The sequence below is a fragment of the Sturnus vulgaris genome, chromosome 3 (assembly GCF_052056855.1).
Source record: "Sturnus vulgaris isolate bStuVul1 chromosome 3, bStuVul1.hap1, whole genome shotgun sequence".
In the NCBI taxonomy this organism is placed as follows: Eukaryota; Metazoa; Chordata; class Aves; order Passeriformes; family Sturnidae; genus Sturnus; species Sturnus vulgaris.
The window spans coordinates 48,507,568-49,465,905 of NC_142245.1; the positions used below are offsets into that span (position 1 = coordinate 48,507,568).

General features: G+C 39.2%; 7 protein-coding genes and 3 long non-coding RNA genes across 20 annotated transcripts; 2 read left to right on the forward strand and 8 right to left on the reverse strand.

The window, feature by feature from the left end:
- Nucleotides 1-5,211: 5,211 nt before the first annotated feature.
- On the reverse strand, nucleotides 5,212-7,209 carry MAP1LC3C (microtubule associated protein 1 light chain 3 gamma). Its single transcript, XM_014885186.2, is given in 5 exon segments — nucleotides 5,212-5,550; nucleotides 5,553-5,742; nucleotides 6,723-6,829; nucleotides 6,950-7,005; nucleotides 7,086-7,209. Coding segments are annotated over 5 exon segments (522 nt in total). The 5' UTR covers nucleotides 7,144-7,209; the 3' UTR covers nucleotides 5,212-5,439.
- Nucleotides 7,210-26,076: 18,867 nt separating this feature from the next.
- Nucleotides 26,077-32,296, reverse strand: LOC106858491 (ligand-dependent nuclear receptor-interacting factor 1-like). Of its 2 annotated transcripts, XM_088162832.1 has the most exons (3): nucleotides 32,086-32,296; nucleotides 28,400-29,597; nucleotides 26,077-27,791 (listed from the first exon to the last, which is right to left on the reverse strand). In XM_088162832.1, the coding sequence occupies exons 2-3, from the start codon at nucleotides 29,582-29,584 to the stop codon at nucleotides 27,588-27,590; spliced, it is 1,389 nt and encodes a 462-aa protein (XP_088018958.1). In that variant the 5' UTR covers nucleotides 29,585-29,597; nucleotides 32,086-32,296; the 3' UTR covers nucleotides 26,077-27,587. The 2 variants fall into 2 exon arrangements, with proteins under 2 accessions (XP_088018958.1, XP_014740669.2); XM_014885183.2 differs by lacking the exon at nucleotides 32,086-32,296 and having other exon boundaries at nucleotides 28,400-29,608.
- Nucleotides 32,297-35,416: 3,120 nt separating this feature from the next.
- PPIL4 (peptidylprolyl isomerase like 4) lies at nucleotides 35,417-54,242 on the forward strand. The gene is made up of 13 exons (XM_014885210.2): nucleotides 35,417-35,557; nucleotides 36,085-36,152; nucleotides 36,238-36,302; nucleotides 38,050-38,167; nucleotides 40,099-40,241; nucleotides 40,598-40,694; nucleotides 42,118-42,234; nucleotides 43,158-43,282; nucleotides 45,499-45,565; nucleotides 46,382-46,493; nucleotides 48,007-48,103; nucleotides 48,742-48,880; nucleotides 53,962-54,242. The coding sequence occupies exons 1-13, from the start codon at nucleotides 35,488-35,490 to the stop codon at nucleotides 54,181-54,183; spliced, it is 1,440 nt and encodes a 479-aa protein (XP_014740696.1). The 5' UTR covers nucleotides 35,417-35,487; the 3' UTR covers nucleotides 54,184-54,242.
- Nucleotides 54,243-54,393: 151 nt separating this feature from the next.
- Nucleotides 54,394-76,384, forward strand: ZC3H12D (zinc finger CCCH-type containing 12D). Its single transcript, XM_014885211.2, has 5 exons — nucleotides 54,394-65,857; nucleotides 70,187-70,326; nucleotides 71,303-71,537; nucleotides 72,156-72,262; nucleotides 72,876-76,384. Exons 1-5 carry the CDS (start codon nucleotides 65,475-65,477, stop codon nucleotides 73,883-73,885), a joined length of 1,875 nt encoding a protein of 624 aa, XP_014740697.1. The 5' UTR covers nucleotides 54,394-65,474; the 3' UTR covers nucleotides 73,886-76,384.
- An 11,848-nt stretch (nucleotides 76,385-88,232) lies between these two features.
- Nucleotides 88,233-147,557, reverse strand: TAB2 (TGF-beta activated kinase 1 (MAP3K7) binding protein 2). Of its 3 annotated transcripts, XM_088161580.1 has the most exons (8): nucleotides 146,685-146,995; nucleotides 145,759-145,784; nucleotides 107,228-107,417; nucleotides 100,437-101,949; nucleotides 93,639-93,799; nucleotides 92,920-93,013; nucleotides 91,529-91,609; nucleotides 88,233-90,281 (listed from the first exon to the last, which is right to left on the reverse strand). In XM_088161580.1, the coding sequence occupies exons 3-8, from the start codon at nucleotides 107,327-107,329 to the stop codon at nucleotides 90,136-90,138; spliced, it is 2,097 nt and encodes a 698-aa protein (XP_088017706.1). In that variant the 5' UTR covers nucleotides 107,330-107,417; nucleotides 145,759-145,784; nucleotides 146,685-146,995; the 3' UTR covers nucleotides 88,233-90,135. The 3 variants fall into 3 exon arrangements, with proteins under 3 accessions (XP_088017706.1, XP_014740687.1, XP_014740688.1); XM_014885201.2 differs by lacking the exons at nucleotides 145,759-145,784; nucleotides 146,685-146,995 and adding an exon at nucleotides 147,443-147,557; XM_014885202.2 differs by lacking the exons at nucleotides 145,759-145,784; nucleotides 146,685-146,995 and adding an exon at nucleotides 103,815-104,104 and having other exon boundaries at nucleotides 107,228-107,374.
- A 982-nt stretch (nucleotides 147,558-148,539) lies between these two features.
- On the reverse strand, nucleotides 148,540-156,517 carry LOC148224324 (uncharacterized). Its single transcript, XR_015802861.1, has 3 exons — nucleotides 156,347-156,517; nucleotides 153,543-153,589; nucleotides 148,540-151,005 (listed from the first exon to the last, which is right to left on the reverse strand). It is a non-coding gene; the product is annotated as an uncharacterized LOC148224324 (long non-coding RNA).
- Nucleotides 156,518-213,931: 57,414 nt separating this feature from the next.
- UST (uronyl 2-sulfotransferase) lies at nucleotides 213,932-365,192 on the reverse strand. The gene is made up of 8 exons (XM_014885200.2): nucleotides 364,617-365,192; nucleotides 310,033-310,076; nucleotides 293,705-293,860; nucleotides 286,412-286,491; nucleotides 270,742-270,895; nucleotides 246,755-246,852; nucleotides 244,776-244,933; nucleotides 213,932-217,066 (listed from the first exon to the last, which is right to left on the reverse strand). The coding sequence occupies exons 1-8, from the start codon at nucleotides 364,873-364,875 to the stop codon at nucleotides 216,783-216,785; spliced, it is 1,233 nt and encodes a 410-aa protein (XP_014740686.2). The 5' UTR covers nucleotides 364,876-365,192; the 3' UTR covers nucleotides 213,932-216,782.
- Nucleotides 365,193-371,026: 5,834 nt separating this feature from the next.
- On the reverse strand, nucleotides 371,027-395,455 carry LOC148224325 (uncharacterized). Its single transcript, XR_015802379.1, has 4 exons — nucleotides 391,986-395,455; nucleotides 377,047-377,113; nucleotides 375,587-375,788; nucleotides 371,027-373,374 (listed from the first exon to the last, which is right to left on the reverse strand). It is a non-coding gene; the product is annotated as an uncharacterized LOC148224325 (long non-coding RNA).
- Nucleotides 395,456-395,692: 237 nt separating this feature from the next.
- On the reverse strand, nucleotides 395,693-398,700 carry LOC148224326 (uncharacterized). The gene is made up of 3 exons (XR_015802862.1): nucleotides 398,416-398,700; nucleotides 397,015-397,123; nucleotides 395,693-396,237 (listed from the first exon to the last, which is right to left on the reverse strand). It is a non-coding gene; the product is annotated as an uncharacterized LOC148224326 (long non-coding RNA).
- Nucleotides 398,701-404,675: 5,975 nt separating this feature from the next.
- Nucleotides 404,676-928,454, reverse strand: LOC106858495 (SAM and SH3 domain-containing protein 1). 8 transcript variants are annotated; one of them, XM_088161586.1, is made up of 21 exons: nucleotides 928,117-928,130; nucleotides 927,224-927,680; nucleotides 499,834-499,962; nucleotides 465,925-465,975; nucleotides 465,754-465,803; nucleotides 454,559-454,599; nucleotides 453,185-453,271; nucleotides 451,805-451,917; nucleotides 450,108-450,209; nucleotides 435,959-436,091; nucleotides 431,119-431,954; nucleotides 427,481-427,552; nucleotides 425,109-425,252; nucleotides 422,842-422,977; nucleotides 421,792-421,961; nucleotides 420,472-420,681; nucleotides 419,614-419,764; nucleotides 416,998-417,111; nucleotides 410,385-411,523; nucleotides 409,707-409,838; nucleotides 404,676-408,882 (listed from the first exon to the last, which is right to left on the reverse strand). In XM_088161586.1, exons 2-21 carry the CDS (start codon nucleotides 927,677-927,679, stop codon nucleotides 408,622-408,624), a joined length of 4,527 nt encoding a protein of 1,508 aa, XP_088017712.1. In that variant the 5' UTR covers nucleotide 927,680; nucleotides 928,117-928,130; the 3' UTR covers nucleotides 404,676-408,621. The 8 variants fall into 8 exon arrangements, with proteins under 8 accessions (XP_088017712.1, XP_088017708.1, XP_088017709.1 ...); XM_088161582.1 differs by having other exon boundaries at nucleotides 927,224-928,454; XM_088161583.1 differs by having other exon boundaries at nucleotides 453,185-453,262; nucleotides 927,224-928,453.
- Nucleotides 928,455-958,338: the final 29,884 nt, after the last annotated feature.

The window sequence follows — 958,338 nt, forward strand, 5'->3', positions numbered from 1 at the left end:
TGCCAAAATCATCTGGATGAGCTGGGGCTTGAAATTAAGCTGCTACATTAACCTATCTTCTTGTACTTCTGGCAAAAATGGTTCCCATGGCTAACCCACACAGCTGTTCTTCAGCTGATTCAAGAAATTTTGTTTCAACAAAATTTACTGGAATGGGGGATTTACCCAAATAGCAGTAATGTCCACAGCCATCTCATTTAAACTGCTCCAGACCTGACAGAGGCTTAGAAAGCTGAGTGACTGAGGCACAGCCAAATTTTGTGGGTTCAACGTAGGCTGAATTACAATAGCAGAACAGCTATGAATTATCATACAAGTTTGTTACATGGCAACTAAGGTCATATTATTTATAATTTTCAGCAATCTTGGAACCTGTACTTAGGTTCTGCAAACACAGAAGGCCTGGTCTCTTTCCAAAAAAAGAATGGGAACGAAGTCAGTGTGTAAGAGGATGGCTAAAAAGATGGATTTTTAAACCAAATCCAGCTGCCTCCTTGGAAAATGCAGTTCCTCCTGAGGCCTCTCTTGACAGTTTTGACAGGTTTATAGCAGAGCCAATTTAATTTCAAATAGCAAAATTATCTTCATAACCCCTGCAATGCTTGGGTTACCCTGACAGTCTAGACAGCACAGATGTGGCTGCACTAAGCTGATGATTCTGCCCTCACCTGCAGCACAGCAGCTGTTTTTTCTATCGATGGCTCTTTTATTTTGTAGGTGACTAATGCATCAGCTGTTGGAAAATAAGTTAATCTTACTCAGCCAGTCAGCATTCAAATATGCAGCTCACATGTCTATCTGATATTTAATTTTTGAGCACAGATGCAGTACTTTTGGGGAGAAGGGTCAGACAGAGACCATACTCCTATCCATCACTTGACACGAAGTTTTTAAGTTCTCAGAGTAAAGGCCAAGTTGCCTTGTGAAGTAGAGCCAGCACCAAGAATAGAATTACTTTATTTGCCATGTCTGCCTTTCAGCACCATTCTGTGGTTTTTTTTCCATTGACAGACTTCATGTTTTGTTCAGGAAAAGACTATATCCACCCTCCATCTGTGAGCATGTGTTTCTTTCTCATAAGTTCTCTTTGTAAGCTAATGGGTTGTTAGTGAGGTTAGGCTGCCTTAGTGAGATCACACTGAGGCTCAGGCTTTCCGGGCAGTCACAGGCAGGCTTGTGAAGAGTACATGGTTGCAGCTGCTCTGGGTGGGAGAACTGATATGCATGCTTAACCCCCTGGCTCACTCCTTCCCCTTTCCTCACCCACTGGTTAGCTGACCTAAAGATTTCCCTGGAAATCCATTTGTCAGGCTGTAAAGTCTTGGCTCTGTTTTCGAGAACAATAAATACATTTTAGGTCTACTAGGCATGTCTTGGTCAACAGCATCAAGGACCATGCAATCAATAGCATTTCTGACATAAAACAGGCTTGAGCTGAAGGTCTGATTAAGATCCAGACTATGCTGTTATACACAGAAAGTAAAGCCAGGGTCTTGAAATATTTGCAAAAATAAACACCATCAGCCAAGCCCACCCTGCAACAAATCACAGGCAGTCTCATAAAGGCCCTTTACAGTCCCTGACAGACATGATGTAAGTGCTGAGTGGCCCAAGCAGCCCCTCCTCAGCCCCTGGCTCCACGTGTACCCAGGCACTCCCTCCCTCCTGAGGTTCTGCCACTGCAGGGAAAAGGACAGCTCTGCTTGGGCCACTCAGCACAGAATCATAAGAGAGGCACCATATGAAATATAGAAGACAGAGAGTGATATGCCTTTCTGGGGAGAAGCTTTAAGGGCATTACTAATTTCATTAAAGTTGTATTCATGTCCCTCTAGGATCAGACTGTTATTTATTATAGGACCTAACTACCCTTGCATGATGTGTATTATATAGGAACAAGTAGTAGCTAACTTAAAACTCCTAAGAACCAATCTAAAATCATCAGGGGAGAGAAGTGGGTAGAGCTAACATTACAAAACACCTTAGGAAAGCTAAAGAAAGCAGGCAGAAGCCTGGTTTTGGTTCTCTCTCTTTTTTTTTTTTTTCTTCTCTCTCTTATGGGTTGATTAAAAAACTATATAAGAAGAGGGCTATTTTAAGATTCAGGAGATTTATCTTGAAATATTTCTGGAAGAGTGGTTCTGGAGGGAAGTATATATGCCATTACAAGTTCTGTATATAGGCACTGTAACATATGAAATCACATTTCTCAATCACCCTCAGGGATCCCTTGGAGGTTTTCCACAGGAACTTTTCCACTCTCCCCCTTCCACTTCATAGTGCATAAGTTAAAACACTGTTTTTAAAAAAAAAGTTTGTCCTGCTTAGGTTTTTTTTTTTTCTCCCTATAATTTTTCTACAGGCTTTCTTGAAAGGAGAATATACCAGGGCAATTTGATGCTGAAGGTTATATTCTGTCCTATTATCTCATTTAACCTTCTTAATTAACTGTATCTTACTTAAACAAAGCAACTTAGTTGCAGCAGAGGATACCATCTGTCACTTAGTGTGTGTAAAATATTAAAATATTTTTATCCTGAAACTACCACCATCTGGAAATAGTTAGCATGGGAAAACAAAAAAGCCCATCTAAGTTCACAAGTGTTATTGCCTTGAACAAGAAGCTCAGCGTTCCCATTCATATATTTATTCTACCAAAACATCATTTTTAAATCCAAACAGCTTGGAAAGCTCCTGATGTTGCTTATGTGTGCTAAAGCCCAGGCTGAGGTGACCATGTTTGCCTTGCAGCAACAAATGTCAATTTGCACTCCATAAAGCATTGTGCACAGGTTGTAGCTGTGATTGTAGATGGGTGTAGGACATACTTCCCTCAAGGACCACTCTTCCAGAAAGGCCCTCATACCACTCTAATATTCCATATCCTCTAGGTTGATTTGGTTTATATTTGAAGTCAGAGCACTGAGCATCTTCTGGGATAGAGATGGTAGTCTATGGAAGAAACAGAAGTATCCTCAGAATGTTTTCTGTTCTCTGGTGAATATCTTTGATATTAATGAACACAAGTCCATATCATGAAGATAAAACTTTTAAAAACAAATGGCATCTCTGCCATCTCTTTTTACATTAGTGGCACATTGGAAAGAAGTATAAAATCTGCTTAACATAGCCTTGTGTCCTTCATTGAAAAAAAATATATACCTGTTTCTAATCAGTAAGTATTTGCTCAAGCAAATATTAGCTCTTCAAACAGCAGCTACTTTGGAAGTAGCTGCAGTTATCTCAGTTGCATATGATGTTAGTCAGAGCAAAGTTTTTCTGTTGCTTCTTTTCTAATCCTTGTTCTTTGCACTTCAAGAGAGAATAGGTTAAATTCAAATCTTCTAATCATACCAAGGCAAATCCACAAGCAGGACAACAGAATTATTTAGGCATGTAACTCCTAGTTTATTATTTTAAGACTTTGTGAAAACTGTCTTTGATAGTTAATATCCTATGTTCAACATCTGATAGAAGGGCAAGTCTATTACTATTACCCAATGGTGCTTTCCCAATTAACAGAAGTTATTTCTAGGTTCATCAGGCCAGTTTAAGCAAGTTTATAATGACACTCTTCACCTGCAACTGACCTCCTTGTGCAACTATTTTGGCTGGATCTGTGACTCAGCCTGCAGACACCATAGCCTAATGTTAATAAATGCTGGAGGGATCAACACTTACACCCTCAGCCACTACATTACAAACCAAAGAAAGTTGGCTGTCAGACAAAATTGTTCCCGCTGAGAAACTGTAGTGCTTTTCTCTTCATGTACCATGTATCATGAGTATCACACAAGACAGGAAGACAGAGGAGCCATTGAAGCAAAATATTAGAGAGCTTGAACATAAAGTCTCCCCTTGCTCATCCCACCCCAAGGTTCTCACAGCTGTTCAGCATTTCTGTGTGGTGCTCCTGCCAAGCAGGTGTCTCTGCTTCCCTGAAGGGCTGGTGACAAATGACTATTCGAGTTCAATTTGTGCAATGGAAACTGTTTCCATTACAAGCATAAGTGAAATATATCCAAGCAACTGATTCTGGGATCCCAAAGCCCGCATGTTTTTATAACCTACACCAACATAGCCTTATCCTTTCCACAGGTCAGTTCAATGATTTCTTTGTTCCTCAGCTCATGAAACACGAGTTGGCAAACATCACCTCCACTACAGCAGGTACTCCTCTAAATTGCCTGGTTTAGAGGCTCAAACCAAGGTTTGCTCAGAACTTCAAGAGATTATTAATGCAAGAGAACCACTGCAAAAAGCCTACATACACATTCCTTCCTTATGCATAACTTAAATACTGTCAACACATATTTCTTTGCAGTCTAGTAATTCCTACATTAATCATTCTGCAGTTTAGTACTGAACAGAAGAATTGCATCATATTGTAATAATTTGACCATTCCTAAACTGAGGCTGCCAGTGGTTGACTGCAAACTGTGACAGATTTTTAAATTACCTGGTGTTTTTAGTTGATCATGCATGATCAGAGCATTTCCAGCTTTCTAATACATTCCTCACATATAGGGAAGACAGCCTGAGCTATACTTCAGACTAAGGCTCATGTTAAGTGTTCCTTTAATACAAGTTTCTAGGAACCAAGCCTGTATATTAAGATGAATCAACATTTTACTACATGGTACTTTTGATATTTTCAACGTTTTCCAGAAACACTGGAATATCTCTTAATCACAAGGGACATGACTTGGCTCTGTCGTTGAGAGAAGGCTCACTGAAGTCCTTCAGGGTATCTGACAAGCAGGTGCCTGTCGGGGATGGATATGACAGTATCTAGAGTAACCAAGCTAGCAAAATTCAGCAGCAAGAAAATAACTCTTGAAACTTGATTACTCTTTAAGTTCTGCTATCTGCATTTCAGTTATGCTGACTAGCAATCAGTCTGCTTATTTAAACAAATAGTTATCTATACCACAGATACAGTGTTTTCTGTAACAGCAGACAGTTTATTCAGTGTTAACACTGCTCTGGTACTACTACTTAATCTAACAGCCCTAGTATCTACCTTAATGAACCTTTCATAGTTATGATTTTGTTCATGAGTGACACAAATTCTGGATATTCCATTCAAAAATTCAGAGTAGCTGTGCAAGCAGTGTTTCATCCAAAATTGTCATAGGATCTCCTAGACAAATTTTTACAGTTTTTCCTCAGATTAAAAATAACATTCAACTCAATACTTAAAAGGTTCTTTATTTCACTCTTAGACTTAGGCTTTCAGGAAACCTTAAAAATCAGTTACACAGCAAAGACTGATATTGCAAAACAGTGGAGGTGCAGTTCAAAAGAAGAAAAAACCTAACCCATAGTGTCTTCAAATATAAAAATATATATCCAAATTATTACCTAGGGAAAGTGTACCACCATTTCTGTCTTAAGCTGGTCCTGCCAGCTTTGGGGTCATAACTCCCACTACAGAGCTCAAGAGCTCATGCTGGAAGGAGCATCTCCAAGGTTCATGTCACAGGCATGATTCAGAGCAAACTGCTTTGCTGCAGCATATGAACCCAATCTTAAGTTTTCTGAAAGCATTCCATGGTTTTCCCTTGGGCAGTGGGTAATAAGCATCCAAACATCTCCTGGGAAGCATAGGTCATATACACAAAACCATCTTCATCTTTGTAGTCCCTGTATACTTCTGCCATTGTCAAGGACATACTGGCTAGGCTTTTGTTGTTCACCAGCAGGTAGAAAGCTTGCGTAGCTGTTAGAGCCATCCTGCTTCTAAATTAAAAATAGAGGAGAAAAAGAGGATTAAGCATTAGCAAGTTGAATATGGTTTCAGCTTCAGTCTGTGACATACATTAAGCACAGTAGTCGCATGAAGTAGGTACAGGAGATGCTGTGTAAAGTTATGATGTGGTTTAAAGTCTCCATCAGCAGGAAGTTAACTGGAAGCTCAAAGGCTCTGAGGAAAGGCTTACATGGCTATACCAAAGGTGCTGCTGAGCATGGGCTTGAAGTTCCTAGTTTCCAGGGAAGAGTGTGAATAGAAACCAAAAGCTTCTGCAGTGCAGATTTTGTAAAGGATTCCAGCTCCAGTCTGTTAGAATTAAAGCCTACCTTCAAAAAACAAGTCCTTTACAGAGACATTACATAAAAGGATTATGATCTAAGTTGTCCAAGAGCCAAAAGCATCTTTTACAGAAGTTATAATCTAGAAAGGTATTTTTCTATACTTGAATAAATGCGCTGAAAAACATAGCTTTCATATTTTGTCAGAAAATACCCCTAAATATTTTGGGAGACTTCTTTGCCATGATGTTTCATAAAGAACAATTTAGCAGCACATTTCATTTCACACACATTCAAGATCCGCTTTGAACTTGAGGAAATTCAGCTAGGTGCAGTAAGAGAGCAAGGCAGTGACAGTCACAAGCAGAACAAGATCACAGAGCTCCAATAAACAGTCCATGAGGCAGGAAGAGAGAATAAGAGTCTTATATAGCCTTTTTTCACAACAGCTAGGGAAAAGGGAGAGGACTATGAATTTAAAAAAGACATTTTTCCCCCAAGTGCACCTGTAAAAACATCTGTTGATTGTCTTCGAACACTTGCAAGAGAGGAAAGCCATTATATATATTACCAACACCTTTATTCTCCTACCCACCAAAGGAAGCAAGATGTCCCCAGCAGCACACTCTTCTTGGGGAAGAGCAGCCAAGCCCAGGTACAGCTCTAACCCACCCGTATCCACTACCCACCTGATAATGGTTATGAACTGTGCCATGGTCAGCTCCTCGGGGACCAGAAACTTGGTTTTGTCCAAGAGAGGAAGGTATTTCTCCTTCTGGTATCTCTCAACAATTACCTGTTTTAATTAGAGTTACACTTAGCAAACCCTAAAGTATCCAGGTCCCTTTCCCTCCCCTCACACGCTTCTTTCCTTAAACAGCGACCAACAACCTGGGATAACAAACCAGAGATTTACCGGGATTTTTGTCGGGAACTTGGCTCGGATCCCTGCTACTTCTTCCCGCCGGGTGGCTGCGGGTCAGAGGAGAGAAGAGAAGCATTAGGAGTGCACACAGCCCCTCCGCCCCCGCGCAGCCCCTCCGCGCCCCTACCGAGACTCTTCCTGAGCTTGAAGGGCCGCTCCGGCTGCGCCCCGGGCGCTGCCCGCATCCTCCCGCCTCGGGACCGCCGCTGCGCCCGCCGCGCCCTCGCCTTGCTCGGACCGGGACCGGGACCGCCCCGCTCCGCCCGACCCGGCAGCGCGGCCGCAGCCAACGGGAGACGCGCGGCTGCCGAGCCCGCCCCTGCCGCTGTCCCACAGCGCCCTGCTGCGCCCTGCCGTGATGGGCGGTACCCGCGCTGCCAGGTGCTCTGCCTGCACGACGGTGCCATGCTTTGTGAGAGGTCTATGGCTGCCCTGCCCGGTGGTTCAGGGGTGTAGACAAGGCTGGACTGCCCCCAGCTGTCTTCCCTTTCCACATGGCCAGCCTTCTTCATACCGACAAACTTTCAGACTATTTCTTTGGTATTAAAAGAAAACGAGACAACCTACCCCACATACACAAAAGCCCCCAAAACCAAAACAACCCGCCTCCACGCAAAAAACAACCACCCCGCCCCCCGTCATTTTTCATCTCCTCAGGCTACCAGATGTTTATTTCCTGAATGACTTAAGAGCTGAGTTTTAACTCTGGTTTTGTCTCTGAGGTACAGCTGTGATTTTTAAGGGGTTTCGAGCAGACTCCAAGCCCATCTATTTGGTAAATATGATCAGACAGGTTCCTTGCCTTTTGGGTTGCTGGTTCACCTGCTGGTTTACTTCAGCTGATGTAAAGATGGCTTTGCAAACAAACATGGCTCAGCAAGGGGTAAAGTTGACTGCAGTCTGGTGGTTGTGTTTATTAATCATCTCAGTGAGGGTCTGGAACTGATCCTTGTTACTTGTTTGCTGTACTTATCCCTTTAAAGTGTAGGAATTTTCATTTTATCTGATCTATCATTCTGATCATGATCTAGTTGATGTGACATGGTTTAGTGGTGGATTTGACCATGCTAGTTAATGGATGGACTCAAGGATCTTACAGATCTTTTCCAATTTAAATTCTATTATTTTTTACCAGGCTAAGGGCAACTGGAACTTGCAAATTTTTATGAGTCACAATTTATAAGCTATGGATTTGTCTGCTTTGTCAAGGCAAAGTCAATGACTGTCACCCAAGATCATTTTGAAAAGGAGCATCTTTAATAAAGTGTGTGTGCACTATTTATGCATATGTCAGGTTTTTCAACCAGCCTCTCCAGAAGAGTTTCCAGTGGCTGCACGCCTTAATGCTGCTGAGCTCTCCTTTTCTCTTGATCTGGAAACGATGAGCATTAGCCACAGCACAAGCTCCCCCAAGTGGCAGCACAAATTTTATTGTGCAGAGTAGTCACTTGGCTTTGAGGGATTCATGAGCAAGAGCTCTGAACCTTAAGAAAAGCCTTGAGCCTATGCTGGAATGGTTTGACTCATCCCTATTATTTGACTTTTGCATCGGGGCAGGTAAGCCCAGGGGTTGGCTTCAGTAGCTGGGTCTAGCTTAAGGTCTTTAGAATAGAGGTGAGGTGACAGACTGAGGAAGCCTGAGTGGAGGAGGACATGTGCCACAGAATTGACACAATGCCATTACTCAGTATGGTGAGTTGCATTTAAGATGAAAGAAAAGAGGAATAATTTGAAGGGTAAAGCAACAGCATGTACAGCACAGGAACAAAGCCTGTAGGAGACAGGAGGATTTGTGGAGACCAGAGAGTCTTTCTTTGGAACTGTGGTCAAGCATGGGGCTGTCTAAAACTGTTCAGGAAGTGTTTTGGTTCTTCCATACCCTCCTTCTGGTTTCCACCCAGAAGATTCAGTCAAAAGATCTGTGAACAACTTTGTGTAGAGAAGAGGGAACCTGCTACATCAGTGCTCTGCTTCCTGTGTCACCTCTCACTGCAGAGGAAGTACAAAGGTATGGGTCCACCCAGGTATCAGCAGCCCTGCTCGCAGGGAGAGGTGGTTTCTTTTCATGTTCATAAACTCCTATGGAAGCATCTAGAGAGGAAAGTGAATATGTGATAAGAAGGTGAGCCAAAGAAGATGAATTCCCAGCAAGCCTGGTGATCAGTTATGGCTCTAATGTCTGTGAGAGCTAAGAATGAGCAAAAACCCAGGTTTTAGTTAGTATGTGCTAATAATGTAAATATGTCATATTTTCTGGAGATAGAGAGAATGGGATGTCTAATGTGTCTGCATAGCCCCTACACTTGCTTCTGCAGTGAAATACCCAGTTGTCTTGGTTTGAAGACAGGTGTTTGTTAAGAAAGGCAGGAGCCTTTCTTAAAATGGACAATGTAAACCCCCTCCCTCCAAATTATTACAACTTTGAAACTAAGAAGCTCTCAGGTAAAGATATGGGAATAGGAATAACAGTTCTTTACTAGGAAAAATTAAAAATAAATACAGTATTACAGAAAAAAAACAAAACCAAAACACGGACAGAGTCAGAATACAACCTGACACCCGTCAGTCAGGGTGTTGGTAGCAGTCCCATTAAATGGTGGCTGCAGTCTTCCTGAAGTGACAGATGTGGTTCAGTTGAAGCAGTGGTTCCATAGAAGGGTGCAGTTTTCCTCCTAAGGTTTAGTGATGATGTGGAAAGGTTCGGTTTTCTTCTGGAATTCAGTAGAAAAAGGCTGCCTTGGTGATCCAAATTTCAGTTTTTATCTAGGTAGGAAATGCTTGGCTCCTTCCCCTGGGTGGAGCATCTCCCAACGTGCTGATGTAGTTTTGTCAGTCATGCAGTGGAACTCAATAACCCATTAACAGAAGATATCTTCCTGGAGGAAAGATAGGTTGTGGAAAAGATAAAGAACACTGCCCCACCTAGTTTTTAACAGATCGCCAATTAACAGAAGATAACCCCCTGCGGAGATAAGGATCACTGCCCCACCTGGTTTCAACAGATGGTGATAGAATACATACTTTTGGTAATATCCAGCTTTGCAAGCCAAGACACCAGTTTCAGACCTAAATGTGGAATCTATTCCTTCTTACTTCCTTTCCCTTAGAAGTTTTTCTTACATGCGCATAATTAATGAACTGATAGAGCAATTTTGCTTAGGGAATGGAGTACTCAGAAGATCCTATTGATACAGAAACAGAGGGACCAAAGGGAATTATTATTCTATTTCTACCTGCTTGAATGTCTAAAGCCAACACTTATAGGCATCCTGTAAGTCCCCAAACATTAAAGCACAGAGTTCCGTATCTTATCTAGTCCAGTTTCATTGCCACATGCACAGCCTCTTTCAAAGCCCAAGGTCTGCAGCTGTGTAGCTGAATTCTCACGTATCCATTATCTCCATATTGAAGTGATCTGCTCTGCAAGTGCTCTCCAACTCTCCAATGTGTCCCAAGGACTCAACAACATAGCCAAAAGCAGGCATCTCCTTTTTGCAAGTGCTGTGAGATTCGCACTGCTTTCAGCTGGATCTGTGAGCTACTGTGGAGATGAGGGTCAAGTTATCTGTAGACTAACAATTTAAATATGAATGATAGAGTGCTAGAAGGACTGAGATTTATTTTTTTAAGCAACCTAACTGAATTGCATGAAACCTAACTGAAACTGCAGCATGATGTTCTAGGGAAAATATGTGACTTGGCAAAATGAGGGCTTACTTGTCGCTCTGCGAAAGCCTGTGAAATTCTACAGTATTATGCATAGTTACCTTAAATACATGTTTTCATGAGAGTTGTCTGTAAGTGAAAATAGTCAGGAGGATTTGAAGAGCCCTCAAGCAGTCAGACTCAGCCAGCCAATTTAATGGTCTTCTTTTAGGATGGTTTAAAAGAGCCATCCTAAATATTTGCATGCTTCCCGAACATGGGTAGTTACAGATAGGGAATCCTTCACTTCCTTCTTCCCTTATGCAACTCCGAATCTGTCTATATGTCCTCCTGTGACACAGAAGCAAGTCTACTTTTGTGGATAAGCTTGAAGAAATTGTGTGCCAGTAACTAAATTTCTGAATTCATATGTCCTTATACCAAAACGTTAGCTGGAGTATTATTATGTTTAAAGGGATGCTTAGTACTGTATCTCTGACTTTAGTCCAAACTCATCTACTAATAAGACTCAGATTATCAAATATCTCTAAATGCTGAGGTAAGTTCAAAGGTCAGCAGTGGTATTTCTCAGTTGATTGGCTGGAGTTTATATGTATTTTCGGGTCTTTGTCTCTTGATTTTTTAACCCTTATATTGAACTTAGATCGTAAGTCTGATGATTTTTTTGGTGTAGCCACAAGGATTAGAAATTAGTTATGTGACTTTTAAACCAGACATTATGACTGTTTTGTACCTGAGCTTGAGATTTTGATCTTAAAATGTCTCTTCTGCATAAGAAACTTCAGTTAGACTCAATTCTCTCTTTCTTACTTTTACCTGGTGGCTGGTGTTCAGCTCATTGTGACAGAATAGCTTTTTTTATGCTAGTATTTGGATTCAGTGCACCAGTTGTACTTTTCGTGAGTTCTCTCTCTTTCATTTCAGATTTTTAAAATCACTCTCAATATTAATTAGGTACAGTTTCAACCATATTGAAAGATCTGAGCTATAGTGGAGTATCCTCGGTAGTGTTTAAGGTCTTTCACATGGTAAGTGCTCCTGCTTTAGCATTTTAAATTTTACAAGGATTTGAGACCTAAATTCTCAGTATTTTTCAGCAAGGATTGCTCAAATTGGTGATTCTGACTAGGTGTAAAGCCAAAAATAAATCAGTGACTCTTTTTGAGAAAAGTTGGTGTGAGCTGGTAACCTGTTGGTCGAGGACCCTGCAAGTACATTTTTTACTTTCTATTTCCTCCTGTACCAGTGGTTTACCGGCTTTTTGTCCTACAAGGGCTGAATTCAAGGTCTAGGTAAATGTTAAAAAGGGAAAAACATTATTGGATATTCCTTTCCTATCATCTACTCTCTTGTTACCATTACTAAGATGCAATTTATTATGTTTTATGTCTACAGAAAAAACAGAATTGATGTTGTTGTTGTTGTTGTTACTAGGCAATTTCCTTGATCATCTCTTTGAGAAACTAAAGCAGTGTTCTTCTCCTGGACTGGAATCATGGGACAAAATTTCTTTCTTATCTTATTGTGTCTGCTGTTTTACTTGGTAGAACATTTGCACTCTGGTTTGCTGGTTTTAGTAATGTGCTCCTACTATGAGAACAGATCTTGGTGCTGGTGCCTTGGTGAGAAGTAACAGCATCACTTGCTCTGCAAATATGGATATAAAAGTTACTCTTTGTCCAAATATGATCATAATATTGTTTGAAGTGGTTTTCCTTCCACATAGGGCTTTAAAGTTTTTCATCCAGCGTAGTTCAGTTCTTTTCAGATAGGATGTCTTTGGCTTTATGTCCAGACTTTTCCTGGCCTCCCTGTTGAGGCTCCCAAGAATGCGTCCTATAATGCCAAAAGTATCCGTTGGGCTTTGGTTTGTAGATACTGGAAACTGGTTTCTATTTTAACCTTCAAAAAGGGTGTTATAACTGACAGACAATAGAAGATTTTAAAAATAGCTTCAACATGTCCCTGTGAAGCTGGGAGCTTTGTTGTTTAACCCTTCTGACAGAAAGGTCAAGAGAGTCAATCTCTCAGGGTTGAAAACCTCATCAGGAGAGCAGTGCCAGAGTTTCCAAGAGTAACTGGGACTCCTTGGATATCTCTTTTCTCAGATGAATGTTTAAGAGGCCTGATCCCTACTGGGAAACTGTTTTGTCCTCAATGAGAATCTGGACTCTTAAAGTACCCCTATTTAGGTACTCAGAAACTGTGGGTCTGAGGATTTGAAGTCCCTTTTAAATTATTTCAGCAGAAATGTCTAAAACTTAGACAGGTCTAAATCCAAACACTATAGAAAAAAAGGTCTAAGTATAAAGGAAAGATTAGATTCCTTCTCTGCAGTGTCAGGACTGTTACTTAGTTTCAGAAATCTTTTTCTAGGGAATTTTCTAAGATGTTAGGAAAAATGACAAGATTAATGTATGCAAAAAAGAGGGATGTTGCTCAGCTATTTTCAAAGAGGGACCTCCAGATAACTATTCTTGGTGACTCTGCTGAGTTCTGTGATCTTAAACAAGTCCTGGGAGGCTGGCCAAGCCCCTGAGCCATATCACGTACTTGGCTGCAATACAAATGCACTGCAACCTCAGCTCTTACTCGTGTGCTACGAACAAGGCTCTGGAGAAATGAGAACAATTTATTGGATATAAAAATGCTGACAAGTGCTATGGACTGATATGGGATTACTTCAAATCATAGCCCAAACGTGTACATTAGCAGATACTCAAAACTGTCTACTTCAGGAATCTAACTGGGGATGATGAAGTCCAGAGTCCTGTTTTCTTAGCTGCTGTGTATGGCCAGTGGAGAGAGGGAGAGAGAAACTCTTGTGTTTGGAAAGCAGATGACTTTCACTACCTGTATGCTTTCAGGTTCCCTATCCTCTTTCCAACAGTATCTTGAGAAGCAATGCAATGCTTCTGACAAGAGCCAAGGTCAGTAATAGAACTGCAATTGTTACTGTTGGTGACTCTGGCCATACAGTGGCTGCCTGCACCACAGAATGGCCTTTGCCCTGACACCTCAGTGTTTGTAAGGGAGAGACTCTCAGAACAATAAGAATGGGAAATACTACTGAAGAGGATTTTTTCCATGTTTTAAATTAAAGATTAGGTAAGGCGAACCTGAGATATAATGAAAGTCTCATCCTATAAAAAGATAAACAGGGTAGATATGGTAGCTGGCAATTGTGGAATATTGAATGGCTCCTGTTGGTAACCTCAGGGAGCCCATACATAAGGATCAAATTACTCAGAGCATTGGTATCTGGGTCATTCAATGCTAGGTTTCTGATATGGATCCTTCATATTGTCAATATCTCATATCAGCTTGTCTGTGACAAAGACCTTTAGAGCAAATGCATAGGATAGTGTCACTTTGGTTTCTACTTCACCCAAGTAGCATTATTTAAATAGAGGACAAGCACCAAGTGCAAATTTTCCTCTAGTTTTAAAGAGGATCTCTCAAACACAAGGTTGAACCACACTTAGAAAATAATGGTCCAGAGGGAGCTACCGGAGTTGCCCACAAGCAGTTGTGGACAAGTGTTAGGCCAATGGACCCTTCTGACAAATGTAAATCCTCTCCCCTCACATGCACACTTGTCTGTTTGCATGATGGATGTTTTATGCTGCTACCTGGGTCTCTTGAGCTCAGCAGTCAGAGGTGTTCATGTCTGAAACTATCTCTGCTTGGGGGCTGGGGTTTTTTGTTCAAACCAAACAACTCCAAGAAGGCTGTCATCAGACTGCAGAAGGACACATTAAACTTTTAGATAGAAAAAGCAAGAGTTTCCCCCACTATTCTGTTTCAATACATCCTTAAATATTTCATCAGGTGCTTTTCTGAGTTCATAGTATTCTCTCCTTCAGCTTTTCTTTTTTCTATTAGTTCTTCATATACTGGTGTCCTAGGGTGATGTTATGGTGTTTCTATCTCCAATCGTGTGTCCTGATTATGTTTGGTATTATGTCCTGTGCTTCCAGGACTGAGTCTGAGAGTGAAGCTTTGTTTTGTCTTATTATCAGCCGGCTCACCTCCCCCATGGTCTATGTTTAGGAGAGGTTTTAGCTCGGCTTGCCTGCTTGCTTGCTTGCTTGCTTGCTTGCTTGCCTGCTTGCTTGCTTGCTTGCCTGCTTGCTTACCTGCTTGCTCGCTTCTGCCTTTTTCTTTCCTTCGCTTTGCCCTTGCTTTCTGCTTATTAGTTAGTTCAGCTAGGCAGTCCAACTTTTTCCCTGGACTGTTTTCTCTTCCACCCCGTCCCCTCCCTCTCCTGGATACCATCTGAACGGACGGGGACCTGGGAACCCCAAGAAACACCGGGAGGCTACACTTTGTCACCTGCAGCAGTCATCCCCAGCGCCAGAGACTGATAACTGAGCGACCACTCGCCAGAGAGACTGAGTTTGTCATCCCTTCAGAACGGTGAAAGAGTTTTTTTTGTCAGCTAGTGTTGTCTTTTTTCCCTGTGCTGGGGAGTGTCTTGCTTGTTAAATAAACAGGTTTTTTCTCCCACTCTTCTCCGAGGAAATTCTTCCCGAACCCGGTGGGGTGGGGGGGGGAGGAGTCGTGGGGTTTGCTGTCTGGGGGCTCCTTCTGGAGGTTTTCCCCCAAATTTGCCCAAAACCAGGACAAATAAATTGGCGCCCAACGTGGGGCTCGAGAAAGTGGGAAAAAACCCTGTTCTAATAATAATAATTTGGTTCAAATTCTTTTGTGTTGATATAGAGCAGTTATTGGCTATGTTGTTGGAATTCATGTCTTTTGGGGTGGAGGCCTGCATGGGATTCTGGTCCCTAGGGTTTTTTGAAGTCCTAATACCTTTGTGGTCCCTAGGTTTATTTGCTTATCCAGAAATAGCTCCGGTATTGTCCCTAATGCGTAGTTTCTGTAGCAGAGGGGCATTGACCAAAATATCCATCGGGCTGGGCTTGGTTTTAATGGCCTGCAGGAGATTTATAAAGGTGCTGGAATCTGTTCCAGGAATGTATGGTTCTTGGTTGTGGTTGTGCACTCAGTTTGTTAGAGGAGAAGCAGGGGATGAGGCTTTTCAGCCTTTGTTCTCCTTCTTCTCCTCTGAATTTGTTACATCCTTATTAAAGAATGTTCAGTTCCCCCTGAGTGTTAAAGAGACCATCTTTCTGGTGTTTAACATAGTGAGCTTTCTCTATACAGTCTGCAGTTTCTCTAGAATGAGAGCTGAGATTTCTAGAGGGGCTGAGACCCCTGACCCCAGAGTAGAGCCAGGCGTGAGGAATCCTGAATGGTGTGGGAAATGGGAGGATATGGGCCAAATCTTAAAGGAATTTTCTGACCCTACATCCTGGGATTTTCCATGTGAACAAATTCAGAACCCAGCTGAGGTAGCAAAGTACCTGAAAGAGAAGTGCCATGGTAATTCTAAGGAGAAGAAGATCATTGCAGTGAGCTGGGCCCTGGCATATGCTTACCGTACCCTGCTAGATACTGTAGGGCAGCAGACAGAGGAAGGGGGACAGGCAGATAAATCAGCCACTATCCCAGTCACTCAGGCTGCAGCCAACACCCCAGGCTCGAGGCCAACAACTACACCAGACAGTGAGCCTAAGCCAGCAGCTAAACCTGCCAGTAAGCCTCAACCAATGGCTGTTGCTACCAGCACGAAAAGTGGAAAGTGCACAGACAAGACTGATCAACCAGTGGATGATGATGATGATGATGATGCAGGAGAAGGACCCTCGACGCCTCCTGACATAAAACCAGGAGTCAAAGCAACTGGTAAAAGATCAGAGGCCAATATTGAGTCTTTTTCCCTAAAGAACCTCCGTGGCCTAAGAAAGGATTACACCCGACGACCTAATGAGTCTATAATTAGTTGGTTGGTCCGTCTTTGGGATGCTGCAGGCGAGGCTACAATTCTGGATGGCACTGAAGCCCGGCATTTGGGATCCCTGTCACATGATCCTGTCATCGACCAAGGAATGATGAGAGGGCCTAACCCTCACAGCCTCTGGGCACGGGTCCTGGACAGTGTAGCACAAAGATACCTGTGTGCAGATGATCTTTATATGCAACAGACCCACTAGAAAACGATAGAACAAGGAATCCAACGCCTAAGAGAAATGGCAGTGGCAAAAATTATCTTCTCAGATGACATAACAACTAGGAATCCGGACTTGGTACCATGTACATCTGTGATGTGGCGAAAACTTGTACGACTTGGGCCCCATGAATATGCTTCTGCTTTAGCAATAATGAAGCGGGACGAGAGGAATAAGACCGTGCTTGATATGGCAAAGAAGCTCCGAGCATATGCAGATGCTGTGCATGGCCCAACACATGCCAAAATTGCAGCTGTGGAAACACGTCTGCAGAAATTAGAAGACAAGATAGAGGAAAATCATAAAAGACTCAGGGAGGAGATTAAAGAGGACCTTCTCCAAATCTCAGCAGTACAAATTAGAGGCCCTGGTATCCAACGCAGACGTTCCCCTGATGGGGAGAGGAGGTACACCCCACGAGCTGAGCTGTGGTTCTTCCTACGTGATTGCGGAGAAAACATGAGGAGATGGGATGGAAAATCTACTGCTGCTCTGGCACAACGGGTGCGTGAATTAAAGGAAGGCAAGACCCAAAAAGGAAGTTCCACCAAAAGGAGAGCAGCTCCAGTTGCCCGTAGCCAAGCTGCCAAGTATGATGATGATGATATATCTGATCCCCTTGAAGGAACCTCTAAGACATATGCCCAAAGAAAGAAGGATAAACAGGCTTAGAGGGGCCCTGCCTCTAGCCAGGGAGAGGCGAGGGAAAATCGTGTCTTCTGGACTGTGTGGATTCGTTGGCCTGGCACATCGGAACCACAAAAGTATAAAGCTTTGGTTGATACTGGTGCCCAATGCACATTAGTCCCATCAAGATATGTGGGGGCAGAATCTGTTTCTATTGCTGGTGTGACAGGTGGATCACAGGACTTTACCTTAGTGGAAGCTGATGTGAGCTTGACTGGACATGAATAGAAAAAACATCCTATTGTGACTGGCCCAGAGGCCCCATGCATTTTGGGCATAGATTACCTCCGAAAGGGGTATTTTAAAGATCCAAAAGGATTCAGGTAAGCATTTGGGATAGCAACTGTGGTGACAAAGGGCATCCAGCAATTGAACACCTTGTCTGGACTGTCTGAGAATCCAAGTACTGTAGGACTTCTAAAAGGAGAAGAGCAAAAGGTACCAATTGCCACTTCCATAGTGCATCGCCGACAATACAAAACAACTCGAGATGCCGTGGTTCCCATCCATAAAATGATCCGTGAGCTGGAAAGCCAAGGGGTGGTCAGCAAAACCCACTCACCCTTCAACAGCCCCATCTGGCCTGTACGTAAATCTGAAGGAGAATGGAGACTGACCATAGACTATCGTGCATTGAATGAGGTGACTCCACCACTGAGCGCTGCCGTGCCGGACATGCTGGAACTGCAGTACGAGCTGGAGTCCAAGGCAGCAAAGTGGTACGCCACTATCGATATCGCCAATGCATTTTTCTCCATTCCTCTGGCAGCAGAGTGCAAGCCTCAGTTCGCTTTCACATGGAGGGGAGTGCAGTACACCTGGAATCGACTGCCCCAGGGGTGGAAGCACAGTCCTACTATCTGCCATGGACTGATCCAGACTACACTAGAAAAAGGTAAGGCTCCAGAACATTTACAATATATTGATGATATCATTGTGTGGGGGAACACAGCAGCAGAAGTGTTCAAGAAAGGAGAGAGAATCATCCAAATCCTCCTGGAAGCCGGCTTCGCCATCAAGAAGAGTAAAGTTAAGGGACCTGCTCAAGAAATCCAGTTCCTGGAAGTGAAGTGGCAAGATGGACGGCGTCAGATTCCTACTGATGTCATCAACAAAATCACAGCTATGTCCCCACCAACCAACAAGAAGGAGACACAAGCTTTCTTAGGCGCCATAGGTTTTTGGAGGATGCACATTCCTGAGTACAGTCAAATTGTGAGCCCTCTTTACCTGGTCACCCGCAAGAAGAACAATTTCCATTGGGGCCCTGAGCAGCAACAAGCTTTTGCCCAGATAAAGCAGGAAATTGCTCATGCAGTAGCCCTTAGCCCAGTCAGGACGGGACCAGATGTGAAGAACGTGCTCTACTCTGCAACCAGGAACCATGGTCTGTCCTGGAGCCTGTGGCAGAAGGTGCCTGGTGAGACTCGAGGCCGACCATTAGAATTTTGGAGTCGGAGCTACAGAGGGTCTGAAGCTAACTACACCCCAACAGAGAAGGAGATCTTAGCTGCCTACGAAAGGGTCCAAGCAGCCTCAGAGGTGGTTGGCACAGAAGCACAACTCCTCCTGGCACCCCGACTGCCAGTGCTGGGGTGGATGTTCAGAGGAAAGATTCCCTCAACCCACCATGCCACCAGTGCTACATGGAGCAAGTAGATTGCCCTCATTACACAGCGCACCCAAATTGGAAAACTGAATCGCCCTGGGATTTTGGAAATAATTACAAATTGGCCTGAAAGTGAAAGTTTTGGTGTCACAGATGAGGAACAAGAACCAGTGACACGGGCTGAAGAAGCTCCACCATATAACCAACTGCCAGCAGAGGAAACACGCTATGCTCTATTCACCGACGGTTCCTGTCGCATTGTGGGGATGAATCGGAGGTAGAAAGCAGCCGTATGGAGCCCCACGCGACGGGTAGCAGAGGCCACTGAAGGAGAGGGTGGATCCAGTCAACTTGCTGAACTCAAAGCGGTTCAACTGGCCTTAAACATTGCTAAAAGAGAGAAGTAACCAAAGCTTTACCTTTATACCGATTCATGGATGGTAGCCAATGCTCTGTGGGGATAGTTGAAAAGATGAAAAGAGGCTAACTGGCAGCGTAGAGAAAAACCAATTTGGGCTGCCGAAGAGTGGAAAAATATCGCTACCCGGTTAGAGAAATTACCTGTGAAAGTTCGCCATGTAGATGCCCATGTTCCCAAAAGTAGGGCTAATAAAGAGCAGAAAAACAATCAGCAGGTAGATCAGGCTGCAAAGATAGGGGTGTCAAAGATAGACCTTAATTAGGAACACAAAGGAGAGTTGTTCCTGGCTCGATGGGCCCATGATGCCTCAGGTCATCAGGGCAAAGATGCCACATATAAGTGGGCACAAAACCGAGAGGTGGATCTAACCATGGACAGTATTTCTCAAGTTATCCATGACTGTAAGACGTGCGCTGCCATCAAGCAAGCCAAGCGGGTGAAGCCCCTCTGGTATGGGGGGCGGTGGTCCAAGTACAAGTATGGAGAGGCCTGGCAAATTGACTACATCACACTGCCTCAAACCCGCCAGGGCAAGCGCTATGTACTGACCATGGTGGAAGCCACCACTGAATGGTTGGAGACCTACCCTGTGTCTCACGCTACAGCCCGTAACACCATCCTGAGCCTGGAAAAACAGGTCCTTTAGAGGCATGGCACCCCTGAGAGAATTGAGTCAAACAATAGGACTCATTTCAAGAATAGCCTTATCAACACTTGGGCTAGGGAACATGGCATTAAGTGGGTGTACCATATCCCCTACTATGCACCAGCTGCAGGGAAGGTAAAAAGGTACAATGAACTGTTAAAAACCACCTTGAGAGCATTGGGTGGGGAATCATTCAAAAACTGGGAGCAGCATTTAACAAAGGCCACTTGGTTAGTTAACACCCGAGGTTCCACCAACCGAGCGGGCCCTGCCCAGTCTGAGTCCCTGAATATAGTAGATGGAGACAAAGTCCCAGTAGCACATATCAGAGGTTTGTTGGGGAAGGCAGTTTGGATCAATTCTGCCCCGAGTACAGACAAACCCATTCGTGGGATTGTCTTTGCTCAAAGACCAGGTTGTACATGGTGGGTAATGCAAAGAGATGGAACAACACGATGTGTGCCTCAAGGAAATCTAATTGTGGGGTGAGGCAGCATGAGACAGAAGAAAATGTGTCCGAATAAGTGAAAAATGGAAATTTCTACTTGCTGAAGTTTTTACATGCTGTTTAGTATGTTCACGATATGGAGATAAGGGGTGGAATGTCCTAGGGTGATGTTATAGTGTTTCTATCTCCAATCGTGTGTCCTAATTATGTTTGGTATTATGTCCTGTGCTTCCAGGACTGAGTCTGAGAGTGAAGCTTTGTTTTGTCTTATTATCAGCCGGCTCACCTCCCCCATGGTCTATGTTTAGGAGAGGTTTTAGCTCGGCTTGCCTGCTTGCTTGCTTGCTTGCTTGCTTGCTTGCCTGCTTGCTTGCTTGCTTGCCTGCTTGCTTACCTGCTTGCTCGCTTCTGCCTTTTTCTTTCCTTCGCTTTGCCCTTGCTTTCTGCTTATTAGTTAGTTCAGCTAGGCAGTCCAACTTTTTCCCTGGACTGTTTTCTCTTCCACCCCGTCCCCTCCCTCTCCTGGATACCATCTGAACGGACGAGGACCTGGGAACCCCAAGAAACACCGGGAGGCTACACTTTGTCACCTGCAGCAGTCATCCCCAGCGCCAGAGACTAATAACTGAGCGACCACTCGCCAGAAAGACTGAGTTTGTCATCCCTTCAGAACGGTGAAAGAGTTTTTTTTGTCAGCTAGTGTTGTCTTTTTTCCCTGTGCTGGGAAGTGTCTTGCTTGTTAAATAAACAAGTTTTTTCTCCCACTCTTCTCCGAGGAAATTCTTCCCGAACCCGGTGGGGTGGAGGGGGGAGGAGTCGTGGGGTTTGCTGTCTGGGGGCTCCTTCTGAAGGTTTTCCCCCAAATTTGCCCAAAACCAAGACAACTGGCTTTCTTATATCTATCTGTGTGAACAGTGTCTTGCTACACTGAATTATGTTTAATATTATCCTGAAATATAGATACTGAAGTGTGTTTCCATGTATCACTAAGAGTGTATTGGAAAACCAAGTTAGCTTCGCAACAGCTGAGGCATGCATTTCCATCACTTTTTATTGTGGAAAATCAAACCAAATTACTCAGACTCACTCTTGTCCCCATCCCTTATGTAGCATTGACTCCATGCAACTATTAAGTGCAAAATCTGAAAATAAATGTTTTATTAACGTAAGAACTCTTCTTGCCCTTGAAATTTCAGTATACCCTGTGACCTGAGTAAATTCTGTTCTTGTATTTTCTTTATTGTAAGATGAGAAGCTCTAATCACATCAGACATTACAAATTTTTTGTGTGCATACTTGTATATATATGTACTATTATATGTAATTCTAAGAACATATTTATACACACAGATTTTATATGTGTGTGTGTATGTGTGTATGTATGCTATTTCTTCTTTTCCACTGAAAATATGAAGTCAGATACACATAGTGGATTAAGTAAGTTGCTATGGAAGTAAATGATACTAAATGATAAAACAGCCCAGCTGTCTGTGGTCAAATGCAGCATCTCACCAAACACTTCTCCAAAATAAAAATTCTTCCAAGGAATGATTTATAATTTAGACCTGTAAAAAGGTTTCCTGGACAGCATTTGTTTCCCATGTGTAATGTGGTTTTAAATCTACTTTCTGATCCAACTTTCTACAGTTGTCTCTGAAATGGGCTTAGTGACAGATGGTGGCAAACTGCCTGAAGATGAGTAGATATTTTTGCCTCTCTAACATACATCTCCAGAGTGGTGAGTTAGTGTCTAGTATGGTAATGTGACAAAGAAGAGGAAGTGGGGTGAGAGAGTTGCTAATCAAGAATTACTTCAGCTGGACTCACAGAAGAAAAGCAAGGCAGCCAACTGCCCAGACTGACTCCTCTTATTCCATGAAGACTTAAATCTCTTTTTAGGAGAGATTTTGTTGAAGTATAACATCTTTTGAAGTTTGTTTTTACCTGAACAGGAGCAGGTTCAGTGTCCTATGCACATCAAGTCCCACTCGTGAGGATACTGATACACGAAACCACCTTCCCTGTCTTGGGCCAACACAACCCTCCAATGCACTGCAGTTTGGGAATTGATGAAGATATTCTTACCATTAAACTCCATTTCCTGACCTGGGATAGCAGTTAATATCCTCACACATCTTTCTATGACTCTGTCCAATAGCCTTCTTTATTTGCACTGGTATAAACTTAAGTATTTGCAAAAGCCTGCTAGCAGTGATTCCTACAACTTAGCTACACATGGCATGAGGAACCACCTCCATTTGTTTATTCTGGTCCTTCTGGTTGTTAGTTTAATCCAATGGTCCTTCATCCTGGTACTTAAGAAAAGAACAATCATCCCCTGTTCACCTAGTCTGACATATTACTCATCTTTGTAAATGTTCCTGCAGTGTGAAAACAAACCCCTGATTTTATTCTCAGAAATAACAGTTGAAACCAAATATTTTTTACCTTGGATGGTCAAATTAAGCAACAAGAAGTGGCCTGCCTTTATGCAGCTTGCCTAGCTCTTTTGCAGCTCCAGATAAGACTGTTGATTTAGAAACAAATTGTTGTCTTTCTTTTCTTTTTTTTTCTTTGTCCAAGTTATAAGAGTTTTGCATACTGTTTGATTGGCGTTTCAGGGTAATTTTAAAAAAAGAAAATGGGAGGTTTCAGTTTCCACAATCAGAGCTGACTCAGGCACATGAGAAGCAAGTCTGCAGAGGGAGAAGGTGGAGTGTTTCATAAAAGATGTTTTCTCACTGCAACCACACTGCAACAGACCATAATGAAAACTCAAAAAATTTCAGTCAGCTTCTGGCTCTGTGCAAACCTACAGGGGACATTTGTGTTTGCCTGATAAGCAGAAAACCATTTAGAGGCTGGGAGTTTGTTCCCTGTGGTCATTGAACTTCCAGAAAGATATGAATAAAATGTGAGTGTGTTCCAGAATGATTTGGGCTTCAAGCATGCAATGAGTAATACTTTTTTCTACTAGATGGCAGTAGAAAGTAGGGCTGTAAGAAGTCTTCCTATATGAAGGTCTTTAAGAAACACAAAACATTTTTTGCCCAATACAGCACATCAGATGCAAGTTCAAACAACCCAGGATGTATGTGCTGCAGCCCAAGGTTCAGGTATGGTTTATTTAGGATAATTGCCCAGCACAGTAGTTGTCCCTTTTTGGAGTATACTGGAAAATCTAAAAGCACTAGAAATATCATCTTGTAATAGATCTTGTAAATCTCTGTCAAGATTACAAATGCCTTAAATTTTCCCTGGCTTCATAGTCAGCAATCTGCTAGATCTCATTCTCATACCAACAAGTAATACTCTTACCCCAGAGCTGGACTGCTAATTAAACAAAAAAATCCCCCTTGTAACTCCAAAATAATATAGCTGAATGACCATCTGTTACAGAATTATAGATGTTGATAATGGTTTTAATTGGTGGGGGAAGATATTATTTGTATTTTCTTCTTGTTAGTGTCAGCGGAGTGCTAAAGATCCCTCTTGTGCTGGGTGCAAAACATACCCTGTTCAAAAGGAGCATCTTGCCATGGTTTCCACCCTCAGCAGTGAAGAAATGTCTTGTGTTTGTAAGGGGCAAAAGAAACAGTAAGATGTCTTTGGGCACTGTCTCATATGGGACAGTGATTTTGGAGTGCAGCCAGCTGAAGCTCAGCCACTCTCAAAACATCACACTTGAAGAGAGACCAGAAAAATATTCCTGACACTCAAGTATGTTGCAGGAGTTCCCGTAAATTGAAATTTCAATCCCCATTGTTCTTAGTGCTATTGCCACTGCACAAATGATTCTGTACCCACTGCCTTTCTCTTTATGAAAACTGGTGCCTTACACAGAGCTTTCAGATGAAAAGAGTAGATTTAAAGTTTCCTCATGGAACAAATTTTATTTGATAGAGTCCATGTTTTAGAGTCTAAAATTTCTTGCACTTGGTGAACTTTTGCTGAGTGTCCAGAGTCCTGAAGTAAGCCCACTGCCATCCTGTGGGAGACTGGCCAAGGAGTCAGGGAGTCTGGGAAGCCCCAGCCTTCAGTGATGCTGACACCTGGCTTTGCTGTTGGTATTAGAGGGAGCTTAAGTGAGCCCTTCCAGTGCCTGAGCAGCTTCCTGCTGCCTGGAGAACTGGGAAGAAGAAAAGGATTTCATCTAATTCAGACTAAAACCAAATTCTGAAAAAATCAGGTTTCCTGTTAGCAGGAAACCCCCTTTCCTGGCTGTCCTCCATTTTAACTTGGATGACTTCATCCTCTCATCTAAACTCACAACACTTGTGCTTCTTCACTTGTGGAGTTTCTGTTCACAAAGGAGATATATAGAGGATTATAATGATTGATCTAATGAGAAGCACAGAAGGGAATTACGTACATTTAAAGTCCTAATGTGTTTCCTAACACTGTTTCTCTCTAAATAACAGGGTAAATCAGACTAGGTTTTAACAGATGGCGTTACATACAGTTCCAGAAACAAATAATCTGACACTGTAGTTGGAAGGGAATTTACTCTGTCAAAATCTAGATACGTTTCTAAGTCAACAAATCTATAGTTATAAACCTATAAAATATGTATGCCAGAAGCAAAGGTTAGGTCTATCCCTCTCACATCACATGTAGCACAGGCAATAGATTTTCACCTGTTTTTTCCCACATTTATAGCAGCCATTCTTAGAGCAGAAGGTTCCTGCAAAGTGGTGAGGGTGGTGGCTCTTATGGGAGAGAATAGAGGCCTTCCACACAGCAGGGGAGGAGGAATTGTAGAAGGTGGAAGCAGCTTGGCCCCTGGCCAAAAGGGGGAACTCAGACGCTGCAATGGTTGGTAAGTTCAGCAACTTTATCATCATGTGATTGAAAATGAAGGACTCTTCCCTCAGGATGTTTATTAGAGCTCCTAACAAAGGTATGTGAGTGCATTTGCCATCAGCTCCTATGTACTTTGGTAACGGAACTGAGCCAAAGGATGCACACTACCATCTGCTAGAATTAATAATCATATTGAATATGTATCAGGTAAACAATTTAGGTTTTTAATATCAGGTAAACAACTGGTTCTGTGTTACATTGTAATTTCCAACTCATCATTTGTATGTGCTGTTCACAATACCTTGTAATTCTGACTCCCTTATCTCCATGTTCCACCCTCTTTTAAGATCTGTCATTCTCTTGCCCTCTGGACATAATCTACTTACCACTCTTCTCTTGCTTCATCAACTTCTTTGCTTTTTGAATACTAACTATTGTTTATGTATTGAATAGTAGATGTATTATGTATTTAATTATATCCTTACCAATTTTTCTTCCATTTCATTCCATGTTGGAATACGATGCTTTTTTTTCTGGATATTCCAGTTCATTTGATAATAGCTATTATTATTTACAAGAATAATAATGTCTTGCATATAAAACAAAACATTTTGTACAGGTGTTCCCTTCAGCCAAGGGCACTTGGATTTGAAAGGTCCTCCACCAAGACTCAACAAATGTAGGTTAATCCCACTGTCACAAATTCTACATGAGTTCAATTTTCACGAAAGAAACCGGAGCAAGATAGAAATGAGAACAACAACTTAAAGAAGATGTAGCATCTTTTTTTTATTACTTGAATAACTCTACAGGCAAAGAACACAGTCTGTGTGAAATGACAGGATGCAACAAAATTAATGTATTCTGCAAAGGAAAAGACATGGCAGCAGGAAATATTGGAAAGCAGTCACAATAACAGTTGAGGTTAATGAGAACTACTAATAACACTAGTTTAACTGAAACTTCTCAATAGCAGTCTGGCAAGTGGAAGCATTTATATAAAACAGCCAAACATTAAATATTTTGCTAGGTATTTGATCTTATTTGATTTCTGGATGTTGAGAAATTATAACATGTATAGATGGAGAAAAACCATAGAAATTTGATTATCCTAAGGGTCTGCCTTGGTGTATTTAGTGGGAAGGAAATTTTAGGAGAAATGACAGCCAATACTAATTTTCTTACTTTCATTTGAGTATTAGCACAAAGGAAAATAAAAAAACCCCTCTCATCCAGGAGTTGTACCTGTGTGTTTTTTTAATATATTCTATGGAGAGTTTTGCTCTACCTGACCTCGAAATATTTCGTAAGAAGATATATTTTCATGAATGCTGAGGGTACACCAATGATGCTCCCATTCAGAGACAACAAAAAAAGACCATTCTCAAAGATCTTGGAAAGTCTGGGTGACGATGGCTTAAAATCCAGTTGACAGAAATGGAAATTTAGTGCTGAATATTAGATAATAAACAGATCGAGGATAAATGCTGATTTATTATTGATCACTAATTTATCTGCAGAGTAACAACTTGAACAAAGGTATACTGAAATGATACAGGATTCTGGAAATTCATGCCCAATCTACCTGCTGAAAAAAATCTTAAGAGCTTTGTTGTAGAAAAATACAAAATGGACACAAGATGTGAATCTGAACTGAGAGTTTAAAAATGTCAGGGATTAAAGAAAGAAAGCACCTGTTCCCAGAGGCTCTGATGATACCAGGCAAAACTGCCAAGTAATACTTCTAAGCAAAGCCCTGGGGCAGGACTTTCTCAAAAGCAGGTCAGTGACTATAAACATGTGGCTTGTGCTTCCAGTACCTGCACTTGAAATGAACAGCAATGCTCAAACCAGAAAGAGCCCAGCACTATTATGAAGAGCTTCCTGTTTCTGCCTATGAGACACGATGGCACACACAGACTGCAAACCATTGCTACCAGTACGAGGTCAGCAAGCACTTTTTCTACATTCAGTTACAGTTGTATGGGTGCCAAAGAGAAGGCAGAGTCAGAAAATACTTCTGCAGTAGCTGGCATTTTTATCTGCAGTTTTTGGATAAAGTGCCAGGGGAGAGGGGGGAAGCACCAGATCCTGACACTTTAGAAGCAGCTGTGGTGAGGTTCTCTAACAGAAAATGTTTTATGTTATGGGGTTAAATGCTCAAAAATTTTGAAAATTATACTAATGCTGTGTAATAAATACTTCAAGGTGAAGTATACTCTGTATTTGTGCACAGAGAAGTAAGTATGTGTGGCACTTCCCTCAGTTCTCTGTCCTAATGGTTATCTTTCTTTTTATGTGCAGAAGGTTTAGCAGTCCATTTCCTAAGCTCAGAGGCACTTAGCCTGTTGAGAACAACTCTTACACCTTTAACAATACCAAATTTCTTTCTTATTTCCTTGTCTTTATCTCGACGTGCTTCTTCATCATTTCTTTTTTGCAAGTCTTCTTTGGATGGGAATGCAATCTTGCTGAGGAACTGAAACGGGAATGAGTAGAACTTAACTATCAGGAAGCAAGTGCTGAGTAGTCATTTTCTTCCCACCCTAGTTTATTTTCAGAGTTTTTTTCCTACAGTCTCACATACCTTGAGAATGTGGCTTTGCAAGAAGAATTTAATCCAGGAGGGATCTTGCATACTAGCCCTTCTCTATTCTTCCACTATTACTTTAAAAAATGATCATGATGGCACTCATCACCTATTTTCAGAAACCCAGCCTTCTCCCTTGGGAAATATCTTGCTACTATATTAAATTTTGCCCTACTGTTCTCTAAAGAGCAATGGATTGCAATGCTTTTGTCCTGTTCAAATACTAGAAAAATCTTGGTATATCTCACGATATATTTTTTCTCAGCATTATGTAATTATTATTTTTTTTAACAGTAAAGTCTTACGGGCCTGCAAGCCTTAATTTGATTTCCTCTATAGTGATTGTATCCGCTGGATTTCTGTTTAGCTTCCCCACAAACTGAAAAAAAACAGGTCACTTATCTTTCACAGCTTGTTATCAATATTCTGAATAGTGCACTTTGCGTTCAGCTATGTCAAAGAGGAGAGCAATTTACTGTTCATACACAGACACTCACCTGATCATCATGGTTTACCACCTGCTGCATTTTCCCAGCAAGAGGGGAGCAGTTCTCGGGCTGAGAGATTGTAGTGATCTTGTGTGAAGAGAAATGTGTTTCATTTGATGTTTTCTTTTGGAGTGCAGGGGTAGCATAGGTTGTAAGACATTTTATGTTCTGTTTCACAGCATCCTCTCTCAACAGCAGTGGATGTGAAACTTGGAATTTTAGTTTACGGACAGAACGGCACGTAATGAGCCAAATGATGGTCTTCATAAACAACATATGGTGGCCAGATATTTTCGTTTCTGCTGCCAGATCTTCATGCCTCATTACATATAGAAGGTAGACTTGATCATTATAGATCATTAGAGCATTTCCCTTAAAGAGAGGAATTTCCCGCTGATCTCCAATAGGACTAACAGATGAGAGTGTTAACATGTTCTTATAATCCTTGTCCTTGATATTAGTGAGTGACTTTAAAATTTCTGAAACAGCACTGTTAGATGACTTTACAATAAGAGGATAGAATCTTGCTGTCTTTCCATCTGGCTCTTCTTGTGCAAGCTTTCTCACTGGCATTATTTGGGAACTTTCCTCATCTTCAATTACATCAGGACTAGAACAGTTTGTTAAGTCTGGGTTGCTTGGTATTAAAGACTTTGAAAAATTGTGCCAGAAGTATCTGGAACTCTCTTGCATCTTTATTACTGGCCATATGTAGATCAGAGATTGTGTTTCTATAGCTTGCCTTGCTTCAGAGACCTTTCTCGCTGCAGCTAACAGTAGTTGCTGTAACTTAGATGGGAAAAACGATAGTGGTATTGATGTGACTTTGGCTTGATGTGGTATCTCTAGATCAGGTTTTAAAATCTGTGCCTGAGGTTCTTCAGTAACTTTAAGAGGACCAGAGATTTCAGAAGCGAGTACTTTTTCTTCTCGATTAGCATGACTTAGAGAGAAACCTCTTTGCAGAGAGTGCTTTGCAGCTAAGTTTTCATTACTTTGAGCCTTAAAATCGGCTGAGAACTTTCCTCTGCCAGCAGAGGTCATGACACTATTTTCTAGCATGTTGAAATCTTCCTCGCTGCTCATTTGCAGATCCTCTCCCAGCAGAGCAGATGTAGGTCCTAAGGAGCGTTGTGTTTGACTCAACGATTTCTGTGTAGAGGGATGAGCTTTTGCGAAGGGGCAATTGTACATGTTGCAAAGGCTTCTGGAGGAAAGAGAATGCAAAAGGAGTTTCAGCAGGACTCATCTATTTTCACCTCTTTCCTCAAGGGCTTCACTTCTGTAACCTGATATGCTTACAATAAAAGCGGAGAGAAATTAAAATGTGATTACATGTAATCACATTTGTAAATGCACAGGGAGATTTTTCTTCATTACCTCAAAGAAAATTAATAAACAGAAACATACTTGTCATTTAAGTATTAACTACAGCTCATCTAGCCAGTAGAATTTTTCTGCAATAGTAATCTGCTGTGAGATACTTCCAAACTTGACTTAAGTTGGCAGTGAGTTTCTGCTTGCTTCTATAGGAATTTACCCAATATTGAAAACTGCTGGCACACAGGATCTCTTTTAGATGTAGCACTCCCTCACATCAGAAGATACAATCTTCTTAGACACAACACCATTGAAATTAATGCAATAATTTTTAAAATAAAAATGGTCTTATCCAAAGGCCTTTATAATCAGTTTTCTTGCAGAATGCTTTGACTTCAACAGTCAACCCCAGCCTACACTACTCTCTGCTGTAGCAAAATCAGACCCAGTAGCTTTGTCATGGCTTTTAACAAAGATGTAAAAAAATTTTAAAAAATAAGTTCAGATGTTTATCTGATACATATTAAAATCTTCTAAACACCAGTAAAATTGTAAAATGTTAAACAATCATAAGAACATAGTTGAATGTACCTGAGAAGGAAACATGAAATTTACATTTGTATCCTGAGAGAAATTAACAAATTAACTTTGAATTAACTGCTGCTTCTCCAGTGGTTATATTCTCCTAGGAATAACCTACTCATCTAAGCACTACAGACATGATTTTATAGAAAGGAAACATATACAGTCACATTATTTGCATGTCAATCACACAGCTCTAAGGTGTTTTTTTGCCTTCCTAAACATTAAAAAACACGGTGAGTTTCACCTCCATAACTGAAGAGGTTCTACTACTTAACTTACAAAAAGAAATTTAATAAAAACAAGGTCAGCAAGCTTCTGTTTAGGTTCATGAAAATTAAATTTTCTGAGTCCTTTTATCTAGCAAAAATAAAATGACATTTCACCCTCATCTAGGCCGTATCTCCTGCATTTATGATGCATACATCGAGATGTAATCAACCAGTTCCAGGACTCTAATCAAGAATGATTAGAAATAATCGTATCAATTGTCAGCAAGTTATTTGAATAATTAATTGTGCATACAGGAGGAGTGAGGCCTTCTGTAGAAGCAGACTCTAACTCAATTTTTTTCCTTTGCTTTATCTGATGAGTGGGAGTTTTTTGGTTCTTTTTCACTTCTGGTGTTAGGGGTTTTTCACTACATCCAGCACTGCAGTGTGATAAAGCTAGGGCCAATCTTCTGACCTAGAAAGTCTCTTAGCATCTTGAAAAATGGAAAGTCTCAGAAACCTAGAGACACAGCAATTAAACTAAAATTAAAGAAAAAAAAGGTTTATATTTTTGAGCTAGAGAAATCCTGGTTAATTGTGAATCCAGCTGAAAAAGAGACAAATATCACTGCAGAAGAGAGAGTCTCTGATTCTCAGAAGTCATAGCTTGACTGTGAAAGCTCTGAACTGATTGATGTAGTGATGGGGCTCATCAAGTATAGTCTCCAACTTTATCGATTAATGTACTATACCTTACAGTGCACATCTTAATGTACACTAGTGACCTTGGCTGTGTTACTTTGTCAGTCCTTGAGTTTAAAATATTAACCTTTGCGTCATGGGTCTCAAGTTTCCCAATAAAACTGAAAAAATAGTTTTTTATATTTACATGCCTTAAAATGTCCTAATTTACACACACAAAAAAAAAAACCACCTGAAAGAAATCCTTATTTCTTCTTCCACCTTAAAACTTGCAGACTGCCAAGCAGAATTTCACACTTAGGAGCTGAGCAACACAGATTTCCCTATTACTTAAACTTCATGCTTATAAATCTTTTCCATCTGAAGTGGTCTCACAATCTCATTCTTATGACTGTGGCTCACCATTGCCCTATCTTCACCAGAGATGAAGTCAGCGAAGAGTCTTAAGAGAACTCACAAAAATGAGTAAAATCCTTATTTCAAGTTTCCTTATTTTTTGATTAAAATGTGTCGTGCACATGCAAGGGGTCCTTCTAGCCCAGTCCCTGCCCCTGATGGTGGCCAAAAGCGAAGGCCCAACAATAATCTGAGTAGAGGCCATGCAGATGGTGGCAATTCCTGGATGCCCCCCAGGCTCTGAGAGTGGCAGGCGCAGGGCCCTCCCGAGCCAGCAAGGCTCTCTCCATGGGTTTCCTGCTGGCAGCAGGCCCTGCTGAGTAACACCCCATTTTTCCATCAGCTTCCACCCCACAGCGGTGCCCCTGGGGCCAGGTAAGGCCAGAACACCTCCTCAGGCTCCCGGCTTGGGGTGAAGCCCAGGTCCCAGCAGCACAGCCAGGGTGGGCTGGGGGAATGGAACAAGGGAAGAGGTTTAGTTACCGCTACAGCAGAGCACAGCCGCCGGGCTGGAAATGCAGCCTTCAACTGCAGCCGCAACTGCTCCGGCAACTGCCAAAACTGCAGAGAGCCTTCCAGCACCTTCCAAAGGACACCAGCACGGCCAACTGCTGCTCCGGGTGACACCGTCCCCCTCACCGCGCAGTCACTGCCTGCGGCCCCCGGCTGTGCCCGCACGGCCACACCGCCCCCAGCCCCGCCCATGGAGGGCAGGGCCCTTGGCACCGTGTGCCTTCAATTCCAAATGGACGATTCACTGCCGGAGCCAGACTCGATGATCTTTTCGAGTCCCTTCCAACACAGATGATTCTGTGACCTGTGCCACAGAGCCAACCCTTGTTGAGCCTCTGCCTTTCTGTCTCTCTGGCCTCTGAAGTGTCCAGGGCCCCAGGGGCCAGGGACGGCAATTCTCCCTGAGCATGTCCCCACCTTTCCTGGGGGAGCCCTGGGGGCTCCGCTGAGCCCTCCCCATTGCACAGCCTGGCCACAGGTCCTCACTGCCCCTTCCTTGTCCTCCAGCCATGGGCTCGGTGGCTGATGCAGTGTGTTTCTTGTTAATGGTATGTTCTGTTATTGCCCAAGCCAATGGGCAAAATTATACTCTCCCACCCACCCTGTCAATCTATCCTAAACTACCTGTCAATCCTGCTTTGTTCCAGCCCCCAGCTTGGAATTCCTCTTTGGAAATCCCCTAAAACTCAGGTCTTGTTAGTCCATGTGACCCAGGTTTTCCCATTACCTCTCTCATTGGACAGTGCCTTTGTAAGCCCTACCCTTTATCCCTCCTCAGAATTTCTCCAATTTGCTAAGAATTTGTACCTTCCCCTTGAACCTCCCCTTATTTAAGTTGTTGCACCTTGCCATTTTTGTCTTTTGCCCCGTGGATTCCCCTGGGTAATAAATCCTTTTTGTCCTATGCAAAAGACCTCCCCCTCCTCCTTGCCTCCTTCGAACAGAATCTGACAGCCAAAAGGCCATGGAGCCATAGCTCAAACCGCATCTGAGGCCTCCTGTTCCGGGAGTGTGACCCACTCTGGGCACAGGGCTGCAGTGGCGAAGTGAGCGCAGCTCTGGCCGCAGCGTCAGGTGGCTCTGGAAGGGAAGGCATTAGCAGGCCCAAGCCTCCCTCTTGGCCTCACTGCTTCCCTTGCAATGCCAGGCAGTGCTCAGGAGTGGGGACAAAAACAAGCTCTGTGGCCAAGGTGAGCAAGGAAACCTCTGCCCCTGGCACACCTATGCTGGCCCTGCCCATCCCAGCCCATCCCGTTATTCCCAGCTCAGCTCAACCCAGCCCTCCAGGAACCTGGGTGACAGCCCATCTGCTGTGCTCTGCTGGCGAGGAGGCTGCAAACGAGGAGGTGTTCCTTACCTGCTTACAGCTTGGAGAGAGGAGAGGTTTCAATATCAACCCTCTAATTGGCTTCTTCACACTGGTTTGAGAATGTGACACAGCATGTCTCAGACAATGTAATAAATGTACAGTGTGATGTTGGCATTTGCAAATGTTAAATGTATGTCATAAAGTTGAAAGAAGTTCTGTCAAGATCTGGTTTTTTTATATATAAGCTTTTTTGTATATGTTTTGTAATGTTGAAAGATGATCTCCAACCATTGGGAAAATCAAAGCACGAAGGACCTCACAGACTCTGACAGGTGGGATGAAAGAGGAGCTGGGTCGGAAGAGTGACATCTGCACAAGTGTGGAGAGGGTTGGCTTGTCAATAGCATATATAAGGATTGTTATGGGTGTGGGTGGTGTGCCTCTGGCTGCAGCTAAGGATCCACTGGTGTCCCTTTTTCCTTATTCAGTGCCTTGTTGTAGTTCAAGAAAATGTTTTAAAATTTTAAAAAGTGAGGCATTTCTCACAGACTTCATATTGTTTGGTCTTTTTGTTGGTTTTGTTGGGTTTTTTTTTGTTTTTTTATCTGCACAACAGTTTTCTTTAAATGCCTAGGGAAAAAAAATCAAATTTCAGTGGGTTCTGGTCCAAGTCCTAGCATATCATGCACTTGCTCACAATACATTGTGTTTATCTGTTTCAGATGCTGAGCTTGACATATAAATATGATATATACTGCACCAATTGTGAGAAGAGGTGACTTGCTTCAGCTTGTGACGAATCCTGTTCGGAAACAATGCATTGCCTCCAAGGGGAAATTTGTAGAATATGAAAAGGCAAGCACCCCTGTACAGCCTGAGAGAGTAAGCTATGACCACTTGCAGCACCAGAACAAAGAACACCACACAGACATGCTTGTGGGCCTGCAAGGCACCAGCCAAAGTCTGCACATGCCTCAGAAAAGTATGGGTTTGTAGTGCTTCCTACGATCAGTATGCCCTGCCAGCACGCTGTAGAGCACAGTGCAGACATTGGAATGCATCGGCTATGTCAGATGTGAGCTCTGTGGATGTGAGATGCCCTGCACAGCTCATCGGTGTGTCAGCACATCCTCCCATGCCTCTGCTGTCAGGATTATTCCACCGCACTGGGCACCAGAGCACCTGAGATGCTCAGTTCAGCTACAAGCTGGCAGTGTCCCTGTTCTTGTAATGCTTGGCTCTTACCAGTATGTGGCACAAGAGACTGAGTGGACTGCTTGCACTCTTTGAGCAAGATTTTTGGGGCCTTACAGAAACCTAGAAGGGCACTAAGTAAAGCAGATGCTTGGGAAGCTCTGTCTAGTGAACCAGAACTAACTTAATGTCATTGTTTCTATGCACCTTCCATAACTGGACAGATGGACTACATTCAAATAGCTTCCTTTTTAAATGATTCCACTTATTGCAGTCCTTATTTGATGTCTGCTGCTCATTGATTTTACAGTAACTAGATGCTTCATGGTCACCAGCTGTGTGATGAAGATGAGGGAATTATGTCTCTCAGTGGTAGACCCTTGGGTCTGTCAGGTTTTCAGAATGCTAAGTCCGGCTTCTTGTGCTTGGGCATAACAGTTCAGAATAACTCAGCAGCTTACAAGAGCATGGACTGGACTAAGGACTGCCCAGGGAGACGGTGGATTCACCATCCCTGGAGGTGTTTAAGGAACGACTGGGTGTGCCAGTTAGCTCTCAGTTTGGACTCGATCTCAGAGGGAGGTCTTTTCCAACCTAATTGTTCTGTTTGAAAGTATATAAAGCATATCAAAGAATATCCCGCCTTAATTTTGACACATTCCACGTTTTCCACTACCCAAGCCCTCGGGGCCGCGTGGACAGTCCGTCCCGTCCCGCCCCTGACGGCCCGCGGGGTCCTCCGCGCCGGCAGAGGGCGCGCCAGCCGCGGGGTCCTCCGCGCCGGCAGAGGGCGCGCCAGCCGCGGGGTCCTCCGCGCCGGCAGAGGGCGCGCCAGCCGCGGGCGGGGGCGGGCCGTGGCGCGCGCAGCCATGGCGGTGCTGCTGGAGACGACGGTGGGCGATCTGGTGATCGACCTGTACACGGAGGAGCGGCCTCGCGGTACGAGCCGAGCCCGCCGGCACCGGCCTTCCCCGGCCCCCACTGGCACCGGCCTTCCCTGGCCCCCACTGGCACCGGCCTTCCCCGGCCCCCCCTGGCGTCGGGCTCGCCCCGGCACCGGCTTTCCCCTTGCGCGGGCAGCTGGCGGCCCCGAACGGAACGGAGGCTGGGGGGATGCGGTCAGCGCTTGTGGCCACAGATGTTGTATCTACTGAATGGAAGGGCTGCCGTGAGCTTCCTTCTCATGTGCTTGAAAAGAAACGGGGGGTGGGGGGGGGACCGGGAAGTGTGTTTCTGTATAACTAGCCGTATTTAGAGTTCTTTGAATAACTAGAGCTGATTTGTAGGAAGTGAGGAAATGGTACGTGTGCTTTGAGCATTTCTCTCAGCGTTTATAGGTTGTACCCTGATAAGTCTCGCCAGTCTGCTCCAAAACCACTTTTTTACACGTTAAACTAGATCTCTTTTACATCTGTTCTTAGTGTACCTGGAGTTTACTTTGTAAATGTTGGTATGATTTCTTTCAGCTTGTCTGAATTTTCTGAAGCTCTGCAAAGTCAAGTACTACAACTATTGTCTTATTTATAATGTACAGGTGAGTATTCTCAGTTCCTTGTTTTTCCGTTGGTTTAAAATCACAAACGTGAAAGCAATATCTTATGTATTCTCCTTTGTGACAGAGGGATTTCATTATACAAACTGGAGACCCCATGGGAACTGGCCGTGGAGGGGAATCCATATTTTGGTAAGTGTTTGTGTATAAAAATGATATATACAGACCTATATATATATATATATATATATCTACAGAGAATTTGCTTAAGGGAGTAGGTGTTTCAGTTAGATTGTCTTCAGCTTTCTTGGGGCACAATTACTGGTGAGAAATAAAAATGTTGATGCATAAGCTTCTTTGGTTTCATGCTTAGATACCTTTTTAATTTCTATGCTGCCTTTGGGCATTCACTGTTTTTTTCTGGACATTGTTCTGTCTCTGACCTTAGAAGTGAAGTTACAGGTAACTTCACTTGTACATACATTTCTGTCTGTTTAAAAGCTGATAAATAACTATATGTTTGGTAAGAAAAGTATCATAACTAAATGCTCTGTAGAAGACAGGATCAATTAGCATTTTGAATACCTTTATTATTATAACAGAATGTACTAAATTGAGCACATGAGTGGAGCATAGAAGCTATACTTGGTTTCCTGTGCGTATAAGAAAGTGATCCCCTTACTTATTTGAGCTTGTTTTAGACATATTGAATGTTTGTAAGGAAATCGTCTTTCTTATTTGTTCAATGGATGAAGTTAAAGTGCATGTGTTCTATATGATTGATTTGAAATAATTATTAAAAGAAGAATTAAAATTACAGAGCAGAACTAATTACTGGGGAGATGCTGGGGAACACAATATACAGCTATAAAAGAGTTCAGCTGGAACAGAGACAGTGTTGCTAGACTAGTGTTGGCTTCTGTAAGTCAGTCTGTCAGAGCCTCTTAAATACAAAACCTGGAACTCATGGATCCATGAGTCACTGCTCCAGTGGTCCTGGAAGCAGTGTAACTGTGCTAAGCAGATGCAAGTCTAGGTAGGTAAACTTGCCAGACTTGAGCTGTCCTGCACACAAGTAAATTAAGTTTGTTTTGGTGTGTTACAAGTCTTCTGAGACTTACTGGTATGGCAAATGGGGAAGTACAGTGTAATGAGAGAGTGTCAGATCCTGTCTGGCACTAGCATGGAGAAGGTCAGTTCATCTTTGGTACCTGTTTGCTACTGCTGCAGTCCATGAACCTGGAGTTTCTGTTCTTGCAGGCAAAGTTTCATTTGAATCCTCTCTTCATAGAGGCTAACGCCTGCTTAGCAAAATGAGTTTAAGCACAACACTGTCCTTAAATCTGGGCAAATACGGTTATTGATCATGCCTCTGTCAGTTTATGGAGTGAGACAAGAAAAGTAATATGTGGGTTAGACACAAAAAATTTAAAACTACGCAACAATTTGCTATATTCTGTATGTCCCAAATTACTGCATGTAGTCCTGTCTGTATGATGAACTGATTTTGCACATAGATATATTGGTTTTCTGTTTCTCTTGGGAGATAAATTTTTAATGTAAATGACTGCATTTTTACAGTGTGGAATAACTTATTTTTGCAGAACCTACTTAAAATGTGTTGTTCCTTCATGCCTCAGAAAAATGTTATGTACTGTATTTAAAAATATATAAGTATACCCTTCCCACCCCTCAAAAAGCCTCTGTGAAATGTCCAGAGAAAAATTTGTTGTTCCTTGTAATATAAGCTGTGAAGATGTACAGGTCTATAAATATGTTCATGGGTGCAATGTAAAATCTAGGTTTATCTGAAGGCCTAATGTAAATGTGAAATGTGAAAATTTTTTGAGATGTCATTTAGAGTTTTAAAACGTTTGATTAGCTCACTTCTAAAAATTGCTTTTTCTTGTAACACACTTGTTATATATATGTTTTTTAGTCAACTGTATGGTGATCAAGCCAGATTTTTTGAGGCAGAAAAGGTGCCGAGGATCAAGCATAAGAAGAAGGGAACTGTGTCAATGGTGAACAATGGCAGTGATCAGCATGGATCACAGGTCAGCAAATGGTATTGGTACATGGCTAAATAACTAAAAGTTCCATGAGTTTACAGAAGCTGCAGAACAATTACACTGTCATGTCAATAGCATCATCTTGTAAAACAATCAAAAGGCATGTTAAAAAACTCACCATAGCCAAATATTTTGCATAGCATTCCATATACCAATGGGTATTTGGTTACAGATGAATCTGAGCATTTAAATTCTTCTAAGTCCTATCCTAGATTTTTTATTTGCTAGTACTCAGTCCTGTATTTCCTTTCATTTATTTATTTCTCTATGTTAATACTTTGATGTGATTTTGCTAATGTATAAAATGGTCAGGGAAAAAAGTCTGTAGTTAAATGGAAGTGAAAATTAAGGAAACTAAGTTTATGACTTTATGTTAGTTTGGAAACTGAAATCAGATCACAGTTTCTTCTGTATGGTTACTTGAAAGTGTGTGTTAATAATATAAGTTTACAGTTTTACCCCAGTGCTGGTTTTGAAAGTGGTCTTGTTCCCTTTGCTGTTTGCTGTTCATGCACGCAAAGCTTTTGCTGTAGGTAATTTTTTTTACTTACTTTGTAAGGCTTTTTATATTTAAAGCTCATAGGATGCTATTATTTCTAAATTATTATTATTTTGCGTGCATTGTCATTTCTATGAATTAAAATGCCTCACTTGTAATATCCATATATTTTAATTTTTAAAAAGAGGGATTTTTAACAATCAAAGGACAATTTTAAAAAGGCAGAATTTTATTCGAGCTACAGCTTGTAATATATACAGGTAATTATGCTTCCCTGCGTTGTATATAGAAAATGGCATGGTTGGGGGGTTTAGGACAAAGATGACATTTATATTTTTTAATATTTATTTATTTATTTTTATTTATACATTTATATATTTATATATATTTATATATATAAGTATTTATAAGATGCTAGTGTATATGCAGGCACATAGGGAATGAATGCTGTTCTCAGGAATGTTATTGCAGCTTCTTCTTTGGGAAAGAAAAATTTCAGAAAGGAGCTATGTGGAGTTGCCTTACAAGTATAGTGTAGCTTAGTGTAACCCATACCAAATACTAACCAGTGTTAACTGTGTTGTAGAGAAATGAGGAATGGGATGTTACCAGTCAGACTGTAAAGTGTGGGTGCAATGGTTGTGTCCTGTTATTTGTGCTTATCTGCCTCTTTCTCCTTCCTCCATTACCAAGTGCCCTCTTTAATTTGTTACTAAATTCTCAGCTGGTATCAATTTTCATTGTTTCAGTTTTGCCTTAAGGTCAAAGATCTGATTTGTGATAAGATACTTTCCAGTGCCAGTTCGAGTTGATCTAAATCAGTGTGTGCTAGTTCTTCTCTCAGTGCTACTGCATCCTGTTTTTCAGGAGGCAAAGGCTTGTGGGAAGAAAGGAAAAAAGTCTGGATAGAATTAGGTAAAGATAGTACTATGGGGGTTTTTGCCAAATTTCTGAAAAAGTACTTACCGAATGCTGCTTGGTGAACAGGTGATTTGAGCTCAGCTCACGAGGGGTAGCATTGCTCTTTCTGTCCTTTCCCTGTCATCAACTGTGATGCCAGTGTCACAACCTTTACTGGTTGTGACTTGCTCACCAAACCTCCCCAGCAGAGCTCTCTCTGCTCCTCCTCTGCCCGTCTGGTTTAGTGCCACGTTACCAATTCAAACTAATTCACAGAAGGGTCCAGTGAGCTGCACCCACAGGCTCCTGCAGAGGGAGATTTCCTTAGGCAGTGGCTGTGAGCTCTACGTTGGCTCACCGTGTTCTCAGACCAATCTTCTACAAAAGATGGAAAGAGGTTTTTTTTTTCCCCCACTGAATTCAGTGAGAAGTGTTAAGGTAAAAAAAAAAGCCAACAAAAAACCCTCAGCCTGAATTTTTCTATTTACTGTTCCTTGTTTTGTATCTTCTTTTGTAGTTCCTCATTACCACAGGGGAAAACCTGGATTACCTTGATGGTGTACATACAGTATTTGGAGAAGTGACAGAAGGCATGGATGTATTGAAGACAATCAATGAAACCTTTGTAGATAAGGATTTTATCCCGTATCAAGATATCAGGTGTGACTGTTTGTAACTTCAGTTTTTGAGGAATACATTATAATTTAATTAATTTATTTCTTTTTGGAAACTAGATGAATGTCATGATGTCAGGTTACCTGCAGGTGCTATCTTAAATACTTTTTTCCCAGTATTAGTGGTAAAATAAACAAGTACTAAATAAGAAAATATATACAAAAATATTCAGCCATGTTGCCCTTACAAAAGCATCAGTGCCAGCATTTACAAGCACATAGGATATCTGGCTGTTTGGGGTGCAACTCAGAATTACTGGGGCTGGTTTGCTGTTAGTTGGGTAAACCAGGTTTTACTTGCATGTAATAACCAATGCTGATCTTAATTTTGTTTTCTCTAAGGATAAATCATACGGTAATTTTAGATGATCCCTTTGATGATCCACCTGGCTTGTGTGTTCCTGATCGTTCACCAGAACCTACAAAGGAACAGCTCGATGTGAGTGTTTGCAACAGGGAAAGGTTGGAAGAAATAATTAAAGAAGTTTATCTAAATTAGTGTCCACCACAGATTTGGCCAAAATAAGAAATCAGTCTTTAAGATTTTGTCTCTCAAATCTGTGTCCTAAAAGAACTGCATATTTTTTCATGCAGGAGGTGCTCTGTGTCAGCTTGAGTTCTGATATGTCAAATGCTTTTCAGTTATTTGAAGCTACTGCTGTGTTTAATCAAATACAGCTGCTTAACCTTTCAAGAGAAGGATAAAAACATGTCTTGGGTGCTCTCCCTTGTGGCTCTGGTGGAGTTATGTTGGCAAGCTGTATTTTAGGTTTCTATTTACAGTGTAGATAAGCAGAACAATCAGATTATTCAACGCTGGTATTACAGGATTTCTGTGTACTCTGGTAGAAGACAAAATATAACTAACATTTATTAATATTAAAGTGGTTACTACTGTTTTCCTTTTAAATGTGAATAGGCTGTGTTTCAGTGGAAGTAATCTTGGTCATTCTTAGAGTTGTATGTGCAGGTACACATACTTTTGTGGGCTATTTGTTCAAACAGAAGGAATTTTCTGAAAAATAATTGCATTTATTCATAATTTACCCGTAGTACGCAGTTGCAGAAGTTGTATGTGAGATTATTTCCTTGTGTGGAAACAGTTGTTTCAAGTAAGAATTAATTAACTAGAGAGAATATTGCTTATTTTTAAGCGCAATAGATACAATTACAAGATTGAAATTAGGGTTTTATAGTATCAGTAATCTCTGGTGTACCTTCAGATATGTTAAGAGTAAGGTATTTAGTAGCTCACTGCCTGGAGCATAGAGATATGAAGCCTCGTATTGAATTTTTTTCCTTCATAGCCTGTCTGAGGATACCCCTTTAAGCATAGAAATGTCTGTAAGAAAGGCAGCATTCTAGAGATGCTGGTGAGGAGAAAAAATTAAACTTCAAGTCCTGCCTAGATAAAGATGGATGAAAACAAAATTATTATTGTGCTATGTTCTATTTAATGTCTTGCTAGACACAACATATATATGCAGTGTTCCTTGCCTTCATTTGTGGCAGGAGTTACCTGGATTAGAAATGAGTTGACACTTGTGGTGAGATGTTGAGTATTAGGTGGGTATATATAAAAGAATTTAGAATACTTAATACCGAATATGGTTCAGACTGGTCACAAAAGTTCAGAAATAGTTCACAGTGCCTGAAATATGACGATAACATCTTCTACTTTTTTTCTTTTCTAATCTAAGTGGGAGAACAGAATGAAAGCCTAGTTCTGCAGACATACAGTGCTTAAGCATTTTTCTTGTCTTGAGGAGTGAGGGGAGAGGTCATCCAAGTAATAGCTGGAAAGTGAGAAAGAATTTTTGGCCATGGCTTGGTAATAAATAGCCTTTTCCTTCATTTTTCAGAGTGGCAGAATAGGAGCAGATGAAGAAATTGATGACATGAAAGGACGTTCTGCAGATGAAATAGAAGAAGTTCAAGCAGAAAAAGAAGCAAAAACTCGTGCCATTCTTCTGGAAATGGTGAACATCTTTCTGTATTTACCTTTTAGATCTTATTCCAGTGTGCGTGCATGTTATTAAGTCTACGAGGATGTGTACTACTTATCTTGAAATTACCTATCTGATGATGATGTCATGTTTCAGAATCTGATATTAAATACCTGTTGTACAATGAAAGGACTGAGCATGAGCACTTATGTTGTGGTTTTCTGATAAAACTGGTGATACTTCATTGTCAGAGTGTGCCAGTGGAGGCTTTCTAAAAACTTGCTAGAAATGCATCCAGTTAAAAATGTAAAAATGTAACATACATAGTATGCTGCTGGAATACCTGTGATCCTGGAAAAGGTTTAGCATGTGTGGGAGAGAGCTGAGCTAATTTGTGACAAACGCCTGCCCGTGCATACAGTGGTAAACTCCAAAGTAACAAAAATTGTGAACAGGCTTTGAAGTTGTTGGTGTTTTTTTTTTGTTTGGTTTGGTTTGGGTTTTTTTGGTAAGAAAAAAAGAAAATTTAAAAAAGAATATGCACCACTGAAGGATGAGTGAATCTATCTCACTTTCTTACAACTACCAAATGCAAATTCATGGTGAATAGTTTGCAGCAGAGACTAATTCCAAGATCAAGCCAGAACTGGCCACAATGTTGCAGAAGGTTAAGAAGATTAAGAAGGTTAAAAAGGGTGCACTTCCACCTTTTAGAGCTGTTTGTTATGCTAAGAACAGAAAAAGCAAAGTAGAACATATTTGTGAACTTCCATGAAGTCCAGTAGTGAAATCGCAAATAAATAATAAATTTTAGGTGCTATAGAAAACACTTTTTTTGTGACAATGAGGAGGAAAAATTTTATTAAGTTTTGATTTTGTGATAGGAATGTGAGATCATGCAAAAGATGTATAGAGCTTTAGGCAGAAGTGATGAATGTCTTCTTTCTGTATCCCAGGTGGGAGACTTACCAGATGCAGACATCAAACCACCAGAAAATGTCCTGTTTGTTTGTAAACTGAATCCTGTGACCACAGGTGAAGACCTGGAGATAATATTTTCACGATTTGGTCCCATTAAAAGGTAATTATGATAAAAGAGAAAACCTTTGTTGAAACTGAAATTGATTTCTCCCAGTGTGTTTAGGTTTGGCTGTAAAGGAGTAGTCTGGTGTCTCAGGACATTTATGTTTTGAGAAAGACCACAACAATGGGAATACAAAGACAGATCTAGCTAGATGAGTATCCTGTCCCCAGAAGTGGTTTTAAGGAAAGCCTAAGGAAGTGTAGGAACCAAGAAAGCATATGACACTCCTCCCTGCCCCCCTTCCTCTCACTCCTTTCAGCAGTTTTTATGTCAGATGCTCAGTGGGCTGGATAGAGCCTCTGGGTTTTTCTTTCTTGTGAGAGTATGTGTGGTTTGGGATAAAGCAACAAACATCTGTGGCATCTGATACACTCCTTGTAAGATGTTCCTCATTCCTGCTGTGCTTCTCAGTTTTGACCTTGGTTTCTAGTAGTTTCAGCTGATTCCTCCCAGTACTGCTATCAAAAGAAAGGATGGGCAATAAATCTGCTTTTCTACACTCCTCTGTCCTACATCCCAAAGTTGTTTTTTTTCCTTGCTAAGGGCACTAAGCTACATATTCATGCTTCTTCGTAGTAGAGACTTAATTACCTTATTTTGCTTTTCTTGGCCTTTTCGTGTTCTTCTATTTTAATCTCAAGATGAGAGAATCAGAATTGTACATAGTTTTGAAGAAATTACAGATTTATAGTGGAACAGTCTTGTTCTCTGTTACTCTCAAGACCTTTTCTAGTGAATGCTAAAGCTGTTTTTTTCATTTAGGTGTTTCTGGGGTTTTTTTTACAATATACAGTTACGATTCAACCCATGCTTATCTTGTTACATTTAACTACGTCATTAAGATAATTTGCTGTCTTACTGGTCTTGTAAGGACTTTCTGTGATTTCTTCAGTCTTTATTTTTGCTGCCTTTAACAACTTAATATTATCAGCGCAATTCAGTACCATCAGCAGACTTTGAATCAGTTTACTCTTACCTTTACCGATGCAAAGATGTTTTTTATGCCCTTACTGCACTTTCCCCAAAAGCCTTTGGTACAGGAGTTTATTAGAATAATAAATTCATGGAATTTATTCCATGGAATGGATCATCAACATCCTCATCACCACACATGAGCATATTGACTCTGTTAGAGCACTTCACTTAAGTTTATTCATGTGGTCCAGATTAGGCCCTGTGTATTCAGGTGGGTGCTAACTCTGTTCTGCTTGGAGTTTCTTGCAGCTTGTGCAGTACTGGCACATAGGCCTGCAGGCTCCCACACTGTCTCTGTGTAGGTGAAATTGGCATTGTGTGCCACTCTTCCAACTCCAGCATGATCTCTCTATGCCCTAAGGATTTCTAATTTTTTGTTCCTCTGTGAGAGTTGTCACTCTTCTGCAGTCCTTCCCCTTTCAGATAGGTTCTCTGAATAATCCATGAAGGAGGATTCTTGCACAAAACCATTCTGCCTTCTGCTGCAAAGAATTCCTATAGCTTTTTTTCTTTTCCCCCAGCTTTTTTTTTTCCTTTCAGCATTGATCATCTTTTTGATTGTCACTGATTTGTCACTTCCTCTCTACATGTGGGGGAGGTCTCACATTAGTCTCACCTTAATGCCACATATCCTGCCCTTGTTGCCTGTATGCCTCCTTCAGCTTCCTGTAGTCAGAATTCTTACATCCAGTACAAGTGTTGTGTAATACTGATACAATACTATATTATTCCTATTTTGCACTACTTACACAATACTTTTAGGGTTCTTATTTTTGCCCTGTGACCTGCGTGATAAGAAGATGGGCTGCTGAAGAGGTGCTTCCCAAGAAGAGAAAGTTTGTCACAGGATGTTTGTTTAAAATTTGCTTAAAATGACAGAGAAAACAGATTTTGAAATTTCTTGTCTTGCATTAGTGAAATGCAAAAAATTAAAAACAGACAGTAACGTTGGATAATATATTTTGTTTCACTGATTAGAAATTAATCTCTAGTTCTGCGCTTCATGGTAACCACATGTGAGTTCAGTGTAATTGCTCAAAGCAATGTCTCATGCTGGTTTTTTTTTTGCATTAGGGGGTCTCAGAATCAAGTGTTTTAATGCCTTCAAGGTGTTTCAGTTTTGTGGCTTGTGGTTTTTTGGAGTTATTTTTTAAACTCTCCCTTTTAAGCAGTGCTTTCCTACCCTACATTTTTTGCTCCAATAGTGTTGACATTTCAATTTCGTATCATTTTTTCAGTTGTGAAGTGATCCGAGATTGGAAGACTGGTGAATCTCTTTGTTATGCTTTCATTGAGTTTGAAAAGGTATGAGTTGTAGGTATAAATTGTATGTAGATCCTGCATGTAAAAGGTCCTTTTGGTATACTTCCATAGGAAAAACACTGGCATCTTCAAGTGTGGAATAGCTAATATTTTCTCATACTGAGACAAACTATAACTTAGTTTTAGAAGCTGTAGGTCCTAAATGAGGCAAGCATTTAAGTCTTCCTGTTTGAGCAGATAGTACAAAAGGGTACTTGGGCTATCAAGAAACCACTGGGAGGGGATCAGGCCCTTTTTTTCCCCAGAGCGCATTAAGACTTTGAAGAGTGAGAGAAAGGAAGGTGTGTGGAATAAGATAGATCCATGTGTGCAGTAGTTTTTTCTTCTGGGGTTGTAAATGATCCTCGCTGTATCCACACACTACTCTTACTGTGAGATTGATGGCAATAGTTCTCTTGGTGTTGCATAGCTTTATATGTGCTGGTGTCTCTCATCTGTGAGGAAAACACTGGAAGGTGTTCTCACTTTTCATTAGCCTACCTACGTAGTTAAAATGCAATTTCTACCAGTTGTTCTATTCTCCTCTTTTTTTCCTCAATGAATTACATGTGCCAAACGTGTAGCTGGATTGGCAATTTTTTAAAATAGTGAAATGAACTGAAGAATTGGGAATTGAAATGCTGATATTCAGACAAAGCATAACTATTTCTTTTGAAATGGTACAATTCAAGAATTGTCATGCTTTAGGCAATTTCAGAAAGAAATATATGCTGCTAAGCACTTGAATTTGTGTTTGAGCTCTTCAGTGAATATTCCTATGAAATAATTGTGACTCAAGATTTTCCTGGTTAATATCAGGAGGAAGACTGTGAGAAAGCCTACTTCAAAATGGACAATGTGCTGATAGATGACAGACGAATACATGTGGATTTTAGCCAGTCTGTTGCAAAGATTAAATGGAAGGGAAAAGGTAGGTATATTTGTAATTCTTTGATCCTCATAACTTAATAAGCCATGACTTCTAAACTAAGCATTATATAAAGAGTCAGGAGTTTAAATCATCCCATCTTCAGGCGTATAAATGTTCCTGGTACTGTAATAAATAGAGCAACACAGTTATTAGCTCTACCCTTCACTTGTTTTATAAGAAAAAGTAGAAGGGTTTCCTACTGTTACATGAACATTGCATTGCCCCCGACTACCTTTTTAGCCAATGTATTTTTTCACTAAAATATTTTTTCATCTCAAACTTGGGACATGATTTTTTTATTAGCAAAATAATATGGTAATACGTTGTTATTTTCCAGTTTCTTTATTCACTCTATAACAGTCAAGTATATACAAGAAAAAGTCAGTATTCAGGCCAGGGATTTCTGCTCTTCACCTCTTGTAGGTCAAACATACTGCATGGCAGGTTGTGTGTTACAGAAACCTAATTTCAGGTGTTTGAGGATGTTTTGGGTTGAAAAGGGTGGTGGAACAGGTGGATGCGGTGGTTATTTGATTACTAGGGGCAGGAGGAAAACAGGAGGTGTCTGTGCATTGCATTGGTGACATTCTTGTGTATCTTCGTCTAAAAATGCAGTCAGCCCTCAGCTGTTGGCATGCAGTTTCTCCAGGTAGGGTTGTGGCCATGAACACTGATACTTGGATACTGGAGATACTGGAACTTGTCCAGCACAGAGCTGAGGTGACTTTGTATTCTGTCTGTACCAGGTGTTGCAGTGCGTCCTGTATTGAATGCCTGGGTGGGAAACTTTATCTGAGGTCTGAATTGTCCAAAATATTGGAAAGCTGGCTGTACTGTCATCTTGTGCATATGTGGTACCCAAAAAGTGACCTTCCATCCTCGGTAGTGGTTTCTGGCCTAGGCAGTGAGTGTTGCAGTTCTAAGCGTCGCCGTGAGAGGGCAGCACGTTGCCGCGATTGGTTGATCTGTGCACTGGTGCTTCAGTGAGAGAATGGAAACTGAAATCTGTCGTGTCCCTCCTTAAATCTAGACGTGAACTCTTTTTTTCCATACTTTTCCATTTGAATTCTTGAGCTGTAGCTATCTTAGAGGTTTTCCTCAGTGCAGACCAGAGCAAAAAGTAATTTCATAATGAGAACAGTCTATGGGCTTTCATGGTAACAGAATTTTAAGTGGTGTGATATAGGACCTGTAACAGAAATGAGACTAAGCCAGTTGCTGGATCCTGCTTTATGATCCTGTTCACGTGTTGTCTCTGCTGGACATGAATGAGGAGAATGCTGGACGTTGTTTAATGGAATCTTCAAGCAAGAGAAGGACAGAACATCACAATTTGTCCTGCTCTTTTCTACTTTGTTATGCAGATGCCAGTGTTGTTTCTGGAACTGTATCCTGCTGTGGAGTTCTGTATGGTTATAAAGAGCCCCTAAATCATTATCAGAACTTAATGATAGTTGTGGGTCTTGGTTGTGTTTGTGGTTATAGTGAAATGAATATATTTTTCTGTGGACAGGTGGGCGGTATACCAAGGAAGATTTCAAGGACTATGAGAAGGAACGTGACAAACCTTCAAAATTTGCTCTGAAAGAAAAAGTAAAACCAAAGCAAGAGTATCCTTTTCTGGTCGAAGGTACTTTTTAAATTTAGTAAAGTTTATGGAAACAGCTTGGAAAAAACTTCTTATTTTTAAAGACTGCCACATAGATGTTTTCCTGCTACCTCATATAACCATTTGGTGTTTGAGATGGAATTTAATATTTTGTGGTTTTCACTTCGATGAATTTAGTCAAATCAAAATATGCTGTTTCACTTCCATGTTGTTTGCAGGTAAGTAATGTTCCAAGTCCACAGCCCTGGAATGACATATGGCGTATCAGAGTTTTTAAGTAGTTTCAGAGGGGACCTTCTGTATCTGAGATGAGACCATACTAGTAATGAAATCATTCTCTAAGGTTATACTTTGCATGTGGAAAGCATGAGAGAAAACACCATAGCTGGTTCAGATATTCACAGGCAGAAGAGAAAGGAGAATGCAGCCTGGCTGTACTGTTTGACAGGAGAGACTTCAGTCATTTTAGCACAGCTGATTTTTTTTTTTCAATGTGTACAACTGTATTCTGACTGAAATATGTGTTAAGTCTTGGTAAATTCTTGTCAGACAAACAGGGATTGGTCTGCTTCCTGGGCTGTTGTGTTCTGCTCCTTATTAATATTGGGAAACGGATCTGTCCTTAACCAGCACCATCAGTGCCAAGTATGACCTTGTGCTGGATGAGGATGTAGAAGAGTCTTACACAAGTCAGTCGCACTTGGCTAAAAAACAGAAGAAGAAAAAGCACCACCACTCTGAAGATGAAGATGATGACAAGAGGACCAAAAAATCGAAGGTACTTGACTGTTCATACATTAACTTTATACTTGTTCATTGTTTTCCTCATAAAAGAAACCAGGAAAAAAGTCTGATTTTGAATAAGGATATGGCATGCAAAGTCCTGTGTAAAATACAGCAGTTGTAAACCTACAGAAGGCTGATGTTACTATTTGATTATGAAAGGTGGCTTCCAAATCCTCATGGACTTTTGAAGTTTGGCATGTCTAGATATTTTCTGCCAAAATATAGCCTCTTGTATAGTAGGGTCTATTCAGCACTTTGAACCTGTTCACATATTCCTAGTCATAAAGTAGCAGTTAGTCTTATTTCGTCACTGTAGACTATGTATCATTTTCTTGCCAGACCATCATATGTTGGGTTTTTCCTATATGGAGTTGGGAACACAATCTCTTTATGTTATCTTTTTGTATTTGTCCTTTACTTTTTGGAAGTGTTTGTGTAAAATCTGCTTGTGGGCTTGCTTGCATCTGGAGTGTTCAAGTCTGTGGTGCTGTGAGGTTGGGGCTGTGGAGGACAGCACCAGGAGACAGTAATTCTGTCATTCATTAGTTCCACTGCCGTCTGTCAGGACAGCATTCCCACATTTCTGTGAACTTGGGATACTCAAGATATGGTGTTTTATGGAAACAAAGTCTGCAGTGAGAAAGTGGAGTGCTTACCACCACTGAAACGAGCATTTTAGGAAGAATTGAGCTAAGCTGAAAGAAGAAAACCAAACCACTGTATTTTAACAGTGCAAGCTTTATGAGTGAGAACAAAGCTTTGCAGAAAGTGAAAAAGTTTCAGCCACAGCAAATAAGGCTATTGTCCCATCCTGAGTTTTGAGTACTGCTTAAAGTTTTGTGTACACAGAGCATACATGATTCTCTTCTTCATCACTTCTTCTGTGATGCTTGGAAATAATTTTTCTTATGAACATCAGCAGTTAAAACCTTTCAGTGCCAGCAGTGAGCCCTATTGCTCATTCATGGACACAGTCCTTTTGTCTCTGTACTAATTCCGTCAGGGTCCTTTGAGTGGAGGGGAGGGGCTTGTTCAGGTAAGTAAAGCCTTGACTGCAGCATGGGCATACAAGAGGTGTGGACTAATGTTGGTTTAGACTTTGTCCTGTCTGTTTGGCTGACTGTTGTTTTAGCCTTCTTGAAACAGGTGTTTTTGGTGGTAATCTTTGTTCCTGATGGTTCAGGAATTACACCCATGGAACTGACTAGTCATGCATTATCAGCAGAGAACATTTTAAAGTCATTCAGAAGTCTTCACTCCTGCAGGTGGCACAAGTGCTGGCAGCAATAGGTTGTTAACATCTGTTCTAATTGTAAAGGGACTGTGAGACTTCACAGCACAAAAACATGAATGAGGACAGGGATTCCTGGTGCTATTTTCAGGTTCTGGAACAGAACATATTCTGATGCTTGTCTATGTGATCTCCTCTGTGTTTATATGTATCTTTTTGTGATTTAGTCACCAGCTCCTGATGTGGTTTGTTCTCACAGTTGGCTGCTGTTGTGTTCTAGTATCTTCTTTCCCACAGTTTTCTTAGTTACCTTTACCCACTTTGCTGCAAGTAGTTTAGCTTTCTTGTGCCTGAAATCACAGATGGAGGCTTACTTCTATTCTTTGATGGCAAGCTCTTGGACCAGCGAAAATTAACTTCTGAGAATAGTTTTTCTCTCTACATTTGAATATTCTCATTAGTGTGTACTGTACAGTATGCACATACTGAGTAGTATGTACTCAGTCTCACACAGACTCAGTATTTTGGGCATAGCCTCTCTCGTGAAATCTGCAGGCAGCTTAGGTGACAAATCCTGTTTAGCATATACAAAATTTTAATTTTGTTTTATTTTTTGCTATTCATACTTTGGGCATAATATGTGAAACTAAGGGGAAGCAGACATGCTCCTGAGGTGGAATATATTCAGTGGGAATATTGAGTCCAACACAAAACATAACAGCATGGAAACATTTTAGTGAATGGTAACATTTTTAGTATAGACGAACAAAGCATTCTTCCTTAACCCTGTTTTGTAGATCACTGAATATATTTGAGATGGGAACTTCAAAATAAAACAGCACCAGACCTTCCATAACTCATCAGCCAAAGAACACAGTTGCTGTTCTTCATACAGAAACTTCCACTGTGAGTCCATAGTGTGGCAGAGATTTTAATTAAGAGAGATATGGGGCTTATAATGGGAAGTTCTGGCAAACTGGAACTGCAGTTTGTGCTATCAACTCTAGATATGACTTGAAGGGGTTTTATTTTCTCAATAGTTTCCATTATGTTGAGTTGTTTTTCTGTTCTCTTGCTGGTGTTACTTTTTTTCTTTAGTATATTTTGACTCATCCTTTTCTTAGTCTGACACCCGTTTCCTGAATCTTTGGCCTCTGTGTTGATGTTTCAAGAATATATTTTTGAGTCTTGTGCTGTTTGACTTCATTCCAGTGGGTAGAAGAGGTAGGGTGCTGTGGCTTGCTTTTAGTAAGTAACAGGATGTGGGTCTGGGGCAGGAGGGTGGACTGCCATGTGGGTTTGTGAATAGGATTTGGTAGAGTTTTTTTGAATACATAACATGCTTCCTCCTGAGATCTGTATTATGACTTTTTTCACCTTCCAGTTTTCTCTGTGTGTTTTCTCTTGGATTTTATTTTTGAGATAACTGGATCTGTGAAGTAGTACAGCCTATCCAATAGATTTTGATGAGACATAGGGACTTCCTGATTTCAGATTTCTGTAGTGCATGGTTTTGGCAGAGGTACTGGTTTTTCTGGTTTTGATTTCTTGCTTTTTCTGCTTATTGGACACTGTTCCCTTTATATTCAGGGTCAACTTTTATCAAAATCTCACCCCAGAAAAGGCCCTCTCTATTTGTTTGCTTCATTTAACCTTTAACTAGTGTGTTGCATACATAACTAATGTATGTAAGAGGTAACAAATGCATTCTACTTCAGTGGCCATATTATTTCTAGCTGTTTCACCTGTGACTGCTGCTTAGCAAGTTACTGCTTTTGGCAAAATCAGCCATGAACTTCCAGAGAAGCATCTTTCCTTATTTCCTTCCTAATATGTGTTCCAACACAGTGCTGGATTAAGAATTGGGGTGATCATCACTTACTCTTTGACTGATGAGAGGCTGTGATCCTGGATTGAGAAATACAAATTTCAGCATTAAGAAAGAGACTGTTTCTCAAGTACTGATCTTTTTCTTCCAAAACAATCTAGTTTTGACTTTTGGGCATAAAAATTTGATTTCAAAATACCATTATTTTTAGTAATTTAGTGTGTTTTAAAAATTGACCTTTTTCTGTGCCAAAGACTTTAAAATGAAAAATCTTATATAAAGGGAAATGTAACTTATGCTGTCAAGAAATAAAGATGCAATTCATTCTATTAATTTAAATTACACATTTTTTTCTTTACGTTGTGATCATATTAGCTACTGTGGGTCTTTGTTATGTCACTTTCAGACTTGTCCTGTACACCTGTACCTTAAATGCTTTTGTGAAGGTCACTGTAGTTATTTAACTCAATGCTTGTATGACTTCTGATCCTTTCAGCAAGTTGTCCTTTTCTGTGGCATTCCGTGTGGGCTGTTTGTCTGTAGTTCGAAATGTTCACTTACTTGTTCCCTGCTCTCTCTTGGCCAGTAGCCTTGTCTCCGGTGTTTACTTGGTAGATTGTTCAGCTGAGTGCTGTCCTGCTTTTCGCCTGTTTCTCCCATGTGCTGGGAGGAAACTCCAGCAACAAACCAGTTAAGAAGGCAGCTATACACCAAGCCCACCATTTGGTTTTCTGGCCAATACTTTTTGCCTTGTTCCTATCTACCCCTCCACCAGCACGTTCATTGTCTGATGTTTACTCAGGCCTTGTCATGGAGGAGCTTGAAACCTATCGGATTTTTCAGACATGTGGAGAGTGAGGATTTTGGGTACAAGGGTAATATGGCTGTGCATCATTTTGAGAATAGATGGACAAAGCTCTTACAAGTAGCTGAAAGCACCACTGAGTCTTTTTGGTGGATCCAGTTTTTAAAATATGTACTGAAATGAAGTTTGACAGTAAAGATGTGGAATAGGCATTTGGCCACCAGTGAGATTACTGTACCCAGCAGTAGCAGAATGTTTTTGTTATAGATCACACCTGTGATTGTTTGTGTGTCTGTTTATACAGGGGGTTTATGTTGCTTATTGTAACCCTAGTAATTTTAGCATTACCAATGTCATTCTAAAGATGGTGTTTGCTCTGGGAACCACCCCAGTCACTGGCTTTCTGCATAAAATCTCTGTTTAAAGTAGAGTTTTTTCACCATTCTTTCAAATAAATGAAGTTTGTTTGTTTGTACATAGAGTATAGGTTTTAACCATGCAGTTGTGAAGGCTGCTGTCATGGTACATCCTTAGAAAAATATTTGAAATGAGGAAAGAAATACTGTGTGATTTAATGCAAACATTTTTCTTAACTCATATCGATCTGTGCTTAGCAGAGTTGTTATTAAAATCCCATAAAATTGTATCTCTCTATTAGCATATATAGTGATATTAAACTGTCAGGTTGTTAATTTTGCTGAAGCCTAGAATTTAGGCCATTAAGAATTACTACAGGCAGGTCTTAAAATATATGATGCATCTGCATAGCACTGGAATGCCTGTGGGGCATTGAACCAAAACTTACGGAAATATTTGCGTTGCTTAGGTAAAAAAATCTGAACTCCAAATCCAGCTTACAGACTTGTTTGATGCTTGTGAAGAGTTTGATCATATCCATCTGAATGGAATCCCTGATATAACCAACTTTTGCTAAAATTCCTTAGACAGTACAAGAAGCATGCCTAACAGCCATGCTTTTTTCCATAAACACTGACAGTAGCTTACCTGTAAACTTACCTTCTTCAGATGGTTTCAGTGGGGTATTTTTGTGTTACCTTTTTCAAATCATCGTGGATATGAGTCTCTTTAAGGTAGTACTAGCTGTAGCTAAGGAACCAGCCATGCTCAGCTTTTTTCTAGTTCTCATTATGCCTCTGTATGTTTTCTCCTCTTGTTTGTAACTGCGTTTCTGTCCAATTCCTTTGACAGGATTCTGACTGGAAGCACGAAGAACGCTGTAGGGAGAGGACCAAGAGTGAGAAGAAAGACAGGCATCGGAGCCGCAGCCGTTCTCAGGAGAGAGATTACACTTACAGCAGACAAAAAGACAAATACAGAGAAGACATCCGAGTAAGAGACTGGGATAAAAAAGCAGACAGAAGCAGAAGTCCTAAGAAATCAAAAGACAAGGAGAGGTCCAAGTACAGATGAAGGACAAGGAAAAGACAGAGAGAAACTAAAATAATAAATTTTACTTTTTTCTTTTGTGATAGTGCTTTTTCTGTAATACTTGCTGTAGTGTCTGACTGCAATATGCAGTAGGATTTTATAGCTTGATACCCCTCACTGGAACATGATCTGCTAATTCCAAAATTCAAGATGAATCACTGCACATTGCTCTGCCCCGGAGTGCCAGTAGCTGTGCCTGGATAGAGTATTTCGATGGACTGTGAAGAAAGAGAAGTTCTTATTAAGATAATTCTCTGGGAAGGCTGATATTTAAGGAACATAATCAGCTGAAACTGTCCCGTGGCAAAAAATTCTGACTAAACAGGCCAGGTGAGATGGATATAATCTCCAGACCTAAGCTGAGCAGGGATACTGAGGGTATTTAATACAAGAATGTGCTTTCCAGCAGCATTTGCCCTGTCTTTAGTTTGTAAAAACAAAGCTGGAGTCCAGCATCTTCAGTGCTTGTGGTAGTTAGAAAACAGAACAAAAATCCCCCACTTTGCTGTAATGTTGAAAATAATATTGAAAACGTTGTAGCAGAAGCATCGGCTTCTTCACTTTGACATAGCTGAGGCCTCTTTGAAGGGGAACTCCTCGTGCTTTAGGCTCTTTGTTCAATGGTTAAAGGCGCAAAAACCAGCTCCTCAAACATTTCTATTGGATTCCTTTACTTGCAACAGCTTAAAAATGAGATGTAGAGTCTAAACTGTTTTATTCTGTGGATTTGAGTAAGTTTGAGACCTATTTTGCTGTCATATGTTGTAGTTTCTTTAGTTCTCTGTAGATCTCTTGAGCTTGAGTCCAAAACTTGGAGTGGACTCGTCCAAACACTGGAAATGTACTAAGAAGCTGCCTTTTGATGAATCTCCAACTTTTGTGTCCTTCAAAGCATAGAACTAGAAATCCAGGGCTTCAATAACTTGTCTCTGGGCAAAAAATTTCTAACTACCTGATACCCTACAGGGGCCAGTGCTACCCTTGCAGGGTCTGAGCAAGAGCCCTCTGTCCCAGACGAGAGGTAAACAGGAAGCCTGTTCCTAGAAGTTTTGGGGAATCTGGGCTGAGGACTGCTCACTATTCCTGTCAAGAAAATTTCTGCCTTCAGTCTGGGTATAAGAAGATTCCAAGGAACTGTTTCTAGGTCAGGATATGGTGCCTTTGGAACAGTGCTGTGGAGGCAGAAGGTTGTCTTGAGCTCTTCCTGCTCTTAGCCTGCTCTGTTAAAGAAACAAGGTTTGTGCTGTCATACTGTTCTCAGTCCTGCTGTTCTTTTCCACACAGCATTTTTAACTTGCAAAAAGCACTGGCCAGATTCGACAAGGTTGCAGAGATAGTAAAGCAATTGTGTTCTTGCTTTCTTTAGGAAATGACAGTCATAGAAACAAACAAAAGCTTCCAGTTGGGGAGAGTGCTGGATTCTTGCTGAACATTAGAGGTCCTCTTATTGGAGAGCTGTAACTTAACATCACAAAGAGTTTCAGCAGCCATTCCTACCCTTCAGCTAGCCCTCAGCCACTTGTGGGACATATAAAAGTTACTGATGTTTAGAAACAAACAGCCTGTTTCAGGTGAATGTGCTCTCTTCTGCAGCAGAAATGGCTTTTCTTTGCAACAGATAAATGCTTAAGAACTGAAAGTTTAAATGAGTAGTATACAGAAGTAAATAGTCCATTTTCTTTGTTGGCCGAGTCAAGGGTTAAAAAATCAGTACCTCCAAAAAGTTTCAAGTTTCTGATTTTCAATGTGCCTTGGTGCTGTTAAAAGTATCTTTAGATAAGCGAAATTATCTGGTTTTTTTTTTTTAAGAGGAAGCTTTCAAATGTGGATGTTCAAAGACAAGGTGATATTAATAGGTGATTAAATGACAATATAAAAGCTCCTAATTTGGAGGCAAGTACTTAATTTTAGGGCTGCATTTCTAGCACTGAAGAGATCAGAGTTCACTTGGCACTGGCACATAGACTGCTGAGCACTCTGGGTTAGATGGGAGTTACTCCTCCAGTCATCTGAAATTACGGTTTTGTACATGTGGTTCTTCTGGAAATGGCACAAACGAGCTGCATGGCCAGCTGAAACGTAAACATTTCCTGCTGTTCCTGTCCAGCCAGAGGTGTTGGAGTGGACAGGACTTTTTATTATCTGGGAATTGAAGAGTTGACTTGTTTTAATGTCTTGAGAAGTCACACTTCCCTGTCATTTCTTTTTCGTCATTGTTATCCCCAACCTTAGTTTCAGTATTGACCTTTGGTGCTTGTGGTAGTTAAAAACAGAACTAAAAACCCCACCTTCCTCTAAATGTTGAAAATAGCATTGAAAATTTAGCAGAAGCATCAACTTCTTTACTTTGACTTGACTGTCAAGCCATGATGCCTGTTTGAGGGGAACGCCTCATGCTTTAGGCTCTTTGTTCAATGGTTAAAGGCGCAAAAACCAGCTCCTCAAAACATTTTTATTGGATTCCTTTACTTGCAACAGTTTAAAAATGAGATGTAGAGTCTAAACTGTTTTATTCTGTGGATTTGAGTAAGTTTGAGACCTATTTTGCTGTCATATGTTGTAGTTTCTTTAGTTCTCTGTAGATCTCTTGAGCTTGAATCCAAGACTTGGAGTGGGCTTGGCCAAAACCGTGTTATGAATAAGACGTGGTTGTAGAGCAGTAAAGGCAAGGGGGAGAAGGGTAGGTTGCAACAGAGATCTCTGTCCAATCCCATGGACATCACACAAGTCAGTGGAAGTAGCATAAATGTTGTATCCAAGTGGTTGGCATTGCAGGATGGGAGTTACCTAAACCCAGTCAGCTAGCCCTGTACTCTCTGGAGGTAAAGCTGTACCTGCTTCCTTCCACTTGTCAAAAAAACACCCAACCCTAACAACCACACAAACAAAACAAACCAAATTCTCCCCCACCCCCATCATCTGTTAGTTACGTGGACAAGCATTGTAAAATTTTCAAGAAGTTTAGAACAATTTCTGATTCTGTTGCTGCTGTTAATCTTTGTCCGTCTCATCCTCCTGTATCCTGAATTTTTTTCGTGTCAAACTTGTACATTATTGGCAACAAAATAACAGGTTTTGCTTGTAAGCTTCCTGGAGTACGGGTAATGTCTCTCCTTTTAAGTGAATCACCTGTTGCATACAGAGGAAGCACAAGCAATTAGAAAAATGTTAAATTACAATCAGATTTATGTAAACACTTGCTACAGGGCAGTATTTTTTGTGTAAAATGCTTGGTCTGGCCACTGATGGATTGTGCTTTTTCTCAATGAGCAAGCCACTATCACCTTGGTTAAATATGGTAGCTATGTTAAAAGGTAAATACAGTAAACTATATGTAGGTTTCAATCTTATGAGCTTATAATAAATCATTGAAGCTGAAAGACAGTTCCAAGAGACTTCTGAAATCTTAACCTGAACATCAGTAAACTTTTGAACTTGAAACTTGTTTGGGACTTTCTGATTGAAAAAGGTACTTTTTTATTTTAAGCCCAGTGGAAAACAATTTGAGTCATAGCAGTAGCTTGTTATATAAAATGAGGAAAAATAGATATTTTAGGCAAAACCAAGTAGGGATCCTGCTACATCAGACGTTATGAATGGGGTTGAAATTTTCCAAGAAGTTAACATTGTCTACATTAATGAAACTGGTTTTCCTGTTTTGGTTCTCCCTCTTCTGTGGTCAGATGGAGTGCTTGCTATGCTGGCATCATTTTAGGGAAGTAGGAAAGGTGGTCATTTTGGCAAGCATGTAGAAATACCTCTTTTAAAGATAGTGGCTTTCTGCCAGTCTGAATACAGGATTGCCAGTCAGTAACTGAGGCTGGTACTCTAATAGGACCTGTTCAATTAGTGATGTAGGCTTTTGGGGTGAACACCTGTCTCCAAGTCAAAATTTTCAGCGTCTCTGACAGGGAAAGAATTTCACTGGCAGAAAACATACAGATTTTGCCTAATAGTAAAAGATTGTAATTAAAGTCAGAAGCGTAGCTTATGCTGTTGAGAGAGCTTGGCTTGAAGGTCTGACCTGAGCCTTCCTGAAGGGAGTAGGGGAATACTCTCACTTGAGGCAGGATGGAGATGTATTAGTTCCAAACCTATTAAAAATATCCCTGGAAATAGACCTATATCTGATTTAGCACTTGCTTTATTCTGACTATGTTCTGCTGGTTTAGGGGCTAAAGAGTTTTTACTATGTTACTATAGCCACATGTGTTTGTTTGGTACACAGCAGGTGAATTTCTCAGATGAGGAAGAGGGTGATAATACTTTTCTCTTGTGCTGATGCAATACCGACTGTTTCCTTTAGCAAAGCAAATATCTCACTGAGGTGTGTAGTCCAAAACACCTCAGGTGTTCCACAGAACCAGTTTCAAGAGAATGATTTTTCCATGCAGGAGTCAAAATCATCAGGAAAGTGGTTTTGCATGGGGAGCCTTCTTCAGAGTCATGCTTGGTCATCTGCATAGCCTCCAAAAGCTGCTGCATCAAAGCTGCCTCCACTTTGAGGTTGGTAGTGATTCTTTCTGGTGAAGGTCTAGTTGTTTCACAAACCAGTAATCTCAGTCCTCAGCACTGAAACATCCATTAGTGTGGAGATCTTCCTCTCTGAAAATTTCTCCTACTGCAGCTCTTTTCCTCTTGAACATAACAATGGTCTTGAGCAGAAATAAATCTGTGCTGGGAAAACTCAGCATGCTTGTCAGCTCAAGGGAGCGCAGCTGAGAAAGGAAATGTCTTTGAAACCACAGCCTTTGGTGCTCAAATGTGTGTCTATGCTGGTGAGCAAAAGGGTGTGAGGCCATGTGAAAAGTTAAATATGCTCCTATATTTCTCATGGTCTCTCTGGTAGCAGGTGATTACCTAGGTAAACAGGTTTCAGGAATTGGCTGAGGATCTTCCTGGCTGCCTGCGATTTGAATGATGTCGAAGTCTTTTTTTGCTCATGGCTTTTTATGGTAGATGGGCATTGTCATTTCAATAGAAATGAAATTTCTTTTATCTAATTGACTTTTCTTTTAATAAGCTCCTATTTAGGTGGTAAAATCCCCATTTTATTGACGAGTAGGGGTTAGAACGTAAAGGGGTAAAAACAATGTAGTGTGCTTTGCTCTGTTGCCTTCCTGGGTTATAAATAATGCAGCTACTTTCTCTTTCCAGCTACGTGGTGGTCTTGTGATGAGGTGTGTGGCGTTGTGAAAGCTTAAGTGGAACAGAGAAAATCCCTCCTCTCCAAGGGTGTTTGGAGTTTAGGTTGGACTTGATGATCTCAAAGGTCTTTTCCAACCTAGTTCATTCTGTGATTCTGTGACTCTGAGTCCAAGGAGTGAGGGGTCAAAGGTTGTGGCTGTTCTGCTCTCACAGCTGTTCTGGGTGGCAGGGAATTAACACGTTTCTTTAGTTGTGGCTCTTAGGAACACTTCCCTGTTTCTGTAGCCTTAATCTGCCCAGCCAGAGCTTTGTGGATTAGAGAAAGTGTTGTGCCAGGACAGAGGAGAAGGTGTGTACCCCTTTATTCTATTTATGCTTTACACAGCAGCAGGGCATCCTGGCTCCCAGAGAGTTTCCAGGAGTCTGGGCGTGATGTAAAGGTGTAACCATCACTTGGAAAAAGCAACGGTGAGGCTTGCAGCAACTAGCAAACACTGTTTGGATTAAACAGGATACCACTACAAAGGGTTTGACCACCCTGCTTACTCCCATAAAGTATGCAGGTAGTGGGATTTCTGACTGGGAAAGGTCAGCCCTGCTCTGGTGTGTTGCCTTGTGACAGCAGCAGAGGTTCTCTCTTTCCACAGCCAGGCACCCCAGTCATCCCTCAGGGCAGAAGGCACTGGACGTGCAAGAGCTGTCTGAAGCATCCAAAATGTCCCAGAGATTAACCCCTCCTAGAGTCTCCAACCCTTCTTGCTGCCTAAAATTGTATTTGGGGTGTGTTTTTTCACAGCGAGGTAAGGAAAAAGCAGAGGAAAACCTCATGTTTCCATGAAGAAGTGCCTGTCAGTCTTTGTTGTGGACAGGCTGACCATTTCTAAAGCAGCCTTTCAATTGAGGCACCAGCAGGCTAGAGGGGATTGTCTGGGTTTTGATGTTTCATTGTAGTGTCCCAGAGCAGGTTCCTTCAGATATGGAAGTGTTTGAATGAGGCTTGCAACATCGGGGGCTCAGCAAACTGTTATTTTTTTAAAGTATTTTTCCACGTTTCCCTGGAGCTCAGGAATTTGCCAGATGCATGGGAATGAGGCTATGCTAACTTGGTACAGCAGCCCTGGTGGAAGACTTTTCTTTTGACCCAGAATTCATATGCTGTGTTCTCACTGCCCAAAGTTCTGCATCCCTGACATAGTGAATTTGACTAATCTTTGCCTGTGACTCAGAACACAGATGTGTTGGGAACCTCTTTTTTTTTTTTTTTTTTTCCTTTTGAAAAATGAAGTGAAAGTTTATCAAACTGTGATTATATGAGAGCTTGGCCAGTCAAATGAGGAAGTAAAACCTTCCTATAAAATGAGTTCTGCCCACTGCACTTATTTGCTCTCAGTTGACATCAGCCTTACCTCTAAATATGAGCTGGTGACTTCCTTGTGAGCCTGGTACTGCCCTGAATCCAGCTTCTGGCTGGAGGATGGTGGGACAACACTGCTGGGCCATAGAAAGAACAGCTGCCAGGTAAGGTGCAGAGCAAGAGGGATTACCTGTGAGCACAGCTCGCTCCCTGGGGAGTTTGACTTTATTATTTTTAGCAAACAGAGCAGGGAAGATGGGGAAGAAAAAGGCAAATCTTTTCTTATCAAGACAACAAATGATTGGTGTTGCTATGAAGAGTTTGTGTGCATCTCTCATTTGTGAAAATAAAAGTTGTTATTTTTCTGAAGGTAGAGCAGCCCATCTGCTTTCAGGGAAACACCACATGGCAGGGCTCAAATGGGCTGTCAGTCTTAGGTGGTTTGCAGTGTTATTTTCAGGGGTGAAGGAGGAAGAGGGGTGAAGTGGTCCAGCCCTGAGGTGTGAGGGGCAATACTGTGGTGGCAGGGAGCTGTAGCTGTGCTTCTTGTGCTGCTCAGCATGCACATGAACTTTAGAGAAGACCTAAACCTTCTCTGCTTTGACCAATGCCAGAACTGTCTGGGGCTGTGTCCCCTCTTCCTCTGCTCGGACAGAATGGGCCTTTGGGGGGGCTTTGAGGAGCTCTAACTCCCTCTGAGTCAGACTGGTCCTTATTGTGGTTTTGTGCCCTGAGGCTGCTGGAGGTGCTACTCTGACTCGTCAGAAGAGGAGCAAACACCTGGTGGAAGGACAAGGAAATATTATTCTTTAAAATCATTCAAGATGTAGTAGTTACCACCACTTCTTTGGAAAAGTATTCCCAGTTATAATTTTCTAATCTTAAAAATCTGTCAAAATATACCAAAGGCAGAAAACCACAAGAGGTCTTTTGATTTTTTAGTCAAAAGCACTCATTGAAATATTAGCATTCTAAATGCTAAGATTGAAATAGAATTTTGGAAACCTGTCTGAAGCTATTTCTTGTGTGTGTGTGTGTGTATCTGTAAGAGGAGTCACAACACCACAGAGAGTGCTTTTAAGCTAGAACATAGGATGGGTACACCATTACCCGTGGATAAATTATTCTATGAAATGAGAAGACTTTGGCTTTCAGTGGAGTGAGAACGAAAACAGCTTCCAGTGGGATCAGCTGAGAGGAAGGAGGAGAGGAGGGAAGTTTCCTTTCCTGAGAAAGGGGGAAAGTAGTAGGAGGAAATCTAAGTAGTTTGCAAATGAAGGTCATAAAGTTTATAAATGGAATTTCACAACTGTAGGAGCGACGGTGGGCAGGACGGTCGGGACTGACAGAGAGATCTCTAAAGCCAGGTCTTGGAACCTGTGGTTTATTGCAAAGGGCGTGGGTGAAAAGGCCCTGCTTGGAGCTGCCAGCCACAGCTTGGAGCAGGCCTGAGAGCAGGAGAGCAAAAATAAGAAGAGTAAAGAGAGTAGGAGGTAAGAGAGCAAGGGGTAAGAGTGTAAGGGGTAAGAGAGTGAGGTTCTCATTACAATACAGTAAATCTTCTGTGGTGAATATTCTAATTTTCACTAACCAATCTAATACAAGATACAAATCCTATAGCACTTCCATACAGCCTATAAGAATCATTACATTACCTTACTGTGTTACACTTTAAACCCTAAAAACTACTCTTTGGACCCCTCTGCCATACTAGTAGGGTCTTCTCTGACCCTTGGACCTGTCTGCAAGCAGAGGGAATTGTTCAATCAAGAGGGAATTACTTTCAGCTGGCCATACTATTGTTTTCTAGTTGTTCAGTAACTAAGGTTTGGTATCTCAAACATGGCTTTCATTTTAACCTTGCTTATAGTTTCCATATTCTTAAAATCTTTTGCCAGGCAATCATATTTATAAGGTTTTCCTGTTTCATCTTCCCCAACACACAATCTGATTGTGATAGCAAAAGCTGTACTCCGTGATACACAGTTTCTCCTCTTGTCACGTTTTTTGTGCTGGTTATAAGCAGCCCGCTGACCTCCTGGATTTGGGCACACTCCTGACTGTTTACTAACGTGTAAGCCGGGGATTTTGTTGCCCTTTAATTCCCCCTTGAGAAGGGTGATCTCAGTGTTTCCTGTGACCAAGGTTTCCATCTCAGTTTTTCCAAATTGTTCTCTCTGTGGTGAAAACCCTTCAAGGACTGTGTCACCCGTTTTTAATGTTTGGCCACACTGCAGCAGAATTCCAGTTTGACTTTGCAGAATTACTGTATTGCTGGTGGTGGCTGATACTGCATCACATCAGCCCCAGGCAGCCATCCAGAGCTCAGCGTTTCCCCTGCTTACCAAGCCAAAGGGATTCACAGCTTGCACAGAAGGACCAAGCCTTGCAAAAAGAAGCATGGGGTGCAGACATGGACCACGGGCTTGGTGCTGCCTGGGATGGAGCTAGGAAAGTGTTGTGGTGAACAATTTTATCCAGCGCCTGCTCGTGTGTGCTGGAGGCTGCAAAGTGGATGTGGCCTCTGCCCCCTCTGCAGCTGGAAAGATCTCTGGTAAAATTCTGAAGGGTTGAATCAAACCTAATGTTGGATGAAATCCAGGACAAATGTCCATGCAACACAATGTGATGCTAATGTGGGAAATTGTTCTGATAGTGAAAGAAAAGGTGTGGGGGAAGACAAAAAAGAGAAAACATCAGAGTAGACAGAAGTATAGGTTTGAAAATAATAATAATGGCTATTAAAATATGTGGTAAATGTTTTCTTTTCACCCTGGAGACAGATGCTAAGAAAAGGTTTTAATTAACTATAATTAATTTTAAAAAATCTAGGCTTTTAAAGAAATCAAGTAGTACGCTTCAAGTGTTTGAAGCTACTGATCACATACCTGGAAGCAGATTTTACTGTGGTGCAAGCTCAGATTTAAATTTTAATAAAGCTCTGCTTTATTTGGTTACGTCAATGTATTTCAGCTCAGACAGTAGCTGTTTCAAAGAAAACATTTCAATAATGAAAAAGCAGGCAAATACATTCTAATCTTTAGTCAGTGAATTAAAAACAAGGATTAGATGTGAAAATTGTAAAATTGTTACAGAGTGCACGGTGAGGAAAACAGTTACTGACTAAAATAAGCAATGCTCTAGTTTAGATGGAAAAATACACATGGTAACTGTTTTCCCCTTACAGTTATGACATATATAAGGTATGTTTTATTTTATTGATGCTATTTGTTATTTTTGACTGAATGCCAATTTCTCCCAGAGAATACCTGAAATTCATAAAGCTACATAGAAAAGATGCATAGTAAAGATCAAAGTTTCACGAGGTGAGATTGTAATTAATTATCAGGTTTTCGTGCTAAACTTACCAGTTTTAAATTAACTGAACCCAGCGTGGATTTCTTGCCCACAGCCTGAGAGGGTTCTTACGCCTTGGGGAGGAGCTTCACTCTGAATCCTCTCCCAGCTGTTTGTTTCCTGTAGCTCCATGCCTTCTTCCACATGGTTACAGCTTCTGGCTCCTGGGGTGACCCAGTGCTGGGCAGGGAGTGGCTGGCGGGCTGGGAAGGGGAGCTGGTGGGTTGGGATGTGGTTCTGGCTCTGGGCTTAGTACAGAGGTGGTGGTTTGGTCAGTTAATTCTGCATCTGACCACAATCAGCAAAGGGAAGAGGCCGCCCTTATGTCCCTCATGTGGGTAAAAGAACAGCCACAGCTTTTAACCAGGTAGCACCAATAATTGCAGTGGTGTGGCAAGAGGCACTTCAGTGCAAGCAAGCCAGCAGTGACTGGAGGTGTTTGTCTTGATGGATGAGTGGTCACTCTGCATGGCCTTCTGTGTCACACTTGTTGGGCTTAGGCAGCTCTGGGTATCCCTGACTATACTGCCCATCACCTTCATTCACTGGGTAGACAGAAATTTATGTGGTGCAGTTCTGGAGAATATGAAGTAGCTTTTTGCTACTTCTGCACACTCATTTCTGAATTACCTTGAGAATAAACATAAGTGAAATTGAAACTGCTTTCTGGACCACCTGCTTCAAAGCACCATCCAGACTGCTTTGAAAAAAACAAGCTGCTTCTCTGAAAATAAAAGCCCTCACTGAAATAGTAAGTAACAGGAAAAGAGTAGTCAGGCATCATTAGAACTGATGAGTGACAGAATTTCAGAGTTTATGTCTGTATACACACAGACGGACACATAAAAGGAAAAATAGAACTATTAAAAAAAATCAGTTTCCAGATACTTTGCAAACAGCATGTTTCCCTAAACTACTGGATGAAATTTGCCATACTTATAAGTTGCTATGGCATCTGAGCCCATCCAGTAAAATTTGACGGATACTTATCTCGGTTTGAGAAACCACGCAGCAAATTGAAAATCCCCTTTGTGTCATTTCCTGTGAGATAAGTCTGAAGAGCCAACTCACGCATGCAGCCTGCGTACAGGCAGCCTGACACAGCTCACCACGTCAGGTGACACCTGTCTGACATAATGTTTGGAGAGTGATGAACGCTGCATGGGACACTCTGTGCTTTTGTAGTTGAGAGTGGACCAGAAAAATGCTTAAATACTGAGAGAAGACTGGACATTCTCCTCAGAGAGAAGACAGCAAATCTGCTGGTCTCTGCTGTGCACTAGGCAAAGAACTGAGACAATTGCATGTTCTTCCTTAACCTTGTGTTTTGTTGTTGCTAATCTTTCCCTCCCTGAAGCTGATGCCTGTGGGACACAGCTGGGAAGACAGGATCATCAGGTTTAAAGGAACATAAATGCCAGCTAAAATGGCACTGGCCAGTTCAACTTCTAGCAAAGCAGCATCACCACACTCCAGAAAAACTTCTGCAGCAGAGGTGGAAGTGCGCCAGAGCAAGATGGATTTTTTCTGCAAGCTGGGCTATGGTAAGCAGGACATCTGCAAAGTGCTGAAGAACCTGGGCCAAGAGGCCCTGGAGGATGATGTGCTGAAAGAGCTGATCCGGATGGGGAGCAAACCTCAGGCTCTGGAGAACCAGGCTCAGCCTTCCCAGCTAAAGCTGGTTGCTCGTGGATCGTGTAGCACCACACCAGGGCTGAAGTGGCTTGGAGAAGATGGAAGTGATTCTTCTGATTCCTTGAGACCCATTGTGATCGATGGCAGCAATGTTGCAATGAGGTAAGCTCCATTCCCTGAAAGGCATCTCTCTTCCTCTGAAGCTTTTGAACTTTAAAACTGATGACTTGAAGTGTGTTTTTCCTTCAGGTGAGAGGTGCATTTATGCATTTGATGCGTGAACAATTGCTTATTCCTGTCCTTGGCTGATGCACAGCTTTTAAGGACTTGCTGTCTTGATGCCCATGTATATGCACGTCACATGCTCACTCTGCATTCTGACCTTTTATAAGGCAACCTCTGTCCACTGTTGGTGGCAGTGTCCCTTCCTTTGAGCTCACCATTAAATTACCTCCCCCCCTTTTCAAATGGGCACCTCGGATTTCTGAACCTGAGATGTTTCCAGGGAAAATCTGATAAACGTGTAGAAAGACCACCCAACTAATCTAAGGAGAGGGGAAATAATGCCAGGTGGCTGTGGTTTGTAAAAATATCACAGTTGTACTGCTTTGACTTGCAAGTCAACTCCAAGATGTTCCCAGCTTGTATAATTTTGTTTGTTTTCGATTTGGCTTCTGTTTTAGGGAAGTATCAGGGAATTGATAGTTGACTTGTGTTGAATAGATTCATTCCCTCCTCAGTCATTCTGTTTCTGGGAAAGGTCGCATCAACCCATGCTGGCCAATTGCATTTCCTGAGCAATGCCCTGGCACTGTGAAAGCACTCTTAACAGATAGGGAGCCCGGTATATCCCTGTGGATGGGATGTCCAAAGACAGCAGTGGTTGGCCTCTCTTTATCCAAGCAATACAGAGCCAAGAGTCCAGGATGCACTGGCTATCCATCTGTTTTCTCTGTTAACTTCCCTGTCCGCTCAGCAGGGCCAAACCCATCCCTGCAGTCTAGGACAGGGCAAGGGAAGGCTTCCTCCTTCTGTTAGCTGTCCTGTGAGATGAGACCACAACCCCTCTGGATAGAGAGAAGTGGTCAAGCATCCACAACAACTGAGCAAATTATGCCATCTTGTGGGTGAAGGGAGAAATCCCAGCCAAATCCAAGAGGTTCCCTGCTCAAGACAGCTCACCAGGAGTGGGAAATACACAACAGAGCAAACTTGTTTGGCTTTGTCTGGGCCATGAGCTTGGTAGCCAAGTGTGAGGATCTCCTGCCCTGCTTTGCCTCTTCACCCAAGCCTCTCCTCAGGATGCTTTTCTTGTCTCTCTGCAAAAGAACTGAGCACCCACCTGAGCTGATCACCCACTCTCTCATTGTGCTGGGGTCAGCATTACCCATGATGGGCATGGGCTCTGTTCTCAGCTCTCCTGGCACAGTAGCTTTATGTTTCAGAAAGGCAAAGGTTTTACAGCTCTTCTCAGACCTCCCAACCTCTGTCTTGATAATGACTACGTGCATGATGGAGACTTGAGCTTGTCAATTCAGTTGGTGCCTGGAAGGAGGTGCTTTCATCTCCTGGATGCCTTTCAAAGTGGTGCTGAATGGCATTCACTTTGGCTAATGGGTAGGCCTGGTCAGTACTTTCAGTATCCTTGCTTTAATTTTTCTGGTTTGCTGCTGTCAGACAGAGAAGGACTGTTTGCAGATGTCAGGGGAAATGGATGTTGGGTTGCCTTGCTGGGGAAAACTCCATCATCATCAATACCAACAACCATAAAAGTGCAGCAGAAGCAGCAGTTTAGGAATGAAACAATCAGGAAGTTAGAGCTTCAAGTGGCAGTTGTCTGTGTGGAGAAAAATATCTTGAGTATTTATATCTTAGGATTGCTGTTTCTGGAGCTTTTCGGAATTGGCATTGAGGGCCCACTGTAGAGTGCAAGGTTATGAAAAGGATGTTTATGCCCCAGGGTAATAAAGCAACTGACTCAGCAGTCTCCAGCCATCAAGCAGACTGCCCAGAGAAGCTGAATGGAAAATAACCTTGCCTTCAGCCAGTCTCACTCACCAAACCTCTCAGCACACTTTGTGTTTCCATCACATGTAATGAGGAATTTTGCCACCTGCCAGCCTATCCGTGGGAGGTTTAGCAAAGCTGGTGGAAAAAATAAATTAAGTTGAGTTCGTAGGAAAAGGGAAGTGTCATAACCATATTCACTGCACACTGAAGAGGCTGCTATCTCCTCTAGTGCTTGCATTTACACCTAGTTTTAAAGCTTTAAAGCTAGCTTTCCTAGGTCTTTCTGACAAAGCTTTGGCTGATGCTGTGTCATGGCCAGGTGGAGATGGCGCCATTTGCAGATTTCAAAAGAAGCTGGAATGCCTAAACTTCCTCTCAAAGGAGTTGTAATGGCACAATTTATAATGGACTTTGCTGCATGCTAATGATGGATTAACTGCTGGAGTCGCAAAGCAGCCAAATTGCTACTTCATTTTCAGAGAGATGGGCCCTGCTGGTCTGTGACCCAAGTGCAGTGTAGCCTGTTGCTGGCAGGAGGGAGAAATGAGTTATGACAGATCATGGATGGGTTATGGTCCATGGACTCTGGGGTTGCCTGGGAAAGGTGTCTGACAGGAGCCAGTCTGTGCCCGTGCAGGGAGGGTGGAAAGCTCTGAGGGCCCTGCTCCATTGCACAGCAGTCACTGGTGTTGGGTGGGGATGTGCAGCCCCCACACATGAACAGACTCGTTCAGATGGCCCCCAGGTGTGGCTGTAGCAGTGCAGCAGCCGCTGGATTAGGTAATAATGCTGAGGAGCAGTTCCAGGTGCTTCATCTTTCTTGTTCCACTCAGCCTTTTGGCTGACCCACTTGTGCTTGAGTACTTTACTTTCTGCAAGGGGTACACCTAGAACTGCCTTCCTAAAGCTCACAGGATTATAATATATAAGTAGTCAATATTTAAGAAAGCTGTTACTGAACTTTGTTTGAGTCGTGGCATCAAAGATGTGCCTGGACTGTCTTTTAAAGGCAGTTATCTGAAAAAGTCGCCCAAACTTCCAATTCAACAGTCCGGGTGATGTTATGAATATCCTGGGATGATCCTATCCTTTAAAACCAAACAAAACAGCTGTTCTTAAATGGAGATTAGATATGTCAAGCACTTCAGACCGTTTATTATTGCTAAGGGTTTTAAATTACTTCCTATTGCCTTGGTAGCTCTTAACAGGCAGCCAGGTTTCTTCCTACAAATGGTGCTATTTTTCATCTGTGGTCACCATTTCAGGACAGAAAATTTTATTGGGTGTAAAATAGAGCTTTGGTTATGAGGCTGGTGTAGACAGATCCTAGAGATGAATCCCTGGGAGGTGGTGGGAGACTCATTCAACACAATGTCATCACCCTTGACTGGTCAGTCCGTGCAGGGGTGTAGCAGCCAAGAGGCATTCACAGGGGCTTTTTGCAGAGGTGAAAGCCTGAGCAGGACTGGCATCATTATGCAGAAAGGTCAAAGTACAAAGATGAGCATTCTGTAGATACTGTGAAGGCATTTATCCATTTAGGACTTTGTGTACAGTTTATTTTTGTTTATTTATTTTAGTTCCTTGTGCAGAGGTAGTTAACAAACTACCTTCCTTTACACATACACTGCACTGTAGTCAAATTTTTGATAAGTGAGTGCCAAGCAGTCGGAACTTTCAGGAAAGGTGAGACATTTAGAAGGATGTCACCCCTGGTTGTTTTCCTTGAGGTTATTTTCTGTCTTAAGCTGCATATTGAATTCTTCAGAACTCATCTTGCTGGCACTTCTAGAACACTTGTCTTAGGGCTTTGCTGCCTCCCTGTGCAATGAAGAAAATATCCATCAACTAGAGCAAGATAAAAGTGGGCCTGAGGTGCCTGAGACCATTTCCACTGATGTCCCTTTTTTGGTTTTCTATATTTCCTATCCTGCCTCTTACAGTTTTTCTTCCCCCATATTTTGTCTCATGTTTCCAAAAAACATCACCAGTGGAGTGCCCTGTGGTCACACCTGAAGCCACTTCAGCCATTAAAATCTCTAATGGCCCTGTTACCATACAAGAAAATCCCCATATTTTGTTTTTTACAAGAGAGCCTCATGGATTTCTGCTTGTGCAGGTAGAAACTCTCATTCCTCAAACCTTTTTCAGACAAGGCATGTGAATGGTTTGACAAGGGCTAAGATCTTGTTGGTGCTTTAGAACTTAAGTCCATCCAGATACAGATGGAAGGAATAGGCTTGGGTCACCGAAGTAGGGGATAGGATACCTCTGGTTTTAAGTATCTAAACTGTTTCAGATAAATCTTTGGCTCTGCTAGAGGAGGTGTTTGGATCTGTCCCACCAGGACACCCTGCCAGGTTGTTTTCTTGGAAATTGGTGAATGACACAAAAGTTGTTTATTTTCATTACTGGCTCAGTTAAAGAGAACTCTAAGCTTCATGAAAGCTTTGCCTCATCATCCTCTCTCTTTTTCTATAGTCATGGAAACAAGGAGGTGTTCTCCTGCTGGGGGATCCAGCTGGCAGTGGATTGGTTTCGAGAGAGGGGGCACACTTACATCAAAGTTTTTGTCCCACTCTGGAGAAAGGAGCCCCCTCGACAAGACAGCCCCATTGCAGGTAGGTCACCATGCTGGGGGTAATTTGGCAGCCATTAGGTGCAGTTTGGAGACAGAAGAGGTGAGAAGAACCTGGTACAGTTTTTTCCCCTGTAAAGACAAGTGCAGTGCAAGTTGTGTATCAGGCTTCCCTCACTTAAATGAGTCATTAAATCATTGCCCCATCAGTGCTCCTGGCTAGCAGCTAAAACTGCTTACAAGGCTTTGTTACACTGCTTTAAACCTTCTGCTTAACAAGCACAAGGTGCTGCCAAGCTGAGTTAAAGAAGGAGTTTGTCAGCTTGCAATGAGCCTACAGAGCTTTTGAGGCCTGCCAGGAGACAGAGATGTTCATCACTGCATGACTATTATCTGTCAGCCTGTGCCCACCACAGAGGGTGCACGGGCTCCCCTTCCAGGAGGAGAAAATGCATCAGCAGAAGTCTGTGGAGGGGAGTGAGACTCAGTTTGTCTGGAAATAGATCAGCAAGGTTTGTGCCAGCAGCTTGGTGTCTGCAGATGAGGCAGATCTGCCTTCCTGCAGGGAAGGAATGGCAAGAGGTCAGAGCGTGCTCAACAGCAGCAAAAGAAGTTTATTTATGTATTTTATCACACACATTTTATCTCCAGGTAAAGCTTACATCAGGGCTGGTTAGGAGCCTTCTGGCATCTAGCAGGGTAAAAAGGGCACTGCAGGGATTCAGTACCAGGCTGGTGTAGAATTCAAGGCACTCTTTTATAGATTAAGACTTTAAAAAAGAGTGTCTCAAAATTTACAAGTTGACGTTTTTGTAAAAGACCTAATTCTCAAGTTGCCAAATAACCACCAGATATCACTGCATCTGAAAATTGTACCATGAGTTTCCTAAACTGCTGAGATATCTTTAGATTCCCGTAGGTTTCTAGCAGATGATTGAGACCTGATGATTGAAACGAATGAATTCGTTTCTCTTTTATTGTTTGCTTCCCTCATCGACTTCTGCCAATCCCCCCACCAGATCAGCACATTCTTGAGGAGCTGGAAAAGCAATCTGTGCTGGTCTACACACCCTCTCGGAAGGTGAAAGGCAAGCGGGTGGTGTGCTACGACGATCGCTACATAGTGAAAGTTGCTTACGAGAAAGACGGAGTCATTGTTTCCAATGACCACTACCGGGACCTCCAAAATGAAAACCCCGAGTGGAAATGGTTCATTGAGCAGCGACTGCTCATGTACTCTTTTGTCAGTAACAGGTAAGAGGTGGATAGTGTTCTAGGATCTAGAATTTAAACATTATGGGCCAAGTCAGCTCCAGCTTCAGAGTACCTCTCACTAGGAGCAGAACACAGGAGCCTTTTCATGAAACAAATTTATTGCAGCTTTTATCTCGTTTCTTGCATTTTCAACTGCCTCAGCTTTGGTCTTAAAACCTCCCATGTCACTCTTCTATTAACTTTTCTACTTGAATGGTAGCATTAGTGACCAGCTTTGCTTCTTTTCAATCCAATTTGTGATGTTAAACCAAGGGTTGGCATCTTTTAATTTCTATTTCCTGTAAGAAGCGGAATTGAATCCATGAGAGGAGGCTGGCTGGCAGTGTTTCTAATTCCCCTACATGACAAAATAGGAGTTTTCCCTGTGTTTCTGCAATCATAGCTTGCTAGAAGAGACAAGAAGCTGGTCTCTGGCCCTTCACCATCCCTGCTGAGAGAAGATTTTCATTCATGCGAGGCTGAGCTGAGTGCTCCTCAGTCTGTTCCTACTAACCCCTCTTCTCTCCTGAGATTCCTAATAGCTGAGTCTAGGGGAAATGCAGCTCACTGAGACATCCAGATATGTGCTTACACTCATGAAGTTTTTTACTCTTCCAGGTTTATGCCTCCCGATGATCCATTAGGCCGACATGGACCCACCTTAAGTAACTTCCTCAGCAAAAAGCCAGTGCTTCCTGAGAAGAAATGGCAGCCTTGCCCTTATGGTGGGTTTCTCCCCAGGCTGTGAACTGCCCCTGCTTTCCAGCAGTGCTCTCCCTCAGCTAAGGGCCACTGCCCTGTGCTGTCCTGCTTTATGTGGTAGGGACTTGGGTTGGGCTTGCTCAAAGGTGTGCTGCTTTTTTCCCCTCCTGTTGAAGTGGCTCCAGCCTCAGCAAAGGCAGCAGATGTTTCTGACCCCTCCATCCTTGCCTGCACTCATGGCTGTGCTGACCGTCCTGCCTGCACACACTTCTTTCTCACTGTGTGGAGTGGCGATCCAAACACTTTCCCTCTCTTCCCTCCAGACAGCCCCCTAGCAATGTGCAGGTTTCTCAGAGGTAAATCCCTGTGCAGCAGCCTCTCAGCCCACCGAGTGCAGGAACTGAAACATGAATATCAGACACTCTCAAAATAGCAGAGACTTCCTTTCACTGCTGCTTCACCCTGCTATTAATATCAGCAATATTTAAATCTGGAGTCAACAGTTCTGAGATTGAAAATAGTACTTCCCCTTTTTTCTGTGTTCATCACACACAGTGCTGGGAAGAAGTGATGCGTGCTTTAACTGATGTTGGTGCCAGTGACAACTTCCTGTCTGATTTGTTTTTATTCTCTCAGGTAAAAAATGCACCTATGGCAATAAATGCAAATTTTACCATCCAGAGAGACAACATCAAGCTCAGCTTTCAGTTGCTGATGAGCTCAGGGCCAAAACGAAGGTCCAGTTAGCCCCGGGGAAAGACGAGGAGAGGTGTCAGTGCTCGCTGTACGCAGCCAGAGGAGAGCCTGCATGCTGCCATTCCTGCACAGAAACTCTGCGGGAAGCCAGAGGCTGCTCTGGGCCTTCCTGCTACCCAGGCACGTCCCAGGGGAGCTGTTCTGAGCAGACGTTCCGTGCCTGGGCCAGCAGTCCTGGCTCTGACCTGGGGCTGGAGCAGCGCTTGGCACAGCCGGAGCCGCTCCTGGAGAGGATGTCAGCAGTGTCCATCAGGGACGACACCTATGGCTGCAGCTGGTCCTTGTGCACCTCTCAGGACACGGGGGCCATGGACAGCCCTCACCGCTGCGCTGACCTCAGGCACAAACTGCTCTCTCTTCATCCCGCCCAGAGCTTGGAGCACACCGGCTCAGCCAGGTGCCCTTGCCAGCAAGGAGTGCTCCCAGCTGTGCGAGGCGGGATGTGCCCAGGGCACAGCTGGGCTCAGGAGCGCCGTGGTGTGCATGGAGCAGGTCACAGGAGTCACTCCATCCCTCGCGGTGCTCAGCACAAACAGCCCCTGGAGACCCAGCACTCGGCTTTGCTGCAGTCCCCAGCTCTGTCCCCTGACAGGCTTCCCCTGTACGGTGAGCTCCAGCTGCAGCAGCACCGCTGTTTCCCCAGCCAGCCCTCAGGGCAGCCCTTTCCGTCAGATTCCAGCGAAGGAATGGGATTATTCCAGAAAACCCATGCTTACCCCAGTGCCTCGTACACGGACTACTGGCCCAGCCCAGCTGCAAGGCCACCCTCTGCCCAGCAAATAAACATACACAGGGAGCTGTGCTCCCCTTATCCTTACAGTGTGATGAGCCAGGTCATGACTTCGCGCCCCAGTATCCAGGATAAGGGGACTGGAGCACCTCCCCTGTGAAGACAGGCTCGGGAAGTTGGGGCTGTCCAGCCTGAAGAAGAGAAGGTTGCACGAAGACCTCATAGAAAGTTGCCAGTATCTGCAGGGAGCCTACAAGGAAGCTGGAGGGGGACGTTTAATCAGGAACTCTAGTGATAGGACACAGGGGCATGGCTTCAAACTGAGAGGGGGTAAGTTTAGATTAGATTTTAGGATGAAATTCTTAATTGTATGGGTGGTGAGACACTAGAACAGGTTGTCAGAGAAGCTGTGGAAGTGTTTAAGGCTAGGTTGGGTGGGGCTCTGAGCACACTGGTCTAGTGGAAGATGTCCCTGTCCATGGCTGCAGGAGTGTTGGAACTGGATGATCTTTTAGGTCCCTTCCAACTCAAACAATCCTGTGATTCTATGATACTGCCTGCTGGACTTTAATGATTCAAAGACACAGAAACTTGTGAAATCTCCAGAGCAAACCATTCCCAATAAGCACAAGTCCTAGGGCAAGAAGATGCTATTCTGAGGCTTAACTAAGTGTTTTTAGAGGGTGTTATGGCAAGGATTACAGCTGCTCCAGGAATACAAGTATCAAGTCAGGGTAAAGACTCAACCATGGCAGTGGGATTGCATCCCACCTCCCCTGAAAGAGAACAGGAGGGCTCAGGGTTACTGGGCTGTCAGCATTTGAACCTCACTGGTGACTGGATTCAGGATGGCACAGATTTTCATTAACGCCCTGAAACACTAGATATGTTTCAGACGTGTTTTCAGAGTCCTGACCTGTTGTTCATCTTCTGTAAAAGAGCCCAGTGCTCCCCAGTCCCCAGTAAAGGGCTTTCCCATCACCTGCCTGTCCCTCCTTGCTCAGCCAGCACAGATGATTTGGCCTGTTCCCCTTGCCCAGGGCTGTGCTCTCTGCTAGAAGGCAGCTTTGGGTCCCTGTCATTACCTGATTCAAGCCCAACCCACTGTCAATGAGCTTTCTTGTGCTTCTAAATCAAAGCTGAGAACACACAGAGGGGCTGGAGGTGCACCAGAGCACCTGAAGGAAGACACAAGTACAGTTCTCAGAAAAGGGACACACACAGCATAAATCAAATCAGGGAAGTTATCTTCAGTATAAGTCCTGGTGTGAACTGAAGGGTTGGTAATTAAAATCCAGAACTCCAGATGATGCCAAAGAGGGGGAAAAAAGAAAGAAAGAAAAAAAAAAGCTGGAGTGTCTCCTGTATTGAATAAGAACTATATTTCTGATTTAACCCTTTATTACTAAATGTGGCCCTATAATGCAATAATGCAATACAGAAAAATGTACATGTCCAGTTAGGACATGTTTGATTTTCAGTAAGCTGTAAAGCTGCTAATCTCTGCAGTATTCCACTGAATGCTTCAGGTTATAATTCAAATAGTAAGGTTGATCCTGACGGTTTTTGGCACTATACCAAAGTGTAAGTATGTCAGTATGACATGTTTTAGAAATGCTTTAACACATTATAAAATGTTCATCTATAACACTTTGTTCTCAATAATGTCTTCTTTATTTTCTGGGTTGGACTTAGGTGGTGTTGTTATTTTGTTTAGTTTTTGCTTTTGTTTTCTTTTTGTCCCCAGTCCTCTTAGAACTGCTTCAACATTCAGGTAGGATTTTCAATCTCTCCGATCTTGCAGTATCTTATTTCTCTGAAGGGCAGTGTTGTTAGTTTCAGGCAGGAATTAAACATGGTTATCAACTAGTTTCCCTCTGGAAACCACCAGCAGCTGTTTGTTTTTTGGTTCGTTTGTTTGTTTGGATGGGTTTTTTTGGTTTTTTGGGGTTTTTTTGTGACAGTATTTGAAGAAGCTGCAGAAAATAAGCAAACTGTATCTGTTCAATTTCTTATGCCCCTGTGATTGGCTCCAAGAAACTGCAATTTGGATTTTGGAGGTATGACTTACTTACATTCACAGAACGTGACAGTTTTTTTCATATGTCCTATGGATTGTCAAAATGGCTTATAAATTTATCCACCACATATTACATAAAAATAAAAAGTGTCTTAAAACAAAACTATGGAAAAAATTGCTGTGATACGCCTCAAGAAATACTGGAGACAAAGTGTGATGCCGAGTGGAAAAACATATTCCACCCACTCAAACAAAGCAAGTCCCAAATGGCAGCATTCAGAAAACACACATACAGCAATGGAGCAGGATGTAACTACACATGTCAACATTAATTTTTGTGTCTGGCATGCACGTTACATATTTCAGTACACAAAGCATTTAAAAATCCATAGGAAAATTGGCACACTGCCTTTATATGGTGCCCTTGGCATGCTGAGGATGTGTATAAACTTTTCCCCTTTTCCTTTGACGATGCACAGGAATTTGGTGGTTGTTCAAAACCCTCTCGATGTTTATAAATTTTTTTTTCTTTTCATTTCTGTCATATTTACTGAGGAATCTTTTTGTAAAATACATAGAATGTGCACTCTGCTGAGAAAGTGTCTGAGAAAATAAATCAGACTTTGGTGCTAAACAGAACTCGATTTCTCTTGGCTCTTGTGCTCACCAGAGGGTTTTTTCTCATGGGGATTTCGTTGGAAGGGCAGCTCAGCAGCAGCGCTGTGTCACTGCCTGAGAGGAACTCTGCTGCTGGCCAGGAGCCCACAAAAGCAGGGACTGTTTCCCTGTTCCAGCACAAGGGGCTCAGGAGCTCCTGCTGCAGGGCCTTTTGCACTTTCCAAAGCGGGGATTTCGATTTGCCTTTGTCAGCCCCTGGAGCAGGGGAAGGGGCTGCCAAGAGAAAGGAGGCAGCAACTCTTGGACAGGGGGTAAGAGGCTGTTGCTATTTGGTATCTCTGCTGAGATGCATTTGAGGCCAGCTCTCACTGCCAAGTTGCAAATGAGCCCATAAATCTTAACAGGCTCAGAAAGCTCTTGATGTTCTTTGCTTTTTGGTTGTCAAGACTCTTTCAGAAGAAGCTGGAAGCACTGAGAGCAATCTTCCAGGAGATGGGTTGCTTTCCCAAGGGAGATTTACAGAGTTGCCAAGTTCATTTTAAGAAAAAGGAAAAAAAAAAAAACAAACAGAAAAATAAGAAAAAAGAAAATAAAAAAGTCAGAAAAAATTCCTCTTCCTTTCTCTACACTCAGCCCTTCCCAAAAAGGCAGAAGGCCAGAGACACTCTCCCTTGCAAGGGGCTAGGGAAACTATACATAAATATTTCACTGAAAATCTTGAGTCACCCCTGCAACAGCTCCTCAGCATAAGAAGGGGGAAAGAGGGTGCTCTATGCAGCCCTGGGCACCTCACAGCACCTCCCTCCACCTCTTCTAAAATACAGAAATCTCTCTTTCACAGAACCTGGATGACAAGCCTACTGATGAGGTACCATAAGAATTAATGCCATAAAACAATCTATAAAGTAGATAATATTGCTGGGTATCAAACGCTTGTATTTGCCAATTATTCTGAGAAGTTTTGATAATACTTTAACTCAGTTCCCACAAGAGCTGGCACAATTCATAAGCAAACATTTGAACTAATCAGAAAAGCTAAATAGAACATGACTTCTCTCCTTAAAAAATGTTGGCCTGCTAGGGAAGAACAAAGCCTGTACTTCACAAAGTGTGACAGACCTTTGCACTCACTGGTGTATGTACAAGACTGCTGTAGGATCTATATATCCATGATGGACTGGTGGGACTGGCATGATTTGAACTCTTGAGAAGAGTTTAATATTACAGCATCATTACCACTATTAAGAAGGTGCTATGACTTGAAATTGATAGCAAAGGGATTTTTTTATAGTACTTTAGCCACGTCCCTTTTCCACTCCCAGCTGGACTCACTGCCTTGAAGTCTTGCAGCAGGCTCGGAGGAACTCTGCAGGGAGATGTGCTGATGGGCTGACTTGGCAAATGCAACTCAGACAGACACATGCAAGTGGAGCAGAGCAGTGAGTGAACACAGCGATTTGTGGGGACAGCACCTGTGAGACAGTGAGCCAGAGAGTCAGGACAACACATGCAGGGCTGGCAGGGCTTTGAGCATGGTCAGGAAATTGGATGATGTGCATGAGTGGTGGCATTAGGATTGTTCATCCTAACCACACTGGCAGCTCCTCCTCTTTGCCTGAGTCAAACTGTTTCCTTGTCTTCCCTTTCTTCTGCCATCCTTGTTGAGCTCAGGATTTCCATTACACCTACAATTCCCTAGTTTGGGCATTGAAGGGAATTACTAACACTATTGATTCCATACAGAAGACAAATGGGCATCAGCACACTTGATGGCAGAAGAAAAACATAAACTAGGAGCAGACAGCAGAATATGGAGGGCATAAAAATATGCCACACTGGACAAACAAGTAGATTTTCTCAAGAAAATAACAAGAATAAATTAAATACAATTAATGAATAGTAGAGCTTGAAGTAGCAAGTACTGAATGTCACACATGGTAGGGTAAACCTTGGAAAGGAACTGCTGTACAGAGTAAGACTGAAAAAGGTGTCTGCCACCCATCTGCACACTTGCAAGGCTGAGCAAAGCAGGCCCAGGTCTTCTGTGGCTCTCAGCTTGCTGAATTTAGAATCTGTAATTTAATATCTGCAGAGACTCCAAACAAGTGAGAAACGTGCTAAATAAGAATCAGCATCAGCTGTAGTAACCAAATGAGCTACAACACTGAACACAAAGTCAAGACAAAGGTAACTTCACCATCTGGTGATTTTATTTCCAGATTAGACTTCATTTTACTACAGGAATTAAAGTTCTCCTGGCATGGTCAGGAGGAAAGCTGTGCAGAGACCAGAACTGCCTACGAGGACCAAAGAACAATCAAGGCTTGCCAAGGGGGGCAGCAGGAGAAGCCCAGAGGAAAGTGATGGCTTTTCCTACTTGAAATGGTAAATGGCAAAATGCACTTCAGAAATAAAACTACACTCTCTAGCTACAGGGAAATCTAAATCCTAAGAAGTGCCATGATACCTTGGCAAAGGTTGCAGTCCATCCCCCCACCGCTCCAAATGTGGTGCTAAGGAAGTTTTTAGCCGGGAAACAAACTTGACTATGATTTGTTATTGCCAAAATATACACGGTCATTGGCACACAATTATAAGTGTTATTCAAAACCATCATCAGAATGAGAAATACTGAGTTCTCCCCACAGGAGGTCCTGTTAGGAAGAGGCTGAAGTGAATACAGAAGCTTGTAAAAATGTTATTTCCAGCAGGGAAACATTCTCTGAGAACTTCAGCATCTGCATATCCTTTTGTTCATAATGTCATGTATGACATGTGGTGGATTTGGAGACCTGGCTTCACTTAAAGAAGCAGATGGAAGATCTTCAAATCGTTAGAGCGTCTTCCCTAGGTCATATTTAAGGCCTTGCAGAAGGTGAAAAAAAGTTAATATCAGTTTAAACTGAAGTCAAATAAATAATATTATGGGGAAAAAAAGGCAGAGAATCCAATTTTCTACATCAGTATAAAAGTAGAAAAATAATCACCAGTGGTTATTTCTGTTCATCTTCTATGACATTGATAAGCACCTGGGGACGGTATTTGGGAGACACCGGTTTAGGTCAGCCTCGGCACTTTGCTCTTTGACGTTCTGATGTTTGAATTTGCCCACAGCCAAATGGAAGCCTCTAGGGAATGTCCCGCAATTGACGTCCCTAAGACATTCACCAATAACCTGTATCTAAAAGCCATGATGGCCAAGTCCACCACAAGGTGTCAATGTGGTAGCACTGGAGACGGGGTTTGCTGCTCCACGGCCGCCTTTCCCCAGCGGGTGCCTTCACTCGGGAAATCCTGGCGGCAGAAGCCGCACTTGGGAGCAGCAGAGGCGCCGGCACAGGCTCAACTCGGCTCAGCTCAGCTCAGCTCAGCACGGACGCTCCTCTGCCGGCGCTCCCGGCCTGGGAGGCTCCCGCAGGCTGGAAGAAACCACGAACCTGCGGGAGAGGCTCCATCACAGCGGCTGAACCGATTCTGCTGCCTTCTGCCACCTGAAACACGAGGTGTTTCTCTAACACTCACACGCGGCTGGGCTCCAGCCCCTGGTTTGTGTTTAAGCAGCCCAGGCGGACTTAGAGGCTGCAGCAGGGTCAGGCTGTGGATGGAGCAGTGAGAGACAAATGCAGAGTAAAAGGTTTCAGAAAGGGGACATTTTACAAAACCTGCCCTTTATTCCACCTATTTATTCTCCCCTCACCTGCAGTTCAGGCTGTGGCTGCCCTGCCAGCGGCGGCTCAGGATTTATCTTGGCCGGGGCCCAGGCGCTGCTGCCAGGCTTTCCTTTCAGGGCAGCAGCCCTGGGAAAGTCACTCGGGGTTAAGTTTAGAGTTCCAGGTTGGCACATTCTTAACGCAAGCCAAAAATAAGTGTGAATGGGGATCAATTTTATGAATTTGCTGAGCTGCCAATTATATTTTAAAGCTGAAACCTGAAACTAGGTTTGCCAGTGGCTAAGTATCACAGCCAATCCTTAGGCAGAAATTAATTGAAAAAACACTCTGCATGCCCAGATAGCATTTGTAAGGCAAGGCTATCTCCCATGTCTTTCCAGGTGGACTTTGGACACTGGCAGTCAATCAGAACAGAAGGGATTTTAACTAATTAAGTTTATTGTCTTGTATGTGTCAATCAGCAGTTAGACGGATATACAACAAATATTCCCAGCATGTAATTGTAAGGCAGCATTAAGTGTGGGGGGGAACTTTCTCCCAAAACAAACTAGCACAAGCTCCTACTGCATTCCTTTTACACCTTCTTTCCTTGCATTTTGGGGAGCAGGGTCACCACAGCTGTACAGTTGGGTTGTGCACCCACATCTCAATAGAACTGAAAATAAAATTCTCCACTCGCCAGGCGGAGGCTGGATGTGCAACTCAGCACTTACAGCCTTGAGCTCACAGCTATCTAAAACCTGCCTGCAGCCTTGTTTCTAAGCTCCTTGCCAGGGGCACAAATAACCCTGTGGGTCCAGCTATCACATCACCAATGGAGCAGCAAAACTGGCTCGAAGGCAGAATTTCCTGACGGAGCCTCTATTTGTCCACAAGCCAGCAGATGATTCCCAATACTGTGCCATACTCGATTTCATTTATTCAGGCCTGCTTGAAATGGTGCATTTGTGGTGCCCAGCTCCCAGTTTTCAGGGCTCAATACAGTTTTGAATGCAGCTCATCCCATTTCAAGGCAGATTTACATTAGAGCCATTAGCACTGATATTACAAGAGTTACACATATTTTCTAAACGCCACAATATGTAAAAATCTGTGAAAAACAGAAGACATCCCCATCCTTCTTGAACAACTTGTAAAGCAAATCTTCCAAAGGACACAGACAAGTTCATGATGTATAAAATGTATATATTTTATTTATAAAAATGTATTTCCCATCTTTTGCTAATATAATTTTACTACGTATATATATTATGTATAAACATTACGTTACATTGTATTGACACTGAGCTGCGATCCAAAAGGACCCAAAAGGTTCACCCTCACCTCAAGTGCTGTGTGTAGTTTTGGTCACCACAATATAAAAAAAGACATAGAGCTATTAGACAGAATCCAAAGAAGGACCACGAGGATGGTGAAGGGCCTGAGAGGAAGCTATATGAGGAGCAGCTGAGGTCATTGGTCTATTCAGCCTGGAGAACAGGAGACTGAGGGGAGACCTTGCTGTTATCTTCAATATCCCCACAAGCAGAGAGGCAGACACTGATCTCTTCACTCTTGAGACCAGTGACAGGACCTGAGAAATTGGCATGAAGCTGTGCCAGTGGAGGCTTAGATTGGATATCAGGAAAAGCTTTTTCAACCAGAGGGTGTTTGGGCACTGGAACAGGCTCCTCAGGAAAGCGGTCGCAGCACAGCCTGACAGAGCTCAATAAGCATTTGGACAGTACTCTCAGGCACAAGGTGTGTCCTGTGCAGGGCCAGGAGTTGGTCTCGATGATCAGTATACTTATGATTCTAAACACCGAGGCTTTTGCTGGAGCATCCCCAGGGTGCTGCCATGGCCCAGGCTGGAAATGCTGCTCTGCAGTACATGGCCTCTGAAGCGCAGGGTAACCTGCCCTGAAAACAAAGGTCCCCCCAGGCTGGCCCTAACATGATTTGGCAGGAAGCAAGAAGCACCCGCTTTGCTCCTGCCTGCCTAAGGACCAAACATTCTATGTTGGTTTAAGAGTACAATAAAACCTTGCCAGCTCAGGAGTGTCTCAGCAGCTCGTATGCATTACATCAAGCCCTGCACCATCAAATGCACTAGCAGGGAAATCAGGAGAGAATGAGGAAACACTTGGTTTGAGAGCTACCTGTGGCCATAATGTGGTATAACTCCTCACAGCACTGCAGCAGACTTATCTCCTCCTGACTGGAAAGGGCTAAAAGGGCAGGGAAAGCAAACGCCATTGACCAAGGTACTGGAGGCCTGTGAAAAAACATCTGGAAAAGGTCAGCAAGCGTGCTGGCTCACGTTACTGCTAAAGGACATGCAGAGAGAGCTAATTGCCTGTGCCCTGACAGCTGGCAGGCACCCTCGCAAACCAGCTCAGGAAAACTAACCAAAAGCAGCCAACAGAACCTGCAGGTATGGAGCAGCTTTTGTACCTTTGCACACAACAGGAGAGCTTGGAGCGGGGGAAATCCCACAGAAAGCCCTGTCAAACATGAGTGACGGCTGATGCTTTAGAGGATCACATAGGAGTTGCTAACAGATGAATAATGACTGACAAAACAAGCCTCTGAGCAATCTAATTCGTGCCACCTACCTCAAGTCCTCAGTCACAGCTTTTTCACTGGTATGTTTTATTCATTGTTCTTTACAAGGTTGGCTTTAAATGCTTTTACTCTTAAAATGAAAATAAAAACAATTAGGTCATGGCAGTAACAGCAGAAGCCAATTGTGATGTGAAATGAGCTGTGTTACCTTCCTGAGACTCATCTGGAATCATAAAACCAAAATTCAGAAAAAAGTATTAATCACCACTTGCCAACATCTTCCTTTTGGCCACAGAAGTGAAAGCCCTTCCACACTACTCAGGAAACAGCAGCTGTGACCAAAGGACGGGGAATGCCAAGATCAACCATTCCTTGTCAGCCCGAGGGGTGTGCCATTCCATTGCCAGAACACAGGATTCATAGCTCACTAACAGCTCCACAGAGAATGGGAGCATCCTAGAGCATAGCCCTGTAAACCAGTAATAAGGACACCTCCAGCTGGGGGTGATGCAATCCCTGCTCTGAAGCATTACTAATACATTTTGTCTCAGTCTCATGAGATCAATGTCACATGTGAAATGAAAAGATACTGAGATGAAATCACCACATGGCAGCCCACCACCTTCTGGGCCAGTACTATGACTAATGCAATTGTTTCAAAATCCTAGGGAAAAGCATGGTTGCCATGGGGTGGCAGACTGATGATCAAGTGAGATCTAGATGCTGACTCAGGTCTTGAACTCAAGCACCGTGTACAATTAAGTATCAATAGGTTCAACCCTGCTACCAGAGTACAGGGATTAGTCCAGGAAAAGAATAGGATGAAAAGACAGGAAATTAAATGAAAGAGAATGAAAACCAACATGAAGCAATAGATGAGGAAATGGATGACATTTTCTATGCAACTATGTAGGACATACCTTTGCATGCCACTTACCTTATGTCTACTTTGAACGTGGCTGGGCTCTCAAAGTTGGGATGCAAGTTTCTGAGCATTGCATTACATAGCACAGCTATGCCTGACAGTTGTGTTCGGGGAAAATAGTAAAACATGTCAATAGTAAAGTACCTCTCTCCATCACTCAACCCTACTGTTTTCTCAGGACGCATTGAGAACTGGGACACGTGAAAGTTGCCTTGAAAAATGATGAAGTCTGTTTCTTCAGAGCAAACTCCACATTTGCAGTGTGGAGCTTGGCAGCCATGGCTGTGGGGCTGGCAGAAAAGCACTTCCTGGTGAGATCCATCAGGGCAGCTGTAGGGTCCATTAACAAAAGGAAATTCATCCCCTCGCCATGCTATCTTGGCTGTTCTGTTTCATTTAGTCCAGAGTCCCAGGGCCAGAAGTGAAGCTCATGGGGGCAGAACAGTGACCAGGCAGGACAGCACTTGGTTTCCTCAGGGCTTCTGAAAGTCTAAGCCATTTAATTTAAAAGTATCAAGCTCAGAAGGAAAAAAACCCCACATTACTAATCATTATTAAAGAGAGAAAACTTTTGTTATGTCCTTCAGCTCAAAGAACACTAACGAGACATTTTCTTTCTCATGTACAGGGCAGCTGTGCCAAGGATTATGAAGAGTTCCCAAAGCCAAGCACCATGTTGCCTTTTCCTCCTCACCCCCTTAAGCCCAGCAGCAGCTTAGTTGGAGTGACACAGTAAGATTTTTTACTCAACAGCCCCACTTCTTCAAAATCTCAATATTCAGGAATATGCATAGCAGAAAAGATGTATGCACCTCCAAATGCTTCCTCAATCACAGGGGAATTGCACAACTTTCTCCAAACCACTGAACAAGTCTGAGAGAGGGCATCAAACCACAAGTCATCAAATTTCAAGCTTGGAGTCCAGTGACAGCATCCAACATCCTCTCTGACAGCAAATATAAACTATAGACATTAGCTACCAAAAAGTGATTCTCGCTGGCAGAAAAGATGCCACATTAAATTAAATTTTATTTAATTTTACTTCTGGCCCCAAAACACAGAGGGAAGAAAAAGGCTCATGAAAAAACACCAAAAGATAAATCCTGCTTCTAACCCAAATTTTCACTGTAGCTACTGGATAGTTGCAACAAAACATAGGAAACTTGGCCTGAGTGGTTGTTCAAGTCTCTTAACTAGAGATAGAGAAGAGGAAACTGAAAAGACAGAGGCAGAGATGAAGGCACAGAGGCAGACAAGACACAAAGAAAGTACAAACAAGAGCAAAGTTGCAAAAAGATTCTACAAAAAAATAAATCCATCCATCCATCCATCCATCCATCCATCCATCCATCCATCCATCCATCCATCCATCCAATTTTGTTCTACACAGGATACAATCTGTGATATACCAAATCTTAAAAAAATTTAAAAGCCAAAATAACAATCAAAAAAGGGCCCCCAACTTACCATCTACAGCTAACTGTGAGGTACAAAGCTGCTCTCATGAATAAGTAGATTGTAAATGAAACATTTTTTTATATCAGCTGGTAAGAGACATTATGTATGTGTAAACATTGCTTTACTTATAATCTTAGATCGACACAGAACCGCTAGAAACTGAATTCTTTAAATAAAGTTTTTGGGACGATAACTTTTGTAATCAAATGCTCATTACAAACACACATTCATTCTCTCATCTGAATCATGTTTCCTGTCACCTCAGAGGAGCTATCAATATCCGTTAACCTCTTTTGAACTCACTTCTAGATTTACCAGCTGAATTAGGAAACTCCACTTCTGTGGGTTGATTGTTGCAGTACGATGGTACAAAACTAATCCAGAATTAATGATGCATGGGCTGTTCTTTTGAGAGTAGTGTCTCTTTTAAGGAGTTATTGTCCAACTTCCAAAACCACAGAGGCCAAATAACTTTTACATGCAGGCGCCTCTTCTCTGTTTTGGGTAAGTAGCTGTGTGCCAGCCAGATGAGGAACTCGAGGGACTCACTTCCCACTGTCCTCTCCTCAGGAAAACCTTGTGAACTTTTCCTTGGCATGTAACGAAATGTGGTAAGCACAAGACCATAGCACACAATGGAGACATGGCTGTCCTGTCAGCAGATGCACAGCATTTCTCTCACATTATGTCCCAAGTTCCTGACTCCCAACACACCCTGTCCAGCTGTGGGGCCTTCTGTTGCCACATTTTAGTTTGCATGTTACAGCAGGGTGCAAGGAAAGCAACTCCACCTGCTTCTGTATGTGGAGAACAAAGGGCAGAGCATTCCTTAGTCCATTTCCTTGATGTCTCCAACACCACATTCCTTAGCCTTGGACCTTCAATCACTTGCAAGGGGAATTTAGATAAAGTTTATCAGCCACAGGCTGATAAGGTCTGCTGATATCTACTAAGACAAAAAAGCACATTAAAATGCTTAATACGCAGCATCTCCATTAGTTACCACATCAGCTACATCAAAACTATTTTGGCACCTCTGCACTCACGTGCAATGTGATAGGGTTTTATATTTTAAATGAACTTGCAAATCTTAGGCAGCTTGAACCCCTGTAGATAATCAATCATTTTGGCTCAAAGTCCCTCTGTAAGTACACATCAGTATCTGCAAATTAAATCAATGAAGAGAACAGGACACTGGGAAAAATAATCAGCTAAGGTCAGCAGCACTACATTGGCTGAAGATTGTTATATTTTGATTAAATATTAAAAATATTTGCATTTCTGATGAAAGCATAATTATATGCACTGCTGGAAATTAACATCCGAAGTCTTGACTGAAGCAAGAATTTCTGGGTTTTACCCAGTGCTGCCTCTAAAGGTGGCACTGAGTTCTACTGTAGATGCCATCCATACAGAAACGCTCAAAGAAAAAACAAATTAAAACTAAAGAATCATACTCAAAAGTCAAAATTGAGTCTGATCATGTAATTTTCAATGTTTACCATCACTCCCAATTGTTCCTATAGCACTTCAGCTTGTCATACAGCCTGAAGTCCCCAAACATTTCATACTAACTCTTCCTGTTCTCTCTCAGTACTTTTAAAAGTAGTTTACACAAAATATGAACCTCACAAAGCATTTCGGACTACATAAATCGAAGACTGTTCTTCAAAATTAGCAATAAAAGAGCTATTCAAGCAGTCAGGCTTGGAAAAGGAATGCACTGTAATTATTCAGCTTTGTGCCAATGAAAATAATCTAAAGTTTAATTTGCATTTGTTGTTCAATTTACCAGGGCATTTTTAACAAATATGAGATAAAATATCAATGAATTTTCTTGCTAAAGTTAGAATAAAACATAAGTAATAGTTGCTGTGCATTCACAAGCTGTAGTACGTATTCTTTAAACTGTACTGAAAAGTTTCTGCCACTGCTTTGTAGAAATACTCCCATTTTAGAATACCAAAGCAGAATTGAAAAGAGTAAATAGTAGATTTCAATAGATGGCTTTTTTCTAATATTTCTTCTATATCTTTAATCAAGTCTTCCTTTAATTTGTGTCCAGGCTCCAATATACATTCAAGTTAGAGTAATTTGATTGAAGAAATATAGTACTGAAAAGGACACTTTTCACCCAGTCATCTACAAAACACACTGAAGACAGATGATTCAAGATGACAAAACTGATTAAATTCACATGAATACAGCAAACAGACAGTCATGAATACTGACCACAGTTTTAAAGCCAATCTATCATTAGCTTGAGACTGAAGATATTGAATCTCACAATTAAATTTAATTTCATGGGTGCCACACCTGGCCACACTCCTGGACAACAGAATAGCTCTACTAGATAGGAGACTGCAAAAGGCAAACGTTTTTCTAAAATATCTATAAAGTAGCAAGGTGAACTGAAGTCAGTTCCACAGAGCAGCCCAGAATTTCCCTTCAGAAAATAAACACTCATATTTAGGGAAAAGATCAATTATGCCTTTCATAGAATGAGCATGATTCCACCTCACCTATTTCTCCAGATATGCTCTTTCCACCCCTCAGCTGGCCAGAGCTTAGAGTTTCCTTTATAAATATATTTGCCCCTCTCACTCCAACCACTATTTCTCATATTGCACTAGTTGAATAACATGCATTAGGGAGTTTTTTTTCTAGATCTGTAGCTATTTTTTTTTTGCTAAATCAGTTTATAGACGTCTCCTGAAGGTCTTTTACACAGCATCAGTATGTCTCAGGAAAGCCCAACTCCACATAACAAGCAGTTGTCTGCTTCAATGGGGTCCACGTGGGAAAGACATGTCAAGGAACACTCCACAGCTCACAGCACTTATATCCGTAGCACCAAGATACAGTTTAACCATGTTCATCCTTAACCTGTGCTTATATCAACATAAGTTTGTCATCTGTTACCACAAAGTGATTGCCCATTTTGATTTAGAAAAATATTTTTAAAATCATAAACCCCAGAAGCATGAAGTAAAAGGGCCTATGTCTAGCTTGTTTATGAATGAGTGAGTGGGTCTTTGGTCAGAAAACAATCTTGTCAGTGCAACTTTATGAAATACATTCCTTATGCTCACTGAGTTGGAATTAAACAGAGTAAAACACGGCAGGAGAGACAAGGTTCAAGAAAATAAAAGCTTAAATAAGAACTCTGGCCATAAGAAATCAGTCTACTTTTAATACTGTTAATGCTTATTGTTCCGTTGAATATTCCGTTGCTCCACAGCATGGAAAAAGCAAACAAATCACAAAAGAAAACATTAGAATATTTTTTTTAATTTTTATAAATAACTTATCTGTTACAAAGGCAGTTTACCCAGCTAAATCACAAAACCATCAACTCAAAGATATCCAAATTAGGTTTTATTAATAAACAGGTAAAAACTGATTTGTCAATCTTCACATAGAACTGCAGATGAAGCTGAAAAACAAGGCCTCATTTTATAAACAAAATGCATTGAATGCAAGTGCTTTGGGTCTACTGCCTAATTACCTGGGATTGACATTTTTTTCCCACATAAAAAAAAATGCAAAGCCTTCAAAACAAAGGCCTCTGTGCATTCACATAGATCACTTGTAAAACTCCTAATAAAAGTGTCCACTGGAAGATGTTTACAGTGGGTGACAGTCTACTTTGTCTCTTGCTACATTGTTAGCACTCCCTCCAGCCTCACTAAGTGCTGCTGCTACATAATTCTTTGCGTGCCGTCTTTTATGCATAATGTACTGGAATTCCATTTTCTTGATCTCTGTTACATACATCCCCGATCATGTGAATATTTTCCTTAAAAAAATAGATCATCAAAACAAAAGAGATGCTTGAGGTTGCTTCAGTGTTCAAGTCTGTTTGATTTCTCTTTTCCAGCCTTTATTTCAGTTGTCCTAAATATTGCTATCCTTGTTTTCTATAAATATGAGACTTCACCACAAAGTCAGGTTTAGAAACTGGCTGCCAAAACAGGAAAGCATTTAAAGTCCTTGAACAAAGCTGTATGATGCTGCTGCTGTTGATTTTGGCACTGTATGTACTTCCCCAATGAATCTCTCTTCAGGAATCTGCAAGACACCCAGCAGATGAAGCAAGCTTAACTCGGATGCTGATCTGTTGGTGGGTTGAAAGTTTCCTAGTATAAAGTTTCCTCACACCAGACAAAATGCTCCCTTTGTGTCACCCACCGTAAAACTCAGTGTACAGAGTGAACTATATGCATAATTCTTCCAACTTTTCCTGCACTTTTACCACGCTGCATCTGCAGGTCTTCACAGATCATCAGCATTTACAAGAGCAATGTACAGAACGAGCAGAGGAAAGCTATTTTGTGCATAGTTTCTTATTAATGCTCTTATTTTAAGGCATTGCTTCTCTCAGATAAAAGCTTAAAAAAAGGGACATGATCGTGCTTAATCACTTAAAGGGAAAAAAAGAAAGTTAACAAAAAGACTATTACACTATTATACATACAGAAGTACAAGAAAATAATAAAGGTGAGGAAAAGAAATCACTTAAAGCAGGCTCTAGAGCTATGTACAGTAGGAAAAGCTTTGGGGTATTTCACTGTGTGTATCGTACAGACAACGCATGCAGTTTTTCCTTTTCATCTTTAGATGTGATTGTACTGATTTCTGGTTTCACAGAGATGTTTTCAGGGAAGACAAGGCAAGGAGTACCACTGATTTGTGAAGTTCTTCCCTTTATCAAAGGCACTATGTGGCAGCAAACAGTTTAAATATTTAAACCTTGTTCCTTTTAAGATCTCCTCTGTGCATGTAGTGTTTCACTGAAAGCTCTGAAAACAAAAACACTAGCACTCTATTCCTTTCCCCTGTCAAAATTCAGCAGTGACATGGGGGCAGAGAAGAGGATGGGCAACACCCAGGCACTGAACACGGTGTGTGTTACTGGTAATACTGTACATGGTTTAGGCAGCTGGCGAGTCTCTCAGCCGATTGCCCTTCAGCCGATCAGCGTCAACTGCCTGTGACACAACTCTGAGGTATTGCTTGCTCTGTGGGCTGACATTTAACATTAGCAAAACGCCATCTCGTCACACCTTCCATTTTACAAAATCCTATGCATAAATGCGTTTTTTGCCCCCCAATGCCTGGACAATTCCTTGTACTATTGCTATGGTTTTACGGAAGGTAATGGGCCTGTTGGCTCAGAAATGCCTGGGCATTTCACACTGTTCACAGCGATTTAAGGCTGGATGATTTAAAAAAGTACAGGCGGTACAACTCCACTGAGCTCCCTCATCTTCATCTGTGTCTGGAACAGTCTTTGGTGTTTTCACAGTGGGCCTCTGATCTGTGACATGGAAGAGATAAGATAAGCAGTTACTAACTGAAAACAGCATGGAAAGAATTTAGAGATTTTTTTTTTCAGTAACTGAGAACTATCTTGTTCCTCTGAGAACAGCACTGTTATTAAAAGTGACAGAATCAGATTTTTACCACCCCCTTGACTACAGCTTGATTGTAGGTCAGCCAAAAGGCTCAAGGTAAAACTACAAAAATCAACTTCCCCATCCCTTAACTCTGCTTTCTTCCTTTTCTTCCCTCAGTTCAAAGCTACTGCATAAAAAAAGAGGTAAAATTTGCAAATTAATCAGCCCCGGATTAAACATGGACAAGATTTAGAAGTCTGAGGTCTACGGAGTGGTCTAAAATTCATTATGACAAGAAGTATGTGCTTGGTAACCCTTTGACATGTTTAACTTTTTGATCCTAGAAAGAAGGTGGCAGTTCTTCAAGCCAGCTCAGCCGGCAGATATACTAAAGAAAAACCATTGCCTGGCTCTGTCATGCTACAGAGTAATCCTCCCAACCATACCAACACATCTTTTTGCATGATGTGTTAGACCGCAACCTTCAACTATTTTAAAAGAGAAAGGAAGAAGAGAGAAAAGGAATGATAAGGATGAAAAGAGAGATGAGTGACTTCTCAAGTTAACAGTTCCCTGATTTAGGCAACTGCAAAATCCTTTTAACCCATTATTTCATCTGGAGAACACCTCATCAGCAACCAATGAACGGCAATTACTACAAAATGACGGCAAGAACTCCAGAAATACAATGGTACTGGATCACAGTTGCAAGAAGAATTATTTTTGTTCTTCTGTGAACAGCAGTATTTCTGGTTTAAGTCAAAGCCTACATGATAGCTAAATTGAAGCTTAAAATTAAATTAAAATTAAAGTCAATGAAGAACTAAGATATAGAACTCATCTAAGTGAGTTTCACTGGTCTCTAAGCAATATACCTCATGCTCATTTTTAAAGAAAGATGGATGCTCCCATTACATAAATTACCTTACAATATATTATCCATCTTTAACATAACCCATTTAATATACTTCTCTTTCCTGAATGTATGAATAGAGAGGAAATGAGAGCAAACAGAAGCATACTTACTGCCAATACAAATAAAATGCAAGGTTTGTGTGCTTCTGAAGTAATGTATTTCATAATCAACACTAAAGATTCGTAAATTAGAACCTGATATTAGATATAAACCAGGTATTTGTATCAAATCCAACTTTTATCAATACAATACCTTTGGGTTTTGGTGGCACGGGACCAAGAAATCCAATATTATCGTAAAAATTATGAATAGCGCTGGGATTAAAATGTGGTCCTAAAAATAAAAAAAAAAAAAGTGCAGCAGTTTAAAAAAATAAACTTCAGTAGGGAGGCATATCAGTTTTTTCTGGCAGTAATTCTGTAACAACACTGTTATTCACTTATCACCTTTTATAGCAAGGTGTCAATACAGACCTAAGTGAGATACAGTGATTTCAACAACACACTTTAAGAAACTTACTGTCTAAAATATGCAATATAAAGTCAGAGACAAAATCTAGCAAACTAAACTCCTTTAAAGGTATCTTTTTCTGCTACTCTTCAGGATCATTTTGCTAGTAAATCTTAGCTGACTTTTTCTAAATTGCAACTTTACTCAGATATATCTTACCTACTATGCAGTGCTTATACCTACTATACATGCTTAGAATTAAAACTCAGAGGAAGTTCCAAATGCAATTTACTGTAACAAGCAAAAGAAAAAACAATCACCCACCATTGACTCTATTTAAAGTCAGGTTTTTAGAGCAGCATTACATTCAGCACACTTGTCTACCTTCTCCTAAACTGCAGGTACTCTGTCTGAAGCAGAACTTTTGTGGCTCACGTCCCAACTGATCTAAGAGCTCACTGCTGCTGAAAGTGGGAAGTATCCCTCTCACTATCTCAGTTCTCCCTTCCTGTGCCTCTCCCTCACATAAGCTGTAGCAAGCTTTTCCAGCAATGCAAGTTTTAGCTTGGCTCGTGAACAGAATCAGCTCTGCAAAGGATCTAAAAAACTAATACAGAGCCAGAGCTCAGTAAGTGGCAAGAGAGAGAAGCAGGAAGAGCGAAGGCTTTCTTGTTGGCAGTTCTTGAACTGGCTCAGCTGTCTCATAATTTTACCCCCATGACCAAAGGCTGTGTCCCTGCAGACAAGGAAAGCAGAAAGCACACTGGAAGTTATAACTGCACTTTATATTTGCTAACTTGAGATGGTAAATACAGACAGAAGAGGAAGACAAAAGAGAGAGATGGATACATATGTATAGTTGTATCATTCGAAAAACTTACTCTCTTTCTTTGGTACTCAGATAACCAGATTTTCCCCCCCAGCATTTAACAAATAAATGGCATCACAAACTTCTGCCTTCTGAGCCAAGTATAAAATAGGAATGACTGTGGGATTAGGAAAATCATATGGCCAACAAAAACAACAGGCTTTAAAAGACAGTTACTTCCACGGTTTCACTCAAACCAATGTGATTGTTTTGCAAAAGGTGTGTATATCCATCATTTATGACACAGACTTTTTTGAAACATGTGGACAGTGAAAAAAAAAAAAATCAACATTTACAGTTACTGATGTACTAAGACATACTGTACCTCTTGCTTGAAAAAGATCAATCTCTTTGGTTAGGCAATCTATGTCTATCTGCAGCTGTCTGTTACAACTTCTTAACTGTTGCATTTCTTCCAGCTGAAAAAATAAATCTGCCTGTTAGACTAATTTTCCCAGTTTATGAACAGTTATCATTCACGCACAGGTAGACAGCATTTAGTTATTGCAGAAATTATGATAAAAGAATCTTCCCTAATGACCAGCTTTCTTTTAATCCAAGCATAAACTTACAAAAACCTGCCAGACTCACTGAACAGTTCTCTCTCATCAGACTTCAGAGCTGACTGAACAACTCCAAACTGCAGAAAGGACACAGCCAGTGGTCTGGTCCACCAGATCAATGGATGATCATCTAGCACTGAAAACTGGTGCATTAATCAGTTTCTCTGAGCTCAGTATATGCACCAAGACCAAAAAGTACTTGGTGTGATAGCAGTATGAGTATTAACTTGTAAGGACTACCAGGTCAAACCTTTTGTGACAGCCTTTAAAAGCAATACTTCACAAAGCAATTAGCAAACGGCAAGGTTGTGGTTAAATGACACATTTTTAGTCCTTACGCTAAACTCTGTTTACCAGCTTAATTCTAACTACACTGCCTGTCCCTAGTACATTACCAATATATGAACAACTCTTCCTTCAATTTATTGTGACAGACCACACTTCTGGTTTAGGTTTATACCCTATAGACATTTCAACTTACTGATGGAATTTGGGAAACAGAATTCGATCTTTTCAGGCGCCTTCGTGTTAGATTATTCTCCATTTCATTGACCTCTGATTTTAGTTTATCCAACTTTTTCTTTTGAACCTCAAGCTCTCGTTGAAGTCGCTCCATCCTGGCCTTCTGGTGTACCAGTAAAGCTGCAATACATAAAGTCCCATTTTATCTACTTTATTATCCTTCACATGGCAACATCAGCTTAAGATGCAAGTTAGTACTCTTTTGGGAAAAAACAGAAAAAAACACTACTACAGACTGCTTTTCCAAATTTCCTCACAAGAAAATCTCTGCCATAAGATAGTGCTGTATTTTTGATAACAGCACAAACTAACTATAGATAAGCAAATATGAGAAAGCCATACAAGGTAATAAATGGCCATGCAAAATTGAACTGTAATTTGTAAAATTCTACAAGACTGACTACCTAAAGCTAGGAACAAATATTTCTTTGTGTATTCATCTTAACCACTGTAAAACAGGTAGGATGAAGAGGATTTCAGACTACTGCAATATGGAGCGCTACATATGCTAATTGCAATTAGGATTGGATCCAGTGTTCATCACAGTCGGACCCATCAAATGAAACCAAACCAGATATAAGCATACCACTAGCTTAAAACTGTGATATTTGACAAAAGCTGGATTGTATGTCATTTTACCCCTAAACTACAGTGCAGAATCATTAGCTCAGCTTCTAATTTCTAAAACTGCTTACTATTTGTAAAGCAAAAGGCATAAGGAGACATAATTTAGAAACAATAAAGTTAGCATATAAACCACAGTTTTTTAAAGGTATAAAGAACCTAAGTAGCAGATGACACAAATCAATGCAACCTAAAAAGTTTATTTCATTGAAGACAGGTTTACTATTAAATATCATCACAAAAGTAGGTATCACTGCTCAAAGTAATAATCACCTTCTATAATAATGTATTTCATTAAATAAACCAAAGAATCATTTCAACTTCTGCACAGCCATTCATTCATCCATTAAACTAGTAATTCATATAAACTGTGATCGGTTTCACAGACTATGAATACCTTTATTATCATCCTGGAAATTATAAAGAAGTAGCAATAACAAGGTATTTTAAAAATATTGAATTTGCCTCACAAAGTCTTTAAGCCAAACTGTAGCTGGAACACGATGGTTTATTCCTCACAATTTCTTCAGGTACCAAAAAATTAGAAGCACTCAGATCAGCTTGCCTAGATTTCCCAAATAGCAGCAGAGGAAAAAAACATCAAAAAGATGCAATGTTCCACATCTTTGGCAAGCAGAAGTGTCTTCTCCTGCACCTCCTGCCTGCTCGCTCATTCATTCATTCATTCATTCACACATTGGCATTTTGTCTTCCAGAGGTTCTCTAAAAGGAGGAACCATGCCAAACTATTTTTGAACAGTGTTACAGATTGTAAGGCCGTATTCAGATTCAACCGAGGCTTTTGAGCCACAAATTTTCACAAGATACTGAAATGACACCTAGTTTCTGCTGCATTTTGTTCAAATCAGGGAAGTTTTCATAAACATACCTTTATCTTGGTTCACGGTAGTGACCTAAAAATTGCAGTAAAAATTGCAGCTGTGCTCATACGTAAAATAAAATTGTAATAACTGAAATCTCAAGATAAAGATTTTTGTTGAAGAATGGGAATGAGCAGGTAAGTAATCTCAACAGTCTCTCCTCTTGAAAATCTGCCTTTTACAAACAGCAAATGTAGCTGCAAGTTTAAAGAAAGGAAATCAAAGACTACTTTGCCTCTACTCCTGCAGGGAGTGTACAAGCCCTTTTTCTTTCTACATTGTATTTCCACTTTTAGACAGTTTCTTCTGTTTTCATTACCTTAGTAAGACTGCTGAGGCAACACAGCCATGCTCCACTGCCTAGACTCAGAACTCTTCAGACCTGTCAAACTGTGGATGCAGGCTGCTGGCAAGTAGCCAGTGCAGCTGGATGTGGTAAGTGAGGAGCATTGTTACCAGAATATCAGGTTGCACGGCATGGCATGGCCTCAAGAGTTCAACTATGACCAAGACTTTGCCTGTGCATCCCTCATCTCCTTTTTTAAGCTACTCTTGGTAAAGGAAAAAACCGCACGATTTCTCATTTTGATGTTCTCTCACTTGCGAGGTTTAGAAATTCAGCTGACATGGAGCTGCACAAGGAGGAAAAGGCACTGATGGATGCCCACAGCACTATTATATGCTTTTCATTTTCATGTCATGTCTGGAAAGTTATGCAATTTATTCTCCAAGGAACTTTGTGACTACCATATGACAATTTCAAATCCCAACAGGTTTTAAAAACACACATCAAAAATTACCGTTGTGATTAAAGAAGAATTACTTGATACCATTATGCTATCCTTCTACTACTAAAAGTAACTTTGATAAGGAACTTGAAAGAGATTGGTTTAAACTGAGACTTTCATATATAATTTGGTAATTTTGCTTAAATGTCAATTTGGCAGCTGCAGGAAAACAATGGTGGGGGAAAGACAAAACCCTTCCTGTATTTCAGTGTGGTATTTATGAATGGAAAGTGGCAATTTAAGTATTCAGCTCCCTCTAGTGTTGCTCAGAGCAACTGAAAATGTTCAGAAAAACACTGCAGTTCAACTTAATTAAATGCAAACAGGATATTTGGCACATTTAGCTTTTTACACTTCTGCACATTTGCATTTAGCAGAGTGCAGTACACTTCAATGCTCAGGTAGATGCCACTGTTTCCTCTAACATCCACAGTGCACATCTTTCACATAAAGGCTATGTATCATTATAATTACAGGTAGGAGCATAAAAGTCTGGAGGACAAAAGTTCACTCTTCCTCTCCCAGAGACTTTCTAAGTCAGGCAGTAAAATACCTTTAAGTTTGTAAATGTATGCATAATTGTTTTCTCAAAGACTCTGTGAATGTGAATTTTAAAGTCAGACTGTCCTTTAAGTGTTTCTAAGAGAAATTCTAATCTAGCAATATAACGATTTTGCCCTATTCTATAGACCTATATATTTCTTAAATATCTTAGTTTGCCAGATATGGAGGGGACTTCTGGCAATGCAATTACACTGTGGCAGGAGGTTCATGAGAGTCTCAAAACACAATTATGCTTGTGCATGTTTTCAAAACCTGTATTTGAAGCTGCACAAAATTCAGTCATCTGATATACAACTTCAATAGATCAAACTTTCGTTTTGTTCTCGCTTTTCAATACTCTCTTCACTTAATTTTTTAAAAACAGCATCACTGAAGAGTGGGGCCTGATATACAGAGCCAAATATAAAGTGGTGTTTTTTTCTTAGACCACATGATGCAATGGGTTCAGAGCCCCTTGGAGCATGGGCCACAGCAGTATCTCATTCAAGTCCTTTTTCTTAACCATATACAAGGACTGGCTAAGTATTAAATAAATTTGTTTCTTGTAGCTTTATTTATTTTTTTAAGTTTTAAAAAGCTCCAAGAAACCAAAGCAAGAGCTGTGCAAAATGTCAATTTACTGATCCAGTTTATTAATTTATTTTTTTACATTAAAAACACAGCAAGAATTGCTAAACAAACATGCTCCACATATGTGACTATGATTGGTGCCAATGATTCACTCAATTCCGCAAACCATCCTCTTTCAAGTTAAAGAAAATAATATGAAGACATCAGACAGTCAAAGCCTTATAATATTTAACAAAAGGACTTAATTCCCTAGCAAGAAAACCTAGTGATTTTATTACATAATTAGGTATTTTCTTGATGGGATGCCTTCCCATTATACAGATGGAAAGCTACATGTAGAATGAACAACTATTAAGTAACTGTTCAGCCTCACTACTCATGTGACATGCATACAGAGCATACATCACAAAATTATATCTGAGTACAGAATTTCCAATTTCTAACAGGATTCCAATTCTTCATCCATAAGAGACTTTATACTAACCTAAATTATATATTGAAATCTCACTTAACTACTCCATATTAATAGAACTAATTATAAATTGAATTCTCTAATGTAATGAGAATACTCCTGCACACTGACAGAAGTGATTACTGAACAGAGGAGCATAAAAATGCATCCTCTTTCAGCTGTCCTTCTGGGCATGCACCTAGCATTACTCAACTCATAGCATCATGAATTCTTACTGACTTCAACAGTGGACACACGCACCCAACATTTCCACAAGCGAGTCCTCAGTATCACAAACTAGAATCCTAGAAAATGAGAAACATCCCACAGCAACCAGTTCTCAAAAGTCTGGTGACAGTGAGTTTCTTAGGATCACAGAGTCAGTGCCAGATATACAAGCAAGCATATTAGGGAAATAATATTGATTTTATCTGAGTAGTACTCCTTTACACATTATATAACCTCCAGGTTTGGCAGCAAATAAGACAGAGATCTGGGGCAGCCTTCTACTACCTGCTGTGATTTTCTTGGGAGGGAAACCTAAAATACGGAAGGAGACTCAGGTGCCTACACACACTGTAATTAAGTAAAGCTTGTTTGATGGCAAACAGAGAGGTCCAACACATCTTCTGTTCTCCTGGGTTGGACCATGCATATAAATGTAAAATAAATAAAAAGAGCAAAGGAAACTTCATTTGACATCAAAGCACATCCATTTTCCATCCCAAGGTGTCTTTTCCCCCAAGTCAGTTTCAGCTCCCCCTGCAAAGATAAGGAGCATTCTGGCAGAAATGGAAAAGCTGATGAAAAAACATTTTTCTCTAATCACGGCCAGAGAAACTACTCATCTCTGCCTAAATTAAAATGAAACAAGCACCTTGCATGGAAGGATTCTGGCAGTCTGGCTAAATCATAAGCAGTTTAGAACACATAAAACATCAAGTAACTCAAATCCCTTTTTGTATGTAAGAGAAAAAAAAACACTGCTAAGTGTAAGAAACATGTTTAAAAGCAACAGTTGGGACTTCAGATATCAATATCATACAAGTAAATCTACCAAAGACTTCTCAACTTTCCAAATATTAATTAATAACAAAAATGTAAGAAACACTGCACTTATTGCAGCAGAAATGGAGCACACATGCAGGAAATGCAAAACATCACTACATGTGAAGAACTTCAGAAGTATAAGCGCACTTTCTAGTGAAGGACACAGAAGGATGGTGATTTCCTGAGGTCCCTAAAGTTGTACCAGCCCACATCATACATCTACACATCATCTAAAAGCTGCAGCTTGGCTTCAGGAAGAACTGGGCCCCACAGCAGGTATGAAGCCAATGCTTCTGGAACTCTAGATCGTGTATCAAGCTTGCCTCACCTCAACAAACTGAATGCTGATACCTGCAGCTTGTAGAGATTGTGCAGGAGATTACAGTGACCCATCACTACCAAGTGTACAAGAGATAAAGAAGTAGACTGGTAGAAGGCAGTGCCCTCAAAAAGGAAAAACAGAAGGGACAACTCCCCAAAAAATATCCAAAGTGCCGTTTTGCAACCCCCTAAGAAGTACCCAACTTGCTTGGGAAGCAAGTTCATGATCTAGAGTAGTGTTTAGAGCCTAAGGACAAGATTTCAATTGCTTAATTTATGGTATATGAAGTTTTCCAGGACTAAGACTAAGACAGGTAAGTCTCCCTTCAAAGTAAGAAAAGAAAATATGATCTGAGGGGTAATTTTTTTGCTTACCTACAGATGAATTTTCTGAAGTTCTTTATACAGTGAACGTAAGAGAATGTAAGGAAGATTAGCTTTTTAGGTTTGACACATAACCTTTAGAAACTTTTGAGTTAGGATTGACTATTCCTCACCAAAGAAGTAGTACACCAGCTAGAATCACTTTTTGATTTACTTCATTAACACAGTACTCCAGATGCAGACCTGGCTTCCAGTCCTGATCACTGTACTTACTTATACAAAATAAAATGGCTAAATTAGTCTGAAGAATGTTTACATTGGTCGTGGAAGAAGCCAGTTTTTTTAATTAACTGTTTGCTAAGTCCAGAGAGGACCAGTGAGGTCAAAGGCAAATTATTTTGACAACCTATTGTGAATACTGCTTAAACAACCTAAGTCTCATTCAACATTTTTATGTAAAAAGCTTACAGGAGGGTTAATAAACCATCAAGTTGGTAATAAAAGCATGCAAACCCATGAAAAAAGAAGAAAAACATTAACAGATACGTATCACATATTCTAAGTTTTATCCCTCCGATACCACTGATCCCTTAAAAGAGATTCCTTTGGTTTGGTGTTTCTTCTCACATTTTAAAATGTAACAGAAGTGAGTGTCAAGACTTTAAGCATTTTATTGTCAGACACACAGCAGGAAACATGAAGCCCAGGCGAACACTTCGTCCCATTAATTGCTTTTAAAGTCTATTTTTCTTTCTTAAATAACACTCGCAAAAAAAAAAAAAAGAAAATAAAAGGGAATATTATCCAATGTAAACACTACCTCAACTGATTAAAAAATCTGACAACAGAATTGTAACTTTAAATCACTAGGACAAGTCGAACAAACGTAGATGTTTCTTTCACAACAACATAAAGATGGTATGACTCGACTTCATTAAACTGATAACATATCTACTTAAGACAAACAGAAGAATATCTCCAAGTATTCAGTTACATGTCATTACCATAAAAAGAAATCTATTATTTGCTTATAAACCACTTTTATTTATTTAGGAAACACAAATACTAAAATTAAAGATACTGTATTAACATCACAAAGGTTATTAACTGGTTCCTTTTCTGCAATCTACACACTGAATTGACAACCTGGTCAAAATCTCTACAATTTATATTAAGAATATTACCTTGCGTGTAGGCAGCATCATCAGATCCCATACTCAATTTCCGTGCATCACTGATCCTATCCACATGTGCTAAAACAGGGTCAGTAAGATGCTGGATACCCTCTGGTTCAACATAGTGATCAGGAAGGTTTAGAAGGTTTGTAGGTTCAAAAGTTGGGGACACTACCCCTGGGGAAACTGCAGGGGGCTTATTTGGAGAAACTGTAATTTTAAAAGTATATTTTGTGTTAGGCTGCGTAACAACCACTCGAGGAGAAGTTGCAGTGGTGCTGTTGCCCACTGCTCGACTCTTGGGTGGATGGTGATGAATAAATGCAGGACCCATGCTTACTTGACCAGACATATTCCTAGCAGTAGTAGATACTCCAGGATTTGTTGATATGAAAAGTGTGGGCTGGTTCCGCACAAGTTGATCATCTCCTGTCGTGGCATTTGCTGAAATGTAGACCTTGGGCTGACCACGTGTGATCACTTCATCAGTATTTGGAGGACTGGCCGATATGTAAACAGTGGGTTGACTTCTACTTAATGTCTGGCTGTTGAGGGAAGAGGGAACAGTGGAGGTGCGAGGGCCAGTTGAACGCAATTTAGAGGAACTGTTTCTTTGTGGTGGTTCAAGTTTGATTTCAATTTGATTTTTGCGAGGTCCTGTGGATATATTTTGAATGTTGTATTGGCTATGAGCAGAAGATTGTGAGCTACCAGATGAATGAATCATAGGTGCTTGTGGAGTAGTAGGAGAACTGATAGGCATGTACACATGAGAAGTCTGGTGGCCTTGCTGGTTTGGCTGTGTTGAGTGTTGCGATGAGGTATGTGGCGTAGTACTGGATGTAGGAATAGTAGTCCAGGGACTTGGCTGAGAAGGCTGGTAGACTTGCTGAGGGTGCATGGGATTAAACTGAGATGCCCAGCCTGGCTGCTGCTGTGTCTGTCGAGTGGTACCACTAGGAGCTGTGATGTAAGGCCTAATATAGATAGAATTTCCCTGGGGACTGTTAAGTACAGGAGGAGGTACACCATGTATGTGCAAAGATGTTGGGGTATTGCGACCAGGCTGGATGTTTGGGGCTAAAGTTACCATAATGGGGTTGAATCTGGGTGTTTGTTGAGACAAGTTAGATACTCCTTTGCTGCCTAGGTGAAATCCAAGATGCTGCCCTGGATTAGAAGCACTAACTGTATTAGCCATCCCAAAGACATTAAATCCTTGTGGAACCTGCGCAGGTGCTGTCTGTGGTTCCTGCTGAAACAGTTCATTGTTGGACTGACTGGTTTGAAGGTGTCCATCACTAACACTGTGAGCTAGAGTCCTACTTCCATTCATTCTACTTCCTTCTCTTCCATGGTGATAGACGTTCTGTGACTGCAAATCCAAATTAAGAGATGTCATGTGATTTCGTAGTCCAGGAATCCCAGAATCATCCGAAAAACTCAGGTCTCCTTCACCGTAGAGATACTTTGTGCTCTCCTGAGAGAGAACTGCACAACAGGCATCCAAATTATTGTTATTCTAAAAAAAGACAGATGAAAGTTTGACATTACTGATCAAATACTGTCACAGTTATGTATGAATACATCCAATCATAACTGAAAAATTAACAATACAGCATCGGATAGAAAGCTTTAGGTGGCTGGCTAGCATAGCTGCTCTACACACACAAAAGGCTTGCATGTGAAGCTCACTGCTCTGGGAACAGTTACTCAGCCAGAGGCACCAAGGGCAGAGGTCTGCATTGCCTCTGAAGCAGTGACAAGGAGATGCTGCACCTTGGCAAGCTAGCTTTTAAAGTATAATACGTCTTGGATGAATACTTCCCCTATTCCTTCTCAGTTTCAGAACCATCTTCAGCAGAGACCAAATCTCTGGCTTTAGGGAAGAAAATGACAGCAGGAATGGATTCACAGCATCTGCATAGTATTGATTAATAACTTAAAAACAGAAATAAAACCACGTTTATTTTAAATGTCTTCTCAAACACTTCAATACCAGTTATGCATTACCTCCTGCTGAAAACAGAAAGTGAATCTTATGAAGAGAAGAAACATGCTGATCCATGGAACTGTACATGACTTCAGAAGAAATGTAAAAATTCAGTTTAAACAAATACAGCAGGATTACTCTTTTGTAATATAAAACTATTAATTGAAAACCCAGAGGACGTTCGTGTTTTCATTTTAAACCACTGGTTGCAAAGCTTTTAAATACTTATATTTGTACCTTTTGAAGCCCGTAATAGGATGACTTAGAACAGAAACCACAGCCTAGCTAATTCTTTCTTAAGAACATTTCAGAAACAAACTGCTAATCTCTCTTCTCCTTTTCCACATGTTTAATATATTGTACTCTAATCTTCCCAATTCAGTTTCCTACATAAGGATTTTTAGAAACACTGAACAATGCATCAGTGACCTAATTTCTTCATACTGTGCTTCATCTTCACCACCTTTCACACAGGACCTCCGATACCCCAAGAAATAAAGGTTAATACTTTCAGCCAGAAGAGCACCTGTTCAGGCCCACGTTATTAACACTACATAGGTGGCAAATCCATCCAGCACATAGAAACAGTTACTAGAAAAAAATGCATGTGATCAAGAAAAAAAATTGCATGTGCCAAGTAGCAACATCATCAGTTAGTTACAAAGTAACACAACCAGATAAACTGATCCATGCTACATGCTTTCTATGATGTCATTTTTGTTAAACTAGCAGACATTTCTCATTCGTCAACCACGATGAAGGTGACAGTGTTGTGCAGACATACCAAGACTGTCTCTACCTTACAGAGGTACAAAAAAAAAAAAAAAAAAAAAAAAAGAAAACAAACAGAAGTGGGAGAGGGATGACAAGGCTAAACTTCACCAAACCCCAAAACTATGTGTTCATACAGACCAGATACAGTTCTGAATTCTTCCAAATAAAAGTAAAAAACAAAAAAGAAAAAAAACAAAAAAACCCCAGCCGCAAAACTTTTTAAAATGACAGGATTTCCTAAAGGCTATCTAACAAGCCAGCTCTATAAAAGGATTGCTGCAAAAATGTATTCAGAGATATGAAAACGGATCAAACTGATGATATGTATATTGGCTCTAGTTTGGAATAAGCACCAGAGGACAAAGTAATCAAAGGAAGTTAGTAGTGAAGAAAGGAAACACGCGGACAGAACAGTGGGTAAGAGAAGATAAGAACAATAGCCTGGTATTTGTTGCAAAGGAGAAAAAGGAGCCAGAAAAGGGAAAAAGATAGGATGCCACAGAAAAACAAGCTTGAAAGATCTCAAAGGCAGATTTTGCATGAAGTGAATTAAAATTATTAACAGAAAGGCCAAAAATACCAAACCAAAAAGGAACAGGCCAAGCTTGCAAGGCCCTTACATTCAGCTTGAATGCATTTCTTTGGACAATTTTTTTTTCTTTTTAAAGACCGCATCCAATCAATTCCAAAATTTCAGTGACGTCAATGAGAAAATTGGAGAACTCAAAGGGGAAACGGGGGCACATGGAACCCCTGGCATCTTCTGGCTGGCAGAGGCAGAATTTCAACCGCTTCTAGCTCTTTACAGATCAGAGAACCGGTTGATGGCAGAACTGAGCATATTCCAGCAAAACAATACCCCTCATCTTATCTCTGCCCATGTCCCAATTGAGTTTAAAATGTTGGCACCCTGAAAGAGAAAGAAAAAAAAAAGAAAGAATAAGAATGTTGGAGGGAAACGAGGAAGCAAGGAGAGGACACAGACTTGAGGAGCAGGTGTAGAATGCTCCGGACACAAAAAATAGAACAACAGGGAACAATGTCCACAGACTGTCGACACTGCAGTGACTCCTTTAAATGAGGAGAATGGGAGAGCTGAATGTAGGAGGATTGTTGGGAAGAACAGAAGGATACAAAACTTTTTAGGAATATTCAGTGCTGTCAGCCCAAGACATTTCACTCCCTAGATGAAGCAGTTTTCTCCTAAGTTTCCTCCTATTAGCTCCTTAGTGGTTTTCTGTTTCTAGTATGCTATATATTGTTCAGGTATTTCAACAGAGGGCTATTTAACTCGAGGTATTTGCATACCCTCTTTAAGTTTTTCATTATAAGCATATAATGCTATAAATCTTTATTTAGAAACAGCTGTAAGCGATTTGCTACAAAGAATTCATGGAAGATGACTCAAGTATCTGTACATTTTCTCTGCACAATTCACAGTGATCCAAAAAAACTTTCCTTGTTATAAAAGCCTCATCAATAATACTATAAACTGCATAATTGTTTATATTCTTTCAGATTCTCATCTGGAATATCTTACAATTATTAGCTTAAAAATCACTTCATCCTGACATATAATGCCTGCACATAAGGTACTGTGAGGGCAAGGCATTTCTTACATCAAATGTCCTCAAGTACTTGTCTTTGACCTAAACTACACTTACTGACTTCATTGGAAATTCCTTCCACTATGTTCAGCTACAAGGTGGCAGAGCTCAGGATTCAGACACTGTTCCAGCAGCATTGAAAACATATGAACAACTATTCCCAAATTCTGCTTTTCAATCTTTCCCATCAGTCCAAGTACAAAATTCGTTGGTTTAAAGAAGTCAGGCAGCTTTTAAAAGAACAACTCCCACAAAAACGAAACCCAAACAAACCAATCCCTGACCAAAAAAAGAGTAACAAAGCTAGAAATTGTATCAGAGAAACCTGAGCTCATGAAACTCCAAAGAACCACCAATATGACAGGATTTTCTTGGTGAGTCTTTAGCTCTCAGTTCACAAAAAAGGTAGCTTTCCATTGTGACAGTTTAGTTTAATAATACTGCACGCATGGGACATTAATTACTCTAGACTGTTTTTGAAAGATCCTCTTATGAAAGCTAACTTAAAACACTTCCTCAAAATCTAAACTTTTCCCCATAAATCTTTCATAATATGTATCTTTTCTTCACAGTTATAAGGCTCTTTTAATAAAAAGAAATCCACTGTATTCAATGTTATGAAGAACACCGAGTCTCTTAAAGACAAGCATTAGTTTTTAAATGTATCAAGAATTACATTCAAAAGATGATTACTGATGCATTCACGCCATCAAGTTCACAGACTTTGCTGAACAAGCAGTTCTCGTGTTTGAAGAACAAATCTGCACTTGTAGTATAAAGTCCTACAGAGCACTAACATAAAAATAGTGTACAATCCTGAGAACAAGTACAGGCAATTTATACTCTAGCTCAGTTTCCTTTTCAGCTAAATAATGAAAAGGAAGGGACTGGAGAAAGCTTGAAACCTCACGAGCCCCAAATAGAATTTTGCATTCTTGCAAATCAAAACCAATTCTGTTCATGAAAGACACTTTTCACAACTTCTCACTCTAGAAAGACTGGAGAATCAGGATAAAGTCTTGGCAATATAAATATTAAATTGTCACAGACACTCTTCCTAACATTACGAACACTTTATTTGGATGTATGTGTGTATGTGTAAGTATAGAAAAATGTGTATTTCATATTAAAAAATACATATAAATATCAAGACAAACAATTACGACATAAAGAATGTTGAATCATAACCACAGATGTCCTAGCCATAATTCAGAGACAGTTAACTTCTGGAAAGCCACAAGCCATCATTTTTCCTATCAGTGTATACTGATGATCAGTATGACTATTTGGATAATTCTCTATTAACCAGAGTAAATCAAACGCTGAATATCTTAGAACGAGAAAGAAAAATCAATCAGTATGGATACTCTTGAATCAGTGGAAAGCGCAAAGCAAACCTGTTTAAGCAACATAATTAAGTAATTCTACCAGCATTTGTTATCTCTAGGTATTTAGGTGTCCGTATTGGGCTTTGGAGGGACAAATTAATTTGTCTTCTGAAGTAGCTAACATGATGTTACAGAACAAGAAGCTGATACAAAATATGGTATGTGTTCTGATAATGGCAGCATTACAAACAGATAGCTGCATGTAGAAGCTGAGAATATGCAGCTTTAGCACTAACTACAGCACTAGTCAAAAATGCTTTGTTATATCAAGCCCAATAGAAATCCATTCATTAACTACGTAGATGGCAAAAGTACAGCAAAAAAATGAAGCCCGTCTGGCAGCCAATGCCCTGGGCAGATGCATACCAGTACCTCACCCCCACCCAGGTCTAACATGGTGGAGGCGAGGCTACAAGCACCTTGTCCTGCCTGAAAAAGCCCGACTCTGAGCACCTGGCTGTGCCCACATTGCACTCCAGGCTCCCTGCTGCAGAGCATATCTAAGGCCACCAGCACTGGCTCTGCAGGCCAAGGGAGCCGGGAATGGAAAGCATCAGGGCCAACCTGTATGCTGGCAAAGGTCAACTTTTAAGTCTGATGGCGACCAGCTAGCAAAGTTGCTTCTGGACCTGCTCCAACACTCAAAATAAAATTTTTAAATTCCACACTTTGTAGCACTGCCTTAAATTGTCCCTGCTGGACTCAAGTTGGCTTTGCATCCCTCCTTTTGCCACAGTTAGTTTTGGCTCTTGAGATGGCCAAAAGGCATGAGCATACTGATTGGTGAGACAGTAGTCTCCATGCACACACTGATTATTGATTTACAGGCTGATTTACTTTGGGCCACCTTGATTAGGCATGGAAAAAGAGAGGCCAATATAACACTTTGCTTGCTGTGCAATGTAAAGAAATTGGCTGCATTTATTTGTCTCACAGAGAAAAACAAAAAGAAAAACATCTGCTTTCAAAGGGGACACCCATACAGAAAGGTTAAATTACAATGCTGCTTGCTTATATAGCCATGAGCAGAGCACTGACCTGTAACATGCATCTGGATACAACACCTTCAGGTACCTCAGGAAACTTCTGTCGCAGGTCATGTAAAACCTGAATATCAATTTGCTGGCTTCCTTGGGCCATTCGTATATTGCCTGGTCAGGATTGTTTTTCTACAGGCAGTTTTAGGCCTTAGTCAAGGGAGTACTCATCTCTTCTGTCCCAGCATTTTCTGGAAGAGAAAGGAAAGCCTTGAGACACCAAGAGCAGGCACTTCTGATGCAACAAAAGAACACTCCACAAAAAACTGAAACACACATACAAAATCCCCTTTCAATTATGCAACCTAAGTCACTACTTTATGTTGATGCTTTCCCGTGCGATATCTCTGGCTAAGTAATTGTTCTTCATGCACTCATAATCTTGAAAATTGCCCATTTATAGACATATCTGGGGATCAGTTTCCTTCTGTATCTGGTTTTATACTGATATTATAAAATACAATAAGAACAAAAAAAGGACTTGATTTATCCAAGTATTAAAATTATCTGGTTTCAGAACAGCATTTTTACTTATTTTAAACAAAACTAAATGCAAAGTAGTCCACATCAAATATCGGAAAATAGTGTTCACTCCACTTTTGAATGTACCTGCATTTTTACCTTTACCATCACTGTTTTTGTTTACTGTAAGGAGGATATTGTGGATATAAGTTCAATGTCTCTAAGTTTCAGAATTTACTAGTAATTGCCTACTTGTTTTTCACCCAACATACTTCAGAATACTCTGAAATTATTACTAGAAGAAAATAACACTGCAACAACTTAGGTTTCTTTAACTAATTCTGTTCCTGCTTTGAATGAAATCATGAAGAGCTATTCCACAATCACCCAATCAACACATTAATACAAATTATCTGTCCAGACCATATGATATCTACAGGCTTTTATCAAGAATTTCTACCAATAAATCTTCAAAGAATGGACCTGCATGTTAAAGGAATGGTATCTTCTTCATATAAACTAGTATTATAAATGAATGTGACCATACGGTTCATAAAAACCCTGACATAGCTAACTCCAATGTACATTTACCTCTTAAATTAGAAAATTTTATTCAAGCATCTCCATGAATTTTAATCACTTTCTCTGTGGCAGCAGCAGAGCAATTAAAAAAGTTACTCAGTTTATGTCTCACTGGAAGTGCACCTATGTTATTTCTTCAATGGCTTACAGTGCTAGATCAATCTGAGCAGTGACAAGACACTACTGATCTTGCACCTTCTTTAAAGAAATAAGGAAAAACACTGTTCAAATTAAAAAACTAAACAATTGTATTGTTTATCAAAGACTGTACTGCAATATTTCTCTCACTAAACTTCAAATCTGACAAGATGGTTTACCCTAATTCAATATCAAGTGCCATTTTTCCACCCCTCTTCTACTAAGCAGTCCGTAAAACTTCCTGCTAAATAGTTAACCCCCCTCAATTCTCCTAAGACTGCTGAATTTTTTTCCGATTTCTCTAACCTACACTAAAGCAAACCACTTTGCAATATGCTCTATCATTTCAGAAGAGCAAATTCTATGATCTCAATCTCAAGTTCCTTGTACAGTACCAAAATTTTGTATTTACTCTTTATTTAAATTGTATCACCAAAACAGCAGCTTCACAGCTAGTACAGCAAAAACTCCATGGAAAGAGATTAACGCATGTAGTCTTTTCAAAAAATCCACAGAGAATAAATTTTAAAAAACAGTATTTAAAACAAATGTTCCACATTGTCACCCCAGTGTTAATTTCAATGAAGTATTTTGTATTCTAACTCATTTTTTAGTGTCTGAAGTCTTGATAAAACACAAAACTACCACAATTTCCATTTATTACTATGAAACAGCAAAGTATTATAACAATTACCTTAAAATTCAAAAGTGCTACAGAAGAATTTGTCTGCACCTTCACGAGGCATAAAATGAATTATGGGTCATCATTCAAAGCCCGCAAAGTTCAATTATTTGTTGGTAGCATGCAAAACTTGGGAGATTTTTTTTTTAATATTTTTTCTACTGTACTTGAAAGTTTTGGTAGCTTAGCATCAAGCAGATACCTGCAGGCATTATAACTTTACTAAATTTGCTGATAAATGTCTGCACGCGTGCGTCAAATGTGCCAGGATAGCAAAATATGATCTTTACTCTAATATGGGAGGAAGTAAACCAAAGAGGCTCTGCCTCCACTATCTTAATTTATAGAAATATACTCCAACACAAAAAGAAAACCTTTTTTTTTCCTTAATTTCAATTACGATAGGCAACTAATATGGCTTCACTGACAATCTAACATGAAAAATGTATCATACGAATATTAAGGTCTCATTCCAATCATCACTTCAAGAAGAAAAACCCACTAAAGAGCTCAAAGATACCGAAAGATTCTTAATAAACTCAAATTAACCTTAAAGAAGACTGAAGTGACAGGTCATGAGGCCTTTTGAGGCCTCTCTAATACAGACAAATAAAAATGTTCTTGATGTCCATGATGTTGCAAGAAACTACCAAAAGGAGTCAGGATCCTTCTCCAGAGCCAAACTTAAAGGAACTGAAAGTTACTTTGACAAATGCAAGCCTAAGGAACGAACACACACCACTGCTGTCAGCCATGGAACTCAGGATTGTTAGAAATATTCTTAGAATATTTAGAAAGTTACATATGCAAGCAGAAGATAAAAGGCATGAATGCAAGAGTGAATAGCCAAGACTGCCAGTAATTAGACTGTAGAAGAAAACGGTACCAATAGGAGGCAAAGGAAACTGCTGGCTTCATTCAGAGACTCTGGCATATAAATAAAGGCAATACAGCATTACAGAAGTAATCAGAAAAATCTATTCAAGAAATTAATTATTGGAAGAAGGAAAATTCAACACTGCTGACTCAGACAAATCATTCTTCCTAAAATCATTAATGAGAGTTTAATTACAAAGGAAAACGTCTAAATACTGGAGTGCAGTACAATATAAAGTTATTCTTGTAGTAATGTCCATTTATTAATCATTTTACATACTGCTTCCAGCTATTAAAAAAAACAAACCAAAAAACAAAATTACAAATAACCCCTTCAATGTGACTTTATAATTTTGAAGAGAGACAGAGATCCCAGTGCTCATTTATGCCAGAAATACTAAGTAACCGGAAGAATTAATTAGCTGTGTCCTTTTTCAAAGAGTATTGGCATGATCCCCAGACAACTTAAAAGGCCTGGCAATTGTATCATGATGGAGCTCCTGTTGAAGCTTTATTCTGTGAAAACTATTGAAACCAAAGTAAACAATGTGTCATCTCCCAAAGACTACTCAGAATCATGAGTATGAGACACAAAATAAACTGCCTCTCCTGTTATGAAAATATTCAAAGACAACTTCATGTGAAATACAATTCAGATGCCAAATACTTGGCCATTATAGTGCCGGTCCAGTGCTAGCCAAATACATAATTTTTGAAGTCTCCTTTCTTCTGACAGAGTACATGTTTAACACATCACAGACAATTCTTCAGTATAAAACTTAACTTAGTATCACACTGACTTTCCACAAAACATAAAACAAGTGTTCCTCAGAGTAAATTCTGCCAGAATGGATTTTATGAAATAAATAAACCTGAAAAAATCTAAACAAAGAAGCTGACAGACTAGAATGTTATCTGCACTTCTTGTTCGTAACTAATTTTTTCCTACTGCAACTTCACATACAGTCCATGCCACAGTAAGTATCAAAGGTAATTGTGCAGATTTTAGCATAACTGCTGTATTTAATAATTCCATTTAAGTTGTGATGCATCCATTATGACTGAAGTCCCATTTTTGGTCAGCTACCATTCAGAAAACAGCCTTTGTGCATTCAAGAGAATAGCTTTTGGAAATATGCAGAACACTGCCACAGTAACCAGCATGCCCTTCACCTTCTCCAAACTCAAATCAATGCAGCCTTTATATCTCCCTTGTTAGTTCAGCTACATCTAGTAAGCAAATTGCTCATGCTTTCCTGTGGTTTTAATCTGATCACATCTGATCTGTGTTTTACTCACGCTGTAAAAGTAATCTATCTAAAAACTTGTTTTAGAAATCTGGCTGGAAATATTTCTTAAAAGAGTGAATGCAGAAACAAGAGAACATTTTCTCGTAGCATTAATGGTGCAGGTTACAGACACTGTGCATAAAAAGACTGCTGTAATGGCAGGAAATCAGATGCAGCAAGTTGCAATGCAAGCCTGGTAGAGGTTGCTAAACCAACAGCAGAAACACACAAGCAACTATAAAGATGAATGAAAAAAACCCCAAAACCCAACAAAAAGCCAAAAAGAAACCACCCAATCCCTCTACACTTATCTCAGGCTCCTTCATCAGGACTAAGACACACAGACTATGTTTTACTGGTTTTGGAATTACCCAATGCACAGATACATTCTTCACCCCTCCTCACTCCATGCTTTCATGGGCAATACCTTCTACCTTCCCCCATATATTTACCTACCTTTTTTCCTATTATCTTATCCAAACACCTATCCAGGCACCAAGTCAACAAATACTAAGAAATTTCTATGGGCTCTTTTTTCAGCCAGACCTCAATTCAGATGTTTCAATCCAATAATTCAGCTAAAGACTAACCTTGGGTCACTTTCCATCGAGTGTTTCTTTACACCGAATTTCTTGAATGATAAAGTATAGCTGATATTAATATTGCTAGCATTTCTTTCAGCTTTCTTTAAAAAATATAATTTCTTCTCCAGTCTACAAGACTGGCAATCACATAAAAAAGATATGAATCTCTATCCACAGAAGATCCCTTTTAAGCAGGATCTCCATTCTTCTGACAGTAACAAGCTTTGCAAGCTTATTGCCAGTTTGAACTTACTTATGTGTTAACACTCCCCTTACAGTTAGAAGTATGTTTTTGTATCCCTATTGCTTGGGGAAAAAAGAACATCAGACAATAAATGCCACATTATTCTCTTGCAACCTACCTCTCCAACCTCTTACATGCCAATTTCCACATCTATTCTCTCTTTTCTTCCTCACTTATAACTGCATATTCTTGTTAAACATGAGACTAGAAACTTTCACTGTATGCGTGCCTAGCAAATGGAGGGGGGAATTAAAGAGATACCAAAATAAAGGCCAACTTTCCTTAAAGAAATTGGTTCCTAGCTACACGCAGGGCAGCACACTTAACTATGTCATTGACACCTTGCAAGCAGCAAAAAAGAAAAACCCAAGAATAACGAAACTAAAATCATACAGTTCTCTGAGAAACTACAATACAAAAAATTATAAATTTAATAGTAAGAAACAATGAAATTATTTTCTCCACATCTAGCCCTAATAGACTTTTTCTGGAAGCCTACAAGGAGCCAAATCTCAGGCAGCCTGAACACACACTTGTTTTCTTAAAATTAAAATTTCGAATAATTTTGTAAGGGAAAAAATATAGAAACAAGAACATTCTACCCCAGAGTTACATCTTCTTATTCTTTCTGCAAAAGAGATTAAGAAGTGACAGGACAAAATCCAAACGCTTACGCTAACATCGTTAATGCTTTCAATACATATTAAAAAAAAAAGTGTGAGAACTGGATGTTGGAAACAGGTTTATTAAATATTCCTAGTAGAATTTAATTGTTCTAATATATTACTCAGCCTTTCCATGGCTAATTCAAACCATTTCAATAGCTCTTCACCAGTATCTCTGCTTAAAGAATAGTATTATCAAATCCAGATGTTACACTTCACTCATTACCATCCACCTCTTAAAGAATTAATAAATTTTGCCCATCACAGCCAGTTTTGCATCTCATCCTCAACTTACTACATAGTGATACTTCCTTGTAACTGTTTGCCAGATTTCTACTCTGCACTGTTCTGAATCCAAACAAGAACATGAAAGATATAAATCTGATTTCATTGCATGACCTTAAAACTGAAAAAAAATCAGAATCTCAACCAAGCATCACTAAGAGTTTTCTCCAAGCACATTACCGAATTGGATCAAACCAAAAGACTTCTATCAAATAATTAATGATGAGCAAGGTCAGAGGAAAATGGCAAACTCTGGAACAGTTCAAAGAAATAATCTGTTCCTATGGAAAATTTATTTTAAGTGACCATACCTGGAAGCAACTCCTACCTGGAAGCACAATGTGGTATTTTTTATTCCTCCAAATTAATTACAAAGAGTAATTTCCAGAAATAAATTTTTATTTAACACATTTCATAATGTCTTTTTAACTCCTGGCCAGAATAACAATGTATTTTAATGGGTCCCACAGCAAAAGTGTGCACACATGAAACATTTAAAGAGGTTTAATCTGTCAGGTATTTCCTTGGAAACTATGACCAGTTACACAATTTCTTTTTCAAGGGAAATTAGTTGGGGTTGTACCTTTTTCATGTAGAGCAAATTAAAAAAAAAAAAAAAAAAAAAAAAAAAAAAAAAAAAGGCGTTTGTTTTCTTTGACTGTGGATTTTTTAACTTGTGCTAGTTCAGTAATGCTAATGCACACATTAAGGGATTCTATTAATGGATTGTACCTAAGTTTGGTTTGGATTTTTTTTTTCCTTTCCCTTATGTGAATTAATTAAAAACAAAGCCACCATCCTTTACTGCAGGTCATTCTGTCAATTCTATCAAAGCACAGCTGACCTTTTCACCTATAGCTCAGCAATGCGTTGGCAAATCTCATACATAAGCATGTTAAAAATGAGGTTTCTCAGATCACTGTAAAAATTTCCTCAGGAATATGGTTTCATTAGAGAAAAATCTATCACAACAGTTGAGCTTGACTTAAGCTACTGTTAGGAGTTGGCAGTTTGAGATTTGACCTGTATTCTTTGCATAGTATGTTCACAACAGAAATTCGGATCTGAAAGCTTTGAAATTTGTAAAAGGGGTTTAACTCATTTTTACTGGAGATGAACTAAAGGTGAGGAAAGCAAAACACCTCTAAGACAGCTAAGAAGGCATTTTCGATTCTTCCTACACTTATTCTCCAAGACACACCCAACTGTTTTAGAGCAACACTTCTCATGGGCTCTCCTGTTCACACAGTTCTCACAAGACCCCTCAAAGCTCTACATCACTACCCACTAAGTTGTACTGGAAATATATGTGAAGATAAAAATCAGGATTTCTGAACTACATGTGTATCTTACATACAGTATTTGATGAAACTCAGAATTAAAAGTCCAAGAATGTTATAAATCTATCCTTATGAACCATTTTCTTCACCTTAGAAGCAAGCACATACTTTGTACATGTCTTGTAAAACCTGTTTCATGGCAATTGTAGGATGTCATATGGAAATGAGATACACAAAGCTAAAATTGCATTGCATAATCCAGTCAGGGCATTTTTAAAAATTATATTAATGAATGCCACAGTAACTGTAAATTCTGCCTGCATTAGGACTCCAGTCCTAACGCTCTTCATCTCAGTTTTACCTAGATAATCAAAACTCTCTACCTTCCAATAGATTTATTCCCTTTTTTATTATGCAAATGTGTACATTTGCTTCCATTTGTCAGCTTCCCAACGAATGAAAAACCCATTATTAATTCACAGGAAGGTCAAGTAGCAGGTATTAATCTTCACATCTCCAACTGTGATTGTATCAGGTTTCTTCCACAGATTAACAATATGAGAAAGCTGTCAAGTATTTTTTTCCTTCTGCATACCTAATTTCTACTCACTAAAGAGTAAAGCTTCCATAAAGATAATCCTCTATGAACTCTCTGAAGTCAAAAGCAGGTGTGGCTATTTTGAAGAGTATGTACTATTTACAGTGCAACTGTTTTAAGAGTTGAAGGACGAGAAAAAAACTTAAGACAATAAAAATGCCAATCAGAGAACGAGGCAGGAAAACCACACCTATATTACCATGCCTCATTTAAAAATCTTGGAAAAGTAACTGAAAACAATGACAATCTACAAAAAAACCCCATGATTAAACTTTTTTTTAAATTCACTTGACTATATCTCAATTAAAATCTGCTATTGGTTGATGACTGACAAAAAGATACAAAGGCTTCCTAAAATGAAGCAATTATTTTAAACAACCGGTTTAAATCTAACTAGATGCTGTAGCCTCTCACAGATTCTCTGATCACAATGTGCACTGATGTAAGAACATAAATATCCTACTGAGTCAAAGAAGAGTCATTTTAGCTCAGTGCTGTTTGCAAGAGTGGCAACAAAAAGCAATATTCAGGAAGAACATGTAAGCCTAAGCCTTTTTTGAGCACATTCCTATCATTCTCTCCGTATGTATAACTCTGTGATTGAGGAAACTCAAGCACCCTGTCTATTCTCTTTACAGATCTCTTGATGATTGATTTGATTAATCAAATTCCTTTTCTTAATCTACTGAAATTATCTGCTCCTCCAATACACTGTGGCAAGGAATTCCAGAAGCTTATTACTCTGTGCATTTTGAAACAGTAATTCAAAATCAACCAAAAAATCTTCCTTAGTCTTTTTTCAAACTCTTGTCCTACAGGTCCTGAGTGGTACACAGTTCCAAGCTGCAGGATTTCATAACACTTCTGCATTCACCACCTGCCTTAATTTTCAAATTTCACTAAATCCTCCTACAATCTTCACCTCTCCAAACTGGTAAGTCTGTCGCCTAAATGCCTCCTGGGAAGGCAAGAGCTGTTGTCTTGATTAAAAATAAAATAACATCTTCTCACTACCTTTCCTAACACCAACATATACTCCCTGAAATACAGGGACCGTAGCCCTCAGTACTGAAGGGGAAAGCTTACCAGAGCTTTACACAGGAATGGAACCATTTCTCATGTCCTCAGTATCTTTCTGATGATGCCCAATAGCTCTGCTAGCTTTTCCATCTGCTCCTGAACATTGCACCAGAAGTTTCACCTAACTCCTCACAAATCCAAGACTGCTCTTTTCAATTGCAATGAGTCATAAATGTAGTATCTGTGTGCAAGACCAGGCTCATTACACACCAGGAGATGACATACTGGAACTTTAATAACCTATCTCTCTTTTTCCCACCTATATCTTTCCTTCTCCTATCTAGTACCTTAACATCATTAGCTAAAAAAGTCTTAAACATTCTCCAATATTTTACACATCCTAGTTCATTGAGTAGAAGACAGCTTGATAAAAGCTACAACATGAAGAAGAATCAGAACGACATCCAAAGATGTCCAGCATACGTAAGAGTCAGAAAAGTGTGAAGTTTGTGATACAAAGCCTGATGTACCTGTTGGCTGTGACCACAGTAACAAGTAGGGTAACAAGCACCTGAAATTGTTACTTTGTTTATTGCTATCCCCCGCTTTCTTGACTTTTAATCACCACTCTACATACAGAACAATTCTAAAAGCTGTTTCTGAGCTGGCTCCAAAGTAGTTTGTAAAGTTTCAGGTTTTACATCTGACCAGTCCAAATTAGATCAAAGTCTTCCTTGAACAAACTGCCCCCAAAAAGCTGTAGATTATCAGGGAACTCGCCAGTAACCTACTGCCAACAGCAGCAATAAAACGTATGGGAATGACAAGTTCTTTGAGGAGCTTCAGGAACCTCTACAATAACGGACTCCAGGCCAAAGCAGACTACCCTGCAGCCTAAGCACACAGAAGCCCATCTCAAAACCTCTTGGCTCCTAACATCCTTTTAATAGTATGAAACCACATTCCAACTAGACCTGGATCTGCAGAGCTTGCAGACTTCTGGCTCCACCACTGAAAACCACAGTCCAGCATGACTGGCTGCTTCAGAGCTGTCAATCTCAACTCTACAATCATCAGACCCATGATAGTTTCACTGAACCCAGGGAAGATTCAGCTTACACTTGCTAAGTTCATACTTCATTTAAAAATCCTCATATAAATGAAACAGACATCTCATTAATCAAGAATCACAACTCCTACTAAGCTACACATTTACCAGTAGTTTTTGATAGTGATTTCCCAATTTAAAACCAAAACAAGAGAGCATACACACCAGATATTAAACCTTTCAGTAAGAGATGCACAATTACTACTGAAGAGCCATCATGGGACATTAATGTATAGAAGTGAGCACATAGGAAGTACATGATGCTTTTTGTTCTTAGAAGATCACATGACCAGGAATATCTGGATTTCTGAATGTAAAGCTCTGTTCAAAATGACACATTAACAATTTATTTTTTGAAATCAGGGATATGACTTAGAGAAATAAATTTAGGTCAAAATAACTTGAAATTGCAGTTAACCAGGCACAAAGAGACTCAAATCCACATAGAAATACTGACATACAAAACTACTGGTGAGTTTTATAATGAAACTCCATATACTTTAGCTTTCACTCTGAAGACAACAGCAAGAAGTGTCACTGCTCCAATTCAGAACTAAGAAAGTGCTGTTAACACTGCACATTTCGCCATGACTCAGAAGACTGTATCAGGGAAACACTTCAAACCCAGTTGGTCTGAACTGACAATCTCTCAGATTTACCCATGGAAAAAAAAAAAAAAAATCTTCAATTTCATTATTATACTGCCAATTCAATGATGAAAGAAACCAAAAGGCTAAAGAAGTGCTAAGTTACATGCATGATATATAAAAATTTTGCTCTCATTTATAGTGACCTCTATAGTGACCTACAATTCTTGAATGTAAAATTATCCTGTTGTCACATTTCCACAACAGTGGAAAGTCTGAGAGTGGACTTTGTGCCCTTTTAGTATAGTCCCAATGACAATATTAGCATATTTCATTAAAATTAATATGAGAACATAAACATGTTGTGCCATGTTTTACCAGCTTGCCAGGGGGCTCAATTTCTGATATGTATTTTGGGTTATTCAGTTCACAGCAGGAAGCTCTGGAAAGCCTCTGTATCCAGGCAAATAGCTGAACTTCAGCAGTTCAATACAGAAGCCAACAACAGCATTACAAATCTCAGAGCTTGCACTATGTAACCCAATCTTCCAGTGGTTTTGCTGATGACTAGGTTCGTATTTGAAAGACTTATTTCTGTGTTTCATACTGATACTAAAGCAAGTGCCCCTAAAAATGCTGAGAAGTTCCATTATCCTACAACTATAAGCCAGAAATTAAGCAGAGATCAAGGGCCATGACAGTATTTTGGGGAAAACATTCCAGAATCAAAGTATCTCAGTAATTGCCATAGCCACAACCAAAAACTTCTGAAGATGAGGTAATAATTTTAAACCAGAAGAGCATATATTTAGATTGGATATAAGGAAGAAATTATTTGTGTTGAGGGTAGTGAGACACTGGGACAGGTTGCCCAGGGAAGTTGTGGGTGCCCCTCATTGGCGATGAACAGTTTGGTGGCATTTTGAGCAACGTGAACCTCTGAAAGGTGTTCCTGATCTTAGAAGCCCCTTCAGATCTAAAACATTTTGTATCCGTGGTGTCCAAACCAAGGATAATTAACTGGATTTTGATGCAGTTAAGTAATGCCTTTAGAATTTTTCTCCTACAATTACACGATGTTGCTGAAGTTAGGTTGTATAGCAAATTAAATGCATACAATTACATTATGAAAAACATACAGAAATCCCAGCAGTAACAAGGCATGCCAATTGTTGTCTTATTCACACTATATGATGCATCCTATTTTCTAGTATTTACATTACATTTTTCCCTAGAGAAATGGTTCGTGTATAATATTGGCCTAAAGTGTTGTGATACCACACCTAGTGTATAAAAAGTGAGATTTTGTGAAACAAAAAAAGCTTGTCCCAAATAATTTCAGAATTATGGTGAATCTTTCTTATTGCTTTGACTGAAAACATTAATTTATGGGAAAAACTCCTAAGATATTTGCATCTCTCTTTCTTTCTTAGGCACACATGTACAGGCTGTTTCCTGATTTTACAAGGAAGATTTTCTAAGTACTTCCCTGAGTTCATGGAACCATTTTCTACTCTTTACTTTTTAACTGAAATTTATATATTCTTAGTTGTGCAAGTCTCATCTTGCAGTGACCCATTTTGGCACAACCAGGTCATAGCAGCGCAGCCCAGCAAGAGCAGCCTCCACTGCCAGAAAGCAAAGATCTGCAAGTCGGACTCCAAGAAAATCTGGTTCTCAAATGTTTGTGTGACTATAAAAAGAAACAAAGCACACATTTCAAGTTCAGACCTAGATGCACCTTTGACACTCTCTCCAACTGTTGGAAAATCAAATCAAAACACACATGTTCTTATTTGGAAGATGTTTACATTTGGCAAGTATAGTCTTTTTACTATTTTTTCCCCTGTTCCCTTTATGGCTCTTGAATGTGACTAAACCAGGTAAGTAGATAACTTATTTGTAGTTTAGACAAGCAGGTGGAACAAATTCAAAAGGTGTCAGTACAGCCCCACCTGAGTTGCCAATGTGAGTGGCCAGAAGTTGTCTAAGGGTTGACAACAGTTCAGTCCATCCTCTTACTGAGAAGAAAAGTCTAAGGTTAACTATAAGGATCTAAGGGAACACAAAGGATATAAGGCTAACCCTTGCCATAAGCAGGAGCTGGAGAAAAATAATCCAGGTCTGGAAAACTGATTTGGAGGAAACTACCATCTCTGCACTAAGACTTGAATTAATCTTGTTTTCTTAGTAACTGCCAGAATAGAGCCAACCACCCAAGAGACTCCTCCATCCTTGATTTATTCTATTACTCTAAAGGTTGTTACTACTGCAGCGAGGGCAACACTATTGGCAATGCTATTGAATGTGGTTGTGGAGACACTGAACAGAAACCTCCCCAGGCCATGGAGGGAAACATATTTTACTAAGTTTCTAACTCAGCCGATGAGATACAGTAACATTTCACACAGCAAGAGAGCTTGAGAATTCCTACAGCTTGAGGAATTCTTACTACCAAATTTTAAAACAGAGCTTCTGACAGTAGGTACATTAGAATAGCAACAATAATTTTAAAAAAGTAGTTTAAATTCTCATTTCCTGCTACAATGAGGCTACTACGAACAACAATATTGTTATGAATATTGCTGCAGGGTCTTTGCCCTTATAGCCATGTTATGCACTGTTCATCATATTCCACAAATGAAAATCCAGACCAACGCAGTAACTGTATAAAAGACCTCAAAAAAGCGTAACTGTACCAAAGGCAAATTAATAATATTACTTTTGCAGAAAAAAAAAATCATAAAGCACTGGGAAGTTAAGAGTAAAATATATCAGTAACATCACAGTTAAGCCTGATGTGCTTTAACACACACATCAGTCAAGTCCCACTTAACATCCTGCAGGAACTCCACAGTACTGCCAGGAAGAGAGCTGCACACTGAATTTGACACACTGGAACGCAACTAAAGAGACAATTTCTCTCCTCCTATCATACTCCAGCTCATTCACTATCTTTCTCCTGTATTGTAGTAGGCAAAACACTACCTTTCTGAACTGTATCATCTTCCAAACACTTATCAATGCAGTCTCCTTGCTGATTTCATTTTAAAACGTAGCAGCAATTCTAACTTGTTGAAACAACAGGAATTTTTCCAGGTCACAGGGTTAAAGTCTCTGATTCCCCATATGCTAAGCAGGCACTTTAAGAAGAACATTAACATTTTGCAAAGATTTATAGCAAGGGCTCTGTCAGCACTTGTATACAATGTACACAAAAAAACTCCATTCAGCTTGCTGAATCCACATTCATACAGCATTTCACTGTGATTTACTGACTACTTTGAGAACGCCTGGTTTATACAAAACATCACTCAAAAGAAAAGTGAAAAATTCCTGAGCAATAAACTGGCTTTAGAGAGATTATCTGCTTAGAGAAAAGCAAAGATACTAAGGATAACTTCAGCAATAATATTTTGAGCAAGTCTGTAAGCTATTACAAGTTACAAACTGTATGATTTAAGAGCAAAACAACTTAATTGCCTTCCATCTTCAGTGCTCTTTCCTGGACATACAAACACAGTTACGTGGACACCAAAATGTACCTTTGACACCACACAGGATTGCAGCTGGAAGCTTGGTGGTGGAATTTGTGATTCCATTTCCATGAAAGCCATAGCACAAAGCATTAATGGACCATCAGCAAACCATAGCTGTGTGCACTGCACTAGAAGCTGAAGGAACAAGCTGGTTTACTTCTTCCTAGCTGTCATGTACAGCCATGAGACCACACAACTTCCTCCTAGGAGGCATGTGTTAAAATACACCATTTACAGAAAAACTGGAAGTAGCTTTGGACTGTTAAAGAATTTAACAACAGAACAAAAATAATTCTATCTCATATATATCAGACTTAAGTAAGTATTCAAACGGTTGCTAAGCAGCAGCAAGCTGTGTGCATCACGTAAGATTTTAATGTTTCACTGATATGTTAGAGATAGTTTTGTAAAATCATCTATCAAAAGTTTTCAACTACTTAGCCATATTTCAATTTACTTAGCATTATCAAAAGTGCAGTATGAAACCTTATTAACCAAGCACTACAGCAACCAACACAAATACAGATGCTGTCATGTCACAAATAAAACACATCTGTATTTTAGTCCTCTAGAGCAAAATAACAGACAACCAAATAACAGAGACAGCTTTTAGATTTTGGCAGGGACCTTTTCCCCTATGGACAGAACAGCCTGTCCCCACAAAACTGGTATTTACCAACTGTGGCTCGATGATCAAATTACACTTTCTCTGGTATTCACAAAGTAGTGAATGCATGTGTCACAGAAAGCCACAAGAAATCCACGAAATTGAAGAGTAACACCAAGTATTCCCTTTACTTTCCAGATACTCCTTTCAGAGTATCTGGAAAGTAATCAGAAATTGAGAGTACTCAATTCTGTGATCTATATGGAAAAAGTCCCTTATTTTTTATATTCATATTTAAAGAACAAAATTTCACTCACATCAATTAAAATCACCTAAAAATATTCAAGTAACACAAATAATTGATCCAGGATGGTAATGATACTGATTAAAATGTCTCAAATGCAGAAGCTTTCTTATAATTGAGATTGCCAAACTAAGAGCATAATTTATGACAAAATCTATATGCATGTAAAAAAAATAAATTAGTTGCTAAAGAGAGAATTGTGCTCATTTCGATTATGGACTCCACACATAACACTCATCTCACTTTTCTTTTTTGATCTTTCTTAATTAAAAAACAAATAAATACTAATGCAAAACAGTTAAAGCTTTAACAAAACAAAGTATTTAAGGCTCTTCATTAAGTGCCCTAAGAAAATTATACTTCTAAGTATTTAGACAAAAATCTACTGGCTTCAATACAAATGAAAGCTGGCTATTCACTCAATTAAAAGTTTTCTGTCTTTCAACTCTTCAAAGTAAACCCAGAATTAACACTCTGACCTACTTTCTTTTGGAAAAAAACAGCAGAAAAAAAAATCCTTTGAATATATATCTGAAATCTCTTTGAGCCCTTTCAAATCAGGGGTAAAGGCCACTCATAGTTCCAGATGCAAACAGTGAAGCTCCAGAGCTCAGATTGTTAGACCTGTCAGTTGCTTCCTGTGGCACAAGGCCAGCAAAGCCACCTTAAGTCAGGAAAGCACAGAAGCGGCTCCTTTAGCTTTCCTGAAGACCACAAGTCCACAATCACTGTTCTCACCTTTTGTGAAGATAAGATTATCATATATATCTTCCCCTATGAGAAGACTACAAGATGCAAGTTAACTGTGTGGCAGCAACAGTCAGCCTTGCATGCTCCTTTACCAATGAAGTGCTTACAGATTTAGGGTGAAACTACTTGAGAAAGCTGAGCAGACTGAAATCTTCAGTATATCTTGCCTTTATTGCCACTCTGCTCTTAGACCCTGCAATTTTGCCCTCTTTCTTGCTCTGGCCATATTTGTCCACCTCTTCTCTGTGGCAAATTCAAGAGATCAATCTATTAGAAGATAATACCTTTCTTTTTTTTGTTGGATTTCTCTTTGAGTTTCAGCAGCGATAAGCTGCTGCATAAGCTCAAACCATCTTTGGATACATTCAGCTGTATCACATCCAGCAGACTGGAAGATCCTATAATGCAAAACGCCTGAAAATGTAGTATTCTGAAGTCAAAGACTTCACTGCAAAACAAAGAAATAATGAACGAGGCTGACATAAATTACACCTGCATTCCAAGAACTGTAATTAAGAATCTGAATTACAGACCCTGTAAGCACAGCTAGACCAAAAGCTGAATTGGAGTAGTGAGTTATGGGCCATGTGTTGTTATTTCAGCAGCCAGCATTGGATCAGTGCTATGACTGGATCATTTTTATATCCCACTCCTATTATACTCCTATAGAACTACATATTAAACCAATTTTACACCTAAAACAGGTGTACAAGAGCAGTAACTGCCAAAAAAAAAAAAACCAAATCAAAAGCATTTCTAAGAAACATGTGAAAACCAGATTTTAGGAAGCAGTAATCTCAATTCATGGAGCCCTCAAAAAAGCTGTAACTATATAATCTAAAGGTGCTCTGTCTCTAAGCACTTCCAACAACATCCTAGACAAAACAGTATTGATCTAGAATGTTTTCTGAACTTGGGCCTACAATTCTTGAATACTCTGTAATAAAAAACAACTCTGTCTTCATAGAATTACTCATTAACTTAGGTTGGAATGTACTGATAGATGTGAACAGCTCCAAACACTATTTAAAGCAGGACTTCAGGTTCAAAGCAGGACTTTACTTAGGTTTAAACCAGGTGCATGAGGCCTTGGGCAGCCAAATATTGAAAAATCCCAAGGATGGAGATTCCACTAGGTTTCTGGAAAATCTCCTCCATTGATTAATCATACTCTCACTAAGAGCAACTTATTCTTTATATCCAATTGAAATTTCCCTTGTTGCAATCTATTACTTCTTATAGTTTTGTTTGCTACCTGAGAAAAGCATTCCTGGCCTCATCTTGCCTGTAATTCTTTACATTAGTCCATCTTTAGACCTGTCTTCCCCACATTAAACATGCCGAGATTCCCCGGCCTCTCCACTTACATTGTTAACCTATTTCCCTCATCTGAAGTTACTCCTATTTGTCAGCATTTCTTGCAATGGCAGGCTCAAAGCTGTCAGATGAACCCTCACAAGTGCTGAAGAGAAGGAATAATTGCATCCTACAGCATGCTGCCTATACTATTTCTTATGTTCACTTTGAAAAGCCCTTTTGCTTATCCTTTGACAGTCTGACTTACTGAGAAGTACATATTGAGAAGCCCTTTCACAGCTGCTGTTTGAAAGACACTTTTTTAAAAACAACGTTAATTAACTTGATGCTTTTACACCAGTAGTTGTATTATAAATCAAGTAAAGCTAGGTATATAACCAAATACAGTAACTGGTGTAGAAATACCTTTTCTCTACTTCTACATATGCAATACACACATCTCCCACATCTCCCTCTTCTGCAGAACACAGAGAAAACTATTCAGGTTTGAGAGCTGCCTACTTAAGAACTGAAGTGGGGAAAAAACAGAGAGAAAGGAAAGTTATGGGTCTGAATGAGGTAGGAGGAAGAGCGATAGGAAAAATTATAGCCCTCAGTGCAATTTGTGACACTGACTCCAAATTAAATTCAAACTTCTATGCCAAGTATTTGTCTGGTACTGCTGGGCTCTATGCAAATCCTTAATCAGTAGCTTCTGTGGGTCCCCACACTTTTTTCCCCGACCTTTAGATCCCTCTCCACTAACTAGATGCTTACATACCTCCGTGGAATTTGAATAAGACTTATTTCTTTCTAGCCCAGACACATGTCCTCTCTAGACATCACAGAGAACACTTTTAAATATTTGAAACTGAAATTTTAAAATGCCAAACTTTTTAATGCCAAAAATCAAAGCCACTGCTAACGTTATTTGCACAGCAGGGAAGTTTTGATGCCAGTATAGACAGTGGAAAAGCTTTTTCAATATCATATACCGAAGCTCAGAAAAAATTGTCAAGATCCAAATCTTCCCATGTCATCAGAGCTGGCAGATCTTGCTCTGCCTTTTTGGATAAATGCAAGATGGCTATCTATTGGCTATGAGAACAGTAAGCCTTGCAAACGGAAAAGCATATAGGTATCAAAAAGGGCTACTATGAGTTGCTACTGGCACCAGTCATCATGAAACTAAGGAAAGAATAAAAATCCAAACCAAAACCAAATGTTTTCAGATGGACGTCTAAGTTTCATTTTCCCCTCACTGCCCTGGAAAGCTGCTTCTTACCAACAAGGAATGGAAACTGTTACACTTTCCATTCTCCAAAGAGAAGTTACCACCGTGTTACAAATAAATGGTTAGTTACTTTAAATGAGATGGTATAGTTAATTCCTTATGCAGAAACAAACTAAAAAAAAAAAAAAAAAAAAAAATTAAAAATATCTGAAATGCTCTGGCTTCCTCTTATGCTACAGATATTCCAGAGGGCCTACTGATTAGTCTCAAAACTGACACAAAATCCCTTTTGGTCATTACGCAAGAACAAGCTGTAAAAAATGTCAGTGATCTGTCACCAGAAATGTTGCATCCTCATTTTGATACTGTTGGGGTACTCTTTTGCCCATTTTAAAAAAAACAGTTCCCCCAGTGACTGAACCACTGAGGAGGCCTCTCCCCCACTATTATTATGCAGTAGTTCTAATGACACTGACCAAGACATCTTAACCCTTTCACTGGGAGGCACAGAGGACAGATACAGCAGTTTAGGTGTGACAGTAACCAGCTAAATCACACTGCGATGAACTGCAAGACATCACAGCAAGAATTTTGACCATACTGTGCTCTTTTATATCAATGAGAGTTAGATACGTTTACAATGCATGACTGATTTCAGTCTTCCAAAGAATGCACTGAATCTGCCATAATACAACACAGGTTGTAATAAACAAATAGATCTAGAGTCATTTAACTTCACGACATTAAAATATATTCTGAAACATTTTCACTTCCTTCATTGTTTCAACTATAGTAAAATCAATCCTTTTTTATCAGCAGTGAGTCCTAACAGGATTGATAGCTCAATCAAAAGAACCCTAAATGCCACTAATACCACCAACCTGAGAGGCCTTGTATCTTTCAGGGACAAAACAAAACAACATATTCTAGAACAATAAACTCTTCTGTGAACACTCCATTTTAGTCATATGAATTCAGAATGAGGAATTATGAAATGCTCCTATACACGAGTTAATAGTAGAATTAGTAGAATAAAGCACATTTTCCCACTATAACGTTTCATAGCAAAAACTAATTTAACAATTAATTACTTAAACTCTGCAATATATGTAACTTGCCTTTTAAGAAAATCATTCCTTGTATCTCAGTTCGTAAGAGACAAAAACCAGCTCTTCCTATAACTTACTCTAAAGAAAATTCCATTACAAACAACGCTGGATGTTAGAAATGAATGTCTTATAGATTCAGCAAAGGAAACCACTATTAATTACAGTGAAATGCATTGCCATATTCTTTTTTTCCAACATCAGAGGAATTTCTGCATGAGTTGTCTTTACAGCTTCTCAGCTACTGCGTAATTTTCTCAAATATCAGTGACTATAACAATTTCACTCTTGCACCGATCAGTAAGCTTACCCTTATATTAAAATTTCTCTTCAGTGCATAGGAAAGCTACAAACAGTCAGCAAAAAAAAAAACCAACTGACTACAAAGAATAGATTTGTGCTTCCTTTCCAAGCCACAAAATGTAGAAGTTTAGGAGTTGCTTTTTCACCTCCTCGATTTTAATGAAACCTTAAACTTTGCATAATTAGAAAAAGCTTCTTGCAGTTGTTGCCATAGGGATAGTGAACTCTTAGAGGCACAAATTTCTACTGTAACCCCACCTTTCATTTCTCAATTGATTTGTAATTGTTCAACTTTAACATTACATGATAAGTAATGCTGAACAAAAGCATTTAAAATACTAGTTTGCTTCAAAACCTAAGATTTCTCATCGTGCATGTATTTAAGTTCATTCCAGACGGATAGTTGGAAACTGAATTGGGTAGAAGGCATTGAGAAGACTCATTACCCAAACGAAATGAATGAAACTCTTTTACAGCCACACAAGAGACTAGATATTTGCCAACTTAGAGAGTAAGAACCATTAAATACTGCAGGATTGTTTTTTTAAATCCTAGAAATATACTGTTAGGCACATATGACTGAAGGAAGCCCACCTTAGCAGAATGATACCTGAATAGAAAGAAATGTAGTATCAGCTCTTACTAATTATTCAACACTGTATACTATGCATACCAATATGCAGAAATACGAAATTTAAAAGTAAAGCATCAGAAAATTCTAACTAGTCCAAGTAAGGGAAAATACTTGCCTTCCCCCCACTCCCCCACCCCCCATTTATAACATGAGACTGAGAACTGAAGCTGACATCTAAAATAAGAAAATCCAATCAGAAAAGAAATTAAATAATTTAATTATCTGTGTACAGGACATTTGACAAGCAATAGGAGAGCCAGAGTTTCAGGATAAAGAATGAAAGCATTTCTATGCCTTCCTTCCCAAGGCGACCCATAGCTACACAGACTCAGCAAAGACCCATAGCTACATAAGAAGGAATTCTTAAGAAATTGCGTATTATCTCCTAAAAATCAGTTCTTCAGATCTTTCCGTTTCTTATCAAATCTACTAAAAAACTAAATTTCATTTCTTGCTTTCTGTTACTCTCACCTTCAAAAATAAAGGTTGAATGAACTGCAGGAATACCAGTGTGGTCAAAGATGGAAGCAACTATCTCAGTACTACATATATTCTAAGTAGACAGCATAAAAAAGCAGAGGATGTCTTGAGTTTACAGTTCTTCGATTTTCTAATGATCCATAGTAGTTCAAATCAGTTTATGTAAAGAATAATAAATTTCACACAGAACTATCAAGACGGGTTTTATAGACATATTCTGACAACACAAATATATCAGGCCCCACAAATTATCCTCCAATTATCCTTTTCTCCATTCCACAGTCAATCTGTGCTAATAAAAGCTGTATCTATGTGAAGAATATTTTGCCAGCATAGTACCACTGTACCTAGAATACACAGATTAAGCTATAGTTTCACAACACTTTTTCCACTGCAGTACCAGCTTAAGCAGTCCTCATTCCTCAGCTGTGCTGGCACAACTGTTTGTGCAGCTGAGCAGTGAGGCCGGTCAGGGAATCGATCCAGGTTAAAAATAATATTTTTCTGATGGTAAATTCCACAATCTGCTTTGCTGCAAAGCCACCTGGCACATTAACTAGTTACACCAGCACAACTGAGGGGCAAGGCAAGAATAAGAAGCTAAGGTCAGGGCAGCCCATGCCAGTGCTGACATGGAAAGAAATGCTCATGAAACTACACTCTCAGTCTTTAAATATTTTGGCATTCCCTGATTAAGTGCATAATCCAACTACTGCAGAATAAAAGGGAATACTAACTACTGCCTCACAAGCATGTTTTAAAACAAGGAAAAAAAACCAAAACAAAACAACGAGGTTTCCACCTACTTTTCAAGAAATTCTATGCAAGGGCTACAAGAAATTCTCTTAGAAACTAATTTAAACCAGAAGTTTCAAACTGCCTCCCCCCTGTTCCACCACCATAACTTCCGGTCTGTGGAAGAAGTGTATTTTACCATTTCCTCTTTATTTCACTAGCTCACACACGAAACTTGATCCTGCATCTCTATCGTTCAGACAAAGGGCCAAAATGTAACTGCATTTGTCCTCTTAACAAATCCTAGCCAATGGAAAAGGAGGGGAAAAGAAACTGTTAACTATGATGGTTAAAACTGTTTACAGCACCTTTGTATGGAAGCAAATTTTCTGTCCTCTGATGCAGTAACAGGGCTAAAACAATACAACTAATCTCACAATATTGCCTATCTGTTTGTGTAAGGGCTACACCCTAGCTTCTTGGTAAGATTTTAACCTTCAGCAGCAATAGGACAAGATTTTCTTTCTATTAGTGATCTACTTTACTCCAAGTTTATTCAAAAAGATGTGTACAAGGCCATGAAAAGGGAGGAACTCTTGTTAGCTGTACTCTATTGATACAAGCACTTTCTATCTTGGGCATGAGCTATTGGCATACAAATACTCAGGTTTATGACTACATGGATAAAGCTCCCTGACAGAAGCCAGTTTATAGCACGTTAGCATGGCAGGGAGCCATAGTCCACACACACAGGGAGCACACGTGTCTCAACCACACTCAAAAGAAGCATCCCTGGCACAAAGCCTTCTACTTCCTGCTGGTTACAGCACAATTTTTGAGAGTATTGCATTTAATATTGAAAGAAAGTATACTTTTACTTTTTCTTAAAAGGAAAAACCCGCTAATTCTGAGAACATTCTATTATTTCATTTTCTATCTGATTCACACATACATACTTCACACTTAGGCAAGTCTCTGAACACATATCAGAAAAGTCAATAAATTAAATGTATTATTCAAAACATTTAAATTTAAAATATATCAAACAGTTATGTCCAACTTTTGTAGCTTCTGTGAATTTGCTTCAAAGCATTCACGAGACATTTTTAACACTATCAACTTAGAGAATAAGGAATAAATGTATTTTTTTTACCTGTTAACTTCAGATGTTTAGCATCAGATTTAATTCAAAGTACAGTTCAGAATTTTTTATAAGAAATACTGTAATTGAAGAGTAAGCCTTATAATACTGATTTGGAGGAATTTTAAACACCAAGTACACACTGTACTCTTTCCAGCCATGGCTGGGCAGGGAAATTCTTAGAGATGGGTCATGAGGAACAAGCCTTGTTTAGTATTTTGACTCATTATTTACCTCCCAAGAGATACTACAATATGGCAAACCAGTAACAGTAACACATGAAAGCCTGCTGACTCTGGACTACTTTTTTTTAAAAATCCCAAAAGCAAACCTCTAGCAGGAATGACCGTCGTGTCAAACACTGACACAGTCTTAACTAAGTTTAAGACGTAATTCCTCTCTCACCTAAATACAACTTAGCACAGAATCAGTCACGTTGGAAGTGACCACAGGGGGTCATCTGGTCAAGCTCCCTGCTCAGGCAGAGTCATCCTAGAGCACATGGCACAGGATTATGTCCTCATGGTTCTTGAACATCTCCAGTGAGGGAGACTCCACAGCCTCTCTGGGCAATCTGTTCCAGTGCTCAGTCACCCTCACAGTAAAGTTCTTCCTCATGTTCAGGTGGAACTTCCTCTACATCAGTTTCTGCCCTTTGTCTCTTGCTCTATTGCTTATCCCCTCCCAGGTATTAAGATTGTGCACTTCTAAATCTATTCAAATAAAAACTAGCCAGAAGCATGCACTGCTTCAGCAATTGAGAGACACAAAAGAATGGTAAGCAGTGCATTTGTCAGACCTTGCCCAAATGACCCCAAACTACAGATCATCCTGTGGTGTAACTACAGTAGCTCATATCACAAAGGAAACACCACACTGAAGCTTTGAGACAGCAGTCTGGCTTCTCATCTGGTCTCAACACATCCTCTTCAGGGGCCAGGTTTCACTGCATTACTGTTACAGTATAAATTCTGTTAAAATCATGGTCAAACTGTAGCCCGTGGGAGCCCACAAACATACTTTATTTAGGTATTTGTTCTAGCACCTTACCTGGTCTTATCTTTATGTTGATATAGACATGAATTTTGACATGACCAAATATATGACCCAACACAAGTCCTACCTGTTTATCTTGCACAAAAATAAACAGTTTATTTAAAAATGCACATTTCCTCTTACATCTTACTGTGGCAACACAGTATGGTAACACAGGCAAGCCTAAACTAATCTACTTCCTCAGAAGACCCTACAGTGAGTAGCTGAGCAAACAACAGCAGCCTGCTGTAACTCAGAGGGGCTTCCTTTCTAAACACCACTCCAGAGCTCTTTTGGCAAGCGTCCTGCACATCTTGTTGTACAAAGGCCTGAGAAAAATCGTTTAACGGGGCATTATCTATCAAAAGCTAGCAAGCTACCTTCAGTGAAGTTTCTTCATCTGTTTATCATTTACCAGTCATTTTTCCGTGCCCTCACACCTCCAAGCCAGTCCAAGCCAGCCCGGCTCAACAGGTTGCTGCTGCCACCTGCCGGAAGAGCTTTACTCTCTCCAACACAAAAACTTCTCTGGATCTGCTGCTCACTGGACATTGAAAAGGTGAAGTCCTTTTACTAGGTGAACAGAAAGTGATTATCTGGCAGGTAAGGGGCAGCCTGAATTTGTCTGTAGAAAATGGAGCTGGTTAGAAGAGGTACCTGGGAAGTGCCAATACAAGTCCAAGTGTAGGGGAAGATGCACTTCCTTTGTTTGTTCCCTCCTTTGTTAGGAGGGAATTCTTAGACTGGCACTGTATTACTTCCAGTGACAGGAACAAGCACAATGACTGCTGAACTCTGAAAGACAACTAGCATATATTGCTAGTTATAAATAAAGCCATCTACTGTTACCATCAACAAAACGAAACATTTCAATATTGCTTACAGAAACCATAAAAAGTTGGTTTCTCAAGTTCACCATTTTCACACACACATTTAAAGACACTTGGGCCTTTGAAAATAAAACTCTTAGCTGACTTTAGGTACCTTCTAGCATTCTTGGTCTTGAATCCCTTTGCAAGAAAAATATAGTCTGAAGGACTGCATTAATATGAAGTAAAGATCACACATATTTGATTTCAAACTTTCAGTGCATCTCCAAGGAGCTGAAACAAACTACTCCATTATTAGCAACTGTGCTAATACCCATGTCTGGTAAAAGAATAGAAAACCAATCTATCTGTTCATTAAATTCCTTCAAATTTGAATTAAGTCTCATGAAGCTGCAAGTGAAGTAAGGCATGAAGCATAAACACAGTAACTGAGTTGTACAGTTACCTGGTAATTCATAAAAATAACAACTTCCACCACAGTGCCATGGTGATGCATTAGCATAGATTGGTAATTCATCACTCAATTGTGAAAACCCTTCAGAACACCAAACATTCAGTTGGGTAGTTTAGCATTTTTAACTTTATGACAAATGTCATTTTAGATTAATTGTAGTCATCAGTAGCATGAAGCTGACTCAAAGTATTTGGAATTTCAGTTTTAAAAGTAAGAAATAGTCATGAATACAGATGACCACATATAAATAGGCTCTGGTTTTCTGGAAGACTTCAGAAGAAAGTCTGGAAGAAGAAAGAAATTCTTATCAGTACAATTTCTTATCCTTTCTTTCACTTTGTTTCATTCAAAATAACTGCAATTATGTCAAATATGTTCTTCAGCCTTGAAGGATGAAAGATTGTGTTTTAAGAATATTGAAATTCTGACTTCAATACTGGGCAGCACCATGCAGCTCATTGCAAAACCACTGGAGTTGGAAGAGTGTTTTTTCTCCCACTTATCCCTGTCATTTCTTCATGCACATCCTACCAGTGAACAAAAAATATATATTCAGAAACCAACACTTTAATTATCCTATATCATCTTTTGTCTAATCTCTCATCTGTTAAAGAGCAACCTTGCCATGGTCAACAAGACCAAACCAGGTAAAGATGTAATGTGAAATAGGTCTGGGTCTGTAAGTTGGAAGAAAATGTTAAAAACAGGTATAGAAAGATCACAGTGCAGATTCTCTTGTAGGACACTCAGGTCCTCAGAAACAACCAACTAATGAGAAAAAAAATCTCACATAGCAGATACCCAGAAGATCTTTGGAAAGGAACAGATGAGTCAACAATGCCTACTACAAACAGGTTTTGACTACCATCTGTTGAATTCCTTTAACTTATATTGATATAAATCCTACCAAGTATAATATAAAACCACAATATGCTCAATATGGAAGTCCATATGCCTGTCTGCAATGACTTGCTGATCCAGTTCTTAGCAATTATATCTGCTCTTGAAAGGTAAGTTGTACTGGCTGCTGATAAAACTTTTATCAACCTCAAAATGTAAGATACCAACTTAATGAGACTCAAAGCTAAGGCTCTCCCCCTCTAATTCCAGCAACTTCCAGCATCTTAAATCTCTCTTTAAGTCTAAGCTGCCAAGAGAAAACGGCTACCTACATGAAGCTGTAGGATGCATTTTGCATGTAGGGGATAACAAAAACAAGAAAGTTCCTTTTTTTGTCAAGGTAAAAAGTAAACGCACTTGATCCTAACCAAGAAAAGAAGAGTAAAAAATTCAGAACGCATTATCAGAGAACACTTCCCCACACATACACAGACTCATGTTCCTCACTCGCTATTTGCACCAATAAAAAAAAAAAGCCTGCTTTTTATGCATGACATTAAAGATAAAAATCAAGTATCTGAAAGCTATAATCATGGTCCCTTACAGAGCAAAGATACTTACAACATCACTATCCCTAACAGCTGAAGAAAAATTAAAGAAATAAAAAAAATTCTCCCTTATGAACATCTGTGCCAATCAGGCTTCTTAAAAAAAAAAAAAGGTTAAAATACTGGTGGACAAAAAACTACCATTTCCTTTCACTCATTTAAAAAGTGAAGAAATTCAATTAAAAGATTCAATGAATTATTTAAGCCTAATTGAAAACCAATTTGTTCAGAATATCCAGGCAGAAAGTTAGGCTCTCCAGCTTTTCAAAGAAAATAGTCTCTTGTCTGTCTTTACACCATTCACACAGACCATATTTCTTTTTGCTCAAGAGTGGCTTCAATCAAAATGTTTCATTACAGTTAATAATAATTTCAAAATACTCATAACTACACTTCAAACCAGAAAACAAAGTCACTATACTAAAATGTATACGTGTCACAGTGTATCAAACTGAAAGGCAGAAGTGAAAGAAAATAATTTTTTGCTAAGATAAAATTTTGATTACATAGAAAATGATTGGCTAATGCAATCAGTCATATGCTTCTCTTATTTTAATGAAATATAAAGCAGATTTGTTCTAACAGAGGCAAACAGTTTTGGTTATTTTAAGGATTTGGGGATATCTCCACCCAAGAGTTTATTCATAGGGGTCATCTTTTGAGAACAGCAAGCTCAAAGATACAGTAATAACCAAACATACAATTAGAAGATATGCTTGATAATCAAATAGAACAGATCTTCAGTTTTGCACATTGCTGTACTTAATTTCACCCATATTTTCCTGAGAAAATAACTAAAATTATTAAGGAAAATTTCTTGAATTTTTCTTGCTAGGCTTCTAATCCAAAATAAACTCTTCTTATTTCGTTTTGCCATGCTTAAAAGTTTTTGCAATTATATGTGAAACTGGGGCAGTAGGAAAAGCCTCAAGGAAGCATCAAATGCAACTCTTTCCTCTGGCATGACCACTAACACCTTGTCCTGCACACTCCACAATGCTAAAATTTCTTATGTTTAACTCCCAATCCGTAGAGGTGGGTAGGTGGAAAGATGCTAATGAGCACAGAAAAATATCCACCCACTCCTTGGAAGTACACTGATCATTTTGAAAACACTTGCACCCTTCCCAGTATAATGATATCACCTATCACTACGGAAGAGTCAAAACAGTAAAATGTGTGCTCACTATCAGACACTTGGGTACTGCTTAGAAAGCCCCGTGGTCCTATTTCCCACAGAAACAGACACAAGCAGAATGAAAAATCTGAAGCATCTGGGCCAGGGAATATGTTGTTAGATAACTAAGCAGCAAAGTACCACAAGCTCCAACTTCCCCCTCCTGTTCCCTAATGACAAACCAAGTAACTAAAGGGCAACATCTACTTCCTTCTCATTTATGCTGTGTGACTCACCTTGCGAAACATCCCAGTTTATTTCATGAACTTTGAGATTTGATTTAATTTCCCAGCAACCCTCATCATATTCTCTCCTGATCAAGAAGCACAGAGGATTGTGTCTCACAAACACTTTTACTTCTGGGCTGACTGAATACTTTCCTTTACTTCTGGGCTGGCTCAGTATATTCTTTTCCATTCTTCCTCCCTTTACAAAACTCAAACAATTTCTTTAATTGATGGGGGAGGTGCCACTGGTAAATCCAGTATTTGTGTAAATACCTACTGGAAGCCAGACTGGCAAAAAAATAAATTCCTTTTTCATCTTAATCAAGGATTTATATTGTTTACTAATATATCATTTACTCATAATATTTTAATGACAGTAAGGTTGGGTATTTCAGCCACTCCTTAAAATGCCGTTCCAAAACAACTCAATACTGCCACTGTCATTCCTCCTGTTCCCAGGCATGTATTCCCCCTTTCACTCCCCTCCTGTGAGTGCCCAATTCTGGCACTCATCTGATTCTGCAACAAGCCAGTTCATGGAGCAAAATCGGGACAGGGAATAATGTTGTGTTAATTTTCTGCTACTTTAGCTTTGAGTCAGATGAATGCCCGGGTAAATACAGAGAAAGAAGCAGTCAACTTACACTGATTTACAAATCACACCCTTAACATTTCCTAAGGACAATTTTGGAGGGGGGAGAAAAATCAAGCTTTTACTCAACACTTAATCAGACTTTTCTGATTTTACATTACCTTAGTACTAGAATAAACATTTAAAAAGTTAAAAAAACTAGCCAAATCACACAAAGCTGTTTCTGGCAGCTGTTACAAACAAGCAACAATGTAGGCCTGTAGGATAAGACTAAGGAGGAAACATACAAGTTCTAGAGAAGCAATACAAAGGGTAAATAACAGCAAACCACTTCCTTCTATTGGTAGCAGCTATAATTGGAAACAACTCTGTCAAAACATGGCACCTGAAAAGAAAGGCAGTGGAGACGTTTCAGAAAGACTGGTAGGACAACACCAAGAGAGAACCTCACACCAAGAGTTAGGGAAGAAAATACCTTTAGCTATTTAACAGAGTATGATAAGCAAAAAAATGGCCACAGAACTCCCCTTTTCTGACAATCTTCTCGTCTAGAAGGGCGATTGAGATCCTTGGATACAAAGAGTGTCCATATTAGGAAGAGACTCACAGCTGGGCTCCCATAGTTTTAGGCTAACAGAGCTTTACTTTGTATCTGCAGTTATCTTCACCTGTGAAACTGCGCTGGCAGAAATCCCTGGGGTAATGGTGGAGGACTTTTGACAGCTGCCAGGAAAAAGGGGGAAAAGAAAGGGTGAAGTGTGGTCATGGAAAACTAGTTGTTGTTTTCTCTTCTCTATTAGCTCCCAAATCAACACATATAAGGACAAACCCAAGAGCACTACTGCAATATTTGGGAGGAAGCCTCTAGTTTCCACTTATTTTCTGCCAAATTCGTAGTAGCAGAAAATAAACAAAAATCCATCCAATAACCTGGGAAAAATCCCTCCATCAACACCAAGATGAGGTAACAGACACTGCTAGGCATGAGTCAAATAGAAATAATACTGGTGGTGCCCATACAACTCGGTTTTCCTACTGCTTTTCTTCCAAGGCCCTATCTGATGCACAAGTAGAGAAAAGTAACAGACAGACATCTAAGCAGCTATTCCTCTAGCTCCCAGTTAGCTTCCCATATTTATCTTCTTCTAGAATAAGATATAGATTTCCCATCAAGGAACTGATAATATGTAATTTTTTTAATTGCTATTTTTTCTAGGTTTCTTCCTTGAGTTCATAGTGAAACATGAGAAAAGAGTACTAGCTGTTCTCCATCCTTTTGTTAAGCAAAGACAAATGTGATCACTGCATTCGCTGTTATGTAAGGGACTAATACCACCGATCATTTTTTCTGCATTTAACTCCACACAGGATTGGGGGAAGGAGATTAACAAGGAAAGGGAAGGTGAAAGCCAGAAAGAGCTGAAATGCGTCCAGCATTCACAGCTTCTCAGTACCTATTGTTTCCTGTTGTTACAACCTTTAAAATACGATCACTAGCCCTTTTACAAAGTAACCTATAATTTACTTTTTTCCTACCTTAAACTAAAAATCTTTACAAGAACCATGACAACAGATACATTCTAACAAGACAACTAGCTACTCAAAGGAAAAAATTACCTAAGTAAGTAACCTGCTCTGAAAAAGGCAAAGTAACAAGAAAGCTGAGATAGAATAGAAAAGATGTCTCACCGCACCAGGCAAGTAAAGAGCTTTTAGTCTTGCAAGCCTCTTCCACTTTGTCACATCACTTGGGAAGAAAAAAAGAGTCCCACAGCAGCAGTTAAGTTTAACACTAGACTAAAATTCACGTTAAAAAATCCAGAGGACTTGTAACTAAGAGTTTGTCCTCCTGTGATCCCTATTCCAGGCCCTCCCTGTCAACTGTGGACAGAGAAGCAGAAGAAAAGGGCAGAAATAAACCGTTTCTACTCAGATTTTGACTTTCCACGGTGTTCTCTGGATATTGTCTGGATATATTTTCTGGATATTGATACCAGCTGACAGCCTTTTATTAAGAAAAAAAATATAAAGTACGTACAATTAAGAAGAACTGTTAAACCTTTAATGTTTATCTTCTAACCAAAGATATAGCCAGATACTGCGTATTTTCAGGAAACTAAAGAAAGCTGAGAACCCATTTTATAAAAATAAATATTAAACAAGTGCATGGTGAAAAAGCAACTCTGCTAATTCAGACAGCTCTTCTCAGCTTTGACATACTAATACATTTCTTGCATTTGCAACAAAGATAAGAGGCCTGTTAATAGAAGTAGACCGACTTTTGAAAGATAAAATTAACAGTGTCACACAGATAAAGCAGCAAAGGATTTGTAACTATTTGGCTCTGTGTTTCACAAGAATTCAATTTTTCACTCATCCCAGTTTTCTAATGCTTGTCCTGCAAAAATAATAAGCCATAGGTTACAGGCAGGCATAATTTAAAAATGCATATGGGGACTTTTCAGAGGAATTGGCAAGAACCAAAGTATAAAAAAACCCCTCATGCTCTAATTTTGTGATATCACCACCATTTTCCCCAATAAATAAATAACAAACTAAGAACTATTCTTTCCAATTACACAGAATTTCATTCTCACAAGAGGTTCAGAAAAGATGATAAATGAATCACAACAAATTCTTAAGTTCACAAGGCTAACAAAGCTGCACTGCTAGGCTTCTCCTAAATCAATTCAAAATCCCAGTCAATCCATATATACCAGAAAACAAAGCTACAAAAGCCAGAGAAAGTGACAATAGTAAAACACAAAATGAGAAAGGGCTTTCGAAACCAGTGAATTTTGACAGTCTGTGCAGTCACTGCAGGCATTCTGTAGCATTCATTGATATGACAGTGTAAGGTGATGACTTGCCCTTATCACAAACAGGCAGCAGCTTGAAGTCACACAGACAATGCTGAAATACTGTTTTGTCCAAGACTTTTAAAAACTTCAAACATGAAGACAATTTTTTTTTTAACTAACAAGATCCCATGCTAGTATAACTCTGAATATTTTTCTAGGTTAAGTATTCCTCCCAGCATAAACTACATTATGTTGAGGCAAGTTGCAGGTCTCAATCTCATTTGCGTTGGCAAGAATTTCCCCACTCATTGATGGGGAGTGGAAAAAACATTCCAGAGAGCTGCCCCTGGCTCTGCACTGAAAAAACATAAGCTTCATTTTGGCCTGTTCTTTTGGCCAGTTTGAACAGGAAGGAAGCCTGTAGCCCCATCAACTCTGCTAACTCCATTAGGTGGTACTTTGACTTTAACATACTCTCTTTGTCACAGCAAAACTACTGACAAGCAAAACCCATAAGAAATCACACAAAACCAATATAATAAACACAACTAACAAAACATTAAAGAAATTACAGCCTAAACTTTATCTTGAAGAACTTGTTGGTATCTGCCAGCCTAGAATCTGAACATGGAGGCTAGATTAGCAACAACTGCTGAGTTGCAGATTCTGAGTGGACTTTGTAACTGAAAGAGAGAGAATATTTACACACCAGTTTTAACTTGCTCATCTTTAAATGAAGTATTCATTAATATGTTTGAATAGAGGATTATAATTTAAGAGATTCACTAGTTTTATAACCATTAAAGGTTACAAAAGGCTCCAACTCTAGGCCACCAATAATGCTCCCTTGCAGTACACAGGTGAAATATGAACATCATTACAAAATATCTGTTTTACTATCCTAGTTTAACCACATTTTTCCTCAAGAGTGCTTCACCTTTTCTCTCAATCTCTTTCCATAGTTTACATAACTCATTGCATTTATACTTACCTATTAGCCACACTTTCAAAAGTTTCAGTAGAATCTGAATTTCCTACTGCACTGTAAAACTGGACTACAGCATTTAAAGATCAGAAAACCTTAGAAAAAACTTTCTTATTGACAAAGAGAAGACTGCTAAGATTCTTGTAGGCACCATCACTTAAAGCTAATCAAAATACAGTTGTTGAAAGCATTTAAGACTCCTTGATTATGTCCACATAAGAGGAGAAAAATTGCTGTTACCACCTTTCACCCGGGTACGTCACTAGTGAAGATTTTGCACAGTGGTAGAATTTACATACGTGGGTTCCGTGGTGAAGTAAGTTCAACTAATTAAGTTAGTTCTACTTTTTCAAGGGCTAGCTTTTAATTTACACCATTTCAGTATTTCAGTTGGTGACTCTGTAAATAGCTGCAGTGCCACAGTGCATAGGGATAGCTCCTTGAACTGATCTTCCTGCTTCTCTCTCACAGGACCACTCTCAGGTCTACAGTTACATGAAGGGCTTTCATCATCCACAATACCAGACTGACTCTTATTTCCTCTATATATCTATTCTTCTGGGTTTTCTACCACATCTCAGATTTACAGAAAAACCTATTTGTGGGCTCATACTAAAACCATACCAGTGAACTTAGAGAAGGATGGCCCTGCCACTGATGTAGCGCAAAACAACCCCCTCAGTGTGAAGTTACAGGAGCCTGCCAGACTGATCCAGCAGCTCCTTGGCATGCAGGAGTTAGTCTCAGCCCACGAGATCACCTAAGTTAAATAGTAATCTGGGTAATTTTCTAACCACCCATACAGAAACTGCCATGCCTCACAGACAGATGAGACCAGAACAAGGGACCAGCTGTTTGTGTCAGTGAAAGCAATCTTCCCTGTTCAGTCACAGCAAAATATCAACGGCCCCTGATGCTCACAAACACTTGTGTTCTTCCATTTTTTTGTTCTAAACCTCCATCTCAAAGCTGTTTTGTTATATTAATTACTTCAAAAGCAATTAATTTATGCAGAATACTGACAAAATAGCGAAAGCATTCCTTTCATGGCAGCAAAGGCATATTTTTGTATCAATAAACCAAAACTATTCACTCAGTGTGGCAGCTCTTCCAGAAAAATACCACCATTCTGCACACATAACTGCACTACACCAGCAATCTCTGAATGCAGACTGCTGCATTATGGAAGGATGACACTCTTCCATCCAACCAAAATCATGCAGCCATGCTGGTACCTTTCCCAGCTTTGAAAGACCAACACCATCAGAACAGTGAAGATACCACATTGTCAAACAGATCTTTCTCCTCCACAGCGTATATATGAAAGCACTAATAACAAAAACTGTATTTTCCTTTAGACCTGGAAACCACAGGGGTTTTCAGCCTCATGCAGGGGAAAAGAAGAAACAAATAATGGGTATTTTCTCTGAACCTTGCTGCTTAACAGATCACCTGCTAGACACAAGAGACTGGAAAGAACAGGAATTTCCACAATCCAAACGAAAGCTTTCACCTGCTGCCTACAATTTATTTTATTCTCCTTTGCCAGATGATGTGGAAGAGGAACAAAAAAAAGTATTGCACTTTACACATGGAAAAGAAAGAACAAAATGTGCTTCGTGTAGAGGAACAAAAACTGATCCTTTAGCAATCTTTTTTACACATACATTCATACTAATTTTTAATTCAGATACAGAACTCAAGAGCTTTTTTTTTTCCCCTATCATTCTCTCAGGAAAGCCTAAATGAAGCAGGGGCAAACTTAGCAATGATACTCTGAAGAAGAGACAAAATGGGAATGAAATTACAAGTGCTGAATGGGTCTCCTAAGAAAGGTATCCAAGAAAGATTAGAACAAAAAAGAACGACAAAGTGAAGTATAAACAAGAGGGCACTAATGCTTCAGCTATAAAGTATAGATCAGCATGCCAAAGAAAGGTAAATGGAGAGGATATGAATGCCCAGATTTTCTCTTTTCTAGCTCACCTACAAATATGATAGGATGTCAGTAAAGTGACTGAAGGAGATAAATTCTGCATGGCACAGATTTTTCAAAGAGTAAAGAAAAAAGTTAATAGAAATAACAAACAAAAAAACTATGAATGCTGTAAAAAGACAGGAGAGTACTGCAAAAAGAGATGTGTAGCACAGCATGGACACAGAGAGGGGAGACTTCAGTTCTTAAGAGTTCAAACACAACATGAATTGACAAAACATATAATTACACTATACAACTTAAATATTTCTTTAATTGCGTGCTTTTTTCCCTATATATAAGTGAAACAGTTAATTTTTTTCTACCTGGGGAAATCAGGCTTAGGACTTATACAAAGAAAGACTTCTGCATTTGTAGCCTTCAGTACAAAACAGAAATTGATTTCCACAATCCAAACAGCTTCAAGAAAAGAAATTATTTATCTGAATGTACATGTCATTCACAGCTTCTGAAGCATCAGATCAGTAACTAATGTCTGTGGCGTAGTAAAATTTTGAAACTTACTGCAATTTTTTAGTTTCATTTACCCTCTTAAAAAAGACATTCTGAGAACACATTGATAAACGGATGGCTCAGCAAGAGATTTTTATACACAGTGCAATTTCCTTTGAAAAATGCATTCTAAAGCCCTAGCTTTGACAGCCTCAAGAGCTACTGCCTAAACATATTTATGCTTGATCTTTCTACAAGTCATTGATGGAAAATACCTGATAACAGGAAAGCATATTCTTGAACAATAAAGACAGGCTGCAGCAAATGAAATTAAAAGGTTGCTCTTAAAGAGTATTTCCCATCTGCCAGTGATTTCTTATCCATTTCTACTAGCATTATGGACAAAATGGAGGTGTACCAGGCAAATACTTATTTCAAAACTCCATAAAATCTTTAGTTTGTAATAAATCTATATTTTAAAAGCAAATAATTTCGGACTTACTAAAAGAATTTGATACTACCATGTCTCACCTTCACAAATAAATTAGTTAGATCTGGGAGTACATCAAATGTACCATTGCATGCAACAGCCCACAAAGATATGACTGAATTAAACTACCAGTATGCAACCAAGATATAAGTCACATTATCTAAAGAAACTGCAACTATATATGATGTAACAATAGAATAATGTTCCTGATAGTGTATTTTGAGAAAAACATGTATGTCTTACGTACTTATGTAACTCCTCCCTTACTCATGCACATTCTTGCTCTGTGCTGCTTCACACACTGTGTCAGTCTGGGCACTCCTGAATCAGACCCACACAAACACAAGAGCAGGCACAGTTCAAGAGGCTCTGTAATGAGTAGAAGCAACAATATGACCAAACTTTTTTTTTTTTCCTTCAGTTTTCATCTTCTTAAGAACCTATTTTAATGTCATTTTTGTTCAGGGTCCCAGAAACAGCAAAAGTAATATAGTCCTGTTTCCCACAGATTTTCTCTCTGTCTCAGCAGTGCCCCTGTGTTCCAATTAGTCGCATTCCACCTCTATCCCAGAAGCCTATTATCTTACCACTCTCTTCCAAGCACTGGCCACAATATACTTAACCTCTCATGTCCTCTAACTACTGAGTGAAGAAAAGAGTAGAGCACTTCAGACTTGGTTCTTACCCCACAGACAACGAGCAGCTAAGTTACCTGTAACTGGTAAATTAATGCAAAACTTTTCTCTAAAGAGATGATCTTAATGAAGTCATCAACTTTAACAAGTTTAACTTTTGTTCAACATTATTATAATGTAAAATCTTTCACACCTTGTCCCTTGGCTAATTTCTCTGCTGAAATTCTGATGAGCTCAAAATTTACTGAGACACAAGATTAAATAAAATATGATTGCTCAAGAATTTGTGACTTTAGAAAAGCAAATTAAAGGCAGTTTATACACTACACAAATAGACAAAACCAGCAACTATTTATTAAAAAAAAAAAAAACAAACCACAGAAAATAGGTGCATCTCAACATTTTATCCACAAGAGAAAAGCTGATTCTGAACTCCCAAAATGCAAAAAAAAAAATTTCTAGCAAGAAACGACATTTATGTGTTTTGTTTGTCCTTTTAATAACTATTTTCATCTTCTGATCACTTTTAAGTGCATTTTAAAAGACATGTAAAATCGCACAGATAAAAAGGGTCCTACAAATTTTGCAAAAACTGGCAGTTTTGTAGAAAAAAGTAACTTGAATTCATGCTTTCAATGAGAGTAAAAGCATGAGGAATTCTGTCTTTTTCATCAGCAGCCCCAGAAGACCAGCTAGCCAGTACCACATCGCACCACATTTGATTAATTTTGGAACAAGCATAAGATACTTTGCATTTAAGTGGTAATCTACCTTAAGTTAATCATCAAAGCAGTGAGCATATAAAGTGGCTTTGTCCCATTTTTGGCAAATTCTAGCAAACCTAACAATGTCATGACTAATAGGTGTAACAGTCCTAGTTACTTGCGTGATCATTTTTTAAAAACTCATATATACAACCTACAGTTTTCTTCTGCCACAGAGTATTCCTAAGTTAATGCTTTTTTAAACACTAATGGAGGCACAAAGTTTAAATCCGTGCTGAAACACAGATTTTTAAATAATGGAAAAGTTAAATTCTGTTCATAGTACAACCATGATCTGAAGGAGTTTTAAACCACTCATCTTTAAAGACAGCGAAATCTGATCTTCATCTGTGCTTAGAATAGGAAAGAGCTACACATTTTGCACATTGCTACAAAAATTGATTCCACATAGCATTTTTCTAAGAGTAGAATGCATATTTCAAACAAAAAAAAAGTATTTTTCTGGTAAAATTCTCTGATTAGGTATTAACTTCCAATTTATTTAGCACATTACCAAAGTATGCTTGACTTCTTGCAACCAGCAAAAAAACCCTAATACGTTCTAAAAATATTAACTATTTAACTACACCTTAACTGCACCTATGGCAACAATAATATCTCAAGTGATGCCATTCATTCAGCAACATGATGCTCCAAGAATATCAGGGTACACAAAAACCCCTACACACAAAGATCTTTTAACTTTACTTACGTCAAGTTATTTCACTTGGTTTCACTAGAATCCAATTCCATCAATTAAGGAACACCACCTAAAGGCAGTGTAACAGTAACCAGAAAACTCAGTAAATATCTGTATAGCATTCGCAGTCATTTCTTGACTGAGAATTGTACCTGCTGATCAGTTCAATAAAAATAAATCTCTAATTTTATTATAATCAGGATAAAGGTCCACAAAAAACTTCTGTCAGGGAAAGCATCAATATTATGCCTGTGATTTTTTTGGTAAGCATTCTCAAGAGAGGGTGAAACTGAAACAACTATTATACTGAAAAACCCCTGATGACATTGAAGTTTATAAAAAAATATTATCCAACTGCACATCTGACAGCTTTTCTGCTTTCACAGTTGTATTTAAATATGTGGAATCCAAACCAGACCAGGTTGCTAAGCAGGGCTCAAGATGCCTTAGAGCATCCAGCAGCATTTCTCCTCCTTGAAACAGAAAGCACACACTTACCCAATTGAGATAACCTACTACACCAATGAAGTGAGAAAAACCCAACTTGAATCACTGTATACATTCGTGGTAAAAAAGTTACCTTTCATGTCAAACATTTAAATATTTGAGTTTTGAATACAGCTTTTAAAAAATCCAGTTCTGAATCACTGGAATTTTTGTTCTGTTTTCTGTAAAAGCACCAACAGTAACATCGTTCAGCATTCCACTTGCAGCAGTTCAGAAAAGATCAGCCTGATCCCACAGTCCTAAATTTACAGTCATTTCATAAACTTGAGGCCACATCTGACCAACTTATTTCTTCCAGTGTTTCCAACCATGGAGATCATGATAAGGAGGCAGCACTTGCAAGTGTCTGCTTTGAAATATAAAACTCTGGTACTATCCATCCTGTTGCAAAAAGAAATTGTTTGCCAATAGCTCTTTAAGTTGCCTAGCAAAAAAAGGAAAAAAATTAAAATTATGGGGTTTTTTGCTGGGAATAATCTCTCCAACAAATGACAGGTTTAATTCTACAAGACTCAAAAAACATACCAGTTACCTATAACACCAAAAACCATTACAAAACAACACAAGACCTTGGCCTTCAAAGCAATGCCACGGTGCAGAAAACCACTATCTTCTTCTGTCACTGCTGGAAAAAGAGTTTTCTACCAGGATGCTATCATAGGAAGAGTGCCCATTTTCAAGAATTCTATTATCATATCAGCAGATATAAAGGAAGAGAGAAGAACCCTTTGACTTCTCTTATATTGAGAAAGATAATGGTGCATTTCACAAAGCCTTGAAAAGCTGGCATAAGCAAGGGTAGCATAGCACAGCATAGCAAGATGGCACTGCCCCCACATGTAATGATAGGGATGGTGCTTTATCAAGTATCTCTTATACACAAAATTGGGATGACCCAGACTGAGTACCTCCCCCAACCATCTTCCTTACCTCTTGCCCGTTGCAGGCTCTCTCCGCTGTAAAGCAACATGAGAAAAAACACTCAGGTCTTCTCAGTCTTTACAAGAAATTGAGACTCAACTGAGAGCTCATTCTGCTGCAGCACAAACCAAGGTACTATCCACAGTTAAGCATCCCCAAGTTTAACATGTGGCTCACAGTCACAATTGACTGAGATTTTCATACAAAATGGAGAGATGAACTCGCTGAAGCTGATGACATGTCTCTCCTAATGTGTCAGTGGAACTTCCCTCTTGCCAAAAGCAGGTATCAGAATTCTGGAGTTTGACAAAACCCAATTACAGCAGTATAGGTAAACAAATAACTGAAATATGCATGTGAAACACAAGTGCCTAATTATAAGCAAATCAATAGCTAAGCTGAAAATTATTCCTGATTTCAGCCAATTGTGAATATAACGCTAGTGCTACAGCATCATTGGCCCTCCTTATACAGTACTGCATGAACAGTACCATTTTGGTGGGTAAAACCATGACATTAACTAATTTGAACACTCTAAGATAAAGACTTTGACTTATGTTGATGTGTAGAAGGCATATGTTACTGTATTGAAAATTATATGCAGCACCATTTTCAGCATTCTACAGATGAACTTCAGAAACTGCTTTATCAAGTCTGTATCAGATATCCTAAACTTATGACTAGAAAACCACACCTGAAACCCACTCTTTACTAAGAGGCATCCCTTTGGAAATTCCTTTTTTATCTATGTGCTTCCTATCATTAATACAGAAACGCCCACAGGTCTTGGGAACAAACCAGGCCCTGCTGAGCCACCAGGCACAGCACAAAGAGCACTGGGTTTCTGTTCTGAAGGCCCTGCCTACATCTAACCGGACTGAGCATTCAGACTTCTCAAACGAGCCTTCCAATGAATGAGACAGAGTACTACACACCTCCGCAAAGCGTTTCCACGTCTCTCAGAGGGACAAAACAGAAAAAGGGAAGAAAATGAGAAGCAACATGCATCTCCTCTCTGCAAAACCCCTCTTATCAGAATCATTTCAAGAATTTCTACTCGACAATTAAATTGACTCGAATAATGGAAACCAACGTTCCAAATATACTATATATGGAATCGAGCCCAGCCAGCCCCCGCAAAGGCACGGGGCACCAAAATCTCACACCTCAGACGCTCGGGTACTCATCCTCAAATGGCGGAGTCTCGCCCAGCGCACTCACACCTGTCACCTGCCAGGCGCCGGGCCAGCCCCTCCCTCTCACTCTCCCTCTCTCTCTCTCCCCCTCCTTCCCGCAGCCAGGCGAGCCCGCTGGCAGCTCCCGCCCCTCCCCGAGCAGCCGCAGCCCCCCGATCCCTCCCCGCCTCGGGAAGCTCCAGCGACTCGCGAAGGAAAATAAGTTTCCATCTCCCGCTGAACGCCCCGCTGCGCGGAGGCTTCCCGTCTCTTCCCGTCGCCGCTCTCCCACCCCGCCCCAGCACGCCGGCACGACCGGGGTGCCGGGGCTGCTCCCTCCCCTCGCACAGGCCTTCCCTGTCTTCCTCACGCTGGCACAGTCCGGGGCGCGCTGAGCGGCCGCGGGAGCCCCGGGCCCCCCGCCCCCCCGCGCCTCTCCCTGCAGCCCCTCGGGGCTGAGACCAGGAAACCGGCCTGGGGAGCCGCCACCAGGCCCGCCTCGGCGGGGTCAGCCTTACCCTGCTGCCGCTTCTCCTCCTCCTCCTCCTCCTCCGCCGCCGCCGCCTCCCCCACCACCACGGCAGCAGCAGCCACCGCCACTACCGCCGCTACTACCGCCACCAGCGCCGCCGCCGCCTCCGCCCGGCAGGGGGGACCCCGCCGACCCGACCCGCTCCGCAGCCTCCCGCCGCCGCCGTTCCGCTCCGCGGGGGGAGGAGGCGGAGGAGGAAGGAGGAGTAGGAGGAAGGAAGGCAGCGGGGTCCGTGCTGCCGCGGCGGCGGGCGGGGCGGGGCGGGGTGGGTGGGGGTGTGTGAGGGTGTGCGTGCGGTGTCTGTGGCGGCGCCGCTCCCGCTCAGCCGGAGCCGCCGCTGGGGCCGCGCGCCGCTCCCGGCCCCCTCCCCCCGCGCTCGCTGCGCTCCGAATCAAAATAGAGCGACAATATGGCGGCGGCGGCCCCAGCATCGCGAGAGTGTGCCGCGAGCGCTAACGGGGATGCGCCGCGCGCCAATGGGCGCCGGGGCGGGGGCAGCGCGGGCGGCGCCTCCGCCGGCTCCGCCTCAGGGCGGGGCGGGAGCGGCAGCGAGAGAGGGGCGGCACCTCGGCGCTCCCGGGGCGCCGGCGGGACACCGGGATGCGCGGGAGCGCACGGCAGCCCCTTCCTGCCCTGCCGCCGCCGCTCTGCCTGGCCCGGCGCCAGAGGAGGGAGAGGGGGAAGCGGCGGTGGCGGGAAGGTGGGCTGCCCTCCTGGAAAGCGAACAGGGTCTCAAAGGGCTGGGGAAGGAAGGGCAGCAAGGGGGGGAAAATCTCAGAGAATTAATATTAATTAAGCCCCCCTCCCCCCGCCCCGCTTGTCTCCAAAACGGTTGTTTCGAGGGAATTGCCAGGCGCTTTCTGTCAGAAATGGGAGCGCTTACTCCGCTTTACGCAAAGTACGTGATTTCCATCATCCCTCTGAGGTAGAGCGCTGACTAATCATCTCCCAAAAATGCCGCCAGGCGAACAGGGCCCGGTATGCTGATGAATCCCTCTTCCCCTCTCAGCTCCACCAGCACCCAGTCCACGAGAGACATCTTTAATTTTTAATTTAATACTTGGGGTATCCAAGTAAGTCTTTGTATTTCTGTAATTTGAGAAGTTTCAGCTTCAATGAAAAGACAACTTTCTCATGGTATTGTAAAATCATCCAGTAAATCAGTTGAGTTTAGGGGTTGTGACACCTTACAATATCTACTCTTTATTCTTCCTGTATTTGCTTTCTTCCTGCATCTCTTGAATCCTCCTTCTTCCTCCCTGCAGTGAGCAGGTGCTGTCCATGTTGTCTAACAATAGTCCATCCATCCATTCTTGTATCATCTTACTCTGACAAGTACAGTCAGACACAGATAGCAGAGGAAAACTGCCTGAAATCCTGCAGCCTAGAATGGGACCTGGCAAGGAATGGGATGTGCTGAAGTTTTCAGCTTTTCTCATACAGTAGGACTGGGCTGGAATCAACAAAGATTTTCTCCACCACCTCAATTCCCAGAGGCATCAGTGATTTCCAGCACATCCCAGTGTGTGAAAGGTTGTAGAAAATGGCCAGGCCATAATCATCTCAAACCTCAAAACTATCCCTTGCGCTATTCATTTCGGTGGTGTGACAAGAGAGCTGCGCTTTCTTTGCAAGACCTCAGCTCTTAGGCTGGCCAATTAACAATTGCAACAGTGAATGGCATGAACTAATAAAAAGTCTAGCATGCTGTAGGTAGGAACTAAATTACTCGTGACAATTTAGGCTAAGTGTTCAATTACAAGAAATAAAGTCAACCTTGCCGCTGAAACAACCGATATTTGCAGAAATGATTGGAAATGCCCTTCCCAAATTAAAGCATTAACAAGTGAAAAATTCCCTCTCAACTACATTTAGTTAAAGCTGTCAGAATCCCCAGGGAACTGCAAGGATTGACTGCTTGGAGAAGGCAGGGAGAGAGAGAATACCAAGAAGTCTAATAGTGAGTTGTTATGCTATGAGGGGGAAAAAACAGAAAAAAGGGGAAGAGGAAGACAGCTTTTTTTCCTTCACAAAACGGAAATATAAGGGTGGGGGCATGTGTGTGTATGTATGTATATATATTCCAGTAAGAATCAGTTGTTTTCATAAACTGCAACAGAGAAGTCTGTTCTTTTGTACATCGGCAGCATGGAGTATGAAACGCATGTGTCCAAACCTTATTACTCAGCCTATCTTGTGTCAAGCTTATACAGGGTTGAGAGTCACTGAAATCTGTTTGTTTCTTATAAACAAAATTGTGTTTCTCCAAACTGAGACAGAGATTATTACAGTCCATTGCAAAAATGGGTAATGGGGCAGCGAGAAAGAAGATGCAGTGGGAACATCAGGTCACAGCTGTACCAGGGGTTGCCACACTCTAAGTGTCGGGTACATTAATCAAAGCTTTCTCTTTTGCCACCTGTGCTATAGACAATTCATGGTCTGCCTGGTCATTGCTCAAGCACCCTGCTCTTCAGCTCTTCCGGCACAACTGCTTCAAATGTCATTAAGCCATTCCTGACCTTTCAGACAGATAGGATAATGTACTTATATGAATATGTTTTGTGTGCAAGAAACTCAGTTTATTTTGCTAAGTTTAATGCCAAGTTAAGTATTTGACCCTTTTGCCTACACTTGCTAAAACGGGGATTTACCCCAGGAAAGTGAGACCACTTCTCACTGTGCTATCAGCAGAATTTACTGCAATGCTTAAGCACTGGGATCATGTGAGTGAGCAGCACTGTCCCTCCCCTCCTTTTCTAGGCTCCCTACACCACATCTCTCTGAGCCTGCTAAAGTAGCTAAAGTTGCTCTTCTCCTATAGCAGCTAATTTTGAATCAGTTTTTAGCACCTTTACAAAATCAAAGAACAACTATTTAGGAAATTAGGTTTTTGCAGTGAGATTCGGAAATGAACTGTTTTCCTGTGTATCTGAAACAAGAACTGGGCAGATCTATCTAATAGTGCATTCTGTGTGTAACTCTTACCATGGTGCAAATCAAAGCTTAGTCATCAGTGAGGCACCGGCCTTGCTTCTTTCCCTGAAGATTTTAGAGATTACCACTCTTTTTGCCGTAGAAGATATGAGGTCATGTTTTTTAAACCTTCATCAGACTGTTTGTATTTTTCCCTGCTAGAAAACGAAATTTTGAATATGTTTGGGGAATTATTCTAAACACCTTGGACAGAAAAGCTATTTCTACAAAATACAGTCAATTTCATCAGCTTGCTAATGACAATTCTGATGCTGAAATTTCCTGAGAATGCTCTTTAGAAAAGATAAGAGGAGGAGTCCAGTTATAATCCACAACAAACTGCATCGTTATTTCTGAAACTGAGTTTAAAAGTTGTCTTCCACAGCAGAAGAAGGCGACATTGGCAGCTTTAAAGACACTTTTCCTTTGAACATTCACCTGGCAATTTTTTTTTGTTCTTCTAGAAAGGAGGTCTGTCCTTCTATTGGAAGTGTGATAAAAACAGAAGTAGCATTCACTGGCCAAGGACACTCCTTGCAAGTTCCTAGCCTGAGGTTGCAACCACAGCATCTCCTACAAAAACAATTAGAATTTGAATTAATATCATGTCACGGAAACATAGAAATTCATTGTACTTCTCCTATTCCGTGTGGAAGTTACCAGCTCTTGTTCTCTGATGTTTTTCTTTGCAATCTGCAGAACACAAACAACTCCTGGTATTACTGTTGAGACTCCCTTCTTTTCCAGGTTGCTGCTATCCTTTCTTCAAGATAGCACCAGCTTTTTCACTTCCTAACAGCTCATCTATTTGGGAGTGGAGCGCAAACATGACATTTGCGATAAGGATGTGATTAAGAAGTGCCTTAGTGGTTCATGAGTTCTAGCAGCTTCACAAGGTTCGGATAAGGCCTTTGCTGAAGGAAAATCCATTGAGATTTTGAGGACAGACAGCCTACCCGGGCTTTTCAGTTGTAAAAGGATAGGGACTTGTGTTTAGTGGAGCATTATTGTAGTCTATGGATTAAAATGACAGAAATAGCATGTTTTGAGACTTGGTAAGACTTTTTTAATGCATTAAAAATCCCACACTTCTTTATATTGATCATGAGCGTCTTAGGAGAATGTTTACACTTGAAGGAAAATATCTTGTCTATCCAAAGCAATTCTGAAGGGTTTTTTCAATAATTGTTTTAAAACTGGGAAAGACAGTCATATTAAAACAATCTTTTGAGTAAGTAGGGAGAAGTGCATCTTTGACACATCTTTCAGTGCTCTAAATAAGAGAATTAAAAATGTGTGAATAAAAGCTCATATGTTCATGTGACATACAGTTGAGTCAGTAGCTACCAGGGAGACAAATTTAGTAATACTTATTGCTACCATAAACCTTTCTTATAAAACTATTTTATGATAATTCAATGACATAAAATATAAAAAGCCAAGGCCATTTGAGGCTTCAAGATACTTCAGGAGAAACACAGATTATGTTTATTCCCAAATCCACTGTTTACTATGCTTTGTGGGAAATGAAGTAGAAAATAATGATTAAAATTATTTCCACTTTTTAAAGGATTATTATATTACTGGTATATAGTTCCTACATGTCTCTAGTGTTTTGATCAGCAAGACACCTTTAGTCTCTTGATAAAGTCTATCTTTATTCAAATACCTTTCAATCACTTGCTTAAACTTTATGCTGTGTTGAAACCTGAGACAAAGAATGGGTTTTAGTGTTTCTGGACAGGTATAACTTGCCGAGTTGAGACAGGAAACCTACCTTGAAGTCGAAACAAATGACTTACCTGTTCCAGATACAAATCAGGCATGAATGTTTTCATAGTAAAAACCCTTGCAGGATGTCTTACAGCTCTTTCTTTCTCTAGCTACTGATTTTAACCTCTTCTGCCTCAGTGACTTCAGCCAAATCCCTTCCCTTTACACATTTTGTAAATGTGAAAAGAGAGAGTGCAAACTGCAAGATACTTGATCTTATTATATATGTTAACACACAAGGTGCAATAATTATATTGTGTTTAAGTTTCCCTAAATGTGCAGGAGGCTGTTTGTAGGTTGCCTAGTATGTTTTAAAAAATAATCTCTAAACCTAAATGTTTCATAGTATTAGATTTCTCTGTCTTCTTCTGGCTTTCTGCTCCACCGCTGTAATTACCTTAACTTATCACCCAATAATAAAATTCTCTGAACAAATCCTGTGCCTGCTATTAAGGAAAATTAAAGCTTAGTACAAATTCTCTGCATTCTTTCTTCTCTTCAGCTGCAGTACTTGACAGCTTGCATGGAACAAATGAAACACACAAAGCCTTTAAGGCACCCCACATAAAAAAAAAAAAAGCAACTCAGAGCTTTCTAATGCTGGTAGGTATTAGACAAAGTCAATTTTGAAGATGAGGGTATTGGATCCTCTTTTGAGTGGAAAACTCACTGGTGTAACAAAACAATCAATCATGTGAGCTTAAATATGCACTGTACCAGTTTGTTTCCTTCTGGGTCTCATGCAAGCCTTTGTAAGGAGAAGGCAGCTTATTCCAGGTCCACTGGGCCTGTGAGATTGCCAGCAGAAGTGAAAATTTTGGGAATAAATTTCTCAATGTAACCAGTTGTCCTCTAGCTACTGCATCAGAATCCTCAAGTTCCTGTTCTACTTGCGTGACTTTTAAGTTCCAAATTGAGCTGCGTTTCACTCATCATCTCCTGTGGTTTCACCCTTTCTGTGGGAAAATATTACTTGTGTGCACCCACCATTAAAAATGTTTCAATATCACAGAACAAAAGATTAAGAAATACTAAACTTCCAAATCATCCACTCACTAGCATGAATAAAGGTCATCTCTTTTCCAAGGTAAAATTCTTGGTACAACTAGGAAAAGAAATGCAGAAAAGAAGGTGATCATTTGTGAAAACAATTAGCTACCACTGCAACTGTTTTCAGCTATTACATTGTCACTAGACGAAGAAGAGGAAATTGTGGGAAGTTTGTTAGGAGATGCATGACATACATATTTAAAGGAGTGCGTTCATGTCCAAAAATTTTAGTGTTCACTTGTTGGCACTTTTTTCATCTCAAGATTTTCTGATAAATAACAAAATACCTTAAAACTCCAGAAAACTCTGTTCTTCCTTCAGGAGGGCATCCATTCTGCAAAACACACAAAGCCCTCTAGATCATAACCCAGAAACTATAACCCCAGCTAAGCCAAACACAAATTTGTACTTAGATTTAGGTATAGGAAAGTTTTGTTGGCTTTATTCAACTCACTTAAAATTAAGCATATGTTTTAACACTTTACTGGATTAGGGCCTATGTCAGCAAAATAAATTTCTTGGGAAGAAGTAATAAAAATGTAGCTTGCAGTGAGGGACAGCAGAGCCATTCACAGTTACAGAAGCTTTAAAACACTAGCTGGTATTTATATATTTAGAAAAGAAATCAGGCATGAAACAAAACATTTTAGATAGCAAACTAATTAGTCTGCTACAGAAGCACATTTTTAAAAATTTTCATTTGAAGAAAAAACCAGTTTTCTGCATCCTTGCACCCCCAAAAGCAAATTGATTTGCACATAAAGGAAAAACATTTTTTGCAAGCACAAGTTTCAAAAGCAATTTTCCCACTGTTTAGTAACAGCCTAGCTTTTTCCACATACACCATTGCATTCCCTGGAGAAGAGGACAGACAGGAGGCCAAGCTTTTTAAAAACATTTTCATTATACACATGCACCTGAATTTGCTCATTCAAGTTCACATAATCGCATATATACTATAAATGTCAGCTAACTAATTCTTTTGTATGCATTGTGCACCGATGTGTATTTATTTTTAATGCTAAGAACCTCTCTGAATATTTGATGTTGTAAGTCTATCCTTTAAAGAGAATTTACATCATTCTCAAAACCAGAAGGAATACAATTCTACCAGACTGTGTCCATGTTAATTTTAATTTTTCCAGCAAAACCTTTCTGTTGCTAACAACAGTGGGGCAAATTATGAATTCTAGTGTAGCTATGGCTCCTTTGGCATTTAAAGCACAGGGCTATCTGTCATCGTTCAGAGCTGCTCTATCTTGTGTGAAGGGCCACACACCCTTCAGGAAACACAGACCAGCGAAGGGCAATGCTGGAGTTGCCCTCTATGCAACAAAGCAACACTTGGATTGAATCGAGCTCTGTCTTGGGTGGATGATGAGCAAGTCAAGAGTTTATAGGCTGGGTTTAAAGAGCAGACTGGTCAGGGTGACACTGTGTGTTTGCTGCAGGCCATCTGATCACAGGGAGGAAGTAGATGAGGTCTTTTACAGACAGCTGGAAGCAGCCACAAAGTCACAGTTCTTGTGAAGGACTTCAACCACCCTGACATCTGCTGGAGGAACAACATGGCAAAGCACAAACAGCCCAGGAGGTTTCTGGAAAGTGTTGGCCACAACTTCCTGACACAGGTGGTGGAGGAAAAAACGAGTAATGGTGAGCTGTTCGACCATGTACTAACAAACAGGGAAGGCTTTGTTGCAGATGTGAGGGTTGGGGGCAGCCTTGGCTACAGCAGCCATGAGATTCAGTATCTTGCATGGAGGAGGGAGGGCAGCAAGTACGAATGCAACCGTGCACTTCAGGAGAGCTAATTTTCAGCTACCTTCTTGGAAGAATCCCATGGGAACTGGCCTTGCATGGAAGATGGTTCCAAGAGAGCTAGTCAATATTCAAGCTCAAGAACAGTGTATCCCTAAGAGCAAGGATCATAGAATTGTACAGGTTGGAAAAGACCTCTTAGATCACTGAGTCCAACTGTTAACTATCACTCGCAACTCCAGCATTAAACCTTGTCCATAAGCACCAGATCTACACATTTTTTTGAACTTCAAGGGAAAGTGATTCTGTCACTTCCATGGGCAGCCTGTTCAAATCCTTGATGACCCTTTCACTGAATAAATCTTTCCTAATATCCAATTTAAACCTACACTGGTGCAACTTGAAGCCATTTCCTCTTACTTTATCACCTGTTAGCTGGGAAAAGAGATCAATCCTCATCTTTCTACAGCCTCATTGAAAGTAGTTGTAAAGTGTGATAAACCTCCATTTCTCCAGACTAAACAACCCTAGCTCCCTCACCTGCTCCTTGTAGGACTTGTGCTCCAGATCCTTTATCAGTTTCATTTGCCCAAGCTAGTGCTTGGGAAGTTTCACCTGAACATGAGGAAGAATGTCTATACTACGCAAGTGACTGACCACTGGAACAGGTTGCCCAGAGAGGTTGTGAAGTCTCCTTCCTAGTGATATTCGAGGAGAGTCTGGACACAATCCTGTGCCATGTGCTCTAGGATGACTCTGCTTGAGCAGGGAGGTTGGACCAGATGACCCCCTGTGGTCCCTCCCAACCTGACCCCCTCTGTGATTTTGTGATTCTGTATATTGAGGTACCAGTGGTCACACCAGGACTCTGCATTAACACTTTGGCACTTCCCAGCAGCAGTGGAGCTGTACCAGCAACCCTCTCACTTTTATCCTCACATAGAAAATGTGTTAGACTTCCACAGTGTCATCTGTATCTTTAGCATTGCTAACGCCTGAATTGCCAGGCAATGCACGTGCATTGTATTTTCTGCCTTTTCAAAGGGAAAAACCTTCATCCAGAAGACATCATAATTTGTTTTCAAATCAGGTTCTTTTACTGATCTTTAGTAGCTCTGTCCTTATAGGGAGTCTTCCAAAGGTGCAAGGTTGCTGACTGCACAGCCTGCAGGTGTTTGTGCTCATTCTACATTGTCAGCTACAGCCCCAGAGCCCGTTGAACAGTTTCAGATAGATAGGTTTCTCTTCAGAACTTTTTCAGAAAATAAGTGTCTGGGCTGACAGTAGTGTCCCTTATGAAAAGGAAGAATGAAGATGGATCTTATCTCACCTTTATGACACATGAGGGAATCCACTGGAAACACCAGCCTTGAGACACATGAGAAACAGGTTTCATTACTCCACTGTTAACAAATTCCTGATTTGACTGGATTTTACAGCTCAGGATCCACAATCCTTTTTTCATGTCTTATTTGCCAGTCCCATTGCTCAGTGAAGACCTGGTCATGGTCCCAATGCCCTACAGAACAAACAAACATTAAGCAGTAAATTTATTGACTGCATGAAACTTATGCGATCACAAATGGTAAGAAAAATGGCTCCAAAGGAATGTTTTCTTCCAGTAATCCTTAAAGACAGTTATGGGACTTCAACTAGTAGGATTTGTTTAAAAACAAAAAAAATTGAAAAGCCATTCTTCCTACCACTTATGTCAGAGGTTGCCTTTTCTTCAAAATTCACCTCTTCGTCAAATCTTCTGAGGTCCATGTATACAGTGTTGTATACATTAATCAGATTAAAGTTTTTAATAATTTTTAAAATTGCACACTTCTAGTAAAGCCCAGTGCCACCTGTTCAGCTGGAGATAAGCATTGTGCAACCCATAATATCATGGAGAATAGTGACACATATGAGTCACGTCTCAATTCCTCTGTATGGCTGTCATCTGCTACTGATGGGCAGGAGACCAGAATGCAAATTGGAATTGTGCAGGTTTTGTGTGGAGACAGGACTGCAAAGAAGCCTTAGCACTCAGCTGCACATTGACTGAGAGTGTGGAAGAAAGGAAAGCGTAATTTACTGGCAACAGCAGCAATGCTGGGGCTAAGTGAAGCTGGGCAGCCAAGCTAGGTTGTGCTGACCTGCAAAAGAAACCTGCGGCAGGGAGCAGGCTAAGGCACGGCACGGCTGAATGATGATTCAGGTCCATCAACAGTTAACTCAGGGTTGTGTGTTTAAAAGAGCTGTAGTAATGGAACCATAAAAACTCCCACCAGTTGAGATCTCAGTTTGGGAGCTTCCTAATGCATTACATATTTTGAAGTTTAATCATCAGCCCTTCTCCAAGCAAAACACCTACTCATTTCAGTTAATCTTTGTCAGAATCAGTCCCAGTAGTAGGCAACGCTCTGCAGTAAAGCAAAAATAAGTTTCTAATCACAGAAATTAGTTCTGAGATGTCTTCCAACAGTAATGGTGAGTGAAAACTAGTTTAAAAATGACATAAAATGTAATAAACATGTATTTAAACATCAAACTATATGCAATGAACCATAGAGGTCTCATCTGGTTCAATTTCCTAACTACCAAAATCCAATATCTAGTTGTAATCTGAAATTTGTATATGTGTTGTTATTGATGAAGATAATTGTCACTAAATAATTATTTTAGTGAGACCATCATCCTCAGAAAAAAACAAAAGAAAAAGAGAAGATTTAAACCACTGTTAGTAACTTTTAAAAGAAGCAATTTTTCATCTTGTTTATAAATACTTGATGCCCAATAGAATAAACAGACTTTGTTTCTAATTTGTAAAGTGTCAGTTTAATTTTTAGGAATAGTATTTCTATGCAGAAATCCTGCTACAGTACTATGCACAAATTTTTGTTCCTGAATAAGAAAGGTCTACAAAGGTAATGAGTGTCTTAAAGTGCCAAAGAACCTGTGCATTTTTGAGGCAATAAATATTCTAGTAATTAGAGTGTTTCAAATATGATTAGTACGCATAAAAACTTTGTGATTTTGAAAATCAGCAGTTTTATATCTAAACTAGCTTTCATGCATCAGCTTATACAGGAGAGAAGAAACTCCAAAATAAAATCAGACTCAGAAAAGAAAGTAGATTTCAGTTATTATTTTAATTATGACTATCCTAACCCTGAAAAAAAAATTGGAAGATCACAACAAAACAAAAATAGATGTGGAAAACAGTTAAGAGGCGGTGTTACAATGCTGCAGCTGAGACTCATAAGGTACCTGTACAGAAGTCACACGTACGGCACAAGAGGTAAATTTTAAAACATGTAAGTAAAGATATCCTAAATAATTGGCTTCCTTTTGATTGTTCACCTGTGATAAAACATTAATTTAATTTATCCAACTTTTAGTTTAAAAATGTATAAATCATTAATTTTGAGCTGTGATTTCATCTCATTTAATCTACAGCCTCTCTCATAACTGCAGCATAAGTAAATTTGTACTTTGCAGTTTAGATAATGCAGCTTCAAAAAAAGAATTACATAGACCATATGGCCATGTAACTGGGCAATTTAATTACAAGTGCTCTCTGTTTCTTTGAGGTATGATAAATTATCAAAGCAAATTATATATAGGTAGTCACCCTGAAGCAATGTAGTGATGAAAAAATGATACCTGGTATAATTTCAGAGTGGAATTCAATAGAAAAGTTGTAAAAGGGAGGTGAAAACATTGTAGCACAGTGTGTAATTTTTTTCTGAAATGAAAGAACATGCAATCGTCAATGATGCAATAAAATAATAGTGTGCAATGTTAAAATACCATTCATTGCAATAAAGGAGTTGGCTTGCAGATAGTACACCTACATTTCCTGTAAGGTGTTTTTTATTATTGTCTCTCTCAGATCAGAACAGTGAGAAACAGTGTAAGGTGTTTTGTAAGGTGTTTTGTATTGTAGTTGTCTCTTTCAGATCAAGAACAGTGAGAAACAGTGCCTTTAATTTGTATGGATTTGTAACAATTCCAAGAGAAACCGTAAAAAGTGGATAATTTTGAAACTGCAATAATTTGATAACATTTTTAAGAAAAAAAATGTATGTATCACATTGGAAAGTAGTTTTAGCAGTATTATGGTGGCATGACTTCTAGGCACTAAAATGAGGCTGAAAATACCTATTGAAATATAGTAGACTTGCAGTATCGGTACCAGTTTACATCTTCTTCAGACAATCCATTGCCCTGCCTCTAAACATACAGATCAGATAATCACTGTGTTCAAATGTACTCTTAAAACATTTTGCTAAGCTGAGCTCCAGTGTCACTGTACTGTAGCTAGCAGAGATGCCTTCTATTCTGGTTACCTGGCTAAGTTCATACAACTTTTAAGCTTTGTATTTAAGGGAAATATCAGTAGCTTAAAAACCCACCTTGTTCAAGAAACCAGTTATGCACATTAAGAGGCCTCATTACTGTGTGTTTTAAGCAAATAATAAACTTCACAAACTCCACAAAAATCAGCAGTGCTGTAAGCATTAATTCCTGGTTTAGTGCTAGGTAGGAGAGCATTTCAAATGTAAATCTGAAGGCTCTTGGTCCTTGCTCTTGTGGAGCTGACTAGTGTAGATTGTAGTGAGGTCTTGTGTTCATGGCTTTACTCCAGGTGTTACTGGCCAAATTTGTTCAGACCATTGTCCCAGCTGCAATGCTATGCCAGATCACCCTGTGCAAGCAGGAACTCTTCCATCTGCCTTATAACTACCAATGTAGAGGTTGAGGTAGAAACACAAAGTTGCAGGAAGTACCAAGCAGCAGTTTGTGGTGCACAGCTACAGCCACAGCTGACTCTGCAGCCAAGCTCAAAACAGAGCCCTCATTATTCAAGATAATTTTATGAGCATAGCTCTTTCATGTCTCTACTCAATACACAGTACCTGGACTATGGTGGCAACAGGTGCCCTAAAGATACCCCACTTAAGAGTAATCAACAGATACTGAAGGCAGTACCATGTGTCTTTTAATCACATTGCATAATGCACAGCAGTTACTTGCATGTGATCTAATGAAAGTACTGTTTATAATTCCTTCCCTGGCAAGGTAAAGGGGGCATTGTCCTATCTTTATGGTAAAAACATAGTATAAGAGGTAAGCAAGAGGTTTCTCTCAGGTATAATGACTGCAATCCTGTTAATAAAGTAATTCATTGAGGATTGTAATTCCTAACATTTTAACTCTGTAGGAAGGTGCCTACATTTAAAATATTTGCTTATTCCTGTGGTAAGAAAAATAAGTGTCATGCACCTGACTTGGAGGCATTAGAAATGCCTTAATTAAAAGGCAAGCATGTAGAATAACACAGCAACAAACTGATTTGTTACAAACAGATCTACATGTACAAAACCCTCTCCAAAACCACAAACAGCAGCAGAATAAACCTGGGCAAAGGCTGGATCCTCCCCCTGCTGCAAAACGGATTCTTTGGAATGCATGAAGAAAACCTGGTCTGAATGTAAGCACACTGGGAGCGTGGAGCCATTGGCTTTTGGCATGCATACAACACACAACAACCTGAAAACACAGAACCCCCTCACCTCAACATCAGCAAAAGCTGAGAAGTAGGTCAAATGCAACACTGCATTATCTCAAATTACATAACAGTTCCATTACATGAACATTTTTTCTCTTCCATGATACTCTCAATGTAACATTTCTCCTTTCTACTTGAAAAAATTACATCTATTACTAGAATGCCTTTAGTTTCCAATATGTGGAAAACAAAAGAAATTAAATATTCTACTCATGCTAACTGGCTTACTTCTACCAGGGTATTCTCCCTTGACTAAGTTCCAGAAATCTGAAATTGAAATTTATCAACCAACAACTGTCCTTGTTATTTGTGCTTCTGTATTTCCCTTTAAAATTCAAAACCTCTACCTTTTAATTGTGTGGCGTTTTTCTTCTTATTAACAGATTCTTTAAAACATTTCTAGCTAGGACCAGTTCTTGCTCATCACTCACATTAGTTTGTTTTAATTCTTTGTTTTGAAAGTGCCAGGCTGATCCATGTTCTCATCTTCATGAAATGATCCTTTTCTAAAACAGGAAGAACTTCAGAGTAAGCAATGTCATATTAGCCTTTACAAAAAAAAGTCAGCAGGATACAGAAAGTAATCTTGCCCTACTCAGCACTGGCTTAAGCTAACATTTCTAAACAATGAGTGCAACAAAAGCATTGCAATAGCTGGGGTAGTTCACACAATTCCACCTCTGGAGAGATCTAAAAAAGAACTTAAAGTACAAATGTGGCAGGAATGCTGTAGGGTATAGCTCATCCCTCAGGGAATAAATTAAATTGCTTCTCTAAGTCCCTCCCCAGGCCTATTTCTATTATATATGATCCTGATTATACAAGAAAAATGTGTACTTAAAATGCAAACATTTGTATTAGTTTATCTTAACGTTTACCCATGTGATAATCTTCTTCACCTATGTAAAATACTACCATGTTAGTGCAAAAAATTATATCCAATGTGAACAGAAAGAATATCTGCATTCTTAGAGAGTCTTATGGTTCACAAAAGGTTATACCTCTCTTCTCTACATCTTCCTTCAGAGTAGCAGGTGATAAAGGAGCAAGTCACTTCATTTTTTAATATTATTTAGTATTAGAAATGATCATCTGAGGCATTATCAGAAAGAGGACTGGTCGACAAGTATTCTAGTTTATAAAAAAGGATTGGACAGGATCTCCTGGGTCATCAAGACTGTGTCCCTGTTATCAGAGTCAGCCTGGCAGCCTACAATTTATCAATCTTCAATATGTTTGCAAAGTTCTGTCTTAAAATGTTACTTCCATGATACAGACTGGGCAGCTATTCTTCTCTCCTCTGATGTTTCAAAATTTCTGAAGTTTTCAAAGTATATTTGTTTTGGGCAGTTTGTGCTACTTCATTCCTGTGCCAGCATTGACTCATGTTAAATATTAACTTTCTATCCACCAGAGAGGGAGATAAAATCAAAGAGAAGTTAGGATTGCTAAGTTAAATTTTTTTTTGCCTCTTCTTTAGCTGGTCTGTTAGTTAACTTTCGTTTTTTCCTACTATTTTTCATCTTTAGTACATTAACTTTTCTTTTCTTTAATGTGTTTCTTTGACATCCAAAGCACTTGGGTCTAATGCTTTCCTAGTCAGCAAGAAGAACTTTACCATTGATATAGACATACACCTCATCACTGTGATATAATCTATTCCAGAAGCATATGTTGGATCCTATTTTAAATTTTTCTCAGTATCTTTGGTTATATTTCATTCAATACTTACAAGTCTTCCAGAGGGTTGAGATATGCAATGGATCCAACTACTTACATGCATTGTACTCTTGCTTCATCCCAATCATATTTGCTATTTAGGCCCTTTCCTGACTACCTGAGCAAGTCACAACCTCTTATTCAAAATCTTTACTTCTAGATTCTATTTCACATGCCAGTTCTTCAAATGTAGTGATTATTTATTGTATTACCTTTGCCCCATCCTTCAAATGAACATATTCAGGTCTTCCAACTTTGCTATTATCCTAGATGTTCTCAGTTTCATTTCTCAGTTTTAAACACCCTTCTCCTTGTTGTGTATTTCTCAGTAGCATAGAGGTAATACAATTTTTTACCTCGACTTTTACTCCCTCTACTTGTTTCCATGTGCTATCTCTCCTCAAATTGTTGGTTATTGGCACTTATTTAAACCAGTAGACACCAGCTACGTTTTGTGTAGTAGCCTACAGCACTCACCAGAAAGGAACCAACTAGGATGTGGAGTTTTCCTCAACCAGGGAAGATCCAAGTCATTCCCACATGCATTCTCTGATCACTCACGCCATTACGGGAAATTCTCATGTAGGGCCTCCTGCATCCCACCTGGTACCCGAGTTACTGCATAGTTCAGATAAGAAAAACCCCTTTTTCTAGCACCCAAAGTGGAAGGAGGAAGGAAGAGCTTGTGTTTAAAGCCCAGTGTCAGGGGCTTTGGCAGAGGTGATGCCTGAGCTGTAGTCCCCAGGCTGGAAGTGGACTTTACCCTGAGGCAGAGCAGTACCATGGCACTGGCTGACTGTACCAGCTCTTTGTGGATCAGATGCACAGAAGTGGATGTTCCAAGATGAGATTCACAACAAAACCCTGAATGAATGGTAAATCTCAATCCCATTCACAGTTCAGTGCCAACTGATGGTGAAAGTGAGAGAACACCGCTGTGGTGAAAATTAGCCTGCCTTTGGATAGAGAAGCGGGCAAAGAAGCTTACAAAATTATTTCTTTAGCAATCATTTGCTGATAAAACCTGAATCCAGACAAACTTTGAGAGAAGCTTTATGGCTGTGGACTACTTGACTTTTCTAACCACTCCAAACTCCCTAACCTCTGCAGCTTGTCCGTCTGTAAAGGAGCAGTAACACCGTAGCAGAGTTTATGTAACTGCTACTCAATATTGCATTAAGCTTCCTCCGTCTGACATGTAAAACTTCCACCTGCTCAGTCACCCAAGTCCTGACTTGAACTAATGACTTTTGATACTACTGGGCTATATTTGCTCCCAGCAGGCTGATAAAAAAGTGTACAGAGGCTTGCCTGATTCAATTTATGCTATAGTCTGAGATAATAACTGTTTTATACTGGCTGTTATTATCTAGCGTCAGAATCAGTTTAAGTTTGTTGCTCTCTAGAGAAGAAAGAAAATGCAAATGAAGTGAGAAATCCATGTGCTGTGGTATTTTAAAATGTCAGAGAGCCACTACTGTATCATTAGCTATAATTTTAAGCTTTGACAATGCTGTCAATGAGCCTTGGTATTTTGTCATCACTGTACTATTTGAAAAAATCTGTTTCTCTCCATTGGCTTCTTCTTTCATCTCTGTGGTTAGCAGCATAGTTGTTTGGTTTTGTCTCTAATGGAAATTCTAGAACTACTGATAGAAAAAAAATATTGCTATGAAAAACACACTATTCTCCCTCTTCAAATACAGGTCTCTTTCTCTGTTTAAAAATTAAGACTCTACAATGTAAATGAACGCTGCTTCCTCCCCCTCCCAATTTGTTCCAAAGGCAACAGGAGCTTTTAAAATCTGTTTCTCCCTAGACTTACCACTGATATAATTCTGAGTCACTGTGAAAATTTTTTTCTATCCACTCCCTTCTTTTTTTGCACAGAGATGTCTTCACAAATCTCCTGTTATCAGGCAGTGCTGAGAGTAGAGCAACTGCGGAATCTCTAAATGCCAGCAAAAATGATTGAGTTTGCAGTGATAAAATACAGGAATAAACAAAACATTGTAGCATGCTTTAAAGATTCAATCCTGCTCTGCATTTAAGCATTTTCTGTGCCTGATCCACACAAAATAAGTCTCTGTATTCCACTAGAGCAGAATAAAGCAGTTCACAGGCTTTCTATTCGAGTCTTTGTAATGCCCTGGTTACCAGGGAGGCTTCAAAGCTTCTAAATTTGGCCATTTCTGTTACCACTGTTACGCTTATTTAATCTTGCATTATTTTATTTAATCTTTAATCTATGATCTAATCTCCCCTGCTCCTCCCTTAATGCATGTCCTGATCCTGCTACTGTATGCAGAACCAGCTTTCTGGATGTTCCCTCAAAATATACAACACAGCTCACCTTGCCACATGTAGATAGCTTTATCTGCTCCAAAACAAGTTTTACCTAAAGGGAAATGAAGAGAAAAAGAGGCCCATTCACCTCGCTAGAAGTTGGTCATTGGACATCCATACCAGCAGATCCAGAAATCAGAAAATCTTTGAGAAAAGTGGATCTGGCACTGCTGTGCTGAATTCAGTGTATCCACGTGAAACCAAGCCTCTCAGGTGACATGGGTGAATTCAGGCTGGGGTTATGAGGAAGCAGCAGTGGAGAAGCTCAGCTGCACCAGTGGCAGCCGTCCTGAGCAGGTGATTAGAAAATTAGCAGAACTAGAAAATTAGAAATGCACAGGCCTCCCCAGGTGTGTTTTGTGGATGGCTCATCAAATTCCACTTCAGTCAAGTTTTACACTTTTCCTTTTCGATGTGGCACTGTATCAAAGGAGCATTTTTTACTTGGTATAGGAACTGCAGCAGAGAGGTGGGGTAGAATGTGGCAGCATCACCCTGGCTTCTCCTGCCTCCCAGGTCATTTACTGCTGTGCATTCAGCAGGGATTTTAGCCACAGGTGGTGCCACAAGTGCAGGGATCCAGTCGCCAGTGGATACGCTAAACTGAGTTCTTCCAAAGAGCAACTGGATACCTCAGTTCTGATCCACAGCTAAATGAATAACCAAAAAAATAAACATAAATCTTGCTGGTGGCTTTAAGCTCATACTTGGGATTTTGTCTGGGGTGTGAAAATTTCCAAGAAAATGCAGAAGACAGAAGTTCAGGAAAAATGAGAAGGCATCATGCAGAAAATGACACAAAGTACATGCCTGAGTGCTAGATTTCATTGTCAGCACTCCAATTTAGGTTAAAAATTTGGTGATACTTTAGGCAACCCCACAATCCACTATTGCTAAAGTTCTCCTGCCCCAGTTCTCAGGAAGCATATGAACAACAGGCAGATAGGATTAAAACAAGGAGTATGTAATGAAATGCCAACATATCCTGTTGATATTAGAGAGGACTTCATAAGGAAAGATTTTATCTAGTCAGAAGAAGAGTTTTGTGCCCAGGTTACTTCTAAACTGTAGCATATACCTATTTCCTATATAGAATGGTGTGTCTGTAACCAAAGGCCAGAATGACTATTTAAGAGAGAAAAACAGCAATGTATCAATGTGAAAGAAAAGGATTGTGGAATAAGATAGTTTGTTTTCCATTTCTAGAGGCACAATAAAACCAAGCGCTTTGTATGAGCTACTCTGTCAATAGCTTAAAAAGATTAGGAGCAGGGCACTCTTTGTTCACGCGACCTTTTCAGCAGCTTGGCAAATAAAATAAATAAAGAGAATATGCCAGCCCCAGAGGTGGGTTTATATTTAAACACAAAGTTTACATTTAAGTTTCTAGGAGAAGAGTTGGAACAATGTGATGTAAGCTTGGATCTTCCAATTAAGATCAAATTGCATAGTATTTTTAGACTTTAAAACTACATGTTTTGACCCAAAATGCAGTTCAAGTTTTCTTTTCTCTTGGATCTATTGTGAATTATTAGCACTTGACATTCTATAAACCAAGTCTGGCATAGACTTCAATGGACATAAAGCCAGAGTCAGAGGGGGACTGCTGGGTTGGGTTTTTTCTCTTTTCAGTAAACACAGATTTATAATGTGCCAAAAACTCTACAGATCCCTTCAGTCCAAAGTCAAGGGGGAAGCTTTCAAAACATTCTAAGCTTTTTTATTTGATCCACCTCGTAGCTTTTTGTGTAGGCATTCCTTCCCAGCAAATAGCACAAGAGCTAGCATGCTGAACAAATAAATACCGAAACGTTACTGAGTGCATAACACTTTCCCTCCAAGCAGTCTCCCTCTACCTTGCACGCACGCACTGCAGGTTTGAATTGCCAGTGTAATTTAATTCCCACAAAACAAACCAAACAAGGCCTGCAAGGATCCAGAAAAAAAATTATTCAGTCATGGTAACTTGTTTCATTTGTGAGTTTATTGAAGATATAAAAGCTCCAGAAATAGCTTCTGCTTGTTGGAACCTTAATTTAGACCTCACCTTAACATTCACAAAGTGCTCCTATGCATCTTGACCCCTCCACAAGGAAAGATTAAAAGGTTACTCATGGAAACACCAAGTTCATCTTCTTGTGAGATTTTCTGATTTGCAGTAAGTTTCTAATAAATGTACCTAGCCCTATTGGGGTTGTTCAGTGCCTCTAGTTTTATACCTGAGGCAAGCATGACTTAATAAGGCAAACAGTCCTGTGCAGTAAGGTATTGTAAGACTTTTCCCTAATCTTAAATATGTAAGGCAGACTTTGCCTCTTTAAAAGTGAAAGAACCAAACAGTTCTCACAAAAAAGTTTCTTTACATGCGCTTTTTGCAAGCATATATCATGCTTCACTCAGTCTCAAAAACAAGCTCACTTTTTCATAACTTGCCATCTCTGAAGCAGGTAAACACATCCAAGGAATTTAAGCTACTTGCCACTAAACCTAAGTGGGCTGGTTCACTGTAGTAGAAAGATGAACCTTTGTGCCATAGAAGTGATACATTTGGGCTCCTAAGGACTACACCAGCAGTCTTCAACTTAAAAAAAGAGAGAAATAGAAGCATCATTACCACAGTGTTTCACAGCACCATATCCATAAACAAGATTCACAGCCAGTCCAAGTACAATGATAAGAGGTAATCCTCAGCACACTATGCATTGTCATGTAGCAAAAGCCACTTCCTTGTGTACATGCCCAGAACCCTGTCCCAGTTTGCACAGGAAGAGAGGTGAATAGGTTAAACCTCTATTTCCACTGCTTCTTGACAAGGTTATATGAAGGCGGAAGGTCTTAATGAAGTTTCTCTAAGGTTTTATGTTAGATCTTGTTTTTGTTTTGGTTTGTTTTTTTTACATTGTTCACAAATAGAATTCAATCTTTGGAAAATATATTTTTATAGAGCTTAAAACATACATGGTTAGAAGAATTTGACCTAGATTTGAGTGTTTCATGTGGAACTGATAAAAGCAGACTCTTGCTGACTTTTCTTCCCTCTATGTAAGTGGCATTAGGGATTCATTGAATGTAAAGATTCTTTATCCACTGCTTAAAGCATATTCACCATCTCCTCTTTCTCCATGAGATTGTTGTCTCCTCATGTCTGCTTGTTTGGATGGGGGACATGATTGACAGGGCAGGCATGACTGGCAGAGGAAATTCTCTATTGCAGCAGTCACACAATGTGATACACCCAGTGTATCTTATGATCTTGAAATTCAGTGTTACTCTGGGACTTGGAAAGAATTAGTAATATGTCAGATGATACAGGTATATTAAAAAAATCAAACTCTTTTAATTATCTTTGTATTCACTCCTATACTGTGGATGTTCAGAATAAAGACTGGTAGGGACCTATCACAGTCATTTAGAAGAAGTGGTATTGTTGCTTAAGGGATAAGTATGTACCTTAATAATGTGAGATCTAACCCACTTTTTGCCTGTCAGTAAATGTAAATACTGTCACTAGTGTCCTAGGGACAGATTTCTCATCTCCTTTGCCATGATAGTGTTGTTCAATGATTTCTCACACTACTTTCTCTACATTGGTTTTTGGTTTCATTTATTATCTGACCTTGTGTATTTCCCAAGGCTTGAGCTGCTATTCTTCCTTTAAAAACACAAAACAACTATTTCGTTTTCATTTTCTACTCTCTTTATTTGTCTTCTGTTCTCAATTTCATTTCTTCCCTCTGTGTTTTCTATTTCCCATTTCTCTGTCTCAGTTCCTGACCTTTATTTCCATCTCATCCCAGTCTGTAATCTTGGCTTCTTTTCCTTCTCTCGCCCCTTGCTTTCACAGCCTCTCTTCTTCTCTCTTCTTGATTTTACCTTAGTCCCGTGTCATTTCAGCTAGCCTGCTAAACTCTCTGAGGTTACATATATACATATGTATATATATATGCACAAACACTTCGTTGCCTAAGAAATTGCCATGGGCTATCTTGGGTTTCCTCCCATTCTCCAAGACTATTTCAACTGAACAGTCATTTTGGGACTCATAAATGTGCTAAGGAGGCTGGTTCTGAAAGCGCCCATAATAAAACAGTCTTTCAACTTTTCCCCTTCCACAGACTGCTGCTTATGCCTGTCAGAGCTGTCTTTCAACCCATGAGTCTGCAGATAACCTGCTCCCTGATCTGCTGTGCTGGTAGAAGTGCCTCCTCAAGTGTTACCTGTACATGATAACCACATTCAAACAAATGTGTGAGAAACACATATCTCCCTAACTGAGATTTTCCAGGGTTTCTGACCTGTGCAAAATAAGTACTAGCTATGAAATAAACTGGTCCATAGTTCACATCAGAACTATGATCTAAATGATCTCTGAAATGATCCAAGTCATCTATTTGGGTTTGTCCTCTTGCTGCCTCACTTAGTCTTCAAATCCTGGACTCCCTGAAAAGGCTCTACTGTGCCTGGCTGCAGTGGGAATATCCCTATTTCTGTGACTACAAATGCCCATTGCTATCTTGTCCCCACATTCATCTCAGCTATTCAGAAATGAAGGCCCCAAATCGATCCTTTGAGCTCAGTGTAAATACAGCCTGGTAGGAGAGAGAGCTGGATCTAGTCCTTAATCAGGCAGTGAGCACAGTAGTGTGGCTAAGTATAGAAGCCACTTAGTTTACAGTACAGTGACCCAATAATTATGCAAGATAATACTGTATGCACTTAGCTTGCCTGTACCATTCAGAGCACTTGCCAATAATACATGAGCATATTTCATTATCTCCTTCCCCAGCTCAGGGCTCTCTATAAACAGTTTGTTTTCTCCCAAGATTGCTGGAGCTATGGCACAGAGCACTGTCTAGGTATATTTAACCCCGCAGATCATTCCAACATGCTTCTTTAAAAGAAGATCATATTGTTTTTCCTGCTTTCCATTTTTGTAAGCCTAGGCTTTGGCTGGAGGGTACTCTACATATCTGGCTGTAAATAGACTGCTTGGAGCCAAGCAATGCGGTGCCTTGACTAATTTCAGCATTCACTTAAGCTAAATTATTTATGATACTCTCTGCACAAGCTTTTCTCTGTTGTTGTTGTTTTAATGTCGTAATCTCAGCCAGAATAAAGGGATAATTTGCATGCGTTTTCAGCTACTGCAGTAGCTAACACATGGCCCTGAAAACTGAAGCCAACTACAATATATTCAAAATTTGAACTGAGTGGCCAGAAAAGGGAAATCTTGACGTGCCACTAAATCATGTTCCTAATGGTGAGAAAGCTTAACATTTTTACTTAAGCAGCTGAAACAACATCAGAAACATTTTCCAAAGATACAGTTATTCACTTGTATCAAGAGCTCATCACCTTTGCTTCAAGAACGTAAATCAGGAGGATGTTAAGCTGTGAATGGTCTATTTTTACCTCTATGCTGATATTATGAGTCCAAGTTCATCGCCAGCAGAGCATGTCTCCATTGTCATGAGAATGCAAAACACCACAGGGGCAGAGAGAAGAAATACAACTGTGTTTTTAAGGAGCCCCTAAGTTTCCAGCAAGCACAAGGCATAAGAGATAAGAAAGAGAATAAAAGTTAGAAGGGAGTGCAGAGCAGAGAGGTACCTCCTTCTCCACCAGCTGGTGGCTTGCCAAAGAAAATAACAGAAGTGGGGATTAGAGTTTGCAAGGTTGCACATTAGAGGAGGGCTACCTATTCCCTGCCTTTTCTCCTCTGAAAAGCTGCCATGTGAGGAGAAACATTCCTTTTATTATTTATGGGGACAGCCACTCTTGTTTATTATGCTCATGTTACTATGCTACATGCCAAGTACAGGCTCTCTTTTTCACAGAGAGGTTTTTCTTTGTACAGAAGGGGGGAAAAAGGAAACATAACACCCACCCCCCCACTCCCTGTTTGTAGGATTGGTGAGGAAATTAAAGTCAGGGTACTTAAAGGAGGTCTTTCTACAGAGCTGTGATTTTGTTTAGAAAGGTGGCAGCAGCAGAGCATTGCAGTGGCCTGACACCATCATGCTCTAGGGGATTAGCAGATCTGCTTCGAGAGCATTTCTGTTTGCCCCAGCACTGCTCAGGCAATCACAGCCCTTAACAGCTCAAGAAGTGGAGAACTCATAGCAGAAGAAAGATTAAACAACCTATAATCTGAACATCAGTATTTGTACAGCTTGTAGGAGATGGATATTTTCCCCCCTTCTGGGTTTGGAACAATGTTGATAGGAAAGAAAGAAAAACAAGTTTATTCCTCACCCCCTTTATAGTCTTTTCAAGGCAGCTGAAGGACAGCTGACCTATTTTCTGAGTTCAGCAACAGAGCAGGCTCCCCAGCACCTGATCACTTCTTTGTGCCTGTCCCCTGAAGCATGCTGAATACTGAAAGGCCTGGCCCTGGTCAGTGATTGCAAAGGAGGAAACCCTCGGCTGCACTTGGACTGCAGCCTTTGTAGTGAATGCAGGCAAGGATTTGAAACAATCCATTGAATGCAAAGTAAATCCCAAGGCAAAGGGAAGGGGAAACTAGGCAACAGTACTTTCTGTGGTAGATGGCAGTGGATTTATTGCCTGGCAGTTCACAAACTGCCTACAGCTGGGGGAAATTGCTAGTTCAATTATCCTATGTTTAATGTGATTACTGGTACTGCTTCATAGGCTTAATTTCATTCCTTTGAATTCCTCTCCACTAACAAAAACAAAACAATCAAACAGAAAAAAGGTGCAATAAAATCTCTTCCAAAATACAGAATATAAAATGTATTTTTCTAAAAAGGAAACTTCACTCGTTCTGTCTTCAGGGTTTTTCTTATTTTTAACCAAATTATACACAGAAGGATCTTATTCTGAAGAATTAATCTGCCATGTTAAAAGAAAGGAAGAGAACTCTCTCCTTTCCTAATGGGGTTTTTAAAGAAAACACTGACAGATACTCCTTGAGTTCAGAATCTAGGAATTAAATATTTAGATATGGGCAACAGTGGCAAGATTTGCAGTGGCCACGTAAAAACCTGACTTAGTTGGATGGTGAGAGGGTACAACTCCCCCCCAGCTAGAAGACTGTGCTAAGAATGAAGCTCCAGACTTCGGCATTGCAGCTCCAACACAGAAGCTTGGTTCTTCCAGGAAGGGATAAGAGAACAAAAACATTAAAGGAACAAAAAGACTCCTGTCTCACACATAGTTTTTCAGATTTTAGCATTAAAATACAGGATACAGCCACTTAGCTTTGTTTCAGAAACTGCATATTGCTTCACAATGGCCTCAGAATAAGGTGCTGAGAAAACATTTTCTTGATTATCAGCAACATAAATACCACGTGACAACAGCAATACTTCAGGTGGAGCCTTTTTCTTTATTGGGCATGATCTGAATCACAGGACAATTCCCAAGAGCCAAAAGAAACATAGCATAAAAAACAAAGTATTCCAACAAATTGCATTTTTCATGCTACAAGGCTGCTATATAACCCTGTAAACAAACTGTAGATTTAACATGCCAATTTACCCTTGTTTGCAATAGGTTGCTGAGCTTATTTGGATTTCATCCTTAAATTATATTAATAGTTGTTGCAAACAATGTATTTAATGCCTTCTCAAGGCAGGTTGTTGAATCAAAAAGCATGATAACTTTCCACGCTCTTTCAGACTTGCTGTGGTGAATTTTGCAGATACGGTTTCTTTCACAGAAAGAGCATGGATATTCTATTTTTTTTCTTATAAAGAATCAGAAATCATTGCTTTTCATAAACAAAACATCTGATATATAGCAATGCAATACTGCTCTCCTAGTGTCTGTACTGCTACGTAACTCACTTCATTCCCTTCAGCTTCACCACCATGGCAGGTACAGAGTTATTCTCCTGCTGTTGGTATCCCTGACTGCACAGGCCTGCCCAAGCCAGACATTATCCTGTAGATTTAAAGATGAATTATGTTCCAGAAATCTTTTTTGTATATCCATCCTATTCTTTCCTTCCCTCTCTGACCTCACCTAATGAGCATCACACCAAGTCCATTAGCTTCCAGGGAATTACTTTTATTTATGTTGAGAGATGTCTGGGCTTTGTGATCTCTATGCTTCTGCTGCATCCCAACGTACTTATCTCACTCCAGTGCCCCAGCAGCCTTAGTTTCTTTACTTCATCATTTTCTCTAACTTCAGGCTTTCTCCACTTGTACCAGCTGAGCCCTCACAGTCCTGCCCAGCACTTATTTTACTGCAAAACCATTGGACCCCTGTGTTACTCAGTCCTGACATTTACACCTGCATTCCTTCTAATCAACGACCTTATAACATTTGTAGTTACTGTGTTCTAATAGAGGGTGTCTGCAGCCTCTTAAAACCTTCCTCCCAACCTCTCTATATTAAAAAAAAAAAAAAATCACAAATTTCATTTCTGTTGTACTGAGATTATCTTCCCTCAGAGTAACTAGACTGTCTCACACAGAAGTGAGTAGGTGAGGAAATCTCTTCCCAGTCTCAGTGCAAAGTATCTTCCCTCCTTCTATTAAATTTCACCAGTTCTCTCTCAATCCCTCCACACTCTCAAAATAGTGCAAGTCCACACACTTCTCCCCTTCTCAAAGTCTTCCCAAACTTTATCCACTGGTATAACTGGTAATTCAATTTCTCTTTTTTGGGCTTGTTTAAGCTTCAAATCTGCATAAGTTCTTGTCTTCACAAACCCTCTCCCTTATCAAGGGCCCATATTGGTGACTCCTACTGAAGTGCTCACTAGGGAAGGAATGTACCCAGGCTCCCAGAACAGTGTCTGGGCCTTGCCCTACCAGCCTAGGTCCTTCCTGTCCCTGCAGAGGGGGTGACACACTGTGGGGCGGCCATCAAGCTCAGCATCTGCTGATGCCAGGATCCAAATTTCATGCCCAGTTGGGCTGCTGGGGCACTGCTCACACTTCACAGTCTGAAGGTACAGAGCCCACCTTCTCCAGAACACAGTCACTGGCCACTTCTGCAGGATGACTACAAGCCTTTATTTTGCCTGAGAAATACCCCTTTCTATTCCAAGAAGAGGGATAAAATGGTGTCCCCACAGCATGCAGACCCGAGTCTTTGCCAGCAGCTTTTCAAAACCCTCCCTGGTTATGTTTGCTCATAAACGTGCCCCAAAGCCTGGATGTGATTTTATTGTATTGCACTTCCTGGCTCCAGGTCGGCTGACTGTGTGCTGGGATTCTTCATGGAAGGAATGGTATCAGCTCGTCTGTTTACGAGGCTTGTATGTGTACTTACGATCGTCATGGGGAAGATCTGGGCACCACTACAGTACTAATAAATGGTCAGTAATAATAAAAATAAAGGAATAAACTATAAACAAATAGCAGCAGCAGGAGCTGGCAACAGTCAAGAGACTTGAATGTTTTCTTTTCTTTGACTTTTTATTAAAGTTAGTAAAAAAATTGTATATGAGGAATCTTTTCCAGCAGAAAATGCCTCCTTTTTTTTTTTTTTTTTTTTTTGGTTTTTTTTTTTTGTTTTTTGTTTTTCCCAGAGTGAAAACTCAGCAAAGAGAAACACAAATGCTCCTACACCACAGTATTCAAACTTAGTTGATTCACAGGTATGCTCATTTACTGAAACAAACCATTTTAGGCAAATAGAAGCATCTAATGGGATTTTTAAAGTGTTCCTTTAAAAATATTTAATAAAAATTATGAAAATGAAGAAACCTCAAAACTTAATACACTGTCACACAGACCAAGTTGCACGACTTCTGGTAAAAATTTGCAACCTCTTTAAATATATTGAATACATAAATGTGTGTACATATCTACCTATACATGTATGAATATATACAAATACCTACATGTACTTAACTGTTTCCTGGCCTTAAAAAACTGTCATGAATCTCTCAGATGCCCAAATTCATGGCACTTGTCCTGAAGCCAAGTCTCTGGAAAGACAGCACCTGTCAAGCAGTCACACTGTGGCTATCACAGGGTATATAGAGCCCAAATGGGTTCTTATCTGTTAGAAGTTCATCAGTCTTGAAATGGAAATGACAAGTGCTTTGCTACACTGAAACAAGAGCTGCTGTTTTTTTCACTCCATTTTGAAAAGTGCCTCAGTTTGCAGCTTTTCTTGCAGCAGAGCCCATTAGCCAGGCTGTGCTCTGTGAGAATGGTGCCTTTTCTCCTGAAGAACAGTAATAATTTATTCAGTGGGAATTGACCAGTCGAACTAGTCTATCGGACATGGACTTCACTCCGTTTGAAAGCTGTCCCCACAGGCTACCATCAGCAAAGCTGTCTCAAAGCAGCCTTAGGTGACTACTTCCTCTTATGTCTGAGCCTTGTGTGGAAGGGCTTTTCCAGAAAAATCCCACATAAGCAATTTTCTGTTACCAGGCACACATTGTCAGAGATATTCCAGGTTTTCTACCAAAGCATTCTTCCTGGTTTTATTTTTTCCTTGTCTTTCCTAAGTGTGTCCCTATGGCATAATTTAATTATTTTTCAGGACTCTGGACACCAAAGAAAAAGTTACAAAAGTGAAGCATTTTACATTTGCAACATGATATACAAAGCCAGTAAAACCAAAACCCCAACCAAAATTAAGAGTAGAATTCAGTCAAGCTAACTGCTTCCTAATTAATCTTCTTTTGTTAAAGCACAAACACAGCAGATCTTCAGATGTGAGGAATCTCTGGGAATCCCTGTTGCTGAAGGCCTTTACTGCCATCAATTTGTATCTCTGTGGTAGGTACATTACCTGCCTGGCTCCCCACACACCCCTTTAAAAGCTGTGCTTCTTCCCTAGCACCTGCTTGCAGCACCTGTTTTCTGCACAGCTACAGTGAAATACCACATTTCAATCTCCCCTCAGCTGCACCTCTTGGCTCGCATCTAGTTTTTGGTCCTCATAGAGGGCAAGGCAGCTGGGATGAAAATATGATCACAGCAGCCACTACTTAAGAATCTGGGAGATAAATGATTATATGAAAAAATAATTTCAAAACCCACCTCCTCTTGGTTACAGATTATGAAACTACTAATAAAATATTTAAAAAACCTTTTTCCTAAACATAGTGGCTATGGATACCTGCAAGCTGAGGTGAGCTGGGGCAACCTCCAGCTGTGGTGTTTGGGTAAGTCATAGAACAAATTGTCAGTGTCTGAGGGCTGGGATTCCCAGGTGCTGAGTTTTAGGGAAATCCCTCCTGTGAGTACAGAGCAGCAGGAGCTGGTCTGACCTTAGCAGTCAGAAAGCAGCAGAAATGGTCTTCAGCCTGGAGAAAACAGGTTGCCAAACATTCTAAACATATATTAAAAAGAGCTTTTGTAAGGCTATACCCTCATTTTTGAATAGTTAGAGCATAAGACTAAGGAATAGGATCTAATTACCATAATTATTATGTGAAGATACATGGCTTAGTTTCTTGTAACCATTTATTCAAAAAGGAGCCTCTGACACTATTTTTAAAAGACCTTTTAAAAGTAACTTGAGTAATTTGACAGGGGATCTGCTTATTTCAAAGACTTCAAATCCAAAAAGCTACCCTAAACGAAAAGCTAGTTTTCATGGCCACAATTATGCTACATGGGTCCTAGAGGAAACCAAGGCAAAAGCAGCAGCACAGCATCAATGCAGCCACCCCATTCCAGGGCAAACAGACCCATACATTGTGAATCTGAGCTGGTGTTTATCACTTGGCTCTGGAATAATAATCTCAAGGTTATTACACTATGCATACATAACAAGAAAATACTTGGACAGACAAAGCAATTTATGAACACTGAGCTTCCAGGGAGCCCAGTGAAATTCCTGTTAAGAGTTTTGGAGATAATGAAGCAAGGTGCTGTAAGTTAAATTACTCATTCATCATCACGTAAGTTATTTAGCACCAGAAGCCCAAAACCCAGAACCCTTTCTGATGCTTGGTAAGCCTGTAATAAATGTTATGAGATGACAGAGGGCTCCTGAGGCAGGGGCCAGGAGCTGATAAAGCAAGAGTTGCATTCCAGCCCCCTATCTTGTGTTTACTTCAATCTGACCACTGGGCAGCATTCTTTCTAGTGGAAGGAACAAAGTGCAAATCTCCTCCTTTCCTTCATTCTTAAAGGCCAGGCTGCACTTCTGGGCAGAACATGAAGGTTTACCTTATCAGGAGAAATTCCCACGTGGCACAGCCAGACAAACAGTCGTGCTGCAGTGAAAGGAAGAACTAGAGGAAGGTGCACCACTCTGCAATGTCTCAGGGACAGATAATACTGTAATGACAACAAAATCAAAGTCTGAATGGTCTGGGAGCATTAATGAGTTGTAACAGCTCTCCGGTTGGGATAATGTGGTGACAGAGATTGCATGGTCTTCATAGTTCAGAGCATTCCCCAGTGCCTCAGCCTGTGCCAGGCAACCAATGCAAGTTTTAAACTCTCTAGGAAGCACTTTCCATGTCAAAGTCACCAGTCAGGGTTTCCCGCTTTTTTTTTTGAATGCAGGAAGAGATGGCATCTCCTATGATAGCAGAAATAAGTCTTGGCTTTATGAGGAATTGTTTTTCTCAGAGCTGTCAGGAAATCTTAGCAAAAGTGCTGGCACCCTAGAAAAGTCTGAGGCAAAGGCCACGCTGCTGTTAATGTGTTCAGACAGACAGTGCCAGCCCCTCACAGAGCAGGAGGTGCTGAGTGTCTCAGGACATCAGTTAGAGGACACGAAGAGGACATCCCAGCCCAAAGTCCTGGGATGCACTCTGTGTGCAGTGGATCCAGCTGGTTTGGTTGATCTTACTGCAACCATAGTCTACAAGAGCTTTTGCTCAGCTGGGAGGAAATTCTGCCTAAAGTTCTGTTCTGGCTCCTTTTCAGGACCAGGACTGGAAGAGCCTCTGCCTGCATCACATCATGCTGCAGAGTCACTTTACATCTACCCATCCTCTATCCAAGTAAGTCCCCATATCCACTACTGTGTCCCAGCCAGAGAGGAATGATGTTTTGGTTTAATGAACATGGTACTTGTGGTACTCTTTGTGGATTTTTGTCAGTTTATGAGAGGAAAGACCTAACTTTTCATCTGTATTTGAGTCTGCAGAGACGGGATTTAATTTCAGCAGAAGTCTGTGGGCTTGTGCAACACTGACAAATAATTAAGCATATTGGAAAGTGCAAATAACAGCAATTTTCCTTTCAGATTGTACAGTGGTATCTGTCAGGCTTTTCCAAATGTGGAGCCAATGTGGAATGCTCTTAAAACAGTGGCAATTGCATATTCGTAATACCCTTTGAAAAAGTCTACAGTATCATCTGTTAAAAAGCATCTGGAAAATCCACCTTAAGAAAGACACACCAATGAAATGGCCTGCCAAGCTGCAGCTTCCCGATCCTTCCATTATAAAGAAATTTGCTTATAGTGCAATTTATGTAGGCTCCATATTCCAGCAAAAATACATCAAGTGGTATCAGGTTACTAGAATCAGTCCTAAAGCAACTGTTTCCTAGAAGGGGAGGATAAAAAAAAAAGAAGCAGCAGCTTACTTCTTACTCAGTAAGTCCTTATGACACAGGTCTCTCAGGAAAGCAAAAGGAACGTGAGAAATGATGGTGGGTTTTTGGTTGGGGGTTTTTCTGTTTGTTTCCTTATGAAAGCCTAATGTGGTGACTAAAAGCAGAAGAAACACCCACTTTTCAAACTGAGCTGTTATCAGTTTTTCAGCGAGGACAATGTCTCAGGCCAGCAGTCTATCTACCACAATAAGACAATACCAATAATAATACCTTTCCCTTTTCTTTGAGAAATTATTGGAGAAAACCTTTGTTATATCTTGATATTCAAGCCCCCTTGTTTGAGAGCTTTGATGACCAAAATATTTTGACCCTATGCTGTCAAGGAAGGTTCCTGAAAGAAAATCTGATACTACAACCTCTCACTCACTGCAGATGAACTTGTGTTCTGTCTTCAGAAACTCACCATTTCAAAGACATGATCTGACATAAAAGTAAAGAAAAGGTTCACATCTTTTGTTGAACTGCTTAGGTTTTACTGTAAGGGAAGCAAATATTAGCATAAGCCAATGCAGCTGCTACAGAGGGCTGGTGTGTTTTTTGGTTTGTTTTATTTTTTGTTGTTTTTTTTTGTTTGTTTGTTTGTTAAGAAGCTAGATAGGTGCACAAAACAAAACTAAACCACATGTTCAATTAGCGGGAGGTAAAATAGTTTCACTAGAATCTACAAACATATATTCATCAGTTGAAAACACCAATTTTTATACAGGGAATTTTTCCTTACTTTCCCCACTTTTTTGGAGCAGAAACAGCAAGCTCAGATGAAAATTTGAGCCCAGACAGTTCCTTGTTTCAGAGATTAACCTGAGTACCAGAAGAGCACTGTTACACAAAGTGGAAGTGACCTACTTAATGACTGTGACTCATTTCCCTCTTTCTTTAGGCTGGTAGTTAGCTGCCATGCCTCCATTCCCCTCACCCCCTGAGGCAGGGATCTGGTTTTGCTGAGCATATGTATATAGCTTTAAATATGAAGCATTGCAAAATGTGCTCTGGAGACAAGGGTGAGCCTGAGGTATCTGGAGCTGCATAAAACTTCAGCCTCACAGGAGTCTCATTTCAGCAGGTAGTAATTCTGCAGTTACACAGATGGGTATTATATTGTCTTCCAGGGTAAATCTAGGCAGGCATGTGCTTGTTTAGAATGTTTTAAAATGTTATATCTACAGAAGATACTGGCTCGTCTACTTTCTCAGCTGATGTGATCACCTGCTCCCATTACTTGACTTCTTGAGCAGTAAGAACAAGGTGATCCTGAAGAGATGACACCCATGCGAGGTATGTAACTTACATACTGGCAACAGCAGTTGAATTTTTAGAGTTGATGCTGCATTATGAGTTAGTATAAATGTGAGTAGGAGGGTGACACTGAGCATAAAACACGAGCAAGTCTGCAGCCTGCTTGTGCTATCCAAACTTGCCTGTGACTTTTATTCCTGTAGCCACGAGACCCTAAACATGCCTTTTAGTTTCAGGGTACTTCACTGTAATCCTCTCATGGATAGTCACTATGCGTGCAGAGGAAGAGATTAAAAACCGAATTGTTGACTCGCATCAATCTAAGGCCTGGCACACTGCAAACTCATTAAGGGATAGCTCTCCAAGCTTCCCACACAAATATTTGCCATGTGTGACTCTGCCCTTTCTGAGACTCCTAACCTGCCACTGTGTCTTGCACCCGTTCTTCCCTTACACCCAGACCTTCCGCTCCCCCACGTAAACTCTCAGGAACCCACCATGTCCTTGGTCTGATCTGGTCTTTGTCTTGACACCACAACCACTGGTGGAACATCATCTATTCTGCTGAGCTGTACAGCCATGGATCTGTTATTGCTGGCAGACCCAGGAATGGGCCTGGGGTCCCCTTTGCACAGCTGTCTCTGCTTCAGAGAGGAATGACCAAAATATCTGTGCCATTTTCTATGCACACAGTCCTTTCAGATCAAAAGGGAAAGAAAGGTGTTTGTATGCTTCTCTCTCTTGTCCATGTGGGGCCATTGCTTTAAACAGGTACAGAGAGAGACTTTAGTACTTTTCTTTCTGACTAAAAATAGGTAAAAGCAAAGACTGGGGCCCAGAGCAGCCTCACAACAAACAGTGGCAGTACATAGCACTAAACTGAATGAGCTAAGAATTTGAAAAACATCTGTATGTCTCGAAGTTTTCAATAAAAAAGTGCCTGTGAGCAAAGTTACTTTCATGTCTTAACACAACCAGCTGATTTCCTACATGCAGGTTACCTTTTTAGAAGCAATGAATGACATAAGATTGAAATATCTTACAGTATTTACAATATTGCTCCAAAACATCATATCATATGGTGAAACCATCTCTCCATTTCAGTTTGTCTTTTTTTGCCAGTGCTTCATGCTTTTTCACCTCATCTCCAGCAACCCTTTCTGAAGAACTTAATTATTCTGTCCTTCTCTGACAACCACAGCAACCTCCTCTATGGGTTAGTTCTTCCAATCATGCCCTGTGCAACTTCTAAGGTATTCGATGTTAAAGCTAAATAAAAACAAAATAAAAAAGAAACTAACCCTAAAAACACAGAGAGATTCTCTTTACACGGTGCTCTTTCACCACATATGTTCAGTGCCAAGCTGGTCTTAAAATACACTTCTTTTGATGGTTTATATCCTCCACTGCCTGCCAGATAGCTCCCCTCTTATCAGCCTGTTTCATTCATCAGGTGAGTTTTTTAGATATCATATAATATAGGAATCTAATTTAAAAGCAATCAAATTAAAATAAATCAAGTATTTTAAGTATACCTAAAATGTATAAGAGCCTATGCTGAGGGTGTGAGGACTCAAACACTGGCAAAGTGCTAAGAAAAGCAGATACACAACCAAGCCTCAGTGATGGGCTTCAAAGTGATATTTTCAAAGTGATAGTTCCAAAGACCTTCTTAGAAGAGATTTTGTTGCAATACAGAAAGTTCCTGAGTTGCTAAACCAAGAGAAAGCCTGAAAATAGGACCTTTTCTGCCAGAACATAGCAGGCAAGAAGGAATTTGGTTTCCAAATGCTGTAATTTCTGTTTTGTCTCACTCAAAGTTTTATCTGTTTTTCAAGCTATGGGATCTAGTTTCTGCTAAAATAAAACTTGGGTTTGTACTTAAAAGCTCTTTTACAGTTTTGAGAACACCCAGCTTTAGAAAAAGGTTTACTCAGATCTCCCTCGACATTCTAACCAGCTTGGAGTTCTATCACACCACCTTGGCTTGTGAAGAACACAGCTATTTTCAGTGGAAAGTAACAAGAAATAAGAATTTTTAAATGCCACACTTCGTCAAAATACCTTGTAACTTGTGAGAGACACCTGTGTCCTGCCTTTAAAGAGGTGCAGTGTTCTTGCTCAGGAAAGAGACACTTGCTGCCTCTAGTGAAACAGGACACAGATTCGGTCTCAAAACTTTCAGAATAACCAAGATACAACACTGTACAAAGCACACATGAACCTTTTTGTCTGTATTTGCTTGCGTGACTCTTACTGATCTTTGCTATCCCATGGGGTTTGTATCTTGTATTACAGTGGGGAATCAGAATAAGCAGCATAGGAAAAGGGTCATTGGAAGAATGTGGAAGAATGAACAGATAAATCAAATGGCTTATTCAACCAGTTAAAGACAGTGGGTCCAGGTCTTAAAATCCCATTTTTGCACAGAAAGGCAAAATGATGACTCCTGTCATACACTACACAATTCCTCAGTTTGCAAACATGGAGTAATTTGTACTGGGCTAATCACCATCCTATTTGACTATCCGAGACTTTTTTTTTACTTGGCAGCAGTATATCCAGTTCAAAGAACGGCTGGGAGTCTTCAATTTTTTAACTGAACTGAATATGCCTTTTTAATATATACCCATTATGGCACAACATAAACGTAAAACTAATTCAGGTTGGAAGCGACCTTTAGACCACACCACCTCTGCTGCACGAAGCAGGAGTAACTTCTAAGGTTCTTAAAACATCATCCAGTTATGTTTGGAAAACCTCAAAGGATGCATTTCATTTCAGTTAGGAGTTCGCTTTTCCAAAGCCAGTCCCCTGCCAGGACCAGTCATTTCTGCTTACTCCTATTCCAAAGGAGTTCAGTGTGAAGCTCCTTCACATTGTCATAGTGTTCTATGACAGCTTCCCATGGTACCCTGAAGAAGATGAAATTTGCTCTCCTAAAGACCAATGTTATCACCCTGCCTTCCTTTCTTTCCTCAAGGGCTTACATTTTATGACCTCTTGGTCACAGTAATGTCAAATTGTAATGTAAAGGCAGGTTGCCAGGTAAACGGTAGAACAGTCACAAAGTCACAATATCAGCTTATTTCATAGTTTCAAGACAATCCTTGATAAATACAAATATCAAACTCATAAAAACATTACCAATGAGAGTAACTATTATATATTTTCATATTACCTGCCAGTCCAGTTTTACCTTGCAAGTTTTATCCAGCAATGACATAGTTAACATTAAAATGTACATTGCTGCATGATTTACGTAATAACATATCATTAAGATGAATGGCAGAAGTTCAGATCTTTGAATCCGCCTGTCTGCGGCCACCTTTGTATTGCTTATCTTTGGTTTGCACTTTCACAACCATCCTTGCAGCGATTTGAGGGCCAGCAGGATGTTTGTGAAACATTGAAGCCAGAGGGTAGAGCACAAAGTAGCATCCTCTGTGGAAAAGATTTATCGGGTGCTGCTCGTGAGCCAGCTCAAACTGCCCACATGATTTATTCACTTCTCTTGGGTCATATACTCCCTTGCTCCTCCTTCATCTCCTACAGTTTTTCATAATTGCTTTAAGAGCCATTTGTGCAGATGGAACTGCAGAAAAACTACACTTAAAACAGATATAGCATTATCTCACTTGTGAAAATAAAAGCATCGATATACGTATGCACATTCAAATTTAATTTAGTGATTCTTGGTTTTTTGCCTTCCCACTCCTGCCTTGTTGACATCCATAGAGATATTGCCATTAACAATAGTTTGGAAACTAGTGAGCATGAGTTTATGAATAGAATTTAATTGCTGTGCTATTTTGTCGGTACTTCATTTTACATGCCATCCGTAACATCTCCAACCCAGAATCTGATTGACTGATACATTTCAGCTTTAGCTAATAATAACTATTCAGTTTTCAAGACACAGACCATTGCTGCAAAAGTGAGGTCCTGATAAGGAGTTTGAGGATATCAAGGTCTCGATTTGGTCATAGCAGGGAGTTACAGCCAAAACACTTCTAATCTTTTATTCAGTTTGCCGGACAAGTTTTTGTATTTGGGCGACCAGGCAAAAAACCATCTAGAATTACAAGTTACTTCCAGTGTACATACCAGATGTAAACCAAAATGCAAACATTATGAAATAGTAAATAAAAGCAGGAGGAATTTCCAATAGCACCCTGAAAAATATTGACAGCTCAGCCTTTCATGCTTCCTCTCAAAGTGGAAGAAAATCACTCTGTTAAGAAGTAGCTTAGTAGACTGCCAGCTCCTTTTCTCTCTCTCCAGATTGTAGCTGAGATCTCAAAAATTATTCAGGCACCTGACTCTCATTTGAGCAGCTCTGGGGGTCTGGGCCACGGTTTCTTCTGTCAGGGTCATGTAGATCTCTTTAGAGTTTCTTTTATTTGGGCTCCCCTTTTCTTTGTTATCAATCTTCATAATTTACTATTTGAGTTAATTACTGTTATATTTATCACAACAGTATTTGTGTTAGCCAGTGCAGAGCTCCACTGAATATACAGACACAGGCTCTCCTCCTTGCCTCATCCATCAGTGTGACTGAGTGGTGCTCCTGAAGCCTTCCCAAGTCCCATAGTAACCATGGATGGACTGAAAGTCCCAACTTTAAAGAGGTGTCAGCTGCCCCCACAACCCACCTCTGTCAATGCAACAATCATGATTTGTTTACTCCTAGCAGCCCACAAAATGCTTCATCTGTATCTTCAGCTCTCATCCACTGTGTAGCTCACAACTTTCTAAACTCCCATAATATTCAGATTAGTGCCTGCACATTAAACTCTAGTTTCTAACTAAGGTCTCAGAATTATCTGGTTACACATTCAAGCTAGAGCAAAAACAGTGAAAAGAGTAAAGGAGAGAGGCACATTCAAATTACACTTACTAGTTCTATCTTCCCAATTGAAAAAACTCCTTCTTCTCTAAATTAAAGACAAGCAGCCCCTCACACACTTGTGCAGTATAATGGCTGTTCAAAAGCTCTTTCTTATCATTACCCAGTGTAAAATGCTGATTTTGCACAGCAGTTCTGAAAACACAAATAGGAAGTTTTATTATGAATTTTAAATACACTTAAAACACTATTGCAGTTGTTGTTGAATGAATTTAAACTATGAGGGAGGCACACTAACTCCATTCCCATAGCATTTGAATCTCACTTTATAGTTCAAGAGTTCAGAGGAACAAGGTCTTACACAAAGCCCATCTGTCTGTCAGCCCTTTCCCCAGGTACCCTTGACTCTGGTGGTCACTTTCAACCACGTCTGACAGAGCAGCAGCTTCTTAAAACGAGATTCACAGCAATCCATGTGGGAAGAGGAAAGAGTGAAAAAGACGCACCTCAAACCAGAGCACTTCCACTGAGCAAGCAGAACTTGTGGCTTGGGTGGACATGCAGCTCTAGCTTTGCATACACAACCTCTTGCTCTGGTAAAAGTGTTAAATGATGAGAATATGAGCAAATATTTGAATTAAGCAGCAGGATAAAGTGAAATTATCATTATAAGGGAAGATGCTGACCACATAGGATGAAGCAGAGGCTTAGGAAAACTAGAGAAGGAATCACTGTAGGGTCCTGGGAAGAGTCTGGAGATATTGCTATGGGGAAGTCCTAAGACTTTCTGCCAAGAAGAAGACAGGTCATTTTGGTAAAGACTATAGGAGACGCGTATTGCATATATGGGAAATCAGAGCTTTATCTTTATGCCTCTTACAGGTCAATGTAGAGTGTACTAACACATATGGAGAGAGCTTTGGCCCTCATGAAATAATGAATAGAAAGGATTCAGTCAGTCACTCATTGCATTTCAGTGTATTAGAAACAGGACTGACTTCAAAACTAGACCTAAGTGTTTAATGACGGATACAGGAGCTTGGCATTGATACTACTTTAAACTACCCCAAATGAGGCCTGAGGTACAGTTCTCTACCTCATCACATTCCATTGTCTAGCTTAAACTATTCACATGGCCTACCAGCTACTGTGTGACAAGAAGGACTCTTGGTCAGGCCCTTTTGACCATTTTAATGCTCCTATAAACTTAATGCACGTCCCAGGGTCATGACACCACACAGGCCAGCTGTTCCCTGAGGCAGGGTGGCAATGGGAACCCAGACCTAGCAGGACCCAGCCTCCCCAAACTGGGCCCAAATGAGGCAAGCAGGACAAACCTGGAGACGATGGCCAGAACCAGCCAAGAGCCAAGATCATGAGGCAGCATCACGGTGATGAAACAGGTCTGAGGTCAAGCTGGAAATTCAGTCCATAGGTCAGGGTTAAGACCAGGTTTAATGATGGTCAGGAAGGTCCACAACAACCAGGCTGGACTAAGCCAGGATATCAATCTGCTGGCTGAGGTCAGGATCAAAAAGGCACACGGTGAAAAAATGGTGCAGCCACAGACTTGGATAAGAGAGCAGCAATCCTCCACTGCTGATCAGCAGGGCATCACAACCCTGAGCTGGGTTGAAATGGAGCTTCTTGGCCCCGTGGGTGTGGGTGTGGCTGGAAGCTCCAGCTGAGGCTGATCAAAGCTTATTGCTGCACTCAGGGGCCCAGTGCATGCAAACTTTATGAAGAAGATGGGACATAGCCCAAAATGATGGCACGGGGCATTTGAATCTATTCAGCAATTACAAATAACCAATGACAATACCCCACAAACAACAAAGACATACTTTATTCTGGCCCAGAGGCTTGTGTGGCCAGGCTGAAAACGTGCATTGAGGATGGCTTGCTGCAGGGGTGGGAGTTGCATTCTTCTGCTCACACTGTTGTTGTCTTTGCATTTCCCCTGTGAAAACACACTGGGAAAAGCCAGTGTGGGCTAGTGTTTTTTTAGCTATAAGACTTCCTCAGACCTATCTGAGTCTTACTTGAGAAAAGATATAAAAACCAAGAAGCCCACTTCAAAGAGACAATGTGCTGAAAACACAGACATACAACACACAGGCACCAATGGGTTATTGAACTTGAATCTACAAATTGCATATATCACATAGATCCCATGTGAGGCAGAGCAGACAAGGGTCTCTTCTTGGGACTTCTTTTCTACCGCAATTCATTTTGGTGTCTATTGAAGGATAAGAATTATATCAGTACTGTAAGAGTGATTATGCCAATCAGTTAATGATATGAAAGTGACTATGTTAAAAAGCTTCTGCTTTCCTAGTGTAAGCTGCAGAAATGTGAGAAAATTCAGGCTTGAGCTGAATTGCTGATTCTGTTATTAAAAGTGCCATGTCTCCCTGTCAGCCAAACTTGGGGCTCAGTAGAGTGTTCACCATCTGCCCCCTGTGCAATACTCATAAATGTTGCAATCAATATAAAATTTGGGATGTGTGGGAAATGCTGGAAGGTAAAATTATTCTTTCTTTGCCAGATATATGTTAATTGGTTGTTTCATTTTGCACATATGGGACAGTAAAATGTATTTGTTTTCTTGCCAATAAAAGAACATTTTCCTAACTCCTTAGTCACAAGGTATCTACAAAAGGAGAAGGCTCTAATGTTTTGTATTGGGTTTATGGTTTACATTACAATTCATACACAAATGCTTTTTGGCATCTAAATCCTGAGCTAGAAGTATTTTTAAAATTATGTCCTGAAATAGGAACTTCAGAACACTGTGTCGGCATCTGGCAGATATCTCAAGAGTGTCATGAACTATTACTACTTGAGGAACTTGGCAGGCACTCCATGAGCCTTGTGTACCTTACAAGTGTGTAGGAGTCCAGCTTAATCATTGTGCATCTGTATAACTGGGCTCTGTAATGGGCATATGTCCGCCCACCAACCTCAAAAACACGCCATGGCATGTCTGGATTTCACAGGATACATCTGAGCCCCTGAGCAATGAAGGCTGCTCAAACACCAGTGACAGCAGCCCACTGCTTTATAAAAGCAAGCATTTCCTCAGGACAAACCTTGAATCACTAATCAGTCTCACTGCTCAAAGAATTTGGCATGTGTATTTCCATCCCCATGTGTTTTACAAAGTGCTGATACACATGCTAAGGCTGAAAGCCCTTTATAAAGTGTTTGGGATCTCACATACAAGAGTGTTTCCTGGTAGGAGAGCACAGGAAGCATTTCTGGGGCCCTTGGTGAGGTGCTGGTGAAGCCAGTGGGCCCCTGGTGGTGGCCACCATTCTGGCTCCAGATGGAAGAGGCACCCACTCCTGGTAGAAAGTGGCACCGTGGTGGGACTTTGCCCCAGTCTAATTGACATTGCAGCCATGCTGCATGACTGCTCAAGAGCAGTAGCAGCTGTGTTTGTAGAACAAAATTTGCCTGTAAAGCAGGTTTATGTGTGTCTGCTTAGTGAGGCCTTCAGAGAGGTCTTCTGGTGGGAGTTTTGTAAGTGATGTCCTTTAGAACCTCTCTGGTCTGCTCCTCCTGGACAAATATTTGCTGCTTTCAGAAGGTACCCATGGACCATACACTTCTTATGGTTAATGACAAGACTTGTGCCATTTTTGAGGGTCTTCATGGAAAAAGTTGCGTAAGTCTACACAAAAATGTTAATATTTTTCATGGTTTACTCATAATTCCAGCACAGAAACCACATAGCTCCAGCACAGAAAACAATGGCTTTGGCAGTGCCTGAGCCAGGGAGCAAAAGGCTGGAAACCCAGGAGCCCCACTGGGGTGAGCAGCTGCACCAGAGACCCAGAAGAGGAGTCGAGGCAGATCACCAGTTTCAGCACAGGGATGCATGCCATGGAAAAGCATAAGACAGCTTTTCCCAAATGCCTCAGTACTTTTGTTTCCTGTGCCTTCTGTTTTTTTAATAGAGCATAGCAATCACCCAGATTGGGAAGATTCTGAAGACAAGTGCAAAGGACAGAATATAAACCATCAGTCCCAGAGCCCACCTCCCACACAGAGCAGGGGAGCAGGACAAAACTAAAGTATTGGAAAGGCAGGGCCCGAGGTGAGCGCTCCTCTCAGCCCCATGTTGCCCACACTTATTTAGGACACCAGCTTTGCTGAAGCTGAGCACCTTATCTGACCCACCCTCCTCTCTGTCCTGGGGCTGTCCAATTTTTGCAGTAGTTGAAATGAACCAGAATGCTCCTGGTGACTGTCTCTGGGCCTGAGCTTCTGGGACCAGGCAGGAGAACTTGTTCCCCACGAGCCCTTGGCTCTGGCATTTATTGCTTCTTGACACAGAGCTTGAACAGTTGTAGAATGTGTCGCAAGACAAAACTTTTAACTCTGGCCTTTATTTAATTTGACACTGGGTGAGGCCTTTATTCTTACATCTTTCCTTAGCAGATAGAAATGTGCTTGTTCTACATTAATTTTTTGTTCTGTACCAATGGTTGGCATTGATTGGTTTCATTTTATTCACTATAAATGTTAAAATAAACAAACCAAGGTCCCAAGTGGTGGTCAGGGATTTTGCCAGACCATGGGAAGTAGTGGGCCCCAAGAGGCTCTGAAAACCACCCAGAGAAAGATCTGCACCAAGCAGGGATAATAATCTGTTCCAGAAGCTAGAAAATATTTTCCAGGAGACTTGGCAATTGTGGCTTAAGATGGAGAAAGAGAGAAAGATGGATAGAGAGAAACTGCCCTTTTTCCAGGAAAAATGGAGAAATCTGAGAAAAGAAAAGTCCCAGATATTGCAGGGTACTTAGCCACAAGAAGAGATTGCCTTTGCATCTCCAGAGATGCAGAGACAGTTCTTTGCCCACCTGTGGAGTCCAGACAGGCAAAAACTGAAGGAAGTCTTTGTTTACAAGAGAGATGAAAAATAAAGCTGGTAGATAAGAATTAAAAAACTTAAACTAACCTGTACCAGTCTCTAAGACACACAAAATGATCGCTAAGAAGTCAGTAAATCATCTGGTCTGAATTTCCTGAAGCCAGCTGAGTTTCAGTCCTTGGGATGGGCCATTAGGTTTGGACAGTCTTTCCCATTAGGAGCCAAATGACTTGTTTAACAGAAACTCATCATTTAGAAATGCCTGGAGATTTGATGTGATGATAGCTTGATATGAAGAACCGACCACTTTCTTTGGCAATTTGTTTTAATGCTTACTCTCATTGTTAAATATTTCTGATCATTTTCTCATTTGAAGGTGCCAGGCTTCCATTTCCAGCTATTGGCATTTGTTGCACACTTCTCTGCTAGATTAAGAGCTCCTTCATCCATGACATTTCCTACCAGGAAACATTCTCTGTAATCAAATAATTTCACATTTTTTTATAAGTCTTGATCAACTCAGCAGACTTTGTTCTCCAAGACTTTGCTATGGCCTTTTTCTCTAGATCCTGCACAGTGTTTTGGCTGTTTTCCACACCCATGTCAATATTTCAGCAACCTCCTAAAACCGTGGGCGTTGAAACAGTATCCCTAATACTGTGCACAGATAAAAGCACATCCCTGCTCAGACTGGATTGGGGTAGTAAGCTCCTCTGTTTCTGAGCTTTTTTTGGTCACTGTCAGAAGCTGGTCTGGATTGCACTTACTAAGGAGGTCCCACTCTCTTAGCTGCTTTGATGGCATCTCTTGCTTGCATGCTTCAAGTCATATTGACCACCTGACTTGGTTTCCAAGGTCAAATCATCAAGGACATTTGAGGAGTTTTTATCTCTTTTTACAGCAGAGATCAGTCGTGTGCCTCTCACCTGAAGAGTTTCTTGTCAATGCGGTGAGATCGATTCTGCCTCTGTCTTGCCTGTGACCTACAGCTGATGATTGAGTCACTGTAGCCAAACACAATTTAACTGCTTGTTGGTTCAGTCTGGTTATACCTCAGCAGCACTGAAAAACCTGCTGCATACAGATGGCTGCCTGCAGGGAACCAGCAAGCAAGCTCTCTGGGGGGGCTTCAAGCCCTATGTTAATCCATTTGGAACAAACCACACAGACACTGTGTATCACTAGTTTCTTGCAAGAATGCTATCTTGTAAACCAGTGTAGACTTCTAGTGACTGTGTTCCCATTTAATTTCATTAACAATTCATTTTTCTGCTGCCTAGGATCTCTTGTCAGGCAGACCAAGCTGCAGTGCTGTCAAGTATGCTGGTGACCTACTGTGATGTTGGCTGAACGCTCTGTATTGTTCTTGTGTCCTTCTGGTGTTTCAGGATTCACTAAAAGTTAATATTTCTAGACCAGAATCTGCTCCTTTATCTCTGTAGGTCTCTTGACTGCAAGTTTTTTAGATCTGCTGATTTAAAAAAAAATTAATTCCGAGTCAGTGTGTTTTATTATAGTCCTGCTTTATGAGTGGAAAGAAGGCATTCATGCTCATTAACTTTCTGTCTTCCAAATACAGATAAGAATGGAATAAGTCTCTCTTTTCTACATGACTATTAATAATTTTATAATTTTTATCTATCCAAAGGCCACTTACTCCTTGTAGTATGCCTTGCATCCTCACAAATTAGTCATATTGTTGTTTATGATACAAATATGGCTGCCCCACTCTTGCCTGTCTTCAGCTGCTTTTTACATCTGCCATGTTTCCAAACCTCCAAACCTTTCTCTTTCTCTTATTAATGCATAGTTAATTTCACTTGAGTCTTGCTCCTGATGGCTGGACAAAATTTTCTGAGAGACACTAAAATATTCATACAGTCTTAAGTTTTGGCATCTGGGTCATGCTCTAAAAGAATCAGTGTTTTTCAGTAGAGAATTCAGGCTCTTTTGTGATGTGCTCTGCTTTTCACTACATTTTGAAAACAAATAAGAGCGAGTGTTGCAACTGTGTGGATCACTGTAGATCAGCTTTCGGTCCTAGTTTATTTTCTTTTAACTCAAGATTTAATTCTCTTTTTTTCAGTTTTATATGAACTACGACTCATCAGCAGTGTCTTCCATTTGCCCCTACTGAGTATCATGTTGCTACAGGCAGGCTACTGTCAAGTTTCATCCAGTGACTAATTATCCTTCTCTAGTATAAAGAAACCAAAACATTTACCTATTTGGAACACAATAGCCTTTTGTTAGAAATTCTTTTCAGACAAAGATTATCTTGTAAGGAAATCTTACCTCTTCAGAACTTTTTAAAAAATAAAGCAGTTAATTATATCTGCTCCTCCTCAGCCCTTCCCAAGTCTCCATCTATGGCCTTCTGTTGGAAACAAGAGCAAAATGGGAGGAGGGGGGGTAGAGGCAGACAGATGAAGTAAGATTGACTGAGAGACAGACAGCAAACTCACCTTATGGACACTCTTCTCAACCCTAATCTATTTCTTGTATTTATCCCAAGCCCTGTGTACTTGACACTCCACATTATTAAAATCTCAAAGCAGTATTGCTTAGACTATTTTCAGTATTGACAGTATCTTCTTCAGTGCACAAATCTCTGACATTGTTGAAATTAATAGTATTCTGATCATAACTCCCCTCATTGCCCTATGTGTAGGGTTTTTTGTTTTGTGTTTCCTGTAACAAAGTATTCCTATCAGAATGAGGAGTACTTTTAAAAAAACAATTGTTGTTTACTTGTGTCTGAGTTTTAAGCCCCCATACTGGAAAGCAGAAGAAATAGAAAATGCAATGATGTTCATCCAAATTTTTGTGTAAATAGACATAGCTGTTCCATGATGCCTCCAGCTAAATAGTTTCCTTAGTTGCTGTTGAAATTGAACATAAAATTATCTCCTGTACCCTGCATATCAATATTTTTTCTACCATGGTGATGATAGTTAGAGAGTCGTTAAATTCAAAAACAGGAATGTAACCGGATAAATAAACCTACAAGATCCCAAACCATAGAGAATTGTTATCCAGGTATTCAGCCAACTCAAACTGCAAATGTTTGTGTAAGAAAAGGACTTGCATTTCTTGTTCTGTGCCAGACCCCTCAGTAATTATGTTCTAATACAAAACTCTTCATTTGCCAATGCCATGCACGTCCTGTGGAGCTCTTGCAAAACCCTTGAGCAGTCCTGAGCTCAGTAACAAGCATAAGCTTGAGTTGTCCAATGCAGGTTTAACTGGAGCCAGAAGAAGCAGAAGTGGGTAGGTGTGAGGAAAGAGAAGGGAGACAGGACAAAAGGAACAATTCAGGTACGAGGAAGCTGAGAGTAAAGAACTTGTGGTAAAAACAAAGCAGCAAATAACCTTAAATCCCAGCACAAGGTCATCTCCAAAGGAGGGGACTGCATCCCACACAATTGCTGACTAATGATTCACACTGACATGGCCAGAGAACACAAACACTCACATCCGGACAACTGTCAGCTTGACAGGACTCCACAGAGGAAGAATCAAAGCCAGGAACCCACTGCCAATGGCAGATGTGTGACTGCATTCTTCTCCCTGCCTCCTTCCTAGATCCTGAAGGCAGCAGGATGGGCAGGTGACACCAGAGAGTGCCATCTGAGATGGTTGTTTTATTGCTGAAAAACTGAACAGTATTTTGAAGCAAAGATTTGGGTAGTCAAAACTGAAGGTACTGAGACTTGTCAGAGCCAATAAAACCCCGTCACAATCCCTGACGCCAAGTATTTTGCACTTCCAAAGTAATCACAGAGCTGTATCCGTAAACACACATAGAGTGTCTGCAGGGCCTTGCCGCAGGAATAAGGAAGGAAGGGAAAGTCACTTACTGTGGGACCAACAGTGTTTGCTGTCTGGCAGATATGGTCTAAAACAAGCCTGGAATTGAGAAATTTATCTATTGTGCCTTTTTTGTTTGTTTTAAGAAGCATTTGCCAAAGAAGATGCCATGTTACCAGGAAATGACTGCTTGACATGATACCGTATTTTCTGCCGAGTTGCTCTGGAAAGGTGACTGGACTGAATGCCTGGCTCCATGAAAACAATCGTGGTCAGGCCTCCTGATACAAGGGAGCCATTTTCCACAGACACAGACTGCTTTAAAGAAATATTTAGGAAGGCACAGTAAACATAAGTGATGCTAGAAAGACTGGTGCCAGGAATGTATCTAACATGTTGCTAAGCTTTTCTCAACATAAGCCTCTTCATTGTATCCCAATTTAACGCCAATGTGGGAACACTCACTTTCTCTCCTTGTTTCACATGAAGCTGCTCCCTGAGCTAGACTCCAGGCACAGGGTGGTCCTTGGAAGACCCCAGTGAGAAGATCTCTCCATGCTGTATTGTGGGCAGAATTTGGCCCTTTCAAAAGCAGGGCAGAAAGATGAGCAGGCACACAGGCACATTTTTGCTTGGTGTTTTAATTTGGCTGGTTCCTCAGATGAATGTAAACAATCACTGGTCAAGATAAGCACGGAGAGAAAGAAACCTGCGATGGACACGTGGATGTATCTGGCCTGCCTATAAAGGGCGGCAGTGGGACTTGTTCACTTCCACCTTGTGTGGGTGAGCTCTCAAGTCCTGGCTGTGCTTGCAGAGACAGTCCACACCAGACAGGTAGATGGGACCTATGCTGTGCTCCTTGTGGAGTGATTGCCTCACAGGCTTCTTATCAGCTTCCTCTCCTATGTCCTGTAGCTGAATCCCCAAGAGCCTACCTGCTCTCTCATGGGCCAAATCCAGCCATTCCTATGGGAACCACCAGCAAGCTACTATCCATATCCACAGGGAAGGAAAGACCTTGCACTATAAAGGAGTAAGAAAAATATTAGTCTGCCCTTTTAGGATAAAATACTCTTATTATCAAGGTATGGGTAGAAAGACTATATTTAGATAAAAGCAAGGCTCTCTGCTTTGCAAAACATGAACTGAGCTACTCTTGCTAACAATTTTCATAGCATCCATTTGGGACATATCTATTACATTTTAAGTAAGTTGCTAAAGATGTACCGATTCACCACAGAGGCCAGTTCCAACAGTTCCCTTCTCACAGCTCAGTCATCACATGAAACAAACCCTAAAAATCTCTTTTCAAGATTAGTACACTCATGATGTCCAAGGAGCGAGAAGATTTAACTGGTATACACTAAGGATGAACATGGTTGTGTATTTTGTGTGTTTTTCACATCTGGTTTACAGTGAAAGAAGAGTTATTTGAGTGCTTTCCCGTGTTTCACAATAACTTCAAGTAAAAGAAGATAGTTAGATTTGACCTGCTTCATCAGGAGTCATCTATTTCTGAAAATGTTGTTTGGCTAGTTTGCTCCAGTGACTTATTTGGCTCGCTATAAAAAACTATCATTTACACATAAACTTGGCAAATCTCAATTGCTTCCATTCTAGTCTGGGAGGTTTTATTGCACTCTTGAGAAGAGTGGCAGTTGGGTGAATAAGGCCTTTTAAGTCCCACTGGCAGCACAGAAGGTGCTAAATTTGCCCTGTAACAAAGAGCAGCAATTTTCATGATTCTTAGAGGCTTTGTCACTTGGTCTTGCAGGCATGTCCAAGAAGCCTTGCTGGATTGTTATTTCCAGATTCTGAGAAAACAGCTTGGAGGTGACTGCAAGTGCCTGCTGGTATGGAGCATCAGTCAGGGCTATGTGGTGGGAGCAGCATGGGTTGGGCAGGTAGCACAGGCCATGTGAGCTGTAGGTTCCAGAGGCATGGAGGTGCAGGCACTGGAACATGAGTGACAAAAGGCTACACTAGCCATGCTGAGAGAGACACACACCTCCATCTGCTCAGCAGAGAGATCAGCTGCATTAAGACCACGGGCTGGTATCAGACTGTCTCCTCTGCTAACTGGGTCTTTTTGAGCTAAGCACAGTGCTGGCAGGCAAATGGAGTCCCTGGAACAATAGAGGGAAAACCTTCACTTTAGAAATTGGCTTTCAACCATTATGCACAGTGAGATTTCTTCCTGATACTAATTTAACAACTCAGCAAACATAAAGCAAACGAGCAGATGAAATATGGATAATTTCCGAGATTAGTTAGAAATGAAATGCGAGCAGTGGTGTCTGTGGGGAAAGAAGCAGCCCTCCATTCTAGTGGCTCCTGCAATTCAGTAGCATGTGGAGGGCTCCAGTGAAATCCTTGCTCTGTCACGCCAGGGTTTACTGGTATGCCCAAGACATCAGTGAAGAGCTCACTGGCCAGATCCCAACCCTAGGACTGCTTCTAACTCCCAGCAGCTTCTAGTTATTGATGGAAGCAAAGGGAATAGGAGCCAGAGCAGCAATGCAAGACATTGTGACTCTGAGAAGAAGGAAACGGTTCCCACAACAATGGTAGAAAAATATTTTTGATGCCAGCATCAACTACAAGAATAAAGTTTTCTTGGACTAATAAATTTGTTAGTCCTCTAGGAGTATGCTACATTAAAATACAGGGATAAGAAATTCCTGACTGCATTGCTTGAGATGGCACATGGAGAAGGGGGAAGGCAGGAGAGGTAATGTTAATAAATCATTGTCCTGTCCAGCGGGCTTCCATTATTCATAGAGAAGCGCAATTACGAAGGCATACCACTGTCCCGCTTCCAAAGTTTAACATTCCTGTTTGATATCTGATCTAGCAAACAGTGTTAGGAGGTATCCAAGCAGCATGCACAGCACTTTAAATGATTAAGGGAGCAAAGAGCTTGGACACGTTGGCATTCTAGGCCATAGCTCTCTGGCAATTAAAGACATACATGCATACGTGTCTCCTTAGGTATTTATTGATACAACCCAAACTTGTTTTCACTGAGAAGGGAAAACCACATTCCAGGCCCAGTCTTACCAGTATGAAGTCTGAGGCTGCTGTATCCCTGAAACAGGTAGGCTTATGCTACTGAAATCAGAATCTGCCTCCACTTCTTTAATTTCTAAAGCGCTGATGGTGCTCCCACTGGACTCCAGCTCTCCACATCTAGAGAAAGGTCACTGAAATATTGGCAAGATCGAGTGGACAGTTCAGACACAGTCACCTCCTCACCCTCCACAAATAACAGGCTGGTTGGCTCCAAGTCCAGGACTCTAATCCTACAGGACAGATTCCAACCTAGAGATACTTTGTGCCTAATTCATAGAGTGTAATGCCTACCCCTGAAAATAAACCACAAAGCTACAAGCTTACTTCAGCACAAAATTTCAAGTACTTCAATTTCTGCACTAGGATGTGTCCCCTCCTGTTTCCCAGGATCATTGGAGGGCTAACCATGAATTAAGAAAGAAAAATATTTTATGTGATTGCATGTTTGCCCATCATAACTTTGTTGATGCTTTCTGAAATGGTTCCAGTAGCCTCTGATAAATTGGAGAATGCTGTGCCATGGGTCAGAGCATTAACACTTACCTGAGATGCTTCTCATGGATCTTGGGAATGAGCTTGGCATTCTACCTTGACTCTGAAGCCCAGCTACAAAATAGTGATAGAAGGATTGATCTGACTCACTCAAGGGTGGATTTCTCTCTGTGTGGGTGGGTGTGTGTGTGTGTGTGTGTGTGTGTGTGTGATGCAAAACACAGGACCAATACTGGAGTTAACATCTTCTATTGTTCCTCACTGGCAAGTGAGAAAGGAGTTAGATGGACTTACTGAGAAAGATTTTTATAAATATGTTCTGGACACAGAGCCCAACTGACTGCAGAGCCCAGTATGAACTGGGAGCTGAAACATCACTTTGGCTTGCCTGACCTTTAGACTTATATTTTTATTTATGGTTTGAATCACCTTCTCCTCCCCCGAGTATGGTCAGGGATTAATCACTTGAAAGAAGAGGACATTCTGAGTAGCTCTAGCAGTGACTAGGTAGGGATAAAAGCCAGGCAAGCTTTGCAGGGAGAGGTACTTATTGTCTGTAATTTCCCTGTTTTTGAATGTTTCAACTTTCTGTGCCACTTCTGGGTCACTTGCCAAACCTCTTGTGGGTTCAAAACTAATTTACAGAACACAGAGAGAGAGCTTCCAGGAACCAACATCTCTATATTACAGGTCAAATGCTCTGTTGCTCATTTGATCAGTAGCATGGCCCTTTCCTTGCTGCTGTGCTCTGCAAGGGAACTTGGAGTGGAAATACACACAATTGGACATAGAGGGTTTTAGCCTGCTAACTCTGAACTAGATAAAGCTGATGAATACCTCTCATAGTACCTCACATCAGCTTGGGTTGTTAAACTCATAGGCTAAAGGTTGTCATTGATTCTCTGACCAAGACATCCATTTCATCCAGCTGCCACGTCTTTCCTGTGGTTTTTGAGGATGACCCATAGAAATGCCTCCTTCCTGTGGAAAGACCCACTGATCTAACTGCCTGTGTTGATTCCCCTTAGTCTGTCTGTTGCAGATATTCTTTCTCTCACTATTTTAGCACAAGAAAGCATAGGGATGACCCTGCTGTGAGGGACAAGGTCTGGTCCATATCAGCAAAAAAACAAGGGTGGAGATCAGTGGAAGTGGATGCCAATAGAGCCTTCATCTTCTTGGCATTCATAGCCACTGATGATTTGTCAGTGTGAGCTGGAACTTTTGGCCGAGCTCTCATGGAGAAGTACTGACATGTAGCACCTGAATGGAAAGCTTTTGTGATTCTAGAGACAAAGTTGTGGGTGCAGCATCTGATATCCAAATAGGATACGCAGTCTAACCCAAAGCAACCTCAAAATATGAACTATCCAGGTCAAGCCTTTATGTTCACTAGACATATTTATGCACGCAGATGTGCATGTATCCATCCACACACTGCTAATAAAACAGATTTAGTTTCCATACAAAACACTAAATTGAAGAAGAACCCTTTAATTATTCTTAGGCTCCTAAAAAACTCCCTGAAATTCTTAATTGTGACTGACCAGCTGTTCAAGATCTGTTACCTTGTCATTGACTATTTATTTCTCTGTTGTATAGTGGCACTGCTGCTTCCACTGTGAGGTGCACAGTGCAACCAGTAGATGAAGATCTCTTTTATGCTGCTGTAAATTGTAGATATTCTGTGCTTGAGAGCTCAGGGCACACTGCTGAGCCTTGTCCACTGAAACCCCTACCCCCAACAGAACTGCCTTTTAATGATTTTGAGTTATTCTCACTTTGATGGAAAAGGTGCTGATTTATACCTCATTTTCTCCAGTCAAACAGCTTGTTCTGCAAACTAGCCTCTGTGCACTTATGTTTTAACCACTGCTTACCTCCAAACCCCACAGTATTAGCTCAGTGGATATTTGGAATGCCTCAGTTAAATGTACCTAGAAGGAATGCAGGTAGGAGAACTCTATTCCAGGATGCCCATTATTAAATGGCTTCACCTAGCTGACAGTGGCAATTTGGTTTTCATTACTCAACCTCTTTGCCTCAGAAAAATAAATGCACAAATTGAATTTTGGCAATGTGCACCAGAGTCCCATTTGACAAGATGTTTATTAGCTGTCTTACCAAGCAAAGTGGAGAAAGAGGCTTTTCAGAAAGGTTGCATCCTGTCCTCTCGAGCAATCCTTGAGTCATTATCTTAAGATCTCACATTTAAAATACTGTAATAAATGAAGTTATTTACCGGGAAATGGGCAGTCAGTCCATGGTCACCTTCTGATATCTCTGATTGTGTTCTTGGGGCGGCAAGTTCAGTCAGTCTCTGGTTTGAATAAGGGAACCTTTTTAGACAGCTGTAATAGCTCCATTGTGACAGTGAAGATCTGTCTGGACTGCCTGTACTTTCTTGGAGGTATAAGCTCAATGCTTTCCTCACAGCAGTGAAGAATTCTCTGATAAGAATTTGGATGGTCATCTCTCTCCACCTCCCTGGAGACTGGACTCCCTCGATCAACCTTTACCTTGGTTGGGCTTTCCACTGTCTGGTGAAGTGCCACCACCTGACCAGAGTTTCCCAGGCAGGGATGAAAATTCTACTACCAGGCACCAACATCCCAGCTGGGCACACATCAAAATGTTCTTGACGTCTTTTGGAAGAAAACATGGCAAGATAAGGAAGATCAGCAGGTGCTGACATTCTGGCTCCTGGATTACCTGGAGCGTGCAGCTTGGTGCAAGGAAGGACTATGTGTCTTCTACCTAACAAGTTAGGGAAGAGCCTTTTCTGAAGTGAGGGTTATGGGATTGCTTCAGTGAGGCCAGAATTTTACTCTTCTGCTTCTGGAAGCACCCTGTGAAAGAAGCAGCAGCTGGAGAAGTGTTCAGGTGAGAGACAAGGCTGCTCCACTACTGCTCGTACACCAGGGATAGCAGGGGGCTGAAGGCACAATGGGAGCTGCCAGCCTGCTGCATCATTTTCAGGTCCTCAGGTCCTGCTCAGTAAGCTCCATGTTTCCAGACTTGGTGCAGAAGTCTTCATATTTTCCTAGCAGTAATTTTCATAAGGAAAGCAGTAATTTTCATACGCAATTGACTGATGCTACCAACACCTGTCATTCTTATTTATGTCTCTTTTTAATATTTCTTTCAACAATGCTTAAATAGCACAATCTCTATTCTACAATATCCTCCCTGAAAGCTAAACTTTGTCAAGAAATTTCACACAACCACATGTAGAAATAACCAGATAAATCTCCAGTAGAAAGAGATGAACTTTTCTTTGCACTTTTTGGTGACTTGAATAGTTTTCTCTGACCTTAACATCCAGGGGGATGCCAGCATCTTATGAAGAGAGAGGGAAGTTCTCAGCAAGCTTGCTGCCCACAGGCACACTCCAATGCACGAAGCACAGCCAAACCTCTGACTACTGCAGCTCCTCACAGTGAATGACAGCTCTACCTGCTTGGGAATGTGTTGATCAATTATTTACCAGCAGCTGTGAATGACTGACTCCTGAGCCATCAAGTGCAGGACAGCACAGTTTTCCTGCAAGAGTCAACACTACTTATTTTTCTCAAACGAAATTCCAAATCTTGGCTCCTAGCTTACATTAACTTATAGTGACCTAAATAGCAGGATTCACAAGTGTTACTTTTAAATTTAAATGTAAATGAAACAACCTGTACTTGAGCTACAGTGATATTATCATCTTATAAATGCTACATGAATGAGATCAATGCAATGCAAGAAAGTAATTTGCCTCCTTCTTCCTGATAAAGCAGCTTTAACATGTTCTTCTGTTAGATGCTTGTTGAGACTTAAAAAAACCTCCATGGCTATTCAGATCACCTGCCTCAGTAGATCTGAGCTATGTGATTCCCCTTTCCTGGTCCTGACAAAAGAACCTCTTTTGCTTGTTACTCTCACTTTGTAGCTGTTGGATATCAACCATGGAAACGATGCCAGCTTCTCCAAAGAAGGTTTGGTTGGTAGCCTGTCACAATTCAGTGGTGACATGAAACCCAATTTCATTCCTGTATTTCGGAGCAAGTTAAAATGCTATGTGATATTTAAAGAGCCCTTGTCCTTCAACTCAAATCTGTTTGTCATTGTATTTTGGCAGCTTTTTTAGATACCAGCACAAAAGGATGGTTTCTGTGGGAATCCTGAATTCCTTCTGCTTTTTTCTGCTGTGCCATGGTGGAAGATGCTGTTGGATCTTGCCCTGCCCAGGTGAACCTGACACTTGCTTTGGCTTTCTGCTGCTGCATGCATCTGTACCTTCTTTCTATAGCTCTTTCCATTCTATTTCCCCTTGCATTTCCAGCCCGTACTCAGACTCCGTGTTATATTGCCTATGTCCAAGACCACTTTTTAAGCAGCATCCAGGTGACCCAGGTCCCCAGCTCCCTCTAAGGTCTATAGAGAGGCTGTTGTGACAGCCCTGCACCTCTTGTAACAGTTGTTTCTCTATCCTACCTTCAAAATCCAAACAATCTCACTTGCCTCTCTCTTTCGTGTGGTCCCCTACCCCTACCTCAGGCATATGGTGCTATTTCCATGCTTCTCCCAAGCTCATGGTCTCCAAAGGACTGGCAGAGGAAGGTGGCAGCAGAAGGGCAATGCAGGGTGTGCTCCTCCCCAGCAAACAGGAAAGCTGATCCCAGGGGCCACCCCTTCTAAATAGATTAGATGACAAGAGAGGGAAAAAAAAAATCCCTGCACCCTGCAGAGACAGGACCTCCCTTCTGTCATCCCTGCAGGCCTGGAGACAGGCTCCAACATAGAAAACCTGGAGATAGAGGCTAATGGAAGAGGAGAACCAAAACCCTTTTCCCCTGTTCCGTTTATCCCAGAGGCCATGAAATACATGCCTTTCAAAGACAGATATTGCTAACACATTCTTCCACTAATATAAACTAGTGTAGGCCCCAGACTTGATCCTTCTGGTAAATTTAGTATATTGTCTTCTACTTCAATAGGACTCTGAGGTCTTGGGTGCTGGTGAGCTGCTTTTAGCACTCAGCGCCATTGTTGCATGGTGGGTGAGAGGAGTGGCTGCTTTACCCAGACCCCACCTCACTACAGAATTTCCATTGTCATGCCAGGAAAAATACAAACAAACCAAAACATCTTTCAGCACAAATTCCTTTTGTTATCAGGCAATCCTATTTGCCAAAATGTCTGAGCAAGAGACAGTCACTGCCACAGCTTGGGTGCTGCCTCTGGAATTTGGAGGGATGAAATCACCACACATCCCATCACCCTGCTCTCTTTGAGACATTTCTGACTAGGCTGAGGTGGTTGCCTCCAATTGGAAGGGACTGAGATCAGTGATTCAGGAGGTCACTTCCAGTCCTGCAGCCCTTAAATAGTATGGAAAGAGTTAGTCTGAGCTTGCCAGTAGAAAGCAATGGTAATTGTTAAAAATGGCTCAGGGCCTGGAAGTGTGTGACTAAGGCAGGAGAGGAGAGATTCTGGTCCCAGCTGCTGCTTAACTCAAATCATTAATTTTGGTGGATCTTTAATACTGCTGTCCTTTATGATCTGAGGAAGTTTGTCCCCTGGGAGCAATGGCTCTTCCCAGCCTGTGCAAGGCCCTGTGATCTCTGTGTGTATTGACTCATGCTGGCTACTGGCAGTCAGTCTGGGTCAGCAGCAGCACACAGACTGACAGAGTGACTCAGTGCCATTAGAAGTGGCCAGTATCCAGAGTTGTATCAGTTGCTCTCCTAGGTCAAGATGCATGTACTTGTGACGTATGCAATTTTTTTCTTTCCTGCACTCTGATTCTGTCCTGGGAACATCTCCTTGTAGGATGCAATAGGCGCCATTGCATCTTCTGTTCAACCCTCTGCAGGGCAGTTAGTTACTCAGGAGTATACTTGTATATTGTAATTAATTGGGAGGGCTGCTTTAGGAACCTTTGCTTCTTCAAAACAAACACAAAAGCCAAGCAGTCTGATAGACAACCACAAAAGAAAGCCCTTCCCTTCTTTCCCACATGCACAGCCAATATTAAATAACATCCCCTTGTCCAAACTGGGACAGATTCCTGTTCACCTTGGGCAAGTGGAGCATTGAAGGAACTTTCTCAGACAGGATATTAGACCAAAAGTACTTATGCAGAAACATGTTTATACGGATGTGTTTATATTCACACGTAATTATGCAGCAGTGAGGCATTTTATGGTCTTGTCCTCTCTCTGTGTCAAACAAAGACTGCCTTTAATGTCTCAGTGATGTGCCAATTCAATGTTTACATCCCCCTCTATTGTGAAAGCAACTGTGTGATGTCTGACAGCAGTATTTCCTCTCTGTTATAAGCAGCACCAACAACTGATTTTCATTTCCTTATAGAAGAAACCCACATTTGTGCTACCCAAACGCAAAAAAAAAGTTGTATAAAATGTGTTTCCCAAGGAGTAATTTCTGGGCATGATATGATACCAGCCTTGAGTCTTGATGCTGAAAATTGTTGTTCTGGAAGTTATTTCTGCAAGTTCCTCCTTTAGCCTGCAGCGGAGAGTGCACGTACTAGTAACTCAGCAGAATAATACATGTGGTAAGATATTCAGTAATATTCAGCTTTACCCATGCATTCCTTCTACTCTGTTTTTGTACAGCGTTCCCCTTCTTCTTACAGTTAAGCCTGGACATATTTTTCTATTTTAAATTTTCCAATGATTTGTACAAGAGAGTATTAAATTGCTAAAGGGCATATTAAGTATTACTGCTCTCTTAAACTTGAATGAAGCAATGCAAGTCTGGAATGCATTTAATAAATCTGCAGCCCGATAAGGAAACTTTCTTCGCCGAATCTGACATTCCTTTGCGCTAATCACCTTTGTGAAAGAACTGCCTCTAATTCTTTTATTCTTTCAACTTTCTCACCCCAGAACTAAAACCAGCTGCAGGCTTCCCCTTCTCTCAGCACCATATAATTTAAAACCCTTTCCACAGCCTTGAGAGGAAGGTGTGCAGGAGCTGGACATTGCAGAGGCTGCAGATCTGTCCACATGGCCTCACTGGAGCACCCCTTGCTTACATTTTTCCAGGTTTTTTTTTTAGTTGGAAAATGAGCACATAGCACAGTCAGCTCTGAGGAGGGCTCGTGGTGAGTATGTGGAAGCTGTACCAAGAAAAGACCTACAGCAGTGAATGCAGGGGGAGGAGACCAAACCAGGCCATCCAAAATTGCCTGGGAAATCTTGGAGAGCTAATACTGAATATTTTTTAACCCATTTTTTAAAAATTGCTTTTTCATTTGAAAAGCTCACAGGTCATCTCCAGGATGATTGACTTCCTTAATTTGACCCACAGGGGAGTGGCCATTGGATTAGGCTCCATGAGGAAAGAGTTTGTGATATGTGAAACTATTACAGTGGCAATATACAGTCACAAGTCAGTTTTGATGGATGACAGCTCTTCTAAATGGCTTTTTTTTGCATTTCAGTTTCTTCTGGTAGCGTATCCCTTCATTGCATCTGTCCTTCTCACTCGCTGCACCTTCTTGCCTCACAGAGCTGTTCTGGCCTGTCTGCTGCATGCTACGCTTATGTTTAGTATATTAAATTAATTAAGTCAGGAAGATTATGAAACCCACTTCAACAGACATTTCAACTCTTGTGAGAAGCCTTTATAAACTCTCAAACCTGCTAATAAAAGAGCAAAGAGAAAACCTCTATGATGAAAGCTTCAGCTTTCTCATATTATATGATAACAACCTTCTTATAGTCAACACTTCTTGCCCCTGATAGCCTCTTGCACAGCCCTGGACTCACTCTTGATCCTCACTTGGAGGGAAAGGCTGACAATGGCAGAGCATGTACACAGCTACACTGTACCTGCTGCCATGCTCCTAGAACTGCTCCCGGACACACAGCCTCATGCCCAGGAGGAGCTGGGGAACAAGAGAGGAGGGTTAACAAGCAGAGGAGATGATGGGGTGTCTGCCAGGTTGCAGGGAGATAGGACACCACCTTTTATTCAGGAGAGAAGGACAGATGGTGAAGGCAAAATAGTAGCTACAGGATTGATGGTTGAGTCCTGGAGCCTAGTGAGAGGAAATTGTGTGTCCTTCTCCTTTAAAGTGAATGTACAGTAAAGGGTACCCATGCTGTGTGCCAGACTGGCAGGACAGAAAAGGAAAGCCGGTCCGTGTGAAGAGGGCAAGTACTGTATTGACAGCGGGAGCACAAGGCTCCTCATACTTTTCTGATGACACGTTTCAACCCAGATCAAGCTCTTTAGGAGTGAGCTGCCTCATGTGTCACAACCCTCAAATCCTTGGCCTCTGCACTGAGACTACCAACGAGAATGCCAGCTATGATGGTGGGTTTATTTTCACTGGACTGAATGGACTTCCCTCTCATTCCACAGAGAGCACGAGACAGCTGTAAGTTAGCAACAGCTTTTCCTTGGAGAGGGGCCCGAGGCATAAGATTTAAACCACCTAATCTCTCTCTGTGCCCATGTCCCAGGATCTATGTTCCGTCCGGACGAAAATAGCGAACAAGGAACCACAGGCGAGTTTACCTAAAGAAAAGTGCACATACCCCTTGAGGTGCTGCTGGAGGAGAGGTAATGGGAAAGGGGGAAAATATGGGGGAAGGCTCCTGCCTCAAGTGAAGGAAGAGAACCGGGTTCCCACTCCTGAAGTGAAGACTGGGTATGCCATGCGCTTCTAAATGTGCCCAGCAAAGCTGGGATTATGACAATGAATGATCTCTCAAGAGAGTGATAAGGTTTAGGCTATTCATCTTTTTCGGGCTTTGATATCACCAGAAGAAAGGTACCATCTGTGTGGAAGTTTAATTTGTTCTTCCTGCTGCCAAGTCAATGGGAATATGGTTTTGTAGGTTTGATGTTTGTTCATAAAAGGTTATTACAGCCCCAGCTTGAAAATGACTTTTCACAGCCTCAGTTTCTTTGGTTAGCTTTTGAAAGCAAGCTGTGTATTATTATTTCAGTACTCAGCAATACGCTTCCTCCCTCTTCCTCTTTCCCTCCAGCGCGCCTGGCCTTTGCCCAGATCTCGAGCCGTGGCCACTCCTCGGTTTTCATCTTCTAATATCCCGCCACATCCCACACACCACCTCCCGCCCGGAATCTCTGGCATTCCTCGGTGCCCCAGTGCTCGCTGCCAGCCGGGATGGCTGGTTCGGCTGCCCGGCTCCGTCCCGGCTCTCTGGGCAGCCCCGCAGTGCCGCTGTGCGCGGGCAGCGATTCCCGGGCGCTGCTCGGGAGCCGGAGCCGCTCCCGGCGCTGCTCCACCTGCCCGGGCCGGGCCGGGCGGGGATGGCCGCGGCCGCGGCTCCCTCTAGTGCCCGCCCGGCTCCGGGCTGGGGCCGAGCCCTGGGAGCCCGCATGGCCCCGGCAGCTTCGCCCCTCCGGCTGTGCCTCATGGAGCACCGGGCACCGCGTCTCTGCCCGGAGAGCCCGGCTGGGGACATCGCTCTGCCCTCCAAGGCAGGAATTCCGGGCAAAGAACAGAGTCCACCCCAAAAGCGCTAGGGGAAAAGGAAGACCTTCACCCCTTGCACGGAGAATAATTTGCTCGCTTTCCCCTGCTTCTCATTATAAAAGCTATTTTTCCCAAAACAGGATGTTGGGCCAGGGGAGGTAATATAAACAGATGCATTCTTTGAGAGCTTGCGGTGCATTTTTGCGGAGCACAGGCTCTGCATTGGAAATGCAGAGACCCACGAGATATGGGAACAAGGGACCACAGCAGCAGGAGAAGAAACCCTTCCTCTGACAAAATTGACTCAGCCCAGAGCCTCCCTTGACTCTAGTACTTCTTGTTGAGAAACAGAGAGCACAAAGTTGAGTTTGAGAGGTGAAGAAAACCTTTAAACAAAGCTGATATTGGTAGCTTACTAGAATAAAGCTTGGAACAGTATTATAGGCAGCTTTGCTTCATTTTAAAAATGTACAGCATTAGTTAATTTACACCAGCACTGACCTTTAATGACCACAATGAAAGAGGATGAACAAATTCCATTTCTGCTCATTTCCCCTCAGACTGGCTCCAGCACCTGAAAGCCAGTGCCTGCCAGCGTTATTAAGCAGTTTCACCTGGATCCATCTGGGCACAGGTTGAATCTTTCCCCCATTTCTTTTATCAGGTGTGGGCTTTTCACAGAGTGTGGCCTCACCATCAGGGGCAGGGAAAGTGGAGCCAGAGAGGCTGTGACTGGCCTTTTTTGCCAGCTCCCTTATGGATATCAAGCTGCATGGAGAATGCCTGACACCTGTACAGGAGTAGCTTTCTTCAACCCCTCTTGTACAGAGTTCTGCTTCTTACACTCTACCCTGTTCATCACCTCTGTTTTCATTTCTCTGCTCTGGTTTCTAAGATCTCTTAAATCTTCTAGAAGCATAACCCTTCTTTCTTTTGTTCTAACCCCCCTGCAGAGTTCCAAAGGGCCATAGTGTTTTGAAGCTGTGCACATACACTTGCTTGAGTTCCCATAGAGTGCACACACCAAACACATGCTGACTGTGTCACTGCAGTGCTATGGTGGCACCTTGTCATTGCTGTGTGTGCCAGCTTAGTTTTCCTCTCCTTGGTTGTTTCATATTGTGATCCCCTCTATGGTGGCACTTTCAGGCAGGCTCCACCAGCCCCAAACAAAATCACCATTTACACAGTCTCCAAGCCTGCAGTCCCTACAGCTAAAGCAGTGCTTCCCAAGAAGGAGCTACCAAGTACTGGTGCAAGGTTCTGGGCTTGTACACACCATTTCTCTGCCAGATCTCCCCTTAAGCAGTGCAAATGGGAATGATGAGTAAGGGACTAGCACCTTTTGACTCACTGGACTAAAGAAAACTACTTTTGGACAGACAGGCTGGAAAAAACAATGGCTACTTTGGTTTTGCTTGGTAATTTTTTCTGTTTCATCTAAACTGAAATGACTGGCATGCACTGGAGATGAAGGAAGAAGGGGAAAGTTGGCTATTCCCAGGCATTGAGCACTGCAGTCCTCCTCAGCAACAGGCTCCCACAGTTTAACCTGCACTCATCCTCTTCCTGCATAAGGCTTCCTCTGCTTGCAAAGCATCCTTTTTCTAGAATCTACTGTTTCAATTGAACATCACTATGAGGTAAACACAACATTCTTATCATTACTATTTGTAACTGCTATCACAATTTTATCTTAAATATTACCAGTAAAAGTAGTCTTCAAGGATATGACATGTCACTGCTAGCTTCACAGTACATAAGGGCTGGCCAAAACCTGAAGGGCTGTTTTGAAAACGATAGGGATCACCTGTCCTGTTTCAAATTACTTTTTCTAGCTCACTATTTGGTAGGAAAGCAAGGAAGTTTTTCCCATGCAAAATTTCCCCAGGGAAGTTCTCAGGACTTCCTTTTTATTTCCGGAGGAAGATAAACTAGTGCAAAGTCCCAAAGTGGTTTAGAGAGTTACATCCAGCTGTCTTCCAATGGTGCCCATGCTCTTTGCTGAGCCTGGGACTGAAAGAGGAGGGAGGTGGAGGGCAGAGCACTGCAGGCACTGAACAGTTGCACCTCAGCTGGACTGTGAGGGGTCTGGGGCACTTTGTGCAGACACTGGTGGGAGGCAGGGGAGCACAACTCCTCCCTGCAGAGACTCTGTGTAAATTAGGCCAGCAGCGCAGGCTTTTGGGTTCGCATAGTCTGGCTCCGTCGCAGCTATTGTGATCCCTGTTATTCAGGAATTCTACAAAACCGTACCAGTTCTCATAAAAGTTTTGCAGAGTAGATAAATACTACGCTCTAGCATTCGCGGTGAGGGGAAAAGGAAAGCTTTAAGCAATTAGGCTGGGCCACACAGCGATTCGGCAGCAGGCGGGGCCCCAGCTGCGCAGGGCTCCCAAGGCATCCTCATCTGCCGCCTGGCACAGCACCGGCATGGCCCCATGGCCTGGGCAGCTCTGCCAGGGGGCCAGGGAGGGGGCACTGTGCGACCACATCCCTCTGTTAAGGGAAGAAAGGGTCTGATCTTCCTTATCTTAGCAGGAGCAGCAGCTTTTGGAAAAGATACTGACCTACAGCTAGATGTGTTTTCTCTGGATTGCCCCAGTAAGCTTTGCTATCTATTCTGCACTTTTCTATTTTGTAGAGAAGTAAGAAGCTCTTAACTTTGGTCAGAGCTGTTCTTGGCCAAGGTTTTTTCAATGCCTCTGCTCCCTTTCCTGTGGTGAAAACACAGAAATAGGCTGGGTCTCATCTCTCCTTCCTTGCTGGAGTGAGCTGCTGCAGTGCTCTACCTACAAGAGACGAAAAGGCTTTAGGCTCCTTTGGGTTGACCAGTCCAAGTTCATAAGGATTTAGAGTAAGTTTGAGAAGAAGCCCCGGTCCCAGGGCAAAAAGAGGACATTGTATTTTGTTTTTGAAAAGCAAAAAGCTTTTTTAATTCAGAAGATATTGTTTTGGAAAATCAGAGCTGACTGCACTAATTCCAATTTATTTCCCCCGTTTTGGAGTGATGAAGTATGCATGATGCTGCTTGACACTGATATTTATAAGACAAAGTAGAGGTCAAATTTGCTGAATGTTTTCCAAATTCCAGTGAAGTTTATCACAAAGAGCCCCATGTACAGACCCAAGTAGCGTGACTGACAAGGGCTGGATTGTGGAGTCACTAGAAATCTGTTTCCAGACAGTGCTGATGGGCCAAATCATGTTCTTTGGGGCAAAACCTAATGGAAAGCTACAACTGTGCAGAGAGACTCCAAGGAGTTTTCATGGCTAAGTTTCTGACAGGAAACTCCATTGTGAGGAGCTGGGTTTTAATGCTTCAAGGAGCAGCACTGTCATCTATCAGCACCATCCTGCCTAGGTCTGATTAGAAAGAGCTTGGAACTCATCCCCCTCTGGGGCAGGCAGGAGGCTGCTGCTTTCCCTCCCCTGCACCCTGACATCTCCCCTGGATCTCTGCAGCATTTATGGAAGAGAAGCACTGCTGGGTTTTCTTTGCCAGCTTCCCGTCTAAAGAAGTGCAGGAAAAAATTTCTTTTCCACAGCAAGTGCTGACAGGACTAGCAGAAACTTGTCCAAGGGAGATTTGCAGAAGTGCCCAACCAGCACGCCATGAGTGAGAAACCAGCACCGTTTCCCCCACCCCACTCAGACACCAGCCCCCAAGGCTGCTGCTGACACTGAGTGTCTCTGCTCACATCGGAGGACTGATGCTATGGAGGCTTCTTTGCACCCTGATGGGCTTATCTGCCAGTGCATTTCAGCCTCCCGGCCCGAGGGGACAGATTTGGCATTGCTAAACCTCAGTTATTTCAACAGGCTCAGGCCAGCACCTACCCTAACACTCAGAACAGAAACTAGATCTGGAGCAGGAATGAAACTGACACCTGCAAGGTGGGCTCAAAATCAAGAGCCTTCCCCTACTATTAAAGTTTAGAGCAAGGCTCTGCAGCTCATGCATCTCCATGGACACTTGGAACAGAGGATTATGTCCACATCTGCACAATCTTCCTTATGATGATCCCTAGAAGATATAAGCAAAAGCTTTAATGGTGTGTGCCATCCAGGTGAGGGGAGGACAGGGAAGAGATGAGAGGAAAGCACCAGATCTCTCAGGTGAGAGGCATATACCCCTATTCAATAAGTAGAAGGTATCAGAAGTTTGGGTTTATGAGTACATCAGACAAAACTGACTACTTGCTGAGCTGTGTGAAAACTCTTTTCACTCTGTAGTGGCTGCTGAATAGTGAGGTATCACTTCTTTTTCTGGGTTTTTAAGCACTGTGGAAAACTAAATGAAAACACAACTTAGACCACATACATGAACACAGGTCTGATGACTTTTCAGGTAGGCTACAAGTGCCATATATTGCAGGAGAAAACGTGACCATATTCTTGCGAATGGCTAAATTTACAAGGTGTGAGTTCAGCGACCCATCTATCTGCTTATCTTCTCTTAACTGCTACAGGAACACCATTCCCAAACACAAAGCCATTTTACAACTATACCATTTCTGCAGGTGTTTAGTATGCAACTGAACAGATATAACCTGGAATTCATCTTTGTCCCAAAAGGAAATAAATGGTCTGCAGAAGGGCTAAAACATCATTCTTATTTAGGCAGTTAACTGAAAGGCTTTCCCAGTTTTAAGGAAAGACTCCAAGTAACTAAAATTTTCCATAGTAGTTGTTTTGCCTTCTAAAATCTAGGGCCAATCTAACATCAGAAAAGAAAGTTCAAGGATTAAGACACTTGGCTTAATTATCACCAGTTCTTTTTCACAACCTTTCTATGTGACATTTGGAACATCACTTACACACTTGCTGTATCCATTCCCAATGTATGAAATGGGGATAACAGCACTTCTTTACCTCCACTGTGAATCAAAAGGATAAGCATATTAATAATTTTCCAAGATGCTTAGACAATATGGTTAGTGAAGAAATACCCTACACAGACTGACCTCAGGAAATAGAGCAAATACTGCAAAATACAAACAAATGGAGAAAGTGAAAATGGAAAAGGCTCACAGCTCTTCTGTGAAGCACAGGTGCCTCATTGCCACTTCTTCTAGCATGTTTATCCAGCATGATCTTGAGAATCTTGTCTTCTTTGAGGAGTCAGAGACTAAGAACTGCAGCTGACTTCCTGTCCTTGAGCTTTCCACCACACAAACTAGACAGGAAGCTTCAAGAAGAGAAATCCCTGTGTGCTTGTGGGAAACCACAGCCTGGACTGTCACTCTTGTGTCTGCTATGAACTGCAACCACATCTGTTCCTTTCCTGCACCTAACCTGGAGATGTTCATGAGTTCAACACTGTGACATGCAACTGGCTTTTGCTACCTGACAATGGTCCCATGACCCTTGAGGTTATCCAAAGCCTCCTGTAGTAAACTGGAGAGCTGCAGGAATACTTTCCCTTGTGGCACAGTAACTAAATATTACTCCGCCTGTTAGCAGCAACACTGTGCCAAGGATTTGTTTCACTCTGCTCGTCATTTGCACTTGGAGAGAGGTTTGCTGAAGGATCAAATCCATGTCTATGATGAGCTCCTGCCCATCAGATACAAGAATAGGCTGTGTGCTTATGCTCTGCCAAGCTCGTCAGGTGAAGTGGCAGTTTGAAAGCATAGGGAAAAAGTATAACATTCATTGCTGTCCTGCTAACAGTACAAATCACAAATTTGAAGCAGCATTTGATTTTGAAGCACAGTCTCAAATTTTCTAGATAAGACAAAGCCACAGAGTGAGAGCAGCTTGTGTACCACGTCTGCTGGTTGCTCTGTATCGTTCTTGCATTTAGACCAATAATCTTAACTCTAAGCAGCATCACCTCCATGTACTCCTGCTAATCTCTACTTTTCACAGCATCAAGTCCCTTGCAGTACAGCTGAATTCTTTAGCTTTTGGGTTTTTTGCCCATTGCATCCAAAGAAAGGAACAGAAAGGTGACCAAAGTGTGCATAAACCACACTCCAATGTGCCTACCTGACAGCACTATTATTAACTTACCCTTCCAGCCACAATCAGTTAAATACAAAACCAACTCACATTTCTCCTTTACACACTCAGTAAAGGAAATCCACGTATCTATATTCAAAATCCACATTTAAATAAACCAGTGGTCAAATCTTCCCATCTTACAGTGTCTGCAAGGCCAAATTTGTATTTGCAGAAAACTTTCCCCTTCCCCCATCCCACTGCCCCCACAACAACCTTACTGCAGGCTCTTCCAAGATGACAGGGTCAGAGACACAACCATTATGGAGTGCTGGTGCTCTCATTACACACACACTAATTTTCTAAACCTTGCAACTGAGATTTGACATTCACTGCATGCTGCAGCTTGGCATACAATGCCATTTCCAGACAAACCAAAGAAAACTTACAACTGTTTCTCAGCTGTGAGACATCAGGAATTGATTTATGCTGGTTGCAATTTAACTTTCAACCTTCAAACTAAGATGTTTTCTCATTCACTTTAAATATTCTGCAGAGAAGTTTTTTTACCCTCCACTGGCCATTTCTCATGGAGTTGCCTTCCAGCACCTTCCTGCCATACCTGTGGGTACTTAAGCAGAGCCTAACTTTGCAAACCCTCCCTTGGGACAGACCCTGCAAAAGCGGATCCAGTGATTCCATTGCCAGTAGACAGACACTTCCAAGGCTCAGTTACATCCTTGTTTTTCCCATGGAATCTCTGTGTGGAGCTCGATATGCAGCAACACTCAGTTCTTTTCTCTGGTCTTGGCTCATGCAAGCAGACTGATCAACAGTGTTTTATGTGTCAGTTAAACTCCTTGCAAAAAAGGCCGAGTCCTTAAAAATAAAACAGAAGGAATGCTGTGGTACTGTATTATAATATTTTAGCTCTCAAAAATGTTGCTGCGTTGTTTTAGGCTAATGTTCTAACATCACAGATGTTCCCTTTCTCAAAATGGAGGGAGAGATCAGAGCACCATTACTGTTAGCTGGGAATTACAGGCCTTTATTTTTTAAAAGAATGTAGAATTTTATTCTTTAGCAGACAATGCTTTTTTATTTGAGAAGAGGATAAAAGTTGTCACGCAGTATGGTTTCCTTTGCTTGTCAAAATATGTACCTGTACATTCAATTTTATTGTATCAAATACTGAAAAGAGAAAAAATTGCATGGCTTGAATTCATAGATGCGATCTCCAGCATTTAAAATCGGTGGCTTTGTTCGTGTGTTTATGATACGATGTACCATTCTACATCCTAACACTCAAATGATTCATCAAAGATTCAATGATAAAAGAATTGTAAAGAAACTGGAATGCTTTAAATATACCATCAGGTTCATGCACTTTCAGTTCTGCCAAGCTACTTCTCTACATGCAAGTAGAGAACATTTGAGATACTTGAACTTAGCCCTGCATCACCAACAAAATTCATGTGGAAGAGAAGTAAATTGAACAGAAACAAAAAATGGCACAATTTGTCATTGTCGCTTGAAACTTAAGACCAAAATTTATTTTTTTCCAGAATGCTGCATTTTAACAACAGTTGATTCTCTCCTTAGTGTGAAAGCACTGATACTTCACTTACATTGCAACATCATTCTGACTACTGAAGCTTTTATGCCTGGCCATCAAACACCATATCTAGTAAAAATGTAGTGTATGGAGACTAGGTTGTTTCTCTCCTGGATAAAACTTCTACTTAGCAGCCACAGAACACTGGACAATGCCCTTTGATGTCCTGACCTCACCTGACATCTCAGGTGAGTAAAACAATTCAGACTCGAGCTCACACCTCTGGATAGTTTGGGAGATGGAATAACCCAGGAGCAACCTGCTCCAGTCTCACTGCTCAAGTATGACTTCCAGAGGATGCCCTATGCCATATCCAACCCTGCTCTGTTGGGTGCAACTCCAACGTCCTACCCACAGCCACTGTATCCAGGCAGGAAAACTAGTGTAAGCAAGAGGACAATGGCGCCAGGAAGAAATGTGCAAGTTTTATTTTTAAACATTGTTGGATTGAAAAATAAAGAATCATATGGCTTATTGATATTTCAGGAGATAGTAGTGAATAAGTTAAAGAAGATTTCATTCCAAAACATATGTTGCTTTCATTTATAGCTAAGCTAATGTAGACATAAATTTTCTAATTTTTGTAAGTGTTGAACACCCACCTTTTTCCCCCCCACAAAGATCTCCAAGTATATGCATCGGTACTTTCTGTAAAGCTCTTGTGGACTAAAGGCTTACAAACAGTGATTTTTTTTTGAATAAGAAATATTAATCAGACCCAAATATAATTATTTAAATCAACTTCTTCCTGAGCAACTTAGAATTTGGAATGTGCTGAAAAGTTTAAATAAATAAGTCAAAGATTTACCGTCTTATAACGTACCTTTTAAAAGTTAAGCAAAATATATTTAATGCCAGAGAAACAGGCCATAGGACCAGGGATATTAGATGCTATGTGCCAGATAAATTTAAGAATTACCATTTGAGGAGGAGAGGCCAGGTTGATTGTTACGAAAATACAACAATATTAAAACCTAGCGAGTAAATCACTAAGCAGCTTCTGTATTTAGATTATAAGTAGTGATGGCTGAAGATACCATTAAATAAACAGACAGATAGAAACAGACTTTACTGTAAGTGGCAGTGAACTCTCAGGAAGGGTGAAGGTGTTAAGTGACTATAATTCTGTTAAACGTTGGCAGAGAAAGGATTGAAACAGAATTTCAGAAACATGAGAATACTAGTTCTTTCCAAAATATAACAACTCCACAGTGTGTAAACTAATCATTACTCTTTCAATGTAATTTCATAGAAACCACTTAAAATATACAATGCAGCAGATTCATATTTTAGCTAATATGTTAGTTACTATCTGTGCCATTTTCAGCTGTCTTTAATGTGCTCCCTCACAGTAGTGCATTGCTACCACCAACCTGGGATGTTAATAACGAGAACAGAATCTTCTTCCTAGTATTTTCTATAAGTTAGCATCTTGTCTCAACTCTCCTTTCATTTCATTCTCTGTGTATAGGTAAAGACTGACCACAATTTCTACTGGCTCTCAGCAGGTTCATGGAAGTGAAAACCCTTGGAAAGCCCATTTGATCTGATCTCTAGTTTATTTACTTCATCTATCACAAAATAACTTTTGCTTGATACAGCAAACCAAAGTATGAGCTTGCAGATGGCAGCTGTGGAATAGGAACCAAAATTTTTCTGGTAGATGTTTGAGAAAGAATATGAGATAGACAGAGGTGGACTGTCCTCATCCTGGCAAGCAGCTGCAACATCTTGTACCTGCTTCTTTCCTGTGCTCTAGGGACAGGAATTTATTGCTCTTATTCTCCTTTAGTCCAGCTTTCTCTGGAAACAACAGTGTGTAAGAGGCCAAGGCCTCACGAAGACCCCAAACTCCTCCTTATTCTGTTGTGCAGCAGAAAGCCAAAGAGCTCTGCCCAGGGCTGCCTGTGGGTCTGTCACTTCTGCATCACCAGGACTGGCAGGCTGCCCGACAGCCAGCACACCCACACATCACAGGGAATCCCACTCCAGGGACACCCACCTGAATAACAGCAGCACCTCACATATTGGTGCTACTCCTCTTTCTCCTCTCAGCTTCCACTGACCCCTTTCCTTATGTTGACAGATAGTATTTGTAGTGATTAACGAGGAAAAATTTCACAGCGGCTCTCTTAATAACCTATCAGCTTTGAATCACTTTGGTTTCAGAGAGCACATCTTCTTGTATTTGTTTGATGATTCTGAAATATTTCAAGTAGAGAAGCTGTGTACTTTCATAGTGTCAATTTTCCTTCTAGCCACACTAAAAGTAGGAGTCTGGTGGGGAAGCTGCGTTCAGATTCAGATGTGAACAATTAAATTCTGTAGTTGCAGAAATACAGGTCGTGCTTAATAGGAGTTTCAGATCGCCTGAGCTTTTTAATGAGTAGCTTTTTCTGTATCTCTTTGGATTTGCGACCCAAAAGAATAATAAAAATCTAAAAATACCATTCTTGAACATAAACCCCATATGTTACACATTTTCCTTTAGAGTCTAATAGAAACATATTCAATGCTGAAATAAAGCTCTGCCTGGCACTTTTAATTTTTTGTTGCCATTCACTGACCTGGTAACTTTTCCCATTCTGTGAACTAGAAGGTTTTACCAAAAGTATCTGGTTCCTGAAACTTGCCTTATATTCACTAGCACTGATTTGGCAGAACAGCAGCCTTGCTACTCTGGCACAGGTAATTCAAGGAGCTGTTACCTAGCCTCTTTCTGAGCCTCTTGTCCTTGGATTTGAAGACAAAGCTATGGCTCTGACCATACCACTAGGATACCAGTGTGCTTTGCACAGAAAGAAGCACTCTTCCCAAACGGCTCACTGCCTGTAGTTCACTTGCTGGTAGTTCATGCCACAGTGTTATGCTGTGAAGACTTGCTTCTGGCCAAAGACAGAGGTGAGAATCTGTAAGATTTACTTTTCAAAAATGCCTAATCTATTCTTTTGCATTATGCAGTTCACAAAGGACTACTGTGTATTCCAAAAGTTATTTTGTGACAGATGGTAGGTACTTCTCTTTTGAACTATGCTATAGCAAGGATGCTATAGAGCCAACACTATATAATGAATCAGACCTGCAAAATCAGGTATCTCCCAATGGCTCCAGCATGTGGGAATGGTCTCTTCTGTTCCATTTCAAATCTGCTGCGCATGAACTCAGTTCCTTAAGGAATTACTTTTAATAATAATTAAAAAAAATCTTAAGAAAGCTGGAGGGGTCACCAGAAGAGAAAGAACAGCTCTTCCATCCATCACCTTTTATAGATATCCTCTAGCCACTTTTCATCATCTTCTTCCTCATCATTTATTGGTTCCTCTGTTTCCAGGGGAGAAGGAATGAAGAACTCAGGTCTGGGACTTGGTTTCCTGATATGAGACTTCAGTCCAAACTTGCGCTTTAGCAGGTGGAATTGTTCTTTGACATAGTAATAAAACTCATATTCATATCTCATGCGTTGGTAGAGGATCTGTATTGCTTCTGGAGAGGGGACGGTCTTTTTCACTGTCACAGTCAGGTTGCCAAGTTTCCTATGTTCTGTAAAAAAAGAACAACAAGCAACATGGTGGGTGCTGATTAGTGAGACCAGACGTAAACTTTTTAATTTAAACATTAAGGCATGGCCCTACTACATTACTGATACAAATGAGTTCAAGCTGTCTCTAACAATGGATTTACTTTTAATAAGATATGAAAAAATACAGATGTTTGAAGTCAGACTTGCATATTTAAATATGGCTAGTTCATACACGTCTTGTCTGCAGTCACCAAAGATCTTAATTGTCAATGGTCATCTGAAAATGCAAACCATGTCAAATTAACTACGAGCATGAGCTACATGTAGAGAAACCCACAATCTTGCCTAGCATTGGCAATTTGACAAATTTCAGGCACACCACTGAGCTTAACTAATCAATTATTTTTTATGTGCCATATGGTGACTTGTCTCAGCTGTGCTTTATTATAGTTCAAATCTAAACACATCCTTCTAAACCTGAATCCATCTCAGGACAGCACTGAAAGATTGTTAGCATCACCACATGGCACCACCTTAGGATCAACTATGCCAGTTAACTTTCTCGTCCTGTTATACCTGGTAATGGAACCAGACTTGTCTTGCTGTCGTGCCCTGGAAGATTTCACTACTTTTTTGTTCGCCTGACAACTTCTGCTTTGGTAAACTGAAATACAAACCTTTTATTGTTGATAAAGAATTAGAGTTACTAACAAAAATACAGAATTGTCTCTTTGCCTTCTCTCTCAATAAATGAGTCTATCACTGGAGATGAATGCATTTGAAGGAGGTGTAAAGCAAACCCCAAAGGCAATAATTTTGCTCTTTTCTAGATGTCAATAGGCTTCCAGAGCACTGTAAATATTTTCTTCCTAAGTATATAACATGGGAACCTAATTCTTACTGTAACAGCAGTTCTTCAAGTCAGAAGAATTCAAAAGGGTGAGGCCATGAAGGACAGCAAAGAAAAAGCTTTCATGGAGGAAGCAGACAACAAAGAAGATTTCATGTTTCCAACTGGGTTCCAGTGGCAACAATCACCCTCACTTCCAGAGGGAGCCCCTGAATCAAAATGGGATTTTACCACAGGTAGAATTTTGTTCAGGTGAGCAGAACAAATGGAGGTCTTCTGAAGCACCTGCCAGCAAAGCTTAACATACGCTTAACCTCTCTACAGAGAAACAGGTTTCCACAATTGCTTACACATAAAGCTAAGGGATGAAACGCTGGAAACTCTCCTAGCAAGATAAGTTGTTCTTGGGATCCCACAAGCTATATATTTATCCAAGAGAAATAATCAAGAATAGCTTTTTAGGGAAGAGAGGAACTTTAAACAAGACAAACCCTTTTATCCCAAGAAGTAATAAAATATGAGTAAGTCCATCTAGCAAGCACAACAGCAATGATCTTTAGACAAAAAGTTGGTACAAGATTTTAAATCTTGAAAAGGACAACAGATGAGGAGAGCACAGCATTGAACATGAACTGCTTTCTTTGAAGTTTAAAAGATTAATATTCATACAGTTTAAGGTATCCACACTTGTAAAACAATTTCGTTTTCAGTCGGTGGACATGCATCTTCCTCTTTGAGAGAAAAGGAAACAACTAAAGAAAAACAACTCAGAACACTTTAATAATACCACATGAGACAAATGCTGCTGGGGTGGACATTCTCTTATTCACTGAATTTCATTGTGTCACACCCATCTGGTGCAGAAGAAAAAAGTTATATCTGAAATAGCCAGTTTTGCTTATCTACTGTAGCAAAGTAATTTGAAATGCAGGAAGAATAATACAAAGAGAAGATATGTTGACTAGCTTACCCACCGTTCTAAATCACAAAAAATATTTAAAGCATTAATTCTATTTCACATCCATACTTTTAATTCCTTCTCTAAATGAAGAATAGTTTTTATTAGTTGGTAACTATTAAAACATACTGCTGTATAATTAAATGGAACTTTGACACCAAAGTTAGTAGTTCTTTACACTGAAGTCTGTCTCTACTCATATATAATTAAACAACTGAGTACACAGACTCCTCTGTCCTTTAATTACAGTGATGTATGGCAAAATATACTCTATATTTACTGATTGTTTATCACTTTGCTTAGTTTTATTTAGATAGCAGTGAAATTATTAAAATATAAAAGAAATCCAGAAAGAAAGATTTAATTTTTAACATGCTATTTAGCTAAGAAAAAGTGTAGAGGAAGGATCAGGAAGTGCTTGTTTTCCAAACAGACATTGGCATAGAAAGCAGGACCTGTAGTTAGTGAATAGTGTGAAGTGTTTTTGGTTAAAATACCTGGGTTCCCCAAGAGCTTATTCTCTTCTGCACCAGCTTCACCCATAGAATGGAATAGACTAACAAATGTCTCATCTTGTTTAATTTTCAGTCAAGTTGTTCAAGTTACCTTCAAATTGCCATTGAGGAGTATGAGATGACTACATTCCAGGAAGGCCACTGTACGCAGTCCTTGGGTGAGAAAATTTTCTTATGATTATTGACCACTTCAAGACATTCCTCTATTGTGCTTAGCTGATAGCTCCTGCCAGCTTTAAAGTCTGGTTTTCTTTACAAATTCAGCAGCAAGTATACACTATTAAATACCGCATTTATTAGCTTAAGTCTTTATACTGCCTGCCAACTTTGTTTTTATTTTACATAAATTATTTCTGCCACAGAAAACTCCATTTAGCTCACTGGAAAAAGCCCTTTACTTATATAGTCCCTCCAGGACTGTAAGTGGGGAAAGCCACTTTCACAGCTCCAGCTCCCTTCGGTGGCTGCTTCTCCCAGCAGAGAGAGCCACTTGTGCTTGGCCCAGGAGCGCTGCCAAGGATGACAAGGTGAAAAGCACGAGACTGTTTTCTTTGGGGGGCAGTCTGTGGGGGCAGGAGTGGCCAAAGGCCACAGTGTCCTACTGCTGTGTCCGGGGGGAAGCAGCCCGGTGCTCCGTGCCACCCTCGCAGCACAGCACACTCCTCCTCTGAATTTGCTGTTGCACAGGGATGTGTGCAGTTCTCTGCTCTGTGCACACACCTATGACTACAGAAGTAGTCTGAGCAGAGAGAAACATCCACACTCTGGAAGGCTGCAGGGGCTGTGTAAATTTTCTGGCTGCTGTTTGTTTACCTTGCAGCACAATCATTGGAACTGCAGAGCATGAAGAGCTATGAGGTGTGGGCTTGTGCCTGGCTGCAGGCTTAGCCTATTGATAAAACAAGTGAACTCTGCTATTTTTTGTACTTGAACTTTATTTAGACTGCGTTTTAATCTTAAATACTCTTAAAAGGCTCTCTAATACAAATATGGATGAAATCACAAAACTGCCCCTTGAAGTCACCTCAACCGCCTCTTCTCATCATAGAAGCAAAACGGAAAATTAGGTAGATCTGGCTTAAAGCCAAAATACCAATCTGTATATGCTACATAAACCCAGCTGCCCCACCAAAGAACCCCCATTTTATGACCTTTGAGACAGCTAACCAGATGGAGGGCAACAAACTATACCATTTACTTCTTAGGGTTATTTTTTTTAATATGTGTTTGCTTTGGCATTATTTTAAATAACTAGAAAAACGTACTATACAGTAATGCAACCCCCCTTCTTTATATAAATGAATGAAAAATGAATGAAAAAATACTAGCTAGGATGCAAGTAACGTGCAAGTAATGTCCAGTAATAAAACTTATGCACTGCCAAGGTAAAGTCACAACTGATGGGAGATACAGGACTGGGAAGATGCATGTTACTGTAGGAAAGCTGCTTTTAAAATGGGGGGGAAAGGTGCTATTTCTTCTTTTCTCCCTTGTGAGAAAGTTGCCAGTTCCAAGATTTTCTCCCAACCATGTCTGCACACAGACATTACTATACAGTAATGTAACCCCCCATTACTGCAGGCTGCAGTAATGCAGCCTACTCATACCTTGAATTAAGACTAAACTGGTATGCAGATAAGAATGAAGAAAATGAAATCCTTTTGGGTTACCAGCTGATGAGTGTTTACTGTTACTTTCCACACTCTCACTTTTTTGTTTTAAACTAAGAAAGGGACATTACTCACTGCAGCAATCCAAACCATAGGGAAAAATGAGTTTTATAACTTGTGGCTCCAAAAACCCTGAATTGCCATATTTAGACAAAATGATCCTAAAGGCATTCTCCACCTCAGAAGAAAATTTCAGAACGATGTGCTCTCCAGTGTCCTGCTGTTTTGGGGGGTGCCACGCAGAGGCTGCTCCTCAGTGTCGCTCCTGGTTGAAGCCACAGGGGAGGCCGTGCCCCTGGGGGCCCTTGAGGAGAGGTGAGCCAGGCTGGAGGCAGCACAGGGCGGCTGCAGGCCAGCAGAACCGTGGGCTTGCTGGGCTCACGCCCGTGGTGGAAGAACGCCGAGCTGCGCTGCTCCCACGGCTGTGTGAACACGATGGCTGTCACAGATACAGCAAACTCATTTCCTGCAACTGTGCAGGGAGGCCCCGTGTCTCAATCATATGCAGCTGAGTTACAGCACATACCTACTTCTCCAGAGTTTTAAATGGAAATAAATGTATGTCACTGTGGTTAGACGTGACGTACGAAGGGGCGAGGGTCTCTGTTTGATCTGCCTCTCATTACTGTGGTGCCAACCAGGGCTCTGATGGCTATGCTGAAAATTATCTCCCCTGGAATGCTCAACTGCAGCTTAACAAAAAATTTTCTGGCACAATTGATTTGCTTTCCAAACTTGAAATTTTTAGCCTGGTTCTTATAGGGTATCTGGAAAAGGACAGTTCAAGGAGAATGGATGAGACACTGATGTGCTGGGCTCACACATCTTTCCAATGGCCACAGGGCTACTGCCGCTCAGGCAGGGCAGGTCCCTGGATCCGAGCCAGAGGAGGGATGGTGTGCTGCAGCCACACTCCATGATGGAGCACCTTGCTTAGGCTCATGTTTGTTAATGGAAAGCAGGGATGGTGGAGAAAATCTAACAGAGACACCGATCAGGCAGAAATATATTAGAAATCAAAACTGATGGAAAAGTGAAGTAGCAATTTGCCCCACAGTATCTGCCAACTTTATCTGAAATACCATGAATCACAGTTTTTCGCCTCTTTACCACCAGTTTGCTCTCCTCTCACTTATTCACACCAACAAAATATGGTCTAAGATCTAATGACATATAAAGATTAGACCCTCACGTGCATACTGTAGACAGTTATGCTAGGCTCGCAGCACTGCTTGCTTTGTTTTAGCACTTCTGTCCTGAATTATTGTGGTGCTTTGCTGACATGGAACAACTACTAACTCCAGGGGATTAGGAGAACTCTCACATGCTGGCACACAGCCATTTCCTATCTCCTAAAGGTCAGGCATGGATCTCTCTGAAAAGAGCAGCTCTCCAGAGATCACGAAAACTCCCAGAACTTCAGAAATCTGCAATACTAGGAAAAGGAACATCCTATTATTTATCAAACAGAGATCTTGGGAGCAAGTACACCAGCCTGTAATTAGCCTGGACACTGTAAAATGATGGCTGTCAGTGACAGAGATGGAACTAAGCGAGATAGCAATATTCCTTCTTCTTTCTTACCACTGCAATGAATAAAGAAACTGGAGGAAAGAATAGTCGCCCTGTTAATCTTATATAATTTAATTATTTGTATTAACAAATGCAAGAAGCTCTGATAACGATAAGGCCGCATGGAAAAATGGAGGGACGCCAAAACAGAGGTTAACCAGGAAGCATTCAAAGAGATAATCTGAACGACAGGTAATCAAACAACTAATGTTCAAGAATGTAAACACCAAGGAGGCATGACATAAAATCACAGCAAGGAAGAAAGATGAAGAAAAAAGAAAATAAAAGTTAGCCATAAGTGATAAATGTAAGGAGTACTTTGGGCTGATAAGGCCATAAATAACAAACATATTCTTACACTATGCAAGTGACATGTATTTGGAAAATATTGCAGAGGTCAGAACTGCACTGGTCTGGCTGTCAACTGGACAGTGCAACAGTGATATGAATTGAACAGTGCTCTTACATACTATTTGAGCTGTTAAAGGCATTACATCGTTATTATGAAACACTTGCTATACAACACACTCAGCAATGCAAATATATAACTTTCTCCAGCTACCACTCTCTGAAGTCTCTTCTCCAACCAGTAAGTATTATAACGAAATCTCCAAACTCTCCTCCTGGAAATGTCACCAAATGCCTTTGCTCTTACCAGTTCAGGGATGTGGATTCAACAACATGGATTTCCAGCTGCATGGGACATTTCAGCCAACCTTCCTGTACCACATACTGCCTCTTATGCCATCCTCAGCCTGGAAATGTGCTGTATCTCACATAAGATCAGATTACAAATCTCAGCAGGATCGTCTAAGAGGCTCCTTTATTTGGTGCATTTTAATGTTGCATTCCCAGTTCAGGTAGGTTAACACAGAAGGAAAAGAAAAGTTGAAAAATAATCCACAGTGGTAGAATGAACAGGCATATTCTTACGAGAATGTGGTCAGGTACTTTTATAGCCATTAAGCAACTTTTAAGTTGAACTAGACAGAGTTGGAAGTGCCAAAACCAAAGTCATCTGCAGAGGAAATGCCAGGATTGTCTAGTTTGAGTTGCTGAAACAACTGCTATGGTTGCCGCTCATACGTTGCAATTTCTAATGTATTTTTTATAGCTGTTTAAGAGTTATTGAATGAATCCAGTCAAATCTGGATCTGACAAAACCACAATTTAAAAATAGGTTCTTACAGATGGCTTGTGAACAGTACTGCATAGTAGGTTATGCAGATACTAACATTATCACTTTTTCGAAAACAGAAGAGAGAGTTGCAGTGACTGAGACAAATTTCAGCAGCGCTTATGAGCAGGAAAAGCTTCACCACAGCTATGTAATGCAGAAAATCTGCAGAGATACAGGCCAGGACTTGAGAAACTAGAGCAGGCATCTTGCCTTTGTGCTTCAAGTCATGGTAGGCTGCTATCTGTGATTTTTGTCCCCGTAAGGAACAAGGAAAGGATGAAGAGGCGTGCTGTGCAAGTTAAGATGTCTGAAAGGGATGGAGAGAGGTGGAGGTATCTTTATTTCCATATATAGTACTAGTAACTGAAACACTGGCATACAGTATCCAGTTTTGTAACCACATCCTAAATCAGAAAGAGTATGAAAACAACCTCAGAATGAACACTGGGGTTGAAAGGGACACTTTGGAGAAAGATGATCAATTCATTCTGGTCAGCTTACCAAAAAAACACGATTGAGAGGTGACTTGTTCACAGCATCTGCATATTTTCATGGTGAGAAAACTACGGGTACTGCAGGCTTGGAAGCAAGAACCAGACGAATGAGGACTGGGAGTATGGCACTGCTTTCTTGAAGTGGTGAAGGTGATTAATCGTTAGTACAAAGCAAGCACAGTTGATTTGCTATCACTTGATAATTTTGAATCACTGATGGATGACTTAATGAACTCCAGATACTGGTCTCTATGCACAAGAGAGACTGTGTGGCCTGTGGCACACAGGAAGCCAAGCTCAATGATCCAGTGATGCATTTAAGCCTTTCACAGATACAAGCTTTGAACCCTTGCTTGTGTCAGCTTCCAGGTCAGAAGCATCACATGCAAAAGCCTTTTTGTCACTGCATTCAGATACCTCAGTGTGAATGTCGTTTTTGGAAGATGTCCACTTCTTGACTGTTCAAAACTAGTGGTCACCACCCTGTAGTATCAGGTCTTGCAGGAATGGGAAATAATCCTGTATTTTTTAAAAACATATTGAGAACATGATCTTAAAAATTGTGAATTCTAAATGCAGCCTCTTAGACTTAACCCTAAGTCTTCCAAGAGCATACATATGACTGCTTACTTCTTTATATAACTACTGAAATGAAAAATTAATGCAAAAATACTAACTAGGATGCAAGTAATGTCCAATAATAAAACTTATGCCTGCCAAGGTAAAATCACAACTGATAGGAGATAAAGGACTGGGAAGATGCACGTTACTGTATGAAAGCTGCTATTAAAATGGGGGGGAAAAAAGGTGCTATAGGTTGTTTTCTTCCTTGTGAGAAAGTTGCCAGCTCCAAGAAGATTTTCTCCCAACTATATCTGGACATAGACAACTGAAAGATCCAAAATGGCTTTATTTCTTATTATTTCAAGTTACAGGCAGTCGAGAGAAAATTGTCTCTTTTGACCTTAGGTTTTTTTGTGTATAATGAGTGACTGAAGGCAGCCAGGGGCTGAAGCACTGCTGAAGAAGGAAGAATGCTACCAGAGTAGAAACAACACACTGTTCCTTTCAAGTTCACCCTATCCTGGCCCACAGCCCAACTTCCTTGGCCAGCTGCCAGGAGATCAGGACAAAGGCTTCCTCCTCTGGCCAAAACTGAGGAAAAAGGTCTGTTGTTTAACACAAGCAGACTTGTTTCAGCAAGAGGAAAAAAAAAGAAAGAAGGGGAATTATATTAACTAGAAGCCCTGGGAGAGGAGAGTAATCTCATAGTGTGGCTAATGCAATTCTCACCTTTTTTCCTGGAGAGGTAACATCTTGATTTTCTACTGTTCAGGCCAGAAGGCAAAGTATAATGTTCCAACACGGCTGAGCCCTAAGGCTGCCAGGGTCTTCATGTCCCCTGAAGTCATAATGAACCAGAAACAAGAATGCATCTTTCCTCCTTCCAGGAAGCTCCAGGCAACCCACTCTGCCCTCCATGCCTGCATTCCGAGGCTCATGTGAAGGGCAAATGTCCTCACTCACAAAAAGACACTACGCATCTAGCAGAGCTCCAAGAATCTGACAGATAGGTAAGCTAAACATTTAATTATCTCAGGACTTCACCAAAGCTCCTGGTGGATTTCCACAAATGAATTAAACCCAAGTCAAGGTTCATGCCTGGGCTCTTCACTGCCTCTGTTACAGAGCCTGCAGCCATGTCTGCAATGGGGAACCTAGAATACTTGAGATTTGCTGCAATTTGAGAGTTTGTGTCTCTCCTGGAAATCATGGAAGCAGATGCTGTTGCAGAAGTTACAGAGATACACTGGCTCTTCATGCCAACCTTAGCACTTCTTTAGGAGCACAGCCACAGGCGAGGGATGGGGGCTTGGAAAAGGCAGAAGAAATTCCCTAGGTCTGGTGTGTTCTGTTTGATTGCAAGCACCAAAGCGCTCCCTCAGAGGCTGTATCACAGGAGGCAGTATCTCAGTAACCTGTGGCAGGAGACTTCCCCTGGCAATTCTTTATATGCATGAGAACTTTTAGAAGCAGGCCTCAATTCAAAGATCAGTATGATTTTAATCTATTTGGATTAATATAAATGAATACAGAACATTTTTAGGTGCTTAGAAGCTGTTCAAACACCATCAAGGTTTACACATGCATGTACTTGCTCTATATTCCAGGCAATATATTTTCTTCCAGAAGGAGTGTGAAAATAGCATTTCTAACATACTTACGAGACTAAGATCTTTGAAGATAAAAGGCACTCCGTGCTTATATACCAGCCAGTGGCAAAGACAGCTGCCTCTGTAGTAATTCTCACCTGTCTTCAGTGACCGACAAGATCAGCTCCAGCACACCTTTACCATTCTTGCTCGTACGTCAGCACCGAGAACAATCCATTGAGGAAACAGGGCTTACTCAATGCTCTTTTTTCAATTCAATTCCCATTTAACATTAGTATATAGACAGGGAAGAGATACATGTGTACATTGTTCTACTATCTATCACCTTGCTTACAGGAAGTATATTCTCAGTAGCCTTAACTCTATTGCTTGTTAAAGGACTTAGCTAAACATTCTGAAAGCACACATGAATCGGAATGAGAGACTTATGGGCTATGAAAAGCCATTGCTCCTGCACTTAATCCTGTAAATTGTCTTAGGTCTGCAGTATTTCAACCAGTAGTTTCATGCCAGTGTTAAAGAGACTGGCTAGTATCAAAGTTTCCAGGATAGCCTGCACATTAGTTTAATGACAATACTAGACCTGACATAATGACTACTGTGCTTCAAAGTTATACTGCACAAACCTTTCCCTTGTGATTAACAAAACAGGAGATAAAATGATCTGCTGTCTTCTTCCATTTCAGTATTTATGGGTACTCGTAAATGCTAACACCTCTGAATAAGAATAAAACGAGACAGAAACCAAGAAGGATGTGACAGCAATTAGGAAAAGCTCTACAAGACAAATCAATTTAGGGAGGGAATGAGGTTACTAAAAAGAACACTATGCATAGGCTTTAGTTGAAGAACGCTGCAGTTTTCTACAATGCAATCTTCAGGAGTGGTGGAATAAAGACATTCAAAATTACTCAAGATGTGCAATGTCAAAAGTTGTATCAAGATAAATAGAGAAACCTGTTGAAGCAGGTTTGCCATAGTCAGCAATCAAGGGTTCATGTGACCATTTGCTCTCTCCTGCTGCTCCCACAGTGGGAGGATGGAGAGAACAGGAAAAACAAAAGTAAGAAAACTCATATGTAGAGATAAGAACAGTTTAATCTGGAGGAGGCAGGGAGGGAGTGATACAAATGACATCCCTTCCCCATTCCCATAAGCAATGGCCATCCTAGAAGTCGAAGATCCCACTCCTTCCTTCACCTCTACTTTTATTGATTACTAAATATGTTCTTCTATGGTATGAACCATCTCTTTGATCAGTCTGGGTCAGTTGTCCTGGCTGTGTCTCTCCCAACCTCTTGCCTGTCCCCAGCCCACTGACCAAAGGGCAAAGTGACAAGAAGAGAAGGCATTAATGCTGTGTGAGTTCTATAAGTAGATTTTAACTTATCTCATAACATAACACAGAAAATACCATTAAAAACCAAAAGTCAACATTTCAGTGCCTAATTTCAACACCTGTTCCTCTAAACAACAAATCTGAGCCTGAATCTACAAAATCCTATTCAATTTGCTAAGCTTACTAAAATAATTTTTTTCAATACAAAATATTTTAATGAAGTTCTGTGGAAAACATGATGAAAAAGTTATCTGAGAGGATAGTACACAGCAAGGTTTCCATAGCAAGAAAAACAATGAAAAAATAAACAATCAAGCCAACTTTAGAAAGGCCTGTCCAAAAAAATAGAATATTCACCTCTGGGAGGCTCAGTGTACATTTGTGTTGAAGAGATATTGACCACGTTGATGTGTGTATGCACTTACACAGAACAACAGGGCTCTGAGGCACATGTTTTCACCCAGGCTCGGTGCTCGGCGGGTGACCAGTGTACACAATCAGATTTTGTCTTAGAATCATAAGTTCACCAAGTTCAACCTTTGACTGAGCACACCATGTCAACTAAGTCATAGCAGTAAGTGCCACATTCAGTCTTTCCTTGAACACTTCTAGGGATGGTCACTAACACTTCCCTGCAAAGTTTCTTCCAATGCTCAAACAACGTTTCAGTGAAGAAAATTTTCCAGATGTCCAACCTGAATGGTCCTTGGCACAACTTAAGGCTATTTCCTCTGGTCCTGTTGCTGATTCCTTGGCAGGAGAGACTAACCTGCCTACAACCTTCTTCCAGGCAGTTGTAGAGTGGTAAGATATCCCCTGATCCTTCTTTTCTCCAGCTTAAACAAGCCCAGCTCCTTCAGCTGCTCCTCATACAACTGACCCTCTAAACCTTTCACCAGCACTGTTGTTCTCCTCTGGACACCCTCCAGCACTTCAATGTCTTTCTTGCAATGAGGAGCCCAGAGCTGGTCATAGCACTGGAGGTGTGGCCTCACCAGTACCAAGTACAGGGGGACAGTCACTGCCCTGGTCCTGCTGGCCACGCTGTGTCTGATACAGGCCAGGATGCCATTGGCCTTCTTGCCCATCTGGGCACACACACTGGCTCATGTTAAGCTGGTTGTTGACAGCACTCTCAGGTCCTTCTCCGCTGGCCCACTTTCCAGCCAAAAAAGTCTCTTGAGGAGGACGTCCTTTGCAACTGAGTGTGCAGCTTTGGGAGGGACACACATGGAGCTATTGAAGGAGGAAGGGGACACCCGGCCTAACCAGTCAAAATAGCAGAATCAACCCTGGCAGTCAATGGGGTGACAGATGCCACAGCTAGACTGCCTTCACATCCAATCTTAATCCCAGAACCCAATTCAATGCCTGGATGTGGCCAAGTTCGCCAGTAAACCCATAGCTGCTGGGAGTAGGAAATTGTGACTCTGAGCTCTTTAAAAACACATTCCTCACAGGCTACTCTAGTATGTCCAGTGACTGTGGTCATCAGCTTCTAAATAAACAACGTAACCTGGGCACATCACGTTCAGCTGAAACTTCATCCATCTGCTTGCCACAGTGGCTGACAGCATTTCTGGCACGTTCCCAGAGCATTTAATTTTATTAAGTACATTTACTGAAGAAACAAAACCCCTTAAACTGAGCAAATATAGAGTCCTCATAAACATAACTAGCTTTTCTCGTTTTGTTTGGGTAACAGTGGGAAATGAAAAACTGCAAGGCTAAAGGAAGTGAAGGAACTATTTATGTAGCATGGGAAAAATTAAACTGAGATTCAACACTTTAAAGCGGCTGACATCTGTTTACCAAAATACTTTTGTTGTATCTTTTGCTTTTTGTCTTTTCCTGCTAAGACTCAGAAATGGAGATGCAGTACCAGATACGACCTTTGATTTTAGCAGCAATCTGGGCAAGTTCTGCCACTATTTCAAAATCAAAATATTGGTCTGGCAATGACAATTGCTAATAAAATATACTAATGTATCATGTGCCATTTCTTCACTAAATTAGTCACATATGTGCATGCAGCATGAAAAGATGTGCAGGACTAGGAGTTTTTCCCTTTTTGCACAAGAGATACAAAGTGGCTGTGTGCTTAACTTTTTATTACTTTTGAACGAGTGGGATGCATACCAAGATGTGGTCTGAAAGGGTAACTAAAGCAGTCTGTGAACCGAGCAGATGAATTAAGCAGGAACTCAAACCATTGATTTCTACAAGTAGCTTTCAAAAACATGCACCAAGGAAAACCATTTTCAATGATTCAAAGCGGAACCTTTGGCTAAGTGGTAAGTCTGCCCTTAAAATAGGCTAAAAAAGGTGTTCTGCAAATGCACAAAGTACTGGGACCTGCCAGGGACCCAATACCATATTCTACCAGGAGCAGCCAGCAGTGCCAAGTAAATTCTGAAATTTAATATACAGACATATACGCTTTGCAGTTTCACTGTTCTTCTGTTAGTAAAAGCTCAAGATGAACTGGGCTGACATCTTTGGTAAGCTGTTTGCTAAAGTGTAAGACAACAGACTGAGTTTTCTTGTGGTCAACCACTTGCACTGGCATGTCTGCACCAAATCAGCAAAGTCTGCACAAGATGCAATTTCTTCTTGTTATTTTCAACTAATAAGAACTAAAAATGGCTGACTATAAAAAGGGCTTACTCTGTCCTCCAGGAGCTGTTCTTGGTACATCTGTGTGTATGCCCATGATTATAATGTTTCTTTCAAGGGCTTAGACTAAGAGGGCTCATCTCACCCTTTTCACTATGCTCACTGGAAAGAAAAATTTGCCATTTGCATACAAAACAATCTTAACACAAGAAATCTGTTTCATCGTGCTTAAAAAGAATACACACCCTCCATGCTTAGCATCTCACCTGGTCATTACAGAAAATCAATGAATTGGCTTTGCACACAACATCATGAGCTAGACTAAGTACTGAAATTCTGGAGAGAATATGAACTCTTTGAAGTGCTATTTGGTATCCAGGATTCCCAGCTGATGTCCTGACTCTAATAGCTTTTAATTGCCATCACAGACACTCAAAATTTACCACTGAGTTTACCACTCACTGAATTAAATTAAGAATGGAAATAGGATAAGAATCTAGAGCGGAAAAAAAAAATCACACCTGAAATAGCTACAAATCCTGAAATAATAAACCTAAGGAAGATGTGGAAAGCATGTGATACTTCTGTGGTGAAACTGGACAAACACTAATCCCTATGAACCAGGATTCAGTGCAGAAAAACAGATTGAGGACTTCTCAAATCTTCTCAAATACTGAAACATAAGCTGTAGATAGTGAGTAGCCAGAGACATATCTAATTCAAAAATGTGCTGATCCAAAAATCTTGGAGAGGATACGGAGGAAGCAACTGGTGAAACTACCTGACTGCCAGGTTGGTTCAACCATCGTGCCCCACCCCAGTTGGTCCTGCCATGCTTCACCCTCTTCAAGATCCTTCATAGTTTTACTGTCCAAAATCCTTCCCCAGGCTTCCCATCTTCTGCAATTCATTCACACACTAGCAGTTGCTTTGGTCACCATGCAGGGGTTTCTTCAGAGTTTACTAGAATAGATCTCTCTCTTCATTCACCTCCTTTGCTCTTGGTAAGAGAGTCCCGGGCTTCTGCTGTGTTTCTGTGCCCCACAGGGAACTAAGGTCATTGTTCCCGGAATCACAGCAGAAAAATATAGTGGGGTGCTAAAAAAACCCCAAGTGAAGCCCACAAAAAAAACCCCAAGCAGTTCCACCAAAATTTAAATCAAATAGCACTCGATGCACAGATCTGTCTATTGAATAGGCAAGGAAAGCACTAAGAAGGATGCCAAACTTTGTTTTTATATGCATACTTCATCCTTGCTCCTACAAATACTACTGCATGCCAACTCCTAGCCAGCATCCCTGTCTACCCTACTGTGTACCAGTACACAGCATGAGTCAGGATTATTCCTGCTGATGAACTCCAGACAGCCACTCAGGGCACCAAACAACCCCCAGAGAGAGAAAGAGTCATTTACCTCTCTTCATTGATCATGCAGAGAGTTCGGTTTCCCCATAAATTAAGCAGTGACATTAAATAATGTCAATACCCAGTGAAGTAAGGCAGGTTTGTCAGCTGTCTGAAGACCCTTCAAGGATGAGTCATGGCTACTGTGAAATTGGCAGAGCACTCATGGAACAGTAGGGAGTGGAAGAAAATTTAAAAAGATAAAAATAAGACTTCAATGCCCAGAAAATACTTAGTGGTATTTAAGATAAAACAGAGTTTTTGGTGAATATTTTTATTCAATGTTTTAAATAAATTTGCTTTGGCTATGCTGTCAGTTCTGTCATGTCCAATTTCCACTAGCTTTTAGAAGATGTATATTATATATCAGTCACCCACTATATTCCACACTCTCATTTTATGTAACAGAAAAAGCATGTGTTCATGCCCAAGCAGTAAACCTCCAAACTTGGTAACATCCTAAAAGCCACAGGAGCACTACTCTGCAAAGCACTGTGGGCTCTGGCCAACTGTGAACTCCCGTGGCTCCCTGCATGCACCAAACTCTGCTGCAGCAACATCCCTGTGCTCCCTGTCCTTGTCTGCCCTCCACACACACTGGGCTCTCCCAGTAACTTGTGCTGCACTTCTTTCTAGTGAGAAAGAAGCAAAACCTGAAAGAGCCCACCTCTTCTGTTCTCTTTTCTTTGCTAGATCCAACACTACTCTTTATCAATCTCCTCTTCCCCCTTCAAGTCCACAAAGACCAAGAAATCAAATAATATAGCTGATGGCTTGGAAATGAATTGAAACAGTCAAGAAGCAGGAGAAACAGAGACCAGACAAGCACACATTTTTTGTTCTAAGCCCTATATTTGCATGCTGTGCTACACTGCAGATGTGATACCCATAATGAATTACAGGTACACGTGTACCCCAAGAACAGCAATACAACTTCACAGGCCTTTCAAAGTTCAGTTGAAAGGAACAGAATGGAAGACAAACCTTATTCAAAATTTGAATTACACAAAAGATATTAGATAGAATCATATTGCAAAAGGCATAACAATAAGCTATATTATTTTATCATTAATCTGTCAGAACACAAGAAATTAGGTTTTCTCCTAGTTGAAAATAGTAGAGCTGAATAATTCCATAATTACAGGGAAGCCAGTGCAGAAAAAATAGCCATGAGGAAAGCAAACTGATTGTGAAGAGAGTATTTCAGGGTCTGAGAACAGAGCAGGAGTGCTTGCGTGGGCAGACAACAGATGATGCTCCAGACTTTCTGCAAACAGCAGAGCAGGGAGGGATGGGTAAATACTAGTATTTTCTTGCTGTTTTATAGCATTGGAGGAAGATAACAATTTAAGACACTGCTCCTTGGATAGCTTTTTTATTTCTCCTGAATCTCCAATTATTTTATTTTTCTCTCTCTTCAATATCCTCATTTCCCCAGAGTATGTATGCACTGACCAGAAACTTGCATTCCCTAGAAATCCTCCCACTAGCTATCTGGAAAGAAATTTATGCTAGAGGGCATAACACTCTTCTTAACATGTAGATGCCTTTAAAACCACAAGTCATCTTCAGAAAGCAAATTGCACAGAGATGCATGAAGAGTTCCTCCAAGACCTATTTTGGAGGCAAGTGAATTCAGCCAACTCACAAACATCAGCAGTAATTTCAATTCAGTAAGCATGTTTGGCATTCTCAAAACCTTCGCCCAAACCACACAACCTCTTTGCACGTGCACTTCTTCTAAAAATATTCTTTCCTTGGTCTGTTTTTGTGCTCACTTTTTGCCCTCGGCCTATATGCTAAAAATTTTCTGGGTGAGCCCTGGAGAACTGAGCAGACCAAACACTAATTCTCATATGGAACTTATTTAGAAGGGGAGAAAAGAATCCCTTAAGTTGAGTAGTTACGTTATTTTGAACTGGTTTTATATTTTATACGTACATAGTGGAGTTGGAATTTCAGGGCTGGCTTTTGTTTGCATTCATCATGAAACATTTGTTATATGAGCTGCTGCTACTGCTACCAAAACAGCTGCTGCTCACTGCTAGAAAACCAGAAGCCAACTCAACAGTTTCTTTCTCTGGTAAGTCTAGCTAGAAAATGAGGCCTAGTGTATCTGCAGAAAATTACCTTTCTTTGGCTTCACTGTCATCTTTGCTACCTTTTGCTTACCCAAAATGCAAACTTAAAAAACAACAGATAAATGAGAACAAGAGCAGGCACGTTCTGATGCTCCTGAATCACCTACCACTAAACACAAATCAGAACTACAGCTGCATGAATTCCCTGCTTTGCAACTAGGGCAGCACCTCAAATGTGAATGCCTTTCCTTCAGCTGCTCTTGCAATTCAGCTGGGATTTAACCCTTCTGTCCTGCATCATCATTTTCTGTCATCTGGAAAAACTGAGTCATGACTTGATCTAGCTTCACATAAAAATTTCTTCTGTAGGAGACTGCTTCCCTGTGCAGACAAAAATACCCACCCATCTGACAATCTGTGCACTTTCTTACCAAGCTCCACATGGCTTAGGACCCAGAGCATCTGTGGACTGCAGCTCTGAGTGCCAAGGACAGACCTCAACTGCACATAAGCTGAATTTGAATGCTTGGCTTTGTTATGATCAGTAAACCACTTCAGTGTTCCTTTTGTTGCGTCCTGGTAACATCATATCAGCACTGACTTCTCTTACCTCAGTCAGACCTTTTTAAGAGAACATTTATCCCAGGCTGAAGCACAGTCCCTGCAAGACTTCCCTGTTTTTTTATAGTAAGGGGGCACTACCAAACAATGAATGCCCACCTCTTTCACCAGCTTGATCCTGCAGAAGAAAGAACAGTCTTCTATCCTGACAACCGGTTTTCTTAAAGAGCTTGCTGAGTGCTTAAAGGAAGTAATGGATTTTTGAAGTTTTACAAATGCCATACTGACTTTTCCCAATTGCCTATTAATCACATCCTCTATTATAGTTCCTCCCAGTATGTTAATTTGATTCTTTAATCTGTTGGTGTCCAGGTGATAACTGCAACCCTCTAAAAGCTTGGGAGTGCATCTTAACTATTCTTCTGAAACAGCTGCTGATTGAATCAGGGGACACACCACAGTGTTGAAATTTCAGTTTCAAAGAAATCCTTGGTGAATACTAGCTCTCACAGCAGCATCCCTAACTGCCCTGGAGTAAAAAATGCCACACCTTAACACATACCTGTATTATAGATGGCATCTGCAAGTAACTGAGAAGATATTCAAATGGAGTGCAAATAGTACAACTCAAAAGATAAGAATTGCAAAGTGCAGTAACAATTGTGCAAATGCTGGAGATAAACAAAGACAGAAAATTGGAGAGAAGATAGTAATAAAAGAACACAATGGGAATGCAGTTTGGAAGGGGAGAAAATTGGGAAGATGAGCCTAGAGAGAAACAGAAGGGAGGATGCTTTTTCATGCTACATTTGAAAATTTATGATTCTATTCCAAGAACAGAGAAAAAGAAGAAAAACGGAACCTTCACAGCTATATTTAGTAAAACCCTCTTTTCTTGCTATAGCTTCTTGGAGAGCCAGTTTTCAAGAGGGACAGATCAAAAAGGCTGGGAAATTCCAACAACGAAAGGAAGTAGGAAACATAACTCCAAGAAAGACTCTTAGAAGAGCAAGGGGTCAGCTCTCCAGCACCATAAACTGCCTTCAGGGCAGGTACAGCAAAGGGGTTCACAAGAAGGAGCACAGGCACGGGGAGCTGAGGAAACATACCAGCTAAGAGTACCAGCTGCGTAGCAGCTGAGAGCTACACTGCTAACATACTTACTTCATTTTAATTCTTACACTTCTGTCATCAAGAGCTGACCCTTGCACTTTGCTGAAATTCACGTTACTAATTCTTTCCCTTCTTTTCTAATAGTAGCAACAGTGTCCTTAAGACAATTTTAGAGCACAATACACTGTGTCCTCCGGGAGAAAGTGGTCCCTTTACAGATGTACCCGGAGGATGTCTCTTCCCTGAGACTGTCTCTCTGCCACTTCTCCCAGCTGCCCACTCACTCTCTCCCCCTTTCAGCCACCTAGCCCTGATATGGTTGGAAAATACCCTTTTGGTGTTACAGCTTTAATGCCTTTTGCAAGTTGCATGCCAGGAAGTGCCTTGCTATAATTTCACACCTAACTTGTCAGAATTTATGCTCTCTCATGTTCCCCTAATTTTAATTATTATAACATTTTAATTACTACAGCAGCTAATTTGCATAACTGTAAAAACTTGATATTAAATTGCAACATTTATGTGAAAATTAAAGTAATTCCTAAGGGATGACTCATTGTCTCTACTGTACAAAAATTACAGGGAAAAGTTTTATCAACTAAATTTCTTTCCTACAGCTACCTTACCTTTAATATTTTTCAAAACATTTCTGAGCCATCAAAGATACTGGCTCAGGGTACTTACATTGTTCTTGCAAGATGCCTTGGGAGTAAGAATAATCAATTTAACATGCAGCCCATTCTACCACTGATAGAGTGATTTAGCCTGAGAAAAAAAGCACAATAACTTTATTTGAAGACTGAAAATAAGATTATTCTCCTAAAAGCTAAGTGAGTAATCAGCTCTGTGATCTGTTTCATACTGCTCCTGTATCCTCAGCGCCAAACATGCTTTTTTTAAAATTAAGATGTGTTTCTTCCCAAACACTGGCCCTGAAAACATACTGTGGGACACAATGATAATTGAGCTAAATTCTAAGTTGTTTTGGTCCTATTATTAATAAAAGTTTTTTATATTCCAGCCTCAGCCACCTTGTGGAGCTTTCTTGTTTCCATCTAGTTGAAATGAAGACCTGTTCATTTGGGAACAGAAGCAGGCCTATTAACCAGGATTTAATGGCTCCTTCTGTATGCCTTCTGTTGCCTGGACAGAGGTCAAAGTTGTCAAAAATCTGTTACCACTGTAATTTTTGTTTAAATGCTATTTTTAAAGCAGAAGCAGTAACCGAGGTTAAGCTGAAATGCTACTGATTAAAATAGCATTATGATTTTATTTACTAAGTTACTCAAGAAGGAATGAACTGTCAGTGCAGGCTTTAACTGCTTGTCATTAAAATGCTCGTGGTATATTGCCATCAGTAACCCCGGATTATTTATGAGATATCACTAATACTGTATCCAAATGCAGATTTCCTTCTATGCTGGAGCTTTAACAAAGCTGGTTATCCATGGATTTTCTATTTTGTGATACCTTTGTGTTTTGAGGAACCGGAAATATTCAAAAGATGCATCAGGGAATCAATCTCAGATGAGCAGCAGGAGCACACTTATAAACCATAACATCTTTGGTGACTGATATGCTCATTAGATAAACATGACTGTTGCTTGGAAGATATCAGCACCACGCCTTCAAAACAATTTCCTGACATATATACACAAAAAACCCACACGTGAATTCTTGATGAGTATGCAAATAAGTAAAATTTGTTTGGCTTCAGGTGAAGACCCTGCCACTTGACAGGAAAGAGAAATATGAAAAAGGTGGAGGAGGGAATAGGAAAAAGGTAGCAGATTGCAGAGCACAAACTTGGTATACGCATGTATTATAGCTCACAGAAAGGGAAGATTAAGTAATGCTACAAAACATTGCAGTTTGTTCAGAGCCAGACAATGAGCTCGTGAGAAACTTTACTAGAAGAGGAACATTAGATCTAGGTTGTTCAAAGAATGATTTAAGGGAACATGGACTTCACCTTCCACTACAACTGATTCTGAGCAGAGCCTTTACAAATTCAACTCCCATGAAAATCCAAGCCTAATATAAGGATTTAAAAATCAGTACCATAATTAGCAACAAGAGAAACTATATCCTTCTTTGCCATCATCAATGGTAATATCTGGAAGGCAGCCAACATTCTTGAACGCCAGAAGCACAGGGAAGGGGAACTGTGGATCAACAGTAGCCTCATTCCTCATTTCTCCAGTTCATGAACTACAATGAACCATGCCCATGATCCTGGCCTGCCAAGAGGAAATATGTAAATTTCTCACCTGGTCTAAATTATTGTTGCTGGTGCTGCTGTACTTAACAAGTGAACCACTGCTTGACTCCAGTAGGAAGGAGAACCATAGCAATGTGTTTGGAAAATGGACACGTAAATCCCACTTCCCTGCACTGTAGGCTCAGGGAGCAGATTCACCCAGCCTGAGAGTCAATGTCGTGTCAGGCTGTCAGCTGCCCCACTTTTTGTCTCAAAAAGCCATTCATTTGGGGCCACAAGATATATTTATAGGCAACTGCTCTGCTGTGTAACTATGCACATATGAGCTAACTCAATCTAACAAGTACACACTAGCAAGGAAGAGTAAATAGGTTGAGCCTGGATGTACACAAGCTCCATGTGGGTTGAAAGCCATACCAAACTCGCTCCCCACATCTTTAGTCCTAATTACACTTTAGCAATGAGTCTGATACTATCTTGGATAAATCTTTTGGTGCCACAGTTACGGTTTTCATGCTGCACACATTGTCTGGAGTGCTTCACCTTCCTCACCAGAACAAGAACAACAGCTGTTATAAGCTGTCAAGATTTGCTTCAGAACTCACCACAGAGAAGTTTTGCTTCTAAGACAAACCTTCCAAAGACCTAGTGGCTCTTTGGAAAAACACTGTAAAATGTGAAAGCCCAGAAGTGCTCAAATCTTTCCAAGAGCTCCTATTCTTAAAACTGCTTAGTTTGTTCACAATAAGATTTCAAACCTCTGGAAGACAAAAAAACTGCATTTTTCTTTTATGGGACTGAAAAAGAAAGGATACTTTCACTGACTATCTTTATTACTCATTGGTAATGAGTACTCCACTCACTTCAAGGCATCCTGGATCAGGCAGTCCAGTTTTGTCCCTGCTCTCCAAACCTTGTATTTTCGTGGCTGAAGAGCTAGATAATATATCTACAGCTTTTGATAGTGCCTTCAGTTTTATAAAACAAACCAAGGAACAGATTAGATGTGCAGAATGTCCTAGATGCTATCAACCTAATAAAAAAGAAATGTCCTCCGGGATACACACTGTGACTCTTCCTCTTTCCCTGCCCGTCTTGCACACAGAGAACAGGGCATTTGTTTTACAAGAAACGAAAGTACAATTCAACACTTTTCCTAGATCTTCAACTGCATGTTTTAGCATTCACATTGTTTTACAGAGTTCCTCTATGCAATATTGAAAGCTGAGACTTCAAAGGGAGAAGAAAAGGATGGTCTGTTCACGCTTTCTATTTTCAGAACAGGATGTTGGGTGCAAGGAAAATGCTACCCAGGCAGAATGCAAACCCACGTGTGCCGTCAGCGCTGGGAGCGCCGCACACACGGGCAGATCGCTCCATCTGCTGGACAAAGCTGCTCTGCTCACATCAGAGATGGGAACGTGCTACACAGGTAGTTACCTCCCACGTCCAACCTCGCTTTACCTCCACGTGAAATTTAAAACTTTCCTCTTCTGTAGAAGATTTTCATAGTCAGTGATTCCTGTTCGAAGTATTACTTAGGGAAAACACAAAGCTCTTATAGAGCGCAAGGCAAAAGAAAAGAGAGCGTATTTGGAATTTCCAAAGCTTTTAAACATTTAAATGTGTTTGAAATTTTAGAAGTGATGCAAAAAAAACCACAAAAAAATCCCACCCAAAACCAAACTGAACAAATAAACCTCACCACAAAACCCCCACGATATTTAAATTAAAACTAATCCATGCCGATTTTATTCTCTCATCAAGAGTGCAGGTGCTTGTAAGAGAGACAAGGGTTGGGGACTCCAGCACAGGAGATGAGCCAGTGTATTCCCTTTCCATTTCCCAGTCACAGCCCCCTCCAGAAAATATAGGTCACAAAAAGCCAGCAGACTAAGAAGCCCTATATGATTTGTCCTAATTTCTTCCTTCCTTTCATTTTGTGCAGAACAAAGACAGAATAGAAGATAAGATGATCACTATTTAACTACACTGCACAACAAGCACTGCCTCCTTCCACCGGAGCCCTATGATCATTTCTTACTCAAAGTTTTTGCTCTTGGAGGTGGTGTCTGTAAACACATTCACTACAGTTTCTCAGAAGGAAAAAACCCTTGGTTCCTGAACTTTTCCAAATGCATAGCATCTGAACCATCTGAAGGTACATCCCACCTTCAGTGCTGGCCTGGCACAGCAGTGATCTTCAGCACAGTGCAAAGACTGCTGAGCTTCATTTAACCCTTTTCCTAACTCCATCAAAAATGCACTGCTTCTCAGGACCTCAGCTCTGCAATAAAGACAAATGGCAACACCTCTCTACTTACCAGGTTTAAAGAGAAGGGGAAACTTATGAAGAAAAAATGTCAAGACTGTATCATTAACATTCATGAACATAGTGAATTTAAAAATTGAGAGGGTTTATACTACCTGGGATACTATTACTACTACAGTTTAAAACATTCCCTGTAAATGCAATTCTTATGCAGTCAAATTTTCATTGCATTAAAAAAAAAAGTATTACAATTTACTTAAACAATATATTTTCTTTCAGATGACAGTGTGAGTTATTTCATTGCACTCAATAAAATTCACTGTCTGAAAAAGCTTAAAGCCAGTCTTCTTGTTGCAGAGTAAGACCTATACATTCTCCACGCTAAACTCACCTTTCAGAAAACAAAGGGTTTTTTTCCTGGTATTGGGAAGAAGTGTTTTTATAGGGCTTCTGGTGCCAAAGAAAATTTATGAACTCCTGCAGAGAGGTGTGAGGATATGGCTCATTTCTGAGGTGATAAAAAAACATTTTATTGCCTATTGTTTTACACTGGATGCTATTAATTTTTACCCATGCCACAGAAGCTGACAAGACAAGAAGAAAACTCTGTTTTGCTGAGTACAGTATGTATTTTTTGCCTCTTAAAAATAGCAAAGATATGAAACCCACATGTGCCCATTTCAAAAGAAACTATGCAAGTATTCTGTGTTCTGGCTACCAGTCAGGTTACAGAAGTGAGCTATAGCCAGCAAAAGTGACCAGAACCGACCAATTATTTTTTTTCCTTGAGCTCCTGAAAGTAAGGAGAGATTTTACATGTCCAGTTTCGTTATAACTACTTCAGGCCTTTCAAAGAGTTAAAGAATACTTTAAAATTTTGCAATAAATATAATCTAAGGCTCTGCAATTGGATCCTATATGTTTCAATGCTGGTGAAAAAAGACAACGTTTTGAGCAAATTTTACTGTGTTAGAAAAGATAGCTATTAAACACAAAAATATATTTTAAAATTTATTCTACTCATCTATTCATCTATCTATTGATTTCAAAATCTGTCTGCTGCTCCCATTCCTGCCCTTTTAATCTCTTGGCAAAGTCAGTTTTGGCTGTCAAGACAAGTTTGCAACTTTGGACAAGACAGGCATCAAAAAAGAGAGGCCTTTTGCAATTCTTGACTTGGTAGTAACATTAAGATAATGCTTAATTTCAAGGACAGTGGAGACACAGAAAAACAGGAAGCCCACAGCTTTAAAGTACTGTACAAGATAAAACCAGATTTGTTCCAATGGAAACTTTAGCATCAGAAAGAGCTTTCACATTTTGTTACACGAGGCTATAAAACACACAAGTCAAAATATCTGGCATATGGAATAGCTGAATGCAACATTTTTGTTAATGCAATGAAGGAAATTATCCTCCAGTGTCCTCTGACATGAAATTTTCTGTCATGCTGAACTGCCAAGTTTTTTTAACATTTTGCCTTTCTTCACTAGAAGAAAAACTTGTTCACTTTCTTCTGTAGTTTCCTTTTGCCAGCTGATATCAGACAAATCATTAGCATCAAGAAGAAAAGCACTCAATTCATACTGCTTCAAGCAGTTACATGTGTCATCAGATATACAGACAGACAATAGCTCTCTGATGAAAATGTCACTCTATCTTATCTGATAATAGAGCCACAGTTTTAATGATCTGCTTCAGAACAACAGCAGAAAAATATTTTTGAAGGTAAAACAACTATGTGCTTTGTTTTCTCCTAAGAGAATATTGAAAAATAGTTTCTTGATAAATATTATAGTGCTTCAGATGAGAAATTTTGCTAGAAACACAAAAGAAACAGAGAACTTTGAATATGGCCTGCTCAGTTCAAAGAAACCGAGATGAGAAAAAGTTTCTAGATTTCCTGATTTCTGTATTATTAACCTATACTGAAGGTTTCCAATACAAGAAGTCTGCTTAGATAGGAGATGCAGTGATCTGGTGACAACTCAAAGCACCTATAACGAGAGAGGAGAATCTCAACTTTAGGAATAAGAGGTTTAACTCACAACTCCTGCAGATGTATCTTAAATGCACGTGTGATTTTATGGGTTTGATAACATCAGGCATTTTGATTCCTATAGCAGGAAGGTGCTTTTAATATGGTTTAGATTATGATATTGGTGGGACAGCGATCGCCTGTTTTTTACTGTGATTTCTAATCTATGTAATCCACTAAAGCAACACTGGACTGAAATAGTCTTTCTTCAGCTACTTTTTGCTTCAAGGCAGCTCTATAAATCCAGTTTCTGAATTGCCTTTAATCCAGAACTGCTTGTTTCAGCGGACGCTGGTGCAGATATTCACAGGCCTGGAAGTAAATCACCTTTCTGTACACATCCTTCACTGTGTTTTCCTCATCTTGTTATATTCAGCTGACAAACGATAAATTCTAGAAAAACTGTCCTTGTTCATGTGGAAAGAGGAAAGACTACCACAGGAGAATCTCAAGTGGAGCAGCAGGTCAGCAGACAATACTGTAAACTGTATAGATTTAATCTGCAAGTGTTAGCTGCAACAAAAGGTCATTTTTGGTCCAAGTTATCTCCTGCTTTGTAGGACCACTACACAGCTGGCAGAACAACATGTCTTCTTCCATGCACTTCATAACGCAACAGCAGAGGGTGTTGAAGATCAGGTCTAAGATGCCCTGAGGAGAAGAACAATGTAGGATTTCTGACACACCTCTTGAATATTTTTTATTTTTCTGTCTGATTCTGTTAAGCTTTTTTTTTGGTAAGCATTAGCACCAACTCAGAAATAACCAGAAAATAATTATGATAGAAAAAAACCCCTCAAACATATGCATGTATTAAAAGAGCAGGAGAGAGTTAACACAAGGAAACTGTTTTTTTGACTAATATGCCCAGTCAGTAAGTGAATGGGAAAGATAAAATAGAGGTTTAATCCACATAGGCAATACTGATGGAAAGTGGTGACAAAACCTGTCTTTCACATGAAATCCCGGAAGAAATCACTGCCAAGAAGTGATCAAATTTCCTTCAGATACTGGAAAATACAAAGAGAGGTGAAAAATTAACCAGCACTTAATTATTCTGGTGGATTGCTTATTTCCCAACTGACAATTTCTAGGGCACCCTGATGAAAATCAGAACCCTGCATGCTGCTTATTAGATTCCCTTATTGTAAAAGAAGTGAAAATATATGGGTGCACAGAACAGCTGAAGAAGTCACATAAACTCAAAGAAAACTCCCATGGCAGAGAGAGACTATCCCGTTGATCACCCTGCCTTCCTTTTGTCTAACATCCCTACAGGGAAACCTTCAACACCAAATTGTGCAAACCTTTAGGATGACTTCCACATACCGCAAACGTAAGGATTTTTATTTTTTAATATACAAAGATAAGGGAGAGAAGTGATCCCACACTGGGCATTGCTCTTATGTCAGTACAATATTCTGCTTATGTCTGTTATTAAGCAAAATCGCTCTATGGCTGGGTGTGGCACCACAAAGTTACACTCCCACCTTCCAAAGAGCTGCCTTAACTGCCTGACTGCAAGCAGACAATGACCCAGTGCAGGCATGTTCAGAGAAGGAATTCTGTACTTTCCCTAGTACCTGTATCACAGCTGAATACAGAATTTCCAAAGATGCACCCTAGAAGAAGGGTTTGGTGGACAGTCACACATAAAGCCCGGTTATGCACAGAAACCCATAATTTCTCCAAAGTGACTGACTACTGTAATAGCTGTTCTCAGTCAGAAGCTGGTCATCAGCTGCATGCATTACAAACTAAATTCAATCTTTGTTCCATGTGCTTTGAATATACAGCTTGGTGCAAAACATACGTATGAATGGCTGTAGGCATTTCATACTGACACAAATGCAACCAAGTCACAAAGGAAGAAGGGAAGCTTTACCCCTGCTTGGTGCACACAATGTTGATGGGCCAGTCAAATGTAAGCAAGAAATCAATTCTGCTGGAATGACATGCACAGCCCTCCAGAAGCATCATATTTATTTTAAGGCACAGGACACAAGACTGTCTTTTAAAGAAGTCAGCAATAAGTAAGCATTGGAGGGATGGACTGACACAGAGAACCCTTTCAGATTGACCATGGGGTGCAAATTAAGGAGTAGACTGAATGCTCTCCATTTTCATTTCTCTACTCCAGACTCCTAAGTCTTTTTTCCTCAGCACTGTATTGGAAGCGATGTAAATGCACATTCTTATTTGTATTTTACCTAAACTCAGCTCAACTGAAAGTTCATTTCATTTCAACTCCATAGTGAAGGCTGAGTGAAAATAAATAACCTTGTCCTGGAGAATCTCCAAAGTCTCCAGCTCCCCAAACCATTTCTTGAAGGTTCATTTAAGTACATATTGCTGACACCAATTTGACAGTATTATTTGAGAATTCAGTATGACACAATTAGAAGAAGAAGCAGCACTCCAGTGAAAACAGGAAGCTTTCTGGCTTGTGGAAAGATCACTGAGCAACAAGTGCTTGCAAGGAAAGAAAACCACACAGTAACATTAAAGATAAAACTAGAATATATGACCTTCCCCTATCATCAAATCTGTTCCCTAAAAGGGAGATAAACTTCTTCATTGACTGAACAAGAAAGAAACACGTACCCTTCAGCAGCCATGCTGATTTAGCTGAAGTTTCTGTAAAAATAGCTTTTTAATGGAAAAAGTTACCTGGATTTTTGTAGATGCTAAGCACATCCTTGAAATAATGAGGTAAGAATCTTTCTAATAAAAGCAGCACATCCTCCAACTCCTCCAGAATGCCCACAAGTAGAAAATTTTCATTAACGTTCAGCTTTGCTCTTTCAAGGGCCCATTCACCAGGCTCCCTGTATGAAATTGATGGGGGAAGACGGAGGAGGGAAAAAGCAAAGTTTAAATGTGCATTTACTTCTCAAATTCAAGCCAAGAACACAAGTGAATAAAAAAATATATTCAGTGCTATACTTAGAACAAAAAAAGTCCCCCCACCAAACCTGAGTAGCTTACTTACTGAACTTTTCCACGCAACATCTAAGATTGGATTGGTATGTAAAAACAGGATCACATCAAAAGGAGGCTAATCACTGTGTGAAAGTACTTCGTTCTGAAGATATCTTTTGCCAAGTTTTTTATAAGCTCAAACTTGTGAACTTTGGTATTTCAGCTTGGAAGCACAGCTCGTCTGATGGGAGGAATGACTGCCCTTGGTGTTGGAAGGCGCTGAGGGGTGGTGGCATCCCTGAACTACAACAGGAGAACTGTTGGGAACAGCCGCTGCCTGCTGTTACTCAGCAAATTCTACACAGGACACTACCATTTTCTACCTTGTCCTTCATTTTAACCTTTGCCAAAGTCTTCAGGAGCATCCCTGCCTGGGAGTGGCTGTAAATCACACCTCTTCCCTGACTTGATTAGGTTACTGTGGACCCTGTGCAATAGTGAATTTAACATTTGTCTGAAGCTCTGTGTCATGTGGAAAAGCTTACTACTTTTCACTCCTACTAGAGCAGACTTGCAGCAGGTTTTTCATGCTCTACCACCTTCTGTGCACTCATCCGTTTTCTGGAAGAGCAAACTGTCCTAACAAACACTATGAGCCTCCTGTTTGTAGCTCCTTATTGGACTAAGAAGTAGCTGAAGGGAATGCAAGGGCATGACAGGAGCCACATCTACAACAAGGTACAAACCACTACTTCAATATGCTGCTTGGAACCACACAGAGGTATTTTGGGAAAGCATTAATATAGAAAATTAATGGGATTACTTGCACATGCAAGTTAAATGTGCAATCACAAGATTTTGCAAATAAGGTCAAAATAAGTTAAAAAAAGTGTAATGAAAATTAAGTCATTAACCTGTTCTGTAATGAAAATGAAGTCATTAACCTGTTTTGTTTCTTATACATAATTTCACTTAAGCAAAAAAAAAAAAAAAAAGGTAGGATTTTACAACATAGATGCTTAGAAATTAAGACAGAAGTAGTAACATTTTCACTTGTTATTACTGCTACAGGAAGTATGGCTTTTGAAAGAAGTTCTGGAAAATGTGAGGTTGTTTCATTATGGAGAAGCCTGAATAATACAGAAACAGAATACCTTGAAGTGAAACATACCTAATAAAGAACACTTGTTACCAACAATGCAACAGTAAAATTATTCCTATATTATTGCACAAAAAAATTTACTGTTGTATCAGTAATACAGCAATATTAGAATAGCATACGCAGATAGTAAAAAAGAGGTAGCTCAATTAAGGCAGTAGAAGGCTGCATTTTACATAGTTTTAAGCATGAATATGGTTTCTTAGATGGACACAGAAACCTGTATTCCTCATATAGACCTGATACAAGCATCTGAGCAAATAAAAAACATGTATTACAAAATTACAGTGCAGATAAAATGAGTAACCCAGAAAAAAAAAATCCACATAAATACATTCATATTTGATGAATTATTCATGCTATAAATAAAAAAAAGATTAGTGCTACATTTGCAGTGCCCTCCTTACTTCAACATATACACATGCAGTTAGCACATACAGTGCTACATTCCTTGTACTTTCATTTTTCTCTTGTACTTCAAATAAGGTCACCTCTTTGTTACCAATTTCTGACAAAATGCTGGCAATAGCTATTGCTGAATAAATTGAAATACCTTGCATATATTTACCTGCATCTTGGATGCTGTCCACAGAAATATGGTATGATGTAAAATAACCTGGGATTAGAACATTCAGGGTAGTTTTCAAGGATACATACATTAATGTCCTGTGGGGGAGGAAAGAGAAAAATACTGTATTTTTCTTTCTCTAATAGTAACTGTTTTCTTTATCTTATACTTTCAATAGTAATCTCAGGGCCAAAGAATTGTGCTGAGGCTATAACAAATATCTTTAAAGTAATCTATTGGTCCATTTATCTACTCCTAAATATCAGCAGGGAAAACAAAGTTATTTTGTCCCAGAATGCAAGTAAAGCAGTTTTTTCCTCCTTGCTGCAAACCCCGCAATTATTATCCTGAGATTACTGTATGAGTCAAAGTGGGACACATTAATCAACTTTCATACTGAGTAACATTTAAAACATTCAAAATATTATTTTCAGGCTCTTCTTTCTTCTAAATACACCCTGAAGGAAACCTGAAGTAGCCAGAATAAATAAAATTGAGACAACAATTATTATCTGTCCCCTTCTTTTTTGTTTTTTAATTCTGCTGCATTCAATGACCGGAATGAACAAATGTAAGCTGTAATTTGTACATCTCACTCAATATTAGAACATATATCACTTTTGGTTACAATTGTGTAAACTTCTCCGATTTTCAGAACTGAACTGTGTAAAGCCTACTAAGAAAAGGGGTTACTAGAAAGTATTTATACTTTTCACGAAATATCATTTATCTAATTAGAAGATATTGATCATTTTTCAAAGACTAGGCACAGCTACTGAACCCTGAGGAACTGCATTCCATTTATAGCTTTACTTCAGCACAATAATAAACACATGGGATTGAATTCCATTATCCTTATCTAATTTAATAGTCTTACTCTGCAAGCAGACACACCCACTCCAGAGACATATGGGGTAAAAAATGGGTAAGACAACAAAAGCAAGGATGGAAGGATCTCACCTTTGCAGAATCAAACTTCATTGTTATTTAGATATGTGCTTTCAAAATGCTATAGGTGCTATACACATCAATATCAAACCAACAACTAAACAAATCCATATTTTACCAAGTAAATAAAATGTGATAGAGAACATTCCACAAGACAGATGTGCTTGGCAGCATGGGACACATGGACGGCACCCCCTGCTCTCCCAGGAGAGGGCAGGGTACAAGCCTCCAGCACAGCATCTGCACCTCAGGCCTCATCAGTGAAAAGCTCTTCCCAGAGCCTCAGTCCTCTCATCTAACTTCATTAGAGCCCCATTTGGGTCTGCAAACCTTTTAAAGAAGATTTCTGATTCCTACTCTGTCTCACAGTTATGTGAATCCAACTTTATAAGCGCACCAGAAGACCATGGGCTAGGACGTAAATCATACGGTGAGGAACCATTAAAGTAAACAACGTATAAATTGCCAACTGGGATACAAACAATCCATTTCCCCTGCTTCCCACAGTATATTCACGGCTTGCTTTAAATACATACTTAGAAGATTTATGGTCAAGACCTGAATTTTGACATTAAAGGCTCTGAGCTGAAGCTAACCAGTCCCCCATTCTCCATGTTATGATTACTAAGAAATCTTACTGTGGATGCATAGATTGCACAGGCAATGTCTCTCATATCAGCCCAAGAGGGTTTTTTAGCATGAATTACAAATTTCTTTACAGGCTTATTGTGCTTTTATTATAGACACCACCAGAAATGTTTTCACTGATACATATTTTTTGCTTTCATAAGGACCTAAAGACCTGCAATGAATTAATAAATTGCTTAGATTAAAAAAAATCTGAAATATTGCCCTGACAATACTTTAAATCATGCCCAATCTGGCTTGCACTTGATAGACAGATTAGATGGAAGGTGAGTAGAACACCTAATAAGATTTCAAAGTCTGTAGCAACACTTAGCGAAGAACATTAACTCTTTTCTTACTCTCATACAAAGGCGAATGGACATCAGCTTCCAACAAAGAAACTTATCATTTCTTTGCAAAAATAATGAATATGATGAGTCAGAAAATACTCCCTGACATGACTATCAATACCCAACACAAAAGTGTAACTGGGACCTTCTTGCAACTGTGAAAATAGTATTTGATTCAGACGGCCAGAGAAATATCTGTACAATAAATGTAAATTCATGTGGTAAATACTGCAGCTTTAACAAGTAAACAGCTGATACTAACTCAAAAGGAGCTTTTTAGTGTCCTTTTTAGGGTAAACTGATGCAGCATTACTGGAACAACCAGACTGGCTCTAATCTAATCTAATCTAATCTAATCTAATCTAATCTAATCTAATCTTTCCAACTCTTTATTGATAATTCAAGCTTTAAGATAAAAGCCAGGTGAGCTTTCATACAAACCTACAATCTTTTGCCACACAAGAACATGCACTTTGCCTTCCTGACATCAGAAGCATTGCCCCTTCCCAGGCTTTGTTTACCACCAGTGGTGTGATCTGTATTCCAGCTGCTGGAGTGTCATTGTGCATTTGTGGCATCTGTTCACCCCATGAGATGGGAAATCAGTTTTCAACCAAAAAGTGGATGAAAGGTCAGCCTAAGGTGTGCTAGTCATTACAAAACTTAAGCACACCCACAGGAAGATGCTTTTTGGTGCTAGTGGCACTCAAGAATTTCTGTTTTTTTCTTCCAAGCATGGAAAGCCAAGGTGAAATGACATTATTCTAGGCAGTGTTACTCTGCTATCCTAAGCAACATTAATTAAGCCACATCTCTGAGTAAGAACATGCTTTCTCAGCAGAACACAGATCTTTCAGGGCAGAAATGTGTCCATGTGAGACAAAAATTTGCAAGGTGACAGATGACAGCCTTGCTCATTTAAATCACAGGAGGAACCCTGTAAAAATTATTTTAACACAGTCTGGAAAGATACAGAACGAAACACACAAAGCTACTTTGATCATAACCTTTCACAATACAGAAAGAAGCATTTTACTTTATTCCTCAGCTCCTGGCTACAATTCATATCACTCATATCCCACTGGGCTTGTGTCTTCAATGGGGCAGTGGGAGGCCTGGGAATCAGCCCTGCAGCTCCAAGTAACAACAGAAACTGTCTTTCTTTTAAATAGTACCATATTTTTCTACTCATGTAACAATTTTGTCTGAAAAATTAAACTGGCAATTTCTGCTTACTTCTGTAAAATTGTCTTTGAAATGAAAATCAGAACATGCCTTAATCCTTTAATCTGTCAACAAGTCAGACTATTGATTTATCAGAAATATATCAAAGGTGCATTATTAATATGCTTTTTTGAGATTAGTAATAAATGATTTAATTTGCCATAGTGAGCTTATACATGCTATAAGAGGAAGTCAGCACCTGATTAAAAATATTTCATAGAATCATTGAAGCATCAGGTTTAGAAGAGACCTTCAAGATCATCTAGTTCAACTTAACCCAGGACCACCATAATCCTAAACCATATCCCCAAGTGCCACACCCAGATGCCTCTTGAATGCTTCCAGAGATAGTGACTCTATCATTTCCCGGGGCAACTTATTCCAATGCCTAACATCTCTTTCAGTGAAAGTTTTTTTTCCTAATATCTAATCTGAACCTTCCTGACACAACCTAGGAACATTTCCAATCATCCCTTCATTTCCTCCTCATTAAAACTCCTTTCAGGTAGTTGTAGAGAGTGAAGGGCTACAAAATTCCTTTGGGAATTTTAATGCCATCACAAAAAGAACAAGCTTTAAAAAGTGCTCTTTTGTAGAACAATAAGCAATTTACTGAAGATATTGTCTTATAACAAATATTGTACCATATACAAAAAGATGTGACACAAGATTTGAGAACTTTTTTTCCTCCTAACAGAAAATCCTAGAAGTACTGATAGAAATAGTAACTTGCTTTTGTACAGTAGAAGGAACACATAAATTTAAAAGCAAAAAAACAATTAAAAAAACCCCAAAACAAAACCAAATAAATCCACCAAACAAACAAAACAAACAGAACCACTCCCCCCCCCCCAAAAAAAAGGCAAAACCAAAAGCCTTTGCGTTTCAAGGCATTCCCTGTTTTATGATTATTAGTGTCTCAACCAAAAATTACAGAAACACCACATTCTACCCTGGATGCATTGCAATTATTAGTAGCCCTGACAATTTAAAATAAGGAATCATAACTCAAATACATACATGCCTTGCAAATAATTTCCATTCCATTTCCATCTGTTCATCCATGGAAAAACACAAAAATATCTTTTCTCTCACAATTAAAACAAAAAAACCACATCCTCTATGTCCTGCCCCTGTGAGACACCACAATTTCTGTGAAACCAGGAGACCTTGCTCACAGCCCAGGAACAGTGCATGCTCCTTCAGTCCAAAGGGTGAAGGATGTGAAGGTGTGTCAGCAGCAACCTAAATTTCAAATTTTCATAAAAAGAAATGAAATAAAATGATGTGGAAAACCAGTGACTGAGCCCAGCCTACGCTGACCTCTCCTGCTTACAAAGCTGTTCTTCATACACCACTACAGTCAGCAGTGCAGTCCAGTCCTCCCTGTTGCCAGCCAACAAAAATTCTTCCACTCTACTGAGAGCCACCAAGAATCCTCTCGCAGCTTGTAAAGCGTTTTCTCACATAGCTGGTGTTTGCAAAGAGGTCAAATTGACCATTACATCCTGAGGACAACATTGCATCATATAAACTAAACACAACCACGCTAAAAATCCCAACGTAATTCGCCATCTTCTCTGGCCCCAGCTTGGGAGCTCTGGCTGGCCTTGGAGTGATTGGAAAGAAAACGTAGACATGATGTCTCGGAAAAGGGCTTGTGAGTACAAATATGACATGAAAGAAGGAAAAGCACAACTTCCTACTCTGGCAGGCTGCAGAAAGACAATGAAAAGTCAAGGTATAGTTGGCATGAAGGTTTCCAAGTACAAATGTAACACATCTTAGTAAATCTTACTTAGGAGCACAAATTACTTGCACATTTTAATGAAACACAAGATACAACACAACACACTTTTAACCCCAGTTAAAAAGACTTTTACTTCACCAGGTGATATTTAATGTTTTTATTAAATCTCAGTCGAGTATTTGCATAACTAGAGCCACACAGCAGCAAGATGATATTTCTTTCAAATACATTTGGTATTTGTTTGTGCATCTCTGCCAACAGCGCTGGCAGCAGATTGCTGTGGGGTGGGCAAGTGCTGGGCATTGCTTCCCAAATCATCATTGCCAACATACACCAAGCCAAATGTTTCCCATCCTGTGCTGCTGTGGCACTGAGGCCCTTCAAGGTGAGGGCTGCCAGGTGGGGTGGACTGTGCCAAACTGTGTGGGATGATTGTCCTCTGGAGATGACAGCAAGTTGGACAAGTTTTCTGGGACACCAGTGGCAGTTTAAAGAGTGACCAGTGGGCATTTTGGAAAGAAGCTCCACAAGATGGCAGAGCAGATCCAGCTAACCCTAGAATGCAGGGTTTCTGTCCCCAAATGCTCCCCTGCAACAGCTGTGATTGCCTCTTCACTTCTGTGAGGCTCAGCCAGCTCAAAAAGCAACAGAAACTCTTTTCTGTTCTCTTTCTCTACTGCCTTCTGGTCTTCTACCAGAAGAGTGAACAACATAGGGCTTGCTCACAGCACTCCAGCTACACAGGGTGACACAGGCCACAGTGGATAACAATTTCAGTCACCACATTAATTTCTTTTACAGCCTCCCTTGGGCATCCACGGTCTATTGTCTGGGATCCTCCATGGACTGCAGGTGGATCTCTGCTTCACTCTGGATCCCCATGAGCTGCAGGGTGACATCTGTCTCACCGTGGTCTGCACCATGGGCTGCAGGGGAAATCTCAGCTCTGCTGCTGTAACACCTCCTTCCCCTCCTTCTGCATCGACCTTGGGTGTCTGCAGAGCTACTGCTCTCATACACTGTCACTCCTCTCTTCTCCAGCTGCAATTGCTCCTGTGCAGTAACTTCTTTCCCTTCTTAAATAGATTATCCCAGAGGTGCTACCACCATCACTGAAGGGCTCACCCTTGGCCAGCAGTGGACCAATTATGGAGCTGGCTGGCATTGGCTCCACTGGACATGGGAGGAGCTTCCAGTAGCTTCTCACAGAAGCCACCCCTGCAGCCCCTCTGCCTCCCAGTCCCCCACCACTGCTACCTAAAGCTTGCCATGCAAACTCAATACATTTTTGTAGAGGATAATTCTGGGGTTTCTCTGAATTGACTTTCCAATTTCTTCCAGCAAAATGAATGTTTTTACTTTCTTTCCCCCCCCACCAAGTAAATAAGCTGCCAATTTTAACTCCCACTTGTTTTCCCTGGGCTGATTTGCCTGACTTTTCAGCCAACAATGTATTAAGCTCTTTTTTCTGGCATCTTAACAAGTCAAGTGGCAGCTAACAAAACAGCATCTTCTACTAACCATCTACATTTTCATTAAGTGCAGACATAAGTTACTTGTTCATATACAAATTTCTACTGGCATTGACATAGCAAAAGTGATGAACTATGCTCCTAATGCTACTATTTAGATGTGACAAACATGAAACACGTTTGTACATCGCTATTTTCTAACTTAAAATGATGTACAACATCAAGAAAATACATAGGTGGATATATTTCTCTCTTTTCTGTTATCAGAAATCATGTGAGTAATTTTTCAAAGATAACTTTTACCAGTAAGAATGGAATTGCTTCATAGTTCTAAGCAGACATCTTACCATATCTTTCTTTTCCATTGCTTGTGTATTTTTCACCTCAAACCATCTTACTACGGGAAATATATTTAAAAAAATAGAAAGAAATTGCCAAAAAAAAGGATGAGTGGCTGCCAGCTGGAAGCAGTGTGTAAGCATTAAATAACCATCCTGTTAGAGAGGGCACAGATCCAGGGAAGACCAAAAATGAAGATCATTATACTGTAATCAAGAATGAATCCCACTGGCAACTAACAGCAGGGAGACAGTGTATCTGCTAATTCTGTTTACTAACACTTCTTCATAAAAGAACCTGGAATATTTGTCTGCTTGGATGACGAGCTTTAAAAAAATCAATTAGGGGTGGCATATATTTAATTCTGCAAATGCCAAGGAAATACCCACCACCTCAAGGACTTTTCAGCCCTCCCTAATGGAGGGCATGTGGACTCTAGCAAATAGATACCTATGAGAAAAACAGCAAGTCATAGAATGGTTTGGGCTGGAAGAGACTTTAAGATCACCTAGTTTCAAACCCTCTGGCAAGGCAGGGACACCTTCCATTAGATCATGTGCATCAAAGCCCTAGCCAGCCTAGTCTCCCCAACACTTCCAGGGATGGGGCACCCACAACTTCTGTGGCTACCTGTTCCAACAGCCATCACAGTAAAGAATTTCTTCCTAATCTCTAAACCTGCCATCTTTCAGTTTAAAGCCATTGTCCCTTGTCCGGTCACTCCATTCTGTTTTTAAAAAATCTCTCTCCAGTTTCTTGCAGGCCCCCTTCAGGTACTGGAAGGCTGCTCCAAGGTCTCCCCTTCCCCAGGCCCAACAACCTCAATGTTCTCAGCCTGTTTTCATAAGAGGTGCTCCAGCCCTCCAATCATCTTCATGGACATTCTCTGGACTCGCTTCAACAGATCCACATCCTTTTTATGTGGAGGGCCCTAGAGCTGGACTCAGCACTCCAAGTGGAGTCATAAAAGAAAAAGTCATAAAAGGTAGAATCTCAGTGCCCTTGACCTGCTGGCCACACTGCTTTTGTTGCAGTACAGGATACAATTTGCTTTCTGGGATGTAGGTGCACATTTCTGGCTCATGTCTAGTCTCTGATCTACCAGTACCCTCAAATCCTGCTCCCCAGGGCTGCTCCCCCATCTGTTCAACCCCCAGCCTGTATAGATACAAAGGGGTTATCTTGACTCAGGTGCAGGACCTTGTACCTGGCCTGAACTTCATGAAGTTCACAAGGGCCCACTTCTCGAGCTTGTCCAGGTGCTTCTGGATAGCATCCCTTCCTTCCAGCTACACCACACAGCTCAGTGTCATCAGCAAACTTGCTGAGGGTATGCTCGATCTCCTCTGTCAGCGTCACCAAAGATATCAAACAGTGCCAGTTTCAATACTGACTCTAGGGAACACCACTTGCCACTGGTCTCCACTTGGACATTGAGCCACTGACCGCAACTCTGAGAGTGAACATCCAGGAAATTCCTTAACAACCAACTAATCCATCCCTCAAATCCACATCTCTCCAGTTTAGAGACAAGAATGTTGTGCAGGACAATGTCAAATGGTTTGCACAAGTCAACAGATACATCCAGCAATTTATGCTCACAAAAGATCATTCTAGAGAACAGACAAAGTTAATTTCTGATAGGCAACAGCCTCAGCCTGGAGCCAACTGTGAGGCTGAAGTCAGTGGGCTGAAAGTGGACAGATGCCCCTGGTGGGTGAAGGTGCTCCTGGTAGGGTGGTGTCACCACATCTAGCAATGCAGTGCAGCCTTGGCTGCTCCTGTCCCAGCAAGAAACGATGCTACAGAAGACTCAGGTCTGTATCTATACCAGGTTACCATTGGTCCAATCTGTTAAAAAAAAGTTCATATCCACTCTAATTCACAGCAATGCTTTACTGCTCCTACTGTCAGGAAACCTTTACTAGTATCTGATACAAAACCACTCTAATGTAATTCAGAAAACGACTTTGTCTTGATCTCGATGAACTCGAAGAATAGCTGCAGGACATATGCTTCACAGCATATTTTTATTCACCTGAATATTTATATTTCTCCACAGCAATTCATTTTTAAGACCACCTTCTGGACTCTTTTCAAATTTTCAGAAGTCCTAAAACAGAACAATTTCTAATTTAGGCTTTTTCAGTAAAACCAGAAAAGACCCTGCCAGTGTCTTAGTAAGTTCTCACTGAACAAGGGAATTAAGGTGTCATGAAGGGAATTAAGGAATCATTTCACATCTCTGGCTCCTGGAACCCAGCATCTTGTGTTTACCTTGAAATGCCGTATCCCAGAAACCACTTGTGCTAAAATATTAAAAAAAAAAAAAAAAAAAAAAGAAAGAAATACAGAGGAAGTCATCACGTAACACTGTGGATCATCACTTCTCTAATATACCACCCTTCTAATGCTAAAGCATCAATGCTCAGCCAAGTATATTGTAATATTACGACTCTGTGACCTGTATTAACAGCAAGTCGTGCTCACAACTGAGCAGTAATATGCATGACCAGATTACTCAGAATGAGAAATTACGTAATGAGAAAAACCACAGGACATCACAGAATGGTGTGGATTGGAAGGGAAGTTAAAGAGTGTCTAGTTCCAACCATCCTGCCATGGGCAGGGACACCTTCCACTACACCAGCTTGTTCATATACAGAAAAGGGCTCTCTAGAAAGAGCCTAAGTCAGGAAAAATAGTCTTGAACTGAAGACAGTCAAACATGCTGTGGATAAAAAACCGGATAAAAACAGAAGATTGCCTGAATCTAGCTAATATTAGACAACACTGTAATGAAGAACACAATCAGCATCAGCAGAAAAACCTCTCTATCTTGAGACAGATCTTTAATCCAGTCACTAAAGATGTGATAAACATCCTTTGTTCCCAGTACAAAAAAAAAAAAAAAAAAAAAAAAAAAGATAGGATGATTAAGGACAGGAAGCTAAAGACAGGCATAAAATAGCTGGTTTTCTTACTGAAATGAGACACTGAGTAAGGTTGCACAGCATCTGTGCTGAGACAATTCTTGAGAATAACAAAGAAGGGTTAACAGAGAATTAGCAATTTTTTCAGAGAACATTAATGGGAGCAGATAAGAAATCTGACCTCAAGGAGATAACAGAAGAACTCTATAATGCTAGAAGACATTCAGCATTAATAGCCATAGATCCTTACAACAGGATAGTCTGGATGACAAGGAATGCAACTGGATTTAAAAAGAAAAACCCAAATCACCAAAATAACAAAAATACTAAAATAGAAATGATATATTTATAGAACAGAGGTCTATCAAGGGCTATTAAACAGAAATACGTGGCAGCAATTCTGTTGGTAAGCTGAAGGATGTCAGAAGCTGGGAGGACATTCAAGGGAGCAAGTCCCCAGTTTGTACTGGCTTTCCCAACTGGGCTGGATGGTGTTCGGGTCTCAAGAAGGGCCTGATGCAGAAAGTTCACACCTCCACATATGACACAGTATCATTTGCAGCTACCAAGGAATTTTAATGTTTCAAAATATAGCATTCCCTACAATATAGAAAAGTCTGTTTTAATAATGAGACATTTCTGTAGTTCACATTTTTCTCCCATTTTCTTTCCCAGGCCAAACATTCCCATTCCTTTAAAGCCTGACTGCATACACAGAAATTATACTCAGCAGATTTTAGCCCAAACCTCAAAAATGCTTATATTAACAGAAACACATTTAAATTCTATGAATACCTCAACATCCTGAAGCTAGTACTACACTTTGTTTTTGGCAGAGGTCCACAAAACCAGTTTAAACAATATAAAAGTTTAAAAGAGGTTTATTAGAACAAATATCAGAGTTCTATATACGAAACACATAATCAGAGAAAAGAAATCCATGAGCCAAAAGGAAATGAATTCTATTATCAATGAGCATTAGGTATTATCGCTTTCATGTATCCCAACAGGAGAGGCAACACAAAAGACATCATTCCATTTGCCTCTTTTTAAAATAGGATGTAATGTGACAAGAACGGGGAGGAAAATGCTTACTTTCTGCAATATAGATCATCAAAATAGAAGAGTGAAGAGATGGAGAAGGAAAGATATGCACCACAAATAAAAAAAAATTACTGTAGGCATCAGGAAAGAAATAATTTTTAAAAATTATTAAGCTTCTCCTAATCTGTGGATGCAGCAAACTTTTCATATAAGAAAATAAGCACTCACTAGCTAATACATGTTTTATTTCAACATACTGCTAAGTTATAGCTTCGACTGTCTGCTGTCATGAATTCCAGTGATACAATTCTCTTTTGCTGAAGTTAAAGAGAAGCTGTATCCAACAGTTCCTGATACACCCCTGAAATAATCCAGTCACATCTAGTATGCTGTCTAGCAAAAAAGGAAAAGAAACCTGTTGCTGACCTCTGAATTAAAAGAGAGAAAATATATGATTCATCATACAGTACGCATTATAAATTTCTTTGGGTTTGACCATTTTTTAAGATGGATGGTAAATCTCAAAAACCACAGTGCTGACTTTTTTCTTAGAAGTTCCTCGTAGTACCAAGGTTTAAATATCTTTTACGTCCCCTTGACCAACCGCATTTGTGGTGGCACTTTCACACAAACCTGTTAAATGGTGAGGAAACAGCTAGAAGTTTGACTTCTGGGCCAATTTTACTTTCTTATCAATCAGTCTTCTGCCTAGTGTTGACTGCCTTGGAATCTCTCCATCTCTCAGGGCTGAAATGCAAAAGGAGCTGCAGAGCAGAGAAGAAAATCATATTGCTTCTGCATGTGGCTTCCCTGCTGCTACAACTGGAGACGGTTTCTGCTCTGCTGTCCCTATCTAATTTCCCTAGTTAAAATCTTCCTCTTGCTGAACAATTCTAATGCTTTTCTGGAAAATTACTAATACTTTGCATTATTCATAGCACTGCCACTCTGAATAGAAGACAGAAAATGGAACATATTGATCCCACTTTTCAGTTTGACAAGACTATCACTGTACTGACAACACCAAGTATTAAAGAACTAAAATTACAAGGTTCAGAGGCATAAATAATGATACTATTTACATTTTCTTCTACTTTCTAAATCTTCAGTCGTTTGCTAAAGTTATTTTCGATGACTATGAAAAACAAAACCATACTTCCCTCCCTACACAGAAACCCAGAATCTCTCAATGCCTTCATCTCAGGTGTTATGGCTTCAAAAAGCTCAGAAATCGACAAGATCAAGTATAAAATCATGAAGGTTAATAAATGTGTTAGGAAGAGGAAAAAAAGTGTAAAATATGCTTTTCTCCCCCCTTTCTTTTTATCAAAAGATTACATTCTGAAGGATTTTTTTGGATTACATTCTTTGGAATTACATTCTGAAGAATTTTTTTTCCCTTCAGCCACTGATGAACACTTTAGTTGTTTTTTTTTCCTTTCAAAGAAAACAGAAAATTAATTTTGAAGAAAATAATAATCTCATTTAACAATCCATCTTCACCATGGAAAGTTTCCTATTTGCCACCAGTTAGTGGATTTTTCCCCAAGAAGAAGGAAATTACTCTTGACAAGCTCAGTTATGAATAGTGGCTGGCTTTGCTTGGATCAGAGTTCATAGGAAAAAGTTGTGCTCAAGGTAACCTGAATAGACTGTGTTTCAATAACTCACTGAGCAGTAGCCAGCTTTGCTGAAACAATGGCAGTCCATTTTCCAGAGTCTAGAACAAACAATCAGCTTAACACCCTTTGTTCGGGTTTTTGGGCAGTTTGATTTTGACTTTATGTAAAGTAACTATATTTACAAAGAATAGAGGAGCTTTGAAAATTCTAGCAAACATGGAAAAAAACCCCAAAACAATGCTTGGAATAATAGCCAGAAAAATCGAACATTGCTTTTATTTCAAAGGAGAATTTCACTACCTTGTTACACAGGGGATGCATTTTCTCAGCTGACACAGCATGTCTACTGCTTATTCTGAAAGATGGAGTTACATTTCATTCAAGACATGCACCGACTATCCCTGTGATAACTCACAACCATGTAATATCATCAGCAAACTGGTGAGGAACATTTTTGAAAAAGGTAATTCAATTTAAAATAGCCATCTTAAGGCAAAAAACAAAAACACATTTGAAACAGCTGATGCCTGCTTCTTGGGGCTTTTCTTTCACATTTCTACCTTTAGGTAATATGGGATTACAAGGAAGATTATAAAAAAATTATTTCCTGGCAGCAGTAACCTTCTTTACTTGACTGATTATTAATGAAAAAATGGCCAAATGCCCCGAACCCCAACCCAGTGACAACAAATACAGTTTATCACACTCTGTTCCCTCAATTTTCTCCTGGCAATATTTTCTTACCAAGTTATGAAAAACTTTTTATTTTTCCTTTTGAATTTGATTAAAATTCACCACAAAAAGGCTGAAGGAATCAGCCTTCTGAAGAACTCCCTCTGACCATCCCTCAGACGTCTGGGGTTATTTCTGTTGGCTTTCCAGTTCATTAAGTCTCCAAGATGCTTTCAATCCATCCTTGTTTCAGGAAACAGAGGCCATTAGTCCTTCCATTGCCCTAAGCAGCGAAACTTGCCTACTCGTTTGATTGCAGCTGCTTATCTCTCTGGCAAAGAAGCCAATCTGTCACCTCATTGTCTGAAGTCCTTTCATATCTCCTAAGTTAAAGAAGAGAAGGGAGGACACCTAAAATGGGTCTGGAGCATCCATACTAGAACTGTTACTCCAATAGAAGCTACTAGTATGCTGAGAACCTCTCAACACAATCCACTCTTGCAAAAAAAGTCTTTAAGAAAAAAGGAGAGGAGAAGAGAGGAGAAGAGAGGAGAAGAGAGGAGAAGAGAGGAGAAGAGAGGAGAAGAGAGGAGAAGAGAGGAGAAGAGAGGAGAAGAGAGGAGAAGAGAGGAGAAGAGAGGAGAAGAGAGGAGAAGAGAGGAGAAGAGAGGAGAAGAGAGGAGAAGAGAGGAGAAGAGAGGAGAAGACTGTAGCAATACCTTTTATGCCAAGAAGGAAAACCTGATTTCTGGAATACCCGACACCTGAAGAGCACTCCTGAGGGAAAACACAGAGCCACTTGCCAGGCAGGGCCAAGCAACCAGAGGGAACATTACAATCCATCTGCCAACACAAACCTATGGCCTTTGGTTGTTTTTGGAGACACACAAACACCCATCTCTCCATCATAGGAGCATACTGAAGCAAACAAAATAAGAATAGACAGCCTCTGAATTTTAGACAGACTATTCCCCAGTTCAAGTCTATTCTTTCTGTAAGAAGAGAAAAACAAAACTTAAATTTGCTCCTCAGTCCTTCATCTTTACTGCTGTACTAACAGTTCTTTCCCTGATGGGCAGGCTGGCTGGGAAGAACCTGCCATCTCCCCAGCAGGACAAGCAGCTCAGTTGTATCCCACAGGATATTCAGGCATCCCACATGTGCCCCAGCTCAACTGAGATGAGCCTCGGTGCCAACCAGAAAGGAGCAAGCACATGATGCTCCAGCAGGCCTTGGGGTCCTTGTGAGCTGGGACCAGGATAAGGCACAGAATTTTACTCTGCAGGGTATAATAAACCTTAAAAACTTCAGAAAAACTGGAATAAACTAATTATTGAGTATGTCTGGGCACTGAGGCCCCCTTTTTTCCACAAAATGCCATCTCTGCTTCCATATGGTTTCAACATAAACTACTTCAGTCTTAAAAATAGTGACTTCACAAGTGTGACCCAGACATCCTGCAGCCAACAGGGGAGTCCACACCACCACCAAAAAATTACACGATAGGAAAATATTTTGTTGTCAACAAACACCTAAGGCTCAGGACAGCTTTGGATGCTTGTATAAAGACACGTCTATCCCTCACCACGTCAGCCACTCACCATGGGCAGGCAGTTCTCCTAATTCTACCACCCTACATTCTCCTTGCCATCCACCACCTCAAAGCTTCAGCTTTTTTTAAGCTAGGAAGTTCTAGAGATCAGGATCTCTGCTTGTTTCACTTTGCTGGCAGCTCTGACAGCCAAAAAACTTAGGTATAAATCACAAGAAGGAAAGAGGAAGGAGAACGACAGACAAGGAGTAAAACGGGCTAATAAATTCAGTTTTATTTTCATGGGTTGCCAGTTCCTGCAGGTTTTGACACTTTGAGTGAAGTGAGTATCTGACTGCTTGAAATTACATTATCATGCCACAGCCTGAACACATCCAATATGCTGGCAGTAAGAGGAGGGCTGTCTCTCTCTGCCCTTCCTCTGTCAGGAGTAAAAGGTTCTGCAGTTTCCTTCCCCATCCTACTACCGATAAAAGTGTTTTCATTTAAGGTGCCAAAGCACAATGCAACAAGGAAAAGAAAATAGGCCTACTCCTTAGCAAGGAATGTACTTAGGAGGTTTTACAGTATGGTTTTCTAGGGACAGCTACCATGATTTCATTAAACAAGTCTTCAAAAAATTGTTAATTAAACATAATTTCAAAAGTCTGACTCCTATTCCTAAACACACACACACACATATATACATTATTACATCATATTTTTAAAGACAGACTATTTGCTGGTCAATGCCCCAGCTATGCTATTTATGCCATGTACAAACTGTAACTTTAAAAATTATTTTAAAATTTGTACTAACAGAAGGTGAAAGCATTCTTTTTGTTCTGTATGATAAAACTTTCCAGTTTTAAAAACAACTGTATTCCAACTTAAGACAAACAAAATATCAATCAATAACTAGTTTTACTTGATGATTATTAAACACTGATTTCGGGTTCATAATGCCCAAAATGCTAGACTGTGCACTGAAGGTGACATTCATACCACTCACAGATCCTCTTGTTTTCATTCACCTGAAATAGTTATTTGTCAGCTAAATATCATTGTTAACTCATCCCTTTCTGGGAATCATTTAAGTGTTATCTGCTTAGATGTGTCTTCTTGATACTTTCACATTAAAAAAATACATGAGAACTGAAAATGAAAATACTCAACTCGAAGCTTAGAAAAAATATAAAACACCTGAAATTCACCCATACTGAAACATCAAAACAGAGACTTCACATTTCTGCAAAGTATGCACTGAAACAAATGTTTTATCCCACTATATTAAGGATTTTTACATCTTCTGGTATCTTTACTATTACAGTGCACAATGTAAAACCATGGATGCAGTTCATACTTTAAATGAATTTGCATCTTAGCTTTTAACAATAAATTTGAGAGTAGTCATGACAGCATCAGTTTAGAATTACAAAAATTAATCTGATTGGCAGACATTTAAGACAACAGTCTTATATGGCATATACCCAAGAACACTCAACTATTTTAAAGTGAAGAAACAACACATTCAACGGGAGATGTCTGTAACTATAACTACTTTATATAAATCACCTAGTAGTAGAACTCACTTGTAAGCATGTAATTATAAAGTTTGCTTTTGAGTCACCCAGAGCAGAAACCAATTTCAGAAAATCGCTACTGGCTATGAGGAACATTTACCATACACACAGGACCTTTTATTGGATACCCTCGAGGCTTTGGATTTGTACTGATCAGATATTTGCTGTGGAAGAAGTGTTGCTTTGGTAATTAACAGCCCTTGAGGGCTACACAGTTGCACTTTTAAAAACTGAATAGAATAGAGTATTTCAGTTGGAAGGGACCTACAAGGATCACCTAGTCCAACTGCCTGACGTATTCAGGGCTGACTGCGAATTGAAGAGTGTTAAGGGTGATGTAAAAATCACTCTTAAATGTTGACAATTAGTATTGACCACTCTTTCTAAGAAGCCTTTCCCAGTGCTTGACCATTCCCTCTGTAAAGAAATGTTTCCTAAAATATTTATTTTTTGAATACATCTAAACTTATTCACAACAATGACCAGCAAGGACTTTCACAGCTTAATTACACATTGTTCAAACCATGGCATCTTTCTATTTTTTACTGGATCCAGCAACTACCCATTCCAATTGTAAACTTATATTAGTCTTACACTGAAACAGCTCAAAAGCAATCATCCTTAAGGCCACTTTTTCATACCTCCCAAAAACCTGTCTTCTCATATCCTTTCCCTTATTGACTTCTTCCTCATTTGAAGAGCCCTAACCTTTGTCATTCCTCATATGGAAATTATTTTATCATTGCTCCCACCCATTTGTGAGTGTTTTCTAGTTCTTTCAATCCTGTTTTGGGAATGGGAGGTGTCCTGGTTTAGGGCAAATTTGGAAGGAAATACCCTAGGACAGGAGGTCACAAATATCAAATGGAAGTAGTCAAGTACAGACACTGGAGATTTATATACAATGAAATTCTCTGTATTGCTCTCTATTGCTTTTGGTTTGCCTTTTTTGACCACTACTGAGAACCAAGCAGATGCTATGGTAGAACCACCCAACACACAGAGAAAATCTCACTCCTAACCCTGTAAAAGGCTTGTCAGAGTCCATCAGTTTCTAAATGAAATAAGGATTATCCCCCACAAACTGCCTTCCCGCTTCCACTGAAGGCAAGGCTGGCTTTTGTACCTGGGCTGCACAAGAATGCTCTTTTCTGTTCTTGTTCAGTGATCCAAAAATAGATCTCCTGAAAATGTAACACAGACATACCCTCTTCTCTTATACAGTTTACATGGCCTTAAAAAGTTGGCATCAATATATTAGAATCTTTGTTCTGTGGTTGGGATTTTCCGTTCTACAAACAGGATCTTCCTATAGAGAAGCTAGAGAAAACTATTTCCCCAAGCTACCACAAAACCCAAAAAGCAACACAAGAGAGAATATCAAGAACTGTTCTGTATTCACGCTCAGAAAGCAACAAATAAAAAACTTAGCAAAATCACCATAAAAATGAACGTTCATAATTTTAATATAGCAATTATTTATCTTTAAAAGATCGTAAGTTCTTTTACATATATAAATGTCTTGAAAAGCACAACTGAAACACAGTATATGGTAAGACCCTGTAATAACGTTACATTTAAATAAGATTGTGGATACTTAGTGCTTGGACCTCTACTACTACCTTGGTTTCTGATTTCCTGTGCAGTTCCTTAAAATCTGCAACAGCCAGAAATTTTCAGACCACTACAACACTGCAAGAAAAAAAGCCTCACCTTTTTACATTCTGAAGCAATATCTTGTTGTTACCTGTATCCTGTCTCCACAAAAAGAAGAACAGCAATACAGAATGGTATCATTAAATAAAAGCATGGTATTAATCCTACATTTTCTATGAATAGAAGTATGTGTTGTTAATTACATGGAAGTTTTTAGTGTTGCAATCTTAACAGATGCTATATTGCATATTTACTAAGTGCAATTGACTCAGACTACTGAATGAAAACAGATTAGGAAGGCACATTTTCTTGCTTTTGTATAAATGCGTAATGCTGCAATGTTTGGAATGCAAACTCTGCAGGGGAACATTAAAAAAAATTTGGTTTGTAAATTAAAGTCACTGAAAAGTAAATGTTAGCCATGAAAATATTTCCTTTAATATTATGTTTTATAAGTTGTTTAATCAGTCACTCCTCCAGCTGAGGCCTGAATTATCATTAACTTTGTGGTTCAATAAATTATTAATACAAAATGGGAGAATCTAAGGGAAAATGGTGCTTTAAAGTGCACACAATAGATGAGGAGCTGCAAAAACGGGCCAGAAATTTTGCTGTGAAGAGGTAATGCAGCAAACGGGAACAGCTGGAGACTATTAAAAGCACTCATTAGAGGGAAGAAGCAGCAAACTGTTCTAATTGGGTCAGCTGACAGGTGGCTGTGCTTCAGCAGCCCCGTCCCAGCCGCAGGGATTGGTGCTACTGTGTGATCCCCAAAGCAGACCCGCAGCTGCAACGCTGCACTGCAGCATGTCCAGTGACCAATTCACACCACCCCAGCACCAGCGTGTTACACAGGCACTGAAATGACTACTGTGTCCATGGGAAAACAGAGGGCACAAAATGTTTAGCCTCTTAACTACAGCTTGGAACCCAGTAAGTGAAAAATGTTCTTTTTCATTTGTATATTTAACTCCCCAATATCTGGTATGCACTGCACAGACAAAGGCAATTAATTTTTACTCTGCATGCCTCAGATTTCTAGTCCAAACAATGTTAACCAAGTTATCAGAGCCTCCCTGAAATTTCCCAGGTTCAATCAAGAGATACTTGTAGCCCCTCTTGTGAGGTCCTCAACAGGAAAATCAGAGTCATGAGCCCTCTACTCCCTCACTGCACCAAATCTGTGAGCAGGCAACTCTCTCCTGCCCCTTTTTAAATGGAGAAACATTCATGAGAGTGACAGTCACAAGATGAAGGCATGGGCTCCACACCATGGCTTCTCCTGGAGGCCACATCTCTGGCAACTGAAAAGCTTGAAGAAACTTATCTCAAGTCATGAAGGAGAAACCTCAAGGATGACAATTCATAATATATTTACCCATGGCATTAGGCAGATAAACACATGAAATAAGACTGCCAATTGCTGTCTGAAAACCAGTGTAATTGGTAAATAAGTATTTTTCATTCTAGATTGAAATTGGAGGATATAAATAATAAAACTAGTTAAATATATTTACTGAATGTTCTTATATTAATGAAAACCATGGAAATCAATAAAGGAAATTCTCAAGATTTAAGACCAAAAAAAATGCTCTAGAGTTTACCCATTCACCTTTTTCTATTATTTTGTTTGAAATTTATGGAATAACCTAAACAACATTAGCTTAAGTATTTAGCCATAAAAGCTAACATTGCAAAAGGAATGTTTTTCTTCCCTATTATAAGAAATTTGATGTGAAAGTTCCCTAACATCACTTGAATTTTACTTCCCTTCTTTGCAGTAATCCTAATACACTTTTAACAATTATTTTAACATTTAAAAGACAAAAGGACAGATGCTCCTTTATAGGACCACTTGCATGAGCAATCTTTAACATGAATGCGGGTGAATACTGTTAGACTATTGTTAATTTTTGCTGAGAAAAGCATACTTATTTTCAGAGATGAAGTTCAAAAACTCAGAGCCACCCAGAGATGCCGTGCAAATTTAACTGCTAATTGTAATGAAAATTCGAAACATCCTATAGGAAGATGACAAACTCTTATCTTACTGAAGGAATTTTTAAATACAAAAATTCTCACTTCTGATACATAGCTCAGAAATATTTTACTGGAGTAAGCTAGGTACCATGATATTCATGGGCCTAACAGATCAGAATCCCATGTAACCAGACTTTCTGCAATTCAAGCAACAGCACACAGCCCATGCTGCTTCACACACTCATTCAGCCTTAATAGTCTCAGATCAAAGTTTTACAAAGTATTAAGAAGAGATGAAAACCCTATATATGCCTTTTTTATATTTGATGTCGCAAACTGAAGCTGTAATAAATACTAGATAATTACAAACAAGCCTTCTGGAAGGAACAATTTTAATATAAAGCTTTAAAATATTGATAGTAGTCCCTCTTTATCAGGGGTGCTTCCTACCTTCTGAACTTCTATGCCCTGACCTAAATCGCATCTCACACATATTTTTCTTTTGCTTGGTACCTGCAGCACTCACAGCTGCACTGATAAAGGTTTGCTTGGTTTATTGAAGCATATTTACTCTAAGAACTCTAGTTCAACCTGAAACACATTCACTACAATGAATTTAAATTAAATTTTGTGAATTTATCTCATTTTACAGGACCAGAATGCAGGGTGACAGTCACATCAGTGTGCTTTAGACTTGACTCAAGGTGCTCACTATTAATTACCTCTCTGCCATGCTCGACACTACTATGCTGCCACTATTTATTTTGGGGAAGCTTGGAAGTGATTTCTTCAGGCGACTAAGAATAACTCACTCCATCAGTGAAAATGCCAGGTCAGGGGAAGGAGCTGGTGGATGTGGGTAAAAAAGTCTCACATTGCAGCAGCTGCGTCTGTTGTATCTGACTCATGAATAAAAGGCTTGTTTTCTATCCTGACTTTCAATTAAATTTTGGTAAACACAGACACTTACCAAAATGTTTAGAACACTTTATCTGACTCTTGAATGAATGGTTGTGTTTCCCAGAAGAAAGTCAAAGCCTGAAGCTCTATTCAGAGAGAATTTCAAGTGATGAGTGAATGGCAGAAATTTTTGTCTCTGCTTCTGACCTTCTCAATGTCAGCAGTTCACATTTTCAATGTTAAAAAAACAGCATGCAAGGTACTACAAGACTTCAAGATATTCTGGGTTTTTTTCAGCTCCCTCTTTTTCTTAAGGATCAGAATTGAGGGGAGGGAATGCTTCATCAAGGGCATCACAACCTGGAGTTCACCAGACACAAAACTTCATCTTAAAATGCTTTTCTTCCCTTAAGAGCCTGCTTTCTAGAGCAGCTGAGCTTCCACACCTTCAACTGCATTTTGATGGAATATGGATACTGCCCTCAGTTTTTCAAGGGAGATGGCCAATGTTGACAGCTGTTGATGAAGATGACAGGATGGCCTGGAAAGGTTTCCAGTTGCCCACAACACCTTCCAAGAGACAGGAAGCCAAGAACATAATGGTTGATAAACAGATACATATCTTTTGCCTGTACACCCATGTCTTGTGGTAAAACAGAAAAGTAATGTTTACAGCTTCTCCAGTCCATTGTGCAATTCTATAACTGCTATCAACACAAGGCTTCTCAAGTACTCCAGAAATTAGCTTAGTGTCATGGATCCACCAGCAGTTATGCGTTTTCCTGGCTGTTGATCTGAGGCATGATGGAAGAAGAAAAGTAAAAGCTCATATCCTCCTCCTGCTTTCATGCATCTATTCATGGTCAGGCATAGGTCATCCCAAACAACTTAGGTTTAATATTGCGATCAAAGTTGAAACTATTTAATATGCTAAATCTAAGCTTATCCTTAAATAGTCCCCCGTAAAAAAGACTAATATTTCATGGTGACTTTTGCATTTAAAAGAATATCAGGGAAGAACTGCAAAAGTTATGGGACCTGCAATGAGGCCATCCATCAGTCCTGTGCTAAGGTGGCATACTAGCTTATGCTCAGAGGTAAAACCAGCTCTGATTTTCTTCACAGCTAGATCTCACAATCAATTTTGCAGATTTCTGAAGCTATGATTCCAAAATCCCCGATACCTGAATTTTAAGAAAGATGGAGCTGATTTTCTTGCACCACTGAGGAAAAGATTAAAATGCAGTCATGTAATGTCTGATGTGGTTGGATAGCTCAAGTGTTAAAAATGCTGAATATTCAGGAGTGGCTTTTGTGAAAACTCATTTCACTGGCAAGTGGCCTATATGTTACTGTCTCTCTCTTTGAGCAGCACAAGTGACTGCCAAAGCCTGCCAAGGAAGGATGGAAAACAGGTTCCAAAATGTTACCAGGATTCTAACACTGACTTAACATCAAAGAAAATAAAAACGAAAATGAAAAGATAGTTTTTGTTAAGGATGCTAATGGTGCCTCAGATCAACAAACTCCCTTTTGAACAAAATTATTACTGACCTCAGACACATTTTATTTCTTTTTCATTACAGCTTTTGTACTGATCCGTGTATGCACAGTTATTTGCATATGCATATAAATTATTAACTTCATAAAGAACATACCAATGCCAATGAAAATGCAAGGTAATTTCTATTAGCTTTTAAACCAAAACAACAAGAATTAGATCTATTTGATTCAGATCTGCTTGAGGTAAAATTTCACTGGCTATACATATCATGTCTCAAGCTGCACAGTCAGTAGTGAAATAATACCAGGTTTTTACAGTCAGTCATAAGAGATGCCAATCACTGCACTTCAAATGAGAAGGCACTCAAAGGAAAGTACAGACTCTACCATTCACTTTTAACATTTCCAAAAAAGAAAATGTAGTAGTGTTATAAAGTTGTAATAAAAACCCTCACCCTTCATTAATTTCCTCAACCCTCTTGTCCTATTCAGAGATGATGAAGCAGAAGTCCATGCACACACAACTTGCAAATCCTTCCAGCTCTCCATGCCAGGAGGTCAAGACCCACTCAGCCAACATAGGGACCCTCTTTACGATCTCTAGGCACATAGCAAATAAGAAACCCTTCACAGTTTATACCTGTATAGGAAATGTCATTGAATTTGAGGCTATTAGACAGTTATATCGATACTTCCCCCTTCAATTACACATAATGTACAAGTCTGTTCACAAGGCTCTGCATGACAAACAACAGAAGACAAAAGGAATTAAAACAGCTCTGTAACATGGGAAAAAACCCCAGTCCTCCTTGGATTAATCCAGCTTCAGCTGAACGATGTTGTGTGGCAGTTGTTCAGAGCTCTACTCTCTACAGCTCACCGCACATCTTGTACTCTACTTCCTCTTCAAAACCCCACAAAAACATCCTCTCTTTCTCCTCCAAAAGCCACAGACATATCTTGTTTTGACATTATGTCTGGCTTGCAAGATCTCATAGCAGACCATCAAGCTGACCTGTCACTGCTGTTTCACTGAACTCTGCAGGTTCAAGTATGCCTGAAGGCTGAATCCAATCAAACTGGATCTCCATTAGAGAAAGGGCAAGAAGTAATCCCACCATTTTGCCTTTTTTGAGAGGCGTCTGTTCATGCAAAAAGATCAATATAAACCAAACTAGCCACCTCCCTAGCTTCTGTGTTTCTTATTTAGTATTCATTCAATTTAGTATTCATTCACCTACTGCCATGGGACCTTGGTATGCAACAAAAGCTGGCAGGTGTTGTCACAGTTCAGCAGTCGTACAAATTTACAACTTATTATGAATAGCTTATTCAGCGTTATTGCCATCATCTTAACCCAAAAAGGATAAAAGGCAATAAAACCAAAGCAAGAACTAAGATTAGAGCCCTGGTGTAAAGAACATTACAAACAACTTAGAAGCAAGAACATTAGAGACTTGAGCTCCCTGAATTGCTCTGTTTCTCAATTTTCCTCTGAGGCTGCAGTTACAGACATAGTCTGAAGCTAAGACTCTGTCTGAATATTCACAGTGATACATATAGGCAGAATTATTGTATTATTTCGCAGTGCAAATCCAAATCAATTGAAGGACCATAATTCAATGGTGGAAATCTGGAACTTGCTGTCAGCTTATTCAATATCTAACTGAACTAACTGGCAACAATCTACACAGTAAATCTAGGCAAACTAAGGATCAGGCAAGAAAAGACAGGAAAAACACAAGAGGGAAGATGATGCCTCAGTCTGCCACTTTTCACACATCCAGTCTAAATAACAGGACTACATAACAATGATGGGAAATTGGTATTCAAAACCTTTTATTGAAACATACCAGGTATCTTTCCTCCTGCCTCATGTTGGGGGTACGGATCATGTGATTCTGTTCACCTCGCCAGTCTCCGAAACGTCGAAAAAAATAATTGGATAGGAATCGGTTGACGGGATCTCTAATAATATTGATGTACACGGGCTGGTCTCCTCCAAACCTGGTGGGAAGAAAAGGGGTGAATCTCATCACAAGGTTCCACACAGACATGTATCTATTATCTCTCATCCAAACGCTTTCAAATTACTTCCTCCAGAAATTCAGAGCTTTTACAAGGTGAGGAGTGAAACTGAAAATCTTACAACTAGTTTCTAAACCTTTGTAAATGCATGTAAGATCTCTCTGGGTGAACAGTAAATATGGAATCACATTAAGCTGTATGTGTACTACAAACATTTTAGTTGAAAACCATTTTTTACATTGTATCAACAGTTTTGCTTCTTGAGCTCTCTCCTTGCTGTTTTCAGCTGAAGAACCTTCTGCAGATGAATCACAGAATGATCATTTCTTCTTCACACATTTCCTATCTGGGCAGTCATGCTAGAACAGGCCATCACCCAACAGTAACTGCTGTAAGCCAGCCTTGGATCACCTTCGCCTGTACAGTAAGTGTAGTAATGTGCAAAGGATTTTCAGCTTACTTTGAAAGCTTTTTTTCCAAAAGCTTTCTCTGGATGAACTGACAGATATGCATGGTATTTCCAACTTTTTATTTGCTGGAACTTGTGCAGAACCTCATCCCCTCACCTCCAGCCTGCATCACTGACTGGATTTGATGTTATTTCATCGTTATGCAATACATTATCCCTGTACTGCACTTCATGAGCTTTTTTTTTTTAAGTCAATATGAAAATTCTTGCTTCAAAATAGAAATTAAAGTATCTCAAGAACATGCAAATCCAAGGAAGAGGAAAGGGTAATACCAGCTGTGTCCAGTCTTGCACATAAGCAAAACGTAGCATAGATATCTGCAACTTAGAGAGGAGAAGGTAAACCAGAGCAACTTCACCACCTTGACTTTACCCTCTTGTATGTCTCCTCCTAGTGTTAAGACAAACATCTTCAGTTCAGTAGCTGGGATTCCAAAAGAGGAAAGGAGGAAAAGCAAAGTTGTGATGTTTGTGATTACACTGTATTTTCAGAATGTTAGAATACCAACTGCGTATTTGAGATCAACACACAGCATCAGGAGAGCAGGCCTAGCTGGAAGAAAAAAGGGGAAGCTGCTTACACTGTTCCATGGTCAAAATTAAAAAATGTATTTACATGGAACAGAACTACAAATTCTGTGAGACAAAGAATAAAATAAAACCTTCCTAGACTGAGAAGTTCATAGGATAAATTCAACTTGGAATCTTCTTCATCTAAGAACATGGATTATGCTTCTCCCTTCTGTTTTCTCAATTTAGGTGAACATTTCTCACTTAAGCACTAGCTATGCTTTATTTTTGGGAGCTTGAGGATGTAACTGTATTTAAGTATTTAAATGCTATTCTGATGATTTTCTGAGTCACGATTTATGTAATTTCTTCTAAAATCTAGATGAAAAGAGAGAAAGCTGAAGACACCCTTTAAATTTAAAAAACCCCTCTCAGTTTCTCATCTTTTGAGGTGATGAATAATTGAATTTGTATAATAAAAGATCAGGACTTCTCCTGATATAAATATTAAAGAGGCAGCAAAATTGTTTAAAATTATGAATTCTAGTAAAAGACAAGAGAAAAATCTCAAAGTTTAAACCTGATTTTTATTCCGCATGATTTCCCAGACTCCTAAATACAGTCTGCAAAGGCTTGTCTATGAGTAACTATGCCTATCAGTAATCTCATTGACCTCAGTGCTGCAGGATCACTGCCATAATTTGAAATTGCACAGACAGCATAAAATTTTAAACCAATCCAATTAAAAAAGCATATGCTCCTTGCTTCCTGATTAGTGCACAACCCAGTTTGGACATGGATGTGCAAGTGAAATATCCTGAATTTATATCCTGAATTCTTCTCTAAGCTTATCTTTGCTGCTTTTTATCTTTATACAGAAATAAAACTTACATTTACAAAAAAAAGGCAATTATTTCTGCAAATACCACAGGATAATATGGGCACAAAGCTTTGACAATATTTACTCAAATAGAAAGCTTTGAGTGGATGACTTGGTCTGGTAGTTTTGAAAACTAAACTTTTCATGTGAAATTGCTGGAAATAATAGATTGCATCTAAATTACTGAACACATTATCTTCCTGCTGTTTGATGCAGATAGCAATAATCAAAAGTGAAGGAGGGCAAAGAACAGGGGAAGCAGTAGAGACAGTAAGAAGTGATGACAGCAGCAAGTTGTCTTAAAATAAAGACAAAGATCACAAGATCATAGAAGAAAGAGAGCAGGGATGTCCTGCCCCAGGTTTTGTAGAGGATGTTAAATGCTCATCAGAAGAGCGAAAAATGAAAAATCAGACAGCTAATAGCTGTCTTGATAGAAATTTTCAATACATATTGTCTTTTCCAAAGTAAACGGAGGGGTCAGATTGCATAACCAACTCGCCATATTCCCAGAGCTCATCCTTTTGCTGGTAAGGTCATGTTTCTGAACATGAGAACAGAAAATTCAGGACCAAAAGCCCTGAGAAAAGAGGCTCACACAAGCTCATTCATCCCAAGAGACAGCTGAGATAGGAGGTCACTCTTTCACAAATGCTACAGAAGAACTTCCATTTCCAAAATGGAGACTGCGTGTTCGCCACCTCCCCAAACACAGGACAGCTCAAATTTCTGATTTTCTGCACAGTGTAACCAGCTGCTGTACAGCCAGCTGCGGATTGCTCCACCAGGCAACAAGCAAGGAATTATTAGAAAAATCGTGTATGTTCTGGTCTCTATTCAAATGTGCATTTTTTTTTAAACATAGTTTATAATACTTCAAATTCCAACCATTTGTTTTTATGGACAGTACTCAGAGTATTTTATAGAAACGAAGCAGTACTTACATAGCTTAAAAAAACCTAATGGTTAAAAAAAAAAATCAATTACCTTAAGTTATTTAGAGGAAAAAAGGGCAAATCAATGCTCCATTTATTCAAGTATGTTCTGCATATTTTTAGATGCCTATCAATCACAACATATTAAATGCTCTCCTGAGTGAAACTTTTCAGATTAATAACACCTACATGAAAGTGCTCTCGCAAAAAGATAGATATGTGCTCTCATTTTGTGCATCACATCACCTTATCTGCACTCAAACACCTACTGTGAAGGATTCAAAATGGGACACGATCATATTTTCTAGGCCTGAATAGCAGACTTACCTTCTCTGAGTGGGATCATGACTGGATCCTGCATGATAAAGTTGAAAGTTGCACAAATAGTCCCATCTCCAGCAGCACATTGGTGCAACTGGGAAGAGTGGGTCAGGATACCACCACTCCAACCAGAACACTGCAAACGGACACACCAACCCCCACAACACTCCTCCTGTACTTTATGTCCCCCGATTTATTCTATATATACTCATAAATCCCATTAGTTTTAACTGATCTGCTGTTGAGGGTATATTTTTGGAGTCCTCATAAAAAACTATTTGCAAGCTTCAATCAATGATATTTAGCTTCATTAATAATATATTCCCCTATGTCTTTTTTAATAAAAGCAAAATAAAAAAATAAAGCCTGAGAAGTATGTAAGCTTGGCCCTTCACATTTCTGATGAACTTCAATTTTATTATTTACATGACCAAAATCTTAATTTAAAACCATTTATAAACCCCTTGCAAGTTAGGGAGAAAAAAAATCAACGAAAGTGATTTGCTTGGCTTTAAAACGGAGACTCTTTTAGCTCCTATTATTTTTGTTTCACTTCAGGAGGCTGCTGCCTTTGCATTTAATACAAAACTCTTCACACAAGCAGAAGATGGTTTCTTAATTCTTGCAGGTAAAGCACAACTCCTCAAGGAAAAGATGATTCCTAACATATTCTCTGTAAGAACTTTATCTGCCTCTTACTCTTTTAACACACAGTTTCCCTTAAACAAAAAGGGTGGTTGCTAGAAATTCAATATAATGGAAGCAAACAAGAACCAAGAGCCACATAGTATTAATAGGAACAGGCATATAGTTCCTTCTTATAAAGGAAGCACAATTTCCTTTTATAGTGCCATACAACTGAGAATCACACACAGAGTACAACTGCCCAGCCATCTTTATTCACCAATTATGTTAGAGCTCCATTACCTGCCCTGCAGCACAGCTTCATGGAAAGATCATGGAAAAGCACTAACATAGAACCTTCCCCTTTTTAGGACTTAAATAAGATGCAGTTACTTCAACATCTACCTTCTGAAAAAGGTATTTTGGAATATAAGTTTTCAGAACATCTTGCATCAGCATGAACTTGTGGCAAAGCAATCCCCTGCACACAAGACACCAGCCACTTCTGGGATGCTCCAGTGATCCTCCTCAAGGCTGAGCTGCAAAGAGGAATGGGCTGAGGTACTGCCAGCCTCCATAATCAGGAATTTGTTTATCTCCCTGCTCTTGTCTGTAGTGCCTCTCTTGCAGCCTTCACCCTCATGCTGTCATGTTTTCAACCTTTTCCTTAGAACTGGTGGAGCTAACATAGGGTATTTCTCTACTGACGCACCTATGTCATCTATATGGTTATTTCAGTCATAATAGCACTGGCATAGCTGAACTGGAACAAGAACTATGTAGAGCAGACTTTAGTTAAAAACTTTGGCTTCATGAGGCCTTTTTCCTTCCTTACAGAGTACTAACTAGGCTGCCTCTCCCCAGCAAGCTGAAATAAAAGTTATGCCAGTCTGCATTTTGTTATTGCTCTCTAGTTTATCCCAGACACAAAACAAGCAATGCAGAGAGATGATGTAATTACCACCCCTGGAAGCATTCAAAACACAAAGATACAGCACTTAGGCATGTGGTTTAGTGGTGGACTTGGCAGTGTAGGTTTACAGTTGGACTTGATGACCTTAGCAGTCTTTTCCAACCTTAACATATCTATGATATAATGAAATCAGTATTTTCATTTCAAAACTGCATCTTGGACTGGCCTGGCCTTCAAAGGGAGGTGTATGCAGGAATACAAAACGCCAAGTGGTTTAAGGTTAGCAGTTAAATAGTTAAATAGTGCACACCCCTCATCAGTCACCCTTTCTGGGCCTGAGGTTTCAATAGCAGAAATCTCAGTTTCTGAAGTGACGAGTCTGGGTCACATCACTGTAAAATTATAACCGAGTCCTCTAGGAATTATTTAGTAAGCTGCCTCAGACCAGCAAATGGCTAAAAGATAACACTGTAAAGATGGTATTTTTCTATTTCACTATCCTTCAAATCTACCAGAATATTTTAGGCTGCATTTTGTCAGTCATTCATGCATGCTAAACAGTGAGCGTCTTTTTTTTACCCTATACCTTTCATTCTCCTGAGGATATCAAAGTAGTTCAATATGTAAATTCACAATGAACAGCACCAACATGGATAAGTATTCTGCATGAGTCCCATGTAAAGGAAATACTAATTATGTTTTCATTTATGTAATGCAAAGTTACAGCTGGAAACAAATAAGAAAGTAAACACTAACTCTCCACAAAGACTAACAGCAGTTAAACTCTGCATTAATTAAAATCACCTAATTCCAGATACCAGTATTTAAGACTTTCTTAAGGTCTGGCTTAGGATCTCTCTGGACCTCTGATTAATGTTTCACTGTAATTCAGACATGCAAATGTTGTGCATTATATTGAAGAATAGAAAAACTAATTACAAAGTATTGCAGTAAATTTCCTGCAAATAGTAGAATAGCTGATACAGCTCTCTGGAAAGTATTAAATCAACAAACATGATAGGAAGAAAAGATAGATTTTCAAAATTGAGTGCGACCACAGATTTGGCTGAGGAAGTTCATTCACATAAAATCTTGGGGCTCAACTTCTTAGGAAGGTCATTATGCAAAGGATGCTGCAATGTACTTAGCACTGCATATTCAGCTTCCTGTATGAATACATTTATCAAGAGAAGTATGGGTGACTTCAGCCATTCTGTGGAAATGGCTCTTGCAGAGAGCAACTCAATGTTAGGAGTGTCCATATGGGAACTGAAATACAGTAAATTGTGTGTAACAAAAAAAATAAATCATCATAACTCGGCAGTATATATCACGTATGCAATCTACATATAAATATCAACATAAAATATAAAAAAATCAACATAACATAAAAATCAACATAAGTGAAACTTATAACATGGCTGCCCTGTCACATGTGTGAAAGTTGTCCATCAGAGAGGGACTGTGGACATCACTTGCTTGAGGCTTTGAACCTGCACGGTTTATCATGATAACCTGTGATTCAGAAGCTATGTGCAAAGGGATAGTATTTTCAGAAAGCAAAGCTGCAAAAAGAGAGAATAATGATGGGAGTGGTTTGCTGGTAAAGAGCCACTTGAGCCACCGAGCAAGAAAGACATATGAAAACATTTTGCAGTGTAGTAGGGCAAACGAAACCCAAAGCATCTAGAATCTGAAGCAGAGCATATTCACAGGGAAGGAGTATTTCTGGCACGGACATGCATACTGCCACATATTATCAGTAGTGTGGGCTTACAGGTCAGAATAATCCCAGTTTCCCTTTTTCTGAGAAGCAGGAGGAGAGAAGAGCACACCTGACACAGCACTCATATGACCATTCACAGAGTCCATTTTCAGAAGAACATGAACAAAGTTCAGTGCAGCATCATAGACATGATTAAAAAATTAAAAGCTTCCAGCTTGCAAAGAGAATGAGGAGGAAAAACACAGAAAAGGCTGAGAGTTGACCGCATGACAGTGTGTCTGTCAGATATCATACAAGAAATTACACAGGTGAAAAATTTGATGAGTCTTCCATAGTGGACAAATGCACTCAGAGATCCAAGGAAAAAGAGTCAATTTGACTTCTCTAAAAAATTAGGAGGAAAAATAACTCATAAATTACTGTCTGAGAGAACAATTCACTATTGAAAGAATTTATCAAGTGCAGCAGATTCTCTGTTACTGGTGATTTAGGATCAAGACTTCAATTTCCTTCCTGAAAGATGTAAGTTTTAGGTTTAAACTTATTTATCAAGGGTAACAAAGCTTCCAAATTACTCAGAACTGTCACCGTCCATCTTTTTGCCTGAAGGCAGGATCAGCTATGCAATTGCCACTACTAGCTTCAAAATCCAGAAGTACAATCTGTTCTCTTGCTTTGCTGTCCTTGTTCTAACCTTTTCCTAAATGTCTGATCTAGAACTTGTCATTACTTATTAAGAAGCTCTATAATCCCTTTATCTTTGCAGAACCTTTTAAATAAAAAAAGTCTGAAGTGTTATGACAGTTCCCTCTTTCCCTATCTTCCATTTGTTTTTCTTTTCCTGTGATTTTAGGTAAATTTTTTAAACCTCTGATCATTCTTCTTATTCTCTTTTGGACCCCTCTGGACAAATCATTACCCTTCTTAAATCAAGTTACTGCCAGACTTGTAATCTGCAGTGTGAATGTGAGCATGGAAGCTGAACAACAGTAAAAACAGGGTAATTGAGGAGTAATGCCTCACCCCACCTTCAGTAACAAGATTTCAAGCAACAATTTCTATTCTGAGAATATCATATTATGAGCTGAATGAAAGGTACAAAGTCCATTATGCAAAGAACACAGGAAAGCTAGGGGAATAAAGTCTAAATTAAGTGATCTTAAAATCTGTGGAAACACCACAAAGCAGTACTTTTTAAAAAAATAACCCCAAAAAAACTCTGCTTAGATCACATAAAGGTCAGACTGCACATTAGATTTGTTCTTAGCCTTCCATCAAGTCACAGTTAAAAAGCATCATTACACACTCATATTATTAAAAAATGTAGTATAAAAAAGGAAAAAAATATGTAGGAGGGATTACAGCACCATGTGGCCATTCATGAAATGTGTACTTTACAAGGCAGACCTCACATGATGGTAGAAAGTGTTTCATGATGTGTTAGCAAAAAGTACAGATTATAATGAACACACAAAGACACAGTGTTAAGGCCATGCACATGAGTTTAGCCGACATTTCCCTACTTTTAACAGCTTATCCAGAAGGTAATTTTTTTTTTGCTACCACATTTTTAATGACATTTCCCTAAATGTAGATTTATTTTTTTTTTAGGGAGAAAAAAATCCCACAACATAGAATTACTTTAGTAGATACTTAGGCTGCAGTCGTTGTTTCAAGATGTTGATTCAAGGAGGCATTCAAAGAGCCCAATCCTTCCCACAGCTGAGCTGTACAGAGTTAGTGCAAGCTGACCCAACTACTGCTCTTTGTACAAAATATACCTGAGTTTGCATACAAAATATACCTGAGTTTGCATTCTAAGGGTCATATACATTCAGCATCTTGTTATGCCAGCTCCATGCATTTGCCTAACACACTCTTTTCAAATGCTAGTGGAGCATGGTTAACACAAAATAGCCATGTTCCACAAAAAATAAACACGCTGCATGGCATTACTTGTTCCAAAGAAAAGAAGAAACAATAATTCTCAAATTACTAAAAAACTCTGTAGCTAAATTATGACAAAAACCGCATGACTCTAAGACAATGAAATGGCATCACAGAATCACTCTGGTTTTACTGACCTCCAGTCAGAATATAAAAAAAGTGAAATTCTATTTCCAAATCAATAGACCAAGGGTATGCATACATCTGTTAAGTCATTGCAAAGGTGAATCATACAACCCTTCCAAATTATCAGGAAGCCAACATGCAAGGCTTCCAAACACAAGCTGCCAGCATAGAATGTGCTTCAGCTTTCAAACATGAAGCTTATTCACATTACAAAGTTAATTCATCAAGATTTACCTCCTTTTTGTTTATTAGCTATAGGCACATTTTGCAAGAACAAGGGAATGGTTTAACATCAAAGTGCTGCGTTAAAACACAATTTTTAGAGCTGCTTCTGCATGAGAAAAAACACAGAGAAAATGACTAAAAAAAAAAATCTCAGCAACATTCAGAAATCAAGTTTTCTGTTGGGCTTATCCAGACTAAATTTCCCTGTCCATCCCTGCCTTCATATAGCATGTGATTTATTGCTACCCATAGGTCAGAATTCAGGTCAGAGTTGAAGGAAAATCACCAACCTGACCAGCACTGCTGCATGTGACACTGTCTGCTGCTACAGCAGCTCAATTTATTCATTTTTATTAGTTTATGTTGGCCATTGTATCTGCACAAAAAAGTAACAAAAAAAAATTCGGCAATGCTGATACAGACTGACTACCAAAAAAGGCTTGTTTCAAGAAAAAACAAGAACTTTACACATGAACTCTGCTAATGGAAAACAGAAAACTGGAAATACTTCTTATGTTGATTCTAGGGACTAGAGGAAAGCTCCTTCCCTAGCAGAAGACCTAACAAATCTTTCTCTCCTCCCCCAAACCTGTCTCCCCACACCTCTCACAGTGAGCAAGGACACAACAGAGCCGGGGCTGGCATCCAAGCAGGGCACAAGGAGGTGACTGCTGGCTGTGCCCAGCAGAAAGTGCACCAGCTCTGTTTTGCACGGCTTTCCCTTCAGCAAATGTACCTACAGTGTGGTTGTCTCAGAGTCCTCTAGTGATGTTTGCAATGTGGTTTCCAAGTGGCCAACATGTTCAGAAATTATTTAGGAATTCAGGAGGAGAGAGGATGGAAAGACAGGCAGAACACCTGGAACTACTGCATGGCTCTTCTTTAGAAACTTATGCCAAAAGCAAAGTGTTGTCTCCGGCCCTCAAGCATATGCACACATATGCTAAATACACACCTAAGATATTAAAAACTGCAGCTGAAACGAAGAAGAGGGCAGAAGCCTAACAGCACCAAAAAGATACTCCTGACACAGTAGTGCTGGGTGAAAATTCATCTTGGCTGCGAACAAATAAGATATACTGAACTGAATTATAAAGGCTAATTAAACTGTAAAATTAAATAGGAACAGTGCTTTATCTCTGCATCTCCTTAGCACATCATAGGAAATTCTAAAGGAGCTAATTCCTCAGTGGCCTATAGCTATGCAGAAAGTAAAGAATTCATGGCTCCAGTGAGACTTGAAAAAGCCTGTTTCATTTTCTGGGTGATTGTTTCAATGCTTCTTCCTTCTCCGACTTCACCCTGCCCTGACCAGCCAGCCTTCAAACAAGCAAAACTCACCAGTCACTGACAGAGGCACGCCATTAGGTTTTTACACACTCACCTGCAACATTCACTTATCCCTCGATAGGAAGGAACTCCCAAGCTCCCTGCTCTGCCTGAACTGGGGTCTGTAAGTGCATGTCCGGAAAATAACAGTTTGATGTTGGAGAGAGAACATGCTGCCTTCTCGTGACCAAAACAGGAGTTGTGCAATTCTCCACATTCCTGACTCATCCTTACCCAAAACCATGGCCTTGCCACCCCTCTCTGCATTCCTGCAAATGTTCCTCCTGCTTCTCTGAAATCTGTGAAACTTGGAGCGCTCACCAAGTGTCTTGAGTCACTGCCCAATGGCTGTTACAGTTAATTCAGCACATTACTGAGAAATCAAGGGGCGGCTTCTCCACAAACTTGAAGCTTCTTCCTGATTCATTTTTTTCTCGGACTAAATAGATGACAACAGGCACTTATGATAAAGCACAGTGAACAAACTGCAGTTATTCTGAAATAGCTTTTTATCTCCCTGCAGGTTATTCTGCTTTTTCACAGCTTCTGCACACTCCAACACTGTACTGCCTGGATCTACCAGCAACACCTGGAATCTCAGCAAATATATCAACATATAAATCTTTACCTGCTTAGAGGCATTATTTAGTATTTGCTCCTGATTAACACTTTGAATGTTTTCCCCAGCAACATTAGTATATGAACTTCGAATCAGAAAAAGACAATAAAAGCCCCAAGCCAACAAAAAACCAGCACTACTTTCTACTAAAGAAACAGTCTTGAAATTGACTGGATGGAACAGCCATCCTTCAAAAGCATGGGGTCATCTCCTAAAGCTAGACATAACTGCACTGGATAGACTGGAAACAGAAGCTGCAAAACACTTTGAATAAAAGCTTTCTCTGTGACAAGGGTTATGTAGAAATTCCCTAACATGAAAGAAGAACAAGAATGTTTTATCTTCTGTTTGAAGCTGGAATTAATTACAGTTATATCTGTAAAAAGTCACATAAAATTTGCTTTCATATCTTCTTTTAATATTTATCCTTTTGTCTGCCTCTTTGCACTACTTCAGATTGAGAAAAGACAGTATTGAATCAGAAGATGATGCAGGAGAGTAAAGGAGAATTCATTTACTCAGCTGAACTAACAGGCACTCCTAAAAAACTGTTCAAGAATGAGGGGAAAGCAGCCTTGGCAAGCATTCAGGTCAGGACGAGATTTTAGATCTTTCAGCAAAACTAATGGTGCTTCAGAAACATGAATGTACTCAAACTCACCATTGAAGGCTTAGCTCACTTCCACTGGAGATTTATTCTGGAAAGAAGATAGAGCCTTTTTTTTTTTTCACTTGGAAACAATCATAAGTAAATGCTGTGATGCTCTTCTGAATAATCAGAGAGCTTTAAGCCCTGACAGGTTTATAAGTGGGTACAGGGCACAAAGAAAATTCAATTGATTTGTCATTGCTGCTATTCACATCAGCGATGTTGAAAAAAACCCAACAAGTTCATTGTTTCACTACTGTTCGGGAAGCTGAGAAGCACCAACAAGGATGATGAAAAGGCTGAGGTATTTAATACCTTCTTTGCCTCAGGCTTTAATAAAAAGACTAGTTATTTTTGGGGTACCCTGCCCTAAGTTGGAAGACAGAGACAAGGGGCAGAAAGAAGTCCCCTTAATTCAAGGGGAAAGTGAGCAGTGGGCAGTGAGCAGCTACACCAGCTAGGTACACACAGGTCTACAGGGCCAGATGGGATCCACCCAAGGGTACAGAAGGAGATGGCAGAAGTGCTCACTGAGCCACTTTCTATCAGTTACCAACAGTACTGGATAAGTGGAGAGATCCCTGTTATCGGAAGCCAGCAAACTGAGACCCATCTCCAAGAAGGGTTGGAAGGAGACTCCAGGGAAGCACAGGCCTGTCAGCCTGAGTGACACTGGGGCCAGGGAAGGTTGTAGAACAGATGACCCTGAGTGTCATTGCATGGCACATGCACAGCAATCAGGGGACCAGGCCTAGTTGTCTTGGGTTTGTGAAAGGCAGGTCCTGCTTAGCCAATCTGACCTTCTATGACAAGATGACCTGCTCAGCAAATGAGGGCAAGGCTGTGCATGTTGTCTGCTTGGACTTCAGTAAAGCCTGTGACAGTTCCCTACAGCATTCCCCCAAACAAACTGGCTGCTCATGGCTTGGATGAGTGCTCGTGGTTTGCTGGGTGGAAAAGTGGAGAGCTGAGCCCAGGAATGGTGGTGAACAGAGATGGCAGCCAGTCACAGGTGGTTTTACCCCAGGCTCAGTATGGGGCCTCTTCTCTTTAATTGCTTCAGTATTGATCTGGATGAGGGTATCAACTGCATCCTCAGACAACACCAAGTTGGGCAGGAGAGTTGATCTGCTGGAGGGTAAGAAGGCTTTGCGGAGGAGTCTGGGCAGGCTGGACTGATGAGCAATTGCATAAGACTCAACAAAGCCTGGTGCTGGGTCCTGCACTTGGGTCACAACCACCCCAAGCAGCACTACAGGCTGGTGGCAGAGTGGCTGAAAAGCTGCTTGGTAGAAAAGGACCTGGGGATGCTGGTAGCTGCTAAACATGAGCCAGTGTGGGGCCAGCCAGACAAGGGCTCTGATCTTCTCCTCTATTCAGCACAGGTGAGGCCACACCTCAGTTTTGGGCCCCTCACTACAAGAGGGACATTGAGGTCCTGGAGTGTGTCCAGAGAAGGGCAACAGAGCTGGTGAAGGCTCTAGACAATAAGCCATATGAGAAGTGGCTGCGGGAGCTGGGGTTCTTTAACCTGGAGAAAAGGAGGTCCATGGAAAACTTTACTGCTCCCTACACCTATCTGAAAGGAGGTTTACAGCCAGGTGGGGGTTGGCCTCTTTTGCCAAGTAACCAGGCAAGAGGAAACAGCCTCAAGTTGCACTGGGGAGGTTTAGATTGGACGTTCAGAAAATTTTTTTCATGGAAAAGGTTGTCAGGCTGTCTCGAGGAGTGACTGAGTCCACATCCCTGGAGGTGTTTAAAAGACGTGTAGATGTGGCACCCAGAGACATGGTTTAGTGGCAGATTTGGCAGTGCTGTGTTAGCAACACAGATGATCTTAAGGACCTTTTCCACCCTAAATGATTCTACGTCTTTATTTTAAGTCAAAGCAAATCAGATTCACGCTTTTCATGACTCTGCTTGCATATTCTCTGCTTCTCATACTACCTTGGTGATATGCTTTAAATGGCTTAAAGCAATCCCTACACATCTTGAAAACACTCAAGCAGAGAGGTGCAAGGCAAACAGAAGAGACATCTTTTGTTCCAAATGTGACCTACCAAAAGAGTGGCAAAGTAACATGCCTTCTAACTCCTACCTATCTGCCAGCTCAATATATGCAGGAGGAAGGAGAATAAATTGTTTCTTATCCCTTCCTGTGAACAAAAGCTTGGTTTCAAAGGTATAAAATGCCAAACAAGAGAAGTGAGTCACTGGATTGATGTCCAAAATGGCTGCTCCTGCAAAAATGCATAGATTCCAATAATGACTCTGCTGCAATGACATGTAAGCCTCATGCCTTTTCCTGGGAGGGTGCATGAAGTTTCACCAAAATAGGGTTCTTCCATCTTCAGACTGATCTTTGAGCCTTTCACAGATCTAGAGCTGCCCTAAACCTGCAGTCAGGAGTCAACTGTTGTCTCCTGCCCATCCCTGTGCATCAGTCCTGCTCCCACTGTGATGGCTGCTCATGCCAAGCTATTGTCTGAGGCCTTCAGCTGTCAGCCAGAAAACATCACATCAATATTCTGAGCTCCACTCTTTTAGTCTGAGGAATTTTGTATGACTTATGTTGAGCTGGCAGAAAAGCTGGGGCAAATTGGAAGAACAGTATTCCATAGCCAATCTGAGTCCAGCTAACCACTACAGATAGGAAAGATTCTATAAATTAATAGTTTAAAGAAATTAAGCAAAACTAGAACACTTTCATAATAATATAATATTTACAATGTGTATTTAAATCACATCCTGAAATTTCTGTAAATGCAATACTTGACAATTTCCAAATGAAATCAGCTTTAAAAAAATCATCCTAGAATTAAATAATCAAGGAAATATAAAACATGCTACTTCACTGTTAAGTATAACACTGCTAATAAATATTGAAAGTACGGACTAAAACTTCAAAACTTCCAAAAATGTTTAATTTATCAGAAAACACTAAGAAATGCTGAACACTAGTAATCAATGCTGCTGCAATTCAGTGTTGTCTGATTTAGAAGACTCATCAGCCTTTTCACTACCTCACACCTACTAGTTAAACCAAGGATACTCTCAACGAAACAAAATCTGTTTTCAGGTTTGCAAGGAAGAGCATTATAGATTAGAAATGGAACTCTCAAGGAATCAGAATAGAGAACACAGAAGATCAAAATTTTGTTTAACTCGTTTCCATGTAAAAAAGTCACGCCCATAGTTAAGTTCTATATCAAGTGAATTTCCAACTGCTCAAAATACTTTATATTTTCTAAGAAAACAAAACTAAAAATATCTCGCCTCCAATTTTACAATTTCTTACTACACTGTCTACATAAGCCTGAAGACATGCACTCACATTACCATGCAAACAAAATGCTGTGTATTTAGGCAAGCTTTTGCCAAGATCTATAGTACATTCATAATTCTACACAAGTTTTTAAAATCTAAATGCAAAGAATCCAATCTGGTGGCACAGATAGCATGGCTCCTGAATATAATTTCCAGATTAAATTCACAGTCTGGGCAATAACCATCTGCAGTCAGCTTTAACCTCTATATCCCTGGCTAAATGCTAACTGGCATCACTCATGCAAGTCCTTTGAAAAATTCCTTAGAAGTTTCATCCAAATTCAATTTTCTTCACATTCTATGCTATAAAAGTCTCAAGTCTGGCTGCATATTTTTAAATATCTTCCAGAAGAAACTGCACTCCATGATACAGAGCATAATCTGTTTGTATGGTTTAAAAATACTTCCATAGTCTGTGGAATGGGGACTATTTTGTCAGAACAAAATTAAATTGGTTATATTGGTGAAGAGTCTTTCCAGGCACAAAATTAATGAACTCAAGTGCAGTTTTCAATCTCCTTTTAGTGTCAGGCTATGCAGAGATGAAACATTAACAGAAGTGTTCTGTCACTTTTAAAACACAAGTGTACAGTTCAAAGACCTAAGAACCATCTCTTGCATGTTGACTAGGAACATTGTAAATCATAATTACTTCAAGAGGCAAAAAAACATATAATAGCATCCTGGCTTTTCACAAACATACTGTAAATAATTATGCTACAGAAAAGTGAGTGCAGGGGGAAAAAACCGACAACTTTGGAATATGAATTCTAGTGCCAGAAGGAAGGAAAAAAAAGTGCATTGTATTGTTTATGAGCAAAAGAGGGAAAATGTTTTATGCATTACAATTAATAGAAATCAGTGAAAAATATTTTTGACCAAAAAAATACCTTACCTTGAAAAGTTGAGGAAATGAACATGTCTAGTGAATAAATAGGGCTGCTCAGCAGTGCTTATGTTTTTAATCAATTCCATCTAAAAAGAATTAACAAAGCAAAATTTCCATGTTACAATAACACATAATTTGAGACAAACATAAAACTTTCAAACAAGATATAACAATATCATTTTCAAGCCTGAATTACTCAGGACCTCCTTCCCCACTATCCCTCCCAAACATTGTCATTAAGATAGCATGATGAATATTTTATAACTAAGCAAGAAAGGTTGAGCTGCAGAGGCATCATTCTGCTACCATGGAGCTTATGTACTTCCAAAATACTTACAGAAGTGGCCAACAGTTTAAAGAAAGTCAAAAACTAAAGGAAAAATCTAAACTCTTTCTAAATCTGCAAGAGCCTTCTAAATGGCAGCTGCCCTCTGAAGACACTAGCTCTATTCACCCCAATGCCAAAAATGTAAAATGCCTGAAACTGTAACAGAAAGTGGGAGCTGAGCCAATGGCCAATTTTGCGTAACAATAAATGCTGCCAACACAGCCAAGACACCAATTGATTTACTTGTTTAAATATAGAAATCAGGACTTGCAATTCCTTCTCCTATTACAACAAATTAGGAGTACAAACTAAATGGGCACTTTTAGAAAGATGATGCTTAATTCTAGTCCAGGCTCATTCACATAATGTTAATTTTTAAAAAAAATAATTTGAATTTTCAGATCATCAAAATGGAATAATGTAAGCAACACCACAGACATGCTAATCTATTTTGTGTAAGCTAAGCTTTAGCTATGATTTACAGGAACCTGAAAATGTCTAGTGAAACATCATCCTAGAGAGTTAATGTTTCAGTTAATTTTGCTTCCTTCTTATTAATTTCCTAAGATTTATTTTCCAATTTTCTGCTCTGTGTTGAAATGCAGGTTATGTTACGGATACTGAACACAAATACACTTGAAATGACAGGTTTATTGATTTTACAAACTGGGTAGTAGAAAGCAATTCATAAATTGGGGAAAAAAAAAAGAGGCAAGTCTGTGAACCACATGTTCTGATTTGAATCATATTGATTTATGTACTAAATTTAAACACTTTTAAGGAGAAATTAATTTAAAAATGTCTTTCTTAAAACTTGAATGCTATCGTTGACAAAGATAAAATAAACAAGAACATGGAGACCAGCCTGTTGTGTGGTCAAAATAAAGTGACTGGCATATGTGGAGTTCCTAGCAGCAAAAAGTGCATGGTAAAAATTTCTGCGTGTGTCTTAGCAAATACCAAACCACATTTAAGAGACAGCAGTCACCAAATTTTTTTCCCCTTTTAATGTCCAGTTTCAATCGACTGATATGTTTCTTATAATGTGTGTCACATCTTACTGCTTCTTATCCTTCTTGCATCCTCCACTTTTTCCCAGCACACATATCCTGCCTTCTTCCTATAGCCAACACAAGCTAAAGCCACTTAACTGCAAGGAATGAACAAAGAAGTGTACACGATTAGAGACTTTCTTGACTTTCCTTCTGTCTTCAACAATTCTATACACAGAGATGTATGATGACCACTGAAGCAAACAGTTCAGCTTGTCCATCTTCTCAGGACGGACCTCTTCCTGTCCAACTAGCTTGAGTACATCAAGGTACAGATCTTATACACCACAACATATTAGGTTTGAGAAAATATTGCAAGGTGAGTTACATCTGAAAAAGGCTGTAAACCCAAAGAAATGGAATGTAAGATGAGATCACAAAAAGAAAGACAGTATAAAGGGTAAAGAGAAACAAGAGAATATGGAGAGATGTGCAATGAAAAAATTTTAAAAGAAATTTTAAGAGTCAAGAAGGGAATAGCTTCCCTTCCTTAGTTAGTCATATATGGAGGCTGGACTGCTTGATTCAAGCACAAACGGGCCTTTGCACAGCTTCTTCAGTATAATATAAAGGCATTGGGCAAGAAATTCATAAACCTGAAGAGCAAAGCTTGTCCAGATCAGAATTAGAAAACCCAGGAAGCGCTGCAATACTTAGCACAAAGGAACTGAGTATTGTTTTTTCATGCTCTGAAGAGACAAAGGATTTTCTAGCAAACCAACGTGTTGATATTTGCTTAGAACTGGTAACTCACTCTGCCAAAAAATTATATTCTTCATTCACCTTGCAGAATCAAACAATAGAAGACCCTAGAGCCTGTGTCTCAGATGTCTCAATTGGATTCTGTTGTAGTCGACCTGCTACAGATTCTTTTCTTCTTTTTTTTGTCTAAGACAAGTTACAGGAGAAGTGAAATTCTCAGAACTGTATGAATACTTCTGTTATATTTTGCATTTGACTTGTGTTGCTCTATCTGCATGAAGTAAGGAAGGAAGACAGCAGAAGGAGGTTACTGATTTGGTATAAAAACTCTGTTCATGCCCCCCTGGTCAGCACTGTAATTCCTTCTTGGAATACATGAAAAAAAACTTACTAGAATGTAAATATGGAGATATAAAGATACTACACCCATACAAAGTAATCCCACTAAATCTAAAAACACAGGTAGCTCTAGCAGAATACTGCTAGATAAACTTAGCTGGGGGTGTATGTGAGTGGTACAAAGCACCACATGAGCTTCCCTTGGCTCCCAGCTGTCCGCAGGGCTGGCAACAATTTGCTATCAGGAAACAGATTCACATCACAGGACTGCCACATTTCTCACTCCATTTCACCTGATGTTAATGTCACATGAACCTGATGCTGGACAGGCACAGGCACTTAGGCCTTAGGAGCAAAGGGAGGCTGGAAATATGCACACAGTGCAGGGCAGCATCTGACTCTTGGCTTTTTTTAAATCTCTTGCTACCAAACTCAATCTCTTGATTAAGACAACAGCTTGCTCTAAAGCAGAAACAGAATTCTGTTTTGACTTGGAGTACCTTCATATTTAGACGCTTAATGATCAACTGGACTTGTAAGCAGATGTGGATAAAGCTACAATGCACATAAGAACAAACATGCAAAATCCGTTCTTCTAAAAACCCTGCCAAAAGGGTAAGTAAGGCTCAACTGAAATGACACACAGATGTCAAGAGGGAAAAATAAATAACTGTAATGGCTCATGGCCACATGCAAATTGTGGCCATATTTTGAATGGGTCTCTCCCTCTCTCATCGTGCTGTCCTGATTTCAATCTAACAACCTGAATGTATTGCTCAGAAAGACATAGTGATCCCTCTCTCCTTCTTTATGTTAAAGAAAAAAACACAACAAAAAGAAAAATCATCCAGTGTCTCCCAGAAGAGTAAATTTGGTTGGTTGGTTTTCGTTGTTAGATTTTGTTTGCATGTTTTTTGATATAAGATGAAACAAGAAAGAAAGAAAATAAGATGCAGAGGACCCACAGAGAGCAACTGCGAGCAGGGGACGAGGGCTGAAGAAAACAAGTACTTTTGGATGGAATCAGTGATGAAGGAGAATGATATACAAGTGCAGATGATCCTATCATCCTACGTTTGAAAATAAATAAAGTACAAGCAGCAGAAGATAAACAACCCTGGCAAACTCTGTTAGGGAAGAGATGAGTCAGAACACATCCACGGTTGGAGGGAGAAGCTGTAGAAATATTTGGAGAAGTCTGAAAGGAGCATGTACCTGCTAGGATTAGGCCCCATAAAGAGCTATTTCTCTCTTCCACTGCTGCCCACAACTTTCCTGCAGGAATTAGGCAGCTTCAGTAAAACATTGCTGAAAAATAAACTAATTTGCTCTTGAAATGAACTTGCAAATTGGCTGGTGCTGCATTGCAAATAACACTCCAGCAGATGGCACAGTGAAGGGACTCCAGGAAGGCTGGATGGGGCCCTCCCTGAGAGGGGAGAAACGTGGGGGATGGAGGTTCTCTAGCCACAGCATTGCTCCTGCACATAAACTCAACTCCTGCCTTCAAGACAGGTCACCTTTCTCTCTTCTGGAGACAGCTAGTCCAGTCCCTGTGCTGACCACTCAGAGCAGCCCTGCTTTGAGGTTTGCAGTAAGTAAATTCTACTGGGAACAAAAGGAAATAATCAGATAACAATCCTACCCAAACAACAGCCAAAATGTCACTTTTTTTTAAGATGGTGTATTTCAGTGCAAGAATTCAAGGTCAAAATGTATAAAAATGGTGAGGCAACTGGGCTGTATCACACTATGGTCTCCACTAATACTAACATGAAAATGAAAAAAAAAAAATCTCTGCATCTATCTTTCCTGTGAGCTCTTTACATTCTTCCACTGCTTTCAGTCTCTACAGAAGGCATGTAGGGTTCAGGAGGCACAAGTACCTACAAGAACTTTGGTATACCACTTTCATCTCAGTACTCATTTCCATAAACAACTCTCAACTCCCAGGAATGAGACTAGATCTTCATTTTTCAGCTCCCAAAAGCTTGGAACGGTTTCAAGAATTTCCTCACCTCCCCAAGCTGGTATGACCAATTTTCTGTCTTTAAAAGCATTTAAGAAAAATTAGCGATGGATTTTTAGTGTGTTGAACTGGAATTACATATAAATTTGGCTGCACAGCCATAACGATGGGTGGTAAAAGGAAACAATTTGAGGATAAACTACCAGTTACTCTTGTATGTGACTGACATTTCTGTAAGTATAAGCATACTTATTCTTACTTCCCTGAATGCAATAAAATGAGAGCGGAGGACAAAATCAGCGTAGGGGAAGATGACATTTTGCAACAGTTTGAGTGGCATTTTAAAGCCACATCAATTATATTATGTGTTATTTCCTGTATTTAATTTACTTGAAAATACAGCAAATGGTAAGAAAATTAATACATCTGTTTCCAGAACTCACTCTCTTATGCTCAGATGTTCAAAGGCTGCACTTCTAATTGCTGGCAAACACACATAATTTCTTAGTAGGAAGGAGACTGGAAAAGGCAATGAGAATATGGATTCCAATTATGTACAATCCTCACAGTCATTAAAAACACCTACATGCTTAACTTTATTTAACAACAGCAGACTGCATAATCTAAATATTTACAGAAAAGTCTTGGCTGGATCAGGGCTTTAACCAAACACAGGACAGAGAAATGACAGAAGGAAGAGAGACATCTCAAGTGAGAAGCTCATGCTCATGCTGGAAGCCTACAGCCCAGCCCAACTCTCTTTTTTCTTGTTCCAATGCCTGGAGCCTGAGATCATTCATTGCCTTAACTTCCTCTTGTGTACACCACATTAAAGGTGGAAAACATAATTTATATTCATATTCTGCTCTTAAAAATTGAGAAGACAACTAAAAATGCCCTGAACAACAGAATAGTTACTGTCTCCAAACATGTTTTCTGGTGATCAAAGGCACTTTCCAGCAAAAGTACTCATTAAATCATGAGCCTATTGTAACTATGGAAATAAACCATAAATGAAAATAAAGAGACTCAAATTATGGCAGGACAAATTATAGAGTAAATCATCAGCTCTGTAGCAATACTTCCAGCACATCTGCCTTCTAATAACTTAACTGCTTAGAGAGTGCAAAAGGTAATGCAGATAATTATGTGTCAGTGTACTGGTTGCATCAAAAGTAAGTCTGGGCATCTCTGGAACCTCCACACACTGGACTACAGCACAGAAGACTGTGAAGAAGTGGTCCTGTATCATGTTTTAACAAAGGAAAATCCACCTACCAGAGAAAGACAGAAGAGAACTGAAAGGAAGAAGCTGATCATGGTGAAAGATGGCAATTACTAACACCTGAAAGATTTTTGGGATTTATGGTATGTTCCCCAATCAGCAATGAAAACTGATGAAAAATACAAACAAAACCCAAACACCCCAAAACACAAAAGCAGTCCTACCCACAGAAATCCCATATCCCAGCAGAAAAACTAACCAGACAGGCTCTGTAGCACAGGATAGTTTGACTCCCTTCTGATGGGACCACATTGCAACCTTCCCAGGCTGCACGGTACTGCCAGTAGGATACACATGGGGATGCTGCAACAGATGCAGAGCAGGCCTTCCCTTGGCCACAAGCAGAGACAGTGAGGGGACATTGTCCCCCTCCACAGCCTGTCACTGGTGTGCCACACCCAGCCATGCAGAGCAGCTGCATTTGGGCTGGCATGGCAGCCCTGCCCAGCTAGACCCCACCTTTGGCTGAACTTGCCTTATGGAGTGTTAGGTCAGCCAGCTGCAGTGGAACCCCAGTGGACACCTTGAAGAGGAGGAAGGTGGACCTGCAGGAGCAATATCAGCACCTAAAGTTTCATTTGGATTGAACTGCTGCACCTAAAGCAACAAACTTGTGCTCATGAAGAGGCTGCAAATAAATGACCCCCAATCACAGCACAATGTCACTGGCAGGCCCATACCCATATTTTGATCATTGCACACATCCTTTTGTGGTTTGCAGGCTGCTATTTCTAGAAGTGACACAGGCAGCAATTGCAGTCTTTACCTGATCAGTAGTTCAAAATAGCAGCAGTGGGCCACGTGTGCAGCATCCAACTACAGATGTGCACTCTGAGTCTGCAGTTTTCCTGCACTGCTTGTATCAGGCTACTAACAGAAGTGATACAGTGAGTACATGTGTACCCTGAAGAGAAGAAAGTTAAATAACTGGGTCTGTCATAGAAACAAAGCTGCAAAAATAATCCTCCTACAACTTCAAGAGAACATGAAAAAGGGTGTCTGGGTAAAGAGGTTTTACGTGGTATTTTCACTTCCTTTAGTGAGGGTTGTGCAATAAACATGAAAAAGACAGATAAGCAAGAAACGGAGATAGGATCAAGGACATGTCATATTATAAAAACATGGGCTAGCATGGCCCTGGGAAACAACTTTTTGAAGCAACCGATTACTAGAAGTGAATTAAGAAAGTCACCAAAAAGGACCTGTTTGGGCTATTACTCACTCCTGCTCTGTTTAAGATCCAAGCTAGGTCTGAATAAGGTGTGCTAGTTACATGATATATGGCTGCAGATACATTAACACATGTCCCAGATCTGTTAGCACTTCACTGTACTAACCTTCCTTGCCTTACTGGTAGTCTAACTGCTACGCTGACTAAATTCAAGATCTGCCTCACTGGAAGTTAGTTTTTCTGGTTAGCTGCCACATCGTGTTGTTCTTGGCTCTGCCACTCATTTCTCTTATTAAGTGAAGTCACTTAGAGAACGATGAATTCCACATGATGACTCAGGACAAAGTAGCAATACATCTTTTTAATAGGAATATCTGCTAGCATATGCCTTTGTTTCTCAGTTTCATACACGTAATAAGAAAACAGGATATAAGACAAGCAGGAGTAACTTACCTGTTCATTTTTGGTCAGTCTTGTCTTGTTATGTATGTCAGATGTAACCAGGTTGAATCCATGTTTCTCTGATAAAATTCTTAAAAGCAAAACCACAGTTCGACTCCCACACTTTCCAACTCTGTTGTAGACCACCTGACTGGGGAAAGGAAGTACCTAAACAAACCAAAACATTGAAAAAAAATGGAGTCAGTATAGTGATATTTTTATTTCAGTATACCTCTGAATCACATGTTTTTACCTTAAGCCAACAGACACATAGAGGAGAATTTCTAGGGCCCTGCCCAGGTCAGAAGCATTCACTTGCTCTAGGAAGGTAGAAGCTCTCCAGAAGAGAAACAGCATGGCTCAGGGAAGTGGCAAGGTGAGATCACTCCCTTGAGATTAAATGTAACAGATTGGCTCCAGAAATACTATGTAACTGTTGGTAATGATCTTGAGTTTACTGTTTGTAATATCAATACAAATAGTCATCTTTAGTTGACTATCTCCTATAAAAGGAATTAAAAGCAGTGAATTTGCACTACAGTTTGGCAACTCAACATCAAGCTGACATAATGCAGGAGGAATGAATGCTTGAATTGCAAAACTGCAGCTTAAAAAACAAAAGAAACCAAACAACAACCAGTTGCAGAGAGCTAAAATGAATCTCCTAATTTCAAATATAAACATGAATCTTTCAAACAGACAACAAATCATGCCATTGGCCAAGGATCTATGTGCAGAATAATCAACACAGGGCCACAGGGACCCTGAGGCCAACTGGCACAGTCTGATCACCTCTGTACAGGTAACATGAATGAAATCTCAAAATAGAACAACCACATCCAACCTGGCCATTGGGAATGGTGTCTAGCCCACACTAACTCTTGTACTCTGCTCTCCTCCCCAGGAAACCAGAACAAGCAAAAAGTCAGTGTCTCACAGTACGACAGATGCAGCCTTATTTTGTTCTTGGAGGATGGCCACGGGCTATTGTTTCAGCAGAAGACACTTTGAAGTCACACTGTTGCAACTAGACAAGTATTTGCTGTAGAGCATATAGCAGCATGTGATAATACATGCCCAGAGAAAACTGTTTCCAAGCCTTTAAGTTGGCTAACAGAGTCAGGAGCTCACATTTTCATCCACAGTGGTGCATACACAGAACTTAAAGAAGATCATTTCTGTATTCAGACAATGCCACAAAACATTTCCTGACACAAGGCCTGCACCTGGGCTCCAGGCAACTTGTGTTCAGCACAAGTAATGGCCAAAGGGATGGTGTGTCTCAATATATAGGTACTCCTGCTCTTGATGCAATTATATTCTCCCAGCAGAAGGATTTCTAACATATAAGCAGTCAGATGAGGCTTATGGCACTTTCAATGCAGAATACTTTTTCACTGCATATGAGCTGATAATAGATCTTCAGGGAAGCAAAATGATTTGTCAGGAAACACTTCAAACTGCTTTCAAAGAGAACTGCCAACTAGAAAGAAAAAAGGAAAACATCTGTATTCCTTTATATTTAATGGTATTTATTGTGAACGTACTGGCACTTTGCTCTCATTTCATGACCAAATGACCATTACTGCTGTTACTGGTTGCAATGTTTAGGATATCCTGCACTGCAACATAAACGTGGAGGCCACTTTTCCCCAGATTACCTTGGGAAGGAGTAGGTATTGTGTGATCACGGCCTCAGTCAAACTTTCTAAGCTGCAGGACATCACATCTGCTGATTCAGCAAAGAAAGGCCTCTCAAGGCCCATACAAACACCACACAATGCACTAAGCTGTACTGTTTTGAAACATTTTTATAGGGTTTTCTATGAGAAATATAGTCCCCCATATTTCTTCATCAGTCTTTCCTTCAGAAGCCTTGCTTCCTATGAAATGCAAAATCTCAGCCTCAATTATTAGAGAACTCCAAAGGTGATGAATTTAACATCTCTATGCTACAGCTGTAGCTAACCTTTCCCAAAACTACTGTTAATGATGCCTGAAAGGTTAACGTTTTAACACATTTTATTATGCTGATTATCACGCCATAATGAAGAAGAATTCGAGCCCTATTCTGGATTGTCCCCTTTTTGGTTCATTTCTTTGCATAACAAACACTAGCATCGCTACTTGTCACATCCCTGCAACCTGTGGATTGGGAATTACTCCTCTGCTCAGGCATATGCTTCTGAAATACTTTGCTGTGTAAGTGAAAGCCTTCAAGAGAAATGATAAATAGATGCCGACAAGTGTCAATGAAGGAGCAAGAACATGGACATTGTATGTTTGCCTAGCACCTCAGAAATTAGATTAATGATGAGAGTTTATAGAGTTACAGAAATATTTTTAAATGCTTCATAATTATTAACTGCTTTCATTTTCCTAGCAATTTGGACTAGGCAAGAGAGTGAGCAAATTTTTTCTTCATTGGTACTTCAGTCAAGTATAACTTTACTGCATATAGATTATACTCAAGTTCTAATTAAATCATTGACTGAATTATCCAGTAACTTCGGGTGAATCTTATAATTCTTTAAAAACTAGATAAAATTAAATGAGGCCTTTGTAAACTCTCTATTCTAAGTGCAAACAACTTTGACAGCTTGAAAAAATGACAGCAGTTACCAAGTTTGGCCAGTTCTCACATTTGTTTCTGAAACACACCTTCCTAGGTAGCACAATTCTGTTCTGCACACAAACAATAACCATAGTAACCCCCCAAAAGAAACCACAGCAAATACCCACTGCAGATAAAGGAGAAGGAAATAAAGGGCTATTATTTTCAGACGCTTGTTTAGCTTAAAGGAGACCAACGCATCAATGCCTTATTTCAGTACATAGTGAATGCACTTGGGTCTAATCGGGCAAGATTCAAGATAAACACCACAGCTCAAAGCCCACTTCAGAACAATCATGAGTGGTAACCAAAACTTCCCTTGCAGCACTGCTGAGTGTGGTTGGCTTTCCGGGGTGCACTCCTGAAACTCTGCTGATGTTTCATCCATTTACGTCACCACTGCACTTATCACCCCAAATGCCCCAAAGGGTGTATCCAGTGCACAAAGCCATGCTGTACAAAGGCTTTTGGTGTACAAGCAAGTATTTGTTTAACGTGACCAGTTCCCTTAGGATGCTGCAAATCTGCCTTCTGCATTCAGAAAATGTGAAAGTTATTTCTGAGGAGAAAAAATACCTCATCTAGAAACATGAGTTTGTACTGTGCAAAACTAAAAATGCAAGAAATGGAAAGCTTCTCTAGAGAGGAACTTTCTTTTCCCCCTCATGATACTCACAAGATACTCAAACAATACAAGACATGGTAGCAGAGAAGGCACTTGAAAAGAAGGCTCTTATTATATTAGCAGAAGTAAGGTGAAAATGTTTACAAAATGCTAATTGGATTACATTTTATTATTACTTACTACCTAAGAGTAGGTATCATGTAGACTGACTAACGGCTGAGATGATGCTCTGGCAACTTGATATTCATGTATCAATATACACAACTGCAAAATAATTGCAGAGTCACTTTACTGAACACTGCATCAAAGCCCAGAGGTAATATAAACAATTCAAACATATTACTCACTTTGGAGTTACACAAATTAACAGTTAGAGTCATAAACAGTAAAATCCACAGTATAATTACAACAGCTTTCTCCAAGGGTTTGGAAAGTTATATGACAATTTACTTGTCAGTTCAAACAGGTTTTTTTCTTTTGTTTCATAGTTAAAGAACATGTGGAGAACCGTTGTGAAATGAAATCAAGAAGAAAAAGCAAGTTTAACCCTAAATGAACTTGCATTACAGAAAATGACTGTCAAGTACCTCAGCAGAGAGGTCTGCCAGTCACAGAAAGGGAGCCATTCAATAGATATCTGGATAAAAGCCAAAGCTTTCACCTTCAGTGGTTGCTTTGTCAACAGATAAACCTTTGCACCATTAAAAAAAAATTAGGCTGGATAATTGCTTGCAGTGTCAATGACTAGGGATTCACTCATAGGCTTAAATCATTCCACTTTTACTGAAGCAAATCCAGTACAATTTTGCCCATTTGCCAGATATCTCCCAATGCAGGTACAAGCTGCCCAGGTGTTAGTCTCCGACTCTTGTCAGAGAGATGTTTTCAGAAAGCCATCCATTATATTCACATCAGCAAGTAAGTGATCCATGTCCTTACACACAAGTAGGGCCAGAAGCAGATGTCAGAACCGGCTTCTCCTTTCTGAGCAGACACTAACCTGTGGTTAGGCAATACTGCATGTTTATCAGGTGAATAACCAACCAACACAGAAAGCACTGATAAGATTGTGGAAACAATGAAACATTTGTTGGCCTATTTTTATACAGCATAACACCTTTCCAGTCCAATCTCTTAATTTTCTTTTCCTGTGCAACTAAGACAGAATTACAAGAATTTTAAAAATAGATTAATTGGTGAAAAGAATGGCCTATTTGACTCATGAGAGGAGAATGATACTCATAAGGTAACTACAAACCTGAGAGCTGTCAGCAGTCCATTTCTCTCTAATGTTTCTCTTCTTTCTCCAGTGTCCCCAAAAATAATATATGGCATGTTAGAAGGCATATCCTTCCATGCTGCCTGAAGAATTTTTCACACAACTCATTCCAGAATTTTTTTACCCACCATGCATTTAATTTTTAGTTCAACTTCTACCATTTCCAGAGAATAGCTGTTGTCACATTTCATGAAAACAGATCAGATAATTCAGTCATCAGCTTTGAGATCTTCTTAGATACATTGGATGTTCTTTTTAACTGAAGTTTTTCACAAGCCTGTTACAGTCTTTGAAGACAAACTCAAAGGCCACTAAGAGATAGCCTTCCAAAATTAAGTTCAGGAATTGACGCTCAAAAATCTCATTCCAAACAAGTATCAACTTGCTCACTTTTAAAGCAATCACAATGAAAAGTTGTTAACACAAAGTTATGTCAGCAGAAAACACAACTGAAGAATAAACAAGGGAGTAAACAAAACAAATTACTAGCTAGAATCCTCCTTCCCCATGTAAACCACACAGTTGCAGTTATATAAACATCACCTGTAGAGTGTAGTGATGCTAGACAGAGAAAGCTTTTCAAATCAACCAACTCTAAAGCAGACCAGACAACATGGCCATCTCTATGGGTCATTGAAAATACACCAGAAACTACAAGAAAAAGGAAGGATGAAATTTGTTTGTTCTCAAAGTTTAAATGCCATATAGCTGCAACAGAGCATTGAAAATAAGGCAGAAGAAGAAACAGAATATTCTTCTGTTGCATTTTCATTAAGAAACTAATTTAATTGAAAAAGGGTGACTTTCCCCCCCACCACAAACAATGCATTTCATCTGTTAGACAGATGAGATATTTGGAAGACTAAGTTAAAACGTGTTCTCTAATGGTTCAACATCCCTAAGCACCAAGCTAAATTAAAAACATAAGTATGGAGCACCAGCAGCAAAAGGAAACTTGGTTGTAGACAGTCCTCGAATTTATTAAGACTAAAGAAAAATATTACTATGAAGTGTCTGCCAAAGCCTATGGTCCCTGATGTGTCCCACAAGACAGATCTGTGTATCCAAAATCAAAACTTGCAGTAATTTTTCTGTGAAGAAGCACTGCACGCTTAGAAATCTAAAAAGATCTAAAGTTCAAAGCATAGTAAAGTATCCTCATGAAGTCTCCGATCAGGTCCTATTACAAGATACTGTGGCTATAGAAACAACAATAATATCAAAAACAACCTGGGAAAGTCACAAAGAAAATGTCAAAGATCCAGTTTTTGATATTCAAGGTTTTGGATGCATCCCATCAACACATTTGAGTTTACTCATTTTATATCTCACACCTGATTTACTTGTCTACAACAGCAGGTTGCAGCAGAGCAAAACCTCTGTGCCTCAAATCTGCTGCACGAGACTCCCCACACCACAGGGAGTGAGTGCAGAACCAGGTTTATTTCAGGCGTGTGAAGACACAACAACATAGCAACATTCAAACTCTGCACAGTACACAAACCCAAACAAGTTGGTAGAGAGCACGTGCTCTGTTCACTCAGCACTTTCAGGTAGTCACTGATATTAGGCAGCCTCTGGAGGTGTGAGGGGCACTCCCGGCTTTCATCACTCAGCAACACTCACTGGTACTTAAGTGATGGCAGCTCAGTTCCAACTCCTTTTAGGGATGAAGCAGGTGACAGGGAATCACTTTACCAAATGGACAATTGCTTTGGGATGGTGTACAACCACCACTTCTAGATTAACAAAATCTTTTTCTTTTGGCTCTTAACATAGCACACTTTTCAATCTCTTCTTCATTCTTCTTGCTTTCCTCGGCAATTTGCAACTTGTTCACCTCTTTTGGGGTCAAAATCAGATACAGCGCTGTATCTTGTCTCCTTGGTGCCAAGGAGAACTGAACAATTACCATTCATGTCTTGGAGACATCTCTTTTTAATACATCTCAGGATAGAATTTAGAAGAATCAAAGAATATGTTATTGTCACTACTACAGAGCGGGATGCAGAACAAAGTTATTACTCTTTTTCTTTACTCTAATGAGTGCATGCAGATTACAACAAAAAAACAACTGGAAGACCCTCATTAGCTTTCTTATGAAAAGCAGTATATTTATCTTTTTAAGTTAAATACATTGTGGAAGTTACCTTTCTGGCAGTGTGCTACCATGACAGGTAGGCACCTACCTCATAAGATGAAAAAGGAGATGAATTATCTAAGAACATCGTTCACCGATATTGGTATTTCTTGAGAGAACTAGCATGAGTTTCAGGTAGGTTAAGAATTTTACTGTCACTTTAATTACCCCATTTTCCACTGGAAGATTTAACATGTAATATCAAAACCCCCTTAAGCTGCAGAATTTGGGCAAGACTGATTTTAACTCCAGAGCAGCATCATGTTATATGTATCTTGGAACTCTAAAGTTTAAAACTGCTGGTTTTCCTTCAGAGCTCAGGGTTTTGTACATTCTGTGATGTGCTCAGAACACACTGGCACAGTTATTCTCTGTTTAAGTAGTAAATCCTATCACATCCAACCCACATGTTTATATTGGACACTTTCAAAATGAGAGATATTAAGTAACTAAGCCTGGTTCTAAAACTTTATAATACTTCACAGCACTGGCATTCCCTTAAGTAACCTCACTACGTTATGGTTATTTCTATCCTTCCAATGCAATATTCACAAATTCACCCTGGGAACCAATAATATAGGATTTGAATGTGGTGAGTGGTAGATTGAATAATTAATTCCTCTGTATGCAGTTGTCTGTCTTCACATTAAGGTTTAACTCTTTGGTAGCTATTGTGGTTGACTATTGATTAGGCTGCAGCTAGTGCAGCAACTCAGTTTCACCACTGCCAAGGGCCTGTCATGCTGCATTTCAGTCTGTCCTTTACTTTAGGCTTCCTTTCAGTAACTCCACATCCTATTTTAGTCTCTAGTGTGCTTGTCTTTTCCACTGTACTTCGCACAGACACTCCATAAGTCAATCACAGCATAAAAGAAAGGTTGTTTATAGTCATAACTGGATTTTAATTTTGTAAAACAGACCAGTTCTGCTGGACTGTAACCCACATGCTCATTACCAGTGAGCTGTCTCTGAGGTGCTCTTGCTCTGCACGCTTGCAGGAACTCTAAGGGAGTTCCATCACAGCTCCTGCAGGTAACAGATTCAAATCTAGTTCATGGCATGGTCTCTTTATCTGGAAGGAACAACACCAAGAGCCTCCTACAGAGAGGACAACATGCTGCTAGACAACTTTTGCAATAGAACCAGAGCTCAGCAGAAATCCCTAAAATGATTGAAAGGCGCAAAAAACTTTCCCCTTACAGAACACAATCCATGCCTCGAGTCACAAACAGATCCTGTGGTGTTGAAATGACATATCAGAGTCAATAACAGAGGAGGCCCAGCATCAATTGCTCCCATTTCACTCTTCTGCACTTGGAACTGATCAATCTGACTTGTTCAAAGGCAAACCAAACCTCATTCCTGCTGACCAGGGCATGACTCCTTTCCATTTCAGTGGAGGGAACCTCTCCTTCCATCTACTGAAAATTCCCAGAAGTGCCAGCCACAAAAGCCTCCACACTCTCCCAGGACATCAGGATGCTGTAGGTGCTGTCCTGAGAACTACCTTTTCATAAGCACACTTGCCCCACTGTGATACTGCTGTTCTCACACTGACTTCTTCAGCCCCATCATGAAGCCCTGCCCTCTTTGTCTGATGTTTTGACTCTACTTCCGACCATGTGTAGGCATGTTCACAATCTCATATCTGATTAAAGCTCACAGCCCTTATCAGAGTACTTCACTGCTATTTATGGTTTCCTGAACTAAATTTTATGCTTTCTTAAAGATTGAGTAGAAGAATTCCAGGACCTACCAGCTCATCTTCAAAATCATGAGGCTTTTAAAACTATACTAGAATTCTTAGTTGGTGGTTGTTTTTCTCAGTTTTGTAAGACACTCCAGCATTCCAAGTATTAGATATTTTCCTTCAAACATCAGAGCTAAGAAAATCCTTTCAGTTCAGGATTTAAGAATACCCTTAATAAATATAAGACTGGTAGTAGAATACTGAGTGATACTCAGCAGAGTCTCAAGGCTTATCAAGATTAAGCGAATCAATTTGTCACTTTCAAAAGATACTCCATCATGTTACTCCTATGCAAAAAGGCAGATTTTTGCTTTTTCACTGAAGGCTTAGGTCATCCAGATGCAGCTGCAATTGGACTTTGGTATTATAATCCAGCATTTCCTAATAAAAAGATAATGAAGGTAGTTATGATTGAGTTGCCATGACCTTCTCATATGCTATGCTAGTTTATGAATATCTTCCTATCATGGAAAGAAGGGAAAAAAAAAGAGGAATGCACTAGACAGCTGGAAATCTAAGACTGTAATTGCTAAAAACTATTAATGTGCTGCGTAATAATCTGCACAGATTATCTGCAGGTGAACAAAGATCCTCTCAGACTGGATTATGTCCTAAATTTCAGTGAAAGCACAGAGTTCTACTAGCTTCAGAAATAGTGATTATGCCTTGTGTACTTCTTTAGCTACGGTGTGTAACACAGAACAAAGCCTATAGATTGCAGATTTGGTGATATTACAATTTTTCTATTTTGGTAACAGTGGGTAGGCTGCTGTGCTAACGCCGGAGACAAGCAAAATTTACCTTTAACCACACACATGACAATTAAAGTACCAACCAAAATGTAAAATATTTTCCAAGCATCTTTGAAATTAGATGAAAACTACAGACTACTGTAGCAGTCACAAAACCTGCATACCTGCTGTCTCTCTAAGTCTTTCAAAATTTAATTGCTGCAAGTGCCAGGCAGTAGTAAAAATCCAGCTCACCACTGTTTAAACTTTTGCAGGACATCAGCATGCACAGTATCCCTTATAGATTCATCTTCTTGTGACAGGCAATCTGGCTTTAATTTCCCAAGTCTCTCTGTACTTTCATTTACCATCAGTCAGCCTCCCCATATCAACAACTTTCTGATATACTATAAATTGAAGGAGTATTAAAAAGTAAGTAATCATCTCTATTCTGATAAATCATGGAATCAAGTGGTTGTTTTATCCTTAAGATTCTTGAGCAATAAATTAAAAGGAACAAAACAAATAAGTGCTCCAGTACAATTCATATATTTTTATGATCCACTTCACACTAAAGAGTGGAGATAGAATTCTAGCTTTTGGATATATCTCCATACTACTGTTGTGCTATATCATTCACCACCTGCTTCAGCAAGATTGCCAAGAATTATGAATGACAGACAATAGGAAAATCCTCTGTAAAAACCAGATTTTTCTTCCCTTGAGATACTGTCATAAAACAGTAAACCAAAGAACATAAACCAATTATTCTACAAAGATTTTACAATGTGTGCTGGTTTTAGCTAGGATAGAGTTAATTTTCTTTACAGTGGCTATTATGCAGCTGTTTTGGATTTGTGCTGCACCCAGCACATATATAGAGATATTCTATTATAATGTAGATATTTTTTGTTATGGCTGAGCAGGCCTTAGACAGAGGCAAGGTTTTTTGTGCTTTTCTTTGGGCAAGTAGACTCGAGGTGCCTGGGAAACTGGAAGGAGATACAGCTGGATAGCTGACCCCAACCAGGATATCCAAAGGGATGTTCCAGACCATATGACATCAAGCTCAGTATATAAAGTGGGGAGAATAAGGAGGAAGGGGGGTTGTTTGGAGTGATGGGGTTTGTCTTCCTAAGTTGCTGTTATGCACAATGGAGCCCTGCTCTCCTGGAGGTGGCTGAACACTTTCCAGCTCATGGGAAGCAGTGAATTAATTCCTTGTTTTGGTTTGTTTTGCTTGTGTGTGTGTCTTTTGATTTCCCTATTAAACTGTCTTTATCTCAGCTCATGAGTTTTCCACCATTTACCCTTCCCATTTTTTCTCCCAATCCCGCTGGTGGGAGAGTGAACAGCTGTGTGGGGCTTGGTTAAATCACAACACACTGCTTCTGGTAAACTGAGGGAAGTGGAGAAATGGTTTATGGGTGTTTTTAAATCATAGTATTTTATTGACTGTACTAAAAGCTCAGTTTTACTGTAAAACAGTGCTCTAAACTATAAAAGGGATCTTTGTGGTTAAGTCACTTAGTGAATCCTCTCTCACTATTTTATCAGCCAGGTACTAAATCTGGTAACGATTAGAAATTAGTTACTCTATTTTAGTGCTGCTAAATTCTGACCATTTTTGCTAGCTAAAAATCTGTACACCGCACAATAATCTTAACTCTTCATTTTATAACCAGGATAGAATATTTTTTAAATCACTGAATTTTTTCCCTGTGAAGGATTACTTTAAAGATTATCTGCCCACTTTTCAATTCAAGCTAAACAGACAGTTTCAAGTCTATCAAAAACAACACCACTATTCATGCTCTTAAAATCTCCAGTAAGCATATACCTAAAAGAAAACAAATCTTGCTTGCTTCTAAGTGTTATGGGGTTTGTTGATTTTTTTTAATTGGTTCTTTTGTTTGTTGGTTTGCTTTAAATCAAGCACTTCATCCCTAACAAATCAACCACTTAAGACTGTAGAAGGCTGAAGGGTTAAAACCTAAGGGACAGCTAGAAATAGAACACTAGTTCAAATGAAACATTAAGGATTCAATAAAAATAAATAATCAAAACTAAAAATGCATGCAGCTCTTAGCCATTACCTTAATGCTGCTATCAAAATACTTGGAGAAAATAAAACTGGTGTAAACTTGATGAACATAAAAACTCAGGGCAATGCTGAAATAATTTTTAGTAAGATTTAAAGTCAAATAAAAAAGAATAAATAATCTAGTTGACAGTGGAGAGTGACTGGGACTGGGTACAGTATGTGCACACCAAAGGCTACTCAAGGATTCTGCTACCTTTTCACATAGTGATGAACATGGTGTTGGCTAAGTTAAGGATTGGAGTCTATGATCTTAGAGGTCTTTTCCAAATGGTTCTAGTATGCTACGGTAGTCTTATGGTAGATAAGTACTTATCCACTTTCCAGCTTTAAACCAATAAAATCAGATCAAATTTATTTTGTGTATGCCTGTTATTTTGACTCATTTTGACCTGATCCTGACCCCCACCCATTTTTGTATTCATTTAAAGCTTTGAAGCACACATGCTAAGCATAGTGCCTTGCTGACACCCAAACAGCTGCCAAAAGACACTGGATCCATGACAAGCATCCCAATGGAAAACCATAAAGAAAAGGTGAATAGACTACTTCAGTGCAATTTATCTGTAAGCTATGTGCACAGCTCCCCCACAAATATATATGTCATCTCTACTGAAAGAGGGACATATCTTGATGCTTTTGTCAAGTTCTCAGGGAAAAGCTTTCAATCAAGAATAACAGTAGGTCTGATGAAGTTTGTATCATTTGTCCTCCAAGGCCAGTTTCACCATCTTGGATAGAACAAAAAAATTTTGGGAAGATTTGATAAGGAAATATCCAAATACTGGAACAAAATACACCTACTTTATTTGCAGAAATGCTCAGACATGAAATATATCCAGTGAACACCATCAGTCAGTCACTAATGAACATCCATTTCAAAGGTGTTTTTGAAAACCAAGCTAACATCATCTTAAAAAGGCATCACTTAAACACCAACCTACAGAAAAAGGATAAACAAATGACCACTTCGCAAATATTTTAAAATTTATGTTTTCAGATGCTTATTAAAAAAAAACAAAAAAACCCCCAGAAGGTAGTGAGATAGGGATTTGAAATAGGAAAGAGTCAAGTTTCACTGGCAGTGCAGAACCACCATCAGTGGTTGTTTTGCTCAACTGTATTTCCTTTTTATCTGTCACATACTAACACCAGAGGTGTGCTAGGGCTACTGGAGGTTGCATATACCTGCAGATGAGCACACACAGATCACACACATGAAAAATCCAGGATTAGTCAATCTTGTGCAGTGTTTGGTGCATAAGGCCCACAGGAGAGTGGTGTGTTTGTGTATTGGGTTTACATGGCAAAGTTCTGCTGCTGTGGAGGGGACTACAGGAGTAGGTGCTGTGAGAAGCTGAGAGAAATTTCCCCCATCTCCAACGAAACCAGCTGCCCTCTACACAGAACCACTGCTGGCCAAGGCCAAGCTAATCAGGAATGCTAGTACTGCCTCCGAGATAACATTTTCAAGAAGGAAGAAACATTATTGTGCAGAAGTAATTTGTGGCCAGAGAAAAGAGGAATGAAAATACGCAAGTGGAAGAACAGTCCTGCAGACAAGCAGGTGAGTGAAGAAAGAGGGGGAAGAGGTGCTCCAGGTGCCCAAGATGAGATTCCCCTGCAGTCCACTGTGAAGCAGCTGTGTCCCTGCAGCCTATGGAGGTCCACAGAGGAGCACAGATGCACCTGTAGCCCATGGACGAGCAGGCTCCTGGAAGGACATATTGACCCACGGGGAAAAGAGCCCACACTAGAGCAGGTTTCTCAGCAGGACTCACACTGAAAAGTTCGTGGAGAACCATATCCCATGGGAATGACCCTGCACTGGAGAGGGGGAAGGCCTCCTCTCCCTGAGGAGGAAGCAGAGGCAGAAACCACATGTGATGACTAATCACCATTCTCTGTGCTGCTGGTGGGGAGGAGGTAGAGAATTAGGAATAAAGTTAAGCTTGGAAGGAAGGAGAGGTGGAGGAAAGCTGTTTTAAGATTTGTTTTACTTCTCATTATCCTACTCTGATTTTGATTGGCAGTAAATTCAGTTAATTTCTCCAAGTGACTATAATTCGTGAGTGATCTCTGCTTGTCCTTACCTCAGCTCATGAGCCTTCTGCTATATTTTCTCTCTCCTGTCTAGCTGAGGATGGGAGAGATAGAGAGGCTTTGGTGGATGCCTGGCCTCTAGCCAGGGTCAAACCACCATACCTAGACACATTACCTTCGTATCACTGGCAGGGATAACCACTGCTAATCTTCAACAGTCAAGTAAATCTTTACTGGGGAAAAAAACCAAAAGCTGGCTCACCTGGTCTTAAAGGAAGAATCAGAACCACACCAACAATGCTTAGGTACAGAAGTGAGCCAGGCTTTCATTGTTTGCTTGCACTGAGAAAATTGCTGCTGCTGCCACCTTTATTTGAAAAAAAAACAGACCACTACCCTGATCTCCTGAAACGTGATGATGTTAATTCCTTATTCAGAGAACAAGTGCTATTTTCAGTTCCTCCACTGGGAAAAAAAAACCTCACACCAGTGTTTAAAAAAATCCTAAGCTCTGGCACCTAGCCATGACAAAGAGCCAAAACAAATATGATTTCCTACAACCACTGGAATGTACTCTGCAAAACAGCTATGGTCCAGCATGTATCAGCTGCTGGTGGCCTATCCCTACAGCTAACTAAACACTGCCCATATTAGCTACCAGTCATTTCAACCTGAGGCAATGCATTGTTGGCCATTATCTCCACTTCTTGCTTTTAAGCCTTTTATAATGAAATATGTTAAACGCTGGAGTCAATATTGATTTTTTCTGATGCATTTCCATTTGTTGATTTAAAGCATGTATAGACCTTAACCATCTGTTAGTTTAAATGAAGGCACCTACCTATCAAGTCATGTGAATGGAGGCTACTTGAAAGATAATGACAATTACAGTGAATTTCACTCACACCTGCAGAGTTCACAGTTCAAATATAAAGCTGTAAGAGGGTAAATAACTGCACTTAGCCAAAAATGCAATGCATGAGATTTACAAAGCAAGAACATCTTAGCTCAAAACATGACCTCAAGCAAATAGCAGGAATTACCCAGGGATCTATCAATCCCCACCCATGTTTTGATTAAAGGAATAAAAAACAAAACAAAAAACCTCAAACCACTAAGGAACAAGCAGGTTTTCCAAGGAATGATCAAAATGATTCATATTTTGTCAATGCTTTTGAAACACAGGTGAATACTTTCAAAAAGCAAAATACCTCTAAACGTACACAAGGCTATATAGCTTGTTACTCTGTTGAGCTTTTCACCAGTTTTTCAGGAGTGAGGATGATTACAGAGGGAGCCCACAAACTTTACTGACTGTAGGTAGCTAATCAAAGAGTACCCACCCAACCAATCAATCGTGTAGATATCTATTCATCTAGCCTTTCTACAGACAACTGAGCTGCAGCTGGATAAGGCTGTGAACATAGCCCAAAATTACATGTTTAGACAGGCAAAAGATATTTTCACAATGTAAACAGAAAAGTGTCTGGGTTGGATAAATCTGCCCAATTGCTACTGCCCATTGGAGTATGAATCCCATCCCTAGCACCACTAATTGGTAAGGTAAATTTCCTTAAGAGAAAGTGCCAAAATCTGAAAAAAGTTTTCAAGGCTAAAAACTCTTATGTAGATAAAAGCCTTTTCCTTACTAGAAGAGCTTGGCATTCCTGAATGCTAATGCAAACATGAGAAATAACAGGTTTGGAATAAGCATCTTTATTCTTTAAGGTGGAATGCTCACTGTGGAGACACAACAAACATAATTCTTTACTTCATGCAGCTTGCTGTACTCCTGGACAAGAGATGCAGCTAATACCATACTAAACAAAAAAAAATTAAAAGAACCAGAGAGCACTAAACAGATTTTAGTGCAAAACAGGTAGATTTTGTCACTTCTGCTTACATCAAATTGCTTTTGTAATTGAGTAATTTGCATAGACAGGAAGAAAATCAAATGTACATCATTCCTCTAAGTGAGCTGTCTGATCTTTAATGTATGAATACTCACATATCAGCTGAAAATTGCAGATTTCATTGCACAGCAAAAAGCTGAAGAAACCCAGATTCCTGTCTGTTTTCACTAATAACTAAGCAAAATGGAATTGCTTTCCACATTATCCTCCTTCTGCTGACCAGAAGCCAACTATTTCAACACAGAGGTGCACACATGTGGTTGATCATTTCAACTCAAGGCCTGTGGCTCAGGATGTGACTTCATGGTCAGCTCAACAGAGATGAGGGAGGGCTACCATCAGAGATAGTGGCTATTCACACTCACCCTCTCTCTAACTACTCACTGTCACCTGCTGCACTACAATCCATGGTGGGCCACATCAGGGAAACAATCTGTCCTTTTAGTACATGTCTGTATTACACAAAAGGAGATCTAACAGGCTGGAAAGAGAGGCACAATATAGTATCAAATTGTGTTTAGAGAACAAACCAACACCAAGTAAGACAAACAAATACAAAACAGGAGACCTAGATGCCTACATCCACTTTTTTCCTCTTGAAGAAGCTGTCACAATGCCCTTCCTAACCTGAAATGTCATGAGGTGCGCCATGACAATGCAAGGGAAAAGCTTATGCAGCACAGTTCCATATGATAGGAGCAATGAACATTATTCCTGAAGAAGGGATTGTTATTCACATTCATTAAATTTATCCTGCTGACCTGCTTCAAGTACAGTGTTTGCAGCAGAACCCATGTTCCAGAAAATGCTGCCAGCAAAGGCCATTTTCACCTGCCGGATTAGTTCCGACTGCAGTGTCTTGGTTTTTTGCATGAAAGAGCTAACAGACAAAAACCACTAAATCCCCTTGACTCAATAAGAAAAATTCCATGAGCTTAATCACAGCATGTTTTAAGACAAGTTACTTACAAACACCTCAAAACATTTGGTGGGGAAAATTGGAAAGGCAGCGTGCTGTTGATGTAAACTCAGCAGAGTTGTTTGGCACATGAGTAAGCATACAATGAGTTAAAACCCAAAAAAGTAAGGATAAAAAAGCAAAAAACAGTAAGGATAAAGCAAATATAAAATAACAGCAGCTTACCTTTTGAGGTGGTGGTCCGTGGTCATCCAGATAAGTGGAATTTCCTACAAAAATAAGAAGGATGGAGATAAGCAAAAGCCATCCAATGCAATTTCCCAACCTTCCAATTCATGAAACCAATGCATCTCTATCCCACTAGTTCTCTGGTGTCAAATAATGCAAGGAAAATAAATTCCCTCAATTGATTAGCAAATAATTTATTTTGACTACATTTGTAACACAGGATTAGATGAACACTGTCATTTTACCAAAAAATTAGAGGGCCCAATGCAGCTGTAATTAATCAACCAGTATTCAATTATTTGTATGACAAAAAATTGCCAGCTGCATCCTTGTACATTTTAAGCAAGTGAGCACGGTTAACCTCAAAAAGTTTTCTTAAATCATCAAGTATCAAAGGACTTGATCAAATTTTGGTCTGATGGAACTGACAAGCATTCACTTCTCTCTCTTCTACCTGTATTTTTCCCAAACTCCAAGCTATTTTTTTTTCTAAACGTACTGACTGAATGGGAGCTGTACTCTGATGTAATTGCACCTGCCTTTTCATGATGTTTGTTAAATTCAGACAAAAAAACTTCAGGGAAAAAAAAAAAAGCTTCTAAACAAGTGCACCCTTCTTAGCTACAATAAAAAAGCCAACAATTTCAGACTTTTTACCCCTTCCTTACAAACACACACTGATACATAAAATACACACTCCCTCATACACATAGACTATCTTCTATAACTGTCCTTCCTGAGCCCTTCTCCAAAAGTACTAATCACATGCATTTCCAATATCTTCCAGTAGATGATGAAACCTTGCAGCAAGCCTAAAATTTCCCACTGGGCTACACATGCCTCTCAGTCATCCTCCTACCAAGGGCAGAAAAAATACCTCTGCTCTAACCTTACATCAGTAAGGTATGAGAATTATTTTTAAAGGTACATACTAGACATCCTAAAGTCACATGGAAGAGGACTTTAAAAAGCTTGCCCTGCTTATGAGCTCCTGGGATGCTGAACAGGCAACAGAAACAAAGACTGCTGGGATAAAGCAAAATTAAGAACCAAAGGGCTTTTCTCTTTACAGTCTGCCCAAACCCCTCATTTTTCCAAGTGCCAAAACCTCCCTCCCAGAGGTTTCTGGACCCAGGAAGCAGGAAAGGGGTGTTTGCATCTGTCTCAGTGTTATGGTTACAGAACAAGGAGGTGAAGCTTTAGTGTGGAATATTCAGTAGCACCCACACCAGTGCTGGGGGTTGGTTTCAGCAGGAAAAGCAGGCAGCTGGAAGTGGCCACCATTCCCTTGCTGGACTGTTTGGAGAGGCAGCCACCACCTGGACCACACCATCATGGGGAGAGAGAGTCTGCAGACCACCACTGCTGCCACAGCATAATGAATTTCTATGTACAACAAGAAGTTGGAATTACTTCTCAGAAGTATTTTACTTTCTGCTTTTCTTCTGGTTTTCCAGTACATGTTGCAAAGCCATGAAAATTTCAGTCAAATGGCTTCCAACTCATCTAAAGGGAAGTCCCAAAACCCCAAACATGTTCTTTTACAGATCACAACCTTCATCTTGGAAGAGTTTGTACAACTACAAAAGACTGAACAGTAACTTTTTTTATGGTCATCTGAAATCACAAATCATCTTCTGAAACACACCAGAAACTCATCTCTCTATACATTTGACACAAATATCCACCCTTTAAACAATCAAGTGACTTAATGCCATAGATAATATGGCTCATGCTCTACATTCAGAATATTTTTTTATTTGTCCCTCCAATATGATTCTAATTGCCACAGAAGAAATTCAGCTCCCAGACTGCGACAAGAGTTGGCAGTTTGGTTTTCTGTTAGAGTAGCTACTCCACACACAGTGATACAGACTTGAAAATAATAATTTCTACTCTCACTTAACCTGTGACAAGAGCAAGGAAAGCTTCTCATTCAGGATTTACCTTTACTGTAGAACCAGGCTGTTACTAGCTCATAGCAGCTTTCTCCTCCTTGCAATTAGGCAAGCAGAAAGACTGACACTTATTGATAAAAACATTTCTCAGAGTTCTCATCGTGTCAGGAAAATGGTTTCATTTTAATAACTAACAAAAAAGTGATGTTTGTTGTCTAAGCAAGCTAACGCACTAGAGAAATCAAACATTAGATGAAAAATAATTTTTTTAAAATTAGCAAAACATAAGTTTCATAATTGGTATTAAGGTGGTTACAAGAGTAACAGGTTTTTTTCTTGTTTCCCCAAAACAAATGCAATTTATGCTTACCTAAATAAAAAGTAATATTAATTACATATGTATTAACTATCTTTACCAATCACCTATCACAGCCAATTTCACAGTAGAGAAGGACTTGAATTACTAGTCAAGAGTTTACACAGCATCTTATAGCACAGCATCAAGAGTGTCAGTTATACCACAGAAACATTGCTGAGATGTTTCTTAAAATTAAAGAGATTGCAACTAATTTCCCCTCTCTGTACCAGGAATGTATGTTCTTATTATGGAGAGTGTATTCTCCTTCCTTGGAAATTTTTAAATTATAAAAACAACATGGAAATATCTCTAGCTTTGAACATAAGCCTTATGTATTTGATTTCTGTAATCAAAATGTTGTTTTTTTCACAGCACAGACTAGTTACTACTGTATTCATTTAAAAGACAATAGTAGAATTATGGAGCCAGGTAATACAAGTTGCTTTCATAGCAGTTGCTTGCTCAAATTCAGAAGCTAGGAACTGATAGAAACTAATTGCCAGGCAAACACAAGTGAAGGAAATAGAGTATGGATTTGAAACTTGGTCAGAATAACTCACAATGAGCAGAGAAGGGAAAGCTGCAGACAGCCACTACACCCTGACACTGCCCCAAACTCCATGTGCAAAGCTTCTGTCTCATGTCCCAGCTCCTCCTTCTGCTCTTCAGGGGCAGGAGCCAGAGACAATCTGAGCAGCTTGCCACATCAATCTAACAGCCTGAATTCTTTTGGGTTTAAGTTTTAATTGAGAATTTGTTTTCAGTAATAAAAGCAAAACCCTTTGCTGCGTGATTCATACCATACACTAAGTAATACACTAAAACAACTCCACAAATCCAGCTGCAATGGAGTGCAGCAGCAGCCTGTGAGGTACACCAGCCAGCTCCTTAACCCCATGAAGCCCAGCATGTGCCCTCACTGATCATCACATTATAGATCTCAGCTTGCTTCCCCTCTGTCTGCAAAACAGGGGCCAAGCTACAGAAGCCTCAATGCATGCAGAAATAAAATTAAAAATGTGCACCAATGCAAAAAGGCTGGAAGGAAAGATGATGACTTTCTAACACAAGAAGCCATGAAAATCTTTGGCATGACACTTAAGCTGGGTACTTACAAGCTGTAAATACTTAAAACAGAGCGCCACTTTCACACACGGGGCCACTTTTCAGCCAATACATATCAGATTAGGTTAGTTTAAAAACAAAAGAAAAGTTCAGTGTTATAAAAATTGCAACCATGGGGAAATACAAGCTAAAGCTAACCTATGGACTAGCACCTACTAAAAGCTGACGTAGTAGGAGAGTTGCACAGTAAAAATCAGAGACTTAGGAATGGATACCAAAAGCAATATACATAACCTCAACTGTTTATTGCAATTGCATTAACTATGTAAAATGGAGAACATTATCTTGCAGATTTATATGCTATGGCACAGACGTGTTTGATGCCACTATGTGCCACAAGAATAAGAGGCTTTCTGTGGTGAAAACTATATAATAAGATGATAGAGGAGAGAGTCGTATTTCCTCACTGGGAACCTTGTCCATTGCCCCATAGCAACCTACGGCATTAAACTATTAGGATGACTTCTCTCAACTCCTTTAATAAAGCTTTAACAAAGACATCATTGCTCTTGTCTGCTAATAATAAGATTATACTAGGGTTTTGTTTTTTACTGGAGAAGAGTATTTACTCTTCAAAAAGGACATTTTCTGCCTTCCTGTAATAGCACAAAAGTCTAAGGCATTAACCAAGTCAGACAAAATAATCACGTCTTAAAACAAGTGGCATTACACATTCCACAAACATGCTCAACAGTGCACTTGGGCTGGCTGAACACGTCTCCCCCACACTCTGCCAGAGATGATAAAAAAAAAGGAAGTCAGCTTTATTATAGAAAATGGTGAATACATGGAAGCACTCCAAATTTTTCCATAATTTATTATCTTTGAGGTTAAGTGAATCAGCTGTATGCAAAATCTTTGGGGAAACCTTGTGGTTAAGTTCCTTTTTTCTTGGAATCACTGAAGTGTGGGGGTTTTGCTTGAAGCAAGCCAAGTTTAAACCGAGAAAGATGGTCAGTCAACCAGGATTAAGGACAAATATTGCTGTGTACAGTTCAGAACCACAGATAATGAAAGTAACTGCAATTCTGGAAAAAAACCTTTCCAAAAAAATGACTGGGGAGTACATGAATAGGAAGTAAATGGACTCTCATTTCAGTGTGAACTGAAGAGACTCTTTGATAGCAATTGAAACCGTGTGACTGTACTTGAACAATCCAGATATCCCACGGAAAAATTGTGTAAAGATAGGGAGAGAAAGCCAACACTGAAAATGTGGAGTTTGGACTATTTTTCTGGAGCAGTTTTCCCTTCTAGGGAATCACAAGCAGTGGTTTAAGGGAGCTGGGATCCAGCTGAGGCCAAATTTAATTTGTCTTGTGAAAATCCTTTGTTATTTTCACTTGGTCACCATCTCAAATGTCCAGGCGCCAATACAACCTCTACTGGCAAACAATCCCTTAGACCCTCTGATGTTTAAAGGAAAGAAACAGCTTAATAGTTGTCTGAGGAGTCTTCTGGTCTAGAAATCAGACTTTGAAGAATAATTTCGCCACCAAGCATCTCTAATCATTAAGAGCTGCACCTTCAAAGTAAGCTGAAATGCCAATGAGTTATCCATTATCATAAGATGATAAATTCTGCTGTGCTTCCTTCCTTATTTTTTTCCCCTCCCAATTCAGCAGTGGACACCCTTAGAAACTTCATAGATCCACATCTGAAATAATATGATTTTCTTAGTCATCATGTCTAGGAGCCCTTTGTGGTCCAAAGGCAGGGAGGGAGTTAGGAACTACAACCTGAAAACCAGCAGATTAGCAGAATGATGGTGCCCACAGCTCAAATCAAACCTAAAAGTAAAAACACTGCTATTGCTGAGGTCAGCACAGCTACACCAGCTTTCACAGAGGAAAGTTTTCACAGAGAGAACATTAACACAGCAAAACCCCACTGACCAGCCTGCACTGGAATACAAAGTGACTTATTGCCATTTCTTCCATCATATGTAAAAAGCTGCGTAGCTACAACTGGTTTCCTCTGTGCAAGACTAACATCCTATCAAAATTTTCATTTTTAACCACCAAAAAAACCTAAAGTAAACATTATTTTTTGAAACATTCCACAATGGATTTTTCTTACTTTCTTGCCTTTAAAATAATTTTAGTAATTCCTAATTCTTAAAATAATAAATGCAATAAAACCAACCAACCAAAAAAAAAAAAAAAAAAAAAAAAACCAAAAAAACCGAACAAACAACCTATGGCCAAAAACCAAAACCAAATCAGCACCAAATCCACATTCAATTCACTCTGTATCACTGCACACGATGAAAGGAAAAAACCTAGAACAGGAGAAAAATATGTATTTGTGGCACTGTATACGGCCACACCTATTTTGCTTTATTATCCAGTGACCTGAACCCTAGAAACTTCATCATGATATAATTCAGATTTGATTACCTACAAGTTTCATACGTCTAACACAATTAGGAGACAATCTGGCATGTTTAAGGAGAGTTTTTGAAAACTTACTGTCAATTCTGTGTATGTGTTATATATTAAAGTACCATGGGATTACAGACATGAAGGGTTTGAATAGCAGGAGGTTCTAAACCAGTGTAGGATACAATATACATCAGATGGCCCTCCTCTTGCAAAGAGAAGAGACTGCAGAAGGCAAACCTACTCCAAAATCAGAGTCTCTCTGAATTGTGAGATTTAAAAATGTACAAACAGGTGTTTAACTTAATTATTTTGTCAACTAACTGCTTTACTAATACTGGGGGAAGGGAGAGGGGGAAGAATTAACATTCAATCAAGAAATAAAACCAGCCCCACCAGGTACTTTCTTGCACGCAAAGAAAAATCACATACACAGCTCTACTGCGACACTGCAGAGAAAACCTAATGACCAAAAAAAAAAAAAGATGCCATTAAGCCAAACTATCGCAATTTTTAAAAAATTCGTTTTGCTATGCAAACAAAGACTGTAATCTATCTCTGCAGCCTGGCAGCTCTTTACTAAATGCACTTCAAAGACCCATTAACCTGTTGTTAACTTCAGTCTACTTTTCAGATGGTTCTTAAATTCAGCATTCTGGTATCACACAGCAACTGGGCACAGATTAAATACGGTGTCCTTTTTTTTTTTCTCCTCAAAGATTTTTATTTTTCCTTCTGTCAAAAAGTGTGCCAAATATTTTGTAATGACTTCTATTCTTTTCTTAATTTCCTCAGCAAGAACTTACCTCAACAAAATGCAGAGTCAGTTCTATAAATACACACAGGTGTTCCTGAGGAAAAAAAAAATCTCTCAAGATGTGTAGTCAAGTAATACAGCTATGCAGCTACCAAGAAACCTGTTCAAAATTTAAAGGGGCAAGATGGGAAAAGCTCACAGTTCAACAACTGAACAACCACCCACTGAAATAACACAAACACTGGTCTCTGACTTCATTTCTTAACGTGAGAATAATAATAAACACTGTACCAAATTATGATGGCTGAATATAAAATTGATCAGAGTAGCACAGAAACCAGCAAGTTGGAGAGTAGTTAGACACATATGACAGTTGTAAAGGATCTTGACTTCATGACATTCAGGCAGCATACTTGGGAACCTGCCTGCAGAAGGCTGCAGTAACAAACTGCAGCTGAGAATTAACAGGGAATGAATGAGTCAAAATACGGCTGAAAGAAAATTCTCTGAAAGTAGCTATCAAAACCCAGAACTCTTAAACCAGAAACAGAAAAGTGTTGCAACAGTCAGGGGATGAGGACTGGACAGCGCTGGAGATATCCAAGAGGAAATTAGTCAAAGATCTGCCACGAATGACCTAGGTGTTATGCTGCTTTAGAACCAACAGGCAAATTAAGCCACGTCCTATTCCAGCAATATTTCTTTTTAATGATTATATTCTTTGTTTTTAATCATGCAGACTTCTCTTGGGTATTGTTCTGGATCCTATTACTCAATATTCACATTCATTACTTTAAAGATGCATTAAAGAGCACTGGTATCAAATTTGATAACAAAACCAAATGAAAGGACTTAAAATCTGCTGAAACTCAGCAGAGAACAGAAACATACTGAACAGTGAAAGAAATGGTCTGAAAATACAAGATACAATCAAGTAAAAACAAGCATACTTTCAACTTGGATAAGGGCAACATCTTCATAAAAGAAAAATGGAAACTAACTGGAAACAGCAGAAAAGAACCATGATGGGAGGTAAAAATCATTTCCTTTCCTTTGGATCTCTTTGAGCACTCTTAAAGCTTTCCAGGAAGACCATTCCACTCCAGCTGAATGTACACAGATAGTTTCACTAGCTTGGTAAGAAGCTTGTTTAACCGACTGTCATATGAATAAACTTTTAAAGACTTAGGATTACTCCATTTCCCCCTTTTCCTCCTAAGTGAAAGATAACTGCAGGAATATTTGCAAGCCATTTGACTTCTTCAGAGATAACTTTTTTCCCCTCTACTGTGCAGAATACATGATGCAGAGGAATAAACTCTATGAGAGTGATAGTGACACGGCCACAATACTTTCCCTTTCAGCGCACACACACTGCCATGCAGGGAGGAGCACAGCCAACACAGGAGACCTCCCTCTCTCTGCACAGCTGAGGTACAGGACTGCAACTCCACAGATGAACCTTGTCTTTACAAGGTTCCCCTTACCAAAGGGATGACACTGAGGCTCAGGGATGGACAAAATACATAATGATGAAGCTTCAATGAAGACCTTGTCAAGTGGAAGGCCTCTTAGTCTCGCTTCACTCTGGCATTCAGGCTACAAACTCCAGGGACTCTGTATCTGACCAGACACCTTCCCAGATGATACCAGTCTCAGGAGTTGCCTCTTACATCAGTGCCAGACATCAGCTCTGCTCTTTCACATGATATTTTTCCAGAGACAAGGGTTTTATTATTTAAGCTTAACCCAACTTGCAAGCTTTACTCCTGTCTGCTGCATTTCTGCAGATAGATTTCTCTCTTTTCCCCCCTGCACAGGCAATCTTGGCAAACAGCAAGTCAATGAATTTTGGAAAACACCCAGCTGGCAAGTCACCAGTTATTCAAGGAAGACTTTTATTACTATTATTAGTATTATTAAGTACTACACTGCAAATGCTATCCAGAAGGAGTTGTTTGTTGGGCGTTTGAAGTTCCTTTCCCTGGAGGCACATTTCCGAGAAGCTGCCTAGGTCTGTGGTCTGACCCCAGCAGCACTTTCCTAGCAGAGAAAAAATGAACATGCTTCACAGAAAATTGGTCACATACATCTCTAAAGAATTATTCATATTTTGATTGTGCTGAAGCCAAATGAGTTTTCCTTGCATGTGCTTTTCACAACATCTGAGTAATATGATTGCTATGATTTTGTCACACTTCTTTACAGAGGCAGCTGAATTTAGGATAATGGACCCCCTATATGAGGTAGCCTGCCAAGATCAAGCTGTATGTTTGTTTTTCACTTTCTCCATAGTTCAGGTTCTTTTAGTATATGATTTTAAAAAGTACAAATGAAAATTTTAAAAAAGATAGACTTATAAAAAGACTGTCTCCTTTCCCTCCCAACCAGTTCTTTGTGCCACAGGAGAATCACTGTAAAACTCTTCCCTATATTTATATGCCTCCTGAAAAGCAAGAGCAGTCTATGTAAGAAGCAGCTATCTTTGTATTGCTTTCTTTTCTGAATATAGAATTTTAAAAAAAAGAATTACAAATTGTTTAGCCATTATTAGCTTCCCATCCTCCAATGTCTTAACACAAAATTAGAAGCAGCATTTCTTGCCAAGTCTGACAGACGCCTATAACTGCAAAATAGAGCATATAAGTAGGTCAGATAAGGAACATAATGTACCTAAATGAGCCATTTCTTCTTTATGACACATTAGCACAAAATTTTATTAATCTCTACTACAAAAAAAATATTACAGCTTCGGGGCTTTCAAGACTTCAACATGATTTAATAGAAATATTTTCCATTACTATAAATGCTCTGGCCAAACTGCTCATTTTTCATACTATCCAGCTTCTATTCATGAAGACATTTTAACTCCTCTCTACCCCAGTCTCAAACAGATGCATTTGAGTGACAAATGACTTCTCCATGCAAGAGTTTTGTATTTTAAGAACTTCCATATAGAAATTACATGTTCAAAAACAAGGGGTGAGATTTAGCAAACACGGAGCATTGCAATTGACTTAAACCCGCCTTTCTATTTCAGCACCCTTTAATCTCCTGCAACTGTAAAAGTACAGGATTAACCCCATTCCTGTCATTCCAAACCCTTGCAACACATACCTTCTAATTTATATTTCAGCCTTTACAGAGAAGAGTCATGTTGGTACCTGGAATAGGTAACTTAAAAGTCAGTATTTCTGGAAGTATTTTCTTCCTCTACAAAGCACTGCCAGTGTCCAGCACAAATCTTATGAGTTCTAGAAATATTCCTTTTTCTGCCTTTAGCCTAATTTCGCATGATCTTAAAATATTTCTACCTATTTTTGTATGAGTGCATGATTTGTTAGATTGATTTGTAAACACCTGGTAGGATGCCCTATGAAAGAAGAAGGAAGGCATCGTTTTGCTCTTCAAAATCTAACGCTGTCCTCATTACTGAAGCCGAGGACCCACAAGGCATAAACCGGGCTTACCTGTGTGAAAAACATTACACAGCCCTCATGAGTTTCATCAACTCAAGCATAGCCAGCGGTAAATACAAATGTGTACCAATTTAAAACAGCAAAAATTTGGCTATCCATTTTTTGGTAAGCATTTTGTATGCTTTCCATTTTCAAAAGTTTGAGTGAAAACCTTTATGAGACAAGTTTTTGGATGTGTTGATTAATTCTTGCTGCCTTAAGCTTTCCAATGACTAAAATAGCATCCTAAAAGTGTCAGCAATGGCAGATTCTGCATTAACATCTTTACATGGAAAAGTTATCTACACGTGTAGCAGTGCCATACAACCACAAAAGCAGACCAAGTGTCATCAGCCTCAGCAAAAGTCTTCAAATCAGCATTATTTCTCTCGTGCTCTCTACCTGTCCCAGGAATATTTGCACTTTATATAGCTACTCCTAACCTAACTAGTGAGGAGCTCAAACTTGATGAAGGCAACTAAGAGGGTCTAAAATGTATTTTGACTCACTGGGATAACTGTTTACTTAGGACTGCTCTTGGATGCTTTGACCGCACTCATGAACTCTGAGTTGCAAACATTCACTACTGGTAACAATTACCTAGGCGTGCTCATTCTTTTTATATCATTTTCCTGTGTTTTATTTAGCTTGGAGAACCACATCAGGATGTCACCACTAAGATGTGGTAGTTTAATAGATCTCTAACTGCCACTCAGCAGGCCTCCCGCAGACAATGTTTCTAACAAGAGACATCTTAAAATATATGAAAACCATCTGTGCCATGTAGACTATGACAATATAGTAGCCATTATCTAAATTCAACTTCTCAATGTATACGTGGAATAAGGTAATTTTTTTCTCCATCTACATATAACTAACTAAATATATATATAAGCAACAACCTCTGCTTTGCTTCAGTAGTTGGGAGGCTACAACATTAAATTAGTTGTTTCAAAAGTTATAACAAAAGTATTCACACTGTCACACCCTACAGACCAGTATAAATTAGACTTACTATTGTACTATATTATGTATGATGATGGAACATTTTTAGGACATGTCTGTCAACCTTCTGTTTAAGATTTTCTAATGCCAGAGTTTATGACAATGCTTTTTAACTTTTGCTGAAAGGTGAGAATAGGCTTCTTGTTCTAATCATACAGCAGGCAGGGTCATTCACAGGGTCATTTCAGGAAAAGTATTTTATTTCTACAAATTTCCATAGAGCTTGGCTGAGATGGAGAGTAAAGAAATTGCAGCATACTGAAATCAACGGTCAGATGCATGAAAAATGCAATCCTTTGTCCTTTATTCTGCATTAGATTCTACATTTCTCAGAAAGATGACATTACCAAATAAGATAGGGAAATCTACCTAGAGAAATCCAATCTAGAGAGTTGTTTATATTGTTTTACATCAAGAAAAATCTTGAAGACCCTCTAGAGCTAAGCCAGGCTACAGTTGAATGCTATATAACTGTCAACAGCAACTGTGGTACTAGGAAAAGGTTAACTACTATTTATATAGTATATGTTTAAAATATCAACCATTAAATGTGGGGGTTTTTTTAAGCCCAAAGACGCAAGTAGAATACAAAAAAAAACCCAAACACACAAATGTAACACAAGAAGTATCCTTTCCTCTATTATAAAGTTAAGAGCTATGATTTTCTGTGCATTAGAAGCTTAAATACAAAAACTTGCATACAATTACAGAGCAGTTTACACTTGCAAGTTATGCATTTCCTTAAGTAAAAACATTTTTACACAGCAAGAACATCCAGATCTCACTCATTGATTTTCTTCTGGCTTTGTCTCTCTTCACATGGGATTTCTGCCCCTTTTACAGATGAGGTTCTCTAAGGACTTCTGTAACTGGTAAGAAGTAATTCTGAACTTAAATTACTGAGTTCCCAAGTAACAACAGGTTGCAAAACTGACGTCTCCTAAGTAAGTCCCACCTAGGATGCCATCTTCACTCAGGAAACGTGTTCACACGAGCACTGCAGAAACAAAGTAAAATCTCATTCCATGTATTCAAGTGTTCACTGCTCACTGGTTTTGTTGATTTTGTTACTGGGCTCTTTGTTGGTCTGTGTTTTTTAAAGCTTGTGTTTTAAAGTCAGGTACTTAAAAATTAAGGAACCTAGCATCTCCAGACATAGAAACAACAGTCTGCAGTGTAAAGACCACCAGGACACACAAACAGCTATGGGGATGGTGCCTGCAGTACTGACATCAGTTATGCATGAAGAATTTAACGCTTCTGTAAATTACCCTGACCTCTGATTCAAAGATGGATGTACTTTCTGAATAACACAGAACTCTACCCTTTGAATGGACTACTGTGGGAAAGATTATTTTCCAAAAAAAAACCACTCAAAAAATCAGTATAATGCCAGCACCAAATTGGTTTCAATCTGATCACAACCTACACACTTGAAAAGAGCACATTCAGTGGACTGCACTGCCATGGCAATTTGCTGCCCTGATATGAACGTGAAATAACCTTCCAGCAGAGCTGCAGCACTTTGCTCTGGGCTTCTGTGTCTTTTGGCACCTGACAACGCTGTAGGCTTTGGGATACGTGTCAGGACTTTTGTGGCATTACTTTCCTCTTTAGACCTCAAAAATTCATCTCAGACTTCCTGCCACAAGTCATTTTGTTCCAAGTCTTGACATCCTTATGGATCCACTATCGGCACCTCTCATGCTATGGTCAGCCAGTGTCAGCTCCTCAGCTCCCCTAGCTCCAAACAAAATACAGCTGTGAAAATACCTCCTCTCTGCTGCCACTGCAGCTTCACACAAGCTGTTTAAGAGGTCTCCACTGTTTTCTTCTCATTTCCCACAGCATTGTATAACATGATATGTATATATGATATGTAACATGATATGATATGTATAACATGATTTAACAATCGAGAGTCCTCCAGAATTTTTGTCAAACTCTAAGAAACAATCTGACTCCCCTAGCTGCTTTTTCCAAAACAGTACATTATTTTGTAATAAAATTGGAACAAACAGGTAAGAAAAAAGAAAAATCCAGCCCTAGACATATTCCTGACATGGAAAATATACCAACCTAAATTATTGAATATCAGCTGAAAATGGGACCCTAAGAAGGTAAAAACTGGGGAAGACAAAGGCTTGACAAAATGCCATGAGAACGCAATGGGATTAGCAATACTCGCATTTCAGAAGACACTAGTGTATTTACTCAGACAGAGAGATGAGTTTGCAGCCAAGGCACAAGCAATAAAGTGTTTCAAATGACTTGACTGGGCCCAGAGTTCTTACTCCCATGCCAGGCAGCTTTCCTCCCTTCTTTGCAATCTTCCCTTAAATAACACAAAACTGTATCATCACCTCAAACATCAGAGCAATTTTTCTTCAGAGCACAAATCATTGTTGATATATTTTGTAAGAGTAATAAAAGTGATCCATTATAAAAGCCCTGTGATGGGTTACTTTAATACAACAGTTCCTGGAAAACCATAAGAAGAACTGATATTTAAAAATAAAGTCTACACCAGCAATGCTTGCAGGACTGAGCCTTAAGACTAGCGCCTCTTTGGAAAGAGGATACAGCCTTCTGACACACTCGTGTAGGGCCCAGCACTCACTAACTTCATTATTAACTAAAACACATCAAGTTTCCAACATCCCTAAAAGTTTACTGTTCATCTATTTAAGCCCAGGACTTTATAAACTTGCACCCTTTTGACTCTTCCGTTGGCATGTAAACAAGTAACACATTTAGCTCCAAAGAAGCCCTGTAATATAGTGCCTCTTTAGATCATGGAAACTTAAAGAAAGAGGCATAAATAAAGTGCCATCAGCTGGAACATGCATAAAGCGAATACAAATTTTGAATACAAGTGGATACAGAATTTTGAATAGGCAGCTATACAAGGCATATATAAAACTATATAATTTTACAGCAAGTCAGAGAATCCAACACATCACCCTGAGTGGAAACCAGGGTGGTTGTGTTACTTTTGTTTTCTTTTTAAAACAAATGGCCTGGTAACATGAACCACTGCACGCAACCACTGCACACATACTGTTGCCCCATCCCCCTCACTAAAACCAAAAAGTCTAGAGCTTAGCAGTGGAACTAGGAAGACCAGTTTTGTGCTCATATATCCTTTCTGGGTTTAGTTTGTTCATTGTTTCTCTCCTATCTCACCTGCTGTTATAGAAGTGTGTCTTTACTGTAATGGAATCATATTCTACATACAGTCATGACTGGAAGAAAAGCAACTTTGCATTTGATTCATCACGTCGTATTAAGCTACTACATTTCTGCTTGGTCTGGGAAGGATGCCAGCAGGCTAAGCATACTCCTGCCACCTTCAGTTAAGGAAAAAAATTTCAGGGCCTTGTGCTTCTTTCTGCACTCAACAAACCACAGCTTGGATGATATTCTCCCTTTTTATAATGCAGCTGAATGACAGGATCCATTTTCACCATGTATTCTCGTGGCAATTGCTGAGTGCTTAGTAAAATTTTAAGTACCATGCCTGCAAGCTATTAACTAACAGAGGTCATCCCTTATGAATTCCCCAAGAGAAGAAATAACCAAACAAGCAGAAACATGGATATCAGCACCTCATCACTAACACTGCAAAAATCTCAGTCCTATGCTGCATCCTTCAAGACTACTGCAGGTACACAGACCCCAGGAAAAGCCCAGACTCCATGCAAAATGCCAGCCTTGTTCAAGGGATCAGGCCATGTCCTCAACCTCTTCCACCATCACTGCTGAATCTGGGAGTGCTACCAGCAACAGGCAGGACAACTTCCTTTAAGTATCTACAGAGTCTGAGACAGTGTTCACAACTACCAATGTCCACAGCTCCCAGGAATCTCAAGCCTTGGTTCAGACTGCAGAATCATAGAATCATTTTGGTTGGAAAAGACCTCTCAGATCATTAAGTCCAGCCATTAACCTAGTACTGCCAAGTATACCACTAAACGTCCCTAAACACCACATCTACACATCTTCTAAATAGCCTGCTCCAATGCTACCATTTCAGTGGATAATTTTTTTCTAATATCCAATCTAAACCTCTGCAGCACAATTTAGGCCAGGGTGCTTTCTCTTGTCCTATTGCTTGTTACTTAGAAGAGATGTACCCCCAGCTTACTACAACCTTCTTTCAGGTCAACGAGTGATAGGGTCACCAAGCTAAACAATGCCAGTTTCCTAAGATGCGCCTCATCGGATTTTTTCTCTAGGTTTCATGAAAAACCTTTCACCAAGTTTGTTCATCTTCTCTGGATGTGTAATTTGGACACATCTAAATGTAAACACATTCCAAGTTACTGTGGGAGCCAATGGAGAAAAAGGGCACATCAGTGCCAAGAAACGTGGAGTGCAACATTACAGCATCAGGTGGATCCCTTTCCTCTTTTAGCATAAATGAACTAGAAAACAAATATTAAGATGAACAGTGACTAAAAAGTTTTTGGAGTTCCGTAGTTATTTCTCCAACTTGTGGCTTCAACTGATTCTATTCACTGGCCAACACTGGTACCATTGCTGGGGATAAGGCAGATGATGCACCAGAAGTGAATAGGTTCATCACATTAGAAAATGGTGCTCTAGCCACAAATCACAAAAAAACCCCAAAAACAACACCCACAACCCAGAAAGAAAAAACTAGTGAATACCACCATTTACCTACGTACTTATTACTGATGCTAATTTCTCAGCTGTTCTGCAGAACAGATACTCAAATCATCAGAACCCACAAAAACATTCAGAATAATTTCTGCAGAAAGACAGTGCTGAAATCATTGGAAACTTTCAGCTACTTAAGATTTGGTTACACAGAATAGTTTCTCCTCTGAAGGAAAGAGGGATTTCCTGCACAAATCTGAGCTGTTACAAGTTGGACTTCTCACACTACTTTTTGTGCAATATTCTGACAATATTAACACAAAAATACCAGGCAATCAATGCATCCTTTTCACAGCATGCATACATCTGTAAGTATACAACACAAATAAAAGACAACTCAGAAGTTTCAAGAACTTTAACGTGTTTGTATTACTTTATATTACATTGCTAGTCAGCAGTGACTTCACCCAGAAAGAACAGGACAGCAACATATGTTAGTAGTAGTTAGGGAAGGCTGGGAAATGTGATTTCATAGTACAACTAAAACCTAGGAACAATTTAGTCACTCCACGATCACAAAGGGGAGAGCAGTTTTACTCCTCCCAGCTGCTGAGCAATATCCTGGATGAACTACAGTTTCTGTTAAAACAATCACATAGAAACAGGCATTTTACAATCTCAATAATTGTTTTTAGTACAGAAGTAAGTGAAGGCAGTTCACACTTTTCAGGAAACTCATAAAGGCAGTACAAAAATATCAGAAATTCAGTTATGATGTCTTCAGTGATTAGAAGTTTTTTTGCTGTTACAAGTGGAAGAGTATCTTCACATTTAACATGACATTGTTTTCACATAGTTAAAATTATAGTCTTTTTTACTTCCTTGCAATCTGGCACTCAATCTGCTTTTTTACTTTACTTCTGTTCTCATTATACCATTTAGGACCCAGAACATTATGCAATTTTGGCATTTTAACTATTTTTCTGCAAGTATGACAGTCCCATATTTTTTTCTACAACTGACCTGTTATTTACTGTCAAGATATTATTTCTACATTATTCCGAATAATGTGTCTCTGCCTTTTCTGGTATCCTTACAGTATCTTTACTTCAGAATCCTCTGCAAATATAATCAAAATGTTACATCTCCCCTTTCTAAGCACTAAAACAGATATTGCTCAGAACCAAAGTACTGATCCTTAATTGACATCTTCCTTAAGATACGTCATAATAGCTGTAGCACCATAGTATATGAAAAATATATTCATTACTAGCATTCTCACCAATAAAGAGTATCTCCTAATGGAGGCAGTGTTAAACACAGTAATGAAAACTCACCTCTATAGAACACTACCAGGTTTCCAATTGTAATGGCAGTACTGCATTCTAGCACACCCTGAAAGAAACACAACCACATCCAGCAACCAGACCCTATTATTACCCTCAGCATCCCAAGAGACCATCACAACCAGCACATGATCATCCCTCTGCCTTCTCCAAACCTGCCCTGAGCTGTACCTGGTGCAAACACGGCACCTGTATCACTGAGCTGCCAGTGCCACTCTGCAGCCCTGGTGACACCCTGGCAGCAGCCTGCAAGCACCTCGTCCAGTCACAGTGACCAGACCAGAGAGGGACCTCAGCAGTGCCACATTCCATTCTTGAGCAGCACTGGGAGGTGCCACATCTCACACCGCATGAGCAGCTTTCACCACTGTTGCAGCAGACCTCTCATTAGGGGTAGAAATGAGCCAAGACACAGACTCTTAACAACGTGAAAAGGGTCCTGGTTTATTCTTCTTTACAGCTTTGCCATCCTGACTCTGACTACAGCAAGCTCCTACTGTAGGGTTCAGCTGCAAGCTCTGACTGCTGGCTATTTCCTGCTGGACTCTGACCACAGGCTTTCACCCAGCTCAGCTGTGACTGCAGGCTCCGACTCCATCAGACCCAGACTGACTTCATAGCAGAACTTTTACTGCAGCAACTCTCTTCTTTGTTCCATTTTTCTCTGTGTTTCTCTGGATCGTTCTTGTTTCCTCAGGACTCTTCTACCTCAAGGTCCTCTTCCTCCAAAATCCTCCTAACCAGCCAACCCACCCCTTTTATCACACTTATCTTTATTTGTCACAGCTGCAACCCACTGAGAGCAAGGCTATTCCTCTGCTTTGGTAATTAGAACTGTGACTTATGAGGGGGGCAAGGTCACCTGTAATCTCCTCTTCTACACCTACACACCACAACCTCTGAGTCCTGAACACTTGCATCAAGTTCAGTTGCATGAAGTTCGTTGTTCCCAGCACACAGCATTAACCCTCTGGTTTCTCCACACATCCTGTAAAGCACTTGAACAGCAATGTTTATATAGCTGATAGCAAACTGTGGGACACTACAAAAATGGTGGTTTTAACTTGAATTAATGACCAAATTAGCAAATGCATCTTTAGATAGTCCAAAGCTACAACGTGGCATATATGAAATAACTCACTGAGATACAGTTCCTGACTGTATTTTCATTTCTAGCAGCTCTGAATTGAAAGAACACATTTCAAAAGTAGGAATCATGAGAAGCTGCTTACTTCAGAGACTTCTATTTAAGTCTTGAAGTGTAGAGACACAGGAATTGTAAGCTGCTTTGAGATTTTCTTTTTGCTTCCACTGAAACCTGTTTGCTTCTGTTCGTACTGCTGTTTTTAGAAAACTCAAATTCACACTTCTATTTAAACTCCTGCCTTCACTTTCGCAGAAATCCCTACTCTGCAAAATACTCTAAAAAACAATACTTCTTGACTGATAAGAGCATCCTGTACCATACAGTGGGAGAGCTATGGTACTGCCGCTGATGTGCTTCTTCCCAAAGAACTTTTGATTCAGTCATTCATCTGATCAGCAACAAAGAAAAACATTCAAAGCCAAATCTGAATAACTCAAAGTTGAATAACCCACTACTACTCAATGGCATTTGAGATTTTGCCAAATTAAACAGAAGGCTTGCTAAATTGATCTCTCAGTATACGCCATCCTCCAGTTACATTTCCAGTGAACACTTTAACTGAAAATTTTGCAGCTTCTTCAACTGCTAGGAACGCTGTTTTGATGAAACAACAATAAAGAAAAGGCCCAAAACACCATTCTAACCATGCAACATCTAAGACTGACAGCCTTCTGTTGAAATCTAAAATCAAACTCAATCTAAACCTCTGAACAGCCTCTTGCCGCACATCAAGGCAAGCGAACAACCCGTGGCAAGTGGGCATCAATTCATCCTTACAGTCCCATCAACACCTCACCTGCCTCTCTATTTCACACAAAAAGTGGAATTCCCAGCTGAGCTAGCATGCTCTCCTCCACAGGGCCTGCATGAATCAAACCCCATGGAGCCATGGGCTGGCTGGCAGTCCCACAGCAGCGTTTAGCAAGCCTGGCCATGCAGAATCATTGTGCAAGGCCATCATGGAAAACACTGCTCCCCATGCTTAGAGACACCCTGCAGGAATCTCTGTCTCACACCCTGCATCACTGATACAACAGAATCCTGCATCCATTCTCCAGCTTCTCTAGTGCTTTTACTTTCTTGCTCCTTGGCAGCAGTCCTGATGGCATATCAGACTGTCCAGTGACTGTCCGGGTGGTCACAGGAAATCTCCTGCTCTCAGTGATCTTCCTACCTTGACAGCAGAACAACTAATTATGAAGAATGAGGACTTCTTATGAAAACAGTGAGGGAAACAGCACCATTATTTCAGCTACTGTGCATCTGTAGCTTCACATGACACTATTACAAATAAACACTAACTTTTATGCACCTTCAGCTAAACCATTATTTTCATAATGCCAATACCATTTCTGGCAACAAGTAATGTTAAAAACAAGGCCAAAGTGAATTTTTTATGACATTATTTTCTGCAATCTAAAGACACAATTGAACATTTCCCTTCTAAAATCTCAAATTTATAAAGACTTCTAAAACCAAAACACTTATTTTGAAACTGACTCTGAAGCTAGACACAGAAATTAGAGCTGGAAACATAACCTTGTTTTTGACTAAGCAGAAAAAAAAGAAAGCAAGACAATACCAAAAAATCTTGATCCTGTGCTACCCAGACACTTTTCAGGACACATAAGAAACATAATTATACAACAAGAAACAAAGAAATTAAAAGTTAAAAACTCACCTTTTCACTGAACTAAAAATGATGCTTTCTTGTGATTAATTGAATGTTCTCCAAACAAGACATCTGAATTCGATCAACAGAGGTTTTGGTTTGGGGTTGCATTTTTTCTTAATTTAGTGGCTTTGTTTTGTTATTTTAAGTACTGAAAATTTAACTATGTGAACTCAACATTGTTGAATGTCAGGATCATGCGATGTTAAAATCATAATCCAAGTTTTGAGTAAGTCTTTTGGAAAAGTTGTGAGCAAAATAAAAGTGGAATGTGATCACATGGATATACAGCAGTGAGATATAAGAGTCATGCTGTTACTACTTCATGTATTCTGAATTTAGGTAGTTGTTTATCCTCAAAGTCTCAACCATACAGATGATATGCTAATTTGTTCCAAATTTGATGACTTTACTTCAAAAGATAGATTAAGGTTCTCTTTTTCCTTGGTAATATAAAGACCACACAAGTAAATCTATAAACTTGAAAATTCATGTAATTAAAAGTTCTTTTTTGCCTAATATTCCCAGATATTGTTTTGTACCTGACATGAGGATATTGATACACAGAAAGTTCTGATGCAACAACACAGAAATAGTCTGAAGTTTCTTTCTGATGTCACTCATGACGATTTGGGTTTCTCTGTAAGCCCAGCTTTCATGTCAACCTTCCAATTTTTATTTGAAGGATGTCTCAGAGGCCATTCAGAGGCTGGAATTGACCTACAGGAGGCTTACTTCAAGAGCCGTGGATTTTAGCTGCTGGTGCAGTCCAGTCATTCAATACAGAACAGACCTTCATGATTAGTGAGTCCAGCTGTTAGAAAATATCCATTTCAAACATTTTCTACACTGATTATTTTATTAACAGATCATAACAGACTTTTTAGGGCTGCTACCCTGGATGACACTTGCTAGGTAACATTCTACACCATGATATCCTTTCTCTTCCAGAGGCTGTACTCACAGAGATGTCTCAGGCTATTGTGCCTTGCACAGGAGCCATGCCTATTTTTCCTTGGGGTGGGGGGGAATAATTCTCCTTTCTAATGTCTGACAAAAAAAACCAAAAGAATTTTTTTACACCAGTGATGCATGCTTACCTAGAAGTATTTGTTCACAAACAAGGGCTGAGACAGAGGTACAGATCTCATCAAGAGGGTGAAAGCAAGAAGCCTTCTAGCACTGTCCATGTAAATACCTTCCTTTGCACAGCCTGAGACCATTTGCTTCTTTTGTTTTCTCTACACGGTCCAATAAAAATAACCAAATCCAGACTCATTTGTGGTATCCCATTATTTAAATGCAGGCATTTATGCCTTTCCTCCAGCTTTTTCTTGCAAATTTTCTTTGGCTAATAAAGTGGTGACCCTATTAGATCTCCAGCTTTATGGAAATAAAAGGCTGGGTTACAAGAGTGGGGATTTGCATCTTTTGATCTGTGACTGCTCAGTAAATACATCATGAAGTGCACAACAAAATACTCAGACACAACAACATCACAATATCTAACAGCCACGGTATACCCAACCATAATTTTAAGGGATTATTTTTTCTCCAAAGTCACAAATGTCAAGTTCAAAATAAACATTCTAAATTTGAAAAGTCTGTTCATGCTCACTGTAACCAGAGCACAAATATTCAAATGAGATGATCAAGCACTACAGAACATCATTAACTTCCATATAAAGCTGGGAAGAAACATTGTACTATTTCTTTTGGGGTGTTTTTTTAAGAAATATTTATCATCTCTAAGGTTGGGAAAATTTCTCTGCCTTGTTACACCGTTTCAAATGGCAAAGCATTTCTTTCCAAATTGTTACCTCTCACATCTGACTTAACAGTACTTTCACATGAACAAGTATGTTTGTTTTTCTAAAAGCCCTCTATATATAGAAAATTAGCTTGTTTGGTGACCTCAAGCTGAAGCAAAACAGCTATCTCCAGGCACACTACCAGCTAACAACGGTAATGCTAGGCATACATGTTAATCCTGAAGCATTAAGCCCTAGAATTAAGTGCAATACTGAGGAAGAGAAGCTGGGATCATTCAGTTGTGAAATAAGGTTATTTTCCTACTTCTCCCAATATCTTAGACTTAGGAATATAAAAGGAAAGAATCATCACTCAGTAATTTTAGTCCTGTTGTTCAAAACACTAAGAACAGAAGTATAAAAGGCTCAGCTACCATTACGAGAAAAGACTGACTAGAGCCCATCTGAAGAGAGCTCAAGTAATGTAAGGCCAATTCAGAAACAGGCCACCAACTCTGACACTGGTATTTGGCACTGGTTTAGATCTGAACGGAATTATGCAGTGCTTTGGGGAGGCATATGATATTAAACTGGACATCTGCTCTCAAAACACAAGAATTCACATGCTTTGCTTTTGGATTTTGAACTCCCCTTCTTCAGGAGGTTAAACTCCCAATTCAATGCAATGCTAACTCTCTTGCTGTTTTCTATGAGAAGCTCAAGACAAACATACAAGAAAAGCAGAAGCAAAGCTTGGCCCTGGCATGTACAAGAAATTCCCAGGAGCAGTTGTGATTGTTTCACTGTTCACTTGGCTCCACTCCTGGGACAGTCCTGCTCCACTGCTGCTGTCAGCTGCAAGACCTGGCTGGCTGGGGTGACCAAAGGCAACCCTCACTTGCTGGTTGTGCTCTCTGCCAGCCTCTCTGGCTTGTTGCCTCCTCCCCTGCCTTTATCTGGAAAGCCCAACTCAGCTCCATCAGCTTCAGGCTCAGTGAATCATCAACCCTTGCCCCATATTTCTCCTCAGACATTGTGCCTACAGTATTTCTTCCTCCCTTACAGGGAAAATGAATGAATCTTGCCAAAGAAAAAACAGATAGAAAACCATTCTCATTAAAAAATTCACTCAGTGAATACTTGCACAGCTTTTTCAGAGCTCTCTTGATCTCTTCCATGACATCTCTGTAGATCTTATGGTAACAACATCTGTCAGAGCCCATAAGCTCTACTCTGACTCCCACACAAGCTACTTCTTTAAGGCTGTTTTATGAAAGCTATCATCCACAATTGTTCATAATACCAAGCCCCACAACACCCTCATTTTTGTATAGAGATGAGTATCCAGCTTAAGCACACTATTCACTCTATGTATTTTGCCCAAGGGTTATTTATACCCAAACAAGGCCAAAAGTATTACATAAAGTTCATACTTTCTTGAAATCAGACTTCTCTCCCCTCCCAAAGGCCAGAAAAAGTTATTCTTATATCTCAGTCATGTACAACAAGTTAAGAAACTTTACCTCCAAATTACTGCCCTGTTCTTCCGCCTGCAGAGTCTTTCAAAGCATTTACAGAGTATTCCTCCTTTCATGGGAGCTGCCATTTTTGAAGGCAGAAGTCAAACCTTGTCATGTCCTTGTCAAACAGCTTAAGACTATTTTGACAAAGATTAGTTTTGAAATAAATCTGATTGCAATAAAGTGCCACAATGAGATTGCATTAAAATTAGTGATTTTTTGGAGTGCTGAGTATTAGAACTTTAGCATTTGCCAGAACATTTCCATTTTAGTTTTTAGAGAAGATGTATCTTTGAGTCCTTGCCACAAGAAATGTTTTTGTCCTGCATTTTTGATAACCTCCCAGAACATTTTCTCCTCCCTTAATTAAGAAATGTGGGGTTTTTTCCATAGCTTCTACACAAACAGGATATAAAGGCCAAAATGTTTCTTGCAACTTTTTTACAAAGAACATGCTACTCATAACGACCTTGTTACAGACAGATTCTCCACAACAGATTTTTCTTGTCACATATCTTATGATTGTCCCCAGTTCTCCACATAATCTCTATCATTGCTATTTCCAATTCAAATTTATCTGACTGCAGCTTCCAGCTATTGCTTCCTGTTATTACTTTCTCACATACTGTAATTTCTGTGGAATTTTCTCTCTGTAAAGGTGCTTGAACACTGTGGGCCAGTTACATCTCAGTCTGCTTTATGTGAAATCAATACCAAGTTTCACATTGCAAGGTATTTTTTCCAGCCTTCAAATAATTTTTATGCCTTTTTTCCTCTCCCACTACTCTTTCTAATTTTTTTTACCCGCCTAAAAATGCGGCTTTCAGAACTGCACTATGCAGAGCTAAGTGTCATTTCATTGTTGAGAGGTACATCTCACAAGTATTAGGAAAAAAAACATTCTTCTCTTACCACATCATCAGTCTGAGGGGCATAGTAATATATAGGAAAAAGACATATATGTATATATAACACAAGATTTATCTTGAATATTGACCTACCCAAGTGCTTAATTTTTATATTAAAGTATTTGCAAGTATTCAAACATATTAGTGAAATAATGACTACTGCTTAGGCCAAAATTTTTAAATAGGTATTTAAATATATAAAATACTAATCTATCTCTGCAAGACTGAGATGATTCTTCAGATTCCAACAACCAAATCAAGCTGTACCCCTTAAATGGCTAAACTTGATACCAGCAATAGTACCCAAGTAGTAGCCAAGAAAAGCTTAACAGGACCATCCTGCTTATTAGAGTCTATAGATAATACTTTAGTCTTTAAATGTTCTCCTTTTGATTTATGGATTAGGACTAATTTCCATTTCGTTACAGACACAACACTCAATATCAAATATTTTAGTGAAAATCATAGCAGATACTGACTGATTCCAACTAGACACCTCTCTGTAGCAGGTTAATATTAGCTCCAAGCAAAAACTGCTGTTTTGTCGATAGCCATATTGACATGTCAGGCACTGTCATTAAGTATTTGTGAAGTGAAACAGCACACCTACATTCCAAGAATTAAATATATAGTAGCAGAAGTCAAAGCATGACTTTGAAATCTTATCTTTGATCATCATACAGGTATCACCCTCTGTATGAAAAGAAAATGTTCTACAGAAGAACTGTATATGTCTTCCTCACACACAGATATATGTATTTCCACAGAACTTACGTTCATGATTTATGGAAATCTTCCTTTCTTTTGGAGGAAATATTTGACTGGATATAACCGAAAAGAACACCTTGTCTTAAATCAAATAACTATTTGTTGTATTTAATTATTTTACCGTTCTGCAGATTTATTTCCCCCCTCTTCCTTCCTTCCCATATTTATATTTCAGCCATCATTCTCATTAAAAAGAAACTAAGAAGTCCTTGACTTATTCTAAGCACTGCTTAGCACAACTAAAACATCAGTGTGTTATCAACACTATTCTCATACTAAATCAAAATCCACAGAACTATACCAACTACAATGAAAAAAATTAACTGTATCCCAGCCCAAATCAGGACACACAAATAACAGTAGCCATGAGACAATCACCATTGCAGTCCTCAGGGTAAGCCTGTCAGTGTGAGCAAAATCACTTGTGTAAACAAAGACTGCATGCAGGATGTGGGAAGGGAAAGAAGGCATCACACCTCCTGAGAGGACTTGCCACAGTGGCAAGTGTCACATTCTCTGCAGCTTGGTCTCCGAGCATCTCCTCTTGCATCTGTGTGAGCTCCCTCCTGCAATAGCCAATTCAACCACCTCTTCTCCCACCTCTGGAGTACAAGAGTGTGGACAGTACTCTTATTGAAATAAGTACTCCCTATATAAAGGATTCTAATTTTTACTCCTGCTGGGAAACATCAACTGAAGGAGTATCTTTCATTGTTATACAGTCCCTATGTTGTAGGCAAATTATCTGAATGTACAGTAAGACCTTTAGGCACATGCATGAAACCCCACAGCCTATGGACTCCAGCAAGCAGCAGAGGTTATTGCCTCTTTGTTGTTATTTTAACTCTCTTACCTAATCCTCTAACTATGAAAAACCCAACATGTGTGTTTCATATTTTTGTGTATCTTCAGGCCCCTTTGACCTACTTCATAAACAACTGCAACCAGAACTGTAATAGCAGAAGAGCTTTCTGCTGGCTTCACACAGCAGTCATTTTCTAGAGAACCACCAGTAAAGGCAACTGAACTCAAAAGTCCCATTTTCTGCCACATAAAACTAGAAAAACTAATAACAAAGACATAGTAACTTGCAAGGAGTAAAAATCTTGTTTCAAGAGAGTTTTTCAACTGTGACAGAAGCATCACCTCTGATCCAGATTCACTGCTGTTTAAATCGTTCTCACTGCATGCAAGTAAGCAGGAGAAGCACATAAGTATGCAAAAGCCAAAGCTGCATATGCTCAAACACTTCAAGGATTGTTACAACAAGGACTAAATCTCTACTGTACTCTCCACCTACTGGAGTATAAAATTCACTCCATCAGATAAGACACTGCCAGCTGGTAGAATTCCCTGTTCAGAATGAAAGCAAGAGCACCTGACACAAACCTGCAGCTCAGTTTCAGCAGTAAGCAAACTGCTTACGTCTTTCAAAAAACTTAATGCACTTCCCAACATCTAGACAACTTTTTTGTCATTTAATAGATAGAAACAACTGCTGTAAGAAAGCAAATCAAATACACTTGAGGCATTTTAGAAAGTTTTCTAACAGCAGATGTTATTTTCCAAGCAGCCAATTGCCATGTTATCATTGCTATGTTATCATTGCTTAATTCAACAGGCGGAACAAGAGCTGATACAGCCATTCCAGGGCTACATCCTAATTAGGGTGATTTAGGCCAATCTCAAACAAAGCAGACTTGCAAGTTTCTTTAACAGGGCTTTCTTGCCCCAGAATGAAACTCATCCTAGTTCTCCCTCTACCTCTAAATTCAGGGACAAACACTTCCTACCTTCAGCACAAGAAAACATCAGAAGAAACATCATTCCTTTGCAATAAAACACTCAGGTACTTTGGCAACCTTGGAAAACTCCAAGAGGGAAAAGAGACCACCCACACGTTAAAGTTCTACACAAAGTTTCTCTTGCAGATGTGCAGTCCTTCTTTTCCATAACAGATCAGATCTCATGGGTTTTATGAGGTAGAAACATTGATCCTCATCATGCACAGTTCATTTGATTCAGCAGACACACAAAAATAGGAGGAGACAGAGGCCAAGGGTTAGAAGTATGTCACATTTTTTAATGATGAAAAGAAAGATACTTTGGTATTTCACATAAATGACTCCGTATGTTTTTCAGAAAGTCTTCTGAAGGCAACCGATAATATCCAGAGTCAGATGCATTGTATTTCATATATGAAAAAGGAAAGATGAGCAGCTTACACCTAACACACTAATATTTTACTTGTGATATTTATTCAGAAATGAAACCAATAAATTCAGAGATCTTACAGCAACTGTTAAAATGGCTACATACTACCAAGAAGACTTTTCAGCACAGTAAGGCAAAAAGCATTTCAATCCTTTCCCTAAATCCAAGCAACATATAGAGAAACTGCCACACCAGATAAACACTGCTCACATTTTAGTTCAGGTATCCTACTCTATCACTATCTTCTAAGATTGTGGATTACAAAATTAATCTTCCTTTAATTAGGTTTATCAAAAATATCACTTCAATATTTTTAAATTAATTAGAAAAAATATTAAATACCTGTAGTTCAATGATGTACTAGATTTAATGTAAAAAATAATACTGTTTCATGCTTCTGCTTGAGAAATTCATAACTAATGACTTGACAAATCTTTCAAGATCCAGTCAAAGCAATCACCCACGCATGAATGTCATCCTTTGAACTCGAATTTGGTCTCTTGCCAGCTCTGCCGGGGTTGTGGAAGGAATGCACTGGACACAAAAGCTGCCACAGAGCATCTTTGGGTATAGGGCAAAAAACACTCATGAAACAGAGAGGAAAAGCAATGGCAGCATTACCTAGTTCAAATCAGTAATCTTAAAAGTGTTCCCTGCTGTCATCCATCTTAGACTTACACAATTTCCATTTGTGTGTGTTTATATATTACAAATACATTTGCAGTTATAAATAACTGAAATATTCAAAGGGAAAAAATTCCAAGGGAATAACTTGTTTGATCTTAGTCTGACAGTCAAAGGAATGCAAAATACAGTTTCATATATTTACTGTAAATCAATACCAAACCAAAACACAACAGAATTTGGCTCTCTGCTCTGAACTTAATCATTCCTACCCAAGAAAGAGAGAATTTCGCAACTGTGTAAGAACAAAAAGTTGCACCACCTTAGTTTAGACATGTTGCAGTCTATAATCAAAATGGCATAATTTTGGTAATTACTTTAGAACAAAAGTTAGGGCAGCCATAATGATGCTCCCTGGTGACACAAAGCTGAAAGGAATTGTCATTGGAGGTCGATTACAACTTCACCTATGGAGAACTGTGGTAATGCTGAGGATTAGAATAACAGAAATGAGATGTAACTGCACAACTTCACACTGAGAAACCCTCCCTAACAGGACATGAGCTTTCCACATGGGAACAATGAATTGATCAACAAGTCCATATCCAGATGATAATGAACATTAAAAAAACCAAGCAGGAACAGAGTGTGCCTCAGGAAAGTTATGTCCAGTGGAAAAAGGAAGAATACCACTTGAGCTTTGCATGAGGTTATATATAAAGTACAATGCAACATTATTGTCCATTTTTCCAGAAAGTAATTCACCCTGTAATGGGTGAAAGAGGTGCTACCAGCACCATTAGAGGAAAGGAGGAAGTCCTGCCAGGAACTAAAAGTGTTGTTTTGCTTTTTCTAATGAGAAAGGGCTACATTAGCTTTTATAGGCTCACATAAACAAGAGTTATTTAAACTACAAAAAGACTGTAGCACAAAACCAAACATAAATAAAGATGCCAGAGCAAAAAGTTTCAGTTGGGTATGATAATTTTCTAAACATCAGAGTTGTTTGGTAACAAGTTTTCAGTAAGAATGCAGAAGTAAACAAATCTAACTAGTTTTAAAATAGTTATTAAATTGATTATAGGAACAAATTGCTTTCATTATTATGGAATTGGATTGTAGGGTCTCTCCCTCCTGTATTCCTAGCTTTAATTTCTGTATTACATCCCTCATATCTCTAGCTCTATTCAAGAGCAAGATGAAAATAACATTCTACAATTTCATCCTTGTAGTTTGGCAGCTGGACAACCTACCAGATACTATTAGTTATTTTTTTCCCCAGTAAGCTGGTCTCCATAAAGGCATCCTCAAACATTTAGAGCATTTAGGAGCAAGCCTATAAGCTTTAATTCACAGAATGTGCCGAGTTGGAAGAGACCCATCAGGATCATTGAGTCCAGCTCTTGGCCCTGCACAGCACCATCCCCAAGAGTCACATCATGTGCCTGAGAGCTTTGAATGCTTCTTGAACTCTGCCAGGCTGGTGCTGTGATCTCTTCCCTGGGGAGCCTCTTCTAGTGCCCGGACATCCTCTAGGTGAAAAGCATTTTCCTGATACCGCCAACTTAAGCCCCCCTGACTCAGCTTCAGGCCACTCCCTCGGGGCACCACAGAAGAAAGATCAGTGTCTGTCCCTCCTTTTCCCCTCTGAAGCATGTTGTAGACTTCAAGGAGGTCTCCCTCAGTCTCCTCCAGGCTGAAGAGACCAAGTGACCTCAGCCACTCCTACCACCTGACTTCCCCTCAAGATCCTTAGCTATCTGCATTGCCCTCCTCTGGATGCTCTCTAATAGCTTAATATCGTCTTGTAATGCAGTGGTTTGTTTATGGATCATGAGTATGCTTAGATGAAAATGCAAGGGCAGAGGTTTCAGCTACTGGGCTACACCCACCCAATCCAATTCCCTCCATAATCTCATGCTGCTGTTCAGCTAACACCAGAGGTTAAAAGACATGCCCCAAAAAGTTTCACCACTATTACTATTATCACTAGTGTTTACAGCTTACTGCTCCACCTATACCTAAACAGACAGAGCAGGGACTCAACACAAGACTGTCACACACACAAATCCAGTCCTTCACCTTACAGCTCAATCAACACAGAGGCATCAATTGATACAAAATGCACCAAAGAGCCACAGCTGCCTCAGAGCTACAGACAAATCTCCATTTCAATAAAACGTACTTCAGATACTACCAAAATATTGATGACCAAGTTTTTCTCTTTAACTTCTCTCTCCATCATTTTAATCTGCAAATAATATATGGTGGTCAGCAATAAAAAACCAAAACAAACAACAACAAAAAACCACCCCAAAAAACAAACCGCTTGTAACAAGAAAACATCACAAGCTTGCAGACTTCTGACAAACACCACCTCATTGTATGCTATTGAAAACATTAACCAAATTTGGCATTGCTTCAGCATTAGATTTTTTTCTTCTACTAGTTTCTTTCTACTCTTGACAACACAATAACTAACAAACAGAAAAAACAACCCTTGTGTTGAAGCTCCAGATGAATTTTAAAATTCAAGTGTAAGAAGACAAAGTCAACAACTTCTGAACAAGGCAAGTTTGCTGATATGTGCTATTAAAAGCTGCTTATTTCAGTCCAATTCAGGCAATGCCAAAAGAGTAGGTTTGATTATGTTCGAAGCCTTTCCAGTAATTACAGATCTAGAACCACCAGTGTGGCTTACTATTCAAAAACAAACAGTTTAGCCCATATGCTTATCGAAAGGGAAAATAAAGGTAAGTTATTTTAAACAGCATACCAAATATATCCAGTAGCAGAGGAATATATAGCATCTGGGTTGTCTCCCCCATCACAAGCCTCCAATCATGTTTTCCTCCACTGAACGGTTGCCACAAGAATTCCTAAAATGTCAACAGCCCTAACATACAGGAAAAAAATTGAAACAAAACATCTTAACCACAGTATTGCAAAGTTTTTTGCCGTCTGGGCAGATACACATGACAGAACACTGCTTTCACTCTTAGTTTTATGCTACAAGTGCTTCCATAAAACTACCATTTGATGCACATATTTTCAATGCTTCCATACTATACACTAAAAAAATCTGACATCTGCAAAGTTCAAAAGACAACAACAGCCCTCCAAGGGAACTTGGCTGTACTCAAATCAAGAAGTTTGCCATAATCAGGTTTCACCAACCCTAAAAAGCATCTCCAAAATTCAAATTCAGTTTATCATCTCCAGCTTTTGTAAATGCCATTTTCAAATTTTGCAACATGGACTCCGTCTTCCAATGTAACAGAGTCTTGAATTTTAAATTCCAGTGTTATTATCATCATTAAAAAAAACCCCAAAAAACAACAACAACAAAACCACCAACAAAACCCTAGCAAATGTTTGCTTTTGCATTCAGGGGTTAACACAATTTGAAGTAACATGATGAAACCAGCTAGGACACATGAGAATGGGTATCATAATCAAGGCCCATCTCTTGCCTTTTGACAAGCAGGAGATCATTTGTTTAGAAAATTCACCAGTGCAGGCTCCCAACATCTGCATCTAAATCTGAAGTTAAATGTAAGTAAATACAGTTTACATATTCTATACTTAGCCAGCACATGGTTTATCCCACATCTCACAAAGGGACCCAGCGAATCTGTTCAGTTGCTTCTTAGTTTGCCACTGGTAAGTCCATGACTCAGGATAGGAAGAAAGCCACATGCCTGGTGTGTTTCAGGACTGGTGCAGGCATCCAGGTGTTGCATGACACAGCATCCTCTTCAGCCCCCACATCCCAAAGACCTTGTCAACAGCTTCTAAATCACTGCAATATACAACAACTTATTGTGAAACACCCCCAAAATAGCTGATGTAGAGCTATAGGGTACTGGTCAAAACGCAGTCAGTGCCATTGTGAGAGGCACTAGCTGGTTGTCCAGACTCACAGTCAGAGTCCAGAATAGACAGGGAACCTTGCACAAGAAGCACAAGCTTTTTTTGGAGGAGGGCCAGGATTTTGCATGTAGCTTAGGTCTGCTGTTGGCAAGACTGAACAAACACCTTCTGGTCAATAACCCACAAAGCCCTTGTGTGTCTCCTCACAGCCTTCAAGACATTTTCAATGCTTATGGTAGCATTCAACAGTGGAAGAACTGCACACAGCCTACAATGGCATCTCCTGTCATTCTGCAATAGTCAGAAAAAGTTATGCAGCACCCATCCAATTATTATTACTCAGCTAACTTAATATTTTAACAGAAAATACTGATTACACTATTCCTAAGCAAGTAATTGTCACCAACAGAAAAATCATAGCTCTGACAGGCAACCTCAACCCAAAACAGACCTCTGGTATACTCCAAGGGAAGTTGGCCTTCCTTCACACCCATCACTCTACTTCCAGATCTACAGGACATGTTCTCCAGCCATCACGACCAGGACATGGCCCACAATTACCAGAAGACATGGCACAGCATGTCCAAAACAATTCTGCTCTGTTTATTATGGTTTTTAAACATTTGTAATTTTTTCCAGCTGTTCAGTATTACTAGAAGCTTTACTACAAAAATCTGTATTACATTATTAATATAATTTCACAAAACTAAAGAGCTTTCTAATTTGTCCAAGATGTACCTAGCCCAGGAGCCATCCAACTTCCAGCATGTCAGAAGAAAACAAATGAGTACATGCTAAAATCTAAGAACAGACAAAATTCCAAAGTCACTACAGTTCCAGAACATTGAAAAGAGAAAACAAAGAATCTGAACTAAAATATGAATAAAGCTAAAATGCTGTAATTTCTGAGAAACCTTCAAAGCTTTATCTTCCTACTGCCAATCTTCTCTTTTCCTTTTCTTCAACTTTGTTTCAGTGTAACTTTTACCACTACACCTGCTATTATAACATTTTAAAATACTTTTCACAGAAAATTAGAGGTGGACAGAATCAGGTTGGGCTTTTTCCCAATGACTAGAACTCAAAGAAAAATATTCATTTTCTGTTTTCAGAGAAGCACCTTCTTTATTTAATCTTCTTTATTTACTTAAGCACTTAATTTATTGCATTCATACAATAAATATAAAATTCCTATGAGGCATAATACTACAAACAAATTATTAGTTTGGAGTCTTTTGTAATAGCTTTTTTCCTCTCTTCCTAAACTGTCAAATGTTGCAAACCCAATGTTATGGCAAGCACAAACAATAGTGCTACTTAAAAGTAAGTTTACCTTAAGTATTAATTTTGTCCCAAATTGCAGTAATTGTGATCTCAGAAGACTCATTTATGACACTGTCAATTGAAATACACTTTCAATTAAGGTTACTAATGCATCAAAATGTTCACAGAAGTCATTATGAAACACAGATGCCTATTTTTACATATCCCTTGAAGGATTTATTATCAACTAAGTTAACACTACTTGTCCACCTATGGGGGAAACTCAAATATCTTAGGTCAGACAAAATATCCTTAAAACTACACTCTGTGATGAGGTCCACTATTCTGACCAGACAGTGCCTCATGGTGCCAGGTGAGGTGAAGGATCCAGTTCAGCAAGGCTGGGGACAAACATTGCCTGCCACCTTCCCAGCAAGGAAAGACTTCCCAGGAGCAAGACGTCAGCGAAGGAGCAGACAGATTCTGGCTCCATGTCTATGTCCTCATGACAAATCAATGTACAACATTACTTTGTATGCTTGGCAACAGCAACACTCAAGTTTCTAAAAAACATCGAACAAGTTGCAACTGTCTTGCCCTTGAAAATTACCAGGTTTTATGCAGAAAACAACACACCATATGCTCCTTAGGAAGAGTAAAGCCTATTCTCTCAGTAAACTTTCTAATATGAACCCAGAAACAAGTTACCTCTTAGGAAATCAAAACAATACACTTGTTTTTTTCCTGAGTGAAAAATTATATTCATACTACCTAGAAAATACAAGTGTTACACCCTTTCTAAAATACAGACCATTTGCTAAACCATAGCAAACAGGAAATAAAGGCTCTTTTGGCTTGAAGCAAACAAAGCATTAAGGCTTATTTTTATGGAGTTCAAAAATAAGATACTCTATCTTGTGTCATCCGGAACAAAACACACAATAGCAATAGAGACAAAATGCTTGTGTTCTCAGTAGTAATTGAAGGACATTTTACCACACAAAAACCTAGAGCCACTCAAAGAGTCACTGGAGTTAGATTTTATAGCAATATTGAATTTACATTCACTAGAACATAGTTTGTCAGAAGTTTCTAGTGTCTAACAAACTTCCTTACCTGTAACAAGCTCTATGTGCATTTCAATGAGATACAGAATGATATTTGGCACACCACAATGCACACAAAAACCTGTATGAATGCAAACCTTCATACTTGCCACTCTTTATACTCATCACTTTAATTTTCTGTTAGTGTAATTGACCTAATTTAGCCACCATTTGCTATCTTGTTTTATATCTGCCACAGGCTGATTCAGCTCCAGTCACACCTGAAACATGACACACTATTTGCTCTCTAATGAGGGGGTCCCAGTTCCCATAACATAGAAGCCCACCAAGCAGAAATATTTTATTAGGTACCTTCCACCTACTTCTAGATGGTATTCCTCAAAATCCAGGTAAACCAGGCATAGGACCTTTTTGGGCAACATGCACTCACCAAGTAGGTTCAGAAATGCTGTCTGCATAATACTGAACCTACAAACCCTATTCAAACAAACACTGACTGCTACAGAAATTTGTAAGAAATGTTAAAAGTACAAAGGTAAGAAAATATGGGATGAAGTTACTCTTAAAATCAACAGGCTGCTACTTTTTTTTTCTTTTTGAGAAATCCACAAGCCTACAGATCCCCGAGAAAAGCTTACTTACATATATAAAAGCACCCCAAAATACATAATTCTAGCCTGAAACCAAATACCAGAGGCGTTGAGGCGGGCGCTGCTGCCTTTGAGCTGCGCTGTTTTTCAGAGCGCAGCTGTTCCCTCTCTCGGCTCTGTTTGTACATTAGCTGGCAGCTACAGTCAGCTGCATTTTTGAGACAGAGAGAAGGATTTTGATGAGAGTCCAACAGTAAGCAGTAGTTATTTGTTCTCTTTAGATCATGGGGTTTTCTTAACTGTTAGTAGTCACTGTCAACTACGTGATGACAATTTCAATATATTTCAAAATTAACAGACCATATTGATACTTACTTTCAGAAAGCCAGGTTCAAATGAAGATCCAAGATTGAAATTATTTCTTTAACAGAACAGCAAAAGACATTCAAAAATTCCTACAATTTCAAACATTCCTCCTTGGAACTTTAAACACTGCTAACTTTTTGGAATACCATTTGATTCATAGTTGTTTCTCTAGATACTTGCTCATGTGGTGCAGAGAATAGCACACTGACAGAAATAAAACTCCAGCAATTTCTCATTCTTCTCTACAGCTATAAAAGGTACCTTCTTTTTAAGTTCTTGTCTATCTAAAACCAAAGTTCACATTTAATGAAGTTTACTTCATATTTAATAATTATGAACATTATCTCAAGATCCTTTGCTCTTTCTGGTCTCAAACATTCTTTTTAGGATATTGGTGCTAGGCTTTTAGCATTGGTTCTGATAAGCACTGCTTCTACAACATTGCTCTGATTATTTACATTTTCAACTTCAAACTTCTCCCTTCAGTTTCTAAGGAAATTACAATCCAACTATGGCACAACTAATAAAAAAAAAATCTTCTACATGTAACAACAAGAAGTCTCACCAGCATTTTCTGAAATAGTAAAACTACGTCACAATGTAAGGTACTGTATGTATATTATGTAGACCAATTTTCAGTTTGCAGAGCAATTTCTGAAGAAATTCTCTGTCCTACTGCTTACACTCCTGCCTTCCCAAGAAAGGGTAGAATAGAAAAGCAAACACAGTGGGTAAGGGAATGCTCGTTGCAAGTGTATCAAAGTTGCCATTGCAAAGTGCTGAGAAACTACTCTTACTCAAAGGCTACTTGAGGAAAATTTCCTGTTACTGGCAAAAGCCTGTATAGTTCCACAGGACAGAGCACAGCCTTGGTAAAAATGGCATTCAAGTCTACAATATAAAGCAGGACTTAATATTCACTTTACAGTGTCAACGTTTATCTTTATTCTCAACTCTTTATTGCCATTGTTTATTTTTAGAGCAGAGAAACATCAGCTTTAAACGGCTGCAGAGGTGCAGTACCACAGTTCCCCTCCTTCCCAAGAAGACCCTCTTAGCCTGGCTTGTGCTTGCAGGCTGGGTGCAATCACCCACTAATGTAACTGAGGTTTGCATCAAAGGGAGTGAAAAAAGCAAAAAAACTTCTAATTTCATTCTTAAGCAGGACAACGCACCCTACTAAAGGAAATACACATTTTGCATGGCCTGCAGCTAAGAGGGGGTGTCCCCACTCAAAGGGGTGGAAAATGTTTTAAAGGAAAATTATAGAGGCCCCTTATCTGAGACTTGCTACCCTCTTGTTCAATCCACTTGATTAAAATTCTACCAAACAGGCACCCTTCCACTAAGGTCACAAGATATCTTTTAAGTATTCAATCTTTCTTATTTTCTTTTGTTTCCTAGTTTTGGGCTGTTGATTTTTTCCAGAATTCCTTTACCTCTTTTCCAGTGGAGATCAAGCAGCAGACTCCATGTTAAAGAGTGAGATGTGATTATCAGCTGGTTTGTCCTTTCCCTGCTACTCAGTTTTTTCAGAGATTTAGCAGTAGCAATTCAGTGGGGAGGTGCAGAGATTAGAAAACTAGGTCTTTACCTTTTAAAAGTATTTGGTATCTGTTTACATGGAGACTATCACAAGTAAGATTTCTATAACCTATTTAGATACTTGAGGAAAAGAGCAGGCAAAATTAAGAAAAATCAATTAAATGCAATTATGTACCTCAACTCTATGTCTTAAATTATTCAAATGAATTCTCTGTCAACTTGCAACATCACTACATCCATTAAAGTTCTGCAAAGATATCAGAGCCTGCCCTGATACTTGTAGTCTTAACCCTTTAAAGGTTTCCTTTAAAACTTCCTCAGAATCTCTTTGCCAGTTGACAAGATCTAGTTAATACATTTACAGGAGGACTGTAGGAAAAGGAATGCACAAGTATTCAAATTGCTCTTCCTTCACTCCAGCAAACAGAAGTGCTGCAAAAACCAAGAAAATTTCCTTTAGATAGGAATGCTTACCAATGCCAAATATGAATGTCATTTAAATGAAGGAAAACCTCAGAATATTGCTGCTCATCTTAGTAAAAAAATTAACACAACAGCTCTCAATTCACATGTAATTTTAAGCTCAGTCTGCTCTATTTATTTTAAAGTTAAGCTCTAATTGAAAAAATTCTTTGTTTTCTTTTGTCTCCTTAAGCTTCAGGACTTTCATCCTTGGCACAGCCATCTGAATTAGATCCAACTTGCCAGAGGTATCAATTTCATTGAAACAAATCTGTTTCAGTATTTTTCACTTGAAAGAATCAGATCATGCCTTTGCAAGATAAAAATCACATTGCAGTAAGAGGGAAAAAAACCCAACAAACAAGCAGGCTAGATTCTGTATTTCAGTAGGAGATTAAGGCATCACATCTTTTGAAGTTAATACATCCTAGAGGCACAATGGATTTACTGTACTACTTGCCTGTACTAGGAAACTGCTCTCCTACTGACCCAAGAGGGAAAACACAGCACAAAGCGGAAAAAAGCAATTGGGCTAAAAGTGGTAAATGATAACCAGCACTGCTAAGGAGCGTTCCCTTCCCAGCACAACCATACACATTCTCTCTTGGATTAGCTATCCAATCTTTTTCTCCCTCACACTCAGACATCATCCAAGACTCTTTTTGAGAAAACTTATTTCTGCAGAATACATACAGAAGCTAATAAAACATTATTTCTAAATGTTTTCAGCTACATTATGTTAGAAGCATACATTATCCTGATTCCTAGGCTCAAGTCCAACGATATTAATTAACTGTGCATAAAGCAAACTCATGGTTTTTAACAAAGTCACTACTTATTTTTCTCTTTAGCCATTTGCTGTATCCTTCCTTGAGAATGACATGATGCAAGACAACAGTAGATTTCACAGAGCCACTAAAAGAAACCTATACAAAGGACACCATGATCAAGAAAAGTTTGCAGCAGCATATTCCACCTTCTAGCTTACTCCTTAGCAAGTAAGATTCATAGTGTCTGAAGTCATGCAGTTAGCACCCAGGTAGTTTACCTTCCCTTCTGCAACTTAAAAAAATGTTCTTGCATGTTAATTAATCAGTTCCTAGAAAACGATTTTCCAGAGTACTGGAAAAAAATTCAAGTCTTACAAGTGATTCATAAATGTGACATGCAATTTTGACATATCAATCTCCTTCACACTGAGACTGATGCTAGGACCCAACCTCTGTTCCTACAACTGGCACTAATCAGCAACATGCCTGCCATGTCCATCACGTTTTCTCCAGGCTTTACACTAGGGTTGACTTTTCACTCCTACTCCTAACCAAGTTTCTAAAAGGACAGCACATGCCATGAGACCCCAGGCACACAGCCCCACTACATAGTGGGGCAAAAAGGCACACAGCAGATCCTCTCGTCCACTGCAATCCCCTGCTCAGAGCGGGGCCAGCTGGACCAGAGTGATCAGGAATGGTTTTGCATATCCTGGGGAAACCTGTGCCAGTATTCAGTCACCCCTATATGAAAAGGGTTTTCTGAGGTTCAGTGGAATTTCCTATATGTCAATTTGTCACTACTGTTTCCTGTCCTGTAAGTCTGGGTATTAATAGTAACAGTCTGGCCCTGGCAATGGGTTCCTTGCTGGGAATTTCTGAAGGCAAATCTCACCAGTAAAGGCTGAGGTGAAGATTTTAAGTACCTTAGCCTTTTCTGAGGCCCTGCTCAGGCCCTCATTCTCCTTGCTCTTGCTTTTGCTGCTGATACGGTTGTAGGAGCCCTTCCAGTTCCCCTTCGCATTCTTTGCTAGATTCAACTGCAGGTGGGCTTTGGTGGGCTAACCCCATCCTTGCACACTCAAACAATGTCTCTGTACTCCTCACAAGGCAAATTCAATACAGAGCTTATCAGAAAGTCATTAGTGAGTTCGCATGCAATAACTCATAAAAATATTTCAGCAGTTGGAAGCACAAAGCACATTCATTGCTGCCTGAGCTCCCAAATTCCAAAAGGAGGGCACTCCGAGAAATCAAAGATACTTTCAACAGCACCTCATACCAATTTTTTCATAGGTACATTGGTACCTACATCCATAGGTAACCTGGCCATTTCCACCTTGAGAAAAACTTGCGTGAAACACATAGAAAGTATTTTGGATCAATCTACTGGGTTATTTAACTCCTCTTATCCACAGAACTTATTAACTACTCCAATCCTTGCTCAATAATAGCTATCTATTACCACAGATGCAGGAGAAACATCAAAAGTGGCTCATGTGAACCTCATGGATAAAAAAGATCCAGTAGTAAGTGTTTTAATTCTTTATATCCCTTCCTTATTCATTTTCACTTTACTGGGAGGACACAAATTCTCACAAGCAAGGTAAGAAAGAAAGCTGAAAAGCTTTAGCTTCATGTCATGCATGAAAAATGGCATCCTTATCATGTTGATAAAACTATGTGTAACTTAGAATATTATTTCTATATTCACACACATGTATTACTGATCTTGTTTTCTCCAGAAGGAGACTATGTCTTACTTCTCCTACAGTAAAAGCCCTGTAATAACACAGCATTTAAGTTCTGTACTACCTGTACACTAAAACACATGCGGGAAAAATATTCATGAAACAAATCTAGCATGCCTTCCTCCTAAGAAAGAGAATACGGCACTACAGACTGATCTCCAAATAAAACAAACAGAAGACAGAGTTACATAAATAAAATAATATTAAATAATGAAATGCAAATTCTAAGAAATTTCAAAATATGCCAACATAATAACCCTCCTTTGGTCACACACTTATTTCTAGTAAAAGAAAATAAATATCAGGCTCTACTGAACCACAATTTTTAGCAGGATCCTAACTTCTGTGTCACAGACTGAAGTTGGTAAGACTAACATAAGAACCATCAATGCAAACCCTGACTTTCATGGCCAACTACAAACTTTCCCAATTCTAAACTATTTTTCTTACCAGGATTAAGGCAGTAAAGCAAATCCTTTTCTTTCTCAAAGAAACTGCAATGCATGCAAGAGAACACAAAAGAACATTCCATGAGTTTATACTTTCTTTAAACTGTTTTTTGTGGTTTGCTAGTAAGTGCGGTTTCAGGAGTTTGAACACATTAGTGCTACCAGCACTTTGTTCTAAGTGTCCATAAACACAGTGAAGGAAGGAAAGTGAAAGAATGCTTACTTTTCTCCCCTTCCTTGTTCTTGCATCCCCGCTCCTTTCCCAGCTGAGCAGGAGCATTTGCCAAGCCACAGCTATGACCAGCACGGTGTTACAAGGCTCTGTGCAATAGGACCAAACGCAACACACAGGTTTGTGATAAGAAATCCCACTGCTCATGTGGCATCGTGAACTAAAAGTTCCCTGTTCTGCAATCCATGAACCATTCACTGGCCACTAAAGCAAGCAAAAGATTCATTTTGAAATAGGAAAAATAGGAGAGATGCCTCACCAGACCCAGTGCAGTCAGAGATGAAGAGTGTAAACAGGCTAGTACAGAAGTGAAGAATGGGTGTTTAGAGAAAGTATAAACCATAGTCATGATGTTATTTATAGAGTAAAGAAATATTTTTAACCATGGCCATATTACATATTATATTTAGCTGAATAGCTAAACCTGTCATTTTTATCTCAGACTTAACTATATATTTAATCAGTGTGGGTTTCTTATTTTCTTTGATGTTGACCATTTTCACAAAGAAATTGCCTGAGACCACCACATTTATTTCTCACAACAATTAGATTTCAAGATTGGACGTGGATCCAGAGTCATCTGTAAGAAAATTTTCTGTTTTCAGGCTCTGCGAGTCTAAAAAGCTATCATGTTGCAAAAGCATCAGCCATTCAACTGATCTGCCTACACTGTCATAATTATTTTGTGCTCATGGCATGGTAATGCTTCTGTCAGAGCACAAGAACAAGTTCTCTGGTCATTCTTCTCATACAAAGCAAGCGTTGCCTCTGAATGAAATAGAAATATGGATGTAAAATTTCAGTTAAAAATAGCCAGAGTTTAACAGATGGATAAAATTTGCCTGAGCAAATCGACTTCCTTGCATTATGAGCTCCTTTGTATTAAAAATATTTTTGTCTTGAGACTAAGTACATTAAGGAAACATTCTGAAGCTGACTATACAGCTTTTAAGCTGTGTTGGCTATATAAAGCAGCTGTTTTAACATCTACTCATGCCACAAATACAACTTTTTCCACTTACAGTAGAGGCTTTGGTGAGAAAATTCCACAAAGGTGTTGAAGACAGCTGCAGAAAGTAACAAGAAATACTTTTCAATAGGAATAGTTTCCTTAACATGCTGCTTATCACTTGTCTGCTCCTCTAGTACTATTCCTGTCTCTCACAAGCTCATCTTAAGCAGAATACATTAAAAGGTATGCTTTTTTAGCTTAAATCAGGAAAATTTCACCCAGCAACCTCTGCTTCTCTCACCCCACTTTTTCTTTTCCCAGCTATCACTCCCTCCCACATGCTTCCCTGTCATTTTGAGAGTCTCAAGCCCAATATACGCTTCTGCAGTAGCGGGCTTCTCTACCGAGGGAAAGGGTGAGGAAAGACTCTAAAAAGCTGCTCCTCAGAGACAGGGAAATACAAGTTTCTTTGCCTGGGCTGGATGGAGGCTCTGCTGGGCAAAAGCTGCACGCAGTTTGGTAGACCTGTTTTCACACTTCCCTGAACTACCTTTTGCCTCAGAAGTCCTCTCAGAAAAACAGTTCATTATTTTCAGGAACACTGTACAGGTATAAAACTCACATACTGAACAAACTCAAACCACCCCAGCCAGGAGAGGCAGGCAAGTGCTGATGGAAGGGCAAGTAGAAGAGTTTCCATGTTGCTGAGCATCACTATTTTGTTGGACATGGTGCACATGTTTCTGGGAAAATCCCTGCCCTTCTAAGAGTGCAGAGAATCATAACCCTGTTCCTGATACTGTTATTAATCAGGCAAATGACACCAAAGGCACATCACCTCTCTGTGGCCTCTAAATGAAATAAGAAGTAGTAATAATTATCTTCCTCTTTTACATGCTAGATGAAAACTGAGACATGAGAATAAAAAAAAACAGAAAATTGCACTCTCCAGTCAGTAGTGATTGAGTAAGGAGAGAGCAAGGACACTTATCAGCTTCTTTTACAGATGATGGAAACATTTCTTTGTTTAGGACACTTGAGCAGAAAATTTCAGGCTTGCCCTTTTTTTTTTTTTTTTTGTAAATAATAAATTTATCGTTGATACAATAGCTCCAAACAAACAAGCCTAACTATGCAGCAGGGTAATACAAAGAAATTCAGCATACCAGCACAGCTCTTATCTTGGGGACAGCTAGGTCCATGCCTCCCCTCCCACCTCCAAGCTTTCTAATGCTCATTAACATCTTTCTGAGCCTCAAGTCCCACTTGCACTAAGTGTGAGCAGCAGATACACCATTGCTAGAGCCACAGCACATCTAGAAAGAGGGAGAAAAGTGCATCAGCCCATTGGGACCCCAACGATGTAACAGCCACTGGATCCTACACTGGTGCTACACTCTCACACAGGCATGACATGCCGTGTCCTTGAACCAACGGAGCAAAGAGGGGAGGAGCAGTATCACAACCACCTAAATGAACTTATTGCACACAGCTAACTGAACACCTCAGCACAGTAATAATAAGATCCAGTTACTGCCAGCCTCAGCTGTATTTGAGCTGGGGTCAGAAGGTGAAAGATACTATATGCTATTTAAAAGCCTTTCAGCTTCTAAAATTCATAACCGAAGAGTTGCAGAGGAAAAAGAACTGAAGCTGTCAGCTGTTTCCATGTAGCATAGTGCAAACAGCAGGCAACTGCTGAGCTATAAAGAATCACAGAGCTTTGCCAAAATTTGCTTCATTGATTAGATGAGACAATTATCAGATTCAAAACTAGACAGGGGAAAATGCAACAGGCCTAATGAAGTAAGGCTGTTCATCAGAAGATTAAATAACTCAAGCTGAATTTGACTGACTCCCCAGAAAAATATTATTGAATGGGTGATATTAAGTGATAGGCTTTGCTCATTAATAGCAAGGCAAAGTAGAAAGCTCACAGATAGAAAATGCTTCATTCTCTATTTCAGTTTTCATTTAATCACACTTCTGAAAATCTCTACTTCCCAAAAACAACCCTCCCCAGCAAAAAAAGCCCCAAACCAAACCAACCCCCTCACAAAAAATCCCCACAGAATCTCAGATAAACAGGTGGTAGGGCTTAGGCTCTGCCACTTTGTTATTCACCCTAATTTACTTATTGTGCTATCTCCCAACAGGCAACACAAAAGAAATCTGCACATTTGTATGGGGAGTTCTGCTAGGAAAAGAACAATCAGCTGCAGACATGAAAGGAACTGAAAAGTCAGCAATTTCACAGCCTTTGCCTTACACTATCTGCTGCAACATTTCAGATCATATCAAAGCTGCTGTCACGCACCATTTCCATGGAACTGCAAGAGTTAGGGAGAAACAAACATGGCACCAAATCCACCCATAAAACAGGGACAGATACCCCCATGGTGCTATTTTTCCAGTGCCTTATGTAGTCACTATTTTTTGCATCCTAAGCACTCAGCTTTCAATGACCGCTTGACATGAAGTGATGACCTTTCTATTTAAAAATCTTGCTAGTGTAACTTCTCAGCTCCTCCCTCCCCTCCCCATCTTTCTCTTTGGAAGCCTACCACTGGTCATCAATGAGCGTTTCTGAGAACAAGTGACATGACAACTCAGATCTTTCCCACCAAACTTCAAGTATTTCTCTGTGCTTAAGTCAAGGGTTCTACGATCACAGACACATAAGATGTTGGAGTCAGTCTTTGGAGATACCACCATCTCTCCCTGCTGACTTCAGAGGGAACATCTGAAACAAGGAGTAAAGGTCTTACAGACAAACCATATAGTTATCTCCTATTTAACAACCTCCTCTTAGCACTGTGTTGCCCGATTTGAATGTAATTTCTACCTATAATCTCATCCATCTTGTACAGAGGAGGTCTACCAACATCACCCCCCCAAGATCTTTCTGTGTATTTCACAGCACCTCAATAGCCTTTTTCCTTACCTTTCAGGAATGCAAAAGCATGGGACGCTTATAGGACACTTCTCAGATCTAATTTTTTTTCTGATTTTCAATGCAGAGATTCAGATGGCTCTTCTCTAGACATAGACCAGCAAAAGAGGCAAGAGTATTTGCTCTATGATGCAAGCCACTGAAGAATGAAAACCTGGTTGAAGGAAATACGACCACCAGCAATTCATGATTGTAAAATCACCATCTGTCAACATGGTTTGGTGTTACAGAGGAACAAAGTAACAAAACTACCTGGGAAACCAACTGTGAATACAAGGAGAGCAGAAGAAATAAAGGTTCTTAGAAAGTAATTACAGAACAAAAAAAAATAACACTGAATAAAAAGAAGGCATTAAGTATGGCCAATATTGATGTAAGCTCCTCCTAACTGTCATGAGATAAATAGAGGCATAAACATTAATCAATTACTGTAAACACTCACAAAATTACTGTGTCTTCTGAAATTCAACCCAAAACTTGTATATTGTGAGACAATTCTCAAACTCTTTCTGAAACAATGTCATAAGACTTCCCATGCCCCAACCCCTTCAGGATTCATGCCCATTTCAACACAAGACACTGCCATGGAGGAAAAGCATAAATCTTCATAATCTGGATAGAATGAAAAGAAACCCCAGAACATTCAGAGAAACAACGCAAGCTCTAATCTGCACAAGAATTTCCAAATCTCAGAGCATTTTACAAGGTAAAAAGACATACAACTGGAATTTGGTTTTCAAAAGCAAGCTTTGAAATCTGGGCTAAAACACCACGTAAAGATCTTTGAGAAAAGAAAAGTTTCCTCCAAAGAAATCTGCCATTACATTTAAAGGCCAAGCAACAACAGAAGCCTCATAATAGTCTCCAGCAGTAATTAAGCAAAAGCTAAGAAACATTCACTTATTCTAACAACTTTGTTGTATGTATTTCAGAAACATCTATTACTAAACTAGAAGAATTATAAGGAGCAAGTTCTCTCCCAGAAATATCCAGGACATTCCACATCTGGGGTGAAAACAAAAAGGGTAAGAAAAAAGTGGAAATAATAAACCAAATCTCCTTGAATAGCAACTGTTAACCTAGGCACTAGGAGCTCACCTCCCAGAATTGTCACTTGCTAGAAATTACTGACCTTGTAAGAATACAATGTTATGCTGGCATAACCAACCATCCACTTGATTAGCAGAGGCTTTTAAAATAAACACACTCAGGGGTGCTGAAACATACTCTTTACTTATGGCAGAGATGAACCGCTTCTTCACTTAAATAGGCACAGGCACTATGATCTCCATCCCAGTCTTCTGATGACTTCTACTCTGAATCATTAAGTATGATAAGCAGCAAGCCTTGGCAAGCATCCAAATGTCTATTTCTAAAGCATTAGTACTCAGAAACCGTAACACAAACCTAATCACTGTGCTTCCATGCTTACAAACAAAGCTAAACATCCATTTTCAACACAACAGGGTCTGCTTCCCTCAGTGCAGCTCTAAAGAGCAAGAGAGTAAAATAAATTTCAGTCAAATAATTGCTCTCCACTTCCTATCCACCCCTCCAGTCTCCAAACATCCTCTAACCCAGATTCTAAAACAAAGAAAAACAAATGCCTCATTATATAAACACAAGTTATGTTTGAAAATCTACTTGCCTGCTCACCAATAACGATGAGGAAACATTTCTTGGTGGAAAAAAAAAAATCATGTCATCACTTTCCACAGCTTTCACTTAAAAATTAAAAAAACAAAACCCATAAGCTAAAAACTTGACGAGCCACTGCTGTACCAGTCAGACTAAGTCTTGCAGGCAAGCACCTCTGTTGCCCAGGCAAAGGCATTGGCAGCCTATCCCAGTTTGGTTAAGTTTTAAGTCCCTTCTAAGTTAATGTCAACAGGCTACAGACAACTGACATCTCCAAAAAGGGCTGATCTTACTTGTATCATGTCTATAATAAACTGTAATGGCCTGGAAATTACTCTCTCCCCTCACTGATAAGACAGGAAAAGCTGACAAATAGCTGAGAGGGCTATAAACCTTATAGCAAGATTCGAAGAGGAACTTAATTCTTACCAATTTCAAAAGGATCCTTGTCTTCCCTGCCCCTATGTTCAAATGAGCAGCACCTAGATCCTTACAAGCCCTAGCTCTAAAACTTACTGACCCAAATAATAATAATAAAAAAAAACAAACAGCACAGAAGAGGGATAGGAGGACCTCCCTCCCCCTACCACCCAGTTCTTCAAGCGAGACAATCAAAATAGAAACATTCTCAAAAGTTATCTGCCCCATATAACAATGCAGTAGCTGGTTTTTGTAAGTACGTTTCATACACACTCACCTGAGCACACAGAGTGGCTATTGACCACCTTGGCTGAATCTGTAACAGAGGAAACATAGGGCTGTCTTTCACACCACTGCAATTTAAAACAGAGCTCACATGGGGTCAGCAGCAGGTATAAAGTCACAACTTCAAACAAAACCCACAGACTTGTTTGTCCAGTCCAAGTTGAAAACAAACTCTTACATCTTACCTGAGAACCTGTCTTTTCAGAGAGAGACAACTACGAAAACAAAACATCCAACTCTTCTTGAGTAGGCTACAGGAGCCAGAAGCTAACAATGTGCAAGTACTTGCACATAGAAACTAAGAAAACAACCCATAAAGAAGGGCTTAAGTGCTCAAGATTTATGTCCAAAAATGTGGTGATTATCATACAAAATACACTCAAGCAATGTCGGTAATCCCAGATTTTTGCTAGACACAAGAGACAGCAGACACACTTTCTATTAAGATATGAATTTAAATGATGAGAGAGAAAGAACCAATTACCATCTGGAAATGAGGTAAAAAAAAGGATACCTGCTCAACCATTTTACAGAATGTTCCCACCAAACATAATTTAAAATCCCTCTGTTATACCTTCATCCTATATTCTACAAATTTTGCTAAGAGTCCCGTGCTTAAATAACAAACGAAGAACTTCTACTTACTGTCACTGGTGATTTTGACATGTGCTACTGATTTCAAAACAGTTTTTATCAGAAATCAGTGCAGTAGTTAGAACAGATGTTAATTAATCTCAAACCTTTTATTAGAAGTAAGGGGGGAAGAATTAGACAGCCTTTATTTTCCCCACAGAGCATGAAGTGTTGTAGCTTCTATAGGAGTTACTTTTGCTACAGAGCCTCTCACTCTAGCATCCTTGAATGTTTATCGGTCTTTGTAAAACCCCAAGCAAAACCAACCTTCCTTGTCCCTAATTTTGTATGAAAATAAGAGAATCCTTGCAACAGCCACTTTTTTCCTCATAACAGCTAGTTTCTTTTGGCCGACTACTCTCCAATAGAGAATGAAGTGCTTGCCATTCACTTAGGATGAACAAGGCTTCAAGAAACTGCATTTTCACAAATAAGTCTAAGCAGCACCATGGGAAACGAGAAATAAATGATTTGGTAACTTCTATGGACATGAAGCCTTCTAGATGGAGGACACATCTAAAAACTGAAGTCCTTTGATGAACTCTGGAAACCAAATACAGTAATTCCTGAAGTAAAACTGAACAGACTGTGATAGCCAGCAGTACTGACACCCTTGAAAAAAGAGCAGCTGGACCACTTTGCCTCTGTCTACACAGGAGCCCCCTTCTAACACTATCTGCCTTATCTCTTTGACACAGCCAAAACCTGTCCACAACAAAAGGATTTATCAAAAGCATCTTTTTCCTCTCAGAATTTCTGTGGCTATGACCACCACAGTATCTCAGCTATCCTATTCTGTCGCACATTAATCTTCAAAATGCCATTTGGACAAAAGGAGGTTAGAGAGAATTAATACAGGATTTGTTCAATGTCACATGAAGTCTGTCAGGGTAGGGGACCGAAGCCTCTCTCATCTCCTCAGGCCCAAGTGAAACATCCCATTTAACCAGCAGACTTGATCTCTCACAGGTGTACATACCACACTGCCATATAACCTGAAAGTAAACCAAATCAGTAAATTTTTTAAAAAGCTACAGTAATATTCCCTCTCATCAGAGACTGAATTAATACTTTAAATCCCTTGTCAAACAACAAAGTGGACAATATTAAGAAGAAACATGCACACAGACGCCTATATGCAATTCCTGATTCCCAGACCAAAATCTTCCTTGCAAGCAGAAAATACATTCCTGAATAAATGTTATGCAGTTTTCCAGATATATTTTGAATATCAGCACAACACATTCACACAAGCATTTTTGCTATGACTTCACTGTACAGAGCATTTTATCCAGCCACAGAGACCACTTAACCTTTCTGAAAGGAAAAGGCTTGAGTTTTATCACCTTGGTCATAAACTTAGGTGCATTCTGGCTCTCCACAGAGTATTTACTGACATCACCTTGTGTTAGGCAAAGCTTTGTTAATCTTACCATCAGACAAGCTGTGAGTGATAAGCAGTCTTTTAACAAAAGCTACTGGGAGATGAGGCTCCTCTTTTGTCTTCCAAAGAAACTCACTTATAACTTGAGAGTTTAGTAACCTAAATGGAAGTCCAAACGTATTTTATCTAAAAGATAATATGTATGGCTTTCACAACAGTAAAATGAAGTTCAAAGAGGACAGAAAAGCTAATTAAGAAAGATACAGCTACAGACTTGTGATTTAGGTTCAGACTATCTCTTTTCAAGGCTTTTAGGAAGCAGCTTCTAAACTGACCTTTCAGCTCCCCACAATGTTAATGAATTTTGAAACGTAATTAATTCCACATGTATTGCAACTAAATAATCCTCTGCGAAGTCAGACCAAAATCAAAATGCTTTAGAGTACAGAAGAGCTCTCTCTTTTGAGAACAATAAGGAAAAAAATTGTCAATAGGAACACAACCCAGGCCTTTTTAAAAGCTTAGGCATCTCAGAAATAGGTATTGCATCACCACAGTCAATCTCGCCTACAGACCTGTCTTTCCTTGAGTGTGTTTCTCCTACTCACACACCTGAAGGGCCTTGAAAAATCTGTAAAGGATTCCTGATCCATGAATGTGCAAAACAAACCTGGATGAGACAACCATTTTGATCATGCAGAGGCAGCATGATATCTACCAGCAAAAATAAAGCATGATAGGTGCTTCTATTTTTTAGAAAAGTTTGCCCTGAAGAATTTGGTGCTTTACATCATTCTATATATAAATGCAGTATCACCAGAATAAAACCCCCAACCAATCCCTCTCAAAAAAACCTATAAACCCTACTGTTGTCCCTCCCTTCTATAGCTTATAAAAAATTTGCATACAAAACACTGACATTTACTGTTTTCTTTGGATAGCTGGGTTTTCTTTTTTGCCCTCTCTTAATAGGTTAACAGGAAAAAGTCAGATCAGGAAAAAAAGAAAAAAAACCCAATCAAACAAAAAAATCCAACTGCAACACCCTATCAAAATAAAGCCAATTCATACTACCTCGATTTAAATAAAAAGTTTCACTTGCTGTTTAGTTTTAAATATTTTTGTAACAGCCTCCCCAAATACTCAGATTTCCTTCTACTTCTTTTATGGTTATATTCCCTGATGTGCCCAAAATAAACACAACTGTTACTCTGACAACTTTAAAGCTACCAAGCCCATCTTGGCCATAATACCTGAGAACTTCCAGTGTCATGAAGAGGGAGAGCAACACAGCAATAGTTTGAGGAGCACAAGTGGACCCTTAAGACTTTTGTCTTGCATAGGAAACCACAGGACAGGCAACTTTCACATGCACTCAAACCAGTGTACTTGTTGTAGAGGCTCCTGGCAAATTCAACAGGGCAAATGTTTTAATTGACATGAACAAGTTGACACAGCAAATACTGAAGATCCAAAGGTTTTATGTTTTTATTGGCCATTAGAGGGTTGCTACTAGCCCTTGGAAATTCTCATTTCTATAATTTGCAGCATTTATATATCACAAGTCAAAGCAGGGAAGAATAAAGCAATGCAAAACCACTGCAGTTGCAGGGGAGTAGAGTCTCAAGTGCATTCCCCAAAAGCCACTGGGCTGTCCAAGATTTATGATTTGTGTCTTACTCATCCTAAGGGAAGACTCTTTTCACTTCCTTCCACTGCTGGAACTGGTTTTCAATTAGTGAGCCAGGATTACCTTGGCAAAATCAACAAGCATAGACCTCATTTGTGCAAATCCCAGTACTGCAGTTCCTTACTGGAAAGCCTGGCAGTTTTTAAACCTTCCTGTTTTTTGGAGCTCCTAGATGGTCCAGGACAGGTATGCAACTTCATATAGCCAATTTAAGCTTACTGGCAACTTTTAGAAAGACACACTTTTAAGTATCTTCCACAGATTCTTCAGAAATAACCAATATATGTCTATGCCCTGCTCAATAATTTCATGCTAAAAACAGTGCTCTAGATCCCTCCTGATGGGATGACTACAGTGTGAAATTTGAGCCGTGTCACTGCAAGCCACATCCAGAACAGACAGCAGAAACCATCAGCTTTCCAAAAGACCTTCTGTACTCTGAACTGCTGTGAGCTTGAAGTCAGAACAGGATAAATAACAAAACACAGCCTCATATCTACTACTCTACTCTCATTTGCTTGGGATGACTCTGGTATAAAAGAGAAGAGATGGCAATGTAAAGTGGAAATACTGAATACTGCTACTGTCTACCCAACAAACTGCCATAATGTTTTTCCAAGAGTCTCTCCAATCAGTATGGCAACCAAACAAAAAGAGGCATATATAGACAAGACACCAGAGAAGCTGGTCTGGGAGAGAAAAAAAAAAATTACTAGTAGTCTGAATATTCTGAAAACACATTCATCTTCCCCACCTCCAAAGGAAAGTTAATAGAACTAGCAAATGTTCACACTTCAATCCTTTGAAAATAAATGTATACCTCCTCCACAGCATATGATGCAGGCCTAATAAAAAAATGAAAGCTTTTCAAACCAAGTGTTTTCACACGGTTTTGATTTTCTTTTATGCACACACCTGCCTGATGCAGGTGTGATTTCTGTCCAGACTATTGAAGTTTTATGCTTTTGCTCAGGAACTTCCTTTCAAGTTCTGAAGTAAAAAACATCCAAGCATTCCCCTCACAATCACATAACTAAACCTAACATGAGCAACGTACTGAAACTCACAAACACAAACAAAAAACTCTCAAGTTAGACAAGATGACCCTCCCACCCTATGGATTACACAAAATAGAGAAATCAATATTCCCTTTAGGCTACTCCTTGGTTTCTGTAGATTTAAATACAATGAGGGTAATGGCAAAATTCACACATTGCAAACATGGTTTACAAACTAACTGCTCATTTTTGTTTGGAGATGTAAATTTTAACACCATAAATTGTGGGTTGGAAGGACTGCAAGGAAAGAGCTGCTTGTACACCAAATCTGTGGCTTCAGGGGGGGAAAAGGTTTTTGCTTTGTTTTTTTAACATCATGAACCTTCCAGCTGCTGTATAAAACACACATTTACATTTACCATGGCTTTGGTAGTTAGCAGGATGGGATGCCCAATACCTATTCCTCCAAGCAGTTCTATTAGCTCCCTGGAAGAAAATAAGCCTTCTAGTTAAAAAAAAAAAAAAAAAATTGTTTCTAATTTGAAAGCTGTCCCAGCTGGACACCTCAAGGAGTATGCACCATTCTAAAAAAAAAAAAAAATAAAATGTTCAGCAATGTCACTGACGTGGATCAACTTTTGACAACCCAAATGAAACTGCAGACCAAGGCAGTACAAAGTAACTTCACAGAGTTGCATGCAAACAGACACCTTAGTACCCAAAGTGTATCCCACTTGCCTGCAGAGGCAGCAGCACCACTTGCTTAGTGGGTACTAGGACTCCAGCCAGCCATGAGGACTTCCCTCTCAGCCACTAGCCTGGTGCAGGATGTTAGCCAAGTCTCTATCTCCTTAACATCCCAGGTCACCCGGGCACAGAAAGGGAATTCCTACACTAATTCAAATAACAAGTGCAGAAGTTCATTAGCAGAGATTAATAGGTCTGTCTACATTCTCCTGTGAGAACCCAACACTTCAAAAGAACCCCAAAACATTTTCAGTAAGACTGCACTCCATCCCCAGAGGCTCATCACGTTCAGGCACACACAACAAAGGCTTTTTTTGCACTTACTGAGCACCTCACAAAAATTATCATGACCCATTCTCCAAGACGCAGTGGTTTCCAAGCCTTTCATCTGCAATCCTCAGAAGATTTTCCAGCAGACATGCAACTACGGGCTAGAGTGGTTAGTGTAGTAGATCCAAGTTTTATTTCCCCCATCCCTCAAAAGCAGTCAAAAGGCCACAAAGTGAGAAGCTGAGTAACCCTGCATTTCTTGCAGTCTATTTTCACCCAAGCTAAGCAACATTTATCCCTGAAAAAGATGAAAATTTTAAAAATTGACAAAAATTTCCCTCTGAAAACCAGAGATTGTGTTTAATCCCACTAAAATACCATTCAATTGCAAACAAAATTTTCTACCAGCATGAGCTTGCCTCTTTAGTCCAGAAAAGAGAAGACTGAGAGAAAATCTCACTAATGCAGATAAATATCTCAAAGGTGGGTGCCAAGAGGATGGTGCCAGACTCTTTTCCATGGTGCCCAGCGACAGGACGAGAAGCAATGGCCATAAACTAAAACACAAGAAGTTCCACCTCAACATGAGCAGAGCACTAGAACCAGTTGCCCATAGAGACTGTGGAGTTTCCTTGTCTGGAGACATTCAAAACCCACCTGGATATGTTCCTGTGTTGACCTGCTCTAGGCGACCCTGCCTTGGGATGGGAGGTAGACTAGATGATCTCCAGAGATGCCTTCCAACCCTAGCAATTCTGTGATTCTATGGCAGAAAACTTGTCAGTTTCCTCTTCAGTGGAGGAATTTCTTCCTAATTGTAATATGAAAGGGGAAAAAAAAGTCATTAAAACTCAAGCCAAAACTGCTGTTGTGTTCATGAAGTAATATCCAAAGTATTTCTTCTTTTCCTGTTTTCACTTGAATTTTCATTGACTTTTTACAGCAGAATCACAGAATAACATTATGGAAGTGACTTCTGTTCTCCTGGTCCCATTGCCCCAATAAAACAGGGACAAATTGACTTGGGCTGCTCAGAGGCTTGTCCAGCTGAGTTCTGAATATCCCATTCTCTCTGGGTAGCCTTTTCCAACATCTGACTCTTCTCACATTTAAATTTTTTTTCCTGATATCTCATTGGAATTTCCCTTGTTGCAACTTGTGTTTGTTGCCTCTTGTCCTACTGCCTCTCCATACTCTCCCACTAGTTAACTAAAGATGTGGGGTAGTTTTCCCATAAGGAAAAGCAGCACGGACACATACCGGGCTGTATTCTCAAAATGTTCATAAAATATGGACACATAGAAAAGGATCTGCAGCTTATTTTTCTGAAATATATGAACAGTATTTTGTTTGTAACCTAACATTGTCTCTTACGGCTCGCACTTCTGCGGCGTGTACCACCAAAACCTCACCTTCACAGACAAGTAAAGCAGAGCAGCTAAAGTGGTAAAAACTCACACCACAAATTATTCTGTAGTAATCCTACTCTATTGAGAAACACTCGATTTTTGATTCATATTTCATCATATAATCACAGAATGGAACTAAATGGTCTTAAGGTCCCTTCCAATCTAAACCAATCTCCCTGCTATGGGCAGGGATCACCTTCCACTAGACCAGGTTGATCAAAGCCCCATCCAGCCTGGCCTTGAACAAACACCAAGGATGGGGCATCCACAGCTTCTCTGGGCAACCGGTTATGGTGCCTCACCACTTCCATAGTGAAGAATTTCTTCTAACAGCTAATCGAAATCTGCCCTCTTTCAGTTTAAAGTCATTCCTCCATGTCGTACCACCACCAGAAGTAGTCCCGCCAGTCTAAGATACTTACTCGACTTCACAATAAACTTTCTTTTACACAACTTCTCTGCTGAGCAGGGAAGAAACATTTAGCGATGGGGACCCTGGCTACAAAGAAAAACCACGTGAAAACTTGTGGTCAGCATGAGGATGAGAACTACAGGTCACAGTGTGATTCTGTGGCAGACTCACGCTCCACCGGGGCACCTCCTTCGGGGTTACGCAGGCAACCAGGCTGGCAAAGCACCAGTGAGCTCGAGTGCTTGAGCGCTGCTGCACTGACCCTGCTAAGCACACCCTTCTCTCCAGCCTCCTGCACAAGGATGGATGCTTGGTTCACAAAGTGCATCTGGGGTTTTTGGTTGGTTTTTGTTTTGTCCTTTTTTTTTAACAACAGCATCTTCTGCTGCGGGCCATCCGTACCCCGCTCCTCCTCTCCGGGGCACAGCACTGTGCGGGGAGGCGCTGACAGCTCAGCGCGCTGCGCCCGAGCTGCCCCGGTGCGCGACCCGCGGACAGCGAGCGCTGCCCTCCGCTCCGCTCCGCCTCGGACCGACCTGGCGGCCACGGCAGCCGGCACACCGCGCTCTGACACGGCCACCGGGCACACAAAGAGCCGCTCCCGGGCACAGAGCGGTCTCGGAGCTGAGAAGCTCTCGAGGGGACTCTGCTTTCGGCAGCACGAACTCGTGGCGCCCCACGCTCGGCTCTCGGGGCGCGCCGGCCGGTCCCGCTCCGGTGTGAGCGCTCACGGCACCGCGTCCCGCCTGCCCACCCCGCCCGGCAGCCCCGGCCTCGGGCCGCCCCAGCCCCGCGGCCGCGTCCCCGGTGCGGAGGGAGGCCCCAGCCCAGCCGCAACAAGTCCCCGCCGCCGCCGGCCGCCCTTACCCAGACAGTGCCGCAGGGCCAGCAGAAAGTGCGGGGGGCCCCCGTTGAGCTGGTAGAAGAGGGAGCCCAAGCAGAAGAGCAGCAGGGTGGCCATGCAGAAGACGTAGTCTCGCAGCGAGAGGAAGGGCAGCAGCGAGAGGGGCCGCCGCCTCATCAAGCCCCCGCCCTGGCCCGGGCCCCCTCCCGCCGCCGCCGCCGCTGCCGCGGGGGGCCGGGGCGCCGGGCATTCCTCGCCGCCGTGCTGCTGCTTCTTCTTCATCCTCCCCTTCGCCGCCGCCGGCTCACGCAGCCCGCCAGGGGAAGCGCATCCTCCATCCGCCTGCCCGGCTCCGGCTGCCCGCGGCCGGGAAAGTTCCCGGGAGCTCAGGGGATCCGTCCCGTCCCCATCGCCGGCTGCTCCCGGCTCCGCGGCAGGCGAGAGTCCCCGGCGCTCCTGCGGCTGCTGCTGCTACGGAGCGCCGCTAAGGGGAGGGGAAGGAGGTGGTCACCATCCCGCTCCCTGGGGCTCCTCTCCTCCTCCGCCGCCGCCGCTCTCGCTCCCTCTCTCCGCTCGGCCTCTCGCCCCGGTGTCAAGTTACAGCCAGCGCTCCGCCGCCGGCCGCCTACAACTCGCGGCCGACTTATGCGCGCCGCCCGGCCCCGCCGCCCCCCGCCCGGCCCGGCCCCGTGCCCGCCCACCCCGGCCCGCCCCGGCCTCCGGGCCCGCCATGCGCCCGCCGCCTCCGCGCCAGCGACCCCTGCGGGCGCCGGCCCCGCCGCACAGCGCACCTGCCCCGGCCCGCCGGGCTCGGACACCGCGGGGGCCGAGAGAACTCCAACGCGGCGTGAAGGTCCGCTGCCTTTACAGCCGTGTCACATCCCTGGTGGGGAACGAAAGGGACCGCTCGTCTTGCAGCTTTGCCGGGATGATTAAGGTGGAGGTGCTGTCTACTGGAGACAAGGCTTTAGAAAAGTACACAAATTACAAAATTAAGATTGCCCACACAACCTTAATTTGACCCCCTTGTACATATGGCTTATGATAGAGCCTCTAATTACTCGATCCTGCTATTTTTCCTAGACAGCCACTTCCAACCATGTGACTGGCGAGTCAGTGGCATTCACTCAGCGCTGAGCTGTGTAATAGCTTCATCCTCTTTATACAACATATGTCCCCAATGTGTCCTGATGGCTTATTTAGAGCTATTCTTATTCTTGAGCATTGTCTGATGTAGAAATATATTTAATTCCCCCATGCGGCTGCGTTCCAAGCACAGCAGCAGAGAGAGGAGAATTTGGGGTAGTAATGCTGGTTGACCATTTTGTTTTATGGACCTGGCTGGAATCGGGGATTTCCCAAGATCCTGCTCATGGCATCATATGAGACTCTTAATTTCTAAGAAACAGGAAAATTCTATTTGCTGTGGTTTTTAAGAAAAGTTGGAAATCAGAAGCCAAGTGTAACTTACCATGTAAGAAATTAAAAGGCAATCACACTTTCATTTTAAGGCTTAAAAAAAAAGTATTCTGCGTTAGGGGATCTGACTCGTCATCTTTTCACACTTGCAGCTGGAAATTTTGCTCAGGAGACTGCATTCAGATGTTTTTGCCACTTGCCCTGAAAGGCTTGGGTAAATCCTACCTATGCTACTGACTTTGATTTTTTTGTTGGCAACAAGCAGCAAAGGGTAAAATATGGAAAATAATCTTGCTGGTGTGGATAAGAGGACAACGACAGAGTTTAACAATAAAGAACCATTCCCATTGCATTCCTTAATAAAAAATACTCATATGTTGCCTTAAAAAAACAGACTTCCTTAGTTTGGAGAGGTATCTCCTGGTTTTAGTCACACAGTTCTATGACATCAATGCACAGATGCTCCACAATCTTACACAGAACCTGTAACAAAGTAAGGTATGACATTTCTGAGAAAGAGAAAGTAACAGGATACAAAAAATAAGCCCACTTTGGGCTAAACCTTTAGGGCTCCAGTTCACTTAAAACACAAATAGCCAACGCCTTTCAGCAGATAAAGTCATAACTCTAATTGCAGGGTTAAACTACCACTTCTTAATTCTCATTAATATTTCTTTGAAATACTTAGGAAGTACTGAGGGCTTACTTACCATGTTCTGCTTCCATGAATGTCTTAATGTTTTATATTCTTTTGAATACTTCAGTATCTACTGTCTTGCTTGGATGACGACATTGCAGATTTGGTTAATAGTGCTGTTGCTGTTGCAGATAAAAAGCAGATTAGCTTTTACACTGAATGTTTGAGAAAAATGGATGCTTTGATGAGAAGACAGGCAACACCTGTAAGGTGAATCAATAAATCTTTATTTTTCTGTTTGCAAAGAATGTCTTTGATCTCTAGGCAGAGATTAAAAAAAAGGGGGGGATGGAAAAAGAGACCAATCAATGGAGCAAAAATCTAAGTGGGAAGGCTGTATCGTGGAGAGTTCTTTCTGTATTTCTAAGCATCAACAGATTAAAAAAATCTCTTGGGAGGAAGAAGGAATAGAAATCTTTGTTGTTGGAACATATGCTTAAACATGTAAATTCGCTGTAAAATTATTTACTTTCATATATGTTAACTACCACACCTATTATTACAATTCCTAGCTAGGATAATGTGCAGGGAAATAAATATAATTTACTTTATGCTATAGCTTGATACAGTGCAACTGTTTTCCTATTTTTATTTTTCCCCTATTACTCATCCACTTTAACAAAGCCAGTATGATTTTGCATGCACAGTGTAAAGCAGTTAATATATATATATATATCTCCTTTAATTATTACATTCTGTTCACACAAAAAAAACCCCAAAGAATTCAAAACACAAGCCCCACATGAAAGGAATATTATGGTTTAAAAGCCAAGTATTGACATTTAAGGATAGGCCAAAGGTAAGTTTTCAGACAAGCTTGTTTTGACTTGTAGAGGGTATGACTTACAATTTAGCCTTTAATTGTGTGATTATACTGTTTTGCTCAGAGGACCACTGCCTTGTAGAGTGCATGGGACAGACACTGTGCAGCCTTTTGGGTTACATTTAATCTCTTTGTTCAGCATATGTCCTCGGGCTTTGTTTAAAGCTGTTTAATCCTGCTTGTAATGTGGCATTATTGACATTGTAGCAGGCTTTTCTACAGCACTGTTACAATACCTTGAGCGTATGAATTATGCTTATGAACTACGAATATGAATGCTTATGAATTATGTTCATGAGATGTAGGGAGCATCAACATTTTACTTATTGGGAAATGACACAGAGAGATTAAGGTTAAATATGCCTATTAATTTTGGTTGCCAGCCTTGAGATAGCTTGAGATTTGCCTTGGTGAAATAGTTAGCATGACACAGTGTTTTGTATGTTTGAAGCACAGCTCCCTTTGACTTCAGACGCAGCTGTGAATGCTAACTACTTCTACAGATCAGACCCCAGGCTCTCAAACCTAACACCAAATGTAAAAAGAGCACTCGGTGGCCACCTGTAGTTCAAGTAATGCACCTGACATCATGTAGTAGTGCTCTGGTGCTAGCAGACACAGAATCAATCATTTTCAGAGTGGTATTAACTGCAGCAGTCCTCATCCTCTGCTTGCCCTGACCTTGTGTCACTATTTTTTCTAGATCTAGTCTCAGCTCCAAGATCTTTGTCCAAATCTGTTTTCTTCCATGACCTCATCCAGACTAGGTCCAGCTGATTACCCCTCCTGGTTGCAATAGTGCCAGCAAGGAGGACACTGTGAGCACACAGGCACTTTCCCCAGGGCTGGAAGAGGATGCTCCTCTGTACAAAGGAACAGAGAGCATAGCTGCCTAAAATTTCCAAGTGAGTCCACATTCATACAGTGCTAGATACTCCTGCACTGAATCATAATTCTAAATGCATGGATTCAGAAACAAGCTCAACAAGTGAGATAAAGACTGCAAGGAGGTTGTGTGCCTGGCAATTATTTGCAGAGAGGCTCATTTGGCCAGATCAGGATGGGTTACCTACCAGCTGGGCAGATCTGCTAGGCAAAACATGTTTGTTTTTGTTATTCCTCTAATATCTGAACACCTTTTTAAAATTATTATTTTCTAAGTAAATTCTTGAAATAAATTCTCATTAAGCAAAATTTCTCATCTGTTATATTTCAGAGTTGACAGTTTGCAAAGATATAAATAACTAGAAAAGAATAAGATACAGACTAGGCCCTAGTTTTCACAAGACAGTAAGGATAGAAGAAATCTAGATATAAGGCTTCATTGAGTAAAGATTTACCAGTATAACAGAATGACATAATGTAATGTCATCTGGGAAGCACCCATGACAGATATCAGATTTCAATTCCTCCAGCACTCTGCAATTCAGAAAGGGTTCAGAGTGTAACAGAGTGTAACTATGTAAGGTTTATTTTGCTTCATTCAGCAACAGTTGATAATTTGATGAAGATGAAACAAGAATGCACCACACTCTTTAATTTCATACATATAGAAAGAATTCTTTCAAGTTTCATCTGCCTTGGGTGAACTGGAATTGCAGCTCTCTGCTGGTAGCATTTATTTCTGTCCTTTGTGGAAGGCTCAGGAATATATATACCTGTGAAAAATATGATCGTAAATATCTGAAGACAGGGAAATGAGCTTGTGTGCCAGATTGATATAACTTAGTGACACTCTGATGGAGCAGGTTCCCTGCAGAAGAGAAATTTATAATTCATAATTGAAATGGTACTTGGAATTATCTTAGCATGTTCTGTCAATATCATTTGGAGTGTTATGGATTTGTCAAAAGGAATTTATATTAAATCTTTGGCATAGCTGGCTATCTGCAGCAAAGTGCTGCTCACAGGACCATCTTAAATCCTGATACCATTGTTTTTATTTGTTTGGTTAATTTTTGCAGAAAATGGATAACAAGAGAATTCAGACAGATTGCTTTCCTTTTTAGTCTGCATGCATATCATTCAGAAGGGACAATCAAAGCTAAATTTAAAAGAGGATGCTCTATAACATATAGTCTTGATGATCAATCCTCTCATAAATATCCACTCAGAACACCCCAACATCCCTTTGTCTTTGTGTCCTCTTTATATTGATTTTCAAATAGCAATCTAATTCCTGCATTTGTCTGCAGAAACTAACAGAAAGGCAGAAGTTTCAATATGTAAACATGACTTTTCACACAACAGACCCATTAAATGCTACATTTGTTTAGACAGTTAACAGAGTAACACCATATGATGGACTGGACACATTTAGACATGTAAAAATGGAGACGGTCACATGGGGAAAACACAGTACTGATGCTAATTAAATCAAGTAAGATAGTTAGGCAGGAATGTCTAAATCCAGGAAATGAAAAAATATGTTAGAAACACACAGCTACCTCCAGAACAGCTGGTGAATGCTTGCAAGTCCATGCAGAGTTGCAGCACTGCAACACCAGAGAGCAGCAGCGACAGGTTAGCAGGGACTCTCAGCACAACTACCCAGAGTGGGCAGGGAGCCATCCTGACACTGATTCACCTCAGCCAATTTGTGAGACATTTTACAGCTTCCCGCAGAGCAACACATTCTGTAGCATAGCAAAAAGCTTCAGTAAGCTAACACACTGAGAGGTGTGTTGGTGTTGGAGCTGGGAACACTGTGGGAAGATGAAGCAACTGCCTAGTCTAGTCCGTATGGAACCCTAATCCAGATGTCTAAAACTACCCCTAAAATTAATATTCTAACTCCTAATATTATACTAAGAGTAGTGTCACCACTGCCGTCTTATAAAATAAGGCAGACCTGAAAGCAAGGTCTCTCTTTGTCACTGTGTGAGATGACTCCAACTTGTCTGGCTTTAGGGTTTTGGGGTTAGGAGCAGGGAGTGTAAGAAGGAAAGTGAAAAGTCAAAAAAAGTTAAAAAGAGAAGTGGGAAGCAAGTTCATATGAGGTACTAGAATAGAGTGGTCTACCAAAGGTGAAGACAAAGATCCCACACCTCGTGTGGTGTGCAAGGGGTGATTTGTACTTAGAGAGGAGAACATGGAAATTCTTTCCTAGTGGGGTGGGAAAACAGCAGCTCATATGCCTTTAGTGATTAGCAGTCTCAGACTCCAGATAGGATTTTTAAAGGTAGCTGTCTGAACAACAGGGCATAAAACCCTCAGTAAATTTGGCCCTGGTTTTTTTCAGCTCATCTCAGACCTTATTTATGAAAAAAGGCACAAGCTGAAAGTTATTTTACTGAATTATTCATAGACAGATTGGATGTAATCAAATTATTTCAGAAAAACTGTTTGCGTATCAAGAAGCCATCTAATGTCAAGCTCTGTAGCATGGATCCCTTGCTTGGGAAAGTGGTATTAACCAAAAATAGTTATGCGTTGGCTGCTTTTGTATAATGTGCCCCAGGGAAGTCATTACATATGTCATGTCAAATTTTAGAAAAAAAAGTGTACAAAGAAGGACTTATGCAGAAGATGGAGTTTATTGTAAAGCCTGTGAATCAGGCTAATTCATCTTCTAACCTCCTACAAGAGTGGTGGCCATTCACTGCATGTGTTGCTCCTCCTTTGGCTGCCCAAGTCCTGCTGCTCCCAAGCCCAAACCAGAAGCCCACCACACTTCAGTAGATACAAGCTTCCCTCCTGAGCCACGGCAGAGGGCATGTCCCTCAGAACTGTCTGCATTTGCTGCATGGTTTTCCAGGCACTCAGTTCTATCAGCAGGCTTTGGACTGCAGAGTGGTGATGCATGGCTGAGAATTGAAATGGAAGGTCAAAATTTAAAAATGGCAAGCCCACAGATTAACATACCAATTGCATGCCAGTATCTGATAATTGCCCCCCTCACACGAGGGACACGAGGGTAAACAGTGGAGCACTGAAGGTGAAAACATTGTCCCGTATACAAGCATGCATACACATATATGAGGTACCTATAGGTGCAAAATGATGATTTAGACTGGTTCAGGCAGCTTATTGCAACAGCTCAGAGATTTCTTCTTCTAACTTAGTTTTTTGACTCAATTCCCAGATGGTTACATATAGAATCTTGGGTTCTCATCCCTTCCTTGACACTCACATATAAACCTGAAAATTTTGAAGTTGTATGCAAAGTTTCATTTTGATTCTATACAGTCAGTTTATTTCATATCAGCTTGCAGAATAACTGTGGGAAATATGGAATTTATTATTTTTTTTAAATTCAGTAAGAATAGCTTTCACTTAAATAATTAATTCTTGCTACTAACAGTTTCATGTTGTTGTTAAAATGTGAAATATGCAAAGCAGAAAGTAGGTCTGTATATCATAAAGTATTTCCACATTTAAATTAGATTCTTTGGCAACAGTACTTCTGGAATGTGGTATGCATTTCTTTTGAAACTATACAAAGTACATCTGGAAGATAATGCTTATGAAAATGCCTGTTTAAAAAGTAGACTATATAAATCAAATATTTATTATTTATCTACTCTCTAAAGTAGAGCACTAAAATCTATAAAATGAATATAAAAAGATACATGCAACTAGCATAGTCATGAATGTTTACACAAATATAGCAGCCAAGCATTTGCAAGAAGAGAAAGAATGTAATTCATTTATAATGAATAAAGGCAAATAAATCAAAGTCTCCTTGCTCAATATATTGAGTTCTATTCAACATCAGAACTTCCTCTGAACCAATTTGATTTTTGTTCAGTCTTTGTCCAGAGCCACATGACTGGAGCAAAACTACGAATTGCTTTAAGCACTCCCAGATGCTGGAGTTGTCAGGCTTATATCATACCGCTTCCAATTCTTGTGGAAAAAGGAAGCACATATTCTCATTATACTGGGCCTTCAGCTGAGAAATCTCCTGATTTAGAGACTTCAGTTTAAAAAAAACAGAGTAACCATTATCATCAACTGGTCTGATTTCTGTTGCTTGATGAAATAAAAATAATTACTCTGTTGTTGCTGCTGGTATTTTGTTGGCACTATGTTTTACTTCCCTGTCTCTTGCTGCAGCAACCTTAGCAGTTTTAGTGGGACTGCACGTGTGCTGCTGATTGAGCTAAGCCAGACTTCAACATCACACCTTGTAAAGGCAGCTCCTATTGCCCTAATGGGAGGCTCTTTCAAAAGATGTCACCTTTTTTTTTCTTTCTTTTTATCTCCAATTAACACAAGCAGGCTCAACCATATGTCGTTTGCATTTATAAGAACAGTACACTGTGTCTTTTGAAAATCTGCTTAAATGTTGCTTTTTCATATTCACAGGATAAATCAAAAAGACTATATATTTTTGTAACTTTATGGAATATGTTAATTTACTGTAAAAGAAAGATAATTTTGCCTTCTCCTCAGCCTTGATTTTTTATTTCATTATATTTATCCATGGAAAGCAGGCTGTTTCAGGGACTGTCCCTGCTTACACCCTCAGATGAGTTACAGACCTCTTACATTTGTAGTCTTACTTTGGCCCAAGGATGGGAGATGACAGATGTACATCTGGGTAGGAAATCTCACCCTGAATTGCGTAATGGAAACTGCCAAATCCATATGGAGATTATGTGGTATGTAAACCCCTTTTCCTTCAGGACAGATAACCAGAAAAGGGTGGCAGGACAAGGCTATTGCTCCAAAATCTGCACATTGCACCAGCTGCATCTCCACTTTTCTGGATTTCAGTCTGTGTTCCTTGTGCCAAGCACAACGTGATGAAGAATTATTCTTGCTGCAATCATCTGTGTCTGATCCCAGGTCAGGAAAAAACTGTAACACTGAGCTGCACGTGTATGAAATGCAAGTGCTGTGGAAGAAATTACGATACAGGATCAGAAGTGTGATTCTCCCATTAAATTCAAAGATTTGATTGGCTTGTTTGTCTCTAAGAGTAAAATTTTTCCTCAAAATTACATTTTAATAGTTACTTTAATTGTTATTGGCTTGAGTGTTCTATCATAAGCATCCATACATTTATGGATCCTATAGCAGTTAGAGGATAAACTGCACCTTTTATCTTCATGCAAGTTCCCCTTCCAAATGATAGCCTTGTACCTCTAATTGTTCTCAAGATGGAAAGCTAAAATTTCCCCACTCTGCATAACTGCATGTATGTGGGACACATATTGAGAAAGTAAGAAAATTACAGCCTGGAAAATATTCCAGGCTGGAGCTTTTCAGCTCTGTTCCCAGCCAATCACCTGGTCCAGCTCAAGGCTAGGGAGAATTTCTTCCAGGGTGATAATTTGGTCAAAATAAAAAGGAATTAATAACAAGATAGAACACCTGTTGTGGTGTGTGACCAGGCCCTGGGAATGGGGTGTCTTCTCTCTGAACCAATCACCTTTTCTCTACTCTTGGAATTGAGAGTCATGCTATAAAACCCGGTGTGTTTCTCAATAAATTTGTCTCTTTCTCCCTGTCATGAAAGATGACCATGTAGCTGTGCATCTTATTTCCGCCGCTCTTAAAGGGTTAAAACCCCTTTCCACAGCTACATATGTACTGCTCACACAAGTGACCAAAATGTCTGTCTTCTCTAACATATAAATGTGGTATGTTTGTTCAAGCCAGGAGAAGTAGGTGCAAAGCTGAACAGTGATGTCTTGAAAATTCTTCTCTTTTTAACCAGAAAAATATTAGGTGGAAATAAATCATGATTGGACCAAGCTCTCAGACAAAACCAAAGAAGAATGTTTGTTGTAGGAATGAGAGGCAATTTTAGAAAAATTGGGCAGTCAAAACTTGGGTTGGGTTTGGTTTGTTTTTTAAATTCCTGATGCTTTAAGTCTAAGCTTCCGAACTGTAGAAATGGTTTCATTTTTAGCCTTTGACTTCCCCCAGACATGATCCCTCACAAGGACAAGTGACTGTGTATTGTATACGTATACAATGGACTAACTGTTAAAGACTAATGGGGGGCTGCAGGAGGTTTCTGTGGCCCCTTCATTAAACTAATGACAAACATTCATCTCTTATTACAGAGGATACATTCTCTTCCATTTCCCTTTTGCAACTAATTGTATTTTCTACTTTTTGCCAAGGCTTTTCAGATGTGTTCTCTGAATTCTTAAGGGAGTATATGATGAAGACTCTTATTACCTATTCATTACTAATCAAATGTTCTAATACTAATAAGCAGCTGAAGTTCATGTAACTGCATCTCATCCTATACTACAGCTGAGACATTTCAACTTCTCTAAGCTTGTGGACATGGAAATCTAAATCCATTTACATATGATTTGCTGTTGGGGCAGAGCCCTAACTCACCTGAAGACAGTCCCACATATTTACTGTATCTCAACTGGACAGATGTTCCTTCCACTAGGATGCCTCTACTTCTCACACCCTGGCTCTGTTTTAAAGGTCTCTTCCATTGAATAGATGGAATGCAAATAAGAAACGAAAGCTAGAAGGGGGTGATGATAGTAATTTTACAGGAGTTTCACAGATGGGAAAATTCTGAGAAGTGAAAAAATCAATATTGTTTCAGAAGACTTGGGATAACACCGCTTAATGGTAGGAGTTACTAAATGGGGAATGGTGAAGGCACGAGTACCCCACATGCTGTTTTTCTGCACAGCTCAAGACCTTTGTATATTAAAGCAGGGCTGCAAGATCCCAAAGAAGTTTGGCAGGGTGACTGTGAAACATTTTATTACATTTACATCATTGTCTTATGTTTTTCAAGGGAAATTACTCATAGTGTGATTTCTACAGAAATCTACTCCCTCCTACAGCACTGCACGCTAACTTAGAAGGAGGAAAGATTAGCTGATGATAGCAAGGTGAGAATTCTCAAAGTTTGTCCAGTGTCTCCAAAGCTGAACTCCAACTGTCCTTTACTGAGTGAATATGCAAACGTGTTAATACTTTGGGGATATCTGTGGTGAGAAGCTGAGATGAGATGCTGAAGTTACTGTCTACAACTCAGTTCTTTGCTTCAGAGAGGCAGACAGATGTTTGCACTCTGAGCATGCTTTGTAGCAGTCTCCATCTTGAAAGGAGTAATCACGTACCTGCTTTGGCAGTGTATCCAGCTAGAAGGAATTTTTAAAGAAATTGCTTCAGGGGCTGCAGTGCTTCAGAGAAAAGTTTTGGAGAAAATATCAGAAGTCTTGAAGTGTGCAGAACACAGCCATAATATCAACAAAAGGGGATGAGCTGTATTCTTGCAAGCAGATATAGTGCTAGTTGAATGAAAGCAAAATGAAGGAGATGCTAAATGGGAGAAGAACGCAAAAAAAAAAAGTTACAGTAGGAAAGTTTCCAGATTCAGAGCCCCCAAAACTTTCCATTGCCACTATTTTCCAACAGTCTTCATTTTGGTAAATATGAAATGCACACAATGTCACATTATCTTTTAAAGACACTGACTACCAAACCTAAACTGCCACTACAAATTTCACTTCTGAGCTGTCACCACTGGGTGATGCAACACATTCCTTGCACACTTGAAAATTGTAATACAAAACCTATCAGGATGAAAGGACTGGATCTTGTAATGAAAGCAAGTGGTACATTAAGAGGTAAAGTAAAGCCTACAAGAATTCTGAAGTGGTTTATGCTATGCCACAGAAAGTGAGAAGAAACTGCTGTCATTGAAACTGTCAAGTCCTGTTGGGATTTGGCTGGCTGGTAATTGAAGAATGCAAAAAACTGAGTATTGAAGAGTACTTTAAGAAATTGCAAATGCATCATGTTCAGAACATGCGCAATTTTTGCAAAAGCCAGACACAGAAAATCTGACACACTCCCCAAATATAGGTTCTCTGGCTGGCAGGGTGGTAAATGTGCTGCAAAGGCAGCTGCAGAGTATGTACTAATTGAAAAAGGGCCCCATGTGGAGACCACCTTCCTGTAAGTTAGTGCTTCTTTTTTAAATTTTCAGTTTAAATCACTCTTTAAAATAATTTTAAATTTGTATTTGTTATTATGTAGACTTTCCAAGCATGTAATTACTACATTCTGTTATTAGTGATAGAATCTGCAGCAGTCCCTCATGCTGGTATTTTAATCATTAGTACTTACTGTTGCAAAACTTCTCACAGGCAGAACTGATTTGTAAAATCAAATCTTACATCCTTTTTGGGGTTTGATATCTTGCATAATTAACTAATCTACTATACACCATAGTTCATTGATTTTGCCATGGAAAAAAAAAAAAAGAAGTGAGACCGAAATTTGCATCTATTATCTTATTCCAATGGATCATTCTGCCTACCATAAATGTTCCTTCTTTTTGCCATATCCATGAAAGAAGTTTTATTACTGAGATAAATGTGTCATGGTCATTCTGTTTAGTTATTCATAACATTTTTTTTACAAGTGCACCTTTTGTTTCTGAATGTGGTTGAAGTAGTTAGCCCCCAAAGCCTATCTGACAAAAGGATGCTTTATATCTTCTCATTTCAGCCTTTTCATAAAAATCAATATTGTCTTTCTATATGAATTATGACTAGCTTACTGAATAACTTACCTTGCTGTCGTAGTTTGACATAGCTTGTTTTTTTAGTTTTTGTCTTACAGGTTTTTCTTACTTCTTACTATTATTATTAATAGAAGCAAAAGAGAAAAGAAAATAGTGTTTTATGTCATCTATATATCACATTAAAGTAGCTGAGTGACTGGATGAATTTTTCTAACTCAAGTTGCAGTGCTTTGGAAGCAAAACAGTATTACACATTATGGAAATATAAATATTATGCATTGCATTTTAATTCCCTTTCCACTACAGAAAGGTAGTTTTTTAATTACCTTTTAATATATCAATTCTCTCTTTAAGATAATTTATTTAGTTGAATATAATCTAGTTGATTAAAGAAGTAACAGTTTACAGGACTACAATTCCTTTGGTGTTTTGATATTACAGATACACTTATCATGGAAGGGGTTTCCAAACATAGAAAGAATGAATAAATCAATAGGTGATAAGCAAAACCCATCCTGTACATTAGTGATGCAGATCAAACTGTAATATTCAGCTTTGACACAGAGCCTTTCCTGTGGGGGTTAGAAGCAATTTAGAAACACTCAATGCTCTTTTAAAATTTTAGAAAGCCTAGGTTGCTGCTTACAGAACAGGCAGGCTGCTGTTGTCAAGTTTTCAAATGCCCATGTCCTTAATCCAGTGCTGGGTGCAGAACTTCTCAGTGACCAGTCAGGTGATGTGGACACTGCTGACTCTGCCTGAAGCCAGGCACTCTCCAGCTTTCACAACAGGCTATGGTTCCTTCCTTTCCCTCCTCTGTCTCCCCAGATTTCTGTGGACACTGTTTCCAGCCTCCGCTCCTCATTTCTGGGCAGTGTGAGCAGTGAACACAAATGCAGTTGCTGGGGGTTTGTGGTCTTGCAGATTCACTTCACATCAGTCTCCTGTCCAAGCTAATGTTGCAGCCCATCTCCCTTGCACTTCATACATCTTCAGCTGTTAATACTGAAATTAACAGCTAGAAAAATTAACAGTAGAAAAATTACTCAGTCATCCTCTATGTGTTCTTTTCCTATTTTCTTCTTCATGCATTTAGCCACCCTACCAGTCTCTCAGATCTAGTATCTGGTGTTATCTCTGAGTTGCACCTCTTTCACATTCCACAGTGTAGGCTGTTCCTAAACATTCCCAATTTTGTAAGCTACTCTGCTTAGCCATTCATTCAGCTTAAACAACTCCTGGCACTTATTTTCTATCTCAGTTTTGGTAATTTTTATTTCTCTTCTCTGATCACATCTTAAGCAGAACTTGGGAGGAGGCATTATCTGCGGAGTTAAATCCATTTTTGTCCCTTTGAAAATATAAGCTAATGGAAGAAAAAGAAAAGAACATTTGGAAAGAAGATCATAAACTCATGCTGTTGAAACAAAATACTGACTTTTGAACTTGTACATTTAGTGATGTAGTCATAGAGCAAGAAGGACTCTGCCCCAAGTGGCTTTGTGAGGGCTAGGGCTCCATGTGAAGACTCAGGGTCTCATCAGCACTCAGCCGGAGTAGAGTTTCCTCACCTCATGGCCTGATTCCTGTTTTTCAACCTGGTCAGAGCTCTTGTATATAATGCTGTTGATCTTTGTCAGTCACCCCTTACAGGCAAAACATTTGGGAGAGATACATCATGCGGTGGCCAAGATCTGAGTTGCTAAGTGTCCTCCTGCCCACATTGTGGAGTTTCTGGTCCTAATGAATCCTCAAATTTAAAACCCCAGAGAGTATGACAGTATGAGGAAGTGATTGAATCTATGTCAATAACTTGAACAGCAAAAGGTATAAGTGAAAACCAGCAACGATAAGAAAAGTAGAAAGGGTGTCTATCTGTGCACATAGTAGGGAATAGACATTTCAAGGGACAGAAGCAAGGTGTTGATGATGCCTGGAAATGATGTGATATAGATTTAGATAGAGAGGACATAGAGAAGCTTTGATCTTAACCTAAGGTGATCTGAAATGAGAAGGAATCATGGAATCAAAGAGAACAGTCAAGGACGCTGAAATTAGGAAGGGGACAGAACAGCAGAGGAAATTATGTGCTGAATGGTGAACTGAAAGTCAACAGTGGTCAAGAAAAGATCTTCCTTATGTGAATGACTGAGTCAGCTGGACCAGACAGCCTGCAGTAGGCTAGGGTCATAGCAGGACCAGAAAAAAGAGTGATGACTGGAGGCATGCAAGTAGATTGGAAGAAAATAAAATTGCTCTCTGTACCTAGTATTTTCCTAGTATTTTCTACACTTAGGAGGGATTCAGGTTTTGCCAGGGAGCACTATGCTTCCCAGCACCAAAACTATGAACCAGCAAAGCCCAACAGCATTGCAGTTGTGATCCCACCTCAGCACATCCAGGTATCAAGAACTAAATGAATTCCAAAAGACATGTGTACACATTTTGCTGAACAGATAACCATCTCCATACCTAAAAAAACTGTCTCCTACAGACTTTAACATGAAAGGCTCAGAGGTTTTAATTACAGAGTCAGGACATGTTTTCACTGCTTTGAATAAACTCGAATGTGTATGGACTGACTCCAGGAACAAGCCCAGCCAATTATGGAATCTGGAGGGCATAACATAAAAAAGGTCTGCTATAGTTGCGGTTTCTGCCACTACCTTCAGTCAAAAAATCCCTATATTCAATGGGTACAGCTAACTAACAGCTATCACTGACTCTTGTCTTCTGCAGCCAAGACCATCTACATAAAAAACACTTTCCAAAAAGGACATGGTTTTGACCATGTAAAACACCTCTCCTTCCAAGTTATTGTGGTGAGGGTGGAGCATTCAAGTAATTTTTTTCTCTCTCCTCAAATGTAAAGCAATTTTCTATTACTTTATAGAGGATGGAAAGGCATAGGAATTATGCATCCAGACAACAACGATCAGAAGCCTGAGAATCCCTACATTATTCGCCAGACACACAATTCCAGTCCTTTGCTATTCTGACTGGAGTTGTTTCATCTATATCTCACTTGATGCAGTGTGAGATCATGACTTTTTGTCATATCCACAGAGGTGACAGAAAAGGGGTTTAATCTTCTTTTTTTGTTGTTATTGTTGTTTGGTTTTGTTTTTCTGGTGGGATTTCTGGGGACTGTTATTACTGTATTTCTAAGTCACCTTTTCTCTAGGCTAAACAAACCAAATTCCACTTTTGTCACTGGTCACGTATTTCCTCCAGCTCTGCTCACAGCTGTTGCTGCCCGTGACTCTTCAGCTCTTCATTTGTTTAAGATCTTTTTCATTTGAGCCCTGTTTATATAGTTCAATGATCTCTCACCAAGAGGCAGCTTTACCTTTCACCATTCAAGTCTGCTCTCTGGGACTCAAACTTCTAATTTTCATGGACAATGGGCTTGGAAAATGATCAAATGAGAGTCCTAACTTAGAGAATCATCTTTAAAAGTTGATTACCAACCAACAATCTTCCAACTAGCATTTTCCTTGAAATGTAACAAAAGAAGTCTAAATTATTTCCTCTTGCAGATACACGCATATTAATCATAGTTCTCACTTCTTAGGGAACCTTCTTATTCCCTACCACAAATCATAAACTAAGCCAAATTTTAACTTAAGCTGTTATTTACCTATGCTGTTCTTTTCTAAGACGGTTAGATAGTTAATTAGAAAATGGGAAGGGATGTTACTTTCTGCAAGATTTGAGTGATTTAGGAGCCTAATTTTCTATGAAAGGTTATTAGATTAGTTTTTTGAAATCTGCTTTTGAACCAGCCTAAATGACAATGTGAAAACTGAAATAAAATATTTCTTTTTAATATGTATTTACATTATTTTTATTGAATGTTTACATTACTTTAAATACATGTTTACATATTTATGGATGTTTACCTCTTAATCATTCTTTGTATGTCCTGCTCCAGTCTTAATTTTCATTTCTGTTCATTGACTTTTTTTTAGAGACAGCTATTCAACACATATATTTTACTCCTCTTGACCAGTAAAGCCATAGTAAAGATACGTATTTCTAAAAAACTGCAAGTCATGTCTGTTTTTATTTTCCCAAGCCATTAGCACCTTATTGCTCAAATAAGCAGCCATTAATATAAACTGAGGGGAAAAAAAATCATTCCACAGTCTGTTTTCCCTCATTGCAGTCTTCCTCTGCAGCAATAGAAATACTGAGATTTCTCCCCAAAAACTATCTGTTGCCTCCTGAGACCCAAGTGCAGCAGATCCCAAGGAGGTGCAGGGCAGAACCCTGTGCAGAACATTCTGCTCAGATGGAATCTGGGCACCAGGAGGACCAGTTATTAAAGCAGTCCAGACATAACCAGTGAGACTTGCCCACAAGCAGCTCAGAAGAGTTATTTAATTGTAAATACAATTCCACACACATAATCCTCTCAGTACTTCTTGGGAGAAGTAAGTCACAGTATGCACTGTTTGTGGGTGTAGTTTTGTTTGTAATAAATCCCCAATTTATTGCCACAAGAGTACACTGACAGTATCTTCCTCAGAGCTCTCAAGTGGCAGACAGACATGCAAAGAGGTTTTGTTTCCGCTGGTGATTCCTATCAGGCTGTTCAGTGCACAGAGAGAACTGAACATGAGGGCTCAGCTCCCTCTCACCCACAGTGACATTCCCACCCTGACCTTCTTTATAGGCACTCTAGTTCGCATAAAGACTCGAAAATCCCTGGGCCCGGGGGCAGGGCCCAGGAGGCTCTGAATGAGGGAGCTTTGCAGAAAAGTGGAAAATCCAAGTTTAAATTGTTTGAGGCAAGGGGAAGGCTCAACACTCATCTCCTACACCTTGCACCTTGCTCACCTGTAAATCAAATACTGCAGTGTTAAGTACACTATATACTTCTATAATTTTAACAAGTGACAAATTGTTTGACAGCAGCTTTAAGACCAGGCAAACAGATTTTAATCTGGCAAAGCTTCTGCTAAGTGACTAATTTGTATCTACGACTGTTACAGGCAAAGATACAGAATTGTCAATCACATCAAGAGTAGAAAGATGCAAAATACATTTTTTACTGCAGGGAAATAAACTGCTCATCTGAGTTAATAGTCCCAAAATGACACATTCTCTCTTGATATGTATTGCAAACTCTCTTCTACCAGAAACACGGGCCTTTGCTTACAAAACACCAGCAGCTGTAATTAACACCTGAGAAACCCAAGCAGGACCATGCCTGTAATGCTTGTGCAAACACATCCTACTGCTTAGTTCTGTTACAATGTAAACAAAAGCCATATGCCTCAGGATAAAAGAGTATAAGAAACAGCAATAAATATTTCACAGAGATGGAAATAAACAGGCAGGAGAGGTTGAGAGATGATGGCTGGTGCTAGCTTACTGCATAAACAAATGCCAACCTGAACTTAAGTATGACAGGGAGAAAACAAGGTGGAAGGAAGAAGGATATGTTCAGATGAATCTTAAATTTTTTGTGCTGCATTCACACAGTATTTTATGTCTTTACTAAATTTGGTGTCAAGGTAGTGCTCTGAATCTCACATCCCATTTAAAATAAAATAATGTTCCTCAGGGTCATGGCTGTGAAGAAATCATTGAACACATGAATCAAACAGGACTGATGTAGTCTTCTGTTCAAGAGACCAAAGACAATAAAAAGAATAATTTTCAATCCATATGAACTGTTCATCCCTTTACAGTACTGATTCTGAAATCTGAAGATGACAGAGTGTGAACATTGTTGAACTGTTCAACTGCTGATCATTTTAGTCAAGTTAGCTAATAAAGAATATATACATAAATACAAGAATATGTATATGTTCTTCTTAGAGCACTGCATCAGCCTGATTGTACAATCACACTGATTTTACTCGATATTTCTGAATAGAAAAATATATGTCCATAAATTATTCTTTTCTGTATATTTGTTATGAGTTCTGCAATTTTTCAAGGCCATCTAGAAAAATATTCTAGAAAATATCTAGAAAAATATGGGAGATGGAAATTGGTTCACTTATCCCAAAATGAAAGGTGATTTCTTTTTGAAGGTTTATTATTATTTAGTCAGTGCTCTCATGTGAATCACCTGGTCCATGGATTTCAAGTCTGTCAAAATAGCTCCTAACCCACTGGTCTCCTTCAGCTGGGCTAGGCATGTGCTTCCTAAATTATTGTGGCATGAACAGAAGATGGGAAGTGAACTTGGCTCATGAAAACAGCAGCAGGACCCCATCAAGCCAAGCCCCAATCCCAGAGTACCTCAGTCTTCATATCAGTAGTCTAGGCAGATGAGTGCAAGTGTAACATCTTATTGTCACTGACTCAGAATTACAAATGTGGAATGCTAGATAGATGTTTAGGGTTTATATATTAAAAAAAAAAAAAATTTAGACGAGAGGATCAGATGGGAGATTTAGGAGACAGTGCAGAAGGGAAAAGTTTCCACTTGGAATTTTAAACCAGCATCCAGAGCTGGAGCTGACAAAACCAGTACCTAAAGACCTGGTAAGGCAATCATAGGAGCTCTACTTAGACCTTTACCCTACAAGGTAGGAAAGCTTTAAATATCTGGCACTTTTAAGGCCAACAATCCCCCTTCCTTTAATGCCAGGGGCTCCTAACACTTCATCCCATAGCAGTGACAGAATCACATATGGTTTTCTCCAGAGGGCATCCAGAGCCTGAAGGAGTTGGAGCCAGGACTTCTGAATTCACTCCATTTTCCTCTTCAACTCAGAGGCTTCAGTACCAACATTTACATCTGTATTATTGTTTTTGAAATTTCTAAGACATTCTGTCCTCCTGGAAATGTAAGAGTTTAAAAAAAAAGGCTGAGTGGAAATCATTACTTTTAGTTATGCAAAACTGGCAGTAATCTCTTCTGAATGGATGTGGAGGTCAGCAACTCAGTTTTACTGTTTCACTCTAAAAATAGCACCTTTCAGCACTGGGACAGTGGGAAATTACATCTACTGAGTGACTGGGGAAAATGTGGTCTTCCATGTTTTTCTGATGCCTCCTACCCAGTTCTGCAGTTCCTTAGCTGATGAAGGTTGACATTACCACTTTTAAAAAGGCTGGCAATCTCCACCTGCTGAAGACAGTTTTTCACTGTGTGATTTTGGCCATCTGGATACAGCATCCTTATTTACTTTCTTTTTTTTTTTTATTTTTATTTTAAATATCTCTTTTCATTAATTCCCAAGAAACTCGGTTTTACACTGCTGCTTGATTCAAGCTGACAAAATCATCCGTTGTTTTCTTCCGACTGGTTAAGCATTTTCCTTCAAAATCTTTTGGCTTTGGGACAGATCATTCATCCCAGATTTTACTGTGTCTCTCCTCAGTCATCTATAACCTGTCTTTGAAATAAGTTTCCAAAAATGAGTGGAAGTGTGTTTTTTTGTTACCTAAGTTGTCATGTACTTTCTGAAAAGAACGCACAGCCCTACATTTTACAATGCCAAAAGTAACTGTAAATGAGCTTAGCACTAGCACTTGAGCCTTAAACCCCCCATTTTATCACTAAAAACACCACGAGGAACATGATTTCTCTTGGCAATGGATGTTTTAGTGTGCACTGTGAGCTTCAGTGATGAAGAAAATGTAAGACATACCAAGAGGCAGTGAGGCATACATGGGAGGTAGAGCTTAGACAAGACGATTAGGTCATTCATTGAAAATTACCCAGACTTAAATGCCAAACTACACATAGGAATGTATGTGTACAGTATGCATATAGCATATATATATTCTAGTTATGGACTATGGACTATAACTATTCCAGTTAAGGAGTATGATACCTCCTTTCTAATGAAAAAAATTGCTAGTTACAAAAATGTGATAGACTCCTGTATCACCTTTTTATTTGCAAATTATTGGCTATCGACTGCTTTTTTTAATCCTTTTTTTTTAGGTTCTATCTCGGGTTTTAAATGGGGATAGGAGAAACACTCAGATACAATAAACCAGATTATTTTGAGACAGAGATCTAAACATAAACAAAGCCAAGAGGTAGTGCTCACAGAAACTCTATTTGTCATCACCCCTCATAGATTTTCCTGCATTATTTTCCTAAAGTTAGCATGCTAGATATTCTGAACCCTTATCTGCTTTTCCACTGGAAACAAAATAAATCCAACAATCAAGCTTTGTATTGGTTTTGCTGAATGGTCCCTGAACGTGGCTTTGAATCTGGCTTTACTCCTGTCCCATGTACAAAACTCTGCAACCTCCGTGGTATTCAAGATGATTTGATACCAATGAAACATATTTTGCAGATTTTTCCAGAGCACATTTAATAAACAATATATCTGAGTAGGTTCATGCAGGACCTTCTCTCAGGGGCTCCTAGTGTATTTTTGGAGTCTGTCTCTACACCTCTTCTTTCATACCTACTTACATAAGGGGAAGAGAGGAGTGGCCACCAGCTAATGCTCTATTGTGCGGGAACCCTTAAGGAATTCTTGCAGCATTTACAATGCAGAACAGGTAGTCAAGAAAGGTAAAGATGGACATTTGCAAACATCTATCTGAAAATATCATGGTTGGCATTTCAGTCTCTACATGTAGGCTCAGGAGCTCGGGGACACTGTGTGATACAGGTCATGGATGAAATTTCTTGTTCAGTTTGCTGTACTGTGTGGTATCTTGCATTTGTCATTAATTTGTGAATAAGGTTCCTCAAACTCTTATATCCAGCACACAGCTAGAAGCTGGGTCATAACAACACCATTTAGTCTATATGTATGTTGATCTATATATTCAAAAATTCATAAATTCCCAGAGGGCTTCAGTCTGGCATCAAGAAGAAAAGTCAGAATGCTCATAACAGACGGTTCAGTACTTCTAGATGTGTAGCAGTCAACACCCTTACGACCGAATTTCTGTGGTTTTGCATATTTAAATTATGAGTGGGGTCATTCCCTTCAACTGCCCCACTAACACAGCACTGCTCAGCTTTGGGGAGGCTCTGGGAAGGAGTCCTGGGCTGAAAAGTTACCAGCACAGGAGATACTGGGGAGCATGATACAGAGACAACCCAGCAGCTCAGGTCAGAAGCCAGCCAGGAGCTCTTACACCCAGCGCTCTGTCTCTGGACACCTTTGCTGCACTTTGCTCAACTGCCCAGCTCTGCAGAGACTCCTGCTGTGGTGCAGAGCATGCTGTGACTCTCTGGAGCCTGTCTCAGGGTAGGATGCTGAGTTCTGCAGCAGAAGAGCTCTGGGGATGCCACAGCTGTGAAGCACAGTGCAACCTGAGCAGCTCTGCACCTCAACCATGGAGCCAGGCTAAGCACCACTGTGCGCACTCGTATGGTCCTCATTCACACTTCAGTGCCAGCCATCCCAAATGAGACTCCTGCATTCCTGCCTGTGCAAAATGTTCCCACTATTGTCCATGTTTTCATACACCAGTCTTTCTTGGGGTAGGGTAGAGGTAGCTTGTTCAGAAATCACAGACACAGCACACGTAGCATGATGGTGAATAAACACAGCCTCTTAATTCTTCTGTCAGGCCCTGGTAGAAGGGGAGGGCCAGGAATTGCACTAGAAAAGACCCAGTTATTCACACGGATACTCACCAGTTCCTAGACATCACCATAGTCTGTCCTCCCTGATGTTAGGCCTTTTTTTACTAATGTGTCCACTTAAAAAAAAAAAAAAAAAGGAGAACAGAAAAACCCCAACCTCAAAACACTGCTAAGCATGAGTCCTGTGGTAAGATTCAACAAACTCTAAGCCAAGATATGCATGTCTCACGTCTTAATACTAGAAGAATGTTGCATGCCTTCTGTATTCCAATGAAAGCAGGTTTTTTCCACAATACAGAAGATTAATAAAATACTCTTCCATAGAAATAACTAAACAAAAGCTGTTGTTTGTTGGCTTACTGTAGGTGTCTCAGAACTTCAGTGAGTGATACAGAAAACTCACTACGTCTGTTCTGCATTTCATAAAAAGAGGTGCTTGAAATGTCCTTAAGTCCATGAAACATGATGATAAGCAACAGATGCATGATTTTGTTGGTTGCCAGCAGAAGACTGCACTTTTGTGAGGTGGAAAAGAAACCTTTGCTACTTCTAGCTTTTTTTGACTGGACTGAATTCTAAAGATGTCTCTTAGAGTTGAAAGCAAGGGGAGAAGAGAGCATCATTTTTACAGTTCTTTACTCAACATGCTTATTTAGGAAAGAGACTTGGAAAAAAAAAATAAAGACACCTGTTTTATTTCTATTTTTAAAGAACTCTCTTCTTGAAACATGGTAAGTGTGTTCTCAACACTCAAGCTGTTGAGCATATCCCAAAGAAGGCTGGCAGGCAGAATGGGGGTGTGGAGTGCTACATAAGGGGGTGTCAGTGAAGCAGCTGAGGTGTGTCTAGCCAGGTGGTTGGCAGCACAAGCAAGGATTGCCTGTTGGTGGGGAGAGCATCTGTGAGTGCTGGCAGAAGTTGAAACTGGATCCAGCTCCATCTCTGAAAACCTGTACCCATCTCCAGAGAGATTTCTGGCTCTACCTTTGATATCCTAGACTGGGTCTCGACAAGCAGCATGTTCTGGTTTTGATCAGACCTTGACAGATGTGTTTTGTGAAATGGTAACTGGAGATGGCATTGGAGAAATAGATTTTCTGGAGAGCTTTGGAGATACAATCAGTGCTGCAGAAGGGAACAGAGTGAGTGTGCAGTGCTGATACCTCTGTGTGGGAGAAAGCTACCGCTGTCCTCCTTCTCTTCTCCTTCTTACATCCCAGCCTCTTGTTTCAGCAAATGTGGTGTTTAAGCATATCATTGTATGGGTAATGCAAACAGCATGTTTTCCATCCTAGTCCCACATGTATAAGTCAAAAGTCAAGCTGTTGCAGGGCATGAAGAGTAGAATGCAGGTTAGTTTCTTTAGTCCCTCTGCTCTCACTGGATTTCTGCAGCTGCCAGCTACCTGGCACATATTACCCTCCAACAGCACTACATATAGCAGAACTAATTCCCACAGGTAATCCATCACCATCTGTTTACAAGTGCTGTCATTTCTGTGCAGTAACTTAGAGAAATGATGTTCTAGTAAATCTTCCTAAAATAAAGGGTGGTGGAAATTACAGCCACCAGTAGCTCAGGTCAGGCTGAAGTCAACAGTCTTGTGCCCTCTGGAGCTATGACAATAATAAGACAAAACCAACAAGGAGTGTAGTCTTCATCCATTTTGTAACATTCATTTCCTCCCTCTTTTGAAAAACCCTCCCTCTAATTTCCACAGCACATAGTGCCAGCACCAGCTGGTGAGAACTCAACCTCTTCTCCTTTGTGCCATTAAAGGTTAAATGGAGGCTGGTCCCATGCACCTCACAGAAACATACTTTATCCTGATTAGAAGACATTATCTTTTCCTTAGTGCTGTGAACTATCCTACTTAGTCTCTCTTACCTTCTACTACAGAGCACAAAATTATTTTTGTTGCTGTAAGCATAACTTTGTTTACTGAGATTTACGTGAATTAGAAAAAATATACATTTCTATGTATTCCTAGAACCCATGATAAAGGATCAGGTGCCCCTTAACCTCAAAATAAAATTAAAATAAGTCCTTGCTGGTTCAGCACTGTGCAAAACGTGCTTACAGCACCAGAGACCATCTTAAACTCTTACATGCTGAAGATGTAATGGTTGATAAATGATAGCTTCCTTCCTAAAGGGGCAGGGGATGGTTTAGTTCTTATAGCTTAAAGAAGAAAATGTATTTAGTAGTCACACAGTGATTCTTAACTGTGGTTTTGACACTTAAAACTAATCTGTGATGACTTTAATGGCCTATACTAGGCAGATATAGCAACCTTCAATGAAAGCCTTCACCCATTTAAAAGCATAATTGCACTGACATTGATTTAATAAATTGAACAGATGCCAAAGTTTTTCCTCTCTGAAGTGGACTGCTTGAAAATATATGGGCAGTTATTCAGCAAAATACTTTCTTATCAGCCTGCTAAGCGAGAGCACGGATCAAATATCAGAATAGGATATTTATGAACAATTGCAATGCAAAGAAAATGACCTTGTGTGGCAAAGCACTGAACCTTATTATAATTACAGGCAGAGTCACACATATATGGATGGGAGAGAAAACCTGCCACATTCCTGAAGGAGCAAAGCAGGCACATCTGCAAGGTAAAACCTTGTAGGAGAAAGCATAGACAAGAAAAAAAAAATCCTTCAAAGAATAATAAAAGAGAAATATAACACATTGAAAAGGAAAACAGGCTAAGAGAACTCCGCTAATGGTTGGACAACCAGAAGGAGTAAAACTGCAGTAAAAGCTTATAATTAAAGCTAAAAGACCTTAAACCTGCTCACCCTCCCCAGAGCAGAGACCCCACTGCACAGTAATTGCCCTGGGCTAAGACATGAGCTTAAACACCAGCACAGAGCTTACCTCAGCAAAACCAGCTCACAGCTCCCTGCCTGCTTCTGACCAAGCCCTCAAACTCCCTGCAAACAAGAGCTAATTAGCAATTATCACATGAGCCATCCCCGCCTTTTTTTTTTTTTTTTTTTTTTTTTAATTTAGCCCAGCCCAGCTACAAGGGCTGCTGTGCTTGTGGGCTCCGCTTGGCTCCTGAAACCTGCCTCAGCCTTTGTCCTTGCTGCTCCATGTTCGCTTCTGCACCCGGCATGGGCTTGGCATTCCTCATATATTTAGTGTCTCCCCAGCAGCAGGGCCTGAGTATTTCCTGCAGATAGGCCTGGTGGTTGGTGGTGTTGGGGTCAGGCTGGTGGCTCCCTCGATAGCACATCCTCCTTACAGCTGTGTCTGCAGGCTCAGCTCCTTCTATGGGAGCCACGGTGTCCTGTGGGATCCTCGCCTTTCCTGGTGCACTAGAAAGCTGTGTGAGATCTGTCTTCCGAGATGACTTCCCATTATAAGTTCATGAAACCACATTTTTAAAAAGTACTGTCACTTAAATTACCTGCCCATGGAGACGTTTCTGCCCTCCAGCAGGACTTTGTGGTTTATGTAACATAACTGCATGGTCTTGGCTGAGAGGCGTGTTGGAGAGAAAGCCAGAGGTGGTGTGAGGGAGGTGGCCCAGCTCATTAAAGGGAGAATAGCGACCTTTTCCATTAACTACCTGATGAACATGTACCACCACTCACCTCTGCTCTTGGGGTATTTGGCACAACCTCACGTGAATTCCAGCTGACCAGCAGATTAAATGCATTCAGCTCATGACTAAAAAAACCCTGTTTTATAGGACTGCCAGCCCAGACCCTCTCAGGGCTGTGAAAGACAGGCTGTGTTCCTCCTGGCACTGACTGCCTCATCCATAATCCCGTCCCACCTCAGATGCCTCACAGGCGCAGTGAAGGTACAGTTGAAGCCTGTGAGAGATGATTTGTGAGCCAGGTGCAGTTTAAGTACCAACAGCTAGAAAAAACAAATTTTTTTATTTTTAAGTGAGCAGATCTGAGGTTTGAGTGACTTAGAACCAATAAATATGGATGTATTTTTTTTTACATAGTAGCATTTCAGAGTGGAGCTGGAGTTGGAGCTCTTAACCTCAGAAGCTGGGACAGAGCCATACCATATATTTTTATGTGGCAATACAGGAAGAAAGGTTATCATGTTTTAGTTAGCTGAAAGAAGTTAAGTCTGAAAAGTTACCTTTCTGCTAAAATCTAACCTCAGCTCCTTCTCCTCCCCTAAGACTGTGAAGCAATTTCACACTATTAAAAATGTGAATTTTGAAAACACAGCTGCTTGCCCTGACTCCCTGGTTAGAATAAAACTGTGCAAAAACAAATCTGGAGGAATTTAAATGTTATCTTTCTCCCTATTAAAAATTTCACTGGATAGTCTGCCAGAGTACTAACTGACCTTCAGAACCAGGGTGTGCATGTGAGAGTCTGTTTGTCCCTCTCACTCCCTGTGTGACTGCAGGCATAATTTTCAGTCATCTCCTTTGGTTCGTGGGGATCGCTTAATGATGCTGCTCTGGGAACTGCACATCTCTGACAGCAAATCCACAAATGTCTTTTATCTGAACACAGATGTTTTCCTCCCCAGCTATTTACAGAATCCCAAGAAGTGTTAATCATTAAGTTTCAAACAGTAAAGTATTTCCAGCAAAGAGCAGCTTTAACCCAAGGGGTAACTATTCCTACTTCGGAAGCATCAGCCTATGACCTCGTTGTTGAAGTAAAAACAAATATCCCACTAGGACATTTAGATCATCATTGTCATCCTCAACACTCAGTGGTGTGGGATCACACCAAAATAATACATTGTCAGAATTTACCAAGATACTGTGAGAAAAAGATAATTTAAACAGAGATCTGATTCTTGTAGTAGCCTGTTTTGGGCTATCAGATTTATGGGTTTTCTGGTGGTTTTTCAAGCTCCATGGGATATGGAGTTGCATAATATCAGGTATAATTTAATAAATTTTATCTATTTTATCCTTATTTCTATATGACTTGTGTGTTAGTATCACAGTTTTATAGATCATTTGGTGTAAATTTCTTCTAGTTTTGTCTTAATTTGAACCTGCGAAGTGGCAGTAATCCATTTGATGAAAAGAGTAATGGTAAATCTTCCCAAATTAAAGCAAGTTGTGTAATGGCTCCTTATGTACAAATTCTTGTGTCAGCTCAGCTCTGACAAGTGCTCTCCTGGAAGCTGAGGAGCACAGGACTCCTGGATGAGTGTGCTGTTCAGACAGCAATGAACGAGATATCACTGCTAAGCAGCTAAGTTTGTCTGGCATCTGTCTTGACATTGGCAGTTTGAGCAATAATTTCCTCCCCAGATGCTGTGCAGAATGAGAGAGTTTGAGGTTAAAAAAATAATGGTCTGGCAGTAAACAGCTTTTTAGAAGTATGATTTGGAGACTTACTTAAACTTGTGCAATGCTTTGTTTACAGTGTTAGGAATCATAGCAAGTAACATATTAAATATAAAATATGTATCTTTGAATGATCTACTTGAAAGAGACTGTTACCTGCTGGACTTTAAAACTTTCTCCCAGGACACATCCTTTTCAGCTTCTTTCCTTATATCCTGCTTGAATAGTGGATAACATGAGTTGAACACTCACAAACTTTGGGAAAACTTGAATCCGGCTCTAAATGTCAGGTTTTGGTTCTGCTTTGCAGGTCTGTGAATTTATTTGCCTATTAAGAAATCTCACAGCTAATAAACAAAATAAAGAAATGTTTAATGATCCTCAAAACAATAAACATTAGCCAGCTCCATTTCCTTCTTTCCCATCAAATTCAATCACTATTCTAAAACTGGTTTCTGTAAAGTCAGTCAGTAAGAGACAAATTTTCCCCTTGTGAAGATGAACCATTACTCAGCCTGTGCATCCTGATACTTGGCCCAACACTTGGCTCTGGCTGCTCTCCGTTTCAGAGGCAACAGCGGGGGATGAAGCATTCTTCAGCTCCTCGAGGGGTCTGGACCACTGGAAAGGTCAAGCAAACAAAGTTAAAATAACCATGAGGTTTGCTGACCAGCCAGCACGCTGGGTCCAAGATCAGCGGTGCTGCTGGTGGTGACTAATGCAATTAAATCAGCTCTGGGTCCTGTACTGCGGGAACAATCTTATAGCAGTGCGTGCTGCTGCCAGATGGATTGCTCAAGCTTGGAAACCTCCCTCGTGCGCACATACTTAATCACAACAGGCGCTTTTCGTGGAAAAACGTGGCACTGGCAGAGGGATTTTAGCCATTTCCCTGTAGGAAACAACAGCAGGGAGCAGACTCTAGTGTGCAGGAGTTTGTGGGTGGTGAGCGTGGGCTTTTTGGGCTGCAAAGAGCTGTTTATTTGTTGGGAATGGTGGCAAAACAGAGCCTGGAGGAACGTGTACCAGGAGAACTTGCTGGAGAAGGGGCCAGCGAGCACTGTGGGCTGACTGCCAGTGCTGAGGATGCTCCCTCAAGCTTCCCCCTCCAAGCTGTGGCAGCCTCCAGCCTCTCCCAGAGAGGTGTTAGATGTCTGGCCGTGTCTGCTGTAGTTGTTTCTCAGTTGTTTCTACCCTAAAAATTAGTAATTGGAATAACAGTGAGAAAGTAGCTATCTGGAATTTGTCTGGACTAAATGGCATGGATAGTTTCTCTGTCCTCCACTTTGTGAGGCATTAGTGGAAAGCTGGAAAGAAAGGGTGGGAGGTCAAAGACAGCATCTGAGACCCATTTATATCACCCACTATACAGGTGCTTAATTCACCAGTCTCCCTGTGGTGAGGTGACCCTTACAAGGAAAACAATTCTGCTTCCTTTCCTTCTCATCAGGTACTCCTGGCTTTGTCACAAGCTTCATTATCACATGCAAGGAGAAAAGCAGCATCTGTTTATGGCCATATATTAACACTAAGTGCCATAAATTGTGTATGAAAATGGAGTGTCAGCCAGGAGAGATCATCCTTCAGCTGCTGCTGTTGGCAACTGTTGAAGTTTGAGACATCCTGTAGGGTAACACAGTAGTGAGCTCCTCAGTTTTTAATGGAAAGGCCCTTTCCTATTCAATTTCAATTCTTACAGGGTTCTGGACAATTAAACTAGGGTTTGAGGTACTACAGATTGCTCTCAGGCAAAAGAAAAGTGATCTCATATTCGACCACTGTGGCTAAATCCATGTTGTTACCACTGGTCTGGACTATGGAAAAAATGAGATACAAGGAAGGAAGCACAAGCTGCACCTTCCAGTCTTCCAGTAAGTCTCCCAAATTCATGAACATCAGAACAGTTGTGTTAGGTCAGACTAAGGGTTTATTCATGCCAGTATCTTTCCTTTAGATGCATCTTAACTATGTTTGTGGAAAGAGTATGAAACCTTTCCCCTGTATACTCTTCCAGCTCTCTGTGGTTTAAGTATGTCCTAATGTAAAGCCTGCACTCACACCATAATCTTTTTAGCAGCCAGAAGCAAAACTTAATTCCACAATCTCCTCAATTTATTAATTCTCATGGCCTCTGAAGCAGCCTGCTATAAAACACCACCACAATATAACTACACAGTCATGAACCATTATTTCCTTTTGTTGATTTGATACCAGTTTTTCACTGCATTGTGAAGACCCTGAGCAAACTGTTCTCCATTCACATTTTCCCTGGCCATCATCACTTCACTGCTCTTCATCCCATTCAGTCTCTCCATTCAGACCTCAGGGCTATTTAGTCTCTCTTCATAGGAAAGCTGTGCTGCGCTGACTGTCCCTGCCCTCATCCTGTGCTGCCTCCAATTCTGACACAACGTTTTCTGGGATAGCAGTGACCTTAATGATATTCAGTAGGTAAGATATAGATAAACATGCAAACTCCATAGCTTTTAAGTTAGGAAGGAAGTTATTCAATTAAATATTATTAACTCAGACAGCTGAAAGAACAATGTTCTCACTGCTTTGCTGGGGCCCACGTTTGCCTTACAGCAAGCCCAGAAATGTCCTCTTGGGCTCTTCCAATTGTACCAAGTCCTAGATTTGCCCTAGCACAGAGCAAGGCTTGCCCAAAGCACATTTCCCCCTGAGAAAGGCAGCCCTCCAAAGGCATGAGGAAGGCAGGGGCAGCATGGTAGTGCTATGAGTGGTGAAGAAAAGGGGCAGAGATCAGGGGTAGGAACTTCATGGGGTTAATTTTTAAGCCAGTTGAGGCTAAAATAGGGTTAATACTTTGTAGGGAAAGTACTGAGTCCAGGGTTAATGATCAGAGCAATAGGAGCCAAAAAGAAAGTGGAGAGGGTCATTGGAGCCCCAGGAAGATTTAGAGGAGGATAGCTACAGGGAAGCACTATTTGTGCATGAAGAAGGCTGAATATGCATATTTTAGGTGGGAAAAGTCTGTCTCCGTGTCCTCGAGAAGGCAAAGGATGCATAGAATAAACAAACAAATCCACAAACCTATGCTTGGGTAATTATATCAAGATACATGCTAGGCTTCATTATGACACCAGTGCCAGCAATAGCTTGGTTTATCATTTTTGTGGATCAGGATGGGAGAATAAGTGCTTTAATTCAGAGGAGCCCATGGAAGCATATAGAAGAATATCAGTACATTTTGTTGCTGTAAAGAGAAAGTAACAAAACTTAAAGGAATGACACGTAGGCTTGTCTGCAGTCTCTGAATAAGGCTATTACAAGGTTTTGCAAAAAGTAGTTCAGAGCCTTATTCTCTTGCCCCTTCTGTAAGATACTTCAGCTTCTACAAGACACAGCTGGCTATCCAGGTGAATTGCTTTCCCATCTCTAAAACAGAGGGAGGCATGAGCTGGCTCAGGATGAGGCAAAGACAACATAAACACTCATTTTCAGAAAAATATAAAGTAGTCCCTGCAGCAAGACACAAAATCAAGACAGTGATAATTTACTGCTAATCCCGGATTCTAGATCTGACTACAGGGAAATGCTCTAGCGGACATGGGATTTTCCTCAGTTTTGCACCTTCCCATCAAACCTCGTGGCTCATGGGGCTCTGACCAAGCTGCCAGCTGTGCCAGCCCTGGCCTGCACACCTGGGCTGGAAAGAGACACTCAGGTGGCACTGGTGGGGTGGCACAGTGGGCATACATGGCTGGCTAACATGTTCCTTGTTCTTGTAGGAGCCACAAGAAACAAATAAAAGAGTTTGGTGCAGAGCTACATTAAATGTTATTGAATGACAGGACGGTGAATTGCAGGTATTTCTTTGTTTTGTTTTTTTGGGACCACTCAGAAATTTTATTGGAAAAAAAGAAATACATTATTATTTATGACATTTCTGTCTCTTCCATGCTGTCTCTTAGAGCTGCTTGGAAACCTCCCCAGCTCCCCACCCTGTTTGGCTTTTTGTCTCTGTTTTCAAGAAATACAGTCTCATCAAAATGGAAAGATATCCAAACTGCTGCACAGAAAATGGAGCCAATAGACTGGTCACCTGACTTGGAACTTGGAGGATAACTGCACAAATAGCAAACTGACTTGGGTTTTTTTCCTTTCAGTCATACATTGCTCAACACTGAAATTTACCCGTCTTAAGGGTTGCTGCAAAAGTCAGATGGTGTTGCAGATTTTCTTCAGAGAGGCGCAGCACACCAGTATAAGATGCCGAGAATAAAATGTGCTTTGTTTTCAAGAAAAGGAGATTAGGAGCGATGTACTTACTTCTGAAAGAGAAATCTCCAAATTAATGGGATAAACAACCATTCTAATACATATTAGTGTCCAGTCCTGGCAGGCTGGACTTCCCTGGTTAAGCTGCAGATTGATCTGTTTCCTCCTGAAAGAAAATTCATTCAACCATTTCAAGAAAAAAATAGGGAAAATTATATAATAGCAGCAATAACAATAATCCCTCAATTGTACTTATTCCTCTTCTGCCACTGAGCACTTGCTACCTCATTGCTTTAGGATCACAGCTATTGGCAAAGCTTGGGTCTAGTCCTATCTGCTTACTTGCGAAAATGTAACAGTCAAACTATGAGAAGATTTAATTTATTTTGCACTGAAAATGGTCCGGCTCAAAGCAAGTCTTAATGCTGGCTGCAGCCACCGTGCACCATATGAATCTGTTCAACAGATTTGCCATAACGCAGCAGGATCTGGATGGGATGTTCCCCAAAATGCTCTTCTCTCTCAGCACCAGCTGAGCCTCAGCAGCAATGAGTGAGTTGTCTTGAGTGAAACACTCACAGCTGTGGTGTTCAACAGAAAGGAACAGACTGGAACAAACACCTCAACAGATACCTAATGACAACGTAAGCAAGGAGAGGCAGTGAGTCCTCATTGGGGATGGGGAGTGAAAACACAGGATCATCAAAGGACAGGCATAAGGAAAGATGGGCAGGAGGCAGGCATGTGGGCACGTAGAAGGACTCAGAAGAGCTGTGGTGGCTGGAGCTCTTTCCTCTTGAAATACAGCCAATTTTTCAAAAATGTTCATCAGTCTTTTTAAACAAAGTATCTGGGTTTTTTTCCTATTTTCTGTTACAAACATGACTCAAACCAGCCTCAACTCACACAGCCATGAAACCATTCTTTCTCTTACTGTGTTTACCTGCCTCATTTGATATCTGCCCCAGGCTTCCTCAGTAATGTAGTCCACAGTCCTATAGATGTATTTTGTCCCCCTTCTTTTAAATCTGCCACTTCGACAGGATCAAGTTCTGCAATGAATGAGAGGAGCATCCTATAGGAAGAACATTCAGCTCATCAAGGCAGTTGTAGTGCACTAGGTAGGGTGAGTTGAGGCTGTACCAAAAACTGTAATTGTTCATTTCTCTACCTTCTAAGAACATTGGGCTTTATGGTCTTTAAAAAAAGTAAATGGAAGGCAGCAAGATATTACTGTATATTAATTGGCTTAAATACACAGATTCATTTCACAAACAAAAGGAGATAGAGGGAGAAAGCTTTAAATGTTTCACTTTAATTTGCCTTTTGCATAATTTCTGCCAGCAGTAGTTTTATCTCCCAGTAGTAATATGATTTAGCTATCCAATAAGCATTCTTACAACTCTAAGAACACAAAAGGTCACATAAATACATTAGATGAGAACTAAGAAAACTTTAATCTTTAGCAACATTTTTACTTGCTGCTTATCCAGTAATTCCAGCTTTAAATGGATCATATATGCTCATTTTGAAGAAACCGTTAAAAAAACTTTTAAAGTGCCTCATTCTAAAAGTAATATTTATGCAGTCTAACTTTGAAGATAGTGAAGACCAGAAGCTGCTTACCATAACAGAGAAACAACTTTATAGGCCAGCACACTTGTATTAATTGAACAGAAGCAGGGAAAATTAAAGCCAAAAATGCAGATAACATAGTTCCCTCACTATGAAATAGCTGTTTATTGGCTTTTATTTCTTTACTCTCCAGTAGATGGCAATCCAGCACTTGGCCAATAAAACAGTCCTGCGGAGACCCTTCTCTGTATACAAGTCTGTGGGGGCTTTAGTTATATATTCTGAGTCCAGCTTTGGACTGAGAACTTTATTCAAGTGAATCATTAGTGTTTTATTATATTGCTGGTCAGCATGAGACAACACCAGAACAAATAAGACGAGAAGTGAATGTGGAAATGGCCTTTCAGGGCAGGGCAAGATTTTAATGTCTTTAATGGCTGCTTGTTGTTTTAGTTATGCCTCTTACATGGATTTTTAGAAGACTTGGGAGATAAAATTGTAAATTTTATTATCTTCTCATTTGGAAGTTTACTTGCTCTTGGATTGTCATATTTCCTGCACTTAAGAAAAGATTGCACAGAACTCCCTGAATTCTCTCCTTTCTGACTGACCCTCTCTCCAGAGAGTAGCTGTGTGTCACACTGTGTGCCTTGCCTGCTCATTCATATTGCTCCAGGGACATCTCTGGACTTGTCACTGGAAGATCAAACCCACAGAATATGTAAGATTTGGCACAAACCCTGCCTCAGCTGCCAGCCCGGCTACTCACCTGTCCCACATGGCCAGGTCACCAGAGCCTTCTGTAGGGGTTGAGGTGGGTGCAAGTGGTGGTATTTCCCTTCCGAGCTGGGAGCTAGGGGAGGTATGGATTTAGGGGCACCAGAAGAGAAATCAGGGGGGCTGGCACCAGCTGTGCATTGCATGACACAGGGATGGCTGAAGTGCTCCTTGTCATCCAATGGCTGTGATCCAGCTCAGGGCTGCATCTCAGCTCAGGGCTGCACAGGCAGGGAGACCCATATTCCAGTGAGTTTAACTGGAGAGAGGTAGGACACACCCTTCTGTGGAAAAGAGTGACATGTCAGTAAGCAACAAAGTGAAGGGAAGGCAGGGAATCGATAGAGATTCAAGTGTATTTTGCTAATACCTCAGAGTCTTCATAGGCTTTCTTCATCACTTCGTTTATGCATTTGTTTTGAAGCTTTGTGATTTCTAAAAGTATGGATTGATAGGGGCAAAAGTGGCCCTTTGTCAAATGTTTGACCCTTGTGTAACAGGGATGAAAGCAGAAGTCCTGCAGAACAGTTTACATTTTCAGAACCTTGTACCAGCCATCAATTACTATTTGCACTCCACCGTGAATCAAGCTGGAGCTTGAAGGAAATCGCAGGTTTCCATGGGATGGAGGTAACAGCAGCAAATGGCAGAGTTTCTGTACAAATAGGGCTCAGAGAGGCTTACACTATTTTTTTGCTAATTGGCTCACTAGCAACAAGTGTGGGGCTGCTTATTTAGTCTGCTGTCATCATTTGGGTTTGTTTGTTTGGTTATTAAAAAGGCCTTGAGTTTAATTGATGCAAAGGTGGTAACAAACCTTTGCAGGTAGCAGCTGCTTCCTTTACAGGTTAAGCCAGTGAGCAGAAACGATATGTCTGGGAAAACTAACAGTGTGATTTATGTTCCTACTGCCATGTGTGAGGGAGGATGGATTGGATGTTGCAATTCAAAGTTAGTCTTAGCCTGCTCAGAACAGCAATCCATGGCGAGAGCCAGATTCTCACCTCGTCCAGTGGTAATTGTCCTGAGCCAAGAGATGCCTCTTCTGGGGGAGAACAGCATGTAGTTCTCACAAGTGGAAATAAAGGAGATCTTTCTTCTTATCCTTAAATTCTTCATATATTTTAAAGGAGTTTCTCCTTTAAAATATATGCTTAAACTAACTTATTAAATATAATAAGGCAAGGCACAACCTTGCCTAATCCACACCAATACGCCTGAGAATGTGTATGTGAGAACATATGCCTCAGACCTCTGTGTTCCCAGACGGTAAGAAATGCTGCTCTTGTTGTTAAGACATTCATCAGCTTTCCCCTAATTTCCTCATCCAGCCCTTCCTTCTTTCCCTCTTGTCTCTCCCAGCAAGCCTCACTACCACCTCAGCTGTTCCATGAGCTGGCTGATCCCTTTTCCTTCCTCCTGTGCCCTTAATGCAGCCAGAGCAAATACCTGCCAGGAATACTACAGAGACAGATTTTCATTTTGGCTGCTTGGAGGAACTGCCATGCTTGGGTGGTTCAGCACACCTGGGGAGGGCATGAAGGAAGAGGCACAGCCTGTAAATGTCATTCCCACAGCACACACAGGATTAAACAGAGGTAAGGAACCCTTTTGGGCTGATATTGGAAATAACTGGAAACAAATAAGAGAAATCAAATGTTTCCTACTCTGGCACTGTGGAAACCTTACACAAGCTTCAGGGTGCAACCTGACAGATCTCTGCAGTTTTCTCTAAGTAGGATTTATCTAGATTTACTTCACTTACATAAAGAAGACAACATCTGTAGGATTTCACTGTTAGCCACCAAAGCTTCCTGCTTTCCTGTACCTTTCACTGCTTTTGCTTCAGGACTCAATGCTCCCAGGAAAAGCAGTGTTTCTCAGAATTAAAGAGTGCATCAGTGCATCTGGTATGGATGCTCTCTCAATTACCTGATTGAGTTTCTCTTCTCCAAACAGCATCTTGAATTCACAGAACTTTATGAAAGCTCTCAGCCAAGTAGATACACCTGGAAAAAGGAGCAGAAATAGTCACCAACATGGAGGGTCTCCAACTCACTGTTTGTTTTTTTTCCCTGCCTCTTTCCGTGTTGAACCTGGGATCTTTGTGAGGCCCTGAGGAGGTATTCACTAGATCAGTGTTGTGTTAACTGTATTTTCCCCAGGCCACTTACACCACTTGGGCTGCATGCCCAAGGTATCACAAGCCACTTTTGTTAGTGCACACTCCTAAATGAGCACCAAACAATGACTAGAACTTGACAAAACCTTGGCTTTGGTCTTTTCACAGGCCAAACATGTAAGATGACAGGAGAAGGCAGTAGGATGCACCTCACAAGGATGCAAGGAGTGAGGCTGAATCTTGGTTTACTGTGTACACAGATAAGCATAGTCAAATTTGTTTATGTGTTCCTGGGCATGAAACAACTCTGAAGCTTTGCCTGCAAGGTTAGACACTGTGTTGCAGACACCTGTGAGCTCCAGGGGAAACATATCTACACATAGACAGGCATGGAATGGAAGCTTGGGCCATTGCTTGTGATGTGAATTTGCATGAATCCTCACAAACTCACGTAGAAGCCTCTCATATTCCTGAAGCGAAACACAACTGACAAAATTGCTAAAATAGACACAAAAGAAAAAATAAAACAAACAAGTTTTTGAATGCCTTCCAGAGGTTTTCTACGGGCCATAAAGCAAATTTTTGACTCATGCTCTCTTGTGTGTTAGAAATCAGCCTGAAACCTTTCCTTACTTTGTCATCAGGCTGGGGAGAAGAAAACTGAGAAGGCAGCAGTTGGTCCCAAGACATGTTCTAAATCCAAAAAAAGTCTCTTTCAAAACGAAGTGGTTTAATGAATTGGGAGAGCCTCTCATCGCTCATTTAATTAGATGACTTTATTTTAAGTACATAAGTGCTTTTTTGTGTAATTGCATTGATCTAAGCCATTCTTCTGCTCTCCAGAAATTGCACTGCTCAAAATACAAAACACCTTCTATACTTCTATGATACTTTTATGTTTATAAGGAAGTGCAGCCTGTGCTGCTTTGTAACAGCAGCAGATCTGATCACAGTGGGAGGCAGGAGCAGGGAAATCCTGCTTCTCACTATCAGCAAATGTGGCCTTACTCATGTAGCAGCTCCTCTGTATGGCAGGCAATTCAGTGCTGCTAAAGGAAAACAAAAAGGTATGTAGTGCTTGCCTGTAGTCTCAGTGTGCTCAGGAGTGTCACTGACCTTGCTTTCAGATTGCCAGTTCCAGCTATGAAATGGCTCACACCTCAGGGTATCGTAGGTGCCTGGCAGGATTGCAAATTCATTTACTTTTTCGCTTTTTAGGATTGCTAAGACCTGAACACTCCTGCAAGTTGAACTAACCTTAGCTCTCACTACCAACCTCGTTCCAGTGGGGACTCTGGACATCAGAATGGAAGACAGGCTACTGTCACACCGCTAGTGCTGTACAGGAACAGCTCACCACAGGGCTGAGGCAGCATTCCATGGGTTTTTTAATCAACATTGAACTTGCTAGAGAGACAATCCAGTTCCACTCTTTGAGGCAGAGAAACGGGGGTGGTTTTTTTATTTGGCTAAGTGCAAATAGAGCCACTTAAATCAGAACTTTTAATATGAGTGCTAGCATCGCATAACAGCTTAGTTCTGCTTCAGTAAACATTTAAAAAAATTAAAATTATAACTTCCATTTTTAGTACCTGGTGAGTATATATTCATTACCATAGGAGTCAGTGGAGCCAAAGAGGGAAAAAAAAGCAGTAGATTGATAGTCTAAATTGACAAGGGTGTCTCCTTAAGACAGGATTTGTGGACATAAACACCAGTCTTGTTTTCACAAATTTGCACATCTGTGTATGCAATTTGTGGCTTAATGAAAAAATGCAACTTGTGGGAATTTCAGAATAGCATATGCATAGTAACATAAGGAATGTAGAACTTGTCAGGAATTCAAAGGGCTCTGCCTACCTGGGATGGGATCACCTTGGAAGAGCCAAGTCCAGAAACTCCAAGGCTACACATCTCAGAGATGGTGAATTTAAACAGATTCAATAAACAACAAGGCTGTTTGGAGTATGCAACTGTCATCCAAACTTACCTTTCTCTCCTACTCAAACCTGTTTAGTCTTGGAAGCAGCTAATCCCACCACGCATCTTTCTGTTTGATCATAGGCACCTATATTTTCCATGAACTTCAACTGCAGTAGGCCAAGAAACAATATTCCTTTGAAGTAAGACCTATGGTTTTGTTCTAGGCTGACTCTTTTTGGGAGAATACTACATCTAAAAATGTACTGAAAAGTTTTTAAAGAGGGCTTGGGGTCTTTCTGGTGTAGAATATTAGTAAGTCCATTTACACATGCAAAAATTCTTCTGCTTGGAGACAGGCCCAAACCCACTGGAAGTGACAGTCTCAGTAATATCAGAACTTTGGGTCAGGACTTGAACAGTATCAGTGTACCTGCAAACACTCTCATGCAGGCACAAGCTCAGCACAGACTACTTGTGTTGCAGCATTGAAATAAACAAATAATGATTCCCACTCATACAGTGAAAGACTGCAATGCTGCAAAGGGGCAAGGCTAAGAACTAATACGAATCAGAGAATCACAGGATGTGCTGAGTTGGAAGGGACCCACAAGGATCATTGAGTCAAACTCCCATCCCTGCACAGACCCATCCCCAAGAGTCACATCATTTGCTTTGTACAGCTTCCTGAATATTAAAGGATCATCCTTTAGTGCACTCCTGAGGTAGCTCTGGTGGCACATATAACGTTACATTCATAGCTTTTAAGTCTCTGTGGGCTTACACATGAACCCTCTGCTCAGACATAAAGTTTCTAAGTATTAGCTAGAATTTTTAGCACGTTTCTCCCACATCTCGTTTTCTGGTACAAACACCTGTGGAAAGAAAATTTCTAGAATAAGGATAGGTATGTATGTGTTGGGGGTGCTGGTGTTTGGTTTTGGCAGCAGTTACTGTGGTTAGCACACATTTGGATCAAACACAGCAGCAAAACGCTGAGAGCGATACATGGGGGCTTTTGTGTTTCTGCTCCCAACGCAATCCTGGCCCACAGCAATCTTGGAAGGGAGGCAATACTCCTTCCAGCTGCAGAAATGGCAAGCGCCCTGCCTTTTCTTGTTGTACAGTGTTTGTTTTGTTTTTATTTCTGTTTTGTTACTTGAGAGCGCCTTGGAAACAGCGAGTCCCGGCGCCAGCGCCCTCTGCCGCCGGGCGCCCTCAGGGCCCGCGGAGCCCTCGCCTCCCTCATCCCATTCCCAACAAAGGCTCGCCACGGCCCGCAGTTCCGAGGGCAGCGAGAGTTCCCCCTGCTGCCCGGGGGAGGAGGAGATTCAGCTGTCTGGATCCAGCCCAAAAGATTCTTTTGTTTTCCACTTTATGTCGTTTCCTGACTTCAGCTTCCGGTTAACGACGACTCGTGCAGACACAGCCCCGGCTCGTTCCTTGGGGCTAAATCCACAAAGGATTAACTTCACGCTGTTGCCATGAGGAGCTGGCAGCACGCTGTTAGGCAGCTAAGCATACCCATTAATTACACAGCAAATTTAACCAGACCAACAAATGCAAAACAGTCAGCAAGAAGTTTCTCGAGTGAGCAGGAAGGAAGTGTCAAGAGTCACGTCCCAAGGCTCCTTTGCTCCAAACCCTGGGCATTGGCATATATTCCACACTGGAGACATTACCTGATTGCTCGGGAGTTACAGCTTCAGGAGTTACAGCACCTCACCAGCCAAACGAAGCAGAGCTGCATTTGCAAACCAGGTTGAAATCCCTTCTTGCAGGCAAGAGCTGTAACTACAACTCCACAGCATTGTAATCATGGGCCCTCCCTCTGGATTCACCTGTTATTAATTATTCCACTGCAAAGGGGTAAAGCTCCCAAGGGGAGACCTCTCACACAGACCTCACTGAGCCCAGCAGCTGGACATTCACAGGATATAACAAAGTCGGGACAGGGCTGATTCACATCATATAATTTAACAGCTGCTTCTAGTCCTGAATTATCAGGGCTTTTAATATTTTAAATTTTTAAAACCTTTTCTTCCTGCTGTAGATGTGTTGAGAGTGCTTACAAGGAGAAGAACTAGAGGCTTGGTAAATTAGAGGGTGAGGGCCAAAGATATGAACAAAAAAAATTACATCACTGGACACTGCTACCCAAGCACTAAATAAAGGATCTGTTAGCAAAATAAAAAACAACAACAAAAAAAGAGAGACCATGGAAATTTATTTACTTTTTATCTATGAACAGTATGACATATAATTATAGACAAGTTTTGATACACAGGAAAACCCTTTTGTCAACCATTTTTTTGCTAAATGAAACAGCACAATAATCTTTACACATTCATATTTTGTTTTTGTTTTTTTTTCTTTACAATACACAGCTTTCTTGGGTTGAAGCTAACTGCAGGACATATTGAGTACTGGTATATTACAGCTACTTACATCATTTAAGAACAGCAAATGGAGAAAAATAAGTTATTTAAATATTGATTTCATATACAGAAAGTGCAACTTTGTTAGTTGTTACATAACTTGCTTGACAGTTTTGATTCCCCAAAGGGTGTCAATTAATGCTAAAAGTATCTTGGACTGAAAGTATTATTTATTCTAAAATAATACAGTACAACTGCACAGCTGTGACTTGGTGAATCGACCACTATTGCTGCTCTTAGATATGATGGCCTGTTTGAATAATACAATGTTTAATGCTTCTGATTATGCTCCCAGTCTGCATTCACAGCCAGGCTCATAAAAGAGCACAGGGAATGGCCACCTGGGTAGCAACAGCAGGTTATTGATCAAAGCATATGATTAGGATGGCATTTGGTAGTATTTTGGGCTTACTGCTTCTATTGTTAAATAACTGTTTGAGTTACTAAGATACAGTGGATAGATACTTAACCTGGTGAGCCTGAGCAGAGCTGATGAGGATTCCAGCAGCAGGTTTCTTCTGTGCTTTCCAAGAGTTAATGAGTGAACTTTTGCTTAGAGCACTGAAGTTTGCAAGAAGGTGCAAGAGGTTATGGCTCTCGTAATGTACCACCTCACCTGCCTGGGGAATGCCACAGGTCACTGAAACCACAGCAGGGAAGCTCAAACACTGAGAAGCTTAAGGCTTTTTTTAGATTAGAGTATAAACTAAAATTGAAATTCAAGTAACACTACAAAGTACACTCTTTAAAAGAAAACAAAACAAATATTAAAACTCATAAATTTCAAACTGCTCACTTCAGTTCTGATGGGTGTGATTTGGTTTCCCTGGATCACATAATCATTTAAAAAGAATGGATTTACAAAGAGAGTTTGGCAAACAGGTTCAGCTCATTCCCATAATTCTCCTTTTATTAAGGGAGGGGAAAGTGATTAATATGGGAGAGCTTTATTATATGATTTTCTTCCCTGCAACACAAAGAAATTTGTTTCCTATTTTATTGCTATAGCCAGCTTGGACTTTTCCCTTGCCCCAGTATAACTGCTGTCTGCTTACTTCTACTCTGTTCTGGTTCCTGCCAGCAATCCCAGGAAGTCTCAATACTCTTTCCATCTCCTGCTTACTGATAGTGACCATGTAAGCCTCAGAGAGGAACAAGAGAAAAATAAAAATGATTTTTTTTTTTTTAAAAGAATCATAGAATATACTGAGCTACAAAAGAGGATCCATTGAGTCCAACTCCTGGCCCTGCACAGCACTATCCTCAAGAGTCACACTATGTACCTGAGAGCATTGTCCAAATGTCTCTTGAACTCAGACAGGCTTGGAGCAGTGACAACTTCCCTGGGGAGCCTGTTCTAGTGCCCAACTACTTTCTGGGTGAAGAAACTTTTCCTGATATCTCCAACCTAAACCTCCCCTGACTCAGCTTCAGGCCATTCCTTTGGGTCCTGTCCCTGGTCACCAGAGTGAAGATCAGTACCTGCCCCTCTGATTCTTCTTGTGAGGATGTTGAGACTGCAATGAGGTCTCCCCTCAGTCTCCTCCAGGTTGAACAGACTCAGCTGTTCCTCAAAAGGCTTCCCCTCCAGACCTTTCACCCTCCTTTGGATGCTCCCCAATGGCTTAATGTCATTTTTATATTCTGATACCCAACACTGCACACAGGACTCAAGGCGAGGCTGCACAGATTTTCACCAGCTGTATAAAACATGTCTGCTGTATGTCTCCTGATTTTGTCATATCAGAACATGCTGCTTATCAGACACCAAGGAGAATATTACAGAGCTTCGCTTGAGAACAATTTCAAATGTCATCAGTGACTTTGTTGCCTTCATATGATGTGTGCAGTAGACACTGGTGAAATACAAAATGTGGGAAGTAAACCTAACAGCTATCAATTCTACCAGGAGACAAATTAGTTATCATGTGTAGTAAAATGCATATTCATTCACTTTAAACATGACCATGAAAGGACCGGATATAGTAAGGAATCACAGAGTAACCACAATTTTTCATTCATCAATCTGACAGCATTTTATCAGAAGTCATTAGCTCAGTATGAGACCGGGATAATTGGGGCACCAAACAGTGAAGTGCCTTGTCTGGTTTTATGCAGTAAATTGATGCCAGAACTGACATTGGAAACAGCCACACATCCCTGGGCCTGTGCCCAGGTTTCTATTCTATCTCCCTTTACCTGCCAGACTAACCTTGCTCTGTTTTCCATGGAGCATTTGCACTACAAGGAGCTGAAGGACACACCATATATAGACCCCAACGAAAGAGCTGGTTATATGCTATTCATGATAATTTGTATTTGGTATATAAAATGTGTACCCAACATAGAAAAATAAAATCTGTCATTAGTCACGTATGCGACTGGAACGTTTCACATGGAGTTAGGCAGAAAAATATCATTGCATCATGAAAAATGGTTTATCACATTTGCCAGAACAATGCTGTTTTCCAGTGAGAGGTAATATTAATGCAGTGGTAAGGGATATCAACAGTTCTAAAAATCACAGTGTTTTTCATAAGACTATCTGGGAATTTTATTGTCCATGCAATGGAATTACTGGGTCTAATGATTTCTATGGGACACATTTTGCTTTTTCAATGCAAGTGAATTTTCATTTGCAGAAACCCACTGTTTGGAATCAATATGGTCAGGATACCAAGTCAAAGCTGCAGCATAATGATTGACAATATAACACAGTACACAGAATATGATTAAAATGAAAAGCAGTTACATATATACAAGGCAGTATATCTTGGAACAGTTTAGTAACAACAGTAAATGCAGACTGTAGTGAACAAGGAGTTAACCTGACAACCGAAACTTAGCATAACCCTGCATTTGTAAAAGCACCTCTACAACACAGGAGATGTTATGATGAGGCATTTTATAGAAGCTACTTCAGCTGGAAATCACCCTAAATGCAACTTAAATGTGACAGGTTGAAACAAGGCTCGGGAAATGTGAATACAGGTAAAGTGAACACTAGGTAACTGCTTAAAAGCTTATTTTAAGGCAAATAAAAAGCTGATTGCTAAAAAGCAGTTATAAAAATGACCTCAGCTCTGTACAAATAAAAAGAAGCTTTCTGACTCTTTGTGGATTAGTTGCATTGAAGTGACAGAGATGGACCACACTGAAAAGTAATTTCAGTCCATCAACTTCAGCCTAGCTAAAGGCTTTGTGGCAACTGGGACCTACACCAAGCAACAGCAAAGATGACTGGGGAGGGTTTTGTGTTTAGCTCTAGACTGCTAAAATAAACAAAAGGCATTTGCCAAACAGCTTCTACTGGAATTTGCACCTTGATTTGTACCTGGTACTTTAGGACTGATTTCAGGTACCTGGAACCTAGATGTACAAAAGACCTGTTACTAGTATCACTACCACAAACTCGAGGAAAATGTGCAAGCGTCCCTTAATTCTTTGAAGCTGTCTGATTCTCAGGCCAACCCTGTGCAGTTTATGAAACAGGAATACTTTAGATGGGAGTGAGGGGGGAGGGAAGTACCACATCTATGTTACCTGGTAGTTGCCTCTCTTCTCCTTCAGTCGCCTTTCATAACCTTTGCAGAAGGTATCTGCCTGTCCTGGGGAGCCACTTCCTTGATCCCTTTAGCTACGTGAAGTAATTAGAGCGATACTGGTGCAGGAAGAAGCAGTGGATTCTCGACCAGGCAATGTCACACTATGGAGCCTGTTAAATTGCCCCTGGATCAAGAGGTTTGAAGAGTCTTGCTGCTGCCAGTAGCTTGCTTATGTGCCTTTCCTCTGTGATGCCAGCTTTTTGAAGGCAAGTTTGTGACAGAGAAGGCACTTTGCTCAGTGTGTTGAATCCTGCTTCAGTGAGCAGGCTGGAATACATAGGCAGACCAATGGAAATCAGCCAGTCAGATACAGAGGTGATGAATCCTGGGGATACAGGTTTACGGCAAATTTCTGTGAGTCCTCCACTTGGAATCTGGGGAGTAAAAAAAGAAAGAACAGAGAACTCTTAATGTTAAACGCATCCGCTTGTTTCACAACAAGTCTTTTTTGTTTGTTTTCTCTTCCAAACTGGTAGAATTTCATAGCAGATGTTCTAAGTTCTCTCATGTCACATTTGTCAGTATGAGACTGGTGTGGGCTGAAAGGCTCAGATCCCTTGGCCAGAAGCAGTGATAACAATTTTGGCAATATAGACAGAGTGGGCAGTATCCAGCTGCTTGGCTGACTTTTATGTACTGTTCTGAATTATTTAGAGATCAGTGAAGAATACCCAGTAACAAGACTTTTCAGAGTGATCCATTTAATTTTTCAGTAAGGCAAGAGAATACCAGTTTTGCCTATTACCTCCTCAGACAGACCAAGTTCTCTCAGAAAAAGCCATTAAAATTTTTGATGGTTTCTCCCTTCTGCTTTTGCTAAGTAGAAGTGGACACTAGCATAGTTTAAGAAATGAAAAAGGAGTGTAAAGCCTTTCAAATTTTAATACAGAAGTATTTAAACATGCCACCCTTAGCGAGCAAGTCTCTGTTACCACTGCTTGGAGTCTGCTTAGACTTTTAAGATCATTATTTGGTCAAGAGAGGGCTATCCACTCTTCTTTCAACTTCTGACTGTACTCTTTTGGGACTGGGGGAGGTACCTCGTGCCCCTGCAGTACCTCTACCTATATTGTACCTTCTGGATGAACATAAGGAGCACTTCTGTACCAGGACTTCTCAAGTATCTCTCTTTACTACTAGTCAGTCCTTCCAAAAGTCTGCTCACAAATAAGAAAACCTGCTTTATGGAAATACTCACTGCCATGCGATGCTGCTTCCTCAGCTGCTTTACCCGGATTTGGTCCATGTTTGTGGCCACATCCTTTTCAGGCTGCTCTAAGTCTTCAGAGTACCTCTGCACCAAAGCCTCAGGAATGCCACAGCGACCATGCTGAATGTTCCCAGCCAGACACAAAGGAGAGAGGACAGATTAAGGAAGTGTATCTATACAGACCAAACCAACCAATGAAAAATGAGAAGTGCAGGATGGGAGCAAGAAGGAGCTTTTCTCGAGGTCCCATAAAAACTGAAAAAGCAATCCCTGAAAGACCCCTTTCTTCATCCCACAAAAAGATGTACTAGTTGATACTATCAATTCAGAGTTTCTTGGAAATATAAACTCTAATTATTATTTTCTTTTTCAGCTCTATTGCCCCACATTAGCAGAGAAAGGCACATTCCCATGCCCAGTGCCACCAAGGCACCAGTAGTCTGAAAAGATGAAGGTTCAGACTAAGTCTGGGATTTCTGAGTCCCCCACAAGAAATACTTTAGGCATAACGTCTGATAGCAAAGACAAACAAGAGTTATAGAATGTCTAATGTCTCAATGACTGTTGGTTTATGTTACCCACAAAAAAAAAAGACAGATACAATGAATGACAGACTATCCCTTGGAATGCTAGCAGAATAAAACCACTGAAGTGATTACTACTTACCTTGTCTGAGTACGGTTCTTCAGTAAGATCAATGTCTTCAGACTGCAGCTTGTTTTCTATCACCATTTCCAGATCCATTCCTCTGCTGCAAGAGACTTTCCTTGATGATGCAGGACCGAGCTTTACCACGTGCTGTTGAACACTAGCAGTCTCTGGGAGCTCCGACAGCCAGGGTGGCAGTGGGCTTGGAGGGCTACTGGGCTCTTGTTCAGAAGATGTCCTATGGATAGGTACTCCATGACAATCAATGGGAATGGATGAGCTGGTCTTTTTTACTGGCAAACATGGTGCTTCTAAGCTTGAGTTGTTTCCGCTTATGGTCGTGGGAGGATGATATAATCCATTAGAAAGGCGTTCTCGGCATTTTTTGGCAGGGACAGGTGGTGGCTGAGAAGGATTTTTTGGTTGCATTCTTGCCTCATTTGTGCTTTTTTGCTCAGCTTCTAGACCTCCCTTGAGGACTGGAGCATAATCAGCCCGTGCAAGGTCATGAAAACCTTTACTCTGTATTTCCAGAGGCGTCCTTGTTGCATGATGCATCACTAAGGCAGGCTGAGCTTCACAGTTTTTCAGGGGGAATGGAGCAGGCTTTCCACCTGCAGTCTCCATTACAGAGCAGTTCAATTCCTTAGCTCTTCCCTTCTGAGAATTAGCAGCTCCTTTGCCCTGCTTAGCGATGACATCATCTACCTTGCAGCTGCCTCCATGAGACTGAGGCGGCAAAGCAGAGCCAGTTGCCTTTTTAGCAATATCCAGTGAATCCTGAGGAAAAGAACCTACTTTCTTGTTAGTGTCCTGTAAGTTAGTATTGGCTTCTCCCTGGAGATCATCCAGTGACTGAGATCTTGGCCATGTATCTACACCCTGGGGGCCATCCAGAGTTTCATAGCTTCGACACACAGCAACTGGTAAACTTCTGCGGTTCTTCTTGAGACCCGTGACGGCCGGAGGCTTGACAGAGCTCTTCAGAGCACGATGTGCACAGCCCAGCCGGCTTTCTTTTTCCCCTGGCTGCAGAGTTTCTATTGACTTGGTCAGTGGAAGCGTGGGATAATTTGATAGCTGGTTTCTGCTGAAATCTCTAAAGCTATGCTCACTTGCTGATTTTGAGGGCGGAAGACAGGTCCTTCGAGTTTTACCTAGAAACAAATAAATACACCATTAAAAATAAAATCTGCAGCATAAATAACATCCCTTCCAAATGCTTTTGAAACAAAATGATTTATTCTTTTTTTTGTTACTTCTAAATGTAGAAGAACTCACTGGCATTTCAAGCATAAAGATTTGATTCGAACTTCAGCTTTATTAGTAAATGTTACCTGTTACGTAAAATACATCCAAACCATTTAATATCCTTCCTACTCTCCAGTTTGCAGAGATTTGAGGTTTTGCTCATATAAACCTTGTTCAGTGTAGAAACACTGTATCCTACAAGTTAGAACTGATACCCTATACTTATTGTACGAAGTGGTTTGACAGTCCCCCGCGAAATAACTCAAAAGATGTACATTTTTTTCTTCGTCTCTAATTTTAGTAAATAAATAATAACGTTCATCTTTTAATAAAGTTTACTAGTCCACATAGGATTTTTTAAAAAGACTCTGTTTATGAATTTTTAAATTATATGCCAATAGTGTTATTTCTTCTTTTAAATAAGCAGCAAACTATTTGCAATGGCAAAACAGAGAGCATGAAAACTGGTTTTGCCCAGTCAGCTCCTTTGGAAAGCTACTTGCAGGGATGGCCGAGTTTTACAGAAGAAGACCTTATGAGATGGAGAAGTGTTTCAAAAAGGAGTTTTAAGTGTGATTAATGTTAGTGTTAATTTCAAGTCATAGTGTGTACTTTTAAGCAATAGATACTTTCTTCTTGTACTGTTTGCCTTCAGAGCTTTATCCTGCTAGGAGTTCAGTGCTTGGCTTTTGAATAATATACACTGTTCACCTTGCATATGAATGAAAGAACATGTTTAACCTAAACCAATAAATACCTTGCATTCTCCTGCCTCTTACTCTGCTTAAGAAGTTTGAATACCAAAGTGTCCAGAAAACTAGCAAAGAAGATATAAGGAGATATAAAGAAAACACTCCCGTCAAAAAAAGTTAAAATCAAGGTGAGCCCATAAAGACGAATGTGAGCACATAGCAACTCCTTTCTCAGAAGCTGCACTATTCACAGTTCAAGCGAAATATCACAATTTCCCCAAAATGCTAATAGAGACACAATCTCACACTGAAATTTTCTCTGTTCATGCTACCTTGAGTTCAGGTAACTCAGAGAAGTAGCAGAAAGAACCTCCTTCTGTGGAGCTAGGCCACTGCCTTCTGAAAATAACTTGCAATCACATTAGAAAGATGGACAAGAAATGTTATATTCATTTTGTAGTGCCTCCAGGTGCTAATGGCAATATTTAATGAGCATGGAGTGTTCTCTTTCCATGCTAGCACATGCCTGACTTGTGCAGTAATTTACCCTATTGTCTGGGACTTGCTGTCACAGCTCATGCGACAAAATCCATGTGCTTTCTTTTCAATCTGATATATTGATCAGGAGTTACACTGATTTTAGGAAAGTCCACTCAGGAACCTCAGCACTAAAAGAAAAGTTGTGGAAAACCCTACTGTTGTGCAATATAAGCTCTTGCTGAACCCATAAGGGTTATCTAGTAAGCGTTTAATTTCTTTAGAAATGGGATATGTCTGTGTAAAGCCAGTAGCCTGGGAATGAAAAAAAGAAGAAATGAGGAACAGCAAAATGAAGGAAAAAAAAAACAAACAAGAAAAGAGAAATTATATGTTAGGCATACATATACAAATGAGGTGAGAACGGGAAGAAGTTAAAAATATTTTGTCTATATCATATGTAACCAAACATGCAATCTTTAAGATCTCTGCTTCAAAATGGTTTAAAAAGATACGGATGGGTTCAATGCTATTGCTTTGTACAAAGGACAGTAGCAGAGAACGTAATTTCTTTTAATGTGATATAAGTGAAAAGCAATATCGGGAGGGGAGCTATGATTTATTTCTCTTTTTCGTCTATTCCTTCCCTTCTCGTGACTGTCAGTAAAATTTCATTATGCTTCTGAGACACTAAAACAGGAAGGTAATATTTCCTGAAAACAGATTTTTAAATATATTTTAAAGTTGTTTTCACGAAGTGGAGAGTTATATAAATAATCTCCACAAACGTAACATTCCCTACCTTAAGGGAAGAAAGGAAACAACTTGAAAGGCTTAAAGTGTATAGCTAGTAAAGTTTAAACCAGATTTTTAATGTTGTGATTTTTGATAATAACTCAGTCTTGTGAACCCTTGGTACAGTTATGCAGTCTAATGCCTTTCATATGGCTGTAAACCAAAGAGGCATCTCTGATTCAAATTTGTGCAGGACACAGATGTCTGGGTAAAAAATTAGACTACAAAACTGGTCCTTGCACAAAATTCAAAACTTACATTATTTACAGGTTCAGTTCAAGCTACAGGCAATAATTCAACTCTTCTGTTGGATGGTGTGGTGCAATTCTTGCTAAACAAAGCACTGCCCACCTCTCGTGATACTTCTTGCTATTACCATATACAGAAGGAACCTTTCCATTCCATGCCTTCATCTGCCTCAGAAGAGAGGGACTATCTTGGGGAATCTTTCTGGAGGTACCATAGCTACAGCAAAAAATTTTCAGCTTCTCATAGTATTTTTTTTTTCTTATGAAAGATGGTCCTTAGAAATTTGAGTATGCAAAACCAGACACAGAATGCAGTGTCCAAATCCCAGATTTTATTAACTGCATTTTGGTATTGCTTTCTGTGGCTGTCTTTTGGGTTCATTTCAAACTGCTCTGCTGACACAACAAAGATGATGGCACCTTAGACAATACTAGCCTCATTGCTTTTTCTATTGATTACAAACTACTAGAAATACACATTACATTAGGCAATGTGGCCACTTGTTCTTTTGCTTCCTTTTTTGGCTAACCAGCACTGAATGATGAAGTGCTTAGGTTGCCTGCCTGGTACTATGGGAATCCGGGCATCAGTTGCTGAACAAATCAGAGAACACCCTTATCTCAACCTGATAAAGGCCTAGTTTGTCTGCTCATTCAAGTCTGCACACTGCACCTGCAATTCTTATCTCTTTACATGCCCTTGAAAAAGCTACACAATGTAACAAGCTTCAAAGAAGCTTGACATGAACAGGGATGGGAATGACCTATACAGAATGATTAATAGGCCTTCTCAGACTAGCAAAGAGATGACTTGTGAAGGAGTATGACAGAGGTCTTTATATAGATACTGCTAGGTATGGCGGTTCTATGGAAGACCAGGGACATTCATAAAAAGTTTCAAGAAAATCAGTGAATGCCAGGGAAGAGCAAATTTTCAAGTCCTTAAATGAGTCATTCCCCAAGACTGTCCTGGGAAGCATTAGATATGCATGCTCTGTTCTGTAGCTATCTGCTTTTGACCAGTCTTGTGAGAACCAGATTTCTGATAGGGTTTCCAAATGCACCTCAATCTGTTGACACCTGCACACAAAACAAGCCCAATAACTGCACCATTGTCACAAGTCTAAGAGACAGCTTGCTCTCTGTGCCCTGTTTCTGTATGGACTAATTATCTGACCATGGATGGTTACTTCCTGCTATGAGGTTTTTTCTGTCTAACACTGAATAGGTCACAGACTATGTGTTCCTTGATCTCTGTGAATGGAAATAAAACCACAATGGTGCTGTAAGTACACTGTAGATACCTAAGAGAATATCCAAGTATTTCTGCAGCAGGACCCAGAAAAGTACTTACAAAAGATACTCACTACAGTACATAGCAAACCATTTTCTAGCCAAAATGTAAGAGCAGCTCTGACATATTGAACTGATGCCAAAAGATCCAGTATCAGCCCCAAACTGGACACTGTACTAGTTATAAAAATATTATGTATAACCATTCCCCATAAAATCTGAATGCACTTGCCCTTTGTGAAGTGCAGATCTTCACATTATGATATTTATACCAGACAAGTGACTATCCTAAATAAGAACAGAATGTATTTTGAAAAAAAAAATGCATATAAACAACTATGGACCATGAACTTTGCAAAGAAGATGGAGTACTTTTCAGATTAAATAGCCTTGACAAAATCTCTGAATGAGTCAAATGTTCTTTTCATTATGGTTTTCAAAACAAGCACTAAATGCATTTGTGAGCAAAAATGATGTAGAAATGCAGCAAACAGTACATAAAAAACAATATAAAAATCATCAGCATTTCACATTCTGGAAACCTCTGACAGAAATATTAGTTTAAATGTAAATATCCAACCAGACAGGCAATGCCAATTGCTTTCTAAAGGTTTTTATTATGTTGTTAAAATAAGGAAAATGTACAGGCACTTTAACTTCAGTGTTACAGCTATCATTATGATTGTACTTAAGAGACAAAAAGAAAATAAAATTGTCACATATACCATATATTTAGCTATGATTCTATTCCAGCATGCCTAGTGGATGTGGATTCCTATTCAAGAAAAGAGCCTCCCCACTTTCAGGAATTTAGTCTACTGTCAATTTCAGGCATTCAGCTTCAAAGCAAATTGCAATTTTCTTCAATAAATGGTTCTTTTTTAGTGGCAGACTAACAGCAAATGTACATACTAAGAGAAGGATTTTTAGCTCTTACTTTAAATTGGAAAACTGGCCACTATAGGGGTATACAGAATCTGTTTATACTGTCCTTGGTTTCCTATTTATGGTGAATGTTAGCAATGAATCCAGGCAGTCTGAGGCCAAGACATGCTTGGAGTGAAAATGCCCAGCTCAAATCCGTTTCAACTCTTAATATTTCACCTCTAATGACAAGTTTAGACGATCCCTGAAGTAAAACATGCTCAATCAGCACATTAATCTGTTTCTTCAGCTCAGAGACAGCAATCTCTATTAATATCATCTGTCTTGGTAATTTTTCAGTGCATCACCTTTCACTGATGCAGGATAAGGCAATAGGAACTGATATAATTAGCATTTTTTTCATAGTTTCTTTCCTTGCCAACTTCTCAATAGTGTAGTGTTCCTACACTAAAAAGTCTTAAATCTCTGCAGCTGGGTTCTGATCAGAGGACAATGCAACATGCAACCCAAAGCAAACAGAAAAATATGGCCTAAAATAAAGAATATTTTTTTCTTAACAGCTTTTGTATGGGTTCAAAAGAAATCCTCCTAATCTTAGTAAAGTTCAGAGACTTCTCCATTGGTGGTCTCTTAGGCTTGGGACATCAATGTGCAACCAGTGCAAGCCCCACGAGGCACGGTGGCATGAGAATATGACTGGGAGTGGAGAAGGCGGGGGAATGGCAGTGAGAAAGACTTGCTTTAGGGTCATGAAACAAAGACTCTTTGTGAAATGGGATCAGCTTCCTACTAATGCAAAGAAATAAATTAGCAACAGTAGCAGTGAAAACCAATGGCTCCAGACAAGAGGGAAAGAGGTAGTCAGAGCAAAGGACAAAGACAAGTAGGAAGTAGCTTGTATTAGCTAGGAACAGGAGCAAAAGTATATTAAGTTATCTATTAGAAAAAGAAGACTGCAGGAACTATAAAGCTCATTGCTGTCACCATTACCATTCTCCAGGTTTTCACTGCTTTCGTAGCAGCCAGAATCCCGAGGAGAGCATCCGGTTAGGCCTTGGCCTTCAATGAGAAGTTTCTCCTGAGATCCTGACTGGTCGCTGTTACCTAGAGGATGTGAGAATACAGTGAAAAACAGGCAAACAGAAAATGCAGCTGAACTTCTCAAACTTCCATTTCAAACACCATTATCTTGCGTGTCCAGAGAAGGGCAATAGAGCTGGTGAAGGGTCTGGAGCACAACCTTATGAGGAGTGGTCGAGGGAGCTGGGGTGTTGAGCCTGGAGAAAAGGAGGCTCAGGGGACACCTAAACACTCTCTGGAATTGCACTGTTGTAGCCAGGTGAGGGGGTCAGCCTCTTCTGCCAAGCAACAAACAATGGGACTAAAGGAAATGGCCTCAAGTTGTGCCAGGGGAGGTTTAGTTTGTGAATTAAGAAAAATTTCTTCACTGAAAAAGTGGTCAGGCACTGGAACAGGTTGCCCAGGGCAGTGGTTCAGTCACCATCACTGGAGGTATTTCAAAGATGTGTAGATGTTGCCCTTATGGACAGGTTTAGTGGTGAACTCGGCTGAACTTGCTGTATCTAAAGGTCTTTACCAACCTAAATGATTCTATGATCTTTCCTACTGTACTACTTACATCAGAAAAGAGCAAGCATTAGGAAAAACCATCAAAAATGTTGGAAACAATAATCCTGTTTGGTGAATGATTAACAACAGCCTCAGCAAGAGTGTGAGGGAGCAGCATGGTTACACAATGAAAGCAGAATGGAATTCCTGTGCTCCTTAGCTGCCTTGAGGCCAGGTTCTGCAACCTACCACCACAGAAATTTATTTCAAATGATTGTGTCAAAGTTCTAAGACTTAAAAAAACCTTCAACACCCAAACCAGAAGAAAAGAGCTGAAAAGAACCAAGTCAAGCAAAAAAGAATAAATTCCTAACTCTGAATTACCTTCCAGAAGACCCAGAGGAAGGATTGGGACTGAGCACATTAGATACTGTGCCCTAACAAAGGATGAAGGGACATGAAGGAGACTAATGGTGCCAATTCCCTCCTTCCTTGGTCTATGTAAAAAGCCAACACTCAAGTGTGGTCCATACACTGGATTCCAGGAATTTACCCAGAATTTTTGTCAGAAATCATATTTTGTTAAGAAGCTAAATCTGGAGCTGAAAATACAGAAAACCAGTGTCATGATACAAGAATACAGTTTATGCAGTGGTATTTTTTTCCCCCTGCAATAAAATGTCAGAAATGGCTACTCCAATTCCTACTCTCAGCACATGACAGATAATTATGAAGTGGAACTATGTGCTGTTGCCTCTCCCAGATTCCATCTGTCTGGTCCCCACTTTTCTTTCTCCTCATCATCCTGACTTGGAGCTGGAATTTGTACTTTTCAACCACCAATCTTCAAGTCTGCAAACCAAAATTGAAGGGTCCTGAAAAAAATTATTTCTTCAGGGAAGTTTAGCATTCTAAATAGGTCTGCAAATAATGAAGAGAAGCTCATCTTAGGTAACAAAAAAGCTATTCTGATATAAATGAAAAGCAACTAATTCTGCAACTTTATTAGGAGTTAGAGAAGGGCAAGGAAAGACTGGATGCTTCTTTGGGAAATGAACAAGAAAACTACACAGGCCACACAGCACTGCCTAAAGATATTCACCACACATATTACTGTAACTGAATTAAGCATTTCCCACTTAATAACAGTTGTTTGAATTGCTGCTATGGCAGTTTAAGCTAAAACATAGGAATTTGCACAGAAGCAGCTGAGGAAGCCATCACACAATCCATTCTACTGACTCTGCTTGGTGGGTACCAACCCTCTACTGACACTTGGGGATGAAGGGCAAATTCAGTACTGTCTTACGTTGCAACAGCTAGGCTCTGCTTACTCCTGTGCAGCAAAGACACCCTTGCATTTGACTGCCATGGCTTATTCCACTTTTCCTTGTCTTTGCAACCACTTGCCCAAGACCACGTGTTCAGTGAGCAAAACTGCACTGTTGTACATAGATAGGTGGGTCACTGCTTTTCACTCTTGGCACTTGACCGATATATTTATTTGCTCCCTTTGAAAATTGCTGCATTGTCATATACACAACCTGAATCTAACTTTACAGTCCTGCAATTAACCGTCCAAGAACCAAAAGCATGTGCAGATGAAATTAATTCACATTACATTTCTCCACAGCCCTCTGGGGTTTGATTTTTTTTACTCCTGACAATCTTAATCTCGTCCCTCTAATATGGAAATTTCTTCTTTCCTATTCTCTATGTCTCAGCCTCCTATTTCGAGTAGGTTATCTCAGGATTTATTCTTGAACATCAGTATTCTAAAGTGTTACATGTTATACACTTGGTATTAATTAAATAAGTTGGTTGGCAAGGCTTATATGAACGGAGTAATTGCAGCAGAACAAAAAAAGCCTTAAGTCACCCCTCAAAAATCTAACGTTACACAGGATTACCCTGGAAATAACTGTATTAGGAAAAAAAATATATCTAAAATCCTGGAACAAGTTTTCTACTTTAAGGGGTTCACAAGGTTCTTGGCAGACCTCTAGTAAAACAGAAAACCTCAAACATCCCACGTACTATCATATTCCTGAAGAAGTTCCACTGCAGTGAGAAGAACAGCTCTGTGCTCAGGATCTCGGATGTTCAGTTCATCCAAATCTTCTTCTTCTAAAAGCTTAAAGGTATCCAGATCTTCATAACCATTGAACAGAAAAGTGGGCATGTGCTCCTGCACAAAGAGAGAAAAAACAAGAAGAGTGGTAAGACAACATATTTATTCAACTTATTTTGTCAATAAAGATACTAAGAGATTTTTGCAACCATCAAGAAAAGCAGTAAGTTAAGTAAGTGCAAACCAGTGCACAGCAGCAAAATTATAACATTATAGTTTGCATAAACACTGCTCTGAGCTCAGGGAGGTAGCTGTGCCAGAACTAGAATGCTCAATGTACTGTTGTGCTTGAAATGCAGTGTGTTAGATGGCCTGGATATCATGCTACCTGAAGGCACAACATGGCATGGCTCTGTGTGAGGGGAGAAGTATGAAGACTGAATGACAGCCACACCAATTTATCCCGAGCACTTCTGAAAAGAAACACGGATAAAAGTGTCCACCTTAAAGGCAGCATAACTGTTGTGATTTTACACTTTTTGCTTGCCTCTGGAGCGTGCTAGCCTATGGTCATACTGTGCAAGGATTTATGGCGTCTGAGCGCACACAACTCACAGCCTGTGGCACTTCATCAGGCCTGACAGGCACTTCTGCCTGGCTGCAGCTATTTTCACTCTGCAACTAAGACCTGATTCTGCTAAGCAGTGTTACAGTCCTTAGGACTATGAATCTGGTCTGCAGCTTCCAAAACTAACAACTTCAAAGGTGTGGACCCCTTCCTGCAAGAAAAAGTGAAAGGGTAAGGAGAGAGAGAGAATTTGGACCTTCAAATTGATGCGATCCAAGAGATCCTCGACTGACTTGGGCTGGGGTGGTCTGCTTTTTCGACGTCTCCTGGTGGGCCGCTTCGGCTTCTCTTCCTCTTCATTTAACACATCCACATAGATAAATTTGAAGGTGCCAACTTTGTTGTTCAACAGACCCATCCAAGTGCCCATGGGGGGTTTGCTGATTATATCAATGATGTCACCTTTCTGCAGACCAAAGAAGCAAGAAAGCCATTTAGCTTTCTGATAGATATTTAAGCAAACACAGTCACTTGGATTTCCACGTACATGGGATGGACAACACGCTTCAGTTTTCAAAAGGTCAACCACAGCTTTTGCAAAAATGTCTGATTATACTTGTTTTACAAATGGAAGAAAAAGGAATTAGGTGACGTGCTTCAGATCACAGAGCAAGTCAAAAAAAGATCCTGGAACGGACCCCAACTTCCCAGATTCACAAACCTGCTGACATCTCTGTAGAGCATCAGTGCTGTTTGGTACAAAAGTCTCTATGCTTGCAACTACCTGAAACTGGTGCAAATAAGAATACGCTCAGTGTATATGAGCAGAATTTCAAATCAGATCTCCTGAGCAAAGGAAGCCAATGGAGAAGGAACCAATAAAGTTGCTTTTCCTAATGTGCTCCTGATCATAACAAAGAAATGGACACACAACTGCTTTTGCATGCCTCAAGAGATTGCCTAACACACATCAGCTTTAATAGGAATTAGCTGCTCTTGGAATTTTAAGTAATGAATGTCAGGAGTCAGATAGTTTGAACTGAATACAGCACAACTAAAAATAATCAAAGCTGATATCCAGAAAAATTAAAGGGGGGGTGACCACTCAGTTAGCAAAATATTTCAATATCAACTCAAATCAAGTTATAGTAACTGAAATGCCTTTAAGAGACATTGTGTGCAGGTGCATGCACATTTCTTCCAAGAGTTCTGAAAATTTTTCCATTGAGGATTATTTCATTGTGGCAGACAAAGTATTTTTCCAATCTTTCAAGCAAAACTGTTGCAAAATGGAAATGAATTCATGGCACATCTTTAATTTTAAAGAAACTAAAGACACAAGTGTCTTTCCATGGATGCAGAGAAACACTAGTACTTACTTACATTCTGTAACATTTTGCTATAAATCTATAATTTATATATATGGAAATCTTTAATTTAGAAGACACTTAAAGGGCTTCCAAAACACATAAATTCATTAAAAGATTAAGAATTCTATAGTTATTGTAAAAAAGTCTTAATTTAGAATTTTAGCAAAATAAATGTTTAACTCCTTAAAAACAAATATAGCCAGTACCTTGAGCTTCAGAGAATCTGTATCATAAGGACTCGGAGTAAAATCAGTGTGAACCCTGGCTCTTCCACAAAACGGCCCTCTGTAAGGAGGCTCTTCATCATCACCATCTTCTGATTTCACACTCTCCCTATTGCTGGTTGAGGAATCTGTTGTGCTCACTGTCTGACCACCTGTGTGAGAGACACAGTATTAGTTCACAAAAGTTTCTTTGTGAAGAAGCTTCATAAACAGAGGCAAAACAGAAAAGGAGTCGTCTTTCCACAAAACATGGTAATCAAAGTTAAATGTCCTTAAATGCTGCTATTTCTTATACACATATGGGGATGGGAGAGTTGGCAAATCTAGTCTGCACTCCTGCTTTCCTGAATTCACCCCCTCAATACTTAACCTAGAAGCTATTTAACAAATATCTCATCTGTGGTACAACACAAGAGATTGATGACGTCTTCCTGGGAAGTTTTGCTCATAAAACGTTTGTGAGGAAAACAAGCTCTGAAACCTGCAAGGGGGTTCTAGAATCCCTCTATAGTCCAGACATTTGGTGAATAGTGTAGCAAGTTCACACCATGTGTGTTCCATTTAAGCTGTTTCTTGTAGAGGCAGTCTAAAGCAGAGAGGTTTTGAATACGACTCTTCCCTTAATTGGTTAATGAGAGAAACACAAGGTTTCTCTTGAGGGAGAGTGGAAGGCCCATCTGGAGTCCTCAGGAGAAATCCAGTGTAAAGATGAGCCAGTTTACTACTTGACCAGTGTAAACAGGTTCATTATTACATTTATGTTAGAATATGTATATTGTAAGAGCAGGACCAGCAGACAGGAAGCAGGATTTCACTTTTTCAGGATTCTGTATTTATAAAGCAAAAAACCCCCTGTCTTTGCACCAAAGAGCTCACAGTTCTTTGCAGACCCCCTAACCCATGACTAACCCATCAGCCTTTCCACGTTTTAACCACTATTTCTGCTTTGACTGTCTCAGATTCTGCTTACAGTGGAGATCTCTGCTCCCTGAAGCCACAGAAACAGAACAACACAATTACAACTGAACTTACTCATTGAGCTCTGACCGCTTAAGGAACTCCTCAGGCTCTCCACTGAGCCACCAGCTTTCAGCTTGGGTTTGTCCAGGGAGTCAGTGTCTGGGGGTGGCGACTGCGGGGAGCCCGGCACGACCCCAGGGCTGGACTCCTGAAAGGGATTGGACCATTAAAGTTTGATAAATGAACATAGGCATTGACAGGAGCTGCTTGTCCACCTCCAAGGAAAAGATTCTGTTTTTCCGCTCTTTACCAAACAGGCTGAAAACTTCTATCTACTTATTTAGCAGTACCCAGCTGTGGTAAGAAACTCTATTTTATTAGGCATGATAGTGGTGATGGGAGCAAACAGACCAGTCGGAAAAAGCTAGCTTTGTAAGTAGGGAAAAAAAACCTTACACAAAATTCCCAATTCAGGGGTTTTCATGACACGTTATATTTTCGCCAGCAGTACTTGCAAAACAACTAGTACTAAATTCATGTTTCTGAATCGGGATTTTGTACAAAAATGAACACAAACAAATCAATGCAAGTGAGACGTGAAGCAATGTTTTTGGGGTTTTTTTTCAGTGAATTTTTTATATCATTGCTCATTTACCTATAAGAACAAAAAACAGAATTAGCCAGAAAATGCAACCTGTGCATAGTAATGCAAATACTCATAAACATAAAAGCATAAATATAAAAAGATTTTGCTACGTGTGTGTCTTGATTGCTACAGTGTGCAATAGTTGAGACAATTTCTCTTTTCATTCCGTCAAACATTACAGAAAACCAAAAGGGTCTTTCCTGATCTGAAATTCTGTCAGCCTTTGTGAAACACAGTTAAAACAAAGCAGCAGATACTTGTGGCCAGCGTAAGTTTTGCTTGTTTTAATGCATGCAGAAAGAGATATTGGAACATACTTGAAATCATGATGCCTGAAAGTTATAACTATTCTACAACAACTGTGCCATAAAGTTTGAAAACAAAAGAACTGTAGCTTGTATACAAGAGTGTTTTGTGGAGATGTATGGCCGTAGAAGTTTTAGATGAACACTATTATTTGCATGCTATACAATCATTAGGAAAATCTCATCCCAGCCTATGACTTCAGAGGTAAAGTCAATCTCAGAGAGAGAGACAGAGAGCAGAAGTATTGATAAATCACTTTAAAGCAATTTTTCAAAGGACTCCTTTTTTCGGCACTTTGCAGATGTGCACTGTAAAGCCAGTCAGACACCAAACCATCTTCTTATAAATATTAAATCATGTTTAATTGTAAGTTTAAATTAAATAACCGTAAGTGTAGCACTGCCCCGGTTATGAATAATGATGGCTAATGAACAGTTCTGCAGCAAAGGGATTCTAATAGTCACAAAGCATGGCATAACACTGGCCACATTTCTGCCTCTCTTGGTGCCTCTGGATGCTTCAGTTTGGAGCTGTTACTATGAGTGTTACAAATTGCTTCTTTCTCAGGCACTAAGGCTTTGCATTAAGAGCAAAACTTCCATTCCCAATTTCCCATGACTGAGAGCATCCCCCACGACCGGTCCGAGCCCACTTGGGGGCGGTGTTAACCAGGAAGAGCTCTGCTTTCCCAGCGGCTTTCCAATCTACTCCTTACACAATCCAAGTGGCAAACCCGGTTTTAAACACATGCCGAAGATTTTTGACACTCCACTAAAGGAAAAGGGAAAAAGACAGCAATTGTTTCTAGGCCACTGAAATTCAATGCCTAATTTAGAACTAATGTACTTCAGGTTTGCCTTTAAGAATAGACTATAAAAATCTGTAATGAAAGAATAATAGGAAAATCTTCTGACAGATGCCCCTTTCTGACTAGACTGTGCCTGTTTTAATGGGCTGCTGCACAGGGCAAGCTATGATGGAGAAAAGACCTGTAATAGCAGAGAAGAGCTGTATATGTGAAGTTATGCCAGGAATTTAAACTAGGGTGTAAATTGCAGATTAAATGTATTACTGTGACCCTGTGTCACAGACTGGTTCCCTTAATAAATTATGATAGAAAAGAAAAGGAAATAGAGAGTGAGGTGTGTAGCGCCATCAACGACAGACTTCTGATGAGCTACTTAAATAAAAATCCGAAAATGCATTTTCCATGGTGCTGGCATCTATAGGAAGCCATTTCACAGTGAGGGATTTTATAAGAACATAGGAATAAGTCACACCATATAATCTTATTAGAAATTTCTTCAGAGATGCCTTGAAGCATGGGAATCAGTATTGATTATCACTTCTACATTATTAAGTGGATTCCATTGCAGACCTTACATACCTGCTCAGACAAAGAGCTGCTGTATTTTTTCGACATTCTTTTCTTCATGGTTTCTTTTACAGACTTCACCTTTTTGCCCAGAGATATACGGGAGGCAGAGGGTGATTTGATCACTTCTTTATAAACAAAGTCTCCTTCTTTGCCCTGCAAAATAAAACAGGGCTTAAGCCTTTAAAATAGAAGAGCCATCTTTTCCCTCAGCCAGCCATTATTGCAGAGGTGTCCAGGCAGATACAGGACAGCAGCACAGTGTCCTGTTGCCTGTTCCAAATTCATGGTTGAGACCTTGTGCAAACCCCTGTAGCAGTCCACTATAGCTTACTCTTAAGGCCTGATTTATAAACTTTTTGTGAAAGTATTATGTGTAGACATGTTGGGGACTGTTAGGATGCCTTTATCCCTTTGAATTTCAGTAAGTATTTAATCTGATAGAAAACCCCACATTTCAGTCTAAGGCTTTCTAACACGACACACAACAGTAGTTGTGCTCATGTTGGTCAGTACTACAAAGAGTTTAAAAGGAGTAAAGGTACCTCTGAGATGCTAGCCAAATATATATCTCTGTGTGTGTATATATATGTATATATATGTATCTACATTTGGCTACTCAAATTTACTTTTTATTTTCAGACAGGCATTCTACTAACCTCTGTGGTTTTACCACAGAACATAAAAAAAAGAAAAAAAAAATCAAAAACCAAACACCACAAAAAATGTACTAAATCCATCAACCATGGTAGGTTAAACTTGCACTGCTTTTTTTAAGGCATACAGCAGGGTACTGACCAACTAAATTAGCTGGTCCTTGTATAGTGGATGACAAAGACCAGCTGCTTTGAATTCATTTAGCCTTTTCTAAACCAGCTTAAGGTACCGAGCACTTACTCATGTCACAAGTACACACTCAACATGGATCAGCAAACTTGTATGATTCAGCTCTTATAAAGGACCAAAATCCATCTGGCCAAAGAGATTGACTACTAGTTTTGTCTCTGACTTGGTTATATTTAGCTACAAGATGGCAAACCCTAAAATAAATGTACACTATATTGTACAGTCGACATTTATCTTTTTTCTTCATTATGTATATTTTCTACTGCATCAGTGTTCTGACAGAAAGTTTCTTTGAAATTCAACTGATACTTCATTTCTGACAATATGTTGTTTTTCCCCTTAAAAGTCGTTCATAATTACAACTTCCTTGGTAATTTTGGTCTTTTACCAGAAATTAAGGACAGCTTTTGGCCTAATCTTTTTTGAAGAAAACCTTTTACTTAATGGACTTATATGTTTTCAAGAAATAAACCCGCTTTGGTCCACATATATTGTTCTAATGCACTGCATCTCTCCCACTACCGATGCTCCCAGGAATATATATAGCATCTAGACTTCACATTTTCTTATATTAAAACCAATCTGATCAAAACAAGTGTCTATGTTTAAAGATAAACACTATAAATTCAGAAGTTAATTTGTTTACTGAATTGAAAATTGATGAGTAAAATAACCACCCAGATGTAGCAAATTTAGGGGTAATTTATGATGTTAAAAAAATATGGCAACAAAAAACATGCCCCAAACCCCCAGCTGACAAAAAAATAATATAATGCTGGCATACAAAATGGTTGACAATTTAGACTTGATTTAAGTGGACAGAAAAGTTATCAGATCCAGTGCTGCAACAGAAAAGAAAAACATATATGGGCAAAAGGAAAAAATATGTTTGCAATTTCATTTGATATAATGTTCTGGCTCATTTCTGTTCTGTTATTTTTGACCACAGGCCAACCAACAGTAACAGTGGGATCAACATGACTAACATAAAAAGGAATTAAATCTCAGGGGAAGATGTGTTTTTTTTTTAACACAAGAATGCTCTGAGATCAATTGCACAGCACCCAGCACAATGGGATCCTGGTCTACTCCAGAGCTCTGAGATACAATGAGAAAGCTAATAATGAACTTCTTATATAATGAATTCCACGCAAATAATTTGCAGATCTTCAGCGAAGTTAGCCTCATCATTCCAAATAGTAAATATTTTTACTGAAGAAGTATAGCAAGCACATGTTTTGCCTTGGGTGATGCTCTGAGGAAATCAGATATAAGAGTAGCCCACAGATGTGGCCCCAGATCTGTGCTTTGATCACTTGTTCCTACCTCTTTACATATACTGTATATAAATACTTACACACATGGATATGGGTGTGTATGTTATTCTCAAAGCTAAAGAAGTTTGAGGTTAAAAAAGATGCTCTGTTTTCTTGGATCCCCAAACTATTATTACAGACCTAAATTACACTTCAGTTTATTATAACTCTACTGTGCATTTCATTTTATGCTATTTCAAGTCTGCACCTTCTCAAACTCACCATTTGGTCAGAACTGTTTCCAACATGAAGGGAACGATTTGTCAAATCAAATCCTCCAAAGCTACAGGTTCTCTGCAAAAAAAACAAGAGAGATAATTTTATTACCATGATTAGCTCACTTAGAACATCTGTAATTTGGAGAACACCAATTAAAATACAAATGTCTGCAAAAATGGAAAGAAAGAAACAAATAAAGGGATGAGAGATTATAAATCAGGAAATCTGTTGTAAAGCAATGAGTCTCTCTTTTCCAGAGACAACTCCTTGGCCTAAGGTCTGCTGCTGTTGAGTCATCTACTGCCTACTCCTCTTTTTAAAAAGAAAAAAGACTTTTTGGTCTGAGGAAACTGTTGATCTTATGCATCAAGTTTTCCAAGGTGCTGGCAACTCCATCTCTTCCCTCCCATCTGCCTTCATAAATAAGTCCACAGCAGCACTGAAACAGAGAACCACCAAACTTCTAAATCTTTTAAAGCTTTAAATAACCTACCTTCTGAATAGTTGCATTTCCACTGAAACACAGGGAATCACTGGAAGCCTAGTAGGGTAAGCCCTTGGTAAGAGGAGGGAAAACCCAGCCCAGCTATCCATAAGCATTGTGTCCCCAGAGACTCAGCAAGCCCTGACTCCAGATTAGTCACTTCCAGCTTTTTCTTTGCAATCCAAGAGGTAACAAAACCTGACCAATGAACAACCAGCTGCACAGTACTCAAGTACCTGGCCTTGGCAGAAGTCTTATGGGGCAATGCAGGGAAAGGAAAGTATGGCCATTATAATTAACTTGTACAACTTCAGCTCTGGGCTCTGAGTGTGGTTTTGAAGACAGGCAGATGCCCACTCTAAGTATTCTTTTCAGAGCAGAGCTGAGATAAACAGGAGGCAGAAGATCAACACTTGTGAACTACAAGTTCTTAGGGCCTGAACTACCCAACAGAATAACTTCAAAGACATATTAAGAATCAATTAGATATTGATTAGGTATTGGCTCAGACCTAAAAAGGACTGTGAGTCAGTGAAAATCCACTACCTGAGAACTACCAGCCCGCTTTGTCTCTTAGGAAGAAGCAAGCTGTATAAACTGTGACACTAAATAAACAATTATACGAGTTCATTCTTTTAAAGTAAACACTCTTCCTGTTCACCACTTAAAGCATACATATTAATAGCTTCTAAAAGGTTTTATTTCTAGCTTCTTGCTGCTTACACCCAACAAACTTGGATGACAGTTTTTGTACACACTACAACTCTAGTGGAAGTCAAAGCCAGCTTTGTCTAGGCCCCACACACATTAAAGAAAATGCTGTGATGTAGAATTTTTCTAAGTGTTTTTTTTTTTTTTTTTTTTTTACAGAAGGCAATGTGACTATGGCACAGGTTTTAAGAATTGTTTTTAGAAAGCATTTGAGACCAACCACAAGTAATAAGATCGGTTTATAAAGCACAGCATGTTTAGCTAGGAGTAATTTGGTCCTTCTGTGAAGAACCATTATAACCAATCCTACAGTGTATGGTAATTCCAGCAATGAAGAGAGGACATCTGGAACTGCTCTAAGCAAACCTGTCTGTCAAACTAGCCAGAGCTCCTCCTAAAGAAGTCTTCTTGAAAAACAAAACAACTGTTGGTTAAAAGCTTCTGAGTAAATGCACTTTATTAAGGATGCTTGTGGTTTCACTATGGACCTCCCCATACATTTAAAATTTAACTTCCACCTTCAGATTCCAGCAGGGCTCCTGGAAATCCTGTAGCAAACAAAAAGTCTGTGGATGAGGAGAGGGATATTCAATGGAATGGCCATGCAATCAAAAGTATTATTCTTCTGGGAGAAAAGAAAAACTGATGCCATTTCAAAATTTCATGCATGTCCAGGCCACTGAAACAAATATAAATGACAAAAATGAATGGCAAGGCAAGACAGAGTGACCAATTCCACTGAATACAGAGGCATTGCAATTTCTCTGAGGTTGCAGCAAACAAACATTAAGCATTTCTAGGAAGGAGCGGCATTAGTTGAAGCTTGTCAGCTATTTTCAGTTTCAGGAAGAAGTGCATTGAAAAAGTTAGTGGGCAGCAGGTCTCCAACATTTATGCCATTCAAACAAGGATGGAGAAGCAGCTGACTGAAGTTCCTCAACAACAACAAAACACTGCCCATTTATTTAACTGTATCTCTGTGATTAAGCAAAGGTCAGTGCAGGTAGTTTTAATAATGAAATTACTATGGTGAGACAAGACTAACTTATTAGAAGAACTGAAGAGTTTGTTTCTGTCATCTGTATTTACAAAGACATTACCAAGAGGGTATTTTTAATTAATATGAGTATGTTTTTGGTCTAAGATAACCTTATTAATCAACCCACAGATGGATGAGCAAGGTCCTATCACTATAATATCCTTACAGGAAAACAACATCTTCTGAGTACAATGTCTGTAGCAATAAACAGTACCCTGTGAGGGGCAGGGTAAGCAGTCAATGCAGAAGAAACAGTAAAGCTGCCAAGACTGAATGTTCAGGGTATTGAGTAGAAAAAAAAATCTGTATTTCACAGCCAAAGAGCAAAAAGAGAACCATGAAGGCCTGGTCACCTCCTAGGCTATTCAAGGGGACCACAGCTGTCACTCTTATACCTTTTATCAGAAGAAATTAAGCAGAGATCTCTCTCAAAAAAAAAAATCTGTTCTTTAAGAGGAAAAGCTGTTTCTACTGTATTGTTCAGTGGAATATCTTGGTTAATGTTACGGGTGCACTGCTGTTTCCATCCACCAAAGTAGGGAACATTGTCAACTAGACAACAGACTAGCTGGCTCAGCTTTGGAGATCTGGCACCAAAGGCAAGTTCCTAGGAAACTCAGAATCATGGTTAACGGAACTATCAAAACTGGGTCATATAATCAGGAAGCAGCTTTGGATCCCTCTGGAGTGTTCAAATAACTTAATTTCTCACTGTAAACACAATTTCCTCTTTTGGCCACCCCTTGTTCCCTTTCTGTAACACTCTGAGTGAAGGTGCCACCTTCATTCCATGCTAGAAAGAAGAAGCAGTAGTGACAATTCTGGTGGAGGTGAGGAGCAAGCAGGAGAGCAGTGACCACCTAATGCAAAACTCTCTTTCTTTCTGTGTGGGAGAATACTGATCGAGTGAGTGAAATGATGAGATGCAATCTGAGAAGGGAAGGGCCAATTTAAGGCAATGACAGTGAAAGAGAAATAGAGCACAGTTGAGTAACAATACTCTATTACTCTGAAAATCCCATTCATCACTTGGTACCCCTTGAAGAGAATACTGACTCCCAAAGCATCGCAAAGAATGTTTTTATAGCATCTCAAACCTTCTGTGTTCATTGCTGATCTCTATTTCTGCACTAGATAAATTTAAAAAAGCAGAATTTTGTCGTATTTGCTCATTTGCTCTCTCTTACTGAGTTATTCTGTACACACAGCAATGGCAGACCCAGCAAAAGTCTTCTCTGACAAGATTATATCAAGCTCTTCCCTTATACCTGCATTACAGTGCTTAAGAGTTTCTAACGGCAAAGAAAGCAGAAGCACTGAATTTTAGTTAAAAGCACAAAGCAGAAAGTGTTCACTGCAACCTCACAGAAATTGGAAGACCACCTTCATGGCAACTCTTTGACTCACAGACTTTTGGTGGATTCTCAAGAGAACCCTTTTAGTACAGCGGTCCACTGTGGCAGCCCACTTCCTCTTGGCCTCCTCATCCTCCTCCAGCAGGCATCTCCTCAGGTCCTGCTTGTCGGCCTTGCTCAGGGTCCTGTCAGTAACGGGACGCACCAGCTGTGAGAGGTTGAGGTGACTGTACAGGCTTCTCTCCACCACATAGGTAATATTGAACTCGCTGACAGAGGTGCGCCCTCGTAGCCTTCTGTTTGGGAAGCCACAACCTCCACCCCCTTTCGATTTGTGCCGCAGTAACTGTAGGTCGCAAGTTGTGGGGGATGCTCCTTTCCTAGCAGGGCGCTGACAAAGAAAAGCTCTGGAACAGGAATAGTTAGTATCCATTTTCTTCAATCGGATCTGCTTCCTTATACTCTGAATCTCCTCCAGGGACACCAGAAGATGGTGCTTGTGCCTGTTGCTGTCATAAAAGCAAATGCTTTCTGTACTTACCCCATGGCTCAACGAGCCGAGGCTCTTCTTCATTTCCCCATCTGTCAAGGAGCGGCAAACTTTCTGGGACTTCTCCTCTTCTGGGTAAGAGAAAAATGTCCCAAGTTTCTTGGGAGGCTTGATAAGGCCACGGCTATCTGTTTTGCTGAAGGTCTTCACCAGCTTCCGGTTAGCTCCCCACGTATCAAGGCTGCTGGATGAGGGAGAAGTAGTAAGTGAGTCCGAGTCGTCCTCTGGCTGCTTTTCACAGGAGCTGTCAAAGTAGAATTGCTTCTTGTGAACTCCAGAGTAAAGTGCTGATCTGTCATCCAGTATAGGAGAGTTGTCAAGTGAGTGCTCTTCCACACCTACAGGGGAAAAAGGCAGCACAACGCTTGTCATTGTTCATAATTCTCTAAGATGTGTTCCTGTAGAGCCTTACTGTATTTATTCAATGTATTAGCCACTTAAATTGGAAGATAACTATTTTTGATGTAAATTGCTCAGAAGTTATTTTTGAGTGGATAAACCTGAAGCAGTTCCTTCCATTCTTCTCACTTTGAGAAGTACGAATGAGATTAGCTCTCAATAGACAGAAGACAACATCCATGAGTAAGTAAACTCATCATTATTTTAAGTTTCTCTCAGCTGCAGCTAAGACCACAGATGTTCCCACTAACAACCCCTAAAAGCTGGAGCTGGGATCTGTTTCTCATGTTTTTCTTCTGATACTTGCATATGATACTCAGCTCTAGTGAGCTTACAATAGGTCAGAAGTACGCCCCAGTATTAAAACCCAAACAAGTATCTCTCAGGTCCAGTTTGCCAATACCTAGTGCTCCTTTGGATGCAGAAAGGAGTATTTTTTGCAGAAAGTTATGGAGTTTAACTCCAGGATGAAAAGTTTTGGGGTTTTGATGGGGGAAGAGGCACCAGTTTTAATCACACAGAATTTATTAAGCAGATGCAAAAACAAAGAAGTAGGTCAAACTGCAGATGTGCCAATTTCAACAGTGTCCTGGTAATGAAAGAAACACTTAGTTTTCACCAATTTTTTCCAGAAAATATTTCACAGGAATATTTTGCAACATAAGTACTGGACATGGGCAGATAGCCAGGTTTCGTTTTTGGAATGGAGAGAAGGGAATAAAGAACTTGAAACTGCAATTCCTTTTAACATTTATCATATAAGAAACTTTTCTCTGGTGTTTTCCTTTGAAAGATTTTAGATGCAATAACGAGGTAGGAGTGAAAAAAAAAAGTGCACATCCTCCTCTGTATCCATGACAAATTTCACAGCATTCATACCTATGTATCAGACACACACACATAAATATGACTGTATTTATTTCTTGCCAAAATAAATTTCTTAATGACCTAACTTTGCCTTCATCTTTGATTGCTTCCACAGTCTTACAGCAGAGCTAAATTTGAACTGTTACCAAAATACCTACAATTTACTAAATTGGCTCATTCAATAACAAAGGACACCTTTCACAATGACAGATTAGCAGCCCTGTATAAGATTCCTGCCTCATCTTCAGTTCACTGTGTTGGCAAAACACATTTGACATACATTTGTTGAAACCTAAGATGCTATTTTACTGTGATAAAGCTCATCATAACATTGAAGGGGATCACATCTGACATGCAATTTTCACTCTTGAGAAAATTATTGGGGTAGGTCTGTAGATTGGAGTCTTGTTTTGACACCACTTTCCCTGGACTGTCCAGTTTGCTCTTCTCTCCCTCTACATCTTAATATGAACAGAAAATAGATATCCTCCTGGGACTGAGTATGTACTGATAAACAATTTTATTCCACTAAGTAAATATGTTTTTAAACAGCTTGTAAAATATGCATTGTGTGTCAACACTGCAACAGATGTTATTTGGAGTGAGTTCATGACACAAAGCCATAATGACACAGATGTAGATGTGATGCATTTTTAATTGCTATATAAGAACGGTGCCCAGGAATTAGGAAGTTCCAGTTATTTGGCTCACTTAGAAACAGATTAAGACAAAATACATATGGATTCAGATATTGGCAAATTCTAGTGAGTATCAGCTTAGCCAAATGTACATTCATTCTGATAATTGAGTCAGTAATAGAAATATGGGAGAAGAATCTGAGACTAGTGTGATTTTCTTTAAAACCTACAGGAATAAATAAGGGAAATTTGGAAAAGCTGTTCTTTGTGAAGAAATTTTTGAGTAGGATTATGCAGAATCTTTCTTCCAGGAAACTGCAGGTCAGTTTTCAAACTATACTAAAGGCTGTTGAACATTAATGAATTTATTTAAATTTTATTGATGTTACTCAATCAAATATTATAGCCAACACCCCAAAACCTAGTCACCTATAATTTCACATTACTTCACATTCATAACACAGATTCAAAGAACCACAGCAAACAGCTCTAAAACCAATCCGCTTAACTGCGGGTAACTTGGAAGGCAATCCCAAATCTGACTGCACTAATTTTTGTGATCTTGCACAGCCCTCTGACATATTCAATTGGGAATACAGATCTGTTTTATGAGAGATTGGGATGGACAACATTTATGAAGTACTTTTAATGTGCCATATGAAAATTTGAGTATCAAATTTCCTGAAAGAAAAGTCATAGATATCTACTGCTAAGGTAGACTTGGCAACTTAGGGGGACTTCCAATTATACAGAAATTATGCAGAATTAATCCATGTTGTTATTTAGCAATAATTGCTACTGCTATCGAGTTTTCCAAGAATGAATCTACTAAGAAACTCCAGAGTGATAGATAAAGTACAAACTCAGATTATAGATAATTTAATCAGAGGAGCCTAGTGCTAGAGAAGACAGATAACAGATGGAAAAAGATGGAAGGAGAAAAAGCTTTTTTTTATTAATACAGTTCCTAGTTCAGTGCTTTTTCTGCAGGGGTTAGTGGTGGAAAACCTCAGTAGAAATAAAAACCCTGGAAGCAGTGGCACACTTAAGTGAAAGACTGAGGGAAAAAGGAAATAAGGAGGTAAAGCACTGTAAGAGAGGATAGGGAATGAAGACAAATACTCAATACGCTGAAGAGAAAGTCTGGTTCAACTGCAGGAAGGCATCTGCATGCCCAGTAGCCCCTGAGCTGCCTGCTCCTGCGTCTGCTCCCATCCCTGGAGCCTCTCCTGATTGTTCCCTGCAGCTTTTCCTAGACTCCTGGAGAGAGAGGAGGAGGTAGGACAGGCTTCTCTGAGGGCCATCTTTCCCCAGAGCAGTGGAAAAATAGTCCTATTTTGTTTGTCCCGTCTCAAAATCCACATTTTTGTTTCCAAGGTATCCCAGCTTTATGCTCACTATATGAGGTGATAAAACCTTTCCAGAAAGAGACATCTGCCCATTCCAGAGCTCTAGACTGGTTGTGCCTTTCACGCCAGCCAGTAACACCATCCATAATGTAGGAGAGGCAGCCTAGATCACAGATCTGCCAGCAGTTTCCTGCCACATACGCAAGATGCACGTGTTCTCCTTAAATGCACTAGGAAGAATCACAGTTCTGCTCAGCTCACTGCAGAGCTGAGGGGAATTGGCATACGCTGCCGGGAAGGCCACCAACATAGAGAGGTGCCCACAATTCCAGTGAGGACTCAAGCATAGCTGCAGAGAGGCTCCTGAGTATCAGGCTCCATTAATCTGAGTGCTCACACATGCATACAGGTCATCCGGAGTTAATTCTGCAGCATGGTGTTCCCAGGGCCTGAACTTTACTTCTCTTTCCCCACCCTCCTCCTCCCTTCTCTCCCCCTCTCTGTAGGGAGCAGGGCTCATTCAGAAGCCAAATTGCAGACAGGATTCCCCAAAAGAGAAGTCATGAGGCAGCCTCTATCCCACAAGAATGTCTGATAGAGGTTCTGTATTTTTGCCACAGGGTGATGCCACGTGGTTCAACTGCACCACCAGCCAGCTGCTACCCTCCCAAAACGAGCAGGGGAGCTTCACCTGTGTGCCACCCAGGGCCTGGGAGGAGGAAGCAATGTGGTAATGGCTCCACTTACCTCCTTGCTGAGCTTGTGGGGCAGCTGGCTGGGATTGCTCCCAGACTCGTTCCCTCCCCAGCATGAGGCATAAAACATAAGCCAATTTCTAATCTCTTAATGAGGGGCTCTCCAGCGCTGCTCTGAGAATACCAGATCAGCAGCAACCACATTCTCGGCTGTCAGTTTCCTCCTTCTAAAGCCTAAACATTCAATAACTTAAGGCATGCACAATAGACAAGGCAGCTGTTCCTACTACCATCCTTTAGGAGTACTCCACCCCTCCCTCCCCCAAGCCTCCAGTTTCTGTCCCCTCTCAACAAAAACATGTATTCACACAGTTTTAACCACATTGCTTTTTACCTTCTGTGCTGGGTTTTTTCATCTCTTCAACTCTTATGAGTTTCTTCCTCACTCTGCGAGTAGAATTCACCAGCTTGTGCAACCTCTTAAACTTCACCGACTCCTCTGTTTCATCATCGGATTGTTCTCTTGACTGGCAAAGAAACAAAGGGAATATTAATAAAGCAGTAGTTCCACAGCTTGCTCCTTCAAGTTAAGTTAACCCAGCTCATCTGCTGCATTGTGTCAATGCAGCTTTGTAACGGGTGTTATATTTTCAGCTCGGGTCAGACAGAAACTGAGGGTTTTCTTGTTTTCTTTTTTTTTTTCCTTTTTCTGAAAGCATGACATACCATTTTGATTTCTAAATCTGTGCAACGTAAGATCCTAGGCACTGAAATGCATTCCTGCCCTTGTCTTTCTTCACATGCATTGTGTAATAACTACTTCCACGTCCTCTTCCAGTATGTTTCAGGCAGGGCTCTTTTCCAGGGTTCTTCTTACCATACCAGTTATGCTCCCGTGGTTTAGTCAGTCCCTGGTCTGTCTGGCATCTCAGAACTTGCTGTTTAAACCTGGTTATAAACAGCGTTTCCAAACTGAAGCTCTGTCACTGACGACTTCTCTTTTTTTCCCCCCAGTCTTCCCAGAAAATCAAAAACAGCAGCACAAGAAAGGGATGGGAAGAAAAGGAAGGAGGAGACCTCATCTGCCTCACTCACGGACTGCCACAGCTACAAAATATTCCCTTCCTCCTCCCTGCTCCTTACACTCCTCCTGAAGGCTCTCGAGGCTGGAATTAAGATGGACAGAGCATTCCTCCAGCACTGACCAAGGGAAAACTCTGACCTTTTCAGATATACAGTGCAGTCCATATTCCCCAGCATCCCGTTTCGTTTTGCATCTGATCCAGTATGCTCAGTTCCAGCTGTTTTCCCTCAAGTATCAAACATTACAGAGACAAAAAAAAATTCCCTTCTCTCCAGCAGCAGTGACACAACAAGCTGAAACAATCCATTCCTTGTGAACGAGAAGACAACTTCGATTTTCGAGCCAGATCCAATGTTCAACGTGCTACTTCCTCTGTTTTAATCAGTTCAGAATGTGGAAGGCGGTGGGGGGAAGGGCAGGGAAGGGGAGAGGAGAGGAGGCCAGCAGGGCTCTCGGGCTTGGCCAGGACAGCCCTGGCATCCTGCGCTGCTGCACATTCCTGCGCGCAGCACAGGCTCCAGCTGGAGTGCGGTATGGATCGTATACCTTACTTTGTTTGCACTCATAGTCCCAGCCAATTCACAGCATTCCTACTGGTCAGCTCTAAAAACCCTCATGCAACTTCCTGTCAGTGCAGCTATCTGGGTTTCCACAGTGTGCTCATCCTTTTTTATCCTTCTCCTTAATTAAACTTTTAAAAATAAAGATCCCCAAGAGATGCAAGCCAAGTAAAAACAAACAAACAAAAAAAACCCATCCCCTTCTCTTCCCAGAAAAAATTCTGTCTGCTTATCTAGAGGATGAATAAGAAAGGCTGAACATAAAAATGCCTTCTATTTTCTAGCGCGCTTAAATACTAAGATGAGTGAGGTACTAAAGGCAGATGCCATGGGGCAGGACACCAATTAGCAGCTTCATTGCAAAGCTTCCAAAGGCACACACAGTGCCTGACAGAGCCAGGGCAGCTCTGAAAGCCTACCTCCCAGGCATGCAGCTCACAAGGACTCCAGAACCACACCAGGGCAAACTTCAACAAATTTCTGCAAGGGTACTGTCCATTACCAGTTTCCCACAAATTTTGCATTACTCCAAAATAAGGAGGAATACCAAACTAACCACATATGGCAGTAGGAATTGTCCTTCTATCATCCAAGAATTGCACAAATGCGTTTACTGTGGTTACAGACAGGCTAGGTAATTAATAAACTTCCTTTGGGAAAAATAGGACTGTAAAGAGTGCCAGGGTTGTTTACATCAAGTAAATTAAGCAACAACATGAGAATTAATTCAGAGATTATGCCTAGGACAACTTAGTGATATGTCAAACAAGACAGACACATGTAGATAAGATGATGAATGGATTATTGACTGTAATCAAGAAGTTCAGTCAAGATTTCTTGGGCCATTAAGTGCCTGCTGGCAAGAAACCATCATGCATATTTTGCACTCAGATTCATTTCTTTTAAATGCAATTTCTCTAGGGGATTGCTTTCCATCATACTTTTTGTACACCCTCAGTTTGCAAGACTACTGTTTTTGAAACCATGAGCTCTGTAAGACTAAGAGAACAGCTCATACCTGGTCCCTCCACTCAGGATTTTATTGAAGAATAAACAGCTAGTCCTACGTTGCACCACTGATATCTGACAAGGAAATGTGCCACCTCAGGGTTATGAAGACTAAACAACATCAGCAACAACAACAACGAAGAAAGAGCTTTTACAATGTCTGACATTTGCATTCACAAGTACCACATTAAAAACAAGTGTCAAAATAGCCTCAGCGCAAGGTACTGAAATCAAACCCAAGAGGGTGGTACAGAGGGTGCTTAGCAGACTTCAAAATAAATAAAGTCCAATCACAATTAAGTGCCAGCTGCTTTTCCCCAATGCTTTAGGACTCCTAGTACCCTTTTGAGCTGGGGTCCTCCACAAGCAGCGACAGATCCTTTCTATCGCCAGGGCTTTGCAGGTAGGCGAGAACAGGTCATGCTTTATGGATAGATGAAAGACAAAAACAGCCTCCCTCCAATAAGTCTATCATACCAGGTAGCATGTGACAGAGAAATCCTCCATAGCGAAAAAGGATGGACAATCAGTTTATGCAAAAAGGTCTAAAAAATGTGACTACACTAGTAGCGCTGCTCAGGAAACATTATTGTCAAATAATGCTGGTTCCTTGAAAATAAATGCATTTTCAGAAAGGGTTACTCTTCATTTGCTTCCTGTTTTTGAATCAACTTTTTAAGAAAGGCCTTGGAATTATCAAAAGTTTCCACTTTGGCACATGGGAAACAGAGCTTAATTTTCCAGCTCAAGCAATGCTTTCTTTTACAGCTAATACTAAACAGAAAACAGAAATGTAAAGCATTCAGGCCATAACAGACATATTTGGAAATCATTGAACTTCCATGCTTTGACTTCCTCAGCCCACTCTACCCTCCCCTCTTTCATGGTGACCGAATTGCTTTTTTTGGTAGCTGTCTCTGACTTCAGATGGGAAAATTACCCCAGTGTCCCCAAAGCATGGCGGGCTGGGCAAACAGCTTCGTGGACAGCTCTAGCAGTGAGGCCTTGGCACCGGGCTTGATGTAGTCAGCTGTCAGCCCCCTCTTGCTCTCTTCCCTCTTCACAGGCACTCCAGCGTGCTGCAGCACTGCAGAAGGGTGGATGTGGTCTTTTATAGAGCGGACGAGTCTGCAAGATGCTCAGCCAGAGGCTCTCTAGCAGGAAGGAGGAATCCATGCTGCACCCTGACCACCAATGCCTCCTGGCCCCTGGCACACAGCTCTTCCACCAGGCCAAGCCTCGGTGTCCTTAACATGCAGATAAAACAGCCAGAGCCCCTCCAGCTCCCTGTACCCCTGTGCACAGCCAAGGCAGGCCTCTCCCTGTGCCCTCAAGGGGACAACAAACAGATTTGCAGTACTGCAAATAGGAACAACTTAACTTCCATCTCCTCCGCTCCAAATTTTTCCATCCGAAAGCCCATATGGCTCAACTTTTAATTACTTTGGCTAATGCTGTATGTAGTAATTCTGTGGTGAATGCTTAAGTGTTTCATTTCTGGTTTCCAGGGCAACATTACATCAGATTGCAGACAGCTGGCTCCACAGCTCTAAACCATAGCAAATTGGCCAAAGCCGATGCATAAAACTCGCGCTGGTTGAAAGCGAGCGCGGGGCTCGGCCGGGCTGCCGGGGACCCGGCGCAGCCTGCGGGGCCCCTTGGCGGGGCTGGCCGGGCGGAGCCGCCCTTCCCCACACGCCTTGGAGCAAGTGCATCCCGCATCTGCAATGCTCTCACGGTGCGGAAACCCGCCAGCTCCGAGAGCTTGGCTGCACAAACGCGCAAAGGGCTGCAGGGAAACAGGGAATATATTAACAGCATCTGGAAATACCAAGAACTGCATGCAGAGGACTGCAGCCACCACGTACCACACGGATGGAAAACTAGAGAGGCCAAGGCCAATACCCACTGCCCAGCTTTTTGCTGAAAACAAATGTGGTCACGAACAATGAAGATGCTCTCAAATCCAGAAGAAATAAATCCCTTCTGCCGCCTCTCTCCTCCCTTTACCTTGGAAAACTTCCTACTTGTGCACCTCCAAAAGCAACACTTTTCATCACCTTGTATGTAAGATCAAAGTAAGGAGCTTTACGTTCAAGAACAAATAGGAAATCAGCACACGTACTCTGACATTCTAGGAGCTCTCTACAGTTCTGCTCCTGGCACCCTTCTTGCTTTCCCTTCTGCTTTTCTCACGCAGGCTCTTTGCTGCTGCTTGCTTAGGAGGCAGGGCACACGCCTTGCTCTGCTGCTCTCTAACATCCAGCCCATTTCACACGCCACAGAAGCAACAATCTTAACCTCCCTCTTTGAGTTAGTGCTTCACAGAAAGAGAGGGAGTGAGAGAACTAGCATTTATTAGTGTACTTGGTATTAAATAGGCAAAATGTAAAACAGAAGTAAGTAGCTGGCTTTCGACGGGACTATGTTTGGAAACACTTCAGGGTTATAGCAGCAGCCCTTAAAAAAACAGGCAAAGCTTAGAAGTCATATCCCAATAAAAATGTGTAAGAAACACTAGGACAACATCGAGTTAAAGCTATCATAACTGATTAATTTGCTTCAGCTTCAGAAAAACCCCAAAAATATATGACTTTTACATGAGCCGTGTGAAGCCATTTAGAGAGATGTTAAAATTTTACAGTTTGCTTTATGCCCAGTAATAGTTCAGCCCCAAACTGAAATCTCTAGGAAACCTTCTGCCTAAGAAAAAGCAAAATCTCCTAAGCTTAAGCTGCAATTCTTTTTTGCTATCAGACAATTCTTGTTCAGCAAAGTGGGGCAAAAAAACCACATTTAGATTCACAGATACATCACATCCCCCAGCCCTGGCTAGCTCACCTCAGAACTACAGGCTCTATAGTAAAAGCAAAGAGACTTCACTGTTCCCTTTAGGAGATGTGGCTACATGTGTCCTTTCTTCTTTCTAGCAGGCTTTCCATCTGCCAAAAATCCCAACCATTCTAACTTTAAAGTTTTTTATTAAAGATGCCTGGACAAAGTCAGAGACAGGAAAATAGAACAGAAAAGAACTTAAAAGCCCAAGGAAAGGAAAAGGAAAACTGAGAAAAGCTATGCATGCTGTGCTGTGCCTAAGAATAACCACAAAAGCCTTTTCTCTTTCTCCCTCTCTGAAACAGGAGGCACATCCTCTCCACATCATGCTACATGCTCAGTGACTTACCAGCTTCGGCATTTATAGGCCTAAAGCTCAGTTTCGAGTATTTTCCCCAAGTCCTCAACCGCTGTCAGCTTTGTAACCCTAAAATTTAGGAGCAGACACGTCTTCTTAAGTATTGAATTTGCTCTGAATCCTGCACACAAAATGCCTCTTCTCTCGAGTTACATTATCAGACACCAAACTGGCTCCGATTCCAGTGCTGAATGTGTAAAGAAGAAAAAAGCGTGATGCTGGACTCAATTAGCTGTTTTCTGCTCACTGATTGATTCCCCCAGTTACTCGCTAGCTGCATAACTTACAAGAAAGGCATAAGTCATCAGCTCTAAGCAAATCTTCTATTCACCACAAGGAAAAAAGGGAGTGTTGTACATGGCAAACAATCCCTGTTTTCACTGACGAAGGCTTGCTGACCTCTTGCTGGCCTCCAGTTCCTTAATTACTGTCTATGGAATTTCAGTGAAAGAAAAAAATACAGAGAATCTCTGCAAAGCCAGGATGAAGAGTGACCCTCAAACACCACTACTAGAGCAGAGGCTGTGTCTATAGGAAATATAACTTAAATCCTTTACCAGGCTTTTTAAAATTTTCTCTTTTTAAATTCTTTTGACAAAAATCCCTGGAGAATTTCCCTTTATAAAGGGCTAATTAGAAAGAAAAATAAACCTTGCTTAAATGTTTTTTAACCTGTTGAACTTAGATACTTTTTTGATCCTTCAACGCAGTTTCAATGCTAGTAAAGAACATAAATAAGAATTGGAAAGAAAAACGATGGTCCAGAAATGGTGGCTTTATGAAGTGTTGTAGTGTGACTTTTAACTTCTCTGCCTAGGCTGGGCTCTGATCTCCCTTCCTAAGAAACAGACTGAGATGCTCAAGTAAATTAGCATTCTTTTTACAGGCAGCCATACCTTATCCCAAACCTTGCAAGAAATCCAGAATTTGGACATTTCTTCTCAGAGCACAAGAAAATAAGGACCGAAATTGATGCTTAGTGGGAGCACTGCTGTCCAGGGGTGGAAAGCAGCAGTATAGATGCACCACAGTAGCACCCTCTTTAAGCCAGGGAAGATTCTCCTTTATCAGGACCACACTATCAGTGGCCTGTTTATCTGGATTCAGTGCAGATCAATCACATTGTGAAATCATAGCTGGACTAAACATCTATTTCCTTTGATGACTGGCTGATTTTAATGAGCCCCCCAGTCAGTCTTCAATTTCTCCGCCTTTGTACTAGTGACTGTACACAGCTTTTCCACTCCCTAGTGGTCATGTAAACTAGATTTACCAGTGTGCTGTAGCTGGGTTCTTACCCTCGAGTTACTTCAGCCCCAAAACTCTGATGTAAAGCCCTATGGAAAATTCTAAGCTTCAGATGAAACCAGCTAGTGTTCTCCAGTTTCACTAACATATAAGCCCACATCAAGTGAAACATGACAGTAACTTCCTTGAAATGTATCCTAGATTCCCTTAAAAGTTCATGGCCATGAGTGAAACTGATCTAAGTCTGGGGCTTTGCAACTTGAGTTTTGAAGGTTTTGGGTTTCATTAAGAAAACTTCACAGACCTCTAATCCTTGCAGAGGCTGTTTATAGAGAACTGCATGAAACTAAGACCTGATAATCTGTATCATATCCTGAAGTTACAAATAACGGCCTCCAAAATTCTAAAGAAAATTAGCGGAGGTTATAAATTTTTTTTTTTTGCCAAGAGCATGAATTGCAAGTGCAACTCTAAAATGTGCAGTGTCAGCCCCCGTAGGTAACCATGTCTGGGTTTGGTCTGTGATTACTTATAAGAAAATCAAAGGAGCATCCAACGGCTGCTTTGGTGGAAGATATATTACACATTAGCTGGTGACGACACTGCTTGCTGAAATTAGTGGGAAATATTTGTCATAAGTAACAAGAGCATAAAAGTTTAATTCTCCCAGGAGGTCTGTCTTGATACAAGAATAGCTGCTTAGGCAAATTCCTAGCTGTTAACTGTTTCCAGGTTTTAGTTGAATTTTGAGAAGCACATTGCTGACATTTGTATCTGCAAGCCAGACACATTTCCTCGTGGTGAAGCGCTTCTCTCACTGATTAGCTTAATTAATTTTAATAACATTACAACTGTACTCATGTACCACTTGTCATAGGTATATGTAGCAGAATGGAGCTCTGTATTACATTATTCTGTACCGTTACAATGCAACATTCTTTTCCAATACTCCCGCAGACTCCTCTATACATGGGAACAAAAGTCCTCAACAAGATTCTCTCTACTGAATCTTGTGTTTTGGCAAGGCTAAGAAGATCCAGGGGAAATTCCTATTGTTTGTCATAAGCTGTACTATGAATGAATGGAGTATTACTCCAATGGTGCTGGAAATCCACCTCTCAACTTCTTGGAAAACCAGCGGTGAAACAGCAATACATGAAAATTCATATACATAATAATACATAATAATACAGCAAAATTCATATTAGAGAAACAAAGGCAAAGAATGAGAGCCCTTTCGTGAAGGCTGTAGTAATTTAAATTACATTCTTATAGTACCTTCAAATAATCAGGCTGTTAATGTTGCCATCCAAAGCATGAGGAAGGAAACACCAGCATCGGGGAAGGGCACAAGTGGTAACCACTGAGAGGGCAATTAAAATTTTCTGTTGTACCACAAGTAAAGATTATTCAGCCTGTGTCTGCCAAATAGGGCAGTGAAACACATCGCTTTTGAGATTCCTAATTCTTGAACTGAGCAAAGCTTTGTTCTAATTTAATAGGCTTGGTCTCAGAAAACATGGGGGCAGGGAAACCACATTATGGATTATAGCATCTCCTGCTGGCTGACGCATGGAGAACAGGTAAAAGCTGGTACCACCCCCTCACTCTCTAGGTAATAAGCAGAAAAATTAGGCAGTTGCCAAAAGGCAAAAATGGTATAAAAAAGTGAACTAGTATGTTAGAATTAATATTAAATTGCCTTCCCGCCTCCCATCCTCCGCAAACACATGGCCAAACATTTTGCAATAGGGTAAGTCAATAGGGCTTGTCTGAATGCAGGCAAACAGAAGTGGTTATGAACACGCCTAACTGCAGCCACTGCTTGGGTGTTACCGTAAGCTCTGAGTCATGACAGAAGGAAGATTTTTCTCAGAGACTTTATAACATATTAACTACAGGAGAAACTTCTGCTGGCGGCAAACAGGCTTACTTGGGCTACATTACTGCCAGCTGCACAGTACAATCCTGTAGAGAAAATGTTTTAATCTGAATAATTTGCAGCAGTTTCTCCTGAAAATTATGATGTGTTCTGGAAAATTTCAGAAAAAATAGGTAAAAAATTCCTTAGAATGTTCTACAAAACCAAATACAAACATATCCATGGTCTCTTGCTTTGCTATCATCACTCCCCAGGCACTGACCTTACTTTGGGTTGTGTCATGGGAACTGTAATGATGATTTGCACTTCTCTCATGAAGGTTTTTGTGTTACTGTACCCATGGGAATTCCTGCTCTTATGCATAGATAGAGATAGGGAAAAGATCGTAACAAAATATGCTGATGCTGTAATTCTTCTGCTACCAGCTTTCACCAAGAGGTGCTGGACACTGTACCTGTGATCAGTGGAAAAGGAGGGCAGCCAATGCCTCCCAGGACAGGTCCCTGTGACAGGCACATAGCGTGGGAATACACCACAATACACCACTACCATTTTGAAGCATGTCTTATTAAAGGTTCTTTTTCATCACAACTGTTACTTAGCACTGACAGTATTAGAGGAATTTGGGTAGTAATAATAAATACATCATCCAATACAACGAGGCACATTGGTGCCTTTCAGAAATCTTAACAGAAATTGGGTCACTAGATTCTTTGGAGCAAAGATGAAAGTGCTGCATTCATTCATAGCCACGCTCAGCAGCAGCTCCCCTCTGTTACTTGAAACAGCATGCAGGGCCTGAAGGTGGAAACAAGTTCTCCAAGAAGAAATAAAACACAGAAACATCCTCTTCTACCCTTCAGCCTTTCATGGAAAAGAAACCTTACCAAAAATGGTGAGTCCTGGGATAACAGCAAACCAGGGCTAACTTCAAAATATTCACATTGCTTCAAATTGAATACTACTGTTTAAAGTAAAATAAACCTCATCATACCCTACTCTCCATAGATATTCAATGCTGATTCCCAATATATGTTGACTCTGAGCTTATTTAATGAATTTATATTTATACTTATATTTATATTCATATTTATATTTATATTTAGCAAATCTAACAAATTAAACTGACTATATACCAAAAGAAGGACTTCTTCCTGTTTATGCTAACAGTCCTATATTATGAGCAATAGTAATGTCAACCAATGGTTACAAATTTTAAGAATCCATCAGTACTATGAATAAAAATAAATTAAAAAATAGCTGCATTTAGAAAGCATCCAAATACTGAAATACAGTGTAACCCTGAATAATGTGGATTTGCTGTAATTATGCTTAGATTTACTTTTGAGGCAATTGGTGCTACAGAAGTTACACTTTCATTACTTTTCTTCCTATTCTTCACACTTACCAAACAACAGTAATGACTGTCATGAGTCAGAGATAAGTATATCAGACTTCGTGTTTTGTCACAGTCAGATTCAGCATCTCTGGGATGAAATGGATACAACTCAAAATCCATTCTCATCTGTTACTCTGCCTTTGATGCCTGTAGCAGACACAAACCCAGTTCTGCACAGCCTTTCAACTTTCAGCCCTATTTAACCACTTGTTAAAAAAAAAAAATAGTAAGTACAGGAGTAACAAATTATTATTTCAGTCCAGCTAGAGCTATTGCTGTGTGGACTGAATGGACTGCCATCTGATAAAAAAAATGGATCTATAGAAGACAGAAAAGAAAGGCAACACAAGCGGGAATTGTGCCCAGCATCAGCCTCACGGTAGATGCAGATGTGCCTAGCACATTTACAGGTCTGCACCACTGCTGCCACTCTCCTCATAAAAAAACAAAAGGGGTGCCAGTTTCCTAGTGGTAATGTGATGATCCTGGGAAAACAAGTGTTGGGAGGGCAGGGATGTAAAAGAGCACTGCGGGCCCCCCCCACTGCCCATGTGTGGGCCACATTGCTGGAGGGAGATGCTGCTTTTGTTCTCTCCATTCATAAATATTATGGCCTCTCTCTTGAGGGTTCTAAGGCACGTCTGGTAGGGGGGGTGATGTCAGACAAGCATGGCACAGCTCACTGTGGCACCTTTCAAATGAAGCTAGCTTTGCCAGCTACACTACATGAAAGTTTGCTGGATGGGTGAGCATCACCTGCTGATTGAAACCAAAATACAGAAGATAAGTCCAAGAAACCACTTTAGTCCAGAGATAATTATAACCTCATTCAACTTGCATCTACAGAAACTGTCAGTGAAGTTAATTAGTGGTTTGTGTCAGTGTCAGCACACATACGATACACACTTCTGTCAAGCTCCCTGGTGCTTGCTCTCCATTTCCCCACTGGCAAGTGGTACAATTAGTGGTCTTTAGCAGAGGGCACAGGAAAGAAACTGACTGACACACTGAACGTACTGACTTCTCCTTGTGCTGGTTCTCCAAGCTGGGCTGGAGCCATAGCAGCAAGGGCTCTGAGGATGAAGCAGCCCTATTTTAGATGAACTGAGAATGTCAGCCCCCAAAAGTTATCAAATGCTCTTCTATCTTTAGGAAGCATAAAAGGCACCTCAGTGTAAAGAAAGAATGTGATACAATTTTGAAGTCCTCTCTTTCCCTGGACTTTCTGACTCCTGAGGACAAATAGGGCCTTATCTATAATCCAGAAAAGGATCCATTTGTAATCTGCACCTGCTTTACATCCCAATGCTTGGCACAAAGCAATGAAAGCTATCTAGTGTTACTGTGAACTGCTTTCATTGCTACAGAGATAAAACATAAAAGTTCAGAAACAAATTTGTAAGAAAATCATGAGGCGTTTTAGAGCTTTGATACATGTGACTGAAAAGAAAAACAGTTTCAACTGCATACCCATATTAGCAAATAACACACATATTTTGTTGTGAAACAGGGGAACCACAGTAGTGAGACTGAAAGCTACAAATTGCTCTAAAGTGGCAAAGAACCAAGTCACCTACCGGCTTGGCAAGGCTTTTGTTTGTTTATTTGTTTCTTAAGAACAAATAAACAGGACATGCAATTTAGAGCACAACAATGACATGGGGCTGCCTCCCTTGGGATGCTGACCTTTCTGCTCCGCACTCCTTTGTGATTCATCTTTAGGGTTTAGTTTTGTTAAGGGTATGAAATGCAAGTTTCCATTTCCTGGTACAGTAATTTAAAAGAGAATAACCTGGAAAACAGAATCCTCAAATCAATCTTTAAAATGAGAATCTTTAAAACAACACCAGTTATTTTATCATGTATAAAGACATGAAAGCTATAAAAGCTTTTTTTAAAAAGTGGTCTTTTCCTAAAAAGGAAAACAATAAAAACCCAAAACAATATGCACTTTAGATATTATTTGTATTCTGTGGACACAGCTGACTTGAAAGGAAAGGATTACTTAAAACCTTAGACCACTCCAGACATTCTGCCTCCATTTTTAGATTCTCTCATTGCTTAGACTCTAACTTGTTTTGTTTTGTTTACAAAATGATCACATTGTTTCTTTAAAAACTGCCTAGTAACAACTTGGCTGTGAGGCTGAAAAATAAATAAATAAATAAATAAATTTAAAAAGCAAACAGAACCAGAAGAACCATTGCCCAAGGACTTCAAATTCAAACCAGATATGTTTAGTTCATGGCCTGTATAAAATGAGTGGGGTAATTTAAAGTTGAGGTTCCAAATATGCAGAGCACAAATCACACAAATGACACTGAAACTCAAACCATTTGGGAAAGAAAGGACTTGAAAACAGAATCATCTTTGCATGTCTCAAAAGCTTGTCATTTCAGATTAGTAGAGAGGTCCTTTGGCAAAAAAGTCTGAGTGAACACATACCTTATTCTAACATATCTGATACTTTTCATTGTTTGTTTTTCCCTTTTGTCAATTACAGCCTAAAATCTTTCACCCTAGTCAACCTCAGTTTCATTCTTGTCCACGAAAAAAAGTCAAGCTGAGTTTTGTTCTAACATGAACTTTCATTTCTGCAGATGATCCTCTTTCCTTGAAGGCAAGCAGTTTAACAGCTTCTGCTAAAGGCAACTGGGACAAAAATCAGGAGCGAGGGCAAAAATCTTGAGAATTATCTACAGTGATTGAATAGAGATCCCCCACTGATGTTTGCAGAAAGTTGGTTCAAATCCTACCAGAACAACAGAGAGAGGCAACCAAGCTCTTGGCTCAAAGTGCAAAGATAGTTTAGGAAAACAATTTTAGAGAAAAGGTGCCAAGTCATTCCACTGGGGCAGAAATACTGAATCATGTTCAGTGCTCAAGAGATACACACAGCTTTCAGTAATTCAACACAAGTGTAAAGCACTATCATAAGATTTAAGAGAGAAATTCAGTATCCTTCTGAGATTTGATCATGGTGAATGAGAGTTTTGAGGGGCTTTTGCTATAGGTACCCTGGACAAAGGCCTTTAAAGAAGGAAAAGTTCAAGCTATAAATACTAATGAGGAAAAGATCAGACATCTTTCAGCTAGCTAAAAAAAATCAGTTCCGGAGAGTCAGGATCCTTTCTTCTTTATTCTTTGCACATTTTTGACATATCAGAACAGAGTATAAGGCAACATCAGCTCCCCTCTGCTCCAATATAACTAAAGATGGGCATACTTTTTTGAACACAAACAACAAAATCCTTCTCTGCTACCAAATATGTTAAACATCTCATACAATGACATTGCATTCCTTTTTTCCTTTAGGAAGGAGGAGCTAACTGGCTGCTGCAGTTAGCAGGAAATTCCATTGACAATAAAATAAATAAATCAACCAATGGTCTCAAAAGACTACGATTCAATTATATGGGTTACAAAGAGCTGGAATTTGACAGTCAAATGTGTTCTTCTCTAAGATTTATCTGTGAACTTGCAATTAGAGAACTGACGTGGAATAAACTACTCAGTGAAAATGAAGATATCTGGAAGGAAAAATTAATTAATTCAGTATGGCATAACACAAAGCCTGTCTGGTGCGCATAAAAACAACACAAGTTAAACAGCTCAGAAGCAAAAAAAAAAAAGGGAGGAAAGCTGCATTACTCCTTATGGATCTGACAAGCCACAAACTCTGGGCTGTGAGTTTGCAAATGCAGAGACAGAAGTGTTTGAAGACAGCACGAAGCTAGGACTTAGCCAGATCCTCATCTAGAATGTATCAACAAGGGATAGAAAAGCCTGAGAAACTCTACTGGTGAATCAACAACTTCCCTCTAAATGACCTAGAAGCCCTTTTCTGTGCATTTTGAAACAAGGGGATTTTTGCCTGGGACAACTTGTGTTTCAAAAGCTCAGTGACAAAGGGGTAAGATTTAAAAAAAAAAAGAAAAAAGAAAAAAGAGAGATTATACAATAAGACTGTTAAAGTCGATGACAACAGATTTTGAAGATTTAGAATGCAAGTTAAAGATTCTCTGCAGACAGAACAGACCATCACAAGGTCAGTGATACACTTGCTATTAAGGAAATTGACAGGTAAATCAGGATATTTCAGTAGTTCAATGAAAGAATGTAAATATTAAATAACACTGGGGAGCTATATCACAATGACAGGCACTTACATTACAATTGGAAGACCCATCAAGTGTCGAGTAAGAACCATCAGGCCATTCTGTAGAATCTACAGTGCTTGATTGCCTGTGCTGGGCTTCATACTCTTTCAGCTGAAATTTGAAAAGACAGAAAGAACATTTTCCAGTGACAAGAAGAGATGAATCTTCATTAAAATAGCAAGAGTTAATATAATTTCATTTTTCCCCCCCTGTATCATTGTGGACCTGGAAAAATGGGAACTTTTCCAATGCACGCCTCACTTATTCAAAATAAGTTGTCCAACAATCAGAAGTTTTAAAAATGACTTGGTTTGGTTTTTTTGTTTTGGTTTTTTTTTTTTTTTAAGAAGGAAATGATCTGTAAATACTGAAATTTGATGACCTGCTGTTGGTAAAACATAAATTACACATCCCCATCTCAGAGGCAGAGTTTACAGTGGGCAGACTAAATCACAATGACCTGCCAATTTCCTTCATAGAGAAAATTATCTGCAGTAAAGACTAAGAACCATCCTTCATAATAATAATTAAAAAATTTTGCCCATTTTCCAAGAAAACCAATACTACAGGAGTCAAAGCGTTGTAAAGATCAAAAACTGATATTTTGAAAATACAAGGCTAGTAGCTCAGACCACTAGAGGGAAGCTCTACCAGTCCACATATGAACTATTAGATTAGGTAAAACCCTTTCACACCACAAAACTTTAACAGAAGAGAAGAAAAAGAATTCTCAATATTCCAACACAGTAATTTTTAAATCTTGCATTTTTTTCATGATATGATTTCCAGCAAAGAAATATTTTCTTCAGACAATAAAATAATTTTATATTCTACAATAATCTATTTCACGATGTAATATGCCAGTAAAGATCTGACTGCTAACTGATTTAAATGATGTTTTTTTCTAATGGAGCCCATACAGAACATCCTGTGTTCCAACACTTAGTATTTTACACAAAGATTGAGTTGAAACCCTCTTTTGGCTCCTGAGCAAATTAAAACCTCGGCCCTTTTGCTGCACAAATGCAATACCTTACAGTTATTTTTCTTGTGGTTTATTTACATTTAGAGTTTGCAAAGAAACCCTTATGACAGCCACCTCATTTATTTAAAAAAAAATCTGTGTTGTACATCTGACATAATGTCATATGCCAAAAATAGCTGAACATGTTTTCTTTGATTGTTATTTAAGTAAAATATCACCTTTTTGGCTAAGAAAAAAGCAGAAAAAAATTTAGCTTAAAGGAAAATAGCAAGAAATATATGTGTTTTGAATTGAGTACGGCAAGCTCAGCAAAACCTGAAGCATTTCTACTAGTACTTAAACAAACCTATGAACATAATAAATAAGAGCTAGTACAAGTCAGAGAGATTCTTCTCCCTCACTTTAGACAACTGCAATGAAAAATTCTACACTTAATCTCTTCTCTGATTAGTACCTTTTATTGTTAATGGAGAAAAGCAAAGCTTTTAGGACTCTATTAATTTATCACATACTGCAAATCTATTTCTGGTTGAGCTAAATTTCACTTTTCTCAATAAATAAAGGAATTGCAATCTAATTTATGCTACCTATAGCAATGCTGGAAACAGGCAGGCTTTCTCCACCTTCTCCCATATTTTGTGAATGAAGTCAAACTCCACTTGATACATCCTACATTCTAAAACATCTTTGTCAAGGAGATTGAAGCATGCACATATCATACCCTAGCAAGTGCTTCCTCAATGGTGATCATCTTCTCTTTCACCATCATCATCAGCTGGATCCGTTCTTCATCACTCATTGTGATCTCACTGGCCACATAACCGACATCCTCTCCTGCACAAAAAATGGACAAATATTTTAAGCACATAAAAGAATTCATGCACAGGGCAGGGTACATTGAAACTGGATTTTACCCAGTGCTCTGAAATCTGGCTGCCACGTGGATCTGGCTGGCCAGAGTCCATAGCAGGTTCATGGTATGATTTCAAAAAACGGAATGATTTCAAAGTGACTGAGCAGTAAAAGGAAGCAATTTAGAACTAAAAAACTAAGTCTACTTTGACACTGAAAGCAAGCAAGCAAGCACGCACAAAAAGGAGAAATAAAAACTGACTATCATCACATGGTTATTGACCCTGAGAAAAAAGAATTAAAAGAGGAAGTGCTAATGCTAGAGAAGTCCAGCACTCAGCCCAGAGGAATACTGGTATCAGCTGCCAGAACCTGCTTGTTAAGGAATGGTGTGATGGGCCCTTGCAGCTCTCTGCTGTGGACTAGTCACTTGCTTGTGATCTATCCAGACAAACTAATCACCCACTAAGCTGGCACACGGTGCCAGATGTATTGCACTCTCAACTACCTCTCCTTCTGGTAGGTGTTTGGCATGTCAGCACAGGCAATTAGAATTTGCCTGGAGAACCAGCAAGGACCCACACTTAACTGGAAGTGTGTCCCTTTTGGACCTATTAAATGGGCTTTTGTTGTCTTTCAGAGTCCATCTGAACACAGATAGACATAGAGAAACATCTGTTTGCAACATAAGAAGCTAACAGATACACATGGGGAAACAGAAATTTTCTGTGTGAAGAGAAATACTTAATGCAATCCACAGCTGCATCTTTTGCAGAATAAGTAGAGAAAGACACCTGACAGTTTAAGTGGAATCAATTCTACATTTGCACTGGTCATCAGAGATACTTTTACTACTCCTTCTTGTAGTGTCTTCTACAATGAGAGGCTGGATTCAAGCCTAAAGTAAACAGGTCAAATTAACAAAATGCCAAAGAAAGGAGAAATATCCTTCTAATTTAAACAATACAGTTATTTCTCTTACCAAGTCAGGACTAGGGAAAAAAAATGCATCATGTTTAGTTACATATATTACTTATATTAACTGCCGAGGAAGGCATCCCAGCTTCATGTCTGCAGTCTCAAGAATCTGACTTGTCATTCTAAGCACTGTCATTATGAATCAAACGCATGACACTTCCAGAGCTACAGACCCCAGCTGCCATTCTATTACAAATGCATTTTATTCCTTTGTGATGCTGACTCCTTACATTTTATATGGATAGGATGTGCATTATTGAAAAAGCTTTACCTTTTGAAGTCTGCCTCATTAGTCCCTTCTGGTTCTTTCGGAAATTCTGCCAAAAAAACTTATTTTTCTTTTTCCAGTCTGTTTTCCCTAAAAGGAAAGTGGAGCAGGAGGATGAGGGGAAAGGGAAAAAGAATTTTAGAAAGAAACATTAATTAGTAAATTGTAGAGAAGCTTTTAAGTATTACATTATATTTTTAAATCAGAAATAAGAATAAAAAAACCTCAGATTTTCTGGTTTTCTTGATTTATTCTGTACTAGAACTATGTTGATGCAGCTATTTCAGGGTGATGCACATTCTTTTATAATTGCCTGTGCTATAGAGGATTCAGATATGCCAGTAACTTACATATTTTGAATTATTAAAAAAAACCATTTTACATTAATTTTGATGTCTGTCGAGTTGTTAATGTCAAGTCTGGAAGTGTTTTTGAAGTGTTTTGTTGGTTTATTCTCTTTAACTGAATCACAATTTTGCAACTCAGATAAATGATTTTCTAGTATATCTGTGTAAATTGATCAAGAAATGAAATAATACACACATGCACACACACATGTTCTGTTACTTGGCATGAGATCATCAGCTACACCTGACTCTGACTCTCTTATATGCCTGGACTGCACAAGGCTGAGTCTCCACATCCACAAGAACCAGATCTCTTTGTGGATTGATGATCTCAGAGTAAATCATTTGCTCTGGAAAGAAAAATGGGACCTAGCTCAAGGTAGGGCATATATATCTGTGTTCTGTTGAATTAACCAGGGCACATGCTATAAAGTTTATGCCACCTACAAATTAACATACTGTGCCTGATCTGGCAGAAATGCTACTGACAAAGAGCTATTAGTTATTATCGTATTTAAGAACTTGCCCTGGATGACCTAGAGCTGAACTTCCTAACTCTCTGAAATACTGCTTAAGTTTAGACTGTGTGGACAGTCCCTGGAATACCATTAAAAGGAAACAAACAAGAAAAACCTCCTAGTTTTATTTTTCTTTTCCAATAAGCAACAAAAATTTCATAAACAAAAAACCTCTGGCATGACATGAGCAAAAATAACCACGAATCCCCATTATTTACTGGTGGTGGTAACTCATGGAATACAAAAGGACAGGCTAACAGTGATCTAACATACAAACACTTTCAATTCAATATAGCAAGTCAAAAGATGCATATTTATCACATGACATTGCTGACTGGGCAGTTTTAGTGATCACTGAGACACTCGGCATCAAACTGAAAGCTGCTGAGACTCGCCCTCCACACACACAAATGCTGCTGACTTCTGCCAGCTCTTCACATCCTAGAACAGGCAAAACTCAAAAGCTGTTTAAGAATTCCATAGGAGTATCAAATAAAATGAAATATACTGACCTACAGAGCCTTCTTCTGAACTTGATTTATGAATGGAGAGCCTAGGACAAAAAAGAGAAATGGGCTTATTGATGCAGACTTCTCACATTTCAGGGGAGCTGTCTGGTTACAGTAAATTACAGTTTCCAAACAATATATCATGAGCTGTTTTCTCTTCCCTTTTCTCCCCAACACAGCAAGTTGGAAATGAAAACTGAACCCACTGATCTGACCACAGTTACTGAGCTTCCTTCTGAAATGTTCCTTTTGTGACCAGCATAGAAAAACATATACTGCCAGAAACCAATGGTTAAGGCAAAGGAGTCCAAGGATTCCTCAGAAAAAAAGTTATTCACATAGTTTCCCCACTTGCATTTGCAAAACAGTAATTTTGCTGCCTTAGAAACTGCAGAACTGGGATGCTGCACTTGTTTAGCTGTACATCAATTTTCAACCTATATGGTTTTTATCTGACAGTCTTCATAAATATGTGCTCGTTACATCTTCAGAAACCACCATGTGGAAGACAGTAGTAGAGATTTAAAGACAAGGTGGAGAAAGTTTGTCCGGACCCTATGAAGTGCAACCATAAGTGACTGGAGACTACAGCTTCTTTCTCCCAAATCCCTTCTGTGTGCTTTCTCACCAGTGTATGTTCCCTTCCTCAAAAGCTAGCTGGAGAGACTTAGTCAAATCTAGAACATAGGCTTTACAAACAACCCACTAAAATAGCAAATAAATATTTTGTTCTTGGTCTTTGTGTTCACTGAACCAGTTTTCCAGCATGGATTCCAACTCAGTGCCAACAGTTCATTGTGGGATCTCTGATGAGACAACATCACCCTGCTTCACTGCCTTTTTTCTGTCTGCATAAATGCAGCTAACAGAGATTACCAAACCTTGTGCTATTCTCTGAAGCCTTCCTGTGGGAACTGCCATTTAACCACACTGCAGCAAGGCAGTGAAATGACTTCTGCCGGCATCCAGGGCTCTGCTGGAGGCTCCATGTGCAAAGCATCACTGCAGTGCCTTTGCTGCGGGTCGGCCCCGCGACATGCCACTGTCCCATTGTGTGGTGGCCGTCCTGCAGCCATGCAGGATGGAAACACACACACACCCCAGCGTACCAAGCAGACCTCGAGCCAAACACTTCTCTGAGTAAGGCCATGTAATAACATACACACGACACACTCTTGTTGCACATTCCCAGACTCCCAGCAGAGGGCAATAAAGAGCTGCTGATCAACTCACTAGACCACTTGAAGGGAAATTACAGTTCACGCCAGGTCAATGTTTAGAAGACACAAGCAATTACTGGCCGGCATCTTATAAGCAGGAAACACATGCTCATCAATTTGCAAAGATATCATTAAATGGGAAACGAGACAGTATTAAGTTTCAGTGTGATCCAGTAATTCATCCAGACAAGGAGGGTCTGGCAGAGTGAAGCTCTGAAATACCACTTCTTTAAAACTCAGACGGATCAGAAATTTAATGCAGCACAAACTGCAAACTAATTTAGGCAAACAAACTTCAAATTTTTAGTGCACCAGGAGGAGGGAGACATTTAATGTTTTCCTTGCTGGTAAAAGGGGGAAAGTCAAAAATATGCCACCAGATGCTTAATTTGTAAGAAGCCTGATGAAAGGTGAAAAATACAAACCCCATACTTTCTGGGTAAAAATTTCCAGAAAAAGCCCTTCAACAGGGCCCAGAAGTAATCCAGACACTTCAAAGTAAAGTTTTTTTACTTCAAATCAAGTATTTTTCTAAATAAAGGTAAATCAGATTAAAAAGTATGTGGAGTTGTACAAGGAGATTTTTATTTTTATGAAAGCCAAGCCCTGTCGGAACCGACAGAATTAATCCACTACATGTTTTGCAGATGAGCATGAACTCCACCCATCAAACAGTCATTCTATTTATTTTAAATGAATTAGGATCCATGAAATGTACCAAATCACCATCCTTAGAAAATGAAATATGTTAATGATCAGAACTCTGCCTCACTAGTGAAATCACCCTTAAAGTGGAGAGGCAGTCTCTTGGCCTCCAAATCCATTTTAATCCTTTTCTTCTCTTGCACAGTTGCCAAAAACGATGCAAATAAGCAAAAAGTGCAGCAGCAACGTCTGTGATGTGGACATCTGCTTAGTATGAGTTAGCCTGAGGCCACCAGCTCGTCATAAACCGGCCTCCAAAGAAGGGGAAGGGCAGTAGGAGAAAACATCCGACACACCTGAACCAGAGCGGGTGAGAGAAAAGCAGGATGCACAGCAAGCAGACTACTTCTCACTTATAACTGGTTTAAGAACTATGCTGAGTTTCATCAGAGGATGCAAATTCCAATTATCATTTCATGCATTCTTTAAAGAGGAATCTTCCATGCCTGGGCTGACCTTGAAAATGCTAACAGCTGCTCTGAAGAGATGGAAATGCCAACACAGCTTACCACACAGTGCTTGATAAGGCACTTGCTTTTTAATTCCACCCGACAATTCTGATACTTAAAAATCCTCAGTGAAATCAATCAAGCATTTTACTTCCTAGATGTCTGGTGAAAAATTCCAGACTACCTTGGTGTCCCTGTATGTTTGATTTGCAAATTACACTCTCTTACTCTGTTAAATCTGCAGCACTTCTGTGAACGTGCACTGAAAGTGATTTGTGTTCTTCCATTCATAGACTGATAACTTGTACTGAAAGTTAATGATGCAGTGACACTTGGCAGAAGTTTCAGCACTGTGTGTCTGAAAGGGAGCCAAATGCCATTACTCCACCATGGAGGCCTTCATTTTTGTTGTGTTCTGATGTACAACTTCATTAGCAAGCTTTCACATGAAATGTGCTCTGTCACCACATAAAGCAGAAGAAATGTATGGGTGTATGTTCACACAATGAGGAACAAAACAAGATTTACAGCCAGAGGGAAGAAGTATTTTCTTATCAACCCATAATCTCTGGAAGCAGGCAAGAAATGGGGCCAAAATTTTAATTCATTAATCTCACAAATCCAAAACCATCTCTAGGCCAGTACTTTGTGCCTCATTGAGCCAAAGTGATGAAATAAACAAATGAGAAAAAAAACCCAAAAAATCAAAAACAGAAAACACAACATATAATCTAAAAATGGAGCTACTTTTGAGAGTACCCAAATATTACTGCCTTAGAGAGCTGATGGATTTGAGCAGAATTTAGTAAACTACATCAGGCCACTCAGTGATCAGTGATACAAAATCCAGTAGCAACAGCTGGAGCAGAGAACATGGACCAGGAACTCGTTGATTAGAAAGACTGGCTTAATACAAATGAGTTTACATTCAACATTAAACTGTTCAAGTACACAAACAAGATGGACAGAAAAGTCAGTCTTTCAAACACTGGAGGTCTGCAAATGACAGAGTACCTGGGGATACCCGGTGGAAAAGGATGACTGAGAAAAAACCCACATATTTATTCTAAAAGGCATAAGAATGGAAAATTCCAGTGCCAGTAAGAAGAATATGAAGAACAAATATATATGGGAATGGCTGTATAACCATCATTATTCATGCTAAAGAAAGATGAATTCAATCTAGATGTGGTACGGAGAAAGCTATTAGAATAGCCAGGAAACTGGACAGCTGAGCTTACAAAACAAAGCCAGAAAAGTTTTGCCTGTCAAATTGGAAAGCTGCAAGAAGATTAACTTACTGCCTATTAATAAATCAGGCACAGGAACAAACAGACACATGCTGGAAAAAAATTAGAAAAGAGAAGCTAACTTTTCCTAACTATTTGGACAAACTTCCAACAGTAGGTAGAGAAAGGGAGAACAACTTAAAAAACTTGACTAACTGCTTTTACAGGAGGCTGCTTGAAAGATAAGAGACCAGAAAAGACATCTTGAACAAACCAGACATGGTCATAAGGATTGCCTCTGGAGGGCACTTTTGGTTCTTGTTTTGCAGCCTGGGGGCTTTGTAAGAGCAATGTCAAAGCCTGACATCTAAAATGGTCTCTGAATCTATCTTTCCATAGAAGTGCTGCAGAGGGGATAACATTGTTACATCTAAGAAACACCTTTGAAACCTGGAGGTGGTGTCCAAAACTTGGTGTGCAAGGAAGACCCAATGCACACATCTGGGTCACAAGCCAGCTAAGCCTGTCTGATTATTAAGACTGGCTTTAACTAGGTTACAGCTTTCCCGTTAACTCTAGACTGATTCTGATCTCAGAGAGAAAAACACTGGGGCTAATCTTGCATAGAGAGTGGTTGATATTACAAGAGACACAATCATACGTGCCCCAAGAACATGCTGGTACTCCAGAACTGGGAAAAGAAACAAATGACACCATGCACTGCTTTCATGAATGTGCCTGTTGATTTTTGAAATCTCATCATTCTCAAAACAGAACAGATAAGGGAACTGAGAATGATGGGCATTTATATTTCAAATGCAGATGTGCTTTAACAAATGGCCGCATCTCATTTATGGACCATAAAATCCACAGGTGCATAGCACCATATGGTGATGAAACCACTACTGTTATCATCTCCACTAAACTGATAGTGCCCCTCTTGTTCCCCACCAATGATTATTTATAGTACACTGCAGAAAATGGTTTAGATGGGATTTTTAGTATATGAATATTATTCATATTCAGAGCGGTGAATAAACCAATGCAAAAGCCCATGCTGGCTCTGCTGCAAAGCCATTTGGTTATCTCTGTGCATTAGAAATGGCCCACTTACATAATTAGTATGAAAAACTGACAGACTTGTAACTGCTCCTGACTGAATACAAGGTAATTTATCTAACTAGAGCTGGCACAAGGAAGAAAATGGGCCTTTGGTATTTTTATCAAATTTGCATGAACCTGAAGAGAAAGGAGGCCTGCAAGGTTCTGACCTTGCTGGCACCAGTGTGAGAAAGGGATGGAAAGCAAAGAGGTTTCATTCAATTATCTTCTCATTAGGTTTCCATAGCAATGGCTCTTTAAGCAGGTCAAAACTTTCTCAGTGGAAACAAACACTGAGCTGCTTGTGGCCTGTGCGTGTGTATGTGTACTCTGTGGCATCACCAGCATGGAAGCCACCACACTGGTTCCACGGGCTCAGTCTGTGGACTGGCAGCAGGCAGATGGGGGCACGTCTTGTATTTAATACCAGAATGCTTGGTCCCAGCCAGGGAGCAGATAATTGCCAGCTAAAAACTCTTTGAGAGCAAAGAGCACGGCCCAATGCTGCAGGCAATGCTTCCCTGCTCTCTGTGTATTGCTCACTACGTGCCATCTCAACTCGCTGTGACAAGTCAGACTTTCTCGTGAAACGTGCCCTTCATACTTCCTTGTACAAAATAACCAGGCTTGAAATCTTCTTCCAGCTGCTCAAAGGCGCACTGGTTTCCCTCCTCACGTGTCTCAGGCATCGTTTGGCTGGCCTCTCACTCCCATTGTGTGGGTTATTGTGGGAGTTTCCTGCCCTACTTCTCAGGAGGAGGCTGTTTAAAGGCAGCATGAATAATTTGCCTTTGACTAAATCAGGCCTCAAACAAGTGAAAACAGGGCCATACACATTCACTGATTTTTTTCAATTCCTGCAAAGACAGGGCATTAAAAAAAAGTATCTTAAGTCCAAACATCTCAAGTAATAAAAGCTCTTATTTTTCTTCCAATATTCTTTTCCATTTTTAAACTATGCAAAAGGAAGAATTTATTCCCTTAGCAATAAACTGCAGCCTTTAGCTACGTCAGTTTGGGTGATTTGTTTATTTTATGCTTTGTTCTTGTCAGTTTTTGCCCTCTCTCTGCCTTACATCCTCTTTCAGATCTGCACTCCTCTTTCTTCATAGATGAGCTTACAAATACCTGCCAGAATTAATTCGGGCACTCCGAGAAGTTGCCAGAATCTAAGCTGATAGAATTTAAACCTCTCCATCCATGACCTGGAAGGATGATTTAATAACCTCCTGCATTCAAATTTTGACCTGCAGTTTGGATGCTGCAAGGAAAGAAGACTAGGGAATCAAAAACTACTGGTAAAGACCAGTAGATTAGTGTACTAAAGGGGGCAGAACTGAGGCTTGGATGAACCTTTCTGCAGCTTTCACCGAAAATCATTGTGGAAAATGGGAACACTGAAAAGCAGGCTCTCTCCTAGCCTTAGATTGATACAGAGTTCCAGTTTATACCATGGGATACTGGAATGGCTGTATTATGGCACATTCATTGAAAAAAAATCTTAAAAACAGATTCAGTCAATCGTCTCTCCAGCAGTGACAACAGACACAATGCAGATAGCAGCCACTTGTGCTGTGGCCTCACTGCTTGCCTGCTAACAACCTCGGAGAAAGCCATAAGGCCTGAGGAACCTACAGCTCCTGCTGTGACATTCCCAACTCGCCATCAGAGGTCTGGCCAAGCTGTATGAATGGAACATGTGAGTGGCTCGGTACATCCTGCACACACACAGGATGACAGACATTCGCCCTCGGGAGCAGCTGAAGTAGGAGTTGAGGATCCAGCTGCCAGAGGCACAGCAGCTCCCCCACGGCAGGGGAATGCAAAGCCCTTGAGCAATGTCGCCCTGCGTCACCTGCACCCCACACATGCCTGCTTCTCTCCTTCTGCCTGACACACGTGTTTCTGACAGTTCCCTGCTCTGGCAGTCTCAGATTTAGGTCTTGAGTATCACAGGGTCAACATCGTTTAAACTGTACTGAGTAGTACAGCAGGATGACTTGTGGCACTTGATATGAAGTGTGACCATTCACTGGTCAGGAGTGCACTTGAGTGGTACAGTTCAAGAAAGTGCAGGTGATTCACATAGGAGGTGACAATTCATAACATGCACTGCCACACAGAGGTGATGGGAATGACTGAAACATCAGATACAGGACACAACTGTTACCTTGTGCATTGTTTCCATCCTTTCTCTAGCAACTGTTAAGAAAAATGTTAGTATATAGGAATGTCTGTAGCTCATGCTATTTGTATGCAGTGCTCCTGAGTCTCTCACCCACTTCCTTTTCTTTCCCAGCAGATCTCAGACACACCACATCTGAAACACAGCCCAAAGGCTGATGGAGCAAACAGTGACAGCAAACAGATCCATTTCCAAAGAGGGAAAACACACAACTTCCTTTCTGCAACATCCCCCCAGTTCTTCTAAAAACAGGATGAGAGTCAGGATGCAGAAGCCTGAGTTCAGGGGACTGGGTTTAACCTGGATTTCCTGGCAAACATGCAGAGCTCATCAGTCTGTCATGTAGACTTGAATGCTCAAAAATGGGAACAGGCTAAAAGTTGGGTTACATTGTTTAAATGCTCTGTTTACAATTATGAGAAAGCCCTGCTTGGTCCCCTGTCTGAGTAAACATCCTTGGGGTGTTGCCATCTCTTCGAAATAATAGGAACTGTATATAAAATACATCACCAGATGAACATGGTATGGGGTCAGAGAAGTAACGGTAATTGCTAAAGAACACATTTACTGCATGTTTTCTACACTAATGATTCCTATAGCAAAAGCAGAAGTCAATGTGTCTGTATAGAAGCACCTGTGGTTCTGGGCAGATTTTTGTTTAAAAGGAATAATATCACTGTTAAAGATGCTGTTGCCACTTTATTGAAGGCACACTGAGAAATACCAATGTTACACCAGCACCACAACTGTCAGCAAGACTGCAGTTTAAAAGATGGAAATATTGGAAAGGGCAGAGGGAAGTGAGATTTATTATTCAAAGAAGAAAGCTACAAACACCTCATTCCATGCTCTGCATTAGCTGCTGAATATGACATAACTTAGAAACCTGGCAAACTGTTTACAGAAGGAACTCCTACAGTAAGCCAAAAAAACCCAGAGCAGTTGTGAAGTAAAGCTTGAACAAACATGACTTTGTTTTCTATTGTTTATGGATAGCTTTTCAGGCCACATCAGTACCCTTGCTGTTATTCACATAAATCTCAGAGGCTTTTGCCTCTGAGCAAAGATTTTTCTTTCTTTGTCAGAAGCAATCGAACAAAAGGCGTATTTGCTAGGACTCATATAATGCATCGAGCAGGTTCACATATGCAGTCTTTTTTTGCAGCTTCATCTAATTAACAGGAATGGTGTTGCTAGCAACAGAGTAAGGTAGTATTGCCCCAGATGCCTTCGTGGGTGGGGGGTGATGACAATGACTCACAGTGACAAGCAGTTCTGCCTCCAGGCTCATTTAATGCCTTTTGCCTGCCTACAAGCCCTGCTGCTGCTCATATATGTTAGAACACATCACTCTGTCACTAGACAGATAGTTGTTGAGCAACTTGCTGGACTGAGGGCACTGACTAATTCTGCACTGACTTTACACCAGACTGGGCAGCACGGTTAGTAAGGTTCAAGGCAAGACTCAACATACACTGCTTGTCCACACAAACAGTGTGGATTTTTCCCTACCACAGACCACCAAGATTAATCTGTTTTCAGTGTGGCATGCAGTGGAGACTGTTGGGCTCTCTCTTCCAGCTGAGCAGCACAGAAAAGGAAAACCAAATCAGGTTAAAGCAAACATTGCTCTTCCCAGGTTCCCTCAAAGCTTCTTTCTGTCTGGAATGTCTAAACTCTGGCAAATTAAACAACCATCCAGATGTGTTATTTTAAAACTTCAGACTTTGGTAACATTAAGCTGTAGGGTGTGCAGGCAGCAGTGCTGGGTGAGGGAGCTGCTGAGAGTGACCATATCCCAGCCAGACACTTGCTCTCTCCTTATCTCAGTAAAGATTTTTCCTTGAGACTGCCTTTATTTTCTAAAGCAACCTGCTCAGAATACTGGACCAGAAACGACTCGTTTCATCCTAGGAAAATATTTGGATTTTCAATATGTAGAATTATAACTATTCTTGGATAAGCTCTTACTTGTGGAAGAGTACTCAAAAAACCCCAGCTCCTGATAGTCTGTGTGATGAGTTTTGAACAAATCTTTCCTTTTGTCCCCCAAATCCTTTGTGAATATGAGAAACCAATGTATATCTGTGTCAAGTTTCATATTTGGCAAACTAGTCTTCTCACAACAAAAGAAGTTTTGTAAAAGGTTTATCACATATTTTTTTATGCAGCATGAGAGTGACTTAAAAACAGTGTCCCCAAAGGGACAAGCTTCCATTTCTAGTAGCATGCCCACACAGAGAATTCAGATGAAAGCCATATACTAAACCCCAAAAAAATCTCTAGGGCCAACACAACATCCTTCCCTGAAAATTATCAAATTCAGCATGTTAGTAAAAAGTATAGGTGTATTGGATGGGCTTGAACTGGTCGTTTTCCTGCAGATCAATTTTATAAACTCTGCCTCCATGGAAGAGGCAATTTCTGTGACAATTCAGCCCTTCAGGCTAGAGGGGCGAAGTCAACACTGATGTGGCAGGCTGTCAAAAATAGGCACAGACCTGTATAATTTCAGATTTGAATAATTTGTGCAGTATTGAGTAGATATAATTTATTATTTCCAACGCCTTGTATAATTATCATGTGGCCTTGCTTCTTATTGTGCAAGTATCTGGCACAATCTGCCCTGCACCAGTTTCATATATATGATCAGGTTAATCACATACACCCTTCTACAAAACCTCAAATGGCACACTTCCATTCTTGAAAGGTCCATAACAATCATATCCCTTTCATCTGAACTAAGATAATATAATTGCCTTTCAGTGAGGTAAATGGGCTGTCTCAGAGGAGTCACTCAGGAGACTGTTTTGCTGATACTGTCTTCTCACACAGTTATTTGTGGTAGAACACCTACACAGAGGCATAATTTAGGAAGCTGGCTAGAATTGGAAGTGGAGGTTTTTCCAAGTTGTGTGCTGTCCTCCTACAAGATCTTCATCTCATTATTACCTGAGGTGGGATTACGACATTTACCCATGGGTAAAGGGCTTTGAGGCTGAGAGAAAAGTTGTATGATTATAGGATAACCTTGCAGGATTGCTTCCCAGATTACAGTTCCCATCTACTTGGCATTTCTCTTTTCATTATAATGTTGGACATTATATCCTTCAAAGATTCTTTTCCATATATGAGTATTGGAAGCACAAAGTATTAAACCCTAGACTTCTAGACCTTCTCTTTTACCAGCATGTAATATAGGGGCAGTGATGGTACCCAAGGTAAAATTCACCTTATCTGTCTTAGGCTGTTTTGAAAATGAGCATCTATCCCAAGCAAACCATCTCTGCTTTTCTCTCTGAGTGATGAAGCAAGACAAGGCACCTCTGAAAGACAATTTATCTGAGACCTTCAGCATGAAGCAGCTTCCAGACAAGCCCAAAGCAGTTGTTCACTACCATACAACTGACTTCTATATGGTCAGTGCTCAGGCAAGTCCCATACATTGCATCCACCAAACACTGCTCTGGCACTGACAGTCCTTCTACTGAGCTAGCAAAAGCCAGAAACCTTCCTGTAACTGCCTAGTGATGAATCAGTTGAGGATATTCAAATGTGAGACTGTAAAACCTTACAAAAGCATGTCCCATCACAAACGGATTCCATGTACTCCCTCTGAACTCATCCAGCTGGCACTACCCCATGGAAGTGTAGGCAATTGGACACAGAGTGTCAGTTGTCTTCATGCACCACTGCACGTTACCCTGAGCAGCAGGGATCCAAGATCTTGGGATCAAAGGAAGGAGGCACAGAAAACAAGCACACACATTGCAGCAGGAGGTGACAGTAAACAGAAACCCTCTCAGTCCTCACACAGGGGTTTTCATTAAGGACGCTAAAATTAAAGCTCCTTTTAACTTGGTTTTAAATACTTCATGCCCTTGGCACCTTCTTCAAAAGCACAATTACAAACTCAGGAGTGCACAGGAAAAGGAACACGATGGAACTCTGTAACTCTCCCTTCCCCTCACCTATCTTTTTTTGGCTGCATTTAGGTCTAGTCAAAGAAAGAAATTTTTAAAGCAGGCGTAGTTTGTAGAGAATGTGAAATCATTGATGTTCCTCAGAAATGACTCCCAGTTGTCTTGGTGTATGCACACAGAAGAGAAAACCATAACCCACCCTTGACATAAAACCCCAAAATAATAAAAGGCCAAAAGGGAGGAAGAAAAGGAGTAGGTTCCAAAACAGGTTTCATTCATAGTGTCTGGATCTGAAATCTAGAGACATCAGTACAATCTAAAATTAATTTACTCCAAGGAAAAAGAAAACCCCTCCCTCCTTTCTCACTTCCTGTGCCTTCACTTACTTTCTTTCGGTGTCAGGTGTTGATGCGGTGCTGCTGAGACCAAGTGACTCCTGCAAAAGAAGACATGTAGCACTGAGAGTAGACACTAGGAAAGCCTTTACCCAATTTATGCAGAATATCAAATTAAAGAACAAACAAACAGAAGTGGATGATCAAAATCTAAGTGCTTACCTCAATCTGAGATCGCAGTTGTAGAGATGTGGGGCTGGCATCAGATTTCTCCTAAAATACAACAAATACCAAGTTAATGCAATATCCAAACACCAGAAAGAAGAAATATGAAGGGGAGAAAAAGGGAAAAGAAAGAGAGTAGCAGAACCAAGACCTATTTCAAAACAGTTCATACAGGAAACATTAGCTACTCTAGAAAGAACTGATTTCAGGATAAATTCTGAAATAATCCAGTAAAACAGCTCATTTCATACTTATCACTGGAGAATACATAAAGAAAAACTGCCAGACAGAAGTCATTCAAAACAAAATAGAAAGACTGGTGTTTTATTTTTCACTAGATTGCCACACAATTTGTTAGATAAGTGCAATTTCCAAGAAATTACCTTCAGGAAGAATCTGGCATTAAAAGAACATTCTCTGAGGAAAAAATACGGAGAGGATGCAGATACCTTTCATCAAGACTAGTTTCTCACACAGAAACTTGCCAACAGTATGGAGTTCAAACCACTTTTCTAAAACCTAGATGGTTATATCTAGGATATATCTAGGATATAACCATCTACTCCGGAACTCAGTCATCCAGGCTCCCTTTGCAGTTGACAGAGAGACAGAGAAATTCTTACAGAGCAACTTGCCGGCTGGGTTTCAGCTACCTCACGTTAGATGACGGAGTCTCACTGGTGGTACCTAATTGAAGACTGCAAGGCAACTGCTTAAAAGGCACATACTATTAACATGTTTAGCTGAAATCAGTGGGAAAACTCCAGTTACAATGGAGGAGGATAATACAGCTGTCAGTACTGAGAACTACACTTTGTTGGTTGATCTTCACGTGAAATCATGGGGTAAGCCACTTATTCCTACTTTATTCTCAGCCAGCCCTAGCCCTTGTGAAGTTATTGCAAAGTGAATTCCATAACCTACTCATCACAGCTGGGTAAGCAGTGGTGTACACGCTTCAAAAAAATTTTAAAAAAGGACATGGACTTGTTTCTCAGTACTGAAAGACTACTTGTTCACACATTCCTCAGCCTACATGTAAAACTCTTATCTCTGTGAAATTGTACTTCCTATGCCCTTTGTTTACACAAAGGGTGACGAAACATTGTTGGGACTTCATTAAAAAAAAAAAAAAAAAGAAAAAAAAAAAGAAAACCTGACAATTTTCTGGAAATGCAGCCTTTTAATACTAAAAAGGAAATTACTACTGACTGCCATGAGGTGGTGTCGGATTAACTCACTCAGGAAGTCTGCGAGATCTGGAGTAGAAAGGAGCCTGCTCTGCCATCACACAATCGAGTCAGCTTGCACTGCTGGCCAAGGCAGCCAGGGAGGGCACAGGATGGCTCAAGGCCATGTCCTTGCTCATGTGCAAGGCTGCCACCGGGTCACTGCCCTGCTGGGGGATTTCGCCTGACCGTGCATTGTCTGCACCTCTGTTTTTGCTGATTCCGTAGCACAAAAACGGAAATGAAGTCCTTGAGTGAAAGTAGACATGAAAAGGCGAACATGTCCATTTACAGATCCAACAAGGACTCCTCTAATCAAGCCGAAGCTGGACCAAGGCCAGGGAAATTCCAGAGTAGTTCACAGATCAGATAAATGAAACTAGCTGTCTGGCACCAGGCATCCCCCTCTCTCTCCATTAGTTCTGACAAAATGGAATCTGACTAAGTTTTGCACCTGGAAAAGGCTGCAGGCATATTGCTGCAAATCTTCCTCAGACACTTTCCAATCCCTGCCTAGCTCTTTGCAAGGAGGTAGAGAAAGACAAGCTCCATGATCCAGACACTTGCCATTCGTGAGCACCTCATTTGTCCATACTCTGCTGCACTGAGGAGAAAAGGAGTATTTTATCAGTTTTATGTTACAGTTTCAGTATGCTAGTCATGAGAACCCACCATGTCCCCAAGAGGCCTTTAGATCCCAAGTTCCTGATGATTTATTTGTTGTCTTTAAAAGCTGCTCTGCTCCAAGTGCTTTTTATTTTTATTTTTTAAATACAGTAGTTTTTTTGTAAATTACCATTTATAAGATGCTGCCTCACCTCCCCAACAAGTCTTAGGCTTGAGCAGTTTCTCGTGAAGTTGAAGCCTGAGACTAAAATTAGATTAAAAGTTCCAATTTGCAGCATAAAACTACTAATCTGAACAGTCAGCTGCATCCCATGTAAATAAATCCTAAAAAATCTGACTGAATTTACTTTCTTTTTTCTCATTTGCTGTCAAGCTCCCCCTATTAGAACAGGAGATGTTTTATAGGACCAAGAAGACTGTGGAGGGCAGAAGCAAGGACAACTTTCCTCTCCCTCCTCTAGAGCCCTACCTCGCAATGCTGGAACGCAAAACACCTGATAGTGCTATTGCTATTTACACAAGACAAAGGGAAATACTTGGGGAAATAGTACTCTCAACTAAACTTCTGTCTTAGATCTGTATCAGATCTGTATCTGTATTCTAAGATCATAGAACTTTCATCAGCCCCAAGCAATTCTATTTATTTTGGTTAAAATCCATTAAACCTCACTTTAAAATCCACAGGTTGTGTTGACTTTAATCCATCAGGATCAGGGCCCTTTTTAACCAAAGGCTAATTGTAGAAGGTTGAGCAAATCTTGTACTGTTGGCATGTTCTCTAGCACGCTATACAATATTTTCAGAAAATATTTTTAAAGGTTAGTTTCATTAAATTACATCTTTCATCCTTCTGAGCCAAAACATAAAAATGAAACCAAGGACAGCCTGGGCTTATAGAAACAGTGGCTGCTGCAAGAGACATCCCTAGCCTGCACTTCCAGAGCTCTTGTCTGGACAAAGCAGGCATCAGGCATCAAGGCACGTGAGCAGCCTTGCTGCCCCAGGTAACCGCCCTCCACATGTGCCCATAGAGCTTGTCTGAGATGTACCAGAACATTAATATCACCTACATGCTACACAGTGCTCTGAAGAAACCCAACAATCTGATCAAGTGCAGACTCCTTAAGCTACACTATTAAATCCAGTGTTTCCCAAAGGTGATTGATTTACTTGCGTCGTTTCTGGGCAGGGCATCTATCCCTGTACCCAGAAACTGTTGGTGCATATTGAACTTGGCCAATACACTACTAAAACCAGCAACTAAGAGCTGAATATTCCGGAGAAACTGAGATGTCCATAAATTGTATCTAATCCCCAGGGAACACATTAGATAAAAGGCGAAGAGTGGCTTAGCACCAGCTTGTCTAGCTCCCCTTGAGGTCCAAGGTCAGCACAGCACAGAATCTCAAATACTGATAATAAACCCAAGGGGAAGTTTTAAAAATTAGTAATGCTAATATCCTGTAGAGTAAGCCCACTGAATTTAAAGTAGGTATTTGTGCTGGTTTTGCATCCTCCATCAAGTTGCCTACACCTGACCTAAAACAATCTCAGCTTGCAGAGGAATTTTGTTCTCCCACCTTTAATGCCATTTCTTAGCAGTCCTGTTTCCTTCCTTCTTCCTCCTTCATCCAAAGCCAATACTATCAAGAGGATGAGTGCAGGACAAGGCTCTGTGGTCCTGGCAGAAGCTCTGATCCAGGAGCTGGAGGAAGGGATGGATGTCAGGTGTAGCACTGCCCAGGAACCCCTGGGATCACCAACCCTTCAACACTGTGGGTGCCACAGAGAGTGACTGCAGAACCACACTGGTAACCTTGGGAGCCCTGGTGCAGAAGTGCAAGCTGGGGAAGTGCTTTTTACAGATCTACTACTACTACTACTACTACGTTTTGGAAGAAAATGTAGTTGCAAGCTTAACAAGCAGGATTTGTAGCTCATGCTTCAAATCTTTAGTTGTTTGCCTCAGGGATCAAGAAAGAAGCTTCCTTCACAGGTAGCTTTTCCTGTCTACTTTGTACATTGAATTTATGTGATCATTTGCACACATTTTCTTTTCAAATTACTGCAGGTTTCTAAATATTGTGATTTTGGTTTTATATACGACTTCCCTCATAAAAATCTTCAAAACAGTTTTGCAACCATTTATGAGCTACGTCTGCAAAATGCAACTGGGAAGAAAGTACAAAGCACAAAATACATGGGAAGCTGAAAAACCATTTCCTGAATGTCAGGTTTTGAATTCATGAGGGACTTTTCCTTCCATGACAACTTCAGTCCACTTGTTCTGTATGTAATGTAACAGATAAGAGGCCTATCACAGCCTATCTGAAGGCACTGCTGTTCTGCTCCCGAAATACACAAGCATAGCAGACAAAAGCATCTGAAAGGAAACTTGGTTATCCAGGATATGGCTCACACATTCTAGGGGGAACGTGCATATTTTAATTACTTAAACAGTAAGCCACATCTGTGCTCCAAACCACAACTTAGTTTAGGAAATTATATTCATTGAATTAATATATTCTAATTAAAAATTCATGAACCTCTTCACAATTTCTGCCACAGGAGCTGTATCCATTTGAATCATAAATTTAAGCACTCCTCTGCATATCCCAAGACAGGATTAATCTCACTGTGCAGACAGCGGGTGTGCAAAGTGAGACCCAGATGAGTGCTGAGAAAATACAGTGATATAACCAGCAAAAGGGAGACGACTGAAAAGCTCATAGATATATAAATAGTTTTATGAAACTATTTCAGCAGGTGTAAATAAGATACATACAGCAGAAAACTTCTGTGAGGGAATTCTGCCAGTCTTTCACCAAATGTTTTCTCTCTTTGCTCTGAACACATATTGCATGTTCTAGTCCAGCTTCTAAAGTTATTAAATGAAGATGTATTTGAAAGACAGCAGAGCACTGAAGGCTTGTAAGAGCTAGATTTACTTTGAAAGCAATAATTCTGCCTGGAGTCCTCCACCATACTGAGCCTCTGCAGAGGTGCTGGGGAAGAAGCAGGGAAGCTCTTGTAAAGAGACAGCACAGGTATATGCAATGGAAATTGCTTACAAGTCACTAGATATGAGCCACAGTCAGAATAAAGAAATAAAAAAACAACAACAACAACAACAACAACAACAACAAAAAAAAAAAAAAAAAAAAAAAAAAAAGAAATTTCAAACAATAAATACTTCTAAGCATGAAACAAAGTCCAAGTGTCTCAATGCCTCATACAAAAGTGCAGACATAGGCAAATACTTAGCTTAACTACTGATGAAATGCAGCTTCAGAGCTTCAGAGCACTGCTAGAGTACTCACATGTCTGCTTATAGTATTGGAGAGGGAAGAAATATCCTGCCTCTCAGCTTGATGCAAACACCAGAATCTACGGAACCTAACACATCTCAGGGCAAACACTGGACCCTCTCTCTACCCTTTGCCAACAATGAAAGCAGAAGGGTTTTTTTCACCCATCTCAAATACACTGCTTTCAACACTAAGGCTGGGAGCCACAGGGCTGAAAAACATTTTACAATGATTTTGAAGAACGTAATTCATTAGCAATTATAGAGAAAGTGCAGCTTTTGTAAAGCCCTGTAACAATAAGAAGTGAGGCAGTGCTAAGACATAAATTCACTTGTAACAAACAGAAGCAGAGTCCAGAAAAATGATGACACAAAAAACCCCCTCAACAGAAATGGGCTTCAGAGAAAGAAAAGTCGATATGAGGACACAGCATTCTGCAGCAGGGAAATCAAATACCTTCTGATCAATTTTCTAAACAAGATGAAGCAAGTCCAGAACTACGGCAGCTATCTTTGTGTTAAAACTGTATTAATATAAAGGCCAATATGTGATTGAGACACAGCAGGTCTTTGATTGATGCATTTTACACTCGTTACTCAAATGGTACAATACAGAAGTGTTCTTGTTGCTGGCAGGAACTGCCTCTGTACTAGAGCTCTTGTTGGTACAAAAAGGATGAGTAAGACCTGCCAGCTCTGCCTAAAAATCCTTACACTTGTCCGCACTAACTTTTATTGTACAGGTATGGCCAAAAAGAACTTTTGTGAAATAATGTTGGAAACCAGTAAAAGACACGGGTTTCTAGGGAGGACTTGAAGATAGAGAGAGTGGTTTTGGCATCAGGAAGAGCAGTAATGTTTCAGTGGAATGAAAAAAAACCCTAAACAAACAACATCAAGAATGGTTAAATGTGAAGCCAGAGGACTCAGGATGTGACGCAGACAAGGGAGGCATGAGGTAAAGCCCAACTGGATACTGCCCAAATGGGGCCCTTCTTGCTCAAGAGCTGACAATGGGCCTGGGGAAGAGCCACCACTTCCCCTAGTGAGAGCATTTTGTCCTGTGGGAAAAGCACAACAAAAGGAAGAGAGAAAATAAATGAATCACAAACAAAGCAAATACCAGTTTGCTACAGGGTACTTCGGGGTAGGAACAGTCTGGTCAGCCAAGTCCAGATTCCTTGCCCGGGTGCTGGCCCTCTGGCGAGGATGGCTAATGCAGTGTGCTGTACCTTGGCCTCAGTCGCCTCCTGAACAAACACCCACAATTAAAGAGGAAAGCAGCACCTCTGTGAGCCACATGTCCCTATCACCACCACCCTCCAGCCTGCTTTCTGTAACTGTGGGGCTAGGAATTTCGAGTGGTTTTGAAGTGAAGCACTCACTGATGAGAAAACAACCACGAGGAGCTCCTTGCCATGAAAGCCGTAGCTGAACATGGCAAACCTCTTTCTGAATTCCAATGGTCTTGATTTGTTTTTATTTGCTCTTCAGTTCAAGCCACCTATCCCTAAGGGTCAACGGTGTTCTCCATTTCCCTCAAAATAACATTTTTCAGATTTTATCAATTCTTCATTTTCATGTATACAAAGCTGTACAATATTTCTATTAAGATTATTTTCCATTTTCTCAATTTCTCTTCAGTGTTTCCAAGAACAACAAAAAATGTATTTTCTTTTTGAAAAGTGGCAAGGAAAGAAAAGGAGAAGCTCAGACCAATGCCTCCAGGAAAACTTCTACAGCCATGCTATAAATCCTTTAAGACACATTGCAGAAGCAGAGGCTAACACAGGCCCACTATCGTATTTGTATTGATACTATACTTGTGTACCTACATGCCAATATCCCTGTCTCAAGCACATGGAATTTCAGATGATCTATACTGCAAATGAATGGAAGCTTTTGTGCTGGATGAATCAATATGCTCAAGGCTTAGACATTCTTGTAAAATGTGTTGCTACTGTAATACTGACGACTTTCTGCAAGTATACCCCCATTCACATCATCACTGTAATAGCTAACATTTAAAAACTCTATGTTACTTTCACTTTATGTTGTACCAAACAATAATTTACCAAGAAGATCAGAAAATATGCCGACTTTGAGTTACTTAAAAACCCTGGCAAAATTGAGGAGGTAAATCAAGAGAAAGCACTGCTCATTTAGAGACCTACAAATGGTTTTTCACCACAGATGTATGAAGTATCAGCAATGAAACCCCTCATTTCAGGGGGAAAAAAAGCCAAATTTTGCATTACTTTCATTCTGGGAAAGCAGTGATTTGCTTTACTTTGTTAAAAAGGAGACAGATTAAAAAAAAAAAATTATAAAGTTTGTGTAGTGGAAAACAAAGGAGATTTTGGTTTTAAACTTCCCCACACTTTTTGTGGGTTTTTTGTTTGTCTGGGTTTCTTGTTTGTTTGTTTTTTCTTTTCTAATTTATGACAAACTGATAAACTGAAAGGCATTTTGTGTCAGGAATCTCCATCAGAGAGTCATTGCAATGCACAGTAGAATTAGACAGTTCTCTCAATTTTTTTTTACTTGAGACACCTCACATTGCAGAGAATCGAGCCCAAACCCAAGTACACATGAAAAAGATCCAACTCTTTCTGTTAGGTTCTCTAGCTGCAGAAGGCAAACACAAAATTCAGAACTCAGCAGCACTGTGGGCAGTGGAAGAAATCTGGCACACCCCTTTTTTTCTACAACTGCTGCTCTTTGAGCTGCCTGTGGCTGCTATCAGGTCGAGCTCTTCAGAGCTGCTGACTTCCTCCATAAGCCTCTTGAAAAACCTGCACCTATATCCACGTTTCCAGTTTTAAAAAGTCTGTATGTATAGATGTGCATATACCCGTTCTGTGTTTTTTTTTTTTTTAAACATGAAACTGGACCTTTCAGAGCACAACCAAAGCTCTTATTTAATTCAAGAAAACTGATTAAAGACTTTCTCACACCCAGCACAGAATTTCTGAAAGTTTTAATGGTATTGTTCAGGAAATGGATTTAACTTTGAACTTTTTAGAGAAATGAAAGAATCCAGTAAAAAACAAAACAAAAAAGCCCCACACCACAAACAACACAAAAACCCCCTAAAACCACAGAAAAAAAAATCCCAAACAACCCTACCAGTGAAAAGAGGCAACAGAACCACATAACAGAGAGTTGTGCTGAGTCAGGACCTGAGTCACATTAACCCCAGCAAGTAGTCTTATCATGAAGCTGTTCCCACATGCACATTTACTGGTTTTCTCATCTTTCCATGAAGAAATTCAAAAAGCCTACTGTTGCATCTTTTTGTGCAAAAATAATTACATCAGAACTATAAACATTTGGGCAAAAGAGATTGTTGCTTTCCAGCTGACAGAAACACTGTATCTCTGTTTTCCTCTTTCAGAGGTTAAAAACATCACCAGCTGCTAGCTCAAAAGAGCAGACATCCTGAACTCAGGTCTTTGTTGGCAGTAAGCCTTGCAGCCCAAGCTCTCAAGCCATCCATTCCTTGTGTTTGAGACTGGGTAGGCCCTTTCTGCTGATTTGCACCATCACTTTAATTTTTACAATTCAGTTCCCCCTTAGTGATTTCTATATTCATTATTTCATGAGAGGACCATAGTTGAAAAGCTGTAACAACATGACATACACTGCATATTTCAGGATTTATAATAAACATGGAGGGCTGGCGGGGTCTGATCATTTCAGTCACTTTGACAATAGAAACAGCAGAAATACAACTGAGAAAAAGTTTTGGAAAAGAAATGTATATCAGAAAAGCTTGTGTCAGAATATTGGGAACTAACTCTGATGACATTTCTTTATTACAAAGAACTCTGAAACTTTGAAGAAACAGTTTATTTCAGGATCTTTTTTAAGAAAGCACTTGAAGCAGAAAAGAAACTGGTCCTACTGGGAAAAGTTTTATCATAGATATACGTTTTTAAAATATGAGTTTTACAACCATTTAAAAAAGCAGAATAAATGTTTAACTTGAAATCAAACTGGTTCTGTTTAGTGCATTTAAATGTGAAACTGAACAACCGAAATTTAAGACTGATAATATTAATCCATTCCCTAGAGCTGGGCACTGCATTTCTTGCTCTCAACCTGCATAAATGCACTCCAGGAATGTGAGTGGGTGAGAGGAGAGAGACAAAGGTTGATAGTTAGATGCTAACTTCAAAGTCTCCTGCAAAGTGAGAGAAGAAATTAATTTCTTGAACAAAAGAACTGAAAACAAATTAATCATATTAATGCAAAAAAAGGACTAGACCACAAATTGCTAGTCTGTACTTACTCATTATTCCTGCTATAAAAACTACCTTTGATAAAAGAACTTTTAAATTAGCTGTTCTCTCTTTACCTTTGAAATTGAAGCCTGTATTTGACGGATGCTTTGGGCCAGAACCTTACTTAAATCTTCATTATTGATCATATGATCATTATTACAAACTAAATTTCAACTCAATTCTGATGCCCTAAGTCATCATGGAAGATTGCTCCCATCACATGGAAAATTATTATTGAACGTCATTAGACTATCTGGCACAATTTGGTTATTTACACAGAAGATTTGCCACATGCCTATTTGAGAATTCTAATAAGCAATTATTGCCTTCTACACATCCATGATAAAATATTTATCTACACAACCACTGATAAAAATACTCTCCATTTTCTCTTTACATTTAAATTAAGACTGGGACTGAAATTTATATGCCATAGATGAAGTAGTTAACAGGAACAGCCGTAACTGGAGGTGCAGCAAATAGGAGCCTTGCTCTACGGGATTACTGCTGCATGCTTTGCTTTGAAGGGTAATGGTGTGACAGTGATATCTGACAGCTCCAACACCAGTCAGTACAACTGCTGGAAAGGGGTTAAATTAAAGGCTTCAATCACGCCATTAACAGCTACTGCTGCTGGGCTAGGCTCCAGCCCAGCTGTGGAGCTCCAGCCAGTTTTTGCAAAGCTCAGCTGTTCTGATGAAAATGCACAAGTGGGCTCCTGCCACATGACCAACAATTGGGGTAGAAGGTGAGGTTTGCCCGGACACACAGGCCAAACACAAGAAAAGTACTTAATGCAAGTTTCAGTGATTCTTAAATCTAAAGGGTAACAAAGCAGAATTCTGAGGATCCATCAAGCAGCTGTAAAATGCTCCTTTCTTTGTTCAAAGCAGGAGGGGCAGAGATTTTGCCCAGAAGAGGACAGCAGAGGTGAGAACCCTCCAGCCGGGGCCACAGCAGCCTCCTGGTAAGATGGGTTTGTGCAGTCCCTGATTGCTGCTCCTTCCAGCCCAGGAACATCACCTCACTTTCAGGCTAGCACAGGGTGGCAAAGCACAGTTTTGCTTTGCCTTGTCTGGTTGTTATGCAACATGTGGTTATCCCATCACAGACTGAGGGTCCTTTCAAAACAAAAGGCCAATTGGTGAATGATGAACAAACTTAGTATCAAGAGTGTCTGCAGAGAAAAAAATGACACGTGCTGCTTGCAGACAAAGCATTTGAACCTCAGCAAACATCCGTCCTTCAGTCACTACAGATAACTCGGGCCAGAGGAATCTGCAAAGAAAGCTGCCACCACTGTTCCAAGCAAATAATCCGCAATCATGATCTACAACTATTCATTGGAGAATTAAGAGTACTGCAGCGAAGCCTCACAAATTATTCTCTCATGTAACATTTTCTCCTTGCTTATTCCTGAAGCTGCTCCTGAAGCACGAACTACAAGAGACTTCTTCCCAAGTTCCACTTGAAACTTCAACGTTTTTCTCCACCACACTTTGGGTCACACTTGACTTTAAGAGGGATACACAGAACTAGCCTTGCAGAAACAAATGAAGCACAAGTGCAAGGCAGTCTTACACTCCAAGAGCTACTCATAGTTTCTCAGTGACACAGTGTGTACAAGTAGCACATGCACTTCATTCCAGCAAAGCCTGTACAGCTTTGCACTCCCTCATGTACCTTCTTTTTCCCCCATCCACTAATGGCCATGTTTTACTATTAAAGGAGTGCTGCAATCACATGTAATCAAATAATGGCATTAAAAAGGCCAGCATACTTTGAATTTTTGTAACTTATCTTTCAAACATACCCGAAGCAAAACAGAGGCCTCAGCAATAAATAACTGCTTTTGTTCAGAGGTCCACTCAAAACCCGGTCCTTTTGCTATTAGCACTAAACAGTGAACTTGTGCAGGCAATCTAGCAGCACAAGAGTTGGGCAGAGGTTACAGCAATGTCCTGATGAAGTAGGCAGAGCTAGGACATTAAGGAAGTAATGCCTCACCTGTACTGTTTCCAATTCTCTTCACCATCCAGTGTAGGGGAGTGAGTAAGTGGCTGTGTGGGGCCTAATTGCCAGCTCGGGTTAAGCCACAACAGTCCATCTTGGTGCCCAACATGGGTCTTGCAGGGTTCAAGGTAACAACAACAGGTTTGATTGGAATGTGCTAGATTGAATTTATAGCTGTAATTGCTGAGTAGCTATTAATTGGCAGGTGCTTGTCAGGAGCTTTGCTTGCCTGCCTGTACATTAGAGTCTAGGGCTCATTAGTGGCTGGTTTTTGCTCTCACTGCTGCTGGGCTGCTTTATCCCCTCACGGTGCTGTGCCTGGGAACATTGTGATAACAGCAGTGGTGATGTGCCGGGGCCAGAGACTCGCTGAGTGTCTGTGCTGCTGGCCTGGGCTGGCTGGGACTGTGCTGTGAATTCCAGTCACAGGGATCTGACCCGTGGGTGAGTCCACGTGGGAGCAGGTACATCTGGAAGTGGCTGTGGCTGTGCCAGTGCAGCAGCAGCAGGAATACCTCTGCAGGGATGTAGCCCAGGGAGAAGCTTGTGCTGCAGGAGGTAGATACTGACACATCAGTGCCTGTGGATAAGTCCGTGCTGGAGCACCTGAAAGTGTGTGGCTGTGGATAATCCCACATCACAGCAGGTACTCCCCTGGAAGGACTGCAGCCATAGGTAAGGCTACGATGGAGCAGGTTAATTCCTGAAAGGGCTGTGGCTGTGGGTAAGGCCACACTGGAGCTGGTGCACCTCAAAGCAGCTGTGACTGTGGATAGGCCTATGCCACAGCAGCTATACTCCAAAAGTGACCATGGCTCAGAGATAAAGGCTCTGGAGCAGGCATTGCCATAGGGGACTGCAGTCTGTGGATAAATCCTAGCCAGGCTAGGAGCAAGAGGAGGAATGTTCAATGTTCTAGTCTGACCCAAAGGCACAAGGGGCAGAGATTGTAATGGATATAGGTTTAAATCATTGTACCCCATGATTCGGATTGCATGGAATGGCTATAGCAGGAACAAGACAAAGCAGTGGAGGACAAGTCTTACAAAAAGGCAGTTCCGAGGGTAGCACCAAATGCATCTGAACTGGCTTTGGTGCCCAATAATTCCACACACCACACCTCTTCTGTCCTGAATAAACTCAGGGGACATTTATGGACATTTTACGGACATTTTCCAAGCATAGTCAGTAGGCTAGGGGAAATAGTATCTGTGTATTATATTAAGGGATGAGAAAGGGGGTAGCAAATAATGAGGATGTGTTGGATAGTGTGGTACCCGAGAATGATGTAAATGGTAATGAATGAAGAATGGAGAATGTGCTGGTTTTGGCTGGGATAGAGTTAATTTTCCTCATAGTGGCTAGTATATGGCTCTGTTTTGGATTTGTACTGGAGACAGTGTTGATAATTCGGGGACATTTTTGGTATTGCTGAGCTGTGCTTACACAGAGTCAAGGCCTTTTCTGCCTCTCACCAGCAAACAGACTGGGAGTGCACAAGAAATTGGAAGGGGACACAGCTGAGACAACTAACCTCAACTGATCCAAGGGATATACCATACCATATAGCATCATGCTCAACATACATTGTTGGGGGAAGAGGAGGATGAGGACAATAGGAGTGATGGCATTTGTCTTCCCAAGTTACTGTTACATGTGATGGAGCCCTGCTTTCCTGGCTGAACACCTGCTTGCTCATACGAAGGAGTGAAAGAATTCCTTGTTTGGCATTGCTTGTGTGCACAGCTAATGCTTCACCTATTAAACTGTCTTTATCTCAACCATGAATCTTTTCCCTTTTACTTCTCTGACTTGCTCCCCCATCTCACCAGGGCAGAGGAGTGAGTGAGTGGCTGTGTTGGGCTTAGCTGCCAGCTGGGGTTAAACCACAACACATTGAAGGGCATCTAGAGCAAGCAAGCTCCATATTAAGCCCAGTTAATTTAAGGTCAATATAAAGGCCATCTGTTACTGTCATGCTGCAGAAACCTGGGGCTTCATCATGACTCCTACTTCATGTAACTAAGTCTTCCCAATAATATTCTAAATAAGTATGTACATTGAACAGGAACAACAGACAAAAACCAACCCACCAAAAACCAGAAAGAAAAATTAAATATTATGGGCAATGACATAACAAAGCACAAGACTAGAAGTGACAAAAGAAATGTTGATTGCTGGGAAATTCGTAGTAAGAGAAAGACCAAAGCAGACTGGACACTGTAATTTTCAAGGTAAGAAGTGTTGAGCAAGTCTTCATCCTGGAGATGGATAAAATATCTGGAATAAAATACAATCAGCAAAACCATAACAAAACCCACAAAGAGAAAGGCAGCAGCAAAGGTACAAATGAAAAATAAACATAAACAACTAGTAAATGAGACCCACAAGTCCAGAAACCTTGGTGCCTCTCAATATTGCAGTGCTGCTGTGAGCAACAACAATTCTCGATTTCAATCTAAACGAAATGGCAGTCAAAGCTTTAGACTGGGGAAAAGCTACTGAAGTCAAACCACTTCAGTTAATTATTTGCTGCTAAGCACTTTCAGTTCTGCTTTGTCGCTGCTGCAATCCTGGGGAGAAAGCGCACCGAGCTGCCTGCCTGCAACAACCCCAGGGTTTCTTCGGGAAGGGAGCGTGCTCAGTCTTGTCTCCTCTTCCCTCCAGCAAATGTAAATTACGAATGCAAAGCTCCACGAACAAATCACCAAACATCATGTCTTTGCAAATGTCTTTGTGTAAGCAGTATGACTCAGTTTGCTGGTAGGCACTCCAACTAAATTAATTTACCATGTTATGGAAAACCTGAGTGAAGTAAAACTTAAGGCGTACAAACACCTGCAAGAGTTTCTAAATGGCTGGGGTTTTGCAGCCAAGACTTGCTTGTTTGGGCAGGTGCTGCCACTGTTATCAGAGTGTCCATGGTACAAATTCCTCTGCTCAACTGTCTTCAGCAGGAAATTTTTTGGAAACAACCTGCTCTAATCAGGATAGCAACAAAATGTCTTGACCAAAAACTTCTTTTTTTTCCTTTCCTGCTCACATGCCTCTTTGTACCTTAGGGTTTTTTCCCAGGTTATGGGCATAACAGGGTTTAGTTACACCATCTTGAGGCTCTATTAGTACATAAACCATTTCTTTTGAAGTTTTTATTATTTCAGATCCAGTTCTAACACAAACTTCTCCTCAACATTACTGTCTCTTATTCAAGGTTATGTGCAGTCTGTGAACAAGTGCGTGCCAACAGATACAGAACGAGTTGTCAATTACACAAGGTTTTGTTGAAAAACAAGTGAAATAAAAATTGTACATTAGTAAATGTAGTTGAAACTACAGTCCCTTATGTTACAGTGGACTTTCACATACACCAGCAGGTTCCTCTAATGTAATAGAAATTAGATTAAGTGTATTGCAACGTGCTCAGCATGCTACTCAGTTCTATGCAGAAACTGAGTTTATGCACTTCCACTGACTTTCAAAGCAGAAAGAGACACACTGGCATGAATTTTTATTTCCTATGTCATCTGCTCTTCATTTCACTTACTCTGTGATAATTCTTACATATATATTTTTAATGTAATATTTCAGAGAAATGGAGGGTTAGGACAATAAAGTATTTAAGCACATGCCTGGCAACGGTACTAGTGTGTTTAAACCTTGGCATGTTTTTGCATGCTTTACTGCATTAAGTCCTGATCACGCAGGACAGTACTAGCAGTGAGACAAGTTAGTAGATAATACAGGATATCTTCATTTTTGTTGCACATGATTGCAGTTCCTGTAGAAACTGCAGCTTTAAATTCACAGTGCATAAGCTGCAGTTTCTATACAACTACCTAAGCCTTGAGAGGATAGACATATCTTTTTAAATTTGGAAAAGGAGAAAATCACTTGCTGTCCCCAGCATATCCAGAGGCCGCTCTTTATCAGGGCATCACATCACAAAAGGAAAGAAGACAAGAGAGTGGAAACTGGTTGGTGCTAAGAAAGAGTGGGAGCAGCAGCAATGATAGGGAGATTACCTGAAGCCTATTTCATAATTCAACATTCCTGATAAATTCATGGAAATCCTAACAACCATGTATACCCCTTACACACTGAAATTCCACGAGGGCTCCTATGACTGCAAAAGTGTATTTAACAGAATTCCTTAGATGTCAAAAATCTACTGATTCTCTGCACTTTTGGAAATAAACTCCAAATCTTAATGAAATTGTAATGCCAAAATCTGATTAATTTCTGATTTGAAGCAATGCTTTTTCTTGTGTTTCCCTGTCCTTGAAAAGTACTCAATTCTAACTTCTTGAAAATAATCCATGGTAAAAGGATATACTATAACAGAGCCTGTTTTTATATTACATATAGCTTACTATGACTTTTGAAATGACAAAACTTACACTTAAATAAAATGATAGAATTGATTTAGCATGATCTTTATCTTTAAACTTATTAAACAGTAACTAATTTGCCTCCCAGCTCTCAGCTTGAATCAGACACTGTTAATTACATGAACTCAATTATTAGCCTTTCATATTAACACTTTTGTTTCCTCACTCCTTTGGTATCCTTTGGATCTAATTAAGCGCCCACTCTTTACAGCACAACAGCACAACACTTCCCACTGAATGGATCCTCACAACTCTTCTGCATCTGCTCCCCCCCTTGACAAGGCCTTGAAACGCCTGCAAGGATACAAAATGCTGCTGCTGTTGTTTAGGTACTAAAATGTGAGGTTATCTCAGTAGCTCGCTCCAGTCCCTTTGCTGGCTGTGCAAGATATCTGCTGTAAAAAGTGCTCTTCATGGTCTCTGCCTGTTTGCCACTAAATTAATCTGTTTTCTTTGCACGTCCTTGGCTTCTCTAGCACTGGCATACACTTGTCTTTTATACCATTCCTTTCTATCACTTCAAGTCTCAGTGTTAGAGGAAAAAAGACATTTACTGCAAAAAATAAATTTATTAGATGATCAGAACAAAAAAATGAATTAACTGCTTTACTATCTTGATATCAGCTTCTTTGTAGCTCTAAATATTATTGCAATCATTATTTTAAACAAAATTAAAAATAATCAAATTTTTGGCAAGCACTCCATGTAAAACAGGATGAATTACAGAAAGACCACTGCAGTTTTAGGGGCAGGCATGCAAGGCTAATTTGAGCCCATTTCTCTTTCCAAATATTTCTCCCATCTCTCCAATTCCAAGGATACTACAAAGCAATTAATTTTGATGTCCTTCACACTATGAAAAGGGAAAGCAAAAGTTTTCAGAGAGGAAAAAAATTTCCTCCAGAGTTTTTTCTTCTGCATACTTTGCACTTTACATTGCCTCAAGTGAAATACTTGCCTTTTAGAGCTGTCTTACTATACGCTGTCCTTGTCTCTGTAGGACCTGCTCCCAAGGGCTTTTTTCCGCAGCTACATATGTAAGAGACATGATTTATGTGGTGACCATGAAACACACAATGTACTGCTATTCCCAGGAAGAGAAAAATTAATCCCAAATCTACTCAGTCTTAAGACTATACCTCCCACCAGGACATCCACTGGTTTCACATCTGTCATACTGCTTTGAACTCTCTCATTGGTACTGCTGAGGAGCAGATCAGCACCTGAGCAGTAAAAACTGGGAAAAGTATGGTATGATGGCCAGAAGAGAACAAGGCACAAAGCCCAAACACACGGGAGATTGCTTCAGAAGATGGCGTTCCTTGAGAGGAAACAGCTGGAGACAGAATCATCAGCAGTGCAGTGCTGATGCATCCAAATGAGACTTGACATTACTCAGACTGCTGTGGTCTTCCAATGGACAGCAAGGCTTTTCCTATTTCTTGCAATAAACTAGCTCAGCACAGTGCAAAGCGACTCAGAGTTCATCCAGCAAACCCATAAAGAAAGAGTCCTCTCTGCTATTTTCACGTGCTCTGGCTGCAAATAGTCTGAACAAGGCCCTCCAGGATTTAGGAGTCTGTATGACCCAGACCATGACATCACAGAAAGTAAAATGCAGCTATTACTTGATCCAGTTCTGCCTTGAATTGCCAAAAACATTCGTAACATGCCTCCCAACGTGCCCAAAGAAAAGAACAAGAATTATCTGTTAAAAGATAAAAAGGTATGAATCCAAGTGCAAAACCCAAACCCACCATAAACACAGCACAGAAACTGTACAGTGTTTTGCCTCTCACTTTCTGTGAATGGCACTTCCAAAACAGCAAGAAGAACATCTAGATAATAAAGATATTCAGTTCCTCTTCTAGTTCTGCTATTGGTTTTCTGTATTATTTCAGGAAGTTACTTAAATCCTTTGCATTTCGATCTATTTGCCAGAAAATAAGAATTTTTACCTACTGTATTTCACAGGTTTGTCAAAGCTGCCAACACACCTCAGAAAAGACATATGGAGGTGTAAGTAACTGGAATCACGGTGTACATCTCCTTTCCTTGGTGCCCTGCTTTTGCAGGAGAGGAGAGAACTCTGCTACAGCAACGACCTCCTTGCCAAAACCAGTCTTGAAAGCCACTGGTGAGATGATCGCTGAGAAAGTAATCACAAAACACTCTGTGACTCTCTCCCACTCAGTACCACACAAACTTCTCTCTGTAATCCTAGAGGGATGCGTACCCAGTGTTTCTCCCAGCGTATTTTCATTAGTCAGACTAGATTTTAATTAGACCTGCACACTAAAGGGCTAGCTATCTCTAGTGGTCTGAGAAAGCAGAAAGAGACAACACAGAGAGAAAGGAGCTATTTTGCAACTAGTCTTTATGAAAGCAAAGTTGGCAAAAACCCAGCAAACAGATAAAGTCATGTGGAGTAGGTTAAATAGTTCACCCTGCCTTATTAATTGCATGGCTACTCTCAGGTCCTTGATTTTTAAAACAAACATTTTGAAAAAGTAAATGGGGAAAACAAAAGAGTACAACTGGTTTTTTAATAACATTCTAAGTCCCTGAAAACTCGTTTTTCTCAATTTTCCCCGCTTAATTAAAAGAGTGTTTGCCAAATTGAGATAATATCTCTAATTGTTACAATTTTTAATCTATGCAGCAATTCATAATTTGCTCTTTCTCAGCTGTATCTGTGATTCTGGATACACACTCACGAGCAGCCCTGTAGACTGCATGGACTGTGACTAGAAACACACAAAAACCTCAAATGAATTATCTAACCTAATTTTCACCCTCAAGCTTCCTGTGTTTTGAAAAAAAAATAATTTAGTAATTGTGCTCTGAAAGCAGACTTTGAGGAGAATGTGTCAGCAGTTAGCACTGTGCCCCTAATTAAACCAGTATATTTATAGTCTCTTTAAATTCCCTCTGAAGCTATAATGTAATGCTTCTATATGTCAATTTCCTAGTATACACAAATGTTTTCAAATTATCAGCACTGCCTTGCTGACTACTTAAGATAAGGCCCTCATCTAGCAATGCAAAGGAGACTTCGGCTCTGTCATGCATTAATGAGAAATGGGAGCCATTCACAGAGAGATTTCTGCTTCTCCAGAAAAATCTCTCCTGACTGCATAAATATGGTACCTTTTGTATATTAATTAAAGGGACAGCATCATGAATATATTTTTATTTTCCTTCTTCTGACTTAGTACCTCTTAAACAGCATGTCCTTAATTTTTGTGGCAACACCTTCAAATGCTAATTTAGCTTCCTTTGGTTAAATGCTGCTTTCTGCACTTGAGAGTGCAGAAAGCACATATGAATGAATGTCCTGAAATTTTCATGAAGTTCAGAGAATGAATATTGCTACAATTCAACATCTGAAAGCTTAATTCACTTTCTTGCAATGTTGAGAAAATTTGTCTTGGCAAATGAAAACCCAGCAAACTGTTAAGAGAATGGGGAAACCAAAAGCAGCAGAACATCCTGTATGCCAAACACCAGGAAGATCCACTTGCTGTGTTATTTCTCAGTGTCACTAAAGAGACATCATTTGTCATTACTCAAATCCAGTCAATTCCACTGTTTCACCACAAGCTTGTTCCATCCCCAATCAAGAAAATTATCTTTGTCAGTAGATGCTCCATAAAAGCCAAACATTTCCAAAAAATAACTTAACATCTGAATGTCTCTGTTAAACTCTCTGTAAAATGGATATTTTAGCATTCAATGCAGAGATGCAAATCATATGTAATAATCTGTCTGCCTACACAGCAACACCACAGTACCAAGAGAAAACTCCTATAAAGTCTGTCCTCTTCAGAGCAATCATAAACCACTACCTGAAAATGTGTTTTCAGAAAGAGATGTCTTGATGACGAAGAACAGAAGGTATGTTACGTGACATGTCCTTGCACTTCTAAAATGATTTTTACAGACAAATCAAATGAGCACAGCAGAAATCTGCCTTCCTGCGTGGTTTTAACGTTTTGATGAAGAACAGTATTTTCCAGAGGAAAGGAAGGGGGGCGTTGGTGGGGAAATATGAAAGTAATTTCAGCAGGAGTTTGTGAATAGGGTATTTTTTCATATTAATGAAAACCAGATCATAAAATAGTCTGTGAACTAAGAAATTGGCAGACAATATATTAAAAATTCTATTAAATATACAAAACCACACATAATAGGAATTTACATGTATTTATGTATATAAATAATTACATAAAAACGGTATTAAAAACAATAAGAGTTTTCCCCATCATAAGCTATGCTCAGGATATTGCTTTTGAAACAATAAAAAATAACTCAGGATTCTAAAATGCAGTTCCATAGAACAACAGACTGACAAGGGAAAACAAGTTAAACAAATAATTTTGTATCACAAAGCTATTACATAATGTAAATCTGTGCAATATAGTTTGTCATTTGATTTCAAAGTCATGGGGCACAAGAAGAATGCAACTGTGTTCAGTTTACAAATGTCTCAGGAAAATTTCAAAGCATATACAAAACAGGTGGTATTAATATTACATAAAATTGAGAAAAAAATAACCCACATAATTTTACATGGCAATTCTTTTGAAAGGAAGGTTGGATAACAGTTGTCTTACAGCCTGAGTTGATTTCTTAATTTTCAAGCAATAAATAAGGCCTTCAGGGTTCAAGATCAAGTAATTAATTACTAAATTTATGGAAGGCTCTACTACAAAAATCAATAAATGGTGACTAAAGAAGGCATTATGAATAAAACAACTTCATAATACTGGTGACTCCACTTGAGAGGATGGCAAAATTTTCTACATAACAAGTACATGCCAAATCAATCCATGTCATATAATTTGCATTGAACAAACTATTTAGCATTTTGCACATGATCTCTCTGTTGAGACACCTTAAGTTATCTTCCATTTTTGTGCAAGGCCACATGTAGATACAGGGTTTTTTCTGGATCCTCCACTGTCACTCTTACAGACTGACCCTTTCCTGCAAATATCCACAGCGACATATACTTTTCAGAAGGAGCGAAAAAAACACCTCCATCAGTGAAGATGTAATGGGCTTGAGCAATTAAAAACAAATTCTTGTCAAAGCTAGTGAAATCTATATGAATACTTACATATTGGTTCACACATACATATTAGATCAATAAGTATTTTCTAGATCTCTGGTGAAAGATCAAATGAGAAAGGTGCACAGAAGAGACTGTTGCCTGCTTCATTTAAGGCTCCATTCGAAAGAAATGAACAAGTCAATCCACCACCACTTATAGGGAAATAACTGAAAAAGCAGGTTATTCTGGCTAATGATTGGGAATCAGATGTTGTGTAGTATGAAAAACTGACAGGTAGTACATTTAAACAGAATTACCCAGACAAAGACATTCAGGGTAGGGAACATCTTGGGAGCTAACAGGTTGGCTAAAAAGGATGCAGAGATTACAGTGAATCACGAGGTAAGCACAAGCTTTAATCTCATACAATTACCACTGTATTACAGATATTACGAATGCTAAAACAGCCTGCCTAAGGAGACAGTGGAATTAACACGGAAGGACAATTTAAAGACAGGTCTGATCAGCATCTGTTAAGCATGATAAGGACAGCTGAATCTGTCTTGGGGCAAAGGAGGCATCAGGTGATTTCTCAAAATTATAATACAAAACCAAGGTAAATTCCATGAAATAGGACAGCACTTAAAATAGGTTTGGTAACACACCTTCAACCACAATAAAAAAACTCAAGATTCAACAGAGAAGAATTAAAGAAACCATTTATGTGAAAGGCTGAAAGGAAACAACAGGTAATCTGCTATAAGCCCAATGGTGATGTCTTGCCCTAATTATACCCCTTTTACTGTCAACAAAGGCCGATACAGAATAATGCTTGTTTTAGAAATGTAAATAGTTTCAATCAGAATAATCTCAATGGATCACTAAGAAGAGAAAATCAATTGTGTTCACACTATTTAGGGAAAATAATAATATTTCCTGTTGCATGTAGCATGGATATAGAGGAAAACACAGTTTGTTTCCCACCATACTTTGCTATGCTTCCCCTGAAAGTGACTTTTGGCAAAATGCCATCTCCTTCAACTTCATTGCAGACCTCAGATGTTCTGTATCATTCACTCAGACAAAACGTCTTCCTGCTTTCCTTTCCTTTCCTTTCCATTTGCTGACTGAACTATGGTCTGGAAGGTATTTCTATTTTTGTAATTTTAAAAAGCAAAAGAAATGCGTTTAGGATGCAAACCTTAGGGACACTCCCTAAGGAGTGCCCTTCCACTGCTCCAAGTGAAGCTATGATAAAGAAGATACCTTCTGTATTCTTGGGTTTTTCACTGAACTTCTGCAGTTTATTCTTAAACATTAACAGTTTTAATTCCCTCTGTCATTTTGTGAAGCTGAACTAAGACAGGGCTAAAGTCAATTTTATTCTTTTGTCCCTAGGTGTTTTCAGGTGTATAAAACACTCTAAGAAAAAACCTATTAAACCTTTCCATGACTTTGATCTTCAATTCTTTCATTTCTCTTTTCTCATTAGTTTCATCTTGGAGCTTGCAAAGGTCCAGAGCAACCTATTTGTAGCGGCAGTCAGAACCTTGACTGTGGCTCACCATTTCTCCTGCAGTACCTATAATGAAAAGGTCAAAACGGCTATTCAAAATCTCCTCCTTTGACCTTGTGCCTCATCAAATCATGCTTGCATTATGGCCAGTGACCATGACAGATTCACAGAGAAAGAGTGCACTGGTCAGTGAAGACGTTTCTAGCAAGAAGTGCCAACCATTCTAGCTCTAAGTAACATTTTTTGTGCCTTAAAATGACCAGTTGTGCTATGTTACTGTGGTTTTTTTAGTTATTACTTATTATCACAAGTTATGTTGCACTATTGCAATATTCTGGCCCATGCAGACAGTTCAGGACTCACATAAGCACAAGAATCTTGCTGCCTTCCAGCTCTTTTCACCCTTTGCAGCCACAAGAGTGCGTAACATGTTCTTCTTTACTCCAGCTTAGTTTTCTAGTGACCTACTCACCCAGCCTTCTAACACTTCACTCCTTACCCTCGCAAGGAAGCAATGACCAAACCTCCTTTGTTCCCTTCTTCCACCTGACATGTAGTCAAAAGTAGCAAATGCACTGAGAAGTGCCAGCTCCTGGGGCACCTGCTCCTGATGCTCTCGGACTCCTTACCCCACACTTTTTGCCCCAAAGTTGAGGCTTCTTCTTTGAGCACTTAACATTTCCTGTGCCTCAAAGAACCCAAAATCCAAACAAAACCTAGAAGAGTGGAAAAAACTGAGCAGGAAGCCCTGAAAAAGACAAGTCCACGTGCCAACAAAAGTTACATTTACCTTTCCTCCTAATGTCTTTTTCTACCTTCAGACCAAAATTTCAGCTAGAAAACTTGATGGCTACTTAGTTTCTGTAAAAATTGTTTATCTTATCCAACATGTAAAATACTGAAAAGAATGTATTTAATTTGCCTATCTACATGTTTTTAACAACGTGTGTTCCATATCTAAATATGCCCTGTCATTCAGTCATGGAAAGCTTTATGAGGTATTTCATATTTCCATGTTACTAAAGACAAGTGTAGAGTTGATGCAATTCTTAGTGTTACTCCATTCCCACTGTTTAAAGAAAATTTGAAGAACATTAACATTTCTTAGCAAATTAAGATGACTGCTACAAAACATCTGTATATATTTCAAGAGCAAAGGTGTGAGTTTACAGGTACCACCTGCAATTCAACAGCCACAAAAACACTAATCCACTAAGGCTAAACATAACTCAGCTCAAAAGGAGGAAAACCAAAGAAATGCTCATCCAGCCTAGCATTAAGCTAGTCTTGCTGTTCACTTGAGAGGCTACTCAAAGAAAAAGAGATCAAGGGAGATAATTCTTCCACTATTGTCTCTCCTACAAACAAAACATTATCCAAACTAATTATGGAGTAAAAAAAAGCAATCAAGAAAAATAAATTTGAATTTTGCTAGAGTGTCAGTAGTTTAGTTCCTTTTTTAAGTATCATTCTGATGTGAAGTAACCAAAATATATAAAATTATTTAAAACATATGAATATAATTATATTATTATTTATTTTACATATAAATGTAGAATATAAAAATTTAAAAAGTGTCAAAAAACATTGGGCTAATATTCACATTCCTACTCCATTCCTGTTGAACCATGTTTAAAATATTTGAAGTTTTTAACCTGCAAGTTAAAAAGAAGAGATTCACTAACTTTGTGAGATGCCTACCTGGAAGATGAGACATTGCTATTCCCATTGCTACACCAGGAACTATTTAGATATGTGAACACGGTTGATGAACAGATAAGGTTAAGACAGAATATTAAATTGCAAAGCACTGTGCTTCAAGATAAGGGTTAAATAAATTTCCTCAGGCAGAGTGAAGAACCAAACTTTGCTTTTCTACAGCAGTGGATCAAACCACCACCTCCTACTACTTTGCACATCATGCCCTTCATCTCACACTTTCCCACAGGTGTTCAAAATGAAGTATCTCATTTAGGGTTTAACAAGAGCATCTTTATCAGTCATCACCAATTGACATTATGCCAGTGAAATTAACACGTTGAAGAAACCAACAGTCTCTTCCACAGCACCTCTGCATTTCTATTATCCTTGCCATATGTCAGACAATTATTTCAAGTAGAGGCAGGATGGTAGGAAGGAGAGATGGCTGGCAGCCAGCTACTGACCAAGAGGACTAGACTCTTCATCAGACCTCCACATTCCACTGCAAAGGGAAGTTGCCAGACCAGGAACACTGTACAGTCTGGCACAATTTTGAAGTTTTGTGTTTTTAAAAGTGTGGTCTAATGGACTGGATTTGAGGTTTGAGCTGCAGGGCACCCATAGTGTCTATCGTGCACTGCTTCACCAGCCATGATTTATTTACACCTACACTGAGGTACACCTCTGGGTATTATTACCTTGTTCTGAATTTACTATAAATTTCAGGTTACTCTGTTGCGAATTTAGCTTCAGAGGAGGAATTAGGGCATTACACAGCTAAATCCTCAGCAGCAGCTGAATCTCAGGGAGGTGAGGCCAAATAGGCATAATGATACTAAAATTACCAGCTTCAAAGGACACAACAAAGGCTAATTAATGTTTTAAAGGGTTTTGAGGGAGAAAGTGCACAAAGGAGAAATAAAACTATTTGGTGAGCTTCTGTGTAGGCTAGCAACTGAAGGCTCCAATTATGTAGCTTTCAACAGTTAATCACATGAACAAAATAAAGCTACTCTGATGATTGACTTCCTTCTTACTTTCATTTGTGGGACTTTCAGCACCTGGCACATGCTTCAAAACTTTAAAATCTCTCTCTTTTGTCAAAATGGACTTCAACTGCACCTTAATCTTTTCTGTGCTACCATGACCCTGAGATTAGCTCAGTTGGTTAAAGCCTGGTGCCAAAAAAAACCAACAAACAAACCACCAAAGTTGTGAGATCAATCCCTTTATGGACTGTTCACTTAAGAGTTGCACTTGATGATCCTTGTGGATCTCTTCCAACTCAGAAGACTCTGATTCTGTGATCTGTGGACACACCAAGACAGAAAGTACCGAGAAACCTGAATTATGTGCCTCTGGAAAGGGGAGATGGACTTCTTTCAAATACTGTTTATCAGCCTGTTTTATCTTAAAGAAGCTGTCAAATTCTGACTTTTGCTATCTTTTTATCTTCTAATTTATCTGGATGTCTTATGAATAAAGTCTTATATGATGAAAAGCTTGTCTCTTTTTCCACATCTATAACCATTGATTCACTATGATGCTATTCCTATCACCTTTACAGCCTTAAATGCATCCAGGTACACAATTCTTCTGCCACTAGTTTCACATGAATTATAAATCAAACAATTGTAACTGTGGTCTTATCTGGAACTTCAACAGCAACAGGCAAAAGATACTGACATAAACAAAAAATTACCAGTATGTGTTTCATAATGAGCTTATGAATTCCAAATTTTGCTAATAATTTCAAGTCTTTCTTCTTTCATTAGTTTCTAATCCATGACTGATTTTATTCATCATGCCCACAAGCAATGCAAGAAGTTAATCCCTCTGATAAGGAGTTGAAATGGAATTCTTTTGAATATATTGCCCATTCATTTTCATATGTATGTTTTTACAGGATTTTTGCCTTTCCCAACTCTATTTGCTTGAACAACCAAAGAAGCCATAGAATCAGGGAAAATCTGGATGTCGTAATCCCAGATTACTTTGTTCTCTTATGTAAAATAAAACTGCAATCTAAACCACTGGGGAAAACTTAAAAATATAAATCAAGAGGGATATGACATATGGGAGTCAGGGAGCGGGATTTCCAGCTGATCGCCATTCCTTTTTATTATTTTGTGGAAAACAGATAGATCATTCACCAAAGAAATCAAGTCTCTTCAAACTGCTTGAGTTCTCCTTCAAACACAAAATTCACAGAGCATCTTGTTTGAAATGGAGCATTTCTCTATGTGCTTCAGGCAGCACTGCTGAAACAGGAAACCTACACAACACTGAGAGAAGATAAAGCATGGAAAGATCAAAGAAGAGTAGCTGTGGAGCATCAGAATCTACATGAAGAGCAGGGGCCAGGCCATCCGAAGAGAAAAAAAAAGGAATCAGTCCCTTTGAATTCACAGATGGAGCCCTGCTTTCCTCTGGGCATCTTTGTTGGAAGTGTCCTTCTGCTGCAGAGAAACAGACATTCCAAAACACATCCAGATGTGCAGCAATACTCACGATGTGTTTTTCATTCTCCTCACAACATGCTCTTGATTTATGAGTGATTAAAACCTGTTTGTTTTCCCTAATGATCTGCAAGGCTGTTATGGTTCCCACAATTAATATTTTTCAACTAACCTCAAGGTATCTATCTTGAGCAATATCCTTATTATTCCTTGAGGACACACTGTGGTGTTTCCCTACCTGGGGACTTAGAAGAAGCACAAGTAAGTGCTACAATTAGTTGACATTTGAAGTTGCTTCCAGCTGTCTTCAACACACAAAGATGGACTGGTGAGCAGTGGCTGGGGAACCACAGAAGGAGAGCACAGAGAGGCACCCTGGGGAGTCAAGCTGACGCTATGCAAAGACTGAGGAGTAATCTTAACAGAAGACAATACATCTTTTAGGTTCATTCCTCTGTTGGTTTGGCTGCTATCACATTACGAAAGTCTGACACTTCTAACGCAGCCAATACACATTGCTGTCCTTCCCAGAGTAATGCCACTCAGCTGGGTATCTTGGAAACCTAGTAATATGTGAATGGCAAGTTGGGCTGCACATCAGAGAAACTGTTCACCACAGAGTTTTGGTTGGTTTGAGTTAATTTGGTTTGTTTTTGTTTTTCTGGTTGTTTTGTTGCTTTTTTTCCCTTCCGAGATGCACCTTCTTAAACGGCAATTTAATTTGCTCTCTTTTTAAACAATTGTATCCATTGCAATGAAATTTACTAGCGTGATGCTGTACATTTCCAGTTTTGCTATCACTTTTAAATTCTAAGGAGAGAAAGGAAAAAAAAAGCCACAAAGGGAGCTAGTTAGTCAATCAATTACCCCTTCCCTCTAGTCCTCAGGCTCCAATGAGATTAAATCACAGAGTTAATACAAATCTAGTTTGTCAGTTCCACCAGATCTGTGCTGTTTCTGGTGAGCACAGTAAGAATATATTCAACTGATCTGAGGTTCAAAGTAAAATTCCTGCTGTATGTATAGAGGCAAGAAAATGATTATAAATTACATTAGAAGATTAAGAATACCTAAAAAAACACTTATAAAGCTAAAGAGAATTTTTCTCCTCCACAATTACCAGATTGCCAGAAGTGAGTTATCCTTTCTATTTATTAAATAAATATTGTTTTGTTTATAACAGTATTACAGCTCAGAAAAAAAACAAACAAAAAACAATTCTCTTTGACAACCTATTTTTCCTGTAACACTGACATAATCAAAAATACTTTAAAAGACCAGAAGTATTAAACAGAAGATCCTACTCCAAAAAGCAAGGATCCTCCAGAAGTATGAAAGGAAAATAAGGTCATCCAAACCATCACAGCTGCAAAGTCCGCTGAGTCTCCAGCCTATAACTGAACATATTATTGCCTAAGGGATTATTCATAAATGGCCTTCCAACAAAAACAGTGGTGAGACTGCAGGAGATCATTAGATTGCAGAAAGTGGAGAGATTTTTACTTAGTCTGCTAGTATTAAGTGAACTAAGAACTGTTTAAGAATGGTATTCACTTTGCTGCATATGGAACAAGCCTTGCTTTGTTTTCATGTTTAATGCTAGCTCTATATTTAAATGCCTTTGCTGCCTTGGTGTGTGATATGAGACACTAAAAATAGCCTGTCTGTTCCAGAATTTCCATTATGTCTACCTTTGAAAAGCTCCATTAATGATGAAAATGTCACTACGAATTTAACTTATGAAGATAAGCCTAAAATACTGAGAGACTGAGACTGTACACACAGTAAATCTTCATTACGTATTTTCTGTGTGAATCTACTTTATGTACCTCATATTCAGTCTAAATCCCCCCTAGTTCAATCTATACTGGGGAAAAAAACGTAAAATGATGCTTGAAAGCTCACACTTTTTACTGCTACATTTTCTGTGCGTGTGCCCAATAAGGCCTGGAGACTTTAAAAAAATTAGGAAATCTTATCTCTGCTCTCTCCAGCTTTTTTTTTTTGCCTTTTTTTTTTTTTTTGTGCTGTAGATACCTTTTTAATTAAACTCAGATGTTGTTTATACTTTGGAGGGCCTCTTGCAGCCAGCAAGACAAAACAAAACAGTGGGATCCTGTTCCACTGAGATACAGAAGTGTCCTCTCAGGACAAATGGTAACAGCAGCCAGTACTGAATTTGCAAAGAGGTGATCATTTCATAGCAGGAATAAGCAGTCTATTCTAGGATCCTGAAATATTAATTAAGATGCGAAGAATGGTGGACATGACTAGTGTCAGCTATAGAGCAGACACAGGCACACTCCACAAACACGTTCAGCATCCCAGCTGCAGTTTTGGTGGCTAACTCCCTTGAAGATTTTTAAATATACATCAATCCCTGACTACAACTGTTCCATGTGTTTTAGTATGCTTCAGCAAAGGCTGGCTGGTTTCTCAAATGGCCTGCTGATACTGCCAACCAGACAAATGCACCTCCAAAGAGGAAAAATCATTATTACTCTATCACTCAGATTACTAATTATTCTACTTTTGCTGCTTTTCCTCCCCTTTTTCTTGCTGGACATACCATTTATATGTGATGACATTACCTAGATGGTCAACTCCATCTGTAATCAAACTACTGGTTGATGCTCAACCATGCATTAAAACCATGCACAGACAAGACTTAGGAAAACTACATGGATGTTGGAAGTAGGACAAGAAACTTATGATGGTTTTATGTTAGTTTCTATTTTCTGGATTTGCCTGTGTACATGTGCAGGTACTGTAAAAACACAGGGGATTAGGCAAGGTAATTTTGCCTAATACATTCATTGTACTTTACCACAGTGTACAGAGAGATATTCTGAACACTTCCCCTTCTACACAATGAAATTAATTGCATAAATGTGGGGAAAAAGTATACTACTATGCCATTTAGCTTTTCAGTAGCATTAATTTTATATAATTTGCAAGACAAAAGACGGCTGCAACTTCTCAGTGCCCCAACTGCAGCTGTCAGAGTCCATCAGAAAACCTCAAGCCGTTCTTTGACTTCAAGACCATCAGCTACAATACAGACCTTGGCAGCAGCAGTTAGCTGGCCACTGTTGGTGATAGACGAGACAACAGAATGCAGTTTGCTCTTTCACAGCTAAGTCAATGCTGTCCTGCTGACAGGCAAGGCAAAACTGCTTTTGTCAATGGGCCAGGCAGATATGGCCAGGCAGATATGACCCAGAGACACAAAGGAGGCAGGTCATCAAATGGTTTGTGTTGAAATGCATCTTCAAGATCATCTAGGTCCAACCTCACTGCAATGGGGTTGCTCAAAGCCCCATCTGACCTGGCTTTGAACACTTCCAGGGATGGGACACCCACAGCTTCTCTTCCAGTGTCTCACCCCTATCACTACATGCCCTTGTAAAAAGTGCCTCTCCAGCTCTCTCGTAGCCCCCTTTAGCTAGTAGAAGGCTGCAGTGAAGTCCCCCTGGAACCTTTTCTTCTCCAGGCTGAACAAACACAGTTCTCTCACACGTTTCCTGTGCTGGGGACCCCAAAACGGGATGTAGAGTAGAGTAGAAGGGAAGAATCTTGACCCTTGACCTGCTGGCCACACTCCGTTTGATGCAGCCCAGGATCTTGTTGGCTTTCTGGGCTGTGAGCACACACTGAAAGTCATGTCAAGTTCTTCATCTACCAACACTCCTAAGACTTTATCCCCAGAGCTGCTCTTCATTTGCTCTCTTCCCATCCTATACCTGTGCTGAGGATTGCCTCAGCCTATGTGCTGGACCTTGTACTTGGCCTTTTTGAATTTCATGAGACCTGACAGGCCCATGTCTCAAGCCTGTCCAGCCCTTCTGGATGGCATCCCTTCCCTCCAGCATGTTGACCACTCCACTCAGCTTGCTGAAGGTGCACTCGATCCCACTCTTCCTGTCACCAGCAAAGATGTTAAGCAGCATCAATCCAAACAGGGATCCCTAAGGAACACCACTTGTCACTGATCTCCATTTGGATATTGAGCCATTGGAGTGTGGCCATCCAGCCAACTCCTTATACACCTGAGTGGTTCATCCATCTAATTCACATCTCTCCAATTTAAAGACAAGGATGTCATGTGAACAGTTAGAAAATACCATCCTCACAGAGTCACTTCTCCAGCCATAACTGTATTTTAGCTGATGTTCACCTCAATACTACCAGTGATACATTTATCATGGGCCTAAAAATCCACTATATCTATTCCACCTGCAGTTTTTCCTCAGCCAAAAGCCCACATGGTGTACAGGAATAGGCCAAATGCTAGGAAATGTGGGCAACTCCCATGCTGCTCACAAACACTAGTGTCCAAACCCAAGCACATTCTCCATTACAAAAACACAGACAAAATTCCAAACACAGAAAGCACTTACTGTGTTTAGGGACAACTAACAATCCTTGACAGCATTACCATTTGGAAAAATATTCTGGGTTCAGCTCCATCTGCATCCACTGTTTTGTTACAAGATATGTTGCTTTTCCAAACAATTTTACCAAGTGATTTTTTAAAAAGTTCAACTTCAGAGCAGGATATCTAGACTGAAATGGCCATGGTCTGATAGGAAAGGCTGGAGAGCTGATTAGAAAGTACAATATGCAATCAAGATATCAACACTTGCACCCAAATAGCTTAAAATTATTTCAAAGGGTACAGAAGCAGCAATAAACAGTTCATATTTCTGTCCTTCCAGTGGACATGCTACAAAGGGCAATCTGGGCGAGCCGGTGCTAAATACACGTTACTGCCAAAGCTCTGCCAGCTCAGGCATGTCTTTGTTATTACACTGCTGCTCTTGACAGGGCCTCTCTGTGCAGGGCTTAGAGGACGCTTTGATTCCTGGGGTGACCTGCTCTTTCTCTTTGTTCAGAGCATTCAGTGAAAGCAGCAACCTAACCTTGGCCTTTTATGCTTCTCCTAAGTATTATTATGCACTCAATACTGCATTTTCATATGGATTCAGTAACTGTCACTCCAGTAAACCCCTGAAAACCTGCAATAATACTCCATGCATGTCAGCTCTGTTCTGTTCACTTCACTAAAGACAGGGAGAAGACCATTGGGGAGGGGAGGAAGAACTGATACACTGCCAACCTCCAGCTCTGGCACAGCCCCACTGCTGGGAAGAGAGGGTGTAGAGACAGCACTGCCCTCTTCATCCCTGCTGGAAGAGCAGTGTATGGTCAGGCTAGACTAACAGACCAACAATACTGGTACATAATAATTTTGGAGCTGCATATATTTGTTACCTGGTACATTTTTTTCTGCTATCATAGCACACCCACGATGTGCATTGGGCTCAAATCCTCCAGAATTACTTCCCATTCACTATGCCCGAACATCGAGGTGTATAGACAGGAGAAACACCACAACAAGTGACTCACTCTTCTGTTCATTGCCCTAAAATCACATTCTGGTCTACGTGGCCATTTCCTCTTCCCTGTGTAGCTAAGTCAAGCTTGCCTGTTTATTGATGAGAGCAAGTTTCAGCTGCAGTCAGCACTGTTTGGATGTGGTTGTTGGGCAAGTGAGGTAGTATCTACAGTCTCATATGTTATCAGCAGAATGGCTATCTTATGTCTTGAAACTATTATAGAGTGACAGATGTAGCAAAAATGGAGCACTAATTTAATTTTCAATTGTATTGTCTTCTCTCTGACCTGACAGTTCAAGAAGTCATCACTAGACCACTAGAGTAAGCAAATTCAGTATCAGAGATGTTGAAGAGAAATCTCCAGGCTGTTTTTCACACTGCTGCTTTCTCTGACTATAGCTTCTCTGGAGTAGAATCAATCACTCGGTGGTCTGTCTTTGGTTAGCTCACATCTATTTAAACCAGTGTGAAGATCTGCACCTTTGATGTGAGTTAATTAAGCTCACATGGCTTTCTCCAGCCTGGCTTCTGCAGCTTCGGAAGCCAAGGGAGCCAAATTAGGCCCATCTGTCTAAATGGAAGGGGTTCTCTCCCACCATAAGGCACACTCCATTACCCAGCACAGGAGCCGCCTTCCAAGAGCACCAGCAAAGGGGGTTTCATTGCTGCCAACAGCTACCAAGAATACTAGGCCTGCCAGGCATGGGGGTTTTCATGAGAACCACAGTTCTGTGCCATCAGCTTCTCTGCACAGAAGCCTCAAGGGTCTGTCTACAAAAGAATTTCCTGCAACAGCCTTTTGTTTAACCCTTGGAACTTCTTGGCAGCAACAGATCTGCAAAAAAATTTGCCTTTTTTTCTATTTAAAAATAGAGAAGAAACTAACAAACTTCAGTAGGGCAGAGGATGACTCCCTGCCTTGATTCTGCAGCCATTAATTGTGCAACTGAAGTTTGTAGCCTCTACGGACTCTGAAAGCCTCTCAGTTGGTATCCCAAAAAGAAAGTAGCCTTAAATAATCCAGGTACAGCTGTTACCGAGGCGCTCTCAAGGACTTGTGCCTGTGCCCGGCAAGAAGAGCTGGGAGATTCAGAACTGAACTGTCAGAAAAGACAGTTTCAATAAGATCTACTGGTATCCGTGGGGAGGCTATCGAAAAGGTGTGTGGCATGAGAACAATAGACAATAAATTGCCATGGGGAGGGTCCCACAGAATATTAATTTAAAACAGAAATTTGCTATGAAGATAGCAAAGCAGTATTAAAGCCTTCTCAGAGATGGTGCAATGACCGTCCCTGGAGGTGTTCAAACTCAATTAGATAAAGCCCTGAGAAACCTGGTTTGAATTCAGTGCTGACACTGCTTTGAGCTGAATGCTGGATTAGGGACCTCCTGAAGTCTCTTCCATCCTGAAAGGCTCTATGACCCCATATCACCTGCTACAGGTTCTATAATGCATAAAATGATGGAAAGGGGTTTGCAGAACTTCTGACATTTGGGGGCCCAGAACCAGTATTTGTACCCTGGACTTTAAAGAAGCACCTCTTTACAGTTTGTACAGTGTGACTGAAAACCCGCACAGTTTGATTGTGCTCACACTGTGAGCATCTTGGAGCAAGGAAATGATGCTTTTGTCAGACAGTATCTTGCCTTCAAGAGTTGAGGATTGCAACCAAATGTATGCAAGCAAGAAGTGCTCTAATTAAAGAAGAAATATGAAATGCAGACTCCAAGGCTTAATGAATCATAAAAAATACCTTGAAAAAACCTAATCCAGCTAATTGAGTTGGCTGAAACGTTTGTATGCGTGAACACAATCACGTAGTTATTTCCCTGGGTAGAATTCTTCGAGCTGTAATATTGATTCTTCATCTGGAGCATGAATGGTAATTATTTGCTAATAAAGTTGTAGCTTTTCTACATACCAAATCAAGGTCTTGGGAAACCCTCCGCTTGCGCAGCTCTTCCATCCTCTCACACACATCTGTGAAGCAGGTGTTGTAGTAGTCTGCATACTGCTGTGCCAGATCATCAATATTTCCCAGTGACCCGTCCTACAGGGAAGACAAAGGAAACAGATTAATCAATTTTAAAATTCTAATTTAAAGGTAGTATCACAACTATGAAGGAAAACCCCATTGCCCTCGCAGCACATCGTGCTCAGGTCATCCTCTCCATCCTTATTCCAGAGCACACTAACAAGAACAGCTGGGAATTTCAGTACCAAAACTGCTCCTCACAATCAGGTGGGACTTTGTTAATTCCTTCAGAGAGAAAGAAGGCAGGGAGAACAATGCACAGCAGTGGAACAACACATCCTTAGGCACTATCTGCCTCAATTCCCTTCCACCAGCATATACTCAAATTGCACCTGGTTCTTCCAAGCAGCAGCTTGCTCTTCCAAGAGCGAGTCATTACACACATTTCACTGACCTTACCAAGAGTAGGCCTGCTTTGTGACAACGACTAACTGCAACTAAAACCATTTCATTTCTTGCCAATACACCAAATCAGCCAGACTGCAAACAATGACACCCACAAAGACACTCGGCCAGCTGGTCTTTTAAAATGTACTGGAGGCGGCAACATGGCTTGCTGAGTCCCAAATGTCTGATTTGCAGGGCAGGATTGCTACACTGCTAATAAAATGGCTATAGACAGAAATCTAATTAACAATCTGTTAATTACAGTCCAAATTCATACTTTAAAATTATGAATTAAGAAAACGAGACCAAAACAATAGAAAGACTGAATTTCAAGTGTCATGAGAAACCTTTCTAAAAATCAGATATGTATACTGTACCTGTGAAGTGAGGGGGTGGGCAGGTACAATATACACACACTGAAGATAGGTCCAAAAGATGGGATGGAGTAATCTTGTGTCCCTGTTTGTCTAACTTATGAAAGAGCATGTATGTTACTGCGTGCATTCTTTAAAAGGTAACAATCTGCTCTCTGTGCCTATCTTGCGAGAAGGACAAGAACACATTGCAGACTATTATTTCATTGCTGCTGTTCATAGATGCACTCATATAAACATAAAATTATGTCATGATTATTAAGAGAAAGCTAAGCAATAGAGAAATAATGTAAAAATAATTGTACTAATAATATACATAAATTGCAAGGTTGAGTTATAGCATACGAGCTAGGAGGAACTCTTAATTATAACCACACCTTACTGAAGCTGTTGTTACTTGGAAATAAGCATGTGGCTCCACTCTCAGGGTTCTGGACTATGCTGAAGAGGTAGGTTTGCTCTAATGAAGTATCACTTCTGCATAACTGGAAAAAACATTCCAGTTTAAATAAAAGTGAAAGCCTATTAAATCTCAGAGTTTGTGAAAACTACTTTCTACTCTTTTAAAATGTAATTCCACAGGCAGAACAGTTATCTCCTGAAACTTTTGCGGACTCCTCAGCAACTTTTGCAGAATTCACATTCCCAAAATTTGGAACAGCTTGCATTTTCTCAACACTAGTATGTTCAGTACAGGTGGAAAACAATTTGCATGTCACTTGTTGGAGCAGGAGAAACAAAATAACTATACTAAGTACATGTCTAAACTTTCTCCCCTGCCTCTGTACTTAACATATTTTTTTACTGTAGTTCCGATCTCTCAGCCTGACCTCATAGGAGATGTTTCAAGCATTAAAAGATTGGGGATACAAATACACTTCAGCGAACTTCAGACTTTCCAGAGCTTTGGACAAAAAACTTCCTGTGCTGCTAAGTAAATGTATAGTTTACATGGGAAAAAGCCACCACCTTTGAGAACACAACAGTGCTACCCTGCCTTTCTACAGGAGCTCACAGCAGAAGCCTATGCCTTCCTCCAACCATCTCCTTGACATCCATCACCTCCCAACAAGCTGGGGAAGAAACCTGGACTCTCGTGTGTCTGTACCACATGTTCAACAAATCTCCCTGTGCAACTGGACACTCCCCTGGTGCCTGAGTATGTGCTTTCTGGTCCCACATGGACTACATGCTGCTTTCAGTGTTTAAACACACAGTAGGAATATCCAGGGCTGCACTGCTGGAGAAAAAAATGAACACCAAACTGAAAAGGCAACCCCAAAACTTAACCTTTATTTGCTCACTTTTGTGGGCAGTAGGAGAACCTATATGACTTTCACAGAGATGACATGGACATCTGAATCCCAGTCACTCAATCATAACAAACATCCCTCTCAAAGGGTTATCAAAAATTCCCACTTTGGAGTATCTTCCTCAGCCAGTCTGTTTATTCCTTGATAAACTTTGCAAGTTAAGAACATCGAAGGTGAAAACAATAACGATATAAGAGCAACACACGGAAGCATCATTTTACTAGAACAATATGAAAATTGCCTATCAGTCCATCTCCTCTCACAATCCTGGAAACTATACATTCCATAAAGTTAACCTGATCCAAAATACACATAACATTCTAACTTTCGAAGGTAATTCATGACTTTGAAAAATTGCCTGAAAAACTCCAAATCCAAACCTACCACGTGAACTTTAGCTTAGCTGAGAGCCAGACAGAGCTGAGGATCTCAGCATGCTCCAGTGCTCCTCTCCACACCTCCTCAGACACATGGTCACATACCATTTGCAGGATAGCAATGGCACTGCCAGTGGATCAAACACAGCTTAACAAGTGCTCATTTTTCACTTGTGCTGGCATGAAGTTCACTGTGCTATTTTTAAAGGTAGCCTCCACAAGGCTGAAGGCTGACTGTCCCTAGAACATAATTAGCTTGATTGCAGCACCCCAATTAAAGCTCGCAGAACGTGGGTGGCCCCACTGCCAGTGAGCACGTGGCTACAAAGAAAGGCTTATTCACAAGTGACCCAGTCCACCAGTGCTGCCGTGGCCAGAGGAGCAGAGCTGCAGGCACCAGCCAGTAGGGATTGCTGGCAGTGCTCAGGGCTTGCATGAGGGGGGCTATGCTGCAAATGAAAACAAGCTTAATGTCCAGAAAAAGATGAAGGAACAGAAGAAATCCCACAAGATCTTAGAGAGGAGAATAGCCAGCTGACTCGCATACTCCTTACAGCCCTGCCACACGCTTTTGCTGGGCTACCAGACTGAGGGCAGCTGCAGCTTTATGTAGTTGCCATTCTGCAAAGGCCACGTGCATCCTCCTCACTAGATGTGGACAGCTTTGGGGTAAGTAAGACCTAGTGGTGATTTTCACAGGTTTAGTCAAATGTGGAGTGCCATTTTAGTTTCACAGGTAGAAAAAAGCACATAGTCATTTGATACAAAAAATAAGCCAATGTAATTTATAATAAGCCTTCAATCATCATGTATCACTATGTCCCATTTTGATATAGATGGGTTGCATATTTGAGACAGCTTATGTGAGCAATGAAAAAATGTATAGCTTTCAAATTGATTCTTACTGATCTATCTGTAATTCAGAAGCCTCTCAAATGCTCTCAACTGTCAGTAACATTTTTAAAATCAAAACCTCATAATAAACTCTCTCATTTTGTAATAAATTGATCAGTTAAAAAAAGCACTAACATGAAGAGTGTTTTACACCAATTGTGTTTATTACCATGCAAACTGCAATGTTCCCACTGTATAATCCCATAGATTTTCCCTGGTGGAAAAAAATTGTGAGCAATACAAGTATCAAGCGGGAAAACCATTCTCCAAACACTTTATTGGTAAAAAGTTACAACGTGTTTCCCTTAAGATTTCACTAATGCACAAAGCCTTCCACAAAATAGTTTGATAGCCAGGAAAGTACACAACCCATTATTTATAAAGGGTTAAATGTAAAATGAAGATTTAGAAGTCTAATGAAAACAGAAGTTATCTCAGATTTCTATTTTCAGTTGTGTTCCTAAATTTCCATTTTATAATGCATGCATGCAACATTTTCTGGCATCATAAAACACAGAGCAAAATGATGAATTGCCCTGAAATTCCCAGAGAATTAGTTCTGATATGCATGTGAATACCAAAGGAATCCATTGGGATTCCTGTTAATGGAGTGACTACAAAGAAAAGTTGGAACGATTCGGCACTTATTATAAAGTTAGAATTTATCGGTCACTGCACATCAGTTATTTTAACGCCTTGGCAGAATCCTTTGTATTTGACATCTGAAAGTGCAAAATAGAAAAATGTTTTGCTAGAGAGCTCTGCTGGCTGTAAAATTAAGCAAAAATACATTCATATTTTAATAGTACAATAAAATAAAACCACTAATAGCTAAGGAGGAATAACAGACTTTGCTAAGTAATGAATATATTTGATGAACCTGCATGTGTACCTAAATATTAGGTAATAGCAGTGCCTGCATACTTTCTTCATACATTTCTATGCAGCATAAGATTTTTAGAAAAATCTCCCAAAAATACAACTATTTTACTCTGTATTTTTCTGTCTCAGAATCTGAAAAATGTGTTACAAAACTGCATATTCCAGTATATCCTCCTCCTATTCTGGCAGATTTTAGCAATGTCAGGAAAGAGGTCTTGACTACTGGATATATGTGCTCACTTCTCCTGGGTGAAATTCACATAACTGCATGCATCTCAGAAATGTAAAAAGATGTGGATGCTACAAGCCTGTTTGTTCAGAGAGACAGATGGGTCTCCATCTGCACATGGCAATGCAGGTTATAGTACATAATGCAACTATTCAAGTTCAAAACTTAAAAGCCACTGCAGCTATGGCCACAGCACATGCATAAGCTGAGATTTTAGGAATAGGTCAGAAACTGGGAGGAAGACAATCTGACTTTTTTCCTATTAAAGTATAAATGAACATGGAAGCAGCACTGGCAAAGGGAAGGATCTCTTTCACAACATGTAGCAATCGTGCCCTGGCAAAGACACATTTTTTGACCTTTACAGGCTAAGATGGGAAAAATCCATTTCCATGCCTGAAACACAGGACTACTGTGTGGAGAGTCACTGTAAACATTAGCAGCTTATTTCTGGCAGTTAGATTTTAACAGAGACTCCTACTAAAAATTTGTGGAACATGACCTTGCATTTCAGTAATACCTTTGGTCTGGATAGCTCTAAGAAGTACATAAATGAAAGCCAGAACGTGGGCCAGAGCAAACAGGCTTGTTTGGGGAGGGGAAACGGGTAAGAGGGAGGAGAGGGACAAAAAAAGCAGTGAAATGAGAACATCTACAGCAGGAAAACATATTTGTGCCTAATAAACACCCTGTTTTTAACAGGCCGTCATATACATGGCACACATCCTACGAGATGTTTAAAATTGAGCAGTATTAGCTTAGTTAGAAAGCAAGGAATTATCAGATTTTCATGGGAAACTTTTACTAAGATGTCACCCCTTTTCTCATAAAAGCTTGGAAACTTCACATCCTTCCCCAAGTGACCTTGGACTTGTGGCAGAACTCCCTGCATTCCAAAATATACTAACACCTGAATTCAGGCTACAGTTGATTAATTTGAGACACTGTATTCCAGGTTCCTTCACAGTTCTTTCTATGAAGGCAGATTGAAATCAGATCCAAACCTTTTCCAAATAGATGAGTTAAACCTGCATCCACCTCTTTGGCCAGAGCTCGTGTCTCAGTTTATTACAGTAATACACAGTGAGGACAGGCATCTGTAGGAAAACCTGCAGAGCTCCATTATAATTCTATCTATCTGTTACACATTTCTGACCCTCTTACCTGTCCCTCGCTACCAATGTTTTTCTGCTAGGAATAGGGCTGATGTTTTGCCTTCTGGCACAGCTTCAAAATGCTTGCATTAAAAATGAACCCAACAAGCTGCTAGAGAAATATTCTCTTCTATTCCTAGGGCTCAGCAAGGACAATCTTACATTCAGCAGAGTTAACAATTCCACTATCCATGCACTGACAGGTTCAAAGCCTGTCTTGACAGTCAGCAGGGTCAGAAATGTGAATGAGACAGAACTGCAAGGCCAGGCAACCAGCGCTTGCCTTGATATTCAGAAGAAGGCATAAAATACTTAGCGTACAAGTCATGACATTTTTATATTGAGAACAGCTATTTTTGAGGATGCTGAAAAGTTGTCATGGTTCCCTTGACCTCTCTATAGCCAGACGCTGTGAGAACAAAAAGAACATACAGACCAGACTGATTCAATAGACTTTCCATTAATTTTTATGGCATCTGAGGGTTGAGTCATTAAACTATGTGGCTTTGCAGACAGAGTTACAAAAATAGATGTGATACTACTGTGTCAAGCTCTCTGTAGCATGGTTAAAACTGTTAAAGATTCTGTACAATAAGCAGAAAGCACAATGGTATACTTTGATATCAAAGACTTTGCAGCAGTTATCTGAAATAACTGATACAACCCACTGAGTAAAGAGCACAATCACTCTAGATCCAAATAATTCATACTAAACCAAAGTTACGTTTTTATATATATATATATATATATATATATATATATATATAAAACTTTGCCCTATCTTTACATCAAAAAAACCTCTTACTTCTTTTCAAAATTCTGCAAATAAAGTGTTTCTTTCAACAGTAGCACCACAGCCTTTTTTTCCCCCCCTCTTTTTACTGCAAAGCCCCAAAGTCTTTGTCAAGAAGGTATAAGAAAGCATCTCTGGAAAAACATTTTGAATGTGATTTCTGCTTTTCCCTCTGTAAATTAAAATAAATTTAAAAGCACACTACTGGGATCCCTCTCTGTGGCTTACAACCAAGAAGTTATCTCTGGAAAAAAAAAAAAATATATGCATGCTAACAAAAAAAGTTACATCTATGCAAATGTACATTCCAACATACTTAAAACGTTGGTATTTATCACAAGTAGAACTAGGTCTTGACAGACAAGAATATATGCAAATTTTATTCATGAAAGTTTGTTCAAAGCACTCTTAATGTCCAGCTTCCTTAATAACAGTGTATTATCTTGTGTCCTTCTTTCCCTGAGGTGCTCTGCACTAAGTTCATCAAAATGTAACTCAAAACCCTTGTCTGCTCTGACACCTAAAAAGCCACCACCATCCACCAGACTGGTCAGCAGTTAGCTACAAATTGCCACTGTCAGCTTGTAAAGCAGAACAAGTCAACTCCTTAAGCTATGTAATAGCTGCATCTGACATCATCTCTCATTAGTTTTGTCTCCCTTGCTCTCACTGCCTCTTCCTTTTGCACACTCTACTGAGACTTTTTCCTCAAATTGAGTGAAAATTTGTCACTTCATGTGCACCAGCTGCAGTGGGTTCTGGCCTTAGACTTGGAGCAGAAGCAAATGGTAAACAAATGAATGGCAAGGGTTAAGAAATGTACATATATCTGATAAAAGCACCATTAAGGAGATGGAGGTGAATTTCTTGTTTCAGATTTGGGAAATTTAGCATATATTACGGGAGTGGCTTCATGTCTGAGATAAGTTAGGGTCTAATGAAAAGGAAATGCAAAAGGCAAACATCTAAAGTAGATGATGAAATAAATATTTTAGCGAGTTAGCCATATCAGCTGCAATAGTGAAGGAGGTCTCATTAAAGCTCTTTTCCTTATATTTAGTAGTAGCACAGTCTCACAAAACCGAATCCTCTGTGATGTATGGGACTACAAAACTGAAGTGTGAGTAATCATTAAAAGAGTAGTCTGAAAAAATCTAAACCGAAAACATGTAAAGAAAAAATATTTGGATATTTAAAGGCAAAACAAACTCAGTAGTCAACAGTATCTCGGGACAAGTGTGTAAGCTCAGTAAGTCTTGTTTACAGTATTTCCCCAAGTTGTTAAAGTTGCTCAGAGAAAGCAAACTTCGGTAATGGTTATGTGCTAGTTTTACTAACAGAACTACTTTTCCAAGTGTCAAGGCAGGAGAGAATGACTGCCTTTAAATTGAACTGTGCTATGCTTTTCCTCTGGACAGTTTGGCAGAAGGAAGACATACCTTGTCCAAAAGAAGGAAAGTTCACTCAAAAAAACTTCTCATCCTTCTTTCTCTGTTCCCCCTACCCCTCCAGTGTACTATCATGCACTCCTTGCTGCTTTACTTTGAGAGCCAGGCCCAGGATCCTGGGCAGGTTCCTATGGACAGCAGTTTCCCCCAGCTCACGGAAACCCAGCAGTACTGGCTTTGGAGATGCACCAGTAAGGGAGAACACTCCAGGATTTCCCTCATTTCTTACCACGCCAGCAGCTAAATCCTGCCTGGGACCTTCCCCCCAACTACAACTGCTGAAGGGGAAAGGAAAGAGCACAGTCCTCTCCCACTCAGCAGCACTGGGAAAGCCCAGCAGGGATGCAGAATCCCACGTTTCTCATGGCTGGATGAACCTATTACCTCATCTGCACTTAGACGGCAAGAGCTGCAGGGCAACACAGCACCTTGCATCACCCAGCCCAGCAGTGAGCATCCCAGCGCTTAGAAATGCTGCTCTTAGGAAGCTGGGTGACAGCAGGCACAATTACTTAGTCCCACTTGTACCATTTTGGATGCTGACGTCTAAGAGGAAGTGTTACCCATGTTAAGATTTCATAAAGGGCAAAGGAAATCTCAAATGTCTGCCTTCACTTCAAACTGTTTTTAAGAAGCATGAAAAAACCCTGCTCTGCACACCAAGGCATGACAGGATCGCTCCTCTTTTTTGGGAGTAGGTATGGAAATCAGCAATCCTGGTTGAGGTGCCCAGCAGCACAGGGCACTGCATGCCCCAGAGATGCAGCCCTTGATTTACTGTTGCAAGTGCAGAGGGCAGGCCAGCTGCCAGCGGTGGAAAGCCAGAATGCTGATGTTTAAACTGCTTTCTCAGACTGTGATATTTTTCTGGCTTTCCCTGCTAGATCTCCAGCAGCTTGCAGCCTAGAGGATATACCCAACACTTCTACATAAGCAGGGACTAACCTCGTCTTTGCTCCTACCGCTTCCTGACAGGATGTCTTTTACCAGGAAAGGAAACAACTGTAATTGAGCATGGCAGCAATCCATGTTTCCCCCTGTAATCTTAGCAGCAGAAGAAATGGTTTCCTGTAGCTCCCATAAGTGAGCTGTGCCCAGGCTCTCCTCCATCAGTGCTGCTCATCCTGCCTGCCTGTGCTATCCCTGCAAACTCCCACACCTGCAGAAACCACGTGCTCTGCGCTGCCACAGAGGTGTAGCACTAATAAACTAGCTTAAATAGACACCCCACATTCATACAAATCTGAAAACAGAGAGGCTGACTCTGCCCTGAAGCACTTCAGTGAAGATTCAGCTTTTGACTCTTAACAGATGTATGGCACTGTTACCACAATCTCAACCACTGCAGGTAGCCTACCGATGAACTAAATATAATACTGCTCATGCCAAACTTCTTGGTGCTGGGCTCAGGCTTTTCACTGCCCTAACTACGCTTCCTCAAGTCTCTTTGGAGAGTGTTTTATTTAGGAACAGTAAAGCACAGTTATCAAGGGTTTCAGTTAATTTAATTAAGTTGAATACAATTACACTCCAGTGGGTCTTAAAAATGAAGAATCTATTTAAATATTACTTAGATGCACATCTTTTAAGTACCACATATTGCACAGAACTTCATGTTCATATCAATTAGGGATATCAACCTAGCAAAAAGAACTCTATTGCTTGCCAGCTTATAATCCTTTCCACTCTGGGATTCTGTATTTTATTTACTCATTTCTCTTTATCTGTGTACAGTGAAGAAGGGCTTTTTGCATTCCTGTGTGCTCATACTGCTTCATCATTGCCAAAGCACTTCCTAATTAGGCTAAATAGGCCTCTTACACAAATAAAAGAGGAATATTTCTGCCTATCAGCAGAGCACATCCTACAAAGTCTGGACTTGAATAACTGTGTGGTTGCCGTATCTCCCAGGTATTTCAAGCCCATATTTTTCTGAAGGAGGCACACGAAGGATGTCATGTGCTTGTTTCAAGGAAGTGCTTAATCCTGTGGCTGCTGTCAGTCCAGTGGCTCTGCCCACTGATAAGAGACATGAGGACATACAATGAAGCTGCATCAGAGGAAGCTCAGATGGGACATTAGGAAAAGGTTCTTCACTGAGATTGTGGTCCATCATTGAAACAGGCTCTCCATGGAATTGGTCACAGCACAAAGCCCGTCAGAGTTCAAGGAGCATCTGACAATGCTTTTAGGTACCCTGCGAGGAGCAGGAAGTTGGACTAAATGATCCATATGGGTCCCTTCCAACTTAGATATTGTGTGATTCTATGATGCTTTTACTGGAGACTGACTTAGTTACTCAAGTGTTGTACATCACAGAGATATACCTCAAACTGAGGCACAAAACAGCTTGAAAAGCCCCATATGGCTATCATAAAAAGCAGAAGCTGACAGAACCTCAGTGTTAATGAAGCTCGCAAAAAACCTGTGTCTCTACAAAACCGGGTAGCTGATTCTCACTGACCCAAGGCCCTGAACCAAGACTGAAAGAAAACAACCGTAGACAGAGACACTTGGACTTGGATGGCAAGCTAAGCCCTCACTTGAGCAACTTCTTTATGCATAGTGACATGAACATCAAAAGGAGAACATCCTGCTAACTAACCATTTGTCAGGACAGTTGTCATGTGAAAGAAAAACATCTCACCTAGTTGCAAAAGTAACAGAAACATGAAAAGAAAGTTTCAGATGGAAGGAGTTTCCTCACTGACTGTGCTTCTCAGACGAAAAAGTGACTGCAGTCTCAAGGAACACCAACCCATAAACTCAGCAATGGTGGTAGGACAATTTCTGTACCAGGCTGCATCTGAAGCAACAAAAAACCAGCAGGGAGCTCTCTGAGCAAGATGTTACATCACTTTTCACAGTCTGCACCATTATCAGTTTCAAAACAAAGGATGTATAGTAAACAAGCTACTTCATTCACAGAGAATTAGTATTTGAAAGAAAACAAAGATTTTGCTGTATGCCTCTTTCAAAGGGAAAGGAAAATCATATATTTTCAGATATAGCAATCTCTTCAAAGCTTCAGAGCAAGGGCTGGTTCAGAAGGAGTTACATGTGAACAAGAAAACAGGGCATCAGAGTGTCTCTAGGAAAATAGTAAACTGTGCTCTCATCCCCAGCTTGTTTCAGGTAACCAGCCCTCTGCTACTAATTATCCATTCAAAGCATCTGTTGGCAATACCTTGATGGTTCAGTTTTACATGACTCATATACACATGAGCTTTACCCACCTATAGCCTGCATTTATCCCTAAGCAAAAACAAACCAAGGTGTGACCAACTAGACATGAAGGCTTACTTTGCACTACTGATACCCCTACTCAGTGCCTGAAATAAGCCTTTTCTGAACCAAACTTCAATCTCCCTTATTTCCCACGTGCTTCCTGGCATCCACACCATTCAGCCACCTCCTCCGGGCCTCCGGGAAGCCAGCCTGCACACTGACCTTCCCCTGCCAAGGTCCCAGTGCGTGCTCCAGCCATTTCCTGCCATGAAGGCGGCAATTCTTCCTTTCACATGATCCTTCTAAATCCTTCTTCCTAGCAGTTGCAACTCACCCTTCTCAGCTGGGACTCTTCTGGCCACAGGAATAAAACTCTGGATACTGACTCACTGCACCTCCATCCCCTGTCATCCTCTGTTTCCGCTTTATATGAGAGATATTTTCCTAAGAGAGGCGTGAGTCTGGAGAGAAACCCCTGCTTCACTATTTTTTAGTTTTTTGGTTTTGTAAACTACTCAAGCCCCTCCAGCAACTGATCTGCCTAAGAAAGGCAGAAGGGTCAGCAGGAGTTAATACACCTTTTTATCCTCTTTTACTCTCTTTTTCATGGCAGTTCATAAAATAATTAACTATCTCTAAGCATTCTGCAGTAGTTGTTATTAGGTTTGGCAAATGAAAAATGAAGATTTGTACAATCTTTTGTATTCGATTTACACTTGAGACAAGAATTAAAACCCACAAGTAACTTGGCAAAGATTACTTGAAGAAAGTACCATTCCATCAGAGAGAAATAAACAGCATTAAGAACATCCACCTCTTTTTTTTCCTCCTACTTTTGGTAATCAGAAACTCAAACTCCACACTAACCAAACCCAGTGAGACTCATCATGACTAGGATAACAAGGATATGCAGAAGGATCCCTTTCCCTTCTCATTTATGTGTGACCACACACCATATGTGGTATGAAGCTATTCTTTATCATCACCATCATGCCAGTATTTTGGAGAGGTCCTTGACCTTATGTTCCCTTTTTACTTCCTGAGTTTAGACAGCTATCGTGCAAAGCTTAGGTTTTACAAAGTTTATCCATCTGCACATACATACTCACTCCCTGACACAAAATCTAAACAATGCATTTCTGGGTTTGGGCTGAGCAGGAAGCAACACACCTCACTGAACTGAAACATCCCCAGTGTCCCTTCAATTCAGTACTCATCAGAACACGGCATCACAGTGGAGTAGGACTGCACAGGATTAGACTCCATTTCTTGTCTCATTGTAAAGCACTCAATATAGGTAGGTGTGATTTGACAGGAAAACAGAATTCTTAAGGACAGGGCAGTCCTTTTGTACTGTAGGCACAACAGAGCAGCCTCCACTGATTAAACAAACCAGACCTTTCCCCCAAATCTCAGACAAAAAATTTCCTCAAGAAATATCCTCGCCTGACCAGATTTTTTGGTTTTGAAGTACAGTATCATTACCACTCCTCTGATAAAATTTTGCACAGGGAAGTCTTTCTCTAGAACCTTTGTATAAAACATGATATATCCCCAAACATACTCTGAAGCACTGTGTTTTTAAAGCACAATCATACAGCCATCTTGAAGATGGAAACTTGAAGACAGGAACCACAACTAACATACAACATGCAGCCCACACCTTTTCCTGTTTTACAATGGTTATTTATGAATTCTAAGGTGGGAAAGAAACATAATAATGGAGTGGAAATCATAACCTCCAAGTGCTGGTGGATATTATGTATGAATACAAACGCATTTATGTATAAAACAGGATTTTTCTCATTTTCATCCTCAGAGATTATAAACTGTAGTTTAAATGCAAAGGATTTATCATCAGGTTTCAGAGCTACTGCACTGTAAGTGGCCAACCACTAAAGCTCCAAAACTCACAAATATTATTCTGTGTAACTGAAGGCCGCATTAAGTCTATGCAGTGATCTTAATAACAATATGATGCACGTCTGACATGGATGGTGAAAGATTACTCTTAATTCAGCCATAGAAAATAAGCATTTTCATCCCTAGGATTGTACTAGAAATTTCTGGTGTAAAAACACCTTTTGGCTGAGTTGCAATATGCAGTATATGTCTGCTGGAAAAGAGCATGCACAGAATCAAAAGAGAAAGAAAATATTTCAGAACTGTAACAGATATGGATAAACAGAGATAATCAACAGGCAGAACACAAACATCCCTGGAAACGTAAAATGTGTGAAACCCACAGATTCTTCAGCAGTGACATATAATTACTAAAGGTATATATTATGACTCACAAGATATTACTCTGGCAAGCAAAATTCCTTAAAAGCCTAAAATGCATTTTTTTTCTGAAGTGCAATGTAACACTATGCAATCAGCTCTAGCACGTGTTTTCATCCAAGCTCCAGCTGTGGATGTGCACACGCTGACAGAACTTTTAACAGTGCCATTTTCTCCCTCAGGATGTGCTGGGGTTGCAGTGAAGCAAAGAGGGAGCTCTGCAGAGCAGGGTCAGCCTGGTGCTGGCATTTAAAGGGGTAGGAGGCTCAGCTCATCTGAACTTGTGAAAGAACAACAAAAGATGCATTTTCCTTTTTTCTTAAAAGCCTACAGGCCACACACTGCTCTGCTATAAATAAACTCGTGCCTTAGGCTCCTGAAGTTTTTATGTAAATAGTGCAGAAAGCAGACCCTTTATCTTTTGTTTATCTTCTGTTTTCATCATACCTATCAGCACTGCACAAAGCATCTTCAGTTGCAGGTGAGAGAGTTAGGAGCATCTTGCAATCAAGAGATTGCTCATGTATTCTCAATTTAATATTGTAAGAAGCATTGTACAGTTTCCACTATCATCTATCAGCTCTCGTCATGCTTGCTGCAAAGCTTTCAAAAGCATTGCTTTTATTATTATATTAAACAGTTACCTAATCTCCTTTACACACACTCCCATGCACAAAAAATATACTCCAGGTGGAGAACATTGAGATTAAATATTAGTAGGCTGTTACCTACAAAGAGCAAAAAGAACTGTATATCATCATAAATACAGTGACAATAATGAAACATAAAAACATGTATTAGGTAATTGTATTACCATGCTTGTAACCTTCACGGTTTATATTTACCCCTGCACATGAAAATAGACATATCTTCTCCATCTGAAGGCCTGATGCAAACTGATCTCAAGAGCATATCCCCATGTCCATGCAGGGCCACAGGAAGTCAAATCACCGAAGTCTAAGGGGCTTGTAGGGGAGCAGATGTACAACAGCATTCCAACCAGATCACACTCAGATTGTGACACAGATTTTAGAAAACAGTTCTTCAATTTATTGTATGACTTTACACTAAAAGGAAAGAGTGATTTATAAATCATTGTTGTGTTATACTCTTAAGCTTGTCCATCCAATTTTCCAGCTACACCCTGATTAAAACTGTTTTCCAGATAGGTTATACAATCCCCACTCTCAATTTCCAGCTCTTCATAGAAAACATGCCTCTAAAACTAGTATATAGCTCAAAAATGCTTATGGAGGTGTCAATAGAACTTAAACCATTAAGTATTTTATTATACTAATCTTAGTTCAAATAAACATGGTACATTATAAGTCTGTGTTTCAAAACACAGCAGTAGACAAGAAACTTCTGCTATTACCATAAGCCAGGAAAAATGTTCCCCTTGCCTCAAGAAGATGAAAGCAGAGCCAGCATGCCCACACCTGACCCACACCACAACAACTGCACTGTGGCGGGGAGAGGGCACAGGTAGCTCCTTTTATTTTTAATATCATTATTTTCAATAATGGAAATCTGCATTGTGAACCTTTGTGCCCAAAACATGTTGTAATTTTTCCCTGTCAATGAGTTGTCTCTTCATGTCAGGCAGAAATAAAACCCTTCGTATCTCTTTACCTTATCACACAACATGTCTACATATATTTTAATGGAAAACATATTTTTATAGTAGAAACCTGTTTCTTCGACTGGCACATATGAAACCCAGTTTCTTCCTTTTGTCCATTTTCTCATGAAAAATATGGAACCCAGATCCTTGCAAAGTCACCTCAGCATCCCTAGAGTCACAACCACCTTCCTCCTCCTCCCACCACTAATAATGCCATCAGACAAAGAGGCAGGTTCATTAGTCATCAGCTGTGTCAAGCAATCACCAAGAGGAAAATTGTTAGCACCATTCAATGTTAAAACAGGCATTGTGACAAAACACTTTGCTGGGTCATTACAAATTTTCTGAACCTCCTAAAGTACGAACACAGCGTGTACTCTGTGGCCATTAATACTGTCACAAATGTGTAAGTGGAAAAGAAGAAGCTCGGGCTGCTGCATGAAGGAAAAGCTAAAACCACAGATTCCAAATGACAAGAGGGTGACCCGGAAAGGTGCAGTAAGTAGGGCTGGGTGCACCAGCACTGAGCACCCTCTCCTCCACAATGCCACCTCTGAAGGGAAAAAAATCCCGAAAGAACACAGCCCAGGGCCAAAACCGGAACAGTTCAACCTGGGTCTGGAAGGAGAGATTCTGACTCAAACTCCTTTGCCCTGGGCACTACCCGTTCCCTCTGTCCCTTGGCCCTGTGCCACATCCAGCAGTGACCCTGTGCTCTGTTTCCACGCCCTGGTTCCTCCACTCTGCTCCTGTTTGCACAGCACTTTATACAGCCAGCACTAATTTCCACGGATTTCTACATAGCATCAGACTAAGTTTAATTAATCACTACCTATTTCTGTAAAACGTCATTTGCTGGAAGATACACTAAAAATAAGAGGTTTTCACTTGACTGTAGAAAATGGTAGCCAACATGTGTAACATAGTATATCGTATTCTGTGTAACAGAAGTCCTTCTTTAAGTGCTTAACTGCAACACCTTTTCTTTCTCCACATCAATTTTCACATTTGCTTTCTTCTTAGAGACTGTCATTCTTTTCATATCCACAAAAGGAAGAAGGCATCCTTACAGGCAAATTCTAGCAACCTTGTACTCCACTGCTCTTAAAAAACAGAGCTTGGTTGACTGACTTTCAAAAGATGAAAAAAGTATGAAGAGAAAGAGTATTTCCAAGTTGGTATTCACAGCAAATCAGCAAGAGAAAGAATTTGCTTTCAAGAAAGAATGAAGAAGGCACCAGAACCAAAAGCTCTTATCACTCCTCATGGTCTTATGGGGACTAAACTCTCTGATGGAGGCATCTGTTTTATGTGCCATGACGTGCAAGAAAAAGCCTAGACCAAAGGTTATCTCTGTGCACTGTCTTTCCTCATAAAGGGATTAGCACTGCTAGGTATAACATTTCATGGAAAGGCAACGGAGACGCAACAGGTTAAATTTAAATTATAAAATTGAATCCAACACCTAAACTGACTGACAGTTGCTCTCCCTTTTGACTTCTTTATTTGAAATCAAAACACCCTCCATGGTTTTGTAAAATAGAAAAATAATATCTGCTAGTTTAAAAGCAAGGGCCAGGCCTTCTGGATTTATCCTTTTTGTTGCAAGTGGGATATGCTTTAGAAAACATGCTCCAAATAGAGGTCAGAACAAAAATATTTTGAATCAGAACATCCCAAAGTGTGTTTTGAGTTAATTATACAGTGCCACAGGCACTTCGCTGACATGTCATCAATAAAAATCATAAAAAACAAGTATATTGCATTTTCAAAAGCACATTCCACCTAAAGTAGCTATTCAGTTGCATGCACATTTCCATAGAGCTGTGCTCAGCATCCATGATCCCAGCTGGAGTGGTCTTTCGCTGCCAATATGACACCAGAAAAAGTCACCAAAAGACAAACAGAGAGCTACAGAGCAGAGATTTCCATAGGAGGTTACAGTGATTTAATGAGGGTTTAAGGAAGAGCAGTCCTGGAAGAAATCTTTGGCTGGTGTAGCTGCCACAACTCCTCCTGGCACTTCTACAACTGCTTTTATCAGTTGGGGATCTACTTCCCTGATCCTTCTAGATATCCAGACTCCCTGGTTTAATATCAAATTCCCCTTCCCAATGTTAGCCAGTATCCAATTACATGTTATCACGCAGCATTATCAGCTGGCATTTTTCTCCCTTTTGGTTTTTTTCTTTATCACTTTGATAAGAAATTCAAATAGTCACTTTAACACAGAGACCAAACTAGATTATATATGTAAATAGTAGGGCTGTTGGTAGCCAAGTGAGCTTTATTGTCCTCAAAATACTCTGTTCTCTTCAACTGACAGCAGTTAGTTCCCAGTGGGAAAGGACTGGTTTTCTCTCAGCGTAACTGCAAAATATTATAAAAAAAAGAAATTTTTTGTTTCAGCTGTTATAATTGATTCAGTAATTTCAAACAAGAATCTAGATACTGCTTTGAAATAAAAAGCTGAAAAGATTTCTAATTTCATGGCATCTCTTTCAAGTTCTGTTGTATCTTCTGCATCTTGGCCATTGAAGACAAAATCTCCTCATACAAATAAGACACCTTCTTCGGTGCAACTCCTACTAAAATTCATCAGTTTTGCCAGCGATTTCATTAATGTCAGGATTTTGACCCAGATATCTCTCCTATATTTATACAAAGGAAGAGCTTTACATAAACAAGAGGGGCACTGGAATGACTTCCCTGTACTAAGGTCAATAGCCTGTGTTTTGAAAGCACATCTTAAAAGAATGAAGTTCATGATTTTCATTTCACGTTAAAATTTGTTGTCAGATCTTGTAACGTACAAACTTTTAGATCTTTAGCAACAGAGCTTGCTACCACGACATCAATACATGATTATATGCCAAAAATACCCCTTTGTATAACATTGAGTTTTGGCAATGTAGAGAATTTCTTTATTATTACTCACAGTCCACCTCTCTCTAAAACCTTAATATACTTCCAACATCCATCTTTGCACTGAAACACTGAAAATTATAATTATCCAATCCATTCCAGCATGTGCTTGCTACAGACTAAATGAAAGTTTTTGGGTATAATTTTGTTATCTAGCAAGCTCTGTTAACAGCACAAATAGCTTGAGGTGCTTATACCACAGCTGCACCTATGGAATATTTAATTAAAAAAGTGCAAAAGGGAAAAGTCACATTTACTTCAGCATGACCTAGAACAGCTGCAAGCATAGACTCAATATTTATCAAGGATAGGGCTATTATGTGACTTCAAAGTCCATAAAATATGCTCCTTACAAGCAGCACTTGACAACTATTTGCTTCCCCTCCAGACCTGGGATCTGCCATCACAGGTTCCTCCTACTGAGGTCCTGTTTAAAGGAATGTAACTAAAAATACACAAACAATTAAATGTATTTATCTATATAAATGTGGGGATATACCGTATTAATATAAATATTGATACAAATATCAATTTGTATTTCAGGTAACTTCAGTACTGAATACCTGTCAGTGGGCTGACACTATGGCCTCTGCTCCTGATTCAGCACCTAGAGCAGACACCACCACACTCCATAAAGCTTCCAGCAGGGCCAGTAGGAGGAAGGCAACACCTTCCCCTCCTCTTCCCCACTGCTCTAACTTCTCAGTATGAGGAGGGAAGAATCAGGCATTTTATCACTTCTATGAAAAACAACTTTTTTACTGTAAGGAGAGCAAATTGCTGGAACAGGCTGCACAGAGAGATCATGCAGTTTCTGTCCCTAGAGGTTTTCAGGACATGACTGAGTAAAGCCCCAGGCAACCTCACCTGACCTCAGAACTCTCCCTGTTTCAGCTTGAAGATAGGCTAGATGTTGCCTGAGGTTCTTTCCACCCTGCATCATCCTATAATCATGGCTTAAGAATGCATTTTTCTCTTTCATTCTATCAACAAACTTTTGATGATCACCTTCTTTCTTGATTTCATTCTCGTTTTCTCCTTCCAAGATTACAGAATCATAGAATGGTGTCTGTTGGAAGTGACCTTAAAGACCATCTAGTTCCAACACCCCTCCCATGGGCAGGGACACCTTTCACTAAACCCATTTACTGAGAGCCCCCCATCCAAGCTGGCCTTGAACACCCACAACTTCGGGCAATTTGTGCCAGTGCCTAAGCACCCTCACAGTGAAGAATTTCTTCCTAATATCTAATCTAAATCTATCCTCCACTAGTTTAAAGCTACTCCCCCATTACCTGTCACTACATGCCCTTGTAAAAAGTCTTCATGTTTGTTGTAGGCTCCCTGCAGGTGCAGAAAGTCCTCAACTAGGTCACCCTGAATCCTCCTCTTCTCCAGGCAGAACAGTTCCAGTCTGTTTTCGTCATAGGAGAGATGTTCTATCCCTCTGACCATCCTGGCAGCCTTCTTCTGGACTTGCTCTAATAGGTCCACGTCCTTTCCTGTATTGGGGACCCCAGAGTTGGATGAAGCACTGTAGGTGGGAGTCTCATAAGAGCGATCTTGGCTCTTCTCTCCTGCCTCTCTCCCTCTGCTAGTGCCTTCCTTGGGTAGCTTCTAGGCTGTTGCAGGGCCAACCTGGCCAGCATATTACTGCACCAACTGTTTCATTTATAGAGGCGTCCCCAGTGAATCACTGGTGTCTACATCTGTGCTCCCCAGACAGTGTGAGTCATGAACTGCTGCAGATCCCAGGAAATTAAGACCCATGCTCTAACATAATTGACAATGCAAAAGAAGTAAGTCAGCTACACAGGCCACTGATATGGCATCATGGACTACAAACAACTACCTACAGACTCTCATTCAGAAGCCGTAACTCCAGTTTACTGCTTGCCTTGTGCAGCACAGGTTTGAAAGAGACAAAGCTCTATACATCACAAAGATGAGCAGTGGAAATGGCACTGGAGCTACCTCTTCCTTGCCTTCAATCAAGGACAGAGCACTATGTAAGTTTATACTCAGTTCATATTAGGACCTTATTTTGCAGCCCAAAAGACTAGAAACTCTTTCAAAATCTACATCTGAAAAAAACTGACAGCTTGCAGTGAGTAGAGCTTCTGTCTTCCCTGTTATAGGAGATCCAACACAATATATCTTTTCATATTTGTAATCGTGTTGCAACACAAAACACTGAAGTAAAAAATTCTAATAATGCTGAGTGATGTTTACAGCTGATATAAACCAGCAACTTCATAATCACAAGATGATTCCTTTCTGTAAAGCTAATCAACTCTAAGACAAACGATTTTAGCATAGTTCTATTAGAAGACAAATAATAATTAAATAGCTCTGTTTTCCCAGGAAGGAAACTAGCTTGTATGACCAAAAGAAACCTATTCAAATTATTAGTTGTGTGACAATCAGATATTTTTCTGCACTGAGCTTCAGCATGCTAGGCTGTTGGTCTGGCCTCCTCAAACACTCCTTCCCAGGCATCCAATAGAACTTTGCTCTTACTAAATGCAATACTGAAACCTGCCAGAAAAAGAGAGAAAGAGACTGTTCATAAAGTACCAACTGTGTGCTCCTTACAAACTGGCAGAACTGACTCTGCCTACATTCTTAGATTAAAATCGTTAACAGTGAAAAAGTATACGCATTGTATTGGGTGCTATTAAACTGAATGTCAAGTCAATGGAGAATTTCTACGAAGAAAAGGAATGAGACAGGTTTTTTAACCTTTGAATATTAACAATATAGTCCATGTGGTAAAAAAAAAAAAAAGCAGCATAAAATGCTAATTAAATTCTCTGTTCAATTCTATAACATTTCGTCTGAACTAGATCCTATGGGTTTATCACCCATTATGTCCCATATCAGTTTTCCAAAAAGTATATATATTCTCGTAATATTCCTGAATGTCTGCTGGTTAAATGTTAACCACAAAAACTAACATGCATCAAGCCTATTCATTTGCTTTTAAAATGAATAAACAGGCACTCCACTGTTGATTACCACATTCCTGTATCACTGGAAGGCTGCCAGCTGCAGTACGTATATAACGTTAGTATTTGTTTTTTTGCTGAGTGGCAGTCCTCTGCGGTAATTATCATCTTGCACCTAAAGTAAATATTATTCTCTCGCTGCAAGTAGAAATAAAGGATTGACTCTTCCTGTATTTTTACTGTTTGCCATCCAGTCCGTCCTGTCGGTACGCGACGTGCCCATTAAACGTAATTCCTTGAGCCCTCGTTACTGGGGCCATCTCTTTTGTCTGTAACCAGTGAATTACGAGGATTAGTCCCTCCTCAGATCACCGGCGCAGAAACTGCACGGGCCGTAACCGAGCAACTCGTCTCCGAAAAACTACCGGAGTAAGAGCTCCAAAGCCAGCGCCTGGGAGTGCCGCGGGGCCCCGGGAGCGCTGCGGGACGGGCGGCCCCCCCAGGCGCGGAGCTTCACCCCCAAACGCGTGCGGGGGATGCAAAGGCTGCGGCGGCACCGCCTTCAGCCCAAACTGCCCTGCATCGGCGGCACGCCGGGGCAGTGGGGGGACAATGCGCCCATTGATGCGGCTGAACCGGCGCTCCCGAGTGCGTCCCCGCCAGCGGGCAGCCCCTGTCCGGACCCGCTCCTTGGCGGTGCTCGGCTCGGCCCTTCCGCCCCTTCCACCAGGACAGCCCAGAGAGCTCTACTTCAGAACCGCGATGAAGGCGGCCACCGACACAACCAGTGGCTTTGCCCGTGAAGTTAGCTTTTCTGGGACGTACGCTCCCGCACAAGCTGGGCACGCTCCAACTCGGGCAAACTCCGCAGCAGGTGCCGGGAAGACCCGGCGAGCGCTCCGCAGCATCTCCATCCCCCTACCCCAACCCTAAACACCCGTCCCACGGCAGGCTGCCCCGGCCCCAGACCCCGTCCCCACCGCACTCACCAGGATGCCCATCACGTCCGCCCACAGCTGGGCGAACACCTCCGACGTGCCGCTCTCCGCCGGGGCGGCGGGGCCGTCCGCCCGCTCCCCCTCCATGCCCCGGCCCGGCCGTCGGATCAACGCCGGCTCCCCGCCGCCGCCGCGGCCGGCCCGCCCCGCCCCGCCATCCTCCCTCCCTCCCCCGCCCCGCTCCGGCCCGGCCCGCCCCGGGACGGCCCCGCCGCCACCGCCTCTCAAACTTTCGACCCAGCGACCGAGCGGCTGGGTCCCTCCTTCCCCGCCCGCCGGTGGGACCGCCCGGCGCATGTGGCCGCCCCAGGGCGGCAACAAAGGCCCCAGCACCGCCCCGGCGGCTGCGCCCACCCCAAAAGTTCAGAGCCGCTGTTGGGACGCGCGTGGTCGCTGCCGTAGGTCTGCCTGCCATTCTCGTTACCCCTCGCCTGACGGCCGGGAGCTCCAGCGGCCAAGTTAACAACGCTTTCTTAACACGGGGGAAAGACTCTGGGAAGAGGTGTCAGCCGCACACATTACTCGGCGGCAGCGCAAGGGGCACCCTGTTAGTTCAGGTTTAGAGTTTGGGTACCGGGACCACCGAGGAGCGGTGGTCTGTCACTTACCATCCTTGGGGAGATACTTTGAGAACGCTGCCTCCCCAACGTCTGTGCCTCGTGTTCCCTCTGGTACCACCCCCAATCCCCATTATAGTCAAATTAAATAATTACTAACTACAGACAGCAGCAGGAATGCTCCTGCATTCTACTTGGGAAACTGCTAAGCGCCCACACACACGCACTTCTTGGGGAAGGCACATTAGATAACAGTGGCCAAACCCCACTGCCTGTGGATGGAAGGAGTGGCAGAGGTCAGCAGAACAATGACCTGAAGGCCTACTCACCACCTCACAGCTTCTGCTGTGGCCAGCAGCCAGGAAATCCTGTACTCTTAGTGCTCATTCCTAAGCTTTGAAATGTTTAGATGCTTCTTGCAAAGCTACTGTTTCAAGCTGCCATTTATTGGAAGCACCTGTCTGCACGGGATGGCAGGGAAAGTGATGTATTTAATGGATATGCAGCTGTCACACATTGGCCAAGCATTCTGAGAGCTCACAAAGCTGAGCAGTAGATCCTCCAACAACCCTCGTGCCCTGCTTACTGCCAAGGCTGTATGTTACATGCCCTGCACCACCCAAACACAACTCAGAGTCTGCCTTAGAGGCTGTGCTCCCCTCCAGGCTCTCTGTTCAGCCCTGGGGTCTCCTGGCTCCCTCAGCCCACTCCCAGCCCTACAGCTGCCAAGGCTCCCCTCTGGGAGCACAGCACCGGTGGCCTGGAGCAACAAATGATACCATTTGCTGCCGGGGCTAAAAATACTATCTGGAGAATGAAAAAAAGTTAAAGTGGGGTTATTGCACTCATCTTCTCTCAATGTTCTCAGCAATGCTCTTTTTCTGTCCTGGAAGCTAAGATTGTATATTTTCGTTTGTAGGCTAGCACGGGAGAGAAAAGCTGGCCAAAACCCTTTCTCATCAACTGCCAACAAAGAAAGTGACAAGACTTTTCTACGCACTTTGTTACTGCAGCTTTTGCCGGAGTGGTCAACAGCACAAACTGAACAGAGAAAAGGAGGTGGGGAGCAGAGGCAGGAAAACTGAAAGAGAATTACACTGAGAGAAAGTGGTAAAGAAACCACCTATGATTTTACTGACCCTCCTTTAGAATGCACATGTAGGATACACTCTGTGTAATGCATCTTATTGACTAGTAATGAGAAATAATGAAAGGCCCAAACCAGGTATAAAATCTGTTGTAATTGACCTTTAAATTGTACACAATTATAAGCCTATGAAGTACGAGACTAAAGGCGTGTCAGTGAAGTCTCTCGGTACTCTGAGATGGCTTGCATAACTCAAAACTGGTTTAATTAGTCAGGGGTAATTTACTGACTGACCCTCTGAAAATCATGTTGAATCACATACAGTAGTAATCTACTTTAAAATATCTTAACAAGGCACACTTGATCTCAGGATTTAAGTATTCTGGGCTCATCATACACACTATCTTCTGTAGTTTGTCTTTTTTTATAGATGGAGGCATATTAAGAAAAAAAACCAAACAAAACAACAACTCTGCAGCACAAAGCCTAAACCCCCTCATTGTTGTGTCTTGGGCGGCAACCGATTAAGATCAAATAGGTGCAAGGGACAGTACTCCCACTTGCCTGGCCCCTCCCTGCCGACCGAGGTCATTGCTTCTGTGCAGTGATGACTACATCACTTACAGAAGCAGGTCCTGAATAGCCACACTTCTCAGCCTTGCAGTGCAGGTAACAGAAACTAGATTATAAATTGTGGTGGTCCCAGAGTTGCTTCCTGAGCCATTATGCCATCCCTTTTGTGGAGGCAGCAGCTTTCATCAGAGGAGCATGATGCATGGCTGTGGCAGTCTTCCCCTCAGCCTTTAATTTGAGACACAGAGCCTTTGATTTCAAGAAAGGGAGATAAAGAAAAATTTTGCAAAATCACATGATTCCAGGAGCAGTTGCTTTAAAACCAAATGGATATGATGGAATCAAAACAAATCCGTGGCCATTTACAATAGCTACATTTTCAGACATTCACAACATGTCATTTTCACAAGACATTCAATGACTATGATATGCTAAAATAATTCCCTGCTCTTTCCTCAAGTAGAATCACCCCCTCCTTCTAGATAGGACAGGGTTCCTCTATTTTAATGAAGCCAATGACCTGCAGAACTAAATCCCAGGAGCATTTTAAAAAAATCAGCTGCAAAAAGGCTATGGGAGTTTTAGAAGAAGCAGGAATTCAGATCTTACAGGGGTTTTGAAGCCCAGCTATGAGTGCAGTGTTTTGTGTTACAACTGCTACTACAGAATAACAAATTGTTTGAAATTTGGCACGTCAGAACACAGTTTTTGTTTGCAGTTTTGTCTGTAGTTGCCTAGACAATAACTCAAGCATCTACAAAAGACTGGTCTCTAAAAGTATCTTGTGCTGGACCTCTCTACAGCTACTGGAAGAAATAAATCTGGTCAATTTTCTGAGATTTTTATGACATTTCACAGGAGCTCTGACCAGGTGTGCAACATTCAGAAATCTTGAAAAATGTGCACCTTCAGTCCAGCACTGGGCAGCAGGGCAGCAATCCTGATATAACTCCCCAGTGTGTTGCACCTGCAGTGTGGCTATGAAGCTCCTCGTGGTTGTTCTGCAAATCTCTGTAGAGGAGATGGAAGCAATTGACACATATGTGGCCAATCTAGTCTTGCCGAGTTATGGCAGATGCACTGTGCATATGAGCCTGTTTTCCTATCACTCCATCAGCTACACGTGGGTGTAAAGTTAATATGAGTACTCCACATATACAAACCAGACAGGATTAAGCAACTTGGAGAGCACTGGTCTGTATTCAAGAGGGACGAGCTTTTTTCTAGAGGAATACTCAGAGCAGGATCCTAGCTCCAGGTTAAGGTGGCCATAGAGAAGCTCATCTTTCTCCTTTCTTTACTGAGGGTTTAGGGAGAGGGCCTTCACTAGGACAAATTCTTTCTCTGTGAAAAGCATGAACCTCAAACACAAACCTCTGAGTCACTAAGCCAATAGATGTCAAGCTTTCCGTTCCAAAGTGGTGTGTGCCATCTCACCACAATGTCACATAAGTGTTTCAACAAAGCATTTAATAGAGAAAAATTGAAATACACATCAAAATAAATTGGAAAAGCCAAATGCACTGTCATAACCAGACTATCACAACTGTTGTCACCCACATCAAAGGCATTTAATCCAGGAAATCTACAACCTTGAGCACTTTGATATCAATTTTAAACTATATGCAAGAGGGTGATATCAGGATGCCTTGGAAAAGGGATCATGCTCCACAAAGTAAATGGACACCAAACTTCATGAGTTCCTGATAGATGACCTGAGGGAAATGGCTTCCTGCTCAGATACCTGGCAATTAACTCTGCATGCAGGAACAAAACACATGAGGTTTCTCAACATCACTAACAACACCCTGCCCAGTAGATCAAGTCCAAATTGGAACATCAAAGCCACAGAGAAATAAATAAGCAAGCCATTGTATGCAGAGAGGCTTCAGGGAAAGGGAGAAATAAAAATTCCAGCTAGCTCCTGCAGGTGATCTGCCAAAGCTCTAAAACTCTTAACACAAGCACATTACAATGGAACACACTATTACCAGTGATTGCATCTTCTTCCAGCTCTCTCCCTCTTCCTGCTTGGTGGAGGTAATTAAATTGAAACACACAAAGTTTCACATCACAGTCTTTGATTGGAAATGCAGTTCTTAGTGGTTGTAGGCTCCATCCCATCAGCTTATCAAGATCCATCTTAAAACAATTTTATCTCATTGTCATTGCTACATTTTTTCCAAAGTCCTTCTAAAATATATATTTTTTTACCTCTCCCCTGAACTTAATTTTTGAATTATTTTCCTTAAGAACTGTCTAAGTTGTATTATTATTTCTGGTAATAGCATTATTTCTGGTAAAAGCATGGTCCTTTGGAGTAGGGATTATCTGTATCTGCCAAAGGGGCCAGCAGCTGCTCTCCAACAGAAAGCAGACATGCCAGTGGCTGCTTCAGAAACTGCTCTCTGCCATGGGATAGAATGGGGACCCACATACCTGACCCATTAGTCGATATGACAAGCAGGCTATCACTGTCCCAGACTCTCCTGGAATGTACATGCATAAACTATGAGAGAGTACAAGATCCATCATGCATCCATGATCCATCCATTTGCACATCAGACTTCCAAATATTCCAAAAGGATCACACTTCAGCACCCTCTGCCAGTTAGACAACTATAGAAAATAAAATGTTCCTGATTTTAGAAGCGATACAGACAGTACCTATCCAATGGCTTCAAAATGGACAGCATTTAGATCACAAGTATGCTGTATGGTCAAAAATCATTATTTATTCTTTTAGAGGTTTAGGTGTCAGCTCCCAGTCCTACTACCAGCCTCATGACTAGAGCAGCACTTCCCAGCGAGGGTGGCACACTATGCCCAACACAAACCAGATAGAGTCAAGTCTGTTTAATTCTATCAGTAGAAAGCAGTTAGGAACAAAAAATTGCTTTATTCTGGTAAAAGTCTGAACTATGCACATTACACCCGATCTCTCATTCCCCTAGATACCAGTACCCGACTAGATTAGAAAATTAGAAGGTGGGAGAGACATACGCCCAGGGAAATTATTCCTGTAGTCTTAATATTTTGGGTTAGCACCACACTCAGTAGACACAGAAGTACTGTGAAGTTTTTCAGGCTTCATTCAAAATACAGTAGCTGTCACTTTACATGACAAATCATATAATGAAAAGAAATCTAAACTCAGCAAGTATCACAGCCCTCCTGGAAGGATATCTTTTTGACTCATAAGGAGAAAGGAAAGGTTCACATCCTTCCCTTCCTGCCCACAGATATGCTCCACAGAGGCCTCTCATATCCTGCCCAGTTCCTCTGTCTGTCATGGAGCACAGCATCACATTTCTTGACTGGGAGGCAGTAGCACTAGCTCAGCCAGTGGAGGGGCTCTGGGAGTTGGAGCATGACTGGTGAGGAACACATATTCCAAGGGAAACCACAGCCACGATCCTGCTTAGGTGCACATCAAGTCACTTCAGAAGTGCCCACAGATCAGGACTCCAACTGCTTTCCTACAATGTCAGGTACTTTCTGGAGATTTTCCAGAAATTGCTAAGACTCTTTTTTCTTTGTGTTACTTCTGCCTTCTCCACCTAAATTCAGCATCCCTTCTTTTCTACCTGCACAGCAAAGCCAGTTTTGATGTGTTGTTTTTTCTTGTCAACATTGAAATAGTTAGCATTCACTTTTTTCTTAGCTGTCTGCAGCACTTTGTACAAAATGTTTTCTAAACCTTAATTAATTTTTCAGAAAGGAGTTCAGTATCCTTTGAGATACCTAAGGTTAGTCTCTGCATTGTCATTTACAGGAGGTTGCTCAACAGATTGAATTGTTTTCGTAAGTGGCTGCTAGAAGGGATGTACACAAATATTTTTCTGTAAGACACTTAAAAAGGCCATAGAGACAGAAGTATTTAGCTCAGTGTCCTTTGGCTGCTCTTCTCCTAAATAATTTTAGAACTGTGGAAGTAAAAAAGGTGAAAAGCTAGCCTCAAAACTGGGAACAGAACTTCAGCTTGTCCTTTCTCCAAATGCGGTGTCCTTTGATTCCTTTGTTGAAACTCTTAATGAAAAGGAGTCTGATGATCTCATCCTAAAGCACATCATAAAAGTGGCATAAGGTACAACTCAGTAGTGTGTGGTAACTGTTTATTTCAGAGATGCTCAGTGCTGATGTAAATATCACTCCAAGTCAGCTGTGGTAAGATGAGAAGAGCATCTACAGAGATGACCAATCTCACAGTGTGACCAGCACAAATCTTTAAGATAAAAATGTAGGCACCTTAGAGATGATGATGATTATTGCATCCCCCTTTGAGAGCAAAATTAACATTTTAAAAAGTAATACTTCCTGGAAAAACCCAAGACCTTTGATTAATTTCAGTTTCATTAATTGTACCTTTGCAAAATCAACCAAGCATGAAATGCAAATATAGATCTTTAAAAAAAAAAAAAAAGTTATAGAGATAAAACTTTGCAGAGTTGCCCTTAACAAAATATTATTACAACAAACTACATGTGATGCAAACTTGTCAACCGTAGACAGCTGGAAGAAAACAAGAGGAAGAATTGCTTAGCTTCTCATTCAGAAAGGATTGCTTCCATCCAAAAGTCACCTCCTCCACACTTCACCTGACACCCATTCCCCAATTTACCAATTCAATACTGCCCCAAAATATAGCAGAACAAAAATTTTTCCTCAAATGTTTATCTGAACATGAATACACTCCCCCTCCCCTCACCTCCATCTGAACCAGGAGAAAATAGACCCTCCTAAAGCCTGAATTTCAGTCCCACAAGGATTCACAACTGAGCTTAGGCTTTGCACTTTTTAAGCCTATGTTGTCACATAAATACATTAGCAGTGAATGACTAGGTGGACCTAGTTAATGTAGAAGCTGACCAAAGAAAACTGCGTGATGCTCTAAGCTAGGCACAGGTGACCAGATGTGATAATTTGATGTTTGCTTGTGTATCATGTCAGCCTGAGGTCAATTCTCCCTACTGCAGCCACTGGAGAACAGTGTACTGGCTTCAACCTCTTCTTTCAGATCCGTATCTGTTGGGGCAATTCCTGCTCCATTGCCAGAGCTTGTCCTCTTGCTTCCATCCCTAAAAACAGCTCTCATCAGCTCTCTTCCCTCACTTTCCAAACAGCTGTCCTATCTTTCCTTTAAATGCTTTCTGCCCGTTCTCCAAAGCACCACATCTGACTAAAACATGTGTGTCCTTCCCATGTCAGATCTGCACCCCGGCTGACCTGTGTGCCATGCAGCAAGCCCAGATATGTACATAGAGTTTATTAAAAAAAAAAAAAGGCAGCTGACCAGCAAGCAGGAAAGCAGTTGTGTTGCAACTTCTGTTGTAATGATTAGTGTTCAAAAATCACAGGTGTCAGGCACCTGAATATTACATTTGCATATAAATATAATGAAATTTTAAAAGTAAGACTTTTGGAGCTTCCAGTTGTCTAAGTCATTAGGTAATATCCTCATCCTTTTATTGGAAAATAAAACTCAGAATTTACATTTCCATTATTTAAAAAACAGCAGCAAATTGAAATTTTTACATCACAGGCTGCAGGTGCTAGGATGTTAAATAAATCATCAAGCCAGTGATGAAATCTGGAGTATTCACAAGACTCTGACAATGTAGTCAAGATGATAAGTATTCATTTCAGCTGTGACTGTAAACACAGTCATGAGCTTGATCCACAGAGTCTGTGCTCCTCTAGAGAAGCCTTATTCTTCACTGCCCAGCAAGCCGTACCATCAATCACTCCGGACTCTCTCTCAAATCAGTTTCAAATTGCCATGGAAAAATATAATAAAACCTGCTTTGCACTGACTAACAAGAGTTACGAAAGGAGTGGAGCATCATATCCAATCTGTACATTTCATTTTTCCTATATTGCTAATAGTATGCTTCCTTTCATAAAACTTCATTAAATTATAGAGAAAAGAGAGAAACATCTCTGTACAGGCAGGCCCCACACTGCACTTCATGTCCATAAATTCATTGAAGGGGCATGAGACACTTATTACTTCTGCAAAACAGTGAGGAGGGGGAGTAATTCCAAGGAGCAGCTGCTTCCAGTTAGGGTAGCTCAGCTGGAAAGGAGAGGTGCCTGTCAAAGTAATTAAAATGAGAAGAAGCCACCTATCTGAGACTCCAGCTTTTAAGCACTGGCCAACCCCCTCCCAAAATGTAATTAAAAAAAAAAAAAAAAGAAAAAAGAAAAGGCAAGTGAAAACAGGCTTAAGCATTGCTGAAAGCATACCTCCAAGCTATTCTCTCAATAAATATTTTGGGAAGTTCATGAACAGAAGGATTATTGTGACTGGTGGTGTGAGTGGGAGGAATTTACCCTCCACAACTCAACCAACTGCATCAATGATGATAAAACAGCCCTTGAGGGCAGTTAGCTTACTGCACTGGCTCCATGTTGATGAAGGGAAGCTTTTGTGTCTAAGTATATGTTCTAGTTCTCAGAAAAAGAAAAGAATTTTCATTTGCAAGGATTTAATAATTAGGCAATTCTGTTTTACAAGGCAAAATATGCTGCCTCAGCATAATGCATATCCTGTAGCAATATATGATTAAGAAAAAGTAATTGAGACCTGAGTTTTTGAAAATTACTAATACAATTGATCCCCGAAGTGCATCACATGTTCCTTTTGACTTCTGTAGGAAGATGTGATTTGTGAGAATAAATTTAAACAAACAACTGTTGCTTGGCTAGATGAAGGTTAAAGGGACTGGAAAGGATGCAGCGATTATCTGAAGGCAAGAAGGGTGTGTAAACACCAAGGGGAAAGCCAGATTGCAGACAGCTCAAGAGGGTGTAACTCAGGGCAATAAGACAAATGTATGTGTTTTTAAGCCCTGAAATACTGGCTCATAAAACGATGACATTATTTGTGTATACAAACTGTTCCTTTGGTCATTGCTGTGTGTCTCTGAGAACAGAATGTGTGAAAGGGAATTAAAAAGAATGAAAAAAGTTGCTATATTAGTGAGAGGAATATAAGAGAGAGCAGTAGTAACCCTGTGTATTAGGGACAAGCCAAGTGACCTTATGGATTCACTCTATATTTGCTGTCCCTACTGCTGAGGAGGCAGCTGCAGGGATGGGCGGTGAGCCCACAAGGCTTTGGGCTAGATACAATCCATGACTTAATTTCACATGACTTGCAGCTCCTTGAATTATTTTGGGTGGTTTTAATGGATGATTCTAAGGGGTATGCTATCTGAGCAATTGCTTAGAAGTCTGAAAAGCCTATGTGGCCCTTAGGTTTCCCATGGTAACACATTAGGCATTTAGGGAATACATAAGCACACAGTAAGATGTCAGGAAGGTATCGGGTCTCATGTAGACAATTTTCATTACTCACCAAATTGCAGGGGTTTATATAGAAATCTAAAACTCCAGAGATAAAAAATACTATATTATTGTATATTATTTATTATATTTGTATATGTAAACTGCATGTGCAGACAGATCTAAGAAAATATTGCCTTTTGACTTGTCAAAAAGACAAATTCCTTACCTCCTAAAAGCATTCTCCAAGTGTTGTGATACCTTTTTAACTCCTAGCATTTTCCAAATACATGCTAATAGATATGAACTTCTTATGAATAGAAAATAAATATAATTATCCTCTTGGATAGTTACTTAAATAAGTTTTCAGTGTACAAAACATGATTTAAACGTGTGCTTTCTATTGGCTGTACTTGCCTAGCTAGTATTTATGTTTGTCTACAAAGAGAAAATAAGTCAAAGGACACCCAAACATGCACAATATTATCCTGATCTGTAAATAGATTTCAGCAAGAGAGAAACAGGTTTTAAATATTTTAGCACCCATTTCCCAAAGAACTGTGTATGTACACAGGTAACAGAGGTTAAATAGCTGGATTGTTTTATATGGATGCATGAGAAAGGATTGTAAAAGGCTTCAGGTATGACAGAAAATTCAGGGCAGTGTCAAAGGGCTAAACAGTATTAGAGTACTTAGTGAGCCTGGTGGTTTCAAATAAGCTTAACCTGCTAATTTTCATCCAAGAATGCCCAGGCTTGGCTTCAATATACAGGATTTTGGCAGTAATAATGACTGCTGTCTCCATCTCTTGTTCTCACTCCTGTGCTGCAGTAATTACAAATGAGGGCTCATGAAGAAGAGAGTTCAAGAGGGCTAAGGGAGGGCAAGCACAGGGCTGCAAAGACACACAAATGAGTTATATAATGTTTCTTTTTCTACCCTATTATCCTGTAAGAGTTTTAAACAGTCAAATGGATTTGACAAGAGTTAATTTTGTCAAATCAATCTAATTTCCTACTTTGGAGGATAATTCGTAGTGGATAAGAAGTAGCAGCATCTGGAATACATCTTGAATTTAATAAGGTTTCTACCTTATTCAACACAGCTGATGTCATTATAGGGTGGTACACAAGTGGTTGAAAGAAACACTTCCAGAGATTGGTGCCATCCACTGAAAACTAAAGGGAAAAAATATATTGAGTGAGATTTTGCAGGGATCTGTTTTTCAATATTTTAATTAACAGATTGGCCAGTAGAAAGAGAATACACTCATTAAATTTACAGATGACACACAGCTCAGAGTGCTTGAAAATAGCTCTGAACATGCATCCAAAAAAATAATCTTGCTGCAGAAGACCAAGTTTCATAGGAGGACATACCCAGTACAGCCAATAGGATACAGAACCACATGCAAGACACAGCAATCTGTGTGCTTCTCACCAAGCCCAAGCTGTCAGCTGGAGTTCTGGGTTGTGTTTTGACCCAGTGTGCCCTAGATGTAAAGACTAACACAAACTACTGAGAGAAAATATAGAAGACAACCACATAAATGAGATGTTTACAAGCAGAGATTGAAATAATGAGGATCCAAGACAAAAGAAGATTGCTAGAGAATAGGATAATAATTTTCAAATTCACTAAGAAACACAAACTTCTCTCTTGGGGATTGGGCAAGACTGAACAGGTTTAATTGCAGCTGGGTTAATGTTCAGTTAAACACTAGAAAAAGCTTTCTAACTGCAAGGTTCATAAAAGTAATGGAATTGATTGCCTGGGGTCAGTGTGGTGCCTTCATCACTGTCTAACCTGTTCTTGAGAGCCTCCCAACATCCATTATTTTCGTACAACGGATTCTGTTCTGGGGCTCGGAGTTGGCTACATAATCTCTTAAGATTTCTTCAGTCTTTTTTCTTTTTTTAAATAAATACTTTTAATATTTTAATTCTTTAAAACCAGACTGTGAAAGTCCTTTGCACAGCAGCCAGCACTTACTCCAAAGGATGTCTGAACGGCACGCATGCCTAAAGGCCAAGATATAATGCTGCAAGTTAGAATTAGAGTTTACAGGTATCAAGGATACCACAAAGGGCATTGAAATGTTCTGCATGCTAGTGCCACAGAAACAACCATTGTCCCCTGGAGAATGGGAGAATTTTTATACACGCTATTTGTAAATCCTGTATTTTGCTACTGAACTGAAGATCTATCCCAGAGTTTGCAACCACCTGGCCTGCTTTTAATGCTAACATTTGCACAAGATGTTTGAGTGGCTGTGGCAGCATGTAACTGATATGACTGAGGATGGCAGTTGCCAGAGGGACAGGCTGCTGCACAAGGAAGCCAAGAATCTCAAACTCAATATGCTTCATAAGAATAATTCTAAAAATTACAGCTGCTCACGAGCAAGAGGTTTGTTTGTTCATTTATACTCCAACTGAAATGCATTAAACACTGGTTTGGATATTTCTACCCCTCTTAGTCATATCCAGTGACAATTACTATTAATTACAGCTACCTTTCTGAAAGTGTTTTCTCCAAAGAGGCAATTGCTGGGGAAACACATGCATCTTTCAGGATTTAGATGCTGCAAGCACATCGCAAATGTGGTTTTCTTGTGTAGACCAGACATGCCAGGGAGTGTACAGCTTTCAGGAGAAGTTACACTTGAAACAGTTATTATGTCTTTTTTGTATGAGAGATATGTATGTGCAAGAACTGAGAATGATGGTGGCATGCCAAGATTAGCAAAAATAATTGGGCCTTATTTTCTTCTTTGAGACCTTCTCACCCACCAGCCTTTTGGAAATAAGACCCCCACCATTTCTGGAATCCCAAAACTGGACATTTGCAAAATCTCTCCTTTGGGAGTCTGAAATGGGAAGGAGGCATGGAGGGATGTGTGCATTCACACATCTCCAGACATAGCATTTCACAGACATCTTCGTGTTTTTTACACATACTCAATTACGTCTGTCATTATGGGATTTCACAGACAATGCTGCTATTTATATTAAAATACACACACACAATAACATCTGTGGCTATACCTAATACAATGTATGGTAGCCAAGACAATAGCAAGTGACCAACCAGCCAAAACGGCAAATTCAGCACCAAGAAGGTATGAATTCCCAAGGGGTTTCACAGGCCAGTTAATGAGTTATCACTCTCACTCTTCATCTGGCAGTGAGTTAAACAAGCTGCTGCTGAGGAAAAAAGTGCTAAAACTCCATGGCCCACACTGTCCAAGGCAGGATGCATGGCGAGTGTATGTAAGGTTCTGTCAATTAGCTACAACAGTAAAATGGCATCCCATCTGCTCAACAAATGTCAAAGAGCTCCATGGCACCTGTCTGAGGAAGAAAAAAAACCCAAACACAAAAGAGCAAGAGTTTATCACAGATTTAAATACTCCTGTAAAACAAAGGCCTCTTTGTGCTAGAGCTTTCTGCAGCAAAAGTACTTTGGAAAAGTTTGGAATTTTGGGGGGTTTTTTTGCAGTAGTATTTTATATCAGAAGGTGAAAAAAGATAAATGCTTTCCACTGACTTTTGCCATACCACAAAAGTCAGAGTCAGTTTTGTTATAACTTTGAAGGTGCAAAAACTGTAGCTAAAGACTCCACTGATAGGAAAACACTCCTTCCCCTCAAACACAAAATTTGAAAGAAGAATTAAGTTGACAACTTACACTTAATGCATCTCATTTTCCTGCCAGAAGGGTCTAAACACATTTGTAGTAAATTCTAAGTTTGCATATTGCAAAAGGTACAATGCCAATCAAAATTCACCCACTCATTTTCCTGGAAACAAGAGCAGTCTAAAGGAGCAGCAAAAATTTTCCTTTCTCCTTCAATATCCAGGCAGGGTTCTCCCTGTTGCAATGAACAGACACAAATCCCAGCACTCCCTTCGTGCAGCCTCTCAGCATTAGCCGTTTATGCTTGCTTTAAAATGTCTGAAAACTAATGAAATTTGCACAAAACAGAAAATTGGTGTTGACATGGATACAAAGTTATGCCCAAGGCTTCTAAAAAGAACATTTTCCCCCTTGGTATGACTATCTTTTCTGTTAAAAACCTAACTCAATACAAAATCATCAGTGGTTGGACTTCATCATAGCTGAAAATTACCTTGGCAGCTGTAAAAGGGAGTTCCTTCTTTTCAAAGCAACCTGCCTGAACTGCTATGATGCCAGCCACCCAGAAGTCAAATATTATAATTCTTGCAGTAATAATGAGTGACAATGTTACTAAAATTAGAGGTACTGAAGTCAGAGGAACATATGAAGTTAAATGGGAGCTTTTGTCTACACATAAGGTTCTGAAAAGTCTAGAAATAAGTAGTGCAGGAATAAATACAGAAGTAGGAAATTAAAAGTAGTGGGACTATGATGAAATTTTTTGTGATAAATGTTTGCCCAAATAGGTCTCCTATGTTGTTTCACTTTCTAAGATGTTTTGGGACCTCTTCTAAAATTATTTAACATGCATTGAGGGTTTATTACAGAAGCATCACCTAAAGAACAAGATCTTTCATATTGTAATAAACATTGCTTATAGATTAAAAGCATTTTCACTCCACATCTGAGTCAGAAATAGAGGGTGAAGATACACAAAGTTAAAGTTATCTGCAATGAGAAACACAGCAAATAAGTAACTGAGCCAAAAAGGAAATCAGTCTTCCAAAGTTGTGGTCCAGGGCACTGCCAACTGGACCACACTGTCTGAACTCCTTGTGCTGTAAATAATCATGCACCAGTACATGCTGCACATCTCATGCTCCATGACTCTAGGAAAGCAAAGATATTTTAGGAAATTATCTATTTTGCTGAACAACTTTTTATACAATAAAGTATAACAGAAATAAACCTGCTAAAAAAATTACAGCAACAACAGGAGAAAATAAGCAGCTGATAGGAAAAACTCTTGTAAATGGGAAGGGGAAATCCTCTAAGAAAATCCCAAATCATGTAAAGACATGGAAGTGCTTGCTGGAAAGTAATAATTCTGTACTATAAAGTGCATGCAAAATGCACAGTTTGAAACTGAATAAATGGAAATATCAAATATTTTGAAGTCTTTATGCAATGAAACTTGATACATGAGAACTGTTATAGCTGGGAGAATTTTATCAGCACTGTGATCATGGTGGAGGGTAGCATAGGGACAGACAGTTATATTTCAATTGTATTTTCCATGTACAATTATACTAATGATAATTATAGAAGTAGTGGGTATTACATTATAGGGACCCATGGTCATAATTTACTAACACTGTACTAAAGATGAAGAATCACAGAGTATTTAACTACAACTGCACTAACCTAGGTTTATATGATTTACAGCGATATCTCTTCATTCCAGGCTCTCACATCGTTCTTCATAAGGAAAACTATATGGCAATATGGTGAAAGGGGGGAATGAGAAAAAAGACACTTAGACTAATCTAGGTCCTGAAGGCCTTTCCAGATCAACATCTATGGAGTAAACTGACTGCTTTGGAAAACTCTGTGCTAATCTTTGCTGCTTAAATAGATAGCAGATGCTTCCTCTTGTTTACTAGCAGCAATGCAGGTAACAAACACTGTGAATTCACCACTAATTCCTAACAGATTGTATCTGAAGCTGTGGTTTTCCGCTTGTGGTTCATGGACTTCTGAGACCTTACTAAGTATCTTAATGAAGTCCTTATAAAGACATTAAGAAAATTTCTTAAGTTTTTTATAGTCTTAAATTCACCACACTGATTTGCATCTGTGCATAAACATCTTCAGGAATACAGAAAAGTTACAAATCACTTTTGTTGCTGAGAGTCTGAAACTAACTAGAAAAGTTATGGTGTCAGGCTGATGGTTAAATGTAGGAGCGTCAGTGGTCTGGACGGTCGGGACTGACAGAGAGATCTTTAAAGCCAGGTGTTGGAACCTGTGGCTTATTGCAAAGAGCGTGGGTAAGAACGCCCTGCTTGGAGCTGCCAGTCACAGCTTGGAGCAGGCCTGAGAGCAGGAGGGCAAGAGTAAGAAGAATAAAGAGAGAGGCAATAGAGCAAGGGGTAAGAGAGCGAAGTGTAAGAGAATAAAGTAAGAGGTAAGAGCATATGAAAGTAAGAGAGTGAAGTTCCCGTTACAATACAATAAACCTTCTTCTGTGGTGAATATTCTAATTTTCACTAACCAATCTAATACAAGATACAAATCCTATAGCACTTCCATACAGCCTATAAAAATCATTACATTACCATACTGTGTTACACTTTAAACCCTAAAAACTACTCTTTGGACCCCTTCTGCCATACTAGTAGGGTCTTCTTTGACCCTTGGACTTGGTCTGCAAGCAAGGGGGATTGTTCAATCAAGAGGGAATTACTTTCAGCTGGCCATACTATTGTTTTCTAGTTGTTCAGTAACTAAGGTTTGGTATCTCAAAGACTGCTTTCATTTCAATCTCACTTATAGTTTCCATTTTCTCAAAATCTTTTGCCAGGCAATCACATTTATAAGGTTTTCCATTTTCATCTTCCCCAACAGTTAAACATGCAGGGAATGCCATTTAACAATAAGTACTAATGGCAGCCACCACTAATCCATGGAAATTGTTGCAAAAAGTATGTGGGATAATTGCTTATTCTGGGTCAATTTAGTAATCAGTTATCATGGCAAAGTCTGAGAAGTCAGGTGACTAAGTAGCACAGAGGCCCTCAAATACATGTACACTGCACTGAGCTGCACCATCTTTAAAGTAAAGAGAAAGGAGCAATCAAGTGGTGGAGGTGGCCATAATATTTTCAAGGAAATGACAAACACTTTTAAGACATCACAAGATTTTTCTCCCAAGTTTTTTTTTAAAACCTATTTTGAAGTTTGTTTTCCTTGGTTAGGATCTTAATTTTCTTCCCTTGCTGTTGGTTGCTCTTCAATTTTTCAGGAGCCCAGGCATGCCCTGCCTGTGTGGGTTCACTGTAAGGTCACAAAAGGGACAAGAATAAATAGCAAACTCTGGCCATCATATTAGTAAAATGTGTGCTAATAAAATAGCCATTACGAATAAACCAGGAAGAACCAGATGTCTTATTGCCAAAAAAGGTAAGTGATTTGACTGGCACAAGACAGACTTTCTTGGAATTCACACAACTGAAGTGCTAATGTAGAAAATGTACAGCTTGTTTGGGAGTGATAGACGGGTAGAGGCCTGTGGTTGTATTTCAGCGGTAACCTAAATTCATCCCAAGCTCAGAAAGTCAGAGCAGAAAGCTAACTGAGTTTGGGAACATTAATAAGGGAGGAAAATAATAAAAATTCTGATACTGTTCAACACCTACTACAGATGACTACACCAGGTATAAAGCAGGTTGAATAAAGATTTTTCCTGAATAGTATCACACATGGCAGAACATGCAGGTAAGCAGAAAGACCCTACAACCCAATTGCTGCTGAAACACAAGCATCACAGGCATATCTTTGGTATGTGAGAGGAAGTGGTCATGGCAGACATGGTTTGGGCATGAGACAGGGAGAGAGACTGAGTCCTCTCAGTCCAAGAGAGGTCACTGGCACGGTCTGGGTTGATGCAGGCTCTCCAGCCCCTTGCAGGGCTGCCCCACACCAGCAGCCCAGTCCACACTGCCTCTGCCCTCCTGCTATCATAGCCATGGACAGCAAAATCCTTCTCCACACAAGTCTGGAGAGCTCAATAGCACAGGTCCAGGCACAACAGTGCAGAAGACAGAGAAAAGGCAAGGAAATGTTTATCTTGATGAACCAGAAGTAGGTTTCACAGGGGCCCCACTGACCTTTCAGCCTGACCTAAATTTGCAGGAAGAAGTGCTTGTGAACAAAGAATCATACATACTATTTGTAAGCACATAAAGATTTTGAGGTCACTTGCCTTTACAAGAAACTTTGTAAATTCTTGTCAAATAAAGTTAATTTTTGTTCAATAGTACAATAATACACCTTACAAATAAGAAGGAAGCAAATAAGATATAGCTCCATTTTTGTCTGGTTCCCAATGCTGCTTCACATGGCATATTAATGAAGAGAATGGTCTACATGAAACTGTGCAGGACAGGGAAACCATATCAAACAGTACTTGCCAGTAATTCCTCATCAAACTGGAAAAATTAATCAAGACATTTTGACACTATTCAATATTTTTACAGTGTACTTGTTTAGGAAGTGTTCATATTTTGAGTCTTGTGACCAAGACATCCATTTTGAGGCTCTTCTGAGGCCTCAGTGACCATCCTCTCCAGATCATGGTGCTCAGCAGAAATCTTCAAGAAGTGCCTGAGCCTGCAGAGGAGAGCAGAAAGCACTAAAAAACATGAGTAAGAGAGGACCATGTCTGTTGATGAGGATGATGCAACCTGATTTCTGAGTTTTCAGACTGCAGAAAACTAGAAGGAGCTGCAGGGACAACAGAGAAGATTAGATACACAGATGGATATGAAAATTGGAGAAACAGGCTCAGACAAAGGGGAAGCAGTTTGCAAAAAGGACATATTGTTGCAAAATACTTCACTTGGGAAGAAATAAGTTAGGAGGATAAGCAGGGGATAGGAGACAGCTGGCCCTGCGGCAGTTCTCACAAAAGGATCTTCAGGCTTCAGGCTGAATATGAGTCAACTTCTTTCTTGCTGTCATAGAAAAGCAACCATTATATAAAGATTTACTAACAGATGGCACGTAAAATAAATCTTTTGCTCTCCTCAGCACTGCAAGGCCTCCATCATCTGGGCTATGGGACTCATTCCTGAAGCTGCACTTCAAAAAAATCTCAACCAGTTATGAAGAGTCCAGAGGAGAACACCTTAAATAACCCAGAGGCCTAGTTATTAGGTCTACAAAACAGGTCTTTCTAAAAAACCCAACTGCCTGGGAGCTAGCACTTGTTCAGTTGGAAGATCTTCAGCCTAAGAATTTTGACAGCTGACCTTTCCTTGCCCCTCTATAAACACATGAAGTTATATAGGCTTTTTTTTTTAAATGGAAATGGAGAAGAAAGCAGGAATTTTTAGTCCTCTTGATTTTACAGTGCATGAAAATACATTTTCAGCATATTTCAAATTCTGAAAAAAAATCCACCAAGCATAAAAAGAAATAAAAAATGTACTGGGGAGAATTGTTTACAGGTGAATTCTCATTACTCAGGAAGCCTAACCTAAAGTTGAGCAGCTGAGATCAAGAATACTGCTTATTTACAACAGTCTATAAAAGGAAGAAAATTGAAAGCATTAAGATATTCTTCATATTTTATGAGGAACCATAGAATAAGATCCAGTTTCTTTAATTTTTAAATTATTTTATCTTGAAACAGATAATCTGCATTTAAGAGATTCTCCCTCCATAGTGATACCTTCATACAACAAGTGGTGTACTTCAAATTCATTTAAACAAAATGTATAGCACCACTACAATATATTTCACTTTCACTGACTTTGTCTACTTTCTCCTTTCAGAGGAATACATATTTAGCTTCAGTCTTCTTTTTTAAAATCCATTTAAAATTCTTATGTAACAGAATATGTGAGATGATCAAGTTGTGGAAATCCACTTATTTAGTTGGAACAGGGGTCTCTGCTGGAACTTTAATAATAATTTAGTTCAGTTCTACACATAATTCGAGGAACTAAGAATCTTAAAATCAATTTTATACCATCCATTATAAAGTGTACATACTGTAAGGTACTATAAAGAACACTTAATACTTTCAAAATTTTTAGAATTCATTTTGCTGAAGTATAGTCAGAGTTTTTTTAAGTTTCTGAGTTAAAAGTTAGAACTGGCTTATACAAAAGGCATTGCCATTAAAATAGTGACAAGTCCTCATTTCATTGCCACCAAAGAACCATATTATCATAAGCTTTCACATACAGTAAGTTTGTAAGTCATGTAGAAGTTCCAACTGAAAACCAAACGTTTTCTGATTTTGGTTCCCTAAAGGCCTTTGGTTTGACACCTAATTTAATTCCCAGAGACTGAGAAGGGAATATTCTGTCGTATTGTGCTCTGGGATCTTAAAGCTCAGCATGTTGCTAATATCCGTGCATCATTGGAAACAGGCCTTGGATGCCCCCAGGCACTTTTTTTCACATCTTGACTGCATTTTCTCAACTGAATTACCCCCACCCATTTGGCAGACAAAAGGCTCAGAGGTATGCTCTGATTCAAAGGCTTTACTTTGTAAGGGAAAGTCACTCTTAATTGAGATTTCATTTCTTGTACCATCCCTGGGGAGTACTAACAGCTTCAGCCACCCAATGAATCATTGAAGTTTTTTTATGTTCTTCCATACGGGTGCCTTGAACAGAAAATTAGATCTAAACCAAGTGAACACACAGGAGCAACATTCAGTTTCTCTTGCCTCTAAACAATGTCAATAGGTGACTAATTAGAAGATGTAGCAAATGGAAAACAATCTGAATTCAAGCTAAATTCAAGAAGTTAGTTTTCACTAGTATTTAAAGCAGAGAAAAAACAATACCCTGCACAACTAACTTTTTATCCACATCCTACTGGTCAAAATTTGTATTTATCATTCTCTTTCCTTTCAATTTAAACATTCTTCAAGTTCATATTTATCCACAAATTTTATTGTAAAGGATAAATTAAAAGTATAAACCAACACCTAAATCTTACCTGTAATGATAATTAACTGCCTAATTTAATTTCTTACCTTTTGTGATAAGAAAACAGGAAGCAGCAGACCTGTAATGCTTCTATTTCTCAGGTGAAATCAGTTTGAAAGTAACTATTTTCAATCAAATATTCAATGCCAGGAACTACTAAATTCAGCTATAATTAACTATATGATAGATTTCTAAAAAGCATCAATGTAGTCTATAGTTAGAAGATAAAATATAGAAATATGTGAAGATGGAGTGATATCAGTGACTTACCATCTGACACTGATGAACAGCAACTGCCTTGAGAGGGATTATTAAATTTATTCTTCTTTACAGCCTAGACTATTCTCGAAAGCATCTGTGCCACTCACTTCTCCATCAACTTCCAGACCCAGAAAGGGCAAAAACCCCACCAGCCATCAAAGCAATACTTCATACTCCAGATGAAAAGCATCAGCAAGCTAAACAGTCCCATTCCTGAGGAAGAGCCATGTGTCCTAAAAATGCTGGGTAACCACTCCTTCAAATATGAAAAAGTATAAGGACGGGCACATACCAAGGCTCAGAGGAGCTGAGCCAAGGGCCTTGCTGACTCACTAGCACTACATTTCAAACAAAGGCAGAGCCACTCAGCTGCAGCCCCCCTCCCTCCTTTGAAAACACCTTCTTCCTTTCCTGCTAGACATGTGTCACTTCCACCACCACGTGCCTGCTGCTGCTATCACTGACTGCCAGAGCACCGGCGTGGCAGGTCTGCAGTTGGAATACACGGGTTCTCTGGCCTGAGAAGGGAGCAGCCAGCCCTGCTCCCCAGCAGCACTCCAGCATCACCCTGAGGGTATCCTTCACCCAGAGACTGCAGCCTTGGCCCAGCCCAGGCTGGTCCCTCCACAGCTTCCTCTCCAGGCTGGACCAACCCAAGTTCTGCCGGTTATGAAAACGGCTGATAAGGATTGTCCCACCAATTTGTTGTGGCCCTCTGAATCTTATCTAGGACAAAAAACAGCAGAAGCTTTGTAGCTGCACAAATGAAAGTGAGCTTGGAATGCAGAAAGCAAGCAAACGTGTTGAAAAGTGTGACTTGTACACAGACAGAAAAATTTCTCTTACGCATATTCACACACACCCATGAAAGATTTAAAATGTTAGGCCTTCAGCAAGATCCCTGCATATAATTATCTAAAATACCTTTATAGCTCTATTTGGAAACAAATTTTTAAAAAAATCAAAATACTCTATCAAAGACATATCACTACAAGTTCAAAAGGGTAAAAATGAGTCTGAGATGGAGTGTCATATGTGAAGTCTCACCATACTGCCGTAAGTCAGTGATGCTCTCAGACTTCACCCTTTCAGGTAAAAAAAGTCTTGATGTCTTTCTTAGAAGGGCAAAAATGGCATTGTTGTTTTGAAGTACCAGAAGTGGCAGAAAATCGCTTCCTACAGATGATGGTGACTGTGATGATTTTACATAATTGCCCCACACTCCATTACCAGCATAAGTTCACCTTTACAACTCAGCAATTCCTGCATTTGCAAAGCAAAACTGTGCTTTAGCAGCAGCTTTTTCCAGCTGTTATAGGTGGCCTTTTCATCTGCCAACTATTCAACGATTAAATTGGGCTATTCCTAGAGGGTCTGGTTCTGCTACACTCCTATGAGGACAAAGAGGGCCTGACCTCAGTATTACAGAGACAAAGAGCACAGGCTAGAACTGCACAACATCCCGACCCCACCAACCATCCCTGCTGCTGTGGGAAGAGGAATGAGGGCTGAGATTAGATGAGATGCATACTACAAACAGCCACCATCCTCACAGTCCACGATAAGGATTTACACCACATTTACACTCAGTGGCAATAACCTTATGGCCAAAGTGAGCAGAAGCACAATGCAAACCGTCCATAGGAGGCAAGAGGCAGAAGCGTCAGGGAAAGAACAGTGTGGGATGAGGGTGCAGGAGGGCTGGGGGCCGAGCCCAACAGCTGAGGGTCCCTGGCAGAAACAAAACGGGAAGGAAGCAGGAAACAAGCTGTTGCCTCTTCTCAGGGCTTTATTTAAAGTCTTGAGAATCCCTTGTTTTCATTAAAAGAAAAGGAAAGAAACTCCCCTTGTTTACTCCTTCTGGTATCAGAGAAAAAAGATTAAAGTGAGCTAACTTTAAATTCTTCCATATGCCTCCACAGGGTCTAAAATTTAGTAAGTAAATCTGAAGATGTTACCAATCTATTTTTAACCTCACGATTCAGTCTGATTCAAGTATTCAAATGTTTGTATACAGTCACAAAAGGACTAAATCCTTCTTAACAAGACTTCCATATGCTTTTTATGTTTGTGATTTTTATAAATGTTTAATAACAAGTATCCAATTAGAAATGAGTGTGCATTCACAAACCTGGTACAACTACCCCACACTAGGAAATCTATAGCATAAAAGGGACAAAAAGAACAGTATGCACTGCACTCTGTCTTAGTTGTATGGCAGTGTCAGACAGAGACAATTTTCAGTTTTCAAGTTGATCGATTTCCCCACTGAAAGCAAAGCTTTACAACCTCTGCTGAACAACATCAGAAAGAAAAGGCTTAAGCTTCCAAATTTTAAATATGAGTAGGAAGTAAGCCAGTGAATTACCTTTAGCTGCTTCTCCCACCTTATATTCATTGAAAATAAAAAACGCATAATGTATTTCCCGAGGAAACTGTATTGCCATCAGTCTTGTGTAGTGCACTGCTGAGGACAGTCTCACTGCATGTGCTGCCTCTACTATGCATTAGACAATAAAGACATGGGGAGAAAGGGACTGAACTTCTCCCAGGGCCACACAAGAAGTTCCTGCAGCTGACCATGGTGTCCCCATGCCAGCAATCCTGTGTGTATGCTGTGTCCTCCCAGTGTGGCCTTCTCTAATGCCTCCAGGTACCTGTGTCTGTGACCATAAGGCATTAACTCATGTGTGACCCTTTTCCTCCTGTTGTGCCTCCATCTCGACCCTCACTAGTTGCCACAGTCTGCTCTAGATAAAATATTTGTGTGTTCCTGTATGTTACCCCTCCACATCTCCTAACCAGGACATTTTAATGTCCTCTTGTAGCAGCATCTGTGTCTGCTCCCATTTGCCTGTCTTGCTGGATGCCTTTGTGAGCTGGCTTCCTCATTTTGCCATGACTCTCAGTCAAAGACTTGCCTACCAGAATGCCTCATGCCTCCTCCTTCTCTCAGGCCCCCTCTTCTCCTTGCTGCTCATCCACTCCATTTTCCTACTTTCTGCTGCAAGAAGGAGGCAACAGGCATTTCTGGGCATCCAGGCACTGACTTGGCAAACTCTATCAGAGACTGAGGGGGGAAGATGTTTGCTGGTTGCCATTAAATGGATATGAATCTCAGTCATTCATTTATCTGCCAGTAAAGTTATTCTGTTACCCATTACCTATCAATAATGGAGAGGTTTTCTGTGGTTCCTCTTAATTTCTCCACTGTCAGTTTGTTAGCCTCAGGCCAAATCCCCCAATTATTTAAGACCATGAACTGAGTTTGTCATGCAATGTTTATGCCTTTAAACAAAATCTATGCATTGTTTATGCATTTAAACATAAACATAAATGCATTAAATGTTAAATGCATTTAAACAATCCTGCAATGTTTAAATGCTACAGATGTGCAAACAGAAATGGTGTCTAGCGGAATAAAAGACTTTCCAGGCTGCCCAGTTAAATTGTGGTTTACACACAATCTTGAAAAGTGGAACAAGGATTTATGCCATGTGTCCCTCTAGAAAATCAGAAGCGCAGAGATAAAAACAGAAATGGTATGGAATAACTCAAGAAATTATGTTTTTCACTAACTATCAATTTTTAAACACGGAGCAATTTTCTACCTAGTCTTCCTGATGTACTCTCTCCTGAAGCAGGCTCAGGATTGCTAATTTGATTATGGTAATAGTGAATCTCATTTCAGTCATGATGGTTTCATTGCTTTTCCCTTGCTATGGCTGCCCAGAGCTGAAAAAAAATCAGTGTAAGGAGAATGTGAGGGTTTCAACAGATTCCCTCTCAACTCTGCCACAGGTAGGGCTTCTCTGCAGCCATACCTCCCCCAGCCAAGGGAATGAATGCTCCAGAAGATTTCTTTGGCCAGGTGAGGAGGTTACCATGCAGATAAGACAAAATTCTTACCCCTTGGCAGGGAGTTTGTGTGCTTTCAGGTGTGTGTAACTCCACATTCTTTTGATCCATCTTTGTGAAACATCCCCACCCCTGATACTTCAGCAAGCCGAAGGACTGCTTTTCCGGCATAGCCAGCCTCTGCTGGAGTAAGGAAGAAAAGGCTATCTCCCAAATCCATCTTGGCTTTTCTGTGTCCAGCTGACAGTATGGATTTCCAGTCCAAATTACCAGAAAGGGATCAAAATTAATCTAATGCAAATTTTTTTAAGCTCTACTGAGTTAGGGTTGCAACAAACTGCTGTCTGAAATCCCTGACAGCTTCACGCACATTTCCAGCAGCCTTCTGGCCACGGACTTCCGCCAAAAGCCACTGCCTGGTAGGGACAGTCAGGGTAGAATCCAGCCTGGCAGCCTGCCACAGACAGGGCTCCCTGCTCAAAGTGCCCAGGAGCAGCAGTGTGCATCCCTGCCTCACCTAGGGATGAAAAGGAGAGGGCATTAATACTCAGATGCTACTCTGTATGACTGTGAGCCATATCAGCCAGGTAAGGAAAACTCTGTATATTGAGTGATCAATGAATTAGACTTGGTAAGTGATTGGTTATGGATTCCTGACTATTGCTCTGCATAACAGTCCTGGGTGAATCAATCACACCAGCATGTCAGACTTTAAGGCCCGACTGCTTTTGGAATACAGCTGGGTTCAGGGACCTGGTTACAAAATGGTTCCAATTTGTAGTGCCGAAAGAACCTTAAGAATATCCTATAGGCAAGCACAAGCCCCAGGCTGTCTGATTTGTATTATTCCTTGTTCTGCTTTCTCTTTCTTTTTAAATAAGGAACAATACAAAGAATGACAACTCAAATTCCGAGTCATGCTGTCAGGAAGAATAATAGACCTATTCTGTACAAAAATGCCTGTATTGTTGGTTTGTTTACTTCATCTGTTGCATGGCCATGCTGCAGTTAGAGCTCTGTAGACAAAGCCCCAGCTCTGAGCCTGTTTCTGGGTGCTGGGCAGGGAGATCTTTTCCCTCTCCTGCTTTTACCAGGGTGGCAGAAGCAGTGCACCCCGCCCACCCCCATAAGCAACACTGAGGGCAGGAGCTGTGAGATAAATCTGAGACATCCAGGCTTCCCATTCAATCCAGCCCTACTACTAAGATCCAATATCTCAGTGGCACGTGGGGATTTATAGCCAAAAGCCTACAAAATGCATTGAATACTGGTGCATGCAAGGGAGTTAGGCATGGCTAGTACAGCTCTGCACATCCGTGAAGAGGGTTTAAAGCTCAGTGTCTTTCACTGGAAGGGCGTCTCCAAAACTACACTCTGTTTCATGTCACCCCAGTAATGACTAATACACTGTCAGAACATCTCTGTTAGACTGATGACAAGGAAGGGGCTTTAGAGAGTCCCAATGCAAATAAATAACTCGACCAAAATAGTCTGTTCCCATACAGCTATACCAGCCACAATCTGCTAGAAACTTTCTCAAGAAAAAAATAGAGAATAACAGTACTACATGAAATCTAAACAAGGAACAAAGTAAGAAAACAAAGACAATGTGTAAAGGAAGGAATAGATTGCACAACCTACAAAGAAAGACTCAGCATGGTGGGGTGACATGCATATTAATGGTCCGTTTTTGTGGGATCTGATCTCTTCTCATATCTATTTTTAAGCAGTTTTCTCAGTTTATGAAATGATAGTTAAATAAAGAAAAAGTTCCAGTCGTACGTTACCAAACTACAAGAAAAACAATTATATCTGACTGTCAAGTTAAAACCCAGAATGGAGAAAGCAATTTCTGAATCTCGGAACAGCCTATAGAAGAAACAATCCTGCTACTTTATTCCGGCAATTTTTAAAGAAGACATTCCCATTCTAGTTAAGCAATCTAAGTTTCTTAAAGAAATAGTGTCATAGCAGGCCATTTTGACTAAAACAGGAATATGTCCATTTTCATAATCAGTTTCTTGAATTGCCAAGTCTAAATCTCACCCTCCACCCCCCAAGCACACCCACCACCCAGCTCTGATGAATCAGCTGTGCTGCTGCCACATTTGTGATACAACGTGTCAATAGAGTGGATGGAGATGATCTCTGCAACACAGAGCCTAACACAGAGGAGCTGTAAACAAGGCAGGGATCCAAAACAAAAACACGAAATATTTTGACGGTAAATTCGATTTAGTTGAGCCAGCTTCGTGCAATGTTAATTTAATTCAGTGTTACAAAAATATGCCCCCATGTGAAGTATTTTCAAATGCCTGCAACAATGTTAGTGTGAAAAATTCTTTAACTCATCCAGTTCATTCCAGACGATATTTCCTGCCAGCTACATTCACCACAAATGCTGTCTGGTAAATAGCAGCTGCAAAGGAAGGATAAGGATGCCAGGGTACACTTCAGTAAACACTCGTTCTCAGTGGCTCACTATATCTTGGGCCAAGCAAGCTAATATACATTCACAGCCACGTGCAAAAATCCTCAAACTTTGCTTTCGCAGCTTCCCGAAGGTGAGGACAGTGGATGAAGGGCATGCCCGCACTGAGCGCTGCCTTTGTGGGAAGGAGCTTTGCGGGAAGCGAGGCGCAGCCCCCGGGCGGGGCGGGCGCTTTCCCGGCTGTGGCTGCGGCTCCGTGTGGAGGGAGCAGCGCGTGCTTGCGGCCGCGCACCCGCGTGGACACGCTTCCCTGCCAGCATTCCCGGGCTCTGCCCTGCCTTCTCACTGACAGCACTGAAGCGCTCAGGAATTAAACCTAGCTGTTCTCATGCCTCTTCTTGTTTGCTCGCCTAGCCCGTCTTGTTTTCTGAAGCCAACACCTTTCCCCACAGGCTGCCAGGCAGCAGGGAGGAAATCGGGGCGCGGGCCGTGCCGTGCCACCGCCAGGCTGGCTCAGCACATACCCTTTGGCAGCGCCATAAAGGCACCTGCGAAGGATGAGGCTGCTGTTGAGCAACACTTCCCCCGAGATCCTGCCCAGAAGAGGCTCCCCAGGGAGAATGGCTGGAGCCGGGCAAGCCGTGATGACCGGTGTGGGAGCCTACTGCAGGCGCCAAAAACCAGAGGGAGAGACAGGGTTTCCAGGAGCCACACCTGCGGGGATAAACACACATGCAGGGCAGGCAGCTCTCCCTGGGGACGGGATTGCTGCCTGCTGGCGTCACTGCCGCTCCGCCAGGAGTTATCGGTCTGGCAAAAGCACTAAGGAAACTGCCGGTGTGAATGGCCCTAATCTGCTGCTTCTGCAGCCCCTGATAACCCGGGGAGCGGCCGGGCAAACAGGACGCTTGTCCAGCGCCACAAGGAGTTGAGGGGAAGCTGCTTTTCATCAGTAGAGAGGATGCAAAAGACTAAGGTCTATCTATAAGCCGATGCCAAGTCATTCTAGAGCTAAAGTGACCAAGGACCCTGTAGAGCACTCACTTAAGAGTACAAGTACAACCCCCTCCCCAGTGATTTCAGCTGACCTCGATTTATACAGGAGCCAGCTGAGAGGATGCTAACAGGCCTGCAGGGCTATCCAGGAGCTCATTCATCCCAAGTTGCTACTGACTGTATGCTGCTGAACCTTCCTCTGCCTTCTCCCTGGTCTCTCCAGTTATACAATAGTTTCCCAATTTGTTTGTGCCAATTGTTCACAATTTTGTGCAAATTGTTCCCAATTTGCGTGTCAATTTGTTTGATTAACCAGGCAGTGAGCATGTTAGGAAAACTTGCCTGCAAAGAAAAGAGACAGAAAAAGGTAAAGAGAAATATCATCATCAGAAAGTTGTATGACAGCTTCTGTCACACAGAAGGAGACAGGTTGGAGTGGCTGGAAGGCCTGGTCTGTAACAGTAACAGAGGAATAAAAAAAAAAAACATCTTAAAAATAAAAAAAAAAGATGAAAAAATTAAAAATAATTAAAATTTTGTTGCTGCTTTCTCCCTCTTCTCCCATCTCTCCCCTTTTCCCCCACTAAAAAAAAAAAAAAAAAAGGAGACAAAAAGCAGACAGATCAGCAACACTTCCAGAAACTCACAGAGAGAAGAGCACACCTAACCTCCTCACAGCACACCTGTAACCAAATGAACTAAACAGGGGAAGAACAAATGGCAAAAATTGACTATCCCAACTTGACAGACTTTTGCTTCAGGAAACCTTGGTACATCAAACGTAACGTTGAGTAAACCTTAGCTCCCCCTTCCCAGCAGTAGTCTTGGAAAATAAATGGGAAGTGTCAAAATGAGACCCTATGATTGCTCGTGCAGCCCCAGTGCCTTTTTGGGCTGAGGAACCTTGGTCATCAGAATTGCACTCCATTAATTAAACCACCTAAACTCATACTAAAGAAACCCGTGCTCCATGGCTGAGAACTTCTTAGCAGTGATAGCTGTAGTCATCCCTAGAACTGCTTGAATAGTACCTGACAGACACTTTAAAAGCAATTGACAGCAGCCCTGGAAATAAGAGCAAACTTTCCCACATGCAGCAAAACAAGGTTCTCATTGATAGGTACCAGGGGAAAGGAGAGAGGAAAATGTGATGATATCATCACATAAAATCAAATTACTTCTATGCTGCAAAACTTTCCAAATTTTTTTCTCTCTTTTTAGCTGCTTCTCATGTTTTAAGTTGAGGTGGTTTAACCTAGTAAGGATCCCATTTCTAGCCTGTCACCTTTTCCATAGTTTACTAACATTTATTACCTAAAATGTAAAAGTTCAAACAGATCAAAACAAAGAAAACACAGATCAGGAGACTTGAACACAACTGAGAACGTGGGAGGAAATTCTGTGAGAAGCTGCTTCGGCACTAGACAAATCAAATCCCCTCTCCCTCGATACAAAGACATAACTCTTACTTATGTGAATGGGAAACATGCTCATGCACTGAGGGGAGAATAACTTCCATAGATCAGCAGAATGACTACACTGGAGATAGCTAAAACCAGACTACATGTGCAATGAATGTGAAAATAATTTCAGCCATCTAGGCTATGTAATTTTTCACAGATGCTTTTGGAGCTGGATGTACTGTGTTACCTCTCTTTTCCTTGACATTTCTTCAATGTTTGCAAATTGCTTTCTGTGACCTGTAGGACGGGACTCCATAAAAATTTGGTTTGTTCCTTTCTGCCATCATCTCAAGTGTTCAAACAGACCAGTTTTCCTTCCATAAGGATTCTGCAAAATACCCTGCTCAGTCAGATGCAGACACCTGGCAGGTATTCAGTAATGTGTCCAGACTGACTGCGGTACTACCACCTCCAGAGACATCTTCAAAACCCTCAAATCGTAAAGAGGTTAACTCATCTTGTAAAAAGCTTTTTCCTAGGTCCCTAAAAAATACACACCCACCAACTCAGTAATAGATAGGGATGCTGCTCTCCATTGCTGTAGCTACCAACATTAAGTCTCCCCTTCCGTCGAAGACCACCATGAAAACAAAACAAGAAGTTCATAGTACTTTTAATTCAGCTGTCTCAGGGCATTTTTAAAATCTGAGGCATTAAAAATAGAGAAAGCATGCTAGACTGGTGTTTTAGAGTTTGTTAGCTGGATTTTAACCAACTGAATTTAGCTGGGGTTTTTTAGCGTTTGTTTTTTTTTTTTTTCATTTCTATTGTAACTCTTGTACAGAATATCAGGTTGTTGTCATACAATGTGCTAACTCTGGTTCTAGAGCACATAGTACTAAACAAAATAAAATCTAGCTATTTGGCATAAACACCAAATCTGTCCAAAGTTACATTTCTGGTTATAATTTGAAGTATTTCTGAAGGATAACTTTTTTTGTTCTGGCAGGCATTACTCCTGACTAGGAACAGTCTGTCCTCTGAATCCAGCATAAACAGAAGTCTGAAATACATGCTGGAGTTCAGGTTATTTTGCAGGCTAATTGAGTAACCATGCACCCAAGTGTGATACATGACACATCTATGTTGCCAGTTGTTCTGGATCTGGTGTTGTGCAGAGTTGATCTTAATGGCATGGAAAGTAGCATGGATGTTTGTGGGACTTCAGTGCTTGCACTACTCATTCCAAAGGTCACTTTAATTTACCTCTGGAAGCTGCTTTTTTAGAGGCACAAAGCTACTTCTGAATGGTATCCAACAACATAATGTTGAACAACTAGCATGGTCCATAGCATTGAGAACAGTCCCTACAAAAGAAACAGATCAGAGCTAGTCTCATATTTGTGTGCAGTGGCCTCCCAGGTTTGTACAGGTTCTTCATATACACTGAAAGCAGCTGGCAATCTAGACCTGTGCTTTCAGACTTCATGCAGCTGGGACTGTGATTCTTGGAGCATTTCTCTGATGGCAAGGATAGTTTAAACAGCCTGGATCTCCTTCTTTGGAATCTGGTGCCCATCCCACTTCCCTCCCTGTGCTCTGCCAAAACCAACTATTTACGCAGCTGTGTGGTAAAATGTTTCAAGGAGCTGATTTGGGCGGGGAGAAAAGGAACCTGAAAAAAGTTTTTTTTCCATACCTGATCACTTCACTTCTGTGATCAGGTACATCAGGAAGCCACATGAATACTTTTGTTGGCAGAGCCTGGGGTGGGCAAGAGCAAAGAAAGAAGGCTGCTGTATGGGAGGTGTTACTCAAACAGTGCTTCTCCTTGATGTGGAGCCACAGTCAAAGCCTTCTCCTATCTCCCTGAGAAGTAGCATTTATGGGCACAGTTCAGGTATTCATTAGTACTATCTTGGCCCCCCTTTTTAAACTTTCTCTCCTTCTCATGGCAGTGTGTGGGGAAACCGGCTCATGCAGTTCTGCTAGAATGAAGATACAGCCTTGTAAAGCTAAATAAAGCTGGGCACGATATTTTATAAGCTTGGTAATAGTGCCCTGTGGAAATAGGCCATGATTATGACCATTGCAGTCTCTAACTGCATCTTTATGTGGCGTCCCAGGTCTGCCACACAGATATTTTTGCAGGTCTTTGAAGCGAGAATGATCACTGTTGTTAAGACAAAGCACTTTTATATCTTCTGGACTGCAGCCATCAATGAGACAAAACTAGGTAAGCATTTTATAGAAATCTGCAGGTAGCCAAAGAAGTTAAGTCTTACTCTGTGACCTGTCACAGTTTCTATTGATCTGAGTACACAAAACCAACTACACCTAGCAGGCAAACCTGATTCATTGTATTCCTTCCCCTTATTTCAGAAAACTGTCTCGAGTCTAGTTGTGTACAGAAAAACTACAGGCTGCCCACAAAAAAACCTCTTCTTTCTCTCAACTCCAAAACTTCAACTTCCAAATCACAGCTTTTTGAAATAACAAAAGCTTATTAGGTATAAGTCTGTGACTCTTGAGTTTAGCCAAGCTCTGAGAAGTGTCATTTCAAGTCTCCTCTGCCACAGGGAATACTGCTGGTTAAAATTTCCCAGTATCTCCCTGAAGAAGGGTTCCTGTCTCAATGACAGGAACTGTTAAAGGGACAGGTTGCTTTTCTTGTACAGTGTCAGAGGCCACAAGACCAAGTAGAGTTGAAAACCAAGCAGCAAAAAGAAAAGGTGGAAGTCTGAATTTCCATTCAGTGATATGGAAACACACTTTTATTTAAAGGAAGCAAAAGGTGTTGGACAGTCCAAACATTTTACAGCTAATTGAATCAGCTGCTCACACCCTTTGCAATGTGCATGAGTTTTGCAGGTAGGAAAGACTGTGGGATGAGGAGGGAAGCAAAGATACAGACCCCAATGTGACAAAGATCAGGAATCCTCCAGGAGGTGCACTTACAGTTGTTTTAAACCTGTAAAGCAGCAATACCATATAAAAACAATAATTAAAAACCTCGTTTCCTTCTACCTCAGTTCACAAACAGAAAACAAATAACAAGCACTACAAGCCCCTGCTGGACCACCTTTAACTTTTTTTTTTTTTTAATCCGGAAACAACCACATACATGCAAGCACAACACACAGACAACTCATTTCTCTTTATGTTGGCTATCATCTTATTTGAAAATAAAATACTTCTCTCTAAATAAGCCATCACTTCTACAACAATCTGTTTGTAAAAAGCAAGCAGAGGCTCTTGGAAGTGTTCAGGACCTGGGCAGAAGAGGCTGACTCTGAGAGACTTTATTTAACGTGGGTCTGCAAAGGGGCGTTTCACAGCCCTTGCAGCAGCACAACCCCCTGGTTTGCAGATGGTGAGTGAAGGCAGCATCACTTTTGGCTGCGCAGGGCCCCCTGGAGCACGGGCTCAGAACTGGGACAGCCGAATAGCGCTGCCCCGGTGATTTCGGCTCCCTGCTGCTGGCCTGTAATTCCTGCACTCCTTCACACCAACACAGTCTCTTGAAGTATTCAGCTGGATTTTAGAAACTGCCTTGCTCACCCACACCACTCACTGCAATGGACCTGCATTTTAAGATTTATTTTTTGGTCTTGTTTTGGTCCTAGTGCACAGATATGACCTGAACGATGTCATCTTCTCAATTAAATCTTACTGGCTTAATATTTAAAGTTTGAATTTTTTCATTTTTGTAAACACCACCACCACCTGATTTTCAAAGCTATTTCAAACGAGCACGAGAATGCTGCATATCACTTTTAACATGCATCTGGTGTTATCTACAAGTGCCTGGTCCCCCAGCAACTTCATCTGTTCCCATCTCATTTGGCAAAAGGGGTTTTGCATAGCTGTGGTGAATTGGCATTTACTGGTTTATGTGCTACTTTCTGAAGCTAGCAAGGAATGGGTGGTCTGCAATGCATTTGCCCTAAATTGTGGACATCCCACTCTGAATAGTGTAGCTTGTACTCCCCAGTGTCCTACAGTAGCTTAAATTACTGTATAAATGGCAGATTTCAGGGCTCTTTTTCTGTTCGGAGTTTTCTGCCTCCAGAGTATATGTTTTCAAATATTTCTTTGCAACGGCAATGGCTGAATTTTACCACTGATGCAACTTCTCATTTATTTTATTTAAATTAAAGTTCTTTCCCATGTAATCACTGTATCCAGCAACTAGGGATTAGTAAAAATACCAAATATCATGAGAAATGTAATAAACCAAAAAAGAGACAAGCATATTCACCACTTGTTCTACACTCCCACTATTGCTTTTGCCAGTGGATCTGGGCCAACAGTTTAGATAATGGAAAACATTTGCAAAGAAGTCTTCATGCGTGAAGAACACTTAACTTTTCATATAATGGAATTCAGCAATATTTTCCTGACAGTGTGGGGCACTGCTTCTCCAGTGAGGTTTGCTCTGAGTGCTTGCAAAACCTTCCCTGACTGACAGAAGAAGTGCTGGCTTAGGCAACTACTGCAGTAGCCAGGTTAGTCCATTGTATTTTTGCACAACAGAAAGGAACAACTGTTACAAAGGGGACTTTTTTTTTTCTCCTTAGAGATGTAATTTCCAGTCCCCAAAGAATAAACAGAGGTATCAGCCATTGCAAAAAGAAAGCATGTTTTTTCCCCCTGTATTCTTTATAAATATTTTTATAAAATTATCTTACCAGATGAACTTCGACAGGCAAAGAATAGTAAATAATGATGCATTCCAGGTGAAAGGGAAAAGCTATTTTTTTTTTTAAAAGTGAGACTCAAAGACACATCAGTCAAGATATAAATTACTCTGTGGAATAATTACTGGCTTGAGAGTGGGCAAATACCTTTGCTGTACTTACATATCTTATACTTGAATCAAAGTGCAGCCTGAGCTGTAAACTTCCTGTGTTTGGAGGCCTAATAAGAAAGGACAGTAAATGAACTGTAGAGACCCACACTAAAGCAAACATGCGCTGCAGAGACTGCTAATGCATGTAAAGATTTTGTTGTTTCTCATTTGCTAACGATGTTAACTGTTATCAGGTGTCTAATATGATTAAGGTGAGTGACAAAGGGGTGAGAATTCAGGTCAGATTAGCAAAAAGGAGAGCTTACAGACTACTTAGGTAAATTGCACTTTTTTCAAACAGTCTAGTTCAGGTTGAAATTTACCCTAAGGAAGCCAGAGAATTACCTGAAGCAATCTTGATGTTATTAACACTGCAGTGGATCCTCCTGAGGGGAGGCTGACATTGAACAGCCTGTGAAAAGGCAAACACGGTGCTTCATTTTGGTGCCTTCACTTTAGACAAAACTTTATTATCTTTCTGTTATAAACTTTAAAATGTCACCAGTGATTCCTTTGAAAGCTCTCAAATTTAAATTCTTTTTGAGGTTGACAGCCTGAAAAAGATTATATCCCTTGCAGGCCAGAGAAATTTTGGTTTCTCAAAGCAGTAATTGCAATGATGCTCACAATAATGGTAAAAAACAGAATAAATGCAACAGCTTCTACATGCATGCCCAAATGTACTTATATACTCAATTTTAAAACTTGGTATACTGCCAAGCAAACAGACATCAAAATTACAAGACTGTTGAAACATTCCAGAATGAAACAGTGTATAATTCTCACCTAAGTTCTTGACACTTATTTGTCCTTTATATCATGTGGTCTATAACTGAATAAATTAAGAAAGCCTTTCTGATAGCCGCCTCTAAGGTACTAACCTGCTTTCAAATCATTTGGCATTGTTGCCAACTAATTAAAACATATAGAGTATCAATCAATACACATCACCTCTTTCCCTTTAGAATGCTCATACGACAGGAATCCTTCAAAAATTATAACTAAAATAAATGCCTATTCCTGAAGTTAATGCATGATAAAATAAGCACACAGACAATATCTGGGAATAAAATAAATTATTTTCTCATTGAAAATGAGGATTTTATTTTTTTCTTCTGAAAAATGCTTTGATAACAAAAGCACTATACTAGATATGGATATGCATTGATACACAGGATATAAGAAAGTTTTGGTGATATGGTCAACAAGGAGTCGTGATCGGATTTATTATTCTTGTTCTTCTCTGCTACATTTGCCAGTCAAAATTAGAAAGCTACTCTTTATTGAGTATCAGCTTTTTGAAAAGTTGAAAGAATACATCTTGTTAGTAATGGCAATGTGGAAAGATCGTCATCTCTGGGGATGGTTACAAATAGAATTAAACATCATTCTTCAGTCACTCTAATGGTGGTTCAACACAAATGAAACAAAAATTCCTTCAACTAGCCAATCAACTAAATAAGAGAACAAGGCCCATGATGGTGGCCAAAACCTGTGATCTTATAGCTGGATGTCCTGCAACGGTTCCAAGTGTAGTATAGACACCCATACTTTGTTTTGCTGACTAATAAACCGATGTCTTGTTCTGACAAGATGCTGGAAAGTGCTGTGGTGTCAATCCAACAGGACAATTATCCATGTATTTAAGAATAAAAATGTGGTCATCTCAATTCAACTATTTATCTTTTTCCAGTTAAATGCATTCTTAAATGCCATATCCTGCAAGACTGGGCACTAGTTTTGTTAGATGAATAAATAAGAGTCACTTGAGTATATTGTGTAACTTTCTGAGCCAATTACTGGTGGATTTATCATGCAGACTTATCAGAGCTTGCAACACCACTGCACCCTGGGCAGAGCTGGTGCAGCCAAATCACTACCACTAAATTTATGCAAAGTTGATGTATTTTTCAACAAAAAAAAGCTTCATTATCTAATCTAACAGGTGGCAAATGCAGATTTCTCAGGGAGAAGGTAAGGATTTTCTTTGATCTAACAGATACTCGGTAACACCCAGTTAGCATGATGGCACAACAACCACATCCCTGCATTGTTCTGTGTTTCTCCCCTAATCTATATGGCACCTTCCTTTGGTCTATTAAGGAAAACATATTTTATGTTAATAACTTGTATCTAAAAAATTCATTAAAACAATACTGCCACTTTTAGTCATTTTTCTGCTGACTGTTTCTCCTGCTCTCTGATTATAGAATAAAGGTAACTAATGCCTGATAATAATCTGCAAAACATACAAGGTCAGGAGTAACTTGTGAAATTTTTGAGATTTTGCTAACATTTTTAAGTCAAATTCTGTGAATACCAGGTAATCTTGCAAACACACACAAACTAGTTAACTGTCCAGAGAAAACAAAGGAAATGCAGAGAAGTTATTTTTTTCTTACACATGTTGTCATGTTTCTTCTGTAACAGCATACGCATAAGCTTAAATTGATAACAGTGCAGTACATCTTCTTAAAAAAACCCAGCTTGTGCACTGGTAAAACATTTAAGCAAGAGTTTCCTTCCTTTTACATAAGTAGTGCAGAAAGAGGTATCCAAGCACAACGTCCCAATCTCAACTCCAGGACAGTGCTGTCTCTCTGTGCTCCTCTGCCACCACAAAACTGGCAGCAGCATGGCCCAGTGAGTCAAAAACAAGGAATGTATCTTTAACTTTGATGAAAAATTATTTGAAGGACAAGATCTGTATTTTCAGAGATGAAAGAGCTATCTATCAATCTACATCCTTAACTGACCCTTGACAGCCCATTGATCAAATGGTTTGAGATGCTGGTATTCTATTAATTCTATCAATCAACAGTTTTGATATTTCAGTGTTAGGTGAAGCCAAATAAGCCACCAAAGAAACTCAAATAAAAAAATCTGGCTGATTTTAAGGCAAAGACAGTCCCATGGTACTCTGCAGTCATGTCTGGCATACACAAAAGACTGACATCATTTAAGAAATGCTGGCAGGTTCTCAAAACAAAACAAGATTTTGGATGATCTAAAGAACACATCACCTCCTGGCCAATGCATCATTACTTCAGTAATGAGAATCTCGTGTAACATAAATTTTCTTAACACCATCACAATATTTATGATCAATGGACTTTGGAAAAATAAAGTGGTAGCTGAGTAGATCAGATTTTTCTCCCACTTTTCCAACAGCTCTAAAAGAAAGGAAGAAAATGTCCCAGTGGCTATTGTTCCAGCTTTCCAAAATCTTTTTAGCTTTCATTATTTCTCTTATAATGAATCAACAAAAATCCTTTTTTCCACTTTTGTCAGCTATTTGGCTCCTTATCCTTCACATGGTTTTAGTCACTGGATGTAACTCACACCTCCTGCAGAGAGTCAATCTTTGATTCACAGCCTCATTTCCTTAAAAATTAGGCTTATTGCCTCCCACGGTCTTGTCCTGTCCCAAGCAGGCCATCCAAAAGCAATCAACAAAGTGGTTGTCCCATTTGTGCTAACCACTTTTTGAACTCAACATACATCTAGATGATTCAATTATAATTTCTGTCACTGTTGTCCCAGATGCCAAGAAGAGACTTCATTTCACATGAAAATGCCAAAACAATGGACTAAAATAGCAAAACGGTGTAACTTTACTCTTTGGCTTTTTTAAAGGGAGGTGAAACAGTCAAGGGCAGATTCAAAGTGAATGACTTGCTACAGCAGAATTCTCTGTGTTTTACTCCATCACCTCTGGCATAAGCTGGTCCTTAAATACATCCTAACTGGATAATGATTACAGTATGCCTTATATAGATTTTAAATTTTGAGATACTGATATATTGCATGTTAATTTGCTAAAATGATGCTTCCTTTAATGGAAAAAAGTTAGGTCAATAACATGATGTGTTAAAATGAGAAAGGGCTATGGAAAACCTATATTTCTAAAGGATTTTTACATACAATTTGGTGATTATCAATAAGTCCTAATTACTGCATTCTTCTTGCACCTTGAGAGAGCTAAAAATGCTCATGACGTAAATAATTTTTTGGTTTGTACCCAAATAAGCTCAATCCTAAGAGTTGTATTATATTAACTAAAAATATGTTGGCCCTACAGAGTTGTAGTCTCTTGCACACTGAGAGCAAATCTAAAATACATTTTAGACCCTGATATGATGTTATCAGGGCACCAGCATGACTAGATCTGTCAGGCCATATTTTCAGCTGGAGGAGGAAGCAGTGATGACCATTTAACTGGCTGAACATCCATCACTTTCATGGCTGAGGCTGAAGCAGTCCCTGATGCTCTGCAGCACATATTTCCTTGTTACCTGCACAGTCCACTCTTTAAGCACATTATTCCTATCTTACTCTCTAACCAACAGCATGAGGTATTTTTAAAGAACAAAACATGCATTTTGTATATCGCTGTTACTCAAAGGAAGTTAATTGCTTGTAATTTCATTGTATTTTATTTGAAGATATACTTCCCAGCTGACTCATTTCTAGCGTATCAGTGATACTGAGGTAATGCTCTTTAATGCAGATCTGTTTTCAATTCAGGACAAATGCAGATTTTTTTTTTCAGCCAAAGGGATAATCAAATTACTTTTAGCACAGTGCATAAAACAGAGGAATTGATTCCCATGCAAGGCTTACTTAAAATTCTGTCAAACTGTCAGTAAGCATGTGGAAAAACTAAAATTTCTATAACTAACCGATATTAAAGAAAAAAGATGGGGGTTTGCAATGCATTCTCTCAAAAAATAAACAAATGTTATGGACTGCCATTAGGTGCTAGACACACTCTCCATTTTAAACATATTCTAAACAGTTCCTTTGATTCTGGTGTAGTGTAGTTGAAAGGCAAGACATTCCACAGGCAACATTGGTCTTGCAACCCAAGTCCTATTTTCAAAATGGATTTAAATACTTTCAGTTTTGAAAATCGGGAATGGATCTCCAAAGGCTCTGGAATACTGTTCAGTTAGGTTTCTCTCTAGCTTGAATAAAAGCCAAAACGCCCAAATGGGACCCCCAAATTCCCATTTATGAAAGATGATATATTTTAAAGTGCCCTTGTAGTAATGGATATAGAAATATTGTCTTATTTCCAAAGGAACACCCTTGTGGGCTTTCTGCCTCCCTCCTCTATAGGGAAAGTCAGCCTCATGGTACAATATGTGCAAGAAAAAAGGGTTTTGCAGAAAATGATCAGAATTTCTGAAATTTTGCAAGATATTTTCTTATTTTTTTGAAAGTAAAATAGACAAATTATTAAGAACTTGTATACACTGAAAAAGGTTACAGAAAAAAAGGAATATAAAATTGAAGATGGATCCATGTCTCTTCCTCTAATACATAAAACCCCTGCATTTTAAAGCCAGCCATTTGACTTCCATACTTAAAAATTAAATAATGAATATATTTATTATAGCAAGGTTACATGATCAAGTAGAAAACAAAACAAACTCTGTTCTTTAAAATTACAAGCAATGTGCCATCTAGTTCTTTTTCTAAAATAAAAAAAAACAAAAAACCAAACCCATTCCAAACCCTGAAAATTCCCCAAGTTAAAAAGGAATTATGACCTCTTTACTTAAGACACTGATTTTTGAACGCCATTCCCGTGGAGCAGAGGCTCTAGTCCCACAGCCTGAGTCACATCTCCCGGGTGGAGCCCTGCTCTGGCCAGCACAGCCTTGCTTGCTCCCCATGGCAGGCCAGAGCAGGCTCCACACACACTCTCCCTATGGCTTTGACACATGGTGGAGCCTGTCAGGAGCTCTGAAGAGATGCAGAGCTTCCAGAGAGGAGCTTGCTCTTGTATCCTACTCCCTGATGCACATGATGAAGTTTATCTCCCTCTTGAGATAATCTCCTCTGCAACAGAGGTGGCCCTAATTTGCTGTTTGTGAAGCCCTTTATTAGCAAAACCAGCATTTCTCTGGATAAAAGAAGAATACATAAATTTTTTTCCTTTATTATTTGCTTGTACAAACCCATGCCAGCATGTTTTCCATAGGGCTGGATCATGGCCCTGAGGAACCTTGTCCCCGAACACTCATGGCCTGCATCAAAAGAAACATTGACTTTGTGAAGTACAAATTTTAATGGGGTCCAGCCACAAAAACCTCAGTATTTATGCACTGAAACAAAAGAGAGCCATGCCTGGACAAAGTCCAGAAGGAAAAGCAGTTCCAATAACCTCGTTTCTACACTGCAGATTACTGTTCTCCTATCATTCACCTATCTGAAAACCAACTACTTCCAGGTCTTGATGCCTCAGCATCCATTTTTTCTTCTCTGACAGGCTTTTGCCTACATTGGAATTTGCAGCTGGAAAGACTGGACCATGAACTAAGTCCATATGGCAAACTTTGGAGTAAGGCAAAGGCAGGAACATCTGCTGCCATCCTGAACAGCTTGTTGGCTGTGTTCAGCTACAGAGGAGTGCCAAGCAACTGATCTGCTTTCCCATCTCTCTGGTTTGGCTGGAAGACTCCATGTCAATTAATCTAAACCACCCAATACACTAAGCACCATCTATTTGCTCTGGGGAGGACTGATCACAAAGGCATTATTTAGATTGATGTCTCCAGAAAGTGAAGATTTAAGGATCTGTCTTTGCATTCTGAGAACCACATTCCTCAAATCACAGCTTTTTTGTCTCAGTCTTTTAACTTTAGATTTACTGCCCATTTTACTCCTGTTTCATTCTTTTTAATACAATTTGGAAGGTTATTTTCCTGCAAATTGTAGTCACTCTAACACTAAATCCTACTTTCATTTGTGAAAATGGAAAGGATTTTTAAAAATTTTCTGTTGATTTGTAGTTTATTTATCCTCTCCTAAGTGTTTGCTTTTTTAAAGACAAAAATAGGAACCACTTGGTAAACTCATAACTTAATTATGCAGAACTCTCACGCATTCCTCAAACCACCCTCAAAAGATTTTTACTAAAAGCTTAAAGATACTAGATTTAAAATACACATAATCTATAGTTTAGGTGAAAGATTGCTACAAATACACATAATCTATATCTTAGGTGGCAGATTGCTACATTGCTTAGAAGGATTCTTTTCCTTAATGACTTACTGGTAAAAGCAAAACCATCGTGTCTCAGTTTTCCTATCCCCTCTACAGTGGTCATAATGTTTATCCCCCTACCTTGCTGAAGCATTTGGAGGAATGCTAAATTAGCATACCCTTGTGCTGTGCTTTAGGTAACATTCATGGAAAGGATGCCTAGCCTGTTTTACCCATCTGTATACAAACCAAATTTTCTGGATGATGAAACTTTAAAAACATGTGTTAAGCAGTTCTAGAATGAATATGATTTACTGGTGAAGTGATCTTTCATTGATAGCCTTAATTCCACAGACTAATGGAACTAATTTCCCTCTGTCCTCTCATCTCCAAGGCTTTTTAAAGAAAACAAAACCACTCTGAGGTCTCCATGTAATTATGTGGTTTTAAACAAACAAACAAACCAACCAACAAGCCCAAACATCCCTTACAATATTACCCATCAGTATACTGAGAGACCAAAGGTGGTACTGATACAACCTGACCTGCCCAACCAACCACTTTGCAGAAAAGCACTGTGGGCTCCTGTTGAACAAGTGGAATGTGGGCCAGCAGGGCACTCTTGCAGTGGTGGAGTTAGCTTTTTACTAGTTTGCATGAGCAAGATAATACCTAGCAGGTCTAAGGAGAAGTTTTTTCTCTTTTGTCTAGAATCTGAAATCACATCCAAACCACTGTGACCAGTTTGGCCACAGATCACAAGAAAAATACTCATAAAGTTATGAGAAATGCAGCAGAGCCTGGGTCCAAGCCAAATGCTGCCATGTCTGTTTACCTTGGATGAAAGAAGGCAGAAGGGCAACCTAACCAGTCTTCACCCACCTAAAGTAGGAATATAGAGAAGACAGAGCCAAACTTTACTTAGAGATGAATGACAATGGGATGAGAGCCAGCAGTCACAAATAGCAACAAGAGAAACTGATTAGACAGAAATTTCTTCTCAGCAAGAGTGGCTCAGCACTGAAATGGAAATCCAGAGAATGAGCAAAATTAGCACCCCTGAAGACAGTCAAAAGTGGACAGGGCTTGACCCATCTTTGAAATTAGCCCTGCTTTAAGTATGCATTTGGGACTAAATGATTTCCATATAAACCCCTTTCAACTTAAATTATTATGTGATTATATAATATATGACTAATAAGAGGCATCATTAATGTTCTCATTATTTGTTCTCTCCTTTCTTTCTCCCATCCCCTCCTTTCCCTAAGGGGGACGTTGGCTTGCCAAGATTCATATAATTGTGTAAGAATATTCTCAGAAGCACACACTGTCCATGTAAGGTGTCAAGTATGAAACACTGGTGCTGGCAAAGAGCCAGGTGCCAAAATATAAACTTCTAGAGCTCAGCTGGATTTTTGATTTGTCAGATCTGTTTCATAATTGCTGTTTATCCACATTCTTTTTTGCTGACATGTATTTGCTGTCTTGCGGTCCCCACTGATTTAGCGGGTCATTCTGTGTCTGTAAGGAATTGTATAATCAAATGTTGTGATTTAATCCCTTGAAACACATTAATGTTATTTGCCAGTAAAGTTAAGCATGGGAAAGATGACATTTTCAGGGTCTGTATTTATGCATTAGCTTTACATGTTTAAATGAATATAAGTGTCTTTTTGGGCCTGTCTCCAGAGGCAAATGTATTTAAAATCATTCAGGAATAGCTTAGTAGAAAAATTTACATTCCAAAATCAGAATGCCTAAGTTTTGGAAATTACTTAAATGCACTCTCCAAAGTATGAAAACTTGATATTAAGATGCTACTCTTATTTTGAATAAGCATGTCTACCTACAGAAATTTTACCAGGAATATTTATCTGAAATAATTATTCCTTCATTATGGCTGAGACGATTATTAGCCAGACATATAATACTACTTTAGAGTCTATACACTGAAATCCAGTTCAAAAAAAAGCCAAAGTTCAAGTAAAAATAAGTTGATCACATTACTATACTTTAGCACAATGTCTAATGTCAAAGGTTAGGTAAGAGACTGTTTCAATTCCCCCCAGGACCGATGGAGGATGCCTTCTCCAAAGGACTTCCAAGACTTTTCAGGCATTTCCAGCTCTCCCATTTCAGCCTAGGAAGACAGATGACTTGTTTCGGGGCCTTAAAATTGCCAGATAAATGCAATTGCACTATTAACAGAGCACAAGCAGACTCAGGGGGAAAAAAAAAAGTGAAAGTCAGACTGGTAACAGTTGTGTTGTTTTGAAGAAACCTGTCTGATATTTTGTATTCAAGTTCCAACTCAGAGGTAGGAAAACTATGGCTAAGTTATTAACTCCTGAAAACAGAGCTCTGTAATAGAAATGCTGACAGACGCTTTAGTACAGCAGTGCTATTGGGCATTGCTGTAGTCGTCAGTTTTAATGAGAGCTGTTAATATCACCTCGATCAAAATGGTTGCCCTGGGCTGACATCTCGGGCTGTGCACAGGTGCTCTCAGCCAAAAATGTGATGAAGGTTATTACATTATCAATGAGGCACAGATGCACATCCTATCTGAACTCAAGGTGGTGTTAGTGCCAAGTAGCGTCTCTTTCAGCAGGTCCCAGGTCTGTTTATATCAATATGCTGTTCCAGTTCAGTGAACCCAAGCACAGCCTTCTGCTTCTCTGTGGCACCGCTAGGAAGAGGAAGAGCAACTTTCATGAATGCAAGAATGATCTACCCCCGATGTGCAGGTGGGTCACAAAAATTAAAACCAAACAATAATATAGTCTTTGAACGTGGTTATGCATTCAGGTCTGGGCTGCTTCAGTATTTCAGAACTGTTCCTCCTTTTCACCAAACACAGTAATAGTATTGGCTTGAGGGAAAACTCTCATGTCTTTCTTCCCTCTTCTTTTTCTCACCTGAAATCTGATGTACTATTTTTTGATTTGCATGTTTTCCAAACCATGCTTTATACTTTACTCATCAGTGCTCATGCTCACTTACTTCACGATACAGATCATGCAAGCAAGCCACGTATCTATTTTTTTAAAGCATCTCTTGGTTTTATAGCAAATATACACAAAATTGTAAGGCACCTCCTGAGTAATGGGATCTATAGTGGCACACGTGGATACTATGATTGGTTGCATTTCTACTGAGATAACACCTGGACATTCAGAAGCCAACTTGAGATGAGCCAACCCCTCTGCTGAAGCCATCCTTCTTCCTTTGCCCCTCTAGGACCCCAGCCTGAAGGATGCCGTACTGCAAGAGGGATGATATAAATGAGAAATGGCATCTCATCAGGACAAAGAGCACGTTTGTTTATCAGAGACTGACGACTGCTCAACAGATCTCTGCTGGCACAGTGATATTACTGTGCTCCCAGGACTGTATGTTATACCTGGAATCACACACAGGTAAAGAAGCCAAGCACATATCACAAGTTTTATTTCTGTGTAATACTGAGGGGGGTGTGTGTGTGTGTGTTTCTGCATGCATGTGCAAATACAGATGTGTACGTGTGTGCATGCATGCGGGAAAGAGGCAGAGCTGGACAAAGCAGCCACTAGTGCTCAGCCATTCTAAATGTAATTCCTGATAAATTGTGCCTGGAGAATGACAAATGTCCTGCCTCTCCCATTGCTTTCCTCTTCATCTTTGTCCACTTCAGTCATTACCAACAACTGCAATCACAGTGCTGAAGCCGAACTATTTGTGGTTTCACAGCTGTCCCTCTGTAACTCAAGGACAGACAAAGACAAACCCTCTCCACCAGACTGCATCTGGGACCCCTAGCACTGATCCAATATAAATCACAGACTGAATGGGCTCCATGCCAAAATCCCTGGCATAGTATTGTGCAGGTGACACCAGTGATTCTCTAGCATTAACATCTGTGCCCTAGAACCATACTGGAAGCTGAGTCACTACAACCAGAGAACAACACGAAGCATGAATAGTGGAGGCAACCAAAGAAGAGCACAGACTACAGTGTGACAGCAAAAGGTAGAGATCAGTACCATAGATGTAAAGGTAGTAGTTAAGATGTGACTGGATCATTCAACTCTGGTCCTGGACACTGCAAGTACGTATTAAGCTCTGACACTCCACCAAAACAATGTTTGGAAGTGATCTGACAAGGCAACGTGAAAATGCAGGGAGGCATGAAATCAATGAGTTTCATGGTTTGAGCTTTGAAATAGAATCTCTTTAGGTGATTATTTTCCTTAAAAAATATCAGCCTTTTTTTTTGTAAAGGATTGGATGACTGTGATAAGCAAAGCTATATATAGGTAAGCAAGACTAAAACTGGAAGGATACAAGACAGGAGCTACTGCTTCAGCCAAGCAGAAGCCACAGAGCACTGTTAGTCAGGAGATGAGGGCTGTTTTATTTCTAACGAGAAAGATGTGCTGCCTCATGCCTCCTTAGATGAATGCCTGAGTGGAAAAATGTATGAATGGAGATGCTCTTTGCATTTATTAGCAGAAAGTATAGGGTAATCTAGTTTCAATTTTTTTCTGGCTATCCTAGCATGTTCCTTTGTCAGTGTCCAAGTGGAAAGAAGTCAATCTTCTCAGTATGCACAGAAGTCCCATCTGCCAGCACGTGGTCTATGTACGCAGGACTACATGCCTTATGCCTGGTCTCTGTGAACATGCACACACAAATCCTGGTCTAAGCCTGAAAACAGTTCCCCACAAGATTTTAATGCTCTTAACCCATTTCTACATTTCAGGCAAGACTTCAAAGCAGACAGGTAGCAAAACCCACTGCAAGTGATCCAATTATGTCCTAGAGGAAACTTATGTTGGGAGTAATTGCTACAAAGGAAATAAATGTTCAGCTGTCATAGTCTGAATAACTTTCAACCTGCAGCTGAAGGGGTAAGGGCAGACCTTTGCTGCTGGTGCTTCTCCACAGCTGCCACTTTTATTTGCTCTCTGCACTTCTGACTGCCACAAATCCTGTACAGTGTCCCAGAAGAGGTGGAACAGCAAAGTCTGGTTCATGAGGAAATTTATCAGAATATTCTAAAGCACCTTCTCCCTAATCATTACAAACTTTACCTATAGAAAATGCGGACCAGCACTTCAAAACAGCAGTAGCAGCAGCAGTTAAAACTTCCTCCCCACCTCAATATAATAGATTGCTTAGCAGGAAATTGCACTGTGATTTCCTTAAATGAAATATAATAACCTGGTTAGCAAGCAATACTTTGTTTAAAAATGGGGAGTTTCCAGCTCAGTTTTCTTCAATAATAATGAATACTGTAAACTGATGATAGCATACAGTAATGCCAAGGAAAGCAAAACTCCTTATCACAGAATCATAGATTTATCCAGGTAGACAACAGTAACAGCTTTTCCCTCATCCATGAAGTGAGTCACCTTACCATGGAAGGAAACAGAGTTGGGCAAGTAGGACCTGCTTTTCACACATTCAAGCTGGCTGAGCCTAATCCCCTGGTTGTCCTGTATGTGCCACATGATGGCACTCAGGATGATCTGCTCCATGACCTTCCTTGGCACTCAGGTCAGACTGACAGGCCTGTAGTTGTCCAGGTTCTTCTGACCTTTCTTGTAGACAGCATTGCATTTGCTGACCTCCAGTTTACCAGGACCTCCCCGGTTAGCCAGGAGTGCTGATAAATGTCTTAAGTGGCCTTGATATTGTGCAAGGAAATATTTGCTTAGGGGAGGGGCAGGAGGTGCACTAACTTTACTAAAACTTTTACTTTTTTTATTTCCTTCCACCTCTTATGTGAATGTCCTTCCTCTAATAATTTAGAAATAAAGGATGCAATCTGTATTCCAGACATCTTGCATGAATAATTTTCTCTTATCGCAGACCAGCCACTACTGTCCTTGAGTAAAAGGAATTGCTCCAGCTCCCAGCTGGAGGAAGCATCAGGTTTATAAATACATTTTAACATTTTAAACTCGACCACCCCACAGACTTTTTGCACCAAGAAAAAGAGGTAGTATATTCATCTGTATGTTGATAAAACGGACCACACTCCTCAAGAATTTTGATCTATACTGTCACACAGTAGACTAGTGACTGTGAATATCCCAATGGCACAGAAATCTCTTTGCCACACTAACTTCCCTGCTTCTAAAATTACATTTTACTTTGCTGGCATCCCAGTGTGTCTCCACAGAACTTTACTCTGCAGGGAGCCCGACAGAAGGAATGAAAGCAAAGCGTGGCTGCCCTCACACCTTCCTCTGGAGCAGAGGCTTCTCTTACCTCCCCAGAAGGAATAGCCAGGCTGGCATCAGCAGTACCATCTCACTTTGGGAGCAGACAACAACAAAGGAAGAGGGGAAGAAATGCATAATTCACTAATTTTTTAGTAATGTGAAATGCCACGATAATATTGGCAACTCATTGTTTCAACACCATCTATCAGCTGAGTCAGGATGATGCCTCTTTATTGATGCATGTCTTGTCAAACAGCTGTCAGACTCTTCCACTTGAGGAATCCAGAATGGTTCATTAGGAGGTGATTTCTCATGGATACCCTAGACCTGCCAGCTGGCAGAAAACAAACCTTGCTATCAATTCTGAAAGAAAGAACCACGCCTTTCAGCTATTTAGACTAAAACTGGTAATTTTTGTATTACTGTAAAAATTTTTGGAATAAACAGCTCTATGTAGCTGTATCAATAGTGGCCGAGAAACAGCTTTTTTTAAAAATTGTGATTCAGGAAGGCATCAAGAGCAATACTGGCCATGATATTTGGATGCATAAATAACTCCTGCTATTACTTAAGAATAAGCAGGAAATACACAAGAGATAAAAGCAGGGTCAGGCCACTTGGAATGAATATAGCCAGGTTGTCACTGTAAGTAGAAATGAAACAAGGAAGCCAAAACCCATCTGGAATGCACAAACAAATGCAGTACCAACTTCTAACTAATCACAGAACCACAGAAGAGGTAAGGTTGGAAGAGACAATAGTGGGGCCATGTGGTCTAATGTCCTTGATCAAGCACTTTGCACATACAGCCTACCTCGTTAAGGTACTAACACCTTACCTTTAATTTTCCTAGTAACTTTCAATCTTTCAATTATTTTTTCCCTTTCCTCCTACCCCACTTGTACCTGAAAAATCTATAAAAACCCCTGAAACTACTGTTTCAGTTGCTGGGAGCTTATGCTGTTAATTCCATGAAAAAAAAGTCATTATTTAAGTATGAATAAGCTATCCAAGAAAGTCTATAATTCTTTGTCATTTTTGATGGTTTGTGGCCAAAACAAATTTACCTCTCCTCACAAAACTTTCCTAATTCTGTTGACAATACCACTTCTCTTTCGATTACTCCAGCCCACATTTACGGGTTGTGTTTGATTTCTTCCTCTTTGCTACATCCAAACCATCTCCAAGTCTTGACGCTAATCTCTTCAGCATCTTCAAAATTCACCTTTTCATCTCCATCCTTAGAGTGCAATCCTTCACTTAATCTCTAATACATATTCCCATTTCCATTACTGCAGCCTCCATTCTTCCTTTCTAACTTACTGTGTGCACAAAATTATACAAATCAAACTGCTGCCAACTAAATGTGTTTCATGCCTGACAATTTAATCACCTCTTTTCTTTCCTTCTCCCACCCTTCAGTTTTTGGCTTCACCATTAGTTTTCCTTCAGAATCAAAACACACCAGCATCCTTCAAGCTCAATATAATTCTAGGTCCTTTTAATTTATCTTGTTTATATCTATATATATAAACTTATCTTCAATTTATTTAAACTTCTTGCTTCCTCCACACCTTCCCCTTTCCTTCCAGACTTTCTGCCTACCAAGTTTTTGGAGTTTTCTTGTCTTTTGCCCCATATCATCTCTTCTGTCCAAATTTCCCCAAAAGCTCTGCTTTATCTTAATGTGGTAGATCAATTTCTGACATGCTGCTTTAAAAGCACACTGATTTTTAAGCTGCCTTTGCAGTTTTCCAAGCTGTCATCCTCATGTTCTCAGGCAATTCCAGGCATACAGCTGGTACTCGAGCAAACACTTAACAGCAGTGACCTGGGCACAACAATGAAAACTGATTAAATAATATGCTAGGGGTTGCAGCAAACACAGCCACCCTCAAAATTCTGTCAAATGTGTGAAGCAAGCAAGTTGGAAGAAATATATAGGAGGAAAAGTACTTCATATGCATTTAGTTACGGAAGTTTGGCTTCTATTTTTAAGAACAATTGCTGTTTATTTTTCTAAAGAATATCAATGTCAACCCCTACCTCCTCTAACAAAATTACAGAGTATACTACAGCAATTAATTTTTGTTCCATATCTTAACCATCCTTCTTCAGGTATCTGTTCCCCTTTACACCCTGGCAAATTTCATGCCAAAGCCACTGCCTCTAGGAAGCTACTCTGGGTTTACAGCTTCGCAAGTGTTAACACACAAGCTGACCCATCCTCTTATGAGAATGGGACCATATATCTATGACTCAGAGTATCTACCCAACATTTTACTTACAATTAACATTAATCTGCTGCAAGTCCAACTCATAAGTTGCCTGTTTACAACAATACAAGTATGAACATATCCATGTGCACAGATGTTCAGGCTTCAGCCTCTCTGCCAGACTCTTGTCTAATTGCTACTTCTCTCTGTGAGCAATCACTAAGAGTCAGTCCTATATCAGATCAATATTTGCCTCTACCTTCCAATGACATTGAAGTAAAACTTCAGCCATTGTAGGACAGAAAGACACACTTTTTTTCCCCTCATATTTCTTATTTTTAAGATATTTAGGGTCTCAAAGGGTCAAAAAGTTGTATATTTGCTAAATTATCTATCAATCTCCTAACTATTAGTGGATACATCAAAAAACCCACCAAAGTGCCACTTTTAGATGCACAAGCTTAGATTACTTAGAGACATTGAAAAATTGAACACACATGGCAATGTCACATCACTTCAATCCTTTTCTCAATAAGGCTTTTCAAATCTTGTTAATTTATATGATTTAATATCAAAGAGCTGTCCACTTTTAAGACCATTGAGAACCTGCAGAAGGTACCATCTTTTATTCAAATAAACATAAAATTTTATGGTAGTCTTTCAGCCCCTGACTGCAGCAAGAGATGAGTTAAAAAATTTGTTGTCAAAAAGGAGAAATTGCATCAACCCTCCAAGATTTAATACCTCAGGAGCTTTTGAATATTTCTTCTTTTAAGCACGAGGCAGCTGTTTCTCCTGGGAAGGTTTCTGGAAGACATCTGACATGAATGCAGAAGGCTGGAATGTAGGCTAGATGATGGAATGCTAGCACAGGACTTCCACTCTCAGGCAATATCCCTAGCTCTCCTTTTAAGTGTTTTCAGAGCCCTGCCAGCTGCTCAGCTTCAGCCTTTCTGCACTCCCACCCACCCCAGCAAATTACAAAAACAGCTAATCCTGTTGTCAAGGGGCAGAGCTCTCCAGTGTGCACTCTCCTCCAGAGGCCGAGGGGCAAACAGAGAGGTTGGAAATAGGCCATCCTTGGCAAGGGTCCTGCTCTGACACATCCTCACATGGTCACCACTGTAGCTGCCCAGGGTTTCTACCAGGAACTGCAGAGAGGAGCTTTTTTAATGAATTCAAGATAGCTGGTTCAGAAGGTTTAGGAACAGATTTTATATGCAGGGACATATAAGCTGTACACAAAGCACAGCTACACTGGCAAAAAGCCATTGCACACACTCTTGAGGGCATTAGATTTAGGATTCTTTTAAAACATATCTAGAATTAATTAGAAAAATTAAAGACACAACTAGTGAAATGGGATTAAAATACAGTTTTCTTTTATAGTAGCACACCTCATTCTGACTGGATACTGCTGGCAAAGAGAACTCTGCAAAAAGGAAGTGTGTGCTTTACCACAGTAGTATGGACCTGTAGGTTGTTTAATTTCAGGTGGAGAAAAAGAAAACATATTAAAAGATATGAATACTTTTCTGGTAAATATAGTATTTAAGATGACAGGAAGAATCACTTCTAAACTTGTGTCCTGAAAGGCAACGCAAACATTTGCTGCCCAGTTCCATGGCAAGGAGCTTGCTGTGCTCTGCAGCAGCTTCTGCGGGAAGGCAGCAGCTTCCTCTGATCGACCACTAGAGGGAACGGCATGGAGGGAGAGAAAGAAAAGGAATCTTGCCTAGCTTTTTATGAGCTCTTTGCCTGTTTATTTTTAAACATCATATGGTGATAACAACAGGGGTCATTTATGTGGCACACTCATAGTCTAGGGTGATCCAAAGAACAGGTCTCCTCCCTTATCCCCTTTCATGTGGAAAGAGGAGAAAAAGCTTTCATCAGAGGGACTGATGTCAACTGCTGCCAGACAAATATCCTAGAACTGAAAGTTTAGGGCTGGTTTGGGTTGGCAACCTCTGTCACTGTAGCCAGTTTCACTCTCACCCACTCTGCAAAGCAAAACCTTCTTCCACATCTGAACTGATGGGTAGTGACAGCAGAGGGTTAGGGGTAAGATCTAAAGAGCCCACTGGAGGCATGAAGATGGGAATGTGTGTGCAAAAATGACTTAATAAGAAATTGCCTCATTGTCTCATATAACACATATAAGAAATTCCTCCTGCAGCTTTAATGATGGAGTGGGAAGCTAAACCCCATAGGAGTTCCTCCCTCTGTTTACCAGAAAGGCAAGATATGGGCTCCAGTGATGAAGTGTTCCATTAATATTAAAGCTAGAGGAAATAAAGTGACTTAATTGTAAACTAACGACCTCATCCTAATAACCAAATTCTAAACAGAAAAGGCAAGAAAAAACTCCTACTTTTAGCCATGCTGCCAACTCATAAATTAAGCAAATGACATTGGCATATAATTACACTAATTAGTACTGATGCCAAGCAAAGACTATTTATGGATATGCATTCACCCCATTTCTAACCCCAGAGCCTAAATCTGAAGTAGTAGCTCAATCAGCACACTTTGAAAACTCAGTGTTATTATTTATGCCATTGTGGATCTAATTTAATCAATACCATATTCTCATTAAATGCAAGGTCTGTTATTTTTTTCACAGGCCCTACAAATGAACTCTATTTGATTCATCTCATTACAGTTACTGCTCTAGGCTTAACTATGCATCATTAACAGAAACAATACACAAGTTAAGTATAAAGCTCTATAGATCACCTTAAAATGACACAGTCACACATGATTATGGTCATAAGTAATTGGAATGATAAAAGCTGCTGTCTGCAGTGATTGTCAGATGGTCTTGGCTCTTTCACAACAACAAAGGATACCTCAGTGCCTGGTGCCCTTCATTGTGCCAAAAGGGAAAATAATGGAAATGGGTTCTATTCTCCCATTAGTACAGATGCTGTGTTACACTACAGGTTGGATTTTTCTTTCGTTTCCTGCTGTCACTAGAAAACTCTGAGGATGCCATTTCTTTCTCTGAATTTACAGCTTTTCATGTTCCAGTCACTGTAGCACTACAGTGGAGGGGGTTTTAAGTGGTCAACACATAGTAGCTCTACAATAGTATCTGGAAGAGATCAGCAAGCTCTGTATCTTGAACTACTGGAAGTAAGCACAGACTAATTTCTTCTCCTACTTCTTCCTAATTAATACCAAGATGCATATTATACACATGAAGAGCGTAGCAGCCTTATTTAGCTTTTTGGGCTGCTTCTCTATCTCTCCTTGCTTTTAGAAATACTGTACATTTGCCACACTTAGTACTACCCTCTGTTAGTCTGTGTGCTGTTCAGTGGTAGAGAATCACACATGACACAAAGGCCTCACTGGTTTACATCTGAAACAACCGCGTATAGAAAAATTTTAATTAATTTTGTTACGGTGTTAAGAGACACTACTAAAACTCGCACTGCTTTGCCAGCATCCATTCCCTTAACTACACACTTAGTTGCAAACCTTCAGCAACTCCACTGATTTGCGTTTTCTTTTAGGTTGTGTTGTTTCAGCTTATGTTATTTTGCTTTTCCTAAAACTGGCCAACTAGGTCTGTAATTGTCATCTAATTGTTTACTGGAAACATATATATGGATATAGGGAGAGTGCATGTAGAAAACAGCAGAAAATGTTTCCTGGCCTAAATTATTTTCTTGATATTTCTGCTGACCACTTCCATGCAGAGTTCATCACTGATTATAATTGCTAGAAAATTGCATGTTTTTGCTTGTCCCTTTGGACAAACGGGCTCAAATTAGTGGTTGCACAGATCTGCAGCTGACTCATTACAACATAAAACAGCCGACTGTGGGACTTGGGGTTTTTTTGGATCTGTTATTTTAGGATGGAAATTGCTGAGTTGGCAGCCAGTCTGACCATATAAATCAACAGCAACTGCATACTTTTAAAATGACATGGTGCATAATCAATTTAATATGTGAGGTTTGAGGAAAAATAGCTTTATTGGGGAAGTACCGATAATAAAAATTCAACCTATGGTTCCTCTCAGGTCACTAAGGGCAAAGCCATAACCCAGTATTTATAACACTGGACAACTGGGTCTTTCTTTATCAGCCAGACTTTCTTTAGATTTCTTCTGAGTGAACAATAGCACCTAAAAGATTTATATAAGTGACAGAAAAAGGCCACTGGTACATAGAGTTATTGCTGTTATCATCCCTTGAGGAGAGAATAATATCAGAGTGCAAAACCAGCATGAATAGTCCTGCTGTGACTCTTGAAGATCTTTCTTCCACTTTCCAACAGAAAGTCATGAGCACCTCCAAAGCATCATCCCCTAAGTCTTTCTGGTTCCAAGGTTGCTTTTTGATTAATGCTTTGAGAGAAGCAGAAAGCCTGGAGGGACCATACATAATTTTACTCTCCCTGTGGTGCAGTGGCATGCACTGCAACTTCTCTTTCTGAAGTAATCCCAAGAGGGGCATGGAGTCACCAAGTCATATCACAGTATGGAGTAGCAATTGTCAAGTCAAGTCTTGGGACAAGTTCACAACATTTTATGTGTGGGGAAAATCTCAAGCCTCACATTCACGTTGGATACTCTGGGGCAGAAGTGACAGAAGTCTTATTGGGAGGGTCCCTTCTGGGGGGTGGGGTAGGGGATGGCTGGAACCAGCACACCGAAAGACAGTGCACAATCTTGTCAGTTATGGCTGCTAAGACACTATCTGAAGATAGGAATTTTCCTATGGAAAGGTATAAAAATAAGGGAACCGGGCTGAGGGCCTGCAGGATGTGTAGAGCCACAGCCCTTTCACTGTGATTAACTGCAATGGCTCACAATCAGTAGGGCTCATCAAGCTCTCACTGTCTGTCTTGCCATCAGGTCCTGTATTCAATATCTGATTAATGGAATTGCTTATCCTCATGCTGCAAGTAGAAAAGCAAAAATCTGCTCATGTGTAAGTGGAACATATGTTTACTATTCAGTTATTTCATAGGTCTTCACAAACATGGCTGGAAAACTAAAACCAAAATTTTTCAAGTAGTATTTTTCAAGTATGACTGAATTTGGCAAGGTTGTCTAAAGTTTGCCAAAGGAAAAGAGCAGAGAATTAAAACAAAGTAAATTTTTTTCCTCAGTGATTTTTTTTTAAAACTGCTTAATTTAAAAGCACAAGAAACAAGCCCTTTTCTATTAATTGAACATTATGGAAAACACAGGGGCAGATATAAGACAATACAAAACTGGCTTCTCATCTTGAAGAGACCAAGGTGGCATTCATTGTTATGACCCTTGGGTTTTGACATCACAGGCATCAAAACTGAACAGATTAGACACAACCTATTTCTTGAATTCAAATATTGGAGTAGAAACAAGGCAAAAAATCCTGCAGTCATGAATGTATATCTGAAATGCTCCAGAGATTTAGGGGAAGGGAAGAGGGAAGAAAAATCAAGGGAACAGAAGTATGCCTGAGTTAGAAAGAAAAAAATGAAATGGACAGGTTTTGAATTTCAAAATATCTTCTGGACTTTAAAATTTATTTATTTCTAACACTGATTTAACAGTACCAAATTAATATTTAAATACATGGAAGTGGGGTTTTTGGAAAGTCTTTTGGAAAAGCAAAAAATACTGGGAAAAACAAAGGAAAAGGAATTCAACAACCCATTTTGCTTGAATAACTTCTTTTAAACTACCATGTTCTGTAAAAAAAAAAAACCCAAAACAAAAAATCCTCACTTTTAAGCAAATGAAAGACCTCCAGAGAATCAGCTATTTGCTTTAATTCTCCAGAGTGCCCAAAAATGCATAAAGTATATTTTAATAAGGAAAAAAGGTTTATTTCTAAAATATAATTCCCAATTCACCATTCATTTTTAGTGTAGGTAATGGACATAAAACAAATGAAATGCTTAGAAAATTACTTCTAAAAATAAGCCGCTTGCACACCATTTATTTATTTATTTATTGCATTAGCAATATTATTTTCTGGTAACTGCAGGCAAAGTAATTTTAATATAAGAGGCTTCCTTTATAATGTAAACAAAAAGGTAGATTTAAGGACAGATTTATCAAATGCTATGGAAATAGAGGTCTGACTGATTAATGAAAATGTATAGCTTTTAGCCTTCAGAATTTTTTTATAACATAACCCCTGAATAAGATGCGATTATTGACAACCACCGATGTCCAGGAAATACTGTCACCATACACAAGTTTTAAGTCTGTACAAAAGCTACTAACTTCTCTTTTTTTTTTCCACCACTCAACAATATTGCCTTTAAAAATTGTATTATCTTTTCAGAGCATTTACTTTGCAACTTCTGTTGCTACTAAGGATATGTACTGTGAAAAACAATGAATTGGTAAAATGAATAAACTAAGAATCCACTGCAGACATATCTTGTTCTTAGAACTGGTTTGATCTCAATTATTTAAAATCAAAACTTCAAAAAGACAAAATAAGCAGTACCTGTTGATCAACATTTGCTGACTCTATATGGTACAGTGGAAATTACTACGTTTGTCACAAACTTGACACTCCAGTTCAAGGCATGTAACTAAACCTGTTATTTAAATTACACTTGCTCAGTGCATCGGCTCAGTTTCTGCCCACTCCACAGGACCAGACATGAATGTGTATATGTAAGAAGGCACCTGGCTCTTGCTCAGCAAGGTGGAGACAATTTTTCTCTAAGTTCAAAGGAGAAACTCAGGCAAATCATACTTGTTGTACCTGCCTTTAGATGAGATTTCCTCCCCTCTAAACTATTGCACTGACAATAGATGCAGAATTCTCATATGCTACAAATGTAGCTCAACAATTCACATTTTTTTTCCAGACCTTTCAACTGAATTCTTAGGGTTCTTGGATTCAGTAGGAGGAGTTTTACAGTAACTGAGTGTATACATCCAAACCGTGATGTTCAGCCACTGGCATCTGTTACAGAGGGAAGAACAGCAATCATCACATTGCATGAATGCAATGTGTAGTTTCTTGCTCTTTATACCTTTAGAACTTCACTTACTTTTGCTGCTACACTCACATCATCTGTATTCCTTGTTCTTGGAGAATGAATTTTCCACAGTTGAAACATTTTGGAAAACTATGAAAACCTAAATGCTATTTTCATAATTATTACTATTTTTCAGAAGGAGATTTTATCCCCAAATACTTGGTAGGAGAAGAAAAGTATTTGGTACAAAAATATTATTTAAGGAGGAATGAAACTTTCAGTTTTCTGGTGAAAATATAGTTTGTCTTGTGTAAGTCACAGATTTCAAACACAGTGGTGCAACTTGCAGGCCAACCTCATGGCAAAATGTTTAGGAAAGCTGCACTGGTGAATGCAGGCCCAAGTAACATGGCTCAGAAGGTGCTCAGGGCAAGCAGCATCTGGCAAGCTCAGCATGGTGTGTTTGGATATTTTTTCTCAAGGCTTTTCCCACCTACACTAAGGACTGTGAATTTTACTTGGAAATCCTTTTACTTGAAAAAACAATTTTTTAAGATCAGGTATGTATGCATGCCATTTAAAAGATGTGTTTGGCTGAGATGAGAATGTCTGGACCAGTGGTTTTAAGAGGAAGACGTCGGAGGAGAAGGAAGGGAAAAAAAGAGTTCTGAGAGTTATAGAATAATGCAATCTGTCTTTAAGGATGGAAAGAACTTTAAGATCATTGAGTCCAACCATCATCCTAGAACCTTGTCCATCATTAAACCATGTCCACATATTCTTTGAATACTTCCAGGGATGGTGCCTCAACCACTTCCCTGGGCAGTCTGTTCCAATGCTACAACCCTTTCCATGAATATTTTTTCCTAATACCCAATCTAAACCTCCCCTAGTGGAACTTGAGGCCATTGCCTCTTGTCCCGTCACTTGTCATCTGGGAGAAGAGACAAATCCCCACCTGGCTACACCTTCACTTCAGGTAGTTGTAGCAAATGATAAAATCCTCCCCAAACCTCCTTTTCTCCAGGCTAAGCAACCCCAGCTCCCTCAGCTGCTCCTTCTAAGATTTGAGCTCCAGCCCCTTCACCAGCTTTGTTGCCTCTCCTCTTTGTTCTCTAAGAGCCTTGGTTGAAAGAGGAAGGCATTTCCTGACTTCAGTCTATAAATTGAGAGAATAAAAAAATCCCAATAAACTGAAAAGCGTAACCCAGCTGGTTATGTACCCCAATTTCTTAGGCCTAGAAGTAAATGGTAGGAGGTAACTCTCCTTCTTTTGTCACTGTTGGTATAAATATGGATGAAGAAAAAAGCGAGGTGGAGAGGGAGGTAAGTGATGGGAAAGAAAAAGCCAAGTTATTCTTCCAGGCCCTAAGAAGCAGGTATATTCTCTGTATGCCATGAATTACAGAGTCTTGATCTTAGTGTCAGACAGGGGAGTTATAGCATTAGGGAAAAAAAAAAATCTTAAAATAATTGATCACAACAAAGAACTGTTTTCTTTCTTATGCTTTTTTGTTAGGTGAAAAAAAGCAGGTTCAAATCATTACACTGATTTAAACAGAATGAGTATGTTGTGTGCGGGTTTTTAAAAGTACTATTAATTAATAAGGTTCTGATATATGTTGCCATGCATAAGGCAGCACCTGAGGCAGCCTTTTTGCTCTCAAAAGAAAAAAGGGACCATATCTAAAAATTTACAAATTAAACAACAACAACAAAGTGATTACAAAATTTACAGGCACTGGCATGGGGAAGAAAAGCAAACAAACAAAAAGGATTTTCAGCTATGCTTTGAAATTAAATGGTGAACAGATGCTTTAGAAAGATAAAGGAGGGCTTCTTTCAGGCAGCACCAGTTTTAGGCAGCCTTTGGTAGGACCAAAAGGCCTCTGATGCTAGATGAGAGAGGTGAGATCAGACAAAAGCTGTGTAAAAGCAAGGTGACTTTGCAAATGAGGGTCTTGCAGGAGAAAAAGAAACCTTTTGAGAGAGTTGCCACACATCTGCCCTGTTTATGCAGTACCAACTGCATCTTGCTACCTTCCTAGCAAAGGACTGGATGGAGGGTCTTTGACTTTCTGTGTCCTGTGTTCTCAGCTGTCCTATATTTGCACCAACTCCATTCTGACAGCTTCTTGTGCTTCACAGTTTCATAGGAATCATATCAGAATGGCACTTTTGTCATTTGTACCTGAAAATACCTTTTCAATAAGCCAAAGTGATCCAGATGCACCCTGGAGCAGAGGTAGGGATCATCACACATCAGCTCCCAGAGATTATGTGCAGGACTTCCCCTCTCTTCACTGGTGCTTGCTCATGCTAAAAAAACCTGCCTGAAATTTTTTACATTGCATCCAAGATCTAAATACATTTTCTGCATATTTGAAAGGTAAATTAAACTGCCAGAAAGCCCATCAAGATTAAAAACACCAAAATCCTCTTGAACTGATGACAATTCCTTCTCTTGCTTTTCATTATACTACTACACTGCACATAATGAACTTTCCTGCTAAAAGATAACCAGCAGCAAAGAAATTCTAGGAAGAAGCAACTTGAGCCTATTCAGTCATTTGCAGGAGGTGGATTTTATAACTAGTTCAGAGCAAAACCTGCTCTTTATTAGCATAGTAATTTTGTTGAACAGTATTCCTCTTTTTCACATAATTTTATAGTGTGTTATTCCTTTATCAATCATTCAATTATAAGACAGTGGCTTACTGGAATTTTATCTAGGCACTTAACACAATGTTTCTTTGGTCTTCCCTTCCCCCCGGACAGGAAATTTTGGAACATTTTGGGCTACATGCTGTAAAAATCAGTGCCATTGCTCAACCTAGATTATACTGTGGTTTAGTCTATATAACAATATAATCATTTTTATCTTATCTTTATGTTTGAGCCCACAGGACCCAGACTCCTTAAGGGGAAGAGACTACCAAGGGGTCTTTACCTGCATGCTGCATGAATTTAAAGGGACTATGCACAAGAGTAAAATTGAGTCAACAGCAATTTTTTCAATAAACACATCCTATGCTTATAAAATATTTCACTTTACCAAGAACAACACTCATTGCAATAATTTTTTAAGGATTAGCAATTTAAAATTAAAAAACTGGCAATACAAGTACAATATGGAAAGGAAAGGGGCAGAAAACACAAGGAAATGATGTGGTTAATTTTTTAATTAATTACTTTTAGTTTGTGAATTTATAATTCTTCTCAGGAGTTAGGCTCTTCCTCCTCCTTGGAGAATGAAAAATGTGTTGCAATACTATAAATTCTCACTGCATTAAAGGATTACTTCTCTACCATGAGTAGAGAAGTAATCCTTTAATGAAAAAAAAATACGAAAAAGCCCTTTTCTAAGTTCAGAAAGCTCTCAGGATTTGTCTGTGTTGAATCAACCCATTAACACAAACCTTGCCTTGTTCTGACATACTGGTAAGAGGATCATCCCTTCTTCTGATTCCTTCTCCTTTACTGAATACTCCTCTCCCAGCAGTTTACAGAAGCAACCCTGCTGCCAGGCTCTCCTTCCATTTCCCAAGGGAACCTTAAATCTTGGCTTTGCTTTATTTTTTTTTAGTTTGGCAAACATTTTAGGTAAGCATTCCATCACACTTTTTGAATAAAGATGCTGACCACGCCTAAGGGTGGCCAGATGTGACATGTTAAATGTGGCTAAGGAGTTATAAAGGGCTGGGCAAGATTTAACACAAGCTGTGACTTCACTCTTTAAGTGCAAGGAGTGACCAACACACATGGTGACAGAGTGGTTCTGTCACCCTTGCATTTGACTTTTCAACAGAGCAGTTTGGAGAGAAATACTAAATGAAGTCCAAAGGCAGGGTATGTCAAAGAAGGCAGGGATTCTGTTTTGATTTACAGATAAGAAGGATAGCTTGGCACCCTGTTCTCTGCCTGAGTTTCCACTGCAGCACATCAGTGTGGGGGAAGGTGCTTAGAAGGAGTTTCACCTCTGTGTCTCTGAAAATAATACATATAAACCTGGAAATGGGCAAGAAGACAGTTCTCTTTTTTTTTTTTTTTTTTGCTTTATGTGGCAATAGTAAAATAGTACCCCAGAGTTCCTGAACAAATTAACATGAGGGATGGGGTACATCCACTGAAGATGGCAAAAAAATTCAGCACCTCTGAGAGATCACAGCTCTGCTTTATACAGGGATTGCTGTCAAACAGTTAAAAAAAAAGCACTCACTAGTGGTAGTCTGTCTCCTCACAGAGAAATGTCTACTACAGCTAGGAGAAATTAACTGACTAATCCCAGCACTTTCTTGCATGTCAATGTCTAACTTTTTAATCACAACCACCCTGCATAATGTGAAAATTAAGAACATCATCATTTCCAGTAATTACCAGAAACATACACATTTTCCAACAGGGTGACATTATGTCATGAATTCCCTTGTCAAGAAGAAAAAAAAGACAAAACATATCATACTTGTTTGAGAAAGCAAAGTGATAGATTTGTCATGAGGGTAATCATCTATATAAAAAAAAATCCACTATTATCAACTTCCTGAATTTCTGAAAAGGGATTCATTTTCTGCCTGAGCTAATAATGAACATTTTTCTTCTATTCATCATCTTCAGCTTTTTCCTCTCTTGAGATTCATTTATCACTAGCTACTGAACCTGAGAAATAAAAAACAGGCAACATCCCTTTTTGAAGTAATGACTTGAAGACTATTAAATCAAGAGGCAAAGGATGGATTTTGAAGATGTACATTCAAAATTCTTGTAACAGCTGCAGGTTTTTAACAGAGGATCTGCACCACTGGTTTAGTACAGGTATTGGAGAAAGTAAGTTTATCCAGTGACAGCACAAAGAGGGGAACAGTAATTTTTTTTTCAGATAAAATTCACAGTAAAAAGAATTAAATTGAAGAAATAATGAGGTCAATGGCACTAGAAAGTGCAGTTCACGCTGCAGGAATTAATCTAGGATGATCATTCAAGTGAATTTTAAATGTAAAATGGCCTGCATTAAAGTAGATCATGTGGATAGTTGAAGTCTTCCCAACACCCATCAGCCCATGCACAGCTCTCACCCTGTCAGACCCTCACTTGGGCCACTGATTGACTATTTTGTGCTGCTGAGATATGGAGTGACAGCCACGCTGAGGCAAATGGCCCAAAAAGCTTCCCCTATGGTACAGTGGGGCCTGAGGCTCCCTGAGGATCCCAGAGTCTCAGCCCTGCTGAGCTTTTGTTGCTGCTGGCATCCCTGCTCTTTGGCAGAGTTAAGATGGGACATTTCTGCACGGAAAAGGAGGAAGAGAGAGCATTTGCACTTTAATTCTTCTCTTGTAAGATTCTGCTGTCACATTGTCTTACTATTCCTGCCTTGTATTTCCCAACAAAATGAGACCTCATATCATCAGCCTGTTGAAGCATAGGAAAGAAGATCCCTGACAAACATGAGATGGAAGGAGCAGGACTTTCTTTGCTTTAGAGTAGGACGCAGAGAGAAGACCTCCCCAAATTCCCTTTTACCTCATCCTTTGCTCAAGGTTTTCTGGCAAGGCAGGAAAAAACCATACAAACAATCACTGTTGGAGGTGCTTGCCTGATGCTACTGGGTTATTGTGTAAGTGCATTCATATCTCTCACTTGGGTCCTAGCAGAGGTCTCTGGGCAAATCAATGAGTCTAACTGCCAGGAGGAGGTTTCTGAGAAACGTGCTTCAGTAGCACTAGGATTCACATCAAGGTACAGATTTCTGACCTTAACCAGTTCCATACTTTCCATGGTGTTTCACTGGGATGCTAGCCAAATACACCTTCTAACTTGCTATGCTAAGCAAGTGTATGGGATTTGCAAGATTACTCTCTGAGATTCTAGCTTGCTGGTCAGAAGCCAAACACCTATGAAGTCCCAGAGCTAAGCAATTTTAGTATTCAAGGTTGACTGTGCAGGAGAGGCAAATTTCACCTGCTTTAAAGCTAGTAGTAAAGCAAAGACCCTCTGCAATTTATTTCTGCAGTTTTTCTGAAGCCAAGGGGCAGCAGAAAGGAATGAGTGTAAATTCAGTCTCCACTCATGGGCTCCCTGCTAGGAAGAAGAGACAACTTTCAACAGCAAATTCTCGTTTCAGTGTTGTATTAACTAAGAGCAGGACTGCAGGAAGAGCAGAGCCTTTAATATCTGGTATTGAAGGCATCAAATCATGTCAGAGGTCAGCAAAACAATTTTATTCTCCAGGTGATTTCTAGACAGAGTGCTCTAACACAGTTGCCAAGAAATTTGGTTATCCCTAGGAAGCACTCTAGAAGTAAATACTCACAGCTGTTTCTAGAATTTTGCATAGTGAGTATTGAAATGGATTCACTACTTAACACAGCAGACAGCTAGCCAGAACAAAGCGTGAAATCAAATTCCATCAATCCCTTAAATTTGTTTCTGCAACCCATTGTTATTGCTCACAGAACAGCTTTGGCAAGCAAAGGCCATGACAAAACATAGCTGTAGTTTATAGAGAGAAATTTTTCCCATCTGCCATTTTTGTTGTCAGTTGTTTTATACTGATTTCTCTCCATGCAGTTCCAAGTTTAATCTAGGCACAGCTGCATTGAAGGAAGGTGAAGTAATTTTTCTCTTCTAGTGAAGCAGAAATGGGGGAGAAAATGGCACCTATCACATATTTTTTTCTGGTAGGAATATGTTAGAACTTCTTTGCTGCAACACTGATATAGATTAAGCTTGCACTCATGACTTTTGATACAAATACTTCTGGTAATTTCATTTTATGTGTGACAAGCAAGATGAAATTCACACCAAGGAGCATGTTCTCAAGTAACTTCTTTCTTCATATGGGAATGAGCTGACTCAGCACATGAATTATGGAGACACAACTACATGGTGCCATATCACAATGCTTAGATTTATAAAGATTTTGCCTTAACTATAAGCAGCATTGCTTGGGCAATAAAGGGATTTGATCTGTATCTACCTGGACTTCCACTTTATTTATGTGCTGAAATGGCACATGGTATGTGGCCTACAGGTCATTATCAATGGTCACAAGGGTATATTCATTCCTGTGGGGTCTCTGCTTCAAAACCCTTCTGGTCACTGCACAACCATGACAGAAATTGTAAGCAGGCAGTGTAATCACGGCAGCAGAGCATCTATTGATATTGAGGAGAGGAGCAGTGGCTGTCAACCTGGCTAAGTGGAGTCTGAGCTGGAGACTCACTCATACCAAGTACAGGGAAGAAAACTATGTAAGTTAAAAACATGTCTGTAAGACTACCACAAGGGCATCTAAATTAAAGGATTGCTGAAGAAGCAGTGAGGTTTGGAGCTGCCAGCCTAACCACCAGTAAAACTCAGAAAGTTCCTTTTAGTTCTTTTGTTTCTATGGTAGCTGTAGCCCTGACATGAAAAAATCCCAGTGGCACAGGACTACTGCAGATACATTAAGAAACCTGAAATGCAAATGTCATATATATCATTATATGCTGTGAGGGAACTAATCTGGTTTAATTTTAAGGCTTTTCAATCAGAAGGGTTCAGTAACAGAGTGTAACAGAAAATGTTGCTAGGTGTGCTCACTTCTATTCATAGCCCTTTTCAACACACTCTGAAGTTGGACAAAATCCACTGGGTTTTATTTACCAGCAAACCTTCATGGCAGATAAAGCAACCACTGCAAGGAACCTGAAATTCTTCTTCGCTAATGAGCATTGCTAGATTATTGTGTGACAGGAAGAATATGTCCAGGGAATACCTTGCTGAACATTTAATCCTCCCTGGAATATGCTTTTGTGAGGTAAGTCATAATAAATATAATGTGCCAATTGTCTAACCTATTGGGAAAGAGCAGGCACATGAACAGCTTGGTGCAAATATGGGAGAACCTGCTGACAGGCATAGATGTGGTTTAAATGCCATTTACAATGACAGCACTATAGGTAAAGGCCAGGCATCACTTGTGTAATATCTGGAAAGTGTCTTCCCTGCTGTTGACAGGAGGGACTGACAATGGATAGTCTTTTCTTACAATGTCTGAAACAAAAATTCAGGAATTACTGAAGTGGCCAGCAGAAAAATGCAGGAAAGAAAAAGAGGTTCAAACAGGTAATTAATAGGAATTCAAAATGACTGATTCTATCTGAGGAATGCGAAATACACCTTTGTAATATGAAATTTCAAGCTTTAAGCATGCCATCAATGAAGGGCATGAAGTGACACATATTTTAAAGTTCTAGAGACTACCTGGTTTATTCTTCCAACTAGAAATTTCTAATTTATTGATTAGGAGAGTTAACTATTTCGAGAGTTAATCGGTTTTTCTTTGAAAGGTGTTAAGAACATGATTCATCTTTTCATTTTGCTGAGCACCCAACCGGAATGTCCTTCCCTTCTCCCATTTGGATAGTCATTATTGAACACAGCTTCCCTATCTGTTCCCAAACTTCTAAAAAAAGCTATCAAAGCTCTCCCTATCAGCTATGCATATAAGAAAAAAGCTCCAATGCTTTCCAAGAGGAGAAAGATATGTTGTTGAGTGGTAAATGAGGATATTTGGAATACATCTGTGGACGCACACTTTGTCATTCCCTACTCAGAGCATCTCCAGCTCAGAAGAATGAATTCTCTCACACAGCAGCAGCTGTTACTGTTTGGATTGTAAATAGTCATAAGCCATATGGTGTGGCAGGACAAAAAAACTTCACACTTTCTCACATGGACAAATATTATTATTGCAAATCATAATCACATCAATATATGTCTTTTCTCTGTATAGTCATCACCTTGATACTAAAAAAATTATTGCCTTCCAGATGAGCAGATTACCTGCTAACATTTGGTTTAGATTTTTAGAATTTGGATGTCTCAACAGAAAATAAATGTGGGTGTGCAGTAGATACAGCACTTTCAGATTGATAGATGAAGTGACAGACACAAAACACAAACTGAGCTAGTGAAATGGGAGAGATTATTAGGAAGGAAAAAAAAGTCTGTATGTAATTACTATGGAAGAATATATTGCTATCTACTAACTAACTACACAAAACCAGCTTGACTGTGGCTTATCATGCAAATGGATGAGGAGTTTCTTCATGCATGTGAATTTAAACTTTCTACCTGGTTAGTGGTGCATAAAGAGTTTCAGATGTTGGTGGATTATATCCAGACAGGAACAGGCCTCTCAAAAAATAATGGGACCTCTGCTTTGTAAGGGAAGCTGATACAGTCAATGTGTCCAGAACTCAGAACAAGAAGATGCAGTTTGCTCCCTAGCTGCACTGGAACTAAGAGTTGCTTTCATTTTAAACCATGATTCCGTCAGTGTTCATGTTTTAAATCTACTAGTGTTTTTATTTATGTTATTGCTAAAGAACTGTTTAGCTTATCTTTTTGCTTCAAGTACTTTAATTAAAGGAAAGTGTGATCACTCTTCCCATTGTGTGGTGAAGCTGGCAATACATAGAGTTAACTTACAGTTCTGCAGAGCCAAGTTTCTGAGCTACACCCCAAAAGTCTTAGCAGAGTGACACTGCACTTGCCAATAGCAAACACTGGCACATTCTATTCATATGGTTAGACAGACCTCGTAACAGAATCCATGACCTGGCAATTAACACTCCTTCTGTGCTGTGCCCTTCTCAACCTGCATCAAATGCTACATTGACACCAACTAGCACAACAGAGCAGTTCTGAATTTACATGAAGAAAATCCCCATCAACAAGAGATTTTATTTGTGACTAGCTGCACCCCAAATGAAATCAGCCAGTGATAAGGATGGCAGGGCATTTCTGAGTCCACAGGAGTGACTCCTGACCTCAGGACACCAGCAGCCATGAAGGAAGTCAAGAGACCTTCCACATTCATCATCCCTTGATAAGAATCTTTATATCCATAAGAATGGATATAAAGAGAGGCAGTAAATCTATTATGAAACAAAGAAAAAAAACCCCAATCTTTCCATAGGATTTGGTGTCCCTGCACCAAACAACCATTTTCCTCTAGTGATGTCCCTACCATTCCCAGTTTTCAAGGAAAACTACTTTATGGTTCAACACTTTTCTACCACTGTTACCATTTCTATCCTGGCATCATAAGCCATATTCTATGTATTTTGTTACTAAAACTCAAAAGTGAGAGCAAAACACCTGTGGATCAGGAGAATGAGTCCACTACTGCCTTTGAAACGTTTAGCATGCCTCAAAGTGTTTTCTTTTTATTTTTGACAGAGGATTTGGCTCAGACCAACGATCCAGTAAGGACCAGATATCCTGACTCACTCTCACCAAGCTGGCTGGATAACCTCACAGTCAAGACACATGAGGAACCAGTTCACCAAGTTCCAGTGCTGAGATACTCTGCAGAACAACTTAAGAATCCCCTCCAGATTTTGGCACAGCACAGCAGTGTTACTGCAAACATCTCTACCCGTCTGAAAACCAGCACATTTTCTTCATGACAATCAGATGGCTTCCTCCACACAAATGCAAAGCACTTGCTGTTCTCTCTTGAAATTACAACCAACATTCCCAGGCACCTTTCTTTGAAAATACTTCTTTAAAATCACAATGTTCACACAAACACCCCATTTTTGCCCCATTTTTGATTTCAAGAAAAGGGAAATCCCACAGACAAAATATTTCATTGCATCTTTTTCATGTAGTTTTTCTAATGCTCAGTCTTGAGTGCAGGGCTCTGCCTTTGGCAGAGAGAGCTCATCTGAGAAGAGAGTACAATGAGATCATAATGGAAGTGCTACTGTTCTGGGAGAAAGGTAGTAAAAACCTCCAATTACTGTAAAAAAAGAAAATATTTTCTCCTAGTTCATGTTTTGATAGAGATATTTAAGCCACTTGAAAATAAATAATGCATGAGACACTTCCTAAGTGGTCACTGGACTTGAAGTTGATATAAATAAGTTGCAAAGGTAACTTGCATGCAATGGAACCTGTTCAATATATATGTTCAGACAACCACAGAGGTTGACTTTACTCATAAAACTCTTGGTTTACAACTAGATTACATGATTGTGGCCTTAAGGTTCAACAGGACAATCATTTCCACTTGCAAACCTATCATGAGCTAATGAAGTTACCACAAATCACATATACAAAACAAAAAAAGGAAGAACTTCACAGCTTGCAGACTTTAGCTAAGTTATATGGAAAAAGATTAGCTTAATTCATAATTCCATAATATACAGGTTGCTTGTGTACTCCTGTATTTTCAGCAGTGGGACAGCCAAACTGTTACTTTAGTCACCTTTTGTAAAATAAAGAACTACAAATAAGCCCTCACAAGTTTGAAGAAGTTTTATATTAATCATGCTCTTCCAGCTGCAGTCCTGCCCATGGAGGAAAGACCTAGAGACAGCTGAAACAGTGTCATCAGACTAAATACACCAGTAGAGTAAGAAAAAATTACGGACATTTTAAAAATATGGAAACTGAAAGATTTTGTGGGACAAACAAACTACAAATTCACTTTGTAAGCAAGTGTAGTAAAATGGGTTGTACTGTGACTTCCTCAAGGTGATCTAAGACTGCCTGCGGCAATGCCTGAGACAATAAGACGGACATACTGATTATAAGCTTTACCAGATAGATCAGGCTCCCTTTCTCCCTCAGAAAAGAAAGTGTTCTTTAAGTTACTTTAGTAAGCCTCCAGTTGATTTTTCATTTTCGTCAGGCTAATACGAATGTCCTGATTACCATCAGCAACAAGAGAAGGCACAATAAAGTTTACTTGTCCTAACCTGCAGCTATGCATGTAAGTACCTCCCTTTACTTAAGCAGCATTATTCTGTCTGGCCTTTCTGCTCTTACAGGCAAAACTTGGAATTAAACCTACAGTCTCCTCTTGGATGAAATCAATAATTCGATAACTGAAATATTAGTTTCATTTTGATGGCAAAAAAAAAGAAAATGGCTACTTACAGAACATGCAGAATACAGTTCTCATAAAGAGAACAGTCAAAATTAGTCACCTTTAAAAATTTCCCCCATCAGAAATAAAATTGGGTTATGATTTTATTTTTTCTTTTTTTAAGTAAAAAACTCTTGTCTTTAAATATCAAGATAGCAATACCACAAATGATTTTGAAAATCTGCATTACGCTTATCTTAAAAGCAGCTGCTTAGACAAAATACATCTGTTTAATGAGTTAACGTGTTTCCCTTTCAGATTCTTCTGAAAGCCATATGAACTAACTGTGAATCAGATCTGTATCTTGATATTAAAAGAGAAATCACATTCCACTTCCCAACGGAACACAGCAGCAAACGTGCCTGTTACTGTCTATAATGACTACATTATGTTTTCCGCTTAATAAAAGACATACAACCTCGCAGAGAGAATAGCAAAATCACTTCCATCTTACTTTTCAGAAATTGCAGAATAAAACTCAGAACAATAAAAATCCCTTTCCCCACTCACATGGTTTACTCACCATCACTTTATTCCAAAACTCAGTTTCACTTGAAAAATGATCCATAACAATGAAATGATTTCTTCCTTGTCAAAAGTATCACTCCAATCATTTAAATTACTGAACGCAGAAAAGGAAACATTGTGCTCCACAGAGCACTCTAAGCACACACTGTTGTTTTTGCTGATGCAATGAGGCTTCTAAGCAAACGAGCAAGTTTGCAAGCAAGCTGGGTAGTGGCATTTTCCTTATGATTCAAAAGTGAAGTATGCCTCAGCTAACTGAATGCTCACACAGCATATAATAAAGGAACTCAGGGATTCATACACGTCTCTAACACAATCATTTGTAAAACTTCTACTCGTATTACCATCTCCAAGTCTGCCACACCTCAAAAACAACGAGCCAGATACAGACTTCTACTGGGTGCTACGTGCAGCCAAAAGAAAGACAGCTTCAAGCCAGAGGCTTGTATTTAAAAGCCTCTGAAGTTTAAGTCTCTAAGGTGTATAAAGTTACATTCCGTGTATGGAATGTAACTGTGGGATTCCTCCTTGCTGCATATATAAATATGATAAAGTTCATCATAAGCTACACATTAAAAACAGAGTCTGCCACTATGCACTACCAGATTAATGCACAAAATTACTGTGATTGGAAGAATCACAAAAGAATTACAAAAATGTATTTAAATAGGTATGTAATTACAACTTTTAACACTCCTCCCTTAAGTGCCACGAAAAGCATAGAAGAATTTGCAAGGTAATTTTCTAAGAAATGGAGATAACAAGATCCAAGGAAAATCTAAAAGCTGTGCCTTCTTTTCCATAGAGATGCAGACCTGTCTGAGCCCTGAGAGGCAGAGTTTAGAAACAAACCTCTGCCAAAAGATGAAGAGGGGAGAAATCCATAACAACCTAATCACCGTCTGATAGGTGGAAGCCTCCAGTGCAATATGTGTCATTTATTTCATCAATCTTTAAAGCTTATGTCAGCTGCCTTGACAGGTAAACCTTGTGAAGGTTCAAAATCTTTCAGGTTCCAGACATCAACAAATAAATGCTGATGCAGACCTTTACATGACCATTGTGCCCTCATCGGATTCACTGAATAACCTTCTTTCCTTTGCCAGCTTTTACTTTTTCTGACACACCGAGGTCTGAGGTAGTATCCTCTCTACACCACTTGACGTTTCCTAACGAGCTGGGAGCACTGCACGTGCTGCAGCCCTTACTCACTTGGAAACTGCATCGAGATGAATGTTCTCCACAGCTACAAGTTTGAACAGTTAAAAGCTTGTGTTTTCTTCCAAGCTTCTATCTTTAATATCTTCCTCTGATGCCCTTGCTGTGCTTGCAGGTTCTTCTCACAACTCTGAGAAGCAGGCAGGCAAAAACTAGCTAAGGACATGGATTAAAGCAGGCAGTGGCTCTTAGGGGAGCCCCAGCACCCTCTGCTGGGGCTGGAGCAGTGGGAGGTAGCTGGGCCAGCCTGTGGCACTTCATCCTCATGGCTGGCTTGACTCCTTAACACCTGGGGCATGAAACTCCTACCTGGTGGCTTTCACTGGGTGAGAGAGCAGTAGTGCTACGGGCCTGTTTAATTAAAAACATAAGAAAAATCTTCTCCTTTCTTACAGCCTAGGAAATTCTACATAACACCTAATAATATAACTATAAAACAGCATAATATCTATGCTACTATAATCTAAACTAGTTACACACTCTCAGGCAGCATTTAATTAGAGCACTGGGCCAAAATGTAAAGCAGAATAGAAATGCTGTGTTTACATCCAATAAAGTTTCCCAGGCTAGTGAAACATCCATACTGGACTTTGACTGCACACTTCGGCCTGGAATATACTTTGGCTGTTTAACGTACTGATGAAATTTACAATCCAGCTACCTGATTTCAGATATCCTGATCTGGGCCATTCTCAAACAATGTGGAATAAATTTAGATGCACCTTTAGTCAGCACTTTTCCTCCCAGTTAATAGTTTCCGTGTTCTACTTATACAAACAAAATTAAACAAAACAGGATACTGATCATCCTGTATCTGTCCAGAAATAAATAACTTCAAAGGATGCAATTCAGCAATCAAGCTATTATAAGTGCTTTTCAAGCTCTTTGACTTGCAAAAATTAGCCAACTGTTTGTTATTGGTTTGTACATTTTTCTTGCTTTATTCTCTGAATCCTGCAACTTGGCAAATTAATATAACTCTGGCATTTTGTGGAACACAGACCTCTTTGTCCTTTTGCAAAAGATCCTTAACCCTCTGGGCTTTCCAGTTACGAACAGAATGTCTCCAATATCTTATCTGTTGCTTTGAACCATGTTCATTGAACCCAGTGAGTTGGAAATATGTCTCCACTATAAGCGCTAAGGAATTTTTGTAGATCCATTACATTACCATAATAGCGTTACTTTATTTTACTTAAGTCATTTTGTTTTGGGAAGCATTTAAGACCATGTTATGAAATTTAATTTAGATTGAAAATTACTTCATCTTAGATTAGGTATTTAAAAAACTAGGAAACAATTTCCACAGTTAGAAATATTGTTGTGAAAAGCTGTGATGTAAATGCTAAGTGACTGAGTTCTTAGTTTTGAAGTGACGTTTGGAGGAGAGCATGGAAAAGGAGAGCAAAGGGTGAGTGATGGCAGCTTGTGCACTGCAGGATCCTGTAAGCTGGCACTTGGGATAGGTAGAGCAAGGAAAACCACAGAAGTGACATGGTGTGTGGTAGAAACCATCTTTTAAATGTATTTCTTTTCTTTTTTTTTTTTATCTCTTGAGTCTCATGCTACACAGCATAAAATCTTTCATCAAGATCATAATAAACATCTGTCAGAGATCTTTCTCTGCTGCCTTAACAGAAGGCCAAATAATTCAGAGATCAGTTGAAGTTCAATTACATTTTTCTGCAGTAAGCCAGAGAAAGGTGCAAAGTAAATCACCTTTATGTACCCTTCCTGAAGTTCTTTTATATTGATCCCCCCCAGAAAACGTGGTTTGAACAATTTTAAATGTTCATCATCTAGTATATTCTGTTTTTTCATGCCCTATTTCTGAAGCAGAGATTGTTTCTGCAGTCACATACGCCTTGTGTGGAAGTGGAGCAGCTCACCCCAGTGAGGGGCCCTCTTTACCCACTGCTGTCACACTTCAGAATTGCCTTATCTTGTGGGTGATTAAGACAGTTCACTGTAATACTACTGTTCTCAGTACAACATGCACACATTTCTCTATCCCAAAATTTAAATCATGTTATTCCCCAGAATCATCACTCCAGTCTGATGAGCAGAAGAAGATTTCACATCTGATTTATTTCAGGAGGTCTGGGTTTTGCAACACAAAATAAAGTTGCAGATGGACTTTTATTGACTGAAGAAGCATTGCACTGGCATAGAAGCCCATCAGTCTGAAAGTTAGAATCTAAAGTGAAATTCTAGCTGCTGAAACAAGTCTATGAATTGGTTAAAATGACAGTTAATAATTTTGGAGTTCACTAACACCAAATTATGTGCTCCTTTAAGGCAAACAGCTATCTTACAGCTAACTTGCAGAAACGTTCTATGTCCCCTGCAGCTCTTTGAAGGAAAACTCTGAACACCAACAAAACTACTTTTAACTGCCCCACAGATATTAACAAAATGGAGATTATCACTGTAGAAAGTATCCTGTCTGCTATTTTTACACCACCATGGCTCTGAATTGGCTCACTCAAAAAGCACTATAATTATGAATTGAATACTGAATGCTGATTAAAATTTAAACCCACCTATCCTGGGCACAGGCAGATCCTCTTGTGACAAGGCAACATCTAACACCATCACGATAAAGAGCTGGGCCAGAGCACTGCCATGTATGTGTGACCTGCCAGTGTCCTGCTTCCTAACTGCAACTGCCTGTTTTGCATCTGACTGCTGATCACACCCCCTCGAACAGGGCTTGAGGTAGTTACTCCAGGATGTGCCATCAGTACACCGATGTTCTTTATCTTAATGCTTTATGCCCAAATCAGTGCTGTCAGGTCAAAGCCTTACCAGCAGCAATGCAGGGTGCATCTCGTTATGGGACGTGCAGAGGAATGTTAGGCACATTGTGGCCCTCACTTCACTCTGGTTTGTAAGAAATGCCACTTCACAGAAGAGATTACAGATTTGGAAATTATATCAAGTGGCTGAACTCTTCCAATATACACTTTAGAGGAACTATAATACAAATACAGGCTATTCCACAATAAGAAGTGAAAGCACAACTGTTAAGATTTATAACCTACAATACTAATTTAATAATCAAGTCCTTATAAAATAACATCTAACACCATGTGACAAAGGGAGCTGACAGTACCTTCCCAATCAGTGCTAAATAATGCACTCATAACAATTGCCTCTCACTTGATTATGGTAATATAGTTGATACTAGACACAATTCAAAGATTATTGAAGTCAATGAGTGCTCTTCATTAATGCCAATGGAATCTGAATCAGACTCATCAAACTAAAATATAAGAGAAGAGCTAAATGTGTAGTATGGGCATAAGAAGAAACAGTGATTCTAACCTTGGATATTAAAAATTATTGTGTTCTCACTATGTACCACTATAGAAGATCCTTGAAAATAATTATTTTCGAATCTTTGTGACAAACGTAAGTGGTTAAACACAACCCTGCTATAGGTCCCTGCTGTTATGTGCACATCACCTCCTGGACACCACAAAATACAACCTGGTCTCAAAATATCAAGTTTTGATCATAAAATTGCACAGTTCTAAACTCTAAGTAAACTCTCAAATACTAGATTCAATTATACAGTTGAGAATTATTACAAGAAATGGCAACAGTTCTAACTAAAAAAAAAAATCAGAGGTGAGGAAATATTTTTTGTATTTATTACAGAAGAGTATACGAGAATACAACAGAAAGGACTCCGGTGATAATAAAGACAAAATGGGATAAAAAGGTCTCCAACATGTCTGATGGCAACTCCAAATGCAAACAATATAGTAAATCAGGACACAGCTGTGCTAAGGGAACCTTACATTTTACCATTTATTCTTGCTTGTTATGCTACAGAGACTTGTAAGGGTCAGAAGAAAATTTGCTTAGGAAAAACTTTATAACCTCTTTACTCAATTTTCTTCAGTTCTTGTTTTCATTAATTTACAACACCATAAGAGCATGGAGTCTCCAGAGGGCTTGGGACACTAATGAGGACGGTAAAATTCATGGCGAGTTTGGGAATTCAAAGCACAGGTCAACATGTTCACCCTGCAGGAACCCTACACAGGTCTTCAGCATTGACACATAGTAAAACTTTGTCAAGTTCCCAGATACTTCTGCCAAAGTGGAAGAGAAGGGAAGTGCTGTTTTTAGTTTTCTAGCTATTTATGTTGGGTTTTTTTTTTCCTTCTCTTCCCTTGCAGGAACAATGATACTTTTTGAAATCAGGATGCTGAAAGGAAGAGCTCCCATTGCTCTTTTCTTTACAGATTCTGTAGCAGAAAACTCTGGTATGAATAAGAATTTGGAGTAGCAGGTAACCTTTTCCTGCTGAAACGAAGCTGGGACCTCAAGGTCAACTCCTGTGTGAGATGTAAGAAACACTTACAAAATACTGCAAGCAGAGGAGCACAAAGTCATTTCCTTGGATCAAATCTATGGTCCTTGGGGCTGTGAGTTAAAGGTAGCAGATGACATTCCTCTCCATCTGCAACCAGACTAAAGCAAGATGTGTATCTGTGCACATATGTCCTCTGCACAGACCATGACACTTGGGCATCAATACAACCAAAGAAAGGGTTTGTTTTGAACAAAGGAGTGCACATGAAATACTCAGTGTTTTTAAAAAATGTGTTTTCAGCTGTTTTCCAAGGAAGTGGCTCAGTATTTCTTCCTTAGCAGAGTTCACCATCTTGGACAGACTAACAACAGCAATTTTAATCTTAGGCAGAGACCAAAACAAACCAAATCAGAATGAAATAAAACTTATTTTGAAAATATTTGATGTTTGCTAGCTGCCTTATTTACATCTGACCTAAGTTTTGTTTACTTAGGTTGCTGACAATATACAGTGTGACGTGTGTTGCAGACCACGTACACAGATCGCTGCCATTTCAGAGGGGGAAGAGAAAAACCATTATCCAACTCTGTCACTTCTGCAGGAGCGATGCCAACAGTCTCTGGGAAAAGTGGGTTTATGCTTACATGGATTTCTTATACAGCACGTTAGTCTGTAATTTGCCAGTGCTAGAAGACCCAACAGAAAAACACTGACACTCAGGCCTACCCACATATGGACATTTTGTGCTTTTTGGAAAAGAAGCAGTAAAGGTTGATACCGATTTTTAAATAAAAACTATCAGTTAATTTAACAAAAAAAAAAAAAAAAAAAAAGAAAGAGGAAAAAGTAATTTTATTCTGAACTTTCCAATGGCTCTGTAAATTAAGTTGATCATAATGTTGCTGGCTTCCTACACAACTTTCTTACCCATTACTAGGGGGCTGCTGCCAATTACTGGGTTTACAATTCTAAATCCTAGAAGGTAAAGGAGATTTCAGTCAACAGATCTTGACTGGAAATAAAAAAGAAATTGATTTGTTCTTCTGTAAAGTCCCCAGTAAACAATGCTCTTCCTCTCTTGTTTAGACTTGCAAACACAGATTTTTTTAAACACCATTTTCTCATGCAGCATCACTTTCTCTCCATCACAAGGGCTGCCAGACAGTCCTTGTGTTCAACTTAACATTGGGCAGCACAAGAAAAACATTTATAATCTAAGCTAGGTTGCAAAGACTGATTACTTGTCAAAAATAAGCCAGAATTATACAAAGTATATAAATAATCCGCAAGATATTTATCAAACTCTTTGACAGTACTATTGAAAAGCTAACTCAGGGTTTGATAGCTGATGGGGGAAAAAGGGTCCAAGGCTAGATGATAATATAGTTCCAACCTAGCTCTTGATAAAAGCAATACCTGTGCCCTCATCTCTCCCCCAGCATCTGGCTTTAAAAGAAAAAGATTTAGCAGTATTTTTGGCAAGTCTAATTCCTGTTTATCTATATAAAATATCCATAGATGCTTTGATAACTAAAAATTACACACAAGCCCCACAAACAAGATTACTATCATTTAATTAATACAACTTTCATAACTTTGTACTTTCTCATACATATATAAGCAGAGCTTTATTTTTGAAGCTTCAGCTCCTGGAATCATGCTATTTATGAGAAGTTCAGTTTTCATAAAGAAAATCAGGTTGTTTTAACTACTCAGATCTCAAAGAAGGACAAACTCTAACACCTAAAAGGTATAAAATGCAATAAGGTAAATTTTTTTTTTTTCATATCTGGCATTAGCAATGAGGAAATCAAAATCTCTTAGCACTAACAGGACCCCTTAACGTTTTGTTTATATCTACAACTCTCTACCATAAACCACAATGGTTGCCTCATCTATGTTTTGTCTAGATCTGTGCAGAACATCTTAAGAGCTCAAGATATCCTCTGTCTTCCAGCGTGCTGAGTTCCACTGCTCTCAGAAGGGTAGTGTGGAAGCACACAAGGAAACAACTTTCCTGCGACCTTGTAGCGTTTAATACTAAAATACAGCACAAATGCCGGCAACCTTACAGCAGGGATGTTCTTATATAAAGCAACTGCAAATGACTAATAAATCTGTAGTTTCAAACCTAGGCTTATAAAAAGCCAATGGCAGAATTTATTTCAATTATTAGATGACAGATAATTTGAAAGAACAGTTTGAATGGCTAAATTGTTTATGCCACATCACCATCCTGATTGGAGGTATTTCATTTTTTGAAAAAACAAATTGCAAGTAGAATCGTGCTTATTAAGTCAGGACAAAATATCAGCTCCTTGTGCTGTGTTTGTGTTGTGATCTTGTAGATTGCACATAAGCAAAACACGGTTTCATTTCTTCTGCCGCCTGTTTAAGTTGTTCCGCGATTTTCTTCCACTCTGTTGGAGCTTTTCGGGGAAGAAACTATTTGGCATGGACGTTTTCCGGTGGGCTTAGAGCATTCCTTCAGCACACGTCCGCTTCATTGGCAAACGCAAAAGCAAATGGAAAAGCCGATCCCTCACCTGGTAATGCGGGAGGTCCCGGAAGATCCCACCAGAGGGTGGGCAGCCCAGACAGCACTCCCCACCGACCCGGGAAATACGCACGGTGTCCGGGGGAAGCCTGGGCAGTGGGATTGGGCTTTGCTGCCCTTTAAACCCATTTGTTCGCATTCCCGCGGCCCTGAGGCGGCGCGGAGGCCGCGGCGCGGTGCCCGGCGCTGGCCGCTAGGTGGCAGCGCGCGCTCGCGGAGCCGCCGCCGGCTCGGGCCGTGCCCGAAGGCGCGGGCAGCGCATGGAGCGCGCGCGGGCCCGTGCGCGCCCCGCGTCTTCCCGGAGCGCTGCCTGCAAAACTTAGCAGCGCTCCGGAGAGAATTGTTTGTACGCCTGCAGAAATGCCGTCTGTGTTTGATTTGCCTTTTTTTTTTTTTTTTTTCCCCTCCAGCAGAGCAAATTTTGAACAGAACGCCCCCCCATCGATGTTTAAGCCAACACAGAGACCAAGCGGCACACTCATGAAATCCCACGAAACTCCGACTGTACTGCGGGCTTTCCCTTAAGTAAGCTTCGACTGCAAAAGCTGCTCTAGTTTTATGCACATGTCAATTGCAGAATCAATTAGGTTGGAAAAGACGTCTGAGATCATCAAGTCCAGTGTATGACGCAGCACCGCCTTGTCAGCTATACCACAGCACTAATTGCCATGTCCAGTCTTTTCTTGGACACCTCCAGGGACGGTGATTCCACCACCTCCCTGGGCAGCCCATTCCAGTGTCTCATTGCCCATTCTATGAGGAAATTCTTCCCAATGTCCAACCTAAATGCCCCCTGGCACAGGTTGAGGCCACGTTCTCTCATCCTGTCACTGGTTGCCTGGGAGAAGAGACTGACCCTCCTGGCTACACCCTCCTTTCAGGGACTTGTAGAGAGGGATAAGATCACCCCTGAACCTCCTCTTCTCCAGACCAAATGCCCCCAGCTCCCCTCAGCCTCTCCTCATAGGACATGTGCTCCAGATCCTTCACCAGCTTCATTCCTCTTCTCTGGACAATAATGCCCATTGGATTGGGGTCTGACTGTGCTCCCCTGGGCTGCTCCTCACAAAAGCAACAAAGATCTGTCATTGGCCCGAAGCAGAGAGTGCTGCTTTGCTTTGCATCTTGAAAGAAATAAGAGAAACTAACTATTTCTGGAGAAAAAAAAATCTCAACAGGATAAAAATAAAAGAAAAATAAAAGGGACACTTAACCAGAGACAGCTTTTAAGAGAAAACAGAGGTGGGTGCCCCTGTCCCCAATGGAAAACTCACAAATCTGTGGAGGGAGGGAAATCTGATCAAAAGTCTGGATAAGGAAAAGGACTGGAACAGCAGTTCCCCCCTGATAAGTATTCTCCATCACCCTATCCATTTCTCTGTCCAAGGATCAGACTGAAGAGCCAGCACAATCTGTGTACTGTTAAGAACCTATGGCTTGTCCCTTCACCAGACATCCAATGCTGAAAAAGCAGCATGACTGCTGGAGGGAACACAGATGATTGTAGATAAAGCATTAGCCTATCCCTTCCTTTTTGTGTCAGGGATATTGTGTGCCTACAGTGACACAAGCAAACAAATTCTGAAACACAGAAGCTACATTTGACATCAGTGTGTGCGTAGGTTCACGAGGATCTCTTCCTTTATATGGTGTACAAATGACAGCAGAGCACTTCCAAGCCCTTTGTAGGACAGGAAAATGACTGCCAGATTACACTGTAGACATAAAATGCCATCTAACTTCCAGTGTTGTGTTTGGAAGCCTTTTTTGCAGTTCTTTATGACACAAATTTGAGGCCATATAAAGACGTTTGATTACACTCATTGTATATATCCTTGAGCTAAACTCACAATCTGAATTGTCCCATTTGAAATTAAGGAAAAGACTGGATAGTAGGATTCAAACAGCTGCCTTTATCAGCTGTATAATAAAGTTCCCACATGAGACATGCTATTTTTTTCTCCTCAGACAGATTGCTGTAAGATAAGTAAGAGGAAATTATGCAAGATGATAAACACAATTATTCAGCAGTTCAGGAATACTCTGCAAAACCCCACTAACAAAAAAAGTATCTACAGTCCAGACAAGGTGAAGAAGGGATGCTACACACAGATGAGGAAGAAATGGAGACCAACCTAGTGTGTCCCCTCCACTCCCCACTTTTTCCTTTTTTCTTTTTCAGTCTGTCTCTCTGAATGAGTCTTTCTCCAGCCAAATCTCACTGCAAGACAAATGACCTGAGAAGTTTCATGAACCTTCCTTCTTTAAAATCAATTATTTCTCTAGGCTGTAATAATCAGAGGTCGCAAGGGCTTCCAAAGGGCATTATCCCTGTTAAGAAAGATACTTGTGAGTGCATTAGGGCAAACAGAAACATGCTTTGGGCAGTTAAGGCTCTGGACGACTGCTCAGTAGAAGAAGGGGAGGGGGGACTAGCTCTGGATGTGCTCCAGCAAAGCAGCCTGGCTGGGGAATGAACAACTTTTCAGTCCCTATCTCCTGTGAAATGCAACACAGCTGAGATACTGACACAGTCTCTTATCTTGTACAACCTGTATAACTCACCTTCTCTGACGTGGTTACCACAACCTGCAACTCTCCACAGGGTTGTGTACATGCTGCTCCTCACCCTTGCAGGACAGAAAGCAAACTGCAGAGAGACTGTCTCACCCAAGACCAAACAAAATTCTGCAGCAAAGCAAGGACTTGGAGCCAGGTGGCCCATACTTCCAGCTAGTCACCTCGTGTCTTTCCTAACCTTTTCTTCAGTCAGGAATTATTCTGCGACCAAGGACAAGGTGGAGAAAAATAAGGATGATAGCAAAGAGGGGTGGTGAGAAATTGAGTTAAGGATCAAACTTCAGAAGCCTTGTTGAATATTAACAGTTACACTAGTCTTTTTCTCAAATTGAACTGCAAAAGAAAGCTGTGATTAGAGGTTTTCAATGGCAGCTGGAGCTTCTACACTTAGAGAAATAATTTGACTTGTGATTTAAAATGTTTATTTTCAGGACATTGATGGGAATGTGTGTCCTGCCTAAGGCCCTGGCACAACTCAGCAACTTTTTTCACCATGAGCAGTGCTGTCCTGAGCATCTCAGATGGGAACCACCTGGCACACAGCAGCTGGCAAATGGCCTAGCTGTACTCGTAGGGCAGCGTGCTGCTGTGGTTACTCTGGTGTAAAGTGCCTGCCTGGGCACTCCTGAGACAAGAGTGACTGAGCAAGGAGTTATACCTGTGTAACTAGAGCAGTTTAATTACACTGGCAAATTTTCCCTGCAGATAAGCACCAAGACAGATAATTCTGACTCTTTTCCAGGAGAAAATTACTTTGGATGTCTCTGCACCTTTGCGAAGTCTGTGAATGTTTACAGTGCCTTCACCCATAGCAGGAATAACCTGCAACCCTGGACTTTACAGTCCCTATCACTCTGGATCACACTTGAGTTTCTCATGCTCTCACTTAAATAAGTATTGAAAAATATAAATACTAAAAAAAAATTAAAATATCCTCCCCCAAGTACTACATAATCCCCCCAACACTACATAGTTGGAGAAAGTAATGTAATTTTTTCACTATTGCTGTTGTAAAAGACTAATTTATTATCTATTAAAGCTTTTCTATGCTCTTCAGAGAATTACAGGAAGCCAACAGAGCAACTAAGGAAGCTGATAAAAAAATCTCCAATCCCCCAAAAACCGGCTGCACAGTACACTGAGGAGGAGGTATGCAGCTTCTTGACAGCACCCCCCACCTTCTCTTCCAGCCTGGCAGTGGTCCAAACCAGATTCGACTGCAACAGCATGTGCCAAGCTGTGTCACAAGCTCCTAACAGGTCTCAGGTGATCCCCTGACACTTCCACTTGTTCCCGCTGCTTTAAAGGCAAGTGACCAAACACATACCCCCAGATCATGTGCCTGAGCCTGTTTAGCATCTGCTGTCATGATCTTAGAAGTAGACCAAAGGAGATTTGAAAAAACTTTATGCTAGATGTTGCACTGACACTCTCATTTAAGTTATGACAGAGGACTTGACACCTCCTCCAGACAGCAGCTTTCAAGCAGTTCTGGGCCTACCCAAAATCTTGAACTCTAAAATCAGGCATACCAAATATATCAAAGATAAAATTTTGTTTAATTTCATGGTTTCGTGCTTTTAATTACATCCAAACTAGTCCTGCTAAAACATTAAAAAAATCCCATACTTGTATAGTTGCACCTTGTTATTAATCAACTTGGAATACCTAGCAGAGACTGAGTGAAGGTAAGGTATCAGGCTTTACATAAATTAACCCTCTGAAATAGAATTCAAAGTATGAACCCTTGATCACCAATATGTGCAACACAGAGACTACTTCTTTCAAGTAACAGAGGTATTTGTGAGAGAGAGGAGTGCCAATTCCCATATGGCCTGGGAGTTTAAGCAAGTAAACTGCTTATTCTATAGTGCCAGAGTTTGTTGGCACTGTTCCTGGTTTGAGATGATAGCTTCTGTGCTAGGAAAACATAAAAGAATATTTGCTTTCTCTGGAAACTAGGTAGGGTTTGTCAACAATCTACTTTAAGGAAGCATTATGGGACCCTTTTCGCTGTTTTTGTGTTTCTTTACAGGTGAAGAAAAAGCCTGCCACCATTTAGCCCTAAAAGCACATTTAGAAAATAACAGGAACAAGCATGGCTAGGGCTAGCCTGAAGGAAATGGTAACACTGACTGCACGCACTGTGCACTGACAAAATTACAAGGGCCTTACATGCAATTGCCAAAAACTGCAGAAATACTCAGACTTTGGACCAAACCATGATTCATACTATAGTAATTCTGCTCATTTCATTGGATCATTCCAGTTCCAAAAGAAATTTCTTTCAAGGTTTTTACATTTCTCCCCATCATTATGACACTCATGCATCTTCCATATAATGGCAACAAATTCAGACAATAGTCTTCAAGTTCTCAACTATCTGACATTTTCTTTTCAAAATAAAAACTATTTTGGCAAGAGTAAAAGGAGCTGAGATTTATGAATATAAGGCAATGCCAAGTAAATATCTTCTTTTGACAGAAAGTAGTTTTTCATAGTGAACAATGGTCAAACTAGATGTTCACCTAATACTTGCCTTTCCATGACCAGATGTTCTTGACTTTCTCACAGAAGCTCATTGATTAATACAATTTTTAAGATGATGGCATTATAGAAAAATGTGAAGTAATTATTGCTTTTGAACATCCTCTCGTTTTGGCTTTGAACTGGAAGATTAAAAGATTCACCTTATTAAAGCAAGGCAAACAGACGATGCATGTGCCTGTAGTGGAGAAAGGAAGCAGAAGGTCTGCAACTATGACCTCTCAGATGCCCCTTTGAATTGGGGAGGGAGTTGCCAAAAAGCAGTAAACAAAATTAACAAGCTGTGTCTGCTGTCACTACACCCTTCACACAAAAATGGGCACCAGATCCTTGTTAGCAGGTTTAGCAAGGGGTGACTAAAGCTGCTGGAAGCAGTCCAGCCTGAGCACAGTCCAAGGGGCTGTCCCAGAAGGCAGCTGCACAGCCTGCCAGCTGGGAGCTGCACCGCATTTTCACATGCAGCTACAAAGCCTATAAATTAGGATTGCTGAGCCTGGAGTTAGCATGTGCATGCCTCACAAATATTTATTAGGAAGGAAGGAGTGACATCTCCAAGAGAGCCTGAAGAGAGAGGAAAAAAAGCAACACCAAGGCACTGAAGTTTTGTGGAGAATCAAAAAGGAGCTTGTGCTTCTCGCTGCTCAGCTGAATAGAAACTCAAAGACCAAAGTAAAATATTAGTTTAGTTCTTCAGTGTTTTTCCTTTCCATCTAGTCATTTTTATGTTTGCTCCTTTTCATCCAAAGCCTGACTTTGTGTGTATATTTTAACATGCTAGAAGTGAGGAAGATTCCTGTCATTTGGGAACGTGCCATTAAAGTCGATGTGGGTCTGTTTTAGTCATTTGTGATACTTTTATGAGTAATCCGTTGGCAGTTCAGAACCATTCTTTTTTCTTTTTTGCTAGTTCTCCCAATATTCATGTAGATAAATTACAAAGGAATTATTTGAATTTACATACCTAGCCTTTATTTCAGAGTTACCATTCACCCTCTTTAATCAGACTACAGACTTAGATGTTTGAGCATGCACTGGTTAGTCTGATGAATTTATTTTAGATCAAAACAGCTAAAACATGTATAAACCTATTTATTTAAGGTGTTTCCATGAAAAGTTGAAGCAGAATATCTTTCCCTTTTCAATAATGTTGCAAATCTCTCTGTTTGCTAAACTTGGAAACAAGATCTTGGCTGTTGTCTTTCCCCATCAAAGTCAGTTGGAGTTTTACTATCAGTCAGTTTCAGTGACAATTTATTACTATTGGGTAAGAATTTTATTCACAAGACCAATTGTACTTCAGAGCTACAGCCCAACTGTCTTGTGGACTCTTCATTAGCTGATCTCAGTTAATGAGTAGTAGAAATTATCCAGGCATATAATTACAAAGCATTTGAAAAGGAAGAATTATTTGCAGTTCTTTAATTTTCCATTTTCATTGTTCTTCTGCCATTACGTATCATACTTCAATGACTTCAATAACAGTAAAAAGGTGTCTATTTTAATGAGGGTCTAGTGTTTTTAAAAGGCTAGTCCTGAGTATTGCTGTCACTATGCCTAGGTCTAGATTGTTCTAAAGTAATGCTTTCATTTTCCAAATACATTTAATCACTCCTCCAGCAGTTTAACAGTCCCACCAATTTAAGTTCCCCTCTTTTTTTTTTTTTTTTTTTTTTTTAAATCAGGGCTGTACCCCCCTGAGCCATGCTATAGGGCTGTTATTTTTCTTCTGCAGATATGCCAGTTAATCTTTATCCCTCTGATAAGCACATTAGAACTTACTGTACTCCCCTCCCCCCCCCTCCACACCCCATTTGGGTGTTTTTCATCACAGGTACTAACTGGTTAGCAGATTCACTGGCTTAAAGAATAAAATAGCCTGAGTTGGAAGAGACCCACAAGGCTCATCAAAATCAAGCTCCTGGCCCTGCACAGGACAGCCCCAGGAATCACACCATGTATCTGAGAGTATTGTCCAGACACTTCTTGAACAAGAAGAAAGACAGTAAGCAGCAAATGCCAACTTATGGCTTGTAACTACAATCTCCTTGCTAAAACAACCCAAACTATTCCAACAGATATTCTCTTGAAGGTCTATAAACTCTGCTCTCTCCATTAGTGCTTTTAACTTTGTCCTACCAAAAACTGCCATTAAATCCTGTACAGTTTGTTAAAAGAAAGCATACATCAACTTTGGAAACTCTGACCTAAATCGCTATTAAAATAGTGACTTTCCTATTAAGAAAAAAAAAATTCATTCTACTGTGATAAAACTAAAGATCAGGAATAAAGATGCCACATTTCTTTGCCTGAATCACTGTAACTGCACAGTCTTTGCCAGTGTTCTGTGAGAATTTTCCTTTTGAGAGATTTCTTTCTCCTCACCCTTACAGTATATTTTGTGTCCTCTAGCAGAAGTACTTCAAGGAACTTTACCATGTGTGAAATACATCTGTAGATCTGTAGTATGTAAAATAAAGTTGCTGCTGTAATGCAATGACCCATGGTGCCCATGTTTGCAGTAACCTCTGTGAGCACATGAAATGTCTGCAGCTCCGGTGCTGTCTGAGCCTGGCAGGAGCTCTGCCACTCTGCTGACAGTACAATCCATCTCCTTCTGCAAGTTATCTCTCTGCTGTGGGCAGACAATCCTCAAATACAGAGTAACATAAGCCAGTAATGGTCTGGGTACACTTAATTAGTTGTAAGAAAGATATAAAACATGTATCTTTTCTTCATATCAGTTTAAATATTGGCCAGTCTAGGAATTAAAGAAAACCAATTTACTATATCTGATATCTGAGATATCACTGATAACAGTATTAAAAAAATAAAGAAAACCCTGACAAGAAACTTTGAGCCAAACCTGCTTGGCTTCATTGCTCTGAAAGTGCTAATAAAATTGAAATAAAAACCTTTGGTTCATTTGGACTTTTTGCAAAACTAAACCCTGGCTGACAAGGTTTTACCAACATGAAAGCTCCCTTGAGGCATCCTTAAGTGCTCTGATTTATTACAGCTTTGTAGCTAATAATTACTTTCAGAGGGGAAAAGAAAGGTAGCTCCAGTTTGCAAATTGCTGCTTTGTGATGTAGAAGAGTAACAAAAGCCAATACACTTTACTTAGGTGTACTGTTAATTAAAACATTACAAAGTTATTTATTTAGTTATAAATAAACTCCAAACAAATCCCTCAGACCCGAGAGAGCTGCTGGACAAAGAGCAGTACTGCCTACCTCACTGGAGATTAATGCTTGTGGGTAGGGTGACAGCAAGCCATGAAATGGATAACAAAAACTACAGGTGCTATACGAATCTGTTTGGTTGATCTACTTCTAACGGCTTCTGAAAACACAGTGCACATCAAAGATGTATAAAAGCTTCATCCAGATCATTTTCTCAAATAACAAACATGATTTCTCTTAAGAAACATGATTTGTTAATCAGGATCTATGCACTAAACATATCAAAGACACTGGTGGGGAATGTGCAGTGCTATTAAATGAGTCTGACCTTCCTGCCTCACATCAAAACAAATCACGTTCCTGAATAAGAGCTATGGAGTTAGAAAGATTTTGGAGTTGGTCATCAAATGCATCATGAAAGAAAATGGCATACAATGAGCTCTTTGCACACATTGTTTTGCTTTGGGCAATCATTCATCCTCCTGTGTTATGAGGGTGACTAATACACAATCAGAACCATTAACAGTATCATAGTTGTGGGAGCTTGATCCCAGCCCTATCACTGGTACAGAGAGCCCCTGATAAACACAGTGCTAAGGTTTGATCTGGTATACATAACTTGCTGATTTTAGAATAACTGATGTAATGGTTGATAAAATCCAGTACAGAGGCTGTTGTTGCACAGTGGTGCCTGACTAACTGATTTATGGAAAAGCAAAAGCAAGAATACAGACACTACTGGAAGAAGCAGCGGCCTTTTGTTTGGTGCTTGTACATTTAAGTTTTAAACTGCATGAATTAATAGAGTCCATCTATTGTCCTGATGTTTTTTCAGGTTGCAAGGACACACAGTTTTGATTTACTGTTTTTGAAAACAGGTTTTCATTTCTGTATGAAAATGCTTGAAAGGGTTCATAGCTTTATACTTTGTGTAATGACTTTTGTCTGCTATCTATTGGAACACAATCACAGAAATGATTCCCAAATCATTGGGCAGCCTGTGTCAGTACTGAACTGCCTTATAGGATTCATCACAGAGCTTCCAATAACTAGAATAAGAAAGTTAAATAAAACATATTACCACTAAAATAAATATTTCCCACCACAAAATGTCAAGGAATCATCTAATCACTCTAGGGAACACAACAATAAGTGCTCTGAAATAATGCTTATTCCTTTATTCCTTGCTAAAAAATCACTTATATTGTACCAGAAAGAACAACATTTGTCAGATAGACAGTTCTTACAGATTCTTTCTCAAAATGCTTGTGGTCATTATCAATTTGGCTATAAATTAAATTATAAACATCATATAAATATCAACATTCCTGTGCAGAGAAAAACGGCAAGTCCAACCAGATCAAGCAGATGAAAATGTGGTAAAGCAAAGCATAAATATATAGATCCCATGGGAAGAATACCACCACTTTATCTTTTGCTTCCTTCATAGACTGCAGCCACATAAATGTTAAAATTTTCTCTTCCATACAGGAAGCCACTCTTCCTAGGACATGCCATGAACCACTACAAATAAGGCTCTAACTCTTTTCTATGGGCCAACTGCAGAGGGTATTGCTAAAGGAATTACAAACCTACAAGCAGTAGATAGAAATGAGGTATGTTTATATGATAGACAGTACTACCTAATAAAGCCTGCAGGCTGGATAGCAAATATTTTATATTCACAAATTGAATGCAATCCAAAGAGTTAAAAATAAAACAATAAAACAACAAAAAACTCCATGCAAAACAGAGCAGCAATTCTAAAGAATAACCAAATTTTCAGAAATTACAATGTGTTTGAGGCTATTTGGTGAGCAGACACAGAGGCTAAATTCATCAAGAAAATTATTCACTCAGCATTAGCATTACAGCTGTGTTTTGCCTCCCAAGACTTTTGCCTTTATTTGCAATTGTGTTGATTATGCATATGCAAAATATTTTATCTATTCTATCTATTCCCTTTCCCTCTAAATGGTGCACTAATCTGTAATGACAAGCATGGTGCTGCACATGGAAAACTCATCTACAGAGCAGGCAAAGGCACTTGGTTCATATCTAGCAACTTTAAAGATCTGAATGTAGGATGAAATGGGTATAAATTTTCTCTAACAATATAAATGTGGCATTTTACACCAGAATAATGCTCTGGTTGCAGGAGGCAGTTGTGGTATGTAGCTGAATTCATTACTGATTATTCCAAAAGCATGAGTGCAGCAGCAAACCAGCACTTCAATTTTAATTTGTGAGCCTTGTGTGGGGTGACAGACATTTGCATAAGAGTGACAGTAACTTTAATCCCTCTATACCCTTGACTTGTGCCTTGGTTTCTTTGAACACGTTTCTAAATCGGCAAAGCTTCAGCCAATTAGGAATTATAATACTTCTTGGGAAAGAAAAAAACGTTTTCAATCCCAATACAATTTCCATGAAATAAATTATTTGCATAGAGCACAGCCAGTGCAAGTAACTGTATTAAAATGCCGTTGCTAATTAAATTGTATCCTTTAAAGCTTGGCAGTTTGGAGCAGAAAAGGAGGGGAAAGTGTTAAATATATCTGTGATTTTAAGCAATATTCTAAACACACTTTACTTGACAAATATTTGCTGAATATTTCCTAAGACACATAGTGATAGCTATTTTCCTATTCCCTCACACAAAAGGGCAAGACAACAAAAGCAGCTGTCTGATTAGGGGCACTGTTGTCCTGAATCAATTACATCCCCGCAGCAGAGAGCTCCACTTATGCACCTGTTTTTAAATAAAAAGCTTCTGTAGCTCCCAAGCCTTGTAAAGGGAGATGGGGGTGGGGTTGGGGGGAGAAACTATGAGTGAAAGAAACAATAATTCTCCTGAAGGTCAGCCAGGGCATCCTTCATCCCTCGCTCTCCACAGTCAGTGATTGCCTCCGAATAGGAAATCCGCCCAAATCTTCTGTTACAATCAAGAAGGGGGGGAGGAGATCCGTGTTGAACATGTGCCACTTTCACTGGCTTTTGAAGGAATATAATTATTGTGTTTAACCGACTGACTTATCTCTTTCCCAGAGCTTTTCAAGTTGAAGGGTGACAGAGCTGAGGAGCCTAAGACCTGGCTGCTCATCCTGATTGCAGTTGTGGCTCCAGGCACCCATTAGTGCCTCCCCACCTCTCCTTTCCCCCTGCCCAGCCGGGGCTGCTGCTGCTTCAAGCTCTGCTCACAGCAGCAGGTCACCTGGGTCCTCATTGCCTCTCTGCAGTGCCTGCTGACACAGGTGGGACCTATTTACCTTCCAGCCTTAGGTGCTGTTCCCTGAAAAACGGCTGTGGATTCGGAGCCCACAGTCTGGTTATTCTGAAGAGCTCAAATCCCAAACAAGAATTTTCTGCAATTTATCTTGTCCCATAGCTTCTGGTAGAAACCCTTCTGTAAGAAATTCATTGCCATTTACCACACAGAATAAAAAGGAGCCTGTTTATGCAGTCTTTTACTGCATGCATAAAGATTTCATTATAATGCGAAATATTTCTCCGGAGAATTTGCATTTAGTACTTCTGACCTGTCTAAGCACACTTTTTTCCTCTAATATTAATAAAATCTTAGTCTTTGATGCATATGTACTTCTTTTTTAACAGGATGAAGAAATTAGAATACATTGTTTTCTTATTATCTGAATGCATGAAGAAAAATGCAATTGAACTGATAAAACAGAGTGGGTTTTGGCCAAGGCAGCTGTTCTGCAGTTGGTGCATATGTTCAGTTTTCAATTCCAGTTCTGAAGTGGAAAGTGTCCAAACTCCCGTTTTCTTTGCATACATAGGAGAAGACAACTAGGTGGCTACCCTCATGAAAACTGCCACATAAACGCTACAAAAGGAAGATCACTTCCAATACTGACAAAAGTATGTTTTAACATAATTTATGAATGCTTTTTTATTTTTTCCATTTTGCTTTTACAAGCAAAAGGGAGTCTGCAAGGTTTTCCAGAATTATAGGTCAGGCTTTTGCAATAGGTATAGACAATAAAAATCAGGGCTGAAAAAGTTTTTAAACGTGATTTTATAAATGCTTAGAAGCATTTGATTTTTCAGGCCTTAAATATTAAATTACTAAGTAGATACAATCATTTTATTTGGGCAAAAATACAATTTGATACTTAATTGCGGCAGCTCTATATAATCTAAAACTGTATAGAGCACAAGTCATCTAGGAGGTATCTGGATTGCATTGAAGATTCACTTTGTGACGGATCTGTCTTTCTCTCTGGATGGTGGGGGAAATCTAGGATATTCTATTTGACTACATGCTTAAGATCACTGAAGTTGAGAGAAGTAAAATATGATGGAGATAGATAAACAGAAGCTTTTAACAATCTCAGTTCTTGCATAAATCCTTTGGTACCCAGGCGGCTTTAGAAGCCTGACTGCAGTGTCTGCCATATTGGGAAATGAAATTCAGGTTCTTCAATATTTTGGTCTGAAAGATCCAAGTTTTTGTGCATGTGCATACAGACATAGAGGAGTTCCTTAACTCCAAAGATTACATTCAAATCCCTAAAACTATGTAATTGAGGGACTGCAATTATTTAGAAATTTTTTATTCCAATAGAACTTAGCTGGACAAGATATATGTAAGAACAGATGTAAAAATCAGCCTAAACAGATTCTGCCTGAAGGTGAATGACCTTTTAAAAAAATACTGCAATGAAAATAAAGCCTTTCATTAGTTTGTGCTATAATTTGTCTTTGTAATTAATAAAAATAACTTCCATTACAGATAGGCATTTCTTAAAAGCCTAAAAGAGAGTCTGACAGCGCAAGTCATTATTTATTGAACAAACGATGAAATTTTAGTACTCCTTTTCAGAAAAATCTCTTACTTCTTTTAATAAATGGTAACTATTATTCATTCTGATTTTCAATCAAAAAAATTAAAGTGAAAAGTCACTCATTAGAAGACGACATTCTGATCCAGTCAGTCAAAAGAGCTGCTTCAAAAATTTCCAAAGAACAGGGACACAGTGTCAGCAAACAGCACTTAAACCATGGACACTGCAGAGACTTCAGAAGTAAAAGGCCAAACAAGGAAACAAATGGGGCCTTTTGACTCCAGTAAGGCTTGCAGCACATGTCCCACAATACTGCTGAATCCACGTTAGGATGTTACAGCCTATGCAGGCACAAAATTTACTGTCTGGCTGGGCTCAGAGGGTTGGGTCAATGGGTTGTGCTCTGCCAGGAGGTTAACCTTGACCTCTTGTGGTTAACAGTGACCCAGAGGAGGTAGCAGAGCTCACTGCCAAGAGCAGTCACTACAGAACAATGGGAGCCATCAATATGCTTGGGAGAGGAGCTGCCATTCCAGGAAACCTAGGCAGGCTGAAGGAGAGAGCTGACAGAAGCCTTATGAAACTCAACACGGGGAAATGAAAACACCTTCTACCTGGGGAGCAATAACTCTTGCAACAGTAATGGCTGGGGAGCAGATCTCAGGGCACTGGCCCTGGGTGTGTTCAGGGATGAGCTGACCAGAAGCCAGTGTCCTGGCAGCAAAGACAGCCAGCAGCACTCAGGGCTGCAGGTACAGGAACACCATAGCCACAGCCCCTTGGCTGCCAGCACTTGCTCTGATAAACGGGAGACACTGAAACAACCAATTTCAGAAGATAACACCAACATGGTCAGGCCTGGAACACTTGCCCCATGGGGACAAACTGAGGGAACTAGACTTGTTTGATCTGGAGAAGAGACAGCTTTGGTGAGACCTGACAGCAGCTCCTGGTATCTCTACATGGAAGTTATTGAGAAAATGAAGCCACCGCTTCACAGTGGTGTATAGTAGGAGAATGGGAGACAAGAAGCATAAACTGAAACGAGAAGTCCAGATTGTTTATCACACAAAGGTTTTTTCACTGCTTGGACAATGAAGCAGTGGAACAGACTGCCATGAGAGACTGAACAGTCTCCATTCTTGGAAGATTTCAAGACCAACTGGGAAAAAATCTTGAGCAACTTCATCTGAACTCATAGTTCACCCTTACTTTGAGCAGGAGATTGGAGTAGATGCTTCCTAATCTTTCTTCAAACTTGAATTATACTGTGATAGTTCACCCTTCAAAAAAGGAAAACAAGACCCATCTCTTCTTGAATATTAAGGCAATTCAAATTTTCTAAACTAATGATAATATTCAAATCTCTTGTTGATAATACTTGCCAAGAAATAAAGCACCTTGCTAACTTCACACCAACTGTCATGCAAAATCTCACATTTTATTAAGAACTTAGGCCAGAGGCAAGACAAATGCACTACTTGGAAGGAAGAATAGATTTTGACTTTTCCAAAGACTCACTATGAGATCGTTTTCTTCATCCTTCTTTGCCTAGCAAAACTCAGTAAGATTTTTATTCTACATAAATATTCTAAACATATTCTACATTTGTGCAGCATATACAAACTACATGTCAAATTAAATTACAAAGGGTTCCTCAAAGCTCCTATTATAGTAACTGCAAATTGAAAGAGGGGAAAGTCGGCTTGACTAGACAACAAGAAATGAAGTATAAATACCTATGCTTTTATGCAGACTCACAATTTAAAAGAAATCTGTAAGCATTTTGCCCTACAAAAAACCCATTTAAATATTCTTCCATCGTGTTTCTATGTAAGATTTTTTTTTCCCCCTGGGGTGGGTGTTGAGTTTATTTTGTCATTTGGTATGTCAGTCTCAAATGGTCAAAGTTTTGGGCTTGGGTATACCAGGCAGCATACAGCCAAAACCAATATGCACAGACCTGAGATAGTTCAAACAGTGGATTGCTCATCCTCCCACAGACATATCTAAGAGGCAATTGGTACTGCACCTGTTTTAACACGCATGATATCACAACGTTACCGTTTGTAGACATCATAATTTAGACAAAATGTTCTATTGCAAGATAAGTCCCCAAATTACTTGAAATATAGAAGTATACTTCAAGAATAATACGTATTTGTATCATTCATTCACTGGAAAATGAGCAGTTTTGTAGCTCTCTTTGTAAAGGGAGACTTCTAGCTGCCTATTTAGACAATTTGAGCATCAATCTTCCTAGCAGATGATAACCAACATTCAGCACTTACTGCAGCAGTCTAAATTAGAAAAGAGACATTATATTTCCTAGATTACTTTTTCTGCTCATCCATGAACACCCGTTATAATCCATGCAAATGTTCAAGAGCAGATCAAGTGATTGAAAAATTTGTAAAAGGAGTTCTAGTTCTAAAATATTTTGCAAAATCTATTCACACCAATCCTTGGAGAAAAAGAATCCCCATGATGCAATATCCGAGGTATTATTACAGTTCCCTAACTGGGACACGTAGCTCATATTTCTTTATACTATCTGCCAAGTGAGCAGCTGACAGAATCACAAAGTGCATCTTAAACAGTAAGTGGCATTTGAGACTTTCAATGACTCTTCATTAACTTAGTGAAAGGAAATGAGTAGAATAATATTTTCTACTTTAATCATCTGTACATAGCAACTATTATGGCAACCATGCTACTGTTTACTTTTGCTGTAACAATGATGAAATACGTCACAATGAAATGAAAATAAATTTAACTAAAATAAGACAGAGAAGAAGAGGAAATAACCCTTGAAATTACAGTTCAAAAGCAATACCTAAAAGTCATTCTCTCAGTCAGGGGCTCTGAAGCTGGGCACACATCAATGACTCTAGGTGCAACACATGGGCTGCTCTCTGAACTCTTAAGGCTTGTTTGACCTGATGAGGTTGCAAGAATATCTGTATTTGACCTGGAAGAAAAGAAGTGCTGGATGCACCTGCAGTTTACTCCTGCAGAGTGTGATAGCCTTTTTTTTTTTTAATTTTAAGTATCCCTTGGTGGGAAATTATGCCTGAATCACAGAATAAATTGGACAGACTGGCAGCAGGTATTTGCCAAGGGGCAAATTAATGTGAAGAGAGAGTTAATAAGATTCAATATTGCCCTTCTATTAAGCCTGTACCACAAGTCTTGGGACTTTCACTTGAATATCAGGTATATCCTCATAGTTGCAGTACAAGTAGTTGCAGTCAAGCGAGCATTAAATTAATCAGGAAATGAGTACTGTTAGCTAGCCAGCACTATTTGTTCACAGCAGCAAATACTGATCATGATCTAAACAGGATGTGTCCCAGGGCAGGCTTCTCAGGCAGTGCCTGGCCCTGTGTGGGCACTTGCTCCCAGGGCTTGCAGCCCAGCAGGTCTGTGATCCAGCCTGGAGAGTGAAGGGGTGAAAATGCAGTGCAGACACCAGAGAGGTCTGGCCAGGCCCACCATCAGAGCAGGAGTTATGGCTTGGAAGAAGTGTGCCCAGCAAGGGTTTATAACCCAAAATTCAACTACAGAAACAAACCCCAGAAACTGATAGGTTGGGATTAATTGCTGAAGACAAGATCCTCTGCAGAATGAAGACCCGTTCTCTGGCTGAACATATTTTCTCTGCTCTGGTGGATTAATATCACCATGCACAGGGATCATCTACACCCATTCTTCACAACTTTTACTTCTCCCAGACAGCAAATCACTTCTTTCAGTGATATATGAGGATGGAAAACATCAGCAATAAAAGATGATAACTACTATGTCTCAGACCTAACAAAGTTATGTATTTTCAGTAATTTACACCGTTTCTGAGGAAACCCAAAGCAGATCATGCCATCATATCTCCTTTCCTTCTAGAATCATATAATAGTTTGGGTTGGAAGGGACCTTTAAGATCATGTGACATCTTCAGCCAGATCAGGTTATTTGGAGTCCCATCCAACCTGACCATGAGTATTTCCAGAATGGGGCATCTACCACCTCTCTGGGCAACGTGTTGCAGTGTTTTACCCCCCTTGCTGTAAGAAATTTAATTATTTGAACTACTCTAAATCTCCCCCTTTTAGTTTAAAACAATTACCATTTGTCCTATCACAACAAGCTCTGCTAAAAAGGTTGTTCCCTTTTTTTTTTTTTACAAGCCCCCTTTGAGAACTGAAAGGCTACAATGAACTCCAACTGTCTCAGCCTGTCTTCATAAGAGAGATGCTCCAGCTCTCTGATCATCTTCATGGCCCTCCTCTGGTCCTGTCCAACAGGTCCATGTCTTTCCTGTGCTGAAGACCCCAGAGCTGGACACAGTACTGTGAGTGCAGTCTAATCAGAGTGGAGAAGAAAAGAATTATCTCCCTCACCCTTCTGGCCACACTGCCCAAAATCCCATTGGCTTTCTAGGCTGCAAAGGCACATTTCCTGCTCATGTCCCACCTCTCATTCATCAGCACCTCCAAGTCCTTCTTGGCAGGGCTGCTCTTGATCTGTTCTTCCCCTGGCCTGTGTTGATATGGGGAATTGCCCTGACTCAGGTGCAGCACCTTGCAATTGCTCTTGTTAAATGGCATGAGATTCCCATGGACCCACTTCTCGGGGTTGCCCAGTTCCCTCTGGATAGCAACCCATGCTTCAGTTGTGCCAACTGTACCACACAGCTCAGTGTGTTCTGTAAACTTGATCCCACTGTTTATGTCATTGATGAAGACCTTAAATAGCAGTGGCCTGAATATGGATCCCTGAGGACACCACTCATCACTGATGTCCATCTGGACTCTGAGCTGTTGACCACTACTCTCTGGGTGTTACCATCCACCAAACAGTCCACTCCTCAAATCCATATCACTCCAACACACAGAGACTGATGTTGTAGGGGACACTGTCCAAAGCCTTACAGATTCCAGACAGATGACATCCATGGCTTTTGCCTTGTCCACTGAAACAGTCATTCCATCGTATAAGTTCACTGAGTTGTTTAGGCAGGACTTGCTCTTAGTGATGCTGTGCTGGCTGTCTTGAATCATGTCCCTGTTCTCCCTCTGCCGTAGCACATTCTCTGGGATGATTTGTTCCATGATCTTCCCAGGCACAGAGGTGAGTCTGACAGGTTGGTAGTCCCCAGGGTCTTTTTCTTTTCTACCTTTTTTAAAAAATGCATACAATACTTTCCTTTTCCCAGTAACCAGTGACTCTGCCTAGAAGCAGTGAACAAGTCAGATGGCTGCCTTTAAAATCTAAGTTTAGTTTCAAAGCTCCTCTTCTCCTTTTCTCCATGTAAATGTGTTATGCCCTCTAATTCCCTGTACTCATTTCAACTCTACTGGTTGCAGCTCCATTATCTCTGGAAGTTGCTTTAACACCTGCCTCCTGCGCCAGCCAAAACAACACCATCTGTTGCACAGCCTGAAAGGTCTATGAACCACAGTGTTTTCTGATTTGCCTAAATTATAATGAATCCATTCTCCCCAGACACGCCAGGCCAAGCAGCCTTCCAGGGGCTCTGACAGGTACTTGTTTTGCTCCCCTAGTTCCTTTGTTCCCACTTGGGCATGGGGGCCAGCCCCACACCAGCTGACAGCACTCATTGCTTAAGAGGTCAGAACAAAAACTCCCTGAAAACATCTTGCAAGCACATGCCAAATCCACAGCCAAGGCTGCATGAGGTTTCTAACTGTGGCTTGTGGGTCATTATTCTCCAGTCGAGTTTTTCAACAGGTGTCAGGGGTAGGTTAGTGACAGGCCAGCTCTCGCTGTTAGCAGAAAGCACATGTGGGATGCAGGACCAAGGCTCACCTGCACTGCTCTGCACTCACGTTCAGCCCACACTCTAACCCCCAGTCACTTCTTTCCCTTCCACTACTGCCCTTCTCAACTGCACCATCTCAGGCCTCTATCCTTTTCTCACTTTAAATGGCACTTGAATAATCAATTCATATATCAAGACAATAAAAAAGGAAATGGGTGGGATGAGGGAGGTGATACTTTCAAGTACTGTGCTACAGATCATCAGGAAGGTGATCCTGATCCTGTGTCTCAGGATCATCCTTGAGTTACCTCAAGATTTCTCCTTTGACTTAGTCTATTATTTGTAGTTACCTAGATTTCAGATTTGGGAAGTTCAGATTACCTAGCAGTCTGAGAAATAGTAGCATTCTAGAGAAAATAAAGGTTCAAGTAAACCAGCTGGATATTAAACAGGAGTGAGAAGCCCAATCCATCCTCATTAGTGTGTCTCTGGATATTTTTCTTTGCTGTCTTTCCTTCCTATTCATCTCGAACTAGGAAGGACAACTGGAAGCCAACCAAACAGCCAGCCCAATTACCTACACTTTTTTTTTTTTTCCTTAGTGGAACGGGGGTAAAAGAAGTGGTTTAAGCAAAAGTTCTCAAAGGAAACTATAATTTTGAATATCCTAATCCTCATTTGAATTAAGCAATTTACCAAATATATCAAATATTAGCTTTAATAGGGACAAAAATGAGCATTCTGGGATTCAGTTCGTCTCAACAGGCAACATTCAGGTTGGGATAAAACAAAGCAAGAATGAGACTTTCAGAAGCAGTACTTTCAAGGGAACTGGAAGTCAGAGTCTTGAGATGAAAATCAATTGTCACAAACAATTCTTTCAATAAATAGACTTTTCTGCTTCACCCCTAGCTACCATGTATTTCTTGTCTGACAATGCAGGATTTTGAAACTTTTCATCTTTGCCATGATGAAGGAAGCTCCCAGCTACATGTAAGAGAGAGTAATCCTTAAACACCCACAGTTACTGGGTAGGTCATGCTGCTGTCATGTACCATCATTTCTTTCCTACCTGTACTCTTCAGACTTGACATTAAACAGAAAAGGAGACCACTGGAAGCTGCAGGACTCCTCAACAAAGATCATGCAATTTTTGTGTGCATCAGTCCTCATGGATGAGGAAGTCTGTGTGGAGACATTTGTCATTTACGGAGGCTGTTGACATGTTCAGCTGGCACAGTTCAGAGGTAATGGGGAAGTCTGTGCTTCAGTCCCAAACAAATTATTCTTCTATAGCACTAAGGTGCCAGTTTTCTCTACATCTGGCCCAGAATCTCTACTGCTACCCACATAGGTGAAATTTAAACGTGTTTCTCGCTGCAGCTTCGTGTCTACATCATCTGTGATTAGTAAACAGCAATCATTTTTAATGTTCTTTGGAAAATGTTTTGGCTGCATTTCAAGGGTTTTTATGTATTCTCATCATGATCTTTTTCTGTAATTAAATTTAAGATAATTAGCATTTTCCTTACAGTCTCTATCTGCACATCTTCTTACCCATGTCCTAGACCACTAAATTACATTTACTAAAGCCTTCATTGTGTCCTAGAAACCAACTGAATCACTGAAGGTCAAAGTCTTATTTTTATTCAGTGCAAATAATAAACGACAGTGCATAAAATAATGCAATATTTATTCCAAAGTCTCAAAAGACATTTGACTGGAAATTGGTTTTATATACCTATTTACTTCTTTTAATATCCAAGATATACCAAATGCTCCTTGTAAATACTGAAGGTGAGGTGAGTCACTAGTTCAACAGAACAACCCACTGAGGATTTGACAATAATGCAGCTAACTCTGGTACTGCTACATTTTTTTTAACTATTAAAAGATCAGAAGAGGAAAATTTGGTGTCATCAAAAAAATCAATAGACACATCAGGAAAAACAAAAAATGCAATTACAAGCTCCAAAATTTGCATATTTCAGTCTTAATATTTATCTAATACATATTTAATATGTGTATTAATGTCATTTCAGCTTTAACAGATTGCAGCATTTCCAAAAGAACTATCACGAATTGTCTTTGTTGAAGCAAAGCTTAATTCCTATATCAGTATTTAAATTCACAGACTTCACCCACATATTTACAATTCTTATAAACTAATTGTCAGCATAATGGTCCATCTGCATTCTACAAAGCACTAAAGCAAACACAGAAAAATTTCTACTAGCAATTTTAAGAATAAGTAGTTTATGAATATGCTAGATTTTAAAAAGAAAAATTTTAGAGTGTTTCTACTAAGATCATGGAAGGAAATAATTTGAATAAACATCACTGATAATTCACTACTGGAGGTCATCTAGTTGAACCTCTCTGCTGATACCACACTACAAACTCAGCCATTATGACTCTCACACAGAGGTAAAACGTTGCTCTGAAGAATCCACATGGCACCCTGTGCTTAGTTAATTGACCAAAGGTATTTTTTCCTACACACTTTTTGCTATGGAACCAAATAAACCAGTAGCTCTAGTAGCAGAGCAACTTGCCATCAGCTGACATATTTTCATCTGACACCATCTTTGTACCATGTTTCATCTTCACATTTGCATGGGAACACTTAACCACCCTCCTCCTAGACCCAGTGTGATAGCTTCACAGATTTGCCTGCACGGAATGTATGATGTAAGGCAATAAGTGCTCCTTGAGCAACACCTTGGTGCACAGGCAGGCAATCCTGTACATTTGGGATTCTACCATTTATTTTCCTGGTTGGAGAAAGCAAAAGATCATTGAAGCTGGAGAGCCATCACTTGAGGTGAAGTGCCCTACTGTAAGATCAGAATGCTCTTGAGCTACAGTCAAAGTGAAATGTTTAGAAGAAGAGAAAGGAGGAGAGAGAAACTAATGTTTAGAGCAGTGGAATGTGTTCAGAATGATACAAAGCAGAAATTCCTAGTAGCAGATTTTAAAAAATGAGATCCAGGAGTGTCTGGGGTGACTCACATACACATGCCTTTCAATTAAAGAAAACCAGTGACATATTCACAGCAGAAAAAAGAAGCAAACTGAGTGTACACAGGAAAGAGGAAGAAATTAAAGACACACTCCATGGCCTGCAGGAAAAGATAGTGGCAGAAGTCTGATCTAAACGGTTTATACCTGGCTCTTTTTGGGCTGATGAGCTCTGCACAGCTTTGCTGATGTCTCACTAGGAACAAGTTTAGTCTTCCCTTGGCACATAAAGTGGAAAAATACTGATTTGTTTCTACTATGGCATGAATACAACCTCTGAGACTGAAAAAAATCCCCTTAGGAACATGCTATAGTGGGATCTTAACATGATAACTGAATAACTGTTCAGCTGGGGGAATTTTAACAAGACTGTAATAAAGCTCTTACTATTGTTCAGTTTGATCTATTAGAGAATCTTTTCTCCATCTAGCTTCATTTAAGCTTTTTTCCTCCCTGCTCCTCTGCCCCCAAGTAAATCCAATCAACTAAGCAGCCATTTAGTTAAAATCCTCTGAGGGTCAGAGTCCTCAATCCCTTCGGGACTCTTACAGTCCTATCATAATTTCTTCAACTCTGTTTTTCTAGATCATTGATTATTTTTTTTCCCTTAGGGCTTTTTGAAACTGCTCCTCTGGTACTATTTTTGCAATAGCCTGTTGTGCAGTCAGCATTGCCCAGGTCTGACACACACAGTTGTGTGCCTCTGACAGGCCATTAGAGCCAGCCTCTGCTGTGGGGAGAACTGCATCAATTTTGATTGTCTTATTTAATTTTTTTTCCACCTTTGACACTGAGATTAATGCTGTAATTCTCTGAAGTATGTTGGATAGCCTGGAGAATGTGTATGGGTCTAGCTGCTATCTTACAGCTGACAGTTGACTCTCACAGTAATCCAATGTGAAACTGGAGGGCCCACTTAGCAGGAATTCACACAGATGTTTCCGGCACTTCAGTATATCCTGGATCTGCACAAATATCTGATCTAAAACATGAGCTGAGGAGAAATTCTCTCAATAGCCATCCCATTTTGCTCAACCAAAAACCCCAAAGAGAAGGCATGCACTGTTGGAAACCAACATCAGATGTAGCCAGGACTTGCAGCAGCTAAGGAGAGAGAAAGAAAAAGCAAAACCATGTGGCTCCTGGAGACTGTCCTGAAGACAAATACCTACACCAGGGAATGACGACTGCAGATAGCAGGGTATCACAGTAAGTTGGTGGCATTACATGAATTTCTCAACCAAGATAGGCCCTTTTTATACAGAGTTAGGTGGTGGTATCTTTCCCACATTCTGGGAGAGTGGAATGCTGTTTTGTTCAAGAAAGTCTCAGGTGAGAACCCTGCCAAGTTTGAGGCACAAGCAGAATTGCCACAGTAAGACTGCTCACACTGATTTTACTTCAGGGTAACCCCATCAGTCACCACAAACAATGCAGGACTTCTCAGTAACTGATTATGTGTTGTCATTTGGTAAGAACTGATGGATTGATTGTAATTGTTCTCCTGTGTTTTCCAGGGGTATTACTGTTGTGTTTGGCTGGGAAATAAAAATGGGAGAAAGTGCTGTTAATAGGTCCTGGCAAGAGCTAATTGGAACAATGTGTTATACAAAACTGCTTATTACACTGCACTGCTCTGCCTGTTTTTCTGGTATGGCACAAAGTACATCTGCCAAGAACCTTGGTTCCAAGTAATTACCCCCTAGCATGAGAACATGAGTAGCCACAGCAGAATTTGATAGGCTTTAGCAGATTTGTAACTCCAAATAGCCCTCTCCCCTTCAGCTACACTTCTGAAGCAGCACTGAATGATGAGCTACAGGTTGAACTTTTGTCCTCTCTCAGAAAGAGTGCAGTAAGTTAAAATCCAGATATGTTAACAGAAACAGTGTCTTACCAGCACAGTTTAATTTTCCAGTCTTGCTGGCACTGCAATGGTAAGCAACTGGTAAAATCTGAAGAGCAGCCCTTAAAAAACAAAGTCCTTTAATGCCATACTTAACTTGGGATGATGATAAAGTTGATTAATTTTCACGAACTCACATGAGAAAAAGAGTAGATGAAAATACTGTTTTAAAAGCAGGGATACCATCATTCTGGCTACATGGCCATGTACTCAGAAGCATTAGGTTGCTGGGATTTACTGCCCATTACTTCTTTCCTGTCTTGAGTATACTGCATTTAAATGCAACAATGAGCTAACATCTGTATATTCCACAAAGAAGAAGGCTGATAAATATTAATGAAATTTGCTCCTCATGTATCTTATGAATTTTTATGTATTCTTTCATCTAGGGGCATCATCGTACAACTTTCACATAAATGACTGCAGAGATCCCATTTCAACCTTGAATTTCCACTTTGCACACAGGCCCCTGCAGAGGGTAAGCAAACAGAGCACTCACTTGGCTGACAACTCTGACTACTGAAAAGCCTCTAACCCTTCACAGAAGTGGCCTTTTCTTGCCTGTTTAAAGAACAGTGGTAAGACAAATTCTCTCCCTAAACAGATTAATTTTAACTCAGCAGCACTGGAATGAGTCCTAACTAGATTGCCTTCAGCTAGGCACACTGCCCCCTGCACCTCCCCATGCAGCCAGGCACCATAAACACCATGCAATAGATCAGCAGTATTAAGCCACATTTCATGGTGTGTAAGAGGAAAGGAAGTAGAAAATCTCTACTGGTAAATAAGGCCATCCTTGAATACACCAATATTTCTCAAGCGCAAAGTGCTTACACTTTTCTGTATTTTTCCCCATTTCAAATTCATGAGCTCTGTGCTCATGAGCCTTTTTACAAGAAAATAGCAAAAACCTCTTTAGATAAATGTAGCCCACTTCAGAATACTGCAGCTATCTCATCCCTGCAGAGAGAAGCTTAAACAAAAATCTGAAGTTAAGTCTGACCAAATGCAATGTGTAGCTTGTGGGTTTTGCTTCTAGGATACAAGGTTCATTCCCCACAGAATAACTTAAATGTGCATGAAAGTTTATGTTTTTTTTTAACCTTCCAAGTTCTTAAACTAAACAAGGAGAAAAGAAGAAAGTATTCTATAAAATATAATAACTATCATGAAAATATCTTCTGAAGTTTCAATCCAATCTTAGCATTTCATGCATTAAAATATGCAATTTAAAAATTACTGTATACAAACTTATATGCAACCCTAAAGATTTATTCCACTGAGTATTATTGATTGCTGATTGATTCCCAATCCTTCCTTGACATTGGTTAATCGTGGCAGTTGAATTCTTTAACCCAGAGATCAGAACTGGGTTTGTGGTGATACTAAGCATAAAAGATCCTCATCACACACCATCTTACCCTTCATCTTCAGTGAGTCCTTGGTGCTCGGTCCTTTCATCACCAGGTGAACCACATGATGCACGTGAGGGAATTATATTTCTCTGTTCTTTGCTGATTTAGTTAAAGCTCCATTGTATTACATGATTGTTTTGCACTTAACAGAATCATTGTTTATCCAAATTCAAGCTAAGACCCTCAGCAAAATCCCAGCCATGCTGGCCTTCACCAAAGTAGCTCAAGCACATAATTGAGAAAAGAGCACACCCCCTGAAAAAAATCAAGTCATGCCTACAGGAAAAGGCCACTATCAAAGTAATAACTCAACTTCAGACATCAGGAACAGACCTGCTGATCATGAAAGAATCAGAGCAGACAATTAGGAATCTCTGTAAGGGCATCTGCACACACATCTCAATGAGTAAGATTACAAGGGAGATCTTCCTCGCACATCTTGAAAATATATGCACTCGTACAGAACTTGCCAGCTCAAAATTATGTTACTGTACCATGATGTTTTCAAGGCACAGGGAGTCTGAAGAAAGCATAGTCGAAGTCAAACAATTAAAAAAAAAAAAATCCCACACCTATAGCTATAGAACAGAAAAGTTTGTTACACAGTCATGGCCTTACAGCTGGTTAAATAATTTCTAGCCAGGTGATTTTTACTTTTATACAGTAATCTCTCTCTTCTAAAAATGCAATTTGATGCAATTTTTAAAAATTTCACTCATCTCCACCCCTGAAATATATTCCTTCTTTAAATGGAGATATATGAGAAAAAAGAACAATTGTCATACTGCAGTGTTCATCCCACCACAACAAAAACTTTACTGAAAATTATAAACTTACAGGCAAAACTTATTGAAGACCTTTCAGCAAATTCCAAGATTCTTTGATCTTTAGTTCTTCCAAACTGAAGATGCTGTCACAGTGTTTGTGTAGATATCATAGTAATAAAAAAATTACATGAATTTTCACTATCATGAAGGCTAAAGCCTGCCATATTAAGGACATGATCTTTTTTAACAAAATATTGGCTATCAAGTTGTCATAGTCACCTATTCCAAGGAAAAAAAAGGCAAAAAAAGAAATTAATTGATATATGTCTGCATGACTTCCAATAATAGCTGGATGGTATGTTAGGAAAGCAAAAATGCCTAAGAAGTCACTGATACTTCATCCCCATGCACGAGATGCCAGCAAACCCAGGACCACCCTGACGTGTAGCAAAAATGGGGCACTTCTTCCATTAGCTTGTTCTCTAGGGTAGCTGAGAACAGATATGTTACTGTCAGACAGGCACTGTCTTGCTATCACTGATGTGTGGCACTGAACTGAACCTCTAAATATTCCATGTCAGTTGCCATGGAAGCTGTGGAAAGAGCAATATTACCCCAAAACACTAAAGGGAACTGATAACCAAAGGTCCTTATAGTGGGCTTCCTATCTGCTTTGAATAATTGAGCAAGTCAGATTGAGGGAAAATACCAAACTGCTCCAACATTCTTATCTGCTGACATTTCCCAATACAGATTCTCTAGTTAAAACTGCATCTAAATCTTCACTTAAAAAAAAATTTGCTTGAAGGGCACTAAAATGTTTCCTTTTTTTTTCAGTGATTGGGATTTTTAAAGTGTTGTTTATTTGGTTGGTTTTTTAAAGCTTTAGATTCACAATTACTTTGGTACTGTGCTAACCTTGAAGATTTTTAGGAAGCTGATCATTAAGCTGGAAAAGGCATTTTAGAGAGAAGTTTGACTTTGAAACCCAAAGTAATTTCAGAGTTCAAAGGCCACATCTTTATACAACCTTCACAAGGGCTGAGAAATCATCACCACTGCCCCAGCCCTAACAACAATGGAGCTGTCAGATAGCACGTAGCATGCACAACAGACAACATGTTCAGAACCTGAATAGACAAGGGTAGTATTTTTGCATAAAACCAGTGTGTAACAGCTCATTTGAACATACTTAACTATATGGACAGTTCTGTTAGGAACATATTTGTTTTATAATGATGACAAAATAGATTTCTTAATATAGAACACATACTGTCCAGCTCTTTCCGTATGCTGTTACATATTCATGAGAAAGCGCTATCAGCACTACACTATCAGAGAAAAATTTGTGCTAGAAAAATCAAATCTACAGCATCTAAACTATTCAGTGTAACCTTAAAATATGCCATCTTAGATAAAAATAGATGATGGTATTTTTCACCACCTTATGGTACAATATAGTTCTTGAGCATAAGATAATTAGAAGGTTAAACACCACCTCCCCACCAGTCCTGGAAAACTGAAGCCGATGTAATTTTCTTTTAAAAGATGGCTTGTGTTTGACACCATTATACCTGCTAAACAATCTTTCAGGCATGCATTTATACTGAAATTTGACATAGGATTTAGACTTGACAACTGTGGCCCGTTCCTGCCAGTTCAGAATCTGTGGGAAGTGAGAACAAACCTAATATTCCCACAGTGTGTCCCTACATTGTCTAATCCAAGATGACTACTAACCTAAAGTCCTAGTAAATGAAATAATGTCAGCATATAAAACTTATAAATTATATTCATTTGAACTTACCCTTTTGATTAATCATTCCTGATCTATTGCACATCAATAATTAAATGTCTTTTGAAATGTCAATGCTTATCAGAAAATTACTTAGTTGGGAACACATTAGCCTCATAATTTACCTAATATTTATCTTCAATGCTGAATTTATGATTCTATTTCTTATAAAGATTTGTAGTGAATTAAATGTTTAAAATGTAGATCATGAATGTGCAGAAAAGAAAAAAGGTGCATAATGCTCTGAAGAGAGCATCTGAGGTATGTTTCAAAGGATTAGGGAATGAGTCTTACACAAAGAATTAGAGGAATACCTAAAACAGGTAAATAAAAAATATCAACATTAAAAATAAGTCTCAAGAATATTCTCTCTAGCAGCAACAAAATTTATTCAGTTTCCTACAACCAGCATGAATTATCATGCTTGCCTTTCAACTGGAATATATCAGGCTAGTCATGAAGAAAAATACATTTTAAAATTATCAGTTAGATCTTGTCCTGCTTTGAAAACAGAAGGATTTTTTTTTAAGTTAATTTCTACTTTTTTGAACAGCCACTGTGCAGAACTGACTTTTAAAATAACTAATCTTGCAAAAGGATTAATAAAGGGATTTGGCATTTATAAGACTAATATGAAGATCTCCAATTACATTAAACAGAACAGAAATATTTCAAGGCATCCTGTGGTTAAGAAAGAACTTTTCCTTAGAGCAGCTTATTCCATAATTGTCCACTGTGGGAGTTTTAGCACTTTTCTCCAAGATCTAATACTCTCCACTGCTGGAGACAGAAACACTGGGACAGATATATAATTGTATGGATCAAATTTGGAAATATATTAAAAAAAAAGTCAAAAGCTTGTCTAGCCTCTACATTTTTTTTGCAGGAATTGCTCATACTTATTTTGAGGGCTCAGACCGAATAAAAACTCGGCACTGCTGAGAAAATCGTAGGCATAGCTGCCCTCCTAGCCACTACCATTAGTTAAAGCCACTTGACAGCCAACTCTCCATAAAACGAGGGTGTTTGAAACAAATGGCATCACTTGTAGCTGGTTTATACCATTTACACAGAGAGCAGATGAAGCTTTAAAATTACAGTGCCTCTCATACTCTGTTTCATATTTTTGAAAACTGGGAGAAAGGATATACAAACTGTATGTCTGGGAACATAAATAATTTCCTACTCATTTCTCAAGAGTATTTAGGATACATTAATCAGAAGCAGACCTAAATTCTTCCATAGTCAACATACTTTTAGAATATTCCTTTTTTTCCCTCATTCCCTGTTTCTCAACCTGCTAAGACACCTCAAATTGGCAGTTTTTTGCTGTTGTTGCTGCTTCTGAAATTCTAGGGGGTATTCATCAGAAAATGTTAGGACAGGCAGAGATGTAGCTAGTGAAAATGGAAGTTATTTTTGTCATTGTAGGAATCCTTAAAATTAGAGGGTTTTGGGAAAGCTGCAAAAAGCAGGTGTCAGAAACAGCAGAACTGCAATTAGAGCTAAGCGGTAGCCATACGATTTGTCAGCAGAAAAGTTATACAAGATGTAGAAAGCAAGGACAAATAAAACAATGGTCTGTGTATTAATGCTTGGCTAGAATAACTCCCTAAGCTGCAGAAAAGTATATCTAGCAAGATATTAGGAAGTTCTAAGCTTAATAATGGAGCTCTGTGCATTGTATTTCAAGGCTTACAAGCAGGTATTGTATTCAAAATAAGCAAGCAGTTTTAACCAAAGGTACGTGTACTTATAGTGGTTGGATGAAACTACTGTCAATATGCTTTTGCTTTTTGTGATTGGTCAAAAAACTTTTAGAGTGCATTTTAACACCGAGTTGTGCAGTTGCTGCTGAGGATGTGAGCTGCTGGCATCTTCCCATTGTCCTAACCATGTAATGAGACTGATGATGGAAAAGAAACAGCTCAAGATGCGTTCCACAGCAGCCTCGTTTCATTTGTGATTCTCTACGTAAATTCGTGGCTGACATTTGTCTTGTTTGTATTCTCCTCATCATAAAAAAAATAAACCTAGTGCAAACATCCCTGTTTTGTAAAAAGGAACCCAAGACATTAAAACCTCTTGAGAAATAGATATAGATATAGACTCTACACTCCTAGGCCGGGGGATTAAATATTCTGGTGCTTGCTGGGAGCACATTGCCTTTTTCTCAATTCTGAGCATGAAGTACTGCAGGCACTCAACCACCTCTATTAAAAAAAAAAAAAAAAGGAAAAAAATCACACAGCATAGCTGCCATCCATAGGCCTGGAGAAGGCTCAGGAGACTGCAGAAGGAAGGATTGTTTCCAAGAGATCCATGCAATGAGGGTAAGTGAATTGTAGAGTGAAGGAATTGGCTTCAGGAATGATTATTTTAAAACTTCATGTTTAATTAAGGTAGGAAGCTGGACAGAAGGCTCTATATACCTTTATGTTACTAGTAGGGCAATCTAATGATAACACTTCAAACCTAACACTAGCATAGACTAGTTTGTCAAGTAGGATCTGTGACAGGTTGGAAAAAAAGAATAAAAAATGCCCTCATGTGCCTCTATTCTCATTTGTCCTCTAAGACAGCAGCTTCAAAGCCCAGAAAAAAATCAAGTAATTATCTCACATTTTATATTGCTATTTCTGCACTCAGATCAAATCCAGTCAGAATCTGACTTCCCCAGATATCCAACACAGACTCGGTGCCTAGCAGAGAAAGAGAAGCTGCTGGGGAGCCTGGAAATTCAGCGTTATCCCGTAGTAAAAAGAATGGAAGAATTAAAGAACAAGGTGGAAGGCATATTATGGACAATTTTTAGAAAGACTTTCACATAAGAGCTTAGAAGGAACCTCTTGGAACTAATTTATGTTTGAATTTGAAAATACTGAGTCAAGTTCTACCACTGATGCCATTTAGAAAATGTCCTTGATTGTGGCACATTTTGCCAGTGTTAATCACTGTATTTCTCTCAATTTTTTTTAGCTTCCAGTTGTTACATACATTTCTCAGCTGGACCACAAAGCCCCTCTAACTTCACATTTCTGTTCTCTGTGAAACACTAACCTAAAATAATCTGCTTGTTTCTTAACCATTCCCTTGACCAACTGAACTAATTGCGATCCTTTAGACAAGGCTCTCACCTGAGACCATCTCAAATTGCTGGTTTCCTTCTTGTACCAGGGTCTTCAAGACTAGACACAGCTCTCCAGAAGCAGCCATACCAAATTCACTATCTAGAGGTGGCAATTATCCACTTACTAGCCTCCCTGCTGCCTTGGGAGATTACGTTCAGCTGATAGCTGCTGTGATTGAGAGATGCAGCATTGCTGTTGGCCCTGATAACACAATCCAGTCAGAGGAACGCTGCATACGTTCCTTTTCTTCACCATTTGAACTCCCTCCTGCAAGGGGAGGGAAGATTTTGTCCTACTTACTGCAGTTACATATTCATCTGTTTGTTCACCTGTCACAAGTTTGTTTTGGCAAAGAAACCTGACCAGCCTGAGACTCAAAAGTATGAGGCTCGTTGAAATTACTTGTCTAACTCAATGGTTAAAGGGAAATCTCAGTGCTTTATATTAAACAGCAAAGCACTTGCTCAGCACTGATAAGGAAAAAAATACTCATATAAAAGAGGGGCTCTCATGACAAGGCTTGACAAGGCAGAGGAAGGAATAGATAAGTGAGACTAAAAGGAGTTTGTCATTCATAGACGGGTTTTCAACAAATTGCTGAACTAATGTTTTAAAGACTAAAGAAAAGTTTTTTCTACAGGCAAGGAAAAACTTCAGCAAATTAAACTGCTTTTACAATTAAGTGCTGTGTAAATTGAAAAATTGCAGGCAATTGCTGGAATATTCAACAAATGGAGCAGAGATGAAGGCATATGGTATGGAGAAAAAACACTGCTATGTGACCAAGACAACTCCATAACATACAATGTTCCCTTCTTCCATAAGGCAGGTAGCAGACTTACAACCTAAAAACGTCACTTACTGATGGGCTGCTGACACATTTATGGCCACTGGTTTGGTACAGCCAGGCAAGAGACCAGGTGCAACCCACAAATCTGCATGAGGGTGATAATGAAGTGTGTGCTCCCAAGAGAAGGAAGCTGAATCCAAACCCCTGTGCCATGACAGGGACCATCCACCACCAGGAGATGCCCACGCACATGTTTGCAACCTTTTGAAAAGCCGAATTTTGAATTCAGAATTTTGAAAAGCTGGAGAATTGCTGTAGATGTAACTAACATTACTTTGTACTCAGACTGTAAAATAAATGCCAGTCTGAGGCTGATCAGAATCTCCAGCAACCCATCAAGTTCATGTGAATCAACATGAGCAGTGCTGAAAGCAGTAAACCTCATTGCTGATTTGGAGTGCTCAAAACTGATGAGAAGCACTTCAAACCTAAGAAAGGAAATACTGAGCAAGTACTTCACACTGAATAGCACCGTTTTAACAGTTCCGGAAGGCTGCAAATGTACCTGTCACAGGATTCTGCAGCCACTTGCCTAGGAAGTGATGTTTCAAGAGTGTACAGTGCTAACTTGATGGACACAGCAAAGTACAGTCCCAGTGCAGCCCAGTTCCATTCTTCTCTTTCCAAAAACGGAAGTCAATAACAGTTTGGGTAAAATCCAACATTTAAAAGCTTGGCATTTCTCCTTGAAGTTTCAAAGGTAAAGAAAGAGCTAGGGATTTAGTTTTAAGTTATGCTATCTACCTCTTTTCTTTTACATTATTTGGGACGTAAGCTGTGGGGGCTATACTGTACTTGTTGGTGTAATTTTTAATTTAGCTGAAGCATAACATTTTTTAAAACAGAAGTTATTTGATATTTATCAGCAAAAGGATTTTAGCATTCCTACCCCTCCAGAGCAAAAACCTCTATATTCAATACTGCCCATTCACTTTTCTATTCCTTTTTAACCAACTGTCATTCATTGTCCTCAGGGTGCTCATTAATTCTGAAGTTTAAAAGATATCCATCAGCAGTATCATAAATTCATAGATAGCTACAACAGGAATCTCTCCCTCTCTCTCTCTAAGCATGACTTTTTCTTTTATGGTTTAACCTCTGTGATTAACTCCCATTTTTGTGTCTTGTGGCATCTTTTATGCAAATGGCAGAATTTCTCATAGAAAGACCTTTCCTTAATATTTAACACATCCTTCATTGTCATTGGTCTCCAGAGCACATAGAAATCACATCGTCTAACTGGCAGCACAGTAACTGTGCCTGTGAATAACTAGTAAAATATAAAAAAGTGCTTATATATTCGTGAATTCTCACTGCCATGTCTGGATGAAATAGGCCAGAAGAAAGTTAAAGCTTTTCAAAAACAGTCTGCAAATTTTTAATTAAACCATGTTTTCAAGCCATCAGATTGTGACTTACAAGATGTGGACCATTATTATTACTTACTATTTGGACCATTAAAACATTTTTCCCAAGTTGAAGAAAAAATGGTTTGCATAGGAGAGTATAAAGACTATTAGAATGGCTCAAACAGCAATAAAATGAACATAAAAAAACATCCAGTAGTTTTGTACACATCTGTTAAGCGTCACAGAGTGAAGAAATTTCTACTCCTCTACCCCTAAGTCACAGCTGAGTCATGTTGCTTTCTGAGTACTTGGTGCTTATCATCAATCTCTGCAGGTGAGCCCAAACTGCAACCCAAAACTGTGCGTCTCCAACTTCCAAGATCTGCCAAATTCTAGTCGGATATGTCAGACAATGGCATTGAATATACACAATATTCAAATTGCATGATCACCCATCCACTTACAGACTGATATTATGAAATAAGTGTTTTTTCTGCAAGTTGAGCTACAATTTCAAATACTTATTACCAGAGATTACAGCTGGTGGAGCTGTAATAGTAGAGTGTTATTGTCAACTAAAGGTGTAGTAACATAATTATAAAAGCTACAAACAGCATCTATATTTTAGCAGCACTAATGGTATGAAAATAAAAGTTCAATTTCAACCAGGGTAACTATTAAATGGCCATTCAATGCATCTGAGGGGGTGGGAGAAACAATTCCACAAGGTTCATCCATGTTTCAAAATTACCAGTATGCAATTTTCCACCTCTCAGTGCTGTAATGCTTTCCTACATACCACTGATGAAAATTTTTAAAGAACATGAAGGACTAGATCATGTTAAGTGAGGAACTACTGAAGGCAGTGGTACAGCTGTACAGCCAGAGCTGCACAGATTTTCCCCTACTCTTGTATTTGCTTGAAACTTAATTCTGGAATGTTAAATTCTTTTGAAATACCCACACATGACAAACACAGCTTTCCCAGCTTGAGACCTTAGGCTTGAACAGCTTGCTTCAGTTCAATTATTATTCAGGCACTGATAGCCAGCATTATCTTAGATGAAATGCAAACCAAGTGAGAAACAGATTCCACATAAAAAACCTTGAGAGCTGAAAGAAAATGAAATCAATCCCCAGCCTTTCAACTCCTTAAAGTGATAGGCAATAACAGGGATGTCAAACTAGGGTAAACCTGAAAAGAAACATTTTGTGGCCCATGATTGAAAGAGAACATAAAAGGATGTCAGGTAGATGGATGCTTTATTGCTATTTTATATTTGAAGCCAGAAAACAGGGCCAGGTTGTAGCTGAAAATGTGAAACTGCATCTCTTCCATCTATTTTAGGAGACCTGATTGATACTGTTAACCTTGTTGTCTGATCATAATCACACCCCTCCATCTTCCCTATACATTGATCAGCTGTTTCCTCTGAGAGCAACTTGTCATTAACACCTCCACAGATTTATATTTATATGCATGTCCTTTTCTCCCTATTATATTTTTATGGCATGCAGGCTATGAATACAGCAAATGTAGCTGTATAGCAAAAAGGAGGTGAGGCCAGGTTCTTATGTCCGACAGGAGAGACTCGACCTTTTACATTGTTCCCTAAGTTAGGTACTTATGGACTGTGGCTGGGGCTGCTTGGCAGCTGAGCGCCCACCCCATCTACTCATCACTGCCCCACAGTGAGACAAGGCAGAGAATCAGAAGAGCAAAAGAAGAACTTGCTCTCAGTCTTGGTGGTCAAGATAAAGACAGTGTTACATGAAGAAAAAACTCGAAAAAACTAAAAAAATAAACAAAAAAACCAAAACCCAAACCAAAAACTTCCAAAAAACAAGTGCCAAGGTATCAGAAGCGGTGCTTTCAATTTTAGGATTTTTTTTCCCCTCTCTAGATGACTCTCAGCTCTGTATCCTGTAGCACAGCTTCACTTTCAAAGCTTAGCATTTCTGACTGTTAGGTGAAAAGCGTTATCCATTTTTGCTGCTGAAAGAAACCCCTTCACTTTCTCTTTGACATGTTGCCCAAGTAGTAATGTGAAAAATAAAAAGAAAAAAACCCTCTCCACAGATTAAAGAAATGAGAAGGGGTAAAAAACTAAGAAAGGAGAAAAAAACTGGGGAAAATGGAAATTAACGTTTTATTTTGGAAATTTTGCAAGACTTTCTAATGAAAATTCCTTTTCAGAAAGAGGTAAACCTTTTTCAAATAAGAGCTATGAACAACTAAGGAATCATCAGAATCTTTCCTGATGGTTTAGGAAGTCCTAGATCAAGCTCTCAGATAATAGACTCGGAAGGAAAAAGCAAAATGTGGTTGGATATCACATCTTTTATTCTACTTATCTAAAGCAAGTAAGCAACAGTCAGTCTCCACAACTGGGCTGAGGCTTGGACTGGATTTCTAATGCTAAATTGATAGGTGTTCAGATACCAGGGTGATAAATAGGCTATAAATACACACAGACTGACAGCTTAAATGGTTTGCTAAAATAGACGGCTCTTAGAGCTATTCTGGATCACTGTTTATCTATCCATGCATCCATTCATCCATCCAAGCTCACTATTCTCAGCTGTTGGGCTGAGTTTTCAGACAGGATATTCTAGCAGGATAGCTTGTTGAAATGGAGCTATAACAAAGAGATGGCTAAAACAGATATGAAAGCTGAATTAGATACTTGGCAATACAGAGAGAGCTCCAGGAATTGCGGAGGGAAACAAAAATAAAGAAGATAAAAGGGGTGAGTATGGAAAACTGAAGAACAAGTTTGCACCCTACAAAAGAATGAAAAACAAAAAATCCAGCTGATAGCAAGTACATTTTCTCACAGATTTCTGCTTTGGACAGAATGTGCCTTGAAAATCCACCTTCAAATCACCTCAATCCAATTCTCTCAGTACTGACCATTCCCACACACAGTGTAGAGTGAGCATGACATGGACTGTACACCTGCACTGCTGCTCCAACTGAGTGACAGGAAAAAATAATAGTTTTATTTATTGCCCTGCTTTAAATGTCCAACATCTCCTTCAACCCCCAATCTTATTTTCTTTTTCAGGTATATTTTCCTGCAGCTTGCTGTATTGTATCCTTCTGTAATATTTACCATGTGTCTCCCTGGTCACTAACGACAGTGCAAATATGTCCAGTGAAACATTCCTATCACAGTTTGGAAACAGAATTTCCAGAACACTGTCCATCCCCTCCTCCTGTCCCCTTTCTGCCCTTCACAGACTCATATCCCCAGAGAAACCTTAAAACAATTAAAGCCATAGAAGGATTTTACCAGCTAAATGGAGTTCTGGGTCTTGAAATTCGTGCATTCAATAGCTACGTTTTAAAGTCGCACTACATCATAGCTAGATAGAAGAAGACATTTAAAAGTCTATTTTATAACAAGTTGATAGTTGCCAGCTGTTTTTCTGATCTTTATGGTAAACCCTGCACTGAAAAATAGCTGCCTAGAAGGCAGGAGCTGATAACAATTTGAGTTTACTAGTCATTTCTCTAGATCAGATGCCATAACCACCAGTGGAATCTGTATTCCAGTCACATGCTTATATTTTTCCCTCTTGGAAAACACTTTGCAAGAAATGACATAGAAATATACATATATATTGATAGACTGTAGTTACATATGCTATGTTAATCCATCTACATACTTTGGCACAGCTTTCTACTGGACTGTATGTAGTTCGCACACACATTTTGCATCCTAGCATAACATAAGCTTTTTAATATACCTATCTTTCATATAAATGATACAATAAAGGTGTTCGTTTAGTGGATAAATACCAGTATAGTCACTGAAGTTTTGCTCCTCCTTTAGAAGTTGTTTATAATTTTAAATATAAAAGAGCATTACAAATATAAGATACATATAAAGCAATAGCTACTCAGGTACAATGTTGATACTTAAATTTTATTATTCTTCTATACAAATCAAGGCTGCATTTATGGATTTGCTCTGTAAAAAAACCTAACTAGTGAGAAACAAATATATCTGCTTAACACAGACAGCAGATAACATAAAATTTTCTTGACATGCTATTGTTAATTTGAGACTACATATCAAGAAAAATAGGAGTTTTGAATTAGAAAAAGACCAATAAAATTTTTGTCTTTTCTTCTGGTGTACCAAGTTGCATTGAAGTGCATTGTCTTCAAAATCTTGACTGCTTACATGGGTGAAAGGCAGTTGATGATCAAATGAACATCTTAGAGGTTGAAATTTTAGAATCAATCATCTGGTTTGTCAGAAATTAATTTTGCAACATTTAAAAAAAATACAAGTCACAGTTAAAAAGAAACCAACCTTCTGAAGACAGCAAATCATTACAGGGTGCTAAAGATTTCTGAGTATATTAGCCCACCTTTAGGGCTTATTGAACATAATCCATTTCAATTTTCTTCTCCATTTTCTAGCACAAACACTACAGATTAGATCAAGCCATTTCTTATGCTAGTAGTATTTTCTGTCAATACCTACTAAGGGGTAGAAGCCTGAAAGGAGGAGCAAGTAATAAATACATTGCACAACCTGCTTGTGAATTCTGCAGTCTGTGGTTTAATGTAAACTTATGCCATGAACACCACAGTGAAAGAAGGACAAGGCTACAGGTTAGATGCAGTTTTTAACTCGGTGCTCAGTGATCATAAGATCAATACTGTGCAGTGGAATTTCCAAAATTAGAAGTATTTCACAAGTTTCTCTGCCCTTCTCAGTGACTCCTGCTCAGCATATTTAATTTTACCTCTAAGTTATAAAAACTCGGTATCTTAGGTCTGTTGCTCTAGGGCACTGCATTGCACACATCACCATCCCTCTACATCACATGTTCATCCTCAAGCACACTTAGAAACCCCATTACTCCCACCCTGGATGCTCTCCTCTGACATCACATCATCTCTCCTCTCTTGCTCTTTTAATAATTCTGAACTTTGCTGTGCTTCTCACAGCTTCTTTGTGCTTCCCGTTTTACTGTCCCTCATGCATGAAGTGCTTTCCTTCCCCTGATTTTCACTGTAGGACCACGAACTCATCTTCCTGCAAAGCCTACTCCATCATGCCAATGTATGATCTGCATTTTAAGTTAGTCATAGAAATAGTTAAACAAGGTACAAGAAGAGCCTGAAACTAATATTAACAGTGCTAAACATTTGTGTACTGGATGTGATGAACCAAAAGGGTACAAGGAGGAAAAATGGCATGTCTGAAAAGGAAGCTGTCCCCCGAGCTGGAGTTCATTCAACTGCAAAAGCCTGAAACTTGTCACCTGAAGAGGAAACGTCTACAGAAAGGGTTGTGGAACAACATTACAAAACAAGCAGTAGTTCCTTTAAGAGACACCTGCAGCTATTTTTCTTTCTTTGAAAATGGGACTTTCCAAAATATGTTTAGCAAGAAACTAAGGTAGAAAGCTGCTGTCAGACTTTATGTATCCCAAAAACTAGTGATGGAAGGACATACTACATCAATCTCTCATTCTGTGGTCGCTGGTAGATGTTTCCCTATTATATACTCCTGAGCTCTTTGTCTCCTATAAGTTTTAAATGACTCAAGTGCTCAGACTTCTATCACTTCCCTTGGGAGACTTATCTATTCCACAGTCCAATAGATCTCACTGTCAGGAAATAGCCCTCCATTTGCCTTTGCTCAACCTTATCCCATTACTCCCAGTTATGGCAGTCTTTTCCTGTTGTGTTCTGAAACACCCTTATAATGGCTCTTACCCCAGAATCACAGTGAAATAACAGCCATAAATGGAAACCTCTGGCCTTCCATTAAGAGCTCCCTTGTCCCCTCTTTCCCACAGCCTGGCACAAGACACCAGGAAAGACAGGAGCAGTTGCAGCGAGCAGGACCTGGACCAATGCCACCTGGGACAGGCCACTGCACAAGGCTCAGCCATAATTATGGCACAGTGGGACAGAGGGAACAGTGTGGCATGAAAGCGGTGTCAGCAGGCAGGGACACTTCCTTTTATAAGCCAGGCAGTCTTTAAGTTGCATGCTCAATTTTGTAAATAGCCCAATTTTGTAAATGGGCATTAATCATCTTAGTAAAACCTCTCATCAGCACCAGTGCCCCTGTGTGGTGTGCCTGTCTCTCTGCCTCGCTCCTCCCTTCTCAGCTTCCTGCTGAAATGCAGCCAAACACTGCACTGGGAGCTACGTGACCAAATTTCAGTACTATTCCTGCGAGCCTGAATCCAAAATCTGGAACCACTCACTTGCCAGTGTGGCAAAGGTGAAGGTGTGTATTATAGCTTCCCAGTTTTACACTGCAGAGATGTGTGTTTGAGTTAGTTAAGGGTCATAGTTTGATTTTAAGACATGTGCTTTCATCTTTCCTTGGTCTTGAACAGTACTGACAGCAATAGCAATGCAAAGACAGTGGATGGCACAGAAAGCCCCCGAATCAGCAAAGAAGAGTTCAAAACCACTGTCAGATAAAGAAAAGAATGCTGTGCTCTCACAGATATAAGCTTTTCATCTTAATATGAGATGAAGACACAATGTCACTCATGTGAAAAAGATGGCCAATCCAAAATTTAACTACCAGTTAATGTTTTCTGTTAGACTGATTTTAGGCAAAAAACTTGATATACGTAATTTTATTTACACCACCAAAAAATCCAAATCAAACCAACAAACAAAAAAAAGACCCAAACAGAAAAAATTATCAGAGAAAAGAGAAACTTTACACAGATTTCTCAAGAAATTCAGACACACAAAAATACCATTTCCCTTTTGTTCTTATAATTGAAGATAACTTCAGTCACTTCTGCTGTAATTTTTTTTCATTCATTATATTCCTTTTAAGTATTTTGCCGAGATTTTCTTATTCTGAAGCTTGGTTATTTACAAGGCTATTTTTTGGACAGTTTTTGTTTATGCCCTACCAAAACCCATTTTGATTTCTCTGCACGTTTCCCTGTGGTGTCCTTGGAAATACTCGATCTGTATATTATAATCTGGGGACTGTCAGAGTAAAAGAAAACATAAATATCGTTGCTGAGTTGTCTGCAACATATTATGCTGTTTTTACAGACCTGTATTTTTATTAACTCCTGCACTGCTTCGCTCTTTCATGTATGGAAAACAAAGTAACCAATGGAGAGCTACTGTAAATTATGTCCTCAAGCTTTATTTTAGGCCCTGAATAAAAGCTATCAAAGCAAACAGTATATGCAAGTCTCTCTTTCATACAGAAAAAAACATAGATATTTGCCAACTAAGTTATTTCCCACCCACTGAAAGGCATACAAAGTCCTTGTGTAGCAATACAGATGCCAAGTTATTAATTGTCAAGAGAATTTTTTTTAATTGCAAAAATCAAAATACTTAAAGAAAAGGATGACCATAAAAAGCACCTAAGATGGGAATGGTTGAGGCCAAGATGTCTTGCACTTGAAATGCTGCACAGGCCGAGGAAAACAATGCCTCCAACACTGAATTCCTGACATATATTTTCTTAGGTACATTGAGAAACAACCAAAACAAAAGTACAAATGTTTTCTTTTCTTTCTCAGTCTATTTCATCAAAAAATTAAGCATGACTGCAGATAAAAGTAGTCGACAAAAATTAAAAAGGAATTATTAACACAGAGTCAGAGAAACCCCATCATAATTAGCTCTCCTAATATGCAGTACAACTGGAAATACAAGTAATTTTGGTTTTTTATTAAGATAAGGTTTTTTATGGCTACATATTTCACATCACGGTAATGTTCATTGATGGTCTGAAGCCTGAAATATCCACATTCTTTTCTTATCCATCTGTCAGAAACCCCCTCATTTTCCTGCAGAGAAAGGTGACTCCTGTTCCCATCAAATCCAACCACTAAACTTTCATTATTTTCACTTGGCATAAGGTCAGGTCTATAAGATTCAACAAGCAAATTCTGATGTTGTATTAGGAAAAAGATGCAGCATGACTGCTTTATGTTTTGGCTCCTTAGCTTAGCATGTCTGGAGGACACAATTTCACAACTGCTCTCCCCTCATTTTCATTCATTTACATCCTTGCAGGTCAGAAAAGCAACAATGTTGATGTTTTAGCATCCTGTTCTGCTTCTCTGGCACGCCTAATAAGGAATAAATACAGTCCTGGTTATCCATGGACTAACTCCTGTAAGCACCTGACACGTACAAATTGTACTTCAGGTACCATTGCCTTGCTTCCCTTTGCTCATCACTACACCGAAACGGGAGTTACCCAAAATCCAGGCCCAGCTTTCTCACAGCAGAATTATGGTCTAGGGTGGGATCTGCACCTAAACCGAGGCCGTTCCACCACAGAGGGTGAAGCCATTAAATTAGTGGATAACTATCCCCTTGAGGATTTGTTGACCGGATGTGTGAATTATCTGTCATATCAGTTCACCTAGGATTTGCAAACTGACTCTCTGGTTTTGATCAGACAAACAGGGAGTGTAGCCCAAACTAACAGGAGAAGTGTATTTTTCTTCTTTTTAAAAACATAATATTTTACATTTAATTGATACGTATAAATAAACGTGAGAACATTGTGGTAGACTTCCTTATTAGTCTAGTGGAAAATACTGTATTGCAAATATAAGCTTCTTTGCAGAGATTGCTCCTGACTGGCCAGCAAATCCAATAAACATATGACTTTTGATTCAGCTTAACCATATAATACACTTTATCACCCAGTGTCCTGTGCAATAAATGTTACTGAAAAGACTAATTTAGGATCTGAATTTATTTTAATTAGTCTTTGTAATACTGCAGCAGATGTTAGCCTGTATAAAAGCAAACCTGCACTTGCGAGGAATCTCAATGAGAAGGCCCCCAACGTTTGATATTCTCAAACACACTGCCTAGGATTGCAAAAGCAGACAGGAGGGGAGAGAGGAAACTAAAGAACAAACAAGATTCAGGAGGATGAGGAAAAAAGGCAGCAGAGATTCATTTTGTTATAAACATGTCCTGCTATCAGTCACAGCACTGTAAAGGTGAGGCTGCAGAGCACCATTAATAACTGACAGTTGTTGTTAACTACCAGGGAACACCAGATAACCTTCCCAAGAATATCTATACCCCCATCTTGGGCAACAAAGTAATGAGTCCCAGTGGAAAGAAAGCACTGGTTGTCTTTGTTGTAGCTATTGATCTCCTGATGTGATTTAGATAAGGGAGGAAGAGATAATGGCATTGATTATTCTATTTAGGAGCCAGACTGAGACTAAACTAAAGTATAATACATAAAGAGGAAAAATCCACACTCAATCACTTCTTTTCTGTTCTTTGCAATTCAAGCCAACACCAGGTGGTCACAGCAACAGGGAGACATCTTAATAAACGTGTGGGGTTTGGTTTCTGGGACAGTTTGATCTAAGCTAACATATGACAGAGGGTTTTGTTTTGTTTCTTCTTCCTTATTTTAATGGACAAGCATTGTTTTCATAAAGCAAAGCATGGGAAGAAGAAATTGTTTTCCTGCCAAGAAGGTTGACAGAAGCCAATGATGGAGATCTCAGGCTGACAGCAGGATGTTCATAGCTAATTTTGCTTTATGCTCCTTGTCCCCATTGTAAAGAGTAGTCAGCTCAGGCCAGGTCATGTACAGAGAAGAATGTCAAAAAAGGAGAAGGAATGCTTATGCCTATCCACAGCAAGATGTAATTATTCTGACAAGCCTTTACTGCAGGTCACACACAGACATGGATTACAGCCTCAGGCCTTGCCTCAGAGTAAAAAAGAATCCCTGTTGTATATGACAGCAGACACCAGTGAGATTTAGATATACCCTAAAAATGGAAAAAATAAAAAGAAAACCATTTCCAATCTTTTTAAAATTGCTGACCTTAAACTGCCTCTAAATTTGTTGACAGGTTACAGAAGTCACTGTTCTACCAAGGGAACACAGTGAGGGGTATGATGGATTGACAACCATATCCTGTTTTATATTCTCTACTATATTCTCCCATATTTGGAATACCATCCTAGACCTGAAAATCAACATAAACTTATATTTCTGTCCTCAGTGAAGAGTTTTAGACATCAAACGGATTCTCTTAAAAACATGTGCATTTAGATCAAATATTATTAATCTTTTATTGGTTTGATTGCTTTTCATATTATATGCTTTTCAAATTATAAAAGAAGATATGCTTTTCAAATTATAAAAGAAGAGCAAGATAAATAAAACACATAGGAGCTAATATCAAAAGGAATGTGTCCAGTTCTTGGATGCCACCATATAGTTTCTACATGTTATGAAGACAGTACATTCCCCTGTTTGTTAACCTGCCCTTGCCAGTATCGGAGAGCTGCAATTCACATCAGGCAGAACTGGCCTAAAGATTTTTCAGGGAAGCACAGCTGATCTTTTAAAAATGAAACTGTAAAAATCAAACTTTATAAACTTTTTTTTTTCTTTGGGTGGGATTTTGGTTTAGTTTGTTGGGTTTTTTAAACATTTTGTATTTCTTGAACACAAAGCTGATTAAAGAAAACAAACCTGGCTTCCTAACAGGATTCCCTAGGCTGGATGGGGAGAGAGATACTTGAGCTTCCTGCACCTGCTATAGTAAACTGAGGCTTTACAATGAAGCTAAAGGGTGGATTTAAAGCATCCAAGCCCAATTTGACCTAATCCAAATTTTAGGCCCAAACTGGTTTCCCACAAAGTAAAAACTTTGTTTTTCTGTCAGTTTTAGAGAAAACCACTAAGATCTCATTTCTTAATTAGAAAAGATGATTGTACAAAACCACAAAGCACTCCCAACATCTCTGTGCACTGTATTACTACTCTTTCCATGGATCTCACAAGCTCAGTGGGAATGACACATAGCTTGGACACAGAGGCTGCTGGTAGCTCTATGGAGAGCACTCAAAACTGCTCTTCACTGTGTGCAGAGTCACTGGTACACAACACACCGAGCACCACTGCTTGCACAGAGCCCTGCACCACCAGTGCAAATCTCTACTGTGGAATCAGCGTGAGAGAAGAGAGCAGAAGTCATGAGAACAACCAACATTGTGCAGGCAGAAGCACAAACTGTAATGCTGAAACCAGTCTTTGAAGGATTAATAATACCATATTTCAAACATGAATTTCAGAGCAAATATGTTTATGTGGGGAAAAAAACCTCCTCTAAATCTATTGTCTATATAACACAGTAGATATGCTGACATACTGTCTGAAGGCAAAAGAACCATAGGTTTTCCCTTTCAAAAGGAAATCGATTGAGCCATGAAGAAAGGGTGGATTTACCCATTTCCTTAACAGAGAAAGTTGGATCACTAGTGTCAGTGGTTGAAATAAAAAGCATTTTGGTGCATTTCCCCAGACTCTAGCACTTGTGCTGAAAAACAGCTAAAGACTTAATGGTGGGAAAGAAAATGCCTGGTGTGAAAAAAATACAACTTGGGATTTCATTACTGCTAATCAAAGTTAAAATATACAAAAATCATTGGCACAAATACTTTTGTCCCCCTATGTATAGACATAAAATACTATGACTGAAAAAATTATGTATGCATAGTACACCCAGGATTTAGATACAGGTTGAGGTACCTCCACAATCAGAAGTCACATTCTATATTTTCTGTGAAATACCACTAGAATAAGACAAAATCCTAGGCATAGAACAGATCAACAATTGATAGGACCTTAAATATCTGAAACTAAGTAGTTTAAATTCTGCATAAGATAGAATCTTAATTTCAGAGCATTTTTAGAGTAACATTACATCACCTGAATTGGTCCAAGCAATGCAGACCTGATCTGATAAAGAATTCTAACCTTTCTTTTCCCTGTGATACAGAAATCTTTCAAGTGAAAGTTGCCTTTACATATTTTTGGTGCTTCTAGTAATTTGGAATATGATTTTGTAAAGTGTTACAATGAAGCTGTGGCAGTTGACCTGACTGTCAGCAGACATAAACCAAGCCAACAGAGTAGAAAAAATCCAAACGCCTCTCAGTGGCATCTTTGATTCCATTCAATATTTTCATGCTCTAAGGCTATCTGTGAATGCTTTGACACTTTTTTATTTTACTGTTTGACACATCTTCCAAAGCTAGGTGAAGTACTAAAGAGAAAATAAACATATTTTAGAATCATTAAAGGAAAAGTAGAATTACTCTACTATTGTTTTAGAAATACATTCATACATTACAGCTATATATACCAGAAATTCTAATACAAGTATACCCATTTATACAATATTTCTCAGCCACTCCTAAGTCAAGATGACATTTTCAATATGAGCTGTCAAAATAAGACAGACAAATCCTAGTAGAATTGATTACATTTCTAGCAATATCTTTTGGGAACTATCTTATAATATTTCTTTCATTCCACAAGGAAAGTATTTTTCCCTTCTTCTAAATTCTGCAAATCTTTAGCAAGAACTCCCAGGTAAATGGTTGAACACAAATTATCAGCTAAGCGTCATTTAGCAAAATTAACTCATGCTCTATCTTCTGCTTAATTGCCAGTAAGGTGCAGTGTCAGTTCCTCTGTCTTCTGCTTTGTGCTCCTGACCTGTCTGATGACAACTGACCAGTCTGCTTAAGTCTTTCAATTATTTAGGGAGATCATTAATATCTAGAAAACACTTCTGTTGCCAGGCAAATAATTTTTAACGAGGAAGCCTCCTAATCCAGTTTGGTTGTAGTTTTTGAGCAAACAGTGGAAATGCTGTTACCAGGCACCTTTACCAGCTGCTGGGTTTAACTGGCATATGTTCTGTAGATTATTCCTGTTGTTTGATGTTCCAGCCCTTTCTGGCTTCTAGGTAAACTGAAAAAATGCTAAATCCAGCACTAGAAATGTGTTTTCATGCAATTCCCTTGGGCCTGCCCTCCAGCCAGCTACAGCTGGTTGAAACCACTGTTCAATGCTCACTGGAGAAGAGGTTCTGATAAAGATGGTATTTAAAAATTTCATTCCTGTTTAAATTCACGTTGATTTGTTTTTTTTTTGTTTTTTTTTTTTTTCTTCAGGAAACATATCAATTGTTCTAGAACCATTTCAGGAAGACACATGGGCAGTCATATATATGTAAAATAAACCCAAACCTTGAGACACAAGTGTTGAGGTTGAAGAGAAAAGTACACTAAGGATTTTTGAGAGGCAGGGAAACTGCTAAAAATATGTATATTCTTTCTACTTCTTAATCATTTGTGGAAGATACATGTCTGTGCAGAGAAAAGATGAAAATAAACAGAAGACAAACATTTAATTTCCAAAGGAACCATATTTTTAGTTTATCACAATATGACAACTGAATAATTGCAATGCAAACATTTCTCGAAACTCAAAGGCCATACAAATGACTAACCCTATTGAGAATACATTATATATGCATGTCGTAAGGGCAATTGCAAGAGAAGATCAAAAGACACCATGTCTTAAGTTTAATAACCCATTTAATATTGCCTTTCAATTCCATTTCATGCTCAGTAAAGCAAGAATAACTGAACCTTTCACTGATGCTGGCCTCAGATGAACAGCATTTGTTTTGAGGGCTCTGGTTGCAATGCCTTATCATGGTTGACAATTATGGCCTTGTAGCAAATGCCAGGGACAGTGTCAGAGGAACTGCTTCTGCACCCAAACAAGGATATGTCTTTAATAGGCAGTTTTTCTTAATGAGGGTCATACTATCTGCTGTGTGCATAGGAAAAAGGCCTGGCATGCACTGCTGTTGTCCTTTCCCCACCACATTCCCCCATCTTTCTTGTAATGAAATACAGTGCCTGCAAATGGGCAAGGGGTGAAAATGGGCATGACATGCTGAAGTAAGCAAAACACAGCACACTGTCCCATCAGAAAGGTTAATGGCAAAAAGAAGCAAGACATATAAACTCATGACATGCTAAAAAGCCACTTTAAAAAGGTTAATGGCTATTGCTCCCAGTGCTTGCTTAAAGAATAAACTGTGCTGGAACTCAGCCAACCGAGAATATAAGAATATAAAAAGAATGAACAATAGCTTGAAATCAAAGATTACAAACTGAACCCCAGACTGAAACAGAGCAGACAACAAAGGTTTATAGTCTAATTATGTGCACAGTACAACATGCCATTATCTTATATTGTTCATAAACAAAACTATTTCATCAGTAGATCAGGGATACTGTACAGGATTCTGTATTTTGAGTCTATCTATGCAGCATAAGCAAAAAGACAAATCACTAATTCATCAGGAAATTCATTGCAGTGGTTTGGTATTTGCAGAGTTAACTGGTTCTAGCCAGGCTACTCTAAAGTCTTTAAAGAACAGCAGGTGCCATCTTTGCTTTCATCTTTTCATAAACTGCTAAGAAATCTTTTGTTTTACCTTGAAAAAGACAATATATGTCAGTAAAATTAGGATAATGTAATATTGTAATAGCGTCTCAGTCATCCAATGCTATCTTTATTATAACCAACTGGAAATGAAAATTAAAAAGATTTGGTGAAGTTTGCTGTGAAGAACTACTAGAAATAGGAAAAAATGTTTTGTTGTAGACATGCAGCTGAATTACAGATTTTAGCAGTTTAGAGGCTTTGCATTAGAGTTGTACTAGGACCTACTGCAGAGTTGACCCACATGCATTGTATAATAATGAAATTCTTATGTGTCATGTGTACCTCATCAGATGACAGTTCTGCCTTAGTTACATAAGAGATAAGCACATTCCAGAGCATATCTGTCAGATGGATAAGGATTTGTCTTGAATTTTCATGGAACCCTCTTGTACAGTTTTGGAAGTTATTTTTTAAATCTCCACTACCTTTACAAAAAGAGGTTAACTGTTTGACTGTAACTGTATACAGTATAATGCTTTCCCCTTTTTCTGGTACAGCTTTTCTGTAAATTTTGCTTCATTTCCATTTCCTACACATTCCTTTGCACTCCTAGGACCTTCTGAGAAGACAGCAGTTAATCTGACCATGCATTCACATTTTTCAGAATGTGATGGTCCACTAAACCACAACAGGATAGTGCAATGCCACCACAAATCCCCCCAAATTAGCATGCAGACTTGTAGGTGTGATTTCTACCAAAGGACTGTAGAGGCCAGAGAGAATCACTAGCTAAAAAAACATGAGTGTGCATCAAGTCAGAGAGGAAAGGGAGAAGGATTATCACAACAGAAAATTACCAACTTACACTTTACTATACATTCAATTACCTCTTCTCTTTGATACAATCACCTATGTTATTCTCTGTGCTGTGACAAATACAACACATTAAGGGGGAAACTATATTCTCAAACTGTTTTTAAAACATGAAGTACAATATTTGGGGTACGTAAAAAAGGGTAATCCAACTAAATTTAGTTTGGAGAACATTTATTAATTAATATGAAAAACCCCATGCTGTTTGAGTCTACAAAAGAAGTGGTAACAGTTTTCTCCTGCAGTGCTAATAACTGTCTCAAATAGCACAAAATCCCGCGTTCTAGGAGGGGGTGCCACCTTGAAACCCTCTGAGTGGCATAGGACAGACAGGGTTAAAAAAACTGTTGCAATTCTGTGAGTGTTTGGATGCAGCTTTTTAAATTTATCTTTATGTTCTTATACTGAAGCCCCAATCTCTGTAAATTGCTTCAAATTATGTAAAACCAATTGTCTCGACTTTTGCATAACATATAAGCACATCATGTGGTTAAATATTAAAATACTGACTGATAGATATGATCCTGTAACATGCCAAATCTCCCTGATCTAATCTATGCTTTTGAGAAGTACTTAACAGTTCTGACTTGCTCTGAAGTAAAGCAACCCTCCAGCTAATTACTGGGAGAAACAGGAAGAATATGGGAAGGAATTTTTTCTGCCTGATTTTACAGAATCACAGAATGACTGGGTTGGAAGAGACCTTCAAGATCAAGTCCAAGCTATGCCCTAACACCTCAAGTAAACCATAGCACCGAGTGCCACATCCAATCCTTTTTTAAACACATCCAGGGATGGCGATTCCACCACCTCCCTAGGGAGACCATTCCAGTACTTTATCACTCAGCTGTCAAACAGCACCCCCAGGTCCCTTTCTGCCTGGGCACTGCCCAGCCACACAGTCCCCAGCCTGTAATGTTTTGACAAAAACTGTTCCATTACCTTACCAGGTACTGAGGTCAGGCTAACTGGCCTATAATTACCAGGATCCTCCTTCCTACCCTTTTTATAAATAGGTGTCACATTGGCCAGATTCCACTGATCTGAAACCTCACTAGCGAGCCAGGACTGCTGGTAAATGATGGAGAGTGGCTTGACAAGCTCATCTGCCAGCTCCCTCATCACCCTAGGGTGGATCCCATCTGGGCCCGTAGATTTATGAACATCCAAGCATTCAGCACTTCTCTGACTGCCTCCTCCTGGGTAACAGGGGAGTGTTCTTCTCCCTGACACCATCCACCAATCCAGGAGGACAGCTGTCCTGAGGACAAGCTGTGTTCCCACTAAAGACTGAAGCTCAGATGGCATTAAGCACTACCACCTTCTCCTCATCTGCAGCTACTAAGTACCCTCCTGCATCCAATAGAGAACAAAGGTTGGTCTTATCCTTCCTTTTGCCATTAATATATTTGTAAAAACATTTTTATTGTCCTTTACGAAAGTTGCAAAATCAAGTTCTAACTGAACATTTTATGGAGCCATTTATACTTTACAACCCCTCACATTATATGGAAACTGTTTTGTGACCTCAGCTACATCAGATCTGACACAGCACCTGTTCTTAGCACTGTCCTCCTTCTTAAATAAATGTCCTAAACTTATTTTCTTCCTCAACCCCATCTGTATCTTCAAGTTCATTCAAGTGCCTTTTCAATAACCAGTTTTCTTTTTGTAAAACTGAATTCAACTCCTCTGTAGAGCTGTTACCATCACTGCTGTGTGATTGTAGGTCATCACATCAGGTTTTCTTATAATATCCTCTTTTTAAAAATACAAACATGTAATTTAATGTATCGTTACATTTTCTGAACCATGCTGTTTTTCTTCAGAAATTTACACATTTGCTGCAATACAGCTCCCACATTTGATGTAATATATTTTTGCAAGTCAACAGATTAAACCAAAGCTTCCACATTAAGATGATTGTCACTTACGTTGTAAATCAGAAAGAAAAGCTGCTATTGCTGATTATGTCAAGAGGTTAAGAAAATACCATGCTTCAAAAAAGAAAATGAAGAGCTGAGCAAGAGAATAATTAAAAATATATAACTGAAATATGTAGTAGTTTGAGAAATAGAGAAGTATTTCTATATTTTTAGACAGAAGTTTCTTCAGACTTTTAAAAATTGGTCATAAATCAAGAAGTCAAAACTAGTCCAGGAAAAGAAATTTTCATAACAAGTCCCAGAGAACCAGAAATGAAAGTTCAACCACAAAAGCAGTCCCAGAGTGAGGCTGCTCCCATGGTGAAATATTAGCTGCAAAAAATTTTGAATCCTGAGCAGCTATGTTGTCCATGCCTCCCAACAAGGAGCATCCATGTTTCAGATCCCAGCTGGGTACCATGCCATCCCCAGGAGGGGCAGTGATGGGGGCTCCCTCCCACCACAGGACAGCTGAGTAGCATTCCTGTGCCTCCCTCACCTTCCCTCTGCTGTAAAGAACACAATCCAAGACAAATGCCCAATGAAAATAAACCTTTGGTATAATCAAGGGCAGAGGGTTTTTTTAAATAAAAAGCTACTTTCGTTTTCATACAACAATAAATTGACTCAAATCAGGTTAGTGAGAGCCTGCTTTTGATTTTCTATCTAAATTGCACATTGCAGCACTGTTTTCCTTTGTGAATTATAAAACACAGTCTCCTCAACAGACCACAGTCCTGTGTAGCCCAACAGGCCTACATATTTTACAATATAATTTGGAAACAAGACTGTGAATTTAGAAATTCCTGTGGATACATGTATGTACCATCTGGCTACTTTTCAATAATAAAAATTAAATTCTACTGCTGAAAAGGAGTCCGACTTTTGAAGAGAAAAGAACCTGTTTCAAAAAGCATATGAAATGACACAGAAACAGGCAATTACCTTTCATGAATACCCAGACTACAAGACATACATTCATGTGAATATGGCTATTTATACTGACTTCTCTTTTTTTTCCTTGATCTTTTGATATTTCTTGGAAGTATAACATGACACTCAGGTCTTTAGGGAAAACACGCATCGTCAAGCATAATTATATTGACTTATGTTTTTGGCTGGTAACAAGATTTATTAGTCTTTGAGATATAATAATGTCATGGATTTGCTGAAGTCAATATGTCTTGTGCCAATAAATCTTGATATTGGCAAGAGAAGTCAATGCCTACTTATGATTTTTCCAACCAACAAAGCATCCTGTTAATATCAGATCTGCTCTCATGCAATAAGCAGTTCCTCTGATACATTATTCTGGCAACATAGTCTGTTTTACTCAAAAAGCAAATTTCTTTCCAAGTCCCATCACTTGCTTAGCTGATTGGCTTTCAAGCATAGAGTCAGGCAGAGAGGGGCACAAAAAAAGCTTTGCTTCTCCACTTGGGAAGGGGATGAACAGTACATTCTTGCACTTATTTTCAGTGTGATGTTCTAATGTGAAATCCTCTTGTAAAGACTTGGAAAATAAAATTTCTCTGCGTATAATGGCCAAAAACTGGAAAAACAAATAAAAGCTCTTTTTACTTGATGACAGCCAAATCTGAAACTCCCAGAGATATTTATGTTGAAGTTGTATGATTTTGTTACAATAACATTTGCTTCAACAATGCTGCACTGTCTTTCCCAATGCTAAGAGTGCTATCTTTGTTGTGAAATCAAATAATGACAACAACAATAACAATCTGAAAATCTTTATATCTAAAGCAACTTCTCTAGCTAATTTTTTCACACACTCTAATTCACTCCTAGGTTATTCCTTCATATAATGGAACATATCTTAAACCTAAAATTTTCTCCTATCATCCAATCTGATGTACCTTTTCCTTACAAAATAACCTCTTCATAAGAGGTCATAATATTATATATTTTCAAAATATAACCCTAACTTCGTTAGGGGAAAAAAAAAAATAAAAATCAAACTTGTCAAAACACTTCAAATATTCTAACACTGATTTGTAATTTAATTCTACACTTACTAATCTGTGCAACAAAATACAGTGAAATTCAGTGTCTTGATGGATCACTCATGGAAAACTGAAGTAATTACCCTCATTCTAATATTCCTATTTAAATGCATGGAAAAATGATTAGCTGAAAGTTCTTTATGTAGCAGAAATGGCATCTGCTTAATATTTATGCTAATGTGAAATACCTTTTACCCTAAAGGTTAAGGGTGATGCCTGAATGAAAAACTAAAGCAAATAAAAACAATACAAAGTCCTGCTACATAATGTTACTTTAATTAATTTTTTTCCTGTAGCACAAGTGTGACATTCTTTCTTGAGAATAACTTGCTGATATAAGCATAATCCTATGAATATCTCTCTTTATATTTTTCCTTCCTCCTCCTCCCCCCCCTCCTGTTGCTGGTAATGCATGTGAGATCTAAATTGGGTTTAATCCAATACATTAAAGATATCTTGATAGTCTCTTTAGGGCATATTCAAAATCATTCCTCATATGAGCCTGAGGTAAGAAATGGCTAACACTACGTGAATATTGGATATAACTCTCTATCCGTTCCCCACCATACAAGCCCAGCAAAAGAACCAAGAACTAAGCCAGCATTTTTTCTCTCCCATGTCTATCCCAGCTCATCCAAAAACTTGCACTTCAGTGAACTGTCCTAGGGGTACTGGGGCACCCTTTTACCCCAGTACATCCAACCAAATGTTTGTGGCTACTTGTTCTTTCTCTGTGCACACCTCCAAGAGGAGTCTGGTTTCTTTTTCTTAAATGGTCCTTCTCCACGTTTAACTGAAAATTGCAATTATGTCCCTGATTATTTTTCTCTTGTTTAGGCTTCATTTTCTTAAGATGAGTTGGCATGGAAGTTACATTGAGTAGAGAGAAGAATATTGCATGAAATTTGGGTGAGAAGGACAAGAGTTCTAGGAAGCTGGAAAAGGAAACCACGACAATTTGTTTTGAATAATAAATTAAGACAAAATGATGAGACTGTGGTTTTCATAACAAGATCAGATAATGACTAGAAAAAAAGAAATTAAAAGAGGCTACTGAAAGGAAAATAAAGAACTGGAAAAAAGATATGGAGATGTGTGCCGTCCTTCAAAAAGAAACAAAAAGGCATGAAGTCTGTGCAGACTGTACCTGTGTATCTGATAACTAAATATTGAATTTTCACTATGTACCTATACCTAATATTTACATGACTATCAATAGCAAATTAACGCACCAAAAAACCTAGAGAAAAGTTCAGTAAAACAGTGACCAGTGGGTAACTAACAACTGCTGAATTTCTGCATAACCAGGAGCTGAAAATTAAAAGGAACAAGTAGAAGATTTCTTACTTAGCACCATAGAGAGCTTTAAAAATATCAACACAAACATATAACTTAAGCAATTCAATAAGTGTCTCACAGAAATTAGAGAGGAAACAACGCTGGCACATAAACTGAAGTTGAGGATACCATCTGAACCAGACATTAATATTTACACACATTTACTATTGCATTATTTCCAGAGACTGTACTAAAGGGAAATCTCTCATAAAAATATATCATGGCATGTATTAGAACTAAATATGAGCAGTGTGCTACAAACAGCACTACCTGATAATGGCTTTCATCTCAATGACCAGCAGTTTGTAATTTTAACCATCACCACCAAGCTTCAGAGAGCTTAGTTCAAAAGGTTTGAGGCATAATAAAACTTAAACAATTTTCGAAATTGCTAATAAATAAATGAAAGGATTTGAATTCCAAAGAAAGAACAAAATTTAGCTGTATTTGACACACAGTAGCATCTTTAAAACAGACTGCCAACACCCAAAATTTCCTGTTAATCTTATCTAAAAATCCAAATCCCCACCCTCACCTGAGATGTAACAGAAACATGACATTAACTGAGTAAGCAAGGAGAACCTACTGAAACTCAGAGACAATGAGAAAGAGCTCTTGAACATTCATGAGGTATCTAATATTGAAAAAGAAAACCAAACAAACCATAAAAACCCTACAAACACCAAAAATCATAAAACAAAACACTGCCCTACCTGCCTCACCCCCCAACTATTGACTAGCTTTTATACACACTCCTAAGTTCTGCTTCTGCACTAAGTCCTTTATCAGAGCTAGTACTATGGTTTTAAAAAACAAAACAATAAAAGAAAGGAAAATCCTTCCAATCTTTTTACTTGTATTTCTTCTTTAAAACCTCTTTCTCTTCAATTTTCATGAATTAAGTCCAAAACACTAACAACATGTGCCAAGTTTAACCATTTACAGCTATCTGTCACTAAATTTGTAATGTGATCAATTCTTTGCAATTTCTTCTTTGTTAAAATGAAGATGTTAGATGGATCTTACCATTAGATGCACCACTGAATTTTACTACTGCAAATCAAACCCTATCAGTTTTAGAAATACTATTTAACACATTAGGATAAAAATTACTGCAACCACAATCCCTCTAAAATGAAACAGTGGCAGTTGCTAGCTGGCAGCTGTAATAGAATTGAAAAATATAACTCTGTAGAATATAAGCAAAATGGATTAATATTTTATTTGCTCAAGGAAGAAAGAATCCACACGGTAATGTGCAACCCCAGAGTGGATTGCATTCAATGGGAAACACCTTCTCAGTTCACATGGGAGGTTCAGCATTCTTGAGTTTTGGAAATTATCTCACTTGCAAATCCTGGGTGTGCCCTTTAGGTCACCTCTTTCAAGTCCTTCCCATTTGATGTTAGCAGGTGATAATCTCATAGATTTAATACCAACTACTACAGCAGTAGGTCATGTCAATCATTATACCTGTTACACCAAAGAAGTCTAGAAATCCACATTTTTTAAATTCAAGTCTGCAATCTGCTAAAATCATTATATTTATCAAAGAGTGTTTCTGTCAGCTGCTGAATTATGACTGCCCTTTATCACACACATTCAACCACAGGCAGGGTTTGGAAGGGTTAAAAAGTCTTCATATAGGTGAGGATGTTGTTCTATGAACTGTAAAATCAGTATTGAAAGCAACTTGGCAAAGGATCTTAGGCCCTGGCTTAATTAAAGTTGAGCTTGTTGTGCAAGTAAACGACACACAGTCAGGATTTGCTCTCTGCATAATTTACACATCCCTTGCTGGCTTGCTCTCAAAGCATCAGAGAATAATTCTAAGGCAAGCCTTGCATGATTTGATTCAGAGGTCATGTCATTGGAATAAAAAGAAAGAAAAATCAGTCACTGATATGTTTAGAAAAGCTTAGCTCAGAGTTTCAAAGGCCTGCACACTGCTAATCATAGTATGCAGAAGAATGGACATTTAGCTTGATAGTGTGCAGTAGAAGAGTTCAACATTCTGCACACAAGTGAAAGATTAATAAGTCTTACTCAGTTCAATAATATAGTACTCTAGATCAGAGATTTTTAGAGTGAAGTGTTATAACTATTTATTTTTAAATTATTACAGGTATAGATACTTGAATGTATTGATGTGAATGTAAATAGCTTAGAGCAAATGCATTTTTTAATTGAAAATTGTGTACGCCCAAGTGTATCTTTCACATTTTGTGGGTAAAATGAGATCTTAGATTCAAATTTCTCCAGTAATAAAAACCGGTATCATTCTATGTGCTCTTGAGCACATGTGTCAAACAGTTTAATGCTTTTTGGATTTCTACCGAGAAAGTAAAGTTATTATGCTCTCCATCTGTTGTTCCTTACACTGTTGAAGTTTGGTAACTGGCAACACTCTTAAATACACAGGATATTTAAATACAGAGGGTCTGTAAGCTATCTGCACTTGCTGGCAGGGAGAAATATTTTCAAGTACTTCAAGCACAGAAGAATGAAAAAAATTGGGGTGTAAATTGATCTCATGTCATGTAAAGGAAAGTTACAAATCTGTGTTGTCATCACGTTTTAGACCAGAACTATACTTTTAAATCATTTGAGAATCAGTGAAAATGAAGTTTTCACAAAGACTGAAAACACCTATACTCTTGGCTTACAAGAAGAGACTAAATTATACCTTTGATACAAAACCCAAGGGAGAAACTCAGAGTTGCAGTTGTATCAGGCAGTAACTCAAAGGGGCATAGTGACAGTTTTACGATGTTCCAAATCATTCCCACCTCTGTGACAGCACAGGCGTGCTGTAGCAGAAAAGGAGCAGCAGGGAAGGATTTCTACCTCAGCTCTTATTCACGTTTAGCAGCAATGGTTTGCTGCCCTCTGGGTTACAACTTACAGACCAGGACAGTGGTGCAGATGATTTAGGCAATTTGCCAACAGGCATTGTCCACAATTTGAACAATGAGCAGGGTGATACTTCACTAAAACATGCTTAGTCTTGTGTTTGAAACTTTAATGCATGAGTGCAAATGAAAGGCTCTATAAAGCACAAAAGAAAGAAAAAACCTTCCTTTTCCTTTTACAGGTTTCAGTGCTATAAAATAGATCCTGTGAAAATATGCAAAGGTGTAAGAACTATTACAACTCAGATAAAGAACAAAGTAGTAAACCAATTTAACTGTATAAAAAGAAGGACATAAAAGAATACAAGACTGAAAAAGATGATTTTTTTCTAGTACATACTGATCACAAATCATGATTTATAAAACAATTTTTCCAACAATTTTTGCAAATAGGCTTTGTGCACTGGATTGTTCTAACGGGTCATGCTTTTTATGTGCCTTCAGAAACCTTTCATAATGACAAAATGTAATGTACAGACCTTGAGATTACTGCATAGTCATAAAACAAGATAATTCCTCTTGCTTAAAATGAATTAATGTTAGAAAGCCATTCTCCTCAAGACATAAGACAAACTACTGGCACAGATCCTACTGCTCATTCTTTAGCCCTCTCTCTGTAGCTCATTGCTCAGCTGGAATTTTTGTTTTCATACGAAGTGACTGATACAAACATATTCACAAGCAACTTTTATCTATATTTTACACAACAACAAGGGAGTCTCTGGCAACTGCCTGTAGACCAAGTAGCGTGTTAAAGGAAAGCGTCACAGAAAATGCCTTATAATAGTAACTCCCATTGTGGAAAATCTGCCTCAATATTCAATTACCACATCATATATATTGCCATCAAGTTGCAGAGTATTTTTCATAAACAATATGCTACACCTTAATGACCAGCCTATTTTGTGTTTTTGTAAGTGCCTCACAGGCAAGTCCTGTCTGACCAGCCTAGCAGCCTACTTTGACGGAGTGGCTACACTGGTGGACAAGGGAAGGGCTACACATGTTGTTTATCTGTATGTAAGGCCTTTGACATGAACCCCCACAACGTCCTTATCTCTGAATTGAAGACATATGAATTTGATATGTGTTCTGCCTCATGGATGAGGAGTAGGCTGCACATTTACATGCAGAGGGCAGTGGTCAATGGCTCAGAGTCCCAGTGGGCATCCAAAGCAGCGTGGCCAGCAGGGCAAGGGAGGCGATTCTGCCCCTCTGCTCTGCTGAGACCTCACCTGGAGTGCTGCATCCAGCTCTGGGGCCCCCAAGAAAAGAAGGATGTGGACCTGTTGAAAGAGGTCCAGAGAAGAGCCATGAAGATGATCAGAAGGCTGGAGTACTTCTATGATGAAAGGCTGAGATAATTGGATTATTCCGCCTGGAGAAGAGAAGGCTCTGGGGAGACCTTATTGCAGTCTTGCAGGGTGAAGGGTGCCTTGAAATATGGGGACAAATGTTTAGCAGGGCCTATTGCAAGAGGACAAGGATTAATGATTTAAACTAAGGAGGGTAGACTTAGATTAGATAAAAGGAAGGTTTGTAGAATGAGAGTGGTGAAATACTGGAACAGGTTGCCCAGACTGGTGGTAAATGCTTCATCCCTGAGAACATTCAAGGTTGCTCTGAGCAACCTGATGTAGATGGAGACATCCTTGTGCATTGCAAGGGGGTTGAACTGGATGACCTTTAAGTGTCCCTTCCAACTCAAACTCTTCGATGATTCTATGACTATAATAATATTTTTCAAATAGCAATTTTGACCAAAGAGCTCAATGGACTTTTTTGTCCAATGAATTTATTGTTTAACCCACAACAGCTTCTAATTTCAGGAAAACCTCTGCTCCTAGAAAAAGAATAGGAAATACAGTGGAGATTTAAAACAAACACCAATTTAAAAGAAACCCCAAAACAAACAGATAAGGAAAAAATTCAAACAAACAAAAAACTTTCTTGGTTTCGTAAAAACCTTTGTAAGTTCAACTTGCTAAATTTTGACAACATGCACTGATATTCCTTAGGAATGTCTATCTAGATTTAGATCTCTATTTTAGATCCCAAAATAAAACCTAGATTTTGGAAATTGATAGAACTAGATGCGAAATCTCATTAGTTCCTTGATTCTGTGAACTACAGTATTTCTAATAGAAGCTTTTTTATTAATACCCAGTGTTAGACATTAATGCTTTCTGCCATTTGAAGTTACAATTTCATTGTTACAGATGGCACACATCATTGATCCTATACCTAATAACTCTCAGGTTAACAATCACCAACTACATTAGCTTGGGTAGAACAATAATCAGAGTGATGGAATTTCTTACCAACATAGTCACCCATGGCTTTTTAAAGGCATGTAGCATACATAGACTGTTAATCTCAATAGTGTGGAAGACATTGGAGATACATATATATATATGACCAATGATCCATTAGAGTATAAATTTTTTGGTACTAGTCCAACAGAAGCTTTCATGGTTTCCTATCTTAATTTAGCATATTTAATAATAATTCTTTGTAGCCCATTACTTGTATATCATTATAGAGAACTATCAGACTCAGTCATTGCAGCCCACACAAACAACTGTGACCATGCACATACATCAACAAACAATACAAATTTCTAATGGGTGACATCACACTGACTGTGCCTCTTTCTTTGAAGAAAGTATTCACTCAGACACTAACTACTGAGGTGATGTGGTGGGGACTCACTTCAGCTTTTCCTTCTGAGGGGCAGTATGAATGAGACAGCACACTTAATATCAGCTTCTGCCAGGACCAGCTCCCCCACTAGAGAAGCTGACTACTGCTCTCTGCCATGACCTCTCCATTACGCCATAAACCATCACTCTGGTGGGCTGTGACTTAGTCTTCTCTCTATTTAAATTTATGAACTTCTGCCCTTGTGTCCACACCCCATGCTCATATAAGTGGAGTGGCAGATGTGTCCTATACAGTTCAGGGAAGAGCAATATGTACATGGCAGGAACACCATCAAGGAGTTTAATGTAAATGCTATGAACTTGAGGCACTTTAGACCTCTTTATTCAACAAGTCAGAGATCAATCTTTAACCAATGATTCATAATTGAAAGTTCAACTTTTGATTTTCTATTTCAGCATGTAACTTTCTAACACTGAGCTGTGCAGCTTTGATGTTGCTACACTAGAACTGATAGCACTAAACTATATCCTTACTACAAAAAGATATTTTTAAAACCCTGACAAGATTTTTTAAAAAAGTAAATCGGCAAATGTTTTTTTTACCTATGTTGTATAACAAATTTAACTCTGTTATTGCCTCTCTATTAGTAGTTGCTTGGCATTCCATTATTTATTTACTCTTCTAGTTTAGTGTGATTGACATGTTTTATAAACGTGGCATTTTTTTCACAAGAAATAACTACTGAAACTATTTGCTCAGCATAGGCAGTGGTACCAACCACTGCAGCTGCTCTCAACAGATCCTACTTCCTATAATCAGTGCACTGTCATTAATCATTCAGTAGTTTTCCATTACTGCCTTTCAGTTTTTTATCCATCAAAGGGTATTTAAGTCAATTGGAATTCTATTTTCAAGTGATATTTCATATGATTTCATAATAAATTAATTTTTAAAAAAATCTAGATAATTTTGCTTCTTAATCACAATAATGTTATCCAATGAAAGAATACCATGAAATAGAGGCCATTGCTTTTCCTCTGGGTGCCTCCCCTAGCTTGTTGGTGACTGAACAAATGAATTAATTTCAAACTTATGAATTCACCACACTAAGGACTTAAATTTCTGGAAAGAACATTATACATAATACAGTATTTGGTAACTTTTGCCTTCTCAGCTTTCAGTTACTTTTTACATTATCCAAACACAAGACTGACACATTAATTTTACCGAAATGTTTAACTTTATTTAAACCATGCAAGAGTCCAAAAATTTTTAACACCAATTCACCCCAAATTTATTTGCAATGATCTGGTCATATTGTTATAGGTTGGTGTAACACCTGTAAACTTTGTTCCATGCAAAGAGTTTATACCTGCCCTAAAAAAGAGAACAAGCACAGAAAACCCCAAACCAGAAATTTAACTCTGGTAAAGCTATAAGCTACAGGAAGAAGACTTTAATGATGGAAAGCATTAGCCAACCTTATTTCCCTGCTAGCTTGCCTAAAATTATTCTGCCAGAAACAATTGGCCTATTCTCCTTCAAGATATATGCTTTAGGGAAGAAGGAACAATTATTTTATAAAATATGCAGTAACACCAGATCATAATTACACTGCTTTGGAAGCATTACAATGCAGACACAATTACCTAACATCAAATTTGTTCTGAACATCAGTAGTTGTTACTTCTGAAACAACCTTATGAAAGGTGAAATAGACTGTCAAAACTCCAAGGGATCAAACCTGAGATTTATAACTTTTCCAAGAGGAGAAAACCTTATGCAAAGTTCTATTAATACAATAATTTATCCCCCTTAGCCCTCACCAACCAGTTCTATGAATCGTCTCAAGCTCCTGATAGATCTACCAATCAAGGACAGACCAGCCTTTCCTGTGCCTTTTCCTTTATCATGGTGAAAGAAGACAATAAAATAGTGTGGCTATAAGGTATTTTTCTGTGATGTTAACACTAACCAGAATATTCAAAGAGCAGTCATCTGACCCATAACTGAGGAATAGAGCAATATTTCTGCCTCATGTGCTAGACAAGTGCACAAGTATCTCCCAAAAGGAAGTGACCTGTAATACCATGTTCTACTATCAGTATTTAAGGAAAAAAAGTGTCAGAGCAAAGATTTGGCAATGTCCATCTAACCTCTTGAGTTGTTCAGCTCCTCCCTCCTTTTGGATTCCTGTAAGCCATAGTTCTGGATACTAAGAAAAGCATTTGCTCCTTTTTTTAACCCCTCTTGTCCTGCCCTGCTACAGTGCCATCTACACATATATCTTCAAAACTGTTCCTATAGTCCTAGTCTGTTCTTTTTCTGAAAGTGCTCCTTGAGTAGACTATTTTGGCTTGGAGACAGGTATGTGTCTGCTCTTCCCCTGCAGTTACCCCTATTTCTAACTCAGGTGTTAGCAGCTGTGCTCTTGGAGTCATCAGCCACAGCTACCTTAAGTAATCTGCAGGCCTAAAAAATATTGCTTCAGTGAATTTGCTGAAAAGAGGAGATGGATGGGAGGGTAGACAGTCAGCACAGGTGCTGTATTTCAGACTTGCTCTGTTTTACCTACTAATTCTTCTCTCTTGTAAACTGTCTCCAGGTAGGAATAAAATACAAATCTTTTTTTCTACAGACTGCAGATGACACTGCAACAGGAAGGAAAACTTCATGAAAATCATGACTATAACTGGAATGACCTCTGGATGTTTATTCATTTATGCAACAGAAACTCATAATTTAATTTAACTTGTAGAAGATCCATCTAAATGAAAAAAACCAACAAAAAATAACTTGCTTCAGGGGCAATAAATCTGCAACTTCCTTTTATATAAAAAAGTTCTATGTATAGTAGAATTTTAATTAAAACCTAAGTTTTTAATATAAGTTAGTGATATACAGGTATTTACAATACTTAGAAAATCAGATAGATTTATAACTTGCTGCTAAATTAACACTTGGTGATCCATGTCCAGGTATATAAGTTGTCTTAAAATGCTGGATGTTAGACAGAAGGGAAATGCTTAAATACTAGTATAAAAACGTCTGTAATAAAATCAGAAGCTCTGAATTTCATGGTACTTTAATGCTGCCTCCAAAGTAATGGAAAAGCCATTTTCGAGCACTTGCTTCAAGGACTCTGCTAATAACATTTTTCACAAAGGACCTATATTTTTTAAAATAATACCTTGTGAAGTTATTCTAAAATATTTAAAATCATGCAACTAAATTTGGAGAGAACCTCTCAGCCTTTTAATTCTCCTTAATCAAAGTTTTTTTAAAACTATTTTTAGTCACAAATTTTATTGCAACTTGACATGCAGTTCAATAACAAGAATAGAATTACCAAATTATTACTTTAATATCACATATGACTCTTCTGTACTACTTACTCTGCCATTCTATCATCATGATCTAGCTTAAAAATCCATTTCTGGCCAAAGCTGAAGACTCAGTTGATGGCTTCAAACAAATCACTGCCATCTAACCTTCACTGCAAAAAAATATTTTGCCATTTGATGTTTGGATATTGCAAAGAAACGAAGCAGAGTTGCATAGTGACAAAAATATGCTGACAGAGTTGTGCATGAAAACATATACAAATACTCACAGCTGGTCTGGAACACAGACAGAAGGAAAGCAAGTATTAAAGTGCAGCAGATCTTGCCAGCAGCAACATGCACGTCCTGAGAGGTCTGCCAAGAGGATACAGCCCACTCCCCATCTTATCACTGAAAGAGCCATGCAGCAGCTACCTAAGAGCCTGTTCACTTTCAGCAGCCAATTAACTAAACTAAGTTTTGTTTTGGAGACAGCAATGAAGATTATGCTGAATGAATTTAAAAGAAAAAATGTAGACTAGAAATATAATTAAAGGGACACTTCAGCAAAGGCTGACTCATTTTTAAGAGAGCAATTTCTTTTAACTTCTTGCACTGGATACATAAATTTATTTCAAGACCAACCCATGAGGCTCGAATCTAATCAAGATTTAAAATCTTTGGGCCTGAAGACTGTGCTTTCTCAACAAAGCAAAATTATTCGCAAGCCCTAATGGCTTTCAGAGACAAGAGATCCAGACTGTGTTCTGTCTTCCAGGAATTTTAATTGAAGTTTAAGGGCGTTTGGATCTTCCTCATTCAATCTAGCCAATGCATAGTAAAGGTGCCTTCAAATGTACTCTTCCAAATCCAAGCCTTATATCATTGGACCTAAAAGATAAAGCTGCAGAACCTACAAATGCCTGCCTTCTGCCAAAGGAACTCTCTCCACTTGAGCTTCCTTTTCTCCAACCCACAGAAATGTGTTCCCATGACAAAAGAAAGAGGTGCAGCCTTTCTAATTCTCTGGGGTATCAGCACATCCACTCCTTGAATATTTTTAGATCCTTTAGTCTGAGAAGGTTAAAGAGACTTATCCTGATGTCTCTTGAAATACCAAAAGGCAAGTTTCCTTTAAACTACTCGTTTATCTGGCAGGCTGAACTCCAAATAATTACCATATAAACTGGCGAAAAACAACCCAAAACATCAAAATCTATCTCAAGAAGAAAATAAACATTGAGAAAGCATTACAGAATTACCTTGTGATTATTTCTTAATTCTGAGTAATTGTTTCAGGGGCATTTAGTTTTATTTTTCCTTCAAATAATTCAGTAGCAAAAGTATTAAATTGTAGGAGCAATTGTTCTGATTTCCAGCATGCACATTTCTCCTAGTTGCCCCTAAAGTTCAGAGGTAGTCAAGCATGATATCATTTCTACAGATGTAGTCAGCCATATAGTATTTTCAAAAATTACCTCTGCATTTAAATGAATTGAATATGTGATAATATATATTTGTAATATCTAGATCTATCTATTTAGTAATATATTTTGTTAGCCACATTTTCAATAAAGAGGTGAACCAGAGGTCATGTTGTCAGTACTAGAATTATATGGCGAATATGAGAAAAGCACCTCCCAAAATTTTTTATGGAATATAAATACACATGAACTGATTTTAAAAAGTCATAGAATTTACTAGTTTTGCTTGCTAGAAAAATTATGGCCATTTTATTTCTTCATGACAAAACAAATTGATGTAATACAAAGCATACAGATTGGAAGTTGTTATTTACCTGCACAGCCACAGGCAATATTAGTTTCAAGTCATTATTAGCAACAAGAGTTTTTAGCTTTGAGGGTAACATGCATATTCCACAGAGAATGCTGGTCTGAATTATGTAGGCACAGCATGGATACCTTTAAACTTGTGGCCTTTCAGGGCTGTGCTTAGAATAGAGATTTATCCTCCACATGCAGTTAACTAAATTCAGATGGCATTCCTGCTAAATTCCTTACTCTCCTGATTAATCAGAGACTAAAACCCTAAACCTATACATCCAACATTATCAAAGGGAAAAGTAACAAGTTTCTAAAGTTTTTATGCTTCTAGGCAAGTGAAATATTAACTACGGATACAAAACAGATTTATGTATAGATGTCAGAGACATTCAGTGAGCCAATACATCCAGACTTTCAATGTAACTATATATTGCAAAAGATAAACCTGAGGACAAGCAGTTCTCTGCTTGCAGCCCCAGCGCTCTTAGAATATCCCTCCTGCCCCACTACATTTCCTAAATATTTAAACTGCTCTGGCAGTTCCATTATTTTCTCACTAATTCAGAAATGGGCAGCACTTGGTGGCAACATGACAGAGGCAGGGAAAAGTCTGAGATGGATAATCACTTATATTTGTGGTGCTATTAAGCTAAACTGATCTTGCAGTACTCAAAAAATTTCTTTATCAAAATCCTACCAAAGAGTACCTGAACTTAAAGGAAAAAGTCTTTTGATAAGTAATATAAGAAAAAAACCCCAAACAACCTACACAGAAAACCTTTTATTCTATTAAGGTTGACATTACTAGCATTTTCTATTTAACATATTACCCTGAGACAAGAGGAAATTTCCCTGCCATTTAAGTGGTCACACTAATGGCGATGTATTGTCTGACAACAATGACATTTTTGAATTGGGCAAAGCAAGGGCTGAGCAATGCTAGAATTTCCTGCAAACAGTGGGTGTTCACACGGCTCCATAGGCAGGCAGGGCTGGTAGTGATTACAAATACAATCACTGTTGTTCTGTGCTGATTTAGAGCTGAGGAAGCTCTAAAAGCAAGTGCTGTATTAAAGAATCCATGAATATTGACTGTACAAATGTTTTGACATACCACGCTAACACTACAATTAGTTCCTTTAGGCCTGAACAGGCAGCCTGGAGCTCCAGTCACAGAAAGGCACAGCCTTGTCAAAGCTTGCCCTTGACCTAAGTGGCAGTCACAGAGTGAAACACACAAATGTGTGACAGGAGAGAAGAAACCAATCAACGGGGAGGGCACTCTGTGCTGCCCCCCACACCCACTGCCAAAGCACACTTTTCCAGGCACAGTTTGCCTGGAGATCAAACCAATCATTTTTTCCTAAGGAACCAAGACCTGAGACCTTTTCCAAGCCACTGAAATAAGAGTGCCACATGTAGCCAACCTGAAGGTGCTATTAATATCTCTAAATATGACACTTATTGCTAGAGCATGGGAAATGACTCATTTGTCTAATAATGCTCCACTGTGGATCAGTTAACAGACAGTATTAGCAGTACTTAAAAAGATGATCAAAATAGCCTGAATGCTTTAACATTTTTTACAGCACACAGCAAGCAAGAAAGAAGAAATATTCCAATGCAACATAACCTAATCCAAGGACAGAAAATATCTGGGAATAGCAATACAAATTAGAATTTATTTTTAATGACTATCATTGATTTTCAGACAGCTCTGTGAGATGGTTTCTCTACACTCACTGCTCTCCAGCACTATCATACATTTAGAGCTGCCTCAGGATGTGAGGGCAGACTAAAAATTTCCAAATTGTCAAGTTAACAAATGACAGGACTCATAAGGAAAACTATATCATATCATAAGGAAAGCAATAATTATTAGGTTTCTTAATAAAAGATATTTCACACAAAGTTCACATTATAATAATTGCTATTTTGTGAGAAAATTTCTGAGCAGACAATCAGCACTGTACAATACAAATTAATCCATGGAAAATACCAGCAGATTTGATAGCATTTTTAAATATTTGCTAGAAGCTGTTTATTGATTGAGGATGCATAATTAATATAAACAAGCAACTGCAATTCATCATTAATAGTACAGACAGAATGAATCAATCCATCTACAAATTTAAGCTTCATGCAATTGATTATTATTTACGAACACTAGAAATTAAACATCTTTTTAATACAAACACATGATTTGAAATACTCTCTAGATGTATCATGTATTCTAACTAATTCTATGCTATGTATAGAGAATAAGAATCTATTTTAGTGTAGATTTCTATTTTTTTCAAATCTAGTCAGCAAGTTTAGTCCAGCTTATGATTTCTTATATTACTCAAAAGTAATCACGGTGTCTTAAAACAACCCTATGACATTAAAAAAAAAATATATACACCCAGACTTAATATAACTTTTTTCTTCTTACTGTTTTGTTGCATTTCATTTCAGAGAAAAAATTATAAAACTTTCAGTAAGAACTACCAAAATTTGATTTCTTTTTAAAATTAAAGACAATATGCTCAAGTACAGGCTATTCTGGTTTTAAGCAACTGTTTTCTGTGTATCAAGAAGAAAAAACTGCAACTAAACCTAAAGTATCACAAAAACCTCCCCAAACCCAAAAAATACAAACCACCTCCAACCCAAACTCAAGACCCACCCACCCCCTACCAGTCCTTCAACATCTTCTGTTTGACTTAAAGAAAAATAACTTTCCATTACTGTTGAGTGTTCTGTTAACTCAGTCATCATTTGTGGGTAGCCCTACAGTTTTCATTCCTGACAATGACATAAAGTAGATAATAAAATGATGTGTCACACTGACTGCTAGCTGCATAGCTGAATAATATATCTTTAAAATTGACTAGACACTGTTTTACTTGACTCTGTATGTGAAATATGGTTGGATATCATGTACCTCCCCTTGGGGATCCATAAGGATTACTAACACCCACAAAATTGTTGTGACATTTGTTTCATGCTTGGATGTCCCCATGAAAGTAGGGGAGGTATTGCAGAAAAAACAAGTCATGTCTTAAGGATGTTGCCATGGTGAAATTAATTCTCCATTTACATATTCACTAAGTGAGGAGACAGAATACTGGACTAAATCAGAATGTTAACTTTCATAGATGGCTAAATGTTCTTAACTAAGGAATATGGTTCTTATTTGTAGAAGAGCTATAGATCCAAGCAGAAGCTGTACTTTGAACCAAACAGAACCCAGAGAAGCATGATCCCAGATAGATCAGGCAAATAAACTGCTATTTTGAATTTAATCTATTTGCCTCAGCTCTAGACTTCCTACTACTCAAATATTTTTAAATCCATTTTTGTGATAAAACTCCAGAAAAAATGATCTATACATGAGGATGATACCAATTTTTAATATTGTATGTAATGATAAAACAATTTAGAATATTCAAAAGGATATAATTTTTTCTATTTGCACTGAATAAGGTGCAATAAAGCATCTATAGAGACTGCACAAAGAAAGAACAGGAGAGGGGAAGAAAAGTTTAAACAGAGACCAGGACAAAAACCTTGATAAAATCCTAAAATTCCCAAAAGCTATATTTGCTGACTTTAATTAAGCTACTTTAATACTACTTTTTTGCATGATATTATATAATTTTGCTTTACTTGTGACTTACACAACGTCTATATGCACACATGCATTTCCCCAACAAACACACCCTCACACTATTATGTCATAATGCATATTTTATAATTTGTTTCACTTACACCTGGAATATTTTGTTTTATCCATCTGCCAGGTGCGAGACAAACAGCAGATTACAATGTGCTGCACTATCACAGCATTTAAAGCAAGCACATATATGTTTATACTACAATGCATTAGCAGGATGTTGTGCAGAAGCAGTGCAAATTGGTACAGTACCAATGTTCTCAGAGGAAGCCTTTACTGTCACCACTTTCTCCTCCTTCCAACTCACCTTGAGCTGATGCTGCCATTGCTGCATTCAGTTCCACAAAGCAACACAGACAGGGGCACTTAGCACCAGTTTTACTTATAGTCATTGCCTGGCCTATTTGTGAATTTTTGGAGGACAGATGCTTGCTGACATGTATAACATCAAATTTGATAAAATTTATTTTGAAAGGGGCCTCTAGGTGTAACTATAATACAAAATATAAATAATTTTTCCTCCATTCTTGATGAAGATAGGTCAGAGCTGTTGATAAATCCTCTGGGGCTTTGCATACAAAGTAATATGAATATCAAATCAATCCAATTCCTCTCCTTTACTACTATTGCTTTAAAAAGTGCTTTTTTATGTCTTTCCCTTTAACAACAACATCAAAGAACTAAGGAAAACAAATTTTACATTAGGAAGGCTGTGTCGAAAAACATTTCACTTCAAACAAGGCACCACACAGAGCTGACAAGATGAGCGATTTAAACACTAATTAGCATCAATTTCTTTATTGAATTATAATTTCAAGAAAATGTTGTGTGACCCTCTGATTTAAATACTGTTTTCCCTTCAAACACATTTGTCATTGCCAAAATGAGTTCTCAGATTTATAGGCATGGATTGTACATTTTGAGAGTTTGATTCTTACAAATGAGCCTGTTTCCACATTTATAACCAAGGGCTGTGAGGACTATATTAACCACAATATGCATGTTAAGATCAGAACTGTTACAGAGTATGCAAGGCACTATATCTATATCACACTGCTACCTGAGAAACAACAACTTCATACGTGCTGAATGGGCAACAGAAAATGTGTTGTCATTACTCTCTTCAACTACACGTCCCACCTTGACTGGCAGACGAACACATTCTGGACCCCAAACTTCTCCAAGAAGGCTTTACAGTAATAAAAATCCCTGAACATACGTGGCTTCTGTTTCATACAGACACCACAACCACTCATTTGCCTGAATGATCACACAGATGTAGAGATTTGTAAAAGCATTACAGGTTCATTCACACCTACTTCATGTAAATCCTGTCTTTTAATATTCATATGTGAAACACATGAAACACAGATTTCATAGAAGAATGAACTTAAGAAGTAGGAGCTATGAATGCTTCTTTCTGTATAGCTTCCCACATGTAACAAGAAAGGAGATTTGCATGGGGTAGATGAAAACAGACCTAAAATTAGGTCTTCGTGACAGGGGGCCATTGACTGAGTGAATGCAGAAGTCTCAATTAATAAGGATTAGAAGTTGTGTTGTGGCTGAGATGCCAGAACATCAGAAAGGCATCCAGGGACTAGCTCACCTCTGTCCTAATGAGGTTTCCCTGACAAAGAAAAAATATCATGATACAGGCAGTCTGTATATAATTTATGAATTCTTGGCACCATAATGATGTTGGCATGCATTTGCTTTAAAAAGAGTGTGTGTCCGTGGGAAAGGGGACTGCAACACGTCTCTGTGGGAAGCAGGCTCGGGTGAAGTGATTATCTCTTACCATGGCTGTGCTGACCCCAGGGCAGGAGGCTAAGCAGGCTGCCTCGGTGGGCACACTTTGTCTAAGGCTTTGTGCAAAGGAGTGCTGCAGTGGTCGATGAAGTCACCATAACAATGAATGAACTGAGCCCCCCCAAGAGCATTGGCACAACACAGAAAGTGAAGAACCTGCTTTCCTGGCAGGTGGAGTCCTGTGTAAGTACAGGGTCAGACAACGGGGGAAGAAGTGAGTTTAAAACAGAGCGCTTCTGAAGGATGTTGAGGCTACTGAGAAAATACGCTAAAGGGATTCCTACTTTTGCATTCCTTGTGCAAGTAACAAAAAAGTTAGATTCTAATCTTATGCTATATCCTGTCACACAACTGTAAACAGATAAATTGTAGGTACAGAGCATTCAGGGGAGCAGAGCACAACAACATGTAAGTGATTTCCAGGTTAGTCAGAAAGCGCAATTCTCATGAAGGGAAGGCAGGACCATGTACTCAGCAAATATGCCACTAAAAACCAAACAAAAACAGAGGGAAGGAAGAGATTCGGTCCCTTCACATGCCAAGAGAATATTCAGAGCACAAAAGTTAAGGTGAAGACCCAAATGTTGTGGAGTTACTGCAGGACTGGGAGAACTTGCAAACTTTGAAGGCGTAACACAGTGCCTCTGTGCCAGGAGACACTGGTAACTGGAATAAAAAAATTAAAGACACAGTCATAACTAGCTTTCAAAATATAAACAACCTGTCTTCCTGCAAGAACACTGGGCCAAATTTTTATCTCAATGGCTTTAAGAAAAGGAAAACTAACAAATACAGCATAAACCAGAAATCAGATGATCCTTGTTGATCTCCCTGTGTGCTAAAGTGAACATTTAAAGTTTAAAGAAAGAAATAAGGGATTTACTAGATAAATATCTAGCACAAAAAATTAACTTTCAACAAAAAATACCTCATATATACTAAGCAGCAAATTCTGAACTGAATTACACCAGCACACCATAGTTTATTCATAGGCACGAGGCTATCTTCCCATATGAATATCCAGAGTAAGATGCACTGAAAGATATGGGGGATTGCAGTCCCATCCCTAATCCTCTTGCCTTACCTGTTGGTATTATGTATTTGATGCTCAATGTCTTTTAATCACAGAATGGATGTTTTCTACCCTGTGTAGGTGTGCCTGGCTTTCTAAACTAGTGATCTGCAAAAACAATTAGAACACTGTTTACAAGATCACACAAAATGCTCAAATGATACAGCAAAGCACAGGCCTCAGAGATTAAAGGATTATTTCAAATTAAACAATCCTGATTCTTTCTCTGCAATTTATACTGCTGTGTTGTGTGTTAGAATATTGAAAGCCTAGCTCAGTACTTTGGTTGTATTGAGCTTTAGGACATCTCAAGTGCCTCTGTGACCTGTTTTCAGATATTCAAGTTCTATTTTCCTGAATGATACCATGGTTTTGTCCTCTTTTTCATTAGAGGACAACAGCAACAAAAAAGGCCAAATAAAAATATTTTAAATAATTTCAAATGCAAAAGAGAAAATCAGGTGGTATGGTGCCACAGCTGTTGCAGAGGATCTGTCCTTCTGAAATTATCATGGATGCTTAGACTTGCAAGGAGACCTATTAAAAACTCCTCCATATTTATATGTGCTGGTTTAGGCTGGGGGAGAGTTAATTTTCTTCATAGTAGCTTTTATGGGGCTGTGTTTGCATTTGTGCTTGGAAAAGTGTTAAAAATCCAGGGATGTTTTCGTTATTGTTGAACCGTGCTTACACAGACTCAAGGCCTTTTCTGCTTGTGAGCCAACCCCCACCAGCAAGTATGCTGGGCTGGCATGAAGTCTTTCTTTAGGGCTGAAGGGGAAGGTCGAAGAGCAAGGAAAGGGGAACATCTGAAATTATGGCATTTGTCTTCCCAAGGAGAACTTCCTTCACTTCCTTGTTATTCATGGGTGAACACCTGCTTGCTGATGGGAATTAGTGAATGAATTCCTTGTTTTGCTTTGCTTATGTATGAGTGCAATTTGCTTTACTTGTTAAACTGTCTTCACCTCAGCCCACAAGTTCTCATTTTTACTCTTCTAATTTTCTACCCCAACCCACTTGGGGAAGAGTGAGTGAGTCTCTTTCTAGAGCTTATTTGCCAGCTGGGACTGAACAACAACATGGGAGTGTGAATGGCCTCGATGCATTTAAACTATTTTTCAACTAACAACTGAAGTGTATGCTGAAAAGTCAAAGCTGTTGTAGTAAAATCAACTTCAAAACACATTCAAAGCCCCACCCTGCTCTTGTTATTGAGGGAAGGAAAAAAATTAATCCCAAATATCTCTGTGTGGGTCTTATGGAAGGCGATTTTAGTGCTGGAGTTTGCTGAGACAGACAAATAGATAAATGCAGGCATTTATCCCATATGAAATTAAATCCACACTATTTATGCTCAGCTTTCACTGAACCTCTAATGAATTTGATGGCTAAATTTGCCTGATTTATCCCAGAAATCCCAAGTAACAGCACTAGCCTTCAGTGAGCAAGAACTCAGAAACCTAGAAAATGCTCCTACTATGTCTTCATGGAGTGATGACACAACTTGAGGAAATTAATGTGGAAAGCTTAGTACCACATTTGCTTTCACTTCCCAGAGCTAGCTGATACCCCTCAGACAGTATAAAGCCCAATATTCTAGCACTAAACGAGTACCAAAACAGCCATAGAAGGTGACGCTTTCCACTACTCCTAAGTGGTGTAGTTGACTCTCATACTACTTTCCCTGTGTCATGGAAATGGATGGTGAGAGACTGAGCATCATCATGGATGCAGAAGATGAGTCAGGCTGCCAACAGGGCAAAATGCAGCCACATGGTGCTAATTCTCATCACCCATGATTGTAAACGAATAACAAGGCTCAGTTTGCACACCCTGATTCTTTTTCTCTTCCTACACATATAAAATCAGGTGGAAAGTTCTTAAAATCACTGCAGTTATTCTGATTCTTTAGGTTGCATTTGTGGTACTATAAAGCTTATGCTTCCTGCTGTATAGTATAAACCCTTGCAGTTATTTTACAAGTTTTATGAGTGAGCTTTTTTGGTATTTGGTTGAGCTTCTCTTTTGGTTTTATTTGTTTTTTCCTTTTAGATTTGGTTGTTTTTTTCAATTTAAAAAAATATAGTCAGCTATTAAAAAACTCACTTGATTTAACCCAAAGGATAGTAAGCACGAGGAATGTATCAAGATCTCCTTTCAGAACTGCAATAGAAATAAATTAACATTTTGTGTGGTATTTTGCTTTCATGCGTTAATTTCAGATTCACAGTAGATACCATATATTTGAAACCCAAATAAGACATAAAAAGGTTAAAAAATACAGACTTCACTGAATAAAAGCCAGCATATCTTTTTGGTTAAACTACACAAGATAATAAAAAAATTGACATCAAAGAAAGCACCTCATTCAGGCCTTTCAAAATACTTGTCATTAAAAGATGGTTTGTTGAAACTTCAGTCAGGCTAAATGTATGCCAGATTTTGAGTGAAAGAATTACCTTTCCAGGGTTGCAATTACAACTGTACTTAGTTGTCATGGCAACCTGGTAACATATAGATGTTGTCAAATGAAGACATCAAGGGACAGACAGTGATCTTCAAACCACTGCATGCCAAGTGTCATTTTTCCATGGATATATCTGTGCTCAGTTAGGAAAAAAAGATTAAAAATAGAAAATTAACATTTAAAAAAATGTTTAAATAGCATTCAAATTGCAATACCAATATCCCATTTTGCAGAGCTATTTTAGTATCCTTAGATAATTGAGGGATTGATTATTGCTTTCTCTTCCTCTTCCTTTTTTTTTTTTTTTCCAAGTTAACATGTTCCCAAAATGTAAGTACAACATTGAGAGTTGAAAGGAAAAGAGTCGAAGAGGTCAGGATCAGTAATGAAGGTTACCATGCTTTGGTGACTGCTGAGTCCTGCTATTATCCTCCACCTTCTCTTCCTGTTTTAATTGTCCTGCTACCTAGACATGGGTATTTTCAGTCAGGTGCTCTTTTTGACCTGTACTTCAATTACTTTAGAGCCAGCAGAAGAAAAAACGGATCTATACTAAACGTCATTGTTGAGCACGGCCCGAAGATCTGAGGCTCTGCAAGTATTCCAGCTGTGATCTATTTGTACAGGTTGAGACAGAATTCAGAAAGCATCCACTACAAACATGGCTTTCAGTTCTCTTCAATAGACAGCTCATCCTGTGCTGCTGTCATCTACACTGCTATTTTTACTTCTACTGACCACAGTGGCTTTGCTTGGTTTTATATTAAGGTTTACAACAAAGGTTTTCTGAGTTGGCATTCAGTTTCTTCACACAGGCTGCTCACACCATGCTGCTGTGCTCACTAATGCCACTGTGAATTATCAGTTTAAAGTGGGTCAAGCATGAAGAAACTTGTGCATCCTTCCATCTAACTCAAGTTCACGCAGGTGTTTGAGCTGTAACAAGACAGAGGTATTGTTCCAATTTAAAGTTTGCCTGAATACCAAGTAGCATAAGAAAGCAGAAAAGACACAATCCAATTGGAATCTTGTCAGGACAAAGTTATTCTTTCAGAGCTTTTAAACAAATTGGAACAGGGATAGATTGTTCACCATGGCTGAGATATTTTTGATCTAGCATGAAACTCTCAAACCCCAAATTCACCACCTTATCAATCCCCACTTTACTATACATCTGCCTGTACCCACAATACAAAACTAGATGCTAAAAATGCAAAGGGGAAATGAAAATTTGTTTAACTCATTATAAAGCATAGTTTGAAGTTGTTACACTTAATGCATACAGATTTGTCAAGACAAATGTCAACATGAATGAGTTTGCTTTGGTTTGTATGTTAGATTGATTTTAAATGAACCCCAAAGTATTTTACTCTGTGTTGTGGCTTAGGAATGGCATTAGTGTTCCCACAAAAAAATCAAAGACCATGAGCCTCTCCACTTCCCAGCCCTTTTGGTCAGAGAGAGACAAAAGGCAGAGATTCTGAGTTGAGATAAGAACAATTTTTGGAAACAGCAATGAGATGAAAAAAACAAAAGGCAACAGCAAAAATATTAACAAAAAAAAGTATATAAAAAAGAGGGTAATTTATGTACAAAAATGATCACTGACCAACTGACTCAGTGCTGTGCAGCCCCTGAGACAAAGAAGAAAATGGCCCCCAGACCCTCTGTTCTTCCCCCAAGCTTGAGACAATGAAAACCAATGGTGGACAAACATTCCATTCAGAACCAGCATTACCACCCTTCCATGTACCACTTTCTCTCCCAGAAACGAAACACCCCAGTCATTCTGGGAAGCAAGAATCCCTGTCCCTCCCCCTGGCTGTGACATAAGATGATATCCACACAGCTCCAGACTTTTCTCCTCATGGCCACTGTGAAAAATCAACCCTGTCCTTGGCTCAAACTCTTATTTCAAAACGCTTTCAGTAACCTGAATGACTTCACAGAAAACAGTCTTTCCTCTGCACAGGAAGAATCAGTGCCCACAACAAAGAGTTAAAAAAAAGGATACTAAAAAATTAAGTAAAATGCATACAAGTACTCACAAAAAAGATTTTTCAGAGTATTTAGAAATTTCTCCCAAAAATTATATGTTGAATTACACAGTGAGATGACTGCTTTCAGATTTTCACTATTAAGAATGCTGAAGAAGGATCATCGAGAAAGGTAAGCAGTGCTCAACCATATATCTTTTCAAAATTATGACTCCATTGTTTTCTTGTCTTCATTCCCTTAACAAATGCTTTAGAAAAAGACACTACTCTTGTTAAATTTTATTACCTCTCAAGCTTGTAGAAATGACAACATTGTATTTTCATAAGCGAAGGAAAAAAAATGTTCATATTTTTGCTTATATGGTTTTTCAAATCTTCTTAGTTTAACTTGATGCAAGAGAAGGAAAATAAGAAGTAAGCTACAGCAGCGTCCAAGCCTAAGTATATCATGTGGTAAGCATCATCGAAAAGTGCCCATTCCTTAGCAAACACTGTACAAGAGAAAATAGAAAGCATATTGGAAGTATATATGCACATAGTTTTAATGAAAGAAGTAGAGCTCTTTTATTAGCACTAGTTCTATATTTGGTCTGCAGTGACATTTGAAAATTCCCTTTTAAATTAAATTATATTAGGGATTTTTCTGACACTCAGAAAATTAAATACATCATCTTGTCAATAACTAGAAATTCCAATATGAAAGGCCTGTCTGTCTTTCCATAATGAATGTTGATTAAATCAATGTCTATATCTATTTATTAAAATATTTTTCTTTAACTCATATCTGTGTCAGTTCTTTTGTATTTCTGATTTGAAACACAATAAACCCAAAAAACATTATTTAAACTTTTTTTTTGACCAACGAATGAAGTATGTCCTTATTTATGATCTTAACACAAAGACAATTTGCATCAATCCTGGCCAAGTTGTGCATTTGCCAATAAAAGAAGATACAGAATTATGGGTATATTCTACTGTAGCCAACTCTAATCTAGCCTGAAAGAGCCACTTCATTTTGTACAAGCCTCCAAATATCCATCAGTCTATAACAGCCCTCTCTAACTACAGCTAGAGTGGACTACAAGTTGCCTCTGTCAGGACTCAGTTATGTGCTGCCAGTCAGTGAAAGGCTATTGACAACCTGTAGGTCTCCCAGGACTGCATTTATCACTTACATCACCTGAAGCACTGCAACTTCCCCAGCAAATAAAATAACATTTCTAAAAATTTAACAAGCTTGCTTTCTTTCTTTCCATCAGGAAATTTAACAGACGACACCACATTTTTGAAAGCAAGGAACTTTTCAATACTAGTACAGGTTAGCCATAGAATAAGTTTTAAGATACAAAACAAACAGGAGAGTTGGTAGATCAGACAGAAACCTCTTTCCCATGTTGGGTAACAGAGGAAAACACAGCTAATTAAAAGATTGTCCTCTTGTACCAACATGGAAGAGTAAGTGCAGGTAAAGTATTGCTCAACCTCTCTAATTTTTTCTGAAATTACTAGGTGCTAAAATGTTGGACATGTAAAAAAGGAAATTACTAAGATCCAGACAGAGTACAGGCCATGAGTTTAAGGAAGGAATAAAAAAGTACTCCTACTACTCCACATATTTTTGTAAAGAATTAGAAAACCCATATCAAAATGTTCTCAATTATAAAATAAGTGAAGATTTTAGAAAACCTTCTTCTGTGCTCCTTGAGAAATAATCCATCTTCTCATTTTGGCTTCAGAATCATTTTAGAATATGTTCTATTGAATCAGGACATCAAGCACCTAAACAATTTGCAAAAAATGTCTAAAACTTGAAAATTGTTCTTTGTAAACCCTTTTTTGTGCTAGGAACAAACAAATAAAATCACTATCTTTAGCTTTCTAATGGTATTAATTTTGAATATAATTAATTAGATCAATCTTAGAATTTCTTTGAGTTGTTTACTGTCAAAGCTGAGCTCCACATTTTAAGGTAAGAATATCTACAAAGAAATTCACATCATAACTGATTGTGCTATTCCCACCTTAAGAGACACCTATACACACATATATATTTATGCAATTTACATAGAGAAGGAAACATTTCCAGAAGATTAAATCAAAGAATTCTTTAGATTGGAAAAGACTTCTAAAAGCATGGAGTCCAACCATTAACCCAGTGCTGCCAAGTGCACCACTAAATGATGCCCCTAAGTGCCACATCTAGACATCTTTTAAACACCTCCTGCCATGAATTTTGACCTGCAGGAACTCACAGAAAACAAAAAATGTGATTTTAAGGAAAGGATTGAAATGAGGGGCTCCAGAATTTCCAGCTCCTGAAATTGAGCACTTAACTTTATGCTATGTTCCCCACTTCTTCCCTCTGTGAAAATATTACTTGCTTATCTCAGAGTTTTCAAAGTATATCCAGGGTGAAATGAAACTGATTGTTGTGTAAATAATGGTTTATTTAGTTTTTCTAAACATGATCTTCCCCACTTTGTTCATGCATCAGATACACCCACAGCTGTCATCTCTTCTCCAACTATTGAGAGAGATCAAATACATTATCATGTCAACAGAAGCTGTGAATTATTTAAGTCCCTATGTCAAGTTTAAACTTATTTTTCAAAGCAGAAGTGGCACTGGGATGAGCCAAACTCAAGTGTCTGATGTATCACTTCAGTGATCAGTAGCAGTTCAGGAAGAATCTACAGCAGAAATGAGACTTCTGAGGAGGAGATACAAATCAGGACCTTGGCACTTAGCAGAAGAGATAAGTGGTCTTATAACGCAAACAGCACATATTGGCATGAGTGGGAGAAACTAACAAGGGTAAAAGACGTCTCCTCAATACACATTTAGAATTTCAACACCTTAATTTTCTATTAACACTTTTTTTTCCCAGTATTTTTCTTCAGCATTTTTTCATTTCCTCTTCCAAGTCACACTGTGGCTTTTGGAAGGCATAGGGGTCTCTGGTGTGATTTACAAAGACACCTCGGAATAGGAAGTTACAAATCATCTACATAAAGCACAGAAGTATTTACAAGAAGCTGAGGAATTTACTAGGCAATCTCTCAATCCATTTGTCAAAGCACTTGCAGGACTCATCTGAAGGCAGGTGAACTAATAAACCTGAGAAAAGCAGCCACCAGGAGAGCATTCTGTTTTACTAGAAGCATTTGTAGCCTTTGCTCACATCCCCCACCAAAACAGACACAATTTTTAACTTACTGGCTCTTATCTCACCCTCTGCTATAATAAATCAGAGGCTGGAAAAGCTAGTGGAGAGCAGAACAATAGGGTTGAAAATCGTGACCTTTGTGTGTAGTAATTGAAAACCCCAGAGAGTTCAGAGTGCAGAATGGACTTTTGGACACATCTAGGCTGGGAGCTTTGAAGCCTGAAATTATCCTCTCTTATAACTCTAGGCTTACATAGCAGTGTTGTCAAATCATAAACTGAAGGTGGGTTAAATAATTATAGTTCACACCCTTAGTATGTAATTACAGAATCAAAAGACACTATACAGATACACTATTATCTTATTTAACAGAACATTTATTTTTCTTCTCCTGGGACAGCCAATGTTTGTACCACCTGTTAGGATGTATCAGTTTTAGAAGCGTACAGAGTAGCTACTGAGACTGCAGTATTTGTAAACATATTCAGAGGGCCGCTGTATCTTTCCACACCAATGCTCCCACCATAACACTATGCAGACATAAATAACTGTGGAAAGATTAAAAAAAAAATAAAAATAAAAGCGTAGTTAACGACCAGCATAATAGAGCACTTAAACCACAATCCTCTGTCACTACTTCACCCTAACTTTATTCAACAGCAAGTACCCTACAATTGCCTGGGCACAGTTACATCACTCAGCAGTGAAAAACTCCTGACAGGAACTTCTATCTTTGCCACCACACGTGAAACAAATGCATCAGCAGCTTCTGACTGTGGCTTAACTCACTAATGTATTCCCTAAGATCACAGAATCCCAGAATTTAGTAATTTCGAAAAGACCTCTGAAATCATCACGTCCAACCTATGACCTAACACAACCGTGTCAACCAGACCATGGCACCCAGGACCACGTGCCTTCCCTTTAACACCTACCAGGACTGTGACTCCATCACCTCCCTGGGTAGCCCATTGCAATGCCTAACCACCCCTTCTGTGAATAAATTCTTCCTAACATCCTACCCAAACCTCTCTTGGAGCAGTTTAGGACTGTGTCCTCTCATCCTGCCATTGGTTTCCAATGAGAAGAGACTGGCCCCCACCTGGCTGCACCCTCCTTTCAGGGAGTTGCAGAGAGCGCTAAGGTCGCTCCAGAGCTTCCCCTTTTTCAGACTAAACAACTCCAGTTCCCTCAGCTTCTCCTTGCAGAATGTGCACTCCAGACCCTTCACCTGCTTTGTTTCCCTTCTCTGAATCATTCACCTTCAGATTACTCAAGCTAAACTCCCCCTCGACCTGGCTTGGCAACTACACAGTCAGAAATTCGCATTCCCTTTGTCTTACACCTTCCAGTTTAAACACCTTATCCATGCCCTTGTCTTTGGAAGAAGTGTTGTCTGACTGCAACAAGCCAATTTATCACAAAAAAGGCTGAATGCATTTTGATTTTTCATAATAATAAATTCCCTTCAATTGAAAAGGCAGTCTTCTTAGGCAAATTAAATGCTCCCAAGGAAGTCTTTTGTCTTCCCTGCTGTTCACCAGGAGGGTGCTAAATTTGTTACCTGGACATTTCTATAGGAAGCTCTGCTAACCTCCACTTTCTGAAAACTTAAAAACCAAAACCAAACCCTCTTAAATTGCAGACAAAGTTACTGCAAGGGAATGAAAAAGCCAATAAATAAATAAATACATATAAACAAAGAAAAAACTCCATGACTAGATTACAAAATGAAAATCTGATGTGCGTTTCTTTTCACACAAAACCAAAATATGTTTGATTTTAAAAAATGCATTATTATCATCTTAGGGGTAATGAGCTTCCTACCTGCAACCAACCCCTCCTACTCTTTTTTTCAAACACGTAACTTCTCATGAAGGAGTTTGGGGAAGATGTTACATCATGCAATATTGTCACAGTGCATTATTCCATAATTAAGAGCTTCATTAACAGATCAATAGAACAACACGTTAGCCTATTTTAGAAACACATTTATGATGTCTGAAATTGTTACAAATCACCACTAAAGTCAGTGCTAAATTTTGAATTCTTTAAGTTAAATCCAGAGACAGTGGTGGAGAAATATAATGAATAAGGCTCATTATAACATCTGCAGTAAAAAAATAATATGTAACATCTTCAACCACAGACTGCAAGAATATTTCTCTTCATCATTCTGCACCACAAAACCCAATCATGCTTATCCCCATTAACTTTCATAGCACTGGAATTTTTAACAGGAATTATTTTGTTCTTCCAAGGAGAAATACTATTCCCCACATCTTAGCCTTTCCAAGTAAAAGCCAACAGTCCCGTTGTTTCAGAACAAGGAAACCATCAGGAACAGAACTTTGCAAATATGCTGCCCATCTTCTCGAGATGCATCTGTGAATTCACTTTTGACAGACAGCTGATTTTATGTGTCTCTGTGCTCTCTTTATGGGTAGCATTTTTTGTGACATATGAACACCACAGCACTAATCTAATTTAGGCTTCTGTAATGCGAGGCTCAGATAACAAATAGTTATCCCTACATTACCATCTTAGCACCAGTAAATTTATGCCTTAAGACCTAAGAGCAGGCTCTAAATCAACTCTGCTTCCATACTAGCTGTACTTAGCAATTGCATTCAGTGTTGCTTGTTAAATCATTTCAGGCCATTTTGATTACAAATTATTATAGAGTAATGCTGGACCAGAGCATACTGTCTGTAAAGTGCAGCACATCTGTGAACACCTTGTGAACAACAGGAAGGCTGGAAAATGACAGAAAAAAATTCCCCTGACCTATCTATTAAACATGAGTGGACTTTTTTCTATTAGTACAAAAACCAGAGTAACAGAAAATCAGCACAAAAACACAAAATCGTTTGGGAATTAAAAAAGCAAAAGATAAAAAACGTCAAAGGAAAAATAATATAGCTTTAAAGACAGAATATGGCATATGAGTTGGGTTTCCAAGTGCAGTGTGTAGACACACAAGTAAAGGGCAATTGTCAAAACCCTAACATCAAAGTAGGGAAAGGAAACCAGAAATGCTATGTTTAGAAGTGTCATTGATACAATCTCCATATCATATTTTACATACAGTTTAAGACGTACCACACAATTTTAAAAAGAAAAAACAGCTACATGCAATGACAAAACCCAATATGGAACATGCAGAATGGAATCAAGTTTCCTGTAGCATGCAACTTAAGAAAACTTTATTATAGAATGAGCCCTAGAGTATTGTATTCCCTCAGAGTTATGAATCCAGTTCTGTCACACTTGTTACCAGACTTTCATCATCCTCTCCCACAATTAAAAAAAAAAAAAGCTTTGAAAGAACAATGAATGTTTCCTGCTCTCTAGGAAGTACACAGACTATATCTGTAGGAGTGTCAGCCATGATTGTGGGGTAATCTAATTATGTGTTTGAAAATACAGGATAACAACAATTTTGAAGGAGCAGGCCTGTGCAAAGCAAAATAGAGAAAGTAATAATAGTTTGAAATGCAGATGTTAAGGGTTCATCTTAGAAGTTTTAGTCTTGTCCCTGGCTCAGCTTTAAGCCACTTAAAAAAAGGCAGAGTTGCTTTTGTCCTTTTTATTTCCATTGATAAGGAAACAGATTGCACATGTAATGATGGCAGCATTAATTGTAGTGAAATACAAAGAAGCCAGAGTTCAAACAAATATGGTGGTGATGTGGCAGAACTGGCAACTGGTTTTATCAACAGACTATATGGACAATAGCTGAAGAACACAACAGAGGTAAAACAAACAAGCAGGTAGCAGCAAACTCTTACTTTCTTATTTTCCAGCACCATATCAGCCTTAACAACAGTTAGAGAAAAGCTGGGAAGCATTAAATGAAGAAGCCACACAGTATATTCATGTTGAGTACTTGGCACAAGGCTCCTCTCTGGATTCAGGTAAGTGTACAAGTGTTGGAGGGTTTAAGACAGGCCAGAGAACAGGAGGAGCTGAGGCTCTGTCACACTGCCTGTCCTTTGAGGAAGGCATATGCCAAGGCCAGGACAAATGGCAGGGTCACTGAAGGGCAGCTCTGCTGGTGCTTCTGGAGTATGTGTGGGAATATCTCCTCTGCCCTCTCAAAAGGAATCCCCCTCCCTTACCTGAGCCAAATGCCACAAATCAGGAGTCTGCTGTTTAAAATGCCAACTGGAACAGAACTACATCCAAAATGCAACCTTGACTTTACTATTATTTGCTTTAAACTCAAAAATGTCTGTTTCCCTAGGAGACAACATACTACAGTATTGAAAGATAGTCTACTGATGATTAGGTCAGGGAATTTCTAAACTAGTCACCATGTACAACAACTGATACAAACCAAATGGGACTATTTTTTTTGTTGTTGTATGGGGTTTTTTTGTCTGTTTGTTATATTTTACCTGGTACTTGTTAAGCTACCAAGCCTTTATACACATGCACATACACTTAAAGAAATTCTTCTTGAGTGTGGGCCACTGATCTGCTCTATGCAGAGTAGCCAGTTATCTGGCCACAGGGAGGATTGCCTGTGACACTGTTCAAATTTAATACTCCAAATGACATCAAAGTGCAATGTCAAATAACCCTTAAAATCAGGTTCCAAGGCATGTGATGAATTAACTGTTACTGAAAGGCTTCCTGTGTATGTTTTCAAAAGTAAAGATTTGACCATCCTTCAAAAGTATTCCAGAATGGTGGCTGTTATGGTATCACAGACAGATTATCCCACGGATGATGTGACAACTGACTGTGCATTGATTGTTATATAGAACAAAATTCTGATAAATTGAAAACTCCCATAGTTGAAGTTACAGGTGCTAGAGGAATTTTAGAGGAAAAGGCTCAGACATTAGGTGAACTATAAAATCTACCCTGTACATGAGCTCATTTGATCTTCCAAAAATATTCTGTTCTTCTCCCAGGATCAAACAATACACCCACGTGCACTGAAAACTCGTCCTTGCTTTCAAACAACAAATTATTTTTATGCATTTACTGCAATTTTCTGTATTTCCAAATCATGACACAATTTGTCACATTATCAGCACCAAACCAGATTATTCTGTTATAGATCTCACGTCATTCCTTGTAGCTTCACTTTATTAAAAATTGCATTATGTGATTATTCTAATTATGAAGGCAAGTAAAGAGAGTGCTTCAAAAGTGGAGGCCTGCTCTTTAGGGATAGTCAGTGCATTATTGCTTTTACAAGCAAAGTAACACATTAAATGTACTTTAACATACCAATCATACTTTATAAATAAATGCACACAAAAATATATTTTAAAAACCCACCCAATAAATAAGAAAACAAATTAAAGCTATAGAAATAATCTGCCCACATTTTTTTTCATTTTTGCACAAGCTAATTGAGAGATAACCAATAAACCAAGCTGCAAATAACTTAAAGTAGAAAACAAATCTGATATTTCCATCCAATTTTTGTTTGGTATCACAAAGTCTGCTGTTTCAAGATCTACACCTCTTAACTTTCCTTGCTCTAAAGGGTGGAAGTGTGAGAACAACATGGCCTGCTGTTATGTGACCTACTCCTTTCATTTCGAGGATGATGAATAGCTGATGGGAAAGCTCATGTTACACAGTTAAACAAGTGTCTCCATGAGGCAAGGATATCACCAGACATTTAATACTGGAGCTGCCACCATGGCCACACAGAAGGCAAAATAATTCCAAAGGCATTCCAGTTCATCAGCATACAGAGTCCAACGAAGCACTGGAGGCACACCAACACAGCAAAGTGTATGAGACTTGAGATCCTGCTGCTGTGGCCACTAGCCCAACCTAAGAAATCATCCATGTGGTTGTTAGGATCCACTGCTGCTTCTAGGGACAATTCTGCACTGTGGAACAAACTCTTAGGTTCTCTTGGGGATCACCAGAGCATCAAGTACCTGTGACTTTCTTAAGCACCACACTTCGGTAAAAATATTTATCTGCAAAAAACCCGGTTCTTAGAAAAGAGCACTACAGTAATTGCCAAGATGCATGCAATAGAAAGAGGATGTCCTACTTATTACAGAAATATGCATTCATCACACTTAAATAAAATGTCATCTATGTGGATGATAGATGAATCTTTTTTTAAACAATAATTAGCAACACATTCCAGTGGCTTTCTAGATGTGTAATGCATTTTCATGGGAGAAATAGAAAAAATGCCTGCCAGAGAAGTTTAATTCAGCTATCACTTCAATTTTCAGGACTACAGTATACCAAGGATAACTTTCTTAGACTTCTGAGTCAAGTATGAATTCAACTCCATTTTCAGAGATACATATCTGCTGAGCAAATAGATTTAACAGAGGTAAGTATTATTAGTTTCCTAATGATATCTATTATCAGCCATCATGTAGTCAACTAAAGACCAACATCTTTGAATCAGAAAAGAAACCATGGTTTTGAGTATATTATGTAACATGCACTTAATTACCAAAATGCTGTGCTGTTTTCAATGTTTGGCCTTCCTTTGAAAAAGTTTAGTAGAAAAGAATAATAGAAGTTACACAAAATTTCCACCTATTCTAACAAAAAAAATCTTATACATTTGCAGTTTTAGTTTCTTCAGGAGAAAGAAGTATAGAGTATATTTAATTTACATAGATTTCTTTGAATAATACCAATTTAATTACATACCTGATGATATGTAGAAATTCTAAACCACTTCAAAATTTCAAATGGATTGTTCCAAAGACTCTTAACAGGTACTAATGGCTTTAAATGGCACTTGAAACTATTGTCATTAAAGGTTACTAAATATTGCTAACATTTATCCTTTTTTACACTTGGAACAACAGTCTTTGCAGATAAGCAGGGATATTTAAACAATTTACTACTTCTTCCATAAAATGTAGTAATATCATGGTTAAAAAGAAACTCCGAACTAAGCACACAAAGCCCTCTGATGATGAAGAAAAATGAAACAATGCAAATCACTAACATTTTTAAGCAAAAAAATACAAGCGTCTTTCATTTGCACAGTTTCAGGTGATTCACAGCACATGCTAGGAAAAAAAAAAACAAACCAAACCAAAAATAAATCTCTTGGGCACTGCCTTCTTGATGAAAACAACTAATCTGCAAATACACTTGCAGTTCCCCATCCATTTTTTTATACACAAGAGTGTGCAGTAGCAGATGGGTATCAGGGAAATGAAGCTGACTGGAAGCTGTGTGTAGATGTCTGAGAAGTCTCTTACGTTTTTCACAAGATTTTTGAGAGTTTTCCATACTGAAACCTAAAGAAGTTGATCATACAAACAAGTTGAAGCATCTGGGCTTTAATGATTATCTGACATATTATTTGTAACGTAATGATTGATAATGCTGATTGTTAAGAGGATAGCAATAGGATGAGGAATATCTGAACTTCTGAAAAAAATCCTTATTTCCAGCTGTCTTAACTGTATGCTGGTGGAGAAGCCCACCTTGCCACCCTGGAAACACTCAGAGAGCTCAGCACTTGCAGTCAATGGAAAGGTCCTCAAACGTTGAGGTCCCCAAGCGTTGAGCAGAGAGCCTCTTTTAGAGGGAAATTTGGGGGAGGAGAAAACTAGGAACAGCTACAAGTGATTACCAAAGTGGTAATTAGTTTAAGCAAACACTTCCCTCTTTAAAGATCTTTTAAGTCCATGTCACATTATTTAAAAAAGTAGTATTCTCATCAGTAAAACCAGCAGAAGAGGGGAAAGAAAATCCTGGATTTTTTTGTATAAGACATGCTGTGACAAGAATAAACATTGTAATAAAAGTAGTGTTTTCTGAGCTTTGGACAGTCTTCAGCTAAGAAAGTTACGTTAGATTTTTAAAAATCCACTTGTATGTATGAGTTTAGTCTTTGCCCTGTTATTATGATTACAAAACTCAAAAATTGCACATGCTTGTCCATGACCAGCAAAACTGATAGGAGATCATGTATGCCCACATTAAGTGCTAGAGGCAGGCAGATTAGGCAGATGCAGTTTAACTAAGACAAGTTTAGTCACTGGAGACAGATGAAAACACGGTGAGGAAGAATGAGGATCTAGATGAAAATTATTATTCCTGAGAGTGAATCTTGACAGAGGCTCTCCTCATTCCCCATGCCCACAGACACACTTCCCTCCTAACTGGCTTCTCAACATTGGTGAATTTGTAAAAGTACTTCTAGATCACCCCCAAGAAATTCAGCCAGGAAAATGGAAAAAGCCTAAGACTGATGAGCTAGGACTCTACCTATTGTATTTTATCTCCGTGTAGAAGTGACAGGAGCTGAGGCATTAGCAACTGGTTACCTCCATTTTGATCCAATTATTATTAGATCAAGGCAAACAGCACTTCAAGACAGACAAAATGTGCTGACAAAATTTCAATCCTGAGACCTCTTTCTCCAGAAAAAAAATCCATCAGACAAACCAAGAAACAAACTTCCCTTTGTTCTTCCAAACTATTATTCCGCAACAGAAATTAAAGAGCACAGAAGTGGAGAGGCAAACAAAAAAGTTTTGCTTTTTGCTTTTCAGTAAACTGCAAGTTCAATCAAAGATGCAGAACTGTTCCTAAGTAAACAAGTTGACAGAGGAAAGGTCAGATCACTAAAGAATAAACCTGCTGAGATTCTTTCCTGTCACTGAGATTCAACAGAGAGCTTTATATCTCGGGAATGAAGAAATACACAATCATAGACAGGAAATCAGTCGAGAACAAAGTCAAGAGGTAGAGAAAGAGAGGAGATAGTAACCAATTTTGCTTGCTACTTTTATCTATTGTTTTATTTTAAAATACATGGAATATTTAATTCTGACAGGACACAACATGTATATATATGGGGAGATTAGTAAAAATTAATTTGCATTACTTTGGCTAATGTTAATATATTTTTCCTATGTGCCATTCTTGCTTAGATTTTGGTTTTGACTTCAAAAATAATTATTTAAAAAACCTGTCCCGAATATGAAAGTAAGCATTGAGAGTGATGAAATTCTTAGTTTTCAAAACAACAAAATATAAGCAGATTTGTCCAAATGCCTACTTATTCTTCTAATGTATTTTAAGTCTTGATACTTATAAAAAGACAAAGTTACCTGAGGTAAACACCATTTACTAGGCAAAAAGAGCATACACCCCATGATGTTGTTTATGCTAGGGTTGCATGAAAAACATAATTATACAAAGAAGCCTATGAACACTTACAGATTGCTTTTAAGATTAAAGCCAAGACTGTTCCTCTTCTGTGCCAGATCTATCTGAAGCCCAGCTGCTGGGGAGAGAAGCAGCACGAGGAGTCCAGGGCAGCCTCGTCTTGCCCTAAGAGGGGTCAGGTTGTCCACCCCTTTAATTCCTCTGCTTCCTATAGCAACACTTACAGAGGTAAAGCAGAGAAGAAAGAATGGATGTGGAAAGAATCAGTCTGTTTAGGGCCGAATTAAATTGCATAGACAGAAGATGGGAAAATACGAGGTGATGGAAAATATGAGGTGATGGCCCTGTATCCACTATTTCCCATCACTTCATGTGCTTAAGGATCTGCAGCTGGTCACTAGGAGGGACACTCACAGGCAAGGCACTGACAACAGAACTATTGCTCCATTTAATTTCAAATGGAAAATAAGGCAGGCGAGAAACAATCTCACCAGTTATTCACAAAGGTGACTAGTAAGAGTAATTTAGTCTTCTAGTGAATGTGCTACAGATTAAAGATGATAATTTCTTTGAAGAAAGATAGCAGAGGGGTTGTGCTGCTTCTTTTACTGAAGGTACTTGGATAATTGGTCTTTTCCAGCAATTAACCCAGAACTGTCCTATTTTTCAATTAGACAAGAATCTCATTTGCATGTTCTCAAAGACAACAGAATATTCTGCTTCCTGTGGCTTTTAAATGGTGCAAAGGTAACCTTAGTTGTCCCTGCAAAAATATTTCACTTGCATTTTCAAACAAGTTGCCAGAACTTCCCTGTAACAGTACAAGGTAAAAAATGTGTCAGATACAGGAGAAGAGATGATTGCAATCTCTAGTCCTGCACTGAATTTAATTTCCTATCACATAAGGGTATTGAGACGAAGGTGGGGGTGCAAAGGTTTAAAGTTAAGTGAAAGAATATCTGTCCATATCCAAGTTTTGCTTATAAATATGTGCATGTAAGTCCTTATATTTTATATCTAAAATTCAGGATTTCAAATGCAGTAGCTCCCTCTGAAATTCTGTGTATGTTACTCATATAGTATTTTCAGATCACAGAACATTTAAATTATGCTTAGGCCTCTCAAAACCTGGGAAGCTCTAACTCCATAGTGTTTTTTCTTGTGATTGCAGTGAACTAAATCATGTCCTTTAAAATCTCCCTTCTCTAAACAGCACACTTGAAATACACTTCACAGAAAGACAAATCAACAGAAAATTCTCCTGCCTCCCTTTTGCTAAGACTTTGAAAAATAGCACTTTCCTGGGGAGATCCAGAAACCACTTGAACTTACTTCACTGCAGCACTTGCATTCAAGATATTCTTGTATTCTATTCTAAATATCAAGTGAATAAGAGACCTGGAGCTATACAAGAATTTCTCCTTTTTTTCCTTTTTCAATCTGATTAGCATTGCCTTCACCATCTCTCAGAGGGGCTACCCTAGTTCTCTCAGGTCAGCTTCAACTTTTCTTACAATGCTTCACTTTGAGGAAGAGAATTAACAATAGTAGTTATTCTTTGCATTATAAAATAACTGGTCATGTCACATTTAAACATGTTGTCTGATTTTCCCATTTTGCAAAATTACTGGGTAAATGGGAGGGAAAAAGGGAGACATCACTGCTGAATCGTCATGCATATGACAAAAAGCCCCAGTGATTATAAGACCCAACAGGTTTTATTTCTGCTGAACTGGGACCTATTTAAAGCAAAATGATACATTTAAAATGATTTCCTAGTGGATTCGATTAGAGAAATAAATTAATGACTGCTATTAAATAAAACATTTTGGCACTGAATATTATGGTAACTTGATTTGCATAATTTAACAGTTGCAGGGACTTAGGGAAATAACAATGTAAATGAGTGCTGAAAGTGTGCAGTAATGAAAAAGCAGATTTTGCCATGCATAAGACACTCTCATGATTTTAAGGTAATCTTCTCATTTCTTAATTACATTTTTAAATAAAGGTTAAAACTATTTGTTGCCAACACCTCTGCTGTCACTTCATTCTCATGTTTGTTACAGATATGCAACAACAATGGGAAGCTTCTCTTCCCATTTCTTTTCCACAACAGAAAAGTTAAATTCTGAATATAGAAGACAGAGAAATCCTCAAAGATGACAAAATAAAAATAAAATCAAAACAAAAGCAAACAACTCTCCATCATTATTAAAAAAAACTATAAAATAGCATTTTACTGTTTCCTGTCAGGCAAACCTTGAAGAAAACATATTTCATATAATTAGGAAAGCACTTATTAAAATAATAATAGCAAAATAAAATATTTTAGTTCAATATTTCATAAATAATTAAGAGTTATATTTCAGTTTCAGTTCACAAATTCCACTTTGCTTAAAAAAAAAAAAAAAAAAATCACAGTAGTAAAAGGCATAAATCAATACTAATGTGGCAATCCACACTGTGATTTTTAATTTTTTTATGTTCACAGCAATTAAACACTCTGGAGTTACTCTGCTCCATAAATAACACTGTGGTTCTTTTTTAACATCCAACACTCATGCACAACACTGGATAATTTGCCTTTCAGTCTGTCCTCACTAGCTAATAGGAAAAAAAAATAATAAAACAAACAAACAAAAACTCAGAAAAAGATCAAGGCTTCATAAAACGTGTAAGGCCAGCCAAGTGCCCCATTAGCATGCAAACCAGCAGATGCTTAGTTTCAATATCCTGCTTAGACTGGCATAAATAATTGCAGGTACACATACACCCAAGCACTCTCTACAGGGTCTCAGTCAAATCTGAGAGGGCCAATTTAATGAGACAGTCACCTCTAGCTCACCACACAGTGGGTTTGTACAAGGGACACTGCACAAGCCAAGTAAAACCAGCAATCTGAAACCCTGTCACATATGAGCTCACTATTATGGCTGCCATGGTGCTTCTGCTCACTCTGTAAAGAAACAAAACCTCGATGGAGGGCCATGTGCATCTTCTGAGATTATACTGATCATCTCCATACAAATTCACTCCTCACTTCCAAAATGAAGAAACCAAAAATTAAAAAACAAAAACCCCAACCTCATTACTGTTCAGCTTTTTGAATGAAATTTAATAGACTAAAAGGTACAATGATGATCTTATGACTACAATCTCTCTGGACTGGTCTTCTGAATTAATGCAAATAATGTGCTTTTTGCTTTATGGAATGCAACCCTAACTAACCCATCAAAATTGAGGCAAGGTAAAGGTGAAGTCATGGACTACAAGAGATAAGAATACAGTACAAAATGTCTGTGTACATAATCAGAAAGGTAATGCAGTTATGGCTGTCAAAACAACAAAGTGAAACAAATTCTCTAGCCAGATTGGTAATATAAACCGGCTCTGTTACATGCATGTTTGCACATAAAGGCACACAAACTCCAAAATGTTTCAAAATATTTAGATTATTATTTTCATGGCTCAGTTCAGTCAAAGACACCGGATGTTTCTTAGTGAAAGTTTCTTTGAGAGATAACTTTAACCAACCTGCTGTAGAAATAAAGAAGATTAGAAAAATCTCAGTAGTATAATAATGAAGAGCAAGTTAAATGTTACTAAACAGATGAATGCAGTGGAAGTAAATTTATTAGAAGCAATCTGTTATTTCAAATTCCACATCTGTTCCAAAATACAACATGAACTGGTTTGATTTTGCACCTTGCACTGTCAGAAAATTGAGATCTTATTTGCTTCATTCTTGCTCGTGAAACATCTTGAAAAACATTGATTTATCCTGTAAGATTAAGGCTTATTGAGCTCTTTCTGGAATCAAATATTTTAGAAAATAATTTTTGTTAATAAGTATACAAACAGTCTAGCAATTTTTTTTAAAGTAATATCAGAAATGTAGTAACTGAAGAAACCACTTAAAAACAAAAAAAACCCACTTAACACTCCCTACCTCTAGAAGTTCATCAATGCAGGAATATTTCTGAAAGGAATGTTGCCACAAAGAGAAACTTCATTATAGCCTTCATCCAGCTAGGAGTTCATTCACTTCAGGCATGGGTCAAGGTCACGTTCACCTGAAGTCACCCACCAAGCTGTTTGGAAATGCTTTCCCCTCCCATACACACAGCAGAATTCACAAGTCTAAAGTAATTGGCATGAGTACCAAATCCAACATTTTTTACTTGTTGTTTTTAATAGCTATTTTGGAACATGATATTTTTTGCATTTACAAGTTTTTGATAGTGTAACTTTTCATTTGGCCTCTCCTTTGAGCAGCTGCAAAAGGCACAACAATTTCTTCTGTGTTTTAATGTTCTGCCTGCAGCCCTGGACGTAGCTATTAATTACAGGAGAGCAAACAACATGGCAATAGAAGCTGTAAGCTAAAGGTTTTTTAAAAAGTTACTTGATTTCTGAAAACAAGAGTAAACTTGAACAAGAAGAACATAGCAGGTGGTTGAATAAGTAAGAATAGAAGCATTTACATCCTAAAATAATCATAACCAAGGAAGCCTGCAAATCCAGACTAACTAGATTTTTTTCTGTGAGCAAATGATTCAAGACTGACTTCCCAGTTGCTACAACACTATTTTATTTTAATGAAGTTTCACCACAGAAATTTGAAAGCATCCTGAGCTGAAAAAAATAATTTAATAGATTTGAGTATTTGCATTAATCCCAAATTCACTTTCTAATATTTTGATTGATTGTTGAGATACAATACAAGTTACAAATATCACTGCTAAAAAAAGAGAAAGCTTCATGTACACTGATGCCTAATATAAATGAGGATCCCTGTGGGTAAGCATTAAAAAACCCAAACCCAAAGTTATGACAAATTGGTAACTGCAGCTAGTTCTGCCCACAAATTCAAGAACCTGGTGCTGGTGTCAAGAACCAGCACCCCCAAATCAAACACAGAGGAAAAGACAGACATATCAGTACACCATTAGCACTTGAAATTTGATACAGCTGTCAAGCTGCTGGATATCAAACAGTGCAAGGTCAAGAAAAACCACAGTCACAGGTTTGCCCTGACATTTCCTCTGACCAACCTCCTTTGAGGTAGCTCTTCAAACAACATCTGGATTTGTGTGCCTCTGTCCTTCTCACAAGGGTTCAAAGCACAAGCATAAAAAGCCTATGTAAGCAGAAAAACTGACCTTCACCTCTGCATTTTTCTATTTTCTGATCTTTTTTTGTCCTTTTTCTTCAATAGAAAATAAAACCATAACAGGGTTGGTGAACAGCATGGGGCACAGACTTCAATGTGGCATTTAAAGGAAAATCTGCTGTCTTTATTATGTTTCAAGAAAAAATTATCTGTCTGCCAGGAATTAATTTTTAAGTTTCCTACACAAGAAATAATTTAAAAGCTGAAAAAGAATACGTAACTAGTGTTGACACTGATATAACTGCATTTTCAAGCACAGTTTCCTTTATGCATAGGCCACTGGCAACTCTTCAGCAGATAGTTTGTATATAACGTTACACACACATATGGCTTCTTTCCCCCTGCTCAACCAATGCAAAAAGGCATGACAATTCCCATGAGGTTTTTATTCAACTTTGACACCAAATATTCTTCCCTTTGGACATTTTCTACTTCTTAGAGTTGATGTTCTTCTACTCTACATCACCAAGCAATAAATTATTATTTGTGTTGGTAAGGGGTGATTGGATTTTTTTAGTTACTTTGAGTTTTTCTACATGTTTTTTGGACAACAAATTTAATCTTTTAGTTTCATCATATATTTTAGCAAATACTGAGTGGAAAAAGGAGGAGGGGAAAGGACATTGGAAGCAAGGAAGTACTGTTCCATTATAAATTCAAATTTTTTGGTGACAAGTAGATAACATTCTTTATCAGTTCATGGAATCCTATAAAATTATTTGAATATAACATATGCTATTAACTTCTACACTTCTGAAAGGTTTCTGTAGGGTTTAAGTTACTTTAAGCACTGAAAGACTTTTGATTAATTGGATAACATCTTTAAATAAACAGTTCATCTATTTATGTATGTACATAATCATACATTGGTTGTGATTTTGTCTGTTGTACTAGCTTCTCTTTCATCCCAGTATTCGTTCTGCAATAACCTAAATAACCTACGTCCTTTAAAAAACATCCAATTTTGATCTATGTATGTACTGAATAAATGTTTCCCTTAAGCAAGCAAAAAACAAACGAACAAAACCAGCCCAGAATAAAAAAAATGTGCACCTGGGTATCCTCCAGCTAATACAGTACAGACTAGTACAGACTTAACTATACAATGAACTTTTTCCACATAAACTAGCCATTCCAGTGTAGATGGACAGTGCCAAATCAGGACATATTACAGCTCCACCACTTTCATCATTTAATAATAATTAAAAAAGAAAAATAAGAGAATCATCACCATTGTTATATTTTTGATTAAGCAACAACACAAATAAACAGGCTTCCTTCGGTTGAAAAGGTGATATACTCAAAACAAAAAAGCCATTTTAATCAGGAGCTATTCTGCACTACCACAACCTTTTTTATCTACATCCAAAAATAACATCAATATAAGTAATGCTGTTGGCATAGGCTAAGCATGATGGATATGCTTAAAATACTATTGCTGTAAGAAATGCATTATTTAATCCAATGTATAAACAAAAGCCACACAGGATAAAGATGTAAAAATCACAAAACCTCCTAACCCCTCCAAAAGAACCCAAAAGTCAAGCAGAATCATAAGTTTCATTTCAAAGCCACAACTGAATAGATGATGCTACAACACGTTTCACAGTCCTTTCAACAAGAGGAGGACACATGCACTGCTATTCCCAGGACAATACCAGAAATGCAAAAGGAATTTTGTCACTCCTGCAGTCCACTGCCTCTTTCATCATACACCTGCTTAGGCAAAAATAAAACCCCTGTAGAATTTGCATGGCCTCAACAGAAAATTTCCCCCTTATCATGTATAACCTAAGTTCCTAAAAAATAGTCCATCCTTTCCTTTCACCCAGCTATGATACATGAGAAATGGTAAGTGCACAAAAGTAAATTCAAACATTATTTCTTCTCTGAAACAAGTCATGGCTAGATGTTCAAATTCTTTTTCACGCATGCATGTAATTTATACGGTAATGTACAATTAAAAAGACACATACCACAATAAACCCAAGCCAGTAACAATTCAAAGTATGCTGGTACAAAGCAGTGTGAAATAACGTTGAAGGAGTAGAGAAAAAACAATATTCATTTTTATAGCTAAGCATAAGAAATTTGGAGGATAAATTGCCAAAACAGAAACACAAGTGAACCACTTCTGCTAACAAGCTTTTGTATTGTAAGACCAAACACAACAAGCTAATAGTAAATCATATTCACTTGAGGAAAAATGAATCACAGTACCTGCAAGCTGTACAACTTGAGCAGGTCTGCAGAGGAAACACCATCTTCTGTGTTCAAAAACATCAATAATTTGTGCAGGAGCAGCAGCAAGTGTATATATACATGTAGCCTCCTAGAATCCACTGCCACATGTGAAGCCAATTTAAGGTGTTAATTTACACACAGGTGATCCCTATATTCTTATGAACACTTACCACAGCAATTACATGTGGCCCCAAGTCATGAAGAGAAAGCTTCCACTTACCTAAAATGAAAAAAAAAAAAAATTAAGGTAATTTATCAGAAACTCAGTGTTACAGATCCAATATTTAGGAGAGAAAATTTAGTTTTACTACATTTAATTTTAATTTTTCCTTCTTTACCCTCCCTCTCACCAAAAAACACCCCCAAAAAACCCAACCAAAAATAACAACCAAGAAAACTCCAAAGCAAAACAAAAAAAGTTTTTGCAGAGGATGAGAAACTGTAGTAGTGTGCATCTGCTACAATCAGCATATATATTTAATCAACACACATCTTCGCCAGCATGCCAGACAAATCCTGGTCAGCAGGGATGGGCAGGAAAGCTGCTCCAAGCAATTTCCTGGCCAGGGGACCAGACCCAGAGCTCACTGCCCCACTTCCTCAGGGGGCTGTGTCAGAACAAACCCTTGTGCCTGAGACAACAGCCCAAGGGTCACTCAGTCACTGCACCCCTTCTGAATGGGTGGATTGATTTCAGTGGCCTTACTCAAAAGCAAGAGAAAACTAAATTCATGCATCATTTTAAACCCAGGAACTATGAAATTGGCACAGTATTTAATCCCTTCTGCTTAAATAACTTTTAATAATTGGAGTGGTGTTAGATCAGAAGTCCTCCATAATTCATTAACATTGTAAGCAAAAACTGTGAAAACAAAAATTAATTCAGCGAAATATGAAGTGAGGTAGTGTCTGAAAGTTCCTGGGATATGAGATTTTCAAAAATAGAACATATTGTCTCCACTGTAAATGTGCATACAGACATCCAAATCCTTTATAAATACTAACACATATTATCAAAGAAAGGGTAGTTTGGGGGTTGCACCACTCTTCAACCATTTAACATGAAATGCTTAATGTGTAAGGACACTTAAAAGAGAGGTTACGAGGAGAGAAAAAAGCAAAAGAACAAAGTTCCTCATTTACAGCTGATGCCACCTTTGAACTGCACTACTTCTTTTCTAAATATGCCATCATAGGAAGTGTTTGAATAATTTAAAATATGATTTTGTACATTTAAATAAGAAACTCTGAAAGCCTGTTTCAAGAAACAGGAGAAATAAAGGATTTCCTACAGAGTATAGTTGACTGTATAATAAACCTTTAATTGTCAGAAGATTTAAAATGGTTTGCATGCAGTTGTACCCTTCCAATATATATTTAAAGTGCATCCCTTTGTTTTTATTTTCCATAACGTAGAAATATTGTTCCTGTTATATTGGAGACAGAGATGCCATGTAATTAGCACAAGGCTGTGTCATGCAGTATAGTTGTAGAGCCCTTTTCACCTGTTACCCAGCTCCTCTCTCCCAAGGGAGATAGGGGCAGATGGGTCAGGGGCAAAAAAAACATTATGGGGATGACATAAAAAATCCCCCTGTAAAGCTCTTCATAAACTCTCATTTTTTTCTAAAATTTATATCATTGTAAACTAAGACCTAGTAAGAAATACATTTCCCTTCTGCCTTTTGCTTAATGTTTTCATATTACCCATAGCTAAGACATTGCTTTTCTGCATCCTTTCATCCAAAGAGACACTCTGAAGGAAAGGACTCAAATGCTAAGCCCTAAACAAATGCTCAAATTGGACAAAAACAATCACATTAATGATACATTTGATAAACCAGGATTGGGAACATAGAGCACAGGTCCAATACTGTTTCTAAGGTACCTCTTGTTTCTACCACTGTCTTACTGCTACAGCATAGTTGGAAACCCGGAACAACAGTCAGCTTGAAGCAAACATATAAGCATTAAGAGTAACTAAACTGTAAGCAGCAATCTTGGAAAGAGTTATCAAAACCTTTAAGTTGGGTGGCTGTCAGAATGAGTGGGTGGCATCTGATATTGTTAGGAATTATCTCACAATTCTGCTGCTGTTGTTCCTCCTGGGCAGGTCTGCATAGTGAGTTGTGCTTCTTCCCTCCATGTCACCCTGCTGTTACATCCCCTAACATGCTGTTAGAAAAATCCCATATTTCGCTTTTAAAATCAACAAAAGCAAAAAAGAAAAGCCATCTAATTTCCACACGCTTTAGTTCTAGTAGTTCATTGCAAAGCTTATTAAAACTTTATCCTCCCTCCAAAATATGGCATTTTAGCTATTCTATACATATATTTAACATAAAGACTCCTCTTTATGATACCTTGTGTCACTATCCTATTCACAATTTTATTATTTTAAAAAACCTCATAAGCCAAACCCACAGTGCATGGGTAGTGAAGGTGCTGATGTAAGATTCACTAATATGAACAGTTACAGCTGTATCCAGAGGAGAGAAGCTGTGCTGCAAGATAAGCCCTTGGCATGAATGGCTTTCTGCCAAGTTTCCAGGCTTCAGCCTCAGAGGAAGATAAAGACACCTTGAAATCCCAGATCAGAAAAACTTGTATGCAAAAGTTAACCTTGCCTCAGAGTCACTTCAGCTTCAAGTCTACATGCTTTCAGAAACTAGGATTGTAGAAAAACAAAGCCTGACTACACTATGCAGTTAAGGCTATTTTTTTTCTTTTTTTTTTTTTTTTTTTAATTCTAGCTAAAAGTAAAACTAGATCACAGAAAATTGTGGATATTTCACAGATGTAAACACAGTCTGTTACAGTCCAGAATGAAAACAGTGCAAGCAATAAACAGGAAAGTTCTTCTGGTCTTAAGATTGTTTCTGTCCTGCTACCTGGAATAAAGCTAAACCTGCCAACATCTCTCTATATATTATTTTAAGTAAAATCTGAAGTATCCTGAAGTCAGACTATTCCTCTTCTGCCCCATCAAGCCTGAGCAGGCTAGGCATGGACACATGGGACACTGCCTTGCTGCTAAGTACTGCACATAAGGGAAACAACACAACATTTTTCTGTTTAGCAAGCTCACTCAAGAATATCTATAAGCCCTTAATCTGTATTGCAACCAACCATTTTTATTCTCCTTCATTAGACTCAGTTTAAAGGGATTTGTTTCTGCACCAACTGTGGTGAACTCACAGAAAATGCCTGTAAGATGGAGATAAGCTATGACCACAGTTGCTGCTCTATTAGTTTGCTTGCATGGTGGATGTTTTTGTGATTATAGTTACTCCACGATTTAACGGTGGGAGGCTAATGGAAATGTTACTTGCTATGGTAGCAAGCTAAATCAGTTGGGGAAAGGAAAAGAAATGTGTTTACACTTGAAGATGTCACATAAAACAGTGGGAAGTTCCCACCCCTGACACCAGAACTGGCATGCTCATTCAAGGACTCATCTACACTATTACATGCTCCTTCACACTTAGAAATCTATTAATTTAAAATTAATTGCATTGATTTTATAGGAGATTTGTAAGTTCAGCAGTAATTTATGGACTACTGAAGAAATTAACTGTACTTCTTCCAAAGATAAGAATTATTGATAACAAGGCCTTGGCGTGAGTTACTGAACACATCACTGACAGTCTGGATTTTTTTGCTGTGAATTCTACATTAATTACAGCAGAACTGATAGGTAGATTCTATCTATCTCACCAAGCATTTCTTCACTGATTCCTGACAGTAATCCACCAGCAGGAAATGTAATCAGCCAGATAATGTCAGCTCAGCCTCTGAGGTCTTGTTAAGTTAGAGAGATTTAAAATAATGTAGTTATTGCATATATCATCTCACTGGTAAGGGCACTGCCTTCTCAAAAAAATAAATCAAGTGAAAGTCAAAAAAGAAAATTGAACAGAAATGCATAAAATACAATTTCATCATATTTTGAGAACTATATTGACTGTGGCACTGAAAACAACTAACAGAGGCCCAGTGATTAAGAATGAACTTCTCAAACATACACTGTATAAACAATGAGAATATGTTTTCAAGACCAATGCTTGTCATTATTATTTGAGAAAAAAACCAAACAATTTTGTAAAGTTGGGGGCAGGACATGGCAGGACATGTCTATATTATTTTAATAAAGTAGGAACAGTTTGATAAAACAGGCTTGTGGATATTAGTTCTGGCATATTTTTTTAATTCTTCCATACAAATATGAAAAAAAATTACTTCCAATAAAAAACAAATATCTAATTCTTCTTCTTTGCTCAGCACTTTGCTCAATGACAGTGTGAACATAATTAATGCCAATGTTGGGTGAATTCCTTTCAGCATGAAAGATGTCGCTACATAAAACACTCAATTCCTGATACTGTAGCATACAGCCATGTTACAGAAATGCAGTACCAGTAAGTGCTAATCATAAAATCTCTGCCAAACCATGTCCTTCTTTGAGGAATCTTTTGTTTCTATGTATATCTTCTTTATAATCAGAATTTCTCCTTTTCACTAATAGGCCTTCATATGCCTGCATATGGCATCCTGGCACCTAAATGACCCATTAATGCATACAAATAAAAATAAACCAAAAAATAAATACCAAGCACCAAGCGGATAAAATTTGCTTACGTAGATATATCCCATGACAGTAAAAGCATGGATTGTGCAATGTTGGTGCTGAAAGATTTGTCTCTGTGCAGCACCTACTCAGTGGACACCCAGAGTTTACCTTCGTGAAACTCTGTGTTGGTTGAAATTCTATTTGTGGCACTCCAGCAAAATCCCAGCAGAATTGTTAAATTGGTTGTGGTTAATTATGCACTACTCAACCAGAGAAGAATCTGAGTGGTGTAGGAACTTTGATGAACTCTGAAACCATCTAAGAGGATATATACACACACATACCCGAGGTAGTTGTGCAATCGGAGGCACTGATGTTATTTACATGCAGCCAAACAAGACCAAACAAGGCAGATGTTCTACAGCCAATGGCATTAGTTCTCCATACAGCACTCAGCAATATCCTGAGTACTAGATGAGGCAGTGGCTTTTGGGGAGTAGCAAACATAGGGAATGGCATGTCATAATTCTCACAGAAAAGGAGTTGGCTGTAAGTAGCCTGGGAAACTGCAGTGTAATGGCCGAGCCTTTGACTTGCCAGTGTTCTTTTAAACAGACTTTGTAACACTTTAGAGGCAGGAATTAACTTTTTGTTAAAATGTAGTGACGTATTAGCTCACTGGGGCCTTAGAAATAATGCACAGTGCAAATAGTGAACAAACCAGTATCGCTTCCAATTATCTTAATATTCCTTAAAGTTAATTGTCACAAGAAGTCTTTTGTGTAGAACTGAGAGCTGCTTGAAGATGAGAAAATAAAGGCTTCAGAGAGAGAAAACATCACTCTGGATGCAGTCCCACCTGTCCCCATGTGCCTCCTTCTAGCATATTTTTACCACAAGCATGTAAGCAAATGAAAAAAGTGAACATGACAGAATGGTGGAGAAAAGAGATCTCTTGCTTTTGATAGAACATGTCAATGTGCAAGATTGGAATATGTACAATCCAAAGCTGATATCACCAAGAGTGGGAAGAGAAGTCACAGAATATGTTTCAGATAAGCAATATCAACATCTAACTGGACATCAGATATAATTTCCATTTGATGAAGCAGCCAATTTTAACACAAATGCTCTTTTAACATATAGCAACAGCTGTAGACTGAGTGCACCTATAGGCAATTTGTAAATGCCTTTCATTGAAAGCATTTTCAATTTTCTCTAATTTTTATTAGAGGCATTGGCTAAAAGATTTATCTGAACAGTGTGGGCACAGACAGGGTTACCCAGAATTAATATTCTAGGTGCTACCAGATAATGTGCAATATACCAGCCTTGTAAACCCTCGTACTATATTTTGTGTCTGAAAATTTGTGAAGTGTAACATTATTTGACTGTCTCATTTTTTAACAGCACATAGCCCTGCTTTCCTCCATCATCGCCTGTTGCCATGCTCCCACCTATCTCCATAGCAAATGAGCCTCGGTGTTTACTCTGATCAAAATTCATAGCTACAGCTGACTGCTGCAGTTCTGCACTCATCTACAGGAATAAAACAGGCTGTGGGGCTGACTAGTGATCAGCTGGGCTATACACCGCTACCAAAAAAATGTTGCTACTGACAGTCACAGTTCATTTACTCCTCATTGTGATTGATGCACAGAAAGTCATGAAGAGAAGGTCAGGAGCCACTTAGACATACTTAGACCATTAAAGTGGGCAGTGTGAACCTCTCTAGGTAAGTCACAATGAAACACAGTAGACAAGCAATATCACAAAGCACTGGGTTTACTGTGTGGTAGAACATTAGCATATGTCAAGGCCCTCACACTGAAGACAGAGCCACTCACCAGCTCACCAGTCACTCCAGACTCACTTGGGTAGAACAGACAAACACTGAGCCAAGGTGTTTGATCTGTACAGGGTGGCTAGAAGTCATTAACAGCTGTAATTTATCCAAAAGCCGAGGCAGATGTTTGCTTGGCAGGGGAACCCAGAGAGATGTTCTCTGCTGTTGCAGTTTCTCTTGACCACTTCTTAAAATTTTGGCCATCCTCAGTAATTTCATCATTGCTATTAAAGGGCACATTCCCTCACTGTTCATATGTACAGGTCATCGAGTTTATTAAATATCTGCACTAGTTTTCACTGGGGTAGAGTTAATTTTCTTCATAATGGCTCCTATGGGGCTGTGTTTTGGATTTGTGCTGGGACAGTGTTGATAACAGTGATGCCTCTGCTGTTGTTAAGCATCAAAGCCTTCTCTGCATCTCAGCCCACCCCACCAATGAGGAGGTTCGGGGTGTACAAAAATCTGGGAGGTAACACAGCCAGAAGAGCTGAACCTCATCTCCCAGCTCAGTGTCTAAAGCTGGAAGAAGAAGAAGGCAGGGGAGGAAGTGTGGAGTGATGGCATTTTTCTTTCCAAGTCACCATTATGTGTGATGGAGCCCTGCCTTCCTGGGGATGGCTGCTGCACACCTGCCTGCCCATGGGAAGTGGTGAATGAATTCCTTGTTTTGCTTTGCTCATATGCACAGCTTTTGCTTTAACAATTAAACTGTCCTTATCTCAACCCATGAGTTTTCTTTTGATTCTCTCCCCCATCCTGCTGTGGGGAGTAAGGAAGTGGCTGAGATGCCAGCTGGTGTTAAAGCACAGCACTGTCCTGATTAACAACTCAGTCAGGGTAGTCTTCTAAGCTACCCTGTGGTCATCCAGAAATGATAAAGGGTTCTGCACAACCAGACAAGGAGGTGGATGAGAAGACTGCATCTCAGAAATAAGATGTATTTCCAGGGATTGTCAGGTTTAGAGGCAGGAACAAAACACACAGCTTTAGGAAGGAAGGAGCACAAGTGATCCTTCCACATACTTAGTATTCCTTGCATATACATGATCACGGAAAAGTCAAGAATGTAAGCAGTTATAAAATCAAGGAAGTTAAACTTTCTTGTGGAGAAAAACAAGAGTATTTATGATCAGGAAAGAGCTGGAAGGTTGGGTCAGTAGAATATTGTTTGCAGAGCAAAGAGGTATTTAGAAGCATCACATTAGGCTGTGATGTGATCTGTGAAATGGCTGATAGCCATGGCAGCAGTGACCACACAGCGTGTTCAGCTCCGTGTGAGTCCAGACGTAAAAGCAGTGCCCAGAGGAAACAGCCCAGTTCATGGAACCAATGCTTAACATGTATCTAAGTAGGGCAGTATACTGACCTTCACTGTAAATACCACAAACATCAATTAAATAATTTCTTGAAATGGGCCTGTAATGAAGACCATGAAAAAGGAAGAAAAGGTGATTTAGACACCAAGAAAACTTAAGAATATCAAGTGCTGAGCACTGTGAAAAAAACCCCAAAAGACCCTCAAGCTCTACACAAACTCTAAGAAGCTATCACAAATTTATTTTTCCTACAGCTCAAGCCTGTCACCTCTGCCACCTTCCCAATATAAAACTACAGACCAGCTCATTAATTCCCTCAGCTCTATTCTCAGAATAATAAATGTAAAGCATCCAAAAGAAATAATAAAATGCAGCAAACCTTAGAGGTATTGCAGCTCCTTTCTTTTGTCTAACTTCTTTGTAGTATTAATATGCTCCAGACACTCCTAGTTTGTGGAATGGCAAAGGGCAGATGTCCACAGAAGAAAACCTGCACAACTCTAAAGTTTTATTGTCAGGTACCTCCACTGAAATAATCGCCTGTAAATATGAAAAGCATTATAGATATTGAAATTTGCTATTTATTAAACGAGTGTGTGCACATACTTGTATATACACAGATACAAAACCAGAAAACGCTGTTTCATTTCCTTATTTTGATTTTTAAAAAATATTTATCCTAAATTTCTACCAATTTTACCTATGTGTTTGTTCCTACTTTATTCAGGAAAGAGTATTGAAAAATTGAGATCATAAAGTATAAAGATGTCCTGCACTTATATCACTGTACTATGTTTCTGAACATCCACAGTTGCAATTGGTGTTTCTTTCACAAGCATTCTAGATTAAATAAATGAAGCCACATGAGTCCTGTATGTCAAAATGCACAGAGCTGAGACAAACAGCTTTTCACTGAAGATTTTTGAAGTCATAAATTTGGAATAAAGAAAAGGGATATACAGAGATTCATTATATTCTTTACCCCATAAACTTCAATTTAGAGAAAAGTAAACACATAAAACAAGATTACAATTTTATAACTCTATCACATACTATAAATGAAATCCTTGGAACTACTTCTGCTTTTCCTTATAATGTCAACTTACGCCTGTAGACTGCAATACCCAACAATGGAGATGTACAAATTCTCTGTCAGTATAGTAGCCATGTACTTTGCAAATACTGTTTTCCTAAAGCAGATGTTTTGAGCTCACCCTATGGTGGTAAACACTTCATGGTAAACTTCCTGCTTTAAACTATTCTTGTACAGATGACAAAGGTTTTAACCCACCAGCTACCATCTGTGCACCTCAAGTATCACCGTGGAAATGGTACCAAGTAGCTTGGTGGCAGGAAGGACAGAAGTGTACCAAGTAACCTGCATATCTACAAATAGCGAGGGCTACAGACAAGAAAATAGGGGAAACAAAAAAACTGGGGAGGGTAAAATGCTGGGTAAGAGAACAACAAAAAAACCCCTAAACCCTTATTGCACCTCCACCTCTCCCCATGTTTTGAGGCTCAAACATGTTGAAAGCTACTATTCAGTGGCATATTCAATGAGCAGCAGTCTTTGGGGATTTAGTGTTCATTCAGCATGATTTTGCAAAATTCTACACCAAAGGCTGTATCAAGGAGTTGTGATTTCAAGACTGTGCACATACTGGGAAACTGAACTCTTTTGGCAGGTGTTTTGATGGGTGATACAGTGTAATTTCCCACATAAATAGGCTTATAAAAGCTGTTATTTGAATACATGAATATAAAAGGAATTTTGTAGGGCACATCAGCAACAAGAATTAAATCTTTACAGGATGGCATCTACAGGAGCATTTTCCAATTAGGATGCCCACTGTGATTCAAATACGAACTTCTCAACTTGCATTTAGAGTTTTCTCAATGTCACACCTTTAAGTAAAACCTGCCAATATATCAGCTCATTGCCAGAACAAAATACCACATCTTCCTAAAATGTTCATCTGAGAACTGAAAGTCATAGTTTAATTATCATGGATCCCTATAAATTACAACAACATGAGAGCTGAAATTGCAAAAAATCCTCCAAGATTTGAAATGACAAGCCAAGTCATATTAAAGTGTAAGTGGCAATATTCCTGAGGCATGATAGAAAAATTGATAAACACTGCTGACTCATATAGAAGAAGCCAGTATCTTCAACAAAACCCACTGAAGCAGCAAGTATAAGAATTTGTACTAGATGGTTAGACCCTTTCTTGTCAAGGGCATATTGGCTGCTGAAGCAAAATAAAGCAACTGTAAAGCTGACTTCATGATTTTCATCTAAATTCTCTTAGTCTGCCTGGCCCTGGTGGCTCAAATTTGTTACTTTCGAGCAATTTGTTTTAATAATCTTCTAGAAACCATCTCAGCAACATTAATATGCAAGGGATTATCATTAAAAAATAATAGCATGCTTTGTATATCTGCTCATTAAAACACAATGTTTAGGTGCTGGGGAAGTACCCCTAGAGCACTCTACAATGATGCAGCATTTTGTAACAGAGCACAGTAGTAATAAACAATTCTACAGTAATGAAAAAAATCCCTGAAGTAATTTATAAAGAGGGTACAAGCACTTCAAACAACAGCATTTCAGTTCACATCTGTTTTCCAGTCAACAGCACTCATAATTAGTTATTGCTATGCTCATGTCCACATTTTCCTTTCTCAAATCATGTCCTCAGTGCTTGATAACTTCTCCAGTAACTACGTCAAATTAATATACAAGGAGAGAAAATATGTAAAGGTGAAGAGTATATGACTTTTTCCAGGCCCACTCAGTTTGATCTGAGTACAGTTGCATTTTTATCTATCTGTATTTCTTCAGAGAAAGGAAACTAGGTAAACTCTTCTTTTCTTTTTAGTTTTGTTTTGGTTTTGTTCATATATGCTTACAATGTATATAAAATACACAAACATATCGCTGTACATTTGTATTGTTTCACTTTGATATTTACATAATGGGAATAGAAATCGAATGTATTTCAGAAATCTCATGTCCGACCTTCCATGAGGGGAAAACAAAATAAAAATTAATCTAAAATAGATGTTAGAATGGAGAGGGGGACACAGGGAGCCACTTGACACCTGTATCAGCTTTAAAGATTCATATTTATCGTGAAGTCTCTTGGCCAAATCTGTAACGTGGCACTCAAGTCCACTGAAATGCACTGTTTTGATACATTGTTCTTAGATCTCTTTCAGAACCTCTAATTTAGTGCTCAAATTGTTTTGTTTCATTAACATTGAAATGCTTTCCCCAAGTATATGTCACTCAGGGTCTTATATGATTTTTTCCCCTGGTATTTTCCTATTTTTATCTTTTCTCCTCCTTTATGAAACACTGTCACTTCTAGAGGGTATTATACAGAACTTGACTCGGTGAAAAAATTATAGAGGTTATTTCTATCAATTGTAGAAAATGTTATTTGCATGCAATTTCTAACAAGCCTGTTGCAAATTGAGGCATTTCAACAATATTTCCCTTTCCTTATATGACTTACAGTTACTTAAGGAGCCACTCATCATGTTCCCTGATTTGATTCAATAATTTGTGATACGTGGTATGTCCCAGCAGTACTCCCTCCTGAGTTTTAGTAGCCAGTACATTGAAAAATTTGCATTCAGAGACCTATGCTTCCAAGTTATCAAAGGTTGTAGTTACAACATCTGGTGTACAGCATGTAAGTGATGTGTAAAACATTGTTTATAAGGTCAGGAATAAATCTTTTATGTCAGGAGTGATTACTCTTTGTTAAAAAAAAAAAAAGCAAATGTGAAGAGGAAAGGGGCAAAGATGAAAATTAATTTCCATTAACTTTTCAAGAGCAGACAATTTTATTGGTTTATTTACTCTTGTCAAACCTCTTGTCCTTGAAGTAGAAGCATAGCAACTAAACAAGTACTAAGTTTATCTAACATTTTCAGAGTGCTCTGACCCTTTAAATACAAATTATCTAGTTCTTTCAAATGTGTCTTCAGTCATTTGGTTCCTACTTACATGGATAACCACCATATACAATTATCTTCTAATGATCTTGCATTCAGCTTGATTTCCTAATGTACTCAGGGTCAAATCAGTCATAACCTTTTCTCCAGTTCCTCAGTCCTCTGATCAGATTTGTTCTTCCTCCTATTTTTTATTAGTCATTGGAGTCCAGCCAAGGGGTATTATTTCCATTTGTGCAGCTTTTCAACCTCAGTGCATATTTTGACACCCTGTTGTGGTCTTATTTTCTCTTATTTTCTTTCTTATTGTTAAGGATGTCTCTTTCAGTGCTTTTAGCTGGCCTCAAATTCTGTTTTAATTTCTGTAGTTAACTCTGTAGTGCTGCTACATCTCATGAGCACTGATGGGGATAGACTGAAAAGGAACTAAAAAAGACTACAACAACCTACAGGCCTGAATAGGATGACTACATCCTAGTTAGAATTCCTAAGTGATGACAAAAAAAACCCCAACTTTCTAACTTCAGTGCTTAAATTGGGACTTTTTCCATCAGGTGAAAAAAACAGAACAAAATCAGCTGTAACAATTACATTTCAATATATTTTACTGCTGGATCCAAGCTACAAAAGCACACATTCTAAAAAACGACTTTTTTTTTCCTCACCTCACAATAAATACTTGAGATTGATGCGCATGGAAAAAACCTCAGTTATTATTTTGACCTTGTTGCCTCTTTACTGCTAATTATGATTAATTATTCTGAATGGTGACTCTCTTTGATAAGTAATGCACATACACAATGCAGCATGACACAGCCTGTTCACAGGACCAGCAGTTGTCATATAATAAAGGAGACGGCTGCACCTTAGACTGTGCTTCCATAGCTCGCATTGTACAGGAGGAAACTACAAACTCAGGACTAGGAATGATGTAATGGTAATAACACTTCTCAAAGATGTCACCAGCTAAAGATCTAAACAATTCCATGATGAAAGGAAATAATAATTTTATTATCAGTTCAAATGTATTTCAGTATTTTCTTTTCCAAATGGATTTTTAATGTAACCCTCTACCTTTCCTCACATTTTTATTCTTTTCTGCTGGTTCTGTGGACATAAAGGGGTTTCAAAGAAGTTAGAAACATTTCCACATCACATCAAAACAGGAACATCACTGAGCAGGTGTTTTTAACCAGGACTTTTATAGGTACTTTAGTGTAATACTTGCAGCAAATTATCAGTATCTTAGTACAGAAGGTGATTTAATGAACATTACTTCAGGACATTTTTGTACACATCTGCATAGAGTTTCTTTGAACACAGTGAACAGAATTAAATTCTGTAGGATGCATCCCTTGATAGTCTTGATCAAAGACTGAGTCAGATCATCAAAAACTACTAGATGTGCTAGTTTCCATGCTATGACTTCTCCAGTTTTAAATTGCATATATTCAGTGTTAAGCAGCCAAAAGAGACTATTTCAAAGTAAGAGGAGCAGTTTTCACAAAATAGAATGGAAGAACTAAAAAGAACATATACAACTTACACTGACGCTGATGACTTTAATTCCCCAGGCTGGCTGAGTATATACTCAAGAGTATCCACAAAGGAAACAAGAAACTTTCTTATGGCAGCTTAAGGAACAAGAAATAATTACTTTGGTGGTCGTAAAAGTGAACCATTAACGCAGAAGACTACTAAATCCTATGAGATTAAGGGGGCTGATGTGTTGAATAAATTAATAACATTAACTTCCTTTCCCTTCTCTCCAAGTAAGTTTAGAGAGGAATCTTGTCTTCAGAAGCATTGTGATGGAATTTTGCATAGAGAATAATAGAGTTGTAGAGTGCTTTGGGTTAGAAGGGATTTTAAAGCTCATGTAATTCCAAATTGTCTGCCATGTCCAGGAAGACATTCCACTAGGCTAGGTTGCTCAGAGCCCTATCCAGCTTGCTCTTGAACACTTCCAAGGATGGGGCATCCATCACTTCTCTGGGCAACCTGTTCCAGTGCCTTCCCACACTCACAGTAAAGCATTTTTTTCTGAATAGTTAATCTAAATGTACCCTCTTTCCCTTTAAAATCATTACCCCCTGTGCTGTCACTACATCTCCTTGTGAAAAGTCCCTCTCCACTTTTCTTGTAGGTCCTCTTAGGAATGAGAAGGTCACTATAAGGAGCAGAAAATTCAAGAAGAGGAAATTTTTTCTTTAGCTCTTCACAAAAATTTACTTAGGAAAAAAGTGATGAGAAAACTGTGTGCAACAAGGATATATCCAGATATTGCATTGAATGTAGCATTCAACAGGAAGAAATCACCTTATTGAGTAAATCCTAACAGCTGCTTTTGTGGCTACTTATTTTGCATTGGAATTCTGCACTCAGATTTAAAAGCTTCTTAAAGTAAACTAAATTTACAAAAATACCATTTGCTATGGCATCCCTTATCTTTTCCCAGGGGAGACAGTTCTGTTCATAGGGTATGTGTATCTCTTTTTTTTATCCACAGTTTCCTCTCTGCTATCATGGGCCATTAAATCTTACATAAAGGTATAAAACAATATTCAATGTATGAGACAATGAGAAAATCTTCCAAGTTACAGAGTGAGCTGAAAAGCTGCAATTTCCCATCACTTTCAGAGTGCCTACAGTCACAGTATGGTCAAACTCTTAGGTAGCTGAATCTTTATGTAGACTCTTCCCCCCACATTGATTTTCAGGAGCTACCTTGCCAATCAGTAGCATTCAGATGCATGTGACTCCAAAATTCTGCCAGGCATTCACTACACCTTTAGACATCCCACACATTAGAAATTTTTTCCTAATTGCTAAAGCTAGCTTTTTAAAGGGGTATGGATATGCTAAGTATCAAAGGATGACCATTAAAATACACAATCCTTCTTGATGTAAGTTTCAATCATGTTAAGTTGACTTAAATTTTATCCAATGCAATCAACATCCAGTTTTTAGGAGTTGTCATATACAACAAATTAACTTCACTTATAGCATAGCAGCACTTCTAAATCTACCAAGTATCAAACCCATGGAAGTTTAAAGGGTTTAGAGACAAATTTCTAGCTAGCCTTAGTTCTCTTGATTATGTTTTCATTTTTTCCGATAAACTCCAGCCTCCTGAACAACATGTAAAAAGATGTAAATAAGTTAAGAATACCTTTCTTCTCTGGCTGAACCTCTTTTTTCCAAGTAATATCCATTGTTTTTACATTACATTGATACAGGTGTCACCTGCTTTGAAGGTACCCAGAGACTGTCTGAATTAGAGGACAAATAGATATTTGCATTTCAAAATTGATAGGCATTTTTCTAAGAACAGATTTATACACTTCATACAGCACAGGCAAATTAATTCAGGAATGTCATGAAGACTTTGGACCACCTTGAAAGAAGTGTGATTTCCAGCTGCTTAATCTGTGTAAGGGAACACAGTTTTTACTGGCATTTTAGAATTTCTTTGAAATTCTAAATACCTGTGTGAAAAATTGGCTACAATAAGCACATTTAGGAAAGCTGCTTTACATTTGCTGGACCACCAAACAAAGACATTCAGTCAGGGTGCAAGTGTCTAAAAGTTTTATTCCATTAGAGACTAAAGAAACCTTACATCCACCTCTATATCCCTCCTTCAAATGAAGTATCTCTTTACTCACATTTTCTTTGCAAGGTGACGAGATGGAATTACAATGGAATGTAATTAAAATAATTTACATTAACCAGAGAAACAAACAAAATTTGAGGTACTCCTGTTGCAAAGACATAAATATTGCACAAAATTCAGAAGACAAAAATATTTCTTCCAGCAGCAGCTCCTTTCTGCTACATGTTTAGCACTGCAAATCTCAATAACAAAATGCTGCGTCTCTCCACAGGACAGGAAAAGTGAAAGAGATCAAAAGAACCCTACTTTTTGTTTATCTGACTTCTGTGGATTTTTGTTCATATCATAATGCTTGCCATTAAAATTAATGCAGCTTTTGTGAAATAAGTCAGAAAGAGAGAGAGAAAGATATGAGGAGCAATTCAATCAGAATAGAAAAGAAAATAATCCTGCCTTAATTCATGTTATCACATTTTTGTGCACCAGTTAATATGGATAGATTTTGCAATACTGAAATAAAAGTATTTATTTTACACAATATGACAGAAGAAACTGTATTGCATCCATTTTTATGGCATTAATATTCAGACAACCAATTAAGATAATTTAAGATTTGTCAATTCCTCAGTTGTTAGCACTCATCTGACATAAAAGGTCTCGTTACATAACCTCAGCTCAAGCATTAGAAAATGCAATCCCCCAAAGCATTAGTCACTTCCAAAAATTTAGGTCAGAGAAGATTTCTACGCTTCAACATCAAAATACTATATCCCTGAAAACTCACAGGGATTATATTCCATTTCATCGAAAAGTTCTACTGAATGCAACAGAAGGCAAAGTGCAATCATCAAACTTTTGCCAAAGCCTACACATCAGAGAAAAAGCTCAAAGAAGGAACTCTGGAAGGATGAGACCTCTCAGGTGATGTGTGTGAACTAAGGGAAAGTATTGTGCTGATTTTTATCAAGTAGATTCTATGAGTAGTTTTTTCAATTGCAGTGCATCTCCTCTCCACTTGCTACAGCAGATTTGACAGTGGTCTGAAGTATGGTTTCTAAGATAGAATTAGAAATACATAGGAATAAAAGCAAAAATACTCCTCTCAGCCTTTATGCATCATTCGATGGATCACGCATATTACACTTATTTACCATAAGTGACCCTTGTCTGTTAAACTTCCCTTCTGAATTAAGTGAAAGGGGGTGAAAAAGATAAATGCTAAGTATTACTTTTTAAATATGTAAGTAAGAAGTAAAAGTTCATAGAACTCAGTGATAGGTGATATTACTGCCAGTTCCTGCTAGTAATGTACAATTGGCAAATCACATGATTAAAGAAAAAAATCAAAATCCACCATACAAAAACCCCAAATCAGTAGGTTGATATTTTATTTTTGTCAGGAAAGCAAGTGCCTGTAACCAACAGTACAAACCAAAGGCACTACTAAAATAAGAACGAATCCACTTTTTTCTTTTGTTTATGCCAGTTCCAACTTTTTACCGGAAGTTGTAACAAAAATCTCTTAATTTTTTTTGAGCTGAATTCTGTACTCTCATAATCTCATCTGTCATCTTTTAAAGTATAGAAGCTCTATTTCAGCATTAGCTACAAATCAGGCTTGAAACAAACCAACAAACAAAACCCCATCACTTTGAATTCTGTAGCCTTCAGCTTAATTTCTACCTCTACAGTGTATAAAGTGTTAATTTAAACAGGTGAGGGGGAAGTGTGGAAATGTCATGATTGCCTCCTTGAAAAAAATCTGTTCCCTCACTAGCAGTTTTCCGCTTCCCTACTAAGACCCAGGAAAGGGCTTTGAATATCTAGGTTTTAGTGCAGATTTCAAAATCCTTTGTTAGGACTTCAGCTGAGACTTTTGCCACCAGACAGAAATGTCACTCTCTCTCTATGAATCTGTTTCTAGCTTGAGAAAGATCAGCAGAGACTAGATGAAGGCTAGTCTGCCTAGTTATATAATTACTTAAGGGAAATTATATTATAAAGACAACTGAGAAAAAGGAAGTCTATGTAAAACGTGACTGAAAAGCCCAAATAATATTAATTTTAAAGCCCCTCTCTGGAGATACACTTGCATAATCATAAAATGTATAAATTTAAAAAATAGTACAAGCAGATCAAAACTGAGTTTTAAAAAGCATTTGCATAGATACCAGAGTATTTAACTACGACTTCAGTGCTTCTGCTGCAATAATCATCCAAGAAAGATGTGCTTCCTTAAGATGGTTTGTCATGCACACAGAAATCAACTGTGGAGATTACAATTTTTCCTTGTAAATCTTAGAGGAGCCAGAAATCCTTTCTTTTTAAGAACTACCGAGGAATCAAAATAAAGTCTGTAAATTAATATGTCATCAGAAAATGAATGTTCTTTTGAAAAAAAGTTCTGTGTAAAATGGACACTACAATATACTATCAATGTATATATGTCTGTGTGTGTATATATATGTATATATATGTATAAATGTACAATACACTTGTGAGACTGTGACAAACTCTTGATGAAGTTTACAAAATTTGAAAATTGACTTTTCTTTGTCTGGTATTAGCGCACTTGCATATTATTTCCTGAACCTGATGAATTTTTCTTCTACCCTTGTGCCACTTGAATGGAGGCATCTTATCAGTGGGTCACTAAATTCCAGGCTTGCTTTTAATTTCCACTTGTTCCAATCAGTTAACTGTGAGTAAAAAGAACAGCTTCTGTTTACTGTGGAATTCTCATTTTCTGCCTCATTGAATTTTTATTTGCATAAAGTCAGAAATTCACCCAAATAACCAAATTATCCTACCCAGTCACAGAATAACACATCTGAATAAATTAAGAGCAAATTGAGGTATTTGTCTACTCTTACCGTCCTTTAGTTTTTAATTTTTAAGGAAATATCTTCTGAGTGCTGTATTTTTTTTCCTCAGACTTAAAATATACTAGTATCAGACTGTTCTTCATTCACTCAATTCACTGGTGCTATATGCAGCTTCTATGTCTGTATTGTGATGTTGAAGTTGAAAGCCAGCCCAGAATTTACAGATGATGTCCTAGGAGGTGACATGCACCATTAAAGTACTGGTGTCTGTAGCTCTCATGTAGTTCATGACACAACACTGCATCCAAACATTAATAGCTCCTGTTTGTACATTGGAATTACTTTGATAAAAACTTTCTTTGCTGTTTTTCTTTTTTTAAAACATAACTAAAAGGCCCAATAGGTCTTATGGTAGACATCACACAACATTAATTGTTTTTAGAATTAAAACACGCCTGAAGGAAAGAAATTTAGTTTTTGGGATGGTAGCATCTGAAATAATAATGTCACATAAATGCAATGTTTATGTGAGAACTAATCTGCTAAAGTTTCGTGTAAAAAAAAATAAAAAGGCAAACACAGAGCACTTCATCCTCAGACAAAAAGTTGTCCTCTAATTTTGGGATACTGTGCCTAATTATAGGGCATTGAGAACAATTTCCTTATATAAGCACATTGAGACATACAGTCTGAATTCCAGTCTACCTTCATATTAAATATGAACAGATAACCTCACGTTGTAGAAAAGTATAGATAGTTCATGCTTTGTGCTCCATCTGCCCCTTGAATGATTTTAGAACACTTAACTGTGCAGGTATCTTGCCAGTTTGTCCTATGTATAAGTAACAGAATGCTTTCTTTATTAAAAAGGTTTTTCTATGTGTTCTAGAAGATTTTTATCTGCACACAACAGCCTTTCTTTTACAACAAGAAGCACCAAAAAACCAAACCAACCAACCAACCAAACAAACAAACAAAACAAAAAAACCCCAAACAAACAAAAAAAAACCCGAACAAAAAAACCCACCAACCCAAATCCCAGTTTATTTAATTTGATGCTTTGTTGCATTAAACAAAAAAAGCCTGTGTTTTATAATTCCAAGGAACTTGTATGTCACTGACAGTAGCAGAGAGGTTGCATTCTTCTGTCAGGTCATCAAGCAATCAGAGCATAAAAGATAAGTTTTCTACAAATCTATTGTAATTCTTTGAAATTTCAGACAGCTATTCCACAAAATCTTAGTAAAGCACGACACCATTAAGATCTTCTACAAAGCCTCATGAGAAGCTCTGTGGAAAATTAGGAGCTTCTGCCATTCTCCTGCACAGGGACAGAACAAAAGTCACTGCCTACCTTGTCCCCCTCGCAGTGATAGAGGCACAGCTTATAATGAATCACAGCAAAAAAATGTTATGTGGTAACTACCTACCGAATAAATTGAATTCTTTGTGCAGTAAAACCACTTGATAAATAGCTTTTACTTGGTACTTCTGACTGTCTTCACCTGCCCTCTGCCCACAAATCCCTCTCTCTCTTTTTCACTGTGCTACTTCTGACATCCCTAGGTATCAAGCCATAAGGCATAGCTACTGTTTAAAAATTATCACCCATCTAAAAGCCAATCCCTCTTGTCCCCAAACCCACAATGTTTTCTTTCAAAAGAGCTTAAAAACCACACAGCAATTAACTTGAACACACGGAGGCATTATGGACCGTCAGTAAGCAATATTCTCAACTCTGCATCTCTGCACTTTCCACAGCTGAGGGAATGGTTGATAGAAATGTCACTTTAACTTTACATGTCTAGAGAATGACAACTTCTAGATGACTTTTATTGCCAGTGGAAAGAAACAAACACTTCTGTTGTATTTTTGGCACTAACCTCAGCATGATCTTGGCCACATCCTAGAAAGGCTTTTTCCTCTGCACTGACTACATAGAGGGGATCTACTCGTCTGGTTCACATGGATGCTTATGTTGGGAATGCTTTAAGTAAGATAGACTCTACTCTCAGTGTAAAACAATGAGGCAGCTCTATCCTCTACAGCACTGCTGTAAATTACACAGTATAGAATAGCACGGGGATAAAATATAGTGAAAGCTTAGCAACATGTAGAGGAGTTCAATTCACATACCATAGCTGTGGTATGCAATGACTGATTATTGAAAAAGCACAGCTTGAAAAATTACACGGCTAAAATCTTCAGCAAGATTTCTATTTTCACTTTCATAGAAAAAGGAGAAACTGATCTACAGAAAACCAGATACTTAAATACTTTCAAATGCAGCAGGAAGATATTAAATATTGAAAACTTTATAGCAAAACCCAATATTCTAAGATAACTCCTTACTCTGATCATTAATAATAAAAAACACATAAAGCAATGTTAGACAAACATAAAAATTCTGCTCTGAAAAAAATATCTCTGAGCAGAAAAGATGAAACATAAAAGACAGCAGGGGAAAGCATTTCTCAAATAGCACTGTATTCCTCTAATTTCTTTCTCTTTCTTTCAAATGTCAACATAGTTAGATCCTTGTTTGTACTTCTCATGTTGTTTAGCAGGATGAGAAGGGTTCAGAAAGGAGCCAGAAGTATATTTAATATAAAATGCCATTACTAGGAAACTAGTAATAGAACTATAATGGAGATAAGAATCAAATTTGAAAATAGCAAGTTTACATTCTCTAAAATAACTTAATTAAAATAAAATCATCTTATTCAACATCTAAAGATAACATTGATGCATTACTCCATGTAATAAGACTGCTGCATAATCTTCAGCCGACAATCTTTTACCTAAAACCCCTCCTTATTCATCCTTCTTTATGCACAGAATTTAAGCAGAGCAAAAGCTTTGTAAAGCTGACTTAATAACATGCAGCAGAGACTGAAAGACCAGGAAGACGGAGCCAAAATATGAGAGAACCCCTCCTCTCCCCAAAAGCTTATCAAGCAGCCAGCTGCCTGTAATAAGGGCTGTAGAAAGCAAACAAACTGAAGATCATCTTTGTGGACAGCAGCTTTACAGCACCAGCACAAAAGCTTTAGTTTAATGTGTCTTAAAGCTGGTTTCCCAATAAATGTGAGAAAAGGTCATTTTTGATTGAAAACAGCATTTCAATAAGAAGAATTACCTAATCAACTTGTGAACATGTTCTTCTTTTATTATTAAGATGTAATAAGCAAAGGATAATTTGTGGAATGGAGGTTTCCATTTAAAAGATTTTCTCCCAAGCTGTGATCAAGGAAATTATTCAGCATGGTTTTTCCTGCCTCCTGCTATGGAGAATATGGCAAAACTTTAACTGACAAGCAGTGAAAACTAAGGAAATATTTTCATTTTACATGCATTTACTAACTGCAACACCTGCAAGTGATTCATTATGTAATGCATCTCACCACTTCTCTTCCCTTTCTCACACATTTATCACCTTTTACCCATATTTAAAACAGCACAGTGCAGTATATAATACAATTATTTGCATTCACACAGAAAAGTCTGCAATACAGAAAAGGAAGAACAATTACAAGAGAAAAGCTGCTGCACCAAATCAGCATAGTCTTTAGGTTTTGACAGCTGGTTTCAGCAGGTAACACTGGCAATTTTTCAAGTCACCTGCTAAAGATTCTCTTTTGTAAACCCAGCTCCTTGCTTTTTCACTCTCATGAGAGAGATTTCGTGGCTCTTGCAGGCTTCTTAGCAGAAGTCTCTGCCCTACCTCACATGTGAGGGATCCCAGGCCATACTGGACATTTGCCATTTAGGTCTGGCCACACAAACACCTATTGTATTTCCAATAGCATTGAATTAATACCACAAAGGTATAAAAATAAATACACCAGTATAAGAGAGATCTACACATGTAGTCTTGTAGCCTCAATGATAACTGGAGATTTTCTCACTCTGTACAAGAGCCTGAAAGGAGGCTGTAGCCAAGAGAAGATCAGTCTGTAACAAGCAACAGAACAAGATGGAAAGGGCTCAAGTGCCAGGGGAGGTGTATCCAGGGTATTAGAAAAAATTTATTCACTGGAAGGGTGGTCAGGCATTGGAACAGGCTCCCCAGGAAAGTGGTTGGGTCACCATCCATGGAGGTATTTAAAAGACCTTTAGACGTGGCACTTAGAGACTTGGATAAGTGGTGAATTTGGCCATGTTAGTTTTAATGGTTGGACTTGATGATCTTAAAGGTCCTTTCCAACCTAAACAATTCTGTGAATCCAAGTTGGTTTAGAGAGATTGATTAGTTGCCATCATGATAGAATATACCATTAAAGAAACATAAGAAATTAGAAAACTATCAATTTCTCTCATTATTATGTTGTTGTTATGGGACAAATTCAATCCACATTTCTCACAAGGTTATACCAAGGGAGAGCTCTCTGCACCAAAACTAGGTCCAGGCACACATCACTTACAGGCAGGGAGCCCAAACAATGCAGGCCTAAAGACCATGGCATAATGTATTTGAAACCAGAGACTGCTGAATGTTTCAAATACTCTTGTTCATAGACATTTGAAAGTGTTTTTTTTAAATTGCAGTTTTAAGAAAAGTTAGTTTTGCAAGCCAGTCAAAGGAGATTGCTCTATAAACTGAAGCAAAGTTAATCTTTCTTTTTTCCAATTAATATTTTCATGAAGTTTCCTCTACCAATACTTCCCACTCAAATAACAGGCCAAGGAGGGCCAAAAGATCCCCATAAAAAGTTACAAACAAATACTTCAGAGAGAAACATTAATGGCTGAAGAATTATAGTGCCATAATAGCTAGGGTCAAGCCATATCAAACAAAGGGGGGTGAGATGGCTTTCTTGTGGGCAGAGGATTGCTCAGAAGACATCCCATTAAGACTTTATTACACATTTTGTCAATACTCTTTGCTCATGGGAGTTCTCATGAAGGTCTGTGTGGATGCCACCACCTCACAGAGATACAGTTTTAACACACTGAAAGGAACTAACAAAGAACTGTAAGTACATAGAAGGAGCTCTAAGATAGTGGCTCTTGTTAATGGGGAGACGGGCATTTGCTTTTTACATGTGGATTTGAAAAAAGTAAATTTCAGATAGGTTTGTAAAGGTTAAAGTCACTCTGGATGGCTGCCATCATGTAGCAGAGACCAGCCATGGTAACTGTGCCTAATTGCAGACCAACTTTAATCCACCAGATGATCTGGCTGTTCAGAAGTCTGGCAGGAGCTATCATGAAACACCACCTTGAGGGGCTCAGTACAGGCAGGCTTCAAAAGCTTTATTTCACTTTTGAAACATTTCTGCAAGGGTACCAGAAGGCAGTATAAAAATTAGCTCTGTTTTCCAGCCTAATTAAGCTTTTAAAACACTGAATATTGGTGAGTAAATTTAGCACATACCCAGAGCCATGGAGCTACAATATGCTACCTAATGTTCTGAACATAGAGCGTTCTGAATGTGTCTACTGAATATAACCACTAGTTTTACAGATTACTTTATTATGCAGGTATTTTCCACAGTATCTCTCATTTCTGACAACCAGCAGTAAATGAAGGCAGAGTCAAGAGTTTCGGAACAGAGTGAATTATTTCCCTAACTACCAGTAATCATGGGTACTGTATTTCCACAAAAGCAGCATTAGCACTTTATTTCTTGATTTATTTCTATACAAAAGTTAATGCGGTGTTACAGCAAGGAAGCGTAAGAGACATCCTTTCAAACTTCTCTCCACACTACAACCAGGATGAAGTGAAAACACCCCAATTCAGATAATACCAACAGCTGTCTATTTGCTAGTTCAGTGTTTTTTAGCCTTTCCTGATTCACAGACACAGAAGAGCTTTCTGTGGAAGACAAGAGCACTTTAAAAGTTCAATATATAGCTATTTATATCTATACCGAATCTATATCGATATCATCTATATCTAATCTATATCATCTATATCTATATATCTTTATGATGCATTACGTTCAATTTGACTTTTATATTCCCCAACACGTGTGCCTCAGAAGCAGGACTCCCAGGGGGCTGTGTGTTACTGCTCCTGCAAGGCTCAGCCTTTTATTCTTTTTTTCCTTTTCCCCTTTCATAGTAATATTTTGTATTTCTTGAAATTCCCAATATTGAACAAATGTTTCTGCAAACAGTAAAATATGCAAACCCTGCTTGAGTTATACAAGATCTCCTTGTTTTAAGATCCATCTCACAGCTGCAGTGGTACAATTAGGATGGTTGCATGCATCTAAGTAATGGTTTGAAAAATGAGAGAAAAACAAAATATACTTAAGTAGCTGGAGGAATGGTCAGTACTCTTCATTTACATAACATTCTTAGTGAGGATGACTAAGAAATATATGATAACACAGTATAAGATTTAAAGATGGCTCTTGGGTTTTTGGTTTGCATGCTAGTGACTTTTTTTCCAAACAATGTAAAAATAACTGAATGGTATCTATATTATCCAGTTCTAAGAATCTTTCTGTAAAACCATAAATCCTACAAGTTGCTTAACTTATGTTCAAACAATTTCACAGGCTGATTTCACTTATGACATAACAAGCAATTAACCTCTGAGTGGTATCAGTGCAGGACTTCCCCATTAGTTGTCTTGATAGTTACTACAACCAGGCAAACTAAGCACCTGCTCTGCCCTCAAAAAATCTACACAGCAAACTGAGATGCATCAATAGCAGAGAACACAAAACAAGCTTTACAATAAAAAACTCTTCAGGGAATGACAGAGGCAATCTAGCCCTGGAAGGAAACCCATCTCAGGTTTTATAGGCTCTATTGTTGGGAAGGACACTTGGACTGTATCTGTCACTGCCTGAAATTGTCTCTCAGTGCAGCCAGGCTACAGATCATGCTGAATTCTACTGGCATGGCTGCCTCTGCCCTGCATGCTTCACATAATGGTTCATCTTGGCAGAGGATGCTTTTCTACTAGACCCCTCTACTGTCAATTTGCCTTGAGAGTCCGACTTTACTTAATATTTTTCTTCTTGATTTTGGTTTTAAGACGTTATCTACACGCTGCTTTGGTGCTATCTTGGCATGTATTCCTCAATGTCACAGACACTGGTGCTGCTCCTACTGCCAGAGGCACAGGAGCAGGCATCACTTCTATCTATTAATTTCTTCAGAACAAACGCAAGCCAGCTGAGTAGACCTGCAGCAGGTTCCAAACCTTCATACAGAAAGCAGGAGCAGGCCCTGCAAAACCAACAGCTCATGCTTTTTTCAAGTAAACTGAGAGGAACAATACTGATGGCATCAGCTAGCTTGAAATCCAGGCTCAGTTTCTGGCAGGCACTGGGACTGTGGATGCTGGAGGGACAAAGTGTGCTCCTGTGATTCCTACCAGCAGTGCTGCTGGAGCTGCTCGAGGCGCTGACCTCTCATGTTGAGGAAGGCAGCAGCCAACTAAAGCCTGTCTGCAGGGTTTTACCTCAGCAACATATCACAGCTAGTGACAACTAAGCTGTTTGTGACATCTTCCTCACTCAGCTGCACTTTTTTACTTCTCCTTTATGGAGGCTGTTCCTTTGTTTTTCTCTAATGCGGAATATTTTAGCTGGGCTTCTTAAATAAACTTGCATCACATGGATGCAAAGAGGGGAACTGAACAAAACTTAAAAGAAACGTAAGATTTTGCAAGTAGCTTTGATGTTCTCTAGCTTTTTATTTATAGAGTACAGATTAACTTCCTTTTGTTACCACCTATTGTTGTTTTATAATGGGCCCTGCTTTGATAAGTGAATTGAAAGAGTTTGCTGCAGCTCCTTCTAAGTGCCCTGTCTTACGAAAAAGTAGGTTCTGTAAAAATGTGTTTCTGACTGACAAATGGAACAAGAAAACTTAATCTGATTTTGGATGATTATGAAGTAAAGCAATTGCTTTGAAGTTGTGAAATGCGATTTCTATACTCACATGCAACCCATAATATTCAGTTTCAACCTAACTCACATATGGACATTGGACAAACATAATCAGTAAGTCTACTCTTTAACTGCTTATCCCTTTTGATATAACTATATTGTTTCACTGAGACCCTACAGGTTCCTTTTCTTCTACCTCTTGAATCCCTACAATCAGTACCTTTTTGTAACACATAGAGGTTTTGCTTTTGAGGGGGATGCCACATCCTTTCTTTATTAAACATGTTTGAAATTTTCTACAGATGTCTAAAATAGTCCCAGAAGCGGCAGATATTCTGAGAATTCCTAGGATCATTTCAGAGTTACCAGTGAAACCTATTATGAATGAGCCTAGGTATTAGCATTCTAGCAACAAGGGCTACTGTGTGGCTACTACTATTTCCCTTATTATTTCCATTCAGACACCTCCTGTTGTTGTCACACCTGTTGCTGTCCTCAGTGGCTCTGTTCCTAATGCCAGTGCTTTGGGCAGAGGAGGTTTTCCGTTCAGTACTTTCACAAAGTGACAGAGAACCTGAAACCCAAGTGATGAAGGTCTAAATCAGCACAATTGCTAGGCACCTAAACATGCAGTATAAGTGGAAGGTAGTGGCCTGGACTCAGATAGGATGTTTCACAAACTTCAAGGTGTCCCCACAAACCATATCCATACCAGTAAATTAAAGAGGTGTAACCTCAAGGTCTGCTGGTAGATGTACAGCAGTTATCTCCAGCAAAAAGTCAGAAAGCAGTCATAGATAAAACATGCTTTTCAGTCTGTATTGTATTCAAACTGCTTTTTTCCATCACGTAGTCTGCAAACGACTTATCTTTTCCATTACTTTCCCTTTTGATTGCTCATTTTCTGGTCTCCCACAGCTGCATCCAGCACAATGGTGCAGGTCCTTTTACTGAACCCAGATGACCTCTTGAGAGGTAGCAATGTGCATTTGAGTCTTCTCAGGCCACAGAGGAAACTAAAGGCAGACTTCAGAGCACTGGATGAGGGCTCCAGCTGCAAGGCTACATGTTAAGGTCAGCAACTTGACTCGAGAAAAAAATTAGTTATCTGTCCATATTCAAAAGGGCCATTCTCAGGGAATAATTCCAGGCTTGGGGTCATGAATTCCCATCTTTTAGAGGTCACAATTCAAGTGTTCAATGTGGTATCTAATTCGTAGGAAAAATACCATCCTCCACAGCATAAATTAGTAAATATTCTTACCAAAAGTTTTTTTTTTTCTCAGCTATATATTATCATATGACTATAATTCTTTGCTATTTGCTCTTTCCACTAGCTGTAGGTGCAATAACAGCACGATTCATCAATTAATTATCTGAAGACACCATTTAATGACATATACTGATCCTTGGGTTACTACAAAATCCAGCTTATTTTGCTTGGTTTGGCTTTTTTTAAAGTAGTATCTCTTTCCAGTCTAATAAATTAATTCAGTTGTTTTCATCTGCCATGTGATTTCAGAAGAGAAAAACATCACCTTTTTTTTTTTCTTTTACTTGGTTGTATGTTCTTTAAACTATTCAGCTCTCCTTTCTCAGCCATCTCTTCCATCTAATGGACCAGATATGCAAGAGGCACATTTCATTTACTCAAATGTAAAACCATGACATTTCCTATATTTAATGATTTCCAGCTCAGTTTTTCAAAAACACTATCTGGGGAATTGGACATGCTAGTTAGCTCCCCTTCCTCTTCTCTTTCAGCTTCTTCCTGCTCTTGTCTGCAAGCTCCCTTCTCATCTCAGCTTTTTAACCCCAAGGACTTGAACTCTATTTTTAGCCTTTGTATGAATTTCCAATCTAATGCATTTCAAGAACCTATCACAGATGTCTAAAACCTTGGAAGCAATTAATTAAGTCCTGCTATTTCCAGACTACACCAAAACAATTTGTCACTGCACATAAAATGGTATAATCGTGTATAAATGTTTTCAGGCCAAGTCTTGCTATGAATTATTTAGATCATCTCTCCTAATTAAAGATCTATTGGAGGATTAATGTTTCATAACCTGGAAAACTACTTTACTGAGTAACAAATTATCCATATAATGACCTCAAACTAAATTTATGTAACCTAAGTAGTAATTTGCATAAATATACAAAAATCCACTGAAATAGAGAAATCTGCATTCAAAAAAGAATCTGTATCAAAAGTAAATCTATACTAGAAAAAAATAGCTCACGGAAGATCTGGGTGTTTTCAGCACTCACATCCATATACATTTATAAGGACTGCTTCTGTGAACACAGCAAGATAAAACAGTTATGCTGTGGAATGAAAACATAGGCTTTCCATTTTCCTCATGGAAATATAACTTACTTTCCTCTGTAATATATGCAAAGATACATTTCCTGGTGTTAGAATTTGTATAATAAGCCTACAGAATATGCTATGCACCTGAAATTGGTTGTGAAGAGAAAACAATGTAAATAGTTGGAAAATGTAGGGAAAGATGAAATAGGTCAATATATAGGTCGATGTGGAAAGTTGAAGTATTGGTCAGTATAGAGCAACTGCCTGTATTGGTATAAGGAGGGAAGCAGGATGTAATGCTATGCTCCCACAAACCAAAATGTTCAGAATTGTTATTGTTTAGCTGTCAAAAAATTGATAAAGCTAAATATTAACAGTAAAAAAAAATAGGCTATAGCAAAAATCAACAGCAATGCTTTGTAAGCTTCCCCTCTGACTACCAGGGCACTGCCCGGCTGTGTTTCCAAAACCTGAGTCCCAGCTATGATCCAACTGTGTTACTGTGCTTCTGGCTTTTGAGAAAATGACTAAGGAGAAAGAGCTGTCTGAAAGAAGATAAAGATGAGAAAATAAAAATTACAAATGGGGACAGTTGCTGAGCTGGGGCTTGTTACCAGTGTAAGAATTCACGAGGGAAAGTAAGCTAACTTTCAAGAGGGAAAGTTGCACCAACACAGCGAGGTCTAAAATCCTAAAGGGGAGCTGGGAATCATCAGGTCCCAGCTCTGAGTGGGCAGTGACAGCAGTGATGGCAGAGCTGGTGGCAGAAGGCAGCTCAGCAGCGGAGCCGGTGCCGGGGGCTGCAGGCGCTGACCCTTCCCTCCAGGTCGTGCTGGCCGCAGGTGCTGCGTGCTGGCCTAAGAGCTAATGCTAATGCTTATGGACTAGGGCTTAGTCTAAGAGCTCATTAAATCCTGCCTGTCTTCTGGGTGCTACCTAGGCAATAACTGCTTTATACTCCTTGTAATATATACATATATATCTTGTAGCTGACACGTTTTCATAGCAGCTAATGACAACTGAACAAACCCATCTAAACTGGCAAAAATGCCTGCTGCTTTAATATTTTGTCTGCTGAATACATGACCTATTTCTGTTAAGCACGGCAGATCAGGCTATGACTGGACAACTTCCGAGTCCCAGATTTTCAGACCTCATTTTTGCTTTATTTTTGTCCTGCTTTTACAAGGCCACAGTTTTAGTAAAATGAAAACCAAGTATCAACTCTTCTTATTCCCCTTTACTATCTGCAGAAGGAATTACAATCAACATACATATTCCAGTCTGACTGGAGAGAAAAAAAAACTGCTTAGAGGACATAAAGAATTTATTAGGTCTTTCTGGCTTTGGTCCTAGAAACTCTACTGTAATACACATATTATCAAAGACAAAGCTGAGCAAAAATATCTGCACTCATGCCCCCAAGCAACATGAAAAATAGCCAGTCAGAGCATCCTACTTTGCTTGCAAATAGAAAGGGACTAATGAATTTGGATATGACTTCTGTAGTCTAGGGGAGAATGCCTGAAGAAATATGTTTTACTTAAGAAACCAATCTGTAACATACATGATTTTAATACTCATCCAAATACAACAGTAAAACAGATAAAAAAATTCAAACCCAACAAACAGTCCTTCCTGACCAGGGCTTTAATAAACCTCTAAAATACCTAACCTTACAAAACTGCTTCTTAGGAAGAAAAAGCCCTTCAAGATAATACAAGAGAAACCTCTGAAGATCATGCAATAGTTAAAAGCATAAATGTTAGCAAACCTGAATGGGCTTGAGGGTTTTGGTCCATTGTACTCTAAGAATACAGTATAGTGTAAGTTCCAGTACTTAACAAAGGATTTTTAAAATTCCAGTACAAAAATAAATGGAAGCAGTGAAAAATAAAACACCTGTTCCATATTCTAGATATATGACAAAATATAAAGGGCTGTTAAAAATACTTGAGAAGTCTATTTTTAAAAGTCAGAATAATAAAAAAGCAAAATATGCTGCAATTTCTTTTTGAGTAAAGGATCAATAAAATGTAGAGAATAACACAGAAAATATAGTGCCTTCAAATCTATTATACCTATCTTTGTATTATACATTCCCTATTCAGGAATGTTCTATAAAAATATCCCTCCATCTTCAGGATTCAGGAAGCATCACCTTCACAATAGGTCTCTGTTCTGTGTTTTGTATGAAATACATATGTGCACAAGCCCTCTGCAGAGAGGAAGTGGGGGAAAATACCCAAACAATATTGCAGGATCTATTTTTCTCAGTGTCCAGGTCTTCACATATCTCCTGTGTAGCTTGTCCTCTTCACCAAGTCGTTATTACAAGACCCAGTTACTGACTGGCAGTGAAACCCAATTATGTTTCACCTGCTCTATCTATAATGCTTCTGCTCTATCCCAGTAATCCCCACTACCAAGTCCAGCCTGGCACACGGCCCACCACCTTCCTAGACAGCAATTTACAGAGGCTTGAGGTTAGCCAGTAGTGCAAATGAGGACTGTAAAATTCATTTTGATGGACTTCTGTATGATTTTAACTGTTTCCAGGAGAAAAATGCTGAGTTGTGTAACCAGTTACCTTTAATATAGAGATTGTATTTTCAGTATGTCCACGGTATGCTTTGGATATATATTTGAAAGTTTGATCCTACAGTTCTGGAGAGCACAACAACTTGAAAACAGCAGGGGGAAATGTGACAAGACAAACTTTTGTGTTTTCTACTGGGAGCTGCAAGGTCAATGCTGATTTAATCGAGATGTGGGGAGCAGAGCTTTATTCAGAGGTATAAAAGAGAAAGATGCTACAAGATTTCTTCTCATGAAAATTTCAACTCAATCAATATGAAAGGTACACATTTGGATCAAAAATGGCAGTGAATCTTCAAGGACTCTTCTTACAAAGGGTTCAAATAATCTTAAAATAGCCTTTGATAGCCTGAGAGAGATCATTTTGTGGCTTTGAAAATATTGCAATAGCTGAAAATAATCAATGTGGCTGGGATCTTCACTTTAAAATTAATGCCAGGCAATGATATTTCTCACTGTTTTGAGTGCTTCCATGCTAATTTTTTCTTTACCAATAAGGCTCATCCTAGGAATGCTAAGAATTCTCTCAACTCTGATGAGGGTACTTGAAGAAGCACAAGGCAAAGGTGGAGGGTAACCCTAGGACAAGTTAATATATTACAATGATGAGGAGTTTGTCCTAGGAAACTGTTAACCTCCCAGTATGTTTTTCTGTGCCTGTGCATCTCTCCCTTATTTGTTCTTTAGTATTTTGAACAAAGTCCTGATTTTTGTTCTTCAAAGGCTAAATGAAAAAAAAAAAACAAACCAAAGAGCAAACACCCACTAAAAAACAATGAGCAAACATTACTTAGTTATCCTATTATAGTTGCTGAATTGAAATACCTCCATCTATAGCATCATCTCAGTTGGATGTCTGTTCAAATGAACTTAAACTAGCACCGTATCTGTTTCCATCTAACCCCCATTTTAGACCAAGTTGTATAGATATGAATCAAAACAAGTCTCATGTTAGTAAGTGAGCTCGTCTCCGTGTTGAAATACTTAAATTTGACTTGCAGTTTTTAAAAGTCAGCTAACAGTAAGTGAAAAAAAATATGATGCATGCAATATTTTAATATACACTGTGTATATATTTATAATTTAAAGTCTACTTTATTACACTTTTAATATGAAAAAGTGAAGAAAACAGCTAAAAATTAAAGGAATAGTGTTTTCAATTATCTGGGATTTTTGAACTACAACATAAAGTACATTTAAATTTTATTACTGAAGGATTTTTACTTTGCTTTACTTATATCACAGTTTATTTTAGAATGCAACAGCACTGATAATGTCTTTGAAGAGATATGTACTCAAAATAAAGAGACTCAAAACCCAAAACCCAAAACATTTAAAATTAAGTAACATTTAAAATTAAGTGTCAAGAGGCATGTGCAATAAAATGAACATTAAAAAAAATCTAAGCTGATTCTAAGTTTATTTATGGATTTTTTTTTCCCTTGTGTGGAATAAATGGATATGCAATTTGCTTTGGCTTTGTGTTTAGATTTAATCTGCATCTGAAAGAAAGGTTGTTCAATGGATTTCTGGGATAACTAGAAAATCAGATCAAATTAAATCACCCGTTCTTTATCAGATGTGTCTACTCTTATACATTATATATACACACACAGACACACTTATATATGTACCCTCCAAATCCTCATTCACTCTGATCTCTTCCTTCACAATAATAGTGTCATCTCTGGGTCCCACAAAATGAACTTATTGAATCTTCCCTACTGGACTGCAATGAAGAAAAATGAAAAAGCTGGATTGCCATTGGCCAGGTCACCATTTCCGAAGTTTTGTTGAGGAATGCATCTCTCCAGAAAAAGCATCTCATAGGAGGCAAATAAGTCATACAGCACAGCAGGATTTCCAACTGCATGTATTTGAATTTGGATTCAAAAGACCGAGAAATACTGGAGCTCCACTTTTTGGCAGTAGTGCCACCAACTACCACTTTTAAAAACCATAACATTTACTACCTGGAAAGCTGCATATACTTGTAGCAGACTCAAAATAATGCCAGGAGAGAATAAAAACAGGAGATACACAGAAGAGCTGCGAAGGTGTTACTTTAAAAATGAAATATTTGTGACTTCCTTATTTTTCCAGTCCTTAACATTTCTGATTTCTGTTGATTCAGGGCTGACTTCTAGGTCTGAAACTTGCATGAGAGGCTTGAATCTGAGGGTATACACAGCACCAAAACTTCCAAAACTGAATGAATAAAGCAAGTACTGTGACAGGCCACAGATGTAGTATACTTAATTAAGTAATAAAGAAGAAAACACTCAAATAACCCAGGACTTAAATTTTGATCAAGGTTTAAGAGTCACTGAGAATTAGTGATCAAAAGTACTATTGAGATATAGTAGGACAAGATGGAGAAATAATACAAACGGTGTGAGATTTTAATTTGACTGGTTGCGTGAATGAAATAATTAACATTTTGTAAATGTGACAGAAGACATAAAAATTCAAGACTTGACTATCAGAGAAAATATAGCTACAGCCTGAAATTCCAATTGACAGGGGACAAAGAGCCTTTGCTTGTAATGGTGTGGAAAGTAAATCCCCAAAAGTGTCACCAGATTTAAGGTATGACTAGCTGTGAGTGACCTACCTTTCATTTTTAACTATCAACTGAACCTTTTCACAGCCCCAGAGGCTAAACGTGAACTTTCATGCGACCACAACCGAGTGCTTCTCACAGGGTTCTTAAAAAGCAGCAGTTTTAAAAGTAATAATCAGTTAAAACTACCACAGAAAGCCTCACCGTCTGTAAGCAAAAAAAACCAACCAAACAAAAAACCCTCACAAAAACCAAAAAACCCCAACCTTCCAAACAAAACCAAACTGAAGGACCTTGTCTGCACTGTACACTGCATCTTTACAAGACAGCAATTTTTGCTACCAGTCAGCTCCAGCCTTTTCCATGCTTTCTTCTAGATTTATTAGTTTACTAATTTGAAAGGTTTATGAATCAAGTCAATGTGTTCAATCAATTTCAGTGTCAAATAACCTTCTTATAGAAGCTGAGACCAGGAATTGTCATTTGAAGAAATGGTAGGTGTTCTACAGAAGTAGAACAGAAATAACTGAGGTTTAGAAAACTTAATCTCTTCCCTATACCTGTCTGTAGGCATGAAGTCACATGCAATTTCTCAGGCAGAAAACCAGACCACTTGGATCAATTTGGTGTCTCAACTTCTCATTTTGTGGAATATTCACTTTAACATTAATGTGGCAAAATGGGATAGTAGAGGATTAATAAGCAGGGAATAGTGAGGCAGACAGCCCTTCTAAAGACATCAACCAGCAGGCATGAAATTGTATATATAATTTCAACTGCCATATAAAGAGTAAAGTGTTTCTTGTCCACTACAGAACTGGTTAAGATTTAAACTTTTATAACTGAAATCTAGTGAAGGAGCTGAAACAGCTCCAGATCTCATCTTTTTGATGCTGGATAAGACAAAAAGCAAGTCTAGAGGAATATTCTCCTTCCCACTAACATTATTTCAAATTTCTTATATTTGACAAAGACCCTTGGGCCTCCCATCATGTTTCATTGCCTTGGGTGGCTCTACCAACCCACACTTCCTCATTTGCTCTCAGAATTTTGCCCATCCAAGTTGGAGGTCCAGGAGGAAGAAAGGTAAATTCCTACAGTCATTCAAGTGTGCCTTCCTTCCTAGTCCTGTATCAGCAGAATAAACTAAAGCACAAAAGAATTGAGAATTGGTGATTGGTGCTGTCTCCTGTCAAACATCCATCCTTTTTGTGCCTAAGTTCTCTCTGCTAAATGAGGTGGAGAGATGGCCCTTCCTGACTGGTCACATATCTTCTCAGTGCGCAAAGACTCAATATTTTCTGTTTGCATATAATAGTATGTGAAATTACAGAAGAGCTATAGTAGGAGAACATTAAACACTGATAAAAATTGGACGTGAAACACACAGAATAGAGGGAGCAGGTCGTTGTCTTGATCAGTAATCTCTAACTGAACCTTACTACTACACCTAAAAATAATGTTAAGTCATGTAGAATATTACAGAAATGTCAGCTAATAAAAAATCCCTTTAAGAATTTAAAAGGCAAGAGCCTTGAGCAGTTGACAATAGGTTTCTCCCAGAGAAACAACTCATGTAGACAGAGGAGTCAGGATTACTGGAGCTAGCTGTCATGCAGCTCTGTGAACTTTATACATTTCTGTTAGCTGAGGGTATTGGCCCGTGCTGACCTTCTGTACTCTGCTCGAGGCAATCACATCAAACTTCCTTTCTGATGAGCCAATGTGAATGGCACTCTGCTAATGACTCTTCCTGCCACATTTCAAGATTCATGGCAGTTACATCCAAAGGAATTATGGACTCCCTATCTTTTGCCTTCAATTAATGAAATCTTTTCAGTTCAAAGACCCTCAACTTGAATGCTAATTCAAAGGATATCAAAGTAATTGATAGTCTGCATGAATAAATCTATGTGCTTGAAAATGCTTAGCCTTCAAAAACCACATCCATTTATAATCATGGTGCCTTAAAATGGTGAAATCAGAAAAAACTCCTGTGCATTACACATACAGTTGGTTAACCTATATTAGGAAAGGAGTTAATTTCCTTACCAACTAATTTCACAGAGTAAATTCAGACAGCAAGTAACTACATCCCACTTCTTCTATATGTAAGCTCTTGCTTGACCTTTGCCTGGAGAATTTCTGCAAAATGACAGTTTCATAGCTTGTACTTCCAGTGTTACTCCTGATTAAAAAAAATCCCGACTAATTAGCATGTAACAACCAACATTAACAACATATGCTGGGACTGTAATGAAGTCCTAATTTGTAAAATATTCTCAAGGATGCTGTATTATTGATTAAAAATTAACATTTTCTCTTGCTCTAGAGCAATTAGTGAAAATGTAAGATAATGAATATTTATAAAGCTAAGGTAAAAACTTGATCATACCCTAAGACACCATTTTTTGTGCTTAATAGCAGCTACGAAACTGCTGGCAAGCAAATCTTATGTATTAGGTTTCCAAGGCAGAAGTTTGTTCATGGCAGTCTGGTTTACAGCTAGAGCTGAGAATACAAGAAAAGGGCAATTTCCCTCACAAAAACCAAAAGGCAGCAGCAATAGCACCAAACAAAGCACAAGAAGTCAAGCTAACATCTCATGCATATTCCCGAGTGTTTCTCAAGAGGTCAAACTGTCAAGTTAGCTAACACCTTTGATGAATTCAACAGCAATGCTAGTTACAGCTTTGCAGTTTCACTTCAGAAAAATAGTATGTGCATGCTGCATTGCACTCATTCACTGGGACTCCCCTGACGGAGTATAAGGCAGTAGCTAGACATTTTATGTTGCTGGCAAAGATAAGATTTGGCCCATTCTTCACTCTCAGGAACAACTTGTTTTTATGAGCTGTTCTGCTAGCACTCTGCACTTATCAAACAATTATACCTATTAGCACTTTGTCTTAAGATCAACTTTTTAATCATTCCTTAGCCCAGAATGACCTATCAACAAAACCTTCCTATTTTGTATTTTCTGGCTTTGCTTCTCTTCCCCAGATTTCATAAGCACAAAAACCTCCTCTATACTTATTAAAGAGATTGCCCCAGGACTTGCCATATGAAAGGCGATAAAACAAACGTGTCAAACCTTGAAGGTAGAGATGTATTTCAGATATATTCAATTCTTAGAAATTAATTACACTGGAAGGAACACTTCAAAGTAGTTGCTAATGCTAACTTCTGGAAATTACAACAGAAAAAACATACAAACAGCTGTAATTGGGGCTTTTCCTCCAAATCAAGAAAAACATTACTGGTTTAGCCCATGGTCTTCAGAAATACAGAGATATACTAGATGGTCACCAGGCAGGGAAGGATCTGCCTGTAAAGGATGCCATATCCTGTAAAAATATAAACATATCCCTTGCAATCCCCTGTCACCAGCCTGAGTAGAAACCTTGGTGTACAGGCAGACAGGTGAGTATGGAATTTCTTGCTTACTTCTTTTTCTGAACCAGATGGGAATTCAAACCCTCCTTGAGAGCTGTCTTCTCAATTTTTCCATACGGTAACTGGGACTTTATGCGGCATGCTGAGAGCTCAAGGTATTAAGTTTTTAATCAAAAAAGATACTTTTCTCTTTGAGGAAGAGTCTTACATAATCGCCATGGCAGCAGAACCTGCTGATCTCAGCTGTAGCTGCAATACACATCTACTTGCAGCCTTCACAGAAATGCTTCTGACAGTGAGGGAAAGGTTGTTAAAAGCTGTGGCTGTCACAAAGGGAAGTGTCATAGAAAGAGGGGTGTTTTTCTGCAGCCTGAACCTTTCTGGAGCTATTAAAGATGTTTTGGTTTTGGAGGGGTGGTTGTTGTTGTTGAGCTGGGGTTTTTTTGTTGCTCTTTTTTTTCCTGTAATGAATAGGTTATAGCAAGAAAAAATAGAATTGAAAAGAACCTTAAAATTAGGCTGCAGTGTTATCTCTCCTACTTATTTGCTAGCACCATTGAGCCATGGCTCTGCTTCTCTCAGGTAAAGCCAGTTTGTGGTAATTAAAATATTGACATTTATTTTCTGACAAAAAGGAAAGATTCAGTCCTTTTATAAGATAACTCAAAAAACCACCTTTTGTCAGCATTTTTTCCAGTTAACTTTGTGTAGTATTAATAATGTAAGTTAATATGAAAGTTTTTAATTCAGTTCTCTACTACAAAAGGGCTGACTATGGCATTACCAATCAGAAATAAATGCTGAATGACAGCTCACTACATCCATATGCATTTCCTCCCCTTGTTAACTTCAGTAGATGTGACCTATGAAAGGATATTCCTTTGCATTTCATTAACTCAGAAATATGGGGTAACACATAAGGGACAAGCATTTCTAACCAGAGGATTTGTGCTATAGAAATGTTTTCTATATCTTTGGTAACTTCTGCGTCAAAAGACCTTTCTTACACTTATGCCTAGTTTCAAATGTACAAACTACACTGCTAATTTTAACAATAAATCTTAAAGCATCAAAATATTTGTCAATATTAAATAATGCTAGAAGAGTAAAGGAGAACAACTTCTAATCAGCATTTTAAGCTCTATTTTTTTTTAGCACTGAGAGCACTAACACATAGCCTTTGCCATCATGCCTAATCAGAGGCCATGTTCTTCGTGTTCTTTTCAGTTTAAAAATATGAGGGTTTATGGTTTTGTTCCTTTAAAATCTTGGCGATTTTATCAGAAAAAGTAAAGAGCCAGGAAAGGAGGGTGTCTATCTCAAACAAAAGAACACATTTAAGCAACAGGTGACTACTCAAATAATCAAGTGGTTCAAGAGATGAATTACTGCTGTGATAATTAACATGATTACAACCAAGTGAGGAATAAAGCTGTGGCGACTGTAAATATTCTAAGATGGACCAAACTGAATGGTAATTGCACCAACTACTGTTTTTCAATACTGCTCCTCAATTACAGGAAACACAGCCACAGTTTCTGTGGGCTGGTTTTTGAAAGGAGCTGAGTATACATAGAAGCTACTAAAAATCCATTACTCCAGTCCTATGAATTTTGATGAAATTTGGAACACCTTACACCTTGGAAAAGCATATGGAAGTGGGCAAACAAAGCCTCCAGTTTTTAGAAGTGCTTTTACAGAGACAGAGTCACAATAAACTGGTAAATTTGCATGCCTCTTTTTTTTTTTTTTTCAATTATGAACTATTAACCTGGAGAAATTCAGTACCGTACTTCAATTTCCATAAGCTCTAAGTTATTGCGAAACAAGTTTCCCAGCAATATAACTTAGATTGTTGCTTCTTAGCTTATCTGTGCAAGTTTTCAGGAGAGCTGACTTGTTATCTTTTAACTATATATTCTACATCAGCATTTCCCAGGCCGACTCAACCCATGGGTTTTGTTGTCTGACTGACTGGAATTACTACTTTCTTTACTAATTCATGCCAAGAAAGCTTCTGAAGGAATTATTCTCAGGTCAGTGTCAAAGGTGCCATATAATATAAACACTTGTTTAGAGTTATCACTAATATACTTAATTTATTGAGATAAATAAGGAATCCCTTGGCACAAACAGTATTTTACACTACAGAGAGAAAGCTATTTTGGCAACGGTCAGCATTATGGGTTCAGAAGTAATTACTGACATAAATCAATAGATGCTGGAAATATTGATTATACATTCACTGTTAATTCTCTGGCACTGTATCTCCAGGTTATGACCATCACCTCTTTCACTTAAGTATTTTTAAAAAGCCTAGAAATAAATATAGGATTTTAGGCTCTGGAAAAGAGTAAATAATCTGTTAATGACTCATAAGATAAAATCTTTGTATGTCACTGCATCATCAGACTTTGAATGTTCCATGGAGTAATTTTTTACCTCCTTCTCATTAGTGTAAGATGCTAATATGGATTAAAGGGAACTTTCCAAGAAAATGAGAGAAATATGATAACTGTCATACAGTTTCCCAGTTGCATTTTTCCCTGTTCTGGTCAATGAAAGTTAAATGTCATCTCCCCATTTAATGTGTTCTGCTTTGATTGGATTGGGCAGGAGGAATATATTCAAAGTTTAGATTTCTTTATGAGAGGAGAGGTTTTCAGCCTCAGTTCCTAGCACTGGGCAGTATATTTGCAGAAAGGTTAAGTGGGGTTAAATGGGAGTAAAAACTTAATTTCAAGGGATAATGGTACAGTAGTTAATATAATGTTTTGGAGTATTTTAGGGGGAGTGAGGGTATGTGCATATTTGTTTATGTCAAGAAAAATTTTCCCAGATGAGAAAGATAGAGAAAGATAGAAGCTAAACTGGACAGACAATAATATAAGAAATCAGAGAGACACACAGACACTAGGGGAGAGCAAAAGACATCAAAGCTAACTGGTCGTGTTGGCGTGAGAAAAACTGAGTATATGAATAAATTTAATTTAAGAATTAAAATGAAATTACCAGTCTGCATAAGCAAGAGAGGCAACCATTCTAATTAGTTTTCAAGTGGAACTTGATGAATTTATTACCAATAATCCATAAGGCTGTAATCACTGGAAACTGAAATCAGTTTTTCCCTGCTAAAGCACATCCCCTGAGCTTACTCTCCCCCAAACATATTGGTCTCCGAGAGCTTCACCCTGAAAATAGTTACATTTGCCTCTAGAAGTGCTACCGAGCCTCTTTTTCTAAAGTGAATCTCCTGTCATATCTAATTTCTTAATCCTTTCTAAGAGACACCAGTTTTGTTGTTTGCACTGTTACTGCTCCAGCCTCTGCCCTAAGTCAGGCACACATATTTCTGCACAACAGCCCCCCACACATTCTTAGAGAAGCATTTCTTAGCAAGGTTGCAGCAGGACGACATCAACAAGATGCACTTTTGCTAAGATCTAATAGAAAGTTGAATTGCAGATAACTGAGATTTTCCTTCTGTAGATGTTTTTCTTCATAGGCCCAGAGTCAGGGGCTTTCCAGAGCCACTTCTCTCTTAAAGAGACCCTAATGCAGCCCTACACTGGGGCATTTTCTTAGTAGAACATATTTATTTACAAAAAGTTATTTACAAACTCCCTCTTCCTCAAGCATAGAGATCTTCTATTTAGGATCTGTGTAAATGTGCTGGTGCAGGAATACCCCAGTGTGCTTCTGCTCTGATTTTCACAAGGCTATTAAATAGTGTTCACCCCAGAAAGAGATAAGTCACTCTTTTCATCATTAAAAAGAAAGCTATGATGATCACAGCCATGGTAAGGTGATGAACAGTAAAAGTCGCTTCCTAATCATAAAAGTCACTCAGATCTGTGTGTAGCACAACAAAAATTAAACTGCCTATTTAAAGTGAAAATGGGACCTTATAATATTTGTCTGAATCGATATAATGAATGTGTCATGTAATGCATACAGATTGGCATGCCTTGGTTGAAAACAGATTTTCAGGCTGCCTATTTTATTTGTTTTACCAGATTTATTTTGTCCATTTTTAAGATTTGGATATTCATCTCTGCCCCAAAGTGTATCTCTTCTTTGGCTCTATCGTATCTGCATTAAAAGTAACAAAATTAAACTGCAGATTATCTCTTTTTTATTCTTTTGATTCTTTCTTATATCTGGGAAAAACATGCTGCATAATGCTTTATGCCTGCACTTTTAAACAATGACTTTAAATACCTTTTTTTTGTGCATTGAAATAAATTACATTTTAAGAATAGACCAAGACTGACTGATGCAACCCAGCTAATTTAAAAATGGACGTAAATCAAGTTCATTCAAGCGGGAAGCCTGATGTGCTGTCTCTCCCTTGTAGCACAGATTTGCTCTACTTCACACTGAATATGGCAGACTATCCTTTTTAACTAGATTATTTAAATAGATGGCATCTGTACTGTGTAGAATTTATCTCTGGCCAAATACCATTACACCTGCTTTTGGCAATGTCACCCACTACAGTGACAGTCAGGTTTGTCCTGAAAGGGATGGCAGGAGCCTTACAAGGCCAGCTGTGGTCTTTCCAAGGCACGTAGACATGGATACAATGAGGACAACTCGAAATATGAATTGTTTTGTACACATGCATCAACCCTCCAAACATCAGATTTCCTGCTGGTTGCTGAACAGAAACAGCCAAAAAAGCAGTTAGGTAGCTATTTATAACAGGTTACTGTATGAGGCAGCCTGTTACACATGCCAAATATATGAACAGGATTTATGGCCTGTCAGGTAGTATGTCTCCACAAAATGCTACACAGTGCTTTGGACACAGTCTTTGCAACTTTTTTTTACTGAAAAAAAAAAAAGAGCTGAAGCAATCCTCTTAACCAAGGTAAAAGATGCCCCATGTGCACGCACACTCGTTTTACTTCATGACAGAACCCCTGTAAAAGAGGTAGCATCTGCATAATCAGCAGGTGTTCCCAAAGTTCCCAAGTCTTTGCTCTTGCAACAGATGGGACTGCTAATGACAGGGAGCCAGAACCCTACTGAGGAATCCTTCCTCCCAAAATACTTATTTTAAACAGGCACCTTTGAAACTTTTCAAATGAAAAGGTACAACACAGAAGTTATTTTGCAATTCTTATTTTGCAGATAAAATTTGGTATTCCAACATACAGCCTGCTGAACAGAACTTTCTTTTTCCTTTTTCTGCTAAAATATGTAAATTTTTTTGGTATTTATACTGCATTATTAAATTCTAGTTGCCTTTAAATTACATCTTTGGAAAATGTAAAAATATCAGTAGGGGCTGTTTAAGAAAAAAAAAGGTGAATACTATTTTTTTCCCTTTTCCTTACAATTTTGGGTGTAAAATAAGAATGTCTATCAAACTGCTAGCCAGTTATAAACTATCACACAACCACAGGAATGTTATGATTAGTTCCACAGAATCCCTTCTACTTACACACTGCTGCTCATTTCTGAATTGCTCCAACATAAAATGATTTCAGAGAAAGAATGGATTCCTAGGCAGCAGATTCAATCAGGATCCAGAATGTTTTGAATTCTTGTAATCATAAATATAGTTGATGCTAGGAACTGAAAGATTGTTGACATACTGTTTGTCTCCAAGATGCACTGTGAACTGTATTTTAGTCACAAATCAATAAAGCATTCTGATGTAACCTACCCCACTTTCAGAATCATGTTTCATTATCTCCCTCTAGAAAATCTCTAGAAAATGTTTCTGGATTTTCTTCCTTCTTGACAAGGGAGAAACATCTTTTTCTCACTAGTCCCAATCTCACTTCATTTTGTCTGAAAAAGAACCCAGAGACTTTGCTTTAATGAGGAAATCTAGCCCAGTTCCTATTTAGACATAATTCATGGACTATACTCCAACCTTGTTAACCACCCTATTCATCTATGTGCATCAATCTCAATGCATGAAACAAGTACTGACACTAATAACTTTGCTTCCAGTTTCCAAAGGTGGCTGAATGGAAATAGAGTAAATGCAGCTGAGCTCTCCTACGGACTGTGAGGTTTATTTTGTTCTCATCCCCTGGAAGTATTGTACAGTGCTTCTGAAGGAAAGATTCTGAATATGCCATGCTGCTGTTATTTAACATCTGGTGCTCATTTCTGTAGAATTTGACATTGCAGAGGCTTCTTGGAAACAGCAAAGATACTGCTCTGACATACAAGGTAACACCTTCTAAAACATTATCTAAAAATCCAACCTAGAAAGATTCAGGCCAGTTCTTATGCACTTTCCATAAAGGCTAACTGCTATATTAATAAACTATGAAGGGGTGGAAGACTGAGTTCCAAACCTGCTGTATCCTCAGTGTATCCTACCATTAACAGTTATTTATTTATTTTTCTGTTTATTTATTTATTTTAACAAATGGCAACATGAACCTACTTCCAGCTTCCCATTATATCATATATACAATGTAATATGTACATTATATGTGTAATATTGTATCCTATATAGACTTGCATATATGCTACAAATACTGGTCAATCCCTATCCTTGGTTCTCTTTCCTATATCATGCCTACTATTACAGCCTTACAAGGCTCAAATGCTGCTTATAACAGTAATTGCTTTTTTTTTTCAGCTACAGACCGACCACTCTCAAAGTCTAACTGCTTTTCTAAACCATCTGAGTGATCTGACCTTATTAAAGAAAGAACATAAATTTTGGGGAAAAAAATTGCCTTTGCTAATAAAAACATGGGCATTAGACTGTCTCATTTAGCAGAATTTGGATATTATCTGCCTCTCTCTGCAAATTATATTTGATCTTTGCCAAAAAAGCAGAAGTACACAGTTTAATATGATACTATAGAACCTGTTGTGAGGTAATACAGTAAAAAAAAAAAAAATCATAACCTGGTCATAAATGTTAAAATGCAAAAGGAAGGAAATGCCTGTTATTCATCTTGCAGGCAGTATTCAGACATTCATGAAATTGAAAGTTAATGTACCAGGGACTTTCATTATCTGACCCATTCTGTACTATCCATTAGAATCCCATACTACTGGAGACAGAGGACCAATATGTCACTAATACAAGAAGGAAAAGGTCACAAAAACTAAGCATCAATAAGACATTACTTCTCTATTAAATTTCACAACACTCAGCAGAAAACACATTTGCTGAAACCAGAATGTTTTATTATGTAATGTAGCTAAACTGAGAAAAATATATGTTTACCAAGGCAAAGGCATAATGATTAGTTGTCGAGTGAAAATAATGTCTTTTCCCCTCCATTTCCTCATTAAAGAAATTTTGTTTGTTTAAAGGAAAAGAAAGGTATTACTGGGGTTTATTTTTGCTTTTTAGGACTATTTCTTACAATAGAGATATATTGCTCCTTTGGCTATAGCAAAGGTTCCTTTCACACCACTGAAAATACAATATTTATTAGTATGTAGTAAAAGCAAAACAAATTTGCTTTCCATTTCCTCTAGTGGAATATTCCATTTATTTAGAATAGCTTTCAGTAAAAACAATAACACTACTACTGCAACATCATTTTCCTGTAGAAAGATGATGTACTGATTCCCTTGAGCTTTCTCCATCCCATTTCTCTCCTAACGCTGGTACCCAAGCTGCTCCACATACATTGCTCTTACTACACAGCTGAGAAAAATGCAAAGCAGGAACTCTGATGTGCAAATAAATTACTATGAAGCAACTTATGAAAAGACTCTTAAGTTTACCATTTGCCGTTACAGAAAATATGTGAGCATTCATGATATTTATTTTGTGTTGGAACTAGTCTGTTCATGAGGCAAAGTTTGCTGTCAATGATCTTGGGACTCACTCAGGTGAAAACCTCATTCCTCATGCTCCTCTATAAAATAATGGGTAAAAAAGACTTGTCACAATAGACTCATCCATGTAAATGAAAACCAGGACAGGTGATTATGTGCTGATGGACTTTGGACCAGAAGATTTCATTCACCAGTTGTTGACTTGTGGGGAATGCCACAGGAAAAATGGTTACAGCTGTCCAAGTTCTACCTTGATAGATTGGTTCAGTTGTTCTATGTATTTTCAGTATCACCAATAAGCATCTGGAAACCAGGATAAAACTTTAACTATTTCAATGTAAACAAGCATATCCAGGTCTTTCAGCAAAACAATATTTTAAAATTATTTGAAATGGTACAAAAGCAACCTGTATACTGGATAGAACATACTAAAGGTGCTTGTAAAGAAGAGATAAAAATGAAAGTATGATGAAATTAAGGAGATCATAGGAAGGAAATTTTCATTTGAGATTCCCAGAAGTAGACTGGACAAAATGACACAACATAGTACAGCACGTGTGATGTGAAGAGCAACTCTAAAGTGGCTGAAATTGAGATGCAACAGATCACTACCATCTCCCTGCCTGCCCCTTGTACCCTTTTCAGTCAGGAAGATTGGAATTTCAACTTAATTGTGCAAACCAGAGAGTGACTGAAGAAAAGCCTGACATAATTTCAAGTCAGCTGGAACCCTAGCATACAAATGTCTTTCTTTCCATCATCTATAAAAACACCAAGTATTTGCAGTCTTTAATTGAAGATTTGCTGGTTTTAATTTTTTATTCTTTTTAATCAGAGGAATTACCAGGAAAAGATAACTGCAGCTACAGAAATTCAAAACTGCAGAATGACAAAAATTAAACAAAATGGCTGGAAGACAAACTATTGCCTTGCCTTCAACTCAACAACTCTTGGTATAATGGTTTAAACTCCTTGCCATCATATCAGAGGGAAAGCCTCTCTTCTTTTCATCAGCTCTGTGCCTGGGCTTCCCAGTACCCATCAGCTCCCACCTTTACCCAGGTCACCCTGGCTGAGACACAGCTGAATGTTCCTACTGGCTGACCAGCTTTACTCTTCAATGAGTGACAGAAGTGAAAGCTTGGTTATTCTTGGGAAAAAGAAACCTTCTCCTGCACCCTCTCCAGAAGGCTAAACTGAAGGAATGGTGACCAGGTCTAAAGGACATCCATCATTCTACACTCCTGTCTTTCCTTAATGATTTAAGATTTGATATTTACCCAATAAGTAGGAAACCCTCTACTGCTCATCAAAGAACACCATATCCAATAACAATACTTATCATAAGGCACAGGGAAAGCATCTGCATGAACTTAAAATTAATCCCACTGTTTAAGGAAGATACACAAGGGAACATTTAAGGCATTTTATACTCTTGCTTTGGTAAACACTTGGCAATGGACTGTGACACAATTTTTATTTAGAAAGTTGTCTTTTTAACGGTGCAGAGTCAATAGTAATGCAGACAAGGTTAGCAGTTAATGGCTAACCTCTGTCCAAGATACCAGGCCCCTGGGGCACATGGAATTTATGCAGAATCAGAGTTAATAGTGTTGGAAAAAAAGACAAAACCTTGAATCCTTGCTACTTGAAGTTGCCTCCTACCCAGTGTGCTCACTCTGTTTGTGACAAAAACAACCCAACAGTCCTTTTCCATCCTAATCTCCTGATTTTTTTTTTTTTTATGGAAGCATAGTATTATACAACTGAAAGACAAAATCACAGAAAGAAACTAGGATGAGATTTTGTTAAAATTACCCTTGTAAAAGACTAAAAGACAAGAAACATTTACTTTTACTTTTTTACATTATTAAAATTTGTTGACTTGAAATATCTGGATAAAACGGTAGCTGCCTCTCTGTGCCTATTAATCTTTAATAAGGGCTGGATTGAACTGGAGCATTGGATGACAGGACTGCTCCTCCTAAAAGAGCCAGTCTCAAGTCTTCAACTCTCCTTTGAAAGAAGCATGTTTTTCACAAGACAACTTCTGCCTACAGGTGTGCTAATCTGAAGTTACCCCAACACATATAGACAGAAGACACTGAACTGCAAATCAAAGATTTGAAGTTTAGCAGTATGATTCCGTATAATGTAGTCAGTCTGCACTCCAGATAAACTTAGAAAACCAAGAGAATGTTTCCAAGCACTGCAATTCTAAAAGAATTACTTCTATTTTAGTAGATTACAGTGCACCCACACCATATGTCTTTATATAAAGAGATCAGTATCATCGTACCAAGGATTAGAACATGAAATCTATATTTTCCAAAAGAAAATGACAGCTAAGATAACCTAGCCAGCTACATTTCAATAATAGGGCAAGCCATATTGTTGTTTTACTGGGAAACAAAATACATGACAAGTAGAGCTTTGGTTTAGACTTAATGTGACTGTACAAAAATAGCTAACCTTCACCAAAAAAACCCTCAAAAAACAAAAAAATCCCAAACCCAAAGAACCTCTTAAAATAACAAGTCACTACACAACATACAAAATACAGCACCTGTCACCATGTACTACTATTTACTTTAATTAGATCCTACTGCCAAAATTCATTAGAGAAGAATCTGGTACAATGAAGAATAATAAATTCTGTTCATTCATATGTTTTTAAATTATTCTGCTCCTATACAGCAAAAATGGTATTTCCTACCTTGGCTTCTTGTTCAGAGACTGCAAAAACAGTCACAACAATTCTTTCAAAATCTTGCATCAGTCATAACTGAGTTCACAGGATGTACTGCTAGAGCTTTGTGTAACAGAGCTGCACAGGACACCCACACCATCAATGAGTGCTGTATTACTGGAGTCTACACATCTTATTGCAAGAGACACTGTAATTGTTGGCCAGGAGGGGTGACTGACACCCGCCATCCTGTCCCAGATATCACTGAAAGAAATATGGAAAGCTCCAAATTTTGAGCTGTGCCTAATTACCTGGTTTAAGGTCCTGGAAGGAGAAGGGTGGAATGAAATCTCAGCCTAGTGGCTAGCTAATTTGCCCAGAAAGTTAAGAGTCCTGGATTTAATTCTCTCTCCATCTAGAGTGATTTCATGGTAATTGCATTAACAGCAGGTTTAGGGGCTACTTTCTATTTAACTTGTCAAAGGAATGCTACCAGGAGAGTACTGAAAGGCTTATGATTAGGTTTGCCAAGCTACTAGACATATATAAGTATATCCATATTCATCCTAACTAGTGATTAATTGTTGAAAACAAACACACACACACACACACACACACGTCATCACTCCCTTATTTTGCATAAATGAGAACTAGAAATAAAAAACAGGATAGTCACCATAAAATGCATTCATGGAAAAATCTTCCATCAAATTATAGTGTAACACTAATCGATTACTGCATTAAAATCTTTATTACAATATATTTTTATAAGTTACTATTATGAAACTGAAATACTTAATAAGTACTTGTCAAGAAAAATCCTTATTCTCCTATATCAGTCTATCTGAAATCCCACTTTTAAATTTTATTCTTTCTTGTTTAGATACAAAATAATACACATCTTACTCTTTTTAATTGATATAATCTTCAGGTAAATATTATATCATTCCTGTCCTTTTTTTGTGAGGAAGAAATGAAGAGACAAATTCTCAGTCCTGTAGGAAATCTAACCCATTTTGAAGCTTATGGGAATTGTTAGATTGCACCGAAGGATACAAAATCAAACTTATAATGGAAACTTCTACTTTAATTATGGCGCAAATACTGATGCCACAAGAGAAGGTTCATTACTGGACTGTTACTTAGGTTACCATGGCTCTCAGTGATATCCAGGGCAATACTATATGAACTTTCTCACCAAAATTCCACACGGATTAAATGGAAATATTATAAAATCTTTAAAGGAAGTTAGAAGAGACAATGAGCAAAGACAGGAAACTCATTTTCTGCTTTAAATCGGATCCTTACTTAAAATTGGATTACTTCAATTGGATTAGGAAAGGTTAAAATCCCTAGTGGAGGCTGCAGCCCAGAGCACTTGTGGTACCCTCTCTACATCCTTTCCCTTAGGTACAGGATTGCCTCCCTGTGCCATTTCCCTACCTATGACAGGACAAAAATGACGACCCTCATCTGGTATTTCAAGGGATGAGGAAACCTGTGCTGGCCAAGGGAAAAAAAGGACAGGACTTCGGCTTATCACCAGGCCCTCTCTCCCTCTATTTCTGTGAAACTTCTCAGCTCATAGGGCACAGATGGAGCTATAAAAACCCAAGACAGAGTTTCCTGCATGCCAAACTGCAGATTTTGTATCACCTCCTTATTTATCATTGTCTTCTAACACCACAAAAAGAACCACTAAACAAAATATCAAAATATTCTTTTCCTCAAAGTCGTGAAAAAAATAAAAAAAACCCCTTGCTACCCTTTCACATGATGTTCCATTAGTGGGCTGCACTCCAAGAGCAACAAATGTGGATAGGAGGACAGAATCGATACAGACAAAAAGAAAACCAAAGAAAAAAAACCTCAAACCAGCAATACAGATGCTGATAGAGATAGAAATTAAAGGAAGAGAAGAAAGAAGTGAGGTAGCAGTTATATTCTCACAATCTACAAGATGAGAACAAGGTTTATACTAACCTTTGTGCCTCATCCTTCTTCCTGGGCACAAAAATGCAGTATTAAATAGTTTCTGAACTGCTGAGAAGAAGGGGCAGCAGGCATAAGTAAAGAGAAATAAACGGTGCCCTGAAGGTCTGCTATGTATCCAGGGTGCAGTTTTGTGTAAACAGCAGAGAAGACCTGAGGAAGGAGTGGAGGCCAGCATTAATTAATTGGATTTGGCCAAGATACTAGAATTAAGTGACTTCATTTGGCTGGGCGCAATTCAAATACAAAAGGGTTCATTACAAAAGGATGATTTTGAAGACAGAAATTATTTATTTCAGAGAAGTAAAGATACACGGATGGAAATTAACCAAAGAGGAGAGGGACAGGTAGCATCACAGAGTATTTCTCATCGCCTTTTATATAAATTGGTTTAATGCTTTATCTTTTGGGTTCTGGCAGATTTTCCCCTAGGAAGAATCCTTAGCAAATAGCAGCTGTAAACATTTGGCTTGCTTAAACTCTTGGCAAAACACATTTCTAAGAAATCCAGCTAAGTCAATAAATGTTCCAATTTGGAGTCAGTCTGAAACTAAGCACCAAATGGTACAATACCAATCAAATTGTACACAGTCACCTAACCTATGTGTGGCGATGAATGCATGTTAAGAAGTATCTGAATAATTTAAAATGCCTCTTTGAGCCCCTACTGAAAATATGGCTTCCTATTTTATTGAATTGTTAATTATTCCAAGTAGAAGATTTAATGCCAGATAAAGTCATGTGTGCATGAATTTTTCACATCAAAAGCTTTTAATTGTGTGACGCCCATGTTACAAAGCAGAATAAAGTAACGCTGTCTGAATTAAATACTCTAAATGCCAATAGGTTGGATGGAAATAATTTCCTCTCCCCTCTTTTTGCTTCTACATGAGAAAGATAAAAATTAGCATTAATCATACACTGGCAAACAGCTCAGTGTATTTTATTTGAGCAAACCCCTTTCAAGTGGATGTAAATCCAAGTGCACTGGGAGTGAGTAAGACTGCATCTTCTGGGCAAGTGAGCAACCCAACGAGGGTTGCTGGCATCCTCCTCTGTCACAGCAGAATGTTTAAGGTGGCAGGCATTTAAGGTATTCATTCTATACAGAGTGAATCAGTTTGTTTCTCACTTTCAGAATTTGTGTTTTATCCAACTTCTGTGTAAGAACAGCTGATTCTTCTTACCTGAGAAGACTTTTTATGGAAGAAGCCTCCACAGTGCTAACTTCAGACTGAATTTTCAGTTTAGGGTTAATGCCAGAAGAAAAGCTAACATTGGTTCTAAATATACCTTCCTTAAGCTTGAAGAGTCTGATCCTTACATTCCTGAAAACTAATTCATTTCACCCAAACAAATCAATCTCTATTTGCAGTCTGGGCTAATTTGTCAGAAATGCATCCACAAAATGCTTTTATTTGTCCTAATTCTATTAGCTCATCTCATTTTCTCTTCTCCACTGTCCCCTGGCCGAAGGAAGAAGATCTAATTAAGACCCCTGTTAAAGTAGCACGGTGTTGGCTGGAACCTTCATTTGTGCCCTTGCCAGCAGGGAATGATGGACATTAATAATAACCCAGATTGTAGCCGGTTCCAATACTTAAAGCAAAGCAATGGCTGATCCAAAGCCAGGACCAGTGTTCTAAAACAGGCAGGGAAACAAAATGGGCCCACATACGTGGCAGCAATAAGAATCCTTTCACTGATGGATAGGAATAAATATAAAGGCTGATAGCACAGTAATAAAACAATGATGATAACCCAAAATTATTTATTACAAGGCAAGAATGCTGCTGCTTGCTCAGCCTCTGCTGTAAATGGAAGCTGACATCAATGGATGACTCTCAGGGAGAAAACATGGACCATTTTAATTTGGGAAGTGTCATCTCATTTTTTAAGGTGAAAGCCATTATCAGAGGTGACAATGATCTATAGTGAATGAAAAGAAACAATAAACCCCCATACTTAACCCTTCAGTCTTGTACATTTACTACAGCTAGTAACTTCCTCACAAACACTGAAACATCTTAGGAAGTTGAAAAATATCAACGACATCTTAGTAATCAGAAGTCTTATTTGGTTTATTCAAGAAGAACTAGAAATCACACAAATACAGTATATTCTCTGAAGATAATACAATCAGCCCGTATTATTTAGACAATGACTACCACTGAGTAACAGGGCATTCTATTGGGAAAAAAATGAAAGAGCACAGCATAAAAACATGGAATAAAGTAAAATTCTGATGAATTGTGTTCAATAACTCCTGGAGAGTCCAGTCAGCAAGGGAAACATTTCTTCTCACTGTTTCCTGCCTTAACATAACTAAACCTATATTGACATATTTAAGACAGATAATGTGCAAAAGAAGCCTTATGGCACATCCCGTGTAAGTTCTGTGGCCTCCAGTAAAATGTTACCATAGAAACACCTTTGCAAAGAGGAAGGTGCTCTTTTGTAAAGGGCCTGGGGGTAAACTTTCGGATTCCCATGGCAACTGTTGTGTCTAAAGGCTAAAGAACCAGGTGCCAGTGTCTTTTGGAGTAGTATGCCAGAGAAAGAAGGAAAAAAAACCCCACTCAATATTTTCTTCACTGGAACTGGTAATCATTCAAGGTAATCATCTACCTCTAGGTGGAATAGCTACAAGCAAGTATTTTGAGTTAAAAACTGTATGCGTGTGGGGTACTGAAGCTACAAAAAAAAAAGAAAAAAAAAAAAGAAGAAGGAGAAAAGTAGCATTAATTAAAATGGCAGTGAATAATCTGGCTCTCAGTGAGTAAAATCTATAGGAGCTTTATGGTTTTTAAAGTTAGGAGAGGGACTCAAAATCCCCAGATATACTTAATACAAAGAAAACTAAAGTTAAAAAAAAAAATCAGTTCTTTTTACCCATCAGATTTTATACCACCTACGTCAAGAAATTCCTTTATTTTCTGTCACATGTTCAATCATCACCACTTACTGGGAGAAGACACTCTTTAAAAAAGGTCAAGAGTGCAAGTATGCTTAAGAAGGGCTACACATTTCTCATGCTTCAGCAACTTTCCTATCAGCTAATATAGAGCAGCCTGTGGAAATCCTAACAAACAGCAAACTTTTATTCGAAGTAGATTATTAGACAATACCTGTATACAAAGATATACCTCAGCTATGTTTGGACACCTTGCCCTTTCTGAAGCACGAAAAGGGTCAGTAGAAAATTGTGAATATTTTCTAATGCTGACTGAAAAATGTAATAATGCTTGTTGTCTCTAAGGTAAATCCTTCAGTTTCTTGTCCTGAAACCTAGGTATGAATACTAGGAGAATGATAGAAAAGTGCTTCTTGATACCGAATTGGTATCTATTAATGTGCTGACAGTAACTGAATTATTACCTTTCTGTGAACTGTCTTGAGACTCTTATTCTCATTCTCATGAATCCTATTGGATCTAATAAAACCACCAACCTTTTTTGCTCAGATGGAGACACTTGTAATAATTAGATGCCTGTTTTCTGAGGTCTTTGAAATGGACTTTAATGAGAACTTAGAAAATTACCAGCATTATATCTGGTAGCTGTCAAAGTAATTAGAGTTCCTTTAGATCAAACACTTGGAAATTCTCAGAAAAAGAACGGTAGGAATTTTTTCTTTATTTAAAGTAAAACTCGGAATATTTGTTTTAGAACAGTCAAACTTGGGCTGAGAATTAAAAATGACAAAAAATTTGAAAGGTGTCTTCAGCTGAAAGATTCTGTCACTGTACACAGATGTTATCGTTATCAACATGCTTATGCATATTCTGTCATAATCCAAACACATGTTGCAGCTAGGGGAAAAAAAGAAAACAAGCAGACAAAAAGGCATTGCCTTGAATCAGTCGGTACTATTGCAAAATTCAACTCAGAGAAAGGAAAACAGAAGGGCAAGCTTCCTTTTAGGGTGATATCATGTAATTCCAGGACATAAATATTGGTTTTTCCAAACCAGGGAGACTCAGATTCTCTGAAGATAAGGCTCTTCTCACCAGCTGGGAAGAGGCAATACCATGCAAATTCTCCTTCTCTTACAAAGAAACTTAATATTCAACTGGCTGACACCTGTTTGTTCTTAACAAACAACTTCCTTGATCACTTGCAATCTTAGCCCTTATTTACAATGATTTCAACATAATTTTTATCCTTCTTGAAGACACACACGTTCATGGCATTTCAGAAGGAACTCCATCAACATTTTAAATAGTTGATACTACTCAGTACAAGAACTAGAAATACCTTATCATACGTATTTTGCTATTGCATATTTTGCAAAACAAAATCTCATCAGTTTTTCATAAACATCCTATGAATGCTTAATGCACTTAAGTCTATTTTATTCTAAATGACAAGGGTTCAGAATATAGCAGACATTATTATTTGCTTCTGATACACAGCTTTGTCTCTTGTACTATTAAAATCCATCTCTTTTTATTCATTTCAGCTCTTCATATTACCCAGTTCATCCTACTTGTTATTCAACTCCTACTCTGCATTGAGATTGACCCCCATCTCTGTTATATCAGCAAATTTCACTTGTGAGTCAAGGTCATTAAGGAGAATATTAAATACGACTGTTCACTTGATGAACTCCTCTAATATCCTTTTCCCCTGAAATACTTCCACTCTCAAGATAACTCATCATTCTGGGAAGATAAGGAGGATACATGTAATAGACAATGGGTCAGGAATGAACTCTTGCTTGAAGCCTCTTCCTGGAACAGCAATAAACTGAAACCTGTTACTGTTATGAAGGACATTACATATTAATCTTACTGTGGTACTGCTGGTACCTGACCTGTGTCTCATGCTGTAGACCCAGATGTGGCCTGGCCCTTTGCTAAGCCACTACATTTTGTTATACCAAGTCCATCTCAAGCTGTGCCTAGCATGAGGACTGTGCTGGAAGCTTAACTTGTGCAACACCAGCAAAAGGGACTTGTTCCAGCAAAATGCCAAGTGTGGGGTCAGGGGCTGCTGGATGAACCTGGAGAGAAGCTGGGGGTCACTGATGAGAGAGAGAGTGCTCACAAGCTACAGGAAAAGAGCTGGTAACAAAAATCTCCCAGAGGAACACCCTCATTTTCACAATGAAAGCAAGACTGTCTAGAAGACAGCAGGGTTATAGAGGATAGAGACCCCTAGACTCTTAAAAGGCAATCTAAATATTTTCAGAGCATCACAGAATTTGCAGTATCATGATTCTTACTTTTTAGTACCAATATTATGAAATTTTCAGATGATATTATGCGCGTAAGTACAATAAAATTCTGCAATTCCTGAATCTTTGATGAAGTGGTTTTATAGCAGCGCAACAAAATATTGCCCTCTTGTCCTTCGGTGCTGAAGGTCCACAACTATTTAGCCAATCCATTGGAGCTGGCAGGCCAATGAGGCGAGAAATTAGACACACTCAGCAATTGCAGGTGAAGCCAATCTGGCACAAATAAAGAGAAACTGGGAAGAAAGAAATTTTTAAAAAGCTAATTGAACTTCTTCAAGCATATTCCAGTCACTTTTGCGCCTGTTGGGCTATGCAGATTGGCAGTACAGTAAAAGCAGGTATGGAGAGGAGAGGTCCCCCAGCAGAGGGGAGGCCAAGCAGCAGCTGTGCAGGCTCACAGAGCATGCTGGAGCTTTCTGGTCTGTAGCTGAACCATGATGTGGAAAATGAAGGAGGGAAAAGAGGTGAAAGCAAAGGTAAAATGGGGAACTGAAATAGATTGATCGCATCTGAGTGACCTTGGTTCAAGCACACTGCCTCATGATATATGGAACTACAAACTGACTTTTGAAGCATATTGGTCTATTTTACAAGGATTTATTGTCAAAAATTGTGGTTTGGTTGCAAATAGGCTTACAAGTGTTCACACAGAAATTTGATATAGTAAAGCAAATTCTTGCATTTCTGTTGTTTCTCTGCTGTGGCATAGAAGCCCTCAGCTGACTTAAAGCAGCTGTACAGATACATCCCAAACACAGCCAGGTCAGCAGCTTATGTACGGGAAACTGCTTTACAGAACAGCCTGATGGGAAGCTTTTCCTCTGACTCAGTTTTTTGGTCAGTCTGAGGAATTCACAATTTTGAGTTAGAGTTAAGCTTTAAGAATTGTTATAAATTGAGTTTTAAAAGCCATCACAAATACCTCTAAGAAAGATAGCTGTAAAATCCAGTTAAACACAATTTAATTTATTTGAACTTGGAGCCAAACAGTATAATGGAAAAAGAATTGTGCAGTCAATAGCCAAATAACTCAAGAATTTATCTGGAATTTTAACAGAACCTAGAAGAATTAAAAAGCCTCTGAAAATCACTTTCTTAGAAAAGCAGGTAAGACCTAGGGTTTAAAGAAAAGTCAGTTATCAAGCAGATTCCAAGAGTAGATGTTGCATGCAAAGGCAAGATATCAGAATTCAAGGTCAGGATTTTGACTAGGTAAAATCTCTTTCACTAGCTATTTTTATTGCTGTTTCATAGCTATTTCAATTAATATTGATATTAATCAATGTGAGAAAGCAGTAAGAAAAGCTTGGAAGTTGTCAAAGTGTGATCCAAAAGAAGTTTCTAATGACAGTATCAAGCACTGTATCAGTAGAGAGTACTCGATTATAAAATCCTCATGGAAGGACACACTAGTTAAGGATTATATCAAAAGCCTGCAAGAAGAAGTTAGATATGCAACATTTCTCAGTAATGTCATTGTTTTAAAAACATGAAATTTTTATATTGATACCCCTTTCTTTGGCCTTTCCTGGGTTACATATGACAGTATTAAATGGATGAAACATGAAAAAAAAATTTTTGCTTCATTTCCAATGCAATATTGCACAAGTTTCTTAGAACTCTGAAGTTGAAAAATATTGTGTGTATAAAAAGAACAGCCTTCACCCATTATAAAAAAAAAGTTATTTCTTATTACTTATTTCACAGGAAGGGGGAGGTAATAGGTGCTTTTTAGTGAAGGATATGGATTATTAAATGTTTTAAAGGAGGTCACATCAGTTTAAAAACCAGCACACACTTGCAGGAACCCTTGGCACTTGCCTCACCCAGCAGTGAGAACCTGTAACTGTTCCAGTAAGCAAAGTCATAACTTCAAGTAGGCAAATCACATTTGAATCCCATAATATAGAGGCAGAGAAAGAAAGGTTGGAAACTGCCTTCTTAATCAGCTTCTAAGACAGGAAAACTAAAATGTTCTGCTATAAAAATAATTATCAGTTCTGCAACGTAGCATTCAAGATGTAATATTCTGTCTGCACTATTCTTACCTAAGGTCTTCCTGCTATTGAATTAAATCTGATTTTATTAATCAACATTTAAATTTCATATATGAGACCTATTTTAGAGCAAGCTATTTGTCCGTAGTAGGCACAATTCTTCAGGTTTTAAAAATTTCCTTTTTCATTTCTGCTATTTTTACCATCTTCATAAGTGAAGTAACAAGTGCATGATTGACCTCTTTATGAGAAAAATCTAATGTGTAAATTAGTAAGGCATCCTAAGGTTCAGTAACTAAAAGTGACATGAAATTCCCTTTTGCTTTTTAAGCTAATTATCTAATTGATGCATTTGCTTCATTAAGCTTTAGGTTTTATTTCTTTTTTCAAGTAGTAAAATGCTAGCTGACATGCATTTTAAAGAGATATCACTTTCAATGGCTTAAGAAAAATCTTAAAGTAGCATTTCTTAGAAACTTCGAGCAAATAAGTTTTCAATCGTGATTTAAAACAATGGCACACTGAACATTTTAAAGGCTGCACAAATACTATTCAGAAGAACACAAGCTACATTGTCCACCTTGAGTATCATGACACTAGCTGTGCACAAAATAAGTTCTTTTCCTGTTGCAAGATGTACAGACTTTTAAAGTGCAGTTTTACAGAACTGAGAAATTATGCATTTCAATTTAATATACATACACAAAAATAACTATGATTATTTTTACAAAGGAGAAAAATTAGTACCTGATAAATATAATTATTAAAGCCAGTAGAAGAAAATGAAGCATGTGTGAAAGGCCTATTCTCTTATAACAGGTGAAAAGTATTTTCAAACAAAATTAATGTTAATCATATCAGGCTATGATGCATATTTCAATAGAATAAAGGTCACTTACTTATTTGAGCTGTCATAGGGGATATTATTGCTTTTTCACAATGCTGTTATTTTTGTTGAACTTTATTAGTAATAGTATTGAATGCAATCATTAAATATAATTATAATTACATAGTAGCACCACACAGATTATTGAATCTGCTAGCTAAAAAATGGATTTAAACTTAGCAAAGAACAAAGCAGCAATACTGTTTTACATAAGTTTGGAGAGGTATGTTGTCTATTCTACTTGCAACTCATTATCCACTCTGCCTGTATCACTAAAAAAGATTATGTCTACTTTTCACTGAAGTTTCTGTTTCAGAAGCAGTTAGAACACAGAAGAGACTATAAAATACCTTAGATTTGTGGAAGCAAAAATACTTCTATGTAATTAATGGAAATTTCAGCCAGCCTTGAGTAACTGCTAGTAAGGTCTGTCTACATCAAGCCCGACAGGCTTCCAGCCGCCAGTGCCTTTTCCAGTTTCCATAAACAATAACATCATCATACAGGATGGAATGAGGTGTCCCAACTTTATTAATGTGGCTGGGGAGGGAGCAGAATGTTAAAAGAAGTCAGAATGCAAAGGAATACTATTTTGGAAATGTGACAAAGAGAGACGTTTGAAAGCTGCATTGACTGTTGAGCAAAACCTATGAGCAAGTGGACAGAAACCTGTTTTAAATCTGACTCTTGTGTAACATCCTTGTTTAAACTATGTACATATGTATCTGAAGTGTCAGGGTGAAAGGCAAAGCCATTACTTTGCTGTTCAGATCAGAGCCCATTCAGGAAGGGGAGTGTTTATTACACAACAACCTTACAGCAGCAACATGGAAGGCCCCATTGCCTGGTTAAGAGATTTTTGTGCAGCCTTCTTCAAGGGATCTGTCTTACTAGTAGAAATCAGACTTCCATTATGAAGTGTTCTTACACTCTGTGGTGGTTTGATCATGGCTGGGTGCCAGGTTCTCAACTTTATTCCTCATTCTCTACCTCCTCCTCCACAGCAATGCAGGGAGATGGGGAATGGGGGTGTGCTGGTTTTGGCTGGGGTAGAGTTAATTTTCTTCACAGTGCTTAGTATGGAACTGTGTTCTAGATTTGTGCAGAACACAGTGTTGATAATATGGAGATGTTCTGTTATTGATGAGCAGAGCTAAGGCCCCCTTTTTTTTTTTTGTACTGCCACACTGGCAAAGAAACTGAGAGTTACAATCAGTTTGCCACATATTACTACTGTTGCTTTCTTCTCAGAAATAGGACCTTGCCCTTGTCTGTGGGGTCCCTCTCATAGGAGACAGTCCTGCATGGACTCCTCCAGAGCAATTCCTTCCCATAGTTTACAGTTATTCACAAACACATTATATTTTTCTCAAGAAGAGGTCAATCGTGCACTTGTTACTTCATTTATTTAAAAGGGTGAATAAACAAACGAACAAACAAACAATCAAACAAATCTGTATTTTTTTCTATGCTTTGTGACTATTATTAGGATAACAGGTTCCAGGATAAACAGATCCACACCTGAACAGAAATTAGTCTGCGAGACTCCAGAGCTAATCCTTTAATCTATATCGGCATCTATTTCTTACACTTTTGGCTTTCCTGAATCAGATGGATTTGTGCACTTGTTGATGTCTCTGTCTCCCTGCTGAGTCAGCTACCCCTGTTTCCACCTCTTGACTGCCAGCTTCTTTTATTGTATTGGCTTCTGTCACAACTTCCTTGTTCATCCACACAGGTTTCTTGCTAACACTGCCTCACTTCCTGCGCGTTAGACAGGACCATTACCAAGCTTGAAAGTGGAGATTCTGGAAAATCAACCAGCCCTCCAGGACCTCTTCTATCCAGGGCCATATCTCACAGTGTTATTCCAAGAAGATTCATCAACATGTAGGAGCCTGTTCTCTTGAAGCACAGTGGTATGATCCTGCTTTTTGCCTTGTTAAAGCCTTGCAACATCCTGAACTTCTCTATTTCATCATCACTGCAGAAAAGACTGCCCACTTCAGGCTTCAAATTCCCAAGCAACTCTTCCTTGTTTTAAGTATATTGTTCTGCAGAGTGGTATTTTTGTAGACTAATTGATCACTTTTGTCATAAGTGAACCTTTTTTCCCCTACAATTCACATTTTTCCTCCGTGATGTTGTCTCTGCACAAGAAAGATTGCAAGGCAAAACCAGCAGAATCATAAAGACTGAGAGCCAAAGGACAAGGGGAATTATAAAGCAACTATCAGTGGTATAGTTTCCTATTTGAGCATTCATGCAGCACTTGAAAAACCAGCATACATTAAAATGCAGTCAGGTATTTTCTTACACAAATTCATCTCCAGCTGCTTAGCAGGCTTAAAATAAATTTTCTAGCATCTCCTGTGGCAGATACTCTGGTGGTATGCCTAAATTCAGAAATAGTGCAATGGGTGATCTGCTTATTCTGGTAATTTAACATGGCATTGCGTGATGAAGGTGTTTGTCTCATTGTTCCATATGACAGCAGCATCCTTTCTTTGCCCTGTCTTAGGAAGCTGGCTGTGAAACTCACTGGCACTCAGTCAAATTCTGCAGTGGACCAGACAGCAAACTATAGTTCCGAATCCAGCAAGGTCTGCAGGGTGCAGGTGTTACACAGTGACACCTACCACCCTGTGTCCCTGTGCTCAGCAAGCCACTTGCAACAGCCCACTCAGCCTGCCACTACATTTCTCATTTTGATTCTGCACTTACAATCCCTTCACTTGTAGCCCAAATTATGCAATGCAATAAAACATCCTGAAAGTGGGAAACAAACAGGCACCAAAAATTAGTTTCAGTAACCCTTGCTGTGTGGAAATGGAATGATAACACCCCCCACAGGGATGTAGAGATTTAAAACTAATCATATCTGTTCATATCAACGATTCACCATTCAGATCCTGGACTGTATGTAAATACCAGGCTCCCTGTAATGTCTCTAATAATTTGACTATGCTCACTTTTAGCTTATCCACCTCAAAACCATTTTATAAGATGTAAAACTTCGGTTAAAATCAGATTTTAAGTTTTATGGATAAAGAGACTAAAGATCTTGGGTTTAGCACTGAACACGGTATCACTTTTAATGATCTCTTCATTAAAACCATTACAAAAGAGAAAAAAGCCTGTATTACATGGCAAAGAAACCTTTAAACATCCATTAATCAATCATTTAACAATGCTATATGTGATTCCCATGCACCAATGTGAATTTAAATAGGAGAAAACTTGAGAAGCATTTGGAGCTTTAAAGGTATTTAGCTACATTGTGTGATGCCTCCCATACAGAGCATGATGGGAAGCTGTGGATGCTAAGATCAGACAGAGGTTTGGAACTCAAAAGTTGTGTGTGTACACAAGAAGTGTACGCATTTTCTTGGTGTGGAAGGGAGAAAATAGACAATTAACTATTAATCATTCTCCTATCCCTTTGCAACTTTAAATCTTTCAGACTGATACATAAGAATAGAAATTCCAACCGATTTTTTTATTTTCTTCCCTTTATTTTCCCCCCAGCATCTCAGCTACTGATAATTTCCAGGGCTTTTTGTTCACTTTAGATAAAACGGAATTTTACCAGCTTTGCCATAGAAAGAAACCAATCTCACAATCAAAAATATATTACTTAAAGATGCACACACACAAACACACACACCTCTTAACAAGATGCAGCCACTGCATCTCATCTACACATTAGCAACCGTGTCATGACCAGCTTGCTTATGTGCAGCTTCTCCTAGTTTCTTAACATCTCTACTTCCAGGGCAGACATTTCAGGATATGCTTTCACATAGGCAAAATATTTATACATCTTTCATGTTTTCTTTGAAACATACACCATCTTTCAGAGACCAAGTTAACACGAAGTTTTTTCTGAAAAAATTACAGCCTTTATCCCTGCTGGCTCCATCTCACTTCTGCCCGCTCACTGCTAAACACAGTTACTTCCAGGTAAGTTTGAGAAAGTGGAAATAAAGTAAACCCACGTTTGTGCGCTGTATATCACTTTTACTATGCAAATGATTGTTTAGAGAAGAATAAAAGGCTGTAAATATTTTGAGAAATGGGCCCCCAGTGCCTCTTCAGTCTGCCAAACGGCGGCGCGTGCTTTGTAATTATGTAATATAGAGAATACCAGCTGGTTTGAATCGTTCTCAGGGGCTTTGGATGATATCGAAATGCTCAGCTCCCCCAGTGAGAGCCATAATCAAGCAAGTAATACCGTAAAGTCAGACCAAATTGACATTGAGTTGTTGGCTCTTAACACACTTTAAACCAGATGTTGATGCTGTACACTGTGATTTTAAAGTTTTTTTGTCTTTGCTTTTCTTCGATAAAGCATTATTTCTCTGACAAAAGATTGCTCTTGTATATAGACACTGTCTCAGATGTTCCATTTTACATTTTCTGAAGAAACAGACAGGTGTTTATTTTCTATTGCTATGGCATAAAATGGAAGGGGTACTTGTTTTGCTGTCAGAGTAGTTTTGGGAGGCAACCAGCCCAGACACTGTTATGTATTCAGCATGACAGTGGCTAAAATTGGATCTTAGGAGCAAACTTGTCAATTCCTAGTGGTACTTACTAAGAAGAAGTGGTAGCTTTTTTTTAACATGTAAGAATAAGCAAGCACCTCCATTAAAAAAGTTGTTGCAATGGGTTCTCCACTGCCTTACAGAGCAATAGACACCTACAATTTCTCCAGACTTTGTGGTCTTTAGCTATTCACAAAAATGTATTGTGAAACTATAAGATTATATCAATTTTGTGCAATCTAATATAGAAGTTGAGAAAGGTCTCAAGCTGTTAGTACAACTACTCCCCTCCTGAAGCATCACAATTAAACCACTCTCCATAGAGATTATGTCTTCCTTCATATTTTTCTTAATAATTTTTCTTGCAGTCGTGCTGAGACAACTTTCAATTTTTATGAGAAGACAGAGATACTTCTCTTTCCATACAACACGCTCCCAGGTCAAAGACTCTGTAAGCCAAAGAATGAATTGTGAACCACTCACCATGTTTCCTATGGACTGTGACTGTTAGTGGAGCTGAACTTAGCTACATAGGCTGCTCTTCTTGCTGCTTAAGATTAAAAACCACCTCTCACCCCCTGCAGGTGTCTAATGCAATAATGGGATTGTTCAAACAGCAAACTGCATTTTGCAGTATGGGCTGGAGGCCCAGCAATCAGCTGGGTGAGCCAGCTCACTGCCTGGGTGCTCAACAGCCAATCCTCCCACACGACCAGGGAAAATTTTATACATTGCTCATGCAAATCCTATTCACAATTTATAATGCTCTCACACTATTAGCCAAAAATCTGCCAAGTCTGAAGGACCCAAGAATGGCTGCCATGCCTTACATGTATCATGAGACCAGTCCAAGTTCCTCTTCATCCTTACTCCCCCTCTCCTAGAATCACCAGTTTGCCACTCTGATCCCTTGACAGCCATTCTGCTGGTTTTAAGCTGCTTTGCATGCTGCTGTCTGATCTGAGATGTGAGAAACAGAGTGCTGTGTGATTATGTGTGCTGTTAGACAAAGCCACTGCATAAGGGATAGAGGTCAACAACCGCTTGGTTGAAAAAAAATGAAAGAAATGCAAAAATGTCCTAACCCCTGCTGTATATTATAATATCCCAAGGTGAATCACCATGACATTTCCTCCCTGAAACACAAGTATAGCACAGTTCTTGTAGAAACTTGTAGCAATTCTTCACCAAAAACCAGTATAATACACTTTTATCCCCTTGAAAATGCACTAAAAACTGTTTCACGTATTATCAGTAGCCTGCTGCTAGATAGCCATATTAAAACAGCAAATAGACAAGTCCCTGGGTAATAGGAACAAACAACCAATTATATTATCAATTATTCAGATAGATAACTACTTTAAAGAGGACAACACAGCTACTTTAATATTTAATAATATTTAAGACACTAACAAACTACAATGTCACTTGAGATTTTTATGGTCTACTGGGCAATTATTTTTTGAAAGAAAACATAAAAGTAAAGGAGCATTGGAAAGACTGCTATTTGGATTATGAAAAGATTTTATCAGTATTTCAGGTGAGATCTTAAAGCTACCTTCCACAATAATCTTCTATCCCAAATGCCTGTTATAAAAAAAACATGGCAGCCTTGTATTTCAATAGGTAACATTTTGTTTTCTATTGGGCCTATCTTTACTCTTTTTTCCTTATCAGTTACCTTATTTCAGTATATAAAAAACTGTCTTTCAATCCTTCTTTTCCCAATGGGAGTCCATATCAAAATGGAATCTTGTTGGGAATGGGTGCCAAGATGAAGCTTTTTCTTTAATTTAGCTGCAATTAAAAAAAAAGCAAAAAAAAAGCAAACCAAACAAAAAGCCAAGAACAAGAAGATATCCAATCAGCTCTTGTATGCATAAAAAACTAGTTTCCTTTGAGGAATGCAATAAAAATGTATGCAATTGCATTTTTGTGAGTAGGATATCAACTCTACTGGTACAATCTGTTGCATCAGGTTTTTTTTTGTTCCATTTATTCAACAGAGAGGAGAGAGATACAGAGATTTCTGCCCTGATGAGCATTCAGAATAGTCTTAATTTCTTTACAGGAGTGCCTAAAACTGGACTAAATCTATACTTTGATATCCAAGATGTTTAGCTTTTTGGCATGAGTAACTATTGGCAAGGCATTTATCACCTGATAAATAACTGAAGGTAGGTTTTTATTCCATGCCTATTGAAGAATGGAAGCATCTCTAATTCAGTAGGACAATTCTTGTATCATTTAAGATTGAAATAATTGCTACCAACATGTGTCTTTTCAAGCCCAAGATCCTGTGGCAGGTTTGATACACATAATTTCCAAAGTTAACCTGGAGCTGAGTGTGGTATCTGAGCTACAGTCTTATTGCTTACATTTTTTTCCTCAAAAGATAGTTATCCCTCAGGTTTCTTTCCCAGAATCTTCTCCTGCAACCATGCTTCACTGATTGCTTGTGATTCAAGGACATTACTGTGCAGGAAATTCGTCACAGCAGGCTGGAGGGGTGTTCCATTTACACAAACTCCACAATGTGTCTTCAGCCTTGCTCCAGCACAGCAACTACACAGCAAACAGCTCCTCAGAAAATATCAACAACTGACTTCCAGAGGGAGCAAAAAGCAACATGATTTTTGATTCACGGTGTGATGCCTGGCCTACTGATACAGGCATATTTAGAAAAGGGTTTGAAAATGGAAGCAATTTAACTGCACTGAAGTTTAAGGTAATAAAAGCTTGTTTCAAAAGATACGCACAATTTTTAGACCTTAAATATCTCCAAGAGGAATATGCCATTTCTTTGACTAAACTAATAAACATGGTTGTTTTGCTAAAATTTATTTATTATACACATATTGTTCATTCTGAAAAAAAAAAATCCTTGCACTTATTTTTTTTTAGGAACTCATTTAATATTCTGTGAAAACAACAAAGTATTAAATATGTCACTGCTTTGGTAAACCTAAAAATAAGCCATGTCCTTTATTCCAGCACAACTACACAGTGACTGAACTGGAACAAATAATAGGTTTCCACTAGATGACATTTCTCCTTTTTTATCACCACTTCCCCAAGGGCTGTATGCCAAATTGGAGAATGATAAAGTAAGGGGAAATTATTTAGTAGGATGGATGTTATCAGAAACATGGGAATGCGATCTAAGATCAACCAGAATAAAATCACAGATTGCAAGTATACAGCCATTAGAGAATACTTAGCAATAGTAAAAACTTCAATTATAAATGGAAATGATAAAATTTCATGACATAATAATGAGACTCAAATATTCAAGCAATACTTGAACTTACAAAGAGCACAATGTGGTACTCATCACATGAGAATGCAGAAATATTTTTTTTCATTGTGTGAGTAAATTAAGGGTATAGATATACAGTATGGACTAGGGAAAAGAATCACTTAAATGGCTTATTTTTTATAATGACCTCTCAAAACTCTATGGAGATGAGTGGAGAGATACTTCAACCACTACTACCAGTTTTTTATAAAAATCCCTTAATATTCAGGATACATAAGAAATTCAGAGGCAGTCTAGCATTTCATTATCCAACAATGGCAAACAAAGAAGTATGAATACTGTGCATAATGAAAGAAAAGATTGCCAAAGATCCAATTTCTAGAGGGTGGGAAGACTACATTTGTGGTTCTATAATGAAAGTCTTGGCAGCCATACCTAATTCTACTATTTTAAGAGGTTATAAATCGGTTACTACAGATCTGGGATATTCTTAGAATTTTGTATTGATTCAGCTATAATCACATTAACTACAAACTAGAAAATAGTACAACACCAGACAATAGCAGTAAAGAATGCAAGAGGCATACCAAACGACCTAAAATTATCTAATAATATCTAATGATTCTCAAAATACTGAGAGTGCGGTTTCATAATTGTTCAGTACTAGAGACAACCCCACTAAATTTTTTTAAAAGCATGAAGGAGTACATTTAAAAAATCCAGTAAACAAGATTGCTGATTTTTCAAATTACACAAAGAATGCTTGTAAATTCAGATCTGCAGAAGGAATTAGTGCATAGAAACCAGTTACTGGGCAGGTAGCATATCTAAGAACCGTGAATATGGCCCACACTAAGAGAACAGGAAGTTTGAACTCTGGTAAATGATGAGGCTGGAAAAGGTTCAAAGAGAACATAAACTTGCAGGTTGATGATATGATAAAAAGTACTAATGAAATTCTTGGGCAGGAGGAAGAAGTATTAAGCAGAAATATGACTTCACCACAGTGCTAAATTGATATCAGAGCATTTCACATGTACTTGGCATGCATAAGCCAAAAATTATTTTCAGAAACTGAAGAAGCTCCAAAGAGAATTTTAAAAAATAAAAATAATAATAAAAATAAAATTGCTTTTGATATCACTGCATAAAATATTCAGAACCAATCCATATGTACCACACATCAAGAAAATTATTTCAAGATGATTCGATAAGAAGCTTTGTGAGTCTTCCTTATCCTGCCCCAGTGCCTCTATCCCATTCCCATGCCTGAAAGGTGCTACTGCCTCACACTGCAGTTCTGCAGGTAAGAAACATCCCAAAAATGGTGGGGTACACCCTCCCCAGCCCACGTATTTTCTGACCCCCTGTATGAAAAGGCAGAACACAGACTGGACTCCTTAGCTGGAAACAACCCTGAATCAGGTCACAATGGCCAGTGCTAACCCCTGAAAATAGACAGAAATAGCTGGAGCCAGACAGTTCCAATGGGAAGCCAGCATGATGTTTTAACTGTGGAAATGCACAGGTACCAACACCACTGAGCTCGGGTGTTTGGCAATTCAGTCTCCCTGTTTGTGCCCACTGAATGGCATCTCAGTCTGGAAAAAATAGTGAGGGGAGCTTGGGAGAAATTCATGCTGTGTTTGCAGGATATATCCACATCTGCTTTTCATGATGAGTCAATTTAGTATTAACTGCTCTGCAGAAACACTGATGTTTGTCTGACTCTGTTCAGGTAAAAATCTTAACAAGGGAAAAATCTACTTGAAAATTAGCCATGTTTACTAGGCTATCTTTTCAAATTTTATTTCTGAAATAGGAAGACATAGATCGTAATGGAAGTTTTTAAAAGATTAAGGGGAAAACATGTTTAGGTTTTTCTGTAATTACTGTAAGACACTCAGCATGTGCCTTACAGATTCCCTGGAAATACAAGAGTAACTTTCCATCACTTACATGACAAGTGACCTCCAGAACACCTACCATGTGACTGCGGATTGTGTGAGCTAGGAACAATTACTGCCATAGAAGCAAGGAAATTCCCCCTCAGAAACAGAATACTGACATACCTATTCCTAAGTAATATACAGAAAATTTAATATAGAGACATATTTAATTAATTAAATTAATATAGAGAAAATTTAATATGGAGACACTTGCTATATTTGAGCTGTGATATGAACTTTTTCCTCTCTACACTTGTCCCTCCATTTATAAGCACCTTTAGATTCACTCAATTACAAATACCACGGAAGTTTAAAGACTTAAAAAGACTTATACATTAGAAGAGTTGCTTTCAGTTAGATGCACTAGAATTGGAAGAAATAAGCTTTTCTAATTAGGCATTTTATATTTTCAGAAAAAACTATGCAAATACTTAACAAAACACTGTTTTAATTTAAAAAAACTGACATTCAGGTGGGTAAGTGAGGAATGGGCTGTAACTGATTATAAATCAAATTAAATTCTAAGCTAGCATGCATTTTAAAGTCTTTATTCCACTTTAATTTGTTTCTTCTTTTCCACAAAGAAAGCTTGGTCAAAGTGGAATTGAAAGAAACCAATAAAATACACATTCATCTCAGAGTCCTATATGTGATAACTTTTCCTCTCACCCTACCTCCAGATCATGCTGCTCAAGAAGCAGGATTTTAAGGACTTTGACAGCTGGTATTTTAGATGTTAGGCAGCTAATATCTTTTGAGCACCTGACAGAGAAGTTTAATCTCTTGACCAAACATTTTTATGTGTACCTGTCCTACAGATTCAGCATTCAGGTTGTACACTGTTGGAAGTAATATCAGAATGCTTCTGTGGCAATTCTTTGTTGCAAAGGCTTTGTTAATGCTCACATAGATTGTTTCGCTTCAAGTTATAAATTAGGTTAGCCAGTATCCAAAGAAGATTTCACAGTAAGAAATGGTTCAAATTAATCTTCTGGTCCACAAACTGATCCTGTGGCTGGGCACTAACTGCAGCACATACAGCCTCAGCTTTTCAGAAGTGAAATTCTATTCATACCAAGGCCCTAAAAAGCAGCTACACTTTCATGAGAGAACAGGAACATCCTTTTATGCCAGCAATACACAATATGAAAGCCACAAAAAATAGTGAGAAATATAGGTCTCACTTTTTTAGGACTGCTGTTAAAAAACTCATTTTCCATAGCTTACATTCTGTGTGACTGAGAAGGAAACCCAAAAGGAGAGTGAGATGAAAAAGGAAAAAAAAAAAAAAAGAGCTAGCAAAGTGATTCTTAAAGGATAGAAGGTCTCTCACAGGATAAGTGCCCTCTCAGATGTGGAGAAGAATACAAGGATTAGAAAAGAAGAAAACCCAGTGAGATGAGGCAGAGGGTTACAAAGACAATACATGGAATAAAAGCAAGCAGGTCATTGTTACAACAGAGAGATCTTGAGCAGTAAAAGTACAGCAATATACATACGAGAGGCAAAAATTTGTAAATATATTGGGTAGCCATAAGATATGGAAAGAAGAAAGATGCCAGAGCTTACAAGCAGATAATAAACAAAGGGTAGATCTCTTGGAAGGCAGATGGGAAGGGATATTTTGGAGTGGAAAGTACCTAGGGGTGGTATGAAGAATGATTTACAGAAAAAAATATCACTAGGTTTCAGGGAAAAGGAAAATAGAAAATTGGCTTGAAGGGGAATGAAAGAAATGCTTAACACAAGGTTTTGTTTTTTTGTTTTTTTAAAGTATCTTGAGAATGAAATGGTTAATTGACAGAAATGGACAATTGACAGAAAAATTGTATGGAAAATGTGGGTAGTTTAAGGAAGACATTCAAGAAATTTGTATTGGATGGGATTTTTCCACATCAAAAGGCAGACTGTCTACTCAAGAGAGATGCCCAAAGTACACAAGATTGGGATGAAACATTTGGGTGGGTCTAAAGTAACATCAGAAGCTAAACCAGAGACGCAGAAAGTAGAGAGAACTAAATTAATATTGTCAATCAGTGATACAAATTCTACCTGCATCCATGACAAATATTAACCAATCTAAGCATCCTAATTGAGCAATTAATCAAGAAAAAAACAATAATAATAAAGAAAAAGAAAGAAATCATAATTAACAGTAGTTAGACACATATTTTCTCAGGATGAACAGCCACAAGTTACATCAGTTTCCAGAGGTGTTTAGCATTCCCACCTGATACATCCAATTTTTTTCATATGCTGTACACCTGCAGGATAACAATATACTAACAGCTCTTAAGTGTGTACACTTCTCTCCATATAGTCACCTCAAACTGATTACTGAAGTACATATCTACTGCCTGTGTAAGCTGCAACTTAAATTGCTGAAGGACTCAGAACAATCTTAGAAGATGATAAGCAATGTTACCCAACAAGCACTTACTATTGTTTAAGACCTGCCAGAGAGTAGACATGCACTGGGATATTGACATGAATAGACGAGTTATTACTTCCATTCACTTAACAGGAAATTACTTGACCCAATAAAAGGAAGAAAGAACATAGTGGTTTTTTTCCTCCTCCGAGTTTGCACTTGTAAAGCTGTCATATCTTGTCACGGTCAGAAGGAAAAAGCCTCACAAACTCTCTGGGAGAATTTCTTTCCAACATACTTACTTAAATACACATAAACTGTGTTTGGAAGTACTCATTTTGTCAGAGGTCTGAAAAGTTACATCTTGCTCAAGTCTATGAATCAGAAACTGAGATCACCCTACTCCTGCTCAGTCATGCAGCTTCAGGGATTCTCTAGCAGGGAGCTATTATTGCACTTTGCTCACACGTATCCATCAACCTCAATCACCTTGGCTGGTACATTTCTCGTATTTTCCACTCCTTCATTTCACTTTATCCTACCTCAGCTCTTAGGTCTGGGAGTTCAGAAATACAATTTCTCCCTTTCACCACTTCAGAAGCATCCTGTTTGTTCAGCTGACCTCATCACCTATGAGGGATTCAACTTCAGAGTTTAGGCCTCTCTCATGCAGGGCAGCACAGTACCTGGGAGATTTGTCCTTTTTATCTTCACAAGACTGAAAACAGTATCAACTGAAGCAACACATCACAGATTTGTCAGTATTATATGGCTGCTTGTGAAAGGTGCTGACAGCAGCACAATTGAGAAGCTCTCTGTGCCAGCCACAGAAGGTGGTTATATTTTCATCTGCTGGTACTAATACAGGCCATGTTTTGGGACCATCAGAGAGAGAACTATCTTTGAAACAATTTTTAGGACAATTTTAGCTCCTTAGCTTTAACAAATAAGAACTTTTGTTATGCCTTAAAGAGCTACCGTGGCTGTTGAAAACCTGCCTCCTTTTAATGTTCCAAACCTGCTTTCTGCTGGCTCCAGTTCAGCCCCTTTTATAGAGGAAGACGTGTTCAGCTTGGCCAGGCCATTCTTGGTCCTCCTGAGTACTAGTACCAGTGAGCTCAAGGCCTTCATTTTCTGTGTGAAGTTCTGACTTTTTCTACCTGTATCACTTGTATCTGTTTACTTTGCATTTCATCTGCCATTCACTGATTCTGTAAGTTCATCCTTGTAGTTGGTTGCTGATGAACCTTGTGGTTACTATGCTGCGTTAACCTTAATATCATGAACAGACTTGATCATATCTATATTCAGTCTCATTATTTCTATTTCTTTGTTTTTTTCTTTTTCTTCACTACCTGACTAATAAAGGAACTGCATAGGCACCAACCCTTCAGTCACTTAATTTCCTTAAAGGTTTTGGGAAGTCACCTTTTTGAAAGCCACCTGGAAATTCTGACAATGTCCTTTACCCATGTACTTGCTAACAGCTTTGAAGAATTCCAGTGGCTTTATGAGTCAAGCATTCTATTTAAATAACCATCATAAGTGTTCATGATAATTATCTCTGTGTCCATTAATTCTATCAGGTATGTCTGAAGGATTCAGAACTGTTGCTATACTTTCAGCTACACCTGACTGCTTATGCACTTTATCCATTTAAAACTGAAACTACTATCCCACACAATTATGCAAAGATAGAAATTTTCTGATTTACTGGTTATGAGCAGAAATTGTTCTGTATGCGGTACCTGCTGGTCTGTCTCTTTCACTACTGGCAAAAGTAATTACAAGAACACAAACATTAACCAAAATCCTGACCAAGAAGTCCTACTTAAACTTAATTGGATACGACTTCCTGTTGTTTCCAGATTTTGGCATTATTAGGTTCATATTTATTTTTAATTTAAAATACCCAAATTTACATTAGAAAACTGTTCAGTTGCGAACTTCCATCATCTTAAAGGTCTCAAATTGAAGACTGCAATGGATTTAACAGAATTTAATATCTGTGGCGTAGACACTTGTCATCTCTCAGTGCTCCTCAATAAACATCTAAACAATTTTGTTCTCCCATCTCATCAGCAACTGAATAGTCAGGCAGTTGGACTGATAGATGACAGTTAGATGATAATTTAGGTTCCTTCCAACTGAAATATTCTATGCTATCCATTTCTTACTTCTAAGAAATAAAAATTTAAAATATGTATAGAAAGCATGCATTAGGCACAATGCAATGCTATCTAGAAATTCCTACTAGGTTACAAGTTCCTACTTGGTTACGTTACTCTAAAAAACATCCCTGTTGATAATATATCCACATATGTGACCAAATGCTATTTAATATATTGAAAACAGTATGAATAATTTCATTTTATTCCAGTTACAAAAGTTGTCTCTAATAAAGATACAATAAACAGCCTGTGAGCGAAACACAAACATATTTTCTTCCAGCCTTGATTTGAGGCAGGTTCTCTATGCTTCACCAAGCACAGAAAGATGGTTTTCTTCCTTGCATCAGACACAAGCAAGGAGAAGATTTTGTATATGTCTCTTGACAACATTTCATCTTAATACAATCTGGTCACAGCAGCTACTGCAGAAAATTGCTCGCGGTTTGCTGGCACCATGGGAGACCATCATTACTGACAAGATTGAGAAACCCATCAAAGGCAATTCAGGACTCAATCTAACTGTGGCATCCAAGTGCTGCGCTTTTTTATTGGGGCTATTTTCTTGCATCTCTTTAATTCTTATTCATGTCCGTTGGTCCTTGACTCTCATTGCGATTCAATGCAATAAAGGCTTCAGCTCAACTGAATTCAATCTCAGAAATCATCAAAAACTAAGATTTATGTTATAGTTTTTGGAAAACCTTATGACAGCTACCAATTCAGGTGAGGAGATGTAATCTCTTCTTCAACAGCATTACAAAGATATTCGCCGACTCCTTCACAAAGGAAATGCATAAGCCAGACTATTCTGTGTCATGTTGTGATGACAGAAGTCACTTTCTCTGTGTTTGGCAGAAACCAGTTACCACCTGTGTCAGCAAATTTGTTTAATAGGTTGGTTTGATTGATTGAAAGTCATCTATGGTATGGTAGTTTTTTATAGAAAAAGATAAAATTCTCCTTTCAGTCTCATGGTCACCCACTCCAAATCAGACTGAAGACATTGCTGCTTTTAAAATACCATACAAAGCTATTCTTTTGAAAACACATGACTTGCTGAGCTTGCAAATGTCACACAATAACCAGCAGAAAACAAGAGGCAAAAATCACAGGTCTATTTTCACCTTGTTATTGCAGACAAGATACCACTACTTGCAAAGAAGAAAGACACTAAAATTCTTGAAAAGTTACAAAAATACATCCTTTTCATGAGTGTGGCAACAGACACAAAGATTCACACTGTCTTCAGTTCAAGTTGATGCACCTGTCATGATACTGCACCAGTTCTATGGCCTTCATCTGTAATACAAATCTCTTGTTTCCTACCAGTCTACTATTCCTTACAGCGGCAAAAATTAACAACTAGCTTTTCCAAAAAAAAGAGTTAATCAAATGAGTAATCAGGATTTAGTTTGGGAAAGGAAAAAAAAAAGGAAAAAAGATTCTGTGATTCACTTTATTATTTTTTTTTTGTACTAAATTCCAGTCCCTATTTGAAAGTTCTCTCAAAAAAATACATCCCCAGTCTCTCACAATTAAGTAGTAGAATATTCTAGCTTTTGATTTTCATCAGTTATTGAAAAACTATCTTTCTACACTCAAAATACCTTGTTTCCAAATTTAGTACAGATTCCCAACTTGTAAATATGCAGCTTGTAGAATTAACTTGGGGCAAGGAGGAGTGGTGTGTAGGTGTGGGTGTGTGTGGAGTGGTGTGGGGTTTTTTGCTTTTTAATGTCATATAGTCAGACATAGAAAAGAGGTTAAGAAGAAAAGTCCTTCACTACAGCTAGGTGCTGAAGATACCTTCAAAATTCTTCTGATCTATTAAAAAACCCCAAAATATCTGGCTGGCTTTCTTTTGTTAGCCTAAGGCTGATTCCATCTCAAATGAAGTCATCACTGACTAGCTTCAATATGGACATCACATTACTCTATCAAATCATTAAACAAGCAGAGTGCATTAGGCCAAGGCTAAGAATTCCTCTTTTGTCATTACATTACACACATCCAAAATGAGACACCAGATCACGGTCCAAAGCCAGGATTGGCCAAAACACTAACAACCCAGCAAGATACTGCCAAACTTTCCTGTGGGAAAGGGATACTGTGCAAATGGAAAAATATATCTGTGTGCTGAACTGCCCACATCTGAAGGGATTAATCAAAAGGAAAATTATTTATAACCAAAAGGAAAATTATTTAGTAAGCTATGCTAAATTTTAGATAAATTAGCATCTTAAGTTCATTCACTTTCCAGATGTTTATCCACTAGCTGGTTCCCATCTACTTTGTGTGAGATCAGAATCACACCAGTATCACGCCTCTATTAATTGAAGCTAATTTTGCTTGTCTTTTTATAGCTTGAAAAAAAAAAGTAAATGATCACACATACAAAATAGAAAGACTGCCATTAAAAGTATTCAACACATCAGTTGCTCAACTGGTACAAAGGCAGTTTCTTTTAACCACGAATCTAATTAAAAACAGCTTACATAGAGCATCTCCAGGGTATAGTGAGACAGTATGGAAAACATGCATATTTTAAATCTCTGAGAAATCCAGCAGAGCAAATAAAGCAAAAGAATGTAGAAATATTTTCAATTAAATTTAGAATCCTAATTATTTTTTATTTCTTTTTCAGGTAGGATCTTAGGTTATTTGGGTGCCTTTAACCATTTTACCTTTGGTCTATAAGACAGATTTTCTAGCTGGGCCACAGAATCTGTAGACAACACTCCAGATGAGTAATCTGGTTGATATTGTCACAAATACTACTTGATAGAAGAACTGAAGCTTTACATAATTCTGCTCATTCTCTGGAAGATCCAGGAAGATCTTGCATTGAAGCACCTGCTCAATTTAAGCAGAAGTTACTGAAAATACATCCCTAAATAAGGATCTTTCTCTCAAGCACTGTTGTCCAAAGCAATATCTGAACAGCATCTAGCACCAGGGAGAAAATGAAATAGCAGAAAATAATCTCAGCAGCAAAGATGGAAACTCCGGATATAATAGAGACAACCGAAAGAGATCTAAATCACATTCTGCACTTTAAAAAATGGGTTCTGGTGTTAGAACCAGCAGAGAATAGTCTGATAGTAGCTGATTCCTGTGGTCTTGATGCATTTTGGTTGGCAATCACATAGAGTCAGCTGACTGTGAAAATTCATTGTATATGACTGAGGAGAGTCATACCTCAGGTAAGGCCAACATTTCTTTTAAAATATGTATGTATTAAGCTTGACAACAGAAGATAACTAAGTCTTGAAAAATATTTGTAGCTTACCTAGGACTGAAAAGCAACTCAGAGAGAATTAACTGAGATAAAAGACCAGCCCTCGGTCAGTCTAAAGGACAGAAATCACAAAGTGAGATTCAAGGACACTTAGAATGAGTTCTTTACTGGGAGATTGCAATTTTCCCAGGAACTGCCCCCATGTTGATCAGGCTGTAGTTTCTGACCACATAGGTGAGATTAAAAATGCAAAGGTATCACATGGAAGGGCTGGAAGCAAGAAGCAAGTGGAGCTAGTTCAATGTCTTTTAAATAATACCTAGAGCTTGCAGAAAGTGCCAAAATTGAGAAAATGTGATGAGGAAAAAAGATAGAAGGGACGCAATTTAATTTAAGAAAGAATGCCAATATCCAGATGCAGCTGAATCACAGCATTGTGGTGGCAGCATTGTGTCTGTATGACAGCATACACCAACTGCCTACTGGATGCTAGGGACCCAAAATAGGCTCCGAAAATGTGTCCATTTTCAGAAATGCATAGTCAAGAAACAACTCCATTACCTAACCACAAAATGGATATGGAGAAGCACCTTAGTCTATGGGGAGGTGTCTACCACCTCTACTTGTATGTATCTACCTCCACCTAAATTCCCCAAACAAATGAAGTCAGTTGGTGCGTTTAGAACAAATCACTCTAAAAATTACTAAGGCAACCTTCCCCGATTGCAAAGGGAAGCTCACACTGGGCAGACAAAGCCAAGCCTACCTTGGTGGGACATCCAGTAGTTGGCACAATAGCTGACAGAGGCAGGACCCAGGCCTTCCCAACCTGAGAATATTTGAAACCCACTGCTTAGGAGTGCCCTGCTTATCAGACAAGAGGCAGAACTGAGAGGGAGCCTCTGTTTAGAGCTAGAAAACCAAGAATGGTAGAGGCAAAGGGCTGAAGAGAGAATGAGCATGAAAAACATTGATATGGTAGCTTTGTTCCTATTCATGGACCATTGCATACAGCTTAAAAATGATTTTCAGAAAACGGACTGGCTTCCTGAATTCCCAGAGGAATTTTTTCTTCACTGGGCTATAAGGTGTATAAGTTGACATTTAACTTTAAATAGTCTTTTATTATATAAACTAGACATTTAACTTCAAATAGACAATAGTCTACTATTATGGTAGGCTGTAGTTTGCAATTTGCTACTACAATTTCCTAGGAAACAATCACAACTTATGCAAGTCTAAGCAGCAGGCCAAAGTGCTCAATCTGGTCTACCTAAACATTTGACTATATCAACAAAAAAATCAGCAGTTTATGAAAGCTTAAATTACATAGGTAGGACAGAATGGGTCAAGGTCATACTTCTGTACTTTACATTTCTGATTTTTTACAGAAACAAAATATGCAGGGCAGCTCTCCAAAGTTTTACATGTCATTCAATTCTGGTGCTGACCTGCTTAAAAACTTGAACTTTATCCTCATGGAATGACTGAGAAAACTGTGAAGCTGCATTTTCCTTGATAGTTCAGACCTCATCAAGAAACATCCAATTGCTGAGTCAGTAAGATTTTTAAAAAGCTTCTCCATAATGCAGCTCTAATACTGGATTACTTCCAGTCTACTTTTTTGACCCTTTGCTGAATTACGTGGCATGGATTTTTCAAACAAAGGCTTCATTGCCTGCCATTAATCCTTTTGGGTAAGCAAATCAGCAAGCCTTTTAATCACTGGGATTGATGCAACCACTCTTAGGAAAGCACCACAAACCATCTGCCAATTTCACAACTATCAGATCCATGAGTGAATGAAAGTACAAGATAAACAGCATGGTACAGAATGCCACAGCTGAATAAAAAATTAGAACTATCACAGCAGAGATGGATTTCTACTATACCACTGGATTTGTACTGTACCACAACCCATAGAGCAGTTAAATCTCAACATATAATTTCTATTATAGTAGTCTTTGCTCTGAACCACAAGTCTAAGCACAAACCCTTTTCTGTGTATTACAAGAACAGAAGAATGCAGCACATATGTAACAAATATGAACATAAGTTTTCACAGGCTACCTTGCTCCTACTGCCTACAATCACACTTTATCTGAAACATAAATAAAGACAAGTCTTGGTATGCTTCGCACTTACAGATGATGTAATTTGTGTCCTATACAGTTACATAAACTCAAAACTGCTTAACAAAAACCTTCAAAGTGATGATAGGCCAATCCTACAACAAAGTAGTTGCTGAAACTAGGTGCAAAACAAAACCCAGAGCAGGTTTCTTTTGAAACAGTTGGAGAGTTGCAGTGGAGACAAGGAAGGCTCACCATCCTCTCTCTGCATATATGGATTAGAATAATTTATGTATTTGTTTTCTTTCAACATACCTAGTCCTTTAGAATATCATGGAGAAAACCCCTTAAAATACGTTGAAATCTGAAATAATTAGGAAAAAATGCCTAACCACCATTGCAACCCATGGGAATTAATAGCGGCTACAAGCAGAACAAAAGAAACAATTTGATGGTCAGCTTGAAAATACTGGCAATGCACAAGCAGCTGGGGCCCCTTTTGAGTCTCCCTCAACCTTGGAAAGATCAAGCATTTTCAGTATAAATTCAAAACCCAGATAGACAACTTTTTAACAGCAGCAATCAGAAAGAAAAGCCAGCAGTAAACAAAAATTATAAAACTATAATTATTGTTCCCTTTCTCTTCACCTAGGGTAGAGGTTTCTGCCTCCAGGGAGAGCAATTGCATCCAAAGTTTAGAAAAAGAAATTGATTGGGCATTAACCACAGGTTACAAGTGACAGAAATAAACTTGCAGTAGGAAGACAAGATAGTGAGAAGGCAGAGACTTTCCTGCACTGGTTTGGCTAATGGCCATCCAGCCCCCAGTTTTGCAAAAAGGAGCTGCTCACCCCTCATCTGGGCAGGCTCACACCCAGTACTGTTCCTCAGGCTGAGGGAAAAGCCACCCCAGCAGGGCAGAAGCAGGCAAGAGTCTCTTAATCTGATGCTCAACCAGTAACTGCTTGGGAAAATGAGAATCAATAAGGAAGTTGCTGATGAACAGCTTTGCCTCAATACTGAGAAGGGAGTCAACCTGACCCTGGAAGCTTCTAGATGAGTTCCTAAGGCAAAAGCAATCCGTAAAATGGCAGGGGATGAGACAGACCAGCAGTCCAGCTTTTGTCAGTAGCATGTGGTAGCTTCAGCCGCATTTTGTGAAGAGCTCCACGGGCCTTTGGGATCTTCTGAGGTGCTCAGTGGTTCATGCTTCTTTGAGTACTCAGGGAGAGGGCAGCCTCCTTTCTGGATCCTCACTTAGAACAGGGACCAAGGTTTCCTGCATAATGGTGAATAGTCAGAAACTGCTCTATTTATGTTCCCACTGCTCAGGAACCTTCCACTCACTGTGTCTGAGGCAGAAAAAACTGGAGAGGCCAAAACAATACCTTTTTTTGGGACTGTGTGTAGAAGCAGTGTGGAGGCCTTTAGCCAAGATCATGTCCCAGGCCTCTTTATTATCTGTATTCATTTACTGATAGAGAATACAGGCACATTCTTACTAAAGAAAAAAACATTCCAAAAGCATTAAAAATTTTTTGTTGTTGTTTACATTTTTTCCTTAAAAGCATCAAACCATTGTTGGCATTAGGAAAAAAATAAATCAGTGTTTTCAAATTTGGATGGCCAAGTTCTATAAAAAATGAAAGCTGCCTGGTTGACAGAAATACAATTAAGTTTCTGAAATCTGGATTCTTTGGCAATCAACTTAAGCGTGTTTTTCTGATATCTAAGTGTGGACTTAGATGTCTTATTTAAGTATCCCAGTAAGACAACGCCAGCATGATTATTCAATGTCCAAACAGAAGTTCTTAATTAAAATTAGTTTATTTAATTCCATGTCTTGAAGGACACTATCTGCAGAATACATGCAAAACCTAAACACACTAAAAAGTGGCGCTATTCACTTAAAAGTATCTATAATTTCAATAACAGAAGTGATTCAGCAAGCTAGTGTTGCTAAGTGGCAACATTAATACAGGAGAAGGTGATCCAGAAATGTATTTCTTTATTGGCAACAGTTTTGGATTAGTGCTGAACACAGGGTTGATAATACAGAGCTGTTTTTGTTATTGCTGAGCAGGGCTTGCACAGAGCCAAGGCCTTTTCTGCTTTTCACACTGCCACATTGCTGAGGAAGTTGAGGGTGCATGGAGAGCTGGGAGGAGACACAGCCAGGACAGGTGACCCAAAGTGACCAAAGGCACATTCGAGACCATATGACATGATGTTCAGTATATAAAGTGGGTGGAAGAAGGAAGAAAACGGGTGTTTGGAGTGATGGTATTTCTCTTCCCACATAGCTGACTAATACTGCTGACCCTATTTATTACATGTCTACAGTTTTTAATAAGTTTTCTATATTTTAAGTTCAAGGATTACATTATTTATTTACTATCTTATCAATGGCTCCAGGCTATTCCTGAAAATTAATGACGAATGAGATAAACAAGGACTACTGTGAGATATTAACCTTTCCAGATGACAGCAGTACCCCTATGAGGTAATTTAAAGAAGTTTTATTCTGATAAGAAATGTAAAAAGAATCTCTTTCTGCTTTCTAAAAAAACTATTTTTGAGGAGAGTTACAGTTTTGTTTGCTGGAACCCTTTCCTAAAACCTTTGAAAGATGTTCCCGATGTGCAGGGTCTTTCTGAAGGCTTTAAGCTCTGAAATTTGGTGCATTCACTGCCGATTACAATAGCTAAGGTTCTGCCAACAGAACCTGCTCTTTTAAGCGTCAGGGGGAAATAGGCTTTGTTAAAGTGGTTCAGCTGGCCTGCTCCTGCTGAGGAAAAGCTTAGATGTATTCACAGAAGGACCAAGCTATGATCTGGCATTATGTTTGCTATTATCTCTTGAATCAAATAAGTCATCATTACTTTTAAGTTCCATGAAATATTCATTATATAAGGAAATCCAGAAGGTTACAGTCTCCTACAGGCAGAGCCTCCCAGACTTCCTGAATGGTCCTTCTACTTACTAAATGTTCTCCCTATTTGACATTATCTCAGTGCCTTTTTTTTCCCAAATCCCCCATTCAACCATCTCTTATCCTTTCTGCAAAACAATAAGGGGGCAAAATTTTCACACTTTCAAATTTGAATTTTCATAGTTTTAAATATATATCTTATTTAAGACTCCCTTGAAGCATGAGAAAAAAATGAATATGTGCTGCAAAGTTCAAGATCTGAAGTGCAGAAGGGTTGAAGGCCAAATCAGCTAATACTGAAAAAAAAAAAATTTACAATGATTTACAGTGTAGACATGGACCAAAAATGTCTTGCTGTCACATATTGAGGCATTGTTCTAACAGTGCAATCTAGTCTGCAGGATAGGGTGGTTTGCTTTATAGTGATTGTAACACTTATAAATATTGCAGAGGCATGAACTTTGCTCTACTCTCTTTACCCACTCGTCAACCAAGTCTTGTCCTCAACTCTGACAAGAGGGAGAAAGATAGACAGACACTCAGTGTAGATTCATGACTTTTGCCCTTTTGCCAGGTTAAACCTGCTGTAACACCCAGACAAGAACTCCTGTCCTGCCCACACAGCTGCATTCCTCTTTCCCCTCCTTCATTTGAATCAGCTTATAATTTTTGTAAAGGGTCTAAAAATCTTGGAAAAAAATTAGAAATAACAGTAACCCTGATCTAACTTGAGAAACTAAGAAAACTAGAGGAAGAACATCAGTTAAAGAGAGCATATTTGCTGGCTGGTTTTAGAAAAATTCCCACATAGTTCAGGAGGCAAGTAGCAGAACCACAGTAAAGATAAGCAGGGAGCTGCTCAAGACAGCCCACGCCTGCAAAACAGCATCCTGGTCTATGTCACTTGTGGTCATGGCACTTTCCTATACTGATCTTAATGAACATGAAAAAGGCAGTTCCTCTTCTGTCTGTGCTCTCTGTTTAGTGTTTCTACCCTCCACCCCCACAGTCAGTCACATAAATAAAAAATAATTTAAGTCAAGCACTTAAATAGAAATAATACATATATCTTGATATCCCTAGTTCCTGTAATGAATGACTACAAAACTATGATTAACAATCACTGTCTTCATATCTCAAGAGACTGCTATGCCTTTTACTCATGATTACTACTGAATACAGCATTACTTAGATACTGAAAAGATGCATAAAACCCAATACAATTGCTTTGTGAAGTCTGAGGTGCTGTTATAAAACCATGAAATGCACTTCCCTACAGTTATTGTGAATATACTTGAAAAGAATGCAGTGTATTTTTATGATAAGAGTATAACATGCCAGAAATAAGGAAGATGAAAATTGCTATCAGTTTAGAATTCCTATAATCAAGCACTCATTAGAAATTCAAAGATAACCTATATGCACACAGAGATATATATGTTTTACATTTTACGTATTAAAGACTATGGAGAGGATGGATTTTGTGTATAAATTCTGAATCCTTTAAAATATCTCACACATACCTTTATAGTAATTGTATGACCTCGTAGTTTTGTTCCATTTTACATTACATTCATTTTCAATTGAAGATTAGACTGAGAGAAAGAACTATCAGTCAGTACAATTTTAGAAAATTTTAAAGCATTACATAAGCAGGAGTAAACCTGGTCTTTTCATGATGCAAATATGTATAAGAAGTGACACTGTGGCAGCTACAACATATTTTCTTTACCTTCTTTGTGAAGGCTTTCCTCTATCATACCTGGGCTTCCATAGGCTTTTAACCAAGCTCTACTGCAAAAATATGGAAATTACCTAGTCAGTCCTCTCTCGGATAGACATTCCTCCCCACATGATCTACTGAGTCTGCCACTGAGCCTATCTAGTGTCTTACAAAGTCCCACAGTTCAAGTGCTATCAATTGCACTTATCACTTCTGGCATCTCAGAAAAAAGAGGGCTCAGTCATCTCTGTGAGCCCAGACAGTATCTCCTACTTTGTCACTTGAGATATTTAAATATATTTCCCCAAGATGTATGGGCAATAGGACTGGGGATAGGCTCCTGCACTGCTTCGTGATCATTTACTGTCAAAGCTGTAATTAATATCTTGTCTGGTGCTTTTGCTCACACCAGGTAGCACCGGTGTGATTGAGTAATAATCTGGTTGTAGCAAAATGCAAGTGCTGTTCTTAATAGCCTGTGTAGATGAGGACATGATATTTTTTTTGAGAGAAAAAGTATACTATATGGGTTCAAACTCTGTTATGCTACTTGAGCTTAAGGCCAAGGAGTAGGGCTTTGCCCATAAATACAGCCCCTACATAACCTACTTCTCTGGAAGCGTGTTAAACTCCTAGTGAAACATGGCAAGAAGGCAATAATTGAGTCTCAGCAATCAAGTTTCTTAACTTGAACACTCTGTGATTACTGCTCACTGGACAGTTTCAGGGCTTGGCCTTCCCCATACTACCTCCCCACAAACATACACATTCTCCTCTATTTTCTGTAAGGAGTGATTAATAAATGAGAAACTGTCATTGTAATAGGGAAATGTCTCTCAACTGAAGGCTTTTTATTGCACAGTGACCACTGGGGGCCTGTCAGTGCAGTAGCTGCCAAGCATCTATGGCACAATTCTTGCTGTAAGCCACCTCAACAGCCAGTGAAGATGACACTGCAGAAGGAAGGTTGCAATGCAGAGCTAAGCCCTTGAAATACAGTGGCAGTTTACGAACCTGACAGCTTTTTTTACTTTTTCATACTCCTGAATGGTTTTGTTCAATATGTTTTTCTTAAGATTCAAACAAATTTATTTTGTTTTCTTCATTAACCTTTCTTGATACTACTCCCTCCTCATGCACATAGCTGTAATTGGCTTATCCAGCACCTTGCAGATGTTTGGTACACATTGTCCTCTTTGGCTATAATTTTTTCTTAATAGAAAATAATAATATATTCTGTAGAAGAACCAGTTACCAAGGAAAACCCTTTTCCAGTTTTATGAGTACAACAGAAGCCAGCAACTGTACATTGGTATGGTCAGAAAGAGCTCTCAGGAATTGCTTTTCATTGTAGAAATTCCACTCAATTTCTATTCTATCTTCCTAATCTTCTATTATACTTCTAAATAAACTCTTATAATGGACATTTCACTATTGCATATGAAAAGCTGTATATCAGCCGCCAAGGAAAACATTGTCAGGGTCTTGCAATCCTCATTGCAGAGCAGCTAGATCTCTGAAAGTAGGCATATAAGCTAACCTATTAGCATGAACCGAGAAAAAGAGTATGAAACTTCAAAAACTACACCTTCTTTTTAAAAAGTAAATGGAAATTGTAGCTCAAAGATCCAATTATTAAACTATGTACTGTAACTGAAGCAAAGGGTGCAATGAGTTGCTGTCTTCAGTAAATAAATACAGATCTTAAGGATTACATGTGTATCTTGCCTAGCAAGCACCTGCACTAATTGAAGATGCTGCTGTTCCACAGCAATATGTTACTGACTTGGTGCTGGAGATTACTGCATCAACCTGCATTCTTCAGCCACTTTGTGTGAAATCCAGCAGCTTAATCCAAGCCATATTTTTATCACAATATAAAATAAAGCTACTTAACTTTACACTGGTTGATGAACACTTTCATAACCTGTTGACAGATCTGTCCAGGAGGTTGCTTCTGCACTTTTGCAGCTGATTGCCATGTGACATGCACTTAAGATTTGAATTGTAAAAAGCTGAAAATTAAATACAAGACTAAAATTTGCACCCCAAGTTGCTTCTTCAGAAGCCAGGCTGATTTCTGGAGCACTTCTGGTCTAGTGTGCAAATAGGATTGCTCACAAGTCTAGCACTGGTGCTTCAGACTTTCCTACAACTAGCCCATAATTACTACGCAAGTTCAAATCTTCCAATGAGAAAAAAACCTTTTTTTTATATACAACAAGGGTCTGAATTTCATGACTTAGGCTTTTCCTGCAACACACTCTAAACAAACTAATTTAAACAAGGAAATGTGACAGTTATGGTTTGCCCTGAGGCAAAAGCCCTAAAGAGATATGGGTTGCAGAACTAAAACTGTGACAATTTGTACAATATACAGAACTGTAAAACAAAGTGATGGAGTGAAATCATCAAGCATCTGAAACACACACAAAAAAATCCCCTCCATTCTCTACATCAGAAGCTATCAGTAGAACACAAGCAGTATACAAAGTTTGCATGATTGAATTCAGCACATATCACATTTAGATTGATAGAAATGAAGATGCTTGTAACCATGTTCTGAATTGCCTGAAGAGTAGCTCGAGACACAGTTTTCTAATAGTCAGAGTGGAGAAATGTGCTTGTGGCAGGGGACCTGAGGGAAAAAAACCACCATTTTCAATTATTTACTTGATGACATCCTACACTCCACAGTATAATCACTTCTGTAAATTATGAAAGCTTTACTCCTGTTGTAATGACTTGCCAATAAGTCCAAATGCATTGGAGCATGATAGAACATCTAAACCATTACATAAAGTGTAAAAGATGATTACCTGGCTCAGAAATTATTATTGTAAATAGCATCTTGTGCAATTAACAATATCCACTGAATGTGAAAAAGACAAGTCACTTTCAGGCAGCCTATACATTGCTTCTCTAACATTTGCATATTCCTGTGAAACAAAAACATCTTTATAGTTAAGAGCCCAAAGTCTTGAAAATTTGGAATGTATGTGTTTGAGTAATAGAGAACAGAAATGTCTTCACTGCATGTCTGTCGTCTGTTTGCTGTATGTTTTGAACTCCAGCATGTGATAACCTCAGATAGGGTCTGAACTGGATAAACATTTGACAATTTTCTGCTTAGCAGAAAATAGTCCAGATGTAGGTTCCAGCTGTCATATGCTATCCTCATTCTTTTTATCTATAATCAAAACATAATAAACTTGCTTCATCATAAAATAAATTTGGTGGAATAAGGCTTTTAGATCAGTGCATAATGAAAGCTGCCTTCTGTGCTCTCTTCCTATGGGCACAGGACAATTTCAGTTTTGAACATCACAAAGCTGGTTTTTATAAGTTTTCTGAGAACAAAAATACATTTTTGTTTTGACAGCTTATGGGTTTGGATCTTAAATCATCAATGTAACTGTCCTTAGTGAAAAGATAATGTGATAACAATGACTGTGTCCAATGATGACAGTAGGATTCTCTGTTTTCAAAAGAGACTGCCCTATTTTTAATGATAATTTATTCAAAGAGACATAAAAAAATCCCTAGCGTTGTTCGACCCTTTTATGTTGAGCCGTTTAATGGCATAAAGTAATCAAAGTGAAAGTTTCAGCTTCCTGTGCTTCACAAGAACACCTCATCAATAAAAAACAACAAAGGATTTTCTCCAACAGGAGAAAAATCTACAGTAAGTTTTCCTCCCTTTCCCTAAGTTCAGGGATGCATTACTCAGGGGATACTGCATAGGTGATCATTATAGTGTTACTGCATTTTAAGAAGTTTCAGCAGTCTCTTGGTTTTCATTACTTTCTTCTCTACCTCCTTCTTTCAAATACCTCTCCATCTTTACTCTCAGTGCATAGAAAACACACTAAAATCCATTACATCCACTGTTGAGGCTTTTTCTGCTGAAATTCAATATTTCAACATATGCCTGTTTCTGAAACGGAATGTTGATACTCTAATTATAGTCACAATCAGGGAATATTAACTTATTCCTTTAAATAATATTTTATTTAAATATTTTACATCAGACATAAAATGCATATCTGGTCTCCTAAAGAAACATGGGGTGTTTATAGATCTATATGTGTTTCTTACAAATATAATGCAATGATCTTTAGATCTTCATAATACACAAGGTCCAGAAATAACATGAAATCAGATGTGCAACAAACCCGGTCTTGACAACAGAGAAATGTTTTCTTTTCACTGTCTCTTTATCCAAAACCCAAATCACAGTCAAACTGAACAGTTTTTTGAATTTTGAAAAACTTGGCTAGATTTTTCCCAGCAGCATTTTCCTCTCTTATGATCTCCAGATCACAGAAAAATCAGACAAGATGCAGCTCTTGTGGTCAGACTGATGAAAAGCAGAGGTTTCTTTTCAGTTTTGCTGGACTGGTTTGTGGAGTTAGTATATGCAGTGACTGAATGTTCCCCTACACTTCTGCAAACATATTAAAATTGCTTGAGATTCTTCCAGAAGTAATACTAGGAAACAGTTGAATTCTAGTATGTGCCACTTTTATTAGCTAGCACTTCTATTCAAAATAATAAAGAAAAATAAGACCTATTTTATACAAATTTATGGTCCAACTCACTACCCACTTTTCTTACAATGAAGCAGCTATTCCAGAGACTTTAGCAGCCTTTTCAATATACAACATGGCAATTACCAAGACTGGGTCAAAGCCCCCTTAATGTCTTTAAGGCATTAATGACTTGCCAGTTCCTACCCCCATTGAGTAAATACTGCAGTACAGCTGAAGAGCTCCTAGAAGTGCAATCTGTGTAATTCATTTATGACTGCATTCTTAAAATCCCTCTGACAGGGCCCCATGAGGTATGTGAGACACCAGACACAGTTAGTATACTTTTGGCAGTGAGATTTCATGAGAAAGCGTGTGACTGGACTACATCCCAAAATGGAGATTTGCTAAAGCAAAGTTCTGAAGCATTGATAAACAGGTGATACACACAATCAAGTCAGTAACCTTCCCAGAGTCTCCTTTCAGAGTGAGCGCTAAAACCTTGTGAGTGCCTTCTTCACTGAAAAATACTCCAAGATCACAGCATGATCCTAGGTACAGAAAAGCTGGGCACTGCACCACCTAAAATACAAGCAGTACTCTTCTACTATTTACCACCTAATATACAATCATTATTCTTCTACTTTTTGAATCTACAATTGTAGTTGTTTTCTGAATCACATACCACTCTGTAATTTAAATGACCAACTGTCCACACGATATAGCTCATTAGGAAGAGAGCAATGCTGAACTCTCCCTATTGCTCTATTTCCTTAATTAGCTCAAAATCTTCTCTCTCTTAGTTATAATGTATATTAATGAGATATATTTTATTCATCTATTAATTTATTACAAGACTTTCAAAAACTGGATTCTGAAAGGAAGATTCGCAGTTACTGTTGTTTTCAGATTCAGGTTTTTGATCATCTGATAGTCAGGAAGCACAGTAGGAGATGCTTTGCATCAGGGAGGTAACCAGGGACTTACGAAATCAGAGGATTTATCTGTAGTTAGTTGTGCTATCAATAAAACAACAGAGCTCCTGCTAAGGAAGCAGTTTGTTGGGGGCATGTAGCACAGTAGGAGAACCATGTCTGTCTTTAAAGGTGACCTGAAAAAAATTATGTTATACTGCTGAGCTGTTTATTATGGGGCCTGTTCCTTTCACAGCACAAAATCTGTCACACTTAAAAACTACTCCAAACTGCTACTCCAAAAATCCATGTTTGAGAAAATCTGCAGGAAGGGCATTGCATTTCACAAAGAAAGACGGTCGGTAGACATGCACCACACAAATTCACATAGTGATAGATGACAAACCTTCACCAGGAAATGATATCACTGATCTTTTGCTATGCCCTTCATTGCTTTAGTAGTGACACATTTTAGTAAGGTCTATTGTGATAGAATATAATATCTTTAAACTAAAAGATGGTAGATTTAGACTACTTATAAGGAAGAAATTTTTTACAATGTATTTGGTGAGACATTGGAAAAGGTTGCCCAGAGAGGTGGTAGTTACCTCCCACGGATGCTATTTCAGATGAGATGACAGTAGCTTTTGTAAACAAACAATAAAGTATGTAAAAAACTATTCATGTATCTTAATTTGCTACCCAGTTCCTCATTAGTTTAAATTCATACTAATCTCTTCTTTGGCTGAAGATAAATATCCTCACCATTCAGCTTTTAATTTGCTCAATATTCTACTCTCTTCTCCCCTTCAATAGGGAAGAAATTATGAAATTACTAGAGATTAAATAGTTTTCCTATGCATACATATGTAAAAATAAAATCCTCTCTCAATGATATGGGCAGGTTGGCTGAATGGCAGCTCAGGTATGTTACATCCCTGGCTGAGGTTGGTGTAGCCTAAGTTCCATTTTAAATTTTTCCTTTTAAAGAGAGATAATCTCAATAAATGAAAAAAACATATTTAGTTGGCAGAAAATGTAAGAATAAATACAATGTGATTTTACCAGAAGCTACAATGCATGTCTTTTACTCTTTATTTTGGTAAACGTGTCATCTGTCTTTGAAATGGAAAAATGTCTGATGAGAAGCATATTCCTCTCAGAACGTGGCCCTCTGCACCAAGGTCATACAGTTATGAAGATATTTTTCCTCCATTACAGCACATTTTCATTATGATTTATGACTGCAAAAACCTTTTCACATTAAGATTTGTTTGATTGTCTGTTTCTATTAAGGGTATCATAATATTTTTTCCGTTTTCCAAATAAATGTTCCACACTGCCTAGCATCCGCCAGATATGCACAAGAATGTGACAGTGATTAATTTCTGTTGTTGAATTCTTTATTTCCAATAACTAATTTAAGAAACTCACAGCTTCTTAATAACTAAAGGTATAAATTCTACAGGGTATTTTTGCTTATGCAATTGATAAACATCTTCATATAATACCTATAAATTATGACTGTATTATATAAATCTATCTCCTCTGAAGTGTCCTATAGGACATGGAAGTATAGGCAGCTGCTGTGCGCTGAGATATAAAATTTATACTATGAAGAATAACACATCACCACAATACCACAGCTTCTCTGAAAAAAATAAATATAAAAGTACTTTTTCTGCTATAATTTTATCTGGATGATAAAATTCTGATTAATGATATGTAATAGAAATAAGTTATATATAAGGTTGTTGAGACTGTTCAATATCATTTTCCCATAGGAAATAGCAGAAGTACAATTTGGCTTGGGTTTTTAAAAGCAAATTAGACACACCACTGGAAAATTGCCTGTGGAGAATAATGGTGCAGTGGCATACAGAAGGACAGGTAACTTCTAATATCTTAGAATTTCTCAGTTGTTGGTCCTTCCTTAGGTAAAACTGTAATCCAGCGTAGAAAAAGTTGGAAGCAATTACAAAAATAAATGGCAAAATAACGCTGCATTTTTAAAGCAATTATGCTTCCACATAATCCTTTTGGGTAGCCGAGGCCCACATTAGAAGATCAGGAAATTTTCTTGCGTAGTACCATATATTATGGGTGCTAAAAAATACTTTAATGATTAGACAATAATCTGGTCTTGGTATGCCCTACTATGTTTGAAGAAGCTATGGGAAGTTTTTCAGGCAGTGATGAATCCAAGTCATAGTACAGATGCATAATCAGACTTTTTATCAAAGTAGCTAAGAGTCTGGTTTCACGATTGCATTCATCTGCAAACCACGAAAGCCTCCAGAAATTATTTTTCAGTAGCCAAAATATGCTGATATTTCATCAGGCTTTAATATTCACATATTTATGTTCAATTTTATTGCACCTCACAGGTATGTATAGGCCAAATATTTGGATTAAAAAAAATTAAGATGACTTCCCTTGCAAACATAAGGCCAAAAGTCATGTTGAACAGAAACTCACTCCTCTGAAATATTATCTGCTAAGAACAATGTCTCTGGGCACTTGACCAGACTACAGAGAGGAGTGAAAAAATATCCTTAAGATATTCAGCAGCTGTTCCCTATTGTGTATTTTACTGGGATTCAAAGAAGACATTATTTCAGTAATGCATATCATCACAAGTATGGTATCTATCGTTTATTCATATTGCACTATCTTTGGTTCTAACTCAGCTATTCTTTATCGTTGCACAGTAACAGCAGCAGCTAAGGAGGATACAAGGACACTGACACAGTCCTTTCACCATACCATACTGGAAAATCTCTTCAGACTTTCTATCCACCTAACCTAATATCACTTCTGTGCATGTTACAACCTGCCATTTTATATGTGCACAGGATTTTATTGTCCATAAAAACAAAAGAAAACAAAAAACCACTAAGATGTTCCCTGTCAAACAATTCCTCTTGGACAATACACAGGATGGGAGAGACTTTGAGTGTGAATATGCAATTGAATTTTAGCAGCCCTGGTAGAGGAAGGGTTGATTACTCCTATTCTATACGCCACTATACAAAAATATTATCTACTAAAGGCCTAAGTACTTCTCAGACCTACTTTTAATAGCATTACTGTGTTAGTCAAATTTAACAAGAAAGTGGATTCAGCTGATGCTGTGAGGAGAATGAAGTTGTTATATTTTAGCATTCTGTCCTTTTAGAAAATATCATAGGCTTTAAGTGCCAGTCAGTCACGTCTTTCATGGACTGAGTCTTCTTGGATATGACAAAGGTAACGTGTTACATTATTTTTGTATCATAAAGCAATTTACCAGGCATGGAGCAGTGTAGTAAAAGAAAATTACAGTAATTCTCAAATTGACCAGGATGAATGTGCTCCTACCTTAAATACACACTGAGTATCACTGAAAAGAGAAGTCTGAATTCCAAACAAACCTCAACATGCCTCAGCCTGCAGCTGAACACACCCTCCTTCCTCTTCACTCTTTCTCAAAGGTGCTATGCTGGAGTTAGCACAGGATAGATGGTTTGTTGGGGTCAATTTTGTCTCACTCCAGCCAGGCTATTATGTAGGAAAATTATAATTTTCAAATTGCTGTGAGTATAAACACCACCTTGCTTTTGCAAACAATAATATAATTAGAGGCTATTACAAAATAATCAACTCTGAACCATAATTCTGCATGTTTTCACTAAAAATGCACCGACTATAAATTTTAAGTACTGTAATTATTTTAACATTCACAGAAATGCTGTGTCCAACAGATTCAGAAAGACTCAATACCTTGAACAACTGAAAAGTCATAAATGTGTTCACAATTCCTGCATGTACCTTAAGATTTTACAGAAGAAATGAGCTAAAAACTTTGAAAAAGACACAGACGGTATTTTACTAGAAGTAACAATTTTAAAAAAATACGACAAGAAAAAAACCAAACAAACAAAAAAATCAAGATAAAACCCCACAGGGTAAGGAGTGATTTAAGGGAAGTAGCAAGGTTACTTATGCTGGTAACAAATGTTTGAACAGTTTCCCAAGCGCAAAATTTTTGGCTTGACAGTGGACAAACCTGAGTATATCATGTCCTACAAAGCATCCAAATAATTGAAAACTTTCTGACATGCCACTCTTCAAAATATTTAAGTATATACTATATTTTAGTTTTGCCTATAGGAATTTATTTGATAAAGAATGTTCCACCTCCACACCTTATTTTCTTCTTTAATCCAACACTGAAATGCAGTGGAAGATGTGTACCTATTCCCAATCCAAGGAGTTTACTGGAATGAAACTTCAGGCCTGTTAGGTATCTACAGCTGATACACAAAATACCAAATGTAAAGAAATACTATAAAAAACATTAAACTTCATAAAATTATTAGAAATTAGCAAAAACTCAATCCTTTGCATTCTAGGAAAGTCTATCAAAGATAGGCATCCTATAATTTACATCTATAACTTAATCTAAATTTCAATATAATGTGTTTCCCTTTAAGATCATATTATTATTTTTAACTTCAAAATAGAAAAGCACTTCTCCACAGTTTAACCCTAAGTCCTGTGGTTTTAAGTGAGAATTGAATAGACAAGAACCAGTCTCAGAATGCTACAGCCTGAGGTAGATCTCCCAAGGAAATAATTGCCAGAGCTCTTTGCTGACAAGCAGCTGGAAGACTAGAGAAAAGAGTCACTATGAATAACTGGAAATAGATTTGAGATTTAAAGGGAAGAGAAATTAAATATCTGTGCATTTTTTACTTACAGAAATACTGTATGCATTGAAAATTATTTAAAAACACATAAGCAAAACTACAGAAGGTAGATTTGAGAAATATGACACTGAAAATTATTAATATTGCCATTAATTGCAATAGAACTAAAAATATTACTGAATTAAATTTATAAATATTCCTCTCAAATGTTAAGATCAAAAGTACCTCAGAGCCTAACAGTTTTCCTTCTCTTTTCAGCAGCATGAACAAGATATTTTGCTACAATACTAGACTTTATTTATTTATTAATAAACTAATTTGTCCATAAGCATCTTGTGTTGTGACTAAAAACACCTGATCCCTTGTCTACTTCTTACAATGAAACTCCTGCAAAACTGAGAAAAAACAGAAGACGTGAAATATTCCATGACAGTGGACTAGGCTGCTAGAGCAGTGAGCTGGCTGTTCACCATCCATGCCATGGGTACCTACCTACAGCATGGGACAACCTTGACGCTGACAATAGAACTGAGTCTGCTTAACCATGGTAAAGCAAGTTCTTAGAATATTTTGATCTGTTTGACTGATGGCACATGTGGAGGAGCTACCAGAGGAGCATTGTAAAATGCTGTGTTAGGCTACTACAGTGCGCTGATGTTCTGCATGGCAGTAGAAGCTGGTTTTAATGCCTTGCTGTGCTTTTTTGAGGAACATTTCATAACCAGCAATTTGATTTTAAAATGTTAACACTTTATGCATTCATGATGTAGATGTACTAAGTAATATTCTTGATTTAATTAAAACCTGGCCAAAAGTTAAGTTCTCAGTCCACAAAATCTATGGCAAGATGGAAAGAGCTAAGCATGGAGTAAGCAACAAACCCTCACTTGTTTTCTCCAAAAAAGGACATCACAGTATGACACGGTGCATGCACACAGGGACAAATTACATCCTCTATTATCCTGTTCCTTTTGCATGTTATGTCCTTTCTCTGGCTTGACATTTTTTGGTTAAAAGTGTAAGCTCTGAACAGACCTTCAACCAAAGTGTTTGTAATAAAGCTTTGGATAAGACCACTGCATGTTTCCACATTTGGTTTGACCTAACAACACAATTTTATCAAGAAGGAAGTTGATCACCAGGCAGATAGAAGAATTTTAGAATACAGAAATAAAGAATTTAGAAATATAAGAATTTAGAAATAAAACTGGACATTGCAGAACAGCCGCTCCACATCTCCCACAAATATTGCTGCTGCTCTGTTTTTAAGTGTATCCACACATTCCAATTCAACTTGCCCAACTCTTTTCTCTTTTTTCTTGAGGATCACTACAGTTGAGCTGCTCATTATTTTAACATTAAATGTAGAAAAAATTTGGTTTAATTTCCTGCACATTCATTTTATTCTTCTTTTCATGTCTATCTTATTTGAAATCTTTCTCCATTCTAACTGTATTAATTTCTTTTCCTCTTATTTCCCATTGTTGTGCAATCCTTTATTGCTCCCAACTACCATTATTTTCTTATATTGCAATTCCTGGGCCTATGACTAGACCTATTCCTATTCCCTACGTGTTTCTTCAGAACATCTCCCCATTGTTATCCAGGATGGTCCAAGTCCTTCCTTTCTTCCATTAGTACTTCTTCCTAACACTGAAAACATGATCCAACTTTCACATCATTATGTATCGCTCCTACATTTTGGTTTTCCCAAAACTAAATCAGACATCTCTAGCCATTTTCAAAACACTCCCTGAATGTCATGCTGGTACTTACACCTGCCCTTACCATGGGCTAGAGTTTAACTCTTCTTGATATGACTCTCATGGTGGCTATACAACCAAAGAAAAAATGTACCTCAGCAATCCATCATGAGAAATACAAGAGAGAAAGGCTGAATGAGCCCTTCTCTTGAGCTGAGCACATTCTGTGATATCCCATGGGGGGCACAGATAATTAAAGCAATAGACAAATCAGTTGGACAAAATAGGAAGAACAAAATGTATGAGTATTATCAGCAAGCTGAGTAAGCCACAGATGAAGTATTTTGGGCTACAGAAAGAAAGCAAAAAGGGGACACCCTCTGGTGTACACAGAGAAAGAAGTTACTTGAATATAAAGGTGTCTCCTACCAGTTGTGAAATATAAAATTACACTAATGGACAAGAGCACAGTCTATCCTTGTCAGATTTCCAAACTAAAGAAAGAAAAAGAGCTGTCACTTCTGTTTCTGCTTTCAGTGCACTGATCATCACTGACATAACCTGGAAAAGGACAACTTATGAGGGCAGTGTCCGGATATATTTTAACTGCTGTCCTCATGCAACTAATGAGAATATTTTCCTAGAGACACAACTGAAGATATTTTTGGAATTATTTGAGTAAGATGCTGCAGTGCACACAATTCTTACTCCTGATTCAGAGCATAAACAGAGTTCCTTGGTGTCAGCTCAAAGCAAACACAACATTCCCAGAGTTCACCCTGTGGCCTAGTAGAGGTATTCTATATTTCTTTATTTAATATATTTCTATATTTACTGTAAGGAGTTTACAACTGTCCTTTAATAGCTCCCGTATTTCAGTTTTTACAATGGAAAGTAAAAACATCAAAATGAAGTATAAATTTATGTTTCATACAGGCTTTTCATCTCATGAATTGTTTCCAACATTTCTAGAAATGAATACTTATCTGGGGTACATGCTTATCTTTCATCTCCCTTCTTATATATACTTGAAGAATAATACATGTTTCTGCTGTGAAATCTTTTAAGCACATGTGAAAAAACACCCCTCAAACCCTGTACTACAGTACATGACTAGGAGACAGTGTAGCCTTAGAAGACGTGACAAGCTAAGCAGAAGGAAATCTGGGATTAGAGTTTGCTTGTTTTATTCAATGGACAAGCACAGTAATATTTACAAGCTGTGACATCTGACTTAATTTTGTTTCTTGTTGGCTAGAAAAACCAAATTGCTTCATTTCATTTTCAGCAACCTAGAATTTGATTCACAAGATCACAGAACAGCTGCAGCACATTCAAAGATAAGGCTTCAGCTTCGAAAGTGAGGTTTAAAAATGTAATGGGCTTTTCCTTGTAATGAACTTATATTTTCATTTTCGAGTTAGTACTACCACAAGAGACTATAGAATACACTGTTGCATCAGAAAAAGCATCAAGATTATTTCCTTTCAGAACTTAGTTCAGGGAAATATTAATGAACACATGTAAAATAACAGGTTTAGGGTCTGGCTCAAAACAGAGCTGATCCATAACAGAGTCTGTGTGTGACTAGGCGAAAAAAGCATGAAAATAATAAAGAGATGAGTATCCAGAAAATCTGTCCTGGAGAGCAACAGAAAAACTGTGTATTTTATTGAAAAATAAAATGTTCATTATATAAAAATGACAATGTAATAGATAGTTTTCTGAGGTTTTTTATTTTTTTTAATTATTAATAACACTCTTTTTTTTTAACAAAAGCAACCTTTTTTAATGGGTCCCAGGAGAAAGATTTAAAGACTGAGACCTTGAACAATGGCTACCTAACTTTTAGATATTAGGTTTTGAATAGATTTTACAGCCAAAATAATTCAATTTTTTTCTGCATTTTTGTGTCAAGGATTCTTGTCTCTCTGCCTTGTGTCAGATTAAGGGAATTATACAACAACATGGTGAGTTACTTTAGTTGGCTCATCCTTTGGAAAACTAACTCTGCCAGCACAGAAAAAGCAGAAGGTAAGTTTTCTCATGTTTTAACAAAATCTATTGACTCACCTTCTCGTGATAAAATCACTTGATCTAATGCACAGTAGAGAAGCGGGAATATGGTTTTGGGAAGAAAAGCACACAGACTATTTCTTTAAGCAGTCTCTTGCCACAGATCAGCTTTGCATCCTTCATGTATTCTCAATGTATGGACCATTCCTTAAATTTTACCATCCAAGACCTCTCCTCTTGGCTGAGACCTCAGAATCATTTAAACTCCTTTTTCTGGGGGAGGTGAGATTGTGCCTCATGACTTCATTATGCTTTCACCACTCTGTCAACAGATGAGTTTTTCTAATGCTATTGTATGTTATCAAAAAAGTTGTGATATCTCTCCCCAATTATCCATGTCTACATATCTTTGCACTTTATCCTTTCATAAGTGCTTAAACTGTATTTTCAGAGGCAGACTAAGCATGGAAAGCACCTCATGAGGAGTTCCACAAATTAGGAGAGGCACTGTTATTAAAAGAAGAAGTACGATTACTAAATTTCTAAGTACTTCTTGCTTTCTAGTGATCTTCTTGGTTTCTAGTGACTGACACTGGAAAAACAGAGGTCCAAAAGGCAACCATGTACTCCAGTTCCTCTGACAGAGGCCTTGGAACTGTAGAATTATTTACGAGAACTAACTTAAAAAGAAATTAATGATGTAGAGAGCTTAGATATACAAGGCCTAAAGGGCTCCTGAAGAACACTGACACTGTGAGTATATGAACAGATAATATGAGGAAAACGCCTCTTTTATTATCTTTTGCAAGTGGCTCAGTGTATTGCCTATTTCTGTGTGATCTGTGAAAGAAGTGCCTGAGAGAATACTCTGGTTTCTTTTCAAACAAACAGCTGAAAGAGGAACAAAATCATCAGCCAAGGACCTGGCTCTGCAGAGTGGCAATTTTGCCTCACGCTGTATCAAGTGGAACTGGAACTTCCATCTCTCTCAATTTCATGTCTTTCATGAAGTTTAGTAGTGCAAAATTCAACACAGAACTAACTCATAGGCTTGGCCAATACTGTGAGCAGTTTCAGCCATGTTATGTGATTTTTGAGGTTGTCCTGTGCAGGGCCAGGAGGATTTTTGTGGGGCCTTTCCAACTCAAGATATTCTGTGATGCTCAGTGCTGAGCTCTGTGATTGGGCAAGAGATGATGGGAGCTGACACCAAGCCTGTGGAAATCACAGGTGTCTGTGTCTGAGATGCTGCAGAGGAGGAAATACCATCATAATCCATTGTGATAAAGAAAACATGCAGGCTTACAGGCACAGGCCTTGGAATAATGAGCCTAGGATCAAGAGAGCCCTTGACAGGTAGCAAACTTGAAGTTTTTCCTGGCTTCTCAAAAACAGTTAGCTCCTCTAGCAGTAATAAATTAATTATTCAACTGCGTCCAGGGAGCCACTCGATTGTTTTAAGCTGGAGAACTATGCAGGCAGCCGTAAAAGCCAGGAGACTAGGGGTCTGCCATAGTAGTCTCTTGAAAAGCACAATCAGTAGGGAGAAGCTAAGTCTACAGAGAAATATAAAGTCACTTTTCCCCCTCTGAAATACCAGATTTTAGAATTCAAAGAACAGAAGAAATAAAACCCAGTCACAGAAACGAGAATGCAACTGTCCTTCATGTAAGTTCTGACATAGAAGGGACAGAGCACATGGCCAGCATTTGGTTTCACAGTAAGGTTGAACTGATCTTTTGTTGTGGTCAACGATAATTTTTTCACTGTGATGTATTCTTACAATCTATGTTAACATTCATGTGAGGACAGACATTTGAGGAACAAACACATTTACAAGTCTACTAAACTAATTAGCAGAACTGAAAGGTAGTGACTAATTCACTTTGAAGTTATTCCCTCTCCTGAATACATCACCTACAAACACTACAGTAATCTTATAGATGATTTGTTTTCTCAGATCCAAGCCTCTAGTTACTATATCCTGACACTGATTTAACAGGGTTAATTCAAAGGAGCATTTTTAGAATGACCTAAAAATATTTTGTAGTCTACCCTGCAGGTCTACTTTTAGTTATGCTGTCCTTGCATAACTTCCTCTGCTGAGCTGGTCAAACACCTCAGCTCCTCTTTTGTTTAGGTAACTGGCAGCAAAAGTCCCATTTGGGAATCCTAGAGTGCCTTCTGTGTGCACCCAGCCCAATGCAAATGAAACCCTAGCTCACACGCAGTACTGAAGAACCTCTCGGAGGACTGCAAGGGAGAAAGCCCTCAGGATTTGACTTTGTGAATATACCAGCACTTACAGTCACTGAGACAGCAGATGAGATTACAGGATAGTTCAGATCAGGACAGACAGACCAGTTTTTTGAGGCTCTTTCCAAGACACTGCATCTTCTGTCACAGTACCTAGCTAGGACTAGCTTATTAGAGATTCTGCCAGTACACAACTGCATTTGCTCAGAGAACGTACTCTGTCAACAGACAGCAAGGTTTTACACAAGCATTGGCAATCTCATGCCAGGAATTTTCAAATAACAGCATCCATGGCCACCACCTGTACAGTCAATCAATCCTGTCTCATATACATCAGTCATGCATTAAACAAATAAAGAATCTTTGTAGACATTGATTCAAAGAGAAAACAATTCAAGAATTGGGCTGTCCATATAGACCACCATAAACATTGGTTCTCAATGCTTCAATAATTAATTAAAGCATTATTAATTAATTTAATAATTAACTTTCTTAAAAAAGAAAGAGGTATTTAAACCAGCCCCAAAATGCGAAAGTTGAACAATTAAAATCCATAAAATAAAAGTATAAAATAAAATGCTATTAAAAACTTTGGATTGATTAATCAAGAATAATTTTTGTTAAAAAATAGCACAGGTCTTCCACAATGCTTCCAAGGACATTAGCATTAATGTACATACCTAATAGTATATTATGAGCATTGCTGATTGTATAATGTCTGCTCCTTTTGTCATTCTGCTATTTTCTGAAAGTTACAGGAGAGAAAACCTAAATAAAAGGAAGCAGAAGATCGACTTGGGAAGTTGTGGGTGTTTTTCTATATTTCCTTTCACAATATTTTTTCAGTATTTGCATTTTGGGTATTTTAGATATGTAATCTTAGCAGTCCTCCTAAATGCAGAAGGAAGAATTTAGAGAAAGGAGAGCAAATTGCACAAAAAGCAGAGCTATAGACAATAGTTAAGGAAAGAGCAAACATTGTAATTGTGCTACATATTAGTGTGCACCTACATAGAAAAAACACTGAGTAATTTTACATTATATTAAAGAAAGCATCTGCTCTCTATACATATATCATATATATAATGATTATTTTTATTGAGAAGTCTCTCTCCTAAAAAAATTCCTTTAACAAGTCATACCCACCTTCCACTTGGAAATCTGAGTTTGACCAGTTCTAGAATTGTATAATCAGTGCTGCTCTGGAACCACAACAGAGACTCCTTGTATGTCCAACAGTTTGACAAGGTCACCACTGTCATTTCCCTCATGCCTCAAAACAGAACCATTAGCTGGGTGCTGCAGGTAACACTGCTAAATGAAACATGGTTTTCCTGTTGCAATGAAAATACTACAGTGTTGAAGTTCTGCTTTTCAGACAACAGTATCAAACTATGAAGGTAGTAAGGGTAAGGGAATAATATGACTAAATAATGTATATACTGTGGACTTTTTAACATATTTTGAAAGCCCACAATATTAAGCAGATGAAGAACATACTTATGGAGAGAAAATTGTGTTCATAAGAAATATCAATATATCTTGTTACAGTGACAGTGCAGTAGCATGCCTTGATACTATTAAATTCACAGCTTTGATAAACAGCCTACAAATTACCTCTTGAAGGGAGTTGCATAATAATACCTGAAGCGTAAAGAGAGGAAATGGAGTTTAATTAAGTGTTGTCCAGCTAAATCACTCAGATAAAAGCTTAGGAAGGTGGTAAAAATACTGAGGACTTCCATCTCTGCATGGAGGTGGTAAGACAGAGTGGTCAGGCAAAAGGCTGTTACTGAGTGGGTTATACACCATCACTTCCTGATGGGCAAAAGCTCCTATTCTCATTCCTCCCTTTCTGCATGCAACATTCATTTTCTCCCCCTTGTCCTCAGAGGAGAAAAGCAATATCATAAAACAAGGAAACACTAGTAAGGATGAACTGCATGTATCCAAATTAATATTTAATACTTTAAAAAAATTACAAAGCTGTAGTGCAATGCACATTTAGTAGCCCAGCAGGAAAATCTTGGGGAAATAAAAAAGAAGACATAAACACCGATGGAACCACCACAGAAAAAAGGTACCAGAGTTATACTGCGGTTGGAAAGCAATGGTATTCAAATAATTTTTGAAGAATTTGTAGATTTTTAAAACAAATGGCTGATTTTTTTTTTTTGCCATGATGCTAAATGCTAACACTATACACTGTTTTCCCTAGGTATCACAATTAATACACCTTTATTGATTATAAATAATAAAATAACTAATAATTTACTATTATAAATGACACATTATTTAAAATATAAAAAATTATTATGCAATTATGTAATATATTTTTGTTTCATGTATCATTACATATAATATTATTTATTAATAATTTATTAATAATTAATTATTAAGTACCACCTATCTTCTAGAATATATAGCTTCCCACTACATAAAAAAATGAAGTACCCTAATACTTTTGGAAAGTATACAAAATTTTTAATGTATCAAGAGTCCAACATCTGTAGGAACAGGTAGATTCCCAAAAGACATGCTGCTACAAAGTCAGTACTTACTGACATCAGGTTACCATGAGCCTGCATTTGACTTTGCCTCATTATGAATAATCCTTAACTGAGACCATTTCATAGAATCCTAAAATATCTGAAATTAGAAGGCAGCATCAAGAAAATTCCCTGCTCCTTGTCAAACTACCTAGAACTAATCCATGTAACTATAAGTTTATGGGTGATGCTCCTAGACATATGGTTTATTTCTACTGGCCTAATTAAACAAATGAACTTTCAGAAGCAGAAACACATGAACACGCTAACGGTCTCCTAAATTTAGCAGCATTTTTTCACAATTACTTGTGTAAACAATAATTTAGTCATTTGATAGGATATAAATTTCTAGACTTTTATGACTGTGAGAAATAATTCCAATTCTTATTTTTCTCCACACTGATTCCTAAATTAAAACATGCCTTCAGTAAATACGAAAGTACGTACAATGCCTAATAGTTTGAAAACAAAGTCCGGACATGAATTTAATTGGGAGTAATCTTCATAGAAAGACCACCCCAACTACATCGCACACAAATAATCCAAGCAAATTTACACTGAAGTCAAGGACTCCAAAGCAATGCACTGCCCTCCAGAAGCCAGCACCGGCAGATACGGTAGCAATTCCTGCAGTTTTGTCTTTGCCTAATGAATGAACAAAGGCTCTTTAAGGACTTTCATGTGACATAATCCCACAGAAATATTTCTTCTGAGAAATTTCATGTTTCTTAAGAGTGCTGGCTAGTCAAATGCTAACCTAAAGCTCCAAGAAGACAAGTGCTGGTGCTTCTGTAGTGATTCAATCACTTAACTGGAGACTCAGCAGTCAAAACAGAGAACTTCAGCAGCAAATTGCCTGTACTAATAATAGAGACAAGGTGTCATCTCCTAATTAACACACCAACAATTGAATATTGATTAGAGTTTGTCACTTTAAAAATAATTGCATCTATTTTGCCTCTAACAACCAAGAGTGTTAAAGATTTGTAAAAAAGAAAAGATCTTCAGTTGAGGAATGCTTTGCCAGCTTTCCTATTGTGTTCTGTACACTGAAAGACACGTTCAAAATATTTCCTCCTATTTGATAATTTTCCCTAATTTTTTGTTTGCAAAGAGAAAACACGTGAGATATCCCCTGTGCATAAAACTAATGCGTATCTTCTTGTTCCCACATACAAAAAATTATTTAAGAGAATAAAAAAACCTAGAATTAATACTTCTGAATGCTACATTATTTACTGGAAGTCGGGATAGAATTATAAGGGTTGCACAGCAACCCTATCAAAGTCCACTAACATGAAACAGAAGAGGGGCTTCTCTGTTGGATTTTTCCCCCCTATCAGTTACATTTTTTCTGAGAAAATCAAATCCTGAGAAATAGCAGTACTTGAGATAAACTGGAAAAAGAATCTCTGAGAAGTATCTGCCTGGTTAACAGTAGAAACAAGTTAAGGGTATAATCCTGCTCTTTGCCTGGGGGAAAAAAATGCCAGACCTTAAAATGTTTTCTTCTTAGGAGTGACAAGAGTATAAGGAGATGAGACCAAAAACAAGTCCTAAGAGGATAACTGAAATTAAATTGAATACTATTCAGAAATATCCCCCTTTGAGTGATTTTAGTTCTTTAATTCTCTCAGTTTCACACGTATGCTTGACAAAACAAAAGATTCATTATAAAACAGTAGATTTAAAAATAATAAGTAAACTTTCCAAGTTCCACCTGGTTTCCACCATTTAATGTTTACAAGAAAGGTTACTTTATGAGCTAAAAATTCACGTGTGAGAAAATATATGTCATATATGTACATGCACATGTGACTTTCCAAGATAAGTTTTTAAAGGATGGATATTAATTTAGTACAACTTAAATTTTTTAAAAAGGGCTTTTTTCTACAACAGGGATTTTAAAAATGCATTCAATAAAAAAACCCCGAAGTCATCCTGATTCCATGATACTTTTGTACTTCACAAAACAATTTAGTGATGTTTGCTTCCCAGTTTTTCAAGTAATTGGAAAACTACAACTGTCTGTTCACACAAGTGACTTCTCAGTTCTACACTGTACACTCAGAAAGAAGTGCAAGAGCTTAACAAAACCATTAAACATGATAAGCAATTTCTGTGGTTAAAGAGCAACTTAGGTATAACAAAATGAGGTGTTGTTGGTCAAATAAAGATATTTATTTTACCTTGTTTAACTAATAGGGAAGTCCATAGGTATTCCTTTGCTATTCTACATTTCTTAAAATATGGAAGTTGCCTTCTGCAACTTATGTAGCAGCTGGAGAGAAATGGTGACATATATCCACAAAATACACGTTTTTCATCTCACAGAAGGCGCCTTCTGTGCTTAGATTTTGAGGGAGAATATTCTGGATGGAAAAGTCAATTTTTCATTAAAAGTCACTGAAGCTCATCTTTAAATTGGTACCAAAAATGGTTCTCGCATTGCAACCTTTTGTGTCCGGATTCATCATGTAGGGAATTTTTACAGCAAATTCCACACCTCCTGCAAAGCATATTTTAAAATGGAAGCTCCAATACAACATTAGCAATGGACATGCCATGATAACAGAGAAGAGAATACAATCATTGTTATAGTTTGCTAAGCTCCACCTGGAGGACCTGGTTGCTAAATGGATTACTTGCTGACTTTTCACCTCTGGGATTCCAGCCCTGACTGGAGTGACTGAAAATCATTCTGATCAGTCAAGTGAAAAAAGACCAAAGTGAAATTAGACTGGTGGTTTCAGATCAGTTCCCTCAGTGCTGTACTTCCAAATCACAAAACCACAGCACGTTGAATGCTGCTAGCAGGGGAGAAACTGAGAGGCTTTGAGGCTTAATGAGCATGAATCCAGCTGCCTATCCAGCTCACAAACACCTTAACATAGACTATAACCACCCCATACAAACAGGCACAAAGTAGAATAAATGACTGTGGATTACCATACAAATTAAGCAGGAGGAATCCCTTGCGAACGTGTATTGAAATGCCTGCACTGCAATCACAATAATAAAATTGTTAATCGTATTAGATTAATTCTGACAGCCAGATGATACTTTGGTAAATGTTTAAACCAAGTCTCTAACTGTATTTGAATATTTCTATTTCCAAAAAGAAATGCACTCACAAAAACTGAACAGTTCTAGTACATCCCATGACCCACATATGCAATAATTATTTCAATTTAAAAAGAGGAAAACTGGGGAACAAAGAGGTTGGAGTGTTTTATCTATAGATTTTTAAGGCCAAAAAAGGACAATGTGATCATCTGATCTGATATTCGACCTTGCACTGTCTCTGTACAAACCTGGACAGTGAAAATCAATCAGGAAACTGCTGCTGCCATGCAGGAATTCAAGATGCCAAACCCTAAGCTCAATTTCCTGTTAATTTATGGAACTAGGCATAGAAAATTTGCCTTGAAGCCAGTGTTTTACTGCAGATAAAACAGTCTTGCCCTGTGCTGCTGTCTTTAGCTGTAGCTCAGCCAGCAAAGACAGAAAAAAATCCTGCTTACTACAATGAGACAACTTAAATGGGAGAGAGCTGGCATATATTACCTTTGTATAGGAAATACTCCATTAAATGACTACGTGAAACCAGTCACAAGATCTCTGTCGTAGTTTGAATAATTCAGGGCTAATTTTTTTTTTTTGGTAATTTCTTTTTCTTTCTAGTCTAAAATCATATAAGATTGCTTTTTTATCACAGAACCTGCAGAAAATACTTCGTATATGAACACAAGTTACAGCATAGGTATAGAAGAAATTGTGATTTTTTTTTACACAGGAGCTGAGATGTCTCAGAAAGAAGTCTCATCAAGAATGTTGCTAGTAAAAGTGAACATTTTTATTCATGAGATTATTATTTTGGTGCATCTAGCACATTGTCATGATTTCCATTAAATCATTAAATGAAAAAATCAATTGAGGTAAAAACAGAGCCTGTGAATTTCTCTAGGGGATTAGGCATCGTTCCTCACTCAAAAGTGATGTTGGTTTTGCACTGCAGAACATTCTCAATTCTCACATCAACAAATGTTGAGAGCAACAAATACAAGTTTTTATAAAGCAGCCACAGCAGCCCAGCTTCAGTTTACAGAAGCCTGACATTATTCTTCTCCCCAACCATCTTCCATGCTCTGTTTAATGAGATTGGGGAATATTAGCAAATATTCAACATTTGACTACTGTGAAAACGTGTGAGAAAAATTAGAAGTCGATTGAAACATCCTGTGCATGCAGAGGATTTTCAAATATGGTTCACTGCAGAAGGCTTGATTAGATATTTATGATTGCAATCACTAATTCTCTTCTTTAGGGTTATATGTCTGCTCACATCCCCTGAAAATTTCACCTACAAAGAAAATGAGCTGTGTGTGCTCCACAACTCTTTCACTAACCTAATACTGAAAAGCCTTCTTAAACACTGCTTTTGACCATAGCTCATACAAGGAGTTTCCTATCTGGAATTATTTGTCTTTATTAATATTTATTACTTTATAGGATTTTTCTTAATCTATTTTTAAATGGTTTACGGTATAAAAGTGCTTGTAGAACTTTTGTAAAACTTAATGGAAGAGTATGCCAAACACCTTCTAGAAATCTGAAAACAATTCAAACTCCAGATAGGTATTTAGTTGTTGGCACAAATATGCATGGATCCGAATTAATTTATTTCATGTATCGCATGAAATAAATATACTTATACCTTATACTGCAAGATCTCTCTCTCTACTCTTCAGCTCCCTGTCCTTAACATTGTTGAAAGGAGACTGTAACCATATAGTGAACTTCATTTTTTTGGCTCAGTGTCTTACAACTGGGACCTGGATTACTTACTGCAGTCTATTGAAAACCATGTGACATTATTTTTCTCTTGCTATTCATATGCCAGAGAAATTCAATTATAATAAAAACTTTCTCAGTGAGAACCTTGGTAAAAACTTGTCTGAAATTAATTGGTCTCCATACAGACACCAATATAAGACAAAGGAGCGGATACACTTTATCATGAAGGAAAGATCAGAATTACTAATGGCATTTACTGCTATGCAAAAATAAGGGGTTAGATGCAAGTTAATTGCATTTTATGTTTCATCTATTTCATTATAGAAACTCATATACTCTGCCTTAGAATAGCACCACTACAGAAGATGATGTTATCTTTCTTTTGATGCATCACCAGAAATTGAAAATGGCTTTTTAAAGAGTCTATTGGGGAACCAACAGTTTCCACAATTTTTTTCATCCTTTATTTCCCCAAAATGGATTTTCTTATTGATTTTGGAGCTATCATACATTTTAGTTCACAGTAGCCTAGCACACAAACATTCTGGGCACATCTATCTCTTTTGCTCTCTGCTATTTAGATTTTATATTATACAGTCATTCATGTCCCAGTGTGAAAGCCTGCATCATTTTCCATCTGTGCAACCTATTAATAATATTTAGCTATACTTTTATGTCAACTCTTTTTCTTACCAATATTAATTAAAAATAAAAATCTAAAAATCTACTTATGATTGTTTTAAGTAAGCCTTTAATTTTTGTTTCATGTAAAGGGAACATATGTCACTTGATTCCTATTTTCCCATTTGACATGCGCAAGCAGTATCCAAAATTACCGCTGGGCCAACAAAATAAAGCTAATAGAAAAAAATGTTCTTACAATATTTTTCGTCTCAATATATTTTCTCTTAAGAGTGGCTATCACTAAGTCTAGTTTCATTTAAGAGCTAGTCATGAGACAGGTGCATTTTTCTTATTTAAATGCACCCTTGTATTAAGAATCTGTGTCTATTTCTACAGAAAACGTAGATCTTGGAGCATAAACAACCTGACCTGAGAGTTACTGCCTGTGAAAGAGATGGAAGAGTTTACCTTAGAATGGACTAACACTACACAGAGTGTTTCTAAAATGCTGAGAGCAACTTGTACATTCTTCTCTCTGCCAGGATACAAGACTGAAACCTGATACCACATCCAGGTTTGCATTTCTAGAAGTTGGGCACTGCATTCAGTCATACTTCTTATTCTCTTCATCTTCTGTGGAAAAGCCATTGAAGGAAGAGAAGACAACAGCATCCTTGGCACCCTAGGTATATCTGCTAAAAAATCCAGCATCTTCAAATTAAGATTGCACTAAGATTGAATCCCAGCTGTGATGTCATGCAAGTGTCCTAATCATGTGTAACAAGATGTAGCAGAGAGAAAAATACTTAAAATTAGTCAACCAAAAGACTAGGATGGTATGATCTTGATTTTCATGTATTTTTCAATCTCAAATTCTAGTATTAATGTTATAGTGTTAATGATGTATTAATGTTAGTGTTAATGATATATTAGTGTTAATGATATATATTATTATAAGTGTTAATAATATATATATATTTAATGATATATTTACATTGGTCTAAGTATTAAAATCTAAGTTTATACAAACATTAATGTTTAAGGATAGAGTTTTTTATTCATTCTTTAATACTTACAGCTATGGTAAGATGGGAAATCAACATATCCAACACCAAGGTAAGGGAATTAAAAGCAGGAGGTGGATCAGGAATGCTCAAGTCATCATTAAGAACAACATGCCTTCCCAACAATCAGCTTCAGCCAGAGAGTCCTTAGCAAGCAGGGAGAAGGGAGATTGCTTAAATTCCTGTCTTTGTGAAAAACCAACTACATTTTTCCTAAGGGAGCCCTTTAGTTTATTGAACAATTCTTAGCTTTTGCTATATTGATCTTAGCTTATGTCCAGTTTCTTTGGACAGTGGGAGTTGTATGCAAGCAGTGGTTAGAAGCTCCCACTACTGGGATGAAGTTCTTCAAGTGGAGGCATAAAAGTTAGCCCCCAATATACAGCGGTGTCATTCCCACTGGGTTTGTGAGAGGCATAATTCCCCTCTCTCACAAAAAAACCCGCCAAAAAAACCCCAAAACAATAAAACACATTTCATATGCCAGAGGAGACCATCTCCCTACCAGCTATCTTTATTAGAAGGGCCCTTGAACACCCTTGAGTTCATTTATGCAGCTGATATTGACAAGGTTTGTTTTTTCCTCTTACTGGTGATTGTTGCTATTTTAGGGGAAATGCTGTTCGAAACAAAAGCACCTGTAATCACCGACACTTCATAAAGTGTCCTCAGGCACAAAAGCAGCCAAACAATGGATGCCTCCTCATACATTTGCATATATTTTGTTTCTTTATTCAGAGGAAGCTATTAGACATACAGAATTGTTGAGAATGCTGATATATAAAGACAATGGCATGATATATTTAAATTAGCCTTTCCCCCCACCCCAGAAATACTGCTTAGAATGGTATTTTTAATATAGCACAAAAAGAAATTTCCATACAACTACACTGTCACGAAATGAGATTATAGCAGCATATCCTACAAATAACAGCTCAAGTCGGTAGATGTCCAGACATGGTCCCTAATGAATTAATATTTCCACCAATGGTAACATTTTAGGTACAACTCCAGATCTCAGGTGATACCCTGAAAACTTAAGCTTCTCTCAGCAACTTAACAATTTTTCTTTTAAAATTATAGCAGTGGTAGGGGTTTTTTTCTTTCCTGAGGAACAATATATTTGTACTCTCTTAGTGACCTTCTGCCTCTAAAATTTGTCCATCAAATCATATCACTGCATAGGAAAGGAAACCATAACTGGGTACAAGTTTTCTAAAAGTAACCTAAATTCTCCTCTTCCCCAAATAATACCTCAAACACTTGCAAAAGGTAGCAACACAGAAAATAAGACTATCAAATTAATTGTAGAGTTGAATGCTATCTTATTACTAAAAGTTGGGAAAAAGTTTTATTTAGTAAACTTTGGCTAACCTAATATGATTATTTTAATACCAAGATGAAGTTTTCAAATCACAATCACCAGAACTATTGTAAAATTAACTAAAATACTGAAGGGAAAATTAGAGCATTAAATAGTCTTATATAATCAACAGGCTTCCTCAAAAGAAGACTCTAATTGCAAATATGTAAAATATTAATCAACTTTTTAAAAAAGAAAAACAAAAAATTGTCATAAGTTTATAGCGCTCATACAGCCTATAAAAGGATTACCATTTTGTTGTTGCAATTAAATCTCCCAAGCCAAATATATTCAGGAACAGTTACTTTCTTTTTGCCCTCCTGCTCCTACCATCCTTTATCTAAAACAATTATTTCACTTTCTTCTTTGGTGCCTGCTCCCAAAGCAGTAATCACACTCCTCAGCATTAATTGTACTGCATTTAACAAGTAAAACTCTTTACGTACCCTGCACATGATAGGCTTTCCTTTTTTTAATTACCCTAGCTCCACCTATCCCAGTTCAAATTCCTTTTCCATGAGCATGGCTAAACAAAACTGTCAGGTGAGGTCCTTGCACCATGCTGTGCATGTTAAATGCTCACCTATGTCTGCCCAAATGCAGTTGCTGAGTGGCTAACACCACAGCCTTTTTTATGAATGCAGCATACAGGTACCTCTGATACATGGGGCTCTAGCGCGTCTGGGTATTTTCTTACTTGTTAATTTGTCATTAATGGGGTCAACTCAGTGCATTAACTGGTATCCTATAAGGCTAAAAAAACCCTCCAAGTCCCAGAACTTCCCTATCCATAAAGCCATGTGCACAGCACCCAGCTTTAGAGTGTAAGGCTGGGCACATACTATATCACCTGGTCCAATGACATATATTGATGACAACAGTGACGGTAATTACTCTAATTTTTACTAATAGTATTATTACTGCTAGTGTATGGGGTTTTTTTGGTTCAACATCCACCTAAAAAAACCAACCAATCATGTTGTAACCCACCACTGTAGCACTTTTATGCTACAAAATGGAGTTTATCTGCAATGTACAGCACAAGGATGCAGTATGAAAGCCTATGGGACTGTCTGACAAGTGCAAAGCCTGTGGGAGTTAATTGCTACCAGCACTGTGCAAACTATGGCCAGGAATGGTATTTGGAGCTCTCCATTCCCTAAGCCATACCTGACCACTGTTTTGAAGAGGGCATTACAGCTAATCAGAAAGCATGCTTTAAATTAGAGACCATGCTAAAAATCAAGCAGTACAATCTACACAAGTATTTAACAGTCTACAAGTAGTCCAAAGGAACGATCCTGCACTTCCTACAACTGAGTTTCATTATGCTTCTGTTATTATAAATCTTCAAGTTCATTCCCATCCTACTATCTCAATCTTCTTCCTGTTGATAGTCCCTCCTAAATTTGTGTCAACTGCAAAAACAGAGCACTAAAACTTATTAGAATTTAATGAAAAATACTAATTACTCCATTAACTCTTTAATCATTAGGAAATCCCACTTCTTTTTCACCCTCAAACCAATATTTTGTTTTTCAATACAATCCACTATCACATCCAATTAGCCAGCTCTTACACTTCCTAACATTGCATATACTAAGCTTCATCTTCCCTGGTTTAGTAAGTAGTTTTTGTCATTCCTGTCTACAAATAACTTGTGCTTCACTATTATTCCTGTCATTATAGATGCCCTTAAAATTATTAATTTCAAACCAATGAATTTATTTACAAATGTCCTCTGAAATCTGGAGTATAAACTTTGTAGTTCTCCAGAACTGAATACACTAATCTCTGGAAATTCAGATTTTCCCATTAATTCCCATTCTCATATAATCCATAACTCCTTGTGCTTTTGATCAGTGCAGCCTTATAGAGCAGAAAATCCAATTCTTCGTTACTCCTTTATTCACACAGTTGAAAAACTTAATGCTAAATTTTTGTAAGCATTTAAAAGTAGTGTAAAGTGTAAATCAGCCTTTTCCAGCACTACAATTTTTATTACACTTTCATGGCAGTCTGTTTTATGTTGTCTTAATACTCTTCAGTTAGTTATTTAAACACATGCATTGGTTCAGAACCTCACAACAATGGTAATGTAGGCTGGCAGCAATAAACACATGAAAATTCTTTTAGCTTTTCAAATTCTGACCCTAGTGATGAGCTTCTGATGAGTTCAAGTCGTACTGTTAAATCAATCACTTGGATGATTACAGATTATTTTTTCAAAAATAAACATTCCCCTTCAGAACTAACTTCGCAGCTAGTCTCCCTAGGCACTTACAAGAGCTCCTGAGTCTGATATATCTTTAAGAAAAGTAATTGAAAAAATGGAAGGTGAAATACAGCCTCTGTCAGGGGAGAGAACAGATAAGGTCATACACTGATGAGGGATTTTACCCTTTTGCATTTGCAAGCTTGCTGACGGACCATTGGCTGAAATGAACCGGTGAGCTCCTGACTCATTCCAGGATGTACTCCACTCTCTGGCGGTTCAGGCAGATTACTTTTATAATTATTTGCTTTGTGGAAAAAAGCAAACATATTGGCTTCCTTTTACCTATGAAAGGAATAGGTTCAACTGTGGCACATCTCCAAGAAGCACTCCTTTCTTCCTGCAAATCTTAAACTGGGACAGTTTCAGATGAAAGACAGATTCAGTGAAACTTTCTTACTATCCTAAACTTGGTTGTGCTAGACACATTTGGAAAACTATTCAAACGTGATTTAAAGAGTTTTGTGCTTCTAGCTACATGGTAGTGCTTTGGTTTGTTTTGTTGTTTTGGTTTTTTTTTCATAGAAGGAGAGAATTTGCTTCTTCTTCATTCACTGAAATTTTAAAATACCTTTAAGAATAAATTTTCTCTTTTTTACCTCTTGTTCGATTAAAAGACACAGTATAACAAAAAGCCTATCCCAATAAATATTCCACAAAATAACCAAAGCTCTGAGCTTATTCTCCTCTGAACAACTGAAAGAAAATAATAGGAGCTAGAGGCCCTTTATGATAAAAAAGCGTTATCTCTGTGCAGTCTAAGAGGCAGTTTATTTATTATTTATCCACTCTTCCATTCATTTTAGCATCTCCTTTGACTGTAATAATTACATCTGCAAGACTAAAAAACAAAAGATTACTTTTAAAAGTTGCTTTTGGTCCTTTTCCTTTGCCAGAACTTCTTGACCAAGCTTCCTCTGTCTCTCTGGAATTAAATGAAAGCCATACACTGAAAACATATAACTTGAAGACTCCTCCAATATTAGCAACTTATAACTTGCACTGAGAGAAAAACACTTAGAATAAAAAAACCACAAAAAGCTATTTTTAAGAAGCACTGCACAACTCCTGACCTACAACTACAGTGTAGAAGCATAGAAGAATTGGTTTTGGAGCCAAACCTACCAAGCAATCAGATAGATGTTCCTTCCTCTCTCCTAAAGACAGCTAATTGTAGAATTCTTGTAAAGAAGTAAAAAAAAAATATACCCACATTTATATTTAGGGAGGTAAAAACACAGCTTATTTATGGTCTGTCTGAAAATATCCATGTACATAGAGACATGCACTGCACCTTGCCAGATTTAGTTTCTGACATCAGATGCAAAGAAATATGTGTGAGCATGCAGTTTGCAATGGAGGAATGCTTTAAGAGAAAAAAAGAACCAGCAAAATCCTTCAATACACTTCATCTCAGAATGCAGTCCAATAGCACAATGATCTCTGAGAAGCAGCACTACATTCTCTCAGAGAAAAAAAAAGTAATCATTTTATACCAGAAAGCTCTGGCCAGACTGAAATCCCTCATTCTCAGGACGGATTCAATCATAAACAAATTCCCAAAGAGAAGTCATACAAGAGAGAGATTCAGGGGAAAAAAAATCTTTCCCACTTCAGAAAAACAGCTATTTAGGTCTTCTCTGTATATCATAAAAATAATTCCATTAAAGAAAAGCCATATTATTCTACAGAATATGAAAAGTAAACACCCATGAGATGTGTAAACATTTATTCTTTTGAAGTACTGTTTCCTAAATAGTGAAAATTCACTCCACTTTTACTAGAAGTGTTGGTAATGCTGATGAAAATCTCAGATGTTTCACCAACTGCACCTATTTTAAAGGAATTTTAACAACTCCCCTATTATGCTAACTCCAACAAGCAAAGTGTTTTTTAAAAAGCAAACTTGCTTTTGTTGCAGGTTTTTTATTGTTTTTTCCAAAAGATATGATTGGAGAAAATTCTAGAAAAGATAGAGAGCTTTCTTTATATAGGCTGCATGTTAATGAATTATTCCTATAAGTAACTGGTCATTACCACCTATAATTTTTCTTCTGCGGGTCTCTGAATCTTAGCTACACTTGCCAAGCTACTCAGGATGGATTCATGTTCACTTCCTCCGTCGGAGACCAAAACATCTCATTTTCTTTCAGTGGGTTTTATCACAAATTATTTTTGCCTGAATGCCCTTCTCTAAAATCTCACTAAAGCTTTTCACAGGCAAAATAATTTTAACATTTATAGTTTCTCTTCTTTTAATTAATAACCTAGGATATAATTGCAATATGACATTTCACAGAGTGCAATTACAGTTTAATAAACCATGCGGGGCATTTAAAGGCAAAGTGCCCTAGGTTTTCAAGTACTCTGCATTATTTGCATACTCTTTGACATGCTTTGTGGTTTAGTCTGATGTAGCTTTTCTAATTAGAAATAAACAGAAGTTAATCATTCAGGAGGCAAAGGGAAAGGAACAGCCAGAAAAAAACTCCAACCTGTTTTGTAGTTATATATTTATTCTATGTAATAATTTAGACAAAATGTATCCTTTAAATTTTTTTTTCCAAATAGACTGAAGAAATAGTGACACTGACAAAGGGGGAAAATCCCAACAAATAATACAGAAATTTTAAGACTGAAAAATGTTCCATAATGTCTATGTATCAGCTCTGTCCACACTAGGTTTTGAGCCGTACCTTGCAGGGTTCTTCCATAAAGAACAATAAACACAGTTAGTTAATCAGGTGATTCAGAAAGGAAGAATTTGATAAGGATATCACCCAAGTTGTAAATGGACTCTTCACAACTCATTTGTCACTTAAGAAAATCTATGGTATCATTTCATTACACATTCTCTAATATTTTGGGACTATCTCCAGTGGGCATAATTACTTGGGAAAAAGGTACAATAAAACTATCTAGGAACATGGTCAGATGTCCATACAACTGGAAGATTTTATTAAATAAAGCAAGTGTTCAGCTACTGTCTCGCAGGAAGCTCAGAGAAGATAAGGAATCTGCGAGCAAGGGAAGTTGTTGACAGACTTCACAACACTGAGCAAAAAACCAAATAAAATAGTCATAATACTGAATAAATACTTGTTTGAAGTATGCAATTTAGCCTCCACTTCCAAACAACTGTTTTCCAAAATAAGTCACAACCAGAATTGTCAAGATCTTTGAGTGCTCTCTGCTACAGATGGGCATCTCAGGACCTTCTCAAAATTACTAACTATGATAATAATTTTCCCTAAAAGTATGTTCTTTTCCTACTTCAGACTACTTCTTAAGTCAACTATTTTTACAATAAATATTTATTGTGATGAAACACACTCTGAATTATGGGAAAATGAAGAAACTGGACCAATTCCCGAAGGAAAAATCACTAGGCATTGTTTCAAAGAGAGAAAAAAGTTACTTATATTCTTATGGCAATGACAGGATGGGAAATGATGTAACAACTATTTTTTGCAGTTCTCTAATTCTCCTTGTAAAATCTTACCTTAAAATATTGATTTTCCGCTATTATCCCAATAAGTTGCTAATTATTCTAACTAAATGTGTGTAAATTAGCAATCTAAGAGTTTTGAGAAGTATGCAGTGTGTCTTCCTTCTTGCTGTGTGATTCCAGGTACCTTAATTATTATTTGACTACTTCATTCTATTTCTTTTCTAGGGTGTTTTACATTGTATCATTTAAGTGTTTGCTAGAACAGGTCCCTCAAGGAATACCAATTGTTTGCTCAGACCCTCAGCATTCTCACCACTAATTTAGTGATATTGAAACAGAGAACTACAAGGTATGTTTTATGTATGTTCGATACTAGATGTACTATTAAGAACCTTCACAGTTATATATCAGCCTGGAAAGAGCTTTCTTTCCCTTTTTTTACCCCTCTGCAATTTGTTATTCTCATCTAATAAAGAATTTTTCAAATGCAATTACTTTAAATCCACAGCTACTAGGAGGACTGTAGAAAAGCCCATGACCACCAGGTGCTTACCTTATGCCCGTACTGGGAGATTTTGTTTTGCTAATTTCCCATTGAACTTTTAATGAAGTATTTTGGTTCAGAAGGTGGCGAAAAGTTGTTGGTACTTTTATAATGAGAAAACACACACACACTCTCCCCTCCAGTTCTAGTAAATGGAAACTAGTTGCTGTATGAGCTCATGTCCCTAGCACCTGTGGGAGCTGCTACCAAGGCAGATGGCCAAGAGGAAGATGAAAAGAAGATGGATGAAGGAAAGAAGGAACCAGACAGACAATCCAAGATGATGTTCATCTAATTCTTCACGGTTCTGTTTTCCTGTTTCTTTCCTTCTGTCTCTCTGTCTGTTCCAGACTGAAAATCAGTTGCCCTTTTCCAAGACATTTTACAATTGCACGAGCAAAACTAAATGAACACAAAATAATTCTACTTCTACAGAGCTCAAAATGGTGAGCAAAATAAGTGTTCATTGATAATAGCGAAAATGCTAAACAAAACATGTTTATCTCTGAAAAAAAGGGCTTTCTGGTTATGTAACTCTCCCATCATATAGGGAATTTTTTTTTCACAATAGTCCAAAGGGCATTTGGCATTTATCTTCCTCAATGCCTGACCACCCCTGCATTTTCTCTGATTCTCAACCTCCTTACTCCATTCCTGAAATCTGTTCTAATACGCATTTAAACCATTACTAAAAAGCATATAATTAGACTTAAATCAATAGCTGGCTATCTGGATTGTACAGTGGCAAAAGTCAGGCAATTCCACAGAAATAGCCCCTGAGGGATATCCTGCTGCTACACAAGGTTTTAGAGTTGACTTTCTGCATTTTGACTGATTAATACAAAATGTACCTTGGCATTTTTGCTGCTTATAATGAAAAAGGTTTGCAACATTCAGCAAGATAGACTTACATTTGACCAATATTTCTAATACAAACACTACTTTAAATGTTCTGAATTACTGCAGCAGATTTTTATTATTTCACACGTACACACAATCTCTGTTGGTAAAAGCAGTAGCTGTTTAATATTTTTTAATGAGAATTAAAAATCTGTTTATTTGATTTAATCAGCTCATTGAGCATTCTCTTTGTTCCTCTAATCCCTTGAATGGGGATGTCAAGGCATGTGATAGCACACAGCCGTGACAATAATCTCAGGAGGTTATCCATCGCTGCCATTTATAATAACTAATGCATTTTAGTACTAACGAGACAGCCATACTCATTACAGGGGAAATCTACTCCTCCCCATGCATAAGAGCAAGAGCAGCAGCTAGCTTTGGGCAAAGAATTATGGAGGTCTTTTGGGTATAGAACCCATTTGTAAAATGGGAACTGGCTCTGTAGCCCTCTGAAAAGGCCCAGTCACTCCATCACCTCTTTTTCTTCAGCATCTAGACTAAGGAGTAAATCATAATTATCTCTTAGTTAATTTCAGAACTTTCTGCTGTTATACCATATTTCAGAAGCTGCCATGGACTCATCATTCTATCTGCCACTGAGTATGAGTGCTATGGAACTCACCAGGAAAAAGAACCTTCCATATTCAGTCACGGATAGCTTTCAGCCTATACATGCACATGGTATATATATATAATTAGACTCCGAATGGATGGATGGATGAATTAAAAACACCAACTTTTACTTCAAAGATTAGAAACTTCAATAAGCCTACCTTGCAAATGAAACTCTTTCCAGAGCTGATAAGCACCAGAAAAGACCACCAGAACTTTAATCAGGGCAAACCTCTTTTAGCTGTTCCAATTTTATTTTATTTTCTTGCACACAAAACTGATTTGGCCACAATCAGTTGATACTTTTATGTCAAAGCTACGTTAGGGTAAAAGATACTTCACCAGCAAAGAAAAAAATTTTAAACTGTTTCCTCCTATTCCAGTTTCCAATTCACTACAATAATCTTCCCTGATAGTCACTCTGCTTTTCTTTACAAATTCATCAGTGTCTGAAGTTGTAATTCATGATGAACAAGAAAAATCTGCAATATGCTTCATAGGATTGTGCAATGCTGATTAGCATTAATTTGAATGATGTGTGCACTCGACAAGGCAAGTAAAATAAGTCAATACAGTTATCATGAGTGTTCAGTCAATTGGTTTCCAGAGAACTACACAATTGTTTCAAGTAAGGCAATTTTTGCCTCTTTTCTTAAGTTATTAAGATATAAAAATGTTGAGCCGTTATCCCTCAGCCTTGAAGAGAGATGATGACTTGGTTTACCCACTAAATTGCAGCTCCAAACCTTCAAAGAAGAAAGGAAAACTAGACTGCAAAGGCTATCATAGAAGGACCATAAAGTCTTTCAGGGTTTATCACTGTTAGGTTTGAATTTCATGGTTTTTTTTTGTTTTTTGTTTTGTTTTTTTTTTCAAATCCAACAGTTACTTGCATGTGTAAAATTTTATTTTCTTTTATACTTTATCTTATATGGAGCATGTGGTTGCCTTTACCTACACAACTGAAAATACTTCTAGGATTTCTACTGAAATTATTTAATTATTTCTACTGTCATTATTTAAGCATTCATAATCATATTTATGCTCCATGGCTGCAGAAATATTGTGAATATCAATCACAAAAGCCCTATCTCAAAAAAGCAGGACAATATAACCTCTGTGAAGTGATTAGGTCCTTGTTAATTGCAGCTTGAAGTAGCAGGACAAGTTCTGTTCAGCAATATGTAGAGAAATAATAAATTCCTTAAATGCAGCAGTTACCTGAGAGCCTTACTCGGTGACACTGAGATCAGAACATGACCATAAATAGCAGCAGATGAGAAAGCATAATGCATGTACTGATGCTTACCTGCTTTTCCTAGAGGTGACATCTAAAAGAGCTATTATTACAGAACTGAAGAAATAATATATGAAAGAAATATTATATCCAAATTCCCATTAACTTTTCCTAGAGATGAACCTCAGAGGCTGCAGAATCAGACTCCCATTTTCTAATGTGATAAATGGATGTTTTAAAGAATTTATTTGCTAATCACATGATTAAATAGCCCAAAGAAGCAACCGCAGATTAACCACAGCTGCCACAGCAGCAACCAAAAATTCTTTTAAAAGAAAGGATAATTTCCATGCCACATTTTTTGAGTGGCACAATTTAATGGCTGCTCAGTCTGATGACTTGGATATCCTGTCCCATCTTTGAAGAGTGCATCGTTCTTTGAAGAGTGCATAGGTAATTGCACTGACTAGAAACTGAATCTTCCCATCAGAACTGATTGAAGAATTCATTCACTCTATTTGGTGGTAGGTTTGAAATCATCTTGGGTCCCTGACTCACTCCATTAACTAAAGTCAAGTCACCTCTTGGTAAAATATTCAGGGCTTCTTGTGCAACAGAGAAAAATTATGTACAAAATTAATGATAGCATAAGTGTCAATTTAATCACAATGTAGTCTAGTAAGAATGGAGGTATTTCATCAATACCTGTTGTATGCCCACAAAAAAACTCACATACAAGAGAAATTGTTAGGCAACAAATCCAGGTGGGTAGAAGTGACAGATACCAGATTTGCCTTGTGCAGTGAAGCATGAAGAGAGGGGGTGCTTCTTTTCCAGCTGTAATGAATTCGGTGCAAGCACATTAACAAGCCACTTACTTCTATTCTGATTTATCTTTATCATCAATTAGATAACTTTTATTTATGCCTTAGGGCTGTGCTGTGTTGGCACTTGCTGTGCACTGTCACCCTTGTGAATTTATTAGCCAAAGATGTAATTTAATCAGTGATTTCAATTTACCACCAGCAAATCACATTTACTGCCATTATTTCCGATAATAATGTTTTCCAACCATGTGGTGCTTTGTTGTGCTTCATTTTTAAATAGTGTCTTCAGTATTCTCAGTCTGGTCACATTAGGCCTCAACCTGTGTCAAAGAATGTGCTATCTTCCTGAGTTCTAACTCTATACTATGCCACAACATACTATACATGCTGAAAACACCATCAAATTTTAAACTAACGCCTCAGGACAGTTGCTTTTCTACCTCAGTTATAGCTCTGTTACTTTCCAGATACTGGTCCCAATGGTCTCAACAAAACAACTGATATCAACGAAACACGTGTGAGTCAGGGAAGGATGACAAAAGATAATGGAGCCTCTGCTTTGAGCTTGCCTTCAGGCACCTTTTATCATTACTTTGCAATATTAACATTCCCAGTGAATCACTGGCATGTCTAGGACAGGAGCTGAAGTAGCCAAGGACCGGTTACCATAATAAATATGCCATCTGATTTTCAAGGATATTCATGTTGACTATGCCAAAGAGCCCCTCAAGTGGCTTCCACTTTGAAGTACCTGCAGCAGGAAAGATTTCATGAAGCTCCCACCTACCAATGCTGCTAACAGCCTTGCTTGGGGGAAAAACAGGAAGAGGTGACAAGGACCCTAAGTCAGAACAAAAGAGGCCCCTGCAAGGGATCCTACAGCTCTAGATTCCTCAGATATTTTCTAGGTCTCTGTTTGCAACTTAAGGGTAATTTCTGTCCTGCAAGACTTAATTCCTTTGTCACTTGCTTTTCTGTGGCATGGGGAAACAAGGATCTTTATGATTTTTTTAATACATAAAATAACAAAACCAAAGGAAGACTGAAGCACTTTCTCCATATAAACATGACATTTATAATTTTTAAAATGGAAGTCAACATGAATGTCTGACGGTTTATTTTGCATATAAATTCAAGGCACTGAACAAAAAGGTGCTGCAACAATGATCTTCAAAGAAAAGAAAGGAAAAATATGAGATGAATGGTGGAAGATAAATAATTAATCAATTAGGACTTAAAAGGTACAGTTGCTTATTAAAATCAGGTTCTCTCATCCCAACATTTCATAATTCTCTTTGATATTAAAATTAAAACATTGATTACAGATTATTATTTCTAGATAATTCGCTATGTGTATAAACTGTAATTCAGATGTGAAACATCAAGCTGTTACTGAACAGTATTTTGTGTTTTATTGGTTGTGTTGAGCAAATATTTTTTACTGTGGTTTTATTTACTAAGGATTAAAAGCTGATATGGTTAATGCATCTCAAAATATATAAGAAATAAACTTCTGAATAACAGTATTTTATATGCATTTTTAATGAGTAAAGACTTAATAAAAGCAATGAGTGAAAGTATTTGTAAGTATTAATGTCTATTTGTTCTACAATTTAGTTCTTCACTTGCACATTTATAATTAGGAAGACTTATGGACAGCAAAGCAAATCTAATCCATTAGGTAATATGGAATTGAAATATTCTTATCCTGAGGTTTGAAGGACTTCTTAACATGGTGCAAGTAAGTGACAATGAAACTACCAATTCTTCGACGGAAAGAGATGTTTAAATTCATCTGGGGAATCTGCACATTTTCTGTAAATAAGATTTAAAATGTAAAAGTTATCACACTTACTGCATGTCTGTAGGGTTCACAAAACTCAGTCTTATTACCTTAAATAACCTGTGTCAAACTCTCAGATGCACCAACCTGCCTTTTTGGCAGGTTAATAGGGACAGATTAGGCAGACTGTCCTGCCTGGCACTCCTAAACTTCACCTTTCTATCACCTAATACAACCAGTATACTAAAAGAAATAACATGATCAGGGGTCTGTTTTACTAAGTATTGTAATCAGTTCAGACACAGAACAGACCCCAAAAAGGATGACTGGGCCCACATCAAACACAGCCTTCACCAGAATCAGGAGCTGCAGTCAAGCAATTTTGAGCCGTCAGAAATCTAGGTCACTGTCTCTACCTGGTTTTGTCAATGACTTTGGTTATCTGCCTGCTAACATCACCAAACTGTAGCAAATTCTCAAAATCAGTTAAGGTCCCAGATTAACACTCGGTACAATGATGAGAGTAAAATGACCTTTCAGTTTCATCAAGAGTCTTTAAGGTGAACTAAAGCCAATGGTGTAGGAATGAAAAGCCTCAAAAGCCCTCAGAGGACAAAACATGGTAGTCTCTAAAGCTTACTTCTTATTTCACAGCGTACAAAATAGTGTAAAGGAATTGTGTCTGATATGGTACAATTTTCATTCCTTACTTGCTTGATCTTTTATCTATAACATACCATGAATAAAGTTCCATACAATATATTTAATTTGTGCTAGCATTCATCTTCCCGTGGAAAAAAAAGTAATATCTATCTAAGTGTTCCTAAGGTTGAATCTTGCTGTATTTTAAAAAGGAATGATGAACTAAAAAAAAAAAAAAGAAAGAAAAAAAAAGAAAAATCAGTGACAAAAAAACCCCACCAAAACCAGTTTCAGAGCTTTCCAGATATCCAGATGACAATATCAGCTGGGCAGTGATATTTTCCTGTATTATGTGCTTTCAAAAGTCAGCAGAGCTAGGTGTACCACATCACACAGTATAGCCAGAATAATCTCAGTGCTTACCCAGAATAAATTGTATATTACAGATTTCAGAGGTATTACTACAAAAATAACCCTTTGTACTTCATAATTGCAGTCAAAATAACATTCAAAGAAATAATTTAAGTTCTGGACCTCTCAGAGGAGTGAAAACAAATTCTATCTAGCTCTCAGAAAAATTTTGCCAAAATAATCCATCGTTGATCAAAGGCCCTACATATTTAGGGTTTGCATACATATTATGAGTTATCTAAGGGAGCTACTAATGCTAGTAAGATCCATAAAGCACAGACTAGTAAAAGGTTATCTCCTTCAATACTTAAAGAATAAAAGTGGCTTAATGAGAAGTCATCAAAATGCAAAGGTAACACAGCAACTCAGCAGCTAAATAGTTCATGACTTCTACCTGCATTCTGCCTCTTAAATGGCATTTCTAACACAATTACTAAAATAACAATATACTGCAAGGCAGCACAAGCTCTTTGAGGGTGTGAAGAACTGTTATCTCCCACAGAGGACACTGGGAAGTGGCAGCACTCTCCACCTTGAAGGATTGTGCCTGGAAGTTTTGTTTAAAACCAATGGGACCTGGCCTGTCCTAACACGGTGATCCTTGGACAGTTAAAATACACATGGATAGGGACACAGTGAAAAAGCTCAGATGCTTTTTTGATAAGAGAAATGAAATGGAATGAAGGCAAACATCTGTTCAGAGGAAGACCATGCACACAGTCAGCGAGAAATAGAGAATATGTAAAGACAGCATGGTTGCTTCTGGATTACTTTTTTTTTTTTAATATGGAACTGCAAAATTTAAAATGTTGCAAATTAGTTTCCCTGAAGGGTCTCCAAAAACTTCGACTTCCAAAGGATGATATCTACAAAACAATAAATGCTCATTTTACAAAGTTCTTTGTAAAGATGTATGAAAAGGAAACTCAGCCTAATTCACTGCTCAGGAAGTTAAGGAGTGCTTCTTTCAGCATTCCTTGGTGGCCGGTGTCAACCCCATTATTCTTAATAAGATAAGGATGCCTTGACACGTTTCATTTTCTGTAATAGTCAAAATTGGTGATGCTGGAAAAGCTTTTCAGGCACATGACCTCCCTCTACCTAACTGGAAGTTAGCTCTTGGAAACAAGTGCTGGTATTGTGCTATGCTGGTATCATTATCTATATTATCTGCAGCATAGGCTGCATTATAGATTTATTTTTTAATGATTTTTTTTTGTGTTGGATGAAAATTCTGTTCGCATTATACCTCAAAAAAGTCTCCAGATAAAACAATATTGGCATTTTTTAAATTTTCCAACCTATTATTGCTAATAGTACTTCATATTTCTGCCACGAGTTATTCACTGGTACCCAAGTGCTATATAAACAGTAATTAATTATGTTTCTCAACATGCTGGTGAGGTACCATGGCTATTATTTTCATCTAACAAGAGATTAAATGTGTTGTTCAAGGATGTAGAAACAAATCAGTGATTCAGATGGAAGGTTTGAATCCTAGGTTCCTGCTTTTACTGATGACCAACACTTCCTCTCCTTTTGCTGGAGAGAAACAATCATAAAAAATTTAATGAGTTATCTGTTAAACATCTAATTGTGCATTACACAGACTATCAGTACCAGTGTGCATAAATACACCATCACCCAACTATTTCATCTTCACTCCAGGACAAGTAACTTTCAGCAATAATGAAAAAGGAGATGTATCAGAAAGAGATCAAAGGTTAATTGTTATCACATTAGACTCTAAAAATATGCTCCCCTTTAACACCTCATGACAGATGCCAGAAAAACAGATAGAATCTGCCACAAGGGAAGAAAAGATGCTAATTTGCAGATAAGCCAGCTATAGTCTACAGTAATAAAGTCAGATCTTGTTGTTTCTTAATAACGAGCTGTCAGATGGTAGGATTACAGTGTGGTTTGACACCAAACTACTCACAGAGAGCCGCAGTGTTGTGACAATACTCATCTCCTTCACTCCTCTGGGATATTTCAATTCCATTACGTATACGATGGAACCCAATTTCCTTGGTAGAACAAACCAACTTTGAAACCCTTAATGTAATTCTGTGGGACGAATGGGCATGAGGGAAACCACTTCATAAGGAAACAAAATCACATTACTACATCATCATTCCTCACAAATACACTCCCTCCTCTGCCTGGTACCCTCCCTTCTTCCCCTTGCCCCGGGGCTCAGCACAGTATACTTGCAGTTCATTGCCTTATGAATCTTCTTCAAGTACCCAATTATCCTGGTGCACCAGACTTGTCATTACTATGACAGCTGTGTGCAGCATGCAGTACATGCTGTCAGAGGTGAAAGATTGTACACAGGCATCCTGCATTTCCATTACAACATGGAAAGGGAAGGGGAAGGAAGACAGACACAGACATGCGCATACTCCAACAAATAACTTTGCTAAAGACATTGATTAAAAGTAGAATTTAACACCTTTTACTTAAAGTGGCAATATAATTTCCAGGAATTCCAGTGCTGTCTATGCCTCCAGCAATAGTCCTCCTGTGGGGTTTTTTTGTCATGATAATCAATGAGGTGGCGTAAGTACATTTTGAGCACTTTTAAACAGAGTTGAATAAAACATTCCATCAGCCTGAAGCTCCTCCAGAAGAATTAAGCTTCCTATTTTCTTTCCTCTGACCAATTTTCTTCTTTTTAAAACATAAATACTTAATTACTTTTCAGTAACAGAGACTCAACCACTAAATCTCACAGGATATCTCCACAGAGAATTAGTTCTGCTGGTTTAAATAGCCTCCCATGTATAGAAAGGTGCACATAAGTGATATAGGACACCCACCCTCTAGGTGAACAATACTGGCTAAGCACAGACATCTGACCCAGGACACATCTGGCAAACTGAATTGTGATTGATCAAAACTGGCACTCATATGGCAGGAAGTTACTGATGTTACCCCTCTGAGCATATGTTCATGCAACGTGACATGCCCTCAGTTCCTACTAATGCCAATGAAACCCATAGCCTGGAAACATCACAGTTGATATCTCACTGGATCAGGCCTTTTAAGGACAAACCTACAGGACACGAGTGGTCACAGTTCTTAAGAATTCTTAAGAATGTGCTGCAGATTTTCTAATTGCACAGTGTTTGGCACTTGCATTCTGCATCTCACTTCCTCCTTCATTAATTATTCCCAGCAATCCCTTGCCAATTCTTCACGTGATCATGTAGTTCATCCTTTTTCCACAAACTATCATTATTAGGAAACCAGGTGGTACAAAAGTATCTAGAATAAAAGTGAGATAGTGAGATTCTTTCTTCCCTGAGTAATGGATTTTCTATTTTTAACCAAAGTATAATAAGCTTGTAGAAAACAAAAATTACAGAGAGTTAAGGATTCTTTCTAAAGACAAGCAGGGTGAAAAGGCTGTGTAATAACTCCTAATTCAAAATTACTTTAATCTACATTAATAGACACAAATGGAAGCAACCTGAAACCTCTGGTCAAGTATTCTGATATCAGCACTTGAGAAAATGCATCTTCCCAGTCTGAAATGGAAGAGAAGGGGAGCAGCTGCAGAGAGAGGAGGGAAGTAAGCAGAGAACTCCCACCTATCTCCTTCGCAAAGTGGGAATGAGGTGTTTATTACTCAGCATCAGCTGCTTACTTTTCAAAGGATGATGTAACACAAAGCTTCTGAACATGATCTAGAGGTAATACCCTGTACGGACAGAGCATATTTATTTTCATAGAGGACACGGGAGGCTGAGGTTATGGGGAGTCAGTGCAGTCCATGCTGCACATAACTAAAGGACAAACAAAACCTGTGCCCTGAAATCAGTGTCCTGTCGTGAAACCCGATAGTGCTGTTCTCCTGTTTGGAAAACACCGCTCCTTACTGAACAATAAGCACTCAAAAAGGCAGCCTCTCTCTCAGAGTCAATTGCACAGAACACATCAAAAAATGTGTAGACAGGGAATAAGCACTGAAAGGTAAGGATTCAGAAAAATGTTTTAAAAATAGGAACAAAAATACTCTTCGATATCAAATATTCAATCCTTCATAACTTTTCTCCACTGCAAAGGCCCAGGAGCATCACTATCACCTTCCTTACAGCATACTCACACCAATGTCAACAACAGACTTAAGCCTGTTTGAAAAAAGATCTTTGAAGATGATGTGGGAATTATGACAATGAGACAAGGGAGTGAAGAAGGGTGGAAAAAAACAGCAGCAGCAATAAGAAACTGAGTTCTAAAAAGCTAAACTCGATATTTGTATATTATCTTGTAGGAGAGCTCTGACAAAAACCAAATCCAGCAGACAATCTGACAAATACAAAATATGCGTAATTTTTACTAGTTATGAAAACTGCAGCTGTTTTATAGCAGAAGGTTATGAATTTCCATATGGCTTAGATTATTATAATTTCTTTTAAAACCTACAGCAAACTAACAACCAATTATAATTCTCATCTCTCTGATAATGACATTTTTCTACGTAATGTGAATTGCTTTCATTTTAAATTATGCATTATCTTCTTTTCCCACAAAAAACTAATACTTAAAATTTTTACAAATGTATGGCTTATCATATATTCCTAAAGTAAATATCCACTTGTGAAGCTGCAAGGTCAGAGGCACAGAATGCACATGTAATCATGTTAGTGGTAAGAAGGAGCTATAAATATCTTAATTAATTTTATTACTAATCTTCCTCCCAAGCTCCTTTCAAGTTAAAGGTAGCAAATCATCTTCACCTTGCTGAAGCTTTGTGAGTGGGAGCACTACACAGCTGGAGGATGTGACAACTTTTCAGTCACGAGGATATGCTGCATAATACCTGGACAGAATCTCTGTGAAGCTTGTAGGAAGGCAGACAGTACTTGTCTTCAGCTTTTTAAGGGCATTTAATATGACTAAGTTCTGGCTCATATTAAGTCTGTAAAATTACTCTTAGGCCTAATTTTTTTTCCTTAGCACCTATTAACCCTTTGAATGTTAAATCACCTGCAATTCTGGCTTTAAAAAATAATTTTGATAGCCTGGTATTAATAGTCTTGAACAATACTGTGTATTTTGGTAAACACAGAAAAATCTCTTCCTAATGTGCTGTGTAGGAAACCAGAGGTGCTAAATACAACTTCCATTCTGAAAAGCAACACTGTAAAATTAGGGTTTCTGAGTTTTTTTGAAAGGGAAAAAATAAAGTACATATCTTGATAAACAAAATGAGAAATTCAGAAATCACTTGGTGATAAAAAGATCAATTTCCTTGAAAGGAAAAGGAAATTACTCACTGAATATTTATTCCCTTGCACCTCTGCACATACTCATACACTCAACAATAGAAATTAAAAACACTACTCTGGGAGATGAAGACCTCAAATTACCAGAACCCATGGGACCGTTCACAATCTGTGAACCACTGATATTAGCAGACTTTCCACATGTACAACAATAAAGATATATCACGGTTCACTTTCAGAAAGTTTTCTTATTTTAATTCTGATTACAATTGAGCCTCTGGTTTTTGAAGACAAGCATATTATCCCAAGCATGCCCTTCCATTACTATTACCATTATTCAAATTACTAATGGTATTTTCAAGACCCAAAGTTATTCCTAAAATATACTTTAAATTATTTAATACAACAAAAGCTGTTTACCAATAGAAACTACTGTCTCTTTGATTTGAAGAAAAAAATCCCCCCATATGATTAAATTTTAAAAATAGCTAAAATACTATTTCCCCATTAGACACATTTTCTTACCTTAAATTGGGAGTAATTATTATTGCTGTCAATGTTAAAAAAACCCCAAACAACAAAAAACTCCAAGCTAACAGAGGTTAATGAAAGCAGGTGGAAAAAAACTGTAACTAAGATGTTCTACTTCATTAAAACTGATAGTGAATACCCTATTTTTATAGAGAATTATCTCAAAAATTCAAAATTCTTCTGTAGAACATGCAATGCTGGTGCTGTTGGGTGCATGATGTCAGCTGTTCCACCTGATACTTCAACAACAAATGGCTTTTACCAGCTTCTTATTCCCTTTATTCTAGTGTTATGTTTTATTTCAATATTAAAACTCCACTACATAAATCCACCCAACTGATATGTGTAGGTTATATTTAGGACACTGGGAAATAGTCTGAGGAGTGTTTGCAGAATCAAATATTCTAATAAACTTTATGTGCACAAGTGAATTCATAGTTTTGGATGATTTATGAAACCTAGAAAAAGCCTCACTGTACCAGGAATGTATCAACTATGGTCTAAGTAGTAAAATTCTACTCACATAAGAAGCATACAAGAAGTGTTAAATTCTGCAGATGGTGCTTGTACAATTAGAGCATCTTTGAGGAACCAGCAATATTTTAGGGCTCTAACACAGCCAAATTGCTAAAGTACCTACTGTCACAGAAGAGTAACAAGTGAAGAGCCTTCACCACCACGTGCCACTGAGCCCAAAGAAAAAACCACCTGTATTATAGGACCATAAGGGAAAGTTCAAAACAAGGATTTGGTCAGTAGAAGGAGCTCTATACTGTGACAGCATGGGCCTTCAAATTGATGCAGCCATCTTCTGCTACAGAAATAGAAAGGTTTTGCTCACTAACCCCATGGTAAAACTATTGGTGGACAAAGCATTAAAACAAACAAGTTATATAACTATAAATGAAACACTGCTGCTACCTACTACTTGGGATAACATGTGGCACCGAAAAAGTCTTTATTATTTTATCATATCATTGTAATAATTTGAATTGACAGAAGGTTAAAAAAAATTCAGCATTATATTAGAAAGATTTGAATGTATTAGCAATGTAAGTCTTCCGGAAAATTGCCTTCACGCACAGACAGTCTTGTAATTTCCAGATTCTCTGTTCTTCTCTTATGTGCTTTTTAATAATGCAGCATATTTATACTGTCATGGCACAAAAATATTTATTAGCAGAAACATTTGATAGTAATAAAGCCAGGAGGAAAGCTACCTTTTTTTCTTAACTGTGTTGCAGAGCAGCAGCCCCTTGTTTTTTCGCATGCCTAGACCCTCTCTGTGTAGGAGCAGACCTACCAGTTTTCTTATCTCCTTCTATTCATTGTGTCCTCCACCTCAAACCTTGCTCAATGGGATCACAAAGTCACGTGAAAAGATGGTGTATGCATTGCACAGACTCTGCATAAGCTCCCCAAACCAGTTTAATCTTCTAATACAGGATTATAACTTAAACCTTTATCAACACAATCAAATCAGAGGGTAGGGTGGAAAATGAACAAATTTCTCTATCTGCAGCAGAATTTCATTCTCAAGACCACGAATGTTGTGTTATCAACATTTCATTCTGAAGTTTTTAAATATAACCTTCTAAGAAAATATATTCGGCATTTGTTTCCATCAGTATGACATTTAAGAACACAGGGAAAAAATATGCAATTCCATTTGGTGCAACTGATAGGCAATAAAAGTAAAGATAACTTAAAAATTTTGAACCTAATCACAGCAGATTGCTAAGATGACCGACATAAAATGTGACATGGTTTTTTTTCTACTCTATTTACAGTAAACAGCAGAAATGCTTTTAGAATTTAGGTAATGCTAAGGCTGTCCAGAAACCATTCTCAATTTAAATTATATTGCCATTTTAAAAAGCTGAGGTGGGAATAGAAGATAAAATCTCTGTATCAGAGGACTTACATCCGAAAAACAGTGAAACAAATTATGACATGTAGCATGGGTTGCAAAATTGCTTCTCAGTCATGGCTTGGGGCCAAGCATTGCTTGTTTGTTTGTTTCACACTAACAGCTGGACACTCTTAGGCATGGTAAATGGCCTTCCTAATGAATTATGCTTAACAATATAATCTACAGATCTTCACCAAAATGGAGACACCATAAAAACTTGAAACACTTTGTAGGCTGAGACTAACCTCATCTTCTTCAAGGGCCCACACAATAGAGGTGTGCACAGCCACAAAAGGAGATGGGCTGTGCAAGTCCTCTCCAAACATGGAGAGGTAAGACAAGAAGCCTTCTAGCAGGACTGGCTTCAACACAGGGCTCTTCAAGGAAGCACACACAGCTGCAGCAGAGTGCACCAATCTCCAGGGTCAGAGGCAGAGATGTATGAGCTTCTCTCTCTGGTGTGAGGGGTAACAGACTGAAAGGAAGGCTAGTGCCATCCTTCCAGCCTGCAGGATGTCATCCTAGCTTGAGAGAAGCTGGACAGAAAAACTGTCTCATGCACTAGGCTGGGCAGGGCTGAGATAAAGGTGTGCATTTAAACCAGTTTACAGATGCCAGAAATGGTGCTCTGAAGATCCTGTATCAGTGCCCTTGCAGGCACTGTTTTGTCTTATCAGCAACTCTGACTGATATTGTTTCTGGCATTCAGTCCACCTTAAGGGTTTCATATCCTTTTCTCTCCCCTCCTTGTCCTGTCCATGCATGCTCCTACTTCACTGTGTTTTATAATTTAAAGATATACTTTAAGATATATCTGTCTTAAATAACAATATGGCAACTCTTCAGCTTTCTTAAACACATTTTCACATATCAGAACTTAACCTCAGCTACACATCAGGAGCTTTTGCTCCCTTTTGCAAGAAATAAACTATTATTATGCAACAATAGATGTTATGGGGTTTTTTTAATTAATAATTTTAAGGGCATAATAAAAAGCATAAAAATGGAGACTGTTATTTTCAAAAGAACCTGAAATTTTTAAGGCATCTTTATTGATGGTTGCTGATTAATCTGAGTCCTTAAAAAATTTCAACACAATTCATTAGCCATCTGATAAAAAGCAATGTTGAAAGCTCTCATAGCTCAAATCTCCACAGAGGTTAACAATGTGCACAGTGATGAGCTCTTGTCTATATGTGTGCTCTGAAAAGAGGCAACACTCATTGAGGCAGTCTCTTTATCCAAGCAGTATTATCTATTATCTGAGCAATATTCTCTAAAAACAACTCAGAATAGAGAGACAGCAGTAGCCTAGAAAACAAATTAGTAGAAGTACTCCTTGGTTACACCTACAGGAGTAAATTTTACTGTGCCATAGAATGTTCCCGGGTACTAAGCCTTAGTGTTCTGTACTACTAAATCACTAGAATATGCTTTTGGGCTGTGATGACCATTGTGCTCCCTAGCAATTTCCTGCCACAGTTCAGGGGTTAGTATACACTGGAGACTGTTTCTAACAGGCAGTCTGCCTACAGCCATGCTGGCCCTGCTTATGAGAACATGAAAAGTGTGTGAAAATGTATTATGAGTATATGGATATGCTATAACAGTTCTGGCATGTTTAATTTAGTAATGACAGTGTGTGTCATTTATAGCAGATCCTAGAGGCTGATCCAAATACATTCAGAACAAGCTATTAATAGACACTATGTTCAGCAAAAGATGATTTAATTTTTTGAAGTACATATTTAACTTTGCACAGCTGCTGTGTCTAAAGAGCTGACATAAAGGAAGACAAAAGATATGAACCATAATAAAGAAGCAAAATTTACCAAAAATTTGCTTAAAATTTCGAAAAAGTGCATTACACTATGTTTCTGGACTCAGCCAGTGAAGGCTTATTTCTAAATGTAGTTAACACAGTGGGAAAACATCAGATCAGGGTAAAGACCTTTGTTAACAGAAAGGAGGTTCTTACAGCAGTGATCTTTTTATACTGTTGATGCCCAACCTAAGAAAAAATGTGCATTGCATTTATGTGGAATAAACCAACTACTGTAACACTGTAATTGTTACGAACCCAATCACTGAGCACTGAGTGAAAATAACCAGTATAAAAACTGAGATTCAAGCAGTGTGGTGCTACCAAATGTATACTGTCTGTGTTGCTTTTACTTGTTTAGGATATAAAGGGAGTTTTGTTCTTCAGAAGAAAAGAGAATTGGCAACATTCCACCAAATGTGCTTATGTGCTGCACCTCAGGGGGCCAGTCAGTAACTTTATTTTGCTTTTGTTTCGTCTTTACATAAGGGTCTCCATATGCTTTACCAACATACCCATATGCCTTTTCTTTATGTCTCCAAATAAAAAATTGGGATTTTCTTTCTTTCAAATAACAAAGATTTTGTTAACAATTATCCAATGAGAAATGAAAATTAAAAAAAAAAAACAAAAAAACCCCAAACAAACGCAAAAACAAAAAACTAACCAGTTTTATTTTCATCTCCGGAAGCCCACAAATGGATAATCTTTTGCTACTGTTCTGAGTTCTCAGAAGTCAGTTCTATTACTTACAGTGTAGCACACGATGTGTCTTAGAGAATTTGGGACAGAGCCTTCCAAACATTATCTCCTCAACACATACGGCTAAATTCTTCTTCCAAGAATATATAAACATTTTGGAAAAGCATGTACATCAGAAAAAAGTTTAAAAATTTGCTTGAATGTGTGTCTTTATAAATACTGTTTCTGCTAGAACTTTCAAAGCAATGGACTTAAAGTTATCAATAACTACAATATCAGTAGTTTATGACATTCAAGTGTACTTTTTCCAAGCCATGTATCTGCTATGCTTTTTTTTTTTGCTTAGATTTATTGACTACTACTAAATAAGAATATAGAACTGAATAATCACAAGTAAATTCTCTATAAAATTCTCTCTTTACTACAGCCTCTTTCTTAAGTACATCCAAATAATACTAGTTTGGACATGGAGGAGAGGTGTCAAGTGTTTATCAAAACATACAAATAATTGTAGATTTTAGAATTTGATATGGAAAATAAAGATGTGATACTTGGGAGACAGATCTTCTTGTATAGACTAACTTCTCATTGTATAATTGGGGTATCTGTTTTACACATATTTAATGTCTGTTTTAATATATTACTTCCTGTTTTCCATCATTTGTGTTCCTTTTTTTTCCCTTTTACAATTCCTGTATAGATATAGATTTTAACTATCTTATTACCCAGTGACATTTTGAGTTCATATATATATATGTATAGCCACTGTAAGAATTACATAATATGTAAAAAAAGAACTTCCTTACTCATAGGTGGTGAATGACTGCAGCTGGTCACACATACACTTAGCAGCACTAACTCTTGGAGACTGAGAAGTTAAAATACAAAGGGCTTTCCTCTTGCATGATTAAACCAGGACAATGATAATTATATCTTTCCTATTGTAAAAGAGCCTTTATGTTACAGAACTCTGATACAGCCTGCTTGTGTTTTGAATGTTTTCTAAGGTTAAAACCCCTGTCAATTACATTTACTTTGCAAAAAAGGTGCAAATTATATAAATACACAGAATATGACTTACTGTGACATACAGACACTTTTTTTATTCTGAACATTCAGACATTTCCTTATGAGTTTTCCCTTCCCATGTTGTGTTTTCCAAAATACATGAATGGAAAAGGATCCCACAAAGGCCTTGCCACTGAGTAACAAGACCTTGTAAACTGAAAGCTGGATCATGCAATCAGGCATAGAAAAGAAGAATTACTTAGAAATTTCACTCTGCAAGTTTTGAAGTAAAGAAATGACCAACACAAGAGAGCACCTACAAAACTACATTATTGCAATGAAAACACCCAATGTATCTGCGCAAATGCTTTCAGCTCCATTTCCCCTTAAAACATTGCTAATGGATGCGGGCAAAGTATCTGCAACCACGTCAAAATAAAAACACAAACGTTCATAAGTCAGTACAGCTCCTGCCCACCAGTGATTTTTGCAGTTAACTGCCAATGACTCCCAGGAAGGCTGATTTCCATCACTGTGATGAAACATCTCTTTCCTCCCTGTCTTAAAGGATGCTTTCTGTTAGCTCTGTCCCGTTGTCCACCTCCTCCTGTAAAAAAAACTAGCACGTTCTGGTCACCACGAGCAAGGGCAATGGAAAATCAACACTGCTTGTGCCATTACAGCATAAACAGGGTTATCTTGCCTCTTACATTACAATACCTTAAGGGTCATGTTTGTGGAATAATGCAAACTTTTCTATTTCTTAGAGCAGCAATCCATAAATATACAGGACAGCCAGAGAGAACTGCAGCACATTTCACTACAAGAGCTCAGTCTAACATTCAGCAACCATGTTATTCAGACGGTAACATAAAATGAAGTTAAAATAAATGTGCTTCATAAAGCTCAAGGCTAGGAGAAGGATAACAAAAAATATTGGTGGCAGATCATAATTATTTCTTATGCAGTGACTCCGGTTAAAATCATTTGGGCTTGGCTTTCCATATATTCCTATGTTGGCAACAATATAATAGTATCTGTAAGTGCTATCTGATCACTAAATGATTTCTGAAGGATTTTTTTCTTACTTTTTTAAAATAACCTGCACAATTAGCCTGCAACAGAATAATTTTTGTCACAGACTTCATATCCTTCAAGCAAGCAAAAATTTATTTAGAGAAATCTAGAGAAAACAAACACTTTATAATTTTTAAATACTCCTCTGACATTACCAAGAAGAAACAGTCCTTCAAACTTCGGAGAAGTTAAGAAGTGAAATACATATTGGTGAAAGGGACATCTTTTCCATAGGTACTGCCTCAGAATTAGATGCTTGTCCAAAGAAAACCCTTCTGAAGTAATTTGGTTAGAAAACTCTCCTGATAAGAGCAAGCTGTGGCTTTGAATCCCAGTAGTCTATTAGGATGCTTCCAAGAAATTCTCCTTAAGACTTGATTCCCCACACTCAAACACAAAATCCCCTACCAGCAACAAGAAAAAATAACTTTTCACATTACTATGCTGCTGTGATTTGTATCAGTTCTCTGTACTTGGTTAGCCCTTTGCTCCTCCGACAAGGGTGGTTCTGGCCACATGTGGAAGACCAGTGAAGTATTTTAAACTTGACATGAGGTACTAAAATTATTTTGCTTGAGTTTGGGTCAGACTTTCAGCCAGAGAGGCGATGTTTCAGATGAACACAGCTTCTCTGTATCTCACTGACTTCTGAGACCTGAAATGAACTTTTTCCTGTCAGCAAAATTATTGTGACTTTGCTTCAAGCAGTTTTTAACCCAGTTCACGGTGAAGTGCATTTTCTTTCACAGTGTACACAGTTCTGCTCTGCACTGCTGACAGACTTCACACACTGGAAAATTTGCCTTGTGCCCTTGTCTTGTTGCATAGAAAACTGAAGGGAAAGATGTTGAACTTCCAATTAGATTTTTCAATGTCCACTCACTAAGTGTGTGGATATTATACAATACTGCCACAAGAGTAGCCACACCTTTCCCTATAACACCCTGTTTCTGCTTTTCCACTTCTTTGTGCAAGATGACAAATCAACTGATTTTCACCATCACTAATACTTACAACTTCAGAGTTAATTATCACTTCACTTGTTCCTCTACCACACAGCTGAGATGCTCCAATTCTATTGCTACCTCATTCTTAGCATTTCCAAGACTCTGCTTCTGCTTCCTACAGACAAGTCCTACTCAGACCCTTATTAACCCTTAAGAACAGATAAGTCCTGTTCCTTGACTTGTCAAAAGACTCCCCTCATTGACACAAAACACAGCTGCAATAGCCATCTTCCTCACCTGTCGATTTGATTATGTCAAGTCACTCCCTCCTTGAAGACTTCTATTTCTATCACATCAAATTTAAGCTTCTTGTCATCACATTCAAAGCTTTAAATTGCTTGTCACTGTACCCCTGTTCCCTTGACCAGTTTTCCTTATGCTCCGAGTTCCTTAGAGCAAAGAACGTCCTCCTTGAACACTTGTAAAATCATTAGTTGTATGACAGAGGTTATTACCACAAATAAATCACAAATTATAAAAGACTGCACCAAACCTCATTTTTTATTTCACTGTTAACCTTGCAAGCTAATTCCTACAGCTCAGACACTAGTGAGATAAATTTCACTTTCAGTTGACATCTGAAAAATTTCTAAATCATGAGCCTCAAAACTCTCTTCCCAGAGTACCAGATAAAATTGCAGCAGAGAAACTGAGCAACGTGCAGAATGCACAGAAATGTTTTAAATATCAAAATTGAGGACTAAAGAACCAACATAAATTATCTCCAAAGTAGGCTTACACAACAGCAAACAACACTCTTTTGCTTCTAAATAAAATCCTATGAAGATTTTTATGACTCTATGCACAATACATCACACCATAAACAAATTGCTTTCCCACATCACTCTGCAGAGTAGCCCTCTTTCTCACGTGTCTCAAACTTGGAAAAAAAATTCACAACAACTTTCACTGCTTCATAAGATTATTCTGCATAGCAGCACAGCTACCTTATGTGCTTTTTCATCTACTTTAATATAAAATATAAACCTCATATTTAAGTAATACACTTGTGTGGTGCTTGACTGACTGCAAGGAAAGACTTCAAAAGTGAAAAAGCTGTGAACATTGTTGCTCTATCTTCCCCATTTTTCATTTCCAGTTTCCCAACACCTTGCTACAGATATTATGCAAAAACCTATTTTATACATGGGCTTTCTTTGAACAACTAGATTCTTTAACTTTATGTGTTGAAAAAATAAGAGACATCATCATCCAACACTTCTCCAAGGGTATGTCATTCTGAATTTGAGACAAGGGCTAAATAGCTGAAAGGTCCCATATCTGTTCTGAAGCACTTCCCTTTCTATGTGTATTCCAGCTTTCGGTGTGTTAATTAAGACAAGCTAGATTTCCACTCGAGCTAACTTCAATATATCAACATCTGTAGCAGATTTAATCCCCTTTTCTGTAGCTGCCTTTACATCAAATGCATGCTATATTTTTATCAATTCTCTGCTTGCTCATGACAGATTTAAACACCCATGACAGATCACCACAAAAGGACGACTCAAGCTTTTAAGAATTCCAGGAAGTGCCACTGGGAAACCTCTTTAGGCAATCATACTGCCTTCACATATCCTCTGTGACAGTAAAAGTACCTGCTGCTCTTACCACTACTCCCTCCTCTCCTTTTATTACTTAACCATTTCATTCATACATTGAAATCGCTCTACAATGTTTATAGCTCATTAAAAAAAAAATCAGTATCTGTTAAGTTTATGCAAATATTTTGGGCATGGCAGGTGGATTCAAAGAGGAAAACATGAAATAAAAATTTGTGCGCTTTTCTTTTCTGCTATATTTCCACAATCCTACCACAAGTTCACAAAAACTATAAAAAACTCATGATGACAGAGAAATCTTGTGGATGCATCTGATTCCCAGATCTCTGCCACTACTGTCTTCTGTGCACCTTTGTTTCCTGATCTTGACTTTATTTGCTCCTCTGGTTATGATTCTGGGACATTATGAGTGAAGATTTGCAGCACACTGCTACTGCAGGAGGACCTCCCAGTGCTGCCAACTCTACTGCCATTCCCTTGCTTTGATCCCAATCACTTCATCTTCCCCTCATCTTCCTTTTCACCTCATCAAGTACTTGTCTAATTTTGCACTGGGTAGACTTACTCCTCAGAAACACAGCCTGAGCAGAGAAGCTAATGAACTTCCTACTGAATTAGAACCTAAATCTCTGAACGGAAAGTTAATAGGAGCCAAAGCTGTGTCAAAGGAAATGGGTAGAAGTGTGTGCTTTAGGAGCAGACAGGAGGAGCAAGGGAGGACTCGTCTCTACACTTCTCAATGAGCTCAGCTGTAACACAACTGCACCTCCAGGCTGTGGCTCCACAGCAGGCTCAGCGCAACAGCCACCGGTTACTTGGACCTGAGTTTCACTGGCTTGGTGTGGTGAAATGCAGGTTTGGTGAAAACAAGAACTGTCAAACATGAGTGGGATATGTGCGGCAAAAGACAAGGACAGATTGTGACTACGGAGACAGCAGTGAGACCAAGTTAAATTCTTGTTACATGCTTGCAAGAGCTTCAGTTATTTTTCTGAGACAGGAACTTGTCTCATCTGCATTCAGATGATAAAACTTCAAACTCAATAAGGCCATTAAGTGCAATCACACTGGAAAAATAATAAAACAGATAAAATAAGATGTCAAATTGAACATGTCACTTTATGATGCTTGCTGAACTAGCCACATTCCTAGTAAGTTGATACCATCAGATGCATCACAGATTTGCTTCGAAAATACCTCAGAACATTTAACAAATCTCATACAAGATATTCAAAATAACAAAGTCCAGCATAAAGTGCTTTCATTTTGGAAGATCTACGAGCATCAGGATGAGAGCTATAAATCCTTTATTTTTTGCTTCCAGTCTGTTTTTTTCTAAGACAGATAGAAGACATGCATCAATTTAAACACCCTACACTAATGTAGCAACGCGTGGGACCTTGTTTAGAAAACTGATGCTCTTTCTGCAACAATTTGTAACCCTTTTTAAAGGCTCTTCAAAGCTTAAATAAAATCTGACAGTTTTCTTCCTACCATATGTAGAGGTAATGAATCTATCAAGTCTCTCGAGGCAGCCAGCAATTATCTCTGACATTAGATACAACACACTTGGATTTAGCCACACAAACATAATTTTAACTATGGGCCAGAATAATTAAAACTTTCGAAGCTAGTATGACGTAAGGACAGAACAGCTGGCGAAATGAAAACACACTGCAAATATATTGAAAAACCGCAATGTGCTGATTGTCTCCTGATTGCAGTTGTGGCATTTAAGGATATCCATCAAAAGATGTTCAGTGAGTGGTTTGGCCCATTCCACCACAGAATAGTTTGTGCATTCTAGGTCTGGGGCACACCTTCTCTCAATATTTTGGTGCTGCTTTGAACTCACTCTTCCTCAGTCCTGACTCTGACTGCAGGTTCCCCTTGTTCCTAGTTTTACCAATTCTGGCTAAAGAAGAGAATTATTTATTCACCTCTGTACTCTACAGGGTTTGGAAATTCTAATTCAAATGATAACAATAAAGGTAGTGGGATTGCCTACTTGTCTAATCTCAGTTTCCAGAATCTGAAAATTTCCAGTATTCTAGGGCAGGCAGTTTTACTTGTTCTCCAGTCAGCTTTGCACAGGGATGGTTAACAAGCTCTTGAATGCACTGCCTCTCTCTGCCATGTAGAAAGGTTGAGAAGTGTCAGATATTATTAATTATTCAGTGATGCTTTCTCAGAAAATTCACTGTCCCTGCCAACTGGGCCAACTTCAAGACACAGCCCAAATTCAGGATTACCTTGCAATGGCTCTTGGGGACAAGCTGTCAAATGTTCCTCTCAGCAGTACAGTCCTGGGCAAGGTTAGGTTTGTTCCTGCAGTAATACAAGATGGAGACCCTAAAGTAAGACAGTGATAGTTTGACAGAGATGTATCTTACTGTCATCCTTGAAAATTGGTAGTTTCAAGCCTGCATGAGTTATAGCTACATAGTGATTTATGCAACCCAGTGGAAAGCTTCCCATCTTTTCATCTTCACCTATCAAGTCCTCAAGTGTACATCAGACGAGAAACTTGGCCTGCTTTGTTCTCTTTCCTCTCAGAGCAGATATTTACTACAGATAAGCAGCTATTTGTTTCCAGATGACTGCATATACTAGCCAGACCTGCTTTGTGAGTAGCTTACATGCTTGTGTGTGAAGTCAGCAACTACCTGTGAGCAAAGTGAAAGCTACACAAAACCTGCAGCTGTTGAAGTGCCCTGTCCTGCTCACATCACTTCCAGTGTGCTTCAGCACAGGTACAAATTGAGCAGGAGACCTCTTCCACAGCAGTGCTCAGTCCTGCAGTGAAGAACTATGCATGTAGGACAGTAAATTCCATTTTTACTGTACTGCTCTTATCTCTGTATGGAAACACTGCGCCTTTGAATATACAGGATCTGTTGTATAGGACTGATACAGATCAGAAACTTCGAACAGAGACTGGAGGGAGTGGGGGGTAGACTAAAACAAAAGAGCCCAAAAACTGAATTCCACAGTGACTAGCATGAGACAGCATGTCTATGCTACAGCAGAGAAAGAGAGCTCTATTTTAAATTACTTTAATTTCCTTCACCCACTCCCTTTAAGTCATGAGCTGGAGACCCCTGAAGTCAGAGTTTCCTGGCACTGAAGATCAAGCCTGCTTGGGCTTTGCTCACTCCGGAAAATCCCTGTTGTCAGCACATGGGAATTTTTCAGCCTTGTTTGAAAAAGTTGCTTTTAATCTCAGCTCTACAAGACAGAAGCCACTCCCACCATTCTACAGTTAGAATTATAAACCCCACTACATGTTTGAAATAGACACATATAACCTTACTAAGCTTTCAGAATGGCTATGGTTAAAATTTATTTTGATCACCGCTACAGCTTTCTATTGTTAGAGCATGATGGAAATTAACATACTTGATGTATACTGTGAAGGTGCATGTTAACTTTTGTGCCTGACACAGCAACTGGAGGAAGAAGCAGAACAGTAATTAACTAACTATCTGGATGTTGTGTCAGTGTTAATTAGATACTGCAAAAGCTGATTTAGCTCCACAACAATTTTCACTGAGGTAGTCACTTCAAGCACTTCTTAAAGGGGTCTTTCTGACAATCATACAAAAAGATTCCTGTTTTGCTTTTTTTTTTCTCCAAACTGTCATAACACGCTTAAAAACTTGGCACACAAAAGAATGAAAATCAAACTATGCCTCCTCTCATATTGTCTGCAATCAAAACAAATTCAATACTTGAAACATCAGGCTGATATGATTTGTGCAGAATGTGCCCCAGCATAGCCATACTTAATTAGTGAATGATTTAACATACTAGGACAAAGCAAAAGTTCAGTCACTGCTTCCACTCTCTTCGTCAGAGGTGATCTAGGTAAAAACCAAAAATTTGAAAGAAATCTACATATTTTCCACTGGTAGAAAAAAGGAAACCGGTCTAAGAAAGCAAGTCAACTTTCTCCAGGAGAATAAAATTGTCAGGCTTCCAGCTCTTATGTACCAAGCACGCAATATATGCCATGTTGCACTTGTAGCTGGCATTTTAGAATTAATTAAGTAGGTGAATGGTTAAATGACAACAAATACTGTACATCTTAAGCCCTCAAGGAAGAGAGTACTTCCAGTCTCCTTAATATATCTTGTTCTTCCTCCTTCTTTTAGGTAATAAACTTTTCCAGGAGTAGGTCAGGCCAGAGTGACAGATTTGAAATAATTCTGATTTGAAGGCTTTTAGGAGTCATGAAATTAACATATCCTGCTATATTCAGCAAGGCTAGATTTGTGCATAAACCTTCACAATGCAAAACACAGGAGGACTTGTGGTGGAGGGGAAATAAAAAAACAATCAAATAAAAAACCCAAAACACCAAAACCAAACAAACAATTAAAAAAAAATAAAGAAGAAGAAAAAAAGAAAAGCAAGAAACAAAGTTCCTGCAAAGAAAGTTTTACCAAAAATACAATCATCAAGGAAAGGAAAGAGACAATGATACTTATTTTTAAATACAAAGCCTCCTATATCTGCTTTAGCCGAATTTTCTACAATTTTTCCACATAAAAACAGGTACTACTTTAGATTTTACACGTTGGGGTAAATGTATTTTGAAATGTTGGTAAGCCTTTCAAAAAGCATGGGGGCTCAACTGTGAGGTGACTCGTATCTCTTTCCTTAAAATGCGTTGGCCAGCAGAGGTGAGCTAATACAGAGGGAAGATAAGCAGTGGCAGGTTTAAAGCTCATGATAATGCAGTGATCTAGCTCCAAGACACGTACAATAAAGCTTCTTCGAAGACTTATTTCATTGCATTCTTTACCAAACAAGGAAATCTCCTCTAATCTGCAAGTAAAGGAAATGACAAGTGTGAACAAAAAAATGAACTGGTTACAGACTATTCAACCTTATATTATATTATTCTGAACTGTTAATTAAACTCTTTTTATAGCTCTCTCCCGAGTCTGCCTGGGGCTATACCTTTAAATTACCTTTTAATGGGAAATTGATGTGAACAGCATGCAGCCACAAGACCAGGGAAATGTGTCCCCATTCTTAGGATGTCTGCTGTGCACATCAATGGACATGAGGGGCTCATGTAGAACTGCTACCTCTATTCTTGGCTGAGTGAGGAGACAGCCAATTAATTGGCTGACAGGAAATGCATACAGCACTGTAATAGTTGGATGGAAAATGAGAAAGAGCATACAAATCAGAGAAAAGAACACAAGATAAGCAGCTCAACTATCATAAAAATTGTGAAAAGGAAAAATAGCTACTGGAAAGAGACGAACACAACTGTGACTCAAACTTTCAATTCACTGTATTCATACTGATGTAAGCTTGGCCAGCATGTTTATAATGACATAAACCTCACTATGATATATTCTGGACTATTTCCAAAAGCTTAATTTACACTTAGAAGATAACCCCTGATAGCACATGTCAGATGAATGGTGCAAATGAGCTTATTGATATGATAAACTGTTACAAAAGAAAACTGAGAGAAATAGCAATGGCTTTATGTTATAGTTTTAAGTTAGGAACGTAGGATAACACTAAAGGCGTTTATGGGGGTTTTGTTTCATTATTATGTCTGTCTTGTTTTGCAGAAAATAGAGGTCTGATACAGCCTGTAGCTTTAGCATCTTAAAGCTCTTGTCAAACACAGCATTTTGTGCTGGGTCTAGCAGAATAAATCCAAGTGAAATACAATGATATAAAATGCAAGGTATGAATTTATACCCATAAAAAGGCAAACTGTGCCAAATAGGTCATAAATAGAATGAAACAAAATCAACCTAAATACTGTGCTCATGTTCCATTGTAGAAAAATCAGATTTCACAATTATATCCAGGGGAAGTCTAACTTGGAATAACAGGATTGGCAGAAAACATTTAGAATTCTACAATCTAAAGAAAGACAACAGTCATCATTTTCGAAGAAAGACTTAAAAGAAAAACAAAATGAAAAAAAACCACAATACGACATAGAAATGTTCAAGATCTTAACTGAACTTTGGCAGTGATATAAATCAGAATATCTATGATGGAATTTGAATTCATGACAGAATTACAAGTCAGGTCAGGGCCCCACTGCTCAGACATCCCTGGGACTGTGAAGTGAAGGAAGTGAAATATATAGGAAGGAAGTGAAAATATAATAGCTCCAAGGAACAATTACTGAGACAGTATTTTTGAAAATATGTATTTAGCTATAATAAATTATTCTATCCTTACCTTATAAGCTACTATATAGTATAAAAACCAAAAGCCATTATTCCAGAGTTTCAGGACAGACTTTACATTTTACTAATAAAACCAAAAATGTAAGAATCTTGTTAAAGTTTGAATCACATAGAAGTTGATGTTTAGACAGAAGTATCAAGAATAACTATATCAGTGCAGCATCATGCTGTGCACTTATGTTCTTAGTCATTTCTAAACAATCATCTCAATTTTAACTAAGAAGTAAAAAGCTAATTACATTCTGCAGAGCAGAAACAGGCCTAAGATCACAAGGCCAAGTATTTTTGGTTCTACAATACCAATACTTATAAAACAACATTAAGGATATATTATAACATCTACTTCATTAAATATTTCTTAAATAGCACCCCCATCTTTTGTCTGAATACACAAGGGCTGATCATGAGATTAGAAAAGCAGGTAATGCAGCATTTCATAACTAAAATCTTATCCTCTTTTTTTCCTCCTTAAGTAGAGTCCACATGAGAGGGAGTAATGATTTGCTATTCCAAGAGGCTATCAACTAATTTATAGAGTCTTCTTGGGCAGAAGGAGCAAGAAGGGAACAGTAGGAATAGGTCACATCCTGCTGACTCAACACAGCTCAAAAAAAGCTCTATATTTGAAGCAGGAAGGCAAATACTCCCGATGGATAAATTCCTTCCCGTTCCCTCAAAGAAAAAGAATGTGATATTTGCATGCAAACAGAATCCTCACGAATGATCAGGATGTTGACATGTTACCCAATCTTTAAAATTCCTGAATATGACTCTGTTGAACTGTATTTCTCTCTACTAACATTATACTGCAAATGCCAAGAAACTGCATTTCTCTTGAGAAAACCTCAGCAAAGATAATCAAGTAGCACATAATAAAAGTTAGGGGCTGATTTCCCCTCCTAAGGAAGAAGTGTTCTTCTTGAGAAGGTCATGGACCACTCAAAAGATCACAATAAGTTATGGACAATTGGCTAAGGTTTTGACCTACCTAGTAATTTTGAAGCAGGCAGGTGGAACATTTAACCACACAAAATCTATAGTGCACATCTGGAAACAAAGGAGTAAGTACACAGCATTTAGACTGCTGAGTGGTTAAAGGCATACAGAGGCATCCAACAGGATGTAAACATACCTTGTCATAACTAAAAGAATTTAAAATGGATCCTCTTTATGGAGAGGGCATTCAGAGTGGAGTCTAACTCTTAAACAACATGATTTTGATCTTTAACTCCCATGCCCACTGCTGCTGAGAAAATGCCAACCACAAGGGGAAAAGAAAAAAAGCAGACAAAAAGCTCTGCCAGTGGCAACACTGAGAAACTAACTTTTAATAGGCAGTCATTATAATTGAAACAAATTGCTGAATTATATATTTTATTTAAACTCAACCCTAGTATCAGACTACTTTAAAATGTAATCAAGCATAGTTTATGTTATTTGTTCTTCCAGTTACTTGTTCTTACACTGTGTACAGGTGGCACATGTTGAAAAAAAGACTGCTAAAACACATTCTCACTCTCTCACCCTGGGAAAGACAAAAAATGCTAAAAGATCTAAGAAGGAAAAGAGGCTGCTGCTGGCTACTGTTTCAAATTGTACTGCATCACTCTTCCATTCAGCTGTATAAATGCAAGATACAGAATGAAAAATATTGCCGATATTCCCAGTGCACCAAAGTAGAACACACAATTTACTTCTATACACTTTTCTTTGGTTTGAATGCTGATGTCCACAGAGCCTTTACAATAAATTTTCCATTTGTTTTCCTTATGGAGAGAAAGACTGAAAGAATGAAAAGAAGGGAGAAGGGATATACACCCTACATCCAAAAATAATAGTAAACCCTTCAAACTAAAAGCTCACCATTTCAGGCAGCTTTTAGTTAGGATAAATACTATATTCACTCATTGTCACACTTGTAAAATATTTCTTAAAAAGCCCCCTACCTATTCTCTTCCCTCAAATCCCCTGCTGTCATATCTACAAAAGCTTGATAATAGTGTAGGCAATGCATTATTGCTGAACAATTCATAGCCTTGGATTTTACAGTTTAATATCAAATGTTGTTAGGAATATACCTTGATTCACAAATATTTTTCCACACGTATTGTATCATACATTACTCTACACACACTAACAGAATTTCTAACAGAATTGATTTTTAAGCACGATTTACAGATAGACACACAACTGTAGAATGCATCTTTTTAAAGAAAACATTTAAAAACTTATGAACCCCCATAGTGTTGAAAGGCTGTCTCCAGAAAGGACACTGTCAGGATGAAGGCAGCTACAGCATAAGAAGCAGAGTGTATGCATCCTTGGGCACCTCACAGGGCACACTAATATACTCCATTCTTCCTTCTTCTCTTCCCAAATGCCAGCATAAATGCTCACAGTTATACTCTCCTACTAAACAATGTGTTTGGATGTCTCAACAATTTGTTCTTTTTATGTAGTAATGTCATAGACTGGTTTACAGCACTTAAAACTTTAGTCTGATGTCTTCAATAGCCATACTACAAACACCAGCTAACAAAAACATCAAGAAGAGAACAATAACCTGAATTCGCAATTAGTGTCCAGGTACTTCTGAATCCCTCATGGTCCAATTAACCCTCATTTGGTTCAGAAATACTCACCAGTACCAAAGTTCTCCCAGGTGATATTCAATTTAAGTAACAGCTTACTGACTTGATAGGCTATAAAAATCTTTAATTAAAAGAATATGTTTAGATTAACTTTCTTTATCCACTTGTATTATCTGACTCTTTCTGCTACACACAAGGGGAAAGATGCAGGAGGCATGCAATACTAAAGGGTTTATCCTCATTTCATATTACCATTTTAAGATAGATACCTGAGGGACTTAAGCAACTGCATAACAAAACATGGCAGAAAGCCCAATAAAGCTGTTGCCATCACAAGAAAATAGTCTTAGGCACTAGAGGGAGCATCTGCCTTCACAGTCACTGAACAAATGTTTCCGTGTCCCTACAACATATTCTGTATTATGTGCAAAAATAATTTTGAGTGCTGTGTATAAGGTACAAATCCTACCTTTCCCATGAAAAATAAACAAATAAAAGAAACACCAATATTATAAAACCATAATTTTAAATAAATATGCCTTCTTGTTTATTTAACTACTTGTTTAACACCAATTTTAAATTATTTTCCTAAACTTCAGACTCTAAAAGTACACCTTTTCCGCAGAATTATCTAAATAGCCTAACAGCATTAGAATATCATGGCTTGCACTGTTCCAGAAATGAAAGCAATGACATTTTACTTTAAGGACATAGTTTCAGACTTCTGCAGACATCCACATCTTGGCTAGCTGCCTAGACTCACCATGAGAGAAGGGCATTTCTGGGCTGTGATTCACCTGACCAGCTCTAGGCAACTGCCAGAGGATTAAGGTGTGAATCATACTCCCCTATCACCACTTCTATGAGCAGCAAAAGTAGCTGAATGCACATGTGGATGCGTACACTACAGATAAATAGCTCACAAGGTCTGCACCCAAAAACATAGATAGAACACACTAAGAAAAATGTGTGGTAACATCAGTGAATGGGGGGCATTGCACAGTGGATCACAGTGGCTGGTTACCTGGAGTGTACTGGCAGCATGAACTTATTGTACATTTTCTAGTACCCTAAAACACTTCATTCTTGCTACATGTAACACATTCAGTTAGGAAAGCAAAGATACGAGGTGCAGAAATACCTTAATGCAGCCTATAAAAAGACAACTTAAATACCTACCAAACTTGCATAGAAAACCATTTGAAATACTTTTATACGTTCATCCCCTTACAATCATGGGAAACAGAAAGCATTTGCCACCTATGGTTCTCCTTAATGCTTCAGCCTTGCTGTGAATTCCCTTGCTCACTGGCAGGTTTACATAGTCACTTCAAGATAGCTCTCAGCCTATCTGGATGCTGCTAACTGAAACACTGCTAAGAATCACAGCTTAGTTTTACCATGAAAGTTTAGTAGCCATGGTTTTAATATCAGGCATCATGTTCCAAGACTTTGTGCCAAGCCCTGAAACAGGAAATTCTATTTTCAAATGCATCAAACTGGTACTGTTGCAGTCAAGGTTATGCAATTATACAATTTTAGCCTGTTATGCAGTTTCTTACTGTTGTCTACAATGATCAGCCATGTAAGACAGGATTTAAATTTTGGGAGGAAATATTAACTCAGCCTATGTCCTCCAAACAAAGTACAGTGAATTTTTATTAGAAAGCTCCTTTCTTCTTCCCCTTGGCACTAAGGTCCTTGCTCATTGTGAAGGACAATGCAACACAAAGGCAAAATTGCCACAGTTTCTTCAGTTATTCTTCCAAATTTACAAAGCAAAGTGATCTCCAAATAGGACTTTTACTGAAAGGTAAGAGACGAAAAGCCTCTAAAGTCTGCTAAGAATGTCTAAAGATGGGTTCACAAACCCACTAGTTTTGACTCTAATAAAGCTGAATATAAATTATTGTACCAAAAAGATCTGAGCTCCTGTAAATTTCAGATCTCTTTGCTACAGTACTGCAGAAACGTTTGAAATGCAAAGAGAAATGTTTTCAAAGCTTCCAGAAAAGTAACATAAGCATTTATCTTTAAAGCAATAATAAAAAGAAAAGAGTAAAATCACAAAAATAAAACTTAAAAGGTAAAATATTGAAGATTCAGCCAATATACAGGGTTTCAGAATATAAATATACATATATATTTGGTACTGCAGTAATAAGGTAGCTGGAAATTCCCATCAACATTGAGGTTTGTTAGTCACAAAGACTGTGCCTGAGCTGCAGGGTATCTGACCTGAGCATATATGGGTGCAAGGAAAAAAAAATATTAAAAAGGGACAACACAATTAGAAGGAATTACTGTATGGTCTAGACTTGCCCCAACACGAAGCTGGGACATTAAAAGACTTATAATTTAAAGATGAGCAGAGGTGAAGAAATAAGCTTTCCTCTTTTTCACTTTCTCCATTCATTCAGTGTGAGCCTCTGCACAATCAAAATGCTCAGTTGCCTTGTGTTAGGTACACTCTGTATTTCTCCCTGTGCAAGAGAACAATCAGTTTTCAAAAAATTATGTGAACTCAGATTCACTCGCCAGAAAATGTGTATTTTGAGCACCTGAGAGCCACAGAAATGAAAATCTTTGATTCCTGGGTATGTGGGAGACATTGTTGGCCCCTGTGAGCCTTAAGGCGGAGGTGATAACACTACAAAGACGAAACAACTGTGGAATCAGATAATCTGGTATTTTTTTGCCTTGTGGAAAAAAAAAAGTTACTATGGAGGCAGAACATTTCAAGTCTAGGAAATTACTCCTTCCTGTTGCTATCTGGTTTTAAAAAGCAGGCACAACTTCACCAACAACTTCCTAAAGACTTGAGTATTTTGTTCTCTAAAATATATGAATTTTTAAAAAGCAGCTAAAAGACATGTATGAAAAGTGATTGGTTCCGACCCACAAGCTTCATTCTGTTTAACTGAGACCACAACCATTAACAGCTATATCCTGTGCTGGGTGAACTAAAAAATACAGCAGACCACACTCAGTCTAGGACAATGAAGAAGCAAAAGCCATGTTTATGTCTCCAAGTTGTATTAAACAGTTTAAAGGATACTTCATAACTCACATCAGTTCCTTCCCCCAGTTACCAGGACAGGTTCACCCCCCAAAAGCACCACAACAGCGTTTGTTTGGTCCACAGGCTTCCTTCCAAGCACAGTGCATTGTACATCATATTGTGAGAGGGAAGGCTACAGATTACATACATCATTTCACTCTTCTTCAATTCTTTGTGCTTTCTGGAGTAAAGGGAAAAAAAACCCTCTGGAGAAATTGAATTCCTTCCATATTTCAAAAACAAAGCTTCAGCTATACAGGAAAGTTCTATATTTTTTTTTGTTTGTTTGGTTGGTTTTTTTAAATTTAACAGTTAAATCTGCTAAGCCTGTATCTCTTCAGAAGAAGGTTACAGATAGTATTATTTTTGGAAGCTCTGAAAATATATAGTAGAGCCCCCTAACATTTTCTTTACAAACTGTGGAACACTTGCTGTATCAGAAGCAATCCATAAATATGTATTACTACTTTATAAATATGTATTGTGTTACAGATGAAGAAAACAACTGAGTAGAAGACCTCATAATTGGTATGGTCCTTTACTTAAAAATTAAAAACTCCCCATGTAATTCCACAGAGAATAACTTTACATGTAAGCATGGAAAGATAGTATAGCAAAATAGTTTCTAGTTCTTTGTACTGGAACACAGCATTTTTGGGTTTTGGGCTTTTTTTGTTAGGTTGGGCTTTTATCTGTGTATTTATTAATTTATTTTGGTTGGCATTTTGTTTTGTTTTGGGGTTATTTTTTTAAGTTCTGTTATATTTAAACTGAGGCAAAAGGAGTGCAGAATGAGCTGCTTAGGTTGTTGGGAGGACATTAGATAGGGCAGTTTTGTATTCATCCACATGGCAACCATGCTCATACAAGTCCACAGCATCTTGAACCTTGATCATTGCATTGTTTTTCTTTCTAAAGTTGGCAAATGCAACAGTGCTCAGTTGTGATCACTTCCTGAAGCTATTGCTTTGAGTATGCCACCCACATCTTGCATCTCACATTTTCTATTAGACTGAAAGAAGTGTAGACACATGACTGTAATTTTATGCAAGTTCTTCTTATCAAGCAAGCTAATCAGCTATTTGAAGCCTGGCAGTATACTTTGAAATTCATAAATACAAGAAAATAAAATTAGTTGGTTGAACTTGCCTTAGAAAAATATGCAGGTTTTCAAATTTATTCTTCCCATCTAAAATGTTCCCAATTTAAGAAGATATCTACAGACCAACAGGAGCTACACTTTTCTCAAATGCTGGGCAGAGTCACTGGTGAAAAAATCCCCAGGTGTTCAGCACTGAGCTGATGTGACCTGTTGGAAGAGTCACACACGTCCATTAGCTCAGGCTATGGAATCCTGGAGCAACCTGAATCAACAGAGACCAAGAAAAGACCTGAAGCCCAAGACTCATCATCTAGAAAAAGTAATTTACTAAAGCTTTGCTTTAGTGCAGAATTAGAAGGCAGAAGAACAAATTCTGTATAACTTTTAAAGTTAAATTCAAGAGTGATAATATCAGTAAAAAGTAATTATTTCTTATTTTTAAAACAGAGGATCAAACAAGATTTTAATGAAAGAAGGATTCTCATTACTGGGAATATCACCTGTACCTGAGTTCATCAATTAGACATTATCCAACTGTACACTTTTCTATGCAAAATGGTGCCTTATAGACTTTGAAGATCTCTAAGCAATTATTACTACATGTGTTGCAGGCTGCTTTGCCAAAGGTGAGTGTAAGAAAGACTAAGAATCATAATATAAGTAAGGCATAAAATTGGGGATTTGAATCCCCTCCATGCCCAAGGACACAGCCTTTGGACTCTTTACTTTGTGTCTTTGATGTCATTTGTAAAGGTCATGATACCTCCATTCCAGGGTTAAGCCTGAAGAATTTTCAACCCACAAGGCAATTTTTGAGAAAATGTAGTGCTGCAACTTGGAGAATCCAACTCCAAGTGAGCTAGTCTACTCCAGAAAGAAAACTGTAAAAAAAAGGCAGTAACTTCATTTGCAGGAGCAACTTGAGTTCTAACATCCTTACACATATTCCATCCATGTATCTTTACAAATCAACAATGAAAGAGGTCTCCAATACTTCATAATGTTCTATCATTCTTTCATTATTTTTTCAACACAAAACTACTTCAGAGTAGAGAGATCTTTAGAAAAGCATGAAAAACACCAGGTAGGCTACAGAGAAGGATCATCACCAAGAACGTTATAAAAAGTGACATGGTCACAGACTGTATCTACCATGTAAAGCATCACTAGAGTGACACTTTACAGCTGGCAGTCAGGGTTAAAACCCTGTCTTTTTATGGAACCACCTATTCTCTTTTGGCAGAGGAAGGTTTGGGCTGTACATCTTCAATTTTCAGAGAAAAACAGCACTGCCATCTGAATATAACATTACACTACTGTTTAATATTCTGCAATTTAAATGAAAACAACAGCAGACTTGGCAATTCAGTAACCTGAGGTTCTAAATTAATGAACATGGAATGATGAGAGGGGAATATAAATGAAAGGGCTTAGCACTACAACTCCCACAAACAAAGATCCAAGGATTTGAGAAACAATTTTTAAAAACACCTGATTGTTTCACTGTTATTTTTCAGTAAAGACTGGAAATACAGTGCTGTTTTCTGGCAATCCACTGATGTAGATCTTTATTGAAACTAAGTGTCTTATTACAAAATGAAAATATAATTTACTGGAAGTTTATGAGTAAGAAATTATTTTATACTTTCTAATCTCCCTCCCATCCAAACACCATAAATGTCTCATTGTTCTCCTAAGAGCATGTCTCTGGTGGAATATAAAGATGGTGCTTACAGCAACACTTTGAGACAGTTAGTAGTTAATCATATGCAAAACTGTTAAAAGCTAGGGGACCAAATAATTTTTAAACCTCCCTCATGCATCATGTAATTGTGCCGTGGGAGTCTGACAGCCTGACGAATACTGGGTCAAAGTTTTGCAAAACACATAGTGTTTAGGTGACTAAGTAGGTAACACAGTAATAACAGCATGATAATTACAAGGAAAAAAGGCTTATAGAAAAGCCTTAGAGGAAATGCAGACATGTAAACATGTCCCTCAGGCAGGAAACAGAACCAAGACTTCTAAAATTCAAGTGTGAGGGTAGACTCACAGAACACAAGAAGGGCAAGCACTGTATGTTGTATTTAACAAACCTTCTTAGCATCATATTGAAATGGGATGCAAGGCTTGTCACAACATCTCATGAGCTTTTTCCTGATCGTCTATCAGAACTGACTGCCACTTCATTTCTTAATTATTTGGACTCTCATTTGATTTCTCTTTTAGGCTGATATCATTGCACTCAAACAGATGTAACATAGCCTGCAGCTCTCAGATACTCAAATCCTAATTAGAAAATCAGAGAAGAAGACAAGATATTTTCTCACAGGAGCACATGTACTATGGTGACCAGAGAACCCTTGTTAATCACCATTAAAGGATGACCTCCATGTTCTGAACAATGTCTCTGGATTTTGTCCCATATAGAGTCTGTTATGAAAGAGTTTTACCTTATCTGTCTTTTAAGCAATAGCTTTAGGGACTTGACCATTCGTGGACTCAACACGAAGGAAGTAGGCAACCTAGCATTAGCCCTATTCTCATATCATAGAAGTTGCTGCTTATCATATATATTGCTATAAGATTGATGATCCTAATAATCCTGCATTTCATTAAAAAACCCAAAACAACCCAAACACACACCCCCAAAACAAACAAACTCCAAACAAAAACTGGACCGCAAAAAAAGCCCCCCAAAAAACCCCAAACCAAACTCCCCAAAAACCACAAAAAAATCCGAATAAGCAAACAAAAACAACAAACCCAAGCAACACCCCCTCTCAAAAAACCACCCTCAAAACACAAAAAAAACCCCAAACGATCCCCAAACTAATCTTTGTAAAGTAAGAGTAACAATTCCTAAAAGTTTAGACTCTGTGCCTATTTCTGCTGAGAGAAGTCCGAGAGGCTGAGTTTTGTTGGTTTTGCTTCAAGTCCACCACAGTTAGCAGCGCAGCTCCATCGGCTCAGTGTGAGCAGCCTCTGGCTCCTTGGCTGCCTGCTCCTCTCAAACATGAAAAGAATTGTATGATTTCAATAATCACAAGAGTCTTTGAAAGCCACACTGATTCCCCTACTACATAAGGCAATAAAACCAAACATCTCATCTCCTGAAATCACTTACGTTTTGAGCTCAATTCATTCCTAAGTTGTTTTTCTATGACTAACTTGTTGAAATGAAAATTCCAACGTTTTAGTGTGAATTACCAATAAAGACTGTGAACCGCATTCACTGACTCGCCCAAGAAGGAATACTGGACAAAGAGAAACCTAAAATAAAAAATAATTCACTTGGGGTGTTGGAAGTCCTGTCAACATTACAATGTGAAGTTTTGCAGTTTAGTAGTATAGCTATATATACAGAGCAATACAAAATACATTTTTCTTTCCATGTTTTACAATTTTAGTATGTTTTAGTATGTCACAAATAAGCCTAAAATTATTCTTCCTGGACATCAGTATGCCTGACAATTTGTGTAGAGTATCTGGCTATTAAGTGTGGAAACTCACTTTTCAACTTGCACAGCACTGAAAAAAAAACCCAACAAAACAGTTTACACAGTTTACTCTTTATTTTTCAGATTTTGGGAATAAAAGGAAGAAAAAATTGTAATAATAATAAATATTCAGAATATCATATTCAGAACCTTGGAAATGCAAAAGAGAACAGATCTGACTGGGTCACACAGAAGTGAAAAACATGTCTCTACTTACTGCTCTGCTGGCAAAGCCACTGTTTGTACAAATGCCAAAGAAAATTAAATAATATTCATTTGGAAGCCATTCAGGGTTTCATTTCACATGATTATAATGAATTAAATGCAGACAAGATTCACAGCATCAAAGTACTCAATCAAAATAAAACAATGAGAAACCAGGCAAGAGAGCTTGATGATTTGAATATGAACAATTCTATCACAAAGCAAGTAAGTTTCAGTGACACAGCCAGGGGAAAATAGGTAAACCCCTTACATTACACTTGGCCTTTTAGTTTTCTTGCACCTACTGTAGAATGAACACTATTTGTTTGAAAATATATAATAGTACATTAAAAAGTGAAACAGACTTGATTGACAGAGAGGGACAGGGATTAAAATCCCCAAGGTTTACTAGCCTAAAGGCAGCCATGACAAACTGCTGCCAGTTGCCCAAAGCCTGCACAGCTACTCAAGCACACAGTCCTCAAAATAGTAATATGTGGCTGAGGACAATCCCTGCTGTGCAGAGCTGAATTTCAAACTGGGCTCAAGAGAAGGGAAAACATCAACACAATCACACACCAGTCACTCACATCTTACATTCATTATCAGGTTTTTCAAAGGAATCCCCAAGGCAGCTATATTTCACAGAATTGAAGGTTTAAAATAAAAGGAAAAGAAAACCAAAGCAACTCCCTCTACTCAAAACTGTATTTATTCTATTTTATAAATGGGCAATAAAACATATGAAATAAAATTGCTCAAGCAGACTTCAAGACAAAAATGTTTTTGGGAAAGTGAAAAATAAATACTAACATAATACATAACAAGAATGACACTGCTACCAGGCAATTGAATGCCATCCAATATATAAATTCTTAGCCAAATACTATATACTTATAGCTTACTTTCCAGGAAAGGCTGCAAAGAAATTTTGATTTTCTGTACAGAAAAGCATAGCTACCCCTCTTGTCCTTTCCTATGTGAAAATTCTATGTATCACGGCAAGTATGTACCAAGTATCAGCAGTAGGATGTGATATGTTAATGTGTTCTAATTTTGATTACTTCAGCAGAACTGATGTGTGAAGAAATTAAAGTCTCTGCATTAGACAGATTAATAGAGTCTAGGATGAATAAAATACGCAATTAGCAAACTGTTTAAATTAAGAAGAGAATTTGCAGAGAGTAGGGCACATTACATTCATGTGAATGGCAGTCTACTGATTTTTTGTCTTTTCTAGTGTCAGACTGAAATTTTCTTTATTAAGGCACCCTGAAAAGGGCTGGAAGAAATTAACAAAGACTTCAGAAGGATTTATGTGTATTTTACTGATCTAACGTGCTTCAAGAAAGCCATACTAGTCAAAAATAAGGCAACATGTAGTAGTTCATGCGGAGAGTAAGCAATTAAAACACACAGGTCTTATTGATATGTTACACGTGCAGATGAGAATGTTAAGTACAGCCTGGGAGTTGTTGGTTGTATTTATGTCCATTTTACTGCAAGACCTCCACAGTCCTCACACAGCACTGCCCTAGTGGGAACGCTTCTTTCACATGGCCCTTTTACACTGGTGGGAAGTATTTAATAAAACCCCCCAAGATTAGACAGAACAGAACAGTTAGTGAGACTGCCTGCAGCCAGCAATGTCATTGTCATTACCCCATTGAATGAATTACCCGTCGTTCTCACAAAGGAAATGTGGCAACCAGCAAACCCTGGTTGTGTCAGGCACAGATGGGAAAGCTCCCTCCCTCTGCTAATTGTCTGGGAAGGAAACTCATTAAATAGCGTTTTTCACCTGTCACAGTCCAAGAGCAAACTCAGCAGCCCTCTCAGCTGCCCACTTGTAGGGAAAGGCATAGCTGATGCTACATGGGGTTCTCCTCTGCTAAACAAATGCCATTTCTCAACACAAAAGAGCAAAGGACCATCCCTTTAACAATTAAGCTCCAGTAGACCCCAACGTCACATGCACCATTAAGTTTCTATCACCATCCCAAATAAATGTTACAATTCCTGATTTTCATAGGCAGCAGATCATGAATAGTCTAGAGGATGAGTTCTGTATTTTGTTAGGGCTTTTTCTCCTTCTTGTTTCAAGTACTGTCAGCACAATGAAGCTTTATGAAAAGACATTTTGATTTAAAAAATAAGAAAATACATTAATTGTTTTCAAATTATTTTTACTTTTTCATAAAACAGGCCCATTATTATTTGCACTTGGTAGAAAAAAAATTAAAATATTATACTGAGAGATTTTTTCCTACTTTGTTCTCTGTTTTATTAGACTGCTTAATTTAATAGCAGCATAATTTTGTAAAATTCAAAGAACAAAAAGCACATACATCATTACTGTAAATCTATGCTAGACCAGAAAATCTTTAACTTCTGTAGTATGCTGGTATAAAACAGAACAGGATTTGGGTTTTGGCATTTGCTAGAATTGTTAAAATAGCTCCTACACACTTCTGCTACTTCATTGCGCTGTGAAATTTGCCAGTGGACTCAGAGAAAAATTAATTACTACACCTGAAAAATCTTACACAATTGCAATATTAGGTTCAAACAGAGCAGATATTACTAGAGAGCAGAAACTCTCTAACAGAAGAATATATCAGTGTAATTATGTATACTCATATAGAGACAACAGAGGGGAAAAAAACGAAAAAAACACCCAGTTATACATCTCACAAAAAAAAAATACATGCAGTTACTTCAGAGTACTGCAGCAGTCAGCAAAAATGCACAGTTCTTACAGAGACATGAGTGAAGGGGCATGTGCAAGCTCAGAAGAAGACAGTGTGCCCCTCCTATATAGTCTTATAGGGAGTTCCACCAGTTTCCTGTCAAACAGCTCAGCAAAGTGGGAGAGTGGACATAAATCAAATCTATAATCAAAATTTCTCCCACTGCTGCTTTTCCTCTCCCACCCCAAAGAAAACCTCACTAATGCTTATCTGTACTTCGATATATCATGGCTGGGCTCTCCTGCACACAAACCTATTCTTGTATTTCAAATGGTTTGCAGGAAGAACAGATTTTACTTCAAAGTAATGCTGCTTTCAAAAAGAGCTGCTTAGCTACCAGTTTATTTTAATTTATGATTTGCATGCCAACTCTAAACCACAGAAGAATTTTCTCTCACAATGACAATGCAGAGCATTGACACTGAAACTGAAAGAAGAATTAAGGAAAATAGCCCCAAAATTATTCGTATTGACAGGAACAGTACCATGTTGCATGGTTTTTAAAAGGACTGGTCCCAATACTCAGCCACTTTTCTAATTTAGTATGTTTTTAAAGTGTTGCTCTCTTTATTCTTTCATTGATTCCATACATAATACAACAAACTAAAATTTTTAGTAAGATTACTCACTTTCTGCCTTAGCCATAGATCAAGATCTAACTGTTGTAGGAAACAGAATGAAGAACAAAAGGATACCTCTTCCTTTTAGTAAAATATTATCCATAGGGATGGAGGGCAATGGCTTTATAAAAGCAAAAAAATAAAAAGCAAGAGCAGTGCAGGTCAGCCCAACAGCCCTCTATAAAGCCTGTTTTCCATCAGACTCATGATGGGCAGTTTAGAAAAGGAGCATGATGGGGAGCAGTGAAGTAGTTCTGTAGCTCTTCAAGCTGAACTCTAGGCAAGTATGGAAAGCTGCATGCAAGACTGTCACTGGTCAGTCTGATGCAAGGGAAAGATGTCCCCAAGAGCAGATTCACACTAGAGCTACCCAGTGCAAAAGCAGGATAACAAATGGTAAAGGATCACAAATAACAAGCAAAGACAAGTATCTGTGTAGCAAAGAAGAAGTAAATCCACAAACTCAAAGAGCAGCACTGTCCATGCAACTGGTCATGAAGAAGACATACTATGCAGCAACTCAAAAGGAGGTAAGGCAAGCAAGCTTCTTCTGCAGAGGAAAAAGAAGAATCAGTGCCTACAGAAGAGCCAGGATGAAACAAAGTTTGCTTTTTCTGCCAGCCCCAAGAGCTGCTGCTGAAGTAACAATTGGAAAACAAATGAGTAAAATATGAAGAGAGACTCCCCAAAATGTAATTTTCAGACTCACAATTCACACTTTACTGCTTGCCTACAGGGTAGAAATGTAGATCATGCTGCTTTTATTTTTCTTTAATTTCTTTCCATAAGACATGATGGTAACACCCATCAATTTAGACAAATTTGTTGCATAGACTAAATTTGCCTATTTTTCTACTTTGTGTCCTACTTTCATTGGCAATTCTCCAAATAAAAATATGGTGTTAGTTCTTTGGTTTCATTTGTCTCTGTAAAGATTGCCACAATGTTATAAAATATCCAAAAGAACACACACAAACCCCCATATTGTGAAAAGTTAGTTAGTCACTGCCATCCTATTTGTTTCTTGCTTCAGATGGAATATCCCCATTATGTTCTCAGCTGTCAGACATGTCTTGTGAACACAATGCTGTCAAACTATAATGGACAAAGAATTTTTTTTTCCATAATGGGTTTTGCTTGTATGAAGAACTGGGCCAAGTATCTACTAAGTTATATCATTTCCTTCAGTGAAACTAATTTACAAGAAAAATGAATCATGGGAAAGACAAAGACTATATCAGCTATTCTATATCCACCCTGTTCCTTCCTGTATCTGTGCCTGGAAAAACCAAGCAACATAATAACAATAGAGTAAACTCCGACCTGCTGCAATGCCATTGAAGTCAACGATGTTACAGCATGAATGAAGTTGGCGCAGTGTCAATTCAATTTTTAGCAATGCCAAAGTCTACCTCAGCACGCAAAGTTTTTCCAATTACTTGACAATATGAAGATAACCTTCCTGTTAAAAGCATGCTGTATTCATTCTAACTGGAATTGTGCAGGTAGGCAGGAGGCATACCATAAACTTAAAACTAAATTAGTGCTTCAGGAGAGTAATAGAATAAGTGCTCTAACAAGCTTTATAAAGGATTAGTAGGAATACTAGCAATGTATTGCCATAACCAAGCAAAATTCCATCTTGTTTGCTTCACTGAGAGCACAGTATTTAGGATAGGAGGGACAATGTCATAGCTGTAAGTAATTTTTTATCATAAGTCCCCATGTCAGGTATTTTCATACATTTTCTCAGGAAGGCCATCCTTTGGGACAAAATTTCTATGCTTGTTTTGTTTGTACAATTTCTGAGGGTAATCTGTCATTCTTGTAAAATTGCATGTAAAAACAAAAAACAAAACAACCAAAACAAATAAACCAAAAATCCCTCAAACAAAACAAAAAACCCACAGCAAACATCTAAGCATAAAAATATTCTATCATCAATATAAGGATCAAAGGATTATACAGCTGCCTTTTTTCTCCCCAATTAAGTATCTCAAAAGTAAAAGTATTTTAAATCTGAAATCTACCACCCATTTTATCTCAATTAAAAGACAAGCCACATAACAAAAGTCTACATTAATGGCTCTGCAGGTGTGTTTCCCTGTACAGTTTCACAATATACATGCCGCCTCTAAAGTCGATGATTGCCCAAAGTTCATGAGAATGCAGAGATAGAGAGGGTACAAGAACTGTTGCAAAAAGAAAAGTATGTAGGCCTTAATCACAAGTTGTGCTGATAGAAAAATGATGAGAGATGAAAATTTTTTACTTACTTTGGAATTACTTAAAGATTTCTTGAAGGGTGTTATTGTGATGAGCAGCAATCAGACTAAATTTGAGTATGTGATTTCCTACTGCCTCCTCCACTACTAAGATATTCTCTTTTGCAGAAATAGAAATAAAATCCATTCCCATGCAGGTTGTACTTACTGTTTCAATTTGGTTTCACTAAAATTGCATGTCACCTGACTTCAATATTACATAAAACTAAATGCCCATCTGAAATATTTCTGAAAGTCTTTTTCAAGTACAACAACTATTTAATATGTGTTCATAAGGCTGTAGCAGAGTGCGTAGTATTACATCCCTGGATTGCCCCCCCGAGCAGTGCCATCTGACAAACACCTTTCTCTTGGCTGAGCTGCAGCACCTGTGCCTGCCACTGCTATCCACAGCTTAAAATTACACCATACATAGAAACTTCTACTCCATCTTTTAAAATTAGGCTTTTATATCCTTAGTGCTGAAAATTTATTTTAGATTAAGAATGTTTAGGTATAAACACTACTGTTGAAGTCTACCAACCTTTGCCAAACTGGAAAAAAATTTTAAACTAAAAAATAAGAAAGAAAAGATGGATTATGTAAAATATAAAAACAAAAGATCAAGTTCAAGACAATTACTGATTCCAAAACATGGATGTATATTTAACAGCTTTGAAGAGAAAAAACATCTTTCACAACCATTCACACAGTGCTCTTACATATCCAAAAGAGCACTTGAATGAATCACACTTCCCTTGGCAACAGATGGGCCAAACAGGTTGATGGTGTGTTGCACTGTGTGCTGAGCTGATGCTCCAGAGACTAAATCCTGACAATGCCTCACTGACCTAGACATGTCAGCTTGTGCCTCAATTTCCCAGTCTTCAAAACGAAGGCCAGTGGCAGTAACCTTACTGATATGCTTATGATTTACTCAGGACAAGCACTGCAAATGCCAGGAGCCGGGTAGTGTAGCAAGTAGTGCTATGTCACATGTTTTCAATCACACAAGCTTAACTATTTTGGATTAAAATGCCACCTTGTGCAGGGGAGCTCTGCAAATAAACTGCTCTGGACTTTGCTTAGTGACTAAAATGGCACTTTTTTTTCTAAGTTTGCAGTCAATTCAGGTCACAAGCAAATACAATGCAGTTTCACAGCCTCAGAAACAGGCTAGGAGGGGAACTCAGTTTGAATTCTGTTCCTTGTGCTCCAGTAGAGTATAAAGTGTACCATGTTTGTGTTGTTGAAATATACATCCTCTGATGTATTGCATTGAGTGAAGCAGAGCACAAACTCATCTGAAAATATGTGCTCCATTACCCAATTCCTTAGGTGGAGGACTTTCTTTTGTAGATCAAATTTCTATTCTTGCTTTCCTACCAGCAACTCGTGTAAGTGGCAGTCAGCTGTAAAAGGACTTCTCTATCCCCATGAAGCCATTCTCCTTCTCAAGGTTGCTTATACTGTCTTAGAAAACAAATCTGAGCCATGCACTGCGTGCATAACAAAGGCTGTAGTGCATCTCTTTGCTTAATATGATACCATAAAATTTGGTCGTTGTATTCCAAGCAAAGCACTGAATCTAAAGATCTTACATAAAAAGAGCAAGTAAACCTTGTGTAAGGAAAATAGAAAGAATGTAAGAAATAAATATAAAAGTGAGGAATAAACAGTAATAGTTATTGTTTCAGATATTTTTCAAGGACTACAAAATTAAAAGTAGGTAAAAATGTGTTTTAAAATTTATTTCATAAATGTAATGTGACAAAGCATACACTACATTGCCAATTAAAAAAGGCAACAGCTCAGTCAAGGTAACAGTAGATGTACTCCCTACAAATCTGATAACGCAGTGTTTGAGCTACAACAGCTCAATTCCAAAGCATAGCTCTATGTGTCCAGAAATTCATCACTGGCAAGACATAAAGAAATGAAGGCAGGCAGCCAACATTTACTGAAGGCAAATAAATAACAGTACCTAAAATGACTCCAAATATACACAGCAATATAGCCATAATTTCAGGGAAAAAAAAATAGTAGCTAATAAAGGAATGCTTACAAACAGCTTCAGCTAGAAATCCTGCTCTTTACTATTTACCCATATAATATTTTCATACGTTCACATGCAAAATAATGAATAGTAATGAATAGTACTGAAAATTCTTTGATTGCTTCAAACTGTTCAGTAACATGCACTGCCATCTTAATCACACCCTAGGTATGTTGGCAGCAGTGAAACAGAAGTGGGAGTCACAACTGAATTTTCTTCTGTAAAGACCAAATCAGCCTTTAAAGATTTAGAAAGGAAAAGTCCTGAAGCATCTCATTATGTATGAAAGGATTTATTCTTCAACAGAAAACAAGTTCCCTTATATTTAGAAGGTGCTAAGGAACAAATCTTATGGTTTAGAGGCTTAAATTGAATCTAAAAACTCTCTTAAATATAACTTAATGTTGATTTTTGCTGCATTTTGAGCAGCAAGTACAAGTCACTGCAATGAAGCATATACATATGCTGAGGTGGTAACAAGAGTACATATATTTTATTGTCCCACACACATTGAAGCAGTTATGTATTCTTCACTAGATTTTTTTTTTCCAGAACACACACAGTGTGTGTGTGAGCTCAGTACCTCTCTGAACTCCCTTCTATACCCTTTAACAACATGCCAGGCTGCCTGAATGATGCATTTTTCATATATATTGTACCTATATTTGTTAAGTTTAGGAAGACAATATTACTTAACACTACACAAAACATTAGCACATAGGATATTAGGCAAAAAGACAGTCACCTCCTTGCAGATGACTGAAAATCCCTAGCACAGTTATATTAATTTTAGTCAAAAATAATCATCCAGAGAGATAATTTTGATCCACATGAGTCTTTAATCCTAATCAGCCTTAATGCTAAATTCTTTCTTATTGGACCAAACCACAACATTAAGAGATATTTTCTACAGTATAATGGCCTGCTACATAGAATTATTGCAATTAGCTCTAAACCCACAAAAGGTCTCATTGACTTCAGTTCAGGCATAAGCATCTGCGCTGCATTGCTCTGTATTGTTAAATACTCCACACCAACAGATGCAGAGCATTACTGTAAGTTGCCATTGATCCAGGAGATACTCCCTCCAGTGTATCTCAGTATCATTGTTATGCAAAAAACATGCATGCAAAACCCCAAAATCCAATAAAGAATACCAACAGGATTCTCATTTTGTTTTCAAACAGAGTGGAAAAAAAAGTGACAGATTTTGAAAAGGGGCCCTTTACAGACTTGCTTGGCTTTTCATGATGGATCAAATTATGTCACTTTTCCTCCTTCACCCTGCCCCCAACCCCTAAAAAGGCAAGGAGGTGGTCTCTTAAAATATAGCTACTTATATCAAGCTATTGTTTCCTTTCCCTCCAAGACCACCCAGCTTTTCAAAACTGAATCATCTCTGCACAAGACAGATTGGAGCACTACCACAGCTCTTTATGCAAAGACCTGCTATGCTGCACATTTACCATCCCTGCATAAACAGAGCACACTGTACTGGCTGAATACACACATATAGAGACAGTAAAGGCTGGGGGGAAACCATGAAATCTTAGGCAATTGTGGAGGGGAGAGCCATGACTGAAGTCCTCAAAACTCAGGAGGCTGCTTAAAAACAGGAGCTTTTTTTAGAGAATGTATGTAAAGCCTTTATTTTCTTCCCACAACTGGAGTTTTGAGTCTATATCTTTAAGGTGGGAGTGTAATTAAAATTTTAAAAGAAACTGGAAATCATCACATAATAACGGAATTCCAAGTTCTAGCATTTCTGCAGGAAAAAAAAAAAAGATAATCCAAGGAAGATTCAAATTCTAGTTTGCCCTGGAGGCTGGGGCAGTACACTGGGCAATACAAAACACAGATTCTAATTATGTCTTTCTTGTTACCTGCTTCCATCCTCAGATTATGATGCTTCAGTTTCCCACCCAGATACTGGTATATTGCTACTGGTCTTCACTGTGTTTTGAAATCTACAAATAAGAAGCAGAAAGTATGAAAGGAACTATGCTATTATAGAAATTAAGTTGGGATACTACACAAGAGATAGACACAGCTTAGGGGCACGTTTTTTCTAGCTGGCTTTGGCCAGCTTGAAAAAAATTAAAATAAAAGGGACAAGGTAGGAACTTCTTCGAAGACAGAAAAAAATCACAGTGGGGAGTTGCTCAACACTGGTGCCTGCCCAGATAGCAAGATTTAGGTGAAGTGAAACACACCCTGGGCAACGAAGAAGAGCTAAATTATATACACAAAAACATGTCAGGCATTTTGTCTTTGGCTTCCAAAGCACAACACTGGCACCAGAGTTGTTCCGTATTTCATCAGATTTAGAAAAACCAATTTTTACTGTGATCAGTTGTACAAATTCATGACCAATCATGACCTTGCCACCCCACACTGTAACTGGCACAGAAGGTATCCTGTACATCAGCAGCTGCTCAGCAGTCAAGTGGGGCAGGCAAAGAACCTCCTAAAACCATGATCAAGACAGGGCACTTTCTTCTACTATGACATGTATCAAGGAGCATCTAAAGACAAAGTTACGTTTGAACTAAGACGTGTCATTAAATCTGATTAACTAGTATCAACACAGTTAGACTGGAAATCATAGAAAAAGGAGAAAAAGTGTTCACTAGACTACTGTCAGTAATATCATTTTGATCCTGTCTGGATAGGGGTTATATTTTAAATACTTTAAGATATGCATTTTTTAAAACATGAAAAAACCAGAATATTATTGCTCTCTTGCTACTGGTATTTAATATGACACTTAAGCAAAATGCTTCAATTTAGATTTTGGGTTTGTATTCTTAATTTTCCTTCTGGTTCCCTAAAAAAATTATAAGAGTTGGAATGTGCAGCTCATCTTGGAAACAAGGTTGCTGGTTCTTCATTTCCCTTACACACAGCATAAATACGATAATACAGCAAAATAAGGTAGATAAATTGGAGCTGGGGGTCAGCATGTGGAGTTTTCCCAGAAGCACAGAGGGACAGGATGAGTGACACTGACACAGGCTGTAATACAGGAAATTCCAATGAGATATCAGGAAATAACTTTTCAAAATGAAATAGTCAAGCACTGAAACAAGGGGTCAGTCCAGTTGTTGAACACTTACCTTTGAAGAGTCTTAAAACTGAGCTGGATGAAGCTCTGGGAAACCTGCAGTACTTCCTCCTAGTTCTCCAGAGGTCCCTCCAGCTTAAATTACTCTGATTGTAAACCACCTAGAAATACCTTGCCTTTCAAATGACCACTATGTGTAAGACATTTTAACTGACTACAATTCACAACATGGTAATACTTTCAGCACTGCCCTAGTGGGTGAATTTCTGCTTCTCAGGTAGGCAAACAGCCCACACACCAATGACCTGAGAGGCTGCCCTGAACATCTTAAGCTTGCTTGACAAAAATTAATTTCTTTTTTGCAGTCTTGGCATGTTTCCTTCTCTCTCCATCCCTATCCACAGCTGTGTCCTATAACTAGTTTTGTGCCTGTAAAATAATCAGGGGCATTAGTTCTTTGTGATAACTACATCATACTTTTCCCAAGTTGCCATTTTTATGAGGTTTGATGTTGCCTGCTTCTAACTTGGGCTTTGAAACCCTCCATGTACAGACAAAAAAAAAAATTAATTGTGCTTCCATAATTGAAGTTTAACTACCCAGAGGTCAGCAAATTAGTTCCTCATTGGAATAGGACATTTGCAAAAATATATGCTTCCAAATGAAATATATTAATAAACAGCTAAAAAGGAAGGTGGTTGATAAGCTTTCTACCACTCTGATACCTACACTGGCATTTTATTGGAGTAATACTCCAATAAAACCATATCCAAAATCTATGCAAAATTTCAAAACAATATTATAGTTTAATTCTCTACTTTAACACCAACATATCTTCACAGAAATCACACCAACAGTGAATGACTGAATTTTATAAAAATTTATTATAAACATCGAAAATCATTTTTAAGTGGAAATGTTCCTGCCGTTTTTTGCCAACCCTCCATTTTCTCCTAACTTGGTAAAAAAAGAAGAGTAACCTCCATTGTCAACTGCTTCGGATTAGGCTTTGGACAGAGTCATAAATTATCATGATTGTTATTATGCTGTATATTCATCAGCAACTGAGCTTTTACAAGCTTCAGGAACACAAATATAGCTATAATGTCACAAATACCAAAATCCATATTCATGAACAAGGAGACACAAAAGGAGCAAAAGGGAAAACAGAGATTTTTAAACTGTGAGAAAATGCCCAAGTGGAAGAGTAGCTGTTGTGTTTAAAATATTTTAAGGCTCGAGCATATATAAATATATCTGTATATTTATGACACTGACTTTGTCAATTGACAGTTAGAAGTTATTAATGTCATTCATAATGATTAATTCTGATGTCTAATAAATATAGCCTTACTTTTTTTTCTCCCTTCATAACTTTCAATATGAAAAGCTTACTGAACACAATATTAATACTAGACTGAGATGAAAGGAGAGGTTTTTGCCACAAAAATTTTCACTTTTTTCTAACTATGAATAAAATGTCAAAAATCCAAACATGGCCTAAAGCCAAAAGTAACCCAAAACCAATCAGAATATTTTATTTAGATGGCTGCAATTTTTTTTTTGCTTTATTGTTAATTATTATAGCCGTTGAAATAAACACCAAAGAGTACAATTTCATTTAAACAGTGTTAAATTAGAATGTCACAACAATTTCATCCAAAACATTTCAAACCAGGAAATTCCCAACCACTTCCTATTAAGGTTGAAGCCAGGAAAATTCTAGTGTAGCTTGCTGCTTGGGCTGTTCTTTGTGTGCATGACATCCAGTATTTCTATTACAGAACTTCAGTGAAGAGATAGCATTCCAAATTCAACCATTTTGGAAATTGGAATGAACTGTGAGTACATTTTAAAACTATATTTACATAAATGAATTGTCACTGAATAAGACGACCTTAAACAAGGAATGAAAGAAAAAGCAGAAACTGTCTACATGTAACTATGAGAAGTAACATTACAGCAACTTATGCTTTGATTTTTTAATTAATTGCTTTTATTGGAACAAAAAGTATTTGAAAAATGAGTGAAAATCTAATGAGCTTCTGTTGCATGTTCTGGGTAGTGAGTCAATCTCACACTCTAAATCATCCACAGGAATCGTGAAATACAAAAAGAGATGCTGTAGATATGCGTCTCAGCATTGAATTAATTATTTTGTCCCTGGATCAAGCACATTTTACCTTCAGATGTGTTACAGCTGTTTTCAAGATTTACTAATAATTCTTTAGATGTACAGGACTTAAGAGCGTTTCTGTGTTTTAGAGAAGACTATCCGGAAAACGCAAAATCTTTGCCTTTTCACCTACCATGTTATATGTGGACATGTTTAACACATCCTGGTACTTCCTGCAGTTTTCAGATGAGGAAATGGCCTGGGTTAATATTAACCATGAAGTTCAAGTGCTTAGGTAGGCTGAAAATACTTATTTACAAAGGAATTTTATGGATTATTTTCTCTTGGACACAGAATACAACTTGATATATATTTTACCTGGTATTTATCAGCCCCTGCACAGCTGAACTACCTGCTGCCTAGATACCATTGCCAAGTCCTTACAGACCTGAGTACCTGTACACTGTGCTTTAAAATCACAGGAAAAGGAGGTGCCTCAGCTTCAGAGACCAGCAAGATGCCAGATGTCAAACTGAACCAACAGGAACCAAAAATGCCAACAGGAGAGCCTACTGGTATATCTTCAACCCCCTTCCCCTGTCAGGAGAGCACAGCAGCAATATCCCCATTAAAGCTGCCTTGCATGTAATCAAAGTTACATACATAAACTTTACAAATCTCAACTGTGTTTTTAGGTAAGTCTCATGGTGTTTTGTATGCAAAAAAGCAGTTTCAACTGAGGACTGTCCCTCAACCCAGATGAGTGTCATCTACAAGGCAGGACCATTTCCTAAGTGGGGGCTAACATATTCCCAGATGCAAGAGAGAAATAATTTTCAATCTTTCAGATCCTTGCTGAAGCCTTTAAAACAGAAGGGAAGGCTTCCCTTTCCTCATGTTTTGGGGTGTTTTTCCCTCCCATCTTTCATTTCTACTGTAATTCTTCAGTGTAGCAAGTTGGTAGAAATAATAATGTGGATATGGCAGACACTTTAATGCCTAGAATCAGATCTCTCAGCTCTCAGAAAATTTCATTCATGAAAATCTGGGTACTAATTGACTTGAGATATATTGTTAGACATACTCCGAAAACATGTTCAGGCTTCTAAATTTATTTTTCTACCTAGTTTTGGGCCCACTAGGGTTTGGGTCTCAGTATGCCACTGAAACACACGAAAATGGAAACAGGAGTGAGGCAGCATAAAGCAGTTTGTCAGTCCACATTCTTCAAGTGTGTCTGGAGTGCAAGAAGCTCTGTGATGTCCAAGGACAAAGGCCATCTTCTGTCACACCATGTCCCAGAGCAGAATCTCTTACGTATTTAAAGTGTTCATAGTTATGTATGCTTCAGTGGTTCCCCAAAGAGTGCTTCCACTTGCAGACTGACACAATCCTAAAAGACTGGGAAAGGGAGGTCCAGGAATGCACAACTTTCAAAAGTATTGTAGCAGAACTAGGAGGCCATTCACAGCTTAAACCTTTCTTAAAAGCCTCACGTGATCATTAATACATTATTAATTCTGTAAAAGCATCTAATGTTACAGTTATTAGTTAATTAACTAACTAACTAACAGATTTACTATAATTTGATCAAGCACAAACAACAGCTTTTAAAGAAAATTCGTGTTCTGGAGAAAACAGTGATCTTCATATTTTATTGATCTCTGACACTGGCTTTCATTTCCTTACTTTTGTCAATGAAGTTGCTATTTTGTAAGCCCATTTTAGTGCTAATTGGAGTAGTTGAGAAATTAACTTTAGTTGTCTCAAGCTACTAGTAAAGAACTTCAGTCCCATTTAATTTTATAGGAGAACAGGAGCAGCATTGAAGGCTACAGGAATTTATTGCAATAGAAACAAATTGCTGCAGTGTTCACAGAGACTAACAAGTCACGCTCCAACTATTTTCCCAAAAAGTTATTCCCTTATTAGAAACAAGCCACCTATTTCATATTTCTGGAACTAGCAGCTGGTTTTTTTGGCGAGTCTTTTTATTTGTGTGTTTTCTCCTCCTAGGCCATGTTTTGAGGAGATCTTTCCTGTCCTTTAACTACAGCAAGGATGAAACAGGTAGTTTAAATTGCTGAATAGCAATTTCAACAGAATTGCTGTTCATGTAAATTACCTACCCCCTGTGGCATGTTTACTAACCAATCAAAATATTTTCTTCAGACAAAGCACTGCAATAAATTTAAATGAAAATAAGGACAACCACAACACAAGACACATAATAAGAGATTTGTGCACAGCATGGAAAGTATCTTATAAGAAAATTATGTTCATGCTTTACAGTGCAGAATTCTCAGAATAATATTGTGTATTTATCATTTGCTGCAGTACAGTTGTTTCCAACAACTTAATGAAAAAAACTCCAATACTATGTTGCTATTGGAATTGCTGGGAATAAAAAAATTAATCTGAGCAAAGCATTTGAAAAGCCATGCATATTCTATGAGAGCAGATCTTTTATCACAGTCTTACTATAAAAATCACTTACTGAAATGTACATTGCAACCCAGCCAAAAAATTGCATCTAATGATTTCTGGGGTCCATTGCAAGTGGAGATGGAATATAACAGAACTCTCAACAAAAATTATAGGACAAGGAGCACACATCAAAGCTGCACAGAAAGGATGTGTAAATACTCTCTAAAGTAACTTTACATCCCCTCGACAGACAGAGGTTAAAGACCCCAGTTACTAGCAAGCTCAAAAAGTGCTCAGAACGGCACAATAAACTACAACTTCAGAAAATGACACCTATCCCAACCCAGGGTAGAGTCTCTCAGTTTGCTTTGGTCTGTGAACTGATAGTCCCAGAAACTTTCCGCTTTGGATTTGTTAATATTTTACATATGCGTGTGTGCGCGTATGTACATCTCTGTATCTATATGGATATAAAGATGTAAAAAACCCAGTCCTGACATCCTGAACCTAGATACAATAAAATTTCACCCTCTCCAAATCCAAAATTCCAATATGCGCCATTTGGCAGGTCACCCGCTGCCACAGTGTGAGGCAGTCTCTGCTCAGAGTCTTCCCAATGCAGGATCCTCTAAAAGTGTGCACCTGAAGCTGATGATTGCCTACGCAGCAAACTGCTGGGGGGCAGGAAAACAGTCCTGCATCCCTGCTACTTGCTTCCCCATTCCAGCTCTCTGAGGAGTGAGATGGTCAGACCTACCCTCCCGGGTAGCCAGTCTGCCCCAGCTCCCTTGTCTGTCTCTGCCTTTCACCTTCAGAGAGGAGAAGTGTTGTTTTGTTTGGTAGGAGGGATCAGTCAGATCTGGAGACGTGCAGCCTTTGCAGTCCCTATGGCAGAGCCCATCACATCACGGACCTCACTGCACCCCCAGGTCTCAGCACTGAGGCTGTGCCCCCAACTGCTTGTGAACAGTGACTGACTGCACAGCCAGCTTGAGACACATAGCATAGCACTTCTGGAAAAAAAGGCATTCCCATGTGAAATGTCCAGAAGTTGTTTACCATCTCATAGTCCTTTTCATCACCACTTATTTTCCCTCTAACAGCTCCCTTCTGAACTGAGTCTGCATATTCAGACAGCAAACACATCTACAATACACCAACAGACAGAGCTACCCAACCCAGGCTCGGTTTAAATCCATTCCCCCTGTATCACATCTGTGCAATGGAAACAAGTACACCATGGAAGAGTGCATTGTCACAAGTGCTTGACAGACAAAAGGCAGAAGCCAGCTGGTCCAGCAGGTCCCAGCCACCTCCTTTAATCATCCAGCCTGAATGCATGTTCATCCAACCAGAAAAGGCCAAATATTTGAGATACATTAAGATAAAGAGAATGTCATTGAACTAGTGGGGACAATGCAGAGGCAAATAGAGGAACGTGCCACTGGAAATATTGTGACTGGAAAAAGGGAGAGACCTTGTACACAGGGAAATGTGCCATGATCTGTCATAGTCCATCAGGGAACCTGATCTGTACATTCTGAATTAGGAAAAGGGGAAAAAGTTGGAAGCATTAAATTGAAGAAACTACAATTTTAACTCTTTGCTTTTTTCCAAACAAAAGAAAAAACGAGCTAGATCATAAAAAATAGCATTTGCATAGAGAAGTTAGAATGAGAGTGACTTATCTTGCAACATAAGGACTTTTGCAATGAAACTGAAGGCAGAGAAATGAAGGAGGGAAAAGTGATCAGTATTGTTCTGCAAAATTAAAAAACAAACCCCAAAGTACGAGCAAGGATATACCTAAAGTTTTGACAGCCATAACTTGCACAGCTGTCAAAGATACTCAGATTTTGTGAAACCAACACAACATCTTGAAAGGTTATTAAAATCTCATGTTTTATGGGTTTAAACCTGTCTTTAAATATCTGTAATCAGAGTGAAAACAGTTGGAAGAAGAAGTTATATGCCTACTGTGCCATTTTTACAACTTCAGTTATCTGATGCTGTCAAGTACACTGTCAGAGCCAGGACACCAGCCAAGGCAGCACTGGGAACTGGTATTCCCACAAACAAAGGGCTCATTCCTCATCACTGAGGCTTCCCATAGCCATCGTTCTGCAAAGTCAGTCATTCTTAAATAAATCAGAGTTAACAGATCAAAAGAAAAACTGGAAAAAATATTGTGCTTCTGGAACTGGATTCACACATAATAGAAAATTGGAAACTGCTGATCTGTATGCTGTACTTCATTAAGTATGCTGGATTTTGGTTAAAAGTTTGAATATGAAATTATGGTATACAAAACATAGAAAATACTTATTTTGAAAAAATTAAACCTTTATGTTTTAAATTTACCCTCCTTTTTTTCTTTTTTCTCAAACCAGGGAACATTTTTAAAAAAATTGCATATAACACCTTTGTCTTAAATAACTATTACAGAATTAGTACAGGTTTAGCTATTCAGTTTAAACAAGAGTTGTATCATCCAAAGTGAAAAATCAAGCCCAGAGTTAAACTGAAAAATTCTCCCATGGAATGGTAAGAAAAAAACCCCCAAAAGTTACTGATTCCCGACAGGTCCTGAGGCTATTTCATCTTTATTACTATTTTGCATGAAACTAACAGTTACATCAAGCTTTTTTAAAAACGTTGCAATCTGTTTGTGTTTTATCTACAAATACAGATTGAAAAAAAATTTCAGTAGAAAAAAATAATAAAAAATAAAAGAAGCCTTGGCTTTCTGCACTATCAATAGTTTAAAATTTTTACTGAATCTTGGCTGAAATCTCCCTACCTCCACAAAGACAGAAGGTTAACTTGAGTCTGAATATCTTGAATCCTGACTCACTAGCACAGATGGCAGCATGGCTTAGAGCCCAGGGTCTAGTTTAAACTCAGTTAGCACTTGCCCATTTTGTAGAAAGAATACAAATAAAAACACTGAGAATCCTCCAGTGTCCCTCAACCTGCAACCCATAAGAAAGGCTAGCTTTAGAAAGGCTTCCCCATAAGGAAGTTTTCCACATCTGGCTGGGATAACCTTAGGGCATCTCAGGCCTTGGGAACATAGTTACACACAAGGTTAGTCCACACTGTTCATTAACCAGCACAATAGCTACATTTAAAGAAGGAGATAAACTGAGCATTAAGGTTACAAGCATGAATTTAGAGCACCTGAAAATCTGTTTCCTGGTCTCCATCACTTTGGGTGATAGGGTCAGGATGCGGAGCTGATCAGATACAACTATTACACCCTAAATTAACTCTGCCCTAATAAGAAACATTGGGAAGGCCGTTAAAGAATCAACTTTCAGACTTATTGAGGGCTCAGGTGAGATGAACCATAGGAGCCCTGCACCTCTGAAAACTACACTAGGTGGCCAGGTTTACCTGCAGCCATGGGAATGTGCTGCCTGCTTGTTCTCCAGGTGGGGATCATACACAGCCTTTCCCATCCTACATGGGCAAGATGGGGGAAGATGAAGAAGTACTGCAGAAGCAGCAACACTTGTCCATTTCTAGAAAACCCATGCCTGCCTAGAGGCCTCAAAAAATTGTCACCTACATTTCCATTAAGGTCCAATCTTTATCTGTGGAGCTCTGGGAAGTGTCTGTAGAGTTCAGCTTGGTTTAAAAAAATAGAATTAAAGTGCATTCGGCCAGCATCTTCTCCCTATTTACTTTTTTTACTGACACTGCTTGGGATTGTATGTGTTTATATTTCAAGTCTTCCAGTGGCTCTTAAAGGGTAAGCCCAGAAAAACCTGACAATTTGCAACACTACACTGATTTTAAGAGAGGAATGATAGCATATCAAGTGGAAATAGAAAAAGTAAAATCTAAAAAAACATATAAAATTTCAACCATTCTTATTGTTTAATATATTTATTAAAATAAATCATATAGAGTAGCTTCTAGTCCTCATACCAGTATTTACAAATTACTTTCAATCTTTACAATGTTTTAATCTCCAGTTAATTACATGCTATAGCCTTCAATAAACTTTTGCTTCCAGATGTCTGCTAGGCAGAGAAGTGCTATTCTCCCATGTTTCATAAATATGGTGCCTGGAAAGTCATTATTAAAACCATTCTTGTGAATGCTCAGGTTCTAATTCATGACTTCTCTGGAACGATTTAATCAAACCAAGATGTCCAATAGTCAAGAAAGTTCTTCCAATGGACAAGAGCAACAGATCTTTCACAACCCGTTAGAAGATGTGCCAAGACAAGTTCCTTTCCTGTGTAATAGAAGCCACAGGAATCAGAGTTTCTGATCAAAGTCCAACACCTCAGCACTGCCAAAAGCTGACAAGCCTTTTTTCTACTCTTTTCTGAAAACAGCTCTGTAATCATACAGGATTTTAATAGGATAACTATCTCTTGGACTCAGACTGAACTCAGTTATATTAAGCTATGATTAAACCGTATGACAGTTGCTACATATAGCCTTATTTCACATATTTATTTTTAAAGCATCCAGAGATTCTTATGCAATCCACTACTGCAGTCCAGGTCGCTAAGGTTTTCTTGATACATAGAAATTTCTCTTTTGTCAGGGACATTGTATGAAGCATGGAACAAAATAATGAAAGAGCAAGTGACAATTCTGCTCTATTTGCCAGCCCAGAATATAGATATTGAAGTTAATGAAGTTATTCTGTTTTGACCAGCGTAACCATGAAGAGATTTTAACTGCTGGAAAAAAATTCTCCAATACATTCTTTCATACTGTGGGGCACTGCTCTGAACTTTTTCATAGCCACAGCACTTAGGAAAGTCATGGATACAGAATTCCTTCACCAAGATTTAGGGACTGAAATAACAAACTAACTATTCAAAAAACTAGGGCTGGTCCAGCAGAGTTTACCTGCTCATGCTTTGCATTGCAGCTTACAGAGAGGGTGTCTTCAGATCACTATTGATGCACACTCCCATCAGTGGGAATGTAACCTGAGGCCATGTGAAGTCTTTAAAATTTGAAAGCATCATAAAACTGTTCTTGATTAACAAAGAACCAGCATTAACAGAGTCTCTTGTAGCCAAAAGAAAGGAAACTTATAGATAATACTCTGTACAGCCATTTCACACTCAAGCCAGAGCAGAGGTTGAGGAGAAGGAACATCAAGATCTATGCATGTGGCTTTCCACAGCTGTGCTGATGCAGTGCTTCCTGCAGAGTGGGGGGACAACCCCACATACACACAAAGCAAATTACACTGTAACTGAGGGACATGTGGACAAGTGCCACTCCAGCCAGCTAACATCCTGCAGTAACGCATTTTGTTAAGTAATTTTGCACCACTGAGATCCTCCAAAAACGTAATGATTGTTCTGATAGAAACTTTTAAAATGCCTTTCCAGCTTTGGATGTACAGTTGATGTTTAGACGTTATTCAGTTAGGTGCACCACAGGAAGTAGAAGTTCAGTAGTAACATATAACAGTCTGGAGTTCTGAACTTCTTACCTTTTGTATTACTGATTTAGTGTACAGCTATAGTAATATCCCAGGGCTGATTGGTGCTTCATTTACCAGGAAAAAAAGCTAAACACTGGCCAAAATGACCTAATTGTCCTCCCGAGGAAAGAAGGTAGCCTTAACATGTAGCCTTAAGATGAAAAGTCAGGAGAACCTCAGGACACAGAAAAGGGCTCTTTCCTCAGTTCCTGTTTGAACTAAATCACTTAAATGCATGTGTCAATGACCTAATTCTGTTTTCTAAAGAGGTATTACTTATGCAAGAGAGACCATAACAACCTCTTCACAACTATTGCCAGGCAATTGCAGAGGTACATATTTAAAATATGTACAATGCATAGTGAAATGTAATAGTGAGAAAACATGCAGAACCCAATTTAGCAGAGGGATTATAACAAGCTAATACAGTCTCAGTTACATCTCAATTCAGTTAAAACAAATCTATCAGATTTCATACTACACATTTATGGAAATTTTAGCACCTACAGAGAAATGAGTTAGCTTCCTGAGGCACCGATACTTTCAAATTTAAGATGTTATGGAGGCATAAAAATATCATCAATAAATGATAACATAAACCTCTCACTAGCATAATTTTTCTTTTAAACCTACCAGATGGGGAAAGAACCTATTTACTCTCACAGTTCTCATCACTTAGTAGTTACTTATTTGCCCACAATATTCTTCAACCAAATAGGATCTAACTACTTATAATAGTGAAATAATCACAGTTAATATTTCGAGAGAGTTTTTATAGGAAACAATTTTCACCATATGCTTAGACTTGTATTAAGAACAGTTCTTGCGAGTCCAGTGTTTTGTGATTATTAAGCTGCAAAATGCTGACATGAGGCCCCACAACTTGTTGTATTAGCTTAACTCTCAGCAAGGACTAAATCACTCAGAACTGTAACAGGTTTGGGTATAACATAGCATTATTTTGAATTTTAAGTTTGTGCATACCTGCTAAAACTATCATTATAACCTAAAGATAACTAGACTTTTTATGCCTGCCTATGCATGGATTGCTTCTTATGAGCAGGAACAGTGGGAACATGCAACAGATTCCTCTCTATCTGGTGATATTTAGGTCTGTTTGAAGCAGTTCCAGTCAGCCTAAGGCTACCAGTGTGGTGCTGACCATATACAACCTCTCAGCAATTGTTGTATGAGAAAATGCTGTGGACTTGTGCACAAGTGGAACCAGCTTCTTCCTACCCATTATTGGCCTGATACTCTTCCCAGCCAAACTCTTGATTTTTGCTGATTTCAGTAAGAGAAGAATTGTAATCCCCAGATACTCTCATTATTTTAGAAGTCCTTAATGTAAAGATAAAACACACAATCATCCAAAATGAGAAAAAGGGGTCTTTCACTATAAACCTTATACTAACAGAAACAATTTGAAAAAAACAAACAAACAAAACAAAACCACAAAAAAACCCCCAAGTCTCTCTAAACAGCGAAAAAGCTAATGTGTATAGCAAAACAGGATTTTACTTTACACATATCTAAAATGTATTTGTTCACATCCTGGCACAATCCAGTCAGAAAGGAAACTGTTTGCTGTCCTGCCAAAAGTCACTTTATCGTTTGAGCAAGTTGCTTTTCTTTAGTTTGAGAGCTAATTTAAACTGAAAAAGCCAGCAGACCAACTCTTCTCTTAGTGAAGTGGTCTTTACTCACTCCCACTGCCACCCACACACTTGCTTCAAATGTTACAGCTTGGCCAGGGAACAGGAAACAAGTTAGCTCCCTTTGCACTGCTTAAATGGAAGCAGATTATCCCATATGATTGCCAAATGGGCAAAACTGAAGTCACAAGACGCGATCATGTGCTTGATAATGTTTGTACACATGATGATCACACTTTCTAATAAGCTAATTAGGGTATTTTGGCACATAACACTCATAAATGTCTTACAAGACATCTATGCTTAGATATTTCTAAGAGAAATTACCTGCTATGCAAAAAACTATTCAGCTACAAAAATAGAAGCGATGGGAGGCAGTTTTTCAAGCTATTGCCTTCAAGAAACAAAAAGGCTAGAAAGAAGAGCTAAAGTTTAGGTTCTCCTTACAACATACTTGCCTTGCAGCCAGAGTAGTTTACTAACCCAGTAGACAATGTAATCCTGTAATCCCCACGCTGCAACCAAAACACCCATGTGCCAACAAAAGTATGTGGCTTACTCATAATGGAGGACTGCTTGTCATTTCATAGTCCCAGACAATATCACTGTCAGTGCTGCATTTTCCTAACTACTGTTTTACTGTAGTTTACTATAATAATGAAAAAGAAATGTGAAAATAAAGGCTTTTAAAAATTTTCACATCAAGTGTTAAAACCCAGAAACCTTCATCATGTCTCAGAACTAAAGCTACACTTTTTTAATGAGGCTTCGAACAGGAAAGCACACTAGGTACAGTAATGAACAAGAAAATTGATAGAGACTGCTGATTTTATGCAAAGTAAAATATGTATTGCAGAATTAAATGGGATTAAAACAGTTTTACTGCATTTTTATCCAACTGCATGACACAAACAGCAAAAGAATTTTTTTTCCTCCAATTTTAGAGATCAACATATTCTAAAACTATCTCCGCATAGTTAGGCAGAATTCTGCAAATGCCAAACCTTAATACTTTGTTGTTTATCTCCTGCTGGAAGACATACAAATCATGGTGAGCAGTAAATGTTTACTGCATCTCACATTGCATACTTCTGAGATTAGATATGTGCGTGTCTTTGTGTAGAAATAACCGTTCATGGTTACAATTTCCTTGAAACTTTACTAAAGCAGCAGTAACACTGCATTTCATCTTTCCTCACACAAACATATTAAAAACTTCCAGAGATAGAGACAGGAGCTCATTAGCAAACTGAAGACAAGTAAGATGAAGCATCCCTAAATTATTATTTTCCCATTAATTGTTTTGACATTACAAGATAAAAACCTGTGAAGAGATGTCAAAGCAAAGCAGTGTCTATAAAGCATTATATAAAGATAATAAGCCTTTACAGACCAGATTTTAGCCTAATTCCCCAGGATGCCACCTATTTCAATTTGCCAAATAAAACTAGCTAAATACCTTAGAAATTAAACGAGCATTAGTGTATCCCTAAATTTTTAATCTCTGAGAATTGTTACAGATGTATTGTCAATCATATACTTGGTATCTAGCTGAATTATCATCAGCTTATCTGATTGTAATTAAAAAACTCATGTACATGTTGAAGAAATCTATTTGCATGTTACATAAGCCATAGTGCATTATGGCTTAATAAATATAAAACCCATATACACTGTTTTTTCTTTCTAGACTGAATTATGCTTCTTTGTATCATGTACAATTACTTCGTTATCATGTACAGCTTTTTATTTTACATTAACATCATGATATGACTGATTAAAATATCAAGGAGTGCTTATATTTTGCTTCCCAGACATTCCAATTTCTTATTTCCTCTATCAAGATCAATAATTCATTGCAAAAATGTGTGCCTCACATTTGTTTTCAGTCGCCATTCCATTGCCCTTTCACTAACATGAAGATGGCTATAATCCAGTCTTGACAAGTACCCATCTCATTAATGTTCTTCTAATCATCAAGGATGGAATCCCTGTCAAGTTCTAGATAAATTATGTCAAAGCACATTCAACACACAAAAGCATCACTGTCTCAATACATTTCAGTATAAATGGGTTTATTATGGAAATCTGAAGTTAAAAAGCAGTGGGCAACAACATAGGAAAAAGTAAAAGAGAATACATACGAGTAGGGGTTTTAGTGATATGTTGAAAGACCAAGTGGGTATTTTTTGGTTTGGGTTAGTGGGGTCTTTTTAAGTTTGCTGGGCTTTGATTTTTTTTCCTCCCATCCCTGTCCTCTCCAGCATCACAAAAAGATATGAACTCTCAGGATTACTATTTCTTTTTCCTCCCAGCACTGTTCTGCTGCCACCAAAATGCTTCAGCCCTGCTTCTTCCCTCCTGCTTTGCACACTCCTGTCTGACAGCTTCTTACACAGCATTGCCTCAGGGCCAGCACAGGGTTCACCAAGAGCACAGCAAAATAGGGGCTATGATTTCAGTTTCAATGCTAGCTCTTCAGACAGGAGCAGCAATTGCAGAAAAAAATGAATCCAGCTTTAATGATGTAGCTCCAGGCTAAAGTATGTTAAGTATCTTGGGGCAGGGGATGATATGTGCACAGGCTGGTCAGCACAAGCAGAACTAAAACATGCAGAAAAACACTCACACACAAATTCAGAGAATTCAGAAAAGCCTGAAATGAGAATTCACCAGTACTAACTTCAATCAAGTAAGTTCTCTCTCCCTTGACTTCCTCCAGAAATAATGAAGGAAGAGAGCAACTCAGCAGGAACCTAACTTTGATCCTTTGAATCAGTCCAGGAAAACCTTGTCTCCCATTAACTACAGAGAAGATTACCTTTTTTCAAAATCTCCCTTTTGTCTCTATTCAGCCCATGCAAGCAGACTTTAAAAGTTTGTAATTTGGGAAATTTATCAGAGAAGACATACCCCTGACAAGAAGGCCACCTGCTCCTAAATTTCAAAGCAGTGCTCCAATTATTGATCTCAATATATAAAGCTAATTATTACTATTAGCTTCTAGAATTATTTTGAATATAAAACACTTTTTCTTAGCTTATTTCCAGAAACTGCGATAGTTTAGTTCAAAAATTTAAAAATACAAAAAAGATAAATTCAGTAATAACAAAGTTTAACACATACACGTGTTTAAATGTAGTGATCAGGTCCATTAAAAATATTGGGCCTGATCACTACATTTATACACTAAATATATATATTTATATACACAATATATAAATGTATCACTGCATTTATACATTACATACCTTGACTGCTGTAATTCATTCTAGTGAGGTACAAAATTGTCTCAAGTCAAGCAATAGAAAATTTCCATTCCTCTGCCACATTGAGAAAAAAGCCACACGACAAGTAAGAATCACACAGAACAATTCATTCTCAGGGATCACTGTGCAATGCTATTAAATGTTACCACCACTAAGCACATACAATTTTTCTTAACCCAGACCCCTGTCTTCAAAAATAAAGCTAAAATAATGTGAAGGTTGAAAGCTCTGCTAAATGCCCATTCTCAAAACTTCCCAAAATACAACACTCCCCATCAAGACAGTACCACCACAATGCCCTCAGATCTACCCCTCCTCACTTCTCTCCAAGAAAAGGAAATAGCCTTGCAGCAAGATACACTAATTTAGCAGCATTTCACCAGATGCTTCTTACGTATAAATTTGTATATTTGCTGTTAGTACAAAATGAGACAATAAATATATTCAGACTATACAAAATTATAACTCAATCCTTCATTTTAGCAGTTTCCGTATTCAAACATTTAACCAACGCATCTCACACATTTTACTGTTTTTAAAAGTGCATTAAATGACCACATTATAAATTTTTTGTAACAAATATCTCTTAACATCTTAAGATCTTAAAAATACCTTTTGAAAAAGCTACCCTGACTAGTCAAGGCAAAGCAAGACTACTAGACAATAGAAGGAAATTTCAAATAAATTTCTGCATCCCTTTCCATATGCCACTCATTTCAATAAAGAGAAACCAGGACAATAATTTTCTAATAATATGTGACGAAAACTTCTTGCTATTATTTGTGGCTGAGTTTTGGAAAAGTTCATGGGGAGCTGATAGTCATGTGGTAGCCATAATGTTTTGAGGTTTTTAAAAAACAAAAGACTAAATATGTTAATACATCCATATTCCCTGAAGGCTTCTAGGCCTGCCCTTGAAATAAGCTTTTGAAAATCTGCCAGACAAATGAAATTGTTTATCTTTACATTGCCTTGTCTGACTCATGTCGGCTAAGCATCTCCTCACTAAAACTGGACGTCTCCCACTAGGCTTTTCTGATTACCATCCATAATTACGCCTTCCCTCCAAAGAGACTATAACTCTTTCTTACAAACAAGAAATAGAATAGGTTATGTTTTGATATTTCACAAAGATCAGGAGAAAAAGAAAATTGAGTTAAATATGCTGATAATGAAAAAAAAACCAAACCCCTCTAAAGAGTTCCTGCTTTCCCAAATATTGCTCCTTTTTATGTTTATTAGGCTCTACCCACCTGACTTAATGGCATTGCACGAACCTATCTGAGAAGAGAATTTGGCAAAAAGTTGTTACAAAGTATGGCTGTGGCTCAATATTTAGATTTCTACGCCAAAGGCAATAGAATGTTGAATATATAAACATATAGCTAGGCTTCAGGGTTGCTGTATGCCAAGTTATTTTCTCCCCACATAGGGGCCATAAACGTCTGAAAGCAGAGGCAGTGATCCCAGGCTTTAAAGCAGCTTATGAAACTTAGCCACTGAATGCCCCATTGACTGGGCATTTCATTCCTCAGCTTTCCTTCAGTCTCCTAGCATAATGGATGCCATACATATAAATTCGTGTCCCCATACATTAGATTTCTACAGTTATTCAGCTGTCTCAGTGCCTAATTGGATTTTTAAAAGCACTGAGTAATTTAACATTTATTGATTTCAACAGAAGTATGCATTCACGTGATTACCTGAGTCTGTAAGTACACTAACATCTATAATTTAACTGGACTTACAATGAGATCACCTAATTGGATACTTCAATTTTGTCACTGCTAGTGGTGTGACTTCCAGACGCTGAGTCTTTGCAAATCCAAGGGACTCAGAGCTTTGTAGATGCTCAGCACTTCTGAAACAGCAGACACTAAGCTTACCTGCCTTAATCAGAAGAAGAAGGCTACCTTTGATCAAGTATGCCTGACACAGCATGTTTATTTAAAGTGCTGAAGTATCATGCACTGTATACTGAGAGTCTGCCTGAATAGGAGACTAAAGGGCCCTTCCACTTTCATTCAGCACAGACTTGACATTGCAACAGCTGTGTTTAGGTAGGCTGGAATAATAACAACTGATTCATATTTCAAAGATCCTTAGGACATACATCAAAAAACTGAAGGTTCAAACTGAATTATCTTTAAAAACCTGTCTTTGCCAAAGAGTGTTGGCTCCACGCTGTCCTACTCTTTGAACAAATGGGACCAAAGACACACAAGCATTTCTGTGAGATTCATTTTGGAATTTATTTATTTATGCCTGCTTGGAAATTTGGCTGGCATATCCCTGTTGCCCAGCCAGTTATTAGTATAGCTAGAATCTGCTATACTGGAGACATCTTGATGGAGTAGAAGTATATCTAAACACTACAAACAGCTGTGTCAAAGGAATGAAACAAAGTAAGGAAGTGAAAAATTCAAGCACGTACAAGAGTTTGTCATGGAGATAAAGACTGCTATTTCTTGAAATAATCTCACCTTTAAAATATGCTTTTAATCTATGCCCTTCAGGGAGCTCTCAACCCTAGCCAAAAATGGAGCTCAGTGCAATGAATTATCTACTTTGTCCATCCTAAAAGGAAGTTTCTCATTAAATTGTGGTGATAACAAAACTGTATTGCTTAAGCACTTAATATGGAAATCCATAATATAGAAAACACTTAAGACAGGGAAAAAGTTGTCTCATTAGTCTTATTAGTGCTAGTGTAAGGTGCAGAGTAATATAACAACGATAGTTATGTTGTGCTTTTTTAAAAACAGGATGAAAGAGATTGAATATTATAAATGTAGCTTTAGTTTGGACAAAAAAAAAAGGGAAAAAAATCAAGGTATTAATAGAGCCAAGACTAAAAAACGGACCTTTGTTTCCACTGCCAGAAACCAATTTCAAAAGCACAAAATACAATCACGTGATACAGTCTTGTAGATCAGAAGATCTTAATTCTGTCTCTGAAAACTTCTAGATGCAGGTTTTACACTGCAGTGGTCCATGAAGTCAAACCCAGGATCACACTTTGAGGTCTAGGTTGGATAGCAGGATTTCTCAAATGCTTTTATACTACAGATGATGTCTTAACATGGTCTTACATGCATCTGTCCTTTCATAAGGACTGACAACTTTTCACAACTCTGGTAATATCTTTTCAATGACTATATAAGCTGTTTATGTACAAGAGCAATATTAGCAATGTGGTTTTTTCTTTCTTTTAATGCAGTTTTAAAATTGGAAATGAATAGGACACATGCAATTAGTTAGCTCTCTAAGGATCAAATACTTGCCACATAGTTATCAGACCATCAATAACTTGTGAACCACAGAGAGAAAATCTTTATGACATACTTGAAAGTCAAGAAAAATAGGCAAACAGTGAGCTTTGCTCATTTCATTTTACTACTCAAACAAATCTTAGCACTGATGCCTCAAATCTACAGTATATACAAGGGTTAATATAATAGCAAGTGATATTTAGTAGCATTTTAAAACTAGGTAATGAATTGAGTTTGGAAGGTAGGGTGGACGATTTAGAGAGAGAAGAGGAAATCAAGGAGGAAAGTGGGGATGCATGAGAAAGAAAAATATTTTCCTCATTTCTGATTATCCAGATTCTAAAGATTCTTTGGTCGAAGAAAATATTTAAGATGCAACTACACAAAGATCTCCACTCCTAAATCAAATGATAACGTTGTTGGTTGCTCTTTTCTAGTAAATGCTCACATAGTCAAGGTTTTTCCTTTTTTTTTGGGGGGGTGGGGGGGTGGAAGGAGAATAAGTCATTTGCTTTTAAAGGACTTTTTTTCAGTTATAGGAATAGAAACATCATAGAAGAAAAAGAAATACTGAACACTTGTTCAGCTGCCAGTTAAGCTTTTCAATTATCAGTTGGTCAGATTCGTCTTTTAAATACCAGCACAAAAGTTTACAGGAACAAAAACACTGATCATTCTTGAAGATGAGCTAAATAAAGCTTTTGCCCTTGGAGAAGACTGAGAGTCTTCCTAATTCAAAAGAGTTTTATAGAGCTAGGTTTTCTATTTTCTTCCTTTAATAGATTCAGGATTTATTTCCTTGGTTGTCCAGCATTCTTTCTATTTTCTAGATAGTCCTGTTTGCTTGGTTAGTCACATGCAGACAGCTATTGATATAGTATAACTGTAGGTTTCTGCACAACATAGTCCAGAAAATGAACACTTAACAATTATCTTTAGCTCAGTCTATCGCTAGAAACAGAATTATACCCCTGCTCAGTTTTCAGTTCCCAGAACTCAGCTGGAAACCAAGCCAATGTAATCTCAAAGCTCCCTAAAATATCTGTGTTAACACCAAATAAAATGGGCAGAAGCTGAAGGATCCTGAACAAGGTGCTTCCTACATAAAGTCAGTTTAGCTCAGGTCTGAATTCCTATAAGGTTTAACTCAAAGCACTTGTTTCTCGTTGCCAGTAGTTTGTGTAAGTTTGATGCCAGCTGGCAAAACCCAGCCTGTCACCTCAGTAAAACTACCTTCCTAAACAGCCCAAGCCCCCAGCAAAATGTCAGTACGGACAAACACCAATTGAGAACATATGCCCTCGGCTCCTCTGACACTGTCCTTTCACAGTACAGCACCTTGCTCAGCATGGATGCATGGCACTGGGAAAAGCAGCCAACTCTGCATATGTTCCAATAATACAGCAACACTGGCAGCTGTGGCCTGGCAAGTTTTTGGAGTGTTGTGCACACCAACACAGGAATAGAGGGGGTGTGGTTTGCATTCTAGGATTTAATTAAAATGAATACAATTTTCTTGAGGCCTAAATTCCTCCTCCTTACCTTCTTTTGTATGTGATAAATTAAAAGGGAGGAAATTCTAAGAGGAAGGAGGGAAAAGATAAATAAAATAATTCTTTGTCACTGAGGAAAACAATGTGCTAGCAAAAATGCAGCCACGGTAACTTAGCAATTACATCCCAGTCTGTTGTATGATAATTAGAACTGACGAGATCACTTTTACCTTGGCTTCTGTGCAACAGAGAGGGAACTATGAGCATGATTTTCAATACTTTTAGATGACTACGATTTCATTACTGAATAAACTGCTAATTGCTTTAGTTGTAAAAGAAAAGATGGCAAACAAGTTTTAACATTTATCTTTGAAAAATCCACTTTTCCAAAAGAAGTTACAAACCAAGCAGACCAGCACAGCACACACAGTAAATCCTACATATCACAGTAGGTAGAGAAGCTTCTTTTTATTGCTCAAACCTGTGCACATAGTGTGTGGTGAAAACACTTCTCATTCCTGTCTGAGAAACAGAGAAATGGTCAGATTGAATCAGACAGGCTGACTTTGCCAGACTTGACCCAAATGACAGCCAATTTCAAGCTGCGCTGCTAGGCAGCATGCCACAGATAAGAACACTGTGGTACGATCATGACTTACTGGCACAAGGTAAGTAGGTTTTTGAAATTGAAAGCAATTAAGCTATTTGCATGTTTGTATGGTAACATTCATTTCTGCAAGAACTTTTTCTTGGTTGTTGGAAAGGAAGCATTTGAGTAGCATTCCCTTAGGTTTTAATGGCACATTTTCTAACCACGTGTATGTCAGATGAAAAAATAAACAATAAAACCAGCTTTTTACTCAGAGGAAAAGATACAACTTTAATAAATCAGGCTCTTGCTTCATATACAACCAAACAAATGAAAGATTCTAGTTCTTGGTTTGCAAAGTCAACAGCTAATATTGCTGCTCAAGGGACAGTATCTCAGTAGACATCTGGAGAACCTAGTGATTAATTAATAGATTCATTAATTAGACAGCTGTAGTGTTAGAAGAGAATTTAATTGTTTGGATTAATAACCCTACTAATTAGTCCTAAAGAAAATCATCATCTACCCTTAGAGATGAGAAAACATTGACTTCCTAAATACCCATCTGCATGATTAACTTCACAATCCCAGAACACGTTAACTAAGTACTGACAGACTTACAAGACTGTATGTGCCACAGGATCGTCCAGAGCAAATGCAAAAGCTGTGATCTTTCTGGTACATAGCATGTATATACCACCGAAGACAAATGCTAGTAACAATAACTTACCTCTTTCTTAATTCTGACATATGGCCCTGACATGGGAATCTGAGAAAAAAAAATTATAAACATTAAGCCTGTCTGGGGCTATATAAAAACTGAGGCAGCCTATGAATATTACTATATTTAAAGCCATCAAAGTATCAAAGTGACACAAAACAGCAAAGAGGAGCCTATGCAAAACCATGACAGGACTGCAGGGCTTGTCAATAATCTCATTTGTCTTATCTCATCAAGATAGACATATCTCTTTCTAGAAAAGAAATGCTGAAATTATATGAGGTATTTCATAGCAGTCATAATCATCTACAGTGTGTGACAGCCAGCTTAGAGTTCTGTTTAATAATGAGCTAAAGACCTCATTGTAGAATGTTCCTGTCAACAGAGTTGAATCTGACAGTATGTCTGCTTGATGTTAAATATGCTGAAAATTCTCATGCTGGTTTTCCTCCTTTGTGTCTAAGTTGCCAAATGTATAATGCAGGTAGTACATCAAGGAGTATCATTAAAATAAATTAATGAATTTTGTGAAGGACAAAGGTGCTTCACTGTCATTCACCTCAAAATCCCACCGATAAACGGCTCATTTTGCATGGAATTTAACTTCATTAGCATACAAAAATGTAGTAGGGATCCAGAGAGGAAAAAAAAAAAGACATTTTGCACATCAAACATCCCACATGATAAAAAAGTTTACAACCAGTTGGAAAATAATTAACTATGAAATAGTTACACATGAAAGGAGAGGAGATAAAGTTGCTAAAATTGCAAAGGAAGCGACAACTTGACTTTCATTTCCATTCCAAGTACTTGCTTCTACAGACATAAAATTCTCTTCCTGCATTCATGAATTCTTTAGATTTTTAGGTCTTTGCATGCTGTTGATTTTTGGAAAACTGAGTGTACCAGCTAAGTCAAAGAAACCACACCACATCAAATTATAAAAGCTACTTAGTTAAATAAAATTTCACGGAGTGCCTTGTAGAATCTTAATGGGGCAGAGATACCAAGGATGTTTTTAAAATTCTAGAGCATCACTTTATGCACAGCTTCCTCTGAGTAAAATAAATCTTTTCATGGATGTGTGTCAGATTATTATAATAAACTACATGACATTAGGAAAGAAACCTATAGCTCAAGTGAAACTATGACTTAAATCCATACAAGTCTTGTCATTTTTAGCTCTGGATAGTGCTCATTTTACCTCCAATGTAATGCTTGGATATTACAGACAAAAATCAATATTTCTTCTCACAAACACCTACAAATTCTACAGTTGTATGTTACATCAAATGTTTCTTAACCAAATATTGATCAATTAAGTTTAGCTATTAAATTCCATCCTACCAAGTACCTGCAAACTTGTCTGGACCATAAGCCCAACACTTCCAAAACACACTACAACTAACCCAAAATGCAATCTGCAAAGCAAGAACTGAGTAGAGTGGGAGAAGCACTTAGAGAAACCTTCAGAGACTGCTTGGGTAAGGACGGGGTAGAAAGACATTGTGGTTGACCATGTCTGGACATCAGGTACCCAAAGCTGCTCATGGGTCAAGATAAGGACAGAGAGAGGTCACTCATCAGTTACTGCCATGGGCAAAACAGACTTGACTTGGGGAAATTAGTTTAGTTTATGACCAATCAAATCAGGTAAGGACAGTGAGGAATAAACCCAACCTTCAAAACCCCTTCCCTCCCACCTCTCACTTCTTCCCAGGTTTAACTTCACTCCTGATTTCTCCACCTCCTTCCCATGAGAAGTGCAGTGGGACAATAAGACAATGAACTGGGATTGTGGTCAGTTCATCACGCTCTGTCACTCCTTCCTCCTCAGAGGATTTCTCACACTTTCCCTGCTCCAGTGTCAGGTCACTCCCACAGAAGACAGTACTCCATTAACTTCTCCCATGCAAGTCCTTCCCACAGGCTGCAGCTCTTCACAAACTGCTTGTGTGGTTCCTTTCCATGGGGAGCAGTCCTTCAGGAACAGAAAGCTCCAGTGTGGGACCCCACAAGGTCAAAAATCCTGCCACCAAACTGGCTCAAGTGAGATAGTGGGAGTGGGCTCCACTCTCCAGAATTTTATAGGTCCTGGCAGGAGCCTGCTCTAGTGCAGACATGCCACATTGTCACAGCCTCCTTCAGGCATTTCGCTGTTCTCCACCATCACATCTCCCCAGAGCACATATTAATAATCAAATTATAGGCTAGAACACATTAAAGCATGTTTGTCCCTTGTTGAAGTCTATCTGCAATGTGTCTAACAACACAATCAGGGTTAAAAATAAAGAGTAAAACCACAGTCTAAGACAACATCCATCCTCTGTTCTTCCAACCAATACATTTTCCTAACAGAATTATTTGTTTTAGGCAATTATTATTTCTATTTCATGCAGGATAAAGACACAAGTAACAGAATAGAGACCCACAGTATCAGGAACTTCCCCATTAAAATTGTCTACTTCATGAACAACTACAACTAAGTGAATAAGTCCTCAGAATAACCTGGAAAGAAGATAAATTATTAAAAAAAAAAAATGAAAGAAAGGAGATGAATCATGTACTGGAATGAAAGGAAAAACACATCACTTCAGGCTCCTTTTATACCACATTTTATTTTTTTATACTGACAGAAAAAGAACAGATGTAAATTTTAAGAAACACGTAGAAAATACAGCAAAATATGTTCAGCGGAAGGCTGTGTGTGGGAAACCACCTTCCTACCTTCTCTAAGTATACCAAAAGTTAACAAAACCACTCCAGAAAAAAATGAACATTAAAGCCTATGGGAGAAAAATTTTTCAAGTAGATTTATTTCAGGGATAAAACCCACAAATTCCTATTTTGTGGTGTTAGGAAAAGACAGATATCTATTTAGATTGTGGTGACTGCAGTCAATAAGTGAGTGTATTTCATCACTGCTGCTGCCAAAACAGACACCACAGAAATGTGTCTGACAAGTGTAAAGAGAACCTGAATGATTTATTATTTACATTACATTAATAACTGAAGCGTCTGAAGGAAGATGAACCAAGTGGGATAAACTGGTTAAAAATAAATCATTGGCAGTGCATTTCCAGAAATAACCTTTGTCCATAACTTATCGAGAGACTTTTTCATATTACTTTTTCTTCTGCATTGGACATCATTTCCTCTTGACGCCTATTTAAGAAACTATCACATATAGTCAATGATTCTGTTTACCTGAGAAACAAAAAGTTCCCTAACATAAGTTACCAAATCATACATTTAAATTGCAAACATCAACTAAAAGTAGATTATTTTCTGAGCATGGAAGAGACTTATTGAACAGAAAAGTAGCTTAAAGAAAAATGTATTGAACCAAACTACTAAAATTAAGCTAAGAGCACAGGACTGGTCTTGATGGCTTAAGTAGCACCTCTAAGGTCCTTTAGCTTTCCCTTTGTCCTTCGGTCTTTTTTTGGAATTTTGACAATTTAAAAGATAAATTAAACTATGTAATTATTTAGGGTGGTATAGATTAAGACAATCAAGAGTCTTTTTATACCTCTTTCAACTGAGTTATCAGGAGAGAAGACAACTTCTAGCTACGTTGAACCATAATTGCATTCAGCCTTTAGTAACTGGTAACCATTAGCAGCTGACAGGTGATCTGTCAGGAGACTAAAGGTAATGCCAGAGGCCCTTGATACTATTGTAAAAGATTTCTGTAATGACCTTAAAACAGATAAAGAAAATATTGTTACTGCTATAGTTACAGCTATTGGAATACCTCTTGCAGCTGAACTAATTATTATTAAAACACCATCTCCTTAAATTGTTTCCATCATTATGCTGTATCGAGAGCAGCACACTGCAATAAAACCCAATTCACCAATCCAACAAACGTGTATTTGTTTTGAGAGACTGATTTTTATGGTAGACGATGCAAAAAAAAAAAAAGGAAAGGAAGTTAACACATGGGAAAACAATGGTCATATAAATTAAATATATATAAATATATATAGATAAATATGTAACTTAAAAAATTAAGAGACAAACCTATATGGAAATGCAAAATTGAGAGAAATCTGGGACAATGGGATTTTATACCTGTGCTTGACCATAACAGAAGTCTCATGACACTAGTATATTCAAATGTGATTTTCAATTCTTTGTTTAGATACTAGCAGTGGAAAGAAGAGAGTTTGGGGGATTTTTGGTTGTTATTTGGGGTTTTTTTGGTTGTTTTGTTTTTAATATGCATGTCAGCCAAATAATTTAGTGTCAAAATATAAATGTCAAAGTTAGCCTGCTTTTCTGTCAAGAACATAAAGAGAATATGAGCATGTTGCCAACTTCTACAACACTGTCAAAAGTATTAACAGCACTTTCCCCCCCCCCTCAAGGCATATGGTTCAGTAAAAACCCAATGAGCTTCCATTTTTAAATAATACGTTATTTGTAGCTGGGTGAAAAGCTTAAAAAGCACAAAAGCAAACATAACAGACAAAAATTAACTGATGATAATACACTGACAACACAGCCATGGTGGACTAGAAGAGCTTATAATGGACTACTGCACTCAGTAAGATCTATGGATAGCAGTCCCTGAAACTAATTAGGAAGGAGCTGGAGTAATGAATAATCACCATCAAGAGGACAAGCACCACCAACGTGAACAAAGCAGCAGTCTCAAGTCTGTGGTCCTCATACGGTCGGAAAATCATGGTAGCTCCTCACCACATCCAGCACAAGAGAGATTTACTACAGAATGAGGGTGATGAAAGCAGTCAGAGCTCTGTGCAGGCCTCTGCAGCAAATACCCTCCACTACCCAGAACTGGGCTAAATTATGTCCACTGCTGGACCAGCACTCCTATTCCTGAGAACAGAACTGAGATTTTCTGGAATGTACTCGTAAGGACTTCACAATATCATTTTTCACTACCATTAAGGGCCATCTATTAGACACACCTACAGATGTGATACCTCTTTTTTTTCCTTCCTTCTTTTTATGAAAGGAATATATTTGTACACACTGGCATCAAACAGTCCCTGTATCCCAAAGAGAACAGGGCAAACAGAACTGAAACACCAGCAGGAAGTCATAAGGACAGGATCCTTTATCCCTCATTCACCTCATCCTCTTCATGGCATGAATTCTATGACTGCGCTCTGGGCAACAAGTCTGGCCCTGATAAAAAGTAATACACATTTCCCTCTTTTCACTTCACGTACACTGCATCCTAGATATTTAACATCTACCTCATGATTTTTGATAAATACAGTTTTGGAAAGAATGCCATTGTTCTACAACAGATTCTTATCTCAAAAGTGCCCTATCTTTCCATGGGATTTTCTGTAAAGGTACTTAAATGGAAAGTAAAACTGTACCATAACAAATACATTTACTCCTCCACAGTGCAGAGGGTTTATTTATTGTGCACATCAAGTATAACTACACTTTCATCAGCTGCTTTACATTCATATCACAACTGCACAAAAATGTTAAAAACTATGATAAAAAGGAAAAATTATGGTTCTTTAATTTCTCATTTTCAAGGTGCACTGGCATGTGTATGAGCAGCTTTTTTCATGGCTGTGCAGTGTGGAATGGAGTATCTCATACTGGATCTCATAAATCAAATCATGAAAATATATATACATTAGCATAATATAGATACAAATTTTTTTTATAAATCTCCACCATGTAAGAGATTACCTTTGTATGTTTCCACTGTGAAATATTTTAAAAAATCCCAAGCAACCTAAAACCCCCAAAAAACTGAGCAAAAAACCTGCTACCACAACAGGCTGACTTTCAGGAATTAAGCAGATATTCAAGTAAAAGTGCCAAATACACAACATTTAATTCTTGATTCTCTTTTTAATGGTCTCAAGTTACACGTCTCTCGATAAATAAGTGGCAATAAAAAGGAAACTCATTGAAGAGAAAATGTATTGCAACTAAAAAAGTTCTGAAGAAACTATTTCCTTTAAATTTAATTGCTCTGGATTTATTTTTACTCAGCTGTAGATGTTATTAAAGCTACTGGAGTCCTGTACTTCTTACATAAGTTTCAGTCTCTATATCTGCAAATCAGCTTGCTTGCTGCTGAAAGTACAATAGGATTTACAGTACGTGTGGAAAATAGCAACAAACATCTGCAAACCCCTTGAATCGGAAAAGCTTTATTTTTTTCCCCAGGAGCTACTAAATAACCAAAAAGTAATAGAAGATATCTTTCTGAGAATAATTCCAGCCATCAGCATTTTCACAACTGTGTTTTTGGCAGAACATTTCTTTTCATTCAAGTATCAGATAATACATATTTCACAATACTTGCACCAAAATATTATATTTATAATAGAACATATATATAATATACTTTATATATATTATATATAATAATATATATTACATTGTACAATGCTGTGACACAATATATTCATATCATGAAGGATTAATATGTGTTGCTACCTCAGGGTATTTTCTCAGCAAATTGTTGTTTTCCATTTGATGTTATCTCTCTGTTGGACATCACACTGTTTTGGGAATGGTAGCCCAGGTTGGTTCCAGGTTCTGCCCCACTTCTCTCATTAGAGTTCTTCAGTGTTCTCTACACTCTGGCATGCAGCGCTGTTCATGCAGCTCTCTACTGCCCAAAGATACTTCTCAAATCCCATGTAAACAAATCTAGACCAAAAGAACACTAACACCTCATACAGTCTGACATGTTTCTGGGCTTTTTTTTTTCCTGTTTTTTCTCTCCCCTTCATTTTGTTCTTCTCATGTTTTTGAAAAGCATGAGGCAGAAACTATTTTGTCAGGAATTCTTAAATCCTCTTAAAATTTTAATCTCTTTTTTCCTCTTGCCCTGGCAGTTCTTTCCCCCTAAAGGAAGATGACAGCTCTACTTCATATCGGAGCATGAAGCAGCCAAAATAATGGATTTACAGGAAACCATTCTATTTCAGTACCACAGATTCCCATTATATAATTTACTTTTAGGAGCAGTAACTCACAGATTAAAGGTGCAGACAGACATTCAATCCCAGGTAGGACGCAAGACATAAATTTTAGTTGTGAAACACTGAAAAGCCGAGGGTACTCTTTATCACTCTGAGCCAATTTATGATGACATGGCAAAGTAGGTCCAAACCAGTAAGGATGACTAAAGTCAAAGCAACTGTGCCGCTGTGTTAAGTGATGCCAACAGTGTCCATGAAAGCGTTCCTCCCCCAGTCTTAGGATTTCTGTGTAAACGACCAAAGCATGTGCCCTCTCTCGACTGAGCTGGCTCAAACATCTGACTGACAGCTTGCTGCCTTTAAGAAATTGAAAACATGTGTCTTCTGCCTCTGCAGATTTGAGCAAGTACGGCTCTGAGAAATCATGAGCTGCTCTTTGCCTTCTCCATCATCCCTTTCAACAGTCTACTTTGAGTAATTAAAAAGACAAAGGCTTGTTTTACACTTTAAAAGGTTTTCTTAACTCTCAAGACATATCACTTTATCTTTCCTGTCCTGTCATTCAGTCTGAAGACTCAGATATTTGGAAGCTACTAGGCCCCCATGACAAAACCTTTTATTTCCAAATTAAATGGGGCTTTGCTTTTTCTTCTTAATATATGTTTGTATTTATTAGCAAGATGACATTTTTCCACAAAACTGCATCTACAAAATGTAGTATTCACTGCACTAATACTTTACAAAGAACAGTGCTGACTCAGGACTGCTGGAGCCCATATCCACGTTCTGGATAAATGTGTAAGACATGGAATTAAGATCACCGAGTTGCCATCACCTTGTTATAGTTATTACAACTAGGAAAGGCATTTTGATTTAAAAAAAAAAAGACAGGAGGGTGCTTCCTGAGCAAAGCACTACTAGACAGGATGTAGAAGTTGCTACAATTCTTCCTTGCTACAAAATTAAATCAGTCTCAATGTAGAGCTCACTAACCACTGCAATTGGTATCCTTAAGTATGCAGCAAGAGTCTTAAGTTGATATCCCATTCTACCTTATGTAAAGTTTTAAATTTTTTTTTTCTTCATCCTTCCTCCACTTCAGCAGTTTTCTTCAGTCCAGAAAACATTTCCAGATTAGTCTGCCTGATTTTCTCCTGGCAGCTTCTCTGCAGTGGCCCAAGTAAGGTTTTTCCTCTCAGGGCAGAAGAACCTCCTTCTGACACTCCTCTTCAAGATGGACCACTTTACACAGGAGCTTGCAATGGGCCCCTGAAATCCTTACAGATCATTTCATATATGCTAAATGAGAAGCAATTCTGTTTGTGATAAAGGTTTCTGAATCTGTGTCCTCAAGCTAGCATAATAAATAAAAACCTTCCGCTCTTAACAGCTGCAGCCTCAAAAATCTATGAGTGACTGAGCTCCATGGACCTCAGGCTACACAATTCTAGATTTCCCCTCTTTCAGTAGTTTTCTTTCCTCTGGTGCATGAAACATCCATTCCCTCCAGAGGCCCCCTGTGACATCTGTTGAAACATCTGCTTCATTTTCTATTCTGTATAATATCCATAAGAAAACACTCAAAAACCCCACAACTCACCAAAAAAAGTACTTGCATTTTTTACACTGAAAGCATAATAAAAGCACACATCACTTGGAGAACTTTTAACAACTAGTTCTCATCTTGAGTAACATAGTAACAAGCTTTACAGGGACAGGAGAGTACACTTAAACACCGGTAGTCCCAGTGTATCCTATGACATTTACTTTTCTCGACCAGTTCCAAAGAAAACATGTACATATACACTAGACAACAGAAAGTGGAAAAAAACATATCTCATCATGAATTCACATTTGCAACACTGCCAATATAAACATAATTAAGGGTAACCAAATACTACTTCTTTCATCATAACCCAGCTTTTTTCCCCTCATGTGTCCTTATTCCTTTAGCATACAATGACAAGAACTCAAGGCTTTTTCAGCCAAGGTCTTTAGCTTTCTGTGCTCTGCTTCATCCCTAAAAGAAAAGTCAAACCAATCAGTATGCTTATTACACATTTATCAATCACTTTGGAAGCGATTTGTCCTCACAGTATTTTAGAAGTAAAGCACTGTTGAGAAATCATATCTACTATTTTAATCAAAGAGTCATAAGCAAAATTTCACAACTAAAGGCCCATTGTTGTTATTCTATTAAATTTTTTGTAAGAATTAATTTAGTACTTAGCAAAGACATCGTGTTTGCAGTTCTAAAACAACTATGACTGTATCTACAAATTCTGACAGGAAAAAATTGAACTCGCAACCCAGAGGTTATAAGACTTTGTCATATTGCTGAAAATCCCTTGCTTCACCTGTGCATATAAAGGGAAAAGGGGAACAATGCAACATGGCAAAAGAAGGTTAACTGAAGAAACAGCTTCTCAGTAAAACAAAGAAATGTTTTGAACTTGGAAACATTAGAAACTACTCTTAAAAAAACATTGTTCAAATGAAATTCAGCACTGAAGAAAATAACGTCACCTGCAGCAACACATGTTCTCATCTTCCAAATTACACTTCTACCTTTCAAGATCTGACAAACAACTACCAAAGTAAGCAAAATCAATTAAAACCCCACATACACTGCACTTGCATCACCTGAACTCAGCTTCTTTTAGGACCATCACGCCAAGAGACATGCTTCAAAGGTTCTGGCTATCTGAAGATTTATCATTCAAAATAATAAGGAATTCTAGGTACTTAACAGAGCAACTTTGGTATAGATGTCCTGCCAGGCTTTCCACAGCACAGCTTGTAGCACAAGCCATAGTCTGATGCTCCTTGCATGTGAGTCCACACAGATCCAGAAAGTCTATACCTTTGCACTACCTAATTTTCATGTTACTTCTCTAGACAGCATTTCAAACGCTGCAATAACATTATTGTGAGGAACATATGATTCAAAGCAAGCCGTGCAAGGTGGACTCAATGCTGATCAGCATTGTATTTATACAAAAAACGTCTAACTAACAAGAAACAAAATATTATCAGCTCGAGAAACTCAGGCCTTTAAAAACAGCCTAAAGTGCTTCTGGAATTTAAAAGCTTAAGACACTCTCCTCCTGATACTCTTTTTCCTGATTTCGAAAGCAGGATCTTTTGAGACAGCCTCAGGAAGAAAAAGTTACAGTAAGCATAAGACAATTAACCATAAGAATATAACTATACACTATTGTGTCCTTGTAAGTGTACACACATGCTTATTTCCCCCCACCAAAATTCTCAGTGGGATCCATTTGCAAGTGCTAGGTTTCTCCTACAAAACAGTATTTCCTGCTACAGCATATAGATTTTCAACTGAGAAGAAAACAAAGGGAGAATCAATTTTGATATTTTTCAAGTTCGCTTGAAAAATTTTGAAGAATAAAACCTGATGAGCCATACCTTGTTTCTACTGCATCTACCCTTATTAAATAAATGCAGATATTAGCCCTAAGAATATAACAGGATTATAATACTAATTCATTCAATACAGCTTTTCATTTTCTAAATCAACACTCTACTATTTCAACTTAAATAACCTGGGCATTTTTTCTTCTTAAAGAAAAATTCAGAACTATTACACAACACAATGTGCAAAACATCACAATATCATACATTACCAACAGGTTTTTCACCCCAAGGACGGTTGAGCACCGGAACAGGCTCCCCAGAGAAGCGATCACAGCACCAGCCTGGCAGAGTTCAAGAAGCATGTGGACAATTTTCTTAGGCACAGGGTGTGACTCTTGGATAGTGCTGTGCAGGGCCAGGAGTTGGATTCGATGAGCCTTGTAGGTCCCATCCAACTCAGGATATTCCATGATAATACACAAAACATTAATTATACTGCAAGCCTTCCTAGTAACTACTGTAAATAAATCTTTAAACCAACTTTGCAAGGTTTCTGAAGTCTTTAACAAAGGCAAATGCCAACTAATTCATTTTGACAAGTGGTAGTTTAAAGATGAGCATTTTGAAATACTGTGAGAAATAAGAAAACACAGACTGCTGTGTAAATAGCTATATTTCAGAATGCTTTATACAGTAAAGGGCTGTCAAATGCACAGTTTCTCTCGTTAAATACCATTTAATAGTTATATTAGTATGATGCATTTGATTTTTTTTTAGCAATTATTTACTTAATATTCCTGTACAGATCTCAAGGGTCTCTCAGTTCTAGGCTATTTGTATACAACCCGTAAGAATTTAAATTTAAACTTCTGTTTTAAACATATCATTTTAATGTAAATGCATTTACATATGTTATATTTGTTTAGTGCTGCAGATTGACGTGACATTCCATTTGAATTCTTTTTATTGTATAAAAAGCCCTTTTTATCAAAGTTGTTGCCTTGATTTTTAATGAAGTGTGCAGTTCAAAAAGCAGTAAAACACAGGGTTTGCAAAGAGTCCAAGTCACTGTATAACTAGATGTTCTTCACTTGACATATTTTGTAGGTGCACACAACGGAGAAGCTTGAAGTAAAAAAGGCTTTCTTATTTTTATTAGATAAGTAATGAACATTCAGCCACTGCATTTAATATCATTCAGAATGACTGTGTAGGCAACCACAGTTGTCATGTTCATATTCTGCTTTTTGAGATGGAATTAAATTCAACCATAAAATTGTGTATATGATTTTCTATTAAATCTACCCTTATTTTTAAACAAAGAACTGGAATGAGTTTTTTCAGAGGGTTACAGTGTTAAGAGACACCCACAAGAGCATCTTTCAATATATTTGCAATATTATAGCTCAGTGAAACATTGAGCAAAATGGTTGTACCCACTGAAGCAGACGCAACTTGGTATGAAAATCTATCAACCTGAATAAAATCTCCAGATAGCAAATAAGAAATGACTTCTGGATGAAATGAGAGAAAAGATACCATAAACAACATAATACTAAGAAGAGGAGCTAAAAAGGTAAGGTAAAATGATGGAAAAGAAAAGCATACAGTATCTATATCAATTGAGACACAGGTACAATCTACAGTAACACAAGTCAATCCAATTTAACTGTTCTTAATATACACCAGGAGCCTGAGAAAAGATCTAATTATGTCAATTCTGCTACACAATTGGTTTAGGAGAGCTGATGTCTTTCATGATAAACACTGGATGTTAAGATGGCTGAACCTCCAACACATAGAAGTTTCCTTTCAAAGTGAAAGCACAAATATCTTCAGGAAGGAAAAACACTATAGATTATTTTTGTTTCCAAGTGTGATTTTAAGTTCAGCATCACTCTCTTTTTTCTTTTTTTTTTTTTTTTTGTACATTTGTAGGTTACTCAGTTTTTCTATCAAGCTACTTTATAAGGGAGATTACAAAACAGAGGATGGTGCAAATGGCAAAGCAAAGTAGTATCTGCAACTCCCGTTCAGAGCTGTTCCCAAAGGCAGCCTGGGGTGGCAGATCAGTCTGTATGCTCTGTGGTCGAGTTAATCTCAAACTGGATAATCTACCCTGGGTTAATCAAAAGCAGACCTTAGCAAATCAAGACCATCAAGACTTACAAATACCATTTTATTTCATACAAAACCCAGGTAGAAAGATGCAAGGATGGGGGGTGGGGAGGGGACAGAGAGGAACAGGGACTAAAAGACTTTAAAGAATAGTCAATATTCAGTGTTTGAACTTTTCTTTTAGCAAATTAACATCTGAACAAAAGTACTATTTTCTTCTACAGAAAACCAAGACACAAATCCTCAACACCCCCTGAGATTGCTGTTTAATGACTGTCATATTTTGCCTAATATTTACAGAGAGCATTACACTGCAAAACCAAAATGGCTTCACCACTATGGAAGTTTGTTTGGTTTTGATTTTTTTTCATTAAAAAACAACTGAAAATAATGCAGTTATTTAATCTTAATATAACAGCTTCATGTGTGTAGTGCAGTTCACAAACAAAATGAGCACAACTTCACAAAGTCAGTATTAAGACATAGATACTTTTTTCCCTAATGTTCATGCTGGTTAAACACACACCTTTAATTACAGAAATGCACACTGCCCCAAGCAAGGCTGAAAAATGATTGATATTCATATTTACAATTTGTTCAAGGCTTCTCATTTATAATTAATCTTCTTATAGCAAGCAGAATACATATTAGACATATAACAGCATGCTATTTAACTGCTTTTTGAGTTGTATGAGGTTAGATCTTGAATTATCCTAGTGACATAAGATAGTGTAAACCAGAAAAGTTCAGAAAAACATTTTTCTTCTTTGAAATATTAAAAACATTCTATTAATTAACATGACTTTTACCAATTATGAATATAACTACTAGTTCTAGGAGACTTAAACCTTTTAAAAACTGCTTTTATTTTGTGCTTACAATTCATTAAACAAATTCTGCTCAACTGATATGATCAAGTGATTAGAAGCTGGCATTTATAGAAGTAAGCATTTTTAGAAACTGAAATAGTAAATTTAATTGTAAAACTTGAATTTCATCTAGGCCGTAAAAGACATACTGCATCATTAATAAAGAACAAGCAAGATTAATTGAGATTATTTAAAATAAGAGTATCCAGTACAGTAAAAGGATTTTCAGGAGGGGAGCAGAAGGGTTTGAAGATGTAAATTCAATATTCCTAACTTAAAAAACTATCACATCCTTACCATATGCATTTCCATAATACTAACTAGATAAACACAGGCAAAACTCCTTGTGCTAAGTTTCAGATCTTTTTTGATTAAAGTCTCATCTCAGTAAGTAACACACACTCTTTAGAATGTCAGGGAATGCTGCAACTTGTTTCTGCAGGTGGATTTTTTCATCTCATCTGATTTATACACTGTATGGTAATGGGAAAGAACGTGGCATGTAAAACAAGTGTTTGGATGAGATAAATTATTTCTATGTTACTTTAATTTTCTACTTCAACAATAAGCAATTTGACCAGACAGCAAAGTAAGTTCATATGTCCTTCAGCACATGTTAAAGCTCATTGAACATAGAGCTATCTTCTCCCCTTATTTAACACACTGCCCATGGAGAACACTTCGTTATTTCGCTTATTGCCTTCCATAATTCTTATTTCTGGAACTTTCAGATGCAACTCTGCAAGCTCTTCTCCCCTCAATCGGTACACCTTTCATTCAGAAGGCTAAAAGAGTAGACTTGCCTCACATTTTTCCAGAAGCACAGATTCTTCTGATTACTTAAAATATTTCGACTTTTATTGTGTTTAATTCTGTAAGGTTCTCTGGTCTTAGATTTTGGTATTTTCTAGTTTTTGACCTCTTGAGTCTTCTGGAACCACAGAGAGTGAAGGAACCCCAGATGCATATATGTTTTACTAGCATATAGTGGAGAGCTACGAAAATAAAAGCCTGGAAATGTATCATTTCACAATGGCTTTTTAAACAACATTGAAACTATATAGGACCCCATCAAAATAGGTAAAACTGCACCACGTTGAATAAAAATCAACCAACCACTACCAAGGCAGGTGCTTGCAAAACAGGATATCTGGCTAATCTCCTCCTTCCTAATTATAAGAATTAAGGATGTCTGTAACATTCAAGTGTTATTGAGACCGACTGCAACTATAGCTCAAGTGAGAGAGTTTTATTCAGTCTTTCTTGAAAATTATGGTTTTGCTTGAAAATACTTCAGTTTACTGGCAATTAGAAAAATTCTGCTGAGCCTATCATAAAGTACTCATGGGAAATTTTTCAGTTGGAAAACTGGGTATCAATTTTTTACCCTCTTCACATGCCCCAGATGATCCCCTCACTGAACATGCAATCATTCTAAAAATAGTGGATGTCGAAATCATCTTTCAGTTCACAATGGACTTGGAGGCCATAACCATCTGTTTCTGACTCTAGAACAGGCCTCAACTACATGCCTCTGGTTTATCTTTTCCAATCAATCTTTTAAGCAGCAATCTTAACATCTGACAAACTGTGTCTTTTTATTAGTAAATACAAGGCCTCCCACAGCCTTGATGGCACATGGCTGCAGACCACTGCCACCAACCCACCTGTTTTGCTCACAAGTACATTTTACTTTCAGTGGTGGTCCAATAAAAATTTCAAAATACTTGAAAAATAACGTGTTATTCAGTGCAGATAATGGCATCAAGTATTGTTCTACTGCCACAATGGCTTTAAGTAAAAAGAAAGGAGAAAGTAACATTTATGCTATCTGAAAATGACAAACAAAATCCTTAAGAGATACATGTCCCTCAAAAACCCCAAATCAACAGGGAAATATTTCTAGAACATTATTTAAATAAAATCAAAGACCTCACACACTTATGTAAGCACTCACGTTGTTAAGCAAGCCCCAGAATGATTTTTCAGGGACTGGGCAGATTTCCTCATTCTTAGAGGATTTCACTGAATTAAGTTATTAGCACTAGTTCCTAGAGAATGATAAACACTTTGAGCCATTAAAATGAATACAGAAATCAGTGACATGCATGACATTCAGTCCCAGGGATGGTTCCTTATTTTATCATGTACATATTTGAAAGATTGTTTCATTTTTGAAATAATAAATGTTGTCATTTTTATAAAAGTCATGATACAAAATATAACCATAAAAGATTTTTCCGGTCTTAAATTATGTTTAAAAGTTTATTTCCTTCCTAATGTTCCAGTGGAATGACTTTTTGGCAGAACTAGCTGGAAAGTAGAAAGCAGATTTAAATGCAGAGCTTAACCCATTTATTTCTGATCTAAAATGAGTACTAATATTTATAAAATTTTGAAGTCTTATCCTAGCTTTAAGTTACTAAAATAATCTTTCTATTCACTTCATCTTAGTTTCTTAAGTAATCTCCCTACAATTTCTCAGGAGAAAAAAAAAAACCAAAAGGTAAATAACAGAAAAGTCCAACTTTCCCTTTTTCTTCAACTGTTTAACTTATTTCTTCATGACTCTCAACAACCCTTTCCATTGGGAAAAATTCCTCACAGACTGGCTCTGCAGTGAGCTATTCGCTGCAGCCCTGTAGTGTTTTGTCTTAAGTATTACAGAAACAAGGATTAGAATTAAACACATATTTATTAAACATCCATGTAAAACACTCTATTCCATAACAATCTGGTCACTAAGGCATGCAGTTTTTGGCCCAAGACCAAAGGGGGAAAAAATTAACTAATTACACTCCACAAGAAAAGGGAAAATGCCCAAGCCTTGAATAAAAAAAGAAATATCAGTAAAGCACATGCAACACATTAAACCAAGAAATACTCACCAGTTTAAAAAAGTAAAGAAAACCAAAAATGGACAAAAAAACCCAACTCAATGCTCAAAAAAAAAAAAAAAATCTCCAAAATCATGGCCAATAAGCATTGTCTGTCTTGTGGAATATTCAAAAACTACAGTAATAGTAGTTTTAAGTCCCATTAGGTCCCATTCCAGAAAACACCTTCCATGGGACTAATACTTGAAACATTTGAACTTGAGACATGTGAATGATACTTTTTCTCCTAGTGGAACAGTTCACGTGACTAAAAGTAAGTTAACATCATTAGAGTTTATAGGCCCTTATTCTACAACACCAGTTAATTTCTTAGTATATCAGTTTTATTAATGCATTGCAGCTTTATCTATATCATCCACGAGCTGTAGTTATTCCCACAGTGCTGTATTTATTTCACTGTTATTTGCTTACAAATTTCCAGAATTCAATGTGTCTCTTCTCCTAACCAATTAATCCTTCTATATTACGAAGGAGTAAATATTATAAATTGCAAAAACAAAATCCATTTTATAGGCAATAATAGCTGGAACGAAGGCAAGCTTTTGCAATTTTACATGGAGTTTTTTCAGCTTTTCATGGGATCATTCAACACAAGGATCTAGAAGTGTAAGCATATATTTTGGTATTAATTAAAAATTAAGCAAGAGCTCTACTGTAGAGCTTCATCACACAAACATTGTCACTTGTTGAATTTGAATTAAATGCTTGGAGTTTGTACAAAGTATCTTTTCTTGCAGTAGAAACAGTATTGAAGAGAACATAGAAGTAGCAATAATGAACTTCCACAGAGAGACTATGAGAAACTATAAGTGAGGTCATTGTACCGCATATAACTACCCAGGGCAAAGCAACTATCACCTTCTCTGCCTCAAAATAATCTGGAGAGAAGGAAGTAAAGCTCTTTTCCCCCATGTAGATTTAATTTGGATGATCTTGCTATTTCAGGAAGTTTAAAAGTTCTTTCTGAATTGCACCTTCAGGGAAGTACATAAAATTGGTTATTGCCTTCATAGCCAGTGTAAATTCTCCATAGCTTCAGTTGTTCTTTTTCAGATGTTCCCACAACAACACGACTTACTAAGAGCATTGCAGGCTCAGCAACTGCATTCACACATATTGTATAACATGTATTATTCAGCTGCTGCTGAACTTCACTTTGCATTCCACTGTCAAACTAGGTTCTATTGTTTTAACTAATACTTAGTACTCTACTGCTTGAGGATCGGAAACACACACTCCTCTGAAGCAAAGGAAGATTTTTGAGGATAACACAGATAAGTAACTTATTAAAGTAAAATTGATTCTTGTCAGAATCTTATAGGTCAATGTATGTAAGTGGATAAGTGTATGGACCAGTTTAATAATTAATAAATGATTACTGAACACTTCTAGAGCAAATTACATTCTTTTCTGGTTAAAGCCACACAAACCAAAGGAAAAAGAACCTACTTCCAGTACGTATGAATCTCAGCAATTACTTCACACGTATCATGATTACTTCCTTGATGATTACTTTCCTTGGTGATTACTTTACACGATTATACTCCATATGCTTTTTCATTTCAAAGGATTTGAAAGGCAGAGCTCTTCCACAATTTGGTTTCCTGCATTTTGTCTTTCTGGAAGAGCCTTTCCAAGGGATCATTTCTTCTATCTTCCTCCCCCAAAGAAGAAAAATTACTTAAATACAAGGCCTTTTCTTCTAGAAGAATAAACAACTATCACAAATACCACTAACTGAAAATAATATTTGCTTATATGTTGCATTCAACTAAAAGCAACTAGAGTTAGTGAAAAATACAAAAAAAACCTCAGCCATATTTTTTTACTGAAATCCATCAGACAAATACTGAACAAGCAATGGAAAGTGTTTATGTAAGTTACATAAAATCATGTGCAGCATAATCATGGCACATTTATCCATGGTACTGTAATTAATAATCAGCTGTCAACATTCTGGAATGGTTTTCCAAACACAAAACATAGGATGCTTAAGTATTTTTAACTTCTTTTGTTAACATGCATCTTTGAACAAGCAGAATTATTTTTCCAAAACACTGCGCTATTATGAACGCTTGAACAGGATTAAGGGGCTTTTTTGAAATACAAGAGACCAAGTGGATTTCATCTGCTATGTGGGAAGCCAGCGCTGTTCATGGGCTTCTCAGGTTTACATTACATTCATTACCCACAAGCCCTGTTAGGTGTTGACAGTTCAAACTGCTTTCACTGGAACGACAGGCCCTGCAAAACCGAACGCGCGCAGAATTTACGATTCACCACCCATCTGCCAAGGCTGAGAGTCAGCGCTTCAGAAGCGCATGTCACAGCAGGCTCCCCCTTTCTGCTGGAGGTAAGAAGGGGGAGTCAGGGCCAGAACCAGGAGGGGGCTGCTGGGGAGATGGCCCTCAGCAGTCCCTGTAAGCTTCAACTTCACTCAACATCGTAGGAACCAACAAAAATCCTACTGAGAGGTTTACACATAGTTTAAATGGCACATAAGTCTGTGCTTCAACCTGCTATGCCAGAGGAGTCAGCACGAATCTGTAATTTGATAAATATTTCCAGGTCCAGAGGAGGACCTCAAAGATGAAATAGAGGGCTGAAGCATGCATTCTGTGAGGAAAAACAGAGTTGGGGGTGTTCAGCCAGAGAAGAGAAAGCTCCAGGAGGACTTTTCTTTGCAGCCCTTCAGTTCCTAAAAGGGGTCTACAAAAGAGCTGGAGAGGGATTTTTTGTAAGGGCACGTAGTGACAAGCGAGGGAGAATGGCTTCAAAAACACTAGGTTTAGATTGGATGTTCAGAAGAAATTCTTTACTGTGAGGCTGGTCAGGCTCTGGAACAGGTTGCCCAGAGAAGCTGTGGATGCCCCATCTCTGAAATGCTCAAGGCCAGGGCACTGAGGAACCTGGTCTAGTGGAAGGTGGCCCTGTCCATGGCAGGGGGGGTGGCAGTGGATGATCTTTAAGGTTCCTTCCAACCCAAACCACGCTAGGATTCCACAAAGAATATAGAGACAGAGGTGAAATTAGGAGAGCTTCTTTTGTCAGTAACATGAAGACGGTTAGACAACCTCTTTTTACGTTCCAAAACCCAGGAACACCTCCTGATTCTACTACTAAAAGCAATTAACATATCCTGAAGTATTCCCATTCTAGACTTTAACTTCCCCCTTTCCATAAGGAACATAGGTTTTGTCTATAGACCACATAATTTTACTTCAAAGCATACTCAGATACATTAAAACCATATTTTTATCCAATATTATTTTTATTATGCTAAAAAAAGAAGTCACACTTCAAATTACTGTCTGATGGTGCAAGTATGTTAACCATAAGGCTGTTATTAACGGATTTTGTGTCCAAGCAAATTGTGTACTGCAACAACAAAATACTAGACAGATTTCAGAGAATTTCACTCATGAATCTTCTCAAACTACTGCTCAAGGAATTTTTAGAAAAGAAAAAAGAATATTAAAATATTGAACTAAGAAAAATAAGAAATGCAGTGGAAAAAATAGATCAGTGTTTTAAACACAGATTTTAAAAAGATAGTGTTGTACCATACCAAAAAAAAACCCCACCAACACTGCGTAACCTTTAGTACAAATATTATTTGACAAAGAATAAACTTTAAAGTATATACAAAACATCAGTATTTTCTTATGAAGTTGATACTGAGAGACAAAAAAAAGTCAAATGATGAACAAATAAAACCTTTCAACAAATACTGGTTGTTTACAGCACACATTGCATTTTTCAACTGTTTAAAAATCACATAAGTGAAATATCAAAATAATAAAGCCCTGATGTTCACTCTTGAAGATAATGTTATAAAGCAGATTCTTTTCAGCAGCTACTAAATGTTTTGGGAGGTATCAAAAAAAAAAACCTACTTGGATTCTGTTTTCAATAGCAGAGAATAGAGAACACAAAGGCAGGAGATATGAAAAAAGAGGTCTTAGCTCTTAAACTCATCAAGACAGAGGCTTATGCTTGGATTTGGAGAACTGGATGAACAGTACTCCATAAGCGTGAGCAGGAAAAAAAGTCATCAGATCAGTGGGAGGATTTTTGCAAAAGGCAAACAGATAATTTGTTGCAGATGAAAAACGTTTCAGTGATTTAGACCAGGCAGTTACCTATTCTGTTCCTAGCAGCAGCAGCAATGGGAAGGGGTTTTAGAGCGGGCATATGAACAGAATTTCTGCAGTTTTTGAAGCTCCCAACTTGCTGTGTCAGGAGCAGTTTCTTTATCCATTTCACATCCATGACTCACAAGTTTTGAGTTCACTGTAGTTTCACATGGCAAGGTTTGGTGAATAGCAAATCCACTCTGTCAAGCTGTGATGTTTCGAAGTTGTATCTGGCACTTCCAAGGTCACAAACAGGTAGGCCTGGTTTGGATTATTCTTCCACTCAATGTGCTACTTAGCTTTAGTGCAGAACAATATATATCTGATGCCTTTTGCCCACTTGGTGTTGTGAAACTTCCCCTCAACATCACCACAGAATCCGAGCACTCAAAGAAACCGTAAAACAGAAAGAGCCCATCCACAAAATCCCCTCCACCTTCTCCAAAAAAAAACCATCCCAAAAAGCCCACGAAACAACAACAAAATAACATCATCAATTTCATTCGTGATTTAATATGAAAAAAGAAGCAAATTTCTGAATATTACAAAGCATAGAAGGTTCACCAACACACAGGAGGGTCAGTCTCACACAGAACAATTAACTGCCATATGGAAAATAGACAAGTACAACACATGAGTGAAGGGTCTGTTTATATCAAAACTAGAAACCTGTATTTACATCAAACTGTAATTAACCATGAATGTCAGCAGGACAATCCCACCCACAGGAAAAGCAGATATAATACAGTGATGGATCGGCAAAGTATATGGAAATATTCTATTTCAGCTGTAATAAACCCAATATATGTATAAGAGGCATTTATGATAAAGACAGAAAAAGGTTTAATCCCACTTGGAATTTCTTCCTTTGATCTATGCTGAAAACCAAAAATAACCAATCTTAAAAAAACCAAAAAAAAACCAAAAAAAAACCCCCCAAATCAACAAAACTTCTTGAAAGAAAGAAAACTCACTTTATACAACTAAATCTCCCTTTTTTCCCCCCCATCCTCTTAAACCTTAAACAATGATGCTGTCATTGGAGTAAAGACAGCTTTGCCTGATTAAATTTAAAAATTATATTAGCATTGTAGATAATTAGGAATATTCATGTTACTTACCATGTATAGTAAAATATAATCTTACAGATAGAATAATTGGTGTTTACAAGGAGCCATGTTTAGGCATGCTCTATACATAGCACTACCTGCACACATGTATAATACCTATTACTAGTATCAGTAAGTGCCATCTAAAATTTCTAGGGAGAAAAAAATAACAAAAAAAACCCAAAAAAACCCAGGAAGACAAAAAAGTGCTGTCTACACGAGAAGGTATTTATTTTTACTGAAAAGAAAACAGGAGAGCAGCACAGGAATATTATGGTTTATTTGAAGATCTTCAACTGATCTAATGAGCACATTCAGGTGACTTAATCTGCTATTATCCATAAGTTTCATCACCTGTAAAATGGTACTTATTTCCATTGTATAACACTTGAAATATACTGATGACGATCTCTACGTAATCAAGTACTTTTATTTTTTAGTCCACTAAGTAGGCATCTCGGTCAAGAGATTACAGAATCCAAGATTTAAGGAACAAAAAATATTATCATATGCAATATTAAAAAGTATTCCCACAGCCTTGAGAGTATCACTGCTGTGATAATACAGAGTAAAACCCCAAAATCTTACTAAAATAATTGCTCCCCATTAATAAGAACAGCATTTTGATGGAAAGTGATTAATTTATTAAAAAAAAACATCTATAGCTTTCTTAGAAAAAAAAAAATCTCTCATACTTCAATTTAAGTACATATTAATTTAGATTTGTAGAAGTTCTACAGAAACACAATTGCATGGTTAGAAAACCCAAAAAACTTATTAACTATGAACTGGCCCTTTCTCAGCTCCTATTAAAATCAAATTGCTGAAATATTAAACACTAACTTTAAGTAATTGACACTGAGCAACAATATTACTTAAAATAACAAACAGAAACAAAGCCAACAGTAGCACAGAGGAAAGTAGTCTGCAATTATGATCTGCAAAACGGTGTTATCTTTGTGGAGATATTACCAAGCCTTTGCTTAATATAAATATAACAAAAACATTTTTGTCAATTATACTATTTTATCTATGCTCAGGTTACTCCATCACTGAAAATAATTTATATAACACTCTAAACTTTTCATTTCCTTTGTCATTGAGAGTTGACAGGAACTGGGAGACTGCCAGCTAGCTCATCCAGCTGTCACTTCTACTCCTTCCTACCCAGAAGGGGAAAAGAGGAAAATTCTTGTCTTGTCTCAGCAAGATACTCCAAGCAAAATACAAAATTATATCACTTGGTACAATAGCAGCACCAGAAGACTAAGTGCAGACTATACTCCCCTAATGTATGAAGCCATCAGGCTTCATACATTTGCAATCCGCCAAAAAGATTCCCCCAACAAGACTACAAGGCCAGGAATCAAGGCCAGGAGTGGCTAAGACAAAGCCCCCGTTTCCCTTTTTCATAAGACCTTTGAAGACAGACAATCAAACTGTTAAACCCAGTCCCAGTTCTGCTCTACCTTTCACATATTTTTCTGTTTCATACTTCATCTTGCCCACTCAGATGGCAAATCCAGGAGATCTTCAACACCATAGCAAAAGATAACCTAGCATAAAGAAAATTCTCACAAACAAGTATCACAGCACTCAATACCAAACTAAAAACTATTTAGCCTGAGCCTACAAAATCTATGACCTGAGGTGTAAGTGGGAGCCTGGCTGATACAGAGATATTAAAAAAATAAAGTCAGATGATCTCTATCAGCCTGCAGATCAGCTTTTTACCAGTAGTCTCCCAAATCACTCACTGTTGGCTGAACTTCGTATATCTAAAGGATATTATAGCTATCTAATATTTGCTGCAATAAAACATTTGCCTATAATAATTATACATTGACTAATCCTGGAGTTTTGGGATTTTTATTTGGCTGTGCTTCTTTAAATGACACTTGACTCCTTACATCGATCACTTAGTTCAAGGTCAGAACATGATGCATTTCCCTCTCACAATTCTTTCATTAATAGCTTGATCCACTTTAACCTCCAACTGCTCCTTCTACCATCCCTCAAAATTTCTTCTTCTTTGATACCCACTGCTTCTAGTTGGAAAACCAACACATGATGTACAGAATAGTGTTATGCAGATCATAACATACATTCTGTGCAGTGATTAACTCTGAAGTCCTGGAACTGAAACAGTGTAAAGCAGATTAAAAACACATATAAACCCACATTACATTAACAAATATGTATGAAAAATTCCATTCAATTGTAGCTTTGTATCTATTTTCCTGACTCCAGGACTTCAACCACTGTCCATCAATTGTCTAAAGATGGAACACCTCAGTTTCTTTTAACTTAAAGATAAATGATAAAAATTTTTTTAAAAAAGGCAAAACAAACAAAAAACCCCCACCCCCACATGTCCACTTTAGTAAACCTTCCTAGTATCAGTTTTTAACACTCATTTAAAAATTTTCACTTTCAAATGCTTTTCTTTTTCACTTATATGGCAACGAGGAATTCAACCAAGTCTGCTATTGTGAAGGTTTTTTGGTGCTTTTAGTATAGAATTAAACTGCATCTATTTATCTGTTACAACCCTTCTGCCATCTGTGACAGATCATATTTCTTTAATTCATCATCAGAAGATGACTTGTTTCATATGCTACCCCTTTACACTGCTGTACATGCATTCCAATCACTGATATTTTACCTCTAGGAAAGGAATCCTTGGATTTCAAGAAGCAGGGGGAGACTAATAACAGAGCCCTCAGCAGGACACTGCAGCTCCTCAACACCAATCAGGGATTACATTTCCTGCCTTCCACTGCAGCAGGAAAGCACCAGCTGAGCAGTTCAGAGGAGATCTAAGTAGTTTAGAAAAAATCCTCAGAGCCAATCACAACTGCCTACTGGACGGAGACAACTGGATTAATATGCAAAGCAGGAGGAAGATGCAAGTTATTTATTAACTCACTCATCTGGGTGCCTTATTAAACTACTAGAGAAGAGACAAAAGAGAAAATAAAAATTCATGTTAGGAAAAAGTTTCCTTCTTCTATAACAACAACTAATTTGATAAACAGTTATTCCAGCATCAGAGCTCCTAGACGATGCAACTCCTCTGCTGCCTTAGCTCCACACAGATTTCTTTGAAGGCAAAAAGGACCCAGAATATAGCTCCCCAGCCAAGCACACCAACCTACACAGAAAGGGCAAGGACTGGACAGGTGAGGACCTGAGACCCCTGGCTAAACAGCTTCTTGAATTAGAAAAGGTTGTCATCTTGTCTGGACAAATGGAAATCTTTAGAGGGTCACCATTCCTCGGTTGGGCAACAATCCTTCCTAGCCTGTCATCAACAAGAAGCATCTGCAATGAAGTACCAAAATTGGCATTATTAAATGGGAAATTCTCATTCCTGAAATGATCAAGATAAGTGACATGTAGAGATTTTTTTGCACAGCACATACAGGAGTCAGACTGACAGTACAAAAAAAGGCCCAGTTAGCACTGTAACCTGCAATGCTGCTATAACTACTGTATGCGATCTCAACATTTCAGTTCCCATGCAGCAGTCAAGGTCTGCTGTGAGTCATAAGAATGTAACAAGAACAGTTCTATGCAAACTTTGAGTGATGCACTGTGCATGCTGCTGCAGTAGACCCCTAGTTTTGAGTGCCTGAAGGAAGAAAGACAGTAAAAACAGGGGAAGAAGTTCCTCTTACTTGTCACAGAATAAAAAAAGTTCTGGAAGCAATCAATTGCAAGAAATCTTGATCATAATGGGGTTAGGTTTTCAGCAGAGGGACAACCCTACACGTATAAATTGTCAGCAGATAGACAACTTGTCATGCAATGCCAAGACCCAAGTTTACTGCGGAATACTGATATGCAAACCTTAAGGGTATAAACAAACATGGAAAATGTAGATAGGCTTTAGAAGATCCCAGTTTTCTAAAGCAAGTCACTTTCTTATCCAACAGCATTTAGCTATTATTCATTCAACAACAGTAACAAACAGTTTATATGACAAGCCACTGCTTTATTTATTCCCCATAATATAAAATCAACTCTCCCAAAAAGCTGTCATATCATACTCACACACACAAGGTTTTGTACTTGGGCATAGGATGGCTATACTAACCTACACTTCCAACACAGCCTTCTATGTGTTGTCTTACTCTGCTACATTTCCTTCTTACTTTCCAAAAGACAAAGAATAAACTTGCAATGACTCTCCTGCATGGCCTCCACCCCATCATATCCTTTATTTTCACCTCCCACATCCCTTATCTTACAAGTCTTACATCAAAACTCACTTTTTCCCCCCCAAAGTCAAACTATCACTTCAGTTTTCCAAAAAAAAAAGAGTATCACCATGTTCCTAGGGGGGGAAGAAAAAACAAAACCTAAAACACAAAACACAACACAATTTTATTTAAACAAGTCTGTACTTCTAATTTAAGTATTCTGTTCTAGATTGACCATTTAAACTCTTGTTTAAAAACTGACTGCTGCTGGTTTTTGTGAAAAAACAAAACATTAAAAAAATAGCATCTCACATACTTAAAAATAATACTTCCTTAAAATATTGTCATAAAAAATGAAACCAGCTTTATTATCCAGGTAAGTACAAAAACTGGTTTTAAAATTTGGAAAGGGAAGCCAGAGGATTCTGAAGTTCTGGGATTATAAATCAGAAGCAAAACCTGCAAAAGGAACAGAAGATGCAAACTCTAAAGACTTCATTTACCTATCAGCAACAACTAGCAAAACAAACAAATGTAGACACTCACAGCAATATACGTTTGCCACAACAACAAAGCCAAAAACATCTTCTCTAGTCCTTGTAAGGCAGAGTATCCTGTTTGTACCACTCTCCTCATTCATACTTCGAACAAGAGAATAATAAAGTTCTGGCCTGCCTTTTCCTCAGTTAATGTATTGCTTCTATTCACACTCATGAGATGTCCTTGGCAATTAATGATTTATCTCACCTGTTCCAGACACAAGCTGATTGTAATAAATTAATCTGGCTTTCAACACTACTTCTCCATCCATATGGCCTCTACTATACACTCATCATTTATCTACAGTGTTTTCTGAAAAAAGTGGTGCTGGTGAAGGAAATGCTCACACAGTCAAACAATATTCTCAGTTATTTAAAATAGGCACAATTTAAAATGAATACATTCAGTACTGAAGCTTAGCTTAGCCCTAGGATGGATCAGTCACAAGTATCTGAATCCAACTGAGCCCTTAAATGTGCACCTTTTACAATTATATCTAGGCCAATCACTGAAAGAGTGTCTGCTGCATGCTGCTTCACTAACAAGTGATAGCACTATTGCTCTAAGAACCAATACACAAGACATTAATAATGTAGACAAATACTATGATCTCAATCACACTTGGAATTATATAAGTTCATGCCAGCTGCTGTAATTTCATGTGTTCTCTTTATTGCTCAATTTCCCTAATTTAATAATATTTTAGAACCTGTAAGTAATCAAAAGCATATAATTATGCCTTATCTCTCTTTCATACCTTCACCGCACAAGCCTCAATATTTTGGTTGCTGGTGTAGGGCCTTGCATGCTTTGGTACTGCATGCTGTGAAACATACAATAAAGCCTCAAAAAGGTTCAAACAGATCATTTGCAATGTATCAAGAGGGAAAACAGCAAGGACAAAATGGTATGAGCTATCCTCTCTCGCTCTCACTTCATCACATCATTACAAAAAATGAATATAAAAGTCTACGACAAAAGTCATTCTAGGACAAAGAAATGAAAATTCTGACTCAATAAGAAACAAAGAAAGAAACTCGTAAGTAATAAGAATGGCTGTGATGCAGTTTTGTTATTATAGCCAAAATATTTATCCCAAAAGCAAATAATGAAGTGGGTCAGTTTTCCTAGACTCCATAAATCTATTTTTGACACGATGATTTACCACATTTACATCATGCCTTAAAATTTAGAGTATCTACAACATAAAGCTACTACTTTTTTACTCAGTATTGTTCATCTGCTATTACTCTTTTAGTACAAAAAAAACCCCAAACACCCCACAAGACAAAACATACTAAAATCAACTTCGCACTGACTCTGCTAAAGTTCTGTGACATTGGTGGCAAACCCTGCCGCTCAAATTTTGTAAGCAGTCAAGCAAAAATCCCAACCCCATACACTGTTGCACACAGACAACATACCTACACTCCTCCAGAACCATCTGTCCTAGAAGAAAGCACCAGTCCCCTGGACAGCCTGAGCAGACCAGCACACACTTGCACATGGTGACAGCAGCCCACTGTGTACCTGTGCTGCACATGGATGTGCCGTAAAAGGGCCTGGAAGCCCGGGACAGCCTCAGGCTGCAAGGTCCAAGCACTCCAACAGTGCAGGTATGCTGCTCTCAGACAGAGAGATGCTCCTGCTCTACCATCAGCCAGCTGACACTGCCCAGACATCTGAAACAGTGACAAATGTGGCAGCTTTCACTGCTGATGATCGTCAGTGTCCTGAGCACCTCATTTCCAGGCACCTAAAAGTTTCCTATGTAATCTATACGGAACTGATAATGCAAAAAAAGAAGACAGAAGTGACTGGACCTTTTGTTGATAAGTTGTATTAAACTATTCTAACTCCAATCTTATATGCAGTCACTGCAACACAGTACAAACTCATGTTCTGTATTTGCCACAAGGAAAACTCTTCATATAAAGTTCATATAAGTATTCATATGAGACAATTCTACATCCTAGCAGACTCAAAGATCTCCTTTATGCATAAAGACTAAACCCATCTGTACCTTCAGTAATTTCCATATGATCTTTTACTACTTCCAAGATTCATCTTGGACACGGTTCATCCCTGCCTACCCCAGTTTAGTCCAGGTATTTGAAATACTATTTTTGAGCCCAAAGGCTTACCCAGCAGTCTAACTCTAAAGAACAATGAAGACCTAGCTAATTATGCTAATTAATTAAGCTAATTAGGCAGCTTCAGCTAATGTATGTAAATGCAGCTGTTTCAGAATATTTCATTTTAAAAAGGCTAACATAATTCAGCATGACTTAAGGCAAACAGACACTTTTATAGTAAGTGTAAGCAAACAGCTGTAGTGGGTTGTTTTGCACAGCAAACTATTGCTGTCATACTCCCACAGAGAGAAATGCTCAGGGGACTCAACATTACCTAACAATTTGAAAAGATTAAGCTCAGCTCCAGGACAGTGAAAGTGTAACTTGTACATCTACCTAACATCTGTGCCTTGCTGTCCAGAAAATTTTCAGCAGAATATCACAATCAACACCAAAGTCTGAACTGTGCTAATGCTGTTATCATCTAGTTAGCTTCAACCCAAAACAATCTCATTTTGCCTTTGTGTAGGCAGAGGTCATGATTGTAAAAAAAGTCATAGGTCTATTTTACCTTTTTAGACCATAAATGCCTTATTCAAGCTTCAAAAGCTAAACCACCAAAATAGAATTAGCAGGATATAATACACTTTTTATATAATATTCCACTCCAAAAGGTATTGAATATGTAAAAATATTTCAGGGTTAAATATATATTAACAGGTTTTTGATTTCACTAACGCAAAGATTAGCTACAGATTACAACTTCCCCATGAAGGTCAAAGGCCTCAAATGTAATTTCTATTGCTAGGCTGACCTTCAAGTGATGGGTTCATCTGAAATCTGGCTTACCGAAATGTAAAATGGACACTCACATTTGCAAAGTATACATCCTTCTCATATTGTTGCATATAAAACATTAAGACCATATAAAAAATACTATCATTACTTGGTGGATAAACATAAGGCTAGAGAAAATAAGTGTTAAAAGAAACAGCCAAATTGAAACTCTGACCTACATTCACTTTGGGTAACTAGCAGGGTAAAAGCAGTCCGTAAAATTAAAACTAGAGACCCTACATTTTGGGAGAAAAAAGGTACTGAGATGTTTACAAGAAACAATTTAATGTGACAACTGACAATTATGATTAAATAAAACTGAGAGCTGCAGTGTACATACTAGCAGCCTATTCAATTTTTGCTTGCTGTTTATCTTATTTCCTTTTCATTAAGGAAATGCCTCTCTTCCTTACATGGAACTGTAGTGACATTTGACAAAGTAATTAAGAGAAGGATGATCATGATCAGCTGCCTTTGCCCTGTTACCAAACACAGTCAATATACAGTTCATGACTCCAGCAGATGTTCATGCTTTACAGACTTATTGGAAACTTAAGATCTTAGTTTTTCTGTCCTTCCTGTATTACATGGAAAAGAGTCTAAACAGAGAAACCACTGAATTACTAGCAGCAAGTATTAACCCATCCAACACCATCTACTATACATATCAACAAAAAATAAACTGCCCAACAGTTTTATTTCCACAAATACAGAGCTATTATGAAACAGGCAAGTTTGAACTCTCTTGACAAATGGCAGAAAAGCTTGTTTAAGCAAAGGACTCTGTCAGGGTCATTGGCTACCCATCCATCATTCACTACCCCTCCCACTTAATACTTGGCTAAAATAATCCTGCTCACAAAACATGAATCTACAGTGCAGAGGACAGAGAGTCACACAGCATAATGAAGCCGAGTCAAACTCTGACTGTAAAGAGGCATTTGTGAATTCCCCCATCACTTATGTCCTTGTCTCTGCCTCTACTCTCATCTCCATATGCCACCCACATGACCATGGACTTGCTCACATCACAGGATTTATCCAAATCAAAGCTAATCTTTCTCAAAGGATACAAAGAGGAGTGGTGTGTTTGTGTGTCTGTGCTCAGATAAGACGAAGGTAACAGATATTTAGAATTAACTGCCTAATTAAAAGGTTGGGTTTGGTGTTTTGTTTCTTTGTTTAAATACAACCAGTTTATACTGTTTATAAAATGAGGGCCTTATGCTAATACAGACTACTTCAGCTAATGCAGTGAAAGTACAGTAGTTAAAATCTTATTTGGTAAAAGGCATCTCTAGTCATGCAAGAATGCAATCTCACTGAGCAGCTATGAGTATGAGGTTACAGGATAAATGGCTCCTAGGCAAACTCCTCCTCATCCTGACAATTTCTGGGCTTCAAACACTGGAGTTTTGGCTACACCCTAGACACCCATCTGGGCTTCAAAAATATATCAGAGATCAGCTGCAAAAACTGGGGACAGATATCAGCTAGGGATTCTCAGATCCTCCAGTGAAGAAGCTGAAAAGGAGAAATGAACAGATGAGGCTTTATAGATCAGAGAAATTCTGCAGGGAGCCTGGGCCAAGTCTCATTAGAAATCAGAAGTTCACTCAAAATGGCATAATATAAGTGGAACACTTCAGATGCTTAATTTTAAACAAAAAATATCCAACCATCTCTAGACAAAATAGACTATGGTGAAAAAATATTTTTCAGGTGCAATTATGGTCGGCATTTCTCCTGCTTTATTTTACAAGTACTTAAGGAAAGAATCAAGATAAAATATTGCTATTTTCAAGTTCCAATGCAACCTCTCTCACACTATCATAACCACTAAAACCGTGCCAGGCTAGAAAGAATCTGCCAGAGAGTGTAAAACCCAAAGAAACCTGTACTGAGGTGATCTCTGTTGCATTTCAAAACCCATTTTCTGATGAACAATATTAATATGGAAAATTTCTAAAGAATTCGTAATAATATTTTACATCACTGGTACGAATACAATTGTTAATGCAACACAGTGACTGTAACCTTAAGTAGGAATTCCACATAAAATACAAGCAAAAATAAAATACTACATTTATTCTTGTGGTCAAAAATAATAAAGGACCTGCATGGGAGCATGTAGAAAAAAAAACCACAGTCATTCAAATGTTCAGAAATACCTCTAGTTTTGAGTTTTTCATTCACTATTTCTGACTAACAGGTATACAATCAGTAACTATAGCAGTTTTACATTTTACATCGTGACTTGACTGCTAATGTACCTGATGACTATCTTATCTTAGTTAAAATCCATGTTTAATAAGAACAGAAAAGTGCTCTCTATGCTAATGCTCAACAGTGGTCTCAAGAAACATATTATTAAAACAGCTTCAATTCAGAGTTCCCAAAGTCCAACTCAGAATCATAAAATCACTGAATGACTTAGGTTAGAAAGGATCTTAAAGACCATCTTGTTCCAGCTCCACTAACGTGGACACCTTTCTAAACCAGGTTGCTCAGAGATCCCCATCTAACCTGCATGGAAACACTACCCAGGATTAGCAATCTACCACTCTGGGCAATGTGCCGTAGTGCCTCACCACCCTCACAATGAAGAATTTATTCCTTATATCTCAATTTAACCTACCCCTTTTAGTTCATCATGTCACTTCACTACATGCTCTTGTAAATAGTCTCTCTCCATTTTTCTTGTAGGGTCCATTCAAATAATACCACTTAAGTGTCATTGTCTGCTCTTCTTGAGTTTTGATGCACGAAGGTACAAAAAAAATATACAGAAAAATGAGAAAATGGACAGAAAGAGGAAATGTGAGAAAAACTCCTCTATATATTTATTCTAATCAAAAAGCATTCTAAAATAATTGGCAAGCAAAACAGATCTTTCTTCTTTCAGTATGATTTTAAGTGCTAAGAACTTCATTATATTAGCTACCTTTCCAATAACCCATATATACCCAGATATGCTTTGGAGTATGATGGGAAGGGGTGAAGAAAAGGATTTATATTACATGCCAAGCAGAAAGGAGGCTAGCAGCTAACCTAAAATTCTTAGTCCATAATAAAAACAAAGAGGAAAAAACCCATTTGTATATGTATCCAACTCTGGCTGTTGCAGTCCATCTAAGTCATTTTAGCTGTAGTTAATTTCCAGCAACAAAAGGAGATAAAGGGCTACATGTGTAATCTTGAATATACAAGATTATAACTAATATAAAGTCTTCTTAAAATTTACTGTTATCATCTATTAAAGAATAACTAATTTTACAGCTTTCTAATGTGTAGCTCTTAAGCTCTAAATCACTGACCATAACTAATAAACAGTGTAATAGCGAGAGTATCTGAAGTAAAACCACAGACTGCAATTTTGTTGATTGTAAATCATCATAATTTTAATGCAAAAGCAACAGCAAATCTCTGTAATTACTGGGTGCATTTTGAATCACTTTTATGATTACTACTCTATACCCATTAAAAATCCAAAACACTGAATTGCACAGGGTATAAAACTGGAATTATGATATACTACAAACTATAATTGAAATCCATAAATTTCCTTACCAGTGCTCAAAATTATTTTGCCGCCAAGAACTGCAGCCCTGCAAAATTCACTTTACAAACATTTACTTTTTTTAAGAAAGAAGGGCAGGGGTAGTAGTAGTTGCTTTGAAACATATAAATAAAAAATTTAAATCGTCAAGGATCAGATTTGGCACCCCTGCTTGTTTATGTAATACATGTGGACACCAAACTCAATTAAAAAAAAATTCTAAGTGCTATGTAAAAACTGAAAAGGTCTGCAGCGGTTTAAAGCAGTTTGGACCTGTAATTAAAAACTTCAAGACAACTTGTAACACCTGGGATAACTTACCAGCTACCTACAGCACTGTACAAGAATATTCCGCAAAATTTTAAAACACTGTATATCATTTTAAAAAGAGAAAACAAAACCAAACCAAATCCAGAAAACAAACAAACAAACAAAAAAAAGAAAATACCTACAAATTACTTGAGCAATCTACCGCATTCCCTCGGTAATAAAAAGAAAATTGGCTTCTAGAAATGTATGCTTTTTTTAGGAGAGGTGGAAAGGAAATCAGGAAAATTAAATGCCTTGTAACAGGAAAAGACTTTAATGTTTCTAGAGATATGGAAGTGTATGCTAGCTAGACATTTCCTAAAATATCAGATTAAAAATTCTGAAACAAACCCACATTAAAACTTAGATGGGTTTAGCAGTAAAGAGATATCAGAATATTTGTGGATGCAGTCTATTTGAACAAGGAGAGACCAGAAGAGCTTTCCTTGTTTCAGCTATCAGAACAAAGGCATTGAAGAGATACACCTGCTCTTATTGTGCTGTGAGTCTGGGCTATCCCTCAAATGGGGACTGCTGTTGCAATTCATGTCTTCATGCAAGGAGATACACCCACGTTGGAGACTATGCACAGGGTGCTGTGTCAGAGTTGTTCTTTTTACACAATAATCTACATAAACTTTAAAAGGCCATCATTATTTTTATTTTTTAAAATATGAAAACCAAATACACAATAAATGTAGGCTGAAAATTAGAATAGAGCTTCTATTTAAAAGAAAAAATTGAAAAACACTTTCAAGGATCTTGCAGTGCTTCTCTTAGGATGACTGATAGGAATAAACCAGTTGCTAAGTCCAAAAGATTCCTCCACATCTACATACTGATGCCATTGTCTGCTTCAACTGGACACTAAATAATACACTATTACTATTACACTATAATACACTAAAGTGTATTTTAGGGTGCAATAAAAATTGCTTTTTGTTCTGGTGAGTGTTTTCCTAAATTAATGACACTGCCAAAACCAAAACCAGACAATTTGCAGAGCCTTCCTGCAGAATCTCCAGGGACAGAATTTGAAGAGAACACGGTAAAAACTGCACCTTGCTCTTTCTTTACCTTTCCTCTCCTTACCCTTTCTTTCCCTTCCCTCCCCACCCACCCCTACATCCCCCAACCTCAACACAGTAATCTCTATTCGATCTGATAATACATTCTATTCTATAACATTCCAATACGAGCCACAGTCATGGTTGAAAACGTAGTCTTTAATCTACAAGTCCCTTTACACAGATTTCTAACTTCCTCTAAGTGATTTCCTAATTTCCCCAAAGCTCCAGGCTAGGAGCAACGGCAAAATGTTTCCCTTAAAAGCAATATATTGAACTGTTTGTTTTCGGGAATTGTGCAGTGAAAGTGGGTAACAACAGTGTTATTTGAGAATGTTTTTTGCTATTGAAAAATAAACTGTTGAAAACACCAGACTTCACATAAGTAGATCAATGTGTGGTTCAGCAATTAAGCATAAAAAAAATCTCCAGTATGCTGCAGCTTACCCCCTTTCTCATTAAGATCAGCATTTGTGAATCAAAACATATTCAATCCATTAGGATGATAATGCAGATAACATTCAAAGACACTGCATGGCTCCCACTGCATTAACCAGAAGATCTGCTGATTATGCAAGTAGGGAATAAGATATACAGCACTACATACTGAAACCATGAGACTTTTTCTCATTTATCCCTTCCATTGCTAAGCCTTGAGGAAACAAGAGTGACATTTTTTACTTTTTTTTTTTTCTCCTGCCTGTGCATTTGAACTGTCCAGGGCTTTTCCATGAACTTGATGCCTTCCCACAGCACATCCCTTCCCCTGGTTAAATTACTGTGCAATGTTCCATGATACTGTGCATACACCCTTTGCAGACTCTGCTTTTACACAAGCACATTCCTATAGCATCTACAGGTAAATCCTGCTCAGGCACAAAATGCTTAAAGTGGAGAACAAAGTTACCCTCAGTTCCCTCTACCCACCAGAAAACTAGCAGGAGCTGAAACACAGAGGACACACAGGTGTCTCTGAGACATTGTCACCCACGTAGGGGTCAACAGCTGTGCAGAAGTGCTCACCTATGAGTCTGGGTTTATGGTCACAACATGGGGGGAAGTTGAGACTGCATGCAAGGAGATGGGCTTCTGCTCAGCAAGAAAACATGCTACCCTCACCCAAAATTGGTGATCTAAGTGACCAAGAACAGTGACTTTTTGGCAAAGGAAGATAACGGACAGTTGAAACAAACGTTCATTGTTGGAACAAGATTTTTATACTGTACAGGGAATATTTATTGATCTTCCCACATAAAGATGCTTCTGTTTCATTAATCAAAAAGTGACAAGATGTTTGAAAGTCAACATAGACTTATCTAGAATTGATTATGTCAAACCAACCTAATTTCTTTGTATACCAGACAACAAGTTGCCACCAAAAAAAGGAAATAAGCAGATGCCAAAAATCTTAACTTCATTACATCTTTTGATGCTGTTTCCTAAGACATTTGGATTAGTCAACTAGAGAAGCACAGTATAAATCAAAATAATAAATGAATACAAAATATGAGGAAAAAAGCATTTTTACAAACAAAAACTTGAAGAGGGATCAAGACAAGTTTTGCAGGCGGCTGTCCTCATTACAGCAATCACTGGTTTGAGTAGAGAAAAAAAATTATTTTTTATATCAGTAGGCCGCATTCAACTGGATGGAGCATTAGTGTACAGAACAACAGGCTTAGACTTGCAAATAGTCTTACACTGGAGGGAGAGCCTGGTAAATACAGGAATGTTATTCAGGGACAACAGCAAAAAAAGCACAACTGACTACAAAGCATTGCAAAATAAATGGCTGGCTCTGCTACCCAAGGTCTCAGGGCCACTTGTGACTCAAAGGCATGAATCCGCATTATCACAACCAAAGGATGACAGCCATATGGGGGCAAACAAACCAAATTATCTACTGCAAAGGGTTATGCCCAACACCAGCAAGGCCCCAATGGAATTCAACAACGAACAAGGGAGGAGACCAACTTCAAAGAACAAGAATTGGCCTAGCAAATACAGCCTAAAAGGAGGATTAATGAACCATCTTTATTACTTAAGCAGACACCTGTAGGTAGAACTTAGTGACATCCTTGGGCAGCTAAAGCAACAAAATGGCTGGAAGACAAATTATTGCCTTGCCTTCAACTCAGCAACTCCTGGTATAATGGTTTAAACTCCTGAGGACAAGACAAAAACCTTTATTCTCTATGACCATGGCAGACGTGGCAAGGAGTAACAAGCTAAACCTGTTGCATGGAAGATTTAGGAAAAGGTTCTAACAGCAAAGACAGCTTAGTGCTGTCAAACGATTAATAGCCAAGATTAAGATCACCAGTAATGTGGTCTTTGTAAAGTTATACAACTGCTTGCCAATCACCAGTTTCAAAGTCCAGCTTACAACTGAGAAAAAAATACTTACCAATATGTCACCTCTACTCAAAGGTATTGGACAAGTATTTCAGTCACAAAAACTACCAAAGGGTTAGTGCTATCAATTCGCCAAACAGCAGAAAGACATTTAACTCCCTGTGTGGATCTGATGTCACATAAACAGAATTATTTTTACAACTCAGGCAGCATCCACTTGGTCAAATCTTAGATACATTGAAAGGAAACACATGGAAAATGGCTGAACCATTTTCACTCCTTTTTCTGGTATTTAGAAATACACATTTCCATATAGCACTAGCACTTATTTGTACAGGGGAAAAAAGAAGCTTAAATAAAACTGCAAGAAACAGTCTTCAGCTGCAAGCTGTCTAAACAACATCCAGAGCTGTGATTTAAACATGAACCTCTGAAAAAAAAAAAATGCTTTTCTTTTCCAATTTTTTCCTCTATTTAAAAGACACTGACAGTATTTGGAAAGCCAGGGTTTAAGTATTCTTTATACATAGTTTTGGGGATATAGAAAGAAAACATCCTTAGGGTGTTATTAGCATCCCCTTTCAGCTCTTTTTTTTCCAGGTTGATGGTCTACATGAGCACAAGCAATGGGCTAACAAGGCTAAAAAATGTGTGCATTTATCAGAAAAGGGAGCAGAAAGCATAGATTCTGAAGAAAAAGCAAGTGAGCACATGGGCAGACAGCCAACAGCTCCTTTGAACACGACTTCAAATTAAAAAAGAACAGGAAATTAGTTGCAACGTCTGTAAAATTTCTACCTTTAGGATTGACCAGACACAAAAGTAAACCAATCCACCTATCTCCAAACAAATCCCAAAGTCAAAGTCAGAGTGATCTGGTCCTTGGGGTATACATTCTAAAACAGCATGATACAAACTCACAGTGCAAAAAACTTTTTTTTCCTCAGTCTGGCTTTCTGGCAATTTCTTTACTATAGCTAATAACTCTTTTTCCAAGTTTTGCTCCTCCCAGACAGTTTAAGTCTAGTAAGGCACCAATAATTAAAATATAGGATTACTCTTCTTAAATAGGTTAAAAATCTTTTTGAAGGCGATATATGGCATCAGTAGGTAATTAATTCACTTCTTAACTTCTTAATATTTTTTATGTACCAAAAAAAAAAAAAAAAAAAAAAAAAAAAAAAAAATCTCATTATTACTGACTACATTTTCTCTTCCCTAACTTCCAGATGAAAAATGGAAAACCATCCAGAATTTCATCAGACTCTTTGACAGGCTATAACTTATAAGCCTCCAAACTGGAAAAAGGGGTGAGTGGGCAGAGGGGGAGGGGGGGTGTTGGGTGAGAGGAAAAAAAAGAGAAAGAAGCAAATTAGAAAAAAAAAAATATTACAAAAGAGGTACAGATTTATTTAAGAGTATTTGGCTGACATTAAGTGGGAGGGGAAAGGGAACCAAAAATCTCAGCAGCTCATTCCAAGGAGAGAGGATTTTACCAGCTTGTGAAAATAGCAGCTAATAAAAATATATTTTAAAAACCATTTAAATCTAGGCAAGATTTCAACCAGAAACTGTAAGGGTTACATTTTACTTAGTACTTTGAAAGCATAGTTGTAGCTCCTTGGCAAAATCCTCAGTCCATTCCCAACAAAATCAATAGCAAAATTTCCACCGATTCACATGATGGGAGTAATGGCCACAGCCTAAAAACCTGACACAATCTACTGTAAATATGCTTTTAAATTGAAAACTCTACTATAGAAAAGATAACTGATAACACGTAAACTGCAGAAGCCTCCTCTTCTGTCAAAGAGCTATTTACACAGCAACATACAATTACATATTTGTAGATCTCACCTTCAAGCAGCTAATGAGCAGACCACAAGAAGGTATAGCAAGACAAAGATTTGATTCTGTAGTCTGTTCAAGTTTTAATAAGGCTTTTAAGTATTCATACATGCCCCTAAACCCATGTAATATTAGTCATAAATATTTTTCTGTTAGCTTATTATTGTCTATGAGATAAACATAACCACCAATAGATAATTGCTAATCAGGTAACTATCTGAAAAAGCCTAGTGAATTTTTTTTTTTTTTTTGGTAAATTAAACACTTCGCAAGACAACCACCCAAGAGCAAAGTTCTGAGAGGGGCTGTATAAAGTAGCAAGGTGCTAGTGATAATGCCCAAGTACTTCTAAAAGTAATTTTGAAGATGCCAACTCTAAAAATTTAGAGAAGAATTTAGGCACCATGATTTGAAGGCAAACCAATGCAACCAATGCTAGCACTTAGCTAGAAATAACACATCTTGAAAACTTCCAATTAGACATCTACAAACTGTAAACTACCAAGCACATGAAGCATATATTCATACTGCACAAACTATCAGGTAAAACAACAAAAAAGGAAGACTTTAAAGTTAGAATGTGCTAAGTAAAAGCACCACATTGTTTTTGTCTAGTTGTATGACAAATTCAAATTAAGAGAAAGACATTTTTCCATGGTAAACATGACAAGAGCTACAAGGAGAAGAAAAATAAGCCCTTGAAATTCTTTCATTACCTTCACCTTGAATTTAATTCATATTCATTTTAAGTACAAAACTGGTACTTACTATTGGGAAGATAATACTAATTTCCTTGTCCCTGTAGGAAGAAATATGCTCAGCACAAAGGAATTTCTGCCTTATTTTCCAAAATGGAATCAATAATATTAACTATTACATCAATTTCAGCCACCAAGAGATCAGCAAAACAAGTTCTATAAAAACCTAGACAAAACCATACTTCTTCCAAACTCATGACACACATATAGAACAAGGATATACTGCAACAGCTTATTTCCTGATAGACATCATAGGAATTGACTTAATGAATCCAGTAGTTGCATAAGCAGTTCTTTTTAATACACATAACTTAAGACTATAAACTTTTAAGTGTGTTTCCAGCTCTGTGATTCTATTCCTTAGGGGAATACCTCAATCCTTCACAACTTTTTATAGAGGTGAATTAATACCCACTACTGAAGACTCAGAGGAAAGCCACCCAATTTCATAAGTAACGCAATGGTTTATAAAGAGCACAACACTCAAACTAGTACGTACTTGCTGTAATGTCAGTATTAGACAACCTCCACAAAAGACTCAGACCACCTCTTATTATGATAAACTCTGGTTTCACTGACATGAATAAATCTTACCTATGACAAGAGTCACTGTAGGTAAAACTCCTCTGAAAAAAACAATATTCCCACATGACTTAAGGGTATACAGTGCTACTCATATTTATAGAGGTAAACGAGCACTGAGGCCACCAGCCTGGGAGCACTCAGGAGCAAGCCTGGCTCAGCTGATTTCCATTGCTGCCTGATAGCAAATAAGCTCCCTTCCTTTCACTTGCTAGTACATGCATGCCTTTCTATCAAAGAGAACAAGAAAATTTTCCCGGGGAGCTACTGCATCAGGACTCAAAGCACTACTGAAAAGAGAATTTTTCAACACTGCTTCAAACTTGGAGATTTTAGACCACAAGCCAAAGAAATAGTGAAGAATTTTGCTTTAACCTTTGCTAGGGATACAAATATTAGTTCTTGAAGAGATAAAAAATGAGTGACTGGGGGGTTTGTTTGGTGTTTTTTTGTCATTACTGGCAGTGACACATGCACATTTTATTACTTCTAATCTAATTGGCTCTGTGAAGTATGTCCCTACTGTGTGTAATTTTTAGAGCTGGACAGAAACCAGCTAGTGGTATTCTTGTCAAACTTCCTCTTGCTCCATCCTACTCCACAAACTACAGAGCATTATTTTTAACACTGTGCAAATACTAAGAGCATGTGAAAATGCTCTCTCTGAAACACCCTCTTGTCAAAATCTTATTTAGAAGTTATCATAGGAAAGTCCAATAAGTTTTCTTCACATGAAAACTGCAGGTTAAATCAAGATTACTCGTTTTAGTCCCGTTTCCTTATTTTCTGTTTTCTCCTCTTTTAAGCGTTAATACCTTAAAAGGAAAAAAATCTTCTTGGTTTGCAATTTCAATTTCCACCATTAGTTTCTACAGGTTAGTGTTTTAAAATGAGATTCCCTTCTGACGTTTGGTATGATGTGAGAAAGAATGCAGACTCAGGCTGAAATGGCCATTTGCCCTTATATTTAAATTGAAGTTTCTAGCTTAGAAACTAGCTAATGAAGACCTATGATAGTCTTGATGATTCTTCATTCTGGTGCTTTTCATTCCCTAACTGCAGAAAAACCTCTGCTAAACTAATAGCTGGATATTTAGGGAGAAACCTTAACTACGAGGTAAACAAAAGGTCAGTCATGCATTTGTACAAAAATTCTTAATACAATACAATACAAGCAATTATAAGTAGAAAAGGTTAAATGAAATCCCAAGAAAAACAAAAAACAACTGGACAAGAATTCAGAGATGCTGCAATTAGAAGCAATTATTACGATCATATTATTAGAACTAGAAAATTATGCAAAAAGAAAAGCCTTTCACAATTTTGCATTGAAGGCATTTTTCATTGAGGTTACAACTTATTTTTTTAAGAATACATTGAGTCCTGCTTCAAAAATACCAAATTAGTCGCATACAGCAGTTCAAAAGCTGTTATACATCCTCCTTTTCCTAGATCAATCTCCTTTCTGCCACAAAACTAGGGCTCGAGGGACTTGGGATGACTGCTGCTTGTGGCAGTTTTAAGATTGAAATTTTTAACATCAAAGTTTATAACTTTCATTTTATGAGAACAATGTGGGTTCAGCCACCTGTGTAAGTCAGTGGGAAGGCAGCTGGGGACACTGAGCACAATGGGCAGAGAAGTGATTGCCCCACTCTCCTGAGTGGGAGAGAAAGTTTCTCTCCTCATTAGAACATAAAAGAGGAGAGAGAAGGATGCAAACAGCAGCCTGAGACACAGGGCAGCAGGAGAGGGAGATGGAATGAAACTCATACAGAATGTAGATTAGGAGAAAAAATGTTAGGGAAACCAAAGGCAAAAGTTGTATATTCTTGCGTGGGAAAGAGATTGCTTTTAGGGAAAAAGATAGTGTATCATGAGGCAGACTTTGAGGAGATGATTCAGGAGAAGTCAGGGAATGGGTAGCTTTGGGGTACTCAGAAGGCTCTGGGACAGCAGGGCTGGGAAAAGTGGAGCCCAAAGGACAGGAGCTTGCTAGGGCAGAGGTACCACTTCCAGCAAACTTCTCTATCCACAAATGAAGGGCACTGATGCAAAAATGGCGCATACTCCTAGTTTTGTCAGGAGGTTGTTTTGTTTTTTCCTCTGTGGAATATTAACTTACTAAGTTTTTGGTTTATACTGGCTTTTGGCCTTCTTCACAGCATGAACAGCCTAGTTCCAGATCTCAGTCACGGAAGTTCTCAATGCCTTTTTCTCCTAATAAAAATATTTCCTTCTGTGCATGTGAAAGCATGGCCAAGTGGCCACTTAATTAACTCTGGGAAAAAAAACAGTACAAGCTTTCCTTAGCCCCTGACTGAAAGGCAAGGGTTTTTTCTCAGCCTTTTAGCTCTTTTCTCATTCATGTCTAATTTACTGTGTATTTTTTGAGGCACAGACATCAGAACCAGACTTAATTTCCCCAAAAGACTGACATCATATTCAGTGATAACACAACATGCCTGCATCAGGGTGTGTTTCCTCAAAACCAATGCAATTATTCTGGGAAAAACCCCAATGTGTAGAATTTGGGGTTTGTCCCTGCCTATAAAGTTTATTTGCCATATATTATTGCTATTTCTCCCTGATTTTAAGTTTCTGGGAGGACATCTGTAAACAACTATGTTAACTCCCACCAACAGACATCAGTGGAGATTTCAGAGAATATTTACCAAACATTTATTCTAGCATCGAGCTGTAAGATCTATGTTCAGAAGTCTGCCTCACTACTGTTTAAGCTGTTAGTGGTGATACTTTAAGCTCTGAAAAGTTCAGGTTTCTTTTTTTTCATGCTACTGTTGTATTTACTATTCTAAACTCATGTAATCCTGTTCTTGTCCACCACCACAATTACAGCCTCTAAGGTTATGCTTGTTAGCAGACTTAAATTTGAACACCTCATTCAAAAAGCAGCATCAAATGAAACCCCTGGCAAAACCCCCACTGACTTCACTGGGAATGAGACCAACTGGAAGAACAGGGCTCCCGCGAGAGGCATGAATCACTGTCATTCCCATCCTGCTGAGTTTGTGAGAATGAGGATGAGATACTATTTGAAGGCTCTTCTACTTGTGTTTCACGTGACATGCCACTTCTTTTTTGTTTTGCAAAATCATAAGAGAAGTTTTTTTACTATCTGCAAGTAACAAACTGAAGAGGCTCGATGAGTCACTGGAGACTGCTTTGGGCTGGCTTGGCTCACAGACTGCCAGTGTCACAGAAGGTTCACCCGATTCTCCCCTTCCTGCTGCACAGCCATTCCCAAAATAACGTGGCAGTGCTAAACATAGCCAGACGTGCTCTTTTAATAAAAGACGATTCCTGCAGGGTGCACGAGCCACCACATTTGTCAAGATAAGCACATCAATATGAGATGTCATATTAGCCTAGACAAAGAGATTGAACAGATAGCTTTGTCAAACACCAAGCAGAGGGGCTCATTCAAACTGACAAAGCAAGAAATTCAAACATTGAATCTACACTCTAGTATTAACACATTCCATCCTCTTCTGATGTAGAAGTGTCTCAAACCAGCAAGCAATATAATCATTTAAGTGATATAATAAATAATATCCTGTAAGTGATATAATAAATTTATTCCTAATCTACAATAATAGTATTCCTGTCAATTCAAACCCCTCTGCTGCACTTTTCAAAAACTCTGTAATGGCTGTTAGTATGTTTCAAGTTATGTATGGATCTATACACCTTAGTGGATAGGGAGCCTCTAGAATTACATTTGCACACAGGGTATAACTAACACAGAGAATTAACAAGCCTAACTAATTGCCATGCAGTCAGGCCACCAGTTATTCCTCAATCACTTTTCTGTTACTTACACGTAAGGAAGTTTACTCTTAATCCTAAGGCAACAGACAAAGACACTGCTGCCGTGGGTCCCAGTGCCTCATCTGTCTAAAATCTGTCATGACTTTAAACAAATTCTTAAATTACATGTCAGAAATCAGGGACACATCTGTCCTATATATTATGGAATATGTTAGATATTCATATTGGTCATAAGCAAAGCTACAAACATGGCTCACAAGATTACTTCTTTGGTGAGAAATTATCTTTTTTTTTGTATTCCACGTGAATAGTTGCGCGTATGGGCTTCATCATCCCACATATGGCAGAGACAGAAGCTCTGGGGGTGGGGTTATCAAACACAAATATTTTCCTTAAAATGCATTTACTTTTCAGAAAGACTTATGATCATCAAACTTACTTAGGACAGGTTATCAGTGTGTGAGTGAAACTGGTAGACAGACTTTTGTCACACTGCCGGTGATGTCCGTGTTGAGGTGCAGTACACAAAACCCCACAGGTGGGAAAAATCAGTTCAGCTTTGCACTATAGAGCTCTGACTGAATCAAGTCCTTTGGGGGAAGCAAAAAGCCCTCAAAGAACTACCAGAAGCTAGGCATTTCTGTTTTGCCAGGAACCTTTAAGTTTAGTCTTTCCTTCAAACTTAGAGCCTTGTGGAGGACATGGGAAAGATTCCACTTGCAGGGCAGCTGCTCAGTTGCACACAGCTCCTCAGCCAGCCCACACCATGATGAGAGCTCAAAAATTACTATTAACACAATAATGGAAAAGGGGCAAGAAAACTACTATCCTCTCCCAGGACTCCACCTGTAATGTACCCTAATGAGATCTTCTCTCCCCTCTAAATTGAAGAATAATGAAACTCATGAAAATTTGCATTCAACATTTCTAGAGGAGATTGAATACACTTTGAAATATTCAGGAACAATTCAAATGCAAATACAATATAGTACTGTATTGTTCATATTCTGCAATATTTTGCTTTAATGGGCTGATGGGAAGAAGATCTTTTCCAGTTTGTTTTTAGCGAGTTTAATAAACTGGGACTATGAAACAGCTGCCAAATATATGAGGCGCTATGTTTTCTTTAAAAGAAAACAGAGTTGTGAAGTCAAAGGCAAATTCAGTGGTATCTTATATAAAATACCTTTTCACTTCCTGAACATTGCCTGTAGCTTTGCTAATTTATTGCCATGAAAATATTGTTACTACTTAATGCACTAGTACTTCTGTCAATAGGCAGCTTTCCCCAAGGCATATTTGAGAACGCTCTGCTAATCAGAGTTGATGCAGTTATTCTAAAGCAGCCAGGTCTTTAGAAAAAGGTTCATGTTTAATTCCAGTATAGGTAAGTGTTGCCATTTCTTCAAAGCACAATATTTTTAATTTGCTGAATTCACTTCTGTAGATATCTAAAGTGCTGATTACATTATCCAGCCCCAGTTTGAACCAGTGTATTTCAAAGCAGTATTACTGGCATCTTTACCTCTTAACATTTAACTTATGTGAAATAGTTCTCATTTTTTACTGGCAAGGATTACACAAAGACGTAATCAGAACCACAAATCTGTGCTATATTATCAGCACATAACTTAAAAAGAATGTGTTTGGGTGTTTAAACAGATACTCACTTGGATCTGACATTTTACTTTTCTACATCTGCTTGAACTCTTGAGATTATGATCTCATGCATCTGAATTTTTAGTGTTTGTTTTCCAAGCATGCTGATAATCATGAAGAGCATAGTGAGTGACAATGAAGTCACGTACATGTACATATGTCACACTACAGTTTTATTCTCTCTAATAAATATTGAAATCTCCATGACTATAACTTTACTGAGGCTAAGCAAATCATCTTAATTGGTGTGGGAGATTAAACGCATGTATGTTTTTAATGTACTTGCAATTCTCTGCAGATGAAAAATTGAAAAAAGTTCTTCAAGAAACAGGTCAGGCCATTTATTTCAATTAGAAATAATAATGAAATTCCAGTAAACTATTAAATGTCACTTAATCTATATTCAAGAGAAGTAGAGTACTAACTTTCTCTTAGCATATTCCACAACAAGGTACCCTACTTGTCTTTATATTGACAAAATTGAATGCTCCTCTGCTTTCTCTTCCACAGTTACATTTAGTGATTTTACTCCTGCTCAAATGCAGCATGGACATTATCCATTTTGGAACAAGCCCACCAAAGAAAGAAATGTTTTTGTTTGAAGTTAATGGCTATACTTCTCAGATCCAACTGGTTCAGGTCAGTGCTGATTTTCCTTCATTCATCTACACTGTAATGCAGGGAGTCTGCTCATTTTGGTTTCCTGCTGCCATCAATTCATTCCCCAAAACTTCTACAGGGCAAAAGACTGTTAGAAGTTTTTGTACATTGGGCATAATTCACTTCCTAATTAACACAGAATTATAACCATCAAGGATAATTTTTTTCAGCAGCTAGATGTTTCAAGATGACAAGATGCTTTACTTGACCATGGGCTCTTGCCTGAAGGACATTAACTCATCACCTCCACAAGAAGTCTTAGACATGTGGGGCTCCTAAGACTACCAGCCAGAAATAGCAAGCTTGGTAAACAAACTAAATCATAAAGCTTTGAGTACTGTGGAGCATTACCAACATGAAACAAAATCTGACTCCTCAGTTACAGTTAAATTCCTTGTTTTACCTGAAATACACACAGGATGCAATAGAAGGAGGTGAGGCCCCATTCAAATTCTCCATGGAAATAATCAAGATGGCTTATGATAATTCTCTGTGTCTGAAGTCACCCACATACATGGCTTCAATTCCAAGTCTGCACGTCTTTTAAGGGATTTATATTAAGCTCTGCTAAGTAGCTGTTAGCCATTTCTGCTGACTGTAATCAAAGTTAAACTAAAATTTACCATAGCAATAGATTTGTATTCTGCTCACTCTGTTTTTCCACATTTCATCTGAAACTACAGGAAAAAGGAAAGACAGCAAAAGGATGCTTTTAACATCTCCACAGTCACATCCAATATTAATTTTTGATCTTTTGACACATTTACAGCTCAGCCAGCTAGCAAAAGGCTCTGAAGAAGCCGGAGGAGCAACACTTCCAGTTCTCAGGGATGTTTTAAGATAAAACACCAAATCTGGCTTGAGAACTTCATAACTGAATCCAAGAAATACTCTTCAGGAAAAGGAAATGCATATACATATGTACATGTACACACATATACACACCAGCAGGGTCCCCCTTTCATAGACACTAATTTTTATGCATAGATATTAAGAAGAAAACATGGCATTCTCCACGTAAGCCATGGAAGTGGAAGACTAGTATGCAGCTCAGCATAACCAGAAATGCAAATAGATATTGGATAGGTCTGTGGTCTAGTGCTCCAGAATGTCCACATGACAAGGATGAGTGGTAAATGTATACAAAAAACCATGACATAAACTTCAAGTTGATTCTTTAATCCTGTGTGCTGCAGAAAATACATTCAGTTTCTTTTGACATGCAGAAGCCTGTATGCAGTATACTCTATATTAAAACTCTAATGCTTAAATTATACCCATAATTTTCTACAGTTTGACTTTGTTGGGTTTTTTTAGATTTTGTTGGAGTTTTTAAAAAATATAATATGCTGTAATATGGCTCTTTACCGGATGCAAAAATACAGTATTTAATCTTTCTTGCTCTGAACAACATCCAATGAATAATGTCCAATGACGTGATCTTTTGCTATTCACTTTAAGCCATTCAGGAGATAGATTGCTATGGTGGGTGGCATTCATAAAAATGCATGTTGAGCAACACACACTCAAATCATGCCAGCTTTATGTTTTCTTACAACATGCTACAATGTGAAGCAATTCAAGCTGAGAAGAAAGTTTTTTCTGTTACTGTAAAAAAAATTATGTTATATGTACTTATTATCCAAAATAAACACATTGACACCACAGCCTGAAATAAAACTAGGAAAGTAAACTTTGTTTCTCTTTGTATTTCAAAATATTACATTTAGATTTAAAACAATTAAAGCTGAGTGATGCTTTCTGTCTAAGGCAAGCTTGTCCTGACAGTTAATCCACATTATTATCAGACCCATCAAATTAAAATAAAATGAGCTAAAGAAGAAATCAATGCCAAGGATTTGAATTGCCTTGATGTCATATGCTGGCATCTTACAAATTTTACAACTCTTGTGAAGAGTATCATAGAATCATTTAAGCTGGAAAAGACCTTTAAGACCACTGAGTCCATCAATGGATGCACTGCCAAGTCCACCTTAAACCATGTCCCAAAGTGCCACTTCCACACAACTTTAAAATACTACAGAGAGAAAGCAGAGGATCCACTTGGAAAGACTGAATAGGTAACTATGAACACACACAAAGTCAAAAAGAAGAAGTGAAACATAGCTGTGGAGATGGTAATGTGGTGCAGCTACACTGACAAGCCAGAACTTCCATGGAATTTCTTTTATATCAGACATGTAATGGTAATTTCAGTGAAATGATTTGTTACTGTAAATGGTGGGAGGAAAAAGAAATCTCCCCAAAATGATAAAGTAACTTTTGGAAGATGCTGTACTTAGACTATATTTTCATAAATGTTAAATTTAACATAACGTCTCTTACCATGTTATCAGCCAGAAGTTGAGGAAAAGGGAGCAAATAAATATCCCAAACCAGACAACTGTGCTGTACTTGAGAAGAAACTATGGGCCACTGTCACCGAGATACCAAAAAACTGGAATACTGGAATTTGCACTTTTATTATCTGCACCTTCACAATATTATCCAAGTTGAATTTTACCCATTATTCTCACACCCATATCCCTGACAGCAGATAATACATTGTCAATTTTAATTCCTCACATTTCTGTAAATCCAGACTTGCAGCCCTCCCCATCACCTTGCTTCCATACATTCATAAGCATTTCAGAGGGAAAAAGTGCCTACAAGTTCAAGGTCAACATCAACTGCTCAGTCTTTCTGAAAAATGAGACTTCAAATCATTGAAGAAAATATAGGCAACTTGGGTCATCAAACTACTCTGAAGCACTTCACTCTGAAACCTCCATGCATTATAATACCTTAGTTTCTTTCACAAATCATTTTCTTCTCTATGGTATTCATTTTATTCCATTGTTTTACTTATTCTGCCTATTACATTTTCAGCAGGAAACCTACCAACAACTTCAGACAAAACAATTTCGAACTTTCAAAACTGATGAATCTTACATTGTAATTTTTTCAAAAGATAAGAATTAGGTAAACATTGACGTTTCATTGGGCTGGAATGGACTCTTCTGAGATGTACCCTTTTCTGGTCACTCATCAGACTGTGCATCCTGAAGATTGACTGACCTGCACTGAATAGTTATGACATTCACCAGTCACTACCATCTTCCAGCAAATAAATCCGGAAACAGTTGGATTCAGCTGCTGGAGTTCTTCCTCCAGCCAGATGACTGCTTGCTTCAGGAGCCATTTCACCAACAGAAACTGACATTAAAACAGGACTACTAGCAAAAGATGAGAGAAGCCATTCCTCTTCAACACAATGGAAAAGTTCAGCAGAAAAGACGAACAAATGCCCAAATCATTAAGACCATTCTGTCAATTTCCACTTTCCCAACTCAAACTAAACTGGACTAAAAAAACCGGTTAATGAAAAAAAGGGAGGCGAAACCAAAACACAGAGCCATGCCATACCACCAATGCCCAAAGTGCTGGTGGATCTTACCTTTGTTGGCCCCACTATTCTTCACACCTTGCTGGTGCTCAGTCCCTACCATATTCTCCTCCAAAATGCCACTGGCACAGCTGGAGAAACTCAGCACCACTACATAGCAGGGGGGCGACCAGGCCTTGCTGAGCCCCGCATCTCCAGCCCAGCCACCCCGCTACTCCTCCGCACCCGACAGCCATGACTTCTCCTGGGGTGGCGGCCAGCGGGGACCCTCTTACCTTGTTGGAGTAGGGCGGCTTACTCAGGTTGATGCCGTCGCGGATGAGCTTGTCCCGGATCATGATCTTCAGCTTCAGCCTGGGGTACGCGACCAGCCCGCCGCCACCAGCCGCCCCCCGCCGCCCGCCGGGCCGGGCCCTGGGGGCCGCCCCCCGCCGGGGCTCCTCCGGGCCCCCCGCCCGGCGAGGGCAGCGCCCGGCGGGGCCGGGGGGCGGCGGCGGCGGCTCCAGGGTGAAGTAGAGCCCCGCCGCCCTCTCGTCCGCCTCCTTCAGCCGCCGCACGGCTTCGTGGATTCGGCGCCGGTGGTGGGGCACGGCCACGCCGATGGCATCCAGGTCCGGGTCGCCGATCTGCTTGCAGACCTCCAGGTCGTCGTAGCCATTATCGACGAAGGACTCCGCGTACTGGGGGAGCTGCAGGGTCTTCAGCCACTCGTAGACTATGTTGGTGCACATGCTGGCTCCAAAATAATAACGATTGCAACTTTCAGCACCGAAGCCAGCCTCCTCCTTTCCACTTTTCGCCAAAGGAAATAAAGCCACAAAAACTACGATGCAAGTAAGAGGTCTCAAAATCAAGGTCAAAAAAACACCCACCAGGAAAAGAAAAAAAAAAATTCCTTAAAGCAGATCAGTAGGGCACCGCAGGCACTGCTGAGCGAATCCCTCCTGCTTATTCCTCTTCTTGTACCAAGTACAGCAGCTTTCTGCCACCGGAGAAGGGAGGCTCGGACAAGAAAAAAGCAAAATATAAGGGTGCATCCCCTAAAATCCCAGGTCGCTGCTGCACAACATCCACCCACTTTCTCTGGAAGTAATTCGCAGTCGCTGTCTTTTTATTTTTTCTTTCTTCCTTTCAGTGTTAGTTTCTGTTCCTGCTGCTTCTGTCTCACCTTCCTGCGCTCTGTCGTATTATGTATGAATCTGTTTACTATAAGTAGCTGCTTTGGTACACGGTGGTGTCGGGGGAGAGCCGAGCGCAGGATCCCGCACCCTTCGCCCAGCGTGGGCAGGGGTGCCGGTGTGCAGTGCCCTCCTCTCCCGTGCCTCTCCCAGCAGCGGGCGCACACGGCGGCTTTTGCTTTCCTTTTAAACGGCTCTTTTCGGATTAGGGGGAAAACAGAGGGAAGAAAAAAAAAATCCCACTCACTTTTCCGAGTTACTTTCCCAGTTTCCCCTTCATCCCCGTAATGCTGGTTAAATGCGCTTCGCTGGCAGCGAGACCAGAAACTGCTCTCCAACCCCACTTGCTCCGCGCTGATGCCGGCGGTGCCCTCCTGCCCCAGCGGGGCACGCAGCCCTACGCCAGGCCCGCACAACTTTCCCCGCGTTCCCCTATCTTCGCTGGCGCTCCCGCCGCTGTCCGCAGCCGCCCTGGGGAGGAGGCGGCGGCGGCGGTGCCGTGCGGGCGGCCGGCGCTTCATGCATCCTCCGGCGGCGGCGGCGGCGGCGGATGAGCCGATCTGCGGCAGGTCACCGGCTCTGCCCCCGCCTTCCCTGGCTGCCGCCGGAGCTCTCCCTTCCCGGCCACCGGTACCCGGAGCGGTGCTCCCCGCCCGGGTCCTCCCTCTCCTCTATCCCGGAGACGCCTGATGCGCCGCCCGCAGATCTCCTCGGGCTCCTCCCGGTGCGGCTCTTCCCCGCTCCTCCTCCGCGCCCGCCACCCCGCTGCCCGCCCGCTGCCCCAGCTCTCCCCCAGGCCTCTCCAACTTTCCCTGCCGGCAGCCCGCGGTCTCTGCCGCCGGCCCAGCCCGACCCGCCGTGCAGCCGGCCCGAAGGGCACGACAGCCTGGCCGGGCAGCGGCTCGGGTCTGCCACCGCTCCGGAGGCTCTCTGCCGGGCTTGCCCGTCCCCGCTTGCCTCGCTGCAAGGGAACGCCGAGGGGGCACGGCTCGGGGAGCTGCCCCCCAGCGCCCTGGGGACAGCCGGACCGACGGCGGCACCGGCTGCCCCGCGGGGGCAGCGAGCCCTTGGCGGTGGAAGGGGGCCCCTCCGTGGGTCCGAGGGGCGCAGAGCGGCGCTGCCCCGGGAAGCGGCGCTGCCCCGGGAAGCGGCGCGGGCAGGCGGGAGGCGCCGGCCCCGCTCCCCCCGCGCCGCCGGGGCCGCCCGCGGCCGCTGAGGCGGCGTGCGCTGCCCACGAAGGCCGGGCTCGCAGCGCCCCCGCCGGGCCGCCGCGGGAAGCGCCGCCAGCCCAGCCCGGCCGGGCCCCGCCGTCGTCCTCGGCTCCCCTCGCTCACCCCCGCGGCCTGAGGCGGAGAACCCCTGCCATTAGGATTTTAAGCTGCTTGAACTTGTTTTCCTGCGAAGATCCCTCCTCATGCGGGCTGGGGGGAGCTGGGGGCAGGCGGTGGAGCACCCACCAGCCTCCCGCAGCACAGAGGTGCCTGAGGAGGGACACGCTCTTTTTCGTAATTTGGCTGGGGGTTTATTCCTTACGGGTTTCCTGGAGGACTTTTCTGAGTAGTTAGGCGCACATTTGTCCTCAGGCTTCGTGTAGCTCGCCACAGGATTGCGCAGCGCAGCGGCGTTCTCACAGAAAGCGCTGCGCTGCAAGGTGTTTTGGAAAGGTTAGCTACTTACCAGCGGTTAAAATGAAGCCTCTGGGTATAAAGCCTAGGGATCAGGTTCTTCTGCTAAAGAGGGAGGAAAGGAGGAAGGGCATTTTACTCCTTTTAAAGTCTTCTTCCATATTTTTTTTCTCTCTCTGAATCTTATTTTCCTCCCAGACCACATAATATGTCAAACTCTTCTCAGCCCAGAGACAGATTGAAGCAGCAATTATCTTCTCTTCACGGACCTGGTGAAAGACTGACAGCACCGGCAAAATTAGCAAGGAGGTTCTGTGATCTGGAGCTGGAACTGATGGTATGAGAGGCAGGAAAAACTGATTGATGCAGGCCCTATTCATCGGTCTCATTGACAATACATAGTGAATTATATCATTTTTATGCGTTCATTTTGGAAGGGTCTTGAAAGGCTTTTAAGGTATTGCAAATGTTATGATTTGGATGTGCTTGGTAAAAGGGTAAGACCCTTTTGATGGGATGGCAGGAGGAGAAGTGTTGCACCCCTATGGGACTGTGGAGGCTGTCAAGGTTACAACTTTGTGAAACTCTCTCGTTGTTTGGCACCGATTTTGGTTTCACATAATTTACCTATCAGCAAATATAGTAAAGTTTTATGTGACTTTGAAATAGAAAAATAAATAACAATAAATATAAAATATTATGTCTGCCTTTAAGAAAGACAGTCATAAGTCCAGGGAACAAAAGACTGGTCCATCTCACCTCAGCCCCCCCCGGGAAACTCTGGGGCAAGTCTTTTTGAAGACTTACATGAGATTTGGGTGGGTAGTTGGAAGGAATGTTCCTCGGGCTTGATATTAGTGCCAGGCCTGTTCATCACCTTCACTGATGCTCCCAGTGCCAAGGTGGAATACGTACTCGGGGAGTTCCCAGACAACACCAAATAGGGGGGAGGGTAGTCAATATGCTGGGAAGGTAATTCAAGAGTAAACAAGGAAGCAAGTCAAAAAGTGGGATAGCAGAAAATGGAGGCATGTTTTGATTTGTAGCAGCAAACTCAGTTTGAAAATCTCCTTTATGTGCTTTTTTTAAGTGCAGTGATTCAGCAACACTTAAGAGTTGTTTATTTTTGTACCTTCATGACTTATTTGACTTTTGACACATTAGGGAAGGAGCATGGGCATTTGTTCTGGATACCTAACTACTGTTCAGTGTTTTGAATCATGCACTCATATTTGATGGTTGGGAAAAAAAAAAACTAGACAAGAACACAAACTCTTAGAACTGAGTACTCACATAGTAGATGAATGTGAGGAAAACTATGAAATGAATACAATTCTATTAAGATATTTGTGAAGGTGTTCAGGTAGAACAGGAAACAGATTCGCATACAGAATGAGTACCCCATGATTATGTTTCGAAGAAAATTGTGCAATGAACATGTGGAAGCTAATATTTCTGTGTTTTTTAAAAAAAAGAACAGAACCAGACTCTTAAATATTTTTCTAGGGTTTCCGCTAGAGCACAAGGTGAATAATTCACTAGAACTGCTCATACACAATGGCAAATGTTTGCAGAACCAGGCTATTAGTTCAGGTAAAGAGAGCTATTTATACTTGTGTGTAAAATGTTGCAATTATTTGACTGTACATGGTATACATTGGCAAAGAGTGCACAGAGAAATAACAATGACTGTGAGAGAAAGTTTGGATATATCCATTGTCTTACCCCAACTGTTAATCCTAAGAAAGATATTGCAACACAACTCACCATCTAAAGGAAGATTTGCCCCTGTAAACTCTGCAGGGAAATAAACTTAGAACTTCAAAAACTGGTATACATCATATTAATTCCCACAGCTGTACTAACTCTAATGGAAAGTACTATCTGTTAAGTGTTCTGGAGATTGACTTTTCCTCATTAAAAAATCAGATGACCATTATTTAAAGTACTCTTTCATAAAAGATTAGGAAAATTTAGACTGGAAAGGACCCCTGGGAGTCACCCAGTCCTATACCCCACTCAGAGCAGACCTAATTGCAAACTTGGATCAGGTTGCAGACGGGTGTGCCCAATTGACTTCTGAAAACCTGCAGGGATGAAGGGTCCCCGGTCTTTCTGGGTGGTCTCTTCCAGCACTGGCCTACTCTCACCATGAAGAATTTCTTCCTCTCGTCTGGTCAAAGCAGTTGTGACCTTTGTCTCATGTCCTTTTGCTCAGCACTTATAAGAATGGTTTGACTCTGTCTTCTCCATGGCTTTCCCCACAGGCAATGAAAAGACTGCTGTGTGGTTCCCTTTGCCTTTTCATCTGTAAGATAAACAAACCAAGTTCTCCTAGCCTCTTCTCATATTTTGTCAGCAGACAAAAGCTTGAAAACATGATATTTGGGATGTATGTAAGTAAAAGGTTTATCACAGAAAAGAAAAACAAAAAAGGAGACTAATGAGAACATTGCAATCAAGAATTTGTATTAAATTTAAATTTAAAAACAGAACTGTTTACAAAACAGATTTATCACTTAGAATTTTATATAAACAAAACAATGTTTTAATTATAAAGGAAACTTGAAAATATACAAAAACATGACCCTGCTCTAAATTTACTCACTGTTTGTAATAGCTTAATGCTCACCGAGACTATGCAACAGGGAATGTGAAAGGATCTAGCTGATGAAATATCCATTTTTCTTTGTTGTAAACATAAAATTAATTTGGATTTGAGAGTGCATTTGAAACAGAACAGCTACTTTATTTACTGTGATTCTCCTTTCCCATAAAAATTTACAGGCATTAATTTCAGTTCTCTCTTTAATGAGATAGGTAAAAAAACGGAATAGAAATGGGAATGAATATCAGAACAAGTTCTGTTACAAGAATTCAGTCTAAATATTATCCTTCTTTTCCTTAGTAACAGTAAGAAAAAATATAAGAGCCCAACTTCTTCCACAGATTTGCTAATTCTCCATTAACCAGTAAACTCTTTTTTGATGTCACAGCCAATGAGAAGGTAAATGGGCTTGCACAAGTTTTACCTTCTTAGCTTTTTGTAACAAAGACTCTATTCTGAAAGAAAACAAAATTATCTTGAACCAAAACAAAAATTTTGTGACTATTTTACCAGCTGCTGACAGACACCTATTTTCATAAAGCAACGGTTCCCTATATTTCAGGGTGGGTTTGTCTTTACAAATATAAACCACTGACCAACTCTCCTCGCTTTGAGCCAGAAGATCGTGCTGATATGGTATGGGCATGGTTAAATTTTACCCAGACTCAAAACATTTTGCTTCACACTGAATGCTCTTTAAGTGAACTGTTTATTGTAGATAAATATAAGATGAAATCCTAAATTATTACTAATAGTTGCATTCTTACTACTTCATAAGTTGTGGAAATCTCTACAAATCAGCATGGTGGACAGAAAACAAATATTTACAATCTAGTGCTTCCATGTGATACTGTATGGAAATCCTAATGAAGAAAAAGATTAAAGCTTTGCTCTCTTGGTCATTTATTTCTGCTTCCTTTTTTCTATGAAGTTTCACTTACTCTTATTCATCAAGAAGAGCTTCTTTATAAGACACATGCATGAATCATGAAACAACAATCTGTATGTGGCTTTCAAGTTGGATTTTTGTTTTCCAGTGAGAAATTTAATTTAAAGCATTAGCTAATGCTTAAGAAAATTGAACTCACAGTCAGTATAGTCCCATGCCTTAAACAAATATGTTGTGAAAATCCACAAACATCAAGCACCAGGTTTCCAGGAAACCAAAAAGAAGGAAAGGATTTTATAAAATGGGCAAAAATGAATCTATAATTTCTAACTGGATTGTGTAACTTGCCCTAACACTTGTGGCACTAGCTGTGATTACTGTGGAAGAGAAAGCATATGCCAGGGAATGGGAGAACCCTTAAATCCTTCAGAAATTATCCTCTCCCTTCCAAAAGGGTCCTCTGGTGTCCTAAGACCTTAAGGTAGTATCCTGACCCTGGTGGATACCATGAAAAACCCCTGCATTCAGTTCAGACCAACTGAGCCTTCTGTGCTCTCCCTGAGCAGTGTCACTCATTCATCCTAGAGAGCTTCATCAAAGCTGCCTTGTGACAAAGAGGTCCTAGTTTCTCCCATGTTTTTTTTTTTTACTATGGCTCTCTTCAGCAATATATACACAATTTATATAGATTTATAATGTATTTAGGGGATGATAGAGAGAAAATAATGAGATTTTTCAAAATTACTCAAAATCCATGCTCTCTTAAGTAAATATGCATTACAACTGTGTCTTTAAACATCTTTCTGTTAGGTACATAGCTGATAGGAGAGGCTGGCTTTTCCTATTACCTGCTGCCATGTGTTCAGGTTCCCTTGTTCCATGGGCTCTTTCTCTAACTGCTCCATTTTTCCATCCTTCCTCCATGTCTATTATCCCAAGCCACTTTCTGCAGTTCTCTCTGCCTCCTGGACTGTGTTATTTCACCATCTCCTATTTCCACAATTCCTCCCATTTTCCTTTACAACATCCCTTCTGAATAGCTTTTTTTGTTCACACTTCTCACTTTCAGTTATTTTCTCCTTCTCTTACTGTGTCCAGATCTAATTCTTTCCCCCTACACCTCCAACAAAAATAGTTAAGTGGGAAAATTTCCTTGTAATGTTTTCCCTGTTCATGTACTTATTTTTTACTTAGGCACCTGCTACCTAGGCAAAATATCGAGCTAGAGGGGCGTCACATATGATTTAACATGGCCATTACTAGGTATGGTTTTTATGAAGGGTGAAAGCACCATCCTAGCTTTGCCTTTCTCTCTTGAGCTCAGCTACTGTAGATGTTATAAACACACAGAACTTCCTGAGTGGCGTTTCAAACAGAAGGTCTTTAAGCAGGAGCCGTGCAAGATAGAAATCAGCTAGAGCAAAGGAGCAAATACTTATTCTATTCCTCGAGGGTCATTGAACATAAAGTGCTTCCTCACAGGAAGAAGGTAAGATTATTACCCAGGTGGCTGTCAGGTAAAAATTACTGGAGTGAAGCAGTACTGCAGGTTAGCAGTCAGCAGTCCATCACAACAGCAGGACCATAAGTCCTGGAGGAAGAGAATGAACCAGCTGGTATGAAAACACAGGCCACGTATGTTAGACCATCTGAAACAGCTAAGGATTCAGCTCCTGGCTTTGGAATAAAGAGTCCTGATACTACTGGGACTGTGAGGAACCTCCACCAAAAAAATTAGAAAGCTTCCGCAGTGCCATTTCAAAACAAGACAGGATAAAGTGTTTGGATTTATGCAAAAGCTTTTCTCCAAGTAATCAATGTTTGAAAGAATCAAATATTTCCCTAATTCCCCCCAGACATCCCCATTCTGGATGAGTAATGAGAAATTAATCATCCTGTCAAAATAAATGCTGTGAGACCTTTTAGTCATGCTCACCTCTCTCTCCATAATAGATTTTTGTCAGTCATTCAACTAGTTTTCCCAAAAGACAGCGCTGCATCTCAGCTCCTGCCTTTTGTATGGCTTTTTTTTTTTTTTTTTTTTTTTTGGTCTGGGACTAATTCTGACATTCCTTTATGTGTCAGGAGTCGATCACACATCACAGGAGCCCCAACCCGTCACACCCTCCTTGTCTCCACTGACTGCTACAGCACTACACAACACCAGCTCTTCATTAAGTCAGTGTGGATTCCAGCCTTCCTGCAGCTTATACCCAGGATCTTCCTGATACAAGTAGACACAGCTGGTGCTTCTATGGGGTTTTAACTGCTTAGATGGATAAATACAAGGCTAGCAGAATATAATAAGGTCAGGGAATTACCAAACAAGAGTTCTCACAGTCATTTACGCCACATATATTTCTGATAAAGTTCATATAACAGTATGATTAGAAATGCCAGTAAGAAAAAGGAAGAAGTAACTTGGGTTTTCTGTTCCTCTGAGTCATGACAGCTAAAAGAACCTGGAGTTTTTCTGTAGATACAAAATCGAGATGATGGGTTTTATCTCCAGAGAACACATCCATTTTATATTTTTTCCGTCTTAGATTTTAATTTTTTCAACAGCCAGTAGCTCACCAGAAATTTTTTTATCTTTGTATTACTGGGTATTCATTTCTCGATAGCATGCATGCAGTTTCCATTAATGTACAAACACTTTCATTAGAGTGAACCATCATCTATCTTTAATTATCAGTTTATATTTGAAGTGAATCTGGGAAGACTGCTGAGGGGTAGAGACCTTGGCTGCAGAAAGAGAGTAAACCTCTGCACCTCTGGTGGGAGAAGACAAGAGAAAAATTAGATATAAAGCAAATAACTTTCAAATTTAAAAAAATCACTCTATGCAAATCACTGATGCTTTTTAACCCTGGGAGTGTTGGTAGGGGGAGAATGTTTTCTTTCCTTCCAGGCATCTGTAGACTTTCACATCTCACCTACTTCAGCTGAGTATGCAATTTAGGAGAAGTGGAAAGGGCCTGTACACGTGAAATGATCCAAGCTGTGACACCAACTCTGATCTAGACACAGGTCAAACCTAGCCCAGAAATAGCCCCATTGACAACACCTTGGCATTTGTCAGCAAGGTTCTTGTTATTTCAGGTTGTGACATTCAGAATACACAGTTTTAAGTCTATAGCTTTGGTTTTTAAGTATCCAAGAAAGGCTGGACCAGGGACATCTCTGTGCTCCCAGGTTCTGTGCAGGTAAATTCTCCAGCTGTGTCACAACCTCTTACCAGAGTAGAATTTTGGGGGGTCCCATTAGTTATCTTTGCAGTAACTCTCATGGTCACAGAGCAGTCACAGAGCCTGGAAGACAGGCTATTGCTGATGTCAACCAATACCTCAATTCAGATGTTTGAGAGGAGTCCAAAGTATGTCATGAAGCACACCCATTTTTCCATCTAACAATCCTCTGCAATCCTGCTAATGATTTGAGACAGTCAAATCATGTCCTCAAAGTTCAAGAATCTGATTTGGAATTAAGAGTCAAGATTTGATCTAAAGCTAATGTAATGATGAATTAGTTTATTTTGGCTTAATCAAATATTGGGGCAATTCCTCTTTCATTCAAGCCCAATTGAATGATTAATGCATCTTTGTCTCTGACCAGTCTTAGCCTTAAAAAACTATAATTAGTTCAGGCTGGTCAGCTGAAATGTCAAAAGTATTCTGATGATATGTGCTGTAATGAATATTTTTTTCTTTTTCTAGAAAATATAAAAAGGCAACTATTTATAGTGATGCCAGTCAACAAGTTTATGAGGCAATCTGTAGTCCACCTTTCCATTAGCAGGCATGTAAGATATGGTTGTGGACATTCCGTGTCTTTTTACAATAAAAACCCACCTCTCTTACAGCTGCAAAAATCAAATCAAAAGAACCTTCAGCTCCAGCCCAGGCAAAATGCCATACTTTCAGTGAAGGGTTCCTGAGTTTTCTGTTGCAAGCTTTTAACAAATCCCATTTCACACAAATGAGCTCTTTCACTTTCAGAAAAAGATAGTCTCCTATGGATGTTTTCAATCAGAGATTTTAAATTCTAAAGTCCCTATTTCATGGATGTTTTCTCTCTTAGTTACTGCTATGCTGAGCTACCCACCACCTGTCTGCCGTAATTGTAGGAGGGATCATCGGAAGTCGCACATTTTTGAAGTAAGAGCAATAGAGACACTAAAGATTTTTGTGAATTAGATAAGCAATGCGAAATGGAAGATCCTGTCAATGAGATCAAAGAAAACTGTGCAAATGGGACATACATGCCTCTGCCTAATAATTCAACTTTAACCTTCATGAATATAAATTTTAATACATAATTAATTTAGTAAAAAACTTGCGTAAAATTTAAAGGGCGCTTTGTACAAAGCATGTAGATAAAACTTTGCTATGCTAGAAGACTTCACTCAACTTCCAGAGTAAACAAAGTCTGAACACTTGCTTACTCCTCAGTGAGGTGTATAGCAATGAACAGTGTTTATAGATGCCAGACCAATGATGCTGGGGGCTTTTGGAGCTCCAAAAAGTAAAAGTAGAACACCATATTATTATTATCTTCATTTTACCCCTGCCTGAAATACAAATAGAAAAATATGTCTCCTTACACTGCAAACTAAAAATATTCAATGCTGCTCTTTTAATATTTTCTAATCTGGCCTGTGTTCCAACAGTCTCCACAGTTCCCCTGAGACATAACACCCCTAAAACATTCCTGCAGTGATCCAAGCTGTCAATCAACTCTAAAGTGCTAATTCTGAACAGCTGTAAAGACATTACTCCATTAACATGTCACAACTGCTTCTCACACACACTGGTTTATATACTAAAATAAATAAAAAGAAGGATATTTTGCTTTATTTACTTACCTTCCCCTCAAGGAGTGGCAGATACCTCACACTCAGGGCATTGCACATCCATTGGAAATTGTGACACAGTGATAGCAGCAGTATATGCAGTCCCTCCCTATTTGTATTTAATGTAATTGTATTAAAAGTTTGCTGTAGGAAGATATTATTACATAGGCAAAAACAAACAAAGAAAAGGAGCACATTCAGCAGGAATATGTACTATTTTTTATCAGTTCACAGCTCAACTCAATTTTGGAGATTTTAATTTCATGAGGAAGAATATTAGAGCTTCCTTATTTCATCAGATTTTTACTGCTAGAATAAACAAGAATGAGAGAGGTCTTGCAGCAATCATTCTTGACAGCCATGAACTGTAAAAATGATAATAATATTTAGAAACTGGTAATACCAATATCATTTTTCTACTTTACAACAGGAACACCACAAATACATCTGCCTCTGTTAATAGCAATGCTAGCGAACCAAAGCAAGTGACTGAAGTGTAGCATTCTGAAGATCACTAAAGTGAGTTAAGCACTATAAATCCAATCCTGTTTTGCTTCTGTTATTTTCTCTATAAAAAATATTTTTTCAAGTTTTTAAAGGAGTAACTAGTTTAGTTAATTTTGTTTTCCCTTTTAGTTGCAGAACTAGCTCTTGTAGATTGCGCTGCCTAACCAATACCGTCAGCAAATTATCTCAAGTACATCTTGAGCAGTTCTGCATGTTTCAGCATAAGTTTTCTTTGAAAAGATGACTTACATAGATCCATCTGCAAGAAGAAGCTCATTTAGTGAGTTTGACTTCAACAGACACTTAAATGTCTTGCAAAATAGAGGCAGACTCTGAACCTGAAGTAATTTCCTTTTTGAATGCTGCTAGATGATTGTTATTGAGGAGAGAAGGAAGGAGGGGTAAAGCAAGCCTGGAAAACATTACTGGTCACTACCTGTACTGCTTTGAGAAGAATTGTTCACTCACTTCAGTAGTGAACAATTTTTCTCCAAGTATTCCAGACATCACACAGTTTTAAAGCACTTTCAGATCAAGTTTTTGACTCTATTTAGCCATCTCCATTTTTTCAATGAAACACTCAGACCACTACAGAGACCACAAATAATTATTCATTGTTTTGAGCAGTTGAAGAGTAATTACTTGAGATTTAATTACTTCAGTGAAGTGCCTACTATTCTTTGCCTCTGTAGCAACCACTGTTTTCAATTCAGAATATTCAGAAATCGTTAACTATGTCTGATATTTGGTGTATCAAATATCAAATCATATCAATCATATGATTTTTCATGACAGCTGGCTTTTTGCAAGGGCATCTTAGAGTGTAGAGGAATTTCTGTTCTTTCTTTTCTTTCTTTAAAGAAAGAAAGATAAGATTTTCACAAAATGACTTGCTTTGGTGATTTGGAATTTTAGTAAATTTTAGTAAACTTTGCACTGCCAGCAGTACAGGTGGCATCTCAGCAAAGCAGAGTAGAGTGGCAGAATCATCTCCCTCAACCTCTTGAAGCAGTCCAAGATACAGTTAGCATTCTATTATTGTAGTCATTGCAAACAGTAAGATATGACTATATTAGCCATTGCTTCCGACTTCATTGTTCCCCATTTGAATGCCAGAATAAAAACCCAGAGATCCCAAATAACTGCAGAAGTAAAACTCTGATGGATCTTGCCCATGGTTGTGGCAGGCTGTGCTAAGCCAAGCTCACCGTGTAGCTTCACCCCACTTTTGGCTCAACCCCATGGGTTCTCAGCACAGGCAAGGGGCTCTGTCTGTGCAGGGAAAGGATAGAAATAAACATTACTGCTTCCCTGCCTTGCCTCCACCACAAAGAGCCAGTCAGTCATCTGAGTAGCAGGGACTTGTCATGCCTGCCTCCATCAATAACGAAATTAAAATCTTGATTGCCATTAAAGAAGCTTTTTTAAAAATTTTTGCTAGTCTGTAACAAGCATTTCAACTGTTCATTTGTGTTAATGTTGCAAGATAGGGTGTAACCTGTAGACTAACTAATTAAATGCTCTTTGATTTTGAGTGAAGTGTTTGGTACAGTCTAGACAACAGAGTCTAATTAGCGCTGGATGTTTAATGGAACTAAAGACCCATGAAAAGCAAAAGGTGCTGAAATAAAAAGTCAGTGAGAGAGATGTGAAGATAAATGAGAGTGAAATAAGGAACACAAAACAACCCTTTGCTGTGTTGGAAATAGCATTCCCTCGGAAAAAACCTCCACTATATTAATTATGAACATTTGAAAAAATCCAATCAATGTCCAGCTGTTTAGGGTAATATAATGGAAAGCTATCCAAAACACATTATGTCAGCAAGCAACAAATTAAGGCATTTTGCAGTATCTCACTGCATTTCATTTCTTGCAGGCAGCAAATTCACTCCAGTATTTTTTACAATAGAATAAAAACTCTGTGTGTATTGCTTTGTGAGCTATGATTCACAGCCTCTCAGCAGGAAATTGAATGCTGGCCTTAACAGCACCTTCCTCTGTCTGTAAATGTAGCCAATTTGTGGTTTTCCTCAGCTGAGAAAAATGTGGATGCAACTTTCGATTAGTATGTAGTTAAGTCCATAAAAAAAACAAAAAAAAACCCTACCCAACCTCAATAGATTGGTCAGCTTTAAACCAATAAACTTTTACTCAATGCATGTGTTCTCTCTAAGAAGGGATTAAGCTGAATGGTTTAGGAATAACAAAGCTAGATTGTGCCTCCCAGCTCTGCACTAATTCCCTGGTACTATCACCTGCTGAAGAGCTAGGAGCAAGCTGTACCAAATCAATGTCAAAAGCTATGGACCACTTAGTTCTGCAGCACCTCTCACTCCCAGCAACCACCTTGTTTTGCAAAGGGGAGTTTTAGGTTTAGGTTTGGTGGCACACTTGATTGTCTCCTGTTTTCTTTTAGGGATTTTCACAGTATTTTTAGTTTATTTATTCTGAAGGAAAGCAAGTGAACAAAGGAGTCAGGAAGCCAGTAACACACTGTACATATTCTACTAAAACTAGTTCCTGAATAAGATGATTTAGAAAAAAACCCAAACTAAAAAATTCCACCAAAACACAAACTAACTAACTAACTAACTAAAAGAAAACAAACACCCACAGCAATTGCAGTACAAAACAGATCAGATCCCTTAATCCTGCAGCAGTACATCAGTAAATTTATAATCCAGCCCTTGCTTTCTAAGAAATAACATTTGCCTAACGATGTACACCATCCCTGCCTGGGGGATGGAGGAGGGCAAGGATCCCTTCAAGGTCAAAGCTTCCTGAGGAGGGACGTGTGACCTGTGTTCTGTGGCAGATTGCTGGGGAGCAGAGCTGTGCTGTGGGTCAGTGCAGTGCAGAAGTGGCACCTGGCCCCTGTCAGACATGAAGAACAGGAGCTTGAGCAGCTCAGACTTTATTCAGCTGTCATGGGGCAGGAATAAAAATGGCTCAGTGGTTCTGGAAGCCCCTCCAGCCTCTGAGCTCTCTAGCTTTTCTCCTCACACCTCACTGCCCATGTACAGTGTCAGACAATGTTTTCCACCTACATAAAGCCACTGTACCCTCTTCCATATCTTCAAAGCATAGAAACCAGGATCATGTATTCCCGAGCTGGGCTCCTGTGCAATGCTGAGACATGCTTCCTGGGAGAGGCCCCAGTAGCTCATAGCCAGGGTAAACTTTGATAAACTTGGTAGAGATTAACAAACAATTGGTGGGCATCACAGTGCAGGCTTGGAGCACAGGTACTGTTTTCCTTTTGGTCAGAAAATAAACAATCTTAAATATTTTTTTTTAAAGTGTCCAGAAATACATCAATGTACTTCATCTGCATAGTGGAGTTCATCCCAGGGGACCAGAATCAACCTAGTTCAAAGCAGCCTTCCTGACTTGGATATAGCCTGAAAACCAGATATTTAACTCTGAGTGTTTCTCACTGCTGATATCTTTCTGTAACTATTTTCCATTGCAGCTGCAGCCACGTTACTCAGACGATGGGTTAAATGGTTTCACCTTCTCTGCTTGTCAGTCCTGAAGCTACTGCTATTGCTGAGAAAAGGAAAGAACTGACTCAGCAGTCACAGCAGCAGGGTTTCATATAGATCAGCACAGCACACAAGGTGGCACCATATGTTCCTGCCCTTCAGCATCTAACAAATATCAATTAATTCCAGCAGGCACCAACACAGAAGCAAATGCTAATTAGAGATTTGGAGAAAGTGGTGGTATTAGCAGTCTAAATATTGGGGGAAATTCATGTTGTGCTTAGAGGCATTTGAAGGAGGACAAACTGAAGGTCATTTGCATATTTGCATTTAAAAAGCTGTGATAGCAGTCAGCCACCCCCCCACTCCTCACAACATGCTAAACCAGAGTTAACTTGGTCAGAGGAGATTTGGAAAAGAGACTTAGAAGTTCATATTGGGTACAATGAAGGAATGGCTCTTGTGTGAGTGGCTAAGAGGAAGAAAATACTCAGCTAAAAGAAGGATACCTTCACTCTGGATTTTTGAAAATGTCAGAGTGCCTTGGTGCTGATTATCCATAACTAACAGAATAAGAAACAATAATTTCTTTAAAAATACAAATTTATGCAATTTCAATTATTTTTGGGGATCTACCCCTGGTTACATACAATGCATTTTGCTTGAATTTACTGCAGTCTTTCTAAGGCATTTATTCTCTATGACTGGGAAGCTTTCATGGTGACAAGGAAGAGGGGACTTAAGACCTCCGATTCCATAGATGGTGACAAAGCAGAGATCTTCTTTCTATGGGATATTTGTTATATCTATTAACAAAACTTGCTGTTTTCTTTAAAGTCTTTTAAGTACTGTGACTTGATGACAGGAGTCTATTGCCAACAAGGGAGTGGAAGTTGCAGGTAGGGCCTCTGTTTAAGTGAGCCCTAGCAGTGGATTGAAACACTATTATGTCAAAGTTCAGCCTTAAGAGTTTGTGCACCCAAGCTCTTTCAAAGATTCCAGTCCAGAGGATTAGAATATCAGCAACAGTGATATAATCTTCAATCTGTGCAGTTGATAAAAGAAACCAAAAACAGCAAAGCAAAACAAACAAAAGAAAGAACAAACAAAAAACCCCCACTCAAAAAAAAAAAAACCGCCAAAACTAACAAAAATAATCAAACCCAACAGAGATTTACATGCAGGTCTGTATTTTGGAAGGCACCAGGAGGAAGCAGGGCCAGAGTGCCTAAAGTCATGGAAAAGTAGCTTTCATAACACTGACTACAACTTAATGGAGCCACTGATTCTTGTGAAATTCCACCCCACCAGCTACAATTTCTACTGCAATGTATGCTGGCAACCAGAAATATTTGCACAGAAAAAATAGAGTAAGGAATAATTATTGAGTTTCCAGGTGCATTTTCATAGAATTTAGAGGTTTTCTTTTCCTTCAGTGCCAGAGCAAATGAAGAGATCAACATCCCAAGTATTTCTTTTAAAGCAGAGGAAAATCATACCACTGGTGGCTTGTCCTTGTTCATCAACTATTCTTTGTTTTGCAAGGTAGGTTAGTGCAGTCCTTTGTTTTTCTGCTTTGTTTTGGTTTCAATTTCTTTCTCTTTAGAAAATTTGTTAATGCTAGAGGTAAAATGACAAAGAGCTAGTTCAAGCTTAGAAGGTGAGAAATGTGGAAAACTTTACCCCAAGGCTGGTTTTCCTGACTGATTAAGTAGAAACAACTGAAGCAACAAGACTACTGCAAGGTCTGCATGTCATCTGCTATTCACATGGATTAATGCTGAGAATGAAGAAATATAATGGATGGAACTCAGAGAAGTAGAAAGTATCCTGGAACACTGCTCATGGAATTATTTGAAATTAAATTCCTCAAATGTGAATTAATATCTGATGTTGGGTGTTTCTGCAGTCCCAGCTGTTTCTTTATGAGGAAGAATGCAAGGGGAGTGAGACTTCAGCGTTGCTGTTTGTGCTTAACTCACTGCAGCAATACCAGATCTCCAAAATGAAGTCACAGTCCCAAAGTATGGCCTTTTTACTGTCCATCAGTTCATGTTCCTTTGAAGACTGCGAGTAGCACAAGGTCACCCAACTTCACAAAGCATCCAAAAAGCCTATTAAATTCTTAGAAGAGAGAAAGCACTGAGATTTCTCTCACTGAATGAGAGAAACTTTTCCATCAAGGACATTCACAAGAACAAGCCACCTTCTAATCCTGAAAAATTGAAGGGCATGTTCGACATGAATTCAGGAGGGTTTAGTGGTTAAATAAAAATTCAGACAAAATATCAAAACAAATTGTCATTATACCCATAATTGACTGTAGTTTTCAGTGCATTTCCCCCCCCCCCTTTGCCTTTCTCAGCCAAGTAGAGAATTTACATATCAAATCATCTACCTTAAAGGCAGCTATGGCCTGACTTTGTGCCACTGTCACCACCATTGTCACCCTCACAGCCTCACACTGATTTTCTTCTAGTTGAGGTCTTTTCAGTTTTTTCTTTTCTTTTCCCTGCACTAAGATTTGCTGGACTTTTGAAAGACCAGGTAATAGTCAGGTAATTTACTGACCACAGTCCTAAAGTCTGAAAGAAAAGACAGTACTCAAAAGATGGCCAGAGTCTACTTTACATTCCCAAATAATTTTATCCATGACTCAGACCAAAGAAAAATCTGAATCTCTATCAGAAGGTTAAGTGCATAGACTTAGAGAGGTCCGAGAGGCTCTGTGTGTCATATGAAAAAAAAGAAAAAAACAAACCCCAAATCTAGAAGACAGTAATGGATGCTACCCATGCAGTACAAACCAGTAAGTACCCTTGCGTCACAAATTTTGGTATTCGAAACACAAAAAAAACCCCTCATTGGGTTTTAAAAAAAATTCCTAGCCTCTAAGCCTGGCCTTCAGGTATGTTTTATCCTTGGTGGAAGACAATGCAGAAGACTGAACTGTCAAAGGACTTTTAAACAATGAATGAAAAAAATCCATTTCTGTGGTTTCATCAGGAAGGTGAAATTCAATAGTAGACAGTAAATAGGTTTTGCTATTTTTCCTGAAAAAACTCGTAATTTGTGATGGAGACATTAAAATGCTTAATCCTAATAAGATATGACTCTATGATATATGATAAATATGTGATATGGAAAGAAATTACATTTACTTGTCCACCAAAATTCTTAAGATACTCTTCAGGCTTTGAAAGAGTCTCGTGGGAATGTTTGTTAGAAAGGAGGATGACACTTTTGTGATCCAACTGACAGCTGGAAAGGCAGCAGCAATCTTCCTGTTGAATTCAGGCTGCTGTATGATAAATGCTGTTTTAAATTGAAACCTTGATATATGAATGCAAATTGTTTGCAGTAAGAAAAGCATTGGTGACCAAAGGACATATGCTAGACAGCACAGGTTATCCAAGCAGTTCTGTCTTCAGCAGTTCTATATGTAACTACAAATCAAAGGAAAGGTTTGATTCATCTTATTTTGTGAACAAGTTGTAATTTGTGTCTCTAGAGTCCAGTGGATTTAGGAATTGGGATCTGTAGCTGGATCAAAACTGTGGGAACTCAGCTCTGCGTAGTGACACTGAGAGAGCACCCATGTTTTGTTTCCTCTCAGCTGGTCCAGGAGTTTGAGGTTTGTAGCTCACTACAAGATGACACTGAGATGACCAAAACATTTGCCATATTCAGAAATAAACATGCAGGCCAATTTTTTGCACAGGCCGATTTTTTGACCTCTTTTCTGGAGAGAGAGGTAAATGAAACTTTTCTATGCTCTGTGTAGTTCTGGGAGGTGCTGGGATTTTAGTCACCTGTGTAAGGACCTCAATCAATAAACTGCAAGACAAAGGCAAAAAGGGAGGAAAAAACGAACGACCATCTAGCACAGAAAGCCCTGCTGAGGCTGCACTCAAAGTGCTTTTACAACATAAATAACAAAAGCAATTTTACAGCTTGGTGACTGAAGTGACATAGCTGTATGGAGCAATTATTAAAGCAGACAAAAAGCAGATTTTCCCGTGGGGGTCAGCCTGCACCTATCACTGGGGCTGTGCACAGTTGTGGGGTGGAGGAGGGCACAGAGCACTTTATGCCTGGCAGAAGGTTCTGGTAAGAGGAGGGTTCCTGATCTTCAGAGTGAGCCTTAACCCCTCTTCATGGTATTTAAAGTTGGGAAAACTGAGGGAATTAGTGAAAATCAAATAATTTGCTAAACCTTGTCTATTGAATTCAGCAAATGCTTATCAAGGATTGTTTATTTTCAGGCAGAAAATTATTGATTCAGAAGGATTAGCTGGGGCTGGGAAGTCAATGCCAGACTATGGAACTGGAGACAAAACCTGAATATAGCAGGATCTGAAGAAAGTCAGATTGACAGAAACTATAAAAGAATGACAGGGTAGGAGAGTAGAGAGTGAGCAGATTGCCCAAGAGGAGAGGGCAAAGCCTGGCAAGGATACAGATGCTAGGATATGGGACAATCAGCAAAGCAGGGTTAATAGCATCCTATCTGGACCTTCTAGGCTTCTCCTAGCATGAAGGGACGAGTGCATGGCTGCGAGGTGTGAGGTGCTGTAGGGCAAAAGGAGCAGCAGGACAAGTGTGATGGGAACAGACTGCTCTGGCCAGGGTCTGCAGTCCCCAGCAGTGCTCAGAGTGCAGCCCAGGACACTGGGGCGGGCTGGGGAGCAGCGCTGGGGATGCACACTGGGTGAAAACCTGGTGTGTGGGAACAGGGGCAAGGAGAAAAGGTCTGCCTTACAACCAGAGTTGCTCCTACAACAGTCATATAAAGTGAAGCTATTTTGTCTTAAATGGCTTACATTTTCACTTTGCAAGATAGGAATCCAATCTATTCTGACCTGTTTGCCATGTTTCAGGTTAGCATAAAATGTACAAACCTTATATGCATGAAAGATAAAGGATTAGCATAATTTAACACCTAAAATACAACTTTGTATCATAGATCACTGCATTTCTATTTAACATTTGAAAGGAAAAAAAAATCACTTATTTATTTTAAGCTGGTTTGTTTACCCCCTAAGGATTTCCTTCTGAATAAACCATGCTGACCCATCTGCGCACAGATCTCTGTAGCCTGAACTGGATTAGTTTTCCACTTGCCATCATTTACTAAATATACTAGAAATTTTTGAAAGCAGAGAAAAGGGAAATGGTAAATAGAAAACCTCCAAGCCCTCTTTCTGGATTAACAGACAGTGGGGAAAGTTTGATAGAAAATGGACAGTGGCACTGTTGCTCTGTCAACATGGTTTTCAATTCTGTGCCAACTCTGTTAAATTTGTTCTATTTGTGAAGGTCCAAGCTACAGGTGGACCTAACAGCTGAATGAGTAATTATGAGCAAAATAAATAGTATACAAGCTTGGGAGTGGCAACCAAATCATAGGAACATAAATTGATCAGAAGAACTGCAAACCCTTCAGCCTAGCAAAAAGAGACTTCTCTGATGAGTGTGACAAGAAGTGTCATGGGTGAAGTAAACTAGATCCAGGCTGCCTGTCTCTGTTTTGCAGAAACGTGAAGTAGTTTCACAGATGGAAAGCAAGAGGAAGGAGTATGACTACCATGCTACTTTGAAGACAACTCTTAGGAAAAAACCTCTCCGCATACAACCAACACATTCAGCTCTTGGCTTATGAAGTGCAAAGCAGCTGTATGAGATCCCACATATCACTGTGGGTTGATAAATTTTACTTACCCTGGGGGAAACTACATTTTTCAGGGTTGGTCCTACCAGGGGTGTAAGCTCCAGCAGAGTACAGCATTTATAGCACCACACCACAGAGATCTTGCTCTAAAATGCAGGGAAAGCATTAATTAAAACATAAAGTGCCTGTATAGTCATTTTCCCAGGGTCACAAACAATTGGTTTGCTTGACATGAAGACTTAATGTAGTGACTCAAATCCAGAGAAACAAAAGAATTGGAGGCTACAAAGCATCAGTGTTGGAATCTGTTTCTGAAAAAAAGGTTCTGGCTTTGCTTTTGTCTAATTCATTTCAGTTTAATTTTTTTCTCTTTGCTTACAATGACAGTAATTTACCATAACAGGGAGGAAATCCAGGTAGGTGTGGCATGGGCTGTGTTGTCCTTGACTGGTGGGGGAGGAGCTGGGCTGAGCTGGCATGGCCCTGCCATCGCTGCCTGAGTGGGGTCCAGCCCTCCTGCCCTTCTCCCCTCAGCCTCACCAGGCCATCTTCATCTACCATTTCACATAGCAGCTGTGCTGGTGATGCAGCTTAGCCTTGCAATTAAATAGCAGGCTGAGGTCTTTAATGAAAAATACCATGGGATTATGAATGATCCCAAGCAATCCAAACAGGACATCTCTAGCACAAGAGGGCTGCTGCTGCTGCTGCTGCTTGTTGGCACCTCAGGGAAATTGTTCAAGTAGTTATCAGCCGTGATGCCATTTACCTGTTGTGATTCAATGAGGTTATACCTCTACAGGCAGGAATCTGGGTGATGTGTAGATGCCCAAGCATGTGGATAGGTACCTGAAAGCAATACTCAACCCCCCAGGTTCACAGCTTTCTCAGGAAAAATTTGGTGCTTAAGTGCTTCTGGAAATTCCCAAAGAAGCAAAGCTTTACAGGTAAGCAGGGCCTGATTTCTACTTATTTCAAAGAGCTAAATATCTTTGAGGATCTGCTTCTAACTGCTTTATAACTCCAGATTCCAGCATAAGATGGAGCCAGGCCCTAAGTTTCCACTGCTCTGGGTTTTCTTTAGCATTGACTAGTTCTTTCACTGGTGTACAGAGGAGTGCTAGCAGGCAAACTCCAGAATGATTCCAATACACCCAAATGCTACAAACATCACACTTGGATTGACTGGCACACTGTTTTCATTGTCCTCACAATTTGTTGTCATAGAACTTGAAGAGTTTGAAATCATCACACTCTGTCACATTTGCATTTGAAGGGAAACATCTAAAACTTTTTTTTATGTTCAAAATGAATTGAAACTAACAAGCTGCTCCTTCACAGCTGACATTAATGAATCTACACCCTGTACATCTTCTACTGGCCAAGGAGCTCCTCCATAATGCACAAAACATGGAAATGAGGCTAGGGTTTCATAGGGACACTGAAATATAAGCAAGCAGACTGGTGAGAACATGGTGTGTTATTGTGCTAGTAAATGGGATCTGCAACACAAATAAAATATCTGAGTAGACTGAAGCAAGAATGAAACATGATACAAACCCCATTTTTGTCCCAGGGGACAAAATGTGGTTTGTTAACACCCAAAGTAGCTGCTCTTGGCAGAAATATGTCAATGAGTATGTCTGGTATGGAAAAGCAGCAGAACTCCTGTTTCAGCAAAATCTTTAGAGAGCAGGGTTTGTCATAAGCTGCTGATGTTACACAGTATCATATCCAAGGTGCTGAAAGATATCAATTTTCTTTTCTTTGGAACAACTGCCGGAGAAATACCTGATGGGTCAATGGCCTCACTACGTGGGGGGAAAAATTCATGGGCGTCTTTTATCAGGAATGCATAAGTAATTATTTGCACTTGTTCATTCTCCAAGAGAGAAATTGTTTGCATGTGAGCAATAATAAATTAGGCAATTTAAATCGTTGATCCTCTGCTGTCAGAAAAATGTCAATACAAAGGCAGTTTCCAGTAGCTAAGATTTGTAATACAAATTCTAGCCCTTTGTGCAAAGGGCATTGGATTTAAGGATCTCATCTTTTTCTGTACTGGAAAAATAAGTAAGAACCTTGTCTATTTAGGTGAATCTATATGCTTGATAAAAACTTTATAGGATTTTCAACTGGCTATTAGATTTAGAATGAACCCATTTAAACATTGTTATTCTTACCCTTGTTCTTAGCTGAAGTGCTGGATTTTGCTAATGCATGTGGCTGGTTAATGGGGTCACTGCAGAATTGAAAGAATAATTGTCAGAAACAGGGTAAATTGTTTTCTCTGCATTTTGTTCTTACCATTACTCTTTTGAGATGCATATCAAACAAAGTTACCTAAATTGCCTCAGAGAACCTCATTGAAAAGTAATAGATTCTAACAATTTAGCTGAAAGGAGAAGTTGCACTACAGTCTTAATACACTGCTCTGTGAGCTGCCCCCTCCCCAGTTCAACAGACTGGTTTAGTCTCTGAATAAAGAGTTACAGTTGTGCTTCTTCACCTTCATTACATCACTGTGACTATCACGACTTCAAGCAGACTTCCTACATATTTTTTTTTAATTTCCCAGGGCAAGAATAATTAGGCAGATTATAATAATGGTTTCCAAAAAATGCATTATAGCAACCCTTATAAAGAAGGTTCCATGTAAAATGGAATGAAAAGACACATACATGGACTTGATCGAGTCATGCAATAAAAACTTAGAGAATATTTCTTATGGAATGCAGTTATGTAAAAAATGACTTCTGATTTCCAACTGAATGGCTTCTTACAATATCTAGTCATATCTGCTTAGTTGTTTGACCGAAATTACTTTTATTTCCTCTTCCCCTTGAGATACAGTATGTACCTAGTGCTGTTTCTAAAGTCTCCTTTCAGTACAGAACCACGTCTTGCAGCCAGGAAGAGACAAAGGCTCCAGCAATGCCTTTCAGCTCTCCTCTCCCCCTGCCTGGCTCACGCACTATAAGGATGGCCTTTCTCTAACATTTTTTGTTGGTGGTGTACAATTTGTAACTTATTGCAAGTATCCAGGGAGGTAAAGTGACAGGCAGCTGCATGTTAGGGTGATATTTCTCTCCTGACAACACTAGATGGACCCAGACATAGGAAACAATGTGGTATCATGAGATATTTTTGCTGAATATGACACTTTCAATTGAGTATCTTCAAGACTGCTTCAGCTTTAAATCTGAATTTGCCTGATACAACAAGGATTTGACACTGACCCTTCACCTGACAGTAATACATTTTTTATCTTTTAATAGCATACAGTAATGCTGCTTTGTGATTTCAGGGAGCTCTTTGAGTAAACAAATCATATTCATCGCCTAGAGACTAACATGCCTTTCCAGAGTCTATAAAGATGAGAGATAAGCTGAAACGCAGGCTTGAAAAAGTTTTCAGCCATCTAACAGAATATTTTTAAGAAGACACTGCTGCAGCAGTTAGGCATTACTACTTACTTTTATTTTTTTTAAGGTACAGTTGTTTATATGATTTCTTGAATTGATTTCTCAATACTGTTTGATCCAAGTGTACTGAGGGTTTCAAACTGGGTCTTTATGCCAGTTTCTCAGAAAAACAAATGTTTTGTGCATATACTGTCTAGCTGCCTATGCTGAGCAAATTATTTTTGAACTCAAACTTCAATTTACAATTTCTCTTAAATTTCACATTGCACTAGAAGCAATCCACTCCAAATTCTGATTCACTCTCTGGTCATCGACTGCTGGAACGAGAAAAGCAGTCTCACTTGTACCATCACGCCCACATCCCATGGCAGAAATGAGTCAGGGTGGGGAAGATCAGTATCACAGTGAAATAAAGCCTTCAGACAGTGATGCTTTAAAACAGAAAACGAAGACCCTACCAATAAAATTGAGGACTTTTGTTTGAAAGGCATTCTTGCAATGTCCAGGGGACATCAGCATTGCAGTGCTAAACCAATGCAGCATCAGGTGCTGCACGTACCCCTGGGTCCTCCCAGCAGAGCACAGCATGGACTTTCCTCCAGATCCAATTTTGCATGACAGCTGCCACTTACAAGGAACTTCATTTGGCAGCTGGTGGTAGGAATGAAATGTGTCCAGAACAGTAGGATGACAAAATATTAATTAACTAAAAATTAACTAAAATTAGCTGGATGACGGGAAGCAGCGAGATTTGTTTGAAGTTTGAGGAATAGCCACAGCAAAATATTTCAGAATATAGAGGCGACACATGAACATACCTGCAAACCAAGAAGAGTTTCCGAATATGTATTTGGGGGGCAGAAAGACAAAAAAACCCCCACACACAGAGGATGGAACATACCCCACATATATGTTTCAAACTTCCTAATGAGACTTTTGAAACTGTGTTCAAACTGGAAGGGAATATTTTTGTGTCGCACAGTGGAGAATAATTACTGACAGATTGAAGTGAATAGCCCATGCATTGTACCATTTATTTTATCAATTGAATTCAATGATTTGTTCCTTATCCTACAGTGTTGTAATGGCATTAAGTGATGATTGTGTGCTAGCACGGGTAATCAGAATGAAAATTAGCCTTTTTCAGTTGAATTAATTGTCTCTATTTATTCTGCTTCCAATTCAGTTTTTAGCCATTATTTGTGGTCTATTTTAAAAAGATTGCATCTCTTCTGCAAAACCACTGTCTTCAGCAAAACCACTGTCAGAAATAAGAGCAGTTTTACAAAAACTGAAATAATGCAGTGTTTCTCATTTCAGTTGGCTGTGCCTTCCATACTTAGTTTTTGGCTTGAAAAGAAAGCCATTATATTCAGATAATAGTTTTCCCAGCCAAAAGCATGCACTCATATGGAAAAGATTGACTGTTAGACTATAGCAAAATCTGTAATCTACACACAATGAGATTTTATAATAGCAGCCTAAGCTAAGTAAAGGCATTTTGTTTTTATTAAAAAAACACCCGAGAAACCACAGGGCTGATGTCTCTGAATCCAGACCAGCAGCCTAGTACCCCATTGTGCTTTTGACAAAAGGTGATTTGTTTAGTTCCAGAAAAGACTGGGATGGTTGTATCAGTGTTTTTGCAATATGGCAAAGATTGCTATATGATAGAGCTTTGTCTTGCACAGGAACTGAGTCCCACAATTTGTGAAGTGTTTATTATTGATCAACCATAATAATTGCTAAATGACCCAAGGTTCATTTCATTGCAATCAGACCTATGTAAAAATCCACAGTGTTGCTTTCATTATGTATTTTGGGGTAAATTTTTCCTCTTGTTCTTCCTCTTGCCCCCCTCCCCCCGAAGCAAGCAGTAATCACAAGTCTGTGTAAAACATCCTCTGAGAAACAAGATTTTCCTGGCAAAAACAAATTAGAGGTGAGTAGGATTATACAGGGTGAAGCATACCCAAGTGTTTGATTCAGTCAGATTTTGGGTGACTCACAGACTGGGGCTGCTCTTCCTGTCCCTGGGAGATTTTCTCAGAACTTAAGAGAGTGGAAAGGCTGTGTGCATAGCTGGTCCCTCTGTTGTACTCTGCTGGTTAGAGAACAAATTTAAATTGAAGGGTAATAGCACGAGGTGGAAGAGTTAGAGAAGTCAGACCACATCTCACAGGTATCCAGGATGCCCAATGTTTGCTAAACATGACCCTGGATCCCAGTAAGCAGTTGGAGCAGTGACTCTCCCTACACAGACCTTTTTCTTCCCGCCATCCCTGGCCCATCCCCTCCGCCTTTGAACTCACCAGCTGCCCACAACACTCCTGTGGTGGCAATCCATAGGCTTTTCTTCTTCCCATGCCTCACTTGTCCAAAATAGAGTTGCTCTTTGCCTGTGCTCCAGCAGATCTGGCTGGGACCCTGCCCAGCCTCTCCTGCACTGGAAATGGTATTCCCGAGCCCAGGTCTCTCCAAATACTGCCTTCCTGTGTACCCAGGCCCTTGTCCCCATATGTAGATCCTGCCCAGCCCCAGGAATCACCTCACCTGGGAGGGGCCACAGAGCAGGGACAACAGCCCTTCAAAATCCCAAACTCTACACATCCCATCCTGCTGCCTCTCATTTCTTCTCCTCGTGGTATAACAGCATTTTCTTCATGCACCTGATGGGAAAGGGGTGGCTGCTAGTGAAAAGACAAAGTCTTGGAGAAACCTTCCTCTTCCATGATGTACCTCCACTCCTGTGGCCCAGTGGCATTTGTTTCCCTGGCACAGAAAGCAAGGAGAACCCTCCCAGTGAGCTGCCATGCTGATGAACAAAAAAAAAATATATATGGAGCACAGGTTTTGGGAAAGGTTTTCCTGTACCTTACACAGTGGTAGGAAGAGTTAATATAAAAGTAGCTGAGTGTGTGAATCTTTTAAGTGACTCAATCAAAGTGGAAGTGTCTAGAGACCCATATTTTAGTTATACAGGAACTTTTAATGGGATGTTTTACTACAGCATATACTAGTTACTGCATTACTCCCGTGTGCAGAAGAGGAAAGGATAATGCTGTCGGGAGGATATACAACTTCCCATTTCCTATGCAGTTAATCATCCCATATAGGAGAAGAGGAGTCTGCAATTTCAGTCATTCTTGATGCCCTATAATGTACCAACACAGCTTTTAATTAAAACTATGGAGCAGGAAGGGTTTTATTTCACTCCAGAGCAGGATGGGTGGTAATGATGAGAACGGGATGACTCTTTGCTTATTAACTTGCAATATTACCAGTACTCCTCCCATGAACAGCCATCTGGAACAACGGGGCTCATTACAGGGCACGTTTGCTGCCAAGCCTGTGAGGCTATTGCAGATCCCACTCACAGACACCCGGCAGTGAAGCTCAGGAACCTGGCATGCTCATGAAAGCCCTGTCTCATGAGTCTTCAGCAAAAATGTGACACTTTGGAAAACTCTGATGATGAATCAATGAAAAAATTTGTTCCTGTGTCACGTGCATTGCCTGCAGGGAGCAAGTGTCCCAAGGCACAGCAGAGCTGCAGAACAGCAACTGCGAGGCCAAAAGAAAGGGCGCTCTGCAAATCAATTTCTTTGCACCAGAGGGTGTTTGCATCTGCAGTGCTTTTTGGACAGATGTGGCCACATATCAGTTCACTGAAGTAAGCTGTAGATCTTAGATTAAGAAACATTGCCAGTTAACGTGGCCTCAAGCAGTGGAGGTTAGGGGTCTTTTCTTAAAGAAAAAGAAGTTTAAAAATCAAAGGCTGTATCTTCACATTCAGTTCACAGCCACCTCAGAAAATCTTGGGGGTCAGAACCCCAGTGTCAGAGTCAGAGAAGCCAGAAGGACCACACAAGGGGTACCTGAGTCACCTCCCACCATCTGCAATGGACAAGAAGCCCACTGGCATCACTTTAAGGGGGGACAGAGATTCTGGTCTGCAGTCAGGGGCCAAGGCTGCAGTGTCAGACTCTAGCTCTCAATTTCTCACCACCAACAGAAGAAGTGTCAGTGCTCTCCTCACCCTGGCTGCCAGACAAATATGAGGCCAGTCACTCCTGGGCTGTCACAAGGCACAGGTCTGCTCCAGGTGTGACTGGAAACACATGGCCCATGTCTGATAGTGTCCATATGTGAAATGATGCCTGGGATAACTTGGGTCCTCTGGCTAAGCAGGTGTCTCCTCAGGCATTGTTTCCAGCTGCTGTCTCCAGGTGCTCACAATTGGGCTACCTGCTGTCCCGTGGGCCCTTTTTTTGTGTCCCCCTTCTAAAGCAAAACCTGTTGTACACATCCCCACGACAAAGCTGCATGCCAGTGCTCACTCACATGCTTTCCTCCAGTTCTGATAAATGCCATCCTACACAACACAGCCACAGAGGTAATTTCAGAGGCGGCTGTCAGGCTTGTTCACTCCCCCTGTGCTGCCTTCCCTCTTTCTGAGACCAGCAAATGCAAGCAGCTTATCTCCATGTCCACTGCCTTCTCAGCACCCTGTCTCCTCCAGAGCTATCATTGCTCCTTCAGTGGGATGCCAGGTCTCTCACGATCAGTGATTTATGCCGAACACTACCACTTCCGGTTGGATTTTTGAAACAGTCTAACTTCTCTTTTTCCATGCTGTTTTTGTTAGGGAGCAGCCCCCTGTAAATGCACAAAGAGTCACGTTTTCTCATTTTAAATGCAATCTTAGAAGACTTTCTTTGGAGCAATAGCTTCAAAAACATGCCAAGAAGAGAATCAGTGCTATGCCAACCAGCTCAAGGCTTTCTTGTTTCTGCCTCCTTGCCTCTCTGAGCTATGCTGAAAATTATTTTACTAGGCTGAAGCCTATGGGATCACAAGCTCAGATCCACATTTTTCTCATGTTTTTACATTGCCTGTAACAGTCAGGTAGTAGACCAACAATAGTAGCTCAATGATAAAGCAAGACATGCAACTCACACTGAGAGCAAATGACAACCTTACTGCTTACAGCGCAAATATAAGGAAATTTCTTTAACACCTTCAGGAAAAATTTCAGGTAATTGCTTCCCCTCAGTCCAGTCCAGTGGGGGAATACAGCAAACCACCATTATTCACATAGGCTTTGCCTTTTCTCCAGGTTAAATCAAAAGGAATGGGGTTTTCAGGCTTGAAGTTTGCACTGCAGGATGTGGTACATGGCCAATCCCTGTCACTTTATACTTTGAAAGACATTTTGATGGACCGAGTTAAAACCCTTGCTAAACTTTGTATCTACTTCAGCCATCCCCATTTCTACTGTTGAAATACACTGAAATAGTGAAAGGCCTCAGATGCAAAGTTCCCCAGGTCCAACATGATGCAAATCCCAAGAGTTGCTCTGTTCCCTGCAGAGGGCACAGGAAGAGATTTTCTATCATCCCTTAGGGCATAACCTGCTAATACTTGGAAGTAGTTGTGATACCGGTGTCAGAGCCTCATAGCCCCAGATATATTTCAGTATTCTTCAGTTTTCTTTACTAACTGGAGAAAGTTTGCATTGGTGACAACAACCCACAGGCTACTTGCCAAAACTGGTACATGCAGCATAACTACACCACTAGAGAGAAAGAAGCTGCTTACAGAAGAATCCTAAAAAGAGCAAGCAGTTTCATGTCAGACATAGAGCCAAATCAGCTACCGGCCTTTTAAAAATGAGGGAAAGCTCTAGAAATCAATGAAACTTCCATGGATCCTGCTCTGACTACAAATTATATTTAAAAATGTGTAAAAAAAAGTTTTCTAAAGGGGTTTAACTGAAAGAATAGAATAAGAAAATAATTTCCACAATGTCTTAAAAAAAAAAAAAAAATCTGTGAAGTGGTTGGGAACTCTAAAACCCAACCAGTAACTGCCCTGCTAAAGTCAAAATGAGAGGTAAAGGCGTCTAAGTTCACTAGAACTAGAATTGACTTTGTATTCGAGCATGTTAAAAAGAAAACTTGATGCAGTGACCTTGATTAGTCCCTTTCCTAACCCCTTCATATTTAAAAAAGAAAAACGCAGCAAATCTTCCTTCTATAAATTAAGTTCTGACATACATCTTGAACAACAGACATGTGCCTATTCAGCCTGAAGACAGCAACTCTAAGGAAGAGAAGTCTCATGAGACCTTGGACCACTGTGCTGCATCCTTGGAGATCCTGAAAGAAAAAGCACCACAGTCAGTAGGTGACACTAACACTGACAAAAAGTACTTAACTCAAGTGGTGCTAAGAGAGTTGCAGGTGCACAAGAGAATTAGGAGGTACCAGCTTGAAATTGTTTTCTGTTCACTGTCACAGGAGACTGCATTCCACATTATTCTTTCCAGGAGTGTCTTGCACCACAGAAACCAGAATTATATAAAACGTCTCATTATGTCTGCTTAATTAGGCAGAGGAGTTCATAAACTTATCAAAACATAAGCACAGTCTGACATTTTGATTACAAACTCCTTCAAACACTCAGCTCTCTAACAAGTCCTGCTCACACTGAGGCTGTAGCAAGATACAAAAAAGCAGTTACATGCTCCAAAACACATCAACCTTTCCATTTTTATCTTGACTGTGGCTCTGCTACAGTCCTCCACCAGCCCATCTGAGTAGCATTGGAATCAAACAGCTCTAAAGGAGCGTTTGAGGCTAAGGGAGTGTTCCACAGGTTTCGGTGGGGGCACCGGGGGTGGGCACAGCTTCCTCCTCCTGAGCAGCCTGTGCACAAGCCTTAGCCCAGACTGTCTCCTGTGGCTGGAAAATACAGAAAACTGTTTGCTACAGCAAGTGAGCAGAGCTCTGCTACCATAATGAGTTGCATATGCAAGCCCCCAAAGCCTCACTGAGGGAGCTTTAATTACACATTGTGAAAAATTAGCCAGCAAACTAGGAGGTGAGAAACTGGTGCTTGCTGCCATCCTGCTCTCCTGGGTTTACCTCAGTGCAGGACTTCGGGGGGAAAACATCCCATTTCCTCAGGCTAGACCGGGATGCCTCCTGTAACCTTTCTCCTGAGGGAGGAAGCAGACAGTGTCTCTCGCTTGGCTGACCCGAGGCCAAGGGAGCAGCCAGGTGCACAAGGCAGGAGGAAGGAGCAGGAAAGACTGGGGATACCACTGACCAACCACAGGCCAGTGGGTAACAGGAAGGGCTTGT

Excerpts from the sequence above, each read along its gene's own strand:
- PPIL4 (XM_014885210.2), top strand. The coding sequence starts at position 35,488 with ATGGCGGTGCTGCTGGAGACGACGGTGGGCGATCTGGTGATCGACCTG. Across the intron at positions 40,242-40,597 it reads ATCCCGTATCAAGATATCAG|GATAAATCATACGGTAATTT; the intron begins GTGTGACTGTTT and ends GTTTTCTCTAAG. Across the intron at positions 48,881-53,961 it reads AGAGGACCAAAAAATCGAAG|GATTCTGACTGGAAGCACGA; the intron begins GTACTTGACTGT and ends TTCCTTTGACAG.
- LOC106858495 (XM_088161582.1), bottom strand. The coding sequence starts at position 927,679 with ATGTGCACCAACATAGTCTACGAGTGGCTGAAGACCCTGCAGCTCCCC. Across the intron at positions 465,804-465,924 it reads AACTGCGATCTCAGATTGAG|GAGTCACTTGGTCTCAGCAG; the intron begins GTAAGCACTTAG and ends CTTCTTTTGCAG. Across the intron at positions 419,765-420,471 it reads TGGATCGCATCAATTTGAAG|GAGCACATGCCCACTTTTCT; the intron begins GTCCAAATTCTC and ends CTCTTTGTGCAG.
- TAB2 (XM_014885201.2), bottom strand. The coding sequence starts at position 107,329 with ATGGCCCAAGGAAGCCAGCAAATTGATATTCAGGTTTTACATGACCTG. Across the intron at positions 91,610-92,919 it reads TGATCTTTTTCAAGCAAGAG|GACCACATTTTAATCCCAGC; the intron begins GTACAGTATGTC and ends TTTTATTTTTAG. Across the intron at positions 90,282-91,528 it reads CGTGCCACCAAAACCCAAAG|ATCAGAGGCCCACTGTGAAA; the intron begins GTATTGTATTGA and ends TCCATGTCACAG.
- UST (XM_014885200.2), bottom strand. The coding sequence starts at position 364,875 with ATGAAGAAGAAGCAGCAGCACGGCGGCGAGGAATGCCCGGCGCCCCGG. Across the intron at positions 310,077-364,616 it reads GGCCCTGCGGCACTGTCTGG|GAAATTCCACTTATCTGGAT; the intron begins GTAAGGGCGGCC and ends TTATTTTTGTAG. Across the intron at positions 244,934-246,754 it reads GGACAGCATCCAAGATGCAG|GGAGCCTGGTGAATGGGCCC; the intron begins GTAAATATATGC and ends AATTTCATACAG.
- ZC3H12D (XM_014885211.2), top strand. The coding sequence starts at position 65,475 with ATGCCAGCTAAAATGGCACTGGCCAGTTCAACTTCTAGCAAAGCAGCA. Across the intron at positions 70,327-71,302 it reads ACAAGACAGCCCCATTGCAG|ATCAGCACATTCTTGAGGAG; the intron begins GTAGGTCACCAT and ends TCCCCCCACCAG. Across the intron at positions 72,263-72,875 it reads ATGGCAGCCTTGCCCTTATG|GTAAAAAATGCACCTATGGC; the intron begins GTGGGTTTCTCC and ends TTATTCTCTCAG.
- LOC106858491 (XM_088162832.1), bottom strand. The coding sequence starts at position 29,584 with ATGTACAATTGCCCCTTCGCAAAAGCTCATCCCTCTACACAGAAATCG. Across the intron at positions 27,792-28,399 it reads TGGTAAACCATGATGATCAG|TTCCTCAGCAAGATTGCATT; the intron begins GTGAGTGTCTGT and ends TTCCCGTTTCAG.